A 1153433-nucleotide genomic window follows, 5' to 3' on the forward strand; every position below is an offset into this window, starting at 1 on the left:
CAGTTCAACTTGAGCTTCTTCAGCATTACTGGTTGGGGCATAGACTTGGATTACTGTGATATTGAATGGCATCTGTTAAAGACGGCAGAGTAGAAGGATGTATGCTCATCTTCTCCTGAGAGAACTCCAAAATTACAACTCACTGCTGAAGAACTGTCGACGGGAGAATGTTTGATCCCACCAAAAAAAGATACCCCATGTCTAAGAGCAAAGGAGAAGCCCCAGAAAGATGGTAGGAGGGGCGAAATCACATTTAGAATCAAAACCCATATCCACCAGAGACACTCAGAGGGCTCAAACAAAACCTTGTGCACACCAGGAGACCCAACAGAGCCTGAGCCAGACCTGCTTTTGAGTGTTTGAATGTCTCCTGCGGACATACAGGTCAGCAGTGGCCTGCCACAGGGGCAGGGCTCTGGGTGCAGCAGACCTGGGTATGGCATAAGCCCTCTTTGAGGAGGTTGCCTTTAACCCCACCATAGAGCCGCCAGAACTTACACAGGACTGGGGAAACAGACCAGGACCCAGGAGGGCACAGACAAAACTTTGTGCACACCAGGACCCAGGAGAAAGGAGCAGTGACGCCATAGGAGACTGACCCAGACTTGCCCGTGAGTGTCCAGCAGTCTCCGACAGGCGTGGGTCGGCAGTGGCCTGCTGCAGGGTCAGGGGCACTGAGTGGGGCAGTGTGTGCACGGGGCCTTCTGAAGGAGGTCGCCATTATCTTCATTACCTAAACCATAGTTTGTTCCTCAGGTCAAACAACAGGGAGGGAGCACAGCCCTGTCCACAACAGAAAATTGGATTAAAGATTTACTGAGCATGGCCCCGCCCATCAGAACAAGGCCCAGTATCCCCCTCGGTCAGTCTCTCCCATCAGGAAGCTTCCATAAGCTTCTTATCCTTATCTATCAGAGGGCAGACAGAATGAAAACCACAATCACAGAAAACTAATCAAACTGATCACATGGACCACAGCCTTGCCTAACTCAATGAAACTATGAGCCATGCCACGCAGGGTCACCCAAGACAGATGGGTCATGGTGAAGAGTTCTGACAAAATGTGGTCCACTGGAGAAGGGAATGGCAAACCACTTCAGTGTTCTTGCCTTGAGAACACCATGAACCGTATGAAAAGGCAAAAAGATAGCACACTGAAAGATGAACTTCCCAAGTCAGTAGGTGCCCAATATGCTACTGGAGATCAGTGGAGAAATAACTCCAGAAAGAATAAAGAGACGGAGCCAAAGCAAAAACAACACCCAGTTGTGGATGTGACTGGTGATGGAAGGAAGGTCTGATGCTGTAAAGAACAATATTGCATAGGAACCTGGAATGTTAGGTCCATGAACCAAGGTAAATTGGAAGTGGTCAAACAGGAGATGGAAAGAGTGGACATTGACATTTTAGCAATCAGTGAACTAAAATGGACTGGAATGGGCGAATTTAACTCAGGAGTCCTACAAACTTAGTTCAAAACTGCTTTTTTTTTTTTTTTTTTAACTACAAAGCTACAGTAATCAAAACAGTGTGGTACTGGCACAAAAACAGAAATTTTGATTAATGGAACAGGATAGAAAGCCCGGAATTAAACCCACACACCTATGGTCAATTGTGTTGTTAATCACTCAGTCATGTTCAACTCTTTGTGACCCCCATGGACTATAGCCCACCAGGCTCCTCTGTCCTGTAGTATCCTCCAGCCAGAATACTGGAGTGTGTTGCCATGACTTCCTCTAGGAGATCTTCCTAACCCAGGGATCGAAACAGCATCTCTTTTGTCTCCTGCATGGACAAGTGGGTTATTTACCACTAGCACCACCTGGGAAGCCAAATCAACTATACTTAAAAAAAAAAAAAATAGTACTTAAAGGGAAAAAAAAAACCCTTAAAAATATATATATACATTTTTTTCCCCTGCTATTTTAATGTCCTCCACCAACCTGGTTCTAGAGTCAGACACCTGAAAGTTACCATAGATTCCTCTCTCTTCCCTACTCTTCAGCAATGCCACATTCTGTTGGCAATCCCTCCTAAATTTCTCCCCATCTCTCACCTTTTCTACTACCCCTGTCATGAATTCAATAATTCACTCATTTAGCAAATACTGATACCTACTATATACTAGGTACTGCAATAAATACTAAGGATATAGCAGTGATCAAAACAAGCACATCCGTGGCTTCAAGGAAGTTTCATTCTCCTGGAAGAAGACAGAACATAAACAGATAAGCAAAAGATACAGTGTGCTGGATGGAAACAAAGAAACAAACATGGAAGTGGAATAGGGAGTAAAGGACTGTTTTAAGTAAACTAAGGTTCTTCATTCAATTCAAATGACGATTGAACCTATTATTGTAAACAAGAATCCCTTAGAAGAGATGGAGTAGTCCTTATAGTCAACAAAAGAGTCTGAAATACAGTACTTGGGTGCAATCTCAAAAATGACAGAAGGATCTCAGTTCATTTCCAAGGCAAACCATTCAACATCACAGTAATCCAAGTATGCTCCAACCACTGATGCTGAAGAAGCTGAAACTGACTGTTTCTATGAAAACCTATAACACCTTCTAGAACTAACACCAAAAAAGATGTCCTTTTCATCATAGTTATGAAGTCCAGAGATACCTGGAATAACAGGCAAGTTTGGCCCTGATTATTACTCATTTTGGAGTACAAAATGAGGCAGAGCATAGGTTAATAGAGTTTTGTCAAGAGAACATGTTTGTCATAGCAAACACCCTTCTCCAAAAACCTGAGAGATGACTCTACACATGGACCTTACCAGATGGTCAATATCATACAGTCAAAGCTATGATTTTTCCAGTAATCATGTCCAATTCTCAGATGTGAGAATTGGACCATAAAGAAGGCTGAGAGCCAGAGAATTAATGCTTTTGAATTGTGGTGCTGGAGAAGGCTCTTGAGAATCCCCTGTACTGCAGGGAGATCAAACCAGTCAATCCTAAAGGAAATCAACCCTGAATATTCATTGGAAGGATTGTTGCTGAAGCTGAAGCTTCAATACTTTGACCACCTAATGCGAAGGGCCAACTCATTGAAAGACACTGATGCTGGGAAAGATTGAAGGCAAAAGGAGAAAGGGGTGGCAGGGGGTATAAAATGGTTAGATAGCATCACTGACTCAATGGACATGAAACTAAACTCCAGGAGATAGTGGAGGACAGTCCATGGGGTTGCAAAGACTCAGACATGACTTAGCAACTGAACAACAACAATGCTTCATTAGAAAGGATACCTTAAGCAAAGGCTTGAAGCAGGTAAGGGAGTGAACCTTGTGAACATCTGGAGAAAGATCATTTCAGAGAGAGGAAAGAGAAGGTACAAAGGCCCTGAGGTCAGTGTGACAGGCATGTTCAAGGGTCAGCTAGTAGTCGGTGTGGCTGAGCCAGGAGAGACTGAGTGGGAGATGAGGTCACAGAGACAATGGGTCAGTCTGGGGGCCTGATGCTTCATTGGTAATGACTTTGGTCTTTACTCGGAGTGCAATGGGAAACCTTAACTGAAACTCATTTTTCACCTGCCTCACTGCAATGGCCTTCTGTCTGGCCTCCCTGACTCCAGTCTTCACTGGTCAGTGATGCCAGAGTCAGCTTTCTAAGGCTCATCACTCCCATTCTTAACACCTTCAACAGACCCCCGCTGTTGCCAGAAAAGAACAGTTTCCTTGTTGAATTTTTAAAACTTTGTGGTTCAGGTTTAGATACACCTCTCTCATCTTCCTACAGTGCTGTCCAAGGAGCAAGCCCTGCCTTCAACCAGCCGAAACCCATTCAAATTCCTGTGTGGGGCCCCACCTCTCACACTGTATTTGTTTCAGCTGTTCCTTCTGCTTACAGTGTTCAAGCCTTTCCCTTCCATCTCTTCTGGCCACTCAAGTGCTTCCCTAACCAGCCTGGCGGTGGGGAAGGGCCAGGAGGTTCCCATCTTGCGCATACCTCTACCACAGCCCTGTTCCGTTGTTTTCTCATGGCTCATTCATCTGTCTGAGCCAGAGAGTGCTCTAAAGACTAGTGTCTTTTTCAACTCAGTATCTCTAGTTCTCAGAGCAATTCCTTGCACATAGTAGCCGCTCAATTAAATTTTAGTTTAAAAATGAATGATCTCTTTCCTTCCCTCTTCAATCCCAACCCATTAAGCTAGAATTAATCTCTCTGCTGCTCTTAAGCACCCTCTTGCCTTTGATTTTTAGCAGTTATCACAGTCCAACCTTCATTAGTTTTGTGTGTTATAGCCCCTCCTGGATTATAAACTAACTGTCCAGGAACATTGGAATTAATTTTGGTAACCACATTCCATTCTCATCCCCTCACTACCTAGAATGATGCCTCTCACAGGGAGATTCTAATAAAATTAAGAGCATGGGCTCTGGGATTGAACTGACATTTGGTTCTCAGCTTCTAGGTCTGTGAGGCCTTGTCCGGCCACACTTTGTCCATCCTTTTTTTGGAAAATGAGGATGAGTATGGTGATGGGTGTTTCAAGAAAAATGAGCACAGGGCTTGTCTGCTCATCAAGGGCTCAACAAAGACAGCTGTGATCATTAGAGGCCCTGTGCAGAATTTCTCAGATTTCTGTGAAGTTCAGCCCTCATCCTGACCCCACCTCTTAAAAAATATTTATTTAATCATTTATTTGGCTGTGCTGGGCCTCAGTTGAGGCATGCAGGATCTTTAGTTGTGGCATATGGGATCTAGTTCCCTGATCAGGGATCGAACTCAGGGCCCCTGCATTGAGTCTGCACCACTGGACTACCAGAGAAGTCCTACTCAGCCCCTTTTATTCCTTTTCTTCCCTTGCCTGTGCTGTGAGGTATGTGGGATCTAAGTTCCCCAACCAGAGATCGAACCCAAGCCCTCTACAGAGGAAGTGCAGAGTCTTAACCTCTGGGCCACCAGGGAAGCCCCTCGTCCTTCCCCCCACCCTTTTAGCCCCTTTCAAAGGGGACATTTTTTCATAGGCTCCCTTAGAACACGAGTGCAAAGACAGTGACTTAGAAATATCTATAAATTGTGTCTGTATAAAAGGTGTCAGTAATTTTCTAAAACTTACCTTAAGACTGAAAAGTCAAAATTCAAGCAATTGTTGAAGAACTGTGGAAGCTCGGGCTTGTGTCCACAGACCCTAATTGAGAGCTTTTGTTTATTAAGTGGACTTGGGACAGAACCAAAGGCCCAAAGGCAGAGGGGTGGCTGGGGGAGGCAGTGGGCGCGGGAGGGGGTGCAGGGAGGGGCGGTTGGGAGTCCTTTGTTCTTCCCATGATGGGGAGGGGGACACTAGGGAGGAGGAGTCAAAAAGCTAGGGGTTTGTCCCTGGAGACTCTAGAGCCTGTAGGCTAGAGCCTGGTGTACAGCCAGCTGGTGGGAGTGAGGAACCTCCCACCAGAGCCCCCGGAACCAGCAGCGCCTTGCACAAGGCTAAGGGGAGATCAACTGTGGGCAGAGGCAGGAAGAAGTCCTGGGAAAACGATGTAACTCAGAAATTTTTATCTGCAGCAGATGGGAAAAATCACCAAGTCAACAGAGGGTCACCCAAGCAAAGAAGAACCAGGGCAACTAAATATGAAGCCAGATCCCTGCTTCTTCCTGGCCCCATACCCTGCCGGAGCCAAGGCGCCTTTGGGGTCTGCTTCATTGCGGGTCTCTAAAGACCACTTCTCAACCCCAGGCCTCCTAGAACACACGCCTCCCCTCTCCTCTCACCTGGCAGAAGTCAGTTTCTGGCAGTGACCCTGGCCACAGACCCAGAGTGGAAACATAGAGAGATTCTCAGAGATCGCAAGAACCCCCTCCCTTGACCCCAGCATCATATGGCAGCTTCTCCCATAGTCAGGCCTCGGCCTCCACAGTAAATAGACCAATCATGTATTATTCCCCCTCCCCAAAACCTAAATAAACGTCTAAATGATCCAGACAGCCACAGGCCGACTCCTTCAGCAACTGCAGACAGAGATCATCTACATTCCGAATGAACCTGCAGAGGGCAGCGGCCTCTCCACGCTCTTTTCACATTGGAAGAGGCTGTCGAGCTGGGGATGTTGTTTTCCTCCCCTCAGGAGACTTCAGAGGGAGTGCAGATGTGCAGCTAAGCTGAGCACCCTTAAACATTCCCAGTGGCATCTCTGTGGGCTTCCCAGGTGGTGGTCATGGTAAAGAGCCTGCCTGCCAAGGCAGGAGACATAAGAGACCTGGGTTTGATCCCTGGGTTGGAAAGATCCCCCGGAGAAGGGCATGGCAGCCCACTCCAGGATTTTTGCCTGAGAACCCCATGGACAGAGGAGCCTGGCGGGCTGCAGGACATGGGGTCGCAAGGAGTCAGACTCGACTGAAGCGACTTGGCAAGCAGAGCAGCCCTGCAGGGGCAGACGTGTCCCTTTCCTACAGCCATCGAAGTGACACAGCTCCTGCGAGCCCTCTTTCCCCGGCGGTCAGACCCTTAGTCGCCTCCTGGAGGAGCTGTAGATGAGCGGAAAACAGCTCTGTTCCAGGTCCCTGTAGTGTAGACCAGGATCCGAACTTGGAAAAGAAACTCAACTGCTGACCCAGAGCCCAAAGGCCCAAGCAGAGCTCCCTTGCCTTCCATCACTGTCTTCTACCCCTTCTTCAACCCCCTCGCTCCTCCCTTCCCCACTGGAAGTTGGAACCCTTTTCCAGAGGCCTATTTGGCAACAGTGTGTGCCAAAGGTCTTACTAAGTCTGATTTCTAGGAACTATCCCAAGAAAAGAATGTTTTGTTTATATCCGGGAGTGTTCTCTTTGAAGTGTTATTTATATTAAACATAAAATGACCCAACAGTAAGGTACTGAGTAGATGATGGTATCCTTATACACTAGAGTATCATAAAATCTGAGGGGAAAAAATATAGGGGAAAGCCCAGGCTACACTGGGAATTGTTTAGAAGCATTTTCCAATACATTATTTCTGCATGTTGCCAATGACATAAAGATAGAGGAAAGCAAAAATATGTACAAAAGAGGACTAGAAAGTTATGTTGTTGTGTGGGGGGTATATGGATGGTTTCTTTGCACTCATCTTTTTTTCCACAGTTAATATGTCTTCAGAGTGTAAAAAGCAATTAATTGTCCATCTTTCTAAAACACAGACACATACTTTTACCCAATACACTTATTTGTAGAGCAAACATCTTAGTGGATGGTCTTCTGAGAAAAGCCAGAGCTAGAAAGGGCAGATGACAGAGCAGGTGACAGATCAGTGAAAGAATCACTGGCTGGTAGGTCTAGCTACATAACTTGCAGGACCCAGTACACAATGAAAGCAAGGGGGCTCCTTTTTCAAAAATTATGAACCTCAAGACAGCAAGAGCAGAGCATTAAACCAAGTGTGGGACCCTTCTAAGTGTGGGGGTCCTTTGCGACCCCTGTGCAGGCATCACACGCCCAGGAAGCTGGTTCTGTTCATCAGCCTGGAGCAGAACACTGTGGCCCAGCAGGTGAGGGTGTGCAGATCAGCAACAAGCTCGGAGGAACTGATCAGAGGTCCCACTGCCTCCTCACCTGTTGCTGAACAGGTTTTCATTCTTCGTGAATCCCCCTTCCCAGCAATCAACCTCTGAAACAGAGGCAAACTTCATCATCTTCATGCAAATCAGAAACCAGCCAAGATGACTTACACCCTGGATCATAACCTCCCCCCCTTTTTTTTTAAGGTAACTGCTTATTTATTCTAAGGATAACAGAAAGATGCCAAGCCATCTTCTACCCTGAAATTAATGACAGTCCCTACTGAGACTAGAAAGTGGACTTTTTTTTAAAAAAGCAATTTCTGATTGTTTTCTCTCCAGAATCATCAAGAACCCAATTTGCACAGTTTCATGGTCTTTTTCTGGTCCCAGTACCTCCTCCTTTTTTTTTTTTTTTTTTTTTGCCAGTCCCTTTATTTTGCAAGCAGAGAGGAAATTCATTAACAAATTCACTACAGAGCATTATTCATTCCACATGTCTCATTCGGAGGTTTTTAATATCAGGAGTTACAGTAAATCACCCCTGAGTTGTGATCCTGTGAATCTAACGAGGTTCACAGAGCAGCATCCCTGCTAATGACCAAACGAAGGCAAGGTTGGAGGAAAGTGTGTTGATTCCCCTTGTCTGGGGAGGAGCAAACTTAGTAACTAACCCTTGGATTAAATTATGTGCAAAGCAAATCTCTCCCTCTGCAGCCAGTCACAGAGGCCACCTGCTGCAGAAATGCAAACAAGTCGGATTCAAACCACAGCCAGACACCTGCCTAAGCCAGAGCCTGTGAAAAATGAATTGGGAGTCACTCAGGCACAAATGCACACACCAAACTTCTTCCTCCAACTTCTCCAGGAGACCTGAGGCCCAATCAGGGGTAGGTGGGGCAGGACGCAAGTTCTACCCCTCACCCTGGTGGTCAGAAGAGCCTCCCTCACTTTCTAAGGTGTAGCATGTGGAACTTTGCCCCATGGCCAGCCATTCCAAGGCCTTTGAACTCTTGTCTCTTGACTTTCCTCTTTTTTATCTTGCTGAAAACTTTAACAAAATTTCAATGTTGGAAAATATTGTGAGGGGCATCTATTCCACTCCTCTAACACTTGCCTTCCTCTGTGAAGCCCCACCCAACTTTCATCCAGCCTTTGCTTGAATACCTCCAGGAACAGGGAGCTCACTACCACCAAAGATAACAAAACATCCTAGCACAGGGCTGACCATTCTTCCTTTTGTTAAATGGAACTCCCTGTCTTTGTGTAACTTATCTCTACTGAGAGCTTTGCTTTACACTTATGCGCCAGATGAAACAACTGTTATGATGGTCTTTCTCATATTTGAAGACAGGGCTCTTACTTCCCACAGGTCTTCTCTTCAGTGGATATTAACAATGCCAGATCCCAGTGACCTTGCCCTGTGACAGCTTCTTGGAGGCTCAATTTTCTTGCTTGTAGAATAGAGATAATAACATCAACTTTTCAGTATTTTTGTTGGGATTAAAAAAGAAAGCATGCAAAGCATCTCACAGGAGCCTAGCACCCAGTAGGTACCTAATAAATAGTAGCAGATCTAATTAGCCTCTTCACCTAGAACAGAACAGAACACCTAGAGCAGAAAAGAACATTCCTTCTCAGACCTGACTCAGCAGAGTGACCAGACTGATTCCTGCACCCCCCACCCCCCCTGCCCCCCACCGCCCCACTAATGCTGTGCTTCTCTTCATTTGGCCTGAGATGTCTCATCTTCAGGGGCAGTCACACCACACACAGCACCTACTAACATAAACCTTATAGCAACTCAAAGCCTGAAGTCTTTTTGTTTGTAGCCTGTCATGCTACCGAGGGTGACTGTGAAACGGGAAGATGCCTATCAAGGGCATATTGTAAAGGCTCAAAAACAGTGAGGAGCTGTTAGCTGTTACCAGTCGACCAATATTGTCCAGGAGGGGAAAGGGAGGCTGGCCACGAGGCGAGTTGCTGTGGACCCCTGCCAAGTTTCCCTGGCCCTCACTTCTCAGCCATATCTCCACCATCTCTTGCTGCCTTGGCGCCAAATTCCCTTTGGTGTTGGCTGTTCCCCTAATTTTCCTTCTCAGACTTAGAGCTAATTCCCAGCCCCTCACCCTCACCTTCGCAACAAGACTGATTGTTTCTAACATTAACTTCCTCCATTTCACTCGGTCTCTTCCCTTTGCTCTTCTCCAAGAAGCCTCCTACCCACATGCCTGTTCTCATCCTGTGTGGGCTGTTTCTCTCTCTCCATCATACTGACCACCAACCTCTGCCCAGATGCCAACCTCTCCCCTTCTGGAGACAAACAATGAGGAGAAACAGGAGTGGAGTGGCACCCCCACTTTGGGAAGTCCCAGTGCCCTGTGAAACCCAAGGCAGATGCACCATGATGCATGGCTTCCCCCACTTCTGGGGTCTGTCCAGGACTCTCCCACATGGACAGGGATGCCTGAACCAGGATGCGCCACACTGTCTGTAACAGTGAGAAGTGCAAACAATGGGCAGGAGGGGAGAGGTGTGGCGTAGGAACACAGCAGGGGTCAAAATGAAGGAACCTGAGCTCTGGGATCACCCTGGGCAAGCTCCAAAATAATGCTGGAGTTTAAAAAGATTGCATACATTTACTTAATAGAAGGTACTTCCCTGGTGGCTCAGCAGTAAAGAATCTACCTGCCGATGCAGGAGACCCGGCTTCAATCCCTCAGTGGGGGAGATCCCCTGGAGGAGGAAATGGCAACCCACCCCAGTATTCTTGCCTGGGAAATCCCATGGACAGAGGCGCCTGGTGGGCTACAGTGCATGGGGTCCCAGAGTCAAACATGACCGAGCAATGGAGCAACAATAACATTTATAGAAGATACTTTTTATGTGAATTTTAAAACATACAAAATAATTCTACAAGCTGACTTGGTACAGATATGTGCAATAAACACATTGGTTTTAAATACAAGGGGATGATACTAATTTAAGGATAGTAATGACCTGTGAGGAGACAGGTGAGGTGAGGGTGGGGAAGATAGTTAACTGAATCTGTAAGCGTATATGTCTTTTTTTTTTTTTTAAAGAAAGATCTACAGCAAGCATCAGAAATGTTAACATTTTAAGTCTGAGTGGTGATTCATGGTTGCCAATTATATTATTTTCTGTACATTCAAAATATCAATATTTCATAATTTAAAATAGTTAAAACTTCCCTCAACCCTGCTTCTCTTTCTCTCCCGCCTCCTGCCCACCACACCTGCCTGTTGAGCACCCAGTTTCCTCACTGAGTAGCCTTGTTTCACTGCCTCCCCTCCCCTCGCCAGCTTGCACTTCACAGCAAACACCCTCCAGCCTCCCTCCAGCTGCTTCCCTCACCTCTCCGAATGTTTGAGGGTCCTGGCTGCCTCCTCCTTCTTGGTCCTTCCTCCTATCAGATTTAGAGGTGAGGACTTTTCCTAGTTCTACTCAGTCTCTTTCCTCCACTGGCTCCTCTTCATTCTCCCATGCCTGCTAAATCGCTTCAGTCATGTCCAAGCCTTTGTAAACCTATGGACCATAGCCCCCCAGGCTCCTCTGTCCATGGGATTCTCCAGGCAAGAACACTGGAGCGGGGAGCCATTTCCTCCTACAGGGGATCTTCCCCACCCAGGGACTGAACCGGTGTCTCATATTTCCTGTGTTGGCAGGTGGGTTCTTTACCAATAGCACCATCTGGGAGTCCCCTCAACATGCTTAGTTCGTTAGTTCAGTCACTCAGTCGTGTCCGACTCTTTGCGACGCCATGGACTGCAGCACACCAGGCTTCCCTGTCCATCACCAATTCCCGGAGTCTACTCATACTCATGTCCATCACATTGGTGATGCCATCCAACCATCTCATCCTCTGTTGTCCCATTCTCCTCCCACCTTCAATCTTTCCCAGCTTCAGGGTCTTTTCCAATGAGTCAGTTCTTTACATCAGGTGGCCCAAGTATTGGAGTTTCAGCTTCAGCATCAGTCCTTCCAATGAATGTTCAGGGCTGATTTCCTTTAGGATGAACTGGTTGGATCTCCTTTCAGTTCAGGGGACTCTCAAGAGTCTTCTCCAACACCACAGTTCAAAAGCATCAATTCTTCAGCACTCAGCCTTCTTTATAGTCCAACTCTCACATCCATACATGACTACTGGAAAAATCATAGCTTTGACTAGGTGGACCTTGGTTGGTTAGCTCAACTCAAAAAGAACTCCCTTAGCAATATGGCCTGACTGGGGGTTTGGGGCTTTTATTTCACTGTACACCTTAGAGGCAATTTATATTCTCATAAAACTCACCTGGAAGCTCTTTCCTGACTATACTTGCATCCAACCATCTCCACACCTGGGCTTCTGCCAGTGTCCTCTCCTGGGACACCCTTTCAGTCCAGCCCTTCCTCTGAGGCCACCTCAAACACTACCACTTGATGGCACCTCTTAAAATTCCCCTCGTGGAGTACGACCACTCCCTCCTTGGAACTCTCATGAAGCACTGCTCTCTGACACCACTTATCCTAAACTACTCCAGCCACAGGCAGAGGAAAATCCATGCCTGTCTTATCATTCTACCCTTGGCCACCTCCGCATTCCCCCATCCCAACTGAGTAGTCAATTTCTGAGGCCCAGAAGTCATCACGTCTTCTCTGCCCCCAGCACAAAGTCTGGCTCTCATTAAATGTGTTGGGAATCACTGTTTTGAGGCTTGAAACCACTACGTTTGTGCTGTGTAGGGTGGGTGCCAAAAGCTCCATAAACAGTGCTCTGTTTATTATTTCTGTGGGTGGCAGGCCTGGAGGCAAGTGCTCTACAGAGGCTGCAGCCCAAGGCCAAGATGAATTCACGGGGGGCATCCAGTGAGACTTGCTCCAGGGGATGCACAACTGGCAACAAGGTCCTGTTCCTAGGAGACTTGTAAGGAATCCTGTGTGCAAAAAAAGGAGAACTGGCCAGGGTTCTGGCTGCTGGCTGTCTCATGAGGGAAGCTGCTCTTCAGGAGAGCTTGTGTGCTGGCGTGTGCTCAGTCGTGTCTGACTCTTTGCAACGCTGTGGACTATAGCCCGCCATGCTCCTCTGTCCCTGGGGTTGGTTCTTCAGGCAAGAATGCTGGAGTGGGTTGGCGTTTCCTACTCCAGGGGATCTTCCCGACCCAGGGATCGAACCCGCGTCTCTTACATCTCCGTCACTGGCAAGTGGATTCTTTACCACTGAGCCACCTGGGAAGCCCGCAGGAGCACCTACAGCTATACAAACTCCCAGTCCAGAGCACTTGCCTTCAAGCTCACGGTGAACCAGTTTGGAAGGAGAGGACAGCCCTGGACAGTGAAGACGCTCCTTCCTCCCTTTGTGTCGTTTCCTCTCCCTGTCCTTCTCAAACATCCATGAAGCCTGAGGAGTAGCTACCACAGCTATAGGAGGAAGTCACGGTCTAGTCTGGGAAGATGGATGCATGAACAAAGAGTGACACACAGCAAGACACAGTGACAGGTGCTGGAGCCAGGAGGGACTCTGGGGCAGGACGTCAGCAGGGGGATGCCTGCAGTGGCCCAGCTGAGTGATGGCGAGCGTGGCGGCGATGGTGTGCAGAGGGGTCCTCCCTCCAGTCAGGCTGAGGACCCTCCAGAAGTTGACAACCCTCCCCCCCAACAACAATGTCCTCTTGTAGCACAAGTTTGACCACACTGCAGAGTGGCTTCTATTGATTCACGTCTTTAAACCAGCAGTCCACAAACCATGAGACATGTCCTGCTGCTGCTGCCGCTCAGTCGGGCCAGTCGTGTCTGACTCTTCAGCACAGCAGCCAGGCAAGAACACTGGAGTGGGTTGCCATTTCCTTCTCCAGGACAGGACAGTGAAAAGTGAAAGTGAGGTCGCTCAGTTGTGTCCAACTCTTTACGACCCCATGGACTGTAGCCCACCAGGCTCCTCCGTCCATGGGATTCTCCAGGCAAGAGTACTGGAGTGGGTTGCCATTGCCTTCTCCAGAAGACATGTCCACATCTGTCTTATTCACTGTTGTGAGGAAGCACAAAGTATATACTTCACCAATATCCATTATTATCACTAATTAATTGCCTGCCCAAGCTGGCTTTGACATTGCAGTGCTCCCGCAGGTGCTGCTTTTCACACAAGCTCCATTCAGATTTCAGCATCTCTCAGTGACCTCCCCTAACTCAGATGTGTGTCTCACCTCCAGATTTGCTTCCATGCTCTATAACTAGGCGGGCTTCCCAGGTGGCTCAGTAGTAAAGAATCCACCTGCCAATGTGGAAGCCACAGGAGATGTAGGTTCTATCCCTGGGTTGGGAAGATCCCTTGGAGGAGAAAATGGCAAGCCACTCCGGTATTCTTGTGTGGGAAATCCCATGGACAGAGGAGCCTGGTGGCTACAGTCTATGGGTCGCCAATTTGGATGCGACTGAGCATGCACGCACTATAACTAGGCGTTGGGCTTCACTCAACACTGCATGGTGTTCTGACCTTGCGGTCTGAAAGCCATCTATGACAGCATTTTCTGCCTTCTGATGACCACTCAGAGCGGTTCAATCTCATAACAGGGTCCAAGTTCCATAGAAATCATATCCCCTTTGAGAGTCTGAGATACCTATTACAAGTTCCTTTTATTTGTAATAATCAACTTTCCTAATGGTGCCTTTTTTATTTGTACAACATCCCCTTTATCCTTCTTGCCAGTTTCTTCAGCCCGTCCCATTCCCAGCACAGTCACGAGGCACTCTACGATAAATCTTAACAGTGATCTGAGCAGCAGGCCTGTGTGTGGCTCTGTGATTTACAAAACACTTTCACATGTGTTATATCATTTTAGTCATCACACTGCCCCTGTGAGGGATATATAAATATTGTTTTTACCTTACAGATGAGGAAACTGAGATTATGCAGGCAGAAAAGAGCTGAAGTACAACTTGAATTTCAGATGTCTGCTCTGTGCCCTGCCACTGTCCTGTCCTCAGGGAAATGGTAAGCCATGCTGATCTTTTCCAGACCATGAATCAGTAAGAGTGATGAGCTGCCTCCCTTGTCCTCATTAGAAACCCACAAAACATAAATCCCAATTTGTGGCTGATAATTTGTCTGCAATTTACAAGCTTTCAAATGAATACTAAAGCCCGGTTTAAATGAGATTACTTCTACCTCAATTTAAAATCCAGTGATAAAGACTTCCCTGGCCATCCAGTGGTTAGGACTCTGCGCCTTCACTGTTGTGAATCCAGGTTCAATTCCTGGTTGGGGAACTAAGTCTGCAAGCCAAAAGTGACAGCCAAAAACCAAAACAAACAAAAAAAAACCCACTGATAAAGCTAGCATTTCCCTTACCTACCTGTTTCTAGCTTACAACATTAAAACTTCCCTTAGATATCTAAACAATATACAGCAGTAAAAAATATTTCACCTCAATCTGGACTAAGGAGGGTTGGAAAGGATGGAGAGAGAAAGAAAAGGGAATTTGTAGGTCACAGTCAGGAATGAAAGGAAAAATCCACAGCTGTGATGTTTACCTCCCCTCTGCTGGGAGGAAAAAATGCTTAAGAATCCAGGTCATCAGGCAGATATTCCAGGGGTAGAACATTGAATCCTCAGTCACTACCAGCGTAAACCATATACCTGCTCCACAAATCACTGAGTAAACTGATCACATCATGCTGGAAGGCACTGGAAGGGCATCGTGGGCTAGAAAATACTTGCATGACTTGAGGGTCCTAAACCAGATGACATTAAGCCTCTTCCAGATTAAAATAGGCCATACTTCCAGTCTGTAGAATACTCTGCCACATTCCTTGTGACGCCAATAAAAGTACCTGGCGTGACCGCCAACTTGAAATCTTTCAAAGCCCTTTAACTCATGTTCCATCTAAGCCTAAGTGGACAGCCAATTAGAAACAGTGATGGAGATTTCTCAGAGTGGCCCCAAAGGCTACAGGGAGAACTAACAGGTGACAGTGAAGGAGGAGAGAGGAGAAACACGGAGAAGAAAAGCATCATAGCCGCAGTACACAGCATAATTGGTTCTGAAGGCATCAGGGCAAAGCGACACCATGCAGTAATTGATGTTGATAACCCTGAGTCACCAAGAGGTTAAATCATAGATATGTCACTGCGAGCTGATCACTCAACTCATTTACAAAGTATTTATCAGACACCTCATGTGCGCCTGACTCTGCCTGGATCCCCAGAATAGCAAGATGAATATGACGTGGTCCCTGCCCTCAAAAGGCTCTCTGGACTTCAATTTCTTCGAGTGTAAAATGAGGCAGCTAATCTCAATGATTCCTAAGATTCCTTCCTAGAGGTCCTAAAAGCTTTATGCATTAGGGCTTGAACCTCAACAGTCCTATGAGATGGTAATCCAGATAACATAATCCTATTTTGCAAATGAGCACCGAGATTCAAGGCGGTTAGCATCTGACTCAAGGTCACCCAGTGGATGAGGAGCAAAGCCTGGACACTCAGCCACACAAACCCATCACACTGAGATGGAAAGGTCTTTCTCCCTTCCCTGTGCTCGCTCCACACTGTCTTCCTTCCTCCAAGAGGACAGGCAGAATAGATGGAAAACAGCTTGTGCATTTGACAGCTGCCCGGATTTCCAGGTCTCAAATACAATATTCAGAGCCACAAAACAAAAATCATGTGCAATTGGACAGTAATAAGTATCTGTAAGACCAAGTGCAACCAAAATGCATCGAAGGATCTGTCAAAACCAACAGCAAAATAAATCCAAAAAGTCAATAGTGATGGCTACTAGGGACACGTGCTGAACAACTAAAATATCTCCGAGGGAGAAAACGTGGTAGAAGGGAAAAGGCAGCTTGGGCGCACTGCATTTTTTAAAAAAAAGAAGAGAAAACTAAGACCCAAACACACACATCATTGCTGGTGGAGTTGGCTTAGGTGCAGAGGGAGGGTGGAGGTGCTTCCACACAGCCTGCTTTCTTCCCTCACTGCTGGCACAAGGACACCTGTCAACCCTGCTGTTGTTGATCATGTACCGATTATGGTGGGAAACAAGGGCTCTGTCTTCCAGTAGACAATGTACAAGTGGAGAGCGAAGGCAGCCAGAGAGCCAGTGGACTGAGACAGACGACTGATCACCACACAGGATACCAGCTGCATACTGTCTGACATGAGACTGCAAGTCACAGCCCTGGGGACAAGCATCCAGTGAGCACCTTTATTCTCCTGGATGTTCTGCTAGATATTTTACACACAGTAGTCCATCTACCACTCACAACACGTTTATGAGTGGGTAACACTCACTGACACTCAGAGAATTGATTTGCCGAGGATCATACAGCCAGTGAGTGGCTGAGCAAGGATTATTTTTTTTCCCCTTGGTGGCAAAAAGCTTTATTGTTTCTATTTAGTCCAAGGATTGGGAGAGGCCTCCAGGGTGGTTTAAAAGCTGCCTAGTGGTTGCAGAGAGGGGCTTCAGACAGAAGCCTTATTAGGGGGGCTCCTCAAAGGCCGCTGGGCTCCTGAGGCTCCTAGCTGTGCTTGAGGGTGAGCCTTTGGAAGAGATATTCTCCCAGCCCAGCATGGGGACCAGCCAGCCTGTGGAGGTTGGTCAGGTGGTCACCCATCTTCTGAAGAGTTTCACCTCCTCATCTAGGAAGTGGCTCTCCAGGAGGTCACCGAGGTGGGTTCTGCGCGGGCAGAACCCAGGCCATGCAGACCCAATATGGCCAGGTTCGGGTTCTTCTGTACGAGAAGGGTGGCTTCCATAGCATCCTGGGTTTTACACCACTTGTCTTGAGATGGCTTCTGCACATCCTGGAGGAGGGCATGGCCACCCCACTGGTTTTGCATTTTCAAGAGACCCTTGGCACCCTCACGCTTCTCCTCAACCAATTTGTAAAAAAAAGTGGCTCAGGCCCTCCAGAGCCACATCTCAGTGGAAATAGAAGCCCAGAGAGAGGTAGGTGTAGGAGGCCAGCAGACATGTTGACCAGGTGGTTGACGGCAGGCTCCACCTCAGTGGAATAATTCTGACAAATGTGGGAGTTCATCAGTTCAGTTCAGTTCAGTCACTCAGTTGTGTCTGACTCTTTGCAACCCCATGGACTGCAGCACACCTAGCTTCCCTGTCCTTCACCATCTCCTGGAGCTTGCTCAAACTCACGTCCATAGAGTCGGTGATGCCATCCAACCATCTCAACCTTTGTCGTCTCCTTCTCCTGCCTTCAATCTTTCCCAGCATCAGGGTCTTTTCCAATGAGTCAGTTTTTTGCATCAGTTCATGGTTGATCAGTAATAAGGAGTTAAGCTCAAAAAATGATGTTGGCTAAATATCGTATATTAACACATATACATGGAAACTAGAAAGATGGTACTGATGAACCTATTTGCAGGGCAGCAGTGGAGATGCAGACGTAGAGAACAGACTTGTGGACAGAGTAGGGGAAAGAGAGGGTGGGAGTAGCATGGAAACATATACATTACCACATGTAAAATAGATAGCCAGTGGGAATTTCCTGTATGATGCAGGGAGTTAGAACAGGTGCTCTGTGACAACCTAGGGGAGGGGGTGGAAGGTGGAAGGAAAGCTCAAGAGGGAGGGGACATAGGTACACCTATGGCTGATTCACGTTGATGTATGGCAGAAACCAATACAATATTATAAAGCAATTACCCTCCAATTAAAAATAATTTTATTTAAAAAGCAAAAAAACAAAAAAAACAAAAACAAAAAATGGTGTTGGCTGATGGAGGACAACTGAGTGGCTGATTCCAAAGACTGCAACTGGAAAAAATGTTGGAGGATGGTCAGAGCCTGGAGCAAGGGCCCTGCCTGGGTCTTTTTCATCCAAGCACGAGACAGATCCACGGGACCGCGGCAGTGCACAGCACCTGAGCAAGGATTTGAACTCAGCTTGCGTTCAGAGCTCCAGCTCTTCCAGCTCCTCTGCATAGCCTCTAAGACTGTGTTCTGGCCCCACGACACTTATCACGATGCAATCTTAGACCAATCATTAAATCTCTTATAATCCTCAGGTTCCTGAGAACTGCCTGTGTCATGGAATTGTTGTAGAGTCCGAGGAGATAAAAAGCATGAGCCTTTCTTAATCTGAGAAGACTCCTGAAATCAAGATGATGGTGATAATAACAATGCTTATTGAGCACCTATTATGTGCCAGGCACTGGTTTGCTGCTTTACAAGGATTACCTCATTTCGTTCTCACAGCAATATGTGGAATTGGTATTATCTGCATTCTATAGGTGAAGAAACCCAGGCTCGAAGAGAAGTAATAAGAAATAGGAAAATAATAAAGAGAAGTAATAGGAAACCCAGGCTCGAAGAGAAGTGATAGGAAATGGCAGGGCTGAGGGGGGAATGGGTTTAACTACTCCATTGATGCCTGCTGTGAACCAGATGCTGAACAACAAAGGTCTCCCCACTACCTTCTGTAGTTTTATTGCCTTCCTCCCCTGTGGCCACAGGGCTTAGCCTACTTTGAGACGTTCTCCTTAGATGTAGGAGCTAGAAATTGTCACTGTGAGAAGGCCAGCACGTCCAGCAGTTGAAAAGAGACTGCATTCTGTTTTTATCTGTAGCTTGTCTTTTTCCAACTGAACTGAAAAATGCCATCAAAAACGTTTACTTCTTGCTGACCTGAGTTAAGGGGCAAATTTGCCCAGAGTTCCAAGGGTTCACAATCTCCTGGGGGACACGAATACAATATTTATTGAGCCCCATCTCTGAGCCAGGGTCTGGGTGAGGCCCTGGGGACTCAGAGAATAGCAAAACACCGCACATGGTGGTACCGGCTCCACCTGGGATGGGCACGGGTAAATCAGGGCTCAGAGGGAAAAGACCCTGACCTGCCGGAGGGTGGCGGCGGCCAAGGGAGATTGGAAACAGCCAGGAAAGCCTCCCAGTGGAAGTGGGGCTTCAGAGCTACATTCTGATAGCCTGCACTGCTAAAGAGTTGGCATATATCGTCTCTAATCCTCATTGCAACAATCCTCTTGGGCAGATGTTATTATCTCATAGATAAGGTATTAAGTAACTTGCCCAGAGCATCAGAGCAGAGTCAGATGCTGACCCAAGGAGCACTGTGACTCCAAGTTTGCCAGACCCTAAAGTCACATCAGGCTGCTGCAAAGAATACAGTGTTACAAGCCAGGATGGAGAAAGAAACACACACCACAGGGGCTAGAACAGAGGAGGGTAACTGAGTCGCCATCTGTGAGGTGTCATGAAGGACAAATGGTGTGAGCCAGCCATGGTACAATGACTCAGGACAGGTCTGCAGAGACACTTCATTATTCTAGTGAGTCCTCTAGGTCCTAGGCAGGGAGGAACACTCTAAAGCAGGGGTCCTCAACCCCTCTAGCAGGCCCCCCGCCTGTTAGGAAGCAGGCCACACAACAGGAGGTGGGCAGTGAGGAGGGAAGTTTCATCTGTATTTACAGCTCCTCCCCATAACTCCCTTTAGTGCCTGAGCTCCCCCTCCTGTCAGATCAGCGGAGGCATTAGATTCTCATAGGAGCGCAAATCCTGCTGTAATTGTTCATGCGAGGGATCTAGGTTGCATGCTCCTTATGAGAACCATCTCGAAACCATCTTCCCCACACCAGTGCATGGAGAAACTGTCTTCCACAAAACTGGTCCCTGGTGCCAAAAGGTCGGAGGTCACTACTCTAAAGAGTCAAGGCCTCAAGGCCATGTGCCCAGCAATTCAGGGGATAGGGTGATTTTTTTGGTGGGAAGGTAAGGTAAGATGAGGAGTCAGATTTGGGTTGTAGGAAACCTACTCATATGACTTGAGCAAAAAAAATAAATTAAGAAAAGCAAACAAAAAAAGGGACTATTTAAGGATTGGGGCATTTTGTAGAGGTATTATGACCACAGGAGGGCTGGTTGAGATCACTGCTCACGGCCGCATCAGCTGCCCCCTCCCTCCTGCCTCTGCTTCTGTCTGGTGTCTCCTCGTCCTTTGCCCTCTGTGGTCTGGTTCTATCTTTCCGTGGCAAGGAAAAGATGCTTCCAGACAATCTCTCAGACCTGACGTCTCTGATTGCAGTTCTAAATCCCCAGGAAAGGGAATCTGATTTGTTCCCCTTGGGCCACACAGTTGTGGATGAGGAGGTAGGGTGTCCACTCTCAGAGAAGGTGGAGTTGGGGAGGCTGGAGGTCCTGACCCGGAGGTCATGTGAGGGTGTTCTGGAGATGTGTCCAACTCCAGATATCGTCAGAACCCATGTTCTAAAGAGAGGCTGCCAAGAGGCCTTCATTTTGACTTTCTCATTCTGCTCTGCAAAGTAATACACTGGCTTCCACATTTATAATTCTTCTGTGGCATAATTAAATCCATAAATAAAGATTTAATCTTTGAAGCTCTGCATTGTGAGAGCAGAATTTAAAGAGCAGGCAGAGGCGAGCTTATCAGCCCTGGTGGCCGGGGCAGCAAAGGATGCATCCTGGCTGCTGGGCAGAGGAACAGGAGAGGCCGCAGCTGCAGAGAGCAGCTAGGGGCAGAAGGATGGCTCCTGCCCTCTGGCTGAAGCCTGGAAGAGCCCTCCTGGAGCAGAGACGGCACTCTGAGGCTTAAGGTCCTATCCTGCAGGCTGGGAGACACACCGGGACCGTCTCCACAGCTCTCATAGTGAGCATGTTCTGACCTAAAGCAGGTAGAGAAATACGGATCAGTGGAAGAGGATGCTTCCAGGAGACTTGGGGAAGGGTCCGTATGCAAGAAGAAGAAATCCAGAAAGTCTGCGACTGGAGGAGGAAAAGGGAAAGGACTCTGGTTCCTGTTTAGCTCAGAGCCCGATCCCGGAGGAATCACCCACAGCTGAATCAACAACTTCATTCCTTATAACTCTGCCCTCTCCCTCCCCACCATCTGGGACTCAGACAACACTGGCTCAGGTTCCTCCATGAAAAAGTGACAATATGAACACGTTGGTTTCTCTCGTGGGCAGACACAAAGGCCAGCACTGCGGAGGAGAGGATATTGAGAATAAAGAGGAGAGCTGGGAAGTGAGGGTGGGGAACTCTTGAGGGCAGAGCAGGGGTAAAGGGGACCCTTTCAACCCTGCTTGTGATGCAGAGACACGCCTGGACCAAACATCTGGCAGACAGCTGTCCCCACAGCAGCAGCACCTCCTGTTTCTTGACTCCACTCCTGCATCCCCATCCCTGGTGGTTATTGTCTTCGGGCTGGGTGTTGGAGGCAGATGCGGAACTTCCCTATGGACTCTTAGCCCCTCTTTCCCCCATTAGGGCCTCTGCTTCCCACTGTCTTTTGTTCAACCCAAACCAGAGGTCATAACCTGCTTCTGTCAAGTGACATGTAATGGAGGGTCTGAGAAGGGGCTGTGAAGCTGTTTTCTGATGATAGGATTCAGCCACCAAGGTGCTCTCTCTGAGCAGCAGTTAATTTCTGTTAATGAATTTGGACAGTTCACTGGATCTGCCCACACAGTTCCACTCACCTTCTAAAACGGCTTCCAAAATAGCATTAGCTATTGTACAGGAGCCAGAAAGAAAAAAAAAAGAAAAAGAAAAGCAGAAAGTAAGAAATGACAAGACCTCAGAGATTTCTGTCCTTTCAGAAAAGTCTGAGTGAAATTTTCCAAAAAAAATTTTAAGCAAAAAAAAAAAACAATAAAAAATAAAAAAGCTGCTTTTTTCCTCATTGAGGAACCTGGGAAAGAAAAATGACATAAAGATAGGCACACACATGGTGAGGTTGAAGGACCAGTTTTTAGTCCTCACTCCTCACACTGACGGAGAAGGCAATGGCAACCCACTCCAGTATTCTTGCCTGGAAAAATCCCATGGACAGAGGAGCCTGGTGGGCTGCAGTCCATGGGGTCACTAAAAATCGGACACGACTGAGCAACTTCACGTTCACATTTCACTTTCATGCATTGGAGAAGGAAATGGCAACCCATTCCAGTGTTCTTGCCTGGAGAATCCCAGGGATAGGGGAGCCTGGTGGGCTGCCGTCTATGGGGTCGCACAGAGTCGGACTGGACTGAAGCGATTTAGCAGCAGCAGCAGCCTCACACTGATGACATTTACACAGAGTCCCAGAGCTATTCCCTCCTCAGGGTCTTCAAAAAGCCACTTCTGCCGTTTGGTGCGGTATCAAGATACCTCTACAGACGGGCCCGTCCTCTATCCAGCAGCTTAGGGTCAGGCACTTACCCGCGGGTCACATTAAGGAGACGAGCTCCCTCCCTCCCCCGCCAGCCCGTGTACACGCCCCCTCCGCGGAGCCGGGACCCCCTGTCTCCGGGCCTGCGGGAGCTCCTCCCTGCTCCACAGCCTCTGGTGCACCGTGCGCTGCGGAACCAGATGTTCCGTGGGCAGACCCCTCTGTGGGCTGACAGGTGGTGATTACTGCTGCCAGCCTCACATTACGGAGAACTGAATGGGAGCGAGCCCCCACCCGTCCCGGGCTCCCCACAATAGGGCCTTTGTGAGGTGCTGCAGGGCTTTCTTTTCTCCTTCCTCCCCAACCTACGTCAGGAGCAGCTCTGCCTGGGGAGACAAGACAAAAGGAGGATCGCAGGGCCCCGACATAAACCTTACCCTGGGTGGGGGCTGGGTGAGGGAGAGAGATATCCTCAGGGGAAAAGACCAGGTCCCTTTCCCCTCCTGCCAGGAGGGGAAATAACCAGGAGGACCCCCCACCCCCACCCCCAGGGCTGCTCGAGGTCAATTTCACTGTCAAAGAAGTGGATCTTGTCCATCAGAGGGCCTTGTTCCTTAATGTTGGACATGATGATGAGGCTGGAATAGGGCCTGGCACAGGGCTTAGCAGATGCCTAGAGAATGGGCTCCAAAACCTGGGTTTCCGGCTCCTGTCCCTTCTCCCATCCTGCACTGGCCTTCTCCACGTCTCGGCCAGAGGCCAGGGTGCTAGGTAGCAAAGGGTTAAGTTTCCAGGACTTCTGGACAGACTTCCCAGAGGTCCCGGACTGGGGTAGGTAGGTGGGGGCGAGGTGGGTGGAGAGAAGGATGTGTTGGGAAACTGGTAAGGACGTGGTCTCTGCCCCTCCTCCTCGCCCAAACCGCAGACGCCATGGCAGCCGGAAAATCAGAGCGCTGCAGACTAGGAGCACAGTTGAGCAACCTGGCCCTGGGCCATGCTAGAGATGGGAGCGGGCTTCAGCATGGGGGCGGCGCAGAGTCCACTTCAGAAGTGAGACAGTTCTTACTGAACACACATGTATATTCAGGGCTCTAGTTCCCACATTCGACTGCAGTGTGACTAAAATCCATTTTCTGCCTCAAAACCTCAGAGAATTGGAATTAGAAACTCTGCCCCTGGGCCCTAGTCCCATGGCCACAGGCACAGTGCCATTTGGGGTTCTGGGAAGGCTGGTGTGGATGATGGTGGGTGTGGAGGGAGGCCTTCTGCCCAACCTCCCTAAGTGGTGGATACTCCGCCTCCCCAGGCGCCTCCTGATGAAGTCTGTAACTAGAGAAGCCCCTCTGCCTCGGCCTGGGAGCCCAGCCAAGGCCCTAATGTGGCTTAAGGAGTGGCTATGTGGCGGAGGACAAAATGGACGATCATGGGGAGAAATCTGATCCAAGGGCTACCCCAAACACACACAGGCGAGGAGCAGTGGATTTTCCTTTTAATGCAAAAGTCTGCAGTACAGAATGAGTCCCATTCTCTAGGGCACTGAAGAGAAAGGGAGAGAGGGCAAAGCTAAAAGTCTTCTCCTCACCCTCTCTCCCCTGACTCCCACTGAGGCCAGAAATATTCTGTTGCCTGATCATTGGGGTTGCCCCCATATATTTAAGGGTCAGAGCTCTGAAACTGGGTCATCTTTCACTGGCTTGTAGTTTGTTTACATGGGGCAGCAGAGGAGTGAACATTTGGGGCTTTCTCTCTTTTAGCTCAGAAAGGATTCCTTAAGATCTGGAGTCCCATGTGAAATGCATGGGGCCAGGAGAATATAGCTTCCATGGATTAAAAACACGAGATTTGAATCACAACTTGCCCACATCTGGAGAATGAGGAGCAGGAAATTTAGTCAGGATATAAACGTATGGAGGTGAAAGAGATTCAGAAAAAACAAGACCAGCTCCCTCAAACTTCTTCCTCTTTCTTCCTCATGTCCAGCTTATAGACAATCTGGTAGCCATCATCCCAGGCGTAGAGCTGGCGCTCACGGGGGTTATAGCGCAGGCTGGCATGGGCACCATATCGGCGGGGGAAATAAGGGAGTGCTGCCCTTTCCGGGGTCAGGGTGCCGCTGGCATCAAAGGAGCATTGGATGCGAGCCCGACTGGCAGGGCGGGTATTATAGACGACGTAGAGGGTCCCACAGATGACAAAGGCGGCCTCGGCATTCTCTCGGGGACATGGGGTATCCCACTGCTGCTCTGTGTCCAGTGTCTGTGGGTCTAACTTGGCCAGACACAAGTGCCTGTCATCCTCCTGGGTGGCATAGACAGCCCAAAGGCCCTCCTCATCAGCCGCCAGGTCTATGTATGTGTCTGCCGTCAGCCCATACGGGGGGATCAAACCCTCTGCTGGGAACACCGAACTGTCCACCACCGTCCGGTTTGCCAGGTGGAACTTGATGAGCTGCAAAGTGTTCTGCAACTCACCACCCCCTCCAGGTCCTCCAGGGGGCCTCCGGGCATAATACAGAAAGCCACCATATACCAGCTGGCCCGTGCCTACCCAGGGGAAGGGCACCCGGACCCGGGAAGCCTTCCGGGCGGCCATGGCAAGGGTGAAGTCACGCAGTCTTGGGAAGACAAAGGCTGTGTCGTTCTGGGTCCCATCTAACACGTAGATCTTCTCTGCTGGGCCCAGTGGATCCTTTGTCCATAGACCGGCTGGGCCACCGAACCGCTTCAGGATCTTCATTGATCTCACCTGAGAGATCGTGTAGCCACAGTCTCGTGGGAAAGGAGAAAATCACAGGACAAGGAAATACAGGCAAGAGTTAGATGCTCACTGCAGGAACCTCGCTGGGTGGGCAGTTTGGATAAGAGCGGGCATTTGCCCAGTGGATGCCTCTACTCTATGGAAGATTGGGAGAAAGGGCATCAGAGGCCTGGGTCCCCAGAAACTCTCCTTAATGAACCTGATATTACAGAGATTTCCCTAAAAGAGACTCCAGAAGATAGAGCCAGATAGACTGGGATAAGGAGAAAAAAGGGAAAGACTCAAGGAAGAACACAGGGGTCTGTTTCAGATTGCTTACCTGTTATCATATCGTACTTCTCATTTCTTCTGCCCTTGCCTTTGGTCCCAGGGCCTCCGGTCACCTTCTCATCAACCTCTACACAGGGTAGGGCTGGATTCTGGGTTTCCAGATAGTCCACCTCCCGCTCCAGACGGTCTACTCTCCCGGAGATGGTGTCGGCTTCGGTTCTGAGCGCCTCCCGCTCCTTCTCAGCCACCTCCAGCAGCGGCAGCATCTTGTTCTTGAAGTCCCGCAGCTCAGCAGCATGCCGACTACTCTGGTCCTGGCACTGGGCCAGCCGTTCCTGAAGGGATGGGGCAGCAGGAGGGAGGGCTGCAGGGTCACAACTCCCACGCAGGAAGAGGCCCGAGCAGGGAGTCAGGGATGGAAAAAGGCACAAACTCAGGCAGGCATCAGCATTCCCCGCAATCCCCAAAGGAAATAAAATGTTCAAGATGCTAAATGTGCAAAGAGCCAGGCTAAGACCCATGCAGGCCCCTATCCTGACTTTGCATCCTCCGGCCTACTGTCTGTGAGCAGAGCCACTGAATCGTCTGAGCCTCTAGGGCAGTCTAAGTGCATGAAGGTAAGAAGGGATCTCTGCTCCGTTATGCTATCCCCCTCTTAGGAATTAGGATGCTACAGGCTCCAAGCCATTAAATAGGCAGAAAGTTGCAGATTCTCTGAGAACTTCCAACTTTTAATAGAACCATCAGCTCCTCTTGAGATGGATAAATCCTTGCAATTCTAGCTCTCACTTCCACTCTGTTCCCTTATCCCATTGAATCCCAGAGGTGAAACACAGAGGTATATTTGCTTTGGAACTGCGCTATGAATGTGGGCTTCCTTGGTGGCTCAGTGGTAAAGAATTTGCCTGCAATGCAGGAGATGCAGAAGACTTGGGTTCAATCCCTGGGTCGGGAAGATCCCCTGGAGGAGGAAATGGCAACCCATTCCAGTATTCTTGCCTTAAGAATCCCATGGACAGAGGAGCCTTGAGGGCTACAGTTCATGGGGTCTCAAGAGTCGGCCAAGTCTGAGCACACATGCACTGCACTGTATGGATGTGGGGAAAGAGGAAGATTTGCAATTCTGAAAATCCTCTTATTAAAAGATGGAGTTTTCTGTAGGTACTTACAGAGCCTAATTTGTCATCCATCCCCAGGTCCCTGACAAACTGGGTGAATCAACTTAGAAGATATGGAATCCTTCCGGGCTGGGCCAGAAGAGTCACTTACCTCTAAGGCAGCTAATCGGCGTTCCATGTATTCCACAAGGTGGTGCTGCTGTCCTTGAAGGGGTCCCAACCATGCCAAAAGGAACATGACGAGGAGCAGAGTGCGGGGCCCCATGGCAGTGGCAGAGTAGGGCCAGAGTGTGTAGTCGTGTGTGCGGTCGGCCTCTTCCACTCAAGCCGGCGGGTTAGCTCTGGAGGCGGGGTGGGGGCGGTGCCTCCTCTCCTTCTCCATCCCTGGTCTCTCTCACTACTCTGGAATGCTTTCACAGTCTCTTTAAGGCCCTCCTCCTTTCCGCCTGGATTGATCAAACACAGATGGCCCTATTGCAGAGCAGCCAGAAGCTTTAACCACTTCCCGCCTAGGCTGCAGGCTCCCCAGGAGAGGAGAAGCGGACTGGAAACTCTAGGGCAAAGGCCTTCTGGGCAGTCATCCAGGAAAAGGAGCTAGAAGGGGGAGGCAGAAACCCCAGAGAAAACTCAGCAAACTCTTTTATTTCTGCTTTAGAATGCTTCCGATGCTGACTTCAGAAACATTCATTTATCCTTTCCTTTCCCAGCAATAACAGCATGGCTTGTTTTCTGCCTTTGGTGGAAGCTGGAAGCAGGGGAGATGAGGTCTGAGAAGAGGTGGGGAGAGGCCACAGCGCTCACACCGTAGGACCCGCCTCTGCAGCTCACTGGCGCCATCTTGTGCTAAGCACCCGGCGTCACCTCAGAATTAGGAAAACCAGGGCTGAGACTTCACCTCCGGTGGAAAATTTTCCACAAGGCAAGCCAAGTAGGCCGAATTTACAAGGGTTTCCATGATTAAAATGCACCTTTCCCCACAGACTATCCAATTACTTAAGGAGCCTCTCTTTGATTTAGACTAAGAAAGACAATGTAACTGAGATTAAAACGAAAGAAACAAAAAACCCCAAACAGGTCATTGAGAAATTCATAAATTAATTCTTGATTATCTGGAAGAGAGTCTGACAGCAGTCATTCTATATATTCTTCCTTTGCCTGAAAGCTCCTAGAATATTATCTTACCAAAACTAGAGAGTGTTCAGTGAGTTCACACTAATTTTACACCCATTTAGGGGGGAAAAATCTGAAAAATTTATGTTTGTAGTCTAAATTAAAATAAATGTACTCTGACTTCCCTACTAATGGGAGAGAACAGACTATTGATAATTTCTCTTGGTTATGGCTCCAAAGGGCGTTTCTGTTTTCTCATTTCTATATTCCAACTATGACTGCAGGAGCCCCAAATGAATTAATGGCCACTGTAAGATAGACTTGTCTTGAAACACATACGTCAAAAGAAGTCAAATGAACATAGCATGTATTCAGAGACCCTCAGTGATGAATCTAGACAAATCAGGAGAAATTTAATTCACTTTAATCATGAGAAATCTGATCAGAAATTCTCCTCTAAAAAACCAAAACTAGTCTTCTAACAGTGCAGCTTGAAAGGAGGGGAAAATAGCATCATCTTGTGGTTATTCTTATTTTCATTTTGGTACTTTAAATGTTTGGTGGAACATGGTAGGAAGCAATTTCATTAATGAGTGTCAGAAGTTTCTGCCTTTTCCAAAGGGCTAGATCCAGATGCTCTTAAGTTAGGGCCCCGGACACTCCATTCTGGGGAAGTGTCCCCTTCCAGGCCCTAGTCAGTTCTGCTGTGGAGATTTGTATGAATAAGGAACTTGTCTCTAACATTCTACCAGTCTTCAGATGCAATGTATTCAGCCACTCCAAAGATGCCATTGTTGATCCTCTTTGCACCCTTGTAACACAAGTCAAAACCAGTCACATGAATCAGAAAATTTACCCATTTTATTGATGCATTGCAATTGCTCTACATTTTACCATATTATGTAGAAAATACTGAAAATACAAGCTACTTTGTAAAACCAAAGACAAACATTGAATCCAAAGATAAACTATGTTTTACACAATGGACCCTTTTCCCATAGTTAGTATTAAATTTTAAATATCTATTTTTTTTGTTTGTTAAAATGATTATTTTACATACTCCCTAAGTACATCTGCATTACAAACATAGCTCAGTAATTCTCAGAAACTGTTTCTAGAGGCTTGTTGTAAAAGGAAGCGCACAACCAGAAAAGGGAGAAAGCAAAAAAAGTTTAAATCGCACACAATAACTAGCATATCAAATACATTTAATAAAGTTGGAATTCCATTGCAATATCAAGGATTCAAAGCAGAAATACTAACGTTACATATAATGTACATAAAATGTACTGCTACATGTAGTGAGATTATTTTTCAAGCTGAATCAAAACCACACATTATATAAAGTTTAGCAACAAACAACCATGTAGACATGCTGCACCATCCATCAGTTTAAAAAAAAAAATCGAAATAGGAAGCAGGCTTGGGTCATTCCTGTCACTGAGAGGCAATTTCATTTCCTATCCTAAAACAAACCATCCTAACCAGTGGGTTTCTGCGTAATAATGCTGAATAAAACACACATTACTGCACTTGCCTGGCTAAGGGCAGTCAAGCTAGCCCCTCCAGTGGAGGACGATGGATGGCCAGAACTGTTTAAATGGTGTTCTCATTCCTGGGACTGGGGTTTTAGCTGAGCACTGACCAACTCTGGAGTGATCAAGTGTCCTGATGAGCCTAGAGTGGCTGCACCTTCCCACTTTCTCTCTCCCCCCTGAAGTGGGGAAGTTGGAAATACAAGTTCTGAGAGGACTTAAAGTCTTAAGCCGGTCTGAGGTCAGGACTCTGTGACCGGGGCCAGCTGCTCACTTTATTACGGGGCTTCCCTCATCCTGTCAGGGCCAGCAATGTTAAGCCCCAGAGACAGAATCTAAGCCACATTAAGCATATACGCATTCAGCAGACACAGATGCATTCCATCTTGGTAAATCTGAAACGCCAATTTGCAAAATTAAGACTGAAGATCTCTAAAATTCTTAAAGCCACACACTGCTAGTAAGGTGACTACGGTAACAATATAAGCTCTGGGTATTACCGTCTTCTCCCCATGAAGACTCCTACCTAAGTGGTATCCACTTACTGGACTGAAGGTGGGGGGCGCAGGAGTGGAGTGTTTTGTGTCCCCCCCACCCCCACATCTCATTTCTTACAAAAACAACAAAACTTATCCCTTGTAGAGGAAAGATAAGGAACAAAAAAAGTTTCCGTAGATCTGCCTTTGAGCTAGAAAATGAGAATGTGTTTGGCAAAAAGAGACATAAAGATCAACCACGCTGACACAGAAAACTGTATAATACTCGTGACAGAAACTGTACAAACTGCTTGGGTATCTTGACCGATACAGTGCTGAAAACAGAACTCAATATAATGATGAAAAGAAAGTTGAAAAACACCAACATGTTCCTGGTAGGCTGTTCTGACTATCTGCCCCATCCTGAAAGCCCTTCCTCCTTCCAATGAAGAAATTCCAAATACCTTGACAGCTCCTCGGTGTTCAACCTGGTTCAGAGCTTGCTGACCAGGTCCCATGAAATCTCCCATCTCCATCCTGCACCTCCTTGACACCATCTCTACAAAGAACCAGTCCTAGACGTATCCCTCAAATCTATAACCTTCAGTTCAGATGGAACACATCCACATCTTAGGGTTAACCTTCTCCCCCCAAACCTTTTACGGGCAGGAACTTTGCCATCCCCAGTACCCTCCTCTTGACCCAGATCCGTGCAGGAGCTGGGAGTACAAGGACAATTTCACAGTTTGAAGGGCCCCAAGAGTACAGAAGCTGTTAAAAAGAAACCTCAGGAGCCCAATGACTCAACAGGCTTTGGTTCCTTCTTAATATTCTTCACCGGTTAAGAAACCTTTCTGCGAGTTCCCTGTCACCAGCGGCATCACTAAACTCCTCCTCATAGTACTGGGGACATGGTAAGCAATACAACAGGCTCTTTGGTATAAACACATCTGTTACATGTTTTTTTCAACAAGCAAATATTTTACTAGGAATGTCGACTATTCGCAGGAAGGACTGCCACATGGGAAAAGGAAAAAATAAATCATCTAAAAGTGATTGCACTTACTTAAAAAAAAGGGGGGGATGCATATTTAATATTGACTCGACTCCTCTCACCTGCTTCCTAAATTCTCACAGAAGCAAGGTAGCAATGCACAGTGAGAGAGCCACATGGGGAAAATGCTTCTGTGAGAACTCAGCTGAGAATCCAAAACAGAAAGGGGTAGAGGTGGTGGTAAAAAAGAGAAGCTACTGTTTTTATTTTCCAATGTCGGCAGGGAAACTGAGAACAATGCATATACACAACACAGCTACTAATCCTGTTCTGATAAATCCCGGTGAACAGCTTTGGGTCCACGGGGGCTTGCTGGTCCGTCCTAAGGCAAGCTCACTGTAAACTCTATGAACCACTACATTATCATATAAGGCACTACAATAAGGGAAGGAGGAGAAAGGGAAGGAAGAGACACACACTGAACAACTCCTCACCAGACACACCTGTGCAAAACAATTCCAAGGGTCTCCTCTCCTTGCAGGCAATGCCCCTGCTCACTCAGCACTACAGTAATATGCTCTATTATAATCGCAATTAGTTCACATACATTCCAACAAGTATCAGTTCATTTTGGTTTAAATACAATGGAGACATCAATTTCATCTCCGGGGTAACACTGGAGGATCAGATACACACTAAATACACAATTCAAGTGTAATCACTACACATTTGATTACAAATAACATTTTGGGTTAGCAGGAAAAATTGCTTGTTATAGTCTTCTAATCAGTATGTACATATTTAATTATGCAAAATATTAAAACACCACCATTACAAAACTTCTAAAATATTTTTAAATTCAGTAATAAATTTTTAAAATATTTTTTGCAATTCCTACATGCACTTATTATATAAGTCTTAGTAAGAGAGCATTCAATTTGCTGCTGGCATACAAAGAAAGCTACTTTTAAGTATAAAAGCTATACACAACGTTCTTATCTGATTTCAGATCCTTTAGCTTTCTCCCCAAATAAATCACATAGAACAAAGGGAGAGATGAGGCAAAGAGAGAAAGAGGTGTATTATTGAAAATTCATACTAATCTTCAGGCAAAGCTCATCAATGCCAGTATCACATAATACAAAGAGAGTTTGCATATAATAAAACAACCATCACCATACAATAATAACCACCTTAATGGCTTTTCCAAGAATAAAGTTTAAGCTGAATCAGAGAAAGACTTTTTTAAAATAATTTAAAAAGAATGCACAGGGCTTCATTTAAAAAGAACACCCAGTGCTTTCACGGTAGGTATGGATTCTCTCACACTAAGTTACCAGCAAATGGTGAGCTGCCTTTTTAACACTACTTTATAATAAACACAGGAGCAACTGAGAGAATCCCAATAGTAACACATAGTAGTATGTAACCAGTTTTGCAAAAATAAAAATTTCCCACTAAATATAACATGACATGAAAACAATACTAAAACACTGTAAGCTTAAATGTCCCATTAGCAAAGGTAAAATCCCGAGGAGAAATGCGAGACAGTAAAATACAGACTTGTGCAAGCTGCTCTTAAGAGAAGCAATTAAGTCTTGGTTTTTAAACAAGCAGAAAGCAATGGTTTTCCTTTCCTTACTTGTTACCAGATTTCAAGTTCTCCTATCAGCATTTTTCCTCTGACCAGGAATTACAATAAAATAAAGTTAAATAAAGAGATACTTCACTTGTTTTTAAAAGCATTTATAGAAATCAAGTCAGAGAGGGAAAATATTTTTCAAAGGTAACTTCAGAATGCTCTCTCTTCCTTGGTAACTGCAGACGATGGGCATGTGAACTCTTCCAAATACCAAAAATGCTGTCACAAAAATAAAGAATTAAAAAACAGGGCAGACTTTGGGAGACTACAACAATGCAGTCAATACTGAGACAGGTTCCCCAGAGAAAAGCCTTCTGCTTCAGTGGGCCCCTGTGGAGCAAGTTGCTGGCTAAGGAGTTTCAGGAGAGGGTAAGGGAGGGGCTCATGACAGCCCATTGAGAACTCGGGCCCCTCCCCTCCCTTATGCTCACCAACTACAAGTAAGAATACTGGCTGATCTTGGTGGGACTCAGTGGGTATCCAGTGTAAATGGCTGAGCCTCGGGAAGACCCAATGTAAGACTGGGTGGCAAACTGGTGTTGGTACTGCGCAGGGGCCACGCTGGCAGAAGTGAGGAGACTGGGCCCAACGCTGACAGGGACCTGGTGCACCAGAGTGCTCGGGTGGGTGGTATAGGCCGCAGCGTGCCTCGAGGAGCCCTGGGGGGAGAAGAGATGAGCAATGGAGGTGGTGGAGCCCAGTGCAGCAGCAGAGGTGGGGGCAGCGTACGTATACAGATGAGGCTGGCTCGGCAGGTGAGCGGGGGCTGGGGCCAGGTGGGGGTGCCCCGTCGAGTGCAGTGGGCTGCCGTGCTGGAAGGCGTAAGGGGCCTGGGAGAGCGGGGCCACAAATGCCTGCTGCCTGCGGGGGGCAGGGTTGCCGCTTCTCTCCTGCGAGGTTGGAGCTGATGATGACTGCTGGTTCTGGAAGGAGGGAGAAGGGAGTGAGCAATCTTGAGGTCACTAATGGTCAATTTTGAGAGTTGAGGTTCTAACATAAACTGCTTCTGGGCTGCCAGAGCACAGATCTCCCAGACTGGCAATGCTGTCAGAAGGCGGCCATCCATCCCTCTGCCTCCTGGCAGAACAGATCCTAACCCAGCCCAAACAGCAGCGGTTTGCTCACCAGTATGACAGAGGAAAGGGAGAAATAAAGAGTTCACAGGGGTTACCCACTCCTACAAGCGAGTAACTGTCGACTCAACTCACCCTATTCTGGCGTCAGTGACTTTGAATCTTCCCTAACCTCTCTTCCTTGCCATTGTTTCTTTTGTTCTCCTCTAAGTTCTTCACATCCCTCTTGAATTGTGGTGCCTAAAACACATGCACTAACTCGAACGTACATCTGCACTTGCATGTGCTCTCTCTTACACACACATGTGCACACAAACCCACAGTTACACCCTCATAGTTACACTTTCTCACTGCTAATAACTTTCATACAAGCACCAGAATTTTAGCTGAGGAAAAAGTGAACACAAATAGAGTAGGGACCCTCCCCACCCATCAGAAGATCAGATGCAGGGAAAAGCGCCCCAAACCCCAGACTCGAGCAACATCTAAGACTAGAACCAGTAGATTAAGTGTATAGACAGCTTTTCACTGTCCCTTGCTTCAAGTAAACAGTATGAGGCTCAAGTTATTTATGACCCAGGAGATGAAAGAAGAGAATCTGGTCTCAACGCTGGTGATGGTGCAGAACTAGGCATGGACTAAAGTATCCTTGGTGCTTTCTAAATTCCAGACATTTCTCTAATCATCCAGGACAGACTCGGGAGGTCTGATGGAAAACCTGGATCGTATACCCTGAACACACTCACAGCGGGAATAAAGAGACACAGCACATGCAGATACGATGCGGGACATGGAACACCAAGCTGTTCAACACAAAAGGTGCTTCATTTGGCTTTATTCAGCAATCCAGCCAGAAGCAGGTTTCTCCAGAAAGCAACAATAGGGGGGGTCCCAAACAGAAAGCAGCAGCCCCTAGCGCTTACCTGGCTAAGGTTGAGTGGCTGCGCTGCACTGGTCCCCCCGCGTTGAGCTCGGTACCCTGTGGGGGTGATACAGCATCCAGATGACTGCCCACTCACTGAAGCCACTGGCTTGGTCTTACTGCTCAGGAGACCTAAAAAAAAGGGTCAGTCAGGCCTTAGTTATGAGCAGACATGGGCTTAGTATCACTGAGCTAAACCTCTCATGGCACCACATTAATCAGTCCATGTCTGTATGAGGTTTGCAAGAGTTAAGGTTTCATGTGTATCTTATTCCCTCAATTACATTTACACCAGAAGAACAAAAACTATATTAATCCTTTTTGTCTTCCTATAGAGCTCCAAGAGGGTCTTCAGAAGGGTCACTTCAGTAAATAGTATTTGATCGCCAGTAATGTGTTAAGGTGCTATTAGAAATATAACACAAGAAAGAACAGACCCTGCTCCCAAGAAGCGTAGGGTTTTATGTATGAAGGAATTAAACAAGAACAGAAATGATAATGTGAAGCTGAGTAAGATACTGGTAATACTACAGAACATTAAGGTGTCAAAGGGGTTTAAAGGAAGGCAAGATTGTATCTTCTTAGGCATTCACTGTCTTGAAATTCTAAGAAACTACAGCTGAATATAAGCATGATCAGTTTTCAAAATCTTGCTTCCTTCTGTGGCCTCATGAGGAAAACTGGAGCACATATTCAATGACTGATGGAGTCACTGTTTTCTCTGGACCCAGTTCAGGACAGAGCCCCCAGTAATGCTGCTCAGGGGTTCCCCAGTGGCTTGGTGGTGAAGAATACGCCTGCCAATGCAGGAGTCCTGGGTTTGAGCCCCGGGTCAGAAAGAGGCCTTGGAGGAGGAAATGGCAACCCACTCCAGTATTCTTGCTGGAGAATTTCATGGACAGAAGGGCCTGGTGATACAGTCCACAGGGCCGCAGAGTCGGACATGACTGACGCACTCAGCACAGCTTGGCAGGAGGAAGTTTTGCCCCGTCTGCAGTGGACGGCTACTTCTGAGGAGCAGAACCACACGTCACCCTCAAACTAGAACCCTGCTTATGTCTCTGGTATTATAATTCACAGTAAAATATTAAGTTATAAAAGTATGGAAGGGATGGCTATATTGATGCCAAAAATTCACAGGCCTCTCTATAAAGAGAGTATAAAGTTGCCACTGAAAAAGAGCTGCCTAGACAAGGACTATGTTTTCTGGGCCCCCCTGCTTCTAGGGGGGGCCATGTGATGAGTTTTCACTATTTCCAGGGCTAAAGAGGTTACCACTGTGTGTGTCCCCTCCATACTTCCTTTTCCCTTCTGACCAGATACTCAGGATTCCAAGGCTCTAATCCCTGACTTACTGCAGGCCTACCAACCAGGAACACTGGGAACTCATGTGAATAAGGAGAAAATTTCTATCATGTTAAGCCAGGAAAACTGGGGTTTGTTATTACAGTTTGCATTTCATTACCCAATAACTAAACCAGGAAGCCTAACCCCAGCATAATAGAACAAAAAAAGATGGAGGTAATTTGGTTGATAATACAAGCCACAAAAGCATCACTGCTATGCCACTGGGTAAGAAAAGATCTAAAGTACCTACTGCTTTCCAAAAAAGCTTTTGTAATCATTTTTAATATTATCAGGATTCAATATTACCCCATTTTTGGACTATCAAATTTGAATCACCTGTGGCAAAAAAAAAAAAAAACTGCCTGCTAATTCTCCATGCCACCCAACATATCTTATCTACTTTCTTCCATCAACAGTGAGTACATTTCTGAGACCACAAGTTCATTTTTATACTAATGCAAGAAAAATGAACACAGGGAAATAAAAACTGATGGCAAAAAATAATTTCCCATTACAAGGAACTGATTCCTAAATTAGGAAAATTTTAGGGAATCTACACCACTAGTCTGTACCACCGGCACAAGCTGTTGCTGCTATTTCGTTGCTCAGTCGGGTCCGTCTCTTTGCACTTATGGACTTCTGTCCCTGGGATTTCTCAGGCAGAGTCCTGGAGTGGGTTGCCAGTTCCCTCTCCAGGGGATCTTCCTGACCCAGGGATCGCGCAGGGATGTGTGTCCTAAGGATACACACATTAAAGGAGAATTCAACTCCAGCTGTGACAATCCTCACCTGAGGCCTGGGTTGCTACAGTGCAGTCACCAAGCTGAGTTTTCAGTGGAGGTACGATGATGGTGCGGGTGCCAGGGCCATCTCCCACGACTCTGCCAGGCCCCTCGGGAAGGGGCCCACTATTGCCCCGGAGAGCACTCAGAGTCTCAGTGGAGTACGGGCTGCTCAAGGAAGAGTCAGAGTCTGGAGAATCATTGACAGTGACGTAACTGATGACATTAGACCTTGCCTTCAGGCCAGAGCTGAGGAGAAGAAAAACACATGAAAATTCAACCTTCTTATAGCAATGTTTCTTTGCTAGTCTCCAGTCCTCCCATAACAGCAACAATGATAATCATTGTGGCAACAAATTTCTGAATACTTTTTATGCGTCAAGCACTATTCTTACACTCTACATGTATCTCACTGAATCCTCACAACACTTCCATGAAGCAGGTACTCGATCCATGTTTTGCAGAGAAGGAAACTGAGGCAGAGGGAGATTAAGAAACTTGACTGCAGTCATACAAGTGGTACGTGGTGAAGACAGGATTCAGATCCAGGACAATCTGTCCTGGACTCCAAAGTATACACTTTTAACTATTCTATGTTGCCTCTTAGCCATTCCTATTCACAGTAATTTCAACAGTATTCTTCAAACACCACTTTTTTTTCATATCACCCTGCTAGACTATAAGCAGTTCCTTATTGTATCTAACTAAACTTTTCACTATAGGTGTTTTTTAAAAAGTTTCTTCACAAACTGATCCCTACCTTACTACTTTTACTTTTTCCTTAATTTTAAATAGGCTTTGCTCCAGTCAAAGCAATCCTGCTGGTTATGTAATTTTTGTCATTATTATGTGGAGAATTTACTTTTTTCTTCCCCAAATCAGTTCAATGACCACTCTCAAAACAGTTATCACCTCTTCTATATGCCTAACACCAAAAACCCAATGAAAAGGAACACAGAACCATCAAGGCAACTGACTATGCTCAGACCAAGAGAGGTGTGTATCACAGTCCTTAAATGTATCCACTCTCTCTTCGTTCACTGCTCAATTAAGGACTTGGATTAAGATGTTGGGATAAAAGGAAACAATCTGGTACTTAAATTCTTAAGCTGAATGATCATGTAGCAGTGGGTGGGAAAGAAGGCAGCCCTACTTAAAGCTCTACCTCTTCCAAAGAGGTCTGTTCACATAAAAAATTACATGAATTTCAAATAATCTCATATGTTCCAACTTGTTCCAATCAACTATTGTTTATATGCTTCTGTTACAGTATCTGTTTCCAGACTCTGAAGTTCCTTAAAAGCAGGGGATCATGTCTGTAGTATATAATGTGCATTCTAAGCCAGAGTAGCCTGAGTAACCATCAAATGTAACTGAACGAATGACTTAACTGATGAACATAAGTAATATTAAAGAAAACCTGACAGTGTTCAGTGATGGAAACCTCAGTGTTCTGGCTCACTCACCAAAGGCCATGCTTCCAAAACTGCCCTTTTTATTGGCCTCCAACTAATAAAAATAAATGGGAAAAAAAAATTGCCCTTTTTGGAAGGGCAATTCCTTTCACAGCCACTAGTCTGAAGCCAATAGACTAAGACCAAGAGCAGGAGTCACAGAGCCAGGGAAACTTTCACCTGTCTTACCTATTGGGCTTATATTTGTTGTCCTCTTCCTCATCAGTGTCACTGCGGATGGTGATGACACTCACAGCAGGGCTGGGAGTGTCTGGAATGATGATTGGCTGATGCTGATCCTGAACAGGAACTAGGGAATTATAAGAAGATGTGGTACGGAGGGGGCTGCTCCCAACCAGAGAATAGACTTGAGATGGCACAACATCCAGAGAGGACCTGCAAGAAAAAGTCATAAGAAAGATCATTCAGGCTTGGTCCCTCAAACTATAATAGATATCTTTTCCCCAGAACTCTTTGATTTCTTTTTACCAAATCATTAAGCCAATACATTTAACTATAAAAGTTCTAAACAAACTGCTCTAGCCAGGGTTTCCAGGGGCAAGAACACCAAAATTAGAATATAGATTTTATTTCTGTATGCCTTTTTACCCCATGGTTAAATTTCACTGTGTAAAGTGGGCAGAAAAATAAAACATCAGCCAAAATCAGGCTGGATTCAAAGTAGCAGCAGAAAGAAATGATTAGTGTAACCAGGACACCTCTGTTCTGTGTGCATGCCCAAAGGTTAGCGCTTTTCAATTTGGCAGCTTCTTGCTGCTTCATACCAAAAGTGTCTATACTCCACACTCTAAATGCCAGGCAACTTCTTTCTCAAACTGGCAGTTTAACTATCAGCCCTAACAGAGACTTACTTAGAAGAAACTGGAGCAGACTGCTTATTCTTCTTTGAAGGGAGGGAACTGGATTGTTGTTGTCTGACAACATGGGCAACGCCAACATTAAGGGGCTGAGCAGTGGCCAGAGTCACATGGTTCGTCAGCAAGGATGGCTGCTGCATGATAGTGCTGTACTGGTTGCCATGAGAGTGGGCATTCCTATATCAACAGAAAGAGGAGCGTGAACGCCAAAAACATTCAGAAACTGGACCAAATAGGTACGAAGAGCAATGGAAACAACCAAATAAATATGTTTTATTTAAGGCTGGGCACCTGGATTATAAGGCTTTGGGGGTTTTCACTGTATGGTTTCTAATTGTATAAGACTTCCTTTAAATCTGAAGAAATCAATTCCTGAACTTAGAACCTACTGTTTTCCTGTATTCGAATTTTTTTGTAACTCCATCTCCTAGCTTGATATGGATTCTTTTCTTCAAGGATTTCACACAGAGATAAATCTTTCCTTTCCTTTATTTGCTTCCTGTCTCACCAAATCTTCAAGTGCCCATTCTCTAAGGGATCTGCCCTTGTAAATCTCCCAGAGAGGAACACAGGGCACTTGCCTCCAGTCTGCGAGCTGCTGGCCGCTGCCCATGGCCTCTGGGATCACTGCAGTGGGCTGGACAGAGTTGTGTAGAGCTACCCCAGGCAACTGTTGCCAAGTGGAAGGCAGGAGAATTTGTTGGGTTCCTCCAGGCCAAGCCTGCTGTAAGGAAACACACACAAAAAGATCCAGACTTGACTCATTCTTGGCTTTTTCTTTTTCTTTAGATGAAAGAAAAATTCATATCTTAAAAGAAGTTCCTTGTAGATTGTTAACTTGCAGAGATTAAAAAAGAAAGGTCAGAGGGGCTCAAGGTTACAAGTCTCATAAACAGGGAAAAAGAATGCACTGCTTTCTCTTGGCCACCTCCATAACCTGACCACCAGGGTATTAAAGAAAGGCAGATCCCTGTGGTTAAGAGTTTCCACTGCACTGCAGAGTAAAGAGGTAAGCTCTTGTTAAATGCTAGAGTAATATTTTTGGAAAGGGTCTAAAAATGTCCCTAGAAAGAGTTAAGACAACTCCCTTGAGATTAAAAATAGGAATTTAAAAATGTGAGTGCCAATCAGATAAAAGACATCAGGTCAATCTGACCCATAAAACAAAGAGAAGAATTGTTCCTTTTTAAAAGTGTAGTACTTGGAAAATGGAGCCAGATGTGGATGACCAAAGGCCAAAATCCTTTGGCAAACAAGCTTATGCCAGCAAGAGAAAACATCATTTATAGTCATGTGATAGAATTTTTTTAAAGGCAATAAAAAATATTTAAGAAATAGATGCAGAGTACCATATTTTGTTTTTAGTAGTTTCCTAAAATATGTGTAATTTGTAGGAACATAACTCGACATAAAAACTAACCACTGAAACAAAATACATTATTTGTAGTTTTTAACAAGCCATGCCACTTGCAATAGATATCAACAAATATGTTTTCTGTACTTCTTATGAAAATTGTGGCATGTCCTTAAAAAAAGGGAACAGATTTGAAAGTCTGCTTTTTAAACCTGAATTCTACAGTACAATCACCTACAATGCCTGAGTACATATTGTTCTGTTTCTTGAATTTCAAACTGCAACGCCATCAACACACTGTTTTAAAAATATTTCTGCAAGTAACAGATCCACTTGTTACAAATACCGGTTCCAAACAAGCAGCCTTCAAATCAGAGAAACTGCAAACACGTCTGCTACCATAAGCAGAATTCAAAACAAAACAAAACAGAAAATAAGAAAAGTATGTTAAGTCACACCATGCGTCTTTCCATAAGCCAACACCTGCACAAGACAAAGCATGTAGTTTAATACAGAGCAAGAAATAACATTTCAACGTGAGGCAGAAATCTGGCGTTCCAAGCGACGAACTGTTTTGACAGAGGAAGAGCAAAAATATGCAAAGCTTAGCAAATGGCTAGTGCAAACTTAGGAGAAGCAGCAAAGGAGAAGTGTCAACTACCATTCCCAACCTCAAAACTATAGGTGTGCAAGTTAAAACCAGTGGCTTGGATCTCCAAATTGGAAATTCATCTGACTCCCTTATACTCAGCATTTATGCTTATGATGGAATTATTTTGGTGGTGACATAGACTTTTAAACTGAAAACCAAACAAACCCCAGCAATAAAAATATGTATTCTAAAAGTGTTTTTCACTCACATAAGCCCTTGAGAAACAACAAAAGAAATTTAGAGCTACTTTGAAAGATGGGGAAATATCAGGATTCAACACTATCAAATAGGTTTTCAAATGCTTATCTGATTTTAATTTTTAAATAATAAAATGCTGGACATCAAATAAATAATTCTAACTCCCCCCAAAAAACCAAAACACATCCAAAAATCACTGTTAGGGTTCCAAATGTTGAAATATACCTCAAAGTTCTATCTGTTTGTTTTCTAATTTCTAAGACCCATACTACTACATTTGATGCTGTATTTAACAACTTTTCTCCATGACTTTTGATAACAAAGACGTTATTCCTGCATAAAGTTTTTCAATCATATTTTCACCTTGGTATAAAGACCTATTTGTAAAATCATTTATTTCCCTATAAATGAGTTCACCTTTGATTTCAACCAACAAATGAAATATGATCTAAAAAGGCTCTAAAGGGAACATGTTTAAATGGAAGGTGTAAGTTGCTACTGATCATGAGTGGCAAAGAGTTATCTTCATAGGTTCATGGAGGGAAAATTAATACCAACTGAGGAATAAATCAAGAGAATCTTAAAACATTTCTACATGCACAAAACTTTTAGAAGCTTAAAACAGTAGGTCAAGGAAGGAAGCTAACTTGCCAAAGAGTTCAAATTCTGGCCATCCAGGTACCTGTAGCAGGGCCAAACTAAGGGCCATCTCCTTCATTCTTAAGGTTCAGAAGGTAAAAGATAGGGCAGAGAACAGAGAGCAGTGCTGAAGCTCTTCTGAGGCTACACCAAGTGCTTTCATCACACTAGGCTGGCAAAGAAGAACCAAGGGATCTGACTCTTTCAGAGTCACACTGAACACCAGAGTCAAACAGTGAGTGCTTCAGCAAATGTCAGGGAGGAAAACAATGAGACATTAAAGATGTAGCAAGAACACAGCCACAAGATGGCACATGCTTCCATGCCCTCTGCAAAGACTAAGTTAAAAAAATTTCTTTTGAAAAATGAGAAAACCAGAAAAAAAACAGAACAAAAACAAACAGGAAAAATTAAAATTAAGAAAGAAACCAAAGAAACTCCGTTAGTAACACAACCAAGCGAGGGGAATTACCAGTACAGCCGCAGTCTGTTCAACCAGCGCCGGCCGGCCGGCTGCGCAGCTCAGGGTGAAGGGCACCGCGTACTGCGGCGTGATGGTGGCTACTTGAGGGTGGAGAGTTGCTACCATTAGTGGTGTACAGCTTCCCTGAAATGTAGATTAGGCAGGTGAGTGAAACAAACACCGAGGCAGGTTATCTGGGTTCAGAAGGGTTTTCACCCCCCCGAGTTATTACCAACAATATGCAGGAGTTTCACATCACTTAAAATTCATGTACCAAACACAACTTTCCCCTCCAACTCCGCACAGCACTGGCCAACTAGGTCAAATGTCAATGGCCTAAAGCAAAAAAATATACAGGAATCCTTCTTGGACCAGATTCAGGGGATCAGGAAACTGAGTTACTAAAAAACTCAGCTAACAACGGCATGTATTAAGACTTTCTCCTCTTCCTGCTCACAAAAGGAGGATTTTGGATTTCAGCATTTGCTATATGTCATGGGCCACAAACATTTACACACAGAATTTAAAATACAGTATCTGTTGTTTATAGGAATATTTCATGAGCTTCTTGATCACCTTAGTGATCAAGGGATCACTAGTGATCACTTTAGTTGCATTTTGCATGGCAGGTATAAAGTTTTAAAACTTTCTACAGCCTAGTTAAACACAAGGAATGAAGAGATGTATTACTTGAAGAGATATTCTGCTATGATCCAACGTCTCAACTGTGATGAAATTCTCAAAGAGTAAAGGGGACACTAAGAGAGCAAAAGGGAAACCTTTTACTTTTAGAATTTAAGTGTTGCTACATGTTGTACTTTAAGAGCATCTAGATAAAAGATTAACTTCATCCCACAAAATTAAATTTACTCAGGGGATGATTTCTCAAAGTCTGGCTATTTATGTCTCTAAGTCTAAGGAAGACAATGGCAGAGCTGCAATAGCGTTAGGAATGAGTACATCATTCCATTATAGATGTTCCATTTTAAGTCCCCTGAATATGACCAAGAAAGATCTTATGGTCAAAGCAAATTTCATTTTCTAGGACCAAATATCTGATTCTCAACAGTGCTTCAGAGAACTTCAGCACTACTGAGCGTCCGAGCTGCGCTGGCTCTTACCTGTGTGAGAACCCCCGACTGTATCTGTAGTGGCTGAGCAGCTGGTGCCTGGGGGACAATCGGCACTGCATTATCCATCCTCACAGGGAATCCAGAGTGTTTTGTTGTTGCTTGCAGTCCAGCTGTAAAAAGCAACATCACAGTTATATTGCTTTGCTAGGCCTGGGGGTACTACCTGTTTGGGGGGTTTTTGGTTTTTAGCTTTTCAGTTCAAAGAATCCACCACCCAGGTTTTCGTTCTAGACACTTCAGACAAAGGAATTTCACCAAAGTCTGAGAAGTTAAGGAAAGGGAGATTTGATTCCCTTCAGGTTAGATCAATAGAAAGCTGCTTGATAGGGGGAGGGCTAGTTTCAGGAAATTCTAAAATTTTTTTTATCCAACAAAGCTTAAAACATTACACTCATTCCACTCCCAGTAACAGTAGAGGCAAAAATAAACAACTTTGCTTAGTAAGTCACATTCACCTTTTAATCCACTAAAGATGGAAAAAAATTTTTTAATTAATTAAAATTAATTTTAATTAATTAAAATCATTAAAAATATAATCTATTAAAAACAAAGACTTCATTACTTTTGGTTAGATAAGGAACATTATAAAAAGCTCAATAATTTATTATCTCAGTCATCTTTTTGTTTAGAATATTTTAAGGGCATGTTTTTACCCAACTCCTCAAAAATATATTACCTAGGTCACAAATTAGTCATATATTTTATCCTTAACCAGTATGTGAACTGAAGGAATTATACCTAGGATAAAAGTATTTTGAAAGTAGACACTGTGGTTTACAGAAACACTTTTCAGTATTTATTTGAGAAATCTGCTCTCATCACTAACAGCTTTCTAAGAAATCTCTTTTGTAGATAATGGAAAGCTAAGAAAATTTTTGTTCCCTTTAAAACAATGACCATATCTAATTACTGTTTTTTTTTACTCATTATCCTCTGGGTACACATGTTGAAGAAATGTTTCCTACAAATCAGGAGTATCTCATTCTGGGGGAAAAGGGGGCTCAAGATAGTTCCCCCTTTGTTAAGACTTGAGAAAAGAACCTTCAAAGCTTTCTTTTAAACCTATCCTGTCAAAGCTTTCTATGTAGAGAATTTAAGTTTCTATTATGCCTCTAATTCACTAAAGCTTGCATTTTTGTTAAAAGAGAGCTTATAGCCATTTTAATTAGAATAGTCTGTCAATGACACTTTCTGGGCTATCACCAACTAGTTTCTCTGAAACTTACTATGGAGGTATCAAATGAGCACAACTCATAAACTCTAATATGTTGCTTTCAGCAATTTTCCATTTCATAGTTCAAGTAACTTAGTAACTAATTGTCATACAGGAAAACACAATCCAGAAATGTACAAAGTAAAAGAGACTAGTAAAATAAGAATTAGAATACTCTAATAATAACTTTTTAAAAAGTGCTACTTACATAAAAATAAAAGGGAACAAATCCAGGTATCCAGATTTAAAAAATTACCAGCCATTCTTCCTAAGGCAATGCTATTTAATTAGAAAGCTAGGTAACATCAAAATTCTTGTCTATATCCCCATGGCTTAACTACATTATTATATATATATATATAACATATAACTACATTATAATAGCCTCCTACAAATTGTTAGGAACTGAGGAGACAAAATTTAGAAAGAAATGTTCACTATAGAAGCTCATCTTTGTGTCCTAGGATGATGAAATAAAAGAGGACAAAATTACAGAATAATAGTTTCCACTGAGCAAAATGTGTATCTATTTTGGTCAACTGGAATACTACAGAAAGTAGTATTTATATACCGACCCACAAATGTGACTCTAAGTAAGTATTAGATTGCTACAGTAACTTAGGCTAAGCCACAGCAGTCAAGATAGTTTAAAACTAGCTTTTTCAGGGAAGCCCCAAGTGGAAACAAAGATTAACACAAAAGGCAACACTTTGGGAAGGCTCTCCCTGAGCCCTGAACTAAAAGGAGTAAAGTTTTATTTTTGTTTTTGAACACAGTCCTTTAAATTAAAACAAAAAAAAACATGAAAAGTATGGAAAGAAGAATAAAACTACCTAATGATGAGGGTCTATTCCCCTCTAAGTATAGGCATCTTATAAAAGAGCTCATGGTGAAACCAAAGTAGGCAAACCTGTAATAGAGGACTGTTGGGCAGAAACCAGCATATGGCTATGGCTGGTAAATCAACTGACAACTCTTTACCACTATTTGAGTTTAAATACTGAAAGATAGTAAAGAATAACACAATATATAAACTATGCGTCCCACTGCCTGGGTTCAAACTGTGGTTCTACCACTAACCAGTCATAAAAAAACTAGGCAGATGAGGTTATCAGGATCAATTTTCTCATCTACAAACTGGGGATAATGACATTACCCACTTCCAAAGGTTGGTTGTGAGAATGAATTAATACATGTAAAAGCACTTAGAACATTATCTGACATGTAGTAATACATATCAGTTTTCAACACTGTCATCACTTTATTCTAAAACTCCCTTTCCTTTGGAAATTTTAATATTTGCTCTACCTAGCTCCTCAGGTTATTTAGGCTTCCTACATAGGAAAAAATTTCCAAAACTATCCTTACCTAATTATACCAAAACCAGTTAAACCACTTTTCCCTTCTACCTCTTCTGTTTACATTTCTTTGTTAAAAGAACCTTTTGAAAGTTCTTCTGCCTCATCTCTTAAATATCATCTGAGAAGCAGCAGAAAACTTCAGAGTCCCACATCTGAAAATTGTTACAATGAAACTCACTTTGGAAAAGGTGATGGGGAAGAGATGGCTATTTGCTAAGTAGAAGAATCACTCAACATATGATAACCCAAAGTACAGAATTTACTATGAAGCACACGCAAAAAATAATTTGGTAAATTAGGCTAAATTTGCATTTACGGATTTTGAATCTGCTCCTCCGCTCTCCCTGTGGTTTCTCCCTGGTTTACATCGCTATCGCTCTCCTGTCCTCCCGGTAATCTCTCAGTCTCCCCTAGCCCCTCTTTGCCTTCTGCTTGCTCCGACTCTGTCAGAAACCAAACAAACAAGAGAGTCACAGTCAATAAGTAACTGAAGTAAAAAGATAAAAATGCTAACTGCTTCTATATGAACTGCTAGAGTAGCCTGAATCCAGATTTATTTCCAGAGGACACTGACACTGACTTTGTAATGGGAAAGTCAAGATGCTGTCAGAATATATCCTTAAAATAATTTAACTTTTTAAATTATTTTTTAAATGGTTCATGAGATCAATGAACACTGAACAACAATGAGAAAATGAGGAAGGACGGAAATGTGAAAATCAAAATCTTATTGCAACACATCAGGTGAGAGTTCCCTTCTTCAGCTACTCTGTTCCTGTTGACAGGCGTTTGTAGGAACAGTATAATTAATAAGCTGAAGCAGATAATCTTAATAATGCCTTCATTTTTCAGTTCAATAATGATCTTTACTTCTGAATATAACTTTAGAGATTTCTATATTCTTAAACATGAGTTTTAAATTTTTGAATAAAATTGTTTTCATTTGGGATACTAATTTTATTTTATAATGGAATGATAGAGGAAATATGATTCAGTATACAGCAGTTCTGTTTCAAACAACTTTTTTCAAGATGTATATACTCTGCACATTGAGAAATACATGTTTATGCCAGATACAGGACATTGGTACAAGGTCTCAATGTACAAGAAAACTGGTATCAGGCAATTCAAATAAGGAAACAGTAATTGAACTCCTATGCATCAGAGAGTATCATAATTAGACAAGTAACCAGTATAAAAAAGGTCAGCCTTCTTCAGAAATCTTCGTATCAGAGACTGAGTTTAAAGCTATCAAAGATCAAAACTAAGCAACTTGATATCTAATTAGGAGCTGCCTAAAGCAGGTAGGTCTGATATATATATATAATACAAGGGTTTCCCCACTTACTTTGAAAAGCAGGTGGACATACTATAAATGTTTGTTGGAATGGATCTGTCTGAGTGCAAATCTGGGTGGTTCCAGGCTGCAGGGAGACACCCTGCTGGGCGACAGCAGGAACGGGGGCGGCAGATGATGGGTACAGAGCCGACTGGTAGTTTAGCAGGGAGACATCGGAATTGGCCAGAGAGAGAGTAGCAGCTGCTGCAGTGGAACTGGAAGCTAGAACACTGGCCTAAAAATAAAAGGATTACAACTGGTATCAACATTTTCATACACACAGAATCTATCCGGAAAACTAGGAACAAAGTTTTAAAATGTAATGCTGTCTTTGAAATAACTCTCTGCTTAAGAAATTCTTCCTATCTCTAAACTTAAGGTCAATTATAAAGTTGGAAAATAAAAAAACAGAGAATAAAAAACAGTTCCACTCTAAGTGAAGCTATATAAATAAACCCCTACCTCTTCCTTCTTTGCAAAAAGCTACTGGATATGAGATCCCACAGAATTTCACATGCTCTTCTATTTAAAAGTTAGAACTAGCTAAGAAATTAGGAAACTTAATGTCTTCAGAAACAAGCGTAAATGTAAATATCACTATTTGGCAAACAAATGCAAAATCACTCTTAGAGTTAATTAATGGAATTCATAGAAACAAAGAGTCGATCAGTGGTTGGTGGGCAGGATAGGAGATGGCAGGGGAGGTGGTTAAAGAGTACAAGATTCCAGTTTATCAGATAAGTAAATTCTGAGGACCTAATATACAGCATAAAAAAAAAAATTACTGAAAACACCTTTCAATACATGTAATGAGAGCTATCTAACAAAGAGAGAGTCATTTGGCTGAAATCAGTACATGAATAGCAATGATAACTAAAGAAGACAGGTTCCACTTATTTGACTATGCTAAGACTATATTAGCACATGACCAGTAGGTATCATCAGTCTGGAACTCCTTATGAAGCAACCATCAAAGCAAAAACTGGTTTCTTTACCCCACCCTGTACTCTTACTAGGTTTTATCCCATTTAGGTTCTGAGTTTCCAAAATCATTTACTAAATACCTGATTGTGAACTGTATTAAGTTGGTTGCTGAAGCTCATAGTTAGATTTGTGCTTGTATTTGGAGCAACATGCGTGGTGAACGGACTCTTGATCTGACTCACTGTATCATACATGTGGACCCTCCGTTTGCAGATCTCCATGTTCTGGAAACAAGACTTAACACTGAAAAAGAGATTAAAAATTCAATTAAATAAATGCTGTGATTTAAGAAGATAGTAAATAACTCAAGATAAATACAATCGATGTTTTTCCCTCCTGAGTACTTTCAGAGAAAATGAACCGAGCATCTTTCAGAGAAAATGAATCAAGCATTTTTATAACCATAAAGAGGAAAAACACACATCTAATTTTTAATCTCATGACTTTTCAGTAAGAAGAAAAACCATCACTGAGCCAAATATGCAAGTACCAAAGCCACTGCTCATGTGATACTTCCATTTAGCAGTAAGATCAACAGAGAACCTGTTGAGTGTAACTCAACAGAGAACGACATCATGGCAAAGTGCCCCAGACCATACTATACTCACTGATTGCTATGTGGAAAATCCAGAAGGTGAGTCATTGTCACAAACTGGTGGTTAAGAGTTTTCAGAGGAGTAATTCTCTTATCTGCATCAATTGTTAGCATTTTTTTTAACAGATCAATGTATTCTCTTCGATCCGCCTTCTCTGCCAACATATCTGTTCCCTCTAAGTCTGTAGACATGTTCACCTTCCAAGGAAAATTTAGAAATATTACAGTTCATCACTTCACCTTTAATGCTGACATTTAATATCTGTATTGTGTATATATATTTATACATATATATTAATATGTATGCTTTATATATATATACAAATATATGTGTATAGATAGATAGATTTCAAGAGAAACACCTGATGAAATTTTTTCACAAATGGAAGCTCTTATACTAAAATATTCAATTTGGTACAGTTCATTGGTAGAATAAAGATGAATAAGCTCTTTTTGTTCAAAATCTGTATAAAAGAGGTTAAACAAAAATGACTGTTATTACTTAAATACAAGTTTCTATTGCTGAAAAGATAAAATGAGCTATTTATTCAGTAGAGAAAATGGACAAGAAAGAAACCTTCATAAATAATATTTCAAAATACTGACATGCATCAAGACTAGTTAAACAAAAGCAAAGGAGAAATAATTCTAAAAATATCTTTTGCTAGGATTCAAACATTCTTTTAATACATGGCAGAATATTAATGTGTTTATGTAAAAAATGAAAAAAAACACTAGATGATAATAAACTGAATCTATCTTTAATATAACTAATAGAAGTGTATCTCTGATTAAGAAGATACACAAATGTCTGACTTTCTGAAACATTCTATACTCACCTGAGCCATATCATCTAAACAATTAAAAATGTACTTTCGAGCTTCTTTTGACTTGATCCCGGTCTCCAATTCATGTTCTTCAGGTGTCTACAAAATACAGTTTTTTAAAAATTCCATCTGTATGATATTTCCACATTTTATTCTAAATTAAAGCCAGATTACAAAGAAACAAGTATTATCATCTTCCCAACCAGAGGTCACAAACATGAAAGTAATTTACAACCAGGAAGTCTTCCAGTAGAGATGGGACTTTGATACCTGGCCTCCCTTTCAACAGTGATAAAATAAATGTGAACCAATGATGTAGCACAGTTCCTGAAGGATGTCAGTTAAGAAGAGACATAGCCATTTTTCTCTAAAAGCTACATTCAAATGAAACTATATTTCAAATGCTAACTATTCAAAAGGTTCAGAGACAGAGAGTACTACTGGATTAATTAAATTACTCACAGACAATGTTTTCAAGAAAATAGGTAAGGTCTTAATATGGGCAATTATAAAAGTATGCTATTGTATATTTATTGAGAATTCACTAAAAAAAACAACACTACTAAATTACTCTAGTTCTTCCTATCACTCAATGATAAGTAAGCACTACTTTCCATACCCTCTTCTTAGCTGCTGATTCAAATATATAAAATAATCTCAGCTAACTGTACTGGAATTTAATGTTTTAACTAAGGATAAGGCATACGGGTACAGTGAAGTAATTTCTCGAAGTATTTCCTCCTGCAAATACACATTCTCACTGCCCACCCTCCTTCGTCTCAATTTAATAACTAAACTTTGAATTCAAATTGAGATTAAGGAGTACAGGAATGAGTAGTATAGAACAATAAAAGTCAGACCTTAAGTCTCCATAGCGGGTACCCCAAATTAGGGTCTCTGTTGAAAAACCTAGTAGTTTTTGTTCCGGCACTGAGAAGATATTCAGCTGGCAGGCCTTGTGTTTGTGAAATGTAACGAATCTGAAATGTCAAAATCATCAAAACATTGATTTGGAGTGAAAAGGGAAAATTATTAAAAACTTTCACACTAAAATATTATTAGCTGTAGTCAAAAAAAAAAAAAAAAAGGTACCACAAAGAAATTAACTATTTGATCAATACAAATGAAATTTATCTGTAAATACATATATTATTCCCAAATATTTATTTAGTAACTTTGTCACTATACCTGTTATTTACAAGGAAAACTCAGTTTTGAAAATTTTCTGTGACCTTTATTGGTTTCCTGTAGACTTCTGACAGAGCTCAAAAAAAAAAAAGAGATTTCTAGGACAGAACAGAAAGTTTTCAACAAACTATTTCATGGATTACCAAGGTTATGTTTGTTGATATATTATCAGATTCAAAAGATCAGGAAAAAATTTCCATAAGCCTCTTTCTTCCTTAGCTACCTCTAGCTCTAACTCTAGCTCCAGTCAATAGTCCCTAGTCAATTGTCCCTACTCTAAACTGCCACAGAGCTTCTCTCTCATGCCATAAAATTAAGCACTTAATTCAGTTTCTCTATTCCCACATTAATAAGGGGCAGGTACTATGTTCATTCATTCACTATTTATTGAACAACTACTTTGAACTAGGCTAGCAGTTCTCAAAGTGTGGTCTGGGGAACACTGAGGGGTCCTCAATATCTATTTAGGAGTCTATGAAATATAAACTATTTACATAATAGTACTAAGAAGTTATTTGCCTTTTTCATTTCTTTCTCACGGGTATACAGTAAAGAGTTCCAGAAGTGATGTGTGATGACATCACTGCTCCAATGGCTAATGAGACATGTGCTTACATATTCTTGTGTTTTAAAAGTTTCCCAGTTTCATTGTCCACACCTGTCTTTACTTTCACAATTCTGTCTACCCTAAAAGGTAGTCTGCTCCTTTCCCATGCTGCTCAGCTGGTAAAGAATCCACCTGCAATGTGGGAGACCTGGGTTTGATCCCTGGGTTGGGAAGATCCCCTGGAGAAGGGAAAGGCTACCCACTCCAGTATTCTGGCCTGGAGAATTCCATGAACTATATATATAGTCCATTGGGGGTTGCAAAGAGTCGGACACAACTGAGCGACTTCCACTTAACCAACTGAAAGGAAAATAACAGGTAATTTTTTTTTACACTCCCCCCACCTCCAGGAGCTTCCCAGTTGGCGCTAGAAGTAAAGAATTCACCTGCCAACACGGGAGACACAAGAAACAAGGGTTCGATCCTGGGTCAAGAAGATTCCCTGGAGTAGGAAAATGGCAACCCACTCCAGTATTCTTGCCTGGAGAATCTCATGGACAGAGGAGCCTGGTGGGCTACAGTCCATGGGGCAGAAAAGAGTCAGACAACTGAGTGACTGAGCACACCTACTCCATATGAGAATGGCTATATTTAATGATGAAATTAGAAACTTGTAAGCAAGGATATCTTACTTCTCATCTCTCTTCCCCAAAAACTTCAGTTTTAATTTTTAATGCAATATATATTTATAGACATAAGCTATATAAACAGAGCTGTTTGGGGTCCTCAACAATTTTTTAAGAGTATAAAGCAGAGGTCAGTCTAAAGGCCAAACCTGGCCTGCTAGCTATCACAAGACAATTTTAGACAACAGCAGGATATTACCCTGAGTCTGTGGGACATACATAACTGGAAGCCGAAATAAAGCATTAGCAAAACAGAAAAAAAAAAATTTAAGTTGCAAATAGGAACATTTTAAATGTGAACTTCTTCTGCATACAAAAAGGGTGAAATATTATGTAACATCCAGGATAAAATCTGTGCAATTAAATACTATGCAGACATTTTAAATGACAGAAGTATATTTATTGACATTGTAAGAAAGATATTTCATAATATCCTAAATGAAAAAGCAGATTACGAATTAAATACAAGCTCACTTAAATTATACTTCCCTGATTCTAAGAGGCATATTTTTTCACATTAACATCTTTGCAATTAGGATATATCTTAACAACTGATAGCCACAATAAATCATGGTTTAATTGCAAGCATTCTTTCTTATAGGTACAGAAAAGTAGTGTGTCTCTCAACCAATGGTGTCTTAGATTTGATAAACACAGTGTCTATATCCATTTATATTTGAAACATAACTATATGCAGCGCATATTCATTCATTCATTCTTTCAGTAAGGACTTATTGAGCCAGACAATGATGATTTTTAAAATAAACATGATTCCTGCTCTCATAGACCTTGCAGTCAAGTGAAGGAAACAGACACTGAATGTATAAGTCAAACTGAACAGATACCCTGAAGAAAATAAATAGGCTTCTACAAAAGGAACCTAACCAAGACAGAGGACTGGTGAGGAAAAGGTCCTTGAAGAAGTGACACTTTAGCTAATAAATGAGTAGGGACTGACTAAATGAAATAAATGAGTGGTGGAGAAGCATTCCAGACTAAGAGAACAGTATGCATGAGGGCCTGTGCTAGAAGCAAACACTCTTAACCAGTGCTGAAATAATGCCAGTGGGTCTAGAGCAAGAAAAGCAAGAAGTGGTATGAGAGCAAATCTAGGAAGGGAGAGAAGGGGAGGAACAACCCACGTAGGGGTTCAGAGGCCATATTAAGAATTTAACCCTTTATTCTAAGTGACAGGAAACCACTAAAAGAGCAGAGGAGTGGGATCATCAAATTGGTGTTCTGAAAAAAATCACTCTGGAAAAAAGACTGGAGGGAGGCCAGAGTAGATAGAGGGAGGTTGTCTAGTAGCCCATGTAAGTGATGGAGACAGACTGGACTAGGGTAATAGCAGTAGGAAAAAATGAGTATACTCAAGAGGCATTAGGACATAGATGGTCAGGCGATGCGTGTGAGTGCACATGCACACATACACTGCAAAACTACATTTTCCTTCATAGAATTTATCTCAATGGTACTATTTAATTATTTGTATAATTATTAATGTCTATTTCCCATCACGAATATATAGGCTCCATGAGGGCAAGGACAATGTTTTATTCAGTGCTGTATCCCACATAATCAGAGCACCTGTGATACAAAGTAGGTACTCAATAAATATATAAAGAAAATTAACAATTAAATGTGTAAATAAATATAAAATATACCAAAATGTAACAGGTTACCTTGGAGGCGTAGAACTACTAAAGCATGAAATTTTTGTCTCTTGGCTCACTGCATCTTTTCTAATTTGTCTACAATGATGCACTTAACAAAATTAAAACATTAAAAAATTTTAATAACTGTTAAAGTAGAATGGGAACTATCATACAGATACTGCTTTTCACATAGCTTAAAATAAAGCAACAACAAGAGCCCCACCTTTATGTAAACAGAAAGTGTTACTGTCATTTGTTATTTTAAAAGTTGAAATGTTTCCAACAAAGTTGATGCTATTAACTAATATCTGGAGAGGGTACACACATTTGACTTTAAGACTCAAAAACATTTGCTGTAAAATCTCAACTTTAGCATTTCCAAAAACGCCACAGTTGATATCAAACTTAACAATGAAAGACTGCTTTCCCCTTAAAATCAGGAACAAGACAAGAAAATTGACTCTTGCTATTTCTATTCAACACTGTACTAGTGTGGTTCAGTGCAAAGCAGTTAGGCAAGGGGAAGAAAAGGAATCCAGATTGGAAAGGAAAATGGAAAATTTATTTGTAGATGACACGATCTTCTAGTTAGAAAATTGTAAGGAATTTATCACAAAAACTATTAGAACTAGAGTCATTAGAAAAGAGTTCAAGAAGGGTGCAGAATACAAGATTACAAAATTCACTGCATTTCTATACATGACCACTGAACAACTGAAAATAAAATTAATAATTCTATTCACTATAGCATCAAAAAAAGAATACTTAGAAGTAAATTTAACAAAAGAAGTAACTTGAATTCTGAAAATTACAGAAAACTGCTAAAGAAAACCTAATAAATCGGATCATGTTTACGGATCAGAAGTCAGTACTGTTAAGATGGTGATACTTCCAAAAGTCATCTACAGAGTCAAGAAATCCCTACAAAAAATAAATAAATAACTTTCTTGGGACAAAAACAGAAAAATCCACCCTAAAATTCATATTGACCCTGAATAGCCAGAACAATCTTGAAAAGAACAGTTAGAGGATTCACGCATAGCTCAGTCGGTAAAGAATCTACCTGCAATGCAGGACACCCGGGTTCAATTCCTGGGTTGGGAAGATCCCCTGGAAAAGGAAATGGCAACCCACTCCAGTATTCTTGCCTGGAAAATCCCATGGACAGAGGAGCCTGGTGGGCTACAGACCATGGGATGGCAAGAGTTGGACACAACTTAGCAACTACACCACCACCACCAGAGGACTCACAATTACTGTTTCAAAAACTGGCTGCCACCAGACAGAGAAAGACAAATATACATGATGTCACTTATACGTGGGATCTAAAATATGACACATAGGAGCTTATTTACAAAACAGAAATAGACTCACTGACATAGAAAACAAACTTGTGGTTACCAAAGGGGAAAAGGGATGAGAGGGATGAATTAGGAGTTTGGGATTAACAGATATCCAGTACAGGGAACTATATCTATTATCTTATAATAACCTATAATAGAAAAGAATGTGAAAAAAAAATACACACACACACAGAGGAATCACTCTGCTGTACACTTGAAACTAACACAACACTGTAAATCAACTATACTTCAATTAAAAAAAAAAAAAGAAAGAAAGCTGACTACCATACCATAGTAATCAAAATAGTGTGGTACTGGCATAAGGACAGATACAGGTCAATGGAAAAGAACCAACGATTCAGAAATAAATCATTGCATTTATTTACGGTCAACTGATTTTTTACAAGAATGCCCAGACAATTCTTGGGGAAAGAAGTCTTTTAGAAAACAGTATTGAGACAACAGAAAACCCACATGCAAAAGATTGAAACTGGATACTTTCCTCACCCAATATTCAAAACTTAATTTAAAATGACTCAAAAACCTAAATGTAAGAGCTAAAACTATAAAACTATTCGAAGAAAACATAGGAAAAAAGCTTATTTTGATTTGCCAATGACTTTTACGATACCTACAATTATAAGCAACAAAAGGAAAGATGACTTCATCAAAATTTAAAACTTTTGGGTAAACACTATCAACTGAGTGAAAAGACAACCCCATGGAATAGGAGAGTATGTGGAAATCATTTATTTGATACTGCTGCTAATTCACTTCAGTCGTGTCCGACTGTGTGCGACCCCATAGATGGCAGCCCACCAGGCTCCCCGGTCCCTGGGATTCTCCAGGCAAGAATACTGGAGTGGGTTGCCATTTCCTTCTCCAATGCATGAAAGTGAAAAATGAAAGTGAAGTCGCTCAGTCATGTCTGACTCTTAGCGACCCCATAGACTGCAGCCTACCAGGCTCCTCCGTCCATGGGATTTCCCAGGCAAGAGTACTGGAGTGGGGTGCCATTGCCTTCTCCCATTTATTTGATAAGGGATTAATAATAAGAATACTGAAAGAACTCCTGTAGCTCAATAACAAAAATTCAAAAATGGGCAGTGGACTTGAATAGGCTTCTCCAAAGAAGATATACAGATGCCCAATAAGCACATAAAACAATCCTCATCACCACTAATCATTAGAGAAATACAAACAAAAACCCCAGAGATATCACAACATATCCATAAGAATGGCTATTATTTTTCAAAAAAGAAAGAAAATAACCAGCCTTGGCAATGATGAAGGATGTAGGGAAACTGGAACTCTTGTACATTGCTGGTAGGAATATAAAATGGTGTAACCACTGTGGAAAGAAGTTTGTTGGTTCCTCAAAAACTTAAACATAGAATTACCATATGACCCAGCAATTCTATTGGGTTGGCCAAAAAGTTCTGTAAGACGTTACGGAAAAACCTGAATGAACTTGTTAGCCAACCCAATTCTTTTAGCTTTACACCCAAAAAAAGTCAAAGTGTTAGTCACTCACTTGTGTCCAACTCTTTGCAACCCCATGGACTGTAGCCCACCAGGCTCCTCTGTCCATGGAATTCTCCAGGCAATAGTACTGGAGTGTGCTGCCGTTCCCTTCTCCAGGGATCAAACCTGGGTCTCCTGCATTATAGGCAGATTCTTTATTGCTGAGCCACCAGGGAAGCCCCTTTAATACCACAAGGAATTGAAAACAGGGACTTAAAACATTTGTTTAAGGCAGGAGAAGGAGATGGTTGGTTGGAGGGCATCACCGACTTGACGGACATTAGTTTGAGCAAGCTCTGGGAATTGATGATGGACAGGGAAGCCTGGCATAGAGTCCACAGGGTCACAAAGAGTCGGACACAACTGAGCAACTGAACTGAACTGATCCATAGCACCATTATTCAAAGGTGGTAACAACCCAAGTGTCCATCAACAGATGAACACATTAAAAATGTGGTATACATATATTAATATATTTATACACAGACACACACATACACACACACAATGAAACACTATCCAGTCATAAAAAGTAATGAAGTTCTGATACATGCAATAGCATGGATGAAAAACATCATGCTAAGTAAAAGAAGCCCATCACAAAAGACCACATATTGTATATAAGGAATAAAATATACTAGAACGGGCAACTCTAAAGAGACTGAAAGGAGTCCCTAGGGTGGTAGTGGTGGGCAGTTAGTGGACAATGGGTACTGACTGCTAATAAGTACTGGGTTTCATTTTACAGTCCTGAAAATGTTCCAGACTGACTGTGGTGATGGATCACAGCCCTGTGCACACACTGCAGACCACTGAGCTGTGCACTTTAAACGGCTGAATTATGTGGTGTGTGAATTATATCTCAATAAAGTTGCTTTAAAAGACCTCAGCTGTAGGAAGAAAGATCCTGCCTCATGAATCTTTTTGTATAAGCAAAGATACCTCAAGATAAAGTATCCCCAATCCTGCTCTGCAACAACAACATCCGATTTATTCATTATTCAGCATGGGAAAAACAACTTTCTCCTACTACCCATAGTTTCAATCCACACACCAGGCAAAAATTCTCAAAACCACCAGATCATTTCTTTACATGATAAGCCCCCACTGTACCTGAGCTTCTAGATCTAATTTTACTTGGTTCCACTTCCTAGGAACATTACAATATAATCTGTTTACTAAGTTTGAAGAGATGCCACAAAACAGCTGGCCTAGGAATGGCACTTTGGAGGTGATAATTGCTTGGAGCAAGGTTTCTTAATCAGGGGGTCCATGAATTCCCTAACTTTGTATATAAGACACTGTGCACATATTTTTCTGAGAAGATTCACATCAGATTTTCAAAAGAGTTTAAAACCCAAAGGGGAGACTTATTGAACTGGTTCAACTAACGGTGGTTTTCCATCATTTAATCTCCCTCACACTTATTTGTGGTTGCTAAAATAAGGAAGGTGGCTCCTGTCTCTAAGGTGGATGAAAGACTGAAAAATAAAAAATTACAAAACTCAACATAACTGGTTACTTATCAAATGAGCAACTCATTGTTTATGTCAGACTCTGATGACAGGAAAGACTGAAGGCAAAAAGAGAAGGAGGTGGCAGAGGATGAGCTGGTTAGACGGCATCACCAACTCAATGGACATGAATTGGAGCAAACAGTGGAGGAGACAGTGGAGGACAGGACACTGGCGGGCTGCAGTCCATGGGGCTGCAAAGTGTCGGACAGGTCTCAGCGACTGGACAAAAACAAACAACAGAGACAAGTCCAAAGAGTCAAATTTTTAGAAATTGGTAAATGCTACATCTACTCTAAAATGAACCTAGGTGAATAAGGGAAAACACTATTTTACTCTTTTTCCTTTTAGAAATTCAAAATAACCATTCATTTCTCAAAAAAAAAAAAAAAAAAACAGAAAACAACAAAACAAAAACCTCGTGTACCTACTGTGTCCCAGATACAATGTTAGCAGTTGAGGATACACTGGTAGACTCAAGCAATCTCTGCCCTCAAAGAGCTCACAGCACAGTAGTTAGAACTGGCTTTTTGAAAGAACAAGAAATGAGAATTCACAATTTTCTTCCATGGCAAAACTTTTCCCTTTAGGACCAGTTTCTTAGGAAGCCACAGCATATCTTCTAAAGCTTTTCTATTCTGAAACACAAATCATTTATTAAAGTACCTTTCAACTCTTACGATTTCCCTCCTAAATCCTATGTTACAGAGACCTAACACACATTGAAGCTTCCAGGGTCCAATATGTTTCAGTATGCAGAGAGTAATTACTTTAGTGTGTGTCATGTGTAAAAGGAAATAACAGCATTGCATGAGCCAAAGTTCGCTCTTAAAGTTCCAACTTCACATCCTTACACTACTTTCGTATCTTAACTCACAAGACACATTAGCTAACTAAAGTCTCACTACAGATCTGGAAAAGTAGCAATCTAAAGTAATATGAATAAAATCCTTTTTTAAAGTACAGAATTGCAGATATAACTTCAGACTAAAAAGCAGGCAGACAAAATTTCATTCTTTAAAAAATTATTTCTAATTGGATTATTCTTTCCCTGCAATCTAAACACTTGACTAGTACTTCTAATCCTCTAGAATCTTTCACCAGTAACTACTTGCTTACTATTGCTATCCAAATAAACACTCTTACCTGATCATATTCTGAAGCACCAGGATAAAGAGGCCATCCCAGGAACAGCTCTGCTATCACACAGCCCAATGACCACATATCAATAGCTTCACAAAATGGTAAGCCAAGAATAATTTCAGGGGCTCTAACAAAAACAAAAATAGCAGATTAAAAAAAATACACACTATTTTGGTAAATTGTGTTGTTAATATTGGTTTTAGTATCAGTAAAGGTATACTGATTTAATGAAACTAAATACAATCTTGGGTATAAAATCTGTAATTTGAAACTCTTGGCCCTAGATATGTTTCTTGAATTTCAGAAAGGTACTACCCATGTATAAACTACAAACTGCATAATAATCCCTATAGAGTTCAGGAAGCATCACATAATCAAACACATTAATATTTCTGCAACAAAACATGAGCAATCACACTAAGCCAGACAAATACCTTTTTTTTTTTTCCCAGACAAATACCTTTAATCGCCTTACATTGATTCAAGTCAGGTCTTGCTAATAATAGCTTACACCAAACTTAGAAAAAGATTTAGTTTTGAAAGCTTTCTGAATTTTGAAAATTTAGCAGTTTTTATCCTTAGCACCTTTTTAATTATAGAAAAATCAATTAAGTGGCCTGACCAATAAATATCTCTTTGTAACAGATATGCCTTCTGTAGAGATAATAGTGGTTCATACCCTAGTTCCATTATTTAAAAGCCATAGGCAATTAATTTCTCTGTATCTCAGGTTCCTCATTCATAAAATGGAGATGAGTACCTACTACATAGGGTTGTGGTAAGGTTTAAATAAATAAGTAAAAAAAAGATGTTAATGTTGACGATGTTGTTGCTCAAATGCTAAAGCTCTTGATCAGTGCCTAGAACACAGTAAACACTATGTAACTGTTAGATAAAACAATGACTATTATTATTAACATCATCATTTTTTAAAAACTTTGAACCTTCTGTGTGCTTTCAGAAATATTCATTTTGATTAATACTCTAGTGAGAAACCCAACCCTAGGGAACCTTACAGAGAAGACTACAGTAATATCATAAACTAGGCGCTTTATATATATATATATATATATGAATACATCCAAGGCAAAGTCCCACTTATAGAGAAGGAAAGATGCAAATAGATTAAGAAATTTATCCCAAATCATATAATTAATAAATGGCAGAGCTAGAATTTGAATTCTAGCAGTCTAGCTCTGAAGTTGAGTACATTGTACTATTACTACCTCTAAGTAAGCAAAAGTTAAATACATACCCTGACGTGAAAAACCAATTCACTGAAAAAGACCCTGATGCTGGGAAATACTGAAGGCAAAAGGGGAAGAGGGAGGCAAAGGATGAGATGGTTAGATATCATCACCAACTCAATGGACATGACCTTGAGAAAACTCTGGGAGATAGTGAAGGACAGGGAAGCCTGGCATGCTACAGTCCTCGGGGTCACAAAGAGTCAGACATGACTTAGCGACTGAGCAACAACAACAAATACATACCTATCTATATACATCTATTTGGCATTGTGGTATACATGGTGTTTTTCAAACTGTGACAGAGATAAATGGATTCAAAAGGGGGATGATAATAATACATGACACATATGTAGGGCCAAGTGTGTACCATGCACTGTTCTAGGTTCTTTATAAATATGGGGTTTACTTAATCCTGTTTACAACAATCTTATGAAAAGTATTATCACTGTTAAGCCCTCAATCACATGATGCACACTTTACACATTTTAACCTCTCTGAAATTGAGACTCTTACAAATGACAGTATATTTTAGTTTAATAGCAATGTTTTTACTTTCTCATTAGTACATAAATAATATTTCATCTTATAATCAATGGCACCTTGCCTCTACATTGAAAGTATCATTTCTATTTTAAAGATAAAGAAACCGGACACTGATAGGTTGAAGTGCTCAAGGCTGGCCACCAGGCAGTCTGGGTCCAAGATCTGAGCTCTTAAAACACTTTATCATCTCCAGATAATTTCCTTTCCTTCTAGTAAGTCCCAGAATTTGAATCTGTTGGGCACTCCAGATCCAGATCCCTCATTTAACAGGAGCTAAATGGAAAAGCAGATCTCTTCATTAGGACCCATCTCACAGCTGTCTCCTCTCAAGTGTCCCAAATTTTTACTTTCAAGCAGTATGTGTTTATTGTTGCACTATGTGTATGTGGGAGAAGGGGGAGGGAGACAAAGATTGAGTGGGGAGGGTATAAAGATATTTCTCTTAATAAGAATATTACTTTCCCAGAGTAATTTTCTAAACAGCCCCTAGAAAACAGGGTAAAAAAAAAAAAAAAAAAAAGAAAACAGGGTAAATTAGAGGACTCCAATAGCTTAAGATCCTGGCCTGCTGGGACTTACACTATTTGACCAGAAAGGGCAGAACCACTAATACCATCAGGTTTTGTTCCATTTGATGTGCACTGTCTTTTTTAGCCAAAGAAAACAACTTTCAGAAGTGACATTCCTGTTGCAGGTGGCTAGAGCCCCACATTACTGATGGAATTTCAGAGTTCAATTAAACACAACCACTGTGTCATATTTGAGAGCATTAATAAACTAGAGGGCAAGAGTACCCTGAAACATAAAAGCCTTTCTAAAATTGAAAAAGAACAAAATTTTTACTTTCACTGAGCAGACTCATTAATTTCTAAGTTCATGACAGTGCCAAAAATAGCTGGCAGGGAGAATGCAAATGGCTTTGTGCCAAAATAAAAACTGGGCTTAGAACATTCCTAAACATCAATTGAAGAGCAGCAGATTGATTTTACCATTCCCACTACACCAGGAAGACATTTCAAAATCTAAAAGGTAGGTCACAGGGAGGGACCAGACCACCCAATAACTTACTTTTTTTAAAAGACAGCCATAACATGTGATAACTGTTAGGCTTCAAAGGCTTAAAATTTCAGGGAAATTAAGAAAAATGCTAATTCCATCCCCCAAACTCCATAAAACAAAAAACCCCTAAAGATTGGCTGGAATCAGTTTTTCCATTTGGTCTTGCTCTGCTTCTAGAGTAACAAAAGCAGCTAAGTATTCTGAGCTAAAGCTCACTCAAAACAGTTAACTCTACCACATCTACTATACAAAATGGTAAGAATCAAAAGAAAAAATATGAAAGCAGTAAAAATAAAACAAGGCTGCTCAATCTACTGAGGACTTTTCACTATCATTAGAGCCTAAAAACGTTAGACTTATGTAAACTCTAGGAAGCAAAAAGACTGAAGCTATAATTTTTTTTATTGAAAATCATTTACAGCAGGTTCACCTCTAAAGACAGAATGTTTTAAACTTTGAATTCAGATAAAAATTCTTTGTAATATTCTCATTATGATATCATCTCTCCCCTTGGCCTCTATTATTTCTCAATCCCTCAATGTAAACTAAACACTGAAATTCTGGTTCTACCTCATCTATATAATAACTCACTCTTCTAGGTTCTTATCAGTTCTGACATTCTAACAACTAGGCAGTAAAAAAGATTACACACAGAAAAAGAAAAACAAACTAGCAGCCTTCAGTAGAAAAATGGCATTAATTGTACTTTGGACACAGGGACTCTCTTCTTTGAAGATACATTCCATCCTTAAAGAACAAATGCTAAACAGGCTCTAACTGCTGTAACCAGGTGGTAGAAATAGCAATCTTCGGCTTCTGATTTCCCAACTTCAAACTCCTATAAATTGAAAAATTCCACCTAAATCATAAAGCTCTGTTTCACTGGAACCCAGAGCAAGCTGAAGGTGGGGTAACTTAAGAGCACAAATCATTCTCTGCTCATTTTCAAGAACACTCTTGTTTCATCCCACCCATCTCAGAGGCATCAAATCAAATAAGAGATGTTATATAAAGTCTAACTTCCTGCATCTGTAGCTTAGGTGTAACTGTGGTTTCAGTGTCAAACGAAATTGGATTGCTTTTTGTCTAGGATAAACTAACGATTATACACTGGAAGTGAGAAAAAGGTTTAAGGGACTAGATCTGATAGACAGACTGCCTGATGAACTATGGATGGAGGTTCGTGACATTGTACAGGAGACAGGGAGCAAGACCATCCCCAAGAGAAAGAAATGCAAAAAAAGCAAAATGGCTGTCTGAGGAGGCCTTACAAATAGCTGTGAAAAGAAGAGAAGCGAAAGGCAAAGGAGAAAAGGAAAGATATTCCCATTTGAGTGCAGAGTTCCAAAGAATAGCAAGGAGAGATAAGAAAGCCTTCCTCAGTGATCAGTGCAAAGAAATAGAGGAAAACAACAGAATGGGAAAGACTAGAGATCTCTTCAAGAAAAGTAGAGATACCAATGGAACATTTCACGCAAAGATGGGCTCAATAAAGGACAGAAATGGTATGGACCTAACAGAAGCAGAAGATATTGAGAGGTGGCAAGAATACACAGAAGAACTGTACAGAAAAGATCTTCACGGTCCAGATAATCACGATGGTGTGATCACTCACCTAGAGCCAGACCTCCTAGAATGTGAAGTCAAGTGGGCCTTAGGAAGCATCACTACGAAAAAAGCTAGTGGAGGTGATGGAATTCCAGCTAAGCTATTTCACATCCTGAAAGATGATGCTGTGAATGTGCTGCACTAAATACGAGAGCAAATTTGGAAAACTCAGCAGTGGCCATGGGACTGGAAAAGGTCAGTTTTCAATCAAATCCCAAAGAAAGGCAGTGCCAAAGAATGCTCAAACTACAACACAACTGCACTCATCTCACACGCTAGTAAGGTAATGCTAAAAATTCTCCAAGCCAGGATTCAGCAACACATGAACCATGAACTTCCAGATGTTCAAGCTGGTTTTAGAAAAGGCAGAGGAACCAGAGATCAAATGCCAACATCCAATGGATCACTGAAAATGCAAGAGAGTTCCAGAAAAACATTTATTTCTGCTTTATTGACTATACCAAAGCCTTTGACTGTGTGGATCACAATAAACTGTGGGAAATTCTGAAAGAGATGGGAATACCAGACCACCTGACCTGCCTCTTGAAAAACATGTATGCAGGTCAGGAAGCAACAGTTAGAACTGGACATGGAACAACAGCCTGGTTCCAAACAGGAAAAGGAGTACGTCAAGGCTGTATATTGTCACCCTGCTTATTTAACTTATATGCAGAGTACATCGTGAGAAACGCTGGGCTGGAAGAAGCACAAGCTGCAATCAAGAATGCCGGGAGAAATATCAGTAACCTCAGATATGCAGATACCACCACCCTTATGGCAGAAAGTGAAGAACTAAAGAGCCTCTCGATGAAAGTGAAAGAGGAGAGTGAAAAAGCTGGCTTAAATCTCAACATTCAGAAAACTAAAATCATGGCATCTGGTCCCATCACTTCATGGCAAATAGAGAAACAGTGGAAAGAGTGGCAGACTTTATTTTTTGGGGCTCCAAAATCACTGCAAATGGTGACTGCAGCCATGAAATTAAAAGACGCTTACTCCTTGGAAGGAAAGTTATGACCAACATAGACAGGATATTAAAAAGCAGAGACATTACTTTGCCAACAAAGGTCCTTCTAGTCAAGGATATGGTTTTTCCAATAGTCATGTTCGGATGTGAGAGTTGGACTATAAAGAAAGCTGAGCGCCATAGAATGGATGCTTTTGAACTGTGGTGTTGGAGAAGACTCTTGAGAGTCCCTTGAACTGCAAGGAGATCAATCCAGTTCTCCTAAAGGAAATCAGTCCTGATTATTCACTGGAAGGACTGATGTTGAAGCTGAAACTCCCAATACTTTGGCCACCTGATGCAAAGAGCTGACTCATTGGAAAAGACCCTGATGCTGGGAAAGATTGAAGGTGTGAGGAGAAGGCGATGACAGAGGATGAGATGGCTGAATGGCATGGTTTGAGTAAACTCCAGCAGCTGGTGATGGATAAGGAGGCCTGGCGTGCTGCAGTCCATGGGGTCGCAGGGAGTCAGACACGACTCAGCTGAACTGAACTGAAACTGAAAATATGCTTTCCTTATCTAGACCTTGTCCTTCCATACATAATAAAGTGATCTCAGCTTTAAATAAAGGCCAGCTGGCCTGTTCAAAATGGAAAAGCATTGAGCTGTAAGTATGGCAAACCTTTGTGTCTAAAACCCAAGCCCCAAAGACAGCAACTTTCCTTGGAATTAATCTACATTTACATTTACAGTGGGTTAGGAAATAAAAGTATTTTCATCCAGCCACGCCTATGGCCAACAGAAACAGCACGGTGGCAAAAACTTATGTCAACTGATAGTATTCTGGCACGTTATCAGCAAGATGAAGCAATGTAAACTAAAAGGGAGGGAAGGGGAAGACTGGCTCTGAAGCCAGAATGCTCCACTAGTCAAAAGGATTACAGAGAAGTTTTCTGAAAAGACAAGAGGGTGAGGATTTAGTGGACTCTAATAAAGCAAAAATGCAACATGAAGAGGACCACTGTGGATAAAATTAATGATAAAAAAGAAATGCCTGAGCTGCTATTCCCCTTGCCTTAGGCCCACCATCAAGTATTACTGTGATATAGCTTTTAAAACTATAAAAAGAAAAGATAAAAACAGACAAGGGTGGGCTGGAAGACAATGTTGTTGAGATATCGGTACTATACAAGATGATTTGCAGATTCAGTGTGATCCCTATCAAATACCAAGGAGTCTTTTTCAGAAACAGAAAAATCTATCCTAAAATTCATACAGAATTTCAGGAGACTCCAGATAGCCAAAACAATCTTGAAAGAAAATAAAACCAGAGGTCTCATACTTTCTGATTTCAAAACTTATTACAAAGCTACAAGTAATCAAAAAAGCATGGTACTGGCATAAAGACAGACATTTAGAACAATGGAACAGAATAGACAGCCCAGAATTAAACCCTCATATTTATGGTCAGAGGATTTTGACAAGAGTGTCAAGACCATTCAATGGAGAAAGGACAGTCTTTTCAGCAAATGGTGCTGGAAAAACTGAATAATCACATGCAAAAGAATAAAACTGGACCCATACTTTATACCATACAAAAATTAACCCAAAATGGATCAAAACCCTAACTATAAGAGCTAAAGCTATTCAAAGAAAACACAGGGGAAAAGCTTCATGACATTGGCTTGGCAATGATTTTCTGGTTATGATACCAAAAGTACAAAGCAACAGCAACAAAAAAGACAAAATTCATCAAAATTAAAACTTTTGTGCAAATGACACTATCAAAAGAGTGAAAAGGAAACCCCACTGACTGGGAAAAAATGTTTGCAAATCATGTATCTGACCAGGGATTAATACCCAGAGTATATAAAGAACTCTTACAACTCAACAACAACAAAAACCAAACAATCCAATTCAAAAATGGACAAAGGACTTATCCAAAGAAGATGGCCCAAAAGCACATGAAATGATGTTCATCATCACTAATTATTAGGGAAATGCAAATCAAAACTACATGAGATATCATTTCACATACATAAGGATGGCTATTATCCAAAAAAAAAGCGGGAGAAAGAAAATAACAAGTGTTGGTATGTGGAGAAATTGGAACCCCATGCACAGCTGGTGGGAATAAAAAATCATTCAGTGGCTGAGGAAAACAGTTTGGTGGTTCCTCAGAAGGTTAAGTAATTACCAATATGAACCAGCAACTCTAATTCTAGTTTTATACCCCCAAAAAAGTGAAAACAGGGACTCAAATACTTGAATGCCAATGTTCATTACACCATTACTCCCAATAGCCAAAAATGTAGAAACAATCCAAGTGTTCATCAACAGATGAAAGATAAATAAAATGTGGTATATACATGCAATGAAATATTCAGTCCTGAAAAGGAATGAAATTCTGATACATGCTACAGAATTTCAGAGATTAACCTTGAAGACATTATGCTAAGTGAAGTAAGTCAGACCCAAAGGACAAATACTATATGATTCCACTTATCTGCAATATTTAGAACAGGCAAATTCACAGGCAGAAAATCAAACAGGGTAAGGGGTGGCAGCTGTAGGATAGAGTAGTTACTACTTAACGGTTACAGAGTTCCCGTAACTCTGTGGAGGGACTTCCCTGGTGGTCCAGCGGTTAAGAATCTGGCTGCTAATGCAGTGGACATGGGTTCCATCCCTGGTAGGGGAACTAAGATTCTGTGTGTGTGTTTGTGTGTGCGCGAGCGTGAGCTCAGCTGCTCAGTCATGTCCAACTCTTTGTGACCCCACTGACTGTAGCTCGCCAGGCTCCTCTGTTCATGGAATTCACCAGGCAAGAATACTGGAGTGGGTTGCCATTCCCTTCTCCAGGGGATCTTCCGAACCTAGGGATCAAACCCAAGCCTCCTGTATTGCAGGCAGATTCTTTACCGTCTGAGTACAGTACAGATCACACATACCTTGGGGCAACTCAGCCCAGGTGCCACAACTAATGAACCCGCACACCGCAACTAGAGAAAAGTCCGAGCCACAATGAAGAGCCCACCTGCCACTATGAAGATCCAGCAGAGCCAGAAAACAAAATTCAGAAACAGACAGTGGTGAAGGCCATAGGGCACTGTGAAGGTACTGCGTAACACTGAATGGTACGTGTCAAAGAGGCAAGCTTCATGTTCAGTAGGTTTTACCACAATTAGAAAAACAAAAAATATATAGATGGCATATATTCTGAATCCCTGCACAGGTTAAAATATCCTTGTATTTTTTTCACACATAAAATAAAATTCTTAGTTCAGAATTTCTATTCCCTCAAACTTTATTAGCCAAACATAAAACTTGACAAAAGTTATTTTGGTGGTTACCTTTTTTACTGTTTCACTTCTTGATTGGGTGTGTGTACAATCTGTGTTTAATGCATGACCATTAAAATAAATATCAGATTCCCTAAAATTAATAACTAGACAGACAAATGAGGTACTGAGAAATAAAAGTTCATATAAAGATTTTCTCTTCTTTCTTTCAGTAATGCTCCTTGATTATAGTACAGACAAAATTCTATATACTAGCATTTAAGTTCTGTTCCAATAATTACTATGTATTGAAAAGGTAGCTTTATTAGAAGTATCAATATGGAAATATAAATCACTAAAGTATAAGGTGCTTGGGTCAAGGCCATTTTAGGATAACCAAATGAGTTCATATGCAAATAAGTTCAAAGACCTATGGAGAATATTAAAACAAGAAGAGATCTTAGCAATCATCTAATCCAATTCTATTATGCAAGAGAGAAAACGTAAAATAATAAAATGATGCTACAGTTAAAACTTGGAATTTAAAAAAAAAAAAAAAAACTTGGAATTATTCCAAGGCATCTCACCTGCCAAGACTGGAACCTGGAAAAAATAGCAGCATATGCCCAAATTCATCACAATTAAGTAAATATCTTATATATTTAAAGACACTTTAAAAAGGAAAGATTATGTATAAAGGTAGCAAAGAAGGAACCAGATGCTAGAATAATTCAACTAAGAACAAATTTCAGAATCAGACTGAATTAATTTTTCTAGAGTTAAAATTTCAGAAATAAAATAATGTTACATACAGGAATGCCACATACAGGGAATAAACTGAAATATATTACCCTATTCTTTGCTGAAATCCGTAAATAATTCATTGTTATACGTAGCCCTTTGTAGTACATGCTAAATATAAAGACAGATCTCTAGTTTAAGACACGTTTTTTAGCTTTGCCACTTGCCTGTAGTAACGTGACTGTAAGTAGGTTGAGCACACAGCTTTGGAAACGTGACTAGCAGAACCAAAGTCAATGACCTTCACTCGGTAGGGCTGGCGCACTGGATCAACCAGCATTATGTTTTCAGGCTTAAGATCAGCATGAATTAGACCAAGGCTCTTGAGCTTCATCAGGGCGGTGGCCACCTGCTGCAAGATTGGCCTGATGTACTTGAGTGGCAGTGGACTAAACTTGTTCTGCTTTAGAAAATCATATAAGTTCTGCTCCAGCATCTCGAACACAAGGCAGGTATGATTCTTATGCTGAAAGCACTCATAAGAACGGACAAAATTATACTCATCAGCATTTTCACTGCTTAGGCGGGAAAGGATGCTCACTTCAATCTGTCCCTGTCTGGCATAGGAGGGGTGATTCTTCAAGATTTTAATAGCCACAATTTCCTTGGTGCTCCGCTTCCAGCACTTAGCCACCTGTCCAAATGTTCCCCGGCCTAGGAACTCCAAGACTTCATAGCTGTTTGTCATAGAGCAAAGGATCTCATGTTGGACCAGCTGGTAATCCCCTTCTCCGCTGGAACTGCTACTCTTCGTGGTGACAGTGGTGGTCGTGGCAGCAGCACCCACCACAGTCCTGTTTTGCAGCATGAGAGGGGGATGTTCTTCTATGATTTGCACGCTACCGTTGCTGTCAACTTCCTCACTTTTTCTTTTCAATCCACATTTTTGATATGGCTCAAGCAAAGAAACGTTGCTTCTGTGAGTCAGGGTCTGGCTGCTTTGGAAGGTTGATGTAGCAGCACTGGCCGAGCTGTCAGCAGCTGTTACAACAATATGCTCCACTGCAGGAGCTGGGAGGAGGAGGCCCTGGTCGTAAGCAGGGATGTTGAAATTTGCTACCTGGTGAGAGGAGTTGGCTTGCCCTTGTGTGGCTGGGAGGGTTTTGCTGTGGGTATAATATTTGTCGTTGCTGCTCTGTCCAGAAACATCCCAGCCAGAGGGCTCTATTTTCAGTTTCTTCGCACTGCAGAAGGCACTCGACGACACTGATGGGGGGGAAAACACCTGCAGCTGTGATGCCATACCTACATTGAGAAAGAGAAAGAGGAGTTAAGCCCTTAATTTTACACAACTCCTCACTTAGTACAGTAGAAAATTTTCAGTTCAAAAAAAACACAAGTAAAGGTGTATCTGGCTGACTTTTTATTTTATACATTTTCCAAAACTTGTTGCCCGTTAAAGAAGGATAAACTTTTTGGTCTAATTACACATCCTGAATCACTCTTTGAGACTCAGCAATAATAGGAATGAATAGTATGAACATCTATGATGGTTTATAAAATAAAAACAACATCAATAATAATGCCTTAGATGACTGATCATCTATTATGTACCAAGAGGTAGTCTAAGCACTTCAAACACATTAATTCTCACCACAACCTTTTGAAAAAGATACTATCCTTACTTCCACTCTACAGATGAGGAAACTGAGGCAGGGAGTGGTTAAAATAATTTGTCCCAAATAAGACAGCTCTTAAGTGGCAGGACTAGAATTCAAAACCAAGTTCTTTGGCCTCAGAGTTTATTCCACAGTTCTGTCTTCATTCCTGTCCTAATTAGCTTTTAATCAATTACTTAAATTTAGACATAGCTGGTATATAATATGTAACTATAAAAGTCATAGATGTATCAAGTTTGGGCAGGATACTCAACATTGCTAAGAAACAGGTCCAAAAGGATCACCAAGAACAGAAACCATAAAGTAAACCTAGCCGATGACATTTTAACACAAATACAGACTTCCTACTTAGGTTTGAAATCTGGCTAGCACAAAACACAAGGATAAGAGATACAAGGTTAAGCAGAAGCATATATGAAAAACACACTTTTGTTAGCAAGAGAAACCCTATGTAATAATGTTCCTCTCTCCTCAAAAGAAAATTCAATCTTAAACTACGTTCACAGGAAAAGTAGTGTCCAGAATGTGGCAGACAATAGCTCTGTCCACTGCACTGCAAAAGGACCACTGATAAACTGACCAGAAGAAAGTAACCAGGATGAGGTGAAACCTAGACAGGATCTTCTGAAGAACCTTGGGGAAATCATCCTTAGAAAAATATGGGGAAAGGCAATAAGAATTGCCCACTTTATTATAGACACCTTGAGCTCAATAAGCCCAAAGACTAATTACAAATTTGGACTAATTTGGACTTTAAAGTCCAAACTTGGCACTGTGGTAAAGAATCTGCCTGCTAATGCAGGAGACGTGAGATGTGGGTTCCACCCCTGGGTCGGGAAGATTCCCTGGAGGAGAGCATGGCAACCCATTCTAGTATTCTTGCCTGGAAAATTCCATGGACAGAAGAGCCTGGCAGACTACAGTCCGTAGGCTGCAAAGAGTCAGACACAACTGAGCACAAATGTCCGAACAGTTGACTTAGCATACAAGCCATTTCATATTTATCTTCTCCCTTCTCAATTATATAACCCTCAAATGCCTTAGGGCTCATACTAATCCTCCTTCTCTTGCTTCCCTCTTTTTACTACTTCCCAACATTATTTATGTTTCTCTATTTGTAAATTTTCTCTCTCTAACCCAGACTCCTCTCTTCAACTCCAAGTCTTTATTTCACACTTCAATTTGGATACCTTAGAGACATCTCAATTCAACATGTCCAAAATTCAACTTTTAAGATGCCCACACTCAGTTTTTTACTTCAATTGAGAGACACTACCACACATCCAATATCTCAAGCAGAAAAGGTGGCAATGAGTCTCTGTTTCCTGATCTACAAAATGGTGACAGCAATACCTACATTACGGGGCTCTTCTGAGAATTAAATGATTTAGCACAGAGGACAGGCTTAGTGTGTAGAACTCATTTAATATTATTATCCTGATTCATTCCCCTCCCTTAATCCCCATGTCTAATCTATAACCAAATCTCATCACTCCACCTCCTAAGTGAAGTGAAGTCGCTCAGTCCTGTCCGACTCTGCGAACCCATGAACTGTAGCCTACAAGGCTCCTCTGTCCGTGGAATTTTCCAGGCAAGAATACTGGAGTGGGTTGCCATTTCATTCTCCAGGGGATCTTCTCGACCCAGGTTTCCCACACTGCAGGCAGACGCTTTACCGTCTGAGCCACCAGGGAAGCCACCAGGATTCCACCTCCTAAGCATGTTTCAAATCAGCCATTTTTCTCTACCCTTATTGGAACCTTTGTAGTGCAAACTGCCAGGAGACTCCAAACTCATCTTGAATGCACTCAGGGAATCTTTGTTTTTAAACCATGTAGACTGGAGGACTACTCTTTCTTAACCATCACCCTCCTTCCCCCTCCAGGTTCTTTCACTGCTTTAGATAAAGTTAAAATCCTCAACCTGTCTTAAGAAAGCTCCTCCCAACTCTGGCTGCGGTCTTACAAAATCCCCTCACTTCAATTCCTCCACCACTCCAGCCATGCTGCCCTTCTGGCAGTTTTTGGGAGGCTCTCTAGTATGCTGGGAGACTTTCTGTTAGGAAAACTGTTTCTTCTCTCTCACAAACTCCGTCACCACTGCATTCCCACACCACGCTGTTCCTACCTTATAACACTAAATTATTTATTTACAATGTTATATTCCCAGGTACTGTCAAAGTTACATGAGCGCAGGTACTGTATCTGTCCTGCTCTTTTGCTTATGTCACCAGAATGTGCCACACACACTGGCGATACACAGACACTCGGTATCTGCTGGTTGATTTGACCACTGCCAGCCAACCTCATTTCTACTCCCTACTGCTGGTGCTAAACTCCAGGATACTCAAATGCTTGTTTTGTTTTGGCTTTTCGACAGCCCTCTCTTTTAGCTGTGCTGTCCTTGAGATAATGGGGGAAGTCTCCCCTCTAGTATAGACCATAACTTTATTAGTCATAAGAGAACACACACACACACACCTAGAAAGGGAGGGAACACGGCAAAGGGACGTCACAGAACATAAAAAAGCAAAGTATGTGTTTCTTCGTGCCTGAATGTAGCTAAAAACCATCTGCGCTGGACCAAATAGCTGAAAGGAAGAGCCCTCAATCTTCAATTTCTAAAATGCTGTCTGGATTTACTTTGAACAAGAGTTTTCATAATTTATATGAACCTTGAAGAGAAAAGAAGTGTAAACTAAAAGAACATTATTGCAATTTAACTCCTAGGTTACAAATTCACAAATCATCTTGTTCCACCTATATCACTGACATAATACCAAACTATAACAAAACTGACATAATACCAAACTATGATAAAATGAAAACTGAAATCAAGTGGTGCCTTTACAAAACTTACCTATTAATATATGAAAAAATAACATCATGAAATCAAACATCTTTGAAATTGATTTCCACCATATATTTGCTAAATCTTTTAACAATCTATCAAAAAACATAAGCATAACCTTCTTATACCTAAAAGTGAAAAAGTGAAAGTGAAGTCTCTTAGTCTTAGCGACCCCATGGACTGTAGCCTATCAGGCTCGTCTGTCCATGGGATTTTCCAGGCAAGGGTACTGGAGTGGGTTGCCATTTCCTTCTCCAGGGGATCTTCCCCCAACCAGGGGTTGAACCCGGGTCTCCTGCATTGCAGGCAGATGCTTTACCAACTGAGCCACCTGGGAAGCTTCTTGTAACTAAGAGTATTGTAAAACTATCTGAATACAAAATTTGCAGTTTGTAGCAATGTTAGGAATATGGAGGTTTAAAGTAATAATACTGAAAAGAATTCATGAAATATAACAAATTTTTTAAGTATGGTCATAACTAGACACTTTGTAAAAATATTCTATTTACCAGAGCAATGTAATGACAACTTGTCACCCAATGAACTAAATAACAGATACTGATGGCTTCAAATTCACACTGAGCATTGCAAAAAGTACAAGTTCTAAGAAACTGTTCTGAAAGTTTAAGTATATAAATGAATATAATTCTTATCCAGTAAGACAAATTTAAATCCACCCATAGGGAAACAACAACCCACAATTTCAGTGGCTTTCCCCCTCCCCCCACCCCCAGCAAGGGTATGTGATATTGCAGTCACCAGTTTGCCACCAGAACTCTTATAGTGTGGGTGACATTCATCCTGACCTCAACTAGCACCATGTGGGGGAAAAAACCCAGAATCAAAACTGCCTAGAAAAATCTACACTCTTACATTACAATTTGAAACTCAGCTAAAAACAGCCATCTCTAGACACAAAATACTATGTCCCACAAAATTTGCTTTGTCAAATGGGGAGACACTTTTCTTCCTAGGTTGAGACTTCCCAAGCAAAACTATGCAACAGAATTAACATCTGTGGAAAATTTACTATGTATCACACTCTGTTGAGCATATTATACATATTTTCAATTCACATGAGAACTGCTCCCAATAAATTAAAAGCTAACTTCCTGAAAATGTTGCACCTCTTGACTCCAGCAGTAAACTAGTCTTTGCATTTCAAACCTGATTTTCCAAGGATTTAACTATCTAAATATAATGACAAACTTGCCACTGAATTAATCCCAAACCAGAACTGGAAGCCAAAAGGCTACCGGTACTTGTATGTATTACTAAAAAGAGAACTGAGTCTTGCTAGGATCCAAGGCCTTTCACTTTTCACTTTCATGCACTGGAGAAGGAAATGGCAACCCACTCCAGTGTTCTTGCCTGGAGAATCCCAGGGATGAGGGGAGCCTGGTGGGCTGCCATCTATGGGGTCACACAGAGTCGGACACGACTGAAGTGACTTAGCAGCAGCAGCAGGATCCAATGCTATCAAAAACAGTCAAATTAACAGCTTCCCCACTCCCTCCCATGGGCACATCTATCTGACAGTATTAACAGGGTGCCCCACCTTAGGGGCAGGATTCCCTGGGGGCTTAGTGGTACAGAATTGCCTGCCAGTGCAGGAGACACAGGTTCACTCCCTGGGTGGGGAAGACCCCTTGGAGAAGGAAATGGCAACTCACTCCAGTATTCCTGCCTGGAAAATCCCATGGACAGAGGAGCTTGGCGGGCTGCAGACCATGCATGGGGTCACAGAAGAGCTGGACATGACTTAGCAACTAAGCAACAACCACTACCATCCTACACTACAGGCAGATAAGTGAAAAGTGACAGTGTTAGTTGCTCAGTTGTGTCAGACTTTGCGACTTCATCTTCTGCAGCCTGCCAGGCTCCTCTATCCACGGAATTCTCCAAGCAAGGATTCTCCAGTGGGTTGCCATTTCCTTCCCCAGGGGATCTTCCTGACCCAGGGATCGAACCCCAGTCTCGTGCATTGCTGGCAGACTCTTTACCCACTGAGCCACCAGGAAAGCCCACCGGTAGATAATCTTACCATATGAATTCAGATATTATAATTGTGAATGAAACTGCTGGGTATGACAATCAAAGTACCCACTGGTCAACATTTTGCCTTAGTCTTCAGTGACTTCCTTCTTCTCCCTGAGACACCAATAATAAATTCCCAACACTTTTACTTGGTGTCACCTTTGTCTTTTTGATACAATTTAACAACTGGTTACCTCAGTAACTGTAAAATCAGAACTACATGCTGATTTCTTCCTCTAGAACTTGTCCTCAGCTGCCATGTACACAGAGGTACATATTCTCCAGTACACTGATACAGAAAGAGTATTCAGTGGGTAAATAAGAATACACATTCTGTTTTAAAAAAAAAAAAAAAAGGTAAGACTGGGAAGAAAACTCTTCCACTGGAACACCAGATATCTCTCACTCCCCCACTACTGTACAATCCTGCACTGCTTACTTCAACTGCCTAACCTGTCTCCCCAAATGGTACTCTCTGGCCTTCTTTTTAAGCTCCCTTCTCCAATTCATTCTTCACCTTACAATCGAAGCTTTTACAAATGCATATCTATCTGCCATTTAAAATTTTAGAATAAAGTCCAAAACCTCTAATTTGGATTGTCAGGCTTTGTAAGTTCTGGACCCTGACTATTTTGTAGCCTCATGTCACCGACTCTCTCCCACAGCACTCCCTTTCCCAGTAGTTCTAAATATCTCCGGGTCTAAAGCATACCTTGACTTCTCCTGCCTCAGTTCCTTCACATATAACATTCTCTCTCTACACTTCATTCTACCCTCTTAGTGAGCCTTCTCTGAACTACCACTTATCCTTTCAGCCTCTACTTAAAGCTCACGTTTTCAGTGTGGCACAAGACTGTTAGTCTGGATTATAGTTTAGTCTCTCCTCCATCCCACACACAAAGTCAGACTCCATTTACCAGTCCCTCTCTCCAACACAAAGTGATAACGAGCCTTTAGCGTTCTCTTCCTCTTCCACCAGGAGGAACCCATGAAGTTTCTGCCATGAGACAACACTCGAGGGAGGGCAGAGCAGCAAGATGGAAAGAACACGGGTACCTGAATGATCACATAGAGCAGAGTCCCCTGTCCATCAAAAAGTAGCAGAAGAAGGACCCAAAAAGGAAAACAAGGGCCAGAACACATACTGACTTGTGGGCCACTCTGGATTTTTATTCTAACTATTTGAAATTATTTATTTAAAAGTTAACTTCTTTTTTTTTTTTTTTTTATTTTTTTTTAAAAAGTACGATTTTATTATTTTATAGTTATGTATCCCTTCAAAATATACTGTAGTCACATGATTAAATCTTATACATCAATGAAAATGAATGACAACTATATATAACATAATGAATCTTAGAAATATAACAAAGAGTGAAAAAAATAAAATCCCCATAGGCTCCTATACAGTCTGATACCACTTTCATAAAGCTCAAAAAGAAACAAAACTAAAAATGTCATTTCAGGGTGAGATAACTTCTATGGAGAAAGGAATGGCAACCCACTCCAGTATTCTTGCCTGGGAAGTCCCATGGACAGAGGAGCCTGGTGGGATATGTAAATATACATTGTTTGTAAGTATAAAAAATAAATAAATAAATCAAAGTTAACTTCTAAAAAAAAAAGTTGACTTCCCTTCTGAACTGCAAGTTCTAAGAGGGCAATTGTCAATAGCAGAGTATCTTCTTCCTTTGTATCACCAGCATCAATCACAATGGATGGAATACAGCACGTGTCAAATGTTTGATAGAATGACTATAAAGAGACCACATTATTTCTCCATATATAAAAGGATCTCAGAAGTCATTCTCACTAAATTAGAGAAATACACGTGATAAAAATTACAGCCTCTTGTCTACAAGAGAATACTTTTCTAAGTATAGTAATACAGAAGAAAAAAATAACCTTGAAGCCCTAAGGACACTATTTGAATCAAAGTTCCCCACCCCCTTTCCTGTAGCACTTCCTTCATTTGGAACCCTGTGAAAGGAGCCAGTTCCCCAACCAGTATGCAAAAACAGGGTGTGGAATAGTGGTGTTAGCAGACAAAGTAGTAACTCTACAATTCTATGTAATTTCCAGCCATTTAAACCAATTTTGGAGTATTTCGGTAAACTGGCTGAGGTGCTTTCCTTCTAGGGAAGAAATTTTTCTCCTAAATTTCAATAGCTCTCTTAGATTTATTTGGAATGATGAACCTAAAGCAACAGAACAAAAGAAAAAGTAGGTTTTTCTGGTGTTTGGTAAAATGGTACTATCTTAGTATATACACAGAACAGTCTATAAGATCTATAAAGTTTACAATAAAGAAAACTATACCTCAGTTTCTATCATAAGAAAAATGACAAATTAACAAAGCATAGACCAATATGAAACACGAACGCTAAAAGAGGACCTTAGCCAGAAAGGGCCTAAGGAAAACAGGACTCAAGTAAGGTAACAACAGTCTGACAGATGAAAGGCAGATGAAGGTCTTACAGATGAAAGAACTAACTTGAGCAAGTATTCCAGGGGATATGGAAAAATGAGAAACTGTTTAGAGTATTTGACTGGAGAAGACACTGGCAAAAAAAAGTACAGTGATTCTTACAGCTAAAATAGACCTTAAAAGACCCTTTCTAAAACCTCCTAATTCCAAGATGAGAAAAAGTAGACCCAAGAAAGCCACACAAGTTTTACCCAGAGCTAATGAGCAGTAATGCTGTCAAAGAATTCAGGTTTTCTGATTCTTTTTCATTAAGCACGGTGGGAAAGCATTGTATCAGGCACCCTTAAAGAAGCCAAAAGAAATGCACCTAAGTTCCCCTATCTTCAAAGAACTTAAAATGTTGCTTAGTTGATGTGACACATAAAAAAGAAAAATATAAAAACAGAATGTAAAATTTTTTTAAGTGTCAAATTATGCTCTGCAAAAATACATAAGGTATTTAGGGAGCTGGGAGATTGGAAACAAAAAATAAAAACAAAAAAGGAACCGAAAAGCAAATCAATGACTGTTGAAGTGGTACTTGAAAGAAAAATTATTTTGATGACTTCTGTTCAGAATGGCATTAAATTTAAGGGAAGAAACTGGGGAGGAATTAATAACTGTAACTTTAAAAATTATGGACTGCTTTATACAGTCATGAAAATAAAAGGGCCGATCAGGAAGTTCATGTTTGCAAAATTACCTCAAATTACAAAAGAACCAGTTACAATATATAACAAGTTGCACAAGTTCCAAGTGTAAGAAGTTCATAAGGCAGGTTTGGCTCACTGATTTCTACCAACAGAACCAATGACTAAGCTGTGCTTATGAAAACCAAACCACAGAAAAAAAGAATTCTATTTTCCAGAGATTTGTGGATGTTGAGACTATCTTTTCTTTTTCCCCCCTGTTGGTAGAAAGTTCTGGTTTGGTTTTCAATCTCAAATTTCCAATCAACTTGCTCTGCAATCCATAAAACTACAGTATCCAGATAGGATAAAGATATCGCCAGCAAAAGTCTTATTACTAACCACAGTCAGTATATTTACAAGATCTCATTCACCATTTTACTGGTAAGATGCTTTACTGGCCTGACTGCCTCCAGTTGCAACCACAAGTACCTTACCAAAATATTCTTCAAGCCAGGGAACAGTGCCTTAAAGTCAATGATATCCTTCTTCACACCATCATACCAGTTCTACAACACAGAACCCAGAGATTATTACATGTATCTCCAAAATCACCAGCTGCATTAACAACTATATAAAATGACCTATTAGTGTTATTTTTTAGATGTTTTACAGAAAGCTTTAGACCTATGTATGAAAAAGAGCTGGTAATGATTTGCATTCTCTATAATCTTAAAAAAAAACAACTACACTACAGACCAGGAATCAAAAATAGCTTTACACAAACAAGAGCAAAATTGTAGGTTTTGCTGAGGGCATCAGCCACTTAATTTAACCCCATTTCATCAGTAGCAGGAAGCCATGCTGCTGTTTTCATCAGTTACTAGGAAACAAATAAGATAAAGGAAGGATTGGGCAGAAGAGTCTATAGCTGAAATTAACAATTTGATACAATGACTGAAAATTCCCAAAGAAAAAAAGCACCTAGAGCTGCCTCAAAAAGAGAATCTGCAACATAGTCAATGGTTTAATTGGAGAAAAGACACACTCGCGCTCGGGGCTGTTTTTCCCCCTTCCCCAGCCCCTCCTCCCTTCCCCCACCTAAACAGGAAAGAAAGCGCGCCCAGCGTAAACACAGGCCAAGCTCACCGTTTGTCACCACAACAAACTGGAGGTTACACCAGCGCTCTTGGAGACTGAGTCCCAGGTCTCGGTTGCTAGGCACAAAAACGGCCTCTTTCCCACAGACCTGTGAACACCGGGGCGGGGGTGGGGGGCTGGGGCGGGGAGGCTTACCCAAGAGTTTTGGTGGTTTCCTCCCACCGCCCCCCCCTCCCCGCCAAGGCTTTTTCTTTTTTTTTAAACGAAAGCTTTGGCAAAGTGGCGACAAACAGCAAAAGTTTCCCTTTGAGCCAGACTTCTAGATCTACCTAACACAGATACACATTTAGGTTGGCCGGTCCCACTTAGTCTCCACCATCATCACGATTTACCAACCTTACGATTAAAGAACACAAGCGGAGAGGATAGGAGGGCTTCCACACCCACCCCACCGCAGCCGTCCGTTCCAGACACCGCTTCCTTGTCCCCAACAGCACAGACAGCCTCAAACCAAGGCGCTAAGCAGCGCTGTGAAATTCACACGCGCAAGCCATACACTGGGAACCGGCCACGACAACCGAGGAAAAACCGGCCGGGTGAGGAGACGCCAGGCGGCCCCCTGTCATCTGAGGACAACACGCCCAGGAGAGAAGTGGCAGGACACAGGAGGAGTTGCCCCGAAACAAGCCCGCAGCCTCCCCACTTTCTTGGGAATGCCATGCCCTCCGCAGCCGGGAGAGGCCAGGCCACAGGGCTTGGCGCCGGGTCCCGGGTGGGGGCAGCCGAGGGAGGCGCCCCCCGCAAGGCCGGGCGCCCCGAAGAGCCCGCGGCCAGCCCGGCCCCGCCTCGGGGACCCGATAGGAGATCGCTCCCCGCCGAGGCCCCTGCCCGACCGCTCTCCCGCTTCGACTCACCGCCGGTGTGTCTTCTGGTTCTCAGCCGCGAGCTGGGGCAGCCGTGAGGAGGCGGCGGAGGAGACGAGATCCGGGGCCCCGCCGCCGGGTCATCATACCCCCTGCGCGAGCCGGCCCGGGCCCCGGCCCCCGCCCCCCGGAGCCGTCCCCGCGCCCGTCCCGCGGGGGGAGCCCTCTCAGCCTCCCGCCCGCTCCACCGCCCGGCCCCTCTCCGCCGCCGCCGCCGCCTCTGACCCGCGCGCTCCCTCCTCGGCCTCCCGCTGCTGTCCGGGGCCACCGCCGGGCCCCTAGCTCCGCAGCCGCGGTTGTCGCCAGACCCGACAAGCTGAGCGCCGAGCGTCCGCCCTCATCCGGCCCGCCCCGCCTCACGGGAACTAGTCCCGGGTCCCGCGCCATGATACCTACTGAGGCGGAAGTCCGGGAGAGCAGGAGGATTACGACGACCTCATATTACGGGTGGGAGTGGAAGTGGGAGTGGGTGGGCCTCCGTGGGGAGCCTGCGTGGATAGAGTGCTGGGGTCATCTCCCCGCCCCCTCCTCACGGCCAACATCGAGGTGACTTAAAGGTGCCTAGTGTCGGTGTGAGGTCCAGGTTTAAAATGTCATCCCCGCCAGTGTGACATCACCACCGCCTAGTGTGACACCTCCAGAGATTGAGCAGCGCGCGGGGAGGCAGTGCCTACCGGGAAGCCCCCCTGCTGGTGAGGAATGACCCAAGTTTAGGCTTTAATGTTTCCTTGCTATCTAGAGTCGTTCTAGCTGCTTGGCAGAGGTGTATGGGATCTGTGAGCCTCCACGCCCATTAGGACCCCCTGAGGGGGCTCTTCCTTTCCCTCCTTGGGAAGCTGGGTTTGCAACAGGAGGTGAGAAAGAATAGCTGTACTCTGAACCCTACCCACCCCCAAGCGCTTCAGTGAGCTCATACTACCATCATTTTCTCTCCTCTACCAGGAGATAGTAAAACCGGGTGTTCAGGAAAAGGAATGCAACGTTCTGGAAAAATAAACACTGCCTGAAAACTGCTGCTGCTAAGTCGCTTCGGTCGTGTCCGACTCTGTGCGACCCCACAGGCTGCGGCCCACCAGGCTCCGCCGTCCCTGGGATTCTCCAGGCAAGAACACTGGAGAGGGTTGCCATTTCTTTCTCCAAAAACTAGATTATCCTAAAAGAAAGACAGTTGCCATCTCCCTCGGCCAAGAGATTCTGAAAGTCTTCAGATCTACCTCTTGGTGTGTAAAATGCTCTGATTCCTAAAGTGTGGGACATTTTTAGGCAGTTTATTTTTTTCCTTCCCACAAGTTCTGGAGGCAGCAAGGATCTGAGCCCTAGAAAGTGACTGTACAGAACTGTGGTATTTACTTGCATATACTCTTTAAGGGGGCTTCCCAGATGGTGTTAGTGGTAAAGAATCCACTTGCTAATGCAGGAGATTTAAGAGATGTGAGTTCCATCCCTGGGTCAGGAAGAGCCCCTGGAGGAGGGCATGGCAACCCACTCCACCATACTTGACTGGAGAATACTGGAGGAGAGAGGAGCTTGGTGGGCTACCATCCATAGGGTGGTAAACAGTTGGACACAACTGAAGTGACTTAGAAAGCTGGCACTCTTTAAGGAGAGGGCTGATGTAGCTAAAACAAGATTATACTATCAGGTTACATTTCTCAGGTCCCAGTCATCTTACCTCTTTGGGTTTTGTTTGTTGTTGTTATTCAGTCTCTTAAGTCATGTCTGACTCTTTGTGACCCCATGGACTGCAGCACTCCAGGCTCCTCTGTCCTCCACTATTTCCCAGAGCTTGCTCAAATTCATGTTCATTGAGTTGGTGATGCTATCTAACCATCTCATCCTCTGCTGCCTCTTTCTCCTTTTGCCTTCTGTCTTTCCCAGCATCAGAGTGTTTTCCAATGAGTTGGCTCTGCATCAGGTGGCCGAAGTATTAGAGCTTCAGCTTTAGCGTCAGCCCTTCTAATGAATATTCAGGGTTTGTTTTCTTTAGAATTGACTGGTTTGATCTTCTTGCAGTACAGGGGGCTCTCAAGAGTCTTCTCCAACACCACAATTCCAAAGCATCAATTCTTCGATGCTCAGCCTTCTTTATGGTCCAACTCGCACATTCTTACGTGACTACTGGAAAAACCATAGCTTTGACTATACAGTCCTTGGTCAACAAAGTGATGTCTCTGCTTTTTTAATATGCAGTCTAGGTTTGTTATAGCTTTCCTTCCAAGGAGCAAGCCTTTTAATTTCATGGCCACAGTCACCTTCCATAGTGATTTTGATGCTCAGGAAAGGAAAATCTGTCACTGTTTTCACTTTTTCCCCTTCTATTTGCCATGAAGTGATGGTACTGGTTGCCATTATCTTAGTTTTTGGAATGTTGAGTTTCAAGCCAGCTTTTTCACTCTCTTCTTTCACCCTCATCAAGAGGCTCTTTACTTCCTCTTCACTTTCTGCCATTAGAGTTGTATCATCTGTCTATTTGAGGTTGTTGATATTTCTCCCAGCAATCTTGATTCCAGCCTGTGAGTCATCTAGCCTAGCATTTCGAATGATGTACTCTACATATAAGTTAAATAAGCAAGGTGACAATATACAGCCTTGTTGTACTCCTTTCCTAATTTTGAACCAGTCAGTTCCATATCTGGTTCTAACTGTTGCTTCTTGACTTGCATACAGGTTTCTCAGAAGACAGGTAAGGTGGTCTGATAATCCCATGTCTTTTAAGAATTTTCCACAGATTATTGTGATCCACACAAAGGCTTTAGCATAGTCAATGAAGAAAAAATGGATGTTGTTAATGTTTATTTTATTTATTTACTTGACTGCACCAGACCTTAGTTGGGGCATGCAGGATATTTTAGTTGTGACATGCAGGATCTAGTTCCCTGATCAGGGATCAAACCCAGGTCCCATGCATTGGGAGTGTGGAGTGTTAGCAACTGGACCAAAAGGGAAGTCCCTCGTTAACCTCGTTAACCTTTGGATCAAAGAGATCATTTTTGTGAAGATGTACTCAAGTGGTTATGCTGCCTTTGGAGGCCTTAACAACACTAGGAACAGTTCTGTTGGGAAGGGGAAAGTTTATTTCCCTAGAGAACCAGGGTTAGCAAGAATGTTCAATTCCACAGGGAAGTTTTGGTTACATATTTTCACAGAAACTTGGAGGACATAAAGTGCTACATTGAAGCTGACCTGGGAAACATCCAGACATGGAGAGTGGGCAAACATGGCTGCTTGGGGAGCCAGGAGAAAGGCAGAACTTGAGCTCTAGGGAGGAGCAGATGTCGCTTGGAAAGCAGGCTTCCAATACACTAATTGCTTACTGTGCTTTGGTTCAACCCAGCTGTATGACAGGCCTCTAAGCTCCTGTTAGGAGACTAGAACATTATGTCCCTTTCTTCTTGTCAAACACATCTCAAAATTTGCCCTGAGGATGACTTTTCTGTTTAACTCCCACTTAATTCTAGTTATTCAGTCATGCATCATCATTTGACTACTTCACTTACTTCTTGTACATTATTTATTTATACTTGTTGATCTCATTTTCATTGTTCTTTGGTCATTTCCTCAGTCAGTCTCACTATATGGAGACCTTTTAAAATCTGGTATTTTCCCCTCTGTAATATTTATACCCATCCAACAAACTTTGCCTGCTCAATGGCAGGCACTCTCCTAGACCCTCAGTCAGATGCGAGATGAATAAGACATGGTCCTTTCCCTCAGAATAGTTAACAATGTAGTGGGGGTGGGGGGATGCCTGGGAGATGTATTTCCGTGAAGAAATACATCTACCTGAAGAAGAGTTGAATGACAGTGTCAAGGAAGACTATCATTCACCATCAGAGAAGGTGATATTTAAACATGGTCTGCTCAAAGAAGTTTCAGAGTTTAGCTAGAGTTCATTTGTTCATTCAGCAGAAATCTACTGAGTATCTTCTGTGTGCCAAGCACTGTGTTAGAGTTAAAGATACAAAGAAGAAAAGGTGTGGTCTGTCCTCTGAAGGAGCTCACAGTTCAGCAGAGGAATGTCAGGATTTGGAAATTAAAATGGCTGAGTCAGATTTTGAAAGGCGACACAGAGCTAGTAGAATTTCATCAGACAAGTAATATGAAGGAACGTGTGCTTTAAAGAGAGAGCTAGTAGCAGTGAGGAGGATGGCAGGCTGGAGTGGGAAAAGCCTGGAGAAACCGAGCGTACTTAGCAAACTACGATGAGGGCTTGATGAAGCAGAAAACATGGAGAGAAGAGGGCAGATATGTGAACTATTGGGCTTCCCAGGTGGCGCTAGTGGTAAAGAACCTACCAGCCAATACAGAAGTAAGAGACGTGGGTCTGATCCCTGGGTCGAGAAGATCCCCTGGAGGAGGACATAGCAACCCACTCCAGTACTCTTGCCTGGAGATTCCCATGGACAGAGGAGCCTGGCAGGCTGAAGTCCACAGGATCACAGAGTCAGACATGGCTGAAATGACTTAGCAGGCACACGTGTGAACTATTTCCTCCCAAAGTCAGGGCAGCTGGAGACGGAGATGGAGCTGTTGCCAGTTGGAAGCACTGATGTCTCTTCTAGGGTACGATATCCCTCTAGGGCTTGGAGCCTGGATTCAGTATTGTAGGCCAGAAGTCTCTTCCGCAGGAGCTGCAGTGCATAAGGCCAAGTAGAAGCTGACCAAAAGGCCATCTTGAGAGAAACTAAGACAAACTACCTACACAAGTAGTAAATATGAGGAACCAAGAAGGAAAAAGATTTCAAGTAGAAACCAACAGTTGCAAAACTGGGAAAACCAGATGAGAGTGAAAGACTGAAGTGAAGAATAGAAGGCAAAACGTGGGAAATTTTTTGAACCGACAAGAGAGAATCCTCACTGATTTTTAAAATTTATTTTTTTTAATTGGAGGATAATTGCTTTACAATTCTGTTGGTTTCTGCCATATATCAACAGGAGTCAGCCATAGGTGTATATATATGTCTCCTCCCTCTTGAACCTCCCTCCCATCTCCCACCCAGCCCCACCCCTCTGAGCTCCCTTTTGATAGAGCAAATTACTACAGTGTTTTACATATGGTAACGTATATGTTTCAGTGTTACTCTCCCAATTCGTCCTACCCTCTCCTTCCCCAACTATGTCCACAAGTCTGTTCACTATGTTTGCCTCTCCATTACTGCCCTGCATATAGGTTCATCAGTACCATCTTTCTAGATCTCATATGTATGTGTTAACATATGATAACTTGTTTTTCTCTTTCTGACTTACTTCACTCTGTATAATGGGCTCTCGGTTCATCCACCTCATTAGAACTGACTCAAATGTACCACAGCTTCTTTCTCCTAAATTCATATGTCAGTGGATGTCTCAGCAGCTTCCATGCCCTAGCAATTGTAAATAGCGCTGCAGTGAACATTGGGGTACATGTGTCTTTTTCAATTATGATTTCATCAGGGTATATGCTCAGTAGTAGGATTGCTGGGTCACATGGTAATGTTATTCCTCGTTTTTAAATGAATCTCCATACTGTTCTCCATACTGGCTATATCAATTTGCATTCCCACCAGGAGTGCTGCAGGGTTCCCTTTTCTCCAAACCTGTCTAGGTTTGTCATAGCTTTTCTTCCAAGGAGCAAGCGTCTTCATGGCTTCAGTCACCATCTGCAGTGATTTTGGAACCCAAGAAAATAAAGTCTGTCTCTGTTTCCATTATTTCCCCATCTATTTGCCATGAAGTGATGGGACTGGATGCCATGGTCTTTGGTTTTTGAATGTTGAGTTTTAAGGTAGCATTTAAGCTTTTTCACTTTTCTCCTTCACCTTCATCAAGAGGCTCTTTAGTTCCTCTTTGCTTTTTTCCATGAGGGTAGTGTCATCTGCATATCTGAGGTTATTGATATTTCTCCCGGCAATCTTGATTCCAGCTTGTATTTCATCTAGCCCGGAATTTTGCAAGATGCACTCTGCATATAAGTTAAATAAGCAAGCTGACAATATACAGCCTTGATGTATTCCTTTCCTAATTTTGAACCAGTCCTTTGTTCCATTTCTGGTTCTAACTGTTGCTTCTTGACCTGCATACAGATTTCTCAAGAGGCAGGTAAAGTGGTCTGGTATTCCCATCTCTTTAAGAATTTCCCAGTTTGTTGTGATCAACACAGTCAAAGGCTTTAGCATAGTCAATGAGCAGAAGTAGATGTTTTACAGGAATTCTCTTGCTTTTTCTATGATCCAACGGATGTTGGCAATTTGATCTCTGGTTCCTCTGCCTTTTCTAAATTCAGCTTGAACATCTGGAAGTTTTCAGTTCACATATTGTTGAAGCCTAGCTTAGAGAATTTTGAGCATTACTTTGCTAGCTTGTGAAATAAGTGCAATTGTGTGGTAGTTTGAACATTCTTTTGGCATTGCCTTTCTTTGGGATTGGAATGAAAACTGACCTTTTCCAGTCCTGTGGCCACTACTGAGTTTTCCAAATTTGCTCTCATATTGAGTGCAGCACATTCACAGCATCATCTTTTAGGATTTGAAGTAGCTCAGCTGGAATTCCTTCACCTCCACTAGCTTTGCTCGTAGTGATGCTTTCTAAGGCACACTTGACTTCACATTCCAGGATGTCTGGCTCTAGGTGAATGATCACACCATTGTGGTTATCTGGGTCATTAAAATCTTTTTGGTATAGTTCTTCTGTTATTCTTGCTACCTCTTCTTAATATCTTCTGATTCTGTTAGGTCCATACCGTTTCTGTCCTTTATTGTGCCCTTCTTTGCATCAAATGTTCCCTTAGTATCTCTAATTGTCTTGAAAAGATCTCTAGTCTTTCCCATTCTATCGTTTTACTCTTTATTTGCATTGATCACTTTGGAAGACTTTCTTATCTGTCTTTGGAACTCTGCATTCAGATGTTATATCTTTCCTTTTCTCCTTTGCCTTTCACTTCTCCTCTTTTCTCAGCTATTTGTAAAGCCTCCTCAAACAACCATTTTGCCTTTTTGCATTTCTTTTTCTTGGGGATGGTCTTGATCCCTGTCTCCTGTACAGTGTTACAATCCTCCATCCATAGTTCTTCAGGCATTCTATCAGATCTAATCCCTTGAATCTGTTTGTCACTTCCACTGTATAATCATAAGGGATTTGATTTAGGTCATACCTGAATGGCCTAGTGGTTTTCCCTACTTTCTTCAGTTTAAGTCTGAATTTGCCAATAAGGAGTTCATGATCTGAGCCACAGTCAGCTCCTGGTCTTGTTTCTGCTGACTGCATACAACTTCTCCGTCTTCGGCTGCAAAGAATATAATCAGTCTGATTTTGGTATTGACCATCTGGTGATGTCCATTTGTAGAATCGTCTATTGTGTTGTTGGAAAAGGGTGTTTGCTATGACCAGTTCATTCTCTTGGCAAAATTCTGTTAGCCTTTGCCCTGCTTCATCTTGTACTCCAAGGCCAAATTTTCCTGTTACTCCAGGTATCTCTTGACTTCCTACTTTTGCATTCCAGTCCCCTATAATGAAAAGGACATCTTTTTTTGGTGTCAGTTCTAGAAGGGCTTGTAGATCTTCATAGAACCATTCAACTTCAGCTTCTTCAGCATTTCTGGTCGGGGCATAGGCTTGGATTACTGTGATATCGAATGGTTTACCTTGGAAACAGAGATCATTCTGTCGTTTTTGAGACTGTACCCAAGTACTGCATTTGGGACTCTTGTTGACTATGATGACTACTTCATTTCTCCTAAGGGATTCTTGCCCACAGCAGTAGATATAATGGTCATCTGAATTAAATTCGCCTGTTCTGGTCCATTTTAGTTCACTATATAAGCTGTTTGAGCTGTTTATATTTTCTGGAGATTAATACTTTGTCAGTTGTTTTAGTTTGCAATTATTTTTTCCCATTCTTAGGGTTGTCTTTTAATCTTGTTTATTGTTTCCTTTGCAGTGCAGAAGCTTTTAAATTTAATTAAGTCTCATTTGTTTATTTCTGTTTTTAATCCGTTATTTTAGGAGGTGGGTCAAAGAAGATCTTGCTGGGATGTATATCAAAGGTGTACTGCCTATGTTTTCCTCTAAGAGCTTTATAGTTTCTGAATGGATTTAAGACTTTAATCCATTTTGAGTTTATTTTTGTGTATAGTGTTAGGAAGTGTTCTGGTTTCATTCTTTTACATGTAGCTCTCCAGTTTTCCCAGCACCACTTATTGTATGGGTCTTTTCTCCGTTGTATAATCTTGCCTCCTTTGTCAAAGATAAGGTGCTCAGAAGTGTGTGGATTTATCTCTGGGCTTTCTATCTTGTTCCATTGGTCTATATTTCTGTTTCTGTGCTGGTACCATACTCTCCTGGTGACTGTAGCTTTGTAGTATAGTCTGAAGTCAGGAAGATTGATTTCTCTAGTTCCGTGTTTCTTTCTCAAGATTGCTTTGGCTGTTTGGGGTCTTTCGTGTTTCCATACAAATTGTGAAAATTTTTGTTCTAGTTCTGTGAAAAATACCATTGGTAGTTTCATAGGGATTGAATTGAATCTGTAGGTTATTTTGGGTAGTATACTCATTTTCACAATATTGATTCTTCCAGTCCTAGAACTTGGTATATCTCTCCCTTTATTTGTGTCACTTTTTATTTCTTTCAAGATTTTTCATGTTTATTTATTTATTTTTGTCTGTGCTGGGTCTCCATAGCTGCACGTTGGCTATCTCTAGTGGCAGTGAAAGAAGGCTACTCTCTAGTTGCAGTGCACAGGCTTCTCCTTTCCATGGCTTCTCTTGTTGTGTAGCATGGGCTCTAGAGTGTGGGCTCATTTGTCCTGGTACATGGGCTTAGCTGCTCTACAGCATGTGGAATCTTTCCAGACCAGGGATCAAACCCATGTCTCCTGCATTGACAGGTGTATTCCTAACTACTGGAACACCAGGGATGTCCCCCTCACTGATTTTTTTAAATCTAGACTCCAGGAAACTTTTTATTTGCAAATAATTTCAAACTCATAGAAAAGTTGCAAGAATGATAATAATAATAATAATATAACCCATATAACCCTTTACTCAGATTTACTAGTTAACCTTTGACCCTCTTGCTTTAACATTTATGTGCTTGTTTGCTCAGTTGTGTCTGGCTCTTTGGCCTGTAACCTTCCAGGCTCCTCTGTCCATAGGATTTTTCAGGCAATAATACTGGAGTGGGTTGCCATTTCTTCCACCAGGGGATCTTTCTGACCCAGGGATCAAACCCGCATCTGTTGCAGAATAATGATATTGTGTCCTTCTCAGAATATCACACCCAAAGTCAGATGATGTCCCTGTCCCTCATTGGGTAATAATTTTTTTTTTATTGAAGTGTGCTTGATTTACAATATTGTGAATTTCAGGTGTACAGTGAAGTGATTCAATTACATACAATGAAGTGATAGTTTTCAGATTATTTTCTATTATAGGTTATTATAAGATACTGAATATAGTGCCCTGTGATACACAGTAAATCCTTGATGCTTATCTATTTTATGTATAGTAGTTTATATCTGTTGTGAGTTCCCAGGTTGCACAGTGGTAAAGAAACCATCTGCCAATGCAGGAGATGCAGGAGACTGGGGTTCAATCCCTGGGTCAGGAAGATCCCCTGGAGGAGGAAATGGCAGCCCACTCCACTATTCTTGCCTGGAAAATTCCATGGACAGAGGAACCTGGCAGGCTATAGTCCATGGGCTCACAAAGAGCCAGACACAATTGAGTACAATGCATGAAGTTTATATCTGTTAATCCCATACTCCTAATTTATCCCTCCCCCTTCTCCCCACTTTGGTAAACATAAATGTATTTTCTACACCTGTGAATCTGTTTCTGTTCTGTGTATAGATTTATTTGTATTATTTTTTAGATTCTACATATAATGATAGAGTGATAATAATTTTGATCACCTTGTTGAGCTATCTGATTTCTCCACAGCATATTTACTATTTTTTCTTGTTATAAGTAATCTGTGGGGCGACAGCTTAGACCACTGGAATATCCTGCTCCTCGTTAAACATGTTCCTTTAGATTTATAATCAATTGGTGATTCCTACCTGTACCAATCCTCCCTTCTCTCAATTAATTTAATTATCTATTTATTAATGATATAGACTTGGGGATTACTATGTTTTTCAATGACCTTGCTGTTCTTAATTATTTGAATGCCAAAAATTTCCAGCATACTCTATAACAAGATATTCTAGATTCCTCTTGTACTTTCTCTTCCTTAACCCTAAAATCAGCCATTTCTCTGAGGAGTCCTGGTTCTTTTTGTGGGGAATTATATTAGAAAACAAAGTCTGGGCACTAGGTACGTAATGATTTCTTAAAGGATACTTGTGGCCTTGGGTGTGACTGCCAACCCTGAATGGACAGTTTGCTTACTCATCCCTTCCCCCAGGGTTGCAAGACTCTGGTATCCCCAAGATTTTTCTTTCCAAGGCTCCTTTGGGTTGTCTTTAGCAAAGAAAGCTTTGGTGGAAGAATATGGCAGACATTGTTTATTGCCTATTCCGTGAAGAGTTCGGTTTCACAACTGCTGTAGCAAATAAAATCCATAACTCTGTGGCTTAACACAATTAAGTTGCATTGCTTACTCATGTCACTAGTCTGTTGGTGGTGGCCAGAGCAAAGTACCAGGGATGAGAGAGTTGCTCTGCTCTGTGGAATCATTCAAGGATTCAGGTGCCTCCCATCTAAATTCTTGCAGCTTCACCATTCCTTGGAGCCTTGAATTTCTCCACTGAGTATTTTGCATCTGGCCAGGAAAAAAAAAGGGAAAAGAAAATAAGGGTGATTTGTGTGGGAAGTTTTTATTTATAGGCCAGAACTGGAGGTAGCAAATACATTCATCTACTCTGTACACTTTACATTGTTGGGAACTCAGGAACATGGATGCTGCTAACTGCCGAGAGATTAGGAGATGATGCAATCTAGCTGTGTGCCCAAGAGGAAAATAGATATGATTCAGTAAGAATTAAGGGAATAGTTATCAACTCTAGTATTCTTGCCTGGAGAATTCCATGGACAGAGGAGACTGGCGGGCTACAGTCCATGGGGTCACACAGAGTCGGACACAACTAAGAGACTAACACTGTCACACTTATCCAAATGCCATTCCCTAGATTCATGCTTCCCTATTAATAGAATCCCAGTTTCATTCAGATAGAAGGAAGATCCTTTGATTTCAAGGGAGCTAAGTTCCTCTCCGTTAAGTGAAAAAATGAAAGTATTAGCCACTCAGTCATGTCCGACTTTTTGTGACCCCATAGATTGTAGCCTGCCAGGCTCCTCTGTTCTTGGAATTCTCCAGGCAAGAATACTGGGGTAGGCAGCCATTCCTTTCCCCAGGGGATCTTCCTGACTGAGGGATTGAACTTGGGTCTCCTGCATTGCAGGCAGATTCTTTATCATATGAGCCACCAAGAAGCCCTTTCCCACCCCTCAAATCAGGGGATAAATCACAATTCATCTAAATCAATAGTGATACCATTTCTCCTTGCCAATGATTGGTCTAGGAGTGGGTACAGGACACAGTTCTGGTTAATGAAATATGAAAGGAAGTCTTCTGGGAGGCTCCTAGGGAATTTTTTATTTTTTGCATAAAGAGAAAAATTTCTTTTGCTCCTGTCTCTGTCTTTTGGCTAAGACAAAAGGATGAATACCCAAGATCTGGAGCTACCATGGCTGTCTTGTGCTCCAATGGGGCATCAGTCTTTGTTTTTAGTAACTATCTTAAGTACGTTTTTCATGTAAAATGTGAACAGAGGAATAAATATGCCATTATGTTATCATATATAAGGGATATTAGCTCAAGTATGACAGGTACACTCTTGGGAAGAAGTGGTTATCATCTGCACTAGGCCACCAGACAGCCCTGGGATTAGAAGCTAAAACCAGGGCAGAGAAGAGCATGATATACAAAATTGAAAACTGAATCACCCATGCATATTTGGAAGCTGCCCAGGATAATCAGGTAAGCAAGAACTCTCCATATCATCATGAAGGTCCCTTCTATATATTGTGAGAAGGCTATGTCACCTTACTGCATCCACATTACTCTCCTTCCCCAGCATTTCCCCATTAAAGCTAGGTTGGTTACTGAGCTGAATAGTGTGATTGCAGGCAGGAGTCTGACTTGCTTGCTCTCAAGTCCACATCTTGTTTTCTTTTTGGATCACAATAGGACATTTTGAGGATTGGGTTCCAGCAGAAGTGATGACTTTGGCCGAACATGATCTTGAGTGAAGACTATGCCTGTGGGATTAAAGAGAAAGAGTCAAGGACTTCCCTGGTGGCGCAGCAGATAGGAATTCACCTGCCGATGCAGGGGAAACTGGATCGATCCCTGGTCCGGAAAGATCCTGCAGGCAACTAAAGCCTGTGCACCACAACTACTGAAGCCCGTTTGCCTAGAGCCTGTTCTCCCCAACAAGAGAAGCTGCCACAATGAGAAGCCTGTGTACTGCAACCAAGAACAGGAAAGTGACTCAAGAGAGAGGTGGTGGTGCACAATATTGTGAATGCATTAAATGCCACTGAATTGTACACTTAAAAATGGTTGTTTGTTATGTGAATTTCACCTCAATTTTAAAAAAAGGAGGATGGAAGTTTGCAGGATTTAGAAATAATGGGTAAAAGACTTCACCCCTAATTTTTCTGATTTTCAAGGGTCAACCCAGAGACTCTTCTGGGAGAAGAGCAAATGCCTTAACCACTTAGACAACAATTATGAGGGAAGGAGGGTTTGAGGTTTCATTTCTGTTTCCTCCCTTACCCACACGTAACCATCATCCTGTCTCTCACTTTCTTCAAGTACTAGATCTTTATTCAGTAAAACCAAGGGATAGTGCTTTTCTCTCCCTTTACCTGGATCAGCATCATTTCTCATTATCATGCCTCCATCATTTCCTAGCTTCTCTCCTTTTCTTTGACCAACTGTTACATGCGTGAGCTTTTCTCACCTTCATTCCATACGTCATTCCCTATCATCAGTTCTAAGCAAAAGCCAAAACATGCTTTAAGAATGCACACAGAGACCCACAAGGGAGAGGGCAATAAATCAGGACAGGACCTCAAAATTTAATAACTGATTATTGTTTATGCTCTATCATTTTGCAATTCCTACAAACTCTGAAATCAAAGAGACCTTAATGAAGTATCCCTTGCCTAACACAATTCCTGATATGTGGTTGGTAATAATAGCTATTTTGCTGAGTAAATTACTGAGTGTTTATTCATGGTACTCAAAGCATCAGAATTCAGTAAACTATAGAATAGAGTTTAAGAAACTTCAAAATAGCAGTCTTCACCTTTGGCCATGCATTTAACTGATTTTTTTTCTATTATTGCTTTTGGAAACTCATTTGTATAAAATCTGTAAGTTGTCATCAAGTGATTAGCAAGTGGTTCTCTCTGGTTGGGGCCGGGGAGCTACCCTATCATAGAGGGTAAGCATAGAGGGTAAATTTTCTGATGTGAAATAGGGCTTCTGCCTGACCAACCTCAGTGCTCCCAGAATGTCCAGTATAAACAAAAAGCATGGACTTTGGAGCTTAATGTCACTAGGAGTCCTAACTCTTCTAGTTACGAGGGCATGATAGTGGGTCTGCTCATGAGCCTCACTTATCTCATCCTTAAAATGGAGATGGTAATAATACCTTTTCTGTACCTCCCTCATTCTGTCCATTGGAAAATTTCTTCAATGTTACTTTCAAAAAATATCCTGAAATCCACTACCATTCATCTCTACTGACAACTGTCTACAAAATCAGAAACTCTCTGAGAAGTAGAATATAGAATAATAACAAATATGGATTTGTCAGTCCCATCTTGATTTAAAAGTGCAGGTTTTAATTATGTATGTACTAACTAAGAGCCTTGCAGAAAGAGACTGCTCTTTCATGAACCAAAATTGCCTTGCTCATTCAGGTGCATTTCTATAAGGAGATAAAATATCACTACTCGGTGAATTAAACAGAAAAGATTAAATCAGACCAAATATGATAATGCTGTGTCTTCTACTGTATCTTATAGATCTCTCCTAGAAGATGCAGCTATTCAAAGGTCAGGACTAATGTTATTTGCTATAAAATTTCATAATAATTTAAATAATCAAAAAAATAAGTACTCTCTGATAAATTCATTTTTGTTTACTGAAAAGTTCTAGTCTCTCAGGAAGTGTAACCTCTAACCCCAAGGCTTGTGTTGACTCCAAAGCAAGTAAAACATGTTTTTTCCTCTTAAGTACATAGTTCTAAAACATGTCTATTACAGGAAATAATGTTGATTCATAAAATATTTCAATTATTTACTTGTAGATAAATCTTTTTTTTTCTTCTTCCTTTCTTCATTTCCTTCAAATATGTTTATCTATATAATGTCTTTGGGTATAGATATACTTTTCCCTTGTGAAAGCTCTGGTAGAAGGAAAGGGACGTCTCTCTCTCCCTTCAGTTGCTTGTGCTAAAGAGGTAACTCTGATTTTTATCCAAACACAATGCAAAAACACCAGTATCTCTCACAGCTGCAAAAGCTTCCTGACTGGCATTCTTGCTTCATTCTTGCCCCATTCTCCATCTGTTGCTTTCAAAACTATGTATCAGATCATACCACCCCAGTACACCAAAGCACTTTCCACAACACTTAGGCTAAAACCCAAGCTTCTCACTCTGTGGGTCACGTCGGATCTGACTCCTCCCTCTGCCTCCGATCCCATCTCCTCTTCTCCTCCACTTGCACAGCTCTTGCTGATGTTCCTTGGGCACAGAGCTCATGGCCATCGCCTGGTTTTGGTGCTGATGCTGCCCCCAGATCTTCACCTGGCCGGCTCCTTTTCATCTCTCAGGTCTTGAAGTGTCATTCCCACTGGGATACTTCCTTGACCTTTATCTGAACTGCTCCCCACATCCATTAAATCAGTATTAATATCTTCTTCTTCCTCTTCTTTTAAAAAATTTTTTATTTATTTTTCTTTTTATTATTTATTTATCAGTTTATTTGGCTGTGCCAGTCTTAGTTGTGGCATGTGGGATCTTTAGTTGTAGCATGCAGACTCATAGTTGGCGACACATGAGATCTAGTTCCCTGACCAGGGATCAAATCCGGGCCCCCTGCTTTGGGAGCATGGAATCTTAGCCACTGGACCACCAGGGAAGTTCCAGTCTTATTTTCTTCTTAACACGTATTACCATTTGATATTTATTTATGCATACTGCCTCTCTCCTTTAGAATGTTGAAGTTCCATGTGGGTAGGACTTTTTCTGTCTTGGTCACTATTTCATATCCCCAGTGTCTAGAAAACTTGCCTGGCACATAGGCATTCATTAAATATTTGTTTAATGAACAAATGAATGAAGAGATTTATGGGCACTAGTTTTCTCACTGGGATAGTTGCAAGTTAATATAGAGATAATATTTATACTGTATCTGCCAAACTTAAGCATTCAATAGTGGTCAGCTCCTGGAGGGCTTTGAACTCTGCTTTATTCCCTCTTGGAGAGAAATAGTGTTTATTGAAGGAGGATTGCCTAAAGGATGTGTGATGCATCCATTCCTCCAGATTAATTCATTTATTCATTCACCCAATGTTTATCATTAAGAACCTGGTATGTGTTCTAGACAGCAGGAATAAAACAGTGAACAAAACAATCAAAAAGAAAAAAGGAATCCTAGAGTTTACATTCTAGTCCATGAGGCAAACACTAACCTCAATAGATAAATGATATCATATGGAAAGTGCTCTGTGGAGAAAATGCAAGGCAAGGAAAGAGGGAGTGGTGGGCAAGGTGGTTGCAATTTTAAATAAGATGGTCAAGAATAGCCTCATTAAGCAAAACCTTGAAGTAGGTAAGGGAGCCATGTGGGTGGAAAAGATGGTGGGGAGAGGGAAGAAGTGATTGTCTACAGGGTAGATTGGAGTAGCTGCAAGGAGGTCAGCATGCCTGGAGCAGAGTAAGTGAAGGGTGGCAGAGGAGGAGTAGATGAGGCAATCTGGAAATCATAGGGGCCATGCAGACCACCAGGAGAACTTTGGTTTTTATTCTGAGTGAGCTGGAAAGCCATTGGAGGATTTGAGCAGAGAAATAACATGCTATGACTTATATCATGGCTATCATGGGGACTCTGTATTTGGAGAGAAGGGGGACAGTATTGGAAGCAGAGAGAACATTTAGGAGGCTATTGAAGAACTTGCACAAGAGACAAAGTTTGCTTGGACAAGGGTAGTAGAGGTTAAGATGGTGAAAGGAAGATTCAGGATACAGGTAGAGTCAACAGGATTTACTGAGATGCAGGTGGGAGGGGAAAGCAATGAGAAAGGAAGAATATGAAACCAAGCTTACTAGGGACATGTAATAGGATTGCTTAGCAGTATGGAAGGCCATTCTGATGTTTGAAATCACAATTTTAAGATGAAACCAGACAGTCTGATTGAATGATTTCTCCAGGAACATCTAGCTGCTCCGGTACAGGCAAAGAATAAATGGATATTACGGTTTATCCAGAACTGGAGTTTTCCAAGGTAAGGTTGAGTGAGAGAGAGAAAGGGAGTGATATTATAAAGATGGACTGTAGGATACAGTTCAGTCAAGGAAGGAAGTGAAGATGAGAGGGCTCATGAACAGTGAAACATTGGCAATGAAGATGCTTGAGCAAGTCAGCTGGAGAAAAGAGGGTTTAAATTTGAGATTTCAAATGTAGTATAACTTCTGGTAACGACAGGGTGGTAAGGTAGAGGGAAATGAGGTCTTTGGAGATGACGAGGTCAGAGACTGAGACACCAGAATGTTGATATCATCCAGGGTGGAGATAGCGTTCTGAAGGAGGAACAGAACAGGTGGAGGTGTTGGGGAAGCAGCACTCAGAAAGCATGGAAGCTCCCAGCCCTTCCCACATACCTTGCCCTGTGCATTGCTTCCACCTGGCTGTTCCTGAGTTATATCCTCTTATAATAAACTGATGATCTAGTGAGTAAAGTATTTCTCTGAGTTCTGTGCATTGCTCTAGCAAACCAGTCAAATGCAAAGAGGGGATCATTGAAACCTCCAATCTATTGTGGTCACTCAGAAGCACAGATGATGACCTGGACTTGCAACGGGCATCTCAGGTGGTGAGGGGACAGTCTTGTGAGACTGAAGCCTTAATCTGTTAGATCTGATGCTATCTCCAAGTAGACAGTCTCAGACCTGAGTTGAATTGTAGGACACCCAGCTGGTGTTAGCATTGCTGGTTGGCAGGGAAACCCCTGGTTCCAGTTTAGGAACTGGATGCTCAGACCTTTTAGCAGCAGGAGTCTGGTTTCACCCTCATGCTTTGTTTCTAGAGTCTGGTTAGTAGGGGGAGTGGGCTTGACCCAATCTTCTTCGCTTCTCAAAAGCACACCTTTCAGAGAGCACATTAAGGATGGGACTGTAGCACTAGGGATGAACTTCATCCCTCACTCCCCAAAGTTACTAAAAATTGATGAGAGGAGTCAGGACTGGTTAGATAGCCCTAATGCAGTAGCTTGCTTGTTTTTTAAAATTTTTCACAGTGCTGGGTCTTCACTGCTGTGTGAGGGCTACTCTTCAGTTGCGGTGCTTGGGCTTCTCATTGCAGTGGCTTCTCACTGCGAAGCGCAGGCTCGAGGCGCGGGGGCTTTGGTAGTTGCAGCATGAGGTCTCAGTAGTTGTGGTGTAGGGGCTTAGTTCCCCCCACGACGTGTGGAATCTTCCCAGACCAGGAATTGAACCTGTGTCCCTGGCATTGGCAGGTGGATTCCTAATCATTGGACCATCAGGGAAGTCCCAAGGGTGTTTTGATTATGTAAATATTGCAAGGGAAAAACTAACCCAAGGTGAGCCAGAAGTTTTGTGTGATTGAAAGATGATTCGGTAAGCTTTCTGTTTAGGAAAAGAACCAAGTCCAAGATTCTGGGAGCTTTCTGTGATCTGGTGGGTCGAGGAGGTGTTCAAAGAGAAAGTTACCTAGGAATGAGACAGTCAAGGTGGAAGGGTATCTAAATAAAAGCACTGTGACCAAAATAAAGACAAGCTTGGGGCTTCCTTGGTGGCCTAGTGGTTGAGAATCTGCCTGCCAATGCAGGGAACACGGACTCGATCCCTGGTCTAGGAAGATACCACATGTCTCTGGGCAACTGAGCCTATGCGCCACAACTACGGAAGCCCACATACCCCAGAGCCTGTACTCGGCCCCAACAGAAGCCACTGCAACGAGAAGCCCATGCACCACAGCAAAGATTAGCCCCTGTTCGCTACAACCAGAGAAAGCCCACTCTGAGAAAGCCCAGCAACGAAGACCTAGCACAGCCAAAAATAAATAACTCATCTGGGAAAAAAAAAAAGACAACATTCTGAGGATGAGAATCCCCCATGGGCAGTTGTAGACACAAATATTATATAAAGGCAAGCAGAATCATTTTCTAGTGATGTAGATGGGATATCCTACAGAAGAAAAAGGGGGAAGTGCCAAGAACTCAAGACAAAACAGCTTGTGGTGGTGGTGCTTAGGGAGGGTGGGAGGTGGGAAGCAGGTAACAGACCAAGGGCTACTCACCAGTTATTGCATTGAAAATTCATGCACATACAGGGAACTATATTCAATATCCTTTGATAAACCACAATGGAAAAGAATACGAAAAAGAATGTATGTATGTATAACTGAATCACTTTGCTGTACAGTAAAAATTAATACTTTATAAAAATCAACTATACTTCAATAAAACAATTTTTTAAAATGTGTACATGGACCTCCAGATGGAATTTCTCCTACTTATGAACCACTCCAAGAATGCAGAGGGAACTGTCTCCTTAGGAGTGGACTTGAGATAGAGAACCCAGATCTAAATCCCTTTTCTTGAACAAGCAGACTCACTTATCTTCTATTTCCTACCACAAAGGGCAGTCTGGGTCACATGTAAGAGATGGTTGCCCAAGGCCAGTCAGGCAGATTTTCTTCCCTAAAGGGACTTAAATCACTGTCAGTCTCCTTGTGGAAAAGTACAAGTTTTCCCACAGATCATGAAGCAAATAACTAATTGATCTCTAGGGAACTTTCTTTCTCCCAGTAACTTGAAGCTTAATTGCAAGAGCTTCACAGATCAATGGGGTCATCCTTATATTCTAAAAATAAATTGGCTTCTTAAAGATACATGCATTGAAGCATTTTTGTTTGAGAGTGTTGAGAAATCAAATAATACAACTGCCAATCTCTATTATAAGCCAGAAAATTTGATTTAGAATAGTATGGAATCTTCTCATTGTTAATACACAGACATGCTACCGACAGCTACATTTCTCAAAGCCCTTCGCTTCTCACCCTCCCCCCACCATCTGAATTCATATAGATCCCGCTTCAAGGAATACGTGTGACACAGCATGTGCCAAGAGTGGACAAGTGTCCTCGCTGCTAGAAGATAACTCCCATCTGGGGGCCCTTGTACGGAAGACTACCTTATCTCTCCCAGCCACCTTTGCATAGCACAGAAGTGAGACAGCTAGAGGCTCCCAGATGAAGTCTAAACCTTGCCCACATAGTTTAGTAAATATTTATTAAGTACAGAAGATGATTTTCCACGTGTTGACATCTACCATTCTAATAACATCATTTGAACTTAATGAGTCTTCGTGGCATTTTTAAATTTTATTTTTGGCTGTGCTGGGTCTTCATTGCTGCCTATGGGCTTTTCTCTAGTTGTGTGCAGGCTTCTCACTGCAGTGGCTTCTCTTGTTGTGGAGCACGGGCTCTAGGGTCCACAGGCTTCAACAGTGGCAGCACACAGCCTCAGTTGTTGGGGCTGCCGGGCTCTCGAGCACAGGCTCCCGAGTTGCTTAGCTGCTCTGTGGCGTGTGGGATCTTCCTGGAGCAGGGATCAAACCCTCATCTCCTGCACTGGCAGGTGGATTCTTTACCACTGAGCCACCAGGGAAGCCCTTTCATAGTATTTTACTGCTATCCTCTTCTGCAGAAAAGGTAATAAGGAAACTTCCTGGAGGGCAACTAGGCACCATTTGCATCAAGAACTTAAAACTGCTGGGATTAGCAGATGCAAACTACTATATAGAGAATGGATCAACAGCAAGGTCCTACTGTACAGCACTGGGAACTACACTCAATATCCTGTAATAAAAAATATGAAAATATTCTTTTCCATTATATGTATATATATGTATAACTGAATCACTTTGCTGTACAGCAGAAGTTCACACAACATTGAAAATCAACTATACTTCAATAAACTAAATTAAAAAACCTTAAAACTGTTATCCCACTTCCAGCAAATTTACTCCAAGAAAATAAACACAAATGCCATGATATATGCATAAGGATATTCATTGCAATATGTATAACTGTGGAAAAAAGAGCACACAAAATGATAAATAAAACAAATAGTTTAATTAAGGTATACCCATAATAGGGTATTATAAAACTATTAAAATGACATTTTGTATGAGAAAGTGCTTAGGATATTAATAAAGTGAAATGCAGGATATAAAACTATATACAGTATTACCCCAATTTGGAAAAAATTGTACATTTAATATATTTGCACACACAGAAAAAGACTAGAAGACAATTGATCCACATGGAAGAAGTTTGACTTCTTTCTTTATATTTTATGACTTCCAGTTTATTTTATCAGAGAATAATTTTTTTTAAGAACCAGAGGCTAAGAGAACCAATATTTCAAATACCCATCATGTGGAAGGCACTGAGCTAGGAATGTGACCAACTATCTAAGCTCCATAGCAGTCAGGAGAGGTCAGGTAGCCCTAGTGGTAAAGAACCCACCTGTCAATGCATGAGAGATGTGGGTTCGATCCCTGGGTGAGGAAGATCCCCTGGAGACAGAAATGGCAACCCACTGCAGTATTCTTGCCTGGGAAATCCCATGGACAGGTGCCACAGTCTATGGGGTTGCAGAGTCAGACACGACTGAGCACACACACAAAAGCATCTCCATGGCTGGTTTACAGATGAGAAACTGAGGCTCCGTTATGGAAGCCTGGAATCTCTACTTGCCCAGGTGCCTTGGACTCACGCCCAGGACAGTGCCCATGTCCCCTGCTGCCCCACATGCCTCACCAGTATGGTTCCTAGCAGGCCCACGGGAGGGTTGCAGTGAAGGTCACTGACAAAACAACTGTGGACAGCTTGCCCTAGAGAAAGGCCTTATTTTGCTTTCTAAACTCTTCATATCTTCCTCCAGAAGTAGACAATTTCCTGCCCCCTGGAAAAGAAACACAGGCCTCTTCATTGGGAAGGTTTGAGCTCCACTGTGAAACAGTTTTTATCCATGTGTCCGGCTCCACATGCCTGCACCCTCTGAGACCATGGTGTCTGCTGTCCTGCTTATTGGTTTGGCATTTTGTCAGGCTGTGAGCAGAAGGACAGGGCAGAACGTCACACCCCCACCCCTTCCACCAGCTGGCTTCTTGGTCTCTGCCCTGGATACTAAAACCAACAGGCTGTGTCCTCTGGCTCTCAACCTGAGGATGGGGGAGGGGAGATACAGAGTGGAAGGGGGGGACAGCAAGGATCCCAGCTATGTGACCAATCAGGACTACCTGGCAGCATATTTGATCTCTGTAACCTTATTTTGCCAAACAGTCGGGACCTCCAGGTGGCTGGGAGGCCCATTCTAACCCTCAGCCTAATTGTCGGCTGAGTTCCAGGTACTGCCTTGGTGAGGGGCGTCCAGAACCCCCAGCTGGCTCTCTTCCAGGTAGGTCCGCAGGGACACTAACTGCAAACTCTCATGGAGGAGAGGTGGAATTTTTCTCCACTTTTCTAAGGACATTCATCACTTCCTGTTCCCTCCCTGGGGCAGACCCAGGAAGTGACTTAGATGGGGTCAGTGACATTCAGGACTGGAGCATGCTGCCTGGGTCACCACTCTATCTTCCTGTTCCACAGTTCCTGAATTAAAGAACAGAACTACCTAGGGGCTTTCATCTAGGAAGAGACAGAAGGCAACATGGGGAATGACACATGACATGCAAAACAGTGGGAATAAACTGGTCCTTTCTGAAAAGACCCTTCATCTCTCTCTGCAGTCACAAAAGAGGACTACATATTCACAAAGGTTACAGAAATACTGGGCTAAACAAAGTTAAATAGATTAAGTTCCTATAGGACTTCTCAAAACATTTAAGTGCTCACAAATACTGTAAAGGTATTAGAATGGAAAGTGTTTCTTAAACACCAAGTCAATTAGAGAACTAAGGATTCCATAAGCACCAGGAGTCCAATGAACACACCTTGAGAAGTGTTGTTAAAGGGTGGGCCTGTAACACAGAAAAGTAAGGCCCCAAATAAGCCATCTGCCACTATCTTCAAAAGTACAGTAGGGCTGTGGCACTGCCCATTTCTTAGTGGTGGAAATACAAAGAGAGCTAACTTTGAAAATAAACAACTCTTGATGAGTTTAAAAAAAAAAAAAGTGCAGAGTTGGATCAAACAAGGTTGTCATTCTGTACTCTCCCATCTGTACTCAAGAGTTTATGGTATTTTTCCACTTGCTGGTCGAAGATCCTGGGAGAAAATCCTGTCTGGATAAAGTCCACTGGAGTCAGAAGGTATTTGAGTGCCAGGCCCCTGAGCTCAGGAGTCAGAAGAGGGGCAGCCTCACTGCCGGGAGACAGGGGAGAATCCTGGCCCATCCAGGCTCTCTGGTTCTCTGTGGCTGCTGAGGCCACACTGTCTCCCACGGGTACCAAGTAGGACCCTACACCAATTTCCTCCCCAGTTTTCGGAGAAAGAAATTTCTCATTTGTAGACCTTAAGTGGACAGGAAAACCAGAAGGGGTAGTTAATACAGTCACCATCTTCTGGGACTCAGAGGAAAGGACTGCCCCCTCCCATTCTCGGCTGCAGACACCTGGGAACGACGGCTTCTTGATCTGCAAAGGATGGTGGGATGGCTGCTTCTCAAGCTTCCCAGCCAGGTTCTCATTCTTGGTTTTCGAGTCCCTGTCAGCTTGAGAGTGATCAGCGTCTTCCTCAAGGGATTCAAACACGACACCCTGGGTTCTCAGCCTCTTGAGCTTCCTTTCTAAAAATGGCCAGAGAAAACTTGGATTTCTGGAGGAGGAACTCATGTATTGACGTACAGAGTCTGGAATCAGGGGCACAGAGAGGCTGGGGCTCAAGCTGTCCTGAAAGTAGTCCCTACAGGGCTGTCGCCGGACAATGGGGACCACCTGGCAAGGCTTCAGGGCTGCGACAAAGACACGGAGCTCCAAGTAGGAGGAGTGGTCAGAGTAAGGGATGACGTGGATATTCGGGTGGGAGCGGTAGATCTTCCGGCTGGTGGGGAGGATGGCGATGGTAGGGTGGGTCTGGTTCCAACGCAGCATGGCGGAATGGCAGATCTCCATGTGGTCCACAGCATGGATGCGGCCAGCCTTCTCCTCCACTGTAAACACATCTGCCAGGCCCAGCAGCTGTACCAACTCCAGGCGCCGAGGACTCAGGACCACCCAGGTCTGAAACTCCAGGGCCAGCCGCTCCAGCAGCGACTCTTTTCCCAGGCTGTAGAGTCCTGAATAATGTTAAAGAGATTGGGGAAACTAACAAAGGAAGACAGTGAGGCTATGTTACTGTAGTTGCTGTTCAGTTGCTAAATCACATCCAGCTCTTCTGTAACACCTCAGGGACTGTAGCCCGCCAGGCTCCTCTGCCCATGGGATATCCCAGGCAAGAATCCTGAGATGGGTAGCCATTTCCTCCTCCAGGGGATCTTCCTGACACAGGGGCTGAACCCGTGTCTCCTGCACTGGCAGGCGGATTCTTTACCACTGAGCCACCAGGGAAGCCACAATGAAGCTACGTGCTTAGTCACCCAGTTGTGTCCGACTCTTTGCGACCCCAAGGACTGGAGTTCATCAGGCTCCTCTGGCCATGGAGGATTCTCCAGGTAAGAATACTGGAGTGGGTTCCCTCCTTAATGAAGCTATGGGGGAATCCTAATAAGTCAACAAAGTGTTTAATAAAAATACACAAAATTAATGGGACTATCCCCTGTTTGTATATCAGGAAGGAGGTGCATGTGAGCTAGGTATATGGAGGATGGGGCTTCCCAGGTGGCTCAGTGGTAAAGAGTCCACCTGCCAATCTAGGAGATGCAGGCAGTTGGGAAAATCCCCTGGAGGAGGAAATGGCAACCCATTCCAGTATTCCTACCTGGAGAATCCCATGGACAGAGGAGCCTGGCAGGCTACAGTCCATGGAGTCACAGAGGGTGGGATGGGACTGAGCACATATGGAGAAGGGGGTAGGGAGAAATTTAACACAGAATCCACTCATTCATTCAGTTCAGCAAAGGAACGCACCTACCAAGTGTTTAGCACTGTGAAACCAAACAACAATCAGTTAGAAGGTCCAAATAGTACTCAGAGAGAAAGAAACGGAGGCCTGAATTTGGATAATGCTTATGGTAACAGATACAGGAGAAAAGTCTACAGTCAGATTGTGACCTCCTTTAAAGAATCTGTATTTCCTTTATATCTACTTTATTCCTCATCATGGTTCAAAATCTCACTCTTTGGGCACAAATGCAGCTGATTTCTCTCTCCCTATCCCCCCTCACCCTTTTTAAAAAGAACCCATTCTAGGCCCTTTACTACTAGACTTTAAGCCCTCATATTTTATTCATTTTTCTATTCCCACTGCCTATCAGAATATTTGACACATAGTATGGGCTTATTGTATATTTGAAAAATTAATCAAGCCCTTCTGTATTACCCTCCTAGCCAGCTATGCTCCTCTAGGAAAATTCTGTGTTAAAAACTCCAAGAAGACTTAGGACTGGTATCTCTTCATGAAGTCAAGCAATCCTGAAAGAGAATATCTCTCCATCAATTTGGTGTCACTCTGGAAGGTATATAATTTGTTTTCAATGCCTCTGTTTAAGCCTATTTTGAAACTCCTTTCAGAGTTGGGGCATATCCTTTTAAAATATTCATCATGATGGCAAATCTTCTTCCTTTTGTGGATTTATTACAATTTTGGAAACAATCAAAAAAGTCATTTGGCTTCTCTGGTGGTCCAGTGGCTAAGACTCCATGCTCCCAATGTAGGGGGCCTGGGTTCAATCCCTAGTCAGGGAACTAGATCCCACATGCCACAGCTAAGACCCATCACAGCTAAATAAATTAAAAATTTTTAAAAAAGGTATTTGGAATTAAATCTATTATATTTAAAAAAATAAAAACTGATTTTCATAAACTATCTCAAAAGGCAATTCCAAGAATCCCCAAATGTTTTGTACTCTCGTAGAACTACAAAATCACAAGCAGACAGCTGTGATTTCAATGTATCTAATTGTAAGCATAACACTCACTTGAGCATCTACATTCTGATAAACTGCATTCACTTTCTAACAAATATTTATCAAATTCCTCTATCAGGCATTAATCTAGGCATCTGGCATATATCCGTTAAGTGAAACAAAGAGCCTGTTCATTGTGAAATTTCCATTCTAGTAGGGGGAGACAGATAATAAGAACTAAATACAATAAATACGTAAACTATGGAATATATTATAAGGTGATTACTGCAATAGTGTCCCTCTCCTACTTAAAACCCTTCAATAGCTTTTTGACCTAAGAGCAATGGTTGCATTTAGGATCAAGTGCAAAATGGCTTACAGGCACTTCAGTCCCTCCTGCCTTTCCAGCCTCCTCAACCACTATGCGCCTGTCACACGGCTTCTTCTCTGTTCCACAAACACGTAAGACTTCTTCCCACCTCCAACCATACTCTCAAGGAATAAATGCGTGTGTAGCAGAAATGGGGATAGGCAATCAACAATAAGCAATAGTACAGGAAAACATGAAGTATGTGGGAAGTTGAGTGCCATGAAAAAATGAAAAATTTGAATTGACTTAGGGGATCTGAGGTTGGGAATGTGGGAGCAGTGATGTATTTTTAAATAGTAAGGTCAGGGCAGATTTCATGGAGAAAAGGAGATCTGCACAAAGACATGAAAGATGTGAGAACCCCCAAAGAACCTAGATTCCCTAGTTCCATGAGTGAGAGAAAAAGGAAAACCCTCACCAATTTTTATGTTATGTTGTGGGTGCTTTCGAATGAGTTCAACAATCTGGCGGGCAGCTTCTTCTTGGGAAGGAAGAACCAGGTCTGGGTTGCAATTGGTATTGTCTAGGTATAAGGTATGAATCTGTTTCCCCAGTCTTAGGGCTGGCTCCTTCAGCATAGATGGTGTATACCGAAAATCACCTGGAGAAAAAATATGGGAGGCATAGTCAGAGACAAAAGCATAGAAGACAAGCTTCTCCCAATTCCAACAGCAGATGGGCATTTGCCTACTGGCATCTTGGAAAAAACCTAGCACCTTGGAAAAGTCTAGCAGTGATCTAATGTAGCAGAGTTTCTTTGTGGAAATGTCTCCATCGTGCTTCTGCATTTTCAGTACTCTTTGCAAAGTCTGTACCCTTAAAGAATGAAAAATCAATTGAGAAAGGATCATTCTGCTCATGTGACACGAAGCTAGGAGGCCTCCAGGCTTCTACTATGAGTCAAGGCTACTCAAGAAAAGTAATGTTGGAAATTTCCTGGCAGTCCAGTGGTTAGGATTCAGTGCTTCACTGCTGGCAGGACTGGTTCAATCCCAGGTTGGGGAACTAGGATCTTGAAAACCATGAGGCTTGGTCAAAAAAAAAAAAAAAAAGTAGTGTCTAGGCTGGGCAAGTGGGAAGGAGCCCTCTGGAAGCCCACCTGTGTAGAGGATGGTTCCAAAGTATCCTTCAAAGAGAAACATGACAGAGCCCGGGCAGTGATTGGCGTCCAAGAGGGTGACCGTCATGGTCTCTCGTCCAGCTTCATCTAGAGGCAGGACATGGCTCTCACCAACCTCCAGGGCTCGGATCCACTGCTTAGACACCTGAAGAAACAGCAGGTCATCCCAGGAAACACAGACGCCCCTCCCTGATACCTCCCTGGATCAGAAGCTGTGATAGGGATCACAGTCCTCTCTTCCTCCTCCCTCTCTCTACCCCATCCTTCCTAAAAGGCTAAATTAAGAGTCCAGAAAGCAAGTCTACTTAACCACTCTTCAACTTTCCAAACCATAATAATCCCTTGGAGTGCTGTGCTTAGTCACTCAGTCATGGCCAACTCTTTGCCACCCCATGGACTGTAGCCCACTAGGTTCCTCTGTCCATGGAATTATCCAGGCAAGAATACTGGAGTGTGTTGCCACGCCCTTCTCCAGGGGATTTTCCCGACCCCAGGATCCGACCCATGTCTCCCGAATTGCAGGCGGATTCTTCACCGTCTGAATCACCAGGGAAGCCCTTGGGGGGTGACTGTTAAAAAAAATTCCAGCCAGATTTCCAGGACCTGCATCATCTATGTCTACTGATTCAAATGCGGGAGGAGGGAGGCACTGAAGAATCTATTTACTCAGAACATTAGATGTATTCTTAGGAGCCAAGATGGGAAAACACTGGCCTAGCTTATGTGAAGAGGTAGGAACAGTTTCCTTGACAGGCCTAGAAGTCCTCCCCAGTTTTATCGCTGAAACATCCCAAGCCGGCCAGTTGGAAACCACTCTTGTTCTGGGTTTAATATGCATTTCTGGGTTCCCCAAAACTGTCGCTTTGGTAAAAATCAGTTCTCCAGGCCACAACTCTATGACTCCAAGACTGACAGATCGGAAGGCCCCACCCAGATGCCAGGACTAATTCTCCTAGGCCGACTCCAACCCCCCATACCTGTAGGTGACGGTGCAAGAGGTAAGCCGTGATTGGGGAGCAGTAGAGGGGCCGGGTCCAGGTGCTAGTCAGACCCACGGTGTGGTCCGAATGCATGTGAGTCAGGAAGAAGAGTCGGGCGGAGCCAGCCCGGCGCAAGCTCCAAAAGTCCACCGCGATGGGCGTATGAGGGATCAAGACCCCATTCATGGTGGCGGGGTTCGAGTCACCAGTGGGTTCTTTATGGGAACAGAGTTCCTGTGTGAGGCTCCTACCATGCCGCCCTGAAAAAAAACATGCTCGGGCAAGAACAGGGCTAGAGACCGTAAGGAAAAGCCAGCCCACTGAGGGAATGAATGGCTAGACTGGGCAGAAAGAAGGAAGTGACCTTGCTGGTAGGAGTTTGGGTGGAATCTCAAACCGCAGAAGGCGCCCAACTGAGCGCCACTCCCCCGGACGCGCAGGACCAGGGGCCAAAGCCCGGCACTCAAAGCGCGCGCTGCTGGGCGGAGACAGGCCGAAGTAGCCAACTTCCGATTGCCCGCAGCAGCTCCACCAGAGGGAGCCGCGCGGCTGCGCCGGGAGGTGAGAGGTTGGGGGAAGGGCACCCAAAGGTCGGGATCCTGGCTGCGCTCGGCGCTCCCTGGGAGAGGGTGATTGGCAGCCGCTCTACGCGGTCCCTCTGGAGGAGGCGGGACTTCCGCAGAGAGCTTGATTGGGCCTCTAGGTGATGGCAACCGCGTGGAGGCGCAAGAAAGGCTGGAACCGGAGAGGGAGGGGTTCACGGACAGTTGGCTGCGGGGCTGGAAATCAGGCCGAGGACCTAGAGGTTGGGCAGAGTTCTGTGGGCGGAGCGAACGAACCAGCCTGCAGGTCCGGGGATAGAACCGCAAAGTCTCGGGTGGGCCTCTCCCGGAAGCAAGAGGGTTGAAGTTGAGTATGCTAGGTCCTGGTTGCGGGCCTTGGGGAAGACAAGGCTGGGGCAAGATCGCGCCTGTTTTCCCTTCACTGACTGACATTTCCTTTACCCAGGTCCCCACATCAGGGCTAGAAGGAGCCCGAGTTCCCTAGGGATCTGTGGGAACTGCCCCGTGACTGTTGGAGAAGATGCCGTACCTTGGCTCCGAGGACGTGGTGAAGGAGCTGAAGAAAGCTCTGTGTAATCCTCACATTCAGGCTGATAGGCTGCGCTATCGGAGTGTCATCCAGCGAGTGATTAGGTATCACCTAACGCCCTAATTTCCCCATTGCCATCCCCAGCAGGCCTCTCTCCCCATGGCTGCGCAGAAAGAATTAATGAACTTTCATGCATGGCAGTTGTACTGTTTTTGCTTCTTTTACTCAGCTGGGTGGTTTCATCCATATCTTGACCTTGTACTGCTGATCTATATCTAGTACAGACGTCCTTTTTTATCCTCAGACTCACACATCCTGTTGCTTGCTTGGTATTTCTGCCTGGATAAGTCTTCAAAGACATGCAAAATAGCACCTGCTTTCTTCCCTCCACCTTCCCAGACCTGCTCTTCTGCTTGTATTGTGTTGATAAATGTCACCACCCAGCTGACCAAGTGTGGGAATCAGTCTTGATGACACCTGATCTTCACTGCTCAAGTCAGGTGGTATGGATTTATGGTTCTAAATATCCATCCTCTTTTTAAAAAATCGGCACTGCTGTTCTGGTTTCTTTATAAAAAAGAATTACAGTAGTTTAAGAGTAGGTCAGGGCTTCCCTGCTGACTCAGTGGTAAAGAATCCGCTGCCAATGCAAGAGACTCCAGTTCCATACCTGGGTCAGGAAGATCCCCTAGAGAAGGAAATGGCAACCGATTCCAGGATTCTTGCTTGGAAAATCCTATGGACAGAGGAGCCTGGCAGGCTACAGTCCATGAGGCTGCAAAAAGAGTCGGATATGACTTAGCAACTAAAGAGCAACAAAGTATCAGGTCATCTTGAGTGACTAAAACAACAGCAGAGTATTAGGTCATCTTGCTCCCATTTCAGTTAGAGTGATTTTCCAATATATGAATTTGACAATATACCTCTTGCCTGTGGCAAACTTTGTATCACAAACTTTAGCATGCACAGAAGTTTTTAAGAATGCTTTTTAAAATTTTAATGCTTCTTTAATGCTTTTTAAGAAAATGTAAAAATTTCATTCAATCCAGGAATTCTGATTTCAGTAGGTGGGATGGAACCCAGGAATCTGCATTTTGAACAGACATCCCCTCAAATTCCTATAGGAGATCACAGTTTCACAGACTGTGATTTTACAGAATCAAGTCCAAATTTCTTACCATAACATCCAAGGAACACCCTGTTAACTACCTTCAGACTGTCAAAAGAACATACCATTCTTGCTCATGTCCACATGCCTTACAGTATGTATCATTACCTATCTACTAGACTTCCCTGGAGCTCCTGCTAATTTGGCTCAAGTATTACTTCTTGGCAGTGTTAGATACCCATTGCACCTTATCTGTTCCTTCTGTTGTAATACTTATCAGTCATTCTGTAATTAGAGGTGTCCTTGTCTGCCTGCTTGGTAGATTTGAGTTCCTTCAGATCTGAGAACATGCCTTCCTCAGATTATGTCCCCAGAACTTATCCCTGGAATGTAAAAGCTGAATGCTGTTGGAATGTATCAATACTTAGGAATTCTGTTAAGTGTTTGTTGAGTGAATAGAAGAACGTTTATTGCAGGCCGTGTTAAGTTTTGTGTGATATGATAGAAAAGGTAGACCTGGTTGCTTCCCTCTAAAGGTCACAATCTAGTTGGCCATCCAGGACATGTATAAATAAAAGGCTTTCTGTAGGTTGTTGGTGATGAGTTGGGGAATATGTTTTTTACTTTTCCCTGCTGTGTGTGTTGGTTTCAGGCACATGACTCAAGGGGTGGACATGTCTGGTGTTTTCATGGAAATGGTGAAAGCTAGTGCCACTGTAGATATTGTTCAGAAGAAGTTAGTTTATCTCTACATGTGTACCTACGCTCCCTTGAAACCAGATCTGGCTCTCCTGGCCATCAATACACTGTGCAAAGACTGTTCGGACCCCAACCCAATGGTGCGAGGGCTGGCATTACGGAGCATGTGTAGCCTCAGGTGAGCACTCTCTTCCCTTCCTGCATGTCAGTGGCTGATGAGTTCATGTGGTCACAGGCAGATTTTTAATGGTGACAATTTATTTGAGCTCCTTAGTACTGGGGAAAACATGGTTGTAACCTGAACTCAGGTTGTCAGTCACTACTTTGATATAAAAAACTATATAGATGATTTTATTAAGGGATTTTTTCCTACTTTACTCTCAGTGAGATGGTTAAAGATTTCTACATGTGTGTGTATTTTAACTTGCCTGTGCAGCATTATCCACATGAAAAGTCAAGTGAGGCTTTTTAAGTTTGGCAGCAGCTTTCTTGAGTTTGTTGAGAAGAATCTGACCAATGCATATTCAAACATCTACTAAACCCTCTGTTAAGTGAATAGGGGCTAAATTATGTCAACACTAGTCCTTTAGGATCTGGCTGACTCCAGACTGTGTTGCTTAGGATGCCTGGTGTGCAGGAATATATCCAACAACCAATTCTCAATGGTCTGCGGGACAAGGCTTCATATGTCAGGAGGGTAGCAGTCCTTGGCTGTGCCAAGATGCATAATCTCCATGGAGACTCCGAAGTGGGTAAGTTTCAATGTAATCTATCATGATCAGTATTTATTTGTGCTTCCATTATATGACTTTGTAAAAAGATTATGTCGTTTTGGTAGAAAATAATAATGTGGCTCTACTGGATGTCCCTTTTTTAAAATTTCATTTTACTTCTTAAATTTATTTTTATTTGGAGGATAATTGCTTTACATGTTGTGTTGGTTTCTGCCATGGAACAATGTGAATCATCCAGAAATATTCATATATCCTCTCCCTCTTGAACTTCCCTTCCACCCTAGGTGTCTCTTTTAAGTAGGATGCAAGGCTTGGTATTTTCTGAGATTAAAGAAGTCCTTTCTTTGGGGTTCAGGTGAAATTCTTTGCATCAACTACTTAGGATAGTCTGGAAATGGCAATTTTTAACCTTGTACATTGTTACTGCCTTTGTTACTTTTGTGTAAGAGCAGAGAAGTTCAGCTTTGTCTGCCTAGAACTATCATTCTGGCTCTATTCTCGTGATTCTGAAGCTTTTGTTTATATGAGATTTTTATTCTTTTGTAGATGGTGCCCTGGTAAATGAATTATATAGTTTGCTGCGCGACCAGGATCCAATTGTGGTTGTGAACTGCCTGAGGTCTCTAGAGGAAATTCTGAAACAGGAAGGAGGTGTTGTCATCAATAAGCCCATCGCCCACCATCTCTTAAATCGGTTTGGATGCCTCTGTTCTCTTTTTATCATGATCAGATCTGCATCTCTGCATCATAGTGGGATCTTGTTGATGTATTGAATGAAGGAGAGGTTCTTGAACAACTTCTGTAGAGCAGTAGAAAAAAGTTAACTGTAACCATTAACTACCTCATGTTTCATTGTAAGTTTTATGGTTTGTTTTTTTTTTTTTTTTGTCTTAGTTTCTTTTGATAATATAGAGAGATGGCAGAAAGATCCTTCAGGGATAGGTTCTGTCCCCTGCAGTCATTATGTCCCCGAAACTAAGCCATTCACACATACTATCTTACAATGTAGAGAGTCTGGGTCTAGGGTATAGCAATCATGTCTTTGGCCTTAGATGAGTATGCATTTGTACTGTGAACTCATCTTGTTATTTAAAGACTTTGTATAAACTTTAAGTAATATGTAAAAAGAATAATTCGATTATGGTACAACCTATTTTTAAGAATTCTACCCTTATTGTGATGTGCAAATGACTAGTAACAGAGAAATCGCATGGAGGTAGTCCTAATTTTGTTGCTAACATAGCCCATTTGTTTTCTTTTGGGGGTAGAATGTCAAAACTGGACCAGTGGGGCCAGGCTGAAGTCTTGAACTTTCTGCTCCGCTACCAACCCCGAAGTGAGGAGGAGCTGTTTGACATTCTCAATCTGTTGGACAGTTTTCTCAAGAGCAGCAGCCCAGGAGTGGTGATGGGAGCCACCAAACTCTTTCTGATCTTGGCCAAAAAATTCCCCCACGTGCAGACCGACGTGCTCATGCAAGTCAAGGGCCCTCTGCTGGCCGCCTGTTCTTCCGAGAGCCGAGAGCTCTGCTTTGCTGCCCTCTGCCATGTGCGCCAGATCCTGCACAGCTTGCCGGGTCACTTCAGCGGCCACTACAAGAAGTTTTTCTGCTCCTATTCGGAGCCCCACTACATCAAGCTCCAGAAGGTGGAGGTGCTTTGTGAACTGGTGAACGACGAGAATGTGCAGCAGGTTTTGGAGGAGCTTCGAGGGTACTGCACCGACGTGTCCGCCGACTTCGCGCAGGCCGCCATCTTCGCCATTGGTAGGTGTCTGCTGCTTTTCCTTCATGAGAGCCTACACCAAACAGCTAGAGAGCTGGGGAACCACAGAGAGCAAAAGGGAATGAGTCTTGCTTCAAGGGAAAGTATTTAGCACCAAAAAATTGGGTCAGTGACTATGAATAAGTGGAGGAGGAAGGCTCTTTTGGTCAACACCGGTGTTGCCATGTCTTTCTAGGATATAGACTACAGGTGATTCAAACTATAACATGATTGATTAATTGAATTTAAAAAACATGTATTTATTTATTTTGGGTTGCGCTGGGTCTTAGCTGCTGCTCTCAGGCTTTCTTTAGTTGAGGAGAGCGGGGACTACTCTTTGTTGTGGTACACAGGCTTCTCATTGTGTGGCTTCTATTGTTGTGGAGCATGGACTCTAGGTGCACTGGCTTCCCTAGCTGTAGCTCTTGGGCTCTGGTGCACTGGCTGGGTAGTTGAGGCTCCCGGGCTTAGCTGCCCCGTGGCATGTGGGATCTTCCTGGAACAGGGATCGAACCTGTGTCCCCTGCATTGGCAGGCAGATTCCCATCCACTGTTGGACCATCTGGGAAGTCCAACACAATTTATATTGCCTTTTGTTGTACCTTACCAAAAATGCTTTTCTGTATATCATCTTCCCATAGTCTTGTGAGACAGTCAAGAAAAGTGGACAAGTGGTTATTAACTTCGTTTTCTAGATGAAGCAACTCGGGCACAAAAAGGTTCTTAAATTGCCCAAAGTTTATATAGTTCCTGAACTGGGACTGAAACCCAGCTTTCCTGACTCAAAGTCCTATGTCATTCAACAATCATTTATTGGGCTTCTACTCTGGGCTACTCCGTATTGTGCTGCATAGATCAACATGGAGTAAAACCTAAGGCCTACAGACCTTTTCACACTACCGTGTCTGGAATCTAAAGAGCTAGAGTGAGCCACAACGTGAAAGCAGCTGGGGAGCTCAGTTTTGGAGGACTTCAGGGAAGGAGGAGAAGGAACTCTCCTAGATAGAATAAAGTATGGCTATTTTTAGGGACAGAGAAGAGGAAACAACGAGGGGAGTAGAAATCCTGCCATCCGGAGGCCGCTGTCAAGTGTCCCCAGCAGGAATACTCCTGTGCGGGTGTGCTGCAGCAAACTGGCGGCCACATAAATACTCTGAAAGTTTTCAACCTTGTTCAACAGGGAATTCATTTTTACCTAAGTTCCCTTAAATTCTTATTTCATCAAGCAAGGGTTGGTTTGTTTTTTTTTTAGGTGTTTCCGGTCCTCTTGTTTTTGGTTGGTAGGAAATTGTTTTAGAATAAGGTGCTAATATTTGACTTAACACTTTTTCTGCTTTCCTTCCTCTGTAGGTGGCATTGCCAGGACCTACACCGATCAGTGTGTGCAGATTCTAACAGAGTTGCTGGGGCTTCGACAAGAGCACATTACCACGGGTAATAGCTACCATTCTAGGATTTTTCTGTGTGTTTTGAGGGGGGACCAATTTCCTGGCTTGTGATGGTTTCTCAGAATATGTTTGTTGTTGAATATGAGAGGTTTAAGCTTTTCTTTACGTCATCAGTTGCCACCAGAGGAGCATATAGACCTAACAGGGCAGGGAGTCTTCCGGTTGCCATGAATCTTCAAGGCTGTTGTATAGCTAATGAAGGGTGCTAAAGATGACCTTGCTTGTCATTTCCCCACCTTTGTCCCTCTTTTTGCTTTACAGCAGCAACTGTGAGCAGTGGCTGCCAGACCTGGGACTAGAATGATATAAACAAGGTGCCAAGGATACAGACATTTAAAGAGGCACTCACTATAATATAGAGCATGGATAAACAACAAGGTCCTACTCTACAGCACGGGGATCTATATTCAATATCCTGTGATAAGCCAGAATGGAGGCCTTCCCTGCTGGTCTGGTGTTTAAGAATCCACCTGCCAATGCAAGGGACACGGATTTAGTCCCTGGTCTGAGAAGATTCCACATGCAGCGGGGCAGCTAAGCTGGTGCGCCACAACTACTGAAGCCTGTGCGCCTAGAGCCTGTGCCCTGCAACAAGAAAAGCCACCGCAATGAGAAGCCCATGCACTGCAACTAGAGAGTAGCCCCCACTTACCACAACTAGAAAAAGCCTGCACAGCAACGAAGACCCAGCACAGCTAAAAAAAAAAAAAGCCTTACGAGAAAAGAATATATGAATATATATATATATATATATATATATATATATATAATGTACATAGAGAGTCACTCAGTCTCAGGTTCATGCAGGTGCTACCTCTGTGTGTCCTCTTATGTTTTACAACTTGGCACCTTGCTTGGGTCCTTAGGGCTTCACCATAGCCCCAGCGTCTCCATTTCTACTGTCTTCAGAGCATCATTCAACAGCAGCACTCCCCCACATTTGTGTAATGGCCTTCCAGTTTACCAAGTGCCTTTGCATACATTAATTCTTGTATCCTCATGGCAATCTGAGAAGAGCAACATTCATTTAAGAAATCGTTGCCCATGCCAGACTTTTCTCAGATAATCACCGACCACCCCCTCCAACACCCGTTTTGCAGACATTCCCGCAGCCTGACTATGTTCCTTTTCTAAGATTCCTTCCCACGCGGAGGCGCTAATCCTATGCTCTTGTGTCCTGAGCTGTGCTGCAGCGGTGGTGCAGACTTTCCGAGACCTGGTATGGTTGTGTCCTCAATGCACGGAAGCTGTGTGTCAGGCCCTGCCCGGCTGTGAGGAGAACATTCAAGATAGTGAGGTAGACTATGATTCTCCTTTACTTCTAGGTCAAGGGGAAGTGCTTGGGACCTGCTCTCTGAAATGGAATCTAATTATTCTTTCTCTCCAGTGTCTGAAGTGGGAATTCCTAGAATCAATTGCCACCTCAGATTCTCTTTTGGGTGTAGGCGGGATATAAATTATGCAAACATTAGGATTTAACTATGGTTTCCTTACAAATATTTTGATACCATTATTGTCGTGTAACATATTCATTATTTTGAGTGAGAGATTTAGACCATAGGGTTTTCAGCTGGCAGGAAAATCAGAGTCATTTGTGGACTTTCTATAAATGTTTAGGCTTCATCCCAGGTCTACTCAAATATTCACAAGTGGGAACCCTGGACACATACACTTTCAAGAAGCCTCGCAGGCGATTCTGACGTGCACTCTAGGTTAATCACCACTTTAATGGAGTAACTTAGGGAAATCTTCCAGTGACTTTCACTGGAGTGTGAAACCCCAAATTGGGGCCGAAGCCCCAAAACTGAGGAATCTTTATTGCTTAAACAACATAGGCATGAGAGTCATAAGTCTCCTTTTTTTGTGGTAGAATTTCATTCCTATTTGTTGTAGAGAGTTTAGTAGTGGGTAGAGATCAATAAATGCAAGTTGAAGCAAATAAAATATACTTTTTTAGCTAACTCTAGGGGAGAAGCAAAACCTTCTGCTGTCTGCCGTCTGCTCTCGCCTATGTTTTGGACAGCCAAATGTTAAGCATCTGTTCTTACTCCCTAATTCCCTAGGGGAAGCAGGCACTTATCTGGTTACTCGGTGTCCATGGGAAGAGAATCCCCAATGCTCCTTATGTGTTGGAAGACTTCATAGAGAATGTGAAGTCAGAGATGTTCCCAGCTGTCAAGATGGAGCTGCTCACAGCTGTGCTGCGCCTCTTCCTCTCTCGTCCAGCTGAGTGCCAGGACATGCTAGGCCGCTTGTTACACTACTGCATAGGTAGGCCCTTGAGAGGAAATGGTACTTGCCATGGCCAGTTGTGTATACCTCCTGGTGGCTCAGATGATAAAGAATCTGCCTGCAATGCAGGAGACCCGGGTTTGATCCCTGGGTTGGAAAGATCCCCCAGAGAAGGGAATGGCAACTCACCCCAGTATTCTTGCCTGGAGAATTCCATGGGCAGAGAGCCTCGTGAACTACAGTCCCTGTGATCACAAAGAGTCAGACACAACTGAACGACTAACACTTTCACTGTCAGTCATAGAGGTTCTCACAGCTTTCATTGTTTGATGAGCTGTGTCTGGGACCCAAGGAGAAAATGTCAACATTTTCTAGGGTTTCCTCCCTCCTATTCTGGTGGGCACAGGGATAGAAAGAATGTTTTTATTTTTAATTAACTCAATCTTTTATCTTACCTCAGAGGAAGAAAAGGACATGGCAGTACGAGATCGAGGTCTCTTCTATTATCGCCTCCTCTTAGCGGGCATCAATGAAGTAAAGCAGATCCTGTGTAGCCCTAAATCTGACCCTTCCCTCAGACTTTTGGAGGATCAGGCAGAAAGACCTGTGAACAGCTGGGCTTTGGACTTCAACACTTTGGTGCCAGTCTATGGCAAAGCCCGCTGGGCAACCATCTCTAAATGCCAGGGAGTAGAACATCATGGCCCAGAGCTTCCTAACACTGCAGCCTTTCCCACATCAGGTAAAAATCATCCTTATTTTCTGTCTTGTTATGGAAAATCTTTATGGTAGAGAGTAAAGTACCCCAGCTAAACTTCAGATTGTTGCTTGAATTTCGTCTTTGTGAACAAGAAAATTTGCCATTGGTTATTTAAGCCATTTCTCCAAAGATAAAAATCACATTGTGTACTTTTGGAAATCTAGAGTTAAAAATGTAGTTCCAGCAGACTGAGAGCATCTCTTAAACAAGCTTTCTGACTCTTGTAGGACCGCTGATTCCCGCAGAGAACAGGGAGAGGGTCCAGGAACTCCCTGATTCCGGAGCCCTCATGCTCATCCCCAATCACCAGCTTACTGCGGAGTGTTTTGAGAAAACTTGGCTGAGCCTCAAAGTTACTCATCAGCAGGCGTTCCCGTGGCAGGGAGCAGTCCATCCTGACACCCTGCAGATGGCGCTGCAAGTCGTGAACATCCAGACCATCGCCATGAGCCGGGCTGGGACTCAGCCATGGAAAGCCTACCTCAGTGCTCAGGACGACACGGGCTGTCTGTTCCTAACAGAACTGCTGCTGGAGCCTGCGAACGTGCAAATGCAGATCTCAGTGAAACAAAGCGAGGCAGGGGCAGAGACACTGAAGAGTTTCACTTCTGTTTTAGAGACTGTGATCGGAACGATTGGAGACATCAAATCGTAACGGCTTCTTGTCTGTCCTGAGTGAGATGCATAGCTCTCAGAGTTCCTTAGTTTTTCTTATCATCACTGCTTGTAAGTCCAGATAATATCAGATGCAAAGGAGAAGGGGAATCTGGAAATGAGGATTCTTCCATTTTTGTCCAAAGAACATTGACATGTTCCTCTCATACCTATTGGTGAATGACCCCACTTTTCCAAGTGATGTTGTAAAGGTTAATGTTGTTGGGGAGAGGGTGAGGGTAGAATTTGTATTCTTTTCTAATTAGTTTAAGGGATTATTTTACTAATTAAAGATGTCTGATGTGTCTGGAAACTGACAGGGACATCAGTTTGTAAGGGTCATCTTTTCTTCCCTGGATTATTACAGTAAATTCCTTACTGTTATAATATTTCTAATCATGTTTTTCAGGCCAGAGTTCAAAGTCCTTAGCAGGATATCCGAAGTTCCTCCTCTGTGCCATGTCTCAGCGCTCACCAGAATACCCCGTGTTCTGGCAAAAGCAAAGCACGTGCAGTTCCCTGAATATACTCAGCTCTCTCTTATCTCTGTGCTTTTACTTCCTGCCTGCAATATTTCCTCACCCTCAAATCTTTTTAAGTAACGCTTAGTCTATCTTTTGGTGTTCAGCTCAGATATGAGCTCTTTCAGGATGTTTTCTGTGACCCTCGCTGCCTTCATTAGGGGTTTCATTCAAGCTGTGAAAGCAGTCAGTGCATGTGTCTAGCAGTACTATTGGGGTGCCGCTAAAGAACCCAGCCTCCCAATGCAGGAGATATAAGAGACATGGTTTCGAACCCTGGTTTGGGAAGATCCCCTGGAAGAAAACCCATTCCAGTATTCTTGCCTGGAGAATCCCATGGAAAGAGGAGCCTGGTAAACTACGGTCCACAGGGCCGCAAAGAGCCGGACTGAAGCGACTTCGCACAGCACAGCAGTACTATTGTAACTGTTTTCTTGTCACTCTTTCTCATGTTTAATTTTCTTCATAACTGACCACATTTTAGACATGGAGACAACTTATGGCCAAAACAGATGTAATAAACTGATGGTAAAGTATAAATAACCAGAGATTCCAGCATAGGAAAAATAAAAATACCTGTTAAGACCAGTTGAGTTAGGGATGGGAAAGTATACAAATGTCCAGGCTGAAAGGGTCTACATAGTTGATACAGTTGAGGTCGTATTTAGCTTTGTAAGTGATTTGCATGCTAAGTAGCTTTAGTCATGTCCGACTCTTTGTGACTTTGTGGACTGTAGCCCGCTCGGCTCCTCTGTCTGTGGGGATTCTCCAAGAATGAATACTGGAGTGGGTTGCCATGCCCTTCTCCAGGGGATCTTCCCTACTCAGGGATCGAACCTTCGTCTCTTGCATCTCCTGCATTGGCAGGCGGGTTCTTTACCACTAGCGCCACTTGGAAGCAGCCAGAATTAAAGAGGAACGGTTGTGTAGTTGTCACCAGAGAGAAAGAAATATTTCAATTCTAATTTCTAAAAGAAATTTACATGTAGTTTTTACATGGATGGTACTGAATGGTATGTAGAATACTTGTGTGGCAAGTTAGTAAAGTGTTTCACATGACTTTCTTGTGGTGTTCTTCAATATGAACAGAGAACATAATTTTAATATGAAGCTTAGTGAGGGCATTCTTCAAGGACTAAAGATACTACGACCCAGATATCATCCAGCTTAACTCAAGGACTTCTTCTACCTGGATCCATAGATGGACTGCATATCCTTCAAATAATGCTTTGCCTATGATTTCTCTCAGCTAATCTTTTAATAAGAGTAGAAAACAGATAGTGCTGAATTTTCTGGCAAGGGCCTGGATTTAGTCAGTTGTCTGTCTCTGCCAGACAATTTTTAAGGACAGTGATTATCTTTCTTTCCTTCTGTCTACAGTGCCTACAAGATAGTGGTTACTCAATAAATAGTATTGAATGAATGGCTGTAAGTTTTGAATAATTAGATTCTGATGGTATTTGTAGACTGGTGTTTGAAGTGTGTTTTGTTATATTGCGTCAACCATAGAAGATAATAGATGGAATTCCATCTTGGCTAGGGTTTCTCAGAAGTGGTGCTGCTGACACTTGGGGCCATATAATTCTTTGCTGTAGGGGGTTTATCTGTGCACTGTAGGATAATCATCAGAATCTGATCTACACCATTAGATGCCCCCAAACCCCCGTTGTGACAACTAAACATATCTTCAGATGTTGCCAGGTTACCATGGAAGTAAAATATCACCCACAGTTGAAAAAGACAGATCTGGATCCTGGATCCCCAGGGACTGGAAGGAGGAGGATCAGAACATGTTCAGAACCACTTTCCATATTTTGACTTGTTCAGTTAAACTGAATGTTTAATTAGGTACTAAAACAAAGTCGAAGTGTTAAGTGCTACCAGTTTTAAGTGTTGGAAGGAAACAGGATGTGAGTGGTAGAAATTGAGTAAATTGATCGACTTCTTAAAAAATTAAGGGTTATCACTGAAATGTTGAACTAAAGAAAATTAGGTACAGCTCAGTAACTGAATGTTAACTACAGTGATCCTAACTATAGGAGCTTTTAGAATATTAAGCCCTACTTGGTTGCTTTCCTGTAAAGTAAGAAGCATAGCAGAATATGAAACTGTTGCTTTTGAAAACACTACCCTGTTGGCAGAATGCAAAGAGGAACTTAAAGAACCTTTTGATAAAGGTGAAAGAGGAGAGTGAAGAAATTGGCTTAAAACTCAACATTCAGAAAACTTAAGATCATGGCATCTGGTCCCATCACTTCATGGCAAATAGATGGAGAAACAATGGAAATTGTTGTGACAGACTTTATTTTCCTGGGCTCCAAAATCACTGTGGATGGTGACTGCAGCCATGAAATTAAAAGATGCTTGCCCATTGGAAGAAAAGCTCTGACAAACCTAGACAGCATATTAAAAAGCAGACACCACTTTGTTGACAAAGGCCCGTATAGTCAAAGTTAGTAGTCACGTACAGATGTGAGAGTTGCACCATAAAGAAGGCCAGTACCAAAAGACTGATGCTTTTGAACTGTGGTGTTGGAGAAGACTCTTGAGAGTCCCTTGGACAGCCAGGAGATCAAACTGGTTAATCCTAAAGGAAATCAATCCTGAATATTCATTGGAAGGACTGATGCTGAAGCTGAAGCTCCAGTACTTTGGCCATCTGATGGGAAGAGCTGACTCATTGGAAAAGACCCTGATGCTGGGAAAGACTGAAGGTGGGAGGAGAAGGGGACGACAGAGGATGAGATGGTTGGATGGCATCACTGACTCAATGGACATGAGTTTGAGCAAGCTCTGGGAGTTGGTGATGGACAGGGAAGCCTGGAATGCTGCAGTCCATGGGGCCACAAAGAGTCGGACATGATCGAGTGACTGAACAACAGCAGCAACAATTTTAAAATCATCTCAATGAAGAACTGATTTAACTATTGCCTGATTTTACTCATTTACAAGCGAAATGATTAAAGCTTCCCTGGAGGCTTAGATGGTAAAGAATCCGCCTGCTGTGCAGGACACCTGGGTTCAACCCCTGGGTCAGGAAGACTCCCCTGGAGAAGGGAATGGCAACCCACTCCAGTATTCTTGCCTGGAGAATTCCACAAACAGAGGAGCCTGGTGGGCTATAGTCCATGGGGTGCCAAAGAGTTGGACATGACTGAGCGACTAACACTTTTACTTTCATAAAATGAAGTTAATTATTTAATATTCCTTCTCCCTAGGAGCACTCTCTAGTCTCTGCAGATATATTGGTTTGATGATATAGGCAGATGCTTATCTTTAAAATCTATGAAGGTAGTTGATACTGTGCTTTTAGAAAAATGGCCTTCTAATATGTTAGTTGGTAACACATATAATGAGGGCCCACCAATGACTGTGGTGCTTTGGAACATTACAGAAGCAATCATTTACATAGTTCCTGATGATCATTTTATGGCTATGGACCAGCAACTGTTAGATGCCTCCATTCCCTCTTCCTTTTTGAATTGGAGTTCTGTTACAATTATTCTATCACTTTTTCATAGATTGAGTGTTTGGGGGTGAGGAGACAAAGAACTTATTTTCTTAGTTACAGGTCATCACATTGAGAGGAGCTGTACCCCAGGATCCTCGTTCACATGCAGGCCTGGTGCAGATGACAAGATCCTGGATTTTGAGCCAATGATATAATGAGATGAGGCTTTGGGGAAAAGATATAAATTATTATGACCAGAGCAGCAAAAGAAGCAAGTGAAAGTGAAAAAGTTCTGGCCTCATTTTTCAGTAATAATTAAAGAGTACAATATTTGAACTACACGAGTGAACAGTATGTGGGCTGGGGGCAGGGAGGGGAAGGGATGGTTGGGTGGGGAAGGCCCAGAGAGAAATAAACAAGGAGGAAATTTTACCCCACATTGCTCATGAAAGATATATTCTGGTTCTCTAGCCTCACACCATTGACTGTACAAAATAATGCAAAGGATAGATAAGATTATGCAATGATTAGATTCCCAAGATGGTATTTGCCCATAAGTATACCAGTAGTGAAATGAGGAAGGTGGTTTATTATTATGGGGAAAGGTTTACTATTGATAGTGAGACATACTTGGTTTTAAATTTCTGTTCTACCACTTACTGATGCCACTTACCTTGGGGAGGCTATTTAACACCAGCTGGATTGTATCCTACAATTTTTTTTTGTTTTTGTGTATTATTTTGGGAGTATGTCATAAATGTATTTGTTGGAGTCCTTAACTTGTCAGTGGCTAGCTCTAGTGTGAAAGGACATTGGCCTAGAATTATCTTTGCAGAATCTTCTGACATTGGAGGTCTGAAAGCTACTTAGACACTGTTTTTAGCCTTGGTGATAATGACAAATAAAAATGACCCTTTAGCTATATAATTCCTAGTCCTAGTCCCAAAGGAACGTATGATCTTTTCTTTTTTAAGAATGGAATAGAAAGCAGAAGATTGGCTCTGATTATTGTTCTGCCCGTAGTCCGAGTCCCCGGTCGGGAAAGAAGACTCCTCGAAACAATGCAACTCGCAATAGGGGAATTTATTACTGACTCGAGCCAGGGCCTCCCGCGAAAAAGGCCCTGGCTCGAGTCAGTAATAAATTCCCCTATTGCGAGTTGCATTGTTTCGAGGAGTCTTCTTTCCCGACCGGGGACTCGGACTAAGGGCAGAACAATTATTTTGCAAGCTAGAAATTCCACTTTGAACAATTAACTTACTGTTTATGCTTGAATGTCGTCCTACTAGTTCACCAGGTCAGAATACCCTGGAAAAGTTGATAGGTTTGAGTGCTGCTTCTGAGACACAAACCCAGAATTTAGGTGTAGCTCCATTAAGAAGGCAACCACTAAAAATAAGTGTCCAGTCCTGAGAACCTGTAAAACACCGATGGAGTCCAGCCCTGTTGGAAGACCCCAGTTAATTCTATTAGAGAGTAGATCCCAGATTCCTTTCATCCCGGTGATTAGACCTTGGGCTAAAAGGAAGACATTTAACTCTTGCTATATTTCAGATGGATTTCCCTGATGGCTCAGACAGTAAAGAACTACCTGTAAAGCAGGAGACCCAGGTTTCCCTAGGTCAAGGATATCCCCTGGAGAAGGGAATGGCCACCCACTCCAGTATTCTTGCCTGGAGAATCCCATGGACAGAGGAGCCTGGATGACTACAGTCCGTAGCGTCGCAAAGAGTTGGATGTGACTGAGCAACTAACACACACACATATTTCAGATACTGCTTGATCCTTCCACATAACATTATCTCATTTAATCCTCATTATTTCCCTGTGAAATACTTTATATTATTCCCATTTACAATTCCTCAAATGCCCAAATTTTTGTTCATCTCCTCAGCTCTTATATGTCCTATTCCCTCCATCTGGAATGGTTTTACTCCTAATCTTTGCCTAATGAGTCCTTACTTGTCCTTCAGAGCTCCTCTCAGATGTTACAACATAAAGGAAGCCTTCTTTATTTTGGTTTGTTTCCTTACCACACACTATAGTAACACACTGTATCTCAATAAGCACAAGAAATTATGTGATTAGTTATTTAAATCTGTCATTTATGTCCAAGTGTGAGCCCCATTAGGATAGGAACTGTATCTGTGTCATTTTTCTGGATTATTTATATGCCAAGTATGTGCAGTTCCTTACACACAGGTACTCAGTAAATAATCAATGTGCCATTGTGGCAAATGAATGCCATAGTCAGGAGTTGAATGTTTGTGTAATATAACCTCAAAAACTTCTTTCTTTAAATTACACCATACCCAGAACCCAACAGGAAGTTTCTTAGTGATATTACCCAAGAGACTCTTCCTCGTCTCTATTTCAGTTCTAGATTGGCTATCTAACTAGTATAAGTTATCCATTAACCCTGGCTTGGGTGTGGCTCTCAGATAGGGAACTGAAAGTCTTCAACAAACCTCTCCAGCTGTGTGTGGGTGAGCTCTACAGAAGTCCTCCCCTTTCTGAGCAGCTGTTTTGAGGACAGGTGTAAGAAAAGACTCCACATCCCACTAAGTAACTTTACGTGAGGACACATCTGGTTTACCAGGGCTTCTGACTTCCCTGCTGAACTGAATTGCTTGTTCTGTAGGAAAGCAAAACTTGACTGCAAACGTACATCTAAAATGAAGAGCCCCCGAACTTTTGAGGAGCAAACAGAATGCATAGTGGATTCTCTCCTCGCTGACTTCTTAGGCCCCGCTTGGCAGGTTGGTAACCGGACCCTACCAAGTGAAGACGAAACAGATTCAGGTAAGGCTTCTGGGCCTGAGGTGGTAATTGCAGGTTAGTAAGAGAATCTGAATCTGCTTATTTCCTCTGAAGTCTCAAAAGGCAAACTAAGTTTTCAATATCTGGAGTCCTTGTAGCAGGGAAAGAGATTCTCAGTGAAGGGAGAATTTTTTGTCTATTGGTGTTGACACTATATTAAAGATTTTCTTGGGAGGATGAGGACTGGATTGTTTAAAAGTCTAGAGAACTTTCTTCAATGCCCAGGTCCCTGGGGCTTGCCATCGCTTCAGGCATTGTGATAAATGTGACTGTGCCCCATATGTTTCAGGGGAGGTTTCCTCTTTTGATGTGGCCATCATTGCGGGTCGCCTTCGGATGCTGGGTGACAAATTCAATGGAGAATTGGAAGCTTCTGCCAAAAATGTTATCGCAGAAACCATTCGGGGACAGGTAAGTTTCCACTACTTCTTTCTATTTTTAGCTTCTTGTTTATTCTATTTCAGACACTGTTCTCTTACTATGCCTATACAACTGTGACTACAAATGTTCTATGAAAGATTTGAGGGCTTACTGCATCCAAGGAGATACAGCAGGAATTCTTCAATTCCAAGTCTCTAGCAGTTGATCAAAGACAAGGTGGTATTGAAGTGAATAGCTTTTGGCACAGGCTCATCAGCCTTCTGATTGTTTCTGATTGTTTTTCATCAGAGCTGTGCTTTATGGCATAGAGTGTGTGTGTGTAAATATATATATACTCTCTCTATATATGTATATGTGTGTATATATATATAGAACTTTATTCTTGGTAAAACATTCTATTCTTTTAGCACCTTTTAAAATATTTTGCTGGTGAAAGTGAAAGTTGCTCAGTCACGTCCCAACTCTTTGTGACCCCACGGACTATACAGTCCATGGAATTCTCCAGGTCAGAATACTGGAATGGGTAGCCTTTCCCTTCTCCAAGGGGATCTTCCTAACCCAGGGATCGAACCCAGGTCTCCTGCATTGCAGGCGGATTTTTTACCAGCTCAGTCACAAGGGAAGCCTTTATTTTGTTGGTAGTGGGTATCTTTTTTCCCCTCAGGATCCAGCAATAAAATTATATATAGGAAGGACAGGCATTTGACAAGTCTGATGCAATGGGGAATAAGTACTACAGCAGCCCACTTAGGTGTATCTGGCTTTTCATCAGAGTCCTGATTCTTGGATTCTGTATTGGATATAAATACCATAGACCATGTTTTAGAAGAGGTTGCTGATTAATATCAATAATGACAGCTAGTATTAACTCATTACCATGTGTCAGACAATATTCTAAATGTTTTATACTTATTATCTCATTTAATCCTTACACTACTCTATGAGGCATCATAGAAACAATTGTAGTGCAGCTTCTCCCCATGTATGTATAACATTGTGAGAGCAAACAGCTAACCCAGTTTTGTCCACTTGCTGTATTCACACAACTTAGATTGTAGAACCTATAGGCCAGGTGACCCCAACCTGTAAGATCTAATCCCTGATGACCTGAGGTGGAGCTGATGTAATAATAATAGAAATAAAGTACACAATAAATGTAATGTGCTTAAATCATCTTGAAACCATCCCCCCACCCCTAGTCTGTGGAAAAATAGTCTTCCACGAAACTGGCCCGTGGTGCCAAAAAAGTTGGGGACTGCTGATCGGTCCTCAATTTTCTGACTTAATATCCATTTAAGCAGATAAGGAAACTGTGTGTGTGCTTAGTCACTCAGTCGTGTCTGATCCTTTGTGACCTCTTGGACTGTAGCCCACCAGGCTCCTCTGTCCATGGGGATTCTCCAGGCAAGAATACTGGAGTGGGTTGCCATTCCCTTCTCCAGGGGATCCATTCAGGGATCAAACCCAGGTCTCAGGCATTGCAGGCAGATTCTTTACTCTGTGAGCCCCCAGGGAAGTCCAAGTTTCATGTGTATCACATAATTCCATTTCTGCATACACCACCACAGCATGCTCGCCACCAAATGTCTGGTTTCTCTCCGTCACCATAAAATTAACTGCCTTTTCACATTTTGACCTTATTTTTTTATTTCAATGTGGACTCATGAATTCCTACTTTATTCAATGGGTTATAATCTATTGCTATCATTATTTATTTGTATGCCCAAATTGCCCCAGATTCTACCGGTAGGACTCCTTTCAATCTGAACTGTGATTTTGGCATGTCCCTATCATTCTCTGAGTACTACTTTAATTTCTTTTACAGAAGATCTTGTATTTTCCAAGCCCCAACCTGAAATTAGCCATTTTCCAGGGAACTCTGATTTCTTTTTACAGAGAATGAAATTTGGAAACCAGGATATAGGCATTCTCACTGTGGATGCCCTTCTCAGCTTCTTTGGTTCTAACACCCTGTTCTGACAACCATGGGCCCTCTATGCCATACCACAGAAATCTTTATTGGCCCCACCTAGGGCTTCCCTTGTGGCTCAGCTGGTAAAGAATCCACCTGCAATGTGGGAGACCTAGATTTGATCCCTGGGTTGGGAAGAGCCCCTGGAGAAGGAAAAGGCTACCCACTCCAGTATTCTGACCTGGAGAATTCCACTGACTGTATAGTCCATGGGATTGCAAAGAGTCGGACACGACTGAGCAACTTTCACTTTCACTGGCCCCAAATAATGGCTTTTGGATCAAACTTTTGGGGAAGGATAAAGGAAGAGGAAAAGCTTAATCTATTTTTTACTTTAGAGTTTCCCAGACTTCAGTCATTTAAGCCAGACATTCAGAATTTGACCAGCTCTACTGTCATGTACTTAGGATTTTTCTTTCAAATCTTTTTTTTTCCCCTTTAATCATTTTGTTCATACTGAGCAAATTGTGGGTTTGATGGGCTACTTGTGTTTTTTTCTTTTTTCTAATACCCATTGCAATAAATTAAAAAATATTAAAATAAGAAAAGTTTATCCATTTACTCCTTCAGATTACCTTATGGATAGGAAGGGAGTTGGGGGAAGAATGGATACATGTATATATACGGTTGAGTCTCTTCGCTGTTCACCTGAAACTCACAACATTGTTAATCAGCTATACCCCAATACAAAATAAAAAGTTTGAAAAAATACTATCTCAAAATAAATTTACTTAATTAAAAATATGACCAAGGGGAAAAAAAAAGATTACCTTAGATACAACCAATGTGTCCTTGCTGTTCTTTGAGAAACACTTGCTTTACTGGATTCCTGCAACTGTAGCCTCCTGTACTTGTTTAGTGATACTCCACTGATAGATCCTCTGTCTTTCTCCAGGCAGGAACTGTACTTCAGAACACAGTAAAATCGCTCAGCAATGCCTGGTGTGCCCAAGATTCCAGCTTGGCTTACGAGAGAGCCTTTCTGGCAGTGTTAGTGAAACTTCTTGAACGTGTGGCCAGCATGGCTCCTCCTGAGGTGGCAAGACAGGTGGCGAGGCCCGTGGCGAATATGATCAATGGCGACACTGCCATCCGAGAATACATCCAGGGCCAGGGAGGATGGGTAAGTATTTTGGACTCCTGGCTTTGCTGGACGTTGGCATTGTTTTTATATTAATATATATATTTATATTAATGCCTGAGACTCCAGTTCATGGTTCTTTCTGTCAGTTGGAAACCATGCAGGAAAATAGGCCCTTCAGCTTTGCTGAAAATGACAGGATTATTCGGGGGGTTTTTTGCCATGGAAAAGGGGAGCAGTCAGAAGCTCAGCCAGCAGGTCTTGGACCCCAAAGTTATGCGTGCATGCATGCATGCTAAGTCGCTTCAGTTACGGCTAACTCTTTGCGACCCTATGGACTGTAGCCTACCAGGCTTCTCTGTCCATGGGATTCTCCAGACAAGAATACTGAAGTGGGTTGCCATGCCCTCCTCCAGAGGATCTTCCTGACCCAGAAATAGAAGCTGCATCTCTTGCATTGTCTCCTGCATTGCAGGCAGATTCTTTACCGCTGAGCTACCAGGGAAGCCCTGGACCCCAGAGGCAGGTTGCCTAAAATATTGACTGCTAACTTTGTCACACTAATTTCTACTTCCTTCACATAATCATCTATGGTTACAATTATGGTGAGGTTGTAACGTCAGTCTGACTTTGCTCTACCCCTTGGTAAGTTTCTGGGTCTTCTTCCCCTAACATCTTTTGGGTGTGTGTTGAGGAAGTTCAGAATCATCTTACTATTGTCTAAGAACAATGACATCTGCTGTAGTGGTAACGACAGGCGGCGTTCTAAGCCTGTGCCTTAGAGCATCTGCTCTGTGGAGCATGTGTCTTCATTTCCAGGATGAGCAAAAGCCTTAGTAGGAGCTGCCTTTCCTTGAAGTGTCTGCAGGTCCTTCTGGTTTCTTAAGGGAATTCCTGAAGACCATCCCTTTGACTGTAGGATATTCATTGTCTTTCCTAGGAAAATCTGGAGGGCTGAAGAAGAGATGGAGCTGTTTCCCAGCCTGAACAGGACTTCTTTGCCTGATTGGATGATTGATCTCTGGTGATTAAAATCAAGAAACAACCAAATCAAAACCCTCTTTCTCTTGGACAGCACTGAATTTAGCTGAATAATCTCTTTTCTACTGATTGTTAAAGTTAGGAGCATCTCCCAGAGGTCTACAGAGATTTTTATACTTTCTGTTTTTACATGAGGGGGCTTCCACAGTGACGCAGTAGTTTTAATGAGATTTCTAGTGCAACAAATACCTCCAGACGCAAAGCAATGACTTTAGAAGTGGAGTTCCAGGCAACAGGGCAGGTTGCTGGAGATAGTGTGGGGGAAAAGGGAGCCCACAGTGAACCATTCCATCAGATTTAGCGCCATCCTCCGATAAGGCATCTTGTCTACTAATTTTGCAGTCTAAAGCATTCCAGGGAGATCTTTGGTTTAGAAAATCTTGTTATTTTAAGTTGAGGATTTTATTTTAAATTCATAACGTAAATGTCATGTTAATTTCACTGGAGCCAAATTATTTTATGTATTGTCAAGGCTAGAAGCAAGAAAATAGCAGTCTGTTCATCTGCTTTTCTATTAGAAAGGCCAAAGAGCAATAGAGTACTCACTGCATTTCTATCACTACAGAATACAGGAAGTGCTGGCCCCCTTCTGGGACTGTAGGGCCATCCTAGTTTAAATGAAGCTAGCTGTGTACAGGCCACAGTGTTTCTCAGAGTGCAGTTCACTTACCACTTGTGAACCGTATGCGTTGCTGATTTCCAGGCTGCATCCCTAGAGATTCTGTTTTGGTAGGGGTAGGCTGGGGCCTAGGATCCTACCTTTTAATTGGTTCCACTGGTGATTCTGATGTGCATACAAATTTTGAGAACCATCACGTTTGAGCAAGGGTTGGGGAATTACAGCCCACAGACCAAATCAGCCCACAGCATTTTTTTTTTAAAGAAAGTTTTTTTTGAATGCAACTACACTCACTTGTTTACATATTACCTATGGCTGTTGTAGCATTGTGACTGTAGAGTTGAGTTATGGCAGACACCATATAGCCTGTCCTGTAAAACCTAAAATATCTACTCTCTGGCCCTTTAAGTTTTCAGACCTCTGCTCTAGAGCTCCATGACCATTTCTCCTTGAGTAATTTAAACTCTATTGCAATCCTGATAATTCCAAAAGAAACCGTAGATAGGATGACTCTTTTTTTCAGAATTTAGTTTGAGTGTTTGTTAGTTCTTGCATAGTCCACACTTTCTCTAAAACCTTTGGCAAATCAGTGAACTCCGGGACTCCTGAGTATTTGATAGCAGTGTGTATTTCCTTGGTCCTGCTACAAGCGATTGGAAGTGATTGGAAGTAAAACATATGGTTTCTATGGTCTGTGTATCACATAACAGTTCTTAATAATCTCATGGATTAATAGACAGTCATCAAGTAGAGACTTCTTCATCTCTAAACTCCAGAAACTAGATGACTTACCTAAACATCAAGAAGAAAAGCACTACTGTTTAAGCGAGGCGTTAATGGCTTTGGCTTAAGTTTAACAAAGCTAACCACATCCCCTCCCTTCAACTAGCCAGCTATCTGGCTCCTCCAGATGTACAGACATAAAGATACAGTGCTGCTAATATATTTTTACTTTTTCAAGTTATGCTGTTTCCTCTATCTTTCAATAAATTAGGTTGGCAATCCAGAAATGAGATTTCATGTTTGTTTTTAGTAGAAATTAGCTTTTCTTGCTACCAACTTCAGATACTTGATGTATTTCTTTGTCCCTTACATTACTATAAACCCAACATGGTGAGTTTTGTGGTATTTGACCTCTTAGGTGAAATCATTATTTTCACTTTGACTAATGCTGTGCTGTTCATGAAATAAAATTCTCTCTGTGCATTTGATCTAATTCTCAGCAAGTGCAATCTAAATTGAATGATATAGCAACAGGAAGCAGATTGGTTGCCAAGGGCAGAGATTGGGGATTGGGGTAGAGAAAATAGGTGAAGGTGGTCAAAGGGTACAAACTTCCTATGAGATGAAAAGTTCTGGGGATGAAATGTATAGCATGTTGACTATAGTTAACAATCTTGTTCAGTCACCAGTCGTGTCCAACTGTTTTGCAACCACATGGACTGTAGGCTTCTCAGTAGGATTTCCCAGGCAAGAATACCAGAATAGGTTGCCATTTTCTCCTCCAGGGGATCTTCCTGATCCAGAGTATGAACTCACGTTTCCTGCATTGCAGACGGATTCTTTACTGCTGAGTCACCAGGGAAGCACATGGTTAACAATACTAGAATATATATTTGAATCTAATGGAGTAGATTTTTAAAATTCTCAACACACACACACAAATTGTAGCTATGTAAAGTGATAGGTTTGTTAACTAACTTTGTTATGGTGATCATTTTACAAAGATAAATATCAAATCATTGCATTGTATGCCTTAAATTTACACAATATTATATCTCAATAAAAATGGAAAAAAATAAATTGAATGATAAGTATTAGAGGTCAGCAGTGCCCTCTTTTTATTCTTCCCCCTCTTAGCCATGCCAGCTCCCTTTTTTGTTCTATGTTGCCCACAAAACATCAGAATGTGAATCTAGCTCCAAGTATACTGTAGTATCTTTCTTGGGGGCCATGCCACACAGCTTGTAGGACCTTAGTTCCCCAACCGGGCCACAGCAGTGAAAGCGCAGGGTCCTACCCACTGGACCACCAAGGAGTTCCCCTGTTCTGTAATACCTTAAGACAGAGGATATGGTGCTAGGCAAATAGATAAGGCAGCTCTGGCCTGGGTGTTGTGTTTGTTGCTAGGCCACCCTCTGTCCTAGGAGAGCTGAAGTGATTTGGGCTGCATGAAAGAGATACTGTAGCCCAGAAATCATGAATGCATTTAGACTGTCTGATTTTAACAACTTGATTTCACTGTAGACAAACCATGTGACATTGGGCAAGTAATCCAACTCCTTTGTGCCTGTGTTCCCATGATAGGATTATTGTGAGGGATAAATGATAAATACACTTTGTGAAGGGTTTAGCCTAGTGCCTGGAATATGTTAAGCACTGCTTGAACAATTTGGAGACCCTGTGGTTTGAAATTCATAAAGTTCTAGCTTGACTTTTTTCTCTTCATTAATTCTGCCTCCCACAAAGGCAAACCAGTCTTATTTTACATTTCGCCTCAATGTGAATCCTAAATCTGACTTATTTTCCTTCTTCCTAAATCCATACCCACAAACTCTAACTCTTTATTTCTATCGACCTTTCTTATCCCCACACTTTCTCAGATTGCCATCCAACTAACTCAAAGCCTCAGTCATTTTTCCCTTCTCCCTCTCTCCAGTTCTATGCCCCTGGTTAGTCTTTCTCACTATTCCTTCCTTTTTGTCCTGATTCTTCCTACAAGAATTTATTAGCACCTGCTGGGACTACTGATAAAACCTAATTATGCTTTCAATTGATCATCCTGTTGCAAGCTTGACCCATTCCAGTCTGTCCCATATATTACCACCAAGTTGGCCAAAGCTGTGACTTATTTTTTTTGTCCCTTTTTGGATATGGTATAATTCATTTTGAAATTTTACATGCCATTGAACAAGATTTTAAAACTTCAATAAAATGTATCAGGACTTCCCTGGTGGTGCAGTGGTTAAGAATCTGCCTGCCAGTGCAGAAGACATGGATTCCATCTCTGGTCCAGGAAGACTCCACACACTGCAGGGCAACTAAGCCCATGTGCCACAACTACTGAGCCCACACTCAAGAGCGTGTGCTCCACAACAAGAGAAGCCACTGCGGTGAGAAGCTTATGTACCACAGCTAGGGAGTAGCCCTCACTTGCTGCAACTAGAGAAAGCCTGTGTAGCAACGAAGACCCAGCACACCAAAAACAAATAATTAAAAAATAAAAATTCCTTTAAAAATGTGTCAGATGGGAGCACTTACTATTTAAAAACTAAGAATCATTCTCCCAAAGCATTGCTTTGATTACCATTCTTTTGAAATCTTTCAGTAGAAGGTAATTGGATGTATTCATTACCTTGGTGATGGTTTCATGAGTGTGTACACATACCAAAACTTATCAAATCTACACTTTGAAATGCATAGTTTATCATATGTCAGTACTACCTCAATAAAGTTTTTTTTTTTTTCCTTTTTAATCAGTGTTTTCCCATTTCCCATCAAATAAAGCCTGACTTTTCAGCCTGGTATTCAAGTTCCCTCAAGGTCTGGCACCAGCTGTCTTTTCTAGTGTTACAAATCAAGACTCTTTTCTATATAACCCATGCTCCAGTCAAACTGAGCCATCATTACGCCATCCTCTGCCTACTGTTCTCTGTTTTCTATTGCTTTCTCTCAGGCTGTACAGATATCTTCAAGACCCAATTCAAATGTTACTTTCTCTGTGAAGACTATACAGATAAGGGATTTCCCTGGTGTCCAGTGGCTAAGACTCCACACTCCCAAAGCAGGGGGCCTGGGTTCAATCTCTGCTCAGGGAACTAGATCCCACAAGCTTGCATGCTGCACCTGAAGATCCCACATGTTTTGACAAAGATCAAAGATCCCAAGTGCAGCAACTAAAACCTGGGGCAGCCAAATAAATAAATAATTTGTTTAAAGGCTATCTAGATAATCCAAGTAAGAAGTGATCTTTACCTTCTCATAATAATTTTTTTTTTCTGGCTCTGACCCTGACTGTCTTCTCATAATTTTGTTTGCACCATATTATGGTCTTATCACAAATGGTCTAAAATTACACTTATTTGTGTGCTTACCTTTTTTGGACATAGTTGGCTTTTTAAGCAACCTCTACATCTGTTTTACTTTGATAGTATATTTCACAGGGTCCTTAACACTAGGCAGATCTCCCCATTCTTACCACTTGTTAAGAACATGAGCCAGGCAAGGCTCATTCTTTACACCTCGCTGATTATTTAAGCTCCTTTTGGTCTGCTTTCTAATTGCTTTTGAGCCAGTTCAAAAAACTCTTGTTTTTTAATCTTAATATAGTTGAAAACTTCTAGAACAGCAGGTAACCCCATTGTCCTAAGACATGTTAGTAAGCTGGGGGAAATACTCTTGTTCGAGTAAGTGTGGTAAACACTGCATCTTATATCCTCCCTCTGCATTCGTGATATAGCATAGTGGAGGCACTGAAAAGTCCTGAAGTGAAGAAAAGTTAAACTTTAACCTAGGTCACAAAAATAACTATAATTTAAGACCATCTGTGATAAGATCATAGATGTGGACCTCTCAAATGTGTGTGTGGATAGCAGTTTAGATATAGCATGATCGCATCAAACTCATTGTGTTTATAACAGGACTACTTTTTTTTCCTCTTCAAACCTATTTCTAGGTAAAGCCATTCCTTTCCTCTCCCTGTCCAGAAGTCAACAGTTAAGGCCTCCATCACAGGGATTATTGAAATAGTCTCCCAGACCTGCCTTTAGGTTTGAATTACTTCAAACTCATTTCAGAGTAATATTACAAACATGCAAAACTGATCATGTTGCTCAGAGGTTTAAAACTGGAGAGTGGGTCTCTGTTGCTTGTAACAGGAGAAAATGCAAACCCCTTTAAGAAGCCACACAAAGTCATTCCTGATCAGGCCCCTTATCTGCCTTTCTAACCTTATTTCTTACCTTCCTAGCCTCATTAACCTCCTTGTTTCAGTCCCACCAATTTTCCTAAGTTGCCTTCATTTTCAAGATTAATATTTATTAACACTATTTTCTTGGACTGGATGCCCCTTTCTCCTCATATCCCTCACCCCCTCATTTCTAGTGACTCAGTTCAAGATCACACAGACACACTGCTTTATCCAGAGCTTGGGCTTTGATTGGTTCTTGGATGGTGCTTCCCTGGTGGCTCAGATGGTAAAGAATCTGCCTGCAATGCAGGAGACCTGGGTTTGACCCCTAGATTGGGATCTCTGGGAAGATCCCCTGGAGGCGGGAATGGCTATCCACTCCATTATTCTTATCTGGAGAATTCTGTGAACAGAGGAGCCTGGAGGGCTACAGTCCATGGGGTTGCAAAGAGTTGGACACGACTGAGTGACCTGATTTTCACTTTGGATGTACTGAGCACTCCTGGGCTAACTCTGCTGATCTGTTCCTGCCCATTCCCTCCGTTCAGCTGGACCTTCATCCTCCTTTTTGTTCTAAAGAAGTGCAGCCTTGACACATTAAATAAGTTCTCCTCAGCTCCTGAGACTTTGAGGTCAAAGTCTTGAACTTGGATTATACCCTCCCCACCCACAACTCCGAGTGGGAAGGTTTCTCAGCTTCTGAGAGGCTCCATGTTTTTATTTGTACGATGGCCTGGATGATAATCCCTACCTCACAGGATTGTAGTGAGGAGTGTGTCAGAGTCTGGTAAGGCCGTTTGCACAGTGTCAGGCAGAGGCTCAAAAAACTTCTCCTGAGCAATTCACCCATCATTCTGTTGCAGTGAAAAGGGAAAAAGAAGAATGAGTTTTTCTTTTCTTTCCTGAGAACAAAGAAGATAACAGTGAGCAAGCCTGATCACTCCTGTGCTAAGTCACTTTAGTCATATCCAACTCTTTGCAACCCCATGGACTGGGACTTGCCAGGCTCCTCTGTCCATGGGATTCTCCAGGCAAGTACACTGGAGTGGGTTGCCATTCCCTCCTCTAGGGGACCTTCCTGACCCAGGGATCGAACCTGCATCTCTTATGTCTCCTGCATTGGCAGGTGAGTTATTTACCACTAGCGCCACCTGGGAAGTCCCTTGATCACTCTTAGGTTTACTTTAAATAACTGTTCCTAATCTAGTTTGTTCCTAATGTAGTCTGTAACTAAATTTGCTTTTCTGCCCTCTAACTCTGCATTAGCTACCTTTTGTACCTATTATCCTTTGACTCTATGCTAATTACATCCTATATCTGGTGCTCACCTTTACAGCACTCTCTCTGCAGACCCCGCCTAGTAGTTTTTCTGCTTGTATTATAGAAAGAAGGCCCAGGAGCGCAATACACAAAAGACAATGGACAATTATTGCGCTGTCTGACACCACCCTGTGACTATTTTTGAAACAATGCAAGAGGAAGAATACAAGATCTTTATACCTTTGTTTCTTATCACCTGCCGGGACTGGGAGCCCTCATCATTTATAAGCCTTTAGACTCCTCATGGAAGTTGGGGGCACAGTTCTTGGGCATGAGCCTGTTGTGTCTGCCCTCTGTTGTCTAACGATTAATGCCACCTTTCTATTTCCTCCAAACTGTCTCTGTATTTTTTTATTCAGCTTCAGTGGGCACAGAAACCCAACACTTTTGGCAGCATCAGTTCCTTCATTCTGCAAATGGTTGCATGCTTCCTCTGTCAGCATGTGCCTAAGACAGGAGGAAAGAGGGCAGGGCACAACCACTAAAAGAGTGACAGTCATTGAGGACACAACAAAAACTGGTTAGAACCTACTAGGCCCAAGATGGCAGAAGATTTGACTTCCAGTGGACCTTGATCATTATTATTCACTCACTGTAATACATTAGTTAGGTCACACACACCACAGACACCAGGACATTTATGACTGACCATAAAAGGCAAAAATTGGGTGGTAGCCCAATTCCTTGAAATCCCCACCCCTTCCCCAAAGTAGCTGGAATAATTTTTGCCACTCATTGGCCTATGAAATTACCCAACCCATAAAAACTAACCACCCCCACACCTCAGGACGCTCTTGCCTCCTGAGACAGACCACATTCTGTCTATAGAATGTGTATCTCTGCTTTCACTTCACTATGGCTCACTCGAATTCTCTTCTGCCTCAGAAAAGGACCCTCACTTGGTATCTATCCCAAAGGCTCACCCAAGACCTAGAACATGATCATCCTCTCATGCCTCATTTTCTTGCAATCTCTTTATAAAGGATATTAATAAATCTACTTCTTGCCTATCACTTTGTCCAGGTGGCTCAGTGGTGAAGAATCCACCTGCCAATGCAGGAGACGCAGGAGACGTGGGTCTTCCCCATTCTCTTGCGTGTATAGGGATTTCATAAAAATTCATTAAATGGACAAATGAAGGAAAAATGAATGAACAATCAAATGAAAGCTGAGACTTCAGGTTTGATTATATTTTGAACAAGACGCCAAGCCTAACAGCTCCAACTCTCTATGAAAAAAAAAAAAACAAAAAACGTAAATTGCTTCAATTGAAAGTTATCAGTTGACCTTTTCCTCTTGACTGTTTCTTAAACCAAAGGCAGAGTGTGATTCCTTGTGTAGTGATTCCTTGTGTAGTACATGGGAAGTTGACTGTGAAGCTCATGACTGGTAGATTGAAAAACATGATGAGATCCCAGAATGCTGCAATGACTAGAAGCCAATTGGAAGATGGGTAGGGGACTTTCCTGCTGTGGATGATGTGAAAACATGAGCAAAGCAAATTAACTGAGTGAGAAGTGTTTCGATTATTATTATTGGAGTAAATTGCTTTACAGTGATGTGTTAGCTTCTATTGTATAACAACTTGACTCAGCTATAAGCATACATTTATCCCCTCCCTTGTGAACCTCCCTCCCACCCCCCAGGTCCTCACAGAGCACCAAGCTGAGCTCTCTGTACTCGACAGCAGCTTCCCACTAGCTGTTGCCTTTATACAATATTACTAATTACCAGAAAAATGCAAATCAAAACTATAATGAGGTATCATGACACACTGGTTAGAATGGCCATCACCAAAAAAAAAAAAAAAAAAAAAAAATCTACAAATAGTAATTGCTAGAGATGGTGTGGAAAAAAGAGGTGTTTTATAAGCCTCCTCAATGTTAATTTCTAAAAAGAGAAGTAGTTGATTCTGGAGATAAAGAAGGTCATTTCTTTCTGGGCCATTGCAGCCCTTTGGGGTGGACTCTGCCTCCGTAATAGCACCGTTTCTTTTATAACACTAGCCCTGCTGCTTGGTCAGCAGTGTTCAGGCAAGTACTGTTTGCCAGGTTCCTGGTCCTCCCTGTAGGGAAAGCCCATCTGCTCCTGGCATAGTGAAGGTGTCCAGGCAAAGACAAGTAGAGACTGTGCCAGGCAAGAGACCTAGAGTAACTGATGGAGTGAGTAACCAAGTCAGAGTGGATCTCTCACCAAGCCCTAACCACAATAGTTAGTTATCACAGTAGAGCTATTTTAGGTATGCTCAAAACCATGTGAAGTCCTGTGGGTCACACAAATGTACAGAAGATGCTGTCATTGCCTTTGATAAGCTTAAAACTATAGGAGGCATTTTATATGTTTTCCTTTGAATAAATTCCTCTTTTAAATAAACTTATGGGAGACAAAGAACATGTGGAGAAACTAAGCTTCCATAGCTGAACATAAAGACTTATACTGGAGAGATTCAGATTTAGAGAAGTTCATAGTGAGATGGAGTTAGGGGCCGGATCTTTGAAGCAAGGAGTAACTAACTAGGCTTTATTTTCATCTTGGCAAAAATCAGGAGAAATGATAGGAAGTAACCAAAGATATGGCCGTAGAATGAACAAGGTCTTAGGGTGATGTGGTTGGATAGGTTGGTTGGGGATATTTGATGAGGAAGCTATACTGGTTCTCATCGACTATCAGTAAGGACTTCTGTTGTTCTGCATTAAAGAGACGTCTTAACTATTTAAAAAATTTACTTATTTGTCTGTGCCAGGTCCTAGTTAGGGCACGCAAGAACTTTGATCTTTGTTGTGGTGTGCGGGATCTTAGTTATGGCATGTGGGATCTAGTTCCCTGTTAGGAATCAAACCTGGGCCCCCCACATTGGGAGCATGGAGTCCCAGTCACTGGACCACCAGGGAAATCCTGAGTCTTAACTTTTATCCAGCTTTAGTTACCAAGAGATACCAGATTGGGAGAATACAGATAGGAAGATGACTAAGAGCTTATCACTGCAGGAATCCAAATGTGAAATGGGGATGGTGGTATACATGGGAACAGAGAAGACAAGTTGAAGTTGAAAGACATTGAAGAGAAAGGATCAGGAGACCTTGGTAATCAAGAGGACACTTATGAAGCACTGAGTGATTCACACATAATACGCAAAGGCCAAATAAGATCAATGGCCCTAGGATATAAAGGAAGGCAGGGGTAGTGAAATTAAAGCCAAGACTAGTAAGTGGCTTTTCAAGGTAAAACGTACCTCCTGGGAGAGCAGGATGTTCTGAGAAAATGGAATGTCTTTCTTGTTGACTAGTTTATCTTGTCTTAATGATCCACCGATATTCTCTTTGGTTAAAGATTTTTTGTCTTCTAACTCCCAATCCCCATGACACTGATGTTTCCCCTTAAACTGGCACATTCCCCTCTGGTTGGAACAGGTGACAGAGTGATTGACGCCCTTCCTTGTTGTCATCTTTCTTCTGAACAAATGCCAGCGGCAGGTGAGGCAGCAGTGAGATGTTCCTTCCTGACTCCTTTTCAGGCGTTACGGTTTTACTTTCCACTTGAGCCCGCCTTTGATGGTTCTGATAAAGTGTTTATGACTCTTTTACTGCATGGAACTGTTGTGCTCACTTAGGGTTTATGCTGGACTGGTTTAAATGGTTCATTGTAAAAACTCTTCGATTCTTTAAGGTATTTGCTAATCTTTGCTGAATGACCTGTTTTCCTTCACCGGCTCTTGATCTACCCACAAGATACAGATGAGTCAACAGAATCGTCATCGAAAAGAATTATGCTCCTATTGTCCTCCAGTATCTGTAAAAAGAAGTGTGAACAATTAAGTGGTAACTTAGATTTATTAAACATAAAATGGATGCTTTGTTTTCACCTTCAGTTTGTTTTTTGCTTGCTTGAGTGGTCTGCTCAGGAAATGGCCTTTTGGCTAAGTGGGTTTTTGAGGTTTAGTTATTTCACGATATTTCTGTATCTTTGGTTTGAGAGTGGAACAGAATCCTGAGCATTGCTGCTTGCTTTTAAAGAAGATCTGCAGTTCTGCTAAGATGCTATTTTCAGATCCTCATACATTGGATCTCAGCAAGTTTTTGTTTCTTATTGACTTTCTTGTTTTTTTTTCTTATCTCCATCTTATCCCTCCCTAAAAAGAGAATAAAGTTAGAAAGGGATTATTCTGAAATATGGGCTCAAGGAAAGTAGATGTAAATTTTATTTTATGAGCTGTCTGTTTGTTACTTTACCAGTAGAGTTCTGGTTTTGATGGAAGTGAAGACATTCTAAGGTCACAGAGTTTATGTAACTGTAGGTCTCTCAGCTGTCCAAACATAGAAAATCACTTTCCTTCAGGGTTATTCTTTGCTACTTTGCAAATAAGCAAATTCATTTGGAATATTTTAAGTTTTATCAGTAATTAAATCTATATTTTTAGTTCTGACATGCTTTATAAACTGGTTAAGAGTGTTTTTCATCATGTTCTGGCTCGTTCACTATTGTATATGCAGCCCTTAACAGAGTCCAATACTTAACATTCAGTGGAAATTCAATAACTTTTTTGAGCAGATTAATGGATTTTTGTAGGTTTTTTTTCCTAGTTTAAAAAATGGTATGATAATTTTAAAAGAACTTTAAAAACCATCCTTAATCCCAACACTTAATCAATTCTTTTTTTCATCTTTTAGGTAACCATGTGTGTACCTTCACACGGTTTTAGTCATGGTGAACTTGAAATTTTGCCTTTAAGATTTCCCCAGACTTCCCTAGTGGTATAGTAGATAAGAATCTGCCTGTCAATGCAGGGGACATGGGTTCTATCCCTGGTCTGGGAAGATTCTGCATGCAACGGAGCAATTAAGCCTGTGTGCTACACCTACTGAGTCCAAGTGCTGCAACTACTGAAGCCTGTGCACCTAGAGCCTGGGCTCTGCAAGAAGAGAAGCCACTGCCATGAGAGGCCTGTGCCCCACAGCGAAGACCAAACCCCACTCGCTGCTATGAGACAAAGCCTACGAGTAGCAATGACGACCTAGTACAACCAAGAAAAAAATAAATTTCCCCATATTTTTGTTTTTAAAAAGCCAAATTGAATTGTATTATCTAGAGCAGCAAGAAATTCTAAATTTAATGCTAGAGGGGAATAATTTGAGAACTATTTACTCTTGCTACATAGTTAGAATAGGAAAAAGGAGTCCAAAATGGCGATGGCTAAAAGACAAAGACTTCGACTGTGTGGATCACAATAAACTGTGGAAAATTCTGAAGGAGATGGGAATACCAGACCACCTGACCTGCCTCTTGAGAAACCTGTATGCAAGTCAGGAAGCAACAGTTAGAACTGGACATGGAACAACAGGCTGGTTCCAAATAGGAAAAGGAGTACGTCAAGGCTGTATATTGTCACCCAGCTTATTTAACTAATATGCAGAGTACATCATGAGAAACGCTGGGCTGGAAGAAGCACAAGCTGGAATTAAGATTGCCGGGAGAAATATCAATAACCTCAAATATGCAGATGACACCACCCTTACGGCAGAAAGTGAAGAGGAACTAAAGAGCCTCTTGATGAAAGTGAAAGAGGAGAGTGAAAAAGTTGGCTTAAAGCTCAACATTCAGAAAACTAAGATCATGGCATCTGGTCCCATCACCTCATGGGAAATAGATGGGGAAACAGTGTCAGACTTTATTTTTTTGGGCTCCAAAATCGCTGCAGATGGTGACTGCAGCCATGAAATTAAAAGACGCTTACTCCTTGGAAGGGAAGTTATGACAAACCTAGATAGCATATTAAAAAGCAGAGACATTACTTTGCCAACAAAGGTCCGTCTGGTCAAGGCTATGGTTTTTCCAGTGGTCATGTATGGATGTGAGAGTTGGACTGTGAAGAAAGCTGAGCACTGAAAAATTGATGCTTTTGAACTGTGGTGTTGGAGAAGACTCTTGAGAGTCCCTTGGACTGCAAGGAGATCCCATCAGTCCATCCTGAAGGAGATAAGTCCTGTGTGTTCATTGGAAGGACTGATGCTGAAGCTGAAACTCCAATACTTTGGCCATCTCATGCGAAGAGTTGACTCATTGGAACAGACCCTGATGCTGGGAGCGATTGGGGGCAGGAGGAGAAGGGGACGACAGAGAATGAGATGGCTGGATGGCATCACCAACTCGATGGGCATGAGTTTGAGTAAACTCTGGGAGTTGGTGGTGGACAGGAAGGCCTGGCGTGCTGCGATTCATGGGGTCGCAAAGAGTTGGACACGACTGAGCGACTGAACTGAACTGAAAAGACAAAGAAAGGAAAAAGCCCGCGAAAACGGAACAAAAGAAAATCCATGGACTGGACTGAGAACCTCAAGTGAAACAAACACGCCCCCTTCCTGGCTAGCCCTAATTTGCACATGGCAGGCTCAGCAGGGAAGAGACAAAATGTTTAAAAAGAGGAAGCCAAGAGGGATGGAGGCCTTGAGGCTGTACTATCCTTTGTTTATGGAATAAATAAAACTCTGAGCTCTAACCCAGCTGTAGAGCTGTAACATTGGTCCGCTGTTTGAAATCTTTGTTGCAGTGAGGCAGAACCAAGGATATCACACACTCTCCCAACATTCTGCTCTCAGCAAGTGTTGAAGATACAGTTCATTTTATTAGGTGGATCTGAATTGAAATTCTTCATTGACTTCACATTGCCTGTAAGCAAGATACCTCAGTGACCTTTCCTTCCCTGTTATAAGGCTCAATAAAGTAGATGCAGCTTAATAGTGTTTAGAATCATTTCCTAAAGGAAGTTTGAATAATGTTGCAAAACAGAAAGGATTGCTAATAGCAAACAGAGGAAGTTCTAACAGCACATTTCCAAATTTTCTTCACGATTATTTCAGACTCATTTTGTTAACATTTACTGATCTTCTGTCCTCAAATAGAGATGTTATACTGATTTTTGGTTTGTTATCACACCAAATGAGACACGCTTGGGTAGGTTTTTTGTACCCATTTAGAAGAGAACTCATGTAAGCTGAAACACGGGAGTTTTTTCTAGAATAGCCTTCCTAACAGGGCCCACACCCTACATGAACAGTGTGGCTTCCAGAAACAATGGCTTTTCTCCAGGCTTTGGTTGCAGAGTATAAATATCTTCTATAGAAATAGTTCTTCAAGCTTTCTGCCCTAAAAGGTGTACTGTTGTCAGCCAAGTGGTTGATTGGACGCTTTTTCTGTTCCTTCATATTTTACTGGGACTTCTCAAGTGGCACTAGTGGTAAAGAACCCACCTGCCGCTGCAGGAGACGTAGGAGACCTGGGCTTGATCCCTGGGTCAGGAAGATCTGCTGGAGGAGGATGTGGCCACCCTCTCCAGTATTCTTGCCTGGTTACCCTCTTTCTGCTCCCTCATATTTTACTAGCATTAATACGGGGGATTTTGTGCCAACTTCCTGGTCAGGTCCTCTTCATGGGGGCCACTGTGCTCGTGGATCCCATGTAGACCAGGGCTCTTAGTCTTTACATCCAGAAACAAAATGAAGCTCAGAAAGTGCTGGAAGGTGGGGGTGGGGGTCCTGAAATCAGCTGCACTTCCCTTACTGGAGGTGAGCACTTCCCCAGCCCTGGGAGAGACACAGACTCTCAGAAGCAGCTGACTTTGCTTCATCTGAAAGAGAGTTAGGTCTATATGGCAGAAGCAAAAATTCAACAAAAATGCCTTCTCTGATGGACAGACGTTTGCCACTGATCACACTGACAAGAAAGCTTTATAAGGTGTCTTAACTCCAAACAATGTCTCCAAACTGTCTCCTCTTCTGGGCCCACAAGAACTTTTACAGAGTTCTTTTGGGACATGAGGAAATAGAAGGTGTCAACAGGGTTTTTGTGCTCACTGGGGAAATGGGAGGTGGCAGAAACCACCCAGGAAACCTGTAATTCTGCCTTTTCTCTAGGAAGCAAGAAAAATGATGAAGTTTGCTTACAGGCAATGGAATGGAGTAGTCTCAGAGATAAGCAGACCAGACATACATTGTGTTCTAGCTACCCTCTTGTTTGTTAAAAACTGCAACCAGGTTGCTTTCTTGAGAAGGAAGGCGCTAGGGCCCAGAAGTGAGGGTGCTGGCTTTGTTGTGTGACCACAGAGGCTGGTTACATACTAATTTCCTCTAGGGCTGGTGATGAAGTCAGTAAACCACAGCCTTCAACATGCTCTGCTCAAGCGGCTGCAGTGGCTTCTCAGTGCTGTCTCGGCCATGACACACATCTGACATGCCCTCCCTTAACCCACTCGTAGACTGTCTCTCTTCTCCTGCAGCATGGACCAAAGAGAAATTCTGCAGAAGTTCCTGGATGAGGCACAACACAGGAAAAGTAACAAAGAGGAGTTTGCTAGTGAATTTCTGGTAAGTTCTATGTGTGACACTCTCAGACTAGTTACATAGACTGTTTGATGACAGTGGTTCAACTCTCATAGATCAAATTGTTCTTCGGATAAAGTGAATTTCAGAACTTTCAGGGGAAGAAGGCAACCTAAAAGTTTGATTTCTCTAAGTGGTTTGTGTGTATTCTAGATATTCTCTCCAAAATACAGTTTTAAATATTTTGCTTGCTAGTTCTTAGACTTTGACTAGGACTCCTATAGATGACATACATATTCCAGTTGCATAAATAAGATATTAATTGAACATCTGGAGTTCTCAGGTATCTGAGTTGGGTTTATACTTCAAACAGCTAATTTTAATTAATGTCAAGAGGAAAGAAACCAAGACTAACTTGTCATGGAGCACTATGCTTTTATGGAACCCTTCTGTGGGTTCCATTTGGATGACAAAAACTCTTGAAGAGCACCCTAACTACTTTCTGCCATATTCATTTTTGCTTTTTTTTAATGAAGAAAAAAATAAGAGAACATGTGCTTTTACAGTAACAGGGTTTCCTTAATCTTCTTTTGCTTGGAGGGGTGGAATGGCTAGGATGGAGAGTAGAGAAAGGTGAGGGAGATGGGGAGAAACACAGGTACAAGGTAGCCTAAGGTTTGATTACCTAGAGGGACACTGTATTTCCTCTCGTGGAACGGTGCTTATTGATGCAGTGGCAACTGGGTCAGCCTCATTCATCTTATAACCCAGCACATCAGATGACATAGGATGTCTGAGAGTGCTTACTTATCATGTATTTTGGAATACATCCAGCTGGTGTTTCGGCTCTGTAAGGACTTCAAACCTTACCTTTTCAGTTGTGAGGATATTGAAAAAATAAGAGAATTTAAGTGTGACGTCTAAAATTAAATCATGACTGTCATCAACCAAATTATCAACTACTTGGCATGTTCCTTAATCTCACTGAGTCTCTATTTTCTGAGTTCTGAAACGGGGATAATAATTTATGTCCTACCTCTCTGCACAAGATTATTGTGATGACTAAAGATCAATACTAATACTTAACTGTGACCATTCATTCAGTAAATTTATTGGGCACGTGCTATGTATCAAGTTTAGTTCCAGGCACTGAGGAGATAGCAGTGAACAAAAAACCTTTGCCCTCATGGAGCTAACATTCTGATGTGTTCGTGCTAAGCTGTTTCAGCCGTGTCTGACTCTGTGTGACCCTATGTACTATAGCCCACCAGACTTCTCTGACCATGGGATTCTCCAGGCAAGAATACTGGAGTGGGTTGCCATGCTCTCCTCCAAGGGATCTTCCCGACCAGATAGTAAGATGTGAAAACACTCTGCAGATTCTCCAGTGATTAGATATTATGATGTGATCTCATATTATTGATAGAAACCCCTGTGTCAGCTCAACTTGGATAATACCGTGGTGTCATGAAAAATGACACTCTAGTTGCCATTGGCCAGACAGTCTGAGTCCCTCTAGTAGAGTTAGCAGGGAGAGAGAGGAGGTGGAAAGCCTGGCCTATGTGTCTTAAACATGTACCTGGCCCTGGGCTAGAACTCCTGAGCCAGATATCTCCGATACAGAGAGGTAAGAAGCGAGCTGAGGGGGCAGGGGCAGCCTCTGTTTTATTTTGGTTGCGTTTTAGAAAGTAATATAGACTACCTCTCTGATATTTTACCTCTTCTTAGCTCAGTCATTATAACCTCTCACCAAATTATAGCAGCTACCTCACCTCCTGTTTTCTCTGCTCTAGCCTTGCCCTACCTTCAATCAATTTTCCGTTTGACACCCAAGTGATCTTTTAATACCACCAAGTGATCTGGTTATTTTTTTTTCCCTGCTTAAAAACCTTTTATAGTTTGTGTTTTTTCCAGCTGTTTAAAATTGTGATAATACACATTTAGGAAACTACATAAAACCCAAGTATAATTGTAAAGCAACCACCACTCAGGTCAAAGAACAGATATTGTCAGCCCCAGAAGACCTCTATGTGTCCCTTCCTCATCAGGTCCCTCGCCCCCACACCCACCCTACCCTGCCCTGCCCAAGGAATAATCACTCTCCTGGGTTTTATATTAATCACTTCCTTGCTTTTCTAGCTCCTAATTTTAAGAACCTTGTTTTTGGGTGGTGATTAAGTGGAACCTCACTGTTCACTGACTCATGTCCTCCAGTGGAAAAACAGTCTTTCCCTCAGCCCCACCTAAATGTTCAGCCGAGATACCAGAGAGACTAGCTTGGCGGGGGGCGGGGGGTGGGGTGCGGTGAATGGGGCCAGGATGCTGGCTGGGACAAGGTAAATACTGCTTTTTAATAGGAAGGCTTTCCAAATGGTCATGTCCCCATTCCATCTTCAGCTCTGAATACTGAATATATTCTCCCAGGACTTGATGTTTCTGAAATTTGAGGGCTGATTCTATGACACATGGCCACTGCTGGCCTAAATAGGAGTGTCTCTGCAGGAACTGACTTCCCTGGTGGCTCAGATGGTAAAGCGTCTGCCTACAATGCAGGAGACCTGGGTTCAATCCCTGGGTTGGGAAGATCCCCTGGAGAAGGAAATAGCAACCCACTCCAGTACTCTTGCCTGGAAAATCCCTTGGATGGAGGAGTCTGGTAAGCTACAGTCCATGGGGTCGCAAAGAGTCGGACAGGACTTAGCGACTTCACCTCACTTCCTTTCTGCGGGAATTATCGAAAGATAGCTCTACTTCCAGGTAGATACTCTGTACACCCTGCCCCCACTGGGTTCATGGTTTAGATATCAGTCCCCACTTCCCCTTTGGCCAAGTATCTTTGTGCAGCGCACAAAGTCCTGCTATGACAGCTAGAGCTGGTACTGTACTGCTTTGGTCCTTTTCCCATGCCAAGGTCTTTTTCCCAAGCTAAGGCTAAACTCAATAATCCTTGTATTTTGTTGTTGTCTAAAATTTTTATTTATCTTTTATTTATTTATTATTATTTTTGGCTGCACTGGGTCTTCATTGATGCACTCAGGCTTTCTCTAGTTGCAGCAAGCGGGGGGCTACTCGAGCTGCAGCGCTCTGGCTTCTCATCGCAGCAGCTTCTCTTGTTGTGGAGCATGGACTCTAGGGCACACGGGCTTCAGTAGTTGCTGCATGTGGGCTCAGTAGTTGTGGCTCGCAGGCTATAGAGCATGTGAGCTTCACTAGTTGTAGCACATGGGCTTAGTTGCCCCATAGCATGTGGAATCTTCCCAGACCAGGGATTAAACCTGTGTCCACTGCACTGGCATTCTTAACCACTGGACCACCAGGGAAGTCTCTCAATAATACTTCTGTAGTTGAAACTGTCACTGACCACTCCTATAAGGTTCTCATGCCTTCATTCAAATATTTATTGAGTGCTTACTATGTGCAAAGCATTGTGCTGGATACTGGTTCTGTGATACTCCATGCTTTAGTGGAGCTTATCTTTTTAAGACATTAGAGATGTCTTAGAGAGGCAGACATTAAACAACTAATTACTCTATTAATATTTAATTATAATTGTGATAGTCTTGGTGGGATGTCAAGGAAGCATCACGTCCATTATCTTATTTATTACTCATTAAAAAAAAAAAAACCTATGAGGTAGTTCTGATCTCTGGCTTATGGATAAGGAGAATGTGGCTCTAAGAGGTTAAATAATTGGCTTAAGTTCACTCAGCTGCTCAGCCATAGATATGAAATTTAACCTGGATCTGTCATATCAGAGTCTGTGAAATTAATCCTTATGCAATAACATCTTGCTTCAGCCAATAACCCTGAGTCCCTCACAGAACCTAGCCTAAAGGCAAGTCCCTAGTTAGCATAGTTTCTATATGGCAGAAATAGCATTATGTAATCATACTATTGAAAATTTCTTAAAGATACTTAAAAAAAATAAAACCTTTATTGTTATTTTTATAAAACAATGCTATTACAAGTTAAAAGAAAATAAATTCACCATAGTACCCACATCCCAACAACTAAAATTTTAGGGGGTATAAAAATTCTAGTTTTTGTCCTTTCATAGGATGCTTTTCATATCATTGTAATTATAAGTATAGCTATTATTTTATATTCTCATATTTTCACTTTATTGCAACAAAATTATCATATTGATTAAAATCTATATTAATGACTTTTGATGCAGGATAATATGATGAAAATATAATAAAGTAATAGCTAATACTTTTATACCTCTTATAGAAACTGTTCTAAACACTTTTATATGTCAACTCATTTAATCTATTGAGGAAGGCACTGTTATTATTTTCATTTTATGGATGAGGAAACTGAGACCCAGAGAGGTTAACTGACTTGCTCAGGGTCACATAGGCAGAGAGCGGTGGAATTTACTTTCGAGTTAAGGCAGTTTTGCTGTTCTTGTAACAACTTTGGAGTCATATAAATCTGGGTTTAAATTTGCGTTCTGTCTGTTATTAGTTATGTGACCTTGAACAAAGAATCTAAGTAGTAACTAGACTTCCCTAGTGGTCCAGTGATTAAGAATCTGCCTTCCAATGCAGCGGACAGAGGTTCCATCCCTGGTTGGGGAACTAAGATCCCACATACTCTGTGGCAACTAAGTCTGTATGTATGCTCAGACACTAGGTTGTATCTGACTCTTTGTGACCCCATGGACTGTAGCCCACCAGGCTTCTCTGTCCATGGGATTTTCCAGGGAAGAATATTGGAATGGTTTGCCATTTCCTCCTCCATAAGCCCACATGCCTCAACGGAAAGATTGCACATGCTGCAACTAAGAACAGACACGGCCTCCCACCAAAAAAAAAAAAAAAAAGAAGTGGTAACAAAAATAATATTCACTTTGCTAAATTTCTGTGAATAGAATATATAAAATGCCTGACATGAGGTAGGCACCCAAACAATTTATTTTTCTGTTGTTGGAAACTGAGGTTATTTCTCATTTTTCATGAATATTGATAACACTGCAATAGATGTCCATGTGGTTTTCCCCTTTGTTTGGATTATATCCTGGAGCTAGATGACCAAAAGTGTTATTACTGGACCAAAGAGTATTAGCATTTAATTGGTTAAGTTTTGCCAAATGTATTTCCAAGAGAGTTTTTTTTTTAACTTGTAGTATCTGAATTTATCATATTCTCTACCACCAGCACTCCCCGGGTAGCTCAGTAGGTAAAGAGTCAGCCTGCAATGCAGGAAACTGCTTGCAATGCAGGAGCCTGGGGTTCGATCCCTGGGTCAGGAAGATTCCCTAGAGAAGAAAATGGCAACCCATTCCAGGATTCTTTTCTGGGAATTCCCATGGACACAGAAGCCTGGTGGGCTACAGTCCATGAGGTTGGGAAGTCAGACATGACTTAGCGACTAATGAACTACCTTGCTAGTCTCAGTTAGTATCTAAAAAAGATAGTAATAGATAAATTTTTTGACTGCTTATCATATGCTAGGCTATCAAAGTGGTTTACCATATATGATCTTAATCACTACAACAACCCCAAGAGGAAGTAATTATTTTCATCTTATCCTTGAAATAGCAAAACCAGGATTTGGAACTCTGATATGTTTGATTCCAAGGCTTATTAGCCTCTCTACTTAAACTACATCATGTAAAATCATATTTTACTTTTTAAATTTAATTAGTGTAAAATAGTACTTTGTTATGTTACTTTTGTTTATTTGATTTCCGAGCCTGAAAACTTTTCATCACTATTTTCAATCTGCATTTCCTCATATAAACTTACTGTTCATGTATTTTCCATAATAGCTAACCATTGAATCATGTTCCAGACTCTCTGCTTGAGTGCTTCATGAACAGAGCCTTATTTAATTCCCAAAGAGCCATTTGTAATGAACGCTAAAAAAGTCCCACACGGACCCACTGCCGAGTTCTCCAGCTTTTTACAGCATGCTCAGTTTCTTGTCCTTGTTATGTTTTCTCTGCCACAGGATTTTGTATACATTCTGTTACCTCTGCTTTGAATATTCCTTCACTCTCCTCTTTACTTACTTAACACTTCATAATTCTTCAGATATCAATTCGATGGTTACTTTCTCAGAGATGGAGAAGGAAATGGCAGCCCACTCCAGTACTCTTGCCTGGAAAATCCCATGGACGGAGAAGCCTGGTGGGCTACAGTCCACGGGGTCACAAAGAGTCAGACCCGATTAAGCCACTCCACTTTCTCAGAGAAGCCTTCCTTGACCTCCCTAAATAAATCAAATAAGCCCTCAGCACCATCTGTCATTTTTTAAAAGTTTCTCCCCAGTCCCCAGCTTTAGTAAAGTGTTCATAACATTTATCACAGTTCCAATTATACATTAGTTTGTATTGTTATTTGATTAATGTCTGCTTTCCCATCAGACTGAAGCTCCACAAAGGCAAGGCTCAGATTTACTTCTGCTTATCTTGATATCCTCAACAACTAGAAAAGTATTTGCTACGTGGTAGGCACTGAGAAATCAAAGAGAAATCAAACAACTTACTTAATGTCATAGAGATCATAAGTTGTAGAACTCAGATTTGAAATAAAACCATTTAACTTTTGAGCTTGTGCTCTTGGTCTCCTCCACATCTCCTCACTCCATTGCTTCCAGTTTATCCATCCATCTTCCCAGGTGGAGTTAGTGGTAAAGAACCTGCCTGCCAAAGCAGGAGACACAAGAGATGCAGGTTCGATCCCTGGGTCAGGAAGATCCCCTGGAGGAGGGCATGGCAACCCACTCCAGTATTCTTGCCTAGAGAATCCCATGGACAGAGGAGCCTGGTGGGTTACAATTCATAGGGTCGCAAAGAGTCAGACATGACTGAAGCGACTTATCACAGCACAACACTCAACTTCTTAAAGAGAACTGTAGAATATAACATATACACAGGAAAGTGCGTTAAACACACACATACAATTTAACAATTAGTAATAAAGCAGGTATCTACATAAGTACCACTCAGATCAAGAAACAGAACATTGCCCACACCCCAGAAATCCTTTAGGTGTCTTTCCAGATCATAATTCCCCTCAACTTCCACCTGACTAGAGGTAAACACCATCACATGATTATTTTTTCCTTTGTTTTGCATAGCTTCAAGGCCTATATATCACTAAGCAAGAGATTAATTTTACCTGTTTTTGAATTCTATGTAAATAAAATGTCATATATACATTTTTAATATTTTCCTTTTTCACTCTACACTGTATTTCTAAAATTCATTTAGTTGCATGTAGCTGGGTCTTAATTTTTTCTAATCATTTTTATGAATTATTTAAAAAAACATTTTTTTAACACCATACTGTGTGGCAGGCAGAGCTTCCCTGACCAGGGATCAAACCCATGCCCCCTGCAGTAGAACGTAGTCTTAACTGCTAGACCACTGAAGTCCCATTTTTATGAATTCTGCCAAGGTTTAATATATGCAATTACGGTTGTGATCACAGAGTGCACTGAGAGAGACCAAGCAGTCACTTAGGGTAGTAGTAACTATTTTGAGTCACCATAGTTCAGTGTCTTGACTTAAGCTTTGTTGGTCTAAAAAATCAATTCTGTCAGTACACTGAGAGTTGATCAGAATCAGGCAAATACATATGAAATTCACCAAAAACAAGAATGCCAATTTACTAATTTTAGGTGGAGAAAAATTATTGTCAGAATAGAAGTTTGTATTGACTGGCCAGCATATTCTCTGAATTTGGAGAGAAACCTACATGAGAAGCCAGTGATAGAAAGCTGCTTGATGAGCATGGTGACTTTAGTGACCTCAACTGTGATGGTATATGATGTCTTCATCTCTTTGTTTGAACCCTCAGGATGGTGTTCACCACTTTTTTCTGGACACTAGTGACTTTATTTTCCTTCTTCTAAACTTAATGAGGATCATCCTCCTCCATTAACGTATTTTTTAATCCAATCAATGATAATTTACAAGGGAATAGGTATTCACTTTGGTCAACTACTAAAACCAACTGTGGTTTTATTACATGTGCTTTTCAGCCATTGTGTTAAATATGGGTTAAGGCTTGGTTATATGTTTCATGCTGGTCAATTTGATGCATTCCTTTATGGTTAAAACTCCTTAGATGCTTTTTTCTTTTCTACATTGGGGTAGTTGAGGCATCTTGATTTAAACAGCATGGGTTAAAAAAAAGTATGATCATGTGGGAAAAGTGAGTTTAGAGAATGGCAAGTGTGCTAAATATGCATATATGAGTTTGTTGGATGTCTATATGTATTTGTTCAAAGACTGGATGTGAATACAGAAATAGGAACACAGTTTCATATAGGTAGGGTGATGCAATTACAGTGTATTTTCTTCCTTCTAAAAACTGTTTTGGAGAGAAGAAACTGCAAAGGGAAATTCAAATAACATAAAACACAACTAATAACACTACCTACCAAATGCACCTATACTTAAAACATCATAATCTTTATGTTGGCCAGCATTTAGAATTATGCAGTCTTCTACATGGCTGGTATACTGGTCTCAAACATTGCTGTTATAACTTTCTGGAGGCAAAATTTGTATATTTTGTAACATGGATAAAAAGCCTTCAAAACAGGCAAATTTGTTGAACACTCCTAAGAATTCATGTGAAGGAAATAATGAAAGATAGATATTTATATTGCTTCTGGCCACCTATTGTAATATTGCTGGATTGTTTAGGAAGATTGAAAGCAACCTAAATGTCCAAGAGTATAAAGGAATGGGTAAGTAACTTATGTTGCATCTCATACAATAGAAGAGTCTGCAGGTGGATTCTTTAATGTCTAAGCCACCAGGGAGGCCCACACATAATGTAGAAGAATGCAAATTGTTAAGTAAAGAGAGCAAGTTACAAAACCCTACGTGCTGTATGAGCCCATCTTCATTACACACGTGTGAATAAAAGGATGGAGTGTAATATTTCAAAATATTAAGAATAATTAACTCTGAGGGTTATAGATAAGATGATTTTTAATCATCTTTTTATGGGTTCTATATATTCTAAAATTTCTGCAATTCATATGCATTACTTTTTATTTTAAAAATCTATATTAAAATTTTTCCTTTAGTGTTGTTGGGTTCCATTTAAACAATAAAAAGCCAAAAAAAAAAAAAGAATTTTATGCTTCCTGGATATGAGGTGCTTTTGTAGAAAAGGTAAATATGGAATTTATTAATACAAAGACATTTATTAAATATGAAGCATTCAATGAACCCTAACAGAAAGAAGATATCCAGTCCTGAAGGTCAAGTGCTAATGTCGGTTTATAATGCAATAGAAGTCAGGTCGGTGTTGTAGCAACTTGTGAAGACTTTATCACAGACAGACCAGAGAAGACCTGGATACATCTTGGCTCTATAGAGAAGATATAGATACATCCTAGTTCTGTATTTGTTTATAACAAAACTAGCCAAGCAGTCATGAACACAGTACTTCCTGCATAGCAAGTGCACAAACATCTGTTGAGTAGAAATGACACATTTATGTGAATTGGCCTATCACTTGAACAAACCTATTGGCATTTCCTGACTTTTGTACCCATTGTTCTCAGTCCCTCGGTTGTGTCCGACTGTTTGCAACACTGTGGATTATAGCCCGCCAGGCTCCTCTCTCCATGCAATTTTCCAGGCAAGAATCGCGGAGTGAGTTGCCATTTCCTACTCCATTGTACCCATTAAAGTGCAGGTTTTTTTAGTGCTTCCACTAGAATAAATATATCATATTATCCGTAAAGCTAGTTTCTCCCAGTTCTATCTTCAGCCTCCAGTCCCACCTAGGACCATCCAGTCCCACGTTTAAAGTTATTCACCGGACATTTAAAATACATTTAAATGCACTTCTTTTTGCCATATCCTTACATTTTATTGATCTAAAGTTGAAACTCTGTTTACTCACCCCAGTTTAGCTACTGCTTACCCACTTGCTCACTTACCTGACTAATGGGTGGCAACACGATCTCTGTAAGTTTGCCTGTCTAGTTGAAGATGATTGCGTGCACACTCAGGGCCAGTTCAGTCTTGTTCCCTGTTCCTACTAGTGGTAGCATTGTTTGCTGGATGTAGAGGCCTGAGCTCCTAATTCCATTCCTTTGCATTCATGCTGTCTCTATCCTGTTGGAGGCTTGGAATAGATAATACTGACCTGCCATTGTAAGGCGCTGCAGAACTACCTTAAGAAGCTCTGGAGACACTTCAACTTTGAGTCCCCTCTTCTGCCTAGCTCAGGAAGGCCAAACTTGGTACTTCCACACCCAGATGTAAATTATGCTCTGTTTTCTATACAGTAGTGTAGTCCCTCAAGGCAGAGAGTGCGAACACCAGATGCAGTCTTGTGCTTTCTTCTTTCTTCCTGTTCTCTTTTGAGAGTGATGTTGATTCATTTACTAGCAATCACTTTTCTAGCCAATGGGAAAAAGCATGCAATAGATTCAGTCCTGATTTCCACAATTTCATGGCCAGGACCTAAGTTCTGTTTTTCTGTCTTGAAATGGGGGGACTTCCCTGGTGGTTCAGTGGTTAAGATTCCATGCTCCCAATGCAGAGGGCCTAGGTTCAATCCCTGGTCAGGGAACTAGATCCCACATGCCACAACTGAGAGTTCAAATGCCCCAACTAAAGATCCCACATAGTGCAACGAAGATGGAAAATCCCACATGCTGCAACTAAGACCCAGCACAGCCAAAAAAAAAAAAAAATTAAAACATTATTCAGAAAAAAAAGAAAAGAAAGAAAGGAAAGGGGTATAGTCCACAAACCAAATCAGCATACTTTTAGCTTATCAAGCATATGCACAGAATCCAGTTTCTCATACATTCCAAACGATCAGGACTCAGGAGGCCCCTTTTCTTTATTCTCTCAGCAGCTTTTCTTCATTCCCTGATTTCTCTCATTGGTGCTGCCTTTAGGGAACTCATATCCACTTTACGGTTGGTAGAGAAATACTTTCTCCCTTCACCATCTCTTTTCTCCCCCAACCCAACCCACCCTCATGGCCCTGCTTTCTCTTTTATACTCTTTTCCTTCCAACCTTCAGATTTTCTCTTACTCTTGTGAGGTTTATTAGTTCTCTGTCCTGGGTCGGCTCTGCTTTTTCCCTGGTGGAGTGTTAGAGCCTAGGGGGGCGGGGGTCTAGCAGAGAGAGAACGGGAGTGAGAAAAGACCTTCACAGTAGTCTGACCTTTAGGTAAGACATCTGAAAAAAAAAAAAATCTTTCGCACTTTACAAATTAACAGTTCAGGCATTTCCTATGTGATGTTTTGCTAAATGAATGTCTGCATTTGTCATCCAGCCAGATAACTCTGGGAGAAGGAACAGAGTAGGAAATAAAAATCCATTTTCTTAGAGGAAAACATAGTGTTGTTTTGACACTTGATGACATAAATCAAAGCAAGATCCTCTATGACCCACCTCCTAAAGTAATGGAAATAAAAACAAAAGTAAACAAGTGGGACCCAATTAAACATAAACGCTTTTGCACAGCAAAGGAAACTATAAGCAAAGTGAAAAAGCAACCCTCAAAATGGAAGAAAATAATAGCAAATGAAACAACTGACAAAAGATTAATTTCCAAAATATACAAGCAGCTCATACAACTCAATGTCAGAAAAACAAACAACCCAATCAAAAAGTGGGGAAAAGACCTAAACAGACAGTTCTTCAAAGGAGACATACAGATGGCTAATAAACACATGAAAAGGTGCTCAACATCGCTCATTATTAGAGACATAGAAATCAAAACTACTATGAGATATCACCTCACACCAGTCAGAATGGCCATCATCAAAAAGTCTACAAACAATAAATGCTGGAGAGGGTGTGGAGAAAAGGGAATGCTCTTGCACTGTTGGTGGGAATGTAAATTGATATAGCTACTATGGAAGACAGTATGGAGATTCCTTTAAAAACTAGGAATAAAACCACCATACGACACAGCAATCCCATTCCTATGCATATACCCTGAGGAAACCAAAATTGAAAGAGACACATGTATCCCAGTGTTCATTGCAGCACTATTTACAATAGCTAGAACACGGAAGCAACCTAGATGTCCATCGACAGATGAAGGGATAAAGAAGTTGTGGTACATATACACAATGGAATATTACTCAGCCATAAAAAGGAATGCATTTGAGTCAGTTCTGATGAGGTGGATGAACCTAGAACCTATTATACAGAGTGAAGTGAGTCAGAAAGAGAAAGATAAATATCATATTCTAATGCATATATATGAAATCTAGAAAAATGGTACTGAAGAATTTATTTACAGGGCAGCAATGGAGAAACAGACATAGAGAATAGACTTATGGACATGGGGAGAGGGGAGGAGAGGGTGAGATGTATGGAAAGAGTAACATGGAAACTCACATTACCATATGTAAAATAGATAGCCAAGGGGAATTTGCTGTATGGCTCAGGAAACTCAAACAGGGGCTCTGTATCAATCTAGAGGGGTGGGATCGGGAGGGAGATGGGAGGGAGGTTCAAAAGGGAGGGTATATATGTATATCTATGGCTGATTCATGCTGAGGTTTGACAGAAAACAGCAAAATTCTATAAAGCAATTATCCTTCAATAAAAAATTAATTAATTTAAAAAATCCATTCTCTCCCATTGTTGAAGGTGGCAGTCAAGACAGCTAAAAAGTAATACATTACACACACATAAAACTTTTATCTGTGAAATTTTGCCAAATCAATTCAGGCATACCTTTCAAAAAGAACTTTGGCTATAGCATTCTCCCTGGAAAGCATTCCACAGTAAGCAAAGCAAGACAAACAAAAACAGTATAACAGTATAAACCCTTCTGGAGAGTTTTAGAATGAGCTTCTCTGGGATTTGACATCTTTTCAGCAGCCCTAGAATCAGTGGCTAGTTGAAAATTATCATTATAAAGGTGCACAAGATCAGAGAGAGCTGAAAATTGGTATAACTTGGATATTGGCATAAGTTGGAAATATTTTATAGTCTCTCATGTATTTGTGTTACATCCTTTAATTCTGAAACTAGCCCACTTTCATCCATTTTGGTGTAAAAATATGCTGTATAAAGATCATTTCAGCATCTCTCTTCCTAAATTCAATTCTGAAAACCCACAAGAATTCAAACCATGGTAAGAAACTAGGATTTAACAAGTGACTATATACCTGCTTTTATATAGGTTGCCTGTGTCTGATTTAACTCTAGAAACAGAAAAAAAATGATCATTAGAACAATACACGCTGGCATTTGTGGTCCAGCAGATAAGCAGACAGTGGCTGTCTGTTCCATTTGTCATTGTTATTTGGAAATAGCATACTCTTCTATACTTTGAGTTGTTATAATGATTAATGATCTATTTATTATTTAGAATCAGTTTAATTAGATTGTAGATATTTGATGATTTGTTGTATAATGAAGTCCCAACTAACAAATCTCTCATGACCCCAACTTTTTCCCTCTCCTTTCAGACTCAGCTATCAAGTTACCCTGAGCTAATTTTGAAATCTAATGATGAATTTGGATGATTTGTTGGAACAAATTTTTATTTTCACCTACCTCTCTTATCTCTGTCTCCCTTTGTTATCATTCCTTTATTTTAGATTCTCCCTTTCTCACCCATTTTTAAAAATGATTTAGTTATTAGTGTCCTTAAGTAAACTCCTACAGATAGATACACATCCTAATTATGTGAAAACTCTATATGAAATATAAACAATTAAGTAAAATAGTGATTCCCTTCTTTTTAAGTTTTTTTTTTCTTATTGCCAGTCACATGAGAAATTTTCTTTTTCTATTTCCTTATTGCTATCTATTAGTTTACCCTGTGGAAAAAAATAGTCCATAGTCATGGGTGAGAAAAGCAGAAGCAGTACTGGGTATATAAATTTTTATGAGAAAGGAAAGGAAACCCATAGTTTTAAAGAAGTGATGTTACATATAATTGTCAGTGACATCAGTTTGTACAATCTTGAAAGAACTTAGATATCAATCTTTGGGAGACTCATAACTGTAGGACAGTAGGAAACATGGGAAAATTAACTTGGGATCCAACTGAGGAGAATCAGAAAAACCCGGCTTAAGGAGTTTTTCTTTTTTTCTAGTAGCAAGAGAGATTAGCTGAAGTAGTTTTTAGCATGAGAGAGATAAAGAAAGCAATACTTTAGTAAGATTAAGTTAGGATAATTATACCTAATAGATTTGAATGGGGAAAGAGAAAGGTGTGAAGATGAGTTCAGAAGCAACAGTAACAGTTCAAGCTTTAAAGCCTGAGTTAAGTTATCTCTAGGGACATAGGAAGGAGGCTGATACAAGATATTGCATGGAAAGAATCATTTACATTTGCTGACTGAATTAGAGGTGGGAACTGTGGGAAGCGGGGAACCAAAAGTAACTCTCTGTTTCTAGAGTACGGTTGCCTGGGATAAAGATGGTGCTGTTGGCAATAACAGTAGGGACAGTGATGATTTTAGTTTTGGATGTGCTCAGTTTGAGACATCTAAGTGGAGATGTCTAGAACGTGGTTGGAAATTCAGGACTGGAAATTAGTAATCAAATCTCGATGAAAAAATTTGAAAGTTATCCAATAGGGGGTTGGAATTATAATTCAATGTGAATCACTTAGATACATTTTTAAAAACATTGGTATGTCTTCTGTGATGATGTTTCTGAGCAAATGTACTTAGTGAGAAGAGCAGAGTTGAGGACTTAACTTTGGAATGTTGGATAATTAACAATTAGAAGACAGAAGCAGGCATACAGGCATTAAGAAAGAATGCGAAGAGGGAAAGAGAAGTCAGAAAGGAAAGAGGAGAACCAGAATGATATAGACTAATAAGGGCAAAGGGAGGAGGGAATTTCAAGAAGGAAGTTAAGTTAAAGAGAATGAAGACTGAGAAGATGCTGAGGGATCTGACCCATAGGAAGTAATTAATAATCTTCACCTGACCAAGTCATCATTAAATAGTGGGTAAACAATGAAAATTATTTTCTGCAGTTCAACTCAATAATTATTTACCAGCTACCACATGTTTTTCCCTTGTCTTTCTCAGACTGAGTAACAGTCAATAAAGGTTTCAGATCTACTAAATGAAGTTTCTTTGAGTCATAATGAGTTAAGATCTGGGATGAAGTTGATTCATTAGAAGGAGCCAAAGAGGAATTATCATTTCTTCTGACCCCAAATTTCTCTCTGTACTATAATATTGGCAAGTGAGAATAATTTTATTTATTTATTGTTTTAGTAACAATACCTTTTCTTTATTAAACAGGTACTCTGTATCAGTACCACACATTTGATAACTCATTTAATTCACTCTCAACTCTAAGACAAATATCCTCCCATTTTACTTAAAAAGCAACTGAGACACTGAAAGATTAAATAACTTGCCCAGCTTCATTCAGCCAATACTGTGCCCATCTCAAAAGTATACACTGGAATCAACCACAAAGCTGATTAACAATACAGATGCCCACACATTGCCAGTGATTGCCATTAGTCATGGGATACAGGTCACAATACAGGTTAAGCCCTGACTCTAGTTCTAGGCTACCTCAGTTTAGAATTCTGAGCACTGTGTTTGGTAGTTTTGTGATCTTGGGGCACTTATTTCTCTGTGTCTCAGTTTCCTCATCTTTTAAAAACAGAGAATAAGGAGATACTTTTAAGGAGATACTTCACTGCCTTTTTCAACCATATTATGCTATCCTCTGACTGACCCAGATGATAGTCTACAAATGAAATATGATACTATTTAAAGATTCATGTTTGGTTGAGGGATGGACTTGAAGTTTAGGTTATGTAAAAGGATGACTGCTTTGGGGACTGAAATCTTGGAAATTTTGCTAACTAGAGAGGTGGTATTCATCTTAAGCTCCATTTTTACTTAAAATAGTCCTGTAATAGCTGTAAAGAAAGTCAGTCAAATGTTTACTATCTGACTCTTTGGATGGAACACAGAATGTGTGTTATTTTTAAAAAAATATTCACTAGTTTCACCTCTAAGTTTTTTCTATTTGTAGCTCAGTTGCCTTAAGTGTGATCTTTTCACTTCTCCAAATGTCACTGAACCCTGTTGTCCTTATGCTCTGGGTTCCCTTGTGAATGGAACCAGCCCTAGAGGATACTATGTGTGAGTGTGTGTTACTTGTTCAGTTGTGTCTGTCTCTTTACAACTCCATGGACTGTAACTTGCCAGACTCCTCTGTCCATGGGATTCTCCAGGCAAGAATACTGGAGTAGGTAGCCATTCCCTTCTGCAGGGAATATTCCTGACCCAGGGATCAAACCTGGGTCTCCTGCAACTGCAGGCAGATTCATTACGGTCTGAGCCACCAGGGAAGATAAAACAGCTGAAGTGGAATATTTGGGCAGAGGGGAAGGAAAGCTCTCTAGAGATAGCTTCTTGCCTCTTTCCCCTAGGATGATTGAATTATTGTGATTTTATTACAGACGCTGAAAAGACTATCCGCCAAATATAAGGCAGATAAAACCTATCCCACAACCGTGGCTGAGAGGCCCAAGAATATCAAGAAAAACAGATATAAGGATATTTTGCCTTGTAAGTTTCATTTCTCCCTTTAAACTTGTACCTTTTCCCCAATTCAATCATCTTATCTCTTTTTACCCATTGGTTGTTATTCCTAATCCTGGATCATGGCTTTGACAAATTAGTTTGTACTGTATATGACTACAAAAGAACATTCATTCATTCATTCATTCATTCACTCTTCAATCACTTATGAGCATCCACTATTCACAGCGCTAGTTCCAGACTTACAGAAGCCCTCTGATCAAACCCTCTTAACTAGTCTTTCTTTTGTATTATAGATGACCATAGCCTAGTAGAACTGTTCATGATAACCTCTGATGAGGATTCCAGCTACATCAATGCCAACTTCATTAAGGTACATTGAGTATTCTGTATTTCTCTAGGTACTTAAAAAAGTGGGGGGTGGGGTGGGGTGGAGGAATACTAGATGAGAAGAGTATGTTTTTTGTAGTTACCCCGTGTAATTTCTGTTCCCCTATAGGGAGTTTATGGACCCAAGACTTATATTGCCACCCAGGGACCTTTGCCTACAACTATCCTGGACTTCTGGAGGATGATTTGGGAATACAGCATCCTGGTAAGTGCAGAGTTGCTTCTGTTACTATATTCTCTAGTTCTTAGAGATGTGGGGGATAGGGTGGCAGGATAAGTGACTGAGGTTTCCTATGTATCAGAATCATTGCTTTTTGGGGTCAGTTACTAGAATTTTGGTGTTCAGGCAACTTTTAGTCAAAATCACAAAGTCACTATTGTTCAGGGAAATAAAAGTTCTCTTCCTGACAGTCTCATTTGTTAACAAGAATTTATTGATTTGAATAGAGAAAAGGTAAGTGAGGACAGAAAAAGAAGGAGTAGGAGTAACATTTTGTAATTTATTAGGATTTGTTTTTTGGTTATAAAACAAAAAAAAAGAATGACACTTTTGGACTCTGGGACTCATGTATTAACTGCTTTTCTAACTGTATCAGTGTTTAAGTCTCTATTTTATTGCTCTAGATCATTGTTATGGCATGCATGGAGTTTGAAATGGGAAAGGTGAGTTCTGTTTAGTAAACCTAAAGGAAAAAAGAAAAAGAAGGGGGAAACTTGGTAGCAGAATTTTCCTTAACTGTGACTTGGTAGACATTTATGCTCATCTTCCTAGTCTTCAGTTTGTGAATGCCAAATGATTCTCAAGGCTTTTTTTTTTTTAACCCATGAGAACCTCTTTTGCCCATTTCCCCTGTGTTTTAAAACAAAAATAAAGTATACTTTTTAAAATAACAATTCTGTGAAGTAATTAGCCTCCAACTAATAAAAAAATTAAAAAAAAAACACAATTCATTTTCCTGTTGTTATTAATCAGACATTTTAGACTGCCAATCAGAGCTCCTTTTGTGCCACTTGGCATGGCCTTCACCAACCATGTATAGCTGGTGAGCACTTGAAATATGGCTGGTGTGGCTGAGGAACTCAGTTAGCTTATCTTAATGCATTTAAATTTAAAGAATGATATTCAATTCAGTTATTGGAAAACCTGATTTGGAACAACTTGGGTATGTGAATCTTTTTCAACCATAGGTTTTATGAAATCTAAATGGATATAAAATATTTCCAATGAAAATTTAGCATAGCAATTGAAATGTGCTTTAAACATAAAATTCATACTAGATTTTGAAGACAGTTAAAAAATGTCAAATATCTAATAACCATTTTTGATTGACTACAACTTGAAAATTTTTTTATTTATTGGGCTAAGATATAACAATTAACCCTACTATTTTTTTTCATTTTTGAATGTGGCTATTAGAAAAATCTTAATTATATATGTAGCTTGTATTATATTTCTATTGAACAACACTCTTTGAACCTACTGTTGCCATTCTGAATTGATACAATTCCAATTAAAACCAAAGGAACTTGGGGTTTCAGTTAGCTTGTATAGCTTTGTTTTAATCCTTTTGAAATACTGAAAATGTCAGATCCCTATTTCTACTTTTTGAGACTTCCAGGAAGTCTTAAATTTGTATATCCTTTCAGGTTTGTTTTCCCATCTTTGGAAAATTCAGACTTGTGTTGAAGTCCAAGGGCATTAGAAATTCCTAACCTAGGGTAGAGGACACAGCTGAATTTGCTTCTGAATGGGGGATAGGGTTTCACTGCCCAGGAACGACTAGAATATATGGAAGGAAATCACCACCTTTTGCTTTGTGCAACAGAAAAAATGTGAGCGCTACTGGGCTGAACCAGGAGACACGCAACTGCAACTTGGTCCTTTCTCCATTTCCTGTGTAAGTATGATGTCTATTTTCATTATGGCTGAGCAGATGCTCCAGAACCTACTTTATAGAGAGTAGTTTTTGAATATTAGTCTTTGAAATAACTAATATTTTGATTTACTTCTTAGGAGGCTGAAAATAGAAAATCTGATTATACAATCAGGACTCTAAAAGCCAAGTTCAATAGTGTAAGTATAGAACACTAAAGGTAAACTCAAAGCCTACAGAGACCAGGCAAGTAAATGTACATGTATGTGATGCAGTCTGTGGGGGATGGAAGGGCCTTTGATGTTCTGGATAGACCATAATATCCAAAAGAGACCTTTGGTGTAATCTGTGTTCCCCAACCTATTTCACACCAACGGCCCACATGTAAAATGATATTATTTCTAGGGTGAATAGAGGCTGGGAACCAACTTGAAAGCTCAGACTCCTCTGTTTCTCTAAGGCAAAGGGATTTAGTACCTCAGCCTGCGTGTGACTCATTTAAAGGATACCAGTTGGGAAGCTCTGGTTTGGACCATTTTCACATCTACCTTCTCTTGTGAGTAGATAGGGACAGGCCAATAGTGAGTGACCTGAAATAACTTATAATTGTTCTTACAGGGCACGTGGTCTGTAGGGAAGAAGATTCCATAAATTGCAAAAAAGATAAAGATGCTACTTAGTAAGACAGAGTAATCTTGTGATAGAATGAGGTGACATGCTAATCTTGAACTCTCCTTTTATTCTGGTTATTTTTATAGGAAACTCGAACCATCTATCAGTTCCATTATAAGAATTGGCCAGACCATGATGTGCCTTCATCTATAGACCCTATTCTTGAGCTCATTTGGGATGTGCGTTGTTACCAAGACGATAACAGTGTTCCCATATGCATTCACTGCAGGTATGATGCTGTTGTATGAACCTTCTCCCCAGAATAAACCAAATGTCACACTCAGGCCAGGACTCCTGCTTTTAACCAAAGGAAGACTGACTTTGTTGGAATTTAAACCCTACATAGATGTAGGTTCCTAATTTGAGGCTCATTTTTTCCAGTCAGTCAGAAAAGAATCAAGTTTAAAAATGAGAATGATTGAAAGAGAAAGGTCAATAGAAGAAACTGATAAATTCAATCTGAGAATTAATGTTTGGTTTTTTTTTTCTGATAAATTACTTGCAACAGCACAGCTCTAGAGACGTTTTGCTGTGAGAACTTGCCTAAGACCTGTCCTGAGGCTTGGTGTAGTCTGTGGCAACTGAAAAACGTGTTCTGGGAAATGGTAGGGTTTAGACAGTTTCATGGTCTCTAGATTTCTTCTTCCTCAAATCTGCTGGTGAAATTTTTCAGCTACGATCCACTCTCTGCAACTATACATGCTACTGTGATCTTTCATTTCAGTGCTGGTTGTGGAAGGACTGGTGTTCTCTGTGCTATTGATTACACGTGGATGTTGCTAAAAGATGGGGTGAGTTTTTCTCAATAGGCACTTGCTATTTTCTTAACCTTGTTACTTTCAGATTTAGAAATTGTCTGGTTCTTCAAAACATCTGTCTTTAGGATTCTAGAATATTCACTTGTAGATTGGTTTTGTCAGACAATTAACTTAGTTCCTAAATTGGTGGTTCTCAAAATGTGGTCCCCAGACAAGAAGCATCAGTAACACCCAGGGAACTCATTAGAAATGCAAACTTTTGGGCCCCACCTCAGATGAACTGAAGCAGAAACTCTGGATGGGGTGGGGCCAGCAAGGTACTTCTGGACAGAAGTAGTTTTCATAACCACTGTCCTAAATCACACTTACCCTTCCTTTAGCCAGGTAACTTGCATTACAGAATTTCGCTGCTTTCTGTCAAACCTTAACATGAATCAGCCATAGGTGTACATATGTCCCCTCCCTCTAGGACCTCCCTACCATCTCCCTCCCGATCCCACCCCTCTAGATTGATACAGAGCCCCTGTCTGAGTTTCCTGAGCCATACAGCAAATTCCTATTGGCTATCTATTTTACATATGGTAATATAAGTTTCCATGTTACTCTTTCCATACGTCTACCCTCTCCTCCCCTCTCCCCATGTCCATAAGTCTATTCTCTATGTCTGTTTCTCCATTGCTGCCCTGTAAATAAATTCTTCAGTACCATTTTTCTAGATTTCATATATATGCATTAGAATATGATATTTATCTTTCTCTTTCTGACTCACTTCACTCTGTATAATAGGTTCTAGGTTCATCCACCTCATCAGAACTGACTCAAATGCATTCCTTTTTATGGCTGAGTAATATTCCATTGTGTATATGTACCACAACTTCTTTATCCCTTCATCTGTCGATGGACATCTAGGTTGCTTCCGTGTTCTAGCTATTGTAAATAGTGCTGCAATGAACACTGGGATACATGTGTCTCTTTCAATTTTGGTTTCCTCAGGGTATATGCATAGGAATGGGATTGCTGTGTCGTATGGTGGTTTTATTCCTAGTTTTTAAAGGAATCTCCATACTGTCTTCCATAGTGGCTGTATCAATTTACATTCCCACCAACAGTGCAAGAGCATTCCCTTTTCTCCACACCCTCTCCAGCATTTATTGTTTGTAGACTTTTTGATGATGGCCATTCTGACTGGTGTGAGGTGATATCTCATAGTAGTTTTGATTTCTATGTCTCTAATAATGAGCGATGTTGAGCACCTTTTCATGTGTTTATTAGCCATCTGTATGTCTCCTTTGGAGAACTGTCTGTTTAGGTCTTTTTCCCACTTTTTGATTGGGTTGTTTGTTTTTCTGACATTGAGTTGTATGAGCTGCTTGTATATTTTGGAAATTAATCTTTTGTCAGTTGTTTCATTTGCTATTATTTTCTTCCATTTTGAGGGTTGCTTTTTCACTTTGCTTATAGTTTCCTTTGCTGTGCAAAAGCGTTTACGTTTAATTGGGTCCCACTTGTTTACTTTTGTTTTTATTTCCATTACTTTAGGAGGTGGGTCATAGAGGATCTTGCTTTGATTTATGTCATCGAGTGTTCTGCCTATGTTTTCCTCTAAGAGTTTTATAGTTTCTAGTCTTACATTGAGGTCTTTAATCCATTTTGAATTTATCTTTGTGTATAGTGTTAGAAAGTTTCATTCTTTTACGTGTAGCTGTCCAGTTTTCCCAGCACCATTTACTGAAGAGGCTGTCTTTGCCCCATTGTATATTCTTGCCTCCTTTGTCAAAAATAAGGTACCCATAGGTGCATGGGTTTATTTCTGAGCTTTCTTTCTTGTTCCATCTGTGTATATTTCTGTTTTTGTGCCAGTGTGTTGATGACTGTAGCTTTGCAGTATAATCTGAAGGCAAGAAGGTTGATTCCTCCAGCTCCATTCTTCTTTCTCAAGACTGCTTTGGCTATTCGGGGTCTTTTGTGTTTCCATATGAATTGTGAAATTTTTTGTTCTAGTTCTGTGAAAAATGCCATTGGTAATTTGATAGGGGTTGCACTGAATCTGTACATTGCATTTGGTAGTATAGTCATTTTCACAATATTAATTCTTCCTACCCAGGAACATGGAATATCTCTTCATCTGTTTATGTCGTCTTTAATTTCTCTCATTAGTGTCTTATAATTTTCTGTGTACATTTCTTTTGTCTCCTTAGGTTAGTTTATTCCTAGATATTTATTCTTTTTGTTGCAGTGGTGAATGGGTTTGATTCCTTAATTTCTCTTTCTGATTTTTCATTTTTAGTATATAGAAATGCAAGTGATTTCTGTATATTGATTTTGTATCCTGCAACTTTGCTAAATTCACTGATTAGCTCTAGGAATTTTCTGATACTATCTTTAGGGTTTTCTATATACAGTATCATGTCATCTGAAAACAGGGAGAGCTTTACTTCTTCTTTTCTGATCTGGATTTCCTTTATTTCTTTTTCTTCTCTGATTGCTCTAGCTAGGACTTCCAGAAATATGTTGAATAATAGTGAAGAAAGTGGACACCCTTGTCTTGTTCCTGATCTTAGGGGGAATGCTTTTAGTTTTTCACCATTGAAAACAATGTTTCCTGAAGGCTTATCATAATGGCCTTTACTATGTTGAGGTAGTTTCCTTATATATCCATTTTTGAAGAGTTTTAATCATAAATGGATGCTGAATTTTGTCAGAGGCTTTTTCTGCATCTATTGAGATTATAATATGGTTTTTAATCATTCAATTTGTTAATATAGTTTATCATTGATTGATTTGTGTATATTGAAGAATCCTTGCATTCCTGGAATAAACCTAACTTGATCATGGTGTATGAGCTTTTTGATGTGTTGCTGAATTCTGTTTGCTAAAATTTTGTTAAGGATTTTGGATCTATGTTCATCAGTGATATTGGCCTATAGTTTTCTTTTTTTGTGCTGTCTTTGTCTGGTTTTGGTATCAGGGTGATAATGGCCTCATAGAATGAGCTTGGAAGTGTTCCTTCCTCGGCAATTTTTTGAAAGAGTTTTAGAAGGCTAGGCATTAGCTCTTCTCTAAATGTTTGATAGACTTCTCCCATGAAGTCATCTGGTCCTGGGCTTTTATTTTCTGGGAGATTTTTGATCACAGCTTCAATTTCAGTGCTTGTAATTGGGTTGTTAATAATTTTTATTTCTTCCTGGTTCAGTCTTGGAAGATTGAACTTTTCTGAGAATCTGTCCATTTCTTCCAAGTTATCCATTTTATTGCCATATAGTTGTTCATAATAGTCTCTTATAATCCTTTGTATTTCACATTGTTTGTTGTAACCTCTCCTTTTTCATTGCTAATTTTGTTGATGAGTCTGGCTAAAGGTTTGTCAATTTTGTTCATCTTCTCAAAGAACCAACTTTTAGTTTTATTAACCTTTGCTATTGTGTCTTTCATTTCTTTTTCATTTATTTCTGCTCAGATATTTATGATTTCTTTCCTTCTACTAATTTTGGGGGTTTTTTGTTCTTCTTTTTCCAGTTGTTTTAAGTGTAAAGTTAGTTTTTCTTGTTTCTTGAGGTAGGATTGTATCGCTATAAACTTCCCTCTTAGAACTGCTTTCACTGCATCCCATAAGTTTTGAGTTGTCATGTTTTCATTGTCATTTGTTTCTAGAAATTTTTTTATTTCCTTTTTGATTTCTTCAGTAACCTCTTGGTTATTTAGAAATGTGTTGTTTAATCTCCATGTGTTTGTGTTTCTTACAGTTTTTTTCTTGTAATTGATATCTTCGCTCATAGCATTGTGGTCAGAGAAGATGCTTGATATGATTTCAATTTTCGTGAATTCACTGAGGTTTGATTTGTGACCCAAGATGTGGTCTATCCTGGAGAATGTTCCATGTGCACTTGAGAAGAAGGTGTATTCTTCTACATTTGGATAGTAAGATATTTTTTCCTTTTCTTTGATAGATAATTCCTGAGAACTTCAGTGTTTTTAGTTTGATCCAGGAAATGCGAACACAGAGGCCTTCATTAGTTCAAACTCAGGTATGGACTATGGGGAATAATATAACATGTCTGAGTCTAGTTCCATCTCTTTATTTAGTAACAGCAAGGCATCCAAAAATAGCTGACTGCTTTACTATCAAGGATTTTGGTCCATTTCCACTTCCTCTAACTCTGAATATCCCAATATTTTTCCTGTATACCTTGCCCTGGACCAAAATCCTTTCATTCCTTATATTTTATTGTCTGTTCAGAAAATATTAACAAAGCAATATAACAGTTCTTACAAAGGATATTGAAAAAATCTACAAAACTATTTGACCTATTGGAAAGAAATAGCTGGGTCAGGTTAACCTGAAATTTTGTGGTGGTAATTCATTTCTGAAACCATACAAAATTAGAGATTTGTAATTTCTTCTTCAGGAGGTGGTAACAGAATCTGGAGAATTATATTATTTTCTTCATTTTAGAAAACAATAAAAAATTTACAAATCATCCATAATTTTGTCACCTAGAGAGAGTCACTGTTACTATTTTTCTATAGTTTTTCCTGGTCCTTATTGTATGCATATTTAAAGAAAATTTTAAAAACTCCATAATTACAATATATTATATATATGATTATATATGTATCATAGTATATGATTAACCCACCCTAGATTGCTCATACCTATTCATTCCATAAGAAATGCTTTCCACCTGTTCTCTCTTCTCCAGCTCACATTCTATCTCTTAGGTGAAACATTCCCAGCCCAAATCTCTCACATTCTATAATATTTCAGCACCCATGTATGTGTTATCTCACTCAGTCATGTCTGACTCTTTGCGACCATGGACTTCTCTATCCATGGAATTCTCCTGCCAGGCTTCTCTATCCAGTATCCAGAATACTGGAATGGGTGGCCATTCCCTTCTCCAGAGGATCTTCCCAACCCAGGGATTGAACCTGGGTCTCCTGTATTGCAGGCAGCTTCTTTACCATCTGAGCCACCAGGGAGGCCCAACACCCATATTTTATACATATTTCAACACCAATAATTTTACCTATATTTCTAAATGGTCTCCATCTTTAAGATAGAGTTTAGCATTCGCCCATTCATTCTTTCATCAAACATTCACTGGTTTTTATTAGGTAAGAGACTTTTGTCATGGTGACTTTTTTCTGATGACTCAGGGATAAACAATCTGTGTACAAAGCAAGAGACGCAGGAGATGTAGATTTCATCCCTGAGTTGGGAAGACCCCCTGGAGGAGGGAGTGGCAAACCACTCCAGTATACTTGCCGAGAAAATCCCAAGGACAGAGGAGCCTGGTGGTCTACAGTCCACGGGGTCACAAAGAGTTGGACACGACTGAAGCAACTAAGCACACAGCACATTTCTGCACAGTTTGTTACAACTGTTCTTATTGCTAAAATAGCAAGACCCTCGTGTTAAAGCCGGAGGAGGCAATGGCACCCACCCCAGTACTCTCGCCTGGAGAATCCCAGGGACGGAGGAGCCTGGTGGGCTGCAGTCCATGGGGTCGCTAAGAGTCGGACATTACTGAGTGACTTCACTTTCACTTTTCACTTTCGTGCATTGGAGAAAGAAATGGCAACCCACTCCAGTGTTCTTGCCTGGAGAATCCCAGGGACGGGGGAGCCTGGTGAGCTGCTGTCTATGGGGTTGCACAGAGTCGGACACGACTGAAGCGACTTAGCAGCAGCAGCAGCAGTGTTTAAAGCACTTACAAATGAACTTGAACACAGGTTTAGAAGTAAAACAATTGACAATGGTACTTTAGATATTTTTATGTAAAAGTTGTAAATCAAAGGGAAAAAATTAGAGCTATTATAATATAAACCTTCTGTTTGGCCCACACAGGTTTTCCGCTAATAGTGGAAAAAGAGAATTCTTTTTCATGTGTTATGACTGTAGGTGTTTTCTATATTCAACCTTTAGGGGGGAAAGTTTATGTGAAATGAAAGCATTGGCTGGTTTAAGGCTGTCAGACTTAAGAGAAGGCCAATCCATGTAGATGTATAAAGATTCCAGGAAGTATGCAACCTAATTGTATAACATTAAACTTTATTACTGAATCAATAAATAAAGTCATACATCATTTCAGAAAAAGTCCATTTCAGGCCTATATGTAAGAGTTGGAAGACAGCTGACATAGTTTTAAGTTAGCTTTCACATTTTGGCATTATCAACAACTATTTGGGCAAATAACTTACCTGCTGTAGCTGCTTTTTCTGATACCGCTCTAACCAGGAAATAGCACTGTAACCAGATGAGTGCTTCCTATCTGATTTTCCTGTCTTCTTTAGAAAAAATTGAAGAGTGGGCCAATGGCTGTGTTGGATGATACAGTCTCTGCACTATTCTCCTGCTACAATTATTTTTGGCAAAAGTTATATTTTGTATACGATTGTGTGAAGTGTCATCGAAAAACCTGAATAGGCCTATTTAGGTGAAAAATAGATCCAAAAATCAAGTGCTTGAGCAAGTACAGAGGCAAAAACAAGGTAGTAAAAACCCATAAACCTGTAATTATAGCGGTCTCATTTCACTGCAGTGGAATTCCTTTATAACCACAAATTTCTAAAGTCTATTTAGTGGTCTTCTTTTCTTTGGTATCTTTGCTAAGACAGAATTTCAGCAGCTTGATCCAAATGCACTAAACTAAGAGTCAAAGGTTCAGGTACTAAGCCAAGACATTGAAATTACTTCTGAATGATCTCAGGCAAATCAGGTTAACAGGGTTAACAACCTAACTGCTTTATAGATCAACTGTGAGAGTCATAGCAAAGCTATCTATTAGCCATCAAGAACATCAACCTACCTTTTCCCAGGAGAGATGAATTACCCCCAAAAATGCATCTGGAATGAAACAAAAAACAATTTTTCTTTTTTTTTTGCCATGTGGCATGCAGAATTTTAGTTTCCCCACCAGGGATCAAACCTGTGCCCCTTGCAATGGAAGAGCAGAGTCTTAACCACTGGACCTCCAGGGAAGTCCCTGGAATGAAAATTTTAAAGTGTGAGCAAACAAAATTAGAGGGAGGATAGTGGAAGGAAAGATAAATAAGAAAGTGGGGTTAGAATATAAAAAGCGTGCTGCAAGGTCCTTGTATATTAGCTAGAGGTAGATCAAATATTTAACTGTTTCTAGCACCCTAAAAATGCTTTGAAACCTGACATGGGCTGCACAGACATAAGGCACTATCTTTAAACTAATGTTTCAGGTTTACTATACTAGGATTTGATTGGCATTCATACTCCTGAAATTCTGTTAGTTCACCAAGTTTTTGTTTATTTTCATTTGTTCCGGTTTGCGATGCTCTTCAGCAACAGTATGAGCTGGTCTACAATGCGGTATTAGAACTATTTACGAGACAGATGGATGTTATCAGGGATAAACACTCTGGAACAGAGGTACATTTTAAATTTGATGTTTTGCAAAAAAAATGTTTTCATGTTGATTTTGGTCAAAGGATCTCAGATTAGTTGCAGGGCGACTTAAAATTTATGATCACAACTAAACTGGAGTGTCAGATGTGCATGCGGCTGCACTATAAATCTCCTATGAAGAAGGACAATTTAATTGAAGTACTTTAACTTAGAAAGTTAATGTCTTGGTTAACCTTTTGCATACCATTTTCAGCTCAATTTAGAAACCATAGGAGTGGGTGAAAGGGCAAGCATATATTCTGCTTTCATGTTTTAGACAGTTGTGCAGCAAGTTAGAAATTAGAGTGACAATTATAAAGTGAAATTGTAGTTGAGTACTTTACATTATTTTTCAGGTTACTCAAGCTTCATTTTGATGGCATATGTGTCATCAAATTTTGAGAATATTTTAGAATAGCCAAAGGATTCTTAGCTAAAAATGCTGGGTATAAAAACAATTATGGTTTGGCCAAATTCTAATTGAAAAATATTGAGCATTCTAGCTATATTATTTTGAGCTTATCACAAAAACTGATGTCAAATATTTACTATGGAATCACGAAGTACTAGATTCTGAACAAACCTTAATAAGACAAAATTACTGATTTACCTTTCAGGGTGTATGTAATATATACAAATTAATTAAAATTTTAACACCACATTTCGTATTATGCATCTGAAAATATTCACCGAGTACCTACTGTTTTCACAGTATTCGGAATACAAAGTATATAAGATGTGACTCTCACAACTCCTATCACTAGAATGATGAAGCATTTGGAGTGAAAAAAAAAATAAAAAAACTGTTGAGGCTAGAGAATGAACTATGCAATCCTATAGTGAATGTCAGCTCCAAAGAAAAGTGTAGGAGATGAAAACCAAAATATAGTTGCCAGACATTGTTACTTATATCCTGTTCATGCCTACTTCATTGGCTAGTACTCCCAAAACAAGTTTAAATAACAGAAGTGATTGCATGACCTAATTTTAGTGGAAGAGATTCTCATGTTTTACTACTAACTGTGATGTTGATTTGATTGGAGTTATTTTATTTATTTGTTTATTTTATTATCTTTTTTGGCTGTGCTGGGTCTTCATTGCTGTGTGAGGGCTTTCTCTAGTTGTGGCAAGTGGGGGCTACTCTCTGTTGCAGTGTGCAAGCTTCTCATTGTGGTGGCTTCTCTTGTTGCAGAGCATGGGCTCTAGATGCATGGGCTTCATAGTTTCAGCTTGTGGGCTTTAGAGTATTGGCTCAGTAGTTGTGGTTCAAGGGCTCAGTTGCCCCATGGCATGTGAGATTTTTCCAGACCAGGGATTGAACCTGTGTCTCCTGCACTGGCAGGTAAATTCTTCTGGACCACCAGGGAAGTCTGAGATATATCTTTTAATTGTTTAAAGGAAGTATTAATTGACATCTATTTTATTAAGAATTTTTTTCAGAAAGAATGTTGAAGTCTATCAACTGCATATCTTTGCATTTATAGAATGAGCACATGGATTTTCTCCTTTGACATGATGATACAGTCATATTCTTGCTCTTAGAATAAAACCTTCTTGAACAAAGAATATCCTCCTAACATGCTGTTGGAGTATGTGGGTTAATATTTTAGGTTCCAGGGAATGTCAGTACTCAGATACAGCCCATGGCTCCAGACAGTTGAGTTGTTTGGAGTGTGCCCTTAGTCAATAAATAGGAACATAGGAACATGGTTCAACCTCCCACAGAAGGAATTGATTAACATCAGCCAAGGAGGACTTCTGTTTCTGGGAATATCAAGTGGATATACTTTTCCCTATTCTTTCCACTAAATACAACTAGAAACCCTGGACAACATACATATAAAATAAATATAAGAAATATAAGACTTAAAATAAATATAAGACTCTGAAAGACGGAGAGAAGACAGACCATCTAGGAACATTGGGACCCAAGGAAAGACATGAAGGTAAGTTCCTTGAGTTTTCTTTTTCTTCATATATCACAGATTTGGAACTGAAGAAACCAACAAATTGGAAGGGCCAACAGTGCAGACAACAAAAAAAAACAACAAAATCCTGCTCTCTCTAGTCAAAGAACCAGGAAAGGGGCAGCCGAGCAAACCAGAAAACTTTAAGATAATAAGTATTTTACTTCAGTCAACACCAAAGAAAAAAATGGCCCTCAACCCCACCTATGCCAACAAAGAAGTGGAGAGCCTAGATTTCCATCCCCACAAAAACGATGATGCAGAGAAGGACAACAGGTCAGCTATAAATACTCTCTCTATCAGAAGGGCAGTGTTATGTGTCATTTTTGTGATCATTCTAATAAAGAAAAATATACAATCATTTAAAATAAGAAAAAGTCAAGTAAAGAGCTAGGAGTTTTATCTCCACTGACCTGCAATGAGGTTTCCCTGCAGTGTCAGTGGAAACCAGGTGGGGAGCCTGAGTTTCTACCTGGCAGTAACGTGGTACCCCAACGTCTCTCCACTGATGGAGTGTCAGAAGAGGCCTAGTGGAGAGTCAGGACTTTCAACATCATCCAGCAGTAATGAGACCACCCAGACCATGGTGTCAATAGAGACCACCTGGAGAGCCTCTCCCATGGTGTCTCCCTTCAGGTGTTAACAGAGACTGTGAGAAACTGGTGGAGATTGAATCCATTTGGCAATGGCAAGGCAGTAATGAGGTAGCACCCCCACCCTTCTTCTTTCCCCTGTCAGAATGGATTTTTAAAAGCTACCCCAATTAAAAGGGAATAATATAACAATACAAAAATATCTAGATTTCATGTGAAAAATCACTTGCCATACCAAGAACCAGGAGGATCTCAAACCAAATGAGTAAAAGATAATCAACAGATGACAACACTAAGATGACAGAGATGTAAGAATTACCTGACAAAGATTCTAAAGCAGCCATGATTAAAATGCTTCAGTGAGCAATTACAGGCATGCTTAAAACAAATGAAAAAATAAAAAGTCTCAGCAAAGAAATATAAAGACCTTGCAAAGAAAGAGAAGGTATAAGAAGAACTGAAAAGGAATTTTACAGTTGAAAAATAACAGTAATGGAAACAAAACAGCTCAGTAGATGGATTTAACGGCAGAGTACAGGGCACAAGGAAAGAATTAATGAATCGAAAGACAAAACAATAGAAACTGCCCAATTTGAGCAATAGAAATAAAATAGACTAAAAAATAAAATAAAAATAAAATATAGAACTTCAGGAAACTAAGTGACAATGACAAAACCCCTAGCATTAGTGTCATTGATGTCCAAGGAGGAAAGGAGAAAAAAGGCAAGTCTAAAAAAGCACTGAAATTCTCATCATAAGTAAACTTCAGAAAACTAAATACAAAAATTTCAGGAAGCAGCCAAAGAAAAATGATATTAACTGAAGGGGAGAAACAATTAGAATGAAAATTAATATGTCATCAGAAAACATGGGGGCCAGAAAGAATGGCACAGTATTTTACAAGTGCTGAAGGAAAAAAGCTTGTCAATAGATTTCTACATCCAGTAAAAAATATCCTTCAAGAATGAAGGGGAAATCAAAACACTCTCAGATGAAGAAAAACTAAGGCGATTTGTTGCCAGTAGATAGACCTACCCTAAAAAAAATGGCCAAGGAATTTTTCTAATAGAAAGGAAAGGAAAAAATAATATGGTAAGCAACATGGGTAAATATAGGTTTTCCTTTTTCTCTTGATTTTTCTAAACTATTTAAATGATTGAAGTGAAAATTATAACACTGATATGGTTCTAAATGTATTAGAGGAAATACTTAAGACAACTGCATTATGAAAAAGGAAGGGTTAGACACATAAAGGGAGGTAAGGCTTCTGTATTGAATTAGTAAAACAGTAACACTTACAGACTTTGATAAGTCATGAATATATGGTGTAATTACTAGAGTCACTCCTACAAAAACTGTACAAAAGTATATTTTTTTAAAAAAATTATAGGTAAATCAAAATGAAATTCCAAATATGCAGGAAAGAGAAAAAGGCAGGAAAAAGAAATGAGAAATGGAGAACAAACAGAAAATAACAGATAAAGTTGGAGACTTAAGCTCTACCACATTAATAATTACACTGAGAGTAAGTAGTACAAATATACCAATTAACAGACAGATTGGCAGAGGGTATTGAAAACATGACCCACTATATGCTGTTTGTAAGAAACACATTTCAAATATATAGGTTGATTTAAAATAAAGGATTAGAAAAATACATACCCTGTAAACATGAATAAAGGGAAAGCAGGCGTAGCTATATTAATATCAGAGAGACCTCAGAATAAAGAGTTATTCTCCCACAGCAAGGGAGGGATATTGTATGATAAAAGGGTCAATCCACCAATAAGATGTATTTAACAATCCTAAGTGTGTATGGGCCAGACCTGCAAGATGTGTGAAGCAAAAATTGATAGGATTAAAAGGAGCAATAGAAAAATCCACAGTTATATTTGGAGACTTCAATACCCCTCTCTCAAAATTTATAGAACTCAGCAAGAACTGTGCAAGAATATGTGAGAACTTAACACCACCACCACCAACTAACAGGATCAAATTGATATTTATAGGCGTCTCCACCTAACAACACAAGAATATACGTTCTTTTTAAGTGCTGATTGAACATATACCAAGGTAGATCACATCCTGGGCCATTAAACAATCTCAAAAATATAAAGAATTGATATCATATAGAATGTATTCTCTGAGTTCTATGGAATCAAAATCAAAGTTGATAAGAGAAGAATAACAAGAAAAGAACCAAGTACTTGGAAACCACATAAGACTCTTCGAAAAAATCCATTGAGTCAAGAAAGGAAGTTTAAAGAGAAATTTCTGAAAAACACATTGAACTGAATAAAAATGTGAAAACACCACATATTGAGATTTGTCACACAGAGCTCCAGGGGTGCTGAGAGTAAGGTTTATAGCACCCTAAATGCATACATTAAAAAACTGTCATTGTTGTTTAGTCACTAAGTTGTGTCCAATTCTTTTGTGACCCCATGGGCTGTAGCCCGCCAGGATCCTATGTCCATGGGATTTCCCAGGCAAGAATACTGGAGTGGGCTGCCATTTCCTTCTCCAGGGGACCTTCCTGACCCAGGAATAGCGACAGAGGAGCCTGGCAGGCTCCAGTCTATGGGATTGCAAAGAGCTGAACACAACTTAATGATTAAACAACTAACATATATATGTATATATAAACATATATATGTATTAAAATATAAATATATATGTATATATATATATCACATCTTCTTTATCCATTCATCTGTTGATGGACATTTAAATAGCTTCCATATCTTAGCTATTATAAATTGTGCTGCTATGAACATAAGGGTGCACGCATCTTTTCTTCATTTGTTGAAAACAAGTTTCTTTTTTAAAAAAAAAATATTTTTGAATTATAGTTTTGTCTGGATATATGCCCAGGAGTGGGACTGCTGGATTTTATGACTTTAGTTTTTTGAGGATCCTCCATACTGTTTTCCATTGTGACTGCACCGATTTACACTCCCACCAACAGTGTAAGAGGGCTCCCTTTTCTCCCTACCCTATCCAGTATTTATTTGTAGACTTTTTATTTTTTATTTTTATTTTTTTAAAATAAGTTTTATTGGAGAAAAATAGAACCACCACGTACACAGGGAAAAGAGCACAAAAATTCAACCGATACAGAACTGAAAGTCACAACTACCCAATGTTGTTTGCGATTACTTTTCAATTTCTTAAATGGCTTCCCTCAATTTTTTAAATAGCCTTGCCAATTTTTTTCAGCTGAAATAGCATCAAGTTTTCAAAAAATTAAGAGCCTCAGTGAAGGGACCAGCTTTTAAGATAACAAAGGTGACATCAAGAGTCACCTAATAGTACCAAGAGACAAGAGTCTCCTGATAGTACCAATTCTACCAAAAAATTCCTGAAGCACATAACTACTGAGTCTGGTAGAACAGTAGCTCAGAGACCATCAGGGATTAGTTAAAACACTGACTCAGACGGTCCAGTATGCAGAGAGGGCAAACAAAAAATTTGCATTTCCCTGTCAGATGAGATCACGTAAGAAAATCAAGGAGGTGCTAAGAAAATACAGGCAATGGCTGCTCAAAATAATTAAGAAGGCATTCTAAATACCACATATTATTAGACAACAGTGTGTAAAGTGATGCAATTAGAAAACAGGCAACTTAAAAAAAATGTGGTCACAGGTCTTTGGGAACTCAAGAAAACAATCAATAGCAAACACAAGAGCTGAAAGTCTCAGCTGAGGGTTGAAAGTGAAAGTGAAAGTGAAGTCGCTCAGTCCTATCGGACTCTTTGCGACCGCGTGGACTGTAGCCCACCAGGCTCCTCTGTCCATGGGATTCTCCAGACAAGAATACTGGAGTGGGTTGCCATTTCCTTCTCCAGGTATTTGTAGACTTTTTAATGATGGTCATCCAGACTGGTGTGAGGTAGTACCTCATAGTTTCGATTTGCAGTTCTCTAATAATTAGCAATGGTGAGCACCTTTTCATGTGCCTTTTGGCCACCTGTATATCTTTGGAGAAATGTCTATTTAGGTCTTCTGCTCATTTTTCGATTGGATTGTTTGGTTTTTTGTTATTGAGTTGTATGAGCTGTTTGTGTATTTTGGAAATTAAGCCCTTGTTGGTTGTATCACTTGCAAATATTTCTTCCTAGTCCCTAGGCTGTCTTTTTGTTTGTTTATGGTTTCCTTTGCTATGCAAAAGCTTGTTAGTTTGATTGGGTTCCATTTGTTTATATTAGCTTTTATTCTATTGCCTTGGGAGATTGACCTAAGAAAACATTGGTACAATTTATGTTAGAGAATTCTCTTTTTTTATGGTGTCATGTCTTATAAGTCTTTAAGCCATTTTGAGTTTATTTTTGTGTATGATATGAGGGTGTGTTCTAATTTCATTGTTTCACATTCAGCTGTCCAACTTTTCCACGATGACTTGCTGAAGAGACTGTTTTTCTCCATTGTCTCCTTTGTTGAAAATTAATTGACTGTAGGTGTGTGGATTTATGTCTGGGCTCTCTGTTCTTTTCCATTGTCCATATGTCTGTTTTTGTGTCTTTTTTCCATTTTTGAGTTGGCTGTTCTTGAGTCTTAGAAGTTCTCTAAATATTCTGGATATTAATCCTTATCAGATAATATGTGTGTTGCCCTTTTACTCTGTTGATTTTGCACTTTGATGCATATAAGTTTTTAATTTTCATAAAATCCAATTTGTCTCGTTGATAGTGCCTTTGGTGTCATATATATGAAATCATTGTCAGACCCAATGCCATGAAGCTTTCTAAGTTTTCTGAGTTTTAGTTTTAGCTCTTATGTGTAGGTATTTGATCCATTTTGAGTTAATCTTTGTATATACTGCAAGAATCCAACATTTTTTTGCATGTAGATGCCCAGTTTTCCCAGCATCATTTGTTGAAAAGGCTGTCTTTTCTCCATTGAATGCTCTTGGCAACCTCATCAAAAATCAATTGCTCATTGATTTCCCTGGTGGTCCAGTGGCTAAGACTCCACATTCTTTTTTTTTTTTTTATTTTTTTTTATTATTATTATTTTTTTTTTCCAGTGGGTTTTGTCATACATTGATATGAATCAGCCATGGATTTACATGTATTCCCAATCCCGATCCCCCCCTCCCACCTCCCTCTCCACCCGATTCCTCTGGGTCTTCCCAGTGCACCAGGCCGGAGCACTTGTCTCATGCATCCCACCTGGGCTGGTGATCTGTTTCACCATAGATAGTATACATGCTGTTCTTTTGAGACTCCACATTCTTGATGCAGGGAACCCAGGTTCAATCCCTGGTCAGGGAACTAGATCCCACATACTTCAACAAACATCAAAGGTCCTGCATGCCACAAATAAGACCCAACATAGCCAAATAAATATTTTAAACAATCAATTGCTCTTTCTGTGAGCTTACTGTTAGGCTCTCTATTTTATTCCATTAATCTGTATGGCTGTTCAATGTCAGTACCATATTGTTTTATTACTGTATGTTTGTAGTACCTCTTGATAACAGGAAGTTTAGGTCCTTCATCTTTGCTCTTCTTTTTCAAGATTGTTTCAGCTAGCCAGAGTCCCTTGAGATTCTGCATGAATTTTAAGATGAGGTTTTCTATTTCTGCAAACGCACTGTTTTGATAGGGATTGCACTGAATCTGTATATTACTTTGGGTAATGATATTGTAACAATAATAAAAACATCCACTTCATGAATATAGAATGCCTCCTCTTTTTTTATTTTTTGTCAGCAATGCTTTGTAGTTTTCAGCATGTCTTTCATTTCTTTGGTTAAATTTATTCATCAGTATGTATATTTTTGATGCTAATTGCTTTTCTAATTTTCTTTTCAGATTGTTTATTGTTACTTTATAATAATGCAACTGGTTTTTGTGTGGTGACTATATATTCTGCAACTTTGCTGAACTGGTTTTTTAGGTCTTGCAGTTTTGTGTGTGTGTGTGGAGTCTTTTCACATATAAAATCAAGTCATCTGTGAATGAAGATAACTTCACTTACTTCTTTTCCATTTTGATCTTTTTTTTGTGTGTGTGTCTAATTGCTTTGGCTAGACCCTCCAGTATTATGTTGACTAAAAGTGGTAAAAATTGGCATCCTTGTCGTATGCCTGATCTTGGGAGAAAGCTTTTAATATTTCACCATTGAGTATGATATTAGCTGTAGGTTTTTTATATATGGCCTTTATCAAATTGAGGAAGTTCCCTTAAATTCTCAGTTTATTAGAGTATTTTTATCAAGAATTTGTCAAATTTTTCTGCATCAATTGATATGATCATGTGGATTTCTTCCCTTTAATTCTCTTAATATGGTATATTACATTGATTTCTTATGTTGAAGATTGTTGCACAAGATTCCTTGTACTCTGGAAATAAATCCCAGTTGGTCAAGGGGTGTAATTCTTTTCCTATACTGAATTCAGTTTGCTAGTATTTTATTGAGGACTTTGCATCAATATTCATGAAGAATATTGCTCTGAGGCTTTCTTTTGCTTGTAGCATCTTTGTCCAGTTTTGTAACAGGGATTTCCTGTTCTCACAGGGTGATCAACTTGGCAGTGTCATTCAATTTCTAGGAAGAGTTTGTGCAGGTGTTTACTCTTCCTTAAATGTTTAGTCGAATTCACCAGTGAAGCTATCTGATCCTGGACTTTTCTTTGTTGGGAAAATATTTGATTACTGATTCAGTCTACTTACCAGTTGTAGTTCTATTCAGATTTTGCATTTCTTTCTGAGTCAGTTTTGGTTGATCAAGTGTTTCAGGAATTTGTCCATTTAATCCAGGTTATACAATTTGTTGGCATACAATTGTTCATATTATTATATATATTTTTTATTTCTATGAAATTGGTCATAATGTCCCCACTTTTATTTCTGTAATTTGAGATTTTAGCAATTTTAGTTTTCTTGTTTTTCCTTTGTCCGTCTAGTTAAAGGTTTGTGAATTTTTATTGATCTTTTCAAAGGATCAAATTTTGGTTTTGTTGGTTTTCTCCATTGTTTTCTTAGTCTCTATTTATTGCTGCTGTAATCTTTTAATATTTCCTTCCTTCAGCTGGCTCTGGGTTTAGTTTGTTCTTATGCTAGTTCCTTAAGATGTACAGCTAAATAATTGATTTGAAATCTTTCTTTTACACATTTATAGTTGTAAATTTACCTCTAAGAACTGCTTTCACTGTATCCCATATATTTTGGTATGATGTATTTTCATTTATTTCTAAGTATTCTCTCATTTCTATTGTGATTTCTCCTTTGACCCGGTAGTTGTTTAACATAGTTTATACATATGTGTGAATTTTCCAGTTTTTCCTGTTATTCATTTCTAGTCTCAATCCATTCTAATTGAAAAAGATACTTTGAAAAAAAAAAAAAGAAAAAGATACTTTGTATGACTTCTATTTTTTAAAATTTATTAAAGCTGTTTTGTGGCCTAATATATGGTCTGTCCTAGAGGCTGTTCCATAAATGTTCAGGAAGAATGTCTGTATTGCTGGGTAGAGTGTTTTATAAGCGTGTGTTAGTTCTTATAGGTTTATGTGCTTATTCACGTCTGTCCTCTATTTCTTGTTGATCTTCTGATTGTTCTATTATTAAAAGTGGAGTATTAAATTCTCTGTATCAGTTTACTAGGCTTACTGTAACAAGTACTGTAAACCAAGGGGGGCTTAAAACTCGCAGTTCTGGAGCCACAAAGTCTAAAACCAAGGTGTCATCAAGGCCATGGTCTCTCTCTCGGGAGCTCTAGGGGAAGAATTTTCCTTGCCTATTCCTATTTTTTGGTGTTTCCAGCAATCCTTGGTGTTCTTTGGCTTGCAGATACATTGCTCCAGTCTCTGTCTCCATCATCACATCATATTCTCCCTGTGTTTTCTCTTCTTATAAGGACACAAGTCATTGTTTTAGGGCCCACTATAATCCAATATGATCTCATCTTAAATTACATCTGCAAAAATCTTATTTCCAAATAAAGTCACATTCACAGATTTCAGGGATTAGATTTCAATATATCTTTTTGAGAGTCACAATTAAACCCATTACAAGTAGAATCTTATTACTGACTTTTTAGAAAACATATTTAAACAGCTCCAAAGGCAGGATATTTTTTACAATTGCTGGCAGCTTGGATTCCATGAGTCACAGTAACAAATTTCATGATGTGATAATTGCTATGAAGAAAATAAAGATTGAGAGTGTTTGGGCAGGTGGGGTGGGAGTGTGATTTTAGGTTGAGTGGTCAGGGAAGGTTTCCATACGTAGGTGACATTTAAGTAGAGAATAATTACTTTAGAAACTACCAACCTTGCAAAATGTATTGAGCAAGGGTATTTCAACCAGAAAGAATAGTAAAAACTGGAAATGAATTTGGTATACTTAAGGAATGGCAAGAAAACCGGTATAGCTGGAGCACACTAAGGAAGAAAAAGATGGAGCAAGCATGAGGACATAACATAAAAAGCTGAGATGATGAAATTTCTGAAAGTACGTTTTTGAGAATAAAGTTGTATTTTAAGTAAATAACATTTTAAAACTTTCACATATGAAAAGATGGTGCTATAAGCAAATCCTTTTTAATCTCTGTAACACTAATCTTTTATTTTGATCCTTTTGATCTCAGTATGTGAACAAGTTCTTGCTTCATTCAATATTTTGGAAACTCATATGATTCTTTCATGAATTATTTTAAATCTTTATATTTTCTGAGAAATAACCTTTCCGCCTTATGAATGTTAAAATCTATCATTACCATCACTTCACTAAAAATCAATCTCTCACTTCTCTTGAAGATTCAAGCAAAGGATTCAGTTTTTGAGCAAAATCCCAACCTAAAAGCAAAACCTTATTCTCCTAACTTAGCAAAAAGGTGAGTATAGTTTTACACATATAGTATTGTCTAATTGTGTCTGGGAGGAATATCTCATGCTTATATCTCATCATGATGCTGAGAAGTGGATATGGGAAGAGGCCTCTTTGGAATATGGTATCATTATTACTTTCTTTTTGTTTCAGTACCATAAAAGAAGCAAAAGTGATGAACCAACAGAGCAAAGGAAGGATAAGGGTGAAAAGTGCAGAAGCTTCTTCCTTTGACCTCAGGACTTCTGAAATAAATGAAAAGGAAGGGTTAGTCATGCACCCTGCTAAACAGAGCAGTTCTTTAGAGTTTTTGGAACTGAACTGTGGTTGTAACAAAAATGCTGACACAACCATGAAATGGGAGACAAAGGTGTTCCCAATAGCTGGGAAGCCTCTTCAGAAGCATCAAAGTTTGGACTTGAGTTCCATTTTGTTTGGAGCATATCCTAAATCTAAACCTGTAAATGCAGCAGGAAGATATTCTAATTTAAAGGTGCCAATACTGCGGACCAAATCAACTCCCTTTGAATTGATGCAACAGAGAGACAGCAAAGAGTTGGACATAAAGGGAAATTTTTATTTGGAATCTCAACCACACAATTCTTGTCTTGATCAGCCTCAAAAAGTGATGCATGTTGCTTCAGCAGAACTGAATATTTCGCCATCACATGACTCTAAGCATCAAACGTGCAATCCTGCTAATGCAAAGCAGCATGACTCTGGTGCTTTTAATGAGCATTCTTATATGTCTTTAGTAGAAGATCCTTATTTTTCATCATTGTCTCCAAGTAGTGCTCATTCTAAGATGTCTTTTGATTTACCTCAGAAGCAAGATGGAAGTGTTTTACCTTGTTCTTCACTGTCAAAATCCTCTACAACCCTCTTTCCTTATTACAATTCACATGATTCTTTAACACTGACTACTCTGACCAGTTTTCCCCCACCACTGAACCAAGAGACAGCAGTAGTAGGTAAGTTATTTTTAAAAGTTAGTATGGCATTTTAGATTTTACTTTGTTTCTGTAAGATTTGGTTTCATCTCACTTTCCCCCTCATCCTTCTCTGCTTGCCTCTCTTTTTTCCTCCTCCTCAAAAAAAAAAAAAGAAAAAAAAAAAAAAGAAAAGAAAAATTCCATGAAACAAGCAACAGTAGAGGCAGTCAGATCTAGTACAGGACTTGTGTCAGCAGGCATGCTTCTAAAGGCAGTAATCCTCATTCCTCAATGTGTCTATCAAAAGTCCACAGTTTATCCTTAACATGCAGAAACAACTTCCAAAAGAACATCATAAAAGATTTGACCAACAGTACCACATGGTCACTCAGAACTTTTGTTGGAGAACCATGTGGCTATACTAAATTGAACAGATTGCTAAGAATTGAATTCTCTTCCTGCAGGAGTTGGAAGAAGAGGATTTGATTTCCTCTTGTCCTTTTATAGGGGCTTCCTTGGTGGTTCAGACAGTAAAGAATCTGCCTGCAATGCAGGAGAACTCGGTTCAGTCCCTGGGTCAGGAAGATCCCCTGGAGAAGAGAATTGCTACTCACTCCAGTATTCTTGCCTGGAGAATTCCATGAACAGAGGAGTCTGGCAGGCTATAGTCCGTGGGGTTGCAAAGAGTCAGACGTGACTGAGTGACTAACATTTTCATTTTCTGTCCTTTTATAATAACTTTATAGATGAGGATATGTGTTCAGTATTCTGCATGAGACTTTAACCTTATATAAATCTTTAATTTCATACTTTATCTCTTTTACAATTCTGTATTTTTGCATATTATGCAAAAATTGCTGTGCTCAGTTACTTAGTCATACCTGACTCTTTGCAACTCTGTGGACTGTAGCCCTCCAAGTCTCCTCTGTCCATGGGATTCTCCAGGCAAGAATACTAGAGTGGGTTGCCATGCCCTCCTCCGGGGGATCTTCCTGACGCAGGGATCGAACCTGCATCTCACGTCTCCTGCATTGGCAGGTGGGTTCTTTATCACTAGCACCACCTGGAAAGCTCTTAGGCAAAAATTATGTTATATTACTGAGCGGTTTGAAAGTAGAAGTAAATATTCTATTAGATAATTGTAATAGTTTGATGTGGAAGAAGATGAAGGAAAGCAAAAAAAACAAGTTTAACTCTTTTAGGTATATCATCAGAAATTTATATAGAACATTCCACCTAAGTAGGAAATAGAGAAGGCTTTTTCTCTATGACATCATTTGTAAAGAATTTTCCTGCTAATGCAGGAGATTCGGGTTCAATCCTGGGTGGGGAAGATCCCCTGGAGGAGGAAATAGCAACTCGCTCCAGTATTCTTGCTTGAAAAATCCCATGGATAGAGGAGCCTGGCAGGCTACAGTCCCTGGGGTCACAAAGAGTAGGGCATGACTGAGCGACAGAGCACCCACCCATGACATTTACTGTACATATTCCTCAATACATACAACAGATGCATAGCTTTGTTATAAAAATATTTCATCTGTATCTAGTTCCTTGATTAGAAGGAAAGATTATGTACTTATGTTTTATGATTTAAAGAAATTTTATTTTTCTAGATACCAACAATACCTTAAACTTGTCTGAGTGCCAACTTTGGAAACCAAATCTTTTTCAAAGATTGTAGCAACATTGACATGTGTGCCATCTGGTGGCAATTTCTCATAACAGCATTTAAATTCTATAAAAATTCTGAATACATCTATAGAAATATATTAACAGAAAACCTTGTTATACCATTATTTTGTAAAAAGGAAAATGTCAATATTCTCAATTCTAAAAGAATGAAGAAGAAATACTAAAATCTTTATGATTTTACCTCCTCTGTAATTGAATCTGGCATGTTAAGGTGCTTCATGAGGCTGTATTGTATATTCTATGTAAAACAAAGGGCAAGAGTTATGCAGAAAACAATCCAAAGCTTCCTAAATTAATATAAAGTTTTACACTATGTTAACTGATACTCAGCAACTTAATTAAAATATCCTTGGGCTTTTAAAAGAAGCAAATTTTGAAGAAGAATAAAAAAACCTGGGTTTCCAACTTAGGATGAGAGAATTTATGTTGCTTTTTCCATGCGTGAACAGATACCAGCTTACACATCTTAGTAATGTTTGACATAATTTGTATCAAGATTAGAATATAAGAATTTTCGTTGGATTTTTGAGTGAACAGATACCAGCTTAAATATCTTTTAAAAATCTTTGAATTTTTATAATTAAAAATTGTGATTATATTTTTGATAGCAACTTCTCCGAGGATAGAAGATGAAATCCCTCCTCCACTTCCTGAACGGACACCTGAATCTTTTATTGTAGTAGAGGAAGCTGGTGAGTACAGTTCAGTAAGTGTAAAGTAAACTGTGGATTAACTAGATTATTTCTCAGATCCTTTCAATATTCTGTGTGCCGTTGCTGAGTAACATTTGCCCTTTAAAATTACAATACTCCTAAGAATTGAATCATATTTATTTATTTATGTTACAGAACTCCCACAGGGTGTTCCCAAATCTTCATCTTCACCTGTGAAGGTAAAAACTGGAACGTCACTAGAATGTAGTGGAACATCTGAATCAAAGAAATCTGACGATTTGGTAAGACTTAGACCAAGCAAGGTCAATAACTATTTTTTCTGACTCTACTCACTAAGATTCAACAGACTGTAGTCTATTCTTTACATATTTTTAACATCTATCACTTAGTAAATATTGAGCGGATACTTTTTATAAAACAATGTGGTAGAGAATGTGGGGAATAAAAAGATATGTGTAATATACAATTGTTGTCCTTAAGAAATTTGAAGTTTAGCAGTAGAGATATAGCATGTGTACACAGTCTATTTTTGTCTCTATTTATTATAACAAGGCAAATATAATCATATGAAAGCTCTTAAGCTTTGAAAGAGTGAGAGATCCCTTCAGGTTGGAAGTGATCAAGGAAGATTTAGTGAAAGAGTAAACATTTGACCTTATTCATAAAGTACAATCAAGGCAAAAATAATTGTTTCATAAGTAGATTGCTTGTTCGTAGTAGTCATCTGGTAGGCAGTTTCTTGTTAGCTGTGATACCATATTATAGAGAGCAGTTTTTAAAATATAACAGATGTCTATATTATTTAATATAAACCTTCTGGAATTATGTTCTCTGCTTCTAGAAGAAAAACCTACACTTTCAACAATCTGTTATGCATTTGCATACAATTCTATGATGAACCAACTATCTTAACCTTTCAGAGATCAGAAGAGTAACTATCTAAAACATTTAAACATGCCTACAGTTGCAGTGGTGGTAAAAATATTCTCCACCTTTTAAATTACACTTGTAATGTACTAGTAACTGTTATTGTTACTGCTAATGGTCTTTATCTTACCAAGTCCCAGGGTAAAGAACAATTCCTCTGTTCCAGCATCATGAGATAATTTCAATTGCAACTACCTAACCTTAAATTAAATTTTCAGGGAAATGTTCTAAGTAGGAGGAAATAAGTATAAAAGGGGATCAATTTAGAACCAATATTCATGACATATAAAAAAAATCACTGTAAGAGTAGATGATTCTTCACAATTCATTCAGCACATTTATATATTAGGAAAAATAGGGAAAACATTTCATAACTCTATTGGTATATGAAATATAATTTTTTAAAAAATGCTATTTATTGCCTAGAGTTTATAGATTTGTGTACATGTTGTTCTTTCACTTTTTTTTTTTTTTCCCCTCCAGAGTGTAAAACCCCAGAGTCCAAAATCAGGTAAAACATTTATTTTCCTTGGCTTTAGGTGACATTTAGCCGTAAGAATTTGTACTGCAAGAATGGCTCATTAAGTTTAGAGTATCAGCTCAGGAGATGGCATGGTTTCCATAATAGCTTCCACTACTCATTGATTTACTTCTGGTTTTCCTAGGCTAGTAGTTTTGTTTTGTGAAGGGTAAGAGGAAAACAGGATTTTAGAATTCTCTTCCTTGATATACAACCCAACTATTTCAGATACAACTTCTTAAAACTTTGCAGCAGTTCCATTTTACTGGTTTTATCATTGTTAACATTGTCATTTTGAAAAACTATTTCTGACCACTTAGGTTTTTTAACTTGCTATTGCTTCTCCAGTACTTTCTTACTTGTTTTATACATTGAATAACAACACCAACAGCCAACAGTTATTGAACACTGATAGGTATTTTACATATATTATGACAGGTAGCAGTTACCCTTAACATATTTACTCATATTAACATATTATTCAAATACATAAATAAGTAGTATAACATAGACATTAAAAACCATGGGCTTTGGAGTCAGGTAGACTTTCATTCAAATCCCTGGCCTACCAATAGTTATTGAAATCTATGACCTTGTTTAAGTCATATATTGCTGTTGTTCAGTTGCTATTGTTGTTGTTCAGTTGCTAAGTCATGTCCAACTTTTTGCGACTCCATGGGCTGTGATTTTTCTCATTGATAAAATGAGGATAATGGAACTTCCCTTCTAAGAGGATTTTTGTGAGGATTTAGTGAGATAAAATAAGTATAAAGCTTTTTTAGCACAGTGGTTATCAAATAAGTTCTCATTAAATGTTATCAGGGAAGTCCCTCATTAAATGTTACCTATTACAATTTTTATTAGGTAATTATTAAATGAACATTTTAAGTTCTGTGTGCCTTATCCAGTGTTAGAATAGGCAGGATATATAACAAAGAGCACTTGCTTAATGATTACAGTGTTAATCGCTCAGTTGTGTCTGACTCTTGTGACCCCATAGACTGTAGCCCACCAGGCTCCTCTGTCCATGGGATTCTTCAGGCAAGAAGACTGGAGTGGGCTGCTTAATGATGTACTCAAATTGGGTAGACAAAATTAATACTCATTGCAACTATTAAGTTATAATCTATATTGCATTGATTCTAATCACCAGCAGTCTGGGAAAAAAAAGGCATCACTGGAGTGGTTAGGGAAGGTTTCATTGAGTAGAGAAAAGAAATAGAAAATTATTGATAGAAGAAAAAAGAGCGAATTCTAGGAGCAGGGACCAGAGTAACAGTGACTCAAAGGTAAAAATAAGCATGACGGGTACAGAGAAACTGTAAGTAGGCAAATTTAATTGCAACAGAGGTTCTATTTTAGGGAAATAAGGAAAATAAATTTGGATAGATAATGTGGGAAAGTTCTGAAGGACTTAAAGGATATGCAGATGAAATATCCAGAATAAACAAATCTATATATAGAGAAAGCAGATTTGTGGTTGCCCCTCTAATCTGGGGGTAATGGGAAGTGATTACTAAATGGGTGTGCAGTTTCTTTTCAGGAAGATTAAAATTTTGTAACCAGACTGTGATGATATTTGTACATCAATGTGAATGTACTAAATGTCATTAATAGCAAATATTGTTATGTGTATTTTATCACACACAAAACTTGGCAGAAGAATTTAGATCTAATTCAATAAGTAATAAGCACTATAGGTTCTTTATCAGGGGAGCATTAAGGTGAAAATGGTATTTTGGGAAGGTATTTGGCAGAATATTGTTACCTGAAAGTTATAGTTCTAACAATACTTCCTAAAATCAAACTGGAAGGTGATAAGCTACTTTATAGTAGTTATCAAATATTTGTTAAATGCCTACTATTTGCCAGTGATTGTATTTGGTGATGGAAGTACTGCATTGATATTTAATTTTTGCATATTACCCAGGATACAAGGAATAAACAACAGAACTTGCTTTATAGATAAGTCTTGAGACCTAAAAAACCCAATGACCAAAGACAGATAAAGCTCTAGCACTTAACCATGTATTCATTTTCAAAGACATTAATAAAGTATATAATTATACTTAGTGCTATACAATGAGGAGCATACATCAATAGAACACCATTTGTATCTTTAGGACTTATGTTGTGGGAAAGTAGCTCCATTATTTAAAATTCTTTATCACAGAGATGGGCTTTCAGGTGGCTGAGTGGTAAAGAATCTGTCTGTAATGCAGGAGTCCCAGGTTTAATCCCTGGGTCAGGAAGGTCCTCTGGAGAAGGAAACTCTTGCCTGGGAAATTCCACAGAGGAGCCTGGTGGGCTACAGTCCATGGGGTCCCAGAGTCGGACACAACTTAGCAACTAAACAACAACAATAAAATCACAGAAATACTCAAACATACATTTAAACCTACCATAATAGCATTAATCACACTAATAAAATTAATAATAATTGCTTAATATTATCTAATATGCAGACTTTGTTCATTTTCTTGAATTGTCTCAAGCATGTCCTTCTTTTATTTTTTCAAACAATGTTTTACAGTTGATTTATTTGAAGCTGAATTCAAAGTCTACATCTTGCATTTGTTTTATATGTGTGTTAAGCCTTTTAAAGTTTGTAACAGTTCTTTTTTTATGTTCTCTCTTGCCATTTATTTGTTGAAGGGAATGTCCTTAAGACTGCTAATATTCCAAATTTGGCTGTTTGTATCCTCATGGTTTTAACACGTTCCTCTATCTCTAGGATTCCCTGCAAAGTTATAGTAAGACTAGAAGCTTGATTAAAGTCAGGTTCAAATTCTTTGGAAGAGTACTTTTATAAGTCAGCTATTAAATTTGTGATAAAGCATACGTTCATTGACTAAACAGCTACAATAAAGTTTTTGAGGCTCCAGTCATTGTTCAGATAATTTTTTATTTGGCTGTTACAGGTTAATATTGAAAAAATGGAAAAATAATATAAAACCAAAAAGGGATTTTTTTAATACTTTTCGTTGGCGCTTGGTTGATTTACAGTGTTGTTAGTCTTAGGTGTGCAGCAAAGTGAATCAGTTACACATGTACACATATCCACTCTTTTCTAGATTCTTCTCCCATATTGGCCATTACAGAGTATTGGGTAGATTTCCTTGTGCTATACAGTAGGTTCTTATTAGTTATCTATTTTATATTAGTATGTATATATAAATCCAAATCTCCCAATTTATCCCTCCCCTCTTCCCCTTTAGTGACCATAAATTTGTTTTCTACATCTGTGACTCTATTTCTGTTTTGTGAATAAGTTCATTTGTACCATTTTTTTTGATTCCACAAATAAGCAATATCATACATTTGTCTCAAAAAAGGAGCTTAACTTAGGACTTTCAATTGATAGGATTTTTTTTTTGTATGTTCTTTTTTCATAGATCTACAACAAGATCGTTCTTCTTCCCCACCACCTCCACTGCCAGAGAGAACCTTAGAGTCCTTCCTTCTTGCTGATGAAGATTGTAAGTGACAGTACTCTCTCTCAAAAGTTATAGAAAAGTGAGACCATTAAAGGTTAACAATAAAATAGGACCTAAATGGAAAAGGTACACAGAATGATTAAATAAGATAGAGATAATAAATTTTAAAAATGCATAATCTATTGCAAAAATAATGTACAGAAAAATCAGGCTAAAAATTACTGAATTCTGAACCTGTATGTAATCTGAAGTCTTAAGAAGCTATTCAACAAAACACTTTGTTTTTTAGGTACACAGGCTCAATCTGTAGAGACTTGTTCTACTAGCTGTCCTAACACCATGGAAAATTCAACATCTTCAAAACAGACACTGAAACCTCCTGGAAAGAATTTTACAAGGAGTAAGGTAAAAAAGATAGGAGTTTATGGGAATATGCCAGAGGTGTCCTAACCCTTGTCACTCCAACCCCCGGCCACTAGCATTAAGATGAAAAAATTAGACTAACTATCTTCACTAATATTGATTGTTAGTCTCACAACAATCAAAATTAATAGAGGGAAACCAAAAATTAAAAAAACACAAAAAACAACTTAGAGCATTCCCCCCAAAACTATCAACTTCTTTCCCCCTGAAACTAGACAAACTGACTCCAAAGTTTATATGTGCGGGGAAAGAGCAAGAATAGTCAGGAAACAGCAAATAAATAAATAAATAAATAAAAACAGTGAAAGAAGGGTAGTCTTATCAGATATAAAAATATTATAAAGCCCGAATAATTAAAATGGCGTGATATTGGTTTATGAAAAGAAACATATACCAACAGAGCAGAAGAAAAAGATGGAGAACAAAAATGAGAGCATTTTCACTAGGATATTTTGAATTACAAATAATCTATATTTAAAAATCTAAATTTTTCAAAAAGGAATTTTAAAATATCTATTATATAGAAGATTACATCTCTGTTAAGTGTTAGAAAAATAGAAATGCCATAAAGGTCATTTAAATGTCCCTGAAAAGCGTATAGTTAATTATTAGAATACAATACCTATATGAGAAATAAAATGAAAATTATAAAAAAAGTATACTGTGGAACAGAGTGAAAAACATACACCCTGAGGAAATGTGAAGAAAAGAAGAAATCTGGGTAGATTTTTAGAAGAGATAAGAGATAAGGGTTTAGAGACTCCACCATCAAGGAGGCAGAAGATACGGGTTTGCTTAAAAGAGGGAGAAGGAAGTAGCATGGTTAACAGTATGAAGAGAATCTCAGTAAAGCGAGTACAGAAAATGACTGGCAATTTTTCTGACTAGAATAGGAGTGGCAATGTATCAGAGTATCTTCAGAAGCCACTGTGGGTTCTGGAATGGTCCCTTAATAAAGAAGAGAAGTAGGGGACTTCCCAGGTGGTCCAGTGGTTAACACATCGAGGTTACGACCTGCAGGGGACATGGGTTCCCTTCCTGGTCTGGGAAGATTCCAAATGCGGAAGGGCAACTAAGCCTGTGTGCCACAACTACTGAGCCACCACTCGAGAGCCCAGGAGCCGCAACTACTGAGTCTGTGTGCCTAGAGCCCGTGCTCCCAGACAAGAGAAGCCACTGCAGTGAGAAGCCCATGCACCACAACTAGAGACAGCTGTCATGCAGCAATGAAGATCCAGTGCAGCCACATAAGTAAATATATCAGTAAATAAAATATTTTAAAAAATAAAGAAGAAAAGTAGAAACTCCATCTTTTTTCCTGCAGAATAATAGTATTATTTCTAAACAGCAAGATAAGACAAGTAGAGACTTGGCACTGAGTTAAAAATGGCATGATAGAAAAATAATTTTGTATTTCGATATCCATTTTTAAAGAAATTAATCCTCTTGACTGAAGTCTATATTTCTAGTTGATTAAAAGTGTTTGGATTTCAGAGGGAAAAAACTAACCTTTTCCTTTTCTTTATTTTTATAGAGTTTGAAAATTTTACGAAATGTGAAAAAGAGTAAGTTACTTATTTTTAGAATACATATACCACTTTCAGTATATGTAATTTTTCCTTATATAACCACTGGGAAAAATAATTAACAGTAGTATTCCTAAACAGAACCTTGCTAAGGGCCTATATATCATAACAGTAACCTTCAGGCCTTGCACTGTTGTTAGGCTCCACGATGCTAAAATACTGGGCAGGGAGTAAGGGGAGGGAAAAGTTTCTGTGTGATTCACAAGAATAACGGTATGATGTTTGGCACTTTCTACACATCCTAAAATGCTGTCATTACTGTGTTATTTAAAACTCCCAGCAGTCTAACCTCAGATGTATTTTCTTTGAAAGTAGTCACAGTAAAGCATATTGTGAAACAAATGTGTTGATTTAATGAAATAAGCAAAGTATTGACACATTTCCATTTTTACCAAATATTATTAGCAATAAAAGTCTGTTGCTTACTGTTTTTCTTATATTGTAGTGAAAACAAAACCCTGACTCCTGAAACTATGGGAAACTGGTTATCTCCAAAGTCTTATTTATAACTACAAAGTATATGGTAGTATATTTTTTAAAAACTTGATCCATCGGGTTAATCATCAAGGATTAAACAGCTATACTGGTATTGTGGGGAGGGACAAAGAGCACTGAGAAAACGTGATACAGGGTGTTAGCTAAGTAAGAAGGTTTATAGCTGAAAATTACTCTTTTCTTCTGAGTTTTCACTCTATTTCCCTGTCCATAAGCGTGTGCTAGGCTGCTTTTACTGCTACCACACTTGACCTCTGAAGTGAACTAATTTCCTACCTATAATAAAGCACGACTGGAAAATATACTCTTTCCTCTAAAGTCAGTCAAGAGAGAATTTAAACATTTAAAGAGGAAATCATAGTATGAAAGTGTTAGTTCCTTAGTCGTGTCTAACTCTTTTTAATCTCATGGACTGTAGCCTGCCAGACTCCTCTGTCCATGGAATTCTCCAGGCAAGAGTACTGGAGTGGGTAGCCATTCCCTTCTCCAGTGGATCTTCCTGCCGCAGGGATCAAACCTGGATCTCCTGCATTGCAGGCAAATTCAGGGAAGCATGATTGGAAAATAGCCTTTCTTCTGAAGTCAGTCAAAAGAGAATTTAAACACTTCAAGAGCAAATTATAGTAGAAAACATAAGAAATAAAATGGCAAATAGCAAAAGAATGTGTAAATTGAACAGTTAGCCAAAGATTGATTTGATTAGCTTAGCTTACGAAACATTGTTTTCTACAATGTGGGAGACCTGGGTTCGATCCCTGGGTCAGGAAGATCCCCTGGAGAAGGAAATGGCAACCCACTCCAGTACTCTTGCCTGGAAAATCCCATGGACAGAGAAGCTTGGTAGGCTACAATCCATGGGGTTGCCACAGAGACTTGGACATGACTGAGCGACTTCACTTTCACAAAACATCATTTTCTTTCTCTTATAAAAGCAGAAAATAAACTCTTATAGGTCATGTTAATGACCCAATAGGAAGTCACAGAGGAGTTTTAGATATGTTTTTGAAAAGATCTTAATGGCTGCTGGTGACAAGAGTTGAATATGTCAGCTATGACATCCAATGCTACTTTTGGTGGGAAACTTTAGTTGCTGAGAAATCCTTTAATTTCAAGTGACAGAAAACCCAACTTAAGCTAGTTCAAGCAGAAAAGAGGAATTTATTGACTTATGACCAAGAGTTCAAATGATATAATTAGGGCCTAATCTCTTATTCCGTATCTCCCAACTTTGTTTCTGTCTGTTAGATAACTCAGGCAGGCTTTTACTATGTGATTTCAGGCTTATGATGAAAAAAATGAGCTCCTTCCTGGTTGCTCAAGCCACAGGTTGATAGATGACTAGTATTGTTAGGCCTGCTTGTCTTGGCTAAACCTAAACCAATTATTGCCAGTATATTTAATGCTTGGATTAAGAGGACAGTGTCATGTCTAATATTTAACAATTGTTACATGTGGACATTGACCAACAGAGAATGAGGTCAGCTCTAAACAACTGGTGTGACCATTGCAAAGTACCAACTGACAGCCCTGGTCATAAATCAGCTCTTTGATCTATGGGTAGATCAACTCCACAAGAAATATGGGAGGTGAACATTGGAAAGGGCTGATTTCTTAAAGTAAAATTCAATTATCACAAGAAGGAATTAATGCTGGGCAGGGAGCATAAAAGTATCCATGACAAGTTATAAGCAAATTAGTAGTTCACTGCTGTTGCTAAGTCACTTCAGTCGTGTCTGACTCTGTGCGACCCCATAGACGGCAGCCCATCAGGCTCCCCCGTTCCTGGGCTTCTCCAGGCAAGAACACTGGAGTGGGTTGCCATTTCCTTCTCCAATGCATGAAAGTGAAAAGTGAAAGTGAAGTCACTCAGTGGTGTCCGATTTTTAGTGACCCCATGGACTGCAGCCTACCAGGCTCCTCTGTCCATGGGATTTTCCAGGCAAGAGTACTGGAGTGGGGTGCCATTGCCTTATATGCAAAATTTTTGTCTCCAGTTATAAAACGCCAATTTTCCCTTTTGGGACAATTGTTTTCTTTCTGAAGGATGTATACAACTCTCAGCTCATATGCAATATAGGGATGATAGCTATCTCCTGAACTTTCTCACCTTTACCCACTTGTTATCCATGTCTCTATCATCAGTGGCTAGCCTAATTCTTGGCACTAGTAGGTATTCAATAAATATTTTACTTGAATCTGACTGAAACTCATGATATACTCTAGTGATTCATACTGATGTAGCTCCAGGAAGTGTGAGGGCTTTCTAGAATTTTCTGTGTATACAAGCATATATGCAGTCCTCACACTACATTCTGAAAATGATGAGAACAAATAAAGGTGAATATTTAGCAATTTCTCCCCAATTATGTACTGTTTCCTAGAAAGTTCATACAAGCCTGAAATTATCTTTTTTTGGTCATTAGACAGTACTTGTGCAAAATATGAACCATGTTTTCACTGGATTGTTTTCAGAATTGGGTAGATATTTATATATGAATATATCAAGGTGATAGGAAGAGAAATGTATTTTTAAGTCTGCCTATGTGGAGCTAAAATAGCAAAACAAAGCAACATAACAGTACTTTTTGGGAGATTCTGGACCTAACTAGAAACATCCATAATAGGAAAAATGTTGGTTGGGAAGTGAATAAAGATATTCCAGAGTAGAGGATGGTGGAAGAAAAACTACAGACTTGCCATAGATGAGCTAATGTGGAGAACAAATTATTTTAAAATGTACTTAAGAGTGATCAGAATGCAAAGTAAGATGCAGTTGAAAACCAAAATGCAAATCCCATAAAAAGTAGATTCACAATAAAATAGATCATATTTTTAAATCTTTTGGTGATTTTCTTTAGTGTTGGGTTTACCATACAATCTGTTTGCAAAGAAAACTTAAAAAAAATGCACACAAAAATGAGAAAATTATAGTATGAACTCACTTGTAAGCACTTATATTTTGTTACATGTGATGTTTATCTAGAAGTATTAATTAATTTGGAGGAAACGTTTAATCTCAACAATTATGTGGTCTGAGTCTATATTCATTCTTTCCCTTACATTTTTTTCTTGTGATTTAGGTATCTGTAATTCTTCCCCACCAAACAAGCCTGCAGAGACTGCTCAGTCAAGTAACTCCAGCTCCTTTTTGAATTTTGGTATGTGTGTTACTTTCTAGTAGAGTTAAAAAAATGTTTACCTTAATTATTCATTTGCAGTATAAGAGATACAACATTAATGTGATTTAAGGTTACATGTGTAAATCCTTATGTTTATATGCTTTTTCATGCCATTTATCTTTTTATTTTCAGCTTCTAACATGTTACATAGGCATGAATTGCCTAGCATATGTGGAAAATAAAACTAGGTACCAAATGATTATGTTGGCATGTAATAAATGAATGTGAAAGCTACATCCAGAAATTCTGAAATACTACTAATACTCTAATTCATATCTAAGCAAAGTTATAATATGCAAATATGATGAAAAGAACAGATGATGCTACTATCTAATCTTATTAAAATTCATTTGACAGTAAAAGGTGAAGCACAATTCTGACAGTTTAAAGGAACTGTTTGCCCAGTTGCTCTTTAATATAACCTATAAATTTAAAATAATTTTATATTAAGCATTCTATTTATATAACATAAATTCATACTATTTAAGGTAGTATTATATACACTATATAATTTTTTTGTAAGAAGTATAGTAAACGGTAGAGGATATCACTACTAAAAATTATTAACCAAAAAGCAGAATCCCTGAAAAGGTCTGGGGGACCTCCAGTAGTCCCAGGGACCACACCCTGAGGAACTGTTGCTCCATGGTATTGTCCTTACCTGAATGATCAAAACTGTTGCAGCCACATTCATACTGTAGGTGGCAAGAAGAGAGAAAAATGTTGAAGAGGTGTGTGGCCTCCTCTTCAGGACTTATGGCACTAGCCTGGAAGAGGCAACATCATGCTATGCATGTGTTACATCCAAACTATAAAAGACACTGGGAAAATGCAGTAACGCTGGGCAGATAAGCTTCCCATATACTATTCTATCCCTGAAGAAGAAACAAAGAAAAATTTGGGTGGACAGGTAGCAATCTCTGCCACAGTTGGGGTTATGGTCCCTATCTCACCAAGGCAAAGTATTTAACTAGAATCTTTGGATCTGTTTCTTGTGTTTTAAAATTTTTACTTGGATTACATTAACTCTAAGGTTTAAAATGTTACATTTAGAAAAAAGTTATTATTCTTATTAAATCATTTAGTTAAAAAGTTTATAGGATATTCTATAACCTATGAAAAAAGCACCAAACTTTGCTTGAAACATAAATATTCCTTGCTTTCTTCTTTTCTCTCAATTAGACACACCACTTGAATAGCTCATGGCCTGTCTAACTTTACAACAAGGGCTTAATGAAGAGCTGACTCATTGGAAAAGACCCTGATGCTAGGAAAGATTGAGGATAGGAGAAGGGGGTGATAGAGTATGAGATGGTTGGATGGCATCACCAATTCAAAGGACATAAGTTTGAGCAAGCTCAAACCGGGAGATAGTGAAGGAGAGGGAAGCCTGGCTTGCTGCAGTCCACAGGGTGGCAGAGTCAGATATGAATTAGCTACTGAAAACAACAATGGGCTGAATTGCTCCGTGGCATGTGGGATCTTCCCGGATCAGGGATAGAACCTGTGTCTCCTGCATTGGCAGGCAGATTCATTAACACTAAGTCACCAGGGAAGCCCTCCATCAACTGCCTTATTGCCATACACCAGCAACTATTTATACAGCATTTACATTATATAAGGTATTATAAGTAATCTAGAGATGATGCCATTCCTTTCTCCAGGGGATCTTCCCGACCCAGGGATCAAAGATGGGTCTCCTGCACTGCAGGCAGTGCTGTATCATATATTTGAAAGCTGTTAAAAGAAAAATCTTAAATCAAAGAGAAAAATCTTAGAAGCTCATCTAACAAACAAGATGGCAATGATGTGAGGGGATGGAGGTGTTAACCTTAATGTGCTAATCATTTCACAATATTTATGTGTATCAAATCATATACCTTAAACATACATATGTCACATGTAAACGTACATATGTCAATATCTCAATATTGGAGAAAAAATACTGAATTACTACAGGCTATTATAACCATCTAATTATTACCATTATTAAATTTGTAAGTGTGCCACAAATTTAAGGTGTTATTAGAAGTGTATTGTCATCATTTAAGCACTAATGTAATTACTAGAATGCTTTTATAATCTATTACTAAATTGATCAAAGATGCTAACCTTTTAGGGAAAAAAATCCATATATTTCCACATATTACAATACACTCAAAAGAAAAAGTGTTCATTTCTGTTTAAGAGATCTTTCTTCATTCAGTATTATTTTTGTTCCCAGGTTTTGCAAATCGTTTTTCAAAACCCAAAGGACCAAGGAAACCACCATCAACTTGGAAAATTTAAAACAGCTTTGGAATATTGCCTGCAAGTGAATCTGTAAATAAAACAAATAGAATACTGCTAGCTAAAATAAATGTATATTCATAATATCAACCATGAAGATATGGTAATAATGTTAATAGCTTTAAAAGAAGACCAATATGCAAATAACTGTCAGAAGTTTTACATTTCATCTCATTTACATCGGGTTGGAAAGCACACATAGGAGTTTGTCATTTAAGCTTATGTGCAGAGAATGCTGTATGACAAAGTTTTGGAATGGACTTATTTTTCCTTTTTAGAAGTTATTTTTATTCTACTTTACTTTTCTACCTAAATATAAACTTAAAAGATTTGTAAAAATTTGACCTCAATTAAATGTCTACATTCTCAGAAGTTACTATAAAAAGTGTTTTGAAAAATCTTACCTTGTGGTTGCAGTACAAAATTACTGCTTGTGAAAATGATTATTTCCTGAGAGTTATTTCTGCCTAAATGGAGTACACATCTTTTTCCAAGTGTTGTGGGAAACAAAGTAGTGAGAAAAGAAGTTACACCTAAAGAGAATAAAATATATACTTAATGACAGTAATCATTTTAATGACAGTCTTTTGTTTGGATATACCAAATAACAAGATGTTCAATTCCTGGTAAGCTTTAGGCAAAGTTGTTCAATTACCAAATCTAGAAAAATAATCAGCAAAATAGCAGGGTGGGAAGTGGGAGAGAGGTTCAAGAGGGAAGTGACCATGCTTACCTATGGCTGATTCATGTAGGGAAGAAATAAAGACAATATTGTAAAGCAATTATCCTTCAATCAAAAATAAATAGAGACAAAACAACACAACACAGTAGCTGTATAAACATGGTTTATACAGTAGCATTTTTTCATTTCAAAGGTCCTGTAAAACATGTACAACTTATATCCAACTAACCAGAGGTACTACTAGTTAAAATTTTTTCTATATTAATATGGATTTGCCTTAAGAAAGTTGATCTTTCAAATCTAATTGTATATAACAAACAAGTTAGTGGGTGATTATTACAAAGGATTCCCCTTGACTAATAATGATTTCACTTAAAAATTTATAACTTTATGAAAATGAAATACATAGACATTTGTTCTTCAATATTGTTCACTAGGAATCCCAATGAAGACACACATCAGATGAAATATTACCTTTTTATTGTATAGTGTACTGTATACAAGAGGTGCTCAATAAACTTTCTGGTTTTTAAACTAACTTCATAGTGTTCACTGAGCTGAATACTTCTTGCTACTAGTGGTATCAAACCACAGTGATTTTATCTTGAGTAGTTTATTGTAATCAATTACTTCCAAATATCTTTATCAAGGCGGTAAAATTGTAACGTGACGATCAAATTGTAAATACATTTCCGGGCAGAAAACTTGGTGAGTAGTATGATTTCTGGAGTGGGCTATGGTAGACACACTTCTCAAATTTATGCAGCCTTATATTTACGATTTGAAAAAATCTTAAGAAATTTCAAAACATATTTTTCCACCTAGAATTTTTCCGCAACTGCAGGAATGGATTTAAAATAATGGATAGACTACCTTTCCAGGCACTAGAGGGGCTGCGACTCGATGGAGAGGTGGGCGGCGCTCAGCAGGCTCCCAGGCAATTCTTGCACCTGCCTTGTCGCGCCTGTGCTTGTAACCATAGCAATTACTGCCCAGGAAGAGGTTCAGAAATGTCTGATTTGCAGCTCCGTTCTACCTTAAAGCAAAACTGCCCTCATTTGCTATGTTACTACGTTCCCTTTTCCTCTGCATCTCATCGCTTGTCCAGGGTTGTACAAGGCCGGAGCTTCTTTTACCTCACAAAGGTTATGAGAGGAATAGCAAACTGAAAAGTAACTATGGAGACCACCTACTCCGTGTAAAATGACGAACGGGCACACGGAGACGGTAATGGGAACGCGCCGACAGACTTCGAAAGCTATTAACATTGTTTCGGCCGTTAAGGCGGTTGGCGGCAACTCTCCGCCCAGCGGCGGTTGCGTCGCAGCCCGAAGCGTGACTCGGCGCACGCTCTCTTTCTGCTCCTCGGCTCGACGAGCCAGCGACGCGGCGGGGGCGCGGGGAACTACCGCTCCCGTGAGGCTCTGCGCGGCCTTGGGTGCTTTACAATAGAGCTCGGTCGGAGGGGCCTGCGGAGAAGCGCCGGGAAGTGCCACTTCCGGCATGTTCAGCTCTGGACGAAGAATGGCCGAGAAGTGGAGGGTGGGGGAGAGACTCCAATGCCCAGCGGGCCGTGCGCGGGCGGCGCTTGCGCGATACGCGGACGGGGGGGCGGTCGGGCCATTTAAATGTGTGTTTGTGGGTGAAATGGCTGCGCAGGTCGGAGCGGTGCGCGTAGTACGGGCGGTGGCGGCGCAGGAGGAGGCGGACAAAGACGGGAAGGAGAAACCCCACGCTGGGGTCTCGCCGCGGGGAGTGAAGCGGCAGCGCCGAGCGAGCAGCGGGGGGTCTCAGGAGAAGCGGGGGCGGCCGAGCCAGGACCCCCCTCTCGCTCCCCCTCACCGGCGGCGTCGCAGCCGCCAACATCCCGGGCCGCTGCCGCCAACGAATGCAGCCCCAACCGTCCCAGGCCCTGTTGAGCCTCTGCTCCTGCCGCCTCCGCCGCCACCTTCGCTGGCACCCGCCGGGCCCGCTGTCGCTGCCCCGCTCCCGGCCCCGGGCACCTCGGCCCTCTTCACCTTCTCGCCCCTGACGGTGAGCGCAGCCGGGCCCAAGCATAAGGGCCACAAGGAGCGGCACAAGCACCATCACCACCGCGGCTCTGACGGTGACCCCGGCCCCTGCGCTCCGGGAGAGCTCAAGCACAAGGACAAGCAGGAAAACGGCGAGAGGACAGGAGGGGTGCCTCTGCTCAAGGCCCCCAAGAGAGGTGAGAGCAGCCGAACTGCCCCGAGCTCGGGCTGTATCTGGGTCTCTCTCTGTTGCGATATCCCGCCCCTTTAATCCTGAGAGACGCCTGCCTCCGCTTACCTCCTTGCTGCTCTACTCCCCTAAGCCCACTGGGGTGGACCCTGGATTTCGAACCGTCTGACCTACTTGAAGCTTCTTGCTTCGAGGCCGAGCTGTCAGTTACTAACCCCCTTACCATTCCCCCCTCCCGGAGCCTTTACCTACGTTTGTTTTCAAAATCGCCAGGGTTTCCGCGCCGCGCGATCCTTGGCATGGGATAAATAGTAAGTGGGGTATTAAAAACTGTCTAAAGTAAAGGCTTGTCGCTAAAATGCCCCCCTCCCCCCGCCTGTTTTCCTTGATGGAAAGCTCCACAATATTAACGAGTATGGTTTGGGGCTATTAAGGAGTTTGAATTTTTACCGAGATTAATTAGCTCGACTTAGCTTCTAGGTTGCCTTAGCTTCTGAAAGATGAGATATCAAATAAAATAGTTTATCTTTTTTTTTTATGTGGAAGTAAAAATCATTTTTAATTTTCAGGAAAGGGTTTTCTCTCCTCTTTGATCCTGGAAAATAGGACCAGCCGAGCCTCTGAAAAGTGGAAGTGTTCAGTAGGCGATAGTAGAGACAAGAATTCCAGTTGCATTTTAATTTACCTGGCACAACAAATTGAGAATTTATTTATTTCCAGTAAACTTACTAAAGTCAAGAATATAATCCAGAAAATGTAGGACCCTACTGAGTGAGTGTGGGTTCTAGACAAATTAGATTCACAAAAATTGCTGTTTTCCTCTTCGAAAGTACCTGTAGCATTTATTTTCATTCTCTTCGGGGGCGGGGGGCGCGGATAAGAATTTTGATTATGCCATGTATTTGTACTTTGTAGATGATTTTATGTAATTTCTTAGTGTTATCTTCTGAAGAAGAGTTTAAAATACTATGTTCTTAGTACTGGGGCAGTTGAGTTATGTGTTAATGAACTATTCTTTCAGTATCAAGTTGGGTGAGTTCCGGATTTCTTACACATATTTGGTCTTAACCTAGGGCTAATTAGTTTGTTTTGTGATGCTGCAGTTTGATGCAAATTATTGCTCAGTAAGTTTTTATTGAATTGAATTAAATTTTTCTTCCTTTGGTGGTATCTAAGTCTTATCCTGAGGAATAGAACTTGTGCCAGACCGACAGGAATGCCAGTTTCCACCACCAGTATGCAATAATCTTGCTCTGTTTTATTTTTACCTTTATTTCTCACTTTTTCATTTCATGTATATATGTGTTTTTGTGGGTTTTAATTGTACAGAGCCAGAGGGATTCTTAGAGATTATCCAAGTCAAATTTGTATTGTAGAAGAGTGAAAACCCAGGCCTAAAGTAGTGAAGAGACTTGTCTAATATAGTCCCAGTTAATTAGTAACAAGTACCAAAAAGTTTTTAAAAATCATTGGCATAATAGGGAGTAGAACCCAGATCTCCTGAATCCTAGTTCAGGCCTCATTCTCCAGCTGCATGGTGTTGCTTTCTTATATTGCTATTCATTTTTTCCAGTTCTTTGCTTACCTTTTCCCTGTTCTTTGGCATCGGAGTGACAGTACCCAGTTCCATTTAGAATTTCTGACTTCACCCCCTTTTATGGGGGGAAGTGGCAAATGCATGTGTAATAATACACAGTGTGTGTCTCCGAAAATTGCAGAGGCCGTGTCTTAAAAAACAAACAAAAACAAACCTTTAACCCAGTGCTACCTCCCAGAACTTTTCTCCAGTGATAAAAATGTTTTCCATAAACGTGTTGCCCAGTGTGGTAGCCTTTAGTATGTGGCCCTTGAAACAAATCTTGAAGACTTGGCTTGTGTGACTGAGGAACTGAATTTTTAATTTTATTTAATTCTAATTATTTTTTAATTAAATAGTTCCTTTCAGCTAGTGGCTACCACATTGTACAGTGCAGCTCCAAGCATTTGTGGTTTGCCAATATGTGAAGAAGGGAAAGTGGGTTATGGAGAGGTCATTTAAACATTTTAACTTTTTAAAAAATTGAGATATAATTGATCTATAACATTATATTATTTTTAAGTATACAAAGTAATGATTCAGTATTTGTGTACATTGCAAAATGATCACCACAATAACTGTAGTTTAAACAATTTGACTTTTGAATGAGACTTGGGTTATATATTCTGGAGGGAAAGGTTCCCTGGTCAGATACATTGGGGGAAAAACAATACAATCACCTTCTAGATACATGACACACACTGACATTTTAAAAGTTCTGAGAATCTTACAGAAAATAAACTGGTTTAACCTTTGTTTAATCCAGGCTTTTGCACACTTTGATGGATACCTTTTGTTTTCCCACTGAATATCTTTGTACTTGGTATAGTATGCTGGAGGCATGCCTCTGGAATCAATCTGAGTGTAAATCATGGCTCTACCACTTACTGTGTGACCATGGACAAATTACCTTAAGCTCCTTCAGTTTCAGTTTTCTTATCTGTAAAATAAGGTTGAGGTATATTTCTTTTGTAAGATTGTTTGTAGCTTAAGTGAGACACTGTGTAGAAAGCACTTAAAACAGTGTCTGGCTGTTCTTAGGTACTGTCAAAACTGCTTTTTGTTCTTTTGTCATGCTTGGTCCTTGAAACAACTCTAAGGTTAATAAGGAGAGTTGCTTGACCCTTGTTATTTATAGAACTGTATCTTCCCTTATCCTCAGATTTTCGGGAACTCTTTTAACTTATTTTGAGATAATTATATATTCACAGGAAATGGCAAAAATAATACAGGGAGGTCTTTACCCTACACTAATTTCCTCCAGAGGTTACATCTTACATAACTATTATATAATATCAACTCCAGAAAAATTAACATTGTTGCAATGGTGTGCGTATAATTTTGTGCTGTTTTAACAGTTGTAGATTAGTTTAACCACCACTGCAATCAAGGTACAGGACTATTCCATCACCACAGAAATCCCCCTTGTGCTCTGCCTTTGTAATATTAAAACTTCTGTGTCTCCTCACCTTCCCCAGTCCCTGGAAACCACTAACTTGTTCTCCATATCTATAATTTTGTCATTCTGAGAATGTTACATAAATGGAATATATAATGTGCAGTCTTTGAGATTTTTTTCCCACCCAGCATGTCCTTGAGGTCTGTTCAAGTTGTATGTATCAATCACTCACTTATTTTCATAGCTGAGTAGTGTTCTGTGGTATGGATATGCCACAGCTTAACTAGTGACTTGTTGAAGGACATTTTGGTTGTTTCCAGTTAGGCCATTTTGAACAAGGCTTCTGTGAACTTCATGTTCAGGTTTTTGTGTAAACATGAATTTTCATTTCTCTGTGAATGTAGTTGCTGGCAAATGTATATTTAGGTTTTGTTTTTCGAAGATATGGCCAAACTATTTCTTGAAATATCTGTACCATTTTACATTCCCACCAGCAATGTATGAGAGATCAACTTTCTCTACATCCTTGCCAGTATATGGTATTGTTACTATTTTTATTTTACTGTTTTAGTATGTGTAATGATACCTCATCATTCCATCTCCCCAATGGCTAGTGATATTTAACATCTTTCCATGCCATCATTTGCTGTCCATATAGTCTCATCGGTAAGAATATCTCTTTGTGTCTTCTGCCCATTTTCTAATTTATTATTATTTTTTGGCTTTTTTATTATTGAGTTTTGAGAATTCTTCATATATTATAGATATGTATATCTTTTATCAGAATAATGGTTTGCAAATATTTTCTCCCACTCTGTTATTTGTCTTTGCATCCTCTTAACAGTGTCTTTCAGAGAACAAATATTTTTAATTTTATTGAAGTTCAATGTATTGATTTTCTTTTACGGATTATACTTTTGGTGTCACATCTAAGGTCCCAAGACCTTGGTCCCAAAGATTTTCTTCTACTGTTTTTCCAAAAGTTTTATTTAATTTCAACTTTTACATTTGAATCTCTGATCCATTTGAGTTAATTTTGTATAATATGTGTGGTTTAGGTCGAGGTTCATTTTTTTTTGGCCTATGATATCTAATTGCTCCAGCACCTTTCGGTGAAGAGACTGTGCTTCCTTCATTGAATTACTTCTGTACCTTTGTCAGAAATCAATTCCACTGCTTATTTTTGTACAGCCTGTGAGCTGAGAATGTTTTTACATATTAATGGCTGGGGAAAATATATGACATGTGAAAATCATATGAAATTCAAGTTCAGTGTCCAGAAATAAAATCTTATTGGAACACCACTCTTCTCATTCAGATGGATTGTATACATTCAGAGTTTTTGCCCTGTAGTAGAATAGGCAGTAGTTGGGACAGACAGTATGACCTGCAGACTTACTTTCTGGCTCTTTGTAGAAGTTTGCTGATCTCTGAAGAAGGCCATTCAGCTAAGAGACACGTTTCTGCATACCAGTCCAACAGTACTCAATCCAAATTTGTGATGAGTTAATTATGAATTTTGACTCAGACATTTGGAGTTGCTCAGGCTTCCCAGGTGGCCCTAGTGTAAAAGAATCTCTGCAATGCAGCAGATGCAAGGTTCGATCCTTAGGTTGGGAAGATCCCTTGGAGAAGGAAATGGCAACCCACTCCAGTGTTCTTCCCTGGAGAATCCCCATGGACAGAGGAGCCTGGGCAGGCTAGAGTCCATGGGGTCGCAAAGAGTCGGACATGACTGAAAGACTAGGCACAGCCCAGCACAGCACACACAGAGAACTGGGGTAGATAGACAATCTCATTCATCAGAGCAGTACCTTCAGGGACTGACACGCTTCTTGACTCACTTAGAGAGAGGCGAAGAAGCCTTTAAGGACATATTTACATAACCTTAATAATGTTATTTTTGTGATTATGGAGAATTATCATGTAGTGGGCACTCAGTAAAATATTTTTTGACTGTGTGATGTTCCATTTATTGGAGGTTCTTCCAGGCCACCTCCGGTCTGTTGATTGTAGTTTGATAATTTTATCATCTAGGAAGAATAGGGAGAGAGAAGGCAGAAAGAAGAATTTTGGGGTCAGACAGGTAAGAGTTTAAATCTATTTTGCCACCTGTTCCCTTTGTGACTTAAGTAACATGGGCTTCCCAGGTGGCACAGGAGACGCAGGAGAGGTGGGTTTGATCCTTGGGTGGGGAAGATCCCTGAAGAAAAAAATGGCAACCCACTGCAGTATTCTGGCCTGGAAAATTCCATGCACAGAGGAGCCTGGCTGCTACAGTCCATGGGGTCAGAGAGTCAAACACGACTGAGTGTGCACACACGCAGAAGTAATGTATCTTGTTTCAAGCTCTTGTTTTCTTCTCTGTAAAAAGAATTTATGTATCTCCTTCACTGGTTTGGAGATTAAAATGAGATAAACATACATGATCCCTAGCAGACACTTAATGAATAATAGTTTTCTTCCCTCTTTCAGAGACATCTCCCCTTTTTATGTGATTCTCTATGGCCCACCACTAGCTCTAGTTTTGATATCCCAGAATTATTACCAGTTATTTCAAGGAATGTTATAAAATATTATTATGAAAGTGATAAAGGCATTGAGAGGACTTACTGTGTGTCAGATACCGTAATGAGGGCTTTATATTCATTGTCTCATTTAATTCTTACATAACTCTGAAATAGATACTAGTATTAATAATGTTTTATGTGGTAAAATTAAAGTTTAAGGAAATTTATGAGATTTCCCAGAGGCGTTATGTATTGAGTTTGGAACTATTCTAAATACTTTATATGCTTTGTTTCATTTACTCTGCACACTGATTTTATGAGGAGATACTGTACTTCCTCCTATTTTACCAATGAGAAACGGTATTAATACAAAGAAATTAACTTGCAAAGGTAATACTGCTAGGAAGTGTTGGGACAGGGACTCAAATCTAGCCAATCATTTTTAAACACCATAATTAGAGGGGTTGTGGGTAAAGCAAGGCAGTGTTATTAAGTGTACAGTGATTACTAACATGATGGCCTTCCAAATCTGCAGTTTTTTGTTTTTCCTTTTGAGTCAGGTTTTTATATGGAGCTGGAAGAACTTTTAGTAAGACCGAAGAGTATTTATTTGAGAAAGTTAGCCTTTATTCTTTATTATGATTAGTAAAATATTAAAAAAATTATAATTGTTTTGCTTTTGCTTATCCACCATGATTTTTAGAAATTGAGGATATTGCCTGTTTTTCAGTTCTAAGCTATAATTCAAGCATAAGAATGGTGTTGATGAATTTAGATTTTGTAATGTGAAAAGGTAATTTTTTTGCATTAATGAAAGCTTTCAGTAGTGATGTTAAATAAATGGTACTATTTAATAGTTGATAATATACTAATGGTTTTAGCATATATAAGGATTTTATGGATAGTGTCATGTATTAATCTATAGTTATAATGCCCTTTTTTAAAAGATAACCAGCAATTTATCTCTCAAATGTATATCTTCCTCTGTAGCATTACATACTTCTCTTTAATCTGATGACAATAAATAATAACTTTTCTGCTGTAGGGAATTACACTTGAATATGTTCTCTGGAAAACTAAAAACTCTCTAATAGAAATGGAAGGATTGTGAAGACTTTGACATTGCCCTTTTTAAAAAAATTGATACGTAATCAGCATATAACATTGTGTAAGTTTAAGGTACATAACATTGATTTGATACAGTTATTGCAAAGACATTGACTTTTAAATAGCATTTTTAATGCAAGGCAAGATAGCTTTGGTATCATTCTCTAAAAGCAGCAGTGACTAACTTCCTGTAATAACCTTTAACAATTTTGTGTATGTATGCTATTCTTAATTAGTTGCCATTCACAATAATGCAAAGATAAATTTTATTCATGAAAATTCATAGTATGATGCAGGTAGTCTCACATTTTTCTGTAAATGCAGGCTTTCTTTATCTGAGCCTTAGATAAGAATCAAAATTTGAAAAATAGGATTAGTGAGGAGATTGACATTTATTTCATATTTTAAACTTTTATGTTGAAATATGAGATCACAATCAATTTCAGGCCCTTTTCATTTCCTTGTGCAGTGGTTTTTTTTGAGATGGACTGTGTTGGACTAATTGAATGGTTCTCATATAAATGAGTTTTGGAATAAAACCCACAGAGACTTGGCCATCATAGAAATACCATTGGTAAGCTGATAGTATAGAAAATGTGTTACAATCAAGGCAGCTCCTTCTTGGTGTTAATTTCAGTGGCAGATCTAGGTCATAATTCATCTTCTGCATACCAAATGCCTCCTCTGAAGCTTAAAATAACAAGACCTATTCAGAGGTATTTTTTCTTTTTATTTTTTTCCTGTGAAATTGCCAAAACATTTAGCAGAGGATAATTAGATAACTATTTTAAAATTGGTCTAACCTTTATATTTAATGGCATTTACATTTGGTTGCTTGGGAGGATTGCCCAAATTACTGATTTGATATATGAGAAAAGTATTAGATTAATTTTATTTGGTAAAAAATATAAATTACTAAGTATTTTAAGAATTCTCCAAGATTTCGTTACATATAAAAGATGGCCTTTTCTTTTGCAACTTTAAACAATCTTAACTACATTATATTTTGATATATGATTTCAGTTTACTCATAAGTGATGGTTGCAAATGAAAGGTTTTATTTTTGTTAAATTTTTATTTCTGTTAAACAGACTGCAAGTCATTTGGTATCTACACTTCAAAGTCTAACGTGTACATTTAAATATTTTCTTTAGAAAGTTTTTATAACTATTGTAGTATCTGATGACTTGGAATGGTTTTGTATTAACTAGTGTGATTTGTCATTTACATATTATACCAAGTAAATTCTTTACTGTAAAAGCTATTGAACTTGTTCTACCTAGATCTAGTAGTAGGATTAATTGGAGTATCAGTCTTAACGTTGAATTACTGTATCACATCAGAAATACAGTTTTTGGATGGATAAATTCTATATAATAAATACCACTCCAAGCTTGAAAGATGGTCAGGACCATACCTGTTATTTAGTCCTGAATATTTCTTTCTAGTATTATTTTCCAACTAGTAAATAAAGATGCCATTTTATTTTGGGTTTATCAACCTGTGATAATCCTTTAAAAATTAAAAGTACTTTTTCAAATTGTAAAAGTAATGTACATTTATTGTAGAAATTAGAAAATAAAGATAAGCCAAAAAGAAAAAGATAGACATTTATAATCCTACCAGCCTAGATAACTGCCATTAATACCTTGATGTTTATTTCTCAGATATTTTTTTGTGTTGTACATATACAGAATATATATAGGTTGGTCATATTTTTTTCTCTTTAGGTCTTTTGCTTCTCTCTAGAATATTTTCCTAGAAAATATGGCTAGCTTGTCTTAATACTTAGGGCTCAGCCTAAATGTCACCTTCCAAAGAGAGCTTCCCTAGCATCTAGAGTAGCATACTGTTACTTTCTAGTCCAACTAGACTATAAGGTCTAGGAGAGTAGGGATAAGATCTGTTTCAGTCAACACTGTAACTCTAGTGCTTAGAAGGGTTTCTGGCATATAGTGGGTACTTAATAAATGTTTGAATGAATATTTATAAAAATATGATCAGATCATACATACGTTAGATGCTCTGGAAAGAAAGATAAGATGTGTATTGCTTACAGTCTAGAGGAGAGGTGGACAATTAATATGGTAAGTTCTATATAATAGAGGAAGTACAGTATTAAGGAAGCATATAGTAGGAGAAGGTATCCAAATTGGGTGGGGACGAGTTGTTAGAGAAGGCTTTCTGGAAGCGTGACAATGTAAGCATTTCATAACCTTGTAATTTGTCAGTTCTTTTCATCTATAATATAATTTATAATGGTTGAGTAGTATTTTATCCAGAGTTTAATGTAAATTCTAGAGTTTAAATACCAGAGCTTGTATGTAAATGCTAGAGTTTAATCCATATCCTGTTGTTAGTCATTTAGGGTATTCCCTAAATAACACTGTCGTGCATATCTTTATATGTCTTTTCTTAGTTATTGTTTTCTTATTTTCTTGAGTAATTTTTACTTGGGGTAGAGTTTATGGGACCAAGAATTATAAATATGTTCAGGGCTTTGTACATATTCATTTTGGGGATACTGAATTGCCCCCCATGACAGTTGTACCAGTTTATACTTCTAGTAACAGTATATAAGAATGCCACCCCCCAAACTTACCAGTTTGTTAGGCAAAATGATGTTACAGCTTAATTTGTCCTTGTTTGCTTTGCCAGTATGTATCATAGTAGCTTTATAGACAAACAGCAAATTATGGCAAGCTTTGATTTAGATTTTACAGTTCCTGAGCAGATACTCCATACAGTATGGTATATGTGAAATTATTCAGATAGTTATCTTTAATTATCTTTAGTTTTGATTATAAATCATATTAGGTTATATGCTTACCTTTGCATTATTTAGCAAAGTCTTCAATCCAGAATATTTTTGTATTTTAAGATCTTTGTTTCATTTTATAAACATGTGCATTATAATGACAAATTTGGAGAAACTGAAAATAGGCTATTTAATTTGAGATTGCATACCTTAAGAAGCTTGTATGTTGACACTAGGCCTAGTAACTAACTTCTTTTTAATTATTGTGGCCAGAAACACCAGATGAAAATGGTAAAACCCAGAGAGCTGATGATTTTGTCTTGAAGAAAATAAAGAAGAAAAAGAAAAAGAAACACCGAGAAGATATGCGAGGAAGACGCCTTAAAATGTACAATAAGGAAGTACAAACCATCTGTGCTGGTCTGACCCGCATCAGTAAGGAAATCCTCACCCAAGGACAAATAAATAGCACTTCAGGAGTTAATAAGGAGTCCTTCAGGTATCTGAAAGATGAACAGCTGTGTCGATTAAATTTGGGCATGCAAGAATATCGGGTACCCCAAGGAGTACAAACACCTTTTATGACTCACCAGGAACATTCTATTCGTAGAAATTTCTTAAAAACAGGTACTAAATTTAGCAACTTTATTCATGAGGAACACCAGTCCAATGGTGGTGCTCTTGTCCTTCACGCTTACATGGATGAACTCTCATTTTTGTCTCCAATGGAGATGGAGAGATTTTCTGAGGAGTTTCTTGCTTTGACATTCAGTGAAAACGAGAAAAACGCTGCTTACTATGCCTTAGCAATAGTGCATGGAGCGGCTGCTTATCTCCCAGACTTCTTGGACTACTTTGCTTTTAATTTCCCCAACACTCCAGTGAAAATGGAAATTCTGGGCAAGAAAGATATTGAAACAACCACCATTTCAAATTTTCACACTCAGGTAAGGTAAAAATCATTGTTAAATTATTTAGTAAACACAGGTTACAGTACCTCAAAAAGTTATTAACTTCATTCTGTTGCATAACACATAGTGGCACACTTTTGATTAAAATTCATGGTGGTAAAGGTGGTTCAGATTGTTTATAACTCTAATTAAAAAATCTTAACTGCTGAAATTCTTTGGGGTGTGGCTTGTTACTTGCTTGGTCTAAGAAACGCTTTATACCTGTCTTACATTCTTTTTTGTAGAACAAATTTTTATGGAAAACCAGCTTGAAAACCAATCCAGTTTTTTGTAAATTGGGTAATATTAGTGTGGATGATGTGATTTAGATCTGGTAGCCTCAGGGTAACTAGCTAAGACTTACCTTTTATGTCATGATAAAACACATGAGGGCATTGCCTACTTGTCAGGGTTTTGCTGTTTTTGTTTCTCTTCTTTCAGTAACTTGTTGGCAGTCTATCCCAGAAACATACCCCATTTATGTGACTTGGAAGTGTCACTAGGAAGACCGCCATAGCCTCTGCTCCTTCTGCCTATGCATTATAGTAGGTAAAGACATATTCTGAAGCCTTGCTTGGGCAGCTAGGCTTAAGTCAGCAGGGAAACCTCTCCTTCCTAACCAGTGGTTTTTAACCAAACATTTTTTTCAGTGAAGTTATTTTAAGGCATAAAAAAATTGATAACCTGTCCTAGTTTTTTTCTTGCTTTGCTTTTTTCATAAGGATTCTGAACATGAATGGTCAGCTGTAATTTGTATTACAGATATACATTCTACACCAGTTTAGTGGAGACTTTCACTTTTTAGAGATTTATGATTATATAACCTGTTTTTTTCAGGTTATCTAATAATTTGCTGCCATTCTTTTCCTTAAGATTTTTTTTTTAAGTAAACAGATTTGCATCACAAGACTCTCAGCCACCTGCATTATAGTGGTTTCAAGCCACTTAGATTTATATGAAACCTTCTCTGACTTGAATCTTTTTAGTGATTCTTACCATCCATGCCTCCAATGAGGGGAGTATCCAGTTTAGATTTATGAGCTTCAGAATTTCTCTAATTGAAGTTCTCTCTGCAGTAGAGAGAGCAGGAGCAGCCAATCTGGAGAGGTCGCAAGATGGGGCTGCCCAAGATGTTGGAACACGATGTGCAATAAAGGGCTTCGTCTTGGATTTTGGCCTTATTACCACAATCAGGTACCGAAGTGCTGACTTTTGTAGTAGATTTTATTTTTTCTTTTTCTTTTTTTTTTAAAAGGAGTTTTGCCCTTTGAAGGTTAAGGAATCCTATTTTTATAAATATTGGAAAAGGGACTGAAAATAATTCTCTTAAATATAGTTCTTAATCCTCCTAAGTCCCTATTTAACAAAGAAGGATATTGCTGAGAGCAGAATTAATGTTCTCTTATAAATTTTTTCGTTTAGAAAAATGCAGCAAATTTTCTATTCTAACTGATAGACCAGCAAACATACTTGAGAAATAAGCCAGAAACTTGGGGTGGGGGGAATATCTTGGTTTTCTAATGGTGATTTTTTTAACTTTCATATTAGCTAGTCTCTAGTGGATCAAGCATATATGTCAATAGACAGTACCCAGTCTAAATAATAGAATAAAATATCTCTAAATATTCCCTGCTGATTTTTGTCCTCCCAACTAATTTTTTTTGATGGAGCTGAAATTTAAATGACTGTACCAACAACTTACCTTGAGATTTGCTTTGAGATTTATAAAGTAGCCATTGAAAAAATAATAAAGTAGCCACTTTTTAAGAACATACCAGGTATTATTAATCATTTCAACCACCTAAGGTTATTGAGGGCTGTTAAGTAAGTCTTGTGTTCCAGTGATCCTGGCACTCTATTTATGAATTTCAGTCATTGGAGAGAGATGAGGTGTGGGTATGGGAGATTGTCATAGCCTGAGAAACTATGAATTTGCAGCTGAAATTTTTGGCACTTGGGATGGAACCTCACATAGTAGTTCAGATTTGTTTAGCACTTTGGGGTTTATAGAAATGCTTTCATGTTCACATCTTACTATTTGAAATAATCTGGGGGTAGGTAGATCGGTAAGCAGATTTATCTGTTTTTCATTGAAGAAACTGAGGCTTGGAGATGTTCATTGTTAAAAGAAGGTCATGTAGCTAGTAAGTAGAAATACTGGTCAGGGGATTCCCTGGTGGCCAAACGGTTAGGACTCGGTGCTTTACTGCTGAGGGCCCATGTTCAGTCTCTGGCTAGGGAGCTAAGGTCCCATGAGCCATGCAGCATGCCTCCCTCTCCCCTCCAGAAAGAAACTGTGCAAACCTGAGCTACCGGAACGACAGATGCATTGTTTTACCAATGCTCCTTCCCCCACTGATGAAACTAGCGCTTTTATTTGTCTAAATATTGTGGTTAGTGAAATTAAAATATCTCACTTTAATACAGTGTTCAGAAAGCTATTGTAATGTTTTTCAAAATGGGGATTAAGTGAATACCTTATGAATTCTGTGTTTTGTTAAGTCTTATGAATTTCTGTTAAACCTAAAAAATGAAGTAAATTTTTTATTACCTTAGAGATACAGTTAATGGAAGTTATTTATAGTTTAAATATGTAGCCATGATAATTATTCATGACTATATTTCAAGACAGTTTATTCAGCAAACATTTGTTGAGAACTTATGTACTGCACAGTCTGTTCTTAAAAAGGACTAATTGATGAGCCCAATCCTAGTGGAAGAGATGAATAAACTATCAATTATAATACAGTTTTAAGTGTTAGAATAGAGGTATGCATAGGCAAAACCCTGTAATAGAGCACAGTTTGTGGTGTTACCTAACTCAGACTTAAAGTGATTAGAAAAGGCATTTTAAAGCATGTGATGCTTGAATAGAGTCTTGAAAGAAGATTACTTAGTGTAATAAGGTCATTTTAAACATAGTGAATAATGGATAATAGCCTGTGCAAACATACGGAGGCATTAGAGAGTGGGGCACCTTCAGGAAGCTCCAAATAGCTTGACATGCATAGTAAGAGTACATGCTGGCCGTTAAGGGCAGTTAACACTGGAGAGAGACAGAAATCAGAGTTGTGAAGAACTTCCTATGATGTGCTTAAAAAAAGTACTTTTTCCTGGAGGAAATGGGGAATCATCAGTGAATTTTAATAGCAGAGTGCTATCAAGTTATGTTTGCAAAGATTGCACAATAGTGTGAAGGGTGAAATTGAGGAAAATGAGATTGAAAGCAAGAAGACTGGTTAGATTACTATGGTAACCGGATTGGAAATGATCCATGTCCAAACTGACATTGACATTAGAGAAGAAGGAATGAAATTTGAGAAATAATTAGAAGATGGGATTAATTGCACTTGGTGAGGGAGAAGAATGGAGTATTAAAATGCGGTTTGGACAAATGAGTGGACTGTGGTGACAAAGTCAATACAGGATTGAAAAAGTTGGTTTCTAGGTGTTGAGTTTAGTTTGAGATATTTTATGTTGAGTTACTTGTGAAGACAAACAGAAATTTCTGTCTGTTAGATAGTTAGATATGTGGATCTTAGACTGGGAGACATATCTAGACCTAAGATACAGAAGTTGGACCATTAGCATATAGATGGTCCAGGGACATCATTAGAAATGGAAGAGATGAAGCTGTGAATGGAATTCTTTGATGCACCCACATGTATGAGGAACATGGGAAGAATTCAAAAAGAAAGAGAGGTAAAAGGAAGGTTACAGTACATCTTCTCTACGTTTTAAGAATTGATGAAGGGCTTAAATATCACATCCATATTAGGAGTCAAGTAAGATAAGGACAGAAAAGTGTTAGGTTGCTTAATTAGGAATTTAATTGGAAATAATATTTAGACCAGTGCTTTGCAAACAATGGCCATTTAAATATTGTAAATTATGCTTTTTTTTAAGAAGCTTGCTACTTGCTCTGTGAATAAATTTGGCACCACCAGGGAGCTTGCTAGAAATGCAAACTCTCAGATCCCTACCCAGATCTTCTGAGTCAGAATCTGCATTTTAACACGACCCTCAGGTTATTCATATACATATTAAGGTTTGAGAAGTACTACTTTAGAACTTACTGGCTCTGGCCGGAGAAAGTAAAATTCAAATGTAGATTTTATTATGTGCAAGAAAAATTATAGCTTCTGTTACTTTTAGGTATTTAAATTATTGTAGAAGGCAAGCTAGGATGCACATGGACGTGCTTGTTTTCCTTTACTGTTCAAAAAAAGTCAAATGTTTTAACACCGAAGGAGGTAAGTTCATGATAAATATCAGTTGAAGCTGATTCTCAAATTTGATTACTTATCTCTTAGAAGTTGATAACAGGATAATTTTGTAAAGTTGAGTTCCCAATCTAAGGGACTACACATATACTGATAATATAGTATTTTTATAATTTTGTAGGATTATTCAGGTCAAATTAAGTTTTAAATAATCATTGGCTAAATAACAGTTTTGACCAAAAGTTTGTGTTTGTGGAATCTTTTGGTCAGTTAATGGAGAAAAATTAGTGTTCACTTAGAAATGTATTTCCTTCTTAAAAAACTATGGAATATATATAATTTATGATTTCTTTTTTTTTTTTTTTTGCTTGGATGTTATTTCTTATAATTATTAGCTACTTGGAAACTTTTTTTTTTTTTATGGTTTTCAACTTTGAAGTGTGATAGTTCTGCAATAAGTATGCACTCCTTGGTTTGGGAACCAGGATCCCACTTGCCACGGGGCAACTGAATCTGAGAACTGCAACTAGAGAAGACTGTGAGCAGCAACAAAGAGCCTGCATGCCACAACTAAGACCCAACGCAGCCACATAAATAAGTAAATATTAAAAAAAAAAAAAGAGAGAGAAAGCATAGAACTAGCAGAGTGCTTTGTAGCTTGGTAAATAACTGAGAAACTCTTAAGGAACTATAAATCAGTGTGTTACATAAAAGAAGAAATAAATATTTTAGTTAACGGACTTTATAAAACATAAAAATGGTAGGTTTGTTTTTTTCTCTCATTCTAAGTACAGCTTACAATAGACTTGTTTTGACTCACGCTGCTTTTTTACTGTATGTTTTAAAGTGGGAATGCCTTTCTATTCACAGGTCACAAGGTTAGGAAGATTGCTGGCTAGCTTTTTCCTTTCTGTTGTTGTTTTGTTTTTTTTTTTTAAACAATCAGCTCGAAAAGGCTTCTTCCTGAAAGCTGAGTTCTATGCAGTAATTACTACCCTACCACCCCTCACTACCTCCCTCCCACCGCTCCTCCCCTCGGGGTTTTTCCATATTGTGTATTTCTAGCTTGGTGTTCTACTAGGTTTTTCTCTTTTAAAAAGAAGTTGTTTTGTTTTATTCTTTTAGAGCAGTTTTGGTTCACAGCAAAATTGAGAGGAAGGTACGGAAATTTACTATATACTCCCAGCCCCCGCATATGCATTAGTTCCTCCCATTATCAGCATATCCCACCCCCTCCACCCTCCCCCACCCCCCTGCTCTCCCTGCCAGAGTGGTAAATTTAATCGCTGAATCTACACTGATAACATTGTAATCACGCAAGGTTCATAGTTTACACTTCACTCCTCCTATTGTACAATCTCTGGGTTTGGACTAATGTATAATGATATATGTTCATCATTAGGGTAACATACAGAGTATTTTCAAACTGCCCAAAAAATCCTCTGTGCTGTGCCTGATTCTTCCCTTTCTCCCCTTCTAACCCCTGCCAACCACTGATCTTTTTAGTGTTTCCATAGTTTAAACTTTAAAAGAATGTCATATAGTTGGACTCATATAATATATGTAGCCTTTTCAGATTGGCTTCTTCCTCTTAGTAAAATACACATTTACGTTTCCTCTGTGTCTTTTCATGGCTTGATGTGTGTGCACAGTCGCTCAGTTGTGTCTGACTCTTTGAAACCCCATGGACTGTAGCTCACCAGGCTCCTCTGTCCATGGGGATTCTCCAGGCAGGAATACTGGAGTGGGTTGCCGTGCCCTTCTCCAGGAGATCTTCCCAACCCAGGGATTGAACTCAGGTCTCCCACGTTGAGGATACATTCTTTACCATCTGATCCACCATGGAAGCCTGCTTGATAGCTCATTGATAGCCAGTGTGATAGCTCATCATGGTTTGATCAGTTCAGTCGCTTAGTCGTGTCCAACTCTTTGCTACCCCATGGACTGCAGCTCACCAGGCTTCCCTGTCCATCATCAACTCCTGGAGCTTGCTCAAACTCATGTCCATCGAGTCAGTGATGCCATCCAACCATCTCATCCTCTGTTGTCCCCTTCTCCTGCTTTCAGTCTTTCCCAGCACTAGGGTCTTTTCCAGTGAGTCAGTTCTTCCCATCAGGTGGCCAAAGTATTGGAGTTTCAGCTTCAGCCTCAGTCCTTCCAGTAGATATTCAGGGTTGATTTCCTTTTAGATTGACTGGTTTGATCCCCTTGTAGTCCAAGGGACTCTCAAGAGTCTTCTCCAACACCACAGTTCAAAAGCATCAGTTCTTCGGTGCTCAGCTTTCTTTATGGCCCAACTCTTAAAACCATACATGACTACTGGAAACTATAGCTTTGACTAGACGGACCTTTGACGACAAAGTAATGTCTCTGCTTTTTAATATGCTGTCTAGGCTGGTCATAGCTTTTCTTGCAAAGAGCAAGCCTCTTGGCTGCAGTCACCATCTGCAGTGGTTTTGGAGCCCAAGTAAAGTCTGTCACTGTTGCCATTGTTTCCCCATCTATTTGCCATGAAGTGATGGGACCAGATGCCACGATTTTAGTCTTTTGAATGTTGAGCTGTAAGTCAGCTTTTTCACTATCCTCTTTCAGTTTCATCAAGAGGCTCTTCAGTTCCTCTTTGCTTTCTGCCATAAGGATGGTATCATATGCATATCTGAGGTTATTGGTATTTCCCCCTGCAATTTTGATTCCAGCTTGTGCTTCATCCAGCCTGGCATTTCACATGATGTACTGTCCTTTTTTTTTAGGGCTAAATATTAATAATATTTCATTGTCTGGATGTACCATAGTTTATTTATCCATTCACTTATTAAAGGACTTGCTGGTTGCTTCCAGGTTTTGGCTATTATGAGTAAAGCTACTGTCTTCTAATTTTTAACTGATCTATGGCTGTCCTTATTACAAGGTGTATTATTGGGGAGCACAGCTGAAGCTTATTTAACACTCAGCAGTTAATACAGGGTAACTTTATAAAGTTAAGTTTCTGATCTAAAGGACTACACATGTATTGACATAGAGCAATATATATTGCAAAATATATTCAAATATAATTGTTTCAACTTTTATAGATATTATAAATGCATTTAAAAATTTAATGCATGCAAAGCTAACTACCATTTTCTCATGGGCATTACCCTCCTATGTACAAACTATCCTCCCCTACTTGCTTTACCTTCTGATTTTACTAGAGGCTGAGTTTTCCTTGTTTGGCATTATGTCTCTTGCTTTCATAGCAGTCTTATTTTTTCCTGTTCTTTGTTCTCTACATACCTCCCTCCAGTCCTCATTATACTTGCTTCTTCCTTCCCATCACATACTTTGGGAAGTGGTAGAACTCAATTTGTTCTTTGCTTTCAAGTGCCATTTCCAGGCCAGAGTTTCTCAAACATGCCAGATCCTAAGAATAATCTGGGCTTGCTAGTTCCAGACACATATTTAGAATCTCATGTTCCACTCCTGGAATTTCTGATTCATTCTGTCTAGAGACCTGAGATAAATACTCAATTGATTTGATTCTTGTGAACAGGCAAGTGTAACTAAACAACACTAAACTACTTCATTATTCCAAACAAACTCTATACCCACTTCCCTAGGATCTTTACTCACCCCCATCCCATCTTCTCCCCCTTCCATTGCCCTGTAAAGGAAATCACACATTATTTTAAGTGAATTCCTGCTTTATATGTTTCCTTCATTTTAATTAAAGGAATATTTTTATTCTCCCAAGAAGTCAGTCTTTATTCTATGAGATTTATTATTTCAGTGTATATCGTCTAATGTTTTTCTATGCATGTATGCACATATAAACAATGTTACATAACAATTTTGTGTGATTTAACACTGTAAATCATAAATGGCATGTGTCATTCTACACATTGCTTTGGTTCAACATTGCTTTTTTTAAATTTGAACATTATTTTTTAGAATTACATTGATACATGTAATTCTGATTCATTTGTTTTAACCATTGTGTTTGTGTGTGTGTGACTGTATGACTTTATTTATTTTCTTGTTTTTGAGCATTTAGCATGTTTGTGGTTTTGTAATACTACTGTGTTGGATTAAGAATATATTTGGAGATTTATCCTGAGGTGTATATATCTTGTATACATCCCACATATCCTGTACACGTATGTAGTGGGATTTCTGTTTGCCTTTTTCTCCTCTTCCGGGAGTCTGTGACTATTTTGTTGCCTTAATTCAGTGACTCAAATGTCTGAAAAGTCTTTCTTCTACCACTACATTTGATTGGTAGATCAGGTAGATGTGAAATTCTAGGTTGGAGATCATTTATCTGCAGATTTATAAAGATGTTGCTCCAGTATCTTTAAGCTTTGAGTGTTGCTACTGAGAAATCCCATGTCAAGGTGTCCTGTTCTTTCTCTCTGGAAGCTTCCTAAACCTCCTTCCTATAAAATTTCAAAACACTGAGAATAATGTGCCTTGAGATGGGTCTCTTTTTGCTTTTTTAAAAATTTTAATTTATGAAATAAATGATATATAACCAGGTACAAAGAATAATAAGCACATGTATTCTCACCACTTGGCCCAAGGGCATGAAATATCACTAATGTAGTTGAAGGCTACCTCCAACCCCTATGGTTTTTCTCAGGTCTCATCAGTATGAGTCTTTTTGTTGTTGTTCAATCTGATGACATTTAGATTTTTTCCGTGTAGGAATGCATATCCTTCTGTTTGGGTAAATTTTCTTCTGTTACTTCTTTGTTAATTTCCTTACCTCAGTTTTCCTGTCCTTCTGAAACTTTTACGAGTTGGAATGAACCTCCAATTTTCTTATCGATCCTTTTATTTTTCTTTGTTTTTTTATTCTACTTTTTGGGGGAGATTTAGCTATCTTCTTTTTCTCCTGTTGGTTTATTTCAGCTGTACTATTTTGTATTTAAGAGCTTGTTCTTGTTTTTTGCTTTTTTTCTTCTTTTAAAAAAAAAAGCTTTCCTGTTTTTATTTCATGAATGCAGTATTATCTTTCATCCCTCTGATGGTATTAATTATACTTGTTTTGAAATTTTCTTTTATCTCTAAATTGTCTCTGTTTCATCAAGTTTCTTTTTGTTTGTCTTAATCTTCTGTTTATGTTAGATATTTTCTTCAAACGTCTGGTGATCTGTTTATATTTCAATATGAGTCAGTATAAAACTGATTAGAAACTTGTGAACTTGTAGGTGGGACTTACAATTTGATGATGGCTCGGTAAGGAACCTGGCCATGTCATTATCAGAAAACTCCAGATATTAGCATTTCGAGATCTTTTCTTTGGGGCTTTTAATTTTTACAGCTAAGAATCTACCACATTTTTTGCTAGAGGAGTAGAGTAGCTTGTACCCCTGTCTGCTAGAATTCTTGGAACTGAACTATGGAAGTAGGTAGGTGATTTCATTGTTAAACTATATGGAATTTTAATTCTGTCTTTTCAGTATACAGGGTTTCTTTCACACTTCCACAGTTGTACCTGGTAGTTTTGTTTCTATAGCCTCTCGTCCACTTTCTCCACAAATATAGATAGGATAAGAAAAAGCATTGGATGTGGGAGGTGGAAGGTAAGTTAAGTGGAGGGGTCTGACTGACTTGTGAACAGATTTTAAACCCATCTTCATTTTTTTAGTTCTGTCCTTTGTTTCCCATCTTCTGTGATGTTTAGCCTTCCCATGAGTTTGTAGCACAAACTTGTTTTTGAGGTATCTTCTATACTCAGTGTTCCAAGTTCTCAGTTTGCTGATTATCCTATACATTTTTTACCTTCAGAATATGTTTTAATAGCTTGTATCTATCATTTTCACTTCTGTTTGAGCTTCTGCAATTTATAGCCTTTCTGTTTTACTCTCAATTGAGTGGGGTTTTAATAAGGAATAAAAATAAATCATATGCTCAGTGTACCTTAACTAGCAGCCTTCTTTACCTTTTCACTACTCTTTGCATTAGTATTAAAGCATCACACAAAAGAAGACATAAATGGAAAGATATACCACATTCTTGGATTGAGAAGAATCAACATCAAAATGATGATTCCCCTAAATTGTTAACCAAACATAATCCCAATAAGAACCCCAGTAATTGTTTTTTTCTGGGACAATCACTTGACTTTGGAAATTTATGTGAAAAAATAGATAAGAACTTTGAAAAAGAAAAGCAGTGATGGAGGAATGCCTTATCAGATACCAATATATTTTAAAGATTTAAGTATTAAATAAGTATATACTAGTTTATGAACATTGTTCAGTGAAACAGAAAAGTCCAGAAATAGACCCAAATACGTATACACATGTGATAGATAAAAATGATATCATCTGAAGTCATTGGTGGCAGAGAGATGGTAGTGCTGGGACATCAGGGTATCTAGAGTTTATATTAGTATTCGTATCACTGTATACCATCATAAATTCCACATGGGATCAATGCTGTAAATGTAGAAAGTCAAGAGAAATATAAGAAAATAAGGAAGAACTCTTTCATTACTTTGGAGTGGCGAAGGTCTTTTAAACTAGGACAAAAACAAAGCCAAAAATCACATAAACAAGGTCAAAAGACAAATTTGTATCACTGACAGAAGATTAACCTTTCTAACTATAAAGAGCTCTAGAAATACTAACAGATAAAAGAGATACTAGCAACACAGTATAAAAATAAGCATTACAAATGGACACGTCACAAAAAAGAAATACAAATGGCCCTTTAATCCTCTTATCTGAAAAGGTATGCAACTTCATTCTTAAGAAAATGAAATTAAAACTACTAACATGCCAGTTTTAACTTATTAGTGAAAATCCAGAAGTTTTTTAATATCCTCTTAATGGGGTAGTGGGGCAACTCATATTTTCTCATATTGCTGGTGAAAGCTTATACACCCTGTTGAGGGTTGCTTAGTCTTTCCATCCTGATTCTCCCTGATCCTGTGTCCTTCTCTAACCACAGACCATTCTTAATTTCACAGTCAAACTTCTTGAAAGATTTTCTGTATTTGCTGTCTCCATTTCCTTATATCTCCACATCTGTTTGGTTTCTGGTCTCATAGTTAATTTCCCTGAAACATCTCTTGCAAAGGTCACCAGGGAGCATTTTTCATCTTCATCTTCCTAGAAGTCTCAGCAGCATTTTGATCAAATTCCTTGAGATATTTTCTTACTTTGATTTTCGTAATACTGTGCTCTCTTGGTTTTTTTCAAACCTCTCTGACCATTTGACAACTCCTTTACGTTGTTTTTTGTTGAGTTTTCTTTCCCCTTTGTGTTTTTTGATTTGGAGCTTTCTAAGATGCTTGCTCTTTGAACTCTTATTTTCTCTAGTCAGGTCTCTTTTAAAACTAAGTTAACAAATACCACAAAACATAGTGCCTAAGTGTTACTGAAAGGAGTGTGTGTGGGCGGGTGGGAGGGGGGAAGTGTCCTGCTACTCACTGCTCAAAAGCCAGTAAGCAGGCCAGGTTCCTGGAAAGGAAAAGTGAAAGTGTAGTCACTCAGTCATGTCCGACTCTTTGCAACCCCATGGACTGTAGCCTGTCAGGCTCCTCGGTCCATGGAATTCTCTAGGCAAGAATACTGGAGTGGATTGCCATTTCCTTCTCCAAGGGATCTTCCCAACCGAGGGATTGATCCTGGTTTTCCTGCATTGTGGGCAGGTAGAAAGGAAAGTTTCCATTATTTCAGGTGCCAGTAACTGGGGTTGTGTAGGGGGTGGCGAGAGTACAGACATCTGTCCAAAGGCTGACTCCCCAACCCTGACAAACAGGGAGTTGAGAGCATTTATAGACAGAGTGGGGGGAGGTCTCCATGCAGAAACAGCACATCTCTAACAGTCATCTTCAAATGGGTCATCAGTGGTCTGACTAGCATCATCATGATGGTTTTAGTTACAGTTAATCTTCAGTTCGGGGTGGACTGATTCTCATTTCTTTGTGGTCAATTCTTGGAATTGTGGCAGCTCAGGTTCTTGGTTCAGTCTGGTCATCATGTAGTTAACTTTTCCATCTGAGGTTTTAGTGTCTATAAGTCAGCTCACAGGATATGGCTCAGAATATTATCTATAGCCCTTGAGAAAGAGCTAAAAGTCCTTGACTGTGCTTAGTGACTACATTATTATTATTTAGTCTCCTTTGACTATTTTCCTTTGTTTTCACATTTCTCAATTCTCTGATTAAACTTATTCTTGACTGAAGTTTTCCACAGGCAAAAGGCAGGCAGAGGACATGGTGGGGAGTGACAAGGTCCTGCTCCATTTCATTAAGACAATATAAATTTAGTCTCTTACAGTTCTGAAGACTCTGAAGAATTTTTTCTTAAAATTTTGCTTGTTTTTTTGTTTGCCCTTTTTTTTTTTTTTTTTTTGCTTAGTGGCCATGTGCATTTCCTTGGCTTGTAAGTCCCTTCCTCCATCTTCAGAGTGCATCAGTTCACTCTCAGCATCTATCATCACATCACCTTCTCTTTGTCAGATCCCCTCTGCTTCCTCCTTTTGACACCTATGATTACATTTAGGGCTCACCTGGATAACCCAGACTGTCTCCCCATCTCCAAAGTCTTAATTCATTCACAGCTGCCAAGTCCTTTTGCCATGTAAGATAACAGTCACAGGTTCTAGGGATTAAGACCTTGAGAGTCTTTAGAAGAGTTGTTCTTTAGCTCACCTTGTCCCTAACTGAAGGTATCACCTCCCCACCCAAACCTGGTCCTCTCCTCTGGTAGACAGAGTGGTTTCTCTGTTTGGTTGCCAGGGGAGAACCTGTAAGATATTCTTGACAATCCTTTCTCTTCTCTGTCATATCTGATCTTTCCCCAGGACCTCACAGTTTTATGGTTATTTTTCAAGTTTTTTTTTTTTTTTTTTTCCAAGTTTTTAAAACATAACTCCACTGCTGAAAGTTTAGTCTGTTGTTTCTTGTTTGGAATATTCCAGAAACCTCCTAATTAGTCTCCTCTCTTTCACTGTCCCTTTGACAAAACCAAACCAAACCCCAAGCCACCTACCCCCTAAAACAAGGCAAACCTGGTAACTTTCTTTTCCTTTTACTACTTTAGATCCTTTAGTGACTTCCCAGATTCTTAATGTGATCTTCAAGGATTTCTATAATCCAGCTACAGTTCGTTTCTCCAGTCTCATCTTTATTTTTCTCTTTTGTTTTCTATTTAGCACCATTAGCTTTCTTTTAGACCCTGGAAAGAGTGATGCTTAAGGATTTTGTTTCCTTTAAACTTGTAATGTGTGCTTAGTCGCTCAGCTGTGTCTGACTCTTTGAGACCCTATGGACTGTAGCCTGCCAGGCTCCTCTGTTCATGGGGATTCTCCAGGCAAGAATACTGGAGTGGGTTGCGATGCCCTCTTCCAGGGGATCTTCCCAACCCAGGGATCAAACCCAGCTCTCCCACACTGCAGGTGGGTCTTTACTCTCTGAGCCACCAGGGAAGCCCAAGAATACTAGAGTGGGTAGGCTATCCCTTCTCCAGGGGAACTTCCCAACCCAGGAATTGAACCGGGGTCTCCTGTGTTGCAGGCAGATCTTTACCAGCTGAGCTACCCAGGAAGCTCTTAAACTTGTTCTACAGAGTTTAATTCATTGTTACTTTTGAGGAACAGTTTATTCCCTAGATCAAGATCCCATGTTTTCCTTCATAGTGTCCTGTAAGTGTCTGAAGACTTGTCACACTTTATAGTTAAATATTTGTTTAGTGTCTGCCTCTTTCTACTAGACTAAGTTTACAGGGACTAGTTAAAGGTCTGATTTGCTGTATCTGTATTTAGGACAGTTTCTGTGTATAATATATGGTAAACTTTGATTAAATGAATGATACTGGCCTTCCTGTAATCCTTGTGCTTTATTTAAAGTTATGTGAGACTACTCTTCTGTGAGAAGATTCCAAGTATTTGAAGATTATTGTGTCCCTATTTTAATAATTTCAAGTCATATACTTCTGAAATATTTTTAATTTCATCATTCTTCTTCCAGTTTTTTGATTTCCAAGTCACTAATCATCTTGGAGAAGGAAATGGCAACCCACTCCAGTGCTCTTGTCTGGAAAATCCCATGGACTGAGTAGCCTGGTAGGCTATAGTCCATGGGGTCACAGAGAGTTGGATACAACTGAGTGACTTCACAGAATCATCTTAGTTGTTCTCTTTTGAGTGTGCTTTTGTAATAGACTTCATTTTTTTTTAGCCCAGAGCAGGAGATAATACTCCAGATGTCATCTGTGCAGTATGAAGTATTACTTCCTTTAGTACAAAGTGTACATATGATACAGGCTAAACCGCCATAGCAAAGAGGTCACACATATAGTAGCTAGAACAAAATAAGTTTCTCTCTTAAATAACAAGTCCAGAGGTAAGCAGCTCTGTTCCATCTGATGTCATCTTGGATTCTACTTTCGTTCTATCTTTGGTTTTTCCATTTCCTTTGACTTTGTCATGTGCATGGTTGAACTTGGCCCTCAAAAGAAAAAAAGAGGAAGTGGAGAGCAGGAAGCTTATATATGCTCTAGAAATTGCATGTGTATTCTAACATTTTGGCCAGAACGTAGTCACACTTAGCTGCCAAGCAGCTCTATGCCCAAGAAGTTTTGTAAGTAAAAAAAAGGATAGAGTGTTTACTGGGCGATAATTAGTTATTTTGCTTGTTTGACATTAGGTCACAGTACATGTTGAATTTCTGGCCATAAATGTTGTCAGTCTTCTAACTTGTGCTGTTAATTTTAAAATACATTATAAATATTAGCATTTATTAAATTATTTTATATGAACAGTAAATACTGTTAAGCAGCTCTACTACCACCACCTTTTTTGGGGGCCAGAGTTTAATAGCTGATTATTTCTAGACTCAGTAAGCATAAATTCAGCAATTTCTCCTCTTCGGGTTTACTTTCTTATCTTTCCAGAATAGGAGAGGATGTTTTATGTTACTTCATGTTACATATTAATTATTCTAGGTGTTTGCCTTTTTACGTTGTCTTCAAGTTCAGTGCTATTGAATTTAGTGGTACTTAAATTAGGTAATCATGGAGTACTGTATAAAGATGTTAATTCAGTTTCACTTTGTGTGTAAAATTTAAAGCAAGATGATTTCAGATTTTTAATGCATTAAGAGTTGTCTAATCTCAAAGCCAGCAGGCCACGTAAGTTGATGAAAACTACCACATGGCTGTGTACTTCTTCAAGATTAAGTTATGTGAGATTTAAATGATGACTCATCTTTGGGAGACTCACCATGTAGTTTTGAAAGCCTTTGTTGGAAGGAATTTCTGATAATTGGGAATAGTTGGAGGAGGTATTTGGAGGAGACTGATAATTCTTTTATTAACCCTGAAAGCATATAGTTCCTAGAGCTGATATCAATACCAAAGTTATATCTGCTTTAGTTGTTTAGGATGTTTGTCTTAGAAAGGTTAGAATAATGCTTGCTTAGAAAAACTTCCTTACCTCTATATCACATAATATATTCTTTTTCCCAGACTGCCTCCCCTGACTTTTAATAGCATGATGATCATACAAACAAATGGAATGTAATTCATACAAATATATGCAAGGTAATTCTGGTCTGGGATCACCTAAGGAGATCTGGGGGGAAAGATTCATAAGGAATTAAGAAATGACTGCTACTTGATAACAAGATCTCAGACCTTTTGTGTGTGTGTTTGTATATGTATGTGTAGGATGACATTAAATTGTCTATAGAAAAAAAAAAAGCAGTGGGATGATTCTGAAAACACTGCTAAAAAACTAACAGTAAAGAACTGTAAGAAATACTAGAAGGTCCTTTATTCTTTCTGTTAAGCAAAATAGGCAGTTTTTGAAACAGTAACAATTGTCTTTAAAAAAAATTTTGACTGTTCAATAGAGACCTACCTTTTAAAAGTATAATTATATATTAGGCTGTCAATCTGCATCTTACATAAGGGAGAAAATGCTAAGTTACTGAACCAAGGTGGAATGCTGGTTAGAATCTAGTGTTTAAGTCATCTGTATGTACAGGATCTGTCTCTCCATTTGAGAAACAATTCATTCTGAATTGGAGGTTGGAGTATTAAGAACATACATGATATGACTAGAATTAATATCAGCTTGTATTGTATTGTTGGTAGATTCTGTGTGAAGGTTAGGATTCTCTGGGCTTCATATTTCTTAGGGCTGCTTAGAACATGCCTTAAGCTTACTAGAGAGTTGATACAAAATGTCTATGTGCTTGCAGGTAACATTAGATTATTATAAGAGTACTCGTAGGAAGGCTTCAGAGGAAAAGTCTAGAACTGATCTCTGACAGTTAAGATTTAGGTTGACAGAAAAGAAGACATTCCAAGAAGGCAGACTCAAGAGAAAAATCACTGCAGGTAGATACAAGTTTGGCATAAATTGGTTAGAAAAAATGAGCCTACTTGGGTGGAGAATCTTATATGGAAGTGATGAGAGATTGGTTTTGATAATAGTCATCCTTGTATCTGGCTTGATGTGAAAGCTTTCAGCCTAGGGACTACAAAATGAATATGGAAGATTAATTTGACTTTTTTGTCAAATTGATAGTCTTTTTTGTTTTTTTTCCTGTCCTGTCAGTTTAACTATTTATTTACTGATTTTTTTTCCTAATAAAGATCACAAGTGTTTAAAGAGTTAAAAATCATCATTCCCAGAGAAATTTAAGTATGTCTTAATGTTTTCAGTATTTCCTTGAGATTTCCTTGGGACCATGGACTGACTTGCATTTTGGAATTTCTATTTGTGGTTCAATGTCAATATATTTGTCAGTGTGCTAGGGTGCCTTTCTGTAACTGTTGATTTTATCCAAGGTACTGACCATTGAATTCTTAGTATGTAAAAGAAATAGGGACATTGGAAACAATACGCTCTCCTGATTCTTATAGTATACTTCACTCCTTTCCGCCCCCCTTTCGTTTCATCTCAGGTCAACAGGACATACTGCTGTGGCACCTACCGAGCAGGTCCTATGCGGCAGATAAGTCTCGTTGGAGCAGTAGATGAAGAAGTTGGTGATTATTTCCCAGAGTTCCTTGATATGTTAGAAGAATCACCATTTCTGAAAGTGAGTGTTTTTCAGATTATTAAAGTTCTGATCACTATTTAAATGGATACTTTGCATTAAAAAATTTTAAGCTAATTGTAGGGGCTTCCCAGGTGTCGCAGTGGTAAAGAATCTGCCTACAATGCAAGAGGCACAAGAAATGCAGGTTCGATCCCTGGGTCAGGAAGATCCCTTGGAGGAGGAAACGGCAACCTGCTTCAGTATTTTTGCCAGGAAAATTCTGTGAACAGAGGACAGACTGACAGGCTACGGTCACTGGGGCCACAGAGTCAGACATGACAGAGTGACTGAGCACATGCATACACAAGCTAATCTTATCTATTAAAATTCAGTTTTATCCCATATTTTGAAGATAAATGTTCAGAAAATTATTTAAGTAAAATATTTAACTTCACTGATTCTTTTTTACATATAAATTACTAATACAACATTATTTTTCTTCTTATACACACACAAAATAAGCTTCCTAAAGCTTTCTTTTGGATGTGAGGGGTTAACTTGTAAGTAATTTAAAAAATTTCCTTTAACGTGACTTATTCTTCTGACTTCCAGATGACTTTGCCCTGGGGTACACTTTCCAGCCTCCGACTCCAGTGTAGGTCCCAGAGTGATGATGGGCCCATCATGTGGGTCAGGCCAGGAGAGCAGATGATCCCTACAGCAGACATGCCAAAGTCACCCTTCAAAAGACGACGGTAAACACTGGTTTTTCTCAGATAAGCAAAAGCCCTTTTTTAGTTAGTTGCTTATAGAAATGATTGAGAGTTTAGCAGTTTGAAAACCATTTTTTTCTGATTTATTTAAAGAGCTGTCTTAAGTAAATCTCTTTTAGTTGTCAGTTCCTTAGTCCAGTTCACTCATTACACAGATACCAGAGTGAGGCATCCTTTTAAAAATAAAAAAAAATCCTTCTATTCTTAAAACCTGGGTTCTAATTGCCTGCGAGATAAATGTCCAAACTCCTTTGTGTGGTTGACAAGGTTCTGTCATCGTCTGGCCCTGAAAGTATCTCTTCTCGGTCTATCTGCTTTTAGTCTGGTCCAGTCACACTGAATTCAGTTGCTAAACCATAGTCTTTCACATCTGTGTGCTTTTGCCCTGCTCTTTTTACTTGGAGTAGCATCCCTTCATCATCTTCCTTTCTACCTGATATACTCTTAATAAATTTTCAAAACTCAACTTGGATGTCACTTCCTTTGTGAAACTTTTCTTTGTCCCCTTAAACAATTGGTCATTCCCTTCTCTGTGCTCACACATCATTCTGTTCGTTAATAATCTGTTGACAACTTTTTGGTTTTTACTATAAATTTTAAACTTTTTGAGGGCAGTCTAATTCTTCATAGCACATAGCAAGTGATCAGTGTTTGCTGAGTAAAACCAGTGATGTATAGTAATTCATGTTGGCCTAACATATTTTTTTGTTTAAAGCAAAATTTGTTTAAAACAAATGTAGATTAACTTACTTTAGGACTATGAGAACCAGTGTCATTTAATGAGACTGAACATTGCATATATTTGCTTAGATTATGGAAATAGGAACTCAAGTACCCCAAAATGAGTTTTAACAGATTAGCTTTAGACCTTACCTTAAAACTCAAAGAAAAGTAATACTAGAGTTAAGTATGGATAACCTTAGTACTTGGCGATAATTATGAAAATAGTTTATAAAAACTATAAACGTGAGGTGGTAGCATGATAGAACATGGCAATAAACCAAAACTTCAGCACATTGCTAAACCACAGCAGTTTTTGTACCTCATAATGATGAATCTTGATACTCTAAGTTCTTAAGTATTGTATATATTTTTTTATTCTATAATCTTTCCCCAAAGGAAATAATTGTTTGGTTTCCTGATTGGTATAAACTTAAAAAACAAACACCAGATAACAGAAAAAAAGTAAAAAGGCAAAAAATATCTATAATCCCACTCATTTAGGCATGTTAACCTTTCACATTTTGGTCTATATTTTTGGTCATAAATTTTCTTTGTACACAGATGAATTCCTTCTTTACATGATGATTACTTTAAAATGTGTCTTATTAAGATGCAGCCATATCATCATTTCTAAATGACTATGTAGTTTTGACTGTATGGTTGTATCAAGATTCATTTTACCAATGCTTTATTAGTGTAAATTTTTTTAGTATATTGATAAATGATATTTGGTAAACATGACAGTGGTGTGCTGGAACCAGTTTATACCAGCTAATAGGGCCAATATTAGCCTCGTAATTCCACATTGAGTGAGATCACATGAATAGCTTGAAATTGGCCATGTTGGAAGTATTTATACCACAGAAATCAGCAAATCAGCTATTAGGTTGGTACAAAAGTAATTGCAGTTTCGGACTGTGAATTTTAAATGATTTTAACTAGGCTCAAACACTCTTTATTAGTCAAAATAGGAACCATTACAGTCAACGACAGCTGTACAACCAGCAGTGTACTACAACGTACAACAACCAGCGAAAAATAAGTTTGTTTATTTCTGTAGCATAAAAATCCATGCTTGGGGATCAGCAAACACTTGGAAAGCATTTTCTGCCTCATGCTGGTTGTGGAAGCATTTTCCCTGCAAAAAGTTGTCAGGATGCTTGAAGTAGTGGTAGTTGGTTGGCAAGAGGTCAGGTAAATATGGCAGATGAGGCAAAACTTCATTAGCCTAATTCATTCAATTTTTGAAGTGTTGGTTGTGAGATGGGTGGTCAGGCATTGTTGTAGAGAAGAATCGGGCCCTTTCTGTTGACCAATGCCAGCTGCTTGCATTGCAGTTTTCCATGCATCTCATTGATTTGCTGAGCATACTTTTCAGAGGTAATGATTTTGCTAGGATTCAAAAAGCTGTAGTGGATCAGACCGACAGCAGACCACCAAACAGTGACCATCACCTTTTTTTGGTGCAAGTTTGGCTTTGGGAAGTGCTTTGAAGCTTCTTCTCGGTCCAACAGTGAGTGAGCTGGTTGTCAACAGTTGTTGTATATAATCCACTTTTCGTCACACATCACAATCCAATCGAGAAATGGTTCATTGTTGTGTAGAATAAGAGAAGATGACACTTCAAAAGGATGCTTTTTTTGATTTGCAGTTAACTCATGAGGCATTCACTTAGCGGGCTTTTTCATCTTTCCAACCAGACAACCATAGAACGGTCGAGGTTGAGTTCTTCGGCAACTTCTTGTGTAGTTATACGAGGATCAGCTCTGATGATTCTTTCAGTTGGTTGTTGCTGTCACCTTCAAATGGCTGGCCACAGTGCTTCTCATCTTCAAGGCTCTTGTCTTCTTTGCAAAAACCCCTTGAACCACCGCTGTGCTCTGTGTTCGCTTGTAGTTCCTGTGCCACATGTGTTGTTGATGTTGCGAGTTGTCTCCGCTGCTTTAGGACTCATTTTGAACTCGAATAAGAAAACTGCTCAAGTGTGCTTTTTGTCTAACATTATTTCTATAGTCTAAAATAAATACAAAGTAAACAGCAAACAATAAGTCATTAGCAAAACATAAAGCAAGAAATGCACATTAAAATGATGTATAACATAATCACATTTATTTAAGAATGTATTCAATATTAAATGGCAAATTTCAACAATGAAAACTACAATTACTTTTGCACCAACCTAATACAAATCAGCCATCTCCCCCACTAAAGCCAGTTACTAAACGTGTATGGTACATCATTGTGGCTGGCTAGTGGGTTGACTGGCTGGTTGGTTGATATGTAGGTAGGTAGGTAGATATTTTTTGTGTATATGAATGTTTATTTTCTTAGTAGAAATTGCTAAAGGCTCAAAGTATATACAAATTTCTAAATGACTTCCAGAAATGTACCAATTTATATTTCCATCCACATAGTAAGATAGTACCCTTTCCCCTGTACCCTCCACTGACATTCTCTTTTTTCATCTGAGACAAAAATATGTTATTTTAATTTGCCTTTTTTGAGGGTTTTGAATTTCTTCTTCTGTGGTTCCCTTTTAATTTTCTTTACTTTTATTTCCATTGGGATGTTGTTTCTTTTCTCTTTACTCACAGAAAGTTTTATTCATATATTGTCAGATTTATCTTTTCCTCTGAGATTTCTTTCTTAGTGGCAAATTTAGAAAGGCCTTCTCTCATTTAGTGTTACAGAATACATTTTCTCCTAGTTACATATGTGATTTCAGTATTATGTATTTAACCTGGTGTTGATTTCAGTATAGAGGGAGAGATTCTGTTTAACATTCTTTCCAAGTAATTAGACAGTTGTACCCACATTGTTTATTTAACAGTTTATTATTTCTCCACTAATCTGAGGTACTATCCAACTTAATTTTTATTGGGATTATATATTCTTAAGAGAGGCATCAAAAGCACTTTGAATTAGAATGAGTAAATCAGAACTTAAACAGTAATGTCATCTTTATGTGTTATTGAGAATGTCCTGTTGCTGAAAATGATGAAATCAATGTAGAAGCTGTTTAGTTATCAAGGGCACTGCAAATGAAGATGATCTTTAAATTTATGAACTCTAGAGTTAAAGAAATATATGCACAGGGTTTTAAAACATCAAACAGTATAGGGGGTTTATAATTTTAAAAAAATCCTGGCCACCTTTTCCTCCAGATGGAAATACCTTTTTTTCACCAGAGGCAAAAATGTTTTCTGTTTTCATGGTATACTCGGTAGGGATTCCTCCCTTTGGGGATTTCCAGATAGTTAAATGAGTCGTACTCTAGCCTTTTCCTCCCCCTTGTACTTTTTGTCAGCTGTCCTTATACATTGTTGAGATTAATTCATGTTCTGTTTTAAAACTGTAATTAGGCTCTATATGCTTTGTCAAGAGGAGTATTCTAAAATTTGAAAGTCAGTAAATGGCATTTAAAATAATATGGATAGTAAGTTTACTGGAGGCTAAAATTCATTTATTCTAAGGTTCGAGTGGTTTGTTGTCACTCAAAGGAATAATAAACAAAAGGATCTTTTCTATATTTCACCTAGATACTGAAAATCATGCCACATTTTAGTTTGGTTCATATTTGGATCTTGCTGGTTATTTTTGAATTGTTCTGTTTTTCTTATTGTTTCTGACTGCCTTTTTTGAGGGGATTCTATACACTTTTCTTGACCATATTTCTAATATCTTCTATTCTTTCTATTGTTTAAGATTGGGCTTCCCTGGTAGCTCAGACGGTAAAGAATCTGCTTGCAAAGCAGGAGACCTGTAATCCCTGGATTGGGAAGATCTCCTGGAGAAGGGAATGACAGCCCACTCCAGTATTCTTGCCTGGAGAATTCCATGAACAGCAGAGCCTGGTGGGGCTATAGTCCAAGGGGGTCACAAAGACTTTTTTCTAAAATCACACTGACTTTATGCATGGCTTTGGCTAGTGCTTCTTTTTGGCTTTTTTTTTTTTTTTAATAGCTTCTTTGAGGGAGAATATTATTACGTTGCATTCTTTGCTTTTATCATACGCTCAAGAATCCAGAATTTCAACCATACTATGTGGTCTAACACATCCCTTTTTACCTGGAAATGTTTTGGAGCTCTGTGTTTTTTTACCTCAGTGTGAAAAGCTTATTTCACAGTTATCTACCTAGTAGTTCCCATTTAATGCTTTTCTACCTTAACTTACGGTTGTCTTCTTTCTGGGTTTATTTTTCTGCTTGATCACATACTCATTATAGTCTAAGAAAAGGAAGGTATTGAGTGATCATAATGTCTGAAAATTTCTTTTTCTATTGTTAAATATGATCTGTAGTTTAGCTGGAGTCTACAAGGTGTATTTTCCTTAGGATTTTTTAACATTGCCCCAATGTCTTCTGGTATCTAATATTGTTTATGAGAAATCTTAATGCCAGTGTCATTGTTCTTTTGTAAGTAACCTATTTTCTTTTCCTCTCTGGGAGCTTAGTTTCACAATGACACATCTGTGCTGGGGTTTTTAATTCCTATTCTTCTGTTTTAATCCTTTTTGTTGTTTGGTGGGTTCCTTAAAGTTAAAAATTCATGTCTTCTTTCATTTCTGGAAATTTTTCTTGTTTAGTTGCTTCAGTAATCTCTTCATTTCTCTATTATTTGTTTCTGTTGTTGCTTGTAACCAAAACCATTGGTTTTGGAAACTGCTGTTTGTTGAATAATAGATCTCCCAGTTTGATTATCCTCATATTTCTTATTATCTTTCTGCTTTCGATTTTGGGGCATTTACTTGACATTTGTTTTCTGACAAAATTCTTAAATTTCAGTGTTGTTTATTTTGGTGTTTTTTCAGGCTGCTATAGACTGTCTTCACGTCTCTAGTGATTCTTAGTTGACTTGTTTCTATTTAGAAATAAAGCATTGGGCTTACTGGGCATTCTTTTTGTATTTCAGTAAGGCTTGTCAATAGGTAGGTTTCACTTTAGAGTTAACAGACATAGAAGTGGACATTAAAGGATATGTCCAAATGCCAGAAGATTGTGTGAGTTTATATAGTAAGTTCGATGTGTTTAGAGAAGAACATGCAGGATTTTTTGGCTGAAAGTTTATCAGAATGGTTTTGGTTACAGGCAACAAAATTGATTCAAACTGGTTCATAAAATAAAATTTGTCTTGTGTTTCAGGAAGTTCAGAGAGGTTGACTCTAGGCAGCTTATAGTCAGTGGTTCAGTGTTGTCAGCGAGGAACAAGGTCTTTTCGTTTACTCTCCTCTGTCGTTTCCCTACCTAGGCCCTCTGTTTACAGTGGCTTCCTCTATGGTTGCTGCTGGATGGCGATAGCAGTTCTAGGTAAACGTCTGGATCTGGTTAGAGCTAAAGAAAGAAAAGAGTGTTTTCTTTTACGACTTTCTTAGGAGCCAGGGAGCTTCCCAGAAGTCTTAGCAGATTTCCTCTCATATTGATTGCTAGCCAGAATCGGTTTGTGCTTATTCCTATATCGTTCACTGGCAAGGGGAATGAACTTAACATAGTTTGCCAGAACTCATCAGGATCCATCTCTGGAGCTTGTGAATGAGGGTAGGGACAGAGACCTAATAAAAACTAGAGTTCTTTCAAAGAAATTAAGGTGAGAGATATGCTGGTGGGTCACCCTCTGTATGAGTTTAAATACCTGACCATATTTCTGCCACTGGAGTGGCAGGTGACAGGTTTATTTGCATAATTTCACTTTACTTGCTCTTTTTTTCAGCTGTACTTCCTTTCTGTCCATTATCCTCATTTTACTAACCTTTGAGCTGCCGTGCCCTTCTGGTTGAGTCCAGGCCTGTGGCTTTCTGGACTCACTTTCGTTAGTCCAGAAACACCTTTAATCACTTTAATCATCTTTCATCTTCCAGAAATGTGTTGATGGTGTTCATTTACTGATTCATTTTCTTTTGTTGCTAAACATTCATTCCTTTACTGTCACCTTTAAATGATTATATTTAGAAGGTTTTGAGCACACAAAAAGCAGAAGATAATGTAATAAACTCCCATGTATTCAATAGCAACAGTTACCAATTCATAGCCAGTTCTGTTTCATCTATAATCCCATCCATTCCTCCACTTCTATTCCCCACCCTTAGTGCATTAACTTGAAGTCTTTTACTTCCATTTTCATGTGGAAGGAGATGTAGATGCTCAGGTTGCCATCTTCAGTTAAGTCTAGTAGAATGCTTTGAGACTTAAAAATGACTCCAGGTATAAGAAACATACAGCCTTGAATTCTGAATCAAATTTTCTGTTACTAGGCAACTCATCTTTTGGTAATTTCTTATTTCATATTAGAGTACAGCCAATTAAAATTGTTGTGATAGTTTCAGGTGGACAGCAAAGTGACTCAGCCCTACATATACATGTATCCATTCTCCCCTAAACTCCTCTTTCATCCAGCTTGCCCCATAACATCGAGCAGAGTTCCCTGCTATATAGTAGGTCCTCGTTGACTATCCATTTTAAATAGAGCAGTATGTACATGCTAGAGAGCTATATATATTTGTCTATTTATTTATAGTGTTTGTATATTCAAACACCACATTTGTGCCAGATCAGGGGAACAGCTGTCTTATTATCATGACATCATGACTGAGAAAAGGAGGTCACCCCATTCAGCATTACACTATGGCATGTCAGATGCCGATGATGGAAATCGCTGAACCTTCTCAGCCCTCATTTAAGATTTGGTATTTTAGTAGACTTTTTGTCTTACTGCTGTTAATTTTTTATGTTGCTGCTTTCTTCCTCCTCATTATTTTGAAACCAAATTGACTACAGATCAATGAATGAAATTAAAAATCTCCAGTACCTACCTCGGACCAGTGAACCCCGGGAAGTCCTCTTTGAAGACAGGACAAGAGCTCATGCTGATCATGTAGGTCAGGGGTTTGACTGGCAGAGTACGGCTGCTGTTGGGGTTTTGAAAGCTGTACAGTTTGGTGAATGGTAAGTTAATGGGCCTCAGTTGCAAGATTGAGTCCACATTTTCTTAAGGCAGCATTAACCAATTTGAAAAGTTGGAAACAGTTTTAATTGTGGTAAAATATACATAACAAAATTAAAATGAAAATCTTAACAATTTTTAAGTGTAGTAATGTTAAGTATATTCACATTGCTGTAAAACAAATCTCTAGAACTTTTTCATCTTGCAGAACTGTAACTCTATACCTTTTATTCAATAACTCCCCTTTCTCCTCTCCCCCAGTTCCTGGCGAACATCACTCTATGAATTTGACCACTTTAAATATATCATATAAATGGAATCAAACAGTTGCTGTCTTTTTGTGATTTGACTTATTTCAGTTAGCATTGTATCCTCAAGGTTCATCCATATGGTACCGTGTGTCATAATTTCCTTCCTTTTAAAGGCTGAAAAGTACTTCATTATATGTATATACTGTGTTTTGTTTGTCCATTTGTCTGTCAGTGGACACTTGAGTCGCATCCACCTTTTGGCTGCTATGAACAAACATCTTTTCACAGCCATGCTTTCATTCTTTTGGGTATATACCCAGAAATGAAATTGCTAGATCATATAGTAATTCTATTTTTAATTTTGGGAGCAACAGCTATACTAGCTTTCTTAGAGGTTGCCCCCTTTTACACTCAGTTAGGGCCTGGTTTTAACAAGGCTCAGAACATATTTAAAAGCTGTATTTTACTTTGTTTTTAATATTTATGCCTTTAGGGTCTTCAATATTGTAGAGTTTGGTTTGATCTTTAGAATTAGAGTTCAGTCATAGGTTGACAGTAATATTTTAAGTTAAAGATTATTTTTTTTTCCTACTCTATACTTTAAAAACTGGAATGTGTGGTATTTGTGTTTGAGATGTATTCTGTCCATTTCTTTCTGTCAAGATGATGACGTCCAGTGGCATGGAGATGGTGGGGCAAAGTGGTTAGATGATTTAGTCATTGATGTTTAAGTTTTATAACAGCTAATTTTAATTATTTAAAAATCACTTTATTGATGTTTTATTTTTTTAAGTTGATGAAAGAAACAAATGTATACTTTGTCCTTAGGTGTTATGCATCTATTTCTTTGCTAGTGTAGCAGTTCCAGGAACAGGAAGGTTGAAATTGTCATCATTTTCCATGATGAGATGCTTGTTTCTAAAACTTGATTTTGTCAATCTTAGGAGTGACCAACCTCGCATAACCAAAGATGTGATTTGTTTTCATGCTGAGGATTTTACTGATGTTGTACAGAGACTTCAGTTAGACCTTCATGAACCTCCAGTTTCCCAGGTAAGAACTTTGCTTTTTCATTGCTCTTTGAGTGAGATCTTGGAAATTAAGTATCTGTACTTATTTAATTTTGCATTTTATCTTTTAGTTGGATACATGGTATAGTGAATTTAATTTCATTTTAAAAGCTGTTTGTGGAGGATGTTGAAAATCATTAAAATGGAGCTTCCCAACCAGAATGCTTAGGGTCTCCCTTCAGTCATTGGGATGCCAAGTGGGCCTGAGGTGGTCAGAGGACCCAGGATGCTCAGTTTTGGCCATGAGCAGTCTCAGCTGTTAACCAAATTGCACTGTGTGCCCTCACCTACAAAAGGCTGGAAGACAGTGAAAGAAACAGATAAATGTTGCCCTGGCATGGGGCTAAGAGTATTGATATTTAGTTGCATTTTGAATTATTTAGTGATTCTATAGGCCAGTCCTAATTTTAACCTGTACTTTGTTACTAGAAAAGTAGTAACATATGAGGAAAAATGTATCTCAGGAATTGTAGGAAATTGTAGTAAATTGTATATTGTATAGTATTGTTTGGCTTTAATTTGAACCTACTGTTTTCCTGTGCTGATTATTTTATTTGACTTACTAATCTTTGCATATTTTACTTTAAAATCTCATGAAACTTTTTTCTTCTTTTTAGTGTGTGCAGTGGGTAGATGAAGCAAAACTAAACCAAATGAGGCGGGAAGGCATTCGTTATGCTAGAATTCAGCTGTGTGACAATGATATCTACTTCATCCCTAGAAATGTCATTCATCAGTTCAAAACAGTGTCAGCAGTGTGCAGCTTAGCCTGGCATATAAGGCTTAAACAGTACCACCCTGTTGTGGATGCCTCTCAGAACACAGAAGGCAGTTCTAATGTGGACTGTGATTTAACTGGAAAGCAAGAATTAGAAGTTGACTCCCAGTGTGTGAGGATAAAAACTGAATCTGAGGAAATGTGCACAGACACACAGCTTTTGACAACTGCTTCATCGTCCTTCCCACCTTCATCTGAACTTAATCTACAGCAAGATCAGATGACTCAGTCTATTCCAGTTTTAAAGGTGGAAAGTAGACTGGACTCTGACCAGCAACACAGTCTACAGGAACATTCAAGCACTCCTGTGTGATATGTATATATTCAAACACATTTTTTAACTTTTTTAAATTTTGATGTGAAGTTATAGTTTTATAACTGGCTTAAGTTAAGTTTTATTGGAGAAATCTTGCCTATAATTCTATAAAGAGAAATGACATTCCACAAATGTCAAGCATATCTTTTTTACACAGATTATGCAAAGTTAAGAGTTGTATCTTATCCCGTTAGTACAGTATGTAATAGTGGGTCTGCTGCTACTTTCTGTTTTAAGGTGTGAGGTAACAATTCAATCTCTTCTTCAAATCAAAATGAGAATTCTCTGGAATAACAGATTCTTATTTAGTAAATTAATTCACTTCCTTTAATTTTATCTTGACTTGTCTCTTGCCATTTTTGCTGTTTTTACGATAGAAGATCAGATTCATGATTTAGTACTTGTGCTTTTATGGCACAGTTCCTGTTTCTACAGTAAAAATGGCGTAGGTTGCAGGAAAGAGGTCCTGCATCTTGTGCGTGGGCAAGTCGTTTGTTTGGTTTCAACCATAAAGAGCAGGTAGTTTCTAAGGAGTTCAGTGGCTCTCTGATTTCCTAACAAAAGAGAAAGCACAGCACTTTCTGATCCAACTGTTTTTTTTTTTTTTGTATCTGTTATTTAAAGCCCAGTGGATATTTCAATTAAAAATATCTAAAGATGAATAGTCCTTGGTCATTCATTCTCCATGGTTCATTAATCTCTTCTAGAATACTTGGTAACTATGGAAGATATTTTGGGTAAAAGAGATAATGTTGACATGATACTCTATATTGTTCTGCTTCCTAGCATCCTCACAATTTGTGTGGACACTTTTGCTTCCTAAACTGATCATGAGTATCAAACTTATAGAATGATATCTATTTCTCAGATGAGGCTGCCATATTTTGTGCATGAAACTTAGGAAAAACTATTTTTGTCACCTAGCATCAACCTCTTCATGATAAAGATCTGTTGAGATACTTCAGTTCACAGTTTCAACTGGTGAATACCTGGGTTTATTTATTATTGCTCTGTGTTGCTACTGTCTAATAAAGAATATGGCACTAGATTTCATCCTAGAGTTTCAGGTAGCCTAATCCTTATTAGTGCCTGAATATTTAACAGTTTTTTTTCTGAACAGGCACAGTTCATGTAGCTAGTGTAGTCTTAACTTTCTGTTATTTTAGAATGTTAATGTGATACACATTTCACTTTCTCTTAGTTAATAATATGATAGGCCTTTTGCTTATTAAAGGAAGAGTACTCCCCACACCTAAGGCCAGATTCTTGTATCTACCTGGTTATAGTGCAATTTGGAGATTTTTTTTTTCCTGGAGAGTGAGATTTGGAATATTTACATTAACATAGGCAAAAAAAGATGCTGCTTTATTATGTCTGTCACCATGGAAACATAGCTGCATCTTTTGAAATACAAATATGAATTTTCTCTAAAATATTCTGAAATAGGTTAAATCTTATATAAATATTACTTTGTGCAATATTGTTGTGTAGTTAAACGCATATTAGCAAAGTATAGAGGTCACTGTGTAAACCGATAGAAAAGTAACCATCAGCAAATACTGCAGTGATTAGTTAGAATCTGTATTATTCCTTATATATATGTATATGTATGTATTCTCTGTTACAAAGGATGAAGACAAATAGAGAAACATTTCAGTGTAAACCATTTATGAATTGGAAGTGATGTTGGTTTTAGTTATCTTTGTAAATAAGGTAATTAGAATGGTATGAAGAGTAATGTGATTATTGCAGGGGTGTTTCAAAATCCTGGGTATAAATTTTAGGGTAAATTCTAGTTTATCAAGACTAGTTTTTAAGGGACCTGCCTTTGAGGGTGTTTTTTGTTATTTTAGGGGGAGGGGGTGAATCACTGAGTATGTGGGTTTGGGTTATTTCTTGTTTTTGTTTTTCTGTCCAGAAGAATTTCATAGAGCTTTACCAGGCTGTGCAAAGTAAAATTCTTCTCAGGCAACATTTGCTTTTCAAAATAATCATGAAGAACAAGGTTGTTAAAGCAAAAACTTTTTATTTTTTTCTTGTCTTCCAAGATCCGATTTCCCCATCTCCCACTTGCCATCCAGCAAATGCCATCTGTCATCTAAGCTGGTCATTGCTAATAAACAAGGAGACTGTCTCCTGACAGCCAGCACTGTGTATAATCACTCAGGAACCAGCGGATCTGCAAAGACCTACAATCAAAAACAAATCCCCATTTTCTTTTTATAAAACATTCTACCCTCAACTCCAATATAACATATTGAAAAGAGTATAAAGATGTTTAAAATCATGTACTAATAAATTCGTTGTATGTTAGAACTGCAATAGAACTGAGAGAGAAACATTTAGCTAGTAATGTATCTGGAAACTGAATGTCCTATGTGAGTATTAGATTTTAATAGCATGCTTTAAAGACTGATGAATATAAAAGCGCAAGTTTTGAGTTTGTTACTGCTTTAAAGCTGTATCCTAGTTTAGCGATACAAATGATAGCAACTTTTCTAAAATCATTAAATTATTTGGTTTGGTGGAGTGAGGCATGGAACAATCTGGCGTCTTCTGATTTGTAAAGTAGTGATGGCAGTGAAGTTGTAACTGAAGTTTAAGCTGATCTTCCTTTTTGGTATATTATCCGTTGTGCCAACTCTTTTGAGATTACTTGCAGAATGTGGCTATAAGTTTTAGTTTTTTGTGGAGCAGAGGGATATTTTTTAAATGTGCTTATGGAAAAGGATCCAGTAAATGAGTATTGGTAACTTAGTAATTAGAATGATCTTATGGTATTCACTTATCAGGAGAAAAGTCTTCCCCTTGCCCCAGAAGTCATACAGTAATTACCAGGATGTACTCGGAGTAGGATTATGATTCAAAGAAGTAGCCCAAATTCATAAAGCAATAATAATAAAAACGACAGATTTGCTTTCCCCTCCAAAGTTTTAACTCTTTACAAATGAATTCCTCGGCTTAACTCTACTTTTAATTTGCTAATTTAATACTTCGGATTTGTTTCACTGGTACTTTATTATTAATACTTCGAATTAAAAGACATTTGGAAGGTCCCCTTTCCCCTTAGAGACAGCTGGAATAACGACTAATATTAAAAGCTCTTGTAGGGGGAAAAAGGAGCTTATCAAATAAAATTATTTACTAAACCTTAGGAAAAGATGTTTTGCATCAGTCTTAATAGGCAAAAAGTTCATGCTTAGTAACTGGAGAGATTTTTGCTTATAGCTTTTCCCTCTATAAATACTGTCTAGAATGAAAGCTAATTTAGGAACAAGACTAACATTCAAAAAACCCTTAGTGCATATATTTTTAATTATTATTAGCTCATTATTAGATCATTTATTTTCATCTGTATTTGCCATTAAAATTTATTTGCATTTATATCTTTAGAATAATTGAGTTTGTGTCTTTTTGTTTTATCATTGCTACAAGTTTTATAAAAAGAAACTTTTCACTAGTACATGCCAGAGGTTCATATTTCTGCTAAGTATTAATTTTTTAAAAACAGATTGTCGCTGTATTTATTGGTCATGCAGTAAGTAGAGGAAATGTACAAGACAGATGTTTTTCTTTAGCACATGGACCTATCCTCATCCTGAAAGTTTGTTGCTTTAAAAGCAAGTTATCTCTCCATAAATATTATGGCCTTCCATTTTCTTCATACATCTTTTAGGATTCACTTGTGCATGTAGTTGAGACCAGTGTCTCTTAATATAGCACTTTTCAATTCTCTCTAAAAAACTTATGTACTACTTCTATCACATGTTGTAAATTTTCATGTAATAGTGTTTTCTGTGACTAAACTCCATTTTGATTGGCAGCTAAGACTTTTTTTTCCTGTGGCTTTAATTTATCTAAGAGGTCTTTGCATATAGATGAAATGTATAATTTGCCTGGCGGACTATTTGCGTTTTGTGGCCTTAGTTTGTTTATTGACATTAATGAGTGTTTTAAAAAGGTTTTTAATGAATAGTCTTAAATCTAAATTTGTGTGAATAATAATCCTTTTAACACAGTGCTTTTTTGTAGCTGTCTAAGTGTGTTAAATTGTTAAGCTATTTCTTTGTAAAATAGGACAATGGAATGCATAGTTTTTTTTTTCCTGTAAAGTATTTTTTTAATAAACAAAGTCTGATTTGTCCTTTACTGATGTTTCATGACAAAATGAATAGCACATAGGAATTCTGGCTACCTGGAACCTGTTTTTAAAGTATTTATCCCTCCTCTGTTTTCTGTTATTTTGTACTATTTTAGAAAATCTTGACTTTTCTAAGGAAAAGGTTATAGATGCCAGGGTAAAATTTCATCCATATCAAGAGGCAGTTAGTTTGTGGGGAAGAAGGAAAACTATGCTTGGCATTGTGGCAGTTAACCCTCTTAACCCCATAAATTGTTCTATATCTGAGAGAACAATCTTAAATTTTTGATCTGGGGATGTTGGTATTTTTGAAAGCACATGCATGCAGTGTTAGTTAATGAACATGCTCTTACAGACGTTTCAGATTTCATTGCTGTATTAAGTGACATAACTCAGTGCTTTTTTCCTCATCAGTTCTTATTTGTGTGAACTTCTCATTAATTAAGGTACCTTTCCTAAGCACTGATAGCCCTTGCTTATGATTAGCAAAGGAAAAGGAAAGGAACTGATGTTTTTTGAGTAACTGTTGAGGAGATTGGGACGACAGGATGAGATGGTTGGATGGCATCACCGATTCAATGGACATGGGTTTGGGTGGACTCCGGGAGTTGGTGATGGACAGGGAGGCCTGGCGTGCTGTGGTTCATGGGGTCACAAAGAGTCGGACACGACTGAGTGACTGAACTGAACATTTAATCCTCACAGCCTTGAGTAGGAAGGTAACAATACAGTCTCCATAATACAGGTGAGAAAACAGGCTGTTAGACCAAATAAATTACCTGAAGTTACATAGTGGGAGCAGGAATTTGAATGCAGTTGTGAGCTCAAAGCCCATGCTTTGTTCAGTAAGAGCCTTAGGGAGCACTGTAACTTTGTAAGTGGGGCTCCTGAAAGACGATTTGCTACTTACTAGTTTTCCCTAGTTTTACCTGATTGCAGTTCTTCCAGGAACTCCCCCTAAAGCCTCTCTGTGTGCTAATAAAGTAAAATGCTAAATTAGTGTAACTTTACGTCTTAAAGCAAATATTTAGATATACATAAAATGACTTTTTGATTAGTCATTCTTCCCGTGCTTTTCTTTAATCAGACATTCCTCTTGAAACCCAACAGAACTTTTAGCTGTGAGGACAGGAAAAGCTGTCAAGAAGCAAAAGCAGAAAGGAAACCACTGCCAATGTGTGGAATATAAAAATAAGCCTGGGTAAAATAATTTTAAATTATTCTGTGGGAGTTACTTTTATCTTGGTAGATTTTCCTTATCCGTGAAACGGGAATAGTAACTTCCATTTATGTCGATTTGCTAGCTAATCCGAAGTTAGCTAGCAAACATTTACAACTGCCCATCTTAGGCTTTCTAGACTGGTCTAATCATTATCTCATTAGCTTTAAACGGACCCAAATGCTACCATTGCATGCCAAGCAAGGTCACTGCTTCAATTGAGGTTAGAATCACCGTTCGAGTTCAGTGTTCCGTTAATGGCCAAAGAAAAAAAAAGGTATAGGAGAGGAAAGCTTGCTTAAAACCTTAACCTGTTCTTACATATTCATCTGAGGTCACAACCGGTCCTTTCTCCTGACCTCTGTCAGCCTGCTTGAATTCTTAACTTACAAACAGTTCCGCTCACCACCTGCCCCATCCTAATTGGGAAAGTGCCTTGGAACTATCCTAAGCCTTGGCCCCTCTCTTCCTTTATTTACCCTTGAGCACCCAGAAAGCTGAAGTCCCAGAGCTGTTGGGAGGCGGGAGAGGAAGGGATTTAATAAGCCGCAGATTGCCAGGTCTTTCGTTGCAGAACAGCGTAAATTCATGAAAACATTTGTTCCTTCAGCAAAGGTTGAGAAACTGTAGGCCAGGCTCGTGCCGGGCCCTAGTTTCTGACCTCATGGTGCCCCCAGCCCACTGAGGAAGGCCGACAGTAAATAATGAAGCACAAAGAAATATAAAACACAAGGAAAGCCGAGTGTTGCAAAGAAACGAACAGGGAACTATTGAAATATCTGGACCGACCTCCTTTAGATGGATGGCTGGGAAGTCATTTCTGAAGAAGTGACCTGAAGGGTGAGCTGAGGAAGCTGCGCAGGGGCCCATACCGCCGCGGTGCAGCTCCCCAGCGCCTCGGTCCCGAAGCCTGGCGGAGGCTCGGCGGGAAGGCCCCGGGCCGGGGGCGGAGCCAACTTCACAGCAAACCCCGGAAAGCGGAAGCTGCAGCCCGGCTGCACCGTGGTCTGCGGAGCTGCTGCTTCCCAGGTCTGGGTCGGCTGAGTCACGGCCCCGGCCCGGCCCGGCCTAGCGAGGACGTGTGCCCGCCGCCCCGAAGCAGCTGCCACCCGGGCCCTTGGGACCTCTGCACTTGACTTTTCCGGCCGGGCACAAAACCTTCGGCCGTTGCCGTAGCGACTGGCAGTCTAGCGAATACCCCCTTCACTTTTTATCGCCCTCCTTTCTCAGTTCATTGTTTGGTTATTTTAGGGTCAGTCCGATGACCCTATAGGTCGGGCTTGGAGGGCGCCGGCTCTCTGGCAGCAGGCTGCCCTCGTCTGGGCGCTGGGCAGCCGGCTGCCTCCGAGGTTGGGGCGGCCTCCGTGGTCTCCATGGTAACGGCCCGGCCGGCGTCTCTGCCTCAGGGGGAAGATGCGGCCTGCAGGGTCCGCCGCCTCGCCCCCGGCCTCACGGGCGGGCCGGGGCCAGTGAGAAGGAAGGTCCCGGCCGCCGGACGGCGGGGCATTGGTCACCAGGTGAGTGCCGGACCTTGGAGAGCGGAGGAGGTAGGGCGCGGGTCAACTCCACCAACCTCCCCTCCTCTCTTGCTTTCCTGCATCCCTAAACACACCGGCACAAAATCTCTTAGAGAAGCTCCGGTCGCCGCTGCGCCAGAGGGGTTTTTTTTTTTTTGGTATGCTCTTTTTTTTTTTCCTGGCAAACAGCCGGAAAACGAGACGGTCAGCAGCTTATGGAGAGGCTGAGAGAAGCGTTTTTTGACTTCTATCCAAACTGGGAAAGTACCTTTAAACTACTGGACTCACCGACTGGTTCTCCTTCGTTTTCAGTGAAATCCCGTTCTCTGGCTGGAGACACAGATGGCCTCAAATGAGAGAGATGCTATATCGTGGTACCAAAAGAAGGTAATATCAGTGTATTTTTATTTGTAAAGCATGCTTCCTGCAGAAAGCTCCCACAAAGAATACCTATCATGTTAGTTTTTAATGAGTTTGGTAGTGCAGTGTATTCTTACATGGTATCTCAAATGGAAAGCCTAGTGTACAAGGTCACGAGGTCTTTTGAATTCAGTTCCAGGTCCCCGCATGAGATTTTCAACCTCTTGTCTCCAGACTACATTCACAGTGTCACAGCAGTGCTCTGAGAGTTTGCTTCTCATCAAATTGCTGTTTTTTTAGACATAAAACTTTTATCTGCACGGATCAGACTGTTACTGTCAGCAGTCTTAATGAGCTGCCCGTTACCTTTTATTTCTGTTTAGTTTTCTACTGATACTTTTTAAGTGGAAATATCTTTTAAGATTGATATTTAATTTGAAATATTTTGGACATTGCTTCCAGCTAAGTTTGGGATTTTGAAGGAAATAGTCCTTGGAAATAATAATTTATCCTAGCCTCAGAAAAGCACAGACATTTCCCAGATACCATATAGACACTTGAAATAGTTTCATGACTTTTGTGAGACGTGGCCTAAGTAAAAGAATTTCCTTTCCATCATTTAAGTAGCCTGCTTCTTATTTCAGATTGGAGCATATGATCAGCAGATATGGGAAAAGTCAATCGAACAGACTCAGATTAAGGTAAACTGATTTCTTTGATTTTTTTTCCACTTTGTTTTACTGCATTAATGTGTTGTAAGTACTGGATTGTACTTACTTTTTTTTTTAAAATATTTACTTATTATGTGGCTGTGTTGGGTCTGAGCTGTGGCATGTGGGATCTTCCTTGTGTCACGGGGGATCTTTCATTACGGCACACGGATTCTCTATTTGTGGTGCAAGGGCTCAGTAGTTGTAGCACACAGGCTGAGTTGCTCTGTGGCATGTGGGATCTTAGTTCCCTGACCATGGATCGAACCCATGTCCTTCGCATTGCAAGGCAGATTCTTAACCACTGGACTGTCAGGGAAGGCCCTGTACTTACTTTTTAAAAAAAACCTGCACTTATCCACTAAGGTATTCTTTGTTCTTTGAAGTTTATAAGGAAAACAACAGTACCAGTGGGATGATAAGTGACAATTAACATTTCGCCTCCATATGAGAGGAACAGAAAGGGGGTGGTTGGTCTATGATCAATTTGAAATCAAATATCCAGTATAAACGGAACTGTGACTCTTTTACTGGCATAGGTAAGAGTTAGTTGTGGTAATACAAGGCCAGTTTGCTAGAGCTTCAAGGTTTTCAGGTGAAGCTGTGAAAAGGAACTATCCAGGTTTTTTTAGAGCAACTCCTCCTCCTCACCCCTCTCCTCCTTCCTTTTCTCCTTTACCCTTGCCTTTTGTCCCCCACCCCTCCCACTCCCTCTTCCTCTTTTTCTTCCTCTGCAAGTCAGATAAAATCCATTTGTTACCTGAATCACTTTTTCAATTACTGGTTTAGAGTATGATCTTAAGTATTTCAGGTTCTTAAATGTTTTTCTACACTACTTTTGGATCTGAGCAGTTTCTTGGAGTTATTTCATGCTAACCAAGCAACCAAAATTGATGTTATTCAGATGCCAGTTTATTAATTTATAATAGGGGAAAGAAGGGTTAAATAATCTAATGTTCCCAAACCAGAGCTGTGGGATCAATATGTGTTGCGGGAGTGGGGGTGTTGCAAATTTAGTCATGGAATTGTTGCTTGGTAGCCATATGTAATTGCATAGTCTTGAGAGATGTGGAACAGCCTCAAGACCATCCTGCCCTTAAAGTATGTCTATTAACCTTAATATTTAGATCTACAGATTTAGGCTCTTACCTCCTTGGAAAGTACTGAATAATGGCTGGCAGATTCTTGTTTTTGGACCTTTCTTTTTAAAAGATCTTTCCTCAGACCCTCTGTTAACAGTAAAAAAATATTTATGTCTGTGTGTTATGTTGCTTCAGGCGTGTCCGACTCTTTGCAACCCTATGGACTGTAGCTCACCAGGCTCCTCTGTCCATGGGATTCTCTAGGCAAGAATACTGGAGTGGGTTGCCATGCCCTACTCCAGGGGATCTTCCCAACCCAGGAATCAAACCCATGCCTCTTAGGTCTCCTGCATTGGCAGCAGGTTCTTTACCATTAGCACCACCTGGGAAGCCCAGTACAACTTAATAGTTTGTTCTGTTTATCCCCAAGTCAGATTGGTTGGGCTGGGACATTTAAATCTCAGCTGAAATACTTTCAGGGCATGTTCTTTTTATAAGCCAATCAACTAAGAAATTATTAGAAATACATGGTACTTGGCTAACTTTTCACAATTTTGTACAGTCTCTGATGTTTTATATTAATAGGAGATGGGGTTAGGATGAATAAATCCCCCAGTTTTATATTGTAGCTCTCAAATCCTGTCCTGTTGTTCTTTGGTGAGCTCCAAAAGTGTGGGTAGTTAAGTCTGGTATAATGAAAAGCGCCCAGTACTAGGGGTTGGATCTCCTTTTGTGAGCTGTCTCTAGCTTTGTGATCTTGAAAAAGCCCTGTGGTTTGACTGGTTTTGGTTTATTTATGCTTTAAAAGATTTTACTTCCTGCTATACAATTTCTTTACCTACCTCTTTCCTCTACCTGATTTAAATATTTCCACAACTCTTATTTCCATGCCATTTTATATATACCCTCCTTTTGGTACACTGTATCCTGTGTTATTTGTTAACCTGTGTGTTTTCATGGACCTCAAGGACAGGAATTGCATTTGTATCCCATTTTTTAGAACATCTTGATTCATACTAGGAACTTGGTGTTTCTGCATTCGATTAAAGCCCACCTATTATGTATATTTTTAATCATTGTTTTCTCATAAGGTAATCGTAACACCTCCTTAGTTTAGCAGTGGAAAGAATAAAATTAAAGAGAACTCTAAAATTTACTGTTAAGGTGCCAAGGCCTCCCAGGTGCTAACAATACAGTCAACAAGACACACATGGTTCTTGCCTTCATGAATTTCACAATCTAATGGTGGTGGGAGCAAAACCATGTTTTTAAGTGTGTTTAAGTCTTAGATGAAAACTGACAAAAGTATAGGTTACAAAGAAGTATTTAATGCAATTTAAAACAGATTACACAAATATAATGATTTTTGAAAACTAACATCAGATGACAATATAATAAAATTAGAACTTATATAATAAAAATATAATTCAAAGTTATAAAAAACATAAATTTAAAAAATCTTAACTTGGATCATGAAAAGTGGTAGGCACTGTACTACAAACATTTATTGAGCTACTATATTTAAAGCATTTTGCTAGGTACTGATTACAAGGAGAAAAAGTATTTACAAAGAGAAGTATAACAATTGTATAAGGGAAGAATAAGTAGCTCAATCTGGTTGGAGTATAAGGTATTAAATGAGATTATATAAGTCAGTTTGGAGTTGAGTTCACTGATCTAAGAACTTTAGACACTATATTATAGAAAATGAAAAACATTGTATGGTTTTGAGTAGAGGAGGCACATCATATCTGTTTTTTTGGAGGATAGAAATAAAAATGTAGTTATAACAAAATTTGTAGAGGGCTTCCAAAGCAATGCTTGATGAAATTATATCACTCTAAATGTCTGTATTAACAAAAGAAATGTCTAGATTGATTAGGAAGAAAGAGTCACAATGATTCAAGCTAATATGAAAAGAGTCAGAAATAAGTCAAAATAAAGGGGAAGAAATATCAAAAATAAAACTAAAACAAATGTTCATGTATTCTTTATTTAACAAATATTTGTTAGCAGCTACCTATCATGTGTAGGCAATAGGCTAGGCAATATGTCTGTATAATGATGAACAGAAACATTCAACTTTTTTTTTTTCATGAAGCTTATGGTAATGTGGGAGACAAAACAATAGTAAAATTAATCCTAGTAATGAATAAAAATTGCTTTGTGATAAATGCTAAGAAAGAAAGCTGTTATTTTCAAGCTGTTAGAACAGGGAAATGGACCTAGTCAAGGAAGTCAGAGAAGCCTTCCCTGAAGAATTGATGTGTCAAATGAGATCTGAAGGATAAATAACAGTTAATTAGGTCAAGAACAAATACACTAATCCTACACAAATTCTTTCATAAAGCCAAGGAGAAAGTGTGCTTCCCAACTCATTTTAGGAGACCAGTATTACCCTGATTACAAAGACAGCACCAGAGAATTTGTTGTAACCCTACTACAAAGCTACAGTAGTCCAAACAGTGTGGTTTGGCACAAACATAGATAGATAGATCAGTGGAATAAAATAGAACATCCAGAAATGAACCTACACTTATATGGGCAATTAATCTACAACAGAGAAGGCAAGAATATACAATGAGGGAAGGACAGTCTCTTCAATAAATGGTATTGGGGAAGCTGAAAAACTACATGCAGAGACTCAAGCTGGACTGCTCTCTCACATGATGCACAAAAATGAATTAAAAATAGATTTAAAACTTGAATGTAAGACCTGAAACTATAAAACTTCCAGAAGAAAACATAGGCTGTACAGTCTTTGACATTGGTCATAGTAATATTATTTTGGATACATATCTTCAGTCAAGGGAAATAAAAGCAAAAATAAACAGGGCTCCAACAAACTAAAAGACTTCTGCACAGTAAAGGAAACTATCAATAAAATGAAAAGACCACCTATTGAATGGGAGAAGATATTTACAAATGTTTTATCCAAATATACAAAAAATTCATACCAGTCAGCATCAAAAAAAGAAACCTATTAAAAAATGGACAGAGGATCTGAATAGACATTTTCCAAAGAAGACATACAGATGATCAACAGGCACATGAGAAGATGTTCAGCATATTAATCATAAGGGAAATGCAAATCCAAACCACAGAGAAATATCACCTCACATGGCAGAAGAGCTATTATCAAAAAGACAATAAATTACAGTTGTTGGTGAAGATGTGGAAAAAAGGGAACTTTTTGCACTTAGTGGAAATGTAAATTAGTGCAGCCACTATGGAAAACAGTATGAAGATTCCTTAAAAAATTAAAAATAGAACAACCATGTGGCCTAGCAATTCTACTGTTGGGTATTTATCTGAAGGCAACAAAAACACTAATTAGAAAAGATACATGCACTCATATGTTCATAGTAGCTTTGTTTACAATAGCCAAGATAATGGAAGCAATATAAGTGCTCATCAACAGATGGATGGATAAAGATGTGGTATCTATATACAATGGAATATTACTGTTACATAAGAATGAAATCTTGCTGTTTGTGACAACATGAATGGCCGAGAGGATGTTATTCTGAGTGAAATAGTCAGAGAAAGACAAAAACTCTATGATTTCCCTTAATATGTGGAATCTAAAAAATAAATGAACAAATATAACAAAACAAAAAAAGCTATAGATGTAGATAGAGTAAACAGATGTTGCCAGAGAAGGGTTACAAAGGGAAAGAAATAGGTGAGGGAGATTAAGAGGTACAAACTTCCAGTTGCAGAATGAATGAGTCACTAGTATGAAATGTAGTGTGGGGAATATAGTTAGTAATTATGTAATATCTTTGCATGGAAAGATGATAATTAGACTTGGTGATCATCCTGAACTGTATAAAGATATGAAATTATTATGTTGTATAACATACTGTTTTAGGTCAATTATATTTCAAAAACAAACTCAGAGAAAAAGAGATCAGGTATGTGATTACCAGGGGTGGGGAGTTGGGGGAGGGGGAATTGGATGAAGGCAGTCAGAAGATACAAACTTCTAATTATAAGATAAATTAGTACTAGGAATGTAATATACAACATGATAAACATAAATAATGCTTCTATATGTTATATATGAAAGTTGTTAACAGAGTGAATCCTAAGAGTTTGTATCATAAGGAAAAAAATTTTTTTTCTATTTTTTTAAATTTTATGAGATGGTAGATGTTCACTAAATTTGTTGTGGCAATCATTTCATAATGTATATGTCATATCATTATGCTCTGTACCGTAACTTAATACAGTGTTGTATGTCAATTATATCTCATTAAAACTGAAAGAAAAAAGTCCTACCTGAGACACAATACGGATTTTTTAATAACTATAATACTGATTTATTTTTTAAAAAAAGAAATTTGTCCTAAAAATATGCATTGGCCCCAAAATGTAAAAATCTTTAATAAAATATTCACAAACCAAATTCAATAACATACAAAATGGATGATCTACTGTGACCCAGTGGGATATCTGAGAAATGTGTCATTAGTTTAAAATTTGAAGATGATATAATATACCGTATTAATGGAATAAAGGGTAAAACCACATGATCTTTTTAGTAGGGACAAAAAACATTTGACAAAATTCAGTGCCCATTACTGATGAAATAGTAAGTAATATTCTCAGTCTGTCAAAGGATGTCTATTAAAAACCCACTATAGTTAGGGATTAAAGACTTGAGTGCTTTGTCTCTCAAATCAGGAACAAGCAAGATGTCTGCTCTTAACATGTTTTGTACTAGGGATTCTGGCCTGTGCAGTAAAGCAAGGAAAAGAAGTGAAAGGCATTGAGCTGCAAAAGAAAATGAAAATTGCCTTTATTCATGATGACTTGATCCCATATTTAGAAAATGCTAAGACATTACTAACAATAAATGAGTTTAGCAAGGCCTCTAGATTTAAAATCAATATAGAAAAATTATTTGTATCTTTGTATACCAGCAATGAGTGTTCTAAAAATGAAATTAAGAAAACAGTTTATTCATAGTTGTATCAAAAATATTAAAATACTTAAGAGTAAGTTTAACATAGCATACGTGAGACCTGTACACTGAAAACTACAGAACATTGCTAAGAAAAATTAAAGATGTGAAGAAATGGAGTAACATTTCATGTTTGGGGTCTGAAAGGCCTGACATTGTTAGGATGGCAATCCTCTCTAAATATATTAATATCTATAGATTCATTATAATCCCTTTAAAATTCCAGCAGGCTTCTTTTTGTTTTGGTAAAAATTGATAAGCTAGTTCTAAGGTTGATCAGGAAGGCAAAAGACCTAGAACATTCAAGATAACTTTAAGAAGAACAGAATTTGAAGGCTTACTACATCCCAAGCCCTTGTGGTTCAGATGGTAAAGAATCTGCCTAATGCTGGAGACCTGGGTTTGATCCCTGGGTTGGGAAGATCCCCTGGAGAAGGGAAAGGCTGCTCACTTCAGTATTCTGGCCTGGAGAATTCCATGAACTGTATAGTCCATGGGGTCGCAAAGAGTTGGATATGACCGAGCAACTTTCACTTCACTGGACCCAAGATTTACTGTAAAGCTGTAAATAATTCAGATAGTATAGTATTGACATGAGCGATAGATCAATGGAACAGAATAGAAAATCTAGAAATAAATCCTTACAGTTTTGATAAATTGATTTTGACAAGGATGTCAAAACAATTCAACGAGAAATGATAGTCTTATCAACAAATGGTGCTGGTACAATTGGATATCCACATATATAAAAATAAACTTTTAATTCTTACCTCACACTATACAAAAATTAATTAAAAAGGATCGTGGGCTTAAGTGTAAGAACTGAAAGTCTGAGGTTTTCTAAAAGGAAACATAGAAGATTGTTCTTACCTTAAGATAGGCAAAGATTTCTTAGAAAAATGGCTATGAAAGAAAAAAATTTTATAGATTGGCTTCATAAAAAATTAAAACCTTAAAAAAAAAATTAAAACCTTTCTTCAAAATATTCCATTTTAAAAAACAAAAAAGCAAGCCATGGACTGTGAGAAAATATTTTCAAGTCGTATATTTATTAATATGTAGAGCATTTGTACCTGTGATACATAACTCCTACAACTCAGAAGACAAAAAAACCCAGTTTAACAATGGGCAGAAGATTTGAATAGATATGTCACTAAAGACAATACCTGAAATGATTGGGCCTGTCCAAAGATGCTCAACGTTACTAGCGAAGTATTAATTAAAACCACAGCAAGATACTATTATACACCTGTTTGTTGTGTTCAACCACTCAGTTATGTCTGACTCTTTGCAACCCTATGAATTGCAGCATACCAGGCTTCCCTGTCCTTCACTATCATCCAGAGTTTGCTCAAAGTCATGTCCATTGAGTTGATGATGCCATCCAACCATCTCATCCTCTGTCACCCCCTTCTCTTTCTACCCTCAATCTTTCCTAGCCTCAGGGTCTTTTCCGACAAGTCAACTCTTCGCATCAGGTGGCCAAAGGATTAGAGCTTTAGCATCAGTCCTTCCAATGAACATTCAGGACTGATTTCCTTTAGGATTGGCTGGTTTGATCTCCTTGCTGTCCAAGGGACTCTGAAGAGTCTTCTCCAACACTGCAGTTTTAAAGCATCAATTCTTTGTCATTCAGCCTTCTTTATGGTCCAGCTCTCACATCCATACATGACTACTGGAAAAACCATAGCTTTGACTATTGATCTTTGTTGGCAAAATGATATCTTTGCTTTTTAACATGCTCTTTAGGTTTGCCATAACTTTTCTTCCAAGGAGCAAATGTCTTAATTTCATGGCTTCAGTCACCATCCACAGTGATTTTAGAGCCCAAGAAAATTAAGTCTCACTGTTTTCACATCTATTTGCCATGAAGTGATGGGACTGGTTGCCATGATCTTACTTTTTGAATGTTGACTTTAAAGCCTGCTTTTTCACACTCCTCTTTCACCTTCATCAAGGGTCTCTTTAGTTCCTCTTTGCTTTCTGCCATTAGGGTGGTGTCATCTGCATATCTGAGGTTATCGATACTTCTGGCAATCTTGATGCCAGCTTGTGCTTCATTCAGCCCCGCATTTCACATGATGTACTCTGCATGTAAGTTAAATAAGCAGGGTGACAATATACAGCCTTGATGTACCCCTTTCCCAATATTGAATCAGTTCATTGTTCCATGTCTGGTTCTAACTGTTGCTTCTTGACCTACATACAGGTTTCTCAGGAGTCAGGTAAGGTGGTCTGGTATTCCCACCTCTTTAAGAATTTTCCACAGTTTGTTGTGATTCACACAGTCAAGAGCTTTAGCATAGCCAATGAAGCAGAAGTAGATGTTTTTCTGGAGTTCCCTTTCTTTTTCTGTGATCTGATGGTTGTTGGCAATTTGATCTCTGATTCCTCTGCCTTTTCTAAATCCAGCTTGTACATCTGAAAGTTCTTGGTTCAGGTACTGTCAAAGCCTAGGTTGATGAATTTTGAACATTACTTTGCTAGCATATGAAATGAGTGTAGTTGTGTGGTATTTTGAACATTCTTTGCCATTGCCCTACTTTGGAATTGGAATGAAAACTGACCTTTTCCAGTCTTGTGGCCAAGGCTGAGTTTTCCAAACTTGCTGGCACGTTGAATGCAGCACTTTAACAGCATCATCTTTTAGAATTTGAATTAGCTCAGCTGGAATCCCATCACCTCCAGTAGCTTTGTTCATAGTGATGCTTCCTAAGGTCCGCTTGGATGTCTGGCTCTAGGTGACTGATAACACCGTCGTGGTTATCTGGGTCATTAAAACCTTTTTTGTACAGTTCTTCTTGTATTCTTGCCACCTCTTCTTAATACCTTCTGCTTCTATTAGGTCCATACCATTTCTGTCCGTTGTTGTGTCCATCTTTGCATGAAATGTTCCCTTGGAATCTCTCATTTTCTTGTCTTTCCCATTCTTGTCTTTCTAGTCTTTCCCTTCTATTGTGTTCCTCTATTTCTTTGCATTGTTCACTTCACCTCTTATAATGACTAAAATTAAAAAGACTAACCTTACCAGGTGTTGGCCAGGACATGGAGGAACTAGAATTATCATACACTGCTGGTGGAAATGGAAAGTGGAAATTAGTTGGATGGTTTTTTAAAAATTTAAATACATACTTCTCATATGACCCAGCATTTCTATATAGTTACCTATGTGAGAGAAATAAAAACAGAGGAACATATTCAAATATTCATAGCAATACTATTCCTAATTACCAAAAAATCTAGAAAAAAGTCCAAATGTCTATCAACTTGTGAGTAGATAAATAAATGTTTTATATCCATACAATGGAATATGACTCAGCAATAAAAATTGTTGATACATGCTACAACATGATGAACCTCAAAAATGTTATGTACGTAAAAGGGGCCAGACACAAAAGACTATATTCTGTGATTCAGTTTACATGAAATTTCTAGAAAAGGCAAATCTGTAGAAATAGAAAGCAGATAGGTGTTTGCCTATTGCTGGGGGATAGGAATACAGATTTATTGCCATTCTTATTTTTCAAATGAGGGAAATGTTCTAAAATTTGAATGTGATAATGGTTGCACAACTCTCTAAATTTACCAGAAATCTACCAAGTTAATTACTAAAACTATACCTAAATACGAATGAGTTTTGTACAGTATTAATTACACCTCACTATGGCTATTTTCTTAAATCACACCAATAGAAAAAAAACAGGAGAGATCATAATGTAGTACACAAGAAATTCATGTATATTCCCAATGAAATTTGTCTTCTAAAATTTTTAATTAAGAGAATATATTAAATCTAAGATTATTTTCAGTGATGAAGCTCAACTTGGTCCCCCTCCCCCACCAAAAGAATAAAATAAGAATGGTCTCTATTACTACTTAACATGCTGGCTGAGATATTTGTTAAGATTAGCAAAGCATTCTAATTACTATTATCTTTGCTTTTAAAATATTTTAATTTTTTCCTTCATTTTTCTATATATATTTTCAGTATTTGAAAATATGATTTTACACCTAGAAAATTTTAAATGGCTAATCAGAAACACAGGTGATTTCAGCTGTATTTGTAATATTTTGTTTCTTGAACGGGAATGGTGGGTACATGACAGATGAGACTCCTCATTAAAGATGACAGTTGAAATATGTACATTAATCTCTGTCTGGTTTCTTCTGAAACTCCTCTAAAATTATAATAAATAAGAAAAAAATCAGCCCTCAAGAACTGAAAGAAATGTAAGTTTAAACTTCCTGTTTTAGAACACCTGTATTTAGTGGTTACTAGTGGGGAGAGGGAAGAAGAGAGGGGCAATATGGTAGTAGGGAATTAAGAGATGCAAATAATTATCTATAAAATAAGCTGCAAGGATATATTGTACAACTCGAAGAATATAGCAAATATTTTAAAATAACTATAAATGGAGTATAGCCTTTAAAAATTGTGTATCATTATATTGTATATCTATAACTTATATAATATTATACATCAACTATTGTTCAATTTAAAAGTTAAGGGAAGAAAGTCCCTGTATTTAATTTCTGAAAGACTCAGGAATTAGATGCACCAGGTCTATCTGCAGGTGTAAGGTATTATAGAACTGAAAGTAGGATTGTTTGAGCATATGTATTAGGGGCAATAGACTTATCCTCAGATCCTCCTCCTCATTCTCCACAACCTCATAGCCACCCGTATCATCCATTGACAGAAGATTAAAGTTTGCTTTATGGAGAGGCTGAACCAGAGAAGTTCCAGATTCCAGAATACCATACACAAATGAAAATGAGGTGAAATAATGGACTAATAAAGGAGATCAAGTAAAAGGCTGGTGGCCAGGTTTATAATCTCTAAACAGAAGACTGGAATTTCTTTTAGCACAAGCTGACCGAAAAGGCTTAAGATATTGGAAGTGATGAAATGTCTGGCTACCCTCTACAGTGAGGCCACTGTTCAAGAGCCTCCCCTGTCCCCGCTCCGCTGCACGCTGAATGGGTATTCAGCATGATAGTGCCTTGCTCTTAAGTGTAAATGGATAATTGAAAATGCTCAAATATCTGAGACCTAAAAAAAGATGGAAAGAGATTTTAAAAAGTGATACAGGAATTTTAAGAATACTATTTTTACAGATACAATTAATATATTTAAAGTACTGGATACTATTTTAAAGTCTATAGATGAAAAAGAGAACCAGAAAATAAAAGTAACAAAAATAAATTCAGTAGAAAAGTTGGAAGATAAACTTGAGGCCATTTCCCAGAAAAATCGTATGAAAGAATAGGGAAAAAGAATGTTAAAAAATGAGTACAGTTCATGCAGGAAGCCTGACATCCAACTAGTATGTGTTCCAGGAGAAAGAAATACAAGGAGGAGAAGTAATTATCAAATAAATAATATTTTAAAAACTTCCCCAGTACTGAAATAAACACATTTACAGATCAAAAGGATTGTTTGAGTAATCAGCATTATTATGAAATTTGAGAACTAAATTTAGAGAATTTCAATTCGGTCTGCTTCCTGTGTTTCTCTTGTGAGTCTCCCTTATTCACACAAAACACCACTTCTGGTCACCAAATGTATGGAAGTTTTTTCCCACACCAGGCAATTCTCTGTGATACCAGCTGGGTGTCCTGCAATTCAACCCAGTTGTGACACTGTGTGCGTGGAAATAGTGTCAGCTCCTACAGGTAAAGGCCTTGGTCCCACAGGACTGCTCCTGTCCCACTTGGGACGCCAACTGCAAGAAGTAGGTCCTAGATTACCCCCAACTTCTGTCCAGTTTGGCTACAAATCAGGGGTTCCCATAATCTTCTCTTTGGGTTTGATTAATTTCCTAGGGTGGCTCACACAGCTCAGGGAAACACTTCCTCAAAAATTTTCAGTTTATTAAATAATATGATAAAGGGTACAGATGAATAGCTAGATGAAGGGATACTTAGGGTGAGATCTGGGAGAGTCCTGAGCACAGAAGCTTCTGTCTCTGTGGAGTTTGGGGTGTGTTACTCTACTGGTGTGTATGTTCGCCAGCCTAGAAGCCCTCTGAACCCCATACAGACTATTGAGGTTTTTATGGAGGCTTCATCTAGTTGACATGACATTAGCATGGTAGTGGTATAATCTTTGTATCTGAGGTTATTGATATTTCTCCTGGCAATCTTGATTCCAGCTTGTGATTCTTCTAGCCCAGCATTTTGCATGATGTGCTTTGCATATAAGTTAAATAAGCAAGGTGACAATATACAGCCTGATATACTCCTTTCCCAATTTTAAACCAGTCCATTGTTCCATGTCCAGTTCTAACTATTGATTCCTGACCTGCATACAGGTTTTTCAGGAGACAAATAATGTGGTTTGTTAGTCTCATCTCTTTAAGAATTTTCCACAGTTTGTTGTGATCCACACAAAGGCTTTTGTGTAGTCAATGAAGCAGAAGTAGATGTTTTTCTGGAATTCCCTGCTTTCTCTATGATCCAATAAATGTTGGCAATTTGAACTTTGGTTCCTCTGCCTTTTCTAAATCCACCTTGTACATCTGCAAGTTCTTAGTTCATATACTGGTGAAGCCTAGGTTGAATGATTTTGAGCATAACCTTACTAGCGTGTGAAATGAGCACAGTTGTACAGTAGTTTGAGCATTCTTTGGCACTGCCCTTCTTTGGATTGGAATGCAGATGACCTTTTCCAGTCCTTGGCCACTGCTGAGTTTTCCAAATTTGCTGGCATATTGAGTACAGCCTTTAATAGCATCATCTTTTTAAGATTGGAAATAGCTCAGCTGGAATTCCATCACCTCCACTAGCTTGGTTTGTAGTGATGCTTCCCGAGGCCCACTTGGCTTCACATTCCAGGATGTCAGACTCTAGGTGAGTGACCACACCATCATGGTTATCTGGGTCATTACGACCTTTTTTGTTTAGTTCTTCTGTGTATTCTTGCTGTCTCTTCTTAATCTCTTCTGTTAGGTCCTTGCCGTTTCTGTCCTTTATTGTGCCCATCTTTGCATGAAATGTTCCCTTGGTATCTCCAATTTTCTTGAGATCTCTAGTTTTTCCCATTATATTGTTTTCCTCTATTTCTTTGCATTGTTCACTTAAGAAGGCTTTCTTATCTCTGCTTGCTATTCTTTGGAACTCTGCATTCAGTTGGGTATATCTCCTTCTTGTTTGCCTTTTTGCTTCTCTTCTTTTCTCAGCTATTTGGGAGGCCTCCTTAAACAACCATTTTGCCTTGTTACATTTCTTTTTCTTGGGGATGGTTTTGATCACCACCTCCTGTACAGTGTTACGAACCTTCATCCATAGGTCTTCAGGCAGTCTGTCTATCAGATCTAATTGCTTGAATGATTTGTCACTTCCACTGTATAATCATAAAGGATTTGATTTAGGTCGTATCTGAATGGCCTGGTGATTTTCCCTACTTTCTTCAATTTAAGTCTGAATTTTGCAATAAGGAGCTCATGATAATCTTATAGTCAGCTCCAGGTCTTGTTTTTGCTGACTATTTAGAGCTTCTCCATGTTTGACTGCAAAGAATATGATCAATCTGACTTTGATATTGACTGTCTGGTGATGTTCATGTGTAGAGTCGTCTCTTGTGTTGTTGGAAAAGGGTGTTTGCTATGACCAGTGTATTCTCTTGGCAAAACTCAATTAGCCTTTGCACTGCTTCATTTTGTACTTCAAGGCCAGACTTGCCTTGTTACTCCCCTAAGTATCTCTTGACTTCCTACTTTGGCATTCCAATCCCCTGTGATAAAAAGGACATCTTTTTATTGTATGTCTTCATAGACACATTTAACTTCATATCTTCAGCATAAGTGCTTGGGGCATAGACTTGGATTACTGTGATGTTGAACGGTTTGCCTTGGAAACAAACCAAGATCATTCTATTGTTTTGGAGATTGCACCTAAGTGCTGCATTTTGGACTCTTGTTGACTATGAGGGCTGTTCCATTCATTCTAAGGGATTCTTGCTCACAATAGTAGATATAATGGTCTTCTGACTTAAATTTGCCCATTCCTGTCCATTTTAGTTCACTGATTCCTAGAATGTTGATGTTCACTCTTTGCATTTCCTGTTTGACCACATCCAGCGTACCTTGATTCATAGAATTAACATTTCATGTTCCTATGCAATACCATTCTTTACAGCATTGGACTTTAGTTTCACCACCAGACACATCCACAACAGGGCATTGTTTCCACTAATAATTATGCAAATGTAAATCAAAGTTACAGTGAAATATCACCTTGTAACCTGCTAAAATTATCAGAGAAATAAAAGATAATAAACATTGGTGAGGATACAGAGAAAAGGGAGGTCTTGTATACTGTTGTTGAAAATGTAAATTGATAACAGCTGTTACGGAAGAATGTGGAGGCTCTGCAAAAACTTAAAAATAAAACTACCTTATGATTGAATAATTCCTCTCCCTGGATATTTATCCAAATAAAATAAAATTACTTTCTTAAAGTTAAATCATGTTTTTTTAAAAAATATTTATTTATTTATTTGGCTGCGCTGAGTCTTAATTGTGGCATGTGAGGTCTTCATCGCTGCATGTGGGCTCTCTAGTTGTGGCATGCAAGCTCTAGAATAAAATATATTTTATTTATACCACTGGCAAAAACAAGAAGTGTCATCAACGTTTAGGCATGAACTTTGAAGTTAGACTTAAATATGTATTAAGTTTTCTGATTATTCAATCCTTCCCTGTAAGAAGACTGTTATGTCTATACTTTTTTGTCATGTGACTCTCAGTGCCTTCCTGTGATAGGGGAGTCCTTCCTTACCCCACAGATTTCCAGCTTGGCCAGAGGACTGTGACTTTCCCTCTGTTGGCCAGCCCTGTGCCTTCTCTTTCCTATTCATTGAGCAGTTAGAGTACTTGAGTTGGGGTTTGGAATTCTTCTGTGGCCTCATCTTCACACTGATCCCTATTTTGAATTACCAAGACTTCTGGATTTTCTGTCTAGTATTTTGGCTATGAATACTTCTCCCAGGTCATGCTTCTGATTGCCTGGACTGACCTGTTGTCTCCACTCATTTGTTTCACAAGCTATTGCCTGCAGCCAGAATGCCTAGACCACTGTAGGCTTCATGCTTTACACGTTCATTGTCTGTGTCTAAGTCAGCTTTTGTGCAGCAGCGACTGAGTTGAGTATTGGCACACAGGTGGTATAGCTCACAAACCTTAAAATACCATCTGCCCTTTAGAGACAGTCTGTCCACTCCTGATCTAGGTTACCGGAGTCACTTTTTTAACTTTCTGTTTTCTCTGCCCCTTGTTCCCCCTCTCAACCCTCAGTAATTACTGAAGCCAGTTTATTGTTAATTTGTTTTTGTTTTTAACAGAAATATGATTATTTTTCTCATATTTAAAACAGTTGTCTGACTTCCTTGTATCTTTACAATAAGTGCACACTCAGCATGATTATAATCTTCAAAATCTGGCTTCTCCTTACCTCCCCAGTTTCTCTCTCATACCGGAACCCCTTTTCACTTCCACTCTGCTTTAGGCTTTCTTGAATTTTATTTAGTTTTTGTCATGCTATCTTGTTTCTAGGTCGTCTCATGTACTTTTATTTTTTTTATAAGTAATTTTATTTATTTATTTTTGACTGTGCTGGGTCTTTGTTGCTGCATGGGCTTTCCTCCTAAGTTGCAGCGAGCGGGGGCTGCTCTCTAGCTGTGATGTGCAGGCTTCTTGTTACAATGGCTTCTCTTGTTGTGGAGCACGGGCTCTAGGCTGGCACATGGGCTCAGTAGCTGTGGCTCCTGGGCTCTAGGGCACAGGCTTAATAGTTGTGACGCACAAGCTTAGTTGCTTGCGGCATGTGGGATCTTCCCGGACCAGGAATCAAACCCTGGTCTCCTGCATTGGCAGGTGACTTCTTTACCACTGAGCCACCAGGGAAACCTTCATATACGTTTCTTAATTTCCCCTTTTGCTACAGCTCATGTCCTTTCTTTGCAAATTGTCATACACCCTTCCAAGTCTTGGGTATTATCTTCTTTAGAAATCTTTGCCTTCTTAAATCTGAGTTAGGTGTCCTTTACACATATTCCTATTATGCTGTACTTGCCTTGTAATTGTTGTTTTGTTGTTCATCATCTACTGTAAACCAGATGACTTCCCTTTTTGTGCCTGACTACTATACAGTAGTATAGAATCAGTGGCAATAAAGTGAACATTTCAGCACACTACGAGAGAATTGTGTAGCAAGGTTTCATTCGTCTTTTATTCCTTGTTAAATATGGAGTCCAGCGGTACTGCATCAGTATTTGAGTGTTTTAGCGCCTCTGCCTGAAAGTAGGAACTACATTGGTCAGGTGGTTCTGAGCTTTGATGATGGTACACTGCTCTGTGGGGTACAAACAATAGAGTGGGCTAAATACAGCTGTACCTCAGTTCTGCAGAAGATTTCCAGACCACTGCTCTAGCAGCTAGTGCAGGGGCATCTAGTTTCCTCCTATAATTGTTTCCTGGGCTGTGAGGTTGTGGCCAAGAGGGACAGTCACTCACAGCTCCCAAGGTTTAGTCCCGTTGAACTTTTCAGAGGCATGCGGATCTCTTCCTACATTGATTAGGAATGCATTTTGTACTGTATCATGAGAGGCATATGAAAGTATCACATATGAAAGTATCTAGTGGCTTTCTCATTCTCATCTGACTCAAGAGCAGTGGTCATCAATTACTTTTTTTTTGGGCCACGATACATGCAATTTTGGAACACAAGAAAATAGTCTGTCACTGTTTCCATTTTTTCCCAATCTGTTTGCCATGAAGTGATGGTACCAGATGCCATTGTGTTAGTTCTTTGAATGTTGAGTTTTAAGCCAGCTTTTTCACTCTCCTCTTTCACCATCATCAAGAGGCTCTTTAGTTTTCTTCACTTTCTGGCATTAGGGTAATGTCATCTGCATATCTGAGGTTATTGATATTTCTCCCAGTGTGCTGCAGTCCATGGGGTCGCAAAGAGTTGGATATGACTGAGCGACTGAACATCAACAATGAAGCATGTGGGATCTTAGCTTCTTGACCAGGGATCAAACCCATATCCCCTGCATTGGAAGGCGAAGTCTAAACCACTAGACCACCAAGGAAGTCCTGGTCATCAATTTCTTAATGACTTTTGTCCTGTTCTTTTTGTTGTTCAGTCACTAAGTTGTGTCTGACTCTTTGTACCCTGTGGATTGCAGCATGCCAGACTTCCCTGTCCTTCACCATCTCCTGGAGTTTGCCCAAACTCATGTCATTGAGTTGATGATGCCATCCAACCATCTCGTCGTCTGACGCCCCCTTCCACTCTTGCCCTTAAATCTCTTCTAGCTTCAGGGTCTTTTCCATTGAGTCAACTTTTCACCTCAGGTGGCCAAAATTTTGGAGTTCAGCTGCAGCATCAGTCCTTCCAATGAATACTCAGTGTTGATTTTCTTTCAGATTGAGTAGTTGGATCTTGCAGTCCAAGGGACTCACAAGAGTCTTCTCCAGCACCACAGTTTGAAAACATCAATCCGTTGGTGCTTAGCTTTCTACATGGTCCAACTCTCACACCCATACAAGGCTACTGGAAAAACCATAGCTTTGACTATATGGACCTTTGTCTGCAAAATGATGTCTCTGCTTTTTAATATTCTGTCTAGGTTTGTTACAGCTTTTCTTTCAAGCATCTTTTAATTTTGTGGCTTCAGTCACTGTCCGCAGTGATTTTGGAGCCCAAGAAGATAAAATCTGACACTGTTCCCACTTTTTCCCCATCTGTTTGCCATGAAGTGATGGGACCAGATGCCATGAACTTAGTTTTTTGAATGTTGAATTTTAAGCCAGCCTTTTCACTCTCCTCTTTACTTTCATCAAGAGGCTCTTTAGTTCCTCTTTGCTTTCTGCCTTTAGAGTGGTATCAACTGCATATCTGAGATTGTTGATATTTCTCCTGTCAGTCTTGATTCCAGCTTGTGAGTTATCCAGCCTGGCGTTTCACTTGGTGTACTCTGCATAGAAGTTAAACGAGCAGGGTGACAATATGCAGCCTTGTTGTACTCCTTTCCCAATTTTGAGCCAGTTCGTTGTTCCATGCCAGTTCTAACTGTTGCTTCTTGACCTGTGTATAGTTTCTCAGGAGACAGGCAAGGTGGTCTGGTATTCCCATCTCTTTAAGAATTTTCCAGTTTGTTGTGATCCACATAGTCACAGGCTTTTGTGTAGTCAATGAAGCAGAAGTAGATGTTTTTCTGGAAGTCCCTTGCTTTCTCCATGATCCAGAAGATGCTGACAATTTGATCTCTGGTTCCTCTGCCATCTAAATTCAGCTTGTACATCTGCAAGTTCTCAGTTTACTGTTGAAGCCTAGATTGAAGAATTTTGATCATAACCTTCCTAGCATGTGAAATGAACACAACTGTGCAATAGTTTGAACATTCTTTGTCATTTCCCTTCTTTGGGATTGGAATGAAAACTGACTTTTTCCAGTCCTGTGGCCAGTGCTGAATTTTTCAAATTTGCAGGCACATTAAATGCAGCACTTTCACAGCATTATCTTTTAGGATTTGAAACAGCTCAGCTGGAATTCCATCACCTCCACTAGCTTGGTTTGTAGTAATGCTTCCTAAGGCCTACTTGACTTCACAATCCAGGATATCTGCTCTAGGTGAGTGACCACACCATCGTGGTTATCTAGGTCATTATGACCTTTTTTGTTTAGTTCTTCTGTGTATTCTTGCCACGTCTTCTTAATCTCTTCTGTTTCTGTTAGGTCCTTGCCATTTCTGTCCTTTATTGTGCTCATCTTTGCATGAAATGTTCCCTTGGTATCTCTAATTTTCTTGAAGAGGTCTCTAGTCTTTCCCATTCTATTTTTTTCCTCTGTTTCTTTGTATTGTTCACTTAAGGCTTTCTTATCTCTCCTTACTATTCTCTGAAACTCTGCATTCATTTCAGTGTATTTTTCCCTTTCTCTTTTGCCTTTCCATCCTCTTCTTTTCTCAGCGATTTGTAAGGCCTCCTCAGACACCCACTATGCCTTGTTGCGTTTCTTTTTTCTTGGGGATGTTTTTGGTCACCACCTCCTGTACAGTGTTATGAACCTCCATCCATAGTTCTCCAGGCATTTTGTCTAACAGATCTCATCCCTTAAATCGATTTGTCACTCCCACTGTATAATCATAAGGGATTTGATTTAGGTCGTACCTGAATGGCCTAGTGGTTTTCCCTACTTTTTTCAATTTAAGTCTGAATTTGGCAATAAGGAGCCCATGATCTGAGGTACAGTCAACTCCAGATCTTGTTTTTGCTGACTGTATAGAGCTGCACCATCTTTGGCTGCAAAGAATATGATCAGTATGATTTTGATATTGACGATCTGGTGATGTTCATGTGTAGAGTCGTCTCTTGTGTTGTTGGAAAAGGGTATTCTCTCTGACCAGTGTATTTTCTTGGCAAAACTGTATAGCCTTTGCCCTGCTTCATTTTGTACTCCAAATCCAAACTTGCCTGTTACTTCAAGTATCTCTTGACTTTCTGCTTTTGCATTCCAATCCCTTGTAATGAAAAGGACATCTTTTTTTGGTGTTGGTTCTAGAAGCTCTTGTAGTTCTTCATGGGACCATTCAACTTTAGCTTCTTTGGCATCAGTGGTTGGGGCATAGACTTGGATTACTCTGATGTTGAATGGTTGCCTTGGAAACAAACCGAGATCACTCTGTCCTTTTTGAAACTGAACGCAAGTACTGCATTTCTGACTCTTGTTGACTATGAAGACTATTCCCTTTCTTCTAATGGATTCTTGCCCACAGTAGTGGATACAATGGTTATCTGAATTAAATTTGCCCTTCCCATCCATTTTAGTGCACTGATTCCTAAGGTATCGATGTTCACTCTTTCTCTTGCTTGACCATGTCCAATTTACTTTGATTTGTGGACCTGACTTTCCAGCTTCCTATGCAGTATCATTCTTTATAGCACTGGACTTTCCTCTCAGCACCCAGATACATCCACAACTGAGTATCATTTCTGCTTTGGCCCAGCCTCTTCATTCTTTCTGGAGCTATTTCTCCATTCTTCCCCAGTAGCATATTGGACACCTTCTGACCTGGGCAGCTCATCTTCCAGTGTCATATCTTTCTGCCTTTTCATACTGATCATGGGATTCTCGAGGTGAGAATATTGAAGTGGTTTGACTTTCTCTTCTCCAGTGGACCATGTTTTTGTCAGAACTCTCCACCATGACCCATCTGTCTTGGGTGACCCTGCTTGGCATGGCTCATAGCTTCATTGAGTTACGTGAGGCTATGATCCATATGATCATTTTGGTTAGCTTTCTGTGATTGTGGTTTTCATTCTGGAGACTGTGGAATTATAGTCTTGCTTCTTCTGTCTGTTCCCTGATGGATGAGGATAAGAGGCTTGTGTAAGCTTCCTGATGGGAGGAACTGGCTCTGGGGAAAACTGAGTCTTGCTCTGGTGGGCAGGGCCATGCTCTGTAAATCTTTAATGCAAATCCACTTCGTCCTCCTAGGAAAGAAACAGTGGTGAGGGAGTTTCGGGGAACATTTTCCTGAGGAACCCTCAAATGTTTGGCTTTATTATCTGTTTTCTCTTCTGTGCTGTGCACACTCTGAAGATGGAGCCATGCTTTTGACTTCCTTATTGCTCTATGCTGAGCTCAAGTAGAGTGTCTGGCATAGAGAAGAAGCGTGTTGCATGTTTGTTGACTAAAGAATGAATGAATGTGTTTCCATTGTTAAGTAAGTTTTTCATAATTCGGTATTTACCTCTAGTTAATGCTAATTCTGATTCTATAACATTGTAGGTGAAAGTCTAGAAAGCAAGAAAGTAGAAAAATTAATTTGGCTCTAAAGTTAAGGCACTTTAAGCATCTTTAGTTAGAATAGTACTGATGCAGATATCCACAAGACCTATGTCTGGTAGAATACAATTCAATGATATTTTTCCTTTTAAAAATTTCATTTCTGATTTCAAATGTAGCACAAGATCATTGTATTCCCATATTATGCATATTTCAAAAATTAGTGCACATGTCTTTTCTAGAGGGCTATTTTTGCTCCTGAAATGTCTAATTTTCAAAATTTGATTCCTTCTTAGACTTAACTTTGTTGCATTTAGAGTTTTAAACCTTTTTTTTTTTTTTTTTTGGTAAAGTCTACGGTTTGTAGTTAATTGGATAGAAATATAGGATTCACTTAAATTGTTTGGCTGCATCTATTCAGTTAAACAGAACTAAAGATCAATATTGGCTCAATATCTAAAATAGAGAAACATCAAATTATTCTAACCTTTTATTTTTATTTTAATGGTTAAATATCTAAAAAACTTAATCAGGAACTAGCATATATGAGTATTGATTGAGCATAAAATTAAAATTCATCTTTTAAAAATAGTTTTACTTATTTAAAAAAATTTTTATTTTGTAATGGGGTGTAGCCAGTTCACAAACAATGTTGTGATAGTTTCAGGTGAATAGCAAAAGGACTGAGCCGTACATATGCATGTATCCGTTCTCCCCTGAATTCCCCTCCCATTCAGGTTGCCAGATAACATTGAGCAAAGTTCCAAGTGCCGTGCAGTAGGTCCTTGGTGGTTACCTATTTTAAATATAACAGTGTGTATATGTCCATGCCAAACTCCCTAACTATCCGTTCTTCCCATTCTTTGTCCCTGCCCCCTGGCAACCATAAGTTCATTCTCTTAAGTCTGTGAGTCTCCTTCTGTTTGGTAAGTTCATTTGTATCATTTCTTTTTAGATTCCATAATATTTCTCCTTCTCTGTTTTATTTCCCTCGGTATGGCACTGTCTAGGTTCATCCACATTGCTTCAAATGGCATTATTCCCTTCTTTTTAGTGGTTGAGTAATATTCCATTCTGTATATGTACCACATCTTCTTTATCCAGTCCTCTGGAACAATTTTCCATATTAATACTAATGAAATAAAACTGTTAGGCACACCAGGATTTTGAAACACAAAAGATAATTTAAAAATTTGCTTTTGAGTCATCATAAACAGCAAAGTTATCATAACTGTCAGATCCTGAGTCTTTCCTGCAAAACCATTGTTTATGTGTCAATAAAATAAAACATATATTCAGTAAATATGAATCTACTGGTTTCCCCCATTATCCAAAAGTAGAGCATTCCTATGAAACTTTTTGTAAGCCAAAATAGCATAAAGTGATGAAGTAATTATCTTAGAACGTATCTTGCCATCAGATGCATAAAATACACTGAGATACAGCACAGATGCTCACAGACACAGTTCAAAGCTCTGGGGGCTTGATGCTGAGATGCCGAGTGTAGTTGCTGGGGAAGGAGCTTGGATGATGATGAACATCGAGACCACAGATCCCCGCTTGTCACAAGGCCTGTTGTACAGTAGAAAGTCAAGAATGAGCAACCTATGGCCTGGGGTGGGGGGACAGCCTCAAGGGGCCCCCAGTGTGACTGAATTCACAGCATATCGACCATATACTCAGATGGAGTTGGTCAACTTGGGTAAGCAGTTTCAGCAAAAGAAGGGGAACCCTTGGCAGCGTGGCTTTTGCAACTCTGGGATGCAGGGGTGGATGGTATCATTTGTTCTGGGGATGAGATAGAGCAGTTAGCATCTATAACGACTCACCTCTTGTTGAGACAAAGGTTGCAGAGTGCTTGTGCATCTAACCAAACACACCCTGTTAGAGTGGATCTCACGCTGCCATCCACACCATGTGGGCGAACATGTAAGAGCTCCTGGATACTGACTCAAGTGATGAGAGAATTGGGCATGAAGCAGTTGATGTTTAACCTCAATACCTGGGGCTCAGATGACAAGCATTTTATAGGTAGCATGTGAGATGCTATTTTGAACAATGCCCCACTCACCTCTTTTGGATCTCTGTTATTCTGCACCCTATGTGGGGCACCCCATCTATGAGGCCACCTTGATGGTGGCTACCTTGGGAGAAATAGAGGGTGGTGACAGGCCAAAGGTTTTAGGAGTGTGAAGATCCCGAAGGGGGACTGATCTGGTAAAGACCCTGTCCAAGTGATGTAAATGCAGATGTGGGCCGATTTACTGGCAGTGGGAATTGACAGAAATAAAATTGATAAGCAGCCCAATGCTATACTCCTAGAGGGGCTTCCCAGGTGGTGCTAGTGGTAAAGAACCTGCCTGCCAATGCAGGAGACATAAGAGACACAGGTCTGATCCCTGAGTCAGGAACACCACCTGGAGGAGGGCATGGCAACCCACTCCAGCACTCTTGCCTGGAGAATCCCATGGACAGAGGAGCCTGGTGGGCTACAGTCCATAGAGTTGCAAAGAATCAGACACGACTGAATTGACCTAGCACATACGCCTAGAGGTGTGGAAGCAACTGAGACCCGAGCAGCAGTTTACCAAATGGGAGACGCATACACAGCAAGAGATACGCACAGTTCAGTTAACATATTCTATGGTGCCCAAGGGTGCTCCTTCAGATGCCCTTTTCCACTTTGAATAGGGCTCAGGCCAACATGCCCACCCACAGTGCCCAAGCGGGGACGGGAGGCCCCGTGTGGAACTGGCTATTCACTGGTCACTGGCTGATATACAGAGAGTGATGGCCCTGGCTGACCCCAGTGCTGAATGCAGGCTTGTCTGTGGCAAGCAGAGCAGTTCCCAGTCACAGTGCGCACACTGACGGCTGTGGCGGCCAGATGGTTCAGGTAAAAAGCTGTGTCCTTACCTTTAGACATTGGATGCCTCCCTGTGCAAGTGTATACTGTGTGTGTGTCCCTGATCCTAGAATATATTTTGGGGATGGATGTTCTGCAAGTCTTAATGTTGCAGAGCTCTGTGGGGGAGTTTCTCCTCTGAATGCCTGTGGTGAAGGCTGTTGTGAGGGACTGTACAAAGGATCCCCCACAGTTACTGCCCGCGCCCTGGGGGGTGACCGCTGTGAGACAGTACCACCCACCAGGTGGCCATGAAGAAACAGACGCCACCATCGCCGAGCTGGCAAAAGTGGACACTGTACAACCCGCTTACAGTCCAGTCCGTTTAACTCCCCTGTGTGGCCTGTTCAGAAGCCTGATGCTCATGGGGGATCCCAGAGAACTAAATAAGGGGGGCCACCTCTGCATGCCGCTTTGACACTTACCACTGTGTAGTGGACTCAGCTACTGCTTTTTTCTCTATAGTTATAATAGCTGAGAGCCAGTGTCACTTTGCATTCACTTGGGAGGGATGCCAGTGGATGTTCCAGGTCCTTCCCCAAGGGTACCTGCATAGCCCAACTATATGCCACGGGTTGGTTACAGAAGACTTGGTGAAATGGAAGCGTCCAACATCAATGAAATTGTTACGTTGGTGTTGTGTTTACTGTAAAAGCTATGTCCTGTGATGTAGATTTAAAACAGTGTATTAAAAAAGCTGTGTCCTCTGTGTGTCCTCAGATTTAAAAAAATGTAATCATGTGGGTGAACTGTGAACAGCACAGAAATCCCCTCCTGAAGGGATGGGCCTGATGCCTGTGGGGGCTTTTGCAGGTAACATGAGTTCCAGGTTGTATCCTGGGTTATGAGTGCTATTTGTTGTAGCCTTGACTGTTGTGGGACGTGGATCCAAGGGTCAGCATTAACTCACCAAGGGAATATCATGGAAGATGGACTGTGCATATATTGTGAGGCAAAAGACCCTGAAGGGATGGAATGTAGGAAAAGAGCAGTTGGTCAAGATGGCAGTGGTCTGGTGCTCTTGCCCTACGGCCTCTCACCCCATATTCTGTAAACAATGACTTTACGTGGTTCTGTAATAGCTGAGATCACTTATAGCACTGTGCATGCGCATCAGGATATACTTGCTTGGCCACGGGGCCACTTTTGTTCTGTGTGCCTATATAAGCTCACCTGAAAAGCCCTTGCAGCTGCATTTTGGCTGTGTCTGTTGGGTCAGCCATCAGAGAATACAGCATGGCTGTGTTACGGCTGCCTCGCGAGCCCAGAGAGAATAAATGTGTCTGCAGTTCCTACGGCTCCTCAAGTTTCCTTCCAGCTTCTCCACTCACTCCTTGCCCACCCTGGGTTCAGTGAACAGTGTGAGAAGTGGGACACTTGGTTTCCCTACTTTAATAAATGTTTCTAGCTGTCTAGACCAGAAACATTTGCTTCTACCCTCTCCTTAAACCTCCAGTTAACCCATGGTGAAATATGGCAAAGTCTAGCTTCAAAAGCAACAACAGACCAACCCTAGAATCAGTTCACATCTCTCTACCACACTTACTCACCACTGTGTCCTGTCTGGACTTCATTAGGACTCTAGTGAAGGATAGTTTTGCCTTCGAGTTCGCACTCCTCTATTGGGCTGTACCCCATAGGCCTCCAACGTATGTGCTCGGCACAGCTTCCAGACCAAAGAAAGAGCTTGGGGTCACCGACAGAGACGTCACTGGCTTAATGGATGGGGGAACTTACCTGTCTGAAACAAGGTCCTGGAGTGACACCCCAGCATGTGCAGTGGATGGCATGGCAGGCAGGCCAGGGTGGCAGTCTCTGCTCCAAAATGAAAAATTCAATAGAAGAATTTGAAGAAATTTCTAGAAAGCAGAACAAAAAGACAAACGAGGTAGAAAATAGAAAAGTTAAAAGTCTTAGAAGAAATTTAAATATCAATTATAAGGAAATGTCCCTAAAACTGAAAGGCATGTATTTCTATATGGAAGGGATTCTCAGCACAGTAGATGATAAAAGACTTGTATCAAGGCACATCATTATGTGATAAAGTACATGATTTATCATGAATGTTACTTCTGTCAAAAAAAAAAAAAAAGACATCATTCTGAACACCATGGATAAAGTGAGGATTAAGAGGAAAGAATGTGTACATTCAAAGAATCAGGAGTCAGAATGGCATTGGGGTTTGCAGCAGCAACATTGGAAGCTGGAAAACCATGGAACAGTGTCTTAATTCTTGAGGGAAAATGATTAACAACTGAGTTCTGCACCTAATGTAGCTCTGTTTTATTCTTCTTGATTTTGGCTGCACTGGGTCTTCATTGCTGTGTGCAGCTTCTCACTGCCGTGGCTTCTCGTTGCAGAGCAGAGGCTCTAGGGTGTGGGCTCAGTAGTTGTGGTACAAGGGCTTAAATTGCCCCATGGCATGTGGAATCTCTCCGGACCAGGGGTCGAACCCATGTCCCCTGCATTGGCAGGCAGATTCCTAACCACTAGACCACCAGGGAAATCCTCTAGTGTAACTTTTAATTAAGTATAAGGGTAGAGTAAAATTTTCAGACATAAAAGGATTGAGAACATGATCTTCTGTGACCCCTTTTCTCAGGAAGCTGCTAAAGGAATGTGCCCCAAGAGCATGGATAGAGCAAACAGTGACTCACTCCAGAGACAGGAAGGGGATTGTCAGGGAGTGAGAAGTTCTGGGGTGATAGACGTGCAGCAGGCCCAGACAGCAACTCGTCCAATTAGCAGCAAGATAGAGGGTCCTGGGAAGGGGGTTTCCAGGAATTTTTTTTTTTCTTCTTTAGGGAAAAAAAAGACTTTGATTAATTTTCTGGCATTTGAGTTTTTGGAAACTGATAAATTATTTTCACTGACATCATAGAATAAATGGAAAAATACAGCACACAAGGAATCATTCATAAACAACTGATTACTGATTTGCCAAAAATTAATTGACTGTATTGTGAAGATAAATGTTTCTGGGTGGAAGTTAGGTTGTGGAGGAGTTAGTGCTGTGTAAGAGAGCTTAATTCTCATATTAGGAGTGCATAGATCATTTCTAAAATCAGTAAATTGAAAAATAGCAGTATAAACATATTATTTAGACCTATGTAAGTAAATGACAAGAAAAAGGACTAAAAAAGACGAAAGCTATTTGTTTTTAATGAATAAAATTGGGAGAAGTGGGTAAGGTGGGTTAGGGGACTACCTATTTTTCACTTACTGACCTTTTGGTACTGTTTGATTGTTTTTAAAGATAATAAAAGTATATGCATGCGTTACTTGATAAAACTTAAACAAATATTAATGACAGATTCCTTTAAGGAGCATTAGGATTAAATGTACCCAGTAAAAGGGAGTCAGGAATAGAGAAAAAAGATGTAAGCTTATCTTTCATTTTAAAGGGGATTCTTCAAACTTTGTTTATTTCTGGTTTTTTGTTTTGTTTTATTCTAGGGCTTCAAAAACAAACCAAAAAAGATGGGTCACATAAAGGCAGACTTGATTGATGTTGACTTAATCAGAGGTGAGTTCTAAAGTTGGCTTGTTTCTTTTAGGTATATCGTTATGTTACTTCCTTGGAGTGCTAAAGATTCCTCTTAGATATCATCTCTACATGGTATACTTTAATTCCCAAAAGTAGTGTTCTTCCCTTATCATTCAGGCTTTAGCATTCTTTCCCCTTTGCTTAATACTATGTGGCTATGTAAATTGCAAGGTTTCCATGAGGGTGAGAGAGAGATGAACTTGGAGACCTACTGCTGTGTAATGAAGAAAAATATACTGTATATCATTCAAAGGAGGCTGACTTATTTTGAGCTCCTGTTCTAGTGACTGAGGCAAGAGGTTAGTATATGTTTGGAACATCTAAGTGGATTCTTTTTAACTGAACAAGTTATGTACTGATTTTTGCTCTCACTTGTTTTTAGTGTAGTGTTACAAGTGGGCGTTAGTGTATGAAAATGTTTGATGTTTTGTTTTATGTATATTTAAAGGCTCAACATTTGCCAAAGCCAAACCTGAAATTCCATGGACATCTCTGACTCGGAAGGGGCTTGTTCGAGTTGTATTTTTTCCACTCTTCAGCAATTGGTGGATTCAAGTTACCTCTTTAAGAATCTTTGTTTGGCTGCTACTGCTTTACCTCATGCAAGGTAATTGGAGAAGTTTGCTGCTTATGCTATTAGATCATGCAGACCTTACTGTTCTTATACTTACCCTTTCATTTGATGGTTTTATGTACAAAAAAATGAAGCAACAATCACTATTTGGAGATCATCTTAAATTTATTTGTTCAGAGAGAGCAAATATGATTGTCTAACTCTTCTTTCTTGAATTTCTTTCCACCTGTCTCATTGACCAGACCTTTGTAAACTTTTCTTCTGACTGAGCTTTGAATCCTCAAGGTTAGATCCCAGATTCTTTTCTCTAGGTACTGTCATCAAGCCTTGTTCCTTTAACGAGGTGATTCTCAAAATAATATTTTCAGGCTGACCTCTGCTGAACTTCAGTCTTGTAAAGCCAACTGCCTATTTGACATTTCCATATGAAGATTTAATAGGTATCTTGAACTTGAGTTCTATTTGGATATAATTAAATTTTAATTTTTTTTACAATCTTTTCTTTTGTACACACTGAATTGGACATGGAACAGCAGACTGGTTCCAAATAGGACAAGGAGTACGTCAAGGATGTATATTGTAACCCTACTTACTTAACTTATATGCAGAGTACATCATGAGAAATGCTGGGCTGGAAGAAGCACAGGCGGGAATCAAGATTGCCGGGAGAAATGTCAATAACCTCAGATATGCAGATGACACCACCCTTATGGCAGAAAGTGAAGAAGAACTAAAAAGCCTCTTGATGAAAGAAAAAGAGGAGAGTGAAAAAGTTGGCTTAAAGTTCAACATTCAGAAAACTAAGATCATGGCATCCGGTCCCATCACTTCATGGCAAATAAGTGGAAACAGTGTCAGACTTTATTTTTGGGGGCTCCAAAATCACTGCAGATGGTGATTGCAGCCATGAAATTAAAAGACACTTACTCCTTGGAAGGAAAGTTATGACCAACCTAGACAGCATATTAAAAGCAGAGATATTACTTTGTCAACAAAGGTCCTTCTAGTCACGGCTATGGTTTTTCCAGTGGTCATATATGGATGTAAGAGTTGGACTATAAGGAAGGCTGAGCGCTGAAGAATTGATGCTTTTGAGCTGTGGTGTTGGAGAAGACTCTTGAGAGTCCCTTGGACTGCAAGGACATCCAACCAGTCCATCCTAAAGGAGATCAGTCCTGGGTGTTCATTGGAAGGACTGATGTTGAAGCTGAAACTCCAATACTTTGGCCACCGGATGTGAAGAGCTGACTCATTTGAAAAGACCATAATGCTGGGAAAGATTGAGGGCAGGAGGAGAAGGGGACGACAGAGGACGAGATGGTTGGATGGCATCACCGATTCAATGGACATGGGTTTGGGTGGACTCCGGGAGTTGGTGTTGGACAGGGAGGCCTGGCGTGCTGCGGTTCATGGGGTCACAAAGAGTCGGACTGAGCGACTGAACTGAACTGATTGTTCTTTAGATCTTCCCCCATTTCATTAAATGATTCCATCAACCACCCAGTTTTCAAGTGAAAAATTAAGTCTTCCTGTTCTACCCTAATGGCTCAGAGCGTAAAGAATCTACCTTCAGTGCAGGAGACCTGGGTTCTGTCTCTGGGTTGGGAAGATCCCCTGGAGAAGGGAATGGCTACCCACTCCTATATTCTTGCCTAAAGAATGCCATGGACGGAGGAGCCTGGTAGGCTACAAGCATGGGGTTGCAAAGATTCGGACACAACTGAGCAACTAACACTTTCACTCCCTTCTACTCTGTCATCAACTCTCATACCCCATCTGTAACCATGTCTGTCAGTCTGACCTCTGGAATATGTCTTGAGCGCCTAACCCAGTCTCTGCTGCCACCGTCATAGACCACAGCTCTGCATCCCTTTGCCTTGATCACTGGAACAGTGTCTATTCTGAGTTTTCTTTCTACCCATCATTCTCTTCAGAACAGTTAGAGAAATCTTTTGAAATGGAAACTATATCACATTTTGTTGCTTAAAACCCATTAGTGACTTCTTATTGCTCTTAGAATAGAAGCCCTAACCTCCTCACCAGGGCCTCCAGTGCCCTACGTGGTCACTCCTCTGCTGACCTCTCGGATGCCATGTCTTAGCACTTTCTTCCTGGCTCACTGCAGGCAGAGGCCTTTTTCTTTTCCTCATCCAGGGCTTTTCTTGCTGATTGAAATAATTGTAAGGCTTTTCACGTGACTGTCTTTCCTCTCATCTTTAAGATCTGCACTCAGATGTAGCTTTCATAAACTTGCTGTATCTGTACTTTCTAGATAGTCCTGCCAGCCCTCAGTCGCTGTCACGGGGGCTGTGTGTCACACATCACTCTCACTATGTGCAGGCAGCCAGTGTATGCTCTTCACTAGACTCTACTGCTTACCAGAAACACTTCCTGAAAGAGGGCAGTGTAGATATAGTTATTCCTGAGCAGATAGACGTGAATTAGATCAAAGAGTAGGTGAAAGGGGAAGGTTGGGTTAGGGTGATAGAATTTGGGGTGATTTTTATTTTCTTTTATCTGCATCAGTTTTTTAAAATTGTCTTCAAAAATATAATTTAATTGCTGCATAATGTTCCATCATGTGGACACACCATCATTTCAAACTATTGAGTTGACCAAAAAGCTTTCTTGGGTTTTCTGTTAAGATGTTACGGAAAAACTTGAACAAAATTTTTGGCCAACTGAATATTTTAAAGCCTGTATGAGTCTATCATAAGTATTTACCATAAATACTTTTTATAACTATTTAATATTGCATTATATAAAAGTACCATAATTCACATATGCCTTCTCATATAGCGAGCATTTAGATTGTTTTTAGTTTTTTCCTATTAATTAATGCCATCATGAACAAAATTTTTCATATATTATGTATTTGGAGTTTATTCTCTGAAATAGAATGAGCAGATCAAAGACCTTAAACATGTTAAGATTTTTAGAGCATATAGTGAAACTGCTGGTGACAATTCTTTTGGAAAGTAGTAGATTGTGTTTTACCACAGTCTTATCAGCATTATCATAATTTTAAAAATTGTTACCTAATTTGATATACAAAAGTTAGTATTTTGCTTGTTTAATGTGCATTTCTTTGGTTACTTGTAAGGATGAAGTTAAATATTTTTCCACATGTTTGTTATTAAAGAATTTCCTTTCTTGTTGAGATAAATTATATATATTAAATTTTCATGTATGCTGTGGTCCATTTCTGGACCATATATTCTGCAGCATCAATTTGTCTGGTTATTTTCATATCAGTGCCATATTTCTTTAATTACTGTAACTATTTATTATGTAGTAACATTGAGCAGGACAAGTATTCCTCAATTACTCTGTTTTTTTCAGCATTTTCTCTTAGGTGTTCTTACTTGCTTTACTCTTTGAAAATAATTTAGAATATTTTATCATGATCAAAGACCAAAAAAAATTGAAATTTGGACTGGAACTCCCCATACCCAACTCTAAAATATAGATATATATTTGGAAGGAATAGAGAGAAAATTGATATTTTTTTTCCTTTTAGTCAAGTCTTCTATTATATCTTTTTGTAAAGCTTTGTAGGAATTTATTTTTTTCTTACAAAGCTTGCTTAGATCTTGTTAAGCTCATTTTTTTTCCATTGTGGTAGGATACACATAAAATTTACCATCTAACATGTTTAAGTATATAGTTCGGTGATATTAAGTGCATTCACATTACCAGTCTTCCATCACCACCATCCATCTCCAGAGCTTTTCTCATTTTTCCAAATTGAAACTCTGTACCCTTAAATCAGTAACTCTCTACTTCCTCCTATCCCAAGCCCCAAACAACTCCCATTCTGCTTTCTGACTGTATGAATTTGACTACTCTAGCTACTTCATATAAATAGAATCATACTGTATATCAGTTAGCATAATGTCTTCAGGATTTATCCATTTATAGCATGTGCCAGTATTTCTTTCCTTTTTGAGGGTGAATAGTAACTGATTGTGTGTATAGACCACATTTTGTTTATGTATGTTATCCATCAGAGGATGCTTGAAAGTGGAAGTTGCTCAGCCATGTCCAACTCTTAGTGACCCCATGAACTATACAGTCCATGGAATTCTCCAGGCCAGAATACTGGAGTGGGTAGCCTTTCCCTTCTCCAGGGTATCTTCCTAACCCAGGGATCGAACCCAGGTCTCCTGCACTGCAGGCGGATTCTTAACCAACTGAGCCACAAGGGAAGCCCAAAATCACTGGAGTGGGTAGCCTATCTCTTCTCCAGTGTATCTTCCTGACCCAGGAACTGAACCAGGGTCTCCTGCATTGCAGGCAGATTCTTTACCAACTGAGCTATCAGGGAAGTTCCATGTACCATGTTAAAGGAAAATAGTTTCTTTTTATTTTTGTTGTTGCTGCTTTAGGTATGAGGCTTTTTGTTTGCTTATGTATTTTAACTAGTATTTGCTGTTATATTTGCAAGATTTTAGTTTGTATTAAAACTGTCATAACCAGCCATTTTCTAAACTCTCATTTTTTCTAATAGTTCTTCAGTGCTTCTCTCAGATTTTCTAATTATACAGCCGAATTGTTAGTGTAATGAGAAGTTGGTCTTTTACCATACATTTTATTTACTTTCATAGAATTAGTCTACATATTCAGAGCAGTGTTAACAGTAAGAGTGGTCACCCTGTTTTGTTTCTGTTCAGAATGTCTTCATTAATATGTTGCATGTTGACTTTGCTTATATGTTCTTTAGTATAGGTGCTGCCAAAGTGAGTACTACTTATATATTCTTTAGCATGTTAACATATTTTTACATTCCTAGTATTTTAGTAAAGATTGACATTTAAGATTAATTACAAATCAGGAACAGATGTTTAATTTTATGGAATGCTTTTTCACTTCTAGAATTGGACCAGACTTCACATGTTAAAGGCACAGTCCTTCCCAAAATACCAGCCTTATTTTAGGGATGCCTAGAGCTATCCTTACTCTGATCAGCCTTTCAGGGTCCCCCACTCATTCCCTCAGGATTGATAATTCACCAGAATAACTCAAAGTGCTCAGGAAACTGCTGTGTTTACAATTTTATTATAGCAGAAGGATACAAATTAGGAGAGATGTACAGGGCAAAGTCTGGGCGGGCCCCAATCAGGAAGTTTTTGTCATCCTTAGGGAGTGTTAACCTTCTATCCCTGATGGATAGCAATATGCACAACGTATGACCAACCAGAGAAACTCACCCAAGCTTTGGAATTCAGTTTTCATTGAGGGTTTATTATGTAGGCCTGGTTGATTGAGTCACTGGCCATGGAATTAAACTCAGTCTTTAGCTCCTGTTCCCTTCCCAAAGATCAGGCTGATACAATGTAGCTCAGAGGCCCAGCCCTCTAATTACATAGTTGGTGTTTCTGGTATGGCTACTCCTATTCTTAGTCATTTTATTGGCCTGTATTACCTGGTGTGGTCCAAGGGACCCACCATGAAAACAAAGATACTTTCCAACACTTGGGAAATTCCAAAAGTTTAAGAGTTACTTCCCAGGAATCAGGGACAAAGGGCTTTTACACAATTGGTAATTGAGATGACATGTATGCATATGATCAAAACTACAGCCTATTAAAATATTTAATTTCATAGATTCTGTCTCAGTCAGCAATTCCTTAAGTACCTAACATGTCTGTGCCAAGTACTCATTTAGGCTCGGAGAAAGATTTCCTACTCTCCTTCTAGCATAAACTCTATGCGGTCTTGGTGAATTATTCTTTTGCTATATTGTCAGATTTACATTGAAGTATTTTAATCATTCATTCAACAAATAATTGCATGTGTACTCTGTGCCAGATACTATCTTGGTATGACAGTGAACAGAATAGACAAAAATCCTTGCCTTCATGGTACTTAACGTTTTAGAGGTGAATTTGTATCCATGTTAACAAGTCTGCAAGGTCTGTAGTTTATTGTTTTCTTGCTGTTGTTATGTTTGTTGGATATCAGGGTATTGTTGTTCAGTCACTCAGTCATGTCTGACTCTTTGCAACCCCATGGACTGCAGCATGCCAGGCTTCCCTGTCCTTGACTATCTCCTGGAATTTGCTCAAACTCACATCACTGAGTCAATAATGCCATCCAACCATCTCCTCATCTGCCTCCCCTTTCTGCTGCCCTCAGTCTTTCCCAGCATCAGGGTCTTTAGCAGCAAATAGTCTCTTCACATCGTATGGCCAAAGTATTGGAGCTTCAGCTTCAGCATCAGTCCTTCTAATGAACTTTCAGTACTGATTTCCTTTACGATGACTGGCTTGATCTCCTTACTGGCCACGGGACTCAAGAGTCTTCTCCAACACCACAGTTCAAAAGCATCAGTTCTTCAGTGCTCAGCCTTCTTTATGGTCCAGCTCTCACATCCATACATGACTGCTGGAAAAACCATAGCTTTGATTAGATGGACCTTTGTCTGCAGAGTGAGTGATGTCTCTGCTTTTTAATACACTGTCTAGGTTTGTCATAGCTTTTCTTCCAAGGAGCAAGTGTCTTTTAATTTCATGGCAGCAGTCACCATCACAGTGATTTTGGGGCCCAAGAAAATAGTCTGTCACTGTTTCCATCTTTTCCCCATCTATTTGCCATGAAGTGATGGGACCAGATGCCATGATCTTAGTTTTTTGAATGTTGACTTTTAAGTCAGCTTTTTCAGTCTTCTCTTTTACCTTCATCAAGAGGTTCTTTAATTCCTCTTCACTTTCTGCCATTTGGGTGGTGTCATATACATATCTGAGGTTATTGATATTTCTTCCAGCAATCTTGATTCCAGCTTGTGTTTCATCCAGCCTGACATTTTGCATGATGTACTGTGCATATAAGTTAAATAATCAGGGTGACAATATGCAGCCTTGATATACTCCTTTCCCAATTTTGGACCAGTTTTGTTCCATGTTTGGTTCTAACTGTTGCTTCTTGGTCTACATACACATTTCTCAGGAGGCAGATAAGGTGGTCTGGTATTCCCATCTCTTGAAGAATTTGATAGTTTGTTGTGATCCACACAGTCAAAGGCTTTGACGTAGTCAGTAAAGCAAAAAGTTTTTCTGGAATTCTCTTATTTTTCTATGATCCAATGGATTTTGGCAATTTAATCTCTGGTTCCTCCACCTTTTCTTAATCCAGTTTGTACATCTGAAAGTTGCTGATTCACGTACTGTTGAAGCCTGACTTGAAGGATTTTTTTGAGCATTTCCTTGCTAGCATGTGAAGTGAGTGCAATTGTGTGGTAGTTTGAATATTCTTTGGCATTGCCCTTCTTTGGGATTGGAATGATAACTGACCTGAAAACTGTGGCCACTGCCGAGTTTTCCAAATTTGCTGGCATATTGAGTGCAGCACTTTCACAGCATCATCTTTTAGGATTTGAAATAGCTCAGCTGGGATTCCATCACCTCCACTAGTTTTGTTTATAGTAATGCTGCCTAAGGCCCATTTGACTCACACTCCAGAATGTCTGGCTCCGGGTAAGTGATCATACCATCATAGTTATCTAGGTCATTAAGACCTTTTTTGTACAGTTTTTTTGTGTATTTTTGCCACCTCTTTTTAATATCTCATGCTTCTGTTAGGTCCATACGGTTTCTGTCCTTCATTGTGCCCATCTTTGCATGAAATGTTCCCTTGTTATCTCTAATTTTCTTGAAGAGATCTCTAGTCTTTCCCATTCTATTGTTTTCCCCTGTTTCTTTGCACTGTTCACTTAAGGCTTTCTTATCTCTTATTGATATTCTTTGAAACTCTACATTCAGATGGGTATATCTTTCCTTTTCTCCTTTACCTTTAGCTTCTCTTCTCTTCTCAGCTACTTTAAGGCCTCCTCAGACAACCATTTTGCCTTTTTGCATTTCTTTTTCTTGGGGATGTTTTGGTCACCACCTCCTGTACAATGTTATGACCCTCCATTCATAGTTCTTCACTGACTGTATCAGATCCTATCCTTTGAATCTGTTTGTCACTTCCATTCTATAATCAGAAAGGATTTGATTTAGGTCATACCTGAATGGCCTAGTGGTTTTTCCCTTCCTTCGTCAATTTAAGTCTGAATTTTGCAATAAAGAGCTCATGATCTGAGCCACAGTCAGCTCCAGGTCTTGTTTTTGCTGACTGTATACAGCTTCTCAATTTTCGACTGCAAAGAATATAATCAATCTGATTTTGCTACTGACCATCTAGTGATGTCCATGTGTAGAGTCATCTCTTATGTTGTTGGAAGAGGGTGTTTGCTATGACAAGTGCATTCTCTTGGCAAAGCTATTAGCCTTTGCCCTATTTCATCTTGTACTCCAAGGCCAAACTTGCCTGTTACTACAGGTATCTCTTAACTTCCTACTTTTGCATTCCGATCCCCTATGATGAAAAGGACATCATTTTTGCTGTTAGTTCTAGGAGGTCTTGTAGATCTTCATTGGAACCATTCTTCTTCTTCGGCATTAGTGATTGGGGCATAGACTTAGATTACTATGAGGTTGAATGGTTTGCCTTGAAAATGAACCGAGGTGATTCTGTCACTTTTGAGATTGTATCCAAGTACTGCATTTTGAACTCTTTTGTTGACTATGAGGGCCACTCTATTCCTCTAAGGATTTCTTGCCCACAGTAGTAGATATAATGTTCATTGGAATTAAATTTGCCCATTCCTGTCCGTTTTAAAATGTTTACTGATTCCTAAAATGTCGATTTTCACACTTTTTTTTGGATGTATAATAAGTAGAATTTATTTAAAGTATACAGTGCAATGCGATTGACATATATATACACCTGTGAAAATATAATCAAGGTATAATAAATCAAGGTAATGAGCAAATCCACCATTCCCCGAAGTTTTCATTTGCTCATTTATAATTCATCCCTCTCCTCTGTCTCCTTTGTTCTCTCCTAGAAATCACTTATCAGCTTTATACTAATACAGATTAGTTTATACTTTCTAGGATTTTATATAAATAGAATAGAATCTGTGTTCTTTTTTTGATTGACTTATTAGGAAAATTATTTTGAAATTCACTCATGTTGTATGCATCAGTACTTGATTCCCATTGTTGAGTAGCATTCCATTTTTCTGAATAGGACATAGTTTGTTTGTATTTTCACCTGTTGATGGATATTTGAATTTTTTTCAATATGGGACTATTCCAAATATAACTACTATGAGTATTCAGATACAAATATTTGTGTGCACATATGCTTTCATTTCTCTTGGCTAATACCTAAGAGAGTAATGACTTGATCTAAAGGCACTCCCAACATTCCATGTCTTTCCTTAGTCCCAAGCAATGAACCTGGGCACTTTGCCTATTGTATAAAAACCTTGCAGTTTTCTAGGTTCATTTAACACCCGTGCCCTTTACAATACAGTTGCCATATGCATTATAATTACCTATGTTATAAACCCCACAAGATAACAATTTTTGTTTTAAACCAGTCTGTACATTTTAAGTAGAGTAAAATGACAAATTGTCTTTAATTTTACCAAGGTATTTACCATTTGAAATACTGTTCATTCCTTCTTGAGGGTCCACATTTTAAGGAATAGAAGTAATGCAGGTCTTTGGTGAGAAATCCTTAGTTTTTTAGTCTGAAATGTTTTTGTTTTACTGTTGCTTAAAGGTTATTTTGTCCGGGCAGAGAGGAGGGTGGATCGTATTGCTGTTGTTATTTTCCAGCCCGGCCGCGATATCTCAGTGTCTTCAGCCCTTCACTCCTTCGATGTTCACTCTTGCCATCTCCTGTTTGACTATTTCCAATTTACCTTGATTTATGGACCTAACATTCCAGGTTCCTATGCAATATTGGTCTTTACAGCATCGAGCTTTACTTTCACCACCGACACATCCACCACTGGGTGTCATTTCTGCTTTGGCTCAGCCTCTTCATTCCTTCTGGAGCTATTTCTCTCTTCTTCTCCAGTGGCATATTGGACACCTACTGACCTGGGAGGTTCATCTTTCAGTATCATATATTTTTGCCTTTTCATACTGTTGATGGGGTTTTCAAGGCAAGAATGCTCTTCAGGGTATTAGGGAATGAAATTAATTTTTCTCCACATAGAAAAGTTCATATAGCACAAGAATCATCTTTATGTTCATGTCTGAAAGAACTAATCTTTAAACTTGTATCTGGAAGTTTTGGGAGATAATTTGCGATATTTTTCTGTTTCTTTCATTTTTTATATCTTTGGATATTTCATACATACAGAGAGGCAATGTAGCATAGCAGTAAGGACTCTAGGAGTTCCCTACTGGTCTAGTGGTTAGGGCTCCAAGCTTCCGCTCCAGGGGCCTGGGTTCTATCACTGGTTTGAGAACTAAGCTCTCAAATGTCACACTGTGCAACAGCACCCCCCCCCCCACCTCCCAAAAAAGACTCTGAAGCCTAGCTGCCTGGGTTCAAATCTTAGATCTACTAATTGCTACATATAACTCTGGGCCTTGGAAAATACTATTCCTCTGAGCAGAGCAACAGTACAAAGTATTATACGGCAGCTAGTTGTTTTGTGGTGGAAATATCTAGAAATACCTAGACTATCATATTGCCAGAAAGGCATATCCTCTGGACACATCATTCTTCACTTGCTCTGTGATCTAGGCTTCAGGTTCTCACCTAGCTAATGTGCAGGTGGATTGTACTGAAGGAAATTGTGTGCTTTCACTTGTACACTCTTTACATGATAGAGTTTTGGAGAAATAATCTATATGGTTATTAGAACTGATTTTAAAGATGAGCTCTAATGGTTTCCATTTTGAAACCTTTTCTTTTCAGTGATAGCACTCGTGTTATATTTTATGATGCCTATCGTGAATGTAAGTGAAGTCCTCGGACCCTTGTGCCTTATGTTACTCATGGGAACTGTCCACTGTCAAATTGTGTCTACTCAGATAACAAGGCCATCAGGGAACAACGGAAATCGGAGAAGAAGGTGAGATAAGAAGTTACACTTGTGGTTGTGTATTTTCTGGGAGAGGCATTGTAGAACAAAATCTTGGAGTAAATTAATAAAAAGTCTTCCTCTTTTGCATATATTTTTCATTATTTTTTTGGCTAGAAGAAATGAATGCTTCACTTTTACTTTTCTCCCTGATGCTAAGAAACTTTGTCATAAACTTTTAATCGGGAGGGGGTCATTCAGTACAGTTGTTTAAAAGGAAAATTCCTATACTGTATTATTCTTTACTAAAATTTACCTTAAATAATGATTTTGGTAAAGCATTCTTCACAATTCAGTCTTAAAATTTGGTGAAAATTCACTATATACAAGGATCTTAGTGTGTCTGATTAATGGTATTAATGTTCTTACCTTTTTTCAATAGTAAATAAATTGATTTCTATATGTTCTAAACTTTTAATAAAGATTTAACTTGTCTACCCATAGGATTCATATCATGTCTTTACTGATCATGTGCTATGTGTGGGTTTTGGAACTGTTAAACGTTTTTAAAGTATATATGGTATTATCTTCCACAAGTCATCTTTCCTTAGAGTACCGATAGGTTTTTGTTCCCGCAAGGAGTTACTGTGTAAGATTTTTTCATTTGGTGCAAAGAATTTCAACATATTTATACTTATTTTTGAATGTTATTTTATAACCATGTTTTTTCCCCCCCAGAAAAGAATATTCCTTGAAAATTCAGTTTAATTGATTTAATGTTTTCTAAAGAAATTAAATATTTTGCTGTGTCTCATTGGTATTTACAGGATATATCTTTTCACTGCATAGGATATCCAAAAAAATGATTGCTTGCTATTATTTCATGTTTCCCTGATTAAATGTGCCAAATGGGTAGATTTCTGACATCTATATTTAAAGAAATTGGTCATTTTTTTTTTTTTTAGTGTTTCCTGAAAAGACTATTGGTCATATATAAGAAAATTTTCCTACTAGTAATATTTTTGAATAGCAGTTCTATTTCTTTAATGAATGAACAAAATGATACCTTTTGGTATCTTTGGAATCTGTTTTTGCCCTTAAATCAGAAATGTTCATGCATAATTTATCCTCATTATGAGAAGTTCATTGTACTTACTTTCAGGTGGTAAATGGTAGGGATATTCTAAGCAGAAATAGAAAAGGTCTTGAATAATCTGAAGTTGTTGAAATATTTTTTTGTAGAAAATTACGAAAAACTGTGAATGGTGATGGGAGCCGAGAAAATGGAAATAACTCCTCTGATAAAGCCAGAGGAGTGGAAACTTTGGAATCTGCACCCCTTAATGGTAGTTTTTGGAGGACTCTCTTTGGCAACAGGTGGGAAGTCTTATTAATACTTCCCACTTATTAATACTTCCCAATTTTCACATTTTCACCAAATTAATACTTATTAATGCTTCCTATAAAATGGAAGTTTTACTTGTTTTTGTGTTCACTTTAGTGTTTGCATAGTATATAACCTGATGAGGTTTTACGAGTATGCAGTGTAAGCATATTATCATAGTGGTGTGATTTTTTTTTTTTTTTTTTTTTTAGTGGTGTGATTTTTTAAAGTTCTAGAATGGTTTGCTTATTCACAGTGTCACCAGTGTCTGCTCTATTACCCATAAGTCCAGTTATCTACCATAAAAGTGTCATTCTGTTTGATCTTTAATGGCTCTTTAGACCACAAGATTACAGAAATATAAATACTCTAAAAGATTAAATATTTTAAGCCATATTGGCAAGTGTCTTGAGAGAAAGAAGAATTTTTAAGAGATGAGGTATTTTTTCAGTGTGAAAGCTGATTCCTCTTTAGGTGTGGGATGCAGGGCAGGAGGCTGGTGTCAATGGGCTGTAGGACAGAAAGGGAGATGAATTTAGGGTAACTTCGACCTCCTTCATGATTTTGTAGGTCATGACAGTGGTACTGTGACTCAAAGAAGTACTTATTTTTGTCATATATTAATGTTTGTGACTCAAAAGTAAAGTGTTCTGCAGCTTCATTTTTGAAGACAAATTGTGTCCACATATTTTTCTAAAGTTGACACTTTCGTTGAAGCATTTGAGTTCTTTGTGCTGAACATTTTGCTGGGCACTGCATGTTCCTCTTCTCAGTGATTTACCATCTTATTAGGAAAGTAAAACTAGCAGGTATGAGGCAGTCACAACAATGTAAAAACATCATAAATGGCATCATGCTGGCTAAAGGCCATGCAGTTCAGCAAATGGAATGATCATTCTGGAGTGAGACAGTAGGCAGGAGTCATGGAGGAGCTGAGAGTTACTGGGCTTTGAAGGACAGAAGAGGAAAGACATCCTGTGAAGTGGCAGAATCAGGCAATGTGAGGGAGGGGTTGGCTTTGTGTTTGAGAGGAAGACTGTGAACCTACTTCCTTGCAAAACCAAAAAGAACAGGATTCCTCTCAATTAACTGACCCAAGTCTTTGGAGACTAGAGAGAGAACTATATTCTGGCTTCCTACACCCTTAGGAAAGCTGGAGAGCCTGAAAAACACGATTTCTGAATCTTCTTGATTTCCAGATTAACATATTCTACTCCTCAGAAGAAAAGTGGTTTCATGAAAGACACTACTTTCAGAAAACTAATTATTAATCATTTTTTTTCCTTTAAAAAAATAGGATGAAAAGAGTTAAATTAATATGTAACAGAGGGACGGAAACTGACTATGATTCAGGTTGTCTGCATCCTATCATCAAGAAGAGACAGTGTCGACCAGAGATCAGAATGTGGCAAACAAGAGAGAAAGCAAAATTTTCCGATGGAGAAAAGGGCCGTAGGGTAAGATGTAGATGAGTATAAATATCACCTGGTCCTTTTCTTGTGTAAAATGTTCTATTCTTAGACTCTACTAAAAGCACACAAAAGATTCTAATAGATTTGTGTCATTTGAAATGTAAAACCAAAGGACATGAAAAGGAGAACACCTTGAAGTATAATATGAAGACTTTACCTTATTCTTCCAGTTTCTAGGGCCAGAGCTTGTTGTTTTATCTGCCCCTTGTCCAGACTTAGGAGGAGGCTGGTAGATTCAATGAACAGATTGGTGTAGAGGCTGCCATGTCATCTTCTAGAGAGGCAGGGACAGTGTGTGTTAAGGTTTGGGATAATATTTTTATGTTTATATAGAGCTATTATTCTGCTTTATGTCTAAAAATGACTATACTTTTATGTTTTAGTCATGAAATATTTTCTTATTTGTTAGACTGTGGCATTTATGAATTATAAAAAGAGCTAAGTCTTTTGAGCCATTACTGCAGTCAGGCACTATTCTAAGTGGTTTACATGTAGTAACTCACTTAATTGTTTCAACAGTTCTGTGAGATAGATGCTTTTATTTTTTAAAAAATGTTTTAATGGAAGGATAATTGCTTTACAGAATTTTGTGGTTTTCCGTCATACATCAACAAGAATCAGCTATAGGTACACCCGTGTCCCCTCCCTCCCAGACCTCCCTCCTACCTCCCTCCCCATCCCACCCTTACAGATTGTCACAGAGCCCTTGTTTGAGTTCCCTGAGTCATATAGCCAATTCCCATTGGCTGTCTACTTTACATATGGTATTGTAAATTTCTCCATAATCTCCCCTTCTCCCTCCTCTCCTCCCTCCATGTCCATAGGTCTGTTCTCTATGTCTGTTTCTCCATTCCTGCCCTGAAAATAAATCATCAGGGCCATCTCTTTAGATTCCACATATATGTGTCAGTATACAGTATTTATATTTCTCTTCTTGACTGACTTCGCTCTGTATAATAGGGTCTAGGTTCATCCACCTCATTAGAACAGATTCAGATGCATTCCTTTTTATGGAAGGAACTCCTCAGGAAGGCTGAGTAGTATTCCATTGTATATATGTACCACAGCTTCTTTATCCATTTATCTGTCAGTGGACATCTAGGTTGCTTGCATGTTCTAGCTATTGTAGGTAGTGCTGCAGTGAACATTAGGGTACACATGTCTTTTTCCAATTTTGGTTTTATCAGGGTATATGCCTAGGAGTGGGATTGCTGGGTCATGTGGTGGTTTTATTCCTAGCTTTTTAAGGAATCTCCATACTGCCTTCCATAGTGGCTGTATAAGTTTACATTCCCACCAGCAATGCAAGAGTGTTCCTTTTTCTCCACACCCTCTCCAGCATTTATTGTTTATAGACTTTTTGATGATGGCCATTCTGGCTGTTGTTAGGTGGTATCTCATTGTAGTTTTGATTTACATTTCTCTAGTAACGAGTGATGTTGAGCATCTTTTCATGTGCTTGTTAGCCGTCTGTCTGTCCGCTTTGGAGAAATGTCTCTTCAGACGCCTTTCCCACTTTTTGATTGGGTTCTTTGCTTTTCTAGTATTGAGCTGTATAAGCTGCTTGTATATTTTGGAAATTCTTTGTCAGTTGTTTCCTTTGCTATTATTTTCTCCCATTCTGAGGGTTGTCTTTTCGCCTTGTTTGTAGTTTCCTTTGCTGTGCAAAAGCTTTTAAGTTTCATTAGGTCCCACTTGTTTATTCTTGTTTTTATTTCCATTAATCTAGGAGGTGGGTCATAGAAGATCTTGCTTTGATTTATGTCATCAAGTGTTCTGCCTGTGTTTTCCTCTAAGAGTTTAATAGTTTCTGGTCTTAGGTTTAGGTCTTGAATCCATTTTGAGTTTAGCTTTGTGTTTGGTGTTAGGTAGTCTTCTAATTTCATTCTTTTGCATGTAGATGTCCAGATGTCTCACTTATTGAAGAGACTGTCTTTGCCCCGTTGTATATTCTTGCCTCCTTTGTCAAAAATAAGGTACCCGTAGGTGTGTGGGTTTATCTCTGGGTTCTTTATCTTGTTCCATTGGTCTATATTTCTGTTTTTGTGTCAGTACCATACTGTCTTGATGACTGTAGCTTTGTGGTATAGCCTGAAGTCAGAAAGGTTGATTCCTCCAGCTCCATTCTTCTTTCTCAAGACTGCTTTGGCTACTCAGGGTCTTTTGTGTTTCCATATAAATTGTGAAATTTTTCGTTCTAGTTCTGTGAAAAATGCCATTGGTAATTTTGATAGGGATCACATTGAATCTGTAGATTGCATTTGGTAGTATAGTCATTTTCACAATATTGATTCTTCCTACCCAGGAACATGGAATATCTCTTCATCTGTTTATGTTGTCTTTGATTTCTTTAATTAGTATCTTACAGTTTTCTGTATACAGGTCTTTTGTCTCTTTAGATAGGTTTATTCCTAGATATTTTATTCTTTTTGTTGCAGTGGTGAATGGTATTGATTCCTTAATTTCTCTTTCTGATTTTTCATTGTTAGTGTATAGGAATGCAAGTGATTTCCGTGTATTGACTGTATCCTGTTGCTTTGCTGAATTCACTGATTAGCTCTAGTAATTTTCTGATAGTTTCTTTTGGGTTTTCTGTGTGTAGTATCTTGTCATCTGCAGACTGTGAGAGTTTTACTTCTTTTTGATCTGGATTCCTTTTGTTTCTTTTTCTTCTATAATTGCCGTAGCTAGGACTTCTAAAACTATGTTGAATAATAGTGGTGAGAGTGGACATCCTTGTCTTGTTCCTGATCTTAGAGGGATTTATTTACTTATTGGCATCACCTTTCTGATGAGGAACTTGAGGCCCAGAGAGATTTAATTACTTATCTAAAGCTACATAGCTAATAAGCAGAAGAGCTGTGATTCAGACTTGACTTTGACTCAAGCCTGTGCTTCTAACCTCTACATTATTTAAATTATTTAGTTTCAAGAAAGCTTAATATTTTTCTTTATTAAGACCAACGAATATGTAGGTTTGTTCAGCTTTGACTTAGTTTACTTTTACTGCTTCTTAGTTTTTTTTTTTTTTTTGCTTCTTAGTTTTTATACACACAGCTTACTAGAGTCTTCTGGATGGTCCCCTGTGACATTGCTGTTCTCTTTGTAGGAGTCTTTTAGGCGTTTGGGTAATGGGATTTCAGATGATCTGTCAAGTGAGGATGACGGCGAAGCCCAAACACAGATGATGATACTGCGGAGGAGTGTGGAAGGGGCCTCAAGTGACAACGGTTGTGAAATTAAGAGTAGAAAATCAATACTTTCAAGACACCTAAACACTCAGGTAATTTTTATTGTAGTTTGTTAAAGTATAGGTATTAATTCCCAAGTAACAAAGTGTTTAACATATTTTCCTGTCATTTGTGGTCTTGATTTTTGGCAGGTAAAAAAGACCACTTCCAAGTGGTGCCCTGTTGTGCGGGATTCAGATAGTCTGGCTGAATCGGAGTTTGAATCAGCAGCCTTCAGTCAGGTAATGTATCCTTTTTCAAGGCATATTCTTGAATGTAATAAATTTTATCCATTCCTTTTTTTTTTATTGGATGCAGAGGAGGGGGCTAGCAAATATATACATAACTTTAGGATAACCAATTGAAAAAAAAAAAAAAAAGAATGGTAAAGGGCTTCCCTGATGTCTCAGATGGTAAAGAATTTGCCTGCAATGCAGGAGACCTGGATTTGATCCCTGGGTCAGGAAAATCCCCTGGAGAAGGGAATGGCTACTCATGAATTCCAATATTCTTGCCTGGAGAATTCCGTGGACAGAGCTGCTTGGTGGGCTACAGTCCATAGGGTCGCAGAGAGTCAGAAATGACTGAGTGACTAACACTTTCACTTTTTCCTCTGCCTCCAACTGTCTACCTATTTAGCAGCTTTTTTTTTTTTTTTTAATCTATCAGCTTTTATATGACTAGTCACTCAAGAAAAAGAATGAGCTCTTTGTCTTTGACCTGATCTTAAAAGTATCATAGATGATGCCCAGAAAGAGATTCCTCAATCCCTAGATGATGAGAGCCAGAATACTGGAGTGGTTAACCATTTCCTTCTCCACGGGTCTTCCCAACCCGGAGATTGAACCCAGGTCTCCCGCATTGCACGCAGATTCTTTACTGTCTGAGCCACCAGGGAAACCCACTTGGAATATGGAGTTTATTCTTAAGCATTGTTTCTGTGTAAGTGGCCTTGTTGCTGATGAGGACAGATATTTGAGAAGTGAGAGATGGGAGCAGTAAGTCTGCTTATCATGAAAGCTAATGGACATATTATACATTTGCTGTGTTGTGCTTAGTCGCTCAGTCGTGTCTGACTCTTCGGAACCCCACGGACTATACTGGCTCTGTGAGGTTTCTCCACACAAGAATACTGGAGTGAGTTACCATGTCCTTCTCCAGGGGATTTTCCCAACCCAGGGACCGAACCCAGGTCTCCCACATCGCAGGTGGATTCTTTACCATCTGAGCCACCAGGGAAGCCCATTGTACATTTAGGACATTATAATTCAGAGATGAGGGGAGCAGATGGTGGTAGTAGCTTTTGATTGGCAAGGTTGTTGGGCTGTGGAAAAACTTTCATATTTATGTTTATACTGCAGGAGAGCTACAATGTCCATACTCTCCTCTGCTTGATTACCCTTTCCCCTGTTTGGCTGGGTTCCCAGATGTGATTGTGTCTATGGTCAAGCTCACAATATTTACAGTAGAAGACACTTTGGGTGTGCCAGTAGGCTCAGCCACACCTACTCTCAGAGTCGGCCCTCAGAATGTGTTTGCAGGAGTCACTCCCATCCCAGGGCACCTCAGCTGAACAATCCCATGACTTGGCAATACTTCTCAGAGTCCTCTTTTATAGTTTGTTAAGAGTCATCAGAGTTCACGTTTAAATATGAAAGTATATTATTGTTATGTGAAGTCTTGTCAACAAAGGCATGGTGATCAGTTTATGAGAGCATGCCAGTCATCACCATAGGTGCCTTGTTTTCATTTTATTTCAGATACATAGTTGTTTTTAAAAATGAATGAAAAAAATTTTTTTTGGTTTTTGTTTTTCCCTTAAAGGGCTCTAGGTCTGGCACGAGTGGTGGCTCTCGAAGCCTCAACATGTTGAGAAGAGACTCGGAGAGCACCCGCCACGACTCGGAGACAGAGGACATGTTATGGGATGACCTGCTGCATGGCCCTGAGTGCCGGTCGTCTGTCACCAGCGACAGTGAGGGGGCACATGTGAACTCCCATCACTCAGGGGCCAAACGGGATCCCAAAGAGGATGTTTTCCAGCAGGTCTGTACAGGTGATGATTTACTGACCTTTAATGTTTACCGTGTACTTACCATGTGATAGGCACCGTATTATCTCTCTTAATTCTACAATAACCCTGTAAGGTGGACCCTTATTATCCCTAATTTAGAGATGAAGAAATTGAGCGTAATTTGTAAGTGAAGATGTTGGACTCAGTACTCAGAAGAAAGCACTCTCTAATTCCCCTAACCTAACTGTTTCTTCCTAATACCTTTTCTTATTTTCCTTAGAATGATCCTTATGGATACTTTAAAGTGAATACTTTATACGAGCAGGGTTGCTCGTGTAAACTGCTCGTATGGATACTTTAAAGTGAATACTTTATACAAGCTCATATAAATTGCTTGTATGGATACTTTAAAGTGAATATACGAGCAGGGTTGCAGTAACCTCATATTGTATTTTCAGATATATCACAGTATTTTATGTGAATTACTAGGAGATGGCATTGCTTTCTTCTCTAATAATTTATAAAGCAAGTGATGCTTTTAATTTCAGGTTCTCTTTTAGTATCTTAAAATCAGATAGCCTGGAAATGGGGATTCTTAGGTTATTTCAACCTTCCAATCTAGGAATTCATTCTTCAGAAATGTTTTTACTTTCTTTCATGTAGTAACAATAGTTCCTACTTCTTAGAAACATTGTGATATATCTAATGAGATAATTTAAAGTGCTTAGCACTATCTTGGCAAAGAGTAAGTAGCCAGTACATGTTAGCTTGGTTATTACTATTTCTGTCAGATGATTGGTTTTAAGTAATGATGATGATGACGACTGTTCTCTACTTAAATACTTGTGGAGCTGCAGTGATTATTTCATGAGCTTATCCCACTGCTCGCTGGACTGAATGATTAGAAAATGGTTTTCATATCAGTCCTTCCTGTGTTTAATGCCAACGATCATGACTCTTCTTAGTTTTTTTTTTCTTTTTCTTAGTTTTATTTTTTCTTTTATTTTTTCCACAATGACTTAATAAATAGTGGATGTTGGATATTCATTTCTTTAATTACTGAATTTTCTTAATTCTAAGATACCTTAGATTTAGGTTATACATTATAATGAAAAACATTCTGCTTCATTAAATGTATACAATTTTCTTAAACTACCTGGAAACAGTATACACTTTATCACTAAAGTTTTAAACTTTCCCCTCCAATTTTGCTATCAAAATTTGAATCTGAATATTCTTTCCATTCAGTCTGAAGACTCATCTAAATTACATTAGCCTTTGGTAGTAATGCATAGCATCATGATGATTTCCACCTTTGTACTTTTGGGATTTATGGTATAATTTTAAGGCACATGTAAGAATAACTAGGTTAAGATGAAACTCACCATGTTAAATCGAGTGCATCATTTCCCAGTTCTCCCACCTAACATGTTCTTCTTTTAGTCCCCATATTTCTAAATACCACCACTAACCACCCAAGTCAGAAACCTTGGGGCCATTCTTGATGCCACCACTGCCCCCTCTCAACGTGCCCCCCTCCCCCACCCAGCCCCCGGCTGCCATCCCCTGTACCTAATCTATCATCACATTTTCTTGATTCTGCTGTGTAATATCTGCATCTGCTCATCTGTGTCCACCCTGCTTAGTGGATGGCTCTCATCTGGATGCCTAGAACAGCTTCTCTAGTCTTGTTCCCTTTGCTTCATTTTCCACACTACAGCTGGAATGATGCTTCTGAAATACAAATCTGGGACCTCCTGGTGGTCCAGTGGTTAAGAATCTGCCTTGCAATGTGCAAAGAACATGGGTTCAATCCCCGGTCAGGGAACTAAGATCCCACATGCCTTGGGGCAGCTAAGCCTGTGCGCCACAGCTAGAGAGTCCACAGGCTCTGGAGCCCACACACCACAACTGCAGAGCCCGCACACTGCAGCTATGACCCAACTCAGCCAAGTAATTAAATAAAATTAAAAAAATAAAATACTAAAATTGTTTTTTAAAAGTACAGATCTGATGCCATTCCCCTTACAATGCTTTAACTGCTTTCTTTTTCCTTTTGAATTATTTGCTTCTGTTTATTTGCTTGATACAGTCTCATATGGTATAGTTCGACTCAACTGAACTTCTTCCAGTTTCCTCATGTACTTCTGGGTCTTTCCACAAACTGATTTATTTGCCTGAAGCACATTTTTCTCCAGTCCTCTTATCCTTTGGGTCACTCCCTTTTGTCTTTCAGGTCTTGGCTCAGTTGATACTTCCTTAGGAAGTCTTTTTAATATGCTCCTAAAGCATTCTTCCCTTCCCTTATCACACTATGCAGTAACTTTATTTAATCATGTCTCCTTTATAAGTCTGTAAACTCCTTGATGGCAAGAACCTTGTGTCTTGTTCTCCATTATATACATAGTTCCTGTTAATAGTAGCTGATTAATAAATATTTTTTTGGCTAAATCAGTTAATAGATCCATAAATGCTCATCAGCATTGTGCTGAGCATTGTTGTCAGAGAAGAAATACGCCATATGATCTTTTAAAAAAAATAACTTATGTATTAGTTTGGGGATAAGATGATTTTATGGAAAACAAGTAGAGGGCACTATAAAAGCAGCAGCATATAATTAGATGCAGATTTGTCTGCTGTAGGCTGTACAGGCTTTTGATTGATCCAGAGAAGGGCAATGTGAGAGAGACTTGTGGCCATCAGAGAGGACATGTTGATAAAATGGACTTGAGTTGGGACTTAAAGAACAAGACATGACATGGCAGAGGGAAGTGCTGGGCTGTTTTCACAGTGACCTTCTCTTGTGCTGTCTATGCTTTTCCATGTCCTGATTAGACCAGAGAAAGGCTTACCTCTTACCATTCCTGTGATATCTAAGCCCTGTTAGCGCCTCTCCTACCTAACTTCCTACTACCCCTGGTCTAGTCATGGTGCTATGGAAATACTCTCCTCCTTGATATCCCATGAATATACCAAGCTTATCCTCACTTCCATATGCTTAGAGGGGGGAGCAACTTCAGAGATCATGGAATCCTACCTCCCATCATCACAGAAGACTTACAGCCTCTCTTCAGGTAAGAAGTTGGCTTAGTGAAGAGAAAGGACCAGAAGCTGGCATCGTGGAGGTGGTGACTGGAGTGACCGGCTTTGTGAAGGAGACAGGATGACAAGGCAGAGCACTGGCCAGTGTGGCCTGGGAACTGGACAAAGGGAAACGGTTCTAAAGGAGGAAAGAATGAGTGGATGGAAATACTTATTTTTTTCTTTTCAGAACCATTTATTCTGGCTTCAGAACTCAAGTCCTGCCTCTGATCGAGTTAGTGCAATAATCTGGGAAGGGAATGAGTGCAAAAAGATGGATATGTCTGTGTTGGAAATAAGTGGCATCATCATGAGCAGGGTAAGGTTTAATAAGTTTTCAGACTTTTCAAAAGATCTGTTTTATAATCGGCAGCTATTTCATTGCAGAAGGAAATGGCAACCCACTCCAGTGTTCTTGCCTGGGAAATCCCATGGACAGAGGATCCTGGTGGACTGCAGTCCATAGGATCACAAAGAGTCGGGCCCAACTGAACACACACGCACACACAGACAGCTATTTCATATTGTATTTAATGATCAAAACATTGACTCTGTTTTTGAGACACAAGTATGTGTACCTTAAATTTTGTAGCCAGTTTTCACTTGGTAGTGTGTTTTTTAATTTGTTACAAAGGTCTCTGTGAGCCTGATCAATTATTCAGGTAGACTTTACAAATATTTCTTATTTAATCCTACAAGTCATACATCTGTACATCATTTTTATTTGTATTTCTTTTACAACAGATTTAGTTTATAATAATCTAAGTAGTATTTGACAAATGCTGCTTCACAACTCCATATAGCTGTGCAATAATGATGGCTGTTTTAAATTAATTTCCAGGTTAATGCTTATCAGCAAGGAGTAGGCTATCAGATGCTGGGAAATGTCGTCACCATTGGATTAGCATTTTTCCCTTTTTTACACCGGCTGTTCCGTGAGAAGAGCCTTGACCAGCTAAAGTCCATCTCAGCTGAGGAGATCTTGACTCTCTTTTGTGGGGCACCACCTGTTACACCTATTATTATTTTGTCTATAATTAACTTTTTTGAGCGACTGTGTCTTACCTGGATGTTTTTTTTCATGATGTGTGTGGCAGAGAGAACATATAAACAGGTCAGTAGAAAATTGAGTAAAATTTCTCACCTCTTTTTTTCTGTGTGATATTCTGTTGAGTTGATTTTGTTGTCTTGATTTGTTCTCTCTCCAGAAGCTAACATGGGCAGTGGAGGCTTGATAAGTGGACTTTTGGTATTTGTGGGTTTAACACTTCTGATATTGTTTAGTTACAAATGACATGCTATAATCTGAAATTTTACTGAGCCTATATGTAGGAGTAAGTGGCTGAGCCTAGCTGATTGCTCACACCTGCTCCTTGATGTGCCTCGATGTATTTTATATCTGTAGAGTGTGTAGTAATTCCAAGGTGAAAATGTTTCTGAAAAATGGCCAAGTGAGAAATAAATTTATTGAAATTGGATAAGAGTTTGGGATTGAGGGCTTACTATATTGGTGATATGTGCAAAAAAATACAGTTTTTGAATGGAAATGTAATTTGGGAGTAAGCTCGAATTTTGTATAAATGTTTGAATTTGTCAAGGTGGGGATTCACAACAGTCTCCAAGGTGTATTCCTTGAAAATGTCCAGAATGTACTATATCAGAAGAATGTGTACATGCGTGTTCAGTTGTGTCCAGTTCTTTACGACCCTTTGGACTGTAGTCCAAGCTACAAGCTCCTCTGTCCATGGGATAATTTAGGCAAGAATACTGGAGTGGGTTGCCATGCCTTCCTCCAGGGCATCTTCCTGACCCAGGGATTGAACCCGAATTTTCTGTGTCTCCTGCATTGCAGGTGGATTCCTTACCTACTACTACTGATTCCTACCTACTGAGCCTTTGGGGAAGCCCCCATGAAGAAGTCACTAAGACAGGAAGTGAAAAAGCATTGTTAATAGCTCATTAATCTGTTGCTACAGAAAGCACATTATACATAATGATCAGAACTTGATTCTTGTAATATTTTTTATGTGCTGGGAATATTTTACAATTATACAAGTATATACACAGTGACACATACATACATTTCACTTTGTGGTTGTTTTTTTTTTTTTAACCTCCTCTAGAGATTTTTATTTGCAAAACTCTTCAGCCATATTACTTCTGCCAGGAAAGCTAGGAAATATGAAATACCTCATTTCAGACTTAAAAAGGTGGAGAACATTAAGATATGGTTATCACTGCGTTCCTTTCTAAAGGTGAGTTTTAACTAACCATGGAATATCTGCAATAATACACAGAAAACATGCTCATTGAAATTTCTGGTGGCAGATATTCACTAGGCTGGTTAGTCCTATGTTCTGGACAGATTATATCAGTGACTGACATCTAGCTCACCTGTTTGACACCAGATTGGGAGTGATCTATCTGCAGAGCTGGTAGAGCTAATTAAATAAGGGCTTGTAAAGGGAAAAGAAAATTTAAACTCTTAGGGCAGAGTGATAAGCTGAATGTTGCATCTTTTTCTGACTTCTGGGGAAACATTCCTGCTGAAAATGTGTTAGTGAATCAGTCACACCCTTAACTTGAATGGCATGAATCTCAGAGGTTAATTAAAGTTGAAGATGTCCAAAATATATTAGAATCCTGTGTCAGAAACTTCTTATAAATGTTCGTTTTCACACCAACATAGTAAGATTAGGTCCCCTAATCTGTCTCCGGCGGGGACCTAAAATGCTAACCTGTGTCTCACTCTCTAGAGACGGGGCCCACAGCGATCAGTAGATGTGGTTGTGTCTTCCGTCTTCCTACTGACACTTTCCATTGCTTTCATTTGTTGTGCCCAGGTAAGAGTTTCAGATCTATTTCAGTGGAAAGTAGAAAATAGAACTCGCTTTCTGTTTTAGGCTAGTTCACTGTATTTAAGTGAATACACTCACGCACACACACATACACATACGCATATGCAACAGATGTTTGTTTCTGACAGCTCTGGGAACCGGGGAGTCCAAGGTCAAGGTGCCAGGATGGTTATGTTGAAGTATTGGGTTGGGCCAAAAAATTTGTTTGGATTTTTCTGTAAGATGGTACAGAAAAACCATACTAACTTTTTGACTAACCCTGTGTGTGTGTGTGTGTGTGTGTTTTATGTGTCTAAATTTCTTTTGCTATTTTGAATACTTGTTAATTTTTATGACTTTTGAAATGAGAATAAGGGTAATTTTTAGTCCTTTAAGACTCTGAGATCATGGTAACTTAATTTTAATTGGAAGTTTTGATAAAGCTATATATCATGATGGATACAAAATAGTGATTTTTCTAACTTCATCATTTCTTCTAATTTTTTTGTCACTCTAAAGTAGACTTTTCCCCATTTATTTAATCATTCATTCACTTATTATGTTATGGATTCCTATGTTCTTTTTATCCAATGGATTATAAACTATTGCTATATTGTTTTGATGCGTAATTGTCCCAGATTTGGCCAGCGGGAGACCCTTAAAGTGCCTTTCTATGTTCTTTGGAGAGGTCCCTATATATTTTTTGTTTCTATTTCTGTGTTTTCTTTTTTATAAGAATTTACAGCCTTATTCTATACTTTTCCACTTAGTGAGTTTTAACTCTGCAACAGTCAGAAAACATGCTCTGAATGTTTTCAGTCCTTTGAAATATGTACAAACTTGTTTTATTATCCAGTACATGGTCAGTTTCATTAAATCTTCCATTAGCTCTTTGAAAGAATTTTTATTCCATTGTTTTGGAGAGCAGTTTTCCCTCTCTATAAATTAGCCCAAGTTTATTAGTTGTATGGCTGAAATTTCCCATATTCTTACTCATCTTTTTGGTTTGCTTATTTTATAAACCATTGAGAGAAGTGTGGTCATGTCTGCTCTGATGGCAGATTTATCTTTTTCTCCTTTTGTTTCTGTCAGTTTTTGCTTTATATGTTTTTAAGCAGTATAATTGGCTGCATGCAGACTTAAAATTGATATCCGTCTCCTTGGTGGATTGACTTTTATGTAATTTATAGTCTTTTTTTTTTCTCAATCCAGGATCACATATTCATTTAGCTGTCATCTCTCATCTGTCACTTAGCTCTTTAATCTCCTTTAATCCTGAACAGTGTCAAGGTTTGTCTGTCTTTCATGAACTGATAAAATGTTTCTGTCTCTAATGTATCTTAAAGTCTACTCTGATGTTAATTTAACTATACTGTCTTTTGATTAGTTTTTGTATGCTATATCTTTGTTTTCTACCCCTTTTCATTTATTTTTTCTTCATATTTTAGTTGCCTTTTATAGTCAGCATACTGATTGCTTGTTTCTTTTTTTTTTTTTTGCTGTTAATCTATCAAAATGCTTTAATATCTTTAGTAATATCTTTTTGTCAATGTTGAAAATTTATTTCATTTATTTTGGTAACAAATCTGAGTTTGCTACAAAATATTTTATCTTTCTGAGCTCTATCTTTTTTATTAAAATTGAAGTATAGTTGATTTACAATGTTATGTTAGTTTAAGGTATACAGCAAAGTGATTCAGTTATACATATTTATACATGTTTATATGTAACTGTATATTTTCTTTGCAGATTCTTTTCCCTTATATGGGCTTCCTTGGTAGGTCAGATGGTAAAAAAAATCCTCCTGCAATGTGGGAAACCTGGGTTCGATCTCTGGGCTGGGAAGATCCCCTAGAGGAGGGCATGGTAACCCACTCCAGTATTCTTGCCTGGAGAATCCCCATGGACAGAGGAGCCTGGCGGGCTACAATCTGTGGGGTCGCAAGGAGTCGGACATGACTGAGTGACTAAGCGCATAGGTTATTATAAATATTGAGTATAGTTCCCTGTGATATATATACCACATCTTCTTTATCCATTTGTCTGTTGATGGACATTTATATTGCTTCTATGTCTTGACTGTTGTAAATAGTGCTGCAATGAACATTGGGTTGCATATATATTTTTCAATTATAGTTTTGTCTGGATATATGCCCAGGAGTAGGATTGGAGGGTCATATGTTGTAATTCTGTTTTTAGTTTCTTAAGGAACAGTCATATTCTGCCTGGTGATAGTACCAATTTACATTCCCATCCACAGTGTAGGAGGGTTCCTTTTTCTCTACACTCTCTTCAACATTTATTATTTGTAGACTTTTTGATGATGGTCATTCTGACTGCAGTGAGGTGATACTTTATTGTAGATTTGTTTTGCATTTCTCTAATAATTAGCAGTGTTGAGCATCTTTTCATGTGCTTTTTGGTCATCTGCATGTCCTTTTTTGGAAAACTGTCTATTTAGATCTTCTGTCCATTTTTTAATTGGGCTAATTTGGGTGTTTTTGTTATTGAGTTGTCTGAGCTGTTTGTATATTTTGGGAATAAAGCCCTACTGGTCTCATCATTTATAAACATTTTCTCCCATTCTGTAATTTGTCTTTTTGTTTTATTTGTGGTATCCTCTGTTGTGCAAAAGCTTTTAAGTTTAATTTGTTCCCATTTGTTTATTTTTGTTTTTATTTCCATTACTCTAGGAGATGGATCCAAAAAGATATTGCTGTGATTTATGTAAAAGAGTGTTCTGCCTGTGTTTTCCTCTAGGAGCTTTATATCATAGTATCCAGTTTTACATTTGGGTCTTTAATCCATTTTATTTTTGTATATGGTGTTAGAGAAATTTTATAATTTCATCCTTTTACACTTAGCTGTCCGTTTTCCCAGCATCATTTATCGAAGAGACTGTTTTTTCTCCATCGTATGTTCTTGCCTCCTTTGTCATAGATTAATTGACTACAGGTCTGTGGGTTTATTTCTGGGCTTTCTATCATGTTCCATTGATCTTATTTCTGTTTTTGTGCCAGTACCATACTGTTTTTATTACTGTAATTTTGTATTGTAGTCAGAAGTCAGGGAGCCTGTTTCCTCCAGATTGCTTTGGCTATCGACATATTTTGTGTTTCTATACAAATTAAAAAAATTTTTTTTGTTCTAGTTCTTTGAAAAATTTCATTGGTAATTTGATAGAGATTGCATTGAATCTGTAGATTGTCTTGGGTCGTATGGTTATGTTAACAACGTTAATCCTTCCAGTCCAAGAAACCAGAATATATATGTATATATCTTTCCATCTGCTCTGTCATCTTCAGTTTCTTTCATCAGTGTCTTATAGTTTTTGGAGTACAAGTATTTAGCCTCCTTAAGTAGGTTTATTCCTAGGTATTTTGTTCTTTTTGACTTGATGGTAATTAGGATTGTTTCCTTAGTTTCTCTTTCTTATCTTTTGTTGCTAGTGTATAGAAATGCAACAGATTTCTGTGTATTAATTTTGTATTCTGCAACTTTACCAAATTCACTGATGAGCTCCAATCATTTTCTGATGGCATCTTTAGGATTTTCTATGTACTGTATCATATTGTCTGCAAACCCCGTGACAGTTTTACTTCTTCCTTTCCAATTTGGATTCCTTTTATTTCTTTTTCTTCTCTGAATGCTGTAGCTAGGACTTCCAAAACTCCTAGCTTCTTTCTGTTGAATGAAAGAAGTGAAGTTGGGCATCCTTGTCTTGTTCCCGATCTTAGAGAAAATGCTTTCAGCTTTTCACTGTTGAGGATGGTGGTCGCTGTGGGTTTGTGATATGTGGCCTTTAGTACATTGAGATATGTTCCCTCTATGTCCAGTCTGATGGGAGTTTTTAATCATTTAATGGATATTAAATGTCAAAAGTTTTTTCTGCATGTATTGAGATAATCATACAGTTTTTATTCTTCAGTTTGTTAATGTGCAGTGTATCACAGTGATTGATTTGTGGATGTTGAAAAATCCTTGCATCTCTGAGATAAATCCCACTTGATCATGGTGTATGATCCTTTTACGGTATTGTTGGATTCAGTTTGTTGCATCTATGTTCATCATGGTTCTAGGCTTACAGTTTTCTTTTTTGTGTGTAATTTCTTTGTCTGGTCTTGGTATCAGAGTGATGATGGCCTCATACAGTGAGTTTGGAAGTGTTCCTTCCTCTGCAGTCTTTGGGAATACTTTCAGAAGGATAGGTATTATCTCTTATCTAAATGTTTGGTGGAATTCGCCTGTGAATCTCTCTGGTCCTGGAGTTTTGCTTTCTGGGAGTTTTAAAATCATAGATTCAATTTCAGTATTTGTGAATGATCTAATCATATTTTCTATTTTTTCTTGGTTCAGTCTTCAGAGAGTGTACCTGTCCAAGAATTTGTCTATTTCTTCTAAGCTGTCTGTGTTATTGATATATAATTGCTTGTAGTGGTTTCTCATTTCTAACTAACTGATTTGGTCCCTCTCCCCTTTTTTCCTGGTAAGTCTGGTTAAATATTTATCTGTTTTGTTGATCTTTTCAAAGAACAGACTTTTAGTTTTATTGGTCTTTTCTGTTGTTTTCTTAGTCTATTTCGTTTATCTCTGCTCTGATCTTTTTGATTTATTTTCTTCTTCTACCTTTTGGTTTCGTTTGTTCTTTCTCTAGTTGCTTTATGCATAAGGTTAGGTTGTTTGAGATTTTTCTTCTTTCCGAAGGCTAACTTGTATCCCTCTAAAGAACTGATTTTCTGTGTCTGATAGGTTTTAAATAATTGTGTTTTCATTTTCTTTTGTCTCTAGGTATTTAAAAATTTTTTTCTCTTTGATTTCTTCAGTAGTCCATCGGTGGTGGTGGTGGTTTTTATATTGGTGAGAACTCAGTCACATAGCTATACCTAGTTACAATCAAGATTGGGGAATGGATTCTAGCCTGTTCAAAAGGCCCCTGAAAAGGTGGGGGGCCCTGTTTGAAAAAGCAGGAAAAAAGTGCTGTTAATGATACCAAAATATAAAGCTTTTGCTTTTCTTCTGTGGTCTCTCTCTCTCAATTTGTCATACTGGTTTTTTTGTTTTGTTTTGTTTTGTTTAATTTTTAAAAACTTGTAGTATAATTGCTTTACAGTGTTGTGTTAATTTCTGCTGTACAACAGGATGAATCAGCTATGTCTACTTACATTCCACATTGGTTGTTTAGTAGCGTGTTGTATAGCCTGCTTGTGATTTTTTTCCCATGTAGTTGATTTCTAATCTTGTAATGTGGTTGGAAAAGATACTTGATATAATTTCAATTTTCTTAAATTTACCAAGGCCTGCTTCATGGACCAGCATGTGATTTATCTGCGAGAGTGTTCCATGCTCACTTGAAAAGAATGTGCATTCTGCTGCTTTCAGATGGAATGCTCTATAAATATCAATTAAGTCCATCTGAGACATGTACACACTGCTGTATTTAAAACAGATAACCAACAAAGGCCTACTGTATAGTACATGGAATTGTGTTCAATGTTATGTGGCAGCCTGGATGGACGGACAGTTTGGGGAGAGTGAATACATGTATATGTATGGCTGAATCCATTCACTGTTCACCTGAAACCATCACAACATTGTTAATTGGCTATACCCCAGTACAAAACTAAAAGTTTAAAGAAATGTCAGTTAAGTCTATCTGATCTAATGTGTCATTTAAGGACTATGTTTTCTTACTGATCTTCTTTCTGGATGATCTGTTTAAGTGGGACATTAAAATCCCCTATTATTGTTGTGTTACTGTCAGTTTCTCTTTTTTAATGTCTGTTAACATTTGCCTTTAATATTGAGGTACTCCTGTGTTGGGTACATATGAATATACAATTGTTATACCTTCTTTGATTGACCCCTTGATCATTATGTAATGTCCTTCTTTGTCTCTTCTAACAGTCTTTATTTTAAAGTCTGTTTTGTCTGACATAAGGATTGCTACTCCAGCTTTTTGATTTCCACTTGTATCAGTTCAATTCAGTTGCTCAGTCATGTCAGACTCTTTGTCACACCATGGACCTGCAGCACACCACCTTGCCTGTCCATCACCAACCTTTGGAGCTTGCTCAAACTCATGTCTATCGAGTTGGTGATGCCATCCAACCGTCTCATCCTCTGTTGTCCCCTTCTCCTCCTGCCTTCGATCTTTCCCAGCATAGGGTCTTTTCAAATGAGTCAGTTCTTCTCATCAGGTGGCCAAAGTATTGGAGTTTCAGCTTCAGCATCAGTCCTTCCAGTGAATATTCAGGACTTATTTCCTGTAGGATTGACTGGTTTGATCTCCTCGCAGTCCAAGGGACTCTCAAGAGTCTTCACCAACCCCACAGTTCAAAAGCATCAATTCTTCTGCAATCAGCTTTCTTTATAGTCCAACTCTCACATCCATACATGACTACTGGAAACACCATAGCTTTGACTAGATGGACAAATATTTATTGGCAAAATAATGTCTCTGCTTTTTAATATGCTGACTAGGTTGGTCATAGCTTTTCTTCCAAGGAGCGAGCGTCTTTTAATTTCATGGCTACAGTCACCATCTGCAGTGATTTTGAAGCCCCCCAAAATAGTCTGTCACTATTTCCATTGTTTCTCCATCTATTTGCCCTGAAGTGATGGAACCGGATGCCATGATCTTAGTTTTCTGAATGTTGAGTTTTAAGCCAACTTTTTCACTCTCCTCTTTCACTTTCATCAAGGGTCTCTTTAGTTCTTCACTTTCTGTCATAAAGGTGATGTCATCTGTGTGTCTGAGGTTGTTGATATTTCTCTCGGCAATCTTGATTCCAGTTTGTGCTTCATTCAGCCTGACGTTTTGCATGATGTACTCTGCATATAAGTTAAATAAGCAGGGTGGCAATATACAGCCTTGACATACTCCTTTCCCGATTTGGAATCAGTCTGTTGTTCCATGTCCAGTTCTAACTGTTGCTCCTTGACCTGCATACAGATTTCTCAGGAGGCAGATAAGGTAGTCTGGTATTCCCATCTCTTTAAGAATTTTCCACAGTTTGTTGTGATCCACACAGTTGAAGACTTTGGTGTAGTCCATAAAGCAGAAGCAGATGTTTTTCTGGAACTCTCTTGCTTTATCGATGATCCAACAGATGTTGGCAATTTGATCTCTGGTTCCTCTGCCTTTTCTAAATCCAACTTGAACATCTGGAAGTTCATGGTTCAAACATACTGTTGAAGCCTGGCTTGGAGAATTTTGAGCGTTACTTTGCTAGCATGTGAGATGAGTACAATTGTGCGGTAGTTTGAACAGTCTTTAGCATTGCCCTTCTTTGGGATTGGAATGAAAACTGACCTTTTCCATAACTTGCATGGATTACCTTTTTCCATCCTCTCACTTTCAGTCTGAATGTGTTTCTAGATCTGAAGTGGGTCTCTTGAAGACAGCATATATATTGGTCTTATTTTTGTATCCATTCAACCAGTCTTTTTAATTGGTACATTTAATCTGTTTATATTTAATTATCACTATCTATGTTCTCAGTTATCACTATCTATGTGATGCTGGGACGGATTGGGGGCAGGAGGAGAAGGGGACAACAGAGGATGAGATGGTTGGATGGCATCGCCGACCCAATGGACATTGGTTTGAGTAAACTCTGGGAGTTGGTGATGGACAGGGAGGCCTGGCGTGCTGCGATTCATGGGGTCACAAAGAGTCGGACACAACTGAGCAACTGAACTGAACTGAACTAAATGTTCTATTGCCATTTTTAAAATTGTTTTGAATGTGTTTTTGTAGTCTTTTTTTTTCCTTCAGTCCTCTTTTGTTCTCTTGTGATATGTTGACTATCTTTAGTGTTGTCTTTGAATTCCTTTTTCTTTTTTGTGTGTACATCTATTTAGGATTTTTGGTTTGTGGTTGCCATGAGGTTTTGGTGTAGCAGCCTATATATATATACAATATTGTTTTAAGTTGCTGATCTCTCAATTTCAAATGCATTTTAAATAGCCTGCATTTGTACTCTCCTCCGCACACAGTTTCTGGTTTTAATATTGTATTTGTGTGTGGATGGTTTTGTACTTTTACTGGATGAGCCTTTACTAATGAGCTTTTCATTTCATAATTTTCTTATTTCTAATTGTGGCCTTTTTTGTTTAGATAAATTGCTTTAGCATTTGTTTTAAAGCTGGTTTGGTGGTGCTGACTTCTTTTAGCTTTTGCTTGTCTGTAAAGCTTTTGATTTCTCTATCAAACACAATATTGAGCCTTGCTTGGTAGTCTTGGTTGTAGGTTTTTCCCTTTTATCACTTTAAACACATCATTTATATTTATATTATAAGGCCACTTCCTTCTGGCCTGCAGAGTTTCTCCTGAAAAATCTGCTTATAATCTTATGGACATTCCCTTTTATGTTATTTGTTGCTTTTCCCTTGTGGCTTTTCATATTTTCTCTTTCTTTAATTTTTCTAAGTTTGATGACTGTATGTTCAGCGTGTTCCTCCCTGGGTAATCCTATATGGGATTCTCTACGCTTCCTGCACTTGGGTGACTGTTTCCTTTCCCATGATAGGAAAACGTTCAAATATTTTCTCAGTCCTTTTCTCTCCGTCATCTCCTTCTGGGACCCCTGTGATGGGAATGTTGGTGCATTTGACATTGTCCCAGAGGTTTCTTAAAACTGTCCTCATTTCTTTTCATTCTTTTGTCTTTATCCTGTTCTATATCAGTGATTTCCACCATCCTATCTTCCAGCTCACTGATTCATTCTTCTGCCTTGTTTATTCTTCTGTCGATTCCCTCTAGTGTATTTTTCATTTCAGTTATTGTATTCTTCAATTCTGTTTGGTTGTTCTTTATATTTTCTAGCTTTTTGCTAAAAACTTACTGCTCTTTGATCCATTCTTTTTTTGAGTTCTTGGATCATCTTTACGATCTTTACTTTGAACTCTTTATCAGGTAGATTGCCTGTCTCCAGTTCACTTAGTCGTTCTTCTGGAGTTTTACCTTGTGCCTTCATCGGGAATGCATTCCTTTGCTGTGTCATTTTGTTTAAATTTTTATTTTTGTTTGTTTTGTTTTAAACAACAATTTACTGTTTATTTTTTTATTTTAAAGATTTAAAATTTTTGGCTGTGCTTGTCCCCATGGCTGCACATGGGCTTGCTCTAACTGCAGAGTGGGAGGGACTCTCTAGTTGTGCTGTGTAGGTTTCTCACTGCAGTGGCTTTCCTTGTGGAGCTTAGGCTCTCAGCACATGGGCCCTAGTACTTGCAACATGTGGGCTCAGTAGTTGAGGCTCACGGGCTCTAGAGCATACAAGCTTCAGTAGTTGTGGTGCATGAACTTAGTTATTCTGAGGCATGTGGGATCTTTCCAGACCAGGGATCGAACCTATGTCCCCTGTATTGGCAGGTGGATTCTCAACCACTGGACCATCAGGGAAGTCATCTGGTTTTTTTTTTTTTTTTTTAATGTATGTAGTAGATAAGTTGCATTTCTTGACCTTGGCGAAGTGGCCCTCTGTGGGGGATGTCCCGTGTGTCCCAACAGTATTCTCCCACCTATCTTGTTACCCAAGGGCCAGGGACCAGCTGGTCTCAGGGTGGTTTCTGACCTATGCTTGCAGCGTTAGTTCCAGAGGCTGTGGGATTGTGCTTTTCTTGCTTCTGGTATCCGCCCTGGTGGGTGAGACTGGTCTACAGGCTTGTGCAGGCTCCCTGTGGGAGGAACCAGTGCCTGCCCACGGCGGGTAGAGTGGTTGCTGGCCCTCTGGTGGGCCAGGCTGTGTCACGGGGCGTGTCTCCAGGTGGCTGTGGGTCAGGAAGTGTTTAGGCAGCATATCTTTTGATGAATGGGACTGTGCTCCACCCTCTTGGTTGTTTGGCCTGAGGTGTCTCAACACTGGAGCTTGTAATAGGCAGTTGGGTGAGGCCAGGCGTTGGTGCCAAGATCCCAAGCAAGATGTTTACCTCCAGTCAGAGTTCACATCTCTGTGAATACTCCCTGATATGTCAGCTGCCAGCTTTTATGACCCCAGGGAGAGCCACCCTACGCCCTACTTCCTCAGGAGACCCTCCAGCGGCAGCTGGGAGGTCTGGCCCACGCTCCTACAAAGTCACTGCTTTTGCCCCCAGTCCTCTTGTGTGCACCCTCCATGAGTGGAGTTTCTGTTTTCCCCGGTCCTGGGGAGCTCCTGCCATCGAGCCCCACTGGCCTTCAAAGCCAAATGTTCTGCGGATTCCTCCTTGCAATGCCAGACGCCTAGGCTGGAGAGCCTGGGGTGGGCTCAGAGCTCTCACTCTTTTGGGAGAACTTCTGTGATATAATTATTCTCCTGTTTGTGGGTCACTCACCAAAGGGGTATGGAATTTGATTATAATTATGATCATGAGTGTGCCCCTTCTATCATCTTACTGTGGTTTCTTCTTTATATCTTTGAATGTAGAATATCTTTTTTGATAGGTTCCAGTTTTTTTTACTGATGGTTGTTCAGCTGTTAGTTGTGATTTTGGTGTGCTTGTGAGAGGAGATGAACTCAAGTTTCTTTTACTCTGTCATGTTATCTCCAGTCCTCCTTGTTTTGGGGGGAAAAAAAAAAACTTTTACCTGAAAACTTGACACATAATAGGCATTTGATAACTGGTGGCTGCTGCTGTTATCAGATCCTGAAGTGGGGTGAAGAACTGATCCTCAGGATTTTCTAGTCATGTAAGTGGAATGCACAGCAGGTTTTAGGGGGCTCTGCTAGTCAAATGCAAATTTAATACTTTGAAAAATGGCCACCATATAATTGTGAGTGGGCACAGAGCTCGGAAATGCATTTGTCTTATTTCACTTATGTTTTCTTCCTTCGTTATTTCCAGATGCTTGCTGTTCCTTATGGAAAGAAGAAAATGTAGGGAAGCTTAGAGAAATACATAATACTTTATGACTATTAAAACTTCTGCTCTGAGTATTAAAATGGTGGTATCTTGTAAATGTTTTTAAATCGGTAAAGGAGTAATTACAGTAATTAATACAAGTGAAAAACTTAACTTTTTTCTGGTCCTTTTCATAGGTACTGCGTGGACATAAAACTTTCCTAAATGATGCTTATAATTGGGAGTTTTTGATTTGGGAATCAGCTTTACTACTTTTCTTACTGCGCTTAGCCTCATTGGGGTCTGAAACCAATAAGAAATACAGCAATGTCTCAATATTACTTACTGAACAGGTATTGACTGGTCCTTGATAGTGGTTAGAAATTCAGTGGTTAGAAATGGTATAATAAGATTTGTGCAGAAGATTCAGGGGTGAGTCTAGATTCTGTCACGTTCTAGCTATGTAACCTTATACCTTATGAGTCACTCCAACCATATAGTTGTCTCCTGTAGAAAATGAGGACAATATCTTCCCCACCTGCTCCCAGGATTGGGTGCTGTGCTTCCTTGCTCAGTTGTCTGACTCGTGTTTACGACTCCATGGACTGTAGCCTGCCAGGCTCTTCTGTCCATGGGGATTCTCCATGCTACTTCGTAGTATAAAGATTATTTTTGGTGGTGGTAATGGAGCATGCTTTTAATCTCATGTTCTGTGTCAAGTATTAGCTCTTTAGAGTACCTGTCATTTAAGTATGTTTAGTAAGCTTCTTGACTTTTTAAAATCAGTCATAGAATACATTCAGTGTTTGAAAAATACTTGCTCTTTAGTATGTGAGTAGATATGACAATTGAGAAATGTTTCTTTTGAATATAAAGTAGTATGGAGTTGTTTTTTTTTGTTTTTAATTTCATGTTTAACCGTAAGTTCTAAATTAAAATATCTGATATCATTAGGTTTTTTTGGGGGGGGCAGAACTTAGAATTATAGTGAAAAATTCTTACCGTAAGGGAAGAAACAAGGAATTAGTAAATTAAAAGTAGCTATCCTATCTTCTTCCATTCCATGAATGTTTGATAAGGATGTTAGATTTTTGAGGGGATACCAAGATGAATAAGATATAGTTTTTGAACTCAAGGAGTTTACATCTTGTTAATATAAAATTTTCATTGTTTTGATAAATTGCTTCATCATTATTTTTTCTTCACTTAATAGCCTTTTCTTTTATCCCTGTATGTGACTGATTAGGATGGGGGTTGGGTATGTGACATATGTGCTCTGTAAATATAGCTACTAGAATTTCAAATTTTATTTTAGCTGAAAATATTGCCTTCCAAATCTGCCATATTGGATGCAATATATATATATATACACACACACACACACACACACACACATACATATCTTTTACATGACATTTGCCCTAATCTCTATTTCTTCCCTTAGATTAATTTATATCTTAAAATGGAAAAAAAGCCGAATAAGAAAGAACAGCTTACCCTAGTAAACAATGTGTTAAAGCTGTCCACCAAGTTGTTAAAAGTAAGTAATACCCTGTGATACATTTTTATTACCGTTTAATTAAATCAATGCTGCACTTCTTGGAGAGGACCTTAGTAACAGATAAATGCTGTGTAGATTCAAAATACAGACTTGATAGTTGGGGTTAATGACTGTATGAGAAAAGTTTCCCAATTTATTACCCAAGTTCTAATGATTGCTGTTGTCTGTCACATTTGAAAATTACATTTAAAAATCACAAATTGCATATTGCTTGAATCCACCTTTAAAAACTTAGCTAGTGGAAGACTAGGTGAGAGCCCATTCCAGGTGTTTGTTTGTTTGTTTACATTATTATTTTAAATTTTTTAAATTATTATTTTAAATTGATGTATAGTTGATTTATAGTGTTTCACATGTACAGCAAAGTGATTCAGTTATATATATACATATGTTCTTTTTCTGATTCTTTTCTATTATAGGTTATTGCAAGATGCTGAATATGGTTCCCAGTGCTATACAGGGTCCTTGTTGTTTATCCATTTTACATACAGTACTCTGTATCCTTTAATTCCAAGTTTATTCCTCCCCCTCCTCCCCCTCCTCCCCCTCATTACAGATTTTTTGAAGGTAGCTATTGAACATCAGGAAAGAGGTCATCCTCACCCAAGACTCGAAAAACAGTCTGATAATCACTGATAGCTATTGTGAAACCATGTATTTCATCTCAGTTCTTTCATGTTTTTTAGGAGCTGGACACACCATTTAGACTCTATGGACTGACAATGAATCCCTTAATCTACAATATCACACGAGTAGTTATCCTTTCTGCAGTCTCAGGTGTTATAAGTGATCTTCTAGGATTTAACATAAGAGTAAGTGAGATTACCACTCTGTAGCATCTGCCTTAGTCTTAAAACTTACTAGTATGTATAATAATCTTTAACCTTCCCAGTATATATGTGTGTGAGAGAGAGAAAGGGGGAGATAGTGGGGGAAGGTGGGATGGAGGGAGAGAGTGGCTGGCATGAAAATAATTCTTCAGGTAGAGAAATAAGCATTTGAAATAGACTTTCAGCTTAGATTTTCTCATTTTATACAAGCACAATAGACTGTGCTCTTGAATGGAACAAAAAGCCAAGTTTGAATCTCATGTCAGTTTAATAGCATGGGCTGGGGTGGCCTCTGAGCTAGGGAAATGTACAGAGGCAGAATGAAGGAAAACTAGAAACCACCATGAGCTGCAGAATATCAGTTTTGATCCTGGAAATTTTTAATGTTTTTTTCTCTATGATGTTTTATGGTTGCTATTGCCAGAGTTGATACTTTTTTCTTATGTAAATGGTTCTTGGTTTACATGTAAGTGTACCTGTCAACCCCACCTATTTGTCTTAAAACTAACTGATTTTGGTGATTTTCTTTTCTTAGCTGTGGAAAATTAAGTCATAAGCTGAGTCATGTGCCTGGACTCTCTCCCCTTGCTGGCATCAGTGCTTACCCCATTAAGGAAAGAGATGACTGCAAACCCATGAGACACCCACCTGCTTGTTCATACGCAGAGGTGCCTTCAGCTCTCCTAATCTAATGAATCGTGTTTTCAGAGGAACAGAGCCTTTTCCAACTGGGCGTGCATGCTAAAAACCTGTATTTTCATGGTTTTCAAATAGTATGAATGGTCAGGAGACTGAAGACTGTTGTGTTATAGTAACTTAAGGACAACTTTTTAAGTTAGGAAATTTATTCTGGGCATTTCAATGCTGCGACAGTTATATTTATTGGAAATAGTCTTTTGGGTAACTATGGTAGATGCCCAAAGCATGAAGCAAAATCCTTTATTGGAAATATGCAAATTCAGTACTTTTCTATTACAGTCTATAGAATTGGATATTTCATTTCTCTGGCAAAGAGGGATCAAGTTTAAATTTAAACTATTTTAGGTTGAACCTGAATAAAAGAACTTTATTGGAGAATTTCAGTTTCTAGGCTTTTTTGTTGTTGAAAGAAAAAATAACCTTTAAACTGTGATTTTCTGTGAAACTATGGAGAAATTTTCAATTAGTTTATAATTTTGAAGTTAATCCTAATAGCTGTATAGTTCTTGGTGAAACAGAGTCATGCATATAATATAGCATGTAATTCAGCATAAGACACTTTTCTGTTCACACCTGTCCGTGTTCACCATACAATATGTCTTCTGTTTTGAATGGTTTGAGCTATGTTTCCCATCACAGTACTAAGGGAAGTGTTCAGTTTGTTGTGCAACTCAGTGAATGTATTTAACCCTCAGTACAGTCTCAGGTCTTCAGTGTCTATACTGAGCCAAGCTGTGCCATTGATGATTTGGGTTCTCTTATCAGCATCCCCTGTCACACTTACATACATACACATATGTTAATGAAAACTAATAATCTCCATGTAATTCCTGCTCATTAAGTTACCCACTTTGAAGAATATCTTGAGGCAAATAGAAAGCCCACAGATCTTAATGATAAGATTTTATGAGTATTTGAATGGGAATAATTAAGAAACTTTATTATTACATGTGAAGTATGTACATGCAAAGTCAGTGTATCATATATACATATCCTCATATGGCAGGAAGATTTTTGAGGTTTAAAGATGAATTTCTCGAGTCCAGGGATTGAGTTCAGACCTTTCTGGATTTATATCCTTGGCTCTGCTACTCATTAGCTTCATAGTCCAAGGCAAGTTACTTAACATTTTTGCACCTCAATTTCCTTACCTGTATAATGGGGATAATAACTACCCAAAAGGGTTGTTAAGGTCAAATGAGGTTATCATGTAAGGTACTTAGCATAAAATACTTAGCCCTTGGTAAATCCACAATAAACATTTGTAATTACTATTTAAAACCCTTTAAAAATATTTTGCTGACAGATTTCCTAACTGTGAAGATAGACACATAGAGGGCAAGATAACTGAACTAGAAGTGGATTACCAAAAGTTTGCAGCCATTCTAAATACTGCGTGAGAGTTACAATTTTTTTTTTTTAAAGTAAAACCCGTTTATAGTGATTTACCTTTGGAAGGAACTAATCTGTAAAGGCACTTCAGTGTCTTGACAGGTGACTCATAGAAGTCATAAGGAACAAGAACAATTATCTCGAAGCCAGGATTGAGCGGGCTCTGTGCAGATTTCAGGTGAAGAAAGTGGATGACTTTATCTTTTTTCTCCTACAAAAACACTTCTAATTTTATTTGAATTTTTTACACATTGAATTCTTTAGCTTAAATGCAGTATTTAGAATTGTTTACTCCTGTGAGTTGTTTCAGTTTTGGTTCTGATGGTTTATAATTGGTTTAAGTGATTTTTCAGGTGGGTAAATTTTTCTGTATGTGTACTTGCTCATGTCAGAAACTTGAAAATCATTTTTTTATCTGCACTGGGTCTTCACTGTGGCATGCAGGCTCTTCATTGCCCTGCTTCAGCTTCCTCTAGTTTGCGGCGTGTGGTTTTCTCTGGTTGCAGCTGGCAGGCTGTCTAGTTCTGGCATGCAGTCACATGAGCACATGGGCTCAGTAGTTCCAGTCCAAGGGCTTAGTTGCCCCATGGCATTTGGGATCTTAGTTCCCTGACCAGGGATCAAAACCGCATCCTGCACACTGGAAGGTGGAGTCCTAACCACTGGGCCACCGGGGAGTCCCAGGAACCATTTTTGACTCTTGCCTGTCTCATACCTCACATCCAGTCACCAAGGCTTTGAACAATTATCTTTTAGATGTTTTTCTAATCAGTCCATTCTTTTCCATCCCTGTTTTTACCACCCTCATCTAAGTTAATAGCTTCTGTTTTTGAACAGGATTCTGCTTTTCTGCTCTTAAATATACATGGCATTCCTCTTTCCCATACCCACCTATTCATCTCAAAAACTAATGCGTGTTTTTTGAAATGCAAGTCTCATCATTTAGAATCCGCTAATGGCTTAGTATTTCTTTGAAGGTAAAAATCTGAAATCTTTTTAGCAAGGTATATAGGCCTTCCTTGTTGAGAAATATTTTCGAATCTTTATGTTTGAAAGATTTTTGCTGGGCATAAAATTCCAGTTTTAGAAATGTTGTTCCTCTACTGCCTCCTGAGTTGCATTGCTTCTGCCAAGAAGTCTGTTGTCATTCTCATCTTTGTTGTTCTGTGTATAACGTCTCTCTCTTTTTTAAACTCTGGCTACTTCTAAGGGTTTTCTCTTTTTCATTGAATTTGTGCTGTTATAATGTGTATTGCTATAGTTTGTGTGTGTGTGTGCGCGCTTGGGGTTTGTTGCACTTATTGGGTCTCTTGATTTATAGTTTTCATAAAACTTGGGAAAATTTTAGTTGTTTTTTTTTTTTTAATTTATTTTTTAATTGGTGGAAAATTGCTTTACAATTTTGTGTTGGTTTCTGCTATATAACAACATGAATCAGTCATATATGTATATCCCTTCCCTCCTGAGACTTCCTTCCCTCCCCCCACCCCTCCAGGTTATCACAGAACACCAGGCTGGGTTGCTGTGTTATTAAAATATTTCTGCACCCCATTCTCCCACCTGCTTCTGAGATTCCACCTCACAGATGTATCAGGCTGCTTGAAGTTGTCTTACAGCTTACTGATACATTGTCCCAGTCTTCTGTCTTCAATTTTGGATAGTTTCTGTTGCTGTGCTTTCAACTTCAATAATCTGTTCTAATTTTGCTGTTAATCCTACATGGTGTATTTTGTCTACAGAAGTTTGATACCACTTTTTTGTTTTTTATATCTTTTATGTCGGTCTTTAACATGCTGTTTCTTTTCTCTACCTTGTTTTCATAACATTTATAATAGAAATAGTAAATAAGAACATTAAAACAGCTATCATCTATGTCATTCTGTGGTTTTTTTTTTTTATTGATTTATTTTTCTTCTCACTTTGGGTCATTTTTCCTGCCTCTTCACATGCTTAGTAATTTCTTATTGGATGTGAATTTTACATTGTTGGGTGTTGGGGTTTTCTGTGTGTGCCTTCTTTATTCTTGAGCTTTGTTTTAGAATGTAGTTAAATTACTCGAAAATAGTTTGATCATTTTAAGGCTTGCTTTTAAGCTTTTGTTAGGAGGGCCAGGGCAGCCTTAAACCCGGTGCTATTTTTTCCCACAACTGATGCAGTATCTTTCTGAGCACGCTACATGATGCCCTCTCCATGATGGGGTGTTCTCAGTTTGACTGTAGGAACAGGCACTATCCCCAGCTCAGAATTTTTGGCCTGATCCTTTGTGGTGGTCCTTGGCCTGTCGAGTATTTCCTTGTGCTGAGCATGCTCACCTGGAGACCTGAACTCTCAGCATTTTTTTTGAGCTCTCTCCTCTCTTTGCAGCTGTCTTCTCTCTGGTACTCTGCCTGCTAATTCTAGCTGTTCTGGCCCCCCCAGATTCTTAACTCTCACCTCCTTAACTCAGCAAGACTGCTTGATTGGGTTTGGGTTCCCCTTTCTGCACTGAAGCCTGGGAACTGCCTTTAAGTAATCTGGGGTAGTCATGGGGCTCACCTCATTTAATTCCACTAACCTCTTACTGTCTCTTATCCATTACCTAACCCCCATTTTTTCACGTATATTTTTCCTTTTTTTTTAAGTCGTCTAAGGTGGGAGAGTCAATGTTTTCCCCACCTTAGTGAATGGGACAAAGTTTACTCAGTTGCTCAAGCCAAAGACTTAGGGTTTATTCTCGGTTCCTCTCTTCCCCTTCGTATCTAATCTACCACCCAGTCATGTTGATTCTGATTTTCATTGCTAATAGACTAAGCCTTCTTCGTGGTCACCTGGTTTACTATGCTGACCCACTGTTCCCTTCCCATCCTTGCCTCCTACAGTTGGTTCTCTACAGCCATGTGAATGAGCTTAAAAATATGGAGACTTTATCAGTCCTATTGAAACTCTTCCTGGCTTTCCTATGCTGGCCTTCAAGGCCCTTCATTTCAGGCCTGCCTCCCTTTCCAGCTTCACCTTCTCAGTATCTGACAATCACACTCCCTATGTTCCTTCATTACACTGAGTTCTTTCTTGTTTCAGACTGTGCCTCGAATATGCTTTCTTAAGTTCTCCCCTAAATGGCTGCTCAGCTGTCAGTTCCTCAGGAGGACCTTCTCTTAGTTAAAGTAGTTCCCCATCTTATCCTTGTTATCAGTTATACAACTCTGTTCATCCTTCATGGCATTTATCAAAATCTGATTATTTTGTTTATCTTTTGTCACTTGTTTCTGTCCTTCTCCATTCGGTTCTGAGTTCCTTAAGGCAGGGATTTTTTGTTGTTGTTTTTCACTCCTAGGTCCCCAGAATGCAGGAGAGTACCTGACCCTATAATAGGTATGTAATAGAAATGTGTAGAATGAATAGACTTCAAGTAATTTACCATTTATGCAGTTTTTGTTTGTTTTTTGTTAGGATGGAAGAGTTGTACTCTTTGTGCTTCATTTATTCCTGTATGGTAATTTTTAGAAACTTGGACTTTTGATCCACAAAAGGAGTGATACTTTAACATTTACCTGTTACTGAGAAATTAAACCGAGATGTAAAAACAGAACTAGATTATGCCATTCATACATTTAATTGAAATAGTAATAACCATAGATGGATAAGAAAAATACCTGTTCAGTTACTTTTATAATTTGTTGTTTTGGGAAAGAGTCTCTCTCCTAAAATTGCCATGGAGGTATAACTTCAAACTTCCTAAATATGTACATTATGCCTCATGTATAATATAACCACTTTGAAAAGTTGAATAACCAAATACTTTCTTAATTGGGGTATGGTTTTCTTGACTTTCAGAGACAAGTAGAAAGATTTTTTAAATACCAGGATGTCCTACAAAGTAAAGGTTATATGGGTGGGTCTGTGTTTTTATTTTTGGTTCATTGTATCTAGAGGTAGGGCTTCCCAGGTGGTGCTACTGGTAAAGAAACCCCCCTGCCAGTGCAGGAGACATAAGAGATGTTGGTTTGATCCCTGGGTCAGGAAAATCCCCTCGAGGAGGGCATGGAAACCCACTCTAGTATTCTTGTCTGGAAAATCCCATGGACAGAGGAGCTTGGTAGACAACAGTCTATAGGGTCACAAAAGGTTGGTCACAACTAAAATGACTAAGCACGCATCTAGAGGTAAGCGAACCTGTGCACTCTACAAACAACTCTCTTTCAAATTAATAAAATTCATTTTAGAAATTTTTTAGATCTACATACTCTATAATGGGGCAAATGGGTCTAAATCCCCAAATATAGTGTATGACTTGGGATTATCAGGAGGTAAATTCATTATCAAGAAGTAAACTCCAGGAGATGGTGAGGGGTAGGGAGGCTTGGCGTGCTGCAGTCCATAGGTTCACAGAGTCAGACACGACTGAACAACTACAAAAATATTCGTTAAACTTAATCTCGTCTATACAGGTGTTGACTAGCTTGGTCATTTAAAGTAATCCTTTGCTTCTTGCAGTTATTGGTGTGCATCTTGAATAATGAAGTTTGAATTTCACAAATGTGCAATAATTCCATACCTTTCCTGCAGTACATCCAGAGCCGATATGCTGTAATAAGGTATTACTCAAGGTAACAATTGCTGTTTTATATTAAGGACAAAATAAGCCTCTCGACTTGTGTTTTCACTAATAGTTTGCTTGGCCTTAACACAAAGATTGTATAATAGACAAATACCAACAAAATTCTTTGAAAAACTATAGGTTCAGGCTAAATTAAAGCACTTGGCTATGTTTTTGTGTTTTAATGTATATATGAGAAAGGTTCAGAGTTCTTTAGCAGATAAATTCTACTCTTTATAAGCCTTCATACTCCTCTCTTACACTTAAGGTTCTACTTGCACAGAAACAGTGAAAACATATCCAAGTTAGTGAATATCTTAAAACTAATTCAGTTAACTGAAGCAAAGATTATAGAATTGATGTCATAATTATGGTCATAATTATGACCAATTTAAACCAGTCATTGTACTGCTGATAAACCTTAATAGCACGAAAAATAAAGAGCTGCCTAAATAAGTAAATCTGTTATTGTTTAAAAGTACAAGCAGTTCTCAGCAATGGAGCATGCCAGGATGATGTAAGAAGTTGCTCTGATGAATTCTTCATGCCAAACTGAATCATCACATTTTGTGACTGAAGTCTGTTTACACCAGTGTTTCTTAGTTCTCAGAGCTCACTCTAGACCAGACTTCAGCCTAAGCACATCTCTGTGGAGGTCAGTAGTTAAGACTGTCACACAGTTTAATTTGGGTATTCCTTGCTTTCTTAAAACCCCATTTTCTTTGAATGTTGGACACGGTAATCATGAAACTCTTCATTAGTCCATGTTGAAAAGCATTTGACTTTTTCTACATGAAAACATCTATTAAAAAAGAAAATGATCAAGATGTGCTCACGTAGAAAGAAAAAATCACATGCTTTTCTATTTCAGATGTCTTGGACATAGGAGTTGACTCTGTGCAGAGGCTACTTGGTCCAAAAAATTTGATGTGAGTTAGAAGACAACAATAGTACAGGCTGTTTCTGATTTCTCTAGGAAAACAATGTGATAGCATCCCAGAACAGTTTTGCTGTTGTGGTCAGTCCACTAAAACAACAAAATGATTTTGGTGCCACTCTGTGGGCTTTGCTAAGACACACATCTTCATGACAGAGCTTGGAAGCCAGAGGTTTAGGGTTTATTTTCAATATGAGTTCATGTAATGGTAGGTTCAGGAATTAATTTTTCTCCTCAAGAGTATTCATTTAACCATGGTCTTGAACTAGGTTTTAGGCATTATTCATATCAAGAATTTCAGTGAAGTCAAGTCAAAACACTTCACTCTATAAGTAGGTACAACCTGTAATAAACAAAATGGTTTAAAAATAATGTGAAATGCCACAGAGCCTGATGAAATAGCATTTGTGATCTTGTGGTAACTGGATTTACATTGCTATATGCATTAGAAATGTCTAATAATTTCCAATAACATAAGTACTTTTCTCTCCCTGACAGTGTAAGAAAGGATTGGGTGCAGGGTAACAAATTATTTATACAAAACTATTTTCCTTACAGTGAAAGGTATGAAGTAGGTATAATGATATTCAACTCAAACTAATTTTAAACTTTAAATGTATTTATAGATAAAAGTATAGCTATACAGGTAAAGTCATCATTGTAAGAGTCTGCCTGATTGTAGGACTTTGAATGTTTGTTACTCACAGGGATAAAAATCTGAGGACTCAGACCATGATGAGAATTAGCTCCACAAGCAGAAAAACAGTAAAAAGAAATGCAAGTCATGAACTGATTTTTGTTTTTTTAATATCTATATAAAAAATAACGAGCGATTTACAGATCTCTTTCTCTAATCAGAACCTCAAGTGTATATATAAAGGTACTGTACAATATATAAACATTTACAACCAGTACATCCATATTTTGCTTAGCATTCCAAGGCCACATTGCTAAATCAGTACAGAATCAGTACAGTGACCGGTTACTTAGAGAGGAAAGAGCCACATCAGACTGACAACAGATGACATCAAAGTTATGTCACAGTTAACAATAAAAATAGGATTTTTATCACTAATTGTGGACTATAGGGAAAATAAATCATTTCTGTGGTACTAAATTCTTAGCATTTATCAAGCCTTCTAATTTGTCTCTATTCAAGTAGTTACAATAGGTGGGTAAATATAGTTCTGGATGAAAAGGGGGTTTCAAAAAATCTCACTCTGGGAAGGATGTCTTATCTACAGGGGCTTCAGTTGTTATATTAAAGAATTTCACAGTCAGATTCTGAGAGGGAAGGACCTGAACATGATGCGTTTCACAATAACAAGATGAACCCAGGGTGACAGAACAACAGCGTTCAAATACTCCAGAAAATGGTTTTATTCTGAGAATGTTCCTTTATTTATAGAAGCTACCGATTGCTAGTTCTGGGGGCTGAAAAACCCGGATCTGTTTTATGGAGCTAAAAACTGTTAACCACCTTCCAATAACCATCTTTAGTTAGGCCTTAAAAAAGAATTCTGAAAATTTGTACAAGCTAAGCAGATGTTTACTCTCCTGTTTTTAAATAAGTTAATATAGCTAGAAATTAAATAAGATCTTGCAATGTCTACCACCACGTTTGTCCTCAGTTGCTGAGCGAGTCTCAGGTAAGTTCTGCTTCTACGCACCTGAACATATAGCTGCTGCCAGATGGTCCTTCATCTGGCAACAGACTGTGAAACTGGTTTTGTGATTTAAGTCTCTCTTCAAATATATATTATGTATTAATGACTAAATGACTTAGCATTGATAATTCAATCAAAATATCCAGAAGCACAAATTTGGATTTCAGAAATTTCAAATAGCAGTAAGTGATATTTCCACATGTCTCTTGGTGGTTTCATAATAAAGTAACAAATAAAAGGGTGATCTGAGATGCTGCATCAATTAGGGTTGGATAACACAGCAGGAGGTGAACTCAGTTATTTGAAATGCCTTATCCAGCCGAATTACAATAAACAAAATCATACGAAAAGTCAGTATTTGACTACATTTTCTTTTTTCTTTCCAGTAGTGACATTTGGGAGTTTTATTTTTAGATGGGGACATTATCAGTAGCTGTTAGGAAAGGTAACTGCCATCTTTAATGATGAGTTAACAATCTCTTCTTCTGCAAGGGCTCCAATATTTCTGTCTATAAACATGCAACATGCTATTGAGAGTATCAACTTCCGAGCCAAACCTACTTTTTTCATTACTGTGGAAATAGCTGAGTGAGAAGGATAAAATAGACATGATACAGTAGATAACTTGGCACAAATATAAAATGAGTTGTAACCACGTTATGAATGTCAACATGTCATTTGTTCAGACACTCATGAGGACGAGCCGGGTGTCCTGAGCGGGCTGTGTCCGACGAGCACTGGGATTCAGCTCCCTCCTGAGCGCAAAGAGGGGCAGTGGGCTCTTAGCAATCCTACAGGCCCTTCATGCAGCTAGGTAACCTGATGCTCAAATTGAAATGTCCTTATATGTGTTTCAGAATTTCTGGAAAAAAAGATTTTGGTGGGGGTTGGGGGAAATGCTGCTTTTTTGTAAGAAAAGATTACAACTTGTTTTTCTTTGTTTTATACTAAAGGTCACAGCCGCTTCTCAGCCACACCAGTGGTGCCCGTGGTTCTGCTTGCACTTGGTACCTTCCAGGGCCCTGGAGTTATTGGTGTTTTCTTAGCGGGAGAACCACTTTCAGGTTTGAACCCTCCGCTCTCTTTGTTTTTGTCAGCCGCCTCAAGTTCTTTTCTCTTGTGATCTTCTGTTTTGCTTAAAACCATTCTTTCGTCAGGTTCCTGCTTTAGCTTCTTCTCTGATATTCTGACATTTTCTCCTGTTTTATCTTTACTAGAACTCATCTGTCCAGAGGTTGCTTTTTTGCCTTTTTCATTTTCTGGTATTGCCCTACTAGTAATGTTGTTAGTCTTTTTGGATGGAAGAGACCTTTCATCCACTCGCTTGCTTTTTTTCTCTGGAGACCTGGTTCTGTTTTTTCCAGGCTGACTCTGATTTGTATCTCTCCCCCAAACACCTGATCTTTCTTTTGCATCTGAGATATGCTCAGCGTTGTTGCTAGCATGGCCCCCTGCTCTTCGACTCGCATTAGACTGGTCTTTGCTGCCTTCGGTTTTTTGCTGCTTCTTTGGGCTTGAAGACCGTCCCCTGCTTTTTCCACAGTGATCCTGTCCAGAAGCTGTCCCGGTGCCGAGCTGACTGCTTTTATTCTCGCCTTTCCTGGGGCTGAGTGAGCGATCTCTGGGTCTTCTTTTGGGGTCATTTTTTAGAGGACTGGGAATCTTTTCTGCATGTTCTTCCGGATATTGACTGGCTGACTTCTTGGGACTAGCAGACCTGCCTCTTGGTGTGATGCCATTTTCTGCTTTCAAGAGATTTTTCTTATCACCATGCCCATGACTGTTGGGTGGATCTCTTTTATTCACATTTTTATGGAGAAGAGACTTATGTTTTATATCAGACTGATTTTCATTTAAAGTGCTTTTCTTTTCAGGCACAGTGTCCTTTAATTCTTCTGCCTTTTCACATATCTGAACTCTCATCAATGATTCTTCAGTTACTGGCACATGAGACTCTTCAAATATGGAAGCAGAGTGTGAAGATGGGTGACATGGTGACTGTTCATCATAAATCACATTGGAAGATGTAGGGTTATTAATATCCCAATCACCTAAAAAAAGTGATTTTGAGTAGAACATTATTAAATTCTAGAATTATAAATAGGAACAATTAAGTTTTGAACTTTGATAGCCATTTGAATTTTACTGACTGCTTAAACAGACTGAGTATTTTATAAAGTTCATGTATATTTATATCTCTCTCTATAAAGGCAGATGTATACAGACAACTGTACTTGTACATGGGTGAAAGGTAGGTTGTTTCATATATATATATAAAGTAATAGCACTCATTTTTCTAATTACTTTTCATAAGTGCAATAATATATGATGTGTAAATTCTTTTTAAGTAGTAAAAGCCCAATAAAAAGCTTAAAAGAAATAACTAATAAAATTGGACCAAATTATCTGATCCAAGCAGCTTACTAATTTAGCTATTATTGATGGATATAGCTTAAAGATTTGCCAAAATCCACTAATAAAGGAAACCAAACTATGGTAACCAAAATGGAGTTCATGGGCATTTGTAAATAATTCTGTTGCATTAAGCTGTTAAATTTAATGTCAAAAGGAAACTGAAAAGTGCAGAAGATAGAAGTAGATGTATTTAATAGCATCATTTTTAATTAAAAAGAAAAAAAAAAAAGAAGGAAGTGATTTACAAGACATGCAAATTTACCAAATCTTTTTAAGGAAAGACCAAGAAAAGCCCTGAAAGCCTTAATGTTGCTCAGGTTTCACGTAGGAGCACAGACCGGAAGGAGCCAAACCTGAAGAAGGAAGAGAAAAAGCCTAGGACTGTGTAAAAAAATACATCACAGTGCAGTTAGCAAAGATGTCACTGGGGATGTATGATTTACAAGCAGATGATGGAAGGTAATACAGTCAGAGAATTATAGACTGGAAGGGGACTACAGGAGATCATGTCTACACTTAACCCACACAGGTTCTACGGGGGGAAGGAAGGAAGCTGGAAGGGGGTAAGGACTAAGTGGTATGGTACTGTCAACTAGTGCACTCAGCTGAAAAACGGTGATTTTCAAGTACTGTGATATTTCAGAAACATACAGTGAATCCAAGGAAGTTTAATATCAGTAAAGGACTACAGAAATGGCCCCAGGTCCAAATCTTTGTCTCCAGGTGGCGCTATAGGTAACTTGTTTTTGACAAATGACCAGAAAAGCCTAAGGTTCTTACGCTGTTCCTTAAGAAAGAAACTCATCTTACTATAAGGAAACAAGTAACATTTGAAGAGATTTCAAATGTTTTTCATGACATTAAAATCCTTTGCCTCTCATGTTCTTATTTTCTCCAGGCACATTTCTCTGCAAAAGCAACTATGTTTTCTGTTGAAAGTAGCTTAACATATATTCTGTTGTAATAAAAGTCCTGTATGAGGTCACTTCTTTTGTAATATTATAATTTATAGTAACTATGCTATGTAGCTAACTTTAGATGGTTCTTGTAGTTACCTCTGAATTAGCTATTAATAGTAAAATGTCTGTCCCTTCCAAATAGATATTTTTTTCCTTCTGCTGCCCCCTCCCTGACACCCTCTCAGATATAGGCGAGCTGCTTTACTTACCATGGTCAGGTATCAAGCCAGTTCCTGGCCTCAAGAGAAGAAGAACTTTATTTCCACCAGCCTGAATGAGCTCAATTGCTCTAGTATGTGTGATGCCTTGTGTGGGTTCCCCATTGATTTCAACAATCTGGTCACCAACCTAGGCAGGAAATATTCACAGAAACAACAAATGAAATGACATTTCTTCCATCACTCCTGTTCTGTCATCCCTAGAGCCACCCAACTCTGCTGAAGAGCTCTCGTTTGTAAAATACTTAACTTGTGCGTGGTGCTGTAATGCTAGAGTTGAGGAGTTGGACAGGTGGTAGCAACAGGAAGAGACAATGTCTGGTTTTATTTACACGATGAAAGTTTATACGACTAGTAAGCAGGATCTGGGCATCTTGAAATCAAGAATCAAATTCCAAGTTTTCAACCAAAGCTTAAGTGGTGGGAGAGGTGAAGACTCTATGGCCCACATGGTCCCACAGAGCTACCTCTGATTAATCTGCCTGTGAAGGGTGCTTCCCAACTTTAGCTGAATATCCTGAAACCTAGGAAGGTGGCTTCTCATCTTGGAAGACTCTCCTGGCCTCCAGGGAGAACTGCCCACTCCTTCGTGTTGTCACTACGCCCTACACATATGAGGCATTACATAAATGACACGTTTCTAGATTAAAACTAAGAAAATTCAGCTTGGAGAAATTCATCCTAATATGAATACTTATTTAAAACCAATTGCTGGCTTACACTAAATGACTTCCGTGTACAGTGATTTCCCTAGAAAACAAAAGCTCAGATCAGCATAAAATGCCTCCAGTACCATTGCTATTTCCTAGAAATGTCTGTAGTTAATCGAAAAGGAAAAGTACAAATGACTGAAGTATAACTTTTTCAAAGGACCCGCTTAAAGACAATGATGGTAATGATTTTAAAATATAGTCAATTTTAAACTGTGTTATTTCAAGGTGACGAGCAACTGAAGGTTACTAGTCTCAAAACAGAAAATCTGAACAATGGACAATTACTGAAATTCCAAAAAGCAATTCAAATATTTGCAAGAGCTAACTAAAACAATGCAGAAATAACCAAGAGGAGGCAGTGATTAAATAACAAAGGTGGGTAGGACAGCTCTGTATCCACAGCTGGGGCAGAGCACAGTGACTTAGAAGCTGGGTTTTGGAGGCATTATAATGTCTGTGGTTCACTCGTGGCTCCACCTCGTCCTAGCAGAGTGGTCTCATTTTCCTCTCTGTTAGGTGGGGATAACATTTGTACCTACCTACCTCCTGGGGTTTTGGGGAGGATTTAGTGAGATAAAAACATGATTATACAACAAGCACAAATGTTAATTTTCAAGTGATTTGTTTTTTGGTTTTCAAAACAAAAGATTTAAAGTATATTAGGATGAAGAAGATTTTTAACTATAGACTGCAGCCCATTCTATACAATGCAAAAATTTTTCAAATAAGACTATAGAATAGTTTTATTGCAATTTATAAAAAAATGATAAATGGAAGATCTCACAAGACAGATGGATTTAACATACAAAGTAGAAAAAAAAAATCCAAAAAAAAAAGCTAGCCAAAGAAAGATGATAATATGAATAGGATGAAGAAAAGTAATAAACATAATTCATAAAATTCTTATATCCAGAATAGGTACATAAGTGAAAAAGTCAGTACCCAGATTTCCTTTAATAAGTGATTAGAGAAAAATCATTTTCATGAGGAAACACAGATGATGAATTAGCACCAGATAATTAGGGAAATAATTCCTCTGATACTTAGGGAAATGAAAATTAAAAGTAGATACTATTTGGAGCATGCTTTGGGTACATCTTGTAAAAACATGATTGAGGTTATAATTAATTTCAATTATATTCTTTGGCTTAAGTTCTCTGTCCAAACCTGCGTATTCCTTATTCTTTCAGCATAAGTAAACTGCTATAAAACTTGTAATTGAACAGCTTTGCCACCAGATGTCATCTATGTTTAAATTTGGGTAAAGGAGAGGAGGCCCTCACAAGGGGGAGAAGTTCTAAACTGGACTATACAAAGCTAAAGATAGAAGTCACACCTTTGAGAGGGAAATGTGACCATGCTTATAAGTTTGCTACTTAAAAATTTTTAATGTGATAATATAAAAAGTGAGGAATACACCTGTTGATAAAAAAAATTCAAGGTCAGGTTTTTGTATTATTGAAAAATATAATTGTGGGGGACACAGGAAAGGAGAGAAGAGAGAAATGAAGAGAGGAAAAAATTAGGAAGGCTAGGGAAAAAAGTGTTCTTTAAAAAGCCACTTAAGGCAGTCTTGCAATTTTTAAAACATCCACTAAAATGTATTAAAATGACAAAATATTTTTAACACATTGCTTACACTATCTTGCAACCCATTAAGAAACTATATGCCTCCCAAAGAAATTGAGTCCAATGACACGCGCTGTGGCCTGACACGGAGGCCCACAGGCCCGGCTGTGACTGAGCCTCCCTGAGCCTCAGCTTTAATCTGCAAGTGGGGGTAATGCCACCTACCTCACAATTTCTGTGAGACTAAAACTAATACAAGTGAAAACATGTGGTCTGGAAGACAGCATTCATATTATCTAAACTTGTTTCTGTTCTATGTTAAATATTTCCATTATTCCCTAATATGAACTTTTTCCATTCGGTTATTTCTCATTCCCTTAGCCCAGAACCTTTTTTATTCTCTCTAAATCTTAATACGGTTTAAGGACCAGCTGAAGACTCACAAAATTTACAGATCCTCTCAACATCTTTCCATCTGTATCAATAGTTAACATTTTCTTGTTTTAGGGAATTACACTATTAAACTTTATGAAGGAGCAAGCAAACAGTGTAAGTCCTGTCTACCCAGTGATAAGTTCTGGGAGTTAAATATTAAAGAAATTCTCTCATTATCTAGAAATATAAACTGTGCATTCTATTCTTTCAATAAATATGTCTGGCGCATCTACTATCAATGCTCAAGGCACTGCCTCAGGTGCTGAAGATACTGGAATAATAGGTACAGGATACAAAGCACAGAGCCAGCCTAACAGAAAAGATGCAGGGGAAGAGGAGGGAGGCCAGAGGGGAAGGCAGGCAGGATGCCCGGGTGGCTCCATGCACCAGTGTCAGCTGGAGGTAAACATGCATCCTTTGGGGAAGTGGTCACTGGAGTAAGTTGTCCTTTACAACAAGGCTCCCGTGATCCTTACACCGAGTCAAGATTTTGATAATTTAGTGGCCAGAAAAATAATTCTCTGCAAAGCTGACTTATTAGAGTTCAGAATAAACCCAGGCATAGCAGTAATAGCTTGTTTTCTTTTGTTTTCAAATTTCAGAGCTTTATATATTAAAGCTGATTTAATCACAGAATTCTAAAGCTTCTGTTCATTATAAAGAATAACATGTTTAAAAAATAATAATAAAATGTTTTAGAAGTAGACTTTGAATCCTTGAAGGCCTCCTTGCTTGCCTTTTATTTAGTGAGATCGGTGTATCTGAGGGTCATATTTGAAACCAGTTATTTCAATTATATCCTAGTTGTTGGTGTAATTGGATTGTGATATAATATACAATGGAAGGTTTTTTTTTTTTTAACTCCAGATTTAAACAACTAAATGCTTATTTTTAAAAAGGCAGGGAGTTGAGGAGAAAAAGGATGAAGAAAACCAGAAATAAACATGCCATCCCCGTAAACAGTGCCTCAAACTGCTGTTACTAAAACTTTAAAGAAGTTTGCTTGGGCCATGTATTTCACATGTAGAGCTACATTTTGCAGGTTAGGAAACTGAGCTTCAGAGATGTTATCCAACTATGCACAGCTGCAAGGTGGCAGAACTAGAGTTTGATCCTTGTCCTGTCTGATTCCCAAACCCATGTTCTCCCCACTTTATTAAACTGTCTCTATAAGAAAGCGAGATACTAGGGCTTCCCTAGTAGCTAAGATGGTAAAGCATGCGCTTGCAATGCAGGAGACCCAGGTTTGATTACTGGGTCAGAAAGATCCCCTGAAGAAGGAAATGGCAACCCACTCCAGAATTCTCACCTGGAGAATTCAATGGACAGAAGGGCCCGGTGGGCTATTAGTCCGCAGAGTTAGAAAGAGTCAGACATGACTGAGTGACTAACACACAGAAGAAAGTGAACTGCAGCTCAGCCGCTCAGCTTTGGCCACACTAAGACTGGCCGTCAGCCCTCTCGTTGCCGTCAGCACCCTCCAGCTCTGCTTCTGCTGCTCTGCATTCTCACTCTCCTCGTCTTTTCTACCTTCTCCAGTTCACTAATGACAGGCCTTGTACAGAGTCCTGCCCCAGCCCACAACTCTCCAAATCCTCTCCTTTAGTGAACTCACCCATGGAAAAGGTGTCAGTCATCACTTCTGTCTGGGAAATGACAACCTGGGACTTTACCTCTTGTCCTAATTGCCAAGTAAATATTTACACCTGCTTAACCGGCTGGTCCTTCAACATGACCACAGCTTAGTACATCATCGGTCTTCGCAAAGCCCTTCCTCCCACTGGCCTCCCTGATGGTTGTCTTACAGTACAGATAGGGTTGAAGCCTCTTAAGCCATCCTTTCCTCTTTCTTTTCCTTCGTCCTTCACTCATGTAATACTTGGCAGTCACCTAAACTGGTCTTTTCTTCATTAACAGTTGATCCCACAAGCATCATTTAACTTTCATCCAAAGTATTGGGTCAGCCAGAAAGTTTGCTTGGGTTTTTCTGTGAGATGTTACGGAAAACCAGAACATCCTGGCCAACGCAGTATTACCATCCAAGCTACACTCCCACCACCACGACTGGATGCCTAAGCTTAGCTAAGCTATCCCCTCACCCTTCCGACACTCCCAGAGACTGATTTTATCAGTGTATTTCTCTGAAAGGAACTCTTGTGTTAAAAACCGTCTGTGACTTTCCAGTGTCTTAGACCTACATGTTGGTGACTAATTCTACTTTCATATTCTCATTTTCTTCTACTCCCCTGTGTATTTTCTAAATAGACTAGGTAAACTTGACCACTTGTAGTCCCCTGTATATGACATGTACTTCCTTCCTTTTGCTAATTTCTTCAGCCTGGAATGTTTTCTTATTCTCCCCCTATTAAAATCCTCTCACACTGTCCAATGCCACCTATTCTATGAAATTTTCTCTACTCGTACTCACCTTTCTTTGAACTTATAAAAGTCTAGTCCTTTAGAGAAAGGACGGTATCTTGTTTTGGGGATTATTCTTTCTCCTAACTCACTGAGTAGCATATATAAATTCTTGGGTAAAGCAAACACTTAATACATGTTTATAAAATGAGTCCTGGGAGTGGAGCAGTGATATGGATAACTGAACACTACAACCACCCAGAAGACTTTTCTGATTGTTATTAGAATATACCATCTGATAATCTGCCAGGGAGGGTCATTTGCCTTTCTAATTAGCTTACTTAGTTAAAAAAAAAAAAAAAAGGAGACGGAAAAGAAAAATTCCTCTTTTCTTGAGGCCTACTGGTAGAAGGAGGAAGTCCAAAGCTCTCTTGAAGTCACAGAAGGCTTTTAACACAAGAGTTCCCCTCAAGAGTAATACACTGATAAAATCAGTCTCTGGGTGTGTAAGGATGGATGAGGTGATAGGTAGGGGGAAGGTTGTCCAGATTTTAAAATTTTTACTTATAACCTATCTGAATACCAATGAATTAACCATTTCTTTAAAAATTGAGGCCAGCAAATATCTTCTATGTAAGATTCCTCTAAGTAACAACTGGATAAGGAAGGAAAATATCTTTTTGCAGATCCATTAAACAATCCATCCTGCAATATCATGAACAAAGGTACAGTGTTTCAGAGAATCCTACAAATGATGATAGAGCCATGCTTGTCAATTTTTGGCTACATCTATAAGTAGCTAAGAGAGAAAGAAAAAATCCTGAGACTCTTGTTTCTTGGAAGAAGTAGATGATTCTTTTTCAACCTGGCTTTCCCCGGATGAAAGTATACTTTATTTATTAATTCCTTTGCCCTTGAATGTTGACTACGTAAGTAAAATTGATTTTTTCTTACCAAAGTCAAGCCGGTGAAACCAGCCTAACTGCAGAGAAGAGCGCCCTGCAAAGAGGAAATGAAATCACGACAAGCATCTGCCTTTCAGGTTTTAATGATGGAAAGACTTGCTTCATAGATTCAGGAGGTTTCTGCATTCCTTTTAATCAACTATTTTCAGAAGTTTCCAGTCTGGAAACTGGGTTGCAGTTTCCAGACTGGAAAAGGGTTGCAGACAGAAGCCTACTCACGTGAATTCTGCCGTCTTTGATGGCAGGACCATCCTCAGCAAGACGAAGGATGAACAGCCCCATGTTGTACTCCTTCCCACCCCTGAGGCTGAATCCAAAGCCTCGGGGGCCCCGCTCCAGCTCCACTGGGTAACAACCGAGGCCCTAGAGAGAGAAGTGTAAGAAAAACAAGTCTGCATGGACTGCTTTATTTACAGTTTGAAGAAGGACTACTTTTATGGCTGGAAGAAATGATTTATACTCTGAATATGCACTTTTATTTTAAAAAATTGAAGTATAGTTAATTTATGATGTTAATTTCAAGTATACAGTAAAGCAATTCAGTTATGCATACACATATACATATATGAAACTGTTCTTCTCAGATTCCTTTGCATTGTAGGTTATTATATTGAGTATAGTTCCCTATGCTATACAGTAGGTCCTTGTTTACCTATTTTACATGTAATAGCATGTATGCTGCTGCTGCTAAGTCACTTCAGTTGTGTCTGACTCTGTGCGACCCCATAGATGGCAGCCCACCAGGCTCCCCCGTCCCTGGGATTCTCCAGGTAAGAATACTGGAGTGGGTTGCCATTTCCTTCTCCAAAGCGTGAAAGTGAAAAATGAAAGTGAAGTTGCTCAGTCGTGTCTGACTCTTCGCGACCCCATGGACTGCAGCCTACCAGGCTCCTCGTGCATGGGATTTTCCAGGCAAGAGCATGTATATGTTACCTTAAACTCCAAATTAGTCCCCCGCTCTCTGCCCCGCTATCCCCTTTGGTAACTATACATTTGTTTTCTATGTCTGCGGATCTAGTTTTGCTTTGAAAAGAAGTTCATTTGTATCTGTTTTTTGATTCCACATATAAGTGATGCCATATTATATCAATATGCACTTCTGTATTATAAAGAAGGGATGTAAACTGGTTGAAGGGCTACTTGACTTCTATAAATACAGCCTAAATAAATTTGAAGGTTACATGTTTTCTCTACTAGTTGGTCAATAAACAACAGACCAGAAAACAGAATTTTGGAAAGTGTTTCCTTTAAGTAGATTTTGACTAATTTCTCTGAAAAAAGAAAACAACAGAGAGAACAGCATCAAAACATGTATATTATCAAGTGTGAAACAGATTGCCAGTCCAGGTTGGATGCATGAGACAAGTGCTCTGGGCTGGTGCACTGGGAAGACCCAGAGGGATGGGATGGGAAGGGAGGTGGGAGGGGGGTTCAGGATGGGGAACACATGTAAATCCATGGCTGATTCATGTCAATGTATGGCAAAAACCACTACAATATTATAAAGTAATTAGCCTCCAACTAATAAAAATAATTGGGGGAAAAAAAAAAGGAAAACAACAACAAAAAAACCCCAATCCTACTTTGATTAGCTAAAACACTGCTATTTCTCGGTACTTAGCTAAGGGTTCAAATTTCTCCAATAGAAGATAAACTTCTCTTTCTCTCTTTCCTTTCTCTCGTGGACACTAACAGAATGCCAAACACAAAGTAGGTCCTTAGGAATGATCAAACTTGGGAACAAATTCATCTGAACTGATCCTCAATTAAAACTCATCAGTGTCAGTGACTCAGCAACAGAAAAGACCAGTCTGCAGCTGGGGGACATCTCTGTTACCTGATTGTGCCGACTGCCTACGACGGAAATTGTTGCGGTGTCAGGCTGTGCAAGGTGCTTGTGGTCAGACCACGAGTGTCTGTAGGAAATGGAGACGTCTTTTCCAATCTCGCCTTCTGTGGCGCTTCTACGGGAGAGAGAAATCAAGTCATTCTTAGAATTGAGAGAAAGAAAAACAGCCTAAACGTAAAGGTAGATCAATTTCGTTTCCTTCAAAAGCTGAACCTTACCATTCTCCCTCTGACAAACTGCTATAAAGTCAGACTGTCTGAAGCAGAGAGACGCCAGGCAAAAACTGGCTATTAACTCTAGCATGGCTTAAAGTCTATCAACATCTCCATGCTGGGATTTTTTTGTTTTGTTTTAAGGGTGTCTTAGCACATTTTACATCAAGGAAAACTGCGCTCAAGGCACTGAACCGGAGGGCAGATAAGCTGACCTTGTCACAGTGAAAAATGGCTCTCCTGCAGCACCAACGCCCATGAAGATGCTGAATTTCTGGAAATTGAGTTTTTGTTTCATGGCTAATATTTTCAACAAAAGAGGGAAAAAACAATGCACAAGTACTTCTCAGGTAAGTCTGAGGAGACGGTAATCCATGTAGGTCTAGGCTTCTCTTCCAAAACTTTAAGGACCAAGGGCAGCAGCGTAGGGGGACAGTACAGTCACATCGTTCCAATCCCCACTTGTTAGCAGAATGGATGCTTACCCTGCACCCTGGGCCAAGGCTGGGAAGAGGGAGGAAGGGACAGATGGAGGATGGAGGTCTCATCTTGACCTTACTGGCTGGCTTCTGCATAACTGCATGGAGATGGGGGTGGGGGGGCAGGTAATGAAAAGTGGGGAGACAAGGAGGGAAAAAAACCAAAACCCGAGAAGAGCAGCCCTACCTGTCCCCAGGTATGTGGTTGGCCTGTGACTGTCCCACAGGCCTGTGCTGCAGGGCTGGGCTTTGCCTGGCAGAGTTTGTTCCTGATGGTGGACCAAGATGCTCTGTTCAAAGGCAAAAATGAGAGAAATAAGAATTTGTACCAAAAAATGTGGAGGCCGAGAAGATCTATGAAAGTGAGATGATAACAAGTTCCCAATGGTAGGGACTATTGTCTGCAACTGAAATGTTATGTCTTTTCCCCTGTGGCTTCTGATGGATGTTTATGTTTGGAGAAAACAGGACTCATTCTTACTGCACCCGCTTCCCCTCTTTCACCATTGTTTTGGTGGCCTTTCCACCCAACATGAAAACAAGTGAACACACTCCGTCGTTATTATTGAGAGGATGGAGCTCCAGGAACTGTCTTTTAACCTATTTATGGGTTTCCCAGGCACACTGCTCATAACTGGTAAACTGCCCTAGGTGACAAAGACAGGTCTTAAGAATGCTGGAACACAGAGGCCAGTCTGGAAACCACACACATATCCTTAACCTGCACCTTCAATATAGCAGTAGTCATTTCACCTGACTCTAGTGTCAGAGACAAACTTAGAAAATCATCCTGAGTGTTGACAAATGTTCATAAAGATTTTAATGATTCTGCTTTCTCAGAGCACAAAAGAAATGAAAAGAAGAAACGTTTGTTTCTGTATCATCCTCAACAGCTCCGGAACTCCTGTTGTTGCTTGACAGATTTCATAACTGAGTTGAGCAACTCCGTGCATCTAGAATTAGATGCCAGTTCACGGGAGATGACAGTTAAAAGACACTCTCCAGGTTGTTCAACTTGCATTTTTAAAGCTGACACTTTCTAATGTTTTATTGCACCAAAATTTCAATTCATAGGATATTTAAAGTATCAGAGAGAAAAAGACTTCCCTGGTGGCACAGTGGATTAAGAATCCGCCTCCCAATGCAGGGGACAAGGGTTTGATCCCTGGTTTAAGAAGATTCTACATGCCACGGGGCAGCTGAGCCCCTTGTACCACAACTACTGGATCCCGTGCACCCAGAAGCCTGTGCTCTTCAACAAGAGAAGCCACAGCAATGAGAAGCCCAGGCACCGCAGCTAGAGAATAGCCCCTGCTTGCAGCAACTAGAGAAAGCCTGCACAACACAATGAAGACCCAATGCAGTCAAAAGTAACAGAAATTATCTTTAAAAGAGAGAGAACATAGATTAATGATTAAGACCATGAACTTTAGAGCAAGACTGATGGGGTTTAAGCCAGATCCCATAATCTTCTAGCTGTGTGTTCTTGAACACATAACTTCTCTGTGGTTCTAATCATCTCATCTATAAAAAGGAATTATAGCTACCTCATGGGGTTATTAAGTTACTATATGCTAGAACAGTGCCTGGTATATCTTATTACTATAAAAAATGCTTCTGTTAAAATGATCATTATGGCTATCATCATAATCATCAAAATGACTGGGGCTATATTTCTCTCAAGATGTACACTCTGAAATACTGACCTAACTTCAGCAAAAATGTCCCATGTAGGGGCCATTTTTAGGTTAGAAAATATGTAGAAACTGATAAAATCTGAATCTCAGAATATAATGAAAACAGAGAAAGGCTGATGTGAAAGACAAGGAATATGAATGGTTAGGAAGCAATTTCTACTGAGAAAACTGGGACTTCAGGGTCACTAAGTGCATTGCTCTTCTATGGCTTGGCTTAAGTTGTTTCTCTTCAAAGTTCTTGGGACTAAAAACATAGATAAATAATTTATTCTTATTTAAGAACTTCTTATAACTGAAAGCACTCTGAAAACACAGGCCAGGGTAAAAACGGTGGTGGGAGGACAGTGATGGGATCTGGCTAAGCTGTGGCAGCCCTGGAGGGTTTCTGATGCTCTGACTCTGCCTGCTGGGCTTGTGTGCCTACATGGGTTTCAACACCATGTACCCAATGTACGGGTGGAGGCCCAGCTTTGCAGAGCTCATCCAGAGGGTCGTCTTTCCTCTTTAAACTGAAGTGATCCAGAAAGGGACAGTGGAGCATGAATTCTTTTAATTTTAATTTTTGGCAGGGGTGTGACCTGGAAACTTGTCTGTTGTGCGTTTATTCACTATCATGAATTTAATTTCCCTAATTACCTTAACAAATTACTTACACCGGCCTCCTTAACCCCCAGTCTCCTCTTTATTCCGCCTCCTGGACTCCAGTCCTGGCACAGACACTGAAACAGGCCACAGCCTTGCTTAGGAACCTACGGCAACTTTTTATTGTTCCTAAGGTACTATTCAAACCTGTCACCTGGCCCTCCTGGCTTCCCAGTTCATCTCCTGTTCAAAAATGTCCTGTCCTCTGTGAAATCTTACCTGGCTCCCTATGCCCACTTTTCATAGCAGTTACCACATTATGTCAGAATTGGGTCAAATACCTGTCTCCCCTGCTAGACTGTGGATTCCTTGACTGCAGAAATCACCCCTCATTCACATTCCTGTGCCCATTAAAAAGTCCAGAAGTCCTTTCACCCTTTGCTTACTGGGTATGTCAATTTCTAGTTACCTGTCTCTAAACTTGAGTACTCATTATAGAGTTGAATTCTGTCATTGTAAATTCATGGCTACTATCGAGGCAATAGAATCTGCTGGGAAATATTACATCTATCAACAAGATGACTGGAAGATACCTATACCTTTGTATTAATTAGTCCAACTTAGATAATTTTTTTGGCTTCACTATCTTGGCTAGAGGAATGGGTATGTAACTTCAGAGCAGGATAGTATAAAGAAGCTGATCAATTTCAAATTTTCCTCTACCTTCTCCTAAGGATAAGAGACGTCACTGCTAGGCAAAAAGCACCACAAATTGATGCTTGTTCTTATAGTTACATGTTTTTTTTGCTATCCTCTTCAAGGTTAAGTAAATTTTCTATCAGTATTCCTTTTAATTTTTAGTCCTTCAAACCATCCTATATAACATCTCCAACTTATGTGTAAAAGATAGTCTACTTCAAATATTTATTCCATGGTATCAAACAGGCCTATGTTTTCTCTGAATTTTATCTGAAAATTCTTCAAATAGTAAAGCAATAGGTTAAGTACATCTTTACCTCAATGAGAATTAAACTTTTTCTAGAGTTTCTACATGTGCCTACTTAAGAGGAAGTGTATTATCAGAGGGTTTCCCAGGTGGATAAACACAAAATTCCACAGTTAAAACTATAGCAACAAACATTATAATATACAGGCAATCATTTTACCAAGAATAAATAAGAACCTTATGATAGAAGGTTCGTGTGTGTGTGTGTGTGTGTATGTGTGTGTATGTATGTGTGTGTGTGTGTGTGTGTATAGAGCCACCTTATGAAAGGGTCTTATATGTATGTGTGTATATATACACACAAATTCTTAAAATTATGTATTATATATATATTATATACATATAGATAATATTAAACCAGCAGAACAGGATAGAGAGCATGTTTAAAGAGGAAGTTAACGTACAGAAGAGATGGCTCCGCAAATCAATGAGGAAGTACTACTAATAGCTGGCACTAGAAAAACTGGCTCACTCTAAGAATAAAAAATAAAACTGGATCCCTCCTAAAACTATATATAAAGTTAGGCTCCAGATGGATTAAAAACCTAAATGCAAAATTAGAAATCTAATAGAAGATAATGTAAGAGAAAGTCTCTGTGATATGGGGTGGGGAGCAATAGCTTATTTTAAGCAAAATTTCAAAAGTATAAGCCATGAAGTAAAAATTGACTAATTTGGTGACATCTAAATTAAGAATCTGTATAATAAAGGGAGCCATAGTTAAAGTTAACATACAGATGACAGGAAAAGGTATTTGTACTTTCTAAAACTAAATTTGGCTAATGCCTATCTAATTCATAAGGAATCTCTAAATGCCAACAAGAAAAAGACAGCAACTCCACAAGAAAAATGAGTAAAGGTTCTGAAGAGGCAATTCACAAGAAGAAAAACAGATGCTCAAATTCATGGGTAAGCAGAGAAATGCAAATTATCTACCAATGAAGTAACATTCTCTATACTGTACCCTAGCCAACTTGATAGCTGGATAAGGCCAAGTGTTGGGGGAGGGGATGTGAAGGTAAGGAATCCTCAGTGTTCTGTTGGTGGAAACGTAGATGCCGCAGCCATTACAGAAGAAAATCTGATAGTACAGTACCTGGTCAAAGTAAGCAATTTCTTTGATCAATTTCACTCCAATAAATTCTCACACAGTTTTATAAAATACATATAAGAAAGTGTATGAGGATAGTTTGTGATGATGTGGAGTCGGAGACAATGTGGATTGGGGAGTAGACAAGTAATGAGTGGTAAATATATAGTACGGGAAATGGTCAAGTAGTTAAAAGCAATCGATATGTTTACCCAGCAACCTGGATAAATCCTGAAGGCACATAATACTCTGATAACAAAAGAACAAGCAACCAAAGAAAAGATCAATAAGTTTAGACAACATCAATGTTAAACTTCTGTGCATCAGAAGACAATATCAAGAAAGTGAAAAGATAAGCCACAAAATGGGAGAAAAGACTTGTAAACCATATATCTGATAAGGGTCTAAAATCAGAATATAAGCCTTATAATTCAACAATAAAAGAGACAACCCAATTAAAAGTGAGCAAAGGATTTGAATAGACATTTCTCTGAAGAAAGATATGCAAGTGACCAACAGCACATGAAAAGACACTCAATCTCATTAGTCACCAGGGAAATACAAATCAAAACTACTACTACTACTTCACACTCACTGGAATGGCTTACACACACACACACACACACACACACACACACACACACAAAGAAAATGGTGAGGATGTGGAGAAATTGGAAGCTTCATACATTACTGGTGGGATTACAAAACAATGCAAGTGTTGGGGAAAACAGTTTGGCAGTTCCTCAAAAAGCTAAGCATGAGTTACTATATGACCTAACAATTCTACACCTAGGTATATACCCAAGAAAAATGAAAACATATATCTGTACAAAAATCTGTACACCATCGTTCATAGCAGCATTTTTCACAATAGAAAAAAACCCAAGTGTCTATCAAATAATGAATAAATAAGCAAAATGTATATACACATAATGGGATGTTATTCTTTAGTCATAAAAAGGACATGAGTGTGTATGTTAGTCACTTAGTCATGTCCAGCTCTTTGCAACCCCATGGACTCTAGCCTGCCGGGCTACTCTGTCCATGGAATTCTCCAGGCAAGAATACTGGAGTGGGTAGCCATTTCCCTCTCCAGGGGATCTTCCTGATCCAGGGATTGAACCCGCGTCTCCTGCACTGCAGGTAGATTCTTTACTGTCTGAACCATAAGGAAGCCCAAACAGACATGCTACAACACAGATGAACCATGAAAACATTTTGCTAAGTGAAAGAAGCCAGACACAAAAAGTCACATAGCATATAATTCCATTTACATGAAATGTCTAGCAAATCCTTAGAGAAAGAAGTAGTGGTTTCTTAAAAGGGTGATAAAATGTTCTGGAATTGGTGGTGATGTTTGCACAACCTTATGAAAATATTAAAAACCACTGACTTGTATACTTTAAAATAATGAATTTTATAGTACATGAATTATGTTTTAATTAAAAAGAAAAAAAGAGATACAACAACTAAATGCTATGTAAGATCCTGCATTGGATCCTGTAACAAGTGACATAAAAGGAGAAAGCACATGGTTCTGAGGGGAAAAAAAAAGCCCAGCATAAAGTCTATAATACAGTATCATTTATACAAATAAAAAAAAATGCGCACACACAAACATGTATTTTAAAAGACATAAAAAGAGGGACATAAAACACACTGGCATAACTGCCAGTGGGAAAGGTGAGAGAAATGATAGTGGAGAATGAAGACAAGCGAGAACAAACAAATAAATGGAAAAGAACAAAAAATGACTACCAGAACCATTCTAACATAGTCCTTGCAACCTTTGGTACCTTGGGTTCAGTATTAAAAATGAAATGAACAAGAACTGACCCAACATCAACTGACACAACTGACACAAATCAACTCTGAAAAAGAATACATTTTAAAGATTTCTTCAAGCAAGAACAAGCAGGCTTAGTCAGCTTATGATCTAGACTTGAGAAGGAGCCGCTGTAGTGAAGAGGCGGCAGTGTCGTGGGAATGCCACGAGCCAGAGGGAGTCCTGAGTATGTTCGAGGGTTTTACGCCATACACGTGATATTTGACTTGGGAACTTGGCAAAATAAGCACAAATACTGAATTGTATCTAGCAAAAGGGGGGAAAGAAGGTGAAGGGAACAAGTTCCATTTTTCCAGGTAGTTGTCTTTTATCAATTTATAGTGGATGGCTATGGAGAGTCAGGGAGCAGTAATACGTGGGAAAGAACGAAGCTCTGAGGTATTGATCTGAATGTGTGATTTCTAAGAACAGCTGGAGAGCTATAAATGTGCATCTGACTCTTTAGTGCAGTTAATAGACTTTATATGGAATACAAAGAGAAACTTGGACTGCTTACAAACTCCATGAATGGGATTTTATGGACAGAAGGGACACTTTCTATTTTTTTACCTAGAAAAGTAATTAAGAGATTCTGAATGTTCCCATAGTTCAGTAAAACAGAGAATAACGGAATAAGGTGTAATCACTGAAATGTGATTTTACATGTCAAACGTGATTGTATATTTTAAGAGGCTACACCTACATTTGAAATACACCTTAAAAAAAAAATGGAATATACCTTAAAGCATGGATCTCCACACTTCTAATTTTCCTAAATTTTGACTGGCATTACATAAGAAGTCTTAAGATTTCCCAGTACACAGGTTTAGAAGTATCTGGACCAGAATGTCAAAGTTAATCTTTCTTTTTGCCACGTCATGAGGCTTGTGAGATCTTAGTTCCTCACCAGGCATTGAACACATGCCCACAGCACTGAAAGTACAGAGTCCTAACCAATGGACTGCCAGGGAATTCCAAAATTAATTTTTAAAAGAAAGAAAAATGAGTAATTTTGGACAACATTTTGGAGAAAACACCATCAACAATAAAGGGTAATTTGGAAAAAAAAAATACTAATATCATTCAGCAGTAGAAAGACCACTTTTTTCTCTATCTCAAGGCTACTTGAAGTGTGGTCTGTTAGTCAGCAATAAGATGTTTACTGATACTGAGAGTAAAAGTTTTTAAAAATTTGTAACAAATTGACAGAACAATTTTCTCATTTTAATTATTCACTTTTTATTATATTTTACAAAAATGCTGGTCTGGGGGAAAAAAACCACTGATGCTTCTCTATGTGGTTTGAGAAATACTGATCTATACTACTGCTGATTCCACTACTTCTAGCAGTTTCCATCACTACTGCATGCCAAACACGGTGGTATAAATGCACCACATACAGCATTCTCAGAACAACTCTGAAATGTCGTTTCCTGTGGCACTGAAGCCTGCTTTTCTTTGTGGGTCACAGAACAAATTTAAGGCTAAAAAGCAGGCTATAGAGATCATGGTAAAGAAACTAAGATAAATCTTACCAAACTCATATTAACAATAAGTTTCATTCAAAAATTTTTATTGAGCATGAACTATGTGGCTAACACAGTTCTGGCTCTTTAGTACCAACTATGATAACATCTCTGGGTCTTCCCTGGTGTCTTTTTCTGGGCTCCAAAATCACTGCAGATGGTGATTACAGCCATGAAATTAAGACACTTACTCCTTGGAAGGAAAGTTATGACCAACCTAGACAGCATATTAAAAAGCAGAGACATTACTTTGTCAACAAAGGTCCGTCTAGTCAAGGCTATGGTTTTTCCAGTGGTCATGTATGGATGTGAGAGTTGGACTATAAAGAAAGCTGAGCGCAGAAAAATTGATGCTTTTGAACTGTGGTGATGGAGAAGACTCTTGAAAATCCCTTGGACTGCAAGGAGATCCAACCAGTCCATCCTAAAGGAGATCAGTCCTGGGTGTTCATTGGAAGGACTGATGCTGAAGCTGAAACTCCAGTACTTTGGCCACCTCATGCGAAGAGCTGACTCATTTGAAAAGACCATGATGCTGGGAAAGATTGAGGGCAGGAGGAGAAGGGGACGACAGAGGATGAGATGGTTGGATGGCATCACCGACACAATGGACATGGGTTTGGGTAAACTCCGGGATGGAGTTGGTGATGGACAGGGAGGCCTGGTGTGCTGCAGTCCATGGGGTCGCAAAAAGTTGGACACGACTGAGCAACTGAACTGAACTGAAGTTCCCTGGTGGTCCGGCGGTAAAAGAATCTGCCCAGAGTCGATCCCTGGATTGGGAAGATCCCCTGGAGAGGGGAATGGCAGCCCTTTCCAGTAATCTCACCTGAAAAATCCCATGGACAGTGACACCTGCAGGGCTACAGTCCATAGCGTAGCAAAGAGTTGGACATGACGACCATAAGTCCGTATTCTCTCTGTGAGTCTCTTTCTGCTTTGTAAGACTTAGCAACTAAACCACCACCACCATGACAAAATCTCTCACTTCACAAATCTTATGAATGACTACATTCTAGTAGGGGAGATGACAATAAAGAAATAAACTCACAGATCAATAACCTCAGGTAGAGATAAGTACAGTGAAGAAAAGTAAAGCCAAGAAAGGGAAGAGAGGAAGACTGGGGCAGACAAGGAGAGGTTTATTTTAGATCCTGTGATTACAAGGGGGAAGCATAGCAGTTACGAGCACAGACTCTGGAGAGAATGCCCCATTCAAATACTTGCTCCGTCACTAGTTGTATGACCATGGACAAGTTCTCTAACGGCTCTGTGGCTCGCTCCCTCATCCATAGAATAGGAAATTAATAGTGCCGACCTAGCATTGGTGTGAAGACTAAGAGTCAGCAGAAGTAAAGTATTCAGGACAATGCCTGCTACATAGTAAGTGTTTCCTAAACATTATTATTTCTGCAGGCAGTGAGACTTAGGGAAGACCAGAATGAGGAAGGAGGCCATGCAAAGATATGATAAAATAATGACAGCTATAATTAGATGAGCACCTTAGGGTATTTATGCAGATTATGTATAGTTTCACCTTTAATCTTCACAGTGATCTTGAAATAGATATCATTATTCCCATCACATAGAGAAAAAAAACTGAAGGTTAGAAATGTTAAGTGACACGTTTAAGGCCTGCCAACTAGCTAATAGGTGTCAGTGAACTCTGTCAGTCAAAAGCCTTACTTCTTCTATTGGGTGTATCTTGCCTCTACTAGGTATTGGCATAGAACTGAAAATATCCTTAATGTTGCTCATTCATCCATTTACTCATTACTTCTTTCAAAAAAAATATTTACTGAGTGCCTAGCAAGTATCAGGGCTTCCCTGGCGGCTCAGCCAGTAAAGAATCCACCTGTCCACCTGCAATGAGGAAGACAGCTAGTATCACAGTCCATTGGTAATATTTTCTTTGTCTTCAAAGAGTAGACCCTTTTATTTGGGACATAGTGATGTAAGAAGAGCACTCAACGAATTGCAGAGATAAGGAATGCAATGGGGAACGGGGGAAGCCCATATGCACAGAGACCAATGAGGCCCAGTTCAAAAGAGGATTTGGGGACTTCCCCTGACTGTCCAGGGGTTAAGGTTAAGACTGCACTTCCACTGCAAGAGGTGTGGGTTTGATCCCCGGCAAGGGAATTAAGATCCCACATGCCACACAGTTTAGCAAAAAGAAAAGAGGATTTAGGAAAAAGAGAGAGAGGATTTGGGAAGAACCGGGAGGAAAATTTAAAAGGCAGGCAGGGAGAAGAATCAAAAAATGCTTTCTGTGCAGGGAGCGGGGAAGCACTGGAGCTTCCACTGAGGAGGACTTCAGAGCAGCCAGGCAAACTCATGTCCACAGAGAAATCCCCCTACAGAATCTCGGACAGAAGGGAGATTTATGTAACACCTCAGAGACAACTGTATGTTAGTGGTGCGGGAGGAAGGGAAAAGAAAAAATCAAGAATTTAAAAACCTGAAAACGTATAGCTTAGAGGATCACTGCCAGCAGGGGGGATGGAGTGGGACAGGAACACACATTACAGTATAAGGAATTTCAACATGGAGACTGACTTCATACATTTGTTTCTTTTGGCCTCTTTTTAGTTTTACAAAATTAGGAAAAATAATAGAATAAGCATTATGTAATGGTTACCTTGTAATTCATAAACAAAGAACATGAACTGGTTGTTATTCAAAATGGTTCCTAATTACAAATTCTTAATGATCAAAGGCAGCCTTATAGCAAGGCAAGACCCTAAGTGCGTCTTATGCCCCATTTACTGGCTATTCCCACATATTCCTGCTCCTGCATTTATAAAGCAGCTTCCAGAATGAAGCCCTGCCTGCAAGGCAAGGCACACTATGACATGGACCTGACATGAAAGGTTTGATACCAACAGTGACTTTCTTTGAACTCTTCAGAGGATTTTCTCTCACTCAAGCAGAGACTTAAGACATCATTTTAAGAAAATAAGATCTGAAACATATTACCTATGTCTTTCACTCTGGGTGCTTGCTCCTCCAGCATGTAAATAAATGGCCACCACTCGCTAGCTGGATTATTTTTCTTGAGCTACTGACAACTTTATAATAAACTGTCTTTTAAATTCATTAAATGGAAAAGGCAAAAAATGAGACTCCGGCATGTATAAATGGTTCTATCACTGCCGTGGCTCTGGTACTTCTGCAGGTTCTATGTCCCTCAGATCAGTTTGGGGAAGGCAGGTGTAACAGTTCTTACCTTCTTCAGCAATGACCGTTAGTGTGACAGTGACCCCAGCATCCTTGATCAGCTGAACAATGTTATCATGGGACAACTCAACAATGGACTGCCCATTCACTGCAGAGATATGATCTCCAACTTTCAGCTTCCCACAGCGATCAGCTGGACTTCCTTCTATGACTCGGCCAATTTTATGAGGAATAACTATGAAGAAAAAAAGTTCCCAGGTTTTTCAATTATTTAACATATCTCTTAGTATTGGATTTATCATCAGCATCAAAAATTCAACCTAATAACAAAGAAAATCCTTCAAAGATATATCAGAAAAGCCACCACGAGTGATCATCCTATCCAAATGCAACTATCTTCATGCTATCTTCCATTCTTTGTCGACACGCAGATACTCTTTACACAGCTGCAATCACGGCATATAAACCTCTTTGCTTTTCTCCACTTACCAGAAACCTTTTCCAATTTTTATATTGTCCTCCTAATAATCCCATTTAAAGGCTACTGACCTCAGTGATATTTATTAAAATATCTCATGTTTCTTGTTTGCCATTGGCTGTTTAGGCTGCAACATGAATTTGGGTATTTTAGAAACTGCTACAATGAGATCATCTTTGGTTCAGTTGAAGGGGCCTTTACTCCCACAAGAAATCTTGTAAATAAATGCAGTTCAAAATCAAGTTCAGGACTCAGCATGGTCAGAAATCCAGTTACAGTAAAAAGACTGATCATTAAAATGAATCATATTTACTTCTAGAACAAAATTTATTCCTCTTATTTGTGCCTCTATATATATATTTTTTTTAATTAGAAAAGCTGAGTGGAATTAGAACATTAAGTATTTAACATTAAGATTATTTGGCTTATGGATAAAATCCTACCCTGGAGACACAAAGCTGCTCTAAGACATTTGGAAAGATACTTTGTGCGGTTCTATTATATCTCTAGTTTAATGCTGAAGGCTTTCCTAGAGTTAACTACTAAGACTCTCCACTGTTATTATGCCTTAAAATGAGTTCTCAGACATTCAGGGAATCTTGTGAAAATATCTTTCACCATTTAATAAGGGGCATTCATATTAAGAAATAAGTGTTCCTTCTATGCTCTCTAGAATTTCTTTGCCTACCTTTATCTGGCACTTGGGCTCTTGCTGAATGTGTCTTATTATCAATAAGGATAATTTAATATTTTTAAATGGCACAGTGATTATGTTTAATTTCTATAGTAAAATGGGCTCCTTACTAGTATTTCTGAATTATATCTAGGTGTATGTTAGGGTCATTTTAATAGAATTTCATTTGGACTGGAAGTTATTCTTGGCCATGATTTATGCCCCATGGACAGTTAGTGCCATTCCTTGGCCCTTCTAGGATTATGCAGTGTGAGATTTTATCTTAAAAAAGAGGAAGTCAATGTGGAAGCAAGTACCTTTTAGCTCTGAATTATATCAAGCACTTACACCATTTTCCTCACTGTTGTTGTGCTTAGTCGTTCAGTCATGTCTCACTCTTTGTGACCCCATGGACTGTAGCCCTCCAGGCTCTTCTTGTCCGTGGAACTTTTCAGGCAAGGACACTAGAGTGGATTGCCATTTTCCTCCTTCAGGGTATCTTCCCGACCCAGTGATCAAAACTGCATCTCTTGTGTCTCCTGCATTGGCAGGCAGATTCCTTACCGCTAGCACCACGGACCTGGGTTTGATCCCTGGGTTGGGAAGATCTGCTGGAGGAGGGCATGGCAACCCACTCCAGTATTCTTGCCTGGAGAATCCCATGGACAGAGGAGCCTGAGGGGCTACAGTCCGTGGGGTCTCAAACAACTAGGCGACTGAGCACAGCAGAAGCAGCACGGGCTGGGCCCTGTGCCAGGCGACGCGAGCTGGTGCCCAGCTAGGATGGCCGGCGGCACATCAGAACTGCATGGAGAATCACACAGGGGCCCAGTGGTGACCTTCTAAATCAGTCTCTCAGTAACTCTCCGCCTTAGAAGAGATTGACTTGTAAACAATGTTCACTCCAGATCCCCTGAGAAGAAAATCATTCAACTCCCTGGAACACTGAAAGGGGTTTGTTCAGACTTGGCGAAAGCATGAAACAAGAAAAACCTCTGAGGCCTCAGTTGTTCCTTTCTCATCATGTGAGTAATGTGGTCAAAAGGAAATTGGCAAATCCTGGTACAGAATTTCCAGAAGGGTTCGTCATAGAGGTGAGGAGAGATAAAAGCAGTTTATTGTCTAACAATAATAATAACAAAAGATTGTTATTGTCTTGGCATTTATAGAAGCACCACCAAAACAGTTAAAGATAAACAGACCAGGAGAAAGATAACTTCTGAACATCCTTTGAATAGATTGTGAAGTTTTCAAGGTAACTGCTTAGAGCACTTCCCAGGTGGCACTAGTGGTAAAGAACCTGTCTGCCGGTGCAGGAGACATAAGAGATGCAGGTTCAACCTCTGGGTCAGGAAGATCCCCTGGAGAAGGAAATGGCAACCCACTCCAGTACTCCTGCCTGGAGAACCTCATGGACAGAGAAGTCTGGTGGGCTATAGTCCACAGGGTCGTAAAGAGTCGGACACGACTAAAGCGACTTGGTATGCACAAGCGCTTAGAGTACCCATGTCTAAGGAACAGTCTGACGTCCTGCCTTACTGTCGGTATACAAAGTCTATGGGAATTTGCATGAAGTCAATTTCTCCATCTCCATTCATCTTTGGCCTAAATCTGTCTCACAGGCTGGCTTGTCCAGCTGCTGAGATGACTTTGGTGCTCTTAAAACATTACTTTTCAGGAAAAGAAAAGAAAGGAAAAGAAAAATAGCTGAAAATGTCCCCTTTTAAAAGAAATCCTTTGCAACCAGAACTGAAAAGTATGAAAAGTGGAATGCCAAAACCACTGAAGTGCTGGCCATACCAAAACTAGTCAGGTCCTTTCCATCTTCAACAGAGGTGTTTGCGGAGTACTCCACTCATGCAGCCCTACAAAAACTGGTCCAGGACAACAAGGATGCTGGGCCTGGATCCCTGACCTTTGAAGAAGTCAATGGTACAGAATTTTATAACTGGTATTAGAGATGCTAGTGGGAACTCTTCCTGTGACAAATGTCAGCAGAAAATACATTTCAGCAGCAGCAGAAGGAAAAAAAAAACCCAACAACCTACAAGGAGTAGAATACCAAACTGTACCAAGGCAAGATCCATAAAGAAGGATCTATTCTGACAGACAGGTTTCTGGCCTTTTCACCTGTGCTAACTCTTTTTTTAAAACCAATCTTTCACTGTTACGCAGTGAACTGCATACTGCAACTGCTTGGTCTCTGTGAGGGAAAGCTCCTCATGTAATCTTACCCCAGGATCCTTCTAGCTATGAGATAAATAGAGTTCCAAGAAGAATGTTTGCAGGGCTGAGAATCTTGTGAGATTATTAACCAGCACGTCAGCGAAATTACGAATTCTGGTTTTGCATCATGACTGAAAATCTCAAGTACTTTATATAAAATTCATTTGACAACCTAAGCCTAATTTACCATTCAGGCTGATAATTAATGAGCTGCAAACACTCATTTCCTGCCACGCATTAGCTGTTACCTCAATCTTACATTTTAATTGGGCTTTCTTTCCCATCTCATTACTCAAATATTGATAAACTTTTTAACGTTTCTTTAGAGAAAAAAAAAGGTCAATAGGCAGTGACAGTTGCAATGACAATGGCAGAAACTACAAGGAACAGCAGCCAACGTTTACGGAAGGTCCAGGCAAAGGGCTTCATATGCATTCTCTCTCTTAATCCTCACAAACATATGAGACAGGAAGTGCTAACATCCGCATTTCACAGGGGAAGCTGGAGCACTTGGAGGGTAAGTAACATGCCTAAGATCAGACAGCTATTAAAAGACATAAGCGGGTCTAGAAGCCATGTTTGTCTGATTACAAAGCCCAGCACTTAATGACACTATGTTATACAGAGACCCAGCATCTATGGTATGTAAAACCATTAAGATTGTAAAAAGAAATTTAAAAAAAAAAAAAAAAAGATTGTAAAAAGAAATTTAAACAAAGAAGTATAAAAAGATTTTAATTTTATATATAAACAAATAAATATAATTTACACAAATAAGATGATATATTTAAAACAGAAAATGTATTAAAGTATAAGAGAAATTTCAAATATAAAAATAGGTTGAACTATTTAAGTAATATATTTTACTGAATTCCTGTGTATCTCCTAGTTTTATGATGAACACGAGGCTCTCCTAATTTTTGTAGTGCTAGAGGAGGAATATGCTCAATATGGAAAGTGGTTAGCATCTATCACACTGAGTAATAATCTTTCACTATTTTTGTTAATCTGAATGCCCAGGATTATTGCATGGTATTAGAATCAGAATATGATTATCTAAAATGGTCATTTGTTTTTCTAGATGCTGATTTCCAATGATATAACATAAAATCCACCTAACAGCTGCTTTCTCTCATTTTTCTGACACAGGCCACATAATCATCCTCACAGCATCAGTAACAGTTCCAGTTCCAAGCATTACCATAGCAACGGCTTTTGGAAAATGGAAACTAGTATCAGTGAGCAGTGACCTGATACCATAGTAATAATTCATCCATGTCATAGAATCTTCTTCCTTTACACACTTGCATTGATTTTAGTTTGATTTTTGCAAATTGGTTTGGCTCATAACACTTTCCTGAAAGTGTTTTCATTTTTCACTAAGGTTTTAGTGACCATTTAGTCTAAAAGGATCTTGCTACTCAAGATAAAATCAAATACCCTGGCAAAGCTAAGAGTGCATTTTCATGTGGTCAAAGATTTTTATCACTTGACTTGGAAAACTAAAGCTACCAGACAAGCATGACACATTAGTTTGCTGGTTCTCATCTTATATTCATTTGTATTTTATATTTAAAGATGATTATTACTGAGAAATATAAAGATACAGCAAATATTTAATTTGCTGATTCATAACAGCCCTGGACATAGAAGATGTGATTCCTCCTTTGTTGAAGAAATTAATATACATATTAAAATAATATACATATTCATCCTTCTCAGATGACATTCTACTAAACTAGGTTCAGGATATTTGGATTAATTTTTCAAGGTCTTGACAGAACTTTTACCTTTTGACGAAGCACATAAGGTAAGAATGCCTCTTATCATTTAAGGTCAATTTATAGCTGCAATAAGGCAATTATGATTGAATAACATGAAAGGACTATTTAAGACACATCTGGGTCAAGGTTTTTCTATTTTGCTTCTTCTCAACTGCTTCTAGCATTTCACTTATTTCTGTATACATGATTTCTCCTAATTTGGAAAAAAAAAAAACCCTATGCCCCCATAATTAAAAAAAAAAATTCAGCACTGTCCTTTCACTACATCAATTAGGTCACATCCCTGATAATACTGTCACAGTCTAAGCTGGATGCAAACTGAGCTACCAAGATTTATTTTATAGACTCTGAGATAAATAAATAAACCTGAAGCCTGGAAGAGTGATTCAAACTACCTAATTTTGAAAATAAATAAAATATTCATCATTTAAAAAAAATGGCAATTTATACATGATTCCTAGCTAGTTTCATAAACCCCAGTGGGTGACTCAGAAAACTGGAATTAGAGGGAGGGACCCCACGACACAGGGGCCCTTACCTCCTGGAGGTGGCTTGCTCTTGGAGGTGAGAATGACAAATCCAAATCCTTCATTTTCTTTTCGTTGCAAGACAACATCATAGGGCTCCTGGGGAGCAGGCCTGGCCAGGGCCTCTGCTCGGTTCAAGCGGGGAGATCCATTCTGTGTTGAAAGGAAGGCTTGAGAGCTGTCATCCTCAGGTTGTTTCTCTGCAATAAACAAGACCAATTTTGATATTTCTGGAACATCGTAACTTTTGATAACTAAAGTGTTTTGTGCTAAGCTCTTCACAATGAGTTTCTAACATAAAGAAAAGCAGTGCCTCTGCCCAAGTGACTGGACATCATCTGAGTGCAGAGGTAGGCAGCAGCCCATCCAGTGAACTTCTAGAATGCTCTTTAAGTACATAGTTGGAAAACTACAAAATGTTATCTCACTCTAAAGGAAGTTTTTCAAAGCTTCTGTGAAATTTGATGGTAAAAAAAATTCTTCTTGAAATGATTTTAATTCCATCAAGGTTTTGAACCTGGACAAGCAATTTTTTAAAAAGTTGATAATGAATAAAAACATAGTAAACTTCCTCTTAAAATCAGCTTTAAATATAATTTAGTGGGACTTCCCTGGCAGTCCTCCAGTATTCTTGCCTGGAAAATTCTCTGGACAGAGGAGCCTGGCTGGCTACAGTCCATGGGGTCACAAAGAGCTGGACACAACTGAGCACACCCCCACACCCCCCCCCCCCACACACACACTGAATCCTGGCGGTCCAGAGGTTAAGACTCCACACTCCCAACCCAGGGGACCCGGGTTCACTCCCCGGTCAGGCGGCTAGATCCTACATGCCACAGCTAAGACTCAGTGCAGCTAAATAAATAAACATTTAATAAAAATATATAATTTAGTGCAGTGACTGACACTCATGACGTCTGGGAGGTCACTGCATCAGGACAGAGATACTTCCCATTACAGCTTGAGAGCAGTTTGCCACCTACACAGATTTATCTTTTACAATGTGTTTTACAACTGCAGTTTTCTGATGGGTAATACAAGATGAGTTAACCATTAGCAGTTTTCAGGTATATAACAAGCTGTCCACATAAATGGCAAACTCTCCTAGACACAGATCAGGTCACATGGAATTCCTAGCAAATGGGCAGTTAACCTACACCCTTTTCTTCTATTTAAGAATAACATCAGAATTTGAGAAAGAATGACAAAAGTTAGTCATAACTGATTTTTTTAAAAAAGGGCAAATTTTGTGCCATAATTTGATACAAAACAGCATAAACCACCACCACAACATGCTGTTATTGATGAACATGCATTTATAAGGTCTCTTTGTATCAAAATCTATGGGACTCTGAGGATGTGTTTTTGAACCTCAACAAAAGTGTCAACAACTTCCAATAATTAACAACAACGAAAAAGGTTCTTTTTGATATAATGCATGGTTAGAATGAATTAGCTAAAATGTCTCCAATAATATCAAACTACTATGAAACGTCTTTATGATGCTTTCCAGGAGGGAGCTAATCTCTATCTGTACAATATCCCATTGTTTACTCTACGTAGTTATGTTCTGACACCAGCACAACCAAATGGAAGCAACAACAGCATTAGAATCCGCATGCATCTCAGAATGCCTGATATTTATGACAGGAGGTGGGCTTTTACTTTGTATGCTACAATCAAAGACACAGGGCCTCATTTTTAAGAGTAACGTGAATATTCATCAAGTCACACATTTTTTGAATGCCCACTCTGTGCCATGCGGTCATTCTTCTAGGTACTGGGTACACAGCATAGAACTAAATGGATGAAAATTCCATCCTTCATGAAGCTTACATTCTTGTGGTGCTACAGGTTGTCTTCAGAAAATTTTTAAGTGACAAGAATTCACTATTTAAAATTTCTACATAATATTCACAAAGCTATTGAACATAAAAATACAGGAGATTATCATATCTTAGTGTAATGGTTTAGACCTCAGGCTTTGTAATTAAATTATCTGTTTCAATCCTGGTCCTACTACCTACCAGCTATGTGTTTCTCAACCTTTCTGTGAGTAACTAGAATAATGACAGTGTTTACCATCATAGTGTTGTAAAGAGTAAGTAAAAGAATCCATGTCTGAGACTCAATAAGTCATACTAAAACTTCTGAAGTAGAAACATTTTGTCTTCTGAATATTTAGAATTTCATCAGGATCCAAAATTGTTTGATATTCAGTTAATGGGATCTCTTAGTATGACTAAACAACTTTGTATTTGTTCTTCAGAAAACAGATTTAACCTGATATCCTGATTACAATATCACACTGGCAAAATTCATTGATATATTAATATAATCTTAATGTAGAGACCCAAAATTTATTTCTCTTTTTTGATAGTAGTAGCAGTATTTATGAATCCTTTCAACCTTACATGGCCTTCCACATGCAAGGATCACACCAAATAAGTTATCTCATACACTATTTTTGTTGTTGTCATTGTTTTAGCTAACAAGTGGATTTAGTCAAAGAAACATTTCACAGACACAGTGTGGGTCATCGCAGAGGGCTAGCGCAGCCTCTCATACACTATTAAACATAATAAGATAACCTGGAAAAAAAAAAAAGTGGACTAAGTCTCTTTGTTTCTTTTTTAACTTATTAGAGCAAGAACAGGTTCACGTACCACCGTAGAAGATCTTTCTTCTGACAGTTAATAACACGTGGCCATTTCGAGCAGCGGTTGTCATTAGGTCTAGGACTTGTTTGTGTGATTTCCCTTTAACAGGAATTCCATCAATGCACATCAGCTCATCAGCTGCACGGAGCCGACCATCTTTCTCAGCTGCGCCCAGAGGAATGATGGCTCCAATGTATATCTGATAAGATATAAAGTGTGGTTTGCTCTATATAGTCTACTAAGACTTACTAAGATTCTTAACTACTAAGTCAAGGACTTTCTGACTCAAAGTCATGCATACCAACAACTTTTTGCAGTTCACCCTGAAAACAGTCATAGTTTAGAAAGGTGAAATCTTAGAAATTGACCCATCTCCAAAATGGCACTTCAAATAACCACACCATGTAATCTCTTCTGGATTCTTTAGGTTGGGCACAAGGAAGACAGAAAATACAAAGTAATTCAATAACTTAGAAAGTACCACTATCACATCCATCACTACAATAGAACAAAAATATGAAACTCAAAAAATGCAATTCTGTGGAGTAGCTACTAAAAGTAAAGTCCATTGAATGTCATCACAAAAGATTTTTTTTTTGTATACTGTTCATAGCAACTGGGATAATTCTTACAATACTCCCGTTACATAAAGCTATCAGTTCAAGTTTAGTATACAGAAAAGAGAAATATTTCTTGTTCCTAAATTCTAAAGCAGTATATATTTTAAGGGAACAGAGTGACCTAAGATTCACTTGCAGTTAGGTGAACAGATCTTGCTCATTTTCTTTGCCGGCAATTAGAATCTTATAATTGGTAATCTTAAGTATTTGGACTAGTCCCAGAGCTGTTATAACCTGACATTTAAGAGAAGATAAGGTGTAAACATTTCCTCTAAGATCAGGAGCAAGACAAGGATACCCATTCTCAATACTTTTATTCAACATACTTTTGGAAGTCCTAGCTATAGCAATCAGATGAGAAAAAGAAACAAAAGGAAGACATATTGGTAAGAAAGAAGTAAAACTCGCTGTTTGCAGATGATGTGACTATATGTGGAAAATCCTAAAGACATCACCAGAAAATTCCTAGAGTTCATCAATGATTTTGCTAAAGTTGCAGGGTACAAAAAAATCTACAGAAATCTGTCATATTTCTATACACTTAATTAAGGAAATAATCCTATTTACCACTGCATCAAAAAGAATAAAAATACCTAGAAATAAACCTACTTAACAAGGTAAAAGACCTGTACTTGGAAAACTATAAGTCACTAATGAAAGAAATTAAAGATTACACAATCAGATGGAAAGATACATCATGCTATTGGGCTGGAAGAATTAACATTGGTAAAATGACCATGTTACCCAAGGCAATATACAGATTCAATGCAATCCCTATCAAAATGTCAATGGATTTTTCACAGAACTAGAACAAAAAAATGTAAAATTTGTATGGAAACAGAAAAAAACACAAATAGCCAAAACAATCTTGAGAAAGAAGAAGAGAGCTGGAGGAATTGCATTCCTTGACTTCAGACTATAATACATAGCTATGGTAATCAAAACAATATGGTATTGGTACAAAAATGAATATATACATCAATGCAACAGAATAAAGAGCACAGAAATAAACCCACACACTTACACAGTCAATTAATCTACAACACAGGAGGCAAGAACATACAATGGAAAAAAGACAGTCTGTTCAATAAGTGGTGCTGGGACAACTGGATAGTTACATAAGAAGAATGAAAGTTGGAACATTCTCTAACATCATATACAAAAATAAATTCAAAATGGATTAAAGACCTAATTGTAGGACCAGATACTATAAAACTTTTTAGAGGAAAACATAGGCAGAACACTCTTTGACATGAATTGTAGCAACATCTTTTTGGATCTGTCTCCTAGAGTAATGACAAGGCAAAAATAAATGGGACATAAATAAAAGCTTTTTCATGGCAAATGAAACCATAAACAAAATAAAGACAACTCTCAGAATGGGAGAAAATGTTTGGAAACAAAGCAACTGAAAAGGGTTTAATCTCCAAAATATATAAATAGTTCATGCAGCTTAATTAAAAAAAAATATCAAAAAATGGGTGGAAGATCTAAATAGACATTTCTCCAAAGAAGACATACAGATGGCCAAGAGGCATATGAAAAGATGCCAACATCACTTATTATTATAGAAATGCAAATCAAAACTACAATGAGGTATCACCTCACACTGGTCCAAATGGCCGTTATCAAAAAATCTACAAATAATAAATGCTCAAGAGGATGTGGAGAAAAGGGATCCCCCCATCCCACTGTTGGTGGGAATGCAAATTGGTACAGCCACTATGGAGAACAGTATGGAAGTTCCTTAAAAAACTAAAAACAGAGCTCTCATATGATCCAGCAATCCCACTCCTGGGTATAAACCTGAAAAAAAAAAAAAAAAACACCACAACTCAAAAAGATGCATGCACCCCAATGAATACTGTATCACTATTTACAACAGCCAGGACATGGAAGCAACCTAAATGTCTGTCAACAGACAAATGTATAAAGCAGATGTGGTAAATATATACACTGGAATATTACTCAGCCATAAAAAATGAAATGATGCCATTGGCAGCAACATGAATGGACCTAAAGACTGTTATACTGAATGAAGTAAGTCAGACAGAGAAGGACTAATACCATATGATATTGCTTATGTGTGGAATGGGAAAAAATAGTACAAATGAACTTATTTACAAGACAGAAATGTGTGCATGTGTGTTCAGTCCTTTGAGTTGTATCTGACTCTTTGAAACCCCATAGACCGTAGCCCACCAGGCTCCTCTGTCTGTGGGATTTTCCTGGCAAGAATACTGGAGTGGGTTGCTATGCCCTTCTCCAGAGGACCTTCCTGACCCAAGAATTGAACCTGCGTCTCCTGCATTGCAAGCAGATTTTTTACTGCTGAGCCATCAGGGAAGCCCACAAAACAGAAATAGAACCACAGATATAGAAAATAAACATATTGTTACTGGGGAAAAGGGGAGGAGGATAAATTGAGAGATTGGGATTGACATATACATAGTACTATAAGGAACTCTACTCAACACTCTGTAATGACCTGTATGGTGAAAGAATTTAAAAAAGAGTAGACCAATGTGTGTGTGTGTGTGTGCGTGCATGTGCGCGCGTGTGTGTGTGTGTGTGCAAATATAAAACTGATTCACTTTGCTGCACACCTGAAAACAACACAACATTGAAAATCAACTATACTTTAATAAAAAGATTTTTTAAAATAACAAAAGAAAGACCAAGTACGTAAATATGTCTCAGAAATCACAATGATATAAAGAGAAATGCATTAAATTAAAACTAAAAAAATTAATTAACTTAAAAGCTTCTGCACAAAAAAGGAGACCATAAACAAAATGAAAAGACAACCTATGAATGGGGAGAAAATTTTTGCAAATGATGAGTCCAACAAGGGATTAATTCCCAAAATATACAAAAGCTCATACAGCTTAATATCCAAAAAACAAATGACCCAATTAAAAAATGGGCAGATGTGAATAGACATTTTTCCAAAGGGAACATGCAGACGGCCAACAGACACATGAAATGTTGCTCAACATCGCTAATCACCAGGGAAATCAAAACCATAACGAAGTATAACCTCATACCTGTCAGAAATGTTATCATCAAAAAATCTACAAATAACAAATGTTGGTAAGGATGTGGAGGAAAGGGATCTCTTGTACACTGTTGGTGAGAATGTAAATTGGTGCAGCCACTGTCAAAAACAGTATGGAGGTTTCTCAAAAAACTAAAAAATGGCATACATATACATACAATATAACACTTCACAGGCATATAAGGAATGAATTTTTGCCACTTGAAACAATATGGATGGAACTGACTCAATAAGAGCAGCAAAAAGTAAAAAACAAACAAACAAACGATGAAAAAAAGCAAAGACAGCCCAAGATACCTATGGAATGACTTCAAGCAGAATAACATTCATATTATAGGAGTACCAGAAGGAGAAAAGAGAGAGAAAGGAGCAGAAAACTTAACTTGAAGAAATAATGGCTGAAAACTTCCTTAACCTGGGAAAAGAGACAGAATTGAAGATTTTGCAAGCCCAAAGAATTCCCAAAAAGATCCACACAGAGACACATTGTAATTAAAATGTCAAAAGTTAAAGAGAGAATTTTAAAAACAGCAGGAGAAAAACAACTTGTTACCTACAAAAGAAAGTAAAAGTTTTGCTCAGTCCAGTCTGATTCTTGCGACCCCATGGACTATACAGGCCAGAATACTGGAGTAGGTAGCCTTCTCTATCAGATCTTCCTGAATTAGCAATCAAACTGCGGTCTCCTGCATTGCAGGCAGATTCTTCACCAATTGAGGTATCAGGGAAGCCAAAAATTTCAGCACATTAGAAATAATATCATTAAATGCATACTGTGTGCTATTCTTAGTTGCTCAGTCATGTCCGACTCTTTGCGACCCCATAGACTGTAGCCCACCAGGCTCCTCTGTCCATGGGGATTCTTCAGGCAAGAATACTGAAGTGGGTTGCCATTCCCTCCTCCAGGGGAGCTTCCCAACCCAGGGATCAAACCAAGGTCTCTCGCATTGCAGGCAGATTCTTCGCTGTCTGAGCCACGAGGGAAGCCTTTGTTATATAGCAGCAACTCCTATAAGGCTATGAGCAGATTCTTCAGCAGGAACTTTGCAGGCCAGAAAGGAGTGGAACAACATATTCAAAGTGCTGAAAGGAAAAATGTGTCCAACCAAGAATACTCTACACAGGAAAATTATCATTCAGAACTGAGAGAGATGAGAGTTTTCCAGACAAGCAAACATCAAAGAAGTTCATCACTAATAAACTGGCCTTATGAGAAACGTGAAAGGGGCTTCTTTAGTTGAAAAGAAAAGGCACTGAGTAGTAATAAGAAAACATATGAAAGTATAAATCTCATGGGCAAGATAAATATAATCATTTACAAAACTACTATAAAAAGGTTAAAAGACAAAAGTAGTAAAAATAACTATAGTTATATTATTCTAGTTAGAATAATCAGTGAAGGGATACACAAAATAAAAAGATGTGAAGTGTGATATCAGAAATATAAAATGTGGTGGAGGAAGTAAAAATGTAGCTTTAGAATGCGTTCAAACTTAAGTTGCTATCAACTTAAATTAGACTGATATACGTATATAAACTGTTATATGCGAGTCTCAGGGTAACCTCAAACAAAAACCTATTGTAGATACACAAAAGATAATAAAAATAGAATCTAAGTATAATATTAAAGAAAGCCATCAAACTGCAAGGGAAGAAAGCAAGAGAAGAAGAACAGAGAAGAACTACAAAACAGCCAGAGAACAAAGAACAAAATGACAGTAAGTACATACCTGTCAAGAATTACTTTAAATGTAAAAGACTATATTCTCCAATGAAAATACTCAGACTGGCCAAATGTACAAACAAGACCCATCTATATGCTGCCTATAAGAGACTAACTTCAGATGTAAGGAGCCACAAAGTCTGAAAGTAGAGGCATGGAAAAAGCTGTTCCATGCAAACAGAAACCAAAAGAAAGCTAAAGCAGCTATACCTACATCAGACAAAATAGACTTTAAAACAAAAACTGTAATAAAAGACAAAAGGGGCATTATATAATGATAAAGGGGTCAACTGAACAAGAGGATATAACATTTGCAAATGTTTATGCATCCAACACAGAAGCACTTAAAATATACAAAGCAAAGACCTAAGGGGGACCTATATAACAGACCTAAGGGGAGAAATTTACAGCAATACAATAACAGGAAGGAATTTTAATAACCCTATTTATATCAATGGATAGATCATGCATACACAAAACCAATCAGGACACATGGGTCTTAAATGACACGTTAGAATGAATAACCTTTATATATATATATATATATATGATTATACATTCAGAACATTCTATATATATTCACAACATTCTATCCAAAGTAGCATATTCTATACATTCTTCTCAAGTGCACATGTAACACTCTTTAGGATAGATCACATGTTAAGCCATAAAACAAGTCTCAATAAATTTAAGAAGACTGAAATTATATAAAACATCTTTTTCAACTACAAGTATATAAAACTAGAAATCAGAAGAAGAAAATTGGGAAAATCACAAAATGTGAAGATTAAACTACATCTTAATGAACAACCAATGCATCAATGAAGAAATCAAGAGAAAAATAAAAAAAATACCTTGAGACAAATGAAAATGGATATATAACTTGCAAAATCTCTGGGATAAGCAAAAGTAGTTCTAAGAGGGAAGTTCATAGTAATATGGGTCTACCTCAAAATAAGAAAAATCTCAAATAGCTTTACATCTAAAGGAACTAGAAAAAGAATGAAAGAAGTCCAAAGTTAGTAGAAGGAAGAAAATAACAAAGATCAGAGCAGAAATAAATGAGATAGAGACTAACAAGACAATAGAAAGGATCAATGAAACTAAGAGCAGGCTATTTGAAAAAATAAACAAAACTGATAAACTCCTCGCAAGATTCACCTGAAAAAAAGAGGGCTCAAAAATAAAGTCAGAAATGAAAGAGAAGTTACCTTTGAGACCACAGAAATACAAAGAATCATAAGAAACTACTATGATCAATTATACGCCAAAAAACTGGACAACCTAGAAAAAATCAATAAATTCCTAGAAACATGCAATCTTTCAAGAGTAAATCATGAGAAGTAGAAAATCTGAACAGACCAATTACTAGTAAGGAGGTTGAATTGGTAATTAAAAACATCCCAGCACATGAAAGTCCAGGACCTGATGGCTTCACTGGTGAATTCTATCAAACATTTAAAGAAGATTAATATCTATCCTTTTCAAACTCTTTCAGAAAACTAAGGAGGAAAAAACGCTTCCAAACTCATCCTATTAGGGCAGCATTACCCTGAGACCAAAACTGACGAGGACAACACAAAAAGAGAAAATTACAGGTCAGTGTCACTGATGAATACAGATATAAAAATCTGCAACAAAACATTAGCAAATTAAACTTAAAAATACATCAAAAGGACCCATACACCATGATCAAGTGGAATTTACTCCAGGGATGCAAGAATATTTCAACATCCACAAATCAATGTGATATACCAAATTAAGAAAATGAAGAATAAAAATATGATCATCTCAACAGATACAGAAAAAGCATTTAACAAAATTCAGCATCCATTTATAATAATTCTCAACAAAGGGAGTAGAGGCATAATACATAATAATGTAGAGGCATAATACATGCCTCAACATAATAAAGGCCATATATGACAAGCTCAGGCTTCCCAGGTGGCTCTGTACTGAAGAATCTCCCTGTCAATGTAGGAGATGTGGGTTCAATCTCTGGGTCAGGAAGATCCCCTGGAGGAAATGGCAACCCACTCCAATACTCTTGCCTGGAAAATCCCACAGTCAGAGGAGCCTGGGGGGCTACATTCCAGAGGGTTGCTAGGAGTTGGACATGACTTAAGACACTAAACAACAACCAACAACTATGACAAGCTCACAGCTAACATCATAGTCAAAGGTGAAATGCTGAAAGCTTTCCTTCTAAGATCAGTAACAAGGCAAGGATGCCCACTTCCACCACTTTTACTCAATAAAGTACTGGAAATCTAAGCCATAGCAATTAGGGAAAATAAACAAGGAAATACACATATCACATATTCTTTATACATACACACACCTACACACCCACTTACACATACAATGGAATATTAATATTACTCAGCCAGATCACATTAAGCCACAAATCAAGCCTCAATAAATTTAAGAAAACTGAAATTATATCACACATTTCCAACCACAATGGTATAAAACTAGAAATCAATTACGAGAAGAAAATTGGAAAAATCACAATGTAGTTTTAATCACAAAGATTAAACTACATTAGAAAGAAAAAATCTTTGCAAGGCAACATAATGCCTTGAGGACATTATGCTAAGTCAAAGAGTCAGACAGATAAAGACAAATGCTGTACAATCTCACTTATATCTGAATCTAAAAAACAAAGTAAACAAACAAAACAAGACTCAGAAAGAACAGAATGGTGGTTGACAGTAGGAAGGGGATTGGGAGGAGGTAGGTACAAACTTCTGATTATAAAATAAGTCAGTCATGGGGATGTAATGCTGTAGCATGTGGACTATAGCCAATAATACTGTAATACATAATTGAAAGTTGCCAAGGGAATAACTCTTAAAGGTTCTTATCACAGAAGAAAATCTGTCACTTTGTATGATGACGGATGGTAACTAAGCCTGTTGTCATGATCATTTTGCAGTGTATACTAACATTGAATCATTACGTTGCACATCTGAAACAAATATAATGTTATACATCAATCATAGCTCAATTCAAAAGAAAGGAAAAGAAACAATCAAGGTACTTCATATTTGCCCTACATAGGGCAACCTACCTTAAACTTTATTTGTCTCTGATAATTATTTTAACTGTAACCAATATGACTAATTAGAACACATTTATACTCTATAAATCAAATGTTCTAGTCAGAATAGAAAGAAGCCTATAATTTTAAAAGAATATTATTATTCACCTAACTTCCAAACATAATGTAGTCACTCATATTATACAGAAAAGCTTTAAATATGTTCTTAAACTCTAAGAAGCACATTATTTCTTTGTCAAACTAAGGGTAAAACAAAAATAAACCCACTATATTTGCTCTCTAAGTATGAGTGAGAATCCTATATAAATAAATTTCTAGATTTAAATGCCTTGCAAATATAACCTGTTACTATGCTCTAATTTACGGCTGACTTATTCAGCTTTTACCTACAGTTTTAGCCTCAACTACTCAGATGGTAAAGAATCTGTCCTCAATGCAGGAGACCCGGGTTCAATCCCTGGGTCAGGAAGATCCCCTGGAGGAGGAAATGGCAACCCACTCCAGTATTCTTGCCTGGGAAATCCCATGGACAGAGGAGCCTGAAGGGCTACAGTCAGTCCATGGGGTCACAGAGAATTGGATATAATTGCGCAACTAACACTTTTCACTTTCACATATCACGTTAACTGAGGTATTATGACACCACTAGAAATGCAATTCTTCCTCATATAAATGAAACTGTTAGAGAAAACAAAATCTTTTTAAAAACCAAACAAAGTAGAAAGCAAAACAAAAGCACCATATTCTACCAAATCGCTATTAAAAGTTTTAACAGGAATAGCCAAACGACAACGTATTTAAACTTACAGATTGGTCAGGTCCATCTCCTCCCAGTACTCTGAAGCCAAACCCTGATTCCTGTTTCCGAAGAAACACATCCAAATCTTTGGTGTTCGGTGCTAAGGAAAACCAGAAAATAATAAATACAAACAAACATACACAATATACATTTTGACTTATTTTAAAAAGCTTAACACTATAGAAAAACTCAATCATAAGTCCTTGTTTTGTGCTTTAACTCAAACTCAATCAAGATTGCTTAGGAATATTTATTCCCATTTCCACACACTCAGTATTATACTGCCATTAATTCTTCATGCTTTCAAATGGATGTTTTATCTTCCGAAATATGGTCTGGGACTATCAAGATAAACTATGACTGGTTAAATAAGTATGAAATCAATGATATATATTTCTACTTGTTGTGCATCTTTTCCAAGCTCAGTCATGTCTGACTCTTTGCGACCCCATGGACTGTAGCTCACCAGGCTCTTCCATCCATGGGATTTTCCTGGCAAGAATACTGGAGTGGGTTGCCAATTTCCTTCTCCAGGAGATCTTCCTAACCCAGGGATCGAGTCCGGGGCTCCCAAATTCTAGGCAGACACTTTACCATCTGAGCCACCAGGGAAGATGCTTAGATCTATTTCTAAAAATAAATACATTTCAAAAGTTAAACCACTTAAATCTACAATTGTGCTTCAGAAAAAAAACTATCATCAGTTGGTAAATTAGTATGAAAATGAATTTCTGCCTTATGCACACTCTCTTCTCATCATCTGTCCACTGGACTCCTCTAAGGAGTCTACTTTACTCTCTGCTTTCCTCCTCAGATTACATACCCTTCTGATTCATCATCCTTTGTATTCCTGCCAAGAAAATCTTTCTAAAACCAAGCCCAATAACTTCATCCCTATAGTTAAGACCATTCTGGGGCTCTTTACCAGGTATATCATTGTCTCCAGCTTCCTCGGACTGGCATAATCCGCTCTCCACCAGCTGCTCCTGCCCTCCCCTCTGGTATCCACTGCCGACCACACCCAGCTAAACTGAAACTAATTGCACAATTAAGGCCATGCGGTGTGCAAATGCTATTCCTTCTTTCCCTTTCATCTGTCCATAAGCAACTACCTCTTTGTCTTACAGCTTAACTTCCTATGTGAAGCAGTATATGATACTTCCTACTACTCACATCAGTAAAACCGACCATTTTCTACTTTGGATCCCAATTCATCCAGCGTATCCTTCTATTACTGTACCTGTTAGGGGCTTATTTGTATATGTATTTGACTATTTCTTTGTCTTTTCCATTTAGGTTTAACTATCTCTTTGGATGCAGGGTCTATGTAACCTATTACCTCTGTACTCCCATTACCTACTATGATGTTGGGTAGATAGAGGCACATTTCAAAATCCGAGTTCAAAACATGGTTTTGAAGAAAACAAATGAATGAATGTTGAGTATGAATGGAAGAAGCCCAGAGCTACATTAAAATGGGAATGAATAACTTCAACATATTGGTTTCTAGAGATGGAAAAACAAAGTTTTTAAGAAAATTCAAACTAATGTTGTTGCATGCTTCCCTGAAATATTCCACAGCTACTTACGTTTATCTTCATATAAAGTCTTAGATTTCAGGTAGACCTCAGAAGGATCCAGTTTCGGGGATCCTGACCTGATAATGCTGGGTGGAAAAGGCATAGGCTGGGGAACAGGCTCATTTATGGCCTCCAAACTTTCTGAAGTTTCCTTTTTATCTGTTTTCTGAAATGGAAAAGGGCCTTACTTAGTATCTCAAAAAGCCAGATGGTTGATTAGTGCAAAAAACTGTTGTCTGAACCAGTATGTCAACTGATTACAGTTGCGTAAGCAGCAGGGTCAAAGCCACAGCATATTTGCAGTCTTAAGAAGAGTTCACTTTCACAGTCATGTGTATTTGATTAAAACATATTTCACTTAAATTAGAACACGTTTATAATGATGTCAATCAAAGGGCCTTAAATAGTCCTATGTTAAGGAATTTTGCCCTTTTCTCTACCACCAAGACACAAACTGACTCTGAGAAGGCATACAAGACAGCACTTCTAAGCCGAGCAGGAGGAAGACTCAGAGAGGACCTCCATTTAATTCTTGATACCCTCACCTCCCCAGTCACTAAATTAATTTCCAGTAAAGATGTTTAAGGAATATTCTTTCTAAGAAAATGAAATACGAAGTGTTAACTCTAGACACTGTGAAAACCTGCATGGTCAATTCAAATATATCATGAGAATGCTCCATGCCTAGGAATCAGATAAGGGGTATATTCATATGTTCCCGTTCAGACAGAACTTGTCTAGAAGAATAGCTCAGCAAAATGACTTCTTTAATAAAATTTAAAAATGAAATCCAATAAATAGCTTCAGAAAATAAATATTACGGTTTAGAGAACAGCTTGTTATCCTGAATTATGGTTAGGAGAGGGAGATTATAGACATTTGTGATAAAATAATTAAAGTAACTACGATGTAGGAGCAGCAGCTTGTCAGGGAGGGCTGAGGGGACAGTGGCCATAAAGTGTTGTGCCAGAAGGGACCCTTCACTGACCAGGACCCAGCCAGATGCCTAGGAGATAAGAGTAGCCTTTTCCTCTTTCTCCCCCTTGTCCTAGGATTCAGTCAGAAGCAGTGAGAGGCCATCAGGATCTTTCGTCAATTATAAAGCATTAGGGTCCCCATGGCTGCACTGGCATCCATTATGAAACACAGTGTAGCATAGGAGTTAAAAACAATTACTATAGGGCCCAGAGGAATAAAGAAAAATGCAGCATAATTTTAACTGAACATGTAAAAAGAATTTCTGTTCACACTGGACCTAAGTGGTAAAGTCTATAAAAAGGCAGAGTGTTTCTTTCCTTCTGACCCATAAAATGGCAAATTTGCAGAAGGATCGTTTTCAGTGGGCTATAGAGAATTAATCTATTTTGTATCTGATGATCTTTTGTTTAGCAGCCTATGGTTTATGGTTATGGAAGACCATCTTTTAACTATAAGATGATACATTCCAAATCAAGCAAACTAGAGCTAACAGGATTATATACCTAATTATCTTTATATCCATATAACTGTAAACTTAAACATTTAAGTAGCTACATGTGTACCTAGCACAGTTTCTTTCATACCATTATCTGGTGCGTCCTTTGTTTGGGTCTTAGTCTTTACACAGGTCCTAAAGTAGTCTAGTCAGTTATTCAGAAGACCACCACAAAAAAAACTGTTCCAAGTCTGACAGCCTGTTGGTCTAATAACAAGCAGACTGAGCAGAGAGGCCACAACTGCTCCAGCCCTGAACGTCAGAAGGTGAGCTAAACGTGGGTAATGCCAGTCCCCATGCGCTTATGGGAAACCATTACATCTTCTCATTGCAGCAAGACATCTGCCCAAATGTTTAGCTACTCCTTACCCTTGCTCCTCTGAAACACAAAGAAAGCCAAAGGACCCATCAGTAGGCCCCTCAATGGGTCCACGTTTTACTATGTAGAGGGATCAGACTACTACAGGTCTCTAACATTTCTCCAACAGAAACACTTAACCAGCAGAGCACACTCCCTCTATAGATGGCTTTTTCTAACTTGCACACTTCCCTGAGTTTCTGTTCCAAGCCCAGGGCAGTCTGTCTTCTGACTCCTCCCGGTCTGTAAACATCCACCCCACAAGCAGCCCTCATGAAGTGAAACGCGGCATCTCTCTCTGTGTGTTGGAAAGAAGAATTTGAGGACAACTGCATACTCACCAATTTGGCAGTTTTAGTTGGTGAAGGAGGACCTTAAAAAAAATGAGCCACATTTTAAAAACAGAGGAAGGATTCCCAGACTACAAATACTGCTAATGTTTATGATAAAACTAGCTTTGACTTTTAGTAGGCTAGTAAATTATGTCCAACATGTTCTACGTGCCAGGCATTATACACATATTTCATTTTTTATGACAATCTTAAGGCATACATGTTTGCCATTTTATAGATAAAGTAAAGCAAGACTCAAATAGATTAACATTACTTTCCTGTACTGTGGAATCAACCAGCAACTAGGCAGGAAACTGACATTCAGCCTGTTTGACACAGAACCCTAAACGCTTACATCTGTTGGAACTCTGAATAACTCTCCAGCCGCCACAAAGAGACCTGCACTTACTCTGAGCACATTATCACCCAGAGAAGAAACAAAAACAGTTCAAAGAAATGAGAATTGAAGTTAAATTGTTCATTGGCCTCAAAAATGAAAACTAACAGCCAGTGAGATACATGTGAAGGGCTAAATTTTATTCTTTAAAATACTGGTCATTCATTGGTATGGGTTTAAGAAAGTCCGTTAAAATATAACTTTTTGATTAGTCCTTGGAACTGCATTTATGTCTGGAAGCAGTTCAAGTCAGTTGATGATCTTGGAAAATAAAATTATATTTCTCTCACATGAGCACTGTGGGGTTTAATTAACATTTACTGACAGATATTAAAGCTTAAGATAAAAGCTTTATGAGCACAAGCTATCATGACTGCTTTTACAGAACAGATTAACACACCATCCAACATTTTTACGTATTCACAGAGATGCTAGCTCTTTCAAAACATCCTTGGTACATTACAGAGGTCCAGATGAAGTACCACTGCTTGAAAGAGTCCATTTCTATTATTGCCATCAATAGAGAAAATGAAATTAAGAGAATATATTTCATCTGAAGTAGCACAATGCTATGACTCTGTCTAATCATTAAAGTTATAAATCAGATTTAAAAAAACAACATTGAGGGAAAGAAATCTATAATGGACACAAATGAAACCATTAATAACTAAAAAAAAAAAACTGCTACAAAAGATACTGCTTATGGAAGCAGTCAGACAGAACTTAAGGAAAATGCACACTAATTACCAGCTAAGTCTTCTGGGAAAGAGATATTCTGACCTGGAAGGAAGGACAATTCACAGATATAAATGCATGAACAATGAAGACTTTTCCTTGTGCTTTTACTCACCTCCTCTTAAGATAAGTAATGGTACATCTGCACCTACTGGAAACTGCTTTAGCACCTCTACCACTTGGAGATGTGTTAAACTCTGCACATTTTGGTGGTAAATCTCCTTAATGATGTCCCCTTTCTGCAGGCCTTGACACCACTGACTATCCAGTATCATTTTCACTTTCTGTCCACTTGGGCTGTCAGCAATTGCAAACCCAAAGCCTTTAGGGCCCTTGATCAGAGGGATAGTCACTAGTTCTGGCTGGGAGCTGCCTGACGATGCCATAGATGCTCTCTGTTCACTCAGATCTGATGCGCCATTAAAACGATCACTGATCAAGCTGTGTCCCGATTTTCCATTCTGGTCCAGCACCACTGCTCCTGACTTAAAATCCTGAGTATTCAGGCAAGTCTCTCCCTTAGTTAATGACTGTCCATTGATGACAGAAGTAGCAGCAACAATGTCCACAACAGGATCTTCATTGTCATCAGGAAGCGGATACCCACGACATAGAGTGAGGTTTACATACTGATTGACAGGTACCAACTGAAACATCTGGACAACATCTGCATGTGTGTGACCAAGGACACAGTTGCCATTGATGTCTACAATAACATCACCTGGTAAAACATAAATCACATGAAAAATGTTAAAGCCATCAAATAAGTCGATCTTTTGTTGGGGGGGATAAAAATAACTGAAATTTAGCATCTAAATTTGAATTCTGGAAACCTCTTACTGTTCATTAACTACTGAAAAAATAGATTTTGAACACAGACACGTCATTCTCCCTTCAGTGACTCCTCCCTAAAAAGAATATATAAACGTGTGCGTGTGTGTGTGACTCTTTGCGATCCCATGGACTGCCTGTCAGGCTTCTCTGTCCATGGAATTCTCCAGGCAAGAATATTGGAATGGGTTGCCATTTCCTACTCCAGGGGGTCTTTCCAACCCAGTGACTGAACCTAGGTCTCCTGCATTGGCAGGTGGATTCTTTACCACTTGAGCCACCTGGGAAGCCATATAAATGTATGCTTAGTGGCAAACAGTTACGACCTCAAGCTCAAGTGAATCTTAAAAAAAAATTAATCTTAAAAAAAATCCATATTATCCTTGTTAGAGTATCCTTTGAGTGACACCTAAGTGGGCACACAAAGCGAGGTACACTGTAGCAGGTGTTGATACACAGACAAGGGGCGCACAACTCCACTGGCTACTGATACAGACAGACAAAACAGACATTCTTTAAATACAGCTTATTTCATGATTTTTAAGTAGCCATTGATTACAATGTGCTTAAAAATTCATTCTAGTTTGAACAATGTAAGGTTAAAGATTAGAATAATAACTTATGAATGTATTTTCTTTTCACATCTTTCTTTTTTGGAGAGACTTTCAATTTAGCGTAATTTAGTTATCAAAAGGAGAAATAAGCAACAAAAAAATTCAATACAAGTAAAAGAACATATTATTTAAGATTCTGAAAATTCAGCTGAATTAATCCTTATAAAAGCCGGTTTTACTTTCTTGATTTTACATCATTATGACCACTTTGGTTGTAGGATCTTTGCCACTTGACATTCATCAGTTGTGTGTTTTTTCAAATGCAGTTTTGATTTTTAAAATTTGTCCTCTGATGTCTTATCCATTTGCTGCTTTTATTTGAATATGATTATTTAAAAGGTTATTGCCAAATAAAGGTGCTTCAATTTGTTCTGATTGCATGTAGGCTTTAAAAAATCAACATGAACGCTGTTTAAAAACAAATGTTAGCCTGTGGAAATTCACTTCAAAATTCAAGAAGATAAAGAAATTAAACTAATTAGAAACAAAGCTTTGACTTTTCCTCCCCTAGTCAAAGTTCTCTGAATTTTTATGGAAGTATCATATTGCTTTACAAATTAATAACACTGTTAAACAAATCTAAATCTATATCATAAAATCCTGACAGCATATATAATTGTTTTGAGATGTGTTTCATGGACAAAAATATTTAAAAAGTCAAAATTGAGGACTTAGGACAAAACCTTAATTTTAATCGCAGAGTTTGTTGATTTTATAAAGTAATAAACTAGAAAAATAATTTTCTTTATAAACATAACTTTTAATTATTTTATTTTTTTTTCAAACTTTTAATTATTTTAAGTTTTCTAGTTTAAATTTCTATCACCTAATTCGGGAAGCATAATATGAGAGATCCCATATCCTAATTGAAAATAAGTTGATACCTGCCATCAAAAGTAATGACAATTGAGTCATTCAAATGGAGAATATATTTACACATAGTATGTGAAATAACAGAGGATTAGAAAAGCCTAGCAAATAGTGTAAGAAGCAGCCTCAGTGGATTATTAAAATCTGGGAAAAAAGTATTTAAACCTTCCTCATAATCAGTAACTACTCTTAAACTTCCTCTAACCTATAGCCGTAAACAGTCGCTCACATAAAGATGTTGAGAGAACTACATAAAAGACAAATTTATATAGCTCTGTAAAAATAATAACATTATTGTCTATAATTCTTTTTTTCCCATTTTTTCTTCTCCTTTTTTCTTTTTTGTATTCTTTTTTCTTCTTTTAGCTTTATTGTCTATAATTCTTAACATAGTGGCTTAACTTTACTAATAGCCACTAAGAAAGAAAAAAACAAAGGAAAAGGGCCAACCTGGTGAAAAAATGTGGGGTATACCAACTGGTTCAGTATCACTGCAAACATCACAATGAGTCACTGTTCAAAAAGGTTACAGGTAAATGTTAAGTAACTTCAAAAGTACCCTACACAATCACAGGAAATCAAACAATCAATTTTCTGAGATGGTTAATAAATCCTTAGCTTAGTATAGCCAAAGGGTTATCTCAAACTATACAAACTATACAAAATATTAATAAACGACCCTCCCTCAAAACTACCATGTACTTAATTTAGAAGATAAACTATTTTAATACAGGAATTTACCTCTTGGTTGTATAATTTCTTTCTCTCTCTCTCTAAACACACACACACACACACAAAATACATATATGATATATATTTATATAGCTATTATATATTTGGTATATATGTTATACATACATATAAAACATTTTCACTATAATTTTTGTTATAGGATCACAACTCTTTAAGTACTTTTCTTTTTTTAAAAACATTTTTGCCACGCCACGCGACACATGTGAGATCTTAGCTCCCCAACCAACAACGGAACTCGTGCCTCCGGCAGTGGAAGTGGAGTCTTAAACACTGGACCGCCAGGGAAGACCCCCTTTAAGTATTTCTGCAAAACCTGTTACCTGGAGCAATTTTCCCATCCTGAGCTGCAGGACCATCTTTCAGCACATTTTTCACTTGTAGGAACTCATCAGGCCTATCCCCACCAATAATGGTAAAACCAAATCCCATTGTGCTTTTTTTCAATGACGCTCGAACAAGGATGCCTTTAAGCTGGGATGGATCTCGAGTGAAGTGTGATTTTTCTGTATCTGCACAAAAATGAGAAACAAGAATAATTACAATGAATATACTCCTCAAAGCTAATTCCCAAGATAGTCTATATAATTTAAATACAACAAACCATAACAGAAAGAAAATAAGAGAGAATCCAATGTTACAGAACAGTTGGAATTTAAATTCATATATTAAATCACTGAAAAAAAAACTTAGCTAATGAATCATTTCTCTTTTATAGGACTCTTCTATGTCATTTGAAAGGTATAAAAACATCTATTTCATCTCCATCTCATTGCCTTTTCTGTACTTACTTTTTCTAATCGCAAAGAGTCCTTTAGATAGAAGTCAGAATGACACACCTGAAGGATAACCTTTATTATTAAAATCCTGAAAGCCTCGGACACTCATTTGGATGTATATTTCATTTGAATAAGCAGCTACTGGAGCTCTAGGTAGAAAACACTATACTAGGAAGATGAAGGCAACTGTCACAAACTTATAAAAGAGAATACATTGAGAACTTTTTATAACCCATGACTCAGGCTTTCTGCAGCCTTTAACTTATATCTGATGAGTGGAGTGAGCCCCTGCACTACTAGTAAATAGCTTCATGCTTCTTTCCCTTTTACCTGTGTTTAGTGGAAACTTTAGGAAGACAAAAAGCACAGTTCCACTGAAAAGCCTATTTTTAGGGGTTTCCTCAGATGATCCTAGCACTAAAAGTGATCCACATTTGCAAGTAATACCTGTCTTCTCTTTCCCAGAAAGTTTGCTCCACCCGGCTGCCCTTAGGGCAATTTTGAAAACCGTGGGGATCAAACTGTACAGGTTCACACCTTAAAAAGCACTGTTTAAGTTAGCTTTTCAAAATACGGTTTAAATTTTTCTGACAAATCTCTTTTTTAACAGCTTTATTGAGACATAATCTACATATGATAGAATTATACAAGTCAATGACATGGTAACCATCACCACAATCTAACTTTAGCATAGTTTCTCTCTCCCCAGACACACACCAAAGAAATCTTGGTGCTCATTAGCAGTCACTTCTCATTTCTCCCCAACCTGCCCTCACATCCTAACCTCAATCACTAAGCTACTTTCTGTCTATAGACATGCCCAATCTGGACATTTAATATAAATGGAATTATATAATATGTGGTCTTTTCAATGGTTTATTTCACTTAGCATAATTTTTTCAGGTTCATCTGTGTTGTAGCATGTACTTTATTCCTTTTTTATTGCCAAATAACATTCCATTATACAGATATATCACATTTTATTTATTCACTGATTTGTTGGGTTGTTTATACTTTTTGGATATTATGAGTAATATTGCTGTGAACACTCATGTACAAGATTTTCTGTATGTTCATTCCTTTTAGGTACATATTGGGAATGGAAATGTAGCAGTTACCATGAACATATTAATATTGTAACTATTTAATCTTCTGAAAGATTGCCAAACTTTTCTAAAGTGGCTGCACCATTTTACATTGCACCATCAATGTATGAGGGTTCTGACTGCTTCACACCCTTGCCAGCACTTGTCACTGTCTGCTTTTTTTTGGTTATAGCCATCCTAGTAGGCATAGAGTGGTCTCTCACGGTGGTTTTGATGCTCATTTCCCTAATGACTCCAATTCACAAGGCTGACTTGTTTCATATTGAGACCACACTAATATCAAGCCCAGAGTTATCTTTGTGTATCTGCTGCTGCCCCTCTAGGCACGCATTAACGCTTACTGGGTTTTAGAAAAGAGCAGGCCTCGGGCTGCTCTGTATGGTTGCATGACTTCCGCAGTGTGCACACGGCTACTGCAAGCAGCAGGGCTGTCCTGGAAATACTGACAAAGGCAGGTTTGGGGCAGGAGTAGGCCTACTTTCTTTGTTATGTTCTTCCCAGATTTACTGATCTCTTATAAATACAAGCACTGGACATTAAAAAAAAAAAAAAAAAAGTCAGCTATTTCAGGCTTCTTCTCATGGCTACCTATCTTTGCAACGTCATCTCTTGTTTCTACTATGCTCTGGTCATTCGTATCTGTTCTCTGACCCCTGGACCACCATTTCATGCTGTTATGATTTTATATATCCTGTTCCTTCTACTCAGTATGCCTTCTTGCTCCTCTGAAATTTTTATCTGCCTGATTTAGCTTTTACTGACACTTAGAAGACCCAGTTCAAATATGTCCTCTATTTGAAAGTCCCTCTGCCCCTCAACTTCCTCCTTTAAAGCAAAGGTGAGCACTTCCTCTTTTACACTACCACTGAACCTTGTATGTCTCTATTAATAACAATGAAAATTATCATTTTTTGGCCACCATGTGCCAGACATGTATTTGTAAGCACTTTACATATATTAACTTGCATACTCAGAACCACCTTAAGAGGTAGGTACTACTACTATTCATATTTTGCATTAATAGATGAGAAAACAAACATTTAAAAAACTCATCCAAGGTTACACAGCTGGGATTCAAACTTGCTCCGTCTCCCTGTACATTTAACTACTAACATAGGATGGCACCTATCAGCATATATTACAACCACTGGTTTCCTATTTTAGACTGTAAACTTTGAGGGTAAGACCTATCTTACTCTTAATCATTTTTTAATACCAGGTACCAAGGAAAGCACTGGGCATATAGAAGGTGCTCAAAAATATTTATTAATCTAAAAATATTTGCTCAGTCAAACGTAAAACCTAAGGGAAGGGACTATGTTTTTTAAGAGGGGCTATAAGAAAAAACTGTTTCATCAGCAACTGAGTGAAGAATCTACTAGATTATGATGATATAGATCTTATTAATGACAGAGAAGGGGGAGGCAATGAGGAGGGATGAGTAGGATGGAAGAAATTCCTGGACATCTTTTACAAAATACACATGGCTAGGCTCATCAAAATCTTAGGACCTATGCATTTTAAAAATGCTCCTCAAATGATTCTGATATTACTAATACTCTACTATCCCAGTTGAGAATCAATGATGTAGGCAAACGATATAGTGAATTTGCTCAGTATTTGTTCATATCAGTTAATAAAGAATCCTGAATGGTCACTGATGTTAAATCTAAGCAATTAACTTGTGAGAAGCTCATAATGAATCAAAGATCTAATATTGACTTGGCCTTAAACACTATAAAACAATCCAATTTACAAATTAAAATCTTGCACCCATAACAAAGTTATTCAATCCCTTCTCCCAACAATTTCACACTTTCTATATAAGCAGCAAGAGAAAAAAAAAACTCAACATTCTCAAAATGGCCAGATGCTTTATTAAGATTATTCATATCTTTACAGTAACAAAAATTAAATAGTCTCTGTTGATTTTCAAAGCCCCAACAATTCAAAGTTCAAACTCACTTTTATTATTTCAGCATATAAATGTCACAAGTTATTTTTAGAAGATAGAGGTAAAAGTTCTACCTGGTTTTGAAGACCCAGTATCAGCCTGTCCTAACTGCTTTTTCCTTTTGGCTTCCTCCACTGGATTTTCAAACTGGGTTTTCTGGTTAAGGTGACTGTAAAATGTAGACAAATATGCATTTCAGTTTAATATGAAAGAATTACATATTTTAAAATAGACTCTCGTATCATTCCATCATCACTCATTAAGGGACAAACACATATCCTTATGCTATGGAACCCAGAGATGCTGACAAGTCATGGAGGAAGAGCTTTTCAGCAACTAAAGAACGACCCACAGAAGACACCTAGAAGTCAAAGTTGCTGAAATGTTTCATACAGCTTCTCTATAATTGTTTCTAATATTGCTAACAACAGTTTTCAAAACTATAAATGAAGCCCTCATGTATGATATAGCTAGAACTATTGGCAATTAATCAGTTAAATTTTTTTAAAGGCAGTTAATGGTAGGAGGGTTTTAAGTTTCTCTGAAGTGAAGCAGCTGTGAAGACACTTTTAAAGAAATCTAAGTACAGATGTCTTCTAAAATTTTACTATTATTTTTCCAACTGACTCACCCACATCAATTTACATCAAAAAAGCAAAGTGACTTGCTTTTATCAAACTGTTATCACAGACCAACTCTTTTACAGTTAAATTTCTTCAAAATTATATAATAACTAATTACATAATTATAAGTTCAACTCTTTTTGACAATTTAGGAACACTCATAACTAACTCTTTGAAAGCATACAAGTCTGTGGTGGAAATCAGAAAAGTATGGGGAGACAGGAGGCAGGCCATTAGATGACAGTATTCAATACACTATGGTAAGATGTGTTTTACAGAAGGAACTGAGCATCGGCTATTCTGGAAAGCCAGTTAAGTGTAAGTCGATTAAGAATGCAACTACTATATGAAAGATGTTTAAGACTGCAGCAAGGTCTAACACAGAAACAAGGGGGAATTATATTCTAGTACTTCTACACTAAAAATACATTTCAGCCAATTGAAATTCATTTTCCAGCAGAATCCATTTTAACAAGAAGTGACATTACTAAATATCAACAATTAAACATTAAATCATGAGAATTTCAGATTATGGTTGTCTTTAGCTAAGCTGAATATTACAAAATCTATACACAGATAGTCATACAACTTGGATATTTTCTTTGCCACTTGTGACCATTAATGGGGATGGAGGAGGGGTCGACAGGGAGAAAAAAAACCCTCACAGCAAGGTATCCTAGCTTCGAGTATGCGTCTCTATGCCTTTTAGGATTCCAGTGCATTATCAACCCTGCGACAGATGTAGGTGTTCAGTTTCAGAGCTCTAAACATGGCAAGTTCTACGTGACATTCTTTGGGTTCTGATTTCACTAAAACTCAAGTATGCTTCTGCTTCTTACTATGAGAAAGGACCTTATCAACTGAGTCAACTGTTTAACCTTCCACGAAAATGAAAATCTTTGGTGTTAAGTTAGGTACCATTTTTAAAGTTATTTATTATGTACTGATAATTTACATATTCCTGAAAAAACAAAACTAGAAACTGACACTTTGAAAAGAATAAACCTGTTTAGAAAGAACCTTGGCTTACTTGAATGTCATCAGTTAGAATGACTCACTTTGCCGCCCGGGCATTAATACATAAAAAGGAGTAATTTATATTTATACTCTTTGTAATGTGTGGGAGAAGAGAGTAGAAGAATGCAAATGAGTAATCCCTTTCCTGAAAAGTCTTTGACAAAAGAGTGTAAGATTTTAGAGAAAAGAGTAATTGCATCTGTCATCTTAGACTACCTAGATTAAAATGCCAACCAAAAAACAAAACAGTAAAAACACTCTCCTTTTCCTTTCGTTACTTATACCCATAGTATTATTAACATGTAACAAATTTTGTTTTCTGTAAAACTAGCTATGGGAAGAGAAGGGACCATGATAGATTATCAGAAAAAGTAAACAAGAGTAGCAAACAAGCCTGATTAAATAGATAACATATAATTTGAAATTTCATCTCTATTAAAATTTTGTGTAAATATATGAATTTTAAGAATTCATCTCAACAAACAAAATCATTATCCTTCATGAAAAGTTAAGATATGAAAAGCAGATGTATATTTTGACTGTCACCTAACTGTACAAAGGCAATTAAAGAACACATTAAGATAACATTTCTAAAGATATGAGCATTAAGTCTTATGGAAGGCCTGCCATTAAATTTTGGGAACACTTTTATTTCCAAAAATAAATTAATCCATTTCAGAATCTCATCTTCTAAAATAAACGCTTACCCCAAAAACCTGCCATTGCAGTTGGTGTTACTACTATAAGGCTCTTGCCAAGAGCAATCACTGCGCCATCTGGTTTGACAAACTAAGAGAGCCAGAGAGTAGCCATTCAAGTAACAGCTTTTTATCTCCATCAGTAAACTCACTGCAGACTACTATAGTTGAGATTCAAAGCTTAACTAATCTGGGAATCAAGCCACACTTCAGAACTCGGCTGATTCCATACTAATGTGCATCTTGAGTACAGCCTGCTCTTTCTTAATCTAATAAATTACCCTCCAGTAAAATGAGCTCGTCTGGGAACTATCATACAAAATCACATCGCTGCCACTGCTTTTGATTCTAATCAGGCTGTTTCACATGCCTCCATGACAGCTGGGAGCAGGTCACTTCAGGACTGCCCTAAAGTTGCTTCAATATTAGTACATCCTTGTTTAATGAGAACCAGATCATTTAGCGCAAGATTTTATAACAGGCAAATGAATTTCACCTCTTGACCATGCATTCAAATTTGTTGGAATGGATACTAAGAGAATGAGAATCATTATCTCAGAAATGTTCAGCAGTGTTAATGGCAAATAATAGTTGATGGAAGCCCAATTTGAACAGACTAACTATTAGGGGGAAATTTACCACAAATTCTTTTCAGCTAGCCTTCAAATATTCCTTTGATTTGAAATATGGTTATTTTTTTTCCTTTTAACTAAATATACTTTAGAAAAAAGTAACAAAAGAGCTGCTGTATACTTCTCACATCATAGTATCAGAAAGATAAGAAATAAAATTAACATAACCTTTCAATGGAACTGTTAAGTTATAAATCTGAGGGTCAAACTGAGTTATTTTTCTTAGGGTATAAGTTAGACGTTAAGAAATCATTCAAAAAATCTCTCTAAGCACAGTGACTCAGGTAACAGCCTACACACTAGCATAAGAACTAGCATTATAACAGGAGTCAGTTATTCACTTTAGGGAAGTGGCATTTATTTATGCCAATAAATGATGAAAAACTAATTAGCAATCATAAAAATAGAAGATGCTCATGTTCACCATTTTCCAGGTAATAATATTTTGCCTTCACTATCTTGGCAGATGGTGCAGACTCCTAGTTCCCAAGTTAATAGTAACCTCTCTGATGTAATTATTTGCTTGGTAGTAGATGACTGAGGTCAAAATTCTATCTATATCATCTGGAAAGAAAGCAATCCCAATGATCATAACAATGTAGCAATTAGATAAATGAAGAAAAGGGAAAGAAAATCAGAAGTTGATGTTATCCTAATTTCTCTGGCTAACATAGGCAGGTGTTTGATCCTCTATTCCAACACAGATTTATGTTTAAATTTAACTATAGCAGCTGTGTCAGAAGCAACTTTCACCTCCAAAAAGAAAACTAAGTTTTCCTTGATTAACTCCTTAAAAAAGAGAACAGTTGTAATCATGTACTTCAAAACTTTGGATCACTATAATACTATGCTCTCAAAGTCCTTTCATTGCCTTGAGAATCATGCAGGTGTGGTGTTGAAAGTGACCTTACTAGTTCACCTTTAGTTTTCTACCTGACTACTTCTCTTTCTAGAGGCCATAGTAGTACTGATGACATCTCCAGCTATTAATCATCTGAGCAACTTCCCCTTGGCTCTCTATACTTACTTCAAAGCCAACTTCTACGGAACACAGAATCAGTGAAGTAAATGCCCACTGTCCCTACCTTCTCCTTCCCCTGGTGGCAAAACCTGAAAGTGGGATTGCAGAAGCATTAGGTACTTCATTCACTCCCCAAAGTTGTGCAATGAAAGGGAAACATTTGGGAAAGCATAAACTGAGGTAACAAACTTACTCAACATAGTACGTCCCATACTGAGGGTCCTCTATTTTCTCCCAGCCGTAAGGAAGTTCTGCAAATTAAAAAAAAAAAAAAGAATTGAGTGAAATGCCAGTTTCAAAACCAACAAGAAAAGAATTTACCAAGTGAATTCCTGTCTTTTATTTCAATACACTGATATTTGGGAGACAGTAAGGTAAGAACTCGCTTTCAAAGTACAAATACAGTTTGACTCGAGAGGCTTCTTCAGTAACCAGTAAATGTCTCAACAAGTAATTAGAAGCAGAGAACAAAAGACAACATTAAACTTGAAAGTGTTTATTCGAATCATGAGTCATAAAAATGCTAGGTATTTAAAAATAACCACCTAGTATAGTTATTTCATTTAAACAGCTTTATAGCACTGATGTGAGACACATCCTGCAAGTCAATAACATGCAGTAGCTGCTCGTTAATTTTTTCACTATGATGCAAAGGAATTGTCCATTCTTTCTGTTATCACATGCTAACTCACTTCTCTCCACAGGAAAGTCCAGTCTTGGATTTAAGCCATTTCAAGTGGGTAATTTAGGTTTGCTTAAAATCTAAGAAAATACCTACTTTCTCTTGAAATAACAAGATCTAAGTGTCTGAAGGAAAACTACACAGTGCCTTGTGTAGAATCTCTATTTGTGTATGGTCACAAATAAATATCTTACATAGAATTATTACGTATTATTGCAAGTAAAGTGACCAATAAAATATAACCAGAAAAATTAAAGGTAGTTGAATTTCTGATAGCTAAAAAAATAAAAATATTCTGGTCTTTTCAACATAAACTGACCCTGTCAAGAAAGAATCTTTCCCTCCCACTAGCTTCCCTGGTGGTTCAGAGGGTAAAGCATCTGCCTGCAATGTGGGAGACCTGCATTTGATCCCTGGATCGGGAAGATCCCCTGGAGAAGGAAATGGCAACCCACTCCAGTATTCTTGCCTGGAGAATCCCATGGACAGAGGAGCCTGGTGGGCTACAGTTCACGGGGTCACAAAGGAGTTGGACACGACTGAGCGACTTCACTTTCTTTTCCCTCCCACTCTGTCTGTTTTCCAAGGTAAGGCTGCTGAAGAATCTTTTTATTAGTCAGACATGGTTTAAGTTGGCAGGAGTGATCCTAGCAGGTGGTTTTTATTTATCAATTATACACAGGAGCTCAGCAAGAAGGAAGTTTTTAAAAAATCTACAGTTGTACACTATAATAACCACTCTTTGATTTTCAATTTCTTGTAGACTGTGTTTCTGCTATACTGAAACACAGACACATGTGCATACATATACAAATGACACATGCTAGGCAGCAAACAGGCTTAGAAAATATCAAAGAACTTATTAATTTCATATCATTAAGCAGCAGTACAATGTATCCACTTTGTAAGAAAAAAATCCCATTGAACCTGATAAACAGTACAAACTGTTATGCTCTAATAAAAAGTATTATTCCACATTCAGGACAAAAGAGAATAGATGACCAGCCTCTTGATGAAAAGCTGTGAATCACCTCCACCCCTTTTTCTCCATTATAGTTCTCTGCCTATGTATATAATATTAACTGGTAGTTTTGAAGTCTGGTGAGCTTTTGCGGTTTTCCTTTGAAAAAATCTAGTTGAAATGTCTGAGATGGAAAAGATGAGAATAGCTGAAAAGTAACTACTATGTGAAAACAGATCAAAACAACTGAGAAGAACTGGGATATACTTCAGTTCACTTTGATCCTCCACAGTTACAAGGCAAACAATCATCAATTAAGTACAATATTTTATGACTCATGTGAACAGAAAAAAGAACAAAGAGCATCACTCATCACCCAGTTCTACAAGGGTTAAGTTGCAATCCACTGCATCCTGAAAGCAATTCGGGATGAAAAAATAAAACAGGATGAGACACTCTGTGCTTTGGATAAACGGGTCTTAGATAATTAGATGCATTATTGCAGGAAGAATTTCAATGACCCTAGTGACTTTTCTTCCTGTACACAGAAAAGTACTAAGACCATTAACTTGACATATCTATCTATTGTTTGTGATTAGCAGTAATCTTTTATTAAAATGCATGCTTGACTACATAGATATCCTAACCAAAAAATTCATATACATCCTGGCTCCTCTCCTAGCTCTTGGAACAGGTCCTCGGAGTTACTGAGTGCCTGTCTCCGGGGCATGGTCCTTGGTTAGACCCTAAATAAAAAAGCTCACAACTCTCATTCATGTGTGTGTCTTTCTTCAAGTCAACACCAAGCAACTGCTATATGAATAAAAGTATGTGTTGGATTGTATCTGTGAAAAACTTTCTATAATAATATTACCAAAGCAATATCATGGAGAATTTCCTATGAGAGAGAGATAATTTTCTTTAACAGAAACTTTCTTGAAATAGCATGGGAACTCAATTGTGCTATGTAAGGATGAATTCTACAACTGTACCACACCCGGATTTATGCTCTGTGAGAATTTTGGAGAATTTAAGCAACCATAAATTCAAGGGATTAGCATTAAAAAGCAGAGACATTACTTTGCCAACGAAGGTCTGTCTAGTCAAAGCTATGGTTTTCCAGTAGTCATGTATGGATGTGAGAGTTGGACTATAAAGAAAGCTGAGCACTGAAGAACTGATGCTTCTGAACTGTGGTGCTGGAGAAGACTCTTGAGAGTCCCTTGGACTGCAAGGAGATCCAACCAGTCCATCCTAAAGGAAATCAGTCCTGGATATTCATTGGAAGGACTGATGCTGAAGTTGAAACGCCAACACTTTGGCCACCTGATGCAAAGAACTGACTCATTTGAAAATACTGATGCTGGGAAAGATTGAAGGCGGGAGAAGGGGATGACAGAGGATGAGATGGTTGGATAGCCACACCGACTCAATGGACATGAGTTTGAGTAAGCTCCGGGAGTTGGTGATGGACAGGAAAGCCTGGCATGCTGCCGTCCATGGGGTCGCAGAGTCAGACACGACTGAGCGACTGAACTGAACTTAATTAAGCAACTATAGAGATAGTTGAAATATTCCATTTGCTCCCTGAAAAATTCACTAAGAAGGATGCCTAATAAAAGATCAACATAAATATATTTCAGTGTTAATGTGGAAGTTGAGTCAGCATTTTAGTTATCATTTAAAGTAGCAACTAACAGATAAAGTACAGTCCTTTCTTTAGGAGTGTAAACAAATGGGTAATTTATATTCTGGATTACTCCTAGCAATCCCTTTAAACTTTCACATGTGATAACATCAGGCAGGTTTTTCCAGGGTAGATTCATGGAGTTAAAGAAGTGATTATTACTTGCCCAGTTAAACTAAAGGTAATAAAATCAAGACTAAAATACCTAGCAATTTTATACACTATCCAATGAGTCAATTCATTTACTGAATTTCTCCCCCTTTTCTTTCCTTTTTTCCCTTTCTTCCTTCTCTTCCTCCCTTCTCCTTCCTTATACAAAAATAAAAATTAGAAACACAGTTCTTGACATCAAGGAGTTCATAGTTGAAAAGTGAAGACAGAAGAAAGAAATGATATAATGAAACAGAAATTGTGAAGGTGTTAGTTGCTCAGTTGTGTCCAACTCTGCAACCCCATGGACTATAGCCTGCCAGGCTTCTCCATCCATGGGATTTTCCAGGCAAAAATACTGGACTAGGTTTCCATTTCCTTCTCCAGGGGATCTTCCCAACCCAGGAATCAAACCTGGGTCTCCTGCATTGCAGGAAGATGCTTTACTGTCTGAGCTATCAGGGAAGCATAATAATGAAACAAGCAAGCTTTTGAGGGAGAGCTGAGGAACAACACCAATTGCTTGGTAAAACAGTCATCAGAAAAGTATTCTAAAAGATGGTGACATTTGAGCAGTCCTAAAGAATGAGTTGGGATTGGTGAGAGGGAGGCCATTTCACTGATCAAAGAGCACTGAGGGATTAAAACTGGCTGGCATTTTCAGTAATTACAGATAATTTGATAGGACTAGAGTGAAGTATGTATGCCAGGGGGCTTGTCTTATAATAGGAACCAAAACACATTTCTGGAGTGCTGGGTTAAGGAGTTTGGCCTTTATTTTGATGATGATGAAACTGATTAAACTGGACTGTGACATGATTAAATTATATTTGGGGAAGTTATGGGTAACAGTAATAAAGGATGAAATAGATGGAGTGGAGTGAAAATAAAGGCAGGCGAATAAGAAAATCATTAACAGCCTAGATAAGAAATTATGAAGGCTGGAGCTAAGGCACTGGCAGTGGGAATATAGAGAAATAATGGATAATAGAGACAAGCAAGTTGGAGCAACAGAACTTAATGACTAGCACGTAGATTGTGGGAGGGGAGGAAGTCAAGATGATACCCAGGTGAATGGCTGTTTAAGCATAAATATATTATAAAATGTTTATTGGAAAAAAAAAAAAATGTTTATTGGATACCTATGGAAACCACTGTGAGAAGAGGAAAAAAGTGTTAATTTGGATTTAGAGGCACTTAGGAGACAGATATCTGGAGGAGGAAATGGCAACCCACTCCAGTATTCTTGCCTGGAGAATCCCAAGGAGAGAGGAGCCTAGCGGGCTACAGCCATGGGGTGGCAAAGAGTTGGACACGACTGAAGTGACTGAGACAGCACAGGAGACAGATAAGAAGAAAAAAAATGATGGGCACCACTGGACACTTAAGAGACGACAGATTTTTTTAAGTTAGAATTGATAGAACTTGAAACTTAGCTGCAATGAATAAGATAGGGTGAGGAAAAAGTTGAGGATGATAACCAGTTTCAGGCTCACAGAACTGGGAGGATGTAAGGTCAGTTGGTGATGGCAGGAAGAGCAGGTACACAAAAGAATTAACTCGGTTTGGAAGGTGTTGCATTTGAGGGGCTATGCAATATCCTTGTAGACATACCTAAAAATTTCTTGGAAATATGAACCTGGTCCTGACCTCAAAAGAGAAACAGAGGAAGATAAAAGATCTGGGAGACACAGCAATTAAAGCTATGGCAGTGGACAAAATTACTGAGGTTAAGTTGTGAATAGAAAAGATGGACAATAGAAGCTTAGAAGCATTAACAATTTAAGGAGCAGAGTAAGAATAAGGGAATGGAGTCAAAGAAGACAGATGAGAAGAGCATGGTCAACACGAACAAATGCTTTATAAAGCTGTCAGGACAGGAGATAAGGGCTAAAAAGAGTCCACGAAATCTGGCAATCAGGCAGGTGGTTATGAGTAACATTAAGAAAAGCAGTTTCACTAGAAAGGTAGAGGGCAAAATTCAGCATACTGTAGTATTAAAGAGTAAATTGTGGAGTCCTTAAGAAATAGCCTTCTTGTTTTGCTTTGGAAACTCAGCTGTTTAAAAAAAAAAAAAATGCAGTTTGAGAACTCTGGAGGAAACGATAGGAAAGACCTAACCATATTTTCCTATTTTAAAAGCTAAAGCACCTCCCCCTGCCAAAAGTTGACTCAAAAAGCAAAGCTATTTCTGGCATATCAAGCCGCTGATTAGTTCTAAGGCCCATGAACTTATCATTTCTCTTCTCCAAATAGCATTTTTCTTATTTAAATATATAAATTATAATTGTTTTCTCATTGTGGACCTCTATTCAACTGATAATTTTCTTTTACCATTCTCTAAACTCTATAAAGGTATCAACATGAACACATTTTAGTAAAAATGTTTTTAGTAAAAATTTTAATCTTTCTTTCGTCATAAGAGAAAAGGAATGAGTTGAAAGTAGAATGGATTCCTGATGTTGAATTTTTAAGATAACCATTTAATTAACACATTAATTATTTTGAGTGGAAGACAAACATGTACACTCATTAAACCATCAGATATGGTATAAAAACACAGGTTATGAATAGCAGAAGACTGGGGAGAAAAGGGCAAGTCACTGTAAAGTTTTTCTAGATCTTAAATGTTCAGCAGAAGGCAAATAATATCTTAAACTATAAAAACTTACATTTAAAATACTGTTATTACTATCCCCTTTACTAGCATCAGCTCTGTGCAAGGTACTATGGAGACTACAATGTAAGTTAGATATAGTCTATTCTGCAAATAGCCTATTGTGGGGCTATCTGTCCCCTATTCAGGGAGGAGACCAAGTATATGGCAAATGTGGTAATGGCTGGCTGGGCATAAAACAAACAGGCTTCAAGTTCCAAATTTTGGGGTCCCCAAAGGGAAGCACAGGTTACTATGTAGCTCAGTCGGTAAAGAATCTGACTGCAGAGCAGGAGACCCAGGTTCAATTCCTGGGACGAGACGATCCCCTGGAGAAGGAAATGGCAACCCATTCCAGTACTCTTGCCTGGAGAATCCCATGGGATTGCAAGAGTCGGACACAACTTCGCGACTAAACCACCACATAGGGAAATACAGGTGATATTGCAAAGGCATATCCAGTAATAGGGGTGGGGGAGTAACTCTTGGATTAAAACACTTTGAACATTCCTGGAATACTGAGTGCAATTTTGGTTGCTCTATCTTAAGAATGATGCAATTAAGATCACCATATAATGTATTCTCCACTTTTGAGTTAAAGGAGACACTATTAATAATTACACTGGGACAGTAGGAATAAGATGGATTAGTTCTGCGCCAACTAAGACATACAGTCACCCATAACGCAAAGTGCTTTAGGGGAACACACTTTTGCAGAGAATCATTTTCAATTTCCTGAGCCCCTCTACTTTGTTCTCCAAGGAAGAAAGACTGTCTTATTTGACATGTGAGTTTCAGAGAATGAATTCAATGTGTTTGGCTCCGGGCCCTTTGGGTCCTCTTGTGGTTTTGGATGATAGCCTGCCTGCAGAGAGGGTGCAATCTGGTCTTTTGCCATATCTGCCTTGTGGGAGGAGCCAAACAACTGAACACAGAAGCTGGAGATTGAGTACTTAAGTCTCCCTCTGGTAAGCCCAATATTAGTAAGCCCAATACAGGTGTGGCGCTAAAGCCATTTTCACTCATCAGATGGTATTCTAATCTCATCTTTGTTTCCTATGTCTTATTTCTCTATTGACTCCTCTCTAATGAATGAAGATAGATTTTTTTCTTTTCTTTTTCTGGCCACGAGCCATGTGGGATCCCAACTTGCCACACCAGGGATTGAGCGCTTGCCCTCTGCATTGGAAGTGTGGAGTCTTAACCACTGGACCACCAGGGAAGTCCCAAGACAGAATTATTATTTTTTGCCTCCCCCAGAACCCTAAGGAGATTAAACATTATTTTCAAGAAGGATGCCCAAAGGATAGAGTGGCTTCTTTCCTTCTTTTCCTCCTCCTTTCCTTCCAAATATTTAAGTCTCAGCTGAAAGGATATATAGATAAGACAAAATTACTGCTCTTACAGAGTATAGGTATCTAGTAAGAATGCAATGCTGTAGGTGCTACAATAGAAACATGCTGTGCACAGAGGCAAGAACACCTAATTCTGACCTGGAAGAGAATAACAGAGGAGGCTACAAAAATTACACATTTGAGCTTAAAAGGATCAGCAGATATAAGCCAAGTGGACACAGGGAATAAGGTTGGTTCCTGGCATAAGAAATGGGCCTGTGGCAAAGATAAAAATATGTCATATTTATGGGATGAAAATACTTTGAGAAAGAAATAAAGAATACAGTTCAGTTACAAAAAATCTTCAGGATTTTCCCAAGGAGTCTAGACTTTATTCTGCTGACAGTAGGGAGCCATTAACTAAAATGGCCATTAACCTGAGCAAGGGAGAGGTATGAAGGCAGTTATATTTTAGAAAGATTAATGGATAATGTAGCTAAACTTTTTTGATCATGTAGTCTTATCAATAAAAAAATCTGACCATGTACTTCCAAGAGATTTACATATTCATAGACATGATGTACTAATCTACTAACATATACATAATAAACATATACAAAATAAACATTTAAAAAGGAGATAAAGACTAAATAAACAATTATCCCAATTTTACCTCAGCGTGCTTGAAAAGAGCTCTTATGAGGTGTATGAGAAGTGTCAGCTCCACCACTTTCTCACTGTTACCTTGGGCTTGCATATCTGTATTACCTTTACTCAGCAGTGTCTTTGCAGAAATCCTGTTAAGCCACATTTTAATTTTGTGTAAATTAAAAACCATGTAACATGGTCTATAAATCTACTTAACTGTGCACAAATAAACTGAAAAACTTTACAGGGCTCCTGACAAAAGCAAAGGAGTCGCCTTCATTCTTCCTTTAAGACACTCTGAGGAGTGTGCATGATAATCTGACAAATAGAATGAAGTAGAATGCCATTGCCAATCTGTATGTAAAATAGTAGAGATGTTTATTTTTTCCCAATAAAAACATGATACTGACATTTTCTTCCTGTACCTAAATAGTTGGAATGCCATCATTTATTTTATAGACCACTGGCATAAAAGATACATTGGAGGAGAACTGTAGGAAAAAAAAAAACCAGAATAATCCAAATGTGTGGTAGTTAGAGGAAGGGAGAGGATGATATTTACAAAAAAAAAAAAAAAAAGCATGAATACATAGAGAATAGGGAGCATAGGGAGCTATAGGAAAAAGCAAATATAGCAAAATGATCATTATAATACATGTATTCACTGAAAAACTCAGTTTTTATATATGTTGGAAAATTTTCATAATAATATATTGCCAAAATACAGAAAAAAGAAAGAGCAGCAGGGATTGGAAACTATATAGGGGAAGAGCAAGAGGAGAAGCAGCAGCAAATACAACTCAAAGGATTTTGCCCAGATGATTATAAGGATGGTACCTAAGAGAGAAAGCAAAATGTAGGGACTGTGGGAGAAAGATGCTAAATTCAGTTTTAAATATGTTTATCTGAAGGGTCAGTAGGGCAAATCAAAAAGAAAGTCTCAAAAGTAGTAGGAAATACAGAAACAGGATTCAGAACAGAGGACAACACTAGAGATTTAGACAAGGAGACTAGCTGCAGTAAGTTGATAATTAAGGCTATGAAAATAAATACATTCTACAAGGGAAAACAGGAAAAGGCAGAGAACTGAACTGAAACAATCAGTTGGTAGGAAAATGAATGAAAGGGTGAAAGGGTTAGTCGCTCAGTCATGTCTGACTCTTTGCCACCCAATGGACTGTAGGCAGCAGGTTCTTCTGTCCATGTTATTCTCCAGGCAAGAATACTGGACTGGGTTGCCAGTCCCTTCTCCAGGGGATCTTTCTGACCCAGGAATCAAACCTGGGTCTCCTGCCTTACAGGCAGATTCTTCATCATCTAAGCCACCCAGGGAAGCCCTAGAAAAAGAAAAGGAATGGAGCCTGGCAAAAGAGACATCCTGAAAAGACTAATACCACATTCATAATCTTTAAAAAGTCCAATTCTGTAATATTACATATTCTAGATCACCTTCACAATGGCTGATTTCACCTTGAGAAACTTACTGTGAAAAGCCTTAGGGAAGGACAAGGGAAGTGTGTTATAAAAAGTTATTTAAAAAATTATTTGAGGTATAATTTGTATTCACCACAATGCACAGACCTTAAGTGCTCATGCAATGATTAAAATATCAATTTATAAAAAAAAAAATTCAATTTACGTGCTTGTTCAAGTACAAAGAATGAGCTTTGGCAACTGCAGGTGCCTATATAACCATCATTCCAAACAAGATGGAAAGGATGTCCATCATTCCACAGAGTTTATTTCAATTCACCATTCTCCCCTCCTTCCCCATCATTTCCTGACTTCTATCAGCATAGATTACTTTTCAAGTTCTTGGACTTTAAACAATGGATAATTGAGTACCCATTCTTTTGTATCTGGCTTCTTTCATTCAACATGTTTCTGAGGTTCATCCACGTTGTTGAATGTTATCAACAGCTTTTTCTTTGTATTGATGAGAGTATTTCATTGCATGAATAAATCACAAAATTATCCTGTTGAATATTTGGAATGTTTTGAGGTTGGAACTATTACGAATAAGGCTGTCATGATCATTCAGGTGAAGTCTTCGGGGGAATATTATGTTTTTCTTGATATAACACCTCATAGGAAACTGCCAAAATTTCTCCAGTGTTTACATAATTTTACATCCCCACCAACATGTACAAATCCACATACTCTACAATCTCACCAAAGTTTGTTATTGTCAGTGTATTTGACTTTAGCCCTTCTAGGGGGTGTGAATAAATCATATAGATGATTAATAATAAGCAATTTTTAATGCTTTTTTTAAAAATTGAGGTATAGTTGATGTACATACCTTTTCATGTTCTTATTGGCTATTCTCTGTCTTTTGTAAACCATCTGTTCAAATTCTTTGGCCATTTTAAAAAGCAACTTTATTGAGGTATAATTTAGACATCATATAAAACTCCTCTGTTTTAAGCAATGTGCCATTCATTGACTCCAATAATTTACTGAGTTTTGCAGCTATCTACCACAATCCCGTTTTAGAAAATTTCCATGACCCAATACGGCTGCTTGTGCTGCATGCTCAGTCGCTCAGTCATATCCAACTGTTTGCGACCCCATGGACTGTAGCCCACCAGGCTCCTGAGTCCATGAAATTTTTCAGGCAAGAATATTGGAGTGAGTTGCCATTTCTTACTCCAGGGGATCTTCCTGACACAGGTATTGAACCTGAGTCTCTTGAGTTTCCTGCACTGGCAAGCAGATTCTGTACCACTGCGCCATCCGGGAAGCCTATCCCTTGTCCTATTTACAATTAATCTTTATCCCCTTCCTTAGCCCTGGACAACCACTGATTTGCTTTGGCTCTATAGATTTGCCTATTATAGACATTTCATATGAATGAAATCATGCAATAGCTAATCTTTTGTGTCTAGTTTCTTTCACTTGGCATAACATTTTTTGAGCTTCATTCATGTCATAGTATACATAGTATCTACTTTCTTTTTCTTGCTGAATAATATTCCATTCATTGTTTGATGGACAATTGAGTTGTTTCCACTTTTTAGCTATTAGGAATAGTGCTACTATGAAAATTTACATTCAAGTGCTTGTGTGGACATACGTTTTCATTCCTTTTGGATAGATATCTAGGAGTGGAAATGTTAGGTGATATAGCAAATTTATATTTAACCTTTCAAGAAGCTGCGAAACTGTTCTTCAAAGCAGTTGTCCTACTTTACATTCTGCGCAGCAATATGCAACAGTTATAGTTTTTCTCCATCTTTGCTAATCTTAAAGTCATGAAGACACCCTCCTATATTTTCTTCTAAAGCTTTAGGCTTCTAGCTATCCTGACTAGATCACTGAGCCATCTGAAATTAATTTTTGTGTATGCAGTAAAGGTATAGTTGAAGTTCATTTCTCCTTCTGAATAGCCAGTTGTTTCAGCACCATTTGTTAGAGACTTTCCTCACCTGTTGAACTGACTTGGCACTTAGGTTGCAAATTAAGAGATCACATATGTGTGCATCTATTTCTGGATTCTGGTACCCTATTCCACTGATCCATTTGTCTATCCTATGGATAGATAACACTCTTGATTACTGTAGCTTTATAGTAAGCCTTCAAACCTGATAGCCTAAGTCCTTTATCTTTGTCCTTTTTCAAGACTGCTTGGCTAACTAAAGCCTTTGTACACTATTTCCATATATATATACATATATATATATATATATATATATATTTTTTTTTTTTTTAAGTAACTTAATGTTTTAAATTTATTTTTGGCTGAGCTGGGTCTTTGCTGCTGCACAGGCTTTTCTCTAGTTGTGGACAGTGGGCTTCTCTGCAGTTGTGATGTGCAGGCTTCTCATTGAGGTGGTTCCTCTTGAAGAGCACAGTCTCCAGGACGTGAGGGCTTCAGTAGTTGCAGCTTCTGGTCTCTAGAGCACAGGCTCAATAGTTGTGATGCATGGGCTTAGCTCCTCTGTGGCACATGGGATCTTCCAGGATTAGGGATTGAACCTGTGTCTCCTACATTGTCAGACAGATTCTTTACCACTGAGCCACCAGAGAAGCCTTTTCATATATATTTTAGAATCAGTTTGTCAGTTTCTTAGAAACACTTTTAGAATTTTGATTGGGATTGTATAGAACCTAGATATCAATTTAAGGAGGATGAACATCATTATTAATAATATGTGTCATCCTATCTATATTGTATATCAATAAACACAGTATATTGCATCAATTATTTTAGGTCTTCATTGATTTATTTCAGTCATGTTTTATAGTTTTTAGTGTAGAGGACTTGCACATCCTTCAGTAGATTTACTCCAAGGTATCCATTTTTTATATAATTACAAATGAATGTTAAACATTTCATTTTCTAGTTACTTATTCCTAGAAAAAGTCTCTCATGCTAAAAAAAAATGTATAAATTCTGCTTAAATTTTTTTTCATAGATGAAAAAATAATTTTTCTTGTGTGTGGGGTGGAGGGTATATTAGAAACTCTCATTGAGTTTCTATTGCTGCTCTAAATAGCTAAGGATTATAGATACTGGCATATCTATCTTAGTGATACTTAATTAAATATATTTTTGAGGGAGTAGCAGGCATTATGAGGTTATTCTGTGATTCAGAACATACCTAACTTACTAAAATTTTTATTTAGAATTTTTAAAGTTTGTTTTAAAAACAAATGTCTAAAAAATGGCAAATTTATTTTTAATCAAGATTTTCTTTAGAGGATTTAATTGTATATTTCTCAAAAATCAAAGACTCACAAAATTAGATGCAATAACAAAATGGCCAGAATCAGCTGAGAATGATTGACATCTGCCCACTGCTTATGGGCATATGCACATGTGGTTTGTCTGCTGCTGCTGCTGCTAAGTCGCTTCAGTCGTGTCCGACTCTGTGCGACCCCACAGACGGCAGCCCACCAGGCTCCGCCGTCCCTGGGATTCTCCAGGCAAGAACGCTGGAGTGGGTTGCCATTTCCTTCTCCGTAGTTTGTTTAGAGTTTTGGATAATTCATTATCTAAGCAAGAAGAGCAAGAAGAGATAAAGAGAATAATACGGCATAAAAGGTTTCTAAATCTCTACCTCCATCTTCACAGTCTTCAGGGGCTTTGGCTTTCTTACAAAGACGAGGATCCAACCAGGTGGTTGTCTTGGTATTGTGGCTGTAGAACAAAGATTTCAATTAGAAACAGTAAAGTAAAGAGGGAGAAAAGTATTTCAAAAGCAAAGATAAAAAGTGAATAAAAGGTATATGATGTTTGAACATTTGTCTCCTCTAGGCTTCATTTGTATACCTCTGATTCAATAGCCCTGTCTCAGACTATTACTTCAAAATAGTCATAAAGGAAAGGTGATGCTAGAGGGACTAATTGAGAATGAAGGCTCTAAAGAAGGGATAAAATGCTAAGTGCATAACAACAGATGTTTATCTAAGCAGTCAAAAATGTTTCAAAGGGTGGGCACATGGCCCCATACTGTGCCAAAAAGCTGCCCTTGAAAGCCTTGCTTTCTTGTTGGTTGAATTCCTTCCTCTTTCCAAAAAACACTATATTTCTTAGGTGCCTGTGATGTGTGGGCATTGTGTTGCGGATTGGGAATAAAGAGATGAACAATCAGATAGAGCCTCTTCCTTCACCGGACTCTTTAAAAATAAAAGAGTGAAATAATGTAAAAAGTTTTAAAGTATCTGTTTCTGCAACATGCAAGTAAAAATCATGGGTATAGTAAAACTCAAGTCTACAAAACTAAGTTTTCAACAGTGAAAGTGAAAGTCGCTCAGTCATGTCCGACTCTTTGTGACCCCATGGACTATACAGTCCATGGAATTCTCCAGGCCAGAATACTGGAGTCGGGTAGCCTTTCCCTTCTCCAGGGGATCTTCCCAACCCAGGGATCAAACCCAGGTCTCCCACATAGCAGGTGGATTCTTTACCAGCTGAGCCACCAGCAAAGCCCAAGAATACAGGAGTGGGTAGCCTGTCCCTTCTCCAGCAGATCTTCCCGACCCAGGAATTGAACCACGGTCTCTTGTTTTGCAGGCAGATTCTTTACCAACTGACCTATCAGGGAAGCCCTCTCAACAGTCTGGACCACATATTTAACAGGAAAAAAAAAAAAAGAACAAAAAGATCCTCCTCGTCCCTTTTGAAGTAGAGCACAGATGCTTTCAAAGAGCAACGTCTGTTTCATTTCATTATAGGCCACAATCAGTTAGCTTCAGACCCAGGTCACCATGCAGTAAATACTAATGCTAAAACAAAGCTATAACACTGCTGAGTAGACAGAGTTATGGTTTAAGTATCTGAAGTATGAGGACATTAAAGAAAGAAAAATCCTGGAAGAAAATATATAGGAAGGCAATAAAATACAAATTAAAGCTATCATCAAAGCAGAGGAAGAACGTGATCAAAGGAGAGATTAACTCACTAATCTCTATGTTGACCACTCTTAGGAGATGAAGCCAGTGGTTTCAAGGAATTAATCACACCTCCTATACTTTTTCTAACTCCTGAGCTAGCTATGCAGTCACTTCCTACACATTGCCAGGTCAGATACTAGTTGGTAGACTGTAGAATACTTTTTTTGTATGCTGAATAATAGATAATCTAAGTAAGAGAAATCAGGATTGTCTGTATTACCCATTCTGTCAAAGAGATAATTTCCCCAAACCAAAACCAGTAAAATCAGTTTAAGCAAAATGAAAATGATCAGGACTCTAAAGTTGCCTATGAGCATGTAGATTGTTAGGGGAAAAAAAAAATGATGGACATATCTAGCTAAACCAATTTCAAAATTGCTACTTGAGAAAAGCTTAACTTTGGTTTCAAAGACCCAAACTTTGTATTGCTAAATCAGTAGATGGAGGTGATCTGCTAGGATTTTACTCATTATTCCCCAAAGTAAAGAAATACTCATGGGGTCTATTATACTCAAAACAAGATACCTAAAGACTATAGACCTATATTAATAGTCTCTTTTTGCAAATTCATGATGTAACAGCAACAGTAACACAGACCAATCACATTAGCTACAGCAAACAAGAGAGTTTTATCTAGCAGCACATAATATTCAAATATATTCTAGATATTAACCCTTTATCAGATACATGGTGTGCAAATATTTTCTATCTCATAGGTGGCTTTTTCACTCTGTTGATTGCTTTCCTTTGCTGCACAGAAGTTTAAAAGTTTGAAATAGTTCCACGTGTCTATTTTTGCTTTTGTTGCCTGTGCTCTGGTATCATGTCCAAGAAGGCCTTGCCAAATTCAATGTCATGAAGCTTTTCCCCTACATCTTCTATTGCTTCAGGTCTTACATTGAGGCCTTTAGTACATTTTAATAATGATTACTGATAAAAACATTTCTTTTATAAATTCTCCCCTCTGCCCCCAGAAAGTACTAACTTACCTCTGTTTGCAGGATGAAGTACTGTCAGATTCAATATCTCATAATGTGCTTCTAAAGACATCTTAGCCTCTTTTAATTAGTGACTCTACATTGTACTTGGGGGTTTAGTGCTAAAGTTAACATGAAAGTCAAAAATCTAAATTACCCTTAAAAAAAAACCCTTAAATTGTCCACAGAGAAGAGCGTACCTGAGTTTGTCCATTTTTGTATAATGGTCATTAATGCCTATATAAATGTATAATGTAATCAATAAAGTACCACATATGGTAAAAAAAAAAAAAAAAAAAAAGCACTTTACATAAAGTATACATCTTTTAAAAAATACAATCTCACTTGGTATAGTATGATGCTCACTGTATGGGAAAGCTGTGGAATTTGGAACATATTGAGTCAACTGGTTTAAGTCTCCCACCTCTAATTCCTTTTTGAGTACATACATATTTTTTGAGTGTAATTCAGCCTCAGTATTTTAATTGTTATTTAACTATTATAGTCTATTAACTTACTACATTCATATTCTACCTCTGGGCAAAGAACTTTAAAGAGAATTATATCTGCATGGCAACATAAAAATACTTCATATTGTATATTTGCATAATTATTTGTATAATATTTGTTCTCAGGTACAAATATAAAATGTTAGATTGATCAAATACATATGATATCTTATAAATCAAAAAATGTATTTATACTTATATTAATAATGCTTTTTCATAGAATAGTTTTATTTTTTGTGAATTTATATTGTACCAATTGCTCTAAGGATCAGTGCTATTTTCCTCCTATATTATTTAACTATATCACCTGAATACCTCTAACTCAACGTCTAGGTCTGAAAATATTTAGCGAAGATAATAAACACGGCCTCCTTCCAAACAATGATAATTTGCGAAATGCTCATTAAGGTGGACAATCCATCCAAAAGGTTTCAAAAAAAAGGCAAAGCAAAATACTCTTTATTCCTTGCACTTTCATTATTAGTAATAAATCTGTTTTTAATTCTCCTGTCTTCATAAAACTAGACATCAAACACATTATTCCTTTATCCATATCAAATAAAAATGAAATATCATCCAGGGAAATAGATTAAGAATCAACTGTAATTTGTACGAAAAATATTTTTAAAGAAAGAAAAAACAAATGGAAGTCTTGTAAAATTAGGTTACAAAAATTTACAGGCAAGTCACACAGTGACAGGGCACATTAGAAAAGATACAAACATTTGCTTACTCAATGAAGTAGATCATCCCTGTATCAGTGTAGGCCATTTCCCAGTTTTTGGGCAGTGGTTCCAGATTTTCATCTCGCATCATATAATTTCTAAAGTCCATGGAACTGTTTGTTTGGTTGTAACTTGGGACGGTCTTTATCCAATCAGATGTCTCAGAATGCCTCTCTCTATTTTCTGCTATTCAAACAGAAGAGTGTGAAAAGGAGATACAAGTTACACTCTCTTCAAATAGTCCTATTTCTAACAAAATGCCCAAATATACACTGCAAATTTCCTTGTCTGCTACGTCCACATTCTGCTATAACTGCTGAAAAAACAAATATACTGATTTTTTTTTTCATTTGCAAGTGACATTAACTCTGCTCAGCACCTCTGAAGCTAGTCTGGGAAAGAAGCAAAAAAAGAAACCACTAGAATCAGTTCTGTATATACTAAATATATAAATATTATGTCAATATAATACATAAATAAAGGTATCAATAAGTATTACACTAACAAAAATAAAAAAATAACAAAACTAAAAAAACAAACAAACAAAAAATTACACTAACAATAATAGCTGTAGCAGCACCTTTACAGTTCATGTGTCAGGCTCTATTTTAACTGCTTTATATACATTAACTCATAATCCTCATAGTAAACCTGTGAATATATATTATCACTACAGCCATTGCAAGATGAAGAAACTAAGGCCCATTAAAGTTAAGTTAATTTAGGTTACACAGCTAACAAACAGCAAAGCCAGGATTTGAATTTAAACGGCCCACAGCCTTACCTGCTGTATGTATCAAGCTGCCTTGTGCACATTTAACACAGGCCTTCAAAATAATACTAGTTTTAAAAAATTAAACTCAATAGACTTCCTGTTGTTGAATTTAATTGTCTGTTGGTGATATTAAAATCCTTTGAGAGTCCCAAAGTTCACAATGTAGGTAAGAATACTAAAATTTTGGTTACTCTCCAGGGAGTTCACAATTTATGTACTTAAAACTTGTTTCTAGAACTTAAAAGGTAATATAACTGTAATAATTCCACACTGCAGGCAATGCCTCAGAATCAGAGATCCTTAGAAGAGGCCCTAGATCTCATTATGTGCCATCCTTATAGTACTTCCACTCCAATCATCCTTTATTCAACCAAGATCTATAAAGCCTTAATCTGACTACTTACTACCTTTCCCTGTTTCTCAGCCCCATCCTTGCCCTCCTTACCCAACTTAAACTGATGATCTACCATTATAACTGCTCCCTTGTAAAAAAAAACTCCTGAGGCCTTTTGCCCTACCTTACTTTTATCATATTGCTTGACTTAACTATAATTCTATTTAAATTTTACCCTCCACCTACTTTTCACCAGTATATGTAGCTGAACGCAGGTGATACTAACTAGTTCACTTTTAACTCATAAATACTAACTTCAAGAGGGCATTTAATGATGTATGACAGACATAGGACATTTCTTTAGTTCATTCACTCTGACTCTCCTAGATAACTTTCATATCTTCTTTCTTAAATCTTCTGCCTTATCCCGAATTTCATTTGGTGACCCTGTTTCCTATTTCACTGAGAAAATACAAGAGGAAGAGAACTTCTACAAATTCCCACCATCATATATATCTACATAGTAACTGTGCCCATTTTACTTTAACTTCTGTTACTATGAAAGAACTCGGTGTTTCTAGCAGATATCCTCATCCCCTCTTGCCTACAGCAGTTCATTCTCCCTCTCTCATATATCACCAATCTTTCTTATCTAGTAGACCATATTCATCCACATAAAAACAAGGTATTTCTCCATTCTATGAAAGGAAATTAAACAATTCTTTCCCTGCTTCCCAGCAACCCCATTCCATTTCTCTCCTTTTTACACCAAAACTCCTTGAAAGAGTTTATACTTGCTACCTCCACTTTCACTCTTCCATTTGCCTCCGGAACTCACTCCAACAAGGCTTTTGATCTCTCGTCAAAAAAACTGCTCTTATCAAGATCACCACTTATCTCTACATAGCTATATCCAATGATCAAATCTCAGTGCCCATCTAGCTTGAGCTATCAGTAGCATCTGACATGACGGATCACTCTTTCTTGGAACATTCTCTTCTCCTGGCATCCAGGACGTGACATTCTCCTGGTGTTCCTTCTACCTCACTGGCTCTTCTCAGTCTCCTTGATATCTGTATATTAGAGTGCTTTCTCAGGGTCCAGTCCTTGGACCTTCTCTCTTTCTACACTTACTCTCTTGGTGATCTCCCTCAGTGTCACTGTTATACAAGCTATACGCTAATGGTGTCCAAATACATATTTTCAGACCAGAACACTGACTTTTAAATCCAATTTTAAACAAGACATACGTATACGTATAGCATACGTATACGCTAATGGTATACGTAGTCCAAATACGTATTTTCAGACCAGAACACTGACTTTTAAATCCAATTTTAAACAAGACATTTCCATTTGGAAGTCTAATGAACGTCTCAAATTTAAATATCCCAACCACAGCTCCCTTTCCCAATGCAAACTGACTCCTCTTAAAACCTCTCATCTCAAAAGATGCAACTCCATTCTTTCAAATACTCAAGTTAAAAACCCTTGGAGGGGCCTTTTGAGGTAGGAGACACTGGGCCTCTGGGCCAGACACCTGATGCTGGTCAAGAGGAGTAAAACCACTCCTGAGGTCAAGAAAGACTTCCTTGTCTGCACATGCAAGGAAGCCTTCTTGGTGGCTGAAAGGGAGGGGGCCCCACCCCATAATAAGTATAGACATGCACCCATAAGCTTCTGTGGTGGGATCCATCTTAGTGAAAATGCATCTTGGGAAGGGTCCATGGACCAGACAGGTGTGAAGAAGTAAACAAGTTAATTGGCCAAATAGAAACAAAGATCCGGAAGAACTGCCCTATAAAAGGGATGTAAGTCACCTCTTTACGGTGCTCCTCCTCAGCCAGGATGCCCGCATTCCTCTCAAGGGGCGTGCCTCTGCCTAGTTTCTGATTTACTGGGCTCCTCACTCAGGATTCTGATAGCCTTTCTCTCTGGATGTGTATTTCTGCCTTATTTCTGTGTTAAACAAACTGTTTTTCTGTGTGCTCTCACATACATTGTGCTATGTCTTTAATAATAAACTCTGTACTTGTTTTTACAGGTTTTGCCTCCTTGACACATTCTTGCTTTCCAAGAGGGGCAAGAGCCAAGGGCCTCTTTGCTTCTAGCCTCTAGCCTCTGGTGGTCTGGTGGTGAAGATTCCAAGTTTTCATCCAGGTTACCCAGGTTTAGTTCCTGGGCAGGGAACTAAGATCTCTCTTCAGGACCACTCACTGCTCTCCCTCTGAGATTACTTTGACTGCTCTCTCATATCTGATATTCAGTCTGTTGGCAAATGTTACTGACTCAATCCACTTCTTGGAGAAGGCAATGCCAACCCACTCTAGCACTCTTGCCTGGAAAATCCCATGGACGGAGGAGCCTGGTAGGCTGCAGTCCACGGGGTCGCTAAGAGTTGGACACGACTGAGCAACTTCACTTTCACTTTTCACTTTCATGCATTGGAGAAGGAAATGGCAACCCACTCCAGTGTTCTTGCCTGGAGAATCCCAGGGACGGGGGAGCCTGGTGGGCTGCTGTCTATGGGGTCACACAGAGTTGGACACGACTGAAGCGACTTAGCAGCAGCAGCAGCAGCAGCAATCCACTTCTTACCTCTCATGCTTTCATTGAGTATAGTGAAAGTCACTCAGTCGTGTCTGACTCTTTGCGACCCCATGGACTATACAGTCCATGGAATTCTCCAATGGAGTGGGTAGCTATTCCCTTCTCCAGGGGATCTTTTCAACCCAGGGATCGAACACAGGTCTCCTGCATTGCAGGCAGATTCTTTTACCAGCTGAGCTATCAGGGAAGCCCTGAGTGTAAGTTGAGTATAAGCCATCATTTTTCACTTAAGTTACTGCAGTATCCTCCTAACTAACACCCTGGTATATGCCCATGCCTTCCTACTCCCTTTTCTCCACACAGCAGCCAGAATGAGCCTGTTAAGTTAAAACCTGTTTTATCATGGTACTTTTCTACTTAATACCATGATGGTTTCTCATCTCAGAATAAAAAGCAAAATTCTTCCAGTGACCTATAAGATCCTGTATAATACGCATTTCCACCACTCCCACCCCCATCGTTATTTAACTGACCTCATGGTTACTATTATAGTCTATTCCCTTTCAGGACTCTGCCCCAACCACATATAATGTATTGTCTACATTGTATCCAACCATGTTGGTTTCCTTGCTCTTGTCTGAATAATCCAGGGATGCTCCTACCTCAGGGCATTTGTACAGTATAATTCCCTCTGGCTAGAATGTTCTTCCTCAGGATATTTTGAGCTCACTCTCACACTTCTTTCAACATCCCCCTCTTGGTGATGTCTTCTCTGATACTCTATCTAAAATTGCAACTTTGGCCACCACTAGTTTTTATCCTTCCCCTCCTCATCTTTTTCTCTTTAGCACTATCTAACTTACTATATGTTATTCATTTATGTTGGATAATTCTATCTCTCCCACCAAAAGATAAGGTTCAGGAAGGCAGGGGATTTTGTCTGTTCTGTTCACTTTATTTCCAGCTTTTAGAACAATGCCTAGCACTTAGTAGTCTACCAGGTGCTCAACAAATATTTGTTGAATGAATAATCTGAATAAAACATATGATTTATTCTCTATGTAGAGAAAGTGACAAATTAAAAGGTACACAATGTATAAATCAATCTGGAAGGGAGTTACATTCTTGGGATATATATATACTAGAGAAAAGTGGAAGCAACTATATGAGCAATAATACTTTTCTGAATACAATTTCAAAAGACTGCATAAAGAAGTTCACTTAATAGCCAATGATTTGAAAATGTTGTTCATATAACATCAACTCTTTGAAAAAATTTTAGCATTATTACATAACATATGCCATCCTATTGGGGTATATTAGCATTCTTATGTTAATTCTCAACAAGATACAAAATAATATACATACTTGTATATACAAATAAACCTCCATCTAGCCTCTCCTGCTTCCATCCCTTTCTGATCTTTCAAGATAGGAATTCTAATCCCCCAAAGCAATACAGAAAGCAACTTTAAATAAGTTAACAACTGTGGTTAGTACTTACTCAGAAAAGAACAAGGGCTCTCAGCAATGTGTTGTATTTACTTTTCCTTAAAATAGTCTGAATAGTTTCTGTTACAGAGAAATATATGTGGAAGAGTCCTATGGTACCTACACACAAGAGATAGAATACAAACTTCTTCCCACACCCTCTTGGATATATTTCCTTTAAATATTAATATCAAAGAGGCTGCATCATCTGGTTTAACAACTGTCTTACATGACAAGCATAAACTACGGAGCTCGCAGATAGGTGTACCCCTAAGGGAACTGCAGGGCTCACTGAGAGGCTCTGCATTAGGAAGTTCAAAAAAAAAAGAAGGCATTTTCTTTTCCTTCAAATTAAGAACATATAACTCCCATTTGGGGACAGAGTCATGGTTTCTAATTCCATGTCTTAAACATTGAAAAATGTCAACAAATGTAAATTTGTGGGACAGCAAAGTTGACATCAACATCACAAGACTCTAGGATATGATGATTTCCCTTAACAACCCCTAAAGAGTTAGATGTAAATTCACCTAAACCTTTTTAGACCTGTTTTCAGCAAAACATATTGCTGTAATTCATTGAGCGTATATGTGACATAACAATGTAAGATGTTATGACCATAAGACAGAACTCACCCTCTGGAGGGGGACACAAGCAATGAATCTAATACAAGGATCGATAATTGCAAGTTTTAATAACTGATAAAGGAAAAAATCAGAATGCTTTGGGAAAATGATATGGTAATAGATTCTGCAAATTTGGAGTTATAATCAAATGCTTTCATTTATTGGTGATTGTGAAACTCACTTAGTTGTATCTGACTCTTTGCTGTAGCCTGCCAGGCTCCTCTGTCCATGGAAATCTCCAGGCAAGAATACTGGAGTGGATTACCATTTCCTTCTCTAGGGGATCTTCCTGACCAAAAGATTGAACCCAAGTTTCTGACACTGCAAGTGGATTCTTTACCATCTGAGCCACCATTATATGTTTTTAGCTTCTACTATATGCCAAGCATGGTTTATGGCTTAAGGAGTACAACAATGAACAAAAGAAGCAAAACTTCAACCCTTATGAAGCTTATAGTCTAGAGTTTTGAATGAAATTATTACAATAAATAGCACTGAAATCAGTTCTGCTGTGATTCATGAGAAGCATAAAAATCTTCTAAGGAATCACTATGTTACTTAGGGATACTCAAAAGCAGAAGATTCTCTATCATTAAATTTATATTGGTTTGGCATTTAATGAAAAATATAACAGTCAAATTTGGAAATTTTCTTTGAGTGACTCAGAATTTAAACTCAAAATACTGCTAACATGTTTCAGATCACTTTTATCAGCATATTTCTAAATCTTTGTTTTCGTTGAAGGCTGTATCTTAAAACATCTATATTTTGCTCAAATTCTGTAAAGTAGGACTTAGGTCAACAAGATTTCCATATTCAAGTATCAGAAATGAATCTCAAATCTTTTAAGCAGCAGGGTAATGGCATATATTAGTACTAATAATAGTTTATAACTGATTTACCAAAACTGCCACTTGGGGCAACTAACTTCAGCTTACAAAATGATCAACAGAGATACATGATTTCACACAAAACTTTAAAAAGAACTTAGAATCCCATCACTTGCTGTTCCTATGCTTTGGGAAAATTTTTACTACTTCCAATTCAGTGTCATATTAAAGTTAACCAGGAGTAACAGCCAGAAGTTGTTCATCTATTTACAAACCTGCATTTCCACTGCCGTTAACAGCTTCCTTGTCTTCGTCTTCTTCCTCTTCAGGAAGGGAGCTGTCCATTCTTTCCATCTTGCTGACAGATGTAGTCCGTTTTCTCTGGGACTCTGCATCAAATTCATTATCAAAGAGGACCTGATCCACTGGATCTGCCTGGAAAGGGCTGGGCTCTGCTGGAGGCTTGGGAGTTCCATAGAAGTTTCCTGAAGACAAATAACAGCAGCTGAAAGCATTGAATGTTGAATTGAGAGTTAGAACAATATGGCTTACTGTGTCTCTGCCCTCTTATCTTACACTGAAGTTTCTGAACACCCACCATTGGCCAAACGGAGGTGAAAGCACTTTTTCTTGGGAGAGGAGGAGATAGACCAGAAAGAACTAATTTCTCAAGGGCTCATCACCATATATTACCTAACCTTATCTAACACTTTAAGACTATTTGCACTAAGGCCAGGAAGTTGACTTTACATATGTAGGTTATTTATTCCTACAGGGCTTGCTTTGCAGAGGTTTTATATTAGGGCCTAATTTGTGAATTTAAATGCATCAATGCTCTTGTGTAAGACTAATTGGCATAAAAAGTGGGAGAAAAGGAGGAGAAAACTAACTCAAATAATTTTGTTCTGATATGTAACATAATGAGTTATTTCAGTAAAATAAGGAAATACTCAGGCAAAGGATACAGCTAAGCACCTACCAGTCTGTTCTGAAATGTAGGTTGCTTATGTAAGCATAATCTCTAAAATATTTTCTGAGTGTTTTAATTATATTGTTTTATCTGACAACTTATTGAACAAATAGAAACTTTATTAGCATAATTCAATATTTGCTTACTCTTAGGAAAGCAAGAAATACTTTAATATGTTGTCTTGAGAATCAGTAATTTTTGCAGTAACAATGAACATTCCAGAATAGAATGAGAACAACTGAATATCTTCTCAGTTTGCAATGTAGTCCCCAGTAGGCAGCCACATATGATAGAAATCGTTCAGTGAGTCTAGCTATGTTAGCAGTTTGTGGCTCCTGCTAGCTCTGACCTTGTCATCAACCACTCTGCTGATGTCACAGAAAGATAAACAAGGACAGGGAGTAAAATATTCATGCTCTTCTTTTATTTAAAAAAAAAATCTACAAATTCCTTGGCTCCTAAGGAGATGCTTATTCATATAAGGTAAATTAAAAGGGTATAAAATGGATTGTTTTTCTGAGATGAAACAAAAGCATAAAAAGTTATTCACCATATCACAGAGGCAAAGTGAAAGTCACTCAGTTGTGTCTGACTCTTTGTGACCCCATGGACTATATAGTCCATGGAATTCTCCAGGCCAAAATACTCAAGTGGGTAGCCTTTCCCTTCTCCAGGGATCTTCCCAACCCAGGGATCGAACCAAGGTCTCCCACATTGCAGGCAGATTCTTTACCATCTGAGCCACAAGCGAAGCCTAAGAATACCAGAGTGGGTAGCCTATCGCTTCTCCAGCAGATCTTCCCAACCCAGGAATCAAACTGGGGTCTCCTGCATTGCAGGCAGATTCTTTACCAGCTGAGCTACCAAGGAACCACAGAGGCAAATCAACAAAGAAAGTTTACCTTGTCATGCATGCTTTGAGGGGGAAAGTGTTAAGTAACTTCTTTGGAAATTTGACTTTGTGTGTGAATTGTCATTAAGATGCTCAAGACAAAACAATGAAATCAAACTAACAATACTTCTCAACCACATCTTCCCTCTCTCCACTCAACTATTCCTTGGCTTCCAAATCTAGGTTTGAAATGGAGTTAATCCTATCATGCAAATGTACGCAAAGAGTAATAGTAAAACAGACTAAAGTGAAAGTGAAAGTGAAGTCGCTCTTTGCGACCCCATGGACTGTAGCTCACCAGGCTCCTCCATCCATGGGATTTTCCAGGCAAGAGTACTGGAATGGGTTGCCATCTAAGGATCTCTGTAAACTTTTGGCCCATAAGTAAAGCAAGGAAAAATGAAAAAAGCCAGTTCACACTTCTCTGGGACAGAAGGTACAGAAATGCTTCAAACAGGTTTGGTTGGGGAATAGGATGCCCTAAGATCTCATTTTCCCCTTCATTATGTCCAATAGTCACACTACCAAGGAATCTGGATGTACCATGAGAAAGCTGAAAGTCCGTTTTTTCCCCCCACTTTTCTAAGGATGGTAGTTTTACAGGAAATATTAAAACACATTTTTACTGCATATTGTTAGTAATTCTTATCTAAGTTTTTTCTAGAATGAAAATTATGAAAAAATTCAGGATATGGTTGCTATAACCATAATCACTGACAAGAATTTATAACTTCATGATAAATTCTGGCAGTTGCCTTATTTTAAAAAATTATTGGCTTAGATGGTCAGGAAGATCCCCTGGAGAAGGAAATGGCTACCCACTCCAGTATTCTTGCCTGGAAAATTCCAAGGACTGAGCAACTTCACTTTCACTAGATGAAAAAAAGAAAGCTAACATTGCTTATAAGTAAATTAGATCTATTTTTCTTGAGTTGTTGGTAAATACTAAGATGTCAGATACTGAAAGGTATAGGATTATGAAGTTTGTGAACCCCAAAGACAGTTATTCACAAAAAAGCTTTTCATCTTTTTGAAGCTACTTTGGAAATTTTTCTTTTTTCTTTTTCTTTTCTGAAGTGTTTTCATTTTTACAATAGACCAACCATTAAATATTTTAAACCCATATAAAATCATAGACAACAATGTTAGACTAGTTAGAAATTTCTTTACACATACCCAGATACTAATTTGGTGCCAGATTCGTTTCAGGTCTTCCCTTTTCCCTTCCTTAATGATATACATATTCAGTCATATATAATTCAAGTCCTAATTTCCTGTCTGTCCTTCCCATTCTCTCCCTGAGTTATCCAAGTGTTGGTATACGTCATTTCCTGGCACGTTATATACATCTGGGACACATGTATATGCATATATAACATATAAATGTGCTTAGTCGCTCAGTCATGTCCAGCTCTTTGTGACACCATGGACTGTAGCCTGCCAGGTTCCTCTGTCAATGGGATTCTCCAGGCAAGAATACCGGAGTGGGTTGCCACGCCCTCCTCCAGGGGATCGTCCCAAAACAGGGGTCGAACCCAGGGCTCCTGCATTGTGGGCAGATTCTTTACCATCTGAACCACAAGGGAAGCATAACATATAAATACTACTGTTTTAACAAAAGCTTCATGAGTGTTTATAACAAATCATATCTTTTTTCTAAACAGTATGCTGTCCATATCCTTTTGTAACATTATTTTTATATTGCTAAGACTTATTCCTATAGATACATGTAGATTCTAATCATCTATTATATAACATTCCATTTTTATAAATAAATTAAAATAAACTTTATTAATTCCTTTAATAAAAGTCACTTTCATTCCCTTATTGTTTCAAATAATGCTATGACTATTCTATGAAGACCTACAAGACCTTCTAGAACTAACACCTAAAAAGATGTCCTTTTCATCACAGGGGACTGGAATGCAAAAGTGGGAAGTCAAGAGATACCTGGAGTAACAGGCAAATTTGCCCTTGGAGTACAAAATGAAGCAGGGCAAAGGCTAACAGAGTTTTGCCAAGAGAATGCACTAGTCATAGCAAACACCCTCTTCCAACACAAGAGAAGACTCTACACATGGACACCACCAGATGGCCGATACCGAAATCAGATTGATTATATTCTTTGCAGCCAAAGATGGAGAAGCTCTATACAGTCAGCAAAAACAAGACTAGGAGCTGACTGTGGCTCAGATCATGAACTGCTTACTGCAAAAATCAGACTTATTGAAGAAAGTAAGGAAACCCACTAGACCATTCAGGTATGACCTAAATCAAAACCCTTACAATTATACAGTGGAACTGACAAATAGATTCAAGGGATTAGATCTGATAGACAGCGAGTGCCTGAAGAACTATGGACAGAGGTTCATGACTTTGTACAAGAGGGAGTGATCAAGATAATCCCCAAGAAAAAGAAATGCAAAAAGGCAAAATGGTTGTCTGAGGAAGCCTTACAAATAGCTGAGAAAAGAAGAGAAGCTAAAGGCAAAGGAGAAAAGGAAAGATATACCCATCTGACTGCAGAGTTTCAAAGAATAGCAAGAAGAGATAAGAAAGCCTTCCTCAGATCAATGCAAAGAAACAGAGGAAAACAATAGAATGAGAAAGAGTAGAGATGTCTTCAAGAAAATCAGAGATACAAAGGGAACATTTCATACAAAGATGGGCACAATAAAGGACTGAAATGGTATGGACCTAACAGAAACAGAAGATATTAAGAAAGGGTGGCAAGAATACACAGAAGAACTATAAAAAAAGATCTTCATGACCCAGATAACCATGAGGGTGTGATCACTCACCTAGAGACAGACATCCTGGAATGTGAAGTCAAGTGGGCTTTTGGAAACATCACTACGAACAAAGCTAGTGGAGGTGACGGAATTCTAGCTGAGCTATTTCAAATACTAAAAGACAATGCTGCAAAAGTGCTGCACTCAATATGAGAGCAAATTTGGAAAACTCAGCAGTGGCCTCAGGACTGGAAAAGGTCAGTTTTCAATCCAATCCCAAAGAAAGGCAATGCCAAAGAATGCTCAAACTACCGCACAATTGCACTCATCTCATATGCTAGCAAGGTAATGCTCAAAATTCTCCAAGTGAGGCTTCAGCAGTACGTGGGCCGAGAACTTCCAAATGTTCAAGCTGGATTCACAAAAGGCAGGGAAATCAAAGATCAAATTGCCAACATCTGTTGGATCATCGAAAAAGCAGGAGAGTTCCAGAAAAACATCTATGTCTGCTTTACTGACTATGCTAAAGCCTTTGACTGTGGATCACAACAAGCTGTGGAAAATTCTTAAAGAGATGGGAATACCAGACCACCTTACCTGCCTCCTGAGAAATCTGTATGCAGGTCAAGAAGCAACAGTTAGAACTGGACATGGAACAATGGACTGGCTCCAAATTGGGAAAGGAGTACGTCAAGGATGTATATTATCACCCTGCTTATTAAACTTATATGCAGAGTACCTTATGCAAAATGCCAGGCTGGATGAAGCACAAGCTGGAATCAAGACTGCCCGGAGAAATATCAATAACCTCAGATACTCAGATGATACCATCCTTATGGAAGAAAGCGAAGAGGAACTAAACTGCTTCTTGATGAAAGTGAAAAAGTTGGCTTAAAACTCAACATTCAAAAAACTAAGATCATGGCATCCTGTCCCATCACTTCATGGCAAATAGATGGGGAAACAATGGAAACAGTGACAGACTCTGTTTTGGGGGGCTCCAAGATCACTGCAGATGGTGACTGTAGCCATGAAATTAAAAGGCACTTGCTCCTTGGAAGAAAGGCTATGACCAACCTAGACAGCATATTGAAAAGCAGAGACATTACTTTGCCAACAAAGGTTTGTCTAGTCAAAACTAGTGTTTTTCAGTTAGTCATGTATGGATGTAAGAGTTGCACTAGAAAGAAAGCTGAGCACCAAAGAATTGATGCTTTGGAACTGTGGTGTTGGAGAAGACTCTTGAGAGTCCCCTGAACTGCAAGGAGATCAAACCAGTCAATCCTAAAGGAAATCAGTCCTGAATATTCATTGGAAGGACTGATGCTGAGGCTGAAACTCCAATACCTTGGCCACCTGCTGCAAAGAGCTGACTCATTGGAAAAGACCCTGATGCTGGGAAAGACTGAAGGCAGGAGAAGAAAGGGGTGACAGAGAATGAGATGGTTGGATGGCATGTCCGACTCGATGGACATGAGTTTGAACAAGCTCTGGGAGTTGGTGAAGGACAGGGAAGCCTGGCTCGCTGCAGTCCATGGGGTCACAAAGAGTTGGGCACGACTGAGTGACTGAACTGAATTGATAATAACTGTTCAGGTACTTGTCTGCATATCCACATTGACGGGGTTTTTCTAGAGTAGGCAACCACAGAGGGAACTGCTGGGTCAGAGTTAGGTGCATCTTTGAATTTACTAGCTATTGCCAAGATGCTTTCCAAAGGGATTGTTATATCATTTTATATCCTCGCCAGTTGTGTATGCGGATTTCCATTTACCACAATTATCAGACTTTAAAATTTCTAACAATCTGATGGGTGTGGAATGGTGGGTAACTTATTTCAATTTGCTTTTCCTCTTAATTGAGCATGTAGTAATTAATAATATGGAAAATGCCACTCTGTCATATACCGTGTTCTTAACAGAAGAAAACATAGGAGAATACCTTTTTAAGTCATTTAAGAGAACGACTTTTTTTTTTTTTTTTAAGAGAACGACTTCTTAAATGAAATTTCAAAGCACCAATCATAAGGAAAACAGTGGTAACTCTGACTGACAAAAGTTAAGGATTTTGATTTAATGAAGAAACACAGAACAAGATTATTAGGTGACAGAATGGGAGAAAATATCAATATCCAATAAGAGATTAGTATCTAATATAAATATTTACAAACGGAAATGTGATTGAGATCCCAGTTTGAAAATAAAATGGACAAAGCAAATGAATAGACAATTTGCAGAAGTTCAAAAAACAAGCATATGAAAAGATGTTCAAACTCTCTGACTACCAGAGAAACTGAAATTAAAGTGAGACACCGCTTCTATAACCATCAGACTGGCAAAATTACAAAGCTGGATGGTGCCAAGTGTTGATAAGGACGTGGAATCATTACAAAAGCCACGACGACTCCCCATGGCACTGCTTGGGGAGTAAAGACTGCAGAGCTACCCAAAACAACTTCATCATATTAACTATATGTTTACCTTATAACTCAACAGTTCTGCTCTTGGATATATATGCCACAGACATTCTCACACAGAATGTCACACACATGTCTTCTCACACATTTGTAAGAAGACATGTATGAGGATGCTGCAGATTGATCTGTGGTGATGAGGAGTTGGAGGCAAACTGGAAGTCCGTCAATAGGAGAAAGGTTAGGTAATGGATTCACAATATGTAGTACTGTGCAATGGTTACAAAACAGTGAATTACATATATTTACAGTACAGCAATGTAGATGAATCTAAAAAACACAGTAATAAGTGAAAACAGTTTAAAACTAGTAAGATACAGAACATGGTCCAGATGTAAATAATAAATACATATACACAAGACACAATACATATTTTGCAAGATCACATATAAACCAAAACATATATATTAAACACATCAGAATGGTTGCCTATAAGAGGGAGGTGAATGAGAGAAGGCTATTTGCACAAAAATAAAAAATAAACAGCTGTCATTTTCTCTGAGAAATCTCCACTGGCCATCTTATCTAAATTAGACATTCCTATTATTTTCTTTAAAATCCCTTGCTTTTGTTTCCTTCATAACATCTCAACTCAGTTATCTTGTTTATGCTCTGACTGCCTTCCCCACTAAGATATAGGATTTATGAAGGCAGCATCATCTCAGTGTTGCTCAGCACAGGCATGTCTAGTCCCTCTGGTAGTGCTTGGCACGTAGTATGAAAGAAGGATCAAATAAACAATACCTGAATGAATGAGTCACGGATGCTAATCTCAGAAAGAGTGGCTAGGTCAAACGCAGCAGGCAAGAGGAAATCATTAAAGATTCTGAAGGAAAGAGAAATGACCAGAACTATACTTGACACGGAAGACGAGTATGGTAGCAATGAGCGGGGTGGACTGACGAGAGGGAAGAAATCGGAACATACAAGATCAACCATCATAGCCAGCATGAGTCAGTCCAGAGAGCCTACAAGGAGGTGATGAAAGTATAAAGAAAGGCAGTGTGAACGATGCTACAAGGGAAGAAAAGACTCGATTGGTAACAGACTAGAGGAAACTGCTGAGAAAAAGAAGGAAGTAAGTGAAGACTTTCTTGTCTTGAGCTCTTGCTAAAGCTAAAAAGAGAAATTATGAAGACTTACTCTTTTCGATAGCACAAATGCATATTTGGATATGATGAATTCATGATCAGATACTTATTGAATGCCCTCTCTAGGAACTGAAGATAATATTAAGAAAGACATGACATCTGCTTTCATAGAGCTTGTGAAAAAGGCAATTATAATAGCATGATAAAGCAATGATGGAGAAATACAGGGTGCTATTGGAGTGCACAAGTTTGCCAGTGAAGAACTGTTAGATAAAGAAAAGAAAAGAAAAAAGATTTAACAAAGATTCATTCAAAAGTTGAAATTGATCTTAAATCAGTATTCCCTAGAACCAAGTGAGTAGAGAAAACAGTTACGAAAAGAAAACCAATTTTTCTGTTTTTTTTATTTTCCTCTTCAAATCTATACTCTCTTTTCTCCAAGAGAGCCAAAGTATAAATAGATTTTTTTAAAGGGTACAGTATTTTTATTTCCAACCACAAACAGAACTCAGAAATGCTTGAGTGAATACAATGAATGTGAATCATTATGAAACATTGCAAACTAACTAGCGTTAATGATTTTAGTATACTGTCTACAATCAACTTTAGAATAACACAGAATGCATTTAATCCCACCTTAACTAGTAAATTACAAATAGCCTAATCAAAAGAAAAACCTCTCAAAGACTAATAGAAAAAACTTTTTTAAAAAGTGGTATTTTACTGATCAAATTCCATTTGAAATATTCCAATCAGACAGTTTTCTGGGCTGCTGTTGTCAATATCTGGGGACATACCATCATACGTTCCACTTTCTAACAATGTTCCGCTCTCCTCCAGTGCTTTGAACTGTTCAACAGAAATGAAATTATAGTCCACCCCTGGTACTTCCCCATCCCTGGGGGCCCGTGTAGTACCTAAGGAGAGAAAAAAAGAAAAAAATAGGTTGTAAAGTGCTTTTAAACTTACAAAATATTGAAAATAATAGGAAATTCAGTTTAAAGAGAACACAAGGGAAACACTATTGAATATATTGTATCTAGAGTGATAAGAGAATTTGAGGCAAATCAACATTCCTAGGTCAGAGTAGGATAATACTATAGGATGAGTAAATATATTTTAATAAAATCTACAGATAGCTATGAAATTCAAAATTACAAAGATTAAAATGTTAGTGATCAAGAAAGCTTAACTTTCCAAGACTCAACAGTTAATTCTTCTTTTAAACCTTAATTCTCATGCTTAACATTTAAAGGAGAGGTAAATCCACCAAGGAAAGGCTTCAAGTTCATGTAGCTACCTTACATATTTTTTCTTCCTTAGCAGAAATGTAAACTAATGTTCTACTTACTAGAGTTGTAGACAATAAAAAAAGAGAAACAACTTTTAAAAACTCTTTTATTAATAAACTCCACTTTAAAAACCTGAACAAATATTAATCACACAATTATTTTTAGACTCATTAATGAAGGGCCCAGGGCTTAAGGTAGGAATTCACAAAATGTAATTTTATACATATTGCTGCTTAGTCATTATTCTCTTCAAGTAATTTCAAAACATTAAGCGGTAAGCAAATTGCTTAATGAAATTCACTACAGCAACTGAGCACTAAATTTCTATCTATTAAGGAATCAATGCCAAAGTAAAATCTTTTTCGGATCCAAGATATAAATTCAAGTTACGGCAGCACTGCTGTACTTTACTGCATTTCACTGAACAGGAATCAATATTTTTTTAACTGAAATTGGAAATGTCACTTCAAATACTAGAAAATACAAACAAGATATCCAGGTAGTTAGCCTGGAAACAGAGTTAGGATATCATCCTGCCAAGGATGCCTTCCCAAGCCTATTTCTCTATTTATGCTACCGATTTGTTAACAGCACTCCAAGCCAGAAACCTGAGACAGTAACTTTGGGTTCTTCCTTCTACTCTACACCTAGTCACCAAATCTGGTTGATTCCATCTCCTAAATACCTGTAGGATTTATATACTTGTCTTCATTCTCACATCCACTTAATCCGTATCAGTATCAATGGGCTGTATTGCTGGTCTCCTGAGCTCAACCCTGTCTTCATCCTAGCTACAGACCTTAACCAAACTGCAATCAGTGACTTTTCTAAAACCATCTGGGCAAAAAACCTCTAAACCTCTAAATGGTTCCCATGATCCTTGATATAAAATCCAGGTTCTACCTCTCCAGCTTCTTTCTTGCCTCACCCCTTTCACATTCTAGGCTTTAGCCATAATCAATTTTTTTTTTTTTCAATTCTTTTAATGTTCCTCAAACTTGCTTATCTCCAAGGCCTTGGCCAAGCTATTCTTTTCCTTGGAAGATTTCCTATTTCCTTTCCCTCTTACATCAGTTAACTCCTACTCATCCTTCAGCTTCTGACTGAGAAAGCTTCTTTAGAGAACTTTCCTATCTAGTTACGGGAATATGCAGGAACCTCATCTATTTGGTTCAGAGCAACACCCCAAGTCTCTGCACAGTGTAAATCCCATAGCAGGCACTCAATAGACACAGTTGTCAAATAAATTAAGTAAAATTTTATACAAATGTAATCATCACAGGTCCTGGAAATATGCTATCATATTATAAATTAATTTATGGGAAGCTATTAATTGCTTTTACATTCTATTATATTTTGTAATGTGAAAAAAACCCACAATGATGATGAATGGTAATCATCTCAGAAAATGATGATAAGCAAACTCTCTAAGTAACAAAGACTGTTGCATTTCTTTATCTGTTTTACATCACAGAGGATACAAGATCTCTGAAACATAACTTCCCTTTTTCTTAACATTTTTTTTTCATATCAAATTTTTGTTTCTCATATACTGATTAAAATTACATTGTTAGAGTCCCCAAATTAACAGCTTTCAGTTCCACATTAGGTAAAAGTTAATAGACAGTAAATTCAACAATTAAATTTATGATTAGCAGCTGTGATAGATGGAAAACGTGGCCACATATTTTGCACCTCCTCCTATCAAGAGACAGAGCCTGTTGCCTCACCTCTTGAATCTGAACTGGACTTATGGCTTGCTTTGAATACCTTAGTGTGATGTTCAGGAATCTAGATCTCTGTCCCTGCCTCCTTGGAATGGTCCCACCACCATGTATGGATGTCCAGACAAGACTACTGAATGATGAGCGAGAGTCCCATCCAATAAACAGCACCAAGGCCCCAGATATAAGAGAGGCCAGTTTAGCCCATCTAATGCCAGCTTCGCTGCCAAGGACCAGCCACATCAGTGGGTCCAGATGAGCTCAGCAAACTCATGAAATCATGAGAAATCATACATGATAGTTATTTTAAGCCATTAAGTTCTAGGGTAGTCTGTTATGTGGCAAAGGCTGATTGAAATATTATCTAAATAAACTCTACTATAAACATAATGACTATATAAAATCCAATTTAAAAGCAAATCATACTAAAGATAATACTATTTTATTTAAAAAAAAAAAAAAAGCCCTGACCCAAGAGGCAGGAGCAGCTCTGCATTTTAGTCTAGGATAATTATTAGTGGTAAAATTTTGAGCAAGCACTTAATGCCCTCTAGGCTTGGTTCGCTTTCCGCAAAGTGGCACTGAGCAAGATGGTGATCATGATTCTTTCCATTAATAAACATAAAATGTGTGATTCCAGCATATATATTTCCAAGACTTACAAAGTAGCTTGAATGTTAATTCTCTTCACAAATGTATTATAAATTTTCACTTCTTCCCCTTCAAATAATGTACTCTCATACACATAAAAAGTTTTCTACCTTCCCCCACCCAACTCCACTTCCCTCAGCAGTCCAGAAAATTTACCTTTCTATTCTCTTGATACTCTCTATAAACTTAATGTAAAGCTTTGTACATCCCCTCCAATCAACATTATATCGCTCCTTTTTACATAAAAATTCCTCCAAATTCTTCTTACTCAGTGTCCAATTCCTCTCCTCTCATTTTCTCTTGAGCCCATTCCAATCAGATCACTGCCCCAACCGATCCCACTGAGACAATCTGTGCATCAGAAGTCTCCACTTTGCTTAACCCAATGGTCAAGTGTCAGTCCATAACCTGGCAAATCAACAACCTTTGACATAACTGATAACTCCCTCCTTTTTCTGTTTTATTCTGAAATGTACAGAAAAGTACATAAAACATATATATAAAGTTTAGTAGTAATAAGCAATAACAAAGCAAACTCATCCAGATGAAGAAACAAAACATTACTAGGATGCCAAAAGCCCCCTCATATGTCTCCAATCACAAATCTCTCCCTCCCTCCACCCCCAACGTGACCATCATCTTTACATTTGTGATAATGATTTCTTTTCTTTTTAAAAATGTTTTTAGCAACTAAGTAATGCATTTCTGAGCAACACAGCTTAGTTTTGCCTGCTTTGCAACTTGATGGGATTGGAATCTTACCACATGCATCCTTTTGTGTCCACATCAATACTTATCATGGTTTTAAACTTCTGCCAACTTGTTAAGTATATAAAGGTATCTCAGATTGTATTCAATGTGCAACTACTTTAAAAGATTAAACATTCTTTTTCATATATTTACTAGCCATAGAGATTTCTTCTGTTGTAAAGTGGCTGCTCAAGTCTGCCACTTCTCTGTTGGGCTGCCTGTCTTTTTAAAATCATAGTTCTTTATATTCTAGATACTACATTACTTCATCAAATCTAAGTAATCAACAGCTTCTAAAATACACTATTATTTTACCCTAAAAAAAAAAAAAAGCCCTGGCAATTATAATTGAAATATTTCACATATTGCAAGATGCATTCCAATTGTAGAGAGGCTAAAATGTGAAATAATTGTGTCTTAGCACTGCAGTCTTTTGCCAGATATATGTGGTTGCAAATGGGGTGTTTCTGCTACAGAAATATGCTTTGAAATATGCTTTCTTCAAATAGTGCTTTCTGCAAAATCACACACCAAAAATAAGAAAAGCTTACAGAGAAAATAGGATAGGGTTGATCTCTCAAACTCTACTGCAACTCAGTAAACAAAGCACTGGTAAAGTCAATAACAATCCCAATGAAAAATATTAACACAATTTAGTAGATGTTATGTTCCTAATAAAAAATACTAGAGTAAATAAAATACTTCATCTTTAAAATTTTCTATGAAAAGGTAGCTTGACAGAAAGGTACAGAGGGTTGAGGATACTGAATAATAAAGACAAGGGAAAAGTTACAACCAGTAATTTTAAGATAAAGTACAAGTTCAAATTGAGAAAAGAGGCCAAATTGAGGTGACCAGGCATCATACACAATAAAACAAAACCAGCACTCAGCTATGTTTATATATTCTGTGTTTACTTGCTGCTACTTGATCACACACAAGACTGGCTAGGGACAATGAAATAAGAACCAATTCTCAGTTCAGGTGACATCATTCTCCTACCTACTTACCTGCATTATTGAAACAAATGTTGCAAAACAGACAGTATCCTCTCTGTGATTTCCTTTCACCTTTTTTTTTTTTTTTTTTAAATAAACAGTCCTTTGATGATAGAAAATTTTCATTTTAATGTAGTCAAATTTATCATTTCTTTCCTTTAGAGCTAACGGTTTTGTGTTTTGCTGAAGAAATCCTTTCCAAGGCCATGGAGGTATTCTACATTCTTTTTAAAGAAGCATTACAGCTTTGCCTTTCACACCTAGTACTTTAATGTACTAAAGCTTTTTCTCTTTTTTTTTATTTGATGGGAAGTAGTAGCCCAATTTCCTTTTTTCCCCCAAATGCTTATTCAACAAGATTTATTGAAAAAATCAGTATTTTCTCCTCTAATCAGCCATGGCACTCCTGTCACAGGAATCCTATACAGAAATGCCCATATAAGACTGAGTGTCTACATCCCATTTACCTACCGACCATTCCTGCACCTTTATCACAGTGCTGTAATTATTATACTGCTGTGATAAATCTTGAGATACAGCAAAAAAAGTTCACTTACCTTATTTTTTCTTCTATTCATAGCCTTTCTATATAAATTCTAGAATCAGACAGGCTAAAAATGCTGAAATTTCTATTGAATTAGATTGAATCTATTAATCAATTTGAGAAGAACTGAAATCTTTACCATATTGAGTCTTTAATCCATGAACAAGAAATCTGTCAAAATATTTAGATCTTCCTTAATGTCCATTAATTTTACCTTATAGAGATCTTTACCCTTTATACTTAGAGATGAATCAGGTATTTCAACTCTTTTTATGCTAATATTTTTCTACAAATTTTCATTTTTTAATTGTTGATAGTATGAAAGAACAAAATTACGGGAGTTTATTTGATAATAAAAAGTTATCAAATAAAAGTTTATTTGATATTCACTTTACATAATTTATCTATAATAAAATTGACTAATTCTAATGGTATAATTTACCTATAATATAATTCACTAATTCTAGTGATAGAATTCTATGAACTTTGGGAACCATCACTCCCAAAAGTGTCCTTGTGCCCTTTTGCAGTCTCCCGCCCGGTGGCAGCCACTGATCTGTTGTCACTATAGTTCTGCCTTTAATAGATGCTCACATAAATGAAATCACACATTAATTTGATTTCAGTAGTGGTTTGTGTCTGGCTTCTTTCACTTTGCATAATGCTTTTGAGATTCATCCAGTTTGCTGTTCAATATCCTTTTATTACTGAGGGGTGTGCCAAATCCACTGTATAGATACACCAGAATTTGATTATGCATTCACCGCTGGTGGACATGTAGGTTGCTTCCAGATTTTAGATACTATATAAAAAGCTGTTGCACATTTACAAGTCTTTCGGTAGATTTATATTTAAATTTATGTTGGGTTAATACCTAAGAGTAGAATTGCTGGGTCATATGACAAGCGTATGCTTAACTTTATAAGAAAAAGTCCAAAGTAGACATACTACTTTGCATTCCCACAAACAATATATAAGAGCTATAGTTGTTTTACATTATTGTTTCCATGTAGATATTCCTTTCTGGAGCTTCCTGACAGATTTACTTTTTCTAAATCCCATGAAAAATGAGTTGAAGGGGAAAGTGAAGAGGAAAAAAAATATTGTTCTACTGTGAGAATTAAAGCTTAATAATTTAACATAGAGATGTTACTGGTTTGAAAGGATCTATTGATATCAATTGAAAGCAAGAGTAGGAAACACTGAAAGCATAATGAAATGTTAAAGCTGATATTTCCAAGGACTAGGACAGAAGCAGAGGGGAGAGCAGCAGTCACAATCTATCCATCAGTCTTACCTGCAGCTCTTCCCATGCTGTGTGGTCAGGGCTCTGATGATAACAGTGGGCTGTTCTTGCAAATATAATACTGAAGGCCAGATAAGACCCTAAGTTGGCAGCTTCAACATGATTCTGTGTAATGTTTTTAACATTGGTCAGGGCATCTGAATGTTACCTGAACACTATTCAACAATGTTCTCTGATATTTTCCTCCATTTGATATTTGCTATGAGTTGCAGAGCTTTGTAAATAAGAGAAGTGCAAGAAGTGAATGCTGTTGTAGAATACTTCAGCCTGAAATCAGAAACTAGTCTACAATCTGAAGTAAAAGTAACATAGACTTCAATGGCAAAAACACACAATCAACACAAGAAAACAAGTACTTTCAGCATTAAAAAAGGAAACAAGCTTATATGAATGACCAGTGCAAAATGAAATATTTTTTCCTATGTCTGAATATTTGTTACCAAAGATCAAGGCGATCAGATAATGCAACTGATACTTTGTGTGCTTCAAATTTTCATTTCAGGAGTGCAAAATTCAAATATTAAATATGTGTAGTATTATCTTTCAAACTTTCAGATGATTTTTATTTGGCATTTATTTTGTGTTAGTGTTCATTCTTTTAAGACTTTTTTGTTAGCAAATGCCTATATCAGGCTGAGACCATTTAAAAATGTTATCAAAATTTTGTTATATTAATTTTTAATAATGTTAAACCATTTGATTTTATGCTGTGATTTTCTCTCTTTAAGCACTTGGTGCACTCAGGAGAAACCATCCCACACTTCGGTGTTCAGAGCCATTGTTACTGCTCTAATGGTCAAGTGTAGCAGTCATTAGGGTTCGCACGGTACTTGGCTCAGCTGATTCGTCACAATCAGCCACAGGTTACACTGAGATTAAATGATGATATCACTTGTCACAAATTACCAGCAACCTGCTTCCTGCTGGAAGGAATTTGGCTCTGTGCTCAAGCCCAAGTACACATCCAAAGGCAATCTTAAAATCCCTTCTTGGAGCATCTGTCTCCTGGGACTGCTACCAGTACCAATCCTGTATCAGCCAGGGTCCAAGCAGGAGGAAGATGCTAGATGGTAACTTGAACAAGGACAACCTAATGTAAAGAATTATTAACTATTTATAAAGAATTAACTAAGGTGGAATAAAAGAGAATTCTGAAGAGTATCATCCTAGAGCTGAACAAGAATACCCAAGTATGGAAAAAACTTGGAAGAAAGAGATGCTCTCAAAGTCTGAAATTCAGACCTTTTTGGAGCAGGTGCATAGCAGCCCACTGGATGGTAGAGAAGTTGGCTGTGTTGCCTTGGGACAGAGCTGGTTCACCATCAGTGAGTTGAGGCTGGTGGGCAGGGTCTGCTGGAGTACCAATAAAATTCACCAGCAAACCGCCTTGAGTGGAAGGGACATGTAGCGGGGTGTTTTGGACTTACTAGAAAATCAGCTGGGAAACTGGCTGGGCTTGCTGGAAACCCAGTGGGAAAACATTTGCAAGAGATTTTGCTGAAATCTGGGGAGCCTGCTGGGCTCCCCACAGAACTCATCAGGAAACTGTGAGGAACTCAGCTGGCACATTGGTGGAATTTATGAAGCTACCTATGTGAGCCTGTTCCTGAACTCACTGCTGGGACTCCCCCCACTCCTACCCCTCACTCCCCTCCCTACCCCACCCATGTGTACCACTAAACTTGCCCCTGGGTAGCTAACTGCTAGAGTGCTGCTGAAACTGAGTATCTTTTTGCAGGCAGAAGCAAAAAGAAAAAGGCACACTGAAGCCAGGAAAAGAAGACTCTTTTTTTCTCCAGTATCCTTCCTACACCTTCTACTGACAAAGCTCAACGTTGTGCCAGATGGTAAGGAGAAAATGTGACAATATCATAAGTAGTCAAAAAGAGTAGATTTGAAGCCAAGAGGCTGTGAGTAATAAACTGGCAGACTAGTTTTCTGAGAGATTATATCATGAACTCAAGTTGAATTTTTGTCAAATGTTTTTTCAGCACCTATGGAGAAGATCATATGGCTTTTCTAGTTGGTTACTATATTAATCTTCACATGTTATACCAACCTTGCATTCCTGGGACAAATCTCACTTGGTCAAAATGTGTTATCCTTTTTCTATATTGCTGTGTACTGATTTGCTAAAATAAAGGATTTTGAGCCTATGTTCATGAAAAATTTTGGTCTAATACTCTTAATGTTTTCATCTGGCTTTAGAATCAGGATGATGCTCAGATCATGGAGTGAGGTTGGGAAATGTTCTAATTTTCAGAAGAAGCTGTATAGAATTGGCATTATTTCTTCTTTAAATATTTGGAACAATTTACCAGTACCATCTGGGCCTGAAGTTTTCTCTACAGGAAAATGAAAAACTACAAATTTAATTTCTTTAATAGATACAAGGCTGTTCAGTTCTTCTATTTCTTCCTGAGTGAGCATTGGTAGTTTTTGTCTTCCAAGGGATTTATACATTTCATATGAGTTGTTGAGTTTACTGGCATAAGTAGTTTAGAAAACTCATTATCCACTTAACCTCTCTGTAGGATTTTCAGTGATACTATCTCTCATTCCCAATGTTTATCACTTCTATTAATCTTTAAGAAGCAGCTCTGAATTTCACAGATTTCTATTGTTTCTCTATTTTCTAGTTTATTGATTTCTGCTTTTTATTATTCCCTTCCTGCTACTTAATTTGGGTTTACTTTGCTCTTAAGGTAGAAATTTAGTTCATTGATAGAGATCTTTATTATTTTCTAATGTAAGTATTCACTACTATAAATTTCCCTCTAAATACTGCTCTAGTAACACCCCACAAATTGATATACTGTAATGAAATGTGTGATACTTTGTAATTTTTCTTGTGGCCTATTCTTTAACTCACTAGTTAGAAGTGTAGAAATTTAATTTCCAAATATTTGGAGATTTTCTATATATCTTTCTGTAAATGATTTCTAAGTCCATTAGGATCTATCTTAAATGTAATTATGAAGTCTTCTATTTTCCTTTTAGTTCTCATTCTGAAATCATTTGCATTCCATCTGAAGAATTTTCTTTACTATTATTTATAGTACAAGTCTACTGGAGAAAAATTCCCTCATCCTTTTTTTGTCTCAAAAATTTATTTCTTTTCATTTTTAATAATATTTTTACTGTATACAAATCTAGGTTGGCATCTTTTTCTTTCCTTCCAGGATTTTGAAGATAACATTTGATTGGCTTCCAGCTTGTACTGTTTCTGTTGATAAGTCTGTAGTTAATCTATATTCCCTTGTATGATCTCTGTTTCTGTCTGCCTTTCCTATTTTCTCTTTATCACTGGTTTTCAGCAATTAGATTACAATGTACATTGACTTTTTTTTTTTTTTTATAATGTTTCTACTGCTTGAGGTTTGTTGATACTCTTAGATCTACTGGTTTATAGTTTTCACTGAACCTGGAAACATTTCAGCCACTATTTTTTCAAGTATTTGTTCTGCTTCCCCCACTTTGGCTGGAGAGCGTACCATAGGTCAATATGAAGAGATCACAGTCCTGTTCTGTCTGTAATCCAAGGTCTGAAAACAGATGCTTTCAATATCTTGCCCAATTATTTATGATAAGAGGCTAAACCCAGTAGGAGGAAGTGCTTTGTGGCAAAAGTAGAACTGTCCCTGTCTCTCTCACTGCTTTTTAAAAGTTCACTTTTGTATTCTGTTTCCTCTCCATGTTTCTGTTTGATTAATCTATACTGTTAGGTCTTCCAGTTCACCAATCTTTTCTGTTGCAATTTCTAATCTGCTATGTTAAACACATCCAGTGAGTTTTTGAAGTTTCATATAGTTCCTTTTTAAAATATGTATCTTGTTTTCTCTTCATTCTGTTCATTTTGTCCTTTAAATCCTTGAGCATGTTTATGAGATAACTTTAAAATCTTTGGTATGGTCATTATCTGTGTTATTTCTGTTTGTTTTTTTTTAATCAGCTCACTTTTCTTTTAATTATGAGTCACATTTTGTTTTATGCCTAGTAATTTTTTATTAGACACTAGACATTATGAATATGATGCTATTCAGTGTCTAGATTTTTTTTGTTTTCCTTTAAAGAGTTCTTATTTCCCCCCCTTTTCCCCCTTCTCTTCCTTTATTTTTGCTAACTAGATAAATTACATGCATATTCACTTGATCCTTTTGGGACTTTTTAAATTAAACTTTGTTAAAGTGGGTCTAAATCTATGGCCTCTTTAACACTACTAGTTAAGCCATGACTCTTATGGGGTCTCTCCACTCAGGTTAGAACTCAAATTACTCTTGGCCCTGTGTAAGCTCTGGGGATTTTAACCTTACAGCTCACAGAGAGTTCTTTGCCTGCATTGTGAAGTCACGTTCTCAGCTTAGTATTCAGCAATAAATCCAAGTAGGCACCTAAAGCAGTTTGCCTGAGCTTTCTTTATATCTCTTCCTCTCTGATACCCAGCCCTGCAAATTCCTAACATCTCAGAATTCTTGAACACATATTTCTGTACCCTTAACTCAGAGTCTGCTAAACTCAGCCTAGGCTCTTCCTCCATGTGTTATAGCCTCAAAAGTTCCTCCAGGCAAAAAGTTGATGAAATTACAGGATTCTGTTGTGTGCAATCTCCTTCCTATTCTCTTAGGGATCACAGTTGTGCTCTGTGAAATGTCTGACAACAGTAGAAGTCTCTTTCTCTCATTAATTTCGTTATTTAAATTGTCTCAGGTTTTGTCAGTGGGCACCCCTACTAGGTGGCTTTTCTCCTAAATGTTCTTCTGCTATGTCCCCCCAATTTTTTAAACAGACTTTCTAGTACAAGTGGACGTTCCAACCTCACCCTGCACTTTCCTTACTCTAGGTTAGGAATCAGAATTTTCTCCAGAAAGATCTAGTATCTTTCAGTAAAGAATCACACTTAGAGACCAGATGTGACCATCCAATTTACTAACTGCTACTGATGCATAAGGGCTTCTAGATTCTTGGAAGGGTTTTAGACAGTTCAATTTGTAAGTCAGAAGTTCCTACTAGGATCTGAAATGACTATAGCCGTTTGGAACTTATGAATTAAAACAAATAAACCTGAGCTCCTTTCTAGGGCAAAACCCCACACTGGGGAGAAACTGCAAAACTGGGACAATAAATGTAAGCTAAAAAGAAGATTCAAGTAAAAGTGGCAGAGGGTAGCAGAAAGTACAAGTACATATTTTTATTAACTTGCTTTAACAAGGGTAGAGGAAGCTCTAGAGCTATGAAAATAAAAATGCTGCCCTGAGAAACCCCAAGTTACTTAGGAGGGAATAAAGCTCAGATTGTGTTCCGATTTTTTTTTTTTTTAAGAGCAATGCTTTATTCCAAAAGACAATTAGATAATTAAGACAGGGCAAGAAGTTATGAGCCAAAAATCTCATATCCATCCAAACAAACTTTTATTTATTTATTTATTTTTTTATTTTATTTTTTTTCCAAACAAACTTTTAAAGTATAAAGATCACAGACAATTGATATGATGATTCTGTGAACCCTTCATGGAAATCTGGTACAGAACAAGCTTCAGACAACCAGAATTATTGAAAAAACAACAACGTAGGGTTGGTAGTTTGGTTAATCATGTATCTAAGCATAGAATGGAGAATAAATGATTATAAAGGGGAGAGGGCAGTACATAATGGTTGCTTGCATTACCAACATAGATACAGATCCAGGATCAAAAAACAGGGAGAATGCGGAAAGAATATGCAAAGAAGAGTAAGCTTGCTAATTACCTTATATTTGTGGGAATAAAAGATAGTACCTGAGGTCAGATGACGGGAGAGGGAGAAGGAAGGATGAAGAAGAAATGACTGTATAATTTTAGTATTGCTCATGGTAGGATCAAATAAAAGGAAGGAGGAACACAGTACTATATAAAGGTAGCCATTAGAATAAAGGTATAACTCTTCCTAAAAAGAGAGATCAAATAAAATAGATTACACAGTGAAAGGCTTTTTTGTATAAAAGACTTGTATATAGGTAAAATACGGATTCCCAGGTGGTGCTAGTGGTAAAGAACCTGCCTGCCAATGCAAGAGACCCAGGAAGCTCCCCTAGAAGAGGCCATGGCAACCCACTCCAGTATTCATGCCTGGAGAATCCCATGGACTGAGGAGCCTGGCAGTCTACACTCCATGGGGTCACAAAGAGTTGGACATGACTAAAGTGAAAAGCACGCACCCATGCGTATAGGTAAAACAGAAAAACATGACAAAATGGGGCTGGAGATATCACATCAATAAATACAAAGTTTCACATTGGCTACAAAATTCGAAAACATGACGAAACTGAGATGAAAGGTATTGATCAAGTCAATAAATATAAAGTTTCACACTGGGTACAAAGTTCAACACTATTTATAAAACACAGATTCAGAAAGATAAAAGAATAGTAAGATTTATTCCTTGTGGCAGATTCTTTACCATCTGAGCCACCAGGGAAGCAGAGTGAGATTCAGAAAGATAAAAGAATAAAAAGATTTATCAGGCAAATGCAAAAAAGGCAGGACTTGCAATTCTGAAATCTGATAAGGTAGATTTATAGGAGGATAGCATAGATAAGGGGTCATATTTTAAAACAAAAATTTTATACCATGTTAAGAAGTCTAGACTCATAGTAAATAGGACTCTCTGAAGAATAAACTATACTACAGATGTGCAAGAATCAGACGTGCCCTAGGTATGAGTCACTATAGTTCAGTTTGTTTCTCTGTTACTTGTGTTTGCAAATAATTTCATTTTATATACTTCTATATAGCCTATAAACCTCATAATACAATAGTGTTATTAACTTTAACCAGAAAAATAATTAAAAGTTTGAAATTAAAGTTAAGAAACAAAGAAAAAAATCAGACGTATACTTTAAAGATGGACTAGACTGAGGTGACATGGGAGGCAGGGGATACAGTTAGAATGGGGCAAGGGGACAGACACTGCTTGAGTACCTACTCCAGATCAAGTGGTTTACAATTATACTCTCACTTTAATTCTAATAGCTATATGAAGTGAGCCTTATGATTTCATATTTTATACATGGAGATTCTGAAACCTTAGGAAGTTTAAGTAATCTGCCCAAGTGAACCAATTAGTATAATGATAGAATCAAGATTTTGAAGTCAGTTTTACTTAGTTCTTTGAAACTACATAATGGCAAATTTTTGTTGTTGTTGTTCATAGTCTAAGTAAGAAAGAGGGAGGGTTTATGATAGTTCAGAGAGATAGGTATTTCAGAAGCATAATTAGGAAGGCTTGGGGATGAACTGGACATTGTGTGAGATTAAATAACAAGATAAAGATATAAAGAATTCCAGAGATGGTGTAAAAGCTAGTATCCATAAGGAGTTACAAATATACTGAGAAGTAAAACAAATCAGAATGTCCTTTTAGGCCCTTTTATTATTTACTGCTTTTCTTCTTCCCCAGACCTACACTAATTAAACCAAGCTTACATGATTTATTATGTGCTTAAAAAAAAAAAAAAAAGCCAAAAACACAATTACAACGACAAGCAGCTCCTATGAAAACTATTAAAACTGGAATGGATACACCAACATCCAGATAAGACTTTGGAGGCAGCAGGCACTGCACACTCTCTCCTGTCTTCCTCTGGGGAAAGGGCAGACTTTAAAATCAGCAACATCCTAACAATTAATACAAAATGTTCTCAGTATACAAGCATGAAGAGCAAAAGTCTTAACGGCATAGGTTTTAGAAATTGATTTCCAGGGAAAAAATTTAGTTAGCAACATGTACATTTATATCATTAAATTCTTAAAGTCTAATGAATTTTTTAAAAAGTCACAATATAGAATCTGCTAGTTTTTCTATTTTTAAAAACCAAACCCTTGAAAGTCCTCTGAAAAATTTTCTCTTTACCCAATTTTTGTTTCATTCCAGTGCCCCAACTTAATCTTCACAATTTCGTATTGAGATTCTCTAGAGAATTATTTCTGGATATTTGATTAAATAAAGAGATCCTGGCCACATTTCTTTGATTCTATCTTATACTTACATGGAATGGTTCTCAAGTAAAGATTATCTCTGATCACTTGCTGCAGTTTATGGTCAATTGATCCTTTCTGAAACTGAAGACTTAGGTAATGTCGCAAATCTTTATTAATGACTTTGCCTACAACAACAAAAAAAAACACAAGACAAAATAAATAATTGTTAGGTCTTCAGTTAAATATCAATGCTAGTTAATGAATACCCTTAAACCATTTAGCCATAAATAGGATAAAAGAAATCAGAGTATTTTATTCAAAATAACATAAGTGTACCAAATTATTACAGGTACTATAATTAAAATACACACCTGTAATATACAATGTGGGCATAATTTTACATGGCAAGAGAGAGAGGAGGTATGGGTCAGAGAGTCAAATATCCAAGGTAATTTCATTCAATCCCATGACTATAAGTACAATCCCTAAACAGGTAAGTTCCAAATTCTTATCAGGTCTCTATCCCTGACCTAACTCCACCAGACTCCAAATGCATCAGACTCCTTCATCTATATTGCAGATAAATAAGTACCTCAAATTTCAGATGACCAAAACAGAACTCTTAATTCTATCCTCTCCCATTACATTTCTCTCCTCTAATCTTAGAAAATTACTACAATCCTGCTGAAGCTGAAGCTCCAATACTTTGGCCACCTCATGCAAACAGCTGATTAACTGGAAAAGACTCTGACTCTGGGAAAGATTGAAGGCAGAAGGAAGAGAGGGCGACAGAGGATGAGATGGCTGGATGGCATCACTGATTCAATGGACATGAACTGGGGCAAACTCTGGGAGATGGTGAGGGACAGGGAAGCCTGGCATGCTGCAGTCCACTGAACAGGGACAACAATCCAATAGAACAAACCTAGAAGTCATCCTCAATTTCTTCTTTTTACTTCTATCCCTTAATGCAATTAATTAGCAATTTTTGTCAGTTCTCCCTTCAACACATATCCCATAACTGCCTACTTCTTCTATTTCCATTGCTACCACCCTAAGCTAATCCACCATGATTTCTCACCTGGAATTCTGCAGAAGCCTTCTAATTCATTCCCTTGCACCCATTTTTGGTTCCTTCCTGCTTCCATCATGCCCAAAGAAGCCAGAATGGGATTTTAAAACATAAGTCAGATGATCCCTACTCTGTCTAGAGCCACCTAACGACTTCTTGCTGCTCTTTGAATATAATTCAAACTTCTAAACAGGGCCTAGCAAGACCTACATGTTCCAGCTCTGACCATCTCAGTCCCAAACTCACCCACCCTTCCCCTTCTCAAACTATGTTCTGCCCACGAGCCCATCTTTCTCATCTCTAACATGCCAAATGGGTCCTATTAAGAACCTTCTGCCTATCACTAGATGGAACAGGCATTCTCTGTCCATTTGTTTGACTCCTAGATACCACGTAAATGAGTAAGAATGAAAGGTTTCTTTCTTATTTGTGGGGAAAATGGGAGATTAAAAAGAAGAATATTAGGGGTATCAAAGAAATATTAGCAGAAAAATAGGGAGCTGCAGAAATCTGGTAGCAGTGAATTTGTAATAATGGTTGAACTCAAAACAATACAAACACTTTTCATTAGATAAGATTTCAGTAACTCAAAAAGAGCAATGCTAAAACAAAACAGATTATGTTACTGAATAAGAAATGACTGGTTGATTAAAATGTACACTTTACTTCAAACAATATAGTTATGGCCAAATTAGATAATTCAAAAGGTTACTACAGATCAGTTCATTCTTTCAACTGTTATTTCATAACATAGCATTTCTAATCCTCTCTTTTCTCACATAAATAAATAAACATAACCTGTATGAGCGAGTACTAAAATAAGCAGGAAATCAGAGTGCTTCTAAGGTTTGGAGATAACATTCATGTTCTAAACTAATAAACACAAACCAAAAGGTCCCTGTTTTGCATTGTCAAAAATAGATACTGAGGAAGGGGGAAACCTTGTGATCAAAGAAGGAAACCTGAAGGATATTTACAAGGATAACACTGAACAATCTGTGGTCTGAGGCTGCTTCTGTCAGGACATTTAGTGGCCCCACCAACCAAAGTCCAATTTAGACGGATTCATGTTATTTCATTTTTTTTATTACAGTACTTATTCATTGCTGGGTAGAAGAAAAACCCAATTCATAATCAGTACTGTACAGTCACATTGCTTACTGAACAAAACCAAACCCAATTATGAGTTTATTAAATATTTTGAAAACTAGGTAAAAAGTGTTTTGATCGCATTGTAATAATCACTATACAAAAGCTTTGGTGGATTGTTACATAAGTGCTTGAAAGTGTTTAGTGATGTCTGTGGAGGTTTGGCTAGCGTTTTGACTAGACAGAGAATGAATCATTTTTTTCTACCTAAAATAAATTATATAGACTTCAAAACCTGCTATCCAACATATTTTCAAAAATAGATTTAATCTAGATAAAGGATAATGCCTGTTTTATTAAAGAAGACAATCTGAGTAAACACTTATTAAATTCAAAGTTTAAAAAAGTTTTTGAAGCTTTACTATAAAATATGGCATGACTCAGACAGATAACTATAAAATGCTAAAAACTCACATTGAGTGCTAATCTACCAATCTATAAAAGCAACAGCCATTGAATTAGATGTAATTAAAGACAAAGCCATAATAAAAATCATGGATCACAAATTACAGTATGAGGGGCTCTCAACAGGGGAAGTGAATTCAATTTCTGTTTCAAGGGCCCACAAGATCTTAAGACTGAGAGAATCATTAAAGCAGAAAGAGTTAAAGAATGACACCTAGATTTATCAGAGTAAGAACTGCTTCCTAATCTTTACCCTCAACTTCTACGGGGACTCTGGATGCAACACTGAGATGAACAGTTGCAAAGAAAAACGGAAGTACAATTTCATAAATGGGATATTTTATTTAAAGTATGAAAACTATTCAAAGATGTCATCACATTTCTCTGATGTTGGGAAAAAATATTACAAACATCAATAAAATGTCAATGATAAAAGATTAACAAATTATATAGATTGGCATTCTTAAAAATTAATAATAATAATAAAATATATTGGATGTAGCAGTCATCATGAATGTCCTTATTTCAAGAAACCAAAAAAGCTTTCATTAAGGGGATGGAATATTATGCTTCCCTCTTTGATGCAGTTCCAGGAAATTTGTTTTGTTTTTTTAAAGTACAAATATCCTAAATAGGCAGGTGGCTGTGGAATTACCAGAAGGCCAACAGAAACATTAGCTCACAGAGACAATGGAGAGATTATCTATATTACTGAATTATATATGAAAGTCTGCCTTTTGTTTTAAGAAAGTTTCACAGCAACTTGACATTTCAAGAGGATGAAAAACATATATTTGGGATTAATGCAATTGTTACACAAATGAGAAAAAAAGACTCTTCATAATTGCATTTCTACTCAGTCAGCCTTTGCTTCAAAGTGCTAAGATTATTCTTTGACTTTTAAGTGACTTGTAAGTCAAGTTGATTTATTAAACTTAAAAACAGATCTATAAAGCTTACAAATACAGCTTAGGAGAGGAAAAGTCTATAACTGAACTCTCAATCACATGAATAAATCCATAATCAAAAGAACTCATGACTCAAATTCACACTTTCCGGATGTATGCCAATTAATATTCACTACCATTACTCTTTAAGGGGGCTTCCCTGATAGCTCAGTTGGCAAAGAATCTGCCTGCAATGCAGGAGACCCCAGTTCAATTCCTGGGTTGGGAAGATCCACTGGAGAAGGGATAGGCTACTTACTCCAGTATTCTTGGGCTTCCCTGGCGGCTCAGCTGGTTAAGAATCTGCCCACAATGCGGGAGATCTGGGTTTGATCCCTGGGTTGGGAAGATCACCTAAAGAAGGGAAAGGCTACCCACTCCAGTATTTTGGCCTGGAGAATTCCATGGACTGTATTAGTCCACTGGGTCACAAAGAGTCCAGACATGACTGAGTGACTTTTACTTTCTTTACTCTTTAAGGAATCAGTGTACAGAGTCACTGGTTATTATTTAGGTAAACACTGTGGCCTGCTGGCATAGGTGTGGTCATGCAAGCAGCTGTAAATCAATTTAATTGCCAATATTTCACTGCCTTTTCCATAAAGATTGTCTAGGAGACTTTGTCAATCACTTGCCAAAGTCAAGATATGACAAGTCTTTACTATTGTCTAATCCAGTAGTACTTATAAAATAGAAAAGAAGAAAAAAATGAGGTCAGTTTGGCATGTTTTGTTCTTATACATTTGAGTTGATTCATGAAGATCATCCCATTCTTTTCTGAACACTTCCAATATTTTATTAATTTTATTGTTTACAATCTCTTCAAATGTCGTCAGAGCTTAAAGTCAGGGAAGTGGACTTGCATTTTCACAATCTACGCCTTTTTGGAAACTGGAACATTTGTCTCGCCTCAGTCTCTTGGTACTTCCCACATTCATGGTTTCACAAAGAATACTGACAATAACCCTGGGATCACATCTGAGAGTCCCTTTAACTCCTGGGAGGGCAACTCAACTATGTCTTGAAAATTTAGTTTCATTTAAAGTGAATGATACTCTCATGAGCTCTTCATCTTTCTAAAATTTAATTTTCCTCACTTGAAGCTGTTTATCTTTTATTGTTGGAAAAGTAATTATTCCAGTTCAAGACTACAGACACAAACTAAGAATGACATAGAACTGATTTCTGCCTGTAAAGAACTACCAATAACGTCTTCTCACAGTAAGCCTACCTGTCCCTTCTCACTGCTCTTGCTCCAAACACAAACTTAAAAGCTCTTTGAGCTCTCTGAAGTATCTAAACTCCTTTAGAGCTTTGGCAATTCAGGAAATTCTTTGATGTTTCTTAGTTTACTTAGCACTCTACAAATGTGATTATGTGTTCCATCCAATTATTAATCATATACATCTTTTAAAAATCTCGAGCTGCTCAGAACATTCTTTGTACCTATAAGAATTTCATCACATAACTTATCTTTTAGAAATTGCTAGTCTTAGAATCACACCTATAGATGTCATAAACTTTAAAAAAAAAAATCTGTTTTCCTCAGAGGCAAAGTACGGGCATAACCATGTCCCACTTTTCTTCTTTACTATGACTGTAAGATAGCCTGGTGAAATTCCCCAAACGGTTCAATCCAACTAGCTTAATACAAATGCTGTTACTCAAGGGTCATTTCCCATTAGACCCAGACTCAAGAGCAAAGCATTTCATTGCTTCCTCTACCTCCTAAGCTCTATGAAATCAATGAAAAAGATACATATGAGCTTAATTCCAAACTGGCTCCTTGGTTAAAGTCAGGCGTTTTCTAAGACAAAAGAAGCCAAACTGCAGTCCACTTGTTTGTGAAACTGTAATCTTCTCTAGACAATCAGAATCTATATATTTCATAGTAAAACACCTTCTATAGCACAAAAATTATTTTAAAATATCTTATACGGTTATTAAACATAGAAGTTTGTCAGTTATCTTAGGGGCAAAGCTGTGGTTTTATAGATTTAATCCCAGGATCAAGCACATAGAATGTGTGAATCAGCTTAATTTTCTATTTTTTATTGTTCATTTTACACTCTCCATCATCAAATACATGAAATTTTAGAATACTCAACTGATAAGAGTATTCAACAGTCTATACAAAACTTTATTTCAAACTGTGCTTCTTAATGAAATTAACTTTATTTGGACTCTCTCAAAATGTTAAAGTAAATTCTTCATTGATACTGCAAACTCCATGTCTTTAAAATTAAGTTTTTAATGATAGTTTTTAATGCCAATTTCTCAAATTCTTTTCTTTGTTACTGTTTTTAAATGTGTTCATAAAACGGTATCTGGCTTCCTGAAATACAAAACGAGGCTAAATTTTAAAAAGTCTACTGTCTTCTAGTTCCACCAGGGATAGCAAGTATAGAGGTAGGGGAAAAAAAAACCCAAACCCTTTTTCTGCCTTTTCTGAAAGGAAGATGTAAGAATGAAAAGAAAATGAGAAATAGAGAACAATGATTACTAGGACTGCTATTTTATAATGATAATTATTATATTGTACATATATGCTTCCCTTGTGGCTCACCTGGTAAAGAATCCACCTGCAATGCAGGAGACCTGGGTTCAGTCCCTGGGTTGGGAGGATCTCCTGGAGAAGGGAACAGCTATCCACTCCAGTATTCTGGCCTGGAGAATTCCATGGACTGTATAGACCATGGGTCACAAAGAACTGGATACGACTGAGCTACTTTCACTTTCACACACATGCTATACATTTTCACTTACGCCTCATGAAAATTTTAAGGTCGATATTATTATCATTACTATTTTATAGGTAGGGAGCTGAGGTATAGAGAAGTGACTTGGCCCAGGTTGTATCACTGGAAGTAGCAGACCTGGTATCTGAACCCAATTAATCCGGGTCTAGAACCTGAACAATAAGCACTGTGCTAGAATACCTCTTTCTCTTCCTTTTTTTCCATCCATCCACCTACCTGCCTATCTTTTGCTGAATTTTTTCTCTTGCATAAAGGTATAAGAATACAAGCCTAGAAGACCATCTTTCAAAAGAGCTCACTTTTCCTAAAACTGTCACATTTATTGTATTAAAAAAAAAAAAAAAAGATTTACTGAGCCCTGAGATTTCCTGAAGCTCTTAGGGGTAAGGCAGTGAATGAGAGTGCACCCAAATGAACTAAAAGTCTCACAGGGATGATGAACACTGAGAAAGAAATTTTGGACGTGAGAGCATTATAATTGAGAAGTAGAGAGCACTGTGGGAATCTATAGCCTAGATCCTAAGTCTAGGAAATCTGCAAAGATGTCACTGAGGAATTGCACTGGAGCTGAAAACTGAAGGATAAACAGGAGACAACCAAGTTTAAAAAAAGGAGGGGGGTGTTGGTAGGGTGAGTGGTATATGTGAAGGCATTTACTTGAGGAGGCAAAGAACACAGTGCTGACAGGAGCTGAGAGAAATCCAGTAAAGCTGGTTCTTAGAAAGTGAGGAAGAGTTTACACAAGCTGAGACAAGAGTTCCGAGGGCCAGCGGGTTGTGTAGAACCTTGAAACAATAACTTCAAAGAACTTCAGCTAACTCAGGTACTACACCTAGGCCCTTCATAACTGCTATAAGCGAACAACTTACAGATATATTCTTATTGGCCACATCTATATTTCATACTTGTGCTCAAATGCCACCTTGTTATTTCTATTCTTTTATCTGTAAGAGCATATTCAAAGTTATAAACTTGGATGATCCTTATTAATATAACTTTAAGTATGCCACTCATTACAGGCAAGTGGAACCTAATGCATTTTTAAAATAATTTATATAACTAAATTCTCATTCTGTCCCAAATTTGAAAAGCACTAGATCTTCTGGAGTCTCCTGAGCCACTTCAGTGTTTAAAACTGGCCAGTTTTCAGGACCCTTCTGAGTTACAGTATGAAAAAGCACAGTGAAGAGATCAAACAGTTGGTGTCTTCTGCAGAATCCTGCTTCCACCTCGGTAGTTAAGAAAAAGACTCCCGCTCACGGAGGGCACATTCTTTTTTTCCTCAGCCTTTTAAGATATTATTGACATATATGTAAGTTTAAGGTATACATGTGACCATCTGAGGCATGTATACGGGCGCTAAGTCGCTTCAGTCATGTCCGACTCTTTTCAACCCTATGGACTGTAGCCCGCCAGGCTCCTCTGTCCATGGGATTCTCCAGGTGAGAATACTGGAGTGGGTTGCCATGACCTCCTCCAGGGGATCTTCCCAACCCAGAGATAGAACCCATGTCTCTTACATCTTCTGCATTGGCAGGCAGGTTCTTTACCACTAGCACCACCTGGGAAATCTGATGCATGTATATATTGCTAGACAATTACCGTAACAAGGTTTGCAACCCCACTTTTTCACATACTTCCCATTTAATGAAGGCACAGTGATAATATTTAAGGTAACAACTTTGACACATGTAATCTGGTATTATAGTCATCACGCTGTACGTTAACACCCCAGAACTTAGCCACCTTAGGGCTGTATGTTTGTGCTCTTTGACCACCATCTCCCTATTTCCCTATATCCAGCCCCTGAAAACCACTATTCTGCTCTTTATTTCTATGAGAACATGAGTTTCTGTTTCTATCTCTATTACACTGTACGTGTAAATGAGAGGATACAGTTTTGTCTTTGCTGGAGGTCACATTCTTTGTCTGTATTACAAGTTAGGGCAGGAGTACACATTAAAATGGGAGTGTCCACTCTCCACTGGTTCCTGGAAGCAGTCCTCATAACACATTGGTCAGGATTCACCTACTGCCGTGGGTCCTACATCACTGACAGTTTAACGTCAAGTTTGCCGCTGCACACTTGGTCCTTGCCCAGCACACCCTAGAAAAGTTTTCTTTCCTCTCTCCCTTTCTTTCCTTCCTTCCCTCCCTTCCTTAATTATTATTTTTAATGCATTTATCATCAGAAGAACTGGGAGCACAGCCAAAGAAAGAACTCTTTGGTTTAAGTAGTCTATATATTTGAAAAATCCCTGAACTACACCAAACTAAATATACTCATCCCTAGTTCCTCTGTCCATGGGGATTCTCCAGGCAAGAATACCAGAGTGGGCTGCCATGCCCTCCTCCAGGGGATCTTCCAAACCCAGGGATCAAATCCAGGTCTCCCACATTGCAGGTGGATACTTCACCTGAGCCACCAGGGAAGCCCAAAAGTCAAACACTATCTACTGCTTGTAGAACTCAACATTATACAGCATTGAAATTGCTACATTATATTCACATTATGTATAAATAAAACCCATTATAATGCTGTATAGTTTTCTGAAAAAAAATTTTTTTTAGTGTTTTTGCTTAAATTTTTTGCTTAAGTAAAAGCAAGTATTTCTGTGTAGAATGTATTTCCAAATAACAATCATTTCTCTAAAAAAATTCTGATGCATGGCCAGGGATCTGAGTTATAAATAAAAAGTTGGTGGCCCAGAGGAAAATGCTGTTGTGTCTGTATTGTTCTTACTTCTGAGGCATCTTGTCCTACCCGTCTAACCTCCATGCCCAACTCTTCCGCTACTGGTTTCGGTTTTGTATCTACTCCACCTGGAGCCCCACAGCGCTGTGCACATATAAACACGGTTAGAGCAAAAGGCCTGCGCTGACCCCCTGTTCACCCACCCTCTGAGCCGGCACCCAGACAGGACCCTGAGGGCCCGGCGCGGAGCTCTCGTTTTCACCTCTCCTCCCTGCTGGTCCTTGCTACAAACAATGGGGTACATGCCAGGAGCTACCTTTAGTTCATTTATGTATCTGTCCTCCAGAACACCTCACAGCACTGAGTAAACATTCTTTAAACACTCCAAAATGATACTTTTTGAAAATTAAACCTTTTGTTTTGGATTGGAGTATGGCCGATTAACAACAGTGTGACAGTTTCAGGTGGACAGCTGAGGGACTCAGCCATACATATACACGCATCCATTCTCCCCCAAACTCCCCTCCCATCCAGGCTGCCACCTAACACTGAGCAGAGTTCCCTGTACTATATAGTAGGAGCTTGTGGGTTATCCAACCAAAAGGACACTTGATAATGTGACTGCTACACTGATAAGAATTTTAAATGGAATTCACCCGAGAGAAACATTTTCACTGTAATCCTCACAAAAATCCTTTCATTAAGCAGCACTACTAAAAGTAATGTCTTGATTATAACAATGTGGTCAAATACTCATAAGGTATTTTAAATGAAAAAGGCAGGGCACAAAACATTCAGTGTGACCCCCAAAATTGTAACGTATCTGGGAAGATGCAATTTTTTAAAATGTAAGGGTCATACATAAACTCATACTTATTAAACAGTTAGCAACACATAAATATTATTGCAGGTATATTTATTGGGTGATTGTTAAAAGCTTTTATCTTCATGGTTCTGAATTTTCAAATTTTCTACAATGAAAATCTACTACTACAATGAGAAAAACTTGTAAAAACTAGAAACCATACTTTCAAAATCTGTGCCCTTCAAAGGTCATTTGTGGAAAAAGAAGCCTGACCTAGTGGAGCAGTATGACAAAAAACTTGAAAAGTTCTATGTAAAAGCTGACACTACTTGTGTAGGTTTTCCTTTAGTTCTTTGTTTTAATAAGTATTGATAATATTTTCCCCATAGTGAGGTTAAATTCTAACCATTTATTTTTAACTAAAATGCTCAACTGATAAGCTATAGAATACTAAAATCTCTATTTGGAAAATAAAATGAAAATCACATTCTAGAAAAAACACAACAAAATTACCACAATTTTCCCTTTAAAAGTCATGTATCAGGAAGAGTACAGTAAGGTGAACCTTTCTAGCAGAAAGGAGTAGAAAAAATAAGAAATTATCAAAAGAGGGTCTTTTTCTTTTCAAAGCTTTTATTTGATGGGATCATGTAGATTTAGCACTTAAAGAAAAACAGTATTTCTCAAGTGCTATCCTGAGGCTATTCACAATTTTTTTCTTTGTGGCAGTCACATCAGGAATCATTAGCAAACCTGTCATAATGCCAGATAACCAGTGCCTGGATGGCACATCAATATCTGAATCATAGTATTAATGCTTCATCCTTTTGACAAGAGGGTACAAAGCCATCTATTGTGCCCTGTCATCTTCCTGAAAACAGAATAACTGGGTTCAGTGGTCTTTGCAAATCAGTTATATGCTTCCGCAGAATGTCCAGCACTTGAGGTAGAAGATGTTACTGACGTTTCATTATAAAAGCTAATAAAAAGACAGCTGAAAGGGAATACAGATGTGCTTGATTAGAAGTCTAACTGGGAAAAAAAATGACTATTAGAGAACTCAGATTGTATTTTAAGATGCATCATTATGTAAACAATCTCAACCTCCAGGTTCGGGCAGTAGCCTGATAGAATTAACCACTATTGAAGAAGAATTTAATAGCTTGTATTTGTCTGACAGCTTTTAAGAACATAGATTTATACTAATCCTTAGAAATTTTCTAGAGCAGATAATTTAAAGGTCCTAAAAACTATATTAAACATCAAAAGTGATCTGAATCTGTGGAGTCAACATTCATTACAAAATAATCTATTTCCCATTTTCATTTCTAATCTCTATGTTTAAATCAGGAACATACTTAAAAGGACTTTTAATCCTTTCAAAAAACGTCAGAATTTCAACTTTAGAAATAAATGACCACTTCTATGCACATCCCCTTCCCCAGATTCCTCCACTCCCTCCAACTCACTTCAACTATAAGGCTGAAAGATGAGGATCTTTCAGAAAATGTCAACATAAATGATACTGTCAGAAGATCTCCAGTCTCCCATTTCCCTTTTAAAGGGTGTTAAAAAAAAAAAAAAAATCTTAAAGGAAATCAGTCCTGAATATTCATTGGAAGGACTGATGAGAAAGCTGAACTCCAATACTTTGGTCACCTGATGCCAAGAGCTGACTCACTGGAAAAGACCCTGATGCTGGAAAAGATTGAAGGCAGGAGGAGAAGGGGACGACAGAGGACGAGATGGTTGGATGGCATCACCGACTCGATGGACACGAGTCTGAGTACGCTCCGGGAATTGGTGACGGGCAGGGAAGCCTGGTGCACTGCAGTCCATGGAGTCGCAAAGAGTCAGATATGACTGAGCGACAGAACTGAACAAACAAAAAACACCAAAAAAAGGGGGGGTGGGGTGGGGAGGTGAAGGAGGAAGGATGGGAAGGGAGGAAGTAAGGGAAGGAGGGAATTCATACCCCTAAACTAAACCAACAGCAAGAAAAGAATCCATTTCAAAAGGCAATGGGAATTTCCATAAATTCCAATATCAATTAGTGAATGCTATGAAACTACACAGCAAAAACCACAATCAAAGGTATTAAATGGCCTGATCAGATTGATAGTCCTGAATTTAGGTCTAAGAATTGAAAGGGAGTTGTCTGAGCAATGTGACAACATAAATCATTTTTATAAAAGGCTCTCTAATACAGAACAAAACAAAGAGAAATAATCAAAAATAGAAGGAAAAAAAGAGTTACTTTTTGTCCACTGAAATATCAACTCCAAAGACTATAAAACATTTTGGATCACACTGAAAAAATGCCAGAAGCTGACACATAACACCCTAGCTTTTAAACTCAGCACATTTTGCAGACTCTTTTCAGTACAAAATATTGATACATTGAATGTATATATCTATCTACAAAATAATGGGTATATAAACTGCTGTTCCCAATCCCTAGAAGCAGGAGATACAAGCATTCAGAGAGAAATAGAGACAAAACTCCCAAAATGTAGCGGTCCTTGGCACTAACTCCCTACCCCCAGGACATCAGAATTACTAAGTATTAATAGAGAGTAAATGCTTCCCCATCAACCTGGAGAGTTCATATGCTAATGCTAACAGTAAGGGTTATCCAGGTAACAGGAACAATAGTCAATAAAAAGCGTGAATAGACTGACATCATGAAAAGGTAACTTCTCGGTGTATAGAATAAACAGAGGAGGGAGCCAAGAATAGCTATGAGGCATGCAGTTAAAATGTGAGGACCACTGTCCAGGTCAGTATTCCTAGTGGAAAAGTAGATGGATTTGAGATTGACTGTACATGCCCATATGTAGATAAAATTTTTCAGTACCAAACACCATCCTTAGAAGAGGTTGTCATCTGAATATTTGAGCCTTACAAGGTCTCAGATTACAGAATGATCTATAAGTTATTTTATTTTGAAAAATACAAGGTACTGTCTGAAGAAAACATGTTAGCCTGAACCAACAACAGTTTAAGAGACAATCTAACACAACTGCTGGGGGTTCGGGGCGGGGGTGGGGGGGGAGCAAATAAAGTGAGAAGATTCAGTAATTTTTTCTTGGGAGATTACTTTTCAACTGCAGGTGACAATGTCACTGTTAAGCAATCTTTCAATGACCAGGTTTTACTCGTTTGTTTTAAAGGTAGTAAGTGTCTGTATTTTCTTTTTTCGGTCATGCCACACAGCTTGTTGGATCTCAGTTTCCCAACCAGGGACTGAACCTGTGCCTTTGACAGTGAACGTGCGAAGACTTAACCACTGGACCACCAGGGAATTCCCTGGTGATCACTTTTTGAAAAAAACAATTCAGTCCATACTTAGGTTATGAGATCATGAACATATGCCAACATTTTGCTCGAATTGTACTTGTGACTGGGACAGTATTATATACAGATTTAAAACTGCAATGTCTCAAACAACTTAGGTGGAAGAGAGGAGGAAGTGAACTAGAAAATTGTTAGGTGATTCATTCCAGTATTGATAAAATACTAAAGATGTAAGTTGAATAGTTTGAACAAAATTTTTACATGAAATAGTATTTCTAAATTTCATTTTAAGTATATGTTAATTAAATTTTAGAGGTAGAAATCTGATTATATCCCTAAAAGTTTACATTAAGACTGCCTAATCAAAAGAGTATGTATTTTTTTAAGTGTCTTTTTAAAACAACTGTGGGACAGCATAATCTTAACTACAGATACCTTCTCCTATCTGGATATTCAGGATATTATAAATAGAATCTATTAGCCTTAGCAATATATTTGATAGGAAGATTCAGGGGGAAAGAGACAACAGTAAAGATCACATCAGACTTCTAACTTGAAAAACCAGGAAATTTAAGTTCCAATTAAAGAAAAGAAATAAAAAGGGGAAGAAACAGATTTTGAGAATTGAGGCAGGAAATCAGTATAATAACATCTCATGTTATTTGAGGTGGCAGTGAGACAGATACCATATGAAAACATTAATGGATCTGAATTTAGAGCTGTAAATTGAGTCTTTAACTCACAATAAAAATCTGGCCTTGGTAGAGATGTAGGGTGATATAAGTTGGAAAAACTTTTCTGGAAGGCATTATGGCAATATCTATTAACATATACTTGCATGTCTTCTGACGGAAGAGTTCTACTCAAGTTATAGTCACACAAAAATGTAAAAAAAACCAAAACATAAAAGATGAATGTTTATCACAGCATTATTTATAAGGAATTTAAATGTCCAACTATACTGGTGAGTAAATTATAAATGATAAAATACATCTTCAGTTACTGAGGTATGTTTTAACATGTTGTTGAATAAAAAAGGGTTTCCCTGGTGGCTCAGTTGGTAAAGAATCCACCTGCTATGCAGGAGACCTAGGTTCAATCTCTGGGTGGGGAAGACCCCCTGGAGAAGGAAATGGCAACCCACTCCAGTATTCTTGCCTGGAAAATCAAGAGGGAGATACAGAAGGGAACTTTTAGTGCAAGATGTCATTTATGAAACTGGTACACTTTTCCTATATGTATTTATGCAAGAATATATTCTAAATATGCTCATCTCTGAGTGAGAAGATGAAGAATTTTACCCTCAACTTTGTAATATTCTATATTGTTTGAGAGATTTAAGACAACAGCAGCATACCATATTTTTAGAAATCTATAATGCATTTTTCTCTTTTTCTCATTAAGAATTGGAGCACAATATAAATTTGGAGGTAAATAATAAAAACAGGAAAAGCAGCCCACCCTGGCTGCACACTTAGCTTTCAAATTTCAGGGCTGCCTAACTAGGAACACATAGTCAGAACTGGAGCACTACCCCAGGCTTGAAACCAAACAACTAGGCTAGAGAAGTCAGTCCTGCTTGACCTAAGCCTGTAATTTGATTACTGAAATCAGTAGTGATTCGGTGTTTAACAGGTCACTCTCAGAACTAGTTCCTAAACCCTGATCCAGGGATTAAGTACTATAATGTGATTTAGGACAAGTTACTGTAAGACAAAATTAAAAGACATTTGCTCCTTGAAAGAAAAGCTATGACAAACTTAGACAACGTATTAAAAAGTGGAGACATCACTTTGCCAACAAACGTCCATCTAGTCAAAGCTACGGTTTTCGGGCAGTCATGTACAGACGTGAGAGCTGGATCATAAAGAAGGCTGAACACCAAAGAATTGATATTTTCAAATTGTAGAGCTGGAGAAGACTCTTGAGAGCCCTCTGGACTGCAAGGAGATCAAACCAGTTAATCCTAAAGGAAATCAACCTTGAATATTCATTGGAAGGACTGATGCTGAAGCTGAAGCTCCAATACTCTGGCCACCTGATGTGAAGAGCCGCCTCATTGGAAAAGACCCTGATGCTGGAAAAGATTGAAGGTAGAAGAAGAAGGGGGAGGCAGAGGATGAGATGGTTAGATAACATCACTGACTCAACGGACATGAGTTTGAGCAAACTCTGGGAGATACTGAAGGACAAGAAAGCCTGATGAGCTGCAGTTTCTGGAGTCACAAAGAGTCAGACATGACTGAACAACTGTAAGGCCACATCTTCAGGATTAGTAAATTATGTACATGAAAACAGTGACTAGAGAAAAACAATTTTTGATAGCTTGACTCCACTGAAAATATTTTCCCATGAAAAAGAAAAAGAGAATAGAAAGATTATATGATAGAGGTCAGCCTCTCCCTTAAAGTAAACAAAACCAAAGGACAGGAGGGTAATAAAACGCCAGGCACTATGCTAGTGTTGAAGCTATAAAAACTATAACATAGTACCTGCCCTGGTGTTGGGGTGTCACAGACAAGTATAAACAACTACTAAAACCAGTGAAAAAGCATGTACAAGGTGCATGAGAGCAAGCAGCTAAAAAAGAAAATAAATAACTATGTTTAGTGGGGAAAATCAGTTAATCTAGGCTGGAAGTACGGATGGGGAGGACAGGATTGGGAATATCATGGGCATTTCAGGTAAGGGGAAGAGCACAGTGGCACGGTGGTGGTGGATTATAAGACTAGAGAGATGCAGGCGCTCAGGTAACAGAAGGCTTTACTTATGTCACTAAAGGGTTAGAACATCTCTGTAGTGAAGAAGCTACTAAGATTTTTATTACCAGGGTAATGACACAGCTGAGCTTCCCTGGCAGCTCAGCTGGTAAGGAATTTGCAATTCAGGGGATCTCAGTTTGATTCATGGGTCAGGAAGATCCACTGGAGAAGTGATAGACTCCAGCATTCTTGGACTTCCCTGGTGGCTCAGATGGTAAAGAATTTGCCCAAAATGTGGGAGACATGGGCTTGATTCCTGAGTTGGGCAGATCCCCTGGAGAAGGGAATGGCTATCCACTCCAGTATTCTGGCCTGGAGAATTCCATGGACTCTATAGTCCATGAGGTCACAAAGAGTGGGACACGACTGAGCAACTTTCACTTGACACAGTCAGACTTGTGTTTCAGATGGATAATTCTGGCAACACTGTGGACTATGGAGACAAGGAGAACAACTGGAGGGTACCAAGACCAGCACAGAATAAATTTAGCCACAAACCCATTAATAATGGCAGCAGAAGCAGTATTAGAAGAATCAACGCAGCAGAAAATTGGGTTGGTGAAATAGGAGGCAACTCAAGAAACATAAACTGAAAATAAGAATTTAACCAAAGAAGTGAATGCTCACAGATTTGCAGAGTGTTCTAATTTAAACTTCAAATGACAGGAATCCTTGAAGGAAAAAGGAGAATGAAATAAATAATAAATAAACAAATAGTGCAGTTGAAGTAAAGTGAAAAATTTTAAAGGAGAGAAATTAGAAATTGAAAGGTTTACCATGTCTCAAAAAAGAAGAAAAAGAAAGAAAAACAACAGCAACATAAAAATACAAATGTAAGTTCTTTAGGTATTTTCTTAAGTTTCCCAAAAGAAGACCAGATATTATTTAAAGAGTCAAAATCAAGGGAGTTTAAGATGATTACTCCATGGTAAAAAAAAACATTATGTAATACCCATGCTCCATTTGCTTGGCAACAAAAAGTCTTTCAGACTTGTGGTGGCAGTGGCGGTTTAAAAAAAAAAGAAAAAAGTGGTTTTTTCCTATTTAACTACCTTTTCTTTAGCAAGCAATGAATGATCCAGAGCTCTATGAGTGAAGCTAAAAAAAGTACTGTAATTTAAAGCTGCTATATGCAAATACTATAGAATACTGTTACTGTGATAAAAATAAACAGATGACACATGAGAAAGAAATGATATACAGTCAAGGTAACAAGACCAACAGATACAGGAAGCAGGCACAATCCAAGCTACCCTATTTCTCATGGTGGAAAGTCAGAAGTGAATGCTTCACAGAGAAATATAAATTAATCACAATTAGGTTGGAAAAAGATCTGTGGTAAGTTCGAGACTAATATCAATTCTTTGAAGCTCCTCAAAAACATACACCTTCATATATTATATGATTATATCACCTATTCACATTATGAGGCACTTCTAAAATACACATAATTAAACTCTCAAGAAATAACATGATTCATTTGCACCTTAACCTCAGTAAACTTCACATAATTCTTTATTAAGTTTTAAAAATAAAATTCAAAACCACAGAGCACTTTTGCTGCTATTGAAGAAAACTATTCTATTTAAAAGAAGGACTAGTAAATGACAAAAAGTACCATTAAAAAGTATTCTTAGTCATCAAGGGTTTTTGAAGAGTCAGATGTAAGGATTTTAGACAAGATCTTAAAAAAATAAGATAAATTGGCAAAAAATTAAATATTTGCTAGTGATAAGATCATGGGTTACTATGCCTTGGCTTAAATTTTGTCTTAAATGCTGTTACTATTTTTGCAACTCAAAATAAAACGAAACTAGAAAACTCCCAACACAAAAACATAGGTATATTTTGTTTATAAGGACAAAGATATACACATTAATACTGATGAGAGGGAATTTGCAGACATGGAAATAAAGTTTAATGTTCATTTCTATTTCTGGGCAGCTATGTACATCTATAATACAAAAATTTTATGAAAAACTGACATATAAAAAGATTCACAGTTGACTCTACAAAAATGAAACACATAATTTTTCTTACAAAGTATGAAAATCTTTAAACAGTAAGGCTACATTTATGTGGTAATAATTTTAATCAAATTACCCAGTCAATTCAGTAGAACCAATTTAACTTAATTCATTTGTTAATGATTACTAATTGTCTGAGTTATAATTATATGTCTGTCATTGAACAATGGTGTACTACAAAATTTAAAATAACAACTCTTACTTTATAGCAGAGGTTTAAAAAAAAATGCTGTAAGAACAGAATTGTATCTTCAAAGAAATTTTATGAGGAATTTAAATGTACAAAAACAGATAAGACTGCTGGCTCCAGTTTGAAAAACATTGCTTCACCAGCCATAGGTTTACCAGGTTAATATGTAGGCGGTTGTTTTAGTACCTCAATATAGCTGCAATACTCATCAGTCTCACCTTAAAGGGGGAAAGAGAGATTTCTGTTAATATCATGTTATGTATTATAAGGCTTCCCAAAAGTATAGTCAGTTGAGTCAGTGATAGTGCCCTGCTTTCTTCTTTTTTTCTTCCAATACACATTTTTTAAAATGTACTTAATTTTTTATATAATGAAAAGAGAGGAGGAAAAACAACTAGAAAAGAAAAAGGCAAAAATAAATGACTAGACAGTTCAAAGAAATGCAATGGCCTGTAAACACAGGAAAAGATATTCAACTTCACTCATGATAACTTCAACTTCATTAATATGATAAATACTAATTAAAACAACACAGATACCACTTCTCACCCATCAACCGATAAAACAAATCAACACCATTGGTGAGGTTGTGAAGAAAAAGCACTAGTGTAAAGTGTTGATGGGTGCAGTGGCATACCAAGAGGGGGCGATGGAAACAGACCACGTCTGGTGCAGAATAAGGAGATACACTGTCCACGAGAATTTATAAACTAAAACTTGATCTGCTCTTTACCATCATGTGACGATAATTTTTCTAAATGTCAACAATAAAACGCTCTCTGAAAAAATTTAGTTTTTCCAAATTTTAAATAATTGTTGTGGTTGTTGTTGAACTTTAATAACATATATGTGAGTTTCAAATTCAACATTTTTATTACTTATTTTTCAAACACTGAACTACACATGAAGTTAATTTGAAGAACTCCCAGTTGGGCCTCTGATAATGGATTCAGTTCTACACATTCATTTCGGAAGTTAAATCTGTAATATTCTGAAATGGTCCAAACTCCATTTGAGCACAGTTTGTCTCTAGCCCCAGTGTTACATTACCTACTCCTGCATTTAAACAATAGATTCCAAATAAACAATGACAGCTGTAAGCTATTTCTCTTTTCTAGGTTATCTTTTTTCCTGGTGGGAGGTTTTAGATGAGTTAATCAGACACAATAATACTTGCAGACAGCCGGAATTGGCCTTGAACAATGACTAGTAAAGCACAAAGCTTTAAAAACAGTTATTTAAAGAATAGTGCATGGAAACGGTGGTTAAGGTCATTAACTACACAACAATAAAACATAGGAAATGGACACTTAGAAAAAAAGAATCAAATTTTGAAGGATGCTAGGAGAGATACCAAAAGATGTTGCTCTTAGATTACTAGAAGAAACCAAAAGGGCAATGTTTATTTGAATGTCTGGTTATTAACGAGTGGATCAAACAGTGTCCCTGTTCACTACATTCCACCATCTCCTCTTGATTTTGTTGAAAAACTTCAGGAGTTTTTTTTTTCTTTTAACTAAACGCAATAAAAATTCAAGATGAATTTTCTGGTGGAGATATTTTAGCAAACATTTTCTATAATGTACTCTATTTTAAAATTTACTTTTACTAGTGTGATTGTCTATTCAAATGTTCAAAAAAAGGAAATATTTAATGTATATATTTTGTTTCTATCACTACTGTATTTTATTTCATGGTCATTTCTGAAATTAACTTTATAGAAGAGAGATATATTAAATAATTACCTGCTCTGTGCTCAAATACACTAAATATGTCCCTGTAGGGTATAAAATGATACAACCAACACAGAAGAAAAAATGGGGACAGTTAGAGTTATAGCTATATAATAACAAACATAAACTGTAGGAGGCTAAATAAGAAATTAAAAAATAGTTATTTATGATGGAGGAGGTGAAAGGACTGAGGTAAGGGGAAGATGTAGAAAATCAAACAAAAGTATACCTTTTAGTATAGCTTGACTTCTGAACTATACAAATGCTTTATACAAATTCAAGAGAATAAAACTAAATTTAAAAATCTAAGTTAGCAAACCTTAACACTGAAAACAAATGGAAATAAATGAACTTAAATGCATATCAAACTGGTAATATAACCATATGAAGACAAAAATAATATTTCAAGTCACTTTTGAACATAGTACTTTGACCTGAATCTTTACTAGGGTATATTCTAAAAATATTAAAAATTGCATAGACATCTTAAACTTCACATAATGGTTACAATATTAATATTAGTTTTTATAATTTTGAACCTATTTTATTTGCACTATCATATAAAACAAGTAGGTAATTATGTGAATATTGTTTCAAACAGAGATGTTCAATGAAAGACAAAAGACACAAGTAATGAATATCTCTAATGTTCATATCATGCTTTCTAAATACTCTTCTCCATTAAAAGTAACCAAAGCTTCCTGGAGAAATGACTGGTTCTAATCTGAGGCAGGGAAAATATGAGTCTACTAGGTCGTTATGTCTTTCTAGAAAGGGAAAAACTAATGAAGGGCAGTCAAAAGGGCACTAGAGCCAACTCTGAGAGGCTCTCGCCAGACATCTGAGAGAATTTAAGTGTTAAAAAGAATAACAGTTATAATTGATAACAAATTGAACAAATAAAAATCCATGAGTCCATAATAATACTCTAAAAAAAGAGAAAAAAAGCATTTCATCTGTAATCAGCAGAGGGGACTACAGCACCAAACTTCCTGTTCTCAAAACTTCTCATTTAAGTAAACAAGCATTTATTCTGCCTTTTGGGGAAAACACTGCTGTTCATCCCCAGTGGAAGAGGAAAAGTTCTTTATCTAAGAATGCCAGCTAACAGGTGTAGAAGGAATGATAGAACTATCAATGAAATAATTACCTTCCAGATTACTTCCTAATTTCAAAGAGGAAAATTATATTATTACACAGAAAAGATCAAACTTAGCACATTGTTAACAGTGTGATGATCTGACATCCTCCTGAGGTAACACAATATGAAATATATATCACCTGTGACATATCCTTGCCAAAAATTTTCATCTAATTACATCAAGCCTTTAAATTGAGTTTGCCGTTTACAGGAATTACAAAGGATAGAGGAACAAGACAAATGACGCTATGAGGAAACAATCAGACAAATAGAGGGTTTAGAACACTCTGGTTTCTTAAAAAGTAAATGTTCCTCTCCAAAAAAAAAAAAAAAAAAGCTCTGGAATAAAAGAGACTAAAGAGGCATAACACCCAAAGGCAACACATGAACCTTGATTGGATTCTTTTAAGGAAGGAGAAAAAAATCTATAAAACATTAAGATAATCAGCAAATGTAAAAATGGCCTGTATAGGAAGTGATACTAACAAATTATTGTTAATTTTCTTGCATGTGATAATGGTATTGAAAGGTATACTATTACAAGGTATAATAGGAAATACAGTCTAAATATCTTAGGAATGAAGTATAATAAAGTTTGTAATTTACTTTGAAATGATTTGACTAAACACACACTCCAAGGTGAGTATGGAAGTAAGGTAATGGTAACATTACCTAGGTATTCACTGGCCAATTCCTTTTAAGTTTTTTGTAGGTTTGAAAATTTTCATAATCAGAAATTGAAAAAACAGAGAATTCTTGTCAACACAGTATTAACTAATCCAAGCAATATGTACTTCAACAGGGCACATTATTCAGAAAAAGACTTAAGAACTCATTCTATGCTCTTGGCCATTCTGCCAATCAGGAAACAATCTTATATCTTTTACAGAAGCAAAACAGCAGTCAGAAACATCTTCCCTACCTTAGTAAATTGACTTCTTTACAATTCTAGATTTTCTCAACAGAGGAAGAATTTTCTTCTACCTGGCTGCCACTTCATCTTAGCTCAAAGTCCTCTGAAGCCAAAGTTAATATAAAGGAAGTTGTACTGAATGCAGAAAACCTTCTAAACCCTCCACTTGGCACCCAGTATTATACCCTGGCTTATGGCCTAAATCATACATTCTTAACAAGAGCACAGCCTTTTAGGCCCCTCCCGCCCTACTGTGCATGCTCCTCACTGGTCTCATCTATCCTTACAACGTTTGCAATGATCACCTATATTCTCACAATTCCCCAAAGGATGTCCCAACTCAGACCTTTCTCTCTACTTCCATACTTTTCTGCCTACTGAATGTTTTTACCAGGGTGTTCCCAAAGTTCCTCAGAAACATCAAGCCTAAATGAGAAGTCATCATCGCTCCTCCCCTATAAAAAAAATCTACCATAATTTGTCTCAGAAGCCAAATTAGAAACCTAGGCATCAATCCTGGCTCTTCTCACACCTCAATGACATATCATATTAATAATAATAATGCTAAAAAATTGCAATGATAATTATCACAGTACCTAACAGCTACATAGTACTAACCATGTACGTGGCACAGTTCTACACTCTGTACATAAATTAATTTAATCCTCACACAATACTATGAGATAAGTATTGTGTTTCTTCTCATTTTACAACGAGTAAATGAGATTCGGAGAAGTTTTGCAATTTGCCAAACTTTACAAAGATACTAAGTGGTAGAGTTAGGATCTGAACCTGGGTGTTTGGGCTCTAGAGTCTGTTTTTTTTAACTAATACACTATACCGCCCCCTCAATCACCAAATAGTATTTGATTTCATCTTCTGAATATTTCTCAAACTCATTCAATTCTCTCCACCTTAACAACCACTGTCCTAATGCAGGTCACCACCATCTTTTGTCTGATGAAGCCAATAGCTTCTTACCTGGATTCCTGCTACCATCCCTGTTCTCCAGTATAGCAGCCAGGATGGTTTTCCTGAAGTACAAAGCTGATTACATCACACCTCTGCTTTCACACAGAAACTTAACGGTTTCTAACTGAACTCCGAATAGCATTCAATCCCTTAATGTGATTAACAGAGCCTCCAGCTTTCCTCTTCAGCCTCATTCCCACCCTCAATTCCCTTGTAGTTTCCTCTCCATACTCTATTACCACTGTAACTCTTATATTCCTCATGTTAGTGTTTCTAGCTGAAATACTCTTCCTCCAACCTCTGGTCTGCCTATTTCTTAAATAACCTTTATATTCATGGACATGGATGTCATTTCTTTGAAGAGCTTTCCTGATCTCCCAACTCCTAAGTTAGCTGCCTTAGCAGTTAGGCAGTATTTGATTCCTTAGGGCCCCATAATATTTTTACCAAATATATACACCTATATGTTTCACACTGAATTGTAACAGTCTATTACTTGTCTGTCTCACTCCCTAGACCAAGAGCATTTAGGAGAACAGGGACAACGTACCAAAAGCAAAAGCTTGATAAATACTGAAGAATTAATAAAATGCAATAGAACAACTTAAAGCTTTTGTCAAATAAAATAACCTTCTTGGTCTAATTGTAGTTTTCTTTATAAATCTAATAAATCTTATCTTCCAGAATATTCTACTCAAAACATTTATTGTTAATAACCATCCACATTACTCACATTATCTCCACTATTCATTTATCTTCTCAAAACTTGGGACTATAATAGTTAAAATTATAAAGATAAAATACAGCTTGACAAAATTGTGCTATCTTTTAATCTCTATAATGCAGTTTTCAAAAGAACATTCTACAAGGCAATGACCCTAGACTCTTCAAAAATGTCAGTGTCATGAAAAGGAACAAAAAAAGAGAGAGAGAAAGAATGAAAAGAAAAAGAAATGCAAGAAAGAGCAGTAAGGCTGCTTCAAATTAACAGTCTGAGGAGTTAGAACAAGTAAAGCAAATGATTCCTGCCTGGACTCTAGATTTTCAAAAAGACAGAAAGAAAAGTAAAAGAAAAATGCTCAAAACGACATTTTTGGAGCAACTGGGGAAATCTGAACACAGCCTATATATTAAGTACTTTTCTCATTCTTATATTTCTTGACTATAAAAATGGTATTGTGATTATGCAGGAAAACGTACTTATTCTTAGGTGGTATATGGTGAAATATCATGAGTATCAATGATGCATGCCACTTGCTTTCAAGTAATTTACCTAAAAAAATACATATACACACAGAAGAAAGAAAATGCAAATTTGGGATAGGTTAAAAATTAATCTAAGTGAAAAGCAAATACTCATTGACTCTTCTTTTTCCATTTTTTTGCTTCAACTTAAAAAAAGTTGGGAATAAATAACATTTACTGAGTAATTAATATGAGCTGGACACCATTCTAAAATGTTTACATTATTAACTCAATCATCACAGGACACCTGTGACGACAGTTAAGACTATAGGACTTCCTAGTATCATCCCTATTTTTTAGATGAGTAGCCTAAGGCATTGAGACATTTAAATAATTTACCCAAAGTTAAAACTAGCTGTATCTATGTGGCCAAAAAATAAAAAATAAACACACAAAACAGGCTCTTAGAGGACAGAAGGTGAAGATAAGCACACAAGTAACTATAAAGAAACATAGAATAAACCAAGAGATGCACATATGGCACTGCAAGAATTTAAAAGAAAAAAAGAGTCAATAAAGTCCAAATCCAGAGTCCATGCTTCCTGGTTTTCCACCTTGTGTACTTTTGTGCAGCTACAGACATAACAGAAGACTCTGACATCCAGTTAGAAAACAGACTGGAATAACCATTTTTTTTAGAGAAACACAGACTGGAAGACAAATTCTAAGCCTATTATAGTAAAGGTGGTGAAATTGTAAAGAGAAATGATAGGAAAGAAAGCAAAACTGATTAAAATTAGGGCTTCCCTAGTGGCTCAAATGGTAAAGAATCTGCCTGCAAGGCAGGAGACCCGAGTTCAATCCCCGGGTCAGGAACATGCCCTAGAGAAGGAAATGGCAACCCACTCCAGTATTCTTGCCTGGAGGTTTCCATGGACAGAGGACCCTGGTGGGCTACGGTCCATGGGACCACAAAGAGTCGGACAAGACTGAGTGACTTTCACTTTCAATGCAGGAGTAGAGGTGGAATAAAAGGCTGATGACATGGAGGTGGAATAACATGGCTGAAACAGAAAACAATGATAACTAACTTTTCATATAAAATTTTGTATAAAATTAAAATTAAATTATGACTAGTATTGGATATTGCTTCACAAGTGGCTCAGTGGTAAAGAATCTGCTGGCCAATGCAAGGGGTGCAAGAGACACAGGTTCAATCCCTGGTTAGCCCTAGATGCAAAAATGTTAAGCTAAAATTACCAAAATTATTAGCTACTAAAACGTTAGTAAGCAGGCAGAACATAAATAGGTTCCAGTACAGTGGTTTATCACTCCCTAAAACTATATAATTAAATATAGTCCCTCCTTCTCTAGCACAAAAATCCAAACTCAGAACAGGACACTAAAATTTTTTTTAAAAATAAAGGTCTTAAGACTACACAGTAGTGTCTACAAGAATACACAGACACATAAATAGTAGCATAAGGAAACATATTTTAAAACCTCTTATAAAATACAATTCGATAAACAAAATAACATTACCTATGTTTATTTGTTTACATTTCTATCACCTTTGCCAGGACATGGACTTCTTCGGGGCAGGAACCACGCCTGATGGTTCCTTTCTATCGCCCAAACACCTAACACAGGTACACAACAGGCGTTCACATGTTTGCTGAACTTACACATGTGCATGGAACTTGTGCATGAAGAACTGAGAATAATAAAGTCTCAATATGTTGATTCATATTGTGACCACTTTGTAACATATCATTTTTATGTATTAAAAATACAACATCAGACCCAAAAGTTGAATCGCTTGAAGTCTGAACTGACCAAGTTTCAAGCCACAGATATTAGCTATCATAAACCAGGCATGAGTTTACTACTATCTTTCAAAGCAATAATGATCATTATAGACAAAATTTACCTACAACCACTCAAGTAACATTGCATGTGTCCAGAAAAGAGTTAACAATATAGCAGATCTGAGACTGCTATCCTTAGAAAGGCTTGCTTCAAGACTGTCCTCAAGTTCCTTTGGGAACTTGGATGTCAAGAGAGTACCCACAATTCCCTGATAAGAATGCCTCACTGTGCCTAAACTGTTTGTTTAAAAAAAAAAAAATGTGCACAGTGAATTTCTGCTTTTCCTCTGGGAGTCTAGAATTCTGGTAGGTGTTTGGCAGAGGATGCCTATGTGACCAGCTCCCATAAAAAGCAAGCACTGAACATCTAAAGAGCTTCCCTAGTACACCATAGTTCACACATGTTGTAACAACTCTGCTGGAGAAATTAAGGGCATCCAGTGTGATTCCACCAGGAGCTTGAACTGGGTTTCCTCAGTCTCTGAACCATGTGCCCTTCCTTTTGCAGGAGGAAATTTATAGCTCTGAGTAGGACTCTGTACTCGGTCTTGAGAGTCCTCCCAACAAATCACCAAGCCTACAAGTGGTCTTCAAGACCCTGACACAAACATGCTACATCAGACAGTGGCCTCATTATTTTGGGATAAGGAGCATTATTAAAGATTTAACACATTTCCATAAAAAAAAATGACAAAAGAAATTTAAGAGAAATCATCAAGATTTTTACTTGGGACTGTGTTTTCCAATAATTACTTCTATCCCATGGTTAATATAGGCTTCCCTCGTGGGATAAGGAAGCAAAAGATGATTAATTATGAGAAATTCAATTGTACTTTAAGTTATAAGCCAGATCTCAAGCCTCCAAAGTAATGGCATTATTCTTAAGAAAGCTCATTTCCATATCACCCTACCCTCCAAAAGTTCATAGAAAAGCCCAAAAGACATACCTCTAGAACAACTTTCTGGCACTCAAAGATTACATTCTAAAAGAAAAATTCCTGATGCTTTTGTTTCTGTTTACATAAATAGGATTAGGGTTTAGTCAGAAAGCATCAACACTCCCCTGTTTTTTCTCCTATAATGGTGTGGCGCTCATAATAATAATGGAGAAAACAAACTATTATTCATTCCTCTGAAGAAATAAAATTTGAAGATAGTATATATTCAAAAATTATTTAGCTGCTTCCTGCATTGTATATTTCCATTTACATATAAGCATTTACAAGAATTTTTCAATCTTCATTCTCTTAGAATAGGCATATTTTATATAACACACTAGATAACATTCTAAATAAATTACTTTTTAAATTGAAATGGTTAGATTAAGATCTTTAGAGATAATACACAATACTCACTTTTACTTATCATAGAAAAATGTATTTGACATAACAAGTTCTATGGTAATTTCACTTTGACATGATTCTGCTAAAATTCAACATTGGAAAAACAAAGATCATGGCTTCCAGTCCCATCACTTCATGGCAAATGGATGGGAAAACAATGGAAACAGTAACAGGCTTCGTTTTCTTGGGCTCCAACATTACTGCAGATGGTGACTGCAGCCATGAAATTAAAAGACGCTTGCTCCTTGGAAGAGAGGCTATAAGAAACCTAGACAGCATATTGAAAAGCAGAAACATTACTTTGCCGACAAAGGTCCGTCTGGTCAAAACCATGGTTTTTACAGTAGTCAAGTATGGATGTGAGAGTTGGACCATAAAGAAGGCTGAATGCCAAAGAATTGATGCTTTTGAGCTGTGGTGCTGAGAAGACTCTTGAGAATCCCTTGGACTGCAAGGAAATCAAGCCAGTCAATCCTAAAGGAAATCAGTCCTGAATAAGCATTAGAAGTACTGAGGCTGAAGCTCCAATACTTTGGCCACCTAATGTGAAGAGACGATTCTGCAAAAGTCCCTGATGCTGGGAAAGATTGTGAGCAGGAGGAGAAGGGGACAACAGAGGATGAGATGGTTGGATGGCATCACTGACTCAATGGACATGAGTTTGAACAAACTCAGGGAGATGGTGAAGGTCATGGAAGCCTGGTGTGCTGCAGTCCATGGGGTCATAGAGTCAGACATGACTGAGCGACTGAGCAACAATAACAAATATAGGCATAAATTAAAAGACGTTTGCTCCTTGGAAGAAAAGCTTTGACAAACAGCGTATTAAAAAGCAGAGACCTCACTTTGCCAACAAAGGTCCCTATAGCCAAAGCTATGGTTTTCCAGTAGTTACATATGGATGCGAGAGCTGGACCATAAAAGACGGCTGAGTTCCGAAGAATTGATGCTTTCAAATTGTGGTGCTGGAGAAGACTCTTGAGAGATCTTGTGACCCCTGTAGTTCATGGAGTCACAGAGAGTCAGACAGACTGAGCGATTGAACAACAAATATACAGACATGTAAGAAGAGGCACAGCAAAGTTTCTTTCTAGAGATAGGATCTTAACTACTCTCCTTTTCCCAACTGCTATCCTGAAATTAAGTATAAGGCCAACCATATTGTTCAGTGGAAAGCCACTGCTTACATGAATTAAAAAATTACTACTATTGAATTTATAAAGCCATACTGTCAGACATCAAAGCACAGGAAACAAGCCAAGTTGAACACAGTAAGTAAAAAAAAAAAACAGCCATAAATCTAAAACTTCATTCCTTCACTTATTCAATCAACATGAAAGAACTCTCACTGGGGACAGAAAAATGTTGTCTTTGCACTCCACCAGCAACACTGGAGGTGTGCTGCAGGTGTTATTACAGAAGCCAGTAAGATAGATTCAGGGTCACAAAAGAGGAAGCAGTCCGTTTTAGAGGTACTGAAGGATATGTTAGGAGAAGGAAATGTTCCTGGCAGGCAATGAGGAGCCATTAAAGGGTTCAAAGAAAGGGCATTGGAAAGATGAAATTTCTGTGTTACATTTGTCTTGTAAAGTAGAGAAACAATGGGAGGAATGAGACAAAACCTGACTTTGAATCCTGCCTCCGTTGTTTATGTACAGCTGGGTAAGCAACCTTGGTCCCTCACTTCCTTATCTATAAATGAAGATATTACCTACTCCATAGGGTTGTTTTAAGGATTAAATGAGACAGTGAGATAATCACCTAAAAGGTTTCACACACTAGCACAAAGTATACATTCAGAGTTAAGTCACTTTTGGAGGTCATATATAAAACCAAAACAATATTAGTTAGGTTTCAAAATTTGTTTCTTCGATGGATTTCTTGACTAATTTTAGACATTTGAGAGGACACAGTAAAATTTACTTTCTAGTTTTCATTCTCTCATTCTTTTTAATTGAAACTCTACATCCAGCCATGCTACCACTTTACAAATCCCATTTCAATAAAGGTCATGTCACAAAAATCAAACAGTCCCAAACATTACTCATATCAGTCAAATATCACAACAAAATGATAACTATCAGTGGCCTTGGGAGTCTGGTGCAAAGACTTCACAACTTTCTTTGCCATTTTTACTGGAAAAAAAGGAAAAAAAAATTCTCCTTTTCATACTTTTATTTTGCCACTGTGAAGTCCAACTAACGAGAAAAACTTTTTTTAAACAGCTCATGCAAACTTTATTTATAAGAAACTCAAATTAGTTGCATCGTGCCATGCATTCATTAGAATACAGTGACCCTTTAGGGCTACAAGAAGAGCTCACAAACCCAAAGGAGACCCTAAATCAACACCTATCAGAAAAGCTCCACAGTATCCACATCAGATTTACTTATAAAGATACATAATATCTGCTTTAAACTATCGGGCAAAGGTTGGCAGTCAGGGTACTGACCCAGAACTACTAGATGTTAAAAATGTATTACAGTATGAAAATTTCTGTTATTTGTTCTTCAAACTTTACATTTTAGCATTATTCTTTGCCATCTTTCATATCCTGGAGGTAAAGTTTATGTTTGAGATTTGGATCTGTGGCTTAAGAGACCTACAAGAGTACAAATGTTTTGCATCATTAAGCAGACTACTCTGAAGAGAACAGAATAAAAAGAACAGTCTATAAACATCTTACATATTTTTGAGGTGAATATTTTTTATTCCTCTTTCTTACAAAAATAAAAAATATAATTTTCTAAGCAGACAGAATAAAAAGAACAGAGAGCTATGGATGGCTTAGTAGCAGTTTTCTCCGTCATCTTCAAATTGAACATTCAAAGTATTTAGATCTTTAAGTGCTTGCTGCCGTAATAGAGTTAATTATGCTCTCTTCAGGGCCTGCAATTTACAATTAAAGCCAAATAGAGATCTTAACATATCATTTTTAGTCTTTTAGTTTTCAGAATGGAAGATTAAAGTGCTTAAACATCTACAAGACACAGCATAACTCTGATTTAGAAATCTAATGCCTGACATACAAGAAAATTTTTTTTTTTTATGATTCCCTTAGTCCCAAAAATATATATGAAGCATTTTTGCCCATTCTGTGTTGGTGGTGGTACTTAAGTCACTAAGTCTTGTCCGAATCTTGCAACCTCAAGGTCTGTAGCCTGCCAGGGTCCTCTGTCCATGGGATTCTCCAGGCAGGAATACTGGAGTGGATTGCCATTTCCTTCTCCAGGGGATCTTCCCAACAAAGGAATGAAACCTGGGTCTCCTGCATTGCAGGCAGACCAACAGAGCTTCTTTACCAACAGAGCTACAAGGTTGATTTTATTGGTTTTTAAATATGGCATTCTTTTTTCCATTTAAGTATTTTCAAATTAAAGTTACTGTCTTTTTCCCCTTAAAGAACTAAATGATCTTCAAATTTAAAGAGAAATAAAGACTACCAAAGGAGAAATTTTTTTATTTTTAAAATTTATCACCCATATGAAACAAAGCCAGGAATTTCAACCCCTACTACAGTTTGGTGAGGGGACTGGAGGATGGTGTAATGGAGATAGTAACTTGAACTCTTAATACATTTCAAATAATGAAATCTTCTTCCATACTTACACTTCATTAATTACAGATAACATGTGAAAAAGTAGTTTACACATCACTATAATCATGCTACTTTTATAGCTCCAATTTGCTGCCATCTGAGAGCAATATTCCTCAAAGGTGCCTTTTTCCTCAATTATTTCAACTTCCATAGGGTCAAAACCATTTAAATTATAGCCCAATATCAGCTTTATTAAATATCCTTTCTTACTAATTTTCATAAAGCTACTATCTAGCCACTTACATTAAAAAAAAATTTAGATTTCTGATTCAGTTCTTTAAATCTATAAAGAAACTGAGGCACAGAGAAGATGAAGGACTGGCCAAGTCTACCTAGAAAGTGTATATATACATGATTTTCTTATGAACTATTTTCACCTCACTTCCTGTTACTACTTAATACAATTATAAATTCTAATAACAAGGTTTAGAAGCCTAAAACTATTTAGAGCAAAGCAACTACAACAAAAACAAAACTATTCTAATTTGACTTCAGATCAGAGAACACCCCTAGAGTTTAGCAAAAACTAGGGAGATGGTAAGTGGGAACAGGATTTCTGCTACTATAATAATCTCAACTTTCAGCCATCCATTTATTTAAACATGTGTTGAGTGCCCAGTCTATGCCAGGCCCTGTGATAGGTAGTGAAGACAACTAGTTCTCATGTCCAGAGCAACAGGGTAAAGCGAGGCTCAGAGCCCTTCAATACATATTTCATGCTGCCCATGCTGGGAGTGGTTTCCTTTATTCTTTCAGTATCATTTGTGCCATTCAATTTAACCTGATTTTACTGAAGATGTTTCAGTCTTTTTCTGTGAGTGGGGGTAAGTATTAGTATAAACATTTGCCTGACAAATGCAATTATTCAATGTAGTGATATACCAAATTTTTATGCAGTGATAGGCAAATTTTTATGCAGACAGTAGAACATAAAAATGTAATAAACCTGTAAATAGTTACCTTGTAGAGGCAGGGAAGACACCTGCCATTTCATGAATCAAAATCTAAACTAATCACCTAGGGACATAAAAATGAAAGTTACACACCTATAAGATTTGCATAGCAAATACTGAAGTTCAGTCACACTTAAAATGTGAAATTGACTTTTTGCTGACTGAAAGAAGGGAAGCAACAAACCAGATGATACAAAACAAAAATGATTTTTTTTCCCTCCCTCTAAGCATGCACATGCTTAGAAGGGAAAAATCCAGCTGCTTCAACTGATCAGCTTCCAAGTAACCAACATGTGGTGCTCTGATCTGACCACTATTATCTATTCAAGCAAAAACAAAATACACAAATAACCTGGACAAGCACAAAGTTAGACATAATTTGAGAGCTTGCACAATTAAAAAATGACTACTCCTGCATTCTTTCCCAACTGGTATTTGTATATGATCACTCTCCTGTAATATTGGTTAACTCAGTTTTGAATATTCATTACTAGGCAAATTTTAACAAGGTTTTATAGATCATACTTTAAAGATACCTCCCCCTACCTACAAATAAATTACTAGAATATTCTGAACAGGTCCAACTATGAAAGAATGTGATGGAAAGGAGATACTGTATTCCTCAGATCTTTTTACAATGAAAAAATTCTTTCAGGGAAAAAAGTGTTTAAAGCCCTAAGCTGCCGCTGTTTAGTCGCTTCAGTTGTGTCCGACTCTGTGCAACCCTTTGGACTGTAGCCTGCTAGGATCCTCTGTCCATGGGATTCTCTAGGCAAGAGCACTAGTGTGGGTTGCCAGGCCCTTCTCCACGGGATCTTCCCAACCCAGGGATCAAACCCCGGTTTTCTGCATTGCAGGCAGATTCTTTACCACTGGGCCATCAGGGAAGCCCCAGTTTAAGCCCTATAACTGTACCGAGTTCAACATCCAAAGGCACAGGGAACATCCCGACAAGACAGCACCACATGGGCACAAAAAGGAGGATTACAAAAATAATGACTAGTCCATACTTCGAAAGGCCCTAATCTAGTGGGAAAGACATAAACAACTGTAACGAAACATTAATAACAGAGATCTAAAAACCTGTTACAATGATGCAGAGTCCTAGAGAAATCAAAGGACTCTTGAAAAGCAAAATAATAAGAGAATGACACTCAGTGCAAACAACGTTATGTGAAGATGGAATCAGGAAGGCAAGTTTGGAAATGGCAAGCAATTTGATTCAGTTTGATGATTGGGGAAGGATCACAGAGAAGAATATGAAATCAGTAAATTAGGCTGAGGCCAGGACATTGAGGGATTTATATGTCATGCTCGTGCTACGTCATTTCAGTCGTGTCCAACTCTTTGTGACCTAAGGACTGTACCCGCCAGGCTCCTCTGTTCATGGGGATTCTCCAGGCAAGAATATTGGAGTAGGTTGCCATGCCCTCCTCCAGAGGATCTCCCCGACCCAGGGATCAAACCTGTGCTGGGTTCTTTACCACTAGCGCCACCTGGGAAGCCCAGGCTCAGGGAAGGGCCTAGAATTTTTCCTTGGCATAGAGACGTTGCAGACATTGAAGCAGGAGTGTGACATGACCGAGACTCAGTGTTTAGGAAGGTAATCTGTCAATAGTGTAGAAGAGAAACAGTCAAAGAAGCACTTCAGGAAGACATTAAATAAACTATTAAAGTTTACTTATTAAATAAATAAATATTAAACACTATTAAGATAAACTATAAAATACTAAATAAACTATTTAATAAAACATTAAAAAGTTAACTAATTAAAGTTCATTTTTAGTCTTAGTGAAAGAAAGTTATTAGCAGAAGGGATAGACTCAAGAATAATACTGAAAACACAAAACACATATCTGTGATTTGAATCATGGGCACATTTACATACTTGGAATGCTATGAGGGTAGATGATATAGTCCCAGCCAAATGTAAAAACAAACAAGTTAGTTAAGGCCCAGTACTAAGTTTATTTTATAGCTCTGTTTATCTTAGCAGTTTATTGCTCTTCTGTATAATGTTTAAAAGTATGTTATCAAATACTTACTAAGTTTCTATTACCTAAGTAGCAGTTACAATACTAACAATACACAGGAGGCTATGGTTTACAGATATTTGGTTTTAAAAAAACTTAAATTGCATTTTTTAAATCTACTCCATGGGGTCACAAAGAGTCAGACACGACTGAGCAACTTCACTTGCACTTTCACTGAGACAAAACAGGGACCATAACTGATAAATAATGATATAAAAAAATACAATTTATAGGCAACCTTTGAATAATTATTTTCTTAAGAAGTACTTTTGCTCATTCTCACACACAGAAACTGCACATGTGCAACAATGACATAATTTGCATGAAGATAACTGAATACCATTCATTAGTGATGACTGAAATTTTATTGTGACTTCAGCTGGAAGAATTAATAAGGCAGCAAAAATATAAATAACATATACTGACAAATATATATGGAATCTAGAAAGATGGCACTGGTGAATTTATTTTCAGGGCAGCAATGGAAAAACAGACATAGAGAAGGGACCTATGGACCAGGGGGAGGGGAGGAGGGAGAGGGTGAGATGTATGGAGACAGTAACGTGGAAACTTACAATACCATAAGTGAAATAGATAGTGGAAATTTGCTGTATGTCTCAGGGAACTCTAACAGGTCTCTGTGACAGTCTAGAGGGGTAGGATGTGGAGGGAGGGGACGTGGGTGTACCTATGGCTGATTCATATTGACGTTTGACAGAAAACCACAAAATTCTGTAAAGCAATTATTCTTCAATAAAAAAATAAATTAAAATAAAGAATAAATAAAGTGAAAAAAAAGGCAGCAAAAATAACCATGGAGTTGCTCATTTTAGGGGTTTTTGAAATAATAAGCTTTGGGTTTGGGATTTTTTTGTTTTTGCTTTGTTTGTTTGCCTGTGTACAGGTGGTTTGCTGTTGTTTTGCATTGGGGAAAAAAATGCCTAGATTCCAAAACAGTAATTTAAGGGAAAAAAAACTATCAAAAGTTTTAGTAAATACCCAAACGTAACAGGAAAGTCATCACAAAGACCTTCTTGCTTACTGTTAGGTTTGCTTAAGTGAAAATGGAATTGTTTAATAAATAATAACATAATTTACTCACTTTATGTAATTTCTTCCTACTCATTTTTAGGTGAAAAAACCAAGAAAAATATCCTCTCAATGTAATTTATGCGTAAGTCTTTTCCTGTTTTGAAAAAGCAATGGCAACATCCAACAAAGGTCTGAAAGGTCTTTTAAAAACATCAATCATTTTCACAGTGGGGAGGAGTGATGCAGGATAAGCACAGATCAATAAAGCTTAGATGTTTCCTCTTGCTCTGACTCCATTCTTCCATTAGGGACTACTTTCTGTGTGCAGCCAAATGTGAGACAGTTACACTTAAAGGGACAGGGCGCAGCTCTGAGAGGTTCATCAGCGATGGAAGGAGGGGAAAGCTTACTGGTGCTCACTCTCCCTCCTCCTACAGAGTTCTCTCTCCAGCTCTTCCTTTCTCACACCTTCCCCATAGCTGTTAGAACCAGCTTGGCTGACTAGGAACTGTGATAACTGCCCTAAGCAAGAACAGCTAAACAAGGTGAGTTGTGATAGAGTCAAGGTGCATTTATTTACTATTTCAATGGACCTTTGGGTGTGTGAGGAAAACGAGCCAGGCCTCCAAAAACAGTATGGATTCTAATCCTCTGACCAAGAGATTATGACCCTCACTTGGAAAGTGGGGTGTTTGCCTTTAAGACTTACTCTTTGCAATCACTTCACAGAGTCTCTTATCTTCTTCCCCTTAACAAAAATACTGAGATGTACATTCCCCATGTTTACACACCATGTTTCTTTTTTCAATTTGTACTTTTTCATAAATTAGGAGGAGTTAAAAGAGTGGAGACTTGTTTGTAAACTTAAATTCTAGTTACTCTTTGTGGTGGACAGTGAAAATTACCATTTTGGTTTACTCAAGCTCCCTATACCTTTCCTCATAGGAATGGAAACCGCCTCCATGGCCTAGGATTGGCCAGGCATCTTTTGGGAGTATTAACCAGTCCAAAAGGGCCAGGTTCCTCCAATAAGCCTGAATGTAAATAAATAGCTATGGGAAGACAGGAAATCTCCCTGTCCTCTGGGGTGTCAAACGGGGGCAGTCAGTAGTCATATTTTCCTTCTCTCGTACAACAAACCTATCTATAGCAGATAAAAATGATATCACATTACAAAGAGAAACTGGGTCTCTTCATTCAGTCATTCACTTAAAATTTACTAAACAGCTGCTGTGTGCTAAGTGTTGCGCTGGGCACTGGAAACAGAAAAGCTAAGCAGTATGGTGACTGTATCTTGTGAATCAAAAATCAAGACATTATCTGTTGAAAGATTTTTATGTAACTTCTGGATGTGAGATGTCATCTTAGAGACAGATTTTTTTTTAATTCAAAAACATGCTAACTTCTAAGACATTTAGACAGTTAGGGAGGAAAAAAAAATCACTAAGATACCCAAAGTTGGAAGTATAATAGAAAAAGGTACAATTCACATTTGCTGTAATTCTAAGGTATCAACAAGTTACATCTTCAAGTTACAGTTTTTCAACACAATGCAAAATATAAGAATAAAAAAAGACTAGTGAAGAAAGAAAGTGATGCCTTAGGAAGCATCACTACAAACAAAGCTAGTGGAGGTGATGGAATTCCAGTTGAGCTATTTCAAATCCTAAAAGATGATGTTGTGAAAGTGGTGCACTCAATGGGTCAGCAAATTTGGAAAACTCAGCAGTGGCCACAGGACTGGAAAAGGTCAGTTTTCACTCCAATCCCAAAGAAAGGCAATGTCAAAGAATGTTCAAATTACTGCACAATTGCACTCATCTCACATGCTAGCAAAGTAATACTCAAAATTCTCCAAGCCAGGCTTCAACAGTACATGAACTGTGAACTTCCAGATATTCAAGCTGGATTGAGAAAAGGCAGAGGAACCAGAGATCAAACTGCCAACATCCAGTGGATCATCAAAAAAGCAAAAGAGTTTCAGAAAAAAAATCTATTTCTGCTTTATTGACTACACCAAAGCCTTTGACTGTGCGGATCACAACAAACTGTGGAAAATTCTGAAAGAGAAGGGAATATCAGACCACCTGACTTGCCTCCTGAGAAATCTGTATACAGGTCAAGAAGCAACAGTTAAAACCAGACATGGAACAACAAACTGGTTTCTATTTGGGAAAGGAGTAGATTAAGGTTGTATATTGCCACCCCGCTTCTTTAACTTATATGCAGAGTACATCATGTGAAATGTCGGGCTGGATGAAGCATAAGCTGGAATCAAGACTGCCGGAAGAAATATCAATAACTTCAGATACGCAGATGCTGCTGCTGCTGCTAAGCCACTTCAGTCGTGTCCGACTCTGTGCGACCCGACAGATGGCAGCCCACCAGGCTCCGCCGTCCCTGGGATTCTCCAGGCAAGAACACTGGAGTGGGTTGCCATTTCCTTCTCCAACGCATGAAAGTGAAAAGTGAAAGTGAAGTCGCTCAGTCGTGTCCGACTCTTAGCGACCCCATGGACTGCAGCCTACCAGGCTCCTCTGTCCATGGGATTTTCCAGGCAAGAGTACTGGAGTGGGTTGCAACCGCCTTCTCCGGATACGCAGAGAAAGTGAAGAACTAAAGAACCTCTTGATGAAAGTCAAAGAGAAGAGTAAAAAAGCTGGCTTAAAACTCAACATTCAAAAAACTAAGGTCATGGCATCTGGTCCCATCACTTCATGGCAAACAGATGGGGAAACAATGGAAACAGTGACAGACTTTACTTTTTTGGGTTCCAAAATCACTGCAGATGGTGACTGCAGCCATTATTAAAAAATGCTTCCTCCTAGGAAGAAAAGCTATGACCAACCTAGACAGCATATTAAAAAGCAGAGACATTACTTTGCCAACAAATGTTCATCTAGTCAACGCTATGGTTTTGCCAGTAGTCATGTATGGATATGAGAGTTGGACTATAAAGAAAGCTGAGTGCTGAAGAATTTATGCTTTTGAACTGTGGTGTTGGAGAAGACTCTTGAGAGTCCCTTGGACTTCAAGGAGATCAAACCAGTCAATCTTAAAGGAAATCAGTCCTCAATATTCATTGGAAGGACTGATGCTGAAGCTGAAACTCCAATACTTTGGCCATCTGATGCAAAGAACTGATTCATTGGAAAAGACCCTGGTGCTGGGAAAGATTGTAGGCAGGAGAAGGGGACAACAGAAGATGAGATAACAGACATGAGTTTGAGCAAGCTCCAGGAGTTGGTGAGGGATAGGGAAGCCTGGCGTGCTTTAGTTCATGGGGTCACAAGGGTTGGACATGACTGAGCAAGTGAACTGAAGTAAGAAAATAAAAATGCTATCCCCTCACAAGTAGGATTGGGGATACCACAAAATATGATGGAAATGCTTAGATGCTGAGTTTATCTGATGCCAACTAAATGCCCGTATGCTGATATTTCCCCATATGTACAACAGGAACAATAACAGTAGCCACCTCAAGGGTTATTTGAAAATGAAAGAATATATGAAGAAACACTTGAATAGCTTGCACATTGTAAATAATAAGCAGTTTTGTAGCCCTAAGGCTTACTGCCATTACAACAAAATAACAAAATTGAGGGTCCAAGCATTTTCTGAAAGAATTCAAATAGCAAACACTAGAAAGCAATCTTCATCCATTATCACAAAAGACTATGAAGTCTTTGAGATTTAAATGAAAAAAGAGCTTTTAATCACTGCCCCCCTTTCAATGCACCTCTTTGCCTTTCTAATACCCTAAACACTTCTACTTTGTAAAGGTTAAGGATACTAAAGTATATTCAAATTCTAAAATATTTGTTCCTTGTGATTCAAAGTGGACCCAAAATATATCAGGTCTTTCATAATTTTCTAGTTCCATTCCCTCTATCTTCAAAACATATCTGAAATCTGACCCCTTGCTCACTACTTCCATTACTATCTCACTAATACTATCACACCACTATCTCCTGATTCCCTCAGAAGTGCAGTAGTCTTCCTTGCTCTTATCTCCTAGAGTCCATTTTCCGCAACAGCAGCCAGACTGAGTTTTCCCACATGCAAACGGGTACAGCCTCCAATGCTCACAACCCTCCAATCACTTTCCATCACAACCAGATTAAGATCCAGTCTCTTTACATGAGTAACTATGTCCAAGTCACCTATTCCCAGCCTCCTTCTCCCTTCTCTACACTACAGTCACTGTGGTCTTCCCGGTCCTAGAACACACCAAGCCAATCTGGCCCCAGGGCCTTCTGACTTTTGTCTGGCTGAAATGGCCTTTTTTCATATTCTCACCTGACCAGTTTCTTGATTTCACTTAGATCTTTTGTCAAATTCACCTCTTCAGAGAAAAACCTTTCCTGACTACCTCATCTTATATAGTCACCTCTCCTTCCTTCACCTTCCCTGACTTCTTTTTATCCCTTTTCTCCATTGTATTTATGTGACCTGAACTATATATGTGTTTATTTTAACAGGGACCTCATATGTCTTATCACTGAAGGCCCTATAACAATGTCTGATACAAAACAAGTGCTCAATATATATTTATTGAATAAATAAAAGCTTCTTACAAACATCAGTTAATACACCCCATATAAGCTGACTGAAGCAGACAATATAAAATCTATTGCTGAATGCCTGTCTTGCTAAGGTGAAGCAAATAATAATAAAATACATTTAAAAAAATAGATAAATGCTAAGAGGTTAGCCATGGTCTCTGCTGGCATCTAATATTACCTCTATAGTGGAGTCTCTGGAGAAGGAAATGGCAACCCACTCCAGTACTCTTGCCTGGAAAATCCCACGGACGGCGGAGCCTGGTGGGCTCCCGTCTATGGGGTTGTACAGAGTCGGACACGACTGAAATGACTTAGCCATAGTGGAGTCTCAAATTTAGATATTGAATCTTGATTCCTTCCTTGAGTTCTAATCTCACATCTAATTGCCTGGTAATACACCCCACTTTCTTCTTTTTATTCCTTATTGCCTTATTAACACTGCCCCAAAACATGTTAACCCTTTAGTATGCATTCTTCTATGTTGTTAAAAGCTAATAGTATATCATATGAATATATACATGTGTAGGTACACATGCTCGTACATAAACCCACATAAAGGTGTTCTGGTCATTGTTCCACAAAAGAATAGGGTATATTAATATATACTTCTGTACATATTTCTTTCCTCATTCAATACTACATCACTGAAAGTCCTGCCAAGTCGGCTCATATAATGCTATTTTTGACGGCAACACAATGTTCCATGTTGTGATATACTATAACTTATTTACTCATTTCACTATTAATAGAAATGATTTTGTTTTTAAGTTTTGATATTATAAACAGTGTTGAAATATACATCCTTGTACATACCAGTGCTTTAATTATTAGGAGCAGATTCCCTTAAGTGAAATCATTAGGGCATAATATGTCTATTTTCAATTTTAATAGTTATTGCCAGATTACCTTCCAAAAAAGGCAATAAAAACTCATATTTCCATCAGCAGTATTCAAATAACTTCTCACATCCTCATCCCAAGTAACATGTGTTTTTGATCATTTTCATTTTTGCCAATTTTATGGATGTAAAGTGATAGTTTGCATTTCATTGACTGCTAGTAAGTCTGACCATCCTTTGAAATATTATTGATCATCTGAATTTGCTCCCCTGAAATTCCCTATTCATATCCTTTGCCCATTTTTCTATTTGGTTGTTTGCCTTCTTATCAAAATTTAAGAGCTTCCTGAATATTACAGATACAAACCCTTTCATTTGACACCTCTGTTGCAAATATTTTATTTTTCAAATTTGCTGTGGACTATTAATTTTGATCATGTTCTGTTTTGCCATGTAAATTTAAACTTTTATATAGCCAAAATTCTTTTTTTTCCACCGTGTCCAGCTCCTAGATGCCCTGTTTAATAAAAAAGGTCTTCCAGAGAATGATTCCTATTTAAATACCAAAGAATAAAACATGAGAAATTTTCCTTTCACATAAAATATGAAAAACCCTCTTTAAGTTATACTTTAGTAACCACTCCCACTTGTTTTCTGCACCTTGTTCTTTTGACTCTCTAGTTACTATATTACAAACTGTTGACACTATAATTATGAATTTTCTGTCCATTACAGGGACTCTCCTCTGCAACAGCTCTGTCAGACCATAATAATCTAACCTCTGCTGCCCATTTCCAATGATGAAATACTTATTACTTCTCTAGACCTTACTATTTCACTTTCCAGGAGTTTCTATTCATTTCATCCTGAGTCATCTATATTTTTCATATTCCTATTGAAATAACCAAACTAAGCAAATATATGAGAATGAAAATCAGTCTCAGTAATTTAACTGTGACATTCTTAGCACCTGAAGATTATTCGCTGCCTTTTCCATTTCCCCTTTCCTCCAATGAACAGCTTCTTTATGTCAACTATTAGAAATACAAAGATAAAGAAAATATAGCTTCTGACCTTAAGGTCATGGAAGAGCAGCAATATATATTATACCTACATATGCACATTGTGAATATATAAATAAATTATGCCTAGGGGAAAAAACTACCGTATAGTGAAAATGCTACTTAAGATCTATTTTAAGGAATTCTAGTGCATATATTTGGTAATAACTGGATAACTGGGATAATGGCATATTAAAGGAGTTAACCAAGCTGAAGATTGAAAAAAGATATTTACAGTATTGAGAAAATTAAAATTTAGCACTGTTTTCTTGAAACTGGTTCAATCAATTAAGCTCTAATGATATTGTCTTAGCTAGATAATATTCATGTCAGGCTATATAACACATTTTATAAGAGATCTAAGAAGCCCGAGGCAATAGATCACATATCTTGAAAAATAATCTGGCGTAGATAAAAATTAATTTTTAAAAAAGTGTCCAGCTTGCAAATTTATTTGCTCATTATGGTTCAGGTTTTCTTTGGTAATCAGTACTATCCCAAGATTAAGCAAAACTTTGGAAAACTAAACACAAACATTTCAACATTTTGAAAAAAAATTTTTAATTAATTAATTAATTGGAGGATACTTTAATTGGAGGATAATTACTTTACAATATTGTGGTGGTTTTTGCCATACATAGACATGAATCAGCCATGGGTGCACATGAGTCCCCCGTCCTGAACGCCCCTCCCACTTCCCTTCCCACCCCATCCTTCCAGGTCATCTCAGAGCCACCAGCTTTGAGTGCCCTGCTTCATTCATCAAACTTGCACTGGTCATCTACATATGGTAATACACATGTTTCAATGTTATTCTCTCATATCATCCCACCCTCGCCTTCTCCCACATAGTCCAAAAGTCTGCTCCTTATATCTGTGTAAAGAACAGATTCTTTTGCTGCCTTGCATACAGGATCATCATTACCGTCTTTCTAAATTCCATATACTATGTGTTAATATACTATATTGATGTTTCTCTTCTGACTTACTTCACTCTGTATAATAGGCTCCAGATTCATCCACCTCATTAGAACTGACTCAAATGCATTTTTTTTTATAGCTGAGTAATATTCCATTGTGTACCACAACTTCTTTATCTGTTAATCTGCTGATGGACATCTTGGTTGCTTCTACATCCTAGCTATTATAAACAGTGCTTCAGTGAACACTGGGGTACATGTGTCTCTTTCAATTCTGGTTTCCTCGGTGTATATGCCCAGCAGTGGAATTGCTGGGTCATATGCCAGTTCTATTTCTAGATTTTTAAGGAATCCCCACACTGCTCCATAGTGGCTATACCAGTTTGCATTCCTACCAATAGTGTAAGAGGGTTCCCTTTTCTCCACACCCTCTCTAGCATTTACAGTTTGTAGACTTTTTGATTGTAGCCATTCTGACCAGTATGAGATGACACCTCCTTGTGGTTTTGATTGGTGATGGACAGGGTAGCCTGGTGTGCTGCAGTCCATGGGGGCTACAAAGAGTCGGACACGACTGAGTGACTAAACCAAACAGAATAATGAGTGATGTTGAGCATCTTCTTATAAACACCTTGAAAATTTAAACAATTGAACAAAACACTATTTACCAATGTTTATTCCATCTAGGCGGGGATTGACTTCTGTGAAATTCTGAGACTTTGCATATCCTTACTTGGGGTTGGAGAGTAATTTGCTTACTGACTTACTCAATGTGTACACTCACATTTAACAAATGCATGTGGACTTTATAGGCAGTGAGCTACCACAAGCATTTATCCATCTATCCATCCATCAACTGACACAACCAATTCCTAAGTCAAACCTCATATTCAAAAACATGAGACTTTTCTGGAACAAATAGACAAAATAGTTCAGTTTATATTGACCAGAAACCTCACCCTTGGCAAAGACAAATTTCTGCAAATTTTAAATTGAAATAGTAATCAAAGTATGATGCCTACATGAAAACATGTTTGTTGCTCAATATTAAAGGTAAAATACTTGAAAATCATAAAAGCATTAACAACAGGCAAAAAAGCAGCAGATTAAAGCAGAATTTCTTTATCAGATTATGAGACTAAGATAAATAAAATAAAGTTGACAGAAAGACTTTAACCACTAAAAGCTTCAAAACCATGAGTCAGGTTTATCGAGCATATTCAAGAAAATCTAGGCATGTTGTAGGATAGCACAACTATTTGCCAAAGACAGATTATAACCACAGCAGTCGAATGGTGTCAGATGTTTTCATTTATGTAGTCATAATACAGCTTCACTTTATTTTATTCTATTTTTTTTTACAGCTCCACTTTAATATGGTAGTTAGCTGAGTTCTCTGTTGCATTTCTGTATATGCTATGATTCACTATTATATTTGCTTCATTACAAGTGTTTGTCTACACCTCTGTCTCTTAACTGACTCATTTGAAAAGACCTTGATGCTGGGAAAGATTGAGGGCAGGAGGAGAAGGGGACGACAGAGGATAAGATGGTTGGATGGCATCACCAACTCAATGGACATGAGTTTGAGCAAGCTCCGGGAGTTGGTGATGGACAGGGAAGCCTGGCAGGCTGCAGTCCATAGGGTTGCAAAGAGTCAGACATGACTGAGTGCCTGAACTGAATACAATCATAAACTTTAGCCCTCGGTATACTTCCTAATAATGTATATCTTACCTTCACAGACTTAGGAAGTTATGAGTTCAAATATGCACTTTGAGCTAGCATTTAAAGTGCAATATCTTCAAACTCTATACCAAAATAAAATGGCATATTCTTTTAAGTCTACAAGCTAAATATCTTGAAATCATGAATACTAAAAAAGCATGTGGGGCTTGCCCTATTAAGTTATATTTATATGAGAGCCTGGCAAATGGGTTCTAAAAATATTTAGATCCTCGATGATTTTCCTAGTCGTTGCCTTTATTATTGTTCCTAATCACTTAGCAGTTATATTGGCTCCAACTGCTTTGCATCTCTTTAAGTAAATGGAGCACTGCCTGAAGATAATATAGTCCAAGAGATACTTTATAAGAATTAAGCCCTATGAAAACATGGAAAACTTAAAGTACTAACGACAACAACAAAAAAAACTATGAAGACTCTGTCCAACACAAATGTCTTGTTGTGGTTTTTGCTGTTTTAATGTATGGGCTTCTTTGAGGATATATCTAAGCTAAGCTAGCATAGCAGACTAAAATCAGTTATTCTTAAAAATAACAAAACCAGTAAACAAAATCTAGCTAGTTTAAACCATTATTAACAAACCAATTAATTTGTATTGAGTATAAGAAAGTATTCACATTGGCTTTCACTAAAGAGCCTTTAAGTGACCAATCAAAATTCAAAAGAGAAAAGACCCCCTAACTAAAATTGAGTTTGTGGACATGTTAAGTGAGTCGTCAGTGACTCAGACATAAAAATGTGAACAGTTCTTATAAATCCTTCCCTTTGAAATACTCCAGTACTAGAAAATTATTTGAGTTGTCTGCCAGGTATTTCAGAGATACTTTGATACATCATTTAACATGTATGAACTATTACTAATTTAGAGACTGTAATTTTTACACACATTTTCATCTTAACCAAATGATCAAACATAACATTACCAATGAGACAAACTGACTTCCTGACTTCTTGATGTATTCTTGCCAGAAATGTTTAATACAAAACTAATCACGAGGAAACAATTAGATGAATCCAAACTGAGGAACACTCTGAAAAACAACTAGTCTAGAACCTAAAGATGTCAGTGCCAAGGAAGACCACTTTTACATCCAACCCGTCAAAAAAAAAGCTCAGAAACTATTCTAATTTAAAGGAAAGCAAGGAGTACATGACAACAAAATAATGTTGTCACAACAAACTAATAATCATGGCTGGGTCTTCTATAAACAATTTTATTGGGACTTTTGGAAAAATTGAAATATGGACTTCATAGTATATAAGTGTTATATCCATATTAAATTCTAGAGTTTGATAACTATATTGTGTTTATGTGGTAAAAGGAGAAAAAAGTCACAATTTATTCTCAAATGATCAAGGGGCAGAAGAATTTATACAGTGATAAAACAAATATGGCAAAATGTATTCAACTGATAAATTCAGACAGAGAGTATATAAGTAATGATTGTTCTCTTATTTAAATTTTGAAAATTTTTCACAATAAAAACTTGAATACTCAAATGAAAATTCTAGACATGAAAAAGATGGTAACTAAAATTAAGAACTTTGTGGATTGGATTCACAAGCAGATTCAAAGGAGAAAAAAAAAATCAATGTACTGGAAGAGAATTCAGAAAAAAGTACACAAACTAAAGCTCAGAGTGAAAAAAAGGTTAGAAAATAGGACAATGAGTGTATGAGCATATGTGACAGGGTGAAAAGGTCTAAGGGATGTAACTACAGTCCCAGAGGAGAAAGAGATTCTAGAAGAAGCAATATATTAAGATACAACAGCTGAGAATTTCCCCAAACTAGCCTTAGACATCAAGCTATAGACTCAAGAAGCAATATGGACATCAAGAATGACTAACAATACAAAGGAAACCACACATTTAGGCACAGCATAGTAAAAACTACTAAAAAGAGGTGGAGAAACTTAAAAGCAGCAAAGTATTGCCTTCAAAAGAGCAACTCGGTGTCTATCTCATCAGAAAGTAGAAGTCAGAAAACTACATAGTATATACACTCTGTATTTTATCCAAAATGTTATAAGAAGCCATTGGAGAGTTTTAAGCAGGTAAGTGAGACAACCAGTTAATGCTTTTAAAAGAAAGAGTTGTAAAGTCGCTGTGGAGAAGAGACTTTAAAGAAATAAGAGGAGACACAGAGGAGATCATCAGGAAGCCATTGCAATGAACCATACTAAGTCTAACTCTAGGAGAAAAGTAAATTCTGACTAGGGTCGGTGAGGTGGTGAAAAGGTGTCAGACGCCAGATATTCTGAAATTCAGTTCAGTTCAGTGGCTCAGTCGTGTCCGACTCTTTGCGACCCCATGAATCACAGCACGCCAGGCCTCCCTCTCCATCACCAACTCCTGGAGTTTACTCAAACTCATGTCCATCGAGTCGGTGATGCCATCCAGCCATCTCATCCTCTGTCGTCCCCTTCTCCTCCTGCCCCCAATCCCTCCCAGCATCAGGGTCTTTTCCAGTGAGTCAACTCTTTGCATGAGGTGGCCAAAGTATTGGATTTCAGCTTCAGCATCAGTCCTTCCAATGAACACCCAGGACTGATCTCCTTTAGGATGGACTGGCTGGATCTCCTTGCAGTCCAAGGGACTCTCAAGAGTCTTCTCCAACACCACAGTTCAAAAGCATCAATTCTTTGGCGCTCAGCTTTCTTCACAGTCTAACTCTCACATCCATACATGACCACTGGAAAAACCATAGCCTTGACCAGACGGACCTTTGTTGGCAAAGTAATGTCTCTGCCTTGTACTATGCTATCTAGGTTGGTCATAACTTTCCTTCCAAGGAGTAAGCATCTTTTAATTTCATGGCTGCAATCACCATCGCAGTGATTTTGGAGCCCCCAAAAATAAAGTCTGACACTGTTTCCCCATCTATTTCCCATGAAGTGATGGGACCAGATGCCATGATCTTAGTTTTCTGAATGTTGAGTTTTAAGCCAACTTTTTCACTCTCCTCTTTCACTTTCATCAAGAGGCTTTTTAGCTCCTCTTCACTTTCGGCCATAAGGGTGGTGTCATCCGCATATCTGAGATTATTGATATTTCTCCCAGCAATCTTGATTCCAGCTTGTGCTTCATTTAGCATTCTGAAATTAGACCCACAGAATTTGCTGATCGATTAGATGTGGAGTGTGAGAGAAAGAAAGAAGTCAAAGACAACCTTAATGTTTGGCCTGAATAACTCAGCAAATGGAGCTGCTGTGTACAATAGAGGGAAAACACTTGGGAAGGAATAAGTTGGGTAAAAAGATGTAATCAAGAGTCTTGTTTTAGCGTGTGATGAGTGAGATGCCTGGAAAACAACCAGGTAGAGATGGCAAGTAAGGAGTTTAAGAAGGTTGTACTCAAGAGATATAAATTTGGAGATGCTCTCAAGTATTTTTTTTTTTACATCTTTTACACATCATAATAAAAAATATATAACGTAAAATTTACTATCTTATCCATTTTTCAGTGTACAGTTTAGTAATGTTAGGATTGTTCATTGCTGTGAAACAGATCTCCAGAACGTTTCATTTTACAAAAGTGTAACTCTATACCCATTAAAAAACTCCCCATTTCACCCTCCCCCAGTCCCAGGAACCACCATTCTAGCTTGTTTTTATGAATTTGACGACTTTAGACAAACCATGTAAGTGTACTCATACCACATTTCTCTTGTTGTGCCTGGCTTAGACCACTTAGCACAATGTCCTCAAAGTTCATCCATGATGCAGCATGTGTCATAATTTCCTTTCTTTTTAAGGCTGAATAATATCCCATTGTATGCATATACCACATTTTGTTAATCCATTCATCCGCTGATGGACATCTGTGTTGTTTCCACCTCTTGGCTATTATGAATAATGCTCACATGAATACAGGTGTGAGAATACCTCAAGATCTTACCGTCAATTATTTTGAATATATATCCAGAAATGGGATTGCTATACCTTATGGTATTTCTATGTTTAATATTTTAAGGAACTGTCATAACTTTTCCACAGCTGCTACATCATCTTACATCCTTACCAACAGTGCACAAAGGTTCCAAATTTCTCCACATCCTCACCAACATTTGTTATATTCTGCATTTTCTTTTTAACAGTAGCTATCCTAATAGGTGTGAGGTGGCTACTACATTAATTTTAAAAGTATTTTCACATGTGACTGTGTCTGAACATGTGCTTTGTATCTTCACCAAATATTCTATAAAGAAACACAAGAATCCAGTAACAATAGCTACCTACTAGAAAGGGAACTGGGAAATGATGGGGGTAAAAGACATTTTTCTGTCCAGCACCATATGTATTAACTACCAATTAAATACAAAACAAAATTTTAATTTTTCTAGATTTTTACTAGGTGTAATAAAATTCTAATTTTCCCAATGTGTCAACCACTTTTCATTTGTTTCTTATGCCTTTTTCCATATTAATATTTTATAAAAATGAAATTATATACAGAATAATTCATCCCAATAGACCATGAAGCACTGAATTTTTTAGACTAGATCTAATGAAAAGCTAAAATAATTTAACAGTGGTCAGTTAATATAGCCACAAGATAGCAAGAGAAATAATAAGTAAAACACTTGGTGTGATGAATTTATCAAGATAAAAAATTTAGGTAGATCCTTTCAAGGAAAAGTTTGTTCTCTCTTTATCATAACTTTACTATTTCTGCAGTTGTTTACTCTTACATGGAATGAATTCTTTTGCTCAACAATAGGGTAATGTTTTATTAAATAAATGCCACAACTACTCAATGTAATACTATGTAGCCAGTTAAAAAGGATTATTTTATCATCTGAGGCAGAATGCTACAATTTAATTTGGCAAGATCAAATATAAATATATAACAACAGAGAAAAATTACAGAAGGAAAACAGACTGAAATGTCAGTAGGATTATCTTTGAATAGATGATATTTTCAAATTTCTAAAGCAAATAATAACAAATTTCTATCTTTCTATACTTAAACTTATTATAATATATTCTTTTCATTAAAAATTATGATCATTCTTATTTACAATATATCACGTGAGTTGTCCCCTATTTCGTTCAGTTAGTCTGAGTTACACATTGCCTTGTGCTTATTAATGCTATTAATTCAGTAAAAATTTTATTATAAATGGGAAACTATAGTAGAAAACATGAATTTCTATGAACAAATATTAACAACCCAATCTGTTCGCTTCCATCCACCCAGATCAGGTTCTTCAGTTTTTCAATTTTCATTGCATTTTGTTAATATCTCAGGGTTCTTCATACACAGTTTACTTTCATTCATTTCTTTGTGTACAATTTTTATTCTCCTTGAATTCTCAGAGATAAAGGGTTACCTTCACATTTCCTAGAACACTCAGCACAATGTTACATGCTTAATAGATAGTTATTATCTATTTTAAATTATTGATAGAGTTAGAACAGAACTTGACAGGAAACCTTCTCCATGTCTCAAGACTTCAGAGACCTCCTGCTTTTAATCTTCTCAGGAAAGTATGTGAACTATTAGAAAACATCAACAGTACAAAGAGTTTAGGACCTCACATCATTTATGGATATTTTTGATGTCCAAAACGCTATTAAAAATTCACATCTTGAATTCGCTCTGGCTTAGAACTGTGCTGCAGCACATTCTTTTAGAATTGGCTGTGCTTTCCCCATGATAAATCTTTAAAACTGTTTTTCAAAGTGATTTTCAAATTTGCAAAGTAACACATGCCCTTTTAAAATCATTGGCTATTTCAGAATCTGAAAACTGGGGAAATATGAACTATATAATATATAATAGTATTGCATCAATGTTAAATTTCCTGGGATTCATGCTGACCTATTTGAAAGTAAAATGTCTGCAAACAACTATGAAATAATGCAAAATGAGAAAAATTTGTATCTATCTATATATACCTATATACACACACACATACACGTATATGTCAAAAAGAAAAAGAGCATGCGCACAAATGCAGGAAAATATTAATTATCAGTGAATACAGGTGCAGGTCATAAAAGGTTTGTTGTACTATTCTTACAACTGAGGTGAGGCTTGGTTTTTTCCAAAATAAAAAGTTGGAGAAAAATAAATGCCCATTCCAACACCAACAACATTCACTTCATGCCTTCAGATCTTCTGGATACTCCTTAAAAAACTTAGCTTTGTGGAGCTGACACTTTTATTTAGTAGCAGAATAGAATTTATCTAAACTTCCCCTAAAAAGACATAACATCAGAAGTCAGTTACTATGGACAGTTCTCATATGAAGATATCAGTATCAGCTTGCTTTCATATCAAGATGGAATTTGCATATGCTAAAATATGAAACCCATTTAAACTTTATTCCAGTTGTCTTTTAAAGGGGTAAGGAAAGTATGAGAAAAGGATCCTATATATTCTTGTTTCTGACACTGACAAAGTAATGCAGAAAAGGCTTCACGCTTATAGCCATACTGTTAATTCACGAATACATAATTCTTTTCCATATAAATTACAAAAGTTAGAGAATATGGTTACAGAAAGGATAGAATAATCTAAACTAAAAATGAAACTCTCATGAAGAAGTGAAGTCACTCAGTCATGTCTGACTCTTTGCGACCCCATGGACTGTAGCCTACCAGGTTCCTCTCTCCATGGAATTTTCTAGGCATGAGTACTGAAGTGGGTTGCTATTTCCTTCTCCAGGGGATCTTCCCGACCCAGAGATTGAACCGGGTCTCCTGCATTGCAGGCAGACGCTTTACCTTCTGAGCCACCATACATCTAAGCAATTAAGATAATTTTCAGAAGACTACAAGAGAGCTTTCATAAGTATTAAGAGGAAACTGACACCCTCAAAGGTTCAGCATCATAGTCACCATCACCGTCACTGCCAACATCAAAACCTTTCTCTCCTGTCTCCCGAGTATCACAGTTAAATAAATAAATAGAGAATTGGAAATATTATGACTTAGATAAAATTATTATAATGAGATTTAGTCTCCTGTTACACAGATTAATTTCTTTCCAAATCCTAAAGTAAATTTCAAATCACATTAAAGGAGATATAGAGAAATGAGAGTTTGTCAAAATTATTTGTAATTGCTGAAAGCCAAATCATACTTTCTTTTCTATTTAGACATATATAAATTTTAGAAATGGTATATTAGGCAGAATAATGTCCCCCAGCCAAGATGTTATGCCCTAACTCCTTCTCCTTCTCTATCAACCTGGAAATATGCTACTTTACATGACAAAAGGGATTTTGTAGATGTGATTATGAACCTTGGGATGTTGAGATTGCCCTGGATTATCCTAGTGGGCCCAATTTAATTGCATGAGTCTGTAAAAGCAGCGAACTTTACCCTGCTAGGGGAGAGAGAAAGGAAACTTGAGGAGGAGAAGAATTTCAAAGCCTGAGAGCTACTCAACTTCCTGTTGCTGTCTTTGAAAATGAACGAAGGTGGCCATGAGCCAAGGAATGTGGGCAGTCTACAGAAGCTGGGAATAGCTCTCATCTGACACCTAGCAAGAAGATGGGATCTCAGTTCCACAACCTCAAGGGGCTGAACTGTGCCAACACCTAAACAATCTGGAAGTGGGTTTTCTACTAAAGCCTTCAGAAAGGAAGGTAGCCTTGTAACACCTTGATTTTACTCCAGTGAGACCTGTGTTGGACTTCCAAGCTACAAAACTGAAAGATAATAAATTTATTAAGCCACTAAATTTGTGGTAATTTGTTACAGCAGCAACTTAAAACTAAAATAAAGAATCAGCTTTACTGTGCATGTTAAGTCATTTCAGGCATGTCCAACTCTTTGCAACCCTGTGGACTGTGGGCTGCCGTACTCCTCTGTCCCTGGGACTCTCCAGGCAAGAACACTGGGGTGGCTTGCCACACCCTCCTCAGGAGGTCTTCCCCACTCAGGGGTCAAACCCATGGCCTGTGGCTCCTGCACTGCAGGCGGATTCTTTATCACTGAGCCACCAGGGCAGCAATTAATGGGATTCTGTGGAAAACACTGGGTTTAATCTAGAAAAAAACAGGAATGAGATATTTGGGTTATATATATCATAAAATTGAGGAATTTGCCAAACAACAATGACAAAGTGCATGCCACCAACTTCACACACATTAAATGAAAGACTCAAAGAGCAGGACAGAAGTTTGCTTCTCTTTTTCAAAAACTTACAGTCCTCATTAGTTCAAAATTCCAAGATTTATAAAGTGACTTAAATTGCTTACATAATTGAATGTATCTGTTGCAAAACATTTATTTGTTTCAGTGTGTGGTGTTCATTATGTTATCAAAATATATAGAAACAGACTTAAATGGGAAATTACAAAGGCAGACTGAAGTAGGCTTATAAATTTACAAGCTTTGATAGAGAAAGTAAGTAGAGGTTCTCTAAAAAGTATCTCCTTACTCTTGGGTATTCTTTGCTGAGATGCACACTTCTAGAAAGTAATGCATATTATTTATGCATTATTTATGCATAATATGCATTACTTTCTAGAAAATTACTGAAGGAAACTAGGAAAACTAAAAACAAAACAAAAACCAAGCAAGAAATCAGAAAGAACAATGCCAGAAAAGGAAAGAGGAAACAAGACATATATTACTTAATATGGATGGAGGGAGTGACAATACAAAATCAGGTTAAGAGCTCACTGTCAGATTCTAATTTTATGAAATAGTAGCATATAGAGAATGGAACCACTTTTTCCTGACTTTCTTGGGCCAGGTAGTTCCAGTGATGCCACCAATCTCAAAGACAATGGCTAAACATATTCATGATTCCTAGAATGATAAAAGGTCTGCTAGGATGGATTCAAAAGTTACATTAGCAAGTAAAGAGTGCAACATTCTGCTTTTGTGTGCAAACAACAGAGATGCAGACCCCCTGAGAATGTTAATGAGAGTAATAAAAATTCATCTATGAGAGCAATCTTTTCTAATTCCTCTCCATCTCTCAGATCTTTTAAGGAAGAAATGGCCCAGGGTACAGTCTTGGAGCCCTTTCCCTTAACTGCTTTAACTATCATTTGTTAACTGGCAGCTACCAAATTAATGTCCTCAGCCAAATCATTTACCCTGGATTCAAGACTCACATATACAATTATCTACTTTCCATCTTCACTTGCATATTAACAGGTATCTTAAATTCAAAATACCTTGAGGTACATTCTTGATCATCCCCCAAACGAAATTGTTTGATTTTGTTGTCTTTGTTACTGACAGTACCATCTCCCCAGTTGCTTGGGTCAAAAATCTCGATCCCTTCTTCTAATTAATCTAATTAATCTCTCAGGCATGTGTGGTAGAAACCACATGGTCTTTGAAGTCTGACAGACCTTGACTTCAAATTCCAGGTCTTCTGTTTACTTTCTGGATGACCCAGCTTGAGATCTCTAACCCCTCTGCATCTCAATCATGAGGACTGAATGAGATAACAGATAAAGCACCTTGCACAATGTCTAGCATACAGTAGGTGATGAACAAATGGGAATTATTCACAAGGCAGATCATCTTCCAACGGGCATTCTTCTCTTTCTTTTGAAAACATGGCCTCTACATTTCCTGGTCTCACGTGCAGATAGATGTGCCCATGTGACCAAGTTCTGGCCAATGGGATATGGGCATGAAATGCTGACTATAACTTCCAGCTCGCATATTGTATTTTTAAAAATGCTACTTGCCTTCCACTTGTTTTCTCCCTTGTCATACAGACCAGAATGCCAATGTAGGGGGTAGTGATTCAGCTTTATCTTTGTAGACAAGAGCAGTACCTTCCTTAGGGGGTGGTGGAACAAGATAAAAAGAATGAGGTTCCTGGGTGACGGTGTGGAACAGAGCTGCCCAACTCAGAATTGCCAACTCAACTGTCTGCCAACCCATACTCATGTAAGCAAGAGAAATAAACCTATTTTCTGCATGCAAAATGATAATGCCTACAAGTATATTCATTTTATTACCTAGAATCCAGCTGAATCTTTTGACAGCATATTTTTCAAGCTAAGTTTTCCAGAAAAGTTAAAGTGTTAGTTCCTCAGTTGTGTCTGACTCTTTGCGACCCCACAGACTGAAGACCTCAAGGGTCCTCTGTCCATGGAATTCTCCAAGCAATAATACTAAAGTGGGTTGCCATTCCCTTCTCTAGGGGAATCTTACCAACCCAAGAAACGAATTCAGGTCTCCTGTATTGCACACAGATTCTCTACCATCTGAGGCACCAGGGAAGTTTTCCAGAATACCCTTACAAATGTATGAATTCTCACAAGGTATGCTACTACTGAAAAGAATCATGTGAACAAGAAAAAACAAAAACTCAGCATATATGGGAATTTGTGGCAACATATTAAAAATGAAATAAATAAATATATATATATATATATATATATATATATATATGTATGTATGTATTTCCCTCCCTTGGACATTATACCCTGCTGCTTCATGACTATTCATTTGGTAAGATTTATTCAGAATAACGGCATACTGAATTTTCAATTAGATACAAAATAAAATTTTCAGTGGGAAATGTTAATAGAAAGCTGAGGAGAAATAAACACATCCTTGCTTTTTTGCTTCCCCCTAAAATACCTTATGTCTGTCATTGGGCAGTTGATTCCTGGGACCCCAAAATAAGTGACCATCTTGTTTTGTCTCCCCAGAAGCCAAATGATAATTTTCACTTATGCCCTACCAATGACAACTTTTATGCTCTTCTGTGAGTTGAAAAAAAAGTCACTAAAAAACAGTATGAGTTCATACCAAATGAACTAAAACAAAAACTGTAATTGCTGAGCTTTAATAAATCTTAAAGCAATTAGACTGAAATTCCTAAACAAATTTTCCTCATTTCAGGAAAGCAAAGGAGTCTAAACACCATAAAGTTCCCCAAGCCCAATGCTGCCCAGGATTCATTCACATAAATTCTTTCATACCTTGAGAGTGTCAACTACAAATTAGCACTTGCCACCTATATTAATACCCCTACGATGATTAAATCAGGTGCTGCTGCAGCTGCAGATTTTCAACACCCTCTGAAAAGAGTTCAGGGTGGGGAGCAAAAATGAGGCAATCTGTGCTCAAGAGGGTTGGGACAAGACTGGCAGGACAGGTCTTCAGAGAGTTAGATATTTTCAGGAGCTTGATTTCATTTATGAGCTCAATTCTTGTATCTCCTCATATCTAGAAAAACACTAAAATCCTTCATGGTTATGACTATTCTCATGGCTAGCAGAAATCTGCAAAAAATATATGCTTGATTACATGTACTCACCCCTCACCAAAATCACATATATACTGAACTTGCCCCCTGCCTCTTTGAAGCAGCTTTTTAGAGCTTTCTGAAATGCTGTCTCCTAGGCTGCAGCCCTCATTTTGCCAAAAATAAAATTTCACTCGCAAGTTTCACGCTGTACATTTTTTAAGTTGACAAGAGTAATTAAATAATCATGGGTGACTATAATTATATTACTATATTACTTTACATGTCTTTAGCATAGTCGTGAAAAGTACAAACTATGAAGCCAGATTGCCACACTTCACAGCATGGACACACCAGTTAATATTTTTGTGTCTTAGTTAATTTCTCTGCCTCAGTTTACTGAAATGGGGACTATAAATGGAACCTGGCTCATAGATGCTGTTATGAGGGCTTAATGATTCAATTTGATTAAGTACTCAGAACAAGTGATATTACTGTTGTCTTCCGAGGTCTCTTAAACTTTTTACTTTTATGTGCAGGTGTTTTTTTATTATTTATCAATCATATATTGAAATACACTGTAAAACAGACATACACCTATAGTTCAGTTGCTCAGTCATGTCCGACTCTTTGAGACCCCATGAATCGCAGCACACCAGGCCTCCCTGTCCATCACCAACTCCCGGAGTTTACCCAAACCCATATCCATCGAGTTGGTGATGCCATCCAACCATCTCATCCTCTGTCGTTCCCTTCTCCTCCTGCCTAGCATCAGGGTCTTTACAAATGAGTCAGCTCTTCTCATCAGGTGGCCAAAGTATTGGAGCTTCAGCTTCAACATCAGTCCTTCCAATGAACACCAAGGACTGATCTTTAGGAAGGACTGGTTGGATCTCCTTGCAGTCCAAGGGACTCTCAAGAGTCTTCTCCATCACCACAATTCAAAAGCATCAATTCTTCAGTGCTCAGCTTTATAGTCCATCTCTCACATCCATACATGACTATACACCTATAGACCTGCAAAATCAGTTGCCTTAACCTAAAGCTTCAATTCCTCAAAAGGTTCATGGGTACTAGTTTCTAGAGACTACTTATTTCATTAATTCAACAACTAGATATTAAGCACTTGCTATGTAGAAAGCATGGTAATAGTTGTGATAAAAATGAAAAGATAAGTTCTTTCCTACAAAGAGTTCTTTCTCAGAATAGCACCGTCCCAAGAAATAGAATGTGAGCCACAAAGGTGAGACATGTAGAACTGTAAACTTTCTGGTGGCCACTTAAAAAAAAAGGTAAAATGAAATAGGTGAAATTATTTTAAATAATATATTTAATTTAACCCACTATATTCAAGCTATATTTCAATAGATAATATTAAAAAAATTATTAGTGAAAAGTTTACATTCTTTTTTTTTTTGGTACTATGTCTTCAGAACTCAGTGTATATTTTATCCTTACAGCACATCTTAATTCAGATGCTAAAATTTCCTTGGAAACACTGATTTTTACCCATGTCTTTCCTTATTCATTCTATTGGCACACTACAAAAGCTGTAAACCATGTTGTCCAAAAGAGTAGCCACTAGCCACATGTGGCTATTTATATTTTATTTATATTAAACTGGCTTTGTGGCTCAGCTGGTAAAGAACCTGCCTGCCAGTGCAGGAGATGCAAGAGACTTAGGTTCAATCCCTGGGTCAGAAAGATACCCTGGAGGAGGAAATAGCAATCCACTCCAATATTTTTGCCTGGAAAATTCCATGGACAGAGGAATCTGTTGAGTTACAGTCCAAGGCATTGAAGAGTTGGACGTGACTAACTGCGCATGCATGCACACACATATATTAAATAATATTTAAAATTCAGTTCCTGATAAACAACAAAGTCCTACTGTATAGCACAGGGAAATATATTCAATATCCTGTGATGAACCATAATGAAAATACAAAAAGAATGTATATATATGTACAACTGAATCACTTTGCTATACAGCAGAAATTAACACAACATTGTAAATCAGCTATACTTCAATAAAATAAATTTTTAAAAGTAAAGAAAAAAAAAGAAAATTCAGTTCCTTAGTTGCAGTAGCCACATTTTAAGTGCTCAGTAGCACTTGAGGCTAGTGGCTACTGGAAGTCTAGAGAGATGACTAGTGTGCAACAACTACATCCATGATTTCTACAGAGGAAGCACTGGCAAAGTACAGTGAAGTGAAGTGAAGTGAAGTGGCTCAGTCGTGTCTGACTCTTTGTGACTCCATGGACTGTAGCCCACCAGGCTCCTCAGTCCATGGGATTTTCCAGGCATGAATACTAGAGTGGGTTGCCGTTTCCTTCTCCAGGGGATCTTCCCAACCCAGGGATCAAACCCGGGTCTCCTGCATCGTAGGCAGATGCTTTACCGTCTGAGCTACCAGGGAAGCCCGGCAAAGTATAGTAGGAACATTTAAATGGCAGCACCAGGAATTCTGCGGCAGTCCAGTGGTTGGGACTCTGCACCTCCACTGCAGAGGGCATGGGTTCAATCCCTGGTCGGGGAACTAAGATCCCATAAGCCCATATGGCATGGCATAAAATAAAATAAATAATTAAAAAAATCTAAAGTAAAATGTAGCACCAAAGTCGGCCCAAGGGAAACACATAACAGAGGAGGTGAACTATCAGCCGAAACATAAAGAATAAATAGGAATTGCTAGATAGACAAGGTAGGAGGCAGTATTACAGGTAAAAGGAACATAACCATGAGAAACGGCCTAGAAGTTTCACAGCATTTATTGTTGTTGTTGTTTAGTTGCTCAGTTTTGTCTGACTCTTTGCGAACCTATGGACTGTAGCCCATCAGGCTCCTCTGTCCGTGGAATTCTCCAGGCAAGAATACTGGAGTGGGTTGCCATTTCCTCCTCTGAGGAGTAATCCTGACTCAGGGATCAAACCCACATCTCCTACATTGGCAGACGGGTTCTTCATCGCTGCCTGTAAATAGCTCAAGATCACTTAGGACATGAAACAGGCCAGGTCTTGGGCAAGGACCAAATCCTAAAGCGCTTTGCAGCCCATGATATAACAAGGCAGGATACTGGAGATGTGTTGGAGGAAGCCTTTCCTCTCTAAACTTGTGGTGAAATTAAGGAAGAAAGAAGTCAGTATTATGAGAAGGAAAGGGGGGAGAACCAAACAAGCTGTATCTTCAGTCTAAGAGGCTTTAAAAGTAAATGTTAAAGTACAAAATTTATGAGCATAAACATGTAAAATAACTGTTTGGCAAATATTACCTCAAGTAAGTTTAACTCAGTATTTTATCATTAACACCAAAGAATTTTCAAATTGTTAATATTAAAAAATTTTGAGATCTTGCTTCTTTGGAGAGTTTTAGAAACTAAGTTTCGAAATTGGTCTGAAGGGACTTCTGACAATGATGCTAAATAATTTCTGCATCCAACAACCTCATATAGTGGAAGCCAGTCATGAAAATACCAAGAGCCAAAAGATATCTGTACTATTTAACTGCCATTGAGTTCCCGGAATATCACCTGGAACTGTTCCAGAAAGTCTTATTTGTACAATAATGAGCTATCACATATAACACAGAGGATTAAGATTTTAACACATAATAAGCAAAATTAAAATGAAAAGTTGTAAAGAAGACATTTTGATTTCCTTAAATAAGAAAATAATGAAGGTGGCACAAATGTATATCTAAAGTTATCATTTTGCAAAAATCATACTCTAAATCTAAAGCAGATAAAGAGAAAAGTTGTGAAGTTAGTCAAATTCAGAGTCAGCGTCACTAGATACAACCCTAATATTCTCTAGAGAAACATTAATTTTTTAATAAAACTGAATAATACTCAACTAGTTTTTTAAGTATAAGTTCTAAGTGCTCCAAACTGGTCCACTCAATAGATATTTAGTTAATCAGTCTCTACAGTAAAGGTTTACAGCATTTGGCCTCCATTTTAATTATTTATATCTCAAAACATAAAATATATTTCAGAACCTTTGTTCTTCATAATTGTTAGCAACATTCGTGCCAAAAAAAAAAAAAAAAACTAGCTAAATGTGAATTCTACACTATTCTAAATAAAATGCTATTTCAATTCATCTTATCATTTAGATAGCAATTGCTACAATTCAACATGTCCCAAAAGATATGGGGATCTAGCTAGCAGATAAATGTCACTTAAAGTATTAAATGTATACCAAAAAACTGGGATTTAATTAACAAAGATTTCATTTTTTTCTTTTGATTTGCATTGTAAAGTCACACAGGGCAAGCTAATATTCAGTGTTTTTGTTTCTAACTGGCAAAAGGTAAGTAAATATCCTAGCAAAAATTTTTAGCATGAATAAGACGGGGGGAGGGCGAGGGGGCAGAACCTGACCAAGAGCTGTTCTGCTTCTTCCTGGAGAGTGTTAATCTGAAAATATTAATATAGAGCCTTAATATGTTGATTTAAGGTTCTAATAGCTCCCTGGCTCACACCAATTCTAGGTACTCAACCAACTCCTCTAAGTCCCCTAGAGTGTATTACAAGAAACCCCTACCAACTACCATTTTTCTGACTTTACAGCAAAATCTACTAAATGAGCTGCCTCTATTTTCTATTTCTTCTTTCTCAATTCCATCCATTACAAATAGGCTTTTGACTCTATCACTTCAGTGAAAAAGCTCTTCTCAAGGTCATCAATGATCCCTATTTTTGAAAAAGCCAATGGTCAAACCTCTCTGACCTCCCTGGAAAACAAAAACAAAAAACCTCTCAGCATCCTTTGATCCGATTGATTACTTAAAACACTCTTCTCCAAATGAGAGCTTAGGTTCCTATCTCACTGTTTGCATTCTCTCTGTAGCTTTTTCCTTCACCAGAGTTCTAAAGCCTGGAGAGCCACAGAAGCCTATTCTTTACTGTTTTCAATTTACACTCCCTTCCCAAGCAATCCTGTCTAGACCTGATGCTTTAAATACCATATATGTGTTGATGACTCTCCCACTGAAATCTCTAGCCTGGATCTCTTGCCAGAGCTCCAGACTCACAGAGACAACCACTGCCACACATCTCCACTAGGATGTCTAATAACATTTCAAAGTTAACCCTTGTTAATTAATATCATCAGGTTCTACTAGATCCAAGTTTTATTTTTAAATATCTTTTCTGAACAGTTCCATTTGTAAGGATTGATATTTTATGACTTATTTTTTTTTACAGGTCTTCCAAAAAACAAAGATTATAAGTATACTAAGAATATAAAAAAGAGGTATATATGTGAACACTTTGCTATACAGTAGAAAGTAACACAACATTGTAAATCAATATAATAAAGAATCTGGACTATCCCACTTACCTAAAGAGATGTATGACTGTATTCTTTCATGATTGTGCAGCAACTTTTAGTTAATAAAGTTCAAAGGTGGATAAATGCTGAAGGCAGGTATTTAAACAAAGGTGTAGAGAAGGAAACAGATGATGTAGAAATGAAAAAACGCATTGGACTGATCATTCTAGTTGAAGTTTATAAATCTGTTGTTATAAATGTACCAACACAGTGGGGAATGGTTTCATAGAGGAGACTGTGCGTGCGTGGGACCAGGGGTGTGTGTGTGAACTTTGTACCATCGTCTCGATTTACTGTGAACCAAAAACTCTAAAAAAAAAAAGTATTTAAAAAAAAACAAGTTTGCATTTGCTCTTTTAAATTCATATTAAAATTTCTAATAGAGTTTTCATTATTCCTGTACACTAATTTCTATAAATTATTTGTAAAATAACTGAAAATGTAAAAAATTGAAAGTAAAAAGAATGCAATGGGTTAAAATGGCAAATAATGATGACTGTTTTCCTTGGTACGCTGAGAGTCAATAGGACCCAAGCAGAGAAAGTATTCTCACCACTCCAAACCTTCGCATCCAACTTCAAGACTTGCTCAATTCAGCAAACAGCATCACTATGCACTTAATTACTGAGACCAAAAAAAATTAAGATCATTTTTACTCTTTTATACCATTCCAATCTATCAATCAAGTTTTACTACCTTTAAAATCAACAAAATACACCCTGAATCCCCCTACCACCACCTTGATCAAAGCTTCCACCATCTGCCCAGGAAACTACAGCAACAGCACCCTACCTAGTCTTCCTGCTTCCATTTTTACTTTCCCCTTGTCTGTCTTCAACATAGATTATATATACCTCACTTTGAAAAACCTCATGTTTGAAAAAAATCCAAACTCCTTCCTGTGACCTACCAGTGTCCACTTGACCTGGCCTCCGGCTCCCCCTCCAACCTTATGTCTGATTGCTCTTCCCTCCTTGGCTCACTGTTCTTCAGCCTCAGTGGTCTCCTTTCTGTCTCTGAACATACCAGATTACTGTCACTGTGTGGTTCTTTCTGCAGGGAATGATCTTAGAGCAACTCACCCTATGGTTTCCTCCTCTCTTCCTTCAGGTCTCAATCCAGATATCACCCCTTTAGTGAAGGCTTCTCTGACTAGATAAACAGCTCTCATCATACCCTACGCCTTCACAGCAGACTAATACCTGATCTATCTTCTCCATGTTTATCGAGTTTATCTTACTGAATTACTTATGTGCAGGTTTATCACCTATCTACCCACCTCTACAATCTTCTTATGACTAGAAACTAATCTCCAGTTCACGACTGCATTTCTATCACCAAGAACAGGGTCCAGACACTTAATTAGCACTTAATAAACATCAGTCATGTAACTGACAAAAGGGAATCCATGAAGCAGCCATATACTCCTTGCTGAAGACAAGATGTGAGGTGTACATGTCAATTCCACTCCCCTACTTACTGAGTATTCCCTACTGAATAATGAACAGAAATGTCTGTAAATCACTCCAGCATTATCTATAGTCTCGAATTCAAATAGTCTATCAGTATTAATATGCTTCATGTGTATGGGTCAAGTAGGAAATTACACAAGTATGTATTTTTAAAAAAGAATGACATCTCTGCCCTCCTCCAAACTCCTTTCCGTAAAGAAAGGCCTGTTTACAAATATCAAGCAAATGAAAAGCTGCCAAATTTTGATCTCTCTCAACATTCATGTTGGTTTAGTTCCATCGAAAAGAAATATGACTCAGAATATTGTAGGGGCTGGTCAGGCTCCTTCTCCTCCCCTAACTCATGACTGCAGACTATGAAGCCAACTTTCAGCAAACAAAATCCAGGAAGTACAAGAGGGCTTGGAAAGTCTTTCAAAATATCAGTTCAAAACCATCTGCACCACCCGAGAAAACAACTTACAGCATGTGCTCTACGGACTGTGAATAAGTGGTATTGTCATTACTATGGTTTTAATTTTCAAACAGGAGCAGTTCCAAATACCTAGGTATTTCAACAAAACTGTACTAGTATGCTAAAATATTCAGTTATTCTTCTGAACCCTTGATGGGAGAGCAGTATAAATCCTATGAAGCCTATTCATAAAAACTGATTCACTAATTAAAACCCATCATTAACACCAGCATCCCATGCTTCCCTAAATTATTGAGGCAAGAACTGATAAATGTAAGAAACTAGTTATTACATCCTTAAAAGCAAGCAGAGGTAAAACTTATAACAGCTATAAATGAAATGTCAGTACTACCTTGAAATTTAAAACCATAAAAAGAACTTTTAGATAATGAAAACATTTTATCATAGTTTTTGTTTTACTCCACACTTTTCCACAAAAGAACCCTTTCTCTCAAGCACAATTTTCTTTTTTAGATAGGTCCAAAGGAATAAGAGTGGCAGCTTCTGCATCTTTTTAAAAATGCCATTAAATTTTTAAATTTTATATTGATGTATAGCCAATTGACAATGCTATGATAGTTTCAGGTGGACAGCAAAGAGATTCAGCCATACATATAAAATTTTTTAATCCACCTGTTTACAGGACAAAGCTAATGCTATCTAAAGAATGTAATATACCAAACTCTACTTTCTCTCCTGACTTACAACCAGAAATTTGAAATCAGTTTCTGGGGCATAACCTCCATTAAATTCCTCAATTAGTGCACAAAAGAAATGTATGTCCAGATTCTTACTCATATTACATCCTGGCCATTTTTAGTCATTTGAAGCTGTTTTATTCCCCCTCCCAAACCAGCTGCTAAGATGAACTCTGGTCCCATGAATTGCTACCCTGTTTCTTGTATTAACCTCATCCTTGCCAAACTCTGGGTTCCAGAGCTCCTAGGATTTTTAAAAAAGGAACAGGGACTTAAGTACATAAAAACACTCATATCTCTATCTATAAAGAGAATCAAACAGAGTTTCTCAACATTCCCAAACCAAAAGGGTTTCGGTTAAAAGGGTCACAGACTTTGAAAAGAAAAAGGAACTCTAGGAATCATTCAGTCTATCTATCTATCTACCTCCTTCTACAAACAAGGAAACTCAAAGTACTACATATTAAGCTAATTCCCTTATAGCAAATCCATTAAATTCCATATTTTAGATGAAGAATATTTACTGGACAATGTAAGGAATAGAAATATTACAGTAACCTGTTTCAGAAGCTTATCCCAGTTGAGTTTGATTTTGAGTTTGATCTACATGGAGTATAAGTGAAAGGATTTCATTCATTCCACAAATATATGCTGAGCACCAACCATGGCAAAATAGCTGGGCTGGGGAGATGTACAAAATTCTCAGCCTTCATTGAACTTACGTACTAGACAGGGGTCAGAGACAGAAAAGAAAAGAAACAGTAAAACACAGAATGTTAACTGGTACCAAGTGCTCTGAAGAAAACAAGGCAGGAAGGGAGATGAGGAGTGGGCTCCGAGCTGGCAGTGACTTAAAAACAGCAGCCAGGGAAGGGTCCCTGGGATGCTATATGTAAGTAAAGATGTGAAGAGATAGGCGAATAAATAAGTCATGTAGCTGTCTTTGGGAGAAATATCACAGGGAAGCCAATAGCAAGGTCAAAGGCTCTGAAGGAAGGGCCTGCCCAGATGCTCACTCAAGGAAAGGCAAGGAAGGTAATGCAGCTGGAATGCATGAGGCGAGTCAGAGAGGTATTAGAAAGGAGGTGTGTAAGTTCTTATAAGCCACTGTAAAGACAATGGAGTAAGGTGGACTAACTCTAAACAGGATATACGTCACACAAGGTATTAAGCAGAAGAGGGATACGTGATATGACCTCTGACTAAACAGGATAACTCTAGAACCATTAATCTGAAGCCAGGTGTGGCACCGTGGGATTACTTAAACTCTAGAACAATTATCCAAACAAAAGATCATGGAAGCTTTGACTAGTATGGTGGCTAACAAGGACTAACAAGAAGGCATTTAGTTCTGGATACTTTCTGAAAGTATAGCCAACAGAATGTGCTGAAAAGTGAAAACTAGTAGATGAGAGAAATACAGACAAATGTGTAATACATATGTACAATACAAACACAGATACATAATAAACTACATCCATGTAAAGTGTACAATTCAAAGACTTTTGACAGATGTATATACCTATGAAACTACTGCCACAATCAGGACACAGATCATTTTCTTCACCTCCATTTCTCACACTCCTTTTCAGTCCTCAGCAAACACTGATCTTACTCTCTTTCACTACAGATCAGTTTGCAGTTCTTAGAATTTTACATAAATGGAATATTATAGTATAAAGGCTTTCTTTAGTGTCTGCCATCTTTCATTCAAAATAATGATTTTGAGATTTATTTACACTGCTGCAAGTACCAGTGGATCACTCCTCTTTACCACTGAGTAGTAGTATATCCCCTATACAGACATAACACTTTTTGTAATCTGTTTCCCTGGTCATGGACAATTGGGTTGTTTTCAGTTTGGGGCTGTGATATTTTAGTATAAGAAATATATTTTCAAGACATGGAAGCAACCTAAGTGTCCATCAGGGGATGCTATACAATGGAATATTATTCAGCCATAAAAAAGAAGGAAACTTTGACATTGTGACAATAGGACTGGACCTTGAGGGCGTTATGCCAAGTAATACAAGTCAGACAGAGAAAGACAAATACCATATGATCTCATTTACATGTGGAATATAAAAGCAAAACACTGAGCTCATTGATACTGACAACAGACTGGTGATGACCAGAGGAGGGACTAGTTGGGGGGCAAAATGGGGGAAAGGGGTCAGAGTGAAAACTTTCAGTTATAAACACTGTATGGTATATTTGAAACTCACTAAAATAATTTTAAAAGTTCTGTTTTGTTGTGCAAAAGCTTTTAAGTTTCATTAGGTCCCATTTGTTTATTTTTGCTTTTATTTCCAGTATTCTGGGAGGTGGGTCATAGAGGATCTTGCTGTGATTTATGTTGGAGAGTGTTTTGCTTTATCTTTATCATTTGCCTATTCTTCCAAGAAAGCATAAATTTTCGGGTCAAATTTCAAAAGAAGTATTTTGGGATTTTAGCGCAACAAATATTAACCAATTTTGAAAGCACTCACATCTTTGTTCTGTCATCCCATTCATGATTTCCATTTAAATTTTCTTTGATCACTTTCAGGAGAATTTTATAATTTCCTTCATTTATTTGCCTTATTTTCATTAACAGGTTTCTTGATGTTGTAATAAATAGAGAATTTTTCTATTACATTATCTAATTTATTATATTATACAAAAGTCACTAACTTTATCTTTTATCTAATGTTAATATTCATATTAATTCCTATTAATTCTAATATTTTTCATTTTCTCCTTGGAAAATGAAAAATTTTCCAAAATTTTCCAAACCACCCCATGCAAATACAAACATAACTCAGAGATACTGCAGTTTGGGTATCAGACTACTGCAATAAGGTGAATATTTCAATAAAGTATCATATCTTTTTTGCCTTTTCATAGTGTTTCTGGGGTTCTCAAGGCAAGAATACTGAAGTGGTTTGCCAATGACTTCTCCAGTGGACCACGTTTTGTCAGAACTCTCCACTATGACCCATCCATCTTGGGTGGCCCTACATGGAATGGCTCATAGTTTCATTGAGTTAGACAAGGCTGTGGTCCATGTGATCAGTGTGATTAGTTTTCTATGATGGTGGTTTTCATTCAGTTTGGCCTCTGAGAGATAAGGATAAGAGGCTTATGGAAGCTTTCTGATGGATCATACATATCAGATATGACACTGAAAGATGAACTCCCCAGGTTGGTAGGTCCCCAATATACTACTGGAGAAGAGTGGAGAAGTAACACCAGAAAGGATGAAGAGACGGAACCAAAGCAAAAACAATAACAAGTTGTGGATGTGACTGGTGATGGAAGTAATGTCCAATGCTATAAAGAACAATATTGCATAGGAACCTGGAATGTTAGGTCCATGAATCAAGATAAACTGGACGTGGTCAAACAGGAGATGGCAAGAGTGGACATTGACATTTTAGGAATCAGTGAAGTAAAATGGACAGGAAGGGGCGAATTTAACTCATATGACCATTATATCTACTGCGGTGGGCAAGAATCCCTTAGAAGAAATGGAGTAGCCTTCATGGTCGACAAAAGAGTCCACAATGCAGTACTTGGATGCAATCTCAAAAACAACAGAATGATCTCTGTTCATTTCCAAGGAAAACCATTCAATATCACAGTAATCCAAGTCTATGACCCAGCCAGTAATGCTGAAGAAGCTGAAGTTGAACAGATCTATGAAAACCTACAAGACCGTCTAGAACTAAACCCAAAAAAGATGTCCTTTTCATTACAGAGAACTGGAATGCAAAAGTAGGAAGTCAAGAGATACCTGGAGTAACAGGCAAATTTGGCCTTGGAGTACAAAATGAAGCAGGGAAAAGGCTAACAGAGTTTTGCAAGAGAACACACCAGTCATAGCAAACACCCTCTTCCAATAATACAAGAGAAGACTCTACACATGGACATCACCAGATGGTCAATACTGAAATCAGATTGATTTTTTGCAGCCAAAGATGGAGAAGCTCTATAGAGGCAGTGAAAAAAAGACTGGGAGCTGACTATGGATCAGATCAGGAACTCCTTATTGCCAAATTCAGACTTAATTGAAGAAAGTAGGGAAAACCACTAGACCATTCGGGTATGACCTAAATCAAATCCCTTATGATTTACAGTGGAAGTGACAAATAGATTCAAGGGATTAGATCTTATAGACAGAGTGCCTGAAGAACTATGGGTGGAGGTTTGTGACATTGTATAGGAGGCAGTGATCAAGACCATTCCCAAGAAAAAGAAATGCAAAAAGGTAAAATGGTTGTCTGAGGAGGCCTTACAAATAGCTGAGAAAAGAAGAGAAGCGAAAGGCAAAGGAGAAAAGGAAAGATATACCCATTTGAATGCAGACTTCCAAAGAATAGCATGGAGAGAGAAGAAAGCCTTCCTCAATGATCAATGCAAAGAAATAGAAGAAAGAAATAGAATGGGAAAGACTAGAGATCTCTCAAGAAAATTAGTGATACCAAGGGAACATTTCATGCAAAGATGGGCACAATAAAGGACATAAATTGTATGGACCTAACAGAAGCAGAAGATATTAAGAAGAGGTAAAAAAAAAAAAAAAGAAGAGGTAGCAAGAATACACAGAAGAACTATACAAAAAAGATCTCAATGACCCAGATAAGCACGATAGTGTGATCACGCACCTACAGCCAGACATCCCAGAGTCCTAAGTCAAGTGGGCCTTAGGAAGCAACACTATGAACAAAGCTAGTGGAGGTGATGGAATTCCAGTTGTGCTATTTCAAATCCTAAAAGATGATGCTATGAAAGTGCTGCACTCAATATGCCAGCAAATTTGGAAAACTCAGCAGTGGCCACAAGACTGGAAAAGGTCAATTTTCATTCCAATCCCAAAGAAAGGCAATGTCAAAGAATGTTCAAACTCCTGCACAATTGAACTTATCTCATGCTAGCAAAGTAACGTTCAAAATTCTCCAAGCCAGGCTTCAACAGTACATGAACCGTGATCTTCCAGATGTTCAAGCTGGATTGAGAAAAGGCAGAGGAACCACAGATCAAATTGCCAACATTTGTTGGATCATCAAAAAAGCAAGAGTTCCAGAAAAACATCTATTTCTGCTTTATTGACTACGCCAAAGCCTTTGACTGTGTGGATCACAATAAACTGGAAAATTCTGAAAGAGATGGGAATACCAGACCACTTGACCTGCCTCCTGAGAAATCTGTATGCAGTTCAAGAAGCAACAGTTAGAACTGGACATGGAACAACGGACTGGTTTCAAAAGGGAAAGGAGTGTGTCAAGGTTGTATATTGTCACCCTGCTCATTTAACTTACATGCAGAGTACATCATGCAAAATGCCAGGCTGGATGAAGCACAAGCTGGAATCAAGATTGCCAGGAGTAGTATCAATAACCTCAGATATGCAGATGACACCACCCTTATGGCTGAAAGCAAAGAACTAAAGAGCTTCTTGATGAAAGCGAAAGAGGAGAGTGAAAAAGTTGGCTAAAACTCTACATTCAGAAAACTAAGATCATGGCATCTGGTCCCATCACTTCACAGCAAATAGATGGGGAAACAGTGAGAGACTTTATTTTTTTGGTTTCCAAAAGTCACTGCAGATGGTGACTGCAACCATGAAATTAAAAGACATTTGTTTCTTCAAAGAAAAGCTATGACCAACCTAGACAGTTTATTAGAAAGCAGAGACATTACATTGCTAACAAGGGTCCATCTAGTCAAAACTATGATTTTTCCAGTAGTCATATATGGATGTGAGAGTTGGACTATAAAGAAAGCTGAGTGCTAAAGAATTGATGCTTTTGAACTGTGGTGTTGGAGAAGACTCTTGAGAGTCCCTTGGACTGCAAGGAGATCAAACCAGTCATCCTAAAGGAAATCATATTCGGTCCTGAATATTCATTGGAAGGACTAATGCTGAAGCTGAAACTCCAATACTTTGGCCACCTGATGTGAAGAACTGACTCATTGGAAAAGACCCTGATGCTGGAAAAGACTGAAGACAGGAGGAGAAGGGGACGATAGAGGATGAGATGGTTGGATGGCATCACCGACTCGTTGGACATGAGTCTGGTCAAGCTCTGGGAGTTGGTGATGGACAGGGAGGCCGGGTGTGCTGCAGTCCATGGGGTCACAAAGTCGGACACGACTGAGGGACTGGACTGAACTGAACTCAATAAAAGTGAGTCAAGCATTTTTTCCCTAGTGCATATGAAAGTATGTTTAAAGTATACTGCAGTCTATTAACAATATAAAGTAGGAAAGCTTCATGTACAAAAAACAATGTACATATACCATAAGTTAAAAATATGTTTGTATGTTAGTTGCTCAGTCGTGTCCCACTCTTTGCAACCCTCTGGACTGTAGCTTGCCAGGCTCCTCTGTCCATGGGATTCTCCAGGCAAGAATACTGGAGTTGCCATTCCCTTCTCCAGGGGATCTTCCCAACCCAGGGATTGGTAAATCAAAAAATACCTTATTGCTAAAAATACTAGCCACCATCTGACAACACAAAGTTGCCACAAATCTTTAATTTGTAAAAAACTGCAATATCTGTGAAGCACAATAAAATGCAATAAAATGAGGTATGCCTATAATGGGAGCCTTATCCCTAAGTCCCATTTTTACTTCTGTTATGTTTTATTGCATTGTCCAAAACTTGGCAACAACAACAAAAAATGTTATGGTACAAAAAGCTAATGCTGGTATTATTGAGCATTTGTCTTATTCGATTTTCACAGAAATGTCTCTAGCGTTTCATCATATAGAATGGTATTGGCTATTGATTTAAATAGAAATTCTTTCTTTTCCCCAATTAAAGTAAACTTCATCTTATTAATGTCTTAATAAAGAAAGAATATTGAGTTTTGTCAAGCTCTTTTCTGGCAGTAGTCAAGGCAACCAAGTAATTTTTCATAGTTGACCACATATTCACTCAAGATTTCTTATTCAATGGATAAATTTGATCTGATTATGACATACTGTCTTTTAACATTCTGTTGAATCTGATTTGCTGAAAGTTTATATTGGCTTTTCCCATGACTGCACCAAATCTATAATAGTACCTTTTGGTAGTCTGTCAAGTTTGATATTGGGACAAAATGAACTAGATAGCTTTGTATATGTACACTATGAAACCGTTTAATATAGAAAATTACTTCCTAGAAAACTTGGAAGAATATGTCTGTAAAACCTTTCAGATTTTGGATATGTTTTCAATTGAGAGAACAGGTTTATAACTTTCATAAATGAAGAAGAAAGGGAAAAGTTATTTGACTATACAGTTATTTATTCATTCAGCAATGATCTATTGAGTACCCATCTACATGCTAGGCATTGGGATTACATTGTGTGCAAGAGAGTCTTCAAAGCTACAGTGAAAAAGAGTAAGGTCTAGTTGAGCGAAATGAGACACAAATACTCAGAAATCATGGCTAACAGTGTTAAGTATTAAGAAAAGATATAAGAATCTAGAAGAACAGATGGTCTGGGGACCCAAACATAGTCTGAAGATTATGGAACAGTTTCCCCATGGATGTGAAATTCTGAGTTGAAACCTAAAGAAGAATAGAAATTAACTGTTCAAAACAAGTATAACAGCATTCCAGGAAAAACCAAGAGGATGTGAAAAGGTCCTGTGTGAAGAAGGGCCGTGATTAGCAGATAAACAGAAAGATCAGTATGGCTAGAGTCCATGAGCTATAAATGGGCAAGGGGTGGGGAGAAGTAGGGAGTTAATAATACTATATCATGTATTTGAAACTTGCCAAGAGAGTAAATCTCAAATGTTTTTCACCACACACACACACAATTATAATCATGTGAGGCAATGGATATGTTCATTAGCTTGACTGTGGTAATCATTTCACTATATATATATCAAAACATCACATTGTACACCATTAATATATATAATTTTTGTCAATTATACCTCAATAAAGCCAGGAAAACACGTTTAATGGTCTTTCTCATATTTATCCCACTACATTCCTATTTTCTAACCTATAAATTTCCCTTGTTTTTAGTATTTCCTTTTTTTTCAGTTTATGTTTCATTTCTACTTTGATACAGTATTTTTCTTTTAATGAACAAGAAGTAGAGCCCCAACCTATGACGACAAATCTAGACAACATGCTACTTCTTCGTGTATGCCTTCCCTGGTTCTCCTACTTCTTGTTTATTTCTGTACTTAATTGTCAGTATTGCATATCTGAAGGTCATCTCTCTGGGCACATTTTCAGCAACAACCTCTCCTTTTCCAAAGATGATAAGGATAATGGTAGCTGTCATTTATTGAGCACTTCTATATACCAGGCACTGTTTGAAGAGTTTTACATGAACTAATTTATTTAATCTTTATAGAAACTGTGTGACAGATACTAATTCCTATTTTATAATGATGTAAATGAGACAAGAAAGCTAGGCAACTTGCCCATAGTCTCTCACAGCTCCTAAGTAATATAAAAATGTGTGGGCTGGACATTACATGTTAGACTGACTTCAGAGCCTAAGCTATTGCCTCTGGGTAAAAGGTAGGATACTTCCTTCTCTTCAGGAACAGAACAGAACAGGCTAAAGGCTGGGCTAAACCACCCCCACAAGAAAGACGACTTTGACATACAATCTAAAAACAAGCAAAATATCCCTCCCAAATAACAGTCATCAACCAAGTGGGTTTTTTAAAGTGTTATTTCATAATTTCATATTTCTATTTGATTTTGTCTGCATAAATGTTTGCATAATGTTTTGCATAATGTCTGTTCAGTAATAAACCACTATCTTGACAGAAGATCAGTTTCAGTGATTCTTCCAGAAATATTTGAAAAGATGGTAAACTGTTTTTTAGTTCATTTAATATGAAGAATAAGTCAAAATTATTATATTATTTTCTTTGCATCATTTCCTTCTTATCTGCTTGAAGTATCCTGGACATAGAGTATGCTAATACCTCCCATAAGGGGATGCTGTGAGTGCACAGTGAGCTCCAAAATCATATTGCCTGCTGCTCTCTTCTCTTCTTAACATGTGTATATTTAGCTCTTTAACAGCTCTCTGCATCAAAGATCATTGTTAAAGGTCTTAGCCATAAGCACCTATCACAGCTAACTGTACCTACAGAAGAATATAGGCATCAACTAAGTCAAACACAGCAGGCGCTTCCCAAGTGGGCTGGTCACCACGGTATTTACTGGCCAGCTCTGCAAATCTTCTTTAAAACACACTTTTGTTTGCAGCAAACTAAATGCTTGACTCAAATACACTATTCCATTAGCAATATACTGTCACATTCTATTTCTCCAAGTTAAAATATTATGCTGTGTTCATTCTCATCCCTTTTAGGACACTTTGTGATTACATAACATTTAAATATTGTGATGTGAATACAACAAAGAGTGTTTCTATGAAAACCAAGACAAATGTTTTGGGAAAACACTGAAATCTTCAGAAAGCCTCTAAAAATTAGAAAAAAGAAATTATTTTAAAAATAAAAAATCAAGTAGGATCCCATACCAGTTTGATATGCAGATGTGTAAGTTCATGTTCTATTTCAAGGAACTTGGAATTGGAATTATTATAATAGATAAGACATTGTAGGTTATTTATGGAAGAAAGATGACAGCGGTCTCCAGTCGTTAGACCCATACTCAATCAAACAAAGCTGAACTTAACTTCAAAAGATTTGAAACTAATGTATAATATGATTTAATTTAAAAACAAAATGTTTATAGAATGTATATATCAATTTGTAATTCTCTCACTAGCATTTTCAATTCATCAACCAACTGCTGGCTCCACTCATATCCTAGACATACAGAAGAGCAGCAGGTGATATGCAAGCAATACTGGGCTGCCTTCTCTTACACTTTACCCTCTGAGCCACCAGGGAAGCCCCTAAGAAATCTATAATGTATACCAACATTTATGCTTATATACCGATAATTTATAACATGCAATTGCCTACTTATAAGGTCCTGACTGTACCCGCAAGGCAGAATTTATCAATTTGCCAACCATCTATCGATTCCACTTTCACTTGGTTGATAATGAATAATCAAAGTAAGAATTTCAGCCATATTCTTTGAGGTTGGTGAGGAAGAAAACCCTTTGATGACTTTTAGTAAAATTTTTTCACCAAATCTTTCCAATCTTGAGTTTTCTTTTGTTGTATTTTCCTTGTTTCTCCCTCATCTTACTTTAACCTCACTGTTTGCTAAATAGTTGATCTCACCCTAGAGGTGGTTCTTCAGTCTTACTCAAATCAAAGAGGAAAAAAAAATACAGAACACAACTACTGTGTTTGTGGCTCTCCTTTTGTCGCTATAAAATATTAAAGCAGTTGCACATAAGAGACTGTTCTGAATCATAAGTCATCCCAAAAGCTTTTGACATACTCTTAAAGATTGAAGAAAAATGAGAACATCTTTGTTGTCCATGCAAACACACAGTATTACATTTCCATAATTTTCTATTATAGTATAAAGAAAGGTTAAATAATTTAAAATAAAATGCTTATGGAATAGTAAGATTTCAGTGTATAGTGCTATGTGTATGCATAGAAACTCATCCCACAGAATTAACACATCAATACTTGGCTAAATCTGATGTCCGAATGGAATAGTTACAGAGAGATCTTTTAGAGAGGTCATCAATCTTCACAACAGATTTCAGAATAAAATTCTGCAACAAGGCAGCCAACTGCCTCAAAACTCCAAAAATGAATTAGTGCCAAATGACTTCACTGCACTTTAATTGAATATAGAATAGAATATAGAATACAAATGGAATATTGTTATGGCTATATACCTTGACATCCTAAAAATTACACTAGATTTTGAGGATAGCAACGTTACTGCAGTTAATGCTAACTATGCTCCATTCACCTTTCTCTCACTCTTTCACCTTCCTGGTAGAGGAAGTTGGAAAAAAATAAGCAAGGTCCTCCTTTTGCAGGAAAAAGAAGGATCAACAAGTCACATTTCTACTGCTCAGGAAAGAAAGACACTGTGATCTCATTTTTCTCTCTATAAGCAAAGACGATCCCTCTAAAGCAAAAAGTGGTCATTTCAGTATGTTTGTAACTGGCTATATCTGTGAAATGGAATATTTCATAATTGCTGTTGAGAGCTAAGGAAGTGATCATCAAGAAACACTTATTATCCATCCATGCTCATTTTTTCTTAACTGGCTGGGGAACTGGCAATGGCAGATAGACGGGCAGAAGGAAAAATTAACGTGTACAGACTGACACAGTGCCATTGCATTTAAAAAATAAATGTGTACATACATGGCACAGTGCCATGATTTATTTCTACTGTATGTTTACTTTTTCTGTAGAAAATGTACAAAAGTTAACAAGAAAATGTTAGAGAATAAAAACCACTCACCATCCTATCATAGAGAAGAAACTATTAATATTTGGGCTTATTTCTTCAGTTCATGCTCCATCCCCCAAGAAATGCCTGACTGTGCTGCCTAACTCCACCTCAAAAAAACCCTCCTTAACTGATGTATATTTCTTTGAGAGAGACAAAAATCTGAAGTATAAAATTGTTCCTGCAGTGAGATTCATTATGACACATTTAGGAGTACTTGGTATCAAAAAGTGAACCTACGGAGCATCATAAATAAAAGAGTAACATGACTGCATATGGGGAAAACGTTTTAATATATAACACTGTAAAACATTTTAAAAACCTACAATGATGTTGCTATTTTCTAGAAAATGTAAATTACCAAAAATCATTCAAGAAGATGAAGAATATCTGAAGAGGCCCAAGGCAGAGATTGGAAAGTGAAGTGAAGTTAAAGTGAAAGTCATTTAGTTGTGTCCGACTCTTTGAGGACATATACAGTCCATGGACTATACAATCCATGGAATTCTCCAGGCCAGAATACTAGGGTGGGTAGCCTTTCCCTTCTCCAGGGGATCTTCCCAACCCAGGGATCAAGCCCAGGTCTCCCACATTGCAGGCAGATTCTTTACCAACTGAGCCATCAGGGAAGCCCAAGAGATTGGAAAAAAATAGTCAATTATCCATAGAGCCTAACAGTCATTTAGGATAAGATCATTTTTAGAAGTTAAAGCCTAAAATAACACATAATCCTTACAGGAAGTTTATCAACTCACTCTACAGAGTGATAGAACTTTGATAACAAAACTTAATAAAAATTGCCGCCACTAACACAAATGCTTATGCAGATGTACTTTTCTTAAAAAAAAAAAAAAAAAAAAAAAAATTCAGTGAGGAAAGGTGAGCGCTGAGACTGAAAAGACACTATGAGTACCAAGCAGCGTGAATAAAAATAAACTAGTCTCTAGATATTTTTTTATTAAAATTGCAGAATATAAGGAAAAGGAAGTTCCTAGGAAGAAAATATGGATTTTTACAAAAGGATGACAAGTGGGTTGATCACAGACTTTTCACCAATAAAAACAGATGAGAAAAAGCATTGTCAAAGGAAAACTGTCAATGTGCAGTTTCATACCCAGATAATCCATCCTTCAAGAGTCACAGCAAAATAAAGATATTACAGACATACAAAGATAAAAGGCGTCTAGATCTTCACTGAACAAAATACTAAAGATATAATCCAGCAAGAAGGAAGGTGAACCCACAGGGAAATAATAGTGAATACAGAGGTTGATAAATTATAAAACTACACTCTGTTGTATTGGTAAACTACATTGTTTAGGAAAGAATAAAAATGCGAAATAATTTAGATTTATTTTAAAAATTCAGCAAGTTGTATGTAGATATTAACTTAATTGACTGAAAAAAAAATTTATTTGCGATAATTTACCCAGAATATCCAGGTTATTCTGGATGAACAGCCTTTCCAATTATTTAGAAATTATAATCCAAAAATGTCACAATGATGAAAAATAAAGATACAGCCCCCAAAATTTGATAGATAAATTAACTTATTTTTTCTTAACATTATATAACTTCAGAATTCAAACACACACACCCCAAATGTAACACAACACTTAAAAAGGATTTGTTCCCTGCCCTGACATAAAACTGAACAAGGGAATTCAGGACTCTTGCTCTACTCAAGACGTGATGTCAGTTTCATCATCAGTTATGATCACCTCTCTTATCCATTTTTGTTCACCCTCGGCATCTATGTCATTGGCACTGATCCTTCACCATCCAGTATATCACATAATTGCCACCTGATATTGAGAAATGCTCTTTTTCTTTGAAGTTAATTAGTATAACATTTAAAAATGCTTTGGGTCATAATATCATAAATTACTACTTAAAAAAAAAGTACGGTTACCTATATAAAGAAACATTACTATTATTTTTGAGCAGGCATGTCACAGGAACCAAAGGGTTAGGATATTAGTTTGTAAGACATCACCCCCATCAACAGATGAGAAAAGAATAGAGATTAGCAACAAACACAACTTTTCCTACCCATTATATAAAAGAACATCTAGCAATTCAGCTCTTATAGCCTCAGGAATACTGGTGGTAAGTAATGTAAAAGGAAAATAGATTGAGATCTCCCAGTTACTCCAACCCACAAGCAGTAGCTTGGATAAAGAAAAGATCATTAGTAGAGCAATCATGTTACTCTACCCACAAGGGAAGGCCTAGTGTGTATATGTATGCATGTGTGTATGTGTGTATGTTTGTGTGTATGTATGTATGTTTGTGTGTGTGTATTAGCTGCTCAGTTGTGTCCAACTCTTATGCAACCCCATGGACTGTAGCCTGCCAGGCTTCTCTATCCATAGAATTCTCCAGACAATATATTGGAGATGGTAGCAATTCCCTTCTCCAAGGGATCTTCCTGACCCAGGGATCAAACCCTATTCTAATACTAAAACTTTATCCTTATCCTTATATACATCCACAAGAAATATCTGAAAAATTGGTCAAATAAGGTGTATATGCTCATATAGGAAAAACAAAACAAAACAAAACCCAGGTATGACTTTCACCATGGAGAACCATTCAAGGGACTCTAATAGCCTTCTCCATACAATATTGCCTTTAAAGAAACTTCTTGACTATAAGCAAAGCCCAGTTGAAGAAAATGATTCAAAGCGTTCTTTGCTCCTTCTTCACAAGTTATCTACTTAAAATAGAGTGAACTCTGCTAAAACCAGCACAAAAAAATATTTTCCTATTATAGCTTGTTTTCATTTTTTGTCATTTAAACTTCTATTCCCCATTTGTGTAATCCTACTAAAATGCACCATTTGCACATACTTGAAAGGGAAGGCTTAAAATATTATTTAAAATACACTTCTAATCCTATTAGCATCAATGTGAATATACTGACTAGAGACTGTACATCCATCATTCTTTCATAATCGGCATGCACAATAAAAGAAAAAGCAACATTCTATGAACCAAAGTACTTATGCCTTAAATATATAAAAGTAGTATTTCAAATTCACTTAGGTGATTGGAGTATCAGAAACACATATGAAACATTTACATGTGTAATTTTTTAAAAGAGTACATAATTTTGTGTATCTAGAGCCAGTGTAAGTAATTAATAGTAGGTTTAGTGGGTTTCCCTTGTGGTTCAGCTGGTAAAGAATCCATCAGCAATGAGGGAGACCTGGGTTCAATCCCTGGGTTGGCAAGATCTTCTGGAGAAGTGAAAGGCTACCCACTCCAGTATTCTGGCCTGAATAATTCCATGGACTGTATAGTCCATGGGATCGCAGAGTCAGACATGACTGAGCGACTTTTATTTTCTTTCACTTCAATTATTTAATAACAGTATAGAAGGAAAAAGTAAGTTTACTTTTCTGTAAACTGGAAAATAATTATTACCTTCATATTACTTAACACTACGTTACAAGGAAACTCACTATTGTAGAGATCATTTCTCACCCACAAAAAGACAAATAACAACAAGTGTTGGTGAAAATGTGGGGAAATTTGACTCCTCATATACTGCTGGTGGGTATGTAAGATGTTGTCATGTTGGAAAACAGTCTGGCAGTTTCTCAAATGATTAAACATGGAGTTACATATTATTTAACAATTCTGCTGCTAAGTATATACCCAAGAGACAGGAAACATATAGCAACATAAAAATCTGTATACAAATGTTCATAACAGCATTATTCAAATAGTAAAAAAGTGGAAACAGCTCAAATGTCCATCAACTGATGAATGAACACCATGTGGTATATTCATACAATGAAATATCATTCCTTTATAAAAAGCAGTGAAACTGATAGGTGCTACAATGGGTATGATCTTTAAAAACATACTAAATGAAAGAAGCCCAGACACAAAAGGCCACATGTTGTATAAAAATATGTGAAATCTCTAGAATAGGCAAATCCATAGAGAAAGAAAGATAAGTGGTTTTTCAGGGGCTAGGCAGAGAGGAAAAGGAAGTGACTGCAAACAAGCATAGATTTTTTGGGGGGTAATAAAAATGTTCTGTAATTACAAATTGGTGATAGTTGGGCAACTTTGTAAATACATGAAAAGCCACTGAGTTGTACGCTACAAAACAGTTTAAATTTTATTGTATGTGAACTATATGTCAATTTTAAAAAAGAATGAATTAACACAAAATATGTATTTAGTGAAACTGAGATATTAAATGAAGCATATTTTAAATATTTCATCTATTATGAAATCTAATTCATCTAATAGCTCTAAGAAACTTACTTTTACAATGTAAACATTTTTGTTAAAAATAATGTCACACTGTCAAAAACTTTTACCATGTTTCAGTGTGCCCATCAAAAAGACTTAGAAACAAAAGCTGCAAATTAAAACAAAGTATGGATTTATACCAGTTACATGATTCCCTCAGAGTGGCTCATATGAATCACTGGTATATCTTGAACATCATAAATGATTATGATTACAGACTGATTTACACAAGGTAAAATTTATAAATCTTTGACGAGGAGTCAAATTTCTAACAAGGAGACAACGACTGTTTTTATTTTGTACCACAGTTAAAGTCCCAAACCTAGAATTTCTCTCTTGCTGTGTCTCAGTTCTGCAAATTCCCTTCTAAAAAAATAAAAAAAGACAATTCTACAGGAACGCAGAACAGTTGCATGTAATAGCTTCAGTTCACTTCAGTTCAGTCGCTCAGTTGTGTCAGACTCTTTGCGACCCCATGAATCACAGCACACCAGGCCTCCCTCTCCATCACCAACTCCTGGAGTTTACTCAAACTCATGTCCATCGAGTCGGTGATGCCATCCAGCCATCTCATCCTCTGTCATCCACTTCTCCTCCTGCCCCCAATCCCTCCCAGCATCAGGGTCTTTTTCAATGAGTCAACTCTTCACATCAGGTGGCCAAAGTACTGGAGTTTCAGCTTCAACATCAGTCCTTCCAATGAACACCCAAGACTGATCTCTTTTAGGATGGACTGGTTGGATCTCCTTGCAGTCCAAGGGACTCTCAAGAGTCTTCTCCAACACCACACTTCAAAAGCATCAATTTTTCAGCACTCAGCTTTCTTCACAGTCCAACTCTCACATCCATACATGACCACTGGAAAAACCATAGCCTTGACTAGATGGACCTTTGTTGGCAAAGTATTGTCTCTGCTTTTTAATATGCTATCTAGGTTGGTCATAACTTTCCTTCCAAGGAGTAAGCTTAAAATCATCTTAATTCAAATTAATATTACTGGATGACTGTATCACTTATTACTATAATAAAAAAAACTGTGAACTGTTAATATACAAAATAATCTTATTATTCGTGTTACACAGATTAATTCATTTTAATTCTAGAAAAGTGTACTTAATTGCCAAGCCAAGAACCTGCCAAGGCTACTTCATTCATTAAGTCAACGACTACTGGCTGAGCAGTTATTTTGTTTACAATATTTTTTAAATTGGAGGATAATTGCTTTACAATGTTGTGTTGGTTTCTGCCATTTGACAACGTGAGTCAGCCATAAGTATACATACAACCCCTCCCTGTTAGGCCTCCCTCCCACCTCACCTCTCAAGGTCATCAGAGAGCACCAAGCTGTTCTCTTATCTAGAAAAGCACTAAAATCCTTCATGGTGATGCCTGCTCCTCATGACTAGCAGAAACCTTCTGCAAAAGAAATATGTGCTTGATTGCATGTACTCCCTCCCTTCACCAAAATCACGTATGTATGACCTACCCACACCCCCCCCCGCCCCCCTGCTTCTTTAGAGCAGTTTCTCAGAGGTATCCGAGGTGCTGTCTCTCAGGCTATAGTCCTCATTTTGCCCCAGGTAAAACTCTCACATTGTACATCTTTTTTAGTCGGCACTAGATAAGCATGATGAAAAATCTAAATTACAGTAATGGCAGAAGATGGAGAGCTGAATAAAGACTCTCAAGTCATATTCAGGAGGTAAAAATCAGCGGAACTTGGGTGACTCCATAAAGAGGAAGCCATACCATTTAGAAGATAAGGCTTGCATAGGCTTCAAAACCATATTCCTGGGTTAGAGATTTGCCTCTGACTCCTTCCAAACTGTGTATGTTAGACAATGACTTCATCACTATAGGTATCCATTTCCTCTGTAAAATGGAGATAGCAAGAGTGCCTACATATCACAATACTGTCATGAGGACTGAATTAGAAAAGAATGCATGTAAAATGCTTAGCACAGTGCCCATTACACAGAAGGACAAGGTAAACTCTGATCCCACTGACCACAATAGAAAATACAGGAAAGGGGCTTCTCCGGTGGCTCAGTGGTAAAGAATCACCTGCCAATGTAGGAGACACAGGTTCAATCCCTGATCCAGGAAGATCCCACATGCTACGGAGCAACGAACCCCATGCGCCATAACCATAGAGCCTGTGCTCTAGAGCCAGGGGGCCGCAAGTACCGAAGCCCAAGCTCCCTAGAGCCCATGCACGCTCTGCAACAGGAGAAGCCATTACAAGGAGAAACCTGTGCCTGCAAACTAGAGTAGCCCCACTCACTGAAACTAGAGAAAAGCCCACACAGCAAGAAAGACCCAGCACAGCCAAAAACAATAAAAACACCTTTGAAATAATAAAACAAAATAAAAAATTTTTTAAAAGAAACTATAGGAAGAACTGTAAATGGGGAGAAAGGTGGAGATTAGCTAGGGGCCAACAGATAGGATTTATAATCCTAGAGAATGGTGAATACCACAATATGATTTGTGAAAGTAAATTAAATAAAACTAAACATTTCTATCTATGAAAGCCTTGAATACCATACTATAGGATTTGAATTAAATAAATTTACTGTCTCTTAAATACAGAGTTTAGAGCTCATCTATTTATTATACCATGACTTTTACTTTCTAGATGAGGAAACTAAGACCCACAGGATGAAGGAACATCTCAAAACTCACACCAACCACTGACATACTCAGTATAAGCTCACTAATAAGTGCTATGCATAGTCTTCAATTTCTTAACAAATCTCTGAGTTCTTACATAAAACTTCCTTCCACCTCCATCCTTAAGACAGTGGAAAATTTGAAATGACCAAGATAAGAACTGAGAAGATTTAATGTAATCTAGTAGTGATGGTTATAATGAAGGTTTTCAACAAATATTATTAAACCTCTTGCTTAAAAAAAAAAATAAACAACTACAGAATTTTATGAAAACTCAAATGCCTTCCATGTGCAAGGGCTGCCTCTTTCACTGATGACATGACAGATTTAAAGTATGTAAATTTATCTTTAATGATAATTTTTAAAATGTTTTTAATCAAGTGAATATATTTCCTAAAATTTGTTACAGAAATTCAATTAACATCTGATTACTTTATTTTGGGAAATATAACTACAGAGACAATAACTGTTACAAGAAGCTTCCTTTCTAGAGTCCTCAGTAAGACCCCAGATCACAAAGACACTGCATGAATTAATGGAGTATCTAGAGGGCCCTGCAGTGTCTCTAAATGTCAATAATGACTACTATTTTTCCCTCAAACTCTTTCCTTTTCCTTTTTATCACTCACTCTTTTCACTGCATGTGGCTCTCCCTCTCTGTCCACTCCCTAAGTTTCATATGGTACTGCCAGATTGGTGCTTAACCAAAAGATTTTCAGCACTAAATGAAGCACAAGTTACATTACGTGCATAAAATATTTTTAACTCTAATCAAAAGCAGAGTTATATAGGCAAAAGTAAGACCAGCCAAAGAATGAAAAATTTTGCAGACACCATAACCAGAACAATGTTATAAATTATGTGGGATGCTAAGACCCACAGATCCTCAGCTTAAAAATAAATTACATATAAAGAAACTTGACCACTCTAATTAAAGAATCTCTTTTCTGATCCATAGTATTATAAGAACTTCTATCTTCAATTAAGTTTTTAAATCAAAGTAGACGTGTTTTCAATTTACTGAAATTAATAACATAAATTTTAAATTTGGGGTCCTATAAGGGAAAATGGAATAGAATATTATTTTAAGTACCAAAGAGTGAACTTTTAGCCTAAATAGACCACTCTAAAGAGTGTACCACTTACTCAATCAAAGAGGAAAGGTCTGTAGGATGAGAAAGCTCTACCTCTTCTTAAAGAAAATCATGATGGTAAAGGTCAATAATACTCTACTTTGTAGTTAAATGGTCATATACATAAATGGGCAAAGAAGCATTTCAACAGAAAGATTCTAATTAATAGGTTTGACAGGAAAGAATTCAAACAAGAACTGAAAAAAATCTGTTTCATGACAGACCAAAACACTAAAAGTGTTCAAATTTATATATACCAAATAGAATTTATTTTACTGAAATAACATTTTTTCACTAATTCAAGTGCTAAGATATGTAATGTTAATAGCTGAGAATGAAGACAGTAATGGGTTAACCTTTTTTTTTTGTAAGTGACCTCGGTATGACTTACCCATAACAAAACCAACTTCTCAGCAATACAGATGGTAGACTAGACACTGCCAATGTTTTAAGCTTAGAAAATGTTTTTAATTTTTTGTATTTCCCCATGCTGTGTTTACCGCTTTACATATGTCTCTGACTGCCAAAGAATTGTTAACTAATCGGCATGAGATTCATTTTGCTGGCACACAGCTGGGTACTTTAGTCATACAACATCTGCTTCTCAACATATCTTTTGCTTTTCTTCATCTACTTCAAAACCTTTTCTAAACGCTGTTAAGTTAAAAAAATAAAAAATAAAAAAATAAAAGCTGTTAGGGTAAAGCATATATGCCTCTCGATGTTTGGAATTTGATAATCATCATTATGTTTACCGTTGTACTAAATTATCAGTAGCTTCTAAGTAACTGAAAATTGTACAGTGAATCTAAGTTCCAGAGAATCTGGCATTAACATCAATTAGTAAAACAACAGAGTTGAGCCTAAGAATGAAACTCAGTAGGAGTCATACAACAATCAGATATTATTCTTTATGTACATATCGCTAAGCTGAGTGAAGACTTAATGGAAAAATAAATGAAGCTTCAAAATATAAATATTAAAATGAAAAAAAAATGTAAGACGTACCCACAGGAAAGAACATACTGCATTCTGCAACGAAGACTCAGATTTTCTATATACTTTACTTTTATTATAGAAGGAACAATTAACCAGCATATGAATTATCTATTTCCCTCAGCTTCTCCTCCTGCTTTTTCACTTTGGATGAGTGTTAGTTCTGCATGCTACCAAGACAGGTGAAATCCAAGCATAGGCCGTTCAACTCATGATACATATTCTGTTCCAAACGTTTGTTTTTAAATTGGTTGGAAGTCATACATTATTTCCCTATTGGAATTATGGATAATGGCAGGGAGATCTCATTCCTCAAAAACCAAAATGTAACTAAACTAGAGAACTAACAATAAACAGAATACAATCCTAACATCCTTCACACCACTATTTCTACAGCAAAATTCATTCTAGAATCCAAATGAGCATTTGAGTAACACAGCCTCCCAATCACTGGCAAAGTAGCAAGAGCTGCACAGTTCTGCTTTCCTTTTCTCTTCCAATCAGCCAAAACTCAACAGAGAGAGCAGGTGAAAGGAGGCCTAACACTGTGAAAGATTCCAACAACAGGAAGTTGGGTGGTAGGAGGCAGAAGTACAGGCGATCCCACCGTTCTCACTGAATCTGATGAGGGTGGCAGGGGAAATCCCAAACATGAGATACTAGGGGAGAAGTACTGGCTTTAAGAATGCCATGAGCTTTGGGCAGCTGAAGCTAAAACCTTGGGTCTTGCTCAAAAAAAAGCAGTAGCCATCAAACTATCAGAGGCACTCCAGTGATGTTATGAGGCTTTGTTGTTGTCTGTCTGGTGGTGGTTGACGTGTTGGTTGCAGGGTAAGCGGACAGTCAGAGTGGTAAAAATTTTTTGCAAGAATTCTTAAACCAATGAGATAAGAAAATGGCTGAAGAGTTAGTTTTGCAAAATGTCAGCCCCTAAATAATACGATAATCAGCTAATCCACTACTCTTAGCTTTAACTTGACATGTATTATAACAAAGCTCCATGATTACCTCTTAGGTGCTCCAGGCTATTTCAGTGATAAGCACACCTCTGACAGTTTTCAGGGCTATGTCATCACACAGAAGCAGCAGCAGCAGCACCACCACCACAGTGGAGGATACTTACAATATTCTCACCCCTAGTTAAAGAATGATTGTGGGTCAAAGCACAGTTACCCATTCTTGACTTTCCCAGCCTGTCTCAGAGCTTGGATAATGGCAACACTATGATTAGGAAAGCAGCTAAGCTATTACTGGAGTCCATGCCTTCTCACTTTCTCCAGCTTTTGAAATGACAGCTGAGACTTCACAGACATCCTGCAACTATAAGAAAGAGAGGAAACTTAAGTCACTGAAGACTACCTCCAGACTGTACATTATGTCAAGCCATTTAATTTTTTGTTGTTGGTTTAAGCCTTTGCTAGTCAACCTTCCTTTTGCTCATAGCTATATATCTTATCTAAAACTACCACAGCCTATAAACTAAATCATATGCTAAGCATTATACAAAATCATCTTCATGTATTATTTCACTTAATTCTCACAGCAATCCTCCAGGTAATGCTATTAACCAAATTTTACAAAAGGGAAAACAGATTCACAGAGATTATGAAATTTGCCAACAGCTGGCTAAATGACAAGCTAGAATTTAAACCAAGATCTACCTAATGCCCAAGTCCATGATTTTTTACACCACAGTGTACTACTGTCCATCATCAATTATTACATTTGTATGGTTGAGGAAGTAGCATGGTAAAATGAAATAACCAGAGACTGTGGAATCAAACAGGCCTGGATCAAATCCTGGCTCCACCACTTACTAACAGGTATCACTGGGCAAACTGACTTCAAGCTTTCTGAACTATAAAATGGAGGTACTAACAAAATTCTAGAGAAATCACTGTGGCAATTGAATTCATTCAGTTCTGCGCAAAGCATAAAGAAAGAGAAGAAGAAGGAGACCTTGCTCTCACAGAACTCAGAGCCAAGAGAGGTGACCAACAATAGAGTGCAGTAACCTTGGAGGCTTCCATAGGATGCTATGGAAGCACAGACTCCAGGAAATGACCTGTGAACAGGCTGAAAGGAGCTTGCCAGGTGACGAGAAAGGGCGGGGCAACAGAAGAAAAACACTCCAAGTAGAGGGAATAGTACATGCAGAGGGACGGGCCGGAGAGCGGGGAGTGTAAGAGAAAGGCTGCATGTTAGGGACTAACCGTAATGCAGCACAGTTGGGGCCAATAATTAGGAAGTGACAAGAGAAAGGGCTAGAGAGTTAAGCAAGGGACAAACAAAAAACAATGACTGCCACAAGGGCTGAGGATATTGGATATTGGAGAAGAATTGTTCCAAAAAAAAAAAAAGGAGTATACAATTAGAAGATATAAGGAAACAAGGCTCCGAGCATCTCAACTATTGATGATAGTGCTCTAAATACAAGTAGAAAAAAGATTAATTCTATATGTTTGGGGAAAGAGTAACTGAATACATGTAGTTTAATGTATTATTCAATACAGACAAAGGCAGTAGAGAAATATTCCTGCCAGGGGCAAACATAGTTAAATAATAAATAAGTGAATGAAAATGAAGTGATCCTTAAGTTCTATCTTCATTTCCTTTCTGTTATGGGGCAGGGGAGAAACACAAATTAATTACAAGACAGCAAGAGACAGAAAAGAGGAAAGCAAGGATCTAGAAAAATCAAGATACACAATTAATTATGAATGAAGTAATAATCAATTTAAAAGATACTACATATTTGCTCTAGTTACAAATTTACCATTCTTATTAAACATTAATAGTTAAGGAGTAGTTCAATTCCAAGCAGAAGCAGGAAGGGGGAAAAGAAAAGACTAAAAAAGAAATATTAAAATTTATACAATATTAGCATAAAACATTGGAGTAGGCAATGGCAACCCACTCCAGTACTCTTGCCTGGAAAATCCCATGGATGGAGGAGCCTGGTAGGCTGCGGTCCATGGGGTCACTAAGAGTCGGACACGACTGAGCGACTTCACTTTCACTTTTCACTTTCATGCATTGGAGAAGGAAATGGCAACCCACTCCAGTGTTCTTGCCTGGAGAATCCCAGGGACGGGGGAGCCTGGTGGGCTGCCGTCTATGGGGTCGCGCAGAGTCGGACACAACTGAAGCGACCTAGCAGCAGCATAAAACAACAGTTACATAAAAACTAGGCTAAGCACAGGAGTGGGGAAGAAAATCAAAGAAATAAGATTCCTGAGATTGTTACTTCTAACAAACTCATTTTAAGACAACCTTACAAATACCTGGTACAATACTGATGTTCCTCTTACTGAACATCCTATTAATGTCATGTTCAAATAACTCTATAGATGCATATACCTCTTCATAAAAATTGGAATGTCTTATGGGGAGAAAGACCTATGCACTTTTCTTTTTATATACATTATAATATTGGAGAAGGGAATGGCAATCCACTCCAGTATTCTTGCCTGGAGAATTCCATGGACAGAGAAGCTTGGTGGGCTACGGTCTGTGTGGTCACAAAGAGTCAGACACGACTGAGTGACTAACACATAATATAGACAGACAGGCATACACGTGCTTTATATACACAATGTAATATGTGGACAGACATATGGGAATAGATCATGGCATCCAGGCCCATCATTTCATAGCAAATAGATGGGGGAAACAATGCAAACAGTGACAGACTTTTTATTTTCTTGGGCTCCAAAATCATTGCAGATGGTGACTGCAGCCATGAAATTAAAAGATGCTTGCTCCTTGGAAGAAAAGCTATGACCAACCTAGACAGCATATTGAAAAGCAGAGACATTACTTTGCTGACAAAGGTCCATCTAGTCAAAGCTATGGTTTTTCCAGTGGTCATGTATGGCTGTGAGAGCCGGACCATAAAGAGAGTTAAGTGCTGACAATTGATGCTTTTGAACTGTGGTGTTAAAGACTCTTGAGAGTCCCTTGGACGGCAAGGAGATCCAACCAGTCAATCCTAAAGGAAATCAGTCCTGAATATTCACTGGAAGGAAAGATGCTAAAGCGGAAACTCCAATACTTGGCCACCTGATGTGAAGAACTGACTCATTAGAAAAGATCCTGATGCTGGGAAAGATTGACGGCAGGAGGAGAAGGGGACAACAGAGGATAAGATGGTTGGAGGGCATCACTGACTCGATGGACATGAGTTTGAGCTAGCTCCAGGAGTTGGTGATGGACAGGGAAGCCTGGTGTGCTGCAGTCCATGGGGTCACATATAGTCACACACTACTGAGAGACTGAACTGAATATGTGGACAGATATACAGAAGTAGACATTAAATAAGACCTAGTATCTAACTCTTCTGGTCAAAGTAAAAAGGATAATACATCATCATTGCCTTTCCAAGGAATACTTTTTTTAGTAACAGATGTTTATTTTGAAATAATTTTAGAATTCATAGGCAAGTTATAAAATACAGAGTTCCTACATATCCCCACCAGTTTCCCCTAGTGTTAGCATCTTACATTACCATGATGCTTTGTTAAAACTAAGACAACAACACTGGTATATTATTAACTAAGCTCTAGATTCTACTTGGATTCCAGATGCTTTTAGTTCCAGGATCCAGCCCAGGACACTGCCTTGCACTCAGTCACCATGTCTCTTTAGCAATCTTTAGTCTGTGATAGTTTCTGCTTTTCCTTGTTTATCATGACCTTGATGATTTTGAGGAGTATTTAAAAGGTATTTTGTAGAATGTCCCCCAATCTACAAACCATCCAGAAGTAGGGTTTTTCTGATGTTTTTCTCATGAATAGAGTGGGGTAATGAGTTTTTAGGAAGAACCCTGAAGAGGTAAAGGGCCTCCTATCACATCCTGTTAGGGGTAGAAGATATTAACCTGACATCACCAGTGATGTTAACTTTGATCACTTGGTTAAGGCAGTGTCTGCCAGGTTTCTCCATTGTAAAGTGACTATTTTCTCCCTTTTCCAAGGAGTATTTTTGAGTGTAGAAACTCTTGTCATGAAAAATAGAAACGAACCTTTAAAGGACTTTGTTTAGACAGCTTTTCGATAGAATTTTAAGAATGCCCCTTGTAAAGTAATTAGCCTCCAACTAATAAAAATAAATGGAAAAAGAAAAAAAAAAAGAATGACCTTGCTTTAATATAACAGGTACAACTACCATTTCATTCCCAAAGATTTTAAGCAATACACAAAAAAGTGGTATTTATTTACTAAAGGAGTACCAAAGGGGAAAAAGTATTTCACATTCCCTGTGAACTATTAATATTACCCAGACCAATGGTTAAATAATATCCTTTCCACTTTAACTAAATAAAAAAAATTACCCTCCAAAATAACCCCACTTTCAATTTTTGAATATTTTAAATCTTCATGCTGATCCATAGACCATAGATTAATTTATTAGTCATATGTAAATAAAAACAGAATAAAAATCACTTAGGCTTGTAAATGTATGTGTTGCTGTGTAGCCTATTCACCATCCTTATAAACCAAATGACCTTTAGAGAAATCTGCTTTTATCTCTCTAATGTCTTCATATCTTGATTTGGCCTTCTACAGGTTTTAAAAAATATAATACTGAAAGCAATAATGTGATTTCACTTACAGTATTTGCCTTACACAGCACACTGGGATTATAGAGGTTAATAAAAGGAAAATGATATATAACTTCTTTAAATATGCAATCAAAACAATTTATATTACTCTATAGTAATTCTAACAATTATTCATCATTTTGAATAGCTCAGAAAGCTCAAAACACCAGTTTTCATAAGGTGATGTATTTATATGCACATTTTCAACAATCATTATTTGCAAACATTTAACTGAGTCCACACAAACTCACTGCAACAAATATAAGACACTTAAAGATTTAGACTAATAACTAGATAATATTAACATTTCCAAAAATTCTTCATTTATAAAAGATCTATAGTTTTTTGCTTTTAATCAAAAATATCAGAATATCTTTTGCTACATTTTACAAGATGGTGAAGTAAGATGCTTTTATAGGCTAAAATTCCACGAAGTTCTTCTTTGCTTTCCCTTTTCAACCAGATGTTTATATTCTAGTCTCCTATAATATTCCAAATCTTAGATTTAAATATAAAGACCTTCCTCCATATTATGTGTTTAATCCTTCTTTATATCTTTGCATCTTGCACAGTGAAATGTATATATAGTAAGTACTTAAAAAATGTTTAAAGTGGATGAATGACTGAACCAAGAATCAAAGAATAAATGACTATCCAATAACCTCTTAAGATGAATCATACTATTAATCCTTCTAAGGTAATGAATCCTTTCTCTAAATTGGCCTTAATTTCATTTCTGGAAGTGTCAATTTATAAAATTGTATGCATATTTTCAAAATGTTTCTAATAGGTTAGCTACTGTGAAATAGAGACATTTCCAAATTTACACAAATTTTTAAGAGTCAAATGGGGAGAGAAGAGAAAAAGTGGGTACCATTGTGATTCATAATGGAAAAAAGCTATTATTATAATTATGATACTGAAGGTCAAGAATTTATTTAGACATTTAAAAGTCAGTCAAGAATAATTATCTTGGGTAAAATTCAATGAAACAGAAAACCAAAGAGGCTATTACCATGAACAAATGTCCCTTATGTATTTGCCAGTACACTAAACTCTAAAATCTAATTTTCTTCAAGGAAAAATAATTTAGAACCTCAAACCTGTATTCTAAAATGTGTAAGACATACTGTCCTTGGAGACTGAATATCAAGGAAAAAAACAGTGAATAACCAAGAAGAGAGTGAACTACTAATCAAAATAGTATTTGGATTTCAACATAAAGATTTTAGCACACTTAGTTTTCAAAACACACATTGCATAACAACTAAAGATGCAACTGTAAAAATCAGAAGTATATACTAAATGCCTTAAAGATTAAATTTCACAAGAATAAATATATAAGAGAAGATTTGTGGATGAAAAATAGTTTGAAGACATAATAAAAAATATATATATATACACTAATCCTGTTAAAAAGCAGTAAAAATACTACCTATACTATATAATCTGTGTGTGTGTTTTGTTGTGTCTGACTCCTTGAGACCTTATGAACTATATAGCCCACCATGCTCCTCTGTCCATGGGATTTTCCGGGCAAGAATACTGAAGTGAGCTGCCATTTCCTCCATAAGGGGATCTTCCTGAAGGATCTAACCCTTGTCTCCTGCTGCTTCTGCATTGGCAGGCAGATTCTTCTACCACTGAGCCACCTGGGAAGCCCTACCTACATACTACAAAAACACAAGAATTTTCCTTGTCTGTTCTGCTTGCTTCTAGCACTCAGCACAGTGCTTGACACAGTAGAAATACAATAAACATTTGTTGAATGGAAATGTATCAACAAAATACCAAAGATACCAATCACTTCCTCAAAAATCTTATTAAGTAAGGAGTTACAAAATTACTAATCACAATTCATCCAGAAGCAGTGCTATACCACAGTATGTTAGTGAACACAGAGAAACAACACAAGGATAGGAAACACCTTGAAGAAGTGAGCAGGCTGAAGGCAAATGGAGTTAGGCAACTGAGGGAAGGCACACTATTCTTTCATTTCGTAACATTTAAAAAAGCATGGTTGAAAGTAGAGGGAAGTGAAAAATCAATTAGCATTCAGGGACATACAACTAAGGCAGTACGGCTGAATAAAGGGGCATATTTGGGGGGTATGATGAAACATGAGAGTTTATTGCTATTGACAAAATGTACATCCCACAATGGCAGGAAGCCTTTTGTCTGTCTGTCCACTCCTTGAGGCAAACAGCAAAAACGGCCATAGTTTGTCTCCTCCTTTTATCTACGTCCCCTGAAATGTGAGTCTATGTTCCTCTCATTAAAAAATGGAGTCTTTATTCCATCTGTTGAATTTCAGATGGCTTTGTGACTTGCTTCTGCCAACAGAATATAGCAGAGGCAAATTATGCTAGTTCTAAATTTAAGCCTTAAAGGTTTTTTTATTCTTCGACCCTCCTTGGGAACCCTATTTCTATCATGTGTAAAGCCCAGTCTAGCCTATTTGATGATGAAAACACACAGCCCAGTCAATACCTATCATCTTAGACCCGGGATCAGCAAACTTTTTCTATAAAGGGACAGATAGTAAAAACTTTAGGCTTTGAGAACCTTATATCCTTTCCATCACATATTTTTCTTTTTTTTATTTTAAAACTGTTCAGAAATATAAACACCATTCTTAGCTGAGGGTCTATACAGAAATAGGGGTCATAAATATCTAACAGGTACCTGCCTTAGATGAAAGTCAACCAATCCCCAAAGGCAAAGCTGTCTCAGTTCAGTTCAGTCGCTCAGTCGTGTCCGACTCTTTGCAACCCCATGAATCACAGCACGCCAGGCCTCCCTGTCCATCACCAACTCCTGGAGTTTACTCAAACTCATGCCCATTGAGTCAGTGATGCCATCCAGCCTTCTCATCCTCTGTCGTCCCCTTCTCCTCCTGCCCCCAATCCCTCCCAGCATCAGGGTCTTTTCCAATGAGTCAACTCTTCGCATCAGGTGGCCAAAGTATTGGAGTTTCAGCTTCAGCATCAGTCCTTCCAATGAACATCCGGGACTGATCTCCTTTAGGATGGACTGGTTGGATCTCCTTGCAGTCCAAGGGACTCTCACGAGTCGTCTCCAACATCACAGTTCAAAAGCATCAATTTTTTGGCGCTCAGCTTTCTTCACAATCCAACTCTTTACCTGATGGCAAATGCATAACTGAGTCCAGCCAAGACAGAAAGAACTACACATTGAACCCAGTACAACCGTCAACCCACACAGTCAAAAGTTAAATGAAAGTTGGTTGTTTTTGCTACTACAATTTAAGAGTGAGTTAATCATCAAAAGCTTACAGATATACTCAAGTGGCACTAGTAGTAAAGAACCCATCTGTCAACACAGGAGATGCAAGAGATGCGGGTTCGATCCCTGGGTCAGGAAGATCACCTGGAGTAGGAAATTGCAACCTGCTCCAGTATGCTTGTCTGGAAAATTCCATGGACAGAAGAGCCTGGTGGGCTATAGTCCATGGGGCTTCAAGAGTTGTACATGACTGAGCTACTGAGCGTGCGTGCACATACACTCTTTCTTTAGGACCTAAAACAGTGTATGTCACTTAGTAGACACTAAAAACTTAGTGAATAAAATAATGAATAGAAGAGTTATAGGTATCATAACATGACAAGTTTAGGCTAGGATTTGAAAACTCAAAGGTCCACATGGGTCAGGCCAATAGATTAACTGAGTGAAGCAATCAGTATAAAGAAGAGATGTGAAAATGGTGGAAAGGAATCCCCATCAGGAAAGTAAGAAAACATCTGAAAGGCCTCTGACATTCTAGACAAGGACAAAGGCAGTAAGAGAATAAAAAGAAAACAAGGAGAAAAGTCAAGGACTTCTGAGGAAGAATCAAAAGATTTTAGGCAAAGATTCATTTGGATAAAAATCAAGACTTTTAACACAGCATTGTTAATTGACTATACTCCAATATAAAATAAAAAGCCATTAAAAAAAAAGAAAAAATTAACACTTTAATGTTGTCTGCAAATGACACGCTGTAGATCCCAAAATACATACTTTTTAATAAATAATGCCTATGGAATTGGATCTCCATATGTATGCAAAAAGATGAATTTGGATCTCTGTCTCACACCACACACAAAAATTAACTTAAAATGGACCACAAACCTAAATGTAAGAACTAAATTATAAAAATTGTACAGGAAAATATATGAGTAAGTCCGTGTGATCTTGAGTTTGGTGAGGATTGCTTAAGTATGACACCAAAAGCACAGGATGAAAAAAACTGATAAACTGACCTTAATCAAACTTTAAAACTTTTGTGCATCAAAAGACAGCATTCAAGAAAGTAAAAGGCAGAGTAGGCAAATTCATAGAGATAAAAGGAAGATAAGTGGATGCCAGGGTCTAGAAGGAGTGAGAAATGGGGAGTGACTGCTAATGGATATTAAGTTTATTTCTGAGGTGAGGAAAGTATTCTGGAATTACATAGTGGTGATGATTACACAACCTTGTAAATATATTAAAAACCACTGAATTGCATACATTAAAGAGGTGAAAGATGTGAATTATATCCCAAGTTTTTTAAAAGAAAAAAGTGAAAAAACCACCCACAGATTGGGAGGAAATATTTGCAAATCATATTTGGTAAGAGACTTGCATTTAGAATATACAGAATACTTATAACTCAATAATAAAAAAGACAACTCAACTGTAAGATGGGCAAAGGAAGATATATAAATGGCGAATAAGCACACAAAAAGATGTTCAACATCATTAGTCATATCAAACACATATCAAATAAAAGTCATATCAAATATTGATACAAATAAAAACCAAATGAAATATCACTTTTCACCCTTCACAATGGCTATAATCAAAAAGACAATATCAAGTATCAGTAAGACTACAGAAAAACTGAAACCTCTGTACACTGCTGGTGAGAATATCAAATGGAACAGCCACCTTGGAAATCAGTTTGGTCCTTTCTTTAAAAAGTTAAACACAGATTTGCCATATGACCCTGCGATTCTACTCTTAGGTATCTACCCAAGAGAAATGAAAATATATGCCCACACAAAGACACACACATAGGTGTTCGTAGCAGTATTACTCACAACGGCCAAAAACTAGAAACATCCCAAATACCAATCAACTGTGACTGTATTAGAAAAACCTCACATATCCATACCATGAAATGCTACTCAGCAATAAAAAATAAAGTACTGATACAAACTACAACATGAAGTTCAAAAAAATGAATCTCAAAAAAACAGTACGCTGGGTGAAAAAAGCCAGATAGAAAAAAATATATTGTTTTATTCCATTCACATGAAATACTTTAAAAGCAACAACAAAAATGGGCAAATATAGAGACAAAAGGTAGTTTAATGGTTGTTTAGGAAGGGGGTGGGGGTGGGAACGGGGAGTTACTATAAATCGGTAGGGTTTTTTTCAAGATGTTGAAACTGTTTTTAAAATTAGATTTTATAAACTAATTTTATAATTAAAATGTAGTGATGGCTATATAATTCTATAAATACACTATAATTTACTGAACTGTACCCTTAAAAACAGGTGTATTTTATGACATAAAAATAAATCATACCTTGATAAAGCTGCTTTTATTTTTTATTTCCACCTTAGGTTTTTTATTTTAGGGACTTTTTTTTCTTTTAATTTTTTAATTACATACTACATTCATGTTTTCAAAGCCAAAATCATGTAACAAAAGATATAGGCATTGATGTCTCACCTCCAATTATATCACACATGTTTTTCTCACTTCCCCTATAGGTTTCTTACTTAGTATTTAGTTTTGATAAAGCTATTTTTTAAAAAAGAATCAGCAAGGTTTGGCAACTGATTAGCTATCCTAAAAACAAACAAACAAAAAAAGAAAGTGGGAGAAATCTACAAAAAAACAACCTAAATTTTTTACTTTAACAATGGTGTGGATGGTACTGAAAAGCAAAGTAAAAAGAGAGGGAGTAGGTTTACTGCGGGAAAATAAAGAGTTTGGTTTGGGGGCATACTAAATATTATGTATTAATATAAAGACATCCAGTCAAAGATGTCCTATAAAAAGCACCATGAAAACCAGATTTAAAGTTCATTTATTCAACAAACATATGCTAAATGTACCAGGAACTGTTAGGGAAAACACTGACTAAAACCGCCCACCTTGGCCAACCACCATAGTAACCATCTGTGTGAGTTACTTTATGACAGGAGGTCCTGGTAAGGAACATGGAACTAACAAGTCACCACCAACTGGAAGAATTAGGGAAAGGTCAGAAAGACACGCTACCAGCCTCCCAGAATCTTCCTTGCTGGCATCCATCTTGACTAAGCAATGCACACACCACCAGAAGGATCCTGAGTCAGAATGATTAGCCAAAGACAACCGAGAAACTAATCCCATCACCATAAAACCTGAGACTTCAAGCTACATGGCGGAGTAGTCCTCCTGGGTTCCCTTATCCTCTTGCTCTCCACCCAGATCCTCCTTCCCAATAAAATCTCTTGCTCTGTCAGCAAACGTGTCTCCTCAGACAATTCATTTCCGAGTGTTACACAAGAGCTCACTCTCAGGCCATGGAAGGGGGTCCCCCTTCCTGCAACAGCATCATATTTGAACACGGAAATAAAGTAGCTGATCAGAAAGATCCAGGCCCTGGTTTCATGAAGCTCATATTCAGTGGATAAAAATTTTTTTAAAGGAGAAGACTTCTTGGTTACATTATTATACAATTGAGAAGAATCAACATAGAAGTGCCAGTTTAGCCACTCAGTTCAGTTCAGTTGCTCAATCGTGTCTGACTCTTTGCGACCCCATGGACTGCAGCATGCCAGGCTTCCCTGTCCATCACCAACTCTCGGAGCTTGCTCAAACTCATGTCCATCAAGTCAGTGATGCCATCCAACCATCTCATCATCTGTCCGTCCCCTTCTCCTCCTGCCTTCAATCTTTTCCAGCATCAGTGTCTTTTCCAATGAGTTAGTTCTTCACATCAGGTGGCTAAAGTTTGGAGTTTCAGCTTCAGCATCAGTCCTTCCAATGAATATTGAGGACCAAATATGATTTCCTTTAGGATGACTGGTTTGATCTCCTTGCAGTCCAAGGGACTCTCAAGAGTCTTCTCCAACACCACAGCTCAAAAGCATCAATTCTTTAGCACTCAGCTTTCTTTACAGTCCAACTCTCACTGGAAAAACCACAGCTTTGACTACATGGACCTTTGTTGGTAAAGTAATGTCTCTGATTCTTTAATATGCTTCCTAGGTTGGTCATGGCTTTTCTTCCAAGCAGCAAATATCTTTTAATTCCATGGCTATAGTCACCATCTGCAATGATTTTGGAGTCCCCAAAAACAAAGCCTCTCACTGTTTTCATTGTTTCCCCATCTATTCGCTATGAAGTGATGGGACTGGATGCCATGATCTTGGTTTTCTGAATATTGAGTTTTAAGCCAACTTTTTTACTCTCCTCTTTCACTTTCAACAGAGGCTCTTTAGTTCCTCTTCGCTTTCTGCCATAAGGGTGGTGTCATCTGCATACCTGAGGTTATTGATATTTCTCCCAGCAATCTTGATTCCAGCTTGTGCTTCATCCAGTCTGGCATTTCACATGATGTACTCTGCATATAAGGCAAATAAGCAAGGTGACAATATATAGCCTTGACATACTCCTTTCCTGATTTGGAACCAGCCTATTGTTCCATGTCCAGTTCTAACTGTTGCTTCTTGTTTTGCATTTCTCAGCAGGCAGGTCAGGTGGTCTGGAATTCCCATCTCTTTAAGAATTTTCCACAGTGTTGTGATCCACACAGTCAAAGGTTTTGGTAGTCAACAGAGCAAAATTAGATGTTTTTCTGGAACTCTCTTGCTTTTTCTATGATCCAACAGATGTTGGCAGTTTGATCTCTAGTTCTTCTGCCTTTTCTGAATCCAGCTTGAACATCTGGAAGTTCACGGTTCACATACTATTGAAGCCTGGCTTGGAGAATTTTGAGCATTATTTTGCTAGCCTATGAGATGAGTGCAATTGTGTGGTAGTTTGAACATTCTTTGGCATTGCCTTGCTTTGGGATTGGAATGAAAACTGACCTTTTCCAGTTTAGCCACTAGTGTGACTAAAATCAACAAGAAAGAATGAGTACAGAAAAGAAAAAGAGGACCAAGGATTTTAACAGGGATTTATACGACTGTACATACAGAAGTGGAGACATGAAGAAGACAGAATTAACCAGAGTCAAGAGGAAATACCTATCTCTGAAGGAGGAGAGAGTTCAAGAAACAGGGAGGAGTAGTCAAAAGTATAAAGCATCAGGGAGAGGAAGGAGGAAAAAATGCATTTGGATGGATTTGATTTAGCATTTCATTCATTCAGCAAATATTTTTGGAGCACCTATTATGTGCCAGGTACTCTAGCTTTTATTCTGAACAAAAGGCAGGAGCCACTGCAGAGATCTGAAGACAGTGATGATATGATTTAACATTTTAAAAGGTCACTTGGGTGCTGTGATGAGAAGATTAAGGACAGAAGGGCAAAAGTTGCGAGACCAGTTAGGAGGCTCCCACAGTAAACTGAGCAAGAGATGATGATGACAGCAGGGGAGAGAGAAAGAAAAGGTCAGATTCTGAATTGGAAAGGTAGAGCCAACAGGACTTCCTGATGATTCCATTTGAGGTCTGAGAGAAACAAGCAAGTCACACAAGATTGTAAGATTTTGGCCTTGCCAACAGGGACTGCCACCAAATGAAATGAAGATGACTGCAGATGGAAATGGAAAGAGGATGACAGAGATCAAGAGTTCATTTGTAGACATATTAAGTTTGAAACATCTACTAGAGATCTAATGAAGATGTTTAACAATCATGTAGATAGATGAATGTGGAGCTCAGGGGAGAGGTGTGGACATTAAGAAGCCAGGAAGAGAGGAACCAGCCAGCAAAGCAGAGTGAGGAGGAGCACTAAGTATAAAGACAGAAAAACCAAGAGAAGTGATAAGCCCAAAATCAAGAGAAGAAAACATGATCTAGAAGGAATAGCGCTGTTACACCTCAGGTTCTCGACCAGGAGTGGTTTTTTCCCCAGAAGGGCATTTGGCAATACCTGGAGACATTTCTGGCTTCCCTGGTGGATCAGTCAGTAAAGAATCTGCCAGCAACGCAGAAGACCTGAGTTTGATCTCTGGGTTGGGAAGATTCCCCAGAGAACAGAATGGAAACCCACTCCAGTATTCTTGCCTGGGGTATTTCATGGACAGAGAAGCCTGGCAGGCTACAGTCCATGAAGAGAGAGTCCTGACTCAGGAGTTAGGGTGTGCTACCAGCATCTAATGGGGGAGACCAGGCACAATGTTATATATGTCATAATGCACAGGACGATGCTCTAACTCCTCCCCTGCAGTTCTCCCACCCACTGGCAGAAATTCAAAGCTCTTTGGAGACTGTGCAGCTTCAGTCCTCTATATGACAGAAGTGCCATGGTTAGTCACTGGCAAGCCGAAATCACCCACTAGGGCACAGGACCACTTGTGGGATGATGCTGAGACTCTCAAGGAGGTGAGCTTACTGCTTTTGCTCCCCCCAACCCCCATCTCATGTAGGCTGACAGCCAAAAAGCAAGAAGGAGGAAAGTATCAACAAACCAGGAAGAAAAATCCCTTCCTCTTGCAGTGTTCCCTCCAGCAACCTCGACTGACAAAACTTAGTAACATGCCAGTTGGCAAAGAAGAAATATTTCAGGATACAGTTCCAGGATTACAAACCAGTACGATGAAGGTGGATTGACAACTGGCACATGCTTTCACGGTTCATTTCTCCTAACTTTAAAGAAATAAAAATCACTTCCCAGGAAAACCAAAGATAAAATAGGAAAATATACAGTAATCAAAATTGGACCACGAATTTTGACTCAACTTCCATGTAATTAAATTTCTAGATAATCATGATTACTACTTTTTTTAGCCTAAGAAGTTAAAGCGCTTCTTTTAAATTGGGACTATTATTCTTAACTATATACACAAAGATATAAAAACCAAAGACCACAAAGAAATACTCCACCATTGTTTGGTCACCGTTGTCTAAATTGTAGGTTACTACCATCTACATGTTTGTATTTTCCCCAGGTTTTTTCATGAGTATGTACTACTTTGGAAATTAGAGAAATTTTAAACTTTTTTTGAAGTATAACTGGTCACTAAATATCAATGGATGGGATTAAAGCTGTATAGCCTCTTATGAACCAGGATTCTGAATTCCTTTGAAAGAGCATACATTAGAAGGGAACAATTTCTGCAAAGTAAATCCTGAAGTTTTAGGTTATTTCCTAATAGCTGTGGATTTAGAGAGAATAAATCAAATGTTAATCCTTTCAAATGTTATGAACTATACCAGCAAACTCAGCATTCTAGTAAATGATTTAAGAGTACAGTCTGAAATAAAGATAAAGATAAAAAATCAGCCAGATAAGCAGATCTGATCATGGGTGCCTCTCTGATAAAATTTATAGACTGAGGAGTTCCTGGAGGTAGAACATACTCCCCAAAGTATCAACTGGTCAGCTCCATGTCCTATCTCCTACTGTCTCTTCATTAAAATAAAACACACACACACACACACAAATGACCATTAACATGGGAATTAGGGCTTATCCAAAAAATCAAAGATTGCAAATTAAAACCACAAATATACCATTTTATGACCATTATGATCATAAGACATTCCAATCATGGAAGAAAATACAAAGCAACGAAACTCTTAAACATTATAGCACAAGAGGAATTCTTTATACTCATGGTTATACAATCCTTTCTTGTTAGATGTATTACAAATATCTTCTTCCACTTGGGTTTTCACTTTCTTTATGGTATCTTCTGACAAACAGGAGTTCTTAACTATAAGGTAACCAAATTTATTGATTTTGTCTCTTTATGATAAACATAAAACTATTCCTGAAAAAAACCCTTCCCTATCCTGAGGTCACAAAGACATGCCTCTATATTGAAAAATTCAGAGTTCTGTACTGCACATTTAAGTGAAGGGCACAGTATAGCATAGTGTTTAAAAACAGAGACAGCAGAGCCAGACTACCTGGGTTCAAACATGGCTCTGCTACTGTGACTCTGGCCAAATTACTTGATTTCTCTGTGCTCACCTGTTTGCTCATGCAAAAAAGAATGAGATAAAAATAGCACCTACTATTAAAGATAAATGTAGTGATCAAAGAAGTAAATGTATGCAAAGTGCTAGAAAAAGGTCAAGTATATCCTAAGCACTACATAAGTATTAGTTGTTTTTATTAAGCCTTAAAGCTTCCTGAACTTGATATGTATAAAGTATGAGGAAGAGATCTCATTTCATTTTTTCCCACAAAGATGACCAATTATTTCAGCAATAATAGTGAATAGTTTATCCTTCTCCTCGTAACGTGCAATGTCACTCTGACATGCATTAAGTGCCCATAAAGGTCTATTTTCATTCCTCTCTTCTGCTTCACTGGCCTATTTATCTATCTCTGTGCTGCTACCATACTGTCAAATTACAAATTATTGACAGTAATTATTAAATTACGCAGTGTAGACCAAGCACTGTTCCAACTTATTCTTCATGTTTCTAGGATAACTCGTCCTTACAAATTTCAACATCAGTTTTCAAATTTCATATTAAAAGCTTTAGGAATTTTGAACAAAGCAACATGAATTTTCAAGTCAATGTGAGAAACTAAATTATGTTATTCGGCCTCCCTATCCATAAACATGATCTATTTATGACTTTTTATTTTCATTCAGTGAAGTCTAACAGTCTCTGTAAAGGTTGTATTTCTGTTTAACTTATACCTATATATCTTTTTGTGAAATTATAAATGCTGTCTTCAAAAATTTTTTTTCTGGCTTATTTAAATGATATTCACTTTAGTCATTTCTTTACATCTAGAAACGTAAATAATTTTTCTTCAGACTCCCTGGAATTTTCTATGTAGACAATGCTATCATCTACAAATTTTTTTGCCACAAAATCTATTCAGCCTGACAATACCAATGTACATGAAATATATTGGTTAGTATTTGCCTATTTTTTCCATTGTTTACCTTTAACATTTTTCTGTCCATCTTTGGGTGTTCTCTTATCAACAGCATGTATTAATAGCTATATTCTATTTTTTCAGTTTGACCTGTGTCTTCTAACTTAAGAATTGAATCCATTAATACTTAACTTGATTACTGATCATTTGGATTTATTTCTACCATTTTATTTTGTGCTCTTTTTCTCACATTTTCTGTTTTGTTTTTTTTTTTCTTTGTTGTTATTGTTGTTCACTAAGTCCTGTCCAACTCTTTGTGATGCTGTGGACTGCAGCACACCAGGCTCCCTACCCTCCACTATCTCCTGGAGTCTGCTCCATTTCATGTCCATTGAGACAGATAAGCTATCCAACCATCTCATCCTCCGCTGCCCTCTTCTCCTTTTGCCTTCAATCTTTCCAGCATCAGTGTCTTTTCCAATGAGTCAGTTTTTCGCATCAGGTAGCCAAAACATTTAGCATCAGTCCTTCTAATGAATATTCAGGGTTGATTTCCTTTAGGATTGACTGGTTTGATCTCCTTGCAGTTCAAGGGACTCTCAAGAATCTTCTCCAGCAGCACAACTCGAAAACATCAATTCTTTGGTGCTCAGGCTTCCTTATGATCCAACTCTCTCATCTGGACATGACTACTGGGAAAACCATAGGCTTGATTATATGGACCTTTGTTGGCAAAGTCATCCATTCATTTAAAATGACTTTCTGTTGTCATGTTTAAAAAAAAAATCAAGCATGTTTTATGACTTAAAGATTCAGGCAGTCATATTGTCAGAAAAAGAAATTCAGCAAATTCTTTCTTGACTGCTCAACCTGAAATCCAATAGATGTTTTCTTGACTGCTCAACCTGAAATCCAATAGATGTTTTCTTGACTGCTCAACCTAATACCACAGCCATCTTGAGTTTTAAAATATTTTCTAACTTAGAAGAACTGTGTGGACATTACTTTAGAATACATTCCAATGAAAAAAATTTCTTTGGAATAAGAATTTAGTGAGTTAGTTCATAGGAGTGGAGATGAAATCAAAGATTTAAATGTGGCAATGTTTGGATTAGAACAATTAGCCACATAACTGGTCTTCTGTGACTACAATTTGGGAACTATTTTAAAAAAACATGAGATGATTTACTTTAATAGTGTTCTATTCAAATCAGGGCAATTCACTTTCTAGTCATACATCATGCATCATGAGTTACACCAAATTATACAGTAATTCTGTTATAATTATGTCCCCAAACACCTCTTTTCACATTTTAAAGAAATGCCACAAAGCCTAAATGCCATATATTACTTTGTATAATATTACTTGGCCATTTTAACAACAACAAAAAAAAGTCAGTTCGCAGTAGTAGAGGGCCTAGCTCATGAACAAATACAATGGCTCCACATCTGATGAAAGAGTTTGAAGTATATTTTCTCCATTTATGTATTCAAATATTTGAATGCCCAACTGTACTTAGCACTAGAAATAGTATACAGAAGTGTGCAATTTCCAACACCAGCAAACTACTCTCACTTCTTCTTTGGTCCTTACACTTTCTTAGGCTCCACTCTCTAATAAAATAAGAGGAAATAGGAAATAGTTAATTTTTTTAATATTCGGTATGATATTTTAGAAGAAGGAAATGGCAACCCACTTCATATTCTTGCCTAGAGAATCCTGTGGACAGAGGAGCCTGGTGGGCTGCTGTCCATAGGGTCTCACAGAGTCGGACATGACTGACAGGACTTAGCATGCATGCATGCATGCATTGGAGAAGGAAATGGCAAGCCACTCCAGTATTCTTGCCTGGAGAATCGCAGGGACAGAGGAGCCTGGTGGGCTGTCGTCTATGGGGTCGCAAGAGTCGGACACAACCGAGTGACTAAGCACGTCACAGCACATCAAGACTTATCACCCAGATACAGTAATTAAGACAATACATAACTGGAGCAAGGACAGACAACAGAACAACAGAATGGACACCGTCCAATACAAGCAGCCACCAGACACATATGACTATTGAGCACCTATAATGTGGTTAGTGCAATTTGGGAATTAAATTTTGAATCTCTCTTATCTGAATGAATTTAAATTCAAGAACTAACAACTGACTCAATTACTGGAAAACTTTTAAGCACAGCTTGGACCAACTGAGGTATGTGAAGCTATTTTTTTAAGTGCAGATTTTCTTAAACCTAAACAAAGATCGACTTTGTGCCTGAATGAGATCTGATGTAAACGTAAAAATTCTCTCAGATATCAAAGACATAGTATCAAAAAATGTAGGATACCTCAATAACTTCATATTTATACTTATTAATATTTTTGTATATTTGATAAAATATATTGTAAAAATAAATCTCATTAGTTTCATATTGACTTTTTAAATGTGGCTATTAGACAATTTATAGTTACACATATGGCTCACATTTGTGACTTAAATTATATGTCTATTATCAGCTCTGGTATAATGTGTCCAGAAAAAGACTCACTTCTATATACCTGATTTTTTTTTTAAACATTTATTTACTTGGCTGCACTAGGTCTTAGTTGTGGCACGTGGAATCTAGTTCCCTGAGCAGGAATTGAACCTGGGCCCACTGTATTGGGAGAGTGGAGTCTTAGCCACTGGACACCAGTGAAGTCCCAAGATACCAGATTTATAAGAAAAAATATATTGCAAGTATGGTGGGGAAAAGATGGTCTTTTGAATAGAGTTGAGTGAACTGAATATCTGCACAAAGAAAAAAAAAGGATTCTTGAGTCTCTGCATAATAAACAAATATCAATTCCAGCTGGACTGTGTATCTAAATCTGAAAGTCAAAACTACAAAGCTGTTAGAAGAAGAAAACAAAGATTATCAACTTGAGCTAGGCAAGGATTTCTAAGGATATGAAATGGATTGAACACTTTTAAAAAGTGATAAATTGGGCTAAACAAAAATTAAGAACTTCTTTGCATCGAAAGAAATGAATCCTAAGATAATGAGCACTAAGATAATGAAAAGACAAGCCAGAGTTGGAAAAAAGCATTAGACCAGGGCTAATGCATGCAAGAGAGATTACTGTGCACACACACACATACACACACACAGAACATATCCATTGTATATATACACTAATATCTCAATATTTGACCATTGTTTTCCTGTTTCAACTGAAGTTTACCCATTCGAAAAACAAGAATTCTACTTAGCCGATGTTGATTCACTTCAGAAACACTTATATATATTCAAAGTAAAAGTAATGGACATAAAATCAACATTTACATGATCACATAAGGTCATTGAGTCAATATATAAGAGTATACACATCCTCAAAAAAAGAAATATTAACATAGTTGGAACCTTCAGTCCAGACAAGATGGCTTATACCAGTTTCTCCCTGCTTCTCTCTAAGTGCAACTGTAAAACCTAAAAATAAAGAAGAAGACAACCAAAAGATACTCTGGAAGGTAGTAAAAAGAAGGCATATTGGTTTGGGACCCCAAGACAAGAAAAAGGGCATCTTAGATGCCAGGTGCTTCTCACTCAACAGAAGACTGTAACCCAGTCCTGGCACATCCTAATCCCCAACCTAGCATAGAAGATGGTCAGGCAGGCTCACTCCTCTCCAGGATTCAACAAGAATCTCTCCAATAGTACCAGATAAGCCACCATCAAAAGCAACAGGGCTATGACTGAAGGTCCCACTAAGAAGCAGCAAACAAGGGAAGCAGTTTCCTTCCCCTCAAAATCTGAGACTTCTCTGCTCTACTAAGAGATAACGAGACATCCAAAGGGCACTGGCTAGACAAATTTCACCACAACAGGTGACCATCCTGGAGAGTATCTTTGGCCCCATGGGCCTGAAACTTCCCTCTTCCATACAGAGACATGAGTTTACCTAGTATGGGGAAAGTCCTCCCACCTCCTCTAGCAGAACCAGCAGGGACCAATGGGAACCCCACTGGTACCAGATAAGCAGAACAAAACAATACCACAAAGAATCTAACCATCACTGGAATCAAGGATCAGAAGAGGAAGCAAAATGCCATGCTAAACCTTAACAGGATAACCACCCATTAAAACAAAATATTTAAATAGGACTCAAAATACCCAACATAATAAACAAAAAGGTAAGAATGCAATAAAAATAATCACCTGTCATTGCAAAACCAGAAACATCACAACTCACATGAGAAAGGACAATAAGGTGCCATCTATACAAAGGTGAATCAGATGTTGGGATTATATTCATTTGTCCACATTATATATAATAAACAGAACTATCATACACTCTCAGTTCAGTTGCTCAGTAGTGTCCGACTCTTTGTGACCCCGTGGACTGCAGCACACCAGGCTTCCCTGTCCATCACCAAACTCCCAGAGCTTGCTCAAGCTCACGTCCATCGAGTAGGTGATGCCATCCAACCATCTCGTCCTCTGTCGTCCCCTTTTCCTCCTGCCTTCAATCTTTCCCAGCATCAGGGTCTTTTCCAGTGAGTCAGTTCATTGCATCAGGTGGCTAAAGTATTGGAGCTTCAGCATCAGTCCTTTCAGTGAATATTCAGGACTGATTTCCTTTAGGATTCACTGGTTGGATCTCCTTGCAGTCCAAGGCACTTTCAAGAGTCTTCTCCGACACCAGAGTTCAAAAGCATCAATTCTTTTGAACTGGAGAAGGGAATGGCAAACCACTTCAGTATTATTGCCTTGAGAACCCCATGAACCATCCACTCAAGCAATTCCATTTCTGGGTATTTATCTGGAGTAAACAAAACCACTAACTCAAAAAGATATATAAACCCCTACATTCATTGCAGCATTATTCACAATAGTCAAGGTGTGGGAACAACTTAAATATCCATTAATGATGAATGGATTAAAAAAATGTGGTGTACATATACAGTGGAATATTATTTAGTCATAAAAAAGTATGAAATCTTGCCATTTGTGATAACATGGATGAACCTCAAGGGCATTATAATAATTGAATTAAGTCAGAGAGAGAAAGACAAAAAATGTATGATCTCACTTACAGGTGGAAACTAAAAACAAAAACACCAAGATCCTAGAAACAACACGGTGCTTGCCAGGAGCTGAAGGGTTGCGGGGGGTCAGAGAAATGGGTGAAGGGGGTCAAAAGGTACAAACTTCCAGTATAAAAATAAATAAGTCAAAAAACAAACAAACAAACAAACAAAAATAAATAAATAAGTCATAGGGATGCAATGTATAGCATAGGGACAATAGTTAATAATTCTGTACTGCATATTTGAAAAAGTTGTTAGGAAAAAATAGATCTTAAAAGTTCTCATACAAGAAAAAAGAATTTTTTGTAACAATGTAAGATGTCTGATATTAACTAGATATTGTGGTGATCATTTCTCAGTGTATACACATATAGAATCATTACATGGTACACCTGAAATTAATAAAACATTTTATGTCAATTATACCTCAATTTTTAAAAATTATGAAAAAACAGAAGTTATAAAAAGAAACTAAATGGAAATCATGGAACCAAAAAACACATTGACAGAAATAAATATTCTTTGGATGGGTTCAATAGTACAGTGGAAATGACAGAGGATAGAATCACTAAACTTGAAAAAAGAACAGTAGAATTTAACCAACCTAATAACAGTGAAAACAAACTAAACACAACTGAACAAACCCTCAGGAACCTATGAGACTCTAACAAAAGAACTAACATTTGTACCAGCAGAGTCTCAGAAAGAGAGGAACACAAAGACAATAGAAATGAAAGAGTATTCAAGGAAAGAAAGGCCAAAACTGCCAAAAAAAATAAATGTGCAGATGCAAGAAACTGAGTAAACACTAAACAGGATAAACCAAAAGAAATTCATGGCAAAATAAATGATAACCTTCTGCAAGTTAAAGACAAAGAAAACATCTCGAAAGCAGCCAGAGAAAAACAATGAATTATCTAAAAAGGCACACCAGTTTGAATGACAGTGTATTTCTCATCTAAAACATGGAGACCAAAAGGAAGGAACACACACCATTTGCCTGTCAACCACAAATTCTATATCCAGAGAAACTATCCTTCAGGAATGAAAGGGGAGAAAGATACTGTTAATCAAAAAGTTTTTCTAAAAGACTTTGTCACTAACAGGTATACCCTTAAAGAACAGCTAAAAGAAGTTCTCAAAACAGAAAGGAAATGATAAAAAAGAAATAATCTTGGAGCATCAAAAAGAAAAGAGTAACAGAAAGAGTATAAATATGGGTACACATAATAGACTATCCTTACTATGAGTTTTACATATCATATTTGAGGTCTGAAACAAAATTATAATGCCATCTGGTGTCTAATACTTAAAAGTGAGGAAGGTAAAGGAACCTAAACGGAAGTCAAAAGTGTAACATGTTATTATGTTATTCATACTTTACTCAAAGTGGTAAAATGTTGATACCAGGAGACTGAATACATATATGTATGTGTGTATCCAGAGCAACCACTACAAAAGCTATATATTATGTTCAACCCACATGAAGGCAAGACAAACAGGATGAGAACCAGAGGATACAAACAGAATACAAATAATAAAATGGCAGACTTCAGTTCTAACAATTTGACAATTACTACTATGGACTGAATTGTGTTCCCCGCAAATTCCAGTATTCTTGCCTGCAGAATCCCATGGACAAAGGAGCCTAGTGGGCTATGGCCCATAGGGTCACAAAGAGTCGGACACAGCTGAAGCAACTTAGCGTGTGTGCATCACACACACACACACACACACACACGCGCGCGCACACACACACACACACGCCCCCACCCCTAAATTCATATGGTGGAGCCCTATTTGGAGATAGGGCCTTCAGGAAGTAACTAAGCTTAAATGAGGTTAAAAAAAAGAGGGGGGAGATGGGGCCCTGATCCAATAGGATCAGTGTCCTTATTATAAGAAGAAACGCCATAGAGTGTCCCACCCTCTGTCCACCCACACACAAAGAGGTCATAAGAGCAAACAGCAACATGGCAGCTGCCTGCAAGCCCAAGAGATGTCTTAGAATGAAAGCAGATTGAAAGTAAAAGGATAAGAAAAGTTATACTACACAAACATTAATTTTTTTAAAAAGCAATAATGACTATATCATATCTGATGAGAACTTCAGAGCAACAAAAATATCAAAAGGGATATTAAATAAAGATCAAGATATCAATCTACCAGGAAAACATAATGATCCTAAATATGCAAGCACCAAAAAAAAAAACAGAACTTCAAAATTAGGAAGCAAAACCTGACATCTGAAGAGAGAAACAGAAAAAATCCACAGTTATAACTGGAAACTTTAATACCCTACCTCAGCAACTGACAGCCATCAGAAAGAAAATCGGAAGGATATAGAAGATCTGAACAACCAAAATTAACCAAGATCTAACTGACTTAAGTAAATAGAACACCTCATCCAACAGCAGAATACATTTTTTTCAATGCATGGAACATTCACCTAGAGGCTATACACTCTGACAAATTTTTAAAAATTAAAATCATATATAGTGTGTTCTCTGATCATACAGAATTAAATTCCAATCAATAACAGAACAACAAAAGGATAATATCTAAACATGTGAAAAATCAAGCAATACATTTGAAATAATCTAAATAATCTATGTGTTAAAGATGAAATCTCAATGGACCTTTTTAAAATGAAAATGAAAATACAACATCCCAAAATATGTGGGAAGCAGCTAATGCAGTACTGACAAGAAAATGTGTAGTACTAAACATTTACATTAAAAACAACAAGAGATCTCAAATCAATAATCTTAGTTACCACCTTAAGAAACTAGAAAAAATAAAAATAAACCCAAAGCAAGCAAGCAGAAGGAAGGAAATAAAGATAAAAGCAAAAATCAATGACATTGGAAACAGCCAATTGAGAAAATAAAAAGTTAATTTTTCAGGGGAAAAAAAAATCTCTGGAATTGAACTGAACCTCCACCTGCAAAGACTAATAAAGAGAGAATAATTCATTTCTTCTAAATTATTGAATTTATGAGTATAAAGTTTTTCATAATAGTTCCTGTATCCTTTTAATGGCTGCAGGATCTGTAGTGTTATCCTCTATTTAATTCCTAATGTTAATAATTTGTAATTTAATTTTAATATCTAGAATTAAATTAATTAAATCTAATTAAATTAATTAGATATTAAATCTCATATCTAGAATTGTATTCTAGAAAATGGAAGAAACATTTGCCATCTCATTTTATGAGGTCAGTATTACCTTTTCATTTATGTTCACAATAAATTCTATACATGAATGTTCATACAAGTTTTACTTATGATAGCCAAAAACTGGAATCAGTCCAGATGTTCTTCAACAGGCAAGTGGTTAAACAAACTGTGGTACATACAAACCAGGGACTACTACGCGACAATAAAAATGAACTTTCGATACATACAAATGAACTATCAGTACATACAACAAATGAACTATCAGTACATACAACAACCTAGATGAATGTCCAGGAAATTATGCTGAATGAAAAAAGTAAATTCCTGAAAGTTTCAAACCGCATGACTACATTTATATAACATTTTATATACATTTATATAACATTTTTAAATGTCAAAACTATAGAAATAGAAAATAGTCATGGTTGTGGGGTTAGGAGGAGAAGGCAATGGCCCCCCACTCCAGTACTCTTGCCTGGAAAATCCCATGGACGGAGGAGCCTGGTAGGCTGCAGTCCATGGGGTCGCTAAGAGTTGGACACGACTGAGCGACTTCACTTTCACTCACTGGAGAAGGAAATGGCAACGCACTCCAGTATTCTTGCCTAGAGAATCCCAGGGACCGGGGAGCCTGGTGGGCTGCCGTCTATGGGGTCGCACAGAGTCAGACACGACTGAAGCGACTTAGCTATGGGGTTAGGAAGAGGGAGGGGTCAGAGGAGGTGAGTGTGTTTACAAAAGGACAATTGGAGGGATCCTAGTGATAGAACTTTTCTCCATTGTGTCTACGGTGGTGGATACACAAACCCACACAAATGATAAAATTGTACAGAACTAACTACATATATTCACACACACTAATACAAGTAGCACTGGGGACATTTGATGAGATTGATGGACTGGATCAACACTGAGATCCTTGCCAACTGTGATACTGCACTATAGTTGTACAAGATGCACCATTAGAGAAAGCTGGCGAAGAGGCACATGGGATCTCTCTACTATTTCTCACAACTATATGTAAATTTACAATTCTCTCAACAAAAATTTTCAATTCATCAAAAACCAGTAATTGCTAAGTTCACTCTCTTACTGACAATAAAAGGGTAAAGAGAGAGTTGGACAGGTCACATTTCATCTACAGCTATAAAATCAGTTCACACTTATGGTAGGAGGGAAAATTCCAAAACAACAACTTCCTAGGAAACACACAGTCCGGCAACCAGGTCACCAAACCCAATACCAGACAATCACTAAGCAAGGCCAAATATAAATAGCCAAGGTAGTTACAGGCACTAGAATATAACAAGAAATCAAGACAGGAGCAGACCAGACACACACCACAAAGCAAAGGACCAGGAGTAATTACAGAGTCAACAGCCCTTTACATCTGGCTTACTGACCACAGATACTGTCCACCGCTGAGATTTTTCCTAAAATAATCAGAACAGCCTGTGAGATCTATTTAACTACAATTATTGGCATCCATTATCATAGTAACACTACAGTTCCCTGTTTTAAGGTTGGTTACTTCCTATAAAAGAAAGTGGAAGCGTTAATCGATGAGTCATGTCTGACTCTCTGCGACCTCACTGACTGTAGCCCGCCAGGCTCCTCTGTCCATGGGATTTTTCAGGCAAGCATAGTGGAGGGGACTGTCATTTCCTTCTCCAGGGGATCTTCCCAATTCAGCGATCAAACTTGGGTTTCCTGCTTGCAGGCAGCATGTTTACCATCTGAGTCACCAGGGAAGACCTGGTCACTTCCTATAGGCTGTAAATAAATCAAAAAGCCAAGAGTGTTAGTAGTTACATGTTATATTAAGAGCAAAGTCCAATGCCCAGTACAAACTTGACACATAATACTTATTATAGAAGAGAAAGAAGGGAGGGAACAATTCACGAATGAATTAACAAAAGTCTATGGACCCTTGTGGGCTTCCCTTGTGGCTCAGCTGGCAAAGAATCCGCCTGCAATGCAGGAGACCTGGGTTCGATCTCTGGGTTAGGAAGATCCCCTGGAGAAAGGAAAGGCTACCCGCTCCAGTATTCTGTCCTGGAGAATTCCATGGACTGAACAGTCCATGGGGTCACAAAGAGTCAGACATGACTGAGCGACTTTCACTTTCACTTTCCATGGACCCTTGTGCCATTAAAAAGACACATTTACAGAAATTTTGCAGCTTCAGAGGGTTCTTGAAGGCCCTAAAATCCAGAATTTACAAAACCTAGCTTTAGATTATGCATCTTGAGAAACCTACTCCAGCAATTTAGGTCATCTGTCTCTTTAGATGGTAAGATAAGAATTTCTCAGAGTCCTTTTCAATGCTATAATTTACTGATTTATACCCCAGTCACACCCTCGGATGGGACTACCTCCCTTTCCCTATCATATGTAATGGCACAGAATTTTTAACTGAGCGTCTGGTTTACCTAACAGGACACTTAAGCATACTTACTATCCGGGACAGGTCTGAAATGAGCTTCCCGGTGGCTCAGAGGTAAAGAACCACCTGCCAATGCAGGAAACGCAGGTTCAATCCCTGGGTTGGGAAGATCCCCTAGAGAAGGAAACAGCAACCCACTTCAGTGTTCTTGCCTGGAAGTCCCATGGACAGAGGAGCCTGGTGGGCTATACAGTTCATGGGATCAGAAGAGAGTCACACAGGACTTGGCGACTAAAAATAACAAACTGAGGTCTGAAATCTAAGGAGGAAGCTAGTGAAACTATGGAAATCTATTGTGGATCCTTAATACAATCGCAAGATCATTAGATAATAGGCACAATAGGAAAAAAAAGGTAAATGTCATGATGCTGCACTATGCCGGACTGGTTAGAAACTAGGCTCAATTTCAGCAAACACACTCCTCCAAAGCAATGCAGCAGCCCTCCCCTCAAAAGTTTTAATCTATAACACTCATTAAAAATGTATGAAGGAAACGAATTTGATACAAAACACATCATGAGATGTCTAAAAGTACAACAAGCACACAAACTTTTTCAGGTCTCCCAATGCAATCTTCACTGACGAGCAGCAAAAAGCCACTCCCCAGTATGCACACTTCATCTTAGATTGGCTGAGCTGCATTATAGCCTTAAGTGTACCTGAAAGTGAACTACTAGATCTTGCAATTGAAACCATAAAATATTTAGCATGGATAAACTGCCTCTATCTTACTATATTCCTCACCTTGAGTCTTCACATGAGACCAGTGATTTCCAAAAAACTTTATCTCCTATTTGGAAAACTGCAGAATTAAAAATTCAAACTCCTTTCAATATAACTTTAGGAAAGCCATCTATTCTGGGTTATTATTATTTTTTTTTAGGACGATTTTTTTTTTTACCTGAATGAAGGAATTCGCATTATTAAAATACATGAAAACCTATTTAATCCACAAGAATTTTCACCAAATAGAGTTGGGTCCCTGTCTCAGCGGTGAGTTCCTAAATCTATAGCCCTTGTTTTCAGTCTCTCTTTTAGGCCTTGCCACAGTGTTGAAATAGTGACAACAAAGCAATAAAGCAACTAATGGACCCAAAGTTCAATTGCTAAGTCAGAGGCCATGTTTCATGCCCACATGCTGACAGCACTGGACTATACAAAGAGAAGCACTCAATCTCAGGGCTACCAAAGGTCTAAATCTTGTCTAGATCCAGCCAAAGCTTAGATTCTACCTGTAACAATTCCTGTTGGAGATCTTTCATCTTCTGCTCAACACTGCCAGTGTCTGGGACATGTTGCTTTCTGAGACTGCCCACTCCATCCTCACAGCTCTGTTACAAAGTTCTCTTACAGTGGGTACAAATCTGTCTCTCTGTAATTTCCACCCACAAGTTCTAATTCTATCCCCTGGGACCACACAGAAGAAGCCTAATCCTTCTTCCAGTTTCCACATTGTCAGCCCTTCAAATATTTGAATACAGTTATCAAGTTCCTGTGACTGTTATGGTAGGCTGAATACTGGTTCCCCCAAAGATGCCTGTGCCCTAATCCCCAAAACCTATCAGCTCCTGCTCAATGTTCAGCCCTGTCTTTGTGACCCCATGGATTGTATCTGTCCATGGGATTTTTCAGGCAAGAATACTGGAGTGGATTACCATTGCCTCTTCTAAGGGATCTTCCCAACCCAAGGATCAAATCCACATCTCCTGCATCTCTTGCACTGGCAGGTATATTCTTTACCACTGAACCACCTGGAAGCCCAAAACCTACCAGAGAAGAGATTCTGAAGATGCGATTAAAGTTCTTGAGATGGAGAGATTATCTTGAATTATCCTGGTGAATCCAGTGTAACCACAAGGGTCCCTACAAGAGGCAAGAAGGAGGATCAGAGAGAAAGAAGTAGATCTGATGAAGCAGAAACTGAAGTGATGCACTTTAAAGATGGAGAAAGGGGCCATGGGCCTAGGAATGCAGGCAAACTCTGGAAGCTAAAAAAAGGCAAGAAAATAGATTCTTCCATACAGTCTCTAGAAGAAGTGCAGCCATGCATGCACATTTAGACTTATGACCGTTAGAACAAATCTGTGTCTTTGTGCCACTGAATTTGTAATAATTTTCTTACAGCAACAGAAGGAAACTAACAGACTCATTCTCTTTCCAAACTAAAAGATTTCTTTAACCACTCTTCAAATAACAGTTTCAAGTCTCCCCTCAGGACATTCCCAATCTCTCTTTTGTCAAGAATCTCATGTTTCCTTTGACCTATCCATATACCCTATTCTCCTGGCCCAAAACAGCTCTCAACTTTCTCTCCAACAATGATGTCTAAAGCCACATCTGCTTGGTCCACTCGCTTTTACCAAGCTCATTCCAAGGGCAATTGCTCAATAAATAATAAGTTGAAAGTAAACAATCATTCAGAATTCCCAACAGGTCTGATAATCTAGAAGATTATAAATAAATAAAAGGCCTTATTCCTCCTCCTCATTCTCCTGGAGAATTCTTCCCCATGTGTTAGGATTTTAAGAGATTACATAGATGACTTCTCAATTGAAACATCTAGTCATATAACTCCTTGTCATATAACTCCTTGTTAGTAAAACCACTGCAGAAATTAAAAAGTAAAAGCTCCCTATATGATGTATATGACTAATATTCCCTAATACTGGGCCTCCTAAACTCTACATTTATGTTTAATTATCATACAAATTGTATGCTGCTGCTAAGTCGCTTCAGTTGTGTCCAACTCTTTGTGACCTCATGAACTATAGCTTGCCAGGCTCCTCTGTCCACAGAATTCTCCAGGCAAGAATACTGGAGAGGGTTGCCATGCCCTCCTCCAGCGGATCTTCTCAACCCAGGGATTAAATCCTCGTCTCTTTACGTCTCATTCATTGGCAGGTGGGTTCTTTACCACTAGCACCACCTGGGAAGCACAAATTGTATAATTTATGATAAAAAGTAGTTAAACAAAAGTACAGTATTAGTTCAGCCAAATGTTTTACAAAATATTTAAATGGTTATATAATAGCTTTGGGGCTTCCCAGGTGGCACAATGGTAAAAAATCCTCCTGCCAATGCAGGAGACACAAGAGACGTGGGTTTGATCCCTGGTTCGGGAAAATCCCCTGGAGAAGGAACTGGCTTGCCTGAAAAATCCCATGGACAGAGGAGCCTGGAAGGCTACAGTCTACGGGGTTGCAAAGAGTCAGACATGAGTGAAGAACTGAGGACACACACACACACACACACTAGTTTTATCTGTCAACATTAACTTCTTCTAGCAAAATAATAATGCAGCCAAAAAATAACAAGTGTTTGACAAATGCACTGTACTGAACATTGTACCTATAGCATAATTTACTTTACAAACACAAAGGTCTTTCTTTAACACTTGTCTTTACGGATGCTAGAATATAGGATGTGATGGTAAAGGTACGAAATAGAAACAGAAGAAAAGTAGGGTCACAGCCAATGTAAACAGTCTCAGCATAGACTGAAAAGAAACTGAATAGTGGAACAAAAGTTAGGAACGAGGAGAAACTACTCATTACCAGCTATCGCTGGTACATACAGACTTCCCAAGAGGACTGATCAGACAGTGCTGTGTCCCCCACCAGGTACCTGTGTGGGGGTGGGGAGCGTGGTTTCTAAAAATTCAGCCACACGGTATTTGAATAGCTTCTGTTAATTTTAACCAATCTGGAAAGCAACAACCTAGATAAAGACACCCAAAATTCCTTTCTCCTTTTGGCAGAAAACTACTTGAATTATAATTGCTTATTTTGGCTATTAGTATTATTTCTGTTTCTAAAAAACCTACTAACTAAGCATTTAGAAGAAAGCTACCTAAAAACATAATAGGGAATAGAATCTAGGATTAAAACTTGCCCTACTTTTTGAAAACACCAAAGGTTTGCTTCAGATTTTCATTGTTTGGCCTAGTAACACCTTTACTTAAATAATAGAAAATCTGTAATCATAATAATAATGTTATCTCATTAAGAAAATGATACATCAAATTTCACACACACACACAAAAAAAATTTCACACAACGATCAAAATTAGTGTTAGAAATAGGAAAGAAACTCAAGTCTTAATTATAGCACCTATTAGTGTCATTATTTGAATGTTTCAGTAATACATGTTAACTTGGATTGAAACAAGTTACTTTGTAGAACTACTACTATTACTAAATTGTATGTATATTTTTATTTTTATGTAGATATTAAATAAAAATTCAACTTCTTTAAAAATTAATTTTTGCTCAAGTTTCAGAGAGGAAAGCAATGAGTTAATCAATTACCTTCAAAAAGTCAGTTTTGTTTAATTCCCGACAAAATGTATACCTCATTTAATCAGTTTTTCGAGCATCGTTGTGACTTAAAACACCACTTTTAGATATTTACTTGAGGTCAGAATAGATTATGGAAAAGTAATCAGAGGCAGTAATTCACCAATGTACAAGGATAAGGAAAAGGATAAGGCTGGTACATGAAAACCAGCCTTCTGCATAAGTTAGCCTTCTGAAAAAGATACAACAGAGATGCCGAATCATACTTCATACTATCATAAGTAGCTAGTGAAAATTAAGGTTTAAAAACAATTTAAAAATAAGGCATTTTGTGAAAACTAAGATGAAGGCTGTGAATGTGTCAATTTAAAAGCCTACTTTTTTCAGTGGTAGATTAAGGTCAATGGACCCAAAGAGCTCAGCTTTAATACTGAAACATTACCACTCATCAAAGAGGAGATTAAGTTTTTGAGAGTTATAATATATCAGTTATATATATGATGATTTTATATTTGTCAGGTTCGTATATTGAAATACTTTGGCAATTTATTGGTAGTTTACCCCAGGTTTGGTTTTGGTTTTTAATTTACTTACTGACTTGAAATTTAAGACTGATTCAATTTTTTTAAATGGTTGTATAGCCAGGATTACTTCTGCTTTTACACAAGATCCATCTGGCTATCTAAGAGAGGGCTTGAATTCTAGAGATGCGAATTAGAGATATTTACATATGGAAAAATGGACCATACTTTGAGTTGGTCCAAGTAGTTACCTGTGGCAAAACTTCAGGTGTAGAAGACAGAATATAACCAATGACTAACAAGTACTAGCATCCTTACTGGGCCATTTAACTACCTAGGAAGGGCTAACATCCTGGTACATCCTGATTGTTTATCAAGTATGACAGATAATCCTGTGAGGTAAGCCTGGAGTTTTCCTGTACAGTTAATAATTTAGCAAATGATCCAAAATAATGGATGACCTTTGGAACCAAAAGAGGAAAGACTCTCTTTATAGCAAAAAGATCTGACATTTGTCTAAAATGGAAAATAAAACTCCAAAGATATTGAAATAATACAGTATTCTAAAAAAATATCAGTCCCAGAACCAGAAAGATACAACCTGTTAGCATGATCCCCAAAAAAGTTCACATTTTTTGACCTGCAAGTAATCCCATGCCTAAGAATGTCATAGCCAAAGTTTAAAATAGTAAAAGAAAAAGAAATTACTGTGATTGCTTCTGGGTCGTAAGTGATTAGCAGTTGTTTTTTATCCTGATTCTTTATATTCTATGGAACTTCTGAATTGTGGTAGGGCTGGGATTCAAATTTAGATCTAGTAACAAAAAATCCATGCACTAGACCTCTTTGTCAACCCCACAAGAAAGATGAAGCTGACTTACATTTCAATTCTTACAAAAACTCTGGAAAAATACAGGGAACTCCCTCAACTAACTTACTTGGAACAACAAAATACTGTTACTGAAAGCAATCTGGTAAGAAGACAGACCAGGAACATAATCCTTAGACAACAGCGGTGGAACTGTCTGAGAAATGTGATAAAATGGAGTTAAGAACCACAGATACTTCCCTTACACTTCCTGGATTCAGTTAAATTTGGCAGAATAAGTTTTATTGTTGTTCAGTCACAAAGACGTGTCTGACTCTATGACCCCATGGACACCAAGGGTCCTCTGTCCATAGGATTGCCTAGGCAAGAATACTGGAGTGGGTTGCCATTCCCGTCTCCAGGGGATCTTCCTGACCCAGGGATCAAACCTGAGTCTCCTGCATTGGCAGGTGGATTCTTCACCACTGAGCCACCAGGGAAGCCCAGAATAAGTTTAATAGGGTAATTTGAGGAAAAGTTCTTACAGCATCCCTTGAAATTTTCTTATTCTGAGTCATGCTAGGAGGTTAAGGGGGAAATATCCCTGAGTGGGTTCAGCAATCACATAAGTTTAGTAAAACTGAGTACAGAACAGGTTAATCAGATAACTTTCCTGACACCTGTTATATAATGGAAGAATGCCAAGTGGTGGGGAGTGCCAACCAAGGAGTGGATGCTGAGACCAGACAGTCAGGAGACAAGTGTACAAACACTAGAAAATAACACTAAGAGTGTAAAAATGAGGATGGGATAAGAGAAGAAAAAGGGAGGGGAGGGGGTTACAAAATGTTAATTTGACTTTATAATCTTACCTATGTCTAGCCCTAAGCCCTACCTCTCCCTAATACAAATGATGCTGTTAATGAAGTCTTACCCCAGACATCCTACTTGAGTTTGATGAAACTGGTACTAATCATGACAAAATTATCCAGCCTTCCTGTGTTACATATAAAGAATTAATAAATATTTCACCGGGAATAAATTAGAGATATCAAAGAAAAAAATCATATGATAATTTCATACTTTATACAACCATATCTATATTGTTTATGGAGAACTATATAGAAAGCAATGTTACATCTTTCTCTTACTGGATTTTGTTTCCAAAGCTTAAGTGGGAAAAAAAAAAAAAAGGACACATAACTTGCTTAATTCAACAGGGTAAACTCATTTTATGTTCATGCCATGCTTTTTTTTTAAGAGGAAAGGTTTTAGAAAATCAATTCAAAGCTTAAACATGTATCCCAAATAAGTTCAACCTGCTATCAATTTTGGCTTCTTTTTCCCCCATACTTTCCTAATTCATACTAACAGAGTTAAATTCCACTCATTTCTCTTTTTCCACGTCAAATGTGGGAGAGTGAACTATGTATTCCTCTGGAACCTTTCCATCAAGACGAACCTCGTCAAAGGTACAGAGTTGCCTTCCAGGCTAGAAAGTGCTTCATTGATTAATGTGAATTTGAACATTTTCTCAACATTGGTAATAGACCAATTCTATCATCATAGCCTGCTGGGTGGAGTCTAAATTACTGGACTAAAGAGCTGTTAAAATTAATAATGTATAATGGCAGAGTACAGAACTACTTAAGTATCCTGGGGTTTTGTAAAGCATAGAAATAAAAATGGCCATAGATTAATCCTAGAAAAATCTCTGAAGGAAATAATCTTAGCACTTGATTTAGAACAAGTATGGCAAATACTTCAGTTTGGCTATAATGGAGTATCCACAGAGGGTATTAGCAAAGTAAGTTAGGGAAGAATTTCCAAAGAGTAGAGAGAAAGAGAGTTGGAGGATGTTAAATGTCAGAACAGAAACAAATCCCAGCAAGGAAAGAACACGATGCTCTCCTGGGTTAACTTCCTTAAAATCCAAATGACCTGAAGTCAACAAACAGTGAATATGTTAATTTGACAAGAAAGCAGAAAAATAACATCAATATAAAATATAATTAGTTTGACTTTTATGGACAAACACACCTATTTCAGTACCAATTTCAAATATTATTTACTTCCAGCCTTGATGCCGACTTAATGGATAACCAAGCTAGTTAACACCATCAGACAAAAACAAAAACTCACTCCTTAGAAAATATTCTAAGGTATATTCTCACTCCTTAGAAAATAAGGTGCCCATACAAAGCAAACGAAAAATCTGCAGCCTATGTCTATACGCATATAACTTTTACCACAGAGCCTAGAAATTTTTCCTAGATTTGAATCAGCTTCTTTACCTTTTCAAACTTCAGCTTTCATTACATTTTTACACAAACGTACAGCAAAAGATGGAGAGACACTTTAGGAAACTGAACCAGAAGTCAAAGGCTAAATTCCTTGAAAGAAAGGAACTGAATCATTCCCTCCCATATCTCAATCTGGCATGGGGTTTAGTGCATAGTAGGCATGTGAGGAACATTTGCTAATTAAATGCAAAGGCTTGCCAACTAGAGGATTAATGCTTGAAAGAATCCCAAGCTACATTCCTGGACCAAATATTTGAAAATGTTCGCAGTTCTACAACATCATATTGTACTTTCCAACAAGTTCTAAGTCTGTAATCCAATCAAATGCAATAGTAGTACAAACATCCTCTGCATTTTGTCTTTGAAATTTGGGTCCAAGTATTTTTTTTAGCACATAAACCAGTTGGCAGCAAAACTTATCTCATTTCCAAAATTTACTTTTCTTATAAGTTAAAATATACAATCAAATCATAACTCTAGACTAATGATAACCTGCATGCTAGTTCTAGAGCCATCAGGATCTTGAACATACCATGTTTCTCCAAGTCTCAGTATTCTCATCTATAAAATGAGGAAAATGGGCATTTAAAAGTTCTCCTTGAAGAAATATATCCTGCAATTTCCTTGGAAACAAATAAAAAAATACAATAAGTAATAGGTAGATAAACATATAATTAAGCAAGTAGAGTAAAATGTTAAGAAAATAATCTAGGTGGTAGATATATCTACTCTACAGAAAAAAAACTTGATCAATTCTCCCAAAACTCCCATCCTTCTGATACCTGGAGACAGTACCAGTTGCTCAAAGCAAAAATTAGAAGTTATCCTGAATGCCTCTTCCTCCCTCACCTACAAGCAATCAGCAAGTCCTATTACTTCCTCCTTCAAAACATCTCAAATCCATGCATTTCTATTTCCCTGTCACCTAAAGCAGTCCAAGTCATCATCATCTATCACCTGAACTAAAAGGTCTCCTTTCTTCCACTCCTCCTGCCCCCTCCCAAATCATAAACGATGACTTTTTGAAATGTACACCAATCATTCTCTAGGTTTACACTTTCCAATGGCACTAAGAATAAACAAACCCAAGCCCCTTACCATGGCTTACAGACCCTTGCTGGGGCCTATCTACCTCTCTGTTCTCATCACTATCACCATCACCCATTCCTTTATTAAGTGCCAGTCACAGAGGCCTTTCTATTCCAATAGCACACCAAGTTCTTACATTCAGCTCCTATACTTTACAAATCTCTTTGGGACTTTTTTTCTCAAATTTTTCAAATGGAAGACTCCTTCCTTCTAGTCACTCAGCTTGCCTCCTCAGGGAGGCTCTTCCTGACCACCCAATCTAGACAAGACACTATCTCATCATCTTGATCTATTTGTCTTAGAGCAGCAGAGTACCTCGCTTATGAGCACAGAATCTGCAGTCACACTGCCTGGATTCAGAGTCCAGCTCCTTAGTTCTTAACTGTCTACTAGTTTTGACTTAGCTTTTCTGTGCCTTGGTTTGATCATCTGTAAAAAAGAAAATAGGGTCACTAGCACATAATAAAAGCTAGTAAAGTTTTTGCTATGGCATTTGTTTATATTCTTATTTATTATCTATATTTCATGGGGCTTCCCAAGTGATGCTAGCAGTGAAGAAACTGCCTGCCAATGCAGGAGACATAAGAGATGCGGGTTCGATCCCTGGAGAAGGAAACAGCAACTCACTTCAGTATTCTTGCCTGGAGAATCCCATGGACAGAGGAGCCTGGTGAGCTACAGTCTATGGGGTCACAAAGAGTTGGAAACAACTGCAGCAACCGGGCACACATCTATATCCCAATGAAATGTTAACCCCATAAGAGATCTTGTTTGCCTTCTTTATAATCTCCAGTGTCCAGAACACTATCAAGCACTTAGCAGATGCTCAAGTAACTTTTAAATATTTGCTAAAAAGTTACTAGATGCTTACATTTGATCATAGTATTACTTCATTTGACCTCAGTAAACATCTACTTACAATGCAGTTTTTCTTTTGCTTAAGTTCCAGAAATTATTTGGAAGAAATGAAGATAAAAAGCAATATAAACATGGAATATTAGAGATTCCATTAATTTCTTAATTTGTGATTTAAATATTCCTCAATTTGTGATTTAAAAATTCCTCATTAAAAAAAAAAATTAAATTGTTTAAGAGAAAATGAGCCAGTTTCCTTTTCTTTCCTATGTTAGCTAAAGCATTAAAAGATAGGTTGAAAAATGCTCTCACTTGCTCATTTTCATAACAAAAGTACAATATCTACATATCACCCTTCTTAGAAGTACACGGAAAGGCAAGTAAACTGGAATGGTGGTGCTGAGTAGAGGGCGCGAGCAGGGACACTGCTCTAAGAAAGGACATCACCTTCTCTACGATATTGTCGCCCTTGAGCCTTAGGGAATTCATACAATAATAAGCTTTTGTTATCTATCATGTTCATTGTTGCAAGAATAAAAATTATTTGGCTACCCAAAGAACATGAATCCACGATTTAATATGCTATAAAGATGATAATGTTAATGAACTGAGATGTTTCTTAAATAACAACATGGATATATTCATCATTACAATATATAGAAAAATGCATGTATTAATTTCCTAGGGCAGCTGTTACAAAGTACCACCACAAACTAGGTGACTAAAACAACAGAAATTTATTCTCTCGTAGTTCTGGAGGCCAGAAGTCCAAAATCAAAGTATCAGCAGGGCCATGCTCTGAGTCTCTGGGTAAAATCCTTCTTTGCCTATTCCTAGTATCTGCTGGTGGCCATCCATCCCAGGCACTTGTCTGATAGCTGTAGCGCTTCGATTTGCCTCCATAGTCATAGGGTATGCTCCTCTCATGTTCCTGTGTCTCTTCTGTTCTCCAGGGCCTGCCTTACTCAGGAGGATTTCATCTTAACTAATTGTGTCCACAAAGACCCTACTGCCAAACTGTACTGTGCTGGCTGTTAGGACTTCATACTTTGGGGGGGGCACATAATTCAACATATAACATACACCTAGGTATATAACACATTATTACCTAAAGTTACAAACTTTCAACTTGTCATGATATTATTTATCCTTAAGGTAGACACAAGTGTATTTCTGAAGTCTGATGCTTAATAAGACAGGCCAATAGCCAATGGGAATTTGCTGTATGTCTCAGGAAACTCAATCAGGGGCTCTGTATCAACCTAGAGGAGTGGGATGGGGAGGGAGATGGGAGGGAGGTTCAAAAGGGAGGGGATATACGTATACCTTTGGCTGACTCAATTTGAGGTTTGACAGAAAACAACAAAATTCTGTAAAGCAATTATCCTTCCATTAAAAAATAAATAAATAAAAGGGCCATATTCTTTCCAGTTTCAGTTCTCCAGTACTGTGTTATCTATACAGGTGAATTAACAACTTCCTAAGTATGAGAAATATAATTAGGTCAGTGATCTCAAAACATAAATACGCTAAACCTGTTATAGGCTAAACAAATGTCATGAATAAAATAATAATGAAATTCCATTAAACTTCACTAAAAATCCATTTGGATTTATTTAGCCAAAAGATGAGTTGAAGATTATAATTTCTCTTCTGTCTCCTATTATCTCTCTTAATATAATAATTAGTCCTAAACTGTGATATATAAAGTAGATGCACATGTATCAAATCCTGTATTTATTTAATTACATTATTTTTTAAAAAACATAAGCAGCAGCAATAACACACAGGTATTCTTGTTCCCCCTGGTGAAAAGATTTCTATAGTAACTTGATGTAAAAACCCTGGGCAAGAAAGGAACTAAGTGGGACACATAGACTACACTCAAGCACAATTGTTCTTTCAGGAAAATCATTCTGAGCAGTAAACTTATGAATACCTCAGTGAGGCTGTGGTGGTGGTGGTTTAGTCACCAAGTCGTGCCTGACTCTTGCGACCCCGTGGACTGTAGCCCGCCAGGCTCCTCTATCCATGGGATTCTCCAGGCAAGAATACTGGTGTGGGTTGCCATTTCCTTCTCCAGGGGATCTTTCCCACCCAGGCAGATTCTTTTTACTGCTGAGTCTACACCACTGCTTAAAGAGAGGGGGGTCCACATAAGCACAAAGAAGAAATTCTGATCATGTCCCCTCATCTAGTCAGGCCCTCAGAGTCAGAAAAGGCTCACAGAAGAGCTGTGAGCTTCTAATATAATTTGCACAGATGCTTCTTCTTCAATGACTACCTGTGACCATGATGGAGAAAAGCTGAATCTTAGGAGGTAAAAAATTTGCAATCTGCAAGAAGAAAAATTGCATATTCCCAACTTAGTATTCCAAAACAATAAAATATTCAGATAATATTTACTTACAATAAGAGGGTCCTTAATACATTAAAGGTACTGATGAAATTCCCATATGCATTACAACACCGTGACAATGGATTAATATGCTACAATTACACAATACTATGGACACCTGATGCGAAGAGCCAACTTATTAGAAAAGACTCTGATGCTGGGAAAGATTGAGGGCAGGAGAAGGGGACAACAGAGGACAAGATGGCTGGATGGCATCACGAACTCAATGGACATTTGTTTGAGCAAGTTCTGGGAGATGGTGAAGGACAGGGAAGCCTGGCTTCAGTCCAGTGCTGCAGTCCATGGTGTCGCAAAGTGTCATACATGACTAAGCAACTGAACAAGAACACAATTTTTTAATTATCCCAAGAGCTTAACTTGGAGAAGAAAATGGCAACCCACTCCAGTACTCTTGCCTGGGAAATCCCATGGACGGAGGAGCCTGGTAGGCCGCAGACCATGGGGTTGCTAAGAGTCAGACACGACTGAAGCGACAGCAGCAGCAGCAAGAACTTAACTATTGGCCTTTCAAAGCTCTATTTCCAACCACTACTTTTCAAATGACTTTTAAAAAGATAATTTGGTTTACGTAAAAGCAGTTCAATTTGAACCTCTAAAACAAGGCTATCAAACAGTAAAAATATTATCTGTCTAGAGGCCAGGCTTCTGGAATATTTCCAAATCCAGAAATCAGGAAAAAACCAAAACAACCATATACACACATGTTCTGGTGTAAAGAGCAGCAAGGACAAACAACAGAAGATAAAGGAATACCACCCTAGGTTTACACCTGACCCTGTGAGATTGGATAATCCACCAGGGAGAAGTTAACGGGCATTGCAATTGGCTGGCAGAATCTATACAAGGTTGGTTTTTCCTTTGGAAAGCAGAGCAGCATGGGAGAAGCAATCAGAGTTAAGAGAAAACAAAACTGGAACAATAAGCAGAGAGCAGCTGATCAAAGGCAGCTCAGCTGAGATTGAAGCTGTGAGCTACAGACACAGACGATTCAGATCTAGAGTGGGCATCTTAGCAGTTCCTGAAGGCACAGGCAGGAGCTACCTGAATAGAGAAAGACACTGCCTATGCCTTAGGCATGGCCCTGAGGCTTAGGCATGCATGCATGCATGCTCAATAAGCTGTGACCAACTCTTGTGACCCCAAGGACTATAGCCCACCTGGCTCCTCTGTTCATGGGATTCTCCAGGCAAGAACAGTGGCGTGGGCTGCCACTTCCTTCTCCAGGGGATCTTCCCAACCCAGGGACAGAATCTCCTGTGTCTCTTGCATTGGTAGGTGGATTCTTTACCACGAAGCCACCAGGGAAGCCCTGACGCTCAGGGCACTTAAACAATAACAAGCCCCTCTGCGAACAACTACAATAGTCTGCATGTTGTTTACACATGAAAAATACCACAGACTATATTTTAATATATTTATATGAATATATATATATATTTATAACAGTCATCCCTTAATGGAGTTTTCAACCTTATTCTAATGTAAAACGTACTGGGGGAAAGGGAATGGACCAACCCACCGCCCCCCGACCCCGGGAAATGCTTATACATCATACACCTCTGTCCTTACCTCCATCCCTATCCCAGGAAACCTGAACCCAAAATTTTAACATTGCTGTCTCCTACTCCTGAGAAAAAGGCATATAAATGCAATAAAATAAAATTTCAGAGTGTTCTATTAGGGTTGGTAACACAGAAACTCACAATTTTGCGTAATTCCAAGAAGGGACAGTAAAACAGGGCTGGATCTCGTGGAGACTGGAGCCGTACAATGATTCCAGAATGATTCTGGACCTTGGGAGGAGGAGTGAGGGGCCCTTCCCTCCAGTGCTCTGCTATTAACACCAGACAGCCTTACATCATGCGTCAGTTTTTTCTGATTACTCATAGTTTCTTCTCCCATAATTTCAGTTTGTATACGCTTCATTGTGGCCTTTCCAGCCTCTCCCTCCCCACCCCCACAATCAGGAGTGTGTTTGGTAAATGCTAACAATTCCCACCACAGCAGTGTCAACAGGGCAAACAGCTGGGAAGGGAAATGCCATTTTTTATATATACACACACACACCATTTATATAGTATTTCTGCCACACAGATAGAATGGATGTAAAGGACCTGGAGAGCAGAGATGGGAGTAAAATATAGTGAAATAATTAGGAAATGACGTGGAATCTTAAAAAAAAAAAAAAAAAATAGTTGAACTCTAACAGTAGAATGGTGGCTGCCTGGGTCTGGGAGAAGTAGGGAAGTAGGCAGAGATTGGTAAGAAGGTACAAAGTTCCAGTTGTAAGATCAATGAGGTCTGAGGACCTAATGTATAACAAAGCTGATTATGGTGACCTAAGCTGATTAATACTATATTGTATAACTGAAATTTGCTAAGAAAGCAGAATTTAAATATTCTCACCCCCCCAAAAAGGTAAACATGGGAGGTGATGTATGTGTTCATTAACTCAGTTGTGAGAATCCTGTCACATTACACGCATATCAAATCATCACACTGTTCACCTCAAATATATTACATTTTATTTGTGAATCATACCTCACTGAAGCTGAAAAATCATATGAAAATGATTAATTTTGAATAGTACCTGTTTTCAATATAATTCGGTTAATCATTTTATACAACTTACGTTTTTTAATGGCTGTGGTGGACAACCAACTTAAAAAATTCCTGAAAATTTAACAATCAATCTTACGAAAAGAATACAGCCAACTCCAGAGAATCACTGCAAAACCTCTCAGCTGAGGCTTCAATCCCAACTGAAAATTCTTTCCTTTCTGTCTTAGTTCATATCCTCAGGAAAGATTCTTACTGGCCCCGTTCATCTTTTTAAGCCACAGAAATCATATGCTGCTGACCAGCCTCTGAATTAGTTGCTTGAGTTGAGGGCCTTCCCTGGCCTGAATGCCTGCGGCTTGCAGAGGAGGTTAAGATCAAGTGATAGAAAACATAGATGTCACAGCAGCAGAGACGGCAGGTAGGACAGACACGAGCTAACCTTGTACAGGAGATCACTACAGATGTTAAAAATCCATCGGCCCTAGATCATTCCACCTACGGGCCACTTCAGAAAGAAAAGCTCACAGAAATGACAGTGAGTTATCAAGGAAGGGTTATACTGTGCTTAACATACTACATCTAATAAGATGCATTCAGCATCCACGGCCTTCCAGAATGCCTTCCTGAAACGCAGAGGTTGGGAAATCAAAAGCTACATTCTCCAGGCTCCTAGACAGCTCGTAATCAGGATGAGAATTTGAGTCTACCCTTAAGAGGCAGGACACAAAATACAGACGGCAGCAGTGAGGCAGAGTCCAGTCGGCCCACAGCTTGTGGCTGCTTTCGGCCAGCAAAGGTCACAGGCACGTGTGTCTAGTCTCCAGCTCCGAGGGTGTTGAGGGACGGTGGCGGAAGCAGTAGTGCCAGATTGAGCATTCCCGCTTCTAGTCACTAGTTCACAGGCATCAAGGAGAAGTTGTCACAGCAGTGGCCAGACACTAAATTTCAAACTTCAAGCAGTTATGATGGCAACAGCCGTGGCTGCTGGGATTCCCCTTGATCACAGCGACAGCGGTATTTTCTTGCTGTGATTTCAGTGGGCAGCCTCCTGATTGCCACTTTCCTGACACTGGCAGAAGTGGCAGCTCCCGTGGCGACCTGTTCCAAGGTGTCCTGGAAGTCACATTCTCAGAGGCCTGGCCTGCAGCCCAGCCCTCCAGCTCTTCCAAAGATTCCCCAAGCAATGAATTCCCTGTATTATATCCCCTCCGTTTCCTGCACTGAACTCTGGCTAATACTGCAAAGGAGTACACGGGGAATGACTTTGTACACGTCTGCACTCATGCTGTTTTCTCACAGACTCACATAAAGGGCTCAAGGGAGATGACACCATTCCCATTAGTCTCCCCAGAATGGCCACCTCAAGCCCCTTTCTTCAGCGTTGCCTCATATGGATGATACCTTCGCCTCTGCCGTGGCCAGCTCTCCATGACCTGAGACATCTGCTTGCCCTGAACCCAGCAGGAGCACACAGTCCCTCAGCCGTGGCAGTCATGTCAACTCTCACTACAACCAGTCGAGCTCAAGGACCCTGAATCCAAAGTGCCCCCACCGGTTCATCCACCACATCCCTGAGTAGTCTCTGGCTCTCAAACTCATCTTCCCCCACTGCGCCCCCTAGTCAGTCAAGGGGAAAACAACAAATCAAAGTATAGCTGGCTCTAAATCAGAGGAATTCATCACCCCTCCATGGAGGGGCAAGGAGAGGCCAGCAACAGCAGTCTACCACACAACAGCTCCCATTCAGAAGGACTCTCCTGAAAGCACTGTGAAGAATCTTTTTGGTGAGAAAAAGAAATTGTTCAAAACTAAAACAACTAAGGGCAAAAAATACTTAAGTATTCAGTGGTTACACCAGCTAAGAATTTTCTATTTAAATCTTAACCACAAGCTGTGGGCTTCCCTCATAGCTCAGTTGGTAAAGAATCTGCCTGGAATGCAGGCAACCTGGGTTCAATTCCTGAGTCAGGAAGATCCCCTGGAGAAGGGAATGGATACCCACTCCCAGTATTCTTGCCTGGAAAATCCCATAGACAGAGGAGCCTGGGAGGCTACGGTCCACGGGGTCGCAAGAGTCGGACACGACTTAGCAACTAAACCTGTTAGTCACCAAGTCATGTCCGACTCTTGCGACCCCGTGGACCGTAGCCTCCCAGGCTCCTCTGTCCATGGGATTCTCCAGGCAAGAATACTGGAGTGGGTTGCCATTTCCTTCTCCAACCACAGCATTACAGAAGGCTAAGATTGCCCTAAAGACCTGAAGCATATGATGATTGTAATTCTTTATTGTGCTCCAGCTTCCAGATCACCGCGGCCTCCAACAACACTCAAGCATGCTGATGGCCTAACAAACTGAGTCAGCATGCTATACTTAATTCCAAAAGAATGCAGATTTCATAAAGAGACAGAATATGTCAACAAGGCTAATTCCTTTTTCACAAGTTTCTTACCGAAATTCTTCTGCCAGAATCCAAAACAAGAGGAACCTGAGTTCAAGTATCTGCTCTGCCAGCTTCCTGCTCAGCACAGTCACCTGCCATTTCTAAGCCTCAACTTATTTGTCATCAAAGGGTATAGGTTGGATCGCTCTGGTTCCTTCCAGTTGAGTGATTCTGAGCCCAAAGAGAAAACAACAGAACAAACACTTGAAGAATAAAAGGTGCCCGTACTCCACAGCCAGCTTTAACTGCCTCTTCAAAGGAACCACCTTACTGTGTGGTACTTGAAGGCTGGAAGAAGAGAGACTGACTTCAATACCATGAGTAATTCTGTCTAGCTTGGCTAAGAGTTTGCATGTTTATTAAAAATTCCTAATTCCAAAATGCACTCTTGCATTCCTCAGATCATTTTCCAGGCTACTTGTCTCCAGATAAGGGAGCTAACACACACCTTCCCAGAGAGTGAATTTCAGAATGAGTGAACTGGAAACACAAGAACAGATAACATTTCCAATATCAAGTATACAATTTTCACAAGCATAGTTTATCCTAAAATATCTGGGCTTTTACTTACACCTGCTGAAAATATTCTCTGACAAAGGTAGCCAGAATTGAGGCTGACCTTCTGTTTGATTAGGAATTCCTGGGAACAACTTGAACTGTAAAGATGAACCTGCACTGCCACAACTTTGTTTAGAAACAGGACCAAGCAATGAAGCTTTTATTTTAAGGACTTGGCCAGAGTTTTACCGCATTTAACACCCACTCAAACAATTCAGAATTGTGGGGTTTTTCCTTTTAAGAGAGAAAGGGGAAGAGAGATTTTTTTCAGATATAATGAAATACTCTTCTATCTGGAATGCAAAGAAAGAAGATTCAAAACTGTGTCAGTTCATAGTCCTCCTTTGAGTCTGGGTGAGCTTCTGCATGCCTATCTTTCCAAACCTCGGTTTCCTCATGTGTAAAAGGGAGAGGATAACCCCCGGCTCATGGAGAATAACAATACAGGAACTTTTTACAGGAATATACGTCTGCCAACATACACATTCTTATAAACCAAATGAGATAATGTCCTGACATTGGACAGTTACTCAGTAAATGGCAGTTAGTGTTATCATGACAAGTCCCCAGTTAGAATATTCCTACTAGACTTAGAGCCAGGTTGCCAACTGAGACAACCTTGAGTTGCCACCAAAGGGAAGTTGAGGTGTCACTTCACTCATCAACATTACCCTGAGGTAACTCTAGTTGGCTGCACCACAACATGCGGGAACTGGGATCGAAACCACGCTCCCTGCAGTGAAAGTGGGGATTCTTAGCCAGTGGACCACCAGGCAAGTTCTTAGTTAGCAAATCTAACTCTGTTTAAAGGGAACTGAATCTTTCATTAGCATATACATTCTAACTTAAACACTGACATTAGTGAACAGCATTCACTGCTAAAATTAATAATACTTTACAGAGTGTTTGGCCAAAAGCTACAGAAGTGGGTTAAGAGATAGCTTTGTGAGGAAGGTTACATTATTTTAACAGATTTCATGACTTAGTCAATATATGGAATTAATATTGGAGAACTCTGATTGTGACAGGCTTCTGGAGTAGGAGTAGTAATTTTCCAAGTATAGTCTAAAGATACTCCAAGAGGGACATAAGCTAATCTAAAAATCAAAGCCCCTGAGATGATTCTTATTGACAAATCACACCCAATTCCATGAATGTTTGTTTCTGTGCACAGTGAGCATATTTACCAATAACCTCCTAACATTTAACATTCTCTAAAGGTTCAACTACCAAACGCTTGGCAAAACTGCAAACTCCTACTGTGTGTGTCATTCATAAAGAGAAGGATGATTTTTTTATGGCAAAGTAGAAGACATTAATACAGTAATTATAATATAAAAGTAGTGTGAAAAGATATTCAGAGTACCTGCCCCTCTCTTTCAGGCCTCCACCTCTAAGTACCACTGTAAAGGCAGGAAAAGCAAAGATTGTCAGACTTGATCCAACAAAGGCTAGTAACCTTCCTGGTGATTAAACAGACTCACATTTCACTCGTTAAGTAGTGTTTCAAACTTAAGAGTCAGTGAAGTAGCTTCTTTATGTATGAGTTCTATGAGATCATGATTACAAAGTATTATCAGGGAGCCCTTAGAAATAACACAATAATAGTTATCTCAATTCATGCTTAAAAGGACCATTATTTTAAAAGCAAAACATCTTAGAAAGCAATTGGTTTAGAATTTCATTTTCAAAATTGTACATTAAGTTTTAAAAACTGCATTAACTGGACTAATAATCATTTTCTCAATGTCAAACATAATGAAATGATCCTCCAAAGTATTCTAGCTACCTAACAACAAGCAGCACTGATTTAGAAAATTTTATTTGGTATAAAAAAAATTCAAAGAAAATGTTAAGAAAAACCCAAGCAGCACTTTTAAATTGTGCATGTTTAAAGAGCCAGCATTTACATAAAGCAGCTTTTAGATAAAAACATCAAAATTGATATATTTAAGGAAAATATTTGAGTAAAATCAATGCCTCAGTTATGGTCTACAGCCAATATCTGGTCTTTAAAAATGAGAGTTTTATGACAACTGTGTACTGCTGTTGGCTTCAAAATAGGAGAAATTGAATGTTTTTAAAGAGGCCATTTCCTGCAGTGCTGTCCCCCCAGCATCCATCTTTTGAGGAACTACCCCTCCCTTATCTCTGGGGTTCTGTCTAGTTATTAATCACACTGTGCTCTCTATACCCAGCTGCAACAGTGGACATGTCACTCAGGCCTGACCAATCATGTTACCCCATGGCCCTGTCCCCACAAGTGGTCTGTGATGGGCACAAAGCCAATCAAAGTCTGAGCATGAGGTCTGATGTATTACTGGAGTCCAGAAAAAAAAAAGACAACAAGCGTTAAGGACTCTGTTTGACCTGGGGAGTTGAGTGAGAGCCACCTTTCCTCCTACCCAGAGCTGAGCTCAGAAAGAAGCCAGTCTGGAGGAGAATCAAGTAACAGTCCTTGAGGACGTGAGTTAAACTCTTACAGTCCAGCGCCTGGGTCTTCATGCACATAAGCCAAGACATTTCTTCGTAGCCTAAATTAATCTCAGCAGTGTTTCTGTCAAGATTCTCAGTACAAAATTCTTACCAATACAGAAACTGACGTAAATTCGAATTTCTTTTTCCCTTTTCTGTGGAAATCTAAGCTACATATCACAAGATATCTGTTGCAAACTGATAACCACATCCAAAGAGTAATGGGAGGACTACCTCATTACAGTGGATTTTTTTTATTGGAATATGGTTTTTTACAATGTGTGTTAGTTTCTGCCGTACAGCAAAGTGAATCGGCAAGACGCATACATATATAGCCCCTCTTTTTTGGATTTCCTTCCCACTGAGGTCACCACAGAGCGCTGAGTAGAGTTCCCGTGCTCTGTACAGGAGGCTCTCATTAGGTGTCTATTTTATACACAGTATCAATAGTGTATATGCGTCAATCTCATCTCCCAATCCGTCTCACCACCTCCCTTCCCTCCATGATATCCATAAAGTTGTTCTCTAAGTCTGTGCCTCTTTCTGCTTTGCAAACAAGGTCATCTATACCATTTTTCTAGATTCCACATATATACATTAATATACAATATTTGTTTTTCTAATTTACTTCACTCTGTATGATACTCTCTAGGTCCATCCATGTCACCTTGCAAAGGGCATAATTTCTTTCCCTTTTATGGCTAAGCAATATTCCACTGTATATATGCACCACGTCTTCTTTATCCATTCCTCTGTTGATGGACATTTAGGTTGCTTCCACGTCCTGGCTGTTCTAAACAGTGCTGCAATGAACACTGGGGTGCATCTATCTTTTTTCTCTGGGTATATGCCCAGGAGTGGGATTGCTGGATCATATGGCAGTTCTATTTTTAGTTTTTTAAGGAGCCTCCACTGGGGGCAGTAGCTTGTCCTCCAGAAAGGGATGACAGAGGATGAGATGGCTGGATGGCATCACGACTCGATGGGCATGAGTTTGAGTAAACTCCGGGAGTTTGTAATGGACAGGGAGGCCTGGTGTGCTGCGATTCATGGGGTCGCAAAGAGTCAGACACGACTGAGCTGAACTGAAGGAGCCTCCATACTGTTCCCCATAGTGGCTAGATCAATTTACATTCTCACCAAAGCGTAAGAGGATTCCCTTTTCTCCATACCCTCTCAGTATTATAGTGGATTTTTTAGAAGTTATTTTCTTTGTTTTTTCCTCTAAGTTTAACATAGTTCTATTTAAGTTCAGAAATAGAGCATTTATTAATAAATGCTCATTTTTCCTCCCTTTTAGAGTATTTTTATTTCATAAAACTACTTGTTAAATGTCATCATGTATAGTAAAATCCCATTTTTCACAGTCACACGTAATTCCCAATCAGAACGAGATACAGGGTAACCTCTCACAAACTTCCCTGAAGCAAGGAAAATAATATGTTTAAAATTCTCTGCAAAAAAAAAAAAAGAGCAAAGGGCCTAAGATGCCAGAAAATTTTAATTAAGTAGATCAGTTACTGTTCATATTTCATACCCAAGACGAGAAGACTCTAAATAGAATGGATCCTAATTATTAACTCTGAAGCAATATCTTTCCACTTCCCATTCCATAATATTAAAAACCTAAAGCCCAAATAAATTATAACAGAAAAGTTTAACTCTCTGTAATTCTCACTGAGTCTCTCAAACGATACGTCCAGTGTGTGTGCGTGTTAGTCTTCAGTTGTGTCGCTCTTTGAGACCCTATGGACTGTAGCCCGACAGGCTCCTCTGTCCTTGGGATTCTCCAGGCAAGAATACTGGAGTGCATAGCCATTTCCTTCTCCAGGGGATCTTCCTGACCCAGGGATCAAACCCAGGTGTCCCATACTTCAGGCAGATTCTTTACCGTCTGAGCCCACGCAGGAAATCCACGTTAATAAAACAAGGCACAATTCATGAGCGTAGTCTCTCCTTTCTCTATTGTTTAGAGATGTCACAAGTCAAATTATAGTCCTCGAAATGTAGTCCATGCCCCCCTGGCCATGCCAGGATGTCTGAAACTGGGAGTGGGCGTCTTACACTTTGGTGAAGATATAAATTGATATAGAGACTATGGGGAACAGTATGGAGGTTCCTTAAAAAACTAAACATAACACACACAAAAACTACTGATGTGGACTCTACTGTAGACCTTTCTGCACTGAACATTGTTGCCCCATGGTTCGCCCCTCTTCTGCTTCTTACCTACTACTGAGAGCATCTCAATTCCACCCAAGCAAACCATATCCATCTTTCAAAGCCAGGCAGAGTTCAAAATTCTTCCTAATTCCCTCCCCAACCATCCAAGTCTCTAATAAGGACTCTAAGTCTCCAAGGACTCATTAGACATTAAAAAAGAATGAAACCTTCCTTTCACCTCATATATATACATTTAACTTTTATAATTCACTATGCACACCCAGGTAAGGATTTTTCTGAATTAAAAGATAGGTATTTTTTTTGTAAAACATACCTCTTTAATACAAGCAAACTACCTCATCTGTTATTCAACCAAAATAAAGGAACTAGTTCTAGCATGGCTGGAAAAGTTGCATGTAAGACTCCTCCTAAAAATGGGTATAAAGCAAACACAAGGTATAAAATACACTGTAATATAAACTACAAACTGTAGTGTAAAATGCATTGTAAACAGAATATAAATGCAATGTATTTTAAGGGTAATTCACATTTGAAGACTTCGCAAAAGATAACTTTGTTTATATTTGACTTCCCTCTTTTTGTCATGACTTAAACACTGTTTCTAAGATGCAACTCCATACTTTTTAGAACAGCATGCTGGATAGCCAATTAATGACCCGTTTCCACCAAAATTCAAACTAAAACTTACCTAAAGAGTTTTGTTTAAGTACTGTGAGAAAAGTGGAAAAGGTAAAATCCTTACTACAGGTACTGCTTACCAATGAATCAATAACTTGAGAGCTTCCTAAAGACAGAGACCATTTTTGACTCATTTTTACATTTTATGTTTTTCTGTCACCAGTGCTAGCTCACACGGTAGGTTCACCACTAAATGCTTGAGGAGGGTTGAATGTGTGCCAGTAACAGAACTCTTTCTTTTTCTCTTTATAAAGAAAAATAAGCACTTTGGAAGAAAGCATTCTGAATAATATTTGTTCAAGGAGAAGAAGAGCAATCAACTTGCCTCTCTTTCCATACAACCAAGTCTCTCACAACACTACCCTCTGAGCTACTGAAAATCTTACCTTTAGGAACAGTTTTAGATTAAGGGCATTCATTCTCTCTACTGAAATGTAGTATTGCAAGAAGATTATTTCTAAAAATTTTAGAAGAGAAACAAAAATAATTAACTAATTAAAGGAGACACAGCTCTAGTCTTTAATACCCAAACAGCTGTCCTCTGTCAAATCACAACCAACCAGAAACTGACTTGGAAATTGGTAGAGTTTGAAACTGGCAAAGTTTTAAATTGGCAGGTAATACTGAAGTAGTTCATAAAAATGAAATTCTCCTATAATACACTCCCCAAACACTAAGTGCCCACAAAATTTACAGAGCACTTCAGGGTTATATAGTAAAGACATTATATGAAACTATTCACCCAAGAAGATTATGCACTGACCTCATAAGTCAGATACTTGAACGAATGGAGATTTGTTTTATCATATATATCTACACACACATATGTATATCTACATATGTGTGTGTATATATACATACATATATATATAAATTAGAGACCAGTAGGAGGAAAAAAAAAATCACTGAAATCTGCCTCTTACAAGAGGTTTTATGAAAAGAATCCCATGATCTCAAAAGAAAAACAGAGTTACATTGCATAAAATACAATTCCATTGCATAAAAATCAGTTTTAGCACTAAACTGCATAAAGTAAAAACCATGTGAAAAGTGAAATCCAAATGTTAAAGAGTTTGTTCTACCACTGTGGTATAAGCCCAATAGTCATATGAATTGAAGGTACTAATGAATAGAGTTCAGAACCCAAATCTTGAGTTATTAAAACCAACTTGAGACCCAAAAAATTGTTACCAAACTTTCAAAAGGCAGGAAAGTTTCAAATTTAAAGTTTATCAAAATTTGATGCTATTTTCCCTAACAAAGGGGCTGCCCAGCCCAGTCTCTTGTTTCTATTATTTTAGTATAAGTAACAAAAAATTTTTTGTTTTGCAACCTTGGGAGGCTAGCAGTTTCTCTCAAACTTCCCTTCTTTAAACGTTAAAACCGCCTAAACAAAATTCACCCTAAGTCCCAAATTACCCACTAAACCAAAAAAGACTAACAAAGATTCAAAAGTAAAGAGAATAAAGGGGCAGAGTTATTCATTACTGGCATAACATAAACATCCTTACTTAAAAGCATTTAGTAATGTTTCTTCACCAATGAGGAAAGTATTTCTAGGAATGTGCTCATTTTAACAAAATTCTCTTATAAATTGGATGTCTCAAAGAGTCAGTGGTAAAGATTTTACCTACATTTGATTAACATTAAATAAGATCTGTTTCAAATTAGCTTTTTTCCAAACAAACCAAAACACTGTTCCTCATGATTTTCATTTCCAGAAACACTGTTCCTCATGATTTTCATTTCCAGATATAGTAACTGACAAGGTAGCTGTAATGCACTGTGTGCATGATAATGCAATAGACAAGGATTTCATGTACTTATTGTATCTGTCAATATATAATTTCTGGAATAAAGTCCACATAATTTACAACCGCTGGGATATGTGTCTAAGGTATATGAAGCAGACATTCCATAAAACTCTACACAACAACAGACTAGGAAATGGAAATTTTTTAGAATAAAATTAACTACTACCATCATTAATCAGAATAGAAGTTGTTTAAAAATACACTTTGAAGTAAAATCAAAGGAACTAATCCTGGTCACAGGACAATACCATGAAACAATTCCACTGGAGGTTCAAAGTTCAACTTCCTTTACTACCAGGAAAATACAAAGTTCAAATTCAAATGAAAAGTCATCTCTTTGCAGAAAATTACTACGACAATGTCGTAGTTAAGAAACAGGTGTCAATTTGGGCCAAGAATCAGGTGGAGTAGGAGAGTGCTGAATGCTAAATACTACATCAATAGTAAGAATTCAGTAAGAAATTTCCTATTTCTCTTACAAAACTCTCAGATTAGGAACCATATTTTAAAGAATTAATTTCAAATCTCCATTAAAGATGAGAACAGAAGAAAATATATAAAACCCAAGACAAAGCTAAAGACAGACAGTGCCATAAAACCGGTGTGAAGTTATCTGGGTGACGGTACTGGCTTTGGCTGAGCTCCCTTTAACACCTATGATGAAAGGAGAAGTCAAGAAAGAAACGGCACTGGGTCAGTCACAGCCTACAGTCCGGCTCATTCTCCCACCATGGACTTTGTCAGAAGACAATATGAGGTCACTCCCTACTAATAATACATCTTACGGAAATGGCTGAATCCACTCTTGCATTGTCGTAGTTTCTAAATGGCATGTTATAAACACAGTTTAATAAAGTTAAGGTTAACAAATAAGATTAATAATAAATATTGTAGTAAGATTTAATAAAGTTAAATCAAGAGAAGAGACAAGATACACTTTAAAATACCTTATTACATTGAAAAATCCATTTCTCACAAAGTTTAGATAAAAAAGCAGGGGGGAAAGACCCCAATGTGAATTGCAAATTTTTTAAAAATTCCCTTACTCTGTATTTTCATACTTCAAGTTTAATCCTAACAGGATGGGATCTTTGTCTCCTCTGGAGATAATATATATGCTGTTTTAATCACACTCAAAGTTTTACAAATAACCTCTTCAAGTTCTTAGTTTCTATCTAACATTTAAAGTCACGTGCTTAAACTACAAAAGCTTGCTATTTTACAGTAAATGTTATTTATGTAAAGCCATTTAAGAAAGCAATTTAATACAATGCCTAACATAATGAGGCTAGGACTCCCCAGATGGCTCAGTGGTAAACGAATCCATCTGCCAGTGCAGGAGACACAGGAGACTTGGGTTCTATCCTAGGTTAGGAAGATCCCCTGCAGGAGGAAATGGCAACTAACTCTAGTATTCCTGCCTGGGAAATCCCATGGACAGAGGAGTCTGATGGGCTAGAGTCCATGGGGTTGCAAAGAGTTGGACGCGACTTAGCAACTAAACAACAACAACGAAGGCTATTAAGGAAATTTTAAAAACCCACTCTTTTTAAAAAGATATCAACAACTTGCTTAGAAAGAAGAATATTAATCTCAGATGACATATAGTGGTATCCTTTAGAAATTAATGAAGCATAGTGTATCTTTAAAAAATAAGTATACTATTCGGAACTTTATCATTAGTGATTATAAAATGTGTTATACCCAGTACACTTTATTTTGGCTAAACATTTAAGACAAGACAGCATGCAAGAGGGAAAATCTTTATTACTACAAAAATGTCAACTACATTTTGGGGTACGTGTTGTTTTTTTTTTAAGTTAATTAACATCATTGAATACACTCTAAACTTTTGAATTATTTTCATAAATTTTATATAAAGGCTGAGAAATGAATAACATGTGGACTAGACTAGACTAATATCAATGGAAGACACAATTTCCCAGTCTTCTAAAAGGATCATAATAACTTGAGATTATAACAACTTCCTCTTGAATCATTTTTTAAACTATTTCAGAAAATAAGTAACACTTTTATATATACCCCTAATTAATCAAAACAAAACACAAAGCAATGATGCAAATGTTCCCAATATTCCCTGATTCATGGATATGAACTAAATGTCACTTAGACCAATAATACTATATATAAAGTATCTTGCATATTACTGAGAGTACCTGACTGGCTGAATTACTGTCTCCAATGCCTTTCCTCTACCTTTCACCAATGGTTCTAGAAGTCTGAATTAAGAATTTTTTTAACTCAAAAAACTGAGATGTTTAAAGTCTGCCAAAGTTTTTTTAATTAACAATAAAAAGAAAATCTCACATAAACCCATAAGTTTCAAATGAATGTAATAGAACAGACCATGTGAAGAAAATCTTAATTAAGATTGCACGGACATGTGTGTGTGTGTGTACACATCCACAATACACACACATATGGATACTGCACCACAAACCATCAGTTTCCATTAAGCCTAAGGAATACTAAAAAGATATTCCCAAAGTGAGCTGCTGAGAAAAAAAAAAGTGAGGGAGACATGTTAAATTTTTCTCCAGAATTTTCCAGCATTTTGCAGTGTAGGGATGGACTGATTTTTTCCACCCCAAGTCATTATTAAGCAGACCATTATAATTTGATTCACTGTATATTCAGTAGAACACACTCAGAAAAAAAAAATAGTTTAATTTCTAGTAACGTTATAGTCATAATTCTCTCCCCTTCAAATACCTCAGGAAACAGAACCACATTCCACCAATGCTGAAATGACCAGCGATGTTATCGACAACAAATACAATGAGGGCTATTACCTCCTATCAGATTTCACTGTACGCAGTCTGATCAATGCTTTGAAACTGGCAAGTATGCCATAAACGTAACGAGCTTTGCAGCAGATTTTAGTAGCATAAAAGATACCAGGGCAACGGGGGCCTTTGCAACCGACCACTTCAACAAAATTCCGTAAAATCAAAGATTTACAAAAGATTTTACTCCGGGAGGCACCTAGGTCTTCCTTCGAAACCCAGACTACTCAACAGCTCCCTGAAAAAATACACCATTCTGCCACAAATCGCATATTGTACACCACCGGTACACAGACATCTGAACCACCTGAGCTGACAAGAGTTAGGCTGTCAGCTCCGAGGTGTTGCTAGTCTACAAGAAACACTGAAGCAGCTACGCCTTCTCAGGTACACTAGGTGGTAACCTTGGCACCAAGTGCCTTAATAATAAAGATCTTTTCCTCTATAAGAAAATGCATTAAGACTGTTCCAAAGAATATGCTACAATCCTGAGGACCTCTTCCACAAAGGAGAACAGAAAAACGCTGGGTTTTCCTCTAATCAAAAACTGCGGCGGGAGATGGAGCTACGAACTAAGAAAACCCAGCTTCTGGTGGCAATCCGGTGACAGCTAACAGAGCAGCCCGCCCAAGCCAGAGCTCAGTTTTCCCACCCGCAAAATGGGAATCAGCACCGCCAGCCCTCCCCATTGACAGGGAGTCCGGCACACCCTGGAGGTTCAGGATTACCCTGGATGACAAGCGGTGGGGTGGGGCTGCCGCTCCCCAGACGCCCACCGCGGACTCCCCCCACTCCGCGACAGAAAGACAGGGCCGGCGTACCTGGTTTCACAGTCTTGAGACGGATGGGCTCGCGGAAGTGGCGGATGACAGCCAGGGTGTCCCGGTTGGTGAGCCCGCTGACAGGCGTCCCGTTCACCTCCAGCAGCACATCCCCGGGGCTGGGCGCCTTGCCCGAGACGACGCAGCAGGTGCCCCCGCCAGGCTCTTCGCGGAGCCGCCCCAGGTAGGGGAACTCACCGCGCTCCGCACCTCCCCGGATCTCGGCGCCCAAGTCGCCCGGGGCCCCGGCCCAGGACACCGCGCACTCCTGCACCTTGCTGAGCCAGTGCTTCTTCTTCTTCAACGTCTTCGACATCACGAACCCCGCTGCACCATGGGGGAGACCCCGCGCGGGCGGCGGGGGCGCCGCTCTGGCCCCCTCTCAGCCTGGGGGCCCCGGGCGGCCCGCGCAGCCCGGCGAGGGGGGCCTCGCCGCTCCGGCGTCCCCCTCGCCGACCACAGCCCGCCGGGGGCCGGGCCGCTCCGAACCCCGAGACGCCCCTCGGACACCTCTCCCGGCGGCGATCTCCGGGTCTGACCGGGCTCCGCGAGGGCCACCCGGGTTAGGCTGAAGAAAGGAGAAGGGGATTGTCCCCGGGCGGCTCCAGAGGGGTTTCGGGCGGGGTCACAGCCGACGGCTGGCCCCCGGGCTCCGCGCGGGAGCGGCGGGAAAGGCAGAAGCAGGGGGGCGGGGAGGTGAAGCGGGAGATCCGGAACCGGGAAAAATCCGTCGGGGGCGCGCAGAAGCGCGCGTAGACCCGTCGCAGGATCGATCGTGGCCGCTGCGGAGCTGGATCGCGGAGACCAACGCCTGCCCAAGCTGCCAGGAAACTGCCGCTTTCAAACCCGCCGCAACCTCCTCCTCCTCCCTCTTCCCTTCCCCCCGCCCTCGCCCATCCCTCATCCAGAGCCCCGCCCCCTCCCGCCGAGCGGCGCCCGGCGCGCTGCCGTCACGGGCCAGGCGCTTGGGAAAGAGCCCAAGCACTCGACACTCTCGCTGGGGATTGGCCCTCGGAGGAAAGGGGGCGGATCCCCGACGAGAACGCTAATCACCGATTGGCTGATGAAAGTGAAGGAGGCGGGCACTAGGATGACTGAAGTTTAAAGAGGGTGGAAGAAAGTTTGAGGAGTCAGGGAGGGCGAGAAGGAGGGGCAGGGGAGTGGGACAGGCTCCAGAACGCAGGGCTGAGAGAGGCCCTCGGTGCGGCGGCCGGAGCAAAGGGAAAACTCGGATAGAAGAGCTGCCGAACTGCCCGAGGTGGAGGCATGGCTGGCGGGCTGGGTGGAGTAGGGGCGGAGCCTGGGCGCCTATCTTCACGGGGTACTGAGACTAGCTGGGGTACTTTGGAGGGCAGGCGTCGTGCTGAGTCCGAGGACAGAGGTGGCAGAGCCTCGGGGTAGCCAGTTACAGCCGACCACTTAAAATGAGTCAACGTTTCTCGTTCGTTCATTTCTTCAGAGTCAACGTTTCTCGTTCGTTCATTTCTTCAGCAAAAGTTATCCTTTGAGGCAAAGACTCCGGAGTCTGGTTGATGAAAGGTAAAACAGAGTCCTGCATACCGCTGTGTGACCTCAAATTGGACAACCTCTCTGAGCCACAGCATCTTCGGCTGATAAGTGGAGATAATTATACCCTCCCAAGTTGTTGTACATGAGTTTGAGCAAGCTCCAGGAGTTGGTGATGGACAGGGAAGCCTGGCGTGCTGCAGTCCGTGGGGTCGCTAAGAGTCGGACACGACTGAGCGACTGAACTGAAGTTGTTGTAAAGATTACATGAGGTAACCTATAAAATATCAGTATAGGGCCTGGCACGGAGTAGGTACTTCTTACCATTTAGTTGCTGATGAAGAGGAGGACGATTTTATGTCAGACACTGTGCTAGAATACTGGGATTCAAGAGTGAGGAAAACGCAAGTCCTGTTCTCAAGGAGATCACAGTCTAGTAGGAGAGACTGCTGGGGGTGGGAGGGGGAGGAGGCGGAGGGGGTGGGGGCAGGGCAGGGGGTGGGGTGGGGAAGGAAGATGGGCTATAATGTGGATTAGGAACCACAGCAAACCCGGGCTGGCATCCTGGCATGCTACTTACTTACTATCTGACCTTGGCCAAATCTCAGTTTCAAGTTCACTCACCTGTAAAGGATGTGGAGAGAGAACTAATAGTGAACAAAGGACATGTTAGGCCCGTCCAGCACTAATCTTTCACAACCTCTTCTTAAGCTTTCTCTCCTCCCTGATTTGGCTCACACTCTCCCCTGTCATTGTATTTAAAACAATCCTATCCATCCTCAGCCCAAATGCCATCTCTTCCAGGTCACCTTGTCCTCAGGTGGAAAGTGTTTCCTCTGAGCTAGGATACTTTCACTTTTGCAGTAAGACATTTATATAGTCTCCTGTCTTCCTTTAATGGTTGGGGAAAGCCCTTATTTAAACTATGAATAACTCCACAATCTCACCACATCTCAGGTAGACTAGCCCAAGCTTCAACAGCTGCAGTAATTTTGTTCACACCATTATATCAGTCAGGGCCTCCACAGGAAACAAATGGTACTTTACAAAGATATGGGCAAGGTGTGGGAAACCACAAGGGAAATATGGAACCCTGAGGCTACAAGCTGCTCCATCTGTAGAAAGCAAGGGGAAGGAACAGGACCAAAACTCATCACAGAAAGGGCAGCCTGACAGGAGCCTGTGACCTTCAATCAGAGAGGCAGTCAGCCTATGTAATCACCCAAGGGCAAAGCCAGAGGATTTCTCTCTCACTCACCTCTCTCCGCCATCCTCCTGCTAGTACATCCCAGTAGACAGATCCAACCAGGAGCCAGAGAGCAGGAGAGCCTTTTGAAAGTCCCAATCAGTCAATCAGACAGAGAAGAGGAAGCAGCACATCCAGAGAGAAAAAGGGAAAATAACCAGCAGAGAAATCATGTGGATTGCTCAGATTTACACAGATCTGAGACATAGCTGGAGTATTTTTTTCTGAACTACTACCTACACTAACAGATTCCTGGATGAAGTCTTAATAATCTCCACTTGATTTATTTTTGCAGCAATTCTGGGAAGACATCGTTTCTTGCTCAGATTGTATCTATCAGGATATCTTTAGCTACAACGAATGAAGTATCTAATAGTAACTTAAAGCATGGAGTTATTTATTACATCTTTAACATGAGGTTCAAATGAAAGTAGTCTTGGGCTTAGTTCAGCAGTACAATCACATCATTGAGGACCCAAGCTCTTTTTGTGCCTGCTCTCTAACATCGTATTCATGTTGGGTTTCATCTCCAGGCTTCTCACCTCTGGATTGCAATGTGGCTGCCATAGCTCCAGATATCACATCTCAGAGGTCAAGCAGAAAGGGAAGCTTGTACAAGCAGGAAAGGAAGGAAAGGCACTGCTGCTACCATTTTTCTGAAGAAGAAAAAATCTTTCCCAGACTGCCCTCACACCTGCCATAAAATCTTCCTTATTAGCCAGAAAATGGTCACATGCCCACTGCAGACCAGTCACTGACAAGAAGATGGAATTGCCATGGTTCAGTGACATCATGAGTCACTCTGAGCAAAATAGGGGTTCTGTTTCTTAAGGAGAAAGGGTGAATGATTGTTCAGTACATGCCCAACAGTGTCTGCCACATGCCTCAACCATAAATAAGTTATATTGACCCTTAACAGAAAACTGCAGTAATTAGGAGCTTGAGTTCTGGAGTCAGACTGGAAATCTCAGCTTTTCTACTTACTAGCTCTGAGATCTTGAGTAAATTTTTGTCTAACCTTGGTTTCCTCATCCACAAAATAGGTATAATAACAGTACTCACCTAACAGTTGTGAGAACTGATTAGAGCTATTTGAGTCAAGCAAGCACTTAACATATGGTCATATAAACAAACACTCAAGTTATTTTAGTTTGTGCTAAATAATAATATCTATGACAAGGCCAAAAGCATTGCTAAATCACCTTTATAACTCTCTATTTGATTCACCCCTCTTAAAAAGCTTAGATTCAGTTTTAAAATAGTCTAGAAATAAGCTGCAAACTCTAGTGAATTAATTCTGGTAGGACACTAGTCTGGAAATTACTGCATAATTAAAGAAGTCACATTGCAAATGTCTGTCTCTAAAATGGCACCTAACCAAATAGTCAGATCATATCCATATTGATCATTGTTTCCCAAACCTAATGGTTGGCTTAATAGTTGTGATTTCCATTGGGGAATATTATAAGCCAAACAATATGGAATCTGGCTTAACAAAAACAAATGATACAGTAGAATATGGTGATCTCCAAGGTTTCTTGGGGCTACCTCTATACATCTAATCTATGGAAACAAACATAGATGTGTGTCAATATGCAGAACTCATGTGTTGGGCCCCACGATGGCTGCAGTGGCTCCAAATAACAACATCCAATGACAGGAAGGAAGTGTGTCTCCTTTCCTCATTTCCTTTTAGCAGATCAAGGAAACTTTTCCCGAAAGGCCCCAGTAATAGTTTTCCTCCCTCTCATTGGTTGGACTTGCCCAGATGCCCTTTCCTGAATCAAAGAGGCAAAGGGTAATAAAATACTTTTATCCAGTTTCCCCTTCCAGTGCTCAGAGAGGAATCCAGTGTCTTGTAAACTGCATGGCTGCATAGTTTGGCAGGGAAGGGGTCTCTTAGCAAATCTGAAAAGGAGAGATTGCTTGATTTGCTCCTAATATATATTACATATGGGCTTCCCTAGTGGCTCTGACAGTAAAGAATCTGCCTGACAATGCAGGAGACCTGGGTACCATCCCTGAGTCAGGAAGATCTGCTGGAGAAGGGAATGGCTACCCACTCCAGTGTTCTTGCCTGGAGAATTCTATGGACAGAGGAGCCTGGAGGGCTACAGTCCATGGAGTCAGACATGAATGAGCACACACACACACACTAGTATACTACATACACTCACATACATGTTTTTTTGACAAGTTGGAAAGTTTATTTTGTTGTATAATATTGTTGAGTGTTCCTAATGAAAGTTAAGTATTCCCTGACTTAACACTAACTTAAGTGGAAAACTTCAGAAGGGCAAGTGTAAATTCCCAAATTCCCTCAAATGACCCAGGCTTGCTTACTCCATTGTACAGAGATGCATCATATTGAGGTCTGTGTGCCAACAACTCTAGGGGCATCTCTCCCCTGAATAGTTCCCCTGGAGTAGTGCGTGGCTCTGTGCCAGAGCAAAGCAAGTGTAGGGAGAACTTTTTATTTACTTTTACATTCTATTTCTTTCATGGAAACCTGAATCTCTAATAACAGTAAATCAAATCATCATATTTATGATGAAGTCATTCTCAAGTATTAAGGTGGCAGAGCATGGGGGAGAAGTAGAGTGGAAAAATAAAAACAAATATTTGCCTTCTACACAGAATACAGGAACATTTATCCTGCTTTTATTTCCACAGATGATAATGAAATCATCTTGGATTTTAAAAATTCTGATCCACAAAATCTTTCACTGCCTTAGAAAATGTTCATGCTTACCTGTATTGTGGAAATGATATATGTAATGCAGCCTAACATTAATAACCTAACTGAACTCAGGATTAATATTCCATTGTATCTTTACATTTTATTAGCATTTGTATTTGTCTAGGCCTGTGGGCTCATTTGTATGCTAATGCTAAAATATGCTCACTTATAAAAGCAATTACATGGAAAATTTTATTTCAGTTAGACAAACTAATTTATTGTCAAAATCTGTATCACTGTTTATACATAAATGTGCATTTTTGCCCATAGGTGCACTTGCCTGCAAATAACCAAACGCATGAAGCCCAAATTCACAGAACAATAGGAACATTCAGAAACAAGTGCAGTGCCAACATGCTTTCAAAGAGGTTAGTTAAGCAGTCAGATGTCGGGTTTTCCAGACGAAGTAGGACAAAGGGAACACTGAATGAAAGAGAAAATACCAAAATACCCATCTTTTATCTTTCAGCTTAACTATAACCTCCTACTCAAGACCAGCTTTGCTTTCCCACAGCAGGATGCCATCTCATCCTTCTCCAAAACCAATAGCATGTTGTCTGTTTTCGTTTCCAGTAGACCTCGAGGTCCTTGAGAACATGGTCCCTTTTTGATTCATTGGTGTATCCTCCATCAAGTTGAGCACTTTGTCTTTAGTGAGGAGTCACTTGTTCAGATAACAGGAAGTAGCTGTCATGAGCAGGCATTGTTTTAGGTGCTGTGCTATGTGCTAAGTTGTGTCCAACTCTCTGCGACCCCATGGACTACAGCCCTCCAGGCTCTTCTATCCATGGGATTCTCCAGGCAAGAATACTGGAGTGGGTTGCCATTTCCTTCTCCAGTTTCAGGTGCTGGTTTACAGCAATGAACAGACTTACAAGGTCCCTCCTTTCGTGGGGAAGAAGACAGTGTAGGGGAGGAAAAAGTTTTCCCCAAGCCTCTTAGGATCCCTAGCTGGGTCTAAAAATTAGATTGGCAAAGACAGCTTAATAGGGGGAAAGTATACAAATTTATGTAATATAAGTTGTATGTGACACGAGAGCCTTCATAAGGAAATGAAGACCAGAAGAAATGGTAACCCTGAGTGTTTTTGTGCTACTGACAAAGAATGGAAAGACCTGGAAAGATATGATAAAGAGGATGAGCTAAGTGTAGTAAACTGAGGGAATTTAGCAAGGCCTGTTTGCTCAGATTCTTTCCCACTATCTGTCCATCTTGGATATAAGGATGTTTCTTTCTTTCCTGCAGGCATAAGGAGAGTACCTCTCACCTGAGGACCAGATGAGCTGCTTCGGGGATGAAGGACTGGAGGACAGAGAGAACTTCCTGCTTCTGCCAGTTTCTTCAAATTCCTTCAGCTTAAAATACTCAGTGTGCCAAATGGCCATATTTTGGGGTATCATTTCCTGAATCCCATCAACAGCAAACCCAAAATAAGTAAATGATCAAGAGAGTTTCCCGTAGTAATAGTGGTGGTGGTGCTTAGTCAATCAGTCTGACTTTTTGCAGCTTCATGGACTGTAGCCCGCCAGGCTGCTCCGTCCATGGGATTTCCCAGGCAAGAATACTGGAGTGGGTTGCCATTCCCTTCTCCAGGGGATCTTCCTGACTCAGGGGTCAAACCTGTGTCTCCTGCCTTTCCTGCAGTGGCAGGTAGATTCTTTACCACTAGTGCCACCTGGGAAGCCCCTGCCCCTCGTAGTAATAGTGCTTATAATTAACAGATGAAATATAAGTGATGGGTGACCAGGAAAGGACAGAGGCTACATTAGACGGAGGTCCCAGAGAATGTCTGGCTAAGAAGGTTACAGTTTGCCAAGACCTGAATGACAAGTAAGAGGAAATTAACTGAGGACCTGAGATCCAAGAATTCCAGGCCAAGGTCTGAAATTGAAGAACAGAGGAGTGCTAAGGTGGCTGGAGCCTGGTTACCCAGGAGAGAGTAGTAGGAAAAGAATTCAGAGAGGAATGCTAGAGGCAAGATCACAGACGGCCTTTCAGCCAAGGCAAGGACTTTAAATTTTATTCAGAGCACAGTGAGTTTTAAGGAGAGAAGTAGACTGATGGTTCTGATTGCTACAGCAAGAAGAATGCAGGAGACAGTAGAAGCAGGAAAGTCAGAGAGAAATCTGGTACAGATGCCCCATGATAGATGACCGTGCATGCAGGATAGAAACAATGAAGATGAAAATTAGTTGAATGCACTGTGGAAATCAGAAATTATAGTTTTAATTTCCTACACTGATCACAGTTAAAGAAATATGTTACAATTGTATTTAATAAGAAGCTTTGTGGAATGTAATTGCTTTGTTGAAATGTCCCTTCACAGTAAGATAAGGAGGAAGTTAGAAAATAAAGTGGGAGAAATTCTTAATTAAGTTTAAATTTATACAGGTTCTTTTATTATGTTTATTGAGAAGAGCATCCAGAGAGATGGAATGTTAATTTCAAGGTTTTTGTTTAATCTCTTAGGAAGGTAACATCCACTCAAAGCATATGATGCTTATGAAACAACATATATTGTTTTTTTTTTCATCTATTGGGTGTGTTGTTATAAGAAGTGAAATTTGTTTCTTAGCTTAAAAGAGCTCACAAACTTTCAAAAGAGCTTTCCCATCATATAAAATCTAGGTTCTTTGACTAGTTAGAACTTGAGGCCCTTGAGTCTTATTTTCTCATTGCAGACTGAGAGCTAATAAACAGTGCCTTCCGTGGATTCCGATACAACGCACTATGTGAAGTTGCCTGTCTTCAACAGAAGGAAAATTCTCATTTACTTGGCTGAGATTAGCTGAAGCGTTTCCAAACGCACACTCCCAAATTTCACAGTAAAAATGACTGGAAACACACCACATGAGCTTAAAATAAACACACCCCATTCAAAAACCGGGTACTGTGGCCTTTCTCATACTTAACAAAAATATAAAAATAAAATCGCTATTCCCCTTTATTCAAAAAGGGAGAGTAACCTCATTGGATTTGGGGTAAGGGAGGGAAGGACTGAGCTTCAGTTCAGAAGCAGGGCAGCATGCTAGATAGTATGGGTTCTGATGAAGTGTTTCTGTGCGTGGAACCTAAAGTTAATCTTGGCACATTTAAATATGTAATAGCTGTCTGTGAAGAGCATATATCTGAAAAGTTCTCATCACAAGAGAAAAAAAATTGTAACTGTGTGGTGATGGGTGTTAATTAGACTCATGGTGCTCATTTTGCAACATATGCATATATATATTAAATTATGCTCTATACTTGAAACTTATATAATGCTATATGTCAATTATACAATAAACAACTGTCCATTCACAGTTTGATGGGCACAAAGGACAAATATCAGCAGCAAACCTTCAGAAGCACTAATACAAAAAATACTCGGTTAATGTTCAAGGTTACCACTTCAGTCTTGTTGTGTTAGAGAATGTTAATAGGTTGAAAATTTCACCTTTGCAAGCTGTTATAGACTGAACAGTGTCTCTCCACCCCAATTGATATGAAGCCTTAACCCCAAATTTGACAGTATTTGGTAACTGGACCTTTAAGGAGGTAATGAAGGTTATGTGAAGTCATAAGGGTGGGGCTCTAATTCAATAGGATTGGCGGCCTCTTGAGAGGAGAGATTTCCCTCCCACTTGACTCTCCTCCAGCTACACTAGCCTTCTTGCAATTCCTTCAACATGCCAGAAATGCTCCTGCCTCAGATCTCCCTCTGCCTAAAATGCTTTTCCCCACCAAGGTATTTTCATGACTCATTCCTTCGCCTCCTCTTGACATTGGCTCAAGTGCCACTTAGGCATGGACTCCACTTGACCTTACTATTAAAAATGTGACATTCCCTCAACTACTAAACCTCCATGCCCTCCTCTTTCTTTTCTTACCTTAGTCTACAGCATTTACAACTTTCTGATATACTATATAATTCACTTATTATGTCTCTTATTTTTGTCTGCCTCTGCCCTAAAGTATAAGTTCCATGAGGGCAAGGGTCTTTGTTTTGTTCGCTGATTTATTCACAGTGCCTAGAATAGCACCTAGCTTAATAGTTTGGACTCAGTACTTGTTTGCTCAAGTGCTTTCCCTTCAGAGTTCTTTCAGATATATTAACTATGCTCAGTAACTTAATCTTCACAATAATTTTAAATAATGCAGTCTTTAAAATAATCCTGTGCAGTAGTTGTCATGCATATTCCTATTCAATAGTGGGTCAGAAAGGTCACTATAGTCATCCGCACATTTTTCAACATTACATGTCAGTCAAAACAAACAGACATTGTTCCACAGGAAATTTCTTAGAATGATCACCACAGTATAGGAAAAGAGTCTAGATGTGGAGAAAATATGTTAAAATACTCAAATTTAGAAATAGTGGTCTCTAGTGCAACTGCATCAGAATGGTTAAAATGGGAAAAAAAAAAAAAGGACCTTATTAATTGCTAACAAAAACAGAAGACACCTGAGAACTGTTATACACTGCTAATGAGAATGTAAATTGGTTCAACCACTTTGGTAAACTGGCAGGTTCTAATAAAGTTAGCAAATGTATACCCTAGGATCCATCAATTCTATTCTTGGGTGTATACCCAACAGAAATGAGTATGTATGTTCTCCAAAAGATCTATACAAAAATTATTCATAATAGCCCTAAACTGGAAGCAAGCCAAATGTCCATTAAGATTAAAATGGCCACATAAATCTTGGTACATTCTTAGAGTACTCTACAGCAATGGGAGAAAAAAGCACAACACAACAAAATGGATGAATGTCATAAGCATAATTTTAAGCAAAAGCAAATATACACAAAATTACAAACTATATGATTCCATTGATATGAATTTCAAGAATAGGCACAACAAATATATGGTGATTAAGTTCAGAATAATGATTACCTTTGAGGGAATATTAGCCTAAAGAGGCTAAAAGGACTTCCTAGGGTGTCGGTAATGTCCTATATCTAGATCTGGGCAGTGTTTTAAAGGGTATGTTTGAAGGGTGTCTGTGCTTCGTTGCTCAGTCATGTCCAACTCTTTGCAACCCCATGGACCCCCATGTGACCCCACCAGGCTCCTCTGTACATGGGGATTCTTCAGGCAAGAATACTGGAGTGGGTTGCCATGCCCTCCCTCCAGAGGATCATCTTCCCAACCCAGGGATCTTTATTGTCTAAGCCTGCATTGCAGGCGGATCTTTATTGTCTGAGCCACCAGGGAAGCCCTTTAGAGGGTATAAATATATGCATAAATTAATCTAGCTGTACACTTAGGACTATACACTTTTTGCAAACCATGTGACCAACAAGGGCTTAATTTCCAAAATATACAAACAGCTTATGCAACACAAAAAACCAAACAAGCCAACCAAAAACAATGGCAGAAGAGCAAAATAGATATTTGTCCAAAGAAGACATACAGATGGTCAACAGGCACATGAGAAGTTACTCAATATTGCTAATTATTAAAGAAATGCAAATCAAAATTACAACAAGGTACCACCTCATACTGGTCAGAATGGTCATCACTTAGGAAGTCTACAAATAACAAATGCTGAAGAGGGTTTGGAGAAGAGGGAACCATTCTACCCTGCTGATGGGAATGTAGGTTGGTGCAGCCACTATGGAGCTTCCTTAAAACACTAAAATTAGAGTTACCATATGATCCTGCAATCCCGAACTCCTGGGCATATATCTGGAGAAAGCTGTAATTCAAAAAGATACTTGCACTCCAATATTTGTAGCAGCACAATTTACAACAGCCAAGACATAGAAGCAACATAAATGTCCACTAAAATATGAAAGGAGGAAGTTGTAGATATACACAGTGGAATATTACTCAGTCATAAAAAAAGAATGAAATAATACCATTTGGAGGAATATGGTTGGACTAGAGATCATACTAAGTCAGAGAGAGAAAGATAAATATCATATATCACTTCTATGTGGAATCTAAAAAATAATATAGTGAACTTACTTACAAAACAGAAACAGACTCACCATCACAGAAAACAAATGTTTGGTTACCAAAGGGGAAAGGGAGAGAGAGGGATAAATTAGGATTAGCAGGTACAAATTATGTATAAAATAAATAAGGTCCTACTGAATAGCATGGGGAACTATATTTAATATCTTGTAATAAACTACAATGGAAAAGAATCTATGTATACATATGTACAATTGAATTACTTCTCTGTACACCAGAAACTAACACAGTGTAAATCAACTATACTTCAATTAAAAAATTTTGACTACAAAAATTTTTAAGTGTGCATGGCAAAACAATTACCATAAACAAACTTTAAAAATACAGTCCTGGCACAAATATTTACACTATTTATTGACAAAGATTTCCTTCTTATAAAGGAAGTTCTTATAAATTAATAAGCAAGCTAGGCAAAACAAAATAAGTAGTCCATTGGAAAGACAGGCTATATTAGATTATAGAAAGATAATAAACTGACTTTATATGAAAAGGTGTCAATTTTCAAACAACAATAAAATTCCATTTTTGTCCTAATAGATGGGCAAAGAACAAAGGTTTGGTAATAAATATGATGTTGCTGAAATTTTATAAATTAGAATATTTTGGTGGGTAATATGCTACCATCTGAATTTTTAAAATTTCAGTACACTTCCAATACTAGAAATTTTCAAAGATTTATGTACTAATAAGTATATTGCAGCCTTGTATGCTGTAGAAAATGTCTACAACAGAGGCTGGTTAAGTGAATTGTGAAATATACATTCAATAGAATACTGTACAGAATAAGTTAGAATTTTATCTACTGTTGTGGAAAGCTCCTTAAAATATATATTTTTAAAGATACAGATGTGCTTCCTCCTATTTGGATTAAAAAGGGGGAGGAGTATGATAGATACTTGCACACACTCCTATAGGCCTATATCCTCTGGAAGACACAGACTTAAATTAATGGCTGTGGTTGTCTCTAGGCAGTAAGACTAGGAGGGGGAAAGGGAGAGATACTTTTCACTAAATATCCTTTTGCCCTGTGAATTATTGCTTTCACAAAGTATATCTATTACTTTAAAAAAAAAAAGGGAGAAAAATAGAAGTACTATGTTTAAAGAAGGGAAGGAAGTGAAGTGAAAAAGAGGAAGGGGGGAGGGAAAGGAAGTAATTGAGGACAAAGAAAAATAATCAAGACCTGCATTTCTGCCTGCCCCATGTGGTGTAGCCCAATGTCTGACACAGAGGATGCTGAGTAAATAAAACTCCCGAATCTACCAATCCTGAATCTCATCCAAGCTCAGATTAACCTTTTAAAACCAGACAACTCGGGCCAAGAGATAATTGGGCCAGGGAATTTTCTGGTTCTTAGAGATAGTCTATTCTAGTAAGAAATTAAACTTTACCAAGTGCTTACTGACTCTAGATGAGATCAGGGCAAATCAACATTGGTGGTAAAACACTATTATCCCAAAGCAGCACGTTACAAATCTGAACTAGAGATAGACATGTTAGAAGTCACTAGGACAATTCAACAACTCTACATGTGCCAATTTTGGTGCTTCCAGCGATTTAAAATTTTTTAAAAATGAATAGCTTTACTTTCCGTTTAACTACATTTTAATTAAAAGTTGAAATTGAAAAAAAGAGGTTACTAGGACAAGACCACCTGGCAGAAATGTCATCAGTGTTAGTTTTGGAAGAGATTCATGGCTCAACTGATTTCCATATTTGGGATGGCTTGTAGAGAGCATTCTTGCCATGTTTTTCTTGATCTAGGGGGTTAATCTGTACCAAAAGGAAGCTCTTTTCATGTGAATTTTAGCAAAGTTTTTTTACAGAATATTAATAGAGTAATAGCCAATGAAAAGAGGTAGTAAAACTTGGAAAATTCTCAAGAATCTACTTTTTAATGTATTTAGTGTCAGATTGGCTGCTATTACTGAAATAGGTCAGACAGAGAGAGACACAAACATTGTATAATCTCATTTATATGTGGAATCTTAAAAAAACAAAACTTGAACTCATAGAAACAGCAGATTGGTGGTTACCAGAGGTGAGTGAGGGGTCAGGGAAATGACTGAAGGTGGTCAAAGGTATAAACTTCCAGTTGTAAGATAATTAAGTTCTGGGGGTATAATATATAGGATAGTTACAGTATGGTTAACAATAATATTACATATTTGAAAGTTGCTTGGAGAGTAGATCTCAAGTTTTTCATCACAAGAAAAAAAACTCATAACTATGTGGGATGACAGATGTTAAACTTACTGTGGTGATTATTTCACAATATATGCATATATCAAATCATTATGTTGTACACAAACTAATACAATGCTGTATGTCAATTATCATGATAAAACTAGAACAAAATTTTTAATGATCTTTTTACTTAGACAGATCTTTTTGTCACAACCAAAACAGTTTTACAGCCTTTGCTGATTTAAAAACGATCATGTAAAATTCACCTGAGTATGAGGGAAAACTGGGTTAATTATATGTGTATATGTGTGTGTGTACATACATATATATATATATGAATGATTTTTTTTTGAGGAAGATTTAACAAACCCACCCAGAAACTCAGAATCTACTGGCTATGTCAGCTTGTCCCACACACTTGTCACAATTAATTGTCTCGAAAAGAGAGTAAAGACGCTAGGCGCTGAGTATTCTAAAAAAAAAATCCAACTAATCACTTGGAATATTCCAAGTCTAAGAAATTTACCCAGTCCCTTACTCTCTGCATCAATGATGCACTATGCTGAGAGCAGTTGTTCTGAGTAGTGACCGTGAGACAACAGAAAGCCGTAGTTATCTGAGAGAACAAGACAAGCTCACAGATTGGTACCTGGAGGAGGTAAAAATCACTCACTGCTGCTAATGCAGGGAGATGGGCTTGTGCCATTTTCAACAACATAAAGTGAAAGATATATTTTAGACTAATCATTAAGTAACTGAAAAATTAAATATATAAAAACAAGGGTCTTCCAATTCCTCTAGTGACTAAGGCTCTACAAGAGGATTTTACCATGATGGGCTTGCTTAGATATTGGGGAACACAGAAGTTTAAACAACCCCTCCATTTCTCCATCCTATAACTCAGATGAAGGGACAAATATTCTATTTTCCAAAGTAATCTTTGAGGGATATCACATGTCTTGCTTTGAAGTATTAAGAAACCTGTGCAGTAGAAAGTGGAAGAAACATAGTTATTAGGTTTTTATTTGACCCCTAGTCCTATTCATCCATAGTTGTATGAGCTGAAAACAAATCAAACTCAAAAAAGAAAAAAAAAAAGATGACTTTTAGAAACTTGGTAAAAAAGGAAAACAAAAATTTCATCTATCATGAATAAGAATCTTTCCAGCTGTTAAAAAAAAAAAACTACTCAAAATAATTGACATACAAAAACTGTTGAAGTTTAAAAACATTGGAATGATATTGTTTCTGACCAAAACTATAACCTCTCCAAGTTGCAAAAGTGCAATGAATGCAGCATAGCTGAACCAAGGACAAGCTTACTCCTAGAATCCAAATTCCCAGTTCTGGAAGTGTGTGACATCCTGGTCCTTTGGGGAACCTCACACTCCTGTATTCAGCAAAAGAGGTCCACTATTGCTTCTTCCAACACCACTTGAGAGAAGAAACAAATATTGCAGAAGTTCTGTGACTCTTAGAGGCAGAATCTCACCTTACATTAGTTTTCCAACGACGCCTTACAGGCTGAGATGCATTCTCTTGATTTTTTTTCATGGATCTCAGCACAATGCTTATGTCATAGCTTGGCCTTTTCACAAAAATTAAGCTCTGTGCTGGGACAAGTTGCTAGTTGTATTGAGAGTCTTAAACTTTGAAATCCCCAAATATATTATTTTAAAGGTCTTGAGCACTCATTCAGATGATGAATTATGACATTTATACACAAACCAATCTGAATTCAAACATAGGGGATCCCAAGGGGCTGGAGTATTGAGGGGTGAAAAGGTCTATGGAGACAAGGTAATAGAAAGAATTCTGGGAAGAATATTGGAAGACCTTGAATGTTAAAGAGGCTTGACTGTCCTTGGTAACTGTGGAAAGTCCTAATGGATTAGAAAACAGAGTAATAGTATAACCAAAGTGATGCTTTTAGGCCACAGAAGAAATGAGAAATTGAAGAAATTAATTTTTTTTAAATTCATGTATGTAGTAAAGATTATTGAGAAGGCATCACAACAAATTAACAGTAATTCAGTAATTATGTGATGGAGTTATCAACGCTTTTTATATTATCCATCTGTTAATAATATATATGTGTTGCTTTGCATAAAAGAAGGCCTAAATTATGTGATTATACTGAAAAAAATTCAAACAAATAGAAGAAAGAATAGTAAAATGAATCCAAAAGTCACCCAAATTAAACAGTGATCAAGGTTGTCATATTTGCTTCCTCTGTCTCTTTCTTTCCTTTTATTCCCGTATCAATATCCTAACCTGGCTGGTTCCTGTGTCTTTCTGACCTGACCCTTTAGTCTCTGATATCTTCCTTGCTTTCCAGTGCAGCAAGATGTCCAGACTCCTCTTAATTTCCGGTCACAGGTCTGATATCAGCCTATCTTTCAAGGTGCTGTGTTTCCTTTCAACGGGTGAAAAATTATTTTAAGAAATAAAGGTTAAGCTAACAGCCAATTTTATATAGAGCAATTCCTGAACCACTGCGGGGGCTACCATCCTGAGACTTGTGGAGAAGATATTAAAACAGCATTAAGTAAATGAAAATATGTAAGCAGTCTAAAAATGAATCTGCTTTTTAAAACAAAACAGATATGTCAGCATTAAAATCTTACCCTAGTAGGCAAATAGATGGGGAAACAGTGATAGACTTCATTTTATTGGGCTCCAAAATCAGATGGTGACTGCAACCATGAAATTAAAAGATGCTTCTTGCAAGAAAAGCTATGACAAACCTAGACAGTGTATTAAAAAGCAGAGACATTACTTTACTAACAAAGGTCTATCTAGTCAAAGCTATGGTTTTTCCAGTAGTTATATATGGATGTGAGAGTTGGACTACAAAGAAAGCAGAGCACCAAAGAATTGATGCTTTTGAACAGTGGTGTTGGAGAAGATTCTTGAGAGTCCCTTGGACTGCAAGGAGATCCAACCAGTCCATCCTAAAGGAAGTCAGTCCTGAATATTCATTGGAAGGACTGATGCTGAAGCTGAAACTCCAATACTTTGACCACCTGATGTGAAGAGCCGACTCGTTGGAAAAGACCCTGATGTTGGGAAAGATTGAGGGCAGGAGGAGAAGGGGACAACAGAGGATGAGATGGCTGGATGGCATCACCGACTCGATGGGCATCAGTTTGAGCAAGCTTCGGTGAAGCATAGGGAAGCCTGGTGTGCTGCAGTCTGTGTGGTCTCAAAGAGTCAGACATGACTGAGCAACTGAACCACCACCACCCAGTAGGTAACCCTTCTCCTGAGTATCCTTCTTCAATTTAGAAGATATTCAGGTTCTTTGTGAATGTTTTAAGTAAAAATTTCCAGCCAATTCTTACTGGATATAACTTAGCATCTTCTACAATAGCACCTTCATTTCATTTTCATACATCTTAGCAAGATGTTAAGTAATAAACTACACCTTCTCCTTTCTGCTTGAGGGACATTTTTGTCCTGTAGTCTAAGCCCAAACAAAGTAGCACTGCCTCCTTCACACCACAGGAGCCAAGATTTTTCTAACCTTTAAAGCAGTGATTCTTAATTTTTTTCTCCCCACCACACATGAGAAATACTGAACATGTGTGTGTTTAAATAATACCTAAACCATAAGAAGTGTTTACTGAGTACACCAACACTATTCTCAATCCTTACATGCATTAATTCTTCAAATCTGGCAACAACCCTATGAAGTAGGTTTTGACATTTTTCCCAAGGGGCACTAGTGGTAAAGAATTCGCCTGCCAGTGCAGGAGACATAAGAGATGTGGATTGGATCTCTGGGTTGGGAAGATCCCGTGGAGGAGGAATGGTAACCCACTCCAGTATTCCTGCCTAGAAAATTCCATGGACACAGGAGTCTGGTGGGCTACAGTCTATGGGGTCGCAAAGAGTTGGACACGACTGAGACAGTTTCTACTACTCTACTACTATAGTTGATTTACTCATTTTTATAGGTAAAGACACCAAAGAGTAAAGGGGAATAAGTAAGGATCCCAAGACCATTCAGCTATCATGTGATGGAGCCAGAATTTGAACTCAGGTAACAAACTCACTCAGGTTCCCCCCCGCCCCCCACCACCTCCCTAAACAAACAGAAAATTCCCAAACTTCAAAACCACCACTGGAAAGAAATCACTCTGTTCCAGAGTGAAGTACCAGGGCTTCCCTGATGGCTAAGTGGTAAAGAGTCCACCTGCCATTGCAGGACATAAGGGTTCAATCCCTGAGCCGGGAAGATCCCATATGCCTTGAGGGACAACTAAGCCCATGAGCCAGAACTGTTGGACCTCCACTCTAAAGCTTGGGAACCGCAACTGCTAAAGCCCACATGCCCTAGAGCCCATGCTCCACAACAAGAAAAGCCACCCCAATGAGAAGCCCTCACATTACAACTAGAAAGTAGCCCCCACTCCACAAACAGAGAAAATCCCTATGCAGCCACAAAGACCCAGCATAGTAAAAAAAAAAAAGAAAAGAGTGAAGTACTAGAGTCCCTCACTTTATAAACAAGGGAAAAAGGTGCCCACTATTACCATTGTACTGTTCTGGCTCACCCAATAACAACATGTGCAGTTGGCCACTGTATTGTTACCCAGGTGGCAGAGTGGTAAAGAAACCACCTGCCAATGCAAGAGATGTGGGTGCGATCCCTGGGTTGGGAAGATTCTCTGAAGAAGGAAATGGCAACCGGCTCTCCAGTATTCTTGCCTGGGAAATCCCGTGAACAGAGGCTCCTGGCAGGCTACAGTCCATGGGATCACAAAGAGTCTGACACAACTGCGCATACACACAAACATACACACAGTCGTTACCCAGGAAAGAACCAAACATGTATTTATTGCACTTTTACTAAGGGCACTTTTCTCATTGTATTACACAAGCTCCATTTAGGCAAGGACAATTATCTTCATCTTTGTAGCTCAAACATCATTCCTGGCACATAGGAAGGAAATATATAATTTTTGAATTAAGAGCTCTGGCTTTTTTTCTTAAATGCATATTGCACCCATGATACCTATGTATAGGTAACTATATTTTGTCTAAATCCAGACACTTCTGAAAGTGAAAGAGGGTTCTAGCATTAATTATACTGGAACAACAAAACCAAAGCCTTCTTATTTGAGCAGTTTTGCTGCATAAACCAGCATAACTAATCAAATAAGCAGAGTCCCAGGGCAGGGTAATTTATGAAGTTAGTGTACTGTATTTTAGAAGAAAAAAAGACTATTTTGTAGTATAAATTTGTCAGACAGAACTGTAGTTCTTTCCTCTTTACCTGTTTTTATGACCCATTAGTGGAAACTTGTCCTGTCATCTTTTAAGTCCTTTATTTATGCTGCTGTTCTATTCCAAACAACGTAAGTATCTGCAGATATCTGCTAATACACTTAGTCTTTGTTCTCAGTTGAAGTTTTAAAATAAACTATAAATTCAATGGATATGTTCATAATCAAATTCTAGGAGCATTTACATATAATTCTTATTTTTAAGGTTAAACGATAAGTTCACCCATATATGTTAGGGGTGGAAAAACTTGATGGGCAATTCAGAGAAGTCTTTATTCTTCCTACTTTTTTTTAAAAGGTATTCATCTTTCAGTCTTTGTGACCGGAAAAATCAGTATTTATGGTTTCTATGAACTTTTCTCATATTCCAGCAGTGGTGGTGAAAATCTGGTTGTCTATTCCCATAAATGATTTAGCTTTCCTGCTTTGTCAACTCAGCCTTTTAAGTCTCCTGCAAGCTACAGCAAGGATATAATATCACTTGCAGTATTATTTGCAAACATAAAAGGAAATGTCGGTATATGGCTCATAGACACCACTTACGTTCTATTGTAGACAAGGAAGCCGGAAAACATAATCATAGTAGTTATAGATTAAAATGGTTTGCCTGTTGTTCCATAAAACACTTGTTTTCATTTACCCCTCCAAGTCTGTGCAATTCAGCCCAGCTACTGTGAAGCAGAAAATATTATCAATTAGAACCCCAGCGTGTTAGTACTGAATCACAGGGTTTCAGTACCCTGGTGTGTTATGATACCCAGAGCTATACCCTACTTCCCGCCCCAGCACACATATCACAGCAGGGCTAGATTGTTCAGAGCCTAGATGTGTACTGAAAATTAATAGAGAGCAAAACTGAAAAGGTGAAAAGTTAAGAAACAAGTTTCTTAGAAGGTAAAAATCAGGAAAACCAGAACAATAGGAATAAAAAATTGATATATGACCCACCACTCTTGCCCCTTTTAGGACAGGAAGACCTACACCTTGAAATGGGCAAAACTGGGAGTGACTAACAGGTCAGTTAGTACCTCACAGCAAACTCAGTATGTCTAAAATTGAACTCATTTTCTCCTTTCTCTTTCACTCAACTCCAGCTTCTTGATCAATGGTGTGAGATCACTGGAAAGGCTAGACATTAAAGTTATCTTAACTGAAGTCCAACCCTTTTTCAGGGCTTCCCAAGTGGCTCAGTGGTAAAGAATGTGCCTGCCAGTGCAGGAGATATAAGTTTGATCGCTGGGTTGGGAAGATCCCCTGGAGAAGGAAATGGCAACCCATTCCAATATTCTTGCCTGAGAAATCCCATGAACAGAGGAGCCTGGGAGCTACAGTCCATAGGGTTACAAAGAGTCAGATAGGACTTAGCAACTAAAACAAGAACAAGTCTTTCATATGCATAGCAATTCATCAACAAGTGCTATGGGTGGGTTTTTTGCTTTGGAATATTTATTGTATCTAAAGTTTATTTCTCATTTCCATTGCCTCTTGTCCAGCCTTCTCTGATTCATCCACAGACCATTAGAACAGCTTTCCAGCTGGTCCCTCCATCAGCACGTGATCCTCAATTTCCAATTCATGCTACGTACTTTATAAGTGGTACTCTTCCCAAAATACCACTTTCATTTTCCTCCTCTAGGGAGGTTCAGCAGCTCCATCGCTTCAAATCCAGATTCCCCTCCACCCTCCTCAGTCTTACTTCTTTGGTTCTGAATATTCTCCTATTTCTTTGATCTGGTCAAGTTCTCTACACAAGCCCACAAACTACAATCTCTCCCAGCAGTTCCTTGGCCCTCTTACCTGGCACATCCTTCTTTTCCCCTCTGCCATCAAAATTCAGCAAGTTCAAGACCTGCCTCCAACCCTTTCTGTCTCTGAAGTATGCTGTTTGGCCAACATTTGCCTCCTTTTGTCCTCAGGCAAAGCACTGCTCTCATTGTGGGTGGGTGATTCAACCTTGAACAGGAAAGGCAGAGGGAATGTTGTAATGCTTCAGGGTAATTCCTGAGTCATATGTCCTCTTTTTAAAAATGTGACCTTGCATTAGTTACTTAACCTCTCTCAGCCCCAGTTTATTAATCTATAAAGTGGGAATAATAATAGGAGCCACCTTATGGAGGCCTTGAGGGATTAAATGAGACAATCTAAATGAAGTGGTCATCTTAATATGAGAAGTGCCCAATAAATGCTAAATGTTGTTCCTTTTCATGCAGCGTTTGTAGAGTCTAGGCTCAAGGGCCCTGCCTCCAGGAGTTCACAATCTAGTAGAAAAGAAAGACTCTGTGTGTTCGTATATGTGTACTCACAGGGCAAGAGAGGTGGAGTTGGGAATGACAAGGTAACTAAGGAATCCAGAAGAAAAGTCAGGTCATGTTAACGAATGAAAGTCTATGTGGTTGCTTTTGAAAATATTGAGTTTGACATCAACTGAACCATGTTTTGCTTTGCCCCTCCAGATTGGGTTTTTTTTTTTTTCGGCTGCACCATTCAGCATATGGGATCCCAGTTCCCTGACCAGGGATCTAACCTGTGCCCCCTGCAGAGGAGGCATGGAGTTCTAATCACTAGACCGCTGGGGAATTCCCCCTCCAGATCTGCTTTTCATCTTCCCCTACTCTGCCCTGGCCTCCAGGGGTACAGATCTGAAGAACAACATCCACAGCCTGCCATTTCCTCTAGTTTTTGAGTCTGGCCAATGTGGAATTGAGCAGGAGGTAGGAAGGAGAGAGGAGAGTAAGGTCTGGGTATTTACTTCTCTAGTTTCTTTTCTTTTTAACCAATAAGACCTCTTTGAGCTGCTTGCATCCCTGGGTGAAAGTGTTAGTCACTCAGCTGTGTCCAGTTCTTTATGACCCCATGAACTGTAGGCCCCCAGGCTCCTCTGTCCATGGAATTCTCCAGGCCATTCCCTTCTCCAGGAGATCCTCTTGACCCATGGATCGGACCCAGGGATTGAACCCGGGTCTCTTGCATTGCAGGCAGATTCTTTACCGTTTTAACCATCAGGAAAGCCAATTACTGGAGAAGGAAATGGCAACCCACTCCAGTATTCATGCCTGGAAAATCCCATGGACTGAGGAGCCTGGGGGGCTACAGTCCATGGGGTCGCAAAGAGCCGGACACGACTGAGCGACTTCAGCTTCAGCTCAAGGCAGTCTGCTCTCCACCACTCTAGGTTTTAGAAACTGCACCATCTTCTCACCCCTTGGGATTTAAAGTCAGTGAAAGCCCAGCTCTCACTAGCCCCCTACAGTTCCTCTACCCCCAAACCTTTGTAAATAGTCTCTTGGTAAATAATCCCTCCTGGAATTATCCCAATTTGTATATGCCATCTGTTTCCTGTTGAGACCCTAAGTGGTATACCATGTTGATCTGGCTATGTGATTTCAGGTCTAGAATTTGGAAGAGATGTTACTAAGTTGAAGCTGGGGGAGGGAACAAGCTCGCTGACTGAGGGAGTAGATGAGGTAAGGAGCGTTAGAGGAAGAACCTGGGGTGACCTCCATGTACTCCAGACAGTGGGAGAAAGAACTAACCAGCTTCAAGTGTGAAAGCAATAACTCCCTTTTCTTATGACCTTGACGGTCCTTAACAACACCTTTCCAGAAGTATGTAGAAATACAATAAGCCTATTGACAGAACAATCATTTTATAACATCAGGGTGTCTGATGGCTTGGACTTGCAAAAAGATTCTGAGTTTAGTATGCATACTTATTTGTATAGGAACTTCACTTTTCACATTATTTTAATTTTATTTTTAATAGGTAAGATATTTACATGATTCAAAAATAAAGAAGGTTCAATATTGAGCCTCTTTCCCATCCATCCGCCTTCACCTTGTTTCTCATGGGTGCGTGCTAAGTCACTTCAGTCGTGTCTGACTATTTGTGACCCTTGGACTATAGCCCACCAGGCTCCTCTGTCCATGGGATTCTCCAGGCAAGAATACTGGAGTGAACTGCCATTTCCTTCTCCAGGGGATCTTCCCAACCCAGGGATTGAACCCGCATCTCTTAAGTCTCCTGCATTGGCCAGTGGGTTCCTTACCACTAGCACCACCTGGGAAGCCAGCCCCCCGCTTTCTCCAGGTCACTTTTTATTAGTTGTTTATCTCCTCTGTTTCTTAATGTAAATATAAGCTAATATAACTATACAATATATTCCTATATTCCCTCTGTCCTATACAAAAAGGTATTATACTAGATGCACTATATCTTTTTTCTTTTTAATTAGTATATCCTAGAGATACAGGGCATCGATAAGCTCTCCTCTGGAGAGACTTTTCACTTCCTATTTAATGCCAATTCTTTCATCTGTGATAAGGATCCCATCTGTCTCCTTCCAGTTTTCTCACAGCCTTCTGCTACTATTGACCACAGTTCCTCTCATATTTTAACCTTCTCCCTCACAATACAACCACCTCCATCACTTTTTTTCCCGCTCTCCAGTTACTGCCTGATCATTCTGTTCTTCTTGAACCAAACTTCCTGGGAGATCTGTCGACAAAGCTTCAATTTCCCTGCTTGTTACCCATTCCTCAATCTGTCTCAGCCGAATTCCACCCCCATCAAACCACCTAGGCTTACACTAAGCTGAAACTACCCTCAGGTCACTCAACAAATGTTTCAGGCTTAGCTGACTTCACAGCAACATTTGATACTCCTCTCTGATCCTCTCCCTTTTGGAAATACTCTCTTTTAATGACACTACACTTTCTGGATCTCTTCTTACATGATTACTTCTTTTCTATGTGGGAGGAATGATTCTGAGTCCATAGTTAGGTGTTCAAGAAATAGGGCCCAAGCAGGATGAGGTAAGCGAGACATCCAGACTCACTCACTCAGGTGCAAAATTTAAAGGGGGTGATAAATAACTCCATAAATAAGAAATAACATTTAATGCAAGATTTAAAAAAATTCAATTAATGCCAAAAAATCCACATTGAACAAAATAAAAAATTTTTAACTAAGGCCAGTGCTATGCCAATTCAGATTGGAGCCTGAGGCAAAGGAAAAAATGCATGCCTCTATCAACATGCTATTATGTATTTTGTAACAATTTGTTTATTCCCTGAACATTAGAATGTTGGAAAGGTATTGAAAATTTGAAAAGTAAATGTAGTAACATATTTTTAAGTTTAAATATATTCATACCAAAAAAGAAATGAGTATGTGGATGAATATAGAGCCTTTATACAGAGTGAAGTAAGTTAAAAAAACAAATATCATATACAAATGTCATATATTAATACACTCTAGAAAGACGATACTGATGAACCTATTTACAGGGAAGCAATGGAGACACAGGCCTAGTGAACAGACTTGTGGACACAGGGTGGGTGGGGAGGAGAGAGTTGAATGAATGGAGAGAGTAGCATGGAAACCTATACACCAATATATGTAAAATAGATAGCCGGTGGGAATTTACTCTATGACTCAGGGAACTCAACCCAATGCTCTGTGACAACCTAGACAGGTGGGTTAGGGGGGAGGTGGGAGGGTAGCTCAAGAGGGAGGGACATATGTATATCTATGGCTGATCCATATTGATGTAGGGCAGAAATACAATAATTATCCTTCAATTAAAATTAAAGAAAAAAAGAAAAAAAAAGTGCAAATATTCCCCCTTCAAAAGAATTGATTATGATTTGACTTCAAGTTAATTAAAACTCATTTAAGACTGTCAACTGGTCAAAAGAAATTTTAGAACATGGTAATTCTGTCATCTCATTTGAAAAATAAGGTAATCGAAGTAGTAGAGTTCAAAATATTATTGGCAAGTTTGCTTCCTTTAAAGCTAAGAGCACTATTGCATAGCAAAGGAAACCATGAACAACGTTAAAAGACAACCCTCAGAATGGGAGAAAATAACAGCAAATGAAACAACTGACAAAGGATTAATCTTAAAAATATACAACCAGCTCATGCAGCTCAATACCAGAAAAACAAACAACCCAATGCAAAAATGGGCTGAAGACATACACAGACTTTCTCCAAAGAAGACAGACAGATGGTCAACAAACACATGAAAACATACTCAACATAGCTCACTATTAGAGAAATGAAGATCAAAACTACAATGAGGTATCATCTCACACCAGTCAGAATGGCCATCATTTTTAAAATCTACAAATAATAAATAAATGCTGGAGAGGATGTGAAGAAAAGGGAACCCTCTTGCACTGTTGATGGGAATGCAAACTGACACAGTCACTATGGAGAACAGTATGGAGATTCCTTAAGTAACTAGGAATAGAACTACCCCATAGGACCCAACAATCCCACTGCTAAGCACATACCCTAAGAAAACCACAATTGAAAGAGACGCGTGTACCCCAATGTTCATTGCAGCATTTTTACAATAGCTAGAACATGGAAGCAACCTAGATGTCTGCCGACAGATGAATGGATACAAAAATTGTGATACATATATACAATGGAATATTATTCAGCTATGAAAAAAGAACACGTTGGAGTCAGTCCTAATGAGGTGGATGAACCTAGAGCCTATTATACAGAGTGAAGTCAGTCAGAAAGAGAAAGACAAATATTGCATATTCCATATTGCATATGGAATCAGTATTGATGAACCTATTTGCAGAGCAGCAATGGAGATGAAGAGATAGAGAACAGACTTGTGGACATAACAGGGGAAGGAGAGGGTGGGACAAATTGCAAGAATAGCATGGAAGCATATGACCATATGTAAAATAGACAGCCAGTGGGAATTTGCTGTGTGACGCAGGGAGCTCAGCCCAGTGTTCTGTGACAACCTGGAGAGCGATGGGAGGCGGGTGACATACGTGTACACAAGGCTGATTCATGCTGATGCATGGCAGGAACCAACACAGTAACATACAACAATTATCTTCCAATTAAAAAACTAAACAAAAAATAGAAAAAAATTCACAAAGTAGTACTCAGAGGCAGAAGGAAGGCCCTGCTGTGCCTGGGTTCAGGGCCTGTCTGCCGTGTTTGTTGAATGTTACCAAATGATCTTTCTACATCTCTTAAAATGATTGCATAACTTTTTTTATTCTATAAATATAATGAGTTATATTGATTGAATTTTGAACATTAAACCAAACTTGCATCATCAAAGGGCACATCATTTTTCCCTTTGTCTCAGATTCCAATAGGGCACATCAGGGAACTCTCAAGAAATATCACATTTTATTCTCCTTTTAAACTGAAGTTCAGACTTCTTCCCCCCTATCCCACCAGCCTGGTGAAAATTTTAAACTTAATCATTTTTGGAGTTTCCCATCAGAGAACCGGGCAAAGATCTGGAAGCGTTTATATCCCTAGTGTACGGGAGAGAGCCTTCTGCTCACTGGCCATCAATTCTTATCACCTCCAAAACATGCTTGCCCAGGTCCACCAGGGTCTTCAGGACCACAGGTTCTGCTGCATCTCAGGTCTCTGAAAGGTCCTGGGACTTTTGCTAAGGTTGGGTGCTTCAGACTTCAAGACCCTTCAGGCCTCTCTCCCCTTGCCTCATGGTTTCTCTTTGTCTTCTGGACCTTTACCAAAAACTGCAAGATGCTTTAACTTCAGGATCCTTTTACCTTAGGCCCTGCCAAGATCCCTGAAGCCAGGAATAATAAACCAGGCTATCAGTTTAAAATGGGAGGAAAGGGGAAAATAAGAGTGAAAACAAAAATTAATATTTCCAGACAATCCCGCCACATCAGCCTCATTTGCAGGCTTGTCTTCCTCCATCCCCTGGTCCTCCAGAGCAGAAGTTCTGCAGGGCTGGCCCCAAGGCCTCACTCCACGGTAGCTCCTGGGTAATCTCATTCATGTCCCTGGCAGAGTTTCCATCCATAAGCTTATGACTCCCTAATTTGTTTCTCTGGCCCAGCCCTCTGACTGAGGCCCAAAACAGTATGTGCAGCTACTCAATACCTCCATCTGGATAGCTCTCAATGATGGCAAACTAAATATATCCAGTGCCACACTCACAGTCTTCTCCCTCCAATCCAGTCCTTTCACAGCACAGTTAGTAGTCATCCTAGATTCCTCCTGCTGCCTTGCCTCCCATTTTGCATCATCCTTGAATCCTGTTCACCTCCTCTCCCACAAAGCTCTCAAATTCTAAATAGCTCCATTTCCAGACTTCCTTGGGGGTCCATTAGTTAAGAATCTGCCTGCCAGTGCAGGGAATATGGGCTCGATCCCTGGTCCAGGAAGACTCAACAGAATCTTTGGCAGAGCAACTAAGCCCAAGCGCTACAACTACTGAGCCCAAGTGCTCTGAGCCCATGCTCAGCAACAAGAGAAGCCACCACAATGAGAAGCTCGTGCACCACAACTAGAGAATAGCTCTGTCTCACCACAACTAGCGGAGAAGGCAATGGCACCCCACTCCAGTACTCTTGCCTGGAAAATCCCGTGGACGGAGGAGCCTGGTGGGCTGCAGTCCATGGGGTCGTGAAGAGTCAGACACGACTGAGCAACTTCACTTTCGTGCATTGGAGAAGGAAATGGCAACCCACTCCAGTGTTCTTGCCTGGAGAATCCCAGGGACGGCAGAGCCTAGTGGGCTGCCGTCTATGGGGTCACATAGAGTCGGACACAACTGAAGCAACTTAGCAGCAGCAGCAGCAACTACAACTAGAGAAAAGCCCATGCGTAGTGTCAAAGACTCAAAAAAAAGGCTCCATTTCTGCTGCTTCCACTCCACCTCGGCATTGTATCTTGCCTATTGTTAAAATTTGCTAATTGCTCTTCCCTGCACCCTTCTGGGCCTCCTCCAATCTCATCTCCATGAATTCACCAGAACAATCTTCTGAAATACATACCTGTTAACATGTCACCTTCTGGCTTAATCTCTGCAAGACTTTCTGTTCTCCTGGAAATACACCAAACTGGGTGATGGGCCTGCTTGATCTGGCCTCCCGGCTCCTCTCACCCATAGCTCACCTTGCTCTTCTTCCCCTTGGCTCCCTGAGCCCCAGCCACACGAGCTGTTCTTCCCTATGCACCCGCACCCATTTCTCATTTTTGTCATTACATACTCATTTACATGATTATGTGATTTATGTCTGACGTTCCCTCTAGTCTCTATGCTCCATGAGAACAGAGTCTATGTGTCCCCAAGGCCTCACACAGAGCCTGCGACATTATGTCTAAATGCTTTGGGGAAAATCATTGAATACATCACATTATTTCTCTGAGAGTAAAACTCTTCGAAGCTTAGAAGTACATTTGTAAGGAATTTTTCTCTTTTAATAATAATTGAAAATTGCAGTGTTCCAGACACAGCTTTTAAGTGCTTTACATGTATTAACTTAGTTAATCCTCACTGTAAGCCTAGAAGGTAAATGCTATTTTTATCCCCATTTTAAAGATACTGAAACTGAAGCACAGAGTGGTCAGATAACTCGCTCATGATCTCATAGCTAATAAGCGGTGGAGCTAAGACTCTAATCCCCAAATTTTGCACTGGGTCTTGCGTCTATTTGGCAAATATTACTGAGCAAACTACCAGGCACCATGACAGGAATGAGCTAGAACATCTTTAATAGAAGGATGTAGAGAAAAGAAAGAGATTAATCTCTGTTAAAGTGTGAGAGACATTATGCAGAGTATATACCCCATCTTACACAACCCTCTCAAAAACAGAACAAGCTAGGCATAATTATTCCCATTTTATAGATAAGGCAGAGGAAACAAAGTTCGCACAACCAGTCAAAAATCACATAAGCAGTAGAAGGTGTACCTGGAATTCAAAGTCAAGTTTGCACAGCCCTAAAGCTAGTGCTTTTCCCAGTGCGTGAGATTGCCTCTAGAGAAAGCTGCTTGAGATTGTGTCCACAAACTCATCAAGTGATTTATCTACTGGTTCGATGACCCACAGATGTGAGCATGCATATGAATCACCTGGAAAACTTATTGAGCTCATGGATTCCCAGGTTTCACCATTAGAGATTCTAGTGTGGGGTAGAAACCTTTAACCTGCAGGCTTTTTTTTTTTTTTTTTTAAAGAAGCACCCCCAGGTGATTCTGATATAGATGATTCTAGTCTGGTGGCCTCAACACTTTTGCATTAAACAGAATCACCTGAATGGGTTAATAAACACCAGATTGCTGGACTCCACTCCTAGAATTTCTGATTCAGAAGATCTGGGGCAGCCTGAGATTTTTCATTTCTAGCAAGTTCCTTGATGATGCAGAGACCAGCTTTTGTACTCCATTAACTGTCCTAGAACAAGACTCTGCAAGACACTTCACTGGTTTTATTTAATTCGTGATTCCATCACTTTTAAAGCAATTTCCAAAATACACAAGGCTCCACTCTGCTATCCCTCAACACTCTCCTCTTAAGAACTGCAGAAAACAGCAAAGTTGGGAACTTGGAGGAAATTTATCTTGGGATGAAATCCTTTGGCAGCCTTAGATGAAGAAGTTCTTACTTTCAAAGTAAAATGACCTTTGACCCATGTACAAAATGCCAAAAGAATTAGATATCTCCAAGTAGGATTGATTCCAGATAAATAGAGCAATACTTCCATTTTTAAACCTGTTCTGTGTTTTTGTGTATATTCAATAAAACATAATTTTCATTTAAAGTTGTTTAGCTTTTAGGAACCTTGGAGGGAAAAGTGTCAGACATACCCAATTTAATAAAGGGGTATATTTTAAATTAAAATAAAAAATAGAAATAAAGATTTAATCTTGTTCCACTGGGAAAATCATCTTAAGTTACCTAATGTCCAAAATTCAGGAACATAATTCATGTGTGTGTGTGTGTGCACAAGTATGAGTGTTAACTTTGCTTGAGTTCATGGTCCAAACTCAGTAAAGTGCACAGAATAAGCAAAAAAAGCATAAAAGATGAACATCCCATGATTCAGGGCCCATTTACTTGATGAATTTTTGATATGTTAGGTAATCTTTTCAGCATATGTGATCTATGAAGAGATTTTCCATAAAGGCATTTGGTAAATGAGTTTCTGATGAAATATACTTCCAGACTTCAGTGTCTTCAGAAATAATTCTATCCTTTCGTATTTTTGCATTTAGAAAATGATTTATGTTCCTTCCAGGTATCCATGAGGAGGGCTGTCAACATTCCATCCTGGAAAACCTTTACTAAGATCGATGTTTCCACAAAGCCTCCTCTTTTGACCCTCTCATTCCTCATTCCAAAACAATGGGCTCACATCACCCAGAATTCCACTTTGCTGTGATAATGAAACTCAGACATCTGATTTATCTTTCTAACTCTTGAATAGCTTTATTGCTTGAAAATCAACTCATCCTCATTTATTTTCCCTTTCTATTACTTTCAGCTTAAATACACATAAAGAACTGTTCTTTCCTATAGCTATCCACAGGAAGTATTTTAAAATTATTCAATCAAATGTCCTGGTGTGTAGGGAATTATGTTTTTGCAGACTCTTGATGACTGAGGCTTCTGAGAATGCCAGTGGCCATTAGAGGTTTTTTTCTTTTCCCTACTAAAATAGACCCAACTTCAGGAAAATTTGAGAGAAGTATAAGGCTGGGATTACTTGACTTTTACACACAGGCAACGTGGTGGAAGACAGAGCTGTCAAGCAGACTGCGTGAGTTCAAATTCTGGTTCCTACAGTTACTTGTCATGTAAACTTGTATAGGTTATTTTACTTCTTTGTGTCTTCTCTGTAAAATGAGATTCTAAGAGCACCGACCAGAAAGGGTTACTCTGAGGAGTAAAAGACACTTGGAACAATGCCCTGAACATAATGAATGCTCAATAAGTGTTAGTGGTGCTTGTGCTGTTATCACTGATATTAAAAATTTCATACCATGTTAGCACAGAAATGAAAAGCAATTTGATTCTAAAGGGATAAGTATCAATCATGGCTTGGTTCCTGAAAAATGTCACAAACACTTGTTTAAAAGAAAACAGGATACTTATGAGCTTGACTCCAAATTAAAATGAGAAAGTTCCTTTCTGGCAGAAGCTACTTTTAAAAAAATCTTTATTTGTTTATTTATTTATGGCTATTCTGTGTGGTATGTGAGATCTTAGTTCTCTGACCAGAGATCAAACCTGTGCCCCCTTCCATGGAAGAGTCCTGACCACTGGACCACCAAGAAATTCCCTAAAGCTACTTCTTAATGCTAAGAAAGCATTAAATGTTATAAAATGTATAATAAACACAATATAACTAAAATATATTCCTTCAGCTTCAAAAGCAAGGGGATACTTGTGTACCTATGACTGATTTATGTTGAGGTTTGACAGAAAACAACAAAATTCTGTAAAGCAATTATCTTTCAATAAAAAAATAAATTAATAAAAAAGAATAACAAAAAAAATTCCTTCAAAAAAAAGCCTAGATTTTAGTTATGATGAGAAGCCATTACATTACTACCTTGAGACTTTTGCTGAGAGGGAAGCACAATTATATAATCAAGTATAATGAATGCATATTCATTTATTTATATTGCAACTTATTCTAGAAAGAAGTAGAGGCTGCTATAATGAGTGAATCATAAGAGAAACATAAAGACAAGAAAATCTTCTAATGTAGTAGGCTAGCTTTCAATGCATATAGAATATGTTGTGAAAAAAATGTTGCAAAGGAATACAAATAAAAAATAGAAAATGCTCCTTCTATGTTTTTATTGCTAGCCCCACATTTTCTTTCTTGAAGAAGCAAAATTTGATTTGAATCTTTCCCATCCCTCATTCCCCATATTCAGTTGGTAGCCATGACTTCTTTGTTTTGCCTTTGCAGTATTTCTTGGATCCAAACCTTTTCTTTATTTCTACTGCCAAACCCTAGTTCATGTTATCTCTTTAATATTAATAGTTTCCTATTCATCTCTTTGCCCCAGCCTCTCCCCTTTCCATCCTCCTTCCCTTTACTCCTACCACTATAACTCATCCAATACAATGCTACTGAATTGATTTTTCTAAAGCATTAATACATCTCTGGTTTTGTCATTTGCTTATTAAAAACCTTCCATGGCTTCTCACTGCTTTCTGTTTTTGATACATTTTTATTTGTACCTCTTCTCTGTAATGTTTTCTTTCTTATAATACATTTTATGTACATTTGAGCTTCTTTACCAGATAGTAAACTCCTTTCATCATTTCTCCTCCCCCAACATCTAGCATATTGTCTTAAGTTATCAGTAAATGTTGGGGGAAAAAAGAGTAAATAAAACCTGAGTAGAAAAATTTATCTTGTTTATTTGCATTTCTAATTGCTATAACATTATCTTTATAATGACATAATTTGATGAGGACAAAGATAGATAAAAATTACCAAATTAAGAAAATGTAACTAATCTAAGACCTTAATTACAGATCTGCAAGATGGTCACACAATTCCTTTAAATTGAACAGAACACATTTTCGTCTTGTTGCCTGCTATGTAAGTTGTGCCAACCCAAATATTACTCAAAAGTTAAGTAAAGGCAGTAGAATGGAAAAAAAACAACAACCAGTAATTGAGAATAAAAACACTGAAAGATGGCTTGAGGCAGAGATCCTAATGAAAATGATAAACCAGAAAGCCTTTACATGTAAGGTAGCAAGCTATTTAGTAAGTTGGATGCCTCTGAGAAAATTTATTAATACTTGACCACTGAAAGAGAGTAATTCATTTATGCATTTATGATTCTGCAGACAAACAGCATTCTTGGCTTGTGCATTTACATGTTGTGTGACCCCAGAGTACGATTATATGAAGATGAATTTTTAGCTTGTGTACAATTTGCATTGTAGCATGTTCAATCTCAGAAGAAAATCCATCTGAGGATTTCATCAGATGCTAAAAAGAGCTTAGAAAAATAAACAATTGTTTTAATAACAACTCAGGTAAGGTAAAGATAACCATCTCTTAGTATCTATAATCATTACAAGGATTAAGGTTTGTGTCTTTCCATAAGATGGTAATACCCACAGCTACTTCTAGGCATTACAATTGTTGCTATATAAATCTCTGAAATATTTCTCTTCGTGGTATCCTAAAAGTTTATTGAATTAAATTTGAATGAAAGATAGGAGCTATATTACATTCAAAATTTTCATATAAGGAATGTATTTGCAAAACAAACCCCCTTCTCCCAGTGAATGTGGGCTAGATTTAATGACTTGCTTCCAAAGAATAGAGTATGGGAAGGGGAAAATAGTAACATTACAACTCGGCAAACATCATCCTAACCAAGCAATGAAGATTAACACCTTCAGAGATGTCATAAGGATCACTGAAGAACACTTCACCTCTGTGGGATTCTTTCCCAAAACCTATATCTCCAGTTTAATCGTTTAAAAAAGTCAGATGAAGCCAAACTGAGGGGCACCCTACAGAATGCCTGGCCCAAACTCCCCAAACCTTTAAGATCAGAAAACCAGGAAAGATTGAGAAACTCACAATGAAGAGAGACAGCGGATACATGACAGCTAAGTGCAATGTAGTTCCCTGGATTGGATCCTCAATCAGAAAGAGGACGTTGACAGAAAACTGGTGTAATCCAAATAAAGTCTAGAGTTCAGTTAATAGTAATGTGCTAACATTGGTTTCTTAGATTTAACAAATGCACCGTGGAAATGGAAGGTGTTAACAATAAGGGAAACCAGGTGAAGGGTATGACAACTTGGTTGTATCTTTGAAATTTTCTGTAAATATTAGGTTTGCAAAATAAAGAGTTTATTTTTTTAAATCTCAGTTCTTCTGCCACTGACACACAGCAGACAGCCAGCCACTCTCTGCCATTGCTGTCTTGTGCTGTATTATATCCAGGAGCGCTGGTTAATGATGCTGTTTGGTGAAATGGACAAGAATGTGTATAGGAAAAAGCAGTTTTAAGACGGGACACAGAAATCTTGAAGAAAAGCGAAAGCTTTGGAAACAGTGCCAACGTAACACAAATTCACTCCACTGTATTGTGATTCCATTTAAATACAAGTAATTTCTATGTTTATGCTTTTCTCAGGAAAAGTTATATCCTCTTATCACAGTGTAAAGTCCTAAACTACTATTTTCCTCTGAGGAGAGCTGTTTTGTTGGATAGTGATAACCAAGTTGCAGCCTACAGCTACCCTCTGAAAGAATATCTGAGCATTTCAAGTTTTTTGTTTTGCTTTGTTTTTGAGTAGAATTTCGCTGCTGACTTCTCTTAAATGTGAGCAAAGGAGATGCCATTTAAAAGCTGATATAATCTAAAACTGAAGATCAGAAGACTAGGTCATAGATTCTCCATCCCATCCTTGTTTCCTCAGCGATGGATTGTCCTTGCTGAATATTCATGATACCGTGACTAACTATTCTTGAATGTTCACAAGAATATAATTTTATTACTGCCTTTGGGAGGCTAGTTTACATTCTTATTGTAAAATTTCTTCTTGATTAATTTTAACAGTACTACAAGTGAATTTTGCTCATTATTACCAGTTAACCTTTTACCACTACTCTCAATAGATTTTAATCCTTGTCATACATTTGCAAACACTAATATCATGGGTTAACCTATATTTTCCTTTCAAAGGGAAAATTTCAAGAACTACTGTGTTCTCTGAATATGTATCAAGAAGAATGCTTTCGTATCAAATCCATTATTGAAAGATTCATTCATCACTGTGCTGAGATGATTACAGATACCTCCTGAAATCCACGAACTCACTGAGTTTGCCACTAGGTAAAGTGTTGCAATAACAAGCCTTATTTTCCTGTGGATTCTCAAGTAACAAATATTACCTGATTCTCAGTAGAGATACAGTGAAGGAGCAACGTCTCTTTGGACTAGGACCAGCAGTGGCAATCAGAAGTACAGAATGTCAGGACATCAGGATTCCTTAGAGCTTGACCCCCCAAGGAGGGAATGATACTGAAAGACAGGCTGTTTATTTTCCAAAGGCTTTCTTCCTATCTGACGCTCCCTGTCCTCAAGCATAATGGGACCTTGGTAGGAGGGAGAAAAGACTTCTGAGGAAAAGGACGAGGAGAAAAAAGCTCACCATCCTTCCTTTGTTTTCCTCCCTCCCTCCCCTGTCACCTGGGCAACAGTGCAAGGCTCCATGAGAAAGTTGGCCTCAAAGACTTGAACTCGTTGGTGTCGAGGGCTCTGCTCTTTAGGATGGACTCTAGAACAACACCCGCTGTGCCTGGTGCAGAGAATAGCAATGTTCACCTTGCAGGCAAGAAGAACTTTAGAACTTCTGTTCAGTTGTTGAAATGGCAAATAGCTGCTATCTCCAACAAGATGTGCCTGATTTTCCTTACATTAAAACTCATTTGTGTCACCTTAAAAAGCAGCTTTCCATGTGGATATAGTTCCTTACATGAAAAACATTCCTGCTTCTAAGAAAGCAGTTCTGCTTGACTGTAAACCTAGTATTCCTTGATCTGTACTTGATGCAGGGCCTGGCTCTTCATGGGTTCCATGTTTTTCTTTCTTTTATAGGTAACTTTGTTTGTATTGATGGTGATTTTGTTTCTGCTCTCTCTCTGTATTTGGCAAGGAAGTCCACCAGAATGGAAGTTATGAAGAATGGAGACAATTTCTTACTTACAAATATTTTGTATCTCCAGAGTCTAATGCAGTGCTTGATACATAAAATCTATTTCATTGCTATTAATTAAAATATACAGAAAGTCATTTTCTTATCCCTTTCTTTCTACAGATGTCTGTCACTACAGTATGCACCAGAATTCAGGGTTCATACTTCGGACAATTCTACATCTAATAGGGTTCTACATCACTAATAGGTTTTGAGGAGTTGTGAGCAAATTTACCAAGTGTCTTTCCTGTTGGTTCAACATGGGTTCTCACAAATGACCTGATTCTACAGCAAATATCTATTACCTCTTGGTGTCTGTTATCTACTGACCTATTTCTCTAGGGGCCACTCCTTTTCTAACTTCTCATGTTGTTGAGGTGTTTAGTGGCTTCTATTTCTGACCTCATTTGCAGGAGAAGTGGAACAACTTAGAAAACCTTAAGCAGTCTCTAGAGAGTTGAAAGCAGACTGGTGAGTGACATCATAACTCCATTGAAGGGATTCAACAAAGGTAGGACCTAGACCAGCCGAAATTCTGAATCAGTCATCTAATCATGTCCACCATCTATCTCTAGAGGAAGGAATTTCATGGATACAAATAAAGTAGTTGGAACCCTATGGCAAATGAGTTGCAGACTTCTCTGTTAACTAAATTCTACTGCCTTGACAGGACCCCCTTCCCAGTTCTAACACATCCTTATAACAATCTTGGTAGCTCTGATGCTGCTGTTTCACTAATGTGGGCACACGCCTCCCCATCCTTATCTCTTTCCACCAAATCACCCGTTAGTAGCTCAGCCTTGACTCAGTCTAGGTTCCCTTCACTTGCCCCTTCTCCCTCACTCCCAACACCTTTGACTATTTTGTTTCCAACCAACATTATACTGTGGGAAAATGTATATGGTCTTAAGATTCCAGGGCCTCCCTTGCAATTCTCTCTGGACCCTGTTCCTTTCCCTAACTCCTGTTGACTCAGTGGGCTGGAGGCAGGGTCTGCTCCCCATTTTCTTTCCTAAGCCATTGTTTCTTCAACTTGTGTCTCCATATCTCCACAATGACCCTACTATGCTCAGTATTTCAAAGGCCCAAGAGCAGCTCTCTATCTTTCATATCCTTTCCTACTGCACCACACTCAGGAACGCATATCTTTCTTTTTATGCATGCCAACTAGTCACCTTGGTGCCAGTCTCTTGTTCTCCTACTTTGAACCCATTGTTCACTCCACATAAGACATATTTAATGTAAAAGTCAATTTTGATCTAGAAAAGAAAAGAAGAAAAAAGAAGAAGAAATAAAAAGAAGGGGGAGGGGAGGAAAGGGAGAGGGGAAGAGAAGAATGAGGAGGAGAAGAGGCAAAATCAAAGGTTTGTTTCCTTACTGATGTAAATTCAGACTCCTCAGCCTGACATCCAAAATTGCCTATAACATGATCAGAGCATTTAATTCCAGTCTTATCTTTCAGTGTTCTCCCCTTCAACCAGTACAGACTACATACTTCCCCCCTTTTGTGAGATTTTCTGCTTTTAGTAATCGTAGTAATAGCTGCAATGTATAGGGCACTACATCCAGGCATTGCATTAAGCACTTTGCTGCTGCTGCTAAGTCATTTCAGTCGTGTCCGACTCTGTGTGACCCCATAGGTGGCAGCCCATCGGGCTCCCCGTCCCTGGGATTCTCCAGACAAGAACACTGGAGTGGGTTGCCATTTCCTTCTCCAATGCATGACAGTGAAAAGTGAAAGTGAAGTCGCCCAGTCATGTCCGACTCTTAGCGACCCCGTGGACTGCAGCCTAACAGGCTCCTCCATCCATGGGATTTTCCAGGCAAGAGTACTGAAGTGCCATCGCCTTCTCCAATTAAGCACTTTACACTTCATCAATTGAATAACAGTATGAGGTAGGAACTATTATCCAATTTTAACAGACAAAAATATCGTTATAGGGAGTTATAGGCATTCCTAAATCACATATCTATTAAGTGCCAGATCTCAATATGAACCCATTCATCTGTTTCCAAAACCCAAGCTCTTTCTTTATTTGAAATGTACGTACCCCTCTTATAAAAATTCTTCCCGTCCTCCAAAAACCATCTCAAATGCATCTTCCTTCACAAAACCATTTTTAACCCTCTGACTAAAAGTGATCCTCCATCCCTCACAATGCTTAGATCGAACCTCTCCTGTACCAGAAAATTTCTGCCTTAGCATACAGTTCTATAGATACTTTACTTAATCTTTTCAAAGCCAAATTGATAATAGGATATGGTTGCCGCCCCACTGAGGCTTACATACCATATGTTTCTTATTGCCTTTTGTATTCCCTTTGAGCATAGTAGGCATTTATTACATGGTTATTGCACTGAGTCAATATCCATCTGTCTGTCATCAATCATCCATCTAGACACTGGGCTATTTTTACAGTGAATCTGACAGAATGCTTTCCTAGTCCATCGTTCTCAGGATATTGTAGCCACAATGACATCCTGAAACCCATTTTCACAGTTGTCATTTGTGTGGAAAAGTACATGCTCTATACTCAAATTTTTTGCTCAACTAAAATAATAAGCTGTTTACTTATCTCCCTACATATAATCAAAGGATCTATGTCATCAGCTGCTTTTTTTAAAGTCCCACTTCTAGAATCTGATGTGAAGACAGCTTGTTTTTCGCACAACGGCACTGGGGAAAAGCCAGACGTGAGGAATGAGAGGCGAAAGTGACAGAAAGTGGCAGAATCAGGATTTAAAACTAGGTGCCCTTGTGTTGCCTACAAGTACCATCTTGTTATTTTGACAATACATCTGGCCACTGGGATTAGAATTTGTGTTTTCCCAAAGCAATTTAGCTGCCCATTGATAATTTAAGATGGGGGTTTCCTGTTGTATTTTTTGTTTTGATTTTAACATAGGGGAAATGTCTTACCATTTGTCCAAGGAGAATCTCTTTTAGAAACTGTTTCAGATTCTATCCCTGTTATGGATTAATACAAACTGTTAATCTTATTATTTGTCATTTTTCCTATTACATTTCAGAAGACAATTTCAAGTCTGGGGTTTACCCTGGTGTCTTCATTCCTGTATCTTCTATTCATATAAACCAAAATTAAGTGCACCTTAAAGAGCAACATTTAACTGTCCCCATATTCTGTCTCTAACCAGCATTTTTTGAACCAGAGACAGATCTAGTTTGCAACCCAGTATAGTACATACAGGACCCAAAAGACAAGTTTAATTTGTGTGAATAATAAGAAATTTACTAAAATGGATCTTACAGTAGGTCTTTATTGCTTTCAGTGAAAGACACTTCAGTTCAGTTCAGTTCAGTCGCTCAGTCGTGTCCGACTCTTTGCGACCCCATGAATCGCAGCACGCCAGGCCTCCCTCTCCATCAGCAGCTCCCGGAGTTTACTCAAACTCATGCCCATCGAGTCGATGATGCCATCCAGCCATCTCATCCTCTGTCATCCCCTTCTCCTCCTGCCCCCAATCCCTCCCAGCATCAGGGTCTTTTCCAATGAGTCAACTCTTTGCATGAGGTGGCCAAAGTACTGGAGTTTCAGCCCTCAGCATCAGTTCTTCCAATGAACACCCAGGACTGATCTCCTTTAGGATGGACTGGTTGGATCTCCTTGCAGTCCAAGGGACTCTCAAGAGTCTTCTCCAACACCACACTTCAAAAGCATCAATTCTTTGGCGCTCAGCTTTCTTCACAGTCTAACTCTCACATCCATACATGACCACTGGAAAAACCATAGCCTTGACCAGACAGACCTTTGTTGGCAAAGTAATGTCTCTGCTTTTTAATATGCTCTCTAGGTTGGTCATAACTTTCCTTCCAAGGAGTAAGCGTCTCTCAATTTCATGGCTGCAGTCACCATCTGCAGTGATTTTGGAGCCCAAAGAAATGAAGTCTGACACTGTTTCCACTGTTTCCCCATCTATTTCCCATGAGGTGATGGGACCAGATGCCATGATCTTAGTTTTCTGAATGTTAAGCTTTAAGTTGACTTTTTCACTCTCCTTTTTCACTTTCATCAAGAGGCTTTTTAGTTCCTCTTCACTCTCTGCCATAAGGGTAATGTCATCTTCATATCTGACACTTAGTCATGTTCAAATCTTTGTGACCCAATGGACTGTAGCCTTCTTCCATGGACTCCTCTTCCATGGAATTCTCCAGGCAAGAATACTGGATTGGGTAACTGTTCCCTTTTCTAGGGGATCTTCCCAACCCAGGGAAGGAACCCAGGTCTCCCGCAGATGAGTTCTTTACCATCTGAGACACCAGGGAAGCATTCAGAATGTCATGCAAATTTCTTCAGAAGGTGCATACTGTTCATAAACTTGTCCTTTCTTTACCATTTCAGACTCTTCTCTCACCATTTTCTCTTCTCATTTGTATTCCAGACATGCTGAACTTCAGGTCTTCCCAAAGTTATGCCTTTTCTCACCTCTAAAACTCTGCACATGTTAATCTTTGCTTCTATTACTTACCTAGCTAACCCTATTAGTCCTTCAGGGCTAAGCTAACACTGCACTTCTTTCTGGGCTTCCTAACTCCACCAATGTCATAATAATCTGGCTTACTTTGCTAATTTTCCACTGGGAGAACATGTCCTGTTTATTTGCAATTGCCTTTTAGCTTACCTGTCTTCCCAATCAGCATGAGAACTTCCCTGAGGGCAGGAACTATGTCTTGTCCATTGTTTGAGTCCCAGGACCTTGGTTGGTATTCAGAACATGGTAGGTTCTTATTACATTTTTACTTGATGAATGAATAAATGGATGAAAGACTGAACTCTTTTCTAGATGAGACAGTCAGCTTTGCAGCTTTTAGGTCTAGATATTCTCTATGACCTTACTACTCCCTAAAGGATTTGAAAGACTGAAATATAGTAGTTTAGCAGCATCCAGATTATTAAAATATTTGGGCAACTGCCAGATTTCTTTTTATCACATGCATATTTTACATCTGGATATTTTATTTGCACAGGAATAATTCTTCTGGGAAATAATATAGACATTCCTAGTGAGTACACCATCCAAAGAGATGGATCAGCCTAAATTAATCTAAGAAACTAAATATAACTGAGTGGAGAAGAAATAATGCTTTACGGTTATTAAGAGGAAAAGCACATTCTGTATTTTTTCTGTAATCAATTGCAAATTTACATTTGATAACTCTGGCTGTTGTTTAATCAAAAATGATTATCTCCCTTGATTAGGAGTATTTTTTTTTAAGGAAAAGGAATTGCTAATTAGTTTGCTATCACTCTGTTGAAGGTGTTTGCAATTAAATTGAGGAGGTAACGAAAGCTGCAAATGATTCAAATGCTGAAATGCAGTTTCTAAATATTGAAGGAGTTCCTCTTTCAAACTAGGTGAAGTTTTAAACCTTTTTTAAAAAATGCAAACCTTACTACCTAAAAAGCCATTCTTACAGAAAAACAAAATCTGTAAAACTCCTGGTTGAGATGAAAGAGGCTTCTCATTCAACCTCTTTTTTTCATTTATTTTTATTAGTTGGAGGCTAATTACTTTACAATATTTCAGTGGGTTTTGTCATACATTGACATGAATCAGCCATGGAGTTACATGTATTCCCCATCCCGATCCCCGCTCCCACCTCCCTCTCCACCCGATTCCTCTGGGTCTTCCCAGTGCACCTGGCCTGAGCACTTGTCTCATGCATCCCACCTGGGCTGGTGATCTGTTTCACTATAGATAATATACATGCTGTTCTCTCAAAACATCCCACCCTTGCCTTCTCCCACAGAGTCCAAAAGTCTGTTCTGTACATCTGTGTCTCTTTTCTGTTTTGCATATAGGGTTGTCGTTACCATCTTTCTAAATTCCATATATATGTGTTAGTATGCTGTAATGTTCTTTATCTTTCTGGCTTACTTCACTCTGTATAAGGGGCTCCAGCTTCATCCATCTCATTAGGACTGGTTCAAATGAATTCTTTTTAATGGCTGAGTAATATTCCATGGTGTATATGTACCACAGCTTCCTTATCCATTCATCTGCTGATGGGCATCTAGGTTGCTTCCATGTCCTGGCTATTATAAACAGTGTTGCGATGAACACTGGGGTGCACGTGTCTCTTTCAGATCTGGTTTCCTCAGTGTGTATGCCCAGAAGTGGGATTGCTGGGTCATATGGCAGTTCTATTTCCAGTTTTTTAAGAAATCTCCACACTGTTCTCCATAGCGGCTGTACTAGTTTGCATTCCCACCAACAGTGTAAGAGGGTTGCCTTTTCTCCACACCCTCTCCAGCATATTGCTTGTAGAGCAATATGTCTACATATTTTGTACATATTGTACACATGTACAATATCTACAATATTGCTTGTAGACTTTCATTCAACATTTTTTTAATACACCAGTACCTAAAAAGGAAAGCAAATTGCTATTGTGTATTTAGATACTTAGACAAGTCGTGATATTTTACCATTTTGAATTTGTTCGTTCTCTTCATTAATATGGCAATGATGACGTATAACAGCTCGGGGATGAAAAGAGTTGGACGTGACTTAGCGACTGAACAACAACGTATAACAGCTACTCCTGATTAGGTCACTTCAGATCTGGTGCCTGCTAAGTCACCACAGTCATGTCCAACTCTTAGCGACCTCATGGACTGTAGCCCACTAGGCTCCTCTGTCCAAGGGATTCTCCAGGCAAGAGTGCAAGAGTGGGTTGCCATTTCCTTCTCCGGGCATGGTGCCTGAGCCTCCACAGAGCCTTAAGGTTCAAACATCACATGACTTTTATTTCTGTTATTCTTTTCACATGGAGACAATACCAAAGGAGTAGTCTGCAAGGATGCATCAGTTTCTTTGATAACAACATTTGAAGATGTCTCCTTCTTGGAAACATGAATTGTCTAATATTTTTTAAAATGTATTTTATTGAAGATAGTTGATTTACAGTGCTGGGCTAGTTTCTGGTGTATAGCAGAGTGATTCAGTAATAATGAATTGCCTAATTAATTTTGTTCCATCTTAACTATTTTTAAGTCTCCAGTTAGAGTTAACTGTATATACACTGTTGTGTAACAGATCTCTAGGATGTTTTTCAACTTAAAAAGTTGAAACTTTATATCCATTGAACAATTTCCTGCTTCCACCCCTACCACTCCCAGCCCTGGAAACCACTATTCTATTGATACTTTCTGGATTTTTTTCCTCAGTTTAAAAAAATTGTGGTAAAGTACACATAACATAAAATTAACCATTTTTAAATGTTTAGGGTGGTGGTATTAAATATATTCATAATTTTATTCTACCATTACCACACTCATCTCCAGTATGCTTATCATCTTATAAAACTTGAATTCTATACCTATTGAACAATAACTCCCCATTGATCCTCCCCCAGGCCCTGGAAACCACCATTATAACTTTCTGTTTCTAAAATGCCTACATTTTGAGGGGGCAGAAATTGGCAACCTGGTCTTAAAATTCATATGGAATTGCAAGGGCCCAGAATAGCCAAAACAATCCTGAAAAAGAAGAAAAAGATTGCAGAACTCACACTTTCCAGCTTCAAAACTTACTACAAATCTACAATAATCAAAACAAGGTGATTCTGGCATGAAGATCAATGGGATAGAATTAAGAGCCCCCAAATATACAACTATGGTCAACTGCTTTTTGACAAAAGTACCAAGAAAAACCAGTAGGAAAAGAATAGTCTTTTCAACAAATTGTGCTGAGACAGTTGGATATGCACAAGCAAAAAAAATAAATTTGAACCCTTTCCTCACACCAGACACAAAAATTAGCTTGAAATGGATCAAAATCTAAATGTAAGAGATAAAATTAAAACTTTCAAAAACATAGGAGAATTTATGAGCTTGGATTAGGAAAGCAACAAGAGAAAAATTGATAAATTAGATTTAATGAAACTTAATACACTATCAGGAAAATTATAAAGGACAACCCACAGAATTAGATAAAATATTTGCAAATTATATAGCCAATGAGGGACATATATCTAGAATATATTAAAAGGTCTTACAACTCAATAATAAAAAGACAACTAAATCTAAAAATGAGCAAAGAATTTGAATAGACATTTCTCTAAAGAAAATATATAAATGACCACTAAGTATATGAAAAAATGATCAATATTATTAATCATTAGGGAAATGCAAATCAAAATCACAATGAGATACTACATCATACTCCTCAGAATGACTATAATCAATCAGACAGACAATAATTAGTGTTGGTGAGAATATGGAGAAATTATGCCCTTCATACATTACTGATAGTAATGTAAGTGGTACAACCATTTGGAAAACTGGTAGTTTCTTGAAATGTTAAATATAAAGTTACTACTTGACCCTGAATTCTATTCCTAGGTATCCACCAAGAAGAAAACAAATGTCCTCACAAGGACTCGTGTGCAAATGCTCATAGCAGCATTATTCACAATAGTCAAAGTGGAAATCACACATATGTCCATCAATGGTGACTGGATTAAAAAAATGGAACAATGAAATATCATTTGCCAATAAAAAGAATCAAAGTACTTATACATTTCAACATTGATGATCCTCACAACATGGATGAATTTCAAGAACATCTTGTTCAAAGAAGCCGGGCACAAAAGAACACATATTACAGGATTCCATTTATACTGAATATCTAAAAAAGAAAATCTGTAGAGGCAGAAAATACTTTAGTGGTTCCCTAGGACTGGGGGTGGGAATGGAAAGTGACTAAATGGGCATGAGATTTCTTCTTCTGGTGATGAAAATATTCTAAAATCAGACTGTGATGATGGCTGCACAACTTTGTAAATATACTAAAAGTTATTTAATCATACACTGCAAATGAATGAATTTTGTGAAATGCATATAAAGTATACACAATGGATAAAGTATACCTTAACAAAGCTACTAATAAGAATAACATTTTTTAAAAGCTATATTAGAAACAGAAACGACCTAGAGATCATCCAGTCTAAAACTTCTCATTTTATAGATGAAGTAAATGAGGTCAAGTCAGGCTCAGTGAGGTGCCTAAGGTCATAAGAGCAACTATTATCCTAGTATGATACAGAACCCAGGTATTTGGAAGTTAGCATATTTACCAAGCCTCTTTCCTGGATATACATTCCTAGACTGCTGAAACTAGGAGGGATCATCTTTTACGACGTCACAGCACTGAGAATATTTCCTGTATGGCCTTTAATTCGGCTTTGTCATTGTCCTTTTTCTCTGAGAGGGCAGCCAGCTCTATGAGAAATGATCCTTTTCCATTTTTCCTCACCATTTTATCCCAAATGCCTAGTACAGAGTGCAGGAGCAAGGTGGACTCTCAATAATAATAATATTTGTTAAACGAGTGAATAAGTGAATAAACTGATGAGCCTGAATAGGTCATATAGTTTATTCACAATAGTCATTGGGCAGTCATGCTCCAAGGGAATCTTCTGATGGTGAAACTGGGTGACACCATGCACAGAGGACTTCAGAGATACACATTACCCTCTGCAAGGCAAGGCTGGGTATTTCACTGGATTTTATAATAAGAATAAATAGCTTCTTTGGATTGACAGGAGGGCAATATCAAAAGAAAAGACCCTCCTGGCTTTGGCTAACTGTGTGGAAAGAAGAAGAGAACTTCTGGAGAGCCCTCCCCTAAGAGAACAAAAGCTTGTAAAAAGCTGTAGACCAGGACAGCTGATGTAAGAACTTCATAGGCTCTGCAACTGCTCAGCTGGTTACTCTTGTTATCTTTCTGGCAGAGGAGGAGACATGTATGGGGGGGAAGGGGAGAACCCAGGGATCAGCAAGAGTCACACAATTTTAAATGCTTTTTAATTGTCTCAATTTGAAGTATCCTGAAGCTGACCAAAAAATTAGCCAAATATAGAACTTCCTACTCCTTGGAAGGAAAGTTATGACCAACCTAGACAGCATATTAAAAAGCAGAGACATTCCTTTGTCAACAAAGTCCGTCTAGTCAAGGCTATGGTTTTTCCAGTAGCCATGTATAGATGTGAGAGTTGGACTGTAAAGAAAGCTGAGTGCCGAAGAATTGATGCTTTTGAGCTGCGGTGTTGGAGAAGACTTTAGAGAGTCCAATGGCTGCAAGGAAATCCAACCAGTCCATCCTAAAGGAGATCAGTCCTGAGTGTTCACTGGGAGGACTGATGTTAAAGTTGAAACTCCAACACTTTGGCCAGCTGAGATGAAGAACTGACTCATTTGAAAAGACCCTGATGCTGAGAAAGAGTGAAGGCAGGAGGAGAAGGGTGCGACAGAGGATGAGATGGTTGGATGGCATCACCGACTCAATGGACATGAGTTTGGGTTAACTCCGGGAGTTGGTGATGGACAGGGAGGCCTGGTGTGCTGCAGTCCATGGGGTCGCAAAGAGTCGGACATGATTGAGCGACTGAACTGAACTGAACTGACTATTAATAAAATATAAGACTGTGAATGATTTCTCCTAATTAAACAACTTTTTGGTCTCTCCATTGGCAATGCATTGTTATAATTTTCACAGTTCCCATACCAAGAAACATGATGCTAGGGGAGGATAAGTGCTGAATCCATTCAGGCTCTTAGGGTGTAAGTAACACAGGATAATATGCTACCTTAGGGGAAATTTGTGTGTGTGTGTGGATATGAGGCAGCTCTTAAAACTTAAGGAAAAGGTGAGGAAGCAGGACCTCAAAAGAAAAAGAAACTTGAATAACTCCAAGGATGCAGAGAACAGGAAAGAATAGAGAGCCTCTTCAAGGCATCACAGTTGGAATAAATCTGTCCCATCATTTCCCAACACTGTGTCAATCACTCTCAGGGCAAATTCCAGAAGAAACTGATTGTTCAAGATTGATCACATGCCCATTACTTGGCCAGGGAGTACCAGGCAGCTTCACTAACAGTCCCATCAAGACTGCATGTGGCAGGGAGGGACAATTCCCCAGGGAAAAAAAATGAATTTCCAGAATAAGGGTGGATACAAGTTATAGACATCCCCATGAAAGTGTCAAATAGATGAGCCATCAAGACAGAGTATTATGAAAGCATCAGTTCAGTTCATTTCAGTTGCTCAGTCGTGTTGGACTCTTTGCGACCCCATGAATTGCAGCACGCCAGGCCTCCCTCTCCATCACCAACTCCCGGAGTTTACTCAGACTCATGTCCATCGAGTCAGTGATGCCATCCAGCTATCTCATCCTCTGTCGTCCCCTTCTCCTCCTGCCCCCAATCCCTCCCAACATCAGGGTCTTTTCCAATGAGTCAACTCTTCACATGAAGGGCCAAAGTATTGGAGTTTCAGCTTCAGCATCAGTCCTTCCAATGAACACTCAGGACTGATCTCATTTAGATTGGACTGGTTGGATTTCCTTGCTGTCCAAGGGACTCTCAAGAGTCTTCTCCAACACCACACTTCAAAAGCATCAATTTTTCAGCACTCAGCTTTCTTCACAGGCCAACTCTTACATCCATACATGACCACTGGAAAAACCATAGCCTTGACCAGACGGACCTTTGTTGGCAAAGTAATGTCTCTGCTTTTTAATATGCTATCTAGGTTGGTCATAACTTTCCTTCCACGGAGTAAGTGTCTCTCAATTTCATGGCTGCAGTCACCATCTGCAGTGATTTTGGAGCCCCAAAAAATAAAGTCTGACACTGTTTCCACTGTCTCCTTATCTATTTCCCATGAGGTGATGGGACCAGATGCCATGATCTTAGTTTTCTGAATGTTAAGCTTTAAGCCAACTTTTTCACTCTCCTCTTTCACTTTCATCAAGAGGCTTTTTAGTTCATCTTCACTTTCTGCCATAAGGGTGGTGTCATCTGCATATCTGAGGTTATTGATATTTCTCCCAGCAATCTTGATTCCAGCTTGTGCTTCTTCCAGCCCAGCATTTCTCATGATGTACTCTGCATACAAGTTAAATAAGCAGGGTGACAATATACAGCCTTGACGTACTCCTTTTCCTATTTGGAACCAGTCTGTTGTTCCATGTCCAGTTCTAATTGTTGCTTCCTGACCTGCATACAGGTTTCTCAAGAGGTCAGGTGGTCTGGTATTCCCATCTCTTTCAGAATTTTCCACAGTTTATTGTGATCCACACAGTCAAAGGCTTTGGCATAGTCAATAAAGCAGAAATAGATGCTTTTCTGGAACTCTCTTGCTTTTTCGATGATCCAGCGGATGTTGGCAACTTGATCTCTGATTCCTCTGCCTTTTCTGAAACCAGCTTGAACATCTGGAAGTTCACGGTTCATGTATTGCTGAAGCCTGGCTTGGAGAATTTTGAGCATTACTTCACTAGCATGTGAGATGAGTGCAATTGTGCGGTAGTTTGAGCATTCTTTGGCATTACCATTCTTTGGGATTGGAATGAAAACTGACCTTTTCCAGTCCTGTGGCCACTGCTGAGTTTTCCAAATTTGCTGGCATATTGAGTGCAGCACTTTCACAGCATCATCTTTCAGGATTTGAAATAGTTCAGCTGGAATTCCATCACCTCCACTAGCTTTGTTCATAGTGATGTTTCCTGACGCCCACTTGACTTCACATTCCAGGATGTCTGGCTCTAGGTGAGAGATCACACCATCGTGATTATCTGGGTTGTGAAGATCTTTTTTGTACAGTTCTTCTGTGTATTCTTGCCACCTCTTCTTAACATCTTCTGCTTCTGTTAGGTCCATACCATTTTTGTTGTTTATATTAACCCTTCTTTGCATGAAATGTTCCCTTGGTAGCTCTACTTTTCTTGAAGAGATCTCTAGTCTTTCCCATTCTGTTGTTTTCCTCTATTTCTTTGCATTGATCACTGAGGAAGGCTTTCTTATCTCTCCTTGCATTATGCTAAGTTAAAAAGACAACTATATGATTCCACTCGCATGAAGTGTCCAAAGTAGTCAAACTTTTACAGACAGAAAACATAATTGTGGTCACCACAGGTTGGAGGTGGAGGGGGACGTGGGTGGTGTTGTTCGATGGATGTAGAGTTTCAGTTTTGCAAGATGGAAAAGTTCTGGGGATCTACTGTACAATTGTGCATATAGTAACACTACCATGCTATATACTTAGAAAAAGTTAAGATGGTAAATTTTGTTTTTTTAACTACAAGTCTTTAAAAAAATATGTATTCATTATTTATTTAATTTATTTAGCTGTACCAGGTCTTAAATGGAGCATGCATCTTACATCTTAGTTGGAGCATGTTGGATCTAGTTTCCTGACTAGGGATCGAACCTGGCCTCCTGCATTGGGAGCGTAGAGTCTTAGACACGGGACCACCAGGGCAGTTCCTAACTACAAGTTTTTGGAAAGCACTGTTGGCTCAGGTTAAGAGTGTGGTCACGTGAAATCCCCAGTTCCTAACACAGAACTGACTATCAAGTCCAGTCACTGTCATCCTGTGCCTGTGGGACTGGTGTTTTATTCTTAATCTTAAATGGAGGACTTTGCATTTACTGCTTTGAAATTTCATCATTCAGCCTTTAACTCATCATTCCAAGTTTGAAATAACATAGCCTCTTTATGTCATTGATGAGTCCCACCAAATTTGTATGATCTAAAGCATTTGTTTAATACATTTCATATAATTCTATCCAAGTTACTGAAAATAGGACTTAGCAACCAAGGTGAAGGTCTACAAATGACCTCTCTGAAAGCACTTTCTCTGTACTTCTGTTCCTAATATACTTGTTCAACCAATTCAGGTATTTATTTATTAAACTTTTATTGATTATCTGCCATGTGCCAGGCACTATGCTTGGTGTTGATACAATCATAAACATTACCCACTCACACACACACACACATAGACTCTATTGTCTCTTTCTTCAAGTAGTCCATATTTCTGCAGTTATTAACAAGTATATCATAAGAGAATATAAAATGCTTCTCTGAAATTTCAGAAACAACGATCTTTAATATTAAATACTAAAATAGCAGTTGTATAGCAGAGGTGAGGTCTGCCTTCCCCTCAAATCCAGGTTGACTGACTTTTTTCTATGATTGCTATGACAAATTTCTATGAATACATTTAATTTTGTTTCATACTTTTATGGTCTGGCTTGCTCTAAACTAATTTTAAAAAAATTTTAACCAATTGCTAAACAATTTTTATGCTGAACTTAAATATTCAGCAAAGAAGTAAATATTCTGTTTGGTTTGATTTTGTATAGTTCATTAAACCCAAGGTTTTCATTACAGTAATATTTAGAGGATTAATTATCCCTGGTAATTACAGAGTATGAAGCAATTTAAATGTCATTGCAGCACAGGTTAGAAGCAAATTTACCTATTAAATTATGAATGTTTTACTTTTACTGGTCATTGAATAATTAAAAAATGCACATGACACAATTTCAAAGATGAAAAAATAGATGCAATGGCAGTAGCTTTGCATCAATTCAGAATAGTCTGAACTTTTTCTTAAAAGTGTCAAAAACCTTTGTATTTTCAAGTTGTAGTTGCAAAAGTGATTTTCAAGTAATTTATCTCACTAAATTTTTTTTAAAAGTTAGACTCTATTTAGAAGCTTAATGAACATCTAAAATAGAAATTAGCAACTTTTATTCCAAAAAAGGATTCAGTTTGTTAGCTGGACAATAATAATACAGTATTAGGTTTAACCAAATATTGCAATTATTATTAAGTCAGAAATGATGGAAAATTGACAATTTCACATAGTATATATATCCCAAAATATTGTAGGGCTTTACAAATAGAAATTAATTTTTAAAAACTTTAAATAGAATTTAAAACATTACATGAGATTTGGAAAAATCTAATTTCACCATATAAATACAAATTCTATAATTATTTCTGTACATTTCCTCCCATTATTTCCTCTTGTACTTATTTTTACACACTTATAGTGTACATAAATGTCTGCATACATAAAATTGAAAATCTTACATCATTTGTATTTTAAATTTTGATATAATCTTTGTCTTTATAATTTTTAATAATTGCATAAACCACTAATTAAATGTATTGTATTTACTTAGTCATTCACATATTATTAAGCACTTAGGTTGCTTCTAGCTTTTTAATATTACAAATGTTGTTTTGGTGAACATTCTGAGTTGCTAAGAAAAGCTGCCTTATATTTATATAATCCATTAAAAAAAATCTATGCCTCTGTATTTTTCCACTGTTTGGATTTTTTTAATCAAGCAAATTATGATGAATACTCCAGGTACATCAGGAGACAGAAAGCAACTCCATAAGTTTTTCTCTGTAATTTGCCATTACCACTCAAAACTGATTTCTTTTATAGTCATTAATTCATAATGACAACATAATAACAATTTTTCAGAGCTCTCATTCTATCACCAAACTTTACACAGAGCTTGTAATTAAAATGTCAGAATTCATTCCTGTCCTTAAAAGCATTTTTTTCTTGTTGCTTCTGATGATTGATTTAAAATTCAGTTTTATAAATCTTAATTCTCACATCTATTTCCGTTGCAAAATGAATCCTCGAGATAAGAAAGAAAGAGTTTAGAATTTAAAATTTGTTCTTATTAGGTTGACATAGACAACAGGGTCAGATATTGTTCCTTTTTGACATTTTTTTTACACACTGAAAAATAAAGAATTGAATGGTGCAACCAGAAGTTTATACTTTTCCAACGGACTATTGATACATTGGAATTATTAAATTCTAAAGAGGGTTGTTTTTGTATATGTTAAAGAGAATGTGTTCAGTTCGTTCTTAAGTTAGACTCACAACATCTTGGTCTGGCCCAGATTTTATATTCTCATATGTGAAAGTAGAAAAGACCGCCAAAGCAAAAGAGACACAGACATAGAGAATAGACTTGTGGACTCAGTGGAGGAAGGAGAGGGTGGGGCAAACTGAGAGAATAGCTTGGAAACATGCACATTACATGGAAACATACACATTACATGGAAACATACACATTACCTTACCATCTGTAAGAGAGAATTTGCAGGGTGACTCTGGGAGCTCGAACCCTGTTCTCTGTGACAACCTGGAAGGGTAGGGTGGAATGGGAGATGGGAGCGCGGTGCAAGAGGGAGGGCACATATGCATACCTATGGCTGATTCCTGTTGATGTACAGCAGAGAACAACACAATGTTGTAAAGTAAGTATCCTCCAATTAAAAATAAATAAATAAAAAATAAAAGACAGCCAAAGTATAGTGTAAACTAGAGACAACCACAGTGCAACCTATTATCCACCTCTGGGCCTCACTTCCAGCATGTCGGCAGGCAGCAAGTTAACTGGAGTTCTAGAACTCATGATTCAGTTGAATAACTAGTCACCATTTTTCTACCTCTGAAGTGTTATAAGATGAGTAACATGCAGGCCTCTTTGTTTTGATTGTTCAAACCAGAATGATGGAAGTAGAAATACACATCATCTTTTACTCATTCCCTTTAACAATTCTTGATGCTAATACTCAACCGTTGGCAATACCTACATAGTTAATAAGAACGCAGTATCTAGCATTAGAATGAGCCATTTTTATAGAGAATGTCCCAATCTACTTTCTGTCCACTATCAAATACTCTCTGAGCACACACCGCTCAATCCAACAAATATTTGAGTGCCTTTTCTATGTAGGGTAAGATGTATGTCAAAGAAAGCTGTGCCCTTGATTTTTTACATTTTTCCCAGTTTAACAAAGCGCTAAATTCTTCCAAAACACATCCTGTGACTGAGAATGTTTTTGTTAGTAGTTATGCAACCTTATGAAAAAGCATGGTCTTCTCCAAATTGGATACACTATAAATTGAAGACATTAGTCATAGCTGGTGCTTTTTTCTTCCATTTGAAACACACACACTTTAATATTTTCTTTCAGGCCAAATTTTAAGTGGTGTATTGAAATATTGGAGAAGAAATACTGTATGTTAAAAAAAAAAAAACTTGGACAGATAATACTTTAAAAAGCAATATGCATCAGAAGGAGAAGAAATAGCAGTGTCATTTTCTCACATTTCAACCCCCCCAGGCATCTACGTATAATTTAACAAAATGCAATATGATACAGTACTCATTTGTATACTCAGCGGGTAATTATTACGAGCACTTGTCATGGATGTCACACTGTAATCATCACTATGGGGGATACAAGGGAAAAAAGGGTCCATCCTTGCCCCCAAGCGGCTTACAGCGCCTTTGAGGAAGTAAAACAAGCATGTAAGGTTTAATAACAGAGTGGACTGCTAACTCTAAGACACAGATAACAGTGCTTCAGGGAGGCATGGGGGAGTGGTCCTGGGAGGGCTGTAGAGAAGCAGTGGGGCTTGGGCTGGATCTTAAGAATGAGTAGGATTTAGCTGGGGGAGGGAGGGCACCCCGGACTGAGGAGACCATTTAAGAGAAGGGGAACTGTGTGATGACAGGGTCCAGGGGCTGGTGAATGAGTGATGGATAAATTGAAGTGGAGGGTCACGCTGTGGAAAAGTGAGGTGGAATGAGGTTTGGGATAGGGAGGGTCAGAGAAGGCAACTGACTCATTGACACCCACTCTATGCCAGGCCGTTTATTTATCTTATTGAATTCTTCCAAAAGTTCTATTACGTCCCAGCTTCACAGATGAGAAAACTGAGGCTCAGACAGATTATATGATTGTTTTCAAGGTCCTAAGACCGGCAGGTGACAGCAACAGGGTTCACACTCAAGTCTGTCGGCATACCCTTGGTCTGTCGGCTACACTAGTTCCTTAAAAGGTTTTGCAGAAGGACTTGAACTTGATTTTGGATGAATGTGTGAACATGGAACTGAGGAAGGCATAACCAAACATGGTGTCTTGTCCTCTGAGTGCATTAGCCTCCAATGGCCCAAGATCCTAGACAAAGATAAAATAAGTCCAAAATGCGCTAATTTTGTTAGATAACAAATCTCATGAATCTCAAGGTTTATGATGATAAAAAAAAAAGTCAGGCTGAAGTTCAAAGGTACTTGAGTTTTACATATTATGTAATTTAACATCACATTTTAATTTATTTTTATAGAATATAGTCCTAGTTAAACCCTGTTCTGAAAAGTTTCAGGTCTTCTCTGAAATTATCTATGCTAAACTTCATGCCAGTACATTTTCTGGAGGAGGATGAATAATGGATTTTTTTGTTTGATAACAATATTTACAGGCATCATCTGGTCTCAGTTGCTGAAGGCTGGTATTTTGAAACCATGAGACAACATAGGTTCATTTTTTTTCTAACTAAAAAAATAGCTGACTCTTGACAGTAAAAAGAAAAGAAGAATCCTCTTTTTGTCTGCAGTGCTTTTTCACTATTCCTTCTTTGCTGGACATCATAATAGCTGTAATATATTGTACACTAAAAAAGGAATGTGGTGGTTAAATATTCATGGCCACTTGCTATTCAGTGTGTGTTTTTATTATATTTGGCAAATAGCAGGCTGTCTAGTGATTCATTTAACCCAGCTTACAAACGTCCAGTATCTAATTTTTATCTATCACTGACAGATTTCTGCTTTTTCTGAAAAAGAAGGCGTCAGCCTTGCCTTTATGTAGCCTTTCAGCATCTTGGAAGTCCATTTGAGGGTCCCAGGTGCTTAGGTTTTAGGATCTCAAGTCTCAAGAGTGAGCAGAGTGCAGCAAATGTAGACCAGAGGGAACATGGAAACAGATTTTCGCCCCTAGGAGGAGAGTCCCTCCAAAATACAAACCAGGGTTAATGGGGTAGAAAGGTCAAGGGAAGAATTCTGCTCATTTGCTTTCTGTTTTATTGTTATAAAAAGGATGGCATTTTTCAGAGATGATTCCCTTAGCAAAGAGAACAGAAAACAAAACAGAGAAAGGCGGGAAAGGTTTCCTAAAATGTATTTATCGCTGGGCCTAGCAGGGCTGGCTTCCTGGGCGGCCCTGTGACCTGAGTGGTCACCCAGTGCCCTGCATTCAGAAGGGTCTCATACACAGTCTAATGCTCTACCCCGTCACTGTCTAGAAATTCTTGATACTCTTTAAGCCAGGCACCTCATGTTCCCATGTTTCACTAGGGCCTACAAATTATGTAGCTGGTCTTGCAGACTACCAAAGTACCTGATGAAAAGGCAGCTCATTTTGCTCTAAGCAAAAGGCTCCTATCAAGGTGGCTGAAGAAGGCAGTACCAGAAACCAAAAGAAATAGAGGGAGGAGGGAACAAAGGAAACAGTCAATGGTAACGCACTTTCTCGTGACTAATAGTGATGCAGAAGCAACCTGTTCTCAAGGGAAAAAGAGAAATGTGGCTGGAAAGAGAATCATATTATTTGCCACCTCTTCCCATGTAGCTTCTTTTTATCAAGTTCTATACTCCTTGTTTATACCCTCCCTGCATCTGCTCTGCTCTTTGCTAATACTCATTTGGACATAGTCTGTAACCTTGTTACAATCCACAATTGCGACTGATATTAAAGGTAAAGGATCTTATACTGATACTATTAAAACTGAGAGTCTTACCATTATTTCTTTGTTCTTAATTGTGGACATAAATAAAAGAACAACCAGATGAGAAAAGCAAAGGCTATTTATTCTAAGTAAGGGAGTCAGCTACCATCACTAGCATTTTGGCAGAGACTCAAAGGCAGGCAGAGGAGTAGGAAAGCTCTATAGGAAAAGGAAGGCTTCAGATGTGCCTTGTTGGGAGGCTGCTGGACTGAGGAAGCTGTAGGCAAGCCAACGAGAAGTGGGGCATCCTATGCAATTGGTTACGGGGCTCTATTTGGTTTTCTCTGGTTGGTCCCAAGCTGGAAGTAGAGACAAAAGTTAGGGAGGCTCTCAGTGATTAATTATGTCCTGGCTATTTGGGGCTGACTGTTACAGAAGTCATTATTTAGCTTCCTGGATGGTAACAGAGATAGTCATCTGACTTCATACAAGTCTGACTTCTGATAGAGTTGCCTTCCTGGGCTGTCTGTTATGGATAAGTGGTTGGCTTCCTGGGCAGGTTGGCTGCAGGTTGTGGGTCAGAGTTCTTTTTTGACATGGTCTGGCCATTCTCTATTTTTGTGTATTCAGTCTCTCACAATACACCCCTTAATAACAGGGCCTTTTTGGTCTGGTTAGAATAGATTTACTATTTCAAATGATCCCTGTATAATGTGTTTTCTTCCCTCCTAGTCCAGGTGGCAATTATTTTTCATACTTGTACCAGATAATGTATTGCTTATGTCATAGTCTTACTATAGAGGCAATATTAGCCAATTAATTCCTAGAGTTAATGCATTAGGAGAAGAAAACAACCTGATTAAACCAAGCCTTTCATAATTCCTTTGTTCTGCTTCAGGGAAAACAATATGTGTCCCTCAATTTTCCCTCAGATGTATAAAACTGCTGTCATCAACTGCCTTGGAGATGTCACCATCAAACTTTTTTGGAGACAGATCAAGGGAGCTGACCTTGGGGGCCAGGGCAGATATGGCCCCAACTTCCCCACCAGTGCACCTTAGGTATAAGACATAGATCTTGGGGTCAAACAGAAGGCATGGTGGAGGTATCTGGTGTCAGATGAACCTGGATTTGGAATGATGGAATAAAGCTGCACCTTGGTCTCCTCCTAGGCAAAAGCCAAAAGCTAGGCATCAATTCTTAACAAACAACTGGGCATCATTTTTCCCTGCTTGAACTCTGTAGACTAAGAATATTGTGTCTGACGGAGTTCTTGTTGCATCACGGTTCCACTTGATAGACATGGATTTCTGGCTGGTGGTTGTTAACGATTGATAGTTATAATTCTAGTTGGTTGCATTGCAGGCAAATTCTTTACCAACTGAGCTATCATGGGAGCCCGGTTATAATGGTAGTTGAGTTTTAAAGTCTTAACTGAATTAGTAGAGTTAAGCTCCAAAACCATCAGGTTAAAAAATATCCATAATTCATATTAATTTCATCAGTAGACTAAAAGTTCAAGGCCTGGATCATGAAATAAAATAAGGATTGTTGTTCTTACCAAGATTTATTGAGTGGCACTTAAGAATAAATGTTAAAATGCTTGATGAAATATACAATTATCTAAAAATACATATAATTTATAGAGTAGACTAGAAGACATAGAATATGTGTAATTCTAAAGCTTCTAGCAGCCACATTCACTATTTCTACTCATGCTGCTGTGAGCTCATTGTTTTCTTTCTTTGCCTGCGCTCCTGCCAAAGCCAGCATCCTAGGCCAAGTTCTCACCCTTTCAAGTCTAGGTTGTTGCAATAGCTTCTTCCCTACCTTTACCGCAGTTCTTCTATACAGCTGTCAAGAAGGGTTTTCACAAACATTTTTCCATTACATCCTCAAGGCCTCAGCAACTGGGTGACATAATAAACACAACTAACATATGTGGTTACTTCATATGTACCAGGCATTGTGCTACTTTATATGCACCATAGTGTTAGGAGGTGAGTGCTACAATTTTCAGAAATAGAAACAACTCCTGAGAAAGTTAAGCAACTCACTGAAGATCATATCACCAGAAGGTGTGGACCTAAAAGCCAAATCCCTTCTCTTAACCACAAGGCTCTTCTGTATAGTAGAAAGAGCATCAGAGAGGCATAGACTTGAGCTGTCTCTGCCATTTGCTAGTTATGTGGCCTTGTGCAACTTAACCTACACTGGTCTCTGTTGTTTCATATGCAAAATGTGAACATTTTGAGGACTGATGGATGTAGCAGACCTGGGATTCAAACCGGGTATCAAGTCTGCCTCTTAACCACCGTGCAAAGCAATTTAAGTGACTTGCACCAAATCTGGAACAGAGTAGGTTCTTGATAAAGCTGGTTAACTAGAGAAAATAAATTCTTAGACTAGTTCCCAAGATTCTCCATTGGGTATATCCTCTTCCTCCCTACTAATTCTTCAGTCTCTCTCCATGTTAACCTCTCTAATCTCAACAGTTCAAGAAGCAAGATTGAAAGAAAAGAGAGCATTCATGAGCGGTCAGAACACCTGGGCACCAGTCCTGGTCCCACCTTAGGAGGATGATCAGTCATTGGCCTAAGTGAATAATGCAAAATGTCACCGATGTGAAAGCTACAGAGCTCTGGACCCTAGGAGATTTAGAGGAGGTGTAGCATCTGCCTTCATGTGTTGAAGAGTTGCCATGTGGAAGAGTGAGTATATGTGGGTCATATGTATTTTTGGAAACTGCAGAAGGCAAAGTGACATTCATCATGTATTCAACAAATATTTAGTAAGTGACTGATATATACCAGTCACTGGTCTAAACATTGGGGATATAATAGTGAACAAGGCACATAAATTCCTTCCAGTTGCTATGATTCCATATATAATTGTTCACTTGACACATTTATGTTGTCTTTGTTACATCTGGTTAATAAACTCCTCATGGGTGTGAAGCTTGTTTTCTCCCTCTCAAACATCTCTTCCTGTTACCTAAATATAAACGGCCAGCAGTTCCCTTAAAATATACTCTTGTTTGGGAGATCAAGTAGCGAGACCACCCTAACATTACGAAGGAAAAGGAATTGTCCCAAGGCACCAACAGTAGCACTGCTATTTCATTCTAGAAAGAAAATCTAGCCCACTGGCAATATCCACAAGATAGTATAACTTAGCAGGACCCTATGGGGCCTTCCCAGGACAGACCCTTCCCTATTACCTCTGCTTTACCTCTTCTGTGAAGTACCTAGATAACAGTATCTGATGCACACTTCCTGAATTGGTTTATAGATGCTAAAACCATCACCACATGGAAGAAATTAACTATTGATACTTGATGAGCATGAGACCTATTGTGCCTAAGGATTGACAATGTTAACCCCCATTACACTGCCCTACTAACTCAACATCAACCACAAGCTGATCTCATACCCTGAGACCCCCTACTCCTGGCTTTTAAAAATGCTTTGCTGATATCTATGGAATCTGGAAAAATGGTACTGATGAACTGTATTTTCAGGGAAGGAATAGACATGCAGATACAGAGAAGAGACTTCTGGACACAGCAGGGGGAGGAGTGGGTGGGATGAACTGAGAGAGTAGCACTGAAACATATATATTACCACACAGAAAATAAATAGCTAGTGGGAAAACACTATGTAATATAGGGAGCTCAGCCCAGTGCTCTGTAACTACCTACAGGGCTGGGATGGAGTGGGGGGTGGGAGGGAGACTCAAGAGGGAGGGGATATGTATATACTTATGGCTGGTTCATGTTGTTATATGGCAGAAACCAACAGGAACCACCAACATGAAGGATAATTGTAAAGCAATTATCCTTCAATTTTAAAAAAATTTTATTAAATGCTTTGCTGAAACCCTTCAGGGAGTTTGGGGCATTTTGAGCACAAGCTACCCATTCTCCTTGCTTGGCCCTGCAACAAACATTTCTCTGCCCTGAACTCTGAAGTTCCAGTTTGTCTGGCCTCACTATGTGTGAGGCACACGAACTTGCATTCAGTAACGGCAGCTCAGTAGCTGCTTAATAAAGTCATCTTGATTTTTTAAAGAAATGATATGTGGGATTAAGGACAAAATGTTTGAAATCTAAAGATGAAGAGCTTGCTCCTGGGAAAACACCTAGCCCAAGAGTAATGGAAGCAAGTAACTCACCAGCCAAGAGAGGCTGGTCCAGCTCGCAGGTGTCTGAAGATTCAAACAGGTCACACATTTGAAGGACTGAGGACTCTTATTTCTGAACAGTCAATTACATCTCTTTTAATGAATAAGAATGACATCTGCACAAGATACAAACCAATCTTATTATTGAAAGAAAAAAAGCAGCAAGAACTTCATCTCTACCACACAAACCCTTGGAATTTGAAATGCAAACAATCCTTGTTTTCTCACATGAAGAACACAGCACTGGAAGAACAACAAGACTGAGCAAAAACACCAGTTCTTTAAAGGAAACTTTGGAAGAAAAGGAAGGGTTTCTTACTTAACAATAGGCTCAAGATCCTGAAAATGATGAGAGAGAACAGGGGGCAAGAAGGGGGCAGAATGTTTCATTGAGTGATGAGCCAGTGCCCCTGCTGCTGGCTTCCAGAAAGCAGGTTTTCCTCTCCCACTTTGCCTTCATTAACAAAAACATCAGCTGCACTTCTACTTTGAAAAATGCTATCATTAAGACCAATAATGAGAAACAGATTTTTTTTAACTGAAATTTTAAAAATCATCTTCAAGTCTTCATCTAGCTTTTCTCCATACAAAAAAAATTAAATTAGAGATAATTAGTTGGACAATTCAAGCCAAAAAAAAAAAACCTCCCAAATCTGCTTTTTGTGTTCTTTGCATAGATCTATTAATGATTATTCAGAAAGCCTAAAACAATGTTCACTGTTTGCCTCAGCAATTGCTTCCCGTGGGCAGTAGCAATCACTGCAAAATTATTAGCTTCCTCTGTATTTTCAGCAATATGTTATAGTGACATAATCAGTTGAAATAATTTTGTAGGTTTTTAATAGGACTGCTGCATAAAACCTTTGCTTCTGGACCCTAACTTTACAAATTCCCCCCAGAGCACCCTTTTTCAAGTATACCTAGGCTAATGACTATTTGGTATGTGACTGTTCATTTGTATATACACACCCATATACACACCCATTGCTTGTGTATCACTTAAGGCAGATTAGTCTAGCTAACCTTTACAGGCTGCACAGTGAGTGACAGAACAAATGTCACCTATTCTTTTTTACAAAGGCGAGGCTGAGCACCGGCGAAGGAGATATAAAACCAACAATCAACCTGGGACAGGCCACTGGATGCCTCTGAGCTTCTGTTTTTCAATCTATACAATGCATATAGTAGTATATAGAGATATGTTACCAGAACAAACAATTTTAACATCATAATTGTGAATAGACTAATTATGAATGGATAGCACAGAAAGCATTATCATCATTATAAAATACTTTGTCTTATACTGGACCCCAGATTTCCATGGAATGATTCTATGGGGAAGAATATGTTCTCAATCAGTACTGGTCTTAATAAGAAAATATAGATGATCCTTGAACCATCCATGTTTGAATTGCATGGGTCCACTTACACCTGGATTTTTTTTCCAATAAATACACAGTTCACTCTATATCCATGGGTTTCACATCCATGGATTCAACCAACTGCAGTCAACTAAGGATCAAAATTTCTATCCTTGGTTCATTGAATCCTCTGATGCAAAACCTGAGGATACAGAGGCCCAGCTGTCCTGGGAGTGGATGACTATGAACACTGAGACTTCATCACCAATACAGGAGACCCTGTGGCAGGTCTAGCCGTTTCTTACAGCAGTTTGCTTTCCCCGAATTCTTCTAACTATGCCTTTAAAAAAAAACCTTGGAGCGCTGATGGTCACATTCTCTAAATTCTAAACCAGAATATGTAGTTTGACCTGGGACTTTTGTGCTGTGACCAAGTATAAGAGATATTTTAGGGACCTACTATATAGCACAGGGAACTATACTCAATATCTTGTAATAACCTATAATGGAAAAGAATCTGTATACATATGTGTACATGTATAACTGAATCACTTTGCTATTCACTGGAAATTAATACAACATTGTAAATAAAGTATACTTCAAGTTTAAAAAATTGACATTTTGTGAGATATATATATGTATGTTTTTTATTGCTCTGGGTCTTCACTGTGGCGCAAGGGCATCTCTAGTTGTAGCATGCAGGCTTATATGCCCCGCGGACATGTGAGATCTTAGTTCCCAGACCAGAGGTCAAACCGAGTCCCCTGCACTGAAAGGTGGATTCTTATCCACTGGACCACCAGGGAAGTCCCTTGTGAGCTATATTGTAGACACCAAATTACTGGAATTTCTGGGACTTTTTTTTCATGGGAAAGAATCAGAATATTTGAAATCTAGAAAGTCCCTGATGATCCAGGACTTAGGGACACATAATCCTTGAGACAGATAACCCACAAATGGCCAGTTTTTATAAGCAGAGTTCAACTTTAAGTGCAGAAAGTGCATCTGCAACTTGGCTAATACCAGCTTTAATGAAACAAAAGTATTTTCTATCTAGTAAATTAAGTGAAGAGAAAAAAAGTAGAATAGAAAACACCTCTTTATCATCAAATGATGATCTCAGAATTTCCTTTTGAATCTTGTGACCCAGTGAAGGCATTGGTCCCCTTTCTGATTTGTCTTTGCTTAATAAAAGAGATCTGGGTTAAGAGGTGGGGAGGAATAGGGCAGGAATTATTATTAAAAAGGTAAGAAGCCTGTACTGAAAACTATACAGATAAAATATTATAGAACATTTCACATGAATGACTACTGTTATTCTTAGTTATTTAAACTTTGCAAATTTTGAATAGCATTTGGGTCTATCTGATTTAGCAGGAATAAAGGCAGGGAAGGGAAAGAGAGATGAAAATCATATTTTAGCAAAAACATGGAAGAAGAAAGGGATAGTGTTTGCATGCAAAATTTAGCTTCCTAGTAACCAAGGCAAAGAGGAAAACATGATGAGTTATATAACTTCTTTTTTTTCTAGTAGAAGCCAACAGGCCAATTATTCAGGAGAGACAAACCTTTTTGACACTCAGCTCTGAAAATAATTTGTCACAGAGGTTTTTGCATAAAGAACCTTGAACAATTTAATGGATATTTTTTCCATTTAGGAGATTTTATATACACATGAGGGCTGAGCTGTTAGAGAAATGCTCTTTCATGCAGGCTAGAAAAGGTAGAATCTTTCTCTCCGTCTCATCCCCTACTTACTGGGCCCCCATCCAAACACACTCGAGTTCAGGCACACGTGCCTTCAAAGGGCATGTAGCCCAGGTGGGGCAGGGCCATAGAGAAACCACAATTAGCGTCATTATTCACGACGTTTCAGGGAGGTGATAAGAGGTACACTCCCTTTGAAGCTGGCAGACCATTCATCCTGTCCCAGCAGCCTACACACTGAAGGTGGGATTTGTAGCAGCTGTTTCATTTTTGTTGCCTGTTCTGCCATTCTTTCTCCCACAGAGGAGTAAGAAAGAATAAAACGGAGGGGAGAAAAGTTGCTCACATTATCTCCTCCACCCAGCAAGGTCTGTGGCTGGAGTCACTCTCGGCCTGAAGGAAAGATCTGAATCTCCATGCTGTGATCCTAAGGGGGCAGGGAGGTGATGGCAGATGTAGATGAAAACCGTAGGCTCCCTGGGCTCTTGGTGTTATAAAACATGACAACTTCATAGAGAGAGAGGTGAGAGAGCAAAGAGGTATATGTTTTTCAGAATGCTACCTTCAGTGCTTGACTGCTTATTAAAGACCCATCAAAACAAAAACCTGAACAGGCTGCTAAATGGTGCTTTGGTAGATTAACACTGGGCTGGATCCCACATTCTGAGATCTCAAAGTTCCTTTGAAGTTTAGTATATTAGAAAATCACTTTGCAAATCGTACCGCCGTAAACTGCGGATGTTTCCTACTGCTATATTAAAAATGGATAGCCAACAAGGACCTACTATTCAGCACAAGGAATTCTGTTCAATATTATGTGGCAGCCTAGATGGGAGGGGAGACTAGGGGAGAATGGATACATGTATATGTATGGCTGAGTTCCTTCGCTGTCCACCTGAAACCATCACAGTATTGGTAATCGGCTATACTCCAGTATAAAGTAAAAATTTGAAAAAAAATTTTAGATGTTTCCTAAAAGCTCTGTGATGGAAGAAGAGTTGACTCATTCTTTAGGACTGAATAAGGGGGAGAAAAAAATCTTTTATCATGACAAACATAAAAATAATAATATCCCACAATGAATGAAAAAAAGAACAAGTCAGTCAGATGAATTTGCCAAAGGTGATCTTTTTCTCCTAAAGATTCAGTTCCTTTCAGAAAGTTCATACCACTTCTGTTTCCTTGATAGGGCCCTACATCTTAATAGTCTTAGTATTAGGGTAATTTCTTTAAAATATTCAATGTTACTATCATTAAAGCAGCCATCGTCATCATCATCCTTGATTTTTTAATGTTACTTTACTGGCTTCTCAGTTTGAGGGCCCTGAAGTCCTCAGTAGGAGAATGAGTATCCTATTCCTTTTGGGATCACTCAGGTTGATTTGGGGATTAAGCTATGAGAGGCCTGGCGGACACAAAGTTGAGGGACAGTGTTCGTCCTCAAGGCCCTCTGGGATCAGATCCTGATTCCTGTCCCAAGCTGGAAGTTACCAGCTTTCCAGGCATAGATAAGGAACACATACCAAGTTCCTGGAGGAGCCTTCTTTACATCAGGGCTTCTTAGAAAAGCTAAAAACAAATCACGCAAAAGTAAAACTAAAAACAAATCATGCATCCCACTCATTAAAGAGTATGTAATAGAAATGCATTGCTATTTAAGGTAGCTGTAGCATCTGATGTGAATCTAATGACTTTCCTGTTATCACATCTGTGTATATTTATAAACTTGTCTCAGCACAGAAACATGCGTCACCACTGATCCCTTGAAAGTAGCTGAGGTTACGGTGTGGGAGATGAACATGAAATTTAAATACAAGATGAAGCTCCTTAAAAGGTCAGTGGGGTGGAGATTAGTAATTGTTCCAGTCGAGCAACTCTCCACAATACATTTTTGATGCAATGACTAATTATTGTGATTATTTTCATCAGCAAAGGCTCCTTTAGAGTTAAACATATTCATTTTCTCTTTACCTCCCTCAAAAGCATTTCAAGCCTTGGAGAAATTCCATATGTTTTCTACCTATACATAGGAAATGTGCTCTCGTAATTTTTCCACAAAAGACGAACTACCTTTCTTCCCACTGCTCTGCTGTCTGTGAAGCAGTAGTTCTCTCTTCTCTGTATCTGTTCTAGAAAGCCAGATGGAGCTGAATGAAAACAATTAGCACCAGAGTTGATAAAAATCCTCATCTGACCTTTGGGGGAACTCCTGGGTTCACAATCTATAGCCAATAAGCTACAGGTGATCATAATGAGCTGACACTGCAACAGAAGGAAGTAGTAAGTATAGATATTATAGATTTTAAAAAATTATTTTTAGCCCCTAAAAATACTCTCTACAGTTTTACAGGTTTGTATTAAATATGGCTTCTTTACTGAGCATTTTTCTAAAAAAAAACCTGCAGAAGAGGGTGTGGTTTTAGAGCTGACTCACCCACGTGGTGGGAAGAATGAAAGATTAACAGAACAATTAGTTATAGAAGACCACTTATAGCACCATCATCATAACTCCTTAAATTCCTATAATGCCTTAGACTTTTCAAAGGGATTTCATACTTGTTCTTGTTTGCTCTTTGTAGAACTGAATTTGAAACCACACAAGCGTAGATGAAAAGCATACTTCTCTCAAGACATGACCTGGGAAAAACAGTCCAGTTTTCCAAACGGTGAGATGTCTACATTACCATAAAGACAAATATTAAGACTCAGTCTTCAGGAGCAAAATGGAGAAGAGATTTGGGGGAATATTAACCAGACTGTCATATTCTTTCTCTTTCTAGTTCATCCCCAAATTTTAATTGAGGAAACAACTGTCTTGGCTTGTCTTGTTTTAATGCGTGTTGTTGCTGAATTCATCTGCATTGTTTGAATTCATGCTATAATTGTCAGCTATTTATTTGTTCAGGCAACTAGGTGGTTAGTTTGATTTTTCAGTCATTGAACAAAATCTCTGATAGCTTAAAATGCCTGGTGAGTGAAAGATATTGGGACCACCCTCTTTTTATATGAATGACTTCTGAGAGAGCAATACACAGGAATCAAATTTCATTTCAACTTAAATAAATCTAAGCACAATATATTCATTTGGTCAATGATTTTTAAATTCAGAATCTCAGAATTTTTTAATGCTGGGAGAGGGTAGAAAATCAGTAATAGAGGGATATTTGTTCACTCAATGACAACATGTGAGAGTAGACAAAAATTTATGAGTATAGATTTCAGAAAGTTTGGTTTAAAATAGCATGGGAGCATGCTAATATCTTAAAAGAAGACTGTAAATGTCAGCATATTTTATATTGCCTTCACTCATAATATCTCCCCTATCCTCAAACTATGGCTATTTATTACTTAACAAATTGTAGTGTTTAAATGTCTTCAGCCTTATCTAGAGATACAAGGACCCACTATTATGAGTTTTCCTTTCAGGCATTTTGGAAACAATCCAAAAATAGACTCTTTATCTTTGACTGCATAGCATGTCTTAATGGAATAGTTATAATGGTAATTATTCGTATTTATTGTATTTTCCTTAAAGATGCTTTAAATGCATATTTTACATTTCATTACTCTGTGTCATAATGCAGCATCATAAACTTAAACATGAAACATTTTGTGTTACTGCACAAGTACTAAATAGCTCGATAAAATGGGAGATTCTCTTTAAATGGCACCTTATGAAGAACTATTTTCCCATCTCTCTCTAGGTACTGCATTTCATAACTCGATTCTTTTCAATTTTAACAGCAATTGGCTTTGCATAAAATCTTAAAGTTGGGAGATATATTCATTTAGAGGATTGCTTTCAGCTACCAGCAGCAAAAAACTTGACAAAGAGTAGCTTAAAAAAGTAAGAGGTTTATTGGGCCCTGAAGACTTCCATTCATCCTCTTTAGCAAATGGCCTTTGCCTTCATTATCATAATGGGGCCACCATACCTGGGCCTCTCCTCTGCACATCAGATCAGAAGAGAAAGAGTGGGTGAAGGACAACAGGGAAGAGGCATTACTGGTAAGCCAGCTGAGTCTCTCTGTTTCCTTTTTAATTGAGATATAATTCACATACCATTAAATTCACCCCTTTAAAGTGTATAATTCAATGGTTTTTAGTATACTGCTATCCAATTCCAGAACATTTCCATCATTCCAAAAGGAAAGCCATACTCATTAGCAGCCAGTCCCCATTCCCCTCCACTCCCTTTCTGTAGCTACTAGCAACCACTACCTACTCTCCATCTCTGTGCTTGTTCTGGACATTTTGCATAAATGAAACCACACAATGTGTAGCCTTTTGTGTCTGGATCCCTTTGGGTCTGGCTTCGTTCATTCAGCATAATATTCTCAAGGCTCACCTTCTGAATGGAAGTATTGGTACTTCATTTCTTTTTATGATCAAATAATATTCCATTGTATGAATATAACACATTGGTATATAGAGTTGTTTCTACTTTGGGGCTACTATGAATAATGCTGCTATGAATATTTACATAGAAGCTTTTATGTGAACATACGGTAACTCAATGTTCTAGCTTTTTGAGAAGCTGCCAAACTGTTTTCCAAAGTAGTCACATCATTTCACAATCTCACCAGCAGAGTACAAGAGGTTCAGTGAGCCGGTCTCTTTTAAAACCTTTTCTCAAAAGCCTCTCCCACCCCCAGAGACTTCTACAAACAAGTCATTGGCCAGAACTGGGTCATGTGGCTACTCCTATCTTAAACTGAGTCTGAGAAAGTGGGCATTCTAACCTTCAAACCTCTATTGTAGAGAAACAAGGGAGGTTTGCATCTCTGTTAAAGAAGTGATCCAGGCCACTTTTTTTTTTTTTTCTGATAGGAAATCCCCTCTTCAAAACCCCTGACAAAGGGGCATCTCACCTCTGCTGGAACACAATTCAAGATAAGACTCCTATCTCTTGAGGGAACCCCCCACTCCACATTTGAATGGATTCTATTATTAGTTCTTCCTGTGTACTGAGTAATGTATCTGATATTTTCCCTTCAGAAATAATAAAACAAAGAGAATACAGGAATGCAAATGAAATCGAGTCATTAATAATGTAAATGTGATGTTCCGACTATTATTGCCGAGCTCACAGGAGGATTTGGTAATTGTTTATCGTCCTCCCTTCCACCCCCAGCCCACCTCCTGTCTTTCCCTTCTTTCCTCTGTAATGGCATGGCAAGAGGATACATTTTGTTGTTCTGTTAAATTATACATTTCTAGGACATCAGGGATAGTGTTGTCTAATTGACTTTGGTCCACACCTGCTGCAACTTATGTGTATGCAAGCATTAATGACTTTATTTCCCACAGAAGAGAAGGAAGACAACTGGTGACAGAAGAAACCACTCACAGACCCACCACTGGATCATAAGCATGCTGGGTGCTTAATGAGTTGCTGAATAATATAATACTGCTTTAGTTCTTTAGCTGCCTCATGATTAAATGCTATAAATATTTATGATTTATTACTGATGCTTTGTATAGGATAGGCTTTGGAAGACTCGTGGATCACAGTGATTCTAAAGGAAAATAAGAAAATAAAACTATATAAAGCTGCTTATTTATAATGCTGCTCAAATGGGTTATGCAATTTTTCAGAAGCAGGCAGAGGTAAAGCTATTCAGTGGCCATGCCAATTAAGTGGTTTCTTCTATAATTGGTAATATATTTCTCATAAGAGTATATGTATAATAAGTGGGCGTTATGGTTATCACTTTCTACTAAGAACCCACTCATCTTTGAAGGTTTCAGTTAGGCTGCAAGATCAAAGAACATCAGGTTTACCCCAAGTCCGTCCTTGCTGTATGTGCCACTTGCGTATTTGGTGGCTAAGTTTTCTCCAATTCTTTGCGACCCCATGGACTGTAGCCCGCAAGGCTCCTCTGTCCATGAGAGTTCCCAGGCAAGAATACTGGAGTGGGTTGTCATTTCCTTCTCCAGGGGATTTTCCTGAATCAGGGATTGAACCCACATCTCCGGAGTCTCCCTCATTGGCAGGTAGATTTCTCACCACTGAGCCACAAGCCTGTTGTATGTGCCAACCCAGGACTAATAAATGGGGGTCTTTCCCCTAAAGTCAGAAATCAGGTCTCTGAGAAGCAAGGTGAGCATGTAGCTGTACCACTGTCCCCAGGCGCACCTAATTACCCGCTTATACTCTTTGCTATTTCCTTGGTTCAGCTGGCTTAGAGAATTTGTACTCAAAAAATGAACATTTGCCTGAGGCACATAGCAGTGCTCTGTGGGCACTGTGATGCGAACTCCAGATTCAAATCACTGGGTTTGATCCCTGATTCCATCAAGTTGCATGGCCCTCAGCAAGCTATTTAACCTCTCTGGGCTTCAGTTTCTTCATGGCCTTCCTGTGGATTGAGTGAGTTAATACATGTGAAGCAATGGCCAAAAGCATGTGCTTGATTAAATATTATGTATTGTTATCTCCATTAAAAGGAATCATAAGCAAACCTTTTAAAGTACAATGTGTCTTAGGACAGAGTAGACATCTCTGAACATTGTAAATTTAGCATATACAGAAAAAGAGAAGCATTAAAACTTTTCCCCCTGGAACTGTTTATGTATTATCTATATGGAGAAGAAAATTACTGAGTTTGGCCTTTTCACATATTTTATCTCATTGCATCTTTATACCCACCCTTTAAGATGGTTATTTGTTATTATTCTCCTCATTTTACTATAAATATAAGGAAACCAAGAACCTGAGAGATGAAATGGTTTGCTGAAGAGCAAAAAATGACTAAGCTACAGAGTCAAGATTTGAACCCAGTTCTTTGACTCAATCAATCTATACACAAAGTGGCAACAAGAATATGTTTTCATATTGTCTTTGTAAGAAATGAAAAGGCAAGTTTGGGGTTATGGGAGAGGAGGATGGAAAAGAGCACCTTCACATAATTCTCGATGAAGGAAAGGATGGGTTCTCCTTGAGAAAGTGTCAACAGAGCCCTCCTAGCGTGCAGACATCCTTTGCATGACTGCAGAACAGATCCCCTTTTTCCTGGGTTTTCAAAACCAACTACTTTTAAATACAAAGCGCCACTGATTTGAATCATAAAGGCAGGGTGCTCAAACAAAATTATAGTTTCTCTTTAACTGATAACTATAGTCAGAATCTAAGAAACCTCTATGTTATAAACTGAAGTGTTTTACTATTGCATTTACTCATGCCATTTAAGTGGAGGATAAACATTTCACAATTTCTAATACATTAATACCAATGAAGAAAGCAAAATGTTGCTGGAAATTTATGACTGACAGCCTGGTGCTCTCAGCCAGCTAATGAAGTCTCTGCCTCACGCACAGCTGCCTCATGTACCAAGGCTCAAGTCAAGTATTCCTATCACTGAGGAGATGTCATCTGGTTCCTTATTTGAAAAAGGATTCTTAATACCTCATCACCCTCCCATCTCCCTAGTTTTGTTTCAGACAAAAAGAAATTAGATAATCAAGTCACATACAGAGAAGAGAATATTTATAATACTCCTGAGAGTAAAACCTTTTCAGGTCTGAATGGAAAATCATGCAGTCTCCATGAAACATAACGTCCTGACTATAGGGAACAAGAAAGTTAGCAAGACCAACTGGCTCACTTTACCCTTCTAAAAGGCCCCAGAGTGAAAGGTGTAACTATTCCCTTAGGTGAGGCCCATGGCAACAGATAGCACTTATGAAACATTTCCTTCCTGCCACATATATTGTTTATGTGGTTAACTAGCTCTACTAAATACTATATCTTGTTTACTCCTACAAGCAGCACCATAAGATAGAAAATATTGTCTTCATGTTAGAGATGTGGACAAGCTTCCCAGGTGGTGCTAGTGGTAAAGAACCCACCTGCCAATGCAGGAGACATAAGAGATGTGGGTTTTCTCCCTGGGTTGGGAAGATCCCCTGAAGGAGGGCATGGCAACCCACTCCGATATTCATGCCTGGAGAATCCCATGGACAGAGGAACCTGGTGGGCTATAGTCCATGGGGTCACAAAGAGTTGGACAAGACCGAAGTGACTTAGCACGCAGCACAGAGACATGCAAACTGAGATTTAGAGATTACATGGAACTAAACCCAGGTCACACAGACACTAAATGGTATAGCAAGGACTCAAACCCAGGGCTATCTGTTATCTAAGTCCACGCTCTTTTCAAGTTCCTACATCTTCTTCTTTCTTTGGCATGAGTGACACTCTCCCCATATTTATCATTGAGGAATTTAATAGTTATCTATTGCTATCTAACACATTACCACACACTTAGTGGTTTAAAGCCACACACACCTGAGCTGTGGGTCAGGAATCTGGGCATGACGTAGCTGGTTCCTCCACTTTCAAGTCTCTCACAGGATTGTAATCAAGGTGTCAGTCAGGAGTGGTGTCTCATCAGAGGCTTGACTGGGGAGGGATTTGCTTCAGAGCTCACATGTTTGCTGGCAGCACTCAGGTCCCGGCAGGTTGTTGGACTGAGCGGCTCTGTCAACCAGAGGCTGCCCTTAGTTTCTTGCTACATGGGTCCTGTCCATGTGGCAGCTGACTTGATTGAAGCCATGGATGGAGAGAGTCAATAGGGAGAGTCTGCTGGTGAGATGGAAGTTATGATCGTGTGCAACATAATCATGATGGCGACCTTTCCACCTTTGCCAAATTCTGTTGCTTAGAAGCAAGTCACAGACCTTTCTCATATTCCAGGGGACAGGATTACGCAGGATGTGAATGATAAAAGGTGGTGGGTACTTCTTAGTATTAGCTACAGGAAGTTATGTCAAATGTTCTGTGTTTTCCTTTATATTTCTACCAACTCCATCAACTTGTCGTAAAGCTCTTTGTCCAAGGTCAGAAAAAGGCTTATAGGGCTTCCCTGGTGGCTCGGTGGTAAAGAATTTGCCTGCCAATGCAGGAGACACGGGTTCAATCCCTGGTCCGGGAGGATCCCACACGCTGTGAAGCAACTAAGCCCATGTGCCACAACTCCCGTGCCTGTGCTCTTCAACATGAGAAGCCACTGCAGTAAGAATACGATGTACCACAACTAGAGAGTAGCCCCTCTCACTGAAACTAGAGAAAGCCCACACAGGAACCAAGACCCATCACAGCCAAAAATAAATAAATAAAATTACTAAAAAAAATTTAAAAAATTAAAAAAAAAAATTACTAAAAAAGAAAAAGCCTTATGATTTAAAAAAAATTTTTAATCCCAACTGAGATGTTTATCTCTTGCCAGTTGTTAAAAAACACAGCATTATTTCTTAATACTTGGGCCTTAATTCTTATTAGTTGCATTACCATCTTGTTTCTGGAAATAAAGTCATTACCTATAGCACCCCAGGGAAGTGTGCATTTAGTGGGGTTAACAGGGTCATGAAACAAAGATATGGCCTTAGTTCTAAACTCTGTGTATGCGTTCTAGTAGCCTTCTAGTCCAGGCTTCCAGTTCTAGTAGCCTTCCAGTCCAGCCTTCTCTCCAGACCCAAGCAGAGAATTACCTCTATGGGAAATGCAAGCAGAGAAATCCTATAGAATCGCTCTAGCACAGGCTTCTGGATACCTAAAGGTGCAGGATTACAGTAAACCGAAAACATAATACTTACAATGAGAAATTGGTTATAGAAGTTATAATTCATTGCTTTTTAGTGTCTCAAACCCCACTGTACCATTGGAATGTAGCCTGCTTGAATTATAGCAGCTTAAAAAAATCTTTCCCTCACTATTACCACTTGCATATGTCTATGTGTATATATATGTATGCATGACACTCAAAATTTAGCACTATGAATTCTCACTGCTGCTGCAAAACTGGTCTTTCTCCAACATCTTGACGTACACTGCACCCAAAAGAGGCTTTGGAAGTCTTCCAGAGCCCAGTTACACTGGGGGGATGAAAACCCACCCATTGTCCGTCTCCTGTAATTTCTTCAATAACTTCAGCATAGAGTGACATTGGTATACCAAGGAAAAACTAACAGATTTTTTTCTATAAATAACTGGTTGGCAGGGCTGTGGTGACAATTTATATAATAGAATTCATGCTTAAATAATAAGGTAACAGCTTTGGACTGTGATGTTTTAAATGTTTTATTGAAATGTAGACTGATTAACAGGCAAGATTCTTCTTCTAATTATTTTAATTATAGGCTCTTAATGACAAGAAGCTGTAGAAATAAAAACACGTTAAAATTTCATTTTTAATGAAGTGTCACCTGGAAGTCCCAACTTCTCCAAAGCAAGTAGGGATAATCTATTGTTACCTAGAAACAAAGCACGTATACATAGAGGTTAAGATGTTCGTTGAGGCAACAAGATTATTTATGCCCCAATTTCTCTGAATATAAGTAGAATGAACAAGACGTATATTGTGATAAAAAGACACTGGACTCAGTCAAGAGGCTGATTTTTAGCCATGGCTCTGTTAAACTGCTTGTCTGTGTGACTATCTCACCTCTTTTGGTCCCAGTTTTTCACAAGTAAAATGTAGAAGTTGAAATTAATGAGCTTTTCAATATTCATAGTAGCACTGTTTACAATAGGACATGGAAGCAACCTAAATATCCATCAGCAGAGGCATGGATAAAGAGGATGTGGTACATATATACAATGGGATATTACTCAGCCATAAAAATGAAATAATGCCATTTGCAGCAACATGGATAATTATGCTAAATGAAGTAAGTCAGTCAAACATATTATATTTATCATACATATCATACTTAATATGTATGATGGAATCTGATATGTATATATGTATGTATATATGGAATATGTATATATGTATATATGGAATCTGAAAAATTACAAATAAACTTATTTACAAACAGAAATAAACTCACAAACATAGAAAACAAGCTTATGGTTACCACAGTGGAAAGGGGGGTGACAAATTGGGAGTTTGGGATTAACAGATACACCCCACTGTATATAAAATAGATTAACAACAAGGACCTACTGTATAGCACAGGAAACTGTATTCAACATCCTGTAATAATCTATAATGAAAGAACTCTCAAAAAGAATATGTATATATATATAGGGACTACTCTGATGGTCCAGTGGCTAAGACTCTGCCCTCCCAATGCAGGGGTCCGGGTTCAATCCCTGCTTGGGGAACTAGATCCCACATGCTGCAAGAAAGATCAAAGATCCTGTTTGCCACAACTAAGACCCAGTGCGGCCAAATAACTAGATAAATAAAAATAAATACAATTTTTAAAAATAACATATATGTGTATATGCATAACTGAATCACTTTTTTGTACACCTAAAACTAACACCTGAAGAAGGAAATGTCAACCCACTCCAGTATTCTTGCCTGGGAAATTCCATGGACAGAGGAGCCTGGTGGGCTACAGTCCACAGGGTCACAAAGAGTTGGACACGACTTAGTGACTAAACAAAACTAACACAGTATTATAAATCAACTATATTTCAATAAAAAAGAAATTAATGAGCTCAAAACTCTCATAAACTTTATAATTCCATTATTTAATTATTCTATTATAGTGATAAACTTTTAGGGAAAATAGATTGATCATATCTGCCACTAAATATTAATTCACATGCACACATAAAGATGTCAGTTTTTAGGATATAGACAGGGCTTTGCATAGAATTTATCAAAACCAAATGTTATTTGGGTGTGTATCCATGTACCTAACACTGCTATGAATGAGTAGGTAAGATGGTGAGGTGGAGAAAGGACAGTATTCATCCACCCACCTATTCATTCATTCATCCGTTTGCTTTTATCAGGTAAGGTCTCACTAATAAGATGACATTTGAAGATAAATAGAAAATGAGGGAACAAGACATGCAGATCATCCTGGGGAAAAGCATTTAAACAGAAAGAGCAAGAACCAGAGGCTCTAAGGTAAAAGGGGTTTGTTTTGTCCAAGAATGAACAAGGAGGCCAGTATGACTAAAGCAAATAAGTGAGGAAGACACAATGGGAGACTAGTCATGGAGCTCGAAGGAGCCAGGACATGGAAGGCACTACAAACAAATGCATCCTGCTTAGCACTGGTCGTACACTTTTATCTGTCAAGTCCAGAAAACCATCAGTCGTAGTCTCTACAAACACGGCTCATCTGCCCCCTCTCCTTCTCTTTTTCAGGAACTCCTTTTAAGTTGGAGCTGTTCCACCTATTTTCTGTTTTCTACCTGACATTTCTTAGTTTTAATCTCTTACCATTCAATATTGCCTTCTGGGTGGGTTTTCAACACTATTTTCCAATTCTTTATTTGTTCCAATATGTTCAGTCTAGAGTTTATTCTGTTTGTTTTGATTTTTATTTCAATGAATGCACTTTTTACTCGTAGGGTTTTCAATTAGTTTTTTTTTTTTTTTCTATCCACTTGTTCTTGTTTCATCTGACTATTTTGTTTCAGAATTTTTTGTTCTTGTGTTTTAGGAGTACTATTCTCTCCTTTATCTCTGGTGATGATCTTAAACATACCTGTTTCAGACATTTTCATACTAATCTCTTATTTTTATCTCATCTGGAGTAAATATATCTCCTAGTTATTCATATCTTTTGTTTCACTTTTCTCCATGTGTTTTGGAATTTGAATTTGAAGGCTCATCACGGGTAGGAGGTTTTATTGGTTTTCTCTCTTTGTAATTTTGTGGTTGCTTTATCCTGGCCCCCCAAGTCTCAGTGTAGATCTCAGTCTTTCTTCTTCCTCCCTCTTTTCCTCCCTCTCTCCTCCCCTCTTTCTTTCCCTTTTCTCCCTCCCTTCCCTCCTTTTCTCCTTTCTGCTTTCCTTCCAGTTCAGAAGCTTCTGTCTCACTGAAATTTTAAAACAATCTAGTTACCAACCCAGTGAGCTGTTGAATCCATCTTCTTGTTTCAAGGTGAGAACCATTAATTCCCACCTTTCAGCTTCATATGCCCCACTGCTCTAGGCAAGAGTCCATTGCATATTTTTCATCTTCCTTTTATGGGTGGAGGAGTCCACAGAAGTACAGTTTCATTAAAAAAACCTGGCTCTCTTCCCCACCTCTCATAGGACACGTCTGGTCCCTGTTACCACACAGATACTAACATTTCACAGCCTGTGCTTACCTTCACACCTATCTGCCCATGACTTCAGCCTTATTTATGATATTGCATTTTTCTTTTGTCTTTGGTCCATAGAAAGACTTCTCATGTTTCTCAACATGGCCATTTGTGTTTAGGTTTCCTTGAAAATACTTTTATCTGCATTGTTTTGTGTTGGGAGCCCAGAGACAGGGTGTGGACCTAAAAGTGTAAACTTGCATACCACCTTCACTAGAAACCTCTTCAGGAGGAATTTGAGACACAAGATAGGCCAGAAAGAATTTATAGGCCTGAGTAGGCTGGGTGAAAGTATAAGCCCAGACCTGACGTCAGGAATATGTAGGACATGTGCATGGAAATGGGTGGAAACGATCTGGCTAGTGGGAACAAGAGCAGTTCAGACCCAAGGAATCCCAAAGTCAGAGTGACAGGCCCTCTGTGAGTGCTCCTGTAACACACTGCTCCTCTTCTCTGGTCACACAAGCCATTTCTTTGTAATGATCTGAAGGAAGAACTGTGTATACCTTTTTTTAATTGGAGGATAATTGCTTTACAAGACTGTGTTGGCTTCTGCCATATAACAACATGAATCAGCCATGAGTATACGACCCCTCCCTCTGGGACCTCCCCCCCATCCCTCTGAATTGTCACAGAGCATGGGGTTCAGCTCCCTGGGTTGTGCAGCAACGTCCCACTAGCTATCTATTTTACATATGGTAATGTATATGTTTCAATGCTACTCTCTCAATTCATCTCACCCTCCCCTTCCCCTGCTGTGTCCACAGGTCTGTTCTCTATGTCTGCATCTCTAGTCCTGCCCTGAAAATAAGTTCATCAGTACCATTTTTCTAGATTCTGTATATATGTGTTAATATATGATATTTTTCTCTTTCTGACTTACTTCACTCTGTATGACAGGCTCTAGGTTCATCTACCTCACTAAAACTGACTCAAAAACTCACTCCTTTTATGGCTGAGTAATATTCCATTGTATATAAATGCCACAACTTCTATCCATTCATCTGTTAATGGACATCAAGGTTGCTTTCATATCCTGGTTATTGTAAATACTGCTGCAATGAACATTGGGGTACATGTGTCTTTTTGAATTCTGGTTTTCTCAGGGTATATACCCAAGAACTCAGTTCAGTTCAGTTCAGTCACTCAGTTGTCTCTGACTCTTTGCGACCCCATGAACCACAGCACACCAGACCTCCCTGTCCTTCATCAAACATGAGTTTTACCCAAACTTATGTCCATTGAGTCGGTGATGCCATCTAACCATCTCATCCTCTGTTGTCCCCTTCTCCTCCCACCTTCACTCTTTCCCAACATCAGGGTCTTTTCAAATGAGTCAACTCTTCACATGAGGTGGCCAAAGTATTGGAGTTTCAGCTTCAGCATCAGTCCTTCCAATGAACACCCAGGACTGATCTGCTTTAGGATGGACTAGTTGGATCTCCTTGTAGTCCAAGGGACTCTCAAGAGTCTTCTCCAACACCACACTTCAAAAGCAGCAATTCTTCGGCGCTCAGCTTTCTTTATAGTCCAACTCTCACATCCATACATGACCACTGGAAAAGCCATAGCCTTGACTAAATAGACCTTTGTAGACAAAGTAATGTCTCTGCTTTTTAATATGCTATCTAGTTTGGTCATAACTTTCCTTCCAAGGAGTAAGAGTCTTTTAATTTCATGGCTTCAATCACCATCTGCAGTGATTTTGGAGCCCAGAAAAATAAAGTCTGACACTATTTCCTCATCTATTTGCCATGAAGTGATGGGACCGGATGCCATGATCTTAGTTTTCTGAATGTTAAGCTTTAAGACAGCTTTTTCACTCTCCTCTTTTACTTTCATCAAGAGGCTTTTTAGTTCTTCTTCAATTTCTGTCTTAAGGGTGGTGTCATCTGCATATCTGAGGTTATTGATATTTCTCCCGGCAATCTTGATTCCAGCTTGTGCTTCTTCCAGCCCAGCATTTCTCATGATGTACTCTGCATATAAGTTAAATAAGCAGGGTGACAATATACAGCCTTGACGTACTCCTTTTCCTATTTAGAACCAGTCTGTTGTTCCATGTCCGGTTCTAACTGTTGCTTCCTGACCTGCATACTATGTATATCTTATTTACCACTGTGTCTTCTCTACACAGAGCACCTGCACAGAGTAGGTACTCAACAAATATGTGTAAGATAAATGAATAAATATCAGGCAGATAAATCACAGTGTGAAAAAAACACATGGACCACATGTAACTTCACCGAACACCAAGCTGATCAAAACCCAGGTCCTATTCTTTTTTTTTTCCAGTAGTGCCTCATAATTTGTCGTCCATTTTCAAAACTGCAATAAAAAATGCTTCACTTAAAAGTCTCTAACAGCCTTCCAGGCACCAAATACACCTGTCTATTTTCCATTATCGCCTCATAAACCTCTCTATAGCACACCTCTGACCGTGGCTTTGATGCCACCAAACCGTCCTGTTCTGCAGGATTCGTGACAGCTGCTGGGCTAGACAGCTGAAAACACAAATACCTGCTCATGAGCAAGCATCTGACCAAGAGCCTGAACGGGGAGTGACCTGCTGAAGCTGGGTTTTAGAAAATCCAATCTGAATCTGAGAGGCAGGGCCAACTGAAAATGGCCAGACTGGAGGCAGGGAAAAGCCTGAGACACTTGCACGTGACTTAGCTTGCAGGCCGGTCTGGTATCCTTCTTCTCCATGAGGCATATCCTGATCCACACATCCCCTCAGTGCTCAACTGTGTTGCCTGGGATTTTAGTTCCTCTTTCTAGGATGGGAACCCCTTTGATTGATGCTTTGCAGAACTCTTGCCAGACCCATTTTCTAGGATCCAGTCTTGTTTCTGAGATCCCAGCCTACTGTCTGCAGCACCGGTGCTTGTGAGTGAAGACTGGTCACCTCCCTACCAAACGCCCCTATGTCACTGTCTCCCTGCCTTCACTGGGACTTCTGAAACAAGGCCTAAGATGCCGACAGGGCCACCCAGCTTCCCTCTTCACACTCAGCCCTTGCTTCCTGTGGGGTCCCTGCTCCCCTGATGGGGGCTGGCAGCTGTTGCTGGGCTCTGCCTCCCTGTCGGTTCTTTCCTTTGTTGCTTCCCAGGTGGCACTGGTGGTAACGAACTCGCCTGCCAGTGTTGGAGATGTAAGAGTCACAGGCTCAATCCCTGGGTTGGGAAGATCCCTTGGAGGAGGGCATGGCAACCCACTCCAGTATAGTTGCCTGGAGAATCCCATGGACAGAGGAGCCTGGCGGGCTACAGTCCGTGGGGCTGCAGAGAGTCAGATATGACTGAAGCGACTTAGCACGCGTGCATTTGTTGCTGAGCTCCTGAAAGCCTTGCACTCCATGCCTGTGTGGAGTTGGGACAGAATGGGGGTGAGTGGGGCTTGTTAGAGTCCAATTTTAGAAAAATTGGTCCAGGTTATCTGGACAAGATCTCAGGCAGAGTGTTCCTGAGGTAGAAACCCATTAGCGATTCCTGTACCCTTCAGTACAAGGAAATGATGGGGGTGTTCTAAGTAATACAAAAAGCTAGCTATCCAAGCGGGGGCACAAGGCCAGGGCTAGACTTGTGGTTGGATGATCTGATGGTTCACTCCAGGAGACTGGGTTGTAGCTCCAGAAATCCCTGTTGTCTGAGGTCAGAGCTGGTCACATTTATGAGAGCAAGGGCTAAGCTGCAGTAGGGATCTAAATGACTAGCTATCCAGATTGAGACCAGTAGCAGAGTTAGGAACCAGGCACAGCTTGCAGAGTGCCATGTATACACCAGGACAGGTGTATATACACGTAATATAGAAATATAATATATATATATATATATATAGCATACAACCCACATAGAATTTTACATATCAAACTGTGTTAAAGGTATAAACATTGTGACTCAATCTAAATATCCCTTTTCAAAAAATAAAATAAAATAAAATAAATATCCCTTTTCTCTCTGTAGGTGCTCTCTTATTCTATAATTATTGTCCTGTGGTATTCCTGTTCTTTTTTCAGTTCCCTGAGTTACTTGAGAGCTTTTTGTCCTGGGACCTGCCTGGAGTTCTTAGGAATCCCCTTTAAAGGCAGCAGTCAACAGATGACTGACATAAGATGAAAATTTTTCTTACAGCAGCCCATGTAGTGGAAGCCCCAGTTTTCTACACTCAAATATCTTCTTACTAGTTTTATTCTTTCCTTCCTTTTTTGGTCCTAGGTTACCTAGTCTAACCCCTGGTTACCTGAGTGATCCCTTTTCCCTTCTATGTTGCTCCCCATTATCTCTATTATTTTTATTAGTATCCCCTATTTATTTAGGGGCAGTGGTTTATTTGCCTTGGCCTAAGCAACAGCCTGCAGTGGAGCACTGCTGGGAACTGGGTGCATAGGAAGAGTTTGTGAGTCCCAAGCTTGGTCCATGAGATGAATATCAGGGCATTTGCTCAACCTGCTTCTCATAACACCTGACAGCATCTTTTGTTGTTTCTGTTTCCTGAAGCTTTCGTGGAGTTTGGGCATTTTATCTCATTGAGGTGATTGATCCGTCATCTGGTTCAAATCCCTGTATTTCCCAAGTTGATGATACAAGCCATTAAAAAAGCAGGAAGCTGGCTCTGTTACAAGAAACTGACAGTGATTTCATGTTCTCTTGGACTTATCTCATTGCGAATTCTGAGTCCAAAATCACTTCCACTCTTCCTGGCTCTAGGTTTCACCTGCCTTCTTTATTTTCCTTTGAATCTGATTGAGTTGGCTGTGTTATACATTCATATAGAAAAATTTCTCCTTGAAATTGGCTGATGTGGCCTGAAAGAGAATTGAACTTTTTCTCCTTCTCTCCCTTCACCCTTCCTCCCCCTCCTCACTTTCTCCTCTCTGCCCCTCATTGCCAGGTTAGCACAGTCTTCTAAAGATATCCTGGCTATTTCTGGAAATGCTATTCTTACAAACCAAAATGGTTTGGATGCTTTAGAAGAAGTAAAAGAACTATAAAATGATTCATTGGCTCCTCTTCAGCTGTTCCCTCCTTCAGATGTGCCAGCCACTGTGCTAGGTACAGACTTGTTTATAACCCCTGATATAAATTAATTTCCCTTTTTCTGATTTGTATAACTTAGGGTGAAATTGTCGATGCCTCCAGCACTAACTTTTTCCATTTGGCGCCCAGCAACCATTCATTGGAGCTGTAATTAATTAACAATGGCCACCACAGAGCCCTTTATTGGAAACTTAGTATCTAGGACAAGAGGTACCTGGAAAAAACCCACAATAGTACCTGTGCGGATGCAGCGCAGAGTAAAGAATTCATTTAAGTTTTCTACAGGGTGTACTTTTTATGTAACCAGATTATTCCCCCTGGTCTCTCTGAAGCTCTCTTTACCTCCCTGCTCATTTCTGTTCCTTTATATAATCCGTGAGAAATGTTTTTCTCCTGATTTGTCGGGGCTCCTTGCACACCCATCTTCACGTCCATCTCAACTTCCGCTCTTATCTCTCTCCCTCTTCACAGTCATGAGCAGCCCCATCCTTGCCCAGCACCAAGGTTTTGTGCCTTTCATGGGTTTTCTCTCATCTCTGATTACTTCGTGTGCTCTCGTTCATCTCCTGCATGGCAACACACACAGTCCACCAGATAAGGATCTGCAGTGTTTTCCTGCTTAACACCATGTGGGTTTGGGCTTTCTGGTTCCCATTTGTTTCAAGTGTTGGAGAACAGGGCTGGTCAAACTTGTAAGGAGGCTATGCGGACCTGGTGGCTGGCTCACACGTTCCCTCCGCAGGTGCCCCAGCCTAGAGTCCGCCCGCCTCTGTTTCCGTGTCCATCATCTTCCCACGGAGACCTAGTGGTTCTGTATCTCACACCCAAGGTCCCTTGTGTGGTCCCAAATAAACAAAGGGACAGTTTCAACTCACACTGGTGCCTAGCCCTGCTCTAGGTGCTGGTGATACAAAGACAAACAGACTCAGGCCTTAATCTCAAGGAGCTCCCACCCTTGTGTGTAAGACACACACACAGACGCAACAATCAGAATTCAGCCACTGTGAAGGGTCATGACAGCTGCAGGCATGGGGCTATGGGAGCATGTAGGAACACGGATGATTTTCCAATGGAAACATGGGAAATGAAAGTTTAAAAAGTAAGCTCTTTAGCTTTGATGCATTCCACACTTTGGTGTAAAAGTGAGGATGAAATTGGAAGCAGCGGGAAGAGAAGGAGTGGTCTCCCAGAGAATATGCTATTTGAGCATACTGACTCATTTACACACTGAGATTAAATAATGGGGCTTCCCTGGAAGTTCAGTGGGAAAGAATCCGCCTGCCAATGCAGGAGACACAGGTTCCATTCCTGGTCTAGGAAGATCTCACATGAAGCAGAGCAACTAGTCCTGGGTGCCACAACCATTGAGCCTGTGTTCTAAAGCCTATGAGCCGCAACTACTGAAGCCTGCCCGCCTAGAGCCTGTGCTCTGCAACGAGAGAAACCACTGCAATGAGAAGCCCGCACACCACAACTAGGGAGTGGCCCCGGCTCCTTGCCACTAGAGAAAGGCCTGAGCAGCAGTGAAGACACAGTGCAGCCTAAATAATTTTTTTTTAATTAAAAAGATTAAATAATGGAGGAGCATTTACAGCACTCGTAACAAACAGGAATTTCCCAGATAAATGAGGAAAGAAAGGTTGTTATTAATAGAGGAAAAAACAATTGCAAAGGCAGAGCTGGTGCTTTAGGGGGATGGTGCTGTGTTGGGGCGTAGAGGGCCATGTGTGTGGAGAGACTGATGAGGTCAGGGGAGAATGGGCCAGCCCTAGGGCAGAGCTGCCTATGAGTGCTCACCCTGGGGTAGGGTGTGAGGACCCAGGTGGATCTGGGGAAGTATATACTCAGAGGAGCCAGAAGAAGATATATTCTAAAGTGGTATGTTTCCCAACTCTTGACTGTGTTTCACAGAAAAATGTGAAATAATGAAATGTGTATAATAATGAAATTATGAATAATGAAACAATGAAATGTGAAATGTGTGTAAAAATATTTTACATGGCAAACCAATATATACACATTAAAAATTTATTCTCACACACAATTCACTCTGATATTTTCTACTTCATTCTGTTCTTCTTTCTATTTCAGCTTTAAAAAAATGCTAGTCATGACTCTCTAAGCTTATCTCATGACCCAATGAGTTGTTTTTCAAAGTTTGGAAAACCACTGGTCTAAATAAAAGGTGAGTTTAAGCTACGGTCAAAGAAGGAAGTATGGTCATTCAGAAGGGCAACAAGAGCAAAGGAAACCAGGAAATTATCAGGAAAGAAACAAGATACAAATTTTAGGGTATCATTGGTGAACCAGACAAGGGTGTCAGGAAGCAGTTTTTACCGTGATAGCTGCTCATCATGCGAGTGGGCTGGTTAGTTTAAGTGTATGGCGCTCAGGAAGATGATGAAAGACCTAATGCATAAATTAAGGGGTTTTGGCTTCATTGTGGAGGCAATTAGGGGCACTGAAGACTTTTAAGTAGGTTCATCAGATAGCTGTTGCTGAGTAACAAAACATTCCAAAGCTTAGAGATTTAAAACTTTTTTTTCCCACAAGTCTACTATGCTGCCCTGGGCTGGGCTTGCTATGCATGTAGGCAGCTGGCAGGAAGGCTAGGGCCTGCTCATCTAGGATGGCCTTGATCAAAACAACTTGTCTTTCTCCACATGTCTTTCACCTCCCTCAGCAAGCTAGCATGGGCATGTTTTTTATGACACTAGCAGAGGTCCAAGGAAGGAGAAAATATACAAGCACTTTTTGAAGTCTCTGCTGTGGCGAGTGTGTCATTATCCCCTTGGCAAAAGCGAGTCATGTGTGCCTAAGTCTAGAATCAATATGGAAAGGGACTGTCCAAGGGTATGGGCAAAGAGAGGCCTGAAATGTTGGGTCATTAATGTAACCCATCTTCACAGCAGAGAAGGGTTTCAGAAAGACTGGCCATTTGGGATTGGAGGGAGGTGAGGCTGGAGGCAGGGAGGCTAGCTGGGAGGATGTTTTAGTGATCCAGATGAGAGATGATAAGGGTTCAAGTTAAGGGACTAGGCTGTGGAGAAAGGGAATCCTGGAGTTCTGGGGAGTCAGTGAGTCATACCCTCTTCCCTCTTGAGTTCAGAATCAATTGAGAGATGGACACATGGATTGAACAGGGACAGCTCATCAGAGAATATGGCTTTACATCTGCTGCCAGAAGAGCTTTCTCAAATTCTCTGGACCCTGCTATCCTCCCTGCCCCAGGCTAGACCGGGGATAACCCCTCCAAGGGCAAGTCAGGCTCTGAAAAGTAGATATAAGTACTCAATGGTCTAAGGAAAGAAGAAACAGAAAAGAGGATGAAATCTTTCAGTCTTTAATAGACTGGATCTACTCAATCAAGAGATTCAGTTGCCAACTAAGAATGAGTAAAGAGTAAAGGAAAAGGCCAGGAATGGTATCTAGGACAGGGGTCACAGATTTTCCTGTAAAAGGGCCAGAGAGTAAATAGTTTGCACTTTGCAAGCTATTTGGTCTCTATTGTGACTACTCAATTCTGCCACAGTAGTGTGAAAGTAGCCATGGGCAATACATAAATGAATGAATATGGCTGTGTTCCAATAAAACTTTATTTATAGACACTGAAATTTGAATTTCCAAGTGTAACAAAACATTCTTTTGATTTATGTTTCACTATTTAAAAAACACTAAGAACCATTCTTAGCTCACGGCTATACAAAAACAGGCAGTGGGCTGGATTTGGTCTGCAAGGACTTGGCAAGTGGAAGTTCTTCCACAAGAAAATATGAAGTCAGGAGAAGAGAGTTCCTCCTTGTGTGAGTCAGGGTCTCTGCAGGCGATATATTCAAACTCTGCACCTGGGGAAAACTTAAAAATGGGATTCTTACCAAGGTATGGGCAGGGTTCAGGGAAACTAACAAGAGACAATGTAGTACCCTGGGGATGGCGACACTGGGAATGTCTACTTTTTTCCCACCTGAGGCCTGATTTGGCAAGGGATGGAGTCTCTCTTAGATCCAGAGAGAAGAGCTGTCCTGGAGAAGCCTGCCCCACAGAAGCACGGCCTTTCAGTAGAGGGTCGCATAGAAGCTGTAGTGACCTGGCAGGGAAGCAACCCAGGATACACATCAGTATTCTGACTTCACACGCTTTGTCTTTTGATCCACACTTGGTGCTTCCTGTTAGCCAAACATAACTAGAAACCAGAGGCCAAGGGAGCCCACTGATGTCCAGACAGGTGAACCTCCCAGGAGAAGCAGGAGGTGTGGTAGGGTAGAGAGTGGATCTGGGACAACTGGACAACTTCCAGCACATCCCCTAACAGGAACCAGGTAGAGAGATGGTAAGAAGAGAAGGGTAGCAGGACTATTCCGTTCTCTTAGGAACCTGAGCTTCTCATCCATAAAATGAGAAGGTAAGGTTAAGTGGTCTTTAAGAGCCAAGTCTCACATTTTTCTGGTCTATGACAATGTTCCTGACATTCTCTGGGTCTAGAAAAAGAAGGTCTTTCTTCCTTGATTCCTGACCGCATTCTGATTCCCAGCAGCCTTCACTTTCTTCTAATGCCCTCACTCCAGAATTATGTACCAGTGTGACCACAACTTAACCAGAGTTGTTTCTTAGGCCAGTGTTGCTGCCACCTCATAGGAAATGACTTCTGTGATGAGAAGTTCAAGTCAAGTCAGAGGGCGAGGGTGAGGGGGCCAGGCGATGGGAAAAGAAGACAGTCCATTAGCATTTACTAGTGTCTCTTCTGTGTAAGACACAGTGCATGTGGCATTAATCTGTTCCAAAACCATGTGAGGTAGTTTTTAATGATCCCCAATTTGCTAGTGAGAAAACAGAGTTTCAGAGAGGTTAACGACCTGAACTGCCCCAAGGCTACACTGTGAGTGGGGCGGAGCTGCTTTTAAAATCTAATGCTCCTTCATTTATACACTGGTGTTCTGGTCAGAAGAGCCTGTGGGGTTCCCAGCTCTCACCAAATACCTTTCCAGTGAAACTGCTCTTTGCTGGACTTGTGTGCTAACCCAGAATGGCCAGAGAACGCAGAAATTTCAAACTAACAAATGTTTGCTAATAAAACAAGAGGGCTGAGTTAGTCCCATGGCTATTTTCGGCCCCCAGATGCCCCTTCCTTTCCAAGCGTTAGCCTTTTCTTCCTCAGGAATGATGAACAAAGATTCCCAAGGACACAGGGTTCCTCTTTTCTTGTTTTGTGCCTCTTTACAGCACATTTAAAAAAAAAACTGATATGAAATTCACATAACATAAAATTTTACCATTTTAGGGACTTTCCTGGTGGTCCAGTGGTTAAGACTCTGCTTTCACTGCAGGGGGCATGGATTCCATCCCTGATCCAGGAAGATTCCATATGCCACGGAGCAGTTAAAGCCCATGAGCTGCAACTAGTGAAGCTTGCGTGCCCTAGAGCCTGTGCTCCACAACAAAAGAAGCCACTGCAATGAGAAACACTCGTACTACAACTCGCAAATAGCCCCCACTTGCCGCAAGTAGAGAAAGTCCACACAAGGCAACGCAGACTCAGCACAACCAAAAGTAAATAAATAAAATTTTAAGTGTACAATCCAGTGATATTTACTAACATGACATTTGCAAAGTAGTACAACCATCAACTCTATCAAGTTACAAACGTACAGTACATTTTGCCTCATATTTGGTAGATGTTTATCTACCACACCGGAGAGTTCATTTCTTGAGGCCCAGGACTGTGTCTATTTCAACTACATATTCTGAGAGTATCTTGTATTCCACATCCTCTAAATCCTAGTTTAATGGAATTCCAGATGCCCTCCTCCCCACTTCTTCTTCAGAACAGCACTTTAAAGGCTGGATTTGGCATCAGAATCTAGACCTTCTTGCCATGTACCTTCATTTATGTCACTGAGTCCAAACAGCAGGCTTCATGGTGAAAAAGATTCTCTGTCCTATATTCTTTGAAGACATCCTTTTCATCCTTTTTCATCTGACTGCATTGCCCATGTGGGCATCAATTTGCATTGAGCTGCGGTTAAATTTTAAATGTGTCTCCAAATTCATATTCTGTTTCTTAGCAAACAACCATAAATCTGAATATTGGAACTCATTAAATAATTAATTTTTCTAGGATGTCTTCTACTTTGGAGAAACAGCAAACTTTATAAGTACACAAATAGAAACTGAGATCTTAAAAATTGAGGCAGATGATATGTATACATCTTCAGTGTGGAATTAGAAGAAAAACTAGCGCATTTTGTTTTTTAAATTGCAGTTTATCAGTCAAGAGGATGGCTTTGAAAAAAGAAGACCCCAACCTACGTTGTGTTTTGTACAAATGATCAAATGGAAAGTAAATCTTCCAGTTATTGTTACAGAATGTTTGGTCTCTAGAAATAGCTATAAATTAGACCCATTCACCATCAGAAAGCTCTGAGTTTTCTGCATTATAATTCTATACAATTTACATGCTATGCAAATCATGCTCCACTGAATACCATCTAATACATTTATTCTTCTTCAAAATTAGTTAAACACTGCCTTCCCTTCCATTATATCAATCCCCCTGCAAAGGCAGATGTAAGAGCTCTTGTCTGACACGTGCTATTGCTTCTTTGCTCCTCTTTGCCAAAAAAATACACGACTGGACGATGGCAAAAAATCTGGGGCCTCATTTTGCAAAAATCTAATTTAACATCTGGATGAAGCTCAAGGTATGTTGGAGGAAAGATTAAAGAATAGAAGCCAAGTTGCCTGGGGCTGGAGGTGGGAACTTGGGAAGACAGCACAGAAGTAGAAGGACTAAATTTACTTATATTGCTGTGACTTTTTTTTAATGTGTATAGGGAAATTGACTTAATTCCAGAATAGCACTCCTCACCCCCTTATCTCATTGCAATCATCATCTAATAATAATCATATTATTAGAATAACTCCATTACTAGGATGTACTGAAGGGCAGTCACTCTAAACCTCCAGACTTCAATTGTGTTATTTGATGAGAAGGAACTAGCATAAACAAAGGATTGTTTATACCTTAAACCCAGGTATGCTAGGCTTAGCAGCAACTTCACTGAGAAACATAGGGATAATACCATAGAACTGGGTCAAGTGGGAAACGGGTTTGACTTCTCTCAAGCAGAATTCAGTTGCAGTGGTCTGAAAGTGCTCTCCGCAGGAGTGATTTAACTGGGAAAGGGTCCCAGAGCTTAATTAGGAAGCAATCAACCCCATCATCAATAAACCGTATGCTGTGAGAACTAAGGAAGCCACCTCCCTCCCACTCACTCTCCCAATTCCCTGTGGATGGCTTTGAAGTCCAGGGCAAGGAAATTGTTCCAAAAAGGACAGCAGACAACAACAGGACTTTACGTTTGGATCAATGGGCCTGAGAGAGATATGATTTCATGGACTCTATGCATCTGTCCCATGTGATGGAACAAGTAACATCACCTCCTGTATTGCTGAGGCTCCACAGATAGACAGGGCTCAAGTCCCTTCTCTTTTAGCTGTATGAGCTTGGGTAAGTTAAGCTTTCTAAACCTCAGTTCCCTCTTTTCGTAAAGTGGAGGTAAGATTTCGACCCAGCTCACAAAGTTATTCAAGGCTTAGGAAAAAGAAATCCATACAGAGTGGCTGAGAATAAGCCACTCAGGAAATGCTAGTTACTCTAAGACTGTCAGAGCTGCCTTACTGTCTCCTACTTGTCAGGACTGGAATGACCAACCTGATTTATTTAACCCAATAAAGGCCTCACCTTCCCCTCTAGCAGGAGTCCTTTGTAAGGGCCCTAAACGCTGTTGACAGGCCCCGTGTACAGGCCTAGGCTCATTTTTGAAGTATGCTTGGTTTTACCTTTGGGATAATGCTTCAGTACACTGGCCATGCTTTTCCAGGGCTAATTGATCTGTAAGAGGTTTATGTCACTGCTCTGTAGCCATAAATCTCTGACAGATTTTCTTCCTGGTAATGGGTTTGACTTGACACCTTCCCAGGTAAATCTCATTTTTCAGTTAAAGAAATGATGTTTACCTTGTGTGAAAGACCTTTACAGTAATGGCCCTCAGTGGCTCTCACCTCCCCAAACCCACACCTTTGGGTAGTGCCTGCCCACAGCATATGACTTGCTTTAGCTAAAGGGAATTAGCAAGTTTGATCCAAGCTGATGATTGAAGCAGGCTGCACATTAGGCCTGACTCTTTCTTGGTTTTTGTGTTTAAAAAAATTTTTATTTTTGGGGGGGCACACCCTGCACATGTGGGATCTTAGTTCCCCAACCAAGGATCAAACTCTTGTCCCCTACAGTGGAAGCACAGAGTCTTAACTGCTGGACCATTGAGGAGGTCCCTGACTCTCTCTTATTCCTGAGACTCTTTTGGCACCATGTGAAGAAATTCAAGCTAGCCTACTGGAGATAAGGATTTGGCTGAAGGCCAGCACCAACCTCCACACGTAAGAGTGAGGCCATCTTAGATTATCATCGGGTCCCACCTGAGTTGTCAGATAACCACAGCCCCATGCACGGCCCTGGGCAAAACAGAGCCCAGAAGAGACCAGCTGAGTTCAGCCCTAATCGTTGACCTACTGATAATAAGGAAATAAAATTGTGGTTGTTTTAAGCCACTAGGTGCTGGGTATGTTTGTCAAAGCAATAGATCACTGATATAACTGAAATTAAAATTTATAAATACAGTGGCAGACATTTTCAGCCTCTTTAATGTATTTCTAGCAAAGCAAGGTAGAATAAACACAGCATTTCACTGCTTGATAAAAGAATGAGATTCACTGTGGCAAGTCCAGAAAGCCCATTGATTCATTTTAGTTAATGCTAGATAAATAAGAATAGAAGTGGAATCTGTGTGATTTTCCAAGTGTGATGATGAAACCTGCACCTGAGCAGAGTGAGAATTTCTGAGTGGCAGAGTGGAGAGAGATTTTCTGGCAGCAAGGACTCCCAGGCTCCTGGGAATAGCTCCCTGACATCATACTGTGAGTGCGTAGGGCAGATTGCGTAGGGCATTTTCAGCAGTTTCTGAAGAACATGGACTTTCACCTGGCAAATGAATGTAACCAAGTGGTTAAGTTGAATCTGGGGGACACAGTTGAGGAATACAGCTTCATCACCTCTACTTATGAAGAGGAAGTGAAGGAGGAATTTACTCTAAAAGAGTCTAAAGGACTCAAAATAATGATGAGAAACAAAAGAAATGGATATTTTCTGAGCAGAGAGAGCCTACGATAGTCTCTGCCTTCCATGTGGTTCTGGTTCAGCAGGTCAAAAAATAAACAACGGTCAATACTCAGCAACTTTCCCAAACAAAAAAAGCAGGCAGAATGGGAAGGGAGTTGTATTCTTAGGTTAAAGTGACACCAAAATTGTCAAGACTGTGGGTGGGGGAGGTGGCAACATAAATAAAATGTTTAGGATTCAGTAAGGAAGCCAAGACTGCATAACATCCCCGCAGGGAACAGAATGAAATATTTGTTAAATACTTTGTTCTGTAGAAGACATCAAGGGGAACTGAGTTGATGTTGGTGGTAACAGAGGGGAATGGAAGGGTAGAGAAGAGACACAAATGGGGAAAACACTTCAACTTCATTTAGCTTTCTTCAAACAATCACTATCTATAATTATCCTTTTTTTTTTTCCTATTGGGACACCTCCTTGAAATAAGGGGACATTTCTACCTGGAGGGATTCACAGGTTATTTTTTAAATTTAATTTTAATACTACAAAGGTAGCAAGGCCATTTATTGTGCCCCAATCCCAGCTCACTAGCCTTTTATGTCATCCTACCTCAGCTCTGCACTGAGGCGGCCACCTCCCCATTCCCCCCCTCTGCCCCCAACACCCCCACCCCCCACTCCCCACAGCCCATATCCTTGAGTAAAATGCAGGCTCCCACGTTGGCTCCTAGGTGGGAAATGTGACCGAGGTTAAGCCACAGGCACATTCTAGTCACCAAGGACGAACACATGACCTCACCAGAGCCAATGAGATGCCTGGGCTTGAGATATGTGCTCTGTTTTGCAGGAAGCTGAGGGTTGCAGCTGCTGCTTCCTATCCTGTGCAGAGGAGGAACGTGGCTATATCATATGGACCATTGCTTGAGATGTGAATCCAGCCACCTCCAAACCTATGCTTACCCTTCAGGATGTTTCTTTTATAGAAGCCAATATATCCCATTTTTGCTTAAGTCTATTTGGATTAGATTTTCTGTCACTTGCAACCAAGAGAGTACTAATGACACATTCCTAATCAGATTTTTCATCTACAGGATGGAGGAAGTCTGCTGGAACATAATATCTATCTGTGACCTATAATTCTGATTTTAAGAGAATAATGGGGGAGTAGAAGCCTTCTAATATTCTGAAGCAAAACAGGTCTTTCCAGATAAACTGCTTTCCATGCTTACAATCAATTCAATAAAATGTATTGAGTGCCCAGTATAAGTACATATTATCTCTTCCTTTCCGCATCACTGTGGATGGTAAATGTGTATAATCACCTTGAATGCCATTTACATCATGGGTCAAAATATGCCCTTGAGCATGATGATATTGGTACAGTGATTGAATCTAGTAGGAAGAAAAGCAATTAAAGTGAGAAAGTGCATTATCACCTTTTAAATAGCTTTTGTTGAACCTGTGTGAATGTAGCCGATACCTTTATAAATATTGCCCAGTACTGTGTGTTTTAACTAGAGCTCTGCAACCATAAAATATTCTTGTCTTGCAAATTTTCTATTAACTTTAACATACTGGGAATGCTTAGCAGCAATAAAATACTGAAAATGCCAAGGAAATGAATGGCTTTATGCTGTACTACTGAAACATGTCCACTGATATTTAAAATCCCACATCCCAGGACATCACTCATCTCTGCTGACTTAAGCTGAAAGGCCTGGATCTCTGAGGTGGATCAGGCCGTTTCTCAAGTCTCTCCCTGTTGGGCATGTTGTTTTTTCTCTCTTTCCCTTCCTTTCTCCCTCCCTCCATCTTTCTCCCCTACCTTACTCCCAGTTTCCTGGGATTAATTGAGAATGTTACTCATAAGAGATCAAAAAAGGTTTATACATATGGAACAGGTTATAATTTGTCAGGATATATTTCACATTTCTTAGGGGGAAGAAAAACCCCAAATGTACTAAATACCCATGTCTCATTTTAAATATTCATGTGAAATCTACATGTACCGCCCTTGAAATCCACAGTTTTCAGTGTCTTTGAGGCAGACCTCACAGGCCCTGTGCGACATTCATGCAGTCGCACATCAATGTCACCTCTTAGCATGGCTGTCTGAGGCCTCCCGGTTCTTGCTGTCCTGAGGGTGATGGTCTGTCAGGGAAGGCTGGGCGAAGGTGCCAAGCAGGCCACACACTGACCTACTTGAGGACCCTCAGCATGTCTTTTGTGCCAACTCACATCACCAGAAGCACTGGTACATACTGACTTCTTTGTTGCTGAGGATAAGGGCACGGTCTTACACAGATAGATTTAATCCACTCACGGTGGCTTCCTGCCTACGTTGTACAGTCCTCACTTCATTTCTCCACAAACATGTGTTAAGCACTCCCTGGGCACCAGGCACTGAGAGGCACTAGAAATATTTACCTGCTGCTCAACCTCACCTTTAACTTAAAACACCCACTATTATCTCATTCCCGCCCCACCTGAACAAGAGGGACAACAACAGCACGCAACAGCCAGAAGGACTCACCTCTCAATTCTCCACCTGCCCTAGTCCCTGGAGGGAAAAACCTCGGCCATGAGTCTTCCTGACTTTCTCGCCACAACCAATCATCTATCAAGTCCCACCACTCATCCTCCTCCTTCACATACCTCAGATTAACAAACCTTACCATCCCCATGAATCTGGCCTAGGCTCAGGCCCTCAGAATCTTTCCTGGAGATTCTCCGGGATCTCACGCTGCAGTTTATTCACATGCCACTGCCAGAGCTAATGTTCTCAGATTCAAATCTGACTGAGTCGTTTTCTTGCTTGCAAACCTCCATGGCCCCCTCCCTGCCTGTAGGATCCACGCCCATCTTCCCTCCAGGACCAAGGCCTTCTAATCTGGGTGCCGCTCACTTCTGCAGTCTTGTCCCTGGTCCTTTCCCCCGTGCTTTGCTCTCCCACCGCACCAGGCCTCGCACCTACAGTACCTGTCCCAGGTGCTGTCAACGTGATGTTCTCTGCTCCTCAGAAGGCTTTCTCTGCCTCTCGGCTTAGAGAGCTCCCCTTTTCTATTCATCCTTCAAGGGTCAACTTGGGGTCACCTTGGGAGGCCGCCCCTGGTTTCTCCAGGGAGTTGCTAATTGTTAGTGTCCTTCTCTGTTCTCCCCAAATCCCTTACTCCGGCTCGTTCCGTACCAGCCGTGATGGTGTGTTCACATGTCTGTACTATCAGCTTGTGAGCTCCCAATGTGTCTTTTCCTCTCAGTTTTCCCAGTAAGCAGTACAGCGCTTGGCATGCAGTAGGTGCCCATTTGGTGCTGTGTGGGAGGCAGAGAAATACAAAGTATGTTTCATATCCCTGCTGTCTTCCTATCAGAAAGATGCAATAAGGACTTCCCTGGTGGCACAGTAGATAAGAATCCACCCAGTCCATCGGGTTGCAAAGAGTTGGACACAACTGAAGCGGCTTCCCATGCACACCGGTGCAGTGGACACGGGTTCGATCCCCGGTCTGGGAGGATTCCACATGCCGCCGAGCAACTAGGCTTGTGTGTTGCGACTAATGAGCCTGTGTGCTGTGACTAATGAGCCTGTGTGCTGTGACTAATGAGCCTGTGTGCTGCAACTACTGAAGCCCGGGCACTTAGAGCCCATGCCACAGCAAGCGAAGCCCCCACAGTGAGAAGCCCCCACACCGCAACTCCAGAGGAGCCCTGCTCGCCTCAACTAGAGAAAGCCCGTGCAGAGCGACAGAAACCCAGCCCAGCCAAAAATAAATAAATAAATAAATTTTAAAAAGAAAAAAGTGTGATCCGATACACACATTATTTGTGAAAAATTAATGAGTGACCTGTGGTAATAATCAGAGGCCAGTATGGATACTTTCAAGGATTTGGGAGAAGAGAGGTGAGAGTCAAGGAAGAATTTGATTTAGATCTTGGAGAGTTGTCCTTCAGTTGGTAGAGAGGAGGAAGAGTAAGGACATAAAGGAGAAGAGGAAGATGGTGAGCTAAGGTGCAAAGACAGGAAAACACAGGGCATGCTCAGGGCGGGAAGCGGTGGGAGTTCGTAGGGCCAGGCTGTGAGTATGAAAGGCCATGTCAGGCTCCAGAACATGGACTTCTCCCCACGGGCAGCTGAAAATTTTTGACTAAGGGAGTAACTGTTGAAGATGACGTTTTAGGAATGATCAGCAGGATAGGCTCAGATTAGACAAGTTGGGAGGCTATTACACAGTCGAGGCTTGAGGGAATGAGCCCTCACCCATGGGAGTGACAACGGGAATTGGAAAGAAAGGGTAGGAACTACCGTGAGGATGAAACTGAATGGCCAGGGGGATTCTTCAGGTTGAAAGGAAGACATAGATGACCCAGAGATTTAAAGTCGGGGAGGGAAAAAATGGTAACTCTGACAAATAAAAAAGTTAGTGGAAATACTATAACTTGAGAGATGATAGTGAACTCTGTTTGAGACTGGTTACATTTGAGAGAACTACACGGGATATGAAAAGAAACGTCCAGCAGGTAACAGGAGAGTAAAAACAATATCATGTGGTGGTCACATGCAGGGGTCTAGCCAGCTGGGTTTGCATCGTGGTTGCTCCAGTTATTAGATGGGTGGTTTTAGTCTCAGTTTCCTCATCGGAAAAGGGACATAAGCGTAGTACTTATCTCACATGGCTGTTGGGAGGATAAATAAGACAACATACATAAAAGCACCCCTCACACACAATGCCTGGCATGTGGTAAGGGCTCAGTAAATATTGGCCATTATCACTGATAACTAAAATTGATAAAATTTCTTTAGAGTGCAAAAAATATTTTTATTCTATTTTCCTAAAAACTATGTAAGGTAAGGATTATTATTATTATCCCATCTTGGAGTGAGGAAACCATAGCTCAGCAAGATTAACTTCACTAGTAGCATTATTGCAGTTCAGTCGCTAAGTCGTGTCTGACTCATTGTGACCCCATGGACTGCAGCACACCAGGCTTCCCTATCCTTCACTATGTCCCTGAGTTTGCTCAATCTCATGTTCATTGAGTTGGTGATGCCATCCAACCATCTCATCCTCCATTGCCCCCTTTTCCTCCTGCCCTCTTTTCCAATGAGTCGTCGACTCTTCGCATCAGGTGGCCAAAGTATTGGAGCTTCAGCATCAGTCCTTCTGAAGAATATTCAGGGCTGTTTTCCTTTAGGATTGACTGGTTTGATCTCTTTGCAGACCAAGGGACTCTCAAAAGTCTACTCCAGCACCACAAATCAAAAGCATCAATTTTTCAGCACTCAGCCTTCTTTAACTAGTAGGTAGCAGAGTCCAAACTCATACTGAGGTTTTCTATGTCCATGCCTGTGCTATTCTACTGGACTTGCTGACTCTGATTTAGATAGGGGGTGGTGGTCGGAGGGGAGAGGAAAGGGGGCCAGCCACACAATCTCCAAGCACCACCAAATTTTAGGATTGGGTTGGGTTTTTTTTTGTTTGTTTATTTATTTATTTTAATTGGAGGCTAATTACTTTACAATATTGTGGTGGTTTTTGCCATACATTGACATGAATCAGCCACGGGTGTACATGTGTCTGGACTGAGGTTTGATGCAAGGGACTTATTGCCACAGTGATGATCCTACTTGAAGTATACCAAAGCTACCAAGTTCAGTGAATAATAAATTCTTAGAGAAGTGGATTCTTAAAGGTTATTTAGCCTCTGCCAAGTGTTTGTTTGACTTGGGTATTCTAATACCCATCTTACTCCCATCAACCTTCCAAGGCTTGGGTATATATTCAGAAATAAATCTTCTCCTTTAATTTAGAATACAGAATGCTAGTAATAGTCTGATACCTGTCAGCAAGAATTTCACCTGGCTGGAACAGCCACCTATAAATCTCACATTTCAGGTAATTCCTCCACCATTAAAAAGATTGAGAAATTGTGTTGAAGATGAAATTGACAACAAGTTTCTGCCTGGTAGCTTTGAAAATGGTTATGGCTGACCCCTTTCTGTCTTTGAATTACTGCTTAGCTTTCTGTCTGAACATATGGAATGAAGAATTCTTTGGGGATGTTGCCAGATAAAACTGGCTTACCTTGGATTCCTGAACGGATGGTATGTCTAAGAATAGACTCCACAGGGAGATGCAAGAGAGCAGAGTGGAACCATAAGAACTGGGCATTTTGTTCACTTTTTCCAATAACTCTTTTGATTTAAGAAGTGAATAAAGTCATGGCATAATGCCTTACAGAATAAACAGTGAAGAGCCCTGGAGAAATGATAGGCACTTTTGAGAAAGTTCTATTATTAAAACAATGTGAGGCTTGGGGTGGCCAAATCACATTCTTTCATCACAGCATCCAGGTAGGAGGCTGGTCTGCTGGTTTTATGAAAGGTAGAGACAGGAAATTTCAAATTCTAATCCTACATCCTACCTTGGAATGCTGATTCCGTCATGACCAAGGGCATTTTTAAAATTATTTCTTTCCCTCTTTTCCCACATCTACAAAAAGGAGTTAATCAAGGGTGTTGCTGAGGTTTAATTTGTTAATACTGTAAAGTGCTTTGAAGATAAAATGAAGATTATAACTATCCACAGTTAAGTCCTCTTTTAAAATGTGAGGTTGACATATACAAATCATACTGTTCCCAAGTAGCTTGGGGCAAATGAAGGTGGTTTAGCATTGACAGATAACTTTCCCTGACATTATTCAGAAACTGAAGTTTAGGGGATGAGAGTGGGATAATAGATGAGAGTGGGCTTTTCAGAATTTTGTTGAGAAGAGGAAGAGGAAATAGTTTGTCTTCATCAGTGAAATAGGGAAATAAAAAGAGAAATTTTAAAAATTAAAATGGATTTTGAATTTGCTATTGCTCCATGTAGAACAAAAGGAGGCTTTTGACTCTGAAAATCTTATTTCTGTTAAAATTTCACTTCCTCTCTACTACAAAATAAAAGTGTATTTTGCAACCAGATAAAAAAGAAATAGAAAAGGATACAAGTGTTTGTACAAAGTCTCCACTCTCCTTGACTCCTCACCTGCAGGAGAATCTGGTCATGAACTCAAAGTGAGCCCAGGTTTGCCTCAACACTTCTGGCTGTGTGATACCGAGCAAGTGCTTTATTTCTTAGAACCTCAGCTTCTTCCTCTGTAAAATGGGATCATGCGTTCCTCCTGGGGTGCCGTAGGAGGAACTGACATCATTGGTATTAAGTACCTGGCATATAACTCCTCTCTGACTTTTTACAATGACTTTCATCCTATTTCTCTTCCTTTTTTCAGCCCAGATTGTCTTTCTCAGTAGTTTCTGAAATACCAACATGGTGGATTATTATGTTCACTTCAGAGCTGCTGGTGTTGTCGTACTTACTTTCCATATTTTCATGAAAGAATCCTGAGCGCTCATTTCCACTATGAAACAGCATTCCAGGAGAGGAGACTCCGTTTTCAGCCAAGTTTATTTCAAGAGGAAACTCAAGTCAAAAAAGATTTTTTAAAGACCCTAGATTATTTTTCAAATCCGACCCTAGATTATTTTTCAAATCCCTGATCTCAATGCAGCTGTCTTTCTATTCTACTGCCTTACAACTGACATCTTGATATTAAATTCCAAGAATGAAAGCTCTCTGAAAACGTAACTCACTGTAAAGAAGGAAGACCCAGGACTGCCAGGTATGCACTTTTAAGACTGTCTACTGTCAAAATGACCGAGGCCCTCTTGTTTGAAGGGAAGGAGCCCAAGCAGGCATTCCTGCAGGGCTCTCCTACCTCTACACCACGTTACTAGTCATCCTTTCAGGTCCAACTCAAATATCACCTCTTCTAAGAAGTCAGAGTGCCATGTATTTTTCTGTGCTATAACTTTATCAAATGGCATAGTGCAAACATTTATTTACATGTGTAGGTTTCTCACAAACTCCAAATTCCTTGAGGACATAAAATCTGATATTCAATTTTTAAAAAACATTGTATGACTAGTACACTCTTTGCTATATAAAATATATCTAGTGACTTGCCTGGAGGTCCGGTGGTTAAGGTTCTGTGCTTCCACTGCAGGGAACACGAATTTGATACCTAATCAAATTCAGGGAACTAAGACCTCTCATGTTATACAGTGTGGCTACACACATATACAATATATGTAATATGTATATACATATACATACACACATACATAATAAATGTCTACAGAATGAAGAAATGGATTAAAAAAACCCACAGTCAAAAATAAGGTAACTGACAGGGGAACCTATTTTCAACAAATACAAGAAATGATTATTCCCCATAATCTATAAATATATTTTTCAAATAATAAGAAAAATATGAAATAACAATGGAAAACAGGCAAAGAACAAACACTGATAATTAAAGAAGAAATACAAATAGCAAAGAAAACCTATGAATACATTTCAACTTCATTTATTATCAAAGAGATGTAAATTAAAACAATGAGAACATATTTTTCCTCTATCAACTTGGCAAAGATAAAAACAAACATAATGTTCAGTGTTGTTGAGGGTCTAGTAAGATTGGTTTTTCTGGTGAGTATGAAATATAATTTCTGGAAAGCACTTTGTATATAGTGTATGCCGGTATCAAAAGTCTTAAACGTGTTTTATATACTTTGTCCTAGTATTGCCAGTTCTAGGCATCTATTATAAAGAAATAAGTAGAAATGTAGTGTGTATATATATATACATATATATATATGTGGATGACACTTAAAGTGTTTATAATATCAAAAACTTGAAAATAAGTGTTCAAAAATTAAAAATTGTTTAAAAATTAACTCCATGTGATGCCACTTAACAGCCATTAAAAATACGTTTTCAAAAAGTATTTCATAGGAAAATATTTCTCATATAACACTATGAAAAAGAGTGAGATGCAAAACTGTATCTGTCGTATATTTTCAGTTTTATAAAATATAGATTGCTGGACAGATAAATATTGATATTTAGAAGAAAAAACTCCTAGAAGGATACATACCAATGTGATCTATTTATGTCTGGGTAGAGAGAATATGAGTGATTTTTATTTTCCTTTTTATAATTTTCTAGTTTTCTATGGTTTTTGTAATAAGCTTTTATACTAGGACAAAAAAGAGCTAATATATATATGCTAGTATTAAAATTTTTGAAAGGAAATATATTACTGCCCAACTATCAAAATGTGTTAAAAATAACAATAACACCAAATGCTGGTGAGGATGCAGAAAAACTGGGTCACTCATATTACGTGGTGGGAATGTAAAATAGTACACCCATTTGGAAAAGTGTATGATACTTTCTTATAAAACATGTGCTTCCCAAATAGAATCAGCAACTGAAGTTTTGGGCATTTATTCTAGAGAAATAATAACTTCATACAAAAACCTATACACAGGTGCTCATAGAAACTTTATTTGTAAATGACAAAAGCTGGAAATAATCCAGATGTCATTCATTGAGTGAACAGTAAAACAAATTCTGGTACCTGCATTCCATGGAACACTCAGTTCAGTTCAGTTCAGTTCAGTCGCTCAGTCGTGTCGGACTCTTTGCGACCCCATGAATCGCAGCACGCCAGGCCTCCCTCTCCATCACCAACTCCAGGAGTTTACTCAAACTCATGTCCGTCAAGTCGGTGATGCCATCCAGCCATCTCATCCTCTGTCGGCCCCTTCTCCTCCTGCCCCCAATCCCTCCCAGCATCAGGGTCTTTTCCAATGAGTCAACTCTTCACATGAGGTGGCCAAAGTACTGGAGTTTCAGCTTCAGCATCAGTCCTTCCAATGAACACCCAGGACTGATCTCCTTTAGGATGGACTGGTTGGATCTCCTTGCAGTCCAAGGGACTCTCAAGAGTCTTCTCCAACACCACAGTTCAAAAGCATCAATTTTTCGGTGCTCAGCTTTCTTCACAGTCCAACTCTCACATCCATACATGACCACTGGAAAAACCATAGCCTTGACCAGACGGACCTTTGTTGGCAAAGTAATGTCTCTGCTTTTTAATATGCTGTCTAGGTTGGTCATAACTTTCCTTCCAAGGAGTAAGCGTCTTTTAATTTCATGGCTGCAATCACCATCTGCAGTGATTTTGGAGCCCCCCAAAATAAAGTCAGCCACTGTTTCCACTGTTTCCCCATCTATTTCCCATGAAGTGATGGGACCAGATGCCATGATCTTAGTTTTCTGAATGTTGAGCTTTAAGCCAACTTTTTCACTCTCTTCTTTCACTTTCATCAAGAGGCTCTTTAGTTCATCTTCACTTTCTGCCATAAGGTGTGTTATCTGCATATCTGAGGTTATTGATATTTCTCCCGGCAATCTTGATTTCAGCTTGTGCTTCTTCCAGCCCAGCATTTCTCATGATGTACTCTGCATATAAGTTAAATAAGCAGGGTGACAATATACAGCCTTGACGTACTCCTTTTCTTATTTGGACTACTTGGCAATAAAAAGGAAAAACTAAACTACAGATATACATGACAGCTTAAATGTATCCAAGGGCATTACACTGAGTGGGGAAAAAAGCCAGTCTCAAAAGTTTACCTACTGAATGATTTACATGGCATTCTCTCTCGCACGCTTTTTTTTTTTTTTTCCTGCACGGGGTCTTAGTTGTGTCATGTGGAATACAGTTCCCCAACCCGGGATCAAACCTGGGCCTCCTGCATAAACAAGATTTAAATGACATATCAATCAATGGCAGTGTGTGTTTCTTATTTGGATCCCGATTCAAACAAACTATAAGAACATGTAACTTGGCCATCATCAAAAAATCTACAAGCAATGCTGGAGAGGGTGTGGAGAAAAGAGAAACCTCTTGAACTGTTGGTGGGAATGTAAATTGATACAACCACTATGGAAGATAGTATGAAAATTCCTTTAAAAACTAGGAATAACACTACTATATGACCCAACAATCCTACTACTGGGCATATATCCTGAGAAAACCATAACTGAAAAAGACACATTTTCCCCAATGTTCATTGCAGCATTATTTGTAATAGCTAGGACATGGAAGCAACCTAGATGCCCATTGACAGAGGAATGGATAAAGAAGCTGTGATACATATATACAATTGAATATTACTCAGCCATAAAAAGGAGCACATTTGAGTAGGTGCTAATGATGGATGAAACCAAAGCCTATTATACAGAGTGAAGTAAGTCAGAAAGAGAAAAACAAATACCATATTTTAACAAACATATATGGAAACTAGAAAGATGGTACTGAGGGACCTATGTGCAGGGCAGCAATAGAGACACAGACATAGAGAACAGACTAACAGACAGGGGTGGGTGGGAAGGAAAGGGTGGAACAAATGAAGAGAGGAGCATGTAAACATACACACAGAGGGGAAAGAGGATAAGGTGGTGATTAGTTAAGCTTGGGCTTCCCAGGAGGCTCAGTGGTAAAGAATCTTCCTGCCAGTGCAGAAGATGCAGGTTGGACCCCTGGTTGGGGAAGATCCCCTGGAGAAGGAAATGGCAACCCACTCCAGCATTCTTGCCTGGAGAATCCCATGGACAAAGGAGCCTGGTAGGCTACAGTTCATGAGGTTACAAAAGAGTCAGACATGGCTTAGTGACTCAACAAGTTAAGCTTAGCCACAGGTAGGTATAAAATTGATGGATGGTATGAAAGTGAAAGAAAGTGTTAGTCACTTTTCTTAAATAGAGACAAAAACTTAAAAGGCCAACTCTTCAAGGAAACCCTTCCTTGGTACCTATCTGCTTATCAGTAAAGCACGTGGCTTCCATCTGAGCACCTGGACTACCAGGATAAGGCCATAAAGAGGCTGCTCCTTCCCAGAGCTCAAAAACTAGTAGGAGCAGAGAGATTATAAAAACAAATAAGCACATTTCTAGATGGTATGTGCTAATAAGGATTGTACATAGTGAAGGAGCTGCCTGGTCTTTGCACCAGTGAAACGGTCTCTGGGCAAAGTCGTGAAGGACAATGCCATAGCCCGAGCCTATTACAGTGGGGAGGAGAGCTCTTTAAACCCAGATTCGATTCCTAAGTAGGACTCAGCATCACCTGTTCTCACATCAATGCTTTTCATTTCAGAGCCCCTTCCAGCCCAAATTATATTACATCCTTATTGTCAACTGACTCTGCTGTCACCTTCAGGGAGTAGCCGAAACAAGGCTAATGATGTTTACTGAAGTCTTTCAGTTCTCATAACAAGATGATTTGAGCTCAGATTCAATCTCTCTCATCACAAACTGCCACCTCCAAGGTCCTTGAACCTTTCATCTGTGGCTCCATTATCTGGATATTGAATCAGAGGAAAACTGTTAAATGAGCCTTTCAAAAGAGGGAAACTTGCTTAAATATATCTTGGTTGTGGAGGCGGAGGGTGGGGTACTTTTTTTTTTGGGCATCTGATGAGGAGAATGATTCATTTCACCTTGATAAAATGGAAAGGCAAGTGAGAATAAGTTGTTTCATTCATTCATTCTCTTTCCCTCTCTCTCCTCCCACACCCCCATCCTTCTCTCTCTCTCTGTCTCAAATCACATTATGGCTGCTGCCTAATCAGTTGTAAGAGCGCAAAGAATGCCACATGGTTAACAGTATTAAGGCCATAAATTAAGTTTCATAGAGTGGTTTCTCCACAAAGCCACTTGGCAAGGCACACTGTGATTAATGTCACACCAGGGAAGGTGTGATGAAGGTGAAACCAGAAAAGGAGGGGTGGCAGCAAATGAGACAAGGGATCAGCAGTGGCGGCAGCCTCTTCGGCACTTGGCCTGAGGGGCCAGTACTCAGACTTCACGATCGGCGGATGACACCTGCCTAGCTCAGAAAAACAAACTACCCAGCCCTGTAGAAAAGCATTAACCTCAGTCCTGGATATTGTTGTTGACATGCATTATTTATCAGTGCCGTGTTGCATTATTACTAAATAGAGAATCAATAGATTAAAACATAAAAGACCTGCAGAAATCACCATCGCCAAATAAAGGTAAATCTACTGGGACTTACCACAAGGCCCGGTCACTAGGGCAAAGCATTTGTTTCTGGCTTCGCCATTTGTCACTATTGATTCTGCTTGTGAGAGAGGACAAGCCCCCACAGCCGGGACAAAGAATAATTTATCCTCCCTCACGATACAATTTGCAACTTTCAGTCTCATTTGAATCCTTACCTCCGGAGTCTTTATTTTGATAGGAGAAACCATAAAGGAATTAGGCTTTTGTCTCAGAAGCCTGCCTATAATTACTTTCAGTTTCAAATGATTCTAAAAGCTGGAACAGAATGATTTTGAGGGATACAAAGCCTGGCCTCTGATAATCTGAATATAGTACACAACCAGCTGTGCCTGGGAGCAGAGAAAGGCGAGTCTGCAATGCTGCGAATAAGAGAAGGAAAATGCTCTCACTTGGGTCCACTCTAGAGCTTTGCACCTTTCCAAAGAGTTGCTCACTTATTATCTCCACGTGGTTTAACAGCCTAGTCATCCTGTTAAAAAAAACCTTTTTTTTTTTTTTGGTGTGTGTGTTGAGGGGAGGGGGAAACGGCTTAATTATCCCAGCTCTCTTTTATTTTGAAAATAAGGAAAAACAACCCATTCTAAGCAAGTCGGAATTGGTGAGATAAAAAATATTTTCCCAACATAATTCAATAAATGCCTGTAGGTTTCAAATGCCTATCAAATACCATGACTAGGCACTAGGAGATCCATGTCCAGGCATCAATATTTACGGAGTGCCTGCTCTTTGTCAGACAGCTATGTACTGGGGACACAGTGATGAGCAAGATAATCCTTCTGTCCTAGTCCATGCAGGCTGCCATAATGAAAATACATTGGGGTGGTAGGGACTTATAAACAACAGAAATTTATTTCTCATAGCTCTAGGGGCTAGAAGTCTAAGATGAAGGCTCCAGAAGATTCAGTATCTGCTAAGAGCCAACTTCTGCTTTGTAGACGTCTGTTTTTACATATGCTCACATGATGGAAGGGATGAGGGAGTGCTCCGGAGTCTCTTTTATAAGGGCACTAATCCTGCTCATGAGGGCTCCACCTTCATGACCCAATCGCTTTCCAAAGACCCTCTTCCTTCACCATTTGCACTGAGGGTTAGGATTTCAACTAATGTAGCTTTAAGGGGACACAAACATTCAGTCTACAGCGTTTTCTCTCATAGAGCTTATGGCCTGGCAAGGAAGACAGTTATTGAACAAATAATCACACAATTGAGTAACTCATTGAAATTGTAGAAATCCATGAAGATAAACAGATGCGGTGAGAAAGTATGATGAGGGTCTGGCTGGTCTGAGCCCTTGAGAAAGTCTTCCCTCAGCGAGCGATGTTTAAGCTGAGAACCAAGGGAGTTAGCAGAGTGTGGATGGGGGTATGTTGGGGGGTGGGAGGTAGTAGGGTCTCTTTCTTCAAAAGTTCCCAGGGGAGCTGGAAGACAGGAATGTGAATGAGCAGTTCTGACCCTATACTGACTGTGCAGTGCTCTGTGGGTGATGTGCTGTGGGACTGTGCATGGATTGCTGCAGCGTGAGCCTTCTGAGTCTCATCTGGAACACTGGGCTGCAATGTAGGACAGGGCAAAAGTGAGCATGGTGACACCGTGGACAAGAACAAGAGAGAGAATTATTCTCCTTGGCTTGTCTGCTGATGTCCTGTCAGTGCTTAATAAACAGGAAATATGGCCTTGTTATTATTTCCTCACTTAGATAAAACTTCAGTTTTTAATCTCTTCTGAAAGATAAAAGTGAGGACTTCGCAAAGATGCAACATATTCTAGATCTGAAACGTTAAAAAGTTTCCTCTTTTAGCTCCAGTGCAGCAAAATACACCAAATATGGTATTATTATTATTATTTTTAAAAGTTCATGGTGGTTTCATGAGGTGATGGGACATGTGACTGAAAGCAGATGACACATGTGAATTGATTCTGCAAACTTTTCGTTCAATTCATCCAACAACTATTTAATGAGTATCTGCTACATGCCTGGCAGACAAGGTACTTGTCCTCACGGAGCCTGCACTCTAGTAGGAAAGATCAGAAACAGATAAAGGTTTAGGCAGTTATAAGTGCCATGAGAAAACAAAGCAGATCCAGGTAACAGAGACAGATGGGAATGAAGAGAAAGAGAACCTACTGGGACACACAAGTCAAGAAAGTCCCTCTGCAGGGCCAGCTTCGTGAGTATGTTTATCAGTGCAATTGCACAAACTACCACATTCAGCCACTGTGCCTGGGGTTCCATCCTCTGCAGTTGACATCTTAAAAATTTTAATAACATTATTTTTGAGTTTGTGATTTGCAGGTGAAGTTTCACGGGACAACGGAGCATGTGCCCTGGGCCTGGAGCTTCAGTTCCTTCAGGGTCATTCCTCCTGCCACCTCCCTTGGGTCCTTGGCTGCCTGCTCTCCCAGGCTCCAAGCAACCAGAGACACCCTCTGACTCAGTGGGAGCCCAGGTGCTAGTACAACAAGAGTGAGGGGGGCACAGGTACTTATGAAGGCCTGCACTTAATCCATGAGTATCCTTGTGCCCAAAGGAACATGGCATTAATTGGCAAGCAAAACATACCACAACAGGTCAAGAAAGACCACGGAAGGGAAAAGATTTTCATCCTGCTTTTTGAATGGGGGCCCTGCCCCACATTTTTACGGTGCACTGGGCCCTGCAGATTATGTAGCCCTGCCTTCCTGAGGAAGGACATTTGAGCAGGGACTGAAAGAGGGAAGATGTGGGTGTCAGCACACCAAGCAGGAAGCTTTCACTGCAGAGGCCCTCAGGCTGGAACAAGCTTGACGGGTTGGAAGAACAGTGGGAAGGTTGGTGTGACTGGAGTGTCGCCAGCAAGGGGGAGGGTGGGGAGGGGATGAGTGGAGACGTAGCCAGGGGCCAAGGATGTGGGACTTTCTAGGTCATGATAAGGAGGCTGACTTCCAGTCTAGATGGAAGCTGGGGGAGCATTTTAGGCAGGAAAACCGAAAGGTCTGATTTATAATTTTTAAGGCTGTTCTTTTTTTTTTTTAAGATGGTGAGATTGATCTTAATTTATTAATGAATTAACTCATCCCATCTTGTCATTGAAGAAGTTGGGTGACCTTGAATGAAGACAATGATAGAGGCATGGATACCAGTGCTGTGAAAGAGATAAGACGGAGTGCGTGAGACCCATCCCTCAGATCCCAGGGGAAGCAGGTGTGAGTGGAAGCAGGAAGGAGTTGAGGGGGAGAGTCCAGGGCCTTCATTCTCTTCCGTGAAGCGAGAAGCCAAGTCATGTGTGAGGAGAGAGGGTGGGTGGGGAAGGGCACCTGAGGTGAGAAGAGAAGGTATGGAACATCTTTTGAGAGAAGTAGGGGAAAGTCACCTTAGGACAAGAGGAGAGGATCTGGCAGCACAGAGCCCATCTCTGGTGAGAAGCCCCTCTCCCTTCTGAAAGTAACTTCCTCACCTATGTTCTAGACCCTACTCTTTACCGCTGCTGAAGGATCTCCCACACTGAATCCTATTCTCCTTAAAAATGCACAAATTAAAAAAAAAAATTTTTTTTTTTTTGGCCACACCACCTGTCTTGTGGGATCTTAGTTTCCTGACCAGGGATTGAACCTGAGACCCTGCAGTGAAAGCACCGAGTCCTAACCACTATGCCACCAGGGAATTCCCAACAGCTTTCCAATTTTAAAACCACAAAATGCCTTATGACAGCCCTGTTTCAGTCATTTTCCTGTCTTATGTTCCATCTGTATCTTTAAACACCTGGCACTTTCTCCATCTGCTTTTCTGTATTCCCCCTACTCATTCCTTCATCTCTTGCCATTTGATTTTACTCCATCATATTATGGAAATTTCCCTTAAAAATCACCTACGATTTTCACCCTATGCTTGTCTTAGATTGTTATGTGTGTGTAAAGGCTTTTTTTTTTTTTTTGCCTCCACCTCTCATTTAAAACTCTTGTTCTTAGGATTTCCCTGGTGGCCCAGTGGTTAAGAATCTACCTTGCAATGCAGGGGATGTAGGTTCAATCCCTGGTCTGGGAACTAAAATCCCATGTGTCACAGAGCAACTAAGCACGTAAGCCACAATTAGAAAGCCCACATGCCAAAACTAAGACCTGACACAACTAAATAAATTTAAAAAACTAAACTAAACTAAAACCTCTCATTCTTAACTTGCTGGATGTTGATCTGCTATGACTGTCTTCCTACCTCTCTGATCACAGTGACATTTACCTTCCTTATAGCTCCTGGTCTCTCATTGTAGGCACTAACAAACACTCAGTTCCAGATCATTTCTTGGCCTAAGCCTTAGGAGACTTAACTATCTTTCTGTCATTAATTATCTCAGTGAACACTGCCTCCAAGCTTAATGACCGACTCTTGGTATATGATTTCCCAAATATATTTTAGTCCAAACTTCTCTCTCCCAGATTCTGTTGTCATATTTCCAAAATCATCATATTCAAAAATGTGCTCAAAATTTTTCCTCCAAAAATACTTCTAGGTTCCTCAAAAAATTAAAAATAGAGTTAACATATGATCCAGTAATCCTGCTTCTGTGTATATTTCCAAAATAACAAAGCATGGATTCAAAGAAACATTTGTACATCCCTGTTCATAGCAGCTTATTCACACAGCCAAAAGGTATTAATATAAGCAGTCCAAGTTGCTTCCCATTGATGGATGAATGGATAAATAAAATGTGGTATATACATAATAATGGAATATTATTTAGCCTTAAAAAGGAAGGAAATTATGGCACATTCTACAACATCAATGCTGGCTTCCCAGGTGGCTCACTGGTAAAGAATCCTCCTGCCAATGCAGGAGACCCTGGAGACCTGGGTTTGATCCCTGGGTTGGGAAGATGCCCTGGAGGAGTAAATGGCAACCCACTCCAGTATTCCTGCCTGGAAAATTCCATGGACAGAGGAGCCTGGCGGGCTACAGTTCATACAGTCCATGGGGTTGCAAAGAGTCGGACACAACTGAGCACACACACACACATGCAACATACACACAGCTTGAGGACATTATGCTAAGTAAAGTGAGCAAGTCTTGAAAGTCATAATATAATGATTCCACTTATATTAGGTACCTAGAGTAGTCAAATTCATAGAGACAAGCAGAATGGTGGTTGCCAGGGGCATGGAGGATGAGAGAATAGGAGTTAATGTTTAATGGATGCAGAGTTTCAGTTTTGCAAGGTGAGAGTTCCGTGGAAGGACGGTTACACAACAATGTGAATGTACTTAATCTGCTGAGCTCTACACTTTACACTAGTCAAATTGTAAAAATTTAATGGCATGACTATTTTTCCATAGTTAAAAAAAAATCCCTTTCCAGTTTCCAAACTGGGATTTTATTCTCGAGCTCACCATGCTACCAGTCATGGAGCTAACATTCACGGTGTCCTAACTTTATCCTCCACATATGATGTGTCTCATCTGTTTCGTCTTTCAAACACGTCACAGATACATTCCTTTTTCATCATTCCTATTGTTTCATCCACCCAAGATACAGACTTTGAAGTGATGTCAGAGGTTTAGTTTCCCCTTCCTCCTATGACCAGAAGTCTATAATCCTCTTGGCCAAGATGATTCAATCACTCATTCATTCAACAATTATTTATTGAGAATCTATTATGCATACAGGAACAGAGCGCTGGACAGAGAAGGTAATGTTCCTGCTCTCATGAAGTGTATATTGTAGTCAGGCAGATAGATTACAAATGAGTGAATAAATGAAATCATTTCAGATACTGAAGTCTGGTAGAGAAAAAACAAAACACACTCTAATGTAGGAGAAAGGGAGGTTGGAGGAGGTAGCATGGAATTCTTTAGATTGAATGGTCAGAAGTCCTCTCTGAGAAAGTGACATTTCATTCAGACCCAGGTGATGAAAAGGAGATAGTCATGCTGAGCACCAGGGGTAAATAGGGGGAGACATCTGGTGTGAAGGCCCTTGGGCATGAACCTGGCTTGTTTAAGGGGAGGGGAAAAAAGGCTGATATGGCTCAACTGCAGTGAGTTAAGAGAAGAACCATAAAAGATGAGTTTGGAGAGGCAGCCAAGGTCAGACCTTGGCTTTTTAGGTTAGGTTGAGAAGTTGGAACTTTATTCTGAGTTCAATGTGAAGCCACAGGAAGGTTAAAGCAGTGATGTGAATGGTTTTCATTTTAGAAGATGGCTACTGATGAGAGGGAGAACAATCAGGAGGCATTTGCAGGAGGCCAGCTGACAGATAATGATGGTCTGAACAATGGTGGTGTGAGAGCAGTGTAGGTGGAGGCAACTAGACAAAGACATGTTCAAAATATTATGGAGATGGGGATTATGGGATATGTTGATAGGTTGGGTGTGGGATAAAGGAATGAGAAGAACTAAGGATAACCCTTAGGTTTTGGCACAAGCAATGGATGGACAGTGATGTTATTTCATGGAGTGGGGAAGTCTGGGGTGGGATTGATTAGTGTGTGGCTCACACATTCCTAAGGATGGGATAATCACTGCATAGACAGGGTCTCATGCCACTGATAATAGAAGAGTCTCATATTGAGTCCAAATGTTTCCCTGCAAATTTACTTTCATCCTAATTCTTCTCCTTCAACAAAATGAATTCTTTCCTCTTTTCTACATGACAGGCCTTTCCTTTGCTTATTTTTAAGAGAATTATTATACCCCTCTAGGTTTTCTCTTCTCTGAGCTAAAGATCCCTAACTTACTTAATTTTTTTTCTTATTCCTGGATCACTGCAGATTCAAGCTGTCTTCCTTCAACCCCATACCAGTCTATCATGCAAAATTCAGCTAGATCCATCCTCCTACTATACCAGCTATTAACCACCTAGGGCTAGGCATTGTCCTGGGAAATTATATGTAATAGGTGCTAAAATTGGATTTTTCTATTTCAGTTTTATCAAGGCAAGAAGACAAGAGGTGCTATATCTTTAAAATACTATCATGCAGAATTTTCATAGTTAGCAGCTGAGAAAATCCTTAAACATATTTGCCCACATCTTTAAAACATGAGTTGAAGGTGGAGATTGAGAGATATTGTGCAAAGGACAATGTGTGACCTGGCTGTGAATCCTGTTCCTGCCAAGGAAAGGGGGAAGGTTCTTGCCTTTCGTGTAAGGTCAGGAGTAAAGGGCTTCTGGGAATCATTCAGCAAGTTTGATGCATAAGCAGCAAGGTTAGGGGGCATCATAGTCTGGTGAATGACTCCTGCCAGGAAAATCTAAAAGGTAGAGATGGGCTGGCTAGTTGTTCCGATGGCCAAGGTAAAGCAGCAGTGACTGCACTGGCTGCCTGTCCAAGCAGGGAGTGTAGGGCCAAGAAGGCAAGGCTGTTCTCATGGAAGTGGATCATGTAGGGATGAGGGCTGGCTTGGGGCCATTTTGAATTCTGCCCAATAGAACCACCCGGAGGTCTGTGCAACAAGGGCTGCTGGGAAACTGGGGCTGGGGAGGGTGTCATTCAGAGGAAATTGCATCGTCTGTGTCACAGACAATGCTGTTGCATCTTCCCAATGAAGCCTCCCAAGAACCTCTTAAAAGGCCCAGAAGAGAGTCAGCTTTAAAATAGGCCTTGCCTGTGGCTTCCCTGGTGGTCCAGTGGTTAAGAATCCACCTTGCAATGCATGGGGCACAGGTTTCATCCCTGATGGGAAAACTGAGATCCCACCTGCCACAGGGCAGCTAAGGCTGCACGCTGCCAACTATGGAGCACACACTCCCAAGCTAGAGAATCCATGCACCACAAGGAAAGATCCTGCGTGACGCAATGAAGGTCCCATGTACCACAACACCTGACGCAGTCAAATAAATACATAATAAATAAAAACAAAATAAAATAGGTCCCCAAACAGGGAAACCATGCTCGAGTAGTACTAGTCAAGTAGGAACCTCACTGCTTCCTTTAGCTATTATCCCCTATTCACCTTCAACCTCACAGAGGCCAGAAATTACACTTAGCTACAAGGGTGAGGAAAGGCGAGAACAGGAGGTGACAAGAGACAGTAGACCCCTCCATCTCCTTTCCGCAGAAGGACCAGCTGGGAAATAGGAGGAGGTTCAACTCTGAAATTCTGATTATTACATGCTAGTGTGATCCGTTGTTCAGATGTGTCCAATTCTTTGTGACCCCATGGACTGTAGCCCACCAGGCTCCTCTGCCCATGGGATTCTCCAGACAAGAATACTGGAGTGGGTTGCTATTTCCTCTTCCAGGGGATCTTCCCAACCCAGAGATTAAACCCACATCTCTTGTGTCTCCTGAATTGGCGGGAGGATTCTTTACCACCGTGCCACCTGGGAAGCCTGATTATTACATGACCTGCACACTATTAATTACTGAGCTAAAAGTGTGATTATGATTTTAAGAGACTCTAAGGGTTAGCAGAACTTGCCCCATTTTTAAGACACAGTGGGAGTTCAAAACAAAGTTTCTTTCTGATTACATTTCAAGAGTCCTCTCTGTTCAACATTCCGGTTGCGCACAGATGAAAGAAGCTTTCACTTTGACATTCTCTTGCTTTAAGAACTTCCTTCAATGTCTTTGCCTTTTAGATTAAATTCAAACTCCTAAGCATAGAGTTTGATGTCCTCTATGACTTGAGCTCACATGTATTTTTTAACTAAACCTCCTGCAATTCCAAATAGAACACTTGACTTGAGTCTGGTGTTCTGTGTTTTGTAATACCAGTTAATATTTATTGGACATTCACTATACTAAGCATTATACCATGTAATCCTCAAAACAACCTTTTGAAATAAGCATTATTATCATTAATAATAATAATGTTATTATCCCCATTTTACAGATGAAGGGTTTGAAAGAAGTAATACACGGTAAGGCTATAATTGGAATCCAGGCAGCCTGACTCCAGGGCTCACAATCCTGACAGCTAAACACACTGCTTTCTCTCTACATACATACACTCTTCGTTTTCAATATACTTTTGGCATATCCCCCTGCTCTCCTCTCCTCGGCTTATGCCAGAAATTCCAGCTCAAATTCTTCCTCTACTGTGAAGCCTTCCCTAATTATTTCAGTTATCTCCACTATCCAAACTCTCAAAACATTTACTCCATGTCAAGGACTTTAAAACTTGAACTCATGCTGTTTGCTTCCCTATTATGATTTTGGGCATATCATTTGGATAAGCAAGTTCCTTCAAGGATAAGGCCTGTTGGGACTTCCTGGCAATTCAGTGGTTAAGATTCTACGCTTCCAATCCAGGGGTGTGGGTTCAATCCCTGGTCAGTGAACTGCGCCTTGAGGTACAGACAAAAAGTAAAAGGCCTATTCTTGTATTCACCAGGGCAGTTTCTGCAACTTGAGTATAGAAGATAGCAAAGAACAGCGTACAGAATAAGATATGCAAATGACACTAAAATGGACAAAAAGATGCTGGACCTCATTATAATAAATAACTTACAAAGTTTCACCGAGTTACTATTTATCACCTGTCAGATAGACAGCAATCCAAAAGTGTGACAACATATTCTGATGCCAAGGCTGTAGGAAAATAGGACCTCTCATACATTGATAATGGGAGTGCAGAATGATACAACACTCAGGAAAGGAAATTTGGCAGTCCAGCAATATTACATGTGCATTCCTTTTGACCCAGTAATCCCACTTCTGCGAATTCATCCTAAAGATACACTGGCAAAAATCTGAAATGCAGTATGTCCAAAGCTATGCTTTGCAGTAATATCTGTAGGAGTTAACGACTGGAGAAAAACCAATGTCAGTCAATAGAGGCCTGGCTGAATAACTCTGCTACATTCATATGAAAGAGTACTGTGTAGGAATGAGGAGGAATCGCTACAGGGTGCTTTGGATGATCTCCAGAATCTATTGTTAAGTGAACAAAGCAAAGTGAATAAAAATATGTAGAGTACACTACTGTTTTTGTAAGAAAGGTAAGAGTATGACTATTTATATATTTGCTTATTTTTTCAAAAGGAAACAATGTAAGAATAAATTAAGCACTAAAAAAAAAAGTTATCTCTCATGGGGAGAAATCAGTAGAGAGGAAACTGGAATGAAGGTGGATCTCCCTAAATGCATCTTGCTTTATAGTTTTAACCCTGAAACCAAGTAGTTTACATGATTCTAAAATAAGAGTAAGCCAAAAGAAAATATTAGAAGCAAACTGAAATGTGTGTGTGTGTGTGTGTGTGTATACACATTTATGGGCTTAACTAGTGGCTCAGACAGTAAAGAATCTGCCTGCAGCACAGGAGACCCAGACTTGATCCCTGAGTCGGGAAGATCCCCTGGAGAAGGGAATAGTTACCCACTCCAGTATTCTTGCCAGGAGAATTTCATGTACAGAGAAGTCTGGTGGGCTACAGTCCATAGCGTTGCAAAGAGTTAGATATGACTGAGTAACTAACACTTACTTACTTTACACACACAAACACACACATATATATTTACTTATTTATATTTTTATTTACAGGAATGGAACAATTGGTTTCTCACTGTTTGAATGGGAGACTGCAAATAAGCAAGAGGTGGAAGCCAGAATTATCCTTGTGGTAATAAATTAGAGTTGGAGACATCAGTGTAAACTCATATTTAGCTCAATATAGATACAAATCGTTATAAGTAGAAGTATTTATAGATCTGTGTATATACATACATTAGTATACATGCATGTATTCCTTTGGCTTGTCAATTACTTAGAAGCAATGACACCCCAATAGCAACAAGCAGACCTAACACCCAGATCTTGGTTCATAATACTATTCTCTAACAGAAGGAATCAAGGCTCCCTGGGGAAATGGCCAATTCTAGGACTAGGGTGAGAAGTATAGAAAATAATCCTGGAGCATCCAGTAGTGCCAGAAAGTAAGGAACGGGCATAAAATTTTATAGAGGCATGTTAAAAGGACACAAAAGTCAAATGAAGATCTCCCAATGGCCAAAATGGAACCGATGTGAGAAACAAAATTAATGAAGCAAAACTGGATTACAGGGTAAAGTATAAAATAAATAAATATAATGTGAAGTTAATTAAATATAAAAACAAACAGGGGAGACAAATCTCCCATGTAAAAGAATTCCAAATAATTTATGTAGATACTCAACCTCATGGAGATGGAGCATACATAACTCCCCATTCCTTAAGCATGGGTTTGAGCAGTGACCTCCTTCCAAGGAGTCCAGTGTGGAAAGGGGAGAAAAAGAGTAACTTTATAGCAGACAAATCTGACAAACACTGCCTCAGCCAGGTGATCAAGGTTGACATCAACAGTGATAAATCATGTTGATAGTATGTACCCTTGACATGGTACAGTGAAAATGGTACTTTACCTCTGTGGGTTTTCCTCCTCAAAACATATGATTTATTTAATCTCATCATGAGAAAAATATCAGAAAAATTCCAATTGAGGAACTTTCTACAAAAACCTGACCAGTACTTCTCAAAACTGCCAAGGTCATCAAAAACAAGGAAAGTCCAAGAAACTATCACAGCCAAGAAAAGCCTAAGGAGGCATGGTGACTAAATGTAATGGGAAGTCCTGAGTGGGATCCTAGAACAGAAAAAGGACATTCAGTTCAGTTCAGTCACTCAGTCGTGTACGACTCTTTGCGACCCCATGAATCGCAGCACACCAGGCCTCCCTGTCCATAACCAACTCTCGGAGTTTACTCAAACTCATGCCCATCGAGTAGGTGATGCCATCCAGCCATCTCATCCTCTGTCATCCTCTTCTCCTCCTGCCCCCAATTCCTCCCAGCATCAGGGTCTTTTCCAGTGAGTCAACTCTTCACATGAGGTGGCCAAAGTATTGGAGTTTCAGCTTCAGCATCAGTCCTTCCAATGAACACCCAGGACTGATCTCCTTTAGGATGGACTGGTTGGATCTCCTTGCAGTCCAAGGACTCTCAAGAGTCTTCTCCAACACCACAGTTCAAAAGCATCAATTCTTCGGTGCTCAGCTTTCTTCACAGTCCAACTCTCACATCCATACATGACCACTGGAAAAACCATAGCCTTGACAAGATGGACCTTTGTTGGCAAAGTAATGTCTCTGCTTTTTAATATGCTGTCTAGGTTGGTCATAACTTTCCTTCCAAGGAGTAAGCGTCTTTTAATTTCATGGCTGCAATCACCATCTGCAGTGATTTTGGAACCCAAAAAAATAAAGTCTGACACTGTTTCCACTGTCTCCCCATCTATTTCCCATGAAGTGATGGGACCAGATGCCATGATCTTAGTTTTCTGAATGTTGAGCTTTAAGCCAACTTTTTCACTCTCCTCTTTCACTTTCATCAAGAGGCTTTTTAGTTCATCTTCACTTTCTGCCATAAGGGTGGTGTCATCTGCATATCTGAGGTTATTGATATTTCTCCTGGCAATCTTGATTCCAGCTTGTGCTTCTTACAGCCCAGCACTTCTCATGATGTACCAAGTTAAATAAGCAGGGTGACAATATCCAGCCTTGAGGTACTCCTTTTCCTGTTTGGAACCAGTCTGTTGGTCCATGTCCAGTTCTAACTGTTGCTTCTGACCTGCATACAGGTTTCTCAAGAGGCAGGTCAGGTGGTCTGGTATTCCCATCTCTTTTAGAATTTTCCACAGTTTATTGTGATCCACACAGTCAAAGGCTTTGGCATAGTCAATAAAGCAGAAATAGATGTTTTTCTGGAACTCTCTTGCTTTTTCGATGATCCAGCAGATGTTGGCAATTTGATCTCTGGTTCCTCTGCCTTTTCTCAATCCAGCTTGAACATCTGGAAGTTCACGGTTCATGTATCGCTGAAGCCTGGTTTGGAGAATTTTGAGCATTACTTTACTAGCATGTGAGATGAGTGCAATTGTGCTATAGTTTGAGCATTCTTTGAGATTGCCTTTCTTAGGGCTTGGAATGAAAACTGACCTTTTCCAGTCCTGTGGCCACTGCTGAGTATTCCAAATTTGCTGGCATATTGAGTGTAGCACTTTCACAGCATCATCTTTCAGGATGTGAAATAGCTCAACTGGAATTCCATCACATCCACTAGCTTTGTTCGTAGTGATGCTTTCTAAGGCCCACCTGACATCACATTCCAGGATATCTGGCTCTAGGTGAGTGATCACACCATTGTGATTATCTGGGTCATGAAGATCTTTTTTTTGTGTGTGTGAAGATCTTTTTTGTACAGTTCTTCTGTGTATTCTTGCCACCTCTTCTTAATGTCTTCTGCTTCTGTTAGGTCCATATCATTTCTGTTCTTTATCGAACCCATCTTTGCGTGAAATTTTCCCTTGGTATCTCTAGTCTTTCCCATTCTGTTGTTTTCCTCCATTTCTTTGCATTGATCGCTGAGGAAGGCTTTCTTATCTCTCCTGGCTATTCTTTGGAACTCTGCATTCAAACGGGAATATCTTTCCTTTTCTCCTTTGCTTTTCGCTTCTCTTCTTTTCACAGCTATTTGTAAGGCCTTCTCAGACAACCATTTTGCCTTTTTGCATTTCTTTTCCATGGGGATGGTCTTGATCCCTGTCTCTTGTACAATGTCACGAACTTCTGTCCATAGTTCATCAGGCTCTCTGTCTATCAGGTCTAGTCCCTTAAATCTATTTCTCACTTCCACTGTATAGTCATAAGGCATTTGATTTAGGCCATACATGAATGGTCTAGTGGTTTTCCCTACTTTCTTCAGTTTAAGTCTGAATTTGGCAATAAGGAGTTCATGATCTGAGCCACAGTCAGCTCCCAGTCTTGTTTTTGCTGACTGTATAGCGCTTCTCCATCTTTGGTTGCAAAGAATATAATCAATCTGATTTCGGACATTAGGTAAAAACTAAAGAAGTCTGAATAAAGCATGAACTTGAATAAGATATCAATACGGGTTCATTAATTGTGATGAAACATACCACATTAACACAGGATGTTAATAATAGGGGAAACTGGATGTTGGATATGTGGGAACTCTTTGCCCAGGATTAATGAGCAACTAGTACCCTGGACCCTAGATTGTAATCTCTATGTACCTTTTCCAAATAAAAGGAATCAGGACTCCTTAGAGAAACAGCTAACTGTGATTCTGAGGTAGATAAGCCTGGAGCATCTTGCTATACTTGAAAGCAAGAAAATTATGGAAACTATGGGGTCACAATAAAAAAAACCCCAGCAATATAGGACCCAACTTGAAGTGGCTCCCATTGGCCAATGCTAGGACAATTGGAATTTGAAAAAGAGTAATAACTACAATGGATCAAAATATATCAAATACTATATTATACAACATGGGTAACATAGCCAACATTTTATAGTAACTATAAATTTAGCATAGCCTTTAAAAATTGTGAATCACTATATTGTATACCTGTAACTTTATAATACTATACAGCAACTATACCTCAATTTAAATAAGTGAAATAAAAATAAATAAATAAGACACATCATATATATAAAAATCTATGAGCCCATAATTTCCCTTCCCCTCCAAACTCCAAACAAGAAAGAAAACCTCATTTGTCATCTTTTTGGGAATACTAGGGTATCAATCATTCTGATAAATATAAAAATGATAAATAAAGGGAAAAAATAAGGTTTTTATCTTGCCTGCCCTGTACAGATTGTATTTCTTGATAACCAAATAGTTTGTGAAGGAAATTTCCTCTATACGAAAGAATCATAGCTAATAAATGCAGGAGGAAAGATAGGAAAAAAAAAAAAATCACCATTTTGTAACCTCTAATGAAACAGTAGAATCAGGTAATGATCAAATTGGTTGCTAAAACCATTAAATAAAATATTGATGCAGAACTTTAAAATAGATGGATCAGACTGACAACACTTAAACCTGTTGAGCATCTTAACTAAAAGTGAAACAGCCGACTATAATGTTTTTCACTTGTGGAATATTTTTACCAAAATATACTGAATCTAATCAAGCTTCTGACTATCCACTTATAGAAAATAAGAGAGATGGGGGAATGTGTCAAAAATACACACTACCATACGTAAAATAGATAGCGAATGGGAATTTACTATATGACTCAGGGAACTCAAACTGGGGCTCTGTAATAACCTAGAGGGGTGGGATGGGAGGAAGGTGGGAGGGAGATTCAAGAGGGAGGAGATACATGTATACCTATGGTTAATTCATGTTGATATATGACAGAAATCAAACTAATATTGTAAAGCAATCATCAATCAATTAAAAAAAATATTTTTAAAACATGGCTCCAGGAGGATACACTCACTCAAACCCAGAATGTGGCAAAATCTGTAGAACAAATAATATAATTTCCTCAACAAATAAATAGCATCAACATAATGGAGAAGGCCTGCTACAGAGTTAAAAAGACATACCAACCAAACACAACATGTGAATCTTTTTGGACCCTGATTTGAACAAACCAAATATAGAAAAAAAGAAATTTTTGAGACTACTGTGGAAAACTGAACATGGACCTGAAATTTGGTAATGTTAAAAAATTATAGTTAATGTTCAGTGTGATTATAGCATTGTGGTTATGTTTTTTTAAAAATTGAAAGTCCCAGGCTTCCCTGATGGTCCAATAGTTAGGAATCTGCCTGCCAAGGCAGAATACATGGGTTCTATCTCTGATCCGGGAGGATCCCACACGCCGCAGAGAAACTAAGCATGCGCACCACAACCCCTGAGCCTCTGTTCTAGAGCCTGGGAGCTGCAACTACTGAGCCCGCACATCCCAGAGCCCATGCTCTGAAACAGGAGAAGCCACCACAACGAGAAGCCCATGCACTGCAACTAAAGAGTAGCCTCTGCTTGCCTCAACTAGAAACAAGTCCACGCAGCAACAGACACAGCACAGCCAAAAATCAGTAAATAGAATTTAAAAAAAAAAAATTGGAAGTCCATATCTGTTAGAGGAACATACTGGAGAATGGATAAGATGTCTGGGATTCATTTTAAATTTGCTGCCCCACCTCCTCCAAAAAGTAAATTGAATTGAAGCAAGAAAAAGAAAATATTGTTATTGAAGATGAGTGATAGGTGGGTATATGAGGTCTGTTATACTGTTCTCTGTAATGCTGTGTATGTTTAACTGTTCATGAGAAAGTTTTAAAAAATCTCTTTTGACTCAAAAATGGTGCAGGTTTGGGGACACCAAGGAGATTTTGATTCTAGACTGGAGGTCTTTTAAACAAACAGCCCAGCTGGTTCTGACCCAGAGAGTCCAGGACCAGATTGAAAGAATCTGCTTTAGCGTCACACTACTCCTGGTAGTAAACAAACCCTCAACAGATATTTACTGATAGACTGCTTTTGATCAGGAATTGAAGCTGGAAAATTCCTTCCATATGGAAAAAAACATGGGAAAGTTCAAATGTGAGAAGAACTTGCAAAATGAAGTATTTCTCGGACCTGACCAGATGCCCACCTCCTAGGGGTTCACACTGTCATCGTTTCTGTAGGAGCCCATTTTATGACAGGCCATTCTGGAAGCTCCAAACTCATTAACTGAAGGATCAGTTGGATTCCAAAGACTTCCTCAGTGGGAGCCAATTCGGCAGTTCTCTTTCTCCCAGCTGTTGGGCTGTGCATAGGTACAGTTTCTTAGGTGTGGTGAGTTGCAGGGTCCAGTAGTCTCCCTTTCTCTCCTTCCCAGATGCCAAGAAAAGCATGCTTTTTGAAGCTTGTAACCCTTCCATCCTCCATTTTGCTTAGATGCATAGTTTAGTTCACGTACCAACAGCAATAAAGAAGGAAATCGTCAGAGCCAGTGCTTCTGTACCGTGGTCCCCCAAGATCTAAGAAAGCAGATCTGTTTAGGTAAACCAGACAGGAGAATCCTCCCGAGGCACCTGAGCTTCTGGGTAATTGGGCTGCAGCTGCTTTCCCTACTCCTGCGCTCATTCCTGGTTCGGCTCACAGACTACAGGGATTTACCAGTTAATTGGCTGTTTCTGTGATTGTCATTCACTTAGGCACACTTCCCTGTTCTTTGTTACTACAAAACGCTTCTTTGAAAATTGCTTGCTGTCCTATGGATCCTGAAGAAAAATGAGCAACACTAACATCTTTAGGGTTTGTGAAGGAGAGGCACGTCTCTCTGGGGAGAAGGCGTGTGCTGTGGGAGCTGAGGTGTTGGTGTGAACAGGGAGTGGAGTGGGGCTGGGACTGGCGTCCCGGGTTATACATTACACAAAGGCGCTGGATGAGTTGCAGGTCTCAGAACCAGTTGGGCAGGTTGAGTTTCTTTTTATTTCTCACAGAGGAAGCTTTCAACTTCGTCAGGTGAGTGGTTTACCTGGAGTTGTTGGGAAAGCTTAGAAGCCGGGGCTTAGCTTCCACAGCTCTTCATCCTTTTGTCAAGGGGCTGGATCCCCCAACAGGGGCAAGGCGACAGAATTGAGAGAGAGGTCTAGGGGGGGCCCACCAGGTATCAGCTCAACTTGAGACCTGGGCAGCCAATAGCTTTTCAAGTGGCTTCTGACATAAAAGGAATAATGGGGAACCACTGCCAAAATCAATCCGCTGTGCTTGTTTGTGCCTCCGCTGCCATGGGTTACGTCATGGGATTGGGTTTTGGTGGTCACCCCATCTCTTCTCATCACTGAGGGCTAGGCTGCTGCCCAGCTCTCTGCCAAACTGGCCCAGAGCCTCTCTCCCTCACCTCTATGGTAGAAAGTTCCAGAGTAATTCTGAGTGTGCCTCTTCACAGTGTTTTGTGATTTTTTTTTTTTTTTAAATGGGAGTTTTGCCATTCAGGAATCCTAATTGGCTCCTAGGAGATGAGATGATTCTTTTGGCTCCCACAACCTCTAGATTTCTGCAAACCATTCTCTGTTTACCAAATGAACACTCCAGCCCAGAAGCCAAGGAGAAATCTGTTCCAGGCCCTCTCTAACTTAAAGGAGAAAAGACTGCTATATGTTGTAAATTGAAAAGGAAGTCTGGGGGTTGAATTTCAGTAAGAGCCTCTTTTGACTCGGTAATTCATCCCAGTGATAGGTGAGGTCGACTGGATCACAACAGATACTGTGCAAATATGTAGTATGTACCCTGCTACTCAGTAGCTTTTTCCCTTCTTCTCTTCACTACCCAGGGTGAGGGAAAGGAGTATTTAAAAATCCCAGTGCCCAGACTGCTCCCTGGACCAATTAAATCTCTATCTCTGGGGAAGGTTTTGTTTTTGTTTTTGCTTTAACTCCCCAGGTGACTCCAAAGGGTTGCAGGGTTCAGAACCACCACTCTAGAGAAAAGACCAATGGGCTGGAATAAAATGATAGACTTTCAAAAAAAAATTTACATTTATTTATGTATTAGTCTGTGCCAGGTCTTAGTTGTGGCACACGGGATCTTTTAGTTGCAGCTGTTGTTTTTTGGTCGCTCAGTCCTGTCCAGCTCTTTGTGACCCCATGGACTGCAGCGTGCCAGGCTTCCCCATCCTTCCCTATCTCCCAGAGCTTGCTCAAACTCGTGTCCATTGAGTCAGTGATGCCATCCAACCATCTCATTCTCTGTCGCCCCCTTCTCCTCCTGCCCTCAATCTTTCCCAGCATTAGGGTCTTTCAGTTGTGATATGCGGGATCTAGTTCTCTGACCAGGGATCGAACCCAGGCCCCTTGCACTGGGAGAACAGAGTCTTAGCCACTGGACCACCAGGGAAGGCCCCAAATAATTTTTCAAATCCTGCCTTTGCCCTTAATGAATTTGTTGGCCTATAAAATTATACAGGTGACTTTGTCCTAAGATTATTTGAGCTGTAAAGATTATTCTATTATATAATTCTCTTTCAACTGGTCTTTCTTCTGGAAACAAAAAGCGTCCAAGGGCCAGCTGTTTTTCCACAACACCTGGAACGTCTCTAAAGCTGTCTACAGTGTAAAAGGCTGGTGTAATAGGGTCAGTGTGTTGGTGAGTCCAGATTGCCTTACCAGGCTTAAGTAAATAAGTAGTGTCATTTACAAAGGAAAAATACAAGCTACCTGGTGTTTCTAATACCTTGGGGCCTACCAACTAGTTTCAAATGAGTAGTGGAATTTTTCTTAATGCATATTTAAGTTCTCTTGTTGTTGTTCAGTTGCTAAGTCGTGTCTATCTCTCTGTGAGTGACAGACTGCAGGACACTAGGTTCCCTGTCCTTCACTATCTCCTGGAGCTTGCTCAAATTCATGTACACTGAGTTGGTGATGCCATTCAACAATCTCATCCTCTGTTGCCCCCTTCTCTTTTTCTCTTCAATCTTTCCCAGCATCAGGGTCTTTTTCAATGAGTCAGCTCCTCATGTCAGGAGGCCAAAGGACTGGAGCTTCAGCTTCAGCAACAGTCCTTCCAATGAATATTCAGGGTTGATCTCCTTTAACATTGACTGGCTTGATCTCCTGCTCTCAAAAGGACTCTCAAGAGTCTTCTACAGCACATATTCAAAGGCATCAGTTCTTGGTTGTGGCTCAGCCTTCTTTACAGTCCAACTCTCACATCTGTACATAACTAGTGGAAAAAACAAAGCTTTGCCTATGCAGATCTTTGTCAGCAAAGTGATGTCTCTGCTTTTTAATATGCTGTCTAGGTTGGTCATAGCTTTTCTTCCAATGAGCAAGTGTCTTTTAATTTCATGGCTGCAATCATTATCTGCAGTGATTTTGGAGACCAAGAAAATAAAATGTCACTGTTTCCACTTTTTCCCCATCTATTTGCCATGAATTCATGGGACCGCATGCCATGATCTTAGTTTTCTGAATGTTGAGTTTTAAGCCAGCCTTTTCACTCTCCTCTTTCACCCTCATCAAGAGGCTCTTTAGTTCCTCTTCATTTTCTGCCATTAGAGTAGTATTATCTGCACATCTGAAGTTGTTGCTATTTCTCCCGGCAATCCTGATTCCAGCTTGTGATTCATCCAGCCCAGCATTTTGCATGATTTACTCTGCAGAGAAGTTAAATAAACAGGGTGACAATATACAGCCTTGACAAACTCCTTTCCCAATCTGGAATCAGTCCATTGTTCCATGTCCAGTTCAAACTGTTGTTTCTTGACCTGTATACAGGTTTCTCAGGAGGCAGGTAGGGTGGTCTGGTGTTCCCATCTCTTGAAGAATTTTCCACAGTTTGTTGCAATCCACACGGTCAAAGGGCTTTAGCATAGTCAATGAAGCAAATGTTTTTCTGGAATTCTCTTGCTTTTTCTATGAACCAACGGATGTTGACAATTTGATCTCTGGCTCCTCTGCCTTTTCTAAATCCAGCTTGAACATCTGTAAGTTCTTGGTTCACGTACTGTTGAAGCCTGGCTAGAAGGATTTTGAGCATTACTCTGCTAGCATGTGAAATGAGCACAATTGTGCGGTAGTTTGAACATTCTTTGGCATTGCCTTTCTTTGGGATTGGAATGAAAACTGACCTTTTCCAGTCCTGTGGCCACTGCTGAGTTTTCCAAATTTGCTGTTATATTGAATGCAGCACTTTAACAGTATCATCTTTCAGGATTTGAAATAGCTCAGCTGGAATTCCATCACCTCCACTAGCTCTGTTCATGGTAATGCTTCCTAAGGCTTACTTTAAGTTCTCTAGCTGTGCTAGCTTCCAATTACTCTGATATTCAGTTAATGGAAATACACCCTTCTCAAGAATGCCTTAAAATTAAAAAAAAAAAAAAAAGCCTTAAAATAAAGATTCCCCATGCCCCAACTGGAGGAAATTTAAATACTTTAAAAGCTAAGGATAGTATGTTATCCAAAATATGCATTTTTGTCTGGTCTGGACTTTAAATAGATATTACTGTAGTTGCCTAAATGAGTAGAGAGAAGCTTTAACTCTTGAACTAAGTCACAATTAGTCAGGCATAAAAGAATTCTAAAGGGATATTAATTGATTTAAAAAAGATAAATTGAATTGAACCAGAGAAGCAGAAAATTACCTTTGTTGAGAATCATCTTGGTTGTTTAAGAAAGGGAGGGCTTGTTGCAATTGGGAGGGAGGGCTTGTTGCAAACAAAATGAGAGTGGCTGAGAGGAGGCCAAACATGAATCTCAAAGGCAGAAATTTGAAGCTCCAGTGGCACCCAGTTAAGGCATTAACCTCCTGTCTTTCTGGACTCTGCAACCTGCGTGCCTTCAGGGAACCCGTGCCAGAGACTGTTTTGGCATCTTCCAACAAGGACTCCCAATGTTATTTGTTAAATGTTATCTCAAAGGGTGTGTCATGAAACTGCCTCTATGAAGGTAATTTAAATTTGGTTGAAATTTTTAAAACAAGCCTTCAGGGCAGAGGTGAGGTGGTGCTCCCTTCTGTGAACTCCACTGCCCTGCAGGGTGCTTGACTGAGAGGATGAGTCCCGTGTGTGTAGAAACTTGCACTCACAGCTCCGTGAGTCGAGCAAAATCAAACGACGCGCTGTGTCACAGCTACAGAAGCTCTGAGAACCGCTGACCTGGAATGAACCCAGAGATGCTCTTTCCAGGAGGAGGAACTTAGAAAAACCACCCTTCCTGCCTCCACAAAATCTTAACCGAGGCTGAGGATGTGCGTGCGTGCGTGCATGCGTGCTTAGTCGCTTCAGCCGTGTCCGACTCTCTGCGACCTTGTGGACCATGGCCCGCCAGGCTCCTGTGTCCTTGGGATTCTCCAGGCAAGAATACTGGAGTGGGTTGCCATTTCCTTCTCTGAGGCTGAGGACACGTGTGGCTTACTCAGTACCTTGTGCAAATAGTCCTTGGTTTTTCCTTCACGTAGCTGAGTACACAAAATAACAATATTTGGAAATGCTGATGTAACAAAATCCACTGGTGACTGCTGGACCCTTGTCTGCCCCCACTGTCCACCACCTCGCAATATCACTTGCAGAGCGGGCCAGTACTGCCTTAGCCCTTGCTCTCTCTGGGCTTCTCCTCCCACCTTACAGACGTCTTCTTTTTCAGGCTCCCCTGGCCCTTGGCTCACTGCCTGACTAGCTCTCCGTCACCCTCCCCCTTGGTGACAGGCATCTGTGGCATGGCTTAAAGGGCCACCTCTGTGTGATCCCTCCTTCATCTCTACCTTCAGCTCAGACTTGCCTCTGAGCTGCACATTCAACCATCTGCTCAATATCCGCAAAGGGGTGTCCAATAGGAATCTGAATCTTTGATTCCTACCCTCACTATGTTCTCCACTAAGTAAAATGGGACCACCTAGTGAGACACATCGAAACTTAGCAGTCATCCTCGATCCTTCTCCCTCCTTCCCTCTAATCGCTGAGTTCTGCTGGGTTTACCTCTAAAATATATTCCTAATCCTCCCCCTTATCTCCATTTCCACTTTCACCATCCTCTCTGGCCCAGATTACTCTAATAGCCTTCTGGCTGGTCTTCCTGCTTTCACTCTCACTCCCTACAATGCCTGCTCCACACAGCAGCCAGAGTGAACTTTGCAAAATGTAAATCAGATCATGTTAATCGCCTGATTAAAACCATGCAATGTTATCCCAGGAATGCAAGGATATCTGGTTCTGTAAAACATCATATTAACAGATTAAAGGGGGGGGGGGTAGAAAAACGACAAGATCATCTCAGCTGACGCAGAGAAAGCATTCAATAAAATTCAAATTAAAACTCTTGGCAAACTAGAAATAGAAGTGAACTTCCTTAATCTGATAAAAGGTACATCTATTGAACCACTGAAGCAAACATAGTGAAAGTCGCTCAGTCATGTCCAACTCTTTGTAACCCCATGGATTGCAGCATGCCAGGCTCCTCTGTCCATAGGACTCTCCAGGCAAGAATACTGGAGTGGGTAGCCATTCCCTCCTCCAGGGAATCTTCCCAACCCAGGGATCAAACCCAGAACTCCTGCATTGCAGGCAGATCCTTTACCATCAGAGCCACCAGGGAAGCCTGAAGCAAACATAATCATACTTAATGGTCAAACTCTAAAACCATCTCCACTGGAGTCAGAAAGAAAATAAAGGTAACTTCTATTAATGTAATTGTTTCAAGTTAGCCTTGTTTTGAAAGTCAGAGTCAAGGTGAAAATTCTGTTCAACAAAAATGTATCAAGTGCCTACTATGTGCCCGGAGCAGTTCTAGGCTCTTAAACTTCACCAATGAATAAAACAGATGAGACAACACTGGGCATATGTTGTAAAGGCAGAAAATAAAACAATAGATATTATTATGGGCTGAAATATGTTCCTCTCCAAATGCACATGTTGAAGCCCTAACCCTCAGTACTTTAGAGTATGACTATATTTGGCAATAAGATCTTTAAAGAGGTAATTATGTTAAAATGAGGTTTTTGTTGTTGTTCAGTCACTAAGTCATATCCAACTCTATGCGACCCCATGGACTGCAACACAGGCTCGTCTCTCCTCCACTGTCTCCTGGAGTTTGCTTAAATTCATGTCCATTGAGTCAGTGATGCTATCTAACCATCCCTCTGCCACCCTCCTTCTCCTGTTGCCTTCAGAGTATTTTCCAATGAGTCAGTTTTCTGCAATATGTCACCAGAGTATTGAAGCATTAGTGTCAGCATCAGTCCTTCCAGTGAATATTCAGGGTTGATTTCCTTTAGGATTGACGGGTTTGATCTCCCTGCTGTCCAAGGGACTCTCAGGAGTCCTCTCCAGCACCACAGTTTGAAAGCATCAGTTTTTCGGTGCTCAGCCTTCCTTATGGTCCAACACTCACATGAGGGTTAGGAGGGTCCTAATCCAATCTGGCTGGTGTCATTACCAGAAAAGGAAATCTGGACACACAAGAGACACAGAGGACGTTCCTGTGGTTAAGAATCCATGCTTCCACTGCTGGGGGCACAAGCTGATCTCTGTGCAGGGAAGTTCTGCAAGCCTAACAGTGCTACACATCCCCTCCCCTCAAAAACAAAAAAGAGAGAGCCACCAGGAGTAGATGGGCACAAAGGAAAAACCACAAGAGGACACAGAGGGGTACTACGTATAAGTCAAGGAGAGAGGCCTCAGGAGACACCAACCTGCTGACACCTTGATCTTGGACTCTCTCAGCCTACAGAACTGTGAAAAAACAAACTTCTGATGTTTAAGACACCGAGTCTATGGTATTTTGTTGTGGCAGTTCCTACAGGCTTATATAGGTACAATAAATAAATTAATTGTATTGTATATTAGAAAGTGACAAAATGCTATGAAACAAAATGAGCAGAATTAAAGGAGGTCAAGGATACTGGGAAGAAGGGTTATAGATTGCAATATTATGTCAGGTGGTCAGAGAAGGCCATGTTGAGAAAGAAAAAGATAAGAGATATGAGAACAGGAAAGCAAGAAGTTGGAGGGTAGGGAGTGAGTCAGACATGGGTACACAGAGAGCTTTATTTTATCAGTAAGGTTTTGAGTCTTGTGCTAGGAAGTGGGTTTGTCACATTACTATCTGTACTTTTTGGTTTGCCTGATATATTTCATCATAATTGTTTTCTTAATTGTTTTATTTTTAACTTCCCATCTTTGTTAGCATGAGTTTCTTTTTTAAAAGATTTATTGAAATGTAGTTGATTTACAAGCAAAGTGATTCAGTTATATATATATATATCGGAAAAAGTATGTGTATATATATATAACATACTTTTTCCGATTCTTTTCCATTATAGGTTATTACATGATATTGGATATAGTTCCCTGTGCTATACAGTTGGTCCTTATTGTTTATCTGTTTTGTATATGGTAGTGTGTATCTGTTAATCAAAATTCCCAATTTTTCCCTCCTACCCTTTTCCACTTTTGGCAACCATAAGTCTTTTTCTGTGCCTGTGAATCTACATCACAATATTTTTTAAAGATTGGATTAGAAGACTTGGTGACTGGACACTACTGGTTACTACCACAAGAGTGCAGCTGGAGAGGCAAGATGGACAGGGCAGGTGGGTGCCAGTGATACAGGGCGAGGCGTCCTCGGGATGCTATGATTGATTGAGCGTGGGAGGTGAAGAAGGGGAAGGCTTTGGGATGACTGCCTGGCACAGGTGACTGGAGGAAGGTGCTGCCACTCATGAACAATTAATTAACCAAAGCCAATACATTATTACTAACCAAAATCCACACTTTATCCAGATTTCCCTAGTTTTTACCTACTGTCCTTTTCCTGTTCCAGGATCCTATCCAGGATCTCCCATCACATTGAGTCACCATGTCCCCTTAGTATCCTCCTGACAGTGACAGTTTCTCAGACTTTCCTTGTTATGGCTGACGTTGACGATTTTGAGGAGTGCTGGTCATGTATTTTGTAAAATGTCCTTCAATTTGGATTGGCCTAATGTTTTCCTTCCTCCCCACCAACTTTTCTGTAGTAGTAAAAGCTGTCTCCTTTCCCTCAAAACACAAGGAGAGAGCACCTGCTGGTAAGAGCCTGAAGTGATGGTGGGAGAGCCTCAGGAAACTCTGCAGGAAGCCCAGTTGAGAACAATCCCTCATTTATAGACCAGGAAGCAGCTCTGCCCAGCCCCCCAACCCCTCTCTGGGCAGGGTCTTCCCTGTTCACCCACTCACTGCAGCTGTGTACATTACCTTCCCATGTGAATTTCCTACCCCACAGGGATCTACACACAATCTCTTATTGTTCTGATCTTCTCCTCAAGTGACTGTGTTAGTCACTCAGCCATGTCCAACTCTTTGGGACCCCATGGACTGTAGCCTGCCAGGCCCCTTTGTCCATGGAATTCTCCAGGCAAGAATACTAGAGTGGGTAGGTATTCCCTTCTCCCCCGGGATCTTCCCTACCTAGGGACTGAACCTGGGTCTCCTGCATGGTAGGAAGATTCTTTATCGTCTGAGCCACCAGGGAAACCCTTCCCCGCCATACACACACTTGAATCTATCATTGCTGAGCAAATGTATTTTCACTCAGATCCTTCAGTTCAGCAAGACAGGTCAGTGGGTCAAGGACCACTTTGAGAAGTTAGCCAGAAAAACACACACATAAGGTCTTGTTCCATGATTTCAAGGGCCCACAAACCCTCTGAGAAAGAAACATTTGGAATCCCCGAGACAGGGCAACATATGAAACATATACACTTAACTATGGATCGAATGTTTTGTCTTCCTAAAACTCATATGTAGAAGTTCTAACACCTCCCCACTAGCCCTTGGCCCCTGGTCCCCTGCCCTGCCATGTGATGGCATTTGGAGGTGGGGTTTTTGGGAGGTGATCAGGTCATAAGGGTGGAGCCCTCATAAATGGGATTAGTGCCCTTGTGTAAGAGATCCCAGAGAGCCCTTTTTTCTGCCATGTGAGAAGACAACAAGGGGCAGCCTGCAACCCAGAAGAAAGCCCAAAGCTCTCTCCAGAACCCAACTATGGTGGCACCTGATCTCACCCCTCCAGAACTGTGAGAAATAAACCTCTGCTTTTTATAAACACTTGGTCTATGGTGCTTTGTCACCAGCTTGAACAGACTAACACAACATTCTAAATGGAATTAGAGGTGACAGGTCTCCCCCATACCTTAAGATGAGTGGGTGCTGTAGAACACTCAGGTTTGTCAAATCCCGGTCTCCAGTGTCCAGTGGACCTAGGCTAATCCTCCTTCTAGTGCTATCACCTGGCTGAGTCCTCTGTGTTCCCCTTCACATCCTGTACAATGAAGATAATATCCAACTTAGAGCTTGTGGTGAGGACGGAGTGAGACAAAGCCCAGCACAGTCAGTGTCCGGTCAACCTCAGCAGGTGTTGCTGTTATTATTATTGCTGTTGCCACTGCTGTTGTTTTTGCTAGCAGGCAGGAACGCAGCCTGCTCCTTCCCCCCTGGACCATCCTCACCTACCAGCAGACCATGGGTGGAACCAGAACTAACATTTTTCTAGGATCTGTACCATTCAAGGCAATGACCAAAGAGGAACATTCCTCAGCTAGCAGAGGCTCGGGAAGCAGCTCAAAACTCAAAATAACTGTAGAAGGCAGGGGGCATTTGGGGTTGCATCTGTATTGCCTCAGCTAGAGAGAGGGTCTCTTAGGGAAGGTCTCAGCACGTCCTTCGGCTAGGCAATGCTTTTCAAACAGCAGGCTGCACCCCCTTAGTGGATATGGAAATTAATTGAGCAGGTCATGACCCACTCTCTCTCCCCGCCTCAAAAGAAATAAACTGAACTAGAATAGATCAGAAGGCATCATCTTTAGAAAGCATAATGCTGCTTCAGGAAATTTATTTTGCTTAAGAGTGTGTGTGTGTGTGTGTGTGTGTGTGTATCTGTCTACTGCGTCATGCTGTAAAATGTCTTTCAAGGGTCAGAAGTCAAAAACTTTTTGAGCCACTTCTCTGTAGTGTGTGAGAGAATGAGGTTTGGGGGATGGGGGTTATTAAGCACCCCCCACCCCCCAGCCAGGGCTTCCCAGATGGTACTAGTGATAAAGAACCTGCCTGTCAATTCAGGAGACATAAGAGATGTGGGTGCCATCCCTGGGCCAGGAACATCCCCTGGAAAAGGAAATGGCAACACATTCCAGTATTCTTGCCTGGAGAATCCCATGGACAGAGGAGTCTGGTGGGGTACAGTCCATGGGGTCTCAAGGCATCTGGCAGGACTGAAATGACAGCAGGTAAGGAACAAAAGAGAAGGGAGAGTTTTTAGGACCAAGAGAATCCGGACAAGGGGTAGGGCCTGGGTGTGGAAGGTGCTGGAATCTGTCACTCCACCACAGGCCCCACCCACCCCACAGGTTATTATTTTATCCTTTTCTGGCTCTGTTTAGGGATCAGCAGTTTTTAAAAAAAAAATCAGGCTCTTAAACAATGCGGACTTGTGTGTTTGTCTGCAGGAGCAGCAAGGAGCTGGGAGGGCCTGTAACTGGTGCTGCAGGGTCCAAAGCTCAAGGGACAGAGGGGGAGGCGTGGGGGCCTGTTAACAAGACCCCAAGCAACTGCAGCGAGACCAGCTGGCCTGAGTGGAGGCGTCTGATCCACCTCCCTCCTCTGCTTCAGGGGCTCCTCCTGCCCTCAGGGTGGAGTGGGAACAGAGCACTTCATCCCACCCTCAGTCCTCTCCAGCATCCCATCACTCCCCCCTGGTTCTCCGGAAGCCGGACGTCCTGAATTCCTTCCCACACCTTCATGCCACCCTCCTTCTTCTGGCCTCAGATGTCTCCCACTGACTTTCTTCTCTTCGGAACAGCCTCTGGGCCTTGTCCTTCAGGCGTCATCTTAGAAGTCACCTCCTGCCCGCCCAGCACCAGGTGGTTGGGTCACTGGCGTGACTCCTGGGGTGTGGGCCGGTCACCACTCCAAGACGGAGCTCCGAGGCAGGACCCAGGTCTACCTCTCAGCTGCATTCCTGCCTCCCTGGAGCATAGGGACACCCAGCCACGCCTGAGTCAGTTTTCATTAAATGACTAGGTCGAGGAGAAAAGGCTGAGGGGCCAAATGCTATTTGCTCTGACAGCAGGAATTTCCAGGAATCTGAGCCATGAGGGGTTGGGGAGAGCAGGAAATGCTAGGCCAAGGACAGAGGTGAGTCAGAGAGGCCAGGAGACCACACCAAGTGAGAGGCTGGCGCTGTCCAGCCAGGCGGGTGGGGCAGGAGGCTGCCGCAGAGCAGGCTGTGGCGGCTGCTCCGCCTTTGATGGCCTGGGCTATGCGGGGGCTGTGGGGGCCCAGCTCCTGTCCCCTGGGCGCCTTAAAGGAACCTCAGGACCTCTGACTCCAAGTTCAAAGGTGGGAAAGTACAGCTGTGTTTAGGGTGTGGGAATGAGAACAGATAGTGGCTGGAGCAGTGAGCAAACGGGGAAGGAAGAGGCAGAGGGGCCAGGGTGGGGTGGGGTGGGGGCCATGTCTTGGAAGGCCAGCTCAGGGGATAGGTCCTGTCCAAGGCCATGGGAGACCACCAGAGGGGGAGGTGGGCTACAACCACCATCTCTATAATTCCAAATTTTTGCAAAATTGCATATAAATTTTGGTATGTTTTTCTAGGGAAAAAAACCATAGCTTTCATCAGATCCTCAAAAATGTTGTGACCACAAACAGTAAACAAACTCTGTGTTTGGGGCTTCTGAGCAGGCTTCAGGACTATCTCTCTGGCAACGGTGTGCTTGGGAGAACAGAGTTTCCCTAGGTTCCCTGGTGGAAAAACATGTTTCATGGCAAGACCGTGTGTAAATATTTGAGATCTGACATTTGGTTGCTTAATAGGTTTGCCTGCCTCTTCACATAAGTGTTAGAATTGTTATTTTCTGATAGAGGTAGCGCCCAAAGTGATCTACATGCCTGTTACATTTGCAGAGGCCTTGCTGGGAGATTCTTTAAAGAAAAGGAAGATTTTATAAAGAAAAGGAAAGCAGGGAGATTCTTTCCTTTGCTCCTTACCCCACAGCTGACCTTAACTCTACCTGGAGATCCCAGCCACAGACCTGGCTGGTCTCCTGCTGGGTCATTTATTTGTTTATTCAACAAATCTTTTTTGAGTGCTGACCATGTGCTAAGCATTGCACCAAGTGGTAAGGAAGTCTTGCTCCTTGACCTCAAGTAAACCACAAGGCAGTCGGGGATATGGGTGGCAATCAGGTAATTGCAGTCTGAGATGAAGGGAATAAATGTAGGTTTCTACTCCAGTATGAGGGGAGGAGAATAAGTGGGCCTGGGCCATCTGTGGAACGACTGATGACCACAGGGTGGAGAGGAAGGCCACCAGCATGAGGCCTCATCTTCTTTGTATGCCAAAATGCCTAGCAAACCCATTGAGTTTGACATTCCTCAGATACACAGAGGAATTCCACTTCAGCCCTCTGTATGATCTAAGACCAACTGCAATTGGCTTTTGCATGTTTTGGGTTTTTTTCCCTCCTTTTCTTTATAGGTTCTGGGAGGCACAGGGATAAAGGAGTTGGCCTGAGGAAAAACTCAAAATGTGTTGTAGTCAAGTTCATTGTTTTCAAGAATGAGGACATTTGTCTCCCTTTGTCCAGGGATGTCCAGCTGGCAGATGCCTTTTCTTCCACTCACATTTCTGCTGACATCTGTGCGTGGGTCTCCCAGGCAGCAGTCCCTTGATAGAACACCTGTCCTCCCCAGGGCCGTCCCATGGGATGATGGTGAGGCAGACTGCCCTTCCCTTTTCCTTCCTGTCACTTGATGCTCCACCTCACTCCCCATGACTGCACCAATGGTCCTTGATGTGTCAGACTTAGCTGAATGGCTGGGGATAAACAGGGAGAATTACTATATCAGAGGGGAAAATTTGTCCATTTCATATGATTCTCCTTCTGATCCAAGAGTAAGGCATCACAGAAGTCCAACCTTGCCTAAGGAAGCCTCACTGGGACTCTTGAATTTCTCATTTTGCTCTGCTACCCTCAGCTCTCCCCTCTTTCAGGCCGCAGGGCAAATATCCACTCTCCTTCCTCTTTAGTGAAAGTGAAGTTGCTCAGTCATGTCCGACTCTTTTGTGACCTCATGAATTGTAGCCCATGGAATTTTCCAGGCAAGAGTACTGAAGTGGGTTGCCATTTCCTTCTCCAGGGGAATTCCTGACCCAGGGCTCAAACCCGGGTCTCCCGCATTGCAGGCAGAGGCTTTACTTCTGAGCCACCAGGGAAGCCCTCTCCTCTTTAAGGAGTCCCCTTTCTGACCCACACAGTTGATTTCACCCTAGAATGTGTCCTCCTCCTCTCTCTAGATGGACATGGTAATTCCTTATCGTCTTTTGCCAAAGTCTGATGTGCCTGGCTGGCAAACAGATAGGGAAACAGTGGAAACAGTGGCTGACTTTATTTTGGGGGGCTCCAAAACCACTGCAGATGGTGATTGCAGCCATGAAGTTAAAAGACGCATACTCCTTGGAAGGAAAGTTATGACCAACCTAGACAGCATATTAAAAAGCAAAGACATTACCTTGCCAACAACGGTCCATCTAGTCAAAGCTATGGTTTTTCCAGTGGTCACGTATGGATGTGAGAGTTGGACTATAGAGAAAGCTGAGCGCAGAAGAATTGATGCTTTTGAACTGTGGTGTTGGAGAAGACTCTTGAGAGCCCCCTGGACTGCAAGGAGATCCAACCAGTCCATCCTAAAGGAAATCAGTCCTGGGTGTTCATTGGAAGGACTGATGTTGAAGCTTAAACTCCAATACTTTGGCCACGTGATGTGAAGAGTTGACTCATTGGAAAAGACCCTGATGCAGGGAAAGATTGAAGGTGGGAGGAGAAGGGGATGACAGAGGATGAGACGGTTGGATGGCATCACCGACTCAATGGAGATGAGTTTGAGCAAGCTCTGGGAGTTGGTGATGGACAGGGAGGCCTGGCATGCTGCAGTCCACGGGGTCACAAAGAGTCGAACACAACTGAGCAACTGAACTGAACTGATGTGCTTGTTAATCCTTGTTAATCCCCCTATGTTAATCCTAGAACTGGGCAGCAGGTAGGGCTGTAGGAAGGAATAACAGGTGACCCCATCACCTGAATCTGAGAGCCTGTGTTCAGAATGGGGGCTCTTCCTGTCTGTCAGGAGGGTAACTGTCATTCAAATACAAATACATCTCCTAAAGAAAAGCTTTAATTCTCAAAAATGGTACCATCTAGATCCACCTCAAGGGAGGCAATCATCGCTGTAAGTGTCATGTAATCTGCATAGATCCCTGCCCACAACGGATCCAGCAGTTAGGAAACAGAGCAGTGTTCCTCTCTGGTGCAGCAAACCCACCCTGAGCCTGGCATCCAGGCAGTGCCTCTGGACTGACAGAAATCAAAATACACTTTGCAGTACTATGTGATAATATTCAATTCTGCTCTAGAAGATAAGAAACAAACAGGATGGTTACTACTCATAAGAAGTCTTAAGGAGAGATAAAAAGCAAATTGCTTTTGAACTGTGAGCAAAATGCATGAGATGTGTTAAAAACAGTAAGGAATCCACAAACATAGACTAAAGGAGAGTGTTCCTTGTAGACAGAAAGGAATGGAGAGACCAGGTCATATGGCTCAAAGCATGCCAGGCTGATAGCTAAATCATCTCCAAATTGGCCAATCCGAAGACTCCTGTATTGGTCCCACTTCAGCCTCATGTGTGCTCTGCCCTAGAAATGAAGACAAAACCCTTGGACACAGAGCAGGCTGATCAGTGAGCTGTATCTACTGGCCAGGTGTCCTTGGACCTGTGACACCTGGTGTGAGTTGGCTCCAGGCTGAGGCCCCATGTTGAACTTCGAATTAGTCAGGGTTCTCCAGAGAAACAAAACCAATAAAGTGTGTGTGTATATATATGTATTTTATATACAGTAGATATATAGATGTGTATATATGGGTAGCACTAACAGCTCAGTCAGTAAAGAATCTGCCTGCAATGCTGGAGATTTCTGTGTCGGGAACATCACAGGTTCGATTTCTGTGTCGGGAAGATCACCTGGAGAAGGAAATAGCAACCCACTCCAGTATTCTTGCCTGGAGAATCCCATGAACAGAGGAGCCTGGCAGGCTACAGTCCATGGCGTTGGAAGAGTCGTACGCAACTTAACGACTAAACCACCATGTGGGTAAAGGGAGAGATGTATTTTAAAGAACCAGCTCATGTGACTACAGAGGCTGGCAAGTCCAAAATCTTCAGAGTAGGCTAATAGGCTGGAGATCCAGAAAAAGTTGCAGTTTGAGTCTGAAGACAGTCTTCTGGCAGAATTCCCTCTTTCTGGGAAGGTGAGTCTTTTTGCTAAGGCTTTCAATGACTGGATGAGGCTTACCCACATTATGGAGTACAATCTGCTTTCCTCAAGTCTACTGATGTTAATATTAGTCTCCCCCAAAACACACCTTCACAGAAATATCTTCAACAGTGTTTGACCAAATATCTAAATACTGTATCCTAGCCAAGTTGACCCATACTAACTATCACAAACTTCAGCCTTGGTTCTTGTAACTTCTCCATCACCGGCAAGGCTGATGTAGCCGAGAAAGAGACAGAAGTGTGAGCATTGCATAACCAGGGGCCAGATAGAGTGGTCCTTCCACTCCACTTGCACCCTACCACAAGTGTGCTAACCTGCCTGTTTCCCCTTCTTATGTTTTAAATGGATTTAATAAACTGTATTATTGGAGTATCTTAATCGGATATATGAGACTTTTCTTCCTTGACCTGAGATAGCTTATCAGTTATTGGACTTGGAGGGTACCAAGGCAATTTCTCACACTGCAATGTCCAAACATCTATCATCAGCTTTGCAATGACATTTTTCTATACTTTAGACCACATCCTTTCTTATTCTCTGTGGGCAGTGGGCATGGGAACAGGAGTAATTGGGATTAAAATGCTCCATTCCATCACTGGGTTAACGAGTTTTATTCTTCTACTTATAAAACTTTCCAAAAATATTTGACTGTGTTTTTCAGGGACTGGAAGTCTGGGGAGAAACTGTGAAGTTACCTTCTGTCCATTCCATGGACAGAGGAGCCTAGTGAGCTACAGTCTATGGGATCACAAAGAGTTGGACATGACTGAGTGCACCTGCTGTATCTGTTCTGTAGTAGTTGGTTATTAGGAAGAAAAGGAACACTAGTCAGGGACTCTGATCAAAAACAGAAAATACAAGCTGAAGTTCCCAGATCCATCCCCCTCCTTACCTCCTCCTGCAGGAGCCTCAACCTCAGCCACCACAGAGGTCACCTCCAGGTCAGAAAGGGAGCCCTTGCTCTACTTACAAGGTGTGTACAGGAACTGTGAATGGATTGGCTGAGAATTAAACTCCTTAAAAGCAGGGACTTGTTTTCCTTTGAACCCCCAGCACCTACATCCTGCCTGGCACATAAGATGCTCAGTGAAACTTTGCTAAACTGAAGAGGAGTTGGAGAGAGAGCCAACTGACTGGTCTGCAGTGAGGGAAGATTTGTTTCTGACTGCCCATGTTGGAAATCTGAATGCAACTTTCCCTAGAAGTGCTGTTACAAATACATGGTGATTATGTGCTCAGTACCATGGTGTGACCCTGAAGGAGTTAAGTAGGCTTTTGCCAACCAGTCTGCAGGCATAACTAGCATATATAACACTGTTTTCCTATGGGATATATATCACAAATTTTAACTAATTTACTTAAGAATTATTCATAAGCTGAGAACTGCCTGTACCTATTGCCCCTATTGTCAGCCAGCCCTTCATCCCAGCATGTCCATATCCTGGTGAGTATATGGGAAAGGGTTCAGGTTCACTGATCCCATCACCGCCCTCCACCTGTGGTACACGCAGTGATTTTGCACTCCGTTCTGCACCTTGCAGCTTGGTGCTGTAACATCTCAGGGCAGAAATTGCTCCTGAATGTCACACCTTCCTCTCAGCACACACTGTCAGCCCCCAGGACATTGTCAGTGCAAGAAACAGGGTAGTCACCACACCACTTCTTAGGAGAGCTGTTTTCCACTCACATCTTCCCCCTGGAATGTGGGAGGGGCAGGTTGTTAAGGGGGGTGACAGGGAAGAGGATGTACAGCTGTGGTCACAGCCCCCACCCCACGGCGCGCCCGCTCATTCTCCAGTAGGGGGAGCCAGTACATGGCAAGCCTCTTTCTTCCTTTCACTGAAATTTTCCGGCCTGATTCAACTCTCCAGTCTTAGTGGTAAAGGAGGGATTTCTGCTTTTCAGAATGAATACTATTAATGGGTAAAAGATTCATTTTATTGAACATACATTTAAATGTCTTGAATGAAAGAAACATGCAAAATGATTGTGAACTGTAGTGCTTTCTATGGCCTAAGCCCATGCAAACTTTTGAAGAGTAGCCTAGGAAACAGACTCTGAAGAATATTTTTTGCAACTTCATATAGTGAAGTTAGATCAGTGGTTCTCAGCTGAGGACAATTTTGCCTCCCAGGAGACACATGGCAATTTCTGGAGACATTTTAGGTTTTGATAACTGGAAGGGAGGGGGGAGAGTCCAGTTCAGTTCAGTCGCTCAGTCGTGTCTGACTCTTTGAGACCCCATGAACTGCAGCACGCCAGGCCTCCCTGTCCAACACCAACTCCCAGAGTCCACCCAAACCCATGTCCATTGAGTCAGTGATGCCATCCAACCATCTCATCCTCTGTTGTCCCCTTCTCCTCCTGCCCTCAATCTTTCCCAGCATGAGGGTCTTTTCCAATGAGTCAGCTCTTCGCATCAGGTGGCCAAAGTGTTGCAGTTTCAGCTTCAACATCAGTCCTTCCAATGAACACCCAGGACTGATCTCCTTTAGGATGGACTGGTTGGATCTCCTTGCAGTCCAAGGAACTCTCAGAGTCTTCTCCAACACCACAGTTCAAAAGCATCAATTTTTCGGCGCTCAGCTTTCTTCACAGTCCAACTCTCACATCCATATGTGACCACTGGAAAAACCACAGCCTTGACTAGACGGATCTTTGTTGACAAAGTAATGTCTCTGCTTTTTAATATTCTGTCTAGGTTGGTCATAACTTCCCTTCCAAGGAGTAAGTGTCTTTTAATTTCATGGCTGCAATCACCAGCTGTAGTGATTTTGGAGCCCAGAAAAATAAAGTCAGCCACTGGCCAGAGATGCTGCTAAACATCCCGCAATGCACAGGACAGCACGCCTCCACGCACACAACGAGGAGTGATCCAGCCCAAAATGTCAGTAGTGCTAAGAATGAGAGTCCTGAATTAGATGGATATCTGTGGTCTGTCAACACTATGATATTATCTAGGGTAACATCTGAAGACCATTAACTAACATAGTATTTGCGAAGATTACAATGTATATCAAGGCAAATGACTTTCTTCTAAATTTTATCTCCTTATCATTGGTTTAATGCACAGGTTTTTATACCATGAATTGAAATTTTTTAGACTGGCCTTAATGTTTGATCTCTCGCTGTTAACCATTTTCCACAAATCAATTATGTTTTTCTTACTCAAAGCAAGTGATTTATTGAGAGAAGAGAAGAAAAACTGCAAAGCATATTGAGATAAAATGGCTAGCTTATTTACCAAACTGGTGACTACAGCAGATTGTATTCTCTGTAAATGACTGCACCCTACATACTCTATCCAATATGCTCCTCTTATGTGACTTTAGCATTCCTCCCATTGAAAGGTGGGGCCTATGCTCCCTCTAGTTGAACCTGGGAGAGTTTATGGCTATGGCACAAATTAAATTAAGTGACTCCTGAGGTTAGGTCATAAAAGGAATATAGCTTCCTCTTGGTTCTCTTGAAACCTATCCACCATGCTGTGAGGAAGCACAAGCAGCCACATATGTAAATATTCTGGCCAACAGCCCGGTTGAGGAACTGAGATCTAAGTTGAAAGCCAGTATTAACCACCAGACATGTGAGTGAGGTGGTTTCTGTTTTCAGCCATTGAGTCACCTTCAGTCTTTCAGTCCTTTCAAATAAGGAGACAGACTTTGTATGACAGAGACAAGGTGTTATTGTGCCCTTTCCAAATTTCTGCCCCACAGAACACATAAGTATAATAAAACTGCTATTTTAAGCCACAAGGTTTGGGAATAATTGCTATGCAGTTAAGATATAAATGGAATAGTAATTTTTCCTCAAATATATATAAACTTTATCCTCCAATAAAACCTGCAAACTACTATACGTCATAGATTCTTCAGGAAAGTTGCTAAGTGGCCAAAATGACAAATTCTAAATTTCTAATGTCAAAGATTTACCAAAGTGGTAAATAAATGGTGAACATGCAATAACCTTCCTAACCTGTACCTAAGGCAGACATCACTAATTAATCACAGAACTCTTTCTTGATGAGCCTTAAAACCCTTGCCAACAAAGAACTCAGCAAAATGCATTGACAATTACCTGATTTGGCTTGGCACACCATTTGAAAACTCTTTGCCATCCTCAGTCTTTTTATTTATAAGAGTTGAAGCTGGTTTTCACTGGCTAATTCCCAGACAGAAGGATTCATCTACTGTTTAATCAGGTGCACACAAAAGGATGTGTGGCTTTGCAGCACCCATTTGCAAAAATTCTATTCTATTAGCTCTGTAGATGAATATGGTTGGGATCTTTTTATTATGATTTTTGAGAATTTGGCTATAAAACAACAATAGCAATCTACTGGTGCCAAAAGTCACTTTTATAAAAAACAAGCAAACCCAAATCCCCAGTAACATCAGAAAAATGTTAAACTGCCTTAAAGTAAACAGTGGAAGAATCCCTAAAAAAGAAAGAAGACTACTATGATGAGATGGACCCACATGTCCAGTCTGTGATTGAAGATTGTCAACTTTATAGGAAGGTTCAGAGGTGGAATCCTTAATTTTAGTTGGATGAATCAAGTAGATGGTGAAAGGGGACATTGGTACATGGATTGTTTTGAAGTTTGTTCAATCCACATTGTTATACCAGGTCTAGGGAAGAGCATGAGGTGAATATGCCCTCTCTTTTTCAATTTTCTGTTCATGAATTGGTGTCTTCACCTTGCAACTGACAGTTAAATTTCTCTCTCTCATCTATCAGGGATTCTGAGAAGCCAAAAGTTGTTTATTTTTAAAAGGAATGTAATAACGGTTATTTGAAGAAAATGACCAAGGTTACTGAATTCCTGGGCAGGCAGGCAAACCATGTATCGGAGGCACTTTCTAACTCAAGATTGTAAGGATTCTGAAGACATCACGGTAAACTTAATCTTTCATGGTGATTTTTTGAACTCTGAATCAAGTCACCTACTAAAGAAGACAGGAGTAGGGACAAACAGGAAAAGTTATATTGACTAAAATTCTCTAATTATTCTTTTGAGACCATTTAAAAAATCATAATTTAGCCAAGGCAGTAACCTTAGGAATATTTCTGAGATCTTTAAGAACTGTCTTCTGCATCTCTCATCTGCTCTCCTGTGTCCCTTCTCACCTTCAAACTGCCCCCCGGCTTTCCTTCCTTCCCTTTTCCAAACTAACAAACTCTGTGTCTTCCTGCTTCCACTTAGACACTGAAGCTGACCTTTCCCTCCCCTGTCTCTTTTAGAGCTTCCCATCTCTATCCCAACCCCTAGAAAAACTATGTGATTCCTCATCTAATCTTCTAAACAGATTTGAGCTGAGGTTTACTGTAGTCTATTTCTATTAAGAGCCACTGTCCTAGAGGGAAAAAACAATTGAGAAACAGATAAGTTAAAAGCAAATGAATTTGATTGTTTTATCTATTAAGAAGACTACATAAAAATTCCAAAGAAGGTAAGAATGTCTATGGACATTAAACATTAAACTCTCACGATTCTTTGAGAGAGGTATTATTGTGTTCAGTTTTCCTGATGTGGAAATGGAGGCTCAGGCCTGTCAAGAGATTGTGTCGAGCTCCCAGAATTCAAACTCAGACTAAGTGAACTACAAAGCAGATGCTCTTAACTGCCATACCTCACTGCCTCCTGTTGTATGTCTTGGTTTTGAGAGATAATAGGATAGTCCTTTCTGGGCAGCTTGAAGAAATAAGGGCATTTTACCATCCTTATTCCTGAGAGCCAGTGTTAAAAAGGCACATGTTTGCAACCGTGGGTATGCTGCAACACTTAGGAAATGGCTTGCTTCGAATAGCTGAGGGCTTACTAATTTAAACACCGATTTTTAAATGTGCATGGAAAATTTTCTTAAGTGTGTTATGTAATATCTTGCCTTCTTAAGCTAGATATTCTAAACATAATTTAGCCTTTAGCCTTTCCTTATATACTCCAGGTTCACCAATGTGAACATTAGCTGCAGTTAGCGAGGCTCTAAGACAGCTATGCCCTCGGGACTGTTGAAGTACATACGGCTGTTTTTAACCTACATTTCAAGTGGTCCCAGACTACCATGCTATTTGAGTTCTTGTGTCTGCTTTTCATAGATTTTCTGCCATGCTGTCAGCCTCTTGGTTATTGACTCTCGGTGCTATTAGTATCTGCCTGCATTAGTCTTTCTTTGCCCTCTTAGATTTCCTACTTATCATCTGTGGTGGATATGAAACCAAGATATTTAGGCCTGTTTTGTTTGGGGGGAAAAATGTAAATACTCATTTAATGGCTGAGAGGATTTCTAGTGAGTAGGAAACATGAATTTTCATGAATAGAACTTAAAATATCTATTTTAACTTTCTGATTCTCTGGGTCAATAATTGAAGAGGTTGTTAGTTAAGCAATATCCTAGCCATATTCATTGGTACAACCCCCCAACAACCTCCTTTAAAGGAAATTGTCAGCAGCCACAGCCTATGGCTTCTTCGGGGGTCATGCTTTGCCTGTTTGATCATGGTCTCTCCCCAGTCACACACACTGCATGCTGCTGATAGAGCCCCGGACCCAAGGGCAACCAGACCACAAGTTGGCCAACAACCATGATAAAAAGATAAGCTGAGCTTAGCCCATCCAACCCTGAAAACCATATTTAGGCAAGTGAATGAGAGGTGCTATCTGAAACAAAAAGCTCATGAGGTTGCACTGTAGTGCATGAGGCTGTGATGTATCATGAGCCACCTGAAATGATGAGGCAGCAGAATCTCTAGGAAAGCTGGTTAGAAGGAGGAGGAAACGGAAGCAAGTGCATGGAGTGAGGCAGAGGTGCTCTGCAGGAGACAGAGAGAGAGTGTCTTATTCTATGTGATCTTAACTCCCAACACCAGTTTTCTCAAAGCAACTTGAGTGAGTCTCTGTGTCTTCCACTTGAAAGAAGCTAACTACAAAAATAAATTTCTTGAGAGCTGAGCTGTTGGTATAACTTCCTATATACTCTAGATCCTGCACAAACAGAAAAACACAATTTAGTCACACAAGAGAAATAACAGCATTGGAAATGGAGACACTTAAAGTCAGAATCAACACAAAAGACAAGTGTGTATGAAGAAAAGATAATTATGCAAAATACAGGACCAGCATCCTAATACAGCTTGAATAGTCAACCCATCAACACAGAAACAAAGCTCATAAGATGAAAATGTAAAACAATCTGAAGAAAGCTCTCGAGTCCTGCTAAGTTTTTTTTTTAATTAAGTGATTACAACCTGCATACAAGTCCTGGTTATGTGGGTTTGTGTATGTGGGTGTGTTAGGGGAGCACCATATGGGGGAGGGCAGGGGTGTGATCATTCCCAGGAGACTCTACAACAGTCTTTGTAAAGAGGCACAGCTGGACAGCTGCTCCCATGGGGGCCCCACAGGGAAGAAAGCGATTAGCGGCAGATGGTTACAGAAACAAGCCAAACCTGAGGCCAAGATTCATCTCACCTATTCTTGGTGGCTCTAGAGAATGTGACTCAGTTGATCCTTTATTACCTCCACAGAGGTTAGCAAGGCATGATGAAGGTCCTCTGAATTGTTCTCATACCATAAGGCAGTCAATGTAAGGTCTGAAAACAGGGGATACACATCTCTGTGGATCACACATGACTCAAAGCTGGCCTCCAGGGATTTTGCAAACATTATTGTGGTTCACACACAAGACAGAGGAGAGGCAGGTGGGGCCGCCAACCATTCAAGTGATGCCACTGTTCCCAGAGTGTCCTGCAGGAAGACAGGAGCAGAGGTCAGCCTGAAAGGGAGCCAGAGTTGCCACAAGGAATGCAAAGGAATGGATCAAATCAAAAGGACTGGGAAAGATGATAAGCAAAACTAAGCAGCAAGATGAATAACTAACGTAGGTGAGAACAACACACCCAAGTGCTAGATATCCAGGGATGAATTAATCAGGTCTTCATCTCAAAAACAGGCCATGACTGAAGAGATCAGATAGAGAGCACAGAACAGCCAGGAAACCCAGAAAACCGGGTTCTGACAAGGGGCAGTGTTAGCCGCTCAGTCACGTCCAACTTTTTGCAACCCCATGGACTATAGCCTGCCAGGCTCCTTTTTCTATGGGCTTCTCCAGGCAAGAATACTGCAGTGGGTTGCCATTTCCTTCTTCAGGGGATCTTCCCAACCCAGGGATTGAACCCATATCTCCTGCATTGAAAGGCAGATTCTTTATCACTGAGCCACCTGGGAAGCCCCAAAACCATTAATTAACGGTCAATTAATTTACAATAAAGGAGGCAAGAACATAGAATGGAGAAAAGACAGTCTCTCCAATAAGTGGTGCTGAGAAAACTGGACAGCTACATGTTAAAAAAGAAAAAGATAATAGAACATTTTCTAACACCATACACAAAGATAAACTCAATATGGATTAAAGACCTAAAGGTAAGACCAGATACTATAAAACTATTAGAGGAAAATATGGGAAGAACACTCTTACATTGAAGCAATATCTTTTTCAATTCAGCTCCTAGAGTAATGAAATAACAAAAATAAACAAACGGGACCTAAGTAAACTTAAAATCTTTTGCACAGCAAAGGAAATCATAAACAAAAAGACAACTGATAGAATGGGAGAAAATATTTGCAATGATGTGACCAATGGGGGTTTAACCTACAAAATATACAAACATCTCATGCAGCTCAATATCAAAAAAACCAAGCAGCCCAATCAAAAACAGACATTTCTCCAAAGAAGACATACAGATGGCTAAAGAGTGCATGAAAAGATTCTCTACATCATTAATTGATAGAGAAATGAAAATCAAAACTACAATGAGATATCATCTCATACCAGTCAGAATGGCCATCATCAGAAAGTTTACCAAAAATAAACGCTGGCAAGGGTGTGGAGAAAAGGGAACCCTTCTACATGGTTGGTGGGACTGTAAACTGGTACAACCACTCTGAAGAACTACATGGAGTTTCCTTAAGAAACTAGAAATAAAACTACCATGAAAGTGAAAGTCACTCGGTCGTGTCTGACTCTTTGTGATCCCATGGACTATACAATCCATGGAATTCTCCAGACCAAAATACTGGAGGGGGTAGCTGTTCCCTTCTCCAGGGGAATCTTCCCAGATTGAACCCAGGTCTCTCACATTGCAGGTGGATTCTTTACCAGCTGAGTCACCAAGAATACTGGAGTGGGTAGCCTATCCCTTCTCCAGGGGATCTTCCTGACTCAGGAATTGAACCAGGGTCTCCTGCATTGCAGGTGGATTCTTTACCAGCTGAGCTACCAGGGAAATGCCCCAAATTACCATATGACCCAGTAATCCCACTACTGGGCATATACCCCATGAAAACCATAATTCAAAGAGATACACGTACCCCCAATGTTCACTGCAGCATTATTTACAATAGCTAAGACATGGAAGCAACCTAAGTGTCCACTGACAAAGGAATGAATAAAGAAGATGTAGTACATATGTACAATGGAATATTACTCAGCCATAAAAAAGAATGAAATCATGCCATTTGCAGCAAACTGGATGGACCTAGAGATTAGTATACTAAGTGAAGTAAGACAGACAGGCAAAGACTAATATCATATGATATCACTTAGATATAGAATCTATGCAAGTGATACAAATGAAATTATTTACAAAACATAAACAGACTCTTGGACTTCAAAAACAAATTCATGGCTACCAAAGGGGAAAGGTGGGGGGACAGATAAATTAGGAGTTTGGGATTAACAGATATACACTACTACTGAAGCTCCAATACTGTAGCCACCTGACGTGAAGAGCCGACTCACTGGAAAAGACCCTGATGCTGGGAAAGATGGAGGGTAGGAGAAGAAGGGGGTGACAGAGAATAAGATGGTTGGATGGCATCATCGACTCAATGGACATGAGTTTGAGCTAAATGAAATAGTGAAGGACAGGGAAGCCTGGCATGCTGCCATCCATGGAGTCACAAAGGATTGGACACAACGGAGCGAGTGAACAATAAAACAAAGATATAAAAAAGATAATCAACAAGGACCTATTGTATAGCACAAGAAAGTCTGCTCAATATTCTGTAATAACCAATATGGAGAAAGAATCTGAAAAAGAATGAATATATGTATATGTGTAATAATCACTTTGTTGTACACCTGAAAACTAACACAACATTGTAAATCAACTATGCTGCTAAGTCACTTCAGTCGTGTCTGACCCTATGCGACCCCACAGACGGCAGCCCACCAGGCTCCCCCATCCCTGGGATTCTCAAGGCAAGAACTCTGGAGTGGGTTGCCATTTCCTTCTCCAATGTGTGAAAGTGAAAGTGAAGTCACTCAGTTGCGTCCGACTTGTAGCGACCCCATGGACTGCAGCCCACCAGGCTCCTCCATCCATGGGATTTTCCAGGCAAGAGTACTGGAGTGGGGTGCCATTGCCTCCTCCAAGAAAAAATAAACTATACTCTAATATAAAATTAAAAAAAAAATTTTTTTAAAGGAACCAGGGTGGGGGTGGGCTGAAAACCAGAAACTTCCAGACACCACATTCACTGCCTACAGTAGACAGTTAACAGAGAGGGAGAAAGAGGGATATGGGGTGGAGCAACAAAGATGGCCAGAGAGAGGGAGGCTTTTAACAGAATTGAGAAAATGTGGCCCAAGCAGTTAATATCTTCTCATGCAAATTTCCTTCCTTCTAGGAATAAGGTCACTACCAAAACCTAAAACATGACTGAGGTAACCTTGAAACAAATAAGAGCTTCTTCATGAAATTACAATGAACAAGTCAGTGGCCTTTGGTCTTAACTCTGGAAACTAAATTTGCATGCTCATGGGGGCTTCACTAAGTCCCCCTTGACCATCTTGTCAACAGATCTTTTAAAACTGACCCCTGGGGGACTTCCCTGGCAGTCCAGTGGTTAAAAGTCTGTGCTTACAATGCAGGAGATGCAGATGAGATCCCTGGCTAGGGAACTGAAGTCCTGCATGTGGCATGGTATGGCCAAAAGAAATTAGAAAAGAAATACACTGATAAGAGTAAAGAGATAGTTGCTTAAATAAGCTCCTTTATTTAGTAAAACAATCATTTACTGAGAGGTGGAGTGGAAGAAAAGTATAACTTTAAGGAAAGAGAAACAAAACAAGTAAACAAAAAAATGAGCCCGGGCATGGCATACACTAGAGAGGTAGACAGTGTCACCTACACAGCTGCCTCAAGGACTCTGAGAGTACTACTTGCAGGAGGATCTCTAATTGTTCTGGCTAAATAGGGATGCAGTCAGCAAGTGAGGAGACTAAGGAAACCCCTGCCCCGGCACACTGTACTGGGTGGCAGGGAACTCACCCCAATGTGACAGAAGACCTGGCATCACCCTCAGCGCTCAACTACCTGACCCATCAGTTGCATCTGCCCACCCAACACTCTCTCCTTCCTGAAGTATCTCTTGGATCCCAGGATATTATACTTTCCCCGTTTTTTTCTTCTTCCTTCATTTATGGCTACTCTTTCTGAGAGTTCTTTTTTTGTGTGTGTGAGTTTGTTTTTTTTTTTAACTTTTGTTATGAAAAAATTTTAATCATGTGTTCAAGTAGAGAAAAGAGTGCAACAAAGCCCCATGTGTCCATCACCAAGCTTCAACAACAATTAACTCATGGCCTCTTGTTTGTCTTGACTCCCACTCTTCGGCTATCAAGATTATTTGGGGGAGGGTGTGGGTTTTCTTATAAAGTGATACATATATGCTGCAGCTAAGTCGCTTCAGTCATGTTCGACTCTGTGCAACCCTATAGACGGCAGCCCACCAGGCTCCCCCGTCCCTGGGATTCTCCAGGCAAGAACACTGGAGTGGGTTGCCATTTCCTTCTCCGATGCATGAAAGTGGAAAGTGAAAGTGAAGTCGCTCAGTTGTGTCCGACTCTTAGTGACTCCATGGACTGCAGCCTACCAGGCTCCTCCGTCCATGGGATTTTCCAGGTAAGAGTACTGGAGTGGGGTGCCATTGCCTTCTCTGGATTCATGTATTGCTCTTATTTATTTATTTTTATTGAAGTATATTTGACTTACAATATTATAATAGTTTCAGATGTTCAACATAGTGATTTGATTTTTTTGTGTGTGTGTGATTTGATATTTTTATACATTACAAAATGAGTCTAGTTACCATCTGTCACCATACAAAGCTATTACAATATTATTGACTACATTCTCTATGCCATACATTACATTTCACATCTGTCAGCTTGGGCACTGTTGGTGGGAATGTAAACTGGTACAGCCACTAAGGAATACAGTATAGAATTTCCTCAAAAAATTAAAAATAGAACTATCATACAACTCAGAAATTCCACTTCTGGGTATTTATCCAAAGAAAATGAAAACACTTAATAGTTTGAAAAGATACATGCACCCAATGTTCATTGCAGCATTATTTACAATAGCCAGGATATGGAAGCAAACTAAGTGTCCATCGATGCCTGGATAAAGATGTGATATTACTCATCCATAGAAGAGAATATTACTCAGCTATATTAAAAAAAAGAAAGAAATCTTATCATTTGAAAAGACCCTGATGCTGGGAAAGATTGAGGGCAGGAGGAGAAGGGAACAACAGGGGATGAGATGGTTGGATGGCATCACCGACTCAATGGACATGAGTTTGGGTAGACTACGGCAGTTGGTGATGGACAGGGAGGCTGGCGTGCTGAGGTTCATGGGGTCGCAAAGAGTCAGACAGCGACTGAATTGAACGGATGACAATAAGACCAGCCCTATAGGGTGTTATGCTAAGTGAAAGAAGTCAGAAGGAGGAAGGCAAGTACCTTCTGGTTTTACTTATATGTGGGATGAGAAAAACAAAAGAACAAACACAATAAAACAGAAAAGGACTCACAGATACAGAGAAAAAACTGGTGGTTGCCACTGGGGATAGAAGTGGGAGGATGGGCAAAATAGGCGAAGAGGATTAACAGGTACAAACTCACAGTTATAAAATAAATTAGTTTCACAGATTATTGTGAAGTGAATCCCAGTCATCACATCAATTACAATGTGTGCCTCTATAGACTTCTTTCTTAAAATAATTTCTATTCCAACAATCATACTCCCCACAAAATTAACAACTCCTTAAGAGTGTCATATACCCCGTCAGTTCTCACATTCCCCAACTGTCCAATAAACAGTCTTGTTGTTTAATGGCTTATTTGTTAGAATGGATATCCAAATGACATTCATATATTCCTACTGCTTAGTATGTCTCCTAAGTATCTCATAATTTATAGAATCTCTCTCCAAGTCTTTTTTCTTTTTCTTACAATTTTTCTGTTGGAGAAATTAGATTTTTTATCCTATGGAGTTTCCCACAAACTATATTTTGCTGATTACATCCCCTCATTTCTTTAACATGTTACTCTATTCTTTTTATTTCATATAAATTGGTCATTACATCTAGAGGCTTAATCAGATTCAAGCTCTCCTTTTTTGGCAACCTTTCATAGGTGGCGTTGAAAGTACGTAATGTTTGACTGAGTGTTTAACGATGTCAGAAAACACTGAGGATCACTGTCAGCTACTTGGTGACCCTGAGGTTCATATAAGAAAATCAGCCTGTTTGGTTCACCTCAGCATGACTGAGGTCTGCTGAGGGGCCATGGTCATCTCATGTCTCCAACTTCGTTTTCCCACTCACAAAATGAGAATGATCGTATTATCTAACTCAGAACTTTCGTAAAGGCTAAAAGAAATGACACGCGTAAAGTTCCTGATACACAAGCATTTCAGGGATGTGAGCTGTTATCCTTATTTTCATTGTTAGAGCAAGGTTTTCATCACCAGCACCCAGAGAACACAGTACAAGGATGCTGAGAAGATTTTGTCATTACCACAGGCTTACCGCACCTATCAGTAGAGTTGTTCCCAAGAGGGAGAGCCATCTTTCTGCCTAGCGCTTCTTGCTGATGCTTATGTCAGTCATCATCAATCAGTCTGCAGAAAGGGCTGGTGGGAGACCGCGAGAGCTGGTGATTGAATCAGCAAAGCAAGTGCCCAGGTCATCTGGGGACCTGAGCAGCCATGCTTCTCCCAGGAAGAGCTCTAGGAGGCAGAGAGGGTTAAATGGTGCCCCGTCAGGTCATCTCTAGTCTAAGATGCCATTTCTTTGGAAACTTCTATCAGAAACATGTTTACTCTTCCTCTGGTTTTGGCAAGTTAGTAAATTATTATAATTTAACCCTATAGTCAGAACAGTTGGTTGCTCATTTATCATAATAAGCATTTTATAAGGTTTTGTAAAAAACCACTCAGGCTTATTTAGGGCCTAAAGGCATTTGTCTCAAAATTGGCTCCGAGTTTGATTTCTATATTTATGTACATATTAAGTCTTCATATTGCCACTCACATCCTCTTAATGGCCTCCATTTAGTGAAGGATCCTGGAGTCTTTGGTAGAGTTATAAAGCTAAGAGGCCATCTATAAGTCAGTCTACTTCTGTTGTAAAGGAAAGTGAAGTCGCTCAGTCGTGTCCGACTCTTGGCAATCCCATGGACTGTAACTTACCAGGCTACTCCGTTCATGGGATTTTTCCAGGCAAGAATACTGGAGTGGGTTGCCATTTCCTTCTCCAGGAGATCTTCCCGACCCAGGGATTGAACCCAGGTCTCCCGCATTGTAGGCAGACGCGTTACCATCTGAGCCAGTGGCTTAATACTGGAAGTTGAGTTTCTAAACTTTGAGAGTCTGTGCTTTCCAGCCTTTACTTAAAGGAGGGCTGGGCCAGCTAGCACGTCTCTGGCAGGGAGATAGTACGGCAGTTACAGCCTTTGGCTTTTCTCCTTTTGAGGCCTAGGAATAAAATGCTGCACTCTTTCCTCAGTATATGTTCATGAGAAGAGCTTGGACTCTGCATCAGACTAAGCTTATTAGCTGTTTAGCCCTGAGAAAGCTACCTGACCTCTCTGAGCCTCAGGTTCCTGTCTGTAAGATGAGATACTAAAAGTCATTGCTGTTGTTGCTATTGTAAGGATTAAATGAGATAATGCAGATGAAGCACTGAGCACAATGTCTGGCAAATTTTAAGGACTCAATAATTGCTAGCTATTATCATCAGTACAGTTATTACCAGACTCTGGTCCTGGATGGCCAGGTATTACATCACAATTTTTGTTTAAAACAATATTTAGTTGGAATGGATGAACCTAGAGACTGTCATACTGAGTGAAGTAAGTCAGACAGAGAATGAGAAATATTGTATGACATCCCTAATATGTGGAATCTAAAAAGAAATGATACGAATGAACTTACAAAACAGAAAGAGACTCACAGACTTAAGAAGGAACTTATGGTTGCCAGGACAAAGGGATAGTTTGGAAGTTTGGAATGGACATGTATATGCTGCTATATTTAAAATGGCTAACCAACAAAGACCTACTGTATGACACATGGAACTCTCTCAATGTTATACGGCAGCCAGGATGGAAGGGGAGTTTGGGGGAGAACGTATACCTGTATATGTATGGCTGAGTCCCTTCACTGTTCACTTGAAACTATCACAACATTGCTAATCAGCTCTACCCCAATATTAAATAAAAAGCTAAAAAAGAAAATTCATTATCAAAAATATATTTAGTTGGAATATTACTCAACAATAAAAAGCAGCAAACTCTTGATACACGCGGAGAAGGAAATGGCAACCCACTCCAGTATTCTTGTCTGGAGAATCCTGTGGGCACAGGAGCCTGGAGAGCTGCTGTCCATAGGATCCCACAGAGTTGGACACAACTGAAGCGACTTAGCAGCAGCAGCAGCAGCTTGATACCTGCAACAACTAGATGGGTATTATGCTTAGTGAAAAAAGCGAATCTTACAGAGTTATGTATTGCACAATTCTGTTTATATAATATAATTCAAATGATAAAATTAGAGATAGAATAGCTTCCTGGTTGCCAAGGTAATGTTAGGGATGGGGGGAGTGGGATATGCAGTGGACTATAAAGGAGCTACATAAGGGAAACTTAGGATGATGGAATGGTTCTATATCTTGATTGCAGGGGTGGTCACATGAATCTACATGTGATAAAATGGCATGCAGTTAATACATACACACTGCACCAATGTCAATTTCCTGTTTGATATTGGATTATAGTTATATACATATATATATATATATATATATATATATATATATATATATAACCATTTGGGAAAACCAGGTGAAGGACAGTGGTAACTCTGCACTGTCTTTGCAGCTTCTTGTGTATCTATAATCATAAAATAGACACTTAAAAATAATACAAAAAAAATAATAATACATAGGGCTTCCCTGGTGGTCCAGTGGTTAAGAATCCACCTTGCAATGCAAGGGACATTGGTTCGCTCCCTGGTCCGGGATGATCCCACATTCCAGGGAGCATCTAAGCCTGTTTTTCACAACTACTGAGCCCAAGCTCTAGAGCCTGTGAGCCACAACTACTGAGCCTGCATGCACAGAGCCCATGCTCCGCAACAAGAGAAGCCACCACAGTGAAAAGCCCATGTATTGCAGTAAAGACCCACCACAGCCAAAAATAAAATAAATCTTAAAAAAAAATACATGGTATTTACGTTATGAAGTCTAAATACAGCTCATAGCTGAAACACATAGTATACTATGACCACAGTTCCTTTCTGTGTGACCCTTTTCCTCTAGATTTAAAAGTTGCCTCATATTTTATTTGCTTTGATTTGCTTTTTACCTAGTACCAGCTCTTCCTCAGTTCACTACAGCTGCTCAGTCGTGTCCGACTCTTTGCGACCCCATGAATCGCAGCCCACCAGGCCTCCCTGTCCATCACCAACTCCTGCAGTTTACTCAAACTCATGCCCATCGAGTCAGTGATGCCATCCAGACATCTCATCCTCTGTCGTCCCCTTCTCCTCCTGCCCCCAGTCCCTCCCAGCATCAGGGTCTTTTCCAATGAGTCAACTCTTCACATGAGGTGGCCAAAGTACTGGAGTTTCAGCTTCAGCATCAGTCCTTCCAATGAACACCCAGGACTGATCTCCTTTAGGATGGACTGGTTGGATCTCCTTGCAGTCCAAGGGAATCTCAAGAGTCTTCTCCAGCACCATAGTTCAAAAGCATCAATTTTTCGGCGCTCAGTTTTCCTCACAGTCCAACTCTCATATCCATACATGACCACTGGAAAAACCATAGCCTTGACCAGATGGATCTTTGTTGGCAAAGTAATGTCTCTGCTTTTTAATATGCTATCTAGTTTGGTCATAACTTTCCTTCCAAGGAGTAAGCGTCTTTTAATTTCATGGCTGCAATCACCATCTGCAGTGATTTTGGAGCCCCCAAAAATAAAGTCTGACACTGTTTCCACTGTCTCCCCATCTATTTCCCATGAAGTGATGGGACCAGTTGCCATGATCTTAGTTTTCTGAATGCTGAGCTTTAAGCTAACTTTTTCACTCTCCTCTTTCACTTTCATCAAGAGGCTTTTTAGTTCATCTTCACTTTCTGCCATAAGGGTGGTGTTATCTGCATATCTGAGGTTATTGATATTTCTCCCGGCAATCTTGATTCCAGCTTGCGCTTCTTACAGCCCAGCATTTCTCATGATGTACTCTGCATATAAGTTAAATAAGCAGGGTGACAATATAAAGCCTTGACGTACTCCTTTTCCTATTTGGAACCAGTCTGTTGGTCCATGTCCAGTTCTAACTGTTGCTTCCTGACCTGCATACCAGCTCTTCCTAGATTGTGTCAAAACTGTGAAATCCCCCTCAATGTGGTCAAACACATTAGGAAACCTCAGCTCAAAATTTTCCCTGGTGACATCCCTCCTGGAACTCTCTGCCAGCTCTAGTATGAATTTGCTGTGCTCTTGGCTGATTTTGTACCCATTTTCATGGGAAAATATCTAGTCGTTTCCATGGTGGTGGTTTAGTCACTAAGTCATGTCTGACTCTCGCAACCCCATGGACTACAGCCCACCAGGCTCCTCTATCCATTGGATTTCCCAGGCAAGAATACTAGAGTAGGTTGCCATTTCCTTCTCCAGAGGATCTGTCAGGGATCGAATCCACGTCTCCTGCATTACAAGCAGATTCTTTATCTCTGAGCTACCAGTGAAGCCCAGTTGTCTCTATACCAGAGTCTTAAACTGTGGACTTGACAGGATGCTGAGATTTCAGAATATGTTACAATTTTTTTCCACTTAGCTGTATTTTCTGATTTTGCTACTAATAACTTATATTACTTGTGTTACACCATCTTTATACCCTTTATCACAAAAGGAAGGAAGAGGGCATACAGTCCAAAAAACCAAATAAACAAAAGGTCTAATTTTAGCTTTGTGAGCACACACAGGGAATCCTGGGGGGTATTCAGTCAGGCCTGTACTCCTCTCCAACAGATACAGTCCTCACACTATGGTTGCTGGGGCACTCACAGTGGCTCATCTGTATCTTGAGATCTTGACCCTTCTTTCTTGGTGCATGAGGGCGGGGCTCTAGCTCCAGATTCCTGGCGGGTACCACAAGATCATCATCCCTCAGCCCTCAGCCATAACCACACCCTCATTCCCTGACAACACTCTCTTATCCGTCCCCTCTCTCAGTTCCCTTCTCCAATTCCCTTAGCCATTTTCAGTCCCTTTGTCTCCAATCCCCACCTAGGCTCTACCCCAGTTACTGGTCACTTCAGTAAATTTAGGGGCTTCCCTGGTGGCTCAGATGGTAAAGCATCTGTCTGCAATGCAGGAGACCCGGGCTCAATCCCTGGGTTGGGAAGATCCCCTGGAGAAGGAAATGGCAGCCCACTCCAGTATTCTTGCCTGGAAAATCCCATGGACAGCAGATCCTGGTAGGCTACCGTCCATGGGGTCGCAAAGAGTCGGACACGACTGAGCGACTTCACTTTCAGTAAATTTTAATCCTGTGACTGGATACGGGAGGAAGAAAGTAAACAGCTTCAGATCATGAAACTGAAAGAAGGAAGGGTAGAGACCCTTGCAGCAGTCTGGCCTCAGAATGGAGTCTTTAAAAGATCAGCAGACCTATCTCATTGCTAAATTTAACCTCATTCTGATTCCCTCACATCTTATTAGACCAAAGAGTCTCTTAGTTCGTTCTAGATTTGGATTATTTTACAAAAAAATGACCTTCTCTTAGGTACCGCCAAGAGAGGCGGAGAGGAAATTCACCAGACTTCAGTAAAAGGAAGCAAAAAAGATTGAGGTAGAAGAGAGGAAGCAAGTCACAGACACAGAGGAGTGAACTGGGCAATGAAACCTTCCTCTCAAAATACAATGTGAGCCTGCGAGTACTCTTCAGACCCGGAGAAACCAGTGAAGGGCTGTGGCCTACTGCACCCTGCAAGTTCCCTATGGAAGACTCTAGCTCACTCCCTACACATTCATGTGGGAGCCTGTGGAATCTCAAGAAGCACGAGAATGTGCAACAAATTCTAAAGAAAAGAGCTTTAAAGTTCAATGTGTCTGGTGGAAATAAGCCTGTGCGCCTCAGAAATTCTAAGGCAAAGCCCTCCAAACAAACCATGGAGCAATCTAGTGACGGTCTGCGGTGGATTTTCTGAGTGGATTTGCTGCCTTCTGGTAAAACACAAATATGCTTAACAGGCCCCCAAATTCCCCTGGCTTTGATCTACATTCAAGAGCAAAGCCATCTGTGATATTTCAGGTTAACCTTGCGTTCCCTATCTTCTATAATCTCTCAAGGCTCTTGAGAATATTAAAAACATTTCTTAGGAACATTATAAGAAAAATGATCTAAAGTACAGCTCCATGTATAATAAGAATTTTTTCTATGTCCATTCCATTGTTCCTTTTAACAAATGTCATGATTCAAGTACAGAAGTCCCAGGGAAATCCCTTGGCATATTAAAGCATTTTGAACTCGCTAATTTGATTTAAGAGATAGCCTGGGTAACCCATATAGAAGACATTTCACACCTCCTCTTCATAGGTGGTGTATTTCCTTAAGTGTACAAAGACCTTGGGAATTCTTAATTTAATCTAGATTATTCACTTTGGCAAGATAGCCAGCAGTGACAGATGAAACCAAATCTGTGTATTTGCATAAGGCAAGAAGAACTGTGATTTTACTCTGGCGGCAGAACGAGGGCTGGGTGCAATCCCCAAATCTAATTACTAGAAGTAGAGCCAGAGAGCGATCTTTTCACCACACACTACAGTTTGTAAACAGTCTCTGTTTTAGGATCTTCTCTCTCCTTTTTTTCTCTTTGCCTCTCTCTTCTGCTATGACATTTAGCCACTTGTGTAGATAAATTGTTAACAGCAACAAAAATGGTTCTGCAGAAAGAGTTTTCATTAAAAACCCAAGGAAGTCAGAATCTTACAGACAAATGTATGAACCACAGGGAAGAGATGAGCAATTCATCATTTAATTTTTTGTGCCAATGTTTGTTTCTTTAATGACGGGAAAATGAGGCCCCCTTACCTCTGCCAACATTCTGAAGACAAGACAGAATCCATTTCCTGTCTACTTCCCCTCCCCCCACCTTCACCCCCACCCATACCCCTTCCTTGCTCTGGAGCCTTTTCTTAGAATCTCTAAGAAGTTTTAATCTCTGCCCCTTTTCTGAGTTTTGACAAAACTGAAATCTCCTGGTCTTCATCCCATCTTGTTTTCTGCCTTGCTTCCATTTAATTTTTTTAAAACTTTTTTTTCTGTGCATATATACAAAGCAGATATAAAATGAGGTTACTGGGAGAAGGTGAGGGTGGGATGTTCAGAGAGAACAGCATTGAAACAAGTATGCTATCAAGGGTGAAACAGATCACCAGCCCAGGTTGGATGCATGAGGCAAGTGCTCAGGGCTGGTGCACTGGGAAGACCCACGGGGATGAGGTGGGGAGGGAGGCAGGAGCGGGGATCGGGATAGGGAATACATGTAAATCCATGGCTGATTCATGTCAATGTATGGCAAAAACCACTACAATATTGTAAAGTAATTAGCCTCCAACGAATAAAAATAAATGGAAAAAAATAAAACATTTTCCTCATAAAAATAAATAAATAAATAAAATGAGGTTATCTCTGTGGAAGAAGGCATGCACAGTTCAGTTCAGTCACTCAGTCATGTCTGACTCTTTGACACCCAGTGTACTGCAGCACGCCAGGCCTCCCTGTTCATCACCAACTCCCAGAGTTTACTCAAACTCATGTCCATTGAGTCGGTGATGCCATCCAACCATCTCATCCTCTGTCGACCCCTTCTCCTCCCACCTTCAGTCTTTCCCAGCATCAGAGTCTTTTCTAATGAGTCAATTCTTTGCATCAGGTGGCCAAAGTATTGGAATTTCAGTTTCAGCATCAGTCCTTCCAATGCATATTCAGGACTGACTTCCTTTAGGATGGACTGGTTAGATCTCCCTGCAGTCCAAAGGACTCTCAAGAGTCTTCTCCAACACCACAGTTCAAAAGCATCAATTCTTTGGTGCTCATCTTTCATTATAGTCCAACTCTCACATCCATACATGACTACTGGAAAAACCATAGCCCTGACTAGACGGACCTTTGTTGGCAAAGTAATGTCTCTGCTTTTTAATGTGCTATCTAGGTTGGTCATAACTTTGCTTCCAAGGAGTAAGCGTCTTTTAATTTCATGGCTGCAATCACCATTTGCAGTGATTGTGGAGCTCAAAAAATAAGGTCAGCCACTGTTTCCCCATCTATTTACCATGAAGTGATGGAACCAGATGCCATGATCTTAGTTTTCTGAATGTTGAGCTTTAAGCCAACTTTTTCACTCTCCTCTTTCACTTTCATCAAGAGGCTCTTTAGTTCTTCTTCACTTTCTGCCCTAAGGGTGGTGTCATCTGCATATCTGAGGTTATTAATATTTCTCCCAGCAATATTCCCAGCAATCGAGATTCCAGCTTGTGTTTCATCCAGCCTGGCATTTTGCATGATGTACTCTGCATATAAGTTAAATAAGCAGGGTGACAGTATACAGCCTTGATGTACTTCTTTCCTGATTTGGAACCACTCTGTTGTTCCATGTCCAGTTCTAACTGTTGCTTCTTAACCTGCATACAGATTTTCCAGGAGGCAGATCAGGTGGTCTGGTATTCCCGAGTCTTGAAGAATTTTCCACAGTTTATTGTGATCCACACAGTCAAAGGCTTTGGCAAAGTCAATAAAGCAGAAGTAGATGTTTTTCTGGAACTCTCTTGCTTTTTCAGTGATCCAACAAATGTTTGCAATTTGATCTCTGGTTCCTCTGCCTTTTCCCAATCCACCTTGAACATCTAGAAGTTCATGGTACACGTACTGTTGAGGCCTTGCTTGCAGAATTTTGAGCATTACTTTGTTAGCAAATGAGATGAGTGCAATTGTGCATAAGTTTGAGCATTCTTTGGCATTGCCTTTCTTTGGGATTGGAATGAAAACTGACATTTTTCAGTCCTGTGGCCACTGATGCGTTTTCCAAATTTGCTGGCATATTGAGTGCAGCACTTTCACAGCATCATCTTTTAGGATTTGAAATAGCTCAACTGGAATTCCATCACCTCCACTAGCTTTGTTCATAGTGATGCTTCCTAAGGCCCACTTGACTTTGCATTCCAGGATGTCTGGCTCTAGGTGAGTTATCACACCATCATGGTTATCTGGGTCGTGAAGATCTTTCTTGTACAGTTCTTTTGTGTATTCTTGCCACCTCTTCTTAACATCTTCTGCTTCTGTTAGGTCCATACCATTTCTGTCCTTTATTGAGCCCATCTTTGCATGAAATGTTGCCTTGGTATCACTAATTTTCTTGAAGAGATCTATAGTCTTTCCCATTCTATTACTTTCCTCTATGTCTTTGCACTGATCACTGAGGAAGGCTTTCTTACCTCTCCTTTCTATTCTTTGGAACTCTGCATTCAAATGGGTATATTTTTCTTTTTCCCCTTTGCCTTTCGCTTCTCTTTTTTTCTCAGCTATTTGTAAGCTCTCCTCAGACAACCCTTTTGCTTTTTTGCATTTCCTTTTCTTAGGGATGGCCTTAATCACTGCCTCCTGTACAATGTCACGAACCTCCGTCCATAGTTCATCAGGTACTCTATCAGACCTAACCCCTTAAAACTATTTGTCACTTCCACTGTATAATTGTAAGGGATTTGCTTTAGGTCATACCTGAATATGATGGATTTCCCTACTTTCTTCAATTAAGTCTGAATTTGGCAATAAGGAGTTCATGATCTGAGCCACAGTCAGCTCCCCGTCTTCTTTTTGCTGACTGTGTAGAGCTTCTCCATCTTTGGCTGCAAAGAATATAACCAATCTGATTTTGGTATTGGCCATCCGGTGATGTCCATGTGTAAAGTCTCCTCTTGTGTTGTTGGAGAAGAGTATTTGCTATGACCAGTGCGTTCTCTTGGCAAAACTCTATTAGCCTTTGCCCTGCTTCATTCTGTACTCCCAAGACCAAATTTGCCTGTTACTCCAGGTGTTTCTTGACTTCCTACTTTTGCATTCCAGTCCCCTGTGATGAAAAGGACATCTTTTTGGGGTATTAGTTCTAGAATGTCTTGTAGGTCTTGATAGAACTGTTCAACTTAAGCTTCTTCAGCATTACTGGTTGAGGCATAGACTTGGATTACTGTGATATTGAATGGTTTGCCTGGGAAACGAACAGAGCTCATTCTGTTGTATTTGAGATTGCATCCAAGTACTGCATTTCAGACTCTTTTGCTGACTATGAGGGCTACTCCATTTCCTCTAAGGGATTCCTGCCCACAGTAGTAGATATAATGGTCATCTGAGTTAAATTCACCCATTCCAGTCCATTTTAGTTCTCTGATTCCTAAAATGTCAATGTCCACTCTTGCCATCTCCTGTTTGACCACTTCCAATTTGCCTTGATTCATGGACCTAACATTCCAGGTTCCTATGCAACATTGTTCTTCATAGCATCGGACTTTACTTCCATCCGTTGTGGACAGTCACATCCACAACTGGGTGTTGTTTTTGCTTTGGTTCCGTCTCTTCATTCTTTCTGGAGTTATTTCTCCACTCCTCTACAGTAGCATATTGGACTCCCGACCTGGGGAGTTCATCTTTCAGTGTCCTATCTTTTTGCCTTTTCATACCACTCATGGGGTTCTCAAGGCAACAATACTGAAGTGGTTTGCCATTCCCTTCTCTAGTGGACCACATTTTGTCAGACCTCTCCACCATGATCTGTCCATCTTAGGTGACCCTACACAGCAAGGGCAAGAGGGGACTTTTAACTTTGCTCCCTTTAACACTCTTAAAATTCTGTTTTACTATAGGAATATATTACTTTTAATCTTCCCTGGTGCCTCAGATGGTAAAAGAATCTGCCTGCAAAGCAGGAGACCCAGGTTCGATCCCTGAGTCAAGAAAATCCCCTGGAGAAGGCAATGGCTACCCACTCCAGTATTCTTGCCTGGAAAACCCCATGGACAGAGGATCCTGGAGAGCTACAGTCCATGAGGTCGCAAAGAGTTGGAGATGACTAACATTTTCATACTACTTTTTTTTCTGTCTGATTTATTTCACTTAGCATAATGCCCTCAAGGTCCATCCATGTTGTTATAAATGACAGAATTTCCATACACACACACACACCACATTTTCTTTATCCATTCATTTAGCAATGGATGCTTACATTGTTTCTATGTCTTGGCTGTTGTGAATAATATTGCAATGAACATGAGAATGCATATACATTTTGAAATACTTAAAGATTCACAGAAGTTAAAATGAGAGTATAGAAGGGTCCCATGTACTCTTCACTCAGTTTACCGATGGTAATATACAGCTATTTCACACTCCTCTTTCACTTTATCAAGCAGCTCTTCAGTTCCTCTTTACTTTCTGGTGTAAGGATGGTGTCATCTGCGTATTTGAGGCTATTGATGTTTCTCCCTTATTTAACTTATATGCAGAATACATCATGTGAAATGCCAGACTGGATAAAGCACAAGCTGGAATCAAGACCACTGGGAGACACTTCATATTACTTTTATAATTTTAAAATATATCTTCTGATTACAAGTAGTGAATATTTATTGTAAATAATTTGTAAAATAGAGAAATGTGTGTATATGCTCAATTGCTCAGCTGTATCTGACTCTTTGTGACACCGTGTACTATAACCCACCAGACTCCTCTGTCCATGGGATTCTCCAGGCAAGAATACTGGAGTGGGTTGCCATGCCCTCCTCCAGGGGATCTTCCCAACCCAGGGATTGAACCTGTGTCTCTTGCATCTCCTGCACTAGCAGGTGGATTCTTTACCACTGTGCCACCTGGGAAGCCCCAAAATAGACAAAAGTGAAAAGCAAAAACTCAAACCCACTCCCGCCCTTGCCTGTACCTGTTGAGCCATCATCTATGGTGGGCACACTCAGCACCTCCCAGGAGGGACCCTCTGGGCTTGCTCGGGATGGAAATAAAGAGAAGGGATATACCCATGGCTGGGAAAAGGTAACTTAGGGTCTAGACAGTTTTTATAATCCTTCAATCAGTCCCACACTTCCAGCTTCATTGGTACCTGCTGCCACCTGCCTCACTTTCCAAGGAATAGCCTGGCTTGCTTCTAGCGCTGCCATGGCTCCCTGACCCCTGGGCACTCAGTGGTCATCTTTTTGGTGCATCAAGTCAGTCACTGCTCTTCTGTTTGCTTTCAAGCTTCAAAAATTTTTCCAATATCTCCAATGTGCTGTTGTCTCTTCCTATTCCTCACCTTTCTGGGCTTTTGCCTTTTTGAGACTTTTAATGTAACTTTATAGGGTTTTCCAAGGGTGTAGATGTTCAGTCTGTCACCTTTAACTAGGAGTACCCACATCCTGTTTAAAATACTTTAAAAAATAAGTATTTTTAATGATTGCATAATAACTCTTGTATGTAGATGCACCATAATTTACTTAACCTTACCTTACAAGGCACATTGTTGCCTATATTATTCATTTCCTTAAAATGAAACACTACATGAGGACCTGCTGGACCTAAGAATATGAGCAATGTGAAGAAGCTTTGCATGGACTTCCTCACATGTGATTTACATTCTAGCAGATGTTCATGGAAGTACTCTCTGCTCTGTCACCGTGAGCCACCCTCTCTCTGGATGCTCCACTTTCTCTTACATCGCTTCTCCTTGAAGAGTGGTCCTCAGTTCTGTTTGATTTTCCTTCTGTTTGGCTGCTGTTCCCCACACATAGCTCCTTTGGGCCTCGGGGAATCAGCTTCTTGCTCTGAGCTCATGCAACCAGGATCAGAATGTACTTCTGAAACACTATTACAGGGCTCCCTTCCAATAACATTTTGCATTTTTGCATTTAGCCTGAATTTCCATTTTGGCTCTTCTGTATAGGAAGCTTCATCAGGATTCTGGTCCTTTGCTTCTCAGTTTTGCTTCTCAGCATTGTTACCTCTGCAGCTTATGCTGTGATATTCTTTCTGTTCATCTACTTGTTGGGGGATGAATATCTGTGCGTTAGTCTTATTAGTCTGTCTCAGAATCTCTTAGGCAATTGCGTGACTAAATCTGCCTGTGATTTTGTTGGTGTACCCTCAGTTAAAAGAGAGCTTGCTTAAAAACTCGATGAGTTCTGTATATAAATATAATCTGTCTACCAAAAATTTGCAGAGGAAAATGCTCAGCATGCTACATTTTTCACTATTTGAGTGAGCTTATTCATTTGAGTAGTTTGGGGGAGGAAGGAAAGAGGTCTTCGGATACCTGGGCTCACCCTCTCTAGTTCCAGACACAGGTGGAATCTAAGAATATTCTACCACATTTAAAGCCTAATTCTGAACAAGCCTGATTGCTTTCTCATGGGTGGGGGCCCCATGTGCTCTTAATTCCATTTATTCTTCCAGTAAAGAAAGTACCACCAATACTGGTACAACACCATTTAATATCTGAAGTCACAGAAATACAGCACTAATTTTAGTTTTTAATGATAACATCCAAGGTGGGGATTAGGCTCCATGAAATTCTCTGCCTTTTTCTTGCTCTTTTTGATAGTGTTTCTGCCATTTCATGTTTTCCTTCTCTGTCTATTTTTGGGTAGGTGTCAGCTTGTTCATTTCTATTGTTCACTCTATGTACCAATTTCATTCTCCTTATTTTTCCTCTCCCATTAGTTTTGTCTACCCTTCTTTCCCTCTTTAACAGGTTATAATAGAATTCTTCTAGCATCTACATTTTTCCTCTATAATACTGAATAGCTGTCCATTTCCAGTTGTATACATTCAGTAGTTTTCTGTCCTCAATTTTCAAAGAAGATGACTGAAGTCTTATTATGTCTTTCTCTTTAAAATATAAATTACTTCTGAATCCTTTGTTTCTTGGCTGTCTTTTTTCCCTCTGTGGGTCAGTATCACCTAGTGACAAGGCTTCTAGATACAACTAAGCATTCCTTGATCAATGTTTCTTAAATGTTATGAAGGTTCTGCTATTTATTCCAGTCATTTCAATTTGGCCATATATCCTTATTCTTGGCCATTTAAAAAGTCTTATTATTAACATAAAAATAGGGTATATTTCAAATACAGATTTTTTAAAAAGCTTACATTTATTAACATTATCAGGTAGTCCTCTAGGGATTTTACAGTAATCAGCTCATTTGAACTTTATTCAAATGTCCCCTTCAGCGAGGCCTTCTCTGGCCACTTTTTCTAAGAGGAAAATCCCCTGACTTTTCCAAGTCTCTCCTGCTTAGTATTCATCCCTATCTAATATCCTGTATTTTTCTTTATCTAGCATCTTACTTCTCTCTCTTTCCAGAATATATGCTCCCTGAGGACATTGGTTTTTGTGGGCTTTGGTCATTGCTATGTATCTCAGCACCTAGAACACTACTCGGTAGGTAGTGGGGCCTCAATAAATACTTGTTGAATGAGTAAATGAACTCATCTAATCTTCACCACAACCCCATAAGATATTTGCTATTACTGTTCCCATTTTAAAGAGAAAACTGAGGCACAGAGCAGTTAGGTAACTTGCTAAGTTTACATAACTTTTAAGTGGAAGAGCTGGTATTCTAACCCCAGCATGTTCCATAGATCTTGTTCTTCATATACATATACACACACACACACACACACACACACAATACGTGCACGCGCGTGCACACACACATAAATATATATATAATTTTATTTATTTTTGGCTGTGACAGGTCTTCGTTGCTGCATGGGCTTTTCTCTAGTTGTGCCAAATGTGGGCTACTCTCTAGTTGCAGTGCATGGGCTTCTCATTGCAGTGGCTTCTCTTGTTGCAGAGTACAGCCTCTAGGTGTAAGAGCTTCAGTGACTGCTGCATGTGAGCACAACAGTTGTGGTTCCTGGGCTCTAGAGCATAGGCTCAGTAGTGTGGCATAGGGCTTAGTTGCTCCTAGGCATGTGGGATCGTCCTGGACCAGGGACCTAACCTGTGTCTCCTGCATTGGCAGGCAGATTCTTTACTACTGAGCCACCAGGAAAGCTCCATAGACCTTGTTCTTAACAATGAATGATGCTCAGGTACCCAGTATCCACATTTATTTTTATTCTTTTTTTTAGCGTGAACATCACTTTTGTTGGTATGTTTTTGTTTTGTTTCATTGGGGTATAGTTGATGTACAATATTATATAAGCTTCAGGTATACAACATAGTGATTCACAATTTTTAAAGGTTATACTCAATTTATAGTTATTATATTGGCTATATTCCCTGTGTTGTACAATGTTGTCCTTATAGCTTATTTATTTTATATATAATAGTTTATACCTCTTAATCCCCTACTCCTATCTTTTAGGGCAGGGCAGGGCAGAAAACTAGAGTAGACATTTTTCCAAAAAAACATACAGATAGCCAACATGCACATGAAAAGGTGCTCAACGCTGTTAATCATCAGAAAAATGCAAATTAAAACCACAAAGGGGATATTACCTCACACCCATAAGAATGTGTGCATGCTAAGTTGTTTCAGGTGTGCCCAACTCTTTGAGACCCTATGGACTTTAGCCCACCAGACGTCTCTGCCCATGGGGATTCTCCAGGCAAGAATACTGGAGTGGGTTGCCATGCCCTCCCTTAGGGGATCTGCCTGACCCAGGGATTGAACCTGCGTCTCTTATGTCTCCTGCATTGGCAGGAGGGTTCTTTACCACTAGTTCCACCTGGGAAGCCCAGTCAGAATGGCTATCATCAAAGGGAACACAAATAACAAATGCTGGCAAGTGGGGATGTAAATAGGTGCAGTCACTGTGGAAAACAGTACGGAGACTTCTTTGAAACCTCAAAACAGAACTACCACATGATTGCAATTCCAATCTGGGTATATATCCCCAAAACCCAAAAGCACCAATTCAAAAAGATCCCTGCCCCTCAATGTTCACGGCAGCACTTCAAGTTCACTTACAACAGCCAAGATACGGAAGCAACCCAAGTGTCCATCAACAGATGAATGGATAGAGAAAATACGATGTATTATCTATCTATCTATATATATATGTGGTATTTATACATATACAGGTATATATAGTATATGTATGTGATACACACACATACTATAATACTACTTACCCATTAAAAAGAACAAAATCCTGCCATTTGCGGCAACATACATGGACTTGGAGGGCATTAAATCAGACAAAGACAAGTACTGTATAATATCACTTATATCTGAAATCTTAAAAATACAACAAACTAGTGATTATAACAAAAAAGGAGCAGAATCACAGATATAGAGAACTAGTGGTTACTAGTGGGGAGAAGGAGTGAGGAAAGGACACATTTATTTTTTAAAGAAAAAAATATCTAATAGGAAAAAAACCTATAGAAAGTAGAAGCTCCTTTTTTAACTCTTTCTGGTTCTGGTCCCTTCCAGCCTTCCTCAGATGTAACCACTGTCCTGAAGCTGCTGCATACCCACCTTCGGGTAGATACTTCCTATTTGGAACTATCTTCCAAGTGGCTTCCAAGCTACCAGTGAGAGCCATGTGTGGAGGTGGAAAGGAGCTACACAACTGAAAACTCCCTAAATCCATGCCTTGGGTTAAGTATTGACTGCTTTTGTTCCTTTCACTCTCCTATTAATTTTTTTCCTTTTCTACTTACAGACACTCATTTTTCTAGCTGAAAATAGAAAACCTTATCAGATTGGAATAGCAGTCCTTCTTGCTGTAGTTTTTTTTTCCCCAAAGACGGGATGAATTTGAGCCTCGTCAGAAAGCCATCTGCTGTGTGCGCACAGACCTATTCAGAGCCAGAAAAAGAAAATACAGGAGGGGGAAAGCCCCGGCTTTCTCATTTTAAAACAAAGAGCTGTGGCTTGTGAGCTGTATGTCTCTGACAAAGGCTGACCAGACAGCAGCATGCGCCGACCAGGAATACAGGGCGTGAGGAGTTCTGCATTGTGCACGCTGACCTTGTGGAGCTTTGCTACTAGTGAAGAAGACACTTAACGAACAGGGAAGAAGCCTCCAAGTCCAGCCCTCAGAGTCCGCACCAGTTCTCCATGAAAAATGGCCATTGGATTTGTGGTCTGCAGCCCCATCATCATTGCCATCCCTTCTGCTGATTTCATCTCACTCACTGTCAGTCCTGTTGTGTCAGACCTTGCCAATCTTGACGTGGGACTATTCTGAAAGGATGCTGTGAGGTCTTCAGAAAACACTTCCTTCAGTCCATGGGGTACTCTTGCTGCCAGAGGGTACCCTTACATTTGCTGTTGCTGACAGACCTTAAGCTAAGGGGCTGCCTACTCCTGATTTCTGTTGAAAGACTTCATCCTTTATCTTCCTCGAGTCATGGAGCAAAAAATAAATTGCAGCATGAAAACTCACACCCAAAACCAAGTATTTTCATACTCTTGAGAACATTTAAATACTGTTCTTTTTTCCAATTTTAATTTTAATGTCTATTTTTATAAGTACAAAAGTAATTTACAAAAGTAAAATACTTAAATAATATACACATAACTTAGAAAGTTAAAGTCCTTTCTTATCCTAACCCATAGAAAACTGTTAACAGAATTTTTCACCATTCACGTTTCTTCAGTTAAGTGAAACTCCATGCTTTAGCACCGTCTATGCTCCCCACAGTAATTACTCTCCTCTCTTACCTCTGGCTACCCATTTAACATGGGACTTCCCAGGCGGCGCAGTGGTAAATAATCCACCTGCCAATGCAGAAGACTCAAGAGATGTGGGTTCAATCCCTGGGTCAGGAAGATCCCCTCAAGTAAGAAATGGCAACCCACTCCAGTATTCTTGCCTGAACATCTCCATGGACAGAGGAGCCTGGTGGGCTACAGTCCATGGGGTCGCAAAAAGTAGGATATGACTGAGCACATCACAGCACCTGTTTAATACGACTTTCCTCCAGATGATAAGCTCCACCAGGACCTACACCCTGTCTGTCTTATTTAGCTGTGGTACCCCAGTGTCTAACCACTGTACCTGGCACACAGTTGGCACGCAACATAAATTTGCTAAGTGAATGCTTTCACTCTGGCCATGCGAAGCAGGCTCTGTAATGCCTTTTTATTGATGAGGAAACAGACTCAATTCATGATTTGTCTATAGTCACAACTATTAAATAGTAGAGCTGAATCTCAACCCAGATCTTCTGATTCCACATCAAAAGGACTTTCCTTCTAAGTATATCTTCCCCTTAATAACTGTCAGAGAATCATGACCATGTTCCTAATCAGAGTTTTCACTGTGTCCGATTCACCCCAAGAAGTCTCCATTTCACACAGAGGGGAAATGCATTATTTGGAGGGGTTGTTTTTTGGAAATGTAGTTGGTTTACAATGTTGTGTTAATTTCTGCTTTACCAGAAAGAGACTCTTATATACAAATTCTTTTCCATTATGAATTATCACAGGATTTTGAATATAGTTCCCTGTGCTACACAGTAGGGACTTGTTGCTTATTAAATGCATTCAGTTTTGACATTTTTGAGTTAGAAGTAAATAAGTCAGAGAGGAAAGATTACCCTTCATTATTTCAGAAGATAAAACAGCGTTCAGGGAATGAGTTGTGAGGTTGCTTGCTGAGAAAATTATTCAAACATGGAGCTCAGTTCTGCTTGGCTGTGCTAACAGAACTGTGGGCCCCTCTCCACGTTTGGCTTGCTCCCACACCCCTGGGCTCCTGGCTGCACACAATTAGCCTCCAGGAGCTCGGGCAAGCTTGGGTCTCCATGGCATTCACTGGAGGTGGGAATCTAGAGGTGTGCCCACAGTGCGGCAAGGCTCTACACAGCCACTTGTCTGCAGAATGACATTTCTGTCCAAACACTTCAGGGCTGGTCAAAAAGTAATGGAATTGCCATTGGTCCAGAGCATATGGCTCCTGGGAAGAGGCCTGACCTCCCAAATAACTCTCTTTTGTGGTATAACCCTTTTTTGCCTTCTACACTCTTACATAGAACTTTAGCTCCTTTATTTTCAGAAGGGACAATTTTCTTCAGGGAAGAATTGTGCCAATTCCTCAACATTATATTGCAACTTAAAAGACATTTGTCTTCCTTCCCTTGTTTTCATTTTGCTTTAAGTCAGTTTTAGTTAGTAATTCTGATATAGACTAGCTAAAAGCAGTGCTTTCCACACTCATTGCCTTAATCACAGAGAAAGAATCCTTCCTTTTCTTACTCTTTTTCTTCTCTCTCTCCTCCCTTCCTCTTTATGCCCTCCCTTCCTCTTCTTCCTTCCCTCCCTCCTGCTCTTCCTTTCCTCCTTCCTATAGGGAAGCAGTTGTTTTTTTTAAAGCATTGTTTTGTAAAGTTATTTGTTTATAAAAGACGTTTATTTTATATATATATACACATGACCATGTGAAGTAGCTCAGTCATGTCTGACTCTTTGCAATCCCATGGACTATAACTTACCAGGCTCCTCTGTGCATGGGATTCTCCAGGCAAGAATACTGGAGTGGGTTGCCATTTCCTTCTCCAGGGGATCTTCCCGACCCAAGGATCGAACCTGGGTCTACCTAATTGCAGGCAGACGCTTTACTGTCTGAGCCATCAGGGAAGCCTATATATACACATACATATACATATAGATACCATATATATGTGTGTGTGTGTGTGTGTGTGTATATATATATATAGAGAGAGAGAGAGAGAGAACACACAAAACTGACTTAACCAGCTATTTTTAAAGTCCCAATTGTTAAAGCAATAAGATTAGATGGACTTGATCATGGACATAAAGACTATAAAACCAGCATACAGTTCCAAATATATATGGGAATAAGTATATTATAAAAGCAATATTTTTCAAATCAATAGACAGAAGATGGATTATTCAATAAATTGTGGTAAAAAACATTTGGAAAAAGTATGCATGGATCAAAATCTCATTTTTTATATAAAAATAAAATTCAGAAACATCATCAAAAGTTCATATTAAAAATAAATCATAAAATAGCAGAAAAATTATAAAATTTTTCATAATTTAGAGATGAAGAGACTTTTTTTAATTTATTTTTTTTATTGAAGAATAATTGCTTTACAGAAGAGATGAAGAGACTTTTATAACACTAAAGAATTCAGAATAGGAAGTATTAGTAGATTTTGTAATATAAAATTTAAATCTTCTTGCCAAAAAGAAATGTACATTTAAAAGGTTGAGTGTGAGAAAAAAAAAAAGGTTGAGTGTGGTGAAGGAAATGGCAACCCATTTCAATATTCTTGCCTGGGAAATCCCATTGACAGAGAAACCTAGTGAGTTACAGTCCATGAGGTCACAAGAGTCAGACATGACTTATCGACTAAACTACTACCACCATCAGCATTATATTGGAATATTTTTATTTTTTCTGATACTCATCTGCTTATTGTATCTTGGGTATAATTTTATACTGTGTTTCAAGTTTTACTGAGCAAACAAAATTAATTGAAAAAATAAAATGTTGAATGATATAGAACAAATTATGAAATTACATTATTACCCACATAAGGTTAATATCCTCAAAATACAAAATGCTTTTACAAATCAATAAAATTTGCTTCTCAATCCTACTATCAAGATAGTGAGATTAGGGATACTTTCTACTTTCTTCTATATAGTCTTCTGTACTTCTAAATTTTTTTACAGTAAGTATTTTAATGCATTAAATCTGTTAGTTTGGGGAAAAAATAGTTTTAAAGATATAGATGGACATCATTTTTCTTAATACTTAAAAGCCCAAAATAATTTCTTCAGAATGGTCCAATGGTTCTGCTTTCTAATATTAATCATTACACTTGGCCTTCAATATATGCCTGTAGTAAAATAAGATCAACTGAGAAAAATAAGATACATGAGAAATAGTGGGAAAAATCATAAGACAAAGGAATTTTAATATGAAATGGCAGACCCCCACATTGAGGCCATTTGTTCTTTCAAAACCTGATTTGAATCTAAATCTTTGGATTAAAATTTGGCCTTTTCTTTTTTTACAGATAAGAGTCCATTGAACAAAAGCTCTTTCATCCCTCAAATAGTTATTTTTAGCGCTAAGGCCTCTTCTTCTTAATACAGAGTGGTTTTTTTTCCCCCTGACATCTAAGTTGTACCATTAAGTTAAATGTATGATTTAAATTTCAATTTTACTGAAGCTGCAGGTAGAATTAAAGGGATCATACAGATGAGCGATTTCATTGCATGTCACCTCACATAAATTTACATAAAGCTGTAAAAATCTACACAGTCTGTAAAACTTCTTCTGAAGGAGAAAAGGGAGAAAAATGTATATTGAGCACAGAGAGTTTGTCAAGACCTCTCATGAACTTCTTTAGGAACATCATCTCCCTTAATCCTCAGAGCCAAGAGGGGAAGTTAGAATTACCATCCTCATTTCATAGATGAGAGAACAGGCTCTTGGCAGTTAAGCTACTGGATATCACACCCACCTGATTCAAGCACCTATGCATGATCTTTCCCCTGTACCCATGAACTTCTTCTGTGATGTAACCCATCTTCTATGATGTACAGCCTCAGTTCCCTACATAGTCCTAAAGTCCTTTGCTGGTGTCTGGAATGACCTGAAAACTAGAGATGCTTCCCCCCGCCCCCACCAGCACTGAGGCATCCACATGTGCTCCCCATGTGCACCGTGGGGAGCATCCAGTCACTGGTGCCCACACTCAGAGCCCAGGGTGGGTGGAAGCACACTGATTGAAACCACCCACCCTGGCCAGGCACCATAGTAACCATTTGCATGATTTGTTTTATGACAGCAGGTCCTGGTAAGGAACACGGAACTAATAAGCCTCCACCAACCGGAAGAGTTCGAGAAAGGTCAAAATGAGACACCACATCTTTGACCACCTCCCTGAATCCTTCTCTCTGGCATTCATCTTGGCTGAACAAGGCATGCACCACCAGGAAGGACTCTTGAGTCAGAATGATTGGCTAAAGATAACCCGGAAACTAATCCCATCACCATAAAACCCAAGACTGCCAGCCACTGGCAGAGCTGTTCTCCTGCGTTCCCTTACCCTCCTGCTCTCCACCCGGGTGCCCTTTCCCAATAAAATCTCTTGCTTTGTCAGCACATGTGTCTCCTCGGACAATTTATTTCCGAGTGTTAGACAAGAGCCCGGTTTTGGGCCCTGGAAGGGGTCCCCCTTCCTGCAACAAATGGTGACTCTGGTAGGGACTCTTCTTTGCTGTGACTGATATCCCGACCACTCGGGGTACTCAGGGGCCAGCTTGCCTGCCAATGGACCAGACCCAGCGGCCGCAACTGGGACCCTTTTGTCCCTGGTCTCCTCCTGACGTGGACAACTGGCCAGAGTGCCCCGACCGGTAAGGAACAAGAGACTTTATTGACCTCTCTCCCCTCCCTCTCTCTTTCCTCTCCTTAGCCCTTCCTATCCTTCCCCTTTTTCCTAGTCCCCCGGTCCTGGATGCAGCCGAGCCCACTGGAGTCTGGCTTGCCTCACTGCACAAGCTGACTACTAGCAGCAGCTGGCCTCAGTGACAGTTTTGTGTCCTGGTTTCTTCTGTTTTACTCGCCAGTACTCGTGTCTAACGACCAGAGGAAGAGTCTGGCAGAGAAGCCCCAAGCCCTGCCTGGCTCTACCAGTTTCCAGCTGTGTTCCCCGTGCAAGTGGCCTGATTCTCTAAGCCTGTTTCCTTACCTGAAAAGGGTGGTCTTTCTTGCACACCTGGAAGTGGTTTAGCTTTAACAATGGAAACCTATGCCTGATGCTGCCCAAGTGTTACACAACATGAGCTGCTGCAGTCCCTCAGTCTGGTCTCTGAGGCCCATCTGATGGCAGAACTCAAAATCACCCTCCCTTGCTGGCCAGGCCTTTGAGTCTAAACCACACTTGTGTCCTCAGCCCTGCACTTGGGAAATACTTGCCCCCAGGCAGCTGCATAAGCCCTGGTTGGCTCTCCCTCTCAGCAGGCCTGTGGTCATTCTGGCTTGCCTGGATTCTAGAAAGTCTCCAATTTAGACACAAATTCTAATCTGTGGACAGACTCTAGTCTCCCCTACAACCTAAAATAACATAGGACTGATATGCTCATGGAATCAATGTTGAATTGAACCTTTTCCTTCTGACAGTTCTGCCAGAAACTTGTTTCAGCAGAGTGACAGTGGCTAGCTTGTGAATGAGCGTCCTCTGGGGGACCTTCAGCTGCTGCTGCAGGGCCACCTCTAACCCTGCACGGCGGTCTTTCTGGGGCGAAATGGAGTTGCTGCCTAGCACTCTCTTCCCAGATCTTCCTTGCCTCCCTCATCTCTGATTTTCTGAACTTCCTTAGCAGATTGTTGCTACAGGATAGATGCCAAGGGCTCACTTCCCCATTATTAATGGCCTAAGAGAAGGACGGGTAATTCACTGCAAACTTAGTCCACCACTGTTAGTGGCTAAGACTCAGAGAGAGGACCCAGTTACAAGGGGTCAGTGCTTCCCATCAGCGCTCCCCTCCCCACTTGATAATTTTGTTTCCTTAACACGCCTGCATGAGCTTCCCTTGTAGCTCAGCTGGTAAAGAATCCGTCTGCAATGCAGGAGGCCTGGGTTTGATCCTGGGTTGGGAAGATCCCCTGGAGAAGGGAACAGCTACCTACTCCAGTATTCTGGCATGGAGAATTCATACAGTCCATGGAGTTGCAAAGAGTTGGACACCACTGAGCAACTTTCACTTTTACTTTTCACTTTCAACACACCGGCATACCTTTCTTGCCAAGCCTTTGCTCATGCCATTCCCACCCCACGGAATGCTCTTTCCCATCTCTGTCCTTGGAAGTCTGTAACATCCCCTCTACAAGTTTCCAGACACCCACCACCATTATGATCAGCTCACCCATCTATATTAGCAACAGTACATTCCTCTGTGTGTGCCTGAGACTGCATATGTTTTGGTCAAATTGATTTCTTTCATCTTATTTCATTTAACACATTTTTATGTCTTCCCCTTTGTTTTTTTAATTAATTTACTTGGCTGCTCTAGGCCTTAATTGGGGCACATGGAATCCAGTTCCCTGACCAGGGATCAAATCCGGGCCCCCTGCATTGGGAGCAGGGAGTCTTAGCCACTGGACCACCAGGGAAGTCCCTGTTCTACACATTTTGAAAACATTATTCCAAGAAGAGGTCCATACCTTCCCTGATTACCAAAGGCACCAGAAAGTGAAACAGCCTTGGTCTAGACTGCGTAGCCCATGCCCTCACATCCAACAATGCCCAGCACACAGTAGGCTCTCAGTGCCTGCTTGTTGATTTGAACTGGGCCAGCGCGGGTGACAGTTCTCACAACACCTTGGGGCAGCGCGTCCCCAAGCAGCTCTGCCTCTTACCAAGGACCACGGTCACTCTCATTTGACATGTGCTGCTTGGCTGCCCTGCTGACCAGGCCCCAGCATGGCTTTGAGGCTCCCATACTGCTGACCCAGCTGTGACAACAAGAGACTGGCATCCAGCTGTGAGCGTGTCCTCAGCTTCTCAAGGTCACACCCAAGGCTCCATCTGAGGGCCCAGGATCTCAAGTACGAAATACAGTTTCAGCAGAATTTCCCTTTGGCTCATTTGTCTTCTTTAGTATCCAAGCAGAAAAATCAGACTCATTGTTCGGCTCTTAATAAAAATAAAATTCAGTCTGGAGAAGCAGCAGAAAGCTGGTGGTGTCCACTCAGCTATGCACACCCAGTTGTCACTAAAGCTGATTGATAGTTACATGAGCATACAGAAATGATATAACTTTTATGTACCTAGAAATTCCTCATTACACATTTTACCCCTCCTTCTGGGTTTTCAGTCGTGATTGCTTCACAGTCAGGGATGGTCTAAGAAAACAACAGGGATCAGACTAATGAAATGCAAGAAGACAGAGTTGATTGGGGAGGGGGAGGAGCACAGCTGTCTTGGAGCACCTACTGCATCCCAGACACTATTTCAGGCAGGTTACAAACTTCTTTTCATTTATTCTCATACCAACCTTCTGCATTAATTATGCTGATCCTCACTTTGCAAGGGGGGAAGTCAGGGTTCAGAGAGGGCAATAAGCATGTGCAAGACCACACAGCTAGTGAGGAGCAAGTCTAGGTTTGTGTCAGTTTTGTCCCACCACAAAGCTGTGCACTTCCCAAACTGGTCAAGTGGCCCAGGGCGAGGGCAGCTTCGAGCTCGACCTGGATCTCTGGAGTGACAGATGTTTGGTCCTTTCATCTGGGTCTGTCCGAGTGTCCACGGCCGCTGGTGCTGCCTGACCTAGCCACAGTCCTTGCTGGATGGGTGAAACAGCCACGTTTTTGCTGACCGTAAACTGAGCAACAGGCAAAGTTATTGCCAAGGAGCCCCAGAGCAGGTGGCAGCACTCAGCCAGCCTCTGCCACATTCACAAAAACAGAATATTTGGCTTTTCTGAAATCCCCAAATTCCTGGTTGTCTTCTTCCAAATTCCTGGAAGGGACTCCCCTGTTGTCCATTCCAACTAGCATCTTTCCTACTCTTGCTCTGAACATCCTCACAACAGCTTCCTCTTCTGTAAATCTGCCCTAACAAAGGACTTGGTAGATGAATTCCCTCTGACTCTGACAGGGCCTAGTACATACTGCTCCCAGAGACATTTATATTTTCCAAGAGCCAAAAAAATCTTATAGGTCAGGAATGACTTTATAACTGTGAAGTCTTTGGAGGAGATGAGTGAGGTAAATGGAGAGAAAGTATGAGAACGGAGGGACAGAGCAATGTCTCCCCCGTGGAGCCCCTGAACTATACTCAGGGGGCAGTTGCCAAAAGTAAAATTAGTCCTTTAAAAGTCTCTATCCAATAAAGGGAACCCTCCTGCACAGTTGGTGGGAATGTAAATTGGTATGGCCACTGTGAAGAACATTATGGAGGTTTATCAAAAAGCTAAAAATTGACCTACCAAAGGACCCATCAATTCCATTCCTGGGTATATATCCAAAAGAAATGAAAATACTAACTCAAAAAGATACATGTGTCCCAGTGTTCATAATAGCATTATTTACAACAGCCAAGATATGGAAGCAAACTCAGTGTCCACCAACAGATGAACAGATAAAGAGAATGTGGTGTATATGTACAATGGAATACCACTACTCAGCTACAAAAAGAATGAAATTTTGCCATTTGAAACAACATGGATAGACTTTGAGGGCATTATACCAAGTGCAAAAGTCAGAAAGAGAAAGACAAAAACTGTATGGTATCACTTATATGTGTAATCTAAAAAATACAAAAACTAATGAACATTTTTTTTTAAAAAAAGCAGACTCACAGATATAAAGAATAAGCTAGTGGTTATCAATGGGAGGGAGCCAATATAGGGATGAGGGATTAAGAAATACAAACTATCAGGTATAAAATAAGCTACATGGATATATTGTACAACATGGGGAATATAGGCAATATTTTGTAACAACTATAAATGGTGTATAACCTTTAAAATTGTGAATCACTAACTATAGTATACACCTGTAATTATATATTATATAGCAGCTATACTTCAACAAAAAATTAATATTTAAAAAATTTTCCATCCAGATGAGAATCCTGAAGTTGGTTCTGTAATCAATCACTGGACCAATTTCCTGTGGCCTTTTAAATTCCCAACAGGGTTTACAGAGAGCCATCGTTTTCCCCTTTGTTTCTAATCTTCACCTCTTTGGAGGAGTACTTCTTCTTGGCTGCCCATTTGGCTGCTAAGTTGTCTGCAACTTTATCATGATACCAGGATAAAAGGCGATGCCTGAAGAACTGATGCAGGCCTATAACTGTTGTGTCTCAGAAAGGACCAGGTTCCGGTCAGGGCGGGGCCTTCAGGGCAAGACAGAGGGCAACACAGCAAACTCAGTTCACTGTGCCCAAGGGGCTTTCAGTCTGGTGGGGTATGCAGGAAATTTAAAGTACACCCAGATATTTTTGGTACCTGGAAGTGGACTGCTGCCATAACAAAACCCTTAAATGTGGGAATGGCTTTGGCACTGGACCTGTTGAGTGAATAAACAAGAGGATGGATATTGAATGGATGAAAACAGGTTAAAAAAGAACATGACATGGTCTGGAAACTGAACTTACTTTGGAATTACTAGAGCAAGGGGTTCATTTTGATGGGAGGTGCAGGAATTTTCCTCATTCAAAAACTATTTATTGCCTATTTTGTTCCTGATACTATGCTGCTATCTAACACTGCAGTGATGGGCCCAACACACACAGTGCATGAAGCTGGGAAGGTGAGCTGATGGAACCCCAGTACACATAAGGCTCCTCTTCCTCCCTCCATACCTTCAGGGTTTCACAAGGTCTCGACTCAGCTCCTTCTCTCCCTCTCCCTCTGCATCCACATCCCTCTCCCCTTGGTTCTGAGTCTGTATTTCCTGCCCAGACTCGTCTGAGCCCCAGCTCCGTTTGTGGCAGGTTGAACTGGTCCACAGAGAGAAGCCCTGAAGACATCTGCTGGGTGACGACCAGGCTTTTGTTATGCTCGCTGAGAGGTGCAAGCTGGGAGCCAAAGAGGAACACCTCAGTTAATGGGAGAGTTTAGAGGGCTCATGAGGAAAGGGAAAGAAGTAGGAATGAAGAAACTATGTTTCTGCTGTCTGGTGGACAATGTCATTATTATAGCCTAATTCCCCTTGAAATCTTTGACATACTATCTGTTCATCTATACATAATGTCTATTTTTCATGAATACAGTATCTGTTAGATTAATAGATATATTAATAATGCATTATCATATCTACTTATCATTAAGAAATACTTATTGAGCACCTCCTATGTGACAGACAGGCAGTTAACGCACTGTGAAGTGGGGTCTGTTTGAGGGTGAGAGTCGCAGAGTGAGGGCAGCATCAGGACGGGTGTAGGGGGACTTTGTAGGGGGACTTCCCTGCTGGTCCAGTGATTAAGAATCTGCTTGCTAACAGAGGGGACACGGGTTCAATCCCCAGTTTAGAAAGATCCCACACGCTGTGGAGCAACTAAGCCCGCAAGCTGCAACCACTGAAGCCTGCGCCCTAGAGCCCAGAATCCACAACAAGAGAAGTCACCGCAATGAGAAGCCTGTGCGCCGCAACAAAGAGTAGCCTCTGCTGCCACAACTAGAGAAAGCCCACGCAGCAATGAGGACCCAGTGCAGACATGCTGGATTGTGTTCAGTCGTGTCCGACTCTTTGTGACCCCATGGACTGTACCCCACCAGGCTCCTCCGTCCATGGGAATTCTCCAGGCAAGAATACTGGAGTGGGTTGCCATGCTCTCCTCCAGGGCAATCTTCCCAACCCAGGGATCAAACCCAGGTCTCCTCCATTGCAGATGGATTCTTTACCATCTGAGCCATAAGGGAAGCCCAGTGCAGACATAAATAAATAAATAAAGAAGCAAGTAGGGCAATGGGAAGGTCTTCCCTAGGGCTACCCCTGTGTGAGTTATACACCCATTCCACAGATATCCATGGAGCACCTGACATGTGCCAGAGGGCTGCAGAATTGGACAAAGCAGGCAGAAAGCCCTGTCTTCCTGGAACATATCTGTCTATGGCCCATTTCTTGGGGTCCCACCTCAAATGCAACCTGCTGAACTATTCTTACATTCAGCAAACTTGCTTCTTTTGTGTTGTTCCTCTCAGTTTGTGGTGCCTGTGTTCCATATCTTAGCAAAGAACACTCTTATGCACATAATTACTTAAACAGAGTGTCATCCCTCTCCTTTCCCTGTTATTAACTCATTATTGACTAATAGCACCTGTTAATATTAGACCAACAGCCATTGTTGCTTTGCATGTTTGTATTCTCCATTATGAGCTCTATATCAAGATGCCTGGCACATAGGAGAAGCTCAGCAAATGTTTATCCAACAGAAGAGGGAAGCAATTGTAATAAATTTAGCACAGGTAGAATTGATTCCCCCAGACCTTGGGAAATACTCCATGACTATCATCCTCCTAGCCTCTCCTCTCCTCTCCCTCCTGCCTTTCCTAAGGCACTGGCTCAGCTCAGGTAATGACAGCTCTTGCTGTATATTTCAGCTATCATTTGGCATCAAATCACATCACTGCCCCTGCTCCAAAATCATCACATCCAGGTTTCTCAAATTCCAGTCTGAATGCCTGTCTAGGCCAGGCTCACCCTCACTCTGGGTGCCGACCCTGCTCAGAGAATCTTCATTTTTCAAGCAGGCTCCCTCATAACTGCTCACTCCTCCCTCCAACAGATGTACACAACACTCTTCTATGAGCATCTGCTCCTCTCAACCTAGTAGTGGGGAACCAGCCTATTCATGTATGTCTCATTCATTCATTCTACACCTTGCCTTGCTCTGAAGCTAACAAAGATGTAAGAAAACAGCAAGATTCAGTAGAGCTACCACATCCAGTTGTGCAGGGTGTTCACTGCAAAAAAGCACCCACTGAAGGGGAAGTTGGGGGCTGAAATCCAGTCCATCTCACCCAAGCCATGCAGCCCAGCTCAGGCTACACCTGCCCAGAGATGGCTTCTTTCTCTATTGTGCACAGTCTTCCACGTGCCAATGAGAATTAAAAGTAGAGTGAAAGATGAAATAGAGAAATAAGGCTGAAGACAAAGGACAGCCAGGAAAGCTATGAAAGCCCCCAGAGGCAGACATCTGTTCAAATCCTTGCCCAAGTGTGTCCCTTAGGAAAAAGAGAACCATAAACATGTCCAAGATACATCCAGGGGTTCAAACGAAGAGAAAGGGTAACCACTGCTGCTCCACAGGGAAAGACAAGAAGGATTTTGAAGAACATGTGTCACACTGCCTTGCACTCTGGCTGTTTCACTGGCCTCATTTCTAGACACATCAGAGTCTAATCAGGCGAGGCAAATGCTTATGAAGGGAAAGGCAGCAGCCTCTTCTCCCACATTGAAGAATCAGCATCACTAGTTCTCAAGAATATACTTACCTGGGAAATGCTTGTGCGTGGGCTCTGGCCCCACTGTACCAGCTACCAACCGGGTAACCTGGGACTAGAGTTGTTTTCTTGGATACTTCCATTTGCACAATTCTGATATGAATTCTATGGGTAGAGAGAATGGGGAATGGATTCTGTAAAGGCTACAAGACTCTCAAATCTGAAAAATAAAGATCAGTGGTGATCCCTGGCCCTCCCATGCCTGATCCTACTTATTGGCTTTGCTACCCTTAGCAAAACAATTTAAAAGGGCTTTGGCTTTAGCATCTGAGAGTCAACACTGCAACATGCTTCTCACTCTGCCTCACCCACGTTTTACTGACACAGATAATGCAGAGCTACTAGGGAATTTAACTCACCAGTAGGACCGAGAAACAACTATAACCTCTGCTTACTGGCCCAAGGGTCTCAGATGAAGAATTTATACACATTTTGCTTTGCTTAGTATGTGTAATGAGTGGGGAAAACTATTACAATATACCAAATGATGGTTTACCTCAGGTCCACATTTTATAAGACCCATTCACACGAGATTATGTTAACAAATGTAATCAACAAAATGACAAAATATAACATGAAGTCAGCAAGTGTTTCAGGAAGATGATACAGCCACTCGCCTGCCACCCCACCGGGGGATGTGTCTGGCTTTGTGGGTGGGAGCTGGGGGTTAGGGGGGTCACACAGGGCCCACCGTCCTGGAGCCTGTCCAGGATCTCTGCCTTGTATCTTCCGGGGGCCTGCAGACCACCCAGCAGCGCCCACCTGTGTGTTGGCCACCTGCCAGCCCTCAAGACTCCAGGGCCACCTCTAGCTTCAGAATAGCCCTTTCATTTCTTTCAGGTACTCTAGCAACATCTCTGAGTTTGTTAACTTACAAAATGAGAATAACACTCTCTACCCCATACGACAATTCTTTTGAGGTTTGGTTTTTTTTTTTTTTTTTGGAGGTAACATGCCAAGCACTTAAAGTACCTGGCACATTAGCAGATCCTCAACAAATTATAATCATCATCGATCTTCAGAGAAATAAAGGGATAGAATGTAGGGGTACTAGTCTAGCTCCTCTCCCTGGTCTTCCTTCTCTGGGTTAACTAGCGTCTCAGAAGCTAAAACAGAAAGTAGACCTCTTCAAAAAAAAAAAACCTTTTTATTTTCTATTGGGGTATAGCTGATTAACAATGTTCTGATAATTTCAGGTGAACGCAAAGGGACTGAGCCATACACGTATGTTCATCCATTCCAGAAAGTGGGCCTCTTTTTGCATGCCATGCACTTTGCCTGGGTTTAGGCCTGTGTGCTGAACACTTGCAATGAAGACTGCTTTGTATTCACATCACTGTGGGACTAGAGGCTGAACACGGTCTGGAGAAAGGTGCCCAGCTCTTGACCTGAATAAGCTGGAGAGTCTCCTGGAATAGTATATCTTCATCAATAATAAAAGGCTCTTTATACATAGAGGGCATAAGACACATAGCCATTTTTTTTTTTAATCTGCTTCAAAGGACAAGAGGCAACCTTTAAGAAGGTGTAACTTGACAGCAACAAAAACAAAAAGAAAGAATCACCATCAGGCTCCTGTCCAAACCCTCACACCGTCACACAGCGGGGAGAGAAACCCAAGCTGTCAGGCTTACGTGTTAGAGGAGAGACGATTCAAGTACTTTGTGCAGAAGGAAACACAGGTTACTGCAAATCAAATGTTCAGGGGGTGACGCCTGAAAATTGAGTCAGAAAGCCTTCAGTAAGGCCTTGGAGTCAGAATGGGCTCGCATTTTGCAAGCCTAAACAAAAGCCCCCGCCCCAAACCAAACTCAAATGTAAACTGTTATCATCACATGTGAGACAATCCCTGAGTGATTTTGGCCCCCATACTCTGCCCGTAATTAGTTTTATAATAATCAGGGCTCCAGTCAGGGGGAAACATGATAGGCTGAGCGTGAGAAAATCGGACTACTTCCATGGAGGCTTGGTTCAAGCCTTGGTACAACCCTGTTACAACAGTCGGCATTTTCTTTCCATGGCAAGTAGCAGAAACCCACTTCAAAGGAAGATAAGCAGAATAGGAGATTTACTGGCTTCTGGGAAGAGGTGGATTCAGGGGCTCAAACTTTGCTTCAAGGTTCTCTTTACCTTTACATCTCTCAGCTGTGTTTCTCTTTGCTCATTGGCTTTATTTCCTCCAGATGGTATTTCCTCCAGGGGTATTTGCTATATCCCTCAACACTGGTGGAGATGGCTGAACGGGAGCTTCAGAACAAGGCTTATTATCCAAAAGGAGGGCAGAGCCTCTCTCCTCTGGCTTCCGTAAGTGACTAAAACAGATGCTGATTGGCTGTTTCAATCATGTGCCCAACCCTGTGCCAATCATTGGTGTCAAGGGTGAGAGGTCTATTTTCATTGGCCAGATTGAGGACAGGTACCTCTCTGTGTTGGGGGAGATGAGGGCAGCAGCACCTGAACCACATGTAATGGAGAAGAGTGGCTTTATTTCTAGGAGAAGTAGGAGGGTAAGCTGGGCAGGCAAAAACAACACAAGTCCTCGACTTCTGGTCAATAGGAGAGAACCATTTGGGGGCCAAGGTGCAAATTGATGTAGTTAGAGCCTCTATCCGCTAGACTAAATTCTAGATATTTGGAAGGAGGGCAAGTCAATTGGCCTTAAATTGGCATCAGGTTTCCATGAAGAGTACTGAGCCCTCTCGTCTCCATACCACGTTGGAAACCCCGGGACCCAAGTGACTGTAAAATTGGTGGGACCAGCTCCTGTGCCACTCAGGGACAGCTTGCAGGTAAGCCAGACTTGTCTCTTACTGACCTCCCTAAAAGGCCAAAATAACCTAACAGCCCAGGTGGCCGGACTTCCTGATGGGACCCTCCTCTGCTCTGCTTTACCTTCAGCTTGTAGTGTCCACAGAAGTGCATTCCCAGCTCCTGACACGGCGACCGGTCTCCTGTCCTCCTCGTGGGGCAAGCAGTGTGTTTGCTAAGTAAGCCAAACTCTCCTTCCACTCCTCAGTCAGCCCCAGGCACCAAGGAGGCACTTGATAAATGTTTGCTGAGGCCTTTTCCCAGCAGATGAAAGTAAATACTTTTGAAAAATGACCTGGGCTCCCTATTTGTGGTTTATCCATCAGCAGATGAGAGCTCCTTATAAGACCTCAATGGGCTGTTCTTGAAGACACCCATACAAGTAAAAAGAGACAAACACCCACAGCCCACACAAACCTGTTTCCCCGTGAGTTAGAAGCTATTAAGTACTAATAACTCCTTTCCTACAAAAAAGCATCCTGAACCCAAAGGGAAGACGGCTTGTTTATTTGCTGCACAAGACTGGGAGCAGCAGAGCCTCAGAAGGTTTTGGCCCTGCAGCGAGAAAAGCTCACTCAGAGTTTTGGCAGTTGCCTCTGACTGCCTCTTGCCTTGATGCCATAATGGAAAACGACCAGCAAGGCTATTTTCCACTGTGTTCTGAAGGCCCATCATGGGCAGTCCTGGGTAGGTCCAGAAAAATGTTTATATAGTACTGTTACAGGCTGAATCTGCCTAAAATTGATATGTTGATGTCCTTACCCCCCATGCCTCAGAATATGACTATATTTGGAGACAGGGTCTTTAAAGAGGTAATTAAGTTAAACTAAGGTAATTAGAGTGGGCCTAAATCCAATATGACTGCTGTCCTTATAAGAAGAAGAGGAGATTAGGACAGAGACAACACAAGAGGAAAGACAAGATGAAGATACAGAGAGAGATGGCCATCTCTATAAACCAAGGAGAAAGACCTCAGAAAGAAATGACTGCTTCATCTGACACCTAATCTCAGACTTGACTCCAGAGTTGTGAGAAATTACATTTCTGTTGTTTGAACCACCCAGTCCATGGTATCTTGTTATGGCAGCCCTAGCAAACTAATACATATGCTTTACAATTTATAAAGCTGCTTTCTCATACCTGAGCTCACTTCATTTTCACAACAATCCAACTGAGTGGAGAGTATTATCCTCATTTTATTGATGAAACACTGAGCCTAAGAAGCTATTAGCCTAAAGTCATACTGCTCAAGAGTAACAGAGCCTTGGCTTGAATCCAGAGTTTCTGATTCCAGACCCCATGTTCTTCCCAATAGACTTGCTTTGTTCTCAGAGTGCCTGGTGCCATTGTTGTCATTTGTTTTTCTGCCCATCAGCCATTTAGACAGGTTACAATTGGCCTCTTAACCTGGAGAGTGGCTGAGCAAGTCACTCCAGCTTACACAATAAGTTGGTGGCAGGAATGGTATTAAAGCAGCTCCTGAAATTCTGGGTCATCGTTAAGTGATGATTTCTTATTTCTCCTGTTCACTCAGCCAAACCCAAAGAGTCAGGAGCTTTGGGGTGGGTGGTTTTGTTCCCAGACCCAAACAGTAACTGGCCCTGCCTCTAACTCCTACTTCAGGTGAGCCTGCTGAAGGCAATCCTGGAATTCAGATGCTCAGCACCTGAGCTCCCGACCCCTTACCCTGTTGTTACCAGGCCTCAGTGCAAGGGCGGGATTGGTTTGGTCCTTAAGGACCTGCTTTCATCATTTACCACCTACTGGGAGGAGAATTGAAGAGGGTTCATCTGGAGTTTGCTTTCAACTTAAAATAGTCATGTCTTTTCCTGAGAACATTGATTGAAAAGTTGATACCAAAGTAAGCAAAGGAGTCAGACTAGCAAATTCCAGTGGTCTGAGTTCTTTTTCCTTTTTGGGGGTGGGGCAGAAGTACACGATAGGTGCAAAGAGCAAGAATTGATATCAGAATACATAAAAGAAAGAGAAAATGATACCCATAACCCTATCACCTCAATTTTTTCTTTTGGTGTTTCTTTGTCCAGAAACACATGTAATTTCTACAGTTATGCAAAGATGAGGTTTTATATTTTCATTTAACATCATAATAGAAGCATTTTCTCACATCACCACATAACCGTCACAATTATATTTTTAATGGTGCATAATATCACTTGAAGTGATGGAACCCTCATTTGTACAATCCTTCTTTCCTTAGTCATTAGGTTGTTTCCAATTTTTCACTTCAAATGATCCATTCTTTTGCAGACTACAGAAAAGCGGTTGATTCTTGATTTAACTGGGAGTTTTCTGGTATCAAACAGTGGTTCCATTTACAGGTGGGTACCCAGGAGTCGCCCTGTGAGGCTGTGGTGACTGATGGAGCGGTCAGCACAGAGGGAAGGCTGGGTGGGGAGGAAAGGCTGGGAGCCAGGGAGCTAGAGTCAGGCATGATCATGCATTTTCCCACTTAGACTTTCCTGTCTCTCAGGGACCCCTGGCAGCTACTCAGCTAGCACTGAGGTAGGAGCAGCCTGTGAACACAGGGGATAAATGACAGAGGGTCCCATTTTGGCTGCCATAAAAAACAAAACCAACAAGCTACCTGAGAAGGTTCTGTGCCTTCAGCTCTTCCCAGGCTGCAGAGCATTGGGTCTCCTGATAATAAATACTCAGGCTACTTGATGGACCTAACCACTAATCCCAGGAGGCTGAGCAGAAGAGATATGGTGGATTCTGCTCATTTCATCAAGTTGCATTCTGTCTTACCTGATCCTGGCATATTTTCTGCTTTCCTGCAACTTCTGCCTGAAGGGACAGAAGTCCCAACCCAAACGCAGCCTGGGCACAACCCCCCTTGGTCCTGCCCCAGCCAGAAATCCCTTCTGGCTCTCCACACTTCTCCTCCCAGAGCTTCTTACCTGACCCCTTTGGGAAAAGCCCCTACTTGGTGAGAACTGCTGACAGCCTTGGGAAATAGAAACAAGCAGGAAGACAGAGGACATTCTCATTGCATTGAAAGTCAGCTCCATTTGGAGGCAATTCAAAATGCAAGTGTACTTGTGCAGTCACTGTTGGCCAAGTTAATTTATTGCCTCCTGGTTACAGCAGTAGTCCCGCCCCCTTAGAATGAATTCAGTTTGGAGTCTCATGGCTGGGTAGAATCCTACGGAATTTTCTCCGTCATCCTCTTCATGGCCCATCCGAAGGTCATTCAGGGTTTGCCTTGACTGACAATAGAAGAAGCCACCCATGAAGTGTATTTACTGCTAGCTACTAAGCAAAATGGTTTACATAAATATCTCAAATGATCCTCATAACTTTATGAAGAAAGGAGTATTATTACCCCCATTCTATGGATGAGAAATTCTATAGATGAGAAAAGGCTCAGAAAGGTCAAGTAACTAACCCCAAGTCATACACCAGGTAAGTGGTACTAGTTAAGACTCAGATTCAGACAGTCTGACTGGAGTGCCCAAACTCCCTACTAGGGACACCTCTTTTTGCCAGCCTAGCTGCACCACAGAAATAATAATCATTAAACTGAACCGTTTAAGTCCCAGGCACTCTGCTAAGGCATCTGCTTGCATTCCTTAAACTCTTGAATGAGGAAATAGAGAATCAGGTTAATTCACTTCCCCAAAGTCACATGATTAGTAAGCAAGTATGACAGGGACTATTTTCTTCTAAGGGCTTCCCTGGTGGCTCAGTGGTAAAGAATCCACCTGCCAATGCAGGAGACACAGGAGACGCAAGTTTGCTCCGTGGGTCTGGAAGATCGCCTGGAGAAGGGAATGGCAAACCACTCCAGTATTCTAGCCTGGAAAATCCCATTGGCAGAGGAGCCTGGCAGGCTATATAGTCCATGGAGCTGCAAAGAGTCAGACACGACTTAGCGACTAAACAACAATGTCCTCTAAAATCCATTTTCTCCTCCTTGTAGAATAATAGATTCTCATTATTAGCTGAATATGTGGCCTTCTAGAATCAAGACTATATTTATTTGCTAGATTTTGTTGAAGCTAGGTGAGTCCATGTGACTAAATCATGGATAACAAGATGTAAGCAAAAATGCTTTGTACACAAGGACCTACTGTATAGCACAGGGAACTCTCCTCAGTGTTGTATGGTGGCCTGGATGGGAGGGGAGTCTAGGAGCGAATGGATACATGTGTATGTATGGCTGGGTCCCTTCGCTGTTCGCCTGAAACTGTCACAATATTGTTAATCGGCTATACCCCAGTACAAAATAAAAAGTTTTAAAAAATGCTATGTGCAACTTCCTGGAAATGTCAGTCTTCTTTCCTCCTTCCTGCTGGTGGAATGCTGACCTGACAGCTGGAGCTAGAAGGGTGCCAGCTTGAGCCGTGACATGACCAAGGCCACAAATAGCAGAGCCACAAGGTAGAAGGAGCCTGGGTTTCCGTGGGCTCCATGGAACCAAGTCAACTCAGCCATCTTGAGGTAACCACCTCTCAACTTTTACATGAAAGAAAAATAAACACCCAGCTTGGTTAAACCACCATTGTTTTGGGTTTTCTGTCATTTACAGCCAAACCTAATCCTAATTAACATAGTGGTGGAGCAGGAATCTAAACCAGTTTGACACCAAAGGCCTAAATTAACCACTCTGACATGCTGTTTCTACTGTACAACTCCATGCCCACACTGGTTCACAATATTATCAGCCTTCCACTCCCTTCATTTGGAGAATCATACAATAAATATCTACCAAGTACCAGGGCCTGAGCTAGGGAATAAGCCAAGAATATAAATATGAATGATTTGGTCAGTGCCCTCAAGGAGTTGGCAGTCCATCTTGAAAGACAGATGGCAAAGCAAATAAATAAAATACAGTGGGACGAGTCCTATAATAGAGACATGAGCCAGATGCTGTGGGAGCGCAAAGAGAAGAGCGACTCACTGCCTGAGGATCAGGGAAGATTTCACCCAAGTATAGCAGATGAGCTGCACATGCTAAGCAGCTGCAAGAAAGTGTGAAGTGTCCTTGGTTCTCATACACCAATACATGTAAATGTGGCGTGAGTGGTAAAGAATCCGCCTGCCAATGCAGGAGAAACAAGAGACGCGGGTTCAATCCCTGAGTCAGGAAGAGCCCCTGGAGGAGGGCATGGGAACCCACTCCAGTATTCTTGCCTGGAGAATCCCATGGACAGAGGAGCCTGGCAGTCCACCAGGTCACAAAGAGTCAGACACGACAGAGGCCACTTAGTACACAAGCACCAATGACCTACCATCTTTTGTCTAGAAGTGCAGCCCATTCTCCTTTCTCTGCAATTTTAGACTCAAATTCTTCAGCAGTGGAACCCTGTGGAGCCCCTTGGGAATCCAGACTGGTTTTGTTTGCTGGACCTTCAGCCATGAAGAAAAAACTTATGTGTGACTCATAAGGCCAACCCTCCTCACAACAAGGAAGAAAATAGAAGCAGGACACAGAAAGCCCCCAACAGCAGGGCTGGATAAATAAAGATTCTTCAGCATAGCTGTGAAAGCCAGAATGAGCTCTGTCCGTAATTACTCTGTGCTCGGAAATGTTGTTTCCAATGTGACCTTTCTACCTGCGATTCTAACAGACGAGCTGCTGTCAGTGTTAATAAAGCCCGGACTCGGCTCTCCTTGATTGGAGCCAATTAGAATTACCCAGAGAGGGCAGCCAGGGCAGCATGGCCGCTAATGAGGGCAGCTGATGTGTTGGCATTGGCTTCTTTGCCCAGTGAGGAGGGGATGGGAAACTCACCCCGCCTAGCGGTCCCCTCTTCCCCCCTCCCATGGCCTCCAATAACTCTACTGAACTATTTCTTGAGCACCAGCTTTAAATCAAGGCAATGAGATCTACTGGGGAAAAGAATATCTCCTGGATAATGAGGCCAAGCAACACTTTTTCTCACTCAGTCTATATTTATTAAGCAAACTACCACAGTCCCCCTTATCCAAGGGGCTATGTCGCAGGACATCCAGAGGATGATTGAAACTGTAGTCATCCCTATATACACTGGTTTTCCTTACACCTGCATACCTGTGAAAGAGCTTAATTTATGAATTAACACAGTAAGAGATGGAACAATTATAATAATATATTAGAATAAAGTTATATAAACATGTTCTCTCCCTCTCACTCTCAAAATATATTATGGTACAAATTCAATGCCTTTTCCATTTTAACTAAGCACTTATCACGCACTGTGGCATTAACTTCTGCAGTCTGAGGTTCGACAGAGCTAGCACGAGTTTCTCAGTGTTATGTGGCAGCCTGGATGGAAGGGGAGTTTACTGGAGATTAGGTACATGAATATGCTGAGTCTCTTCATCTGAAACTATCACAACATTGTTAATTGGCTATACCCCAATACAAAGCAAACAAACAAAAAAAAACCAGCATGAATTTTTCTTCCTCCTCACAATTTCACAGACAAAAGTTTCATTCTTACCATAGATCTTAGCAACCTCAGCATAGGATTTTTTTTCTTTCCTTATTAAGTGTAGAACTTTCACCTTTTCACTTAAAGAAAGCGCTTTGCAACTTCTCTTTGGCATATCTGAATTGCCAGCATCACAACTCTTGCACTTTGGGGCCATTATTAAGTAAAACAAGGGTGACTTGAACACAAGCACCACAATATTATGATGGTCATGCTAGTAACCGAGATGGCTACTAAATGCTAACAGGAGAGATATCCTGGATGAAAGGATGATTCACGTCTCAGTGGGAGGAGGTGGGATGAAGCAGGACACGCAAGATTTCATCACACTACTCAGTGCAGTTGAGTCGCTCAGTCATGTCCGACTCTGCGACCCCATGGACTGCAACACACTAGCCTTCCCTGTCTATCACCAACTCCTGGAGCTTGCTCAAACTCATGTCCATCGAGTTGGTGATGCCATCCAACCATCTCATCCTCTGTCGTCTCCTTCTCCTTCTGCCTTCAGTCTTTCCCAGCATCAGGGTCTCTTCCAAAGAATCAGTTCTTAGCATCAGGTGGCCAAAGTATTGAAGCTTCAGCTTCAGCATCAGTCCTTCCAATGAATGTTCAAGTTTGATTTCCTTTAGGATTGACTGGTTGGATCTCCTTGCAGACCAAGGGACTCTCAAGAGTCTTCTCCAATACCACAGTTCAAAAGCATCAATTCTTCGGCTAAGAATGGCATGTAATTTTAAACTCATGAATTGTTATTTCTGAAATTTCCCATTTGATATTTTCCAACATGGCTGACTACAGGGTAACTGAAATTGTAGAAAACAAAAGGATTAGGGGGACCACTGGACTATGGGCCAGGAGAGGTGCCAGGGCAACATGCAATAACAACTAAGATACAGACTGAGGCAAGCTTACCATGAAATGAAGGAAGCTTAAGCTTTAGGGCATCCCATCAGCACAAGTCCTGAAAGGGATACTGGCAATGCTGTTCATGTTTTGGTCAACTTTGCAAACGTAAGTTATTTTAACCACACTTAGTTAAGAATGTTGTCTCTTTCTGCTCAGACTCTGTCACACTTCCCCCAGGGTAGAGCAGCAATGAAGTGGCATTTATGGGATCTGGCCAAGGGCAAGTAAGTAGGGGATACGATTAGGTTTGCATTCTGTGGAGGTATATTGGGTGGTTTGCAGTCACTTTTTAAAAATTTTATTTCTTTACTATTATATTTTTGGCTGCGCTGGGTCTTCATTGCTGCTCATGGGCTTTCTCTCTCTGTGGGAAGCTGGGGCTGCTCTCTAGTTCTAGTGCATGAACTTCTCACTGCAGTGGCTTCTCTTGTTGTGGAGCGTGGGCTCTGTAGTTGTGGTACGGGTGCTTAGTGGGATCTTCCCAGATCAGGAATCATACCCATGTCTCCAGCACTGGCAGGCAGACTCTTTACCACTGGACCACCAGGGAAGTCCTGCAGTCACTTTTTAAATAAACTTGTCTAGCCATCTCAGTGTGGAAGTAGCTTCCAGGAATCCTCCTAGTGCCCATGGTATCTTCTCATCTGGCATGTGGCACTAAGGAGCAGGGCCAAAGTTCGTATCAGATTTGAATACATCCTACAGAACTGGCAGTGGAAGTATGTGGGTAGTGGAGGAGAAACAAGATTTGAATTGTACAGAGCCAAAAGCTAGTCTATGGGAAAATCTATGTGTAAAATTCTAAATGCAGGATTCAGCTCTCACAGATAACCACGTCATATATACTAGGAATATTCAGTAATACACTGATGAAATTCTATACTATACCTTTTTTCTTTTTGATGACAATTACGCCAAATAGGACTTATCAGAATATGTTTGTAAAGTATAAACTAGCAGCCGTACAAACAGCAAGTATGTCTGGTTGTGAATTCACATGTTTTATGCATCCTAATCATCAATAATAAATCTTATTTTTATTATGCTGGAGGAAAGACTTAATTCACTTTCTTTTTTCTATACAGAAAAGATGACAAAACTGTTGTTATATAAAGAGGTGAGAAAAGAGTATTCAAACAAAAAATGCAGAGGAAGAAAAGTATTATAGCAGTGTGCCAGGCAATTAATAAAAACATTGTATTACTTTTCTGTATCTTGTGATATTTGTGAAATATTTCAACTTTAAGAGTCCTACAGTTTGTTGTCATTTTTCCCAATCTAAGCAAAGATCCACTTTCACACCCAATTTTGGATTTGTAATTTTTTATTTTTCTTAAAGAGGGTCCTTCAAATTGTCTAAGTTTCAGGTCCCACAGATACCCCTGGAGCATCCAGTCATGGTTTACCCCCTGTCATAGTCTGACGAGAGAACACAGTTGCCTCCCCCTGCTCCACACATGTGCGACCAATGCCCACTGAGGACCTGGTTCAGAGCCAGGGCTGGGCAGGCACACAGTGGGCGATAGAGCAGATATGGCATCTTCCTAGGTGTGGAGAAGGAGACACCACTATCAAATAAGCTAAATCATACAGCATGCTGCGGGAGAGAATAAGGAAGCAAAATTTTCATAGGAAATATTTTAGCTGAGACCCAAAGGTTAGGAGTAGTTCAAATGGACTTCCCTGGTGGTACAGTAGACAGGAATCTGCCTGCCAGGCAGGAAACATAGGTTCAATCCCTGGTCCAGGAAGATTCCACATGCTGTGGAGCAACTAAGCCAGTGTACCACAATTACTGGAGCCCGCGTGCTGCAACTCCTGAAGACCATGTGCCTAAAGCCTGTGCTCTGCAACAAGAGAAGTCACCACAATGAGAAGCCCACACACCAAAACGAAGAGTAGCCCCTGCTCACTGCAATTAGAGAGACCCCATGCATAGCAACAAAGACTCAGAGCAACCAAAAATAAAATAAATAAATAACTTTTAAAAAAAGAATTGGTCAAATGAAGAATTAAAAAAAAAAAAAAACATGGCAAGCATAAAGAACAGCATGAGTCTTTACTCATGGTTCTGGGATGGTAAGGGTTTGATGTATGACAGGTACTCAGTAAATATCTACTGAATTAACTTTTAAAATAAATACTACAATTTGTGCAGGGCCAGAGTGCTTTAGGAGCACATAGGAGAGGCACTGAACTCTTGCCAAGGGCAGCTGGAATGAAGTAATGAGGAATAAGCAAAAGTTAGGTTAAAATTGACTTCCTGGCTTTCAGGAGAAGAAACAACATGTGCAAAGGCCCTGGGATTAGAAAGAGATTAGAAAGCAGTGCTGTATGGCTGGACAGATAGCAAGCTAGATTTAGGAAGGAAAGGTTGGCTGAGGGAAGATGGAAAAGTAGAACTGGCAAGAAATGAGGCTGGACATGTAAACCAGAGCCAGACCATGATAGAGCCTCATAAGTCATGGTAAGATGTTTGGACTATGTTAATGAGGTGGCTTTAGCAAAGGAAATGACATGCTCAGATCAGTACATTAGAAAGATCAGTACATTGGTTGCCAGGTGAAGAGGAGACTGGATGGGGCCTCAGGCAGCAAGACCAAGAAGGAAACTTACAGAAATACAAGGGAAGGTGATGGCCAGAGGCAGTGACAGTGGGAATGGGAGAGGTAGAGAGATCCCTAGAGGAAGATTATGGTACCTGATGCAGTTAGATCAGCAAGGTAGAAGAATCACAACAGGGGCTGGGGCCAGGCTGGTTCCTAGTTCCTCTTCTTTCAGGAAGCTAGCCAGTCTCTTGTTTTTGGTGAAGGGTTTCTTTCTAATAACAGGACTGCCTGTGTCCTACTGGTCATCCTGGGCTCCATATCTTTGTTCACTCCTCGGATCCTGCTCTTTTTTCTCTGACTTCTCGTTGGGTTCAGCCAATGGGAGCTGACAGAAGACTGGAGGTCGGGGGAGAAAGGTCACAGTATTTAATCCCTGTGGCCTCCCTAAGAGAAGGACCCAGCCTAGTTATGCCCTGCAGTCTCTCTCGGGTCAGCCTTCTCATCTCTACTTTCCCCCTCCCTGGTTTCAGTATTCACTTCCCTCCCCTTCAGTTAGGGCTTAGGGAGGTTACAGCTCCACTGACCCGCGGCAGAATCACCCCAACATCTCATGGTTTCCGTATGCCTCATCCACACCTTGGTAAGAGCTTTTGAATCAGACCACACCCCACAAGCCCGACAGCCAATAAGGCCAAGATCGCACCCTCAGCTCCTCCTGGTGACCAACCAGCATCTTCTTGTGCACCTTGGCCCATGTCAAGTCCAGTTCCCTCCCGCAGTGTGGAATTCATCTCTGATTCATGGCTCTGACTCTCAGGACTTCCCTAGCATTGCCCACCCCTGCCCTGTTCAGTCCCTGGGGCTTTCCTCCAGCACTGGGGAGACCTGGGGAACCAGTCATCACATGACTAGTGGTCAAGATCCCTGCCTGCCTCCCTGAGAGGTCAGACTACACCTGCCCAATTGCTGTTCTCAGATTCACCATCCTCGAGGCTCCCTGCTGACCTGTAACCTTCTTTATGTCTATCAAGGTGTATGTGTCTAGTTCAGTTGCTCAGTCATGTCCGACTCTTTGCAACCCCATGGACTGCACCACGCCAGGCTTCCCTGACCATCACCAACCCCTGGAGCTTGCTCAAACCCATGTCTGTCGAGTCGGTGATGCCATCTAACTATCTCTTCCTCTGTCGTCCCCGTCTCCTCCTGCCCTTCAATCTTTCCCAGCACCAGGGCCTTTTCCAATGAGTCAGTTTTTTGCATCAGGTGGTCATGTAAATAAGTATAAATAATCATATTTGGAACAGAATCCAGTCTCCTTACCTCACCACTGCCTACTCTTTTCCTCTACTGCTCATCTCCTTCCTCATCAGGGTCTTTTCCAATGAGTTGGTTCTTTGCATCAGGTGGCCAAAGCATTGGAGTTTCAGTTTCAGCGTCAGTCCTTCCAACGAATATTCAGAACTGATCTCCTTTAGGATGGACTGGTTTGATCTCCTTAAAGTCCAAGGGACTCTCAAGAGTCTTCTCCAACACCACAGTTCAAAAGCATCAGTTCTTTGGTGCTCAGTTTTCTTTCTAGTCCAGCTCATATCCATACATGACTACTGGAAAAACTATAGCTTTGGCTAGATCGACCTTTGTTGACAAAGTAGTATCTCTGCTTTTTAATATGCTGTCTAGGTTGGTCATAGCTTTTCTTCCAAGGAGCAAACATCTTTTGATAGCTCAGTTGGTATGTGTCTCAGTCGCTGGTATTGGTCTATTCCTCCCTCCCCACCCCCCGGGGGCAAGGATGTTGCCCAGTTCTTGCTTTATTCCAGCACCTACCCCAGTGCCTGGGACCTAGTGGTTACTGGGTAGCTTTTTGGCGACCAACGGACCAACCAACTGGACTCTCGTTTTCCGCTAGACAAGATAGAGCACCATTGATTAGGCTGCAGATTTAGTCTTACCTCCTGGAGAAGCATCTTGTCAATATCACGACTATTTCCCATTCATATATGACAACTCCTCAGTTATATATGTATAATATTCTTGTGCGACACTCCCTTGGCCCAATTAATGGCTTCATTGGCCCTAAGCACTGCTAAGTACACAAGGACTAACTTCACATGAAAATAAAAATAAAATTTTATTTTTTGATCTAACAATTGCTAAAAATTTAAAAAGCAACTTCCTTCTAGATTTTTTGCCTGCAAAATTATGAATAAACTCATTACAGCTATACTTATGTTTCTTCCTGTCCCTCAGTTTGGTGGGACCCCAGGCATGTATTTCCTCTATTGGACGATAGTTTCCATGATGCAGAATAATTCCATTCACTATATGTGGATTTTACTAGTTTGACTTGACAAAGTCAAGCCACGGTGGGGGTGGGGTAGGGTAAACCTTCCCTCTCTTTTGTCATCTTGGAAGGATGGAGGGGGCAAGGAAGAGTGAGGACGAGTCAATTCCCCATTACCACTGCAGGTGTTTTTCAACCTTGGCTCTACTGTAGGGACAAATCTTTGCATGAGACTAACCTACTCATTGCAGGACATTTATCATTTCTGACTTCCAGGTACTAAAGGCTAATAGCACCTTTCAGTCATTGTGACAATTAAAAAAAAAAAAACAACCTCCAAAATCTTCCTAGGGCGCAGTGCTACTTCAGGGTAAGCTGTACTACCTCAGGTTAAGAAGCATTGTGACCTGTGTGGTTGAATGCAGGTTGAAAGAATGTCCTGAATGGTCCTACATTCCCCAGTTCTTTACATCCTCTCTGTCCCTCCCTCCTGAACTTGCCGAGCCAAGGTCAGCAGGTCTCTATGCCCTCAGCTTCTCCCCACTCTGAGCGAGCAACTATGGCTCATGTAGTATTTTGTCATATGGTGGGACTCTTGTTATATCACCACTTTTCACATTAATTAACTCTCAGGGTTTGTTCTAGAACATCTCCAAACCTGCTTGTGTGTCTCTGAGCAAATCATAAGCTCCCAGAGGGCAGAACCATGTTTTATACCTCTTTAAGGTGACGTGTGTCCTCTTATACAGTTCAGGAGGTTCTCATGATAAGTATACTAGGGTGGTTTGCCATTCCCTCCTCCAGTGGATCAGATTTTGTCAGAACTCTCCGCTATAACCTATCTGTCTTGGGTAGCCCTACACAGCTTGGCTTATAGCTTCATTGGGTTACTCAAGCCCCTTTGCCATGACAAGGCGGTGATCTGTGAAGGGAGGCATGGTGTGCTGCAATCCATGGGGTCGCAAAGAGTTAGACACAACTGGGCGGCTGAACAAGAGCAACAAGGTGAAACTTAGGTGTAAGGTGACTCAGGAGGAGGCATCTAGAGATCAGTGTGGAATGTGGGTCTGAGGAGGAGAGAGGAGTTTGGAGCCCGACACAGATTTTCGATGCAGCTACCCGCGGGAGGAGCTGACACTGGTGGGAGAAGCTATGACATTATTTGAAAAAATGACCACCTTTAGGATGTGGGAGGAAATATAATGCCTAACTGAGGAAAAGACGGGATGATAGGCTTGTGGGAGTTCATGGGAATGTTGCTGACTCACAGAAGTCGACAGGGAGGGGACAGGTCACCAGGACCAGAGCACGCGTGAGTGAGGAGGGGCTGCTCCACAGGTCAGCTGAGGAGCTGAAGGTGCCTTCTGGGAGAGATAGAAACAGTTTGCTGGCAGAGGTGGAAGAACTGTTTGTAATGGAGTGTTTGAAGATGCAGGCAAGCCAGGTCTGGGTAGGAGAACATGAGCTCCAGGTGGGGGCTCTTGGACTTGGTCAAGAAACAAACATTCCTGGAAGACAGGAATGATGGCATGCAGGGAGGGTGGGAAAAAATGGATATTTTGCAGTGAAGGGATTGCTTCCCTAGCAAGTTTGCCAAAAACATGAAACAACTCTGATTCTTTCTTATTTATGCAGAGTCATTTTGATGGATGTCAGAAGCTCTTGAGCCTCTTATAGAATGCAGGATTTCTGTCATTAGATTTAAAATGTCTACCCTAGAACATTATAGCTCAAGCCTAGAGAGAGAGGGCATTTGAGGGCAGGCTCAGAAAAAGGAGATAACACTACCAATGAGCCCAGAAAATCAAAATGCCTCTTTCATTCTGAGCACGGAGGTCAGTAATAAAAAAGCATTTAATCCACAGCCTGAATGCAAAGGTTAGAAGCAGGGGGGTGGGGGGAAGGCAACCCTAAACTATATAATGCCCACTCTTCCTTTTTACAACCCTGACAAAAATAGGCAGGAGACAAATCCCATTTGTAAGGACAGCAAAATCTCGATCTCCTCTCTGACCCAAACCCTCTCTATGCATCATAAATATTTCCATAGTCATAAATATCACTGATGAGGAAGCAGAAGGCTCTTAATTGGCTCCAACTCATTTCATGGTGGAGGAAGCTAGGAAAAATGCACTGAATAAGAAGAAGACAGGGTGAGAGATCTCCTGGGAGGAAATTAAAATAGCATCTTCTGCCAAAATGATGCTCTATCTATGCGCTGATTTACACCAGGAAAGAATTAGCTGAAGACTCATCGTGAGAAGTATCTTCTCCCACTGTCCCAGGGTCTTTTCTACTTTAGAAATGCCAATTCTCTTCAAGCTGAGTTTTATGGTGGTTGATTTCGTTGAAAATGAGCCACTGTAAGGAAAAAATGGAGCTCACTAGTATTTATTAAAACGTCATAGCAGGATAGTGGATAAATAAACAGTAGTATATTCATACAATGGAATACTATTCAACAGCAAAAAAGATGGGTCACTAATCACACATCATCAGGGACGGATTTCAAAAACATTATGCTGAGTGAAAGAAGCCGTATACGAAAGAGTACACACTATAGGATTCCATTAATATTATGCTCTCTAATAGGTGATCTATGGTGGGGAAAAAGTCCAAACAATGGTTGCCTCTGTGGGTTGGAAAAAAGATGGGAAGGGATGTGAGGGAACTTTCTGTAATGATAGAAATGTTCTCTGCATCTTGATGGGAGTTTGCATTACACAGGCACTCACATTTGTCAAAACTCAGCAAAAGTTCCCTTAAGATTTGGGCATGCCATTGTATCTAAATTTTACATCAAATGAAAAAGCTAGACAAAGGCCGAGCTTTAGTAATGATATGCATACTGAAGTATTTAGCGGAAAGTGTTCTGCTGTCTACAAATTACAGTGAAAAGCACCACTAAAATAAAATAGATTCATGGATGGATACAGAAATGGAACAATACGTGAGAAAGCAATTTTAGTAAGATGTTAATAGTAGAGTTTAGGTGGCTAGTAGACAGCTGTTCCCTGTAAAATTCTTTCCACTTTGCTATGTGTATGAAAAATGTCACAATAAAATGGGAGAAATAAGAATAGTGTGATTCATTAAAAATAGCAAACATTTACTGATTCCGTAGGTTTGCCAAGTGCTTTACATAAATTTTTCCTCATCCTATCCTGATTTTACAGACCAGGAGGTTAGCATTCAGAGAAACACAATTTCAGAGTCAAGGACTCTTCTTTGCCCTTCTTTCATATGTGCCCTCCAGATGAGGGCACTTATAGTTTGGGTAATAAACACTCTCTTCTGCACCTGCAACCACTAAACCTTCATCCTCATTAACTGGGAAGTGAAGAGACCTTCTTGACCAACAATCAATCAACAGTGTCACAAAGACTAACCAAACACCTACTACTTCCCAGATGGCTCAGTGGTAAAGAATCTGCCTGGCAGCACAGGAGACACAGGAGACTTGGGTTTGATCCTTGGGTCGGGAAGATCCCCTAAAGGAGGAAATGGCAACCCACTCCAGTATTCTTGCCTGGAGAATCCCATGAACAGAGGAGCCTGGTGGGCTGTAGTCCATCAAGTCGCAAAGAGTCAGATGCAACTGAACACACACATTCATTACTACATGTAGGAAATTCAAAGAAATATAAAACACAGTCTTGGCCTTCAAGAGGTTCCTGCAGAAAAAAAAAAAAAAGAGGTTCCTGCAGTATTGAGCCTAGCCTGGAGAACTGGACTCTGTGTGTGACTTTGGCACTAATTAGCTATGTGACCTTGAGCAACTTACTTCAACTCTTGGGCTTTATTCTCTTTATCTGTGAAATAAGGGCTTGAACTAGACCAGCCCTCAGGTTCCTGACCACCCTCGTGTTTCTGTGACTCTTGACCCATAGTAATTTAAGGGTCAACAGCTGGTCCAGATACTGTTTGCTAACAGAATGCTGAGGAAGGAAATCTCTAGGTGAAGGTGAGTGGGGGAGGAAAAATCTCCACGAAATGGGGTCTAAGCAGTGCCCGTGTGGATGGGGGAGGAGATGCAAACATGGGGCCTGGAGGGAGGACACACAGGGACTGTGAAGAGGGAGTGTGACTGGAGAGCGAGCTTAGTTACCAGGAGCCGAGACAAAAACCAAGAAAACAATTTGCACTCTAACTCCTGAGAAGCAACATCCCACCAGAGGTGTTAAGCATGGGAAGTATGTGATGAGATGGTATCTGAGGAAGATTAATCTATTTATTTTCAGTCCTGGAAGAAAAGAGCAGCATAAATAATCACAAATGGCAGATCATTATAAGACTATGTGGCAGACTCTGGAATACCCTTGATCTGTGGCTTTCAAATTACCATCTTGAGAACATTAGGGCTCCTGGGAGCAAGGGGACACTGGGGGGAGGCAGGGGCCAGCACCCTCTCCCATCCTCACCTTAACGGCAACAGCACTGCCTTTAACGGTTTCATACATGGGAGTTCCAGATCAAATTTATTTTTAAATAATTCAACAGACTTCAGTTGAATGATGTAAATTAATTACACAAATAAGCAGCCAGACAAATGTGTCAGGAGGGGGTTGTTGGAGGAGAAATAATTTGCTGGGCACGTGCCTCACACAGCTAACTGAGACTCCACATTTCCACCTGTGAGGTGCCAGCGCTGACGAAGGAGGAGGGTCTTAGGAAGAGGGCAGATTTGGAAACAGCTGTGCCTGTGCCCCATGGTGTTAACGAAACATCCTCACTCCGTGCAATATGCTTGTGCAAGGGACTTTCAACTACTAAGCCCCGGGGGCCTGACTCGGGCTCAGCAGGGCTCTGTCCTAACTTGATTCCCTCAGCAGGTCCCAGGGCCTCACTCACTTGCCTCTCTTCCTGGTGGCTGCCTCCAAGCAGCTTTGGGTGGGGCACTGTCTCTCCCCACTCCCCGACTCTTTGTGGTGTGCCACCCTAAACAAACATTCAAGAGCTTTCTATCCTGTAAAACTAGACCAGAGTGGCAAAAACAACAAAACTTTGGGAGGTTCCACAGGTTCTAGATTCTTGCAGGCGTCTTTTGGTTGGCTCTCCTGGCTTTTGTCTTCTTTGCAGGAGATATTAACTGACAGATTCTGCCCTCCACATTTATTCTTGAATGATCTCATCAGTGGTCTTCTTTCAGACGTGACTCTTAGATGCCCTTAGGCACAGCATTAGCTCTCTGTTTGTTTCAAGTGCTCGCTGACCCTCTGTCCCATAGAAAAAGGGCCTTCCTCATAGCTGTGTTTTCACCCCACTACTTCATGCATGACTTTATGCTCTGCACCCTGGTTCTCTAACACTGCCTGACAATTCGCCCAAAGCTTAATGGCTTAAAAAAAAATAAACATCATTTATTCTCTCTCACAGTTTCTGTGGGTCAGGAACTTGGGAAGGACCCAGTAGGGCAGTTCCGACCCAGGGTCTCTCACGTGATTGCAGTCATACATCAGCTGGAGCTGCGGTCATCTGAAGGCTTGGCTGGGGCAGAAGGCTCCACTTCCAAGGAGGCTCACTCACCTGACTGTTGAATTGCTGCTGGCTCTTCTCAGGGGGACCCAGTTCCTCTCCATGTGGGTCTCCCCATGTTGCTGCTTGAGTGGCCTCATGGCGTGGCAGCTGGCCTCCCCCAGGCAAAAAACCAAGAGTCCAAGCCAGATGCTGCAATGACTTTCATGGCCTAGCCTTGAATGTCATACCCTATCCCTCCTACTCATCACACAGGGACAGCCCTGACTCAGTGTGAAAGAGGACCATGAAGGGAGGCAAGGATCATTGGAGGTCATCTTGGATGCTGGCCCACGACACTATAGGAGGGTCAGAAGAGGAGGACCCGACTCAAGCCATCAAGTAGTTTACAACTTGGTAGGAGATGGGGGAGAGAAATCTTACATACTTGAAATAGGAGGAAGAAGAAGGAGGAGAAGGAGGAGGGGAAGGAGGAGAAAAGAAGCAGCAGCGGAAGGGGAAGGAGGAGGAAGAGAAAGGAAGGAAGGAAGGAATAAGGGGACGACAAAGGAAGAAAAGGCAAGCAGAACATGCCCTAGAATGTAAATCAGGTATGGAGTAAGTACATAGGAAAGATATAGTCTCTGCCCTCCTGAAGTTTGTAATCTGGTGGGAATGCCTGTTTTCATGTCAGTTCAGTCGTGTTTCAGTTCAGTCAGTCGTGTCTGACTCTTTGTAACCCCATGGACTGCAGCACGCCAGGCTTCCCTGCCCATCACCAACTCCTGGAGCTTGCTCAAACTCATGTCCATCGCGTCGGTGATGCCATCCAACCATCTCATCCTCTATTGTCTCCTTCTCCTCCCACCTTCAATCTTTCCCAGCATCAGGGTCTTTTCCAATGAGCCAGTTTTTCGCATCAGGTGGTCATGTAAATAAGTATAAATACTTGTACTTGGAACAAAATCCAATCTCCTTACCTTGCCCTGCCTATTCTTTTACTCTACTGCTCATCTCCTTTCTCACTGAGCTTCGACCATTCAACCGCACTGGCCCTTCCTCCCACACACCAAGCTCCCATCTCCCTCGGACCTTCCCCTTCTGTTCCCTAGAATGCTCTCCAGATCTCAGCACAGCCAACTCTTTCTTGCCATTCAGGTCTCTGTATTTAGTTGCCACATGATCTTTTCTGGTTTTGTCATTCAATTCCTCCAACTGGAACATAAGCTTCATAAGAACAGAGACTTCGTTAACCTCCAGACCCAGAGAGCACTTGTTACACACCAAGTGATGAATATATGAGTATATAGTGAGTAAATGAAGTACCTCTTTCTGACATGGTTCTAAAATTGTATAAAATCATCCTTCTAGAATGTTGTAAACTGAAGCTCCAGCCCTGTCTCTTGTTCATCTTGCAATCCAAACCAAGGTTGGTGAATTGCAGGCCTACCGAAAATCTAACCTTACTGACTTCTCGTCTCTGAGCAAACAACATACCTCTGCCACACCTGATCTTCTGCCACATCTGAATTCAGCGGATCCAATCTGGGCTGACTGTGTTGCTTGTGTTTTCCCTCAGAGTGGGGTCCTCAATTTCTGATTGCCTTTGCTTAGCTTCTGAACAACTCCCCTCTCTCTCTCCTCCAAGGGAAGGGCCTTCCAGCCTGTTTTGCTGCACTCATGTTTTCAGCTTTCCTGGGCTGAAATATTGAAAACAGTTGCTCATTAATATCCCAGCTTTCCTGCTTTTCAGGAGAAACAATATGACAGAGATCCCCACGCATATTCGTTTTGAAAAAATGGTTTTTAATTTGAAAGTAAATGGATGCTGCTGGTCTGCAGGTCTTTTCACCTGCTGCGGTGTGTGATTAGTGAGGCCTTTTCTCTCTGGGTGGTGGTGCCAGCTAATGGACTCATGCTTCCTCTGTATGTTTATTTATCTCAGTTAATTAAAATTTTGCCAAGTCTTCCTCACCGCCCTTGTGCACGGCAAGGCCAAACATTGGCTTGTGGCACTGATCCGGGCTGGGAGGCTGGGTGGGGGCAGCCATTCTATTAAATATTAATCGAAGAGGGCAATCAGGCCTGTGGGCTTCCACCCCTGGGGTTCTCCCGCTGGGAAGTCACAAATCGATGCCAGAGCTCAGTGCTGGTGGCAACTGTCCCCACCAGCCCTGAGTCAGCATCAGATGCAATTATTTGGAATGGTTATTTGACAATAAATCTGAGCAGAATTCTGGGAGATGTCTCTTAAAAACTGGAATGAATTACATGCACATCTATCTTGAAAGGGGATGTTAACCATCATGTGAAACTCTATCTTATAAATGATGATGGAGTCAATTTGCCAGCATTAATTTTGAAGTTATGGGTTAGATTAAAGCTAGAAGAGTAACCTACACTTCAGATGTTATGAAACTGGGCCTCCACCATGGCTAGGGGAGGAGATTAAGAATTGAGTGGGCACTCAAGGCCTCTGCTGCCCCATTTTTGGAAATGCTCACAAGTTCACCTCACCAGGCTCCTCCCTTCAGTCACTGTGAGTTGTGTCCTAGCTTTTGAATCATTTCAGCAGGTACCGTGGCTGACAAACTTGGAAGATAGGAATAGTGCTCTGTTGTGAGTTGAAGTGTTCTATATGAGTAGAAGATGAGTTGAAGTCTTAACCCCCAGGACCTGTGAATGTGACCTTATTTACAAACAGGGTCTTTGTAGACGTGATAGTCAAGATGAGGCCATACTGGATTGTGCAGGCCTGATTCAGTGACTGGTCTACTTATAAGAAGAGATCACAAGGACCTACCGTACTGAAACTAACCCAACATTATACATCAACTGTAATTCAATTAAAAAAAAAGAAGAAGAAAATAAGAATAGATCACAGAGCCACACAGAGAGACCACCATGTGATGTGAGAGGTGCAGATTGCATTGATACATCTACCAGCTAAGCTGTGCCAAGGATTGCCAGCAATGCCAGAAGGTAGGAAGAAGCAAAGAAGGACCCTCTTGTGGAGCCTTCGGAGCGAGCAGCCCTACTGATGCCTTGATTCTGGGCTTCCAGCCTCCAGAACTCCAGAGAGGATAAATTTCTGTTGTTTTAAGTCACTGAGTTTGCAATACTTTGTTACAGCTGCCCAAAGAAACTTAAATACACTCTACTCCAGGCCCCACTGCTGCCTGCCTCAGCCAACTTGCCTCTCTGCTGGACCTCTTGATAGGCTTGGTCATCCTGGTTCCTTTCCCTTTCTGAGAGGTCTTATACAATGAAATCCCAACTGGCTAGTAGGTTTACAAAGTGGGGAGTCAGACTAAGAAGAAAACCTCATCATATCTCAAGTCTTGTGGATTTTGCAACATCGTAGTCTGCCTTCTTGCCTAAGTAGAGATCAGTGAACATAGTAAGATGGTTCATTGACAATAGAGGATGTTGCTCTGCCTCAAGGGTCATCACTCTAAATTCAAGTCTCCCTGGTTGGCATCACAGGTAGAGAGAAAATAAGATGTTGGCATAAAATTGAACTGACCTCCGCACTTATTCTGGAAATTGAATTTTTATTTTCATATTTTTGGGTGGCTCTTTGTCGCTTCTAAAATTTGAGTGTATAACAACAACAAAGTGAAGTTAGATTGAGAGCTAGGTGAGTTTCTAGTAACCAACCTATTGTTAGGTGAGTTGCCAGCAAACAAGATTCTATAATATTCTGTTGTAGCTGGGGGGAGGGATATTGAACTTGAGGTCAGAAAACTTGGACTTGAATTCTAGCTCTGCTCATCCTCACAACAGCCTTGCAAGATAAGCATAATTATCCCCCAGTTATGCATGGCAGGATGGACTGAGACTGCCCCCAGCCCCTCTTCAAAGAGATATACTCAAGAACTAGAAGGATGGCTTCTGCTTTGTTTTGCTGAGTGGGGCACACCCACTGAAGGCAGAGGTGAACTACTTGCGACAACAGGAAGCGTTTTAAGAAGATATGAAGGTGAAAAGGAGACAGCAGGAAAATGATTGACAGGGAAGAGGAATTTTGGAGGGTAGGTGGGAAAGAAATGTGTGATGCAAGTGCTTAAGCTCCAAAATATCCAAACACCCATAAAATTCAACAAAAAATAAATAAATAACCCCATCAAAAATGGGCAGAGGACCTTAATAGACATTTCTCCAAAGAGAACATACAGATGGCCAGTAGGCACATGAAAAGATGCTCAACATCACTAACTATTAGAGAACTGAAAATCAAAACTATAATGAGGTACCACCTCATACCAGTCAGGCTGGCCATCATTAAAAAGTCTACAAATAACAAATTCTGGAGAGGATGTAGAGAAAAGGGAATCCTCATACACTGTTGGTAGGAATGTAAATGGAAAAGAATGTGGAAGTTCTTCAGAAAACTAAAAACAGAATTACCATATGATCTAGCAACCTACTCCTAAGAGTATACCCAAACAAAACTATAATTTAAAAAGATATATGCACCCCTGACATGGAAATAACCTAACTGTCCATCAACAGATGAATGGATAAAGAAGATGTAGTACATATATACAATGGGATACTACTCATTCAGAAAAAAGAATGAAATAATGCCACTCGCAGCAACATGGATGAAGCTAGAGATTATCACACTAAGTGAAGTAAGTCAGAAAGGGAAAGCTAAACATCATATGATATCATTTACACGTGGAATCTAAAATATGGCACAAATGAACCTACCTGCAAAATAGAAACAGACTCAAAGAGAACAGCCTTGCGGTTGCCAAGGGGAATAGGGGAGGGAGAGGGATGCATTGAGGAGTTTGGGGTTGCATATGCAAGCCATTACATTTAGAATGAATAAACAACAAAGTCCTACTATATAGCATAGGGAACTATATGGAATATCCTGTGATAAACCATAATGGAAAAGAGTATTAAGAAGAATATATAAATATGTGTATAACTGAGTCACTTTGTATAGCAGAGATTGACACAACATTGTAAATCAACTATACTTCAATTAAAATTTTTAAAAAAAGGAGTCTGATGGAGAAATTGATTTAGTATCTATTATGTAGTATGTGTGGGGGCTTCCCTGGTGGCTCAGATGGTAAAGAATTCACCCGTAATGCCGGTTCGATCCCTGGGTTGGGAAAACTCCGTGGAGAAGGAAATGGCAGCTGCGTAGTGTGTGATCTGTGTCTTCTCCCCTATACCCCCCCCAAAAGATTTCTAGCTAATACATTACTGAGTTGGATCTGGTTGGGCAGTAGGAATCTGATGACAACAAAGACCACCTATGAGGATTCAACTGTCCCAGGGCTAAAAGGGAGCTGAAGTTCAAAGAGCTTGGGTGCCTCACGCAGGGTCGCACAGCCTCAGGTTCTGAAGTCAGATCCGTCTGACTCCACACCTATGTTCTCTCCTATAACACACAGCTTATTCTCATCGTCAACTTGCCAAACTATTTCAAGCCCAAGAAGCAGAGAAGGCTGAACTTTTAAATGTTTCAAAACTATTTGTATAAATGCCCTGAACAACAAGCAATAATGACTTATTAATTATAGTTTTCATATGGCTACACCTTTGCAGTTTTGAGACGTGGCCTTCATTTATTGAGCGTTTACTCAGTGTCAAACACTTTCCTGTGCATTTTATGATCTAATCTTCTGAGTAGGCCTGAATAGTAGACATTTTAATGCCTATTTTACAAGTGAGGAAATATTAAAGAGCTACTAAACCAAGTTGCTGCTGAAAAGCAGCAGATCTAAGACCTAAACACCAAAAATCATGTAATTTACTTTCTCAATAGTTAACATATACACATAGTACAATGTTTACCCAGGATAAGGTCAACAGTGAAAAGTTAAAGCCTTTCTCTTCACCATCCCCCAGAGACCCAGCTCCCTTTCCTGCCAGCCTCATATTACCCACTCTGACCATTCCCCACTCTGACCAGTTCTTGAGTGTCCTTCAGAGATATCCTAGATATTTACACATATTTCCCTGAGGGTGCAGCCTTCATGTAAAAAGAATGTTTGAAGTTAACTGGAGGAAACAGTGCTTTCCCTCATTCCTCTCTAAGCTTCAGTTTTAAACTTCTGGAGCTCAGATACAATGGAGTATGTTTTTTTGTCTTCCTAGGAGCCGGTGAGGGATACAGAACAGAGCATGTGGTCTGGAATCTGATAGGACCAAGTTCAAGTTCATGCCGAGAACTGGTGACTTGACCTCTCTAAGGCATTTCCATACCTGAAAACAGAAGCAAATATCCCTACCTCCAAGGGCTGCTAGGAGGATAAGAAAATACAAGTAAAGCATCTGGCACATCAGACAGCCTTCCTCCCTCCCTCCTGAACAAGAGGCTACAGCTTTCCCAATGCATCTTTAAGAACACAGAGAAAAGGAAAAGCAAACTCCCCACATCTACGTGCAGTTTAGTGATCGGCTTTGACCCAATTCTACTTCAAAGCCTTTCCTTCTCTTTCCTACCTCCCACTGCCTCCCACCCAGCTGCCAAGTATAGAGAATACATGAAAACTTAGGCCAAATGGGAACCTGGAATGTTAAAGCCTTTGAGAAAACAGCTGTTTGTTTGTTCATTTATCACCGTACTTTTGCCCCTGTCTCATTTGATTACAAGTCTGTGGGGAAAATAAAAACCTGTTGTGCGTAGACTAGTCTACACAGGGATATCCCACCCTTGGTTTCACCCTGCAGCAGCTCTGTGAAAGAGGCAAAACCGTGACTCAGGTATTAAATGCTTTGGCTAAGAGGCGCGAGGCAGAAATGGGGCCAGAATCCAGGTCTACACTGATTTCCTTGCCTTTCGGTCTCTCTAGTAGTTTTTTATGTATAATCGCTACTGTATTGGTTAGGATCCATTTGGCTGCAAGCAACCAAAAAGCCAAGCAACACTTGCTCACATAACTGGAAACGCAGAGGTTGGATGTCTTTGGTAGAAGCCAAGGACTGTGACTCTGTGTTCTCTCTGCCCCTCTCTTGTTTCTTTCCTCATCTGTGTACTGGCTTCATTTTCAGGCTGGCTTCTCTCATGCCAAAATTATTTATTGCACTCCAAACACCACACCAACACATCACAATGTCCAGAGGAGGAAAAGAAAGTCTCTTATTGTGTCTGTCTTGTAAATGAGGACGATTCTTCCTAAGAGATCCCAACCAACAATGCTGTTGGGCCTCATTTTCTCAAACTGGAGCCAATCTTGTGGCAGAGTCTGTCATATGTGTAGTCACTCTGTCTCTTTGAAACACTCATCCTTCATTTGGACAAGGTTAAAATTTTAAGTCCCAAACTTACCTGGTGGTTCAGTGGTTAAGCATCCGCCTGCCAGTGCCGGGGACCACAGAGCAACTAAGCCTGTATGCCACAACTACTGAGCCAGACAGGAGAAAGGAAGAAAAGTTAAGATGGCAGGAATAGAGGGGCAGATTAGTCTGAGCCCCAACCTGGGCCATCCTATGGCTGAGCCTCTCTCACCTGCTCTCCTCGCCTCCTCCTACCTCTGCATTTCATTCAGCCTCCTCTTCCTGCCCCAGGTTTGATAGGTTCTGCTACTCCAGGAGTCCCAGACTTTCCCTCTCAAAATCTGGCCATCTTGTGGTAGATGTTTTTCTTTTGGTGGGTATCCGTCATTCCCTTCAACTTTAACTTCGTACTGTTGCCTTAATTTCCCTTTGGGGGAAATTACCCATTGTATATATGTGTGTTTGTGTATGCTCATTCAATCATGTTCAACTCTTTACAACCCCAAGGACTGTAGTCCACCAGGCTCCTCTGTCCATAGGGTTCTCCAGGCAAGAATCCTGGAGTGGGTTGCCATTTATTCCTCCAGGGGATCTTCCCGACCCAGAGATCAAACCTGTGTCTCCTGCAATGGCAGGAGGATTCTTTACCACTGAGCCACCTGGGAAGCCCTGCCCATTGTATATATAATGCCTCTCTTATGCTATGGAGGCTGGAATGATTAGATCATTCCTCTCCTTGGTCCAGAGTTGGTGGGAAGAGGAGTGGATACATAAAGCTTGACCAACTGTAGGCTCTTTCCTGGACTTTGACTCTTGGGTGAGAGGCAAAGGGCAGGCTGCAGTGGTATGCAGGCCTGAGCATTCCCCTGGGACGGCCCTGCCGAAGGAGCAATTGCCTGGCCACTGACCGACCTGTGGCCCTTGTCCCATTTCCCAAGCCCATTTCCTCCTCCTTATGCATTCTGGAAGACTCCATGATCTTGCTGATAATTTCTTCTTTGTTCAAGAGGGCCAGGGTCAATTTCTGCTGTTTGCAATCAAGAATCCCAATCATACCATATGACCAGTCAATTCCACTTTTAGGCATATATCCAAGAAAAATGATAACATATATCCATGCAAAAACTTGTACACCAGTGTTCTTAGCAGTATTCATCATGACAGCCAAAGGCGGAAATGACTCAAAGGTCCATTAACTGATAAAGGAGTAACTGAAATGTAGTATATCCATACAATGGAATAATACTCAGCCATCAATGAAATGAAGTGCTGATAGATGCAGCAACATGGATGAACTTTGAAAATGTAGGCTAAGTGAAAGAAGTTGACACAAAAGACCACGTACTATGTGACTCCATTTATGTAAAATGTCCAGAACAGGCAAACCTATAGAGACAGAAGGTAGATTAGTTGTTGACAGGGGCTTGAGGGGAAGGTGATTACCAATGGATAAGGTATTGCAACCAACCCCGTATTTTGCCTGGAAAACTTTTTGGACAGAGGAACCTGGTGGGCTATACAGCCCATGAGGTTGTAAGGAGTTAGACACGACTGATTGACCACACACTCATGTACTGATATTGATAGTGAAAATGTCCTAATATTGACCACGCTATTGGTTATACAACGCTGTGAATATACTAAAACCCACAGAATGGCACACTCCAAAAGGGTGAATTTTATGGTATGTGAGTCATATTATAATAAAGCATTATTTAAAAACAAAAGAGCTCTGAGGATTTCTTGGTTCAGTGGTAAAGAATCCACCTGCCGATGCAGGAGACATGAGTTCAATCCCTGGTCCAGGAAGATCCCACATGGAACTAAGCCCATGTGCCACAACTACTGCGCCTATGCTCTGGAACCAGGGAGCAGGAACTACTGAAGTCTATACTCCCTAGAGCCTATGCTCCACAACAGGAGAAACCACTGCAATGAGAAGCCCATGCACTGTGATTAGAGAGTAGCCCTCGCTCACTGCAACTAGGGAAAAGCCTGTGCAGCAACCCAGCACAGCCAAAAATAAATAAATAAAATTATGTGAAAAAAGAAAAAAAAAGAGCTCTAATAAAAATGCCTTCTGGTTAAAAAAAAAAAAAAATTGCCTTCTGGTGCAAGGAGCTCAAGGTGGGAAGGTGGCCTGGGCTTCTGAGAAGACCACCACCCCGGGCTCTGGAGGATTCAGTTCTCAACCCAGTTCTGCTTCTTGACAGCCTTCACCTTCACTCTTTTGGACCTCAGTGTTTTCAGTGCAAACAAAAAGGGGTTTATAAGATCAGTGTTTCCCATACTAGAGTCATTCGTGAGCCACCTTCACGATTATTATTGTGTCAACTGAAGGATTATTTACCTGCTTCTTTAAACAAATGCATTTTTTAAAACCTAGCATCATTCTAGACAAAAATATTTATAAAACCATGCATTTGCTGTGCTGGTTGCATTTTCCCAAAACACATTAAAATCAACATTAGGTGGTAAAGTTAGAAGTGTTCACTCTCCATGTCACTGTCTGATTCCTACCACTTGGGGATCCTGGACTGGGGTCTTCAAGGCTTGTCTACAAACTAGCCCACTGGGTAGAGGACCAGGCATTGCCTTTGTTCCTCTCTCAGCTAACATGGATTTTTGATTATTGCCTCTTAGGACATGGCCTTGTCCTGTGGCCATCCCTCACTCTGGTTGTGGAAACTTCCAGTCAGAGAGGATGAAGGCTGTCCCAAGGTCACTCAAGGGGTTCTTCCTGAGATGCTGGTGATGGTTATTGTTAATCTAATCTTACAGAGTGGGGAGACTGTCTCAGAAGAGACAGGATTCAAATCCAAATCTTTCCAAAATTCCTGGATTCTTTATATCACAATAGACTATTGGATCAGATAATATGGGGTGGATGTAACTCTCCGTTGCCATTAAATCAGGCCCTACACATAACTGCCACCTTTGCCTAAGGGCAGGAACAACACAGAAGGAATGGGACACTAATGTGGCTTCTAAGATGAAAACCATACCTATCAAATTTCTGTCATTTCTCTATAATAGTAATAAACAGTAACAGACTCTGCTGTACTTCTTCATTATATACATCCCACTAATATTTCCTTGTTCAAAATCCCTATTCCCCACTAGTCAATGACCATGTCTTTCTTATTCACTGCTGCTTCTGAACGCTGGACCCAGCATTTGGCACAGAGCGGGCTTGGCTCAGTGGTAAAGAATCCACCTGCCAATGCAGGAGATGTGGCTTTAGTCCCTAGGTCGGGAAGATCCCCTGGAGAAGGAAACGGCAACCCACTCCAGTATTCTTGCCTGGGAAATCCCATGGACAGAAGAAGCCGGTGGGCTACAGCCCATGAGGTCACAAAGAGTCAGACACAACTTAGCAACTATCACACACAGGCCCCTCATAAGTCTCAATTATAAGTTCACTTCACTAACAGTCCCTCACCTCAAAGGTCCTCTAGACTAGGTGCGTGTGTTTGGGACGGGGAATGAGGTGGGCCAAGACAAGCCCACAGGCAAGAGCAGGACTCAGCAGGCAGGAGGAGGTTGGGACGGCCTTCAGTCGTGTACCATACAGAGATCAACATGTATCCCACATCCTCTGCCGTGGAGCAGACGGCTGCAGCCACCTGGGTCCATCTGTGGAAATGGTTTCGATCTGTCCAGATCAGAGAGCAGAGCTGAGGAGTGATGCATTTATTCCACCCAACAAGTAACTGTGGACAGTCAGCCCCATGCACAGTCCAGGTACTGAGGAGGAGACAAGTACAACTCAGGCTTGCATTGAGCCCCATGCCAGCCTCCTGGGTACACAGATCCACCAGCCTAAGTCTGCCAGTTCCTTGTGTGGTATTCCTTCCACAGCAGCGCTACCTTCCAAAGAGGATGTCTGAGCTGCCAGGATTAGGAGCATTTTTTCCCTTCTGTATCCTCTGCAAAGATGAACCTGGGACTTCTGCACAAGGGGTCTGCAATGAGCCAGTGAGAGCGTTCCTGGGTAAACAGGACTCGTCCAATCCCAGGATCCTTCCAGTGGGGGCTGGGTCAGAATCTAGATGAGATGGAGGGGGTAAGAAGGACCTGCTCTCAGAGGTAAGAGGACAAGGTAAGATACAGGGTTAGTGCCGGGGCGGGGGGGTGGGTGCAGGTATGCAGGGCCTGTGAAGTGCTGTATCCGGCGGCTTCAGTGACCTGGGGCTTTCTGGTTGGTTCGTATCAGGGGAGGGGGCACTCCTTCCTAAGGTAACAAGCCCAGGAACTCCTTCTGGAGCCTCTGCCCTTTTGGGACCAGTGATGACAATGGACCTAAAGGCTCTTTGTTTTCTGCTTCTGGCACTCAGCATTCTTTCCCCAGGAGGTTTCTGCCCTCCAGGCTCCCAGAGAGCCAGGTGTGCCCTCCAGGATGAATGCAGCGGCCCACCCCCTTGGGAGGCATTTCAGCTGCACAAGTGGATCAAAGATGAAGAACCAGGTAAAAGCGTTTTCAGGGAGTCCTAAAGAGATGACGTAATGGTTGATCTACATGGGATTTCTCAGCGTTGGCACTACTGACGTCTGAGTCATATCATTCTTTGCCTTGTGTAGTGTAGAGTGTTCAGCAGCTTCTGTGGCCTCTACTTACTACGTGGTAGTGAGCAATTCCCCAGTTGTGGCAACCAAAAATGTTTCAGATCATTTCCTGTGTCCCCTGGTGGGTAAGATCGGTCCTTGATGAGGAAGCACTGCTGTACAGGCTCCAAGGCTTCAGGCTTGAATCTTGGCTCTATCACTGGCTGCTGCGTGAGCACTGCAGTTTGTTTAATCCAGGCCTTAGTTTTCTTATCTGTAAAATGGGATAATAGTAATATCTATCTCAGAATATTGTTATGAAATAATATGTGTAAAGAATAGTGTCTAGCACATAATAACCACTCAATAAATGCTATTGCTCTTATCACCAGAAACCAAAAGCAGATAAAGTAGAATATCAAAAAGACTGCTCCATAAACACTTACCACAGTACAAAATAAGAAATTTAATTAGTTCGTTCATTTTCTGCCCTGCTTTTTTCTGGAAAACTATCTGAAGCAGCTTAAAATAAAAGCACACACTCTATTGGGCAATTAAAAAATTTTTTCACAACACAAGGGTAATTTTTATATTTAAAGAAATCATACAGAGCAATAAGTAAGCACTAACATCACTTAGATTGATGAGGATAGGACATAAAGCACAAAAATTTATAGGAGAAAATAACACGAAAAAGTGCTCAACAAAGATAAAACAATTTAAATACCAACCAAAAAACAACCTATTAAAAATGTCAGATTAATAGATAAGAGGCAATGAAAGTGATAGTTTCATATATTGTAGTTAGAAGTATGACAAATTAAAATTGATTCCGAGATGAAACTTCCCTGGTGGTCTAAAGGTTAAGACTCCATGCTCCCAATGCAGGGGGCATGGGTTGGATCCCTAGCTGGGGACTAAGATCTTACATGCCGCATGGCATGACCTAAAAAAAAATTGATTCAGAGATTAATACCCTTTAAAATTGGAGGGAAAACTAGACAGGGGGAAGTTAATTTCATCAAGAACTCAAAATCGGATAGAGTATTCTCTTAAGCAACAAATAGAAACCCAGGCTTCCTAGCAGCCACTGCAAAAATAAAAACATAGCCAAGAGAACTCACCACCAGGACTTTCAAGATCCATCTAGATTTACTTAAGTGAGCATAGCTCACCATTCAACCATCTTTCTTTTCCCAACTTTCAAATGATATAAACTTTGTTCATGAAACCCAAGAGGAAACTTTTATTAAGAGAGTCTTAACACAAGGGCCTTGAGTAACAGAGTTAGACAGCAGTTCTGAGGCCATATAACATGTGCCTCAGCTAGAACAAAAACTCATCTCAGACACTACATACAACTCTATACCGCTGCTCCCGCCCCTCTTCACCTCGAATGCCTTCCCTGCATTTGCTTGCCCCTCTGAGCACAAGTTGGGGCTGGCAGGAGAAGCAGGCTCTCTCCGCTGCCTGCTCAGCTGGCCTGCAGGCCCCCTTCCAGGCTGACTACAGGGTTGGTGGCTGGGACGTGCTGCCCGCTGCTGGAACCACATCGATGGCTTGGCTCTCGACGCCCCTCAGTGAAGGGAGGCCCACAGCAGAGCCTGGCACGGGCGCAGCACTATAGCCAAACTCCCCCAGGGCTGTTCTGAGTGACCCCTGGGGACAAGGAGGCAGGGGAAGGACCCAGCTCTGAGTGTGTGGAATAAGGGAAGTGGAGGCTCGGAGTGCCCCCAAGGCAAAGGAACACAGTCACCCGAACAGGACATGGTGAAAGCAGCTCCTTCCCCTCTTAACCTTGCTGTGCCTCAGTTTCCTCTTCTGTAAAATGGGGATAATATTGACTCATGGGGTTATTGTGAGGATTAAAAGAGTTCTACGCATCAAGTGCTTAGAGATACAGTGCCTGACATACAGTAAATGTTCACTACTATTATTATTATTTTAATTTTTGCCCTCAGCACTCTTCTGTGTATATCCTAGACTCAAGCAATGTATCTCCTAGCGGGGCTCACAGTACAGGGAGGTAACAGGAAAAGATTTCTGAACCTTTGAATTACTGCGAAGCCCTCAGCCTGAAGACAAGCTATGGGACCAAGTACTAGTTCATGATACACTGGAGGAGCCCTAAGCACGGAGGACTAGTCCAGTCCTGCCACTTAACTAGTGCCCTGGTGCCAGGGCCTAAGGCCTTGGGCACATCCTTGCTCTAGTCTGGGTCTCAGTTATTCACCTGCAAAATGAAAAGAAGGTACCCAATAATTCCTAACTTTGACTATGCATCCACATCATTTCAGTTCAGTTCAGTTCAGTCACTCAGTCGTGTCCAACTCTTTGCGACCCCATGAACCACAGCAGGCCAGGCCTCCCTGTCCATCACCAACTCCCGGAATTTACCCAAACTCATGCCCATTGAGTTGGTGATATCATCCAACCATCTCATCCTCTGTCGTCCTCCTCTCCTCCTGACTTTAATCTTTCCCAGCATCAGGGTCCTTTCAAATGAGTCAGCTCTTCGTCCATTGAGTCGGTGATATCATCCAACCATCTCATCCTCGGTCATCCCCTTCTCCTCCTGCCTTCAATCTTTCCCAGCATTAGGGTCCTTTCAAATGAGTCAGCTCTTCACATCAGGTGGCCAAAATATTGCAGTTTCAGCTTCAACATCAGTCCCTCCAATGAACACTCAGGACTGATCTCCTTTAGGATGGACTGGTTGGATCTCCTTGCAGTCCAAGGGAGTCTCAAGAGTCTTCTCCAACACCAAATTTCAAAACCATCAGTTTTTCTGTGCTCAGCTTTCTTTATAATCCAACTCTCACATCCATACATGACTACTGGAAAAACCATAGCCTTGACTAGACGGACCTTAGTTGACAAAGTAATCTCTCTGCTTTTTAATATGCTATCTAGGTTGGTCATAACTTTCCTTCCAAGGAGTAAGCATCTTTTAATTTCATGACTGCAATCACCATCTGCAGTGATTTTGAAGCCACAAAAAACAAAGTCAGCCACTGTTCCCACTGTTTCCCTATCTGTTTGCCATGAAGTGATGGGACCAGATGCCATGATCTTAGTTTTCTGAATGTTGAGCTTTAAGCCAATTTTTTCACTCTCCTCTTTCACTTTCATCAAGAGGCTCTTTAGTTCTTCTTCACTTTCTGTCATAAGGGTGGTGTCATCTGCATATCTGAAGTTATTGATATTTCTCTCAGCAATCTTGATTCCAGCTTGTGTTTCTTGCAGCCCAGCGCTTCTCATGATATACTCTGCATGTAAGTTAAATAAGCAGGGTGACAGTATACAGCCTTGATGTACTCCTTTTCCTATTTGGATCCAGTCTGTTGTTCCATGTCCAGTTCTAACTGTTGCTTCTTGACCTGCATACAAGTTTCTCAAGAGGCAGGTCAGGTGGTCTGGTATTCCCATCTCTTTCAGAATTTTCCACAGTTTATTGTGATCCACATAGTCAAAGGCTTTAGCATAGTCAATAAAGCAGAAATAGATGTTTTTTCTGGAACTCTCTTGCTTTTTCGATGATCCAGCAGATGTTGGCAATTTGATCTCTGATTCCTCTGCCTTTTCTAAAACCAGCTTGAACATCTGGAAGTTCATGGTTCAAATATTGCTGAAGCCTGGCTTGGAGAATTTTGAGCATTACTTTACTAGTGTGTAAGATGAGTGCAATTGTTTGGTAGTTTGAGCATTCTTTGACATTGCCTTTCTTTGGGATTGGAATGAAAGCTGATCTTTTCCAGTCCTGTGGCCACTGCTGAGTTTTCCACATTTGCTTACATATTGAGTGTAGCACTTTCACAGCATCATCTTTTAGGATTTGAAATAGCTCAACTGAAATTCCATCACCTCCACTAGCTTTGTTCGTAGTGATGCTTCCTAAGGCCCACTTGATTTCACATTCCAGGATGTCTGGCTCTAGGTGAGTGATCACACCATCATGATTATTTGGGTCGCGAAGATCTTTTTTGTATAGTTCTTCTGTGTATTCTTGCCACCTCTTCTTAATATCTTCTGCTTCTGTTAGGTCCCTGCCATTTCTGTCTTTTATTGAGCCCATCTTTGCATGAAATGTTCCCTTGGTATTTCTAATTTTCTTGAAGAGATCTCTAGTCTTTCCCATTCTGTTGTTTTCCTCTATTTCTTTGCACTGATCACTGAGGAAGGCTTTCTTATCTCTACTTGCTATTGTTTGGAACTCTGCATTCAAATGGGTATATCTTTCCTTTTCTCCTTTGGTTTTTGCTTCTCTTTGGGACATCATAAAATGCATTTTCCCAGGCTGCAGCAAGTTTGGGAAAGGACTTTCCCAGACTTGAGAGTCTGGAAAGGGAGATGGAGAATCTGCATGTTAATAAGCTGCTTGGAGGATCTGGTGCTCAGTCATGTTGGAAAGTTATTGACTAGATAAGCTCGAAGGCCCTTTCCAATATTCACGTGCTAAATTAAAACAGTAGACTCCTGGAGCAAAAGGAGATTGGAGTAATCATACACCTTAGGGGCCTGGAGCAGGTGGCCACTTGCCTTTGAGAGAGCTCCAGAAGAATAAGGCTAATGCTCTTGGTGCTCTCCCAGGGTTTAACCATCCCCAGAGGTGAGAAGTTATACTTTCTGTCTAAACAAATATTCTGTCTTGGCAATCTGCCTCCCACCCTGCAGATTTTGTTCCCACAGTTGCAGAGCAGGGCTAGTTGGTGCTCTTCCCCACAACCTGCACAACCTTGAGTGCTGTTTGAAGTCAGCCTGGTCCTAACAATACTACTGGGGAGATGGATCTGGATTTGGGCCCTTTCTCTCCACTCCTGCTGCCCTAGTTTATAGGCTGTTAATTCTTTTTGTTTGGACCGTATAACAGCTTCCCAGCTAATCTTCTGCCCTTCAGTCTCTCCAGTCTTCAATCTCTCCTTCATGGCACCAAAAGTTATTTTTCTAACCCCAGTCCGGATTGCATCACATGTCCCGCCCACTCTCCTCCATGCCTACCAATCAAACCTTAATTCAGCCAACCATTCAAGGCCTTTCAGATTTAAAACCAAGCCACATTTTTGCTTTTATAGCTGATTGCATTTCTCTTCCATAACCCGTCTCTGGCCAAGAGTCATCTTGGGCTACCACTGACTATCTTGACTATTTTTGACAGAAAGTTCCCCAAACTTGAATACTGTGGAACTCCATTTCTCCACTACTGCCTGTTTTTCATGGCAAAATACTGATAACAGCTCATGGATACCAAGTGATTCATGGAACTCAGTTTGGGAAATACTCCCTATGTGCTTCCACCTGCTTATCAGTAGCCTGACTCTGCGGTCTGCCCAGGTCTTGAACTCCAACTCAGGACAACTGCTAAGGTTGTCATGCCATCTGACATGACAGGTTTCTCTCCATATGGCTGTTTTTGAATACCATCAAGGTTCTACAAAGACATGAAGAATCCAGAACATTATTCTGTCCCCATCCTTATTCCTCCTTTGCCTTCCTTCTTGAGCTGGTACTATATTTCCCCCCAGTGTTGAATTTCTCAAGGTCCATGTTGATTTACTTACATGAGCATAGGTGACCATTTCACCAGTTTTGTTTTTCCAACTTTCAAATAAACAGCCTCCTCTTATAATGAGCAATTTTAGCAGGTACATATCTACCTCTCTTGGGATTATTCCCCTTTCCCACATCTACAATGGATGCTGTTGACTGATCATAGCACTTGCTCCCCAGCCCCAGATGTGATGATGTAGATTCAGAATCCTTCTCAACACTCTTCCCCAGACAGGTATTATCCATCAACCAAAGTTGGCATGCCAGTTGAGACAGTCCTACTTACCATCAATGACCTAGTTGATTAAATGGCTAATGTCTTTACTAGAAAAGTCTGTTGAGTTTCAGTTTCAACTCTCTTATGGAAACTTAAACTAGAGTAGTCTCTAGTTACATTCTATCTACTCTAGTCTTTGAGCCTGGAGGATCTGGGCTGTGGGGGAGGCTCTATTAGAAGTCTCATTTGGCATAAGAATTGTAATAAGACTGCCAAGGTCAGAAGGGCTTCAACTAAGAACTGTCTTGGGGCATTGTCTACGTTCCCTGTCCTCCTGCCAAGACCCACAGAAATGTCTGGTGAACTGGCTGGTGAGAGTGATTAAAAGTAGCACCTGAGAGGCTACAAAACAAATAAAAAACTACCTCTAGAAAGATGAATCTCTGGGGCAGAGAACAATTGGAGATGCCTTTGATGTCCCTAAGCAGCAGCAAGGTTTTCAATTTGGCCTGAACCAATGGAAAAATCATCATTGGAAACACTGATATCTTTGGTCAGATAGCAGGCTGCTCCAGTTTCTTCTCTCCTCCACCCCCTCCTTCTCCTCCAAGCTGATCACATTTCCTTGGTGATTTTCATGCTTATTCAGTAGGTCTTAGGGGACAAGTGTCAATTCCATAGGGACATACGGACCTTGTCCATATAAATTACTGTATACTAATGTTATCCTCTGTATGGATTCTTCCTTCCTGTCCTCCTGCCAAAAGCGCTGATTAAACAACTACTATGTGCTGTCTGGTAAGCACCACTATGGAAAGCATTTGAACTGCAAACAGGAGTCACCAGGGGAGGCTCTGCAGAGACAAAGATAATAGCACTGAGATAGACAAAGATAGACAAAGATCAGCAGAAAAATGCATTTCAAGTTACGTTCTCTCTTCTTTAGATCTCAAAAGAGCTGTAACTGAGTGCGAGCAAATTGAGAGCCTGGCAGCTAGAACGCAGGAATTCCAGGGATTCTACAAAATCATGAAGAGGTGAACATAGGGTGAATACAAAACAGTCTCAAATCCAGAATACAACTGAGAGAGGTCAACAGAATACTTTCTAGCCTTTAATTATTACCTGGGATTGTTAAATTGTTTTATACATATTAACTCTCTAAATCCCCATGATAATGCTCTGAATTAAATATTTCATTATCATCACTCCAAAGATGAGAAATAGAGGCACAAGAGGTTAAATGACTTGCCCAAGGTCAGCAACTAGGAAGAAAGTGGTGGAGTCGGGACTTGAACTTATGTAGCTCTCATTGTAGAGTCCTAAACTACCCGAAATATGTATATTTAAACAACAAAGAAAGTGTTAATTCATGGACTGGAGTGGGATGGGGTGGATAATAACTGGATGGAGTTTTTGACCCAAAGATATTCTGTCAGTCAGAGATAGAAGTTTTGGGGACTTCCCTGGTTCCCCTGTAAAGAATTCATCTTGTAATGCAGGGGATACCGGTTTAATCCCTGGTCTGGGAACTAAGATTCCACATACCATGGAGCACACACATTGGCCACAGCTAGAGAGTCCATGTGCCGCAACGAAAGATCTCTCATGACAGAACAAAGACCCCATGTGCCACAACCAAGACCCGACGCAGCCAAAAATAGTTTTTTGTTTGTCTTCTTTTTGTTGTTTGTTTGTTTTGGCTGTGCTGTGCAACTTACAGAATCTTAGTTCCCCAACCAAGGATTGAATCTCAACCCTCCAAAGTAAGAGAGTGGAGTTCTAACCCTTGGACTGCCAGGGAATTCCTGACAGAAGGGTTTTGATAGATGGGAAGCTCAGAGTGCCTAGCATGCCCTCATGCTTCTAAGGAAGGACACACAAATGCCAGTCGCTCCCCTAGACTCGCTCAGATCTGCTGGTGTGCCCTTGACAGAAGGTTGACTGGGGCTCAGGGCCTGAGCCAGATTATAGTGTTCATGTTCTTTAACGCCAGACATGGAGACAGATCTGCATGGGTCCCTGTAAAAGCAACCTATATTTTTGACTAGAAAAACATGTGATGTAATTAGTAGTGCAGCAGTGTTGCTGGTCTTAGAAGCCTGAAACCCTACCCTCTACACTAGACTCTACTACCTACTGTCCCTTGATTTGGTTTCTTCATCTGTAAATAGTCATTCATTCAGTAAACAATTTTGAGTGCCTCTCTGTGCCAAGTACCACATGCTAAACTCTGAAATCACCAAGTTGGACTTGGTAGTTGGCCCCCAAAGATCTATTTACTGGCAGAGACAGACAGGGAAAGGAGTGTATTATGATGTCCCGCGTCCTCTCCAGAGACCTAGGGAAGGCCCCACTCTGGAGGGCCGCACCCTCCTCCCTGGGAGTCAGTGAGCAGCAAATGAGATCACACCGCGGAAAGTGCTTGGTAAACAACAGAGGGTGAGGATGAGGTGTGCTGGGAGGAGGGAAGGGCTATAACCCAGAAACTGTCCACAGTGTCTGGAGACCTTGGGCAGGCAGCTGACCAAGCTAAGTGCTCAGTCTGGGGCTGGGCACCTGGGTGAGGCCTCCTGGATGTGAGGCGACCAAACCTGAAGCCCTTGAGTCGCTGTCCCAGCAGGCTGAGCCCAAACCTTGCAACCTGGCCAAGCTTCTCTGCCAGGCAGGAACCTAAACCTGTGTGATGTTGCCTGGGACTAGGTGCTTTTGCGGCACTGCGCCACCCACGACTTCTTCTGGGTGGCTTGAACGTGGCAAAGGCCAGGTCACCCCTCTATTGGGCAGCCCATGAAGCCCGATTCCTACGAATCCCCTTATATAATGAATATCCCCAAGAAACGCAGGCCCTAGGTGACGCCAGCTACTACCATTCTCTGTGCTAAAGCGCCACCTAGAGGTCAGCTCTAGCTCAAACGGTTGTGTGGGTTCGTCACACCATTTGCCTCCGCCTGGAAAACGTGGAAAAGAGACGTTCAAAGGACTAAAAGGCAAGCAAACAGCAGGTGACAGGTAAGAGGACCCCATCATTTCTCCACCAGGCCCCCTGTCACTTGCTGATGAGATAGTCCAGGGCTGAAATATCTCAGCTTCTCACTGGACAGGGTTTCCTCCATGGCTAGGGACCAATGTGAGAATGTCACTGTATCTCACATACTCTAAACTCTAGATCTGAAGAGCAAGCATGTCAAGAAAACCCTCCAGTTTGCCCTGCAGCCTAGACCCCAGTCCATCTGCTCCTCCTCTCCTACCCCAAAGTTTAGACTCTGTCTAGCTTGGAAAAACAGTTTTTCGGCAGATAAGCCCTCCTCCTAGCGAGAGTTTGCTGATGCTGCTTACCCATTTCTGGGATTGGCTACCCTATGCTGAGCATGGACACACATTTATCGTGGGCCATTTATTCAGAAGTAGCTGGATGAATCTACAGAGGCATCAAAAATAAGCCAATACTTCAAAATCAACACAGAGTTATTTTTTTCCTGAAGAAAATCCAAGCCAGATGGTAGTAGAGTATCAAGAAAAGTAAGCCAAAGCTCCCAAACTGAGCAAGGATCCCTTTTTTAAACCCTCTTACTTTAGGTTTTTCTCTTCAATCTTTTGCCAGACCTGCAATTTAGTTTCCTACTACTAAGCTTTTTGAATTCAAGTATAATTGGAAAACAAGACACATAAAATATTCAAGCTCCCATTTTCCATCAAAATGTCCTAGTTCATGCTGCTTGGAGATAGCACTATGTGTAGTATCCATGGAATGCTCACAGAGACAATACATCTTTGCCTGCAAGCAGCTTCTGGTCGCTCTTCACACCAAGGACAATTCAAACACAGGGAAACCCTGAGGAGCCTTAGGAAAACTAGAGTTATGTTTTGAATCTATTTTTTAAAAGCTATAGCTGTTTATCATGGATAAAGTGCAGTCCACTGACTGGCCGAAGGGGCCAGAGGAAATGAAGTTGCCATTTCCCTTCGCCTATACTCTCAAGCAAGGTGGATGAACTAAATTCCCAGGTGGTACAGTGGTAGAAAATCTGCCTACCAATGCAGGAGATGCAAGAGACTCGGGTTCAATCCTCTGGGTCAGGAAGATCCCCTGGAGGAGTAATAGCAACCCACTCCAGCATTCTTGCCTGGACAATTCCATGGACGAAGGATCCTGGTAGGCTACAGTCATGGGGTCGCAAAGAGTTGGACATGACTGAGCAACTGAACACACACACATGCTAAATCTAGTAAATCCAATTTGCTTCTCCTGGTCGCAACAATTCACTCGGTGATCACACAATCTTGACGTGAGATTCTGAGATAGTATTATTATTGCTGTCTTTCAGAGAAAGAAACAGAGGCTAAAAGAAACTGCATAATTTTCCTATAAGTGAAGTAGCCAAGATTCAAACTCAAGTGTTCTGCTTCCAGTTTTCCCAAGGTCAACATCTCTCTTGGCATGAAGTCAATGTATTAAGCACTGAAAAGAATGTTCTGAAAAACAATTCAGTCTGCCACAGATTGTTGCAAGAATTCTTACAGTCATCAGTACTACACAGTAAATGGAATTTGTAGACCAAGGATGACCCTCATTCAGGGTCACTGGAGGTCAGTTCATACAACACACTTTCTGGGAGGATCAATATTTCTCCAACAAAAAGATTTCTTTAGACTTTGGTTCCAACTTCATTCCTTTCATTTAAGCTAGACAGGTTCTTTGCCCCCTATAAAATCCCATGCAAGTGTTGTAATTATTATACTCTGATAAAGTGAGTTCCCTCCTGGGGCTGGGAGACTGGGTGAGGCCACCTGGATGCAAGGGGACAAAGCCTGAGGCCCTTGGCTAGCTATCTCAGCAGGCCAAGCCCAAACCTTGCAGCCCTAGCCAAGAATGAAGAACCACTAAACAATAACTAGGAGAAACAAAGACACAATAGGGACAGTGGTGTGGGTCTCTCTGTGCCCAGAAAAACCAGTATTTCAGAGCTGGAATGGGGCCTCTGAGAGCATCTGATGACTTTCCAAATGCTCTCTTGGCAGATGATATCAAGACCCAGCAGTTAAGCTACTTTCCAAGATCATATGGTCAGCGAGTGGCACAGCTGATCAGAATGTCAGTCCAATTGATTTCTAGCTAAAGGTACTTTTTTGTTTAACCATAGATTCAGATTGTATCTTGTTTCTAAATAAAATCCAACTGGGAACCCAAATCTCTGGGGCTACCCTTGAAATGACCCTTGAGGGAAACTTGACATTCCTTATCTTGAGCTGTTTGAGATGGGATGGGATGGGGATGGGATGGGAAGGGGAGAGCAGGGACAGGAGGGAAGGGGTTCTTGGGTGCCCATAGCTAATAGCTGAAGTTTTCCCCACAGTTTGCTGGGAACTGTGCTTAGTACTTTAAATGCATTACCTCCTCACAACAACAGGATATGGTAGGCATGATTCTTTCTACTTTACAGAAAAGGACAACAAGGCACAAGACTTGAGATTTCACAATGTGTAAGAGGTGAAGGCAGGAAGGGAACAGCTCTGTTCTACCAAAGACGGTGCTTCAAATCACCGACTTAAAAACTGTATGGTTAATGCAGGGCCCAGGGAAACTCAAAATTTTGTTGGTCGTAAGAAATCCTCACATACCAGTCAGTTGTCCCTGCAGAAAAGCACAGCTCTACTGAGCATGAAAGAGGGTATTTCCACCATGGATGGCAGATGGGGTACTTAGGAGTTTAGTTTTTTTGCTTCTTCTGCCCAAAGTCTCTTACCGGGGCATGAGAGAAGAGTAGGATGAGCAATATGGAAGGGAACGTTCAGGACTGGAGGTTTAGTGGAGACAGAAAGGAAACAGGTTTGCTTTCTAAGCCAATGTGTGTGTGCTAAGTCACTTCAGTTGTGTCCAATTCTCTGTGACCCTACGGACTGTAGCCCTCCAGGCTCTTCTGTCCATGGGAATCTCCAGGCAAGAATACTGGAGTGAGTTTTCATGCCCTCCTCCAAGGGATCTTCCCAAGCCAAAGGTATTCTAAAAGCCCACTCTGCCTTCAAGAGCTACAAAAGAAATTCTGTGCCATTCTTTTTATTATTTTTTTTCAAGCCCTCCCCCTGACCCCTCCCCACCTATGCCATTCTTAAATTCTGTCACTACCCTCAGTAACCATTTGACTAACAAATCCTGCATCTGCTAGAATTTGAATTAGACACAAGGAAAGACTTCTGGGGAAAATGAACCAGTCATCTCTGTAAACTGCAATTTCTCTTTACAGACTCCCTTTCCTGGAGTAAGGAAAGTAATATACCCAGCCAGTTCTTAAGGGCTTCTCTAAATTAAGGCTGAAAGGAAGAAACATTGAGACTTTCAACAGGGGAAGACAAGGAGGTAGTTTTCAAACTCCTTCCCTCCTCGAGTATTAAAGTCTTTCCACCTCAAAGGACCTTCCAAAAATGGTACATCTTCACAGGTAAGACAGGTGACTAAGGTGTCAGAGAAGACTGAAGCTTGTGGAGGAGTGGGGCCCGGGAGGCAAAACTCCAGCCGACAGGATGCATTGCTTTTTCCCCAAACCTGCAATTCATTGCGATTTATTCTGTGCTTCTCCAGAAGTCAAAAGTCCTCAACATTACACACTTGAGTCTTAACCTGAACTTCCTTTTCAGTTAAGAGCTCATCTGTGTGGTCCCCATGCCACCTCCAGATTACTCATATAAAGAACAGGGCCCTGGAAGCAGCGGTAATTCACTGTTTGATGATAATTGTATTTCTTCTCTGCACTAACTGTTCCTAGCATGGAACATATACTCATGCACTTGTCTCTGGAGCTTGCCCAGAATAAATAACTCAAGCTAGCCTCTAGCACTGTGACCTTAACCACATGTCTATTGTTTTTGAGAGAGAGGAATTCACACAGCCTTTGACGGCACATTTTAAAAAGACAAAAAATTAAACTACTTGATCTGGCATATGACTCAAAAGCAGCCAGTCATTCCACATATGGGATTCCACTTACTAATTTAAAAACCTGGCCTCTCCTTTGGAAAGGAGAATAAAACAGAAGCTTAAATGCACTTACTTCTAAATGCCTCAAATACTTTGCTTTTGGATCCAGATGCACTCAACATACAATCATTCATGCCGTAAACACGTGTCACTTTTTGTGTTCTGGCAAAGCATCGTTCAGTACTGCAGTCACTGTTGTTGTAACCGCTGTGAGGCTGGCGATGTGCGATACTTCAGAACTCCAAGCAAGCCAGTCAGTGTTTGCCGGTTTCATTTCCAGTCTCTACAGTGCATTTCAGTAGATACAGCATCAACTGGTGTCAGAGAAGCAGCAGCAGCTCAGCAGAAGCCCATGGGCTTCAGATCATGTGACTACACAACTCACTTAGCCTGAGTTGTAAGAAAATTCTACCAACCTGGCTGGGTTACTGAAAGACTGAATTAGTTTGCTGGGGCTACTACAACCAAAGACCACTGAGTGGGTGGTTGAAATGACAGAAGTTTATTTTTTCACAATTTTGCAGTCTGGAAGTCCAACGTCAGTATGTCAGCAGGTCTGGTTTCTTCTGAGGCCTCTCGGGGGCCTGCAGATGACTGCTTTCTCACTGCATCCTTCTTGCATGTGGTCTTTCTTCTGTGCACCTGCAAGTCTGGTGCCCAGATTTTTTCTTGTTAGAAAGACACCAGTTATATTGGATTATGGCCTAAAGACTTCACTTGAACATAATTACCTTTAAAGACCTTACACGGTCACACCCTGGGGTACTGGAGATTAGAGGTTCAACATGTGAATTTGGGGGGCAGGGAGGTGGGGCACAGAATCCAGCCCATAACAAAGACTAAATGACAAAGTAAGGCCTTGATAAAAAGTTCATTTTTTCCTTTCTAGGCATGGGGTAAGAACCTGTGCTTTGAAATCATGAAGTGTAACTTTAACTCCTGCTTCTATTGCATGTTAATTATGTGAATTTGTCTAAGTTACTTATTTCAACATCTGTAAAAACCTCCTGCAGGGCTTCCCTGGTGGTCCAGTGGTTAGGAATCTGCCTTGTAATGCAAGGGACATCAGTTCAATCCCAGTCCAGAAAGATCCCTCCTGCCTGTGGGGCAGCTGAGCCCCATATGCCATAACTAATGAGTCTGCACTCTGGAGCCTGTGCTCTGGAGCCCGTGAAACACAACTACTGAAGCCTGCGTGCCTAGAGCCCATGCTCCGCCAGAGAAGCCACCACAGTGAGAAGCCGGCACACCACGACTAGAGAGTAGCCCCCACTCACCCCAACCAAAAAAAGCAGCAACGCACACCCAGCACAGACAAAAGTGAATAAATAAAATTAAAAAAAAAAAACACCTCCTCAAACCACTGTTGTGAAAATGAAGTGCTGAGTATGTAAAGTGCTTAACAATACCTGAAAGGGGTAGGCAGAATGTGTTTGCTAAAATTGCATTATTTGTTCCTAGCAGTAACTGATTGATGCTACCAGACCACCTTCCTTGCCTCCTGAGAAACCTGTATGCAGGTCAAGAAGCAACAGTTAGAACTTTACATGGAACAACTGATGGGTTCAGAATTGTGAAAGGAGTAAGACAAGGCTGTATACTGCTACCCTGTTTATTTAACTTACATGCAGAGTACATCATATGAAGTGTCACATGGATGAATCACAAGCTGGAATCAAGACTGCCAAGAAAGAAAGCAACCTCAGATATGCAGATGATACCACTCTAATGGCAGAAAGCAAAGATGAGCTAAATAGCCTTTTGATGAGGGTGAAAGAGAAGAGTGAAAATGCTGGCTTAAAACTCATACATTCAAATAACTAAGATCATAGCATCCTGTCTCATCACTTCACGGCAAATAGAAGAGGAAAAAATGGAAGCAGTGGATGGTGACTGCAGTCATGAAGTTAAAAGGCACTTTTGCTCCTTGGAAGGAAAACTATGACAAACCTAGAGAGCAGATTAAAAAGCAGAGATACCACTTTGCTGACAAAGGTCCGTATAGTCAAAGCTATTGCTTTTCCAGTAGTCATGTACAGATGTGAGAGTTGAACCATAAAGAAGGCTGAGCGCTGAAGAATTGATGCTTTTGAATTGTGGTGCTGGAGAAGACTCTTGGGAGTCCCTTGGACAGCAAGAAGATCAAACCAGTCAATCCTAAAGGAAATCAACTCTGAATATTCATTGGAAGGACTGATGCTGAAGCTCCAATACTTTGGCCATCTGATGCAAAGAGCTGACTCATTGGAAAAGACCCTGATGCTGAGAAAGACTGAAGGCAAAAGAAGAGGGTGGCAGAGGATGAGATGGTTAGATAGCATCACTGACTCAATGATCATGAGTCTGGGTAAACTCCAGGGGATCGTGAAGGACCAAGAAAGCCTGGTGAGCTGCAGTCCATGGGGTCATGAGGAGTCAGACAGGAGTTAAGAGACTGAACAACAACGGTGCTTCTTACTTGTCTCTTTTTGTCAGGAGCTTTGGGAACTGTCTTTGATGTTGCCCTATGACCTAAATAAACAAAGCGACCAAACTTGGCCTTAGAAATTTCAAGATTTCTTTAAAAAAAAAAAAAAAAGAAATTTCAAGATTTCTTGATTGGCTGAAAAAAGCAGCAGAGGTGGCAGATGGAACATTCCCTATAGAGCCTTGATTACACAAGGCTTAGTGTATTTTACAAACATGTAGGTCCTAGCAACTGGCCCTGCAACACAGACAGCTTCAACACTGGGTTACAAGCTTCTAAATAGCTGAGGGCAAACAAATACCTTTCATAACTCAGCAGGACTATTACTTGGGCCCTAGTACATCACACTTCAAGACAAAAAAAATGATAAAATCATGGCATTTTTCTTCATTCCACCTAATAAGAAAATGACAGTGTGTTTCCCTACCAGGAATAAAGTAAAAATCAGCTTCCACTGTACATTTCCAGTCCAGTCGTTGACCATATTGAAAGTAATCAATGCCCAGAAGGCTTTTATTCCAATGTTTGTCTGTAAGCACTCTTCAGAAGTGGAAAAATATCACAGTGGGAAAAATTCTGAACATGAGTCAGAAGTTCTGAATTCAAATCCTGACTCTACTGCCTAAAAGCTTTTTCACACTGTTTGATGATCTCAATGAGCCATTTGTGGTAACTACAAAAAGTAGATTAAAATCCTCTGCCCAATCCGCATCTTAGGAGTACTGTGTGAGTCAAACAAAGTGTTTGTGGAACATGCCTCAAAGAATAAACAGCAGCAGAGGTGACGATGGGATCAGTATTATGAACTTGGCCTTCAAAGAGTTGACAAACTCAAAGGAAATAGCCCCTAAAACCATACAGCAAGGAGGATGACCAGAATATTGACATTCTTCAAGTATCTTATTAAAGATTTACCAGATAGAAAACACAGTCTTCAAATTCTTGATGCAGAAAGCACTCTTATTTATTTCAGTTGTACTGGATCTTCATTGCTCTACACCAGCTTCTAGAGAGAGCAGGGGCTCCTCTCTAATTGCACTGTGCAGGCTTCTCATTGCCATGGCTCCTCTTGCTGTGGAGCACGGCCTCCAGGCACACAGGCTCAGTAGTTGCAGCTCTCAGGCTCTGGAGCTCGGGCTCAGAAGCTGTAGCACATGAGCTTAACTGCTCTGCAGCATGTGGGATCTCCCTGGACTAGGGATCCAACTAAAGTCTCCCGCATTGGCAGGCAGATTTGTTACCACTGAGCCTCCAGGGAAGTCCAGCACTCTTACTTTCTAACAAACTGTCAGATGCGTTTCTTTCCATCCACCAGGCATACAGCACCACAGTGGGCAGCATAAGGGAGGAAGAGAACGCGCAGTGCCCGCCTGGGGCAGCTCACAGGGCAGGCTGCGTGCACCCAAGGCAGGCTGGAGGCTGTGTGCGACGGCTACACACGGCAGGAACTAGAGAGCAGCCCTTCCCCGTTTTAACTTGTACAGCTATTTGGAGACCGTCTCAAAAGGACCACAAACTTTAAAATGCACCATTTCATTCCTGTCCTTTAGGCAAGAAAAGACCAGAACATCATCATGTATTTTAGCTTTATTGAAGACATTACAGTAGACAAACAAGTAGACAAACACATGCTTTATAAAATATACATTCTCATGTGTGAGAAAATATAAATAGATACTAGGAAGGGCAACACTGAACGACAACTTGGCTTATAATTCTCTTTACATACATCGAGTACCACGACAGCTCAGACTGACATCCTCTGACAGGTAAAAAGGGAGAAAGGGAAAGGAGAGGGAGAAGTAGTCTCTCGATGGATCAAGAGGCAACTTTAAGTAGCCAAGAGATATCCAAAGAGCACTTGACCACCTGCTGATTAGAAATGACAAAAGATCACTTCACTCCTTACATTTGAAAACAGGTTCAAATCAAGCTGTTTCTTTACCTTCACCCCACCTGTTGGTAGAGATTATTAGAACTGCTAAGAAACACTCAACATACAACCTTGAGGGAGCAGGTCCAAGTATTACTCCTCACACATGCACAGGTACACACACACACACACACACGTCCCTCACTAAGTATTACTCCTCACACATGCACATGTACACACACACACACACACACACGTCCCTCACTAAGTATTACTCCTCACACATGCACATGTACACACACACACACACACACACACACACGTCCCTCACTACCCACAAAATCTCCAGGTGATTCATGGGCCTTGAGGGAGCAGGTCCAAGTATTACTCCTCACACATGCACAGGTACACACACACACACACACACGTCCCTCACTAAGTATTACTCCTCACACATGCACATGTACACACACACACACGTCCCTCACTACCCACAAAATCTCCAGGTGATTCATCGGGCCCTTGAGGAGAAGGTCAAGTATTACTCCTCACACATGCACAGGTACACCACACACACACACACGTCCTCATAAGTATACTCCTCACACCCATCACATGGTACACACACAACAAGCACGTCCCTCAACTACCCACAAATCCAGGTGGATTCATGGACTTGAGGGAGCAGGTCAAGTATTACTCCTCACACATGCACAGTACACTGGCACACAACACACCACCACACGTCCCTACACTAAGTATTACTCCTCACCACATGCACAATGTACACACACACACACACACACACACACACACACACACACACACACACACACACACGTCCCTCACTACCCACAAAATCTCCAGGTGATTCATGGGCTTTCAGGTGTTGTTAAGAGAAGTTTGTAACATATCTCAATTCAGAACATGTTACTTTTGTCAACAAACCAAGCAGTTGTGAAAGAGAGGAACTGAGGAAAGGAAGGAAGGAAGGAAGGAGAAAGGAAAGAAAGAGGAAGAAGGAAGAAAATTAAGGTTAACTGATGTTGACTTAGACTGTACTCCAAACAAAAAAGTTTTAGGTTAGAAGCAAGAGGGAAAAACATCTGCCAAAACTGAACTAGGAAAGAGACCACGTAATGGAAAAATGAAACGTTACTAACAGGTTGCCTAGCAATCTTAACTCAACTTTCTTGAGGTCCAATTGCTTCACAATTACTTCTATAATTTGCATCAGAAGCAAACTAAGAAATGGAAGATGTAGCATAAAATGACAGCCAATTTACCTCTGTTAATTCACCACTCCTTTGGCATTTCTGCGGCTATGAACACGATTAGAAGAGGCCACAACACACCTGGGTAAAACACTGGGTACAAAACACCACCACAATCCCAGTCCCATTCCCATGGAGTCCCACTGATACAGAAATGGTGGGGGGGTGGGGAATAAAAAAAAAAAAAGAAACAGGAATAAAAATTAAAGAGTAAAGGGGTTATAAGCTGTAACATTTTTTTATTATGGTAACGCCATTTGGCTTAGGAACATTATAGATTTCCTCAAATGAATAAGCCCAGTTTCAGGTTTGCCATTATTAACACAGAACAGGCTCCTTTTGTCAACCAAAGAACATAATCTTTTCGTTAAAAATAAATTTTTAAAAATTATACAGTAAACTTACTGTATACAAAGGATTCTGAAGGACAAAGATTTTAGACTGTCTGACTGCTTCTGGAGAATTCCAATGATAAAACTGCAAGAGGGTTTAAGTCATCTTGTCCATATTCCATTTCAATACAGAAATTTCTCCAATGCTCTTAATAGATGATTACTTAGCTTCTGTGCATACTTCTCCCATCAAAGGCTGATTATTCCTATTGTCAGACAAATCTAATTTGAGTGTTAGGATATATAGAATTATTGGCAAGTGTATAAACTCTATTTCCCTGTAACTTCTGTCCCACTGATATGACCCCTGTCCAATGGAATAAAAAGAGTTCATCTAATCCTTGTTCCCTACGAGAACCCTCTACATAACTAAAGACTTTATCTCTCCCTCTTCTTAGGAAAATGGGTAAGATTCTTAAGTTGCTTAACATCTTAATGTTTCTTTTACAACCTCCCAATGGGCAACATGAAGGTAACTGTTTTTAAACATGACATTTACCTTACAGAAGTATACACATTTAAAGCATTATAAGATGGCACATTAGAGGGGACAGCACTTTGGGCTGGGTTTCTGGTACTTCCTGTTCTACAGATTCACCTGCATCTAGGGAAAGCACATCAGAGGCTGAATGACAGAAAGCCAACAGGGTCCACTTGTAGATTCTGTGGCAGAGAAGCTTGAAGTACAAGAAAAACATTATTTCCTCTTCAAGGTAGGCTTACAGAATCAGTCTCAGAGGGGCACAAACAAATGAAGAGAATGTATGCATCCCTACTGTTATGAAGTGGTAACTGGGTGGGGGACAGAGTATTTCTCTCGGCATTTGTTTGCCTTGCTCTTACAACATTTCTGATTAAATCGGTGGCAGGCAGACATTACATGGCTGGGAGGAAACAATGATGAGCCACTAATCCTGTTTATAGCAGAGCATCTGCTTGGTCAAAAACACGCAGTAATGAAAAATTTCAGGAATTCCACCTCCTAAGATTAGAATTTATTAAATTTACTATTTTTAAGACCAGGGGTAGACTATCCCCATTTAACCAAATTCCTGACTAGTTTTTTAGGCGAGTGTTTTTATTTAGGAAAGCTAGCAATATCTGGGAGGACATCTCAGCCAGCTGACACGACAGAGAACCTGGCTACACAGAGCAGCCTGACACCAGGGGCAGTAGAGGGCCCACTGCTAAAGGAGAAGTTTTCTGGAGCACTGGTTTTGTCCTTTCACATGTAACGGCTGATGCTCATTGCAGCCTTGCTCTAACTCCACCTTTCTCACTGAAGAAAGTCCATCAGAATGTGCGTCAGAGTACTATAATTAGAAGAATGACCTGAATACATTAGAAAGGTGAGTCATAAACTGGTCACAAATTAGCAGTGGCATACCTCTCAACAGATTCAGATACTCTGGTGTGCTGTAACACACCAAGGGTGGTTCTCAATCTAGTCAAGATTCTTCATGTTTACTGATACTGTTTTAGAAGCTGAAGGTATTTTCTCCTCATGAAAGGTTCTTATAGCATTACTCCTGCTATAGAGGAAATAAATCTGGCTCAAGTCAGAGTAAGCAGCATCACTCCTGTTCTACTCTAACAAATATTTCATGAAAGCAGCTTTTTATTAGAGTAGATAATCCTCCTTGATTCCTGGAGGGACCACAGATTCATAGAACATTACAGCTGGAAAGGGCTTTAGAGCATCTAGTAAAACATCGTTTCACAAATGAAAAAGTCAGGCTGAGAAGTAAAGAGACTTGCCCTTGATTATACAACTTGTAAGCAGCAGAGCTAAAACTAAATCAGGTTTCTTGATTCTAAGTCAGCCCAGTACAAGCTACACTATTAATACAACCTAGTAAGTAAGAAGAGGGATCCAAAATTGAAAGGAGAAGAAAATAGTGGTACTTAAGTTCAAAATGAAAATGAATGAGGCTATTTAAAAAGGAAAAAAAAAAGAAAGATGTGGTGGTATAAAACAGCTAGAAAGTGCTACTGCCTAGGGGACAAAAACAGGATTGAAAACTAGTATGAAATTCAGCCAAACTTCTTGGCAAAGAGCTGAGAAATTACGTAAAGTTTAAAACCCTTGAAATGTACAATGACTTAAAAACTGATATTTTAAGTGACTGAATTCATCTAGTACATAACTACTCCTCACTAAACTCAGAGGACAGAATCCGACAGCCTTTCTTTCTGAAAGCAGAAAGAAAAGAAGAGCTTTAGTTCATTACACTTTATTACAGCACTAAGTCTTTTGTTAACATAAAGCCTTCTGCTATCAGAAATTCAAGAAAACATTTTGGCTTAAATAATCACTTGTACAAAACAAGGACCATGCTGAAGTTTTATGAGTTTCTGCATGTTCCTCCCCAAAGCAGTATTCCCTTAAGATATACTGTGCATTGGCAAAAGAGATATTAAACTGTTTAAAACACACACACACACACACACACACAGAGAAAAAACACCAATCTTTGGTTTCCTCATCAACAAAGTACTTTGCTGAAAGAAGATATTCCCAAAACAAGTTTTCCTTTATCTATGTGTATATGGCAATAACAAGACTACTAGTCTTTTGAAAGTCTTTTTATGCTAGAAAGATTATATTACCTGGCACTTGTAAACAGATGACAAATGATTAGATGTATGAATCTTTAGGTATCAAGAAAGTGGTTAATTACACCAAGATTGTGTTTGTGTGCACGCAATCACTAGGTACCGTGCTTCTATACTTATTATACTTCTTAACAAGTATGTATTCAAAACTCGAAACAAAATCTTTGGATTCACTAAACCAAGTTGTACAAAATCTGTGGTCTGAGAAGCTGTTGTCAACATTATAACTGGATATTATATATATAATTTTAGCATATCAAAAATATTTACATTGCAACACATATGATCAATGAATACAAAAATTATTTATAAATGCACATATATTTACAATGAGACCCCTGAACCAAAAAAGAGAGAGAGTCACAAGAATACAAAACCCTTGACCTGGTAACAACTGGTCAAGTCTGGGATTCCTGTCGACGACCTTGAATATCAAAGCCCCACTCTCAACTATACGTTTAAAATCACTGCAGAATCCCAGGCACACTTCCAGGGGCCTCCAAAGTTATTTCTCTTCCTTGGAAGGCAAAACAAAATGGCGTTGTTTATTCAGGGTCATTCTGTAGGTTGAGACAATCCAAGGTGTTTAAGCAGCAAGAAGACTCTTCCTAAGAGGCCACGCACACCTGGGCACATCCCGGCAGAACCATCACAAAGCACTTTGTCCTTTATCTTCCTCTGCCCGGGTTGCACATTTTCTATTAGATGTACCCATTTCGGTCAGCCGTTACCCTTTCTTCATCAAGTATAAGCCAAACGAATGCCCGGCCTACCTTGGTGTGGTCAGATAGAATTGTAGACGTGAGTAAAGCAAATGCTGACTCTGGGGTTTCTTCTGAACTCTGAGGTAGTAAATACAAAATCAACTAATCTGAGTCTGCTGAAATTTCATCCTAGAGTGAGTTTCATGTGCCCTCACTGCCATCTTGAATGTTCCGAGTCCTACTAAAATCAAAAGTGTGATCGTGTAACCTGTGACAGGGTATGGGGGAAGTGGAACAGTCTGGATCACTCTCTGCTAGGCCCTCGTTTTGATGGAGTTGTGATGACTCAAGGACTGACTGCTGGGGAAAAGGAGGATGAGGCATACCTGGTTCTCTGCTTATGTTCCACAGAGGCCGCTGCAAGGTTTCTGAGAATGAAAGACAGTAATAATTACCAGTGGTGAATGGAAGTTTAAACTTTCTAAGACTTAATTTTCTTCTACCAAGTCTTCAAAGAAATAAAGATGCCCAATATTCCTAAATAAGGACATTAAGATCAAATTTATACTTGCCACTTTTCTTTTAACGAGCAAAATAAAAGAAAACAAAAACTGGAACTATGGTCTTTCAAACAGTTCTAACGAACAACCTCACCAATTAATTACCGAAATTGTGCTATGTGTGATCTACTTTCACCTATTATTGGTGTTTCTGCTACTATAAAAATGAAAGCTTAAAACTCTTTATACACATGCAAACAGACTAAAAGAGAATTAGTATCCAAATAGTAATGAAAGTTGCATAATACATAGGAAAAAAACATGGATTAAGCAGTCAGTATATCGTTAAACAACAAATAGCTATCTTTAAAAAATTTTAAAAATAAACAACCATTCCCCTTCAGCTTCTAGCATGCCAGTAATTCTAAAAACAAAATAATAACCAAAAGCTGGTGTTTTAAATCAGATTATCTGTACTTTGGTTTAAAAAATATGCATTTCTCATTATTATTTACTGCAGTGGTGAGCTCTTTCCCCAGAGAACATTGACTGAAAGTTATATTATTAACTTGATGGGGCTGCATTTTGGAAAAGGCTAGCCCAACATTCTAGAAACAAACACTCAGAAATAAAAATAAGACCATGTGCAAAATAAGCTAGAGCAGGGTTTCTCAAACTTTAATACGCATAAAATAACCTGGAGACTGTGTTAAAATACAGACTCTGAAAAAAAAAAAAAAAATACAGACTCTGGTTCACATGCTCTGCATTTCTAACAAGCTCCTAGGCAATGCTGATGCTTTGAGTAGCAAGACGCTATAGCACCCTCGGTAAGGAACAAGCAGCGTACCAAAGCACTCTCATTTGCTGAGTTCCTCACTTACAGACCAGATTAACAATACAGATAACCCCAAAGGTGGGGAAAAATACACTGCATTTTTAGTTCTACTTAATATTTTGTGTGTGTACAGCTCTTCTAAGACATGGGGAAATGGATTTAGTGTTGATGCCTTTCTTTCACGGACACAGAACTTTAAAGACGAGACTAACTTTAATAACAGGATATTTTTCTCTGACCTGTATGCACCCTCTTTAGAAAACTTAGTTAAGAAAACAACAGAGCACATAGCAAAAGTCCTTGCTGTTCCATTTATTCCAGCCAGAACCATCCCTGGAGGCACCACTGCACAACGTCTTCCACTGGAAACCTGCAGTGGTAGCCCCACCCTACTTCCAGCACTCTTCTATTCCAGGCTGACGAGAGGGTGAGAGCTGATGAAGAGCCTGGATGGATAAGAAGACATACTCAGGAGTGCCCTTCATGGTCTAGAAAGTTTCATTTTGCTTTGTTTTGATTTGCTTTACTGACTGGGTTGTTTCAAATGCCCCATCACACAACACAACATGTGTTCCTCTTCCTCATCTGCACAATACAATTGAAAGCAAACACCTGCCAAGTCAAACTGACATTCAACTTTACCTAATAGAACAGCAACCAAATAAAATGTTTTTAAGTCACAGAAGTGCAAATATTCACCTAATTATGCCCAAATTATTGTATCCTTGGTATTTCAGGTCTCCATTATTTAAATAAACATGGAAGAAAAAAGTACTGCCTATGTGCAACTTTTTTAATAGAAACTTTTTCTGTAACTTTTCCTGAATCTTAAGACCTTGCTACTCCCACAAAAACAGCTTTCATCCTACAACTTCAGACTTTTTTCCATAAAAATCTCTGGCTCTAGTTTATAAAAGTTAACAGTAGCTAATTATTACAATATACCAATTTTTTTGTTTCTGTCAAAGGAGAGTGCTACGGACATGATAGAAGGAAAAATCAAGTAGGTGAAAGTGAAAACCAACCAAAATAACAAAAAACACTGTGCCCTTTACCACTGCTCATCTGTGTGGAGGAAAGTTTCTTCTCATTTATCCGCTCATGGTTGGTGGGAAAGGCAGATCTCTCTCTATCTGCTGACGACACCAGGCTCTCCAGGGTAGTGGCATCTTGGGGAGGATGTGCCAAGTAAGTCTCTTTGGGCATCTGAACCATGAGGCTGGACAGTGTCTGATCCAGAACATCCTCTTCAGTAATATAGGTGTACGGACAGTATTCTCGGGTCCGGGAGTAGATGTTAGCATTGTCATAGCAATCTGAGCAGATAACTCGGGTGCCAGTGCCACCTAATGACAACATGGGAAAGAAACCAAACCTCCTTCAGTTAAGGACTCAGTCTTGCCAATCATTAGTTTTGGCTAACAGTTGTCTTCATTGTCATCGCAGCTGGCATTTGTCAAAACTTACATTATAAACGTGATGAAGTTTCAAGGTCTTTCTGTGAATCAACTTATTTAATCCTTGTAATATGCTTATGAGGTAAGGACTAACTATTATCGCTATATTACACATGGAATAACTACAACACAGAGGGGTTGGGTAACCTGCCCGAAGACATATTGCCCAGTGGAAAGCTGAAACTTAAACTCTGGTTCTCTGACTTCAGCACGTAGGCTCTTGAATAGTACATTAAATTATCCTTGTCCAGCCTGAATAAAGTCATGCTAAAATCAAGAGGGCCAAGATAAGGTTGGCACTGTGCTACAAGACACATGTTTGCCTGGAGAAGGAAACGGCAACCCACTCCAGTATCCTTGCCTGGAAAATCTCATGGAGAGAAGAGCGTGGTGGGCTGCAGTCCATGGGGTCTCAAAGAGTCGGGCACGACTGAGCGACTAATACTTACTTAAAGTGAGAGCCAGAGCTCAAGCACCTGCAGCCCAGGTAAATGTAAATTAGCTAAGCTGCAAACTCACCTGAGGTTTTCTAAGGGGCAGCAGAATTGGGTTCACCGACACCAGACAAATTCAGTTCTGTGTGTCAGCAATTCTGATTTTTCGAGAGAAGTCGAAGACCTGGGTTTTTAATGCAAACTCTTTCAAGTTTTACACATGTGCTCAAAAATAATTTTTCAGACAAACAAACAAAAAAAATCTGTGCATCAGATTCAAGATACGACAGAGGGCCACTAGTTTTCAACCCCTTAAGATACTAGTCTTCGTCTAATTCGCCTCACTTAATAAATGGTCCCAAAAGCCTCTGAAAAGTGTATATGGGGTCAAGCAAATAAAATGTACTGCTTGAACATTAAAAAAAAAAAAAAAAAAGACACATGTTTGGCTTAAGCAAACTAAAGCAGAGAAGCAGCTAGGATGACTTCACTTCACAAAAGCCCCTGTGACTTTCATGAGTCAAGCAGTTAAGCAACACTAATTGCTAAAAGGACTCCTAGAGAAAGTTTGACGGTCAAGGGTCCTGCCTGACAAGTGTGTGTTTGGGAGAAGTAAAAGTTTAATAACGAGCTCCCTGGACCATTATGTGTTTGAAAAAAAAGAGAGGAAAGTGAGAACTAGAGAGTGAGTTACTTATTCATGATCAAGCAACAGAATTGTTAGAACTGGAAAAGAACTGGAAGTAATTAAGTTTAACCCAGAAAGTAGTGTTATTTTCTACAAAATGCAAAGAGTAGAGGCTTTTAAGCATTCTTTAAACAGCCAGAAGGACTTGCCTGTCAGTGCAGTGGTTACAATTTGCTGTTTTCACTGCCATGGCCCCCGGTTCAATCCCTGGTCACGGAACTAAGATCCTACACACTGCTGAGTGCAGCCAAAAAAAAAGCTAGAAATACCCTCCTTTCCATGGAAAGTCAAAAGAAAATCCAATTTGTCGCTTTACATAGAAGTTCTAGTAACACCCAGTCTAAAAAAAAAAATCTCTGTAGAAATGAAACAGACCTTCCATTTGATTAGTACTTGAAGTACTACACAGATTCATTCAAAGAATCTTTGAGAATCTTGAGAGAAATGCTTTATAAAATTTTGTTGCTTTATTTTAAAATGAAGAAATTAAAGCTCAGATTTTAAATAGCTTCTTCATGACCACATGGCTGGAAAGAAGAACTGACAGCCAAACCCAATTCTATCCCTTAACTCTCCTCCCTGTGCCTGTCACTCCCCATGGGAAGGGTGGAGTGGAAAAAACTGCTGTTGAGAAGTTAGGTTCTTAATTATTAGAACTTAATTATTTTATATCTTAACTATGTTATCTCTCTGATGCTCTCCAATATATACTGAGAATAATCAATGCCCTTTAAACTTGAATGAATGTCTACCTATCAGCAGACAGAACAAACTTCCTGGACATGGTCTGAAGGGTGCTCATGCCTGAAAAGGATAAAAGACACCTCAAAGAAGTTTCTAGAACATCTCTCTCCCATAACAATACTTTGGTTTGAAAGCCTTTGCTGTGTTCGCCAATCCCTTGTTTAAGAATGTGTTCCTCTGGAGTAGGAAATGGCAACCCACTCCAGTATTCTTGCCTGGAAAATCCCATGGACAGAGGAGCCTGGCGGGCTACAGTCCATTGGGTCACAAAGAGTTGGATGTGACTTAGCACACACATAAGGAAATAATTACTGTGTATGTGTCACTTTCTCTTTGCTTGTAATTTATATATATATATATATGTTTGTTTTTTTTTTCCAGTGGGTTTTGTCATACATTGATATGAATCAGCCATGGTTGTAATTTATATTTGTCATGTAGTAGATTAGCTAATGATATGGGTTGTAGAAATAGATTTCCTAGGTTTGAATTTTTTCCCCCTCTAAATGATCACTAAGTGTAGTCTTGTATAAATGTCTTAATTTCTCTGTACCTCAGTCTTTTAATTGGTGCAGTAGTGATTATACTGGTACTGAATACATAGATTGCCATGGGGATTGAGTTTGCACATGTAAAAATATTGAAATGGTTTCTGACACATAGTAAACATCATTCAATAAATGTTAACTATTTTTGTCTTTTTGAAAAAAAAAAAAAAAAAAGAATGTGTTCCTCCTTTCTGTCAAATGATTTTCTCCTCTGTTAAGACTCTAGTCAATTTTCATCCTATTTTGCATGGATCCAAATGTTTTCATTGTGTATCTTATTTTAAAATACTGCTTCAAGTTAGTGGGGAAGACTATCCACTGAAAACTAAACCCAACCAGGTAGGCTGAAACAATAAACACAGACAATGAAGGGTCATTACCATCAGTGCCTTTGTGTAAATACCCATTGGCAGGAGGCATAAGTTGCTGATGACTGCCTGCCTCAGAGTTGCTGTAGCCTTCCTGTGGTTCAGACAGTGTTCCTTGGGAAGATAAGTAGCTGGGAATGTCTGCAGGCAGATTGAGTTCCTCTGTAAAAGAGACATCTGTAACTCTCAAATAAAGTTAGGTAATTTAAGCCAACACTCAGAAGATTATTTTGCAAATGTATGTACCCAGGAACTCAAGAGCTCTTAGAATTTTCTCTGAAAATTATTTCTCATTAGAATTCTCCCCCAAAGCTTCATTTTAAAAGTATTAGCAAAAGAAACAAAACCTAAAGTCTGAAATCCATAGATGCACTTTCGCAATCTATCTGGCTGTATTGTACCTCCTCTCTCACAGGGTTTCAGGGTGAGTGAGAGGTGTGAAAGACTGACCTCTGTCATAAGGACTCCACTCTTTCCCACAGGAAAATTACAAGAGAAATGAGTCTTAGGAATTAAAGAAAGAAGGTGCACTGCGACTGTTTATAAGAGCAAAGCCCGGGGGAACTGTCTAGAAATTCTTAAAATTATTCACTAGAGAGGTTCCATCACATCAAGGAAGTAGGACATTTTAACAGAAAAACTATTCCTCTATCACACATAAAGTATCAAAACTCTTTACTACATTCTGACTCAGACACAAGCCACAGTGGTCAACCGGATACCACTTACCTGTGTTCGTGATGCTATAGTCTTCGTTTTTCCTTCTCATGTGGTAAATAACAATGACCCAGATCAAAGAGGTACCCACTACACAGCAGACCACAACAATGATCACAATGCCAACTGTGGTCCAACCATCATCTTCATGTCCAATGCTACTCTGGGAAGAGTCACAATTGGGGGATGAAATCACATTTAGGTAAATGTGACCACGTTCTGTCCCAAGAGTGTTTGACATAATGCAGGTGTATTTCCCAGCATCATCTAGCCCAGCATCTACGATGATAAGAAGCTGGTTGGCTGCAGCAAAGAAGTGTCGTTCTGTCACCAGCAAAGGCCCGTCATCTTTGGTCCAGTTGAGGCGGGGGGCGGGGCTCCCTCCCGCTATGCACTGCAGTACTGCAGTTTCACCTCGGGTTACTGTCTTGTCCTCCAGCGGTCTAACAAATGAGGGTGTCTCTAACAGAAAGATGCATTAAAAAATATCAGGCAATTTTATCCTTAAGATTCTCCTGAATTAGACTAATGAGGTTATGATGAAATAAGCACTTTCATAAGCTCATGGGAGGATTAGAAGTTTTTCAGAAAAGCAAAAGTCTGAAAAAATCTAAATCTCCTCTCAAGAATTCTACCTAGAGCAAGTGATCCTAGGCAAAGAAGTCAAGATTCATATATAAAAATGTTTATTACAAAATTAACTGTGATTTTTAAAGATGAAAAAATCTAGCAGAAAAATGAGTAACTTAAAGTACAGTCACATATTTCATGAAGACTTAATGACAATGTAACCCTATGATACAATATTAAGTGGAAAAAAGTAGGTATACATAACCTCATGAAGATGAGTATTTTTAAAAAGTCCAGAATATGCCAAAATCTAAACAGGGTTTGAGTGACTTTCGCTCCTTTTTTCAAATTTTCTGCATACCTTAAAATTTTTAAACAATAAATTTATTTTCCTGGTTACACAAGTAGTTAAACAAACCAACACATTTTTAAAAACCCTAACATCTGGAAGCAAAGAGAATTTGCCTTGATTTGAGTCCCACAAAGACAAATGTTATAATAAGGGGGAAAAAAACTGGCTTATCAGGGGAAATCTACAGGGAAAAGATATTTTATCAGAGCACAAGATTAACAGGAGCACACTGGAAGGAAAACAGGAAATCTAACCAGAACACAGGTCTTTTCGTCTTCTACAATTTTTTTTTTTTTTAATGAAGGGGGAAAAGTTAAATTATCTCAAGTTCTCTGAAGCAGTATGATGAAAATTCACTATGAATGGTAGAAAAAACATATACATGAAGTAGAAAGCTGACAGAGAGAAACGTAACAGGACAAAGGGATTTGAATTTTCAATTCATGGGATAAAAATCTCCAATTCTGCCCTCAAAATTTCCCCAGATTCCAGTTAACTGTTCCACTAATATCCAAGCTTGACACATACCTGTATAAATTGGCAGAACAATGAAACAAAGATATAAGGATCCCAACTGAAATCTAACTTGAGATTTTTCTTGCCATTAAGACGAAGAGCTGATCCACAATAAAAGGACTCACACAAAAGGATGGATCCACGAAGCAGTAAACATACCTAACACGATGAGTGAGGCATTTGCTGAGAGACCGCCTGCTATATTCTGTGCCATGCAGCTATAGATTCCCATGTCTTCTATTTTCACATTTGCAATGAAGAAGACATCATCCTCAGGCATGACATGCATGCGTCTCTCTCGAGCCGCAGGAAAGTCAGTACCACCATCTTTCTGCCAGGAAATCTGAGGTGCGGGGTGCCCCTCCGCAGCACATTCTAATCTGGCCATGGCACCAGTGCGAATAGTTAGATCCATTGGAGTTTTCAGAAAAGATGGCATCTCTGTTCCAAAAAAGATCACCAAAAGATAGTGGGTGGGGAAAAATATACACACACACACACACACACACACACACAGGAGATAGTGGGTGGGGAAAAATATATATACATACACACACACACACACACACACACACACACACACACACACACGAGAATCTATTAGGCAAAATACCAACTGTTGTGTTGCTCCATTTCTTTGAGAAGACATGCTCTCTGCATTGATAGTAAATACAACTTCAGAGGCCATCTTTTCTCTAAGAGTCTCAGAGCATGAAGTACAGTGATGACTAACTCTTCCAGAATGCATGACAAATCTACCTGATCTCCTTGACAGGGGCAGAAAAAGCTGAGGCCATAAACTTTTCTGAACCCATATTTTAGCACTTAATATTTACTATTCCTTACTTAAGAGATGCATGATAAAAAAAATTTATGCCTTCAAACAGTTCATAAAACAGCCCGGAAGCAAGACACATGTACATCTTTTGGTTGCACAAAGCCTGAAGTGCTGTAGTTATTCAATCTAATAGGCAATAGACCAATCAAGCTGTTGTTTATCAGACACAATGAAAAAGAGCATTATTTTCAAAAATGGTTTCATTGACTACACTTAGACAATAATGATCAATGGCCCCCAAATGGTCTCGATACTCCACTATTAGACGGCCCTGTGACAAGTGTCAGGAATAAATTTTATAGTTTTTAGAAGAGAATTACAGTTCTAGAAAGAAAATGGAGAATTAAAAATAAATTTTTTTTTCAAAAACACAAAAGAGAATAGTTCATCTCCTGAAACCATGGAATTCACCTTTACCCCTCAGTCAAAGACTAATTAGGGACAGTAAGTGGGTAAATTAACAATCCCGCCTGTATACTATCATAACCTTAAAGACAAAAACAGTAAGGACCCTGAGCCAGTGTCAGGTTTAATGTAATATTCTTGGTCAAAATTCAAAAATTAAACATGAAAAATCCTTCTAACTATAAAACCAGCAGGGAGCATAATTTCTTACCATTCACAGTCAGTTTGGCTTTATGAGAATAGTTAGAACCAAAGTGATTAGTAATAATACACTGATATTTTCCTTCATCTGTGAAATTCACATTGAAAAGATGTAGGACACTAGTATATTCCAGAGCTTCTCCAGCCTGTTGCTGATAACGAACAAAATTCTCAATATCAGCATCATACAAGGCTTCACTGTCTTTGCGCCACAGAGCAGACATGGGTGAATCACTGCTGCTCACTGCAGTGCATGTCAGAGTCACATTCACGCCTCTCAGAGCAACTGTCGTTTCAGGATGAGTTCTTATCTGTGGCTTGAGCAAATCATCTAAGAGGAAAAAACACAGGGCAGGAGCCAAGTCACTTATTTATTTTTGCTTCTACAGATTCAATTTTAAAGCAAATAATGTAAAACTGCATGTTCTGTTGACAAAATGTCATGATAAGGTTGAAAGGGCCTACAGAACCAGAACCCAATTCCTTTATTTCAACATGAGGAAAATGACATCCAGAAGGGTCAATGACTTGCTCTAAGTTATGTAAGTCAGCAGCTCAGCCTGGACTGGAACCCAGGTTTTCAAACTTCAGGGCTTAATACTCTTTCTACCCTCCCTTACTGTCACTTACACTTAAAATGCACTATCTTAAGTATTACCAGTTACTGGCAAAAGCAAAAACTTAAATTAGAATTTTAAAACAAGCTTTAATTCTATTACCCTTTGTATCTATGAATATGTATGTGTTTGTGTATATATAACATATAAAAATAGATATTCTATTAATAAAACATACTATCTCAAAGTACTTTGGCATAACTTTCAACTAAAACAGTGAAAAATTTCAAATATGTCAAAAATCCAACTGAAGACTGGCTTAGGACTGGCTAAAAAACTATAGATTAATAAATAATAATATATTATTGAATTGATTCAGAGAAGCAGGTATATGAATTTTTAATGAAATGTCTTTACTCAGTAACATTTCACTGTGTCATATATAGCGTATGTTTACCTTTAACACTAAATAAAGTCAGAAGGGCATTCATGGCAATGTAACTAGGTTCTTTGCTTTCTTCCTTAAAATCTGTTTTACAAATTCACAAATTTTACAAATTTTAAATTTGTAAAAACAAGTAAAGTATTTTATGCACCTGAACTTCTAAATGTCCTAAGCATTTTTAAGTGATCTGGCAATATACAGGTATCCAAATGCTACTAGCAACACAGACAGACTGATCTAAAAGTTCCATTGTGTAAAAGCTAAGAATTAACTACTTTAAAGGAAATGTAAGTGTAAAAGAAAAATCTCCAAAATGAGAATACAGGTGTATACTTGAAATGACGATTAAGCATTAGAATTAAGACAATTCGTCTATGACAATTTGTCTATGTCCCCTCTTCCCCTCCAAAAAACTGCCAAATCTTGCTGCTTTTGTCTTAAGAAAATGTATTAAAAGTAGAAACCAAATGAAAGTGGTACATCCATACATTGCTGGTGACCACATAAACTAGTGCTATCTATCTGAAAACGCCTGGGAGCACTTTTTCAAGATCCACTAAATACAAAATCATACTTTTGAATGAATTCATGAACAAACAAACTCATACTTTTTGATGCAGGAATCTTACTAGATATTTATTCTAAGGCTAACAACCCCCTAAAAAGAAAAGGCTTACATTCATAAACATGCTATTATACTGACATTATTTTAAATGATTGTTTAAGAATACATAGAGAAAAAAAGACTGCCTAAGTTATATTAAGTCAAAGAACACAAAATTTAAGCTACAATTATAATATTACAGAAAAAAGTAAAGAAATGGAAACAGGCCAGTGGGAAAGCATTCTACTTTAAATTTTTTTAATTCTGTTAAGACAGTAAGGAATAAGATACAAAATTTAAAACAAAAATACAAACCACAGACAAAATCTTTCAGATCCACATTCAGGATGCTTTGCCCTGCAAGCCACTCAGGGTGTGCACAGCTTACATTCACAGAATGTTGGAAGTTATTATCAACCAGCCACTGAAGCAACCATTTCAAATGGCAGTCACAGAGCAAACTGTTTGTGTTCAGAATCCTGTAGAAATAAAGAGGAAAATAACTGCTCTTTATTTTTCATTCCAAGTTTCTCCAGCATTAAAAGCTCACTGCATATCTATTCACTTTTTTTGCCAAAAAAATGCCTAACCTGACTCGAACCATAAGAAAACAAATTCAAGCGGTCAACCTTGTTTCCTAAAATATGACAGCATGATGAAAGACACTAACAAAAGATGTTGGGGGATAAGGGTAAGGGATTTATTTTTAGTGTAAACGAAACTAAAGAGTCATTACAATCAAATCTAAAGTGAGATACTTCATTAAGAAAATATATCTACAAAGGACATTTTTTTGGACACTGGGGAAATCTAAGTATCGACTGCGTATTAGATATTATTTTATCAATGTTAATTTCACTAGGTGTGATAATAGTATTGTGGTTATGCAAGAAAATAGCCTTGCATAGGAAATACATGCTGAGATATTTTAGGAGTAAAATGTCATGACGTCTGTAGCTTACTTTCAACTGGTTAAGCAAAGTAATAGTATGTATATGTATATGAGTGTGTGTGGAAAGAGGGAGAGGGATGGAGAGAAAGGGAGGGAAAAGGAAGGAAGGAGGGAGAGAGAAAAATATGTAACAAATTTAGCAAACAGTTCAGAATTGATGAATCCATGTAAACAACATGGATATTCACTATGCCTTCCTTTAAATTTTTGAGGTTTAAAAATTTTCCCAAAGAAATTTGGGGAAGCGCTTACTATATATATTAGAACAAAGAGACAACTTTATTGTGGAGAGGGTATAATTATTCTCAAATTATTTCATCAAGATTAAAAACATTTCAGCCCTGTGGCAACATGTACTGCAACTTAAACTAAGAACCACTGAAAAATGGTTTGTGGTCAAAATAGGCCTATAAAATACATTGGAAAAGTCAGTGTTTTCTTTTCATCACCCTTTAATGTCCCATCCCCTTGGAACTACGGAAAGCAAGTGATTTTGACAATATTATAACCTGCTTTGTATGCATCTTTAAAATCCTCAAGTAGTTTTACAGTTTGGTATAAAAATATCTAAGATCTGATTCCAAAGAAGTTTCAAACAGTCTTTAAGGGTACCCCAAAAGTCATATTTTATCAAGGGCAATTTTAAGTAAGCAGGCCAAAGACTACCTTATGCATTTAAGAATTCTTATGCTATATGCATTCATTCATAGAGAAATATCTGAGACTCTATATGCCAGGCACTGTTCTAGGCTGTGGCACTATCGCCCTCACAAAGCTTGTATATTTAGACTCAAGCAATAAACAAACAAATGCAAAGTAGAGTTACAAAGTTAAATCCTATCAAGGAAAAACAAAGCTGGGCAGAGACAGAAGGAAAGCAGCTACCACTTTAGAGACAGCAGCTACCAGTTTAGGTAAAGCAGTCAGGGAAAGATTTCTTTAAGAGATGGCATTTGGGCAAAGACCTGAAAGAATCAAGAAAGCAAATCATGTGATCTGGGGTAAGAGTGTCACAAATGGAGGAAACTGCACAAACACCTTGAGGCCAATGCTTAGGAAAAGCATCTACGAGGAAAAGCTCCAGGAAAAGAAAGTGGGCCACTGACACCAGAGCAAAGAAAGTGAAGGGACAAGGATGGGAATGAGCTCCAAGAACTGGGCAAGAAGGACCAGACGGGGCAAGTGCTTTATAAACTTAGGAAAGAACCTGAGTTGTTCTTTTCCTACATGTGCTAGAATACACCAGAAAGTTAGGAACAGAGGAATAATATGGTCTGATTTATGCTTTCTCAGGTATAATGTAAGTTGGCTCCTGAGACCTGGACTCATATCCTAATTTCACTACTTACCTTAGGCAAGATACTGAATGCCTCCAAAATCTCAATTTCTTTTTCTGGAAACTGGGATTGAGCATGCCTACCTCAAAGATTGTTTTGAATAAAGCATTTAGCACAGTGCCTGGCCACAGATACCAGAGTCCACATTAGTTCACTTCACTTCCACTTCTCCTTCTTTCCACTCTTCACAAGCTAATGAACCCTGTCTCACCAGTGGAGTACACCCTGTGTTCTCTCCACAAGTATATGGAGAGATATACACCAAATACTAACAGTGGTTGTCTTCTGAATACTGAGGATTCGGGGTCTTTCTCTCCCTTGGTTTAATTATCGAATTCTCTACCATGATTATATAACTTTAATGCAAAGCAATTTTTAATTTACATTTGACTCTCCCATCTCCCCCTCAGGATTTTTGCAAAGCACTGTGAAGGATACAAAAAAGTATCAAGAGATATTTTAATAAATGGTGACATCAAATTCAGTATCATAAACATGACTTAAATTTAAGAGCAACTAAAGAGCAACTAAAACTTCTCAGTAAAAAAAATCTGTATTAGAATTCCTGCATTAGCAGCCTATTCAAACCAACTCACAAAATCACCAAATGACTCTCTGAGGAATGAAACTACAGTATTTGCTTTCACCTACTATATAAATTATATTTAAAACAGAGTTCTCTTTAGAATTAAAACTTTCTTGCTGGCCTTCAGATTATCACAACCAAAAAATGGTAATACTGATATACTGTTATGCAGTAAGTTGTGCCTTTTCAAGTTCAAGTGAGCCTTAAGAGAAATACCTCAAAATATGTCAAGAGACCAAAAACAAAAAAAAAAAGCCACTTTAAAAATCTGGCGGAAAGTAACAAAAAATGAACTTCATATTTTAACTTTTGCTGTTATCTTAGTTATTCATCTCTTACTGTGTGCCAGGCTCTGTGTGAAACATCTTCTCAAAAGCTTTCTAAAGCATTTGGTGGTAAATCCATGGCTGATTCATGTCAACGTATGGCAAAAACCACTACAATATAAAATTTTTTAAAAAAATGATATTGTAAAAAAAAAAGTATTTGGTGGTTGGGGGGGGGGGAGGTGTGGACGACACAAGGCGGGTTGTGAAATCCTAACTATTCATGGCCTATTAGGCCCTACATGATCCCGTCAGCTTAACTCTCTGCCCTCCTTTCCTACCACTTTTCCCCTTGCTCTTGTCTTCCAGCCACACTAGTGTGTCTGCCATTCTTCAAGCACAAAAAGCAAGTTTCTACCTCTGGGTCTTTTCACCTGCTCTTCCCTGTGCCTAGGCTGCCCCTCACCCAGTATAAAATGGCTTGCCACTTCATCTCGCTAAGGGCCTGGCTCTAAGGCTGTTACCTTTAGAATAGCCTTCCCTCACTATTTCAAATAACAATCCCTGTCACTCTGTACACCTTTGACCCAGTTTTTTCTTCAGAACATTACCTGATGAGATATCATACGCCCACTTGTTCACAATTTATTTTCCCTTTAGAATTCACTGCAACATGCTGTGAGGACAGAGGCCTTGTCTTGTTCACTGCTGCATTTTTAGCATTTAGAACAGTATCCTACATAGCAAATGACAATATTTCTCGGACAAACAAATTATCTCATTTTATCCTCACATAACCCTGAGGACAGTGCTATTCCCATTTTGAGAAGGGAAACTGGGTCTTGGGCTAAATACATAGTAATTAAGAATGGAACAAGAATCTAAACCTAGACAGTTTGAACTCACATACTTCCAGTGTATCACAAACTATATGTGGAGAAGGACCAGTTTTTTAAATTCTCAATCTGTTTTGATCAATACTTTTATAAAATTCAACAAAAGTGTCATAGTAATGTCAAATTGTTCTTAAAAGTTTCTAAAACCGTGTGTTCTGAATTTCTGGCCTGATCTCATCATGAATCCATTCTGGTCCACAGACCTCCCTTTGAGTAGCCTTCTGAAAAAGCAAAATAAGTTGATATACCCCATTGATTCTCACCAGTGGCTAAATATTCAAATCAACAGAGCTTAAAATTAATAGCAGTGCCCAACTAACCACTCTTCCCCTGGGAAATCCTCCCCTAGGAAATAAGAATAATTTTTTAAAAATCATGAACAAAAAATGGTTAAAATGGCATGTATTTTGATATCATAACTATTCAGTAGTTTTGGAACATTTTAGCCACTTGAACAGACTATAGGCATCCTCTCTGACCATTAAAATCAAAGTGCTAGATCACCTCCAAAAAATTATGTAATATCTTAACTGTAACCCACCCCAAGGGAACACATGTCTCCAATAGTCCAAAAAGGAAGAAAGGAATAAAAAGGAACAGAAGGATAAACATAAAGCATAAGGAGTAGTGCTAAGGTCTCTTTTAACTATAAGCATCAGCAGCATAGGAAAAGAAATAGAAGGTCTTGGAGCCACACACTCTGGGCTTTTCAATGTTGAGTTATTTTTAAATTACATCCAACCACCAAAGTAACTAAATGTTAACACTTTCTTTTTTCCTGCCTGAATTGTGTGCTTTGCGAAATATCTGGGTCACATTCATCACACGTATACAACAAGCATGGATAACTATCTAATTAGTGACAAGAAAGACTTAAGGTACTTACAGTTCTTTCAAGCGAGTCTGGGAAAAAGCATTTTCTTGGATAGACATTATAGCATTGTTGTTCAAATCTCTGAAATGAAGAGAAATGAAACATTCCCAGTCACCATTTCTACAGTTAAGTTATATAAACACTTTAAACGGTCATGAAAACCTCTGCTAATAGCAAAGATTATTTATATACTAATCAAAATGAATGATAAATACTCACAGATGCTCAAGGGACTCAAGACCAATGAATGCTTTCTTTGTAACTGACTTAATCTGATTTCCTTGTAAGATTCTGAAATACAAACAAACCTTTCTAATAAAGCTCTCCACTAAACAAAATTAAGTTCATTAAAATAAACATTTACAAAAAAAATAAACAAAAAATAAACATTTACCTATAAAAAGTGAAAATAAGCTTAACATGCATTTTTAAGAAAGTTGTGAATCTTTATTATCAACCAATGCAAAATACAGAATAAAGGCATCTATTAACATGTTGGTGCTCAATGAGGTACCTGTAAACAACTATCTGACCACAGATAACACTTGTGGTTTTCAATAATAAACTGGATCATATTCCCAGTTTCTCCCTTCTCAGCAAAAGATCATTCAGTCAAAGAAATTCAGGCAAGTGTGAAGCCTTGGAGACATTCTTAATGGGAGATCTAAAATCTCACTTGAGAGAATTCTCTTTTGCTAGTTAAATTACTCATAAATCTCACATGATTAAAAAGATCACTGGTTCAACTGTGGTTTCAGTGCATTTCTTTTACTTAAACTGAAATTTTAGTTCAGTTAAATAGCTTCTCTTTAAGTGACCTTAGGAATGCTCTTTCAGAGAAAGTGCCCCACCACACACATACACACACAAAAAGAGAGAGAAAGAGAAAAACAAACCAAAACACAAAAAACGTTAATAAACAACAAAGTTTCTTCCTTTAGTGGATGAGTGAGAAGGCTGACTTTCTAGTCATAGCAAATAGATACAATCCAATTACAACTGATTCTTGACCTTTGCAAACATACATAAATGTGAAAAATACATACAATTTAGTGAGACTTGTGAGTCCAGCAAACGCTTCACTAGCATCTTCTATGGCCCATGAAATTTCATTGTTTCTTAAGTTTCTACAAAAATGTCAAGGATAGACAGGTTATTTTAGTCAGCATGACCATCATACCATCAGGCATCATCCTGACATAGCAATGCTAATTTTGACTCTTATATTAAAGGTTATTTATGATAAACACTCAATTCCTCCTCTTAAAGAATACTGAGATAAGCATGTAAGCACTAATTCTCATAAGCTAAGAATTAAGCCAACCTTGATAAATACATTAAGCAACCCGCTAAGAGTATTAATCTTCCTAGTTAATAGCCTGTAACTGTGTGAGCATATTAGAAATTAGTCAAGGACCTACAAAAAGCAGGAGGAATTCAAGATGCAAGGCGTATGGCTTACCAATCTGATTTCAGACTGATGGGATTTGGGGTGACCCACACCTTCCCCTGAGACCTCAAACCTGACAAAAACTAATGTCATTAGAGAGCTTCACAGCTCAACAGCAATTAAACAGGACCCCTGGGAAGTAACAATGATATACCCATGTGCTAGAGTGATCACTCTGCTTTCTTTAAAAGAAAAAATAAGGGTCTTTTAAAAATTCATTCTTCCATTCTCAGAGGACATGCAACTGCACTGCACCTTGTCCTCATAGAAGAAATACCAGTTAAAGATATTTAGTCACTTTTGTTCCTCAAGTCATCTCAGAACAAAGCACAAAGCTTTTTGCTTTGTAAGACATATGTAAAGTTATGTGAATAACAGTAAGGACATAGATCACTCTTCCCATTTAGCTATGTCTCTACTTGAAGTGAAAACTACAAAAGATCACCTTATTTTACCAAAGAATAAACAACTGATGGCTCAACTCTGCAGGACTCCGCACTCCTCCGCAGAACTCACTCACCAAAGTGAGTAACAAGTGTATCTACTCTGGCAAGAGCACTGATCCAAAGCCAGAATATTTCACATCTGTTCCTAATTCTGCCTTAACTATCTTTGTAAAGTTAGTTATTACTGCTGCAATTACTTGCCTAAGCTTTAATACTAAAAGTAATAATCAGTGCTGTACTGAAAGAACCTGTCTGCCATCCCATGCACTGCCAAAAGGCTACAGCTGCTTCTAATATAAATTCCTAAAGAAATAAATTCCTGAGATTGCACTGATCTAATTTAACCTCTGATAATGTAGAAAAAAATAATCACTTTTAATTTTTCAAGGTCAACTCTAAAGGAGGACTATTTCATTAAGTTAAAAAAAAAAATCAAACACACACTTGTGCACCCATAGACACCTTCACAAAATCATCATGCTTTGTCACTGATGGTTAGGTCCCAAACTTCGGAACCTGCCTCTTTTCTAAGTCCATTTATCAACTAAACCTGATGACCAAAGAGTCCCCTATTCAAGAACCTTAACAATCTACAAATTCTACTAATTACTCTTACTTTATTATGCTCTAAGTTTGAGTTTACTGTATCTCATTAAAATACCTCTTCATTCTATTACATTCCATGATAAGGATAAAACATTCAACTTACAGAACCACAGAGTTGAAAATGCCTTTTGCAACTACCTAATCCTATGTCCATCCTTCACTGGACAAAAAGATAAAAAATTAACACCCAGGAAAAGTTAAGTGATTCTGTTTGTCTGGTAGTAAAGTAAAAAATCACACGAGCTTTAGTATAAAAAAGACCTGGGTTCTAATCCTGGCCCAAACATTTACAAGGGATGACTTTAAATAAATCATTTTAATCTCTCTGAACTTCAGTCCCCCAATATGGAAAAGAGCAGTAATATCCTAATACTCTGAAAGCCCTTGACCCATATCAGATCATTAATAAATGTTAGTTTTTTCTGTCCAAAATAATGCAGCAAATAACAGTAGCAGGTCTCCTGCCAGGGCTGTTCCCATAATACATCCTGCATTCTTCTGAATGAGAAGTGGTAGTTCTGGTATACTACTATTAGCAGAAGGTCAGAAGAGTACAAAAATGTGTGTTCTTGACACTAGCAACTGCGTATTACTCCACAGTAAGAGATGCTCTGTTGTAGCATCTGAGTTAGTTAACTCAGAATTCAAGTACAAGCTGAAATCACTAAACATAAGTAAAATTTATGTATAGGGATAGAGATAAGCAAGACTGTCTTGCCCCAGAACACAGAAGAGAACTGCAAAATATTAACATACACAAATTTGTAGATTCATTAGTTATTTTGCTTCACTGCTTTAAAAAAAAGTCAGCAAAAAAAACCCCAAAAAGGACAGATGTACTTACAGTGTTTGTAGATTGGAAAGAAACCTAAATACACCATCAGCAATGTGAGTGACTCTGTTGTCCCCTAAATTCAGTCTCTCCAGTAAGCTCAGACCCACAAAGGCAGATTCATCCAGACGGGTCAACTGGTTATAGGACAAATCACTAAAAACAGGAAATAAGGTAAACAAGTAAAAAATTCACTCTCTTTCAGTTCCACTTTCATATTCTTACTCTACTTACATGAAAAATTTAGGGCTTTCAAACTTCTAATAAAAAGGGATATTAGATCTCATTACTAGCCATGGGAATGACTTATTCAATCTGCTCTAGTCTCTCAGCCCCCACTGAAATGCCATCCCACACTCACAGTTCAGACAGTCTTTGGCAGAACTCCCACGCATCAGGGCTGATTCTTTCAACAGCATTCTGGCTCACGTAGAGCTGCTGTAACATTCGCAAGCCGTACAACCACCCCTTGTTCACTTCTGTAAGGTTATTATGCTCCAGTTCTCTGCAGAATTAGAGAAAGAAAGGAGGAAATATGTTTCAAACAAGGCACTGCAATGGGAGATTCCAAAATCTTCATTAAGTCTTAAACAGAGAGCCATACACTTTTGCTCAACCCAAGTGAACAAATTCTTTCCATAAATATGTTACTTTAGATTTAGTGCAAGAAAGTAGTGAGACTGTCTAAAATGTACCTGTAAAACAAACTCACCACAAGATATAGTATACCTGGTTCTAGTTAAATTCTGATAATTTTCACCTACCAAACATTAAGGGAATACAAACACTTTAGATGAACTGTTTGGAAAAATGATAACAAAAACACTGGTTAGATAACAAAGCTTACAGTTTAACTTATTTCACATAAAAACTGAAGTACTCTGTTAGAATTAAAGTTACTATCTTAGCTGTTGAGCACTGAAAAGACCAGGACTCCTTTCCTAACAATCTCCTATTCTAGTTCACAGTACTTACAATTCTTCCATGTTATCCAAGCCAAAAAAAGCTCCATCCTTAAGTTTGCTAATTCCATTCCGTTGCATTTTCAAAGATCTTAAGGAGTCAAGCCCTTGGAATGTGAGACCCTCCACAACTTTAATCCTGTTTCTTTTAAGTTCCCTTTAAAAAAATTGTTTTACAGTCAGAAAACTGGTTTGCTGATTTTCCCTAATAATAATAAAAAGAAACAGACACTATAAGAAAAAACGATCTTCTTATACTCCATCTATTCAGTTACTCACAAGAACTGGAGGTGAGGTAGCTTGAAGATCTTGGGTGGAATCATGCTAATTCTGTTCCTGTTTAACTTCACCACTAATAAGGAACTTGACAAATTATCAAAGCAACCAGCCTCCAAGACGGTTATCCTATTATTACTCAAATTCCTAAAATAAGCAAGGTAACAACAAAAAAAATTTAATGAAACTAAATAAACATTCTACCACCAGAAAGCTGCCCCAAGTCTATGACTGAGTCCCAGTTCTACCACTTAGCAACTGTAAACAACTTTACAAATCATGTAACTGCTTTGCTTCTTCAACACAAAACAAGGGTAATACCTACTTCATTCAGGCTGAAACAGTGTGAACATGTTTTATAAACTGTAAAACATTAGCATATATACTAATTATCATCATCATCACACAGAGTAAGCTGCTATTTAACAGACCACTACCATTTATCTTTCACAAAACTGGTAGTAAAACACAATCCACAATTAAATCTCAAAAACTGCCCTGGACACTTAATATTTTCTGTAAATAGGGTACTCCTTCTTGAAGGGCAGGGGAAAAAAACAAAAAATCTAACCTAGGTTTGTTTCACATAAGCAAAATCACAATAAACAACAGACATATCTGGGAAGATAAGTATCAACGAATAACAAACATGCACTTCAAAGTAAATCTAATTTAAATTCTTATTTTACTTACAGATATTTAAGCTGCATTCGAGGAAATGAAGATGTCTTGATTTCTGATATTAGATTTGAGCTGAGATCTAAAGTCTCGAGAGCAGGGTAAAACTGGAACACTTCTGCATTTATTTCCGGGATTATATTATGAACTCTACAAAACAAAGATTACATTGAAGCTATTGCCAGGGATCCACCCTAGAGCACAAAAATAACTACGGTTAACAACAAGGGTCCCTAAAACAAAAATAAAAAAACTGTGTACTATTCACAATTTAAGTAAAAGACCTGACATCTTATTTACTTACAACGAGAGGAGAGTAATATTAGAAGTTGGTTCTCCAAAATACGGGATTTCTGTTAGTTCATTATAATTCATTTTCCTGGACAGGAGGAAAAACAGATTTAAAAATTTAGTGAGGGAAATGTTACCTCTTGAGTTCTAGTTTCTAGCTAATACATATTCTTTAGAATAGATGCCACATTTGGAAAAAAGCCTATGACTCAGAATTAGTCAGACTAAATGTATTCTACTGAGAAATTGGAAATTTTAATTAACAAGTTTTCATAGTACAGAACTATAATTTGATACCAACATTTGAAAGGTTAGGAAATATTTTGCAACACTATATATTTTTAATTCCCAGCAAGGTTCTTTTCAATAGTTATATAAGCTATTAAATACAGTTTTAAAATATACACACACAAATTTTTTTTAAGTTACTCAAAGTTAGGGAAAGCTGTTTGAGACCACAGACCTAACAGATTATCTCAGTTGTTTCAGTAGTAAATCTAATGCAACCCCATTTCACCAACCTGGTTTTCAATCACTGAGCAACCTCAACAATCTAGAATACAGAAAAGAAGCCAGGAGTAAAATGCCTCCAATCAACCAAATGAAGTAACTAAGTCCATGCAATATATAATAAAGCTCATGCACTTCCCATTGAGCGTTTTCCTTTCCTCAGGGCCTACTCTTTCAGCTAATAAGCTTGTTAATTGTTCATTCAGCCCACAGCAGATTAGAGGTGGTCAATTTGAGGCAGGGAAGAAGAGAATGCAGAGACAATGAGAGCATGAAGTACCTTTTGTCACAAAGATATTCAAAAGAAAAATTCATCTGAGATTCTGGGGGTGTTTAGTACAGAGGTAAACAGTTGTGCCTCTGAAAATATCACAATGCAATAACTACATTAATAATATTTTAGAAAACACTCTCCAAAAACTACATAATAATACATTTCAGTACTAAAGGAAAAATGTTAGTGAAGTGGAATAATGAATTACATTAAACACACTCCAAATGATACCCAAAATATTGTATTTCATATAAATTTACTTCAGATATGACGCTTCCATCTCAGACAAGTCAAAAGGTAAAAAATAAATAAATTTACACAACAGAGAGTTTTAAGGCTAAAACTCTGGCAAACACACACACACAACCACCCCCACCCCACCCCCACCCCCACCCCCCACTCTAAGAGGGAAGAAATCTTACTTCAGGGCCCTTGGAAGTAGAATAGTATTTCTATGCAGTTTACAACTTGAAATCATCAACTCAATGGCATAATACCCAAAGAGTTTGTGCTAGTAACAAAGCTAAACATAAGTTTAGATTTTAAACATATTTTAATCTAAAGTTTTATTTTCTTCAAATTTTTTTTTTTTTTTACATTTTTGGACTGAATTTCCTAATTCCTGAAATTCCTACTTCACCAAATCACCTCAAAGAACTTAATGTAAATTTAAGTAAATAAAAATAACTTACACTTCTTGTAATGTTTGAGACGCCAAGCTGATGTTCCAGTTAGACAACCGATTATGACTCAAATCCCTAAATGAAGGACAAAAGGCCATTTTTAGGTTAATGTTGGAAAGCACACTTCAAGGAAAGAAAAAACAGTGAAACTAAACTAGGAATCTAAAAAGCGCTATCAAACATGAATCTGAGTAGCACAGGTAAAAAAACATTTACAAAGGATGAATAAAAATTCATCTAGATTTCAAAATAGCTTTTTCAGTTTTATTGAGGGCTTTTTTAATTTTTGTTTTTACTCACTAGGAAATACATTCACGTGATTCAATAATCAAGAAGCATAAAAGGATGTACAGTAAAAAGTCTCCCACACTTTTCTCCAATCATTCAACTTTCCTTCCCAACATCAACAAATGAAAATATATATATATATTTTTAAATATATTAATACCATTTCTTTTATAGCCTCTCAGATATACCAGAAAAACTGTATACAAATAGTAGAGTAATTTACACATTATTTTGCCTCTTGCTTTTTTCACTTAATAATACATCTTATAGATCATTTCAGTGATATGGTTTCTTCATCCCTTCTAGTGATTATACTTTTTATTATAACGCACTATATTCTATATACTTTTGAAAGACATACACACTTTTTAAAGTAATAAGAAGTAATATATACTTCTAAGGTAATATACACTTCACATAATATATATTACAATATGCTATATATTATACTTTAACTATAGATAAACTTGAAGATGGACTGGATTTCACAAGTCAAAACAGTGAGTTTCTATTTTAGAATTAAGGTTGACCACATCCCTGATAGAGATGTAGTCTTCCTTAAAAAAAAAAAAAAAAGGAATCTAGCTTCAGAGAAGGGAAATTCACCTCACTCCAAGTTACCTTAATGATGATGACAGTAGTGGCAGCAACAGCTAATATCCATAAGTGCCACACACTCTTCTATGCACTTTATACATATTAACTGTCTGAGCCCATACAACCACCTTATGAGGCAAATACTTTTACAAGCCTCACTTTCCCAGCACAGAAACAGATGGAGAAATTAATAATTTGGCAATCCAAGGTCACACAGCTAATAAGTGAGGAAGTTGTAATCTTGAAATTCAATCTCACTTCTTGTGTTCTTCAAATTCCATCTCACTTCTATCAGATACAGCAGAGATTTCACTGATATTTAGTCATGAGTCTAAATATTTAAATAGGCTTAAAAATTCACCTTGATGCTTTCTGGCATCTTTTCAAGGCTGAGATGGAATCCAGCCCACACAAGCTGTCTGCCCAAGAGATGTATTATACATTACAATATGGCTAGCAATGGGGACACACTAGAGACACATTACAGATCACTTTATCTCACTGTGCCACCATGGGCAGCTGACAGATGCATGCAGTTTGAACGATGTCTCTATCACAGCAGAACAATTTGTTCTCAGCTAGATTCCTGTCTGTGCATCTGTAAAACCTAGCCACTTTCATGTAAGAGCCTAATTTACACCATAATGTAACTAAGGCTAGAGCCAACCATCACTTTTTCATATAGTTCTAAAACCTTTTTCATACAGTTCTAAAATCTATATTCTAAGATATGTGGCACCAGATATCAGCTCAAGGACACTCATGAATGGAGGGATGTGCTGGAAAATGTTAAGAAATAAAAATATGAATTCACTCCACATAAAAATCTTATATGCACTTTCTTTAATTTTAACTGGAGAATAATTACTTCACAATATTGTGGTGGTTTTTGCCATACATCGACATGAATCAGCCACAGGTACACATGTGTCCCCCCATCCTGAACCCCTCTTCCACCTCTCTCCCCGGCCTATCCCTCTGGGTTGTCCTAGAGCGTTGGCTTTGGGTTCCCTGCTTCACACATCAAATTTGCACTGCTTATCTCTTTTATATATGATAATATACATGTTTCAAAGCTATTGTCTCAAATCATCCCATCCTAGCCTTCTCCCATAGAGTTTGTTTTTTACATCTGTGTGTCTCTTGCTGCCCTTATGCAGACATTTTCATCCAATTCACACCTGCTACTGAACAGTAAACACAGAATTTCATATTAATACAAGCAAAAAGATATTTATTTATTGTGGTGCTTCAACTGAAGGAGAAATCCAACTGTTTTAATTTAAGTTAGATACTCTGTATTCTGCTTTAAGGTGGCTGGTCTGGCCAACAGAGAGCTAGCATCATCTGTGTAGAAGGCTAGCACAGTAGGATTTCATTCCATATCTCATGCTTTCTGGAAATTAGGGTTTTTTCCTTTTACAGATTAAGGGCTTTCATTTTAATCAGTGCCTCTAATGCCTTTCCAAACCCTAATCTCCTTGACAGTATAACTTTTGGCTGTATGATCCCCTACAGTTCTCTCATGGATATTAATGATGACCAGACAATCAGTTTTAAAGAAAACCATTATTAAAGAAATCTAAAGCAATCAAATGAAACTCAACTCATATACAGTATAAACCACTATGTATTCAGTATCAGCGAAAACTGTCCAGTGTCTCTACTGGAGTAAAGAATAATTTTCTCTGTATGTCTGAAGAACCTCTAAGGATTTTCAGTGGAATGCAAAAGATACCTGAAAAACTCTGGAGCCTCTCTACAGACTAACACTGTCTTAAGAATATATGCCTCATAGAACCCCATAAAATGAGGCTCTCTGGACTTTTCTGCAACACATCTACATAGTACAAATTAAAAAATACAGCAAACTGAAATTCACTCCCCTAAGGAGTACTATCATATAAAGCAATTAGTATAAATCATATAGCTGCTCTATCAAAATACCAGGTGTAGAACTACAATTATATGGATTGATCTGATCATCAGATATTTATGCACAAGCATTTGCTGAACCATATGCCAGGCACTGTGCAAGTGCTAGGGTTACAACCACTGTCAACCTTAGTAATCTTTTTGTCTTTTTCAAAAGCAGCATTTATAGTACTCTGTGGAGTCACTTCAAAAGAGTAAACACGAATTTCAACATCAACTCAGCTACTACCCTTCATGGAAAAGGCGTAAATTAACTTTTTATATCTTAATTTCACTTTGGCATTTAACGTTACACGGGCATATGAAGGGGCTTCCTAGATGGCAATAGTGGCAAAGAACCCGCCGGCCAATGCAAGAGACGTAAGTAGATGCGGGTTTGATCCCTGAGCTGGGAAGATCCCCTGGAGAACATGGCAACCCACTCCAGTATTCTTGCCTGGACAATCCCTGGACAAAGGAGCCTGGTGGGCTATACTCTATGGGGTTGCAAAGGGTCGGACATGAGTGAAGCAACTTAGAACACCAACAGGCATATGGAGGCGTGCATGCACACATACATACACACACACACACACACTTGCTTTCCATAAGCATGCCTTCCTGTTTTTTTAAAGTACTCCAAAAAGCCCAAAGAAGACAAATTTGAAGACTTCAAATATCAGATGTAAAACCCTTAAGATTAACAATTTGAATAATTTTCAAAATTAAGGTCTCTCTCACTATTCTTGCCAATGGCCAGTCATTAATTTCATTTTAGTTCAGTAAAACTAATGCTAGTTTGTTTTTTAGTGAAAGTCCTGAAATGGAGAACTGTCTTTTGAAGATTTTCCCCTTGAAGTATCCTTAAAATGCACTTAAATAGGTGAAGCAATTTAATGCTTCATAAACATAACCTAAAGGGTCTAGCTTTCGAACAGTCAATAATCTTTATTTTTTAACAGCACTAATATCTGAATATTTATTGATATGATATTTGGAGAATAAAGACCTGAGCAAAGGCCTTAGCTCAGTGTTATACTCAGCTCTTACTCATGCTCATCTACAGGGATGCAGCTGTAATAAAAGATGAATTATTTAAGTTCTTGATATCATGTGGAGCCAGAGGTGCCATTAATGCAGCCATTTAGCATCATCACGGTGTAAATAATTTATAGGATGTGCACAGCAATCACAACAGTTTGAGGAGAATCAAGTTCTGCAAGCTAATTGCAAAGAAGTCCCGTAGCACTGGAGACACTGGAGTTTTCTTCTGTCCAGTCATGTACATTTTTGAGCCATCATCAATAATTTTTGTTTTTCAGAATATGTAGCACTAATAGTTCTGAACTGTGAACTTCAACAATAACAGAATTTGTGATGAAGGAGCTCTTTGCAAAAGTTGTAAGATAGTAACAATATCTATTAAGTCCAACAGTTTGGGTATGACAATGCTTTATGTATTTATCCGGTATAATTCACCCTTTCTTCTGTGAATGGAAATCCCTGTGTTGCTAATTAGAGTGTATCCAGCATAATTTACTTTTAAAAATAATACTCAGGATTATCATTTTGGTGAATTATAGCACTATGATTTAACAGGCTGATGTTTAATCAGTCTTAAGGGCTCTTGGAGTACACTAAAGACAAAGATTCCAAAATAACTCAAAATGCTGTCTGCTTTTAGTTTTACTTTTCCTTTACCACTAACAGCTGTATACAAAAGCTATCTCGTCTTGGAACTGTCAGTCTTCATGTCTCTAACAGTACTCCTTGCATTTTTTTCTAATTTGTTGCTTCTTATCATCTATCATAGGCTAGAAAACCCAGTGCCTGTTAGAACTGTCCGAAATAGGAGTAAATGAAGATAGATGTGTGTGAGGGTATGATAAGCTCCTTTACAAATAAGTGCTTCCTGGAAGCACTTTTGCTTTTCCGTTGAACTAGTCAATCCTAAATGAAATCAACCTTGAACATTCGTTGGAAGGATTGATGCTGAAGCTCCAATATACTTTGGCCACCTGATGCGAAGAGCTGACTCATTTGAAAAGACCCTGATGCTGGGAAAGATTGAAGACAGAAGAAGAGGATGACAGAAGATATTGGATGGCATCATCACTGATTCGATGGCCATGAACTCTGGTGAACTCTGGGAGATGGTGAGGGACAGGAAGGCCTAGAGTGCTGCAGTTCATGGGGCAGCAAAGAGATGGACACGACTTAGCAACTGGACAACAAAAGGCACGGCTGGAGATATTGGGCGAGTATCTTTCAGTATAAATAAAACTGTATTATGGCATGAAACACAATGCTACTCCAAATTAAAGTTTCTATCCTTCATTTGCATTACTTACTTGCAATACACTGTGTAACACTTTTTATATGAATACAAAAAGTTGGAGGTGGTAGGAAAACGGGAGCATTAACTTCAAGAGGCATATCTTATGTTCTTCCATTATCTTTCTCTGGGATCTTAATGATCGAAAATACTTCGTCATTGTGGGGACCACAACAACGAAACAAAAAATACAAATTCTATAGTTACATTTAAGAACAGAGTTTCTGCATGCCCAGTCTTTGTACCTGGGGCAAGTCATTTAACCTCTCTAAACTTGAGTTTTATCTACCATTAAATAAGGATACTATTAATAGTAACAACCTCAGTGGATTGCTCAGATGATTAAAAGGATATTTTATCTAAAATGTTTAGAATACAGGTCAGTGTGTACACAGTAGGTGATTATATAATTGTTGTTCAGTCGCTCAGCTGTGTCCGACTCTTTGTGACCCCATGTACTGCAGCATGCCAGGCTTCCCTGTCCATCACCATCTCCTGCAGCTTGCTCAAACTCATGTCCATTGAGTTGATAATGCCATCCAACCATCTGGACTTCTGTCATCCCCTTCTCCTCCCACCTTCAATCTTTCCCAGCATCAGGGTCTTTTCTAATGAGTCAGCTCTTCGCATCAGGTGGCCAAAGTATTGGAGCTTCAGCTTCAGTATCAATCCTTCTAATGAATATTCAGGACTGATTTCCTTTAGGATTGACTGGAATGATTTCCTTGCTATCCAAGAGACTCCCAAGAGTCTTCTCCAGCACTACAATTCAAAAGTATCAATTCTTTAGCACTTAGTCTTCATTATGGTTCAACTCTCACATCCATCCGTGACTACTGGAACAACCACAGCTTTGACTGTATGGACCTTTGTAGGCAAAGTAATGTCTCTGCTTTTTAACATGCTGTCTAGGTTTGTCATAGCTTTTCTTTCAAGGAGCAAGCGTCTTTTAATTTCATAGCTGCAGTCACAATCTGCAGTGATTTTGGAGCCCAAGAAAATTAGATTTGAAATAGAATGATGGTTCAACACTATCACCTCTTCTAAGTATTTAATTTTTTGTATACAAAGGCATAATCCACTTCCCAAGGTAAAATCTTTTTTTTTTTTTTTTTTTTTTGGTCATGCCACAGAATGTGGGATCTTCTTTCCCATCTCAGGGATAGAATCCTCTGCATTGGAAGCACAGTGCTAAACCATTAGATCACCAAGGAAGTCCTGGCAAAATTTTAATTAACTGGAACTACTCCCCTAAATTAGTTTATTAAAGTTAATAAACTATATATTGCTTCTGAATTCCAATTTCATGAGAAAAATGCCAGTAATAAGGCAGTCCACCAAAGATTTGGTCAAATTATTGAGGTATAAACCTACATCAAGGGGTTCCCAGGTGGCTCAGTGATAAAGAATCCACCTGCCAATGCAGGAGATGTGGGTTTGAGCCTTGGGTCAGGAAGATTCCCTGGAGGAGAAAATGGCAACCCACGTCAGTATTCTTGCCTGAAAAATTCCATAAACAGAGGAGCCTGACAGGCTACAAAAGTCCATGGGATCTCAGAGAGTCAGACACGACTGAGCAAGAAACCTATACCACAAGATCTTTTAGAATAACCCAGTAATACTTCTAAGAATCCATTCTACATATACAGCCATGTAATCATTAAGAGATACCTACCAGGAAGTTACAATAATAGCAAAACCATAAAATAAAAAGAAATCTAAATGCCCATTAAAACAAGATCAATGAAATAACTTATGAAAGTTCCATACAATGGAAATCTCTGCATCCAGTAAAAAGAACAGCATCAGGAATATGGTGAATAATATTGTAATAACTTTATGTGGAGACAGATGGTTATCATGACACCAGACTCGTCATGGGGATCACTTCATAATGTGTGCAAGTGTGAAATCATTATGTAGCACTCCTGAGACTAACATAATACTGTACACCAACTATATGTTTCAATTTAAAAAATAAAAGAATAAGAGATACTTATACATAATACATAGAACAGCACTGCCGGGGGGCGGGGGGGGGGTGGGGGGTGGGGGGGTGGGGGGGTGTTTAAAGAAAAGGGAGGACCTCCAAGAAGGTTCCACCAGGGGGCACCTTCTAGGACTGCTGCTGCCAATGCCTCTAACCCTGAGGCAGGCCCCTGCTAACCCACACCTCCAGGGGAGACCTTCCAACACTAGCAGGAGGAGATGAGTGCCCGTCCTCCTACTCCGCCACCCTGAAGTAACGTCCCATGAAATCATTAGATATTGACCCCTTGTGTTCAATGTGGCATTATCTAAAATAGCCAAGATGTGGAAGTAAGTGCTTACTGACGAATGGATAGAAAAAGGAAATATAAGAATATATGTATATGTATGTGAATATATATACACACATATATCTGTATTTATATATTCATATATAATTGTATATAAATTATATATTATATATATTTATATATCTGTATTATATACATACATATACAAATATTATTCAGCCACAAAAAAAAAAAAAAAAAGAATCCCTGTGATTTGTGACCAAAAAAAAAAAAAGGAAAAGCCATATGTGTAAAACTTTGTGGAAGTACACCCAAGAAACAGTTAACAGTGAGCCTTCCTTAGATGGAACAAAGGAACTTTTCACTTTTCTATTTTATATGCTCCTGTACTGTTTTAATAGTTTACCATAGGTAAGTATTATTTAAAAATAAACTCACACATAAAATCTATCTTTAGCCCAAGATGTGACTGGGAAAGATTTTAATTCTGTTACTTTTCAAAGAGATTAGGAATCTTCTTCAGAATAACACCCTAAATTGACCCAATGAGGTTAATTATGACATTGGACAATGGAAAAAATAATAATCAGATTTTTTTTGTATTCCTAATTAGTAATATACCTCAGAAACAGAGTGTAAAATACATATATACTAGACTTAGTTTTTGGACTGACTTATGAAACAGTGAATTGCACTTTATATCCCAGTGTCTGACCCTCAAATTTCAAGCCAATGAACAGCTGAATTTTTAGTAAGCAGTACAAAACCATGGTCCATCTAGTCAAAGCTATGGTTTTTCCAGTGGTCATGTATGGAAGTGAGAGTTGGGACTGTGAAGAAAGCTGAGCACCGAAGAATTGATGCTTTTGAATTTTTGGAGAATTTTGAATTGAATTTTGAATTGTTTTTAATTTGAATTTGAATTGAGTTGAATTTTGAATTGTTGGAGAAGACTCTTGAGAGTCCCTTGGACTGCAAGGAGATCCAACCAGTCCATCCTAAAGGAGATCAGTCCTGGGTGTTCAATGGAAGGATTGATGCTGAAGCTGAAACTCCCAATACTTTGGCCACCTCATGAGAAGAGTTGACTCACTGGAAAAGACCCTGATGCTGGGAGGGATTGGGGGCAGGAGGAGAAGGGGACGACAGAGGATTAGATGGTTGGATGGCATCACCGACTCGATGAACATGAATTTGAGTCAACTCTGGGAGTTGGTGATGGACAGGGAGGCCTGGCATGCTGCAATTCATGGGGTTGCAAAGAGTCGGACACGACTGAGCGACTGAACTGAACAAAACCATGGCATACTAATCCCATGCTTTTATTTTTATTGGGTATTAACTGCTTTGCAATATTGTTTCTGCTGTACAAGGAAGTGAACCAGCTATATGTATACATATATCCCCTCCCTCTTGGACGTCCCTCTCACCTCCCCTCACCCCACCCATCTAGGTCATCACAGAGTAATCTCATGTTTTCATTTTTTTTTTTTCCATTTACTCAATAAAATAAAAAACAATTCAGCAACAGCAGGACAAAGGCTATTGCTTATATATGAAAATATACAGAAAGCTAAGGTACGATCCATCATCAGTTTCTGGGTATCAACTGGGTTCACATCTGTGTATCAAACTATTTTATATTTATATTTGGACAGACTATATTTTATTATATTAGGTTGGTGCAAACATAACTGTGGTCTCAGACCATGAATTTTAAGTCATTATAACTAGGCTCAAACAACATCTTTATTAATTAAAATAGGAACCATGATCTTCAACACATTTTTGCCAATAAGAACTAAGTTTGTTTATAGCTGTAGCATAAAAATGCATGCTTTGAAATTCGACAAACTCTTGAAAACATCCTGCTAGTTGTAGAAGCAAAAGGTTGTCAAGATACTTTAAGTCGTAGTCAGTTGGTGAGAGGTCAGACGAGTATGATGGATGAGGCAAAACTTCATAGCCCAACTCATTCAACTTTTGAAGCACTGGTTGTGCAACGTGCAATTGGGTGTTGTCGCAGAGAACTGGGCCTTTTCTGTTGACCAGTGCCAGTTCCAGGCACTGCAGTTTTCAGTACATCTCATCGATCTGCTGAGCATACTTCTCAGATGTAAAGATTCTGCTGGGATTCAGAAAGCTGTAATGGATCAGACTGGCAGCAGAGTACCAGCAACCATGACCTTTTTCTGGTGCAATTCTGGCTAAGTGCTTTGGAGCTTCTTCTCAGTCACAATGTGATCTCATACCACAATCCGATCAAGAAATGGTGCACTGTCGTTGTGTAGAATAAGATGACACTTCAAAATGACAACTTTTTTGATTTGCAGTCAACTCATGAGGCACCCACTTACTGAGCTTTTTCACCTTTCCAATTTGCTTCAAATGCCAAATGACTGTAGAATGGTTGATGCTGAGTTCTTCGACAACTTCTCATGTAGTTTTAAGAGGGTCAGCTTCAATGATCCTCTCAACTGGTCACTGTCTACTTCAGATGGCCGGCCACTATGCTCCTCATTTTCAAGGCTCTCATCTCCTTTGCAAAACTTCTTGAACCACCACTGCACCGGTATGTTTGTTAGGAGTTCCTGAGCCAAATGCATTGTTGACGTTGCAAGTGCTTTACGTGCAAGTGCAAGTGCACTGCTTTACGACCCATTTTGAAGTCAAGTAAGAAAACTGATCAAATTTGCTTTTTGTCTAACATCATTTTCCTAGTCTAAAATAAATATGAAATAAACAGCAAATACAAGCTATTAGTAGAAAAAAGAAAAAGCAAAAAATGTGTATGAAAATTATGTATAACATAACCACATTTATTTAAGAATGTATTCCAGTATCAAATGGAAAAGTTCAACAATGAAAAACTGGAATTACTTTTGTACCAACCTAATAATTATTAAGTTACAGTAAAGATTTTGGGAAGTGAATAGATATGCACTAATATAAGTTGTCTTATCACAATATTGGCAGAGAAGGCAGGTATAACCAAAGCCAAGCATCAGCTGGTTTCTCACTATTAACATAATCCATCATTCCTTAATACTCATGTAGCTTAACCTGGCACCAAGTCTAGTATCTCCTCAAATATGCCTAATTATGCTCAGGGTTGGCTATGCTTTTCAGGCTGCAACCTGCCAAGATTTTTGATTATATAAGCAGGATGTCAAAGTGATTTTGAAAAGGAAATACAAAAAATAAAAATGTATAAGAGAAATCCAAAGTTAAGAAGCATTTAGCAACAAATTTATTTACATCACACTTCATTAATGTTGCACTGTTTATGGTTTAACTTGTATTTTATTTTTTTTTATGGTTTAACTTTAAACTGTTCATCACTACTAGTAATTCTGATGGTTATTCCAGTATTTAAGTTTATTACAAACAACATAGTTACAGTCCCTTTTTTGGGGAAAAGTTGGGGAACAACAAGAGAAACAGAAGAAAAGAATACACACACTTAAAAAAAGGTTTACAGCAAAGTAAAAAAAGCTGGCATTAAATATTCTATTCTGGTTTTTATTCCAAATATGAAATTAATAATTTGGATGGAATCTAATTACTTAAACTGCTTTTGTTTTTTATTTGCACCAGCGAAACATCTTAACATTTTTGATGACTGGAATAATACAGAATAAACAAGCTGTGTCATTTAGTTTGGCATAAAAAAGAAAATACAACATACAAATGCATTGTTTTTTTTTTTAAACATTTTTGCTAATCTCTTAATATGATTTGTTTTCTTTACTGCTTAAATGCCAGTTTTCCATTAGTATTAAAGAGTCCTTAATAAAGAAAGTATACTATATAAAATGTCATGAACCTAAGATGAGGGAAATGTATTTTCCAGCATGGGGAAGCCAAATGATTATCTTAATGTACAAGTAATTCTTTGATTACTCATGCACTGATTATATATGTTGTATATAAGGAAATGCAAAATACTTTTAATATAATGAAACATAATTAGGACAACAATCTCTATAAAAATAAAAGTGTCTTCCAAAGCATAAAGGACTTAATTCTTTTAAAGAATTAAGTAAAGCACAGATCTTCCAAGTAACATTCAGTAAGCAACAACCATTTATGGTTCAGCGGTTCTTCACCACCACTATACATCAGCATTACCAGGGAATATCTAAAACACTGATGCAGGGGTCTCCTTCAGACCAATCAAAGCAGAATCGCTGGGGTGTGAGACCCAACCACTGGTATTGTGCTAAGGTTCTCCAAGTAGCAATCTAACCTGCAGCCAGTGCTGAGAACCACTGCGCTTCTCCAGAAATCTAATACCCAAAAGGATGCTCTGCTAAGATTCTTTCTTTTCTTTTCCCGCCTTACAATAAACCTGTCAACAAATATTTGACATCTACCATATGCCAGGCACTGCACTAAAAAGCAGAGAATAAAACAGGCACTTAAGGAGTTATACAATGCTTCTTGGAGTTTACAGGATCACCTTAAGATAAAGTCTCAAAAAAAAAAAAAAAAAGATAGTCTCACTGACACCAAAATGTCACTAAACAGTATTCATTATCAAGATGAAATTCCTATAAATCCCTATTTGCACCACAGGAAGGTAGGATAGAAGGGGCAGAAGAAGGGATGGATGCTTTTCTATTTAATTCACCTCTGTTTTGCTTATTTCTTTTAATAAGAATATATGCCCTTTTATAATTTATGCATGTTTTCTAAAATTAGATTTTAAAAGTGAAGTCTTAGAAAAACACAGCAAGACATATTAGTAGACTGTTGGATAGCTCCTTGGATATCTCACTGGAGAACAGAGTCAGGATACAGGTTTAGGTAGGGAGTCTGTGGGATTCCCAGGTGGTGGTAGTGGTAAAGAAGCTGTCTGACAATGCAGGAGACCTGGGTTCCATCCCTGGATCGGGGGAAGCTCCCCTAGAGGAGGGCGTGGCAGCCCACTCCAGTCTTCTTGCCTGGAGAATTCCATGGACAGAGGAGTTTGGCGGGCTGCAGTCCATAGTGCTGTAACAAGCTGGACACAACCAAAGCGACTTCACACGCAGGGGAATCTAGCAAGGTAAAATGACCCTAGGTTTCTTACCATTTTTCAGCAGTAACCTTGTCTGTCTGTCTTCATCTCTTAACTACTGTTCCCTTGCCCAGCAAGATCTTGTCAAAAAGACCAAAGGTCAAAGATATACTGAGCACACTACTCTCCTCTTTCCAAGTGGTTCTAACACCTAAAATTAAGTGCCATTCAGGACAAGGGAAGCAGTGGAGGCAAGTTAATAATAAGAGAATCAAATTATACAAAGAAAAGCAATTAAACCAATATGATTTTCCCCTACCAAATTAACAAAAAATAATTTAGATGATGATAATCAATGCTAGGGAAAGTGTGATGAGAAAGGCACTCTCAGTGTCAAAAGGAGTTTATGGTAAATCAAAACAGCAAGGAGAGACAGGAAAGCTTTAAGTGAACAATACAAAGAAATAGAAGAAAACAATTAGAGATCTACTAAAGATCTCTTTAAGAAAACTGGAGATACCAAGGGAACATTGCATGCAAAAACAGGCACAATAAAGGACAGAAATGGCAAGGACCTAACAGAAGCTAAAGAGATTAAGAAGTGGCAAGAACACACAAAAGAACTATACAAAGGTCTTAATGACCTGGATAATGTGTTCACTCACCTAGAGCCAGACATCCTGGAGTGCAAAGTCAAGTAGACCTTAGGAACCATTACCACAAAGCTAGTGGAGATGTTAGAATTCCAGATGAGCTATTTAAAATCCTAAAAGATGATGCTGTTAAAGTGCTGCACTCAACATGCCAGCAAATTTGGAAAACTAAGCAGCGGCCATAGGGCTGGAAAAGGTCTGTTATCATTCCAATTCCAAAGAAAGGTAATGCCAAAGACAGTTCAAGCTATTCTACAATTATGCTCATTTCACATGCAACCAAGGTAAAGTTCAAAATCCTTCAAGTTAGGCTTCAATATATGTGAATCAAGAACGTCCAAATGTAGAAGTTAGATTTAGAAAAAGCAGAGGAACCAGAGATCAAATTGCACTATTCTTTGGATCATAGAAAAACTAAGGGAATTCAAAAAAAAGCATCTACTTCTGCTTCACTGACTAGGCTAACGTCTTTGACTGTGGATCACAGCAAACTGTGGAAAATTCTTAAAGGGATGAGAATACCAGACTACCTTGCCTGCCTTCTGAGAAATCTGTATGCAGGACAAGAAACAATAGTAAGAACTAGACATGGAACAATGAGCTGGCTCAAAGTTGGGGAAGGAGTATGTTAAGGCTATATATTGTCACCCTCCTTATTTAACTTATACGCAGAGTACATCATGAGAAATGCCAGGATGGATGAAGCTCAAGGTGGAATCAAGATTGCTGGGAGAAATATCAATAACCTCAGACATGCAGATCACAACACCCTAATGGCAGAAAGTAAAGAGAGCCTCTTGATGAAGACGAAAAGGAGAGTGAAAAAGCTGGCTTAAAACTCAACATTCAAAAATCTAAAATCATGGCATCCGGTCCCACCACCTCATGGCAAATAAATGGGGAAAAAATGGAAATAGTGACAGACTTTAATTTCTTGGGCTCCAAAATCACTGTGGATGGTGACTGCAACCATGAAATTGAGATACTTGCTCCTTGGAAGAAAAGCTATGACCAACCAAACCAGCATATTAAAAAGCAGAGACATCACTTTGCCGTCCATATAGTCAAAGCTATGGTTTTTCCAGTAGTCATGTATGGATGTGAGAGTTGAACCGTAATGAAGGCTGAGTGCTGAAGAATTAATACTTTTGAACTGCAGTGCTGTAGAAGACTCTTGAGAGTCCCTTGGACAGCAAGGACATCATACTAGTCAATCCTAAAGAAAATCAACCCTGAATATTCATCAGAAGGACTGAAGCTGAAGCTCCAACACTTTGGCCACCTGATGCAAAGAGCTAACTCACTGGAAAAGACCCTCGTGCTAGGAAAGACTGAGGGCAGAAGAAGGGAACGACAGAGGATGAGATGGTTGAATGGCATCATCAACTCAATGGACAGGAGTATGAGCAAACTTCGGGAGACAATGAAGGAAAGGGTAACCTGGAGTGCTGCAGTCCCTGGGGTCACAGAATCAGACACGACTGAGTATATGAAATCCAATTAATCTAGTCTAGCAGTGGTTCCCAAATACATGATGAAGTTGCCACCAGTCAACAAGAAATGAAAATAAAGTCAAGGTTACAAGTTTTCCATAAAGCTAAATATATTTAATCTACAGAATTGCCCTTAACTCTAAAATCATGTATTTGCTAATTTTTTGATGCTATCATGACCATCAGTTCAGTTCAGATGCTCAGTCGTTTCCGACTCTTTTCAACCCCACGGACTGCAGCACGCCAGGTTTCCCTGTCCATCACCAACTCCTGGAGCTTACTCAAACTCATGTCCGTCGAGTTGCTAATGCCGTCAAACATTCTTATCCTCTGTCGTCCCCTTGTCCTCCTGCCTTCAATCTTTCCCAGCATCAGGGTCAAATGAGTCAGCTCTTTGCATCAGGTAGCCAAAGTACTGGAGTTTCAGCTTCAGCATCAGTCCTTCCAATGAACACCCAGGACTGATTTCCTTTAGGATGGATTGGTTGGATCTCCTTGCAGTTCAAGGGACTCTCAAGAGTCTTCTCTAGCACCACAGTTCAAAAGCACCAATTATTCAGTGCTCAGCTTTATAGTCCAACTCTCACATTCATACATGACTACTAGAAAAACCACAGCTTTGACTAGACAGATCTATGTTGGCAAAGTAACGTCTCTACTTTTTAAAATGCTGTCTAGGTTGATCATTAACTTTTCTTCCAAGGAGCAAGTGTCTTTTAATTTCATGGCTGCAGTCACCATCTGCAGTGATTTTGGAGCCCCAAAAAATAAAGTCTCTTACTGTTCCCATTGTTTCCCCATTTATTTGCCATGAAGTGATGGGACCGGAAGCCATGATCTTAGTTTTCTGAATGTTGAGTTTTAAGCCAACTTTTTCACTCTCCTCTTTCACTTTCATCAAGAGGCTCTTTAGTCCTTCTCTGCTTTCTGCCATAAGGGTGGTGTCATCTGCATATCTGAGGTTATTGATATTTCTTCCGACAATCCTGTTTCCAGCTTGTGCTTTATCCAGCCTGGCATTTCACATGATGTATTCTGCATGTAAGTTAAATAAGCAGGGTGACAATATACAGTCTTGATGTACTCCTTTCCCGATTTGGAACCAGTCTGTTGTTCCATGTCCAGTTCTAACTGTTGCTGCTTGACTTGCATATACATTTCTCAGGAGGCAGGTCAGGTGATCTGGTATGCCCATCTCTTTCAGAATTTTCCACAGTTGTTGTGATCCACACAGTGAAAGGCTTTGGCGTAGTCAATAAAACAGAAGTAGATGTTTTTCTGGAACTCTCTTGCTTTTTCAATGATCCAGCAGATGTTGGCAATTTGATCTCCGATCCCTCTGCCTTTTCGCAATCCAGCTTGAACATCTGGAAGCTCATGGTTCACATAATGTTGAAGCCTGGCTTGGAGAATTTTGAGCATTACTTTGCTAGCATGTGAAAGGAGTGCAATTGTGCAGTAGTTTGAACGTTCTTTGGCATTATCTTTCTTTGGGATTGGAATGAAAATTGACCTTTTCCAGTCCTGTGGCCACTGTTGCGTCTTTCAAATTTTCTGGCATATTGATTGAAGCACTTTCACAGCATCATCTTTTAGGATTTGAAATAGCACAACTGGAATTCCATCACCTCCACTAGCTTTGTTCGTAGTGATGCTTCTTAAGGCCCACATGACTCTGCATTCCAGGATCTGGCTCTAAGTGAGTGATCACACCATCATGGTTATCTGAGGCATGAAGATCTTTTTGTATAGCTCTTCTGTGTATTCTTGCCACCTCTTCTTAATATCTTCTTCTTCTGTTAGGTCCATACCATTTTGTGGCGTAAGATGGTGGAGTAGAAGGATCTGTGCTCATCTTCTGCAAGAACTCCAAAACTACAACTCACTACTGAACCACCATCAACTGAAGAATGCTGGATCCCACCAAAAAAGATACCCCGTGTCCAAGGGCAAAGGAGAAGCCCCAGCAAAATGGTAGCAGGGGCGAAATCATGTTTAGAATCAAACCCCATACCCACCAGAGACACTCAGAGGGCTCAAACAAACCTTGGACACACCAGGACCCAGAGACCCCGCAGAGACTGAGGCAGAACTGTGTCTGAGTGTCTCCTGTGAAGTTACCGGTCAGCAGCAGCCTGCCGCAGGGGCAGGAGCTCTGGGTGCAGCAGACCTGGGTATGGCATAAGCCCTCTTGGAGGAGGTCACCATCAACCCCACCACAGAGCCGCCAGAACTTACACAGGACTGGGGAAACAGGCTCTTGGAGGGCCAAACTATGGTGGAGGGAACACAGCCCCGCCCATCAACAGAAACTTGGATTAAACATTTACTGAGCATAGCCCTGCCCATCAAAACAAGACCCAGTTTCCCTCTCAGCCAGTCTCTCCCATCAGGAAGCTTCCATAAGCCTCTTATCCTTATTCATCAGGGGGCAGACAGAATGAAAACCAGAGTCACAGAAAACTAACCAAACTGATCACATGGACCACAGTCTTGTCTAATTCAATGAAACTAGGAGCCATGCCATGTAGGGCCACCCAAGACAGATGGGACATGGTAGAGTTCTGACAAAACGTGGTCCACTGGAGAAGGGAATGGCAGACCACTTCAGTATTCTTGCCTTGCGAACCCCATCAACAGCATGAAAAGGCAAAAAGAAAGGACCCTGAAAGATGAACTCTCCACGTCGGTAGGTGCCCAAAATACTACTGGAGATCAGTGGAGAAATAACTCCAAAAAGAATGAAGAAACTGAGCCAAAGCAAAAACACCACCCAGATGTGGATGTGACTGGTGCTGGACTTAAAGTCCGATGCTGTAAAGAGAAATACTGCATAGGAACCTGGAATGTTAGGTCCGTGAATCAAGGTAAGTTGGAAGTGGTCAAACAGGAGATGGCAAGCATGAACATTGACATTTTAGGGAATCAGTGAGTTAAAATGGACTGGAATGGGTGAATTTAACTCAGATGACCATTATATCTACTATACTGTGGGCAAGAATTCCTTAGAAGAAATGGAGTAATCATCATAGTAAACAAGAGTCCAAAATGCAGTACTTGGATGCAATCCCAAAAATGACAGAATGATCTCTGTTCGTTTCCAAGGCAAACCATTCAATATCAAAGTAATCATGACCATAAAAACAGATAAATGCTGGAAAAGAGGGGTTCTAATGCCCTTACTTGAAACAAATGGAAAATTGACTAATACACCTGGTCCCTCAATCTCTGTGTATGGGGGGTGGTAGGGGTGTAAAATCAGAACAATGTGATACAGACCTCTGCACTTATGAAGAATCCGGCGAGTTTTTAAATAACCAAATAAAATTTAGAAGTTTCTGACAGACAGAAGCAAAGACAGTATCTAGGGAATTCCCTGGCGATCCAGTGATTAGGACTCAGTGCTTTCACTTAGGGGCCTGGCTTCTATCCCTGGTCGGGGAACTAAGATCCTGCAAACTGAGTAACATGACCAAAAAACACCCAGTACCTGTAACTGGTACAACCACTATGGAGAAAAGAATGGAGATTCCTTAAAAAACTGAAACTAGAACTATCATATGATCCAGCAATCCCACTCCTGGGCATATATCCAGAGAAAACCACAGTTTGAAAACATACATGCATCCCAATGTTCACTGCAGCACTTTTTACAACCACCCAGATGCAAAAGCAACTTAAATGTCCACTGACAGAGGCATGGATAAAGACAATGTAGTACATATACACTGTGGAATATTATTCAGCCACAAAAAGGAATGAAATAATGCCATTTGCAGCAACATGGATGGACCTAGACATTATCATACTAAGTGAAGTAAATCAGATAGAGAAAGGCAAATATCACATACTGCTTATATGTGGAATCGAAAAAAGAAAAAAGTACAAATGAACTTATTTACAAAACAGAAAGAATCACAGACTCTGAAAGCAAACTTATGGTTACCAAGGGGAAACGTGGGCGGGAAGGACCAATCAGGAGTCTGGAATCAACAAATACACACTACACATAAAATAATCGACAAGGACCTACTGTACAGCACAGGGAACCCTACTCAGTATTCTGCAATAACCTACATGCAAAAAGAACCTGAAAAAGAATAGATACGTGTGTATATATATATATACAACGAATCCTTTTGCGGTGCACCTGAAACTAACACAACACTGTAAATCAACTATTAGAAAAAAATTTTTAAAGACAGTATCTAATAATAAAGTTTCTGTCCAGGAAAAAAATTTTATCTTTACTCACACACACAATGCTCCTGATGCCAGATATTTTGGGGCTTCTCCCCCCCACACGAACCAATTCTCCAACACCCACTGGATATCCTGCGATTCAATTCTGACACTAACCAGAGTTAGTGCAGATCCCATAAAGTAAGGGTTTGGTCCCACGAGACTGCCCCCATCCCCACTTCAGACACCAATTACAAATAGAAGGTCCCCCATGTTACCCACAACTTCTGTTTGACTTGACTACAAACTGGAGATTTCCATGACCCCCTCCTTGGATTCAAACACCTGCTAGAACAGTTCACAGAACTCAGGAAAACACTTATGTTTACTAGTCTACTATATAACAAGAAAATATGATAAAGGACGCAGATAAACAGCCAGATGAAGATACACACGGGGAGATCCAGAAGGGTCCAGTGCAGGAGCTTCGGTCTCCGTGGGGCTGGGATGAACCCCCCCACAGCATACCTACCAGCAGGTGTGTTCATCAACTCAGAAGCTCTTTCAACTCCATACTTTCAGGATTTTTACAGAGGATTCATCACACAGGCATGATCAAGTACTACCTCAATCTCTACCCCCTCTCCTCCTTCAGGAGGATGGAGGGGGCAGGGGAATGCAGGTGAAAAGTTCCAAGCTTCTAACCACAGCTTCGTCCTTCTGGTGACCAACCCCCATCCTGAAGCTATCTGGAGCCTACCAACCGTCACCTCATTAGGTCAAAAGACACTCCCATCACCCAGGAAATCCCGAGAGATGTAGGAGCTCTGTGTCAGGAATCAGGGTCAAAACACAAATATTAGACCAGTAGACATTTCAAATACTCTTTTCACTTTGGAAATCACAGGGGTTTCAGGAGCTCTGTGCCAGGAACCAGGAGCAGAGATCAATTCACGTATTTTCTGTTATTTCACAGCCCACATTCTTGGTCTCTGGCCAACCCCCCTTACAGCAAAATGACACACAACTCAAAAAAGACACTGGCACATTGTTAGAATCCCATTCAGTCATTAATAACTGGACCATCCGTCATCATATGATATGAAAAATAATTTCCACTTGGGTTTGCAGGCTTCCAATTAAACTTGTCAGGGTCCAAATGCAGGTATGGTCTAGGCAAACATATGATTTCATTCTTTAAGTTGTCTGGTGTAACTGAACTAAGATATGATATTATCTACTACTCTGAGCCCTTCTGAGGTGTTAATATTGGATTTCCCTCACTATAACAACCCATTTATTTGTTTCTTTATCTTCAGCTCTTCCAACCCAAACTCTTCCAACTTTAGAAGGAACATCAGGTTCAGCCACTGTGCTGATCTAGATAGCAAACAGCAATACTAGTTTAGCAAGTTCCCCCTCTTCAAGCCACTCATTCATTTAGGGTAAGGTTACAAACGTATAGAACTACTGGGCTATTTCTACCACCAGGCAATATAGAGACATTCACTGTTGACCTCAATTTTGCAAGATGGAATGAAAGCACAACACACCCCACCAGACACTTGGGAACCTTGGCCCCAAATCTAAAATTAGAGTTAGTTTCCTGCTTAAGAACCATCCATTTCCAGCACTTGTATTTGCAGCCCTGGCCCTGGTAACCACTGCATCAAGCAGGTGAAAAAAGCTGATACGACATGGGGAAGAAAGACAAAAGTGTGGTTACGACACCAGCATTCTCCTCGCATAGTCGTTCCACACCCTCTTCCCCAGACTCACCAAGAGAGCTCCTTTAACACACCCCATGCTGTGAGTACACTGTGATGGTATATAATAAGCCAGCCTTTCACATCTGTATCTCCCCCATCTTAGATAACCAATGTTTTAATTGCCCATTCCAGTTCTCCATCAAACTAGCACCCTGCGGAGGCTCTCTCTCTGCCCACTGTTGGGACATTATGGGCTATAAAGTATATTCTTTGGTCTGAAGAGATGATGGTCGACCATCCAAATTGGTACAATTACCTTCTCTTCTGGTTCTTTTAAAGCACTCTTGAACACTGGCATCTACCATCAAGTAAGCAAAGCCTGGTCCAGAGTCAGTGTCTACTCTATCGGGACTCATTTGTAGCCCCTCAGGCCCACCAGCACCAGGCTCACTTACCAGCTATGTTCAAGCCTTTCCACCAGAGCAATCTGACATAACCATCTGCTGCCTTTGTCTCTTTTGCTTGAAGACAGAACATTATTCTGTCAACAATTACTGTCACTTTGTGCCTCAGGGGTACAAGAGAATTATGTCTATAGATTCAGACTATCTCTGCATTCCCGCAGTGTCCCCAGATCCACTCATTCAGGCACCACCTCAAGAAATCACACGGGCATATTTGCTTATTGATCCTAATCACCTTCTGAACCTAGAAGTGGCTTCTCCTAGTGGGCATCAAGAAAGTCCTACTTTAATGCACCCTTCAAATTCCCACAGTAATTCCCACAGGGCTCTGTCCCTTAAGGGCATCCCTTAAACAGGCCAGGTTTTCACTACTCTTCTGCCTGACCATATGGCCTGGCCACAGGCCACTGCCCATGAGTCAAACTCAAACAGGGGTTTTTACCACTGTTAAATTCTTACTCTAAGAAAGAGGACTCCAGGAAAACAGCATGCAATTCAACCCACTGAGCTAATGTCCTTACCTTCTTCAATCAGTGGTGGCCTTCCAAATAGGATGCTGTCCATTCACCTTGCAACTGTCATTCACAAACTAAGTAACTCTTTGCTGGTCAGTTATAGGACACTGCTAGGTGACAACAGAACCCAGCAGCTGCTCACAGTTCCAGAGCCAGTCCTGGGGGGAAAGAGGCTCCCTGCTCTTCAGGATCCCCTCCTCACACGCCCCAGGCAGTACGATTCTGTGTAAACCATTTCCACTTTACTACTCTTCTGGGCACTGCCCTCCCCCAGAGTGTTTATCAGACATTATGCAAGACATCACAAGTATTTCACATTTCAAGATTACTTTATGAGTTTTAGTCATAGTGGCAGTTTCAATTAATGTGCAATAGCAAGCCAATAACTACCCTTCAACTGGGAATTCTGCAGTCTAAAGTCCTAGAAGTTGCTGCTGGGAGGCATTCGGGTACACACAGGGCTATCACACAGAGAATTTGTTCATACCAACACTCCAACTTCTACCCTATATTGTGTGGGCTTGGTCCATCTCATTGGACCACTTAGCAGGTCCAATTAATATTGCTTGAAGGGTAGATTTACATGCCTTCTGTTTTACGATACTATGTGGTAGAGGAAACATTCCCTGATCAGATACAATGTCCATCCTCATTATGTAATCAGGTAAAAGTCTGATCAAACATATCAATCTCCTACAAACTTTCACCTTACATTCTTAACTGTAGACTCCACTAGGGCTGATATTAACAGGTTTTTATTTTACAATACTAAGTAAGGGAAGCAATCCCCATCCAGATATAACACCCATTCCCATAAAATATTCAGATAAAGGAGATACGGCTTTTTTACATAAAGCCTGTTTAAACATTCCTACTTTCATAATTCTATCAACTCTTATACTTTTATGTTCTCAGCTGCATCAGGTTTCACAAATGGTTTTGGTACCACAGGGCAAGATGCTCTCCTATCAAAAAATCCTGGGAAATTCTCTGCTTTCTGACCATTATCCACTCTACTGCAAAAGGTTTCAGGGTACTCCCACCATAGGCTAAGCCAAGGGACCCTGGTCCTCTTTGTCAATTTTTTTTTCATCCATGACACAAGGCATGCGGGATACTAGTTCCCCGACCCGGGATCAAACCTATACTCCTTGCAGTGGAAGTGGGAAGTGTGGCATCCCAACCACTGGACTGCCACAGAAGTCCCCCTTTGGGTCAATTTTTATCCCATTTAATCTGCCTAACCAATGACCAAAGCATTTGCTGGTCATGTTTCTCACTGCACTCTCAGTCTTTGGACTTTTAGACTTCTTCAACCTAAACAGCAGATTCAAGGCCCTTTACTCTTCGGGGATCAGAACGAGGTCCCTTCAGCCTGCCCAGCCTTGGATAGTGCAGTATTAAAGCCTTTGTTTCAACCCAATTAAAGTCCGTTTTATTCATCCCATTTCTTAAAAGTCATCTAAAGCCTTCCATTCTCCATTCTGCTTTCCATGGGTTGGATCCCATGATTCTTCCCTATTTCCTTTGTTTTGCTAAAAATATTTGCTTTATTCCCCACATTTCTAAAACCTGTTTTAAAATGTTTGCCTTAAAATAAACAGATGGACCTTTAATCCATTTTGAGTTTATTTTTGTGTATGGTGTTAGAAAGTGTTCTAGTTTCATTCTTTTACAAGTGACCAGTTTTTCCAGCACCAATTGTTAAAGAGGTTGTCTTTTTTCCATTGTATTAAAGATCTAAATGCAAGACCAGAAACTATAAAACTCCTAGAGGAGAACATGAGCAAAACACTCTCCAACATAAATCACGGCAGGATCCTCTATGACCCACCTCCCAGAATATTGGAAATGAAAGCAAAAATAAACAAATGGGATCTAATGAAACTTAAAAGCTTTTGCACAACAAAGGAAACTATAAGCAAGGTGAAAAGACAGCCCTCAGAATGAGAGAAAATATTAGCAAACGAAGCAACAAAGGATTAATCTCAAAAATATACAAGCAACTCCTGCAGCTCAATTCCAGAAAAATAAATGACCCAATCAAAAAATGGGCCAAAGAACTAAACAGACATTTCTCCAAAGAAGACATACAGATGGCTAACAAACACATGAAAAGATGCTCAACGTCACTCATTATCAGAGAAATGCAAATCAAAACCACAATGAGGTACCATTACACGCCAGTCAGGATGGCTGCTATCCAAAAGTCTACAAGCAATAAATGCTGGAGAGGGTGTGGAGAAAAGGGAACCCTCTTACACTGTTGGTGGGAATGCAAACTAGTACAGCCGCTATGGAGAACAGTGTGGAGATTTCTTAAAAAACTGGAAATAGAACTGCCATATGACCCAGCAATCCCACTTCTGGGCATACACACTGAGGAAACCAGATCTGAAAGAGACACGTGCACCCCAATGTTCATCGCAGCACTGTTTATAATAGCCAGGACAGGGAAGCAACCTAGATGCCCCATCAGCAGACGAATGGATAAGGAAGCTGTGGTACATATACACCATGGAATATTACTCAGCCATTAAAAAGAATTCATTTGAATCAGTTCTAATGAGATGGATGAAACTGGAGCCCATTATACAGAGTGAAGTAAGCCAGAAAGATAAACACCAATACAGTATACTAACACATATATATGGAATTTTAGAAAGATGGTAACGATAACCCTATATGCAAGACAGAAAAAGAGACACAGATGTATAGAACAGACCTTTGGACTGTATGGAGAAGGCGAGGGTGGGATGATCTGAGAGAACAGCATCGAAACACGTATATTATCAAGTGTGAAACAGATCGCCAGTCCAAGCTGGATGCATGAGACAAGCACTTGGGGCTGGTGCACTGGGGTGACCCAGAGGGATGGGATGGGGAGGGAGGTGGGAGGGGGGTTCAGGATTGGGAACACATGTAAATCCATGGCTGATTCATGTCAATGTATGGCAAAAACCACTACAATACTGTAAAGTAATTAGCCTCCAACTAATAAAAATAAATGGAAAAAAAAAAAAAAGTTTGCCTTGCTAAGATCAGTTCCTTGACTCTCTCCTTTGCCTTTCCTCATTATTACTAACCTAATGTTTTTATTGGCATCTATGTAAGATCCCTTGTAGCTCAGTCTGTAAAGAAATTTGCTTGAAGTGCAGGAGACCTGGGTTCAATCCCTGGGTTGGGAAGATCCCACGGAGAAGGAAATGGCAACCCACTCCAGGACTGTTGCCTGGAAAATCGTTGCCTGGTGGGCTGCAGTCTATGGGGTCGGAAAGAGTCAGGCACAACTGGGCAACTAACACTTACTTATGTAAGATCCAGAGGGCAAGCTGAAGCAGCAAATGCAAAAGCCTTCCACATCTGTCCCTTGGCTTTGCAGCAGTAAGGTTATATGGGGTGCCCATATAAGAGTTCCCCCTCAACCACAGCAGTTACCATGGACTGGGTAACAAACATATTCAGCAGGTGACTATCTCAATTATCAGAAAGGTAAACCCACGGGGCTTACATATGAAACACACTGTTTGCTTTCCCTTGATATTTATTGGAGGAGGTGGGCAGTCCTCTTCTTCAGGGATAGGGAGACCTTACAGTGGCTTCTGTCCAATCCATTAGGCTTGCTATTCCCTCAGGAACAAACTGCTTTGTGTCTGAATCACATATGGCCATCAGTGATTGTTTCATGGTAAGCTGTGGGTCTTTCATCAACTCAAACATGCTTTTCCCCATTGTAGCATCTAAAACCAGATACTGCTACTAAATTAATTACTCCACAATCCATTTTAATAAAGGTTCTTCAGGGTATTCCTTGGTCTTCAGTAAGCTGGTATTACTGATCCACAAAAGCAAACATCTTCTTCACACTATATCCCCTGATTTCAGTAGTTTCTTGGTTTTCCTCTCCTCCCACCCTGACTACATTCTTGGTCTAAGAGGTACTTTCTGCTATCCTTGCATAATTTTTTCCTTGGTGGGCAGCTTTGAGGCCAATGACCAAAGCTCTGACTTAGTGAAATCTGACCTTGGTCCAACATTAAGGTCTGACTCAGGACTCACTTTTAATTTCAATTTTAGCTCTTACTCATTATATTACAAAGAAAAGGCAATGGCGACCCACTCCAGTACTCTTGCATGGAAAATCCCATGGATGGAGGAGCCTGGTAGGCTGCAGTCTATGGGGTCTCGAAGAGTTGGACACGACTGAACAACTTCACTTTCACTTTTCACTTTCATACATTGGAGAAGGAAATGGCAACCCACTCCAGTGTTCTTGCCTGGAGAATCCCAGGGACAGAGGAGCCTTGTAGGCTACCATCTATGGGGTCACACAGAGTCGAACACGACTGAACTGACTTGGCAGCAGCAGCATTGTATTACATTATTTCAATGTCAGCTATTATTATTTGGTTATCACAATAACCAAGAGATTAAACATTTCACCTTCTTGTTAGTTTCCATTTCCTTATGCATCCAGTGGACCAACATGCTGGGAATTTGATTCATCTCTAAATTCCATTGGTAACTTTCACCGTTAGTAACTGAGAGCAGCAAAGCTGCTGCTCCATACCATGGGTGACCACATGCTCTCCCAGGAATCAAAGGCTCTGCATCCCCTGCCTTTTATCCTTTGTCTTCCCAAACCATGTTTCTATGAGTCAGGTCCATTCTAGCAAGTCTCACTCCTGTGATACCAAATGTCCAGGAAAAACTCCCTGTGCTAAAAGAAAAAATAATCAATGACACTCATTAGTACCTGGTAAGAAAGACTTTATTCAAGGTGATGCAGGTTATCTCTATGAGTACACGGACTAAAATGATGGAATTCTGCAGTGGGGGAAGAAATTGAGCTCAACTCCAAATACTGCATGTGCTAATACAGATTCACAGCCACGAAGCAGGGTGGACAGACAAGGTCAATGGATGGAAAACTGGAAACAAGGGGAAGGGGGGTTCTGGCTAAATAGACCTAAGTGGATTCTTGCTGAAAACAATCCATGGTGATCAGACATCACCTGAGAGATGGCAGAAGATGAGAAACCAGATCACAGATCAAGGGTGATCAGATATCAAGGGTTTATTGCTAAACTGACTTAGCAAGATTCTTGCTAAAACTGCATTTTACAAAGAAGTATACAGATGAGCCTAGAAGAAGGTGGTTCAGGAGTCCGATTAAAATTTAGTCAAAGAATCTTTGTCAGGCCCCTTTCTGTTCAAGGAGAGGAGAAACATACGTCTATTTTCTCAGTCAGTGGTCTTTTGCTCATTAAGGACCAGGGTAAACCTTCTGTGGAGACTTGGTGTTAGTGGATATTTGCTCAATGGTGCCAGCAGTCAAGCATTTAATAATGGCAGTTTCTATGAAAAATAAAAGAGAAACCAAAATTAATAACTAGAGACCCAGCTTCTCAATCCAGACGCAGCCAGTTGGGATTCCTAGATTTTGACCTTGAAGCATCTTTTAATGGTAGAGTGAGGATGGCAGTGGTCACCTGAAGAAGTCTCCTGGTTTGCAGTTTCAGTGTCTCTGGTGAAGGCACCAACTGTTCAGGGGGCACACAGGTTGCCCATATACAAGGTGTTGTGGTCTTTTTTTTTAGGCTTATACCAAGTCATCTAGCTTCATCTTGCAGAATTTCAGGAAAAGGGCAACTTTAGTTCTCAGGGATGCCACGTCAGGAGGGTGGGAAAAAAACTAGAAACATCAGTTTGGAGCATCACAGCCAGACATCAGAGGAAACTAGAACTGAGAATGTGGTAAGGACTGGCCAATGTGCAAGACAGAATTCACAAGACTGCTGTACAGTTTTTTGGGGTTTTTTTTCCTATTTTTTTTTCCATTTATTTTTATTAGGTGGAGGCTAATTACTTGACAATATTGTAGTGGTTTTTGCCATACATTGACATGAATCAGCCATGGATTTACATGTGTTCCCCATCCCGATCCCCGCTCCCTGCACTACAGTTTTATACTAAAACAAAAAACATTCTCTCTACAGTCAACCTTTTAATTCTTGCTTGCAAATTCTGATCTCATTAGATTGGTCCTGATTATTTACATAAGTGCAGCAAGAATAGTGACTGACCATATAAGTAGGCTCTTTTTGAGTTGGTTCTACTGAAACTTACCAAAAGGAAACTCAGATTAGGCTTTTAAATGCCTCTTGAGGCTAGGAGGACAGCTCAGGAAGTAGCCACCAGACTTCATCTCCCACTCCTAAAGATTCAGGTGAATTTTGCTTTTCTTGGGGTCCCCAAGATATCCTAAGGGTCCTGAGCCAGCCCAGAAGCGACTTTCCTTACTCACCTATGAGGTTGCGAACCTCATCAGCCAGATACCAGGCCAGTTTTCCCAAGAACACTGGTCCATGAACTCAACCTTGGTAGCTTAAACCAGATTCCATACACAGTTCACTCTTAAATATAACATTTCAATCAAAGCCATAGTAATATATCAATCATTTACAAGTTGGATCCTGTTACAAGAGCATATTATTGAACTTATTCAAATTACTACACTGTCATGAAAATAAGAATACTAGCTGAAAGTTTCTGAATTCTGGAGGAACCAAGTAGGGAGAAAAAGTAATTGTTTCTTCTTTGTTCACAAAGGTATTACTGTTGTTAAGCTATACATAACACAACAGAAAAGAAAAAGGTTATTTAAATCTGAAGAAAAAAACATTAAAGAACCAGCATTGCTTCAAATAAAGAGTGATAAAAAATTATAACCATTCTCATTAGTTTATCAGTCTGATGTAATTAATTATTATTCTAATTGGTCTTGGGTTAACCGTTTTATCAATTCATCAGCTTCATTACTTCTGGAAATTCTCAGTCTTGTGGCATGGCCTTCCTGATGCCATCATGGAGCATTCTTGCCTGTGGCTGACTGTTTATACTTTCAGAGAAGGAGAGTAAAACAACAACTTATTCATGAATGAAAAAAGACTTAAAATGGCTATGATTAAAGTTCTGATGAAAGTTCATTTGATAAGGAAAATTAGTTACCTCTGTGGCACATAATACTTCCACATAATAACCAGACAGCAAGGCTATTTCATATCTCTATGAACTCCATAACTTTTCTGAAACACCTATATTAGTAACTTATATCCATACATGTATAACCTAAGGTTTGTCCTCATTTATTTCCTATGCTTCTCATGTAATTTAAAATATCAAATAAACCTAATTAGTTTAACATATCCTTTTATAAGGTGAGAGACATATCCTTTTGAGATTTTCCAGGGACACTCTGGAAAGTCTCAAAGTTAGTTTGAAATCAAACAGATTCCATTCAGAATTTGATTTTGTGAGGTCAAAAACATCAAAAAGTTTTAAAAACCTGACTAAGATCACAGGTCATTGTGAAACAATACTCAGTTATCCATTTAAACAAAGCGGAAAAAGATTTCAAAGGCAAATACAGAAAGTCACAGTTGCTTTAAAAAAAATAGCTCTTCTAATAAGAGAAAACTCAGTTTTTTAAAGTAATCAAAGATCTGAAAAAAAAACAACATGAAATACAGGAAATTAGTTTGATAAGATACAAAATCTTTGTCTCCTAGACAGATTACTTAGAAGGCAAAGGCACAGGAAGGACTTCGCTGGTGGGCCAATGGTTAGGAATCCACTTGCAGGGGACAAGCATTCTATTCCTGGTCCCGGAAGATCCCACATGCCACTGGGCAACTAAGCCCATGCACCACAACTACTGAGATCTTAAAAGGAGTGGATCAATGATCCAATAAAACTCTAGGATTCCAGTTTTGCATCAGGAATACTTATGCAACTGCTCGTTTATCTCTAAGCTAATTTGAACAGAACTGGATTTTATAAATTAATTTGGTAATATCATCTAGAAATAGAAAAATTCACATCTATCTACAACATATATACAGACCCACATAAACATACACACAGATTCTAACAGATCTCAGGTTTCACTGGAAAATTTTAGTCCTAAGTTAGTAAACACAGAAATATAAACTCACTGGTTTATATAAAATAATAACCTCTTGTATTTTCACTGTATTTTTATGTGAGTTGTGTTTATGGCAAATGAGACAAGTTAAGGTTATCTGTTTACCAATTTTGTACAGACCACCTTCCCTTGCCCTGATAGGTAATCATATGGAGACTATGGACCAAATTTTTTAGGTGTTGACCGAGGAGATATAAAGAGACTTATCTGGATGTCTCCAAAGCCCATTCAACTGGTGAAAACATCCAGTGTATTTCCAATCAGGCTTTTTCTTTTTCAGTTGTTTTTGGGGGTCCCTAAGTTCCTTAATAGACTCCAGTGGAGAGCAGGTGGTCCAAAGTTCAAGTGACTATAAAGATGGAGGTGGAAAAAGGTTTGGCAGGGTGGACATAGGGATGAAGGATGAAGGGATTTTGAGGGAGACATATCCCAGGTGGCGTTAGTGGTAAAGAACCTGCCTGCCAATGCAGGAGATGTAAGAGACATGACATGGGTTCAATCTCTGGGTGAGGAAGATCCTCTGGAGAAGGGAATGGCAATCCACTCTAGTATTCCTGTCTGGAGAATCCCACGGACAGAGGAGCCTGGCAGGCTACAGTCTGTGGGGTTGCAAAGAGTTGGACACAACTGAAGTGACTTAGCACGCACACATGCATCATAGGATTCAAGGGAACTGGAAGGAAGACTGAAGGCGGTGAGAAAGCAAAGGAGGAGCAGAGCAAAGAGAAAGGAGAGGTCTTAGAGGAGCCAGTGTAGAAACATCTCAAGTTTCCCAAAGAAGTCTGTGAAATTCCCTATTATCCTCAATAAAAGCATGCCAATAAGAATGGAGGCAGACAGAGTCAGCAGGGATTCAAGAAGAGGGTTTGAGCCATCTGATAAGTTCTCATGGAAGAAGTAGGACCCGAGAGAGAGAGGCCTCACAGACAGCCAGGAAGAAAGATTTCCAGCGTAAGGGGTCAAGGAATAATCCCCACTCAGGAAAAACAGAGCCAGGAAGAAGAAATTTCCAGGCCAGTAAGTACGCCTCAAACAAAGAAGCCTAGGACTCTAACTGAGCTTTCTTACAAACACGGAACCTGGGACTCTAACCCAGCCTGTGTTTATCTAGGACTCTATCCCATTTTCTGCAGCATACAGTTAACCTCTGAACAAGATGAAGGTTAGGGGCACCGACCATCTGCAAAGTTAAAAATCCACAGGTAACTTGTAACTGCCTTCCAAACATGAGGTTTCTCTGTATTCAAGGTTCTGCATCTATGGATTCACCCAACCATGGACCATGTAGTACTGCAGTATTTATTTACAGTTCAAACCCACGCTGTTCAAGGTCAACTGTACTCAGACTCTTAAACATCTAAATCTGTCCTTACCAGCTTCCACGGATGTTTGTCCGGTGCAATGGTTCAGGAGTCGGACTCACCAATGGATCCCCGATCAATCAGTCAGGAGTGAAGATAACGACTTCAAAGGTATGCACTTACGGTCCTGGGTGAGAGGTCCGGGGGTCCAGTGATGAATCTGACCCTATCCCGAGTTGTGGCACCACAAACTGTTAAAAGGAAAAAAATATTCAATGATATTTGTTACAGCATGGTAAGGAAGACTTTTGGGGATGAGGCTTTCTCCATAAAGGAACCGCTGCAAAGAAGTTTTGAAGTTTGGGAAAAGAGATTGGGCTTAACTCTGAATAATACTCCATGAATAAGAGGAAACTCACAGCTAAGGAGCCAAGTAGGGTTGGCGAATGGAAAATTACTAAGAGTAAACATCAGGGAAAGGGGATTTTTAACTCAAGAGACCCAACAGGATTCTTGCTGAAGACAGGTCAGGGTAATCAAATATCATCTGGGGGGTGCTATAGGTGGAGGAATCGGATCAGATACTGAGGATGGGGGATTCCCACTACACTGACTCAGTAGAGATACTGCTAAAACTGCATTTTACAAGAATGTGCAGAGAGGGTCCAGGATAAGGTTCAGGAGCCTGACTAAAGTTTGGTCAAGCAAAAAATTTTTGTCACTGGTGTTTTCTTTTACTCATACATACAATACTTCTGACACCAGATGTGTGCCTTTCCCCCCCCCAACACCAACCAATTCTCCTTCACCAGCTGGCTATCCTGCAATTCAATTCAATTCTGACACTAACGGGCATTAGTGTAGACCTCACTGCTTAAGGGCTCAGTCCCACAAGACAGCCTCCCACTTCAGACACCAATCACAAGTCCCCACGTTGCCTGCAACTTCTGTCAACTTGGTATAAATTGGAGGTTCCCAAGACCCACCTCCTTGGATTCAACCACCTGCTAAAGCAGCTCACAGAACTCAGAAAAACACTTACTCACATTTACTGGCTTACTATGTAATAAAAAATACGATAAAGGACACAGATGAAGAGCCAGATGAAGACATACAGAGGGTGAGATCCAGAAGGGTCCAGTGCAGGAGCTTCTGTCTCCATGGAGTTGGGATGCACCACCCTCACAGCATACCGCGCAGCAGATGTGTTCCCCGACTTAGCAGCTCTCTGAACTCCATACTTTAGGACTTTTATGAAGTCTTCATCACACAGGCATGATCAAATACTACCTCAATCTCTAGCCCCTCTCCTCTTTCAGGAGGATGGGGAGGGGAGACGGGGCTGAAAGTTCCAATCTTCTAATCACGGCTTAGTCTTTCTGGTGACCAGCCCCCATCCTGAAGCCATCCTGGAGCCAACTAAAAGTCACTTCATTTGGTCAAAAGACATTTCTATCACCCAGAAAATGCTAAGAGATGTATGAGTTCTGTGTCAGGAATCAGGGTCAAAGACCAAACACAAAAATGAAAGGCGCTCCTAGTTCTCCTATCACTTTGGAAATTACAAGGGTTTCAGGGGCTCTGGGTCAGTAACTGGAAGCGTTTATATTAAGTCAGTAAATCATGTCCAACTCTTTGTGAACCTATGAACTATAGCCCGCCAGGTCCTCTGTCCATGGGATTTTCATGGCAAAAATACTGGAGTGGTCCTTCCCACCCAGGAATCGAACCTGCATCCCCTGCATTGGCAGGTGGATTCTTTACCAGTAAGCCACCTGGGAAGCCTGTAACTGGGGACAGATACATATTTTAGAACCCAGGATTAATGAATTTTGTCTACCAACTTTCTGATGACTACCACAAGTTACAGCATTTGAATAATCATTAATAACTTAAAGCACTGCATGTGTTTTAAAGATTCAAAAATACATAAACCCACGTGCACTGCTGGTTTCACAGCTGAAAGCAACTGATTTTTTAAAAATGTTGTATTTCTCAGTTTAAAACAGCACAATCCCATCTTTTAATATCATAAGAGTTCTTTTGCTAATGTAAGGTTTCCATCCAGTTACATTTCTTCAAGAGAATTGCTCTCCAAGGCATTTCACTTCAATTGAAAATGTCAATTTCACTAGAGGACACTTAAAATTTTTGAATTTTATTTGGCTTTGGGCAATTTGTCTTCATTACACAAAAATCAAACCTCAACACAAAATAAATGTATCCGACATGAAACTATTTCTAATTATTGTTTATCTACCAATGGATGAGCTTGAAAAGTAGGCCACATTCATTTCAATTACAGCTAAATGAAGTTGTGTTGTTTTTAAACCTGCACCAGATTTAGTTTGTCATAATCAGATAGCTGTTTCAAGAATTTCTTAGGAAAAGGTACTTGTTGCATTACTAAGATACTATACTAGGTTTAATTCAGACTATGCTGCACATTGATATAAATTTTTACCTTTTATCTGTGTCAACAGAATCAGAATTAAAGTTATCACTATCCTAAAACAACAGAAAACACCTTATTACACTGCAGATCTATGCTATGACAACATTTGGTTGTTAACATTAATTTCCTCAAGGAATTTACAAAGTAGCTTTCTTTCCTAACATAACCTATTTGCAAATGTATAAAGGTTTTAACCACTGCAAAGAGAGACATTCTATTTGTATTCCATTTCTTTTTTACTTTTTTAATTAAAAGATAATTGCTTTACAGAATTTTGTTGTTTTCTGTCAAACATCCAACAGCCCCTCATACTTTAGCCACACCTGGATCTATTTTTCACCTCGCACTTTTTATAGAGATGACTCTATTAGAAGTCTGTCAATTAATAAATACATTGTTCAGTTAGTGGCAGGAAAATAACTGTATGTTAGTGGTTAAGAAGCTCCATAATTGCAGCATTTAATACCTACTGTTGTTCCTAATGCCATCAGGCTGACTCAGACTAATGAACTCTTCAGGTGCCACTGTCTAACACAGGCCTGTCAAGATGAGCACTCAGCAGTGGCATCTCCAGAAGAATTCATCCAACATGGTACTTGCTTCTTATACATAAACAAAGAGTACTGATTTTTAGATTATTTGCCACAAGGAAATGCACATCACTTAATTCTGTCACGGATAAGCCTTCTTCTTTACAGTGACTCTTAAAGTAGAAGAAAAATGCTATTTATAAAAATGCTTGTTCAAGGTAGTACTGGATGTAGTAACACATGAAGTTTTAACCCAGTTAAATATGAAAAACAGCACAAAACTAGCCAAAACGTGAACGACAGCCAAAAAACAGTAGATAAGTCTTTATGATAAGGATATAAAACCACATACCCGGGGATCATTCAAGCTGATGCATTGGATGATGCAGCCCAAAGTGGCCGAGGAGCCCCAACCATTCAGAGCCAATGCTGGTGCCCCAGAACCAGTGAGCTCTTAACAACATCCCCGCCCCAACTTCTCCCAGCCCAGGAATCACATACTCGCCGGTCCCAAGAATTTTAACGGTGGTTTTCATACAAGTCTCCAGAACCCTAACACCAGGATTTCAGGCTCCCACCATCCTCCCCAAAAGTTCACAACATTGCAATGGCATTTCCCTTCAGAACTTAGGCTCCCGGCCGCACCCTCCGGCCAAGCATCTCTCTCCTGCCCCTCTGGGAGGGGGAACCCACCCACTCTCCCCCGCTTTTCCTTTGGTCCCCACCCAGCAACTCTACTCACAGGCTGATGGCATCAGGGGGCAGCGAGGTCGCCAGCGCCTTCCAGCTGGGCGCTGGTAGTTTCCTGCGACTGCAGTCCAGCAGCGGGATGCGGCAGGAACAGGGCGCGGGGCAGAGGCCTGCACGGGCGGCTGGCAGCAGGAGCAGCACTGCCTGGGCGAGGAAGAGCAGCCGGGAAAGCAATCTGGACCCACACTCCAGCAGCGGCTCCTCCCGAACGCCTTGGGGCGCCGGCGCCATTTTTCCCTACTCCCCACCGCCCCCCCCCCCGACCTGGACCGAGCCGAGAAGAGCAGCCAGCTAGAAAAAGCAGCTCGGCGGAGACGTCTGGCGGCTGCGCGACCACCCAGAGAAACGGCTGTCGCCTGTACCCTCTAAGGGCAGGAGAGGGGCGGATACAGCGCGGCAGCGGGGGCGGCGGCCGAGGACACAGAACACAGGCCCTGTGGTCAACGCTGCTTCGCCCCGCCCCACGACGCAACGTCTTCACGCACAGGAGCCAACCAATCCGAGGCACAGGACGAGGGGCGTCGGGGCGGGACTCCACGAGGGGAGGTGGTGGAGACAGCGAGCTCCTTAAGGAGGACTTTAAGGTGTCCAGAGTTTAGGGGCGGCCCCTGGGGTTCCACCGCCGTTTCTCCGCTGGGGGGCGCAGTGGCTCCTTAGGAGGGAGTGAGGGCACAAGCGCTGAAGTCCGAAGTCCTGATTTGCGATGTATCCGCTATGGTACTAGAAAAGGATCTTTCATCATCTCTCGGCATCAAGTAAGGAGAATGGCAGAAGAGGTGCCTCCCGAGTGGTAAACACCGAGGGGGTGCGGGAGCTTTCATGAGCCCATTGGACTCCAGAGCCAAGCTTGGGCCTCCTCTGCAAGTCCTGCTGGTCAATGGCTCCTGCAAATGCAAGGCAACTCCCAACAGGAAGCCACATCAGTTGGTGGATTCTTAAGCTCGTCAGAGCAGACACCGTATTTATTCATCTGTGTACCTCCCCCTTCTGTTCTGTCTTGGAGTTCAATAAATGTTGATGGGGCCACACTTGCAATGCATGTGTTTAAGGAAAATACTCCTCTTTCCTCTGATTTGGAGAATGCTGTGGTGTATTTACACTCACTCTCACAGAAGCAAGCAAGACATATAGATAGAGAATGTTGAACTATCAACAAAGAAAAGGCTTAGGTGTGAGGATTTTTTTTTTTTTTTAATTCTAAAGCAGAGGCTGCAGAAAACGTAACAAGAACAATGAAGTTTGGCCACCTTGTAAGTGTGAATTCATATGACCAAGGCACAGTAAGGCCAAACAAACTGAAATGTGAGAGTTTGGAGAAGAGAAAAGTTTATTGCAGGGTCATGCAAAGAGACTGGTGGCTCAGGCACACAAAAAAGTCCCCCAGTTCCTGAACTGGTTTTAGTAAATAAGTGTTAGTCGCTCAGTCGTGTCCAACTCTTTGCCATGGACTGCAGCCCACCAGGCTCCTGGGTCCGTGAAATTTTCCAGGCAAGGATACTGGAGTGGGTTGATATTTCCGTCTCCAGGGGATCTTCCAGACCCAGGAATCGAACCCAGGTCTCCTGTACTGCAGACAGATTCCTTACCAACTGAGCTACATAAAGGCCAAGTGAGGGAAGGGATCACAGAGTGTATGATCAGCTCAGGCACAGTTCTCTGACTGACTGACAGTGAGGTAACAGGTTGGTGTCACAGGGGTTAACTTTATCACTCCTTCAACTCCAGGAGGCCTGGGGCTATGTGCTCCAGGTCATCAAGTAGTTAACACCTTCCATTTGGTTGTGGCTTTTCACATCTGAGGAGATAACCCACATTTGAGGAGATAACCCACGTCCAAGGGCAAAGGAGAAGCCCCAGCAAGACGGTAGGAGGGGTGAAATCATTTAGAATCAAACTCCATACCCACCAGAGACACTCAGAGGGCTCAAACAAACCTTGGACACACCAGGACCCAGAGACCCCACAGAGACTGAGGCAGAACTGTGTCTGAGTGTCTCCTGTGAAGGTCAGCAGCAGCCTGACGCAGGGGCAGGAGCTCTGGGTGCAGCCTCTTGGAGGAGGTTACCATTAACCCCATCATAGAGCCACCAGAACTTACAGAGGACTGGGGAAGCAGACTCTTGGAGGGCACAAACAGAACATTGTGTGCACTAGGACCCAGGAGAAAGGAGCAGTGACCCCACAGGAGACTGACCCAGACTTGCCCGTGAGTGTCCAGGAGTCTCCAGCAGAAGCGTGGGTTGGTGGTGGCCTGCTGCAGGGTTGGGGGCACTGAGGGCAGCAGTGCTGCATGGGACCTTCTGAAGGAGGTCACCGTTATCTTCTTCACCTCCACCATAGTTTGGCCTCAGGTCAAATAACAGGGCGGGAACACAGCCCCGCCCTTCAACAGAAAATTGGATTAAACATTTACTGAGCATGGCCCCATCCATCAGAAAAAGAACCAGTTTCCCCCTCAATCAGTCTCTCCTATCGGGAGGCTTCCATAAGCCTCTTATCCTTATCCATCAGAGGGCAGACAGAATGAAAACCACAATCACAGAAAACTAACCAATCTGTTCACATGGACCACAGCCTTGTCTAACTCAATGAAACTATGAGCCATGCCATGTAGGGCCACCCAAGATGAACAGGACATCGTGGAGAGTTCTGACAAAACGTGCTCTGCTGGAGAAGGGACTCATTTCAGTACTCTTGCCTTGAGAACTCCATCAACAACATGATAAGGAAAAAAGACAGGACCCTGAAAGATGAACTCCCCAGTTGGTAGGTGCCCAATATACTACTGGAGATCAGTGGAGAAATAACTCCAGAAAGAATGAAGAGACTGAGCCAAAGCAAAAACAACACCCAGTTGTGGATGTGACTGGTGATGGAAGTAAAGTCCGATGCTATGAAAAACAATATTGCTTAGGAACCTGGAATGTTGATCCATGAATCAAGGCAAATTGGAAGTGATCAAACAGGAGATGGCAAAAATGAACATCGGCATTTTAGGAATCAGAGAACTAAAATGGACTGGAATGGGTGAATTTAACTCAGAGGATCATTAATCTACTACTGTGGGCAAGAATCCCTTAGAAGAAATGGAATAGCCATCATAGTCAATAAAAGAGTCCAAAATGCAGCATGGTTGCAATCTTAAAAACGACAGAATGATCTCTGTTCGTTTCCAAGGCAAACCATTCAATATCACAGTAATCCAAGTCTATGCCCCAACCAGTAATGCTGAAGAAGCTAAAGTTAAATGGTTCTATGAAGACCTACAAGACCTTCTAGAACTAACACCCAAAAAAGATATCCTTTTCATTATAGGGGACTGGAATGCAAAAGTAGGAAGTCAAGAGATACCTGGAGTAACAAGCAAATTTGGCCTTGGAGTACAGAATGAAGCATGGCAAAGGCTAATAGACTTTTGTCAAGAGAACACACTGGTTACAGCAAACACCCTCTGCCAACAACACAATAGAAGACTCTACATATGGGCATCACCAGATGGTCAATACCGAAATCAGATTGATTATATTCTTTGCAGCCAAAGATGGAGAAGCTCTATACAGTCAGCAAAAACAAGACTGGGAGCTGACTGTGGCTCAGATCATAAACTTATTGCCAAATTCAGACTTAAATTGAAGAAAGTAGGGAAAACCACTAGACCATTCAGGTATGATCTAAATCAAAACCCTTACAATGGAAGTGACAAACAGATTCAAGGGATTATATCTGATAGACAGAGTGCCTGAAGAACTATGGACAGAGGTTTGTGACACTGTACAGGAGAGAGGGATCAAGACATCCCCAAGGAAAAAAAAAATGCAAAAAGGCAAAATGGTTCTCTGAGGAGGCCTTACAAATAGCTGAGAAAAGAAGAGAAGTGAAAGGCAAAGGAGAAAAAGAAAGATATACCCATTTGAATGTAGAGTTCTAAAGAATAGCAAGGAGAGATAAGAAAGCCTTCCTCAGTGATCAGTGCAAAGAAATAGAGGAAAACAATAGAATGGGAAAGACTAGAGATCTCTTCAAGAAAAGTAGAGATACCAAGGGAACTTTTCATGCAAAGATGGGCACAATAAAGGACAGAAATGGCATGAACCTAACAGAAGCAGAAGGTATTAAGAAGAGGTGGCAAGAATACATAGAAGAACTATATAAAAAAGATCTTCATGACCCATATAATCATGATAGTGTGATCACTCACCTAGAGCCAGACATCCTGGAATGTGAAGTCAAGTGGGCCTTAGGAAGCATCACTATGTACAAAGCTAGTGGAGGTGATGGAATTCCAGTTGTGCTATTTCAAATCCTAAAAGATGATGCTGTAAAAGTGCTGCACTCAATATGCCAGCAAATTTGGAAAATTCAGCAGTGGCCACAGGACTGGAAAAGGTCAGTTTTCATTTTAATCCCAAAGAAAGGTAATGCCAAAGAACGTTCAAACTACTGCACAATTGCACTCATTTCACATGCTAGCAAAGTAATGCTCAAAATTCTCCAAGCCAGGCTTCAATAGTACGTGAAACGTGAACTTCCAGATGTTCAAGCTGGATTGAGAAAAAGCAGAGGAACCAGAGATCAAGTTGCTAACATCCGTTGGATCATCAAAAAAGCAAGAGAGTTCCAGAAAAACATCTACTTCTGCTTTATTGACTATGCCAAAGCCTTTCACTGTATAGATCACAACAAACTGGAAAATTCTTTTTTTTTTTTTTTGAAAATTCTTAAAGAGATGGGAATACCAGGCCACCTGACCTGCCTCCTGAGAAATCTGTATGCAGGTCAAGCAGCAACAGTTAGAAATGAACATGGAACAACTGACTGGTTCCAAATCAGGAAAGGAGTACATCAAGGCTGTATATTGTCACCCTGCTTATTTAACTTATATGTGGAGTACACCACAAGAAATCTGGACTGGATGAAGCACAAGCTGGAATCAAGACTGCCAGGAGAAATATTAATAACCTCAGATATGCAGATGACACCATCCTCAGGTCAGAAAGCAAAGAAGAACTAAAGAGCCTCTTGATGAAAGTGAAAGAGGAGAGTGAAAAAGTTGGCTTAAAGTTCAACATTCAGAAAACTAAGATCATGGCATCCAGTCCCATCACTTCCTGGCAAATGGATGGGGAAAGAGTGGAAACAGTGAGAGACTTTATTTCTGGGGGGCTCCCAAATCACTGCAGATGGTGACTGCAGCCATGAAATTAAAAGACGCTTACTCCTTGGAAGGAAAGTTATGACCAACCTAGACAGCATATTAAAAAGGAGAGACATTACTTTGCCAACAAAGATCCATCTAGTTAAAGCTATGGTATTTCCAGTAGTCATGAATGAACGTGAGAGCTGGACTATAAAGAAAGCTGAGCACCAAAGAACTGATGCTTTTGAAGACTCTTGAGAGTCCCTTAGAGAGCAAGGAGATCCAACCAGTCCATCCTAAAAGAAATCAGTCTTGAATATTCATTGGAAGGACTGATGCTGAAGCTGAAACTCCAATACTCTGGCCACCTCATGCGAAGAACTGACTCATTTGAAAAGACCCTGTTGCTGGGAAAGATTGAAGATGAGAATAGAAGGGAATGACAGGATGAGATGGTTGGATGGCGTCACTGACTCGATGAACATGAGTTTGAGAAAACTCCGGGAGTTGGTGACGGACAGGGAGGCCTGGCGTGCTGTAGTCCGTGGGGTCGCAAAGAGCTGGACATGACTGAGTGACTGAACTGAACTGAACTGAACTGAACTGAACTTTCACATGTGTGAAACAACTCAGGAAATGTGCATCAAATACTGTTATCTAGGTACTTCAGAGAGGAGCTAAAGCAGAAGATATGAGGGAAGGCCCCATAGAGTCCTGCTTGATTACAACTTTATATTCATCCAGCCGTATATTATACCCAAGATTATGAACAGATGTTAAGAATAATAGTGACACTCCACTTAAATTGAGTGGTTTTATGTTCTTCAAGGAGCATTTACATCAGTTACATGGTCTGATCTCTCAACTACTGTGAAGTTGGCAAGACAGTTACTACTGTTGAGGAAACAAGCCCAGAGAGGTTAAACTAACTTAGCCAGAAACAGAGGCAAGCTGGCATTACTGTGGGTTTTCTGACTTGTAAATTAAAAACCTGAACAGGTTAAGACGAATGACAATGCCTAGGTCATACAGTTGTCCTGGAATGTAACAATAATCAATCTTCCCATGGCAGGTTTGGAGTCACAATTATGGTTTTAAGGACCTTTTTCTGTTTCTTAATATTGAAATATTTCTTGGACTCGAGGACATATCCAGTGCTCCAATCCAAACTAAACGTTTAAAAAATCAAGACAGCAGAGTGAAATTTGCTCTTACTTAGCCTCACTTCCCTGCTGTTGAAAATGCTTAACAACCTCAGCTAAGAAACCAGGCCTAGACATTTGAATCAGTTCTAATGAGATGGATGAAACTGGAGCCCATTATACAGAGTGAAGTAAGCCAGAAAGATAAACACCAATACAGTATACTAACACATATATATGGAATTTTAAAAGATGGTAACGATAACCCTATATGCAGGACAGGAAAAGAGACACAGATGTATAGAACAGGCTTTTGGACTCTGTGGGAGAAGGCGAGGGTGGGATGATCTGAGAGAACAGCATTGAAACATGTATATTATCAAGTGTGAAACAGATCGCCAGCCCAGGCTGGATACATGAGACAAGTGCTCAGGGCTGGTGCACTGGGAAGACCCAGAGGGATGGGATGGGGAGGGAGGTGGGAGGGGGGATCGGGATGGGGAACACATGTAGATCCATGGCTGATTCATGTCAATGTATGGCAAAAACCACTACAATATTGTAAAGTAATTAGCCTCCAACTAATAAAAATAAATGAAAAAAAAAAAAAAAGAAACCGGGCCTAGAAAAGATCCCCACAAGAAAAAAAAAAAAAACAATGAGGCATCTTAGTACCACTGTGCATTATAGTTTCAAAGCTTCCCATGGGCCCTTTAGATGTGCTAAGGCTCTCTATGCAGTGTCTTTTCCAATAAGTGGTGAAGGTCACACCTGCAAGGTGTTCCTCCCAGCTCTTAATTTCTTCTGCACATTATTTTTTCCATTTTGATAGCACTTATATGTACCTTATATGTCTTTATACTCCCATATGGACTAGCACAGATACTGCCACATAATAAACATTCAATAAATGTTTGATAAATGACTAGATGATGAGATTATTTTATATTCTACTTAATAAAATTATCTAAACATTTTTCTGGGGCTTCCCTGAGGGCTCAAGTAAAGAATCCACCTGCCAATGCTGAGGATATGAGTTTGATCTCTCATGCGGGACAACTAAGCCCAATGCCTACTGAAGCCTGCATGCCTAGAGCCCACGCTCCACAACAAGAGAAATCACTGCAATGAGAAGCCTGCGCACCACAACGAGAGAGTAACCCCAGCTCACCACAACTGGAGAAGGCCTGAGCACAGCAGCAAAGACCCAGCACAACCATAAATAAAAGAAATAAATCTTTAAAAAAAATAAAATAAAATTTTTCTTTTGAAACTTTCTTAGTATGAAAAAAATCCAAATAAAGAGAATCACAGTATAACCTCCCATGTAGCCAAATAGATTTAGCAAATGCATGTTTTTAATAAAGAGTTTAGTGGCTCGCTTCTCATTAAAAATGGAATAAAGAGTTTTGTATTCATTGCTCTAGAATTATCTAATTAATCGTTGGGTGCCAAAGTACCTGGGCAGAGTTTTTAGAGTTCAGTGTGATCTACAAGCAGAGATAACTCAGTTCCAAACTCCTAAATAAAACAGGTTGGGATTCTTTGGTGGTCCAGTGGCTAAGACTCTGAGCTTCCAATGCAGGGAGCCCATGTTTAACCCTTGGTCGGGAAACTAGATCCCACATGCAATGACTGAAGAGCCCATTTGCCGCAACTAAGATGTAGCACAGCCAAATAAATATTTTTTAAGAAGAAAAATAAAACTGCTCACTTTGGATACCTTGTTCCAGACCTTTGTATAATACCACCCCGTTAAAATTTAGCTGCCCCATCTTCCATATCTATCTCCCATTACGTCTCCCGTTGTCTCTATTTCAGTACAGAGATATATGTACTGAAATAACTATAAGGCTTTTCTTCTTTGACACACACACACACATATATACTAGTATGTGATATATAATATAGGTCACGTATACCATATAAGATATATGTAAATATTTACTATATGACGTGTATCATCCAAGTGTGTGCTAAGTCACTTCGGTCATGTCCAGCTTTTTGTGACGCTATGGGCTGAAGCTCACCAGGCTCTTCTGTCCATAGGTTTCTCTAGGCAAGAATACTGGAGTGGGTTGCCATGCCCTCCTCCAGGGGATCTTCCCCACCCAGGGATTAAACCTGTGTCTCTTGTGTCTCCTCTATTGGCAGGCAGGTTCTTTACCACTAGCACCACCTGGGAAGCCTGAGATATATCATATATGTATATAAAACATAATATTCCAGACATATTCATTATAAAAACTCTTCACCAGCTTGGAATATATGAACCCCCTTAAAGTGATAGAAGGCATTTACCAAAAACCAACAACAAACTTCATACTTAATAGTGAAACATTAAAAAATATTTATTTTCCATTAGGATCAAGATAAGGATGCCTATCACTGTTTCTATACAACAGTGTACTAGAGGTTGTAACAAGTGTAGAAAGAGCTCCTAACAGATACAAGCAAAAATATTAAAGGTACAAGGATTTTTAAATTGAACTATAGCTGATTTTTGCATTCCAGTCCCCTATAATGAAAAGGACATCTTTTTTGGGTATTAGTTCTAAAAGGTCTTGTAGGTATTCATAGAACCGTTCAACTTCAGCTTCTTCAGCATTATTGGTTGGGGCATAGGCTTGGATTACCATGATACTGAGTAGTTTGCCTTGGAAATGAACAGAGATCATTTCTGTCATTTTTGAGATTGCATCCAAGTACTGCATTTCGGACTCTTTCTTGACCATGATGGCTACTCCATTTCTTCTAAGGGATTCCTGCCCACAGTGGTAGATATAGTGGTCATCTGAGTTAAATTGTCCCATTCCTGTACATTTTAGTTCACTGATTCCTAGAATGTCAACATTCACTCTTGCCATCTCCTGTTTGACCACTTTCAATTTGCCTTGATTCATAGACCTAACATTTCAGGTTCCTATGCAATATTGCTCTTTACAGCATCGGACCTTGCTTCTATCACCAGTCCCATCCACAACTGGGTGTTGTTTTTGCTTTGGCTCCATCCCTTCATTCTTTCTGGAGTTATTTCTCCACTGATCTCCAGTAGCATATTGGGCACCTACCAACCTGGGGAGTTCCTCTTTCAGTATCCTAATTTTTGTCTTTTCATACTGTTCATGGGGTTCTCAAGGCAAGAATACTGAAGTGGTTTGCCATTCCCTTCTCCAGTGGACCACATTCTGTCAGACCTCTCCACCATGACCCATCCGTCTTGGGTGGCCCCACACGGCATGGCTTAGTTTCATTGAGTTAGACAAGACTGTGGTCCGTGTGATCAGATTGCCTAGTTTTCTGTGATTATGGTCTCAGTGTGTCTGCCCTTTGATGCCCTCTCAACACCTACCATCTTACTTGGGTTTCTCTTACCTTGGACATGGGGTATCTCTTTAAGATAATCAGATAATCATGATGATGTGATCACTCACCTAGAGCCAGACATCCTGGAATGTGAAGTCAAGTGGGCCTTAGAAAACATCACTACGAACAAAGCTAGTGGAGGTGATGGAATTCCAGTTGAGCTATTTCAAATCCTAAAAGATGATGCTGTGAAAGTGCTGCACTCAATATGCCAGCAAATTTGGAAAACACAGCAGTGGCCACAGGACTGGAAAAAGTCAGTTTTCATTCCAATCCCAAAGAAAGGCAATGTCAAAGAATGCTCAAACTACCAAACAATTGCACTCATCTCACGCTAGTGAAGTAATGCTCAAAATTCTCCAAGCCAGGCTTCAGCAATACGTGAACCGTGAACTTCCAGATGTTCAAGCTGGTTTTAGAAAAGGCAGAGGAACCAGAGATCAAATTGCCAACATCTGCTGGATCATCGAAAAGGCAAGAGAAAAACATGTTTCAGAAGTTCCAGAAAAACATCTATTCCTGCTTTATTGACTATGCCAAAGCCTTTGACTGTGTGGATCACAATAAACTGTGGAAAATTCTGAAAGAGATGGGAATACCAGACCACCTGATCTGTCTCTTGAGAAACCTATATGCAGGTCAGGAAGCAACAGCTGGAACTGGACATGGAACAACAGACTGGTTCCAAATAGGAAAAGGAGTACATCAAGGCTGTATATTGTCACCCTGCTTATTTAACTTCTATGCAGAGTACATCATGAAAAACGCTGGTCTGGAAGAAGCACAAGCTGGAATCAAGATTGGTGGGAGAAATATCAATAACCTCAGATATGCAGATGACACCACCCTTATGACAGAAAGTGAAGAAGAACTAAAAAGCCTCTTGATGAAAGTGAAAGAGGAGAGTGAAAAAGGTGGCTTAAAGCTCAACTTTCAGAAAACTAAGACCATGGCATCCGGTCCCATCACTTCATGGGAAATAGATGGGGAAACATTGGAAACAGTGTCAGACTTTATTTTTTTGGGCTCCAAAATCACTGCAGATGGTGATTGCAGCCGTGAAATTAAAAGATGCTTACTCCTTGGAAGGAAAGTGATGACCAACCTAGATAGCATATTAAAAAGCAGAGACATTACTTTGCCAACAAAGTTCTTTCTAGTCAAGGCTATGGTTTTTCCAGTGGTCATGTATGGATGTGAGAGGTGGACTGTGAAGAAAGCTGAACGCCAAAGAATTGATGCTTTTGAACTGTGGTGTTGGAGAAGACTCTTGAGAGTCCCTTGGACTGCAAGGAGATCCAACCAGTCCATCCTAAAGGAGATCAGTCCTGGATGTTCATTGGAAGGACTGATGCTGAAGCTGAAAGTCCAGTACTTTGGCCACCTGATGCGAAGAGTTGACTCATTGGAAAAGACCCTGATGCTGGGAGGAATTGGGGGCAGGAGGAAAAGGGGATGACAGAGGATGAGTTGGCTGGATGCCATCACTGACTCGATGGACATGAGTTTGAGTAAACTCCAGGAGTTGGTGATGGACAGGGAGGCCTAGCGTGCTGCAATTCATGGGGTCGCAAAGAGTCGGACACGACTGAGTGACTGAACTGAACTGAATAGCTGATTTACAATAATATATATTAGTTTCAGGTGTTCAACATAGTGATTCAATATTTTTATAGATTATACTTTATTTAAAGTTATTACAGGAACTTCCCTGATAGTCCAGTGGTTGGGAATCCACCTGCCAATGCAGGGGACATAGGTTCAACCCTTGGTCTGGGAAGATTCCACATACCACAGGCAACTAAGCCTGTATGCCACAACTACTGAGTAGGCATGCTGCAACTACTGAAGCCCAAAGCCCACACACAGCAATAAAGATTCAGCACAGCCAAAAATAAATAATTAAGTTTTTTAAGTTATTACAAAATAATGGTTATATTTCCCTGTGTTGTACAATATGTCCTTGCTGCTTATTTATTTCACATGGGCTTCCCTCATAGCTCAATCGGTAAAGAATCTGCCTGCAATGCAGGAGACCCAGGTTAGGTTCCTGGGTCGGGAAGATCCCCTGGAGAAGGAAATGGCAACCCACCCTAGTATTCTTGCCCAGAGAATCCCATGGACAGAGAAGCCTGACAGGCCACAGTCCATGGGGTTGCAAGAGTCGGACACGACTTAGCGACTAAACAACAACAACAAATCCCATATGCCTGTCTTGTCCCTCCCACTTCCCTCCTCCCAATGGTAGCAACTCGTTTGTTCTCCATATCTGCAAGTCTGTTTCTTTTCTGTTATATTCTCTTGTTGGTTTATTTTTTAGATTCTACACACAAGTGATAACATAAAATATTTGTCTTTCTCTGTCTGACTTATTTCACTAACCATAATACTCTTTAGTTCCATCCACCTTGTTGCAAATGGCAGAATTTCATTCTTTTTTATGTCTAAGAAATATCCCATTGTGTGGATATACCACTTCTGTATCTGTTCATCTGTTGGTTGGCACTTCAGTAACCTCCATATCTTAGTAATTGTAAAATAATGCTGCAATGAACATTGCAGGGCAGGTATCTTTCAAATTAGTGTTTTGTGGGTAGTTTTTGAGTTTTTTTTTTTTTTTTTGGATAGATACCCAGGAGTAGAATTGCTGGGTCATATGGTGGCTCTACTTTTAGTTTTTTGAGGAACCTCCATACTGTTTTCCATAGTGCTTGCACCAATTTACATTCTCACCAACAGTTTACATTCCCTTTTCTCCACATCCTTGCCAACATTTGCTATTTGTGGTCTTTTTGATGATGGCCATTCTGACAGGTGTGAAGTGATCTCATTACGGGTTTGATCTGTATATCTCTGATGACTGTCAATGTTGAGCATCTTTCCACGTGCCTGTTGGCCATCTGTATGCCTTCTTTGGGTAAATGTCTACTCTGATCTTCAGCCCATTTTTTTATTGGATTGTTTGGGTTTTTGGTATTGAGATGTATGAGCTGTTTATGTACTTTGGATATTAACCGCTGGTAGTCACATCATTTGCAAATATTTTCTCCAATTCAGTAGTTTTTCTTTTCATCTTGTCAATGGTTTACTTTGCTGTGCAAAAGTTTACATTAGGTCATTAGTCCTTTTATTTCTGAGTTTATTTTTGTATATGGCATAAGGAAATTTTCTAATCTCATTCTTTTACAAGCAACTGTCCAGTTTTCCCAGCACCACTTATTGAAGAGACTGTCTTTTCTCCATTGTATATGCTTGCCTCCTTTGTCATAGATTAATTGACCATAAGGGCATGGGTTTATTTCTGGCTCTCTATTCTGTTCCTTTGATCTATGCATCCTTTTTTTGTGCCAGTATAGAGACAGAAGGATTTTAAAAGAAGAAACAAATTACCCTTACTCACAGAGGATAAGATTGTCTGAAGAAAAAAAAATCCAAAAAATCTTCAGGTAATCTATTGGAACTAGCAAAAAATTCCAACAAAGTTGTGCCTACAAGATCAAAATACTAAAATAAATACTATTCTAATAAGTCAGCAATAATAAAATACAACTTTCAAAAGATAGCATTTGTAATAGCAATAAAAACTAAAAGATTCTTAGGATAAGCTGAGAGATACCTAGATCACACAAAGAAGTGCAAGAGAATACATATGTAGAGAATATTATAAAACAAACTGAAAACCATTTTTAAAAGACCTAAGCAGATAGAAAGTTTTTTATTATGCATTTACACTGAAAGAATGGCTATTATAAAGTCGTCAATTCCCTCAGGTCAGTTTGTAGATTTAATACAATCTCCTCAAAATTCCCAAATGTACATGGTATTGCAAGGAGAGAACAATAATGAAAAAAGTCTTGTATATATGTACTTGCTTTACCGGATTTCAAAATAGATTTTAAAGTAGTAGTGGTTAAAAAGTGTAGTATTTAAAAAAAAAAAGTGTAGTACTGGGGGGAACTCCCTGGTGGTCCAGTGGTGAGGACTCCACACTTTCACTGCAGAGGGCATGAATTTGATCCCTGGTTGGAGAACTAAGATCCAGCACGCCTCGCAGCAAGACCAAAAGAAAAATGTAGAGTTAATTCAAGTCGATGCATGCACCTCAGTATTCATAGCAGCACTATTTACAACTGTTAAGATACAGAAGTAATCTAAGTGTCCATCAACAGATGAATGGATAAAGAAGATGTGGTGTGTGTATACAATGCAGTAGTACTCATCCATAAAAAGGGAGTGAAACTTTGCCATTTGAAATAACATGAATGGACTTGGAGGGCATTATGCTAGGTGAAGTAAGTCAGACAGAGAAAGACAAATTCTGTATAATATCTCTTATATGTAGAATCTAAAAAGTAAAACATATTAGTGAATACAACAAAAAGAAACAGACTCACAGATATAGAAAACGAATTAGTGGTTACCAGTGGGGAGAGTGAAGGGGAGAGGGACAAAGTAGAAGTAGGGGATTAAGAGGTAAGATGTCATGGAAAAACCTGAACAAAATTTCTGGCTAACCCAATACAAAAATCAATTCAAGACCTAAAAATGAAAAGCAAAATCAAGACGTTTAGAAGAGAATAGTAAAGACTATTTTTTTCACTTGAGCACAAAATTATATCTTAAAATGAAAAAAAATTCACAAATACAAGAACAGTAAATTTTAATACATTACAGTAAATTTGAATTTACCAAAGACACCATAAAAAGATTTGTGCAACATTCTTAACCTCTGCATGTGGGCCACCTGAGAGGGAAGTGAAACTTCATGAAAGACCCTTTTTATATTCCCATAGTCTTACAAACAGTCCTACTTACATTTCTGTTTTAATTTAGTCACCTTTCTACATTGTAATTTTTTTTCAAGTTATACACAAACATATAGCTTCAGTTCTTGAATTTCAGCAAGTATCAGCATCACCTGAAAGTCTTGTTGACACTCAAATCCCAGAGTTTCTGATTCAGTAGGTGTGGGCTGACACTTGAGAATTTCCTTTTCTAACAAGTTCCTGGGTGATGCTGAAGTAACTGGTCCATGGGCCACACTTTGAGACCTACAGTAGAATGTATTTTACACAGTACATGTGTTTTTGTGGTTGCGGAGAATTAGGAGACAAAGCAGTGAAAACACCCTCCACCTTCACCTTGGGCGGAGGCCAGCATGGAAGCTCATAATTCTAGGTGGCGAATGGGAGTACTGACAGGGCAGCAGGTAGGAGCCAGGTGTCAGGGGAATGAGTCTGACTTGAATTCCCTTTTCCCTAAATATATGCCCGAACAGGTAGGTATGATGTACCTGGTTGAGAAAGTAACTTGGCTGACTTCCCATCAAACCACACCCCCTCCCCATCAGCTCCCACCCCCCACCCTCACTGTCCCCACTTCCCCATCCTCAGAATAAACTCTAGTTTCACACCCTGATGGTAGGAGGGAGGGAGTTGAAAATGCTGACTCTGTTGTGTACCCAACAAACCAACTGTCCCTGGGCTGCTGGAACTTCTGAGGTAAGCTGTTAATCCATTTTCTTGTTTTCATCTAGTGGGTCTGCTCCTTTATCCTTCCCAGGTCGAGAGGAGACCTACTCCCACTCTGGATGAGGCACTGCATGTGCCTACTAAGTCACTCAGTTGTGTCTGGCTCTTTATGACCCCTATCGGACTGTAGCCTGCCAGGCTCCTCCATGGTGATTATCCAGGCAAGAATATTGAAGAGGATTGCCATGCCCTCCTCCAGGGGACCAGAGGATCTTCTGAACAGTCTCTTACCTCTCCTGTATTGGCAGGCGGGTTCTTTAGCACTAGCGCCACCTGGGAAGCCTGGATGAGGCATTAGTGACGGTTTAATGGGTCCTTGGGAACCTGGGGGTTTGCATATTCTCAGCAATCAGCAAGAGCAGTCGTGCGTATCTGGGCCCTCCAGCTTGACTCTGCTCACCAGCCTTCCAGGCCTGGAATGCACCCACAGACTCTTCAGCTGACTAAAAGCCCAGGGAACCGTGTGTGTGTGTGTGTGTGTGTGTGTGTGTGTGTGTGTATGAGAAAGTGCGCATGCGTGTGCATGTGCCCAAGGGGCAGCCAAAGGCCAGTGCACAGAAGAAAGCTAAAGGCTTCCGGCTAGTCATTATCTCCAGGTCAGAACCTTCCAGGCTTTGAATGGGACTCTTCCAAAGAGCCAGACTCTCTGTATAATGAAGTGCTCCCTGATTATCCTGATGATGTACCCAAAGACTAGGGCCCAGGATGATCCATCTACTGCCAACTCCGATTCCTTATTCGACTCCCCCATGGAAGTGAGGATGTCCCTGCAGCTCCCCTTCCGCCTCCCTTCCCCAGCTTGATGTGCATCCCTAGAGGACCCTGCTCCTGGGGGCATTGAACTGAAAGGACAATGACAACAACAGTTTATTAATTGGACTCATGAGAGGCTTAGGCAGGGAGAGAAAGAGAAGCTGGAAGAGTAAGAAGGAAGGTGATAAAGACAGGAACATCTACAGCACAGGAGTTCAGGACAAGATTTCAAACTGGAACCAGCAACTCACTTTCTATGTGCCTGGGGAGTAAGCAGGCAGGGATTTGAAGGATGGCTTTACAAGCCTCACACTTTTTATAGGGAACATGGTCATTTTTCACCAGCAAGTTGTACCATCCCATGTCCTAAAAGCCTGTGCTCTGGGCACTTCATTATTTGCTTGTTTGTTACTAATATTTATGTGGCTGTGTCGAGTCTTAGGTGCTGTACACGGGATCTTCCATCCTCCTTGTGGTATATGGGATCTTTAGTTGCAGCATGTGAACTCTTAGTTGTGGTGGGTGGGATGTAGTTCTCTGTCCAGGAAATTGGACCTGAGTCCCCTGCATTGGGGACACAGAGTCTTAGCCACTAGACCACCAGATAAGTCCCTACTTGATTGTTTTAGGAACCTTATTTCAGTTAATATTCACAAGGGCCATATGAGATGGGAATTCCTTACGTTCATTTTTCCCCTGGAGGAGGAAATGGCAACCCACTCCAGTATTCTTACCTGGAAAATTCCAAGGACAGAGGAGCTTGGCGGGCCGCAGTCCATGGGGTTGCAAAGAGTCGGACACGACGGAGTGACTGAGCACACAACTCAGGGAGGTGGAGAAGAGGAGTTTTCATCGCCTCCCTTAATCTCTCTTTGCTCCAAGCAGGCATCTTACCTAAAAGAAGGCTAGCTGCAGAAATGGTGAGCCGTCATTATTCTCTAGTGGAAGCTACAGGTTGAATGGAAGATAAGGATAGCCATGAGCTTTAGCCTGTGGAGCTGAAACCTAACCAAGCAAGCTTAGGGGATAAATTGCCAGGACCTGGAGCTAGAAGCTTATATTGGATGCAACTGCAAGGTGTTCCTTCAGGGCAACCTAAATCCAGCTCACTGCCCTCTCCAGGCAGAGGTTTGAGGGAGTTGCTAACAGCATGAAGTTTTCCTCAACATTTTAAGATCTTAAAAAAAAAAAAAAAATGTTTTGCTATCCACGAGGCTGACAGGATAATCTGCGCTGGTAGCTGTGTCCTTCCTGTTTGTCCTGAAGCAGTTCCAGCTGACCAGCCACTGGGAACCTGCTGCTTAAGCAGCTGGTAATGGACTGCAAAAACAACAGGAGGAGGGCCTGGCAGGCCGGGGTCAGCGCCCTCCCGGAACTGAGAGCCTTGCCTTGCTGATAGGAGCCAAGGAATAGAGACGCAGGAGCACAGCTGATGTGTGCATGTCTAGCTGCCTTCTGCTCTGGGCTTACTTTGATTTTTTTTTTTTTTGGCAGAAAATAAGAAATGCCTATAAGGCAAGTTCAAATCATATGGAAGAATATAAAGTATAAATTGAAACTCCTCTTCCCAGATCTCCCACTCACGACTGCTATTTGCTGTCTATCTTTTCATATCTTTTTCTGCCAAATCTTAGCATAACTATGAGCTTACATTTTTAATTTTTTATTATCTAACATAAAATGGAAGGGATGTGTTGACCTTCAACTTGATAACAAGCTTTCCAAAATTCAATATCAATTTACCCTCCCACCAAAAGTGTATAAAAGGGTACATTTCCTCCCATCTTAGCCAACAGTGACTTATTTTGTAGTGAAAAAAAGTGCTAGTATGTAAACTGTAAAAATACCTCTCCTGAGACTTCCCTGGAGGTCCAGAGGTTAAGACTTCAAGCTTCCACTGCAGAGAACTTGGGTTCCATCCCTGGTCAGGAAACTAAGATCCCACATGGTGGGATCCGCATGGTGCAGCGGAAAGTAAAAACAAGACAAAAAAAAACCTCTCCCACTTTTTTCCTTTCCTTCCGTCCTTTCACCTGTGCTGTACTTCAGTCGTGTCCGACTCTTTGTGACCCCATGGACTGTAGCCTGCTAGGCTCCTCTGTCCAGGAGTGGGTTGCCATGCCCTCCTCCAGGGGATCTTTCCAACCCAGGGATTGACCCGACCCAGCCTCTCTCATGCATTAGCAGACAGGTTATTTACCACTAGCACCATCTGGGAAACCTGTCCTTTCACCTACTTTCTATTAAATTCACAACCTCTGACCCATGCATATTACAGAATTCCAAAAGTTTGTCAGCCAATGAAAAAACAAAGAGAGGGGGATTTTATGGCTCATCAACTGGCATACACAGAGATGCAATCTTCTGTAAAAGGTGATCACCCATCACCTATATTAACTAGAGTTCAAATGTACAGCTCTTTGACCGACAAAAAAAAAAATGTATGTTCAAGACTTCTTGCTAAATTTGGGATCTCACTTGATCATCAGATAATCATGCAGTTTAAAAAATCAAGCATTATCTCCCTATTTTAGAGATGATAAAAAAAGGAGACTAACAAATCTGGGCGATGTGCCTAAGGTCACAGTGCTAGTCAAATGTGGAACTCTAAATCAGTATTCTCCCTCTTATGCTACAGCCACGATTTTTGTCTTTGTGTAAATAAAATATAGGGGTGTGTGTGTGTATGAACAATAAGTGCACAATGTGTAATCTGTGAGCACATATTTAGATCACACCCTGTTTTATACCAACAGACATATACTAGGTATAATCTCTATGTGTATAATACTGATACAATGTTTATAAAATGTAGTAGATTTTATATATATTGTGTTCAGGAGACACTAAGAGGTGGTTTAAAAATAAAACCCCACCTAAATGTCACCTGGCAGGCCCTGACAAATTCCTGACAAAAGTATGTCAGGGACTACAACATGACAAAAATAACACTGCTGTATGTCACATGTGTAAGTTGCTAAGAGAATAAAGCCTAAGAGTTCTAATTACAACAATTTTTTTTCCTATTTCTTTAATTTTGTACCTATATGAGATAAAGAATGTTCACTAAACTTCTTGTGATAATCACTTCATGCTATATATAAATCAAATCCTTATGCTATAAACTTAAACTTATACAGTGATATATGTCAATTATATCTCAATAAAACTTGGAGGAAAAAAAACATGTCAGAGACTAAAAAGAGTTGGGAAAGGAACTCTAAATGAGATCGCTTACAGTCACAATTCTGAAACAAATGATGTGTAACAGGGGTTAAGTGAATGGAATTTTGGAATCAGATCATCTGGGTTCAAGTCCTAACTTAACCACATGCTAGATGCATGACCTTGGACTACCAAGTTCAGTTCTCTGGGCCTCAGGTTCTTCATCTGTGATAAGGAGTTAAAATTCTCTATCTTATAGGATTGTTATTGAGAGGATGAAATGAGATAATACAATGAAATATCTTATAAGTCTTATAAGGAACATATAAGTCTCAGTAAGAGTAGTTATTATTAATTCTTATATGTTTGCCTATATTCTTATTATATTCAACATAGTTCAGCTGTACAAAGAACTAAGCCTATGACGGAAGAAGTGACAATAACAAATATTAGCATAACGATTCTCTATTGCTGCCCCAGCTGCTCACTAGAATCATCATCATCCGGTAAGCTGAAAACAAACTACTGATGTCTAGGCCAATGAAATCAGAAACTCTGAAGGTGTTGAGAATCACACCTTAAACAGAGGCTGCCATGAGTGTGAAGATTTGGAGGCTACTAAAATTCATGAATGAGGTTATATGAAAATCAAGGATTTAGGGACGTCCCTGGAGGTCCAGTGGTTAAGAATCTGCCTTCCAGTGCAGGGGAATGTCAGTTCAATCCTTGGTCAGGGAACTGAGATCCCACATGCTGCATGGTATGCCCCAAAAATTTAAAAATAAAAAATAATAATAAAAACAAGTTAAAAAAAAAAACAAACAAAACAAGTTGCCTCTGAGCTTTCTAACACCATGAACTGATAAATTCCTTTGTTGTTGTTACTCAGTTGCTCAGTCGTGCCCAAATTTTGCTACCCCATGGACTGTGGCACACCAGGCTTCCCTGTCCTTCACCATCTCCTGCAGCTTGCTCAAACTCATGTCCTTTGAGTCAGTGATGCCATCCAACCATCTCATCCTCTGTTGTCCCCTTCTCCTACCTTCAGTCTTCCTCAGCATCAGGGTCTTTTCTTGATAAATTCCTTATTCAAGTCTATTTTTTCTATTTGAAAGCATCCCAGAAAAGTATTTCTTATAGGTAGCAATAACAATGGACAAGGAATGCCTAGTGTTTCTTCCTATTTCACAAGAAAAAAACAAGTATTTTACTAGAGCCTCTTCCTTCTCTCTCTAGAACCCATAGCCCAAGGTAGGCTTCCCTAAGCAAAAGCAAATAAACAATAAACAAACAGAGCAAAAACTCTTCTTTCAAAGTCATAACCAATTTGAACTCAGGTCTCTTGAACCTATGGCAAAAGTCTTAGGTTCCCCTTGTTAAGTTGTTGAGGGGTTCATTAAGTTGTTGAGTTCATTCGCCAGTACCTTATACACAAGCAGTTCCCCTTGCCTGCCATATGTGCCTCCCTCCTCTGCATGGCAAATCCACCTTCAAGGTGCAAGTCAAGTGCCACTGCCCCCATTTTTCAGAGGCGGGGCAGGGAGGCTTTCCTTGGTCTTTCTGCTGCCGTCTGTTGTACATACCTTCATCATAGTGCTTCTCACATGCTAGGGTCCAGAGACTCTGTGCCAGTCTTCCCCACCAGGCCATGGCACCTCAAGGGCAGGGCTTCTGTCTTTTTCATCTCAGTATCCCCAGAGAGGAAGTATAAACTGGTGGTTCAGTAAACTGGTTTTAGAGGGAGATTGCCTAGTTTAAAATCCCAGCTCCTCCTCTTACTAGCTCTATTACCTATAAGAGAGTGTTCGCTGCCTCAATTTCTTCATTGTAAAATGGGGATTTAAAAATAATATCCATATCATAGACAACTGTTAAAATTAAACAAAGTCCTCTGGCAGAGGGCTTTGTGCAGGTTAGCTATGACGATGATTACAACTAACAGCAAAGACAATTAGTACCATCCTAGTCCCTGGCATGTTCTAAGCACATTGTTGAAAGTAAACAATAGGGACTTCCCTGGTGGTCCAGTGGTTAAGAATTCACCTTGCAATGCAGGGGATTCCGGTTAGATACCTGGTCTAGGAACTAGGATCCCACATGCCTTGGGGCAACTAAGCCCACGTACCACAACTAGAGAGTCTGTTCGCAGCAAAGAAAAATCCCAAAGGATGCAGTGAAGGTCCCGAGTTCACAACTAAGACCCAACACAGCCAGATAAATAACTTTTTTTTTTCAAAAAGTGAACAATAGTCAGATTTCTTAAAGACCTTTAATTTAATCCCAGAGAGGCAGAATGCTATTCTCTGATTACTGCTGAATCCCAAAGACTTTGACCCCAAGGGAAGAGGAATGTGAGGCCTCTGAGGGAGCTTATATGGCTCAGCCTTTGCAGTTCTAGTAATTAGGCCACCTCTGAACAGCTTCTTACAGTGGCCCTTTTTGTTCTGCATGCAACCATTTTGAAGTCTCCCCAAATCCATTAATTTCTGGGCTCAATGGCTTGTGTGGTCTTATTTTTCAAACATTTTAAGTTCCTTTTTTTTTTTTTTTTTCATAACAACTTAAACAGCACAAAAAGGAGAAAATAAATTATCACCTCCCTAGTCCTAACTTAAGAGGTAATTATTGCTTATTGCTTCCTGTATTTCCTTTCACACATTTTCTTCTTTTAGTTTCAGCTTTAACTGAGGTGTAACTGACAAATCATAAACTGCCTTTATTTAGAGTACAAATTGGTGAGTTTTAACCACACATATATACCTGTGAAGCCATAACCATGATCAAGATAATGTACCGTCCATGGCTTTCCCTAAGTTTCCTTCTGTTCCTTAGTAATCCATCCTTCACTCCCCCAATCCCCAACCCTGTCTACAGGAAACCACAGATCTGCCTTCTCTCACTATAGATTAGCTTACATATTCCAGAGTTTTACATAAATTAAATAGGACAAAAAGTACTCTTTTTGGGGGGTGGGGAGGGGAATCTGGCTTATTCTATGCAATATAATTACTTTGAGATCCATCATGTTATTGTATACATCAATATTTTGTTCCTTTTTAATTGCTGGGTAATATTCCATGCTATAGATATATCTCAATATATTTATCCATCCATTATTGATGGACATTTGAGATAGTTCCAGTTTTTTTCTGTTACAAATAAAACTGCTCTGAATGTTTGTGTCCAAGTCTGTGTAGACATAAAAGCCAGTCTGATTTGAGCAACTGTTAAAACAACAACAGCAACAGCTGTGAGTGATAGTGGGAACATGTGGATTGAACACAGATCTGACAGGCTATCCCACACATATGCTTAGCCACCATGCATGCTACCTTTCAGAAGAATGACCAGGTCAGTGAGGTCCTAAGTTAAACTGTGCCTTAACACAAATGGTTAAAGAATCTGAGTCTGCATTTTCAAATATTTTTCAAAAATACTGTTTCTTTTTAGTATGTTTAGCTAATATTTGCATAAAATCCTAAGCATCAAATTATCTAAACATTTACTAATAAGAATCATTGAGTTGCTGCAAACTTTGATTTCACCAGTCCAAGTTCCCAAGTTCCCACCTTGTACAGAGCCAACTCAAACACCACCACTTCTGGGAAGAATTCGGACAGGCACCAGTCATCCTGAATACACTGTGCAAGAAATCGAAACACTGACAAGAAACTCCCTCAGGGTAGGGATTTTGATCATTGCCATATTCCAGCACCTAGAGCCTTCTCTCTCTCTCTCTCTCTCTCTCTCTCTCACACACACACACACACACACACACACACACACAATTTTTTTTCTAAGTAGCTTGTTTCATTTTCAGACAGTTCAAGACTCTTGAGAGTCCCTTGGACTGCAAGGAGATCCAACCAGTCCATCCTAAAGGAGATCAGTCCTGGGTGTTCACTGGAAGGACTGATGCTGAAGCTGAAACTCCCAATACTTTGGCCACCTCATGTGAAGAGTTGACTCATTGGAAAAGACCCTGATGCTGGGAGGGATTGGGGGCAGGAGGAGAAGGGGACGACAGAGGATGAGATGGCTGGATGGCATCACTGACATAATGGACATGAGTTTGAGTAAACTCCGAGAGTTGGTGATGGACAGGGAGGCCTGGTGTGCTGCGATTCATGGGGTCGCAAAGAGTCGGACACAACTGAGAGACTGAACTGAACTGAATGATTATAAAGTCTTTCCTTACATATAGCAGATATTGACTATATTTTTTGTCTTAATTATGCCCTCTGGAGCCAAGTTTTCCCCATGAAACTAAAAAATATTTGAAAATACAGACCTAGACTTACTAACCATTTGTGTTAAGTCACAGTTTAACTTAGGACCACACTGACCTGGTCATTCTGAAAAGCAGCATGCATAGTGGCTAAGCATATGTGTGGGATAACCTACCAGATCTGTGTTCAATCCTAACTATAGCTGTGTGATATGGCGCAAATGTTTACTGTTATTATGTCCCAATTTCTTCATTTGTGAAATGAAGATAGTAAGAGCTATCAAGTAAGACTGTTGCAAGGATTAAATGAGAAAATATACTAAAGCCTCTTGCACAGTGTTATTATCATGGAATATCCTCCAGTTCTTTAAAGATTTGCCTAAGAGAACATCCACCAAACCACATACAAGGCTCCAGATATGGCCGCTCCAGGAAGAATTCTTTTATTTTTTGTCTGTCTTTAGTAGTGGTGCTAAAAATAATGAAGATCCCCTCCCCTCAGGGTTTTCCACAGGATTTTCTTTAGAATCATTCATTCAAAATCTCATACCTGTTCAACCTGTTTCTAGACTTAATTACAGGATGCAATATTCTTATTGATTTGGGGTAATTATTCCAAAATAACAAAATCTTTTTGAATCTTGACTCTGTTAGCTAATTCATTAGATACTGTTCCCAAATTTGTCATCTACCAATTTAATAAAAACACTTTCTTAAGCCCTTGATGAAAATACCAAGGAGGACAGGACCAACAACCCTGAATCAGTTCACATTGACATGAGCTGTTTAACCCATACAACCTAGCACACCATATTAGAATCTTGTCACATTTTTTGTCATTTCCATCATAATATCAATGAACTCTGTAAATGTCTTTCTAAAATCAAGACACAGTGAAACTATTGCATCGCCTGAATTCACACATCTAGTAACTTTATCATAAAATAAAATACAAACAATTTGATAGGAAATATTCCTAGAAAACTCATTCCAAGTGATAACATCTTTCTTTATGAAGTGTCAATATAACTATTTAATACACTATTCTGAGATTTATTTTTTCCTGTGATCAATATCCTGCTACTGAAGCTCTGAAATCTGCCCCTTTCTCATTTATGGAACTGATATTTTCATGTTTCCTGCGTTCTGACACCCTTTCATTTTGCCACAACTTCTCAAGGGTTCTTTTAAAGTTAAAATATTTATAACTTTATGTTCAATGATAAAAAATTGCTGGTAGATCCATGATACCATCAACAAATTATTTTACTACTATGGAATATAATTCTCTGGGCCCAGAAATTTTGGGGGCATTCTTTAAAAAAAATTGGGGAGGAACATTTTTTAAAAGCTCTTTTACCATCCTCCTTACTCGCTCTGACTTCAATTTCTTCACAGCATTGTTCGTGTCTTTATACTTGCTACACTAGACCCTTTGACCTTTCAGTGTCTGCATGTCTAGAGTTTTGGTCTCAGTGCCTCTTTAGTGTGAGAAAGGAAAACGAAAAACAACCAAATCAACAAAAGTCAGTCCTGGCCCACACTCGTCCTTGTTACATCTCTCCATTAATTTTAAACTTGATAACTTAAAATTCATTCATCAGATATTTTGATGTATAATTTTTTAAACTTTTGAATTACTGGCATTTAAATAAATAAAAGTGTATTAATTTCTAGTGACATTCCAAAGTAACCATGAATGATTTTAGACTATTTGTTTACGCTCTCTGTGCTTCAGTTTTTTCATCCATAAAAATCGGATAACAGTACTGGCTTCATAAGATTTTTGTGAGGATTAAATAACTTTGTATATGTCAAGTACTCAGAATAGTATGTGATACACAGCAAGTATTATTTGTTGTTTCATTGTTAGCCCAAGGCATGCGTGTGTGTAGTAGACATTACTGAACACTTGAGGAGACATTATAGAAAAACAAACTGAACTTGATCATCATTTCTTCACCAAAGCCTCCTTGCTTATCTAGTTTTCAAACCCTTTCCCCTTCCTTTGACCTCTCAGAAATGCTGTTCCCCTCTCTCTGTTATGCAAAACAACTGACCTCTTCACCGGCTAACTCTACCCTAGGCCTTCTCTACAAAGACAGACTCCTGACTATGCTCTGCTAACCAGTGAGCATTTTCCCCAGAGCCAACCTTTCAGGGCCCTTTTCCCTTCGTATTCCCCAAGAGCCCCTGGGAGAATCAGGAATCAAGATAGAGGTTCATTTCCCTATCAATATGCGTTTTGTCACCCTCCTTAAAAGAAAGAATCTGTAACAAACAATTATCAGTCCAAACTGCGATTTTTAATTACTGAGACTTATTACCATTTTAAATACATATTTTAAACACATTTTAAAATACACATTTTAAACATGTTTATGTTTAATATGTTAATATTCTATTAACTTCCTTATGCTTGTGGCTCTGACAGTAAAGGATCTCCCTGCAATGCAAGAGACACAGGAGACACAGTTTTGACCCCTGGGTTGGGAAGACCCCCTAGAGGAGGGAATGGCAGCTCACTCCAGTATTCTTGCCTGGGAAATCCCCTGGACAGAGGAGCCTGGCAGGCTACGGCCCCATGGGTTTGCAAAGAGTGGTCCACCACTGAGAGACTAACACTTTCACTTTCAAAACACACATTTTAAACGTATTTTAATATATTCTATTAACTTTCTTAATATGAAATGTCATCAGTGTGTTGCTTGGGTCTTGATATTTTAATTAGTCTGATGTCACTGAAAACTGAGGTTTTGAAAACTCGTCTGGGTTTCCTAATTCTGAAAAGAAAAAAGTCAAGAAGGATGTAACGGGCTCGTTTACCCACAGATGCAGCCCTGATTCTGCCTAAGAGGGGAAGGAAATCACAAGTAGAACTTGAGGGGTGCTGCTTCCTTGGTTTCAGTGAATGACTGGGCATCTTCTCCTCCACTCTCCCAAGTTCTCCCAGTTGCTATTTCTCCTTCCAAGCAAGGACCTGGCCAGACCTGCAGGAGCCCCCTATTCCTAACCAATTCCAAAGGGAGACGGGAAGGTCTCCTAGGAGATACTGGACTTCCCGCCACTAAAGGCAGTTGGGGGCTAGGTGGTAACGATAGCTTACGGTGAAGGATGTCGGATTCATGATCTCTGGACCAGGCTTGATCACTCAAGAGCTTTTATGTAGCAGAGTGTCATTAAAGTAAGAAAGGGGACAGAGAAATCTTCTGACACAATCAGAAGGGGGACAGAGAGTGCCCCCCTCACTAGTGTTAGCAAGAGAGTTGTATACTTTTTAAATTAGTTATTACAATAAATCAAAAGAATGCAGTAAAGATCTTACTAGACTCACTCCCATAATTTACATTTTAAAATAACAGGATTAGCCAGAAGGTTTTCAGGAAGGAGACACTGTCCTCAAGCAGGATATATTGTTGTTATATAATCCTTAGTTTAAACTGAGTTGTTTGTTGTGTAATCATCAGTTCTGGGCTTAAAGAAAAAAACATTTTATGTGACTAAGGAATGCAGAGAAAAAAAAGATGTTCTCCTTTCCTCCTCTTTGAGAATTCCAGCTTTGAGAGCCCCAGACCCCTTTCTCCTCTTCGGGGACCTTGGACTTCTTATCAACCTGCCTAGGAATTGACTCTCTCAATAAGTAGAAAATTAAAAGATGAGACTAAGCTACAAGGCATGTCAGACCAGTTATGTCTGATTATGCAACCCAAAGTGTCCCAAGACTTCATTAGACCAAAACTATAAAGTCATACCTCTTTAATATACATGTTGCCATAACTCCAGGACTGAATGGAGATCCAACCAGTCCATCCTAAAGGAGATCAGTCCTGGGTGTTCTTTGGAAGGACTGATGTTGAAGCTGAAACTCCAATACTTTGGCCACCTGATTCGAAGATCTAACTCATTGGAAAAGACCCTGATGCTGGGAAATACGGAGAGCAGGAGAAGAAGGGGACAACACAGGATGAGATGGTTGGATGGCATCACTGACTCAATGGACATGGGTTTGGGTGGACTCTGGGAGTTGGTCATGGACAAGGAGGCCTGGCGTGCTGCAGTTCATGGGGTCACAAAGAGTCAGACACAACTGAGCAACTGAACTGAACTGAACCATGACTCCAAGTCGTCTTCTCTAGAATGTGAGTAGCTGATTCCCACTAGATCTCAGTTTTCTTTCCTGTTTATTTGTAGCAGGAATCACAGAAGAAACCCAACATGATCTTGGCATTTGCAAATTTCCTCCCCAAGTACACTTGCCACCCTTGCTGCTGCTCCACATCTCCCAAACCACGAGATGCTATCCGGGGACTGGACTGTCTCCTCCCTCATGCTGGATACTGCTGCTGCTCTCCCCAAGGTGTGTCTCCCCAACATGGACATAGGCTTCATCCTTCCCTCCCCAAAGCACAGAGAAGACCAGCATGTGAGTGTCAAAAAAATGTCTGACAGAAGATTTGAGTCCCACGAGAGTCATGACACTGAAATGGAGAGACACCTAAACTAGAGGGGATATATCACAGCTTTCTGAATTTGTTAGGACACACACTCACAAGGGGAACCTCTACCAGAGCTGGCTCCATGGGCCTTCAACTTGTGCAATCACACAGACCCCCATGCTTACCAGGGCCCCACATTTAATATTCTGCTGTTACCATCTTTTTTTGTTTGTTTTGGCTTTTTAATTAATTTGTATTGGAGTATAGTTGCTTTACAATGTTATGTTTATTGTTGCCATCTTGAAATTCTTAATACAGTTTTGAACAAGAGGTCCTGAATTTTCATTTTGCCTTGAGTCTTGCAAATTATGTAGCTACTTACACTCCCTACTTCTTAATTGAGATATAATTGGCATATATATAACAGTATATTCATTTTAGGTATACGATATAATGATTCACTATTTGTACATGCTGTGAAAAGATCTCCACAATAATTCTGGTTACAATTCACCATCACACATTGTTACAATCACGCCCTCTATGAACCATTCCTCTCCCAAACTCCCGACCTGCCTATGTTTGCAGAGACCAGATCACTCTCACCACCCAAAGTGTCTATGATTATGCCCCTTGTACCTGGAGTTCTGGTCCAACTCCAGGCATAAAACTGCTCCAGAGATGCAACCTTACCCACAACAAAGACAACCAAGTAGGTCACTTAGATGAAACTGTCTGCCGAGTTCCAGAACCACAAGGCAGTGAGTAAGGTGCTTTGATTTTAATATGAATAGATAACCAGCATATAGCTGGGGGTCATACAGATCAGATCATCCAAATGTGGTTATCTAAAGATCCAGTCGGGGCTTCCCAGGTGGCGTTAGCAGTAAAGAACATCCCTGCCAATGCAGGAGACATAAGAGGTGCATATTTCATTCCGGGTTGGGAAGATCCCCTGAAGAAGGGAATGGCAACCCACTTCAGTATTCTTGCCTGGAGAATCCCCATGGACAGAGGAGCCTGGCGGGCTACAGTCCGTGGGGTCGCAGAGTCGGACACGACTGAGCAACTAAGCAGAGCACAGACCAAAAACCAAGCAAACAACCAAAAGTTTACCTGAGACAGGGTTTGGTTGAGCGATTTGGAACTACATAGACTTACTCTGCACATGAAGATGTTTTGGGGAAAAGCCAGAATGTTCCATGATACCAGAACATTCTGAAAATTTTGCTGTTCTCATCTCACCTCCACCCTTCATCTCCTCAGTCTCCCACCTTCTCCTTCTCCTCCCTTCCTCCACTCCACCTTAACTCCTTTAGGGCAGTTTAAGTAACTATCTAGACCAGACCCTCATGGTGTCTCCCCAGCAGGAGTCCTATAGTCTATAGAAGTTCCAAGACTTGGGGATACAGGGGTGATGGTCTACTGGTGCCCAGCTCCAGTCACAGCTGGGAAGTGGCAAAAACAAGAACCTGGAGGAAATGGGTCACTGCCCGTGCTTGGCAGGAGCAACTGCTGTGCCTGAGCTTTTATTCTGGGAACAAATCTTTGCTCTCTTCACCAGTGACCCACATAACCCATAATTCCCAACAGCAATAAAATGGGGCAATAAAGAAGGGCTGATTCCACATTTGCAGGGTAAGTGTTCCCTCCTAAGAGATGAAAGATGGAGAGACATAATGCTCTCGTGGAGACAAAAGAAAATGAGAGATTCTGAGAAAATGAGAATTTTAGAGAAAAGTCTGAGGCTTGACTGACTCTCCCTAGATGCCCTCACTGAAAGAAAAAAAAAAAAAAACTTCTTTTTTTTGTAATCCCTCTTCCTATTTTAAACACCCCTTCTTTTCCTTTCAAGGTGAGGTAATGGGGAATGAGTGTCCACTGAGCCAAGTCAAGCTGAGAGCTTGGAATCATGGGAGCCGGCAAAGATCTTGGCAGAACTGGGCTATTTGTTGGATGGGTCCTGGAAAACGCGCACTGAATTGGCTACTTCGTCCTTCCTGCAAACAAGATTGGAACAAGATTCATCTGCTGCCTGAGGTGGTGACTTTGTGACCTCTTGGCCTTAGTCACGTCCTCTCTCCCACCCCAGCCCCGGGGACTCTTTCTCTTTTCCTTGGCTGCCCTAGAGTCCCAGAGTATTCTTTATCCGTCGGCAGCAGAGGGCGATCTGTCCCTGGAGAATGACCGGGTCAGCTCCCGCCTCTCACGCGCACCCAGATCGCTAATGACTTGCAGCTCCATCAACATAAAGCTACCTCTTCACAAAGGAACATTGTCACTAAGCATTTTCCTTTTCATTCGTGAAAGCTCACTGCCTCAGCTAACCCCTTCCCCCTCCCTCCTGCCTTCAGGCTCCCTGGCTTTCCTCTCCCAGCCTCTTGGAAGCAGCAGGAAATGAACAAGGTCCACAGTGGAGAAAAACAAATCCCAGGGCCCTGATGAGGGAAACCACAGGGAAATGACCAAGTGGCATTAGCAGCTATAGGAGCTATAGGCAGCTGTGTGTGTGTGTGTGTGTCGTGTGTGTGTGTGTCTGTGTGTGAGAGAGAGAGCCAGAGAAGGAATGTGTGTGTCTATCCAATACAAGTACTTGCTAAATTTCAGTATACAGAAAAATCATCTGGAGAGCTTGTTAAAACGCGGCTTCCTGGGCCTCACCCAGGAATTCTGATTTAGTAGGTCTGGAGAAGGGCCCAACATTTACACTCTTCATACTCCCAAGATATTTTTGTGCTGCTAGTGGTAGATCACATCTTGAGTAGCACTGTTGTACACCAAATGCGGTGAATAGATTCTACAGATCTGAGTTAGAGGCTTTTTTGAATAAAATCCTGATAAGGTGAATTCCCCTAGTCCAGATCCTTCCAAATCCAGGCCAGAAGATCTTATCGCTCAGCCTCCTGCCCTTGCCTCCCCTTGGAAAAGGATCAGAGACTTTATCAAGCAGAGCATTGTTTGGAGGGGGATGAGTTCAAATAATAGGCCGGTTCTCCATTAACTGTTTATCTCATCCCAACCAGCAGGAGAATCCCACAGGCCTTTGCTTCACAGTAGGCAGGGAATGGAGATTCTGTCTACATGCCGTCTCTACCACGGCTGTGTTCAACAGCTTGTGGCCCAGAGGCCTCCAACCCCTACCTTCAGCATCCTTCAAACTTCTCTATAGTCACAGAGGTTTGTGGAGTAAGCTGGTTATTCTCCAGATAGCTGAGCACTCAAAGACACTTAGAGTGTCTTAAGGAGAGCCACTGACTTCTGTTTCTGCACCAAAAGATAACAAGACAGAGAAAAGTCTAGCAAACCCAGTCCTAGTCCTTAAGGAGCCCATAGGCTAATTGGAAAGATATGTAATATGTAACAGCAAATGTACCAAAATGTAGTAGAGCAGAGAGATAGCAAAAAAAAAAGGAAAAACAAATCTTGAAGCCATCAGAGGAAAGGGAAGTCACCCTGAAATAAGAGATTGCACTGAGATGGGAAGGGTCAGTATGAGTTCACCAAGAAGACAAAAGGTGAAGGGCAAGAGCCATCTGCTTGGGATGTGAGAAATGCTGAAATACAAAAGGCAGGCTGGGATGAGGATCCTCTTTCAGAGCACCTGGTATTTCAGCCCACTTTGGGCATTCATCACCACTCTGAAACCAAAAGGGAGACCAAATGGGAAGATTGGTTTCACAAACCCCTGTTAAGAACTGTCAGCAGGAGGTACTTTCCCTGCCAAGACCTGCTCTCCCAGGGAAGACACCGGGTGGGGTTGGGGCCGGTTTTCCCTCTGGAGGCCGCTGTGTGAGCCGGAAGAGATCTCCGGGTCTAGAGGACTGATGCTCAGCTTCCTCGCGTGACCGTTTCCTCGGCTCTGGCAGCTAAAGGGCTAGCAGCTGGCTGTGCCAGGCTACAGCAGATTAGCAAACGGGCAGAAACCACAAAAGAGCCCAGAAGATCGGTTTGTGAGCACAAGAAAGCCACTCCCAGTGACTCCAGAATGACTCAGGAGGCTCATGAAGGAGAAGTAGGTTGTTTAAACGCCCTGGCTGCTGCTCCTGCTGCTAAGTCGCTTCAGTCGGGTCTGACTCTGTGCGACCCCACAGACGGCAGCCCCCCAGGCTCCTCTGTCCCTGGGATTCTCCAGGCAAGAACACTGGAGTGGGCTGCCATTTCCCTGGAGTAGGAAACAAAGAGCCCTGCTTGGTTACTGCTACCACGACCCAGTTTCTTCCCCTGGGCTCATGAGGGGATCCAATTAACATAGAGACCGGCAGGGCTGCTAGGGGTTTCAGCATGGTAATCCTTTAAGAAGGGCATAGGACCACGGATAGTTTTGAAGGACTCAATTTCCAGGCCTACTGTTTTTTCATTCGTGTTCTTCCATAAAATTGGCGTGCCTCAGAGGGCATCTGCAACCCTGGTTTTCTTTTCCTATCTCTTTCGCAACTGCCCTCTTGCCATTTTGCAAGAAAAAAAAAATTTACCTCTCCCTCTTCCCTAATCCTGTTAAATGATGCATTCATTGCTCTAGGGTATAAAATCCTCTGGGACTTCAAAGGGACAATCCCACAATTATTTTAATCCAAGGAACCATAAACACCTCCCCATTTTTTCCATCTCCCGAAGAGACAAATTCCCAATAAAATTTCACTTCTTAAGAAGTGAAATAATGCTGACTAATTATAAAGACTTGTAATATCTGCTGTTTTGATAAATGCTACTTCTAGTAACAGTACTATTTTTTAAACAATTAGAACCTTCTGTCATTGAAAATATTTTTTTTTGGAAAATATTTTAAAATGAATGTCAACTGATGTATTTTTTCTGACAGAAAAGTATGTATAACAGAGAATCAATAAAATACTTTGTTACCAAATGATATTAAGACAAGGTTGGGATTTCCCTGGTGGTCCAATGATGCAGGGGGCCCAAGTTTGACAACTAAAAGATTCGCAGTCTGCAACTAAGACCCAGTGCAACCAAATAAATAAATAATACATTTTAAAAAATTAGTTTCATTTGTTTATTTTTGTGCTTGGTCTTCGTTGCTATGTGGGCATAAGTAATCATATTTTTTAAAGGAAAAAAAAATTACATGAAAGAAGGATCAAAATATGATTTCAGGACTTCCCTGATGGTGCAGTGGATAGCACTCTGCCTCCCACACAGGTTTAATCCCTGGTTGGGGAAGATTCCACTTGCCACATTGCAACTAAGCCCTCGAGTCACAACTCTTATAACTCTTTAAGCTTACAATGATAAATGTTAGATGTCAAGTTTAAAATGCATATAGAGAGGGCTTCCCTGGTGGCTCAGTATTAAAGAATCTGCCTGCCAAGCAGGAGATTCAGGTTCGTTCTCTGGGGTGGGAAGGTGCCCTGGAGAAGGAAATGGCAACCCACTCCAGTATTCTTGCCTGGAAAATCCCATGGACAGAGGAGACTGGCGGGCTACAGTCGGTTGAATCACAAAAGTCAGGCAAGACTGAGTGACTGAAAAAGAAAAAAATGTACAAACCTCCTTCAGAAAGATACAGGAGCAAAAATATTTGAGGATTCTGGCTCTAGGCTATAGACATTTTCAGAGTGGGAACCTAGAAGGGCTGTGACTCAGCATCATTCCAAGACTCTTCCAGGGCGGGGCCAGACCAATCTTCAGCTTTCTCCTTAGCCCCTTTCACCCCAGTTCCCAGCAACCAATACCAATTACTCATTTTGAAGTCACACAGACTCAGGCGTTTGCAGACTCAGTCACGTACACAAATACCCAGGTACCCTTGGGCAGGGTATTTAACTTATCTGTGCCTCAGCTTTCTTCTAATTTATAAAATGAGAATAATATTTACTGCTTCTTCCATTTCCACTACTTTTTCTACTATTACCACTACTTTTAAATGTACTCATTTAACAGAAAAAAAAAAAAGAATGAGAAACAGAGGTCAAGCCAGAAGTCAAAGGTCATCTGATTTGTCAGCCACAAAGAACTGAAACCCGGGGAAGCCAGGATTTGGCCCACCCACCCCTAATTTCCAGCAGTGACTCAGAGCTTGCTAGAGAATCTGGAGGAAAGGTTCCTAACACCTTTTCCTGACACAAGCATTGAGGACAACCTATTCTTTCACAGGTTTCAGCTAAGCATTGTCCAGAAGCTTCCATAGCCACAATTGGGAGCCAAAGCTTAGACACAAAGTTCTCTTGTCTCCTTGTCCTACGGCTGGGTCCCCTAATCACAAAACAGACGAAGATACTTGCTAAAACCTCCTATCACTTCTCATTTGTCCATTAAATGCTAAAAATCTTAGGTTTTAAGAATCTAATAACTAGGAAGGACTTTAGAAATCAGACTGTCCTTGCTTTGTGGCCCAAACCCTTCCCACCAGTCATTCTGCAGTAGGGTTTCAAAGACCGACTTCTATCTCTCTCTGGTTGGATCTCCTTGATGCTGGCTGGTCTTAATACCCTGAAACAAAAACAGGTGATTGGAGTTAGTGGGTAATGAGAGGGGGGCACTTTTGACTCGAGTGACCAGTGACTCTCACACTTTTAAAGCTCATAATGCCTCTTGATTAAAAGTTATTAATAATAAATACTGATATAGCCCTTTAATGTGAATTGAAACAATGTTTGGGATTTACATATGTGTTTTGAATTTATACTGATCTGTGTCCTTGGGAAGATTCAGGATGCTGCAGAGAATCATTCCACCTCTTTACCCACCCCACATGTGTCTAGACCCCACATTCTGACACTAACACACACTTCTTGGCTCCATGTGGGGTACATGCAACTGACCAACAAACATGAATTGAAAGAGGTGTGAGCACATGTATGTGGGAGCATGGGGATGGGATGGGGGGGAGTTGCCAAGAGGGAAGAAGAGTTATATATAAGCAGAGGAGAAGAGTAGGGGTGGGGCTAGAAGGAACAATTTATGAAATACCACTGTTCTTCCCAACTCATAGAAATAAAAGCAACAGACAGGTCAGAGATTTAAGGTTCAGAAGGTGGGAAGGGCCCGATTGCACAATCTTCTAAAGGATTTCTATTTTGAAACTTCATGGTGCTCTTCTGTCAGTTGCTCCTGTTCTTATAGTCTGTTTACTGTTCTGAACTGTCCTGATCTCTAATTCTTGCCAGTCCCTCTGTCCCCTCTATTAGAGTAATTACACTGCAGTCCTGCCAAATTCACACAGATTAAGACTAGAGGGGCTTCATTTATCATACAATCCAGTTTTTTTTTTTTTTAATTTTTGACTGTGATGACACAGTAAGAAATACATTTTACACCAGGACCTAGTACCTCTAGTATACACAATTCTAGTGTCAGTCGCTCAGTCGAATCTGACTCTTTCCGACCCTATGGCGAGTAGCCCACCAGGTTCCTCTGTCCATGGGATTCTCCAGACAAGAATACTGGAGTGAGTTGCCATGCCCTCCTCCAGGGGATCTTCCCAACCCAGGGATTGAATCCAGGTCTCCTGTATTGCAGGCAGATTCTTTACTGTCTGAGCCACCCAGGAAGCCTCTAGTATATATACAATATAACCAAAACCATGTTTTATGAAACAATCCTTATTTTACCCAAATCATTACACTCTGGTTTCAATTTTATTGCCAGTCGCCACCCACCAAATTGATAAAATAATTTGCTAATGAATTACAACTCAACATTTTGAAACACAGACTCATTTTACAGATGAACAAACCGAAACAAAAGGAAAACCCAAATCACCACTCCCTCAGAACCAAAGTTAGAACTCGCAACTTTTTTCTTGCAGGAAGCTAGCTAGATGTGACTATGAACAAAAGGTTTGATTGGAATGGGAGAATTTTTAAAGTATGCTATTTTAGTGCATGAAAGTCTTGTCTGTTTCTGTATGGGCTTTCTGCCATTCTCAATTAATTCAGTGCCAGATTGAAGAGACCTAGTAAAAGGAGAAACTTTGATGAATTGGGAATGCAAAATGCATTTTGTTTCTTTTTTCCTTCCTTCCTTTCTTGTTAACGCACAGAACCTCTACTGCTGATCTCTGCCCATAACTGAGGTAGAAACTGTTATATCATCAAGCATAGCAGGGTAGGGGGTAGGGGTAGGGAGAGAAGTGAGATGAAGAATGAGGACAGAGATGAATGGAATTTCCTCTTCCCCTCCCTCCCTTCCGCTCTCTCCCTCCCTCTCTGTCTCCCTTCCCCCCTTCCTTCATTTCCTGGGCAAAGTGTTCTCAAATACCTATCATATACCAGGTCTTCCACTACTTTGTGCAAATGGAGTGAAAAAAAATCTCTTGAGAAACAAATGCTCTGGCAAGGCAATCAACTTGTAATCAATGACTGAGTGTGCTACACAGAGGTGAAGACAGTGTAAAAAGGAAGTTTGAGCCCCTAACCTATAGTATTTGGAGTGGTGTTAGGAAAGATTTCCCTGAGGAGGGGTGGCTGAGCTGACTCTAACCAAATGAAAAAGTGAGGAAGGCAGCGTCAGGCAGAGACCCTGCCAGAGCCTGTGACAGTCTTGCTGTTTTCTGACATTAACGCATAGGATTCCTAATTTCAAGGAAATCTGAGAAATTTCACTGATGTTGAACTTCCATCTCTGGATAATACTTGAACTGAAGAGAGAAAGATATCTACCCCCTCCTCCCCACTCGTATCCCCCCTCCTCCCCACTCTATTCCACACCCCTCCCCCACAAACCGGTTCTGTGTTGGGCAGGGAAAAGACACAGCGTGCACACCTATCCTGCTCATTCCTTGAATTTTGAAATTGGTTACAATGGAGGCACATTGTTTTTACACTTTCTGAAACTAAGGAACACAGAAATCCAGCTTGAATAGCTATTGAATATACAACTGTTGTCATTACTTGGGGATAATTTATAAAAACAACTCCCTCCCCCAACACAATAGCCTTGCTTAAGAGGCACTTACAATTGTGCTGGAGAGCCACCCACCCACCCCCCAGCATCCCCCTGAGAGACTGGAGAGATAGGGTCATTTGTTTGGATAAGACCCTGGCACTAGAGCTCAGCATGTGGCCTCAGGCAAGAAAACAAAACGGGGAAAGTCAGGGAAAAGCTTCGAAGCTAAGACTAGACCCTTGAAATATCAAGCTTCCAACCCAGCAGATCTTGGAAAGAGAACTCTTAAAAACAGAAATAAACAAAATTGGGGGGGAATTCCCTGGCAGTACAGTAGTTAGGACTCGACACTCTTACTGCTGAGCGCCCAGGTTCAATCCTTGGTTGGGGTACTAGGATCCTGTAAATCACCCTGCAAAGCCACACACACCCACAAACACATCTTGTCTCAAGATCTAGCTTGAAACTAAGCAGCTTAGCGCATTATTGATGATTCTTATGTTGCAAATAAGAGCAAATAATTATATTTTGCTCTAAAACTGATCGAGATGACGTTAGAAAAGCTAAATGAAAATCTTGACTATTTGGTGGCTTCACCAACATTCTCTCTTCCCAGTGGATCAGCGAATTCATTAAGGTTGTTTCTGTTTCAGATGACCACTATCATCTACTAAATTTATCTGAGGTCGTTCTAGTTTAATTCAACCATTATTTCTTAGCAATAACAGATTCGAAATTCCAAAAGAAGGTATGAACTATGCAAGTTGTTTAATTCTGAGGCCTCTTAAATTAATACAAGATGGTAGTTCTCAAGACTTTGAATAAATGGGCCTTCATTTAATGCTTATTAATACCAAGAATTTTTAAAACTTATACTCTTGTGGACTTAAAAAATATTCACAACCTAAAAGTGCAGAATTAGGTTTTACTCAGTGGGAATTTTTAGGACTCAAGCTGGAGGCAGCATCTCAAGTAATCCTGAGAAACCTGATCTGAGGAGCCGAGAGGAAGAGCCAGGGGCTCTATAGAAGTCTTGCAATAAAGAGCAGGTAATCAGAATATCAAAAGGTGATTCTTAAGTAAAGAAAACCAGATAGTCCAAGTTAAGGAATTTAGTGCTTTTCTTTGTATGGGAAGATGCCAGGATCTGGGCTCACTGAAATCATTCTTTTGATATGCTATCTGGGGCCAGTATCTTTTGTTTTGATATCACACCCTAGGGAGTGACTGTAGGGAGTGGCTGCCTACTACTACTGATGGCTGCTAGGTGGCAAGTATTTTCTGAGTTTCCTTAGACTCGGGGGCTCACCTTGGTGGGCTGCAATCTCTGATGACTGCGAAATCCTTTTGTTTACTGATATAGCAGGAAATATTCCATTTCTCACCCTCTCATATATATAAAACAATCCTAAAAAAAAAAACAAAAACAGCTATTTTATTCCAGGAGACTCAGAAGTTATGCAGGCAATGGAAAAACTAGGACTTGAAATCCAAACATGCCTCCCTTAAGAATCCACAATCTTTCCATCCTATCATACTGCCTTCTCAACTGAACCAAAGGAGGCTCTAACTTAGTTAATTCACCAAAAGCTAAAAGCATCATTCTCAAGGCAGGAGAATACCCAGAAAATCTCTCTTCCCCTTAATTTCCCCTTCCCTTTCACCATCCCTTCCTCCCTCATACTTCAGGTGCCCCCACTCTCTTCCCTTTCTTAGCTCCCTTCCTATCAAATCTTAGACAATGCCAGACACTCAAGCAACAGAATTTTTACTACTCTTCAGGCCACTATCCTGAGTCTCCAAGGAGACCTGACGGTTCCCCTCTCCATTTCAAATAAGCCTAATAGAAATCGTCAATTTTTTTAAGACCACTCAGATTTCTTTGTTTTTGTCTGAAGTCCCATCAACTCAGTGTAGGAGGTCTGGTTGTCTTCTGTGATATGGAATTAATTAATAAATTTGTCTGGCAGGCTAAAGTCTTTCCACCTGAGAGCTATTTAGCATTGAAAATATTAGGGCTTTGCAATTTAATCCCCAGTAACAAAGCAAAATCAAGTGGGCCTTAGGAAGCATCACTACAAAGCTAGTGGAGGTGATGGATTCCAGTTGAGCTCTTTCAAATCCTGAAGGATGGTGCTGTAAAAGTGTTGCACTCAATATGCCAGAAAATTTGGAAAACTCAGCAGTAGCCACAGGACCGGAAAAGGTCAGTTTTCATTCCAATCCCAAAGAAAGGCAATGCCAAAAAATGCTCAAACTACCGCACAATTGCACTCATCTCACATGCTAGTAAAGTAACCCTCAAAATTCTCCAAACTAGGCTTCAACAGTACATGAACCATGAACTTTCAGATGTTCAAGCTGGATTGAGAAAAGGCAGAGGAACCAGAGATCGAATTGCCAGCATCCGTTGGATCATCGAAAAAGCAAGAGAGTTCCAGAAAAACATCAACTTCTGCTTTATTGACTATGCCAAAGCCTTTGACTATGTGGATCACAACAAACTGTGGGAAATTCTGAAAGAGATGGGAATACCAGACCATTTGACCTGCCTCCTGAGAAATCTGTATGCAGGTCAAGAAGAAACTGTTAGAACTGTACATGGAACAACCGACTGGTTCAAAATTGGGAAAGGAGTATGTCAAGGCTGTATATTGTCACCCTGCTTATTTATGCAGAGTACATCATGAGAACTGCTGGATGATGAAGCACAAGCTGGAATCAAGATTTCTAAAAGAAATATCAATAAGCTCAGATATGTAGATGACACCACCCTTATGGCAGAAAGTGAAGAAGAATTAAAGAGCTTCTTGATGAAAGTGAAAGAGGAGAATGAAAAAGTTGGCTTAAAACTCAACATCCAGAAAACTAAGATCATGGCATCCAGTCCCATCACTTCATGGCAAATAGACAGGTAAATAATGGAAACAGTGACAGACTTTTTTTTTTTTTTGCGGGGTCGGGGGGTGGTCGGGTCCAAATCACTGCAGATGGTGACTGAAGCCATGAAATTACAAGACACTTGCTCCTTGGAAGAAAAGTTATGACCAATCTAGACATCATATTAAAAAGCAGAGACATTATTTTACCCACAAAGGTCCATCTAGTCACAGCTATGGTTTTTCCAGTAGTCATGTATGGATGTGAGAGTTGGACTGTAAAGAAAGCTGAGCACCAAAGGATTGATGCCTTTTTTTTTTTTTTTTTTTTAGGATTGATGCTTTTGAACAGTGGTATTGGAGAAGATTCTCGAAAGTCCCTTGGACTGCAAGGAGATCCAACCAATCCATCCTAAATGAAATCAGTCCTGAATATTCATTGTAAGGACTGATGCTAAAGCTGAAATTTCAATACTTTGGCCACCTGATGTGAAAAACTGACTCATCTGAAAAGACCCTGATGCTGGGAAAGATTGAAGGCGGAAGGAGAAGGGGATGACAGAAGATGAGATGGTTGGATGGCATCATCGGCTCGATGGATAAGAGTTTGAGTAAGCTCTGGGAGTTGGTGATGGACAGGGAAGCCTGAAGTGCTGCAGTCCACAGGGTCACAAAGAGTCGGACACGATTGAGCGACTGAACTGAACTGAACAAAGTCTTACCCTGATGGGATCAACTCCTTCAGTAAACATTCAAGTAACATGGCTTTGTGTTGCAGAAGGGTTCAGGTTGAGGAACTAAAATCCCATGGACAGAGGAGCCTGGTAGGCTACAGTCCATGAGGTCGCGAAGAGTCAGATGGGACTTACTGACTAAACAACATCCAGGTCCACATGCAGTGGTTAAGATTATGGGCAGAGAGACACCATTCAAATTCTGACTCTGTCACTTGTTATGGACTATTGACCAAATTATCTAACTTTTCTGTGCAGTTTTCTCACCTGTAAATAACAGTAACTATCTCATAGGATTGTCAAATGAATGCAATGAGATAACACATGTGAAATACAAGATATATAATAATGTTCAACGAATGCTGTCTTGCATTTTTCTTTAAAGTATCATAATCAAAGCTTGGCTTTTCATTATGACACAGGTACATCCCCTCCTCCCCCATCTGCTTATCAATTCTTTCTTTTTTTTTTTTTTTTTAACCCTCTGAATTAAGTGGATGTCCTAGGTTGATGTTGAAAAGTGCTTAAACAAAAGCCAAAAGAAAGTTCCAGTCTTTCCACCCTGAGTGCAGGCTATGGCTGGCCATAGCAGAGAGGGCATTTGGGCTGCTGGAACAGAGAGGAGGAAGAGGAAAAGAACAAATAAATGCCCTGTTCTCAGGAAGTGAAGTTAAAGTCGCTCTCTCGTGTCCAAATCTTTGTGACCCCATGGATTATACAGTCCATGGAATTCTCCAGGCCAGACGAGGAGCCAGGCGTCATGCTTAGAAAAGAGAGGCCCACCAAAACCGAACTGGGGTTAAGAGTAAATGCTGAATATGTAAGTGCTAGAAGGGAAGTTCTTCCTTTACTGCATGTGATGCAGAGATTCATTGTGGGTCAGGGAAGATTTTTGTGATGCTCTGCCATCACCCTCACCTGTTCCTTTTAACCCCACGCTATCCCTCCCCACCCCAGCCACCACAGTAATTGCCCTAAAGCACTACTTTATTTTCGTCTCTCCTGAACTGAAGTCTGTGACACCTACAGGATTAAGTATAGACTTCTTTAAAAAATAAAAAATAAAAAAAAACTATAAACTTATAGTTTTTTTTAAACTGTAGTTTTTTTAAAACTGAACTTATCCTGAGGTCTGCCTCCTCTACATCTTTCTTTATTCTTTCTTCTCTACTCAATAATGTCCTCTTGTTATTTCCTATCTCAGGGCTGCTTCTCCTTTTTAAACTTCCCCTGAAGTGAAGTGAAGTGAAGTGAAAGTCGTTCAGCCCTGTCCAACTCTTTGCAACCCCGTGGACTATACAGTCCATGGAATTCTCTAGGCCAGAATACTGGAGTAGGTAGCCTTTCCCTTCTCCAGGGGATCTTCCCAACCCAGAGATCAAACCCAGGTCTCCTGCATTGCAGGTGGATTCTTTACCAGCTGAGCCACAAGGGAAGTCCAAGAATACTGGAATGGGTAGTCTGTCCCTTCTCCAGCAGATCTTCCCGACCCAGGAATCAAACCGGGGTCTCCTGCATTGCAGGTTGATTATTTACCAACTGAGCTATGAGGGACTTCCCCTAATCCTGTCCTATTTCCTCAACATTCCCTCATTTGAAATTTATCATTTACTGCCTGAGGTTAAGGTTCTTTATAAATTTTTTTTTTGCCCATTTATTAGATTGTTAACTCCTTAAGGGTAGGTGCAATGTTTTACTCTGGATGGTATTCCCTGCCAGCACTTAATATGTACTTTAGAAAAGATTGCTGAAATAACAAATTCTGGAGGAGGTGTGGAAAAAAGTGAACTCTCTTACACTGTTGACAGAATATAAGTTGGTGCAGCCACTACAGAGAACAGTATGGAGGTTCCTTGAAAGCTGAAAATAGAGTTCCCATATGATCCGGTAATCTCACTCCTGGGCATATATCTGGACAAAACTATAATTCAAAAAGATACATGACCCACTATGTTCATAGCAGCGCTATTCACAACAGCCAAGACATGGAAACAACCTAAGTGTTCATTGACAGATGAATGGATAAAGAAGATGTGGTGCATATATAAAATGGAATATTACTCAGCCATAAAAAAGAAGGAAATAATGCCATTTGCAGTAACATGGATGGACCTAGAGATTATCATAGTAAGTGAAGTAAGAAGGACAAATACCATATGATATCACTTACATGTGCAATCTAAAATATAGCACAAATGAACTTATCTATGAAACATAAACAGAAAAAAAAAAGAAACATAAACAGACTCATAGACATAGACTTGTGGTTGCCAAGTGTGTGTGGGGGGGATGGAGCAGGAATTTGGGATTAGCAGATTCAAGCTTTTATATTAATATATATGATGGATAAACTACGTCCTACTATATAGCACAGAGAACTCTAGTCAATAGTCTGTGATTGAAAGTGAGGCCTTTCTGTCTCCCATTTCTTGTAGGCAAGACTCCAGCCTCCACGATCTTCCCTGAGTTTCAAAGGGCAGATTCGAACAGTTGCTAATCAAGTTATTGTTGTTGTTTAGTCCCTAAGTTGTAACTGACTCTTTTGCTAAGTCATGGACTGTAGCCTGCCAGGCTCCTCTGTCCATGGGATTTCCCAGGCAAGAATACTTGAGTGGGTTGCCATTTACTTCTCAGGGCATCTTCCTGACCCAGGAATTGAATCCATGTCTCCCGCATTGGCAGGTGGATTCTTTACCACTGAGCCATCTGGAAAGCCCAAGATCAACTGTACTTCAATTTTTTTAAGAAAGAAATGATTGTTGAATGGAGTCAAAGCTGAATAACCATCCTTCCCCCACGAGACCTTATTCATATTTATTCTCCAAACAATACCCAAACAGAATTGATTAAAAAGCAGAAAACTGAGGTTTGAAGAATGAAAACTCCCAGAGAGGGTTTCAGGGTGGGAGTGGAACGGAAGCAAATCCAGTGGTAATTCTGCTTGTCATTCTCCTGTCTGTTTAGTCTCTCTCATCTCAAGGCTATGGTGACAGCCTGGAATGAATTGAATCCTGAATAGCAACTGCAGGTCTGCAGGCCTGGGATGAAGTACTATGTCTCTTTAACTCTTTCTTCGGAGAGAATTCTACAAAAGTGGAAGAGAGAAAAAGGAAATTTAGTCCACAGAGAAATTAACTGCAATGCAAGACCACACATAGCTTTAAAATTCAATGCTTTCTTTCTCCGAAGATACCCAGGTCGGTTTGTCTCTGCTATTTTTCATCATATAAATTACTTTGCTTGAAGGGCAAGTGGGAGTAAATATAGCAGCAGTATCTCTGATGTAACATTTACTGACCTGGCTTTGACACGTCCTTGACATTGTCCTTTAGAAAAGAAAGAGAAAAAGAGAAACTGTCTCTGCTACTGTGTGTAGGAGAAACTCCCATTCTCAGCCATCATTCAAGTATGGGAGACTGATAAATATGAAGAATAAAAATGAAAAAGTGAAAGATGCTGGTAATTTGTCAGCTTTCCTGTGTTTGGCCATCCCTGGCAGGTGGGCCAGAGCCAGAGACAGTCAATCAGCAGTATTTACCAAGGTGGGGGTAGCCAGACACTCATGCTGGAAACCACGCGCAGTTCAAGTTCCCATTCTGAACCTGCATTTTAAAAACATCCTGCCTAAAAAGTTTTGTAGGTTACCGAGTCCCATTTTCCCCTTACTCTTTCCAGTCTCTCTCTCTCTCTTTTTTTTTCTTATGGCAATGACTTAAGGATAGCAATGGTGAAACTTTACTTTTTATAGAGCTGGAATACACATCTAAAAGAAAATTGTGGGACTTCCCTGGTGGCTCAGTGGTAAAGAATCCTCCTGCCAATGCAGGAGACTCGGGTTCGATCCCTCTGGGAAGATCCCACTTCAGACCAACTAAGCCCAATAGCCACAACTATTGAAGCTGTGCCCTAGAGCCTAGGAGCCGCAATTACTGAAGCCTGAGCACTGTAGGACCCACGTCCCACAAGAGGAGCCACTACAATGAGAAGCGCAACTAGAGATTAGCCCCTGCTTGCCGCTACTAGAGAAAAGCCTGTGCAGTAATGAAGACCTAGAATAGCACCCCCACTCCAAAAAAAATTAAATAATTGTGGCTCTCTCTGAGGAGAGGACTGGATAAGTGGGTGAGTTCAGGGTTGAGGGTGGGGAGGAGGGCAGAGGGGAGAGCAGCCCAGAAGTCTTTTCTCTACGCTTTCTGATTACAATGAGAATATTTAGTGAATCACATTTTCTTTTTTTTTTGTTCAGGCCACAAAGCCTGTAGGATCTTAGTTCCCCCAGCTGGGATCAAAGGGTCCGTGGTCTTGTTCTTAAACATTGAACCATCAGGGAAGTTCCCCATGTGTAATTTTTTTAAGTAGGGAAGGAAGGACAGAAAGGATGGATTGGGAAACAGTTTACCTGTGATTTATACATGAAACTTCATCTGGACATATTACGAACTCTCAGTTAACCCCAATAAAATATGCTTGGTAGATTAACTGTGATTATCTTACTTCCAGTGTCTAGCATATAGTTTCAACTCCTTTTGTTTTTTAATTTTGCACCTCAATGTAAAATTTAAATTATGTACCACATGAAAATATGTTATTTATAATAAATACATACGTGCTTCTGTCTATCCATTTGTTTATTAATTACTTTCTTTTTTTAAAAATATATTTATTTATTTGGCTGCGTTGGGTCTTATTGCAGCATGTAGGGTCTCTTGTGGTACACGGGCTTAGTTTCCTCGAGACATGTGGGATCTAGGCAACCAGGGATCGAATCCATGTCCTCAGCATTGGAAGGCAGAATTTTTAACGACTGAACTGTTACTGACTCCAAACTCACTCTGCTCACTGCAGGACTGGCCAATGAATCTGAGAGGAGGTATTGAGGCAAGGTATTCGACTTTATTCAGAAAGCTGGCTGACCAAGAAAATGGCAGACTAAGTCTCAAAATAACCATCTTATCTGGAGCTGGATGTCAGGTTCCTTTATAGATCAGAGATGGTGGGGGGAAGTGGCCATTAATCTTGCAAATATCTCCTAGAATGGCAAGCCTCAGCCAGGGGATGTGTTAATTTCTTCATTCTTGCCATCTAAAGGGAGGACAGGGTTCTGAACAAAGGCACTTTAGTTTAACAGTCAGGCAGAAGGGCAAGATTCTCTGAGACAGACCATTATGTATAATTATAATAACAAAAGCAACAAAAAGCAAGTCCAAGAAACAATTCCAACATGGAGTAAGAATTGGCTTTTCCCTGCAAGAGACCACTAGGGAAGTCCCTACTTTCTTGTTTTCTTGATAAGATAGAAATAAGAGACCCTTGTGATGGTACTGCTGGCCATGCATTCCCACCGCCACCCCCATTTTAAGACCACTGGTCAGATTAACAGAGCAATGCTGTTCTTCGAGTTAATGTATACAGTAATGTAAACAAAATAGCTCCTGCAGTACCTAGCATAGGCTATTTGCTCTATAAAATATAAAAATTGGGACCCTTTCTTTCCTCCCCCTTGCTCATGGAAAAGGACATGGTTGAAACAAAAGAACTTCAATTTGTAAGCATCTGGCCTAGGAAAGTTAGAGCTAGGGAGGGTTTGATATTATTTCACCAATCCCCCTCATTTTAAGACAAGAATGCTGAGGGCCAGGGAGAGTTGCTGTTTAATAAAGCTTACAAATCCCAGGTGTCTTTTTCTTACTTCCTTTTTTTTGGCTGCACCTATTAGTTTGCAGGATCTCAGTTTCCCAGCCAGAGATTGAACCTGGGCCACAGCAATGAAAACCAGAAATCCTAGGCCACCAGGGAACTCCCCCAAGTGTCTCTTTTATTTCTTTCTTTTTATCTTTTCCCTGTCAAGTGTCTTAATGTAGTCTTCTAAGCTTTCATGTGTACCTCTGGCCCATTTCTAAACTACATGACTGAGCAACTTTCACTTCACTAAATTTTGGGTTAACTGTCTTCTCTCTTTCCTCATCTTAGTATGGCTAAGTTTAAAACTATGATCTTACACTTTCATGTGCTGTAGGAGGAAAACTTCAGAAAAGCTAGAAATACAATAAAAGCTTTAAAATTAATTCAAGTCACTAGACTGAAGGCATCCTGGCTTCTCCCATAGCATAGTATATATACATAGCGAACAGCAGGTGGGGCTTATTATTATTGTCATCATCCTCCTCATCCTCATCAGTTTGGCTTCCCTGTAAGTGTGAATAGGTTTTCTTTTCTTTTTTTTTTTTTTTAGGTTTTCAATGATATGTTTCAAAATTCTAAGCAGTTTCTCTTGTCCTGAGGTGAGAGACTGAGCCGGCTTCCAGGTGGCTTCTAAGAACAATACCTACCGGACAACTCTGGTGGCTTTGTGTTGCTGAGCCCAGGGAAAATGTTGGGAAGGTCTGTCAGAGGGAGCTCCCAGCCCCCAGCATGATGCCTGGGGCAAGCTCTTGGAAAAGTTTACCGAATTTACACCTAGAAAAACAGAGCTCTCCTCTGGAATTCAAACACAATTTAGAGAGGACAGAGAAATTCACAGCCTGGGGCCCAAGTCTGCCTGGTGCCAAAACAACCACAAAATTCTGCTTCACAGTTTGTGAAGCACTATGAAAGGCAGGGGGCCTGAGTCACAGGCAGGCTTTACAAAGTTCATCAAGTCTCGTTTTACTAAGTTAAAATAAAACGGGAAACAAGGTAAGGAGGAAGGAAAAGACACTAATAGGACTGGAGAGCCCAGTTGTCCTAGACAGCAGGTATATTGACATTTTTTAACTCACTTTCATAAACTCCCTGGAAAGATTCATCGCCAATTTTTTTTTTAAAACTGAAGCTCATAGGCCAAGCAGCATGCCCAGGTTTACACAGCAACAAAGTGGCAGAACCAAAAAGTGAGTCTAGGCCCTTTGACTTCTGACCTCGTGAGTGAACCTTCCTCAGCCCCACATGAAGCAACCAAATTCCAGAGCGTTTTATGAGGTCCTGCAGCTAATAGCAGGCAGGGCTGGCGTCTGCCTGTAATTCAGTTGTCAGGCTTCAGGTGGTTAGTCTGTGTTTAGCAAGATGTCTTGTTTGCTGATGGGAAACAAAGATGTGGTGAAAGAAAAGGAGACCAATACATAAGCTGACTTGTCTAGATTAGTTAATTTGGGTTGGAGGTGTGGTTTGCGGGGAGAGGGCCCTAAATTAAAACGTCACATTATGAAATTACAGATCAAATGAAGAAGTAGGAATGAAATGAAGTAAATCCAGAAGCCTATGCTGACCAGAAAACAAAACCAAAGTTCTCTTCTCAGCCTTAATCAAGTCTTTTTTTTTTAATTGGAGTATAATTGCTTTACAATATTGTGTTACATTCTGCTGTACAACAGAATGAATCAGCTGCATGTATACACATATCACCTCCCTTTTGAGCCTTCCTCTCACCCCTCCTTTAATCGTCTTTAAAACAACATATTTTTGAATGAAATGATATATTTCCATAATAAAAAAAAAATCAAGAGATTCAAAATATGAAAAGGTTACATGAAAAGTCACATTTCCTCCCTCCTCTGAGCCCTTCACGAGCCTGCGCCCCTCCCCCTCCCCCCACAGCTAGCCTGGCCACCACAGAGTATTCAGAGACCTTGATTCAACCTAAACACAGAGGATTCTAGGTGTTAGAAGAGAATGCTCTTTACAGGGTATCAACTGCAGAACAATGCACAACCTAAAATTTTTGAGTTGTTTGATTCAAAGATCTTATTAGAACTGGACATGGAACAACAGACAGGTTCCAGATAGGAAAAGGAGTACGTCAAGGCTGTATATTGTCACCCTGCTTATTTAACTTCTATGCAGAAAACTTCTATGCATCAAGAGAAACGCTGGGCTGGAGGAAGCACACGCTGGAATCAAGATTGCCAGGAGAAATATCAATAAGCTCAGATATGTAGATGACACCACCCTTATGGCAGAAAGTGAAGAAGAACTAAAGAGCCTCTTGATGAAAGTGGAAGGGGAGAGTGAAAAAGTTGGCTTAAAGCTCAACATTCAGAAAACTAAGATCATGGCATCCGGTCCCATCACTTCATGGCAAATAGATGGGGAAACAATGGAAACAGTGAGAGAATTCGGGAAAGCTCAAAGGAGAGACTAGACACCAGTCATTATGTCCTCCCAGAATCCTTCTCATTGGAATCCATCTTGGTTGAGTGATGTGCACACCACCAGGAAGGACCCTGAGTCAGAACGACTGGCAAGATGCAACTAATCCCATCACCATAAAACCCAAGAATGTGATCCATGTGGCAGAAAAGTCCTCGTGGGTACCCCTTACCCTCCTACTCTCCCCACCCCCAGCGCCCTTCCCAATAATGCCTCTTGCTTTGTCAGCATGTGAGTCTCCTCAGACAACTCATTTCTGAGTGTTAAACAAAAGCCCACTCTTGGGCCCTGGATGGGGCCCCCCTCCTGCAACACTATCAACCCTCCACTGTTTTTGTTTTATTTTTAGGTTTATTTATTTATTTTATTATTTTTTCCCCCATTTATTTTTATTAGTTGGAGGCTAATTACTTTACAATATTGTAGTGGTTTTTGCCATACACTGACATGAATCAGCCATGGATTTACATGAGTTCCCCATCCTGATCCTCCCCCCCCCACCTCCCTCCCCATCCCATCCCTCTGGGTCTTCCCAGTGCACCAGCCCTAAGCACTTGTCTCATGCATCCAACCTGGGCTGGTGATCTCTTTCACCCTTGATAGTATACTTGTTTCAATGCTATTCTCTCAGAACATCCCATCCTCGACTTCTCCCACAGAGTCTAAAATCTGTTCTGTACATCTGTGTCTCTTTTTCTGTTTTGCATATAGTCAACCCTCCACTGTTAATCAGGTCTTCTTTAAGCTTATAATCAAAATAGCTAAGGAGACAGGCTTTACACCTGTTTTGTCCATGCCTCTCCAAATTGGAACAAAGCCTTTGCCCAACTTGGCTGCTCTTTAAAGAGTCTGTCCTGTTTATACCACTCTTTGGCAAACTCCTCTAACAAATGATCTGCCTGGCAATTACATTCACCTCTTAACTTGCAATAATTTGGTTTTGACCTCTATTGAAAATGTAATTAGAGGCCATTATCTATTCCTGAATGAGTAGATTCAAATGCCCCTTCTCAGTCTTTACTGAATCCCAGAGTCCCCTATCGAATTTTGTTATTGCAAATGACACCCTAAACGATGGTTTTTTTTAAAAAAAAAATTAAAATAGCTAATTATAGGGAATTCCCTGGTGGTCCAGTGGTTAACTGCTGAGGGCCTTGGTTCAGTTCCTATTCTGGGAACTAAGATCCCACAAGTCAAGTGACATGGCAAAAAAAAAAAAAAAATATATAGAAATAGCATAGCAGCTTTAATATTGTAAATATAAGGCAGAAAAAGTCACCCAAAATGCCACTATACCCCAAAAGACAAGCATTGTTTAAGTGCCCATGTTTACAGGGCACTAGCTCAATACATTACAGTTCATCTTACAGAATGTTACACAACATTTGAAAACAATGAAATAAATCCATAGGTATGAAAAAAAAAAAAACCTTCCATAGTAATTAGTGGAAGTAAAAAATATCATGATGCACTGTACACATCACGCAATACCATTTGTGTATTTTTATAGATGTATAGATGAAATAAAATTATTTTCATTTTAAGGCAGGGCAAGAACTTTTGTTTTCTAGGACAAGAACATTTTTTTTTTTTTAAACACAAAATTCTCTCCTGCCTCCAGCTAATTGGGGATACTTCAGATGCTCCCTGAAGCATCCCAGAGAGAGATTAAAACAATTAGGATTGTTTGGTATGTTGGGTTATATGGGAAGCATTGCCTAGTGGAGTGGAGATAAACCTTCTCAGGTTGCATTGTATGGATAAAATGTCATTAATGTAAACATTCTTATAAATTAAATAAAATTTATAAAATTGGGTATGTTCTGGTATAATGCTACCAATCATAACTCTAATTATGATCTTAAAATGTATGTCATAAAAAAAATGTATGTCATAGCAATAACTAAGCTTCTTTGTCAATTGCATTGTAATCAGATCTCTAACTATACCTTTTAAAGTCTGTTGTCATTCCAAGACATTACTCTGATGTCTTTGCAAAAATGCCTCATCTTCAAGAAGATTCATAGAATTTTTTTAAGACTTATTTTTAAAAATATTTATTTATTTTTGGCTGCATCACGTCTTAGTTGTGGCTAACAGGTTCTTTTCAGCTTGTGGACTTCTCTCTAGCTGTGTCAGGCAGGGCAGTAGTTGTAGCATGTGATCTTAGTTGCCCTGTGGTATGTGGGAATCTTAGTTCCCTGACCTAGGGATAGAATCCACATCCCCTGCACTGGAAGGTGGATTCTTAACCACTGTACCACCAGAGAAGCCCCTTAATTGAATTATTAAAAGGATATGTTTATTTCTGAAGTTTATCATAATAATCTATTTTTGGATACAGATCAGACACCAACCAGAAGATTATTCACATTGGAAAAGACATCAGATAAAGGACTGTCCACAGCCTTGTTGGAAAGGGCCATATCAGGCCTCCTCTCTTAAATGGACTGAAACTCCTGTTTCTGACAACCTCTTAGGCTGAGACCAGCAGTACCAGACCAGGACAAGAAGAAGACGACATCCAAAGTAGACAGCTTCCAAGATGCCAAACCAGACCTGTGTAATAATTACTTTGAGACTTGATCACACTTTTGCTTGTGAACCAAACATTACTTTCTTGAGCTCAGGCTTATGCAAGTGTCAAAAATCAACCCAGTTGCTAGATTTATGGTTGATTACCTATGTCCAGTATTCCTGGGTTACCTCGGTGGATCTCTCCTCTCCAAGGTTCTAATTGGAAGGCCTTATCGATTTTAGCTTAGAAGAAAGGAATTCTGGTACCATGCAAGTGACTGATGATATCACTCTTATGAAGTGGGACACTCTTACATTAAACTCTTATGTTTAATCTATCTATAAATATTTCTTTTCACTAGATGTTAAATATATTGGGTAGTTCCTGACAGGACCCAATAGATTTATGGAACAAAGTTATGGCCATAGCTATTCCCAGGCTGGTTAGGAAGATGAACAATTGGTTTTCCTTAGGTTGAAGGTCACCTATGGATAGCCTTGAAAATAGTCCCTACCAACCGGTATTTAATTTGACCTGCTAGGTTCAGTTGGGCTACCCAGGTGGCGCTAGTGGTAGAGAACCTGCCTACCAATGCAGGAGATGTGAAAGATGGGTTCGATCCCTGGGTTGGGAAGGCAAGGCAATCCACCTCAGAATTCTTGCCTGGAGAATCCCATGGACAGAGGAGCCTGGCGGGCTATAGTCCATTGGGTTGCAAAGAGTCGAACATGACTGACGTGACTTAACATACACACTGGTTCAATTAGTGTTCCAATGGTATGATTATTTGGTCATGATATTTGTTCCTTCACTTGGAATAGAATATGTCGTTACTCATAAAGAGGCATCAACAAAATTCAGCCAGTAAGCTTTAAATGGTAGTAACCGGCACTGGGCTTCTCAGATGGCTTCCGGCCTGCCAAGCAGGTGATGTGGATTTGATCCCTGGGTTAGGAAGATCCCCTGGAAAAGGAAATGACAACCCACTCCAGTATTCTCGCCCGGGTATTCTATGGACAGAGGAGCCTAGTGGGCTACAGTCCCTGGGGTCACAAAGACACAACTTAGCAACTGAGCATGCACACGTGAAACCAAGTCATTAGTTTGCTCAGTTAAGAAGTTTCCATAAAAAAATTAATTAATTAAAAAAAAAAAGAAGTTTCCATGATGAGGAAAGCAGTCCTACAGGGGGAACCTGCACTATCATGCAGAGTGAATGTTGTGTTTTTATACCTGATGAGTCTTCTAATGTAACCTGCCTTATGACACATATGAAAAATCACATTTCCACTCTGAATGATCCTCTTCCCAGTTTAAGTGAAATGTTAGGAAGATGGTTTGATTCAGAAGGGTGTTGGCTTAAATCTTTGCTAATGATAGCTACTCCTACATTTTAATAACAGTTCGTGTAACTTAAAAAATATTAATAGTAGTTTCTTGCCTTAATGTTGTATATCACCTACTCCCATTTAGAAAATATCCAAACAGTTTGTAAGTATTAATCACATCTATAGTTCTCTATAAAATAATGGACATGCACAGTATACATGCAAGGGAAAACTGGCGTAAGTCCTATTGGACCACTTGAAATTAACTATCAGTCCTTGTCAGACATCCTACCAGTACAACTCCCCTAAGAAAAGAAAGAACTGGGCTATTAGGAACCAGCATCGAGGGACATGGTGACCAGAGGAGGTAAGTGACCATCTTAGCATCAAGGGACCAAATATTTGATCACCTTTTGATTAATTATCAAAAGAGAGAATCGATGAAATAAAATTATTATTTTTTTAAAATAAAGTTATTTTTAAGACAGGACAAGAAAAATCTTAAACATAAAATTCTCTCCCTGCCTGTTTGAGCTACTACCCCTTCCCCTTGAGTGTGCCTTGTGCACCTGCATTATACATTAACTAGATCCCCTCAGAAGACACAGGAATGTTTATTCACCAAAAAAAAAGCAATTTCCTCCTGGCACCAACAAGGTAACACCTTAGGAGATAACATTCCTTTCTCAATCCTGTAAGGGGTCACAATAAGCCACTACTCACCTTGTTGGACTCTGTAAACTGTCAATATATTACTTTGAAAAAAAAAAGAAAAAAAATATTACTTTGATGTGTAACCCTTTGTCTCACAAACTTACATAAATATGCTTTGACCTTCAAGGGGCAGAAGAGTCCTCAGAGCTCGCAGAACGCTGCATGTATGCTAGGTTGTTTCAGTTGTGTCTGACTCTTTGCGACCCTATGGACTGTAGCCTGTCAGGCTCCTCTGTCCAAGGGATTCTCCAGGCAAGAATATTGGAACTGGTTGCCATTTCCTTTATCTCCTGGGTAATAATCTGCAGGTTGGCTTGAATAAAATTTTCCATTTCTTTCTTAAATTGACTACTAATTTTTTTCATTGTCATGCTGGATATGCACGCAAAATTTCTGGAAGGACACACAAGACACTATCAATAGTGGTGGCTTCTAGACTCTAGAAAATGGGAATGCCAGCTAGGAAAAAGGATTTTACTTTTTTATTTATACTTTTCTGGGTTAATTGGTTTTCTGTGAATTTATGTAATGCACTTTGAAATGTATTTATAGTATATTTAAATGTGTTTAAAATACTAACATTTAAAGCAAAGATATATCTCTGCACAATTTTTTGAAATGAATAAAACAAATGTCCACACATGTATCATGTGAAGTTTATCAATTATAAAATTAATCAAAATAAAGTATTATGTTTGAAAGGCATTTGAAGGCTAGATTTTATTTCATTCTACATAAATTTGTAAGATTGCATAATAATCTTTGAGAAATGATAAGCAAACATAAATTAAACATTACTTACTAATAGTTTCAGTTCAGTTCAGCCCCTCAGTCATGTCCAACTCTTTGCAACCCCATGGACTGCAGCATCCCAGGCTTCCCTGTCCATCACCAACTCCCAGAGTTTGCTCAAACTCATGTCCATTGAGTCGGTGATGCCATCCAACCATCTCATCCTCTATCGTCCCTTTCTCCTCCCGCCTTCAATCTTTCCCAGCATCAGGGTCTTTTCAAATGAGTTGGTTTTTCACATCAGGTGGCCAAAGTACTGGGGTTTGGCTTCAACATCAGTCCTTCCAATGAATATTCAGGACTGATTTCCTTTAGGATGGACTGGTTGGACCTCCTTGCAGTCCAAGGGACTCTCCAAAGTCTTCTCCAACACCACAGTTCAGAACATCAATTCTTTGGTGCTCAGCTGTCTTTATAGTCCAACTTTCACATCCATACATGACTACCTGAAAAACCATAGCCTTGATTAGATGGACCTTTGCTGGCAAAGTAATGTCTCTGCTTTTTAATATGCTGTCTAGGTTGGTCAGAGCTTTTCTTCTATGGAGCAAGTGTCTTTTAATTTCATGGCTGCAGTCACCATCTGCAGTGATTTTGGAGTCCCAAAAAATAAAGTCAGCCACTATTTCCACTGCTTCCCCATCTATTTGACATGAAGTGATAGGACCGGATGCCATGATCTTAGTTTTCTGAATGTTGAGTTTTAAGCCAACGTTTTCACTCTCCTCTTTTGCTTTCATAATAATTTAAATAATTTCAAAACAAAAATTACACAAAATTTTGTCAAAATTGTATAGCAAAACTTCATATTTGATTTAGAATATGATATTTTATTTATTTATTTATGACCCTGTGACTTTCAGGATCTTAGTTCCCTAACCAGGGATAGAACCTGTGTTCCCTGCTGTGGAAGCACAGAGTCCTAACCATTGGACTGCCAGGGCATTCCCTGGCATGTGATATTTTAATGTTTACATGTTACTACAAAGGATCTCCAAAGATAACAATGCCTAGAGTACAAGAGATTCTTAAAAAGGACCTGAGGGTAATTCTCTGAATGGTCCAGTGGTTAAGAATCCACCTTCCAATGCAAGTGAGACGGGTTCCATCCCTGGTTGGGGAAGTAAGATCCCACATGCCACAGGGCAACTAATCCCGTGTACAACAGAGACCCAGCACAACCGAAATAAAAAACAAAGGACCTGTGTAGCATTAATTCCAAACTACATGCAAAAATATAAATATATATAATAATCTGTATCTAATTCTGCTTGTGATATATGACAGAAGACCATTTGCTGTGAAATAAGGAATGACAAACTTATTATGAGAGGAAATTGTTGAAAGGAATTCCCTTCTTTCTGACGAGACAATCTGTCCTTACCCTCTCCTTCTCTGCCTGTCCGCTGTCACTATTGTGCTGCCTCCTTATCTTGACTTTGGAACTCAGGTCATCTCCTAGGCAAGAGACCGCTACCAGAAAGCAGTCGTATGTCTGCTGGTGAGCCACGTAAGGTCTACTTTTCTTCCCACCCTCCTCATCAAGAAAGATATGTTTTTCAAAAGGTGCATTGTATTGTGAGTTATAGCTCAATTAAAAAAAAATAATTTTCATGTTGGAAGAGGAAGGACAAACATAGGTAAGAAATTTGAAATACCACTGTGGGGAGCTTATTTGAGATATTTTGCCACTTTGAACAAACTAAAATTTCTAATCCCAATACCAAGAGGTAGTGGAAGAAACAGCTAATATTGCAAAAACCACAAGTAGAAATATTATAAAAATTGACAATGGAAAAAGCATCAGAGGGTAAAATGGACTGATTTTCAAGAGTGACAAAGGGCTTCTTTTAAAGATAAAGGATACAGTCTAGATGTCCACTGACAGATGAATGGATAAAGAAATTGTTGTACATGTATACAATGGAATATTGCTCAGCCACAAAAAGGAACGAATTTGAGTCAGTTGTAAGGAGTGGAATGAATCTAAAGTCTGTCATACAGAGTGAAGTAAATCGAAAGAGAAAAACAAATATTGTATATAAACACATATATACGGAATCTAGAAAAATGGTACTGATGAATCTATTTTAAGGCAAGAATAGAGATGCAGACATAGAGAATGGACTTGTGAACCCAGAGGGGGAAGGAGAGGGTGGGATGAACGGAAAGAATAGCACTGACATATATACACTACCATGTGTAAAATGCAAAGCTAGTGGGAAGGCGCCGTATAACACAGGGAGCTCAGCCTGGTCCTCTGTGACGGCCTAAAGAGGTGGGAGGGGGTTGGAGTAGGAAGGAGGCTCAAGAGAGGGGATATATGTCTACATACAGCGGATTCACACTGTTGTACAGCAGAAACTAACACATTGGGAAGCAATTATCCTCCAATTAAAAATAAATTTTTAAAAATAATAAAGGTGGAGAAGGAAATGGCAACCCACTCCAGTATTCTTGCTTGGAAAAGTCCATGGACAGAGGAGCCTGGCGGGCTGCAGTCCATGGGGTTACATGACTGAGCATGTGTGCACAAGGGTGGAAGGAGACGGGTTGGTAGAAATAAAGTGGTAGAACTAAAAAAAATAAAAATTAAAAAAAAATAAAGGATTGACCAGACCTGCTTAGTTTAAAATAGTTGCCTATTTAGAGAGTAAGACTAGGGCGTAGAGCAGGTTAGTTTGTTTGTCTGTTTTCATTATAAATATTTGGTACCACTTTTAAATTAAATCTATATAATACATAAATTTTACCCTCCAAAAAAGTTTTTCACATGGGAAAATATGAGACCTTAAAAACTATGATCTTCAAATCTTCAACAACACCTGGAAGATTTGCGGTAGATTATTACAAAATGCTTAGTGAGCACTTAAAGGAATTGACCTTAAGTGCCAACTTGGATCCACTAAGGACAAGTTTGTTTATTCAATAAACATTTATTGTGTACCGACTTGATCCCAGTCACTGTGCAAGGCACTATCAAAATGAAGCAGAAAACAAAACAGCACCTTTCTGCTTCTTGTGGAACTCCAGTGAAGAAAACAAACAATAGCAAAGATTACAGCATAATTACAATTTGTGATAAGTGCTGTGAAAGAAAACACAGGGATTCGTGTAAGAACATGATTAGAGGAACTAGCCTCATTGCAGAAGAGGGCAGTGCTACAGAAATTCTCTGTGAGCCAGCCACATGTAATCTGAGCCCCGCAGATGAATAGAATTTAGGTAAGAAGTATTGCTACAGAGACAATCTGAAAACCACAAGTGAAAAAGGCATGAGGCAGCAATAAACTTGGCATGCAGAGGAACAGAGAAAAAACTGAGGTGGCCATAGGTCAGAAGGCAGAGTGCAAGAACAAGCCTCTCCAGGAACCTAGGGGCTGTATCACACAGGCACTAACTAATGCTGTTTCCTTTTTTGAAGTGATTACTGGGCAGGTAGATTAGAGAAATCCAAAGACACACTAAATTTGTTTTCAGTGAGACAATTGATCAATATGCTCGGGACAAACCAGTTATCCAACAAACAAAAAACTGCAAAGGTTAGTCGCTTGGTTGTGTCCAACTCTTTTTGACCCCATGGACTGTAGCCCGCCAGGCTCCTGTCCATGGGATTCTCCAGGCAAGAATACTGGAGTGGGTAACAATTCCCTTCTCCAGGGGATCTTCCCGATTCAGGGATCGAACCTGTGTCTCTTGCATCTTCTGCATTGGCAGGTGGATTGCTTACCACCGCACCACCTGGCTTCCCATGAAGGGTGTGTTCTTAAGCAGTGAGGCTCTGCAACAGAAGCAGATCCTGGAAAAGCTGTCAGCGTAAGACTGTTTTCAGACCATACTCTTCATGTCTGGACATCAAGTCCTTCCTTGAAGAGTGATTTGGGTTTGCATCTCCTTATCCATCTCGCCATTGCATTTAGAACACAAAGACACCAAGAACCTAAACAGTTTGGTTCCTGCCTACCTCTCTTCCACTTGCTTCTATTGAAAATTTGTTTCAGAGACACTAGCCACCTTCTTTTCTTTAAACTTTTTAATACAATTTTTAGAGGCTACTTTCCACTTAAGTTATTTAACCTTCATGTTTGTTGAAGCTTATCCCCTCCTCAGGACTTTTGTGTTAGCTGTTTCTCTTGCCTGAAATGTCCTTCCTGTGGTTACCTCCTTCTAATGCTGCCTGTCACCTTCCTTGTTACTTCCTAACTGGTGGCCCTGTTTCACTTTCTCATGCACTTAAGTAAAATTATCTAGATTGCTTGTTTATATCTGTCTCATCATTTATGTTATGCTGAACATAAATTCAGCAAGGCTGTGGATCTGATCTGTTTTATTCAATGCTCAATCCCAATCAGTACCTGGAACACAGTAGACCTTCAAGAAAGATTTGTTAATTTGAATCAGACAAGGTGTAGAAATGTATGTTCAATGATACTATAGATAGCTAGCTATAGTTATAGCTAGTCAAACATTTTTACCCAAATAATACTTATTAGTATTATTTGTATAACTTAGTATATCAAAGTTAACCTGAAGGGAGATCTCCAGTTGGCTGACACAAATCTGTCTGGTCTTGTCAAACGGTTAAAAGTCAATGATTTCTGTAGAAACAGATGATGAAATTTCTGATGACTCAAAGCCGAGAGTTCTGAAATCACCTAAGCCACCCCCTCCAGGCTACAGTCCATGGGGTTGCAAAGAGTCAGACATGACTGAGCAACTAACATTTTTAAGCTATCTTTCCAGCCCCCCAGATACACCCCTACCCTCACCACATATAAGGAACAGGCTCGCTCCCTCCCCTTTAGGGAAGCCAGCAAGCAAGGAAACCTGTTGTTTGTTCTCCCGCCCACTGTTTTGGAAGGGCCCAATAGAGCCTTGCTTTTAGAGGGAAAAAAAAAAAAGCTCGGAGTATTGGTGGCTGAGACACTGGATGACAGGATTCAGATTCAAAAGCACCTGAAAGTCCACCAAAAACAGAACGAATAAGTGTGTATCTTACAAATACAATGAATTACTACACAGCAATGAAAATGAGTGAACTGCTGCTATCTGCAATATGAAAAACTTTACAAAGATGATATTGAGGGAAATAAACCAGACACATAAAGAAGAATATATATTGCATTATTCTATTTCTGTATATTTCAAAACCAAGGGAAACTATTCTATGGTGCTAAAAGTCAGGACTGGTTCTCTTGAGGAAGGAGGAAGGGAGCAACGATGAAGGGAGATGAAGAAGGCTTTTGAGGTGCTGCTAGTGTCTATTTCTTGACCTGGGCGGCAGTTATATGGATGTGTTCATTTTGCAATAACTCACTGATCTGGGTACTTATGATTTGTACATTTTATATGTATAATATACATAAATTTTAAATTGAAGCATAAAAGAGATGTGGGGAATCTTTTTTATTAAAAGCTCAATGTGCAGTTCCTAATTTTGAATGAAAGAATTTTAATATTTTGCCACTTAGAATTATAATTGGTATTAATTTGCAGTAAATAATCTCTATTATGTTTAAGTAGTTTCCTTTGATCTCTTGTTTCACAGAGGTTTTATTAGAATGGTTGCTGAATAGACTGTAAATATTGCTGCAGCGATGTGGAGTGAAGAGTATTTTCATGTAGCTGCTATTATAGCCTTTTTGGCAAGCAATAGCTGCAACAGCTATTATTTTAAAAATGTGACCCAGCAATCTCAGTTCTGGGGATTTATCCTACTCAAATAAAACCACTAGTTTCAATAGTTTTGTTTTTTTTTTTCCTGGCCATGCCTTGCATGGCTTGTGGGATCTTAGTTCTCCCATCAGGGATCAAACCCAGGCCCCGTGCAGTGGAAGCACCAGTGCTAACCGCTGGGCCACCAGGGAATTCCCTCAATAAAACTACTAAAATAAAGACAACGGAGTTTTATATATGTCCAAGGATATTTTGGCACACTGTTTCAGGTGGCAACACACACATATATTATAAATACGATGGGGACTTCCCTGCTTGTCCAGTGGTTAAGACTTTGTCTCATAATGCAGGGAGCGTGGGTTCAATTTCTGGTAGGGGAGCTAAGATCCCACATGCCTCTTGGCCAGAAAATCAAAACATAAAACAAGCAATATTGTAACAAATTCAATAAAGACTTTGAAAATGGCCCACATAAAAAAAAAAAATCTTAAAAAAAAAATACTATGCATGCCATCAATAGGGGAAAGGTTGCAAAAAATTTTACTATATCTACATTTGTTTTTCAAACTTTAAACTTTTTATTTTGTATTGGTGTATAGCTGATTAGCAATGTTGTGGTACTTTCAGTATATCCACATTTTGAAATATCCATTAAAGGACTTCCCTGGTGGTTCAGTGGCTAAGACTCCACACTTCCAAACCAGGGGGCATGGGTTTGAACCCTGGTTGGGGAACTAAGATCTCACATGCCATTTATTTCAACCAAAAAATGAACATAAAATAAAAGGTTTGTGTACTTTAAAAAGAGAGAGAGAAGCATCCATTAAAAGGAATACATTTGTACTCTGACAATTGATTTAGAGGAATTTTAGATGAGAAACTGTTTTAAATAAAAAAGAGAAAAAAGAAATCACTTTTTTTTTGAAATCACGTTTTTTTAAGTGACAAAAACACCCTATACTGAATATGTGTACATTTGTATTTGTCTACATTTAATCATATGAGAATATAGAAAATTGTTAACAATTAGATTGACAAAATGGTTATTTGCAGGGTAGGAATTGATGGGGTGACAGAGGATGGGCAAAAAGAAGTCAAGGGAGAAAAAAAATTAAGAACCAAATGATTTTTTGGAAAGCTCTATATAAGCCAGTAATCTCACATCACAGGTGAAAAATCAAATGCAGTCATAGGGACATTAACAGATTACATTGTGTCCAAATCAAAGAACATAATAATCGCAGTGTACTTTATGCTGTTCAGATCAAATCTAACATATTGTATATGTTTCTGTATAAAATACTAAAAATAAAACAAATACCCCCCTCTCCTGCAAAGAGAAATGTTTTTTCTTGTTATACGACAATTGCTTAAGAATCGGGCAAGCGTAGCTTCCAGTTTCTTTTCAGCCACTTACTTAGCTATGTGACCTTGGGCAAATTACTTAATTCCTCTATGCCCTAGTTTCTTCATCTGTATAGTGAGGATAATTATAGCTCCTGTCTCTCAGGATTACCGAGGATAATAATATACGCATGCCAGGACCTGGTGTCTAGGTGAAACTCAATAAAAATAATTAATATTGTTATTGTTATTAGCTAAATATTTATTGCAAAAATTAGAATTTACACACAAGCAAAAATGAAAACATAATCATAATTTGCCTTCCAGAGTTAACTATTGTTAATTTTTGGATGTTTATGCATTTATCAATGTGATCTGAAAAATCATCAAATCAAAGGACATAATAATCAATAGCTGGTGATAGCTTAGGATGAATTAGCAGTCACCAAATGTTTAAAGGGCTGTTTCACAGTAGAGGGGTAGACATAGTCTATGAGGCTGCAAATAATCACAGCAAGAGGCAAGGGTTACATTGAGAGCTGTCCAGCAACGGAATTGGCTGCCCCACACCATAGGGAGCTAGCTCCTTGTTACAACAAAGAACAGAGTCTTAGCTGGCGACCATTTGCCAGAAAAGTGATGAAAGAGAGGTCTAGCTAAATGGCTTCTAGAACTCTTCCTAACATTTTATGACCAAGAAATACTTGCTGGGTGTATACGTATATGATTCACAGCCTACATATGACAATTTGTGTGGTTCTTACTATTTAATACTAGGTGGTAAGAACAGTTCCAAACATATCCCATGAAAGTTAATAGGAAATTCCTAGCATAGGTCAGGTAGTACCTCTCCGTCACAGAAAACTGAGGACGTGCAACTCCACCAATTAATCCCACACAATATGGAGAAAGAAATCAAAGGCGAGCCTGGAAGGAGTTTACATCTTATCTTCAGGTACTGTTTGTCTGCTTTCTTAATACTGGGAGTCTCTTCCTGGAAAAAATTTCTGATCTGGCAAAAATTCATAGTAATTACTTAGGGGAGAGGAAAAAGAAGAAACAAACAAAAAATAGATTAATGCAGTTGGGAAAAACGTTAAGAACATGGTGTTGATGGGAGAGAAGACTAAATGTCCCTATAAGACCCACCCAAGGGCTTTTGATGTCTGACCAATTATTACCTTATTATTCTTCCTGCTATAGATATAGCCACAATTTATGTAACAGGATGTTTAAAAAGATTAAAGAGAAGCTGTAGTAGGGTTCTGAGATGATAAGAGTCCCTAGAAAATGTATTTATGGACGTTTAGAATATAAGTTCCTGTAGTTCTTAGAATAAGCCATCTATTTGTTTTTCTTTTTTTAAAGAAACAAGTCAAATGTGTATTTCAATATGGCTGCTTCCTGCCCACAAGTGATATAGAAATAATAGAGCAACGAGCGCAAACAAATAATACAGCAAAAAGAGGATGGTGGTATTCTGTAATCTGTGAGCTGTGCTGGTTGTTAATCAGGTTTGACTTTTGGGTCCAAAATATTTTATCCCTATATTACATAAATGTTTTTAATTCATCTGTTTTAAATCTATTCATTGGAAAATGAATTATTCTGAGACTTCCCTGGTGGTCCAGTGGTTAAGACCTCACACTTCCACTGTAGGGGGCATTAGCTTGATCCCTGGTCGAGGATCTAAGATCTTGCATGTTGCACAACATGGCCAAAAAAAAAAAAGAATTATTCTGTTGTTCAAGCAGAAGAGCTGTGTGGAGCTTGTGATTCCAGTGACTCAACATGAACATGATGAAAGTTAAAGAAACAATTTTTAGTAGAGGATTTTGTGAATAGAAGTTGAGATGAATCAAATTGATTTTCTGTTAGAAGAGTGTTATATAGGTGTCTGAAACATAAAGAATGACTCATTGGTATTCAAACTTCTGCCGTGTGGGCTCTCTCTTATTTTACAACATAAATTGGCACTGGGTACCACATGAAAGGGCTTTAGGGCATGTTCTCAGAACTTCTGATAGTAGTTTTATGTAAATTGTTTGTTAATGTCAACTCTTTCTCTTAGTAACCTAGGTCAATACCTTGTGTGGGGACTTCCCTGGTGGTCCAGTGGTGAAGACCCCGCACTTCCAATGCAGGGGACACGGGTTCGATCCCTGGCCAAGGAAGATCCCACATGCCTCAGAGCAACTAAGCCCATGTGCCACAACTACTGAGCCTGTGTGCTGCAACTACTGAAGGCCGAAAGCTCTAGAGCTGTGCTGTGCAACAAGAGAAACCACCACAATGAGAAGCCTGTGCACTGCAATTAGAGAAAGCCCACATGCAGCAATGAAGACCCCACAACCAAAAATAAATAAATCATTAATTTAAAAAAATACCTACTGTGGGTTTGCACACTCTCCCTCTGTACGTGTGTATGTATTTACTTATCATTTTCTTCTGAAATTTTTTCTGTTGTAAGATATAGACATGATACCATTTTCCCCTAAGTACTTTAGTATATATTTCCTAAAAACAAGGACAATATCTTTCATAACCACAGTGCAATTATGGAAATTAAGAAGTCAATACTGATTTAATAATATTATCTCATCTTTAAGTTCATTCAAATTTTGCTCAATCATTCCAACAATGTCCATTAGAGTAAAAGAAAAATACAGATCATACATTGCATTATGTTGTCAAGTATCTTTAGTCTCCTTTAATCTGGAGGAAATTTTCCACATTCATTCTGTCATGACCTTGAAATATTTGAAGAGTTACAAGTCAGTTATTTTGTAGAGAGTTCCTCAACTTGGGTTGTCAGATGTTTCCTCATGATTAGCTTCAGGTTATGCATTCTAAGCAGGAATAACACAGAAGTGATGTGATCTGAGTATGTAATATTAGGAGTTGAATTGTTCCTTTTTAATGATTTGTTAAGGTAGAGCCTGCCAGGTGTCTCTATTTTAAAGCTACTATTTTCCTTTAAAGTAAATTATTTCATAGGGAGATACTTTGAGACTACATAAAGTTTTTGTTTCTCACCAAATTTTACCCACTAGTTTTAGTATCCATTGATGACTCTTGCCAGAGTCAGTATTACTATGATGATTGCCAAATGGTGATTTTTAAAATTCTACCATTCCTACTGTATTTTTTAGTTGGCATTCTACCACAAGGAAAAATGTTCTCTTCTCTATGATTTGTTTGCCAATTTATTTATACCATTATGATTCATAGATTCTTATTTTATTCAGTGGGTATCTGTTATTGACACTCTTATGATGCTAAAATTGTCCCTGATTTGCCTAGTGGCAGTTTCCAATCCCAAAGAAAGGCTATGCCAAAGAATGCTCAAACTACCACACAATTGCACTCATCTCACACGCTAGTGAAGTAATGCTCAAAATTCTCCAAGCCAGGCTTCAGCAATACGTGAACCGTGAAATTCCAGATGTTCAAGCTGGTTTTAGAAAAGGCAGAGGAACCAGAGATCAAATTGCCAACATCCGCTGGATCATCGAAAAAGTAAGAGAGTTCCAGAAAAACATCTACTTCTGCTTTATTGACTATGCCAAAGCCTTTGACTGTGTGGATCACAATAAACTGGAAAATTCTGAAAGAGATGGGACTACCAGATCACCTGACCTGCCTCTTGAGAAACCTACATGTAGGTCAGGAAGCAACAGTTAGAACTGGACATAGAAAAACAGACTGGTTCCAAATAGGAAAAGGAGTACCTCAAGGCTGTATATTGTCACCCTGCTTATTTAACTTATATGCAGAGTACATCATGAGAAACGCTGAGCTGGAAGAAGCACAAGCTGGAATCAAGATTGCTGGGAGAAATATCAATAACCTCAGATATGCAGATGACACCACCCTTATGGCAGAAAGTGAAGAGGAACTAAAAAGCCTCTTGATGAAAGTGAAAGAGGACAGTGAAAAAGGTGGCTTAAAGCTCAACTTTCAGAAAACTAAGATCATGGCATCTGTTCCCATCACTTCATGGGAAATAGATGGGGAAACAGTAGAGACACTGTCAGACTTTATTTTTTGGGGCTCCAAAATCACTGCAGATGGTGACTGCAGCCATGAAATTAAAAGACGCTTACTGCTTGGAAGGAAAGTGATACTAGCCTAGATAGCATAAAAAAGCAGAGACATTACTTTGCCAACAAATGTTCATTTAGTTAAGGCTATGGTTTTTCCAGTGGTCATGTATGGATGTGAGAGTTGGACTGTGAAGAAAGCTGAGTGCTGAAGAATTGATGCTTTTAACTGTGGTTGTTGGAGAAGACTCTTGAGAGTCCCTTGGACAGCCAGGAGATCCAACCAGTCCATCCTAAAGGAGATCAGTCCTGGATGTTCATTGGAAGGACTGATGCTGAAGCTGAAACTCCAATACTTTGGCCACCTCATGCGCAGAGTTGACTCATTGGAAAAGACCCTGATGCTGGGAGGGATTGGGGGCAGGAGGAGAAGGGGACGACAGAGGATGAGATAGCTGGATGACATCACCGACTCAATGGACATGGGTTTGAGTAAACTCCGGGAGTTAGTGATGGACAGGGAGGCCTGGTGTGCTGCGGTTCATGGGGTCGCAAAGAGTCGGACACAACTGAGTGACTGAACTGAACTGAGCTGAATCCTTTCAAACTGTCCTTTTGACATGTCTCCAAAATTCTTTAAGCTTCCTGACTTTATGACACAATATATTTCAGGTTTTTCTTGTATTTTCCTAGCCCGAGCCCTGAAGTAAGCCACTTAGCTAAGAAATCCTGGTTTCTTTAGTGGAGAAGAGTATTTAGAAAAGTTCAGGTTCTAAGTGTGCTATTTCATACTGGTGTGTCATAACTTGTAGGCTCTCTCAGAGGACAGGCTCAGGCTCGCTTGTTCTCTCTCTCTCTCTCTCTCTCACACACACACACACAATTATAAAACAATGTGCTCTTATCAATAATTCTAATTCCAGTTCAGTATTGCAGGGTTCATTTTCACCTTCCCCCTTCCATGTTACAGCTCACTTCTCTGGCAATGAGAAATCTGTGGAACCAGTCTTGACTATTGTACTTAGCCAGCCCTGCATGTACTCTCCTGATTCTCTGATTCACTTTGGCATAATCTCCTGCCATTCTAAATGGCAACCCACTCCAGTATTCTTGCCTGGAAAATCCCATATACGGAGAAGCCTGGTCGCAAAGAGTTGGACACGACTGAGCGACTTCACTCACTCCCCTGCCATTCTAAAGCCAACCTGTACACACACTGATGACAGGTCCCAAAGCACCTGAAACCACTGGTCTCTGTGCTACGTTGCCAATGCTCATTGAGCTATGGCGCTGCCTCTGCTTTTGTTTTTTTTTGGAGATGGGGGCCGGGTACTGGCCATTAGAGACTCTTACAACAGAAATTCCAACTGGCAAAATCACTCTTCACCCTCAGTTTCTTCCACACAGTGACAGAGCTGATATGGAAGGGCTCACAGAGATTTTATGGAATGGACTCTTGGGTTTTGCATGCCCTTGATTTTAGTTCCCTTTCCCTAGTGTTCAAATATGAATCTGGTCTGTGCCCAGAATCATTCTTCTTTCCCAACCCTACCTCTCTCCTTTTAATGAGCTCTCTCTTCTTCTTCTAATGAACTCATTCTTAATACTTCACATACATGGAACCTGAGCAGCCAGGCCCTTCAAACATGCCAGAAGGCATCAGCTTAAATTCTCAAAACAACTCATTTGTCATTCTCTTAAATTATTTGCATCAACAGTTTAATTCAGAAACTCTCTTGAAGACAGAAGACAATACCACAGAAGCAACACAGAAATGAAAGGACTGCAAATTCCATCCCAAGAATCTCATCAAAGGAAAAGAACTCTCTCATGATTTGCCTGGCTGGTGGGGACTGAAAGGAACCTGGAGTATTTTCAGTGTGAAGACTGCCCTGGGCCACATTTATCACAATGACACTATTGTCCTGACCTGCCTCTTGGAACCCTATCATCAGGAAGCGAATGCTAAACTGTTTTCTCAGAGGTGCTAACGGACACCTGATCTATCATTCCTTCATTCCTCTTGCCAACTGCAGGCCTCTGCAGAAAGACCAGCCAGGTTAGCAAAGTAGTCTGTGGCTATGAGGCTGAAGGGTATTAACTAATTTGTGCATAAAATAAGCCCAAGCATAGTGACTTGATGCATTAATATTCTCTCTCTATTGAGTTAACTGGTCATAGACTGGGTGGTGGTGGTGTTCACACTCAGTCATGTCTGACTCTTTGCAACCCCACGGACTGCAGCATGCCAGGCTTCCCTGTCCATCACCAACTCCCCAAGCTTGTTCAAACTCCTGTCCATCGAGTCAGTGATATCATCCAGCCATCTCATCCTCTGTCATCCCCTTCTCCTCCTGCCTTCAATCTTTCCCAGCGTCAGGGTCTTTTCCAATGAGTTGGCTCTTCTGACTGGGTACGCTTGAACATTTCCTTACTAAATGGGTATTTAATAACATGCAATAACTATGATTTGAGATAAAATCTCCTGGTTACATGGAAAATGTGCATGCAGATAATTCTGAGTTAAATCCAGAGTATATTAAATCTTCAGTATTATAGATATTAACAATAGGCTCTTTACCATGGATACTGAAATTGTTTCCTTTACTAGAACGTAAGCTTCATGAGGGCAGGGAGCTTTATTTTGCTCATTGCCCTATTCTGAGTATGAGTATGCCTGACTTAAAGTTGTGTGTGTGTTAGTCGCTCAGTTGTGTCTGACTCTTTGCAACACCATGGACTGTAGCCTGCCAGATTCCTCTGTCCATGGACTTCTTCAGGCAAGAATACTGGAGTGGGTTGCCATGCCCTTCTCCAGACTTAAAGCTGAAGCTCAATAAATATCTGTTGAACAAATAAAAATGTTTGGTGGCATGATAGAAGAAAAATTTAAAATTATTAAACTCTATCCTCACAAGGGGAAATGGGAATTGCATGCCTCCTCTCAGACGGTGAAGAATCTGCCTTCAGTGCAGGAGACCCAGGTTCGATTCCTGGGTCATGAAGATTCCCTTGGAGAAGGGAGTGGCTATCCACTCCAGTATTCTTGCCTGGAGAATTCCATGGACAGAGGAGCCTGGTGGGCTGCAGCCCATGGCGCTGCAAAGAGTCAGACACGACTGAGCGACTGACACTTTCTGAAGACGTTAGATATTATTTAAAACAGCAACAACAGCAGCAGAACACCATTCTAATGAGACATATCTGTGGGATGAATTCCCTTTATAAGCAGGTTAAGAGCCTTCGTTTAGATTTTATGTTGTTTCTGTGATCTAACATTTGCCCTTGAAAGGTATGTATATGTGTGTGCATCTGTGTTCCAGCAGTTAACTGCCTGGTCAATTTTAAGGATAAAGAGACATATTTGCTACTCACAGTGGTGAGGAGACTTAAATAGGAATCATACTTGGAGGACCCATGTGCCCACTTGGACTATTCTATGAGAAATATCTGAAGCATTTGGGTTTTTTGGACTAAATAACTCAGACTCAGAGAATGAGCCACTGGGAGCAGCAGGAGAAAGTTACTGGGATAAGACCAACTCCTTGGGTACTGGTTAGAGCTTCCCAAAGTAGATGGACAGCCACACAGCAGAGGTTAGGAAATGACAGGGTTCTCAGACCTGAGAGTGTGGTAGAAAGATTATAGACTGGGTTATCTACATGTCAATCATCTAGGAAAGATGTGACTAGTGTCTTGTTTGCTTTCCTGGGACTATTAGAAAGGTCACTATTCAGCATTCCCATTGGTACCCTAAAACTAGGATCTATAAAAAAATATCCAATGATTAAAAAAAAATATCTAATGATCAACTATAACAAATCTCATTTTGTTCTTCAGCTCTGGACTTCCTCTTATGGAGGTGGTGGTGGTGTCAGGGCATTTAATTATGCTGGCCTCCCTTCTACAGTCTTTTTGCAGGTTCACTAGACTAAAACCACTCTGCCATGAGAGATCTGCAAGTGAAATATGGACTTCATTCTGGAAGCATCAAGTCTACGTGGCCTAAGTTTCTAATTAATGAGATTAAACTGAAGTCTGGATTGGACCTCCATGAAGGCAGCTCAAATAAAGCGCCTATCACAGATGTTGCATTGGTTAAAAAAATTTTTTTTTTCTTTCCTACACTGTGGTTTCTTTAAGTTACTCCAATCAATCACTAAGTCTAATAGACCTGCAGTCCCTTGTGTAGTGGAGCTATGGAGAATAAAGGGATGAAACTGTATAAAGAAGTGTGCCGTGCCTCACTTTTATTTGGATGCTGCACCCATCACAGGGAACAACATTCTGAAAAGAGAACTATCCAGGAGTTCGGGACAGTGATCTACATTGAATGGTGACTCATGATGGAGGAAATAGCTGGTGAAGAGCCTAGGATGCAGTGGGGACCTGGGAGAGTGTGTTAATTCCAACTAGAAGGGGAACAACTCAGAGGGACATGAACCAGTTCCCTCTCCTTCTTCTCCACGAACACTAGAGGAGAGGGTCATGATAATTCTAACAATAATTGTGATTACCCCTGTTCTTTCACATAGGCAATATGACTAGTTATTACCTTGGAAAGATGTTATTAGGGGGTGGAAGATGATTATATTCGTCAATATCTTTCCCTCAGCCTGAAACAGCTTTGTACATCATTATTGTTAACCGATCATATGAGGCTTTAGCTAAAATAATCTTATTTTAGAAACTGAAAAGAATCTGATCTTCATGGTCTGAGGAGTAAAGAACCTCTGAGATGAGTTGTGTGAAATCTGGACTATCCCAGACAATTTAGGACATATGGTCACCACAACTAGAACACATAGATAAATTCATGGACATGTAATTACCTTCATATTCTTGAAATAGTACTAAGTTTCGGCCTCTCCTAACTTAGAGGCTCATTAATGAAGGATTAGGTTACTTTTTCTATCTCTTGAAAACTAAAAAGTAAGCTTTAAGTGAGGGGATGTGTTAGACTGGCTATCTCTTCAGTTCAGAGTGGTCTTTCTTGTTAGTTTGAGAATCTATAGTGGGATCCATACGGGAGAACGGAGTGGGAAAGTTCCTGCTGCCTTTTTCCTTTCACTTTCTAATCATTAAAAATGATTCAGGAGAAAAAAAAATGATTCAGGAGGTTATTTGCTTAGTGAAGATCAACCCTGCTGAAATTTGTTCCCCATTTTTCTTAGACCTAGATAAATGCCCAACTGCTGAACACAGTATCTTCTAAGGGATTATTCTATTATTATATTAAAGATTGACTGGGGACTTCTCTGGTGGCCCAGGGACTAAGACTCAGCGCTCTCAATGCAGTGGGCCCGGCTTGATCCCTGTGCTAGGATCTAGGGAACTAGATCCCATGTGCCTAAACTAAGACCTGGCATATCCAAATAAATAGAAATAACAAATATTCTTATAAAAAAGATCAATTTGCAAAATGTTCTGAAATGTGAACTAAGTGTATCTATACTCTCCTATGATGAAGGTCAGGAAAGGTGAACTAAGACCCTCTGCTTTAACAGTGAAGGCCATAGTCCACTCTCCAATGTTTCTGTTGTTTCAGCCTAGTGAACTTTTGCCCACAAAAGTCCTTCTTTGAACAGTCTGATCAAAAACAAGGTCTTTAAAAAATTTTTTTTAGATTGTTTACTCACAGCTAAACCTTTAGACAGGAGGCCAACTCCCAGTGATCAGTTTCAAACAGGTTAACTTTGGGCTGAAGAGATTAAAAAAAAAAAAATTCTGTGACTTTCAAACAGACAGGTATGTGATGTCACTATACTTGACTTTGCTCTCCCAAGGTACATCTCAGAGCAGTACTGTGGGTTTAAGAAAAAAACTTGAATGGGCAATTTCTGTCCAGTACTGAAGTGAGAAGTGCAATTGATTAAGTGGTGACCCACAGATTTGGGTTGGAATGGTTAGACCTGCAGGTGGGAGGAGAGGAAGGCGGGGAGGGAAAGTCAGTATAGCTATGTTGTGTGCCTCCATGTTCCTTTATACACAAGAGTCTTCTTCTGATTCCCGAATGTATGTTTATATACTGTGGCTTCCCAGGTGACTCATGGTAAAGAATCTGCCTGCCAGTGCCGGAGACATGGGTTCCATCCCTGGACTGCAAACATCCCCTGGAGGAGGAAATGGCAACCCACTCCGGTATTCTTGCCTGGGAAATCCCATGGACAGAGGAGCCTGGCAGGCTAAAGTCCATGGGGTCACAAGGAGTTGTATACAACTGAACGACTAAAACAACAGCAACATGTTTATATATTGCTTTTTCAGCATAGGATCAAGGGCAAGCTTATAAAGGAAAAATAATTACTGTCTTAAAAGTCTCATTCTTGTGCTTTGAAAAACTAGGCTTCTCTGAGAAAACTAATAAAGTTCAGATGCACACTTTGTCCAAGTAACTCTTTGGTATTTGAGCAACCATTAGCAAAGAATAAAGATTTCTGGGGGAAATTCCCTGGCAGTTCAGTGGTTAGGACTCAGTGCTTTTACTTGCATAGCTCTCATTAAATCCCTGGTTAGGGAACTAAGATTCCACAAGATGCATGGCACAACCAAAAAAATTAAAAAGGGTGTTTTTTTGGTCCAAAATGGGTGGTAGAACAAAGAAAGGAGACTGAAAAACTGTTTGAAAATGATCAAGTTAACTGCTGGTAAAATTCATAGATTGATTGATTTTTGTAATGTCACACTTATAGGTAGGTAATATTTCCAGAACACCCAAGTATTTGGAACACAGTGCAGGGACTAGACATAAATGAGTAAATAGCCATCAAAAAGCACATATACCTTGCTCCTTAGGAGTTGTAAGTGCCCTCATCAGTTCAGTTCAGTTGCTCAGTCGTGTCCAACTCTTTGCAGCCCCATGAACTGCAGCACACCAGGCTTCCCTGTCCATCACCAACTCCTGCAGTTTGCTCAAACTCATGTCCATTGAGTCGGTGATGCCATCCAACCATCTCATCCTCTGTCATCCCCTTCTCCTCCCACCTTCAATCTTTCCCAGCAACAGGGTCTTTTCAAATGAGTTGGTTTTTCACATCAGGTAGCCAAAGTATTGGAGTTTCAGTTTCAGCATCAGTCCTTCCAATGAATATTCAGGACTGACTTCCTTTAGGATGAACAGACAGCGGAGTTTATTCAGATCATCTAGAACAGGGGTCCACAGCCCTAGTAGCTTATAGCCCCCAGGCCATCGTACCTTAACCAGGCCACATAGTAGGAGGTGAATGGCAAGGAGTGAGTGAAACAAAGTTCAAGATGCTTTGTTTCTCTCACTCGCCTGCTGCTCCCCACCCCCCACTTCCATTCATGGAAAAATTGTCTTCCACAGAACAAGTCCCTGGGGCCAAAAAGTTGGGAACTGCTGATCTAGAAGACAGTGCAGTCAGCTGGAGCTATTCAGCACAGATAATAATTGATGGTTATTAATAATAATGGTAAAGTCCCTACCATTTATTGAGTGCTTATTATGGTCTACTGGGTACTGTTCTGCATAGCAGGTACAAATGTTATTCCCAATTTATAGTTAGATTTACAGATAAAATCAAGGCACAGATGAAGTAACTTGACATGTTATACTTAATAGAAGCAAGTTCAAACCCACCTCTGTCAGACTTTAAAACTTAAGTCTTACATGTTTTGCTTTATTGCTGTATATTCTAATCCTGATTTTTTCTTAATATATTTTCAAAAAAATACAAATCTATATTCCACATTGATTAAGAGCATAGGGAACTATTAAAATGTTTTAGGACATTATAAATCTAACATACATATGTGTCGGTATTTTTAAAGTTCATTTATTTATTTATTTGTTTTTCGCTGTGATGGATCTTCGTTGCTGCTCAAGGATTTTCTCTAGGTTTGGTGAGTAGGGGCTACTCTCTAGTTGCAACGCTCAGGCTAATCACTGTGAGGGCGTCTCTTGTTGCTGAGCACCGGTTCTAAGGTGTGCAGGCTTCAGCAGTTGCGGCACGTGGGCTCAGTAAATGGGGCTCCTGGGCTCTAAAGCACAGGCTCAATAGTTGTGGTGCACGGACTTAGTTGCTCTGTGGCATGTGGGATCCTCCCAACTCAGGGATCGAACACATGTCTCCTGCATTGCCAGGAATATTCCTTACAGCTGAGCCTCCAGGAAAACCCTGTTGGTATAAAAGTAAGTGTTAAATATCTAGAAGTTTCTATCATATGGAAGAGAATGGACAATGCCTTCATTTATTCATGTGTGGGTTCAAGGAAGGTGTGATTGCACATCTTTTATGTTTGTCTTAACCATTCCTTAAAGGACCTACTTTATTTAAAATTCCTTCACCTCTGGGGTGATTAACTCATCAAGATTTGCTTGAGAATTTTCCTGGTTTTAGCACTCTAAGTCCTGCACACCAAGAAACCACTCCCTCAGTCCTTGGAAAATCAGGATGGTTGTTCCCTTTAGCTTCACAACACATGTGGGTGCATTAAGGTTGTTTTTGGATGGTGGTGATAGGATCTAATGGACTTGAGTCCTCTCTTGGGGAGAAAGACAGAAGTTGAGTTTCTGTCTTTCTGGGAGCACCTCAAGTGATGGAGAAACTTTTTCCTGAAACCTCATTTCATTTTTAGTTTTTTATCACTTTTATACTTTTCTTTTGCATCCTTAACTAAAAATCTATCTCAAAGAAACTTCCATTCACATTTTTTATCCTACCACATGACTACAAAATGGAGTGAAATTAATTATTTCCCCATGTCATGCCCGCCCCAGTCTTTCCACCTTCAAACAACACATCTCCTAACAACTCAACATTTCTTATATTATTTTACCATCTCTTCCAAATACAGTTTGATGCTGTGCTTAGTTGTTCCGTCTTATCTGACTCTTTATAACTCTTTGGACTAGCCCACCAGTCTCCTCTGTCCATGGGATTATTCAAGTAAGAATACTGGAGTGGGTTGGTGGGTTGCCATTTTCCTCTTTCAAGTGATCTTCCTGACCCAGGGATCAAACCCAAGTTTCCTCTGTCTCTTGCCTTACAGACGGATTCTTTACGCTGAGCCATTGGGGAAGCCCAGTATTGTCATTTCTAGAAAGCTAATCAGCAGAGTATGTCACCTCCTTTGTCCAGAATCTATACTTCCTTTATTATTTTTTTTTTCAGTAAAAGGTAAAAGCTTTATTTGGTCTTATGCTTCCTTTAATTTAGCTTAATATCATAGTATTTTTCTTGGCAGTTATTAACTTGGATTGAGTTCCTATCTGCTCAAACTTTCAAGCATTTTTCTCATGCGCTTCTGCTATGCTGTATTGTTTATCTTGTACATGCAGTTATTTTTTTCTAGCTTGAAGTAAAGCACCTTACATTTAAGTCTGCTAAATTTTCAACTGCCTGCCTCTGCCTGCTTTTCTAAAATCACCCATTTCCAGTTTTGTTTGACTTACAGGTTTGATGAGCATATTTTCATGTCAATAATTGAACTGTTAAAAGGACAAGGCCTTCACTGGGATCTTTCCTTATGTTTATATTAATCCACTAGTTAGTCTTTAATTACAATAATTCAACCATTTGAAATTAATCTAATTTATTAGTAACAATATATATTTACAACTTCACCTCGTATAAAACCAATGTGGCAGGAGAGTGAAGTAACAATAGAAAACACTCTTTGATAATGAAATATTTACTGCTTCTGTCAAAACTGTGTAACTTCTTTCTAAACCTCATGTTTTTTGACCAAGGGAGGCATTTCCCATCATAATTCTCCACTTTATTTACTGGACTTGGCACTGAGTTAAGTTTTAGTTATTAAAGAAGATCAAATCTTCTATCAAAGAACAAAGATTTGGCCTTGTTAAAGATGTTCCAAAAATATATCACAGATTTCTTAGGTAAGTCCAAAAGAGGAGTTACAAATAGGCTCAGGAATACACACAGAGTCTTCCAAATGTATTCCTTTAAAGGAGAGGACACTTATCAAAAGGGTAAGTTTCACTGTGTTTGTTAAGCCATCAAAGACAGTTTAACCTAGTAGTCAAATACATTAGCTTTGACCTGGTTCAATGCCCAGTTCTGCCACTTGCCAGCTGTTTGATTTGGGGCAAATATATCAATGCCTTAGCTTAGTGCCTGGCATCTAGTGAGAGCTATAAAAATAAAAGTAACTACTATTTATTAAGCATCATTTTATGCTAGGCACTGCATGAAGTGCTTAACATGCTGTCTCATGTTTTTTTTCCAAACAATTCTATGAAGTAGACGCTTTTGTTATCCCTAGATCACAGGTGAGAAAAATTGAAATGGAAAGATTATGCAATTTGCTAAAGTTAAACATGGAAGAGAAGATATATATACAAGTCTCTCTGACTCCAGACCAGGATTCCAAACACAATTCTACCCTGCCAGTCCCTGAATATCGATAAAACCCTCACTAGGTTTTAAAACTTTGAGAGTATGAATAGGAAGGATACTGACCAGCAACCAGTCAGGTAGCTTCCAGGAGCCTGAAAGGTCCTCCAGGGCAAAGTTTTACTTTGATGATTCACTGGGGTGAGGTTCTGGCCGTCAGTCCTATAGGCTTAGAAATCCAATTTATTATAGATTGTGGATTTATCTCCCAGAGCATAGTCAAGCTTCCAGAAACTGGTATTCAAAATCAGAGCACCAGTTTATTCACAATGAAAGTTATTAATAAAAATAGAATAGCCAACGGCTAAAACATTTGTGTCCTGTGACCAGCACCTGAGAATCAGATTCTAAGGGCAGGCTGCTTGCTGAGCATGGAATCAGATATGAGGGTGTCTGTTTTATGTATGAATGTTTCATAGAACCAAACTCATCCAGCTCCAAAGCAATAATTTACTTGCCTCTAGAACTGAATAGGCCAATATAACCTCTCACTCAAAAACACTGGGATAAACACTACCAGCATTTGCTTCTTAGACCCACTTTTCTTCCTGTTGTTTTTTTTCCCTTTGGTGGGAGGGGGGATGACTAATTCTTTCCTGATTTTAGGTTAATTTTTTTCCCCAGGTTATAGCATAATTCTTCTTTTACTAAGATTTGGATTTTTATATTTATTTATCTATGTATTTATGTATTGCTACACTGAGTGACTCACCGACCAGGGACTGAATCCATGCCCTGGGCAGTGAAAGCGTGGTCCTGACCACTGGACCACCAGGGAATTCCCAGTTTTTGAACAACAATTCGCTGGTCCATTACACGTTGATTTGAAGGTTTATATCTAAAAAAGCCACTTTAGTTCCAGGTTCTTTCTGGGGAGTCCTCTCTCTGAGGTCCAGAAGTACTGACTGCAACAATAAAAGACAAGACCCATCCCTCCAGTGAAAGCGGTTTTTTCCTTTCTAAAGATCTTGCTGGTTGGCTTTCTAGCTTCAGAAACAAGAGTGTTGCTGTCCGAGGTTGAATGCCAAAGAATTGATGCTTTCAAATCATGGTGTTGGAGAAGACTCTTGAAAGTTCCTTGGGAAGAAAAAAAGAAAGTTCCTCGGACTGCAGGGAGATCAAACCAAAAAATCCTAAAGGAAATCAACCCTGAATATTCACTGGAAGGACTGATGCTGAAGCTGAAACTCCAATACTTTGGCTACCTGATGTGAAGAACTGACTCATTGGAAAAGATCCTGATGCTGGGCAAGATTGAAAGCAGGAGCAGAAGGGGGTGAAAGAGGTTGAGATGGTAGATAGCATCACTGACCCAATGGAGATGAATTTGAGCAATCTCTGGGAGAAAGTGAAGAACAGGGAAGCCTGGCGTGCTGCAGTCCATGGGGTCAAAAGGAGTACAACAATAACTTAAAAACTAAAAGATAACACTGTGTTCTGTAGCTAGTGAAGATAGACTGCTTGGAGGAAGATTTACGTAGTTCTGCAGACTCCGTTGGCTGTGCCAGCTCTGGGTGAGTCGGGTGCACACGGTGTTAAGTGATTTGTTTTTTCTTGGCTCTTTGCTGTAGGTCCAGGCAGCTACATCAACAGTAGCCTTTCTACTCCCATGCAGAGCTTCCAGAATGCCTGGGAGTCTCCTGCTGATAACAACATGGAATGCTTGAAACTAGTGAAGATAAGGCTCGAAGCTCTACTGGGTAGAGCAGTCAACACTTAAAGGAGGCATGATCCAGCAATCCTACTACTGGGCATATACCCTGAGAAAGCCATAATTGAAAAGGACACATGTACCCCAACGCTCATTGCAGCACTATTTACAAGAGCTAGGACATGGAAGCAACCTAGATGTCCATCAATAGGTAATTGGATAAAGAAGCTGTGGTAGATATACACAATGGACTATTACTCAGCCACAAAAAAGAAAATATTTTAGTTTGTTCTAATGATGTGGATGAACCTAGAGCCTATTATACAGAGTGAAGTCCAAAAGAGAAAAACATCATACATTGATGCATATATATGGAATATAGAAAGATGGTACTGATGAACCTATTTGCAGGGCAGGAGACAGAGACATGGAGAACAGACTAATGGACACAATAGGGGAAGGAGAGGGTGGGATGAATTGAGAGAGTAGTATGGAAACATACATTACCATATGTAAAATTAGATAGCCAGTGGGAATTTACTGTATGACGCAGGGAGCTCAAACCTGTGCTCTGTGACAACATACAGGGATGGGATGGGGTGGGAGGGAGGCTCAAGAGAGAGGACATATATACGTCTATGGCTGATTCATGTTGATGTATGGCAGAAACCAACACAATACTGTAATTATCCTTCAATTAAAAATAAATAAATTAAAGACTTAAAGGAGGGAAGCTGCTCTCAGAACCTTTGGACCCAGGGTAACTGCAGAGTTTAAAGTCAAGTAATGTGATCCAGCAATCCCACTTCTGGGCATACACACCGAGGAAACCAGATCTGAAAGAGACACGTGAACCCCAATGTTCATCGAAGCACTGTTTATAATAGCCAGGACATGGAAGCAACCTAGATGCCCATCAGCAGACGAATGGATAAGGAAGCTGTGGTACATATACACCATGGAATATTACTCAGCCATTAAAAGGAATTCATTTGAAACAGTTCTAATGAGATGGATGAAACTGGAGCCCATTATACAGAGTGAAGTAAGCCAGAAAGATAAAGACCAATACAGTATACTAATGCATATATATGGAGTTTAGAGGGATGGTAATGATGACCTTATATGCAGAACAGAAAAAGAGACACAGATGTACAGAACAGAATTTTGGACTCTGTGGGAGAAGGTGAGGGTGGGATGTTTCAAGAGAACAGCATCTAAACATGTATATTATCTAGGGTGAAACAGATCACCAGCCCAGGTTGGATGCATGAGACAAGTGCTCGGGCCTGGTGCACTGGGAAGACCCAGAGGAATCGGGTGGAGAGGGAGGTGGGAGGGGGGATCGGGATGGGGAATAGATGTAACTCCATGGCTGATTCATGTCCATGTATGACAAAAACCACTACAATATTGTAAGGTAATTAGCTTCCAACTAATAAAAATAAATGGGAAAAAAAAAAAAGTCAAGTAATGGATACCTCAACCTACTCCAGTATTCTTGTCTGGAGGATTCCATTGATAGAGGAGCCTGGTGGGCTATAGTCCATGGGGTTGCAAAGAGTCGGACATGACTGAGTGACTAACATTTTACATACAACGATGCCTCACTACCAATGTGTGCTACATGGCAGCTGTGAACTGCGGGTGACAGGAGAAAAGGGTGTGGACAAGCTCCTCTCTTCTCCTTCTGCAGGTGGGGACTTTACACATCTTCAGGGTACGGGGGAAAGGAAGGTGGTCCTGCCAGTGCAGTATTTGCCCAGCTCTAGACTACTGGGCTGTCACATTGGGAAGGTACAAGAATGGAAACCCCTGACTTTTGAGGCCTACCATTCCAGTTCCATTCTGCAGGATGGGAAGAATCTGGGTCTACCAGACCCCGAACTTCCAGTGCATAAACACAGGACACTGGGTAGACTCAATAATAGCCACAGCCTCTCCCTGGAGAGATCTCTAAATGGTGCTGGGAGAGGGGCAGGGTGAATCAGGAAGTCAAGATACTGCTACTGATTCTTTCCACTGAAGGCCAACCAGGGGACTAGACTGTCGGTCCACCCATTCCAAATATCATGATTTACCATACCAACTTTGGGCTTCCCAGGTGGTGCCATTAGTAAAGAACCCCCCTGCCAATGCAGGAGACACAGAAGACACAGGTTCAATCCCTGGATCAGGAAGATCCCCTGGAGAAGGAGACGGCAACCCACTCCAGTGTTCTTGCCGTTGGACAGAGGAGACTGGTGGCTACAGGCCATAGGGTGACAAAGAGTCGGACAGGACTGAAGAAGTTTAGCACACGCACGCACCTTTCCCCAACAACCATACATTAAAGGGAAGCTCCCCCCAGTGTCCAGGGGTTAGCTGAGTAGACGACTTGGCCCCTTTATAACTCCAGATTCTTGCAAGGAGTTTGTTTTCTGAACATTCCTCTCTGCACACTCCCCTCTGTCTTAATTGGCCCTACCCATTGAGGTGTATTCCAGATCTTTCTCCTGTATCTTTGGCTTGGCTCAAGCCTCTGAACGCTCCACGGAGGAGACTAAAAGCAGAGAGATGGCCAAAATAGGCAGTCAGGGAAGAACACAGGCATTCCTCCTGCATCTGCTCAGTCTCTCAGCAATCCTCGTGTCAGGGGACTACTCAAGTCTCCAGGCTGAGCCCAGAGACAGAGCTCCCCTTCCTCGCTCCCAGGGTGAGACACAGAACAACGTTTCTCAGAGGTGGTCTTCTGAGTGCTGAAAGTCGTAGACACTGGTGATGAATGTGGGTGTTCTCCAGCAGCTCTCTTCTGGATATAATTCCTCAGAGCTGTCCCCTGGCTCTGTTTGAGGCAGGGTCTGACTGGCTGTACTCCCAACATAACTCCTTGTCCCTTCTCTCATTATCATTGCTTCTCACAGGAGTTGTTGCTCATGGTTGCCACAGGTAATACCTATTATTATTGTTGCTATTTTTAACACTCTTGAGAACCAACATGCGGGGCTGAAAGAGTTCCACAAAGCCAGGCAGTAGTGACAGGCAACCACTTTGGCAAGGCTTGCTTAACTTATTGACTCAGAAACATCTGCTGAATATTGGCACGTGCAATGCGAACGTGCAGCTTGATGACGTGGAGGGAAACAAAGATGAATGGGAAAACAAGATTCTTTCTTTCAGGGGGTTACATTTTAATGGAGGCCTTTTTTGTTATTGTTTAGTCACTGAGTCATGTCTGACTCATTTGTGACCCCATGGACTGTAGCCCACCAGGCTCCTCTGTCCTTGGGATTTCCCAGGCAAGAACACTAGGGTGGGTAGCCATTCCCTTTTCCAGGGGATCTTCCTGACTCAGGGAACCTGCATCTCCTGCATTGGCAAGTGGATTCTTTACCACTGAACCACCAGGGAAGCCCAGTGGAAGCCTAGGTACATCTATAAATCACTGAAATATAAGGTGAGAACAGAACGGCAGATCACAGCTGTACTCTCCAAATCTGGAAAAGTTGAAGGAGAGCATTTTCAACTATCAGGCCACCAGGCAGATGCTTGCTCATCTCCTGGGGTTGTCCAAGAAGGCAACACTAAGGTTAATAAAGTCAATTGTAACATGTTAAGCACCATAAAGTAAATATTTCATAATGCCCTATGCACCCAGGGCATGTGTATATAACAGGGGCTTAGTGTTTCATCATTTTCTCTTAAACAGATCTCTTTTAAATTAATGAAATGTGTTGACTACCCTTCACCTCCCTTTTATGAAAGGGAAAGAAAAATAGATGTAAGAAATAGAAGCTGCACTTCCCTGTTCCTCAGGGCAACTGACAAGAGAACAAACAGCGTTCAGTACCAAGAATAAAGTTGACTCATACTCTTAGGCTCTCTCTCCTTTTAGAGCGCATTGATTGAAGACTTGGAAGGGGATAACATTCATTCTCTTAGGGAAACAGATGAAGTCGCCAAGGGAGAGAGGGTAAGGAGGGAACAGGGAAAATGAGATTAAGGAACAGGAGGCAGTGGCTACTGCACTGCCTTTGACAGTCTCTTCATTCCCACAGAAAAGGCTGTTCCGGGAAATTTATATTCTAGGCAGAATGAGAAGGATGAGTAGAAATCATATATATTCTGGCCCAACATCCTAGGGAAAGAAACTCAGTCTTGTGACAACATGAGTATCTTTGTGGCCTGGTACCAGCCCAAGGGGCTTCCCACGTGGCACAGTAGTGAAGAAACTGCCTGACAACGCAGGAGACACAGGAGACGCATCCCGATCCCTCAGTTGGGAAGATCCCCTGGAGGAGGAAATGGCAACCCACTCCAGTCTTCTTGCCTGGAAAATCTCATAGACAGAAGAGCCTGGTAGGCTACAGTTCGTGGGGTTGCAAATAGTTGGACAAGAATGAGCACTCATGAGCACGTACCAGCCCAAGGTCCGAAGGTCTAGAAAACTTAAAAACAAAATCAACAAGAGTATAAACTCTAATATAGAGAAATAGAAGTAAAGAGAGGAGGTGAACATTTCCCGAAACAGGGCTTCCATGAGTGCCATTAAGTAACCTCAGGTCAAGAGATGAGAGCCTAAAATCCAGGAAGGGCCCAAGGTCCATGTATAGGACAAGGACACCATATGTCTTCCACAAGTGCACCTCAAAATAGTGGCATGAAGGAAAACAGCACATAGACAGCTCTAACACTGGGATCCTGGCTTTCTAGATAAAGGAAGTAAAAAAGATGTTTTGCCCTTCAGTAAATTCATTTTTTTCTGTATCATTGCCTTTGCTATCCTTTCTCCTATTCCTATCAGTTGTCTTTACACTATTTAAATATTCATGTTTGTTTTTATACAAACTGCTTGAGGGCAGGGATAATGTGTACCTTTGCCTTTGATGGAAACTAGCTCAGTGCCTGTTCTTATTAGGTCACTAAGAAATGCTGTTTGATTTAATGTTATAGGAGAATTAGACTTCAAGGGTCAACAGCTGCAAGGGCTGGCAATCCATAGAATTTCCATGAGGCAAAGCCACACTTGGCAATTGTAAGGGCATACCAGTGAAGTGAAGAGAAGCGTCAGATTTTGCAATAGTTCTGCAAATAAGATAGATTTTCTGGAGTGGCTGTATTCTCAGAAAATTATGTGCTGAATGCCAAAAAGTAATCCAGGTTTTCACTTTTATAGAGATCATGCAAGATATAATCTCTGCCAGATTCAAATGGAAAAGGGTGACATTTATAAGTTTTCTTAGCACTATATAGCATTATGCTAGGTATTGCACATGTAGAATATTTTAAAAAGTAAGATGTTATTACTGCCTTCAAGCTTAAAACCTTAACATAAAGTCAGTGTGAATATACATAAACTAATCAATATTTACACTGGAGAAGGAAATGGCAACCCACTCCAGTTCTCTTGCCTGGAAAATCCCATGGATGAAGAAGTCTGGTAGGCTACAGTCCATGGGGTCACAAAGAGTCAGACAAGACTGAGCAACTTCATTTTCACTTTATAAATTAAATATTTTAGCACTGCTATTGGAAAATGTGTCCTAAGATGGTGGCCTTTAGATGAGTCTTCAAGACCCCCAATTTTTGTGGGTCTTAACTCCCCCAAGGCTTCACAAAGCTATTCTGTGGACATTTGAAATATAATAAAGTTTATTGCTTTTTTTTTTTTTTTAGTTTTTTTTTTTTAGTTTATTGCTTTAAACCCCACCCCACTCCACCTTACTCACACCTATTTATACTTTGAGATAGCATTTCATATACCTGGTGTAATGATGTGCTTAGCTCTTAACTTCTTAATGCTCTAGCCTTTGAGCTTGAATCTATAACCCTAACTTTCAGTTTAAGCTTCACTCAAGAACTCAGATTCTTCCTGCTAGAAGAGCATGAGAAGACTTGGTCACTAGTTAAAGATTCAGTCTCAAAGGTAATCGAGTTTTAAGGAGGTTCCTGCCTTATACTTATATTCCCCAGAACTAGATTTCTTGCTGGTAATTTCCCCTCCCATGAATAGAATTAGAGTCCCCAAAACTGTATTCTTTTCAATGGGGTCTCTGTTTTCTATAATTTTTTTGAATGCCAACTTTCTGCACACCTGTTCTGTTCACGTTGTCTAATACTTGCTCAGATTAACACCCTGAATCTTAGATTCATTTTAGACTTTTACCATAAGTTAAAACTTTCTGCATGGTCCTTGGGGGCTAGCTTTGGTGACAGGGTCACAAAAAAGGCAGTAGCTCAAGGGTCTCTTATTTCAAGGGTTTCTCCTTGCAAGGTAAGAAAGCAAGTAAGAGGCTGCAGCTCTGTGACCGGCTCATAGTCATCAACTTGTTCATGTTCCAAACCCTAGGATATATGATTTCTGCTTTAAGGCATGAGGCAAGGAAAGGGGTATTTTAGGGAAAAGGTTTAATACAGCATTAAGTGGATTAGATAGCAAGATGATCAAGATACTATATACCTTAGCAAGATACTGAGATACTTATCAAGATACTATATTCCTTCTGGAGAAGGAAATGGCAATCCATTCCAGAATTCTTGCCTGGAGAATTCCATGGACAGAGGAGCCTGGAAGGCTAGAGTTCATGGGATTGCAAAGAGTAGGACACGACTGAGCAACTAACACTAGCATTTACATAGATCAAACGAGATAATGCAAGCAAAGTAACCAGCACAGTTCCTGGCACTCCACAACCATTAGTTCTTTTTCCTCTGCATATATATTTTACAGTTAAAGTAGTTTCGCATACATTAACCCCCCAAAACCTTCTGAATTAGGTGTTTCCCCAAAGAATAGTGACTTGACCCTCAAAGGAGCTCATCTGAAAAACCACAGTGCTGAGAGTCAGACTCAGGTCTTCAGACACCAAAGGCAGTTCCCTTTCCCCTACACTCCAGACTGTTCTTATTGCATTGTCCTAAATTTAAGACTGTGAAGGCCTGGACTGGAATGTTCACAATGGGACAGAGATCAAAGACTGATGTGAGTTTCTGGGTAGCAGAGCTTTGTAAAAAAAAAAAAAAGGAAAGAAAGAAAAAAAAAGTTATCTCTTTCAAGATACATCTGTTTTCACATTTTAACATTTCTAAAATTGAGACAATTGGTCTTTTTCAGTTGTTTTTACCTCTCAGCAGGAGGAAGAGGAGGAGGAGGCAGCTGTGGATGAGGCAGCTCATCCACAAACTTGGTTATTATTCCTGATGGCAGGACAGGATAACTAAAATCCATGGACATTTTAGTAAAAAAACAAAAAACAAAAAACACCAATAAAACAAAAATAAAAACAAAACCATTTAAGCACCATTTACACAAGAAATATGAATCCTAATTGTTGTCTGAAAACCTTCCCTTAATACCTTTGGGTAAGATCAAGAAAGCACCAGCATCAAAACTTATAGATTGGATATCAAGAGCTTGGAAGAAAATTACAGAAAAAAATGGTGGAACCCTGCTTAAGGAAAGTTGCAGAAGACAGACCCCGAATGTAAAGACTGAACTACTGTAACATTCATTAGTTTTCCTTTTATTGATGCGCTAGTGTTTCTTGTTTAGTCCCTAAGTTGTGTCCAACCCTTTGTGACCTCAAGGGCTGCAGCACGCCAGGCTTCCCTGTTCTTCACTGTCTCCTGAAGTTTGCTCATATTCATGTCCCTCGAGTCAGTGATGCTATCTAACCATCTCATCCATCCTCTGCCACCCCTTTCTCCTCTTGCCTTCAATCTTTCCCAGCATCAGGGTCTTTTCCAATGAGTCATCTCTTCGCATCAGATGGCCAAAGTACTGGAGTTTCAGCTTCAGCATCAGTCTTTTTAATGAATATTCAGGGTTGATTTCCTTTAGAATTGATTGGTTTGATCTTGCAGTCCAAGTTACTTTCAAGGGTCATCTCTAGCACCACAATTTGAAAGTATCAACTCTTCGGCACTCAGCCTTCTTTATGGTCCGGCTCTCGTGGATCACAGCCTTGTCATGGTGAAGGGGCTTGCATAACTCAGTGAAGCTATGAGCCATGTGGTGCAGGGCACCCCAAGACGGACAAGTCATAGTGGAGAGCTCTGACAAAATGTGGCCCACTGGAAGAGGAAATAGCAAACCACTCCAGTATTCTTGCTATGAGAACTCCATGAACAGTATGAAAAACGCACTAGTGTGATACATGATAAAAATACATGCTTAAATAAACTTAATAAGGTCTTTAATAAGGGCTGCATGAATAGACAGCATTGCCCCATTGATTAACTTGTAGCATTCTTTTCTTTGTTAGCAGTATATAAAATAATGATATGCCCTACAATTGCTGATGTCTTAAATTTGATGAGGATGGCCATGTTATATTTGTATAAATGCTCCACAGTTTATACAGTTAGCTCACTGTAGTCATCTTAATAACCTTGTGATATTAGGAGCAAAATATTAGCATCAAGTTTTATTGATGGAAAAAACAAGGCAGATTAAATAACCTACTCAGCCAGCTATAGATCAGGATAAGGACTCTTCCAAATTCAGTCATCTAGAATAAGCCTAACACTCTTTTTTCCCCCTCTAAAATTTCAACACTCGTATTAGTCTAAAAGTTACCATTAAAAAAAAAAAAGAGCAGACCTGATGAGAATGTAATAGTTCAGGATAAGTATTAAAAATGCCTCCTTTTTGGCAAGGGAAGTGATTGTCATGGCTGTTATAGTAATAAATCACTCTTACAGCCTAGAACTGTGTACTAGCACACAAAAGGTGTTAAATAAATAATAGAAGTTGTATCGCTCAGGGTAGTTAATGCTAGCTATCCTAGCAGTCAAACCCTGCATTCTTAAGGGCTTAACCAGCAAAATTATATATCTCACACTTTGCCCTATATCTAGCCCAGGTTGGCAGGCAGTGAAGGTGGCATTGTTCTATTCCACACCTTCACTCAATTAACCAAGATGACTCAGGATCTACAATCTTTCAGCTGTACTTGTGGAAAATGTAATTCCTGAGGTCACTGTGAGGGGGTGAAAGGGTCAGAGGAGGCACATTGGCTATAACTTCCTCAGCCTCAAAGTGACACAGAATTTCCTTCAGGATATGAGCCAGAAGTCATCACTTGACCCTAACCTAGCTGAAGGAAGGCTGGGAAAAGCAGAGGAGCAAAGGAATATTTGGTGACTGCTGTCTATTCTACAATAGTCCTATCACTATTTCCTTGAGGACAAGAATGTTTTATTTACTGATATTCCCAAATATCTAGAATAGTATCTGGCTTATACTGTTCACAAATAATTACTGAATTAATAAATCAGTGAATTAGTAAGTGGTATATCATGTTGGTTTTCCTTGTTTCGACTCTGAATCTACTCTGAAAAGTTTCTAGATAGAATTAGATACTCAAGTTCAGGTTAATATTTCCAAAATGCCTAGAGTCAACAAGCAGGTGTTTGGGTAAGAATTTATTTGAAGTTGGCAAACTCATTCTCAAAGTAATTATTAATAGATCACATGAAATATTTTCTATAGGAGCTTAATGATTCTTTAAATTTACCAAAATATTAGGAAACAACACTCAACTCTAAAAGCCAGGAGGTTTCTTGGTTTCACTTATAAATGAACACAGACTGCAATCTTCATTAAAATCATTGCTTAGGGAGTGCGAAATAATTTGCCCTGATGATACGAATTCAGATTGTGGTGATACGAAAAGGTGAGTAGTAGTCGGGCATGGGGAACTGAACAATAAATAACAGTCCTTTTGGCTCTGATTCAACACCTAATCTTAGTATCACCTGCCTGGTCAGGAAGGCACAGAGAGTTCAACACTGATTTTCACAAAGGAACCTAAAAGTGATTGTCAGAAGTAATTCATCATTCATTCAACAAATGTTTATTAAGCACCAAATATGTGAAAAGCACAGTGCTTCATGGATATTCAGGTTCAAGAGACAGATTCGATTCCTACTCTAACAGAACTTAAAATCGAATAGGGAAGACAGACAGTGAACAATTATTATTGTAAGCATGACACAGGTTGTAAAAAGGGAAGAACCAGGTGTTAGAGTGATAAACTGGGGGGCTTCTTGCTTTTGAGCAGTAAGAAAGTAAGATTAGGGAAGCTCTCCTCAAGAAATTGAGGTTTCAACTTAAAGGATAAAGAGGATTTGGCATTGGACAAGTGAGGGAAGAAGAATTCCAGATGGAGGGAATACCTTGTCTTCACAACCCTGCTAGGAAGTCACTCAGGATTAAATCCTTTATTATATAGCTTTATTATATAGTGGTAGGAGAACAAAGCGATTTAAGCAATGTTCAAAGGACACTGTTAATTAGGACTGTAGGCTATGTTCCTTACATTTCAAGCAAGGCACACAATTGTCTCCCTTTCCTGACACGAAACAGTGGCCGAGCCAGTCACTCTTATAACCTACCAGGCACATCAACCAGCCACAGACTAGACTGATTTAACAGATATGAATTTTCAGTTTGTTTCTTGCTATGCAGGATGAGAATGAGCCCTAAATGGTTCTCATGCAGGAAGAGGGTGGGGTGTAGTGGTGGAGAGAGAAGCTTCATTGGTGAGAGCCAAGTGCTAAAAGCAGCTGCCTGTGACATTTCCGTCAGCAGGCCTCCCTCTTTCATTGTGTTATGAGACACACATCAGATGTTCTGGTTTATGATTTCAGCTTCAGAGAACACACCCCCTTGAGATCTAAGCTCATGTATCTCTCCCTGGCATGCTGCCTGTTCATTAACTGAACACGAAGGTCCATTTGAGACTGACAACTAAATGCTGACAATATTGGAACCCCTTTCTCCTACCTTCAAGGAGGTCTGGGATCCTATGGAGTGGTTAAGTGTTAAGCCCAGGTGCCTAGTTGCTGTACTTGTTAGAAAGTGACAAAGCACAGACTACCAGAAAGATTCTGTCCAGATGCCAGAACCATGTCAGATACAAAGTCACATACAGCTGCTGTCTTCTCCAGTTTGGATAAGCCAGAGGACAATGTGTTATCTCTCCTTTGGAAGACAGAGTAGAGACTAAACTCATGGAGGTCTCAGGTAAGCATCACATTATCCATTAGTAGACCAGACAGACCTACAGAGGGCCAAGAATTTGTCTTTTCATATTGTGTATACCTCCCCAGGTAAATTAAAGTAGAAAGAATCTATTATTTACAGGGGAGATAACAGAGGAAAGCCTTTATAGGCTTTGGCTTCTTTGATTCAACATCAAGATCCTGATTTGACTGAGATGTCAGCAAATGAAATATGTTTGCATACTAACAATCTCTGAAAATTTAAAAGTTTCTGATATTCTGATCATTTAAAAATATATTACTTTAGAGATTTCCATAAAGCATTTGTGCTGAAAACTGTTACTTGCTTCCAAAAATGCTGGGTCAGATAGTCGCTCAGATTACTTCCCCAAATTATCTCATGCAGCTATGAAAACCAACGTAAAATAAATGCCAAAGGGTTTTCTTTATGAAGAACAGATTTCAAAAAAAAGAACAAGATTACATAATGATGACAATAATCTGTTCTAATCTAAATGACAGCAGTCTCTGAGCACCAAGGCTGCTTGCTTTACCTTTGGGAAGCCACATTTAAATGATTTTGTGTCAGAACTCTTTTCATAACCAGATATTAGACCCAATTTGAAGAGACTTGAATGATGGATTTGCTTTGAAAAGAGTGTGATAAACTGAGGTTATATCAGGGCTGCTTAGTCCATGTTGTTACCTTTTATAATCAGTCTGTGATCTTGAGGAAGGTAGCTGGGTAAAAAGTGAGGATATAAGAGATAGTTAAATCAGTATCATGAAGTTGTATTTATAGACTTTACTTCAAAGGAACTATTCTGAAGATAACTACAGTATATGAGTAATTCTGGGGGTAGGGAGGGAGGGAAGCGACAATTCAAAAATAGGAAGAAAACAATTAAAAAATAATATGTTACCATGTTTTTAAGATATAGCAAAATCCTAAAATTTTTCCATCTCTTTTCTCAGACTTAAAAGAACACGGTTGCCAACTATTGTGTTATGCAATAAATAGAAAGGAAGAAAGATGAGATAAAGATTCTAGGAATTAGAAAATCCAATTATTGTTTGGATTTGAAATACTATCTGTGTACCCTAGGATAACTTCGGGCTTTATTTTTTCATCTCTAAAATAAAAGGACTTGGACTATTTATAACTCACCCTTCCAGTTTGAATAGTGCATGATTTGATCTGACAGGCAAACTCTCCCGCTTTGTCATTCTTATTTACTCATCTTCTCAAATTAAAAAAAAGTCACTTACCACAGATTCTTAAAATAGCTCTCTCTCTATAGAATGTATTCCTTTTTTTCAGTAGTCATGACATGACTTAAAAACTATATTGATGAAAATTATCCAAATAAAGATATAAAGAAAATAAATGCCACCCTCTTGTCCCAATATTGAGGAAAAGGTTTTCTTAACATTTTGAGTTATAATTTTCTCACATTACTTTTGTGCCCATACTTTTACACATATTTACTTAAAACCGTGATAGCTTTGTACTTAGTGTTTTGAAATCTGCATTCCTTAATATTACATCATAAATATTTTCCATATTTCTCTAAAGCATGAATGTTTTTCATGGCTGCATTTGTAATCCATCATCTAGGAAAACCACAGGTTAACTCACCTATTCAACATCTAGGTTATGTATAGTCTTTATTATAAATTACAGCATACTGAACAAATTTGTACAAGAAAACCTGATTATTTCCTAAAGGTAAATTCTTATAACTAGAATTACTTCTACCAGCAATGTATGAGAGTGCTGGTTCCCAGTTCCCTTTGAGAATTATAAAACTAGTTATAACTTAAATACATCTTTGCCAATATGCCTTGTAAAAAACTTTTTTTTTTTTTTGAATGAAAAACTCTTATTAAAGTCCTGGATTTTATAATTTAGAGAAATCCTTGTCGATATCCATATCTGGTTATTATTCAATACTTTTCTGTATTTTGCTGTGGTCATTTGCATTTCTTTTTTTCAGTTAAATATCTACTTCAGTCTTTTGCCCATTGTCCCACTCACCACTTTTCTTTTTTGAGATGTTCTCAAATGCCTCATTGTTTTTGATGGGGTAAGTTTTAGAAGGTGCCCTGCAGATTCAGGGAGATTCAGGTGTTTTTTTTAATTTATTTACTTTTTATTGAAGTGTAGTTGATTTACAATGTTTTAGTTTTAGGTGTACAGCAAAGTGATTCAGTTATATATATATACACTTTTTCAGATTCTTTTCCATTATAGGTTATTACAAGATATTGAACAGTTTCCTGAGCTATACAGTAGGTTCTTGTTGCTTATCTATCTTACATATATATGTTAGTATGTATCTATTAATCCCCAAATCCTAATTTATCCCTTCCTGCCCTCCTTCCCTTTTGGTAACCATAAATTTGTTTTCTATGTCTGTGACTCTATTTCTGTTTTGCAAATAAGCTCATTTGTATCATTTTTCAGATTTCACATACAAATGATACCGTGACACTTGTCACGACTTACAGCATAATGACTCAATTTACATACACCATAAAATGATTATCCCAATAAATTTAGTGAGCATCCGTCATCTTATATAAATACAAAATTAAATAGAAAAAAATTATTTCTTTGTGATGAAACTCTTAGGATTACTCTCATAAGAACTTTCATATATAAATAAAGCAGTGTTAATTATATTTACCATTTTGTACATTACATCCCTATTTATGTTATTACATCCCTATTTACTTATAATTGGAAGTTTGTTCCTTTTGACTGCCTTCATCTAACTGCCTCTTCTCCAAACATCCTGCCTCTGGTAACTGTAAATCTGATCTCTTTTTCTGAGTTCATTTTTGAAGTATAGTTGACCTACAACACTATCTTAGTTCCTGTCCTACCACATAGTGATTCAATACTTCTATACATTTCAAAATAGTCACATAATAAATCTAGTTACTATCTGTCATCATATACAAATACTACATTGTTATTGACAGTATTTGCCACTCTGTACATTTCATCTTCATGACTCATTTTATTTTGCAACTGGAAGATGGTACCTCATCTTCCCTCATCTACTTCTCTCCTCCCCACTGGGAACCACATATTTGTTCTCTAAATTTATGTCTCTGTTTCTGTTATGTTTATTTTTTTAAGTTCCACATATAAAAGAAATCATACAGTTTCTGCCTTTTTCTGATTTGTTTTACTGGCACAAGACCCTCTAGGTTTATCTATGTTGTCACAAATGGTGTTATTTCATTCTTCTTTATGGCTGGGTAATATTCCATTGTATGTATACCATAAGACTCAGTTGTTTTTGAAGATCAAAAATTGCCAAAATTATGGTCCCAGACCAAAGCTTCAATTAATGTTCTATTTTTTACAGTTTTCCTTTTATCTACACACAAATAATTTTATAATTATACTTCATTTTTAAATCCCAAACCTACCAGTAAATCATTTCAAGACCCTATCCTGTAGCACTTTTTCCATTAATATTTTAATAATGAAATACTCTTCAGTTCAGTTCAGTCGCTCAGTCATGTCTGACTCTTTGCCACCCCATGAGTCGCAGCACACCAGGCCTCCCTGTCCATCACCGACTTCTGGAGTCTACTCAAACTCATGCCCATCGAGTCGGTGATGCCATCCAGCCATCTTATCCTCTGTCGTCCCCTTCTCTTCCTGCCCCCAATCCCTCCCAGCATCAGGGTCTTTTCCAACAAGTCAATTCTTCACGTGAGGTGGCCAAAGTACTGGAGTTTCAGCTTCAGCATCAGTCCTTCCAATGAACATCCAGGACTGATCTCCTTTAGGATGGACTGGTTGGATCTCCTTGCAGTTCAAGGGACTCTCAAGAGTCTTCTCCAACACCATAGTTCAAAAGCATCAATTCTTCGGCACTCACCTTTCTTCACAGTACAACTCTCACATCCATACATGACCACTGGAAAAACCATAGCCTTGACTAGACGGACCTTAGTTGGCATAGTAACGTCTCTGCTTTTTAATATGCTATCTAGGTTGGTCATAACTTTCCTTCCAAGGAGTAAGCGTCTTTTAATTTCATGGTTGCAATCACCATCTGCAGTGATTTTGGAGCCCAAAAAAATAAAGTCTGACACTGTTTCCACTGTCTCCCCATCTATTTCCCATGAGGTGATGGGACCGGATGCCATGATCTTAGTTTTCTGAATGTTGAGCTTTAAGCCAACTTTCACTCTCCTCTTTCACTTTCATCAAGAGGCTTTTTAGTTCCTCTTCACTTTTTGCCATAAGGGTGGTATCATCTGCATATCTGAGGTTATTGATTAATGAGGCATTAAGACTTCATGAATTTTTTGCATTGAACAAGAACAAATTTTAAACATTGGTAAGTCAATACTGGATGAACTAGAAGAATACACATTGCAGGTATTCAATTTTTAAATGTACAGCCTCCTAGACTAGATCAAAATTATGATGGCAGAACAGAGATATTACATTCAGGTTTTTGACAATTTGACTCATACTATGTTGAGTGGATTGGCTAGGTAAATAGAAACATAAACACCTTGGAAGCGGCTGCCATCTAGCCATTTCATTAGAACTTTTTGAAAGACAAAACAAAAGGCTTTCAGTGGTCCTGACAAATGTGATGCTCTCTTAGACCCCTCAGAAAAAACACTAAGCTAGAAACAATGGAAACCCACAGAACCCCCCTTGCTGGACTCTGACTTACTGGCTGAGCAGGTTATTGTTGATAGTTTATCATTCAAAAGAACAACCTGTAACACCATGTACAGAATCACAAAGCACATCTTTACATAGTTTATTGCCCTTTTACCTTTTTCTGAGCCTATATATAGGTTCTTTCCTGAGCATATATCTACTCTTATTCTCTTTCCTCTTAATTTTTTTGGTGGTTGTTTCATGTGTATATTTATAATCTATTTTTTAGAAAAGGTAGAAGTTTGTGATAATTTTTTGATTCTGTAATAAACAGCACCCTGTTGACTTAAGGAAATCATTTCAAGGTCTTTTCTGGAGCTTTTTTTGGGGGCGGTGTTGGGTCTTAGTTGTGGCATGTGGGATCTTTCTTGTGTCATGTAGGATCTTGCACTGTGATACATGGACTCTCTAGTGGTTGTGGAGCAAGGGCTTAGCTGCTCTGCAGCATGTGGGATCTTAGTTCCCCAACCAGGGATAGAACCCATGTCCCTTGCATTGCAAGGTAGTTTCTTAACCACTGGAACACCAGGAGGTCATTTCTACTTCCTTATCTTTTTACTATAACTTTAATATTGAAATGTGTTGGTTATAATATTGAAATGAATTTAATGTGCCCAAAGAACAGTAAATCTTATAAATTAGAAATTGTTAAATAAAAAAAAAAGAGAGGTTTTGCAGAATAGTATGTTACATTATGCTACCATAATATGCATATATTAAAAAAAATGTATGGGACTTCCCTAGTAGGAATTCAATAAATATGGAATGAATAAATGGATGAATTAAGTACAATGAATGTCTTAAACATGCACTTAGATTACTAAAGCTTTGTGGAATACGTAAGTATAGCAGTGGTATTGCTAAAATGAATGTGCCTAAATGGTAGCAAACTTTCTGTAAATGTCTTCAGAAACAACAGAAGTGTGGAACAGCTAGAAAAAGTGCTTTGGTTAATAGAAGAACAACATTTTTATAACTGGTTCTAGGCTAGTGCTTAAACATCCTAAGTAAACAAAGCTAGATTATCTTCCATCCGCCTAAATCTATGAAATTACTACTCATTGGAAAAAACACCTCTTGTGATCTAGAAGAAGATGCATTAACTCTACTATTAAAAAGTCAGGTCCCAAGCTTATCTAATGGCAGTTTTATCAAACTTCCTGTCACTGCTAAATGGTGAAATTGCATGAAAACTAAATGGCTTTTTAAGAAGAAAAACAAAGTCTGAACTGAAGGAAAAAACTATTGTCATTTTGCTAGATTCTAAATTGAACCAACCCATTACTCTTTATCACATTATAAGTGATAGGGAACTTTCATGTATATAAATATATATACACACATATGTACATATGTATATATACATATATACACACATATGTACATATGTATATATACATATATACACATATACATATATACACACATATGTATATATACATATATACACACATATATGTATATATACATATATACAGATATGTATATACATACACACATATATACATATGTATATGTATATACATATGTATAAATAGGTATATGTATGTATGTGTATATATATATATATATATATAAATCATATGAGCCACAGCTATTGAGCCTGTGTTCTAGAGCCGGTAAAGCCTCTACCTGCAATGTGGGAGACTCGAGTTTGATCCCTGGGTCAGGAAGATCCCCTGGAGAAGGAAATGGCAATTCACTCCAGTACTCTTGCCTGGAAAATTCCATGGGCTACAATCCATGGGGTCGCAAAGAGTCGGACATGACTGAGTGACGTCACTTTCACTTTGTCATATATATACATGGCATATATTTATTGTCCTGGCCAATATTTTTCCGAAAAACTAGGCAAGGTAGAGCAAGCAAAATTCAAACCAACATTTTCACAGTATCTCTTACTTCAGTGAAGCTAATCAAGGATTTATACCAAATACAAAGTTACTTAAGGCTCTGTTTGCTGCTTTATACAAGATAACCAACTGTATTGTGATATCACTCAGTCATGTCCAACTCTTTTTGACCCCATGGGCTGTAGCCCACCAAGACCCTTTGTCCATGGGATTTCCCAGATAGAAATACTGGAGTGGGTAACCATTCTTTTCTCCAGGGGATCTTCCCAACCCACAGATCAAATCCAGGTCTCCTGCATTGCAGGCAGATCTTTACCATCTGAGCCACCAGGGAAGCCCAGTTGCATACTCAGGTCAAGTCTTGAGGGCAAGCATAGATCTAAAAAGTGACAGCTTATTGGAGTCAAAATAATAAAGAGAAAAAAAAAATAAAGAGAAGACACTGGAATTCTAGTTATTCTTGTTGAGGAAGTGGAGGCTGAATTGTGGAATTTACAGCAGCACAAATTTTTAAAGCATTTTGCAGGAAAAATACAGTAAGATCCCTATGTATGAACCTTTAAGTTGTGAACTTTCACAGATGTGAACCTGTCCAAAATGTTCACATGTCCAAAACGATGCAAATTAGTTCACGTGTCTGGCTTACGTTGTCACTGTCACGTGTGGACACCCCCTACAAGTGTGCTTTTGTATACTTTGCTGTGCAGTGTTGCGTAGAGTACAGCAGCACACTAGTACAGTATCTTTTGGGCTTCCCAGGTGGAGCAAGTGGTAAGTAACCCGCCTGCCAATGCAAGAGACATAAGAGATGTGGGTTTGATCCCCAGGTTGGGAAGATCCCCTGGAGGAGGGCATGGCAACCCACTCCAGTATTCTTGCCTAGAGAACCCCAATGGACAGAGGAGCCTGGTGGGCTACAGTCCATAGGGTTGCAAAGAGTCAGAAACGACTGAAGCGACTTAATACACATGCACAGTACCTTTATTTCAAGCCCAGGATGTTTGGAAGCAAGCATAAAAGCAGCAGGGATATAGCTGATACTACTGTACTTTTCAAGGTACTGTAAGATTTAAAAATGCTTCATTTTTTAAGTTTGTTTTTTACGTATTATTTGTGTGGAAAGTATTCCAAATGCATTACAATATAGTACTTGTATTGTATACAATATACAATGCAATAGCTGATTGCATTAGTTGAGGACCTAGGCTAACAAACTGGATTTACAAACTCGCTCTCAGAATGGAGCTCATTTGTATACCATAAAGACAATCAGATAAAAGTAGTTTTACATTAAGCAACTCTACACAATATGCTTACAACAGTACCTGTCACGGAGACTGTGTTGTATAAATGTTAGCTGCTATTTACCATCTGACATCACTTTGAAATATCAACCAATTTGTATTAGCCATATACATATAGGTTTACATAAAGCAATCTGTATGACACCAAGAGAGGAAACAGTCCCTATTGTAAGAAGTTTACAGAGACACACTATGAAGGAGAAAAGAAAGTTAAATTGTTTAAGAAAAAATTTCTTTGAGGTAATGTCCTTTGCCAGTTCAGCTTGAGTTCTGCATCAAAGGTTGAGAAAATTTCATAGCCTATTCTTTCCCAAACAAGCTTAAAACAGAGACAGGTGAAAGTGAAGTCGCTCAGTCGTGTCCAACTCTTAGCGACCCCATGGACTGCAGCCCACCAGGCTCCTCCGTCCATGGGATTTTCCAGGCAAGAGTACTGGAGTGGGTTGCCATTTCCTTCTCCATCAAAACAGAGATTACTGATATTTAAAATAAACAGAAATAAATTTTACAGTAATAATGTATTGCTTTTTGACAATTCTCGTCATAAAACTTAACTGAATCAAAACTCCATATATAATTTGAATATAAGAATAAAAAATTCACTTTTTGGGATTTTCCCAGTCCAAGATTGAACTCATACCTCTTGCACTGGCAGGCGGATTCTTTACTCCTGAGCCACAAGGGAAGCCACAGGCTTTCTTAATTCACCTTAAAACATAACCTTTCCTTCTCTCCCCTCAGCTTTGAAACTTAATTTGCTTTGCTGACCTGAGGAAAAGCTCTATATTAAAAAAATGTATAAATTACATCACAAATGTTCATATGGCTATCTAATACTCTCAAGATACTTCCTGAATCCTCTGACTTTTGCATTCTTAATCATAGACAACACATTAGAAGTTTGGGATGCCTGAATTTTAAAGTACAAAGACTGCATGCATTTTTGTTTGAAGTCCTTAAAATTTCAGGAGAGCCACTTACAGCCTAGAAGAGTCCTTCCGTTGGATGGGCAAGGCCTATAAATATGTAATGTTTTAAAGAGAGAGCAGAGATCTAAGTCTTCCAGAGGAGGAAGAGCAAGATACGGAACTTAATTATCAAGTCAAAGCTTTTCCCAAGATAATCATGTGCCCCTGGGAAGAAAATAGGAAACAAAACATTACACTTAATTTGGATTTGGAGGTGGCCTTCCTAAGCAATTTATTAAAGTGTAAACAATAATTATGTAGAAAGAACCTGGTGAATAAATATAATTATGAGACTTATTAATTCACATTAATTAGTGGGGCAGTTAAACTGGATTACGTAGAGGTTTGAGTTATATAACAGAAATACTAAAACTACTCCCTTGTTAGTCTACCTGCTTTTCTTTCATCTCCATGTTATTCTGTATACAGCTCACCTGCTACATGGAGGAAGCACTTTCCATGAAGAAACGGCATGTACAATGGCTAAGGCTCAGGGGTGGGACTATAAACAGTCATCTATTTCCTTCCTGCCTCTTATCTTCCTCATCCCCATCTCTCTCTATGACCTCAAAACTTTAGATAAACGAAATAGTCCAGCACTTAAGAGCACAAAGCTATGAATTAGACTAAGGTTTACATCTCAGTCTTATAGTAATTATAAGTGAAAAAGTACTCACTTTCTGATGAAGCATAAGAATAGCTTAATAACATACATGTAAATTTGGGGGAAATGGGATGAGATTTTCCTAGATTATTGGTGGAAGGTCTTTCTTAAGCATAGTTGCAGCCAACAAGGAACTCCTCCAGTAAGTCCCAGAGTCCTTACCTCACTTAACCCACCGGATTCCATAAGTGAGCCTAGTAATCAACATAGCCTGCATTATATATTCCTATGTTATGACTAAAGCATATTTGGGCTGTGTTTCATGCATATGTCTCACCTGGGCTGGTCAATGAAATGACTACCAAACCAGAGGGGATTCATATGAAGTTGGAAGGCTCAAAGATTAATTTATCTTTTCATTGGAAACAGGAGCAAAAACCTCATTATTATTGTTTTGGCCTAATGGAACAGGAACGACAAACATAATCTTCTACGTGGATGGTACTATGTGTTGCCTGTTTGCAATTTATGGTTTTGTGCCTTTTGTTGTTGGCATGTAACTTCTTCAGATCCTGGTTCCTGGTGATGTGGTTATGGCAAGCATCCCTGAGACAAAACAATGATGGAGTGGTGGAAAAACAAAACAAAACAGTTGCAGTAGAATGGTATATTCTGAGCTTGGTAAGAGTTAATATACTTCTGGTTTGGGAACATTGAGTAGACCAGCTATTCTGGAGGTAGGTATCATGGAACAAAGGATATTCCACTACAAAATATTCCAGCTTCCTTTTTGCTACTAGATTAGAAGTGGTAAACAGTAAGAGGCATTATGTATATGAAGACTTAAAGGGGGCACTCCAAAAGCAAGATAAAATTAAAATCCTCAGTCTGAGACCATGAGTTTGAGACACTAGGGAGAAAATAACTCATCTTTAAGCAGTTGGTTTGGACTACAGGGCTGAAGGCTGTCCACTGCAAAGAATGAAGCAGACCATTTCAGTTACTGTGGCCATGGTGTCCAAAATGGAACCACAGACCTGTGACAGGAGAAAACTGTGGATGAAGTTATAAGGCAAGCCACAGGGTCTCTTAAACTTGAATCCTGATCTGCCAAAGATCATAATGGAAGGAGATTCTCCTCATAGGGAGGGGACTGTCAAACCTTTGTCACGAAAACTTGTTCTAAGATTTTCTTTGAAGATCTTTCTTAAATCATCACTGACACCACGGGGAGGACTTTGGGGCACGGAAGGAGCACTCCCCCTTTTGCCTGCTTCTTAAATACTTCAGCAGAGACCAGGCTGGAACAGACTAGCCTGCTGCAATATTTGTTTGCCCTGTTCCCCATCTGCCGACCCATTACTCACTTTCTAACCACCCCCCACCACAATTTTGTTTTCCACTTATTATTAAAAAGTTTGGAATTTAAAGAATTCTATTTTCTTTGAATTACTGAATAACATTATGTAGAAATGTCAGGTAAACTTGTACTGTTAGTGCTATATGGGGAAATGTTTCATTTGAAAAACATGAACTTGGATGTCTAGATGGATATGAACACTTTCTCCATGCTGCTCACCATTCTTCACTATCTTGGTGGTGGTGGTTTAGCTGCTTCAGCTGTGTCTAACTCTTGAGACCCCATGGACTGTAGCCTGCCAGGCTCCTCTGTCCATGGGATTTCCCAGGCAAGAATACTGGAGTGGGTTGCCATTTCCTTCGCCTGGGGATGTTCCCAACCTAAGGATGGAACCTGGGTCTCCTGCATTGCAGGCAGTCTTTACCAAATGAGTTACCCAGGAAAGTTTTTACTATCTTACAGTGAGCTAATTACCTTTTCTTAGTCCTTGAGGGCTTTTTGATTTGAATCTTTGATTTAGATGAAACATGACTGAAGTTCAAGGGTAAGTACAGTGATGTTTCAATAAGCAGACTAACAAAACATGAATGAACAAAAAATGAACAAAACCTTCATTTTGGGGTCTCCAGGAAAACCTCTTTGCCTGATTAATACGAGGAAGCTCTGTGGCAGAGGCCATTTCCCCAGCATCAGTGAGGCAGATCCTCAACATTTCTTAACTCCTCTAAGTCAAACCCTAAGAAGGTAAATCCAGAAGTGCCACCTTACCTGTTCCATGTTCCAAGTTTTCCTGTGTGAGAATTCTCTTCTTCTTTGAGTGGCTGATGATGTAAACATTTACCTTATTTAGGAAAACCTTTATATCTTATCCAAAGGAGTATGGCCTTATTCTATAATCACAAAAAATAGGCCTGTCAGGGTAAAATACAATAGGCATGACGTCTGAACTCCTTGGTCGGGAGAGGCTTTACTTTATTAATACACAGCTCAGAAGTAGCGTTGGTAGCCCCTGGACTTCACCTGGACACAGGTGTCACAGGTCCTGTATGGTGCAGGGCACTGTGGAAGATTCAGGGTTCTCAGAGGTCACCACAGATTGAATTCAGTGCTTTATTCAAGCCTCATCTTGTACACCAGTGCAGCTGTATCAAGGTCCAGTTAGAACAACCAGACCTGGCTCCCCAGCCAAGTGGATACATAAGGCTGGTCATTATGACCTAAGAGGCTTCCCTCTCCTGCACACAACCCTCTCCTGACTCACACTAGGTTTGAGGTACAAATGTTCAGGAGTTCCAGCTGCCTGCCTGCTGCTGTTGGTTGAAGGCCATAAGAAGAGTCCAAGTACTCACACTGAAGGATCTCACAGCATGGAACGTAGGTGCCAGGACACCCAGAACTTTCTGGAATATACGTGATCTTAAAATTTAGCTGTTCAAAAAGATGTCCCAACATCTCCACCTTCAATTTAGCTGCCCAGAGATTCACAACTATTCCAGATTCACATAAGCAAGGGTTGGTTCCCTTTGAACTTTCTAGCTTCAAAGGCAGCTTTTATAGCCAACAGATTTTTGGTAGATTGTTTAGCTCTACCAGAGGTAGAAGCAACCTAGAACATGGTCTTCCTAACATGACCTTCAAAGTCTATTGATTAATCTCCTATAGTATTAATAAGTCACAAATGACCATTTCTACTCATGTATTTATAGCCTAGGCTAAGTCGCTTCAGTCATGTCTGACTCTTTGCAACCCTATGAACCATAACCTGCTAGGCTCCTAGGTTCATGGGATTCTCCAGGCAAGAATATTGGAGTGGGTTGCTGTTCCCTCCTCCAGGGGATCTTCCCAACCCAGGGATTGAAACTGCATTTATTTCTCTCCTGCATTGGCAGGTGGGTATACTGAGAACCAAATAATGACTATTTTCTGTTAACTCCAGACAATGTTAACTGTGTGACTTTGGGTTACTTAACTTCTCTACTTAACTTATCTGCTACCTCTGTAACTTTGAAAGTGAAAGTGTTAGTCGCTCAGTTGTGTCCAACTCTTTGCGACCCCGCCAGGCTCCTCTGTCCATGGGATTTTCCAGGCAAGAATATTGGCATGGATTGCCATTTCCTTCTCCAGGCCATCTTTACAACCCCAGGATCGAACCCAGATTTCCTGCATTGCAGGTAGAGTCTTTACCATCTGAGCCACTGGGTCTGTAAAATGGGATTATAATAGTACCTAGTCCATAGCATTTTTATGAGTAAATGAGTTAATATGAGTAAAGTGCTTAGATCAATGCCTGGCATATAACAAATATCCCCTAAACCTTAGCTATCATCAATTTATTGGTATTATTATTCCCCTACTCTCAGCCCACCTGCCTAGAAGAGGGAAGGGCGGGAGGGAGAGAGGATAGAAGGAAAGGGACGGAAGGAGAAAGGAAAAAAGGACAGAGTAAGCTCAGGGTCAGCCAGGGTCAAGAAAGTAGACAGGTCTGGTAAATATGTAGGACCATGCCTAAAACAAATGCTTGCTAGGAAAGATCATAATCAGTGATGTAAATTCTGAAGATCATCAGCCGAAACCAGCCTGTGCTGGCAGAGGCAAGAAGCAGGAGACAAGTCACATCAGACCACTGAATGGAATGACGATATGGGGAAAGGACTTCGGAAAAAAGAGCCTCACCCAATTTGGCTGAAATCAAATTGAATTAAGAGGATAAACAGGTCAAAAAGGAATATTCTTCTTCCCCATTTGTATAGTTCTGCAAATTTCTCTCCCCATATTCCCAATTGAAATACTATAAATTTTAAATGGGGGAATGTTTTTAATCTATTAAGTATTCTTGTGTTTTAAAAGAATCCTTTCCTGTTATTTCCCATCTCACAGAAATGATGGAATAACTGAGGGAATGGAAGTGAAGTATGCAGCTGAATTCCAGAAAAAACACAGTAATCTTATTCTTCTCCTTTTCCAGATAATAAAATTGAGTAGCTTTCTCAGTCTGAATAGTAACTAGTTGTTTTGAACCTTCAAATTTTGCATTTCTCATTCTATTACTAATTTGTGAAGTTATAACTCTTACCTTGAAATCTTCAGAGGTTTTGCTCACTTATTAACAAGCTTGCAAACAGTCTATCAACCTTTAAAATAGAAAAGTCTATCTGGAAAATTTTGTGATAAAGCCAAAAGCCACTAGAGAGCACCATACCTTCTCTGATTTTGCGAGACTCTGTGACAAAATGCTTTTATCTTAAAAATTCCTTGGTACAATAACCTTTAGCCTAGATATCTGGTTCTTCTGATCATGCCATTTATTTGACAGGTGGCCTCAGAAAAGTCTTTTAGCTTCCCTGGGCCTTCATTTCCTTTTCTGTAAAATTAGGGAGTTATGGTAGATGATCTTCAATCTCCTCTCAGCTCTAAATTTCTGATCTTACACTTACTAGTTTACCTCTTCAATGTCTCATGGATTAATCAGGAAGAAAACCTGGCAGAAAAGCAAGAATTTTACCTGTATCATTTCATCGCTTTTGCCAGCTCACTCACCCCATTTTTACTTTTTCAGCTAAGAATCTTGGAGTTGCCTTTATTTATTAATTGGAGAATAATTGCTTTACACTGTTGTGTTAGTTTCTGCTGTACAACAATGTGAGTCAGTTATAAGTATACATATCTCCCTCTCCTCCCATCCTGCACCTCTAGGTCATCACAGAGCACCAAGCTGAGCTTGCTGTGTTATGTATCAACTTCCCACTAACTATCTGTTTTACACATGGTAGTGTATATATGTCAATGGAGTTGCTTTTTATCTTTGCCTCTTATAAACTTTGTGAAAAAATTAACATTTCTAGGGCACTTTCCAAGTTTCACCAGTCATTTTTGCAAATACTATCTTACCTGACTGTCACAACAATTCAGACTGATGGATACTATCTTCAAATTATCTGGTTAAAAAAACAGGCCCAGAATAGGTCAGTGAATTAATTGCCCAAAGTAACAGGGATAAGTTCAGGGAACAAGTCTTTTGAGTCCAAAGCCTATGTTCTTTTCACAACATTAGAAAGCCTACTAGGAAAAAAAAAAATAGCCTACTAGGGGCAGATCCAGATTTTATGGGGCTTGTGGTATATATATTTTTGGCGGACATCTTCAAGAAAAGGAACACAAAAGTACAATACATCACTAAGTCATTCTGTGACTACATTGTTAGGACCAAGCGAGGAACCTTTAGGGTTAATCTTTAGCATTCAATTTCACAGTTTCCCCTAGTTACACATTTGTTTAGTTCTTACTATATGCCAGACACTAAAGTAAATATTAGTTTTATTATTATAACAACCTTATGAGGAAGGTACTGTCCTTGTTTTACAAAGCAGAGAATGAATGAGGCTCAGAGCAGGGGGAAAATGATTTACCCAAGGACAAAGATGTAGGAAGGGCCAAGTATTCAAGCTGGAATTCAGGATCTGATCCTGGGTCCATATTGCGAATCTACCACACTATGCTCCTCCTACATTCCACTGTTCAGGTCCTGACCTTCATATCTGAACCATCCTAGTTTGTTTTCCTAACTCTCCTACCATCTACCCTGAATGCTGCTTATAGTCACAGTCCTGAAGTGCTGCTGAAGTCCTGACCAACTGAAGGACCTGAAGAGCCTTCCTTTGTATTTATCAAAGGTAAAGAGCAATTATTGCTCATAAGTAGCACTTGGCTGTAGATTCCATGCTGTTTTCTAACGTGTTGAACTGTTACTGAAAACTTTTTCTTGCATGAAACAGAGGCGGAGTGGGTGAGAGGGAGAACTACTTGGAAACTTTCAGAATCTTATCCCTCAGGACCCATTTCATTACAATCTAGGTTCTTCATTTGCAAAACAAAAAGCTGAACCACTGAGGATATTAAAGAGAATTAAATAAGGAGGGGTGAGGGGAGGAGAGGAGGGCAGGCTTCCAGTGCTGGTCAATGTTGGTTTACCTCCATCTGACTCGACCTCCCCCCAAAATCTCTAAGTCAGGTATCTTGACCCATACATTTCTGGTACTTCTCAAAAGTCTCGGACATCAGAGGCACTCCATGTTTATTCAATTTGATCACTTCAACATTATAGGGTCCTGAGGATAGTTCAGGTGAACTGCTAAGTATATAATCGGCCCTTCAGAACCGTTAGCTATAATTATATTTTGTCCCAAACCCTCAGCGTCCATAAAAATTTGGCCTCTCTGCAGTCTCATTTCTTCGTATTTCCGACACACAGATCCTTTCGTGGGACCAGTGTCGCCACCGTCTGACCAGCTTTCTCCCGACTTCTGTGTTCATACCCACCATTCATCAAATGTAAAAAAGTTCCATAAATTCTCTTATCAAAATCACCAAAAGCCCTTATGAGGTTGCCTGTATTACTGTTGCCATTTCAGAGAGCAGGAAGCAGGACCTGAGGATTTGAGTGACTTCCCCGAGGTCACTGAACTCAAGCAGCGAGGCCGCAGCCCGCGCTCTAAACTGCCGGCTTTCAGCCTCTTCCCGGGACCGAGAGGCACCCGCATCCATTCAAACCCCGCCCAATCCCTCATTTCCAGTCAGCTCCCGGCTTCTCCGCGCACCATCGCCCCCCACACCTGAGTCAGGCCCCAGGCAGGACGCCCAATCCATCCTTGGCGGTTTTCCCCTTTTCTCCGCCAGAGACTAAGGGTGAGATCGACGCTGGTGTCCCAGATGCGAGTAGGTCACCCCGAGGTCCTCCGACGGCGGGCCGAAGGGGAGACTCCGCAGAGGAGCGCGGCGATAAGGTCCCTGCCGCATAGCGGGGGCGCGGCGCGCGGGTCTCGCCGGGCCGCGGGTCACGTGGCGGGAAGGGGGGCGCCAGCGCGCGCGAGCGAGAGAAAGCCAGTGAGCGGGCGCGCGCCTGAGAGCTGTGGAGGCGCGAGTCGCGGTTCGGGTGTAAGTGTAGGGGGGAGGGGGCGGTGGCCGTGAGGGCCAACTCCACCCCCTGTGCGCATGCTCCGGCCCCGGGTTATAAGGCAGCCTCGCGGGCCCGGCCCGACAAAGTGCTGGCGAGCTGCTACGTGACTAGCCGGGCGCGTGGGTGCCCGGACGAGCGAACTAGGCAGCCGGCGAAGGACGCGACCTGGACCGTGGGCCCAGCGAAAACTCCAGCCGCGCCGCCGCGTCACGCTCACGCTAGGCGCCGCGAGCCGCGCATAACGGTTAGTTGGTAACGGCCGGTTGCGTGCTTGGCGGAGAACCCGCGGTGCCCTTGCTCCTCCGCGTGTTTGGAGGGAGCCGTGGGGGAGTGGAGGGCTTGGTCTCCGAGGGAGCGGGGACGGCCGGGCTGGGGCTTAGGACCGCAGCAGCCACGTGGCCTCGGAGCGCAGCGTTGCTGAAGGAGACCTTGAGGCGCTGGGGACAGCGCCTCTCTCAGCAGCGCTGCGGCCCCGTTGTCAGGTGCGGGCCACCGGCCTGACCGAGGAGTTGGGTCGTGGTGCCGGTGACCTTGGGAAAGTCGCTTCCCCTCTAGTCTTAATTAGGCTCTTCAAGAGATGCTTTTGATCTGGAAAAGGGACGACGTGAGGTTGACTCACGTGGTGCCTTCAAGCTGCTGGCCGCGTTCTCCGAGGGTAGGGATTCCGGGCGGGAGTTATTTTGGACTCGTGGCACGCCCGCCCTAACCTCGGCCAGCCAATCCTTGTCCCACCTGGTGACTTGCGGCAGTGGCTCGAGGGAGCTGCAGTCCCCGTAGCCAAGACGTGACTGCAGGGTTTGAGTGGACTTTGCTGAGGGAACATTGCAACTGGCAGACTCCCGGAGTGGTACTGACGGGAACTCTTTGTCATTCAACCTGTGGCTGCGGAACGTCCGCCGCAGCGCCCTCACTCTGGGACTTTAAGGCGGCCCTGAGGAGAGGAGTCTGAAGCATAGCATTACACTTGGTATGATGCTCGCTTTTTGTTCCAGATACATACTTTCTCCCCACGTGTGTTTTAACATTTCATTTGTCATGACTCAAATGCGACAAGCCGTTGCCAAAATTAGTTTGTAATTAATCTTAACCGCCAAAAAAGTGCTATTTGAGTCAGATTCCTAGTGTGCTATACTTGGCATCTGCTCTGTCATAACTAGTTTTGAGACATGTTTTTCCAAAAATTATTCTGGTTTTGAAATAAAATGTGGACATTTAAGTGTCCTGATAAAACAAATGTGGGTATAGTCACTAGGGGAATATGATATGGTGAAGTCTGAATTGTGAGTTTTTTAGAGTGTAAGTAGGAATTAGCCATTAATAAGCAATTTTGATGGCTGCTACCAGCCCAGTGAGGTGAGGCAGAGAATATGTATTTTAGTGTAGTTTTTTAGTTAGGCGCTAAAAATACCCATAAGTCCGATTTTTATGCCTTAGGGTACAATTTTGCCTTCAGGTTGCCATAGAGAAAATATATATTTTAAGACATCTAGCTCTTAAAACATGTATTGGGTATTATTTAAACAAAAGTTGAACTTTAGTAATTAATTCAGGGATTGGATGCTGTTCTTTCATTGGACTGCAGTAACCCTTGTTAAAAATGCAAGTTAATGGTCTGGGGAGATTTTTATAGCTGAATAGGTTTAAAGGTTTAGTTGTAAGCTTAACATAATAGGCTATAACATACCTAAACAGATTAAAAAGGAAAGAGAATCATGTTTCCATAGGATGAACCAACTGATCAGTGTTTAAATAGTTTACATATCTTTTGACATTTTAAATATTAATTCATATAACTCCAGAAAGCTAGTCAGTTTTCCTTATTTTATAGATTAGGAAACTGTAAGAGAGGTTAAGTGACTTCTCATCTTAGTTCTGAAAACTTCAATGGTTAGGTGAGAATTATGTGACTTTTGACTCCCATTTAATGAGCTCAGCACTCCTGAGCTTTCTCTAAAAATTATAAATATAGGTATGAAATGTGTGTGTCTGTGAGAGAGAGAGAGAGTCACTCAGTCGCGTCTGACTCTTTGCGACCCCATGGACTGTAGCCCACCAGGCTTCTCTGTCCATGGAATTTTCCAGGCAAGAATACTGATTTTCTTCTCCAGGGGACCTTCTCGACTCCGGGTTGAACCAGTCTTCTGTATTTCAGGTAGATTCTTTACCATCTGAGCTACCAGGGAAGCCCTAGATATGAATTATCTTATGCCAAAAAAGTTATTTTGAGTAATTAGTAACTTCCCAACTTATACTTTCGTTCTCACTGTGTTTTCCATCCACTTCATAATATGCCTTCCTGTGAAGGATTTAGGTCCCTGCAGATGTCTACATGGCCTGTTGCATTTTGTTAGAAAAAAGGATTAGGAAGATGGGACCTGATTTGTTATTGGTCCCTGGTGGCTCAGAGGTGGGCTACAGTCCATGGAGTCAGAAAGAGTCGGACACGACTGAGTGACTTCACTTCACCAGCCACTAGGATTCAGCAAGAACAAATTCTAGCCCTGGAACTTACCTGGTGGTCTAGTGGTTAAGACTCCATGCTCCCAATGCAGGGGGCCCCAGTTCAATCAATCCCTGGTCAGGGAACTAGATCCCACATACTGCAACTACGAGTTATCATGCCACAACTAAGACCTGGTGCAACCAAATAAGTAAAAGTAAAAAAAAAAAAAAAGACTCCGTACTCCCAATACAGGAGGCCCAGGTTTGATCCCTGTTTAGGAAATAAGTTCTAGCCCTATCATTCCTGGAGTTTATAGTCTAACTGGAAAGCATAATATATATTATAAATACGAGAACATGTACTCTTTATAAACAACTACTGAGTCTGTAATAGAGGAAGTAGAGGTTCCTGTGGGAACAAATACTGTATTATGTAGGTGTGAAACGACTCCCAGCTTAGTATAGAAGAAAGGTAGGCCTCTCCGAGGAAATGCTATTTAACTTGAGACTTGAAGGATGAATAGGAGTTAGCTAAAGCCAGACAGTAAAAGAGCATTCCAGATCTGAGTACTGAAGCTGCAGTCAGAATACAGGGTACATTAGAAAAACTTAAAAGAGTTTTGCTAAAGCATAAAAATAGAGCGCAGAGAACACAGAAAGATGGGAGTTGGAGAGATGGGCAGTATCAGATAATGAAAGGCCTTAATTAGTCATTTTAAGGAGTAGAGAAGGGACTAAGTAAAAAGATTTAAGGAAGTGCTCTTGAAGCTAAATGAATGAAGTTTAATGGTTATAAATGGGGCTGGGAATGGCATGATCAGACTGAATTTTAGAAGTACCACTCTGATTACAAAGTGGAGAACAGGTTGGAGGCTTCTGGAATTTTGTGAGATCACATTGATAGACAAGATGGACAGTAGGGGGAAGATGGAAGAGAGAGGGAAACCGACAGGATTCAATGATAGACCATATGTGGGAGACTGGGAAAGCCAGAGAAGTTAAAAATATTTCCCAGGTTTCTAGTTTGAGCAAATATGAGTTTGTTTTTTTTTCTCCATCTACCCAGTGTGGACATTAAGAGGTTATGTGACTAGCCCAGGCTGTTCAGCTTGTAAAGATTGGAAATGTCTTTTTGCAGTTATTGATAGTGATTTTTTCTCCTTCTATACAATTTATTGTGGCAACTTTCAAAACCCAGTTGAAGTTTCAAACAGCCATTAATGTTTCCTCTGTACTCCTACCTACTTCTCTTTGCCCCCATTAGATTATTGTGAAGCAAACAGATACAGGTATTTCACCTGTAAATACTTCAGTATATCCCTGGAATATATAACTCTTGGGCTTCCCTGGTGGCTCCGTGATAAAGAATCTGCCTGCCAATGCAGGAGACACAGGTTTGATCCCTGATGTGGGAAGATCCCACGTGACGCAGAGCAATTAAGTCCTTGTACCACAACTATTGAGCCTGTGCTCTAGAGTCTGGGAGCTGCAACTACTGAAGCAGTTAGGCTCTAGACCAGGTGCTCTGCAACAAGAGAAGCCACCACAATGAGAAGCCCGAGCACCACAACTAGACAGTAGCCTCAGCTTGCCACAACTAGAGAAAACCGTGAAGCATCAAAGACTCAGCACACCCAAAAATAAATTTAAAAAATTTTAAAGTAACTCTTCCTTAAAAAAATAGCAAGATGATATCACCAAATATCCAAGCAGTATTCAAATTTTCCTAAACTGTTTCAAAATAATTGATCAGTTTGATTTGAGATCCACATAAAGTCACACATTAGTTTTGGTTGGTATGTCTTCCCTTTTTTCTTATTTTCCTCTTAAGTTGTTTGTTGAAGGTACCATGTTATTTTTTCTGCAGTTTCCCTCATTCTGGATTTTGTTCAATGTGCCCCACTGGTATAGATTTAACATGTCCTAGTTTAACATGTTCTGTTGTATTTTCTGTAAACTGGTAGCTAGGTTGAGGTTTGATTTCTGAAAAAGAGGTATGGTGCGGTGGAAAGGGCAAATACAATTCATAGGTGATGGTGTGTATTTCCATTGGGGGGCATATGATGTTTGATTGTCCCTCATACTGCTATCTTGATGGCCTAATTCTGTTATTTCATTGGTGGTTTGCAAATGGGAGTTTAATTCTAACATTCCTTCTTAATTAAAAAAAATATATATTTATTTGGCTGTGTTGAGTCTTAGTTGCGGCACTTGGGTTTTCTATTTGTGGCATGCAGGCTTAGTTGCTCTGAGGTATGTAGGATCTTTGTTCTCTGACCAGGGATCAAGTCCATGTCCCCTGCATTGCTAGGTAGATTCTTAACCACTGGACCACAGGGAAGTCCCTCCTTCTTAATTGAGTAGCTAGAATACCTCTACAAAAAAGAGTTAGTTTGAATAGGAAGGGCAGGTTAAAAATTTATGTGCTTAATATAATATCATGAGTGAGAGTGAAGTCGCTTAGTCATGTCTGACTCTTTGCGGCCCCATGGACTGTAGCCTACTAGGCTCCTCCATCCGTGGGATTTTCCAGGCAAGAGTACTGGAGTGGGTTGCCATTTCCTTCTCCAGGGGATCTTCCCGACCCAGGACTTGCCAGGTCTCCTGCATTGGCAGGCAGATTCTTTACCGACTGAGCTATGAGGGAAGCACAATATCCTATCATATCATATTATACCATATAGATTGCAACACTATCTTTTTGGAGAAATGTATTTAAATGTACCGAGGTACATTCTCTTTGAAAGCCAGTACATACTTTATTAGAATGTTTTTTAGCATTTGTAGTTAATGTTTCAAATGGCTTTTAGTATTTGGAACATTTAGAATTTCTTTTCTTAAATTGGCAGGGATTCTTTTGGTCTTTGTTCTTTCTTGCAGAGCTTATCTGTTACCATAGGTTGAAGGAATTTCTGGTAGAATCACTTACTACCAAATCTAAACCTCTAGCTGTAACCAGATTACAGGTTTTAAATTCCTTGAGGACAGGGATTGATTACTCCAGGTAGCCAGGCTTAAAATCTGAGTCATTTTAATACTTCTCTAGTGGGCTCCTTCCCTACCAAATGTACTTAAGTGCTAACCCCTTCTTCCCTTGGTTATCTCTTATGTTCACTTTTCCCCATCCCACCCCACCCCTAGTTTAGGCTGCTGTCATTATTAGATTAGTACCATAACCTTTTAAGTTGTATGTTATTCATCTTTTAATTTGCCCTGAAAAAATTTTCTCCATTCTTTTTTCCTCTCTAATTTCTTCTCCTCCTCCTCCTCCCTCTTCCCCTTCTGCTTCCCCTCTTTCTTTTTGGTTGTAGGATCCATTTCATAATGGATTTATGGCAGAAAGACTAGAATAGATGACTTGTGAGCTGTGGTGTCTTGCAGAGAAGTGATTAAAAGAGCAGTTACAATCTTATTGAAATGGTGGTTTCTCTTCTGAGGTACATTGTGCATAATAACTACATGAGTTCACATCCACAACAGTGTTATTGGTTGCATGGGCTGAGTCACTGACGAGTGCTACTGACCATTTATGCAGAAACAGTGGGATCTAGCCCCTCTGGTTGTCTACACTAACTCTACTCATAACAGTGAATCTGATTTGATTACCGTGATTTAGCCTTCATATAAAGGCTATATATAGGCTATATATAAAGGCTTCATATAAAGGCTTCCTCAAAATATACAGGCTGTGTAAGCTTCATATTTGATCATTCATTGAAAAATATTTCTTCCCTCAGATTTTGCTCTTCTTATATAAATCTTGTGTAGATTATTGAATGAATGAAGACCCGATGACACTGTTTTAGTGTGTTGTTCTGGATAATAACAGAGCTTTTGTAAATTGCCTTATTGAGCTTTTGAAAACCAAAGCTTTTATTTTATTAACTTTCTCTTCTATCCCCCAATCAGGTTTTAACCTGAGAGATGCAGGTTGATACTCCATGTTGGATGGAATTCAAGGAGGCTATGAACTTGGTTGGGGAAAAACTTTTCATTGACCTCTATGTAAAATTTAGTATTTATTTTAACTGAATGTACACTTCCCATGTGGCTCTAGTGGTAAAGAACCTGCCTGCCAGTGCAGGTGATGTAAGAGATGTGGGTTTGATCCCTTGGTCAGAAAGATCCCCTGGAGGAGGGCATGGCAACCCACTCCAGTATTCTTGCCTGGAGAATTCCATGGACAGAAGAGCCTGGCAAGCTACGGTCCATAAGGTGGCAGAGTGTCAGACACGACTGAAGTGACTTAGCACATATGAATGTAGGCAGAATATAGTAGTATTGGCAGTCCCTTTGACTTTGTCATCAATAGAAATCACGTATCTTCATATCATGGTACACTGGTCGCAGCTCTCTTGAAATTGTTTAAATTTATTACTGTGGTTATTAGACTTACTACCAGGTTTTATATAATTTATTAGTTTAAAAAGCACATTATTATATCCAGTTTTAAGTGTTTTGACAGTAATACCTTTGTATACATTCAAAAACATTTTGATAAGGGCTTCATAGTTTTTATCAAACTGCTAAAGGAATCTGTGGCACCAAAAAAGCTAAGAACTCCTGCTTCTAACTCCTGTACTTCTGATGTGAGAATGAAGTTAGCCAGAACCCGTGATGCAATACGACATACAACTCATGATGTCACAGTTAAGTAAATTTTTTGGCCATTGACTTCTGTGGACTAAACCCTAAATCCTGACCTCACAAATGAGAGGAAACAAAGGGGGACTGCAGCTATGAAATTAAAAGATGCTTGCTTCTTGGAAGAAAAGCTCTGACCAACCTAGACAGCTTATCAAAAAGCAGAGACATCACTGCCCACAGAGGTCCATATAGTCAAAGCTATGGTTTTTCCAGTAGTCATGTACAGATGTAAGAGTCAGACCATAAAGAAGGCTGAGTGCCAAAGAATTGATGCTTTTGAATTGTTGTGCTGGAGAAGACTCTTGAGAGTCCCTTGGACTGCAAGGAGATCAAGCTAGTCAATCTAGAAGAAATCAGTCCTGAATATTCATTGGAATATGAATTCCAATTGGAGCTGAAGCTCCAATACTTTGGCACCTGATGTGAGGAGCCATGGACACATGGAAAAGACCCTGATGCTGGGAAAGATTGAGGGCAAGAAGAGAAGGGGATGACAAAGGATGAGATAGATGACTGGATGGCATCACTGACTCAATGGACATGAGATTGATCATACTCCTTGAGATCAAGGATGGAGGATGGCATGCTGCAGTCCATGGGGGTCGCAAAGAGTCAGACATGACTTAAACAACTCGACTAAACAACAGTATGCTAAGGGAAAATAAAATGACTTTCATAAATTGAGACAATAATTTTCACTTGTATTCGGGAACCATATGTTTAAAATTACTGTCTCCATCTCCTAGAGAACTACTTGATGTAGCAGAGGGCAGAGAAATGGCTTAACAATTACCTATTTCTAGGAAAATAAAACATTCACTTGAAAAAAAAAATTCACTTGAAAATTATGTATTTCTAATAAAGGAACCGATTATTATCTTAGAACATAAATTTATATTGTCAGCAATTAAAAAGGCTATTTAAGTTTAATTATAGTATATTTTGAGGTAATAATGCTGAGTTTTTTGATACATCTTTAGTGTCTAGTCTTAAAAAGCTTTGCAAACAAACATTTGAGAATGGTGGATAATGCTCTTAATGCCAAAGAGTACTCAGTTTTAATACTCTTATGTAGTTTGTACTAGTAAGACAAGTAAGAAAACTAAATTTGAAAAAAAAAAACAACTAAATTTGGTTCTTTGAGATAATGAGGGTTAAAGGTAGCACAGTAATGTTCAGACTCAATTCAAAGGATATTTACTAAACAAATATGTATATAATAACTTACTAAAAGATGAAGAAATACATATTTTAAAATATGGCTTGAAACTTCTAGGGTGAAAATAAAGCTATGAAATGAAATGTCAGCATATCACTTTGTTGCTTCTAGGTTTCAAAACTTTTTTTTTTTAATGTGAAACTAAGTATAGTGTTAATTATCACTGTGAGTGAAAAGTTCAACTCAGCCTTTTGCAAGAAAAGGAAAAGCTTTCTTTGTTGCTTATCTGTTAATAATTTGTAATTCTCCCCATTAAGCTTCAGAATACTGGTAGTGAAGTAGAGTCTAACAGAAATACCATTAATTGTATTCAAATATTCATTTATATTCAAAGTGTAACATAAATGACACTGTTTTGACAATATGTCTATTTATATTTTAACTCAGTCCACTATATTTCTTCTTTAGATTTTGGAACAAAATCTAAAAGGTCATATAATAATAAACTGAAATGGCCCACTTAGATATTGATTTGTTGAATATACATTTGTAGTGCTGTAGAAAACAACATATAAAGGTATTCCGAAAAATAGCCTGAAATTCTGCCAAGCAAAACCTGCTTTTGGAGGACACAGCCTCCAACTTTCTTAGTCTGCTGGAATCAAGTGAAAATGAAGCATTAAAGAAGACAAAATCTGCTGTAGTAATAACTCAGAAAGTGAGACTGATCAGGTGAGCTCTATGTGCTGAAACAAAATACCTTTTCTGCCTGTGTTTCTTAACACAGAAAGCATAACGTTCCAGAAAGCATAACATCACTGGAGGATTCTTTATTTCATATTTTTCCCCCACTATCAAAAACTGGGAAAGTCATGTTCTTTGAATCCTAACATCATTTGGTCATAGCAGAGGGATTAGTTGGTGGTTTTGTTTTGTTTTGTTTTGTTTTTGTTTGTTTTGCTTTGCACCCAGCTTCGTTCTCTCACTAGGATTCAAACCCTGTCCCCTGGCACTGAAAGCATGGAATCCTAACCACGGGACTGCCAGGGAGTTCCTTAGCTTTTTTAAAAGTTGAAACAATAGCTTCTGTCTTTAATTCAAGATCTATAAAAGCACACACCTAAGCTAATGAGGGAAATAGTTACTTACAAAGAAAGAAACAAATATGGGAATTATTCTCTTAGTTTTTTTCAGCATGCTAGCCAAGAAGCATTGAGTTAAGATGTCATAGAGGCCACTAATTTCACATGGCAAGGTATATTCAGAAAAACAGTAATGATATTAGTAGACTGAAATAGAATTTTAGCATTAAATAAACTTATAATTATGGTATTGTTAATGAAAAGTAATTTCATTTTTGTAAATTTCTAAATGCTTCTGTCACATCAGTATGTGGATTTGGAACACAGTTATGCTCCTTTCTTTGCTTTTGCTCCTGAATTGATCTTTAAGGTATACTAAAGCATTGGTGCCTCTTGTGAATATCAATTTTAATTATGTCTTAATAAAGAATTGATTTTACTAACTTAAAGCTTTGAAATATCCATGAGTTCTTTTTTGTTTTTTAATCAGCAAATAACTGTTTATTTATCCCACTCTGCTTGTGGGATCTTAGTTCCTTGACCAGGGATTGAACCCTGGGCCACAGCAGTGAAAGTGCAGCATCCTAACTACTGGCCTGCCAGAGTATTCCCCCAGAGAAGTCACTTTCTAATCTTTGGACATCCTCATTTGCCTCCTATCCCCATGCGTAAGCCCCAGTGTTAGAGTATTAAATGAAGGTGATCTCATGGTTTTTTGTTTAGGTAATTATGCTGCTATTTTCTACTGAGGTGGGGTAGTGCCCTGCAAGTTAGGAATTTGCAGTGAAAAGTAATAAATGAATTTGTCGGACTTCCCTGGTAGTCCATTGGTTAAGAATTTGCCTGCCAGTGCAGGGGACACAAGTTTAATTCCTGATCCAGGAAGATCCCACATGGCGTGGGGCAGCTCAGCCTGTGTGCCATACTCCAGAGCCCATGAACTGCAACAAGAGAAGCCACTGAAATGAGAAGCCCTCGAACCCTCACTCCGCAACTGGAGAGTGCTTGCACCTAGAGAAAGAAAGCCTGCAAGCATCTGAAGACACAGGGCACAGCCAAAAATAAATAAATAAATATTTTTTAAAAAATGAATTTGCTGCTACTTTGAGTAGATCTCCACCTTTACCCAAAGATTTTAGTTCATGCTCAGCCCTAAATTAATCCACAGACTTTTATATTGGAGCATTAGCTTCTTTTTTAATGTAGAAAAAAATGTTATTGTCTGTCTAAAGTAAACTTTACCATTTTTGACATACTGTTCTCAGAGTTCTAAATATTAGTGTGATTCTTAGTTTGAAATGCTTTTGCCAGAAAATACAATGAAAGATTGAAAAATAGCCTCTTTTATTTTTTACAATATGAATTAAAAACCTTTGAATTTTGTAGAAATTCCATATAACAATCTATATGTGTTCAACAATAGGTGATTTTTTTTTTTTAAAGTAAGGTACATCCACAGAATAGAGTAACACTATTTTTAAAAAATGTTACAGGGAATTCCCTGGCAGCCCAGTGGTTAGGACTTCATGCTTCCACTGCAGGAGTATGGGTTCAACCTCTGATCAGGGAACTAAGACCTTGCATGCTGCATGATGCAGTCAAAAAAAGTGACAGAACTAGGCACATATCAAAAAATGCTTCAGATATTGAACAGGAAAAGCAGGCTATAAAGCATGAAATACAATCCAATGCTTATTTTTTATCCTTATGCATGACTATCCTAGAAAGAAGTTTAAGAGAATTTACATTAAATGTAACTAACTTACACGAGGGCTTACACCAGGGCTTCCCTGGTGGCTCAGCTGGTAAAGAATCTGCCTGCAATGCGGGAGATCTGAGTTTGATCCCTGGGTTGGGAAGATCCCCTGGAGAAGGGAAAGGCTACCCACTCCAGTATTCTGGCCTGGAGAATTCCATGGACTGTATACTCCATGGGGTCGCAAAGAGTAGGACACGACTGAGCAACTTTCACTTTTAACTACATGAGGATGATAGAATGACAGGTATATTTAATGTTTCTAGTCACAGTTAAAGCGTCTGCCTGCAATGCAGGAGACCCGGGTTCCATCCCTGAGTCGGGAAGATCCCCTTGAGAAGGAAATGGCCAGTATTCTTGCCTGGAGAATCCCATGGAGGGAGGAGCCTGGTAGGCTACAGTCCATGGGGTCGCAAAGAGTCGGACACAACTGAGCAACTTCACTTTACTCACTAGTCACATGTATATCTTAAAGTTTTTCTGTAATAAGCACATATAACTTTGTCATTTTTTTAAAACTTTGCTGCTTTGTGTTTTCTTTATTATAAAGCAATGTATGTTCATTGGAACAAGTCAAACAACAAGGATGTGGAAAGAGGATGTTATCTCCCCTTCCCAACCTCCAACCATTGTAAAGTTTTATGTATACTTAGAACATACTTATTTAGTTTCCTTAATTTGTTTACCTGTTTATTTTCGTTCTTCCCTGGTATCTAATCTCTACAATGGCAGGGACATGCCTGTCTTGTTTACTGCTTTTCACTGGGGGCACTCAGATTTTACTATATGAAGGCAAAAAAGTGGTGTGTATCCTAATATAACGTTTGTTTGTTTGTTTTTTCCTAATATAACTTTTTAAAATGATTATACAGTCCTGTGATTCATAATTTTGAAAGTCTTAATTGCAATAACAATCAGATGAAATTTGATGATTTAGCATATTGACAATTGATCCTCTTGGGATCTAATGACCCTAAAATCCTGCCTTTGAAAGAATCTTTATTAACAAAGTATGCTTTTTTTATTGCATTAATAAAAACTAACACTTGTTTTTTGGGATGATATAGTTCATAAAGTTATACCACAGTTTATTCTTGGATAGTAGCAAGAGTGAAATGGGCAATAATTACAGTGTGGCACACAGGAAATTGTTATAGACAAGAGGATTTAATCTGCTACTATAGATTACTTTTCATCTTGAATGGTATATGTAATAGCTAATGAACGTCATGTTTTTCTTTTTGAAGTCAGTATCTACATATTATAAATATACACACATAAATATATTCTTTCCCTTTAAGTTTGCATGTTTGACCATTTGCAAATATGATCAGCTTCATCAGTTTTCTGTACTACTTATAAAGCTTTTATCCTGATAAAGCTTTTATCCTCATTTCTAAAAGATAGAAGAAAATTCAGATTCACCTTTGTAAAACTGGGTCACTATAGCAATATCAAAGAGCTACTGTATTAATATTAAACACTGTTGTTTCTGAAGAATTGATGCTTTTGAACTGTGGTGGAGAAGACTCTTGAGAGTCCCTTGGACTGCAAGGAGATAAACTAGTCAATCCTAAAGGAAATCAGTTCTGAATATTCATTGGAAGGACTGATGCTTAAGCTGAAACTCCAATACTTTGGGCACTTGTTGTGAAGAACTGACTCACTGGAAAAGACCCTGATGCTGGGAAAGATTGAAGGCAGGAGGAGAAGGGGACAAGGATGAGATGGTTGGATGGCATCAGCGACTCAATGGACATAAGATTGCGCTAGCTCCGCAAGTTGGTGATGGACAGGGAAGGCTGGCATGCTGCAGTCCACGGGGCTGAAAAAGAGCTGGACACACTGAGCAACTGAACTGAACTGAACTGTTGTTTTTTGACTGATCCTGGTTTCTTCATTTTCTCCCTTTCTTGATTAGCAAGTGTTTGAACCTGCACTTTGGAAGTCAGGGGAGGTCTCAAGGAGGCATCACTTCTCAACTTTGGGTAACATATCAGAGACTATATACAATCATTTGAGGAAGCTGACCATTAAACTTCCTTTTCCAACAACATATCTGCTTAAAATTGCTTTAGATAAAAAACCTGATTCGTAGGATGATCTGATCATGTAAATAATTTTTAAACCCATAAATAGTAACGAATGTTGACATTTTGGAGAATTATAAATATGTGTTAAACTAAAAGCAAGATTTAGAATCAATTTTCATGTATTCTGAAGCATTCTAGTTAGGAAATAGTTCATTTCTCTTCAAGGTTGTTATGTATGTATAATTTCTTATAATGTTGGTTGGGTTTACCTTGAATGATAAGAGAGATTCTTAAAAGTTCTTTATATGCCATTTGGTCAAAATCATGCATTTCAAAACTGCTGAGTGTTGGCCTAACCAGTTACAGTAGTATTTATCCTTTTGAAACTGCACACCTTGAACCCATACATATCTCTCAGATGGGACTGGAACACACAAACTCTGGTTTAGAACTATAAAGAAAGCTGAGCGAAGAATTGATGCTTTTGAACTGTGGTGTTGGAGAAGACTCTCAAGAGTCCCTTGGACTGCAAGGAGACCCAACCAGTCCAAACTAAAGAAAATCAGTCCTAAATATTCATTGGAAGGACTGATGTTGAAGCTGACACTCCAATACTTTGGCCACCTGATGCAAAGAGCTAACTCATTTGAAAAGACCCTGATGCTGGGAAAATTTGAAGGTGGGAGGAGAAGGGGACCGCAGATGGTTGGATGGCATCACCAACTCAATGGGCATGAGTTTGAGTAAACTGCAGGAGTTTGTGATGGACAGGGAGGTCTGGCGTGCTGCAATCCATGGGATCACAGAGTCTGACACAACTGAGCGATTGAACTGAACAAATCCACAATCTCTCAGCTGAAACCACATACTTGGCCTCAGGACTTAATGAAACGCAGGTTCTTTATGTTTCTGCAGAAGGAATTCAGCAAGAGGCAAAGCAATTGACAAGAAATAGATTTAAGTATAGGATGCTTGGAAGGATACAAGCGGGTAGGCAAGAGGCTCTGCCCCAGAACTAAGTGGGAAAACAGTTTTATTTAAGGAGATGAAGTGAAAGTTGCTCAGTGGTGTCCGACACTTTGCGATCCCATGGACTATACAGTCCATGGAATTTTCCAGGCCAGAATACTGGAGTGGGTAGCCTTTCCCTTCTCCAGGGGATCTTCCCAACCCAGGGGTTGAACCAGGGTCTCCCGCATTGCAGGCAAAATCTTTATCAACTGAGCTATCAGGGAAGCCCATTAAGGAGATAAACACTCCATAGACAAAGTATGGGCCATCTCAGAAAGTGAGATGCCCTGGGAGATACACACCCCATAGACAGAATGTGGTCCATCTCAAAAGGCAAGAGCAGCCCATAGAGTGTGGGCTGTATCAGAATGTGAGAGCGGGCCCCAGGAGATGGGGTGTTAGTTTTTATGGGCTGGCTAATTTCACTATGGGGGAGGATTATTCCATTGTTTTGTGGGGAAGGAGCAGGAATTTTCAGGAATTGGGCCACCACCCACTCTTTGATCTTTTATGGTTGACCTTAGAACTGTCATAGCACCTGTGGGTGTGTTCATGTAGCATATGCTAATATGTAACAATGAATCTGTAAGGATGCTCAAGGTCCATGAAGTTGAAACTTCTACCATCTTGGGCCTGATCTGTTCTAGCCAGTTTTTGTCCTGAACAGCCATGACCTTGTTTTAAAAGTTGTATCCTGGGAATTCTCTGGCAGCCCAGTGGGTGGGCCTTGGTGCTTTCCTGGCCGGGGTTTAATCCTGGCCGGGATTAAACCCTGGCCAGGGAACTAAGATCTTGCAGGAGGAAAAAAAAAAGCATATGCCCTGTCCCCGTCCCCCTGTCTCATTTTCTTTGGTGCCTTCTGCTTGTTTGTAGTTTTTAAAAAGTTTGTTTTGATTTTCTTTATTGTATTCCATTTCAAAATAGAAAAGGCAAAGGAGGTTTCCTAGACCTTGAATCTTGCAGTCTACCTTGGGGCAAGTCTTTCTGAAAGCCATGAAGCTGGACTGGGGGCCAGTTAAAAGAGCAGTAGATTGGCTACTTTAACATCAATAGCTTCAGTTAATCAGCCTTTCTGGATTTGAAAGTTTCTATGTGAATTTGAAACGTAAAACTGGTCTACATTTAGTAACAAATTCTTTTCGATAATTGGTTTTAAGTACTTTCTGCTCTTTTAAGTTCACATCCAGGCCATTGTCATTTTAGGAAATGACAATGGCTTTGTTTTAAATGTTGATGGAAAAAGTGTAGAGAACATAATGAATACTATTTGCAGGGGCTTTTATAAGTCTTCTGGAGTAGGGGCAGAGCATGAGGGATAGGAAGCTCAACTTTGAATTTCCAAATATTTACTTGCACAATTTCTGAGAGTTATGAGAAAAGGAGAGAAAGATAATCTAGAACATGGTTCTTGTCACCACCATCATTGCTAAGAAAAGTTAGGATTATTTACTGTTTCCTATTCTTTCCAAGTCAATTGATGAAGAACTTTCTTATTATCTTATCACTTAAAAAAAAAAATCTTCCTATCGCTATCTGGCAACTACTGGAGAGTCATAAACTAATAGCTATGCTAATAGGAAGGCTACTGTGCACTGTAAGGATTAAAATATAAAACTTTAATCTCTTTTAGCCTCTGGACTTGCATTCCCTCTTCTCATTGGGGTTCTGAATACTGTACAAGGAGGCCTGCTCACATATTTTACTTTTTGAATGAACCCTTTTGTTTATAGCTCAAGTTAGTCAGTTTGAAAGAAAATAGTTTCGATGATATTACACACTTTCTATTATGTACTGTCAGAATTTTTAAGTTAGGAAGGACAACCATTTTTTGGGTGGTGGCAGAACTGTTGAATCCATGTCTGGTTTTTTGAAGTGTTCTTTCTTTCAAAATTTGGATACTCTTATTTCTTATACTTATTTCCTAATGAATCTTTTTAAAGCTTCAAGTTTTAATTTTTACACAATGGAACAAGATATTATTAACTTGATGAGGCAAGTCTTAGTGACTAAAAATTGTAACTGCTATAACTAACTGGGACAAATCATAGCTGGCAACTAAGCTCAAAGTTTAATCACGTCCAGCTCATATTAGCTGTTCCAGTCAGAGCTTGATGTGTTAAGTGACTCTACCGTCTGTGTGTGGGTGTCTCTGTGTATAAACATTCTGAGGCAAATTAATCTTTTTAGTGCTGCTTTGATTGAAAAAATTCAAGTGCTTCCCCCCCCCCATAATCAGATGAAGAAAGTGAAGTGAAAGTCGCTCAGTTATGTCTGACTCTTTGCGACCCCTTGGACTGTAGTCCATGGAATTCTCCAGGCCAGAATACTGAAGTGGGTAGCCTTTTCCTTCAGGTGATGTCCCAACCCTCCCTACCCAGGTCTCCCACATTGCACATGGATTCTTTACCAGCTGAGCCACAAGGGAAGCCCAATTAGATGAAAGGAAAACTCAAAATTGGCTTAATGTGTTGATTTCAATTTATTGGTCTTATATCCTGAGATCTATCTAGTTCATTTTTAGTTCTAATACTTTTTTTTTGTTTATTCCTTAGCATTACGCACATAGACAGTTTTTCATCTGTGAATGAAGACAGGTTTATTTCTTCCTTTCTAGTCTTTATTCCTGTAATTTCTTTCTCTTGCCTGCACAAGCTGGCTTAGAACCTTTAGTGCAATGTTGTAGAAGTGATGAAACCTATATCCTTGCCTTTACAGAAACCTTCCTTTGGGACTGTCTTCTTCCTATCCCTACAATATCCAGTGTCTTAAATCAGACTTGAAGTGTTCAGATGGATTGGAAAGAACAGTATTTAGGAGATAACGAATATACTACTCCTACAGTGTGAAGTTAGGGATTTGTGTTTTAGACTAAAGAATGCTGCAGCCAAGAGTGAGCTTGTCATCTATGACCTGTGTTTATTGTAGTAATACAGTCTGAGTGAAGATAATTTGAAGCGGACATACTCACATAGTAACTGTTGTAGGATAGTTAAACATAGGGTGGAAGCTGGCTTTAAATAAATTAAAGGAGACCTTTATGAGAAAACAGGTAAGCCTACTATCAAACACCCACTCCCATCTTTTCCAAAACTAACAGTCTAAACCTTGTTAAATATTAGTATTGGGTGGCTTCAAGAAAAAGGGATAATCTTTTATTTGAAACTACTATCTTTTGACTTTATAGTTCAACTTGTGTGTTGTTTAGTTTAACCAAAGAAATTGGATAGATAAAAGGAAACTTTTTGAAATTATTTTCCAGCTCATTAAATACAGTTCTTATGTGTTCAGAATGATCTTGTATTTTGCAAATTGCTACGTATCTAGTAAGTCAGGTGCCTACTTCCTATTACTTTTAAGTCAGCATATTAATAAGAGAAAGTAAGTATTGAAGAATACATGAGAAAGGGGAAGAACTACAAAGCCTATGTTAAAACCTAAAACTTTTGTAGAGTATTGAAAAATAGTTCTGTTACTTGAGAGCTAGGTGTAAAGTGTGCTTTGCTGTTGGGAGTACTAGATGGGAGTGCTTTATTGCTGACATTTCATTTAAATTTTGTATTGTTTAGGTATTTGGATTTGAACTGCATTTTGGAGTTTATCAACATTTACAATGCCACCAGCAGTTGGAGGTCCAGTTGGATACACCCCCCCAGATGGAGGCTGGGGGTGGGCAGTGGTAGTTGGAGCTTTCATTTCCATCGGCTTCTCTTATGCGTTTCCCAAATCTATTACTGTGTTCTTCAAAGAAATTGAAAGTATATTTAATGCCACCACCAGTGAAGTGTCATGGATATCTTCCATCATGTTGGCTGTCATGTATGGTGGAGGTGAGTACCCACTAAGGCCTGTTGTTTTGATTTTCACTAAGCAACCAGATACTCTGTTTTAGGTAACTTTTTAAAAAATGTTTTATTCACGAGGTGTTTGAAATGATATTCCTTAAAGCTTTGTGTTTAAAATAATCACATTTTTAATTTTTATTAACAATGACAACTCTTGATTTGCTTGTTGCACTATAGTATTCCAAAAACAGAAATAAGAAATTGTTAGGTTTTGTTCCAGCTCAGTATCATTGAACTTAAAAGCTCTTAGAAAAATTTCATATGCACAACTGATTTTGCTTATTGCTTCTGCTAGATTCTTGATATAAATGTAAAGATTCTTTTTAATTGATGTTGGGAGGATTAAAGTAAATCAGGCTAACTTGAATATCACAGTTCAAAGTCTCAGGTAAAATCTTTTCATGGTGTTAGAATTAAAGAACTGGATAAAAATCCCCTCCTTGTTTTGTTCCTTTTGATGTAATTAGTACTAAAGCATTTCAGCTGCATCTTAGCTTAAGTTTTATTATTTTTTACCCTTCTGTTTTCTTGGACATGTTGTAAAGGAGTGAAGGAAATGTGGAGAGTAACTTGCTTACCTTAGCATCATTTAAAATAACTGGGGTTACCTGTTTGCCTTGGAACATCAAACCACAATTTTAAGATATAAAAGTCAAAACCTCCCATAATAATAAAATAAGTAGTTGCTTAGTTAGCAGAGATTCTAAAGTTAAGTGTATTTATTTACTGGGATTGACAGTTCACATGTTGATTATGTAGCCAAGCTTTCACTTTTTTTTTTTTTTTTTTAATATTTATTCATTTATTTGGCTGCACCAGGTCTTAGCTGCAGCATGTGGGGTCTAGTTCCCTGATCAGGGATCGAACCTGGGCCCCTTGCATTGGGAGCTCAGAGTCCTAACCACTGGGCCAGCAGGGAAGTCCCACTTTTTTTTAATGATAATAATTTAGTACCTCAGAGGAACTTCCCTGATAGCTCAGTTGGTAAAGAATCCACCTGCACTGCAGGAGACCCCAGTTGATTCCTGGGTCTGAAAGATCCATCAGAGAAGGGCTAGGCTACCCACTCCAATTATTGTTGGGCTTTCCTTGTGGCTCAGCTGGTAAAAAATCCACCGGCAATGCGGGAGACCTGGGTTTGATCCCTGGGTTGGGAAGATCCCCTGGAGAGAAGGGAAAGGCTACCCACTCTAGTATTCTGGCCTGGAGAATTCCACGGACTGTAGTATTAGTCCATGGGGTCACAAAGAGTTGGACATGACTGAGCGACTTCACTAGTACCTCAAATTATTTTCATATAAGGCCTTTAAAGATATTCTGTATTTTTAAAAAAAGAGACATTCTATATTTCATCTGTAAAACCTTAGCCTTAGGCTTCTAAACTGGTGGCAGATTCAACCTATATATATATATATATATATAACCTATATTTACCAAGCTGTACACACATATTCCTCACTAGGCTAGGTCTAAGTTATAGAGGACATACTGATCTTGATTCCTTGAAAAGTCTGTAATCCTTGAGCCCTTGAAAAGTCTGTAACCCTGTTGAGACAATAATGTAGACAACTCATGAAATATTAAGTATTTGAAGTCATAATTTAGTTCAGTGCATAAATCTCATTGCACAGAAAAAGGGTAAGCTGGCTGCCTCAAGGGGAGAGAAAGTGGGAATGTAGATGGAAGATTTACTTTTTTTCTGCCGAATGTTTCTTTGTGCTTTTAAATTTTGAATGCATGCCTGTTTTGTCTGTTATAAGATTAAGTGCCTTTTTTTTTTAAGATTTTTTTTATGTAGGCCTTTTTAAAAGTCTGTTGAATTTCTTAAAGCATTGCTTCTGTTTTTCCAGAAGGCATGTGGAATCTTTGCTCCCAGTCCCCTGGAAGGGGAGGTCTTAACCACTGGGCCTACAGGAAAGTACCTAAAATTAAGTACTTTTAAAGAGACCAGAAGTTCTAAATTATATTACTTGCTTGTTTTTCATGAGTCCGGAGAAATTAAAAGGGATTTTGGACATTTTCTAGCTTCTGAGAACCATTAATTTTGGAGGCTCTGAACTCCATCTGCTAGAATTTCTAATCAGATTTTGACTCTGATGGCTTGAAGAAATTGATATAGATATTGTCTAGAGGTACTCAAGGTGTTCAGAGTATTTTTAAGCTGACTACAAACGACAGGTTCACATGTTGTAATTCTGAGAGCAAGAGCTTGAAAGCTGCTTGCATTTTGCATCAGAAGTAAGTGATGTCAGTAGTGCTGATTGCACATGACACTTTTCTTTTGGGAAAACAGTTTCTTCTTTTGTTCTCACCCAGAGATAACTAGCACATTTCTTTGAATTTGTGTTATAATAGGCCTATAAACTGTACCATTCTCTATTTTTAATGATAGCTAATTGGGGCCATCCTTCCTAAAATAACTTGGAAAGACAAATTGCATATCAAGAGCCTTGTGGCATAATTTTTACCAAATGGGTTATTTTGTTTTGTTTGCCTCCTAGGTGGTAGGCCCCTTTAAGAATTATTTTTAAAACTGCCTGAACCTTTAACCTGTGCATTTGGGCCACGCCCTCAACCCTAATCATTTTTGCGATAGGAGTGGTTTAGGGTTCATGCCTGCCTGCCTTCCTCCTTCCTTCCTTTTCTCTTCTTAATTTCTTTTTTGTGTGCTTTGGTTCACAGATACATACTGTTTCTTGTTAAATTATATTTTTAAAGGAGAGGATCTTAGTTACCTACTCTTGGGTTGCTGGGTTTGTTTTCTTTTTTTTTTTTTAGTTTTTCTCTTTTTTAACATGAAAGTTTGAATTTACATATTTTTAGTTCCACAGTAATGTCATCTTAACATTCCTAACTTAAAATACTTCAAACTTTACAGCATTAACTTTTACTTAACAGTGTCAGCAAGGGGACAGTCTTTTTGGAGCTCTGTAATTCTGACTATACAAAAATCTGTTTAATGACTAGTGATATTTTTTCAATATTTAATTCTTTCATCATATACAAACTGTACATTCAAATTATTTCCAAACCAGCTGTGGCCTAATATTTTCATGAAGTGACTTAGAAGTTTGATGAAAACTTCTTTAGATACAACCCTAGTTGAGGCTGAAGTCTCTCGTGCAGCCATCTCTTGACCCAGACTTTTTTTTTTTGACCAAGACTTTTAAAGAGAACTGGTCCTCTGAAATACTAAGATATCAAAAGCTTTAATTACTTCTTGTGTGTTTATTGTATGTATGTATACATATATAGGGCTTCCTATGTGGCACAGCGGTAAAGAATCCGCCTGCCAATGCAGGAGATACAAGAGACTGGGTTTAATCCCTGGGTTGGGAAGATCCTCATGGAGAAGGAAATGACAACCCACTCCAGTATTCTTGCCTGGGAAATCCCACAGAGGAGTCTGGCAGGCTACAGTCCATGGGGTCGCACAGAGTCAGACACGACTGAACATACACACATATACATATGATACAGTGAAAAGAAAGTGAGGTCGCTCAGTCATGTCCGACTCTTTGTGACCCCGTGGACTGTAGCCTACCAGGCTCCTCCATCCGTGGGATTCTCCAGTCAGGAATACTGGAGTGGGTTGCCATTTCTTTCTCCAGGGGATCTTCCCTACCCAGGGATCGAACTTGGGTCTCCCACACTGCAGGCAGACACTTTACCCTCTGAGCCACCAAGGAAGCCCCATACATATGGTATATACATACCATATTCAGAATATGTGTATTCTGCTTTTAAAAATAGACTTACTATCTTCTAGGGAGCTAAGGTAGAATAAACAGAATAATGTCAGAATTTACTGTGCTAATGGAAGAAAAATTTGAATTTGTATGTCTTCTGCTTTGTAACTCTGAAACCATAGTTCCAGAAACACATATGTAATGGAGAAAAAACGGGATAGTTTCAAAACTTGGTTCTTGCTAGCTTTGTGACATTGCAAGTTCAAATATCAGTTCTTCTCCTTGTGTCCCCTTCCCTGATGACCCTTGCAGTGACCCTTTCTTATTTGCAGTCATCTGCCTTAAAATTAACCAGGTGTCATGTAAACAAAGTTGTCATCTCCAAAGTCCAGAGCCATGAAGTAGGGATGTAAGTATTCTTATAAATAAATGAAATTCAGTGAATGTGGAATGTCATTCAAGTTTGTAATCAACAAATATTGTTAGTCTACTTAAAAGTTGTGTAACAGCTTTTGAAACATTGTTTGCTTTGGATAAGACTCATAATTAAGAGTTAAAAGGGGGAATTACAGTTTCAAGTAGAGAGGCCATTTGTATTTTTTTGTATTTGAAAAATACATAAAATGTACAAAATCTTTTTGTGATCCTTATATCACTACACGTTTATTTGGTTTCTTCTCTCATGTTAAAGAAAAACTGATTTTTTGGTATGCATATCTCTAGCAGAGAAAATTTAATCTTGTTTGCGTTGTTAGACCTGATGATGTTTTGACCATTATCTGACTAAATCTCCTACGAACATTTTTTCATAGTTTTGGTGCCACAAAATAAAAGCACGGAACCAGGTTGAAAGGCATTCCATTCAGTTCAGTACCTGAGATATATAGGTGTAATTAGGAACGGTTTTGTTTTAAATTTAGATGTCCTAATCACAAAACTACTGAACTTGGAAAAAAGAATTATTTTTGCCTTTGCTTTTTCTTGTTTTTAAAAAATATGACACAAACCATATTATCTCATCAGTCTGCCTGTCCAAAAATATAGAGCAAACTTACTAAATATGTGTTGATCATATCCTTGATAAATCAAGAAGCCTATGAACATGTTATCAAGGGGTTTTCAGCCTATTCTGCCTTATAAGAGAAAGATTAAGGATAGACTAGAATCTTATATTTTAGTATAATTCCATCCAGTGTTTCAAGTCAGAGAAGGTACACAGTTAATGATTCTTTTACCATCTTTATTTTCCAGCACACATACCTATAAGATTATGAAATAATTATAGGCAACAGTATTCTTATCATTGCCTTTATGTATCTGCTTATTTTGGAGGACTTGTCATTTAACGCAATGATCAATGCCTGTGTACTACTGAATTTTTCGTTATCTTTTAGGTCCTATCAGCAGTGCCCTGGTGAATAAATATGGCAGTCGTCCAGTCATGATTGTTGGTGGCATCTTGTCTGGCAGTGGCTTGATTGCTGCTTCCTTCTGTAACACTGTGCAGGAACTTTACTTTTCTGTTGGATTCATTGGAGGTGAGTTGATTCATTTTCAAGCATTGATATATTGCTGGTTATTTGGTATTCACCTGCATTGGTCCTTCAGATCTTTTGAATCAAAGTCCCTCATAGGAATTATCATTTTGACAAGCTGTTAATTTAAGAGCAATAGAAAGTCAAATTTTTAAAGAAACTGCTGTCATACAGTAGGTATACATTGTTGAATAAATGAATGAATTGAAAGAAATCATTGTATCTCTTGTCCTAAGAATAGTCAGTGGTTGTAGATAAAATGTGTTCTGCAGTTTGTTTCAAGAGTGGTCACTGGTTACTGTTTCATTACCTTTTCCTCTTACCAGGGAAAAGACATCTATTGGAGCATCAGAGAGTATTAACATAAAGCAGGAATTATCTGGTACAACATCCAGGTTGTTCTCTATGAGTCTGCTTTTTTCTTGTTATATTTGCTAGTTTGTATTGTTGAGATTCCACATATAAGTGGTAACAGAGTATTTGCCTTATTCTGTCTGACTGACTTCACAGCACAGTGCCCTCCAAGTCCATCCATGTTGTTGCAAATAGCAAATTTTTTTTATTCTTTTTTATGGCTGAGTAGTATTCAATTGCATATATTTATCAATTGGGTTTTCCCAGTGGTTCAGCGGTCAAGAATCTGCTTGCAGTGCAGGAGATGAAGGAGACACGTGTTTGATCCCTGGGTGGGGAAGATCCCCAGAGGAAGAATAATGCTGTGATGAACAGTGGGTTTCTTAATATTTCATATATATTTTAGAACTTTTTTGTTCTATTTCTGTGAAAAATGTCCTTGGGATTTTGATAGGGATTGCACTGAACGTGTAGGTTGCTTTAGGTAATAAGGAGATTTGACAATGTTGATTCTTCCAGTCCATGAGCACAGAATATCTTTCCATTTTATTTGTATCTTTTTGAATTATATACCTCTTATTTTCTTTGTCTGGTTAAGTAATGCAAAATATGTCTCTGACATTTATTGTAATATATGATTCTTTTTTCTCTTCTCCTCAGGTCTTGGGCTTGCCTTCAACTTAAATCCGGCTTTGACCATGATTGGCAAGTATTTCTACAAGAGACGACCACTGGCAAATGGACTAGCCATGGCAGGCAGCCCTGTGTTCCTCTCTACCCTGGCCCCCCTCAACCAGGCTTTCTTCATGATCTACGGCTGGAGAGGAAGCTTCCTAATTCTTGGGGGCTTATTATTAAACTGCTGTGTGGCTGGAGCTCTGATGAGACCAATAGGGCCCAAGCCAACCACTACAGAGAAAGAGAAGTCTAAAGGATCCCTTCAGGAAGCTGGAAAATATGAGACAAAAAAGGGGGCAAGTGATGCAAATACAGATCTCATTGGAGGAAACCCCAAAGAAGAGAAAAAATCAATCTTTCAAACACTTAATACATTCCTGGACTTAAGCCTGTTCAAGCACAGAGGCTTTTTGCTTTACCTGTCTGGAAATGTGCTCATGTTTTTTGGACTATTTACACCATTGGTCTTTCTTAGCAATTACGGCAAGAGTAAGCACTACTCTAGTGAGAAGGCTGCCTTCCTTCTTTCCATTCTGGCTTTTGTTGACATGGTAGCCAGACCTTCTATGGGACTTGTAGCCAACACAAAGTGGGTAAGACCTCGAGTTCAGTATTTTTTTGCTGCATCTATTATTGCAAATGGAATGTGTCATCTGGCAGCACCTTTATCCTCCACCTATGTCGGGCTCTGTATCTACGCGGGATTCTTTGGATTTGCTTTTGGGTGGCTCAGCTCAGTATTGTTTGAAACACTGATGGACCTTGTTGGACCCCAGAGATTCTCCAGTGCTGTGGGATTGGTGACCATTGTGGAGTGCTGTCCTGTACTCCTGGGGCCACCAGTTTTAGGTACAGTATGTCTCTATATTTCTGTGGTTCTATTAACATAAAACAGGCAGAGAAGATTAGGAAGGTAACAGAAACAAAAGTCAGTGAGCTGCCTGATAGTCCTTCTCATTTCTGTGTCCTCAGTGCTGACATAGTGTTTATCATATAATTGCTCAAATACTTGAATTAAGGTGAATCATCAAATCGAAAGAAGAAATAAAAACTATAAACTTGTATTTATTAAAATAATTTAATAACAGTAGGTACCATAGGTACAGTAGGTGAGGGCTCATAGTATACCAGGAACTGTCCTACTAATCATTTTCTATATTCTGTCATATATTACAAGTCTATGATGTTGGACTATTACTGTTCTCATTTTATAAACCAAGAAATAGAGGCTTCTGAAAGTGAAATTACTTGCTTGCCCAGGATCACACAGCTCGTAAGTGACTATAAAACCTGATGTATTATTCTCTGAAGAATGCTAACCAGTTTACATTGAAAAATTATCATTAATAGAAAATACAACAGTAATTTTGACTTCTGGATGCGACTCATGCTTTTCAGATTATACAGTATAAAGTCAGGAAGGATACATAATGGAAGACCCATTAACTGACCCGTCAAAATTTTTCTATCCTCTCTCTCCCTGTACCTAAGTGAAGTTGCTCAGTCGTGTCTGACTCTTGGTGACCCCATGGACTGTAGTCTACCAGGCTTCTCTGTCCATGGGATTTTCCAGCCAAGAGTACTGGAGTGGGTTACCATCTCCTTCTCCAGGGGATCTTCCCAACCCAGGGATCGAACCCAGGTCTCCCACATTGTAGGCAGACGCTTTACCATCTGAGCCACTAGGGAAGCCCACCTAAGGAGACTAAATCCTGTCCATTTTTGCTTCCTAAATCTCTTATCTAATCTGCCCATTTTTCCTCCATCAGAACTACTATTCTTATCCATATCTTCTATCTGTAGGCTTCTAACTTTACCTGTATTTGCTCTAGCTGTTCTCCAGTCTCTTAGAACACTCCAGTTGCTTCCTGCGTTTTTAGGGTGAGGATCAGATTCCCTACTGTGGCTGCTGGTTCCTGCATGGGCCGGCCGGCCTCATTCTCCAGCCTCATTTCCTACCACTCCGTTAGCCCTCTGTGCTTCCCCTCTCACCTGGTGCTTCCTCCGACCACCTGCCTCAGCACTGGCTGTTCTCTGCCTGGATCCTTTTCCCATCTCCTTTCTCCTAGATTAACTCTTATCCTGTAAGTCTTGGTTGAGTTTACACTTTAAGAAAAGCCTTCCTGGGACTTCCCTGGTGGTCCAGTGACTAAGTCTCCTTGCTCCCAATGCAGGGGGCCTGGGTTTAATCCCTGGTTGGGGAGCTAGATCCCACATGCTACAACTAAGAGTTCGAATGCCACAACTAAAGATCCTGTGTGCCACAACTAAGACCTGGTGCAGTCAAATAAATTTTTTTCAAGATAAAAACTTCGTGGTACTGAGTTTCACACTGGGGTGAACTATTTTGTTAGCATGTTTTAAGGCTTTAACAGAAAACGGCAAGCAATAAAATAACTTGTTATCCCACCACACAGAGACCATTGCTGATAGCTAGTTTGCTATTTGGGGGAACAGATAAAAGCACATATTCTTTCAAAGAAAATGTGTGCAGTGCCATAAATGACCTTTTGTAACCTCTTTGCACTGATTACATACATTGCAATCAATTTCCTTAAAGAGAAAAAATATTTTTAATGCCTGCTTATTATAAAACTGTACCCTTCGAGGCTCCTCTATCCATGGGATTTCCCAGGCAAGAATACTGGGGTGGGTTGCTGTTTTCTCCTCCAGGGGATGTTCCTGATCCAGGAATCAAACCCATGTCTCCTGCATTGGAAGGTAGATTCTTCACCAGCGAAAGCCACCAGGGAAGCCCTGTCCTAAATAGAGTTTCAACCAACCCCCAGCAGTTTTTTGTTTGTTTGTTTGTTTTTTAATTTTTTTTTCCATTTAATAAATATTTACCAAGAAAAGAAAAGCCTTCCTGACCTTTCTTACTGGCCCAAACCCCCTATTTTCTGCCTTCAAACATTCCTGTAGCACTTGTCACAGTCTGTGTGGTTACTGCTGAACTATGGATGTGATCTCCTTTGCTCACTCTTAACTCAGGGCTTAGCAGACCCAGGGCTATATTGATATATAGAAACTAAATATTGATGAGTGAGTGATGCCCTGCATTGGAAAACCATATCAAATCATATTTGAATTGGTTATTACATCCTTTATATGTGTAGAGTTTTCCAAAGTATCTTAATATTAGTTTGATGAGTTGCTAATAAGTTTCTTTAATATCAGACCTCATAAAAACTTGAATAGAAAAGACTATGGTGTGTCATTTCCAAATTTACTTGACTATGGAAACATTAGGGAGGTAGCCTGAAGCACAGAAGTTATAGGTGCACGCCTCAGATTCAGACTCCCTGGGTTTAAAGCCAGCCTGTTTCACTTAAAACTTTGTGACCTTCCTTAAAGTTTCTGTACTTCAGCTTTTATGTTATATACAATGGTAATGATGATAGAATCTTCCTGTTGTGAGGTTAGAATGGTGGAAAGCATTGCTGTTAGTTAATGTTTTAGCAGAGGATGAGTGTCCCCAGGAATGCTTTTTGGGAAATGCTGATGTCTGAAAAAGTGCATTGGCCTGGGAGACTGGAATTACCTCTGTGGCCTTGGGCAAGATTCCTAAACCTCTTTTGAGCAAATTTTTCCATTGTATATTGAGAAAACTGATTCTAAGTGATCTCAAGTGTTAGTCACACAGCTGTATCCAACTCTTTGGACCATAGCCTGCCAGGCTTCTCTGTCCATGGGATTCTCCAGGCAAGAATACTGGAATGGGTTGCTGTTCCCTTCTCCAGGGGATCTTCTTGACCCAGGGATCAAATACAGGTTTCCTGCATTGCAGGCAGATTCTTTACTGTCTGATCCACTAGAGAGCCCCAGGTGATCTCAAGGACATTGCAATTCAAAATTACCATGATTTAATCATTTTCAAGTTGCTAAAGATAATGTGCAGGGACACCCCAAATCAGTGTGATGACATAGACAAAAGATCAAATAATTTGGAGCATTTATGTCAAAAATTTATGTCATAAATTTGTCATTTATGAGCTCTTTGAATGGATCATTAAACTTTATTTGGGAAAGGGTATAATTGTTTATCCTCATAACTTTTTTTTTTACATTCTCAGGTCGTCTCAATGACATATATGGAGACTACAAATACACATACTGGGCATGTGGCATAATCCTTATTGTCGCAGGCATCTATCTTTTCATTGGCATGGGCATCAATTACCGACTTCTTGAAAAAGAACAAAAAGCTGAGCAGCAGCAGAAAAAGGAAGGTAAAGAGGAGGAGACCAATGTAGATGCTGCTGAGAAGCCAAAAGAAGTCACCGATGCAGCAGAATCTCCAGAGCATAAAGCCACAGAAGGAGATCCCAAAGAGGCGGAGAGTCCAGTTTGAACCTGTGGGACTGAAGGGTAAATGGTGCAGCTTATGACCCAAAATATTCTATTGGCCTGTGATCTACCAGTGGTGCTCAATGCAAATACTGGACATTTCTGTGGGAATCATACCAGGGGTTTATTGATGGAATTTTTGTTTCACTCCTTACCAGTAGTCTGGATTAAAAATACCTAGCCTTGGGAAGGGAGTGGTTGAAAAGAATGAGAAAAGGAAGTCAGTTTGTGTGTTTGTTTCTTTGTTTAAATCTTTGCTTTTAACAGTGTCATGAAGATTATAATATGTGCCTTAATTAAGTTTTAGTCTTTAGGGAGCCTTAACTATTAACTATTCTGCTTAACTCATCCATTTTCAGTGTTCCGTTACAAATAAAAATAACTGCTTTGAGGCAAATCTAAAACTTTAAATTAATTTTGTTTCATATTGTCACTAGAAGATTTGAAAGTTGGGGGTTTTATAAAATCCTGACTAAAATATTTTCCTAGCATCAATAGTTGCTTGGCATATGTGCCTGCTAGATATGTATTTAGGAAATTTAAGGCATGAAACTGAAAACATCTTGGCTTTTCTAGATGCACTGTACTCATCATCACCCCTCCAGTATCTTTTCTTGGGTTGCTTATTAGAAGTCAAGTGCTTGAGAGCTGATTTCATTAAATTACTATTTTTGTTCCCCTTTCCAAAGATACATTTTGCATAGTCATACATAATTGCCCCTTTTGAGATTACATACTGTTTTTTTTTCACTGTAAAAATTAGTATTAAAATACACAACTATGTATTAGTGCCCCCTCACTAAATTAAATGTAGAAAGATCCATTCATACAGCAGCTGAATTCAGCTTAAATGTTTCCAAAGCTTCAGTTAAACTGTGAGACCTGGAATCTTTTTTTGTTGCTGTTTTCCTGGAGTTTTACCCCTTTGCTTCCTAGTGGTTCCATTCATAGCCACATCCAGCTTAGCACGAGTGTGAGACGGGCAGTCTGTAGTGTTTGCTGATTAAAGAGAACCACAGAGATCTGGCCCACACAAACCAGCAGGGGTAAGATTGGGAGGGAAGTTGCTATTTTTGCTTATCAATAAATAACTCCTTTTCTTTTTCTGATAAGGCCTTAAAGGAAATTATGTTTTGCTTAGAATTATTGGACATATTCTTATTCTTCACACAACCCTAAAGATTTTGTAACCCTTTTTCACTTTATCTGAAATGTAAAGAAATGGGTTTAGTATACAGATAGGGAGGGGGACAGGCCAGAATGAAAACTGTAAATTTTTTTTTTAACCTAGTATCTTGCAGCAGGAAGATAATGTTAGACATTCAATGAATTATATTCAATGCATTTTAAAATATTGCGGTTGACAGTGTGAAAGTATAGACATAAAACCTTATTTAACAGGCTGGCTTTTTAAAATAAAAATTTTCTTTCTCTTTTCTTTTTTTTAAGGAATGTTTCTTCCAAATGTTTATTTTCTTGAGGAAAATATTGTGTGTCTTCATTTTCATTATCAAGATTCAATCTGGCCCTCGCTAATGTTAAATAATTCAGCACATGTGCATTGGCATTTGTGTACATGGCTTATTTTGATTTTTCTCCTTAACCTCTTCTTCCAGGCAAGCTTCTCTGAAAGCGTTTTGAAAGCAGAGCAGTTAATCTTAAGGACACAATGAAAACTCCCTTTCTGTGCTCAGGTATCATGGCAGATGGAGGAGAAATTTTAGGGGAGAAGCCTGCTGTGATTGTTGACAGGCTTGGCTCCAGTTTGGACTCTGCCATTTTCCACAGACCTAACCTCTGTATGCCTCCTTCCCTTTCTATAAAAATGAGGATCACCCTGAGTAGAGTAATACAAGTGAAAAATGTGGGGCGGGGGAGTAAACCAGGAGTCTAAGATTATTTTCCCCCATCCCAGGTGTTAAGCTATATCCATACATGGGGCCCTGCTTAGTTTGTTTCCACTAACTGAAACTTGTTAGTGAAATGATGAAATTCTGGTGCAGAATGATCATCATTTATTGGGAGGAAGGGCTCTGAAGTTGCTGTATTCGGAAGCAAAAGGTTAAAAACTGGCTCAAAGCTGGACTAAACAAAACCTTTTACCACCCAATCCAACTCTGACTTTTTCCCACTGAAGACACAGGCTTAAGGGATTTATTCAGGATCAGTTTTGGTAACAGAGCCAACACTAAAGCCCAGTATAGGCCTACTCTGCCATCTAGTCCTTGCTAACAATCAGCTAATCCTCTCGTGTTGCAGTGCTTTTTTCAACACTTGATGCATCTGAGCTTTCTGACTGGGCAGTCTGTTGTCCCTTGCTCCATGTGAGGACTGACTAGACTTCTTAAGTTTTATTTCAGTTGACAGAGTTTCAGTGGCTGCTCTGGGAAAACAGAGTACCTGCCTATCCTTGCTTCCCTCTGTCCCACACTCTGTTAAAGTCAGAAAACATAGCTCTCTAGATTCTTGTGCCCAAAGAGGCTTGGGACTGGTCAAGAGTATGCTCTGAAATAGTCTCAATTCAAAGCTGAAAAATTGTTTAAGAAACTGGTAGACTGGATAGTTGCAGATGATCATGGCAACAAGACCATATTATCACATTATAGTCATTTTTTGAGAACTGAAATAATCTTAACCTATTCAAAATAATTTCTACAAAAAGTATTCAGAAAAGGATGATACTAAAAACAAACTATAGAAAATTCAGGGAGGTATTTTTATCCCTGATTTAATCACACTGATGAAGAATCTTATTCTTGTTTTATTATATTGAATTTCAGATTGATAAATTCAGAATTGGTTTATATGAAAAACCTCAATGTCCAGGTTTAACATGTTCCCTAGGAAATGGTTCATAGTATAGTAAATTTAATTATCAGGTGTGCATCACCCGCCCCCTTGTCGTTGGAAAGATGAGGAAAGGTGAACAGTGTATGTCCATCTTTGCAGCATGGCTTGTTTTAATAGTCAGATCAGGTACTTGAAGAAAGAGGTTAATGACAGACTTTGGCTGCTATGAAAACTTGTAAGGAAGTGATGGCCGAAGCTTGCCTGGCTCACCCAAATGTAAGCAATTAAGTCAAGTTGCTTCAGATTAGAAGCATCTAAGGAGGTTTCAAATACATCATTCCTGAAATGTGTTTTAGCTTTGGGTTTTCAGATTCAGTCATCCTTTCCCCCACTTAGTCTGGGCCGTTGTGACATTCAATAGAATGTTTCTTCTCGGCTATACAGCACTGATTTACTTTTTTGCTGGCTTTTTACTGTGACTTGCTAGAAGACACTGGAATAGCTAGCAAAGAAATCACAGCCTACTGGTTGTTCAACAGTATAGACTGCCAGGGTTCAAACAAAGGCTATGTGACCTCAAACCTAAGCATCAGGTGTTTTCTTCTGTAAAGGTGTTAATAATTAATGCCATCCTTCGCCCCAGGGCTGTCATGAAGTTTAGTTGATATGTGACAGCTTGTATTAGGCAAGGGCTTAATAAGTGTAAGCACCTATTTAAAATACACACACACAAATACATCAAAGATATGTAGTACTTGCGGAAAAATTGAGCTCTTCTAATTCCCAAGGTGGGTGGAGCCTCACAGAGGATAGTTGGGAGTGACTCTTAAAGGTAAGACTGTTAGCTAAATGATCAAACTCCTTTTAGACCTATCCTCCTTTTAGCCTTACAAATGTAATGGTCCCTGTTTGGTAGTGAATGGAAACTAACACCGCATGGGAGTGGTGCTCTTTAAGTAGGTAGGTTTGAATCCCAAAGCCCTTGGTCGGGGAGGAGCTAAGATGGTGGAGGAATAGGACAGGGAGACCACTTTCTCTCCTACAAATTCATCGAAAGAACATTTGAACGCTGACCAAAGCCCTTGGTCTTTGTACACTGCCCCTACAAGGAAGAGGCACCTGATTAGTAAATGATAATCCTTTTCCTTCAAGATTTGTGATGATTCTAAAAGGAGCAGAAATATAATGAGCAGCCAGTCATGACTGAAGTCCTCTCTACCTAGTTCTTAAATGTAAATGTTCTTAATGTAAACTGAAAGATTGATGAGCTTTGAATTTTATCCTACTACATTGATACATGATTTAAATCATAAATTGTCATCAGTTGGTGGCTGAATAAATTGGTACAACATACTGGCAAAGTTTTGCTGCTTTTATTGACTACACAAAAGCCTTTGACTGTGTGGATCACAACAAACTGGAAAATTCTTAAAGAGATGAGAATACCAGACCACCTGACCTGCTTCCTGAGAAATCTGTATGCAGGTCAAGAAGCAACAGTTAGAAAGGGACATGGAAAAATTGACTGGTTCCAAATTGAAAAAGGAAGGCTGTATATTGTCACTCTGCTTGTTTAACTTATATGCAGGGTATGTCATGCGAAATGCCAAGCTGGATGAAGCACAAGCTGGAACCAAGATTGCCAGGAGAAATATCAATAACCTCCGGTATGCAGGTAACACCACCCTTATGGCAGAAAGCAAAGAAGAACTAAAGAGCCTCTTGATGAAAGTGAAAGAGGAGCGTGAAAAAGCTGGCTTAAAACTCAACATTCAGAAAGCTAAGATCATGGCATCTGGTTCCATCACTTCATGGCAAATAGATGGGGAAAGAGTGGAAACAGCGACAGACTTTCCTTGGGCTCTAAAATCACTGCAGATAGTGACTGCAGCCGTGAAATTAAAAGACGATTGCTCTTTGGAAGGAAAACTATGACAAACCTAGAGAGCATATTAAAGCCAAGTGCTGAAGAATTGATGCTTTTGAACTGTGGTGTGGGAGAAGACTCTTGATAGTTCCCTGGACTGCAAGATCAAACCAGTCCGTCCTAAAGGAAATCAGTCCTGAATATACATTGGAAGGGCTGAAGCTGAAACTCCAATACTTTGGGCACATGATGCAAAGAACTGACTCATTTGAAAAGACCCTGATGCTGGGAAAGACTGAAGGTGGGAGGAGAAGGGGACAACAGAGGATGAGATGGTTGGATGACATCAACTCGATGGACATGAGTTTGAGCAAACAGGGAGTTGGCGATGGACAAGGAAACCTGGTGTGCTACAGTCCATGGGGTTGCAAAGAGTCGGACACGACTGAGCAACTTAACTGAACTACTAGTTCCCAAGCATTGTTCCAAGTTTTGAGAATCTAGTCATGAACAAAATAATGTCTTTACATGCATGCATCCTACTTTGTAGTAACGGAAAGCAGGCACTGAAGAGTAAGTTATAAGGAAAACAGCAATATGGATATAAGGTAAACCTTCATTACATTCACCTAAACAGGAATTTTGAAAGTTTGGAGTGCTATCTATGTGCTTATCTGGTTTCTAGATAGAAGGGATAACAATGATCAGAATCTAGTTCCTGGCACCCACAGCTTCTATTCTAGAGGGAAGACTGCATAGTAAGTGCTGTGACAGGACATCACGTGGAGAAGTCTAACCCAACCTCAGGAGGGCCTAAAGAGGACAAAACGGTGTATACTCTTGAGCAAGTTAATTTCTCTGAGCCTCTTTGGTAAATTAAACATAATTATTGTGAGGATTGTGAATGTACACTGCATACAGCTGAATGAACACTAGTATTAATTGAGCCCATAGTAGCTTTAAAAGTTAAACAGTGTCAGGTGTCATCAACCAGAACAATCACTGGAGTACACAAAGGCCTTTCCAGTATATCGTCTGATTCATGCAGTATCCTAGGGTGTGTGTTGTGTGTGTGCTCAGTCACTGAGTCGTGTCCCATTCTTTGTAACCTTATGAACTGTAGCTTGCCAAGCTCCTCTGTCCATAGGATTTCCAGGCAAGAATGCAGGAATGGGTTGCCATTTCCTACTCCAGGGGATCTTCCTGGCCCAGGGATTGAACCGCTGTTTCTTGCATCTCCTGCATTGGCAGGCAGATTCTTTACCACTGCACCACGAGTGGGTATAAATGAAAAAATACCCTTTAACTGGGTTTTACCACTGTTCCCAACCCCTGCATACAGCTCAGCTGCTGGAGCTGAAGGTTGTACTGGATGGAAGTTTGGAAACACAAGAATGAGAAAGGTTGTATCCTGGGTAATCTTGAAGGATGAATAAAGACCAGTCACTTGGACTCTGCACCAATGGTCCTGACCCCAATGAATTCACAATCTGACTTAGAGTCCTTTTCCTTGGTTTCAGAATTCATAATGTGATTTCTTTACTTGTGAGATTTCCTTTTCTAATGTGCTTTACTGATTCCAGAATTAAAAGTTTGCATTTCCGGAGCTTACTCTGGCCAGGTCCCAAGTGGAAGTGGCTAGAAGCCATTAAGAAGCCAGGAGGTGATTAAAAATCACCTGGTGTGCCGACAATCTGTGTGTCCATAGTTATCAAGAGAAGGTTTGTAACAGTTCTTGTCATTGTGGTCTATCTTTCCCTATCTTATTTTGTTTTCCTTTGAAACCAAAACAAACGTGTGTGCCTGCTAAGTCAGTCGTGTCCAGCTCTTTGCAACTCATGGACTCCCCGGGCTCATCTGTCCATGGGATTCTTCGGGCAAGAACACTGACTGGAGTGGGTTGCCATTTCCTTCTCCAGGAGATCTTTCCCAGCCAGAGACTGAACCCCTGTCTCTTGCGTCTCTTGCATTGGCAGGTGGGTGCTTTCGTGTTGTGCTGTGCTTAGTTGTTCAGTCGCGTCCGACTCTGTGACCCCATGGACTGCAGCCCGCCAGGCTCCTTTGTCCGTGGGAGTCTCCAAGCAAGAATACTAGAGCGGGTTGCGGTGCCCTCTCCAGGATCTTCCCAACCCACAGATTGAACCCAGGTCTCCTGCACTGCAGGTAGATTCTTAACCGTCAGAGCCACTAGGGAAGCCCAAGAGTACTGGAGTGGGTATCCTAAGCCTTCTCCAGGGGATCTTTCCGACCCAGGAATGAAACCGGGGTCTGCTTTTGTGATAGACCTTATTTATATATATACTTTTATGCATGGGAACTTTAGAGACTTTTTGGTAACAACCTTTTAAGTTCCCAGTGCTATCTTATTTCTCAGATGCTAAGAATGAGCATAAACAAGGACACCTTGCAATGCAGGGGATGCAGAGATAGGTTCTATCTCTGGATGGGGAACTAACATGCCACATGCATGGAGCAACTAAGCCGAAAAAACCCCGAAAAACCCTTGGGAGTCCTTGTTCCACAAGGAAAGATCCCCCATGATGCAATGAACATCTTGTGTGCCACAATTAAGACCTGATACAGCCAAATAAATCAGTTAACTTTTAAAAATGAGCATAAACAGGCCTGCAGCAGACAGAACTGTGAGCCTAAACTACCTGCGCCCCAGCCCCTCCACACCTCCCCATTCCCACCCCACATTCCTCTTTGGTTGCCCAAATATTTAGACTTGACTTACTGTTTCTCCTTACAGTGCCCTCCTTTTCCCTGCCATAGGCTTCATTTTTAACAGCCTCCCTGTCAGTTCTCACCACCTTCAATTCAGCCTCAATGCTGCTGCTAAATTGACTTTTCTAAAAAGACCAGATTTTCAGCTGCCTTTATAACCTGAAAGCAATAACGATAATAAAACTCATTAATCACTCACTCTGCTTTAAATCCTGTAATTTGAGGATAAAGTCCAAAGTCCTTAGCATGACCCATAGGGCCCTTCTTAATTAGCTTCTGCATCAGTCCTCAGCCCACACCCTGCTCCCCAGCCCAACTGAATTACTTAGTTCTTTAACTAAGACCTTGTTTCAGATCCCTGCCTTCCTAAATGCTAATGCCTAGAAGCCCCTCCCTCCTTTCTCCTCAGCACCAACTCTGACTTTTGAAACTTGGCTCATGCCTGCTTCTACAAGGGGCCTTATCTGAGTCCCCAAATGGTTTTTGTTGTCCTGCTGATCTGTTTTTTGTTTTATTTATTTTTTTACTGAATGAATGATTCTTTAAATTCTATTGTGCGTTGTTGTTGTTCAGTTGCAAAGGCATATATCTGACTAATAGTGACCCCACAGACTGCTGCATGCCAGGCTTCCCTGTCCTTCACTATCTCCCAGAGTTTGCTCAAATTCATTGTGTCGATAATGCCATCCAACAATCTCATCCTCAGTCAACTCCTTCTCCTCCTGTCTTCAATCTTTCCCAGCATCAGGGTCTTTTCCAATGAGTCAGTTCTTTGCATCAGGTGGCCATAGTATTGGAGCTTCAGCTTCAGCATCAGCCCTTCCAATGAATATTCAGGGTTGATTTCCTTTAGGATTGACTGATTTGATCTCCTTGCAGTCCAAGGGACTCTAAAGAGTCTTCAGGGCCACAATTCAAAAGCATCAGTTCTTCAGTGCTCAGCCTCCTTCAGTGCTCAGATGTGTCCAACTCTCACATCTGTACATGACACTGGAAAAACCATAGCTTTGACTAGACGGACTTTTGTTGGCAAAGTAATGTCTGACTTTTAATACGCTGTCTAGGTTGGTCACAGCTTTCCTTCAAAGAAGCAAGCGTCTTTTAATTTCATGGCTACAGTCAGCATTCACAGTGATTCTGGAGCCCAGGAAAATAAAATTTGTCACTGTTTCCACTTTTCCCCCATCTATCTGCCATGAAGTAATGGGACTGGATGTTATGATCTTAGTTTTTTGAATGTTGAGTTTTAAGTCGGCTTTTTCACTCTCTTTCACCTTCATGAAGAGGCTCTTTAGTTCCTCTTTGCTTTCTGCTATTATAGTGGTATCATCTGTATATCTAAGGATGTTTCTCCCGGCAGTCTTGATTCCAGCTTGTGATTCATCCAGCCCAGCATTTTGCATGATGTATTTTGCATAGAAGTTAAATAAGTGGGGTGACAATATACAGCCTTGGCAAACTTTCTCAATTTTGAACCATTCTGTTCCATGTCTGGTTCTGACTGTTGCTTCTTGACCTGCATAGGGGTTTTTCAGGAGGCAGGTAAAGTGGTCTGGTATTTCCATCCCTTTAAGAATTTTCCACAGTTCGTTGTGATCCACACAGTCAAAGGCTTTAGCATAGTTAATGAAGCAGAAATAGACATTTTTCTGGAATTCCTTGCTTTCTCAATGATCTAATGGATGTTGGCAATTTGATCTCTGGTTCCTCTGCCTTTTCTAAATCCAGCTGGTATCTGTAAGTTCTTGGTTCACATACGGTTGAAGCCTAGCTTGAAGGATTTTGACTATTACCTTGCGAGCATGTGAAATGAGCACAACTGTACAGTAGTTGGAACATTCTTTGGCATTGCCTCTCTTTGGGACTGGAATGAAAACTGACCTTTTCCAGTCTTGTGGCCACTCCTGAGTTTTCCAAATTTGCTGAAGTATTGAGTGCAGCCTTTTAATAGCATCATCTTTTAGGATTTGAAATAGCTGAGCTGGAATTCCATCACCTCCACTAGCTTTGTTTGTAGTAATGCTTCCTAAGGCTCACTTGACTTCACACTCCAGTATGTCTGGCTCTAGGTGTGTGACCACACCATCACGGTTATCCAAGTCATTACGACCTTTTTTGTATAGTTCTTCTGTGTAGTCTTGCCACCTTTTCTTAATCTCTTCTACTTCTGTTAGGTCCTTGCTGTTTCTCTCCTTTATTGTGCCCATCCTTGTATGAAATATTCCCTTGATGTCCCCAATTTTCTTGAAGAGCTCTCTAGTCTTTCCCATTCTATTGTTTTCCTCTATTTCTTTGCATTGTTCACACAAGAATGCTTTCTTATCTCTCATTGCTAGTCTCTGGAACTCTGCATTCATTTGGGTATATTTTCCCCTTTCTCCTTTGCCTTTCACTTGTCGTCTTAACTATCCTTAGGGCCTCCTCAGACAACCACTTTGCCTTCTTGCATTTCTTTTTCTTTGGGATAGTTTTGGTCACTGCCTCCTATACAATGCTATGAACCTTCATCCATAGTTCTTCAGGCACTCTACCAGTTCTAGCCCCTCAAATCTTCATCACCTCCAGTGTATAATCATAAGGGATTTGATTTAGGCCAAACATGAATGGCCTAGTGGTTTTCCCTACTTTCTTCAATTTAAGCCTGAGTTTTGCAAAGGAAGCTCACAATCTGAGCCACAGTCAGCACCAGGTCTTGTTTTTTCCTGACTGTATAGAGCTTATCCATCTTTGGCTGCAAAGAATATAGTCAATCTGATTTCATTATTGACCATCTGGTGATGTCCATGTGTAGAGTTGTCTCTTGTGTTATTGGAAGAGGACGTTTGCTATGACCAGTGTGTTCTCTTGACAAAGCTCTGTTAGCCTTTGCCCTGCTTCCTTTTGTACTCCAAGGCAAAACTTGCCTGTTACTCCAGGTATCTCTTGCATTCCTACTTTTGCATTCCAATTCCCTATTTTAAAAAGGACATCTCTTTTGGTTGTTCTAGAAGGTCTAGAAGTTTGTCTTCATAGAACCAGACAGCCTCAGATCTTTGGCACTAGTGGTTGGGGCATAGACTTGGATTACTGTGATATTGAATGGTTTGCCTTGGAAATGAACTGAGATCATTCTGTTGTTTTTGTGGTTGCACCCAAGTACTGTATTTCAGATTCTTGTTGACTATGAGGGTTACTCCATTTCTTCTAAGGGATCCTTGCCCACAGTGGTAGATACAGTGCTCATCTGAATTAAATTTGCCCATTCCTGTCCATGTTAGTTCACTAATTCCTAAAATGTTGATGTTTATTCTTGCCATCTTCTGCTTGACCACCTCCAATTTACATTGACTCGTGGACCTAACATTTCAGGTTTCTATGCAATATTGTTCTTTATAACATCAGACTTTACTGCCAGACATGGCCACAACTGAGTGTTGTCTCCGCTTTGGCACAGCTCTCTTTCTGGAGCTATTTCTCTGCTCTCGTCCAGTAGCATACTGGATGCCCACTGACCTGGGGGCGAGGGGCTCAACTTCCAGTGTCATATCTTTCTGCCTTTTCATACTGTTCATGGGGTTCTTGAGGCAAGAATACTGGCTTGATTGGTCATTCCCTTTTCCAGTGGGCCACGTTTTGTCATAGCTTCATTTGTCATAGCTTCATTACACAGGCCCCTTTGCCAGAACAAGTCATCCATGTGATCATTTTGGTTAGCCTTGTGTGATTGTGGTTTTCCTTCTGGAGGCTGTGGGATTGTAGTTCTTGCTTCTTCTGTCTGCCCTCTGATGGATGAGGATAAGAGGCTTGTGCAAGGTGTCAGATGGGAGGGACTTGCTATGGGGAAATCTGGGTTGGCAGAGCTATGCTCAGGAAATCTTTAATCCAATTGTCTGCTGAAGGGTGGGGCTGAGCTGTTGCTTGTCCCGAGGCAACCCGGTCCTGGGTCCTGGAGTCTACGGGCTCTGTAGAGCTATTGGCGACCTCCAAGGGAACTTATGCCAACATGTGCCTCCCAGGACAGATGCTACTAGGACCCCTGTCCCTGCGGCAGGCCACTCTTGACCTACGTCTCTGCAGAAGACCCTCAAACATTCACAGGCAGGTCTGGCTTAGTCTACTGTGGGGTCACTGCTCCTTTCCCCTGGGCCCGTTTCCACAAGGTTGTGTTTGTGTCCTCCAAGAGTCTGTCTCCCCCAGTCCTGTGGAAGTTCTGTAATCATATCCCACTGGCCTTCCAAGTCAGATTCCCGGGGGATTCCCAGTCCCATTGCTGGATCCCCAAGCTGGGAAGCCCGATGTGAGGCTCAGAACGGTCACAACAGTGGGAGACTTTCTCTGGTAATACTGTTCTCCAGTTTGTGGGTCACCCATCTGGCAGGTCTAGGACTGGATTTTATCATGTCTGCACCCCTCCTACTGTCTCTTGTCTTTGGAAGTGGGTTCCAGCATCCTTTTGATGGTTCTTCAACAGCTAGTAGTTGCAATTTTGGTGCTTTCTTTCAGGAGGAGATGAGCACATTACAATCTTCAAAAGTTTCACATATATGATTTCATATAATCCCTTCTTAATAACACATTTTTTCCTCCTACCCCTATATTGCCCCTCTCTTCCCCACTGGTAGTGGGGCTAGGTTGTTCTCTATGTCTGTGAGTCTGCTTTTTTGTTTTATTCACAAGTTTATTATAATTTTAAGATTCCACATACAAGTGATAACATATAGTATATCTTTGTCTGACTTATTTCACTTAGTTTAACACCCTCCAAATCCATCCATGTTGCTGCAGATGGGAAAATTTCATTCTTTTTTTTTTTATGACTGAATAGTATTCCACTGTGGGCTTGCCAGGTGGCTCAGTGGTATAGAGTCCGCCTGCCAATACCAGACATGCAGGTTCAATCCCTGGGTCCGGAAGATCCCCCGGAGGAAGAAATGGCAACCCACTCTTGTATTCTTGCTTGGATGATCCCATGGACTGAGGAGCCTGTCAGGCTATAGACTGTGGGGTTGCAAAGAGCCAGACAGGACTTAGTGACTGACAGCAGGCCCACCCATGAGTATTCCATTGTGTGTGTGTATGTATGTGTATATGTGTGTGTATATGTATATATACCCATTTCTTTATCCATTCATCTGTTGATAGACACTTAGATAGATCCTTTTTTTTTTTTTTTTTTTTTTTTTTGGCCACTCCGTTTGATATGTAGGATCTTAGTTCCCTGATCAGGGATCGAAACCTCACCCCCTGCAGTGGAAACTCAAAGTCTCAGCCACTAGACTGCCTGGGAAGTCACCATATCTTGACAGTTGCAAATAATGCTATTATTATATACACTGGGATGCATGTTATCTTTTCAAATTAGTACTTTTTTTCCCCCAGACATATAGCCAGGAGTGGAATTGCTGGGTCATATGGTAGTTCTATTTTTGTTTTTCTGAGAAACCTCCATACTGCTTTCCACAGTGGCTGCCCCAGTTTGTTTTTGAGTGTCTTTCTGTCTGCAGTGCAGTTAGAGCATGAATCTTGGTGTCAAATCCCAGGTCTCTGGGTACAAAGTGCAGACAGACCACTGATTATCTCTCGGTCCTTAAGCAAGTTTCTTAACCTCTAGGCTTCAGTTCCTGTATCTATAAAATGGGACTAATAAATAGAACTTACCTTATAGGGCTGCTATGAGAATTAAATACAACAGCAACTATAAAATCTTTAGCATACTTCCTGACACAGAATAAATACTCAATACCTATTTTCACTACCTCTGTCACAAATAGTGACCACTGAAGCATAATTTTTTTTTTTTTGAAGCATAAATTTCAGAGTGGTAAAATCAAGCCTCTCATAGAGAAATAATAAAATTTACATGTTTATATAACTCATTAATTAAGGAAAGAATCAGTAAGATCTTACAACTTTTAAATGAGCATTGGACTTATAGAGACTTATCTCTCCTGAGAGTCCCTTGGACTGCAAGGAGCTCAACCCTGTATATTCACTAGAAGGACTGATGCAGAAACTCCAATACTTTGGCCACCTGATGCAAAGAGCCAAATCCCTGATGCTGGAAAGATTGAAGGCAAAAGAAGGGGAGGGCGACTGAGGATGAGATGGTTAGATAGCATCACCAACTCAATGGACATGAATTTGAGCAAACTCTTGGAGACAGTGGAGGGAAGTGGTGTGCTGCAGTCCATGGGGTCGCAAAGATATGGACATGACTCAGTGACTGAAGAACAACTACAAATTCTCTACTGGACAAAACTCATCTGCATTGCCTTGAACAGAAACAGTTTGTATCGCACATCAGACAGGAAGCATGTGCACCATCATCAGCCCTCTACAACCACTGCAGAGTTATAAAATGGCCCAGCAAAAGACGTGAAGGGTGTGAAGTTAGTTCCCTAGAGGATCAGACAGCCTGGAATCCTAGACAACGCAGAGCATTCCACTGAAAGAATATTCAGTGAGCCTTTGCCCACTTCAAAGTCTGTTATAGTTTTTCCTAGCACTGCAGTGCATGGCACACATCAGTTTGCTTTGCTAAACCTGTACCAAGCTGTGAGTTCCTTGAGATAGAGGGAATAACATGGAAAGTTGTTGAGCCCTTTTGATTTGAGCTGGGTAGAGAAAGAGAAAGCAACATTTCTCCTGGAGAAAAGCATCCAGAGAGACCTGTGTTGGCACCATGGTAGAAACGGAAGGCAAGCACGTGTGAGACACAGACCACGCACAAGGCCCTGGGTTAGACTAAGAGCATAGGAAAATGGAGGAGGGCCAGTCTCTGTCTGGTGAGGGCAATAATAGAAAACCAGTGCTTACAATACAGTGTGATGAGGACCCTAAAAATCCAAAAGGTGACCTTCAGGAACTCGAGTGAATTACCAGCAACATTTCCCAAGCCCTGGCCTGATAAAGAGATAAACACAGGAGATCCTTGTGAAGCCTATGCACAGCCTCAGAGAAATGAATAAAGAAGCATCTGTGTTCTACACCCACTGTTAGGCTCCCTCCCCTTCCTTCCTACCTTTTGGCTGAACTTCTGCTGGCAGACCTGTGGCTGTGGAGAATTAACATCCGAGTTATCTCAGATCTCTAGGAATGTAAGTCCTCATTACAGGCATAGGCAATCCTGCAGCACTCCCCACGTCTCACAGGCAACTAGCACGCTTGGAGTCATTGCTAAGAAATTGGTGTCCACCTGTGGAAAGACAGGGTGTTCAAAGAGGGACTAGTCAACAACAAAATGCGGGAGACTTGTTTCCCCCTGGAACGTCTCTGCGAGGCGTGGAAGATCTGACTATGCTTGTTATGTGACAGCACTTATTTGTTGAATCTATAAAAGAATGAATGAATAAATGAGTGAAGACTCCAGAGGAAGATCTGTTCAGGGAGAGGGGCTAGCCCACTGGCTGCCCGCACATGTCGTCAGCAAGACTGGTGTCCTTGAAATACTAAAGGAATTAGTATTTAAGCATCAACCAACTGCTTTGACTTAACTTTTCTCCTCACGGGACAATCCTTTGGCTTTCTCTATGCTCTTAGCTGCCTAACAGGAGATGGTATGCTGGCAGGAGGGCCTTCCTGATGGCTCAGTGGTAAAGAATCCATCTGCCAAAGCAGGAGATGCAGGTTCCATCTGGGTCAAGAAGTTCCCATGGAGAAGGAAATGACAACCTACTCCACTATTCTTGTCTGGAGAATACCATGGGCAGAAGAGCCTGGTGGGCTAACAGTCCATGGGGTCGTAAAAGAGTTGAACATGACTTAATGACAAAATAACAGCAACTGCTGGCAGGCACATTCAATCCGAGTGCACACCATGCTCCCCCTATGAATTCTGGCACATACATGAGCCTCAAATCTCCGTCAGACTCCTCTCAGGCTCCATTCAACCCTGGGGGACAGACAAGAACAAACCACAGGTTCACCAAGGTGGCACCACCAGAGTCATCCTCCTGCACCACAGGCCCAATGACACCTCCCTCACCAGCCCCATCTTTCGATTTTGCTCTGATCACTGAAGTGTTTCTTCAGACACTGTTGATGGGCTTTAGCCCTGGGAGGTGACTGACGTGGAGCCCAGACAGCTGGGCTCTTGGCAGCCCCCCTGCCCCTCACATCCCACCTGGCTCAGCCCCGGCCTCAGGGTCAGGCCCCCAGGGACCCGAGCTGCTTGTGCTTCTCAGGAGGGAACAGACGGCATGGGGGCCTGCTCAGGAGCAGCCATGGGAGTCAGCCCAGCCCACGGCCTGAAAGCTCACCCCGTCTGCTCCCACACCCGGCAACACCAACACATCTTCACCAGGCAGGATGGTGCAGGGGGCTTGGGGCTCAAGAATGCCTGGGTTTGGAGCCTGGCCCTACTGCTCACCGGCTGTGTGGCTCTGGGAAGACCACTTTGCTTCCCTGTGCCTCAGTTTCCCCATCTGTAAAATATGGATGACAATGGTCGTATCAGTCAGAGTTCAGTGCAGGAAACAGGAACCACTTGTGTTTTGAGCAAAGTGACTTGAGACGGGGCTAGATGCTTATGGGATGGTTGGATGTGGGAGGGGAGGAGGTAAGGCTGAGTCTCTGGAGATCTGCTCCCTCATCCCGGGCAGAAGAGGAAGGTGGGCAAATGGAGGTTGCTACTGGCAACCTGAGTAATCCCAGTTCAGGATACACTGACTTGGCTGTGATCCAGGGAGCAGGCAGGGGCTCCACTGCTGCTGCTAGGGGTGGGGACCGCACACGACACTGCTGCCAGAAAAGATGCCCATCTGTATGGCCCTGCTCGCCAGAAGGGAGCAGCCAAAGCAGCAGGAAGGCGGGCTCTGGTTCCCTTCCACCCTCCAAATCCCACGTGAGGGTCTCAGCGTTGGATCACAGTGTGCACCTACCACTCCCAAAGAAATGATTCTGAGAGGTAAGGCTTCAGCTTTCCACTTCTAAAGGACAGGAAACGGAATGGATTCTGGGTGCTACTTAACCATGTAAGGATTAACCGCATTTACGCCAGGAGGCACCCTCCCAGGTCCTGGGCTCTGGCAAGTGTTACAGTGGTTATGGCTACATGCCTGCCACGTGCAAGCGCTGGGCCAGGCCCTGGAGATACAGCAGTGAGCAAGGCAGGGCCAGATCCCGGAGTAGTGAGGAGAGCCCAAGGGGAGCAAACACCGGGATCACGAAGGCAAGGAGTCGATGCAAAAGTGTCCTGTAAAGGCCTGGGGAGCCCAGGGAGCTGGGAGAGCGGGGAGGGGGCACCCAGGCCAGCACTGGTGGGGAGGGGAGGGGAGAGAGGTAAGTGCCAGTTCCCAGTAGCAGCGGAGTCTCATATGACGCTTGAAGGAGAGCTAGAAATTAACCAGACTAAGCAGGAAGAAATAGGGTGTGTCTGTGTGTGTGGTGTGTGTGTATATGTGTGTGTACGTGTGTGTCTATGCTAATTTTCACTTTGAGGAAGCATGCTGCTGCTGCTAAGTCGCTTCAGTCGTGTCTGGCTCTGTGTGACCCCATAGACCCATAGATGGCTCCCTCACCAGGCTCCCCCGTCCCTGAGATTCTCCAGCCAAGAACACTGGAGTGGGTTGCCATTTCCTTCTCCAATGCATGAAAGTGAAAAGTGAAAGTGAAGTCACTCAGTTGTGTCCGACTCTTAGCAACCCCATGGACTGCAGCCTACCAGGTTCCTCCGTCCATGGGATTTTCCAGGCAAGAGTACTGGAGTGGGTGCCATTGCCTTCTCCGTTGAGGAAGCAAATACATATACAAAACCCTGGAAGATAAAAAAGAGTGCTTGGCATTTCCCACTAGTGGACAGTTAGGTCTGACCAGTGCCCAGAGTGGGGGTAGGGTAAGGCGTGTGTAAGAAAGGAGAAGAAAGCAGGAGTATGGAGCTGTACATGTCATTTTTTGAAGAATTTGAGCTTTATCTTGTAGGCAATGGGGATGCCCGCTATTGTTGTTTAGTTGCTGTGTCCAGCTCTTTCATGACCCATACACTGTAGCCTCCCAGGCTTCTCTGTCCATGGCATTTCCCAGGCAAGAATACTGGACTGGGTTGTCATTTCCTTCTCCAGGGGATCTTTCTGACCTGGGGATCAAGCCCACATCTCCTGCATTGGCAGGCACGCCACCAGGGGAGTGCAGTGGGTACACATAGTAGAGTTTAGGCAGGGAGAAGGGTCTCCCATTCTGGTTTCAGTAATATCACTTGGATGCATTTTGCGCAATCAGTTGGAAGCAGGGATTTCAGGTATGACGTTACAGTTGTCTGGGCTGGAAATAGGGCTGCCAAGAAGAGGACAACAGAAAAGGCTGGGCAGATTCAATCGCATTTACAAGGCAGAGTGAACAGAGTAGGGTGGGAGTGGGAACAGGGAGAAACCCAGGGTGGCTGCCAGGTTTCAGCAGCAGGCACACCCGGATGGGCGGGGCCCCCATCAACTCCTGGCACCTGATCTTGGGTGGTGCCCACCTACAGGCTCCTGCCTGTAGACTGAGCTCACATAAAGCCCCTTCCCTCCCATCAACCTTACTGGCTGTATGCAATTCAGTTCCAGCAACATTTATTAACCAGCTATTACGTGCTATGAACCAGGGAGGCATCTCCCCACCTCACCTAAGGGAGTTTTAACTGGATGTCTGAGAGACTCCAGAGCAGAGAGAAGGGGAAAGCTGTCCATACAAGTTACAATTCAGGAAAGCCTAAGTTCAGGCCATTTTCTCTTCATCCTACCGCCAAAGGGACTTGACCCCTGACCTCTGACCCTCACACAGCCTTATACAGAGCTCCTGGGCCCCCAGCTTCTATTGGGGCAGGCAGTGGAGACAGATGCCACCCCCTCTTCTCCTTCTCCTCCTATGTTCCTTCTGCTGTGAGATTCTTGATGAAGGGACAGGCCCACCATCCAACAGACTCAGCATTTGGAATCAAGGCATTTCCCCAGAGGCTCTTGTCAGAGAGACATGAACCTGCTCCCGTCGTAACATGGTACCTTCTTAGTGTCAGGCGAGTGTATGCTCCTTGGTTCTTTGTCTCGTCACAACAAGGACTTGGAGTGACAGACAATAAAGCCTCCCCCCTCGGCATGCCACAGCTCTCGGGTCTTGGACAGACCCTGTTATAGCTCTTAGGTCTCAAACGGACCGTGTTATAGCTCTTAGACAAACCAGTGTTACAGCTCAGTGTTACAGCCCTATTGTATTCAAAAGATAGCAGGAAAATCCATCTTCAAGGCGTGAGGACACGTCGATCCAAAGACGCGAAGAGAAGAGCTCTCCAGTGCGCCGGAGGGAGAGAGAGAGAGAGAGAGCGCCCTTTGGCTCCTCTTTTTATGTGTTTTTTCCTTGCCCCTGGGCCTGTCCAATGCAAACTGGGCTTAGGCAGGAGTGCAGTTCTACCTGAAGTCCTCACTCCCGTCCTCGGACCTTCCTCTGACCTTCCTCTGTTCTATTTTCTCGGGCTTTCTCCTCCTTGTCTTTTAGCCACCGCCATTTTGGACTCCTTTTCCCTATTCTAACTACCTAACATTCCCCCCTCAAGAGATGGGAGGCCCAATTCATTTCAGGACAGCTCTGAAGAGCCAAAACAGCTTGACAGAGACTGAAGTCCAAAACAGACAGGAGATAGATCTTCTGGTCCCTGAACAAGGAGGGACTTAAGCTATCCTGGCGATGTGAATTTAGAGTTGGCTAATGCCCCTACTAGTCCTTGCTATGCCACATTGATGCTGCTTATGATTGCTCCATGTATTATCAATTGACTAACCTGTTTTGTCTCTGCTCAGGTCAACAAGCTACAACATGCGGTGCCAGTTAAACAAAGATACAAAACTACAGCCGACCATGGAAAATATCACTCACCCTTAGATGGACACCACTATGAGGACTCTGAGGCCCGAGACTAGCAAGAGGGGGAGGCCCAATACCCCTCACCGTCCCAGTTCAGCAGGAAGTAGCCAGAAAGACCTCAACGCCCCTGTTCCCAAAGAATTGGGAGTTCTTTGGGGGCTTTAATTGGGATGGGGGCTTTAATGTCTGTCACTCCAAATCCTTGTTGTGACGAGACAAAGAACCAAGGAGCATACACTCACCTGACACTAGCAATTCACTATCACAGTATGGTAGTGCAGGCAAATTACAGGCTGGCTTTGGTCAGAGCCTAGAAGAGAGGCCTGGAGCCATCCATCCTACATGGGTCTGGGCATTGGAAAATGACGACAGTGTTACCTAACTGAACTTGGGTCTGCTTGCTCATGGCATAGCAAAGCCAACTTACTAACTCCAAGTTGTGATGAAGGCAGGTACAGCGTTTACTGCAGGGTCCAGCAAGGCGGAGAGGCGGCTTGAACACTCAAAAGATCCAAACTCCCAGATGGCTTTCATGGAAGTGTTTTTAAAGGCAACATTTGGGGTGAAGGGCTGCAGGGTGCAGCCCTGACTTTCTTCTGACTAGCTGGTGATGAGGTAACAGGGTGATATTTCAGGAATCTTAATCACCAGACTTCTGGTTCCTACCAGTATGGATCTGCATGCTTGTGCTCAGCTTGACCTCCACCTGAGTAGGGGTCTCAGTTCCTGCAGAACTCAAAGATCTATGTCAGATTGCTATACATACCCCAGAACTCCGATTTATCACTCAACTATTGTCTCTTGGCTGCTTTTCCTTTATTTCAGCATTCCCTCACTTCCCTAGTCAGTAACTGCTTGAATCTACTCAGGCCTAGAAGACTAAGGCCTTTTCCTACAAACAAACGGAAAGGCTTTTTGTAGCTGGGAGACCCCTGCTAGGTTTCAATTCACTTTTTTCTTTGATATCCTCAATCCTGAAGGGAACACATGTGGGACAAGAAAGGAAATAAAGTTTTGCATAGAAAGATTAAGCATAAACTCAGCAGAGGAACCCAGTTTTGTTTTGTTTTTTTTTGGGGGGGGGGTCAGTTTCAATAGTAACAGCATTTACTATTGATTCAGCATTCCACATTCCTAATTTCTAAATCTTCATAATTCTGCAATGTAATTATTGTCCCCATTTTGCAGATGCTGGAACTGAAATTAAGTAACCTGCCATTTAAGTTCACATGGCTGCTAGGTGGCTGAGTGGAACTTCAACCAACCCAGGACTGATGCTAATGCCTTTTTTTTTCTTTTTTTTAAAGATTTATTTATGGCTGTGCTGGGTCTTGATTGCTGTGCATGGGCCTTCTCCAGTTTCAGCAAGTAGGTGCTACTCTCTAGTTGCAATTTGCAGGCTTCTTATTGCAGCGGCTTCTCTTGCTGTTCTCATGGGCTCTAGAGTGAAGGCTTAGTCATTGTGGTGCATGGGCTCGGTTGTCCTGTGGCATGTGGTATCTTCCCAGACCAGGGATCAGATCCAAGTCCCCTACCCTAGCAGGCAGATTCTTTACCACTGAGACACCAAGGAAGCCCACTAATGCCTTCTTAATGACTACATGGTCATTAAGCCTTGCTCCCTGAACTAGCCAGGTTTCCACTACTCCCCAGGGTGGTCCCATCCCAGAAGGATGTTGTTCTCTCACATCTTCCTCATGGTTGTTTGGCTGGACCTAGAAATGAGGCACCTAGAAAGATGAGGTGTACAGAGCCAGGGCCAGGCCACTGAGGAGATGTCTGGAGCCTCACTCTTGTTCCCCCTCCCCCACAGGGTGTCTCCTGGCACCACAAAGACCTGCTCATCCAGAGGACACCTGTGACTTCCTATCCCTCCTCTTCCTTTGACTGAAACGTTGCAGGACTGTCTCTTCTCTGCTCTGGGACACTGCCCGGGGCCTCAGCCTACCGGCCAGAGGCTCCCACCCTGGTCTTAATTTCCACTATAATGCTCTCAAATTCTCGGCTCAGACTCCAGGATACAGCCCGCAGAGCACTTTCACAGGCAGGAGCTGTGACTGGTGGGATGGGGAGGAGCCTCCAGGTCCCCCTAGCTGTCCCCCCAACCCCCTTAACCCCCACCCCCCATAGGGGAGGAAAAATAACTTTCCTCCACTCTTCTGAGCTCTCAACTGAGACCTCTGTAAACAAAAAGATAAGAAAGAAACCGAAGTTTATTCACATATACTTGTATACCAGGGAGATAACCAGGGGAAAAAAATTAACTCTCCCAAGGGGCCTAAGCTAGCAGTTTAAACACCACCTTCAGCCAAAAACAGAGGAAACAAAGGTGAGTGCGGGTCAGGGAGGAAGCCAGTTCTGGAAGATTACCCGGAAGAGCAGAGTAAACAAGGGGAAGGTTTGTTATGTAGATTTAAGTAAACGCCCTTTCCACAGATTTTTATAATTCTGTGATTTATAGTCAACTTCTCCACCCACTGAGGGAGACACCCTCACAAATGGAGATTTCTTTTATAAATGCACATCTCTGTCAAAGAGTCATTTCTACTGTTTTTCAGAAGCTTCCTTTGTCTGCAGTTTCTGAAAATAATCAGCTCAAAATAATCCTTCTGCCCTGGAGGCGTATTTGAGATGGCCTATTCTCCCACTCTTCATACCCTCCTCAAACCTGGGCTCCCTGCCACTGGTTTTAGGAGAAAAAAAAAAAATGTTCTGGTCTAAAGTGAGGTCAGCGGGGTTTCTCAGGTCACAGACCTCTGCTGGGCTATGCCCTGGGGCACAAGTTAGTAACACCAAGTCCCTGAGCAGCAGGAAGAGGCAGGATCCAGGGTCTGGCAGCGCTGTGGCATGCTAGCCTTGGGTGCCGAGCCACCACTAGAAGGCTTGGTGGGGGAGGGGGGCGTCTGCAGACCCACGAGGAAGGCCCCAGTGTACAATCCTGCTGGGCCAGACTGAGGGAGGCGTCCTCCACAGGCTAGCAGCCAGGCTCCTCCCTGCTCTTTCACACCCGGGGCTCCTCTGAGGGGGACAAGTTCTGAGTCCTCACCAGCTGGATCTTGCTGCAGGTTCCCCTTCCTGTTTGTACCAGCCTCAGACCCTGGGGAAGCAGGAAAAGCCCCTCTCCACGCCCTGCTCCCACTCTCCACTATATTCCTGGGGAAAACACACACCCACACCCTCTAACCTATATAGTCACTCCCAGCACAGCACAGGCATACCACACACCCCTCAGTAAGTAGCAAACGCCCACCCCGCCCCCCGCAGGCAGCCCTGATGGAGACTCCCATGAATTCCTCCCAGCTTGAAGGCCGGCTCTGTTTCCATTCGAATCTCACACTGACTGTCTTCAAGGCTTGACCACACCAGAAACCTGGACAGAGAGGCCAGTCTGTAGGTGGACAGGATGCTCTCCTCCACCCTAGTTTCCCCAGAAGGCCTCTCCCGGGCTCTCTCCTTTCCTGTCCCCTGCCCATCCTGGCACGCCCGGCCGTCTCCGCCGCTTAGATGAGGCAGTGTGGGGCGCCCTCGTGTGAGCAAGGGCGGCCCTGCAGCCCCACCGCCAGGATCCGGGGCTGCCCTCTTCCTGCACCCCCACTGCCCTCCTCCAGGAGCCCCTCCCTGGCTGTCCCACGGATGTCAGGGCTCCGCACCGCCCACGCCCACTATTCCAACTGGCCTGCCTCCAAGCTACATTCCCTCCTTCTTTTACCTCTGAATGTTTTCTCACATATTTCAAAATTTAAAATTCTATGCATTTTAAAATCTAGAAGTGAAGTGAAGTGAAAGTCGCTCAATCATGTCCGACTCTTTGTGACCCCATGGACTACACAGTCCATGGAATTCTCCAGGCCAGAATACTAGAGTAGATAGCCTTTCCCTTCTTCAGGGGATCATCCCAACCCAGGGATCAAACCCAGGTCTCTCACCTTGCAGGCGAATTCTTTACCAACTGACTCACAAGGGAAGCCCAAGAATCCTGGAGTGGGTAGCCTATCCCTCTTCCAGCGGGTCTTCCCAACCCAGGAATCAAATCGGGGTCTCCAAGACAGCTGTTAAAACCTAGACAGGTTAACAAAGCAGAGACATCACTTTGCTGACAAAGGTCTGTCAACTACAGATTGGCACTTGCCAAGATGTTTGCCGACTGAACAACTAGGGCATTCGCCATCTGCCTCTGCGGAGACTAAACCCTGCACTGAAGCTGTTGACCTTCGACACTCCCTGAGGGAGTTCTGGTTGGAGTAAGGCACTCTGTGCCCCAGGGAATCTGGCGGGGCAGGTCTTTAGGTAGATGTTTTAGGAACAGATTTTATGATCCCAATCCTTGCATCTCCTCATATCTAGAAGAGCACTAAATCCCTTCATTGTGACATCAGGTCCTAGCAACAAATTTTTCATAAAATAAATGCTTAACGGTATTGAACTCCCCCTTCACCAAAACCTTATATATTGACTTTCCCCCACTGCCGCTTTGGAGCAGTCTCTCAGAGCTATCTGACATGCTGCCTCCCGGGTTGCAGTCCTCATTTTGCCCCAAATAAAACTTAACTCACAACTCTCAAGTTGTACCTCTTTTAGTCGACAGGTCTATATAGTCAAAGCTATGGTTTCTCCAGTAGTCATGTACGGGTGTGAGAGCCGGACCATAAAAAAGGCAGACCACTGAAGAATTGATGCCTTCGAACCGTGGTGTTGGAGAAGACTCTTGGACAGCAAGGAGACCAAACCAGTCAATCCAAAAGGAAATCAACCCTGAATATTCATTGGAAGGATTGACACTGAAGCTAAAGCTCCAATACTTTGGTCACCTGATGAGAACGGCTGACTCAATGGAAAAGACCCTGATGCTGGGAAAGATGGAGAGCAGGAGGAGAAGGGCATGACAGGGGATGAGATGGTTGAATGGCAACATCAACTTAATGGACATGAGCTCAGCAAACTCTGGGATAGTGAAGGACAGGGAAGCCTGGCATGCTGCAGTCCATGGGCTCGAAAAGAGTTGGACATGACTGATTGAACAACAATGCATTTTAAAAGACATACGTAAGAAAATATTATCTGTAAAACATAATATGGTTAACACCCATGAGGCTGCAACCCAACAAGAGAGGTGAAACAGAAACATCAACAACTTGCATCTTCCTTTGAGTTGCTCTTCATCACATTCCCTTCCTTCTCCCCAAACCAGAAGTAACCACTGTCACAAATTTCATATTTTCTCTTGCCTTTTTTAACCCCAATTTTTCTTTTTGTGGTAAAATGAAATTTACAAAATTAGCCATTTTAAAGTGTATAGTTTGGGGCTTCCCTGGTGGTCCAGTGGCTAAGAATCCACCTTGCAACTCAAGGGACACCAGTTCAATCCCTGGTCCAGGAAGATTCCACATGCCTAGGAGCAACTAAGGCCATGCTCCACAACCACTGAGCCTGAGCCTATGTGCTAGAGCGGGCAAGTGGAAACTCAGAGGCTGCATGTCCTAGAGCCTGTGCTCCGAAACGAGAGAAGGCACCACAACCAGAAGCCTGTGCACTGGAATGAAGACTAATACCCACCCCCCCACCCCCCCCACCCCGCCGACCCCCACAACTAGAGAAAACTCTGGTGGAGCAGCAAAGATCCAGCACAGCCAAAAAGAAAAATAAATTTAAAATAAATGGTTTTTATTTAAGTTCTATTGTTTCAGTTCTTGCATTTAGGTTCTTGATCCATTTTCAGTTGGTATCCTGTTAGGTTCTGCTAACAGGGAGTGCTGAAGAAAAATTAAAGGGTGGAGGAGTGGAGAAAAGACTACCTTTTATCTCCATCCCTGGTTCCTTCCAGTGATTCTCCAGTGGTGGCACTTAACCCCAGCCTCCAGTCCTTTCTTCACTGCCCCCAAACCTCTCCTTTCCTCTCAGAGGCAGCAGTGGGTGGTGTCCTGTCCTCGGAGGTCAGAGTTCCACTTCCTTAGAGCTCTTCCTCCAAGCTCCTGCAAGTCTATAAAACCCTCTTCTTACCCTTTCTTTCTCCACACCGAGCGGGAGCTGCTTTCTGACTTTTATGAAGGGACTAGTTCAGCACTCCCTCTGTCTTCTTTCAGCCCTCTGGGGCATCTGCTAACAACACCCTGTATTAACTTCTCTGATTGAAAGTGTAACTTCTGCTTTCCAGACCGGATCCCAGCTGATACAGTGAATATGCCATTATTTATTCACCCATTCACCTTTTGATAGATGCTGGGACTGTTTCTAATCTTACTACTATTTCTATTTTCTACTTCTACTATTTCACTTTGAACAATGATATCAAGACATTTTGTATGCGTGTTCTGGTATACAGTCCTAACATTTCTCTATGTATATATAAGAAATAAGATGCTGGGTATTAGGGTATACAAATGTCCCATTTAACAGGCAACTGTCAATCTGTTTCCAGCTTACACTGCACTGTATACAATAATATCCTGCTTATTCACATATCCAAATTCCACATATGCCTCTGTGTGTGTGCGGAGGGGCCCAGAGCCTCGGAGGTGAAAGAGGCTTTCATGGATCCCAGCCAACAGATAAATTTTTGTGTCCCTGGGGAAGCAAGAGACTAGCCCCACCTGAGGACAGCTCACTGGTGCTCTGCATGGAGATATCTACCTTTGCACCCAAGTCTTGTGTTGATCAAAGGAGCATCACATATTTCCTCCTTATATGTAAGAAGGGGGAACAGGCACTGTGCAGCTGGTAACAATTTGACGAGAGCCCTTAATAAAGAATCCTGCTGCATTTAACAAATGCTCACTAAACATTAGTTTCCTTTTTTCTTGTTCCTCTCCTGCACTGAAGCCACTTCTCAAGAAAGTGAAAGAAAGTGAAAAACTTGCAAACAAATCATAATTCTGATCTCCATTATTACGAACAGGGCACTCATTAATTGCTTACCCCCTACCACCCCCACAAAAAAGGAGACAGGATTTTCCGTTTTACTTAGGGCTTCTGCGTGGTGGGAGGTGCTCTATTCAGAGCACCAGTGAGTCTTCCTCAGGTGGGGCTAGTTTCTTGCTTCCCCAGGGATACAAAAATTTATCTGTTGGTTGGGATCCATGAAAGCTTTTCACCTCCCAGGCTCTGGGACCCTCCACACACACACACACAGAGGCGTGTGTGGAATTTGGATATGTGAATATGGCTTCTGCCCAGCAGGAGCCACCTGCAACGCGGGAGACCCTGGTTCGACTGATCCCCTGGAGAAGGGATGGGCTACCCCCTCCAGTATTCTTGGGCTTCCCTGGTGGCTCAGATGGTAAAGAATCCACCCGCAATGCGGGAGACCTGGGTTCGATCCCTGGGTTGGAAAGATGCCCTGTAGAAGGGAATGGCTACCCACTCCAGTATTCTGGCCTGGAGAATTCCATGGATTGTATAGTCCATGGGGTTGCAAAGAGTCGGACACGACTGAGCGACTTTCAGTTTTCTGCGTGGTGGGAACTGGAATGAGCTGGTTTCTCTTGGAACTTCTGGATGATAATTTAAAGAGATAGTTAGACTCTGGATGCCCCTTCCTTACTCACTCCTTCTATGGGCCTCTCAGGGGAGGGCAGACAGGAAGGGGTAGAGGAAACAGACCACCCCAATCAGGACCCTGGCTCCTACCTCTCAGGGACAGGTCAGCTGGGGTGACCCAGCTCAGTTAGAGGAACAGGGTACTAATTGTCCAGGAGCAGTGATTTCAGAAACGCAGACCTGGATCCACTGCCCCAAAACTACCTTCCTCACCTATCACCTAAGGGCTCACCACAGGGACTTTACTTACTCAGGTATTAGACTGTGGTGGAAAGGAATTCATACTGAGCAACTGACAACTTAGAAGAGTCACCTAGCCCAGCCTCCCTCCCAACACAGCGACGCAGTTAGATCTGACCCGGCTGATGGGGCCCTGGTGGAATGCTGACCGTGAAGGGACACGTCACCTCAGAGTGGCCCTTCCGGTGCCTGGACAGTGGGGGCTGCTTGACGGCTTCTCTCATACCGGCCAGCTCCTGCCAGGCAGAGCCACAGCGCAAGGTTCCGTGTGGGGCCAGGATGGGCCAGGCTGTGGGGAAGACAGGATGTGTAGACCTCGCCCCCGCCCCTCAGCAGCCCTGAGAACGCGCATGTGACCCACAGCCGAGGTGCCGCACTGCCCCCAGACAGCGGAGCCGACGCACAGTGAGACGGTCACCCCGCGGCCTTACACTTGGCTTCTGTCAGCAGCCCAGTCAGCCGCTGACTCCAGTCAGACATTTCCAGGGCCCTTCTGAGGTATTCCTGGGCTGATCTGGATCTTGCGTCCTCCCTTCCAGTAGCCCAAGCTGGGGTGTGTTAAGCTGGAGCTGTGGTGCCTCCCTAGTCGGGAAAGGCTGGGAATGAGCCAAGCGGTTCTCAAACTTACAGCTGCAACAACCAGCAATGGCAGAAACACAGACACAGCCGTGAGCACCATGAGCTCTTTCCTGTCCTGGCTGGAGGTGACAAACTAACAGGGGAGAGAATAAGTGTAAATTGGGAGTGCCCCCAAAGCACCAGGATAGGGTAAGAAGGGGCTGGAGGGGTCTCCGGGTCCTCCAGTCCTACTCTGAGGGGACAGGGAAGGATCAGAGAAGGTGGCCTCTGCACTGAGCTCAGAAGGAAGCGTCAGAGTTCACCAGACAGAGGAGATGGAGGAAGAACCCCTGGGAGGTTGGGAAACAGGAGGGAACCATCCTTGAATCCCAGGGCCCACTTCCCGCACCCCCAGTGCAGGGTCTGGGTGGCAGGTGAGGGCTAGCCTGGCTGTCTGGGGGATTGAGCACTCAGTAGGAAGTCCAGTCCCAGGGACCCAGCCAAGCTGGACTGCCTGTCTTGGCTTTTCAACAGGTCAAATGGCGACTCAAGCTTCTGCAGCCCAGAGAGACAGATGACCCCCTCTCGACTAGCAAGTGAGGACATGGAGTTCCAGCGGAGCCACCCCAGGAGAGCAGCGGTTAGAGCTGAGGACAGAGCTCGGGACTCCTCTCCTGGTCTCAGCTGTGCGGGGTGCAGGCATCCCCAGAAGCGTCACCGGCCTCCCTGGGGCAGCAAGGGAGCTGAGAGTTGGCTTATGATGAAGCATGAGGGAGGGCAGGACATGCCACACACAGTGTGGGCTTTGTCCTCTTCTGGGAGGGGGTCAGTGGGCCATGCTGGAAGCGAGCGGAGCTGGGCTCAGACCATCAGCTCTGACAAAGCCTCATGAGCTGGGGCAAACAGGAGGCTGGATTTGCTGGGAAGAAACTCCTTTGTCGAGAAAGTGAAAAGACTGCAGATTTAAGCTGGATCAGGAGAGATTTAAGCCAGAGCCCTGAAAGAACATCCAGGCTGAGGGTGGTAAGAATGGAAGGGGACAGGTGTCCGTCAACTTGGCAGTGCCATCATCCAGCTCCCAGGACTGGTGAAGCCAATTCCCTACTTAGAACTCAGCTGGAGTCAATTACACTGAGCCACAGCCGAGGGGGAAGATCAATCGGGGCTGACAAAGCCTTCTTCAAGACCTTTCTGGCTTTGGGCTGAGGAGAGTGTGGCAGGGTGGGAGAGAAATGTATGGATAGTTTCCCAAGCTGAAGCCCAAGCCTATTTAAAGTCTTAATATTTTAAAAGATCTGGGGTGTGGATCAAGGCAAAGGAGGGCTAAATAATTTAGAAAGCAAGCAACAAGCAGCTGTTGCTAATGGGATTTGTGCCTTTTCGGTCCCAAAGCAACAACTGGTCTCCTGGGAGAAAGAGGGAGTGAGCACAAAGTCAGCTTTTATTGCCACTTGGTTGGCTTTGTGCATTTGTGTCCGTTATCTACTGCTGTGGAACAAAGATCCCAAAGCGTAGTAGCTTAAGACAACAAGCATTTGTATCTCACACAGTGTCTGAGGGTTAGAAATGTGGGAGCTGGGTTGCTGTGGCTCAGAGTCTCTCATGAAATTTCAATCAAGTTCTTCTGGGGCTATAGTCACCTGAGGCTTGATTGGGATTAAAGTCTCTGCTTCTAAGACTGACATGGTTATTTAATGAGGCAAAGATGGCCCCTCACAGCCAGCTGAGACCATTGGCTCAAAAGCCTACTGGTGCCAAATTCAAATTTTTACACCCCCAGTTGTTTTAAATTTATCTCTAGTCATTTGGACCCTGCCTGCTTTGTATTCCTCCCCACATTGAACTCCATCTGCAAGCCATCAGTACAGTAAACTCTGGGGCTACTGAAGATCCAAGCTACCGCTGCCCCTTGGGGCTCTCTCATCTTGAGACCCCCCCATCACATTGCTGAACAACATCATCTAGACATGAGGGGGCCTCTCCATCTCCCTCTCCTCCAGGAGTTCCTTGCCCTCCTCTTCTCGGTGATGATCCCAAGTGACTGACCATTGGAAGGTCTCATGTTATAAAGGACTTGAAAGTCCTTTTACCTGTGTAAACCCAAATGAAGCTCATTGTCTGCTACTGCCAACCTCCTGGTTATCTTTTTCCTTGATCAGCCCTGGAATCTTTCAAACTGACTACACGTGGCTGTTGGCTGGAGGCCTCTGTTCCTCACGAGAGCCTCTCCTCCTGTCTGAGTATTCTCAGGACAGTGCAGCTGGCTTTCCCCCCAGAGAAACCCAAGAGAGAGTTTAGCCAAGTGGGAACCACCATGCTGTTTTATGACCTAGTCACACACATAACACGCCCTCACTTCTATTTTCCCCTGTCAGAATTGAGTCACTTTTAACAAAATTGAGCCCACATGCAAGCAAGGGGAATGAGGCTCCACCTCTTGAAGAGAGGAGTATCAGAGAATACGTGGGTACGTTTAAAAAAAATCACCAGAACTCTTTCGCAAGCACCCTTTCTCACCTCACCTCCTCTTTACCAGGGCTCTGTGAGGTAAGCAGGGCAGGTAATAAGACTGAGGGAGGCTGAATGACCTGGCCATGCTCACATGCCTGGTAGGTGAGGCTGAAACCCAAGACCTGATGAGCCTCCTCTCCCCACCCCCACCTCCTACACAAGAACCCCTCACCTCTTCACAGCTGCGTGTCTCACTTTTCATACCATTTTCTCTTTTACCTTCTGGCTCTCATGACAATTCTGCAAGTTACATCAGGGATTACTGAACACAGAACAGTCAAAAGAACCTGCTTCTGGTCATGGCTTTGGCACAAATGAGCTGTGTGACCCTGAGAACGTCCCATCCCCTCTCTGGATCTTCTTGTGCTTCTCTGTAAGATGTTAAGAGGATACAGCTCTTACTCAGATACAAAATGCGCCTGTGTCAAAACCTTAACTCATTATTTAATGAGGAAGCCCTGAGGTATTACAACCAAGTCTAAAGAATGCCAAAGGACTACAGATTTATAGTCAGATAAGGAATGTCAAAATGAATAAACAAATAGTTGCAAACTGGAAGAACTGGCAAAACTGGCCAATACCCATAGGAATCAATAGCATCCACTGTGAAATGGCCAGTGTGCATTTCTTCAGAAATGAATTAATTGCCCTACTATGAGGTGGCACTAGCGGTAAAGAACTCGCCTACCAATGCAGGAGACAGAGATGAGTGTTTGGGTTCGATCGCTGGGTCGGGAAGATCCCCTGGAGGAGGGCATGGCAACCCACTCCAGTATTCTTGCCTGAAGAATCCCATGGACACAGAAGCCTGACGGGCTACGGCCTATTGGGTCACAAAGATTCAGACACGACTGAAGTGACTAGGCAGGCATGCATGCATGTGTATTTAAACTTTTACCTCTACGGGTTGTAAAATAGCCCAAAGACAAACCAGGCAGAGATTACCTGGATCGATGAGCTGTCCACGTCAGGCCTCCAAGTAATTTCAAAGTCTATTTTTCCTTGTTGTTTTAGTTGCTAAGTTGTGTCCAGCTCTTTTGCAAACCCACGGACTGTAACCTGCCAGGCTCCCCCATCCCTGGGATCTCCCAGGCAAGAGCACTGGGGTGGGTTACCATTTGCTTCTCTAAGGGGATCTTCCCCACCCAGGGGTCGAATCTGCGTCTCTTACATTGGCAGGCAGATTCTTCACCACTGAGCCACCAGGGAAGCCTTTCGTCCTTACATGAATAAAAATACAGACAGGAATCCCTGATCAGTTCCCTGATTGTAAGCCTCAATTCACAAATGAGAAAACTGAGGCTCAGCCTGTGGGTGCTGTCCCTTGCAGCTGTCCCCTCAAGCGTCTTCCTCCTGCTTTTCCTCTTCCCCCAGGACCACAGCAATGAAGCTCCCTCTGTCTTCTCTGGACACCAAGGACCCCTTTTGAGAAAACTTTGAGTTTTCTGTCTCCTGTTGCCCTGCCCAGAAGCAGGGCCCTAACCCATACTGACTTGAAGTAGTTAATGAAAAGCACCTGAGTCAAAACCAACCTGATTATCAAAGGCACTTGTGTTAATGACTGCCTTTCAATCCATACAGGGAGCGAACACACTCAAAATTAAAAGGGAATAAAAGCCATTACCTGGAAATGCCAGGGCTCCTACCTGAGCTGAGCCCTGTGAAGTCATTATGGGTAATTACGGGCTATTAGTTGCTATCTCAGCAAGACAACTGGCCCCAAATGTTACAGTTAATGCCTCTGAGGCAGGGAAGTTAAAGGTAACTTTCTGTTTTGAGCTCCCTTCCATGCCACTTCCTGTGAGTGCCCCCACCAAGCCCTTCCATTCTATCATTCATTTTTCACCCAGATTTGTTATCCTAAATTTTCTTTTGTGACTGGGAAGTCTAAGGAGCCTCAAAGAGCTTTCCTAATTCTCCACTCAACTCATTCTGAGCTGACTTCTCAGGCTGTGAAAGGCGTGGAGAACAGCGGGTATCTGAGTGTGAGGGCCAGAGAGGAAAAGTGACATGCCCAGGATCATAGAGCGGACTTCCCTGGTGGCCCAGTGGTTGGGAGTCCACCTGCCAATACAGGGAACACAGGTTTGCTCCCTGGTCCAGGAAAATCCCCCATGTCTCAGGGCAACTGAGCCGGTGAACCACGAGTACTCAGCCTGTGTGCGGCAACTACGGAAGCCCGCTCACCTAAAGCCAATGCTCTGCAACAAGAGAAGCCACCCCAGTGAAAAGCCTGCAGACCCCAACTGGAGAACAGCCCCTAATCTGTGCAACTAGAGAAAGCCCATGCACAGCAAGGAAGACCCAGCACAGCCAAAAATAAATAAACAAAATTAAAAACAAACAAAACCAAATCAAGATCATAGGGCTTGGCTGTAGTTCAGCCACAGAACAGAGAGAGGTTGTGAGAAGGCAGAGAAGGCAGAGATGCTGGGAGCTTAGGGTGAACATTTCTGGGGGTGACCAGGCTTTTGCTGATTTCTTTCTAAAGCGAGCAGAGCAGTGTGTAGGGAGGGAAGTTTACAGCTCCTTCAAGACTCCAGCTCAGTAAGGCAGCGGACGGTTTGCCTTCACCTACCCCATGTTCCCGGCTTCCCCAGCGGCTCAGTGGTGAAGAATTTGCCTGCAATTCAGGAGACACAGGTTCGATAGCTGGGTCGGGAAGACCCTCTGGAGAAGGTAATGGCAACTTCAGTTTTCTTGCCTGGAGAATCCCATGGGCAGACAGCCTGGTGGGCTATACAGTCCATGGGGTCGCAGAGAGTTGGACATGACTTAGCACATAAACAATAACAGCTCCGTATACTAGTCAAACTCTTTGTGGAAGATTAAATATGGCCACAGATTCTTCGCTCTTCCTCCCTCAGAAATATAGTCTATTTCTCCAATCTTTGAGTCTGGCCTGTTCTTGTGTCTTGCTTTGACCAGCAGAATATAGCAGAATGGCTACTGTATTGAAATGGCACAACTTGGCCCAGGACTTAATGAAGCTCAAGTTCGTTATGTCTCAGTGCAAAAGGAATTCAGTGAGAGGTAAAGCGATAGGTAAGAAGTGGTGGTGGTGGTTTAGTAGCTAACTTGAGTAGATTTATTAATATAGTACACTTGTGAGGGATAGAAACGGGTAGGCAAAAGGGCTCACTAACTTGCCTACATTTTTATAATCAAAGGAAAAGTGGGGAAGGAGAGAGGACTCCCTTCTTCGTCTTCCTTTGTAAAGATGCTGCAGGAAAATGGGGGACAAGAGGATGGTTATGTCCTAGGTCTTGAGTGAGTCCCTGGAATGGATACCAAGTGGGGGTCCTTGGCTTCAAGAGTGAGCCACAGTGACGTGAAAGCAGGTTTATGGAGAGAGACACACATTCCACTGGCAGAAAGCATTCCATCTCAGAAGGCAAAGGTGGCCCTGACGTGTGGGGTGGTTAGTTTTTAAGGGCTGGGTAACTTCTTAGGCTAACGAGTAGGAAGATTGTTCCAACTGTTTTGGGGAAGAGACAGGGAATTCCAGGAATTGGGCCACCACTCACTTTTTGGCCTTTTATGATAAACCTCGGAACTGTCATGGTGCCCGTGGCTAAGTTCATGCAGCGTATGCCAACGTCTTACAATGAGCTTATAATGAGGCTCAAGGACCACTGGACATTGAATCTTCTTCCATCTTAGGACTAATTTGTTCTAACAGGTTTTTGTCATATTCAGTTTTTCTCAACAGCTGTGTCATTCTTTAAAGGGTTGTACCCTGCCCCCTTCCCTCCTGTCTCAGTAGGTATTTCAGAGCCTCAGTCTCAGGACACTTGTAGCTTCTGCTTTCTCTCAGAACACAGCCTATAGAATGCTAAATAAGGAAGCCAGTCTAGCCTTCCGGAGGGTGAGAGGTGTGGCGCCACTGGGCCCCTCACAGTTGGTAAAGTGAAAATTTTAAGCTATAAAAGATACAGAAAGAAATCTTATCTGCCTAAAGGAGAGCCTCCTGAAAAATATCAATAACTCCTCTTCCCAGGGAGTTTCCAGAAGATTCAGCTACCATGAAGACAGACTGTCTATTTCCATTAGCATCAGAAAGCCCAGCAGGACCTTCCTGGATTTCCCATTGAGGGTCATGGGGGAAATTTTTGGATTAACAGAACTGTTCTCTTTATTGTGGTGTTAATTATATGACTTTATATGTTTGTCAAAACTTGCAGCACTATACCCACAAAAGCATACATTTTTCTGTGTATGAATCATACCTTAATAAAGAAAATGGAAAAATATGCTCAAGTTTGAGATATATTTTAAATGGAGAGCAATAGGACCTGCTGATGAATTGAACTGCTAAGGGCAGTGACAACGGCTCATCCCACAGCTTCAGCAAAATATGTTCACAAATTTTTTGATACTCTTTCCTTCAAAGGTGGCACCCAACTCACCTCCCTTTAGGTTGTATGCTAAATCTCACAACTCAGTTCCATTAAACAGACAGTAGCAGAAAGTATGGTGTATAAGAGATTGGGAAATAAAAAGAATAGGGGGCTCCTCCATGCTCTCTCTGTCATTCCTTGCTCCAGAGAAGTCAGCTGCCATACGACAAGCACATTTGGGGAGGACTCTAGAGAGCTCTCCTAGCAAGGGGCAGAGGTTTCCTGTCAACAAAGAGCACTGACCTGCCAGGAAAGGAGGCAAGAGAAAAGGGAAGTAGGTGGAAAGGAGAGGATGAGTGGGGAACTGTGAGGAAGGCTCTGTGCAAAACTGGAATGCTCACGTGTGGAACACCCAGGTTCTCCCTTGGAAGCCTCTTTGACTCAAGGTAGCCAAGGCCTCCAATGCTCTAACAAAATCTATTCTCATCTTCTTTATTCATGTGGAAATGTTAGAAGATCAGTCGTGTCTGACTCTTTAGGACTCCATGGACTGTAGCCTGCCAGGTTCCTCTGTCCTTGGGATTCTCCAAGGACAAGAATACTGGAGTGGGTTGTCATTTCCTTCTCCAGGGGATCTTCCCAACCCAGGGATTGAACCCGGGTTTCCTGCATTGCTGGCAGATTCTTTACCATCTAAGCCACCAGGGAAGCCTCTCCGAAATATATCTCTTGATAAGGTCGCAGATACCTCTGGGAGGATAGATACTCTAATCCGCCGTCAAGCAAGCCTCAGGTGGCCTCTCACAGAGTCAGTGTCAGGCTTGGGGTAGGATTAGCCACATGGAGGGCTCTGGACATTCCTCCCATCACATATTCCTGCACCACCTAGGCCCCCACCTTCAGTGTGAGGTGGGCCATTTGGTGCTTCTCCTGGAACGCTTCCATTTGTGGTCCACATCTAGCCTATGCAAAAATATGATAAAACCTGAGATCGCTATTGAACGGGACTAAAGGCCTGCGTGTATCCGTGCATGCTAAGTCGCTTCATTTGTGTCCAACTCTCTGCAACCCTATGGACTGTAGCCTGCCAGGCTCCTCTGTCCATGGGACTTCTCCAGACAAGAATATTGGAGTGGACTGCTATGTCCTCCTCCAGGAGATCTTAGTGACCCAGGGATCAAATCAGCATCCCTATGTCTCCTGCACTGGCAGACAGTTTCTTTACCACTGGTGCCACCTGGGAAGCCCAGACTAAAGCCCTAGTGACCATTTAAACTGAAACTCATTTTTTAGCTCTGAATATTTTAGGACAGGTGGTTAGAGTAGAACAATAACATGATTTGTTAATGGCTGATCACCCATTGTAGGTATTAATAGACTTAGCAGCACAGTGTCAACCAGATGGATGTTAGCTTTGAGTCTAATGTGACCAAGCGTATCATCCCACCTCACAAAACTTCTCCCAGGGACTCCTCATGAGGGCCTTTCACACTTGATCTTAGGCAAAAGGCCGAGAAGCGATATGAGGGCCTTTCAAACACCATTCTGTGGGGCAGGGAGGGTCATGGTTAGGTCCCAGGCACCACCAATCTGGCCTAAGATGCACCTTTCTCTAGCAGAGATGTTAATTCCTGACACTTGGATTGGAGTTCAACATTGTAGCTATTCAGCAAGGGTTTGACAAAAAGTAAATAAAATTTTTAGTATTAAGAGGGATTTAGGTTGACCTGCCTCTTGAGAAAACTGTATGCAGGTCAGGAAGCAACAGTTAGAACTGGACATGGAACAACAAACTGGTTCCAAATAGGAAAAGGAGAATGTCAAGGCTGTATATTGTCACCCTGCTTATTTAACTTATATGCAGAGTACATCATGAGAAACGCTGGGCTGGAGGAAGCACAAACTGGAATCAAGATTGCTGGGGGAAATATCAATAACCTCAGATATGCAGATGACACCACCCTTATGGCAGAAACTGAAGAAGAACTAAAGAGCCTCTTGATGAAAGTGAAAGAGGAGAGTGAAAAGTTGGCTTAAAGCTCAACATGCAGAAAACTAAGATCATGGCACCTGGTCCCACCACTTCATGGCAAACAGATGGGGAAACAGTGGAGATAGCGGCTGACTTTATTTTTGGGGGCTCCAAAATCACTGCAGATGGTGATTGCAGCCATGAAATTAAAAGACGCTTACTCCTTGGAAGGAAAGTTATGACCAACCTAGATAGCACATTAAAAAGCAGAGACATTACTTTGCCAACAAAGGTCCGTCTAGTCAAGGCTATGGTTTTTCCAGTGGTCATGTACAGATGTGAGAGTTGGACTGTGAAGAAAGCTGAGTGCTGAAGCATTGATGCTTTTGAACTGTGGTGTTGGAGAAGACTCTTGAGAGTCCCTTGGACTGCAAGAAGATCCAACCAGTCCATCCTAAAGATCAGTCCTGGGTGTTCATTGGAAAGACGATGTTGAAGCTGAAACTCCAATACTTTGGCCACCTGTTGCAAAGAGCTGACTCATTTGAAAAGACCCTGATGCTGGGAAAGATTGAAGGCAGGAGGAGAAGGGGACGACAGAGGATGAGATGGTTGGATGGCATCACCAACTCAATGGACATGAGTTTGGGCAAACTCCGGGAGTTGGTGATGGACAGGGAGGCCTGGTGTGCTGTGGTCCATGGGTTCACAAAGTGTCGCACACAGCTGAGTGACTGAACTGAGATGAACTGAGAGAAACTCACAGTAGTAAGCAGTAATGCTATTTTCATCCAGTTGAGTCTATTACACTGCTCCTTCAGGTTATGTTATCAAACCCATTCATTGGTTAGGGTTCTGCACAAGGAACTGAAACCCCTCTGGATGCTCTAGGTGCTCTGAGTAGAAAGGGATTTGATACAGGACACTCAGATTGGTTGGAAAAGCTGAACTGGTGAGATAATTCTCTGGACTCCTCAGAACTGACCACCTCAAAAAAGGCTGTAAGACCAACCCGTACATTTTTGTAGTTTGTCATCCTGTACATATTAATTTGTCCTTCCCAGGTGGCGCTAGTAGTAAAATAATACAAAACTATTCTGCATTATTTTTCATGAGATTCTGGCCTTTCAAGGTACAAGAATCTATCTTGCACCAACTTGAGCTGCTGCAGGCCTAGATGAAAATGCCTATTTCACCCCAGCTTCATCAGAATTGGGCATTTTCATTAAACATTTTTTATAAGTATTTTTTAATAATTAAGAAATGTTATTATTTTAAAAAATTACTCTTAGATCATCTTAGATGACACACTGCCCAAGAAAATCTCAATAGAATGGTAGATCCTACGAGTACAGACTGAGGCTGGAAATGTAATGTGTGTGTGTGTGTTTGTGTGTGTGGGTGTGTGCGTGCGTGTGTGGTTGGCCCTGTGACATGCAAGATCTTAGTTCCCTGCCCAGGGATCAAACTCATGCCCCTACAGTGAAAGTGCAGAGTCTTAACCACTGGACTACCAGGGAAGTCGTGGGGAAATATAATTTTTTCTTTCATTAATTAAATGCTGTCACACTTGGAAAAAAACTTCTTAGAGATTAACGTTTTCCCTTTTACTTGTCCTTTCTACTCTTTTTCTGTTTATGAGTTATCTCTTCTCATTCATTTTCTATCTATTGAGGGCCTCTTTTAAGCATAATGCTTATTTATTTTTTCTTCACATCTAGGCATTTTAATTAGTGGCATGTCTCAAGAGTCAGTGCTGTCTGTCTGTTAATAGAAAAGAACTCGAAATCTGAATGGTAGAGGCATGTATGTGGCCTTGACTAGCTCCTTTATGATGTTCAGTCTTCCCAGCTGCCGAGAAGCAGCAGGAAGCCATGTCTCTGTGGGTGACTCAAAGGTTAGCGGTGTTAAGTCGAATGTGTAGAGCTGACACAGTCAGACCACCGGATGTGGCCAGCTTCTGAGCTGTGCTGCAGAGCCCATGTTAGCAGGGCCCAGGAAGACTGGCCACAGGCACCACTGTTCAGTGATGAGGATGGGACTAAAAACAAGTCCTATAGCTTCTCAGTGCAATAGCAGGACAAAAACGTGGATCCAACTTGAGCCTTTGTGCAAAAACTAAAAATATGTGAACTTTAAAACATGTTTAAAATATTAAAAATCTATTAAAGTTAAAACTGCAGAAGCTTAAAAAGTAATATACAGGCGATTATCTGAAACATTCTGTCCAAGGCTGGCTGATCACCTGCCAACCTCATCACCGATTTCATCCCAGCCCCACGTGTTCCAGGCAGCAGCTGGGCAAACAAACTTGGAAAATGGTTCCTTCAAGATCAGCCAAAGAGAGCTTTGGTTAAACATATTTCCCATGAAATAACACAGAGACATTTTGATGGAATTCTGCACATGTCAAAGCTTAACATAGTTAAACATAAGATTGATAATATAGCACATTTAGGAAAAGTATCATTTTTGTGTGCCTTTTATTGTTCCCACATTGGTCATACCCAAGTGTGGTTGACAGGAACAATTTTACTGATGAGTGGTTTGGAGAAGCAGTGTCTGCTGCTAATTCCAAAGGCACTCATATAGGCCCCTTATAACCTCATCTTGTTTGTCCCATCTCATCTCATTCTCTCATCTCTTGATTTCTTGCTATTAATTTTTTGTGTGATTTTCTTTTTCAATTAAAAATATTTATTACTAATTTTTATAAATAATTTTTAACAAATTAATAAAACAAAGTATAACTTTGAATAAGGTATTCTTGTAGTATAAATTTTAAGCTTTGGGGACTTCTTAATAACATAAGTATTCATATGTTTTCCCAAACAGGCCCTTTCTTTCTATGTCTTCCACTAGTACAGGACTTTTAAGGGTGTATATATATCCTATCTAAATGTTGTCAGTAACAGTTACGTATTGAGCCTCTATTACGTGCTAGACAGCTTGTTGATAAACAGTGCCTCCTTTAATTTTCTAAACAATTCATTTTACAAAAGAAGAAACGGTCTCTGAAGAGTTAAACAATTTTCAGGAAATTTTATGACATGATCATAATTTGAATGTAGGTCTTTCTGATTCTAAAGTCTATATTCTACAGAATTCGCCCATGATCTACTTTCTCTTTCGAACTGAATATTCCTTTAATTACTTTTTTGGACAATATTTTTCTCTGCATTTATTGAGCTGGTCATAATGATTTCACTCCTATAGGGTTAAGGTAAGTTACATTGATTTTTTAAAGACAATTTAAAATTTCCTATTAATATTTTTTAAAGTTTTATAGTGAACACAAATATAATAGAAAATTAAAATCACAAAGTTAAAACAATTCATTAAATAAAAATAAATGAAAAAAAAAAAAGGCCTGGCACAGCCAAATAAATAAATACTTTTTTAAAAAAAGCAAGGAGGCTGAAAAAAAAAATAAAACAATTCATCATGATTTAATCAGTCAGTATAAATGGGATATACTGCAGAAGAAAATCATAATGACTTCCAAAAACACAATTTAAATTCTCTGATATGGGTTAGTGGGACTTCTCTCCATCTATAATAGCAATTCTAAGTAGTCTTTTTTTTTTTACTTTTTATTTTGTGTTAGGATATTGCTGATTAACAATGTTGTGATAGTTTCAGGTGAACAACAAAAGGGCTCAGCCATACATATATATGTTTCCCTTCTCCCCCAAACTCCTCTCCCATCCAGGCTGCCACATAACATCAAGCAGAGTTCCATGTGCTATACAATTAATTCTAGTTGCTGACCCTGCTTCCCTGGTGGCTCAGAGGATAAAGCGTCCGTCTGCAATGCAGGAGACCTGGGTTCAATTCCTGGGTTGGGAAGATCCCCTGGAGAAGGAAATGGCAACCCACTACAGTATTCCTGCCTGGAATCCCATGGAGAGGAGCCTGGCATGCTACAGTCCATGGGGTCCCAATTCATTCTGAATATAGCAGTGTGTACATGTTCATCCCACATTCCCTAACTATCCCTTTTGCCCAGCAACCACAAGTTCGTTCTCTGTGAGTCTCTTTCTGCTTTTAAGTTCATTTGCATTGCTTCTTTTTTTTTTTATTTTTGCATTGCTTCTTTTTAGATTCCACATACAAGGGATGTCATACAACAGTTCTTCTCTGTCTGATTTCCTTCACTCAGTATGACAATCTCTAGGTCCATTCATGTTGCTGCAAATGGTACGATTTCATTCTCTTAATGGCTGAGTAATATTTCATTGTATAAATGTACCACATCATCTTTATCCATTTTTCTGTCAGTGGACACTTTGGTTGCTTCTATATTATTTATTTTGCTGTTGGGTCTTAGCTGCAGCACTTGGCATCTTCCTTGCGGCACATGGGCTTCTCCCCAGTTGTGGTATGTAGGCTCTAGAGTGCTCTGGCTGAGTAGTCCTGTGGCGTGTGGGATCTTAGCTCCCCAACCAGGGACTGAACCCACATCCCCTGCATTGGAAGGCGGATTCTTCACCACTGGACCACCAGGGAAGTTCCTCAAATTATTCTTTATCTCAATATGTTGTCACTATACTTTTAATCTTTGTGTTGCACTTTCTTCCTTCCTGATGTTCCAAGATTTCTTCTTTCATCATTTTCTTTCTGTTTAGAGAGCTTCCTTTAGCCATTCTTTTAAGATAGGTCTCCTGGGCAAGTTCTCTTAATTTTCCTCCCTCTGAGAAAGTCTCGGTTTCTCCATCATACCTAAAGGATATGTTTGATGGTTATAGAATTCTGGGTTGACATTTCTTTTAACACATGAGAAATGTGCCACCTCCTTCTGGCCCCCATGGATTTTGATAAGAAAACCTGCTGTCATTCAAATTGCTTATCTCCTATAAACAATGCATCTTTTCTCTTTTGCTACTTTCAAGAATTTTTTCTTTGCTTTTAGTTTTCAAACGTTTGACTGTGATGTGCCCTGGCACAGAGTTTGGGGGTTGATGGTATTTGGGTTCATCAGTTTCCTGAATTTGTAACCTTATGCTTTTTGGACAAATTTTCAGGAAACTTAGGAAAATTTTCAGTCATTATTTCTTTGAGTACTTTTTAATCTCTGCCCTCTTTCCAAGATTCTGGTGCCACAACACTAAGATCTTATATATAGCTCCATAAGGCCCTGATTCTATGTTCATTTTTTCCTATTTTTATCTTTGTTGTTCAGATTGAGTAATTTCTATTGTTCTATTTTCAAGTCCATGGATTCTTCCCACAGTTCTACTACTGGGCCAATCCACTAAACTTTTTGTTTGAACTTATTGTGTTTTATATTTAAGTCCTAAAATCTCCATTCGCCCCTTCCTTATCTTCTATTTCTTTACTTTCTGTTTTCATTGGTTTCAAGTGTGCTCATAATGGCTCACTGATACATTATTAAGATGGTTGCTTCAAAGTCTTTCTTTGACAAGTCATTCTAACACCTATACCATCTAGATATGGGTATCTGATTATTGCTTTTTCTCACTCACATTGAGAGATTTTCCTGATTCTTGGAAGAGTGATGTTTTATCAAAGCACGAACATTTGGGGTATTATGCTATAAAACTTTGGGCTTTATTTAAATTTTGTGCTGTAGCAGACCTTCTGTGACACTGCTGTGTTGCTACCTTTTTCACCTCCACAGAGAAGGCTTTGCATGAGGTCTAGGGTTTTCTGTATGGTTTGCAAAGCTCTTGGTGATTTTTCAAAGTATTGTTATGTGCAACAACAGAACTATGGGGTGTAAGGAGGCACAGGTAAATCAGTCCAGGTATGCCTTCCTGGATGACTCATTTTTTAAAAACAGAGTACAGTGTTTTTTATTCACCAATAAACTAAAAGTCTGTTTCTAGATGTTTCTTCCTCTTGTATGCCTCATTTGTTTTATTACTAAACAAAGCCCTATAAGGGGCAGTTTTACCTAATCCTCAGACTCAAATCCACCTTCATCTTGACTAATCTTGAAGTAATAAAGTTCATAAGTCTCATTGTCAGATACAACCACATAAAGTCAACCATGAAGATTGTTCTTCTTAAGATATTTCTTGGTACGATACCTCAAATAGCTTTTGGAGAACTGTTTCTAAGGAAAAATCATTTTATTCTTGAAGCATTCAGTGTGAACAACATTCCCAAGATTTCTAGTTTTTCCATTGACTTCAACTTTCTCTAACAAAAAAATGTTCAAAATTTCCAGAATCAAAAATCCACCTTCTACTGGATGAGTTGGGTCCAAATTAAACCTCCAGGCTGACTTCTCAGGCTTCTTGTCTTTCTGCCGCATCATCTTGAAGACTGGCAGGGAATTTGAAAGAGACTGGATGATTGATTTATTGGAGAATTAGCTCATAGCCAATGAGGACAGACTCTGCTATGGTCTGAATGTCTGTGAACCCCACAAATTCATGTGTTGAAATTTTAACACCAAAGGTGGTAGTATTAGTAGGTAATGGTTTTGAGAGGTGCTTCAGTTATGGGGGGATCCTCATAAATTGTACTAGTAACTTATAAAAGAAGCTCCAGAGAGATCCCTAGCCACGTGAGGACACAATGAGACATCTACAACCTGGACAAGAGTCCTCACCGGACCATGCTAGCACCCCGATCTTGTACATCAAACCTCCAGAACTGTGAGAAATAAATTTCTGTTGTTTATAAAAACTTTATCGTGTCTGTGGGATTTTGTTACAGCAGCTTGAAAGGACTAAGACAGGCCCCCAGTGGATGGTAGCCCAGACCAGGGTGAAGAGGAGGACAAGGGGCATTTTGCAATCCACTGGGGTTTGAAAGGTACCCAGTTTAAAAAATCAACATCAAAAAAGTTATTATAAACGTATTATTAGAGGGAGCTGTGTTAAGCAACTAGTCTCCATGCTTTGAGTGAAAATTGAGTCAGATTCCTATGAAATTGAGTCAGAACACCAAGGGCCTGTCTAGGTCCAGGTCATGCATGTACAAACAAACAAAAAAAAGGTTTATAATAATTAGTTCCAGATTGAAGGAGATGATTGGAGAACAAAATTTGCATCACACAACGCCTGGTCATGTTTAGGTTTTCAAAGAAGAGGGTGAGTTACTGAGAACTTTGTTAAACAGCAACCTCAGAGAAGTTGGGGGACCCAGTGCTGGGAATAATTAGGAGTCCTAACCAAGAATCCTCTTGCTTGAAAATAAGCCTGGAAAATGAAAAGCTTCCATAAAGCCTGCAAGTCAGGGCTTTGCCCTCTTGGCATAAATCATGCCCTAGGTAATGAGCTTTGGCTTGACACAATTGTAACCTTTCTTTGAAAACTTAGGATCAGTTCACTTCAGTTCAGTTGCTCAGTCGTGTCCAACTCTTTGTGACCCCATGAACCGCAGCATGCCAGGCCTCCCTGTCCATCACCAACTCCCGGAGTTTACTCAAACTCATGTCCATCGCGTCGATGATGCCATCCAGCCATCTCATCCTCTGTCGTCCCCTTCTCCTCCTGCCCACAATCCCTCCCAGCATCAGGGTCTTTTCTAATGAGTCAACTCTTCGCATGAGGTGGCCAAAGTATTGGAGTTTCAGCTTCAACATCAGACCTTCCAATGAACACCCAGGACTAATCTCCTTTAGGATGGACTGGTTGGATCTCCTTGCAGTCCAAGGGACTCTCAAGAGTCTTCTCCAACACCACAGTTCAAAAGCATCAATTCTTCGGCACTCAGCTTTCTTCACAGTCCAACTCTCACATCCATACATGACCCTGGAAAAACCATAGCCCTTGACTAGATGGACCTCTGTTGCCAAAGTAATGTCTCTGCTATTTTTTTTTTTTGTCTCTGCTTTTTTTTTTTTTTCCTTTTCTTTTTTTTTCTTTTTTATTCATTCTCTTGTCTCTGCTTTTTAATATGCTATCTAGGTTGGTCATAACTTTCCTTCCAAGGAGTAAGCGTCTTTTAATTTCATGGCTGCAATCATGATTTGTAGTGATTTTGGAGCCCAAAAAACATAAAGTCTGACTGACAGTGTTTCCACTGTCTATTTGCCATGAAGTGATGGGACCAGATGCCATGATCTTAGTGTTCGGAATGTTGAGCTTTAAGCCAACTTTTTCACTCTCCTCTTTCACTTTCATCAAGAGGCTTTTTGGTTCCTCTTCACTTTCTGCCATAAGGGTGGTGTCATCTGCATATCTGAGGTTATTGATATTTCCCCCAGAAATCTTGATTCCAGCTTGTGCTTCATCCAGCCCAGCATTTCTCATGATGTACTCTGCATATAAGTTAAATAAGCAGGGTGACAATACACATACAGCCTTGACATTCTTCTTTTCCTATTTGGAACCAGTCTGTTGTTCCATGTCCAGTTCTAACTGTTGCTTCCTGACCTGCATACATGTTTCTCAAGAGGCAGGTCAGGTGGCTTGGTATTTCCATCTCTTTCAGAATTTTCCACAGTTTATTGTGATCCACACAGGCAAAGGCTTTGGCATAGTCAATAAAGCAGAAATAGATGTTTTTCTGGAACTCTCTTGCTTTTTCAATGATCCAGCAGATGTTGGCATTTGATCTCTGGTTCCTCTGCCTCAGCTTGAACATCTGGAAGTTCACGGTTCACGTATTGCTGAACTGGCTTGGAGAATTTTGAGCATTACTTTACTAGTGTGTGAGATGAGTGCAACTGAACGGTAGTTGAGCATTCTTCGGTATTGCCTTTTCTTTGGATTGGAATGAAAAACTGACCTTTCTTTGGGATTGCCTTTCTTTGGGATTGGAATGAAAACTGATCTTTTCCAGTCCTGTGGCCACTGCTGAGTTTTCCAAATTTGCTGGCATATTGAGTGCAGCACTTTCACAGCATCATCTTTCAGGATTTGAAAGAGCTCAACTGGAATTCCATCACCTCCAATAGCTTTGTTTGTAGTGATGCTTTCTAAGGCCCACTTGACTTCACATTCCAGGATGTCTGGCTCTACTAAAAACTTAGAATATTTTAGCTAAAAAATTAAATGGACTGATACCAGTCCTAGAGCTCACATCATCTTTAGAATGCAACAAAATGTTAATGTATTTGATGGACATAAAATAACAAGGTAATCTAAGGTCTTTAAAGTTCTAGTAAGAATCCATGAGGGGCTTCTCTGGTGGCTCAGTAGTAAAGAATCCACCTACAATGCAAGAGACAGGGGTTTAATCCCTGGGTGGGGAAGATCCCCTGGAGAAGGAAATGGCAACCCACTCCAGTATTCTTGCCTGGGAAACCCCATGGACAAAAGGATGGGGTCACAAAGAGTCAGACACAACTTACCAACTAAATAACAAGAATTTATGAAAAGTAGGTGGGTGCTTAAGTAAGCCCCTGAAAGACCTCTGCAGAGATCTTCAGATTGGGCTTTATTAGGATATAACAATATAAGTAAGTCTGGGTCCAAATGAACTATAAACTCATTATGAATTGAAGAATCCTCATGAATTTCAAGAAACAGTGATCAGAAAAATGTTTATTCTGGCAATACCATTTGCACTATTCAGTTATTAGATGTCATGTCACAAGGGAAAAGAATGTTCTATGGTGTGAGGTCTACATTTTTATTATTCTATAGAAAATCTGTACCCATTAAACAATAACTCACCATTCCGTCTTCCTTCTAGCCCTTGGTAACCTCTATTCTTTTTGTCTATGAATTTGCCTATTCTGGATACCTCATGTAAGTGGAATCAAAGGGACATGCTCTGGCAAGATGGGCTGCCAGATGAACAACCTTCATGGCTCTTACTACCTGCAGGACAAGGTAGCCTAGTGTCAGGAGCATGCACTGTCAGCAGGTGACCTGGATTTGAATCCTAGCTCCACTACTTCTTTTGCTCCTTTTTAAGTAAAATATTTTTCTAATTGTGGTAAAATGCACATAACATTAAATTTATCATCTTAATGACCTGCCTCTTGCAGGTCAGGAAGCAATGGTTAGAACTGGACATGGAACAACAGACTGGTTCCAAATAGGAAAAGAAGAATGTCAAGGCTGTATATTGTCACCCTGCTTATTTAACTTATATGCAGAGTACATCATGAGAAATGCTGGGCTGGATGAAGCACAAGCTGGAATCAAGATTGCTGGGAGAAATATCAATAACCTCAGATATGCAGATGACACCACCCTTATGGCAGAAAGTGAAGAGGAACTAAAAAGCCTCTTGATGAAAGTGAAAGAGGAGAGTGAAAAAGTTGGCTTAAAGCTCAACATTCCGAACACTAAGATCATGGCATCTGGTCCCATCACTTCATGACAAATAGATGGGGAAACAGTGGAAACACTGTCAGTCAGACTTTATTTTTGGGGGCTCCAAAATCACTGCAGATGGTGATTGCAGCTCTGAAATTAAAAGATGCTTACTCCTTGGAAGGAAAGTTATGACCAACCTAGATAGCATATTAAAAAGCAGAGACATTACTTTGCCAACAGAGGTCCATCTAGTCAAGGCTATGGTTTTTTCAGTGGTCATGTATGGATGTGACAATTGGACTATAAAGAAAGCTGAGCGCCAAAGAATTGATGCTTTTGAACTGTGGTGTTGGAGAAGACTCTTGAGAGTCCCTTGGACTGCAAGAAGATCCAGCCAGTCCATCCTAAAAGAGATTAGTCCTGGGTGTTCATTGGAAAGACTGATGTTGAAGCTGAAACTCCAATAATTTGGCCACCTCATGCGAAGAGTTGACTCATTAGAAAAGACCCTGATGCTGGGAAAGATTGAAGGCAGGAGGAGAAGGGGACGACAGAGGATGAGATGGCTGGATGGCATCACCGACATAATGGACATGAGTTTGAGTAAACTCCGGGAGTTGGTAATGGACAGGGAGGCCTGGCGTGCTGCGGCTCATGGGGTCACAAAGAGTTGGACATGACTGAGCGACTGAACTGAACTGAATTGAACTTAACTATTTTTAAGTGTACAGTTCAATAGTGTTAAGTATATTCACATTGGGAAACGAATCTCCCAAACTCTCTATCTTGCAAGACTGAAACTCTATACCTATTAAACAACAGCTTCCTACTCCCTTCTACCCCCAGGCCCTGGCAGCCACCATTGTACTTCATGTCTTTCTAAATGTGACTTCCCTTCTACATAGGCTTCCCTGGTGACTCCACAGTGAAGAATCCACCTGCCAAGCAGGAGACGCGGGTTCAATCCCTGGGTCAGGAAGATCCCTGGAGATGAAAATGGCAATGTACTCCAGTATTCTTGCCTGATAAATCCCATGGAAAGAGAAGCCTGGTGGACCCCAGTCCATGGGGTCACAAAAGAGTTGGACACAACTTAGCAACTAAACAAAATTTGACTACTCTAGATACCACTCAGATAGGTAGAATCATACATCATTTGCGCTTTTGTGACTGACTTACTTCACTTAGCAAAATGTTTTTAAACTTTGCCCAAGATGTGGCATGTATCAGAATTTCATTTTTTTATAAGGCTGAATAATATTCCACTGTAAAAAAATACATTTTATTTATCTATTCAGTCTGGATAGAGATTTACCAGTTTTACTTTTCTTCTCACACTGGAGGGTGTTTAGCCGAAGAGTGACATGATACAATTTATACTTAGTACTATCATTCTAGTTACTCGATCTAAAATATAATGTAGAAAAACAGCATGGTTTTGGCATGAAAATGGACACATAGATCAATGGAACAGAACAGAGCCCAAAAATAAGCTTCTGCATCTAGAGTCAAATAGTCTATGAAGAGCACAAAAGGGAGAAAAGACAGTCCCCTCAGCTGTGGTGCCGGGAAAACTGGACAGTACAAGCGAAACACTGAAATCAGAACAGTCCCTCATATCACATAAAAAATAAACTCAAAATGGTTTGAAGATCCAAATGTAAGACACGAGGCCATAAAACTCCTAAAGAGAACACAGGCATAACACTCTTTGACATAAATCATAGCAATATTTTCTCGGATTAGTCTCCCAAGCAAAAGAAATAAAAGCAAAAATAAACAAATGGGTCCCAATTAAACTTAAAAGTTTTTGCTCAGCAAAAAAAACCATCAATAATATAAAAAGACAACTACTGAGTAGGAGAAAATATTTACAAATGATGCAGCCAACGATAGGTTAATATCCAAATTATACAAAAGCACACACAACTTATTTATCAAAAAAATAAACAGTACAATAAAAAACTGGGCAGAAAATCTGAACAGATATTTTTCCAAAGAAGACACAGAGATTCTGGCTAATAGGCATATGAAAATATACTTGATATGGCTAATTATTAGAGAAATGCAAATCAAAACCACAATGAGGTATCACCTCACACCTGTCAGGATGACTGCCATCAAAAACTCTACAAATAACAAATGTTGGAGAGGATTTGGAGGAAAGGGAACCCCTGTACACTGTTGGTGGGAACATAAATTGGCAAAGCCACTATGGAAAACAGTATGGTGGTTCCTCAAAAAGCTAAAAATAGGAACTTCCCTGACAGTTCAGTGGTTAAGACTCCATGTTTCTACTGTAGGGGTCAAGGATTTGATCCCTGGTTGGGGACCTAAGATCCAACATGCACACACATGCATGGCCAAAAGATTAAAAAAAAGCTAAAAACAGAACTACCGTGTGTATATATATATAATATTATATTATATATATACACAATGGAATATTACTCAGCCATAAAAATAATGAATACTTCCATGCGCAGGCAACATGGATGGACTGGTAAGTCAGACAGAAAAACAAATGTATGTGATATCACTTATATGTGGAATCTAAAAATACAAATTAAATGTATATACAAAACAGAAACACAGACATAGAAAAACAGACTCACAGATATAGAAAACAAACTTGTGCTTACCAAAGCAGAGAGGGAAATGGGGAGGGGCAAATTAGGGTATGGGATTAACAGATACACATTACTATATATAAAGTAAATAAGCAACAAGGATTTACTGTATAGCACAGGGAATTATACCCATTACCTTGCAATAACCTACAAGGGAATATAGTGCTTCCCTAGTGGCTCATCCATAAAGAATCTGCCTGCCAATGCAGGGGATGCAAGTTTGATTCCTGGGTAGAGAAGATCCCCTGGAGGAGGAAATGGCAACCTACTTCAGTAACCTTGCTTGGAAAATTACATGGACAGATGAGCTTGGAGCGCTGCAGTCCATGGGGTCACAAAGAGTTGGATACAACTTAGCAACTAAACAATAACAACATAATGGAACATAACCTGCAAAAATGCTGAATGATTATGCCGTACACCTGAAACTAACACAATGCTGTAAATCAACTATTCATCAAAAACAAAATCTGTACTTTCACACACACACACAATAAAGGATAAATAGAAATGTAGACGAGGAAAAGACAAGCAGGGAGTTCAATTAGAAGAGTATAAAATTAGTCCAAAGCAGAGATAATGGTGGTGTAGGTTAGGCTGTTAGCAATGGAAATGATAAGTGGTTTATAATATATTTTGACAGTACAGCAGATAGGATTTACTGATAGCAGGAATTAGGGTACACCTGTATGAAGTAAACAGAAGAATTAAGTACTATTACCAGTTTTTGGTCTGAACAACTGAAAGAATTGTCATTTACTGGGAGAAGAAGAAAAGTTTTGGAAATGAGAAAGTTAAGAGCAGTTTTACAACTTAATCAAAAAAATGAGCAAAAGACCTAAATAGACATTTCTCCAAATAAGACACACAGATGTCCAACAGGCACATGAGAAGATGTACAACAACATTGCTAATTATCGCAGAAATGCAAATCAAAACCTCACACCAGTCAGAATGGCCATCATCAAAAAGTCTACAAATAACAAATGCTGGAGAGGGTGTGGAGAAAAAGGAACCCTCCTACCCTGTTGATGGGAATGTAAGTTGGTACAGTCACTATGGAGAACAGCATGGAGACTGCTTAGAAAAACTAAACCCAGAGTTACCATATGATCCAACAATCCCACTGCTGGGCATATATCCAGAAAAGATGAAAACTCTAAATTCGAAAAGGTACATGTGTTAGGGGAAGCACACTGATTGAAACCGTAAGGGCTGACAAATCAAATAATTCTAAATTAAACAATAAATTCCAGGTTCAGGTGAACTGGGAAATATTTAGTATTAAATACCTGATATTAATGTTTTTTGTTGATCTATCTAATATAGACATGTCTTAGAGTAATTAACATCAAATACAATATTTTCATTGTACCTAGGTTTAATATAAGTTAAATATTATACCTATTACAAGTTTGTCAACAAATAAATTACCTTGAGTGAAAAAACTTCTAAAAAATGTAAATGAGGTATGAGTTTGTATATAAACTCTATTAAGAATAATTATTCTTTAACAATATCTGTCTACAATAGTCTCCCCAGATTGGCGTAACTTGAATTTCTAAGGGTTGTGCTAAACTAAGTATTAAAAGTCTATTAAATAATTAGGTCATTTTCAAATGAAATAAGATTTTGAAACATTTACTACTAAACACTGATTTCCTTTTACAAAAAAATTAAGAGATTTGGGACTATGAATGAATAATGTTTGATGCCATCCTAAAATGTTTTAAGAAAGCAAGGGTTTTAGAAATTATCACTGGTATTTATGCTCACCAATCTATAAAATGCTAATATAAAAGTTAGCTCTTGGTTGCTAAAAGAAAGCACGAAGTGTGCTTTCAGTAAAAAAGTATGAAAAAATACTAAAAAGAGTTATGCATGATCAGGATTTTCTAAAATTGGATTACAATTAGTTAGATAAATGGATTTTGTTAGGAATGACATCGTCATAAAAAAACTGGTTAGAGCCAATTAGGTCCAAGATGGTGGAGCTGACTTTCACTAGACCTTGAACCTTGGTATTTACGCCCATTGTGACATATCAACAAGCTAAATGATACAGCCATCAACATTAACTAAATCTGACCAAATGTTCTAAACGCTTTTAATTGATCTTTTCGATAAAAATTCCTAAATCGAATTCTTTTGAATTTCCTTTGACCTGTAGCTAACTTTGGGGTGCTTCAGAGGGCCCCTGAAACATCCCAAAGAGAGATATTAAACTGTGTTTATTTGATTGGTTAAATTACATGAAAAAGATTATCAAATGAGCAATAAATCTACTCATGTTATAATGTATGGTAAAATTACTAATGCAGATATCCTAGAAATTATATGGAGTTCTTAACATTTTGATATGTCTTGGTGTTCTAATGAGAAACCTGATGACTTCACAAAAGTTAACAAAGGACTAAATGAACCAGCAAATATGCTTATAATTTTTATGGTTTCTATCTGAAAAATTACAGGTTTGAATCTTGTGTTTTCCGGGAGTAAGGAAAACATTCCTCTCAAACTAATTATGAAAATAATTTGGTAAAATTATATGTTATAAACAAAACAATTATATTTTCTATCTGACTCCTCCAAAAATTTAAAACCCTTAGGTTTCCAGTAAGTTTATCAAATGAGCTAGGAAGGTTATCTCACTAACAGGTACAAAAATCTCAAGGAATTTTTGAGACCTTAAAAACGGAAGAGTTCACCTAGATTTGTTAGGCAAAATCTGTGATAAGCCTTTGGTGTGAGTTTCCCAGCCCTGTTTTATATTAAAAGTTCAGTTTGAGATTCTATAAGTGTTTCAGCAAAATAAAAAGTCTATAATCAATTATGGTTATATAAATCATCAGACCAAAATTAGTGAGAAGAGACCTATTTTGCAAACAAACTAGCCTTAATTTGGTTATATTTGATAAAAATGAGGGTAAATTTGGGGAGAAAGATATTTCAAAAAATGTTAAATCCCAGTTTGTTCATGGAGGTCTGCATGTAGTAAGACTCATTTCTTAAATAGTTCTTTGCTGTTATGTGATATTAATGCAAAATTTAATTGAATTCTTAAAGAACACCCTAAGTTTGTTTCTGAAGCTTACCTCAGTAATCCATCTTTGGATGAAGATCAGATGCCTCATGACCTGCAACCAGGACTAGAAAAAGACATAATTTAAGGGACTGTCTCCAACCTGGATGGAAGGACTTTTCATCAGGTACTCTTAACTAGCTCATGCACAATGAAACTGAAGGGAAATTAACTCTTAGATTAATTCCCACTTCCAAAGGCCCCTACACTGGATTGGTCTATAGAGAAGACAGCTGACCTGATCTCACCTTAAAATGATGCTCAAACAAAAGAAACTACAGTACACCAGGATGAGACGACAACGACATCAGAGGTAGACAGCTTGTCCAAGATGGTGGACCTGATTCATATGATCATTTATAATGTTTTCTTGACTTCTTAGACCTTTGCATATAAATCAAATGCTTTTCTATCATAGGCCTGATCCTATGCTAGTTTTAAAAATCAATCCAATTGTTGGGTTTGTGGCCAATTACCTGTATCTAGTTCTGGGTTACCTTGGTAAATTTCTCTACTACAAGACTCTAACTGGCTGGCCCTGAGAAAATTTACTTAAAAAAAAAATTATAGTCATATTCAGGTCACTGTGATACTACCAGATGAGATCCCCTCACTGGGCCAATTAATAATGCCTACTCTGACTCTGGCCATAAATTTGAGCCTTTTTCTATTCCTCAAGTTCAATCAGAGCAACAAGAAAAGTTTTAGCAAAAGAGAAAAAAATCTCCCAAAATTATGAGATAGATTTATATAAATAACACTAAGCTATGGTAATTTAGGTTTAAAATCTCCTCTGTGTTAAAAACAATTAAATCATACTAAGGATAATCAGTCTAGTAACACTAAAAAACTGGGCTATGTGCCTTATAGATGGTGGTGCCAATGTATAATTTCCCTGAAAGATAAAGATTCATACAGAGTAGACTAAGTCAGACGACCTGAGATATACTGGGCTACATCTAATAGAAGCTCTTAGGTCTTACTTGTGACTTTACTAATACTGCTGGCTATGTTCTTTGTATTTCACCTGTTTTACAAAATTGCTGTTTCTTACAGTGCCAAATGTGTGACTGAGGCCTCTGATAGATTAATATATAGTTCCCTATGAGATCGATGATGATAACACTGTAACTCTAGATATGAGAAGAAGCAACAAGAGGGAATGTTTTCCTAGACCAAGAGGCTAGTAAGACAGGTGGTCCAGAGAATTTTGGATACTGTTTTATGGCCTAGTCCAGTAACAGCACATTGAGTGGCCTGTCAACAAAATCTTTGCCAAACCTGAGAATGGACATTCTCAGCACCATGAGATAAAATGGTCATAAAATGCCCCCCTCAAAATCGTGGTCAAGTTTGTGAGCAAAAAGGGGCTCTGCCAACTGAAGATTGACACTTGCCGTCTGCATCTACAGAGAGTAAATCATGGCCTGTGCAACTGCTGACTTTCAATGGCCCTGAAAGGAGTTCAGGGTAAAAATAAAAAATGAGGCACTTGGTGCTCTGAGAAAAACTGGCAAAACAGGCCTTCAGATAGTTAGATCTTTTCAGGAGATTTTATGAGTCCCAATTCTTGCATCTTCTCATACCTAGAAAAATACTGATGTCATCAATGGTGACATCTGCTTTGGCTATTAAAAAAAAATTTTACAATTAAAAGTCAAAATAGAGTACTCAGCTATGGTTCAGACATCCTGGGAAATAACCAGGTGTTACTATGGGTGTAATTTCAGATTAGACGTTGTATTGCTAAACACTTGAGTTTTCTGAGTCGTGACAGGCTTAGATGCCACCATTCTCAAAACAATGTCTGCTGAAAGATAGTAACTTATACCTTACTTTTTATAAAACTAGGCAACTGGCCACCTGGGTAAAAGTCTCCCCAGAGTGCCAGGTCCAGACTGGGTTTCAGGCCTATTCTAAAAAAAAAAGAGAGATTTATTTTGTCTATTAAAATTCCAGTTATGCCTCCTCCAGCTACTACTAATTGGGTCTGTTACAACAAAATGGCAGACCAAAAGATTGAGATTTTAATCATACAAGGTTCAGATCTAAGACTTAAAACTCAGAAATACTTCCAATTCAGTGTCTCCTCTCCAAGCTGAGACAGTCCTATGCCCCATTTTGACAGGAAGTTATCACAGTCATAGTTGCCCTGTTCCCTAAATTAAAACTGAACAAGACTCTGTGGGGTGGTGACTCTGGAGTACAGATCTGTTCTGTGTTCTCCATTTCTTGTCTGTAGGATATAGGCTTCATTCAGCCTCCTTGACCTTCCCTGAGTTCCAAAGGGTAGATTCAAACGGTTGCTAATCAGGGAAGGGAGGGAATACAGAAACAGAGGGGAAACAATCAAATGGTGGTACAGCCTTGAGACAGGGTCCTAGTTCCTACTCAAAGAAATATGCATAACAGTGTCTTTTGAGTTCTTCTACAGAACTGGAGCCCCCACCCAGGTGGAAGATGGTAACTTCAGACTAAACACAAGATTCCTGGAGCACAGCTCTGTTGCTTCACCACCAGCCAATCAAAAAAAAAAAAGTCACAAACCCTGCAGCCCTCACCCCAAATGTTGCCTCCTGTTTCTGGGGACCAGTGATGACCATCCTTTTAGGTCTGTTTGGCCCCTGTCTATTTCATCTCTGAGAGGTGCCAACAGTTTCAAACTAAAATGCTGTTATTACAAGAGTGAAAGCTGGTTTCAGATATGGAACACCCCAACTTAGATGAGGTAGAGAGAAGACTTCTGCTCTGCTAGGCAGGCCTACGCCCAGGCACAGCAGGAAGAAGTTACAGAAGAAAGAGACCTCCGCCCCAATTCCCAAAAAGCATCTTGAGTATGAAGTCTCTCAGGGGGGAGTTGTTAGGGGAAGCACACTGATTGAAACCGCCCACCCTGGCCAGGCACCATAGTAACCATTTGCATGAGTTGTTTTATGACAGGAGATCCTGATAAGGAATACAGAACTAATAAGCCACCACCAACCGGAAGAGTTCGGGAAAGGTCAAAAGGAAACACCACGTGTCTGTCCACTTCCCAGAATCCCTCTTGCTAGCATCCATCTTGGCTGAGCGATGCATGTGCCACCAGGAAAGACTCTGAATTAGAATGATAATTCCAGGCCAAAGCCACCTGGAAACTAATCCTATCACCATAAAACCCAAGACTGCGAGCCACGCGGCAGAGCAGTTCTCCTGGGTTCCCTTACCTACTGCTCTCCACCCGGGTGCCCTTTCCCAATAAAATCTCTTGCTTTGTCAACATGTGTCTCCTCGGACAATTCATTTCCGAGTGTTAGACAAGAGTCCAGTTTCGGGCCCTGGAAGGGGTCCCCCTTCCTGCAACACATGTACCCCAGTGCTCATAGCAGCACTATTTATAAGAGCCAAGATGTGGAAACAACATAAATGTCTATCAACAGACGAATGGATAAAGAAGATGTGGTACACACACACACACTGAAATACCACTCAGCCAGAAGAAAGAATAAGACAATGCCATTTGCAGCACCACGGATGGACCTAGAGATTATCCTACTAAATCAGACAGAGAACGACAAATATGTATCACTTTTGAATCTAAAAAAAAAAAAATGATACAAAGGAATTCATTTACAAAACAGAAATAGACTCACAGACACAGAAAACAAATTTATGGTTACCGAAGGGGAAGACCGGGGATGGATAAATTAGGAATTTGGGATGAACATATATACACTGTACATAAAATAAAACACAAGGACCTATTACAGGGAACTATATTTGATATCCTGCAATAACCTATAATGGAAAAGAATCTGAAAAGGAGTATATATTCTTATATCTATATCTACATATACATAATGAAATCACTTTGCTGTACACTTGAAACATTGTGAAACAACTATACTTCAACAAAAAATTAATTTAAAAAAAGAGCCCAATTTTAGGTATGTTAAATTTGAGATGTCTGTTAAATTTCCAAGGAGGCAGTTGACTATATCATTTGGAGTTCAGAGAAGATTAGACTGTTGATGTAAAATTTGAGAGTCATCAACATATAAATAGCATCACATTTGGATTTTGGGGGAAGCAGATTCTAAGGGAGACTTCAGTGTTTAGAATGTTGAATAGAGAATGTCATCGGAATCAACATCTCCAGAAGGCAGGAGGGAGGTGAGCTATGATGCAGGCCTGACAACCCGAGATGACTACATGAGAAGCTCTGGAGCTGAAATGGCCTGTCAGAGTTGTCCTATGTGAGGCTGAGAGAGTAAGCCCTTGATACTCTTGCCTCAACCAGTTATCAAATGTCGACCACCCCCAGAAGGATGTGATCTCAGGCGAGGAGGTCCTGTCAACTGAGGTAATCCCTGAGAGGGCTGACAGATGAAGCCTGTCCACTGACAACAGCTTTAGCAGCTGGGGCACAAGTCCTTCCTTGAAGGTGCACCTGATGGTACATCAGAGTGTCCACCATGGACAGTATTTAAAATCATAAGGCTGGATCAGCTCACCAAGACAGTGATGCAGATAAAGAGGTACACTGACAGAGCTCCGAGGCACCTTGAGAGATCAGGAGAATAAGAGGGATGCAGCAAAACAGTTTAGGAAAAGTAGCTAGTGAAGTCAGAAGAAAGATGAGCGAATATGAGATTCTGGAAGCCAAGTCAAGCAAGTATACTACTACTACTATTACTCCCACTACTGTTCTTGGTACAATTTAATCGTCACAACACTATGAATTAGATGATATTATTATCACCCCCATGTTTTGAGGCACAGAGTTTAAAGGTCCCTATCCAGGTTACACAGCCCGTGGTTGTTGGAGCTCTAATTTTGAACCTTTGCTGGCTTAAGAGTCCACACTCCTAAAAAAAAAAAAAAAGAGTCCACACTCCTGACTGCCTCACTACCTGAACTCCAAACAACTGTGTAACATACTGTCAATGAGGTGAAGGAAAAAGACCAAGAACTGACCACTGAATTTGGCAATGTGTACTTATCAGCAAAGGCAGTTTTGTTGGAACTGTGGGAGGGAAAGCCTGAGGCAGTAAATTCAAACACAGTACTTACCAGCAGTTCCTTGGTAGTCCAGTGGTTAGGACTCTCCTGACAATGGACCAGACTACTGCCATCCCTTGGCCTTGAAAACTTGGTTTGTTGCTATCAAATTGATTCAGCCATCATTTTATTTTGATGATCAAAGAATGCTTGCCAGCAGATAGAATTTTGAAGACTAGAGAAACACACTGATCTCTATTTTGGGGGGTAACCGGGCCCCCTTCAGTGGAAGCGCAGAAACCCAACCACTGGACTGCCAGGGAATTCCCTCTTTCTATATTTACTGTATGACCATGATAGTAAGGAGAGCGGGGAGTTGAAACAATTGAATTGTAATAAATCAAATTCTCCTTCCTCCCAGCAATGTCTTCTAGTCTCCCTTTCCTACCTCTCTGAACAACTTATTCATGAATTTTGGAGAAGAAACATGTGCTCTGTGCTTCCATGTGCTGGAAAGTCTCTGCTGAAATGTGTGGATCTTTCATCTCTTCTCACCCAGAGGAGAGGCCTGTATCTATACATGGACAGGAGGGGTGGACCCACAAAAGCATCAACAGAGAAACTGAGGGAGGAAGGAACTCACTAAAAAGGGATAAATATTAAGCCCTGCTCTTAGTTACTTGAGGCAGTGAAGGCAGGAGAAAATATGGACTAGCAGCAGCACAGGTGATACGCTGTGAAGTATTAGTCAGGTTACCATACATGACAGAAAACTCATATCTCAAACAAGTTTGAGCCAAAGAGGGATTTATGGCATCCTGTATTTAAAAAGTCCAGAGGCAGCCTCAGTTTAGGCAAATCTGGATCAGGGATTCAAACAATATCATCATAATTCACTCTCTATCTCATCTGCGTTTTCCTCTTTACTGGCTTCATTCTCATCCTGCTGATCCCATGTTGGGGCAAGTTGGCTGCCAGCCGTTCTAGGCTGGCAAATATCTTTTTTTTACTTTCACGTTCCCTGGTGGCTCAGATGGTAAAGAACCTGCCTGCAGTGCAGAAGATCTGGGGTTAATCCTTGGGTCGGAAAGATCCCCTGGAGAAGGGAATGGCAACCCACTCCAGTATTCTTGCCTGGAGAATTCCATGGACAGGGGAGCCTGACGGGCTATAGTCCATGGGGTCACAAAGCGTTAAAAAGAGTTTTAACATTACAGATAGAGAACTTCTATTCTTACAGCTCAGTGAGAGTCCTAAACCTGAGTCTCACGGGCTCTGACTGCTCTAACCTGAGTCACACGGCCATCCTTGGATCAATCGGTACAGCCAAGGAGAGATTTTATTGATTAGAGATGCCTTCAACTGCAGACAACAGCAAACTTGATAAAATAAAGTGCACGTTCCTCATATTAAAAGATGTGTGGAGTAGAAAGTCACTGCTGATGATTCAATGGATTGACATTTTTTATAGTTCTTTTTTTTTTTTATTGTCAGATGGCTGCTGCAGTTCCAAAAAACCACATCCAGGTTCTAGGCACGAAAAAGGATGCTATGGGAAGAAAATGTTCCTCTTTGGAGAAAGCAAAAGTTTTCCCAAAAGCACCTGGCAGACTTATGCTTATGACCCACTGATCATAAGTGGGTCACAAGGCTACCCCTACCTTCAAGGGAGGTTGGGAGACAAGTATTTTGCTCTTCCAGACTCTCTAGTTGAGTTAGGCTGGGAAGAAGGGGATTGAGGATGGGAATTAGGTTAGCCAATCAATGGGATCTGCCATACATGTAATGCTCTGACTGGCAGAGCCTGGTTGGCAAGTCCACTTCTGGAGCTGGACTGGACTCTTTTCCCCCAGGACTGATGAACTGGGCATGACAGAGGAAAACCAGGTGCTATAAACATAAAAAGGAGGAATGAATGTTAGTCGGACAAGAGGTGGCTCAGACGGTAAAGCGTCTGCCTACAATGCGGGAGACCTGGGTTCAATCCCTGGGTTGGGAAGATCTCCTGGAGAAGGAAATGGCAACCCACTCCAATATTCTTGCCTGGAAAATCCCAGGGACAGAGGAACCTGGTAGGCTACAGTCCATGGAGTTGCAAAGAGTCGGACACGACTGAGCGACTTCATTTCATTTCATTTCACTGTATATGTTTAAGGCCAACTTGTGACTTGGCCTCACCAGAAGTGAAAGTGAAAGTGTCGGTTAGTCATGTCTGACTCTTTGTGACCCCATGGACTATACAGTCCATGAAATTCTCAAGGCCAGAATACCGGAGTGGGTAGCCTTTCCCTTCTCCAGGGGATCTTCCCAACCCAGGGATCGAACCCAGATCTCCCTCATTGCAGGCAGATTCTTTACCGACTGAGCCAGAAGGGAAGCCCTCATCAGAAGTACACAGTATCTAACAGCAGACATAAGAAAACGAAAGTTACATGTATTTACCTTAGCATTATCTTAGGTGATATTTCATATCTCTTTCAATTCTAAAGGGTGAAGTAATAATAGCTATAATTACATGAACCATCCAATTTATTTTGTAATAGTTCAATTAAAAATTTCCTCCTTTTAAAAAATATTTTATTTTTGGCTACACCAGGTCTTAGTTGGGGCATGCGGGATCTTTGATCTTCACTGCAGCATGTGGGATCTAGTTCCCTGACCAGGGAGGGAACCTGGGCCCCCTGCATTAGAAGCACAGAGTCTCAATCACTGGACCACCAAGGAAATCCCCCATAAGTCCTCCCTCTCCCATCCCTCTCTCACTCAGAGCATCTGTTGGTATGTTAAGGAATATCTGTTTTACTTAGGAGACTATTCAGATTTAGTAATATATGTTAAGAATTAGTGTTAGGTACTTCCACATAGATTATTTTACGCAGTCCTACCACAGAATCCATTTACTGATGAGGAAATGGAGGTTACATGACTTGTTCAAGGTCTTCTGAGCTTTATGTTCCAAGCTAACATATTCCCTACTCCAAAAATACTTTTCTTCTTGCCATACCACAACTGCAGCATGGCTGCCTCAGAAGAGAATGGGCCCATTCCAATGAAACCAGGTCATTGCGGCAGTTTTCAAATATCCTAAAAACTCTTTTTTTCCCTCCATGTAAAATCAAATGAAGTGCCAATCACTCCTGGACTGAAGGTCCTAAACCTCTTCAGGAGGCAACCCTCTACCTTAACTTAAGAGTGGTTATTTAGGATGCCTTGCGTGGGTTTTGTGACTTTTTCCAGCTGGACTCTCCAAGGCATTCCAACTAGCCTAGTGCCCTGAAGCAAAAAAAAAAAAGTCCTCTACCCTAGCAATAGCTCCCCTGACCTCTGACAGTCCTCAGGCTGGTGGCGCCCTCCTTACGCACAAAGAAGCAGGTCTGGCTTCCTGCACCACAGCAGAGAGTATTGAGCAGAGTGCTCCCAGGCAGGGATTAGAAAGACTAATTTGCTATGACAGCTGAATCTGACTGCCAGGGACCTCCTTTGATTCCTAAGTGTGGCATTCTAGGCTCCTCCCTTGGCAGAAACTCAGCTTTCTGAATAGAGTTCTGCATTGCAGTATACTTAATATAAACTTCTTAATACGTGGCTGACTCCTTCTCAAAAATCCAGGTTGTAAAATAAACACATGAGCAGATAACACAGGACATCCAAATAAAAGCACTCAATAAATGTACAAGGTTCATTTTTTTGGAACAAATTTTCTTCAAATTGCAATGATCAGTTGCATAAAAATCAGCGAACACTTATAGACACTTCTAGTATTTTTTATTAGTTGGGATTAGTTATGCCCAACTATTACATATATGAAAAAAAACCTGAACTCTTATTAGATATGATTCCAACCTGAAAAGAAAAATGTTTAATATACTTCCTTCCAGTTTTAGAATTAATGTCACTGAAGCGTGACCTAAATTACAAAATTTGGATTTAATTTCCTAAAATTACATGAGATATTTTAAAAATCTGCTATATTTGTGAGTACTTATTTTGATCAATCATTTCAGTACTGTCCAAACAAAATAAAATGGAGAAATAAATTATTATATAATATTCCAGTTACAAAATTTTCTCTTATAATGATCAAAAGTTCACTCTGGTAAAGTCACTGACCATAACAAGTTTATATTACCAATTACAACCATAAAATATATTCACTTAAATTTTACTGAAAAGAAAAAAATATTATCAACAGATATTGAACTCTAGTGATATGGGATTCCCACGTGGCTTAGTGGTAAAGAAACCACCTGCCAATGTAGGAGACACGGATTTGATCCTTGGGTCAGGAAGATCCCCTGGAGAAGAAAATGGCAAAGCACTTCAGTACTCTTGCCTGTGAAATCCCATGGGCAGAGGAGCCTGGTGGGTATAGTCTATGCGGTCGCAAAGAGTTGGACATGACTGAGCAACTGAGCATGCATGAACACAGTTAGTGATGAGTATGTTGAACTATTAAGAGGGAAGCTTATTAATATTTGTAATTTCCTTCAAAAGACACAAGCACACTGATATTCATGCATGTGCACTCACTCAATCATGTCTGACTCTTTGGGACCCCATGGACTATAGCCTGTCAGGCTCCTCCACTCATGAGATTCTCCAGGCAAGAATAATGGAATGGGTTGCCATGCCCTTCTCCAGGGAATCTTCCTGACCCAAGGATCAAACCTGAGTCTCTGGCCTCTCCTGCACTGGCAGATGGATTCTTTACCATTCTTTAACATTTCTTTACTGAGCCACCTGGGAAGTCACTGATATTCACTGTAGCACTATTTATAATAGCCAAGATATAGAAGCAACTAAAGTGTCCATCAACAGATGAATTAACAAGAAGATATGGTGTACATATATACATATAGTGGGCTTCCCTAGAGGCTCAGCAGTAAAGAATCCACCTGCAAATGCTGGAGACATGGGTTTGATTCTTGGGTCAAAAGATCCTCTGAAGGAGGAAATGGCAACCCAGTTCAGTATTCTTGCCTGAAAAATCCCATAGACAGAGGAGCCTGGTGGGCTATGGGGTGGCAAAAGAATCAGACGTGACTTAGTGACTAAACAACAACATATACACATATGTGTGTGTGTGTATACATACAATAGAATATTACTCAGCAAAACAAAAAAATAAAATCTTGCCCATTTGAGGCAACATGTATGGATATAGAGGGTATTACACTAAGTGAAATAAGTCAGGTAGACAAAGACAAATATTGGATGTTATCATTTACATGAGAAATCTAAAAAAATAAAACAAATGAATAAGTATAACAAAGGAGAAACAGAGTCACAGATACAGAGATCAAACTATTGGTTACCACTGGGGAGAGGGAAGGGAGTAGGGGAGTGATAGGAGTAAGAAATTAAGAGGTACAGCTACAACGTATAAAATAATTAATCTACAAGGATATACTGTACAGCACAGGGAACATAGCCAATATTTTATAATAACCTTAAATGGAGTATAACCTGTAAAAATATTGAATCACTATATTGTATACCTGAAACTAATATAATACAGTACATTAAGTATATTTCAATTTAAAAGAAGAATACATATGATGTCAAGCACACGAAAAGGTACTACACCTCATGAATCAGCAAGAAGATGTAATTTAAAACCACAATCAGGCACCATTTCCTACACATCAGAATGGCCACAGTTAAAAAATAACAACTCTAACAATGTTAAATGTTAGCAAGAATATGAGACAACTTGACCTGTCATACATTGCTGGTAAAATAGTACAACCACTTTGGAGGACTTAGTAGTTTCCAATGAACTCAAACATACCTTTACCCTATGACTTAATAATTATACTTTTAGGTATCTACCAAAGAGAACTACACAAATAGTCACAGCAGTGTTTGTTATAGAGGTCTCAAATTAGAAATGAACTAAAAGTACAAACACAGAAGAAGGGGTTTGAAAAACTGTGGTGCAGGACTCCTCTGGTGGTTCAGTGGTAAAGGATCCACCTGCTAAATGCAGGGAATGTGGGTTCAATCCCTGCTCTGGGATACCATGGGGCAACTAAGCCCAAGCACCACAACTACTGAGCCTGTGGTCTAGAGCCCTCAGACCTCAACTACTAAAACCCACACACCTGGGGCTCATGCTCTGCCAAAGACAAGCCACGGCAGTGAGGAGCCTGAGCACAACGAGAGTGCCCGCGTTCACTGCAACTAGAAAGAGCCCACACGCAGCAATGAAGACACAGTGCAGCCAAATAATTAAATCAATAAATACTTTTTTTTAAAATGTGGTATAAAACGTGAAGGAAATAATTGATAAACTTTATTTCATGAAAACTGAAAACTTGGGCTTTGTGAAACAAAGTTATAAAGAGAATCAGAAAAGAAGCCACAGACTGGGAGAAAGCATTTGCAAAAGACACACCTAACAAAGGACTACTAAGATATACAAAGAACTTTGAAAACTGAATAAGAAGAAAACCTGAATTTTAAAATGGGCCAAAGACAACATACAAATGACAAGTAAGCATATGATGTTGCACATCATATATCATCAAGGAAATGCAAATTAAAACAATAGTAAGATATTACCACACACCTAATTAGGTCAAAATCTAGAACATGACAATCACAAATGCTTGAAGAATGTGGAGCAACAGGAACTGTTATTCATCACTGGTGGGAATGCAAAATGGTACAGCCACTTTGGAAGACAGTTTGGTGGTTCCTTACAAAACTAAATATACTCTTAGCAAACAATCAAGCAATTGTGTTCCTTGGTATTTATCCAAAGGAGTTGAAAACTTATATCCACTTAAAAACCTGCCCAAAGAGGTTCAGAGCAGCTTTATTCATAATTGCTAAAACTTGGAAGCAACCACGGTGCTCTACAGTAGATGAACAGATACATAAACATAACCCAGAAAGTGAGATATTATTCAGCATTAATATGAAATAAACTATCAAGCCATGAAAAGACATGGGAGAATCTTAAATGCATATTACTAAAAGAAGCCAATCTGATATGGCTACATATTATATGACTCCAATGGAATCATATGACATCATGGAAAAGATAAAAATAAAGAGACAGTGAAAAGACCAATGGTTGCTAGGGATCTGAAAGGGTTGGGGGGTGTTGGAGAAATGAAACACAGAAGACAAGGATTTTTAGTGCAGTGAAAACATTGTGTATGATATTATATAAAGATGGATACCTGGATACATTTGTTGAAAACTGTGGAACATACAAACCAGGAGTAAACCCTTAGGTGTAAACTATCAACTTCGGGAGATTATGACACATCAAGGTAAGGTCATTCTTGGTAAAATATAGTATTTTGGTGAGTAATGTTGACAGTGGGGAAGGCTATGCATGTGTATATGGAAAATCTATTTACCGACCTCTGTTTTATTGTAAACCTAAAACTGTTTAAAAAAATGTTGTATTAATATATTTATATAATGAAATCCTGCTCAGCAACTAAAAGTAACATACTACTGAAATGAGCAACGGCATGGATAAATCTTAGAAATATGCTGAGTGAAAGAAGCCAGGCATGAAATAGTACATTACTGTATGATTCCATATATACGAGGCCCAGGACCAGCCTCAACAAGTCTATGGAGAGAGAAAAAAAATCAGGAATGTGTTTCCTTGGAAAGAGAGAGAACGGACTGGAAAGGGCATGAAGAAACCTGCTGGGGTGACAGAATGTTCCATACCTTTTTTTCATGTGGTGGTTAGAAAGGAATATAAGATTGTCAACACTCATTAAACCGATTGCATAAGATCTACATGTGTAATTTTACCTTTATTACCTCAGTCTAAAATGGACAGGGGAGAAAGGGAGAGAAGGAGAAGAAATGTGATTGCTGGGCTCAGCAGCTCCTGCCCTCAGCCCACCTCCACCTTGTCTCCTGTAGCTCCCTAGTTTGAAGTGTTGTTTATTTTCCATTTGGGGGCAGAGGAGAAAGAAGAACAGATGCAAGTGCTTTTATTGGATCTGGAGTCTGGCTATGGGAGTACATGTTTATGTGACCGATGATTGCTGTGGAAATATTGTTTGAAATGGTATGTATTACTAGCACCTGCAAATAAATGTTTGGAGGAATTTGGTGATAAGCTAATGCAATCTTCTCCCAGAAAAACAAAATTTAACTGCTCTAAGTTTTTCCACACAATTTTAAGGGTTGGAATAGCCCAAGTATGTTTAGAACTATTTTTAGATCTTTCATATAAAAAATGAAGCTACCTGATAAAAGATGATTTTCTAATTTCTTACTAATACAATGTGACAGTACCTTCAGATCAACACTTTTGATGAGATAAACACCACTAAGAGTACCCAGATAATGAAAATTAAACTTCATTTCATTTGATTTCACACATTTAATTTCGTTGGCTATTCTACATGACTTCTATTGGTAAAAGTTATTCCCCTTAAAGTAAGATGGGAATTAATTTATTATCCCTTATTATCCTGTTTCTTCCAGCTATATTTTACTATTAAAATTTTTTTAATTTTGAAAAATAAGCATAGGCCTGAAGATATTCTCTCATATAACATCCAAATTACCTTATTTTTGCTTTTTTTCTCATGTGCTTCATAACAAGCTGATTTCTTATCTCGTTTTTCATTCTACCCTCTTCAGAGTAAAACCTGCAACAAAAACAAACAAACAAAAAACCCATATAAACTTCAAATTTTTCATTTAACTTGCATGGGCCCCAATTCAAAAAACATAAAACACTTAGAGGTTGTCTTTTGATTCTGTGTAACTCTTATTTTTCCACAATATAGCACAACTTTTTAAGCACAGCCATATGCAGTTCATTTTCAGATTATTTACCAAAATAGAAAAATGATACAGGGCTCTAACATGTCTTAGAAAAGAAAGAGGGCTGTGCAATTAACTAAGTTCCAGTTAATGCACTTACGTATTTTAGACTACACTGACGGAATTGATAATCATGACTAATGTATAATATTTCAGTGCTTGATAAAATTCTGGTAGTATTCTAATAGATTACATTGCATACAAAAAACTTTGCTGATTTGAAGTCTATGAAAGGGAATACAAGAAAAGAGTTTTATGTGAGTTCATGTATCTTAAATAATAACGAGGAGTTTGTCAACTTTACCAGAAGAGGAAGATGACGAGGATGAGAGAAAGAGAGAAGGGGAGGAGAAGAGGAAGATAAAGATGGAAGGGGAGGAAAAAGGAAGGAAAGAGGCAGAAGGAGAAAGACAAGGTAGGAGGGGAAATGAAAGAGGGAGAAAAGAGGGAATGAAAAAAATTAGAAAGTGACAAACAGAGAAGATCCAAGGTAAAAAACCCGAAAGAATTTTTAAATATGGAGATTAGATGAAGGTACAAATGATATAAAAGGTTAGGTATGGGCAACCTAGGAGTTTATTCTATTTGCTTCATATGCATTTGAAACTTTCCATAATAAAAGACATTTAAAAAAAAGAAATAGTGTGATTTACCACGTTAACAGAATTAAGGAGAAAAAGCATGTAATCATCTCAGTAAACATCCAGAATGCATTTCATAAAATTTAACATCTGTTCATGATTAAAAATCTTAATAAAAAAAAATCTTAATAAACTAAAAATTGAAAGGAAATTCATTTATCTAACAAGGTTGTATATGAGATCTTATAACTGACATTAGACTTAATGATGAAATATAAGTGAATTTGGCAAGGTTACAGAATACAAATTCAATATGCAAAATAAGTTTTATTTCTATTGGCAATGAACAACTCAAAAATTAAAATAAAAAGATGCCATTTTAAAATAACCAAAAATATCTAGAATAATTTTAATGAAACTGTGCAAAATTTCTACTTAAAAACAAGACATTTGCTGAAAGACTAAAAAAGACCTGAACAGATTAAGAGATATACCATGTTCATGTATTAGAAGACCTAATATTGCTAAGATGACAATTCTCATCATATCTTTTATAGATTCAATGCAATTCCAATAAAAACCCTATAAGGGCTTTTTTGGTTGAAATCAACAACTTATTTTAAAATATACATGGAATTGGATAGGACTCAGAATAACTAAAACAATATTGAAAAAGAAGGGCAAAGCTCTAGGGCAAACTTTACCTCATTTCCAGACTTATTAAATAAAAAGCTACAATACTGAAAGACAAGGTAGTCATAGCAATAGAATGAACAAATAGTAACACAGAGCAGAGAGTCCAAAAATAGACCATACCCTGCAGGAATTTTAACAAAACTACCAAAGCAATTCAATGAAGGAAGAAAAAGTGTCCCAATAAACAGTGCTGGAACAACTGGATAACTGTGGGAGAAAAAAATGAACACCAACTACCCCTCAACTTCACTGCATATTAAACAAAAATTATTAATTTGATATGCATCATAGGCCTAAATGTGAAAACTAAAATTATAAATCTTTCAGAAGAAGATACAGTAAAATATATTTGTAACTTGGGGGTAGAGAAATAGGAGGTCAGAAAACATTTTTCATATAGGACACAAAAAGCACTATCTGTAAAAAACAACAATAGCCCTCCCCCACAAAAGAAAACAGTAGATAAATTTGACTATATCAAAATTTAAAACTCAGCAATAAAAAGTATTAACTGAATACACGCAATAATAACACAGATGAATCTCACAGATGTAACACTGAGTAAAAGAAGCCAGACACAAATAGTCCATATTACAGAATTTGGTTTTTTGTTTTTAAATTTATTTGGCTGCACCGGGTCTTAGTTGCAGCGTATGGATTCTTTAGTTGTGACTTAGCTACTAGACCATCAGGGAAGTCCCTACAATTTGTTTTATAAATTTCAATAACATACAAAACTAATTTCTACTGACAGAAATAAAGATAGTCACTGCACTGGGTAGAGAGGAAATGGGGGGGTGACCAGAAAGGGTCCCAGGGGAATTATCTGGAGTGACAAAAATGTTCTTTAACTTGCCCTGGATGACAGTTACAGGGATGTATGAATTTGTCAAACTTCATTCAGCTGATCTGTGTATTTCACTTTACGTAAAGTATACCTCAATAGAAGACAATTTAAAATAAATCCTTTTGCAAATCATGTATCTTGATAAAAAGAATTTGTATCCAGAATATATAAAGAATTCATCCAACTCAACAACACAAAGACAATCCAGTTCAAAAATGGGCAAAGGATTCATAATGCATTTCTTCAAGGATATATATAGTAAATAGCCAACAAACACATAAAAAGATGCTCGATATAATTAGTCATTAGAGAAATGGAAATCATAACCACAGTGAGATACTAACTCACACCAACTGATGGCTATTATAAAAAAGAAAACAACCTGGAAAATAGCAAGCATTTGAAGGGACTTCCCTGATGGTCCAGTGATTGAGAATCTGCCTTTGAATGCAGAGGACGTGTTTGATCCCTGGTCGGAAACTAGGATGCCACATGCCACAGGGCAACTAAGCCCACACACCCTAGAGAGCCCATGAGCTCCACAGCCCATGTGCCACAACTACAGAGACCTCACACGGCAACTGCTGAGTCTGTGTCCTCTAGAGCCCATGCTCCAAGAAGAGAAGCCCCCGCGCCACAGCTAGAAACCGGAGCCCTGCAATGAAGACTGAGCACAGCCAGAGTGCATACATAAATAAAACCAATGTCAGAATACATGGGAAAGTTGGAGCCCTTCTGCACTGTTGATGGGAATGTAAAATAGTACAGCCACTATGGAAAACAGTTTGGCAGTTTCTCAAGAAATTAAAAACAGATTTATACATGATGCAGCAACTCCATTTCTAACCATACATCTAAAGAATGGAAAAGAGGGTCTTGAAGAAGTATTTGTACACGCATGTTCAGAGCAGTGTTATTCATAAGGCCAAATGGTAGAGGCAACCCAAGAGTTCATCGACAAGGAAATGAATAAATAAAATGTGGTATATATATATACAACAGAATACTATTATTTTGTTGTTATTATTATTATTTTGCCACACTGTGCAGCTGTGGATTGACTAGGGATGGAACCTGTACCCCCTGCAGTGGAAGCGTGGAGTCTTAATCACTGGACCGCTAGGAAGTCCTACAATGGAATATTATTCAACCTTAAAAAGAAAGGAAATTCTAACACAAACTACAACACAGATGAACTTTGCGGACATTATGCTAAGCGAAATAAATCAATCACAAAAAGACTAATACTAAAAAAAAAGAAAGAAAAAAGACGAATACTATATAATCCCATTAATACGAGATACCCTAGAATCATCAAATTCATACAGACGGAAAAGTAGAATGGTGGTTGAGGGGAGAGAATGGCATCATTTCAGTTTTGCAAGCTGGAGTTTTGGAAACTGGCTGCACCACAGTGTGAATATACTTAACATTAATGAACTATATATCTTAAAACAGTTACAAAAGGTAAATTTTATGTTTTCTGTATTTTACCACAAATAAAAAATAAAGAGAGAAAAAAATCTGCCCTGAGGAAAGGAAGCTCAGGATGTGAAAACAGGAAACTGGCCCCAGATAGCTGAGGTGCATATCAAACGAAAGGTTTCAGCTAGCCCAGATTCTTGCATCCTTCCCTACACAGAAAAGTGCTAAATTTTTTAACCTGGGATATTCGGTTTTCTCTAATTTATAAAAAACTTTTGACAGTCAGACTACCTGCCCTTTTTTGCAAAACTTCTATATAACCTGGTTCCTCCCTCCACCTCCAGGAAGCAGTTCTCTCAGGGTTACTTGAGATCCTGTCTCCCAGATTTAAAGTTCAAAACATTTCCATTAAATAAAACACAACTCTCAGCTTTTTGGATGTGAATATTTTTTAAGTAGATACATAATAGTCAAAATGTGTAAACAATGCAAATACCAATGGACTGATAATTACAATATGATATATCTATACAACAGAATAGTATTTTGCTATAAAAAGAAATTAAGCATTGATACATGCATAATATGGGTGAAAACTGAAAACATGCTGAGTGAAAGAAGCCAGACACAAAAGTTCACATACTGCATGATTCCATTTATATAAAATATCTAGAACGGACAAATACACAGACAGAAAGTACATTAGTAGTTGCCGGGGGATGGGAGGAGGGGTGAGTGTGTGCTCAGCTGCTCAGCCGTGTCCAACTCTTTGCGATCCCATGGACTGCAGCCCACTAGGCTCCTCTGTCCACGGGATTTTTCCCAGCAAGAATACTGGAGTGGGTTGCCATTTCCTCCTCCAGGAGATCTTCCCAGCCCAGGGACTGAATCTGCCTCTCTTGCCTGCATCTCCTGTATTGGCAGGTGGATTCTTTACCACTGAGTCACCTTGGAAACCCAGAGAGGGGGGGAATTGGAATTAACTGCTAATCTGTTTGGGGGTTGTGGATATGTGGAGAGAGATGAAAATATTCTGTGATTAGATAGTGATGACTGCACAACATGGTGACTATACTAAAAATCACTTAAATGTATTCTTTAAAATGATGGATTTTAAGTTATAAGGATTATATGTCAATAAAACAATAAGTAAACCTTTTTTATTTCACTGAGTTTGTCATGAAAACACAACATAAATTTATTTTTCTTATTTTCCAGATAAAATATTTGAGCAATGTATTCACCATTAGGTATTAGCTACTCAGTTGTGTCTGACTCTTTGCGACCCCTTAGACTGTAACCTGCCAGGCTCCTCTGTCCATGGAATTCTCCAGGCAAGAATATTGGAATGGGTGGCCATTCTCTTCTCCAGGGGATCTTCCCAGGAATCGAATCTGCATTGCAGTCAGAGTCTTTACCATTTGAGCCACCATTTCTGATTTTGTATGTAAATCCTCTACCCCTTTCCTTTAATGGTATTTCTCATCCTAGCCCCTAATTTCTCAAGTTAAAACTTGCTTGGACTTCCCTGGTGGTCCAGTGGTTAAGAATCTACCTGTCAATGCAGGGGACACGGGTTCGATGCCTGGTTTGGGAAGATCCCACATGCCTCAGGGCAACTAAGCCTGAGAGCTGCAACTACTGAGCCCACACAGCGTAGGTGCTCCACAACAAGAGAAGCCACTGCAATGAGAAGCCCTGCAACTAGAGAGTCGCCTCTGCTCATTACAACTAGCCTGCGTGCAGCAACAAAGATGCAGTGCAACCAAAAATAAATAAATTATAAAAAAAAAAACAAAGACCTTGCTTGAGGGCTTCCCTGATGGCTACACGGGTTGGATCCCTGGTCCGGGAAGATCCCACATGCCTCAGAGCAACTAAGCCCACGCTCCACAACTACTGAGCCTGTGCTCAGGATCCCAGGAGCTGCAACTACTGAGCCCCAGTGCCACAACTACTGAAGCCCACGCGCCTAGAACCTATGCTCCACAACAAGAGAAGCCACGGCAGTGAGTAGCCTGCGCACCGCAGCCAGAGAGCAGCTCATGCTCACCGCAACTAAAGGAAAACCTGCGCAGCAACGAAGACCCGGCAAGCCGAAATAAAATATAAATAAAATTATGTATTAAAAAAAAAACAACAACTTGCTTGAGACCTATGGACATGGGAGGAGCGGAGAAGGGAGAGGGGGAGATGTAATGGAGAGAGTGACATGGAAACTTACATTACCATATGTAAAATAGGTAGCCAACGGGAATTTGTGGTAAGACTCAGGGAATCAAAGTGGGGCTCTGTGACAATCTAGAAGGGTGGGACGGGGAGGGAGATGGGAGGGAGGTTTGGGAGGGAGGGGACACGGGTGTACCTACGGCAGATTCTTGTTGATGTCTGACAGAAAACAAAAACATTCTGTAAAGCAATGATCTTTCAATTAAAAAATAAATAAAGCGGGAAAAAAATTGCTTGAAATCTTCCTGAGTTTGAAAATAACTATAAGGGACTTCCCCAAGGCAGCTTCAGTTCAGTTCAGTTCAGTCGCTCAGTCGTGTCCTACTCTTTGTGACCCCCATGGACTGCAGCACGCCAGGCCTCTCTGTCCATCACCAATTCCTGGAGTTTACTCAAACTCACGTCCATCATGTCGGTGACGCCATCCAACCATCTCATCCTCTGTCGTCCCCTTCTCCTCCCGCCTTCAATCTTTTCCAGCATCAGGGTCTTTTCCAATAAGTCAGTTCTTCAGATCAGATGGCTAAAGTATTGGAGCTTCAGCTTCATCATCAGTCCTTCCAATGAATATTCAGGACTGACTTACTTTAGGATTGACTGGTTTGATCTCCTTGCGGTCCAAGGGACTCTCAAGAGTCTTCTCCAACACCACAGTTCAAAAGCATCAATTCTTTGGCACTCAGCTTTCTTTATGGTCTAATTCTCACATCCATACATGACTACTGGACAAACCATAGCTTTGACTATACAGACCTTTGTTGGTAAAGTAGTATCTCTGCTTTTTAATATGCTGTCTAGGTTTGTCATAGCTTTTCTTCCAAGGAGTAAGTGTCTTTTAATTTCATGGCAGCAATCACCATCTGCAGTGATTTTGGAGCCCCCCAAAATAAACCCTATTACTGTTTCCATTGTTTCCCTATCTATTTGTCATGAAGTGATGGGACCAGATGCCATGATCTTAGTTTTCAAATTGTTGAGCTTTAAGCCAACTTTTTCCCTATCCTCTTTCACTTTCATCAAGAGGCTCTTTAGTTTTTCTTCGCTTTCTGCCATAACGGTGGTGTCATCTGCATATCTGAGGTTATTGATATTTCTCCCGGCAATCTTGATTCCAGCTTGTGCTTCATCCAGCCTAGCATTTTGCATGATGTATTCTGCATATAAGTTAAATAAGCAGGGTGACAATATACAGCCTTGACGTACTCCTTTCCCGATTTGAAACCAGTCTGTTCTTCCATGTCCAGTTCTAACTGTTGCTCCTTGACCTGCATACAGATTTCTCAAGAGGCAGGTCAGGTGGTCTGGTATTCCCATCTCTTGAAGAATTTTCCAGTTTGTTGTGATCCACAGAGTCAAAGGCTTTGGTGTAGTCAATAAAGCAAAAGTATATGTTTTTCTGGAAACCTGTTGCTTTCTGTATGATCCAGTGGATGATGGTAGTTTGATTTCTGGTTCCTCTGCCTTACCTTGCATCATCTCCATTCCTTTCAGCAGAAATGTGAAGTAATGGGGATTTGTACAATAAAATAAAAAGCCACTAGAGGGCACTGTATCCCCTCTGGTGTGCAGTAAAGATTTTTGTGCAGAAATACTTTTATCTTCAAGATCATGCTTCACACAGTAAAGTCCAGGAAGTTTGTCTATTCACCTGGTCAAACCATTCACTAGCTGAGGTTTGAGGAAACTGTTCCATCTCTGGTTTCAGCTTCCACATCTGCATAATGTACATCTGCATAACGTGTGAGGCTGGGTGCAAGATCTCCAAGCATCTGCAGATGGTGACCGTGGCCATGAAATTAAAAGACACTTGCTCCTTGGAAGAAAAGCTATGACAAACCTATACAGCATATTAAAAAACAGAGACATTACTTTACCAACAAAGGTCTGTATATTCAAAGCTATGGTTTGTCCAGTAGTCCTTGTGTGGATGTGAGAGTTAGACCATAAAGAAAGTTGAGTGCCGAAGTATTGATGCTTTTGAACTGTGATGTTGGAGAAGACTCTTGAGAGTCCCTTGGAAAGCAAGCAGACCAAACCAGTCAATCCTAAAGGAAATCAGTCCTGAATATTCATTGGAAGGACTGATGAAGAAGCTGAAGCTCCAATACTTTGGCCACCTGATTCGAAGAACTGACTCATTTGAAAAGACCCTGATGCTGGGAAAAATTGAGAGCAAGAGGAGAAGGGGATGACAGAGGGTGAGATGGTTGGATGGCATCACTGACTCAATGGACATGAGTTTGAGCAAGCACTTGGAGTTAGAGCTAGACAGGGAAGCCTGGCAAGTTGCAGTCCGTGGGGATGCAAAGAGTCAGACACGACTGAGTGACTGAACTGACTGTCAACCCGGAAACTCCTATCTTACACTGCCTTAAAATAAGGATGACATCTGGAAAAACAGTAAGAATTACACCTGCTTTATCATTTTTTCCAGTTCACTCAAACTGTTTCCTCTTCCCATCTTCTCTATTTCTCAATTTTCTTTCCCCCTTAAGCACCCTTTTCGGCTTCCCTTGTGATTCAGCTGGTAAAGAATCCGCGTGCAAATAGGAGACCTGGGCTCGATCCCTGGCTGGGGAAGATCCCCTGAAGGGAAAGGCTATCCACTCCAGTATTCCGGCCTAGAGAATTCCATGAACTGTACAGTTCATGTGATCGCAAAGAGTGGGATGGGACTGAGCGACTTTCACTTTCACTTAAGCACCCTTTAATGATAATTTGGTCTTCCCTGGTGGCTCAGTGGTAAAGAATAAGCCTGCCAATGCAGGAGATATGGGTTTGACCCCTGGCGTCAGGAAGATACAATGGAGAAGGAAACGGCAACCCATTCCAGTATTCTTGCCTGGGGAAATACCAAGGACAGAGGAGTCTGGTGGGCTACAGTCCATGGGGTTGCAAGAGTTAGACGTGACTTAGCAATTAACCAACAACTGATAATTTATAAAAACATGATAAAAACATTCTCAGAGTACTTTCCCAGTTTCACCTATTATTTTCTCTTTTTATTCTCATGACAAATCAGGTTTGTAGGTATTATCTCCAATGTACCTGGTGAGGAAACCGAAGCCTAGAAGAGTTCAGCGAATTGCCTGCAGAAACATAGCCATCAAGTAATAGCACCTGCCTTCCAACTCCAAAGCCTTACTCTTCATGAAATATTCACTATGAGAAGATATAAGTTTTGTGGGACCTGAAGTATACACATTAAAGCTATCTGTACTAGTTTTCCATGGCAGGATGCCATGATCTTAATTTTTTTATTTTTTCCATTTATTTTTATTAGTTGGAAGCTAATTACTTTACAATATTGTAGTGGTTTTTGTCATACATTGACATGAATCAGCCATGGATTTACATGTATTCCCCATCCCGATCCCCCCTCACACTTCCCTCTCTACCTGATCCCTCTGGGTCTTCCCAGTGCACCAGGCCCGAGCACTTGTCTCATGCATCCAACCTGGGCTGGTGATCTGTTTCACCCTAGTTTAGTTTTTTTAATATTTAGTTTTAAGCTGACTCTTTCACTCTCCTCCTTCACATTCATTAAGAGGCTTCTTTAGTTCCTCTTCGATTTCTGCCATTAGAGTGGTACCATTCCTGTATCTGAGGCTGTTGATGTTTCCCCCGCCTATCTTGATTCCAGCTTGTAACTCATCCAGCCTGGCATTTCTCATGATGTGCTCATTGTATAGGTTAAACAAACAGGGTAACAGCAGACAGCCCTGTCATACTCCTTTCTCAATCTTGAACAAATCAGTTTTTCCATACAGGGTCTAACTATTGCTTCTTGACCCGCATACAGGTTTCTTAGGAGACAGGTAAGATGGTCTGGTATTACCATCTCTTTAAGAGCTTTTCGGAGTTTATGATGATCCACACAAAGGCTTTAGTGCAGTCAATGAAACAGAGGTAGATGTTTTTCTGGAATTCCCTAGTTTTCTCTATGATCCAGCAAATGTTGGCAATTTGATCTCTGATTCCTCTTTCTTTTCTAAACCCAGCTTGGACATCAGGAAGTTCTTGGTTTGCATAATGCTGAAGCCTAGCATGCAAAAAATTTTAAGCACGACCTTACTAGCATGGGTGCTTTGCTTAGTCGCTCAGCTGTGTCCGACTCTGAGACCCCATGGACTGTAGCCCGCCAGGCTCCTCTGTTCATGGGGATTCTCCAGGCAAGAACACTGGAGTGGGTTGCCATGCCCTCCTCCAGGTACTAGCATGGGAGATGAGTGCAACTGTCCGATGGTTAGCACATTCTTTACTTCCTTCTTGGGAATTGGGATGAGGATTGACCTTTTTCAGTCCTGTAGCCACTACTGGGTCTTCTAGATTTGCTGACATATTGAATGCAACACCTTGATGACATCATCCTTTAGGGTTTTGAATAGTTGTACAGGAATTCCATTGCATCCACTAGCTTTACTAACAGCAGTGCTTCCTAAGGCCCACTTGACTTTGCTCTCCAGAATGTCTGGCTCTGGGTGACTGACCACACCATCGTAGTAACCTGGTTCATTAAGATCTTTTTTGTGGATGCAAAAGTGGGAAGTAAAGAGATACCTGGAGTAAAAGGCAAGTTTGGCCTTGGAGAACAGAACGAAGCAGGGCAAAAGCTAACTGAATTCTGCCAAGAGAATGCGCTGGTCATAGCAAATGTGTTTGAATACCTGTTTTCAATTCTTTGGGTCTTTACCTAGAAGTAGAATTGCTGGGTCATGTGGTAATATTATGTTTAACTTCTGAGGAACTGCCAAACTGTTCCACAGTGGCTATGCCATTTTATAAGCCTATGAGCAATGTACAAATTTTCAGATTTCTCCACATTCTTGCCAATACTTATTTTCCTTAAAAAATTATTATTATAATCATCCTAGTGGGTACAGAGTGGCATCTTGTGGTTCCAACTTACATTTCTCTAATGAATAATAATGCTGAGTATCTTGTCATGTGCTTGCTGATCACTAATACATCTTTTTCGGAAAACACCTATTCAAGTCCTTTGCTCATTTTTTAATTGGGTTGTCTTTTTGTTGTTGAGTTGTACGAGTTATTTATGTATTCTGGACATTAGACCCTAATTTGCAAATATTTTCTCCCATTCTATAGGCTGTCTTTTCACTTTCTTGATAATGCCCTTTGATGCACAAAAACTTCTAATTTTGATCAAACCCAATTTATCTTTTTCTTCTTTACTCTTCTTTTGGTGTTATATCTAAGAATTGATTGCCAAATGCAAGGCCATTAAGATTTACCATGCATATTTTTCTTCTAAGAGTTTTATAATTTAGTTCTTATATTTAGGTTATTGGTTAATCCATTTTTAATTTTTGTATATGGCATAAGGTAGGGGTGCGACTTCATTGTCTTTTGCATATAGATATTCAGCTGTCTCAGAACCACTTGTTGAAGAGACTTTTCTTTTCCCATTGAATGGTCAGAAAAAAATCAATTTGCCATAGATTTATAAGTTTATTTCTGGACTTCTAATTCTATTCTCTTGGTCTATATACATATCCTTATGCCAATACCTCAATGTTTTGATCTCTGTAGCTTTGTAATAAGTTTTATAGTAAGGAAATGTGAGTCCTCTAACTTTGTTCTTCTTAAATATTTTAAGTAATCAGGGTCCTGTGCAATTCTATATGCATTTTCCACTTTTGCAAAAAAGGCTATTGGGATTTTAATCAGAACTGCATTGACTCTGTAGAGCAAGCTGGGTAGTACTGCCATCTTAACAATATTGTCTTCCAATACATGAACATGGATGTCTTTCCACTTATTTACGTATTCTTTAGTATCTTTCAGCAATATTTTATAGTTTTTAGTGTGCAGGTCTTTCACTTTTGTGTAGTAAGGAATCTGGCCTCATCTAAAGGGAGGTCTGGCCTCTGTCCCAGCTCCTGGAAGATGACCTCCACACCCTTGCAATTTCCCAAGAGACAGGAGTATAATTCATAGTGGAGTCCCTCAGACCAACTTTAATAGTTTTATGCTAATAAGGTGTCTCAGGGTGGGCCCCTTCATAGTTCAGGCTAATGCAGTGACTCAGGGTAGAGCTGGCAACGTTAGAAAAGCCAACAATGTGACTGGAAAGTTAGGGCTGTGGGTCACGAGATAACAGCCCAAACTTTAGGGAAGCAGGTGGCTGGAGATTTTAGTTCAATCACATGGACGATAATTCTCCCCAGGTAGAGAAGCCTCATCCAGCACTGGACACCAGTGAGCATTCCTGACTGGCAATATTCTTGGAGCACTTCACATATCATAGATGAAAGGAGACAACTCCACTTACGACCCCATCTGGATAGGACAACCAGAACTTCCAGTTTGGACCCCTCGCAGATGCTGCCCTAGGCTACTCTTCCTTTGCCTCAATTCAATGTATCCTTTCTCTGTAATAAATGTGACTGTGTATATAATAGCTTTCAGTGTGTTCTGTGAATCTTTGTAGCGAATTATTGAGTCTAAGCAAGGTTATGCGAATACTTGAATTTGTGGCCAGATGGTCTGAAGTCAGGGTGGCCCTGGAGACTCCTAACCTTGCAGATGGTATCTGAAATAGGGCAGTGTTTCTTCCAACAGGAGAGTTGCCTAAACTCTTTACAACCTCCTTAGTTAAATCTATCCCTAAGTGTTTTAACTAAAGAGGTTGCAAAGAGTTTAGGCAACTCCCTAGGTGTTTTGAGGCTTCCCTGATGACTCCAATGGTAAAGAATCTGCCTGCAATGCAGGAGGCCAGGGTTTGATCCCTGGGTTGGGAAGATCCCCTGGGGAAGAGAATAGCAACCCACTCCAGAACTCTTGCCTGGAAAATTCCATGAAGAGAGGAGCTTGGTGTGCTACAGCCCAGGGGTTGCAAAGAGTTGGACATGACTGAGAGACTAACACCAGGTGTTTTATTCTTTTGGATGCTGTTGTAAATGAAATTATTTCCTTAATTTCTAATTTTTTCATGTTTTAAAAATACTTATTGAGCACTTGCTGTATGCTAGCCTCTGTTCCAAGTGCTTCACAACACTAATTTTATTCTCCTAGCAACCTTAAGGTACTTTGTTGAAAACTGGGTAGTCTTGCCTCCTGAGTCTGTATTCTGAACTCACCATACTGTTGCTTCACGAGCCTTCGGAGAAGTTTCCTGGGAACCTCTTATCTACCTCTTCACACTGTCATTCTGTAGTTCAGACTCTTATAAATTCACACTGAGCCAGAGCTTCCCACTGTCTTCCTAATTCAACTGTCTACCACCTACCCTGAGAGCTGCCGCCACTCTAACTACTCTGAGGCGTTGCTGATCTAAGTCCTGGCCATTCCAGTGACATGAAGTGCCTTCCTTCTCTGCATTTATGAACATAAAAAACAATTACTGCTCATAAGCTGTACTTGACCATAGATTCTGCAATGTCTTCTACTAACATTGAATTCTTTTTTTTTTTTTTTTTAACATTGAATTCTTACTGAAAACTTTGCTGTGAAACAGAGGCAAAGTGGGTGAGGGGAAATCTCCAAGCCTGACCCCCACAAACCCCACTTCTCCTCAATCTCAGATTATTCATTTGCAGAACAAACTATAAGGTCTTCTCTCAAAAGTTGTTGTAGGAATTAATTGTATGTGTGTGAGAGAGACAGACAGAGAGAGGAGTGGTAGGACAGGTCCTGGCATGAGCAAATGCTCAGCAAATGTAGGCTGATTTGTATCTCAGTAGTCACAAAGAATTTTTAAATTCTTTGACGGCAAGGGCCTTTTGACATACTCTTTTGGTATTTCTTAAATCAAAGCTTTTAACAGATACGCTTTGGTATCTGGACTTGCTAAAGAACCAAGGCTCTTATGAGAAAATTGGCCTCTGAAATCTGAATTCAAAGGTTGGCTGCTACTAGGTCAGGGACTTCTGTAAAGTTACAGAAGTCTGAGCCTCAGATTCTTTATCTGTCAACTGTCAACAGAACCTACTTCACAGGGTCATGAAGGTTCAAGTGAAGTGCTTAGTAATATAATCAACACCCCCCCAAACTGCCAGCCATAATTACATCATGTGCTAAACATTGTGTCCACAGAAATTTGGCCTCTGCATTACTCCATGTTTCTAAGACACACACACACACACCCCTTACCCTTTTGGACCAATCTTGCCACACACACACACACACACCCCTTACCCTTTTGGACACACCCCTTATACACACACACACACACACACATACACACACCCCTTACCCTTTTGGACCAATCTTGCCACACACACACACACACACCCCTTACTCTTTTGGACCAATCTTGCACACACACCCCTTACCCTTTTGGACCAATCTTGCCACCCTCTGACTTGCTCTTCTTTCCCGACTTCCATGTACCTACCATCCCTCAAAGACCATTAAAATCTAAATGAGGTCGCCGGTATTACTGTTGCCATTTTAAAGAGCTGGAAATAGGCCCCGAGGGTTTTGAGTGACTTCCCTGAGGTCACTGAACACCAATGGCCAGGTCACAGCCCACCTCCTAACCTCTGGCCCTCGGCCTCTTCCGGGGTCCGAGGTGCACCCGCGTGCAAACTCCGCCGGGTCCCCCACTTCCATCAGTACCCCGTTCCTCCCCGCACCACTGCCCCCCCAAACCTGAGTCAGGGCCCTTGGGGGCACGCGCCATCCGTCCTTGGCAGCTTTCCCCTTTTCTCCTCCAGAGACTCAGGGAGAGGCCGACGCTGGGGTCACGCAAGTGTGCTCGTGGGCCCTGGAGATGGCGGGGAAACGCCCGGAGGGGCCGGGAGCCGACGCCCGCAGCCCCGAGGGCGTCACAGCTCGGTTAGCGCCTCGGGGGCGGCGGCCGGGAGGGCCGACTCCGCCCCCTGCGCGCTGGCTCGGGCCCCAGCGGCGGGGTATAAGGCGGCGGCGCCCACCGGTTCCACCGCTGTCTGGCCAACTCCGGTGGCGTGCGGAGCGCGTGGTGTGCAGGTGAGCTCTGCCCAGCGCCATCCGGGTCCGTCCCGCCCACGCCCACGCTCACGCTCACGCACACGCGGCGCCGGGAGCCGCGGACCTCGGTTAGTTGGGAGACGGCGGGCTGCAAGCCGGGAGCCCAGGCGGCTTCGGCCGGGCTGGAGGGAGCCTTGGGGAGCGGAGAGCTTGGTCTCTGGGGACGGGGATGGGGGCGGCCCGGCGGCAGCGTCTGTGAATCACCAAGAGGCTGGTGTCCCGGCTACCGGCTCGGGGAGACGAGTGATCTGGGGTGGTGATCTGGGGGAAATCGTTTGATCCCCCGTGGGGATGCTTTCCGGCAGGAAGAGTAGAGTGACCTAGGGTGTAAAATCTGATAGGGTTGGTTACTCTCTTGCCTGCAGCATCTCTGAGTCGGGTTGTGCCTCAGCTAGGGGTGGGTGGGCGGTGGTTTGGGCGGTTGTTTTTTTTTCTGGCGTGGCTTGCTGTGCCACCTGTAACCTTCTAATCCGTAAACTCTTCTAGTTCAGTTCAGTTCAGTCGCTCAGTCGTGTCCGACTCTTTGCGACCCCATGAACTGCAGCACGCCAGGCTCCCCTGTCCGTCACCAACGCCGGAGCTTTCTCAAACTCATGTCCATGGAGTCGGTGATGCTATCCAATCATCTCATCCTCCGTCGTCCCCTTCTCCTCCCGCCTTCAATTTTTCCCAGCTTCAGGGTCTTTTCTAGTGAGTCACTTCTTTGCATCAGGTGGCCAAGGTATTGGAATTTCAGCTTCCGCATCAGTCTTTCCAGTGAATATTCAGGACTGATTTCCTTTAGGATGGACTGGTTTGATCTCCTTGCTGTCCAAGGGACTCTCAAGAGTCTTCTCTAACGCCACAGTTAAGCATAAATTCTTTTCAACACTCAGCCTTGTTTATATCCCAACTCACATCCATACATGACTACTGGGAAAACCACAGCTTTGACTAGACGGACCTTTGTTGGCAAAGTAACGTCTCTGCTTTTTAATTTGCTGTCTAGATTTGTCATAGCTTTATTTCCAAGGAGCAAGCGTCTTTTAATTTCAAGAGTTTAAATTTCAAACTCTTTTAGACCTTCTTTTAAAGCTCTTTAACCTTTTAAATCTTCCTTTGACTCATCCTGACTGAATTCTATCCCATTCTTGATTATCCGTGATTTTGCCCCATAGAAATTCCATTTTCTCCTCAAATCCTACCACCCCTGGCCTCTGTTTTGTTTGTTTGTTTTTTTCTTTTCTTTTGTACTATATTATGCGAATCTTAGTGGCTCAGTCGATGAAGAATCCGCTTGCAGTGCAGGAGACGGCCTGCAGTTCAGGAGGCCCGGGTTTGCTACCTGGGTGGGGAAGATTGCCATGGAGGAGGAAATGGCTACCCACTCCAATATTCCTGCCTGGAGAAATCCCATGGACAGAGGAGGCTGGTGGGCTACAGTCCATGGGGTCACAAAGAGTCGGACAAGACTAAGGGACTAAACCACCACATGAGAATCTTTACTGATTTTTCTTTAAATTATCTATTTGACTGCCTTGGGTCTTAGTTGCCTAAGGCTGGATCTTTCTGCTTGGAGCAGGCTCAGTAGTTGTGGCTACTTGGCATAGTTCCCTGTGACTGCACCCTCCTCCCGCATGTCATGTCGGTTCTTAGTTCTCAGAGCCAGGATGGAACCAGGTCTCCTGAATTGAAAGGTGGATACTTAACCACTGAACCACCAGGGAATTTCCTTTTATGTGAATCTTTACTTTTGTATTATTTTTACTTTCTCTCCACCATTGTAAGTTTCTAAGGTATGTCTTTGAAATTCCCATAAGCATAGTTAAATGGAACAGTGTGTCTTGAGCAATTTTTCAGCTAATTACCATGACCCATGGAATCCGCTCTTCTTGTGGATCCAGTAACATCAGTTACGTTATTTAAATTAGCCCCAAACCTTGTCTTCAGTAATTCACTCGAATGTATAAGCCTTTGTCATGCCAGTTGCCAGTAACGGCTCTAGAGGCTGATGACTCAGATTTGGGATGCAAATTAGGAATGCACCCATTGACCTCACTCTGTTGTGATTGCACTATGCTGATATTTTTCATATAGAAAACAGCCCAGAAGGGGAGTAGATTAGCAATTTATTTTTTTTTAAGGAAAGTGAAATAGATTGTTGAAATTACTGTAAGTGTATTATAAAGTGATTTTTTTGTTTTACTGATAGTATAGTCTAGGACTTACATTGTCAACATTTAAGGACCCTTAAGTTTAACCTATAATAGTATTTTGAGGTAATAAAGTTTTATTTTTGATATGTTTTTAGTGTCCAGAAAGGCCCTTTAAAACAACCTTGCCAATAAGTATCTATCTGTGCTTAGTGTAAGTAATGTTAGACAAACAATACTTAATTTATTAGTCTTTTGTGGATTATCAGCTTCTTTACAAAACAACTTTGTTACTTCTTTGAAATAATGAGCTCAGAAGTAACAGTTATAATGATGTTCAGACTCAGTCATGGATATTAAACAATTACATATACAGGAGAGAACTAAAAAGAGACAAATTCAATTGTCTTGCATTTGAGATGAAAACTTTTAAGAAAGATGAGTAAATCATAGAGGTAAAATTTTAGTCTTTAGTCATCCCTGGTGGCTCAGTGGTAAATAAACTGTCTGCCAATGCAGCCAGTGCCAGAGACTGGGGCTTGATCCTGCGTTAGGAAGATCCCGTGGAGAAGGAAATGGCAACCCACTCCAGTATTCTTGCTGGATAATCCCATGGAGCCTGGAGGGCTACAGTCCATGGGGGTCACAAAGAACTGGACATGACTTAGCAACTAAACAATGACAAAACAACATCAGTACCTATGAGAATGTAAAATTAGATAGCCAGTGGAAATTTGCTGCATGATATAGGGAGCTCAAATCTGGTGCTCTGTGACAACCTAGAGGGGTGATATGGGGTGAGAGGTAGGAGGGAGGTTCAAGAGGGAGGGGACATACGTGTATCTATGGCTGATTCATGTTGATATATGGCAGAAACCAACACAATATTGTAAAGCAATTTTCCTCTAATTAAAAATAAATAAAAAACCTATGAGATATTTTAGGGCTTTCCCAGTGGCTCAGTAGGTTAAGAATCTGCCTGCAATGCAGGAGACACAGGAGGTGTGGGTTCAATCCCTGGATCAGGAAGATTCCCTGGAGGAGGAAATGGCAAAACACTCCAGTATTCTTGCCTGAAAAATCCGATTGACAGAGGAGCCTGGCAGACCACAGTCCAAAGGGTCCCAAAGAGTAGGACACAACTAAACATGTGAAATACTGTTACATAAAACTAACTATAAACTATAAAACTTGAAAATCATGAAGCTAATTATAATGTTAGGTATTTCTGTGAGCCATTCATACTTTTTTTTTTTTTTTTCAAGAAAAGGAAAGACAAATTTCTCTGCTGTCTTCTTTATGATTATTTATTTTCCCAACTTGGCCTCAAAGAAGTGGGTGTGTAGTAGATACTGGCAGTGGTATACTAGCATTTCTATTCAAAAGGAGTAACATAGATGACCATAACCCTAACTCCATTCTTGTTTGTTATTTTAAAGTACCAATACATTTGTGCCTCAAACCCTGGGACAAAATCAGTCATATATTAATAAGTAAAAATAGTACATTTAGGTTTTGGATACTCTACTTTGGATTGCTGCAGAAAATAATGTTTATAGATTATAGTCTAGATTATTATCTGGAATTCTACTGAGCAAAACTCTCCTGTATGGTGTAAAGGACTTCAGAAAACACAATCTGTAACTTCCCTTTCTTCACTATTACTTCAGATTTTTATGTCCTCTTTAAAATGTGAAGAAAATTGGTATTTAAGAAATCATGCCAAAATAAGATATTTCAAATGACAAAGACAGGAATTTGGTAATTTGGCAGAGTTGTGTTGAGTCCATGTCTGGGTTTTGAATTTTTTTATCCATAAATTTTCTTTTGATTGCTTGTATTTTATTCACTTTCTTCTTCTCTCTCAATGTTTTTCTTCCTGAAGATACTTGCAGGTTTAAATTTAATTTTGACACTGTGGAATAAATTTTTTAATACAAGACAGTGTTATGATTAAGACTGATGAGACAGTTCTTGGTGACCAAAAACTGTAACCATTAAAAAACAAATTGAGGGGCTTCCCTGGTAGTTTTGTGCTTGAGAATTCATCTGCCAGTGCAGGGGACATGGGTTCAATCCATGGACTGGGAAGATTCCACATGCCACAGGGCAACTAAGCCCATGAGCCATAACTACTGAAGCCCTAGCTCTAGAGTGGCTGTTCCACAAGAGAAGCCACTGCAATGAGAAGTCCTTGCACCTTCAACTAGACAGTATCCCACGCTCACCGCAGCACTCAACAATGAAGACCCAGTGGAGCAAAAATAAATAAATCTTAAAAAATAAAAAACAAATTGTGGGAATTCCCTGGTGGTTTAGTGGTTAGGACTTAATATTTTCACTGCCATGGCCATGGTTCAATTCCTGGTTGGGTAACTGAGATCTTGTAAGCCACAAGATGTAACCAAAAAAATAAAAATTAAAAATAAGATAAATAAAGAAAATAATAATAAATAAATAAAAATAAGATAAATACAAGAAATCGTGAGAAATTATAACTGGCAACTAAGCTCAAAGTTTAATCGGATTCAATTAAGTATTAGCTGTTCCAACTGAACCTGACTGTATCAAACAGCTCTACTATCATTGAGTGTGATGTAAATTTAAGCATAAGTATTCTGAGATTGATTACCATTTAATCCTTTTGTTTTAACTCTTACTTCAGAAAAAAATCTGTAAAGTTCATGCCATGGAGCATTTCTACTTAACCTCAGAACCCAGACTGTTTCCTTTGAATTGAGATGTTACAGCTTCTATAACTCAAATGGAAATTTTAGAAATCTTGGAGATATTTTATTATCCTATCTTCAGCAAAGCTAGGTGCAATGCTCTGGGACAGGTAATCTTCATTCTCACGTGGTGGTATAGTTTTAAGGACTAATTTTGCAAATCCTCAGTTTGCAAAATATACCCGGAATTTAGAATGAGCTCTTCTAAGATGTGTGGATGCCTCAGGACTTAAATCTCATCTTTGTCTTTAAAAAAGAATCCTTTTTTTGAAGTACAGTTGCTTTAAAATGTTGTGTTTCAGGTATATAACAAAGTGATTCATATATATATATATATATATATTTATGTATCTTTTTTCAGATTCTTTTCCATTACAGGTTATTACAAGATATAGTTGCCTTGCTGTGCAGTAGGCCCTTGTTTATTCCCTTCTCCTTCTTCACAAAAGAAGGGCTACCTCACTCATCCCTGTTCTTACTTTGGTGTGCCATTCCATGCTATCAAAATATTTGGTGAACAATCCAAACAAAGGGAAACATCCAGAATGCATTGCCTCAGAGAGAGAAATTTTGAAGGAGACAGGAGTGTTTTTCACTGCTTTGAATTTGTAGGGAAAGAAAACTTTCCGCTTCTTCGCTTCTAAGCTCTGTGGTTGGTCTAATAATTAAACAATAATAATAATTAAATTGACATAAGACAGATTAACATTAGGAAAACTATTTCATACATATGCGAGCCATAAAAATATGACACTCAAAGAAGTGACCTAAGCAGGAAGCTTTTGTACCTTCTAGACAAGGAAACTACATTTGTGAAGAATTGACAAAATGGGCTTGGGTGGCAAATCAGTAAAGAAGTAACAAGATATATTTATACAGCCTTGTCAGTCCTAAACTCCCTATCTATGATAATAAGGATGCCTTCTAACCTCCTGGTAGTGGGAGGGTACTTTCCCAATGGGAGACTTATGTTCTGCTGTTATGGGGGCAAAGGAAATAAGAAAATCAGAGTGTTCTCCTTATACCAGCTATTTCTTAAGTAATATTAATTCAGAGTAAACAATATGCCAAATGGCATGTTTTGGAGTGGCATATTCTGTTCCCTTTCAAATTCAAATGAGGTCACACCTTTTCTGATAGTGAGAACTGGCCAGTTATGTGGTGGCCATTTTCCAAAAACTGAATGAGCTCAAGTGCCAAGGTTTTGACAGTAATCTATTTAATGCAAAATTAAAACACTGTACAATATGCCAGAAACTACATATTTGCAACTATTAAACTTGACACATTTTAGTAGTCAGTGTGTGAGGAACTACAGTTTCCAAATTTTGGGGGTGGGGGGGCAAAACGATTGAACACCACAGACTTGGGAGCCACTTGTACACTTAATTGAAGAGATTAAGAGAGGATAGAATTGTATAATTTAGGACTTTATATCAACCACGAATTTTGCCCGATTTTTTTTTTCCTTCCTTTCACCAAACACACAGGGGAAATGTACAACATATTCTATATTTACTTGAGGACTTTCACTAATCCTTGTTTGTCTCCATCAATGAATGTGAATGGGTGGAAAATTATATTTCTGATAATGTCATGCTATAATCTTACTCATTCTGATGAATAGTCAAAATAATAGAAAATCTCTGAAGGAGATGAATCTGTAATTGTTACCAGACCCTAGAATAATGGTGCCTTCATGTTCCGATTTGATTTCATCAATTTCTGGGCTTGAGCAGCTATGTAGAAGCTTCTAAATATTAGAAGGTGATCTCTGGGCTGTTTTGCCAAATCACTTTAGAGGACTTGAAGCAGTCTCTCTCTGAGCTTCTGTAGGACGGGGCTAGCCTGGTGGAACTTGCTGGTTCTGGTCATATCTCCATTATGTTTTCTCTAGACAGACCGCCCTGGGGAAGTTTGGGGCAAGGCCAGAGTTTCTTAAGGAACATTATTGAAGAAGTCTGAAGTCTTCCTGGAGGAACAGGAGGAGTCTGAAAAGTTTGCCCAGGCCCCTGCTTGTTTGTGGTGACAATTGCTTTGGGGGTGTATGTGTGTGTGTATGTGTTTAATTGAGATTGTAAAATAAGTCTTAGGTATCTGTGTTCATGTGTGCATATTATTAGAGATAACTAGTTCTGTAGGAGAATTTTGCATATCTTGTATTTGTTTTTAATTGACAATCTAAAATAGATAAAGTACTTTTTTGATATTGAGGCTGACCATTCTTTTAAAAGGAAAGTACTTTGCATTTGTATTTGATTAAAATTAATGCAGACACAAACTAGGATGGATTTAAAGACACAGGCTAGTGAAGAATATGGAAGAACACTTAATAGTTAGATGATAGGTTTAGGTAAACATAGACCAGATGATTTTATGGCATAATCTAAACACTGTAAAAACAAATTCAGTATTAGTTTAAGTAGGAAAAAAAAAGTATGTAATAGGATAAGCATATTCACTGTTATAGCCTTAATCTGATCACAGCATTACTTTATAATTATAAATTATAATTCTATAATTATAAATGTTTGTTTACAGTGATCATTTAGTAGTAGTATATCTAATATAGCAATGGCATTACAATGTTAGTAGCATTACAAATAAGATAATATTATCAACCCAATGATCAGAAGAATTTTTATCTTTCCCCTTTTAAAGGGGGTCGGTACATTAAAGTACATATGTTGTGTAACCAGACTCACTTGAATTTGGATATGTGTTCTACCATTTAACAACTTTAAGCACATCTTCACCAATAAAATGGGACTTCATTTAATTTTCCAAATAATATAATTGCCTTGAATCTGTCAGAACCTATTCTAGATAATGAAAGTATATGGCTGAACACAGTAGATAATGGTGTTTGTTCACAAGAGCATACAGCATTTAATGGGAGAGATGGGCAAACAGATTATACCACAACAGAGGTGTTCTGATAGAACTAAGACTGGGGTACTGTGAGTGCACATAGCAGAGATGACAAACCTGTCTCTGGCATTTCAGGAAAAATGAGACCCCAAAAGACAAATAGCAGCCAAGTGATGGGAGGGTCTTCCCTGGTGGCTCAGCGGTGAAGCATCTGCCTGCAAGGCAGGAGATGCAAGTTTGAGCCCTGGGTCAGGAAGATCCCCTGGAGAAGGAAATGGCAACCCACTCCAATATCCTTGCCTGGGAAATCCCATGGACAGAGGAGCTTGGCAGGCTGCAGTCCATGGGGGACTGCAAAAGTGTTGGACACTACTTTTACGATTAAACAACAACAAAGTGATGGGAGAACCAGAGCTAGGCACAGGGAAACAGAAGTGTGTTAAAGGCAGAGGATGAGAGAAGATGGCACTTTGAAGAAGTTCAAGTACTTATTAAGGCTGGAGCATAGGGTATAGTGGAAATCAGGAAGAGATTAAGTTGAAGAGGCAAACAAGGGTGAGATTAGAACAGGCTTTGAATGCTTTAATAAGTTATTCCAAGGGTACGGTAAAGCATCTGCCTTGCAATGCGGGAGACCTGGGTTAGATCCTTGGGGCGGGAAGATCCCCTGGAGAAGGAAATGGCAACCCACTCCAGTATTTTTGCCTGGAAAATTCCATGGACAGAGGATCCTGGTGGGCGACAGTCCATGGGATCGCAAAGAGTCGGACATGACTAAGCAACTTCACTTTCACTTTTCAGTGTATCTGGAGCCACAGAATAATTATTTAAAAGGCAAAATGACCAGACTTTACTTTCAGAAGATCACTTGGATTGCAGTGTGGAGAATGAACAGGGGAGACTGAAAGGTGGAAAGTAGGGAAACCAATTAGGTTATTGCATTAACCCATGGGAGATGGTGACCTGATCTAAGGTGTAGTGGCAGTGAGGGTGGAGAGGTGGACAAATGTAGAGCTATTTGGATTGATAAAATATGGGGCATGAAGGCACATGACAGAAGGATGACTCCAGGATTTTGGACTCCCTAGCTGGAACTATGCGATTGAGTCATCACATAGGTGATAAGAAAACCACTGGAATAGATATGCTCTGAGTTTGCAGTGTTTATTTAGGGCAGCTTGTGTGTAGTTCATGTTTAAGCATTCATTTTCTCTTCTGGCTATATTGGCCTCCTCTTTTATTTGTTCATCAAATATTTGTTGAGTATCTATTATTATATGCCAAAGGACTAGAGCTATATCACTATAAAAAGTCCCCATTTTCATGCAGCCTCTTTTTTTTTGGTGTGGAGAGACTGACAACAGTAAGAGCTAACATGGTCTGGTAGTTTAGCGCACAAACTTGGGAGCCATTCTGGTTAGGTTTGAATGCCATGTCCTAAGGTGCTTACCCTTTCTGTTCCTCAGTTCGTTCAACTCTAATTCAGGAATAGTAATAGTACTTAACTTCATAGGGTTGTGCTTTTTGCATCCTTGGGCCAGTAACTGGAATGTAAGCGAGGGATCAACACCAAAGGAAAACTAACCATAGCTTCCATGTTAAGCCAGGAATCCTGGCTAAAATCATCCAAGTCCATAATGTTCCTAGCTTCCGGGAGATTCTTCCAGAAAAATATTTGCATCTCCCACTTTGTGGAAGAAAGTGTCCTCAGTTTAGGGCCTCAGGTTTCTCAGAGATTAAAGTCAGCCAACTAAGCTTGTAAACATTACCAAAAGTACAACAGAGAAAAATGAGAACTCATCATCATTATGAGATTTCAACATACTTCTCTTCAATTATTAATAGATGAAGAAGAAAATAGAAAAATAGCAAAGATTTAGAAAATTTTTAAAAAGTTTAATTCAACAAACAGTTCAACCCAACAGCTAGAAAATGTATATTCTTTCTAAGCATACATGAAATATTTTCAAAAGTTAATATATCAGTCCACAAATGCTAGTCTTATATAAAAAAACTGATTTGTACCAACCATATCATATCACCAGAGTGTTGTTAAGTACAAGTCAATAAAGCTAAACAGAAGATTTCCTTTAGAGAGTTAAAAACCCCCTTCTTTGGGTCAAAGAAGAAATCACAATGGAAATTTTTATTTTATTTATATACTTTTGGCCATGCCACATGGCATGCAGGACTTAGTTTGCTGACCAGGGATTGAATCTATGACCCCTGCATTGTTAGCACAGAGTCTTATCCAGTGGAAAGCCAGGGAAGTCTTTTTTTGGGGGCGGGGGGTGAGGGGTGGTTAACGATGGAAATGTTTAAAACACTTGGAACAAACAATAGTAAGAGTACTGTATATAAAACTATATAGTATGCAATAAAAGTACTAAAGGGAAATTTGTAGTTTTAAATGCTCATGTTAGAAAAAAAAAAATCAGTCTAAAAATTAGTCAGCTAAGTAGCCTTTATGTTTGAAAAGGAATCAAATAGGACTTCTCTGGTGGTCCAGTGGTAAAGAATCCACCATCCAGTACAAGGGACAGGAGTTCAATTCCTGGTCTGGTGGAATTGATTCCACATGCCACAGGGCAACTAAGCCTGTGCCACACAACTGCTGAGCCCATGTGTCACGATTACTGAAGCCTTCGCACTCTAGAGCCTGTGCTCTGCAACAGGAGAAGCCATTGCAATGAGAAGCCTGAGCACCAGAACTAGAGAGTAGCTGTCACTTGTTGCAACTAGAGAAATCCCACATACAGCAATGAAGACTCAGTGTGGCCAAAAACAAATAAGTAAATAATGGGATAGAATAAATTCCAAATATGAAGAATACACATGATGGTAAAAAATAACAAATCAATGAAATAAGGAGAAAGTACAATAAAATATTGATAAACCAAGAATGTTCTTTTTTATGGGTATACTGCCGTTGGAGGAAAAAACTGTTCAGGACAGAGGTTCTTGTGAGAATGTTCTTTGAAGATAACTTATAAAATAGATAAATTCCTGAGATTAAAGTGGGAAAAGAAGACACAAGAATCAGTGATAAAGAGGATATAGCTATATCCATAAAGAGATTGAAATATAAAAATTCTATGCCAGTAATTTGAAAACTTTGACAAAATGGAAGAAGCCATAAAAAAATATCCTAAAAAGATAGACTCAAAATGCAGCTGAAGGAATGAATAGACCTATAATTGTTGAGAAAATTGAAGATAAGATTTGAAATCTCCCCCCCAAAAAAGTGTCCAAATAGTATTACCAGTAAATTCTACCAAACTTCAAAGGAGTAGATCATTCCAATCTTATATAATCTCTCTCTCAGAGGAGGAAAAAAAAATCTCCTAACTTACTTTATGACTCTAATATAAAATTGATATTTAAGTCAGAAAAGGACAATATGAGAAGGGAAAATTATATTTCCAAATACTTTATGGACACATTTTAAAAAAGATCCAAACAAAATAACAATTTAACTTAGAAACATACTTTAAAAAAAGATGTATATTGTGACCAAGTTGGGCATATTCTAGGGATGCAAGGGGTGGTTTAACATTTTAAAAAAATCTATAAATGTTACTCACTATTTGTACAGATAAAAGAAGAAATGCCTTGTGAAGGTATTATGGGAGAAAAATACCTGAATTTAGTGGTCACTGGATTTAAAGTAAGTAATTAATGAGCTAGGAATGAAACTTCTCAAATTTGATAATATATTTGGCAAACTTTGGAGTAAATACTTTTCTTGATGATGAGACACTATATACATAATTTTATTTGATAAATAAAATTAAGGTTATTTAAGCACAAGCATTGCCATACTATGACAATCTGAAAACTGAGATAGCTACTAAATGACTAATGAGCTGGTAGCACATACAACATGGAGCTGATGGCACAAGAACGATGCACAGCCCAGGCAAGAAGTAGTGGGATGATGTGAGATTTATCATGCTACTCAGAATAGCATGCAATTTAAAGCTTATTAAGTTGTTTATTTCTGGAATTTTCTATTTAATATTTTCAGACAATGAGTAACTAAAACGGCAGAAAGCAAAACTTCAGATAAGGGGAACTTCTTAGTAGCTCAGTCATGTCCGATTCTTTGTGACCCTTTGACTGTAGCCCACCAGGCTCCTCTGTCCATGGGGTTTTTCAGGCAAGAATACTGGAATGAGTTGCCATTTCCTCCTCCAGGGGATATTCTTGACCCAGGGATTGAAACTGCATCTCCTGTGTCCCTTGCATTGCAGGTGGACTCTACCCATTGAGCCATACTGTAGTGTGTTTACAAAATCAATTATAGTGGAATTGCTTCTGGAATGGTAAAGTAAGGTCTTCTGAAACTTTGCTCTTTCATAAAAGCAATAAGAACATTGGCAAAAAAAAAAAAAGAAAAGAAAAAAAAACACCTCACTTTTCAAAACTCAAAATTAACCCGAGGCTTGCAATAATCCAAAGAGAATATAATCAAGAAACAGCTGAACCTCAGAACAGCAAGATTTGTGGTATTTTAACATGATCTATTCCTGTTCTCAGCTCCCCAACTCCAGTAGAACTGAAAACAAAAAACCTCACAATCATAGGGGCCATGAAAATCATCAGTGTAGTAACCATTGTGGGGACAGAATTGTTTGGAACTCACAAAAAAGTCCCATTCTTAGAGAATTATTATTAGCCAACATGTCTGACAGTTTCATGGAAACTCTAACTCACAGAGCTTGCCTTGGACCTGATTCAGAGTTTGCCTACTGCAAACAGTTTTTTCTCCAGGACATGTGTTGAAAACAATCAGGGGCAATTACTTAACATCTCAGTTGCCTGAATTGGAAAAACAATTGGGGCAAACAAAAAGCTGACCAAGCACTTCAAAACAAAAGCTGGGGATCGAGATGTTCAACAGTGGGCTTTGAAAAGCCCTGCCATATTCCCAGGATACTAGAAGGTCATGCACATGAGCACACTGTGCCCATGCTTAGGAAAGACCTGAGAAGGCCTAAATCTCCCTCCTCTGACTGATCTTGAAGCTCTATACAAGCAGGAATTGAAGACTAAGGCAGAACTGTAAGCTGCCTGCTGGATAATTGAAAGCATGCCCCAACATATACATAATACCCTTTGGTGAAGCCTGAGAGATATACTGACTGATTCAAGGCATTTTAAGAAAATTTTTGTTCAACCATTGGCTGATCACTGAGCTAAGCAAGATTTCAATAGTAACATATGACAAAAAATACAAACTTCACAGAATTTATTTAGGAAATTCATTAAACAAACAAAGGGCAATAGTAGTAGTGTCAACATGAATAACAAACAGCAATAACAACTAGCCATGGGGAGGAAGGGAATCTGAAATCAGAGTGCCACACTTGCCACATTGTATTATTTTAAATGTCCAGTTTGCAACAATAACAAAAACAAAAAAAACGAAAACAAAATGTGAGATACTCAAAGAAACAGAAAAGTATGGTCTGTAGACAGAAAAGTCATTAAATAGAAACTATCCCCAAGGAAGCCTAGACATTTGGACTTACTAGACAAGGGCTTTAAATTAGCTATTACAAAGTTTTTCAAAGAATTAAAACCATGTCTAAAGAACTAAAAGAAATGAGAACAAAATCTCATCAAATAGACAGTAGTTATTTAAAAATGAAAAAGTCAAATAGAAATTCTGGAGCTGAAAAGTATAGTAACTGAGTGAAAAAATTTGTAAGAGGGACTCAACAGCAGACTTCAGCTGGCAGAAGAATCAGTAAATTGAACATTGTGCAATTATCAAATCTAAGGGGAAAGAAAATAAATGAAAAATAAATAGAACCTCAGAGACAAAGACAAAGAGAGAATCTTGAAAGCAACAAGAGAGAAGCAACTCATTACAAGCCAAGCCTCAATAAGATTCAGTTCAGTTCAGTCACTTTGGCTCTGTCTTTTTATTCTTTCTGGTGTTATTCCTCCACTGATCTCCAGTGGCATATTGGGCACCTACTGACCTGAGGAGTTCATCTTTCTGTGTCCCATCTTTTTGCCTTTTCATACTGTTCATGGGGTTCTCAAGGCAAGAATACTGAAGTGGTTTGCCATTCCCTTCTCCAGTGGACCACATTTTGTCAGAACTCTCCACCATGACCCATCTGTCTTGGGTGGCCCCACACGGCATGGCTTAGTTTCATTGAGTTAGACAAGGCTGTGGTCCATGTGATCAGATTGGCTAGTTTTCTGTGATTGTGGTTTCAGTCAGTCTGCCCTCTGATGCCCTCTCTCAGCGCCTATCATCTTACTTGGGTTTCTCTTACCTTAGACGTGGGGTATCTCTTTATGGCTGCTCTAGCAAAGCGCAGCTGTTGCTCCTTACCTTGGACATGGGATATCTCCTCTTGGCCACCGCTCCTGACCTTGGACATGGGGTATCTCCTCTCAATAAGATTAACTGCTAATTTTTCTTTAGTGGTCATAGAAGCAAGAAGACAATGGGAGAAAATATTCAAAGTGCTGAAAGAAAAAGACTGTCAACCAAAAATTCTATATCCAGCAAAGCTATCTTTCAAAATGAAGGGGAGATTAGGACATTCCCAGATAAGAAGTGAGAGAATTTCTTGCCAGCAAACTTGCTCTACAAGAAATACCAAAGAGTGTCCTTCAGATTGAATTGAGAGGACACTACACAATAACTTGCATCCACATGGAAAAAAATTAAGTGCACCAGTAATGGCAACTTCATTGGTTAATATACAGTAAGACAGTATAAATATATTTTTTCTTTTTAAAATCTTTTTTTTGTCTTCAACCCAATTTTAAAACAATAATTATACAACTTTTGATAGGTTTATATAAAGATGTCATTTGTAAGACAATAGTGTGAAAGGGGAGACTGTACAGGAGCAAAATTTTTGTACATTATTACAATTAAATTGGTTATTAAGCCATACTAGATTGTTTTAAGATGTTCATTGTAATCCACAGGACAACCACTAAGAAAATAACCAAAAGCATAATAAAAGAAACAACAAGGTAATTAAAGAGCCACAGTAAAAATATATACCTCACATAAAGAAGGCAGTGATGGAGGACTAGAAAAACAAAAAAGACATAAGACAGAGAAAACAAATAGTAAAGCAGCAGACTCGAGTCCTACCTTATCATTAATTAAATGTAAATAGATTAAATGCTACAGTCAAAAACCAGTGACTGAAAGATTGGATCAAACCTTATGCTATCTACAAGAGACACATTATAGTTTCAAAGGCAGACTGATTTATATTATACAGATGGGGGGGAGGGGGCGAAAGCCATGTAAACAGTAACCAAAGAGACCTAGACATAAATAAGGACATTTTATGATGGTAAAAGGTTAATCCACTATGAAGATATAACAATTATAAACATGTTGTTGTTAGTCAGTCAGTCGTGTCTGACTCTTTGTGGCCCCATGGACTGTAGCCTGGCAGGTTCCTCTGTCCATGGGATTCTCCAGGCAAGAATGCTGGAGTGGCTTGCCATTTCCTTCTCCAAATTATAAATATAGGTGTATACCTAACCACAGAGCCCTAAAATACATAAAGCAAAAACTGACAGAATTAGAGAGAGAAATAGACAATTCAGTAACAATAGTTGAAGATTTCAACGGAACGTCAATAAAATAACTAGGCAGAAAATCAACTAGGAAATAGAAGACTTGAACAACAAAGTACATACTGAGTATAAACCAAATAAATCTAACAAACATCCTTAGAATATTTTATCTAACAAGAGCAGAATACACATTCTTCTCAAGCAACATGCGGAACATTTTCCAGGATAGACCACCCATTAGGCCATAAAACATTTCTCAGTACATTTGAAAGGACTGAGTATGTTTTCTGATTATAATGAAATAAAATCAGAAATGAATAACAAAAGAAAATTTGTGAAATGAACAAATATTTGGAAATTGACAAGACATTCCTAAATAACCAGTGGTTCAAGGGATGAATTCTAAATAAAATTAGGAAACACATTGAGATGAATGAAAACAAATACAAAATACCAAAGGTTCTAGAATACAGGCAGATGCTTTACCCTCTGCCTTTTCAAAGGGTAAAGGGTACCCTTTGACCTTTTCAAAGTCACAGCCCTTTGAAAAGTCCTGTCTGATAAGAGTGTCTTTGCTGGGCCTTTTAGCCATATTGTCTTTTTTCCAATCTCCAAAAGCGCTGGAGGCTTGAGGCTTAATAGTTAACCCACCCTCTGGTAAGGACTAGAGACTAACAGTCAGCAGTCATGTGGGCAGTGTGTGATCAAGTCCCATTAAATTCTAGACACTAAAAGCTTAGCTGAGCTTCCCTGGTTGGTAATACTCTGTATTGCCACACAGTGTGACTGGAAGAAGGTGATGCTTCCATGACTTCATGGAAAGAGGGTGATCAAAACCTCCACACTTGAGCCTCTCCCAAACTCTACTCTGTACATCTCTGCCTGGGGCTGATTTCCACCTGTGTCCTTTCCCCTGTAATAAATCAAGGGTATAATAGCTTTCAGTGAATTCTGTGAGTCCTGTAGAATTGCCAAACCTGATTTTGAAACCACCTACCCCCACACACCCCCACCTCCAATGCCTAAACTTGCAGTTGGTGTTAGAAGTGAGGTCAATTTTGTGAGGCCTGTTCCCTCTAATAGTACTCTTGTTGAAACTCTTCATGGTATTGTTGTTGTTTAGCCTGTAAGTCATGTCTGACTCTCTTGCAACCTCATGGACTGTAGCCTGCCAGGCTCCTCTCCCCATGGGATTTCCCAGACAAGAATGCTAAAGTGGGTTGCCATTCCCTTCTTCAGGGGATCTTCCTGACCCAAGGATTGAACCCGTGTCTCCTGCATTAGCAGGTGGGTTCTTTACCACTGAGCAACTCTTCATATATCACTACTAATCTTACAGAAATAAAAACGGGATTATAAAGGGATACTACGAACAATTGCAGACCAACAAATTAGATAACCCAAATGAAATGAATGCATTTATAGAAAGACAAACTGTTAAATGACTCAAGTTAGATAGAGACAATCTGTATATACCTATAGAAAGTAAAAAGATTGACATAATCATCAAACAAAAACAAAAACAACTACCCACAAGGAAAACCTGGAGCCTAGATGGCTTCACTGGTGAATTTTATGAAACATTTAAAGAACAAACACAACTCTTACAAATTGTTTCAAAGAACAGAACACCTCCCAACTTGTTCTTTGAAGCCAGAATTACCCTGAAATCAAAATCAGACATCACAAGAGGAGAAAACCACATCCCTTGTAAATATGGACATAAAATTTTTCAACAAAATATGAGCAAACAATCCAACAACATTTAAAATGGGTTATATATCATGATGAACTGTGACTTATCTCAGGAGTTCAGGAATTCATAAGTGGGTCAAAATTTAAAAGAATCAGTCAAACCACACTGTATTAATAGAATAAAGGTACCAAACCACAAGGTCATCTTAATAGATAGATAACAAAGCATTTGCCACAATCCGATGTCCTTCTGATGCTGAAGCTCCAATACTTTGGCCACCTGATCGGAACAGCTGACTCATTGGAAAAGACCCTGATGCTGGGAAAGATTGAAGGCAGGAGGAGACGGGGACGACAGAGGATGAGATGGTTGGATGGGGATGACAGAGGATGAGATGGTTGGATGGCATCACCCACTTGATGGACATGAGTTTGAGCAAGCTCCAGGAGTTGGTGATGGACAGGGAAGCCTGGGGTGCTGCAGTCCATCGGGTTGCAAAGGGTCGGACACGACTGAGCGACTGAACTGAATTGAACATCCTTCTTGATAAAAATACTCAACAACTAGGAATAGAAGGAAATTTCCCAAACTTAATAAAGGGCATCTACAAAAACCCACAGCTAACAGCATACTTAATGGTAAAATACTGAAAGCTTTCTTTCTAAGGTTGGCAATAAGATGAGGATGTTTACTTTTACCACATGTACTGGAGGGTTTATTCAAGGAATTAGGCAATGAAAGAAAGATGTAAAACCATCACAGATTACGTGCTTTTGTAAATAGAAAATCCTGAGAAATCCACAGATACTTAGGTAAGCCTATTAGAACTAATAAATGAGTTTGGCGAATTTGCAGGCTGCAAAATTAACATCAAAAAATCAATTTCTGGACATTAGCAATGAAAAATCCAAAAGTGAAATTCAGAAAACAATTTGATTTACAATGTCATAAAAAAATATTTAGCAATAAAATTGCTAATGGGTACAGGGTTTCTTTCGAGGGTGATAAAAATGCTTGATATTAGTGATGATAGTTGATAGTTTTGTAAATATACTGGAAACCACTGAAATATAAAGTTTAAAGTTTATGATATGTGAGTTATATCTCAGTAAACCTATTATTTAAATAAATAAGTTGTGTCTTTATACACCAGCAACTAACAGAAAATGATTTTTTATAACTACTATCTATAAGAGTAATAAAAACACCTTGGAATAAATCTAACAAAAGTTTGCAAATTCTGGGAATTTTATAATTTTATAAAGGTTTTAGAAACTTTACTTCTATAAAAGTTTTATTTAAAAAACTTAGTCTTTTAGCTTCTCAAGCAGAACTCAGTTTCTGAGTTTTTTTTAATCACTACAGCATCACTTTCTAAATTATATTTGAAGTGTTTAGTTAGAATGTGAGCTATTTAAAAGTTAATTTCTATGGATAGGAAGGTAGGATTTGTATTAAAAAGGAATAGTAAAATGTGATATTGTTATTGTTAACCATTTTATATCATTTATAGCATATTGTCATTGTACAGTGTCAGTACTGTACTAGCTCTCTCCAGGTAATTTTAGGGTGGCCAGAAATGTGTATGATAACATATCGTTGTTGTTAATTTTGACATAAAATAGAATCCAGTTTAAGTAAATCCAAGGAGAACTTAATTTCTCTAGACTGGTAAATCTGCTCTCAACTTCTCCCACCTGCTGGTAATTCATAATCATATTATATTTCTTTTTCTAGCTATGTTTTTCATTAATGCTGGGGCTTAAAAAAAGGTGAAATCTTTGGTTTAAAACTACTAGTCTCTGATATCAGGGTTCATTTTGCAGATTTAAATTGTATTGGCCAGCTATCATTTAGTAATCTTTCTAGTCACATAAAACAACAAAAAACTTAAGTCTGAGTATCTGGATGGAAAATAAACTTTACTGAGATAACTTTCCAGCCCATTAAATGAGAATCTAGTGTTTGACCTTTTATTTAGAAAATTGCTATATGCCTTTATTTATTTATTTCATAAATGTAAGGGATTTTCTGGAAGTGCTTTGCTGTTTATCTGCTTGTTCTGTACTATTTTGATTTCATACCCTTTAGATATCTGGATTTGAACTGGATTTTAGAATTCATCTTTACTTACAATGCCACCATCAAATGGAGGTCCAGCTGGATACACCCCACCAGATGGAGGCTGGGGGTGGGCAGTAGTCGTTGGAGCTTTCATTTCCATTGGTTTCTCTTGTGCATTTGGCAAATCTATCAGTGTATTTTACAAAGACATTGGAGAAGTATTTAAAGCCAGCTCCAGCGAAGTGTCGTGGTTATCTTCCATCGCGTTTGCTGTCATGTATGCTGGGGGTAAGTACCCATGAAGGCTTGCTCTTTTAACTTTCAGTGGGTAGACAGCAATTCTGTATTAAGTACTTTTTGCTCTTGATATCTTTATCAGTAAAAATAATTGAAATGTTTGTTATTGGAGTTATGTGATTAGAATCATATTTTTCATTCTAACAATGAAAGTTACATAGCAACATGTGCTCTGTTGGGTCAGTATAATATAAAACAGTGTCATTATAAAGGATAGCTTTCTTTAAAAATAGTGTTTTGTGTTGGCTGCTGGGTATAGACAGGTAATTGGTATTTGTACTTTAATCATATATCCTGTAAGCTTGCTAAACTCTTATTTCCAGTAGTTTATTGGTAGATTTCTTTTTCAAAAATTTTAGGTAGACAAGCAAATCTTCTGCAAATATTGATAGTTTGGTTTCTTCCTTTTCTTACACCTTTTTTCCTTCTGTCTTTCTGCGCTGACTTGGACCTCCAGTATAATGTTGAAGAAAAGTGGTGATGGTAGGCATTCTTATTTTGTAGGCCTGTTTTGGTTTTGTTATTGTTTTCTATGAGAAACAATATTTTAGGTAGTTTGTAGTAAATATGCCCTTAAGTCAGAAGTATGATCAGACTAGCTCATATATCTCATCAGTCATGTATGTTTAAATTCCATCTAAAATTTTAAAACAAGGACTTCCCTGGTGGTCGAGTGGCTAAGACTCCATGCTCCCAGTGCAGGGGGCCCAGGTTCAAACCTGGTCAGGGAACTAGACCCCACATGCCGCAACTTAAAGAGTTCATATGCTGCAACTAAGACCCAGAGCAGCCAAATAAATAAATTAAAATATTTTTTAAAAAATCTAAAATAAGTAAACTACATATATGTGGATAATATCCTAGATAATGAAGGATCCTATAAGCACTTGTAATCAGGGTACTTGCAGCCTCTTCTGCCTTAGAAGAGTTAGCTTATGGTCTTTCATACTTCAGTTAAAATCCATCTAACATGTCCTAGGTATATAGAAGATGCATAATCAATACTGTATTTTTTTCCATTAGACAAACCCGTGACTCTGAAATAAAGATAGAAAGCAATATTCTTTAGCACTGTCTTCTATCTGTTTATTTTCTGGGATAGCATGCTGTCATGTCAGTAATGGCATGAGCAGGTGTGGATGAGAGGGCTGGGCTTCTCCTCTGTATTATTACTAATCTGTGTTCTCTCACAGGTCCTATCAGCAGTATCCTGGTGAATAAATACGGCAGTCGCCCTGTCATGATTTTCGGTGGCTGCTTGTCAGGCTGCGGCTTGATTGCAGCTTCCTTCTGTAGCACTGTGATGGAGCTTTACATTTGTATCGGAGTTATTGTGGGTGAGTTGTACTAATGCCTTTTCAAGCAATAATTTCTTTGTGGACTACTTATAGCATCCATTTGCCAACTCTTTTGAAAAATGAAAGTTCTTTGTTAGAAAATTACTAGGTCACTATGTTTTAGAGCTGTTGATACATTAATTTAATGGTATTAGAAAAGCAAGTCTTTAAAGAAAGTTCAGATTAAGTGTAAAAGTAATCACACTTAATGAGTGATTATTTTTTATTGAATGAATACAGTGAAAGAGAATTCTTTTTCTTTAATAAAGAAGATTGCAGTGATAGGTAAAAAGTTGTTGAAAGGGAGGTCATTAACTGTTCCCACTCATTCCCCTTTCTGCCTAAGAAGACACTGGCTCAAATTGGAGAAAGAGAGAATGTCAGATACATAGAAAGAGTTTTCTGATAGAAAAGTCAGATACATTTGCAAAGGATAGAGAGCACACATGGGAAAACCCCCTTTCTAATAGCTAAATTAAGAAAACAGAACTGCTGAATATAAATGCTGTCAAACACCCAGAGCTCTACAGTTCAGAGAAAACTACCATGAATATTTTGATGACATGGGGGGTGAGGGATAAACTGGGAGATGAGGAATGACATATGCACACTTCTATATGTAAAGATAATTTATAATAATCTGCCGTACAGCACAGGGAACTCTACTCAATACTCTGTTCTGGCATATATGGGAAAGAGTCTTAAAAAAAAACAAGAGTAGATGTATGTACATGTATAACTGATTCACTTTGCTATACACCTGGAACTAACACAACATTGTAAATCAACTATACGCCAATAAGATTTATTTAAAAAACATTTTGATGCCATACCCACAGATTTTTCTATAGTTTTTCTATATGCTTTTTCTACAGTTTTCTATCTTTCTAAAAACAAAACAAAAATTTTTGTTTTAAAAATTCTTCTATACAAAAAGGGGTGAGATTTAGAACAAAAAGTGATGAGATTAAGTGAAGTAAGTCTAAAACAAATATCATGATATCACTTACATGTGGAATCTAATTTTTAAAAATTATACAAATGAACTTATTTACAGAAACAGACTTATAGATATTGAAAAAACATATGGTGACTAAAGGAGAAATGTTGAGGGGTAGGGGATAAATCAGGAGCTTGGGATGAACATACACACACTACTGTATTTAAGAAAGATAATGAACAAGAACAATAATACAAGGAATTCTACTCAGTACTTTGTGCTAACCTGTAAGAGAAGAAAATCTTGAATGAATATATGTATATGTAAAACTGAATCACTTTGCTATACACCTGAAACTGACAAAAATCAGCTCTACTCCAGTAAAGTTAAAATTTTTTTAAAAAGGGATATTGTTGTTCAGTCACTAAGTCGTGTCCAACTCTTTGTGACCCCATGGACTGCAGCTCACCAGGCTTCCCTGTCCTTCACTATCTACTGGAGTTTGTGCAAACTCATGTCCGTTAAGTCAGTGATGCCATCCAACCATCTCATCCTCTGTTGCCCCTTTCTCCTCCTGTCCTCATGTTTCCCAGCATCAGGGTCTTTTCCAATGAATTGGCTCTTTGCATCAGGTGGCCAAAGTATTGGAGCATTGGTTTCAGCATCAGTCCTTCCAATGAATATTCAGGATTGATTTCCTTTAGGATTGACTGGTTTGATATCCTTGCCATCCAATTCTTTGGCACTCAGCTTTCTTTATGGTCCAATTCTCACATCCATACATGACTACTGGGAAAACCATAGCCCTGACTATATGGACCTTTGTCAGCAAAGTGATGTCTCTGCTTTTTGATATGCTGTCTAGGTTTGTCATAGCTTTCCTTCCAAGAAGCAAGTATCTTTTAATTTCATGGCTGCAGTCACTGTTCCACAGTCATTTTGGAGCCCAAGAAAATAAAATCTGTCACAGTTTCCACTTTTTCCCCTTGTATTTGCTGCAAGGTGATGGGACCAGATGCCATGATCTTAGTTTTTTGAATGTTGGGTTATAAGCCAGCTTTTTCACTCTGGCTGAGGTGAAAGATGAGGTGAAAGACCCTCGTCTAGAGGCTCTTAAGTTTCCCTTTGCTTTCTGCCATTAGAGTGGCATCTTCTGCATATCTGAGATTGTTGATATTTCTCCCAGCAATCTTGATTCCATCTTTTGAGTCATCCAGCCCAGGAGTTCGCATGATGTAAGTTCTGCATATAAGTTAAATAAGCAGGGTGACAATGTATAGCCTTGACATACTCCTTTCCCAATTTTGAACCAGTCTGTTGTTCCATGTCAGTTCTAACTGTTGCATCTTGACATGCATACAGGTTTCTCAGGAGGCAGGTAAGGTGGTCTTGTATTCCCATCTCTTTAAGAATTTTCCAGTTTGTTATGATCTACACAGTCAAAGACTTTTAGCATAGTCAATGAAGCAGAAATAGATGTTTTACTGGAATTCCCTTGCTTTCTCTATTATCCAATAAATGTTGGCAATTTGATCTCTGGTTCCTCTGCCTTTTCTAAACCCAGCTTATACATCTGGAAGTTCTCAGTTCATGTACTGCTGAAGCCTAACTTGAAGGATTTTGAGTATTATTTTGCTAGCATGTGAAATGAGTGCCACTATACAGTAATTTGAACATTCTTTGGCATTGCCCTTTTTTGGTATTGGAATGAAAACTGACCAGATTATGTGAAATGTTTGTAACAAGTTTTTTTTACTTAGTAATACATCATGTACATATTAATAGTTTCCCCATTTCAGTAAATATACTTTGGCAGCTATTATTTTTTCACTGGATAGATGTACTATAATTTATTTCACTTTAATTGAAGGACATTTAGATTGTTTGTATTTTCACTCTTAATAAAGTGTATGATAGTGCCTCTGTATGCATCTTTGAAAATGATAGTTTTCTTTGGATAAATTTGTAGAAGTGTAATTGCTGGGGGAAGAAAAGGTTTTTGATACGATTGGTCAAGTACTCTTTTAGAAAGGTTTAAATAATTTACAGCCCCACCTGCAGAACCTGAGATAATACTAATAATAGGTACTATCTTTTTTTTTTTTTTTTTTGGTACTATCTTTTTAGATCTATACTTTCACTACATTAAATTTTTAAACATTTAAATATTTTAATTCATCTGGAATATTTGAATAACACAAAGAAGGAATAGAACTTTATTTGTTCCCACATGGTTATTCAACCTGTTCATTATTTCATGTCATTAATTCACTCAGCAAATATTCATTGAGTCCCTAACTATATGCCAGGCACTGGTCCAAGCTCTGTGGGGAGACCCAATATGACAAGCAAGATTCCTGCTCTTTAGTGGAGGCAATCAGACGATAAACAGGCCAACAAATAAATGAATAAATAAGAAAAATTCAGGTAGTAATAAGTGCTTTGCAAAGACTTAAAACAGAATTTGATAGAGAAGGATCGAAAGGTCCCTAAAGGGAAGGCTTCTGAGATCATGATTTTGAGTTGAGTTTTGAATGATAGCCAGGAGAAGTCTTTGTGGAAACCTAGAGTAATTGTTAAACTTTGCACAAATAAGAACAGACTGAAATGAGGGCAGGGAGGTAGGTGTGAGCCAAGTCATAGGACCTCTTAATCCAGAGTGAAAAGTTATGGACATTATAGAGATGGAAATGGACAAGCATCCTAACCTGGTTTACCTAGTAGGAAAGCAAGATTGGAAGACCACTTAAAAGGTTATCAGCATAGTTACTGTCCCAACCCCATTAGCTGAAAAATCCATTTTTTCCCTATTAATTTAAATGTATCTCTTGGTTCTATTTCTGGACTTTCTGCCCACTTTTAGAAATCAGTTTTTCAGTTTGAGTAAGTGTTCTGTTCTATTACTGTGGCTGTACAATATGTTTGTTTATTTGTTAGGGTAGGCCCACCAATCACGTATCCTTTTCCAATAGTTCTAATGCATTTGTAATTATGAAATTAGACAAAGAATCTCTATTGTTCTTTTTGTTGCTAAAGTGAAAAGAATTGTTTTTAATAATATACATTTTTTAGGGACTTCCCTGGTGATGCAGTGGTTAAGATTCCACACTTCCACTGTAGGGGGCATGGGTTCAATCCCTGTTCAGGGCGCTAAGATCCTGCAAGCCACATGGCACGCCACACACACACACACACACACACACACACACACAGTGTGTATATAAATCTAGTATTTGCTGCAAAAGAGATTTTGTGTCTGTATTTATTTGATAATAGTCCACTTCATGACTTACAAGTTACAATAGCCTCTCATGATTTTGACCTCTTTCCATGTCAGTTCTTTCCCTAGTTAATCATTTCTAAATATGTTTCTGATAGTATGTGATTGTTTTTTCCTCCCCTCTCCCCAGGTCTTGGGCTTGCCTTCAACTTGAATCCAGCTTTGACCGTGATTGGCAAGTATTTCTACAAGAAGCGACCGTTAGCAAATGGACTAGCCATGGCAGGCAGCCCTGTGTTCCTCTTTGCCATGGCCCCTCTCAACCAGGCTCTTTTTGCTCTCTTTGGCTGGAGAGGAAGCTTCCTAATTCTGGGGGGCCTCCTACTAAACTGCTGTGTGGCTGGAGCCCTGATGAGACCAATAGGGCCCAAGCCAACCACTGCAGAGAAAGAGAAGTCTAAAGAATTCCTTCAGGAAGCTGGAAAATGTGATGCAAACAAGGGGGCAGGTAATCCAAAGACAGGAGTTAATGGCGGAAACTCCCCAAAGGAGAAACAATCACTTTCTCAAACAGTTAACAAACTTTTGGACCTATCCCTGTTCAAGCACAGAGGCTTCCTGCTGTACCTCTCTGGGAATGTGATCATGTCTTTTGCCGTGGCTGCGCCTTTAGTCTTTATTATCAATTACGCCAAGAGTCAACATCACTCTGGTGAGAAGGCTGCTTTCCTTCTTTCCATTCAGGCTTTTGTTGACATGGTATCCAGACCTTGTATGGGATTTGTAGCCAACACAAAGTGGGTAAGACCACGAATTCAGTACTATTTGGCTGCTTCTATTATCGCGAATGGAGTATGTCATATGCTAGTTCCTTTAACTTCCAGCTACATAGGGTTCTGTGTCTACTCGGGATTCCTTGGATTTGCTTTTGGGTGGTTTGGTGCCGTACTGTTTGAAACACTGATGGACCTTGTGGGAGCCGAGAGATTCTCCAGTGCTGTGGGATTGATGACCATTGTGGAGTGCTGTCCTATGCTCCTGGGGCCACCAGTTTTAGGTACAGTATGTCTCCCAATTTCTGTGGTTCTATTAACATAAAACAGGCAGAGAAGATTGGGAAGGTGATGGAAAGCAGAATCCTAATCGTTTCTGTATTCTGTCATATAGTGCAAGACTATGATGTTAGACTATTATTGTTCCCACTTTAAAGAAATAGAGGCTTTTGAAAGTGAAATAACTTGCCCAGGATCACACAGCTAAGAAGTAACCCTAAAACCTGAGGTATTATCCTCTCAGTCAGTGCTAAACAGTTTACATTTTTAAAGTATCATTAATACAAAATACAACAATAATTTGGACCTCTGGATGTGATGCATATTTTTGAGATTATGCACTCTAAAGTTAGGAAGGACACATAATGAAAAACCCACTACTGACCTGTCAAAACTTTTCCACCTTCTGTCCTCCATAAGATCTTACAGAAAAGCCCAAATGAACTTTTTTGGCCAACCCAGTATATCCAAGGAGATTCCAAATCCTCTTCGTTTTTGCTTCCTAAATCTCTTTCTAATCTGCTCATTTTTTTCTCCATCACTACTGCTCTTATCCTAATCTCCGATCTTCTATCAGTAGCCTTCTAACTTTACCCATATCCATTCTAGCTGTTCTCCAGTCTCTTAGAACACTCCAGTTGCTTCCTGCGTTCTTAGGGTGAGGATCAGATTCCCTACTGTGGCTGCTGGTTCCTGCATGGGCCGGCCCGCCTCTTTCTCCAGCCTCATTTCCTACCACTCCGTTAGCCCTCTGTGCTTCCCCTCTCACCTGATGCTTCCTCCTACCACCTGCCTCAGCACTGGCTGTTCTCTGCCCGGACCCTTTTCCCATCTCCTTTCTCCTAGATTAATTCTTATCCTTCTGTAAGTCTTGGTTAAGTTTACACTTTTAAAAAGCCTTCCTGACCCTCCTTGTTAGCCCCAAACCCCTATTTTCTGCTTTCAAACACACCTGTAGCACTTGTCACAGTCTGTGTGGTTATTGGATTAACATTTCTCTTCTCCACTGAACTGTGGATGTTATCTGCTTTGCTCACTCTTAACTCAGGGCTTAGCAGACCCAGGGCTGTATTGATATATAGAAACTAAGTATTGCTGAGTGAATGTTGCCCTGCATTGGAAAACCATATGAAATCATATTTGAATTGGTTATTATAGCCTGTATATGTGTCGAGTTTTCCAAAGTTTATTTCTTAATACTAATTTGATGAGTTGCTAATAAATTTTACTATAACAAGGATTAAATAAGTTTCTTTAATATCACACCTCATAAAAACTTGAATAGAAAAGACTATGATGTGTCATTTCCAAATTTACTTGACTGTGCAAATGTTAGGGAGGTAGCCTGAAGCAAAGAAGTTACGGGTGCACGCCTCAGGGTCAGACTCCCTGGGTTTAAAGCCAATTTGTTTCACTTAAAGCTTTGTGACCTTGGATGACTTCCTTAAAGTTTCTGTACTTCAGTTTTTATGTTATACAGTGGGAATGATGATAGAATCTTCCTGTTGTGAGGTTAGAATGGTGGAAAGTATTGCTGTTAGTTAATGTTTCAGCAGAGGGTGAGTGTTCCCAGGAACACCCTTTGGGAAATGCTGATGTCAGAAAAAGTGCATTGGCCTGGGAGACTGGAATTAGCTCTGTGGCCTTGGGCAAGACTCCTAAACCTCTTTTGAGCAAATTTTTCCATTGGATTACTGAGAGAATTGATTCTAGGTGATCTCCAGGACTTTCTCAATTCAAATTTGCCAAGATTTAATTATTTTCAAGTTGCTAAAGATAACAGAATGTGCAGGGACACCCCAAAATCAGTGTTACATCATAAACAAAAGATCTTATAATTTTGAGCATTTTCTTTTTAGACTAATTTGTCATTTGTGGGCTCTTTGAAAGGATCCTTAACCTTTCTTTGGGAAAGGGTATAATTGTTTACCCACATAACTTTGTTTTTTGGACATCCTTAGGTCATCTCGGTGACATATATGGAGACTATAAATACACATACTGGGCATGTGGCATAATCCTTATTGTCTCTGGCATCTATCTTTTCATCGGCATGGGCATCAATTACCAACTTGAGGCTAAAGAACAGAAGGCAGAAGAGAAACAGAAAAAGGAAAGTAAAGAGATGGAACCAAAAGAAGTTGTTAAAGCTGCTCAGTCTCCAGAACTGAATGGTACAGAAGAAGGACCCAAAGAGGAGAAACTCTGAGGCTGAAATCAGGGATAAACAGAAGCTTTGGACCAAAGATACATGAAAAATGCTACTGAATCATGTTCTACTCTTGGTGCTTACATGGACAGTGGACACTTATGTAGAAGTCAGATCAGGTGTTCACTGATGGAACTTTTATTCTTTCCTCTACACCCATGATAATAAATAAGTCACACTTTTTAGGGGCAAGGGACATCTGCAAAAGATGACAGAGGAAATAGCTTTTATTTGAAGTCATATTTATTAAGGTATATTTATATACTGTTCATACTCCTTTTATAAAAGTGAAGTTTAATGAATTTTGACAAAGTTCTTTTGTCAAATAACTACCATTCCAATGTAGAACATTTCGAACAGCCAAGATAATTCCCTTCTCCTCCTTTGCAGTCAATCCTCTCTCCTTAACTAAATCACCTGATACCTACTTCCCCTATGCCTGCATGCTCAGTAGTGTCGACTCTTTGGGATCCCCTGGACTATGTAGCCCACCAGGCTCCTATGTCCATGGGAGTCTCTGGAGTGGGTTGCCATGCCCTCTTCCAGGGGATTTTCCCCACCCAATTCATATCTCTTGCATCTCCTGCATTGATATGGGGTTCCACAGGCCACCTGTGCCAACCATCACTGCCTCCTTCCTGGAGACAGCATTCCTGTGATTCCCCCTCCAGTCACCATTCAGCTGCAAATGACCGTTTAACTCAGGAAGCCAGAGCTGTCAGTGCTCACCCACATCACAGCATTATTGAACATTATCTTAATGAGATCAGCATTCTGATCTGAGGCGATTCTTTACTACTGTGCCACCTGGGAAGCCTGTATGGAACGACATAGTATGTAACTGTGGCATGATAGCATATATTTGATCTTTATCCTCAGTTCCTGGTATACAGCTCCTAGAACGCTTGGAACCTTGGGAGTGATGAGAGTATCTTTTGCATGCTAATTAAGTGACTGGTGGTGGAGGCCCCCTTCCTAACTTCAGGATGGGGGCTAGTCTCTAGGAAGGCCAAGGCATGATTAGAAGGTTGGCTCTTTCAGCCCCATCCCCTGACCTCTGGGGAGGGGAGAGGGACTGGAAATTGAGTTCAATTATTAGTGTCCAATAAAATAATCGATCACACCTATGTAATGAAACCCCCTAAACTACAGAGAGCTTCCTGGCTGGTGAGTATCTTAAGGTACTGGGAGAGTAGCGTGCCCCGATAAGGCATGGAAGCTCCCTGCCGCTCCTCCCCTCCATATTTTGCCCTATGACTCTCTTCCATCTGGCTGTTCTGAAATGCATACTTTACAATAAACCACTGAATGTAAGCAAAGTGTTTCCCTGAGTTCAGTGATCCATTCTAGCAAATTATCAACCTTGACAAAGGAGTCATGGGAACTCCCAATTTATAGCTGATTGGTCACGTACAGGTGGCAACCTGGGACTTGAGCATGGAATCTGAAGTGAAGGCAGTCTTGTGAGACTAAGCCTTTAAATCTGTGGAATCTGATGCTAACTCTGGGTACTTTAGGTCAGAATTGAATCAGACTGTAGGACACCCACTTGGTGTCTGGAGAATTGGCAAAGTGGTTGTTGGTGTGGAAATAACGCGTACGTTTGGTGTCAGAAGTGTTTGAGTAAAAACAGTTGGGAGTAGCCTTCTGTGTCTGACGTCACAATAGCATAATGCGTTATGATCCATCCTGTTGCATTTTTCAGTAATTCTTTGCTTGTTATTGTTGAGGAGTATTTGTTGTTGTTTTGTTGTTTAGTGGCTAAGTCATGTCTGACTCTTCTGACCCCATGGACTGTAGCCCTTCGGGCTCCTATATCCATGAGATTTCTCAGGCAAGAATACTGGAGTGGGTTGCCATTTCCTCCTGCAGAAGCTCTTTCTGACCCAGGGATTGAACCCAAGTCTCCTGCACTGGCAGGCAGATTCTCTACCATGGAGCCACCCAGGAGGCCCATTTCTTTGTGCAGATGTACCATACTTTGTATATCCATCCACCAGTTGGACATTTGAGCTGTTTCCACTTTTTAGCTGTTACAAGTTAAGATGCTGTAAATATTTACTTAGGGGTCTAGCAGACATATGCTTTCATTTCTCTTGCATAGATGCCCAGCATTGAAATTGCTGAGTCATGGCAAATGCATGGTTAACTTTGTAAGAAATCATCACACTATTTTCTCGGTGGCTATACCATTTGCTAATCTCAGTAATGATGTATGAAAATTCTAGCTATTCTGTATTCTTGTCAGCACTTGGCATTGATCCTTTTAACTTTCCCTTTCTAGTTGGAATGTAGTGGGTGACATTTCCTTGAACATGAGTGATGTTGACCATTTTTTCATGTGTTGCCCTCCATATACTTTTAGAGACTTTTTTTTTGGTCATGCTGTGTGGCGTGTGGGATCTTAGGTCCCCAACCAGGGGATGAATCCCTGTGCCTTGCTGTGGAAGTGCAGTGCAGAGTCCTAACCACTGGACTGCCAGGGAATTCCAGAGTTTTATTTTTTAAGCTTGACATTTAGGTTCCTTGAGTTTTTATCTTTCAAATTCTTTAGATGACTTTGCTTGGCATATCTGACAGTGAAATGAATAATGTATTTGAACATCCTTAAATGTGTAGAGTATATTTAAATAGATGGTTATGAAGTCTCATAGCATGAAAAGATCCTTCTGTTATAAGCATGATACAATGTTACGTGAAAAGTGCAGAACACAAACTAGATAAGCATATATAATATACCCTCAGGGTGGGGTGGGGGAAGGGAAGGGGAAAACATAAAATTCCAACCATACTTGTGTCAGAATGGTGACTTTTACCCTGTATCTGTTTTTCTTAATGGGAATGTGATTGTTATCTTTTCATCAGTGACAGGAAAAATAGATTTGAAATAGAAGAGTTGTGACAAAAAGAAATTATCTCCTAAGGAAATAAAGTTAATGACTATTATAAGCCATTGTTTATCATGAAGAGTTGCATTCCGGTGAAAGGGAGGTGAGTGTGACATGGAAGTCACGAGCACAGAGCACAAGGATTTCCCTGGTGGTCCACTGGCTAAGACTCTGTGCTCCCAATGCAGGGGACCTGGGTTCAATCCCTTGCCAGGAGCTAGATCCTACATGCCGCAACTAGGAGTTTGTGTGCTTCACCTAAAGATCTTGCATGCTGTAACGAAAGATCCTACATGCTGATCCCTCATGCCACAACTAAGACCTGCCTCAGCCAAATAAACAGCAACTTTAAAAACAAAAAACGTTAGAAAGAGCACAGAGAACAAATGGCCTCAAGGCATGGTTCTCCTGGTCCTGGACAAAGCTGTGGGGTGTAGAGTCCACAGGCCACCTGTGCCAACCATCACTGCCTCCTTCCTGGATTCCCCCTCCAGTCACCATTCAGCTGCAAATGACTGTTTAACTCAGGAAGCCAGAGCTGTCAGTGCTCACCCACATCACAGCATTATTGAACATTATCTTAATGAGATCAGCATCAGAGAAAAATATGATGATGTCATAAAAAGACAGGATGCTATGGGCCAAAGGAGGAAGTCGACCTTTCCACACATTCATTCAACAGATACTATTGACATTTACCCTGTCTGAGTTGTCAGTTCTAAATAAGGTTTTAGGTATTGAAAATTCATTAGGGAGTGAAACTCAGCAGTCTGTGTTCTATGGATCTTACTTTCTGGTAGGGGAAGGCAAACAGTGAACAGTAAGTTGAAAGGGAAACAGCAATTTTCAGAATAGAGCAGTGGGTAAAAGATCATTTATTCATTTAAGCAGCGTGTTTTGAGCATCATCTAAGTACGTATTTAGGGTTCCCTAGTATTTCAGCTGGTAAAGAATTTGCCTGTACTGCAGGAGATTCCTGGAGAAGGGATAGGCTACCCGCTCCAGTATTCTTGGGTTTCCCTGGTGGCTCAGCTGATAAAGAATCTGCCTGCAATGCAAGAGACCTGGGTTTGATCCCTGGGCTTGGAAGATCCCCTGGAAGAGAGCATGGCAACCCACTTCAGCATTCCTGCCTGGAGAATCCCCATGGACAGAAGTGCCTGGTGGGCTGCAGTCCATGGGGTCACAAAGAGTCGGATACAACTGAGGACTAAATACAGCACAGCATGGGTACCTATTTGCTGGATAGAGGGGATAACGAAACAAAATCCAGTTCCTGGCAGCCCCAGCTTCTAGTCTAGTGGGGAAGATGGCACAGTAAGTGCTGTGATGAGATAGCATATGAAAAAGCAGCTAACTTCCCTTTGGGAGGGCCTAGGAAGCCTAAGAGTATATCAACTCTTGAATCTTATAACAGAAGCATAATATAATTGTTGTGAGGATTAAAGTGCCCAGCATATAGTTTTAGTCATTTTAGTAATGGAATTGGAATCTACTCACACCCTGCAGTGCAGGGAGGGAAGTGTATGTTTTATCATTAACCAGAACAATAATGGAAGAGAACTGCTGGTAACACACGTTCACGGTCTATGAAGCCCTTCTCCATGCGGTTTATTATCCAACTCCCACAAGACCCCAGGGAGGTAGCTATAAGTAAAACAATACATGCAGTATCTTGGGTTAGGTCCTGGAACCAAAAAAAAAAAAAAAACACGTTAATTGAAAAATTGGTCTGTAGTTTAGTTAATAGGACTGTCCAATGTTAACTTCCTAGTTATGACCAATGTTCCATGATTGTGAAAGAAATTAACATCAGAGGAAGGAAAACATGTATAACTAAATCACTTTGCTCTATACCTGAAACTAACAGAACATTGTGAATCAACTATACTCCGATATAAAATAAAACTTTTAAAAAAAATTTTAAAAAAATCTGAGAGCTAGGTGAAGAGTATAGGAACTCAATGTGCCAACTTTTCTGTGAATTTTAAATTTCAATGAAAAGTGAAGGGAAAAAAGTACACAACACAACCCTTCATCCTAGCAGGTCATCTGCCCTCAAAAGCGCATGGCAGCTCAGTGGTGTGAAAGCTCTACTCAGCTACCTTAGTAGCTGAGTCTGAAGGTGCAGACTCAAGACTGGATGGAAACTCTGGAAAAAACACTAGAATGGAAGAGGCGAGTCCTTGGTAATCTTGGAGGGTAAACAGTGGCCAAAGAAATCATTCAGGTCCTGCACCAAAAAGAGCAAGATGATTCCTGGTCTCCGCTGTATTCATAATCTGATCTATGGTCTCTATTCTTGGCACCGGAATTCATAACATGGTTTCTCCATTTGCAGACTTTCTTTCCTACCATGCTTTACCATTTTAAGAAATAAAAGAGCTTGCATTACTGAGCTCCTGCTGGCTGGGTCATAGGAAGAGGTGGCCAGTAGTCATTAAGAAGCCAGAAGGAGAAGTGGGCTGGGAGTAAGTCTCTTGCTATGCTGACGGTCTACAAATGTGTAATCAAGAGATGTTTACCCTGGGGTGTTTTTCTCTTGTTGCTGTTTCACTCTCTTTGCCTTACCACCCCACTTATAAAGAAAGGAAGAAACACACCCAATACTTCTGAGTGCTTTTCACATTTGAGGCTGGAGGAGGATTTTAAGAAAATTTTGTGTGTTTCTTTATTCATCTTATATGTAATATCTGAAGCCCAACCACATGCCCAACACTGTATAGAGCCTTGGGAATACACAATAGTGACTAACACAAGAAATGTTTCCTCAGAGAGTTTTATAGTCTAGAAAGTAAAACAGACATTAAACAGAGTACATAATCTGTGATTAAATCTAAGGGCAGAACCAGAAACACTATGTTTCTTCTTATCACCCGATGGCTGTATTTGATCTATTATTATGTCACTTTGTGAAACACCTGGATTTTTTTTTTTAAGTAAATTCTAATACATTCCAGTCTATCAAAACAGTTTTACCTAAAGCAGCATTTAAAAATACTGATTGCCCATGAACAAAAAGGCAACCTATGAAATGGGAGAAAATATTTCCAAACAGTGCAACCAACAAAGGCTTAATTTCTAAAATATACAAACAGCTTATACAACTCAGTAACAAAAACCAAACAACCTAATCAAAAAATAGGCAAAAGACCTGATAAACATTTCTCCAAAGAAGATCTACAGATGGCCAATAGGCACAGGAAAACATGTTTAACATCACTGATCATCAGGGAAATGCAAATCAAAACTGCAACGAGGTATCACCTCACACCTCTCAGAATAGCCATCATCAAAAAGGCTATAAATAAGTGCTGGAGAGGGTGTGGAGAAAAGGGAACCCTACTGCATTGTTGGTGGGAATGTAAGTTGGTGCTGCTGAAACCATTTACCACAGATTGGAACTCGAACCCATGTGCCGGGACTCAAACCCAGCCAAACGGACCCAAACCCGCATGGCTGGGACTCGAACCCAGCCAAAACCCTGGTTGGGACTTGACCCAGGTGGCTGGGACTCAAACTGAGCCAAAACCCTGCTTAAGACTTGAACCCACATGGCTGGGACTCAAACCCAGCCAAAACCCATGGTACCTGATTTCAGGACCTAATGAAACTCAGGTTCTTGATGTCTCATCACAGAAAAAACTCAGTGAGAAACAAAGTGATAGTTAAGAAGTGGATTTATTCAGATACAGAGAGAAGCACATTACACAGACAGAGCGTGGGCCATCACAGAGGGCGAGCACAGCCCTGAAATTTGGCCTGGTTAGTTTTTATAGGCTGGGTAACTTCACATGCTAATGAGTGGGAGGATTATTCCAACTATTTTGGGGAAGGGGCAGAGATTTCCAGGATTTGGGCCACCTTGTTCTTTTAGCAGTGCCTCGGAACTGTTATGGCACCTCTGGGTGTGTCATTTCACTTGCTGACTGAGGATCAAGGTCTAGTCTTGTCTGCCAGCTTGGTCCCATTTGATTCTAATCAGTTTATGTTGTGTCCTTGGGCTATGTCATCCTTTCAAAAGTTGTGCTCTGCCCTGTTCCCTCCTGTTACACTGCCACTATTGACAACAGTATGGAGGTTCCTTAAAAATCTAAAAATAGAGCTGCCATATTATCCAGCAATCCCATTCCTGGGTATATATCTGGAAAAGATGAAAACTGTTAATTTGAAAAGATGCATGTACCACAATGTTCATAGAAGCACTATTTACAATAGCCAAGACATGGAAGCAGCCTAGGGGTCTAACAGCAGATAAATGGAGAAAGAAAATGTAGCATACACATACACACACACACACACACACACACACATAGTATAATATTACTCAGTCATAAAAAAATAAAGAAATAGTGACATTTGCAGTAATATAGATGGACCTAGAGATTATCATACTAAGTAAAGTCCAAGAGAGAAGGATAATACATTACATCACTTATATGTGAAATTTAAAATAATGTCTGAAAAACTGTGGATGGAGGTTCATGACATTGTACAGGAGGCAGTGGTCAAGACCATCCCCAAGAAAAAGAAATGCAAAAAGGCAAAATGGTTGTCTGAGGAGACCTTACAAATAGCTGGGAAAAGAAGAGAAGTGAAAGGCAAAGGAGAAAGGGAGAGATATACCCATTTGAATGCAGAGTTCCAAAGACTAGCAAGGAGAGATAAGAAAGCCTTCCTCAGTGATCAGTGCAAAGAAATAGAGGAAAACAATAGAATGGGAAAGCCTAGAGATCTCTTCAAGAAAATTAGAGATACCAAGGGAACATTTCATGCAAAGATGGGCACAATAAAGGACAGAAACCGTGTGGACCTAACAGAAGCAAGAGATATTAAGAAGGGGTGGCAAGAATACACAGAAGAACTATACAAAAAAGATCTTCACGACCCAGATAATCATGATGGTGTGATCACTCACCTAAAGCCAGACATCCTGGAATGTGAAGTCAAGTGGGCCTTAGGAAGCATCACTATGAACAAAGCTAGTGGAGGTGATGGAATTACAGTTGAGCTATTTCAAATCCTAAAAGATGATGCTGTGAAAGTGCTGCACTCAATATGCCAGCAAATTTGGAAAACTCAGCAGTGGCCACAGGACTGGAAAAGGTCAGTTTTTCATTCCAATCCCAAAGAAAGGCAATGCCAAAGAATGCTCAAACTACCACACAATTGCACTCATCTCACAGGCTAGCAAAGTACTGCTCAAAATTCTCCAAGCTAGGCTTCAACAGTACGTGAACCGTGAACTTCCAGATGTTCAAGCTGGTTTTAGAAAAGGCAGAGGAACCAGAGATCAAATTGCCAACATCCAGTGGATCATTGAAAAAGCAAGAGAGTTCCAGAAAAACATCTATTTCTGCTTTATTGACTACGCCAAAGCCTTTGACTGTGTGGATCACAACAAACTATGGAAAATTCTGAAAGAGATGGGAATACCAGACCACCTGACCTGCCTCCTGAGAAACCCCTATGCAGGTCAAGAAGCAACAGTTAGAACTGGATATGGAACAACAGACTGGGTTCCAGATCAGAAAAGGAGTATGTCAAGGCTGTATATAGTCACCCTGCTTATTTAACTTATACGTAGAGTACATCATGAGAAATGCTAGACTGGATGAAGCACAAGCTGGAACCAAGATTGCCGGGAGAAATATCAATAACCTCAGACATGCAGATGACACCACCCTTATGGCAGAAAGAAGAACTAAAAAGCCTCTTGATGAAAGTGAAAGGAGACTGAAAAAGTTGGCTTAAAACTCAACATTCAGAAAATTAAGATCATGGCATCTGGTCCCATCACTTCACGGCAAACAGATGAGGAAACAATGGAAACAGTAACAGACTTTATTTTTTGGGGCTCCAAAAATCACTGCAGATGGTGACTGCAGCCATGAAATTAAAAGATGTTTTGCTCCTTAGAAGAAAAGCTATAACCAACCTACACAACATATTAAAAAGCAGAGACATTACTTTTCCAACAAAGGTCCATCTAGTCAAAGCTATGGTTTTTGCAGTAGTCATGTATGGATGTGAGAGTTGGACCATAAAGAACGCTGAGCACCAAAGAACTGATGACTTTGAACTGTGATGTTGGAGAAGACTCTTGAGAGTCCCTTGGACTGCAAGGAGATCCAACCAGTCCATCCTAAAAGAAATTAGTCCTGAATATTCATTAGAAGGACTGATGCTGAAGCTGAAACTCCAATACTTTGGCCACCTGATGCGAAGAACTGACTCACTGGAAAAGACCCTGAAGCTTGGGAAAATTGAAGACTGGAGGAGAAAAGGACGACAGAGAATGAGGTAGTTGGATGGCATCACTGACTCGATGGACCTGAGTTTGAGTAAACTCCGGGAGTTGGTGATGGACAGGGAGGCCTGGCGTGCTGCAGTACACTGGGTCTCAAAGAGTCAGACACGACTGAGCGACTGAACTGATTGACTGACCAACACCCACAGGTTGTTCCACTTCAGCGTCTGCCCTGTCCATCCCTTCCTCACCTGTTTTCCCTGCTATAGTCTTGGGTCAGGCCCTTACTCGCCCATCAGGATTCTTGAAATAGTCTAAGGACACCCCCAGCCTGGGGTCTCACTCCTCACTTCCAATCCCCCCTCAACACTGCTACCGTCATGGTATAACCATGACAAGGTTAAAATATGCCTGTCGTGTGCATATATAAGAAACATGTGACAAAGATTAATTTAACTCCTTAACGAAGAAACTAGCAGAATAGTAAATCCAGTTCAAAGGAAAGTTCAAGAAGCTATAGTGGATGATAAAAGGTATGCTGGAAAGACTGCAGGCTTAGAGATAAAAGAGATAAAACTAACCTTAGCTCTTTCACAAGGTTACATTCCTTGCCAGTGCCTTCATTCCCAGGTCTCCTACTCTGAGGCCTCAGGTGGGCCAGGTCCTCTTCAGGCACTTCAGGTCCTCCAGGCCTCCTTGCGGGTAGGGGGAGGGGAAGACAAGTTCAAGTCCTCAGGATCCAGGTCTTTCCACAGTTCACCCTTCCCCGACCCCAGAGTCCATCAAACTGCTGGAGAGTTTTGTTCGGTGCTCCCTCAACAGTGATGATACTGAATTCAAGGTCACCGAATGACGGGCCACTAAATCTGAGAGACGAGGGGTTGAGGCAAGGAAGACGACTATTTGGAAAGCTGACCAAGAAGATTTTGAGATTAATGGCTCAAAATAACCATCTTGTCAGGGTCTGGAGGCCAGGTTCTCTCTCTTTTTTTTTTTTTTTTAATGTTTTATTTATTTAATAAGCTTCAGGTGTTGGGTGTGCTTACAACTCAAATATTTGTTTCAACCACATCTGTTTCTTTTATTCTTTGAATGTAATGGAATTCTTTAGGGTATGGATTCCTAACACCCTCTCCACCCCGCCGCTGGAATATTTCCTGTTTCGTTTTTATTTATTTATTTTTTTATTATTTTTTATTTTTTTTATTAGTTGGAGGCTAATTACTTCACAACATTTCAGTGGGTTTTGTCATACATTGATATGAATCAGCCATAGATTTACACGTATTCCCCATCCCGATCCCCCCTCCCACCTCCCTCTCCACCCGATTCCTCTGGGTCTTCCCAGTGCACCAGGCCCGAGCACTTGTCTCATGCATCCCACCTGGGCTGGTGATCTGTTTCACCATAGATAGTATACATGCTGTTCTTTTGAAATATCCCACCCTCACATTCTCCCACAGAGTTCAAAAGTCTGTTCTGTATTTCTGTGTCTCTTTTTCTGTTTTGCGTATAGGGTTATCGTTACCATCTTTCTAAATTCCATATATATGTGTTAGTATGCTGTAATGTTCTTTATCTTTCTGGCTTACTTCACTCTGTATAAGGGGCTCCAGTTTCAACCATCTCATTAGAACTGGTTCAAATGAATTCTTTTTAACGGCTGAGTAAAATTCCATGGTGTATATGTACCACAGCTTCCTTATCCATTCATCTGCTGATGGGCATCTAGGTTGCTTCCATGTCCTGGCTATTATAAACAGTGCTGCGATGAACATTGGGGTGCACGTGTCTCTTTCAGATCTGGTTTCCTCAGTGTGTATGCCCAGAAGTGGGATTGCTGGGTCATATGGCAGTTCTATTTCCAGTTTTTTAAGAAATCTCCACACTGTTTTCCATTTGGGTAGAATAGCCATTTTCACAATATTGATTCTTCCAATCCATGAACACGGTATATTTCTCCATCTATTTGTGTCCTCTTTGATTTCTTTCATCAGTGTTTTATAGTTTTCTATGTATAGGTCTTTTGTTTCTTTAGGTAGATATACTCCTAAGTATTTTATTCTTTTTGTTGCAATGGTGAATGGTATTGTTTCCTTAATTTCTCTTTCTGTTTTCTCATTGTTAGTGTATAGGAATGCAAGGGATTTCTGTGTGTTAATTTTATATCCTGCAACTTTACTATATTCATTGATTAGCTCTAGTAATTTTTCTGGTTAGAGTCTTTAGGTTTTCTATGTAGAGGATCATGTCATCTGCAAACAGTGAGAGTTTCACTTCTTCTTTTCCTATCTGGATTCCTTTTACTTCTTTTTCTGCTCTGATTGCTGTGGCCAAAACTTCCAACACTATGTTGAATAGTAGTGGTGAGAGTGTGGCACCCTTGTCTTGTTCCTGATTTCAGGGGAAATGCTTTCAATTTTTCACATTGAGGGTGATGCTTGCTGTGGGTTTGTCATATATAGCTTTTATTATGTTGAGGTATGTTCCTTCTATTCCTGCTTTTTGGAGAGTTTTTAATCATAAATGAGTGTTGAATTTTGTCAAAGGCTTTCTCTGCATCTATTGAGATAATCATATGGTTTTTATCTTTCAATTTGTTAATGTGGTGTATTACATTGATTGATTTGCGGATATTAAAGAATCCTTGCATTCCTGGGATAAAGCCCACTTGGTCATGGTGTATGATTTTTTTAATATGTTGTTGGATTCTGTTTGCTAGAATTTTGTTAAGGATTTTTGCATCTATGTTCATCAGTGATATTGGCCTGTAGTTTTCTTTTTTTGTGGCATCTTTGTCTGGTTTTGGAATTAGGGTGATGGTGAGGCCAGGTTCTCTTATAAAACCAGAGAGAGAAGAGGTGAGGAACTAAAATAAAAAAGCAGAACAGAGAGAGAGGCAATGAGGATGCAGAGTAAAAAGAGCCGCGTCTCGCAAAACATCTCTGGGATGGCCAGCCTGTGGAAGGAATATGTTAATCTCTTATTTCTTGCAGCCTTTCACAGGTGGGCAGGGTCAGATAATCTCTCTGTGAGTTGAATGAAGGCACTTCAACAGTCCGGCAGAGAGGCAGGGTTCTCTGAGGCGGGCCATTATGTGTGATTATAAGAGCAAAGGCAACGAAAATCAAGTCAAAGAAACAGTTCCAACCTGGAGTCAGAACCGACTCTTCCCTGCAACACTGTTATGACCCCACGTCTGTGCTGCTCCACATGAACTTCAGGAAAATGCAACGGCGCAGCCCCTGCTTCCTGGAATTTGGCTTCTTCTTTACACCACCACAGCAAGTGATTACAGGCTTACCTCTTCCATTTAGGGCTGTGCTTTATCTGGCTGCCCTTGACAATTGACTTCTTTCTGGCTCCTGGCTCAGCCAGGCTCTGGACAGGGTTGTGTATTTACTGGATGAGAGACCATCTGCATGTTTGTGAGGCAAAAAGGTGATTTCAGAGAGGCAGCTGTTAGTGGTGGTGTGAAGCAAGATCTTAATTTCCTGCCCAGGAAGTGAACCTGGGTAGCCTTGATGAATCCTGTTCACCAGACCAGCAAGGGCTAGAGACTAGACGCTAATTTTCCTTGGCTCTTGCCCCCAGTGAAACATGCATTTCTCAATGGAGGCAAGGACTGTAAATGCAAGTACAAAGTTTATTATTACATATAGAAAGCAACAACGAGTGGGATAGCACACAGAAAAATTGTTAAGATAGAAGCAAGGCAGAGATTCCCAGGTGACACTGTGGTAAAGAATCTGCCTGCCAATGCAGGCGACGCAAGAGACACAGGTTTGATTCCAGGGTTGGAAAGATCCCCTGGAGAAGGAAATGGCCACTGTTCTTGCCCGGAAAATTCCATGGACAGAGAAGCCTGGCAGGCTACAGTCCATGGGGTTGCAAAGAGTCGGACACGACTTAGCCCCTCTGCGCACACACACGCACACACAGCAGAGGTGCACACCCAGAGAGAAAGCGTATGGGCATCTTCCCTAGTGAGGAGGAACGCAGTGAGGCAGTTGAGTCACTTACTTATATAGAACAGTTCTTTTGGGTCTTTTTACCTTTAGACAATTAATCTGTTTCTTTTTCTACACCTGACCTATCCTAGGGCCCTCCCTGACATGTGTGTACAACTTTTTTCCATGATGGATTCCAGCCCAGACTCCAGCCCAGAGGCCTATGGAGTCACATATTAGCATCACATATTGTGGAGTGGTGCCTTCTCCTTTTTGACCCCCAAGGAGGCTTTCTGCATATATGAAATGTCTCCTTTGCCCCAAGGATGGGAAATACATGACCTCCTGATCCTTTATTCAAACAAGGTTTAGCCCCTCTGTTCCTGCCATGACTGTTACCTTAAGTGTCCATAGGAAACAAAACCTGGCTTTTTACCATTTCAGTTGTTCTCCATTTTGGAGAGCAAACGGGAGGCTGATTGTAAATATCTAACCTGGAGCCCTCTTATCCCCTGCTTTAGGAAACACAAATAGGCAATACAAATAAGCTAGTTTCAAGGGTCCAGACTGAAGCCCATCTTTTTCTCACTCCAAGAAATGGAAACAGGAGGTCAGTTGTAAATGCCTAGCCTGGGTATTTACAGGCTGTCTCCTACCTCAAAGGTATGAGTGAACACAGAGCATCCCAGAGCCTGGGCCTAAACAACAGTAAGTAGATAGACAGAAAGGTTTATTCTCCTGATAATACTCAACCATAAAAAAGAATGAAATAATGCCATTTGCATCAGTACGGATGAACCTAGAGATGATCATACTAAGTGAATAAGAAAGAGAAAGACAAATATCGTAAGGTACCACTTATATGTGGAATCTAAATATGATACAAATGAACTTATCTATGAAACAGAAACAGACTCGCAGACATAGAGAACAGACTTGTGGTTGCCAAAAGAGTAGGGGGTGGGGAAGAGATGGATTAAGAGTTTGGAATTAGCAGAGGCAAACTAATATATAGGATGGATAAACAACAAAGTCCTACTGTATACCAAAGGGAACTATATTCAAACCCTGTGATAAACCACAATGGAAGAGAATGTGAAAAAGGGTGTGTATATATATTTGTACAATGAAATCACTTTGCTGTATAGCATAATACAACATTGTAAATCTACTATACTTCAATAAAATAAAAAAAATTTTTTTTAAGTTTTATTCTCCTGGAACAATTCCCACCAGTTCCCACAATTACATATGGTTTAACTCCTATCATAAATTGCTTATTTCATGTAACTCTTAGTTATTCTGTTCTCTGCACAATCCTGACTGATACACATCTCAACTTTTCTCAATAATCCTTTAGGCCCTCTAGGCCCAGAGTTCTGATGTCTCCTCATGGCCAGAGTGCAGTGGTTATTAACAGAATGAACTTAGATGCTAAATTCCAGCTCAGGCCCTCCCAGCTCTGACTCCCCAGGCAAAGTATTTAACTACTCTAAGCCTCAGTTTCTATACCTGTAAAATGGGAATAATAGCATATCTCCCTTAGAAGCTTGCTATGAGGATTAGGGACTTCCCTGGTGGTCCAGAGGTTAATATTCTGTAATTCCACTGCAGGAGGCATGAGTTCTATTCCTGGCTGGGGAACTAAGATCCTGCATGCCATGTAACATGGCCAGGAAAAAAAAAAAAACAAAACAGAAGTTTGCTATGAGGATGAAATAAGATAATGACAGTAAAATTCTTAGCACAGACCTCCACCTAGTATAAATACGCAGTATTCACTATGATCATTACCTCTGTCATAAGTAACACCTATCACTGACTTGCTTTTCAGAACCACCATCAACACACAGACCAGAGCAAACAGACACACCTTTTGACTGGGGAGTTGAGGAAACTTCCTGGAAGAGGTGTCATGTCAGCTGACCCTGAATTGTTAGATTGGGGTAGGTAGATAGGGGAAGGATGGCCTCTCTCCTGGAAAGAAAAAAACAGTTAGGTATAGAGAGACCAATGGTAGAAACCAACTACACTTTGAAATTTTGCAAATTATCTTAATTGAGGAACCATGTGTTAACAGACACTGCATCAGGCCCCAGGCTGGGCTAGGAAGATAGAATGCTGAATAAGAAACTTTTTGTCCTTTGGGAGCAAGAGAAGGAAATCAGTGCTTACAATCACATTATGATGAGGACCCCAAAAGTCCAAGGACTCAAAAGTGAATCAAGGGCAGAGAGTTTCCCAAGCCCAGGCCTGATGAGGGCAGAGGGCAGAGGACATCCCTGTGGGTCTATGGGCTGCCTTGGAGAAATGCTGAAGTGGCATCTATGTTCTACACCCATCCCCTCAACCTCCTCCTCCTTTGGAGTGAAGGTGGGTTAGTACTGAGTAGGAAGTGAATGCCCCTATTCCTTGAGCCCAGTTCTCCAGGAATTAAGGTCCCAATTACAGAAGAGGCAATCAGAGGTTAAGGTAGCACATCTAAAATTATTGAGAAGAAAACAGTATTACATGCCTAAAGAAAATTTATTAAAAGTGAACACAAGACAGGAAAATGTGTTCCACCAGGAATGTAAGCTCCAACTTTGAATATCTGAAGATTCCATCTCTGGTATGCAGACAAAGATTTGGTTTGTGGTAGCATTCGAGTATGTGCTAAAGGTATAAAACAATAAATGCGTGAGTGAATGAAGACTCAAAAGATGGATCTTCTTGGGGTGGGGACTCTCACACAAACTGCCCTGCTATGTGCCCTCCAAGGTAGCCTAAGAGTGGTGTCCTTTAAACACCAGAAACATCAACCACTTCTTTGGGGCTTATCTTTCTTCCCACCAGCAGCACGTGCCTCACCTCCCCCACCCAAGTTTCTATTAGCCAAAGAAATCAAGAACGCTCAACATGCTGGAAGGACATTCCGGATGACTGAAACCCTACGGCAAGAATTCCCCGCTAGGTTGAACAGCAGCACAAGTCGAAGCAGAGGACAGATTACATCGGCCCATATGGCTCGAGAAGCATAAAGGTTCACAGGCTGGCAAAGTCAGGGGAAACCTCTTGATGGCAGTTACTCTTGATTGTCATGAAATCTGGATTTAATTTTGATGCTTCTGGATAGGAAATGATTCCCTGGCAGACGAGTTCCATAAGATAGACGAGGTCATTATGCCTTTAGTGGGCTTACAAAAAGGGAGAGTTTGAGTTATCTTCACTCAAAGAATATGGAAGAGATTAATACTGAGATTCTGCAGTTTGACCTCCTCAAAAGAGTCAGAAATCATAGTCAAGAACTTTGTGTTAAGTTTTATTAATTTTGTAATTTGTTTACTTTCTTTCTACCATCATTATTTGGAACCCCGTACTGTGCTAAGTCACTTCAGGTGTGTCTGACTCTTTGCGACCCTATGGACAGCAGCCTGCCAGGCTCCTCTGGAGTGGGTTGCCATTTCCTCCTTCAGGGGATCTTCCCGACCCAGGGATTGAACCCATGTCTCTTGGGTCTCCTGCATTGGCAGGTGGGTTCTTTACCACTAACACTACCTAGGAGGCCCTGCTGCTACTGCTAAGTTGCTGCTAAGTCGCTTCAGTCGTGTCCGACTCTGTGCGACCCCATAGACGGCAGCCCACCAGGCTCCGCCGTCCCTGGGATTCTCCAGGCAAGAACACTGGAGTGGGTTGCCGTTTCCTTCTCCAACGCATGAAAGTGAAAAGTGAAAGTGAAGTTGCTCAGTCAAGTCCGACTCTTAGCGACCCCATGGACTGCAGCCTACCAGGCTCCTCTGACCATGGGATTCTCCAGGCAAGAGTACTGGAGTGGGTTGCCATTGCCTTCTCCCACCTAGGAGGCCCTAGGGTCAGCTAATTCCATCCATTTTTCTTTCTGCCTCAGGCACTGAATAAAAATACAAAGTCCCATCTGTGCTTCCTTTCACAGCTTAAATTATTCCACTTAAGCTCTTCATCCAAATGCTACCCCATTAGGCCTTTTGAAACTTCCTTTTTATTACAAATAAATTGCTAAATAAAACTTGCAGCATAAAGATTAAAAAAGAACTCCCTGCTTGAGGATCGGGCTGTGGCCTCAGTCAGTGAAATGGTCAAAAGTCCGTCAGGCTCCTGTCAGGCTCCATTCAACCCTGGGGGACAGACAAGAACAAACCACCACAGGTTCACCAAGGTGGTACCACCAGAGTCATCCTCCTGCACCACGGGCCCAATGACACCTCCCTCACCAGCCCCATCTTTCGATTTTGCTCTGATCACTGAAGTGTTTCTCCAGACACTGTTGATGGGCTTTAGCCCTGGGAGGTGACTGACGTGGAGCCCAGACAGCTGGGCTCTTGGCAGCCCCCCTGCCCCTCACATCCCACCTGGCTCAGCCCCGGCCTCAGGGTCAGGCCCCCAGGGACCCGAGCTGCTTGTGCTTCTCAGGAGGGAACAGACGGCATGGGGGCCCGCTCAGGAGCAGCCATGGGAGTCAGCCCAGCCCACGGCCTGAAAGCTCACCCCGTCTGCTCCCACACCCGGCAACACCAACACATCTTCACCGGGCAGGATGGTGCAGGGGGCTTGGGGCTCAGGAATGCCTGGGTTTGGAGCCTGGCCCTACTGCTCACCGGCTGTGTGGCTCTGGGAAGACCACTTTGCTTCCCTGTGCCTCAGTTTCCCCATCTGTAAAATATGGATGACAATGGTCGTATCAGTCAGAGTTCAGTGCAGGAAACAGGAACCACTTGTGTTTTGAGCAAAGTGACTTGAGACGGGGCTAGATGCTTATGGGATGGTTGGATGTGGGAGGGGAGGAGGTAAGGAGATCTGCTCCCTCATCCCGGGCAGAAGACGAAAGTGGGCAAATGGAGGTTGCTACTGGCAACCTGAGTATTCTCAGTTCAGGATACACTGACTTGGCTGTGATCCAGGGAGCAGGCAGGGGCTCCACTGCTGCTGCTAGGGGTGGGGACCGCACACGACACTGCTGCCAGAAAAGATGCCCATCTGTATGGCCCTGCTCGCCAGAAGGGAGCAGCCAAAGCAGCAGGAAGGCGGGCTCTGGTTCCCTTCCACCCTCCAAATCCCACGTGAGGGTCTCAGCGTTGGATCACAGCAAGCTTTCCACCCCGCTCCCCAGAGGGCCTCTCCCCAAGCTGCCCTCCTCTTCTTGCCTGCCACCGCCAGGCCCCGCTGGATGTGGCAGTGTGGGGCACCCTTGTGTGGGCAAGAGCGGCCCTGCAGCCGCGCCATCAGGATCCCAGGCTGCCCTCCTCTCCTCATCAGTGCTGCCGGCTTCCAGGAGCCCAGGCTGCCCTGTCCCAGGGATGTCAAGGCTGTGGCACCGCCCACGTCCACTACTCCAACTGGCCTGCCTCCAAGCTACAGTCCCTCCTTCTTATGCCTCCGAATGTTTTCTCACTCATATTTTAAAATTCAATGTTCTATGCGTGTCAAAGAGTATGTATTAGTTTTCCAACCCTATGTAACCAGTTACCCTAAAATGTAGCACCTTAAAATAGCAAACATTTCCTCACACAGCTTCTGATGGTCAGAAATCCTGGAGCAGCTTAAAACACGATATGATCAACACCCATGAATCCACCAATCACTCAAGAACCAAAACGTTAGATATCCCCTTTCATCTACTTGTCTGTCATTCCTTTGCTTTTCAAACAGTTTTGCTACATAGGTGCATGTGTCTAAATAACGTTTGTTTCATTTGTTTTATCTTTATGGAAATGATGGCTGTTGGTGGTAAGTGGTACTCCTTCCTCCCAGCTCCAATTTTCTCTCTGTGTGTGCTCAGTCCCTCACTCATGGCCAACTATTTGCCACCCTTTGGACTGTGCCCGCCCGGCTCCTCTGTTCATGGGATTTCCCAGGAAAGAATACTGGAGTGGTTTGCCATTTCATTCTCTAGGGGATCTTCCTGAATCCACATCTCTTGTGTCTCCTGCATTGGCAGACACGTTCTTTACCACTAGCACCACCTGGGAAGCCCCTACGTTACCTAAGCATTCTTTATCCATTCTCCTGTATATGGACATTTGTTTCCACTTCAAATTGAAAAATGATGCTAAGTCACTTTGGTACATGTCTCCTGGTACATGTAGGCAAGTTTCCCCACGTTTATACCTAAGCAAAGGGTGCTGGGTTCTAGGATATGCAAACAAGACGATGTCAAAATATTTTCCAAAGTGGTTGCACCAATTTACACTCTTACTTGCAAGCTGTATAAAATCCTACTGATCCACATGCTCTCTCTCAGGTCTGTGTGGTGGGGAAGGGGACCCATGGCCTTGGGAGAGAAGAGAGGCTCCTGGGCACTGAGACTGCCCAGGGGAGGGCCCACACAGCCACGGGCCCCAGCCCAACCCCACCAGTTAAGTTTCAGGCCTGTGATGTGATTTATGACAAGAAGTATGCACATGCTCTTCATCTGCATCCCCATTTCTGCCCAGAGCTCCTAAAACCCTTGGAATGTCCTAAGTGAGCAGAACAGATGAAGGTATTAATGAGATGACATTTGGACAGCACCTAAAGTCGGGTGCGGGTTACCAGAGGAGCCGTGTGAATAGAGGGTGGGAACTTTCAGTCCTACTCACGAACCTCTAGGAAGGGAAGAGGGGCTGGAGGTTGAATAAATTACCCATGGCTAATGATGTGATCAATCATGAATGTGTAATGAAGCTGCCATATAAATCCAGAAGCAGAGGGTTTAGGGAGCTTCCAGGTTGGTAAACATGTCCCAGGTTGGTGAATGGAGAGCCAGGGAGAGTGGCACTTGGAGAGAGCATGGAAGTTTGGTTCCCTTCTCCCAGGCCTTCCTTGCCCTATGCATCTCTTCCACCTGGCTGTTCCTGAGTTATATCTGAGAAATGGAATATTTTCTGCCATATTAGTAAACAAGGAGAGCGTTGGACTGTAAAGAAGGCTGAGCACTGAAGAATTGATGCTTTCAAATTGTGGTGCTGGAGAAGACTCTTGAGAGTCCCTTGGACAGCAAGGTGATCAAACCAGTCAATCCTAAAGGAAATCAATCCTGAACATACATTGGAAGGACCGATGTTGAAGCTGAAACTCCAATACTTTGGACACCTGATGCGAACAGCTGACTCATTGGAAAAGACCCTGACGCTGGGAAAGACTGAAGGCAGGAGGAGAAGGGAGTGACAGAGGATGAGATGGTTGGATGGCACCACTGACTCAATGGACATGATTTTGAGGAAACTCCGGGAGATAGTGAAGGACAGGGAGGCCTGGCGTGCTGCAGTCCATGGGTTCACAAAGAGACACACAACAACAGTAAACAAGGATGTCACAGTCATCAGTGATTGCAGCCCGCCAATGTGAGCCAGTGAACCCTGAGGGAACTCAGGAAGGAGAAGAGTATCTGTCATCTAGCCTTCAAGATGACACTCCCTAATGCTCCTTTGCTCCGGGAGCATTCTTCATTCCAGAAGGAATGTCACAAGACAGGGACTGCCAGAACCTGTTCTGGAATCACCACGATCAAACTTGTCACTGTCTTCCCCAAGTGGGGACACGTGGTTTTGAGGGTATTAGCCCACTGTGTCCCCCTTTGCCTGGCAAAGCAGTAAACCTATCCATTTTTTCTTCACCCAATACTCTGTCTCTGAGATTTGCTTCAGCACCGGTGTACAGAGAAGCTGAGCTTTCAGCATCTGTCTCTGGGTCAATAGTGTCAGAATCAAGTGAGATTGTATGTAGGACACCCACATGGTCTTGGAGAATTGCTTGTTGGTGTGGGGAGAGACCCCCCAACACACACACATAAACACTATGCATGCATAATACTCCCACATGTTGGAATTGGGTCCAGGAACCAATTTAGGCCCCCAGAAGCATTCAGCTGGCCCCTCTTGAGGAAGGCTCATTTAGACAGGGACACCTTTGCACTTGGGCTTCCCTGCTGGCTCAGTGGTCCAGAAACCACCTGCCAATGCAGGAGACGTGGATTCGATCCCTGGCTTGGGAAGATCCCCTAGAGAAAGAAATGAGGGAAATAGCAACCCACTCCAGTACTCTTGCCTGGGAAATCCCATGGACAGGGGAACCTGGGGCACTACAGTCCATGGGGTTACAAAAGAGTCGGATGAGACTTGGCAGCTAAACAACAACGACCTTTGCACTCAGCTGCTCTGCTGCTCTGGGGGAAACCATTTATTCCCCTTGTTGTAAGGACTTCATGGGAGACCTAACCAAGAATCCTTTGCACAGCAGACACTCTTTAGAGCATCTTGACTTCCCCCTGCTCCCTCCTCTGCTACAGCCCCTTCTTTGGGAAAGTAGAAGTAAATGAAAGAAACAAATTCCCAAGCAAACCAATAGTGCTCTGACCTCCAATGTCACTAACACAGCATTGATTAATTGCTTACCCACAGAAAGGAAAAGTTAATTGCCTACATGGAAATTTTAAAAAAGAAAAAAGGAAACATGAGTTTAAATTTTAATTAGGGCCTCTGCATGGTGGGAATGGGAATGAGCTGGTTTCTCTTTTAAGTGATTGTTAGCAATTAGAGCAAAGGCCTCTGACTCTTGGGCAGGCTTCTTTCCCCAGGCCTCCAGCTGCACCTCCTCTCAGAGGAGGCAAAGTGGAGCCCAGAGGGCCAACCACTGTCTCCAGGACTCTGGCCATCTCCCTTAGGGAGATGCCCACGAGCAGGTGTTAGAAACACTGGGACAGGGTCTACCAACCCAAACCCACCGTTCTTCCTTGTTTCTTGTTGTTCCGTCGCTGTCATGTCTGACTTGACAATCCCATGGACTGCAGCACGCCAGGCTCCTCTGCCCTCCACTGTCTCCAGGAGTTTGCTCTAATTCACAACCATTGAGTCTTGCTTGCTTCACTGCTGCCTAAAATGTCACCACAGGAACTGTGGCAGATGCTGGGATGCTCTGAGGCCCAGAGGCCCCTCCAGGCATGCAGGGCACTCCCCAGCCACTGGGACTGCTGCCAGCAGGCAGCCACCCTTCCGGATTGCCTGAGGTCACACTGCCTTCCCAGGCCAGCCAGCACCAGCTGAAGAGCAACATGAGGCTGGTCACCTCTGAACGCCTTGTCAGCTCCTGTGCTGCCAGGAGGGTTGACTGTAGTGTGGCTCACGCCTCTGGCCAACCCTGCTGCCACACCCTCTTCCACAGGTGGCAATCCCAAGAGAACTCTTTCGTGAATGTCCTGCACACTTATCTCCCTCTCAGAGTTTGCTTCTCAGGCATCCCAACTTGTGACAGAGATTTAAATTGAGCAGTGTTAAAAGTGCCCATGTTACATGTATACCCGTGGCTGATTCATGTCAACGTATGGCAAAAACCACCACAATATTGTAAAGTAATTAGCCTCCAATTAAAATAAATACATTAATTTTTTAAAAAAAGTGTCCATGTTATAGAATCATAAACTAAAGGAAGCTCAAAAGTCATCTAGCCCAGCCTCCCTCCCAACACAGCAACGCAGTTAGATCTGACCCAGCTGATGGGGCCCTGGTGGAACGCTGACCGTGAAGGGACACATCATCTAAGAGTGGCCCTTCCGGTGCCTGGACAGTGGGGGCTGCTTGACGGCTTCTCTCATACCGGCCAGCTCCTGCCAGGCAGAGCCACAGCGCAAGGTTCTGTGTGGGGCCAGGATGGGCCAGGCTGTGGGGAAGACAGGATGTGTAGACCTCGCCCCCGCCCCTCAGCAGCCCTGAGAATGCGCATGTGACCCACAGCCGAGGTGCTGCACTGCCCCCAGACAGCGGAGCCGACGCACAGTGAGACGGTCACCCCGCGGCCTTACACTTGGCTTCTGTCAGCAGCCCAGTCAGCCGCTGGCTCGGCTGCTCTGAGTCTTTGGTTGCAGCATGCAGGATCTTCCATCTTCATTGTGGTATGTGGGATCTTTACTAGTGAACCCGGCCCCCGGGGGTTGGAAGCTCAGACTCTAAGCCACTGCAACACCAGGGAAAGTTCCTCCAGGTGCTTTTGATTAGCCTAGTCCCCACCTGGGGCTTCTCCAAGGGTATCCTCAGCCTGACCGGGGCCCCCCTTTCAGCAGCACAGGTGCCCACGCCAAGGGCCAATCAGGCTGAGATTGTATCACACACCCCACTCCCCGTAAGTCAGAAAGGCCATTGGTCTGCTAAAGAACTGGCCGGTGCCCAGGGAATCCCTAGGTGACGCCCCTTTACCGAGCTGACTCTAGGACCCTGGTGCTGCTCTGGGCCCAGGTGCAGCTGTCCGTTCATACTGGTTCCTGCCCTGGGTCCACCAGCCAGCCCACCCTGCACACACCCACATGACTGCATGGATGCAGAGGGGCCCGCACACCATTCCTGGACCCCAGGCCTAGGCCTTGAATGAGGTCACAATCATAGCCCGTTGGAGACAAGGCCCACTCCTTCCTCCAGGACTCAGAGCAATACTTGTTCATTCAACACGTATTTGCTGAGAGGTCAAGAGTGGTGGGAATCACCCAGAAGAGGTTGTGGGGAAGGTGGAGGGGATGTGGGGTGAGCTGACCAAAGCTTTCTGCAGGCTGGGCCCAGAGTAAGGCAGGATGGAGAGGAGGGATAGACTGTTAATGGTTGGCTGATCTGGGCAGGACCCACAAACAAATGGGCCAATGAGATTCTCAGAAGTAGGCAGGATTCCTTTCATCTCAGTGGGACTCTCCTGAGCCCCACACAACACTTTATCCTCTTGGCCCTGACACCCATCCCCAACCCCCAGTGGTCCCACCACTCTCTCCCTTGGCTGTTCCTCTGGGCTGTCTCAACAACCAGCGCTTACTGGATAGTCCACACAAAAGTTCTTCCAGGACTGATGTGGACACCCAAGCATTCACCCTCTGGGCCTTCCCTAGGTGGGGGTGGGGGTCGGGGTGAGACAGAGCTGCAGTTAACAACTGTCTCTACACATGCGTCTGCACCAGTCTGAGAGCAGAGGAGACAAAACAGCTTCCTGGGGAGGCTTCCAGCCCGGGGGGCAGCCACGGGCTAGCTGGGCATAGGGTAGTAAATATTCAGCGAGTGCTGGGAAGGGATAAATGGAAGAACCCATGGCAAGGGGTGAGTCCAGGGCAGCACTGAGGGCCGGGCCTCGTCCTGAATTAGGACCCAAGTGAAATCCACCACCAGGATCACAGCCAAAGGGAAAATCTGTGCAGAGCTGAGCCTTCTTCACGGGGTTCTGGGTTCTGAACAGTGGAGACAGTGGCAGGCACAGTAAGGAAACGGTGCCACCCAAGCCAAGGCCAAGGCCTTTTTAAAGGTTTGATGTGGTCAAAGTCTAAGGGTGGTCGGGAAGAGGACGGCTCAGTAACTCAGAAAGCATGTGGAGAAGTGACTTGCCGATGACAATGGAGGTCTGAGCCAGACTGGACTGTGAGCAGTGCCTTTGATGACTTTGGGGCAGACGAGGAGGGAGTGAGCACAAAGCCAGCCTTTCATGCAGACTGATGGGCTGTGTTTATTGAGGCCCTTTCTCAAGTCTCCTCTCTCACCCCACCCTCTCTTCCCCACAGCCCTGTGAGGTAAGCAGAGCAGCTTATGAGACTCAAGGAGACCAAATGACCCGGGCATGCTCTCATGCCTGGTAGGAGAGGCTAAACCCAGGAGACCCGTGAACCTCCTCCTCTCCACCCCCCAGACAGGAACCCCTCACGTCTGCAAAGCATGTGTCCTTTTTCAAACTACTTCATCTTCTCTCTCCTACTTTCTAAGGTTCTGTCATAATCATTTGAGGTACACTGGGGATCACTGAGCCTGTGTGCATGCCTAGTCATTTCAGTCGTGTCTGACTCTTTGTGACCCCATGGACTGTAGCCTGCCAGGCTCCTCTGTCCATGGGATTCTCCAGGCAAGAATACTGCAGTGGGTTGCCATTTCCTTCTCTAGGGGATCCTCCTGACCAAGGGATCAAACCCATGTCTCTTGTGTCTCCTGCATTGGCAGGTGGATTCTTTACCACTAGTGCCACCTGGGAAGCCCTCACTGAGCCTGGAGCCACCAAAAAAGACCTGGGTTCTGAGCATGGCCTTGTCAAAGCTGAACTGTGTGACCTTGGGCAAGTTGCATTCCCTCTCTGGGCCTCCATAGCTATATGTTTTCCTCTGTAGGGTAAAGGTGTAGGCATCAATACACCTGAGGTCCTTTCTGGCTCTGACATTCTCCAGGTTCTAAGCTCCATATAACAGATAAGAAAATCAAGGCTTAGGGACTGCCCTGGTGGCCCACAGGCCAAGACTCTGCATTCCCAATGCAGCGGGACCAGGTTCGATCCCTGGTCAGGGAACCAGATTCCGCATGCCAAAACTTAAGACCCAGTGCAGCCAAATAAATAAATAAAAAGAAAAAAGAAAATCAAGGCCTAGCATGTGGGTGGCATGAATGGGAAAAAAAGACCTCCTTCAGTAGCCTCATGGGGACCTGCCTCCTGCCTGCCGGCCCCCCCATCCCACCTCACTCCCCAACTAACTCAACCCAGAAACAGAGAGGGAAGCACTTCTGCACTCTCTGTGTCCCAAGGCCTCATTTAAAGGAGAATCCAAGTCTCTGCGCCGGGAGCCTCCGAGGCCGGAGTCCAGTTTTCGGGAATCACCCTGCCGGGTCCTGCCTCAGCTGAAGGAATGGCCTGCACCACGGCTGAAACGGAGAAGCCGGAAGATCACAATGACTTGGTACAGCTTTGCAACCCCCATGTAGCCTCAAGGAAGGAAGACGTCCTCTACCACCTCGGCCTCAGCACCAGCACGCACGATTTCCCAGCTATGTTTGGAGACGTGAAGTTTGTGTGTATGGGAGGAAGCCCTTCCCGGATGAAGGCCTTCATCAAGTACGTGGCCGTGGAGCTGGGCTTCGCCCCCCCGGGTGCTGACTATCCCAACATCTGTGAGGGCACCGACCGCTATGCCATGTTCAAAGTGGGGCCACTGCTGTCCGTCAGCCACGGGATGGGCGTCCCCTCCATCACTATCTTGCTGCATGAGCTCATCAAGCTGCTGTACCACGCTCGCTGCTCCGGCGTCACCCTCATCCTCATTGGCACTTCCGGTGGGATAGGTCTGAAGCCCGGCTCGGTGGTCATCACCCGGCAGGCAGTGGACCCGTGCTTTAAGCCGGAGTTCGAGCAGATGGTCCTGGGGAAGCGAGAGGTCCGGACCACGGACCTGGACGAGCAGCTGGTGCAGGAGCTGCTGCGCTGCTCCGAGGACCTGGGCGAGTTCCCCACAGTCGTGGGCAACACGATGTGCACCTTGGACTTCTACGAGGGTCAAGGCCGCCTGGACGGGGCGCTCTGCTCCTACACCGCAAAGGATAAGCAGGAGTACCTGCAGGCAGCCTACGCGGCCGGCATCCGCAACATCGAGATGGAGGCGACGGTCTTCGCCGCCATGTGCAACGCCTGCGGCCTCCGAGCGGCCGGGGTGTGCGTCACCCTCCTCAACCGCCTGGAAGGAGACCAGATCAGCAGCCCCCACGAGGTGCTGGCCAAGTACCAGCAGCGGCCCCAGCGGCTAGTAGGCCAGTTCATCAAGAAGCGCCTGATGTAGGCCTGATACCCCAACATCTATCTAGAGGGCATTTGTGGTTCCTGCAAATAAAATCATTGCCACAGTCAAAAAAAAAAAAAAAGGAGAATCCAGATTTTTGGCTCCTCATGTTTGGACCTAGAAGCAGGAAGCTTATCGGTGTTTAATGAAGCCAGGACCAACCTAATTATCAAAGGCACTTTCAATAAGCGCCTTTCAATCCACGCAGGGAGCTAGCACACTCAGAATAAAAAGGGAAGAAAAGCCATTATCTTGAAATGTCTGGGCTCCTACCTGGGCTGAGCTCTGTGAAGTCATTATGAGTAATGACCGGCTCCAGCCCCAGCACAGCTCACCGTCTCAGTAATGAGCAGGAGCACGTGGCCCCTGAGAGGCAGGGAGGCTGAGGTCATCAACAAGGGCGACTTTTTCTTTTTAGTTTGTCACTTCTTACGAATGTTCCCTCATGACTCCTTCCTTTCATAGTTCTGGTTTCACTCCCGACAGATTTGTTATCCCAAGTTTCCTTTTGTTCAGGGAGAAATTCACTGTGCTCTGAGAGTCTATAACTGGACATTCTAGAAGCTTTACTGGGAGGACTTTTCTGGTGTTCCAGTGGCTAAGTCTGGGCTTGCAATGCAGGGGGCCTGGGTTCGATTCCTAGTCAGTGAACTAGATCCCACATGCCACAATTAAGACTTTGCAGGTTTCAACTAAGAGTTTGCATGTGGCAATTTAAGATCTCACATGCCAAATAAGTAAATAAATAAATACTTTAAAAATATCTTTAGAGCTTTACTGCAAGAATTTTCCTGATTTTCTACCCAACTCACTCTGATCTGATGCTTGCTTAGATGAGGGTGGTGTGGTGAAGAGGGTGACACATGGTCATTTGAGGTGAAGTAGACAAAAGGAGAACCTTATTTGGAAGAGGAGAAATTTGAAATTATGTTTAGACATGTTAAATTGAAGATGCGTCTAACATATCAAATAGGGACTATAGGGAAGGGTCAGAGTTAGAAAGGCAGATTTGAGAGTCATCAGAATATCTGGCACATAAATCCATAAACCAGCTGAAGTGTTCAAAATGTGTTCACAGAGAAATGAAGGGCATGCAGGACTGGACTTAGCCCTGGATCACCCAACATTTAGAAGCTGAACAGAGGAGGAGCAACTGCAAATTGGAACCAACTGTTGCTACTGAATGAACTGCTTCATCTGCTGTGAAATATCAAGGCTGGGGGAAAAGTGTGGAGGCTTCCTAGGTGGCAGAGTGGTAAAGAATCCGCCTGCCAATGCAGGAGACACAAGAGATATGGGTTTGATCTCTGGGTTGGGAAGTTTCCCTAGAGAAGGAAATGGCAGCCCACTCCAGTCTTCTTGCCTGGGAAATCCCATGGACGGAGGAGCCCTGTGGGCTACGGTCCATGGGGTCTCAAAGAGTCGGATGGGCAACTGAGCGCAGCACAGGTGAAAAGTGTATCCCTTCTGCCTGCCAGTCTACCTCTGGCAACCCCTACTGGCAGAAACTAACAGGGAGCTAACTAGCTGAGCAGAAAAGTAGTTTCAAAGTTCTAGCCCCAGCATCACAAAGCAGAGGACAGAAAGATAAGACTGAAGCTGAGAAACAATAGCTAGATAACCGGCACACATTAAGGTTCTTGCTCAGTCCCTAAGGCCAGTCTGACTACTGCTTTCTGCCATGTTTACCTCATGGCCTCTGAGAGTGAAGAAGTGGTTGAGTAAAGCAAAGATCAGGCAGAACTGGCATGAGCTGAGAGAATTGCCATATTGACGAAAGTAGAGATCAGCTTATTAGCGTAGCGATTGGAATGGAGCTGCTGGGAACTGACAATGTCAGAAACCCATGAAGAAAGCATTTAAGTGACCTAGGCCGATGGAAGGATGAGAGGAGAGGCAAGAGTGGGGGGTGATCAGGATTGCATAAGAATAAGGATAAGACAGGCTTTCAGCTGGGATTCAGAGAGTAGATCTCAGAGAGCTAATTCTGCCTCTGAAATCTCTTCCTACATCCATTTCTGCTCGGGGGAGGGAGGAGCAGGGAACCCTTAGTGGAACTAAATAACCCTGTTCTTCCTTTCAGATCCCTTTGGATTACGTTCTTAATGGACTTCACCTGGGATGGGGTGGGATGGGAAACCAGGGATCTGAGAAGGGTGTGGGGACATCGGTGTTGGGGGCACCTAGGCAATTCCGTTGTCTGTCTGGAGAGTTCTCCCATGCCAACAATTCTTTACCTCTAATTTAAAGTCCTAAAAATGAATAAACAAGGCAGAAAGAGGCAGGAAGTACTCGTGCCCCACTTGGTCCTTATTGATCCACTTCTGTCAGCTCACCCTTCAGATTCTTCCCATTGCTCACTACCTGCCAATCAGGACCACAGTTCACAAGCAAACATAATTTATATACCTGTCAACCATCTCCACAGTGCCAGGATATCTGAGTTTAACCTTCTCAAATCTCTCACTACCCAAAGTTTCCTGGGGAGGTCCTAGTGCTTGGTAATTTGAGTCCCACTCCCAATCTATGTGGTTGTTTAGACTCCCCCACTCTCCAATGTTCCCTCTATAGCCTCGAGAGACTGAAAGCATTTTAAGTGCTTACAATCAAGGAGAGGAGAAGACATCTTATAATGCTCTAATCTGACTTCCCATGACCACAGAAGCCTTGAGAATGATGACAGATTGAAATCTTGATGGAGTAATCATAGTTTGATCATCCAAAATGGAGTTAAGTGGCTATGGAGGATCTGGTCTGACATGCCCCTGCACCACTGAGAACTTAAACTTTTTGTGAACTGTACCAAACCCAGGGGCACCAGCCATTTTTAACACATCTGCTAGCTGCAACCTTGTGTCCCAAGATCGTTCCCCCTGGTAACTATGCAAATATTTCAGACCTCAATCAATCCTTGCTAAATAGACATTCTTACTTCTTGCCAGCTCCAACTATAATCCTTGATAACTCATGTAACCAGGTGTAACCTTAAGGTTTTTGCTTTTATAAACTTTCTCCATTTTGTAGTCCAGCAGAACACAATTCAATTGCCTCTTGAATCCCTGTCTCCAAGCTGTAGTCCTAACAAACCCCAAATAAATGCCTCTTTATTTCCATTTCCATCAGGTCTCCACTTCTGAAATTTTGCTTATCAAGTCCTTCAGTGCAGCCAGGCTAGGACAGGAACCCTGGAACCCAAGTAAGGACTCTGGTATTCCCCCACCACATCTTCTTACACTGCAGAGTCCCCTCCATTCTGCAGAGGGTTGGCTCCTTGGTGCCATTTCCTGGAACCCTCAGCCTGCACTCTACATCTGATCTGTGCAGAAAAAGATGATAGAACCTAAGTTCATCACTGATTTGGACTAATGCCCTGGTGACGATTTAAACAGAAACTCATTAATAGCTCTGAATATTTCATACCAGGTACATTAGAACAACTAGCATTATTTATTGAAGGCTGATCACCCATCATGGGTATTAATACATTTTGCTTCATAGTGTCAGCCAAATGGAAGTTAGCTTCAAGGAACAAGGTAAGAGGCTTTTGGCAGGAGGTGCTTTTGCCTCAGGAAATCCATCTTGCATGGATAGAAGGTGTGGCCCTGTGGTTATCCAATCTCGCTCTGGCTTCTAACAGAGCTCACAAAAGGCTCGTCAGGAGGGCCTCTTAAACCACTGTGTGAGTAGGAGTCACACCATCACATCCCAGACAAAACCAGGGCAGGCTAAGCTTCCGCTTTCTCCAGCAGATATTAATTCCCCAGTGTCCAAAATGGAGCCCGATGTCTAGCTCTTCTGGTTTTCAGCAGAGGATGGTAAAGGAGTAAATGGGCTTAATTGATTACAGAGGGATTTGGTTGATCTGACAGAGAAGCTCCCAGCAAAGAGCAGATCTATTTTGTCCCGCAGGACACAGTTTCCATTGAGTCTCTGACACTACTCCCTTTGGCCTGTGCTGTCAAACTCATTTATCAGTCAGGGTCTGCGCAAGAAATAAACCACTCTAGCTATCTGAAGCAGCGAGAAATTTAATGAACAGAAGGAGGGTCTCGTACAACTGTTGGAAGGGTCAGAGGAGTGGACTCTTGGCTAAGCCCACAGGGGTAACTCATGGAACTTCATCCAGCTGACCCACTGAAACTATCCGTTTAGCCTTATCTTTTCCTTATTAGAGAAATTAAAGAAACCATAAAGCAGGGAAAACTTGCCATTAAAGTTACTAAAATATAAAACCCTCTTCTTTCTTTTCTTTCTCTCTTCACTCGTTATGGTGTTTATTTGCTATTTAATGTCATTCTAAGTAAAAAGAAATTTAAAAAAATTTTTTTGGATTATTAACATATATTTTACTGTTCATCTTTATTTTGCACAATCCCAGTTTTAAATGCAAATCTAAGGTCATTTAGTTCATATGCAGAATCACGAAGTTACATAATTCACATTTCATAATTTGTACATCTATGCATATTTTGTTCTTACCAAAATAGTAGAAAGGCATGAAACTAACTCAGCTGCTTTCATTTCACTTCTTCTTTTTTAAAATAAGATTTATTTATTTATTTGGCTGTGCCAGGCCTTAGCTGTGGCATGTGGGGTCTTCAGTCTTCATTGCAGTGGGCAGGGTCCTTTAGGTGCAGCATGTGAACTCTTAGTTCAGCGTGTGGGATCTAGCTCCCTGACCAGGGATGGAACCTGGGCCCTCTGCACTGGGAGTATGGAGTCTTAGCCACTGGACCACCAGGGAAGTCCCTTCATTCTACTTCTTGATATGTATACATCCTACCAGTTCTATCTACTTACAGCTTGTCAATGACTAAAGAAGGACTGAAAGGAGAAGGAACTGTGAGTGGTCCTGTTTTTTCCTTTCCTTCAATGCCATCATTTTCCGTATTAGTGGCTGGCTAATTCAAGGAAGTAACAGAAGAAAGAAGATGACATTAAATAGCAAATAAACACCATAATGAATCAAGAAACAAAGAAAGGGAAGAAAGAAAAGGGCTTTATACTTTAGCGATTTTAATGGCACTTTTCCCTGCTTTTGAACAAGAGGCCCCATCCGTGTTGATTCCCTAATGGAAGCAGCAACTAAGTCCAGTGGAAGAAACTTGGGGCAGATGAGACTCCTTCTGACAGTGGGGGTCTGAGAGCAGCATGAAGGACTGGATTTGTACTGGGTACACTTTATTTTTAGTTCTGTTAAAGAAAATATTAGTATGACACTCGTTAAATTAGTAAGGAAGATTTTATTCACGACTTGCAATAGGGGGAAGAGATTGGGCTTCACTTCCAATACAGCAAAGGCAGCTGGGGACTTATGGCCAATGAGCAGAATGAGGGGGGTCAGTGGACGGAAAATTTTTAAGAGAAGACATCAAGGGTAGCAGGAGTCTTGCTAAGCTGACTTAACCGGACTCTTACCAAAGGAAAAGTCAAAAACTTCTACATCAAAGATGGAGTAGGTGGAGAAGGAAATGGCAACCCACTCCAGTATTCTTGCCTGGAAAAGTCCATGGACAGAGGAGTCTGGCGGGCTGAAGTCCATGGGGTTACATGACTGAGCATGTGTGCACGAAGGTGGAGGGAGATGGGTTGGTAGCAATAAAGTGGGAGAACTAAAAAAAAAAAAAGATGGAGTAGGGATGAGGAAAGTCAGATGTCAAAGGTGGGGGATTTCTCACCACACGGACTTAGCAAGCAGGGATCTTTGCTGGGACTGGGCTATGCAGCAACACAGCGCAGGACATAGGATGGGGGCCAAGGGAAAAAGGCTTAGAAGAGCCTTTGTCAGTTTGGTCAAAGAGAGAGTCTTTGTCAGTTCTCAGCACTGTGCACATCTGTTTATTGTTGTGGCTGTAAGCAGTTCTGTGGGCAATGGGAGGGTTGTGTGTGGGTGGCAGGAGGAGGGGTAATTCATAAACAAACACACAAGCCTCAGGGCTGGGGGTCTGGCTCCACACCCTTAACCTTCGACTATGGGAATTTCTTATGCTTTGGGACAGGTGGCAGAAACCGTCACTACACTGAAGCATTTGTGCCCTCGTGTGAAGCCAACAAAAGCTCCAGGGTTCCCATTCTGGACTCAGGGTCCTACAGTCTCATCTCCAGGGACTGGGTGTAGGGATGGGATGGAAGAACTGGGAGGACTGGGATGGAGAGAGGTCCAGGTGAACCTCAGGCCTACAGCCTCTTCTAACCTGACTCCCAACCTGCTCAAAGAGATGTCGGCCAAATTGTTGAACTATAAAACTATGGTAGGGTTGGGGTATACTCTGAGTTTTAAGAAAAACTATCCAAAACTTGTACATAAGGCAAAGATATCACCGCATACACTTTCAAATTCACACTAGAGCATTTCCCAATGAGCCTACCTAAGCATCTTCTGACTTTTGAGGGACTATACCTTTGCCTGACTTTGACAGAGACCCTTACTCTGTAAAGTGAGATGTTAGCTTTTAGATAATTAATAAGTTGCAAATGATTTTTTTGGTCCAGTTAGGGGTACAAATATATTCTGTCCAGTAGAAAAGATAGGTCCAAACATTTTAGCTTTCTTGCACTGTAGTAAATTAAGCAAGCTTTGTAGTTAGCTTAGCAATCTCTCTCTTACTGTATATACTGTCTCACATACCCTTCTTTGACAAGGCTTTATGATTCTGCCCATTCCCTCACTAATGAATTAAATAAATGCTCACTATATCTTTACATGAGGGTCATATTTTACCTTCTGAAAATTATATTTTGACAAGGGGAACTTCTTGGGACCTGCAGTTTCTATCCCCTCTAAGAGCACCCATAGACAACCACATCATCTAATTATACTAGCACTGGAGACAGACCACAGGATGTTTGGGTGGTGATGATAGCGTGGTGGGGGTCCCCAGGGGGGGCTCCTCTCATTTCCCCAGAGAATAGGATGTCTTCACACACTCATCTCACAGCAGTCATTTCACTCTAGGGTCTCTGAATACCACAGGCCTGAGCCTGGGTGCAAAGAGATGAGTAAGATTCCCACTCCCTCCAGACAAACACACAGCAGGCGCTATAGATCCCTGCTTCACGCTTCTCTCTTCCCTGCGCATGCGTGCTCCGTCAACCCCCAGGGACTGTAGCCTGCCTGGCTCTGCTGCCCGTGGAATTTTTACAGGCAAGAATACTGCAGTGGGTTACCATTTCCTACTCCAGAGGATATTCCTGACCCAGGGATTGAACCCGTGTCTCCTGCACCTCCTGCATTGGTAGGCAGGTTCTCTACCACCGGGGAAGCCCTTTTCTCTCTTCCCCACTCTACCAAGATGTTTCTCCTCCTTTCTTCCTAAATGCATTAAGGGACATGGAGCAAGAATGAGAAAGATATAAATGGCAAGGACCCAAAGCCAATTTGTTTTAATATGCTTTTGAAGCATGTGCTAAAATGCCTCATTTTTGCATACATTACTTTGAAACACAAATTGTAAGAACTGTCAGTAACCATCTCGCTTATCTCCTGGGGTTAAAGGACAAAAGGGAGAAAATTACTTGAAAACTCATTTGCCAGCATGTTTGTGGGAAAGAAACCTCTACCATTTCCCTGGGCTGTCTTCTACTCCTACTAAACAGAATGAAAACCCAATTCTTCACGCTAAACTGAACATGTTACTTTCATAGCCAGTACTGCTTGTATTTGGCTCAGTCGTGTCCAACTCTCTGCGACCCCATGAACCGCAGCACGCCAGGCCTCCCTGTCCATCACAACTCCCAGAGTTTACCCAAATTCATGTCCATTGAATTGGTGATGCCATCCAACCATCTCATCCTCTGTCGTCCCCTTCTCCTCTTGCCCTCAATCTTTCCTAGCATCAGGGTCTTTTCAAATGAGTCAGCTCTTCCAAAGTATTGGAGTTTCAGCTTCAGCATCAGTCCTTCCAATGAACACCCAGGACTGATCTCCTTTAGGATGGACTGGCTGGATCTCCTTGCAGTCCAAGGGACTCTCAAGAGTCTTCTCCAACACCACAGTTCAAAAGCATTAATTCTTTGGTGCTCAGCTTTCTTTATAGTTCAACTCTCACATCCATACATGACTACTGGAAAAACCATAGCCTTGACTATATGGATCTTTGTTGATAACGTAATGTCTCTGCTTTTTAATATGCTGTCTAGGTTGGTCATAACTTTCCTTCCAAGGAGTAAGCATCTTTTAATTTCATGGCTGCAGTCACCATCTGCAGTGATTTTGGAGCCCCCAGAAATAAAGTCAGCCACTGTTTCCCTGTCTATTTGCCATAAACTGATGGGACCGGATGGCATGATCTTAGTTTTCTGAATGTTGAGCTTTAAGCCAACTTTTCATTCTCCTCTTTCACTTTCTCAAGAGGATCTTCAGTTCTTCACTTTCTGCCATAAGGGTGGTGTCATCTGCATATCTGAGGTATGGTATGGTAGTCAGAATGAAAACATAGTCACCTTGTTTCACTCTCTATAAAACCAAAAGGAAAGAGACCAAGGAGAGTCAGAGAAGGGTGTTGATGAACTGAAGTATCCTGCAAAGTTAGTGAAAACTCCAAATTCAGAGCCTAGGTTAATTCATTCACAACTGTGGGCTCCTGTTAGAAACAGGAGCCAGGAAGTAGGTGCCCCCCTTCCAGGGTAAAGTGATAGGAGATTCATTCCTTATGGACTGAAACTCCAAGAGGAGAATAGCAGGACAATTAAGAGAAGAGGCTGGGCCCTGCCCAGACCACATATTTCTCATTCTCTAAGTCAAGAGACCTTCCTGACCACACACACACAGTAAGGCTCCTTGGAGGTCAAAGGGAAGTAATGCTAAGTAAGGGATGCTGTACTCATAGGCCTTTGCAGTAGAATCCACCTTGGCTAAGAGATGCATGCACACACATGGGACGAGCCTGAGATATATTAAATATGGACTCTGAACCAGGCAAATCAAAATGATTGGCCAAAGGAAACCCAGAAGAAGTGCCCCCATACAACTGATTTAAACTGCCATGAGGGCACGACTCAGGACTCTCCCTCTGAGTCTGCCCATGTGTCTATCAACATGTACTGCTCCCCTTCTCCCCCTCATAAACACTTTACTTGTTTTACTACTTTCTGTCTTTGTGGGAATTATTTTCTGCAAAGCTGAAGGGCCAGGGCCTTGTCACTGACCACTGGCCTAGTGGCTAGGATTTGGTGCTCTTACCACTGTGACCTGACCTCAGTCTCTGGACAGGGAACTTCAAGCCACCGCAGGCAGAGGCCACCTGGGATCTCATTCGCTGGGCTGGCCTTATCGTCCCTGAAACATTGCTGGGCTGACGTTCCTCTGTCATGTACCTTCTAAGATACCAAAATGTCTCTTCAGCATGAAGATTATTTCGAGCTGAAAACAACCAAGGCCCAGAAGTCTCAGGAAGAAACTTTGAACTTCCCCTAACTGCCTGAAGAACATAGATAGGGCACCTATTGCAGGAAGGCAGTCATCACCACAGGTAACTGTAGTATGAACCAGGTATGTAGAAAGGGAGGACCCTAGCAAAGTCAGTTAAAATTCTTCTGTGTCCCAGTGCCTCTGCCTAGCCCAGCAAACAATTGTTTCCCAGACTTTTGCTTTTCCATCTCCATGTCAATTGCCTTCCTCCCCTTCGAAGTCCCAACATCCTACCCCCAACATCCTTCTTTGTCTTTAGCTGGAGATGGTATTTAAGGTGAGAATTGGGGTCATTTGGGCCAGTTACTCAGGTTTTCTGGGCCTCGCCTATGCATATATGGTATTAAACTTTTATATTATTTTCTCCTGTTAATCTGTTAATCTTAGACTGGCCAGAAGAACCTAGAAGGGTAGACGAAAATTTCTTCTTCCCTGAGAGTTGGTTTAATCAGCTACACAGATAACTGACAGCTCAGTTACTGCTCTCTCTCTACTCCAGCTCAGCTGAGCTCCTATCTTGCTGTTTTCATACTAGATACTACGTATCTATTTCATAGAGCATACTAGAATAGGGGTGCCTTAAGGGTTTTGTTTTTTTTTTTTCCTGATAATAACTGGTAACATTTTTTAAGGATTTGCTGTATGCTAGACACAGTACTGTGCACTTTCTATGCATTATCTTCTCTAATCTTCATGAAAACTCCCTTTATATTGATGATTGTGTGCCAGACACGCTTTTCCACATTTTTTGTGAGATGAGAAAATTGTGGCTTAAAAACATTAAATGACTTGCCCAAGGTGCCGACAGCTAGTAAGTGGCAAAGTGGGAACTGGAACACGGATCTGTGTAATCTAAAGTTGGACCACTTTATCACCCCACTTTCTGATTGTGCACCCAGGCACCTCTCCACCTGGCATTTACCTGAACTCCTGGCATGCAGCAGGGACTCGCTAAAGGTTCCTTATGTAATTCTCAGTTCTCTATTTTCTGCCCTATTTGCTCAGTCCTCTGCCAACCATTAATGTAGGATGTTTCTGTCAGTTGCCCCAAAGCCACTTCTCAATGTGACCAACCCTGAGTTAATCATCTTCTCTACCTAAATGCTCCTCTTTCCCAATGGTTTCATTTCTCATAATATCACCATATTCCTACCCCCAAGCTAACAAACCTACAGTCATTCTAGATGTGTGTGTGTCCTGTGCCGTGCTCAGGTACTTCAGTCATGTCTGACTCTTTGCAACCCTATGAACTGTAGCCTGCCAAGCTCCTCTGTCCATGGCATCCTCTAGGCAAGAATACTGGAGTGAGTTGCCATGCCCTCCTCCAGGGGGATCTTCCTGACCCAAGGATTAAACCCACATCTCCTGCGTCTCCTGCACTGCAGGTGAATTTTTTACCTCTGAGCCACTGGGGAAGCCCCATTCTAGATCTATCACTCTCCAATGCCCCCAGCCCCATACCTGATCTGAATATCAGCTTTAATTGCCTTTCTTTTTGCAGCGAATCTCAACTTCTCTGAAAGCACTCTGGCCTTAGCTCTCCTCGCCAAGCTGATACAGCTCTGTCTCAGAGCCCATTCCCCTGAGGACATTTTTCCCCGTGGCTTCTCAGATGCTGGAGTATTCTGTGGACTGTATAGCCCATGGGGTGGCAAAGAGTCGGACACAACTGAGCGACTTTCACTTCACATCACTTCTCAGATCCTAACTGCACACATTTCCAAAGTCATAGAGAGCCTGATGGTGAAACCAAGCAGGACCCTGGGTGGGGGAGGAGGGTCCTGGGTACAAAAGTCTTTCTATGTCTCTTGTTTTCTGGTTAGCAGAAAATAGGCTTTGTTCAGCCTCCATGACCTTCTATGAGTTCCAATGGGTAGGTTGAAACAGTTGCTAATTAGGGAAGGGAGGGGATGCAGAGAAAAGGGAGGAAAAGTCAAGAAACAGTAGTATAGTCTTGGGGCAAGGTCCTGGTTCCCCTTCAAGGGGGGAACATATATATATATATATGTAAAACAGTATCTTTGAACTGTTTTGAAGATACTAAAACCCCCACCAGATGGGAGAAGTCAACTGTATGCTGCCACAAGCATGGAGACCTCAGACCAGCTGGATTCCCAATTCCTCACCACCAACCAACCAGAAGAATGTCCACAAGCTGATCATGCCTCTTTTTTTTTTTTTTTGGCTGCATATGGGGTTTTAATTCCCTAGCATATGGGATCTTAATTCCCTGACCAGAGATCAAACCCATACCCTTGGCATTGAAAGTGTGGAGTTTTAACCACTGGATGGCCAAGGAAGTCCCAGATCATACCTTCTTTGAGCCGTTATTGCAAAACTCTTCTCTATCCCCTCCAGGTGAAGATACACAGTTTTAAGGGCATTAGCCTACTCTGGTTCCCTTTGTTTGGCAAAGCCATAAAACTGTTCTTTTCTACGTCACCCCAAACTTATCTCTGAGATTTAATTTGGTGTTAGGGTACAGAAGCCAGACTTGGTTTCAATGGGCCACATTGAGTTACATTTTATGGTAAAATGTTTAGGCTTGGTTTTGCTTGGAGTTGTGGTCTATTTTTGTTTGAGGAAAGGAGATGGGTAGTTTCATGTCATCATTAAAAAATACGAATTCATGCCCTCTGGACCTTGCCATCCTACAAGAAACACAAGTTGCCCCAGTTGTCCTCCCAGATCCTAGTTTTCCCCCTTCACCTCTAACTTTCCACCATTTGCTCCAAGAATCCAGTTCCTATTGTTATAAACAAACAAAAAAATCCCAACTGCTTCTTAAAAGGATAGTTTATGCTTATTATACTGAAATAGTTGCTATTTATATCAAGTTTTCTAGGCATGAAAAAGTGCATAGAGTAAGTATTTTTATGGCTTTAAAATATAAACAGAGTGCTCGCTTCGGCAACACATATACTAAAATTGGAACGATACAGAGAAGATTAGCATGGCCCCTGCACAAGGATGACACGCAAATTCGTGAAGCGTTCCATATTTTTACTAATGCATGTATATGGAATTTAGGAAGATGGTAACAATAACCCTATATGCAAGACAGAAAAAGAGACACAGATGTATAGAACAGACTTTTAGACTCTATGGGAGAAGGTGAGGGTGGGATGATCTGAGAGAACAGCATCAAAACATGTATATTATCAAGTGTGAAACAGATCGCCAGTCCAAGCTGGATGCATGAGACAAGCACTCGGGGCTGGTGCACTGGGATGACCCAGAGGGATGGGATGGGGAGGGAGGTGGGAGGGGGGTTCAGGATGGGGAACACATGTAAATCCATGGCTGATTCATGTCAATGTATGGCAAAAACCACTACAATATTGTAAAGTAATTAGCCTCCAACTAATAAAAATAATTGAGGGGGAAAAAAAGCAAATTAAAAGCAAAAATAAAATAAAATAAAATATAAACAGACATAACTCTATTGGTAATTGGAAAATTATCAAAATATTGGTAAGAATCAAGTTTGCTACTACAGGAATTGCAAAACAAAGATTTTTAAAGGCAATACATTGGTTGATTGATCAGGAATTATTGAACAATTAGATCTGGGGACATGGAGAGTAATTACTCTCTCATCCTTGTTGTTGTTGTTCAGTTACTAAGTTGTTTCTGACTCTTTGCAACCCCATGGACTGTAGCCTGTCACGCTCCTCTGTCCATGGGATTTCCCAAGGAAGATGACTAGAGTGGGTTGCCATTTCCTTCTCCAGAGGATCTTCCCAAGCCAGGGATCAAATTTGCATTTCCCACATTTGCAGGCGGATTCTTTACCACTGAGCCACCAGGGAAGACCTGGTGGGCTTTCTCATCCTTAGGATTCTGCTATCCCAGGCTACTGTCAGTACCACCCACCAAGGGTACCCCATCAACTCTGGAGCCAGGCATTGAGGAAGGGGTGGAGTGAAAGCCTGAGAGTGGGAGTCCAGAGGAAAAAGCAGGCCTGTGCACCTCTTTAGTTCCTAAAACCAAGGTCCCCACCAGCCCACAGTCTCTCTTTTCCTAAGAGCAGAGCACAGGCATTTTAAAGACCGTATCTGTCAAGAGATATGAACCATTTGCAGATTATTACGAAAGTTAACACAAATCTGATTATCGCCCCAGTGAACCAAATTACAGTAAATTCATCCAACAAGATTAACATCAAATAGATTTGCTGAGTTTACTGCCAGCAGCCTTGGCCAGTAGTGGAGAAAAGGCAGAGTAAACAGAGACTTCTGTTCTTTTTTTTTTTTTTTGAGACTTCTGTTCTTTTTTTAGGGCTTTCCTTCATTCTCCTTCCCTCTCCCCACTCCCTGAAACTTCTAGATCTTCAAGGGTAAGACCACATGAATCACACATGCCATTCATTCAATGATCAGCATCCATGGGGGCAGTTTCATCTGTTTTCCCCCACATCCTGCCCTGTGCTTCCCTCCTGCCAAACAGCAATCAGCCCTCTTTATCTTAGCAACTTTGTCTTTCTTTTTTCTTTGGCATTTCCTGCCCAGTGCTGCTGCTAAGTCACTTCAGTCCTGTCCGACTCTGTGCGACCCCATAGACGGCAGCCCATCAGGCTCCCCCTTCCCTGGGATTCTCCAGGCAAGAATACTGGAGTGAGTTGCCATTTCCTCCTCCATTCCTGCCCACTGGGGAGTCCTAATTGAGCCAAGAGTTGGAGCTGAGATGAAAGTGTTTTTTCTTCCCAGAGGTCTGGGTATGGGTTGAGTGTGAATTGACCAGTAACTGGGCACAGCCTGGTGGTGGTCCTGCCTCATCATTACACAACTCAGAAATTTAATCAAGATCTAAATCTAAAGCCATTCCCCTTTGGAGTGACCTGCCCAGCTTTCTCTTTGTCATTTGATTTCTAAATCTTTCTTTAGTATACTAGAAAAGTGGGACTGGCCATTAGTCGCAAATGTCGATTATCACCCTGTAAGTGATGTCACATAACTAACAGCATCTCCTTTAACTTCACCACAGCCTAGCTGGGGAGGTGGATTGTTATCTCTCTTTTACAGAAGATGAAGGTGAGGCTCAAAGGATACCAAGCCAGGCTGGGATTCTGATGAGACCTCAGTGGACTCTGCGCATGCTCTGCCACATACCCTTGGCATTTACCTCCACACTCCAAGGATGCCACTTAGAACATCTGCATGTCTGGCAAACCAGAAGTACCAGAGGGTTGAAGGAGCAGCCCTCCACAAATGACAACAGGGTAGGGCATAAGAACCTAGCCTCCTCGTCCTCAGTTGAGATGACTCTACAGCATGCGCCACACCAACTCCTATGGCTCCCCAGCAGGATAGGACTCCAGGTGTCCACAGTGGTAACTGGCTTGGGACCAGCCCTTTATTGGCTTTCTTTCTTTCCTTATCTCACTTTCCCAACCCTCACAAATGTTTCCTGGGATCACCTCCCCAAAACATTCTGCATCCACATCTATGTCTCAGGGTCTGCTTAAGCAAAACTCAAGCTAAGACAAATCACTTCAATTTTTGTTGCTCTAACTTCTGGCCCTGCGTGGTAGCAACAACAGCAGTAGTTGAGGGGAGCAGTAGTAGGGGAGCAGGGCTGCCCCAGAGCCTCCATCAAGGTGGGTTCCAAGTAGAATGACCTGCCCCCAAAAGAAGGTGCTAATCTCACTACTGACCAGTGTGGGATGAGTCAGGTGTGCTGGTGAAAGGGCAATGGAGAGAATATGGCACTGTAAGTCAGGACACCTCGTATGAGATAGTGAAAAATACTTCGCAAAAACCCAGGTTCGTAGTGCGTTTATTCAACTTTTAAAAAATGTCTGCTTTTCAGTTGATAATCCTAGCTGAGTGATCTCAGGCAAACCACTTAAACACTCTATATTGTTCACCCATCCATTCATTCCTCAGACATTTCTAAAGCTGTGTGGCAGGTACAGTGCTAGGTGCACAGAGGTAGAGATGTTTCTGCTCTCTGGGAGCTCCCAGCCTGGAGGGGCAGACCCACGAGGAGGACATGGAGGGACCTCCCATAAATCAGACCGGGCAGCAGTAAATAGAATTCTATGTAATGGTATTTGACAGCTGATGAGGCACATTTACAATGATTTATTCGGCAGGTGTTTATTGAGCTTCCATGCCAGGGACTCTTCCGGGTGCTGGGAACACAATAATTAACAGGGAAGACATACTTCTGTTCCCTGGAGCATGAAGTGTGTCGGTCAGACAAGTAAACAGGAAATTTCCATCATCACACCTCACCCTCAGAATAGCCATGTGAAGTAGACAAGGCTGAGATTCTGCTCCCAATTTATAATTTAGGAGACTGAGTTCCATAGAAGAATGATGACTTGCTCAAAGTCACAGTTAGATCATGGTGGCACCAGGACCCCATGAAGGTCCCACCCCAACTCCAAGCCATTGGCTTTCCAGAGACAAATGTTACACCAGACAAATGTTACAAATGTTACCCTAATCAGAGTTAGAATAAAGGAAGCCAGGGGGACCTCAGAAGGTGTGAGGAAGATGGGGGTGGTGGCCCTGAATGCCCCAGCAATGCCCCCCAAGCAGCAGATTTAGGAGCAATTAGACAAATGAGCTTGGAACTCTCTGGCCACAAATCAATCAGGAGGGTCTTCATTTTTCACAATAAATCCCTTCCACTGTCTCCAGCCCCTTCAGAAAGGTTTGCCTCAGGCTTCCTCAGACACTGATTCATTTGTTCTGGGAGGAAATAACCCATTCTTGGGTTCTTTCGTGATCCTACCTCCTTCCATAGCTACCATATGCTTCCTTCAAGCCTAGAAATAAGAAGACTGTAGGGGATAAAAACAAGCCTGCAGATAGGCTGCCACTGATCTGAATGTCCCATATGGAAATCTTCCCTTGAAACATGGCTTTGGGGGTGGTAGAGACAGGTTGCCAAAGCCTCTGATAAAATACAAACAGCTATGGGAGGTGGCTTTAACTGGAAATGTGGAAGGGGAGTCATGAATAATCTGGCCTTTCATCAAGCAGAGCCAGATGTTGGGGCTGGTGGAGAAGGGCTCATAGGGAGCAGGAATGACAGATTCGCAAACTCTTTTCTAGGAGTAGGAGAAACAGGTTTCCAGGTACAGTGTGAAAATCTCAGGCCAGGGTCAAGGGAATGACCTTGGGTACATTCTGTCTAGGCAGCCAAAATCCTTAGCTAGAGACGCCCAATAACCAGCTTAGAGGCTCTGCATTCAATTCTACTCTGTGTGCAGGGGTGGGGGTGGGAGGTGGACCTTCCCATACCAACAAACAATAGGGTTTCTGCAAATATAATCAAGTTAAATGAAGTCATACTGGATTAGAGTGGAATGTAATCCAGTGACTGGTGGCCTTAACAGAAGAGAGAAATGTAGACAGAGAGACAAAGAAAGCCAGGCCACGTGATGACAGAGGCAGAGACTGGAGTAATACAGGTCCAAGCCAAAGAATGCCAAGGATTCACCACCAGAAGCTAGAAAGAGTCAAGGCAGGATTCTTAGAGCAATCAGAGGGAGGCAGGGCCTTGCCAACAGTTAGATTTCAGACTTCTAGCCTCCAGAAATGTGAAAGTAAATAAATTTCTAAGTCACCCAGTTTGTGACACATGTTGTTACAGCAAACCCAAGAAAGTTAATACAGAGAGATGAATAAATATATAAGTAGTTACTCATGTTTTTAAAACTAAATAATGGAACAACTAATTAGCTGTTGGGTGATCTAGGAACAACATCTTAGAATGACTGGGGGGACTTGACTCTGTGCCATGTGTCTCTGACAGGCTTAACCAGGCATGTTCCCAAGCATGAATGAGTAAGCAGGAATAGCCAAGAAGCCTTAATGACTGGGTTTGAAACTGGCATACCATTGCTTCTGCTTCATTCTGTTGACCAAAGATAGACACGAGACCAGCCTAGATTCAAAGGCAAGTAAAACAAACTTACCTTCTTTAGGGAAAGACTGAAAAAGACACATGGCAATACGGTGTGTATGCAGAAACACACAGAGTGAAGAATTCGAGCCATTAAAGCAGTCTACCCCACCAAAATATATAGAGGGATGAAGCAAGTGAGTCATTATACTCATGTTTTTATGATAAAATTTCAGAATAAGAGGCAAGAGATAAAAGCCCAGTACGATGCAAACACAAAAACCCAGGAAGTTAAGGATAAATTCTCTCATAAATATTTTGAAACAACAGTATAAACTCTAACAAAGAGAAAAATAGATTTTATTTTTTATTTAATTTTTAAGAAATACCATATTTTAAAAATTTTTCTAAGAAATATGTATTTCTCAGCTCTGTTCAAAAAGACCTAGAAGCCTTCCGTATAGCACAAGGAACTATATTCAATATTCTGTGATAAATCGTAATAGAAAAGAATATAAAAAAAGAACGTCTATATGTGTATAATGAGTTACTTAGCCATACAGCAGAGATTGGCACAATGCTGTAAATCAATTATACTTCAATTAAAACATTGATAAGTTTTTTAAAAAACCTAGAAGCAATGCCAAGTCTGTAGCAAGGAGGACTGCTGCTAATCATGCTGTTCTCAAATATACTTCCTACTAAAAGGAACCAAGACTAATTGGAGAAATGGGTAATTCTAGTCTGGAGCTGGAGATGTACATTATAAGCCCAAGTCTTCTTGTCTGAAACCAATGGCAACTCTTAAAGACTTCTGGGGTTATGTCAAAAAGACACAGCGGTCAACATGATCAGGCCCCACTAGCCAATGGTGGGAAATATGAGCATCAAAAAAACAGTGAGAGCAACGGACTATGACATGTCAAATGTAACAAATCAAAGAGTTCATATTTATACTTTAAAAGAAAAATTCATCATTTGTCACCTTTGGAGGTTTTGGGGACACTAAATCAGTCTTCTAAAAATTATTAAATAAAAAGAAAAAAGTCAATGAAACATTTATCCTGCCTTTCTTGTAAAAACTGTATTCAGGTTAACCACATTATGGTCATCTAATAGTCATTAATTATGGTTAACCACATTAATTGAAGAACCATAACTAATAATTTCAGAAGAAATTATTAAAATAGAAAACCACCATCCTTCTAACTCATGATAAAATAATAAATCTAGGTGACCATTATGCTTTTTGTTCCATTATCAATCTTAACTTCAATAAAAGTGGGACAAACAAATATCATGTCCCCCTATATAACATAAGGGGGACATATATATAACATATATATATAACATACTATATAACATAAGTTTCAATGCATTTACTGAAAAATGTGAAACAGAATCTAACTGTCTTTACTTGTGTAACCCTAGAAGCAGACCCTGAAACTAGGATTCATTTTAAGCAGCTTAGTTGGGAGATGACCCCAGAAAACTCAGTAAGGGGGTGGGAAGGAGAGACAGGTTGGGTAATACCCAACCTCACTGGAAACAAATTGACAGTGTAGAATACATTTCAGAGTTATCCCAATTGAGCGATGAGGAAGCTGGAGACTTTATTCACCAACACATGGCACATTGGTTGAAGACTGTGTGGAACCCTACACCAAGGTCACAGGTGCAAGGCCTTGGACCAAGGCCACAAATGTGGAGCCCCTCACTAAGGTCATCTCTGGAACTGACTGAGCCATAGCAACGGTTGCCATGAGTCCCCCTGATCTAAACTAGCCAGCTCCCTGACCCCATTTCCTGGTGGCTCAGATGGTAAAGAGTCTGCCTGCAATGTGGGAGACCTGGGTTCGATCCCTGGGTTGCGATGATCCACTGGAGAAGGAAATGGCAACCCACTCCAGTATTCTTGCCTGGAAAATCCCATGGATGAAGGAGCCTAGCAGGCTACAGTCCATGGGGTTGCAAAGAGTTGGAAACGACTGAGCGACTTCGCTTTCACCTTCATAGCACCCTAACCAATCACCTAATGCCACCCTTCCAGGAGGAATTTTCTTCGTCTTGAGGCTGTAAAAATCGGCTACTAACCCATGAAAGGGGTCAGCTCTCCCTGTTCTATCAGGAGGTTGGCCCACTGTGCTTCAGCACCCTCGTTATCTCTGCTTTTTGTTCTAAATAAACTCACTCCTTTCTGTGTCTGGAAATTCTGTGTTTCTTCCTCAAATTAATGACTTTAAAGAATGGGGGAGAGGTCAAAGACATTTAGAACAGACTTGTGGTTGCCAGGGGGTGGTGGGAGAGGGATGGAATGGGAGTTTGGGGTTAGTAGATGAAAACTATTACATATAGAATGGGTGAACAACAAGGTCCTACTGCATAGCACAGGTAACTATATTCAATATTCTGTGACAAACCAGAGTAGAAAAGAATAAAAAACAGAATATAGATATAGATTGATATACATATACATATAAACTGAATCACTTTGCTCTACAGCAAAAACTAACACGACATTGTAAATCAACTATATTTCTATTTTTAAAAAACCCAGGGGAGTAGTATAGATTAAAAGAGACTTAAGACTTGTATCAACCAAATACAACATGCAAACTTTGGATCCTCATTTACACAAAAGAACTGTAAAAAGACATGCTGGGATCAGAAAAAAATTGAGCATAGACTGACTATTAGATGATATGAAGACACGACTGTTAATTTAATTGAGTGTGATTCAGGAATGGTGGCAATGTTATTTTTTAAGTCCTTATCTGTTAGAGATTTTAAGAATAGCTGAAGCAAATATGGCAAAATGTTAGCAGTTATTAAATACAGGTGATGAGTGTATGGAAATTCATTATACCAGTCCCACCTACTTTTCCATCTATCCAAAGTTTTATAAGAGAGAAAAAGGGGAAGGAGGAGGGGGAGAAGGAGTGAGGGGGAAGGGGGACACCAGACTACCTGGGTTTGAATCTTGGCTCTAGGACTTTCTAGCTGAGTATAAACTTGAATAAGTTACTTTAACTCTCTGCATTTTTCCATCTGCAAAGTAGTCTAATAATAGTGCCTAATTCATAAGGCTGGAATTCATAAGGATTAAGCAGTTAATATCAGTAAAGTGCTTAGAACAGTGCTCAGTAGAATTAGCTATTAGTATTCCACCGGGAGAGAAGTCCAATGTACTGCACGCTGGGAATTCGGACCTCTGGACCAATCAAACCTGACTTGGGGGTGAGGCTCAGCACACACGCGGCAGCTCTCTCTGGAATGGCTAAGTGAAGAGGAAGCAGTGTTCTGGGAATGGTTGTCTCAAGAGAAGGAAAGTGGGGACTTCCCTGGTGTCCCAGTGGTTAAGGCTTTGCCTTCCAATGCACGGCATGTGGGTTCAATCCCTGGTCAGGGAGCTGAGATCCCACATGCCTCGCGGCCAAAAAACTAAACCACAGAGCAAAAGCAATACGGTAACAAATTCAATAAAGACTTTAAAAATGGTCAACAAAAGAGTTACCTTAAAAAAAAAAAAGACAGAGAGAGAAGGAAAGTGTAGTACTGGGCAGATGAAACATTTGCAGAGGGGGTGCACTTCACCACCAGGAAAGACGCAGAAGATACTCACAAATGCACTGTGGGAGGGAGGGTGAAGCAGAGCCCGGAGGTTTCCGGAGTGTCCCTTGGAGAGCACCAGGGAGAGAAATGGGGAAGCAAGGGCTAGTGTTTCTTTCTCTGCAACTGCCACAGGGGACTCCAGGGGCTGGGCATCGGGTGCAGCACACACTCAGGAGTGAGGCCCTGCTGGCGACTGTCGCTGTGAATGGCTGCAAGTGAGGCCCCTCATGCTGCTTCTAATGACTCGTTCAGCAAGACAAGTGGTGTACACATTTCAAAAAGCTTATAAGACCAACTGTATATCTTCCTGCCTCCCCTCGAGCCTCTGAAACCAAAGGAGGCATTAATGCCCCACCCTGAAAAAGAGGTTTATGTTTTAGTTCCTCCCCAGCACACTCAAGACACTTAGTCCAAGTGAGAATAGCTTTTGTAGAATGGCTTTAGAGTAATCTGGTCTCCTTTCCCTCTCTCAGGGATCCTGGCAGGTGGAAAGCCCTTTGCTAGGTTCAGGGGAGAAAACTTACTAACACTCCCTCAAACAGCCTGCTGGGCTCTTAAGAGAATTCTCTGGCGAGGGGAGGCAACTGCTGCTGTTTTTTCTCACGTTTCACCCCAAACTGACCATTTTCAGTCTCTCCTGGACTCGAGTGCCTTTTGGGTGAGCACCAGCCTTGATACACACATTTCCAGGAGCTTGGGAATGAATAGAACAGTGTGGGACAATGGCAGGAAGAGTTACTTTGCAGTTGGGCAAACTGGTTTCAGGTCCTAGCTCTGCCTCCTAATTGCTTATTTACTCATTTGTTTATTTATTTATTTTCCTTGGAAAAGTTAGTTAACCCCTCTGAGCCTGTTTTCTTACTTGTAAAATGGGAATAATAATGAAACCTTGACTACCCATGGCTGCTGTGAGATCAAGTGTGATAATGGGAGAGCAGAGGAACTCCTCAAAATTTAATTTTATGCAGAGCCCCAATATAAAACAGATTGCTTACATGAATACCTGTGGTTGTTCATATAATTTATATGAATCCACAGTTTACATTTTATAAAAATACATGTGCTTTTTAAGTTAAGATTTATAATATTAATAACATTTAGGCTCAATTAATCTACGACAAAGGAAGAAGAAAGAAGAAAGCACAGTCTTTTCAGTAAGTGGTGCTGGGAAAACTGGACAGTTACACATAAAAGAATGAAATTAGAACATTCTCTAATATCACATATAAAAATAAACTCAAAATAGGTTAAAGACCTAAATGTAAGACTGGATACTATAAAACTCCCAGAGGAAAACATGTGAAGAACACCCTTTGACATAGATTGAAGCAGTATCTTTTTGGATACCTCTTCTAAAGTAAAAGACATAAAGCAAAAATAAACAAATAGAACCTCATTAAACTTACAAACTTTTGCACAGCAAAGGAAATCATCAACAAAACCAAAAGACAACCTACTGACTGGGAGAAAATATTTGCAAAGGATATGACTGATAAGGGATTTATATCCAGCATGTATAAATAGCTCATACAGCTCAACATTAAAAAACAAACAACCCAGTTTTAAAGTAGGCAGAACGGTGAAGGAAAGTTACATGGCTCAAAATAGCCTGGAGTTAAAACTTCCTTCCAGGTCCTCTCCACTATTCTATACAAAACAAAGAACTCTCTTACCTGAAGAAAAAAAATGGACATTAAGGTTGATTACACCCAGCTCCCAGCCAGCCCAGCCTCTGGCCGATCTCCAGAATTCCTTGCCCCAGCCATTTAAGAGATAACTACTCTGAATAACCCTGGAGAAGAACAGGCCCCCTTAAGACAGTAGATTTCCACATATATGCCATATCTTTTCTTGGGTTAGTGCAGCAGCTCACTAATCTGACTGCTGCCCCTTCTCGCCTCATTAAAGGTGATCTGTTCCTGTAAAGTGCCGGTCTCATTCTTTTTCTGAACCTCGCCTTCTCTAACTCCCTTACCCTATAAACCGAATAGATTTTTTCCAAAGAGGAAATGTAGTTGACAACAGGGATATGAAAAGATGCTCAATGTGGCTAATAATCAGGAAGACGAAATCAAAATCACCCTGAGATATCACCTCACACCTGTCAGATGGCGATTATCAAAAGTCTGCAAATAACAAAATGTATGCAAGGATGTGAAGAAAAAGCAATACTTATACACTACTGATGCAGATGCAAATCGGTGTATCCACTGTGGAAAACAGTTATGAAGGTGTCTCAAAAGACTAAAAATAGAACTAACAGACCCAGCAATTCTGCTTCTGGGTATATATCTCCCCAAACCCCAAAACCACTAATTCAAAAAGATACATGCACCCCAATGTTCATAGCAGCATTACTCACAATTGCCAAGACATGGAAACAACCTGTGTCCATTAGCAGATGAATGGATAAAGAAGAGATAATATATATATATATATACAATGGAATACTACTCGGCCATAAAAAAGCCATCTGTACCAACATGGCTGGACTTGGAGGGCATTATGCTAAGTGAAATAAATCAGACAGAGAAAGATAAATACTGTATGATATTGCCCATATATGGAATCTAAAAAACACAACAAACTACAATGAATATCAGTGAATATAACATAAAACTACTTAATATAATGTGAAACTAGTGAATATAATATAAGAGATGCAAACACAGATACAGAGAACAAACTAGTCATTACCAATGGGGGAAGGGCAGTATACGAGTGGGTGTAAGATAAGTTCAAGGATGTATTGTACATTTTGCAATAACTTTGTAAATGGAAAATAACCTTTAAAATTTTTATAAACCTTTAAAAACTTTTAAATAAAAATTTAAAAATTGAAAAATATTAACTTATTAAAGTCAATAACTATAATAAGAGATTTCTTTGATGAATAGAAAGATTTTTAAATTGAGATATTGGGCAATAGTTGCAATCTCATGTATCCTGTTTATTTCTCAACTTTATTTTGTTACACAGAATAAAAATCTTAATTCACAAACATTAGTAGTTGTAAATAACAGCAGTGTTGCAAACCTAGCAATTTTAGGGTCCTCTTTAAATCTTTAATAACAGAAGTCTCAAAGAAGAATAAAGAGGATTTTCCTTCAAATAGAATCAGTGTAACAATTTCCAATAGCAGCTTAAATTGATGGGTGGACCCGATCTGTTCTGGAAGCCAGTAGACAACTGTGGTGTGGTGAAAAGAGCACTAAACTCAGAATAAGGAGTCCCTTGGCTTCCAGGTGGTATTGGTGGTAAAGTATCCGACTGCCAACATAAGAGAAGCAAGAGACGTGGGTTTGATCCCCGAGTTGGGAAAATCCCCTGAAGTAGGAAATGGCAACCCACTCTAGTATTCTTGCCTGGAAAATGCAATGGACAGAGGAGTCTGGAGGACTACAGTCCATTGGGTTGCAACAGCTGGATATGACTGAGCACACAAGGAGCCCCTTAACAGGGAGGCTGAACAAGAACCTGGCCTCTTAGAGCTGAGGTTTTCTCATCTGTAAATGGACGCAGTAACTTGCAGGTTGTGGCAAGGATTTTGCAAAACTATGTATGTAGAGTACCTAATGCTGAACCTCACAAATTATTACTTAATCTCAAGTTTGGGGTTAGCAGCAAACTCTTATATACAGAATGGATAAGCAACAAAGTCCTACTGTATAGTTTGTTGTTTAGTCGCTGAGTCATGTCAGATTCCTGTGACTCCCTGGACTTTAGCCCGTCAGCCTCTTCTGTCCATAGGATTTCCCAGGCACAGGGAACTATATTCAATATTCTGTGATAATGGAAAAGAATATAAAAAAAGAATGTGTATATATATCAGTTCAGTTCAGTTCAGTCGCTCAGTCCGACTCTTTGTGACCCCAAGGACTGCAGCATGCCGGGCCTCCCTCTACATCACCAACTCCCGGAGTTTACATGCAACTGAATAACTTTGCTGTGCAGTAGAAATTAACACAACATTGTAAATCAATTATATTTCAATTAAAAAATTATTGGAACATCCCTGGTGGTCCAGTGGCTAAGACTCCCAATGCAGGGGCCCAGGTTTAACCCCTAGTCAGGGAACTAGATTCTGCATGCCATAACTAAGAGTTCCCCTGCTACAACTAAAGATCCCACATGCTTCAACAAAGATCTGGCACAGCCAAATAAATAAATTAAAACAAATTAAAAACAAAAAAAGTACCTTTAAAAATCATTACTTGTACCAAGATATACTTCAATAGAACACAGTCTTTGAAATATACTAACAGACACCAGGAGTAGGGGAATGAGGAAAGCGTGAGGAAGTACATAAGAAGACTAAGGTCACTATCTGAGACATCCTAGCGATCCAGTCAACAGGATCTAGTATTATTTCACTCTTGAGAGTTGAAAGGGACCTGCGGAGTCATCTAAGCAGCCCTAGCACAGAAGAACTGCTCAAATGACTCACAGATTTGTGAGGAATCACGTGCTGATGTTTAGCCAGCGAGTTTGAAGATGATCTTCTGTACAGAAAAAGTTAACTGATCCAAAATATAATGGACATCTTTCATTCTTGCCTCCCTAGCATCCATTTTCCTTTTATGTTTACAAGCACCCATTTTTCTTCTACCAGTTGCAGTCCCTGAGATTATGTGAGGGCAGTCTATTGTAGTTCCATAGACAGATATGTGAACCAGGCTTGGCCAACCAGAGCATTGCATCTGGGGCTGACACCATTGACTGGCAAACCCCAACTCCCATTCCCAATCCCCTTCTCCCTAACCCACTTCAGTTAGAGAGTCTGGAAGAGCAAAATATTCTTCCTAGCCTTCTTTAAAAGTAGGAGTAGGTTTGTAACCCAGTTATGGCCCATAGGGGCTTCCCTGGTGGCTCAGCAGTAAAGAATCTGCCTGCAATGCAGAAGACCCAGGTTTGATTCCTGGGCTGGAAAAATCCTCTGGAGGAGGGCATGGAAACCCACTTCAGTATTCTCGCCTGGAGAATCCCATGGACAAAGGAGCCTGGCAGGCTACAGTCCACAGGGTTGCAAAGAGCTGGACATGACTGAAGCAACTGAGCAAGCATGAACATATGGCCCATAAATTTTAGACAGAAGAAATCTGCCAGGAACTTGGGGGAAAGCTTATTCTTAGAGGAACACTTGATATTAATGCCTTGTCTTCTCTTCTTATTGCCTCAAACCTGCCTGTGATTTTTGGAGCTGCAGCAGACATTTTATAACCATGAGGTAAATGCTAAGAACATTTTCAAATATCAATCCATTGCTGAACCACTAAATCAACAGAAAACAAACAGAAAAGCTCCCTATTTTTTAAACCTCTTATCTTTGTGCTGGTAGTCAAGTTCCCTGTTGCTTACAGCTAAATGCATTTCTAACAGAGCATCTTCACTAATGGCAATCATTATCAAAGCCATAAAGAAAAATAGAGATCACTATGGATTACTAATAATTTTTATAGTCTTCTTTGTAAGTTTCAGTATTTTAAATAAGCTTTTAGTAGGCATGTATTTACTTGGTAATCTGAGGGGAAAATGAAGATTGAAATAATTAGAAAGCAACAAACCAAACTTTCAAGACCCAAAGGCTAGAAGCAGCCTGATCCACAGTCAGAAGTCAGTTTCAGATGTGACCTTATTTAATGAGTGGAAATAATATTTTCTAAGTATCTACTTCATATGGATATTGTTAGGATTAAATAAGACAGTGTTTATAAATGTACCTGGTGTAAATAAAGATTCACTTTTTGTGCTTCCTATTGAAGCGGGAGTTAGATATAAGAGACTGGGGGTTAGTGGGTATAGGAATGAAAGATTGGGGATAAGAGCCCGAACAGCTACCCTGAGATCACACCCCATACTCCTAGTGCCTATTTGCACCTCATTCTGGGTAGTCTCTGCTGTCTCTTTGAAGCAGACAGCCC

At 40.0% G+C, this 1153433-nt stretch overlaps 14 protein-coding genes, 5 long non-coding RNA genes, 1 other non-coding gene and 2 pseudogenes across 50 annotated transcripts; 12 read left to right on the forward strand and 10 right to left on the reverse strand.

Annotated features, from left to right (window-relative positions):
* Positions 1 to 16904: 16904 nt before the first annotated feature.
* LOC122427445 lies at positions 16905 to 17515 on the reverse strand (annotated as a pseudogene).
* Positions 17516 to 24087: 6572 nt separating this feature from the next.
* On the reverse strand, positions 24088 to 27158 carry OLFML3 (olfactomedin like 3). The gene is made up of 3 exons (XM_043460172.1): positions 26912 to 27158; positions 25692 to 25977; positions 24088 to 25383 (listed from the first exon to the last, which is right to left on the reverse strand). The coding sequence occupies exons 1-3, from the start codon at positions 27023 to 27025 to the stop codon at positions 24563 to 24565; spliced, it is 1221 nt and encodes a 406-aa protein (XP_043316107.1). The 5' UTR covers positions 27026 to 27158; the 3' UTR covers positions 24088 to 24562.
* Positions 27159 to 28713: 1555 nt separating this feature from the next.
* On the reverse strand, positions 28714 to 80622 carry HIPK1 (homeodomain interacting protein kinase 1). Of its 4 annotated transcripts, none has more exons than XM_043460169.1 (17): positions 80440 to 80621; positions 78922 to 78993; positions 68990 to 70067; positions 59335 to 59458; positions 50592 to 50711; positions 49744 to 49830; positions 48918 to 49102; positions 48390 to 48552; positions 47335 to 47560; positions 43401 to 43522; positions 42289 to 42423; positions 39555 to 39697; positions 38968 to 39150; positions 38285 to 38491; positions 36649 to 36890; positions 34514 to 34644; positions 28714 to 33440 (listed from the first exon to the last, which is right to left on the reverse strand). In XM_043460169.1, the coding sequence occupies exons 3-17, from the start codon at positions 70063 to 70065 to the stop codon at positions 32952 to 32954; spliced, it is 3633 nt and encodes a 1210-aa protein (XP_043316104.1). In that variant the 5' UTR covers positions 70066 to 70067; positions 78922 to 78993; positions 80440 to 80621; the 3' UTR covers positions 28714 to 32951. The 4 variants fall into 4 exon arrangements, with proteins under 4 accessions (XP_043316104.1, XP_043316105.1, XP_043316097.1 ...); XM_043460171.1 differs by lacking the exon at positions 78922 to 78993 and adding an exon at positions 33726 to 33830 and having other exon boundaries at positions 33299 to 33440; XM_043460170.1 differs by lacking the exon at positions 78922 to 78993 and having other exon boundaries at positions 39555 to 39694; positions 80440 to 80622.
* On the forward strand, positions 79114 to 92985 carry LOC122428639 (basic proline-rich protein-like). The gene is made up of 4 exons (XM_043448670.1): positions 79114 to 79131; positions 79935 to 80297; positions 80387 to 80895; positions 92614 to 92985. Exons 1-4 carry the CDS (start codon positions 79114 to 79116, stop codon positions 92621 to 92623), a joined length of 900 nt encoding a protein of 299 aa, XP_043304605.1. The 3' UTR covers positions 92624 to 92985.
* Positions 92986 to 100804: 7819 nt separating this feature from the next.
* On the reverse strand, positions 100805 to 108668 carry DCLRE1B (DNA cross-link repair 1B). Its single transcript, XM_043460180.1, has 4 exons — positions 108164 to 108668; positions 107166 to 107331; positions 106485 to 106667; positions 100805 to 103968 (listed from the first exon to the last, which is right to left on the reverse strand). The coding sequence occupies exons 1-4, from the start codon at positions 108350 to 108352 to the stop codon at positions 102881 to 102883; spliced, it is 1626 nt and encodes a 541-aa protein (XP_043316115.1). The 5' UTR covers positions 108353 to 108668; the 3' UTR covers positions 100805 to 102880.
* Positions 108669 to 108758: 90 nt separating this feature from the next.
* AP4B1 (adaptor related protein complex 4 subunit beta 1) lies at positions 108759 to 120642 on the forward strand. Of its 6 annotated transcripts, none has more exons than XM_043460179.1 (11): positions 108759 to 108869; positions 109175 to 109362; positions 111019 to 111243; positions 111687 to 111817; positions 112346 to 112493; positions 113068 to 113564; positions 114913 to 114996; positions 116204 to 116307; positions 117074 to 117281; positions 117703 to 117984; positions 118230 to 120642. In XM_043460179.1, the coding sequence occupies exons 2-11, from the start codon at positions 109250 to 109252 to the stop codon at positions 118655 to 118657; spliced, it is 2220 nt and encodes a 739-aa protein (XP_043316114.1). In that variant the 5' UTR covers positions 108759 to 108869; positions 109175 to 109249; the 3' UTR covers positions 118658 to 120642. The 6 variants fall into 6 exon arrangements, with proteins under 6 accessions (XP_043316114.1, XP_043316109.1, XP_043316108.1 ...); XM_043460174.1 differs by having other exon boundaries at positions 108857 to 108971; XM_043460173.1 differs by lacking the exon at positions 108759 to 108869 and adding an exon at positions 108878 to 109015.
* A 3722-nt stretch (positions 120643 to 124364) lies between these two features.
* On the forward strand, positions 124365 to 131552 carry BCL2L15 (BCL2 like 15). Of its 2 annotated transcripts, XM_043460182.1 has the most exons (5): positions 124365 to 125166; positions 125270 to 125430; positions 125738 to 125859; positions 128697 to 128924; positions 129823 to 131552. In XM_043460182.1, exons 2-5 carry the CDS (start codon positions 125304 to 125306, stop codon positions 129838 to 129840), a joined length of 495 nt encoding a protein of 164 aa, XP_043316117.1. In that variant the 5' UTR covers positions 124365 to 125166; positions 125270 to 125303; the 3' UTR covers positions 129841 to 131552. The 2 variants fall into 2 exon arrangements, with proteins under 2 accessions (XP_043316117.1, XP_043316116.1); XM_043460181.1 differs by having other exon boundaries at positions 124368 to 125430.
* Positions 131553 to 144907: 13355 nt separating this feature from the next.
* PTPN22 (protein tyrosine phosphatase non-receptor type 22) lies at positions 144908 to 201458 on the forward strand. The gene is made up of 21 exons (XM_043460183.1): positions 144908 to 145128; positions 161497 to 161605; positions 161875 to 161951; positions 162078 to 162173; positions 162593 to 162631; positions 163795 to 163866; positions 163983 to 164042; positions 164601 to 164743; positions 165239 to 165305; positions 169220 to 169297; positions 172588 to 172674; positions 184015 to 184091; positions 184238 to 185055; positions 187317 to 187400; positions 187557 to 187663; positions 188793 to 188820; positions 192225 to 192308; positions 192556 to 192671; positions 194224 to 194254; positions 197851 to 197928; positions 200174 to 201458. Exons 1-21 carry the CDS (start codon positions 145042 to 145044, stop codon positions 200236 to 200238), a joined length of 2403 nt encoding a protein of 800 aa, XP_043316118.1. The 5' UTR covers positions 144908 to 145041; the 3' UTR covers positions 200239 to 201458.
* A 902-nt stretch (positions 201459 to 202360) lies between these two features.
* On the forward strand, positions 202361 to 242133 carry RSBN1 (round spermatid basic protein 1). Its single transcript, XM_043460190.1, has 7 exons — positions 202361 to 203129; positions 212746 to 213419; positions 230547 to 230684; positions 231237 to 231379; positions 238891 to 239058; positions 240252 to 240360; positions 240995 to 242133. The coding sequence occupies exons 1-7, from the start codon at positions 202424 to 202426 to the stop codon at positions 241466 to 241468; spliced, it is 2412 nt and encodes an 803-aa protein (XP_043316125.1). The 5' UTR covers positions 202361 to 202423; the 3' UTR covers positions 241469 to 242133.
* LOC122436330 lies at positions 233153 to 237994 on the reverse strand. The gene is made up of 2 exons (XR_006268001.1): positions 237866 to 237994; positions 233153 to 234134 (listed from the first exon to the last, which is right to left on the reverse strand). It is a non-coding gene; the product is annotated as an uncharacterized LOC122436330 (long non-coding RNA).
* Positions 242134 to 247792: 5659 nt separating the features above from the next.
* PHTF1 (putative homeodomain transcription factor 1) lies at positions 247793 to 325729 on the forward strand. Of its 8 annotated transcripts, none has more exons than XR_006267996.1 (21): positions 247796 to 248348; positions 248661 to 248735; positions 249353 to 249409; positions 276627 to 276696; positions 277166 to 277324; positions 288059 to 288215; positions 289407 to 289541; positions 290846 to 291005; positions 294130 to 294303; positions 294403 to 294492; positions 296075 to 296296; positions 299536 to 299664; positions 300187 to 300459; positions 301469 to 301600; positions 302102 to 302188; positions 313201 to 313356; positions 314448 to 314543; positions 315251 to 315376; positions 315930 to 316062; positions 321959 to 322071; positions 325619 to 325729. XR_006267996.1 is itself a non-coding variant. In XM_043460191.1 (19 exons), the coding sequence occupies exons 2-19, from the start codon at positions 248691 to 248693 to the stop codon at positions 315948 to 315950; spliced, it is 2289 nt and encodes a 762-aa protein (XP_043316126.1). In that variant the 5' UTR covers positions 247796 to 248348; positions 248661 to 248690; the 3' UTR covers positions 315951 to 316471. The 8 variants fall into 8 exon arrangements, 1 of the variants encoding a protein (XP_043316126.1); XR_006267994.1 differs by lacking the exon at positions 325619 to 325729 and adding an exon at positions 325352 to 325471; XR_006267995.1 differs by lacking the exon at positions 325619 to 325729 and adding an exon at positions 325352 to 325451 and having other exon boundaries at positions 321959 to 322059.
* Positions 323789 to 569233, reverse strand: MAGI3 (membrane associated guanylate kinase, WW and PDZ domain containing 3). 5 transcript variants are annotated; one of them, XM_043460188.1, is made up of 22 exons: positions 568334 to 569233; positions 427906 to 428022; positions 413416 to 413535; positions 404736 to 404945; positions 397863 to 398037; positions 394308 to 394387; positions 381320 to 381377; positions 377210 to 377304; positions 373620 to 373808; positions 370347 to 370952; positions 369109 to 369140; positions 366945 to 367101; positions 365364 to 365455; positions 356098 to 356290; positions 353443 to 353631; positions 347793 to 347978; positions 337025 to 337127; positions 336135 to 336261; positions 334517 to 334660; positions 328249 to 328387; positions 327343 to 327433; positions 326582 to 326716 (listed from the first exon to the last, which is right to left on the reverse strand). In XM_043460188.1, exons 1-21 carry the CDS (start codon positions 568647 to 568649, stop codon positions 327384 to 327386), a joined length of 3378 nt encoding a protein of 1125 aa, XP_043316123.1. In that variant the 5' UTR covers positions 568650 to 569233; the 3' UTR covers positions 326582 to 326716; positions 327343 to 327383. The 5 variants fall into 5 exon arrangements, with proteins under 5 accessions (XP_043316120.1, XP_043316119.1, XP_043316121.1 ...); XM_043460187.1 differs by having other exon boundaries at positions 397863 to 398040; XM_043460185.1 differs by lacking the exon at positions 327343 to 327433 and having other exon boundaries at positions 323789 to 326716.
* Positions 569234 to 569454: 221 nt separating this feature from the next.
* On the forward strand, positions 569455 to 576878 carry LOC122436341. Of its 3 annotated transcripts, none has more exons than XR_006268003.1 (3): positions 569455 to 569591; positions 569793 to 570111; positions 575071 to 576878. It is a non-coding gene; the product is annotated as an uncharacterized LOC122436341 (long non-coding RNA). The 3 variants fall into 3 exon arrangements; XR_006268002.1 differs by having other exon boundaries at positions 569825 to 570111; XR_006268004.1 differs by lacking the exon at positions 569455 to 569591 and adding an exon at positions 574096 to 574193 and having other exon boundaries at positions 569598 to 570111.
* Positions 576879 to 746545: 169667 nt separating this feature from the next.
* On the reverse strand, positions 746546 to 748767 carry LOC122427452. The gene is made up of 3 exons (XR_006265419.1): positions 748681 to 748767; positions 748185 to 748265; positions 746546 to 746655 (listed from the first exon to the last, which is right to left on the reverse strand). It is a non-coding gene; the product is annotated as an uncharacterized LOC122427452 (long non-coding RNA).
* Positions 748768 to 795560: 46793 nt separating this feature from the next.
* On the reverse strand, positions 795561 to 796651 carry LOC122436413. The gene is made up of 2 exons (XR_006268005.1): positions 796602 to 796651; positions 795561 to 796065 (listed from the first exon to the last, which is right to left on the reverse strand). It is a non-coding gene; the product is annotated as an uncharacterized LOC122436413 (long non-coding RNA).
* Positions 796652 to 797360: 709 nt separating this feature from the next.
* Positions 797361 to 858487, reverse strand: LRIG2 (leucine rich repeats and immunoglobulin like domains 2). Of its 7 annotated transcripts, none has more exons than XM_043460198.1 (20): positions 857995 to 858133; positions 854340 to 854518; positions 823558 to 823623; positions 822872 to 822951; positions 822095 to 822169; positions 821806 to 821940; positions 821116 to 821259; positions 820850 to 820993; positions 820236 to 820379; positions 819887 to 820030; positions 817587 to 817667; positions 816760 to 816831; positions 816553 to 816621; positions 811945 to 812108; positions 810034 to 810354; positions 808739 to 809020; positions 807154 to 807603; positions 806437 to 806586; positions 803211 to 803531; positions 797361 to 801275 (listed from the first exon to the last, which is right to left on the reverse strand). In XM_043460198.1, the coding sequence occupies exons 4-20, from the start codon at positions 822904 to 822906 to the stop codon at positions 801049 to 801051; spliced, it is 2958 nt and encodes a 985-aa protein (XP_043316133.1). In that variant the 5' UTR covers positions 822907 to 822951; positions 823558 to 823623; positions 854340 to 854518; positions 857995 to 858133; the 3' UTR covers positions 797361 to 801048. The 7 variants fall into 7 exon arrangements, with proteins under 7 accessions (XP_043316133.1, XP_043316136.1, XP_043316147.1 ...); XM_043460201.1 differs by lacking the exon at positions 854340 to 854518 and adding an exon at positions 857193 to 857324 and having other exon boundaries at positions 857995 to 858127; XM_043460212.1 differs by lacking the exon at positions 822872 to 822951.
* Positions 858488 to 919374: 60887 nt separating this feature from the next.
* Positions 919375 to 921036, forward strand: LOC122436488. Its single transcript, XR_006268028.1, has 3 exons — positions 919375 to 919668; positions 920082 to 920227; positions 920785 to 921036. It is a non-coding gene; the product is annotated as an uncharacterized LOC122436488 (long non-coding RNA).
* A 41482-nt stretch (positions 921037 to 962518) lies between these two features.
* On the forward strand, positions 962519 to 995245 carry SLC16A1 (solute carrier family 16 member 1). The gene is made up of 5 exons (XM_043460224.1): positions 962519 to 962763; positions 980216 to 980476; positions 985575 to 985718; positions 986730 to 987596; positions 990821 to 995245. Exons 2-5 carry the CDS (start codon positions 980260 to 980262, stop codon positions 991096 to 991098), a joined length of 1506 nt encoding a protein of 501 aa, XP_043316159.1. The 5' UTR covers positions 962519 to 962763; positions 980216 to 980259; the 3' UTR covers positions 991099 to 995245.
* A 38115-nt stretch (positions 995246 to 1033360) lies between these two features.
* Positions 1033361 to 1033726, reverse strand: LOC122436461 (annotated as a pseudogene).
* A 37808-nt stretch (positions 1033727 to 1071534) lies between these two features.
* LOC122436432 (monocarboxylate transporter 1-like) lies at positions 1071535 to 1101314 on the forward strand. Of its 3 annotated transcripts, none has more exons than XM_043460230.1 (5): positions 1071535 to 1071952; positions 1090973 to 1091233; positions 1092436 to 1092579; positions 1096930 to 1097796; positions 1099753 to 1101314. In XM_043460230.1, the coding sequence occupies exons 2-5, from the start codon at positions 1091017 to 1091019 to the stop codon at positions 1099998 to 1100000; spliced, it is 1476 nt and encodes a 491-aa protein (XP_043316165.1). In that variant the 5' UTR covers positions 1071535 to 1071952; positions 1090973 to 1091016; the 3' UTR covers positions 1100001 to 1101314. The 3 variants fall into 3 exon arrangements, with proteins under 3 accessions (XP_043316165.1, XP_043316179.1, XP_043316168.1); XM_043460233.1 differs by having other exon boundaries at positions 1071835 to 1071863; XM_043460244.1 differs by lacking the exon at positions 1090973 to 1091233.
* A 10034-nt stretch (positions 1101315 to 1111348) lies between these two features.
* Positions 1111349 to 1126696, forward strand: LOC122436450 (uridine phosphorylase 1-like). Its single transcript, XM_043460253.1, has 2 exons — positions 1111349 to 1111353; positions 1125654 to 1126696. The coding sequence occupies exon 2, from the start codon at positions 1125708 to 1125710 to the stop codon at positions 1126629 to 1126631; it is 924 nt and encodes a 307-aa protein (XP_043316188.1). The 5' UTR covers positions 1111349 to 1111353; positions 1125654 to 1125707; the 3' UTR covers positions 1126632 to 1126696.
* A 12242-nt stretch (positions 1126697 to 1138938) lies between these two features.
* Positions 1138939 to 1139045, forward strand: LOC122437426. The gene has a single exon (XR_006268254.1). It is a non-coding gene; the product is annotated as a U6 spliceosomal RNA (small nuclear RNA).
* The last annotated feature ends 14388 nt before the right edge of the window (positions 1139046 to 1153433 follow it).

The sequence above is a fragment of the Cervus canadensis genome, chromosome 2, assembly GCF_019320065.1.
Source record: "Cervus canadensis isolate Bull #8, Minnesota chromosome 2, ASM1932006v1, whole genome shotgun sequence".
Classification (NCBI taxonomy): Eukaryota; Metazoa; Chordata; class Mammalia; order Artiodactyla; family Cervidae; genus Cervus; species Cervus canadensis.

Bases quoted from the DNA above. Each gene is read 5' to 3' on its own strand.
- OLFML3 (XM_043460172.1), bottom strand. From the start codon at position 27,025: ATGGGGCCCCGCACTCTGCTCCTCGTCATGTTCCTTTTGGCATGGTTG. The intron at 25,978-26,911 runs GTAAGTGACTCT...CCATCCCTTCAG, and splicing joins GCCGATTAGCTGCCTTAGAG to GAACGGCTGGCCCAGTGCCA. The intron at 25,384-25,691 runs GTAAGCAATCTG...CTTTCCCACGAG, and splicing joins GAAGTACGATATGATAACAG to ACTGTGGCTACACGATCTCT.
- HIPK1 (XM_043460162.1), bottom strand. From the start codon at position 70,065: ATGGCATCACAGCTGCAGGTGTTTTCCCCCCCATCAGTGTCGTCGAGT. The intron at 59,459-68,989 runs GCAAGTGGCAAA...TGTTTTTGTTAG, and splicing joins TTACAGTCACGTTACTACAG to AGCCCCTGAAATTATTCTTG. The intron at 39,698-42,288 runs GTAATTCCCCTC...GTTTCCTTACAG, and splicing joins AACAGACTGCGGCTGTACTG to CAGGCTTGGCCTGGAGGAAC.
- LOC122428639 (XM_043448670.1), top strand. The intron at 80,298-80,386 runs GTGGGGGCAGCC...GGGACCCGATAG, and splicing joins GGCTTGGCGCCGGGTCCCGG to GAGATCGCTCCCCGCCGAGG.
- DCLRE1B (XM_043460180.1), bottom strand. From the start codon at position 108,352: ATGAATGGGGTCTTGATCCCTCATACGCCCATCGCGGTGGACTTTTGG. The intron at 107,332-108,163 runs GTATGGGGGGTT...CTGTTTCTTCAG, and splicing joins TCTTGCACCGTCACCTACAG to GTGTCTAAGCAGTGGATCCG. The intron at 106,668-107,165 runs GTGGGCTTCCAG...TTTTTTCTCCAG, and splicing joins TGGAACCATCCTCTACACAG to GTGATTTTCGGTATACACCA.
- AP4B1 (XM_043460179.1), top strand. From the start codon at position 109,250: ATGCCGTACCTTGGCTCCGAGGACGTGGTGAAGGAGCTGAAGAAAGCT. The intron at 111,244-111,686 runs GTGAGCACTCTC...TGTGTTGCTTAG, and splicing joins CGGAGCATGTGTAGCCTCAG to GATGCCTGGTGTGCAGGAAT. The intron at 114,997-116,203 runs GTAATAGCTACC...GCTGTGCTGCAG, and splicing joins ACAAGAGCACATTACCACGG to CGGTGGTGCAGACTTTCCGA.
- BCL2L15 (XM_043460182.1), top strand. From the start codon at position 125,304: ATGAAGAGCCCCCGAACTTTTGAGGAGCAAACAGAATGCATAGTGGAT. The intron at 125,431-125,737 runs GTAAGGCTTCTG...CATATGTTTCAG, and splicing joins TGAAGACGAAACAGATTCAG to GGGAGGTTTCCTCTTTTGAT. The intron at 125,860-128,696 runs GTAAGTTTCCAC...GTCTTTCTCCAG, and splicing joins CAGAAACCATTCGGGGACAG to GCAGGAACTGTACTTCAGAA.
- PTPN22 (XM_043460183.1), top strand. From the start codon at position 145,042: ATGGACCAAAGAGAAATTCTGCAGAAGTTCCTGGATGAGGCACAACAC. The intron at 172,675-184,014 runs GTACATTTTAAA...CTTCTCTTGAAG, and splicing joins ATAAACACTCTGGAACAGAG to ATTCAAGCAAAGGATTCAGT. The intron at 184,092-184,237 runs GTGAGTATAGTT...TTTTTGTTTCAG, and splicing joins TCTCCTAACTTAGCAAAAAG to TACCATAAAAGAAGCAAAAG.
- RSBN1 (XM_043460190.1), top strand. From the start codon at position 202,424: ATGTTCAGCTCTGGACGAAGAATGGCCGAGAAGTGGAGGGTGGGGGAG. The intron at 239,059-240,251 runs GTAAGTTAATGG...TGTCAATCTTAG, and splicing joins GCTGTACAGTTTGGTGAATG to GAGTGACCAACCTCGCATAA. The intron at 240,361-240,994 runs GTAAGAACTTTG...TCTTCTTTTTAG, and splicing joins ATGAACCTCCAGTTTCCCAG to TGTGTGCAGTGGGTAGATGA.
- PHTF1 (XM_043460191.1), top strand. From the start codon at position 248,691: ATGGCCTCAAATGAGAGAGATGCTATATCGTGGTACCAAAAGAAG. The intron at 301,601-302,101 runs GTGAGTTTTAAC...CTCACTCTCTAG, and splicing joins CACTGCGTTCCTTTCTAAAG to AGACGGGGCCCACAGCGATC. The intron at 314,544-315,250 runs GTAAGTAATACC...CATGTTTTTTAG, and splicing joins TGTCCACCAAGTTGTTAAAA to GAGCTGGACACACCATTTAG.
- MAGI3 (XM_043460184.1), bottom strand. From the start codon at position 568,649: ATGTCGAAGACGTTGAAGAAGAAGAAGCACTGGCTCAGCAAGGTGCAG. The intron at 356,291-365,363 runs GTAAGTTTAAAT...ATATCTTATCAG, and splicing joins GAGATGGACCTGACCAATCT to ATATACATTGGAGCCATCAT. The intron at 326,717-328,248 runs GTAAGTAAAGCA...CACTTTTTTTAG, and splicing joins TGGCTTGATACCTGACCATG to GTGATTGGGATATTAATAAC.
- LRIG2 (XM_043460194.1), bottom strand. From the start codon at position 858,233: ATGGCGCCGGCGCCCCAAGGCGTTCGGGAGGAGCCGCTGCTGGAGTGT. The intron at 821,941-822,094 runs GTAAGTAAATAA...TTTGTTTTGTAG, and splicing joins AATATTACTCTCCTCTCGTT to AGTTCATAATATAATCCCGG. The intron at 803,532-806,436 runs GTAATGACCCTT...TGTTGTCATTAG, and splicing joins TTTACACAAAGGCACTGATG to GTGGCACTGGCACCCGAGTT.
- SLC16A1 (XM_043460224.1), top strand. From the start codon at position 980,260: ATGCCACCAGCAGTTGGAGGTCCAGTTGGATACACCCCCCCAGATGGA. The intron at 985,719-986,729 runs GTGAGTTGATTC...TCTTCTCCTCAG, and splicing joins TTCTGTTGGATTCATTGGAG to GTCTTGGGCTTGCCTTCAAC. The intron at 987,597-990,820 runs GTACAGTATGTC...TTACATTCTCAG, and splicing joins CCTGGGGCCACCAGTTTTAG to GTCGTCTCAATGACATATAT.
- LOC122436432 (XM_043460230.1), top strand. From the start codon at position 1,091,017: ATGCCACCATCAAATGGAGGTCCAGCTGGATACACCCCACCAGATGGA. The intron at 1,091,234-1,092,435 runs GTAAGTACCCAT...GTTCTCTCACAG, and splicing joins TGCTGTCATGTATGCTGGGG to GTCCTATCAGCAGTATCCTG. The intron at 1,092,580-1,096,929 runs GTGAGTTGTACT...CCCTCTCCCCAG, and splicing joins TTGTATCGGAGTTATTGTGG to GTCTTGGGCTTGCCTTCAAC.
- LOC122436450 (XM_043460253.1), top strand. From the start codon at position 1,125,708: ATGGCCTGCACCACGGCTGAAACGGAGAAGCCGGAAGATCACAATGAC.